Genomic DNA, 1,004,239 nt, shown 5'->3' with positions numbered 1-1,004,239 from the left:
ATTGGGGCAGTGGGTGTCCGCATTGCTGCATCGACTGGCGGGCAGGATCGGCCAATGGGGGGGCTTGACAGTGGGCAGCGTGCAAGGGGAAAAGCCGGCCACGCAAGGAAGCGAGATTGGCATCGCAAGCTCAGGCCGATGTCCACGACGACTGCGGAGCCCAGTCCGTTCTGTCTCGACACTCCTCGGCCGGCAATTTCGATTAAAATAGATCGGTGGTCGCCGGAAGGAGGCTGCGAGAATATCCACGCGACGGCGCCCTTCCAACGTTGTTCTTCTTTTTCCTTTGGCTTCTTTCGCTTGGTCGTCAGGCGTGCCGGTTGCGAGCTTGACCTCCCTCCTGCATCGCTGGACATGTGGAGCGGGTGAGTTCAAAGTGGGCAACTGCTCCCAGTGCCTTCCGGGTTTTCTTATGAATACCCAAGATTATTAACGACGTGGTTTATTTTTGTTCCCCCTTTTTTCCGTTCCAAGGGACGGTTCAAGTTGACGCCCCAGTTTTCCATCCGAGGAGACGAGACAGGTTGAAAATGCTGGGACGGTTGCGACCATGACGAGCCGACTGCACTGGATCACGCGCACAGCCAGCCTCGAGTTTACGAGCTTCCATCCACTCAGCCCATCCGCTGAACCATCGAATACGGGGTCAGGCTGCTAGCCTGCGATTCGTTGCCCACCCCCCAAAACGTTCGTTTCTTTTTTTCTGGGGGGCAGTTCTTGCCCACATTCGTTCACACACAGCCACGCAACGCAGGCGCCATGACCAACCAAGGCGATCCCAGCGGGCCTTCACTCTTTCAGGCCCGCGGCACTCGCCACGACCACGACCACCACCATCACCACCACCACAACCACAATCACAACCATAACCACCAGCATCTGCATCTTCACCAACACCGTCGTTTGCAGTCCGCCGAGGTCGACCCCACCTCAACATACATTCGTTCACCTCCTAGCGAGAAGTTGCATGGCCGTCACGTCGTCGTCGTCCAAACTGTGTCTGTCGTTCAATTTATCGATGCCACGGGCGCCGTCACAAGCGTCGAGACCCTGACCCCGGATCCCGTCGAGTCGTCCAACCCTGTTTTTCCGGCAGCAGTCACTTCCTTCTCGAGCGAGGTTGGTGACGCGTTGCCCAGCGTGTCTCTCACTGATTTGCTCCCCGACCTGACCGATGGCGCGCCGTCGAAGACTTCATCTTCGTTGCTCGCGTCCTCAGAGACGCTAACGTCCACTCCTTTAACTACCTCTTCTGCCTTCCCCACGTTATCGGTAACTTCCAACTCTTCGTCTAGTACGTCCGGTTACGCCCATGCCTTCTTTCCTGCCACGCTGACCTTTTTTTTTTTTTGGTAGCTCACGTGTCGTCGCTCTTTGGCAATCACACGACCAACTTATATTCGAATTCTTCGCGGACCTCATCCGCTCTCCGTTCTGTTTTTGCTTCTACCACGACCAGGAGCAGCAGCTCTCTATGGACTTCCACGACCAGCGTCACTGCCGCCACTATTGAAGTCGGTGAAGCAGGGGCTGACTCGAACACGGGCGGGGAAAGTTCGGTCGCCGCTCCAGCTCCCACGGACCCAACTTCCGAGTCTCATTCCTCTGGGCTCGCCCCGGAAACTCGAAACGCCGTGGTTGGAGGGGTTGTCGGCAGTGTTGCTGGAATCGCCCTCATTGTCATTGCACTCTTGTTTCTGTTGAAGTGGAGGAAACGGCGCGGCCAGGGCATCATGCTGCTGGGCGATGGGGACAACAACGCCCGGGGCAGGGGCTTTTCATCGCCGGAACCTGCCAGTCCCAGTGGCGGGAAGAGCATGGTGCAGCGGGCAGGTGCATTCTCGATACCGTCCGCCCTCGCAAGGTTGAGCGGCAAACGAGCGATCGAGGAACCCTCCGCTGGACCGTCCCCGCAAGAGAAGGGATTCTACAGGGTATCAGGAAGAAAGCTGATTTCGGTCCTCGAATCCGGCGGTGACGGCTACAGCGATCCCCACGATAGCAACGGCAGCGGCTCGTCGCACTACCGAGACTCACAGGGGGGACTCTTGGATAGCTCCAATCCCTTCCAGCTCGGATCGCCGATGCGGCCGGTTAGTGGCGTTCCCATCTTTCGCGATGGTGCGCAACGCACCCCCGTTCACGAACAGGGACCTCTCCGGCCAGGTCATCGCCCGTCGGTCTTCCCAAGGACGTCATCAACATCGGATTCTCCCGGCCGAGGATTTGCGTTTCGAGACGGGTCTCGAGGTTCCGGATTTAGGTTCACCGAAGACGCGTGACGGCGTTCTTCTGGACCGACTACTAGTTCACATTGCACATGCCGCATCACTTATTCAATTAATGTCTGGAACAACGGCGTCAGGGCGAAAAAGAGGAAAGCGGGGGGTGGGGGTACGAATACGTGGCTGTTGTGTAGGTCTCGACTGATGGCCACCATATAGCCCTGGCACGATTTTTGCACGCACTTACTTTACCCCTGTCTTTTTTGGCCTTACCATATGCACCATATTTGTCAGTTCAGGACGCAGATAGATGTAGATACAGATACAGGGCCGGCCAGCGTTCACCTTTTCTCCTGCTTTCTGGGGGTGGGACATTGAGGCATCTTGTGCGGCCGGCAGGCTTTGGCGTCGGAGTTGTTTTTAATCCCCCTTCGTTGTACATATTGCATGAGGAGCAACCGTCAACTTCAAATATACCTACCTGATGGGCATAGAGTGTTGCGAAGACGGTCAAAGGGAGGGTTGTTTGCGTCGTCATATTCTCTTGTTAGGCGTTGTATCCTGCCCGTAGGTTTCTTCCTGGGCCGATCCTGATCGCAGTTGGAAGACGTTGACCGCAAGTCCAGGAAGACTTCTAGGGTCAGCCGTGCCGTGACAATCAGAGATGAGAGTGGCTACGGTTGGTTGCCGTGTCGTCCCAAGTCTCGCCTTGGAATATTGTCCGTCTCCATTACTCATTTACCTCGCTTTGCATCATGGCTTAGGCAAGAGATCCGCGAGCAGGAGGTGCCGTAGTCGGCTCCGTTTCCTCGGGCTTATTGACGGGAAGAGAAACGATCTCTCGACCAGCATCGGCCAAAGGAAGACAGGAGCAACACTATATTTAGACTGAGGTCTGTATATAGCATATCGATTGAACATGGGCTGCGCACCTCTTGGTGTGCCTGGCCTGATACAGGGTGCGCTCCTCCGGTTTCCCGGATTCGTACATTCCGGTCCATTGCGTATAGAACGTATGGGGAGCCCCTTTGCATCCAGACACCAAAGTAACCAGGGGTGTTGATGGTTGTAAGTATCACCTCCAGTTCAATATATATGTATGTATGTAAATAGGTATATAGGCAGTCCGATATACTCCGTATATAGGCAGCTAAAAGAGGAGAAGGGTATATAGACTTCAATAGAGCCCTGCATACCTGAATAAACACAAACTTCGGTTTAAAGATATACACTACACGTAACAGAAGGAGTAGCAAAAAGGGAGCTTGAACCCTACCCGACTTGAACGGATAACCTTTCGATCTGGAGTCGAACGCGCTACCGATTGCGCCAAGGATCCGTGCATCTTGATATTGATACTGTGACGAGGGTTTTCCATTGTTATCTCGGAGATTTAGGCCAGGAGGCGAGTTTCTTTCTGGGATACTCCTCCAGTTGTGTAAGCTCTGCGGTTCTGAGATGGCGCGGCCTGTAATCCAGGAGGAGCACCCAAGAGGAATGTGATTTAGAGACTTGATTGTCCTTGACTAAATCCTCGACCCCGAAACCTACTATGGCTTTTATATCAGCTCGAGTACTATATGTTGGCACTGTCTAGACGCCTGCCTACCTTGGACGTTTAGAAGGTACCTGATGTACTATGTATGGAATACATGCCTGTACTGCTGTACAGTATACGCAATGTCTTCATATATCCTACTCCGATGTCTTTTTTTCGTCTACGACGCTCCAGTCCGCTAACGAGTTGTATGCTTGTCTCTCATACGACGCGGCTTTTTGGTGTTGCGCGTCTCATCGCAGCAGCCGATGCTCGCGGACACGAGCAATTGATGGGGCAAAGAAAATGCTTTGTAACATCAAACAGTTGACATGTAACTAATCCGTACATACGTTCCGTACCACTTGTATAGTAATCATCGGTAGGTTCCGAGCCTTGTCGTGGTGGGAACTGAGAAATGCAGGGAAAAAAAAAAAAGAAAAGAAAAAGAAAACGGAGAGGTGGATCTGACGTGCTCAATGATACGATCGATATGGGAAATCAGGAGGTTGCAGGGCTGGCAAGACTGGGGCCTCAATTAGGAAGGGGCACACCGTAGTTTAGAGATTCACTCCAAGAGGCTCACAGGAAAGAGTCCATCGCGGGCCAGGCACCTCCGGCTGTCGACGAGCACAACGAAAACTTCAGGACACAGTCCGTACACTGGACAGCAATTAGTAAATCTCGACGAAGATGTCAAAGCGGACCAAGGTGTGGGTCTGGGGTGCCCTGTCCGTTTCAGGGTCGTCTCACAAATGAACCCGTGCACCATCAACCGCCCGTGATGGCCGGGAAGGGTTCGCGCCTCAATACGGAGTAACCCGCATACTACGCGTGGTTCGATCCATCTCAACTCCTGGCTTTTGGCAGCAGTCATACTCCGCAACAATGAGGGAAGCATTTTTTTTTTTTAGAGCATGGGGAGGGCCGTAACTTGCATTGTCAGCGCTCCTTGAGATTTCTGTAATTAGTTCGCACGCCAACAGCTTATATGTACATGCACACAAATACAAACATACATGCATATATGCATAGTTGCCGGCACCAGCCCGTTGGTATTCCCGGGCCCTCACGGCGAACCTGAGATGACTGGTCACATACACTAATTAGTCGGTAGTGTACCCTTGGTGATGCAAAGCTACAAAGCGTCCCTCACACCCCTGCGAGGCTCTCGGCCGATCCAAGAACGCCGTTGTCTGGATCGTTAGTGAAGTCACTGGTCTCCCAATCCGATTCGTCATGCTTCTCCTTGGCTCCGAACCATCAAAACCAGATGGACTGTAACGTACGGATTACACTTTATGTATGTGTAGAGACACAGTTCTTGCCTCTGAGCATACGGGGCCAACTTAGGAGTGCAAAAATGCTACACCTTACGCGGTTCTTGGTTATCGAAGAACCCACCAAGTGCGAGGTCATGCAGGGAGGCCGCCGTGTCTGGCAGCTCGCAACCAACGAGTTGGAAGAGTTGACAAGAATAACTACCGGAGCTCCCGTCCCATATCAATACTACATACCAAGATGAGAAAGTCCGTCTGTGCACACGGCGCTAAGTAACCCCCAGCACACCCTACACTACAGGCATATGCTGCTGGTGCCGCATTAAGCCGCGGGCTCCGCCATCGCCCGCGTGCTGCGTAACCTCCAGAGTTAAACGGTCGACCCACTACTACTGCCCATCACCTGCAACCTGCATCTTCCTTCACGTCAGCTCCCTCGTCGTTCTTCTGGCACAGCTTCCTGCGAATTAAGGTTAATTAGAAAAGGAAACCACTCAGACTACTCCGTACCTGGCTTATAATATACCTGAATACCTTGTACACGACTGACGACACAATTCCAACGTTCTCTTCGGCCGTTCTCTCAGTCTTACCCGACTCGCCATTCGCCTGTCTTTTTGGGCCGACAGCATTCATTGCTTCCCACCCCGCTAAGATAGCACGACGGCCCTTGGTGACTGGCAAACCAGAGAGACCTTTCCAACACCTGCGCTTCCGCGAGCCACAACGACCGCGGCGTTAAATTGCTCGACATCCCTCAGCCCCTCAGCATGCTATTGCGGTAGTCTGACGCTTTCTGTCCGGCATCAACCCTTTCCTGTTCAGCTGCTCAGCCCCCCTGAACTTTCCGGCTGTTCCGGCGCATCCCACCGTACCTCAGGAGTGGACGGTAATAATATCACTGCGGAATCAAATCGGCGGCTACACTGCTACACAAGCAGGTCTTCGCCCCCCCAAAAAAAACAACCCGAAGACAAAAGAAAGGTCTCCGAGCCCTCCTTGTCTGCATCTTTTGTCCTTCTCCATCGCCGCTATAATCGCGGTCGAAGCGACACGGTGTTGACGGCCGCCCATGATGGACCGCAACATGCATTCGGGCTTTCAAATGCCCATCCAACCGCCGCCGCTCATGAATCCGCCGCCTCAGATTTTTGGTGGTGGTGCCGGTTATGGCGAACTTGGAATGCCGATGCCGCAGTTCTCGCCAGACTTGATCACTGCGCAGATGTTTGGAGACCATGGCTTGCTGGAAGACACGACCGAGGCCAAGAGAAGGAGGATCGCGAGGGTGAGTCGAGCCGGGAATGGCACTGCACTGACTGCACGACGAGAGGGAGGGGCGCAGACATGCTGACGGGAACCTACCAGGCGTGTGACATGTGCCGCAAGAAGAAGATCAAGTGCGATGGGAAGCTGCCGGCCTGCACGCACTGCACCAACTACAAGACGGAGTGCGTCTTTACCCAGGTAGAGAAGAAGCGGAGCCCTCCAAAGGGGTGAGTGCTTCCCCCCCTCGGCCTCCCCATTTCGCTCATTGTCTGCATGGGCGTCGGCTCACAGATTTGGATGGATCAGCGCCAAGTACATTGAGGGGCTCGAAAACCGCTTGGGGCGCATGGAGCACCTGTTGAGATTGTCAGGTATGCTTGCTTGCCGCGCTCTAATCCGTCTTCGCCTCCCCACGACCGCATGCATGTCGTCCCTAACCTGGTCGGGGTAGGATTGCTCGGCGAGGACGATAACGGGGCCACTGACCTCGGAACCCTGGAGAAGAAGCTGGTCGAGAAGCACCAGCAGTCAAGGCAGGCTTCCCAGGCAATATCCGACACTGCGTCGCCGCAGCCGACCTCGGGCCAGGATGGGAGCGGCTCGACACCCCATAGCTCGCTGACGTCCCCCGGGCCTGCCAAGGATGGCGACAAGAGGAGGTCGGCCACTCCCGAAAACGACAGCCAGGACGACGACCGGGAAGATGTTGCTGAACTGTCTGAGATGATGTGCTCGCTGGTCACCAACACCAATGGCGAGACGCGGTATATTGGTACGAAAGAAAAACGCAACCTTTCTCGGCGAGCTCGCCTTGGTCGCTGACATTTCCTCCCTAGGTTCCTCTTCCGGGTTCTCCATCTTCTCGCCCAAGGGGGTGCAATGGGTCAACGAGAAAATGGGAGATACCTCGTTCCAGCAGATGATATCGGACGTCTCGATGGATGACCACAAGTGGAATGCCTGGAAGCCCGACGTCTTTGGAGACCTCTTCCGCCGCACCATCTTCAGGGACTTGCCCCCAAAGCCCGAGGCGCTGTCCCTGCTCAGGGACTACTTTGAGAACTTCAACTGCATATTCCCGCTCTTCCACCAGCCAACCTTCATGCACCTGGTCGAGCGGCAGTATTCCAACGACCCTTATACCGGGTCCGGGTGGTGGGCCAGCTTGAACGTGGCCCTCGCCATCGCGCACCGCCTGCGTGTCATGAGCAATCTGGTCCCGCAGGAGGAGGACGAGAAGGCTTGGGGGTACATGAAGAACGCCATGGCCGTGTTTTCCGAGCTGGCGATGCGCAACACCGACCTGCTCAGCGTCCAGGCGCTTCTGGGCATGTCTCTGTTCATGCAAGGGACTCCCAACCCGCAGCCGTCCTTCCTCCTCATCGCGACGGCCATCCGGCTCTCGCACACCATCGGCCTCCACAAGCGCGGGACCAATTTCAACCTGAACCCCATCGAGATCGAGCAGCGCAAACGGGTGTTCTGGATCGCCTACATGCTGGACAAGGACCTGTGCCTCCGGTCTGGAAGGCCGCCAGCGCAGGACGACAACGACATGAACGTGGAACTTCCCGACGCCGACCCCGCGGACGGTATCGGAAACATCCCCCTGGCGGACGGCAAGGGGAAGATGAACCTGTTCCGGGTCATGTGCGAGCTCGCCATCGTCGAGAGTAAAGTGTACACGAGGCTGTACTCGACCAAGGCGACCAAGCAGTCGGACGGCGAGCTGTTGAATACCATCGGAGAGCTCGACAAGGAGCTGGAAGAGTGGAAGGACCGCATCCCCATCGACTTCCGCCCAGAACACGAGATCAAGGCGTCACATACGCCGCTCATCCTCCACATTGTCATGTTGCACTTTAACTACTACAACTGTCTCACCACGATCCACCGCATGTCGATCCACCACGGTTACTGGACCAGCCGCCTGTCCAATTTCGCCATCCGGGGACTCAATGCGAGGCCGTTGAATCCTCGCATCTTCTCGTCGGCCGCCTTGTGTACCTCGGCTGCGAGAGCTTCGATATCCCTCCTCAAGTACATCCCGCAAGGTGACTTCTCCTGTGTCTGGTGAGTAGTTCCTGCTGTCGACCTAGCTTTGCGTGGCGTCTTGTCTAACTCCGCGCTGTAGGATGGTGTTGTACTTCCCAGTCTCGGCGCTTGTTACCTTGTTTGGCCATATTCTGCAGAACCCCCTGGATCCAAAAGCACGTTCCGACACGAAGCTCATGAACGTGGTGGTCAACTTCCTGTCGACGCTCGGCCACGAGGCGGAGACGGGCGGTGTCCACCGCATGCTCGGTATCTGCTCCGAGTTTGAGCGGATCGCCAAGGTGGTGATCGAGAAGGCGGAAAAGGAGCACGCCTCGCGGCGGAAACGGAAGAACCAGGACCAGTCGCTTAACAAATCTGCCGTTGACTCCGGCAACGCGAACACCTCTGCGGCCGACTCGCCGTCCTTCAACCCGAACCCGGCTCCGCCGACATCTCGCCCCACCGCGGCGAACGCTGCGACGCCTCAGGCGAGCGGGAACCACACGGTAACGAGCAATCAAAGATCCATCCCCCCTCAAGGAAATGACAGCCGATCCTCCGCGAACGAGAGCAACAACAACAACAACAACAACAGTAGCAGCAACAGCAGCAGCAGCAATGCCAACAGCAACGGCAACGGCAACGGCAACGGCAGCAAAAACAATGGCTACGGCTCCATGACAGGCGCCATGAGCCAGTCCCCATCCCCAAGCCTCGCGGCGACAGGCTGGGGACAAGTTGGCGAGTTCACGCCCGACAGCTCGGATTACAACAAGAGCGCCTATGCCGCGGACATGGCCTCGTTCGACACATTGGACACGGCCATGACGGCGGGCGGGATGGAAAGTCCCCCGCTCGTGGGGCCGGATGGGGAGCTCGTGTTCCAGCAGCCCATGCTGCCGCAGGATCTGTTCAGTCTGCCCATGACGCTGGACTGGAACTGGGCCGAGATGAGCGGGGGCGCGTATCCGAGCGTGGAGAACGGGAATTTTGGCGGCGGCGGGATGGATGGGATGGATGGGATGGGCGGGATGGCCGTGGGCGTTGCCGGTGGCGGGACCACTGTGGGGCATCATCAACAACACCACAGCGGCAGCGGCGGCGGCGGCGGCGGCGGGGAGGGACGCGACTTTCGGGCACAGGGGATGATGCAGGGGAGGTGATGCTGGAGAAATGTTCGAAAAGAGAAGGGTGGAGGCGAGGTAGGTGTGAGTTGTCCGCCTGGCGGTGATCTCTTCTGCGTGGTGATTCCAATGCTTGAACGCACCTTTTTCCTCTCCTGGAAATCTCGTCGAGCACGGGGATCTGGTCCATTTCCTCTCTTCTCCATCTTTTTTAATTCTTTTTTTATTTTTCTGTTTCAATTCTTACGTTACCCAACTTGTTTGACCTGATGGATTCACGACTCCGGTTTTGTTTAGCGCTGGCTTTGGCTACATTCTGGTTTCATTTACGTCTTACTCTCTGAGAGCATTCCCTGAGAGCTTCATCATAGTAAGAGCATGATGGGTGGTTTGTATTGCGTTGAATAGATGGATGGATGGTCGAAGGATACCTTCTGTATTTTGTTCTTTCCTTTTTTTTCTCTCTCTCTTCTTCCTCCCGCTTTCGTGCTTGCTTGCAACGTAGCTTAAAAGAGTCGGGTACGAGTGGCAGTCAGGGACAACATGAAGCGGGAGGAGGTTCTGTGCTGCCTGTCAGAAGGAAGAAGGATGTGTTCGGGTTCCACCATCACATATCGTTTCAACATCCCTCTCTATCTCTCCATCCTCTTTCTTTTGGTTTCTTTTGTTTGCCATGCAGGTACTTATCATTGATTCTACAGAATTGACGGCTTAAGCAAAGGGAATGATGCCGCAGGTATATGTATGTTACAACGGTCGCACCTTCCTTTTTCTTCGCACCTGGGTTTTGGAAAGAAGACAGCCCCGGAATTTGGTTCCTGGCTGCCGTCACACGCTTGAAACCGTGAATTGCATCCCAGTGTACGGGTTATGTATGTACATACATTCGCTTCCCTTCCGCTACTTATTCAGTCCAATACCTTGCTGCCTTTCCTGAACCATGACAGTGGTATCGGTAGCTATCCACTCGGCAGCTCATTCAAACCGCAACGATATCTTGCACAGTTTTTCCGAATGACGGAAGCCCGTCGGCGTTAGGATTTCGGACTCCCGTCATGTCCGGCGCAGGCCTGCAACGGAGCAACAGAGGGTTGGTTTGCGGGCCGGAACATGGGTCGTCTCTCCAAGGTCATAGTGCCCCAGTGACACGTGACTTTGAACTAACCGTTTCTAGACTAGTCGGTCCAATTGGCCCCAGCGGCCTTTCCCGCCGCGTGCAAGGGCGTCATCCATTTGACGCCTGGGATTTTCCGACTCGGCCGTGGTTGAAACCGAACGAGACGACGCACACCAAACCAACCGGTCGACTCTGACAATAAGCGGCGGCGACAACGCGATCGCCAGGGCGTGTGGTAGTAGGGCACGGAGCCCAAGGAAGATTCGGTGGGCGACAAAGAGAAGAGAAGAGAAGAAGACAAGAAGACGGTTTTTGTAGGTTGGCGGAGCAATTCCAGAGGACCCGCAATATCGGAATCACGAGAGTCAACTGCTTGCCTCTCTGCCTTTCGCACGCACGCACGAAAGCACGCACGCACGCACGCCACCTCGCCCGACCACTGCCTCACGATACCCTCCTCCAACCCTTCCCAACAACCATTGCGCGACCATGTTTCGCACCTCAACCCGCCAGCTGGCGCGCTGCTCGAGGCTGCCACTAAGGCCATTAGCAAGACCAGCAGTTCGGGCTGCCCGCTTCCCCCAAACAGCACCGGCCGCGACCCTCCTCTCCACTCGATACAACTCGACCAACTCACCGAGACCCGATGGCGAGAACGAACCACCGAACCAGCCGCCGAAAAAACAGGATGACGCAGGGAAATCAAACCAGCCGACGCCCCCGCCCCGGCGGGAGCCGCCTCCAGGATTTGTCCGCCTGACCCAGGAGGAATACGCCGAGCTCACCTCCATCTTGGCACTCCTTCCCTCAAAGCAGCAAAGGGCTGAGCTAGAGGACATCTTCAAGGACGCTACAGAGGTCGGCGTGCCAGTGGAGCTCCGGGATATCCTGCGGTCCAAGATGAATGGCCAGCTCACCATGAGGGACGCTTTGAGAATCCCCAGGATAGCGTACCAGATTGCCTCCAAGATCGATGCGTATGAGAGATCACAGAAAGGCAACGTACCGGACTTCACCTCGAACAAGCCTGGGGAGGACAAGGAGGCGGGCCAGGACCGGCAGCAAGGGACGGAAGGGGAGCAACATCAACAACAACACCAGCAGCAGCAGCAGCGACAACAACAACAACAGCAATCCGGAAACCAGCAGGGGCAGAAGAAGCAAGGGGGCGGCAAGCAGCAACCACCCCGCCGCTTCGACGGGTCTGACGCGCTGACCTGGGCCATCAGCGCGGCCCTGCTCTACCCCTTTTACTCCATGTTCTTCTCCTCCGAGACATCTCGCGAGATCACTTGGCAAGAGTTGCGCAAGAATTTCCTGGACAGGGGCTTGGTCCAGAAGCTCGTGGTAGCCGACAAGCGGGTGCGGGTTGAGCTCAACCGCGACGCTGTCCGGGCTATGTATCCCGACTCCCAGGCAGCGAACCCGAACTTTGTCTACTACTTCTCCATCGGCTCTGTCGACGCCTTCGAGAGGCGATTGGACGAGGCCCAGAACGAGCTCGGCATTCCGCCCAACGAGAGGATACCGGTGAGCTACGCCCAAGAGGGCATGGCCGCCAACCTCATCATGGCGTTCGGCCCGACCATCATGATTGTCGGCTTGCTCGCCTGGCTCTCGCGCCGGGCCGGCACCATGGGCGGAGGTTCCAGCGGCATGTTCGGATTCGGCAAGAGCAGGGCCAAGATGTTCAACCACGACGCCGCCGTCAAGGTCAAGTTCTCCGACGTGGCGGGCATGGACGAGGCCAAGACCGAGATCATGGAGTTTGTCAGCTTCTTGAGGACGCCCGAGCGGTTCCAGCGGCTCGGCGCCAAGATCCCCCGCGGCGCCATCCTCTCAGGTCCTCCCGGCACCGGCAAGACGTTGCTAGCCAAGGCGACAGCGGGCGAGTCGCAGGTGCCCTTCTACACCGTGAGCGGCTCCGAGTTTGTCGAGATGTTTGTCGGTGTCGGTGCGTCCCGCGTCCGAGACCTCTTTGCCACGGCGCGCAAGAACGCGCCCTGCATCATCTTCATTGACGAGATTGACGCCATCGGCAAGTCCCGCTCCGAGGGCGGCGGCTTCCGGGGCGGCGGCAACGACGAGCGCGAGGCCACGCTGAACCAGATCCTCACGGAAATGGATGGTTTCAACACCACGGAGCAGGTCGTCGTCCTTGCCGGCACCAACAGGCCCGACATTCTTGACAAGGCGCTGATGCGGCCCGGGCGCTTCGATAGGCACATTCACATCGACAGGCCGACCATGAAGGGCCGCAAGGATATCTTCAAGGTGCACCTGCAGAAGGTCCTTACCAAGGAGGACATGGACTACCTCACCGGGCGCCTCGCTGCCCTGACCCCTGGCTTCGCCGGCGCTGACATTGCCAACGCCGTGAACGAGGCCGCGCTTATCGGTATGCTCGTTTTGCTTTGCATTCGGGAAATCTATCCTCGGATGGTGTGACTAACTAAACGTTTGTAGCTGCCAGGGCCAATGCGTCCAGCGTCGAAATGATCCACTTCGAGCAGGCCATCGAGCGCGTCGTTGGCGGTCTCGAGCGCAAGTCGCTGGTGCTCAGCCCGGAGGAGAAGCGCACGGTGGCGTACCACGAGGCCGGGCACGCCATCTGCGGCTGGTACTTCCGGTGGGCCGACCCGCTGCTCAAGGTGTCTATCATCCCGCGCGGGCAGGGGGCGCTGGGGTACGCGCAGTACCTCCCCTCGAGCGACGCGTACCTGATGAACACCAACCAGCTGATGGACCGCATGGCCATGACGCTGGGTGGGCGCGTGTCGGAGGAGCTCCACTTCCCGACCGTCACGACGGGCGCGAGTGACGACTTCAAGAAGGTGACGCGCATGGCCACCACCATGGTGACGCAGTGGGGCATGTCGGAGAAGCTGGGCCCGCTGCACTACGAGAACGACCAGAACCAGCTGCACAAGCCGTTTGCCGAGGCGACGGCCCAGGCCATCGACGCCGAGGTGCGCCGCATCGTCGACCAGGCGTACAAGCAGTGCAAGGACCTGCTGGTGGCCAAGAAGAAGGAGATTGGCATCGTGGCCGAGGAGCTGCTGCGCAAGGAGATGCTGACGCGCGACGACCTCGTCCGCCTGCTGGGACCCCGCGAGTGGCCGGAGAAGGAGGAGTTTTCCAAGTTCTTTGACAACCGCCACGGCGAGAAGAGCGCCCCGCCGCCGTTCCCTACGGAGAACACGGACGAGTCGTCGACGCTGTTGGACGAGGACAAGAAGACGCCACCGACCGAGGGCGAGAGGTGAGACGACCGCGTGGTTTGATCGCGAGAATGCGATAGGAGAAGAAGGAAAGAAAGACGTGGGGGGCAGAGAGGGCGGGGAAAAAAAAGGGGGGGGAGAGAAGAAGAGAATAAGGATAGATGGGAAATCAGATGGACCATACCATCGTCGGTATCTGTCTGTCCGATTGGATCTATCTGATCCTGTCTTGTTCCCCGTCTCGAGAACCTACTCAACTCGCACTTGCTTTGTTTTGTATCAATAGGTATGGCGCATTGCATGCAGCAAGAAAGGGGGGGTGTGGGGAAGGGAAGAGCAAGCTGCGTTACAACAAAGGCCACTGTTTCTCCTGTTCATTCTCTTCTCTCTTCTGCTTTTCATGGCCTCTTTGGCTTTCTTCCGCTGGCGGCAAGCAAGCAAGGCGGTGTGCGGGATGTAGATAGACGGGGGAGTGTGCTCCAGCAAGTGTCGAGTACTGTACGATATTGTTCGACGTCGGAGTTTCCTTTGTAATTGTTTAGTGTAGAGAAAGGATGTATGAACGGATCTGATTGTGTCGTATGCCCGTGGTTATTCTTACCTCTTTGGGTGTAGTCAGCAACTCACGATTCGGCATCAAGGGTTTCTAAGGTACCTTAATGTACCTAACATATGTACATACAATAGCATGCATGTAGATACCTCAGGTACCTCAGGAACCTAACTCTGGTGCCTCAGGTAGGTGTGCTGTCATGTGTGTATGTACATACAGTAAGGCAGATAAGGCAGGTACCGGGTAGAGAGGGAGGGGAGGAGTGGGAGGACCGAGATCCGCCATCCGCCATTCCTTTTTTGCACTCTATTTTCCTGCTTTTCACTCCATCGTGCAGAAAAAAAAGCCAGGAATCTGACAGCGCCGTCAACACCATACCGAGCAGAACAATGCATATCTCCCTTTACTCCTTACATATTTGAATTATCGAAATCGGTGTCGGGAAAACGGCACTAGTGTCGATCTCTGCACTTTACACTAATCCGTAGTGTACGCTGCGCCATGTCGCCCTTTACGGCCTGTTGTGGATCCGGCTCGCCCCCTGCTGCTGCTCTTTAGTGTACGCCGCTGCCGAGATGCGACAGGACCAAGGTAAGGTTGATGACGATCTTTTTTCTTCTTGCCTCGCCTGAACTGCCTTCATTCGGGTCGGAAGTCAGCGTGTGCATGTGAAAACATTGATTTTCGTGCATATGCCTCTCTCCCGCTGCTCTGGAAAGACAGCATTTCGAAAGATCGAGGTGTTCAGGATGAATTACGCTCGATGCAGAACGTGAAAGATCGACACGGCGGCAACAAGACAGGGCCATCCATCTACACTAATTGCGCCTGGCAAGCCCAAAGGCAGCCCTTTTTTTTTTATTTTTTATTTTTTTTTTTTAATTCTTACCGAAGGTATCACCTATAACACGGACAAACAGACGGACACATCTGCCTGTCTGGGTTCAAGGGAACAAAAGCCCCCGAAACTCCCGAACTCCGGACTCGGCCATGGCCTCCACATCAGAGAAACACACCGGACCCGGCGCCGGCCCTACCCTGCCAACGACGAACGATCCGGGCCGCCGGCAGGACCGCCCGGGTGCCGGACTCCGCATCCGCGACTGGGTCCGCTCGCCCGGGGCCGGGGTTTCCCGCCGCCTGGGACACGACTCCGGCTCCTCCTCCGCCGACGCCGCTGCCGTCGGAGGATCGGAGCCGGCCGCGGAACAACGTCGCCGGAGCCCGCCGAAACACGACCCCTGGTGGAATATCCACCTCTTCCGGGGCATGGTCAATGACGTCCGCAAGAGGGCGCCCTACTACCTCAGCGACTGGACCGACGCGTGGAACTACCGCGTCGTTCCCGCGACCGTGTACATGTTCTTTGCAAAGTCAGTTTTTTCTGTTTCCCCCCCAGCACCTCGAGTCCTGTATTGGACGAGGGGTCTGCATTGTTCTTGTTGTTTGCCAATATTGTTGTCGTTGATGATGGCGATTAATGCTGACGCTCGATGACTGGGAGCAGCATCCTCCCCGCGCTGGCCTTCTCTCTCGATATGTTCAACAAGACCAGCATGCAGTACGGCGTCAACGAGGTGCTGCTCGCGTCCGTGTTGGGCGCCGTGGTGTTTTCTGTCCTGGCCTGTCAGCCTTTGGTCATTGTCGGCGTCACGGGGCCCATCACCGTGTTTAACTAGTCAGTCTGCCCTCCGCCTGTTCCTCCCCTTCCCCCCCCCCCCTTTCTCCCTCCCTTCTCCTTTTTCTCGTCTCTATGTCATCCTCGAAGGCCTGTTTCGCTGACGGAGGGCGCCTCCACTAGTACCGTTTACGACATCATGATGCCAACCGGCACTAACTACCTGGCCTTCATGTGCTGGATCGGTTTGTAAGTACCCTCGTCGCACCAAAACTGCACGGCCCGACACTGCACACCGGACCGGACCGACCAGTCGGACTGCTGGCTGCTTGTCTCGGTGCTAACTGCTGGCCAGATGGTCTCTCGTTTTTCACTGGATCCTGGCCGTCACCAACTCATGCAACTGGCTGCGTTACGTGACCCGCTTCCCCTGTGACATTTTCGGTTTCTACGTCGCCTTCATCTACCTGCAGAAGGGCATCCAGATCCTCGAGACCCTCGGCGACGATGAGCCCTTCTACCTGTCCGTTGTCGTCGCCCTGTGCGTCTTCGGTGTCGCCTACATCTGCGGCGAGCTCGGCCGGAGCAGCCTGTTCAAGCACCCCGTGCGCGTCTTCCTCAAGGATTACGGCACTCCTCTGACCCTTGTCTTCTTCACCGGCTTCGTTCACATGGGCAAGATGAAGCACGTCTCCCTCGAGACCCTGCCGACGGGAATCGCGTACATGCCGACCGTGTCCGATCGCGGTTGGTTCATCCACTTCTGGGACATCCCGGTCCGCGACATCTTCATCGCCATACCCTTCGCTCTTCTCCTGACCATTCTCTTCTGGTTTGACCACAACGGTTCGAACACATCCCCTTTCCCCCTTTCCCCCTTTCCCCCTTTCCCCCTTTCCCCATTTCCCACTTTTCCCCCCAACTTCCCGCCGTCCGGTTTCATTCCTTTTTTTTTATCCCAAACATATCTAACGGGAGCCTTCTCTCTTCCCACAGTATCCTCCCTGATCGCCCAAGGGACCGAATTCCCCCTTAAGAAGCCGGCCGGTTTCCACTGGGACCTCTTTCTCCTCGGCCTCACCACGGGCGTGGCCGGCCTGCTCGGCCTGCCCTTCCCCAACGGTCTCATCCCGCAGGCCCCCTTCCACACCGAGTCTCTCTGCGTGACCGAGGTGGTCCCCTCCGGCTCCTCCTCCGTCTCCCCGGACTCGTCCGACACGGACAACAACCCCTCCTCCTCCTCCGGCGCCACCAAGGGCTTCCGGCTCCGCGCCGCCTACGTCGTCGAGCAGCGCGTCTCCAACCTCGCCCAGGGCCTGCTGACCCTCGTCGCCATGACGGGACCCCTGCTCACCGTCCTGCACCTCATCCCGCAGGCCGTCCTCGCCGGCCTTTTCTTCATCATGGGCTTCCAGGCCCTCGAGGCCAACGGCATCACGGCCAAGCTGCTCTTCCTCTTCCGCGACGCCGCCCTGACACCGCCCGGTCACCCGCTCCGTCGCCGTCAGAAGGGCGTCCGCCGCGCCGCCGTCTGGGCTTTCGTCGCCGTCGAGCTCCTCGCCTTCGCCGCCACCTTTGCCATCACCCAGACCGTCGCCGCCGTCGGCTTCCCCGTCTTCATCTTCGCCCTCATCCCCCTCCGCGCCCTCGTCCTGCCCCGCTGGCTGACCAGGGAGGAGCTCGACGTGCTGGACGAGCCGACGGCGAGCCCCTTCACCATGGAGAGCGTCGGCGGCACGTTCGGCGGCAGAGGAGGCGGCGGCGGCGGCGGCGGCGGGGATGAGGATGGTCGTGGCGGCGGTGGTTCTCATGGCTATGATTCTGTCTTCTTGGATGATGTGCCCGGTGGCGAGCCAGGGTCGGGCGACGAGACGGAGAAGCGGGGGAAGGAAAGGGAGGAGTCGGACCGTGACCGTGGCCGTGGCCATGGCCGTGGCGACGATGGCGATGTGCGGAGTGACGAGGATCTTGCGGAGCTCGGAGAGAGTCGGTCGGCGGGCATGAGGAGACGTCTGAGCACGCTACATCGTGATGAGAGCGTCTAGAGAAGAGAGTGTGTAAAGAGAGTCGGGCCGGGCCAGGAAAAGGCAGTCCAGTAGTAACGGTAGTCTCGGCCCGGGCCTGGCATTGTCGTTGTCGTCGTCGTTTCGTCTCGCCGGCATGCTTTCACCCCGGCACGGTACGGACGGGTTTCTCTGTTGTCGACTTCCCCTGCGGGGCGTCGGCGGTGTTTCGTCGTATAATAGAGGCGTTTGTGTACCGGTCTTGTGTTCACAGGCATCGCATTTGCGGGATGTTTGCGTGCCCCCTTTCCCCGAGAACCGAATGCTAATCACCGGCGAGCTCCCGACTTCCCTGCCGTGATCCCGCCCGGTCTTCGTTGGTAGCGAAGGGGCGGTCGAGACTCCTCGGACCTTTTTTTTTTTTTTTTTTTTTTTTTTTTTTTTTTTTGCACATCTCGGAGCCGCCATCGAGGCGTTGAACTTGCCGAGTTCTGGAGCGCTCCCCGTCAGCGTAGACTCTGAGGCACGGAATTCTGAGGACGCGAGGACAGAGAGAAACGAGGTCGTCTAAGTGAACGGAAGACAGGGCGGCCAGCGATCTACTTGAGGTTGGCGAGGCAGCTGCTTCAATATCCTTCTCTGCACAGGGCAGCGGCTTGGAATTGCGTCTACAGCCTAACGAAGCTTCGCGAATGCTGATCCTCATCACTCAATACAAAGGCCGACCGCTGGCCGAGCCTCATCTTCATTGCCTCCAGGGACTTGCTGGGGCCCAGCAGTGCCCTACAAGAGCGGCATGGCCTATTAACCGGCCGTGTCTATTCCTTGCAAGCCAGGAAGAAGCACACTGGCTTAATTTGTAGATTCAATCAATACCTATAAATGTAAATAGATCTGTTGGGCAATATCTCATCGATAAGGCTTGATCGTCCATGCATCGGTATCCTGCCAGGAATTCCCCTACGTCTGTCGCTCTGAAGGCATGTTGGCCAAGTAGGCATGGCCTTCCAGGAGAGCCAGCAAAGGGGCTTGTTGTCCAATGCCAAAATCCGATCGTTGTAAGAAGGAAACTTGGTTGCTGCAGTGGATACTGCGACTACTCCCTCTCAAGGCCCCACAAAGAGGCCTCGGGCTGGCCTGATGGCGGTAACAAGTCTCTGGTACTTCTGCTCACCTCTACAGTTTAGCAACCCACCTCCAGCAGGGCGGAATGCAACCCTTGAATGGCTAGGCAGTGGCCACGGACCGGTTGGCCCATCCACGGCACCTGAACATGAACGGAACAGCTTGCTTGGTGGCTGGAATCCTCGCTGCACCGTGTCGGCTTTCTCTTCCGACGGTATCACGCTGTCCCCAATGATTGACCAGCTGGCGGTGATACATCACCACTCATGCAGTCCAACAAAGAGGAAATGCAAAGGTCGAGAGTGTTGCAAGGCAGGGTGAGTCCCGGAGGCTCAACGAGTCCCTCGCGCTGGCGTCTCTGTTGGGTGAGCTAATGCAGAGTCCATCATTCCTCAGAAAGCCGAAAATCCGGTCCTTGCTCACTGCATCAACACCATATGGCCACCGGGAGGATTCATGCTGGGGCCGCAACTGGACCTTGGCCCGACCACTCATATCGACGGCTCGGGCGGGGGCATGCGAAGTCAAGAGTGAAGCCGCCCTTCCCATTACCAGGATCGACACCAACAATGGACGAAACGCTCCGGGAGGAGAAAGGTCTTCCAAGGGCTGAACGGAAGCTGGCTTTGTCTGACGAGTTTAGCTTGATGTAATCTGTACTGAGCCATCAGACCGGACAGGGAATGGCCTCGAGGTTCTAGGCGTTCGACACTGCCGAATCACTTCGGTCATTTTCCACTAGATGCTCCTGCTCATCTGGCGAAAACCCAGTTCTCCGTGTTGCTCCACCGGAGAGTGCGGACTGGATTGGCGCGTCTTTTCTCCCTTCACATCACCCAGCTCCCTGTCGTGAGGCGTATTGCCGTGGCACATTGAGCAGCTGTGCCAGTTTTGAATGCATCAGGCTGGTGCGCGTTTCGATTTGGCTCCCTTTCCACCTGGGCTCATCCGAACCCCCTCTGGGAAAGCTGTTCAGCTTTCCCGGGGTCTCTATGCCGACTTGATGGCTACCGAGCTCCAAAGACCCTTCTAGGAAGCGGACCCCGTCATTGCCCCTTGCCCGACAATGGAATAGCGATGTTGTCAAAGCTCGCGGAGAACCGCAGCATTTCAAACAGGTCGGGGCTTCCGTCGACAGAGCCAAGAAATGCGAGGTTGGCCCCATGGGGAAAGCAGTCGACTCCAAGCCAACACAAGGACGCAGATAATTTAGCCGAACGAGATGTATATTGACCCTGAACCAGGAGACCGCACAACAAGGTCGTGGGTTACGGGGAGCCACAGAAGAAACTGAAATGGGCCACAGAAGACAGTATTGGCAATGCACACGTAAGAGATCCGGGGGGCGTGGCAGGAATGTGTGCAGCCAAGTCGGGTACCCGCGTGTACAGTAACGCTTGCCGCATCTCGCTGCGAATTTCTTTCCTTGGAGCTGCTTCTTGTTGTTGAGCACGGCGCCCTCGGGGTGCTGGCTGGACTGGGCCGGGCGAGACTCGTCTCGGCTCGCAGATGATGTCCCGAGGAGCGGGCCAGGCACCACAGAACCCATCGGTACCGGTATTTGGTCGTTTGTGCGGTGACGTTGCAGGCCCAAGGTTCGGCTGTGACAGAGGCCGTTCCACTGTACCATTCGAGGCCGCGCACCAAACTACTTTTTGTCATTTGCTCGTCCTGGAAGCTTTTTCGAACTCACCATTGCGCGGTTCAGTGGGCTGCAATTGTCCCTCGCCGGTGTGTGGGGGTTGGAGCGCTGTTCTGAGAGAAAAGTCATTGCACAGGAGACGACTTTTTACTTTTTTGTGACTTGCCGGAGAGCAAGAGATAATGGTTTCAACGATTCGAAAGTGGTGCTTTCCTTCCTTGGGTTGGTAGATAAACAAAAAAAACAAGGTGCAGCCCTCCTCGATGCGCGTGGAAGGAAGGTGTGGTGATGCCTCTTACACTAGCTTCCTGTCAAGCTTCGCTCTTACCCTTTCCGGCAATGGCTTTGCCTACTCCGTAATGGTCGGTGCGTGTTCGGCAGCCAAAAGCAGGCACGACGGGGACCCTGGCGGGGTGATCGTACGAGGTGGGTCCAGATCGTTTCGTTTCGCAGCTTGCGCTTGACCCATTGCTTCCTCTGCATCTCTCGGTACCGCGAGATGATATCTCATCAGAGAACAGCCTACAACTGAATCCCAGAGTGGCAACTGGCTCTCGCAGAGCTTCGTCCGAGCCCCGGATATAAAATCAACCCTGTTCTTTTTTCCTTTTTCTTTTTCCGTTTTGCCTAGTACTGCCCATAGAGAATTTGACACGGCCGAGTCGATGCAGCGCTTACTGCCTTTTTTGTTGTCGGCGACCGCATCGCAGACGGATCGGTGATTGCCATACAACCCACAAGAGGCCTTTGTCTTACAACCTCGCTTAATCGCTAAGAGCTACCCGTAAGCGTGCGCTGCGAGATGCAAATTTTACCTCGCGAGAAACCCCGCATGTGCGCAGTCCCTGCTGACGTCGCCAGAGAAGACACCAACTTCCATCCTGCGTATGTACGTTTGGTGTGATTTCTCGTACGCTTTCTCTCTCCGGGTTTCAAGCGCCAGGTTACCCTGCTCAATGATGCCGACACGGGGTTGCAAGGCTGAAAGACCTGGCCGCCGATATACCGTGGTACGGCGCAGTGTAAATACCGACGTTACGCAGCACCCATGACAACGCGGCACAGGGCCGACTAGCCGTTGTGGCGGCCTCGGGCTCTCTCGTTCGGGTGGCTGGGGGGAGCCCTCGTCCGCTGTGTCCCGCACCCTTGGGCCTTGGGCCCGCGCTACGAAGCTTGCTTGGCCTACTTCGTACCGGATTGCGTAGGGTACGGAGTACGGGCCAGTGGATGTGCGGATGAGTCTATGGTCAGACGGGCTCCTTCATTGCTTCAAGAAGGTGCATGCGTACGCATAGCCATGGTTCTGTCCGACCAAGCGCTGTATATGTACGAATTGGGATACTGGGATCTGTGATTCCGAGCGTCCTGTCCAGAGAAGTCTAGTCGACTGAAGATCATTTCGGCCATGCAGAGGCGACTCCTGGCACCGCCCCCCGTCTCTGGAGAGTTTCGACCAACCTGGCATGGCCGCAGAGGGTCCCGGGACCGGTCTGCTCCGCAATGGGCAAGATCAGCCGGCATTTGCATGGACCGATCTAGGGGAACGAAAGAACGAGTCTCCGCATCCCCGGCTCTTGGAGTGAGTTCTACACTAATCCTCGATCCAGCAATCCCGGCCAGGGTCAAGGTCGAAGCAGGCTGATGAGCAACAGGCTGTATTCAACGTCGCAATCTCCCAACGCCCTCCACCCTGCAGTGCATCCCGAAGACTGTATCCAGGAGTCGTTCCAATCACAGGCAGCGCCGGCGTTCCATTCCGCACGCAATGACGGCGCACGTTTTTTTAATCTGCCTTATTTTCCGATCGAGCCTTTCCCCGGACTTTGCCAACGAGGCGGGCAGCAAGCCAATCGCTTCCCCGCGATTTCGCGGACGGGAGTCTTACGAAGTGCTGCTACGGATTACTTCTGTCAAGAAAAGCCCCCCTTTTGACGCCCGGTTTCAGTTTGCGCATGGACGGCACGGTCGGGCGGCTGCAGCGTCAGCCGTTGTCGACGGCTGATCGTCCAAGACATGTCCTAACATGGAAGCCTTCCAGATGTTCCGCCGAACGAGACAAGAGATGTGTGCCAAATGATTGTCGCAGGCTGGCCATGACATCCATGAGTCTGGCGGGCACTCTAGCGTACCAGCGTCCACCGGTACGGATTAATCCCGATACACTTTTGGAGTGGATGGATCACACTCCGATCTACCAGCACCCCCAAGGTCGTAATAAGCTTCGGGGCGGGGTCGGGGTAGCAGTTTGCACCGCTAGTGCTGGAGGTAACGGTGACAACCCCCTTCCCCCCCCTTGGCTGAGATTACACTAGCGTTAACGTTGGTGGCTTGAATGATGTTTTATCATGGACTAAACGGCATTGCGCGGTTTTATTGCATGCGTTAGGCATATCTCGTGTACTTGCATAAGAAGCTTTCTGGTCACTCCGTCTTCCGTACCTGCATACAATCCATCTGCCTCGACAACGGGACGGGAGACCGGGCGCGGACCGAAATGAGGCCGTGGCCGTCTCCAGTGGCAGCCAACCATTTGCGGTACCAAACAGAGCCCCCACGGCAACGCCTTCTGATGGAGGGATGAAACACCTAAGCTATCACAAGAGCCTTCGATACCGCTCAGCAGTCTATTTCCTCAGTTCCGAGTGTTCGAGCGAGGTTCACAAAGACGGGCCTGGGTTCCCTGGAAGCCAGCAACAGCAAGAAGCCGGCAAACAGGTCCCTCGGCGAGTTGAAACCGTGCAAGTCGGGAGAGGGACCCAAGGCAAATGTTGCTCCATTTCGGAGGCGATCGTTACCGGGAATGGGTCCAGCCAAGGTGCCATGTATGTATGTATGGACATGCCTGTCTGTTTCCTCCTTCTTTTTTTCTGCACCGCAATCAAATCTCTCGCAGCAAATGAGAAAGAAGAAGTTGCTCGCCCCTCCCCCCCTTCCCCTTCCCCCTTCACTTGCTGCATGGGCAAGCTGCAGAGTTTCCACCTCGCTGCCGTCTGCTAGTGCGGTGTATTAGCATGCATCATAGTGCGGGCAGCGCCTGATGCGAGACTCCGGGACGCATGTCACGCCCTCCTGTTGTCCCACCTCGCATCTCTCCTCCTCCAAGTCGACCTGACTGGTTGAGACGCGCAGCCCTGGATCAAGCCCGGGAGATGCCGTCAACAAACCCCTCTTCTCATCTGTCTTCTGCACACTGTGGCCGGTGCATCTTTCTTGGTTGCCGGATCGAGGCTCATCATACGTTAGTGGACTGCGCGAAGCCGTTGCAACCCAACGTGTGCCTCTTCGGTTTCGGCAGTTTTTTTTTTCCTTCTGAGTCTTGGGCCTGACGAAACAAAGAGCGTGATCCCAAAGGAGGCGGGACGGAGGGCCACCGATCCGAAGTAGGGTGACCAAGTTTGTCCAGCCTCGCAGCTTTTCAGGATAGGGGGATCGAATGCAGGCGAAAATAACAGACCAAAGGGCCAAACTTACAAGGAGTCCAAGGTTTGTTTGTCCAACTATGTACACGTACACGGGTAGTTGTCGCGTTGATGGAAGGGTTGAAGACTCTAGCGGCTTGTCTCCCCCTATCCCTCGCCACACAACAATAAAAGAAACATGACGGAAGCCCAGCACTTCTCCGTCCAAGACGATCACCCAAGCCACACCATGCAAGCATACTCCCACCACCGACCCAGTCATCCCAATCATCAGCGTTTGACTTTGTTTTTTTCCCCCGTGATAAGACCATGTGTTAGAATTCGCCCGTATCGTCAGTAGCCATTTCGCCCGGTCGTAGAAACATGATGATAGGAGTGTCTGGTAATCCGATCCGTATTCGAAGAGACAAAAGAGAAGTCAAGTTGATCCTTCCTCCCACAACCAAAACTGGAGTTCAACCGCTCCCGATATATCACAAGGATCAAGTGACAGAAGGCAAAAGAGGAAAATAAGTAAACAAGAAGATCCGAACAACAAGGTTGGTTGGAAAGAACCGCAGTTTTGAGGGGATTTGTGCTTTGCCACTTCGTAGTTGAAAATGCAAGTTTGTTTCGGAGCCGTCTGGCGCTTCCGTCATACAAGACAGACTTCATGGGCAGAGACACTCCAGCTCAAACCAGCGGGAAACAAATTGGGTATCTTGGTGTCCAGTCAGAAGTAACGAATCGAAGGAGGGCCGCCGGTGGTAACACAATGCAACGGAAGGGATGCCGGGCCTGGTCTCCCTCTCTCATGGCCTGCACCCGACGTGTGTAGTGTGGTGCCCTCTTGTCAACATGGAACTAGAAAAAAAAAAAGAAAAAAAAGAAGCAAAAAGGATATCGTCATTTCTGTTTCACGCCGTGCTGCCGTAAGCGCCAGCGCCGGCCGTCGTGGCGGGTAATGGCCCCGTGAAGCTGCGCTTCCGCTTCATCCCCAGAGGGTCCGAGTAGTCGTCGCTGCGATCTCCCGGACCCTGTCTCTGCGGCCCCAGCCCCAGCGGCCCGGCCCCTCCGCCGCCGCCGCCGCCGCCGCCGCCAAAGGAATCCCTCATCGGTGTCCTCGCGCTCGGGCTCGACATGCTGGCCTGGAAGGCTTGCGAGAAGTCGTTTGGAGGCGCGATAGGGGCGCTCATCTGGGGCATCGAGTAGTCGGTGGTCGAGGTTCGGTACGCGGCGGATGACCTGGGCAAGGAGAAGTCGACGGGTGCCGTGAGAGGCGTCGACGGGAAGCTGCCCGTGAAGCCGGACGAGACGCCGCCCAGTTGCGGGGTCGAAGCCGTCCGCGGACCTGGAGACTGTGTCGAGTTTGGTAGACCGCCGCCGGACCCGATGGCGGACCTGAACTGTGTCCGCAGATCTAAGCCGAGTGGGAGCGAGGAGGCAGACGCAGCTCTCAACCGCGAGTTCCGCTGCTGGCTCGCCTGCAAGCTGGAGGATTGAAAGCCCGAATAATGAGCCGGCGATTGCACGGCCGAAGCTGAAACTCACGGTTAGCTCCTGTACCCTCGAGCCACGCTTGGCTTTGAACTTGACATTTTCTGAGAAGGAGAACCTACCGGAATAGTTGCCCGACTCGTAGGCGCCCAAGCCACCAGCTGAGCTGCCGCCCACCTGATCTTGGTGGTAGATACTGTGCTGCCTACTTCCCAGATGTGACGAAGGATTTCCCCCTTGGTAGGTCGTGTAGTCAATCGCGTCGCCCTTCCACGACATGCTCGAACGCAATGGCGACTGGAGGCTGTCCGAGCGCGATCTGGTCATGGTGTCGCGAAGCTGGAGAGGCTGCAGCGGTCGGATCTGTTGTCGGGAGTGGGCGTTGTGCATCTGCATTCCTGAGTCCAGGCTTGCCTGCCTTGCAAACGGGTTGGACGTCCTTGGCCCGGCACTCAGCGGCGTGGTCGAGAGATGGCTCGGGTAGCCGTACCGGTCAGTAGAGGTAGGGGAGATGGGCGAGAGAATATCTGGTGTGCCAAGTCCTGCCGAGTGGCCGAAACCTATATTTCCAAACGCCGGACTCAGGCCGGTGGGGGACAGGTGCTCGTCGCCGTCATGCCTCCTTACATCCACCATGAGAGGCGCGTACGAAGATCCGCCAAGGTCGACAGGCGACGTAATGGGTGTCCCGAGGGCGTGAACGGCGCCGTACGGCGAGTGGAGCGCACTGAGGCTGTCAAAATCCTCCGGGACCGCCCTCATTTTCATCATGCGCTCGCGATCGTCCGCGGTGAGGCGCTTGATTTTGGCGCGACTGGCTCATATGTCAGCATTCCGCAGAGTCGACCAACGGCCCCTCCCCCCCCCCGGGGAGCGCAAACTCCAACCCAGGGCCAGCACACTTACCGGTTCTGAAACCACACCTGTACCTGGCGTGGGCTAAGGCCCGGGATCTCTCGCGAGAGGCGCTCGCGATGAGCGGCATCGGGATGCGGTTGCTTAGCAAACTCGCTCATCAAAAATCTCGTCTGTTGATGAGTAAGCCTGGAGACAAGATCAGCCTTTTGTTCGCCAGTTTCCGGGAAACAAGTCCGCCCCGAGGGCATGTACCTGAAGCGCTTCATTTTGCGCCGCTGCGCAGTTCGCTCGGCCGCTGTCTGTGGCTGCTGAGGCTGCGCTTCGGTCCCCCCTTCCCCCCCTTCTGCCATCTCCTCGTCCTCCACAACCTCCTCCTCCTCCTCCTCCTCCTTCACGGCGGCGGGTTGCCCCTCGTTACCCGACTGGCTCGGGGCCCCCGCTTCAGAGCCTTGCCCCGGAGCCGATGACACTGAGCTCAGGGGGTTCGACCCTAGAGACACGTCGCGGGTCTCGGTCGAGGTCGTTGACTCCTCATGTGTCAGTTCGGGTGCCTTGGACGGACACTGTTCTTCCTGGTTCTCTGGCTGCTCTGGGATCGGCGACGGCTGCTTTGTCTGTCGTAAACCGAGCGGGTCAAGACGCTGACCCAGCGGGGAACCCTCTGCTTTGGGCGCCTCACTCGGTGCAACCACCGTTCGCGGCTGCGCCGGTGACTCTGCATTCTCTGTCGAGCTTGCCACATGCTCATACGGCTGCGAAAAGATGGTGTTGTCCCCCGGCGGGAGGAATGAGTACTGGCCCTGCCAGTCCGACTGTGTCACCGTGTCGAAGTTGTTCGACATGCGTGATCTTTCCGCAGACTTGCGAAAGGCGGGTTCGAACTTGCTTATGGACCAAGAATTCTGCTCCGTAGCGGCGTGCCTGGTAACAAGCATTTGGAACGCTTTGTTTCGATGGTCGGCGAGGTTTCGAGGCGTCTCCAGCAAATAACGAGGGTTAAAAGATCGCCTCGGTTGTGCAAGGTAATCTTTACTGGACGGACCGGGAAAGCGAGTGACGAGGTGGTGAGAGAAGCGAGCGATTGTTGGAGTTGGTGTACAAAAAATCAGGAGCCGCGGATGAACATCACCGTCGGCAACACCAACGAGGCAAGCTTGACACTCCCAGAGGCCGCGAATCTAGTTCGTGGCCGGTTCTTAGCGGAGATTCTCCCCGTGGCCCTTCGATAGACAAACGAGTACGTGCTGGAAGGTTGAGGAGGCAGTCGCTGGGGCTTTGTCAATGGCCTTCCAGGGCCTCGCCGAAGATCAAACAGCACAAGCTGCGGCGCGGGGAGCGACAACAGGTCGGATCGAGAGGAAATTCCTCGGGGTAAAGTGCGTGAGTGCGTCGTACCGAGAAACACCAAGATTCGCGCCAGGTTTGAAGTGACCCCGGAGGCAATGTTGATCTGGGTCACCGTCGATCGAGGGTCGTCTCTTGGATGTAATGACAGTCAGAGACCAACAAAGTGGGGAAGGTTTCTGGTTGGGACTGAGGTCCAGGAACAGGAGAAATATCTTTTGTGTGAGTTTGGGTGCGTGAAGCAATCCGTGGCGGAGCCGGTTTTCCGGTGAATATTCTCGAGAAAGGAATAGACCCGGGAGTTATGATGCTCTTGAGGGCTGTCCTTGGTGGTATTAAGGCCCGCTCCCTTGGTCCCCTGTTCTCAAGGTGGGATGGAGGTGGGATCAGTAGCGGCGGAGAACGTCCTGCACGTACTTCACAACGGAGCAGCACCGACGCCGCATTCGACAGCAAGGCAGGGTTTGCACGGGCAACGGTAACGATGACTGGGGTCCCCCGTGGTAGACGGGTACCTGGTACCTGACAGCAGGCGCCTGCTATAACGGCGGCTTGTCCAGGGTGGTTCTCGGGGCGGACGCCTCGATTAGACGAAAGCCGCGGACTACGGGGATCCGTTATAATAATATGGGGATCATGGGAGATGAGACGGGCTGGGCCACCCTTCCCGCAATCGAGATTCGGCCTTCCACTGCGTCTGCTATGCGCAGCAAGGCTATAGCGAGAACTAGACTAGTGTAGACATGATCTCTCGGCTGAATGGCTAATGCCGGACAAGGGCTTCGATGAAACGGACTGAAGCCACTGATGGCACGCACACTTGGTAGAGCCAACCAAGAACCGGCCGAGAAGCATTCATGCTGAGCCAGTCGAGCAGGCAGTTAGGGTCGGCGGCCGAAAGAGGAGCGAAGAGAATGGGTGAGTAGTATGTAGCGGTCTGCAGGAACTCGAGCATGAGTTGCCAGGACGTACTGCGTGTGCGTGCATGACAACAGCTCGGAGGAAGCGAGAGCCAAGTCAGACCAGCGGCGCCCACGCACACATCCGGCACCTCATGTCAAGCAAGGCGAGACAAGCCCGTTCAGCGTATTGGCTCGAGGGGCTTCCTCACGCAGTTTCGGCCTCGTTACTTCCTCAGACTGATCTGGCCGCCGGACAACATACCGCATACTGCGCATGCCAGGCCCAGCCACAGCCCTTCTAAACCAGCAGTGACGGAGTATTGTATGCACTTGTATGAACATACGGCGTATTGTGAGGAGAGGTGGGCATGGCATTTCGGCTGGAGGGTTTAAGGGGTTCACTGATTGGCCCTGATTCCACGTAACCTCTGCTGCTTCGTCTCCACGGAAGAAAGCATGGCCCGTTGCTGTACTCTCGTTGAACTCGAGCCAATCGCGGAACTTGATGTTCAAGGCAGGGGTATCCGTGGTCCCAGTGAGGGCGGGGACCGTGAACGCAGATCGGACACCAAAGCGACAGGGGGTGAAGCCGGCGGGTGCGCAGTACGCAGTACGCAAACATGCACGGCTGGTAAGATCGGGGCAGTAGGCGCACAAAACTGCAACCATAGTTTGAAACTGGCGGTAGTGAAGCCGAGGAGGGGCAAACCTCTATCGAAACCTCAGCCCAAGTTGAACGGATAAGGTAGAAGTTAGGAGGCCAGCGGCATGCGGGTAGATTCTGTCCTTGCCGGCATTTGAACCAAGGAAGTGGCTCAAGAGCGGAGGAGGTCAAGGCGAGGTTGTGTAGCAGCATGGCCACGGTGGTATGCAGCCGTGTACTGCGCCGATTAGGAAGGTGGTTAGCGGCTTGGTTGTGCCTCAGCTCCGAACGGTAGCGTCCAGTGCCTGAGGATTTTAGCCTGGGACTGGTAGCCCTGCATCGAGGGATTTACCGTTAACGCCCAGAGAACGGCTATGTCGAGCTGGGCAATGGGGGACGAGGTGTACGAGTAGGCGACGGTGCGGTGTGAATCTGAAGAGATGGCAGACGCGCTCTCCGTCTCGACTTGGGCGTGGACGAGTTCCAACACGGGACTTGTAACACCACTGGGGGGGGGGGGGTCGGGCGGGCGGCAGCACGCGCTTATGGTAGCTGGTTCTGCGTTCTTGTATGTACTAGTATGTATGTATGTATGTACATATATACATACCTTACATACTGCGTACATACAAACACGGACGTCAGCCCTGAGAGCCCGGGTTGGGTTGGGTCGCGGCAGTGGTGGGCGGGCTGCCTTTGACACAAGCGCGGGCGACGCCGTCGTTCGTGCTATTCCTTGTGCGCAATCCCGCCCGAAGCAATGCCGACACGGCAGGGGAGCGAGCAAGGCGTCCGGGGAAAGAGCTGACGGCGTCGTATCTCGTCAGAAACAGGGCCCGTCGGAGAGGTGGGAAGCAGCGCCGAGCAAGCCGCGCTGATGTCCACCCAAGCCCCCAGTTCAGCAGAGGAAGACGGATTGCGGTGGGGTCTGGTGTAACTCTACCCGACTCGGTACAGTGGTAAGCGGGCCATGGGCAAGGTGTCGTGCATCCAGAGGGTTGCAATGGACGAAACAATGGGCGCGAAACAGGCGTCGACCAAGCAAGGCGGCAAGGGTGTCTGGGGTTCGAGTGTGGCTCCCAACGGTGGAAGCTTCCCAAGTTTCCACCACTGGCCTACTCCTCGGGGTGTGGCTAGCTAGCGTAGTAGCCGAGAGTTGAGATCGGAGACCGTGCGTCGTTTGAGCCTTCTCTCCCGTCAGGGATGATGCTCGCATCTCTCGTCTGAGCACAGGGGTTGAAGCCTCTGGGGGCCAGCAGTGCAGCCTGACGCAACGCGCCCCAGACGATATCAGGACGACAGACCGGCCAGCCGGCGCGGCAGCGAGATGCCAGGAGCGACAGGTGGAGAAAGCGGCTTCCCAAGAGCAAAATCTCGCCCGAAGAGTATCCGTACCTCGTAGTTACACGTACTGTACTCCGTATAAGGCTTCCCTTCTCTCGACGCGTTTTCGAGCAGAGCGCACAGAACTTCAAACCCTGCTCCGCTTCTGCACAGATCGCCAGGCGACGCAACTGCTCGTCTCGATATGCCCCTGTGGAACAGCTTTCCTGCGCGGCCGTGTGTGCTTGTCTATCGCTAAGCGTCCGCTCTCGCATCCCGTCAATTTGGTCACGCTAAAACCTGGGCTGCAAGGCTCGGGAGTTGGTCGGTTCGGGCAGCTCGATACGCTGTTGAGGGCGTGCTCAAAGCGACTCTGCTGTATCGTCCCGAAGTAGCAAAAGACCGGCGACCGGTAACTCGTCATTCTGATAGAGGGGACTGCATCAGGCAGAGTAGCAGCCCCGCATACTAGATCAACGGCGCGCTGAGATTGAAACGGGCCTGGATGGACGTGTGAACCTGAAGGTTTGATCTACTGAGACCTAGGTACTTCGTAGCGTGCTGTGTAAGGATTCCCGGTAAATGGGATGCTGTGTCACGGTAGCCTGAACAACGCAAGCACACAGTCGACAGCTCCGTCCTGCGTTATTCGGTTCCGGCCGGAGATCTGCCTAGCGAGCAGTTAGTTGAGCTGGCGCATATATCATGCTCGTCGCGAGCGAGGACATCTACATGTGTACCAGCAGGTATACGCACCGAGGCCTATTGTCGAGTTGATGGAAACGCGACGAAAATTGAGTGGCGGCCGATGGAAGAAGCTTAGAAAATTCGCGTCATGGCCAGCAGTTTGAGAGGGCTTCGATTAGGGGCATGTTGCCTGGCGATCGAGCTCGTTGGACTTCCGCATTGGGATGGCAACTTGAGCGCATGCGGCCCATAGCTGCCAAGGTGACTCCTAATGTGGAAAGCTGTTTGGAAGTGCTGAGTCGTCGTCGAGTTGTGACTCGACAACACCTCGAATGATTATGTGGCTTCAATTGCTTACTAGTACTAGACCTTGGCATACTCCGTAGAGCACAGTAAACGAGGTATGAAGGGAAGGAAGTAAGGATGGGAGAGAATGCAAGGAAAGAGCGCACAAGCTGCCACCGATCACAAATTCAGACGGCAGTGTATGGCGATCTTAGCGCCTTCTTTCCAGGGAACCTCCAAGATACGCCGGAAGGAACTCCGCAAGGCACATCAAACCTGGGGGTTGGGGTTGCTCCAACCAAGATACCAGTACACACACCTCACCACCTTCGCAAATAATTGCCTTGTTGCATTTTTCATTTCCAGACAACATTGGAAAGTCGGTTATCTCGAGCGTTCCGACACCTTAGCTTCGTTCAGCAACGCACCCGGGCGACGGCAGGCAGCTGTAACCAATTTCTGTAGGGTTGAGGTAGATGCTTGCCGTTAGCTTCCGAGATAAGGCGTCACCCCGAGAGATGTTTGCTCGAGCAGCACGCCCGGCGATGTGCTCGGGGTTCTTCATTACGGCTACACAGTGCAATTCGGTTCCGTACACAATCTGCCAGCCACGCGACCTGCTGAGGCGCTGACCCAACCACCCGCAACAAGATGAGGATTGAGACCAAAGTTTGGGTTCACAGTTGTGCACTGTGTGGTCATTGTCTCCGGTGTCCAACAGCGATGTGGGCGATTCCTCTCCTTTTTGAGGTCCACAACATCGTCGAGTACCACGGGACGGTAACCTTCGGCACGAGATACCCCGCAACTGTCTACCGGAACTGCTGGGCGACCAACAGAGACGAGTTGGCTTCGTACACAGTAGTGTACGGAATACATACATGCCGATTGGTTCCCTCAACATTCTGGAAGGGTTGACGAATCTGGCCTAGCGCAACGGGAAGGCGGATGGCTGATGGCCGAAACGACGCCATTTCCTTATGCGACAGCCACTGGATCTGACACTGCTCCCGGGATAAACCCTCGTCTATTCCCAAAGCCGCCCTGGTTGTGATGATCATGGCTGCAAGCGCCGGAGCTTAGGGTGCGAGTTCCGCTTCGAGCTTATGCAGTGAATCACACTTCCAGGCTTCTAGGCAGGCGCCGCTGTTTGAGAATGGAGCAGAGAGAAAAGGGGCTTCGCGATCAACACGACACGATTCCATGCCAAGTCATGCAATTCGCGTTCCGTACTACGCAGTACCTGCCTTACACAATAAATCTCATTGAGGACATTCTCAGCAGAGCTACCCTCAACCTTACCATTTCTCCCATGCGGAAATGCTGCTTCAACATCAGTTGATGAGACAAGAACCGGTCCTCTCGCCTCGCTTGGCCGCTTGGATTCAACTTCATTTGTGAAGAAGTGCCAATCAGGCACGGGGTCGATTCTTATCAGATCTGACCCGTGGACCGCTCCTGACGGCCCGGTCACGTCGCGCCCGGACTATGCACCGCAGTACTTCCGTTCCGACCTCAGTCTAAGCCGTGCTTGGGTACCTCGCCATGGCAGAGTCGGTATTTGATGTACGGACGTATGACAAGATGTTTCTGTGGACCAGCGCACCCGAGGCGCTCCACACCTCTTTCGTGGTGTTCAATACCATGTCCAAATGACGTTCAGTTATTTAAACAGCTGCAAGATCTCGGGAGTCACGGGCCCGAATCGTCCTCACAGAGGCTCCGCTTGTCTCTGCAGTGTTCGATCACCTACGTCCAGGTCATCAAAATGAAGGACGGGAGCCCATGTCGATGCACGTACATACAACGGAAAGAGCCTGGAGCGCTCACTGTTTGCTGGTGGCGGTCGGGCTCTTAGAACTCTGCGCCATGGTCATGTTTGTTACCCGGACTCTGGATACGTTGCCGGCAACATAAGGCCGTGTGTGTAATGCGTCCACACCTCTCAATCTCTGATGGTCTCCCGACAAAGGCGATATAAGATCCTCAGTGCCGCGGAGCCTGGGCACTATCACCGCAAAGTTGAGACTCACAAAGGCTCAGGGGATGCCAGAAGTTGGCTGCCACAATGCATAGCGGGCCGGATGTTCGGGTCCGAACAAATCAGGGAGCCATTTCAATCAGCGGCTGAAGAAACAACAGGTCTTGGTTTTTTTTTTTCCGTCAGGGATTAATCAGAGCGAACTTACCGAAGCCTCGAGGCACGGGTTGCGTCGAAGCCTGCGAGCACCACTCGCGTGCTCGAAACCACACAAATACGAGTGTTGCACCGCCCTCGTGTCTTCGAGATGCGTGGCGGGCGAAGCACAAGTGTCGTTTGCGTTTGATACGGCCCAGGGGCTCGAGTGATGGCAGTAGCCCTTGGCCATGCGCTTACCCGTTGCATTATCCAATAAGGCAACGCTCCATTTCCCCGACCACCGTCCATAAGTCCTGCGACGAGGCGGAGGAGTAGCGCTGGCTCAGTCGCCTATGCCACGCCGCGTGGTCTGTTGGCGAAATGATGCGAGGGAGTCACATATCCCCAGCACGCCATGCTTTCCCAAAAGCTCTGGGCCTTGCTGTGGGTTCTAAGCCATTTCGTGCCTTTCAAGCGTGGCTGAAAACCTCTGCTTCCTTTTTCCAAACATCTACCGAGCGTCAGAACACTTAACGGTCGGATTTGAAGCCATGGTTTTCATGACTGGCGCCGGGCTGAGAGATTGACGGCTCAGCCTGGTCTTCTCTCTTCAATTCGCCCCCCAGAGTGAGAGGCGACTTGTGATTCCATGCTACTTCGACCTTTATTTCGCCGCGTATCTTCCACGGCCAAGAATGCTGGTCCAGGTCGGCTCAAGAGGCGACTTCTACAGAGACTTATCGAAGAAACAGGGTACTTCACTCCGGATGAAGCATGAGAGTCAATGATCAGTGCAGGGGACGCAACGATCCTTGCGTCTCCTCGCAACAAATTTCTCGATTGTGGTGACAACTTCGGCGTTGTTGCGGGCAATAAGGAAAGAGGCTGCTGTCTAGTCTTGAACATAGCGGTACCACCCGAGTTCGGGGACCACCACATCAAACAGATGATTCAGCAGTATGCCCTTGTGCAGGCACGACTAGCGGCCCGCAGCTTGTGCGGCGTTTCAACGAACGTACTGTGCAAAGGTTGGATACTCACCTCCCAGATCTCTCCCGATGGATCTCACTGCTGTTCCCTCAACGAACGCGGCGGAGATGGCAACCCCTCAAGCTGTACAGTTCAAGTCGCATAATGCCTTGCCCTACGGTTTTCTCTATAAGGGATTTTGCGAAGTCGTCGCCGGCGTGTGTGGCGCTCGAATCCCACTGACCACAAGACTGGCCATTCTGCACCGGCCATTCTGCAAACGAGGCAGATTAGTCTCGGCCTGCATAGTCCGCATGGTCTGCATGGCAGACGTCTAGATCAGACAGCATCACGCGTTTACAAGGTCATTGGACAGTTGAAGCAGTCGCAGTTCATATCATACATGGATGCGAGCTATTGTCTCCAGCCACCGGGCCCAGGAATCGGCGGTTCTGGCCTGAAGACCGTAGGATGGTTGGACCTTTGCCCCTGAACATACATCGCGGTGTAACACCTGATACAGGTTCGCACCCTTCGCCATGTCGCCCAGAGTGAATGACCTTCCGTTCAAGGCATGGTGATTTGGCCGGGGTGCTGCCGTTCGACGGAGAGACACATGGGATGTCTTGTGATTCCGTCTCCAGGCGAATCCAAATTCGACGTTGTGCGTCTTTCGGCCAGCACGTATCAGAACGGCCGTGATCTGCGCTGCGTGGCGAGGAGCACAACATGTCCTGGTGTTCAGTATGTCGAGGCCTGAGGCGTTTCGCGGCATGGAAAGGAGCAGGGGACGGCGGTTATTTTCTGAAAGAGACAGGCGCTATCATACTCCGTTCCGCGCGCTGGGAAACCGCTCGAACAATATCCTTGACCTCTTCGTCCGTCCACGGCTGACTTCTTGGCCGTGCAGCCGCGCGCCATATAATCATCAAGCTGTACCGTTGAACAAGTATCTTCGCTCGTATCAACATTCGACAAGGGTTCAGATCTCTTTTATTCTCGGCTGGTGGGCTCGCATGCAGCCTTCCCCCCCAAGACGTGATGGGCCCCAAACGACGTCTTGAGAACGTCAGGTGTGCAAGGAAATATATTAACCGGGGCCAAGAGCACAGACATGGCACTCAATCTTCTGCGGCATGTTTGGCTGGCACCATCTCGCTCGTGGTCGCACAGTCAGTGCTGTTATGCGTCTTTCTTGAACATCCATGTTGGCCGACATCCACTGGGTGTACAGGCTATCCACCAACCTTGTTGCGTTTTCTGCGTCCGAAAAAATCCGCGGCATGTTTGGCGGCTGACAACACACGGAGAGTCCATATCCGTAAGGATCTGGCGGTGCTGGGACGCGGACTCTTGCCGCGCAACTGATTTGGAATATTGGAACATACTGGCGGATAAAGTGGCAGCAGGCACACTGGGCTCCGGTTTGCCACAATTTGCCGCCGTCCGTTAGCCTGAGGGCGCGTCGGTCGAAAGACTTCTCTCTCTAGATCGAGTCCTGTCGACCGGATTCCCGCATCTGGCTAGACGGTCGGCTCTCAATTGTCTCCCGGCGTCGCGCCCCGGCCGTCGAGCTACCATTTAGTACCACTAACCAGGGATTCAGACACTCAATGTGCTCTAGCCTGCGCGGGACGCAAGTGCCGGCCGGAACGTCAGGGGTTGGGAAGCCTACAGTGCATCTGTGAATAGCAGATGCCCTCGTGCCTCTTCTATGCATGGCGTCAACCCCATTTACACAGGAATGAGACGCGATGAGGTGCGTCTTTTGACCCTTCCTGGATACATGGGACATCACTTGCTTCTTCGCCTCTTTCTGGGAAACGGTTGAACGACGTTTCTGCCGTTGCAAACCAAAAGAAGCATGTTGCTGTCAGACAGTGATTCATGGCCGCCGATTCTCGAAGAAGAACCCCGTGATCCAAGAAACAAGCCCTAGCCTGCCTCTCCGGGTGCTAGAGGGCGCATATCGCGTTCAACCCCTCGCGACAAAGCAATCTTGCAAACGTGGTTTTTGATTGTGAGCGGCTGATGGCACTTGCAGCACGAACCTCGGCCCCAAGTCTCCCCCGACTCAACCTCAACTATACCCCAGATATCAGAATTGCGCACTTGGATTCAGGTTCTCTTCCACTGGAAGACCTTCCGGCAGCAGCTAGTAGCTGACAGAGTCATCGTCCGTTGATATTCCGAACCGGAATGTATAATTACCTTGAGGGGTACCGAGACGAGGCCGCTACCCCTGCCGGCGGAAGACCCGTCTAAAGCGCCCCCCGGCAATCAATTTTATATTGCCATCTCGTGCCCCCGCGGCAAGTACGGAGTACTTGTACTCCGTACATACATGTGGTGGCCACCATAAGCCATGCAGGTTGCGGGGGCGGGTGACTATCCTTGTGTTTGGCGCCCAGAGATCAACAATTCCGCTTCTCCGCGTGTGGCCTGGACCTGGCAGTTATGGGAACTTTGTCCGCTTCCTTGGCTTGCCACCCCAGCAGCTTGTATCGACACCCGTGAAGGAGGGTAAGGCGCCCGCGGGGGGTGCGTGGGATACGGCAGGTAGCCCGTGACGAGAGCTGGCCTGGGACCCCGCTGAGATGCCGATACTTGGCGGGAGATACATGAGGCCCTGGGTGAAGGAGACGGGCTAGCCGGAACCCGAGAGCCGCGCATTCCGGTGAGATGTCAAGGGGGGGAATGCCCATATCGAACCTCCTTTCACTGAGCTTTGTCCCCCACCCCCTTCCTCTCTCGCGCGCACGCGGGGCTTGCCTGTCCGCCCCAGGATCGGAAGGCCGGAGGGTGCAATTGGTGTATAGGGGTTGGAATCCTTCGGTAGTGTTGTGGGCAAGCGTCATGGCATTGTCGAACCACAGCTTTCACCGTCGATTCCGCCTGCTGGCACCGGAGGAATCCAGCCAGACCTGGGCCTATCCCGGGCTGCCGGGGCTGTCAGGGTAATTAGTACTCCACCGTCAGTTGCACTAGCAATCAAGTCGCTGTCGGACCGAGCAATGGGGCTCACTGAAGATACTCCGGAACTTGGCAGAGGAAAGGCTACGTTGGTGTGGTGATGTAGACTCCCTGGTTTTTCCACGCCATTATCTCACCCCCCTCCCAAGATCTTGAGTGCCGATGGTTTGCGGGGAGAAATTGAATCAGACTGCGGGGACGTAATATGGAAAACTGGGTTCCTGTATGTTCTGTACTCGGTTACCCATGAAGGCGGGCCTCGACAGGGCAACGAAGACGGCTCCGCATCATCGACCTTTGCTTTTCGTTTGGGGATATTGTAGACTGAGGTAACACAGACGGTTGTGCATTCACATTTGTGGACCACTTGTTCGCCTGGTTCAATGGCTGCCAGTATATATTACTGTACATGAGAGAACATCTCAAAATACGGGGACCGCGGCTCCAGACGGTGGCTGACAGCTGCAAGACGCTCGTACTCGAGAGAGTTCTGGCGCCGTAAGCCGTTCGCGAGGCGGTTCGTACTTGCGCTTGCAAGACAAGATATCCAAAACATGCAACAGCCAGGTTTTCTCCATACCCCTCCACCCAGGTTCGTGAGAAGCCCAAGGACCTGCCTGTCCTTCTGAGAGGTTTGAGGTCACATTGCTTCTTCCGTCCCGCCGTCGTTGTTGCTCGCTAGCGCGCGTGCTTGCGTGCGTGCGTGCGTGCATGTGTGGTCGTATCGGAAGACAAGGAGCGGATCGAGCCCTCTAATACTCGTAGAAGCCCCTGCCGCTCTTCTTGCCCAGCCAGCCGGCGTCGACCATGTTCCGCAGAAGCACGCTGGGGCGGTACTTGGAGTCGCCCGTTTCGGTGTGAAGAACCTTCATGATGGCCAGGCAGGTGTCGAGGCCGATGAAGTCGGCGAGCTGCAGGGGCCCCATGGGCACGTTGGTGCCGTTCTTCATGATGGCGTCGATGGAGTCACGGTCACCGACGCCCGTCTCGAGGCAGATGATGGCCTCGTTGATGTAGGGCATCAGGATGCGGTTGGCCAGGAAGCCCGGGGAGTCGGCCGAGACGGAGGGGATCTTGCCCATGCGCTTGCAGAACTCGATGGCCGTGTCGAGCGTCTCGGGCGAGGTCTGGAGGCCCGAGATGATCTCGACGCCCTTCTGGACGGGGACCGGGTTCATGAAGTGGGTGGATACGACGCGTGAGCTGTTGGAGGTGTCGTTCGGGTTGCCGCGGGCGGTGGCGGCGGCGATGCGGGTGATGGGGATGGACGAGGTGTTGGTGGCCAGGATGGCGTGCTTGGGGCAGATCTCGGCGAGCTTGGCGAAGATGTCAAACTTGAGCTCGGGGATCTCGGGCACGGCCTCGATGACGAAGTCTACGGGCGAGAGGTCGTCGATGGAGGTGGTGGGCTGGAGCAGGGCGCGGGTGGCGTCGGCCTGTTCCTGGGTGATGCGCTGCTTGGAGACGTCCTTGGCGAGGAGCTTCTCTGTGAGGAAGAAACAGATGTTGTTTAGCTGGTGGGCTCCCAGGTTCCTCAATGACTGCCGGCTCTCACCAACCTGCAAAGGCTAGTCCCTTGTCCAGGGAAGCTTGTGACGAGTCGACCAGCGTTACCGGCACCTGGGCCTTCTGAGCGGCCACCAATGCAATGCCGAGACCCTGGAGGCAGTCGCCATGTCAGTGATGCCATGGTAACGAACGGAGGGAAAAAAATATATATATATAAGATGGTCGAGAAGCAAGAAAAAAAAGGAAAGGTAAAAAAAAGGAAAGGTTAAAAAAAAGGAAGAAATGAAGAAAGGAGATGGGAATAAAAAGACAAAAGCTCAGTCCGTACGTACCATTTGCCCAGCGCCAACGACACCCAATCGCTTGACCTCGGCGGCTGGTCGCGCAGCCGTGGAGCTAAAGTATCTTACGCGACTCGAGAGCCGGAGTGCCTGCCGTGCCAACATCATTGGAGCAGCCATTGTTGAGAATCAAGAAAACAATCCCGACTTGCGAAGTGACAGAGGGCTCGATGAAGGTCCGAGAGCAACTTCCCAAGTGATCCTTACATAACACCGAGAGAGAGCGGTTAACCTCGGCCATTGATCCTTGCTCCCCGACTGACGTAGTGGGGCACAAGAAGCACATGTGTGCCGAGCATGAGCGGGCGCCGGCACAGTGCGTAGCTTGACAAATATGCATGAAATCAGCAATTCCACACCGTAGAATACACTGTACGCAACTTAATAGTACTCTTTTAGCGTAGCAGGCCTAGTGTAAACGCGCCGGTCGCGTCAATTGATTGATTAATTGACAGACCCGGTCCGACGCGTTTGCGCGTCTCAGGCCAAGCAAAATGCTCGAGTGTAGTAGACTGGCTACCCACCATCCAATTCAACACCATTCACACATCTACGAGTCCATGTCAACGCCCAGATCGATCGCAGGTGCTTGACAGGATTCGGAGTGACGCGTGGCCACACATGTCAGATCTCGAACCTTTTCTGGATTCGCCTTGATCTCGGTTCGTAAAGATGGAGGACGAGCTCAACAACGATACCGTGCACCCACAGGTCCGGGCGCATATCACCAGCCTCGTGTCTGCCGTATGCTGCGACTTCGGTCCTTTGATGACTGTAATCGGTCCATGCTGACATGTTTGTTTGTTTGTCTGTCTAGCTCGGCGGCTACAGTCTGGACGACGATGACGGCTATAAACTCGGAGACGACGCCCTCGAGGTGCTCCGCGACCTCAAGAAATGGATCCGCTTCTACGACGAGAAGACAAACCGGATGGACGTCGCCCGGTGTCTGGCCGAAGCTAACCTCGTCGGCTCCGATCTCCTACACATCCTGGCGCTGTGGTCGCCCAACGACAGCAGCAAGTACAAGGCTCGCATCGCCCTGGCTTGCTTGGAAGTCATGGTGCCGCTCACCTGGCCCATCGAGAAAGACCGCGAGACCATGACCGTCAACCACCACCGCCACCTCCCCGTCTTGCAGCTCGCCCAGCTCGGCTACAAACGCGCCATCATCAACTTTGACGCCGCCCCTATCCTCGGCACCGCCGTGAGGGTAGCGCTGCCGTCCATGGCCATTCCCATCGGAGATCGGTCGGCCCGCGACCAGGGTATCATCAAGTTGATGCTGTACTTCTTGCGCAACATTGCCATGATCGCTCCGCCCCCGGGCGTCAAGTACGAGGGCGATGAGACACAGATCTCGCGGTCCGCCCTGATAGATGCCTTCTCCTTCCAGGACATCTTCCTGACCATCCTGACCATTGCGTCCAACATGGGCGAGGACTTCCGGACCGAGGACGTCATCGTCATGGAGATCATCTTCCACCTCGTCAAGCGGGTGGACTCGAGCAAGCTCTTTGTGAGCGAGAAGCGGCTGCACAAGATGAAGGAGGACGAACTGACGGCCGCCATGAAGAAGGAGGCTGCCATGCTGAGGTCGTACAGCAAGAACGCGCCGACACGGCACAGCCGGTTCGGGACCATGATCTGGGTCAAGCGCGAGAGCGGCAAGCTCGCGACCGTTTCCGGCCAGGACGCCCTGCTCGATGCTGCGACCCGTGAGAGGAAGATGGACAACAGCAAGAGCTTCAGGCCCCCCAGGCGCGCCAGGAGAGAAGACATGGAGCCAAAAGACTTGGGCCCGCCCGTATCGCTCGACGAGAGAGCCCGCCAGCAATTGCAGTCTTTCGTCTCCGACTTCCTCGACTCCGGCTTCAACCCTTTATTCTCGCATGTACGAAGGTCCATCGATCGCGAAGCACCCCACGTGCTTCCGTCCCACAGCAGCCAGTTCTTCTACCTGGTGGCTTGGTTCCTGGAGGCAGAGAGGATGCGCAGGAAGGCTAAGAACGACTCGAAGAAGCCGTCGGCCGAGGACGATGTGGGGAGCTTCAATCTCGTTGCCGAGGTGCTCAATCAGGAAATGTTCATCACTCTGAACCGGGCCCTGAATCGGGCTTACGGCGACAAGGACTGGCGGCTACTCACCACTGTCATGCGCTGCTTTACCCAGATCCTTCTCACAGTACAGGAAATGTTCGCCTCGGGCAACGAAGAGGACGAGGAGATCGCCGACAACATCCTCAGCCGGCTGTTCTACGAGGAGACGACGCATGACGCGATAGCCAATATTGTTCGGACGTACAAGGACCAGGGATTCGAATACCTTGACGCTTGCACCGAGCTCACCCACACCTTCGTCCGCATTCTTGAGGCATACTCGAAGCAGAATGTCGACCTCCAAGTCCGGTCCCGCAAGAGGAGGAGGCGGAGAAAGAAGGCCGCCAACAAAGCTGCAGGTGATGACGGCGGAGATGAGGACCAAGACGACGCCGAGGACGACTCGGCAGACGACGAGAGGCAGGCGGAGAAGACGAGCCAGGAGCGAAAGTTTGACTTCAAGCGATTCTCCTTGAGGTTCGTCCCGCAAGGCGTGGTCGACACGTTTGTCACCTTTACCAAGTACTACCGAGACCTGGATGACTCCCAGCTGAAGCGAGCCCACCGGTATTTCTTCCGGCTAGCCTTCAAGCAGGACATGAGCGTCATGCTCTTCCGCCTGGACATCATCCACCTTTTCTACCACATGATCAAGGGCCCGGAGCCGCTCGATAAGAACTCGTCCATGTACGGAGAGTGGGAAGAGCTGGTCAAGCAGATCCTCAGGAAATGCATCAAGAAGCTGGCGGAACGCCCGGCCCTCTTCACCGAGCTTCTCTTCTCCAAGATCAACAGCACAGCCCACTATCTCGAGTACGGCCACGAGAAGCAAACGGTTTCCAGCAATCCGAGACCGGCCGCCGAGCTCGAGTTCAAGCGCGAAGTCGACCGGGAGCGGCAGATCGCCATTGTCGTGGGTGTCCTGATCGATAGGAACCAGACAGACCATCTGGACTGGTTGAAGAAGCAGCTCACTGAAGCGGAGAGCGAGCGGCGCGCATGGGAAGAGGCGGAAAAGGCGCGGGCAGCGGACGGGCTGGACGGCGAAGCAGCAGGCGGAACGGTCGAGACGGGCGCGGCGAAGGTCGCCCCTCACGCCACAATACGCCCGGACAATGACGCCCGCCGGGCGGCCATGTTCAAGAACCCGCACCTCCGCCTCCTCATGAAACTGGTCGGCCTGGAGCGCCTCGCCCCGACCCTTGACGAGACACCGGACTCCGTCTGGGTCGTTCCGGGCAGCATCCCCGCCGACTCGCTCAAGGAAACCATCTCCCTCATCAACCAGGCCGAGTTCAACCCGCCTACTTTCGAAGACGGCGAGCTCGCCGAGGACCAACTCCGCCGCAAATCCGCCGCGCGCAGGCGGGCCGCCCATGACGACGATGGGGGCGACAACGGCATCAACGACTTCATCAACGACGGATCGGAAGAAGACGACGACGACGGGGCCGGGATCCTCTTCCCCCGTGGCGGGCCGACGACGCGCAAGCGCACGGCAGAGGACGAGCCGCCGCCGCCGCCGAAGAGGAAGAGGCGGCGCCGGCGCGGGAGCGACGAGGCCGAGACGGACGAGCAGCGCGAGGCCCGGGCGCGCGCCCGCCGCAAGAAGGAGCGCGAGCGGGCGCGCCGGATCAAGAGCGCCATGTACGTCGACCTGCGCGAGGACGACTCGGACTGGGAGGGGAACAAGGAGGCGGACCGCGAGTTCTTTGCGCGCGAGCGCGAGCGGCAGGCCGCCAAGGACGCCAGCTTCGGGCTGGTGAGCGGGAGCCGCCCGTCCGGGGTCGGGGTCGAGCTGTGGGAGGAGCTGCTCGGTCTCGGCGCTGCCGCGAGCGACGGGGAAGACGGAGAGGACGGGGGAGCAAGGCGGGGAAGGAAGAGGAAGTCGGTCGGCGATGATGGCGACAGCGACGGCGACGCCCTCTCCGATGATGATCAAGATGATGACGGTGCCACGGCCGAGAGCGAGAGCGGGTCGTCGTCGTCGTCGTCGTCGTCGTCGTCAGCGAGGAGGCCGAATAAGCGACGGAGAACGACACAGAAGAAGAAAAACAAAGCCGCGGAGATCAGCAGCGACGAAGACGAAGACGAAGACATGACCGGCGCGGACGACGCCATGGACTCTACGCAGTCTAGCAAGGACGGCGCCGTTACCAACGACACGCCCTTGTCGTCCAGCCCCGGTCGCCAGACTGCCGATGCGGCCGCCGAGAAGGCGGGAGAGCGAGCGGACGGGATGGGGGACGAGGATGACGACGTGCCCGTCGCCAAGGCAGCGACTAGGGGTCGGCCGAGGGCCAGGGCGGGTTTCATTGTGGAGAGTAGCGATGAGGAGTGATACCAGTGAGTGAGTGAGTGAGGGTGTGAGGGGTGTGAGAGCCGCGGCGTGGAAATGATGAGAATGGACGGTTTAATTAAACAGTGGATGGTTGAATTGGCATTGCGGTGATCGGCTGTTGTTTTTGCCTTTGGTGTCAGGGACGAAGCATGGCGTTCGGCAGTAGTAACGGGAAGGGGGAATCTTGTATATGTGATCCATGACTGTGAGGTTGATGGACGATCAAATCTGCGAAAGCTTCCAAGGTACTCTCTCTCTCGTGCGAGTATGTATCTTCTTCGTATGTGCTTTTATATAAACCCTGTCTAGTGAACGCCAACGCTTTGAGTTTTGCGGCCGCAACCAAAATAAACCGTCGTTTCCAATTCCGCCCTTCCCCGCTCCCCGTGGTTCAATCATCCTGCCGGGCCAGGTTCGCGTGCAGCTTGTGCTGCTTCACGAACGAGATGCTGATCAGGCCGGCGACGGTCAAGGCGAGGGCCATGACCCACACGCCCCGGAAGGCCTCCATGAAGGAGTCGATGACGCCTTGGTACCAACCGTCGGGCAAGCGGTCGAGCTCGCCGAGGTCGTCGCGGATGCGCTCGATCTCGTCGGCGGCGCCCGGCAGGTCGCCGAAGCGGTCCCAGAGCCGGCGGCGGAGGATGTTCTGGTAGACGGCCGAGGCGACCGTGATGCCGAGCGTGGCGCCCACGGAGCGGAAGAGGTACGTGGCGGACGTGATGACGGCCTGGTGGGAGTGGTCGACGGCGGCGATGCAGGCGAGGAGGGTGACGGTGAGCATGCCGCCGTAGGCCGCGCCGAGGAGCGCCATGGCGACGAAGGGGACCCAGGCGGGCGCGGCGGCGTCGAGCGTCACCACGAGGGAGACGGCGACGGTGTACACGACGAGCACGCTGATGCCGAGGCCTACGTACTTGCCCGTCTTCTTCATGATGTAACCGCATCCTATGGACGAGACAGACACACCAAAGGACGAGGCCAGGATGCGGAGGCCGGCCTGTGTGGCCGAGTGGCCGAGCACCTGGAGGTAGAGGGGAACGTAGTACAGGATCATCATCATGACCATCGTGCTAGCCTCTGTCAGCCATCTCTCTCGGTTTTTTCTTTCTTTCTTTCTTTCTTTCTTTCCTCCTCCTCCTCTTCTTCCTCCTTCTCTTCTTCTTCTTCTTTTTTATATTGATTTTTATTTTCTTTGGAAAAAGGAAGGGGGGGTTGATGTCGAGAAGAACAAAAAGACATACCACGAGAAGCAGGAGACGCAGGACATGAGCACTGTGCGTTCCAGGAGCAGGCGCACGGGAACGATGGGCTGCTTCGCGCGGCTCTCCCACCACACGAGGGCAAGCAGCATGATGGCGCCCAGAGGGAGGGTAACCAGGACCAGGGGATCGGTCCAGGGCACCAGGTTGCCGCCGGCGTTGAGGCCAAGAAGCACCAGGACCAGAAAGCCGACGGTCAAGAACGAGCCGCCATAGTCAATGCGGGCCAGGAGCGACTTGTTGGAGATCTTGGGGGGCACATCCACGAGGTACCATACCAGGAGACCCGACACCACGATGACGGGCACCTGAAGGAGGAAGGCCAAGCGCCAGCCCCACGACGAGGTGTCGTTGATGAAGCCGCCCAGCACACCGCCCAGCATCGCACCAGACCTGTAATCCTCCTCCGCCCAAAAAGAAGAAGAGGGACGGACTCCAAGCATCAGCAATCCATTTATTCAGGGAATACGGATTTCTTTTCTTTTTCTTTTTCTTTTTTTTTTTTTAGAAAAAAAACCATTTCCTTCCCCCTCCTAGTCGAATGATGTCCCAAGTCACGGCTCAGTCACTCACCCGTACGCAATGTTGCCGACGCCCTGGACAACCCCCCTCTTCTTGAGCGGGACGAGGTCGGAGGCGAGGAAGGTGCTGATGCTCATGAGGCCGCCGCCGCCGACGCCGGCGACGACGCGGCCGAGGATCATGGCGGGCCCGCCGCGGGCGAGGCCGCAGATGAGGTTTCCGAGGGCGAAGGCGGCGTTGCTGAAGACGAGGCCCGGGCCGCGGCCGAAGATGTCGGTCAGGCGGCCCGAGAGCGGCTGGCAGGTGGCGTTGGCGATCAGGTAGGCGGTGGCCAGCCACGACAGCAGGCTGAGCGAGCGGAACTCGCTCGCGATGGGCGCCGACAGGGTCGCCATGATGGAGCTGTCGACGGCGCCGAGGAAGACGCCCACGTAGGTCGCCCCGAGCGTCAGCCAGAGCCGCGCGCGCGAGAGCGGCGCCGTCGGGATGACCGTCCTCTCTTCTTCTTCTTCTACTCCTCCTCCTCCTCTTCCTCCCTGCTCCGGCCCCGCTCCGGGTGATGGTGACGGTTGGGTTGCATCGTGACCGGGTTGGTGGAGGAGGGGAGTCCGTTCGTCCACATGAACATGTGCCGAGAGCGAGTTGTCCGGAAGGCCCGTTCGGGGATCCGTAGCGCCAATGGAGCCCATCGTTCGTTTTTAGCTGCGAGGGTCGGATGGGAGGGAATGGAATGAAAAAAAAAAAGAGGAAGGCACGAAATGAAAAAAAAAAAGAAAAAAGCAAGCAAAGAAATGGATGGCGGGATATGTAAAAGTGAGAAAATAAGCCGGTGGTTCCCCTGCAGAGGAAAAAATCCTGAAAGATAGATGTGACTGAAAGGCGCTTGAAAACGGGCAGGGTCGGCTGCAGTTGCGTGCTCGGCAGCTAAATTAGCGGCATCGGCGCGCTGCGGGTCAACTCCGATGTAGTTAAGCCATGGGCACCGACGCCCCGGCCGCACGGCCCCGGACTTCGGGCGCCACCGCTGCGCAGCATGCGTGTGTGCGAACTTAGTTAACCCTTACCCGGACTGAACTGGTCTCTGGGGCAACGAGGATAAGCAGAGCCCCTGGGGGTGGCAAGCAGCCCCCGAGATAACTACTCTAAATCCGAACGGATGACAGACAAAACTAAGGGTTTAAGATGTTAAGAATATGGCACGGAGGAGAGGTTTGCATGTACATACTGCAGTGTGCTTGTCTTACAATCCCAAACCCAGACCCTTTCATGGTATCTTCTTGTTGCTAAAGTGGACATACAAGCAAGAAGTCATCAAGCAGTTAGCACGGTGGGCTTTCCTCAGACCGAGACCCGCGATCGACCAGCTGCCTGTGTGCAACATCTAGATGTACTTCAGTGGTGCGGCAAACGTTTCCGCATATTGAGCTGTATTGGGATCCCGGTCCTTGTACATATGTTGTGTAGGACGTCACTAGGTCATCCACAATCTCTGGAGACGCTGAGCGAGATATTCATTAAGGCGCGATGAATTCGGTTGAGAGAAGTCGAATCGAAAAGTACAAGCCGAATAATGACGGTCGGGGACCGAAAAGAGAAAATCTTTGTGTTTTTTTTCCCCTTCAGGGTATCAACAGAAGAAGCCTCGATCGCTCCCAGCGTTCAACCATCGGATGAACCTGAATGAACCTGAACCAGCTTGCAGTTCTCATTAACGAGATTGTGGGCTGTGCACTTTGGCCGAGTCCTCTCGTGCCGTTCGAACCATTCAGTAACTGGTTCTTCGGGAAGCGGAGCCGTAATGCCGAGAGAAGGAAAGGGGAGCAGGACAGGGCAGATGGATCGCCCGAGCCTTGTTCTCTCACAATGCACTGTGCTCTCAAACCAGCTTCCACACCCCGTCCTTGGACTCGATCCTGACCTCCCTGTTCTCGTCAATACTCCGCCGCCCGGCCTCGAGAATAGCTGTCGTCGCAATGGTGTTCCTCAACGTGGGGAGGCCTTTGGCGTCCAGGTCGGCGGGCTTCAGCTTGCCGGCGTTGATGGCCCGGCAGCCGTCCACGAACTTCTCGAACGAGACGTAGCCGTAGCCGCTCTGGCCGTTGAAGTTGCCGTCCTCGTCCGGAGCGTAGCGCATGTAGAACGGGTTGTACCACACCAGCTGGCCGGCGGCGTCCTCGGCCACGTCGTAGCCGCGCTTGGCCTGGTTGACGGTGATCTCGCCGTCCCTGGCGAGGTAGTGGAAGTATTGGTTCGAGTGCACGCCGGCCTTCTGCGGAGCCGTCCACGAGGCCGTGTACACGCCCGTGGCCTTCTTGGACCGATCGTCCTTCTTCTCCCATTGGACCAGCAGGGAGATGGTGTCCTCGGTCGACTCGTGGCACCCCATGCTGACCGCGACGCCCTTGGACGCCGAAGCCGAGACCTTGACCGGGACGTATCCCAGCTGGGACACCATGGAGTCGCAGATGTCGACGTGGTGGCTGTTGAGATAATACGAGATGTCCGAGTCGATCCCGGCCCACGCCTTGAACGTCTCGAGCTGGAACTTGGGCTGCGACATGTAGCTGTAGAAGTAGTTGAAGTCGCCGAGTTTCCGGGCCCGGGCCCTTGCGTCCCAGTAGGCAGGGTCATATCGCTTGTGGTGCTCAATGTACACATAAACGCCGTGCTTCTCGGCCGCCTCGAGCAGGGCAAGATGGTGCTCGAGCAGCTTCACGGCCGGCTTGGTGATCAAGACGTGGATGCCCCTCTCAATGGCGTAGAGGGCGATGGGGTAATGGGTCGTGTCCGGAGTGAAGATGGTGATGGCATCGCCGGGGGAGAGGGCGTCAATGGCCTTCTTGTATGCCTCGGGGTCCACGACATCGTCGGCCGGGTAAGATTCAAACGAGGTGTCCAGATTGTTGTAAACCAGAGAGATGTTCTTGTAGAGGTGCTCCCCTGAGAAAAAGGCGCGTCAACGGGGCGTCTACAACAACCCTCACTTGGAGGGAGGAGAGGGGGGGGGGGGAAAGGGGGGGGGGACCCGAGGTCTGTCAACTTACGGATTGCTGGGAACTTCTTCCCATTGACGCCTGCCATCGAAAGTTTGCCTACTTTGCCTCGTCGCCGGAGGTCAAACAAGGTCAAGCCCACGACTCCGACCTTCTTGTCCGACCCAGAGGCACCACCGCCGACAAAGCCGGTGGTGTACTCGCCGGTACCGACCTTGCTCGTCAGCTAGCGCGCGTGCGCGTGAGATTCAATTCTCATCTTACCATCAACACATTGAGGGGCTGCATCGTGACTGTGACGGCGGGACTGTATGTGTGTGCACGTCGAACTCGTCGTTGGGCAAAAGGGGGAGCACAGGGGGAGAGGAAGAGAGTCGAGAAGGAGGGAGTGCAACCTTATTGTCGAACAGGGAAGGATGGGTACATCTCAGCTTGGTTGGCCGCCTCTCATCATCAAAATGGTACGGATTCGTGCACACGCGCGTCACCATCAACCGATGCTGTGTCCATTCCGGAATAATTCATGGTGGGGTGAGGGGGAGGGGTTGAAAGAGGGGCGGGGCCGATTGGAGCAATTGAAGGGAACGAATCACTCTCGACCTAATTACTGGTAGGTGCTGATTCCAGGACGATCTTGCACCACAAGCTGATCCTCAGCGTCGTTCATTTGTGGAATGCCTGTGCTGTAAAATCTCTATAGTCTTAGGTCGTGCGCGGCCTTTCTCCGGACCGTGATGGCGCTGTGTGTGCGAAGCCGTTGAACTCTGCTCCAAGTCCAGAGAGAAGTTAAACTGCTACTGGTGGATGGCTGGGTGGAGTTTGGGGAAAGCCAAGTCGGGATCCACACCTTCGTACGCCAGAGCGCCCCGCCCCCACGTTGATTCCCCGCATCGATGCTTCTGCCGCAGCATTTCCTGGGCTCTTGGAGCCACACTACTGTGTAACTCTTGCCCAATGGAACTGCGCTTCCACCATTGTTCTCTCGATGGAAGGCGCCTCAACAAGCAGCATGACACATCCACGATCTAGTAGCTCAGTGTATGTACGCATGTAAATAATATACAGCAGTCAGAGTTTCAGGTCTTGCAAACTAATTTTACTTTTTTTCATCCCGTTTTCGAATATCTTGTCCCCATGGCGTCAGTTCGTCAGACGTGCGAGTTCCCTCTCGAGAACCCGACGGGTCCTCACTAGCGCTCGACCTGATTGGAGGAATCTGTTTTTTCCGTCGCACACCGAGCCTACAAGATCCCATCCCGTGCCCGTCCTCTCGACCTCGCAAAGCAACAACCGAGCGAGTTGTCGCCCAGAGCCATCTCCACGACTGCGGGGAAAGTCTGGGCAAGGTCGCTCGTTCGTTCCATTGAAGGCCCGCCCGAAGTCGCTGTACGTCCGTACACACGCCACACGCCGCGGTACGCAGTGTTCTCGCGGCAAGCCAGCCGAGGATCGACTCACATTCCTCGCCCATCGCCAGCCCGAGGTCGCTCACCCATGGCTCTCCGCCTTGACGACTTCCGCATGGCATTGCCGGCATCCATGTGCGTCTCTCATGTGGCTCATGTGGAGTTTATTGCCTTGCCCGTCACCCCGCCATTTTGCCGCCATCCCTCGCTCTACCAAAAGTACTGTACATACCTCCCGCCCACAGCAGCCATGATCCCTGCGACGCTGGGTTTACTTTGGGCAGGCCGCTAACCTGCGGATGGCGCTGGCTGCAGGCAGGAAGGCGCACCGGTGAAGTGCCCTTATTAGCTCGCCTGCTTCCAAGTCCGTTCGTGGCCTCTTTTCGACATCACACGAACAAGTAATGGGCTCATGGGGCCATGGGGTCCCCGTCCCGAAAAGAAAAAGAAAAACGTGGCAGCCGAAATGTCCACTTACACAGTTGACCAAATTTGGCTACTCGATTCCCGTGCCAATCAGGGAAGGACCCGCAGATCACTTCGACCGGCCCCGGGATCTTGGCCGGGCGCTCCTGTGGCTGCGGGAGGCTTTCTGGGCCTGGTGATCAAGACGAGATTTCCCCGTACCAAGGCTCTGGTTCCCTTGCGCTGGGTCTCCCACAGCCGTTGCCTCTGAAAGTTTAAACCTTTATCAGGAGCTGCTTGGCGGGACTCGGCGGCCGGGGCTTTGAAGGGTTTTGGTTTTTCTTTTTTTCGAAGGGGGGAGGATTCTACGGAGTACCGCCCGCAACGTATTCTGCCGATCTGCCGGGTCCAGACATTGATACGGTTGCCGTCCACGGTGCGTTCGATGCGTGATTTCCTGCCCAATTGAACTCTAGATAATTATGTACCCCGGTTTAACGGCCAGATGCAAACTTTGCCAGGCCCGCCTCTCAGGTGCGTGAACCGACGGCGGCTCCTTTACTATGTAGGCGCTTGTCTGGCCCGAACCTCCCCCCACGTCCCTTTCCCCATCTTTCCCCAGAGGCCTGACCCCGTCCCTTGCAACTTGAGGTGCTGTCCCGGTCTCGCCCTAGCAGATCCGCAAGCCGGCCTATAACGCTTCCCCCCTGGCTCCTCCGATAGCTGAATCGGGTTCCTCGCAGCCTACACACCTCCTCTGCCCCCCTCCTCCCCCCCCCCCCCCCCAAATTGATCATTCCACGGCCCCACCGGTCTTAGTTGACCTTAGGTCATGGAATGCTGGATCGTGTCGAGACCCCCAGCGTCCTTCATAAGCCGCCGTCTTTCCACTTTTGCCGTCTCGTACCCTTCTTTCACCCATCTCCGTCCTCCGCTCTCACGTGTCTCTGATAATCTCCTCCTCCACCGTATACCGGCTCGGCGTCTCTTCTTGGTTCCCAGTCCTGCCACCCTCCGTGCTCCCCAACCGGCCGCGTCCATCATGACTGTCGCCAACGGCACTGCCAATGGCGCCGCCAGCGGCAGCAGCCAGGCCACTCGGAGGCCCCTGCCATGCGGCATCTACGCGCCCACCATGACCTTCTTCGACCCGGAAACCGAAGACCTCGACATCCCGACCATCAAGAAGCACGCGGAGCGCCTCGTGAGGGACGGCCTCGTGGGCCTCGTCACCATGGGCTCCAACGGCGAGGCGGTCCACTGCACGCGGGAGGAGAAGCTGGCGGTGACCCGGGCGACAAGAGAGGCGCTCGACGCCGCCGGCTTCACGCAGACGCCCATCATCATCGGCGCCACCGAAGGCAGCGTCCGGGGCACCGTCGAGCTGTGCAAGCTCGCCCGGGACGCGGGGGCCGACTACGCCCTCCTGCTGCCGCCGTCCTACTTCCGCTTCCTGATGGACGAGGAGGCCGTGCACGACTACTTCGTCGCCGTGGCCGACGAGAGCCCGCTCCCGCTCATCCTGTACAACTACCCCGGCGCCGTGGCCGGCATCGACATGGACTCGGACCTCCTCATCCGCCTCGCCCAGCACCCCAACATCGTCGGCACCAAGTTCACGTGCGGCAACACGGGCAAGCTGACCCGCGTCGCCCTCGCCACCGACGCCAAGACGCCCTCCTCCGAAGGGTCCGGCTACATGGCCTTCGGCGGCATGTGCGACTTCACCGTCCAGACCCTCGCCAGCGGCGGCAGCGGCATCATCGCCGGCGGCGCCAACGTCATGCCCAAGGTCTGCGTGCGCGTCTGGGACCTCTACGCCGCCGGCAAGACCGACGACGCCATCGCCCTCCAGCGCGTCCTCTCCCGCGGCGACTGGGTCCTCACCAAGTCGGCCATCGCCGGCACCAAGTCGGCCATCCAGTCCTACTTTGGCTACGGCGGCTACCCGCGCCGGCCGCTGAAGCGGCTCGACAAGGCCCGGGTGGCCGCCATCGAGGAAGGGCTGAGGGAGGTGATGGAGATCGAGAAGTCGTTATGAGGAGGCGAATTATTATTAGACTTTTTTTTGTCTTTGTCTCTTCTTTCTTTTTTTTTTCTTTGTCACCTTCTCCTCCTTCTCCTTAACATGTCTTGGTTATTTTTTTTTTCCCAAAGGAGGAGAGGTCTCTTATCTTTCTTGAGGGATTGGGAAGGAGTTGTGGCTGTATATATTTCCCTGTCTCTTCTTTTTTTTTCTCTCTCTCTCCGTCTCTCTCTCTTCCACGCAGACACTCATGCGCTCACACACAGGCACACACACAAACACACACACAAACACACACACAAACACACACACCAGGAGTGTGGAAAGGGGTTGGAATCCCCTGAAGTTTCGGTCCGAGCTGCAGGAGTGGCAGCACGGCAGCATGTTTGGTCGAATGGGATTTGCTAGACGGGGCCACTCTATCGCATTGCACATAGGAAGAAATGGCATAGTTATGGGTTATCATCAAAATGCATTGCGCTGAGGAACATAGTTCGATTTCTCAACCGCAGAAAAACAAAAAGGGAAAACCCGTGAGATCACCAGCCGTAAATTGTGGGAGGTTTCCGGATGTCCCACCACTTACCGCCCTTCCACCTGCAAGCACGGAGGGTTTATATATCTCCCATACATTTCTTTTTTTTTCTTTTTCCTTTTTTTTGCAATTTCATGATGCGAATACTACTCGGGAGTCAACCCACTCACCTTGTGTTGCCTCACCATGCCCTGCAAGTCGCCTCCTCGGCTACCTTTCCCGGCTCGTCATCTCGGCAATCTGCGTGAGGGGGCGGGTTCACAACAGCAAGGAGAGTCTTAAACCGAAGAAATTCCGCAAGAAGCCGTTATATACGTACATACATACACACACACGTACATACATACTTGTTCTCTAGCAAAGCGCAGCATCAGTCGCTGCCGTCAGCAAATGCACTCCGTCCGAGAGAAGTCGGTTGGGAAGCGCATCCATAACTCCCAGAATGACAAAAACAAAGGGATTCGAGAGAGATGTTATAGTTCTCATAAGACCCTCTAACCAGTAACCTGTTCCAAAAAAAAAAAAAAATATATATATATATATAAAAAAAAAAGAAACGCTGCGCTGGCCCGCTAGGTCCATGGTTTCACAAACACCAAATCCCGCGGGATACACCAAGGCCGCTAAGCAGGTCGATCGATAACCAACCTCGTCCTTGGCCCCGTCTACACTTTGAATTTCCTCGGATCTAGCTTCTCCACCTCCTCGTCTACCTCGTCGCCAAAGATCATGCCGGCCATCAGATAGCCCGTCCCGGGGCCGTTCTGTATCCCCCAACAGGTGTGCCCCGCCGCGACCCACAAGCCGGGCACCGACGTCGGGCCGATCAGAGGCCCGCGCTGCTCGCCGAAGCGGATGTGCTGCGGCAGGTAGCAGGCCTGGCGGGCCTTGACCGGGGCGGCCGCGAGGGTGGGCGAGATGGTGCCGATGTAGGCGACGAGGTCGTCGCATTGCGACTGGTCCACGGAAACCTCGTCCGCGGTGGCGGGGAGCGGGATCGTCTTGTCGGGTTCGCCTTGAACGATGCGGGAACCGTTAGCGGTCGGTCTATGGGACGACAAGAGATGGAGAAGAGAGAGAGAAAAAAAAAGAAGAAGAAGAAGTCCCGTAGGGTTTCGAGAGGCTCACCGCATGCGTACACCTCGCCGAAAGGGCGGGCGTAGATCTCCGGGTCGACATTCCCCCTGTGGCGCCTCCGCTGGCCCTGGCTCGCGCGGTGTTCGGGGACGTAGTCCGCGGGCAGCTGAATGTCGGTGAAGACGGCATAGGGGCTGACGTCGGCTTCGAAGACGACGCTATGGGCACGCAGCCCTTCCACCCTCGTTCGCGGGACTAGCTTCCCCGTCCATGGCCCCGCGGCCACGATGACATCCGTCACGTCGTCAATGTTGCGTATCTCCCCCGTATCGCGGTCCTCGTAGGCGACGCTGTGCAGCACGCCGGCCGTCTTGGTTTCGCTGATGCGGGTCACCTTCGCTCGCAGGCGGATATCAACTCCTTTCTCCTTTGCTAGGTCGGCCATGGCGTTGGTGAAGTGGAAAGGGTGGACCTGGGCCGTTTCGGTAGCCCCCGGGGAGCCCATTTCCTCGTAGTACTGGACCAGCTTCCCATCGATCCAGTTCAGATCTGGCGGCAAAGGCGAGTCCCGTAGCAAACCGGTCGCCGCGCCGTCCTGTTTTGGGAGCTTCTCCCAGTCCTTGGACTTCTCATCGGATGCTGTGCTCTGTATGGGAAGCCCACCGTCGACGCCATTTTCTGCCGGAGGCGATGGCGGCTTGGGCGCCCTTGCCTCTAGGTCACTCGTTCGGACGACAGCCGCTAAACTCCCACATCCCAGGCGGCGGTAGCCCCATCGTTGTGCGCCATTGTGCTCGGCAGCCAGTTCCTTGTGTAGACGGTATGATAGAGGCACGAGGCAGGTCGGATAAGCCCATAATGCAAGCAGCCCTCCGGCCTTGCCAGAGGCGCCCGCGGCAATCGAGCTGGCTTCAAGAAGGGTTATGGTGTGGAGGGCAGGATTGAATTTGGGATGGCGTGTCAGGTAATAGGCCGTGGTGCATCCGATGATGCCGCCGCCTGCCCGATTCGACCTGCATAAGCCCAATTCCTGTGCCTGACAGGGTTTACTAGTAAGGGGGCTTTTTTGGTCGACGTACCGACAATGACGATGTTCTTCTTTTCGTGTTGCGCATCCATCCTTGCATTTGCACCTGCAAACGTGGACATGGCCCGAGCCGACTTCCGCCAACAAGTCGAACTCGGGTCCAAACCGAGCGATGATTCGTAAGCAAGAAGATCGAGCAGCGGACAAGCAGTCAAAACGGAGATGCGGCGAGCCTCCACCACTAATGCTCCTTTGGTTAAGACCCGGCTTCGCTTTCTCGCGATACACTTTTGATTTCACAGATGACGGTTCAATGAAGGGTAGGTAATCGGCATGCCGGTCGCAACTCGCTTGAGAATCCGCCATGCACACAACGCTGCCCGCTGATGGTGCCGTCATTACGGATTACATACAACGGCCCAAGCTTCTCTTACTGCGGTGCGGGGCACCCGCGGCACCCACACGTGGCGGGGTAGCTCCCGCGGGTGTTTACACTATCTGCCTGCGGCCCAGCTATTTCAACCTGGAGCTTGAATCGTTCCTTTAAGGCAGAGGAGGGATCTAAATACCTACGAGTTCTACCCGTGAGTTCCCTCCAGTGCTTCCCATCTTACATCTGCAAAACCTCAGCGAGCATTGCTCCTTATGCGCTTTTAGACGTGGGATGAGGGGCTGGAACGGTGGGGCTCGCCAAATTGCCCTCGCAGCAACCTCGGCGACGGACCCATTGCTCTGGCGATTCTCAAGAATCGCGTAACAGTACTCCGTAGTGGTTCGAGATCGGACCGCTTTGTCGTCTCATGAACTGTGGTGTTTCGGAATAGAAAGATTACCCGGAATCCCGAGACGGAGACTCCGAGACATGACGAGTGAGCGCCAGGTGTCTTTTGTATGTGCAATTGGACGGGAACGAAACGCAGTGACCCCTTTGGAGGCACAGAGTCTTGGAGGAAGTCCGCGAGGCCAGCCAATGAGAATCGCCCGGTAGTTGCTCGGAATCGGTCTGTATTCAGAAAGCTTGGGCCCGCGGACTCGCCTTCCCACGGTTCCTTCTTAATACGTTCGTGCGACCGTCTTTGCTTTCTCCGACTGATGTTTCCTTCTCCATCTACATCCATCATCCGCCGCCAGCTCGCAGTTTCCGGTCCGTACGTTCGCACATCGAAAGCCGGATTGTCAACAGCGACTGCGTTGTCGATCCTTCGCCGCTCTCAACCGTCGCCTCTGCCTCGCGCCACACCCAAACCCGCAACTGCAGCATTCCCGAAGCAACAGGTTCCGCTCCGCAGATCAATTGCAAACATGGCCTCCGCAACAACCTTTTATGACTTCAAGGTCGCAGACAGTACGTGATATGAAGTTGCCTCTTCCGAGCATATATATATTATCCTAACCCAGCCTTGATGTCGCTTGATGTTGCTTGACGTCACGTACTAACGAAATCATCAGAGAAGGGCGCCGAGGTGTCCCTTGCCGACTACAAGGGCAAGGTCGTCCTCATCGTCAACACAGCCTCCAAGTGCGGTTTTACCCCGCAGTACGCCGGCTTGGAGAAGCTGTGGAAGACGGTGCGCGAGAAGTACCCGGACGACTTCGTCATCCTGGGCTTCCCGTGCAACCAATTCGGCGGGCAGGAACCCGGCACCAACGAGGAGATCCAGGAGTTCTGCCAGCTCAATTACGGCGTCACCTTCCCCATCATGGCCAAGATTGACGTCAACGGTGACAACGCCAGCCCCCTGTTCGAGTGGCTCAAGAATGAGAAGCCCGGCTTGCTGGGGCTGAAGAGGGTCAAGTGGAACTTTGAGAAGTTCCTTGTTGGCAAAGATGGCAGAGTGAAGGGCCGGTGGGCGTCGACCACGAAGCCGGAGTCGTTGGAGGCGACCATTCTGGAGGAGTTGGCGAAGTAAGGTCGCAGAAGAAGACGGAGAAAAGGAAGGGAGGGGGGGTTGGGGACGACGTTGACGTCCGTCTTGACGGAGACGCAAGTTTTCCATTATACCCGAATGTCGCAAAACCATCTTTGTGACTGAATTAATGAATGCGGAGAAACTCGGTCTGTTGTTTTGCTCAAGGAGCTCGAGGCCGAGTGCTGAAGTGACTGCCTATGAGTGTCCTCTGAAGCAGCTCTAAACCGAGCAACATCATCACGTCTAGACCAATCTACCCTGACCAGAGTCGCAGCAATATGGAGCTTGATAATCCAAGAATATTATTACAAGGTATATTCTGACTTGAGGTTTCTGACGCAGGATAATGCTTCTCGAGTGCACCACTGTAGGCGTTTGATGGCTAACAACATGATCTGTGTGCTTTATGGCCTGAGCAAAAGCATGGAGCACGACACCAATCTGTGGCCGCTTGCGTCTGTTCATTTGCCCATCACGGACTTGCAAACAAAAAAAAAAAAAAAAAAAATAACTCCCAACCCTTGACACTGGTGTGTGTCGACATCTACTCATTCTCCTTGAGGGTCAAGCGACCTTATAAGAAATCCAAAGAACCAAGGACTAGCTAGACCTCCAAGGCACCATGCTCAGACATCCAGCGGCCCAAATGGAGACTCTGCTACGCCAGGGTAGGACCTTATGCAGCTCAGAGCGAGCGGTAAGGTCATTAAGCCGCCGCACTTGGTTGCCTAGCATCAGCAAAGCGGAACATCACCTACCGAGTTCTTCCCTCCGCGGCAACTCAATATGCAATACCAACGTTGGCCGTACGTGTGCCATTGCTGGCTACCTTTTTCGATGGCTTCTACCGGGCCTCGACGGCCTGGAAGACGCGTCTGTTACCGAGCTGGCCCCGAAGAACCGCGAAGGGAGCCAGTGTTTGGGACAAACATGATTGAAATGAATAATGCTTGATTCACAGACGGTCTCGCACAGCAGCCCGGTGCTCGTTTCAGTCTCGTGGTCCTCCACACGTTGACTCAACGGCCTGGTAACCTCCCTCCCACTGAAGTCCTCTCATGGACCTTTGCTCTTCCGAGGGGGAGGAAACAGTACCTGACATCTGCACAGAGAGTGACCCTTGTTTCTTTCGGATGGGCCAACCGAAAGTGGGCGTCATGATCTACTCACATGTTGTCCCGTAAGCTGTCGCCGCCATGCGTGCCCCGGGCACCGTAATCTCCTCTGCTTTGAGAGGTGACGGTATGGTGTTGCACTAGTAACATGCCTAGATTGCAGTTGGCTTCCATCGTCATAATTCACACCTGCTGCATGGTCCTGCCCGTACACGCGCCTGGAGATCAATACGGTCATGGCTCAAGCCGTAGCCCAACACATCGCGGGAGGGAACTTATGCTTAACAACGTTGAGGCGGATATAATCGGTGGCCGTATACCAAAGCCCTCCACGTCGGGACTCGCACTCCAGGTGCCCGGATCAAAAACTGAGAAGCGCGAGATACTTTTTTCCCTCATCATTCGCGTACTATCATTCCGGCCGCGCGCCGTGATGCACTCACACCTGCTGGGTGGCCGCTGACTGGGAGCGTGAAGAATTATATATATATACGGACGTATATATGTGGAATTCAGACCGCCCGGAAGAGGGGGGCTTGTAGGTAGCGGATATGTGCTGCAGTGCGCCCCTGCACAACGTAAGCAATAAAGGAGCAATATAACATCGGCTCTTGGATAGGGTACGTGGGAGGCGGGGAACCGCACACATGCCAGCACGTCGGGTTCCCATACCCGGTTTTACCAACCAAACCCTTCCCACTGTGCAAAATCATGTCTCTGCCACGTGAGTTTCTCCGTCACACATGAACCGCCGAAGCGGGAAAGGGGGGGAGAAGAGGGGGGTGGATAGAGAAGGAAAGAAGGGAGGAAGAGAAGAAATAGAGGGAAAGGAACAAAATGGAATGGGTGATCACCCTTCGACAGATCCTGCTGGCTCTCTGTCCGGGGGTACTTGCTTTGCTTCCTGGCTTCGGGAGACGATCATGATCCCGACGAACAAGGAGCGAGGAAGGGCTGAGACACACAAAGCATAACATACGGGCCCGAGAAAGACCGAGTCACGTCCTTGTGCAACGGTTCCGTCTTGACGTCTCCGTAGGGCTACTCGGTGTGCTGCTCATACTAGACAAATGTTGCAGGTCACGAGCGCATCAAATACGTAGTGTCGTGTAGATGGTAAATTCCGACGTTGTAGGGCGGCGCAGGTGAGCGAGTGAGCGATTGATGTGGGGGGAAAGAGAGAGAGGAGGGAGGCGGGACTTCTTTTTTGGCTCTTGCTTGCTTGCCCGGTTTGTTGCTTTCTTGCTTGCTTTTGGGCTTCCCTGTCTTACTTACCCAGCTGCACCTGCGGCGTGGCGTGTGATTCGCAGCCGCAGATCCACGCGCATGCACTCTGTACAGATGGATCAAGTGTTGTAGGATACGAATATACGATACGTATGTACTGTACAGTACATGGAAATTAGGGGATGCCTGGCCCGGCAAGCACTACTACTGTGTATAGGAGGGGTTGCTGGGAACCGGCAACGCGAAAGTGACAGGACGGGGTAACAATACCGAGACGATTGGACGTGGGATTTCGACGCAACTCGGTCCCAGGCAGCTGGGATGGGCGACCTTTCGCCCAACCACAGGCTCAGCATCTACTTGCATGGATGTATGTACTGTACATACCTAGGTACTTTCGTACTTGCAAGTATTTCCCGACGCTTGCGCTCCTCACTCAAAAATTCCATCGGGGCCATCGCCCCAGTTCGTGGCGAGAGATCGACACAATCTCCTGCGCGGAGTCGCGCCGTCCAACGTCGGAGTCGGGCGAATGATGATGAAAGAAAAGGAGGTTTCGGCGGGTAAGCGGCACTGGTAGCGTTGTATGTACATAGTAGCTGCCATCGTCAGGTAGGTACACTAGGTAGGGAGTTACTCGTTTTCGCAGTGTCGACCGCTCTGGCAAAAGCCCCCATGGAGAGTGTTCTTCGAGGCTGGAAAAAAAGATGGTGGATGTTTTGGAGGAACGAGCCGAGTCGGTACGGCGAATGACCTTTGATTCCTCTCGCCATCATCCGTTCTGACTGGTTGAACGACCCGATATGGGCGGCAGCCTTGCGAGATCAGCTGGGTGTGTAACTCTATGGTGTGTGTAATCCCCAAGTTGACTGCCCAGACACCAAGCTTTTGGGCTTGCTCTCGGTGACAGAAAGCGGCATAGGGGAACGCCAAGACGCGGGGAGGCCGTGCACGATAAGTAAGAAATGGGAACTTTCCCGGATACGGTAAGGCGTTGCCAGAGATTGCAACGTTCCATCATCCTTCCCCAACCGTCGGAGCCAGCCGGAGGAACAATGGTTCCCTGATCGCTGATAGTGTACTGATTCGTACCCAACTGGTAGTGCAGTGTACTGAGTAGTGTAGTGTAAGTACAAAGTTCTATCTTCTCACGTGCCCTTGCCTAAACAATTTTCGTACTGAACGTTCCTGTAAATACTACAGTACAAAGTGATAAGTTACGAAGGGGGACATGTTCCTCGCTGGCGCTGCTTTAACAAGAGTGGAGTCGGCCTCGATTGCTCGACTTTCTGGTTGTTCAGAGGATGAAGTATCTGAAATAGATTTTTTTAAGAACATTCCTAGGTGATCCAAATGCGTGTACGGATGATAGACTTCACTTGATATCTGCGGTAATTTGGAATCGTTAGCGAGTGTGAGTGTACTAGAGTACGGATGTCGCTACCAAAAGAACTGGCTCACCGCCTTTGTACACGAACCATCCAAGGTCGCTAAAGTTTTAGAAGGTATTTTTACTAACAATCGGCCACAGTGCCTAGGCTTTAGTGGCTATAGTGCTTTGCCCCACTGTACTTTATGTTGCTTTTAGCGGATTCATTCTGCCGGTCAAATTTGGCGGTGAGCCCGTTCTTTTGGTAGCGACATCCGTACAAAGTAACGTTATGTACAAATCGCGCCTGCTGGCTTCGTAGTAGGAGGGCCCCGTCGGGTGGATGCCTGCTCGAACGGCGCATGCAAGCGAGCGCGAGCGCCAGGATGCGGTCACGGTATCGCGAGTAAGTTCTCTACATAGTACGACGCACTTGTCTACAACAGGAAACCTCGAAGCACGAAAATGATCCGTTCAATACGGACACAGGCTCCTGAAAGTACATACTTGCTTCGCGCATCGCCCGTGGAGTGGCCGAGTCCAGCACGAATGAATGAATCTTCCGGCAGATTTCGGCACCTACAGCCTGCCTTTTCTTTAGGAACAGGGTCGCCCACGGCTCGGGAGGCTTTGTTGTTTCCGGAGCCGAAACTGCAGCTGGCCCGGAGCTGACGAGACAAGGCCAACCAAACAGGTGATGCCGAGGCTTTGGCAAACAGTTAATCTCAGCGCTGCGCAAAAATCACTTCGCCTGGCGCTGGGCAGTCTGACGCAATACCCCCGGCCTTGGGGGGTGTGAGTTAGGCGGAAGCCAAGACGTAGTGCCGCGAGACGGCGTGAGGGAAAAGGGCCGTTTTCTTCAGCCACATCGCAGGTCGAATGTGCCCCGGAGCCCTCAATGTGGTTGCGAAGAAGCTTGTCAACAGCAACTTCCAGGGACCACAGCGCTCAGGACTCGAGCGCAGCCAATGAGAGGCGCACCTACCACCTCGGCCATTGCCCGAACCGGTGTAGCGCTGATTGCAGGGTCAATGGTGGGGGGAAGGACTCGGAAGGCAACAGCGGCCAGTAGCTGCCCACAACCGGATGGCCACCAGCTGGATTGCTCTCGCCGAAAACGCCTACTCTAGCGTCCCTCAGTTTATTTACCATGTACATACATACATACATACATGCACCCTACATAGTGTACAAGTATGTGTCGTGCGGTGTACCCGGCAAAAGTCAGGTACCCAAACGACCGTAAATGGGGCATACTCTACGCCTACTTTACCGGATCGTACGTATTGTATGTACTGTATATACAAGAGCGGTTGGTGCCCCGAGATTCTCGGCAGCGATTCGTCGCCTGGCTCTCAGGGATCGACGTCGAAAGCGAAAGCTGTAAGCGCTTTCTTTATTTAATATGGAGTACGGTTTGAGATCTGTCTCCCGAATCCTTGCCTCTACACCACTGAAGCACGTGAAACCGATGGGCCCTGGTCGGCAAATATCTTCCGTGCGCTGGTGGATTGTCTGGGGCTGCTAAACTTAGTGGGGGAGCCTTGATCCCTAGCGTGTTTGGACGGAGGACGCTAGTTGGTATTCGACAAAGTCGGGAGAGCGACGAGTGTTTCTGGAAGCGATCACAGCACGCTACCGAGACCCCAGGAGATATGCCTGGCTTGCTGCTATCATGCCGATGTTGTGCTCCGCGAGTGTGCACTGAACATACTTTTTTTTTATTGCAGGGTGCATACGAAAAAATGGCCGACTTTTTGTGAAGGGGTGGCGGAAGGTGTGGGTATTCTCACGTTACCCTATTCTCACGTTACCCCGGACTGTTGAACGAGGGTGACCCCCACGATTGTTTTTATGTAGGATCGGACATAACAGCGCCGCAGCGCACACTTGGTTTGTCGAGCCTAGGAAAAACGGGATCAGGTGCAGCGCAGTGGCCACCCGTGCTTATCTGCGGTTCTGGTTGGAACTTTACCGAACAAATCCTACCAACTTCTATGTGCGCTCCACGACGGTCGTCGGGCGTTCTATAGTGACCACAATCTCTCGCTCCGTACGGAATGCATGGTTCCCTAGTATACTGAATTCTGCGTACTAACGTAAAAAAACTTAGCGTAGCTCGAACCAGGTGAAATTCCGACAAAAGAGAGACACTAAAAACGTGGTTTTATGCTAAAGCGGTCATCCAATCGTAACGGCCAAAGGTTTTCCGAACGCGCGAGCGAAGGATCCATTATGGATATCGAACGTGGAGAAGCTTTCTTTGACTGGTCAGGCATTGGTCAGCGGCGTTCCGAGACCATGTATGTATGTACGACGAGCAACAAACTTCCTGTGGAGACGGAAAACCCAGAGGCGGCCCAACGTTCTTTTGACATCTTGGAACAATTGACAAGAGGCTCACTCGGTCCCGGCTGGGTTCGCGGAGAGGCGTTCGAAGGCATATTTGGCCACCAAACAGACCCAGAAATACCGGAAGTACTTGATGGAGCCGCACCGAACAAACCATCCAGGCGTCCAGTGCGTCATACATGACCAGTTGGGGAGGGTAGAGGCCCCTATGGGACTCGTCCCTAGAACGCAATGATGTAAAGCACATATACGTTCAAAAAACGTTTTGCAAACCGTGGTACGACCTGACTAAAACTTCCCTCCTAGCGGTTGGCCGTTTGTGAGATGAGTTTGTGTACCGGATGGTTCGGGTATGGCTTCTCGAGGAGACTACCATTTACCTGGTGTTCCGTTACCTAGGTAAAGCTTAGCGAGCATGTACTGTGTATGTAGAAACGCCCGGCAGCCTCGGTGGGCTTCGGGGGTTTCGGCGCGGTATCTCGCGAGTGTTCGCCGTGGCAATCTGTTGACTACATTACAATACGCTAGCGCTGATGAACGATCCCGCGCTCTGGCTTGGGCAATTGATAAGCAAGGGGGAACCTGTTCCAGTGGCCGATTGGCGGCAAAAGCCGCAGCCAGTCCCGCTCCTGGCATTTTTTCGCGAGCTTGTTGTACCGAGCATCGGCCCGCAATCGCTGCGACTATAGTAGGCAGCCCACAGATTCCCGTCGGCGGTCCCCGAGTCCACTATGAACTTTGCAGCGCACATGCTCGTCTTATCAGGTTGGTTATTTTCGTCGAGTCCCTTCCCTTCCCCGGGGCCAGGTGGCGTGCGTGTCAAAAGGTGAGCAATCAGTGAATCCCTGCAGAAACCAGGCCCACTCAGATCTGTCAGGAAGCAAAGTCATCCGGCTCGCTGGCTCTAAGTTGTGCTTCCTCGTGTTGCGCGCCGACTGTGCACGCAGTTGCATGCTTCCAAGATCCAGTAGCGCAATTCAAACATACTCTACGGTCACCTTACAAGAAATAGCTGGTGGAAAACAACGGCATGGAGGTTAGTGTAATGTCGCCGTCTCGCGTGTTTCCGTTGCGTTGTCCCAAGTGGAGCCTCCGAACAGGATGCCCACGAGTTCGAGCATGCTTCTTACATTTGTCTCAAATCCGCACACTGGAGCGGCCACGGCCTGTCCTGGCGCTAAAACAGGCCCGCGACCGGCCTCATAAAGGCGTGCTCGAGAATCTCGGTCATCACCGACGTGCTAAGCAGACTCGTGGTGTTAATCTGTTCGAGATGGAAGTCAATGACGCCAGTGATACGAGGTACCCATCCATGTGCTCGTTGTTTGTTGTTCCCATGGGCGCAACCGTCTGATAACTGCCATGCTTTTTGATGGAGCCCGCTGTGGGCCGGTGCTAACCCACCTCAAATCTCAGCGGGCATCAACTGCCGTGCCGACATCGCAAATAGCGCGTAGTCGAGGTTTTTGCAGGAGGGCGTTGTGGAATAACTGTCGTAGACGACGTCTCGGGACCTGTGAGCTATCAAAATCCTTACCGCGACCACGTCCCTGTTGCCTAGCGAAAAGGCAGAACAGCGATGTTACAGCCGTCTCCGACTGAACATTTACAGGTTCAGGAAAACCTGGAAAGAATGGTCTGGCCGAGATCTGATTGGAGAGGGCCGATGGAAATCGCAATTGGCCTACGGTGAGGATTCGTCCAATTATCTACCTCAACCTACTAGTACCTTACGCAGGTTGTATGTATTGTAGTCCGTACATACTGCGTAAAGTAACCTGTTAAGTAGCCCGTACTGTAGGTTCCTCGGAGTGGCTACCTGATCTTTGTTCCCCAGTTTTCGCCCAGCCTCATCGAGGTAGGAGCAACTCAGGGAATCGACCCTGCCGATTCCTCATCGCAAATCGCGAATGTGTGGCTGCCTGAGTTTCGCAGCCCCCACTAGCCATACAGAGTAGTGTAGATCGCCTTGACAAGGAAAACTCAGGTCGAAAGCGCTTTGGGTGATGGAATCCGTTTCGCTGCGAAAGTTGCTGCTCTCCTCTCGGACCCGGTCCCGTGCGATCACGAACCTTGCACATGCAGCTCATGGTCTCTCGCCTGCTGCTGGCAAGGATAACGTTGTTTCTCGATGGAATATTCTCAAACGAACCGCAAGTTAATATTTTTTTCGGCAACTACACCACACCGCACACGACTTGCAGCACGGAGCAAGCTACACTAGTGCTTTATTACAGTCGGAGTACGTCCGTACATACTGCGGAGTGGGATCGCGTCCCAAGTAGTGTGAAGTAGGGGGGAATGCTGCTGGTCCCGGAAGCCGGCAGCCTCCGCTGGTTGCTCCCCAGTTCGTCCTGGAAGCGATCCGGCCTCTCATACGCTACGTGGTATCTCATCCCGCGCGCTCAACGCTACTTCGAGATATGTTGCTGCCACCCTGCTGCAGTTTTGAAGTCTGTCTATCATCACCCTGAATGAGGAGGTGCTTGTCTGCTGGGAATCGGTCGCAGAACGGCACCGTCCCGCCCCTGGCGCCATCCGCCCCCCGGTCGAGCGACCAGGGTCTGGGTTCACTAAAGGGCGTGGGCCTTGACAGCCCTTGTCCATCCCTGGCCTCTCTGCACACCCCCATCACCTGCCGCCGTCCAATTCCCGATGCTGAGCCAGTTGCACCACTGCAGTGCTGCCTCCACGCTTGGAGGGGGAGGGGGGCGCGCTAGCGTGCAACTACACTACTGGAGTGTATGTATGTACTGTCGTGTGCCGAGGAAGAAGATGGATGTACCCCAAGGTACACCAGGTACCTCACCTTGACAGGGCAGCGGCGGCGGAAAGGGGAGGGGGGCTGGCTTGGGCTGGGACCAGACATGGGCCTGCCCACACAAGAGCGCCTGCCGCTTTGCTGGGCCCTGGGAACCACCGCCGCCATTTCGATTAAAAAAACAAGCCCTCCAACCCAGCGACCCTGTTGCTGACATTTCTTTACTCCCCCTCGCCCCGCAGGTCCATTGTTGCTTACTCTTCGTGTTATGGACCCCGAGTCTTCCCATCTCACCCTGTATTTACCCTTACCCACACGAGCTCTCAGCTGTCCCTTGGAGGCCAGAAGCTGTTTCGGATAGTGTTTGCTTTGTCGCCCCGTGGCCTTGGACCTGCCCTTTCTTCCATCGAAGCCGGAGCGAGAAAGGAGGTACTGGGAAAAGAGCGAGGAGAAAAAAGAGAATTAATAGAAGGTATAGAAAGGAAGAGGAATTTGAGGGTTTGCACTCTGCGGAAGAAGATAGGAGAGGGACGACGAAGGATTTTTCAACCGCCGGTTTCCACGAGGGCGCTCGCCATGACAGCCCCGATCAACACGCCGGCGCCCCCGGCGGCCAAGGATGCCGCCTCGGCCAGGAAACGAAGGAGACGGGCCCCGGCCGGCGGTGCCGCAGACGACTGCTTCACCTGCGCCAAGCGGAACGTGAAGTGCGACAGGAGGAGGCCTTACTGCTCGCAGTGTCTGGAGATTGGCAACGACTGCTCCGGCTACAAGACGCAACTGACATGGGGCGTTGGCGTGGCCAGCCGGGGCAAGCTGCGCGGCTTGTCGCTGCCCATCGCAAAGGCGCCGCCCGTGAGCTCAGCCAAGACCGTCAAGTCGCCAACGACGACGACGACGACGGCGCCACGAGCCCGGACCGGCTCTGTCGCCTCGACGGGACAGTGGCCGCAGGAGCAGGATGACCGGTCAGCCCGGGAGGAGGTGGAAGTGAAGATGGAGATGGACCACAGGCGGAACCCCTCCGCGTCGCTGACGACGCCTCAATTCCCTCCTCCCCCTTACGACATGTCGCACCTGTCCCCGACCGAGACGGCCCCGCCCGGCTGGACGCACATCCCCTTCTCATCGAGCATCCCGACCAACGACGCGTCGAGGTTTCCGCCTAGGCAGATTCACATTCCTGTCTCGTCGCCCGGGGACATGATGCAGCGAGAGCTGATCCAGACGCCAATCGACTCGATGAGTGACGTGGACTACATGTCCCCCCTCGGCCACTCGTTCCCGAGGGAGGAGGTGCCAACCTTCATCCACAGCCCGATCGTCTATGAGAGCTTTCCCAGCCACGCCTCGCCCGGTCCCCAAAGCCCGGTTGCCGCGATGATGATCGAACATTCGCGCGCACCGGCTCCATGCCCCAGTCTTGTTTACGCGCCGTCCGAGCCCGCCTCAAGCCTGCACTCACAGCTCTCCCATGTCGACAGCATGGAAGCGCAGCTGAGTCGCAAGATGCCTCAGGACTGCGACGTCTTGGGTGAGTAGTAACCGTGCACACACAAACACTCCCATTTTTTTTCTCGTATAACGACGTCTTTTAACAGCTCCCCAAAGTTCCCGGAACCCCAGACTTGGAATCGTACAGCTCGAGCGCGCAATCGCATGGCCCTTACTGGACGTCATCAAGCGTGGACGAGGAGTCCGTGTCGCATAGCGTCCCGGACAGAACGCCAGCGCCTTGGCCCGGGTCATTCCCCTCGCAGTCGCCCTCGCCGGTCCTGCAGGTCAGCCCGGATCTCATCACCAAGATGCCCTTCTTCATGGACTACTACGAGAAGACCATGTGCCCCAGCATGGTATTCATTGACGGGCCCCATAACCCGTTCAGGGAACAGATCCTCCGGCTCGGCACCAGCAGCCGGAGCCTGCAGCACGCCATCTGCGCGCTCGCAGCGTGCAATCTGAGGATGAAGAGGAGGCTGAGTCGCGGTCACCACGGCAGGGATGTTGGGGAGAGGCAGCTAGACAGGACGAGCCCAATCGACGGCAGCTCCGACGGGCAGCCGATGGACCAGTCCCTCGCCGAGGAATACCAGCACCGGAACCTGGCCGTCCGCCTGCTGAACGAGCAGCTCAACGACGCCGAGAAGTCGATACACGACTCTGTCCTCGCCACCATCTTGTTGTTGTGCCACTACCGGATGGCCGAGTCGGGCGTGGCCAAGTTCCACACGCAGTTTGCGGGCGTCAAGAAGATCCTAAGCTTACGGAGGATGTCGCCCTATCCCGCATCGAGGGATTCGGCCTGGATGGAGGCCTTATTCACGTATTTCGACGCGATATCCGCGAGCGTCAACGACAGGGAACCGCAACTCACCACCACATTCTACGGCGTCCCCCCAGACACGCAATTGCTGCCCCCCGGGGCCGAGAACCTTGTCGGCTGCGACCGGGAGCTGTTTAAGACCATCAGCAAGCTCGGCCGGCTCAACCTCCTATCTCAACACCGCCCAGTACAGCCCCTTTATAGTCCTTCCTCATTACCTCGGGTCGCCGGCTCTCGGTCAGCGTCTCCCCTCGGCGCCCCCTTCAAGCCCCCCCCTCCGCCGCAGCTCAACGGCTCCGACCATCACCATCACCACAACCACCTTCAGCCTCACGGCATGTTGGGGGGGCTGCCTCACCCGATCAACAGCAGCGTCCGGTTCGACGGTCCTCCTCACGGCTTCGGCGGGGCGCCGAATCACCTCGAAGACGACGACCTACTGAGCCCCGGACACCTCCAGGCCGCGACCACCCCTTACGACGACCCGCGCAGCATGTTCTGGCGCGAGTGGAAGGAGGCCCGACAGGCGCTCCAGAGTTGGGAGTTCGACGCGGCGCGGGTGCGCGCCTCACTGGCGGCGGCCATGTCGCCGGCGTCGGACCCGTCGTCGGGGGGACCCGTCTCGGTGTCGGCGACGACGCTACAGCAGCAGGCGCCAACAAACGGGCAGGTGCGCGACCTGGGTTCGCTCAGCGAGGCCTTCCGCTACGCCGCCCTGCTCTACACGGAGCGGCTGGCCAGCCCCAACGTGCCCTCGGACCACAACAACTTCCGCAACCTGGTCAGCCAGGTCGTCTACTACGCCACCAGCCTCGAGGCCGGCAGCGCGGCCGAGAAGTTCCTCCTCTGGCCGCTCTTCGTCGCCGGCAGCGAGTGCGTCAACGAGCTCCAGCAGGGCATCGTCCGGGCCAAGTGCAGAGAGATCATGGCCCGCAGCGGCTACATGAACAACATGGCTGCCCTCGAGGTTCTCGAGCGCCTGTGGGCCGGCGAAGGGGACGCCGTGCGGAACCCGCACCACCACAACCAGCACCCGTACTCCCAGCACCAAGGCGGCGGCCTGTGCGGCAAGGGCAAGGGCGGGCCCTTCAACTGGGCCAAGTGTATCGGCGGTCCCGGGGTCGAGGTAGAGTGGATTATGTTTTGATGATGACGATGATCATGATGATGGAACGGGGTGGGAATTGGGGGGGGGGTTGTTTGAAGGAAGAGAGGGTGGGCAGGTCACGGCACGATGAAGAGAAAGAGGATCATAAACCAGTATACAGATGGTGAGGGGGATACACGGCGTAGTCTGGCAGGCGGCATATACATGAGGTACGTTGGAGCATAATGATGGGTTGGGGCAGCGGGCTGGTGGTGGTTTGACGCGTTACCGGTGGTCTTGGTCTGTCTGTGGTTTCTATTCTTTTTTCTTTTCTGTTCTTCTTTAAAGAGCTGGAGCAGGTTCTCTCCCGGTGTGCGCTCCGTTCAAGCTACGGCAGAGCGTCCATGGCGGTCTTGATTATTTCCTTTCACTTTGTACCAAGTCTGCATACCCGGAACCCTTTTTTTTCCCTTATTCATTTTTGGGACGGTGCATCCATCTGGCGCGGAGCGGAGGTAGTGATCGATTTTGGTCAGTTCATAGCAAGTACAGTTAGTTAGGTACCCAGGTAGAAAGGCTCCTTGAGCGAACATGGTGAAACAAAGAGTCCACGGTTTGGGGCATCTTTCGAGTCCAGTTGCCACGCCTGCTCTGTTTGCTCTGCTTGCTCGCTTGCTCTCTCGCCGTGATAGAGGACCGACACTAGTCGCATCTATAGTCGCATCTTGAATTCATGCACTTGCCCAACCGACAAAGCACCAAGTGGGACCGATCGCATCTTGCCGTCTCCTGATGTTATTTTATTTTTCTCTCGTTTTTTTTTCTTTTCTATCCCGGATGTAGCTCAGGTACCTGTCGAGTACCGCTGCCAGGAACAATTCCGTCCTCCGAGGGAGCGATCCGGCCAATCTAGCCTGGGATGGAAAGGTTTCGTGGGGGGCAGCAAGCTGATATCGGCATTAGACGCAAAAAAACGCCGCTGGCGCAATCCAGGCCGCCCATCACGCATGGCGAGCTTCCCGAAACGCGATTTTTCGCCGTTATCTCCTCCCCTGTCCGCAGCAGACACACACCCCTCCCCCCCGCCCAATCTCTTTGGACCAAATGAATAGATAACCTGGTTGATATCGAGCTTCTGCAGCGCCTGGCGCCAGCATCGGCGGGACTAACCGAGGAGCGGGATATCCGCTCGCGGAGAGGATAGCTTCTCTCCTACCGCAATACTAGCAATAGCAATACTAAGTTGTCATGCATGAGTAGGTATCCAGTCAGGCACCTACCCCGTCCATACCTCCCTTAGCTCCTTATAGCGCTTTGCTGCACATAGGAGAGCGGAGAAGCCGAAAGGAAAGTGGGCGTACCGTACACTAGGACAAGGCGCGGCAAGCCACTGCCGTCATCATCGATCGAGCTTGTAATTCATCTCCCGATCGACCCGTTTCCCCCGTCTTTCTCTGCTCTTCTTGTCTGCTTGATCTGACCATGACGACCTTTGGCGCCTCCCTTCCACACGACCTTCTGGAAACCCAAAGGTGGAAATGGCAAGGACCGTCGACCGGCAATCGTCTGCGCCACACGTGATCTCCTTCCTGACCGATCCCTTTTCTCCCTCTCCCCTCGGCTACAACGTACTACTACGCTCAGCTCAAGAGGGCAGTTGCTTACCGCGTAGATTGATTGCTGATGGCGGCCGGGGGGGGGGGGGGGGGGAAGCAGTTGCCAAATGTAAAAGAGGTTGCAGGCTCGCTTCGACCGAGGTAGTGTTCGTTGTGCGCTCGCGCCTGGCAGACTCGAGCCTGATCATGCGCGTGCTAAACTCAGGAAGGAAGCCCCAAAATCGAAGGTTGGTAGTGCACGCATACTTCCCTTCAGGGGAAAACGCGGGGTTGACATCGGTTGGCTTCGGGGGTTGGAAGGCGCGGGAGGCAGTGGTTTGCGTCGGCTTCGGCTCATCGGTCTTGTTGCGCGAAGGGACGTTTCCGCAGGCTGATCGTCGTGTTGGCGAAGTCCAAGTCAAAGGTGATCTGCTGGCCATTGAGCGAGCCATCAAACGTGCTGGTTTATTTCTTCCCGTGGACGTTGAGCGCGCAGTAACATTTGTGGGCTCTTCTTGGGCAGAACAGCCTCCCGCGTTGCTCGACCGAGGACATACTCTCGGTCAGCTTTCCGCACAGTCAGGCCAGCCAGCCGCAGCAACCACGAAGATATTCCACGCAAGAGCGTAGTTTGTGCAAGAGCGAACGGGAAAAATGCGCTCGCTCTCCTTTCTCGCTGTCCCCGAATTTCAGAGACTTAAAGCACCCGCTGGACGGAGGTTAAGCACTACTGCCAAATAGGGGGAATGGCAAGAGGGAGAAAGTAAGGGGAAAAAAGAAACCAAATGAAAAGTGTAAAGAAAAAAATATGGAGGAGAGAGAGAGAGAGTAACATTCAAATGGCAATGGAGGCTTTGGTCAAGAGATTGGTGTAACTTGGTAGCAGAGACGGCCTGCGATCCTCATATTGAATGCCTCTCCAGTTCCCATGGTTCAGGAATCATATAAGCCTGCTTGAATGGCGCTCAAAGGAGCTGAGAAGCAAGTCGACCTGGAACCAAGGTAACTTACTACTAATTAGTAGCACGAGTTACGGATGACCCTGCAGTGGTTGCTCGACATGGCACTCGGCTGCCAGCTGTCAGTCGAAGGCTCCGATAAGCAGCGAACCCCACTGCAGAGTGCCTTATCGCTCAATTGCTGGGGAAATTTTGGAATCGCAAGCACGCTGCAACACAACAGGCAAGGCCAAAGGTTGCCGTCCCCAACAGTCCAACCCAAAAGGAATCCCGTGATTCAACCTAGGCACAATGGGCCGTGAACTCCAAAAGCGCAAGCGGCGCTCCTCGCGCCCCAAGATCAAGATGCCCAACCGGCGCAAGAAGGCGCTCAACCCGCTGGGCAACGACATTATCGCAAAGAACTGGTTCGACTCCCCCTTCCCTCCCTCCCTCCCTCCTTCCTTCCCTTCTCTTTCTCCGTCTCAGGTTCCAAAGCCGCTAACCCGCCACTCCACCTCCCAGGAACAAGAAGGAGACCCTCTCGCAGAACTACAGCCGCTTCGGCCTGGTCGCCAAGCTGGGCAAGACGACGGGCGGCACCGCGCCCAACAACAAGGCCCTCCTCCGCCCCGCCGCGGACCCGCTCGCGGTGCGGTCGGGCGACCACGGCCTGCTGCAGGTGCGCGAGGTCAAGGTCGAGCGCGACAGCTCGGGCCGCATCACGCGCGTCCTGCGCGGCGACAACCCGCTCAACGACCCGCTCAACGACCTGGACTCGGACCCAGAGGAGGAGGAGAAGGAGAAGGAGAAGGCGGGTGATGGGCAACAGCAGAAGCGCCACGAGGAGTGGGCGGGGTTCGGGGACGACAATAACGACGACGGCGGCAAGCCCGAGGTGCTGCGTGCGCTGGAGCGCGAGGCCAGCCGGCCGGTCGAGAAGGCGGTGCGGCACCAGAGCGAGCGCGAGCTCGAGTGGCTGCGGAGGCTGGTGGCGCGGCACGGGCAGGACACGGCCGCGATGGCGAGGGACATGAAGCTCAACCCGATGCAGCAGACCGCGGCCGACATCAGGAAACGGCTGAGGAAAGCCGGGCTGTTGGGGGAGGAGGCCCCGTGATAATTTTTTTTTTTTTACTCGCCTTTTTTTTTACTCGCCGCTAGCGTTTTCTTTTGTTTGTGATTGGGTTTTTTTTAAAGTTTAGGACGATCAGGTGCATCGGCTACGCATTGGCTACTAAAGAAAAGAAGAACAATGGGCAAGGGAAGCCCGGAGTGTCATGTTTCCGTAACCGGCGTCAGGCGTTGTCCGAGGGAACAAATGTTTAAATTACAAATAAATAGGCAACACTTGCATGATCACGCTTTGAATACTTAGTAGCGCCTGGGGGGGGGGGGGGGGGCAAACTTTTTGAGATATAGAGGGAAGAAAGATAAGGAAGATGATGATTATTTTGCATTTTTTCGTTGGTATCTCTTTTGTGATCTACCCTCTATGAACGCCAGCAACACCAAAGCTAAGCAAAGCCGCCGCTATTCATACCTGCACAATACCCCGGCCAGGCGAGGAAGTCAGAAAATGCTCAAAGTAACTAACCCACTCCCCCAGAAACGTCGTGTAGCCATACAACTGTGGTCTCCCGTCCCTCCGGTCTCCCGCTCAGCTACTTCATCTGCCCGTTCTTTATCGTTCCAAGGCTGCCTTGGCATTCATCATGGCCTTCCGATCCGATCGTAGTCTGCTTGAGGGAACCTTGCATCCTCAAACCCATCCGCCGCCGGCGCCGCAGGGGCCGCGGCATACCGCCCCGAAGCGGCAGACAGGCTTCCGGAATGGTATTCTGTATCCTGGCCGTCGAACGGGTTCGCCTCCTGCCGGCGGAACGGGTTGTCGTGGTAGCTGCTGACCGTGCTGGCACCGCCGACGTGGCCGGCTGTGCCGGGGCCGTACGGGTCCGAGTAGTCGGAGCGCCCGCCGACGACGCTGCCAGCGCCGCCGTAGTGCGACCCGTCGACGTGGTCGTCGTGATCGTGGTCGTCCATGTTGACGGGCGCGTAGGCCTCCTCGTCGTGCGGCGCCAGCGAGAAGGCGGCCTTGTCCGGGTCGATGTTCTGGCTGCTGAGCTGCGCGCGGTCGTAGCCCGGCAGGCGGTGGTTCCATTGGTAGTACTTGAGGGTCCAGACGCTTAAGAAGGTGGTCACGCAGAAAAAGAGACTGTGGTTACACAACCAAGGGAGGGGAAGTTGTTTTGTCAGCCTCGAGCCGGCATGTCCACAATGCGGGTGGGGGTTTGTTTTTTGGTTCGAGAACGCACAATACAAAGACTGCCATTGCGACAACGGCCTTGCTGACGCTGCAGGCGGTGCCACAAAGATTCTTAGAGTTGTATGCGGCCTGGGTAGAGAAGGCCGAGAGCCAGATGATGGTGTAAAGGGTGTCGACCACCAGCATGGCGTGAGGCTCGGCGATCTTGCGCGTGCGTGGGAACCGCGGGGCCATGATCAGGTATATCCAGGCCGGGATCGAGAGGAAGAACTGGGGAAATATCGAGGTCAGCACTTTCCACCAAAAGCCAGATCCGAGACAGGGTGCGAAGCCGTCCATACCACTCCAAAGGTCCACCCATTGTCGCCCACGATCCTTGACTTGTCGGCCCTGAAAACGGCAATCTCGAGACACCACGACACGAAGCCGAAGACGATCTGGAGCGAATGGAAAACCAACTTGAAAGTTGGGATCCGTTCAGGGTCGAATTCGAAGTCCTCCCACATTATCGCCTGGCCGGTAGTGCGGTGATAGCTCCTGGCTCAGAAACGGAACGATCTGGCGATGCGCAGTTGTCGGCTCGGGCAGGGACGCAAGTGCGCAAACAACTCAAGTCGCACAGGAAGCGAGGGTATACAAGATGTATGCAAGCTGCGCTGAAACAGATGATTACACAGTAGATTGTCGAGAGAAGGCAGAATGGGACGAAATCGGTGCTTGACAAAGTGCAGAAAGATGGACCAGAACAGAGCCGCGCGGTGCGTCCCAAAACAGGGCCAGCACCCAGGTTTCCACGACACAGGATGATGGATCCCAACACAGCCCGCTGGGCTTTTGCCCAGGCGACGGGAGAGCCTTGGCAGTGGGTTGCACAGTGCCGAGCCACACTGAATGACGTTTGCACAGCAGCCGTCGGCAACAGCGTGCCAATCAAAGATGAAACGAGAAGCCCATCATGGGTCATTCCCGCGGTTTCGCGCACGAGACAGTCTTGATGATTCCTGTCACCCCTCGATCGTCGTCTATCAAATCGCCAAGCTGCAAAGCTAAGGCGGCTTCATTGGTGTCTTGCGCAGTATTAACACAGTACATACAATCAAAAAAGCCTACTACGGAGTTGAAAGGATTTTGTTAGTGGCTCAGCTTGCGCTTTGTTTTCGCTCCCAAGCAAGCAGAGGACGGGACTGATCTTGGTGCATCAGTTTGGGAACAACCTGAAGCAATCAAGGAGCATCGTGGCCGTTTTGGATTGACAAGACAACCCATGGCCCAGTCAGGCGAAACCAGAGATCAATCAACTGCTGGTAGACGCAGTACAATCCATCGTCGGAAACCGACACCATCAAAGTTAAACTTACGCCGTCGTATGTTTTCGACATTCTCTAATCCGTAGGCACTGTGCAAACACAACATGTATGGCGGCCTCTGTGCAAAGTTGCGCATCCACGTAACAAGCTTGTGTTGACCCCTCTTCTCCCTCAGATCGCTGGCCCAGCAACCACGGCCCACAGGCGCTGACGACACAATTGCCACGCCCGGTGCCAAAAATAGCAGCAATCCGAGCGTGGCCAGGTCAGCTACCACTTTTTATCCGGCGGTCTCGCCCGGACGGCCGTGGAATGACCGGCCCGCCCCGGAACCGGGCAGCCATGTCGCCCAATCCCGACGTGATCCGGACCCGAGAATTGACTGAGGTACGGAGTAACCCAGTGCTGAATCAATGCACTCTCAAACACCCAAAGTTCTGTAAAGAGGTGCTTAATTACTGGTTCTGAAAACGTCAGATGAAACCTTATAATTAAACCCTACTCGCCTTATTCGACCAATTCAACCAACCCATCAGTTTCCGGTGTCGACGTCGTCTCTCCCAGTTCAACGATATCAGAATCGGGGATTCAAACTACATGCTTGCTCTTCTTCTGTCTGGGCTTGCTTGTCTTGCGTGTTCTGGATTGACTCCATCTCTCACTTGAGTACTCAACATTCCATAGACATAATTACATAATCTAGATGTTTGCCAAAACCTGAGGTTTCCTCTATTATTCAGGTAATTATTGGCTCCTTCAACGCTCTTCTCATCAAGTCCAAGATGCGCAGACCGCCTAAGAAAAAGAGGTGTGGAAGAGGATGATGGGTAAAAAGCCAGGAAAGAGTGAATGGTGATTAATTAAATGATTAGCAAGATGAAAGAGGCAAGCGCGCGACTTGCGGTCAACGAGCCGTTCAATCCTGGAACATTTTCCACTTGACCATCCTCTCCCTGAGGTCCAACACCTCCTCGCCATCCACGCTGAACGTGCCATCCCCCCTGTGATGGAACATCCTCCCGCCCTGGCCCGGCATCAACGCCGGATTGGCCCACGCCTTGACGACCCTCAACACCCACAGGCCGTACTTGTCCACCATCGCGTCGTCCTCGACCACGCACTCCACGTTGGCAATCACATGCTCCCCGCCCACCAGCGGCGCGCCCACCCTCTCCGCGGGCAGCGCGGCGAGGCCGAACCTCTCAAACTTGTTTGTCATGCCGTCTTCGGCCGCGCTGCAGTTGCCAATGTCCACCGCCGTCTGCGCCATCTCGACGCTCGGCACCGCCAGCACGCATTCCCGCGTCGCCCGCAGCCGCGCGTAGGTCGCGTCCCAGGGCCCGATGCACGCCGCCACCAGGGGCGGCGACCCGTGCTGCAGCATCATGTGGAAGCCCATCGTCATCAGGTTGATGTCGTACGCCGCCGCCACCGCCGCCGCCGAGGAGGAGGAGGAGGAGGAGGGAGTGGAGCTGTCGTCACCGCTGGGGCTGCCGGCCGGGGACGGCGCCGGGCCCGTCGAGACGAGCAGGACGGGGCCCGGCTCGATGAGGCGGTAGACCTTGGACGGTGGGTAAGGGGTGAAGGGGGCTCTGATGGTGGGCCCGCGGGCGCGCGTTCGGGTTGAGGAGGGCGTCTTTGTTCCTTTACGCTCCGGCTCTTTTGTTGCCTTTGGCAACGACTTGGATTTGGCGTTGCTGGTACGTCTGCGCTTCTTCAGTCCCATTCTATCCAGATGATGGAGCAAATGCAATCGGTAAGGTGGGCAAATTTGAATTTGGGTAATTAATAGCTCAAATGCTGCGGTTGTCAGTCGCCTGGGAGCTACGCAGTATTATTAATTACCGAAAAGGCAGGGTTACGAAATGGGCCGCAAGTTACTCTAGGCTGGTGATGGTAAGAAATTAGTGAGAAACGCGAAACAACTACAGTCTGACGTCACATTACTCGACTTGGTCAGGATAATTGAGAGGAAGGAATAGGGCGGAACAGAAGAGCGGGAAACGGCTTTGATTTCGTGCACTTTGTTTGATTTGCGAACTGAGAATAATTAATTAAATAATTCATCTAGTCAGGTGACTCGATCGGCGCCGGATTCAACGAGACCTTAAAGCTATTAGAAAGATGACGTTCCTGATATTTCTCGTGCTTCTCCTGCCCCTATCAAAGGTATCGCTATGCGGGTGAGTCCCAAAACAGAGGGAGTAAATCTTTCCTCTTGCTAAAACAGCTCGCTGTAGCTAACACTCGGGACGGGGGTTAACTTTGGCTGCCTTGCGTGCTGTGGGTATTAATAATTATCTAACATTATGGGAAGGTGCATTTGGGCCGTCGTTAACAATTGTCAAACCCACGTGCCCAACAGTGAAACGATTTTCTTCTTCGCACACCGGATTCGCGCCTTCTCGTCGTGCGAGACCGAACTTGACGTCGGCGCCCTTTGCATGGCTTGCAGTCCACAGCAGCATTAAAGTCGACTTATACGGCCAAAGCCACTTAGCGGAGAATTAATATCTACGCTCCTTGTACGAGCGCCGATTACAACCCCGGAGCGCCACTATAATTAAGTCTCATAAACGGAACCTCGGGCACGGATTCAGATCCCTAGTATGTTCGCTCACTCGGGTGTCATATGAGGGGTGTATCGATCTATTGAATACACGAATTTCTTTCCTCAAAACGCCAAGGAAGGAACTAATACTCTAATATTAGACTTTGCAAATACATGAAGGCAAACTAAAGCTAAAGATCCTCCGCGTCCGTTTTTCTTCCCTCACTCACTCCTGCCAGCGGAAGCGACTCTGACGCAACATCCCAATCAGTCCGGCGGGCAGCAGGCCCTGGTCTACCACGTCAATGCCTCCGAAGCGGCCGATCATGTCCTTGTGATACAGCTGCACGACCCACTTTTCGTAGGGGCTCAGTTCGTCCCACTTCACCAACCTCTTCTGGGCAACAAACACTGCGGCGATCTCGCCACTGGGTTCGAGCAACGTCTCCTCCGGCTCGCCGATCAGCTTGCGGTAGACGTCGCCGAGACGCCCGACGGTCCGCTCGCGGTAGCGGGTGTACTCGGCCAGCGACATGAAGGGTTCGCTCTGCAGGTCCGCGAACTCGGGCTTGTTGCGCCAGGTATCGGCGTCCAAGGTTGTGTAGTTCCGGGGTGCGGCGTCGTCTTCGTCAGAAGAAGAAAAGGAGAGGTCACCTTCGAAGCGGGCCTTGGCGCGCGCGTAGGCGAGCTCCTCCGCTTCGAGGTACTCATCCATGAGCTTCTCTGGATCCTCGGTCACCTCCCGGCGGTTGACGAGGAGGAAGACGAAGGGGTTCTGCAGGCCAAGACCACCCATCGAGGAGGGCCAGTAGAGGTAGCCGTCGGGTATGTCGGATATGGGGATGCCGAAGCGGGAGGAAATTGTGCGCTTCAGATACTCGACGACGCCTCCCGGGTGGTCGGGGAAGAGCGCGGTCTGGATGCGCTTGAAGGTCGCCAGCATGCTGTCGATGTGGGCGCGGCCGTAGCAGTGGGCCGGCCTACCAAAGTTGTTGGAGAAGAAGCGGTGGCCGTAAATGTTCCACGCCTGGATGTAGTCCAGCACGCTCCGGCAGGCGGACAGCTGCCGGCGCAATTCGTTGACGTGCTTATCCACTTCTTCCTGGTCAATCAGGAAGCGGCCGGTGGCAGGATCCAGCTTCAGAAACCCCCATTTCACGTCGCCTTGGGGAAGCGAGCCCGACGAGGCTGTGGATGCGGCCGTGTTCTTCTTCGCCACGATGAGCGCAGAGCCCGTCTTGTCCGCGTTAAGCTCGAGGCCCATAATATCGGCGAACCTTGTGACGATACTCCACGCCTTGCCGCAAGCGTCGGAGCTGCCCCAGAGCCACATGTCATCGTGCAGGCGATATAAGCGCGTACCGGACGCCTGCTGGTTGACGGCGTAGTCGAGGCAGAACAGGATGGACTCGGAGAAGAAGTCGGCCAGGGGGGTCGAAATGAGCGTTCCGCGCTTCCGGGTCCGCGCAGCAGTATCCGGCGGGTCCTGCTTGAACTTCAAGTCCGTCTCGAGCACTCGCCGGAAGAAGTCGATCCACTCCGCCTGCACGCCGAAATATTCGACAACGGCAAAGATGGTGGAGTGCGGGAGCGATGGGCCGAACCACTTGAAGTCGGAGCGGATGACGGTAACGTCGCTCCCCAGTTTCGTCCGCATGATAATCTCGGTCTGGAGCCGATGCAGAAGGTCCTGGACCACGGCGACGTGGCTCGGCTTGTTGTCGCCCTCTTCGTCTCCGAGACTGCCGTACGAGCCCCTGACCTCGTCAACCGACGTAGGCAGTTGGTCAAGGAGAATCCGGCGGAAGTGAGAGTCTCGCGCTGCCTGGACGGACTTCGGATGGAGAAGGGTGGTCGTGTCAAGAAAGAAGTGGCGGCGACGGGCATCCGCCTTGGAGATGAGCTTGGTGTCGGGTTTCCAGACGCCCTCTCTCTCGATAAAGCCCATGAGTGCGCCGCGGAGTTGCACCGCCCACTGCAGGCCCACGTAGTAGACAAAGATGGAGTGCAGTAGGTCCTCGTCCGTGTAGAAGCGGTACCGGCCGTTGAGGTTCCGGCGCTGCTCCACGACGAGAGGAGCGCCCCAGGTCCAGGTTGCGATGGCCGACATGCGCATGTTGAGCACGTCGGCGATCTCGGCGAGGACCACCTTGTTCGTCTTGAAGTCCCTCAGGGTCGTCCGCTTTTCCTCCGTCAGGATGTCGCTCCGCAGCATGCCCGCGATGGCGGCCTCGAGCGTGCTCTCGTCGAAGTGGACCCGATTCTTCCACTCTTTCTGCCACGACTCAAAGCTCTTTCTGACGTCGTCCAGGGCCCGCTTGGCCTCCTTGGACGAGAACACGTCGTCGAGGTACGCCTTGATGGCCGTGCCGTCCGTCTCCTTGGCCTCGAACACGTACGCCTCCCAGGTGGCGCGCTGCTGGTGCATCTCCTCGCGGCCGACGACGACGACGTCGGAGCCATCGGCGGCGTCCGCGTCGCTGCTGCCCGACGCGATCCACTCCTCCACGAGCTTGCCGTAGAGCGAGGCGAACTCGTATCTGTTGGTGAGGGCGTCCATGTAGTGGCGCACCTCGGCCTCGTACTCTTTCAGCAGGGGCTCGCTGACGGACGGATCGTACTCGGCCTGGTCGAGGAACTCGTCCAGGCTCGACAGTGTCGGGCTGTTTTGGAGTCCGAGAGACCGGAGTTCCTCGTACCCCTTGAGCAGCTTCCTGGTTCTCTTGGCCGTGTCGCGCTCGGCGGCGACATCCTCATGGAGGGCGCGCTTCTTCGTCTTGTACGCTTCCTTTTGCTTCTGTAGCTGCTCGAGCTTGATGGTTGTGATGGACGACAGCGTCTGTGACAGGATGTCGGTAGAAGCCATTGTGCGGTGGTGGTGTATCCTCGTCAATTGGGCAGATGAGTCGTGTGAAGGAGAACGAATGGGATATGTGAGTGAGACGTGGGGTGTCAGCGTTGTCACAAAGGAATGCGCTACCGCTTAAAACGTCTAGGGTACAGAGGGAGGTATGCTGCCTTGGTGAGGCGGAAGAGTGTTGTTGTTTCTGTTCCTCAGACATCTTGGAAGGAGAGAGGTGTCGCAACCGTTTTATAACCCGGCGATTGACGCTTGAGATTGTGCGTGGCATTGGGTTGGTGACTTCCGAACAACACAAAGCCCGAGGAGGACGGCCTCTGCTTACACGATGGAGTCGAGGAGAGTAGGAGAAACGCACGAGTTCGAGGACGGATGTGTGGAGACGAGGATGAGGACGGACAAAAAGGTCAGCACGGCGTGACTCAAAAAAGGAATTGCCCCTGGATCAACCATCTGTGTTTTTCTGTTCGCCGAGGCTAGAAAGCGCATCTGCAAGAGCTTCGGCGCAGCTTGGGATGAGCTATGTAACATACCTGCTTTGCACAACTTTCACCTAGCGGCGCAACGCCGGAAGGGAATTGCCAAGTCAAAATAGGTTGCCCGTCAATGAGACGGAGTCATACCGACTTACCGCCCTTGCAAAAAGCCAAACAACTTAGCCCACGAACTTCTCAGCAGTCGACCACAAACGCAGCGCCAGCCTGAACGAACTCTCAGACAGAGAGGGCAGGAGACTTGGGAAGGACGTCATCATCTTGGCAAAGGAACAGAGGGAAGGCCAACATCTCCTGAGAGAAGAAAAAAAAAAAAACCGATACAGGATATGTGTGGAACAGACAGAGAGATACATAGCAACCCAACCGCCCCAGCTCGCTCGCTCCCGCCCGCACGCTAGCTAGCCATCATGATATCATGTCTTTTCTTCTTGTCCTTCTTCTCCGGTACTACACGTCCTCTCCTTGGTAGAATGACAACTCTCTCGGAGCGTCACAGGATCGCATCGATCGCATCATTTCGTCTATGCATATCTCCATCCATCCATCATCACGACATGACGGAACCCGCCCGCCCGATGAAAACCATCATCATCAATCGTCCATGGGCGCGTCCACGAGCGTGACACTATGTTGATGCGCATGGCGGGCACCGCCTTGCTGTTGCTGCTGGTGGTCCTGCGCCTGTGAGGACGACTGGGATCCGCTCCCCGTATGCTGGTGGTGCGGCGGAGGCGCGGCCGTCCGCGCGGCCGCCGAGGCCGCGGGCGTCACGCGCCGGCCGGACCCGAAGCGGGCGCCGCTCCGCCCCAGGCTGTTGCGCTTCTCCACCGTGCCCTCCTGCCCCCCGGCGGCGGCGGCGACCTTGGCCAGTTGCGGGTCCGTCGCCGTTGCGGCCGAGGTGGACGGCGGCGTTGCCGGGGTTGCGGAGGCGGCAGAGGCGGCGGCGGCAGCAGCAGATGATGATGATGATGCCGCCACGGTCGCGCTGACGCCGTTCATGATGAAGTTGCCGTCGGACGGGTGGCTCAGGCCGATGCTGGCGTCCGACTCACCCGGGACCTCGAGGCTGGTCCGCTTGGGGAGGTTAGGGCCGAGGCTGGTGCGCTTTCTGTGCTCGCTGGTCGGGCTGGAGATGTTGCTCGTCGAGATGGGGAACCGGGTCTCGGGTCCGCCGACGCTCCTGTCGCGGCGGTGGGCACGGGGGCTCGGGGCCGGCGAGGTCGCCCGGCTCCGGCTACCGCTCGCCTTCTCCAGGATTGCCCGGTTGCGCTCCTCCATGTGCGCCTTTCGGTTGCTCTCGTCGGTGGAGATTGCACGTGGCCGGCCCTGGTTACCCTTGCCAGAGCCAGACGCGTTCATGGTCGACAGGCGCTTCAGCTCATTGAAGATGGCGTCCTTGTGCGCAAAGAGATCCCGGATCAGGCGATAGGCGTGCTTCTCTTCCATGGTGAGCGACGTCTCGGTGCGAGGACGCAGGATGCAGGGGGCGAGGGTAGTCGCTAGCTTCTGAACGTATTCTTCGTCTGCCGACGTGAGGTCGATCAAGCGCGTGAAGTGGTTCATGCAAGCATCAAGCGTCGCGATGTTGGTGAGGCGTAGCTGGGAAAGGGTCTGCTGCAGGACAGGAATGCGCGCAGCATCACCCCCCTCCGTTGCCGGACTATTGTAGATGGTCCGGATGATTTCGTAGACGTGCGAGGAGACGAGGGAATCTGGCACCTGTTGTTAGTGTATGCTCTCTCTATCTAGCCACTCTTGCCGACGAGCAGCGGGACATACCGGGAAGTTCGAGGAGGTAGAGCTTCAGGAGGCTGGCGACCGTGGGTATATCAAATTCGGCAAACATTTCAAGTGCGGGCGGTTGTCCGTTGTTGACCTTGGCCCTCAGCTTGTGTGTCTGGGAAAGCGGGACGTCCACCAACCACACCCCTCTCCGGGCTTCGTCACCCTCGAGATCAGGGTAGTGATGGTCCAGGTAGGTAAGAATGGTGGTGATGATGATGGGGACCCGCTTCCGGTCGGCCCTGGCGCGGGCCTCGAGGTCCACGCCAAACGTTTGGTCGTCAACCTTGTTGTAGTAGTTCTCGTAGACCACAACCTTGGGGATGAAGCTGCCCGTGCGGTAGTTCTCCAGGAGGTAGCGCAGGTCCCCGAGCGGCTGTACCGTCTCCTGGAAGAGCATCATGTTGTCGACGGTGGCTTGAAGACTCGGAATCACATTGCTGATGGTTCCGGAAAAGTCCAGGATGACCGTCTTGATCGCCTTGAGCCGGTCGAGCTCGCAGCGCTCGAGGAACTTGAGGTGCATGTAGATCGCCTCCTCCAACTCGCAGCGCATCTCGTCCAGCTTCTGGACCGCGACCTTGTAGCGCTCGTCGGCCTCCCGGGCCTCCCGGCGCATGCGCTCGGCCGGCGTCTCGTTCGGTCGCGAGGTGTTGAGGACGTCCCACTTGGCCAAATACTCGGTCACGGTGCCAACCACCGGAGAGTCACCGCTCTCTGATCCGCCCACGGGGATCGAGAAGGTCCTCCCGAGCGCCTTCTTCTCCGGGACGCCGGCCGTCTCGAAGGCCTTGGGCCGCCATTGGTAAAACATCTTGGAGCTGTTTGCGAACGTGTTGCCCACGTTGCCGACCAAGCGCAGGAAGCCGTGAGTGACCAAGTCCTGGCCGATCCTCTCGGCGTGGCTCACGCTGGTGGCTCCCATGTGCTGCTGGATGTATTCCACGATATCGGCGCCGGCAGAGGTATTTTGGTACGTCCCGAGGATGGGAACCTTGGTCTCGCCCATCTTGATGGTCGCGAGCATGTGCGACAGCATCTTCTTGACCTGTTCTGGGGTATACAACACGTCGCCAATCTCGAGCGGCTCTTCCTCTTCTGCGGGGTCCTGATTGACCTTGATGGCCGGGATGTTCTGCTTTGGGCTCGACTCGGGGTCTTGGAAGGCCAGCTTGTTCTCCTCCTCGAGGTCCTCGACGAGGCGGCACTTGTTGAAGTAGTTGCTCCTGAGCTTCTTGACGGTCTCGGCCTGCTTGTCGTGGGCTTTGATCCGCGCTTGCAGCTCCTCTTGCGAGTCTTGTATCCGGGCCTCGTGGGCTTCGCACCAGCGGGAGAAAGGATTCACCACCAAGTCGCGGATGTTTTGCGCAATCTTCTTGTGGTTCCTGGACGCATCCTCCATCTCGGCTCGTACGCCCTCGTACGCCTTGCGCACGCTGGCGCCATCGTCGCGGTCAAACCCGCCTTGAATCTTGTCGACCGCAGGGGCGATCTCGGAAAGCCGCTGGCCGTAGATCTCCTCGGCTTCGGCGCGCATGCGGGCAATCGTCAGGACCTGCCGGTTCTCGACGATGCCTTGCTGTAGCTTGCCGAACAGGACGCCCAGTCCTTGCACTCAGTTAGTTGTGATACGAGCGCTGAAAAGATTCCTTCTCTGTCACCCCCTTCTTCTTCTTCTTCTTCTTCTTCTTCTTTTTTTTTTTTTTTTTTTTTTTTTTTTGGGGGGGGGGGGGGTCGGCTTACCTGCGGCGTAGTCGTTTGACCAAAACGATTCTGCGAAACCCGGCATCTTCGCGGAGTGCCGATTACGCGCCTCTGGTCGTGGTTCCTGCTCTGCAACCTAGGCAGCGAGAGAAACAGCAGTGTATGTGTTCGTATGCGTGTGTGTGTGTGTGTGCGCTCGTCTTTGAATAAAGGTTGGGATTCTGCGAGCCAGTCGTGGCACAGCTCCGAATCTGGCGGTTGCAGGGGAGGCTCTGAGTTTTGCGTCGGTTTGGGACGGGAAGTCTAAAAGCTGAGGCTTTGGCAGTCAAGTCTTGGCTTTGCGCGCCGGAGGTCGAAGGTGACGACGACTTTGTGGAAAAAAACAAACTTGGAAGGCTTTCTGAGCAGCCGGTGCAGAGAGATTCGGAGGCGCAAAGAAGACGGCCAGCAACCGGCTACTGCGCTGACGACAAAGGAGGTTGAAGCAAGAAACCGCAAGTCCGCGGGAAAGGGTTTTGTGTCTTGTCACAAGTCTATGAAGCTGGCAAGGACATTTCGTCTGTTGGAATACGGACCCGGCCCAAGCCCAGATGCAAGCTGCCCAGCAGGAACCCCACGTCCCATTGGACGGGGCACAGGGCACCGAGCCTGCCGTTGTCAGAGACGACCTGAGGTATCCAGCCTGGCGAGGCCACGCTGGTCCAGCTAGTTAGGCCCGGGCCCCAAGCCGTGTGTTCCTTTTGGCCCCTGCAGGACGAAGTACCAGGGTCTCCCCCGATAAGTGTTTTTTGGGGACCCAAGCAGGGTCTCGAGCACACACCGACAACTGGAAACGCAAAACGCAAAACGTAAAACGCAGGACCAACTGCAGGTGAAGGGCTTTTTTGCATCGAGCAGTATGCACAGTGCTGCACCAGCGTTCGATAGCTAGTCTAGTGTTGGGGGGCAGTGCAGCGGCCGCCAACCGATGCATGTCTTGGTCGCCATTTCCACCATACATGCGAGCATCATGGGTCAAGCGCCGACTCGTGCACTTCGTACAGTAATCCGTACACACTGCATGAGTGTAGTTTTTATGCTAGTGTAGTTATGTTTCAAGTACGGATTACAGGACAGCACTTGAGAGAACATGCACCTCCACACCACTGCTATCAGTGCTATGCAATTGGTGCCTGAATACGAATGGCTAGTGTATATATGAAACATGACGTAACTTACACCCTTAGGTGGGTCGACCGTTACAAGGGGACAGGACCCTACACTAAGGGACAATGACACCGTCGTGGGAGAAGGAATACCAGTAAGCTCGATATTAAGCAGAGATTGCTACGCAGTAGACACCCAACTTTGCTCAGGGCCAGATGCGAAGCAGCGCTGCCCAAAAATTGACAGAATGCGGACAAGGCTGTGTCAGCGTTAGTAATGGGTCACAAAAACAGCCTGGAATCCTTGAGAATCCTGCGACGGAGGCTCCCCCATCGCCACGCCAAGAGTGATCCAAAAGAGAGGGGCATGCAAGGGTTACGGAGGCTTGTCGTCGGGTGCGGATTGAGTGGGATCCCTGGGGAGAGAAGTACTAGTAAAGGAGGAGCGGGAAAGTGAGATAAAAGTAATTGCATCCTCACGGGGAGCCTGAAAACAAATCTGTAAAGTTCGAACAAAACTGTTTGAAATATGGAAAATACCTCAAGTGATGGCAGCTTGAGCATTTATTTGCTGTTCCCGTATTTTCTCGTACTTGTCATCGGTTCCCTCATTCTGTATTCCGAGCGGGGAGTATTCCGTACCCGGCCGCGTAATGCGTGCAGTACGGATTACTCCAGTTAGTTTCTTACCGAGTGGGTTTACCTACCTACCTGTACACTAAGGCCATACCTATTACCTAGATTCACTAGCACCAGTTTAAACCATTACTTGACCATTTACTAGAGCTACGGAGGTACTTCGTCTACTTGGACGTATTCCTGTACAGCATCACAAACAGCAGGGAGTCCTGCTGTCAACGGCGATGACGAGCGTCACGGAGCTCCCGGGGCCCCTCGCCAGGATGGGGCAAAAAGCGGACCACTCCTCCGGGCAAGAACTTCGTGCTCGCCGGAGGTCCTGGGTCGCGAGAGCCGCCTTGTATGTGGTACTGCCCTTATTCTTGTTCGCCTGGTTCGTCCGATCGGCTGGCTATTCCACATGCTTCGGTCACGGGCTTCCCTTCTCCTCGACCAAACACAGAAGCATCGAGGCGCGCGTCAAGCGTATCCTGCGCCATAACCCCTTGATAGGTATTAAACCGGCCCCGCATCCCCACCACCTCTTCACTCTTCACCCTGAGAAGAGAAATCTCATGTTAAACTGCGCTGGCAGATGGTCACAATGACCTGGCCATCTGGATCAGGGCGTATTACAACAACCACATCTACAATGAGACCTTCAGCAAGCCCTTCGCGGAAGGTGGCCTGGGCGGTCATATCGACATCCCCCGTCTTAGGGCTGGCTTGAACGGCGGCGCCTTCTGGAGCGCCTTCTGGCCCTGTCCAGCAAACGGATCCGACTATACCGATGAGAATTACCATCGCAGTAAGCCCAGCCCTTTTCTTTTTTCTTTTTTTTTCTTTTTTTTTTTTTTTTTTTTTTTGGCTTCTCACACACCATTCGCCTCTTATCTCATCAACTGACTTGTTTTATCCCAAGCTGTCCAACAAACCCTCAACCAGATCGACCTCCTCACCCGCCTGCAGCAAGCCCACTCCGACCTCTTCTTGCCGCCGACTCTCACCAGTCGCCAAGCCCTCCACCGCTTCCGCCACAGCCACGGCCGCCGGCTCATCTCGCCGCTCGCCATCGAGGGCTTGCACCAGATCGGCAACTCGGCCGGCGTGCTCCGCCAGCTGCACGCCCTGGGCGTCCGCTACGCGACCCTGACCCACAACTGCGGCAACCGCTTCGCCGACGCCGCGCTGTGGGAGCACCCGGCGCCGCGCAAGGCGCCCCCCGTCTGGGGCGGCGTCAGCCCCGCCGGGCGGGCGCTGGTGCGCGAGATGAACCGCCTGGGCGTCATCGTGGACCTCTCGCACACCAGCGCCGACACCATGCGCGACGTCCTCGGCGGCGGCCGCGACGGCTGGGAGGGCAGCCTCGCCCCGCCCATCTTCAGCCACTCGAGCGCCTACGCGCTCTGCCCGCACCCCCGCAACGTGCCCGACGACGTGCTCGACCTCGTCGGGCGGAGGAACGGCGTCGTCATGGTCAACTTCAACCCGGGCTTCATCTCGTGCGTCGAGGCGCCCCACCGGGACGACGGCCTGCCGGACTTTTACCCCCAGAACTCCACGCTGCAGCAGGTCGTCAGGCATATCCTGCACATCGGCCGGAGGATCGGGTTCGACCACGTCGGGCTCGGCAGCGACTTTGACGGGATCACCGAGGTGCCCGAAGGGTTGGAGGACGTGTCCAAGTTCCCGGCCCTGGTGGCCGAGCTGCTGAGGCAGGGAGTGAGCGACAAGGACGCCGCCAACATCGTCGGCGGTAACGTCCTTCGCGTCTGGAGGGATGTCGAGGCTGTCGCCGAGAAGTTGCAGAGGGCCGGCGAGCCTCCACTGGAAGACGACTTACCCAGGCGCATCGCAGCGTTCGACGGTGTAGATGGAGAGAACTTTGAAGATGCGACGGCGTTTGCAGCCCAACAGAGGGAAGGGGAGGGGGGACGGGGGAAAAAGTCAACCGAGAGCTCTTTCTTTTAGCCCTGTGTGATATTCGAGAGCTCTTTCTTTTAGCCCTGTGTGATATTCCGTAGTGCCGTAGTGTACATACATAGAAACACACGCCGGTGTGCGCCTTTGCTCAACCGGGGATGACCACCCATCATATCTATCCGCCCCGAAAAGAGATTACCCGCGAAAACATCCGCCGGCAGGAGGGGCAAGGCAAAGCACAAGTAACTCGCCTGCGCCCGCAGTATATCTATACCATCATCGCCCATGACACGCTCCTCCCTTCTTCTAACCCTTCCGTTCGACCTTGTTGAGCTTTCTGGCGGTATTGATTTGGTTCCTCGTCCGTTGGCCGCGAACTGGCAGGCCCATGGCGTGTCGCCTGCCGCGGTATGTCCCAATGTCACGCAACCGCTTGATGTTGTCTTGGACTATCTTCCTCGCTTCATTCTCGATCGTCATTGTTGACAGCTCGGCGGTCAGGGCTGTGACGGTCTTGGGCGGGAGGGTTCCCACCTTCGCGCGCGGGTGGATGCAGTACTTGGCCAGGATGCGCGCTGATGTTTGCGGCCCCAGGGCGTAGAAGGATTCAAGGGCTTTCTAAAGGAATGATCCCATGTCAGCGTGCTGCGGGGGAGAAACCGCCGGGGAGGGGAGGAGAGATGCAGCAGCGCACCTTGACGAGCTTGTTCTCGTTGAAGTTGACGCCGAAGATGAACACCTGGGGTTGCGGTTAGCACGGCTCCGGGACGAGTGTTCGATGGTGAGGGATCGGCACCATCTTGATCAATTGTAGTCAGACACCCTCGGCAGGAATTCCTCGGTAGTACGCCCAGGACCGGCAACAAGTGACTTTGCGACGACGCGAATCGAGACTCGAACTGCAGCAGGGACTACGGATACTAAGGCGGATGTTGCCGGTTGAAAATCCGGCCGAGCGGCTTGCCAGTTGCCCACGACCGGCAGACACCTGTCTGCCGAGATATTGATCCCCAATGTACTGTGTACACTCGAAAATGAAAATGGAACTCGCACTTTAATACCACTCATTCACTCTGTGCCTGCCTGTACTTGAGCACACATGCTGCGCGCAAATCATGAGCCAGTTTGCGACGAGGCCAGATCGGCCACTCCCATACTCGGATGAGTTCTCCTCGGCAGACGAGTACGTGGAAGGCCTGTTGCACTTCGCTGCCCACTCGGACCTGTTCCGTTTTCTCTGCGGCGGCGTCCACATTCTCGATTTCTTCACCACCGAGCCTGGCCTATTTGCCGCAGCTGTGCCCAAGGACTGGCAGGACTACCTGCTGCAAACAAAACCAATCGACCTGTTGGACTTTTTGATGAGAGATGACCTGTCTTCGATAGCCCCTGTTCCGGGATCTCTCACCCCACCCGAGTCGCTTGTTCGGTATGTGAAGGACGTCAGAAGGTTCTCTCTGCAGCGGTCGTTCCGCCCCAGCAGGCCGAAGCTGCCAGTTCTCCCGAGGCATGTAGCGCTCGGGATGAAGACCAAGAAGATCCACGAGGTCACGCACTTTGCCGGCTACATCGACAGGCTGGCCGAGGATGTTGCGCGGGTAACTGGCGCCGAGTTCACTCACTTTGTAGACTTTGGCAGCGGGCAAAACTACCTCGGACGGACGCTTGCGAGTCCGCCTTACAACAAGCATATCGTTGCCGTGGAGAGCAAGGAGGCCAACATGGCCGGTGCCAAGGACCTGGACATCCTGTCGGGGCTGGCCGAGAGGGAGAAGCGGGTGCGCAACAAGAAGCTCTACCACCGAGTCCGCGAGACCGTCGACCCGTCGCTGCTCAAGGACGAGGAGGCGCTGAAGCGCGCGGCAAAGGAGCTCGGTGCACCGGATGAGGATATCAACACCATTGACCTCAGATCTAGAAAGGAGCTACAAGCAACGTACACCACCGAGGAGGGCAAAGGTACTATCCAGTACGTCGTCGGCCGCCTGGAACATGCCGACCTGACCGACGTGCTCTCCCAACTGCGCGGTCGGGAGAATGGGGTCCGGCAGGAAGACCTCCGTATGATGGCCATCTCGATCCATTCTTGCGGTAACCTGTCACACTACGGCATCCGTTCCATGATCATGAACCCCTGCATTCGGGCCGTTGCCATTGTTGGCTGCTGCTACAATCTCCTCACCGAGAAGCTGGGTCCGCCAACGTTCAAGCCCCCGTTCAGCCGGCCGACCCTGCAGCCCCTCAATGCACGGGTTGTTCGGGAGTCGGAGAGAAGGGACCCTCAAGGGTACCCGATGAGCGAGCGGGTATCGACTTATGGAGGTGACGGCATCCGGCTCAACATCACCGCCCGCATGATGGCATGCCAGGCGCCGCAAAACTGGACCGACCAAGAGAGCGATGCCTTCTTCACGCGCCACTTCTACCGTGCCGTCCTGCAGAAGATCTTCCTTGACAGGGGAGTCATCTCCAGGGTCTTTCATGGTGAAGAGACCGATACAGAGAGCCCCTTTAACTCGAGCACAAACCCCGTGGTCATCGGCTCGTTGCGCAAACAGTGCTATACCTCCTTTACGGCCTATGTGCGGGGAGCGATTGCCAAGTTGACAACCAACCCGGATTTCAGCCAATACAGCCAGACCATCGAGGAGAAGATGGGCAATATCACTGACGAGGAGATCGCACAGTACGAGGAGGCGTTCCGCGACCGGAAGCGGGAGCTGAGCGCGGTCTGGAGCCTGATGGCCTTCAGCGCTTGCGTCGTGGAGTCGCTCATTGTGATAGACCGCTGGTTGTTCCTCCGTGAACACTCCGATATCGTCCGCGACTGCTGGGTCGAGACCGTCTTCGACTACCGCGAGAGCCCTCGGAATCTGGTTGTCGTCGGTATCAAAAAATAACACAAGAACAAGGGATTAGATGCGATCGGAAGTTGCACCGACCCCCCTTGCTTTTTTTCAGTCGGATAGTGGCGGCAAGTGGCGGCAGACCCCCTTTTTCCAATGGCCGAGGCAGCCCTCATCAGCTTCCACAACAGCGCCGCGCCCGTCACACACAACTTAGCACCGCGCGATGGCGGCTCCTTATGTCGAGCACCTTCTGCAACCTAGTACGGCCTCCGGCAAATTGAACATTACCACTTGATGATCATCAGAGCAAGAGGGAGATAAGAAGCAGTGCTCCAGTGGACTAGAACCCACACAACCTGGCACGGCCACCTTGTCTCGGCTGCCACGCGTTCAACAACACCTGGTCCGGCACCCCGCCTTTCACTCTGACGGTGTTGCCCTGCTCGACTTCCGATACCACCCTCGTGCCGCTAGAGGTTGCGTCTCGAACCGGCCATGAAGAAGCCGGATGAGGACTGCGACTGGATGTACGCTTACAGTCTCGTAGATGGGGGCCAAGGAGTGTCCCATTCTCCGCTGGCCAATTCCCTCCTCAATGGTGTCAAGGAGTGCTCCTGCCGAGACCCCTGTTTCCTAGCACCTCTGGCGGACGCATGTACTGCCCTGGATTTTCCTACAGGCTGGGAGAACCAATATCCGGACCCAAGCTGTTTCCGACCCCACCTTCGCCTCTACTTGGGGGCCAGTACCCGTTTGGCGATGAGGTTTGTGATGCGCACCACCATGCGGGGTGCTGCAAAGCCGAGAACCACTGCAAGGCAACCGGCAATGTGCTGGTTCCGTCGATTGGTTGAGCTCTCTGGCCGGTTCCCTCTCCAAAAGCGTATGCGCCGCTTTGATATGATTGGCGCTTATACTTATTCTCCTTTAGGTTGTTTTCATGATTACCCTTTTCCAGAAGTCTGGAAGCATCAACTGAGGCTACAAAGTATATTCTGCCGACACCGTGCTACCCTCTACGCCCCCACGCTCTGGCCCACCATCTGCAACCAGCTGCAATCTGGTGCTTTGTAGCTCCCGTGCTTTCATGCAAGGTCTCAAGAGAACCCATTTACACGATGCTTAGTACGCGCAGAGCTCAGGACCACGTGCTAGCACGATGACGGGCCAGCAGGACAGCTCTTCCTCGTCCACGATCCGCAATGGGGTGGCAAAAGCTTCATCCACGAGTTGTCGATCCGATCCCGATTCCTAGCAATGGCCACCCCCTCTATCTATGGGGCTTTTTCGAGGGCCCATCAAGGGCCCATTTCTTATCTATCATCTTACCTCTCCGTTTTACCCGCTCTATTCGATATCTTGGGCCGTGGCCCGCCTCTTCCTCGACAACCTGAACATTTTTTTCGGGGAGTCCACACTGCACTATCTGGAACATAAAACACTGGGCGCTCAACACCGAGAGGATCTGTTGCCGAATTGTTTGTTTTGGCAGTGAGCTGGCGTCACCAGTGTCATCCGGACCAAAAATAACAACACGGACCGGCATCTCTGCGTCACAGCTCACCGCGCTGTTAGCGAACTCCATTGGAAAGTTGGCAATCTCCAGGCTACATCTCACCCGTCAACCTGCATCTCAGTTCTGTATCAAAGCGTTGCTTCGTTCTCATCAGTGCAATTCGTTTAAGGGCCAGATCCTGGCAAGTACGGCACCCTCGGCTCTCGGAACTTGTTATCGAGACAGAGTGGGCACTACCCCTCGTTCTCGTTACTAGATCACAACTCTATTTGATATCAGCGATTTTTTTATGGTCACGCCGCTGCATTTAACTCAAGCATTCATCTCTGCAATTTACTCTCCCAAGGAACTGGCGTTGGTGCTGTGCGGGACAGATAATAAGGGGGGTTCGGAGACAACCGGGTTCATTCCTCCTTAGATTTGCGGCGTCCGCACCCAGAAGCCAATAACCCGATGCACGAGCATTGAACGGTTCTTCCCAGGGGCACGATCATCACTGCCGCAAGAACACAGCCTGGAATCATGACTGCACAAGTGTCGTTCCTGGTAAGGCCAATCGCTGGTTTTGTTACCCGCAGTACCGTTGCCCGTCAATGGTGGTTCAGATATAACGACGATCCCCGGTCAAGCTCGTCAAAATAAATCTGGCACCGCGTCTTAGAAACTGCATCTAAGGTTAACATCCGCCACATAGGACGGCACCCTTAGCCTGATCCACATACCCCTGGATCTTTACTCTAGCCTCCTCCAGCCGATACTCAAGATCCTCCTTCCGCCCAGCCAAAACCCGAGCCAGCGTGCTACAGGGGGGTGGACCATCGAAGACCACAGCCATGGCTTCCTCAACATCAGCGTTACCCCCATCGAGTGCTCCATCGTTTGCAACTCGTCCTGGGCTTCCTCCGTATTTGAGCCGGCCATCCATCGCCTGCCCAAGGATCAGGCCAAGACAGTTGCCATCTCTAGAGACACATACGTCGCTCTCAGCGTGTACGGCACGGACATGGACGCGGGATCGAGAGTTGCGGAGTTGACGTCGCCGTTGGCACTGGCTAATATCCCAATATTTTTCATTACTACCTATTGTATGTGTTTTTACCCCTTATCGCATGTTTGGGCATTGTTTTTTTCCCCATTCACTTCGACCGTTCTACGTCTCGGCATATCACTTGGTAACGGGGAGTGGGTAGGCAGCATGGCTAGGCTAACCTTGCCTCAGACTCTGACTTCATCCTGGTGCCAACCAAAGACCGCGAAGCGGTTGTCAAGACCCTCCTCGCCCGAAATTTTGTCTTCTCCGACGACGACCAGTCGCGTCTCGTATCCGCCAACCCTTCTCCCACGTCAACGGCTCATCACTTGGGCCTTGGCACTGCCCGCGGCAGAGCACCATCCAACCCGGAATCTCAGGCCGACACCGTAAGCGACCTCCAGCAGCGCACCTTCGACCTCCTCAAGCGACGCCACGTGACGCCGCGCATCGAGCCGGGCCTCACCCTGGTCCAGTGCAGCGGGATCCGCGGCGCCGTGACCCCCTCCTCTCACCCAGGGCGCTCCCGACGCGGCAGCGGCGCCCCCAACGGTGGCTGTGGCGGCGGCGGCGGCAACGGGAGCAGCGGGTGCGGCGGCGGCGGCCCCGGCTGGGTGGACACGGTCGACACCAGGTTATACACCGGCATCGTCGCGGCGCTGGCTGCCCAGCCGCGCTTCCTGAGCGTCACGCTCGCGCAGGATGACCCGCCGTCGTTGTTGGTGGATAAGGCCCTGCTGAAGATCTTTGGGAGCGCGCTGGTGGGTCCCATGGGCGAGGGATGGATGGAGGAGGAGGGGGAGGAGGAAGGAGAGGGAGCGCTGGTGCCCATCTTTCTGGATCTGGCCGACCTGCCGTTTGAGGCTACCGGCATAGTGTCGGGCGTTGCGGGGAGGCTGGTGAGGGAGCTGAATGCCGCGGCAGGGAGCGGGGGGAATGGCTCCGCAGGTGTCGGTGTTGGGATCGGACTGGGCGCCGAGTTGTCGTATTTGTCTACGGCGAGGGCGGGCGCGGTGATCTTGGGGCGGGAGCAGGCGGCTGTGGCGTTGGGAGTGTTGAAGCCTCTGCTTGCCGGGGAGGAAGGGAGTGAGGGCCCTAGTTGAGGAAAAACAAAACCAGTGAAGATGTTCTGGACTTTGGAGAAAAAATGGGGGGTTATTTATTTTTGTTTTCTTCCCCGTTCGCTGGTATATGTTTTTCCTTAGGTCGCGTTTCGCAAAAGGGTTGTCGTTATCGGGCAAGTGCGAAAAAGGAACCCCGTTCTGTGGCCGTCCGCATCCCCCCCCTCTTTTACGTATCCTTAGTATAAAATACCACCACCAACGGCTTCTCATCTCCCGCCTCAGATCTTCCCTCTTCCGAGACGGCTTGCGTGGGCCATCAACTGTCATTTCCCCCCTTTCTTCTTCCCACCTGCACCCCCAGCGGCGCCTTCTTCCTTCACCAACCCCGCCCTCACAAAGGCGTCCCTGGCGGTCTGGTTGATGAGAGCAAACCGCCTCGGCCCCAGCTTCTGCCCGCCGTACCAGCGCGTGACGACGACCATGGTGTCCCACAGGTCCATAAGCTGCATGAGATGCAACAGGCGGCCGCCGGCGGCCGTCTCCCCGTCGTCGTCGCAGTCCTGGAAGCTGGTCCCGTTGGGGCCGCGGATGCGCCAGGCCGTGATGTTGTGCGTCGCCGTCCGCACCCGCTTGTCCGTGGCCAGCAGGTGGGCGAGGAAGTCGGCCGCCTGGGAGGGGGAGGTGACGGGCGCGCAGCGGGCGACAAACGTCGACTTGCTCTCCACGAAGGGCGCCGAGACGGTCCAGGGCGGCGGCGGGCCGAGACCGAGGGCCAGAGAGGAGGAGGCGGAGGAGGACGCGGCGGTGCCCCGGCCGCCTTCGCCTCCTCCTCCGCCTTCTTCTCCTTCTTCTTCTTCCTCCTTCCTCTCCCCCTCCCCCCCTTCCTCCCCCTTCTCCCCTCGGCCCTCCCCGGCGGCCGCGAGCAGCTCCCGCACCTTCTCTATGGCGTCAAACAGGCACACCTGCCCCGGCTCGTACACCTCGCCGACGGCATCCCGGAACAGGGCCAGGTGGCGAGCGGCGGCGCCGCGCTTGCCCGCGGAACCGGCACTGTGCGTCCCCAGGACGGCCGGCGGGACGTCCGGGTACTCGGGCGGGAACTGCAGCCGCAGCGAGGCCGTGTCGCCGGGGAGGGTCAGGACGAAGACGGAAAGGTCGTCGTCCTGCTCCCGCGCGAGCGTCCCGTCGCCGAAGATGGAGTTGATGGCTTCTATCTCGTCAACCAGCGCTTCGGACATTTTTTTTTTCTTTCTTTTTGCAGGGGGGGTGGGGGGCGGAGCCGCATTGGGATGCGCAGCCCAAGCTGGTTTGTTCGAGTTTATGTTTAATGATGGTTGTGGTGGAGATGTACTCCGTAGAGTGTTGGTCGAAGAAAGTGGAGCTACATTTTTTTGTCGGGCAGACAGAGAGAGAGAGAGAGAGAGGGGGATTGCATCGCGGGGGCCGAGATCGCCAGCTAGCTCGGCATTAACAGTAGTAATGAGACGCAAATGTTGAGTGGACATTGCCATGCCGGATTGGCTAAATGATGAGAGCTTGTGCAGTTTTCATGCCCGGTCTTTGGAAACTTTCTATTCTCGTTTAGTCATATTTCTTGCCTCCAAGACAGTGAAGCAACCGAGGTGACTGGGCTGCCCAGAGAGTTCTCAAAATGTTAGGATCGTGCTCAGGAAACATTTGTGTTTTGTGATCAACTCGTAAGTGAATCTGACTGCATGCATCTGCATGTCCTTTTACCAATCCCCACTGCGATTGTCATTCATTGCCAGCGCTTTCTTTTGTGCGCATGCCTGTGTTGGTTGGATGTTTGGATAGAATAACGGCTAGGCTCCAAAGGAATCTGTCATGCGGAAACTGCACCCCGCCGCAGTCCCCAGTCATTCTCCGTTTGTTGCTTGGCACGCTGAACCAACGGGCGATTATGTAACAAAGATCAAACCCAGGCACCGATAAGACTCATACTATCCGTATAACAAGACCGATTGGGTTAATATCTCGGCCCGGACTAGTTACTGCTCAACCTGATTGATTCCGGGCTTGAAGGGCCTACACTAAGCACACCTAGCCGAGGCTTTCTCCCGACTTGAACCTCCATCTTTCTCTCTTCTCAAGAACTAATTTAAACACCCGTTCCCCGCTCCATTCAATCGTTTAGTTTCGACTTAATAATTACTACAAGTAGTCAGGACAAGCTTATCATCCAGCAACCCTATCTCAAGAGAACGATTTCACTGCCATCCATATCCACACGCAAGATGACCGTCGAGGGCAGCGCAAAGAGCGATGATGGCACTCACTGTGCCTTCTTCTATGGTGAGCGAAACATCCGCTCCGGTGCCTTAAATCCGAATCCACAGGCGGGGACACACCTGCTAACCCCTTCCGTTTCCCGTCGCCAATTACTCCCTTTAGGTACACTGGTAAGAGCGATGATGATCCCCTATCCTTATGCCAACTGGAGAAAGGGGGTTACTGACCAAGCATACGTTGCGGCACAGATGCTGCCCGAGGTCTTCTATTCGGTCTGCTACGGCAGCAAGAACGTGCCCGAGGCCATCGCCAAGCAGCACACGTTCCAGCCGGCCATCCTGCATGGCTACTGCCGCCGCCGGGTCCGGTACGCCGACTACCCGGGCATCGTCGAGGACAAGGACCACGACGTGTTCGGCACCTTTGCCACCGGGCTCACCGGCGCCAACATGGCCAAGCTCGACTACTTTGAGGGCAGCCAGTACGTCCGCAAGACTGTCACCGTCAGGCTGCTCGACAAGGTCGGCAACCTCAAGGGCGAGGGCAACGTCGAGGGCGCCGAGAGGGAGGCTCAGGTATACGTCTTCCAGGACAAGCAGGATCTCGAGGAGAAGGAGTGGTGAGTGACGACGTACCCTTTCCCAACCGGGAGGAGCCCCTAACAGTCACGGTTGGCGGTCTTACTCGGCTTTTATGTTTGATTGTTCCCACAGGGGAGCGAGGCATCTAGCGATTTAAAAGGCAAGCAGACTGACACCGCTCTTACCTGTCTAGGGATCTGGAGGAGTTCCGTCGCGAGAAGTTGAGGTTCTGGACCCGTGCTGGCTATGTCTTTGAGGGTAATTAAGCGCTGCCTCCTGATAGGGGTTACGATGCTTCTTGGCGATGTCGACAACAGCTGACGTGTCCCTAGACTGCGACCCAAACGACACGGCCAAGGTTGAGGGAACTTCATGACGCACCCTCTGAGCGTTTCTTGACTGTACACTTGTGTCACCAAAGGCATTGCTTCAATGTACAATGCCATCATGCAGCAGTATCTCATAGATTTCTTTCTTTTTTTTTTTCCCCCACCAGCAGATGAGCGGATAGAAGTGAATCATCTTAAGCGTTGTATCTTGGTCACAATCTCCGGGTAGAGAAATACAAACAACGAAAGCCAGCTAGGCGGACTGATGATAGTTCATCATGTCAAGCCTTTTGCCCCCCGTACACATCGTAAGGAGAGCAAGTTTCAACATTCTCACCGATTTCAGTTCTCACTTTGCACAACATAATATTATACACTTGCGAAGTCTAGAGTCTAATTATAGGCACCGTACCCATCTATGTACAGTACATACACGCCATCGTCTCGAGCCAACCTGGCGAGCCGAACGAGCTCAGGGTAGCGTGTATCCCACCCTGCTCGTCCCCTTGGACCGGCTGATCTTCTTGACCATGGTCCTGCCACAGAGCTTGGTGCTCTGGACGTGGGTGCCGCCGCAGGGGTACGTCTCGGCGCCGACGATGCGGACGACGCGGAACTTTTCGTCGTCGGCCAAGCCCATGGCGGCCCGGTCGGGGATCTGCCTCCCCATGCCGTTGGCCCGGAAGTCGTCCTCGTCCCACCACTCGATCTCGACCGCCATGTCCTTGTCGATGTACTCGTCCACCTTGCTCTGGATCGCGTCCTTCCACCGGGCCTCGATCAGGCCCTGGAACTCGCAGGCGGCCGAGTCCGGAAAGTGCGACGCCTTGGTCTCGTCGAACCCCTCCACCTCCTTCTCGAGCAGGTGCCGCACCGCGGCGCCCAGCACGTGGCCGGCGGTGTGGTAGCGCGAGTACAGCAGCCGCTTCTCCACGTCGATCCGCTGCGTCACCCGGTCGCCCGGCCGGAACAAGCCGGCCGAGGGGTTGGCGAAGCGCCCGCAGTGCAGCACCTCGCCCTGGGCGACGGCGCTCATGCGCACCATGTGCACGTCAAACCGGGCCCCGCCCTCGCCCTCGCCCTCGGCCGTCATGGCGCCCACGTCCGAGGGCTGGCCCCCTCCCTGCGGGTGGAAGATGGTCGAGTCGGTGACGACGACGTGGTCGTCGTCCCTGGCCCCCTTGAAGAGGCTCCGGTTGCTCTCCTCGAGCGACGCGACCGTCCGGACGGCGGTGACGACGACCTGCAGCGTCGATAGATGGCCGTTTCGCTGAAATGCCAGGTACGTGCGCTTCATCGCGGATATAATCGCCCCCCCTTTTTTTCCTGTCCCTTCTCCACTCTGACGAAGGGCAACTATGGCGTTTAGAGTCGTGCAGGAAGTTGTGAGTAATTAATACGTCGTTTGTTGAGAGAAGGCGCAAAGGGTAATTGGGAGGGCAAATATTTGGAGAGAGTGCATGTAGCGATTATTCTAAGGAGTCGGGAGTTTAAAAAGAAAGTATTTAGTACTTGTATAGAATCGAAGCATATTACCCTCCTTTTTTTTTTTCTACTAGTGTTTTGGCTAATTAAGAAAAGGTTGCAAAGATTAATAAGCAATTACCCTTCGGAGCCTTTTAAGAAAAGTCAATTCTTCTATTATAGGAAGGAATAAGTTACAAGAGCAATTTGGCGCGAGGCAAATAATCGAACTACACCCGGAACACTGGCAAACCATATTCAACGAAGAGGAAAGAACGGCCTTCTTGCAACCTGCAACACCGGTCATTATCTGATTTCTTTTCTTTCTCTCTCTCTTGTTTTTCACATTTCCTCGACCTCGTCACAAACCAAGCACCGACCTTGCCCACTCCTCCACAGTCTGCCCATTTCGACCAATCAGAAACTCGAGCTGCGTCGAGCTGCCCAGCAGACCACGGTGGTTGTAGTACATACAACAAGGTGCGCTGCATCCCGTCGCGGACCTCCGGGTCCGCCTTGTCCTCGCTGCCAAACAGGAGCCGCATGTAGAAGGCCACGGCTTCCTCGAACCCCTTGTACCCGACCTCGACCCTCCTTGTTACAGTATTTGACTGCCAGTGGGTCAGATCTGGCTGACCCACCAACAGGGATGACAAGCCAGGATGTTGACATGTATTTAGACAGCATCTCCAAGTGCCAGAGGCACTTGGAACAATCAACGCTTTTATCACCTACTTCTGCAGACCGTACCAGTTGGTCCAGGAGTGCCGCCCACGGCGCGAATACCGCTGTGGTGTCGTACCATTGCAGCCTTTCTGAGCTGTACTGATCTGCAGCCACCGAGCTGTAGCATAATTAATTACATTTTGCGAGAGGGTTCACGTCATCTGCGTGGTCGAAATGCGCCATTTGTGGTCAAGCGAACTCGATCTGGGATGCAGAGGATGGACGGGAGAAAAATGTGATGGCTGAGAAGAATCGAACAGACTCAAAATAATGAAGTCTACGCTGATGGGCAGACGCACATAGTCTAGTCATTGTCCTCAAGCGTTTTCAGAACAGAGGGTTGGATTCTGGGTTACCTGGGTGTTTTTGCGATGGTTGTGCATCACCTAGGTAGGTAGAGGTAAGTTTTGGCGCAGGAGTCTCTTTGTCACACAGAAATCTTCTTTCGCTCATACCCTTAATTATGTTACCGCGTACACATTCTCATGCGGAGGTGCATTTACCTGGGTTACATGGGAACATTCAAGGGATGGGACAATTCAACATCTCCAAAGCCGAGGTCTGGAAGGCACCACCAGTTCGCCACAACTGACGGGTCTATTGCCTCTGGCACATTCTTGAGTTACATCTGCCCTCAATCTTCAGGTTGCTTGAGGAACGCATGTATCATAGTCCATACAGTACACGCCTGCATTATACACTGGCTTGGCCTTTTGACGCGGCAGATCGACGGCGCCCCAACGGCCCAACCGAACTCAAGGCCCAATCCACGGCCCCATTGTTAGCCGGTCGCCAAGATTACCTGATTGAGTTAACGAGGTCGATCTCCCGGTCCCCACAGGCACTTGCCGTTGACGGCCGTTCCTGAGGGTGGCCCCTGCCGCGCCGCTGTGGCATGCGGATTCGGTCTTCTGTCGGGGCCCACGGCCACACTTGTAACTTGGCCTGATCCATCATCTTACATCACCTTAATCTTCTGTCGCTGTCAAGCAATCGCCTGAACTCGGAAGACTTGCTAAAATTTAAGCGCTGCCGTGACAAATCTGGCCCCGTTTTTTCGTCGCTGTCAAAGCCGATAACTCTCGTATTGGCCGCTGTGTCGCGGTTGAAGCAGATGTGAAATGGCCGGTTGTCCTGCCAAAAGAAAAATTCGAGGCCAGTTGGCTAGGAGTTCCTGAACCCCTTAGCAACGAGTTTGCTGTCAGAAAACTCACCAAGCATGAGCTGATGTGGCCCACAGTACCTTGGTCGTTGAACCGGGTGGTTTGTGGCGCTCCAGACATCTCCAGGTCGGCCTCCTGGGGGGGGGAGGGGGTCCAAACCTTTCCCATGCTGCTTCGAGTTCCATCAGAACCGCAGCCGCGACAAGTGCGACCTTGTCTGACGGAGCGCTGCAGAAGACTTTTGACTTTGGCCAAACTCCCACCGTTGCACTATGCGGCGCGCCCTGTTTTGGACTTCGTCCGATAGGGCCACTGATGTCTGAAGATGTGTTTCCTGAATGGCTTCACGCCGGCTTATGTCGCCTCCAATCGGCCCAGCGCCGGGCCTCGCTCCCGGCTTTTGGAGACCAGCCAGTTCGTCCCTCGGAAGATTTAAGAAAGGCCTTGAATCCTGTCCTCGAGGTCATTTGCGGATTGCCCATTCCTCACGCTCTCTCGTCATCCATTCACACCATTCCTTTCCTCCAAGATTTCTTTCTTCGGCATTGCCTGGTGCAACACCCATTTTATAAAGTCTTTTTTGATTGCGGACCTCGTTGATCGAGCCAGCACCACACTCCTTTCCGGTATCTCTAATCTGAATCCAGCTCCAGGTCTCCCTCCACACACTGTGCCAACATGTTTTCTCTCAAGTTCTTTATCTTGGCCGGTGGGCTTGCTGTCCTCACCGAGGCTCACATAAGACTAGTGTCGCCCGCCCCTTTTACCAACCCTGACCAGGGCCCCAGCCCACTCCTAGAGGCTGGCAGCGACTATCCCTGCCACAACGGCAATGGGGGCGGTTATCAGGGAACGCCAACCCAGATGGCAAAGGGTTCTAAGCAGCAGCTAGCCTTCCAGGGGTCTGCCGTTCATGGGGGTGGCTCCTGCCAAGTGTCCATCACCTACGACGAAAACCCGACCGCTCAGAGCTCCTTCAAGGTCATTCACTCGATTCAAGGTGGCTGCCCCGCCAGGGCCGAGACGATCCCGGATTGCAGCGCACAAAATATCAACGCCTGCAATATAAAGCCCGATAATGCCCAGATGGACACCCCGGATAAGTATGAGTTCACGATCCCGGAGGATCTCCCCAGTGGCAAGGCCACCCTCGCCTGGACATGGATCAACACTATCGGCAACCGCGAGTTTTATATGGCATGCGCCCCGGTTGAGATCACCGGCGACGGCGGTAGCGAGTCGGCTCTGGCTGCGCTGCCCGACATGGTCATTGCCAACATCCCGTCCATCGGAGGAACCTGCGCGACCGAGGAGGGGAAGTACTACGAATATCCCAACCCCGGTAAGTCGGTCGAAACCATCCCGGGCTGGACCGATTTGGTTCCCCTGCAAGGCGAATGCGGTGCTGCCTCCGGTGTCTCGGGCTCCGGCGGAAACGCCAGCAGTGCTACCCCTGCCGCAGGGGCCGCCCCGACTCCTGCTGTCCGCGGCCGCCGTCCCACCTGGAACGCCTAAGACCTCACAGGCTGCGGGCAGGCTAGATGGCTGGGGGATCCCTTTCTTTTGCGCTGTACGGATTACCTAGGTACTGTACTTTAGGAAGTACACAGAACCAGAAACGCCCGTCCGCGCCACTCGTTCAGCTTGGCTGGGTAGTCCATTGAGCTCGAGGGACAGAACACACTCGTTTGGGTAGAAAACTGGTCATTCGTGGTGGACATATGCTTTGATGGGGACATGGGGACTTTCTTTCTTAAGGTGTCTAGACGCTCTTTTTGGCTGTCAGATTCTTTCCAAGAGTTTGGGTAGAGACGGGAATGGGTGGTCGTTGAGCATGGCTATTTCCTCAAGAATACCAGTGTCACTCTCCTTCTAAAAACAGTCACGCACCCACCTGTTGATGGTTCTCACTTGCTGCTATGCAATTGCTCTGTGAGCACCCCTTTGTGGATGCCGCGTGAGTCGAAAACTCCCAGGCCTCGGGAACCTAACGTAGGTTTTGGCTTGCACGCACTGGAAGAAAGTTCAACGCGGGGCCCTGACTGATAAGATGAGAAGACGTTGCCAACAGGTGGGGAGGTGCTTGCTCTGCTACGCACACGGCGGTGTTTAGATGGAAAAGCATGGACCCACTTCAGACCTTCCAACGAATAGGATTTCACCCTGCGGCGTGCTAGCGTCGGAATATAAATGTTGCATGCCTAGCGCATTTTGATTTCGCGGCAGCATCCCCCAGCTTTCATGTTCCTGGGATTTTTCTCGGGCAAGCGCGCAGCGCGAAGCGCAGCCTTATCTTGGAGCTCCTCGAGAATAAATGTCGTGGGCACCACTCACCACCCCCTCCCGCCCACCTTGAAATAAACCATCAATGCGGTTCTCCCCATCTCATCGGCGGCGGAGAGAATAAAAAAAATTCCGGTCTTTTCTGACGAGAACTACCTCGGACTATCAAGCCTCGTCGCCTATTGCCGATATTCAAGCAAGTGCCGTTGAGTGTAGGGACAGAGAAGCAAAAGTAGTTCGCATCGGAGTCGACTACCACCTGGATGCACTGCGTCGCAGCATTCCCAGCCGCCCGCCATCGACGAACTTTGAATCTGCTGCAACCGGGTACGAGTACTTGCACTTCCTCCGTACGGGCAGGGGTGGTTTAAGCTGTCGCCATACCGCCCGCGAGGGTGGATGTCGCAACCATGGCGAGCAGTCTCATAGAGGATGTGGTGAGGAAGCTTAGTGCCCCGGAGACCGGTAGGTTTCCCCAGTCCGCCCCCGTCTGCGTCCCCGGCTCCGCCAGCCGGAAACGCGCTCTCTGAGACTAATCATGATGCAATTTCTGCAGAGCCTCGGGTCAAGGTCGAGGCAGCATCGGCGCTGCGCGACAGCCTCGACCACTACACCACCGGCCCGGGTTACCCGATCTTCCTCAAGCGGGTAATGCCCACATTCATCAGCATCCTCCGCCAGCCATGCGTGCTCCAGACATCCACGCCCGACCAGGCCAATGCACAGAAACTGCGAAACTGCGTTCTCGAGATCTTCCACCGGTTACCCACGGCGCCGTCCCCGCCCGAACCTTTCGAACCGTACGCGGAGGAGGTGGTGGATCTGTTGATGCAGCTGGTGCGCAATGACAACGAGGACAATGCTGTGCTGTCCGTCAAGGTCATCTCGGACATCATGCGGCACCAACATAAGATCATGGGCAACAAGGTACAGGCCTTCCTATCCCTGATCCAGGAGCTGTTTGAGCAGCTCGACAAGGTCGTCCGCGAACAACTGGACAACACCGCCGCGCCCACCGCGCCGGGGCCGCCTTCGACGCCTGGCAGCACCCAGACCACCTTCATGCCGCACCAGCAGTCTCCGAGGGCGGCCTCGCCCGTTGCGACGGGAGCCCCCGATTTCAGCGCCGACGCCAGCCAGCAGTCGAACCGCACCCTACTGAAGGGTATGCAGTCATTCAAGGTGCTGGCAGAGTGTCCCATCATTGTCGTCTCCATATTCCAGGTCTACCGCTCGAGCGTCGCGCAGAACGTCAAGGCCTTCGTGCCCCTGATCAAGCAGGCTCTCCTCTGCCAGGCGCGGGCCCAGGACCAGGCGCACAAGGACGCCGCTGCCCGCGGCACCATTCATACCGGCGTCAGCCCCAATATCAAGAACCGGGCTGCGTTTGGGGAGTTCATCACCGCCCAAGTCAAGACTATGAGCTTCTTGGCGTACCTGCTCCGGCAATACTCTGGCCAGCTCACGGACTTCCTGCCCTCCCTCCCGGAGATCATCGTCCGCCTCTTGAAAGACTGTCCCCGGGAAAAGTCGGGAGCCCGCAAGGAGTTGCTGGTGGCCATTCGGCACATCATCAACTTCAATTTCCGGAAGATCTTCATTCCCAAGATTGACGACCTGTTGGACGAGCGGACGCTCATCGGCGACGGCTTGACGGTGCACGAGACCATGCGGCCGCTTGCGTACAGCATGCTGGCCGACCTTATCCACCACGTTCGCGACCATCTCTCGCCCGAGCAGATCCGCAAGACGGTCGAGGTCTACACGCGAAACCTCCAGGACAACTTTCCGGGAACAAGCTTCCAGACCATGAGCGCGAAGCTCCTCCTCAACATGGCCGAGTTCATCGCCCGGATGCCCAACAAAGTTGATGCGCGGCACTACCTCATCATGATCCTCAACGCGATCGCGGACAAGTTTGCCGCCATGAACAGGCAATATCCGAACGCCGTCAAGCTCTCCAAGCAATACGCTCAGCAGGCGGCCGAGGGCGCTCCCGAGACGTACCTTCCTGACAAGGAGCACCCGCCGGAGTGGGACGAGATCGACATCTTCAACGCGATGCCGATCAAGGCGTCCCGCGACCGCGCCGGCGACCCCGTTGTCGACAACAAGTTCCTCTTCCGGAACCTGATGACCGGCCTGAAGAACACCTTCTACCAGCTAAAGAGCTGCAATCAGGAGGGTGTTGTGGACCTGACCCACGCGCCCGCCCACTGGAAGGATGTCGCCTACGGCTTCACGGCGGAGGAGGTCAAGGTCATCATCAAGCTGTTTCGCGAAGGTGCCTACGTGTTCCGGTACTACGAGATCGAGAAGCCGGCCGCCGAGTCGCCGTATAGCTCGCCGGTCGAATACATGGCCAATTTCTACATGATCTCGAGCAGCAAAGAAGAAAAGGAGCTCCTCGAGACGTTTGCCACCGTCTTCCACTGCATCGACCCTGCCACGTTTCACGAGGTGTTCCAGCAGGAGATCCCACGACTTTACGACATGATTCATGAGCATACCGCCCTCCTTCACATACCCCAGTTTTTCCTTGCTAGTGAGGCTACCAGCCCCAGCTTCTGCGGCATGCTGCTGCGCTTCTTGATGGAGCGCATCGAGGACGTCGGCTCGGCCGACATCAAGAAGTCCTCCATCCTGCTCCGACTCTTCAAATTGGCGTTCATGGCGGTCACCCTCTTTGCTTCTCAGAACGAGCAGGTGCTGCTCCCCCACGTCGTCGACATTGTGACCAAGTCCATCGAGCTGTCGACCAAGGCAGAGGAGCCGATGAATTACTTCCTGCTGCTGAGGTCGCTGTTCCGGAGCATTGGCGGCGGCAAGTTCGAGCACCTCTACAAGCAGATACTGCCGCTTCTCGAGATGCTCCTCGACGTCCTCAACAACCTCCTGTTGGCGGCTCGCAAGCCCGCCGAGCGCGACCTCTACGTGGAGCTCTGCCTCACGGTACCGGCCCGTCTGAGCAACCTCCTGCCCCATCTCAGCTTCCTCATGCGCCCGCTAGTCGTAGCGCTACGCGCGGGCACAGACCTTGTCGGCCAGGGGCTGCGTACTCTCGAATTGTGCGTTGATAATCTCACCGCCGACTATCTGGATCCGATCATGGCGCCTGTCATCGACGAGCTCATGACGGCCCTCTTTGACCACCTCAAGCCCCACCCGTACAGCCACTTCCACGCTCACACCACGCTCCGGATTCTCGGGAAGCTGGGTGGTCGCAATCGGAAGTTCATGACGGACGCCCTGCCCGTCACCTTCCAGCAATACGTCGATGATCGGTCCAGCTTCGATGTCCGGCTCATCGGGTCGAAGCGAGACAGGGCCTTTCCGGCACATCTCGGAATCGAGCTGGCCATCCAGAAGTTGATGGAGGTGCCGAAGCCAGTCAAGGGGCAACTGCCATCGCCCGCGAAGCAATACGACCCGTATTACAAGAGACAGGCCCTGAATCTGATCATCGCCCAGGTCAAACTTCGGGTCGGCTACGAGAACCTTCCGGACGATCTTCCGCGTCTTGTTCGCCTTCAGGCGCAGGACCTGATTAACCGCAACAAGGATGTAGACATCTCCGTCTTTGAGACTTCGGAGCGCGAGCGGTCAATGGCCAAGAAGCACGACGAGGAGAATCTGCTAAAGCGCCTGCTCAAGGCTCTCCTGTATGCCCAGTCCATCCCCGACTTCAAGGCCGAGGTGGATGCGCTGCTGCTGAACCTCGCTCGCCACTTCACCATCATCGAGGTGGGGCGGGCTTTGGTCGAAATGAAGAAGGCCTACAGCCCCTTCGATACGAAGCTGGGCGAAGGCCCTCTATTCGTCGACAACAGGGTCCTCTCCGACGCCATATTGGAGTCTCTGGCTTCCGAGAATCCCGACATCCGCGACGCGGCTGAACGTCTCATTAAGGAGATGTACAACTCGGCCGTCATCATATTCGGATCGCCCTCACACGTCGCCCGTCTGTCCTTCTTCAACAGCCTGGCTGCTACGTTCTGCCACGGCTGCTATGAAGAGGAGTGGTTTACCAAGACGGGCGGGACATTGGGGATCAAGGCTCTGCTGACCGAAGTTGAGCTTGGCGATCTATGGGTAGCGGCGAAGCAGATCGAGTTCGTCCGTGCCCTTATGTACGTCATCAAGGACATGCCCCAGGATCTGCCCGAAAAGACACGGCGATCGGCACAGGTCACGCTCGAGATACTCCTCACTCGACTCACCAAAAACGTTAAGAAGGCTGACTGCATCTTCGCTCCACCCGCGGCGGGGACCCAGCCGCCACAGCCTTCTCCGAAACCTTCCCGGATTGCCCAGATCGTCATGATGCTCAACGGGGAGCTCTCGCACATGAACCGGCACGTCCGAGACACGGCGAGGAGGTCTCTGGAGCTGATTGCGAAGGCCGCCGGGGCCGAGGTCTGGGAGCTCCTCGAGCCCCATCGCAAGCATCTGCTGCAGCCTATCTACGCAAAGCCTCTGCGGGCTTTGCCCTTCGCCATCCAGATCGGCTTCATCGACGCCGTCACCTACTACATGTCGTTGAAGCGCGGCTTTGTCGCCTTTGACGAGAACCTGAATCGTCTTCTGATGGAGTCGTTGGCTTTGGCAGACGCCAGCGACGAGTCTCTGGCTGGGAAGATGCTCGAGTTCAGGACACATAACTTCATTGTCAATCTTCGCGTGGCCTGTATCAAGATTCTCAGCAGCGCGATGAGCTTTGACGAATTCGGGAGCGGTCCCAACAATCCCACGAGGCTCAAGGTCGTCTCGGTCTTCTTCAAATGTCTGTATTCCGACTCTCAGTCGACAATCGAAGCGGCCAACGACGCACTGAGGACGGTCCTGCAGATGACTAGCAAATTGCCTAAGGATCTCCTTCAGTCGGGTCTCCGGCCCGTCCTTGCCAGTCTGCAGGATGCTAAACGCTTGACGGTTCACAGCCTGGACAACCTCGGCCGACTGCTGCGGCTGTTGACGACCTACTTCAAGGTGGAGATTGGGGCGCGCCTCCTCGAGCACGTCAAGCTCATTGCCGAGCCCAACTTCCTCCAACAGGTCTCCTTCACCTTTTTCGAGCAGCACAACTCCTTAAAGGTTATCGCCGCCGTCTTCAACATCTTCCATCTGCTTCCTGACGCCGCCAAGCAGTTCAAGGAGCGGGTCATCGACAACGTCCTCGACCTGGAGGAGAAGCTGCGCAGGACGCACCACAGCCCGTTCCGCCTGCCCCTGTACAAGTACCTCAACAAGTACCCGTCAGACGTCTGGGCCTTCACCCTGGGCAAGCTTGAGGAGTTGAGGTACGGCCGGTTCCTGTCCCAGGTGCTCCGGCATCCTGACAGCCAAGTGCTCCGAGACTATGGCGCCGCAAACGTCGAGTTCATCATCAGGACGTGCAATAATATCGTCACCCAGGGCAAGGAGACCAAATTCATCGCGATCGTCAACACCATCAACATGTTGGATGCCCTGTGCCAGTTTCCCGGCACCCTGTCGTGGTTGGACAACAAGGAGCACATTGATTGGCTGAAGCAGGTCGGAAAGGAGCTGGAACGGAACTTGAAAGCCAACAGCCTGCCGCCGGTTCTCCGGCTTCCGGCCCATCAGGCCTCGGAGCAGCTCATGACCATCTTGACCAAGGCTTTGGGGCGAAATCCCGGCGATCTGGACTCGCTCTTTGCTCTCATCGAGGGCATTACGGCCGATGATTTCCGCGAGACGCCGGCCGTGCTGTCGCACATATACAAACACATCATCTGCAGCGACTCGATCGACTTCTGGAAGACCACCGTGCTTCGCTGTCTTGATATTTACGCCGGCAAGAGCGCATCGCAGCGAACCAAATGGTATCTGCTCCACAACATTGTCAATCCGATTGTAGCAATGGATGTGATGCGGCACTGGAACCGCGGCGAACCTGGCAGGGGCCCACGCTTCCTCGACAAGGCCATTATTGACTCGATCAACACCAAGATCTGGAAGGTCAACTTGCCTGACCCCCAGGAAGACCTGTTGCAACCGCGGATCGACCACACCCGCATGGAGGTGCTTCAGCTTTCCGCCATGATCGTCAAATATCACCACACCGTCTTGCACGATGCCCGAAAGGATTTCATCAAGTTTGGCTGGACCTACATTCGGCTCGACGACGTCATCAACAAGCACGCGGCGTACGTGGTGATAGGCTATTTCATCGCCCACCACGAGACGCCGGCCAAGATTGTCACCCAGATCTATTTCTCCCTGCTGAAGACGAACCAGAACGAGGGCCGCGCGCTCGTCACCCAGGCCTTGGAACTGATGGCACCGGTTATGCCTAAGAGGTGCAACACGGCACTGACTGACCGCAACCCCGTCTGGGCGGTCGCACCGCGGCGTATTCTCGCCGAGGAGAGCCAGAACGTGCAGCAGATGACGTGCATCTTCCACTTCCTCGTCCGGCACCCGGATCTGTTCTACCACACTAGGGACAAGTTCGCCATGCTGATCATTCAATGCCTCCGCAAAGTGGCATCGCCGCCCAATCCGTCCAACGAGAGCCGGAAGCTCGCGCTCAACATGATGTGGCTGATCTGGCAGTGGGAAGAGCGACGTGTGGAGGGAAAGATGAGCGAGCCACTCCGCGCTGCATCCGAGTCACCCAACACCAAGAAGCGCAAGCTAGAGGATCAGCAGGCATCGTCTCCTTCGGCGGTGCGACAGCCGGAGAAGGCAGAGTTCCAGATCCCCGCGGTGGGCCGCCAAAAGATGATCAAGTACTTGGTGGAGTTCATCGCGCAGCTGAACGAGCGGTATCCGCTCCCATCCGCTAAGCCGCGCGATCCTGCCTTACCAGTGCTGCCTTCGCAGGCGCCGGACTTGTGCAAGAAGGCCATGACTCTCTTGTATAACCTCCTTCAACCGCAATACTGGGGAGACCTGGACGTCGATCTGTTCCCCAATGTCACCGACGTGGTATTGGCCAGCGAGAAGTCTGCAAGCCTTCTCGCCGCCGATCCTTCGGACACGGACAAGGTTGATGATAAATTCATCACTAACATCATCAACACGTTGCAGGTTGTCCGCATCATCCTCAACTTCAAGTCTAATGAGTGGATCCTCAAGAACATGCCCCAGATACAGAAGATCTTGGAGAAGTGCCTGAGGTCCGAGAATCCCGAGATCCAGGACTGCCTACACGTGGCGGATAGGGAGTACGACGGCGACCGGGACATCAAGCCGATCGTGAAACGCATCCTGGACGCCGTTCCGGAAGACGTCCCGATGGAGGATGCGGATGCCGACGGTGAATCAGAAACGCAAACCTCGGAGATCATCACTTTCTTCTCCAGCATCGCCACGGAGAGCATGGCCGCATCGAATTACGTGTCCGGCATCAACCTTTTGTGGTCCCTTGGATCTCGCAAGCCGTCCGCCATTGACCAGCACATACCCTCCATCATGAAGTCGCTGCAGTCAAAGCTCGCCCGCGATCACGTCTCTCACTACGCGGCATTGGCGCATCAGGCCAGTGGTATGCGGGCGCAGCAAGATCCGAACGCGCCGACCGAGATGAACCCCTACGACCTCGAGATCCAGACGAACCTAATCCTCAAGGCGATCGAGGTCACTGCCATGCGCATGGACATCCTCGGGGACAACAGGCGTCCCTTCCTGAGCGTCCTGGCAACCATCGTCGAGAAGTCACTGCATGTGCGTCTATGTGAGAGGATATTGGAGATGGTGGAGGGCTGGGTCTTCCGCTCCGAAGGAACGTGGCCCACGCTGAAGGAGAAGACGGCGGTTCTGCACAAGATGATCTCTTTTGAGCACCGCCAGGATCCGCACATGCTAATGAAGTTCCTCCGACTCGTCCTTCGGATCTACGAAGACCCCAAGATCACGCGGACGGAGTTGACGGTTCGCATGGAGCACGCGTTCCTCATTGGTACCCGGGCTCTCGATGTCGAGATGCGCAACAAGTTCATGACCATCTTCGACAAATGCCTCTCCAAGACCGCAAGCGCGCGATTGGCCTATGTCATCCTGGGGCAGAACTGGGACACCCTGGCAGACTCTTACTGGCTAGCGCAGGCGTCCCAGCTCCTCTTGGGTGGCGTGGACATGAGCCCGGTCATCCAGCTTCACCATGAGGATTTCCGGACGCTGCAGCTTTCCCAGCTGTTCGGTCCCTACACCAAGGACAACCGCGAACCGACGCTGATCAGCGACGACAAGTACGAATCCTTTATGGCGAACCACCGGCGCTTCATGGCCGAGCTTGGCGACGTCAGGGTCCGAGATATCCTCGAACCTATCACTCAGCTGCAGCACATCGATCCCAACTTTGCGAACGAGCTTTGGGTGACGCTGTTCCCGATGTTCTGGTCTGCAACAGCGAAGGAGGATAGGCCGGACCTCGAACGCGGCCTGGTGGCGCTGCTCACGAAGGACTACCACTCGCGTCAGATGGACAAGCGGCCAAATGTAGTGCAATCACTGCTGACGGGAGCCGTGAGAACCTGGCCGCACTGCAAGATCCCCCCGCACGTCCTCAAGTTCGAAGCCAAGACGTATGACGCGTGGTACACGGCGCTCTACCAACTCGAGAACTCGGCCATCAAGCCGGAAATCGACTCTGCGACCGTGCGAGAGAGCAACCTGGACGCGCTGGTCGATCTCTACGCGTCTCTTGGCGAGGACGATTTGTTCTACGGGACGTGGCGTCGCCGCTGCCAGTTTGTGGAAACGAATGCGGCGCTGTCGTACGAGCAACACGGCATGTGGGAAAAGGCCCAGCGGATGTATGAGACGGCTCAGATCAAAGCCAGGACGGGCGTGATTCCCTTCTCTGAGTCGGAGTACATGCTCTGGGAGGACCACTGGGTGCTCTGCGCCCAGAAGCTCCAGCAGTGGGAGATCCTCCAGGACTTTGCCAAGCACGAGAACTTCCAAGATCTGCTCCTGGAGTGCGCGTGGCGGAACCCGGAGTACTGGCAGAACCAGGAGAACCGCGACCAGCTGGATACGCTCATCAAGGGCGTCATGGACGCGCCGACCCCGAGACGATCGTTCTTCCAGGCGTTCATGTCCCTGCTGAAGCTACACAACAAGCAGGAAAGCATGCAGGACTTCAACCGTGTCGTGGACGAGGCCATCCAGCTGTCCATCAGGAAGTGGCACCAGCTGCCGAAGCGTCTCACAGCAGCTCATATCCCGGTTCTTCAGAACTTTCAGCAGCTCGTCGAGCTTCATGATGCCAGCGTCATCTCTCAGAGTCTGAACAGCACCAACGCCAACAATCTCGACGTCAAGTCTGGCGAGCTGAAGCTGCTGCTCGGGTCGTGGAGGGATAGACTTCCCAACATGTGGGACGATATCGTCGCATGGCAAGATCTGGTTACCTGGCGGCAGCACATTTTCGGGCTCATCAACGCGACTTACCTGCAACTTGTGCCCGCGCAGCCGCAGAATCCGGGCGGGGTCTCATTCGCGTACCGGGGATATCACGAGACAGCATGGATCATCAACCGCTTTGCACACGTCGCCAGGAAGCACGCGCTGCCGGATGTCTGCATTAGCCAGCTGAGCCGCATCTACACGCTTCCTAACATTGAGATTCAGGAGGCGTTCCTGAAGCTGAGGGAGCAGGCCAAGTGCCACTACCAAAACCCCGATGAGCTAACGAGCGGGCTGGACGTTATCAACAACACAAACCTCAACTACTTCAGCGCGCCACAAAAGGCCGAGTTCTACACTTTGAAGGGCATGTTCTTGGAGAAGCTCAACCAGAAGAATGAAGCCGACAGCGCCTTCGGTACCGCCCTCTATTTCGACATCACGGCGGCTAAGGCATGGGCGGAGTGGGGCTACTTCAACGACAGAAAGTTCAAGGAGAACCCGACAGACTTGGCAGCGGCCAAGCAGGCCCTCACGAGCTATCTGCAGGCCGCGTCGAGCTACAAGAATCACAAGTCGCGAAAGCTGATTGCGCGCATCCTCTGGTTGCTGAGTCTGGACGATGCGAACGGCACGATCGCGTCAGGGTTCGATGACTTCAAGGGCGAGATCCTCGTCTGGTGGTGGATCACGTTCATCCCGCAACTTCTGGTCGGCCTCGGGCACAAGGAGTCGCCGCGGGTGCAGCACGTCCTCCTCAAGATCGCCAAGACCTACCCGCAAGCGCTGTACTTCCAGCTCAGAACGAACCGGGAGGACATGCTCGCCATCAAGAAGAACCAGGATGCCAAGGAGCGCGCCCGGCGTGCACAGGCACAGGCCGCGGCCAACAGGCCGAATGCTTCTCCTCAGTTGACGAAGAAAGATCCGGCCGCCGCTGGCAACAGCGACTCTCGACCGGCCACGGCCAACGGGGACGCGAGCGGACAAGTCAAGACGGAGGCTAAGCCCGAAGGCGAAGCCGCGAACACACCAAAGGCTCCGCCTCCGGCGACCAACGGGACGGCACAGGGCGAGCAGACGGGTGGTGGCGGTGGCAGTGGTGGACCACAAAAGAGGCCGCCGTGGGAGCTTACCGAAGAGATCATGAGCGTCCTCAAAACGGCCTTCCCCTTGCTCGCGCTGTCGATGGAGACTATGGTGGACCAGATTCAGAAGCACTTCAAGTGCCCGCCGGATGAGGACGCTTATAGGTTGATCGTTGCCCTCCTGAATGACGGGCTCGCCTACGTCAGCCGGATGCCGACGTCGTACGCCCGGGATGTTAAGCTTCCCTCGGCCACGGAGAACAACATCACCCGGTTTGCCGAGACAATCCTGCCAAGCCACATCCGTGGCACGTTCGAAGCGGACTTTGTCAAGGTCAAGCCGACCATGTACGAGTACATCCACAACCTTCGCAAGTGGCGCGACAAGTTCGAGGAGAAGCTCGACAGGCGGGCGTCGCCGGTGCCGCTCGAAAGCTTCGCTCATTATTCGCCGCACCTGAGCGAGTTCCGGTACCAGAAGTTTGACGACGTCGAGGTGCCGGGCCAGTACCTGCAGCACAAGGATAAGAACCAGGATTTCGTCCGCATCGACAGGTTCCTGCCCAACGTGGAGCTCGTGCGCACGATAGGGGCGTCGCACCGGCGGCTGCAGATTCGCGGTCACGACGGCAGCGTGCACACGTTTGCGGTGCAGCACCCTGCAGCGCGGCACTGCCGGCGCGAGGAGCGCATCCTGCAGCTCTTCCGGCAGCTCAACCAGACCCTGGCCAGCAAGAAGGAGAGCCGCCGGAGGGACCTGCAGTTTACGCTGCCGCTGATGGTGCCTCTTGCGCCCCACATCAGGATCGTGCAGGAGGACACGACGTACATCACGCTGCAGGGAGTGTACGAGGACCACTGCCGGCGCCACGGGATCCAAAAGGACGAGCCGATGCTGTACACGATGGAGAAGTTGAGGGGGCTGGCGGACACTAAGGGACCGGTAAGTTCCATTCGTCGACTGTCTTGTTCTGTTCCTGGACAGGGTGGGCTCACCAGGCACGAGTTGCAGAAACCGGCCGAGCACGCGGCAACGGCACGGCTGGAAGTGATGCGGGCGATCCAGGAGAAGTTTGTGGACAACACGGTGGCGCTCGAGTACTTCCAGGGCACGTTCCCCGACTTCTCCGAGTTCTGGCTCTTCCGGCGACGGTTCTCGTACCAGCTGGCGGCGCTGACCTTCATGACGTACGTGCTGCACATCGACAAGCGGTACCCGCACAAGATGCACATCGCGCGGGGATCGGGCAATATCTGGGGCTCGGAGCTCATCTCGTTCATGGCGGCCAACCGGCCGTACTTCCACAACCAGGAGCCGGTGCCGTTCCGGCTCACGCCCAATCTGCAGACGCTCATGGGACCGCTGGCGACCGAGGGTATCTTTGCGTGCTCGGTCATGGCGATCGCGCGGTGCCTGACGGAGCCCGAGTTCCAGCTGGAGCACGCGCTGACGCTGTTTGTGCGGGACGAGATGATGTACTGGTTCACCAGCTCGCACCGCAGCGTGGCGCTCACGGAGAACCAGCTGCGCGAGACGGTGCAGGCGAACAGCGACATGATTGTCAAGAAGGCGGTCTCGCTTGCCCAGGCGCCCGCGGGCAACCTGCCTGCGCACCAGACGGTGATCGACCTGATCGCCAAGGCGGTCAACCCCATGAACTTGGCCATGTGTGACGCGCTGTGGATGCCGTATCTGTGAGTGAGCTCGCGGCGGGCGGAGACGGACGGAGTGTGTGTGTGTGTGGTAATCAAGAGGTCAGTGGTTGGATGAAGTGGGATTATGAGATTGGAGGTGGCATCGGGGACAGCTGCAAGAGGGTGTCTTGCACGGGTGCTGGAGCGGGTGGTGGTGAGCCATATTATGGCGTGGCGTTGGCGGTATTCTGTATCATGTACTCCGTATGCTGTATTGTATTGATTTTCATTGGGCAACGGCCGGGAAGGCTGGATTAGGGAGCGGAAAAAGCGGGTGGGGGGACTTATGTGTTGATGTGTTACACACCAACGGATCCGGGATCGAGCGGTGTTTGCAAGTCATTGCTTTTTATACTCTTGTCAATCCATCTCATGTAATGAGAATCTTTAGTCTGTGCATTAGATTGCCGACGTAGGTGCCATACTCCGTTTCGCTGATTCGATAAGCTAGCTACCATACCTTATGTTACATACATACAGGTAGGTTATGTATGCACGGATTAGTCCGTACACACTTTGGATATAGGGTAGGTCTGCAGGGTAAAAGGTAATTAAACCACAAGCAGTTCGAACGGCCCGAGACCGATCGGCGGACCGAACCGGGGCTACAGCACTTGTCGGGTACCGGTTTCCCGACCATTGCAACCCCGCATTCGGTCGGCCTTCGAAGTATATACATACATACATACATTGTGCTCCCCTGTTTCTGTTAGCTTGTTAGTGGTGAGTGCAGGAAACTCCGAAACTAATTACCGGTGAGTTTACGTGCCTGCCTCGGCTCGGCCAAGTTAGCAATCGCACCCTTGTGCTCTTTCCAAATTGTCTCTCCCCCTTTGGCCGGCAATTGCAGCAATTCGCTTCTCTTCTCTTTTACTCGATTCAATCCAGTCCAATCCGATAGCACTGCGCACCTAGTCAAGATTCGGCAACGGCGACTTGCAAATTCCAAAGCGGTCTGAACCGGGGCGGAGCAGTGTTGTAATTAGACGCTTCCCTAGCTCTATTTCGGATCGGGACCTGGAAAGATCCAATCCGACGCGGACATGGCGAGCGTTGAACAGGAAGCGGCATCAGTGCCGCGGAAGCTATGGTGTGTCCTCCATCACGCATCTTTTCATGTCAATTGGCTTCCCTTGGTTTCGTCAGAGAAGAAGATAAGTCGGCCAGAGATGACTTACAAACCGGACTGACCCACGTCCGCAGGGAGCACCCCGACCCGAAGTCCACGCCCATGTACCGTTTCATGCAGGAGATCAACAGCAAGGAGAATCGCCAGCTCAAGGTATGATTTGTGCCCTGTCATGTATATATATATATATATATATATATACACATGCGTGCATATCGTCTTGCCTCGCCGGATCACGTATTTGGGAACTAAGCTAACCCATCATCCTTCCTCCATGCCCCCGCCCCCCTCCTCCCCAGACATTTCGTGAGCTCTACGCCTACTCACTGGCCCACCGCACCTCCTTCTGGTCGCACGTCTTCCGTTCCGCCAACCTCATATATGAGGGCTCCAACTCAGTCGTGGTCGACGAGTCGGCACCCATCGACGCTGTCCCGCGCTGGTTCGAGGGCGTCCGCCTCAACTTTGCCGAGAATGCCCTCTTCTCTTCTGCTTCCCCGGCGCCTCCTGACGACGGCGGCGGCGACCAGGCGGCGCGGCGAAGCCTGAGGCACAAGGAGGACGACAAGGTCGCCATCACCGAGGTGCGCGAGGGCGGCTCCGAGGTGCGCAGCGTCACGTACGGCGAGCTCCGCCGCCGCGCCGGCGAAATGGCCCGCGCCATGCGCGCCCACGGCGTCGGCCGCGGCGACCGCGTCGTCATCGTCGGCGCCAACAGCGTCGAGACGCTCGTCGTCTTCCTCGCCACCGCCTGGCTCGGCGCCGTCTTCAGCAGCAGCTCCACCGACATGGGCGTCAAGGGCATCCTGCAGCGGACGGTGCAGGTTAACCCAAAGGTGAGTGTTTTCTCGTCTCCCGCCGTGATCGTTCCCTTCACTTTTCCATTCCTTTTCTGGTTGACGTGTGTGTGTTTCGGTGTGCTAACACGAGCCTCTCGGGAGGTGGTTAGCTGCTGTTCATGGACGATGCGGCGCTGTACAACGGCAAAGTGGTCGACCTGAGGGACAAGATGGCCGAGGTGGTTAAAGGCTTGAGCGAGTGCTCCAATTTCGAGGGCGTCGTGTCTATCCGGAGGTTCGAGCAGGCCCGGGACATCTCGCGCGTCCCCAAGGCCCGGACGTGGGCGTCCTTCCTGGCTGCCGCTAACAGGAACGCCCCGCTGCCCGAGTTCGTCCGCATCCCCTTCCACGAGCCCTTCCTCATCTGCTACTCGTCCGGCACTACGGGCATTCCCAAGGCCATCGTCCACTCGGTCGGCGGCATCCTGATCAACACGTACAAGGAGGGCGTCCTGCACGAGGGCCTGGGCCCAGACAGCGTCACGCTGCAGTATACAACGACGGGATGGATCATGTACCTGGCCAGCTGCAACGTCATCATCTACGGCGGACGCACCATCTTGTACGACGGCTCGCCCTTCCAGCCGGATGCCACCATCCTGATCCGCATCGCCGCCGAGCAGAAGGCCACCAAGCTGGGCATCAGTCCGCGCTGGATGTTGGAGGTGGCCAAGTCGGGCCTCCGCCCGCGCGAGTTGGCCGACCTCTCGAGCCTCCGGACCGTCACCAGCACCGGCATGGTCCTCTCGGACGAGCTCTTCCGGTGGTTCTACGACGTCGGCTTCCCGCCCCACGTGCACCTGGCCAACATCTCGGGCGGCACCGACATCGCCGGCTGCTTCGGCATCATGAACCCGCTCGAGCCCGTCTATGTGGGCGGCACCCAGGGCCCCTCGCTCGGCGTGCATGTCGCCATCTATGACTCGCTGCTGCCGGACGGCGCCGAGGGCAAGGAGGTGCCCCCCGGCACCCCCGGCGAGCTGGTCGCCGTTGCTCCCTTCCCCAACGTCCCCTGCTTCCTCTGGGGTGACAAGCAAGTTCCCGGCGGCGGCGGCCCGGCCGCGCCGGGGACCAAGTACCACTCCTCCTACTTTGCCCGATTCCCGCACGTCTGGGCTCACGGCGACTTCTGCGTGATGCACCCCGTCACGGGCAACATCACGTTCCTGGGCCGCGCCGACGGCGTGCTGAACCCGTCGGGCGTGCGCTTCGGCTCGGCCGAGATCTACTCCGTCATTGAGCGGCGCTTCTCCGACCGCGTGCAGGACTCGCTCTGCGTCGGGCAGCGAAGGCCCCAGGACAGCGACGAGTCCGTCATGCTATTCCTGCTCATGAAGCCCGGCGCCAAATTCGACCGCGCCCTGGCCAACGAGATCCGCCAGGCCATCGCGGCCGACCTGAGCAAGCGCCACGTGCCCAAGTACATCTTTCCCACGCCAGAGATCCCGGTACGTCCCCCTCCCCTCCCTTTCTTGTTTCTGTTGTTGGTTGTTGTTGCTGCGGGGTGGAGAGGGCATTGGATAATACTGACTGTCTCACTAGACGACCGTCAACCTCAAAAAGGTCGAGCTCCCCGTCAAGCAGATCGTGTCCGGGCGCATCATCAAGCCCAGCGGCACGCTGGCCAACCCGAAGAGTCTCGACTATTACTACCAGTTTGCCAAAGTGGAGGAGCTCGTTGGACCCAAGGAGAAGCTCTAGATAATAGATAACATCAGAAGAAAGAAAACTCGCCGCCGCCGACGAGGACGTTTAGGATATCTTCTCACCTTAGTACAAGATATCAGGATTTGCTTGGTTCGGCCGTCTTGTCCGCCCGCCCCGATAATCAAGCGTACCATGGCGGTCACCAAACAAACCAGTCTATCCATACCGATCAACTGCTGTTGCTGTTGGTGTTGTTGTTCTCTTCTCTTAAACTTTTCCCGTAAATACTCCTGCGCCATCGCTATGCATGCCATGTCAATATATCCATGCCAACGGCAATGTCCATCCGTGTCCTTCCATCCTGTGATAATAACACAAAAAAAGGACGTGCTATCCTTTTTGCTTAAACAAAATAATTATTGCAATGGGAACCGCGCCGCCCACAAAACGATTCCTTCCAGCTCGGAAACGCGGACTCAGTAGTCGTCGCTCATGTCCATCATAACATCTTCTCCCCCTTTGTCGTCGTCGTCGTCATCGTCGTCGTCGTCGACGACCTCATACTCCGCAGCTCCGGCCGCCCTGCCGCCGCGGGCGTTCCCCCTCATGACCGCCTTGCCCTTTCCCCGGCCGCCGCCGCCGCCGCCCAGCCCGGCCGTGGAGCTCCACCTGCCCCGCCTCTCGAGCCTCCGCATGGCCGCGGCCTTCTTTTCCTCCAGCTCGAGCTCGAAGCGCGCCAGCTCCTCGTCGTCGTCCGCCCCGCCCCCGCCGAGGCCGCCTCCTCCTCGTCCTCCTTCGTCGTCGTCATCATCCGGCTCTCCCTCGGCTCCTGCCTCGCCGGTGCGCAGGCCGCCCATCAGGACGGCCAGGTCGCCGGCGGCGGCCGACTCCTCGAGGGCCTTGTTGAGCAGCTCGGTGGCGACGGGGTCCTGCGGGTTGACGGCGAGGGCCTCGTGCAGGACGCGGGCGGCCTCGTCGGGGAGGCCCTTGTCGAGGAGGATGAGGGCCTTGGCGCAGAGGACGGGAGCGTTCTTGCCGCCGTCGCGGAGGACGGCGTCGAACTCGTCGAGGGCCTCGTCGAGCAGGCGCAGGCGGCGGTAGGCGTGGGCCAGGTTGGTGCGGGCGCCGAGCCAGGCGTGGGGGTCGGCGCCCGTCTCGTCGGCGACGAGCAACGCCTGGCGGAAGAACTTTGCGGCGTCGCGGAGGCGGTCCTGGTGGTAGAGCACGACGCCCATCTCGTTGAGCAGCAGCGGGTCGGCGCGGCACAGCTGGTAGGCCGACTTGAGGTACTCCTCGGCCGCCGTCAGGTTGTTCATGGCGTGGTTCTGCATGCCGAGGAAGACCTGGGGCAGGTGGGTGCCGGTGAAGAGGCGGGCGGCGGTCGAGTAGGCCGTCACGGCCTGGTCGTGCTCGCCCTCGGCCGCGAAGGTGTGGGCGAAGCCGATCCAGGCGGGGCCGAAGGTGGCGTCCATCATGGACGACTTGCTAAAGTAGCGGCGGGCGTCGGCGATCTTGCCCGTCGCGAGGTAGTAGGTGCCCACGGCCAGCCAGGTGCACGCGTGCTCCGGGTGGTGGTCGGCCAGCTCGTGCGCGACCAGGAAGAGCTCGTTGGTCCGCTTGAGCTCGTACAGGCAGGCGAGGTGGACCGGGTAGGCGGGGAAGTTGGTCTTGTCCTCGCGGAGCACGGCGGCCGTGATGGCGAGGGCGTCCTTGAAGCGGCATTGCGTGTAGAGCAGGTCGGCGCGCGCGAGGAGCAGGTCCGCGTTGTCCTCGAGGCCGTAGTGGGTCGAGAGCGACTCGACGGCGACGTTGAAGGCGCGCGGGTTGCCGTACTTGGAGAGCTGGGTCTGGTACAGCATGTGGACGTAGTCGCCGGGCTCGCTCCGCAGCTCCGGGTCGTCGCCGCCCCGGGGGGCCCGCACCGCGCCAAAATCGAGCGACTGCATGAACTCGGCCTCCTCGTCCGCCGACATGAGCGAGTTGCGCACCAGCTGCGTGAAGGCCTCGTGGCACTGCACGTCGATGCGCAGGGCGTCCTTGTAAGCCTCCTTGGCCCGGTCGAAGGCGTTCTCCTTGGCGTAGCAGAGCCCGCGGAGGTAACACATGCCGGCTTCGTACCGCCTGACCGACCACTCCTCCTCGCTGAGCTCGTCCGGCTGCCGGTCGAGGTTTTTGGACCCGGCTCTCGTGCCGCGGCCCGCGGTCCGGTGCGTCTTGCGCTTTGCGTTGGAGGTGAAGAGGTGGGTCGGCGTGTGCTCGCCCAGCAGGGCCAGGGCGTCGGCGAAGTTGTTCTGCCGGATCAGGCAGTGGGCGGCGAGGTAGCGGCAGGACGGGTTGGTCCCGATGAGGCCGTGTTTGTTCAGAAGGTCGTGCGCGCGCGTGTAGTTGCCGGCGGCGAAGTGGACTTGGGCAAGCCAAAAGGCGTCGTTCTCGTCCTCTGTGAGAGAGAAGAAGAAAAGAGGGGGAGGAAGGAGGGGTCAGCGGACCAGTCGGGGCAGTCAGGCAAAGTCAGACCGAAGGTTTTTTTTTTGGTGGGTGACGCGGGCGTACTTGTCATGGCCAGGAGCTTGTCGCCGATGAAGATGGCTGACTCGTACTGGGCTTTGTTGAGCGCATCCTGGCGCCAGTCACGGAGAAACCTCTCCATGTTGGGTTGCGACGAGATCATGGCCGCTGCGTCGCATCGGCGTGATTTTTTTTGTCTTTGCGTTTTTGGTCCGGTTCTGTCGCCCGCTGAACTGAATCGCCGAGACAAACGCCGAATTGGGTCGATGGACGAGTGGTTGTGGCAGGCTTGAGACTGGTTGGTGGATGTGATCGTTGGAATGGCTTCTGTCGAAAGTCAACAAAATGGATATGGAATTTTGAAGACGCGGTTGCCAAGGGGAGCCCATGAGCGGAATGGAACGTGGGGACGCGCTGAAAGTGAAGGCGGGGCGCGAGTTCAGGTGCTTCCATTGCAAGTGCCCAGGTGCTGAGTGGGGAGCACTGCTGGCTTGGCAAGCGACAAGGGATCTGCCACAGGCACCCACAGGCACTCGCGGTGTCAAATTGCTCCTTCCGAATATGACGCTTATTAACATCATCATCTCTACTCTACGGAGCACCTTCCATAGATCTGTCTCCAAGGGGAAAGCCTAGCTCCCTCACACATCCTGTTCCCTCTTTTCATCTTTCCTTTTTTTTTGCGATTCAGTCTTCTTATGCTCTATTTAGCGCCGGCCAGTTTGATCCGCTCACAATATTGATTTGTTAATTATTACGCCTCTTGTTTGTCACAAACTTTCTTCTACCAAAATCCGTCCTCTCTCTCACCGAAGATAAAAAAAAGGGAAAACGAAAGGAAAGAAGAAGAAATTACACTTTTTACGACTTGGGCTTCGTGCCCCCGTGCCCGGCGTCCGCGCGCGTCCTGTTGCGCGGCTGGCCCAGCCCCAAGCAGCTCGCCATCTTGAAGAAGACGTCAATGTTGTTGTAGGTCCCGCCAAAGGTCTCCTGGCAAGGGCCCATGGCATAAACGGGCACGTCGGTGAGCGAGTGCACGCCCTGGGTCTGGTCGGTCGGCAGGGTGCCGTTGACGACGAAGCCGTCCGGGCGGTCGGCCGGGTTGACGTAGACCTCGCCGCCGGCGCCGACCGAGGCGGGCGTGCGCGGCTCCCGGCCGACGCCGAAGCGCTCGCGGTGGTCCGGGTTGGCCCCCATGCCGGCCGCGATGACGTAGCGCGGGTCCCAGTTGAGCGGGAAGTTGGGCCCCGTCCCGTAGCTGACGCCCTCCTTGGGCTGCGTGTACTGCGACAGGCCCGAGTTCTCGTACACGCCCACGGCGTTGCGCTTGGCCCGGTCGTCCTTCTGGGCATCCGCGTACTTGGTGTCAGAGCTCCCGAAGACGTCTGCAACGCTCGTTTAGCATGGTCAAGGTCCCAAAGAGAGATCGGGCTGGTTGGGCTTACCAAAGCCGTGACCGTGGTCGGCCGAGACGACGATCAGGGTGTCATCGAGAATGCGGAGCTCCTTCAGCTTAGCGATGGTGGCCCGGACCGTGTCGTCCAGCTCGAGCAGGTCGCCCAGCGCGCGCTCGTAGTCGAGCGCGTGCATCTGCTTGTCGATCGACGCGGCTTCCGACATGAGGAAGAAGCCATTCTTACCGCCCCGCTCGTGCAGGATGTCGATGGCCTTAAGCGTCATGTCCTTGAGCCCGGGCAAGTCCTTGGCCGGCCCAGCGGCGCCGGACGGGTTGTTGTCGAGCGAGTCAAGGTTATCGGGGAAGATGTTGCGGTCCAGCCAGACGGGGAAGTTGCTCTTGCAGAAGATGCCCAGCGCTTTCTTGTTGTTGGGCGCCGCCAACAGCGCCGTCTTGTTCCAGCTGACCGAGTAGCCCTTCTTGGCGAACTCGGCATAGTAATCCTTGCCCTTGAACGAGCCGGGCCCCGGGATGAACTGCTCGGCGCCGCCGCCAAAGTAGGCGTCGGGGCCATCCGTCTTGGTCCACGAGTAGTTGCTGACGCCATGGAGCGCCTGGTCGATCAGGATACCGTAGTTGGACCGCCGGCGGGTGTGGCCCGTCAAGGCAATCGGGGTCGCATCGGCAATAAAGGCGGTCGACACGGCGCCCCATGCGGAACCCTGTTTTCATCGTGTTGCGCCAAGTCATTCGTCATCAGCAAGGAGAACAAGTCGAGGCAGGGGAAGGGAGGGTTAGCACTGCCTACCCAGATGCGGTGCAACAGCTCGACGATCGTCTCAACCTTCGGGTCGTCCTCGGTATCAGGGGACGAGTCGGCATAGACACTTGCAGATGCCCGAGTCAGTTTTGTCGGTACGGGCTATGCGCCACCCTCATCTCCTCTCTTCGCTTACCCCATCGCGTTCACCGAGCTCTTGTGGCCAGAGTACAGCGCAGAGGCCGAGTTGGCGCTGTCAGTAATGAAAGTGTCGATCGAGTGCGACTGTCACACACGAGACTGTTAGCGCGACTTCCAAGATTTTTTTTTTTAAAAAAAAAGGCAGCATTGTTCCGGAGAAACCCACCATCTGGTGACCGAGGACGGGGAACTCATCGACAGCAAGCAGCGACTGGTACCGGCCGTTGACCGTCTTGTGCCCGAGCAGGCGGGCGGCCGTGATCATGTTGGTGGTCATGCCATCACCTGTCGTGCTCGTCAGTCTCTCCCCGACCCGATGGTTCCCGTCGGGCACCGCACGGAGACTTACCGATAAAAAAGATGACGTTCTTGGCCTTTTTCTCGGTGGCCAGGGCCCGAACGGTCCACTTGGCCGTGGTGGTCTTGCCATTGTAGTACTTGAGCGTGACGGTGTACTCGCCGGGCTCGTACAGTGCCACGCGACGGTACACTTTGGAGGCGACGTTGACGACCGAGGGCGTGTTGGCGTCCTTGGCGAACAGGTCCTCGTACCAGGAAAAGGTCCACTTCTCCAGCTTGGGCTCGCTGCGGTCGAAGAAGTCGGCGATGCTCTTGGGCCGGTGGCCGTCCTTGGCAATGGTGGCCGTGAACTTCTCGTCCGGCACGCCATTGTTGAAGGCCTCGGACCCGTTCTTGGGCGCGTGGACCTCGAAGCGGATGTCGAATTCCTGGCCGGGGAGGAAGTCCTGCTGGTCCGGAGGTAGCACGCAGCCGAGATCCGGGCAGGTACCCAGCCGCTGGAAGGTTTGGGCCGTGACGGCAGACAGCGAAGCTGCCAGACACAGCGCCGCGGCATTGGCTTTGAGCAGCATCTTGGCGGAGCGAGCGAGGTGGAAGCGCGACCGACCGACGATCAAGAATGATGCACCTCGCGAGGGCTCCTGGGGGGGAAGGGGGGGCAGCTCGGATCGACGAACCCCGCCTGGGTTATTATATGAATTGCTGCAGTGTACTCCGTACCCGACCTCCGCTACCCCCATGTCTTAACCAGAGCCACGGGGAAGGGGCCGTTGGCGCGCCCACGAGTGGAGGACGCGCCGGGATCGCGTCCTTCCTCAATTGGAAACCAGCATCTTCACTGATGATGAGGCCGCACGGGAATCACGGTGAGCATCTGGAGCACGTGGCGCCGACTGCTGGGGCAGCTCCTCATGCCCAGATACTACGTGTAAGCTGAGAAGCCGAGGTTCCGTTGGTGCACCATTAGGCGCGGAGTCTTGGACCAGCGCGAGCCCATGTTGGCTCTCTTCAAGCTTCGATGCCAAGACGGCGCCCCGAGCCCGGCCGCAACGTGCTCCGGCCGGCAAGTCTGATTGGCGACCGCCCACGCGCCCGGTCGCCAGCAAGGCCGGGCGTGCCTGCAGCGAACGCACCACACCTGCGGGTTTGATGAGTTCGTTGGTTGCGTGCATGCCTGCAAATGGAAGGACAAGAGCGCGCAGGTTAATGCCGTAGTATCTGAAGCGGGTTTTTCTCGCTTCTCCGGACTGTTGGGCCTTGTTTTTTTTTTATCTCTCCCCTTCTCTCTCTCTTCTCTCTTCTCTTTTCTCCTCTTCTTATCAATTCTTTCTGTTTGTGGAGGAAGAATGGAGGAGAGGAATTTGTGCATGGAAGGTTGAAAACGTTAAGGGTCCAAAGACACCTTGAGCTAATTAGCCCGCCGAAACTTGCCGACCCTTCAAGGACTCGCCCATACTTTCTCGCGGGCTGCTGCTTCGCTTCTATTCCGCTCTTCTTAGTCCGTTATCCAACAAACTTTTTATTATTCTGCTGCTCCAGGCTCCTTCGGCTTGTTGTTGTTCATGGTCAGCTTCCACGGCCAATGGATGAAAGAATAGGTTTAATTACTCTGTTCGACTAGATCTGCTGATACCACTCGGGGCGAACATGAGTGTGGATGACGGGAAGTTGCTCTTGAGGTCGAGGTCTGAGTCAATCACTAATAGCTGATGAATGACGTTGCGCGACAACAGCTTGGAGATTGAAACCGTACGAGAGGTGCTCGTCGGCAGGATTGCCTCTCCAATCTATATTGCATACTCCCGGTTATGGTGTCGTCTCGGAAAATCTACTAGCAGATTGATTGAAACTGAGGGGAAGTGAGTGGCTAGGACTTCGAGATGTCCTAGGCCGACGCTTACGACAGGTCTCTTTCATAATAGATCATGGATTACCAACCCTGCTCTGCCTTAATAGTCCGTCAACACCACTCCGGACCGCCATAGTTGCTCTGCCAGGGCCCTCGCCTCCTGCTCATCAAGCCTCCCGTCAGGACCCAGGCAGGAGGAATGGAACCACACCATCTCTCCGAGCGCATCGTTCCCGGTCCCCCTTTTCAGTCCGTGGACCAGCGCGTCCAGGTTCCCTCTGCGCACCCCTCCGCCGACAATAACCTCTAACCCCTTCGCTTCCGCGGCAGCAGCAGCACCACTGCCGATCACCCCTTTCAACCCTTCCAAATTCCCCAGCGCCGGGCCCCTCCCGCCCGAAGTCAACACGCCGTCAAACCCGCACTCTCTCACGCTTCGCATCACCCCTTCGATATTATCATCATCCCCTCCCAAACAGGAGGAGGAGGAGAGGAGATCATCCACGGCCCGATGCAGGACGCAGGCTAACCGGGGCGACGGTGGTCGCTCTCCCTCTCCCTCTCCCTCGCCCGCTCCCTCGCTCTCGCTCTCGATCTCGATCTCCTTAACCAGGCTAACTAGCTCCCTATTACGCTCCACGTCCAGCTCGAGCCGTCGTCCGTCGTCGCCGAGGCGGAGGGCACCAAAGACGAAGCCGTCTCCGTGCCGGGGGCTGAGCAGGCCGGAGGCGGCGAAGGCGCGGATCGAGGCGGCCATGGCGGCCAGCTCGGACGGGGTGTAGAGGAAGTCCTGATCGGGCCGCTGCCGCGGGGTCGTCGTCGGTTCCGGAGCCCGGTCGGAAGCTTGGTCGCCGCCGGTGTCGTCTGTAGTAATAATAGCGGTGTTGTTGGGTATTATCGTCGATGTTGCTGACTTGGGCGGCCCGCGGGGTCGGATCATGATGCGGATGGCTGGTCTCGGACGGCGGTCGGAGGCGCCGAGGGAGGAGAGGAGGGCAGCTAGCTCGGAGAGGGTCGGGGTTGTTCCGCCCAGGGCTTGCGAGTTAATAAGTAAGTGAGTCAGCCAGCTGCAGAGCATTTTTTTTTTTAAAAAAAAAAAAGAAAAACGATGGAGAGGCAAGGGCGTAGGGGGTGGTTGTGTGGCAGAGGTAAATTCAAAGAAAGCAAGTCATGAAATCGATGTTAACTCACGGAGAGGCCAGCAACGTGCACTGCGAGACTACGGCATGCATGAAAACAAGTGCCCTTAGATAAGAAAAGGCTTTCTGCTCGTTCACTTACCATACGACCCGGCTCGGTTCAACTCGAGCCGCCTTGCTCCCAGTGATACGGCTAGTAAGCCATCATCTGGGCCAAAGATGGGCACTTCCAGCCGTGGATAAGCTTTGTCCAAGGCCATCCTGGAGGTTGCCTTTTTTCTTTTTTTTCTTTTTTTTTAATATCAAAAGGCTGCTTGAACGATACGATGCTCACGGAACGCCAACTCGGTACGTATCAAAGCGCACCGACTTTAACGATCATGTCGTACCTAGAGATCAAGTGCACCGTAGAGCATGCGGCATCGCTGTCCCAAAGTTGGATCCTAATATCGCGCTGTCGGCGATGTTGTTGCCGTGCAAGACATTCTCGGCGATCCCAGTTACCCCGTGAGAAGTGATACCCCGCGAGAAGTGATGTCGTCGGCCCGCTTTGCCCCGGGTCTCGGCATTCGCAATCCCATGTTGCAAAAAGCTTATTTCGACGGCGACTGGCAATAGTAGTCACGTTCCTAAGTAGTTCGCGTTACCGACTACATTAGACACGTTAGTGCACGTCACCAGAATATGCCATCCGATGTGATATTACCGTGTAAACCGTGTAAACACTGGGCCACAACTTCCCACAAAATTCAAAAAAAGTCCAATCTCCAGGAAGAAATTCGCACCCTCATCACAAGTTCACATGGCAGGGCTATCACATAATCATGCTCTGAAAACCAATACCTGTAGAAAAGCAGAGATTTGCATTCCCCATTCCCTTAAGAGACTAGAACCAAAGTGCTATGCCAGGCGTCCTAGAGCGATATTAGTTATTATTCCCTGGAGGAACTTTGCCTGGGGGATGTAGCTGATGTGCAGAGAAGGAATCTGTCGGGTAAATTGGAACTATCGTGCTCGTGCCGTATCTTTCCCACTTGACCACCTACTCCACCGCCTTCCTTGTGGTCGTGAGTCCAGAATGCCCCCTTGAACCTCCCCGACTTGCGTCCACAACCGAGAACGTCCTTTCTGCTGGGGACTTGCGCCGCTGGGTTTGGGGTGTGCGGTCATTTTGGCCATGAATCTGTCAGGTAAATTGAAACTATCGTGCTCGTGCCGTGTCCTTCCCACTTGACCACCTACTCCACAGCCTTCCTTATGGTCGTAGGTCCAGAATGTCCTCGACCTCATCCTCGTCCCTTCAACCTCCCCAACGGGGTGCGACCCCTCTTCCAGAACTGCGTCCACAACCGAGAACGTCCTCTCTGGGGATTTCCGCCGCTGAGTTTCAGGTGTGCGATCATTTTGGCCATGATTCGTACAACATGTGTCACGTGAACTCCAGCTGGAAAGTCGCTACCCCGTCCAAACTGCTGCTTGACTTAACCCTTCCTTCTCTTCCCCGGCACTGTAAAGGAGGTGTCTGGGGTGCGACCTTGTTGTCTAGCGTTGCTTGACTGGCTGTCCTGTGACACGGAGCCGGCATCTGACTGCATCAAGCCCCCTAGATCCTGGGAAAGCCCGGTTGTTGTATCGGAAAGTGGTGGGGCATCAACGTCTAACTCCAACGGCAACTGGTCGATGGCGGAGCAGATGTTCTTAAAATGCTCGGGCATCCATATATCGTAGACGTTTTTCGTAAATCGATATGCCGTCCATTTGTCCTTTCCGTCAAGCGCGGTAAAGTCGAATTTGTGGATCGGATGCCGGTAGTACTTGGTGTCGTTCCCTGCTATTACCGGGTAGTGGCCGTAGATCCGGACCGAAGTATTGTCGTGCGAGATAGAGAAGGCGAGGATTTTCCGGTTGACCTCATCTTCACGTTTTACGGCACGGAAGAGATCGACGATAGCCCGTACCGCAAGTGTCATGCTATGGGCGTTCTGCCGGTCTGCGATATCGAGCGCTGCAGTGCCGCACTTCACCTCGCAGGTCAGGAAGGGGAAGTACATATAGTACGTAGCCATCACCGGGGAGGCGTCTCCGGCGATGAGGTCGCCAATACATGGCGACAGCTTGGCGAGCTGGTCCTTGGTGAACGCCTCTCGTCTAAACCCAACAGAGTAGTCAGGCTGCGGACGAGTACCAGTAAGAGGCATCGAGTTGCTCCACCCTTCGTTGACGCTTTCGATCAGGATGTCAAGGTGCTTTGCACCAAATGTAGCAAGACTTTCGGCTGAAGGGACAATCAGCCTACTGATATCTTGAATTACTCGTGCCTCATTTTTGTTACGTATCTTCTCGCATGTTGTTTCGAAGATATCGTCTTGGAAGAGTGTATCACCGGGAACTGGCTGCGGGTTCTCGAGGAGAGATCGACAAAGATCCTGGCTGGCACTGGCTAAGCCTCCAGGAGCTTTCGTCATATAGCTGCCGTTGAACTGGAGCAGGGTCTCATAACGCTGGTCCCGATATTGCGCGCTCTTCTCCTCCCTTGGCTTCTGGTCGCTAGGGGTCTTCGATATATCAGAGTTCGATCGCTTCCGGGATAGAGTAGATTTCTTCCGCGCAAGTAGACGGTTCATGGTGGAAACCGTCTGTGAGGGCCAGTTCCCTTCCTTTACCCAGTAAGAAACTGGGTCAATACGTCCAGGCACGCCGCTATCAATCGCTGGCTCACCAATTGTATCTCCGGCAGGGCGTGTAGGGGATATCGGTTGTCGCTTCGGTCCACGGCGTTCTCGGGCCGCACCAGGCTCGATCCGTTGCTTGCGCTTGCGACCTTTGCTTTGCAGCGCCGGCGGATCCTGTTGAGACGGCGTCTCCCTGATCGCAGACGGACGTATACGGCGATTGGACTCGGCACGCTGGCTTGCGCCTTTACGCAACTGGATACCCTGGGGTTCTGTTCCTGCAACTGTCAGCGGGTGTTGTTAGGCGCGACGAAGAATGAGTACCTTGGGCCTTTGGCGCCGGTGATGCGAACCCTTTCTGGGCGGCAGCTTGGCCTCGAGTGCGGGCCATGGCGATGAGGACGGAGGAGAGGACGGCGTTTTGGGTTGATGGGGTTCTTAGCGAGATGCTGTAGCATGTGGAAAATGGCTGGCTACCAAGCGATCATGCAGTCCAAGAGCGGGGTCGCGTCAACGATGGGTTGCAGGGATCTTAGGCACTTTCGAGAACTGAAGGCTTCCCAATTGAACTAGCGTAAAAATGCACTTGCCTAATTAAGTAGCTCCTGTCTCGAAAAGAGGTTGCACGCGCATGCAGGAATGCACAGCTGCCGGCTCACCCGGCTCACCCCAATTGGCAGGTGAGCGCGAGCCATACACACAGCCGGTAAGAAAGTCCCTTCAGAACATGCAAGCAGGCCGTTCTCCGGCCAATTGCTCTGGCGATCTGAGGTTGCTTTGACCGTCTCCCTTATCACTTCTGTCTGCCAGTAAAAAAAAAAAAGACTAGAAAAACCGCTGTGCGCTGCGAAGTGCCTTGTGATGCCTTGGCGAGCACCGCTCAACAGTGGCGATAGCCGTAGCCCCAAAGAGGAACAGCCATGTCCATCCGGAACTTGTGCTGCTGGGTCACAAACAGGCCCTCATCTTTTGATTCTACAGTCGCCAAGCGATCGTGGTTAGCTCAGAACCAGAGCGTGTAAATTTGGGGGCGGTGAGAGGGATCTGGACGAGGCAAAAGCTCCGGTGCCGCAATGGGACCGTGAATTGGGGGCTTGTATTAGTGGGAAGGGACCGTGGGGAACTGACAGTTGATGACGATGGGCGTGTCCTGGTCAACAACCGAGTTGACCTCGATGGGAGACTCGGCTTGGCTGGTCGAGGACTCGCCAGAGGCGTTGGCCTCGGAGTCGGACTGGGCCGCCTCCTGCTGAATTCTAAGAGCCCGCGCTCTCAGCCGAAGCTGATGCTGTTCTAAATGCTCAGGTTAGCTGCTTAGACTTGTCCGTAGATTGAATTCACGCAGAACATACCGTATCTCCAGTAGCGAGCGCAGAGATTGCCGACGTTGGGCGAGAAACGCGAGAGAGAGGCGTTCAGGAAGTAATGCTCGACTAATCATTCACTCGTTAGCGATCAATTCACGGTGGCCGATGGCTTTTCCTTGGTGCGATACGGTTTCGATGAGAGAGAGAGAAACACTTACAGACACACAGTTGAGTGTACTTGCGGCGGGCCCTGTTACCCATGTACTGGGTCATCATCTCGCCGACCCAGCCCCAATCCTTCTCTTCGTTGAAGAACATGTCATCACCAAGGCGCTTGGGTGAGTGAGGAATGAGCCGGAGCCAGAAGTACTCCTCTTCCTCCCTAGACCAAACTTTGCCACCCATGATGATCTTGTGAATGAAATGAAAAGCTTGTTAGTGTTATTGATCTGTGGATGAAGAGCGTAGAGGCTTGCGGTAGCTCAAGAGAAGTTGTTGTGATGGAGAGGGAAGCGGAAAAGTGTGATGGAGGAAGAGAGCTGGGCTGGGGGGTTAAATAGGCCAGGGCAGCTGCTCGGGTGACAGACCATCCGAACTATGCTCCGGCCACAATATGGCTTCACGCTGAGGTAAATAGACACGGTCACCTGAGGCCAGCGATTGTGCGAGGCCCATCAACAGTAGAGCGCCCGGGTCCAATAGCAGAGCCCGGTCATGCCGTCCGATATCTAGTGACTCCAAGAACCTCAAGGGCAAGAGCCACATTCTGCCAGTTGGCGAGCAAGCTCTTTCCCGTCAATTCAATGGGATCAGGACCCAGAAGCCCACGCGTCACCAGGTCGCGTGAATAGTGTTCAGAAAGAGCATCAGAAAGGGTCCAGAGTGGCTGCTAAATCGAAGGGCTTTCGGCATTTTCCGTTATAACTCCAGTGCCGTGGCATTTTGCGCGCCATCCGATCCGTGAATCGGTGACTCGCGTGCCCGCGGTTCTGCCACTTGGAAGGTGCCTCGATAACCACAAATAAACGAGAGCTGGCTGCCATGTGATGGGTAGCATCCGAACTTCTTATCGTGCCTTCACTCAAAAGGGCTCGAGGGATCTGGGGCTGAGTAACCCCGAGAGAGGAGATAGGGTCCCAGTTTTCTTTCAATCTTGGAGAACTGAGACGTGTGGTCAGTTTGGGGGTCGGCATGAAGACAGACTTTTCAAAGCTCACAATGCTCTTTTGATGTAAGGGGACAACGCCATCTTTAACCCAGATTCCCCAGCTGCCCATCATATTGGCCAGCATCATGTCAGTTGCCAGCCGGTCGCCCACAATGGCGATCTGGTGAGGACTCGTCACCCCTGTCTCGGGGTGTTGGCGGAAGTACGACATGATCTCCTCACCGCAGCCCGGTTTCTTCACGGCGTGCGACAGAACGCTAACACCAGTCGACTTTTCAACTTCTGAGGCGAGCCTGCCGGTAACATCGTAGCTTGTTGCACCGGCCGTGTTTGACACAATCAGGAGACGCCGTCCTGGGTAGGCGGCTCGCAGAGCCTCGAATCGATGCTTCTTAGTTTAGCATGGGATCACAGCATATGCACAAATAAACCAAAACATATCAGAGACCGCAAGGGAGCAATGACAAAATAAAGCACTCAAAAGCAGAAACGAAGTGTGGCAAACGTATTCACCTTGTATGGTTCGTGGACCTCGTTGTGATCCGGAATTGCAAAACAGTCATCCTTGTCCAGCACCACGGCCCTGATGTCTGGCTGTTTAACATTCTTGGAAAATGCCTTGTTGAGTGGGATCGGTAGATCATCGAAGGTTGCCACGGTAGCATGAGGAAGACATAGTGAAGGCTTGGCCAGGAGCCTGAAAACGTTGAGCGAGCCCGACAGGTTCAGGTTCATGTTCCGCGGCCAAGGAGGGTTCCAGGGGGACCATCAAACCCAAATGAGGAGGGCAAAATAAATCTTACAAAACAAAGACCGATGAGGGAGAACTTAACAGGAAAGAGCGTGGGTTATTCAGCACCACTTGCACCGGACTTTCCACAGCAGAAAGTGTCGAAGTTGGCAGGAGCTCGGGCCACTTTCAAGAAATTTGGGGAAGTCGCGTCGCAAAACCTGGGCGCGTCTCCGTTTCTCGGGTGTACTTTGGGCGAGCGAGCAAAGCCGCCCGTGCGTCGCATCTTGGAGGCAAGAAGATGGACAGTTCTTGCGGTCACTTGAGTCTGAAACGCAGGTGATGGGATATGGCCCGCAGAAAGGCCTCAGCAGAGGCGCCAGCGCCGCGCGCTTCGCAAAAGCGCGATCTGCCAGACGACCCGTACGAAATACCTGACGAAGCCGAGACTCCGAGACGACGAAGGCGCCCGGGAGCCGCTAGCACTGTCAGTGCAAACCTCGGAGAGGATAGCCTGGAGGAGGAAGGGGTACGATCTCCCTTGAACTCGACGCCTGCCAAACGGCGAGGGCGACCTCCCAAATCCGCAGCGACGGGAACACCCAAAGCTCACGCAACAACACCCACGGCCAGGCGACAGAAACAACCCACAGAAACCCCGGTGAGGCTCAATGGCACAGATACTCCAAGTAGACGGAGCATTGCAGACAGGTCGGCCAGGAGGAAGAGCGCCAGGGCCCTCATCGACCGGGTGATTGGGGGGACGGTCAGCGACGACGAGGTGGAGGAAGGGGACATTGCGCGGGAGATATACGAGTCCAGCGAGGATGAGGAGGCCGAGGCAGACGGACAAGCAGGAGAAGGAGAAGAAGAAGAAGAAGAACAAGAAGTCCAGGAACCTACGACACCTTCGAGGACCCCCGGAAGAAAGCGCAGGACCGCCGGACGGAAGAGGTCCCCCACCCCTCCCCGCGACCTGCCTCCCCACGAGCAGTACTTCTATCAGAACAAGCCGGGTCTCTCAAAGACGTCCAACAACACATTATCATCCCTCAATCTTCTTACGCACGAAGAGTACTTCTCCATCCTACGCCAGCTCAAAGACCCGCACGCCGCGGACGTCGACTTCCTCCGCTCCCTCCACGCCGAGTCCTTCCCCCAGTGGGCCTTCGAGCTCTCCCAGGGCTTCAGCACCTGCCTGTACGGCTACGGCTCCAAGCGCCGCCTTCTCCACGACTTCGCCTCCTACCTGTCCTCCCTCGACCCCTCCCGCACGATCGTCGTCATCAACGGCTACGTCCGCACCCTCACCGCCCGCGACATCCTCACCACCCTCACCTCCGCCCTCCCCCCTTCCCTCGCTCCGGCCAACACCAGCAACCCCGCCGCGGCCCTGCAGGCGCTCCTGGCCAACATGACCGCCGCCTCCTCTGCCCCCGCCACAACGACGGCGTCGTCCCTCACCGTCCTCGTCAACTCGATCGACGCCCCGCCTCTCCGGCGGCCCGCCCTGCAGGCCATGCTCGCCCAGCTCGCCGCCCACCCGCGGGTCCGGCTCGCCTGCACGGCCGACACGCCCGACTTCCCGCTCCTCTGGGACGCCGCCCTGCGCGCGTCCCTCAACCTGCTCTTCCACGACTGCACCACCTTCGCCCCCTTCGCCCCCTGCGAGCTGGAGGTGGTGGACGAGGTGCACGAGCTGCTGGGCCGCCGGGCGCGGCGCGTCGGCGGCAAGGAGGGCGTCGCCTTCGTGCTGCGCAGCCTGCCCGAGAACGCGCGCGCGCTGTTCCGGCTGCTGGTGGGCGAGGTGCTCGTCGCCGCCGAGGAGCACGGGGACGGGTGCGGGGGCGGAGCCGAGGAAGTTGCGGTGGAGTACCGAATGGTATACAACAAGGCGGTCGAGGAGTTCATTTGCAGTTCCGAGATGGCGTTTCGGACGCTGCTGAAGGAGTAAGCTTATTTATATCACCCACCCCGTTTTGATTCTACTCGACTTGCATCCATCCATCCTCATCTTGCCTCGGAGGAAAGAAAGGTCCGGGAACCCGCCGCTGACTTTGCTGCTGCAGATTTCACGACCATCAGATCATCACCAGTCACAAGGACTCGATCGGCACCGAACTGCTGAGCCTCCCTTTTAGGAAAGAGGAGCTCGAGTCGATTTTGGAGGAATTGACCTCCTGATGCCTTGGCATCTTTACTCCATATATATAGGCGACCGCGTGGCATTCGGCGCGGACTTGGAAGCATTCTCGTGACAGACCTGGGTGCCATGAACCAAAAAAATCAGCCTAGCCGGACTACAGACAGCTACAATGCATCTCGTTGCACCGGCAAACTCTCACTCTTGAGGGACATTTTTGTCGATCAGCCGTGTGATCTGGAGCCTTTAAAAGGCAACCTTAGTCGCAACAGCCGTCATGTAAAAAGGGAGTTCGTAGATGAGATGACGCCCCTTTTAACAAACTTCTACGTATTCTGCATAACCCGTAATTGAGGATGTGGTCATTATACGTTCAGACGAGCCTTTCATTTCTAGGACGGAATCTCACAAATTACGAGGGAAACGGTTCGCGTGAGATAAAAAGATAGAAGTCCAATGAAGAACTCCAACCACAATAGCAAAATAGGGTTGGTTTATTTTTTTTTGTTCGGACTCCTCAGTAATAGACTGTGGTCTCGAGCCACGGAGAACCGAAGCCACTGCTCGAGTAATCTGCTCCGTCGAAACCGAAGCCCTGCAAGGGCCTGACCGATTGCGCACCCATTCATGTTCCTGCGCGCTTGCCCGTCCTTCGCAGATCGCTGGCCGTTTTCCGGGGCCAACAATGAGAGCCAAGAAGCATTCTTCCCCTCTTCCGGCCGAAATCATCAAAGGGGTATCATGCCTCATCAACCGCTCCCAGTCCTCAACTGCCGAAAAATTACCAGCCCATCTCTCAAGCTTCCTAGGCCTGAGACCGCCTGGCCGAGGTCGAACCGCCCAGTCGACCAGAGATAATTAACCGAGAAATCCACTTTTGTCTATGAAATGTGTCGTGAAACGGGAAAGCAAATAAGTTAACAGAGAAAGAAATGCAAAGAGCCTGCGGCGTGCCATGACCTCCCATTTCTATGTGAACGCATCGAGCCCTCTCTGAAACAGGCCAAGAGCAGAAACGTGACGATCGTGAGGGTTGATGAAAGATCCGGTGTCCAGACCACATCAATCGGCCTGCAATCCATGCCAATCCGTAGCATGAGCGGGCAGGGCGCTGTTGACGTCCCAAATGTTCTGGTCTAAGGGTATCAAGTCGTCGAATGGAGCCGTCCCGTTTCAATAAACGGGAAAAAAAAGACTCCGGTCTATCGTCAAAGCCAGAGAGGGAACCTCGGTATCAAATGTCGCCAGCCCCCGTCTGAAATGATAAGCCACGTTCGCCGCATTAGAAATTCCGATAGTTCCGAACGTGAAACCGAAAGCAATGCGCGGCGTATGCGTAAAACGACGCAACACAAAGTAGGGAAAGGAAAATTCGGTCCGCCGGGGAGTCGCATGGTGTCACAAGGCCGTCCTGGTTTACCACCACAACTGACCGCCGGCACCACCAGGGTTGCCGTAGCCACCACCATAGCCTCCGTAACCGCCATAGCCGCCGTTGGGAGGGCCGCCGTAGCCGCCGCCGCCAAAGCCGCCGCCGGAACCGTGCTGAGAACCGAAGCCGCCGCCGAAGCCGCCGCCGCCACCACCATACTTGCGGAAGTCGGTGTTACCACCACGACCGCGACCGCGACCGCCGCCAGAGCGACCACGACCGCCGCCACCAAAGGACGACTCGCGAGCGATGGTCTCAAGGAAAGCAGGGACCTCCTGGTTAGCCTCCTTGAGCAGATCAATCAACTCCCGGACAATGCCGCGGTTGCCCCGGTTGAAGAAGGCAGTGGCAATACCCGTGTTACCGGCACGGCCGGTACGACCGATACGGTGGACGTAGTCGTCAACGTCGGTAGGAAGATCATAATTGATGACGTGAGTGACGTTGGGAATATCCAAGCCACGGGCAGCGACGGCGGTGGCGACCAAGATGGGGCACTTGCCATTGCGGAAGAGCTCCAGGGCACGCTCACGCTCACGCTGGGTGCGGTCGCCGTGAATCGACGTGGCGGGGAAGTTTTGGTTGATCAAGAAGTCCGACAGCGAATCGGCCATGCGCTTGGTTTCGACGAAAATCAGGGTCAGACCGCCCGCGTGGGTGTGGAGGATATCGAGAAGAACAGAGCGCTTATCGACATCCTCGACGTATTCAATCTTCTGAGTGATGTTCTCTGAGGTCGAACCAACACGGCCGACCGACAGGAAGACGTAGTCATTGAGGAAGTCCTGAGCGAGCATCTGGATATCGCGAGGGAAGGTGGCCGAGAACATAAGCGTCTGACGCTGGCCGGTGGGCGGCATGTCCTCGCCCTGGACAATGCGGCGAATCTGGGGCTCGAAACCCATATCGAGCATGCGATCGGCCTCGTCAAGTACGAGGTACTTGATGTTGACGAGCGAAATGCGGCCACGCTCAATGAGGTCAACAAGTCTACCCGGAGTAGCGACAAGAAGATCGCAACCGCGCTCGATCTGGCGGAGTTGAGAGCCAATGTCGGCACCACCGTAAACGACGCAAGGACGAACCCAAGAGCGGTAGGCGAACTTGCGGGCCTCCTCGTAGATCTGGGAAACCAACTCACGGGTGGGAGCCAGGATGAGGGTAGTAGGATAGGCCTTGCGCTGACGGTAGCCGCCACCCGCCTGAGGGGGGATGGGTGAAGGGCCCTGAGTGAAAGACTGATGCATGATGGGGAACAAAAAGCCGCCCGTCTTGCCGGAACCAGTCTGGGCACAAGCCATGAGGTCACGCCCGTTGATGACGATGGGGATCGAATACTTCTGGACCGGGGTGGGAATCTTGTAGCGGGCGAGCTCGATGTTGGAGAGCAGGTGGGGGTCCAAGGGGGGGTTGCTGAAAGTCAGGACAGGCTCCGGCACGTCACGGCCAGACGGAGTGACCGGAATCTCGTCGTACTTCTCGAAGTTGATGCCCGTGTGCTGCTTGCTCGGGTCGTCGGCGGTGCCAAAGAGTTCTCGCTCCAAACGGGGGTCGGCAGGACCGATAACATGCTTGCCGTCAACCCAGCGACCCTCGCCGCGGCCAACACCACCAATACCACCGCCACCAGGGCCGCGGTATGAATGACGGTTGAAACCGCCGCCGCCGCCGCGGCTGCCCCAAGACTGAGGCTGAGAATCATAGCCGCCCCAGTTACCACCGCGAGCGTCGTAGTTATTGTTCCTGCCAGCAAGTTAGCAATAATGTCTTCCAAGAAGTGCAAGATATGCTGATACACTTACCCGGCCCACGCGCTGTTGTTGAGGCCGCCCACAGAACCCTGAGGACCAGGGCCGTTCATCGAGGGATTGTTGCCACTTTGGGCCATCTTGTTGCGCATGTGGGGAGGAATGTAAGAACGAGTAGCGGGCTGCTGCTGCTGTCCACCAAGCTGAGTAGCCTGGGGAGCAGAATCGAGGGACAGGTTGCCCATGCCGCTGCTGAGTTGATCCGCCATGATTGCTTTTGGTAGGAGGATGGTCGATTCTACCGAGATGTAATTTCTCGACTCTCGAGGGGAACGCGGTGTTCAAATGAGAGTGGTCGGGAAACAAAAGTCACAAGACTCAAAGGAAGGAGGTTGGAGGAAACAAATTAATCGGCGATAAGAACCGAATCTGATAACTCGTTTTGCGGTCGCGTTCCGCAAACGTGTTGCCGAATGCTGCTTCAACGCTCGTCTCGAAAAAAGAAAATCAAGAGAGAGCGTTATTCCTGCAATCCTTCAAAGAATCTGAAATGCGGATTCTCAAAAGGAAAGGAAAGACGGGTGATAAGGGAAATAGAAGTTTGGATGCGGGTTGGATTCGAGAATCCTGAGGGTGTGTGGGAAGAGGGAAGAAGATTTTTTCCAGCAAGAGAGAGAGGATGGGAGGGCTTGAAAAAGAGTTTTGGATTGGGGTATCGGGCCCACTTTTTTAGCAGCAGTTTGGGTAAGGCGAACTCCAGCAAGCCGTATGCTGCACTAATCCTTGCGGCAGACGTTTTTTGGGCCTGGGGCTGTGGCCACTCGCGCTTCTCGCCTGTGCGCGGTCGCGGGTTGGAGCACCCCTACAATACTTCTACACTGCACTAGTCCATTGGTGGAGAAGGCGCGGTTGCGATGGCGAACGACTCTTTCTCGGTTGAAGCCGCTAACCGATGTCTTTTCTTGTGGCAACACGAGATGGGCGATCTATTCCCGTCGAGATCTTACCTGAAGCAAGGCTCTGGCTGGTTCTCGAAACAGCCAACATTGGACGCGGAAGGCGAGAAACAAGGAGTCTTGACTTGCACGTGGCGGGTATCCCTCCATCGCAAGAGCACGGAACTCCGGTACCTTGCCAGGCTCGATTTTGCCTCCCAAAACTCAGTCTAGCACGATCTCCGTAGTACTTTGTACGAAACTGCGGGCCACGTTAAAGCCTCATTCTGCATAATTCCCGCTTCGACAAGTCCTTTGAAATCAACGAGAATATTTCCTCAACTGATTTGCAATCCAGCGTCTCCAAGCTAACTGATTCGCTACTTGTTTCGGGCTCTCCGAAGATTGCATGCCCGCTGGCGAATCGATGAAAGCCGTGGTTGCTGCACGCTTGAGGAGAGTAAGCTCACCGCCACGCCAGGTTTTCCATTGATCGGACATGCAGGACAAAGAAGACGGTGTAGGTTGTACAGATACCAATACGGCTAGGCGGGGAGGGAGTGCGCATTTTCCGTTACATGTAATCCGTACTTTCCCCCGTACAACACACTGGTGGGCTGGCATTTTAAGTGGATGCAATGCGGTTTTGCCTGCTGGGAGCCGACTGGCTTGGTGGGCCATTTTAACACAGGCTGGAGATGTCATCAGTGCCAAGACTCTTTACCTCGCCAATCCAGCCTGCGGGAAGTCCGACTTCCCTTTTCAAAGGGGCACCGAGCAGCAGCCCCGCGCTGCAGCTTCCTGGGGTTTGCAATCTTACTACAGTGACTCCGGCGACAGGTAGTAACTGGTCGTATGCGGAGAGATGCCATTGAAGATGTCAAGACTCCGATTGAGACCAGCAGTTGGATTACCTACATCAGGATTCGGTTCCTGGGATGGCCAAGGTATGATCGACCACAAACAAGTCCCGCCGCTGGGATTGCTCCTTCGATGAAACCGAGGAAAGCATGGGATTTTTCTCCATCGCCGATCGAACAAGAAAGGCATCACGCACATGTTGCATTAGCTAGGGCTCCAAACTGCCAAAACCATCAAGTACCCTTGACCACTTCGTCCACGTCGAATGGCTTTTCTTCAATCCCGTCTTTCGTCACAACCTTGACTATCAGTCCCTTGAAGTCTATCGGTAACCTCCTCTTCAGTTCGTCTGCGCAGAGTCTGAGCAGTTCCAAGCCCCGGTCGAGGCTGATGTCGGGGTGGTGGTGCTTGTCGAGCAGGGAGAGGCAGTAGTACCTGCAGAAAAATTAGCATCCGTATGCTCTTGGTAGCCCAAGGAAGCTGCGGATCAAGCGACATACTGAGCATAACCGTGTGCGGCATATGGCACCGGGGCCAGCGACGCCAAATAGTCTAGCCAGTACAGGCTCGGCTTGTGTGTGATGGGGTCGACGCCTCCCAGGAGAAGGTTGACACTGTAGGGTTTCCGCGACCGAAGGCTCGATGCCAGTTCGCCGCGAACAAAATGAGCCAGCGCTGAAGGCGACAGGTCGGTGTCATTCCGCATCGAGTAGAGCTGGGCGTTGGCTTGGATGTACTCGGCGAACTGCACTATCGAGGGGCATTAGAAGGGTGGATACATTTGTCGCGACACCCCCGGTAATCACCAACCTGTGTCGCCAGCCTCGCCAGAGAATGCCATCAATGTGTGCTTGTTCAGCTGCCTCGTCTTGTCGTCGGATGCCTTGAGGATTGTCGCCCCGCGCATCGCCGCCTTGGACGCCGCAATCAAGGTGAAGTCCTTGCCTGTGATGCCGAGAAGGACCTCCCTGGAAACACGGTTAGTCCACAGCTGTTCAAGAAATCCCCATGTGCATGACCTACATTTTGGCCTTGTTCTCTTGTTATTGTTGCTGTCGAAGGTTGTGGTGTATCTTGGCAAGCTGGAGGAAAGCTTGCTCTTCTTTCTGCTGGAGCTCTGATGAGCACCCACCCAACTTGCTGCAGCAGGCAGGAGAGAACGCGCACTTGGAGCTTCAGCCTGGGCGCACAGACGCTGCCCGCCAACAAGACGGGGCGGCGGCCCAGCTGGAGAGGCTGCCCCACAACGGAACCTACTATCAGCCTCAGCCCAGCGGGGGCCAACTGTGGCGGCACGGAATCGGTATCACGGCATCAATCTCCACCGATGCAAGCTAACTTTTTTTCTGGACCCGCTCAGAAATTTTGAGAGCAGGCCCATGCAGAGGCAGTGGAAAAGCGCAGACGACAGCGCCGAAACCCAACACCACCGGCCGCAACCGCCACAATGTCGTCCTTCTTTACAGCACCGGGGGGTCAGAAGAAGAGGAAACGCACGGCGGCGGCAGAAACAACCCCAAAGAAACGCCTGGCGACGACCAAGACATCATCGTCTAAGCCATCAAGTAAGGGCCCCGCCAATGCAGCAGCGGCAGTCCCGAAGAAGAAGAAGAAGAAGGCCGTCGAGCGAGACGAATCGATATCAGGCAGCGATCTGGAAAGCGACGAGAGCGAAGATGAAGTCAGGGACAGGAGCGACTCCGAGGCCGATTCGGACGAGTCGGATGCCGGAGGAGAGACGGCGGCAGAGAAGCGGTTGAGGCTAGCACAGCGGTATCTCGAGAAGACGCGGAAAGAGGTGGAATTGGAAGACGAGTATGCCTTTGATGCCGAACAGATTGACAGAGACCTCCTTGCCGAGCGGCTGCAGGAGGACGTGGCAGAATCCAAGGGCAAGGTCTACCGCCGATTGGCCGCCGAGCTGAACTTCGGGGAGGCATCGCACACGCAGTTCCGCTGGAACTCGGGCTCGGTGACCTCGGTCGCCGTATGCCCCCCGTACGCATACACGACAACCAAGGACGGCTACCTCACAAAGTGGAAGCTGCAAGACCTGCCCAAGGACCAATGGCCGCAGACGACAAAGAGGAAGCCTAAGAAACCGCCCGCACCGCCCAAGCGGCGGCCCGAGAGGATATGCTTCGCGAAATCCAATCCGAGCAAAGCGAAGGACAAGACATACCAAGGCCACACCGGCATTCCCCTTACCGTCAGAGCCTCCCAGGACGGCAAATACGTGGTGACGGGCGGCGCCGACCGCCGGCTCGTCGTCTACAACGCCGCCGACCTCAAGCCGATCCGCGCCTTCACGCAGCACCGCGACGCCGTCACAGGTCTCGCTTTTCGCCGCGGCACCAACCAGCTCTTCTCGTGCTCCAAGGACCGCACGGTCAAGGTCTGGTCGCTCGACGAGCTCGCCTACGTCGAGACGCTGTTCGGCCACCAGGACGAGATCCTCGACGTGGACGCGCTGGCGCAGGAGCGCTGCGTGAGCGTCGGCGCGCGCGACCGCACCGCGCGCTACTGGAAAGTGCCCGAGGAGTCGCAGCTCGTCTTCCGCGGCGGCGGCGGGCCCGGCGAGGGCAGGAAGAACCGCCTGCCGCCCGGCGTGGACCCGGCCTCGGCCGCGCACGAGGGCAGCATGGACCGCGTGGCCATGATCGACGACGACATCTTCGTGACGGGCAGCGACAACGGCGACCTCGCGCTCTGGAGCATCCAGCGCAAGAAGCCGCTGCACGTCATCCCGCGCGCTCACGGCATCGAGCCGCCCCTGAAGCCCTCCAAGGCGTCGGCCGACGAGGTCCCGGATCCGAGTGTCGTCCCTGCGCCGCAGCCACGCGGCATCACCGCGTTGCGGACGATCCCGTACTCGGACGTCATCCTGAGCGGCAGCTGGGATGGCTACGTGCGGGTATGGAAATTGAGCGAGGATAAGAGGAAGATTGAGACCGTCGGCGTGTTGGGTGGCGCCTCAGCAACATCACCAGCTGCAGCAGCAACAACAACAACAGCAGCAACAACAGCAGCAGCAGCAACGACACCAACATCGAACGAGACACGCGACAAGGAGAAAGAAGAACTGAACCGCGGCTTCCTCGTCCGCGGCATTGTCAACGACATCGCCATGTTTGAGCGCGGCGACAGGGGGCGGGACGGCCTCTGCGTCGTGGTTGTCACGGGCAAGGAGATGCGGCTCGGCAGGTGGAAGACCATGAGGGAGGGTCGGTGCGGCGCCGTCATTTTCGAGGTCCCCAAGGTGGTGTCGAAGAAGCAGAATGGGGATGAGCAGAACGGGCGGTTAACGGGATCTGAGGGGGACGATTAGCTGCTCGCTCGGCAAGTTGTGGTAGGACGCAAAACCTAGAGCATGGATCTGTTGTCGGCCTATATACCATGAGGCGGGGAACAAGGCAGGGCAGGCAGGAGTCGGAAACCCTCCTCAGTTCGGATGATGTGTAAAATTTACGGGGTAGAATTCTGTTCGCAAAGCGACCCTCTTGTTGTTCTTTGGCACCGCGAAATCATTGTGCATGGGAATTGCAGTTTTTTAGAGCACGTTCCATGGCCAGCCACCGAGGTTCCTCTGGCTCCTGTGTCTCTCTCCCTGTCTCTTATGTTCCACTGGAAAACTGCCCACTTAACCGAGAGTGCATACCACGGTATCAACATATGCGAGCTAGATCTCAAGGAAACCGGTTGAAAAGGAGATTCGTAGACACACTCAAAGTCCAGAAACACCGAGGAGAACTATAACCACTCTCAGCGCCGAACACCATGCCATTCCATGATATGCCATGCCTATTGGGGAAAGCACCATCCCGCACCCGCCCACATGCCGCGACGCTATGCTATGATCGCCCTGTAGCACCAGTCCTAAACAAACCAGGAGGAGTAGTGAAGCCATGGAGCCCTAGAAGGCATCAGGTGACCACACCAGAAACGGAAAAGGGGGTGTTGCCAGATGAGCAACCTTCCGAGGAGACCGGAGCCAGCAGCCGGCTCTTACGATCCCCAGCCGAACGATCCCCGGTGTCACTCACTAGTGAGATCGATCGAATCCGGTTCCCGCACCATCTCCGCCTTCTCCACAACCGGGTCGAGATCCATACTAGAGTCAATGACGAAGCGGCTGCTGGTATGCGGAAAGCAGCTCTTAGGCACCGAGTCTTGCCCTTTCGTTGTCGACTCGTATGTGGCTCTCTTTTGTCGAGCCGGGGACTTGGATTCCTTCGAGTCAACTTCCAGGAGACCAGCCCCGTCATCGGCCGACTTGGTCGATGTCGAAGAGGAAAGTTGGCGTATGAATGTAGGATCTTCCGGCTCAGCCGGCTCGCTCGACTCAATAGACTCAAGCACATCGCCGTCATTAGCACAATCCGTTTGAGCGGCAATCGAAGACGACGGCGCCGAAGGCTGTGGCTGCTCATTACTACTTGCCCGCGGTGGGTGTTGTGGTTCGTTGCGATCTTCCGGCTCAAGAGTAATGGGCTTTGCCGGGCTCTCAGCAGCCTTGGCGGAGGCCGGAAGTTCCGAGGAACCATCTTTTGCCTCACGATTGGCCTCTGATGCGCCGTTGGGTCTGTTCTCGCTCGTTTCTGGGGATGTGTGGCGACTGGGTGTTGTGCTCTTCTTGGGAGTAGACACGGCAGTTGAGGAGCATCGGCTTCCTTGCGATGCCGGCTGCTTCTTCCGCTGACTTCTCTTCTCGCTTAATATTGTTTCGCGCCAGAGTTGACGCAAGTGTGAAGGGTCGAAATCCCACTCAAGCGGCTCCTCTCGAAGCAGCTTCTGAATGAATCTGTCTGGATTCTCAACAAATTGCTGGATGTAGCCGAGAAGGTAAATGCCACAGTCGCACAAATTGTTCTGTTCTGGTATTCTCTTTGCTCTCATTCCGAAATTCGGAGGCGTCTCGGTGATGACCTTATGGCGCTTATGCTCGAACTCGGCTAAAAGATACTTCTTAAGGTGTCCGATAGCCTGTGTGTGCGTTGAACCCAAGGAATCGAGGGTGATAATCCTTGGGTCGTCTGGATTCAACAGCTTGGGGCCGGGTTTCGCTTTCCGAGCTCGCTTTCCTTTAGAGCTGGGAGATTGCCCAGTTCCGACGTGCTTATCCTCGGAAACCAAGTCGACAATGTCAGACTTGATCAAGTCGACCCCGCTTGCTGAAGACCCTTCTGGGGATGGGGAAGGCCGCTTTTGCGTTACGTCTGTCATTTCCACCTCTGGAACTTCCCCTTCGGCTTTGCTGTCCTGCTCATCGCTCAGACTGTGACGTTTGGCTGGAAGCCTTCTCGAGTCCGGGTCCAGCTTGCCAGGGTTGCAAATGATGGCCACCCACCAGTGGTAGTGCTCGTTTACCGGCACGATGATGTAGTCATAGGACAGCAAATCCACCTTTGCTGTCCAATTCTTCACGCCATCATAGTTGATCGCGCCCCTTGGCGCCTTCAGTTTCTCGTAAAAGAAGGAGTTGTGAAGATAAACACGATCGCGCAAACCCTCCGCTGTATTTTTGTGCTCGTCGAACAAATACCTGAGACCATATCCGATGAGATTGTCGTTCAGACATTGGCCCTCGTCAAGCCTGGGTATGTCTTCTTTGTCCACAGTGGTGCGTCGGACGATCAACGGGGTCTCCCAGTCCTTTGCCCAGTCACTGTTCTCATCCGACCAGCGACGAAAGGTAGGTAGCGGAGGTGAGTCAAGTTTCTCCAGCTGTCGAATGGTTCGTCCCGACCTCAATGAGCGCGGTTCATGAGAAGCGTGTTCGCCAGAGATGTCGATTTGAAAACGAGGGGTTGATGATTGCTGGACTGAAACTTGCATCTGACGTCGAAGAGGAGTCCGGGCGCTTGTCGACGTACTCGGCGACGCGCCCTCGGGTAGGACAGCGTTTGCCTTGGGAGATTTCTCAATTGCCCGTGGCTGAGGGTGAGAGTTCCCGTTGGGTAACCGCCTTGTCGAAGCCTGGCTACCCGCCTGGCTGATCCTCGAATTGAGATTATCCCAAGTCATGTGCAGCCGGTGACTGCGTACTGTCAGTGCTGTTTCCCACGTTCACAAAACTGATCAGGCAACAATACCTTTCGGATTCCTGAACAAGACGGAGCCCCAGATTGTCACGGGCCCAGTTAACAACCCATGAAACGTCCGATTTGGAGCGAAATTTCAGCATCATCAATCCCCCGATCAAGGCTGAGGGGTCCATTGCTTGGCTGATTTTGATGAGGCTGGACTCCGGATGGTACGCTAACAACTTCGCCTTGTTTGTAATCTTGAGCCAGTCACACGGCTCGGCCTCATCGCCGTCACGCGTGAACACACGCAACTCCATGCCGCTGGGTCGTAAAAAAAAGCACGGTTGGTCCTCCTTGGCGATGCATCGAAGGTTTGGCTCGCATACAGCCGCTTGTATGCTAACGCCGGCAGGGGCAGTGTCCGTGCCGGCCTTCTGTGACCAGTTCGTTCGTTTCATATCCCCCCTCTTGGACAGACTGGGTGCGTCAACCATTGGCGGGACTCCGCTTGGTTGTCCGGCGTTCGAACTGAAGGCTTGCTTGCCACGAGTCCCATCCGTAAGCTCATCCGGCCCATCGGCAGTCTCATCGAGTAAGCGTTTCCTAGGCCGCTTCATCCCCGGCAGTCGTTGCCCCGACCGTGTCGTGTGCCCAAGGATATGTTCATCTGCGGAGTCCTGGAGGGTCACAGGTGTTGCCTTGTTGGTAGAGTTGAGGCGGACGGTTCGGTGCGCGCTAGAGCTAGGCTTCGGCGCCGGGGAGAGTTCATCAAAGCTATCAATTTGTTCGGGTTGGCCAGACGTCCGTACTCGGCTAACATGACCGGGCACGGATAGAGGTTGACTTGTATGCGGTTGGCGTTTGCGCCTGTTTGAGCGGCTATCCCCCTTGGTAAACGCTTCCACATATTGGTATTCCGGAAGACCCGACGATACAGAGTGAGCAAGGCTCGTCTGGCTGCCGCGCCGCTCTGTGCGTGACATGGGTTCCTGATCCAGGTCTATGATGTCCTCGTTCGGACCCCTGCTGCTAGGAGCGTTGCCGAGTGTCTTTTGTCGCTTTGACGGAGGATTTGGGTCAGACGGGCGGTTTGTGCTCGCTCGAGGTCGTTCCGGAGGGCAACCGAGGTCGAAGGTCAGAGTATCGACGTGCGGCCGAGGTGCGAACTTTTTCTGTCTCGATCAGCAACCGGGTCGCTAGTCCGCATTGACTCGACGTACAAGGAAGCCTAACCCCGGAAACGGCATCCTGCTTGCTTCCCGCTAGAGATCTGTAGTAGTAGACACCAGCACTGTCAGTGATTTGTTTGGTCGGCCCGAAAAAGTGCGTGTCGTCGTACCCATAATCCGGAATCAAGTTTGCAGTCTTGTGAAAATCGAGACGAACCCGGGCTGTTACGCTCTGGTCCGGTTACGGTCGAGGTTGGTAGGAGTCGCAGAACGCACAGTTTCGACCTATGCGCATTCTGAGGGCCTTGCATTCGGGCGGGCCTCGAACCGCTCTCAGCTCTGGCTGCAAAGTTATGTCGCTCCTCGGTCGACTCTCTTGTTAGATCTGGATCGTGGGACGAGGGTGCAGGTGGGTCGCTGGATGTGCGCCGGGCCGTTCTTCACAGCAGTTAATTGTGGGGCTTGTGACTTGTGAATACAACGGTAGCGGTGCCAACATGCTGTAAATGGTTCAGACTGAAAGAGATGTGTGCTTGCTCCCAGGTTGAATCAAATAAAAATAAGAGTGCATTCCTAAGATTAACTGTCCGACAAGAGTGGGAATTCGGTTCCTTGCCCTAGCACGTTCCGCCGTACTTGCCTTGGTTAAGGTACTGTACACCCGACGCTGCTGCGGCACGCGTTGCACCCATGCCACCTACACTAGCACCTTACCCTGGTTGTGGTGGCCCCTCCGCTCTTGACTAGGTAGTCATATTCTCAGCCCGGCATTCTGGAACCTTGGCAGCCTGTCTACCTACACAAACACTAACACCCGGCTTTTGTACACTACTTTGCACATCGGGCTCCGGATGGAAGTAGGGCATATAAGATAGGTACTGTACATACCTTGTCTAAGGTATGTACGGATTACATACACGAGTCTAGAGTTCGACACAGGCCGAGCGCCCCACCATCCGTGCAACGAACAAACAGGACAATATCTCCGGCAACACATCCGGACAGATCGTGAGCCGGTCCCGTCTCTGCAGTTGATTTATCGGCCTGTCCACAACCGAGCTCTCCTGTACAGCCAGCTCTCCTCATCCTTTCTGCACTATGGGCAACCAAAGCCATATCGAGCGAACGGCCCATGAGCCACGCGACACCGTTTGTTTCCCTTCCCCTAACCCTCGTCTGCCCCTCCCTTTCCTCCCTCCAACTCATTCCATCCCGTTTTCCCTTTGCGGCCGGCCTGACTCCCATATCAGTCCCTGCATACCCTCACCATCTCCCGCATCACCCAATTCTCCCCGACCGTTCGCATCTTCCGCCTTGCCATCCCCCCAGATGACAACATAACCGTAAGTTCCCCACCTTCTCGCCTTCACTCTCTTCTTCCCCTCATCCCCTCTTCACCGACCTGTGTTCAACGTTACAAACCTAATTCCAGTTCCTCCCCGGTCAATGGGTGGACCTCTACCCACCCCCAGAAGCCGGGGTCACCAAACCAGGCGGCTTCACCATCACCTCCTCCCCCTCTGCAGCCTCGCCCAGAAGAAGAAGAAGACACACCCCCGACCCCAGCCATGACCCCAACCACCCTCTTCAACCCCCAGTAGGAAATGTCGAAGAAGATGCGAAAGAAGGAGACGAAGGAGAAGGAAAAGGCGAAGCAAGCGCGTACATCGAGCTCGCGATCCAGCACTCGCCGCAGAACCCCGCCGCCGCCTACCTCTTTCTCCCCCGCACTCGCCTCCTCCACAGCCCCGTCCGCGTCCGCGTCGGCGGCAGCTTCGTCTTCCCCCCGGCCCTGCCGCCCCCCTTGCTCTCCTCCCTGCGCAAGGCCGTGTTCGTCGCCGGCGGGATGGGCATCAACCCGCTAGTAAGCATGCTCGTCTGGATAGGCGAGCAGGCGGCGGCAGCGGGGGGCGGCAGCCGGTGGGCGGATCTCGAGGTGGAGGTGCTGTACAGCGTGAGGGACCCGCGCGGCGGGGAGGAGGAGCAAGACTCCGGCGCTGTGTCCGGGAGTGGGATACTCTTCCTGGAACGGGTCGCGCGGCTGTTTCGGAGCGGAAGGGTCAAGGGCCGGTTGAAGCTGTTCCTTACCGGGGGCGTATTCGCTGGCAGCGGAGCACAAGAGGCGGAGAGACAGGGTGTAGTGAGTTGTAATGGCGGTGCAGATCTAGTTCCGTTCTCTAGGAAGAGGATGACGGTAAGGGACGTGCAAGAAGCTGTTGGAAAGAACAAGGGAGCCACAGTCATCTACATCTGCGGCGTGCCGCGCATGACTGATGATTTTGTCGAGGCGTTAGTGTCGCCAGAGGGTTTTGGCATGGACCAGAAGAGGGTCTTATTTGAGAAATGGTGGTAAATACCATTTCTGAGTGACACTAGAGAGAGACGACATGGCCACATCCTCGGCGTTCAAGATACTGATACCTAGGAGACGAAGGTACTCTGTCCCGTCTCGAAACTTATGCTCAGACCGCTCTTCTGCTCGAACGCAAATATTAATACTCTCGCCTTAGCTGAATCCCTGTCTGGCGCCTTTATCAAAACGAGCGGCTAATGTGGTAATCCACGTCTGTCGCTTCACCGTTATAGATCGTTCGGATAAGGAGAGGGATGGTCGTAGGGAAACGAAAGTAGCGGCTAGTCATCCGGGCCCGGACATGGCCAGATCCGGCTTCCCGTAGCACGCTGAACAATGCTTCCGCCATTGCCCGGCCTAGACAAACCCAGCTTACTCGGCGACCCAATGCTTTTCTTCCTGCGCAGCCCGGCGAAGAGCGACTTGCCGTGGCCCTTGCCCGCCTGTGGACTGGATTCGGGACGGGCAGCAACGTCAACATGCCCTGCGCGATTAGGAGATCGTCTCGCACCCCGCCGTTCCAGCTCACCCAACGCTGCGGTCTCAAAGCACGGGAGATGGTGATGGGATGCAAAACACCCTGGCAATGACTCCTCATTCTTCGGTTCGCTGGAAATGACTGTTCGCTTGGGCGGTGTGAAAAGAGCAATGCCGCGGTCGAGTCCGCTGCCAGTTGTGGGTAAGTAGCGACCGGGTGACATCCTCTCCTCTACCGGAAAGGAATCACCTTGGGACTTTGGAGACGTCTCATAATCAGATACGGAATAGTTAACCGAACCGGAATTCTCATCCCCAACGAGATCAGTGGCTGACTCAGAGGGGGCAAGCTGAACAACTCGTGCAATCCCAATGTCGACTTCCTCGAGGTCGAGAGAATCTTCCTCCAGATCTCGCAGAAGCGAAGGCGTTATCGACGGAGTAGCCGATGTAGCCGACGTTGCCGATGCTGCAGAAGACCGTCTTGAGCGCCGATTGGGCTCCTCCGAGGGAAGCTGCGGGAGAGGGCGCTGCAGATAGGACTCGAGATATGCGTCGCGGAGCGCCTTGCTCGGCTGAGGGACTTTGGCATTGGACGATATGACTGGAAAGAGCTCTGGTGGGCTTTTGAGGTGGTAACCTGCTGACTCCAAGTTTCCCAAAACTGTCACCCCTCTGCTACGCTCGTGAAACACGGCTTCGTCCGTGTTATCCGACCGGAATGACCTGCTCTCCGATGTGTCGTCTAGTGACTCTTCATCCTCTTGTGCGTTGGCAAGAATGCGAAGAACCTTTGGAGAAACGGAGCAGAGAAGCTCGAGTTCGGTTTCGGGAATGAGATTCAGCTCTTTGAGGTTGTTCAAGGAGCGATAATGAAACCGGAAGGTGGCAAAAGGTGAGTCCTTTGCATCAAGCAGATGCCAGTCATAGAAACAGGCATCTTGCGGCTGATCAACGAGGCCAACACTGGGTATGCTAGCAAGCACAAATCGATGATGAGTAGGAGAAACCTGAGAACTATCGCAAAATACTCACGCAATTCCGTAACTCTCCCGATGCCTAAACTCTTCCAACCTAGGTGCGCGAGCACGTCTCTCTCTCGCCCGGAATACCTGGATCTCGATAAGGCCGCCGTCCTCGGCGACAGACTTGTGCTCCTGACCAGGTAGGAACACAAAGTTGCGACCTTCGAATCCGACCTGGCCATGGTAGAGCTCAGAGGGTACCCATAGGGACTTGGTAACCTTCCCCTTCAGTCGAACGACCGGATCGATTCCCCAAGCGGCAATGGGACGGCCGTTCATGTAGAGCCGGAAGAAAACGTACTTGCAGGGAGTAGATGGCGCAGTGTTGATGCTATAATCAATGGCAAATGAAGAACCTAAAATAATCAGGCTGCCCTTGCTGCACGAGTGCCTCGGGTGGCATGGAACGGAGTTAACTTACCTGGAACCGACGGTATGTAAACGGCCACCGTCGGACCGGTCTTGCGCTGTGAAGCCTGACCGTTTTGGCCGCTCAAGAGAGTACCTAGGAGCCGAGCCGATGTACCTTCCGGGTGTGGGTATTCGGGAATCGGCTCGTTAGAAGGTATCGTGGTCAGCGAAAGCTCGACGCCGCGGAGACATGGCATTTTGTGTTGTTTCAGCGAGGACAACCAACTGCGACCGGAGAGCATTGACAGCGAAGTTGAATACAGAAGTGATGATGAAAAAGGCCCGAAGCAAGCCTAGAGTGGGTGAGGATAAATTTGGGTTGGGGGAAACAACTGCCCGAGCAAAGGCGGCCGTGGCAGTGACTGGCGGACCGGGGAAGGCACATCGGATAAATGGCCTGATGCCGCCGATTCCAGATGCCACCGGCGAACTGCAGTTCAGCATCCGGAGCTCCCCAAGAGCGTTGCCTCCAGCCGCTGAGGGTCCTTTGAGGGTATGAAATAACTGGGGTAACAAGAGGACCTATTCCGCGCAGCACTCGGTTGCAGGGCACTCTACACCCATTGACTGGCGTGGCTCGCCTAAGAATAACAGTCATTCAGTTTCGGCAACATCACAGCCTCTTCAAGATAAGACGCCAATGGGCATCCAAATATGCACAGAATTGGATGGCAATCGCAGTTCTGTCGGCAGTGCTCTAGCTCGACCCCAGCACCTTCTTGGTATCCTCCTCCTTGTCTAGCAACCCAAGATTCCGTATTTGGCCAGCCGTTGGGGGATTCTCCTGCAGCTTCTTGGCTTCGGACTGTCGGTAGGCAGCTTGTAGCATCTTTACCCTTGCAGCCTGTAGAGCAAAGCAAGACGGGTCAGCCAGGGCTGTGCGAGAGATTTGTGAGACAAAGGTTCGACGAGGGGCGGCGGACCTCTTTCCGGTGGTGCAGGCATTCGTAGTAGTCCTCCATCGCGGGCACACACTTTCGCTTGCCCGCGCCATCTTCCTCGGCACCGTTGATAACGTAGCACGAAAGCAGCTCCTGCCAGAAGGGAAAGCAGCGGGACGGGCCTGCGACGAGACAATCAGCGGAAATGCGAATTTTGTGCATTGTTTGAGCCATTGAGTCGCGCGAGAACACTTACCCCCGTTCAAGCCGTATCCTGAGGCCATGGCGGGCTGTGTTAAACGATTCGATGTGGTCTTGAAGTTAAGGTATCACCGGGGCGAGTCGCTCGTGTTGCTCGTTCGTGGTATCGTCGGCGATTGAACCTGAGTGCACGGACCGGCGGCAGCTTGGTTCCGGGCACTTGGCGCCGAGAGCACAATGCCACAGGACTGACTCACAAGCCACACGCTACATGATTGGATATGCACCGCCACACTATCTCGGCAGTAGAGGTCTCCAAATCGGCCAGGAGAGGCATAAGCTGATAGGAAATGGGGCTGCAGAGTCTTTCTGGATGTGCAGAAAAACGAATAATCAGACACTGATGCCCCGCGGTCAATGGAGAACGCGGTCAATGGAAAATTTAAATCTTCCTGGGTTGCTCCTTCTTACTTGGAGAGCTATTAGGCAGCAATGCTACGCAATATGCGAAAAGGCCAGAGTAGATTAACAGTTCAGGGGATTCAATCGAACTTAGTGTCAAAGTCTTTGTCTGTCCGTGTATAGTGTTATCCGATTATTTTCTCCGTTGTGTTGTCTCTCTTTCTTTTCTACAGTTATATTTGATTTCAAGCCTAGTACCTTCCGGAGGGCCATCATATTCTTCCAAATTACTACCAGTTATTTATAGTATCCTTGCGCTCTAATAATCGTTGCAAAATGATTAATTACACCCCGCTACTCGTTCATACATTAAGACATTACTTAACAGAACCAACTGCATCTATTAGTTGTCGCCCACCACCCTTGCGCACTTTACGTTCCTATCATCAACCACCTCACAGCTCGTCAATCGTCCGCCCTGCGCTTCGAGTTGGATATCCAGTACTTCGGCGCCTGTGAGATCTTTCTCCGTTCCATCGTCGAGCGTGATCCCGGTGTTAAACGTGACGCTCGTAAAGTTGGCCAGCGCCGTTGGGAATTCGGGCCGGCCCTGGAGCGGAAAGTCCTCGACCATCCAGGCGGCCTCGCCGCGGCACAGCTTCTGCCCGCCCGCCTCCGCCGGCAGCACCTTCCGCACCTTCCTGACCGGTACAGCGCCCTCGTCGGCACGGGTCACGTTCCGCCCAAAGTTCTCGGCCACCACCGCGATCTCCTCCCCGCCCGCAGGTCCCGCCTCGAGCGTGAGCCGCACCAGGTCCCCCTCCCCGACGGGGAACCCGCCGCCAAACCCGACTACGTCGGCCTGCCCGGGCCCCTGGTACCACGCGAACGGGGTCTGCTGTCCGCCGAGCGTGCCGTCCCAGAAGATGTCCACCCCGGCGCGCAGCGAGCCGCCGGCCCCGCAGGCGTCGGTAGCGCTGTCGATGCCCACCCAGAAGGACGCGGCATACTCGCCGACTGTGTTGTTGGCCGTCGGGCCCGCCGTGGGCATCTTGGCCGCGGGGATACGGATTGTCGTGCGGACGGTGGACAGGTCGTTGTCCGGGAGCCCAAGAATCGCCCCGCCTTTGGTGGATTCTGTGGAGGACGCGAGGAGGCGGAAGCTCTTGCCGGAGGTGCTGATGGGGGTAAAGGTGTGGAGGAGGCGGAGGGGGGCGTGATGGTGCGGGTTCATGCCGCGGGTACGGGGTGAGTAACCTGGAATGGCGGGCGTCGCGGCTGCGTAGGCACCGCTGGCCAGGAGTGTGAAAAGGACAGTGGGCTTCATGTCAACGTAAAATCAAGGGGAATGTGCCTCTTGATGGTGACGGTAGGGAGGGAGACTTTGAGTAAGCCAGAATCAAAAGAGGATAAACGAGCGGGAAGTGGAATGTCTAAACGACATCCAACAATGATGGTGTATGGAGAGGAGGGGGTAAGTTGGCAGATCGTCGCCCCTTTTGCCGATCAGAGACACAGCGAAGACCAAGAAACAAACGGCAGAGTGGCGGTTCAACCCCTTTAAAGACTCTCCGCTTCAGGCAGGGACATACCTCGAAACTCGAGCTGTGATCCAATCAACCGGATTCCCGCTGCGAGCTGGCGTCAGGCGTGCACTCGCATCCAACCCAAGAATCAAACCGGAACATGCCAACGCCACGCATCAGCGTCACATTTCCCAGGCCGCACCACATCACCGCGACAGCCGGGCGTATCGGGTCAGGGGAAATTGAAGGGTGGTCCCGATCCGCCACTGACATACCTTGCACACCCCCCACTGCATTCCACAATTCAGTTATCGATAGTTAAACACGAACATGGCTTGCACAGCCGCCGCGGCATTGCACAGCAGATCGCCCAACAGCGCGCCCTACAGCACTCGCAGTTCCCAAGTCCAAGCCGCGTGATAGGGCACCAGGAAATCTTGCCTCTACTTGTATGTACTGTACATATATGCATACTTCCGCTACCCCCCAATTGCGCTAGGATCTCAGGGCTGCAAGGAGAAATGTATAGGACTTGTAATGGGATACTTTGTACGAACATAACAGAACTTGGATCAATCATGGTGCCAGTGATTGCAATATATCGGTCACTGAGTTCCAACCATGCATGTCCACGCTGCGCCTCGCCGCTGTCGACAACCGATGATTAGGCAAAACCACAGCCGTTACGAGGTCGCACAGCATGAACGAGGCAACATCTTAGTAGGGCTCAGAATATCAACAAGCACCTGCGTGGCATCAACATGTCAAAGGTACTGTATGTACCACCTTGGGTTCGAAAACAGGATGCTTGCGAGGCTCCACCATGACCGACATAACGGGGCCCAAAACAAAAAGTCGAATAATACGAGAGAGAGAACCTACTCCAACAAAAATACGCACAAGCCCAGTGGTGGAAATCAAAACTCGACCTTCCAATCCGCCCCGATCCTCACGCCCACCTTCTTGATCACCGCGAACGCGGCTCTGCCCTGCCCAGCAGGCGTAAACTCCATCCTGGCCTCCCAGACCTTGCCCTCGCTCTCTACCTTGACGCTCTTCTTGCCCGCCCAGCTGGCCGGCGCGCCGACCACCACGATCTTGCCCACGCCCACGGAGCGCATCTGCTTCATCCACGCGCCCTCCCGGATCGAGGCCGCGTCGCGGCCCTCGGCATCCACCGAGCTGAGGCTCTTGGCCGCGCCGTCGTAGACGAACCGGCGGTGGATGTACTGGCCGTTCTGGTACTCAAACGAGTCTCCGTCGTCGACGTACAGGTCGCCCTCGGCGACCTTGTTTTCCCGCGGCACCGTCACGACGAGCGTGTAGTCGTCCCAGCGCATGAGCGCGCTCGAGCGCCGCGGCACGTCGCGGCGCGCAAACACGTGCCCGCCGCGCATCAGCAGCGGGATCTTCTCCATCGGCGCATCCAGCGTGACCGTCTTGCCCTTGACTGTCGGGATGACCTGGTACGTAAAGTAGTCATAGTAGACCTCGCCGTCGGGGATCCACACATCGACCGTCGTCTTCTCCTTCTCCGTGACGGGCTTGGCGAGCAGGCCCGTGTTGCCGACGAAGAACTGGTCCTCGATAGCGAGGCCGGCCTCCTCGGACGGATGCGTGTAGAACATGGGCTTGATAATGGGCGTACCGTCCAGATGGGCGTGCCGGAACGCAGTGTACCACGACGGCAGCAGGCTGTAGCGCAGCCGAAGCGCCGCGGCGATGATGGTCGTGTACGGCTCGCCGGCGAGGTATGGCTCGCGGCGTCGCGCATCAATGTGCGCGTGCCCCCGGAAGAAGGGGTAGAAGGCGCCGGCTTGGTACCACCGCGTCAAAAGCTCCTTCTCCGGGTTGCCAAAGAAGCCGCCGACGTCGGCGCCCGAGAAGGGGAAGCCCGAAATACCCTGGCTGAGGACCATGGGAATCGATGCCTTGAGGTGGTCCCAGGCAGCCTGGTTGTCGCCGGTCCACATGGCGCCGACCCGCTGCGAGCCGGCAAAGAAGGACCGGGTCAGCACGAACGGGCGGCGGAGCTCGCCGGGCTTCCGGGTGAGGAGCGCATGGTAGGTCGCGTTGTGGAACGTCAGGCCATTCAGGTTGTGCACGTCGCGGTGTTCCCAGTTTCCGTCGTGGAGGTTGTCCTTGGGCATCGTGGTTTCGGGACCGTTAAAGACCGACGGCTCGTTCATGTCGTTCCAGATCCACGTGTTTTCCATGGTGCCCTTGAATTTGTCATACTTGAAAAGCGACGACCACCACTCGCGCGCAGCCGGACTGAAGGCGTCGATCCAGTGAGACGAGCCTGGCCAGCACCAGCCCTCGAAGAGGTTGCCATCTTTGTTCTTTACGCCGAGTTCCTTGGACTTTAGCTCTGCCACGACGGGGTAATTGTCGGTATTCTTGATGTGCGGATCAATGATGGTAACCAGCTTCCTGCCGTGACTGTCCAGCTGCTTGCCCATGCCGATGGGGTCTGTAAACGAGTGTTTGTCCCAGGTAAAGTACTTCTTCTCGTCAGTGTACTCGATGTCGAGCCAAATGACGTCGTACGGCATCTTGAACTTGTCCATCTTGCGGTCCACATCCCTTACGTCCTCGTCCGAGACGTAGTTCCAACGGCACTGATGGTATCCGAGAGCGAACTCCTGGGGCATTGCAGTGGTGCCAGTGAGCTCACCGTACCTGGCGGTCAAATCCTTGGGCGTCGGGCCGAGGAAGACAAAAACGTCCAGCAGACCGCTCTCGGAGAACCAGTGGGTATGCGTGTTGGTCCTGGCCTTGCCGCCGAGAGAGAGCGGGTTCTTGGAGTCTTTCGCCTTGGTGATGTCAACCCACGTCTCCGCGGCATTCAGCCAGAAAACGCCCACGCTCGAGTCCTTACGATGGGCCTGCATGAAAGGAATAGAGCCGTAGAGAGTCATTGGGCTATCGAGGATGTACTCGAAAACGTCAGCATTGTACATCCTGTACGGCTCCTGGTAGTTGCCCTCGCCGCCACGGGTCTGCTTCAGCGACAGCGAGCTGGCATGGGAGGGGATGCCGTAGACGTGTTCGTAGCCGACGAAGGAGATGTCAAGACCGACGCTCTCCGGGCCGCGAGGCTTGGTATCGGTGTTGCCGCCAAATGTCTCCTCCCACCAGGTAGACTCATCCTCTCCCTTGGGCTCCTCCTTTGCTTCCTCTGCCTTATTCTCTTCAGTCGAATCGCCGTCCTTCTTCTCGGGCTCCGGTTTGTCAACCTTTGGCCTCCAGTGCTCGATGTTAAGGAGGCCCTGGTCGTTGAGTTTGACGTGGCTGATGCCGTCCCGCTTGAAGTCGATGCTGAAGGGAGAGAATTTGATGGTTGCCTCGAACTTGGAGGTTGGCCCGTACTTGACGGTAATCTGCGTCTTGTCCTCATAATCGACCTTGGCCTCCTTGTCCAAAGTCATCCCTCCAACAATGGCCCATTTCTCTGCCTCGTTATAGCGCTCTTTCCTCGCTTTGCTGCCATGGCGCAACTCAATCTCTCCTTTCTGGCGCTTCTCTTCGTCCACCGTGACTCGCGCTGTACCAGACTCAAGGAAAGAGACGGTAATGGGAAGCCAAACCGTCTCGCCGCTGTTGGTGGTCTTCAAGATCACAGCCTGGTACTGGCCATCTTTGAACGATCCGGAATCTGGTGCGACATTGTAGGGTGACGCCCAGGAGCTCGTGGCGAGGGCGTGGTCGGCGAATTCGCGGTTGCGCTTACAAAAGCCCGATTGATGGCACTTTTTGAAGTCATGCTCCTTGACGGCGACTACTATCGTCAACTCGGTCGTCTGGTGGCATCAGATGCTCGCGGGACTCACCTGCAGGTGCAAATGCTGCAGAAAATGCGGACAGCAGGCCAAGGTAGGCCGTCCACCGCGAGGACAATGGGCCTGGGACGTGCATGTTGGCCGTCCTCGGGACCCTTGTTACAGCACGACGCGATTGCTGATCAAGATGACCAAATCTAGGAAAACTAAAAAGAAGAAAGGAGAAAGGGCGGTTATGTCACAGTCGCCTTCATCGAGAGACCTCCGGGGCCGTCGAGGTGCTCAATAGTTGTTCGACAATGAACCAGTGTTTGTTTCAAGGTGTCTGGTTTACACGAGATCAATGGAAGCTAACCCATCTCTAGTTGAAAGCTGGCAACCCAGATTGGCCACCTTGCAGCGGGCGCCAGCCCCGCAAATTGGACCCCTGAGACCCATCAGCACCCTTTATCCGGTCTGTCTCAAAATGGAATATGGAGTATCTCATAACTGAATACCTGCAGTATTACCATATTCTAACCATCTAGGGCATACATGTTCTTTCATAACCACAGGTCGTTGCCTTGGTTGAAGTTGAGACTAAACGCTTCAGTAGCACAGAGGAGAGAAACGATCTCGTAGTGATCTCAAACGTGTCTGAAATCCGGGGGCTTGGAGGGTGATCCTGGTACCAGCGGAGACAGTGGTAAATATCGTTTACAGTATGTACTGTACAGATACCTATGTACGGATTATTGATACGTCAGTGTTTAACGGACAGCTTGTTCAATCTCACGATATCCCAAGGACATCGTCGTTGTGCAAAGGTCATCAGCGACAGACCTTCACTATTGGAGCATCTACCTTCAATTGACCACCGTCAGCGCAGAGTGGGCATTGTTTACGGATCCGTAGGAGGTTGTCTTGAGTCGATTCGTCAAACTTCCCTTGGAAACCTACGCGGGTCCAAATTGCTGGTCAACCGACGCAAAGATGGAAGAAGCAAAACAGCGGAAACCGAGGGGAACGTCGGTCAAGGCGGATGGCCAACAACAACAGCAACAACAACAACAACAGAGAGCTCGGGTACCATTCCGGAGCTTCTCTCTCATGTATGGATACCTAACACTGGGTCTGGCCCTGTGCATGTGCGTTTATTTTTTTGGCAACCCCACCCTCGAGCTCCTCCGTGGGTGCCCCTCTTGTCCGACTCTCCTCCCGCAACAAATTCCTCAACCTCCTCTCTCTCTCTCCACACAACTTCCTCAACACCAGCCGATTCTCGAACCACCTGCAAAAGCTCAACAACCCGTCACCATGTCGACCACCGAGCGGACGTAAGTGTCTCTGCTTCGCTGAGCCAGGACTTTGCCCTTTTGCAGAGCGGCTACCCCTCCATTATTACCCCGCCATCTGCTCCTCCCAGATCAATTACCCCGCCATCTGGCCCGATCATGGATTGACACGACCACAGCTTCATTGCTATCAAGCCCGATGGCGTCCAGGTACGTCGCTTTGGTATGCATCTTGTTTTCTGACGACGTCAATCTAACTCGGCGCAATGCAGCGTGGCCTCGTTGGCAACATCATCAGCCGCTTCGAGGCTCGGGGGTAAGACCGGTCAAGTCTTGGAAGTCACAGTTCTTAGCGCTCACTCCAGAACACAGCTTCAAGCTCGTCGCTCTGAAGCTCGTCAAGCCCGGCAAGGAGCACCTCGAGAAGCACTGTGGGTTCCTGACCTCGGTTTCGTCAACTTCGAACTCCGACACTAACCCGGAACACAGATGCCGACCTGTCGTCTAAGCCCTTCTTCGCCGGCCTCGTCGAGTGTATGCCATCCAGCTCGCGACATATTGGGATCTTTACTCACACCTTACTCTATAGACATGAACAGCGGCCCCATCGTCGCTATGGTCTGGGAGGGTCTTGATGCCGTCAAGACCGGCCGCGGTACGGAAACCTTTCCAGCTTGCCCCATAATCCTAAGCTAACATTTTTTTTTTTTTTTTTGCAGCCATGCTCGGTGCCACCAACCCCCTCGCCTCTGCCCCGGGCACCATCCGCGGCGACTTCTCTCTCCAGACCGGCCGCAACGTCTGCCACGGATCTGACAGCGTGGAGAACGCCGAGAAGGAAATCGCTCTGTGGTTCAACAAGGAGGACCTCATCAGCTGGGAGTCTGCCCAGAAGGCTTGGATCTACGAGTAAATCCATACTGATCCAAAAAATTGATAACAACAATGAACGGCATAGTGGGTCGAGTCTGCTGTTAGGGCGCCGGGACTTGCGCAGGACGAGTCATCACACTACAGAGATCTGACTCTACCTCAATCCACAACATGTCCGTAACTACTGGTGGCACCTTGGCAGATTTTTCATCGGTGTGTGTGTTTGTGAACGTGGCTGTCTGCTTGAACGGATCGGGTTCTTCTCTTCACATGGATTTTTGACCCTTACTTGCCAAGTATACCCTGGAGCATGGGAGTTCTCTAGAGCAGTTTGGTCGAAGCAGTGGTTTCTTCATCATCTCTATTCTCTCTGCCTCTATAGTTCTCGCCGGGCTGGGCATTGGGAACTGGAACAATACTGTAGAGCCGTGGTCGTTCAGTTACAAGAGCACGAACATCGATTGAGAGAAGAAATAATTATGTGGGAGGCTCAGTCCTGGACTACTAATTACAATATGAACGCTTGAGTAGAATTCGACGTACAAAAGTCATTTCAAACTCGGTCTATATCATATCCAAATCAAAGCTAATTATCAGATTGGAGATAGTTATTGTTGTCAAGTTCATCTTGAAAGTGAGCAGTTAATTACAGATCAGTATTCTTCGCCCTCTCCTTCTCAGCATGGTCTTGGGAATCCTTCATTTCAAACACAATTCTACCTTTACCCCTATCTCCTTAATTCACAGAAGGAATGCATTCCTCTTTCTCTTTCCCATTTCTTTCTTTCTCACCTGATGTGAAATTAATCCTTACTTGTAAAACAGTTTCAAACAGCACACTTGCAAGGCCCAATCACATATTACAAATGAAGTTAAAAATAGACCATCTTTGAAGAATAATTATAGGTTGATATCATATAATAGATAGGCATAGGCAACTCTTACGCCTTTTCTATGCTCACACGACGTTGCTCATGGATCCTCGATTTGTTGATCGGCTCCTAGGCCGCCATGACCTCCGCTGTGTCGAGGACGCACTATCCATGCTTTGTCTCTTCTCGTTGCTGTCCTCCCCGCTGCTGCGTAGCCTGCGCTGCTCCTCGGCCTCCTCCTCTTCCTCCTCTCTCGGTGATTGCCTGATGGACGGCAGCCGGGATATGCTGTTATCCCTCCTCCGATTGTGGAACACGTCCTGGAAGTCGACCCCCGCCTCCACTACGGCGGCCCTGCTATTGCCCCGTTTGCGCACGGTCGCCGGGGCCGGGGCCCCAGCGTCGTGAGTGGTGCTCTGGTAACTGGGGGGCGGTTGGACCTGGGTCCAATACAGCGGCATGTCGCGCATGCCGCCCGGCTGGGCGAGGCGAGGCGTCTCGAGACCCATGTCGCGCATCTGGTGCATGAGCTCGACGGCAAACTTGTTATGCCTGTTGAGGCGGAGCAGCTCATTCTGGTAGTTGCTTTTGTGGAAGAAGATAATGTTCATGCTGATGCTGCTGACCTCGTCGATGGTCTGGACTTCAGAGATGATGCGAGGCGCGTAGTCGCGCTTGTTTTGGAGGCAAAACTGGAGCATCCGGGACTTAAGCTCCTCGATCTGGGCCTCGGTGGTCCCGAAGCGGAGCTTCAGGTTGATAGGGTCGGCGAGGCCCTGGCTACGCCGCTGGTTCAGGATGAAGAGCGTGTTGAGCACCGAGTTGGGCGCTTGCACCACGTGACCCTCCATTTTCTTGAACTCGGTATACAGGAGTGAGACCTCGAGGACGTAGTAGTCGTCGCCCATCATTGTCGAGCCTGTGTTTCCGTAGATGGTGACCCTGTCGCCGACGTCGAAGGGATGCTTGACGAAAACGAAGATGATGGACTACTCTCTCGATTAGCTACACGGATCATGTGTATATATCAGAGCAAACACTCACTTGGAGAAACTCCTGAGCCGTCGCCTGCAACAGCCATGACAGACCGAGAATGAAAGTCCCGGCCGAGGTCAGGGCTGCGGCTGCCGAATTCGAGATGATGCTGATGAACACGATAATGACAATGACCACGATGATGAACATGAAGACCTCGTCCAGCTTCTTGATGACTGAATCCAGGTCCTTGAGAGACGCCGCAATGGCCTTCTTCTCGAGGTGGATCTCGTTGCAGACCATTTCCAACTCCTCCATCGAGATGTCGCCGTTCAAGTCCTTGTCGAAGACGCTGAAACACCCCTCGGCGTCCTCCTGCGTGGGGAACGCGGGGAACAGGTCTTCGACCGTGATGGTCGACTTTCCCGGCTGGACAAAGGTGCGGTAGAAGACGCGCGCCAGCGTGTAGCTCGACTCGCTGTTGCGCAGCAGCTCAAGCACGACCTTGCGGGGGTGGTTGCCCTTGGGAAACTTGCGCCCGGTCAGGTCACCGGCCACGCGGTTGGCGGCATTCCCAACCTTACTCAAGACCTGGCGCGCGTTGTTCCGGATGTCCTTGAGCGGCGAGGAGTGCTGACCGGAGCCCCTTCTGCTAGACGGGGAAGCCCATGCCGGATCCTGCTCCTCGAGGCGAGTCTTTGCGTATGCGTACAGGCTGACGAGGTACTCGATGTGCGTGTGGTTCTCGCGGATGCGGTGGGAATAGGTGCGCAGGTGGAACGACGTGGCGATCCACTTGATCAAGATCTTTTCCACGAGGTTGAGCGTCGCGAGAACGAACAAAGCTATAATGATCTTGTAAACGACGTCGATCCAGGCGACGTAAGGGGTCTTGTTGTCCTCGCCGGGGCCAATGACGCGATGGTCTAGGATCGGATGGTACGACACCAGAACTGCCAGCAACCACAGGAACAGGGCGGTGGGAAACTCGAGCTGGCGGCCAATGTCCCTCCACTTCTTGTGGTTGGTGGACCCAACCGTGTCGGCAACGAAGGCGACGATAGGGGGGAGGATGGAGGAGATGATGCGGGCCGCCCAGAGGGTGAGCCAGACGACCTCGAGCCAGATTCCGAACCATAGGAGCTGGACGCCGCCGCGGCCTCCAACGGGGTGACCCTTGCGGTTGTAGGCAAAGAGGTCGAGGAGGACGGGGATCATAATGATGAGGCCGGGCGGGATAGCATAGAGAACGTAGCGGAAGATGCGGGGGAACTTCTTGAGCCAGCGCCAGAGCTTGGTGAGCCAGGTGGTCTTCGCGGGGCCGGCGGCGACGGCCGGTGTCGGGGCGTTGGTCGTGTTGAAGGCGTCCTCGATCCCTTCGTTGTGGCTCCTGGTGTTCGATCTGGGCCGCACTGAGCCGCGATCCCTGCGGTCCTCGGTCGAGACAACGCGCTCAGCACGGAGGAGCTCCAGGTCATCATGCAACCTGTTCGCGGCTTCCCTGGAATCGGACGGGCTTAGAGGTACCACGTCTGGCGCCAAGTGGTCAGGGTCAATCTTGGACTTGGTCAAGTCGTCGGCTTCGGCGCTCGGATCCGAGTACGACGGCATCTGAACGTGTAATGCCGGCCTCGAGGGCGGCGGCGGCGAGTCGGCGGATGAAGCCATGATGCAGCATGAGAAGGACGACTTGGTAGAGAGCCGGAGCGGTGCGAGAAGAAAAGGGAGGAGGCCATCTGCACACAGATGAAGGGTTCAACCTTTTTTTTTCCTTGTTCTTCATTTGTCTCGGCTCCGCGGGGTCTCATTGTTGCCGTTCGCGGTTCCTGGTTGCAGAGATCGGCACAGCGACCCACAAGTTGTTGTGGGACGAACGCATCTCGACCTACCCGGCACCCACTGTCCGGACTCAGGGTCGGTGGTGCTGGCTCCAGTCGGTAGCGAGATCATCGAGATGTTGCACAGCGGACCGTTCCATTGCAGCAACCGGTCGCGATCAGCGGCCCTGTTTCCCCAACAGTCTTTTTGTTTCCCCCGGGCTGATAACTCCATAGGGATTAGAAGAGAACCTTTGGGTCCGTGAACGGCAGCAAGGTGGACAGCCGAGAGGGCGTCTAGTGGCCAAACAAAAGCGTAAGGAAATTGTACTGTCGGTGGATGCTCCTCTATGAGAATGTAACTCGGCCTCGGCACGTTAATTCCGAGTTCTCGGTAAAATGGTTTTAGTCGGAGGTTCCGGAGCCATGAATCAGGGCAAAAGGCGGCCATCCAAGGACCATACAGTGGGTAACTGGTAGAACTTGTAATAGAAGCAAGTAATCCGTACAGAGTAATGAACTTTGCCAGACTCGCTCTGCGGTAAATGGTAGTGGTTGTGTTGGTGGGCTGCATGACGCCCACCCGCTATCGAATGTGCTTGGCTCACCTTTCAGTTCTTTCCCGCGTCTTTGCGACGTTCCTACCTACTTTCATTTGAAATTTGGGAAGAACGGAAGGCAGCAGGTCCATGAGCTCCAGTATGTTACATGGAGGTACTGTGATCATACTTATCCTTCTTTAGCCATGTCCACTACCTGCGCCTCTGTTATCTCAGCCGAGACTAGGTACTTTAAAGATATTTCAGTCCTCCTTCAGTTCTCCCTTGAATTTGTTTGCCAAAATGTGGTGCTGCGAAAATTCCCCTGAGCAGTTGCATACGTGATGACGTCATGATGTAGTCTATAACCCGTATATACGGAATACATACATACATACATACAGCTTGGCGCTAATCTTCGGTCGTCTCTCTCTAGCAATTCGTGCAAGTCATATTCTCGCCGAGCCTTATAACAAGAAGGTAACTACTACCGAGAACAGAGTATATACAAACCTTAAGTATTACACTATATGAGCATGTACGTAGTAGCCAGTCGCTATAAAAGATTGTGGTAACATTTATATAGCCTGAGATACTATAAGACGATTTCATAAGTCATAAGAGAGCTAAAGAGATAAGTTAGCCTTACCAGGCTCTGATAAAGCTCTGATAAAATCTTACTATTAAGCATTGATTTCTAAAGATCTTGCTCTCTTATCTACTGTTACACTGCTTGCCTCTTGTATACTTTATAATACCCTCTTGCCAAGCCCGCAAGCAAATAAGGTCTAAACTACGCACTGTATGTACAAGACAGAGAACACCTCTTAGTATGCTTCACTTTAGACATAACGCGCTAGCCTAAGTTGGTATGGTAGAGAAACACAAACAGTCACGTTTGAGATGGGTACTTAAGTACATTTTGAAACCGAGGCGGTTGCTGCTTTCTTAGTATACCTTTGGTTTGTTTCGAATGCCCGCATCATCTTGCCAAAGGCTTCTTGGTGTGCAGCAATGAGTGAAACTGGCAAATCCTTTAATTAGTAAAGTATCCTGGTAGTTACACTACACTACGCAAATAGCATGCTGATGAGATCTCCATAGCCACGTGGGTCTTGCTGAACCCTCTCGCACAATGTCTTACTATGTACGGATTAGTGTAGACCGACACAGGCCAGAGCGGGGCTTGACGCGAGACCCCAGAATGGCGACCTCAGCGAGGGTAAGGTGTGGGGTGGTGCTATTGTGAATTTATGCGGCACCCGAACACGGCAGGCACTGTCGCATTGCGCGGGATGGCACGCTCCAGCCCCACTTCACCCAACGCGCCTCATCACATTTCCCACTCATTGGGCGGGCATTACAAGTAGAGTCTGACAACGGAAAGCGCAAAGGGAAGGAACCTAGCTGCTCTACACCCTATATATACTTGTCACATTTCTGATCTAATAACACTGTTCCAGCACCCTACTAATCAATCATTCATTCCATTAAGCTGCTTCATCGAGCACCGCAAACGCAGCCGTATACGGACACACCAGGACGGGAAGCTTCCCCACCCTAGCTATTTGTGGATTTGCCATGGTCACGCCAGTCGCTCCGGAATCCTGCAAGTCTCTAAGTTGGGCACTTCTTTTTCACCATCGCGCCCAGAGCCTAAACCTGGAGGGCCCAACGTGTTGAGATGCGCCGCGCCCTTGATTGGCCCTCCCAATGGGGCGCTCAGCCGCACTTATCTGCTTCAAGCCAAGCGTGTTGTTCCAGGGTTGCCGCTACGGACAATGGCGAACCCCGGTAATTACTGGCACCGTTCCTTTCGGGAGCTGAGGCCCTAGTGCGCGGTGCTGAATTGCGCCGCTCCTTACTGCATTCGACCCTGCTGACTCCCCAGGGTGCTTCCTGTTCGGAGTTTGTTGCGACACGCGACGGCAGTCTCTTGTCCTGTGTTGAGAGAACGAACGACACCACCTTGAGCGTTTCGGGTTCTTTCGATCTTTCGCTCTCTCGCCTATCTCCTGCGCGGGGCTGCCTACCTACCTTGATGTAGCTCTGGTTCTGGAACCTGATTAGCACCAGAACCACTTTGTTGTTTTGACGTCGTATCTCTGTGTACGGACGTGCCTCCCAGTCGCGGGGGCCCAGCATATTCCAGCCGCGCGTCTTCTGGTGCATCTGGCGCAGCAGCCAAGCCCGGTTCGAGAATGACTGGGCTTCCGGAGAACTGGGAGTGGGACTACGATGGCAGGCGTTGGTTCTACCGCTACAAGCCCACCGGCCTGATCCAGTACACTTTTCCCAAGCCTGGCGACGAGTTCCCCGAGTTCATCTGCGACACGGAGGAGCCTCTTGACCTGGATCCCGAGGAGAAACTCGTCAGCCAGCAACAGATCAAGAGAAGGAGCACCTTGAGTGAGTCTCAGGCGAATCAGAAGACCGCCACAACTGCCCAAAGAGACCGCTGCTCTTCCAACGCCGTCTCCGACTCAGACGATGGCGACGGCCCCTTTTGGCTTCAGCCGGATGGACTCATGTATATGGGCCCCGGCGCGTACAACGATATCAGCCTCCTGCAGGAGGAGGGGGAGGGGGAGGAGCGCGGGCAGAGCGAGGGCAAGACGGACGATAAGCAGGATGTTGCTAGCCAGACAGCTACTCCCCCCGTCAGCTCTGCCGCCGCCACAGCGACTGCCATGACCGCCTCTAAGGTGACGGCCGGGGAAGATGCAGCGCAACCACCACGGTCCCATGCATCGCCAACGGCGAGCGCAGACAACACTCCGCACCTTGTCAACAGCCTGCCCGCCACAACCACCCCGGAGCTCGACAGCGTCCCGGTCACCATCGCGCCCACTGAGCAACAACCAGCCGAGAGTGCCGTACAGCCAGCCCAGCTGCCCGAAATTCCGCTTCTGGACGGTCGGGAAGTCCCATATGACCCGACTGGTATTGTGGCTGAACTCGCCAGCGAGTCTACCGCTCAGTGTGCTGAAGAGATCAATCCGGCTCCTGTCGAGTTGCCGAGCAACGAAACGATGATGGTCAACGCGGGGCCTGGGCCTGCGTCCTACGTCAATGCCTTTCATCTGGCCCCTGTTGAACTCCCCTCTAACGAGATTACCCCCGCGCGAGCACCAAGAAGTAGCGCCATCAAACAGCAAACGCTGCAGCAGGAGGAACAAGTACAGCAGCAGAACACACAGCAAGCAGCTCAGCACCTCCCCAGCCGACCATACATGCCTCTTCGGCAGAACTCGCTACCCCAGATGACAACCACTCGGATTTCGAATCGTGTGCCAACTTCGACGCCAGGGAAATATCAGCCGTATAACCCGACCAAGCATGCCGTTCTTGGGGCGGCCACCGCTATCCGGCAGCCGAGCGTCGAAGCCCAGACCAGCCAGCTGGTTGGTGACAACAAGAGGCACTCTCTATCTGGGCCTGTCCTGTGGCAAACTCAACCGTCGAACATTCCTCCTACGCTGCATCCGGATGCTGTACAATCTTCGGGTGCGTCGAGCAATGGGGCGCAACCCACATTTCCCAGTGCTCGACCGCGTTTCGAAAGCACATCTGGCATTCCCGCCGCCGAAACTCCCAGCGGCCTCACACATGTTCCGTCCGTCCTCAAGCCCGCCCGCGGACGTCCAATCATCCGTACTCAATCCCCTCCACAGAGTCAGGGGGTCAGCCCTGCTCGGATTCACCAGGCCTATAAGCCATCCCGCGACCTACAGCGAGAGATTGAGGACACAGTACAACTTCTATCCAAGACGGGCTACGGCCAGGAGACGGCGATCCCAGAGGCGTCCGGATCGGCAAGACCGCAGCCTTCTAGAACAAGCACTTTGCCGGCCTATCTCCCTGCACTTCCATACATGGGTGCCCGCCCGCATCTTCCGCACTCGGCCACAAGCGAGCCGGTGACCCTTCAGAGCCCCGATGCTCAACAACCAGCTCCTCATGAAATCACCAGCGCTGTATCCTCGGGAGCAACTGGGGTCCCTATTTCCTTCGAATGTGCTACACCTCTATCACCCTCAAACTCAGCCGTGCCACCACCGCTGAGGCTGTCTCGCAAATCGCCGCCACTGGGAACTGATGCTCCCACCATCACCTCCCCTCCCTCCATCGCTTCCCCTCCAACCATCACTTCCCCGCCGGTAATTGCCAGTTCTGTTGTTGCAGCGGGTGCTACGGACAAGGGGGGAGGGCCTTGCGAGCAGCCTGGCGCTACAGTTCAGGTCGACATCCCGGTCAGTTCGGGACAGCCTCATTTCACGAGCTCTCCAGGGCTCAGGCAGGATACCGATCAGGTGGCCGCATCGGCTACACAGCCGAGCCGCTTCCCAAAAACGTCTTCTGAGCAAGTGGCTTCCAGCGGAGGCGGCGCCGTGACGGAGTCCACCAGTTCGCCTGCCCCTCGGGCCGCCGTACCGACTCAACCAACTGTCCCGCAATCTGCGACTAGCGACCACGACCATCAGCCCCCGCCGCAGCCGAATGCGACCTTGCCGACGGATGAGAACACAGAAGGTCAAATCTCGCCTCCGCCAGCTGCGTCACCTGCTCCCCCTTCGGGTTCGGTTCACGCGTCAGACAATTTCGCCAGTAAGCCCGGCTCGCAACAAGCAGCGGCTCCCGTAGCACCATCTGCGACGCCTCGGCCACCTAGCCCCCGGACCCCAAGTCCTGTCTCGCGAGCTTCATCGCCCTCGACTCGTTCCAACACGTCAAGGGGCCTTCCATCAGTCACAGCCTCGCCAGACCAGAACAGCGACCAAGCCCCGGTAGTTGGAGGTGGCACATGCACAAAGGCCCCGTTGCCTCCAGCCCCTTCTGATAAGTCGGTCCTAAGTTCGACCTCCGAGGAATGTGCAATTCCCCCCGGCCACCATCCGCTTGCTTCCCACCCCGTCAGTGTTCTTGCTCGGTCACCTCCGCCGGAGTCCGGACCGTCCGATGCTTCGAAAGTTGCTCCTACAGTTTCACCCGAGGGTGCAGCTATTGTCAAGGCTCGGACCGATGCATCATCTCCATCGTTGGTACAAAACCAAGGGCAGAAGACGGCTCAGTCGACCGGGCCACAGGCACCGACAACTTCCGTCAACACACAGCATGCTAAGCCACCGGCTGGTCAAGCGGCGCCGGCGCAGTCAAACCAGGGGTTAGCTGACTCGATGTCTCTCGGTCCAAACCAAGCATCCCAACACACGCCCGGGAGAGCATTCTCGCAACCAGGCGTCTTGCAGTCAGGTCCGCCACCTCATCCTGGAACCCCTGGAACCCTTGGAACCCCTGGAACCGCACCTCCCCAAATGCCGGCGGTGTTTCCTCCACCGGCGATGCCTTCGGGGATGCCACCGCAGCATCGATATCCGTTCCAGCCGGGCACGCCTTTGCAGCCAGGCGTGCAGCACCAACCCGTACCGCCCCACACAATGCAGCCAAAGCCAAGCCAAGTCCCGGGCGGCCAATACGTCATGCAGCAACCCCAACCCGCCCCGCCAGTCAAGGAAGAAAAAGGCTGGTTCGGCCGGCTATGGAGAAGCGACAGCGTCAGGAAGCAAACCTCGGCGAACCAAACGAGCAAGCAACAGAAGGTGCCCGCACAACAACAGGTGTCCCCGATGTTTCCTCCTCAGCTACAACCCATTCAGCCCACACCCGCGCCTCAGTTTGCACCTCAGGCGGCCCACGTACCGCCGCACTTTTTGGTGATGCAGCCTGGGCAGCAAGCTCAGCAGGTTCCTATCATGCAGCCGCAACAGCAACAACAACAACAACAGCAGCAACAACAGCAACAGCAGCAGCCCCTAATGTGGAAGGCCAACACTGGAAGGGATCCCAATCCTCGCTTTCCGGCCCCACACCGCAACCCGAACCAGTCGTTCATGCCCCCGCCTGATGTGATGCAATCGATCAGGAAGCAGGACCTGCGGCTTCAGCAGCCGAGCCATGTGCAAAGCCCGAGTCCAGGCCAGGGGCAGGGGCAAGCTCTCCCCCGTTTGGATGCGGCCACTCACGGGGGGAGCTCTCAGGGAGCAAGTGAGGAGGTAAAGGCGGCGAATAATAAGACCGCAGTTGCCTCTGCGGCCGTTAAAAGTGAGCATGAAGAGAAGGCAAGCGGGTGGGGAAAGACGAACGGCGGTGTTTCTTCTTCGGAGTATGATGGTTCCGGATGGGGGGACGAAGAAGACGGGCAATACTGAGAGGGGAGGGGCTCAGAGTCTATTTGCGCCAAGGATGAAACGAGGCCGGCAGATCTTTCTGGACCGCCGCACTTTCCGGAATGGTTTCACCATATCCAGCGCCGGAGCAGGCAGTGGCGATGGATAGGCGGGTCATCTTACTTGTGGGAGGTGATTGGCCCCGAGGATCTCTCTCGAGCTAAGCAGACTGTAAGAACCGTTATAAGATACCACCGATCGTGTTTTACTTATGAAATATCGTTTGAGATATCGTTCTTCCTATGGGAGACTGTCGATGCGACACCTTGTGCCGCCTCATTTTTGGATGGAATTAAGGGCGAATTCTGTCGCTAGCGAGTGTGATTTCCGTACGAGGCCAGCGTAAATCTGACACCAGTTTCGAATCCGCGCACCATGGGCTACCTACCTATAGGTTTTATCAATTCTCTACATTATGCCAAGGCACTTGAAATGTCTCCGCCTCCCGTGGACAGGAAACAGGGTACTCCGTAGGCACCTACACAGTGGGCACAGTGGGTCAAAAGATCTGCTCGACTTCGCCAAGATAACCCCCACAGGAGCTTAAACTGTGGGCCTTGAACCCCACCAACTGTTGTGCTTGGCTCGCCATTTTTTTCCCAGCCAAAACCGTTTCTGAGGCGCGACGGACCAGAACCAGGAGTCCTCCTCAGGCCGCCGACTGAGGATGTGCATTGGCGAATCCTCGGCCCCTGTTGTAGTTCCGGTCATGGCGTCAACTACGAGCAACGTGTCGCCATTCTTGGACCCGGGGCCACGGACAAAGGCCAACTCGCTCGCAATTCTCCAACTTTCGCGCGACAATCTCCTGCCCGTCTACCTGCAGCCGCCGACCGGAGAGCACGATGGCTACGCCGAGGGCGCCGTCGTCAACACCCGCTACGGCTCCTTCCCCCACTCCACCATGTTGGACGTCCCCTGGGGTTCGCAGATTCGGGCCTCCAAGGTAGACACGGGATCGCGGGGCCGCAAGAGGAAGCGCGACGCCGCCGACGACGACGACGACGCCGGCAGGGAGACCACGGGGACTGGCCAGAGGGAGAAGGAGGAATCGCCCGCTGTCGCCGCTGTCGCAACGAACGAAAACGGCACCGCCGCTGCCGCCGTCAAGAAGGCCGTGGCCGACACCAGCGGCTTCATCCACATCCTGCCTCCGACCCCCGAGCTCTGGACGAGCAGCCTGCCCCACCGGACCCAGGTCGTTTACACCCCCGATTACAGCTACATCCTGCACAGGATACGCGCGAGACCCGGGTCGGTCCTGATCGAGGCCGGCGCCGGCAGCGGGAGCTTTACCCACGCGGCAGTGCGGGCCGTGTACAACGGCTATCCGACTGCCGAGGGGCAGCGCAAGGGCAAGGTCTACAGCTTCGAGTTTCACGAGCAGCGCTACCACAAGATGAAGAAGGAGCTCTCGGACCACGGCCTGGATCGCCTCGTCCACCTGACCCACCGCGACGTCTACAACGGCGGCTTCTTGGTCGACGGCAAGAGCCCCGAGGCCGACGCCGTCTTCCTCGACCTCCCCGCCCCTTGGGAAGCCCTCCCGCACCTCTCCCGACGGAAACCCCACCGGCCGTCCTGCTCCTCCTCCTCCTCCTCCTCCTCCTCCTCCTCCTCCTCGTCGTCGTCGTCGTCGTCGTCGCCGCCGCCCGACGCGGACGGCGCCGCCGCCGGGGACGATCAGGCGGCCGGCTGGGTGTCGCCGCTGAACCCCCGGAAGAGCGTGCACATATGCACCTTCTCGCCGTGCATCGAGCAGGTGACGCGCACCGTGTCGGCGATGCGCCGGCTCGGCTGGGTCGACATCGACATGGTGGAGATCGCCAACCGGAGGCTGCACACGTCGCGCGAGCGCGTCGGCCTGAACCTCAACTTCGACCGCGGCGTCAACAACTCGGCCCGCGACGTCGAGGAGGCCCTGGCCAGGCTGACCGAGATCGAGGCGCGCACCCGCGAGCACGCGGCCAAGCCGAGGGCGGCGTCGGCCGACGCCGACGAGGACATGGACTCGGCCGACGACGGCGACGGCGACGGCAACGGCGGAAGCGGGCCGGTCAATAACAACAACGGCGGCCAGGCCCCCTCCGCCGCCGAGGCGACGTCCCCCACCGGGACCACGCCCCCCTGGATGGAGGGCCGTCTGATCACGCGCGGCGAGCCCGAGATCAAGACGCACACGTCGTACCTGGTCTTCGCCGTCCTGCCCATGGAGTGGACCGCCGAGGACGAGGCCGCGGCCGCGGCCAAGTACCCCGTGGGCAAAGAACAGAAGGTGATTGGCGCCGTGGACAAGCTCGCCAGGAAACAGGAGCGGCGGGAGCAGCTGCAAAAGGTGCAGGGAACGGGTGGGAGAAAGGCGCGGAGGAAGGAGAGGGACGAGAAGCTGGGCGAGATGGCCGCGTGAAAGACGCACGCGCGAGCCGGCGCGGGGGGACGTCACGGTTTGGGTAAACTACTCTTACCGTCCTGTTATTGCGTCGTTGGTGGGTTCGTTGGACACACACAGCAACCCCCATAGGTACATACCACGGAGCAAATATACCCGAAACGTCGCTATTCGACGTCTGTATGACTCATTGTGGGATAGAGTCTGTTAGTATAGGGTAGGAGATCCTGGCCTGAACCGTTCAATTCGTTCAAGTCTCTGTGCACCCGGCGACTCAATCGGCCTCAAAGGCTCGGGCGTGTCATGTGTCGTACGATGAATCAGTGCACGTCGGAAGAGAGTGCAATGTCAATCCCGACAACACCCGAATTCCTTGCGGAGCGTTGGTTTCCGAAGACATGGCCTTTATTAGGACTTTGCAAAGCCGAACTCAGCCAACAGCAGGGTTCTGTGAGCGGCGGCAAGTTCCCTTTGCTCTCTCCGGTAATAAAGGTGGTTAGCGATGCGTGCATTCCGAAGGACTCAACCCCTTGTGTTTCAACATTTTCTATATTTTGCCATCTCATGATCTTGGCTCCCCCCCCTGTCTCGCGATTCTCAGAAAGTGACGATCCATGTAACACTTGTAGTTTTGCCGAGGGGACCTCAGGTCTGAGGATGAACAGTCTGCTTGTTTGGAAGCAACCTCTATCGTAAGGGGACAGGTCTTGATGTGTCATCACGCCTTCCCCTCTTTGTACAACTGCGTATAGCTTGCCTCCAGTCTTGTCACATGTGTCAGCACAAAGAGTCCTTAAACAGGAAATGACCGGGTTTCTATAACAGATCAGGCCATCAAGCCGGGACAATGGCACTTGGAGCAGCAACAAAAAGAGCATACCTCATCCTCAGATGCTCATCCGCCGTCATCACCTTACGCTCGGCATATGGATTCCCCTCCGCCAGGCCTCCCTTGTACTCCTTCACCCGCTCGCTCGGCACGGGACCCAACTCGGTCCCGCCAAAGGGATGGCAGAAGTACGCGATCGAGTACCGCGGCCCGTGGTCCGCCTCCCCTTCCAGCCCGGCCGGGGAGTCCCCGGAGGGGAAGACGACGCGGTGGACGGTGCTCCGCAGCAGGCCGTTCGTCCAGTACGATAGCAGGTCGCCGATGTTCATCAGGATGGGCGGGGCCGGGTCGTCCTCGGTGCCGGGCGGGACGACGGGGACGGGAGACCAGGTCTTGCCGTCGCGCAGCAGGATCTCGAGTCCGGGCTGGCCGCGCAGGCGGAAGAGCAGGGTCAGCGAGCCGTAGTCGGAGTGGGCTCCGGCGCGGACGTCGTCGGCCCCGGGGGCGAGCTCGGTGATGGCGCTGCGCGGGGGGTAGCGCAGGAAGCGCAGGATGCTACCCGAGGGCCCGCGGGAGCGAAGGTGGGCCGAGGTGAAGAAGTCCGGGGGCGAGACGCCCAGGCCGATACCGAGGAGGGTATTGAGCTTGAGCGAGAGGGCGTTGCAGAGGTCGCGGAAGGCGCTGATCTGGGCCTCGTCGGGCGCGATGGTGGGCGGGATAGGCTGCTGCGCTTTCCCGTCGACGAACTCGCCAAAGTTGAACGCCCTGACGTTGCTGCGTGAACAGGGAGGGTCCCGTAACGCGTTTAGTGGCAGCACCACAGGTCTACTACTCACTCCTTGAAGTCGCCTATCTAGGGAGAGAGTCAGAGGCGCTCGCGAGATAAGACGGGGACAGGAGGCTGGCCAGCTACAACTTACACGCTGGTTCGCCGGATCAAGCGTTTCGTAGTTCATGGCCGACCACTGAGTTCATCCAAAACGTCAATATTGCCCTGTGAGATTACAATACAACCTTCCGTGGTAAATCGCGTACACCGCGGTTGTTCTTCTGGATCGTGCATGCTTGCTTCTCGCTCAGGGGCGCGTCGAAGAGCTTCTTGGACTGTGCAGTCGTCAGCGCAAATAGGATGGCGCCAACCATGTTATGCATGAAAAGAATGTGGGCCAGATACCACCGCAAATGCTCCATCTATCGCCTCGACCGGTATGTCCTTGCCAGTATTTCTGATGTAAACGAAGCCATGTTCGATGGCGGCCTCAACCAGGTCCTTGGCGACCTGAGTCTGGTCGTCACCCGAGAGGTCAATGACGGGAATCTTTGCTGCTGTCGCCATTCTCAACTTGCTGCCGTTCTTAGATGTGGTGCCCGGAATCTAGACAAGCACAGGACGGGTTGAAAAAGGTTATTCGCGGCAGTGACTGCTTAATCTACCGAGTACAGATAGCGCTCAGTACAGATAGCGCTCCCCGCTTCACGGTGAGGAGTCAACCGAGCTGCCAAGCCGAGACAAGATGGGCAATAAGTTGGGGAGCGAAGATAGGACAAGAAGATGGGGTTTACAGAAGTGCGGGAAACATTTCGAGATCGAGTCAGTTGTTAGTAAAGTACAATTAAATAACTTGGAAAGGCCTCTCATTGGAGCAGTAGCGGCTAGGTTAGATGTGTAGCAGATTGCTTGAGATGATTGTCTGAGACTGCTCATGGAGAAAGCTGGATTTCTATGAAACAGCGAACCTCACAGGAGAAATATACCGGTCCTGCCACAGTGGAAGGTACAGTCCATATTCTGTGTGTAAGGTACCTTACGGAACTTGTTCGTTGCGCCTCCCCGAGGCTGTGATAGGGAAGGAATGAGGGGGGACGAGCGTCACCAAGGAACTTCGCCCCGCCAAATGCAACCCCTCACTTAGAGCTTATACCCTTGGGCAGCATACGCTGACTAGTGTACCATATCCAGCCCGCCAACTGGATTGACGAACCAACTGGGTGGCCCTTGCGCGCTCCCACGTCACCTGCAAGTAAGTCCTGATCGCCAAACGGGGATAATTTGATCAGCCTGGCGACAGCTCCCCAAACGCGATGCCTTCGGCGACTGCGAGCCAAGCTGCGGCAGGCATCCGCGCCTCTCCATCCCCAAATTCCTCCTCGCCCACTTAGTTTTAACGCAAAACCAGCCACCCCAAGTTCGCATCATCCCGGTGGCAATTCACTCCTTTTTTTCCTCTTTTCAATTCTTTTATCTTTCTTCATCGTCGTTTTCCCAACGGCGCCAGGCTTGAAATTGTTTGGTCGTTCGCGCATTCCGTGCACCCCGTGCGCCTCGTTCAGGCACACCTGTCCTTGATGAACATCAGTGTGCCGCGGGAAATCGCCAAATCGCCAATCAGTACAGACCCGACCACCCGATCACCCGACCACCCGACCACCCGACCAACCGCCCTTCACATTCTGACCCCGTTCGGGGTATATCCCTCTCGCCATGGCCACCCCAAGCTCGGCGGCCTTGATGTCCGACATGGAACCGCCTAGTTCGCCCGCACCCGTCGAAAAATCCTTCATGACCGCCGTCACCGAAGACGATGACACGAGGATGATGGCGACGCCAGAGCCTTCCGAGAGGCAGCCTCGCGGCAAGAAGCGCGGTCGCGACGATGGAGGCGGACCCAACAGCAACCCCATCGGCAAGATTCGACATCTCAAGAAAGAAGACGGCGAACCGCTCTGGCGAAAGGACATTCAGTACGACTTCCTCAAAGCCGTCTTCGACAATGAACAAAAGGTCTTCACCAACAGCTACGAGAAGGACAAGATTGGCCTTCAGTGCTTTGCCGACCTCTACATCGACACCATGTCCCGGAGTAGCAAGACCAGCAAGGTCCTTCGCGACAAGCTGCTTAGTGACCGCGACGCCGCGAAGGGGATGGCCATGGTCTGCCTCCTGGTTAACATTGGCCGCATGAACACCACACTCAACTGTGCGTCTGCCTTTTTCTTCTTTCTGCTGCCTGGCTTTGTTCTGCCAAGTGAGCCGATGCTGACCGCCGTCCAGTCTTTCCCGAAATGCGTGCTCAGCTGCGCACCTACCATGCGATCCCGTCCCTGCAAGCCCGCCAGGATCCGCACGCCTACAAGCAGCTGCAAGATGCCCCTAGACTGAAGTCCATTCTGAAGGGAGGCTCCGATGACCGGCCCGAACCGGGGTCGCTGGATGAGATCAAGGCAATGAACGTCCCGCGTACCAATCCGGTCAATCTGTTGTTCCTCATCTGCCAGTCCGCCGCCAAGATCGCAGAGCTGCACTTTCCTCCGGGTCAGGAGTTTCACGACCTCATCATGAAGACAAACTACAGCAGCGAGAGCCGTGCTCGCGCCTTTCTCTGGCTCATGTGGTTCTATCTAGAGTCCGACTTCACCGAGGAAGGCTGCGAAGAGAACCCGTTTGGCCCCGGTGTCGATTACGGCGTCGGTGTCGCAAATCAGGGCGTTCCCCGCCTGAAGGCTCTCACCGAGGAGGAGGAGGCGCAGGAGAACGTCGACACTCCGGAGGAGATTGAGTTCGGATACGCCAAACAGAAGATGCGCGCCAAGATCATTGAGGCGGACCAGCAGTTCATGGCCGAGACCCAGAGCAAGCGGGGCGGCCGTGGTGGACGCGGTTTCCCAGCCGGCGACGAGGTCGGCCCTACGACGGGCATTCTCCCACGCATCCGGCCATCCAAGAATGAGAGCGACCTCGATAGCGTGAGGTCGACCCCACCACCACGCGGCTTCGGCCGGCAAAGTGGCATCTTTGGCAGCATCGGCCGACGAGGGCCGCACTCGCTCAAATATCAGGTCTTCGACGGCTCGTCACCCGCGGCCGACAAGGCGGCCGAAGGTGTGGTGGCGCGCAAACCCCGCCCGCCAACTGCCCACCAACTCGCCGTCGAGCGCAACCGCGCCCAGCGTGTCGAATACATACTCGACCGAGGCGTGCGCCGCAGCTACCACGAGTCGCGTAAGCGTCGCCGCACCGAGGGAGCTATCCTCCGCGCCCTCCCGCGGCTCTCCCAGATGCAGGACCCCTTCGAGGACAGTGAGGACGACGAGATTTATACCTCCGGTAAGCACGGGTCGTCTGTGACAAATGGCGACAGCAACAAGCACATGCGGGAGCGGGGCTACGGCGGCCTAGCGCAGCTCAAAGACGAGCGGGACGACTTTGGCGAGCAGGTCAGCTCATACGCTGCAGCACTTCGCCGCGCCGTGCGCCGACTGGACCGCTGGGAAACCCATGTCGGCCCCAAGTTGGGAGTCATCCCGCCGATCAAGCGGCCCAAGGTCAACGGCGCTCGCCACGCCGACGACGACGAGATGGAGGAGGGCGAGGGCGACGGTGGCAACTCGCCTTCCAAGGAGATGGTCGACCCCGCCGAGACGGAGGACGAGAACGAGGTCGCCGCGCGTGCCCGCCGTGCGCAGAGCAGCACCAGCCGCGGCCAGGCTAACGGCTCGCACCGAGCCGATACGAACGGAGACACGCCCACGGACGACGCCGACGAGCTCGACGAGATGGAAAAGGAGCTGCTGGGTCTAGGAGAAGGCGACGCAGATGAGGGTGAAGGCGAGAATGAAGGCGAAGCTGAAGGCGAAGGCGAGGGTGAGGGCGAGGGTGAGGAGGAGTTGGATGACGTCGACAAGACGCCGCTCGGTGCAGATGGGGACTCAGACGATTCAGACTCCTAATCTTTGAGCGGGAGCGACGAAGGCCAAGCTTGATAAGGGTAGCTTTATCTTGTTTTCTGAGGAAGTCGAGCCGCATAGACGGGTTGGGGGGGATGATACTGTATTGTATTCTTACACAGGAATGGGCAAGGGATTAGCAATGGGATGGAGTTTGGGAGGTGCTGCGGTTCAGTACCGGATGGTTTACATACTTACTGCCCAGGCTTAGGTTAGATGTCGGTTGGAGAACAAGAGAAGATGAGTTATCTTGACACACGCGTACTCCCTCCCTCCCTCTCTTACCGTAGCGCAAGAGTCCGTGTTACAATCCAACATTTCAACGAGAAACAGGTCACTTGAGAAAGAAGAAGACATTTAAGTCTTATTATGCATTGCCATCGAGGGGTATATATTGCGTAGGCAGGCAGAGCTTGGTCCTATACGACCTGTCCACTGCTGCATCAGAAGCACACACACCGTGTCTGATACACACAACACAACTTAATCTCTCAACTGCGAGGGCGGCGGCGCCCCTACCAGCCACCCGACCCCCGACACCAGTGTCCCCATGGCCGCCTCCCTCAGCTGATCTCTCTTGCGCACCCTCTTCTCCTCGTCGGCGCTCCCCGCCGAGGTGGTCGACCCCGTGGCCGAGAGCGGCGGCATGTCCATGCTACTCCTCCCATCACCGGCATCACTAGCACCATCCCCCCTGCCCTCGCTCGCTTTTCTCCCTGCTCCTCCTCCGCCCCCTCCTCCTCCTCCTCCTCTTCTTCCGCCGCCTAGACCGCTCCCGACGCTGGCCAAGCGCGCTCCGAGGCCGGTTGACCGGTGCAGGGCCGACAGCGCCGACAGGTTCCGCTGGGCCGACAGCACGCTGGCGCGGCTCAGGTCGAACAGCGACATGGGCGCGGCATCCTCGTCCCCGGCGGCGGCGGCGGCGGCGGCGGCGGTCCTGCTCGGCCGACTACGCTTCGCCTCCAGGTGATGGCCGGCACGACCCGCGCCGGCGCCGGCGGCGGAGGCGGGGGAGGGGCGACCGAACAGGCCCGGCAGGGTGGTGGTGGTGGTGGTGGTGGCGCCGCTGCCGAGTTGGTCGCCGCGGGCGTCCCACTCGTCCTCCCTCTCCTGCTCCTCGCGTACCAGGACGTCGAGCTCCTCCTCGGCGCGGCGGAACGCGTTGACGATCTCCTGCAGGGTGTGCGGGGGCGCGACGCGGAGGGCGGTGGCGAGGCACTCGATGCGCTGCTCGAGGTGGCGCACGTCGGCGTTGGCGCTGCTGAAGAGACCGCCGCCGCTGCCTACGCCGCTTGGGAGCGTTCGCTGGTGGTGGGTGGTGGTGGTGGTGGTGGTGCTGCTGCTGCTGCTGTGGCCGCGGCGATACTTGCCTGCCTGGAGGGCGGCTTTCCAAGAATAGTCGTCGCCCCATGTCGCGTTATTACTACTACTGCTGCTGCTGCTGTTCGGGGTAGTTGCGGGGGCGATGCGGTTGACGACGTAGGAATAGGCGGTCTCAAAGTCGTCTTCTGCAAGGGCCGCGTTGATGCACATGGCTGTGATGCGACGCTCGGTCGAGAGGCGGTGGCGGGCAACGTCCTTTTCCGACGTCAGGGGCGTTTTGGTGGTGAGCCCAGCGTCGACCATGTGGGTGCCAAGGGTGAGGAGATCATGGAGTTGGGTATAGCTTCTTGGGTTCTGCTCGAGAATCTTGGAGATGATGGAGACAGGATCGTCATGAACGCGGAGCACGACGGGAGTGAAAGGCTCGCCTTGTTTGAGGACAAGGCGGTAGCCGCTTAGAGAGTGGGTAGCTTGGAGGAGGGCCTCGATCCGCTTTGCTCGAGGGTCGGATTGCTGGATAGTCTTAGGAAATGCTTTAATTCTGCAAATTTGTGAGTTCGAGGAATACACGACGTCCTGGCTTCCGAGAAACATACATCTCATCGCACTTCTTGAGCCCGCCGCGAGTGCGATTGGGATTGGAGGCGTTGTCGTAAGCAGTCATTGCAGTCGCGTATATGGTGTCTTGCAAGAGGCCCCGGTCCAGGGGTTGGTCCGGTGCGTCTTCATATATTGACCGCGCGAGCGTGTATCCTGGGCTGGTCAGCACCGATTCCCCTCCAGAGCGGCAGGCGAAACTTACGAGTATTGGAGAGTAGTGCCTTCAGAATCTCAACCTCCAAGAAGTCCTTCTTGACCTGGCCGAAGACGCCGCAGGCGGCTTCCTCAGGGGACCAGCCATCCTCCGCGCCCCAGTCTCGGAGCCACAGGATCTCATTCCTGGCCTTTATCCAGAACCTATCGTCCGTCTTGGGCCCGGTGCTACTGATAGCGTAGATAAGCTTGCCTGCTTCGGCCTTTTGCTCTCTCTCGTCCCGGAGCAGCGCGAGCTCGCCGGCTCTCCGTATCGTGCAGGGACAGCCAGCTTTGGTGAGGATATGAGCGCTTAGAGCGAGGGCCTGCAGAAAAGCCAGGGAGGAGTCGGTTGGTGACGTTAACGGGTTGGACGGAGAAAGCAGGTCGTTGCGCATCTGGGCCGTGTTCTTGAGGGACAAGATGTCGTCGGAAATCTGTTCTGTAAGTGGTGGCAACACGGCGAGGGCTGAGGCGAGAGGCGAGACGGGATCGAGGGCACGGAGGTTAGCAACCCTGGCAGCGATGGTGTAGGCGCCGTCCAGAGCCTCCAGGGATGCTTCCGGGATTAGATAGGCGGATGCTAGTGCCGCCCGGGCATAGCTCTCCTCCAAGTATTCTCGTTGGCTATCGCTGAACTCGACGGAGCCCCAGCCACCAAGGTCCGCATCTCCCGGGCCATCCCATTGCTGAATCGCGCTGACGGCGACTCTCCAGCTCTTCGACGCCTTCGTCATAAGCCAGCGGAGGACCTCGTCCCACCCGGGGCAGAGATCGTCGTCCGCCTCGGCTGCGCTCCTCGATGAGTCGGCACCATGTGTCCCTTGTGTCCCTTGCTTCCACCTCTTCTCCCCGGACAACCACGGGCCAACCAACCCCCTCAGGTCCCGGCCAACCAGGGAAATGTCGGCGTCGTGGCTGCCAGACCGCGAGAGGAGCGAGCTCACGGCCACACGGTCTGGCAGGTGCTGGAAGCCTTGAAGGGTGAACGGGATCGGCTCCTGGGGGTAGTATTCGCAGTTCCTCCTCAATAGTGGCAGGATTGTGGAAACCAGCAGCGTACGGACGCATGGCGAGTGGTCCATGAAAGGCAGCAGCAGCGCTGGGAGCTCGTCGAGCAAGCCGGCCTCCTCGTCCACCTTGTACGACCGGCGCAGCAGGAACAGCGTGAGCGCATCCTCGGGAGCGCTCTCGGGAGCGTCCGGGAGCGCCAGAGGAAGCAATCGGAGCCTCCTGACCTTCTTCACCGCATCGTCCTCGGCAAGATGCTCGACGGGGCTGCAGTCGACCTCGACGGGGACCGTGTCCGGAAACAGGCCGCGCTCGTCGAGCTGGCGGACAAAATCGGTGTAGCGGCTGGAGGGGAGCGTCTCGGGTAGGTATGTGAGCAGGATGCGCAGCAGCAGGTCCTTCTTCAAGACGGCGCCGTGGCGGGCGGCGAGAGCGGTCAGGCTGTCGACGTCACCGTGGACGGCGTAGTGCACGGCCAGGAGCACGAGCTTGGCCGGGGAAAGCGAGAGGGCCATTGCCGCGGCCTCGGTCGCAAAAAAAAAAAAAAAATGGATAAAGGACGGGTGCAGCTCTATCGGTTTCTTTGGAGTATCGGCGGGGTGGCGGAGGAGCTCATCGTTGTTCTATTTTTCGGGTTTCGCAAAGGACGCGAAGAAGCAAGGCAAGGCTATAGCGTCAAACGATTCCGACTTGGGCGTTGCAGCATTCAAGCTGCTTGTAGTGATTGGACGCAACCTGATCGGGGCCGCTTGGCTTGCGCTGCTCCGGCCGACATTACACAGTAAGTACGCCAAGCTCCCGCGCTTGCCCGCACGGCCCATTCCATTTTAGCAGTTCAACTAATTAGATGGAAAGTACGGAGGTTGGCTTCAAAAGATATTACAGTGCCCAGACTGCCAAGACTTCCATATACAGTATAGTCAGCCAAGACTTACTCGTGCCCCCCCTAACCACCCGCCCCGCTTTTCTTCGGGCGAGCCAACGAACCACTAGGCAACTTAGTAATCCGTACTCCCTATCCTCTACAGCCCTCCCAGACTTACCAACTTACCAGCAGGTCAAAACTGGTTCAAAACTGGGCTATTTTGAGCGTTCCAAACAGCATTCAATTCGCTATTTACAAGATAGTCAAAGTAGCTCTATTTACTAGCAGTTACGTCGCTTTCTCCTAGATTAACTACTTACAAGTCTATTGCTAACTTCCACGTAGTAGATACAGAAGTTCTCCCAATCGAAGTCGATCCTCCATACTGTCAGCTTCTTCCGGTCGGGATAGACTTGGTGGGCGTAGACTTGGTAGGCGCCGCAGCCATTGTATAGAAGGCACTACGGAGATCAAAACGCTCTGAAAGTATCACAACTACTGGATCTGGAAGACTTGGTAGACTCGGGTGAAAGGTTAGGTAGGAATATACCCTAGATGTACGGGTGAGATCACTAAACTATAGAAATTACAGTACAAATAGGATCATCGGTACACTTCGCACGTTGTCATATGCCAAGCCTTGGCACAGGGCTGCAATATCTTTTGAAGCCGACCTCCGTACTCTGTCCCTCACAGTACTGTATGTACATACATACATACCTTGTTTGTATGTACTGTACTACAACGTCAATACCCAACAGTATATTCCTGTTTTCGCCGAGCTAGACTCGCTCAGCTCTCTTCAGGGCGACCTCGATCTAGAGTTGCCCTCGTAGACGAAAACTCGTTCGCTGCACCCGAAATGCAGCATCCAGCGGGGTCTAAGCCGGCATCGTGAGCCACGGTGCGTTCCCTACAGCGCGGGCGGTTTAGACCGCGAAAGGGTTGACGAATCATTGTGTACTGTACACTAGAAATGTTTGGTATTGATAGCGCCTAGATGGTGCGGTGACTGCTCCTCTTCTGTCTGTAGAAATCCCGAATCAAGGAATTCGGGAGAGTCTTCCCGTCCTGCCATGTCGACTTTGCATACCCCACCCACTCAACAAGATATTGACGCTTTTGACGCTTCCCTCGCACTTTTCGGGTGCGCAGAATTCTGTGAATAAGGAACGGCCTGTCCTTGTACGCGTTTGGCGGCCATCCCCGCCGTGCCCAGCGTATATCGTCTCAAACCATGTTGCCTCCCAAACGACGAGTGGGATAGCCGGTACCCATTTTCATGGCAGGCGATGCGGCGTCGCTCACAAGCTAAGCGTGCCAGGCTCGCCAACCAGAGCGCATACAACACTGCAGCACGCAGTCTGCTACAGTCCGGCCTATATTAGTACTCTCACCATCGGGCCCAGAGTTCACACAGGGCTGCCTCCAGTCAATGGGATAAAACACGTCAGAAGTCCGATGGCCGCTGCTGCTCTCTGTCCCATGATTACCACGGCGGACCAGATCACCGTCACATCCGTCGGCTCCAGACGATAGAGGAGAGCGGAACAGGGACCAACGTTGTCGGACGATGAGAGCAACAACGACCGTGAGCTGGCTGATGCCGAGCCGTCCGTCCAGCCATCCGTGAAGCTATCCGCCAGTCAAGACCAAGCCAAACTTCAGCACAATATTGGCCGTTGCCAACGTCGCGGTACCCATGATGGAGAGGACCGCAGTCCTATTGACGACGGCGTCACAGATCAAGGCCGGGATGATTTCACCCAGCTACCGCGCAAGCGCCGCAAGATAAGCATAAGCACTTCGACCACTGCAACTCACAAAAACAGTGCCCAAGCGGCAGACACGTCTGCAGTGCACCAGTTCTCGGTCACCACAGGCTCAAAGAACAACAACCCAACCCCCCAACGCGACGTCGAAGTCAGCGTAACCCTCCTAGCCAGCAATCTTCAGGGAGGTCCACGTTGGGAGAGGAGACAGTTGAAGCTCCTCTCAAACTTTGAGGAATGGCCACTTGACGACGCGGTCCTCAAGCGCGTGACGGTAGACAGGGTGGCGACTTCCCCTGAGAAGGAGGCGCTCAAGGAGCCAAAAGCGGGTTTTAGAGGTTGGGAAAGAGCCAACACAAAGCCAGAAATGGATGTCTCTTTCTTTAGCATCGCTGTAGCGCAGCCCGATTGCAATAGTGGAAATTTGCGGCAAAGCAGGTGGTAGATTACGATAACGATAAGACGGATGACGTAAGTGATCCTCCATTCTCCACTGTTTCTTCCATCTTCTCCCAGCCCAACGCAGTCATCACTGTCTCCACATTGGCGCCTGGACCAAGTCAACTCCTGCTGCTTGCCTTCAGCTCTACTTTCATTGCACATTAACAAAAGAACTTTCTTTTTTTCGCTATGGACACCACTGCTAGCGGCCAAGCCAACAACGTCCGGGCTTCCTATCCCGCGAATGAGAGGAAGGATGTTCCGATCCCTCCTGGAATAACGGAAGCCGCCCGACAAGCGCGCGACAGGCAATTTCGGGAGGACAAGAAGCTCGGCGACCAAGCCGCCGAAAACCCGGAGCTCAACAAGGACACCGCCACTAGCGACCAAGCCAACCAAGACCAGGCTTCGCGTCTTCCGAGTGGTAGGCAGGGGGTTCGGATACCCCCCGGCATGACGGTAGAGACCTGGCTAGCAATCCGACGAGCGAACCTCAAGCAATATTGGGAGGAGAAGAAACTCGCCGACGAAACAGCCAAGAATACAGAGCTCAACAAGAACATTACCATTAGCGACCAAACATACAGAAACACAAGGTTTAACAAGAATGTCAAATGTAATTCAACCAAGTCTTCTATATCATTGGCATCCTTAGATCTATACTAATTAACGTACTTAAATAATAACTACGGAGTAGGGGCCGACGTGTTCCATCCTGCTCAGCCGTAAGAAGCTAGTGCAGGTGGAACAAGTGGAGGTATTAAATTGGAAGGCGGTCAGGAGAGGCATTTCAGGGGTAACCAGTAGCTTAGCAAGCTGGGTCGTTCAGGGTCCAGGCCGAGGCCCATCAGCTCTTTGAACCAGGCATCATCATCCAGAACCTCGATCAACCATAGCACTCTCCGCAGCTCCCACAAGCTGCAAAACTGTCTCTGTAAGCTCCTCAAGTAGCGTGATACCGTGGATATGTGGCTGTTGGACTTCCAACAGGCGGATTGTTGAAAGGGAGGAAGAAACGGTAGAAGACGATGCGAAGTCTTAGACGCAGCACCAGAGTTTGGGATGCACGTAGTCCCCAGAGGAGTTGGACGCAAAGCAAAACTACCTGGGCTGCTGATTTGAATTGGAAGTAAAACAAAACTGTACCATCGATAATGACAGGCCCTGCAGACGAAACTGTACTTTTCTCGTGTTGACATACCCGTCTACCCTGGGCTCGACTGCGTTTTCGATCGGTTGCTTGCGCTTGCGACCTCTGTTCTGTAGCGCAGGTGGATCCTGTTGACCCTCCTTAGCTCGTAAATCACTACTCCGTACAATGTAAAGGATTGATGGCATACCTGTCGACGACGTCTCCCTGATCGTAGACGGGCATATATAATTGGACTCGGCACGCTTGGTTGCGCCTTTGCGCGACTGGATGCCCTGCGGTCGTGTTCCTGCAACAATTAGCGGAAGGTGTCGTTCGGCGCTGCGAAGAATGAGTACCTTGGCCTTTTGAAGCCGGCGATTTGAGCCCTCTCTGGGCGGCTGCTTGGACTCGAGTGTGGGCCACGGCGACGAGGACGGAGGGGAGGACGACGTTTTTGGGTTATGGGGTTCTTGGGGAGTCTCGACATGTTGTGACGTGTGGAAAATGGCCGGTTGCCGGGCGTGCTGCATTCGTGAATGTTCGGGATACGAAGCTGTAGGCGCATTTGGAACGTTGATTTGATCATCTATCTCCAAGGGGTATCTCTCTCCCTCAACGAACACGCGTATCCCTCCTCTTGTCTTGAGCCATCTATTATTTTCAAACGCCATTCCTTTCTTGTCTCGCATTTTGTTTTCTCTCTCTTCTTTTTTTTTTTTTTTTTGTTTCTTCTTGTGTGACCCTTCCACTTAATTACTGCCTCCCTTCTGTTAAGTAAATTACCTCCCCGTCCAGCGCTTCTCGAGCCACCTCAGGGGCAAATACAGCAGGGCCGAGACGAAAAACGCCAGCTCGAAGCCAATGTCGCCCGTCGTCTCGGCAATCGGCCCCGTCCACCAGACCTGCGCCATGCTCGGCACGACGAGGCCGAAGCTCAGCGCGCCGGCCGCGAGCGCCGCCGCGCCCCAGGGCAGCCGCCTCGCGTCGTTCCAGGCGTCGGCGTCGTAGGCGGCACAGTCGCCGCCGCGGAAGGCAAAGTGCTCGACCAGCACGATGGCCAGGAAGGCGGAGCTCCAGTAGCCGATGAGGGCGACAAAGTTCTCGAGGTTGACGAAGAAGTCGCCGGCCGCGCGGATGGCCACCGGGATGACGACGGCCGCGAAGACGACCGAGAAGACGTAGCGCGGCACCCGGACCAGCGCCGGCAGCAGCAGCTGCAGGTTGAGCGTCACGCTGTACGATGTCGCCGCCAGGTTGCCCAGCAGCGAGAAGGAGAGCAGCACGACGAGGAACTTGCCGAACCCCCCCGCCGGCGCCAGCATGGCCGCCAGCACCCCGCCCACCAGCGTCTGGTCGTACGCTGCCTGCCAGCGCGGCACGTTGGGAATGGCGTTGCCGATCGCCGACCCCAGCGTCATGAGGAGGATCGTCGGCACCGCGAGGCCGAGGTAGGAGTAGGTGAATATCTTGGTGCTGCCGTGCGTGAAACCCGTACGTACACGCGCGTTAGCCATGCAACAAGTTGTTGTAAGGACAAAGTATAAGAGGGAACAAAAGAAGAGGAGGAGGAAGGGAGGGGCTGGCGTACGAAGAGGTGTCCGGCTTGAGGTAGGTCGTGAAGTCCGAAGACAGGCAGGCCCAGGGGACCATGTACGAGGCCACGATCATGCCGAACGACAGCACCGACGCGGCCGAGGGGGGCGCGTCGTAGGTGACCTGGTTCCGGAGCTCCTTGCCGCCGGTGCCCACGGCGACGACGATGGAGATGATGGCGGGGATCCAGGCGTAGCGCTCGTAGTTGTGCAGGACGGTGAACCCGCAGAAGGAGATGCCCAGCGTCAGGATGGCCGTGATGACGATGCCCACCGTCACGCTGAGGTTCCCGTCGGCCACGGACGAGAGACACTGCCCGCCGACGACGGCCATGATGACACAGAAGCCGGTCAGGGTGGCGAGGTTGAGCAGCACCGGAACTGACACAAGATAGCGGCTGCAAGGAAACATTCATTAACGAGGGCGTCCACGGCCGTCAGGAGGAGGGGAAAAAAAAAAAAGGGGGGGGGAGGGGAAGAGGAATGTTAATGGTTGTGCTGAGTGGCCTACCCAAAGCTGTACCGCGCCTGCAGCATCTGGCGCATGCCAATCTTGGGACCCAAGGTGGACAGATAGGCCGGGAGAAGAGTGGTCAACAAGGTGAAGAACAGGATGACCAGGGCGCTATTCCTGAGGTTGAGCCCGTACGCCGGGGCAAGCATGCCGAAGGTGATGCTAAGTACAACATGTCAGCTGTGATTTTTCTTGTCTTTTTTTTTTTTTTTTTCTTGTCCCCCCCCCCCCCCCCCCCCGGAAAAACGTCTTGATACGGTTACCACTCCGAATGCCAGAGCACTCACCCCAGGATATTCGTATTCATGGACCACCACAGAGTAAAGACGTTGACCGTCTTCTCGACGGTCCGCTCCTTGACAGGAATCGGAGTGATGCCGCGGACCTCGACCCGCCCAAACTTGACGGCCTTGTGGAGGATGTTCTTGAGGCCAGCCCACCGGCCGGCGCGCACATCGGGACCGGCGCCGTGGTCGGCGCCTGGTTCTGGGTCGCTGCCCGGTCCTCTCTCCTCCAACTTGCTGTCTGTAGTCATTGTGGGGAAATTCCTTCCGTTTCGCGAAAAGACAAAAAGGAAGAGAAAAAAGTCCACAAACTGACAACCAGACCAGACCCAAGTTCAAGGTCTGAAGCGAACAAACCTTTCTGGAGGGAGCGGTAATCCAACACTCCCAGTTTCAGTTACGGAAAACGAGAGAACGGGAAAGAGAGGCAAAGGGGCAATATTTTGCTCCAATATTTTGCTCAGCTCCCGAATCGGCGAACGTGAGTAATTACCTTGAAGAACCAGTTCAGGACCCACCCCCGCGGCGACATGGGGACAAGGACCATGGGACCAGGTGACATTCAAGTGAAGGGCGCGGGCATATACGTACATATTCAGGACATAAGAGTGATCTGGAACACGACGACTTTGGGACGTCTATCTTGTCGAAGAAAGACCGCATTAGCCGCTCTTCCATGGCTCCTGCACCGGAGTTTGCCAGTGGTACAACTCTCCTCGACCCTGAATAGGTATCCGAGAAAAACCAAGTCACTCTCCGCTCGACGTGAGATGCTGCGCTAGAACCTCAAAAAGACAGGTTCACCAACCATGCCTACTGTCTGCCTTATGCTCCTAGAATCGTAACTCTGGCAATCGATGGGCTCTCCCGCAGAGCACGAAGGAGATTGATGAGCGGCCCCGCGGTTATCTTCGCGTCGATAAGGCCGACCCATCCCCCACGCGTTAGGACCTGAGCCAAGCCGATCCTTGCCGAATCCTTTGGCCTAGAACCGTCGGTTAGAACTGTTAAAAGCTACCCACGACCACCAAGGGTTAGGGTGATTTGCTCGACACCCTCGCGCCCTTCTTAAGCCAACCCAACCCAGAACCGCCTCCAAATGCTTGTGTGATGGTTCAGTTCAAACTGACGTTCAGGCTTCCACTTGTTGTTGTACAACTTTCTCTCCTCGTCGCGGATGGCCTCAAGCACCCTCCAGTCGTAGACGGGCACGTACTCGCGCTCCCCGTTGCGGCGCTTCAGTTGGGCCGCTTCGATGGACTGCAGGAACGCCAAGGTAGCCTCCCTGCGCCGGCGGTCGACGAGGACGATTTTTGTCTTGCGGCGAGTGTTGGGCGTGCTAATTTTAGTGGGAGCCGACGCCGAGGTGCCGACGGGGGTGGCGCTTGCGTCTTGGGAACGAAGCCAGTCTTTGGGGTCACGCAGGAACTCAGACACGCCGTGGCCGGAGAGCAGGTCGTCTGTGACCCAGGGAAAGTTGGCGATGCATGGCGAGAGAAGGATGGAGTATGTACGGAACTTGCACATGTCGCCGAGGAAGTGGCATTTGGCCAAACTGGTCTCGTTGCTTCTTTTGTGGGTAGGCCCCTCGAACGCCTGCTCAGAGGACCGACATCCTACCCCTCCGCTTTTCGGAGCACCGCTTTTTAGCGAACTCGCGGGAAGCGAAGGAGAAACGAATTGGGGCTGGGCTTCGTGGAACGAGGGAGAGACTTGAAGGGGCGACCGGTCGGGATCACGTCTGCTACCCGAATCGGCCTGCTGCACCGAGTGGGCGGCCAACGATCTCATTGTGGGTGGAGGAGACCCACTGCTTCGCGATGGTCCGAGAACGGGCAAAACTGCTCCAGCATCGCCGCGTGACGGGATCTCCGGGCTGGCCCCGGGAGTCTCCCGCTGGCTCGCCGAGGAGTCGGCTTGGCCGTTGTCACGCGAAGGGGACCCGGGGGCACCCTGGTGGCTAGAACATTTTCGGATTTTGTACCTGTCCGAATCGTCATGCTGGGTCGACGACTCGAAGCGTCTCTTTGCGCCCAATGAAACTCCGTTTCGACTGTCAGATCGAGGGGAGGCTGGCGCCGCAGGTCCTTGAGCGACAGCTGATGTCGGCAGAGTCGACTGCTCACCCGCTGTCGCAACTCGGATCTGCCCTGCAGGATCGGCTCTTTGGTCTGCTGTCGAGATACGAGCGGCGAACGCCCGTTCCTCGACAACTCTGGACGCACGGGGGGATTGCGTCGCGGAGTCTGAGCCCGTAAAGGTGGTCGACTGGCTTGGACCGTCAGTCGAAGTCCTCGGCTCGGCATTTTCCAAAGCAGCAATCCAGCCCAATAGCTCCTGGCTGTCTTCCGGAGGAGGAGGAGCCTCTTTCTCCTTTGCCGCCATTTCTTGCAGCTCTGCAAATGAAATGGCGTCGTGGAAGGTTCTGTCGTAATGAATCTTGCTGACGGATGGAAACCTTGGGCTCCAGAAACCAGTGTTGCCCTCCTTGTGAAAAGAGAAACAGCGGAGATCGAAGACCGGGGGCGTGGAAAAGATCATCGAGGGGCGCTTTCCGCCATCAAGCCCGGGTTCGATGCGTAGAGAGATCGCCGAGTTATCCTCTGGCCGGATGGCCTCCGGGTTGACGAAAGAAACAAAGTCTGTGAGTTGTGCCGCATTCAGTTCGACGACGTTCGTGACGACAAAATGAGGTTTCTTCCCAAACCGCTGCACCTCGTCTTTGTTCTCCAGGCAGCCTACGTAAAAGTGCGTCCATTTGAGCCCGGGGATGTTGTACGTGCGCGCCTTCGCAGCATCGAACCGCGCCCCGACGACGGCAAAGTCGCCAACGTCCCCAAAGTGGCCGATGTACTCTTTCTTTAGTTTGATGGGACAACCACTGTAGGGTCGCCGCAGGGTGCCAAAATCAAAATAAGGGTCATCAGCTTTGAGGACAAGGCCTTCACGGCGCGCTGTGATGCACTTGGCAAAAGCGCGGCGCAAGTCAGAGGCGGCGGAAGGCCTGTCGCAATCGAGGAGTTCCCGCTTCACTAACGAAGCTCTACCAGGAACAGGGGTGATGAGACGCTCCAGGCGCCTAAACCTTTCCGAGTGTTTGACGGCCAGGAGAGACTCATTGTCCACCATGAGCAGGTCATAGTACACTATCATGAGATGTTCCCAGGGATGAGCTTGCGAGTCTTTGTCCGTCCCCAAGAAGGAGCCAGACCTCGTGACGTGCTTTCTAATCTTGTGGAAATCTAGAATCTTTTGATCCTTGTCACTGTAGACCACAAGCTCGCCCTCCAGGATACAGCTGTGCTTCAAGGGACATGATGGTTGTCCAAGCTGCAGGGACTTTCGAATTGAACTATCATAACCTGTCAGTGAGCCATGATCAGAAACCTGGGTCGGGCGAGCATACTCATGCAGGGCCATGCGGTCCCTTGTGCTATCTTTGCCGCTCTTTGAAAAGATCTGGATACAATGATATCCTTTGCTGAGATCGATGTGGATCTGACAATACTCTCCGTCCACCTTCTCCTCGCAACTGACCCTGCCTTGGACCAGGGACAGGCAATGCTTGATACTGCGCCCTTTGAGCCATGTCTGGCGACCTATCTTGACTCCCAGGGTGGGCTTCAGGTAGTCTGCGAGCTCGCTCGTTCCCGTGACAGTTCGGTCACGTTTCAGGGTGTCGAGGATACGGCCGGCGACAGCCAAGTCATCTTGAACCTTTAAGATAGCTGGCAGCAGGGGGTGGTAGCTAGCACAGACAACGCGCGGGTCAAGCACGACGGGCTCATAGTTCTTCAGGATCAGCCGAGTGAGCCATTTGGCGTCTCGGGCGGAAAGTCGCTGGTACAGGCTTCCGAGGGAGAGTTCCTTATCGGCTGGGCGATTCTCAGCCGAGCTGCGCACTGAAGGCGAGCTAAAGCGGCAGGCAGCGGCGATGCTGTGGAGGGCCTCATCAATCTCCTCCACTGTGACCGGCCTGTGGGCGGGTGATACGGTGTTCGGCTGTCCAAATGTCAGATTTACCGAGTTGAAAGATGTGGTGGGCAGAGCGAAGAGTATACCGTCTGCTTGAGAATGCTCTCGACACAATCCGCCAAGTCGGCGCTTGCTTCGGGGGTGGTCCACCTTGACAGCTCGGCGATGCGAGACCTGCCGAGGCCCAGGGCACGGCCAATGATAGCTTGAAGCTTCTTTTCCCGGATGAAGTAGACCCGATCGGTCCTCTTCTCGGGCAATAGGGCGGAGAGAAGAGGAGCGCTACAATGGTCGTCGCGGTAGAGGAGCCCGTGATGTCCTCTGAACCACTCCTCGATGATGGCTGTGTTGCTTTTCACCCCGGAGCGGGCGAGTCGGTTGTCATCAAGGCGTTGCAGCAAGTCGCAGACGTAGCTGAAAGGGAAGGGCATGGCTTGGTCTTCGTGTTTGCGCGCGCCGCCGCGTCAAGACTGGACGAGCCGAGCATCGGGAAGATTCCAGCAGTGCTGCGGAGCCGATTTTGTTACTCTTCTTAAAGTGACCGAAGGCAGCGGTTGTGGCGGGAGGAGCGGGAGGCGTGGCATTCAGGAATGAGAAGGTGCCAGCTCAGGCTCCAAGGCCGAACTCACCTTCCAGGCTGTGGAGTTGATTGACTACAGCACGCGGCAGGCATGAGCAAGTCGCGCCGCGCTTGAGCAAACAATTGGCGCGTGCCTACACGTGAGCACGTGAGGGTGGACACTGGTTTGTGGAAAGAGTCATTACGAAACACACGTGTACTGTGGGTAGGCAGATCCATCTAGCTCGCGAGATTTGAGAGGCAAAAAGATCTGTGCATTTTTGGGTGTATAAACCAGTGTAGAGAGCGCGGTCCTTTTTGCTGCAAGTAGAATACCCGGTGGTTAGTTGCTGACTAATTAGTTCAGGACTACCACCTGTCTCCCGACAGGTGGGGCCAAAACCCCCGGACATGCCAATATAGCTAGACACATCGCCACCAAATTTCCTATACATTCGTGTCTTTATAAAAGGTATTATCAAGTTTAATTTAAGTTTAATTACCCTTATAATAATAGCCTTAAATAGCTATAAATAGTTTAATTATAAACTAGGCTCTAAAAAGCTTAAAAATATAGTAAAATTTAATTTTACCTAGTTATAACTAGTCAAATAATAGGTTATATAACTTGCCTTTATCTCCCTCTCTCTTTATATTATACTCCCTATCCCTATTACTCTTAATACTCCTAATTATAGTAGTACCTTCTCTTTTAACCTCCTAGTAATAGCTATTATCTTCTATCCCTAGCGTTATTACTATAGACTTATAGGTATATCGCTTTTTAAACCTCTTAATATCTTTAATAATAGCTATATATAGGGACTCCTTCTTACCCTTAGATAAAGATAGTAACTTGACATCCTCTTCTTACCTATCTTTATTATCTATAAAGTTAAATCTATTATCATTACTATTATTAATTAATATTATAGTTATACTATTAATCTATATCCTAGGACATTTAGGGGATAGGAGTTTGACTTCTAATAATAGCTTCTTAGCTAACTAGGGGATTAGGACTTCTTTTCTATTTCTAAAGTCGAAAAATACTAGTAGCTAACGCTCTTTTAGTAGAACCTAAAGAAGGTCCTTATCGTTAAGAGGAAGATAGTCGTTCTTGTTAGTCTTTTCTAAGAATTTGGTAAAGGTTGCTATATAAAGGTAATACTTATTAATACTAGGAATCTTATTTTCTAGGTACCTTTTTTAGACTTTATATTCCTCTTTATACTTTTATTTAATCTACTTAATGGTAATATAGGTAGCTTTTTAGCTAGTATCTCGAATTACCTTAGCACTCTTCTAAGCTTAGATCTCTTAAAACCGTTAAATTTACTAGATAGTTATACTTATTATAACTTCTCCTATTAGCTTAACAAGTTAGCCTTATATTTTCTTAGTAGATAGTATAACTAGATAGGCTCTCTTATCCTTAGCAAAGTTATTTAGATATTTATATATTAGCTAACCCTTATTAACTATTAATATAATATCCTAAAAGTGTTCTCATATTAGTAAACTAAAAAGCTTAAGATATCACTTTTAAATATAGTTAATACCTTTTTTTATATATATCCATTACTTATTATTGGGAATTATTATAAGATATCTAACGCTTATACTAGATAATACTTATTACAGTATTTAGCTATCTATAGGTTAGATCTAACTAACCTACTAATAGGGATAACAAGCTAGGGTTAACATATATTTAGACAGCTTCTCTAAATGCCTCTAGCACTTAGAATAATCAACGCTTTTATCACCTACTTCTATAGACTATAACAGTTAGTCCAGGAGTGCCACCCATAGCGCAAATACCGCTATAGTATCGTACCTATTTACAGCCTTCTAGAGCTATACCGATTACAGCCACCGAGCTATAGCAAGTGGTACCTACTACCGGTTCGAATCTGCGATCTCGTTGCCAATTACAAGCGTTCGAACGCCGTAGGAGACCATTTACCTAGGCAAGCGACTATATCCCTCTGCTCAAGTAGACACCTAAACGGTTAGATACGACGGTAATAATAACTCTGTCAAGATCCGATAAACGAGCCCGAACTGCAACAAGCACGTTAGACCTACCGCTTTATCGTCAGAAACGCCTACTAGCGTTAGGTTTAGAGGCTTACTCTAATGGAACTTCGAATCCTTGAGCTAGTAGTATCCCTTAAGGAGGCTAACTAGTACTTAGCTTATATATAAGACTTTAACGACTACCTGATTGATGAAGATTACCTAGAGTTGTAGAATCTTAATAAGTATATACTAAAGGGACTTATAAACCGCTTTATTAAGCGCCTTTCCTAGCTTTTAGACTAGGCGTTTATTTTACTATTACTACTAGAAGTAAGAACTACACTAGAAGTACGAGTTTAGGAGGAATCCTAACTTAGGGGACCTTTAAAGACCCTGAAAACGCTAAGTCCTAATGGCCTAGTTTAATAATTTATTATATTATTAGAAATGGCCCTATAAAGGATAACTTTACCTATTAGTCTACTAGAGCTACTAAAGATACTAAGGCCTATGCTAAACCTAATAGATCCAAGTTAATAGGGTAATTAAGTACTAAGTAGACCTATTAAAATTACCTAAATTATAATTATAACTAATATACTAAGGGAGCTTCTAGAAAGGGAAGAATCTTAATAAGGGTCTTTTTAAACCTTTTAGCCGATAGCTTATCTAATAGAAGGATTACTAATAGCGATACTAATACTAGCTAGAGATACCCTAACTAAAGGGTATATACCCCTCTTACTATTAGATTTAACTAAGGAGACAATTATAAGACTACTTTAACAGACTATAGTAAACTAGGGCTAGAAGTTCTTAATATGACCAGAGGGATATAAGGTACAGTTTTGTTTTTCCGGTTCCGTAGAGCTTTGCTATATACAATAGGCATAAATAGGGATTGCCTATCCAGGGGCGCCAGAGAGATAGACAAGGACAACAGATAGCTTTCAACACTCGTTTACTCTGATGGATTGGAGTAGCAGGATGTAGTTCTTCCTTCTTTTGTAAGTTAGGGATATCTTTTTCCACGTAAGAGGACTCTTCTACGTCTGTCCAGAGGGATATCACTGTTGCTGCCTTCGTCCCTACTGTCGTTGCCGCCTAGATGGTCGGACTTGCCTGCTGTGACCGCGAATACTCGGACGCCCTAGACTTTTTGAGCCGAAGCTCCTCCCTATCTGACTAGACGGAGGTTTGGTTCTAGAGGTGCTAAGTGGTGCCCTAGAGGGTTGGCACTAGCTTATATTTTTAGGGGCTTAATCGGGGAAGAGCTTAGCTCTAAGTCTAAATTAGACTACCGGACTTCAAGCGTAGCAAGATAGTAACGTTCGCGATAGAGGAGCAAGGATATATATGCGGAAGCATGTATAGCAAAACTGTTAGGAAAGTAAGAAGAGCAAATATAGGTACTAAGAGATCGATATATCTAGCGGTAGGCTAGGGAACCTATCATGGAAATATACATATAGATGCCACCTAAGCCACTAGTACAAACAGGCTAATCAAGCCGAAGGAATGATAGACTAATTAGGATAGGATTACACTTAGCAAGAAATGATCCTAACAAAGGATTACTAGCTTACAATATAAGCTAGGTAAGCTAATATAGAGGATCACCACAACTGCTAGTAATCCTAAGATTATATATATATATAGATAGTCACTCGTTACAGTAGACTCTAAGAGTTCACTAGTAATAGTAACCTACAATTATAATACTTATACTAAGCATTGCTAATTACTATAAGAGATAACTCTAGTATTATTATAAACCCTTTAACTTCACCAAATCCCTTAGACGACCTGCTTACTTGTCCTGCTTAATCTACCTTCGTCTAAACCCTTTTAGAAGAAGTCTAAGTTAGGTTTGTTATATATTGCTATCACTCTCTTTGTTCTATTATAGTTTAGAACGGAGGTGACTTCGACCTCGATATCGATATAGCTACTAACGTTATAGCCGAATAGTTGCTTGCCTAGCTTAGTCAACTCTATTAGCGAATCTAGGAGTTAGACTAGAGAGATAAGGCTGCTTAAGCTCGAATCAAGGAACTCGAGAACGGCAAAAAACACTTATAGAAACTAGTTAACAAGGCCTATACTAAAATTAAAGCACTCGAGGGCGTTAAAGCGAGCTATATTAAGATCGAACTACCTAGTAAATACGGAGGAACTAAGGAAGATGTTATAGGATTCCTAATAAACCTTTAATCTTACTTCTAGCTTAATGATAATAAGTTTCTAGACAATAAAGCTAAAGTTCTTTATATAGCTATAAGACTAGAGGGTAAGGTACTTAGATAGTTCGAGCCTATATAGAATGACTACCTTACTAAGGAAGACGAAGATGACTAAGACGTGTTTACGTAGGTAGTCTTTCGATCCTATGACCGTTTTGAAGAAGAGCTTTAGAAGGTTTTTAGCGATAAAGATAAGAAGATTTATATATAAGAAAGACTTGCTAATCTCCGATAGACTAAGTTAGTAGCCTCCTATGCTATATAGTTTAGATAGGATATACTTAAGTCTTAGCTTAATAATAAGGCATTAATATAACTATTCTATAATAGCTTAAAGGAAAAGGTTAAAGATAAGCTATATAAGTATAATTGGCCTAAGACTCTAGATGAATATATTATATAGGCTATTAGAATTAATAATCGACTTTATATACGAGAATAGTAGAAACGAGGTCAAATAAATAGAACTATAGTTAAGGCTAATGATAAGAAAAAGCAAGTATATATTAGTACCTTATATAGGATATACCCTAGAGCTATAGATATAGATATAGTATAGAAGTAAGACTAGAAGAAGATAATTAAAGATAAGTCTAATATTACCTACTATAATTATAGAAAGAAAGGGCACTATAAGTAAGAATGTCGAAGCCTAAAGAAAGAGTAGAAGATAGTCCCTAGAAAGGAAATTACAGTTATTAACGAAACTACTAAAGATATTATCGAAGTAATGGCTATAAGCTACGAAGACAGGGGTAGTGACATAGATAGTCTCGGATACGATAGTAACGGTAAAGACGAACAAGCACTATACTTCGAACTGATCACTATAGACCTAGAGATAGGTCTTGCTAAATAGGACACAGTAGGAGAATATATACCACTAATTTCGATTCTCCTAGCCTTAAGGCAATAGGGTTTTATAGTTATATAGAGGCAGGATAGATCGTAGACAACCGATACCTAAGGAATCGAAAGACCTAGACCTAATGTTTTATTCCTCTAGAAACGAATCAAATAGTATTGTAATAAAGTTTTCTGACTTAACACGGAACTGTATAAATAGGATAGACGCTTGACTTGACTTGCCTAGTAGAGCAATAAGATGAGGGACGAAATAAAGGAACTCTGACGTATTGTAGAAACTATTAAAGGAGGATAGCCTATAATATATAATAGGCCTAATAGCTATGCCGAGTACCTTAATGACTAGTAACTTAGTAACGATATATGGAACCTAGAATACTAGTTTATACGCGCAAACCGTGGAAAAGACGAGTATATATAGGGAAGCTACTAGAAGAAATACTCCTACTTTAGCATTAGAGTACCTATAGTCTATATATAGTAGGAAGGATTTAGAAAAAAATTCTAATACCTCCTAGGTAACATTACGTGATTATACCCTTGATACAAGGTATATATATAAGTGCCCTAGTTCTAATATATAGTATATAAATGCTAATATTACTTCTATAATAAATTCGAAAATAATTACTAGCCGACCTAATGAGGAAATAAGGATAGAAGCCTCTACCCTATAGAATAGGTCTATAATATAAGAAATAAAGCGGCCGAATTGCTTTAGAAGATCGAAGCCCACGATCTAAAAAGCATTACGATAGTTCTAAAACGAGCCTAGCCTAGGTACTATAGAATAGGACAAGATATATAGGACTCGTGCTAGAGTAACGACTACCTCTATTACGCGGATGAAAAGAAATCGCGAATTCGGGAGCTTTAGATAAAGCTATAGTATATACGACAAAAAATAGAACGGACTTAATAGTAGGAAGCCATAAGCACTTAATGGCTTATAGAAATGAGCACGATCGATAAAGCCGCTATTAGCCGAATAACTAAAGAGGTTAGCACTGACCTAGGAAACGGGTTAGGGCCCTTCGAGGGGCCTAGAAACCATTAACGCCTGTATAGCGGCGAGTAGTAGCATAGTATAGGAGGAACTAGCATAAGAGACTACTATATCGAGACCTCCTAGCAGAAATATAGAAAATTGTCGTAATCTTTAGACGACGGTAGTAAGACAAGTGACTATAGATAATAGCATAATAGAAATAGCACGAAATGCTCGTACTAGTGGATAGTAAAGTAGAGATAAACCTGATTTCGCCGATACTTATAAATTAGCTACGGATACCCTAGAGAATAAAGCAGAAGTATAGTATAGTTAAAGGGCTATTTCTAACGTAATAGGTATGAAGGGAGACTAAACTAATCGATATTACTATAGTAGGGAAGACTATAATAGTTATATTTAATATTATAGATATAGGTAATGATAAAGATATAATATTAGGGTTACTATAGTATGAAAATTACGACCCGGACATTAGTTAAAAGAATAGTAGCTACCTATAACCTCGAATAGAGTCATATTCGACTAGTAGGATAGGGAGTATATAAGGATCGTAAGCAGACAATGCTTAGGGAAAGGTATATCCTATAGATCTATTATAAGAGATAGATAGTAGTAGATAGACTATTACAGACTCTAGAAGAGGCAGTATAACGATATCGATATTATAATAGGAGGAACGAGCCGAACCGCCGATAGCTATTCTCTCCATTAACGAATACGAAGTACTGTAATTAGAGTAATAGGTTAAGATAGGAGAAATCGCTAGCATCGCTATGGACGGAACCAAGTTCGCATACTATTAGAAAACCGAGAGACAAGACAAGACTAGGGAAGTACCGAAAGAATACGAAGAACACCTAGCATTCGAACTAAAGTATCTAAAAGGATTACTAGAATACGGCCTATAGGATTATAAGATCAAGCTTAAGGAAGGAATATAACTAAAGTTCTTTAAGATCTATTATATAAGCTAGATATAGAATGAAGAACTTAAGCAATATTTAGAAGAGAACCTTTGAAGAGGATATATCTGCCTATTAATATCGCTAGTAGGCTACCTAATCCTGTTTATACCTAAGAAAGATAGAAAGCTATAGTTATATATCGACTATTAGTAACTTAACGAACAGACTATAAAAAACCGATACCTATTACTACTAATCTTATAGCTCTAAGATTAGTTAGTAGGAGCCTAATATTTTATACGTCTTAACTTGCTATCGGCCTATAACTATATATAGATTAAAGAAGGCGATAAGTAGAAAACGGCCTTTAGGATACCCTATAGCTACTATAAGTACCTTGTCATGCTATTCGGACTTATAAACATGCTAGCAACGTTCTAAGCCCTAATTAATTAAGCTATCTAACCCTTTCTTGACAAATTTACAATATATTATCTTGACAATATACTTATCTTCTCTAAGATAATAAATAAACACTAGAAGTATATAAAAGTAGTATTAGACGCGCTATATATATATAAATTATTAGTTAACAAGGAAAAGAGCGAATTCTACGTTAGGAAAATAATATTTTTAGGATACGAAATATCCCTAGGACAAATCCGGATAGAACCTTCAAAGGTTAAAGCTATTAAGAATTGGCTATAACTAACGTTAGTCACAGAAATATAAAGCTTTATCGGATTTGCAAACTTCTACCGGATATTTATTAGAAATTTCGGAGCGATTGTACGACCTTTATATGAACTTACTAGGAAGAACGCTAAATTCTAATGGAAAGAATAGCATAAGCAAGTATTTATATAGATCCGCGATACTATTACTAAAGATCTAATACTAGTATTACCAAATCCTAAGAAGCTATTCGAGGTAGAAACAGACGCTTTAAATTACGCTATTGGAGGACAATTAGGATAACGAGATAAACAAGGAAAGCTATATCCTATAGCCTTCTTTTTAAAGAAGCTCGATAGACTATGTCTTAATTATCTAATCTATAATAAGGAACTACTTACAATTATTGAAGCTTTTAAAGAATAGCGATTATACCTTAGCGGTACAATTAAACTAGTATAAGTATATACAGATTATAAGAATTTACGATACTTTACGACGACGAAAAAGCTTAACGGACGACAAATACAATAGGTAGAATTCCTTATAAAATTTAACTTTAAGATCCGCTACAAGAAGAGTAAAGAGAACATATAAGCGGACATCTTAAGCCAACGAACGGATTATATAGAAGGACGAACAGAAATAATATTACTATTGTTTAAGGAACGAATAGACAGAACGCTATATTATGAAACGTAGATACCCGTAGAAAATAATTTACTTAACTCGTTCCTAGAATATTATATAATCTTTCGAGAAGAAAGAATTAACGAGATATAGTATCAAGTAGCACCTGGACTAGTAGTACCTAACGGAGTAGAAGAAAGAGATAGGAAACTCTAGTACCGAGGCAAAGCATATATCTACGATAGGGATTAATAGCTACGAATGATTCGAAAACTCTACGAGTTAAAACTTAGAGAATATAAAGGAGTTACGAAGACTATTATATAAGTTAGGAAATACTACGACTTTCTATAGTTAACGGTACGAGTTAAGGAAGTTATATAGAACTATGACATTTGTAATTAAAGTAAAACGGCACGATATAAGCTATATAGGCTACTTTAGCTACTACTAATAGCTGACAAACTATAGAGTTTAGTTATAATAGACTTCATTACGAAGTTACTAGAATCTAAGGATACGGCTATAGGAGTAATTTATAATAGTATTCTTACTATAGTAGATCGCCTAACTAAATAGGTATACTTCTTTCCCTATAAGGAGTCCTAGATAGCTAAACAGTTAGTAGACGTAATCTATTAGCAAGTTATATTAGTATATACTTAGCCGTAAGAATAGATTACTAATAGAGATACTAAGTTCGTATCAAAGTTCTAGTAAGCGTTAATATAACGATTAGGCATTAATAGCAAGCTATTAATAGTATATTACCCGCAGACTAACAGACAAATGGAGCAACTAAACTAAGTTATCGAGTAGTATCTCCATTCTTATATTAACTACTAGTAAGACGACTAGGTTATACTATTACTAATAGTATAACTCGCTTATAATACGATACTAACGGAAACGACTAAAGTTATACCGTTCTTCGCAAACTACGGATATAAAGCAGACCTTAGGCAAGGACTAGAGGTTATAGTGCCAAGAGCAGTAGTCAAAGCAGAACAAATGTATGTACTATATAAAAAGCTTAAAAAGAAACTCGAGTTTGTTAAGATCAAAATAAAGAACTACTATAATAAACATAGGCTCGAGGGACCTTGCCTAGAGAGGAGAGATAAAGTCTACCTAATTATACGAAACTTACGAACTAAATGACTAAGTACGAAGCTAGACTTTAAGAAGGTTAGACCCTTTGTTATTAAAGAACAAATTTCGACATCTAACTACCGACTATCGTTATCGTTATCTATACGACTATAGATAGATGTTTTTTATATTTTACTTCTCAAACTAGCACCAAAGAACGCTAAGGTTACTATATATATTGAAGTAGAGGACAAAGAGGAAGAATAGGACGTCGAAGAAATTCTAGATTTACGTATTATTAACAGAGAACTATAGTATCTAGTTAAATAGCTTGATTTTAGATTAGAGGATAACTTATAGGAACTAGTTAAGAACTTGAACTACCCTAAGAAACTAGAATAGTTCTATTAGTAGAATCTAGATCGACCGTAGGTACTAGCTTAGATAAAACGGCTAAGTCGGCCTCTAATAAATCTAGGCCTAAAGAAGACTAGTTAAACGGGACGTTAGTACCCTAGGACCGTACGTCATTAATAACGTGTACCTCGGAATCCCGTACCCTCTGTTCTTCCGCTTCTATTTTCTCTAGAGACTATATACCTTGACAAAATAGCTTAGAACCCTGCTCCTTTAAGAAACGTTTCTAGTAACGAAGACGAGCTAATCGGCCGACAGCCGTCTAAAGTTAAGTCTAAAGAATAAAAAGGGCCTCTTTAGTATCGGCCTTTTCTTATTCTATACGTTTTTGTTTAGATATAATCTTTGTTACTATAAAAGGTTAGCTATAAACATTAAGGCAACAAACTAGGTTACGAACAAGCAGATGCTATGTCGGAACCATCGTAAGAACGACCCTAACGTATATACTCGCTATAGCGAGAAGAGCCTAATGCTATACGACAAGCCAAGTTCCGCTTAAAATACTATGAACACGGTATGATGTCTACGCTAGAAGAATTAATAAAAGAAGCAAGCGTGGTATACTATTGGGATTTCGAAGATCGGCGTTTAGAGATACGATCTACTATCTTGTTAACTACTGGTAGTATAGAAAAAGGGAAAAATTACAAGGTATATATAGAAAAGAATGTTAGCGCTATTTGAAACGACCTAAAGAGGGCTTTTAGGTTGAAAGCCTTAGAGGGAGGGTATTATATCACGGAAATATATATATAGATGCCGCCTAAGCTACTAGCACAAACAGGCTAATTAAGCCAAAGGAATGATAGACTAATTAGGATAGGATTACACTTAGTAAGAAATGATCCTAGTAGAGGATCACTAGCTTATGACATAAGCTAGGTAAGCTAGTATAAAGGATCACTACGACTGCTAGTAATCCTAGGATTATATATATATATAGATAGTCACTTGTTATAGTGGACTCTAAGAGTTTACTAGTAATAGTAACCTACAATTATAGTACTTATACTAAGTATTGCTAATTACTATGAGAGACAACTCTAGTGTTGTTATAAACCCTTTGGCTTTACCGAATCCCTTAGACGACCTGCCTGCTTGTCCCGCTTAATCTACCTTTGTCTGAACCCTTTTAGAAGAAGTCTAAGTTAGGTTCGTTATAGAACTACTCTTGCCTTAACGTAACGATACCATTAGTGGAGATGGTAGAAATCGTGGAATGATAAGTTTAAAGGAGTTTGACATCTATTTAAAGGGATAGAAACTCCGAAATGTGGATTAGTGACGTTAGAACTATTTAGGATTTAGAAACGAGATTTTAAAGTTATATAGGCGCTAGAGGAGAGCTTTATAGCTATCCTAGCCCTAGTTACCTTAGTATTAGCGCTTACTAGTAAAGGTATATCTATTTATATATTATTACTTTTTGGCTGTCTAATATAGATTTATCTTATTATTTTAGGAGTTCTAACTTTAGGGGTTAGGGTGTTATTATTATAGGGTATCCCTTATTAGAAGGTTTAAAAATAGCTTTACTAGGTATACTTTAAAGGAGTAAAAGCGGTAGACTAAGTTTATATTTGATCTTACTAGTTATAGAAAGACTTAAAGGAAAAGAAGAAGGCTTCCTAGATTAACTACTTAGATAGAAGAATCGTCCTTAAGGAAGTTACCTAAATAGGAAGGCGTGATTAAGGATAGTAACCTTAGGCACTACTTTTCTTGTCGGTTTAGTAAATACCTTAATCGGAATCGCTACTCTTAACGCCTCTTACGTCTAGGTATACCAAAACCTTGTCAGGAAGGATACTATTAGAATCGCCTTAATCGCTAGAGTTTGGAAACCTCACTTCAGACTTGGAGGTCAAGTGTCGTACTTAAGCGAATATTATAGCAGACAAGCTTACTAAAGTTATTCAGGTTATATTCCCTTTGCCGATAGACAAGGGATTACCTAGTCTCTTCTCTAGTCATAACGCTACTAAATACCTTAAGCGTTTCGAAAAGGCTTATAAGATCTTTAGTAGAGATAATAGCGACAAGATCTCTTACTTCGAGTAGTAGTATATAGATGACCTTTGGGAAATCCTAGACTAGTGGCCGGAGTCAAGGAAGAAGGACTAGGCTACTTTCGAAGCTGCTATTAAGGAACGCTAGAAGTAGAACGACTCTCGCTAGGAGACCTCTACTCGAGAGCTAGAGCGTCTTCTAGATTCCTAGTATATAGATTCGGCTAAGTCTATCTATGACTACCTAGAGTACGTTGACGTCCTGCTTACCCAAGTGCCAAAGAAGAAGAAAGCGGTCTATTAGTCGTTAGCTATCTAGAAGATATAGAACAGATTTCTCCCTACTCTCTAGACTAGTCTTTAGGTTTATAAGAAAGGTAACTTATAGGTTAATGACATAGAGTAGGAGGACTTCTATAACTTTATATAGGAGTATCTATATAAGGGAGTTAACGCTAGGTTAGTATACTATAAGTTAGATCCGAAAGGAAGAGAAGTTAAACTATAGGTAAGCTAGACTATTAAGAAGAGTCCTTTAGCTCCCTAGGTATAGGAGAGTTATAACGAACCTAACTCAGACTTCTTCTAAAAGGGTTCAGACGAAGGTAGATTAAGCAAGACAAGTAGGCAGGTCATCTAAGGAATTCGGTAAAGCCAAAGGGTTCATAACAACACTAGAGTTGTCTCTTATAGTAATTAGCAATGCTTGGTATAAGTACTATAATTATAGGTTACTATCACTAGTAAACTCCTAGAGTCTACTATAACGAGTGACTATTTACATGTATATATACTTTTATCGATCGCTTATAGTCCCCTTCTATCCTGTCCTTAGATCGCCTTTAGTAGCTAGCTATCCTCTGCTATCTTTCCCTTTTGGCAATTATTTGCCTGTAGTAGCCTACGCTTCCTAGCGATCCTATATTAGCCTTGCTTCGTGCCCTTCTTGATTAGTGGCTTATTTAGCCTGCTATACCTTACCGGGTCGTGGTATATAGTTAGCTCGTGACATGATACTCCCTCTTCGGGGCTTTCGACCTAAAAGCTTCTTATGATTTATTTTAAGTACTACTAATACCCCCTTTTCCTTAGTAGGTAACATCCTTCTTTTACTAACTTCCTTTTACTATAGCTAATCGTATTCCTAGGAATCGTCGCGATCTTAAACGCGAACGATATACTATTATAATTAAGATTAAGTAAGAGAGTTATAAAGTCGCTATACCTTATAAGCATTATTAGAATATAAAGCCGTAAAAGCATTATATAATAATAGAGGGTTTAAACAAGTATCAAAACTATATTCGCACAGGTAAGAAATATAGTAGTCTAAACGTTACAGATGCCTATAGGTTCCTTATTATTTTCCTTTGTAGTCTTAGGTTACTAACTATCTTAGTCCTTTTAAATTTGTCGGAGCAGGAGAAGGTTTCGAGGGAGATTACTAAGACCAAGGCGTTACTTGCTTAGATACTAAGCCGTTTAAGTCGATTACGTCATTTATAGCAATCCCTATATAATTGTAGTATTAAAGTTTTTTGTCGTGGCGTAGCTCGTCTAGAGAAAGAAGAAGAACCAGATACTCCTCTACCAATATTAGAGACGTAGACCCTTGCAGGTTAGGCTCAGGTATTAGGTGCTTTTGACGTGCTTAATTAGGAGTCGATCAGGTTAGATCCTAGTCCTAATTCTAGCGGGTTCCCCTCTTTTTCTATCGGGGAATAGGCTTTAGAGCCGGTTCTTATAGCTAGTTAGGATTCCGCTAGTAGAACTGCTCTAGTTTCTTAAGGTAATTTAGGTTCTTAACGAGTTCCTATAAGTTATCTTCTAATCTAAAATTAAGCTATTTAACTAGGTATTATAGTTCTCTATTAATAATATATAAATCTAGAATTTCTTCGACGTTCTATTCTTCCTCTTTATCCTTTACTTCAATATATATAGCAACCTTAGCGTTCTTTAGTACTAGTTCGAGAAGTAAAATATAAAAAAATATCTATCTGTAGTTGTATAGATGATAGTAACGATAGTCGGTAGTTAGATATCGAAATTTGTTCTTTAATAACGAAGGGTCTGACCTTTTTAAAGTCTAGCTTCGTACTTAGTCGTTTAGTTTATAAGTTTCATATAATTAGGTAGACTTTGTCTCCCCTCTCTAGGCAAGGTCCCTTAAGCCTATGTTTGTTATAGTAGTTCTTTATTCTAGTCTTAATAAACTTGAGTTCCTTTTTAAGCTTCTTATATAGTATATACATTTGTTCCGCTTTGACTATTACTCTTGGCACTATGACCTCTAATCCTTACCTAAGGTTTACTTTATATCCGTAGTTTACGAAGAACAATATAACTTTAATCGTTTCCGTTAGCATCGTGTTATAAGCGAGTTATACTATTAGTAATAGCATGACCTAGTCGTCTTATTAGTAGTTAATATAAGAGTAGAGGTATTACTTAATAACTTAGTTTAGTCGCTCCGTTTATCTATTAGTCTACGGGTAGTATACTATTAATAGCTTACTATTAATGCCTAATTGTTATATTAACGCTTATTAGAACTTTAATACGAACTTAGTGTCTCCATCAGTAATCTATTCTTATAGCTAAGCATATACTAATATAACTTGCCGATAGATTATATCTACTAGCTATTTAGCTATCTAGGACTCCTTATAAGGAAAGAAGTATACCTATTTAATTAAGCGATCTACTATAGTAAGAATACTATCGTAGATTACTCTTATAGCCATGTCCTTAGATTCTAGTAGCTTTGTAATAAAGTCCATTATAACTAAGCTCTATAGTTTATTAGCTATTAGTAATGGCTAAAGTAGCCTATACGGCTTATATTATACCATTTTGCTTCGATTGCAAATGTTATAGTTCTATACGACTTCCTTAACCTATGCTATTAACTATAGAAAGTTATAATATTTCTTAACTTATACGATAGTCTTTATAACTCCTTTATATCCTCCAAGTTTTAACTTATAGAGTTCTCGAATCATTTATAGCTATTAGTCCCTATTATAGATATATACTTTGCCTCGGTACTAGAGTTTCCTATCTCTTTCTTCTACTCCGTTAGGTACTAGTAGTCCAGGTGCTGCTTAATACTATGCCTCGTTAATCCTTTTTTCTCGAAAGATTACGTAACATTCTAGGAATGAGTTAAGTAGATTATCTTCTATAGGTGTCTACGTTTTATAATGTAGCGTTCTGTCTGTTCGTTCCTTGAATAATAGTGGTGTTATTTCCGTTTGTCTTTCTATATGATCTGTTCGTCGGCTTAAGATGTCCGCTTATACGTTCTCTTTACCCTTCTTATAACGGATCTCAAAGTTAAATTCTACGAGGAATTCTACTTATTATATTTGTCGTCTGTTAAGCTCCTTCGTCATTATAAAGTATTATAAATTCTTATAATCTATATATACTTGTACTAGTTTAGCTATACTGCTAAGGTATAGTCGCTATTTCTTAAAAGCTTTGACAATTGTAAGTAGTTTCTTGTTATAGACTAGATAATTAAGATATAATCTATCGAGCTTCTTTAAAAAGAAGGCTATAGGGTGTAGCTTCTCTTGTCTGTCTTATTATCCTAATTATCCTCCGATGGCGTAGTCTAAAGCGTCTATTTCTACCTCGAATGGCTTCTTAGGGTCCAGTAGTACTAGTATTAGATCTTTAGTAATGGCGTTACAGATCTATATAAATGCTTGCTTATATTGCTCTTCCTATTAGAATTTAGCGTTCTTCTTAGTAAGTTCGTATAAAAGTCATACGATCGCTCTAAAGTTCCTAATAAACATTCGGTAGAAGTTTATAAATCCGATAAAGCTTCGTACTTCTATAACTAACGTTAGTTATAGCTAATTCTTAATAGCTTTAACCTTTGAAGGTTCTATCCGGATTTATCCTAGGGATATTTTATATCCTAGAAATACTATCTTCCTAACGTGGAATTCGCTCTTTTTCTTATTAATTGATAGCTTATATATATATAGCATGTCTAGCATTACTTTTATATGCTTCTAGTATTTGTCTATTATCTTAGAGAAGATAAGTATATTATCGAGATAATATATTATAAATTTGTCAAGAAAGGATCGGATCGCTTGATTAATTAGGGCTTAGAACATTACTAGCATATTTATAAGTCTAAATAGCATGATAAGGTATTTGTAGTAGCTATAGGGTATCTTAAAGGCTATTTTCTACTTGTTACCTTCTTTAATCTATATATAGTTATAGGCCGATAGCAAGTCAAGACACGTAAAATATTAGGCTCCTGCTAACTAATCTTAGAGCTATAAGATTAGCGGTAATAGGTATCGTTTTTTTACGGTCTGTTTGTTAAGTTGCCGATAGTTAACGTATAATTATAGCTTTTTGTCTTTCTTTAGTATAAATAGGATTAGGTAGCCTATTAGCAATATTAATAGGTAGATATATCCTCTTTAAAGGTTCTCCTTTAAATATTACTTAAGTTCTTTATTCTATATCTAGCTTATATAGTAAATCTTAAAGAACTTTAGTTATACTCCTTCCTTAAGCTTGATCTCGTGATCCTATAGGCCGTATTTCAGTAATCCTTCTAGATACTTCGGTTCGAATGCTAGGTATCCTTCGTATTCTTTTAGTACTTCCCTAGTCTTATCTCGTTTCTCGGTTTTCTAATAGTATACGAACTTGGTTCTATCTATAGCGATGCTAGCGATTTCTCCTGTCTCAGCCTATTACTTTAATTGTAGTGCTCTGTATTTGTCAATAGAGAGAATAGCTATCGGTGGTTTGGCTTGTTCTTCCTATTATAATACCGATGTCGTTATGCCGCCTCTTTTAGAGTCTATAGTGGTCTGTCTGCCACTGTCCATCTCTTACGGTAGATTTGTAGGATATGCCTTCTCTTAAGTATTGTCTGCTTACAATCCTTACGTGCTTTTTATCTTACTAGTCAAATATAACTCTATTTAGGGTCGTAAGTAGCTACTATTTTTCTAGCTAATATCCGGGTTATAATCTTTATACTATGGTAACCCTAATATTATATCTTTGTCGTTACCTATGTCTATAATGCTAAATATAACTACTATAGTCTTCCTTACTATAGTAATATCGATCGGTTTAGTCTCCTTATATATCCATTACGTCGGAAATAGCCCTTTGACTATACTATGCTTTTACTTTATTCTTTAGGGTATCTATAGCTAATTTATAAATGTTAGTAAAATTAGGTTTATCTTTACTCTACTATCTACTAGTATAAGCATTTCGTACTATTTCTATTATACTATTATTAGTCGCTTGTCTTATCGCTATCGTCTAAAGATTACGGCGATTTCCTATATTTCTGCCGGGAGGTCTCGATATAGTGGTCTCTTACACTAGTTCCTCCTATACTATGCTACTACTCGCTGCTACATAGGCGTTAATGGTTTCCGGGCCCCTTGAAGGGCCCTAACCCGTTTCCTAGGTTAGTGCTAACCTCTTCGGTTGTTTGGCTAATAGTAGCTTCGTTAATCGTGCTTATTTCTATAAGCTATTAAGTACTTATAGCTTCCTACTATTAAGTCTGTTCTGCTTTTTATTATATATACTATAGCTTTATCTGAAGCTCCCGAATTCGCGATTTCTTTTCGTCTACGTAATAGAGGCAGTCGTTGCTCTAGTACGAGTCCTATATGTCTTGTCCCGTTCCGTAGTGCCTAGGCTAGGCTTGTCTTAAAACTATTGTAATGCCTTCTAGATCGCGGGCTTTGATCTTCTAGAGCAATTTAGCCGCTCTGTTTCCTATATTATAGATCTATTCCACAAGGCGTAAGCTTCTGTCCTCATTTCCTTATTAGGTCGGCTAGTAATTATTTTCGAATTTGTTACGGAAGTAATATTGGCATTCATATGCTATATACTAGAACTAGGGCACTTGCGTATATGCCTCGTATTAAGGGTATAGTTATATAACGTTACCTAGGAGGTATTAGAATTCTTTCCTAAATTCTTCCTATCATACGTAAACTGTAGGTACTCTAGTGCTAAAGTAAGAGTATTTCTTCTAGTAGCTTTCCTATATACGCTTGTCTTTTCTATAGTTTACGTATATAAACTGTTACAGATAAGCATATAGACAGCCTAGCAGGCTATAGCCAGGACACGGGACATTCCGATAGCTAATCACTTAATAGACTAATCAGAAGATTATTACTACCAAGACTAAGGTCTTCACTAGTAATAATAATATATTACTATCAATAATGCGGAATTATAGAGTAAAAGAAGAAATAGTACTAGTAATAACTATTAAAGAGGGACAGACAATTATATATATATAGCTAGCTAGTCACTCATTAGGTAAACTCTAAGAGTTTACTAATAATAACAATTACAATTACAATACTCATACCAAGCATTGCTAATTACTATAAGAGATAACTCTAGTATTATTATAAACTCTTTAGCTTTACCAAATCCCTCAAACAACCTACCTACTTGTCCCACTTAATCTACCTTCGTCTAAACCCTTTTAGAAGAAGTCTAAGTTAGGTTTGTTATACGTTATTACTACTCTCTTTATTCTATTATAGTTTAGAACAGAAGTAACTTTGACCTTGATATTGACATAGCTACTAACGTTATAGCCGAATAGCTATTTACCTAGCTTGGTTAACTCTATTAGCAAATCTAGGAGTTAGACTAGAGAGATAAGGCTACTTAAGCTCGAATTAAGGAACTCGAGAACAGCGAAAAGCACTCGTAGAAACTAGTTAACGAGGCCTATGCCAAAATTAAGGCACTCGAGGGCGCCAAAGCGAGCCGTATTAAGATCGAACTACCTAGCAAATATAGAGGAACTAAGGAGGACCTTGTAGGATTCCTAATAAACCTCCGATCTTACTTCTAGCTTAATAATAACAAGTTCCTAGACGATAAAGCTAAAGTCCTCTATATAGCTATAAGACTAGAAGGCAAGGTACTTAGATAGTTCGAGCCTATATAGAACGACTATCTTACTAAGGAAGACAAAGACGACTAAGACGCGTTTATATAGGCAGTCTTTCGATTCTATGACCGTTTTAAAGAAGAGCTTTAGAAGGTTTTTAGCGACAAAGATAAGAAGATTTATATATAAAAAAGACTTGCTAATCTTTAATAGACTAAGTTAATAGCCTCCTATACTATATAGTTTAGATAGGATATACTTAAGTCTTAGCTTAATAATAAGGTATTAATATAACTATTCTATAATAGCTTAAAGGAAAAGGTTAAAGATAAGCTATATAAGTATAATCGGCCTGAGACCTTAGATAAATATATCGTATAGGCTATTAGAATCGATAATCGACTCTATATATAGGAGTAGTAGAAACAAGGCCGAATGAATAGAACTATAGTTAAGGCTAATGATAAGAAAAAGCAAGTATATATTAGTACTTTATATAGGACGTACCCTAGAGCTATAGATATAGATATAATGTAGAAGTAAGACTAGAAGAAGATAACCAAAGACAAGTCTAATGTTACCTACTATAACTATAAAAAGAAAGAGCACTATAAGCGAGAATGTTAAAGCCCGAAGAAAGAGTAGAAGACAGTCCCTAGAAAGGAAATTATAGCTATCGACGAAACTACTAAGGACGTTATCGAAGTAGCGGCTACAAGCTACGAAGATGGGGGTAGTGATATAGATAGTCTTGGACACGACGGCAACGGTAAAGATAAATAAGCACTATACTCTAAACTAGTCACTATAGACCTAGAGATAGGTCTTGCTAAATAAGATACGGTAGGAGAATACGTACTACTAATTTCGATTCTCCTAGCCTTAAGGCAGTAGGGTTTTATAGTTATATAGAGGTAGGATAGATCGTAGATAACTAATACCTAAGGAATCAAAAGACCCGGACCTAATGTTCTATTTCTCTAGGAATAAATTAAATAGTACTATAATGAAGTTTTCTAGCTTAATACGGAACTATACAAATAGGATAGATGCCTGATTTAACTTGCCTAGTAGAGTAATAAGATAAGGGACGAAACGAAGGAACTCTAATATATTATAGAAGCTATTAAAGGAGGACAACCTATAATATATAATGGGCCTAATAGCTATACCGAGTACCTTGACGACTAGCAACTTAGTAATGATATATAGAACCTAGAATACTAGTTTATATATACAAACCGTAGAAAAGACGAGCATACGTAGGAAAGCTATTAGAAGAAATACTCCTTCTTAGCATTAGAGTACCTATAGTCTATATATAGTAGGAAAGATTTAGGAAAGAATTCTAGTACCTCCTAGGCAACGCTACACGACTATATCCTCAATATAAGGCATATATACAAATGCCCTAGTTCTAGTATATAGTATACAAATGCCGATATCACTTCTACAATAAATTCGAAAACAATTACTAGCCGACCTAACAAGGAAATGAGGACAGAAGCCTCTACCCTATAGAATGGGTCTACGATATAAGAAATAGAGCAGCCGAATTACTCTAGAAGATCAAAGCCTACGATCTAAAAGGTATTACGATAGTTCTAAGACGAGCCTAGCCTAGGCACTATAGAATAGGACGAGATATATAGGACTCGTGCTAAAGTAACGATTACCTCTATTATATAGACGAAAAGAAATCGCAAATTTAGGAGCTTTAGATGAAGCTATAGCATATACGACGAAAAGCAGAACGGACTTAATGGTAGGAAGCCGTAAGCACTCAATGGCTTACGGAAATAAGTATGATCGATGAAGCCGCTATTAGCCAAACAACCGAAGAGGTTAGCACTAACCTAGGAAACAGGTCAGGGCCCTTTGAGGGGCCTAGAAACCATTAACGCCTATATAGCGGCGAGTAGTAACGTAGTATAGGAGGAACTAGTATAAGAGAACATTATATCGAGACCTCCTAGCAGAAATATAGGAAATTGCTGTAATCTTTAGACAACAGCGGTAAGACAAGTAACTATAGATAATAGTATAATAGAAATAGTATGAAATGCTTGTACTAGTAGATAGTAGAGTAGAGATAAACCTAATTTCGCCGACGCTTATAAATTAGCTACAGATACCCTAGAGAATGAAGCGGAAGCATAGTATAGTCAAAGGGCTATTTCTAATATAATAGGTATATAGGGAGACTAAACCGATTAACATTATTATAGTAGGGAAGACTATAATAGTCGTATTTAGTATTATAGATATAGGTAATAATAAAGATATAATATTAGGGTTATTATAGTATGAAGATTATAACCTAGACATTAGCTAGAAGAATGGTAGCTACCTATAACCCTAAATAGAGTCGTATTCGACTAGCAAAATAGGGAGTATATAAGGATTATAAGCAAACAATACTTAAAGGAAGGTATATCCTATAGATCTACTATAAGAGATAAACAATAGTAGATAGACTACTATAGACTCTAAAAGAGGCAGTATAATAACATTAATATCGTAATAGGAAGAACGAGCCGAACCGCTAATAGCTATTCTCTCCATTGACAAATGTAAAGCACTATAATTAGAGTAGTAGGTTAAGACAGGAGAAATCGCTAGCATCGCTATAGATAGAACCAAGTTCGTATACTATTAGAAAACCGAGAGACGAGACAAGACTAGGGAAGTACTAAAGGAATATAAAGGATACCTAGCATTCGAACTGAAGTATCTAGAAGGATTACTAGAATACGGCCTATAGGATTACGAGATCAAGCTTAAGGAAGGAGTATAACTAAAGTTCTTTAAGATTTACCATACGAGCTAGATATAGAATGAAGAACTTAAGTAATATTTAGAGGAGAACTTTCGAAGAGGATATATCTACCTGTCGATATCACTAGTAGGCTACCTAATCTTGTTTATGCCTAAGAAAGACGGAAAGCTATAGTTATACGTCGACTATTGGTAACTTAATAAATAGACCGTGAAAAACTAATACCCGTTACTACTAATCTTATAGCTCTAAGATTAGTTAGCAGGAGCCTAATATTTTATATATCTTAACTTGCTATCGGCCTATAACTATATATAGATTAAAGAAGGTAACGAGTAGAAAACGGCCTTTAGGATACCCTATAGCTATTACAAGTACCTCGTCATGCTATTTAGACTTACGAACGTGCTAGTAACGTTCTAAGCCTTAATTAATCAAGCTATCCGACCCTTTCTTGACAAATTTATAGTATATTATCTTGACGATATACTTATCTTCTCTAAGACGATAGACAAACACTAGAAGCACGTAAAAGTAGTACTAGACACGCTATACGTATATAAACTATTAGTTAACAAGGAAAAGAGCGAATTCTATATTAGGAAAATGGTATTTCTAGAATATAAAATATCCCTAGGACAAATCTAGATAGAACCTTCAAAGGTCAAAGCTATCAAGGAGTAGCTATAACTAACGTTAGTTACGGAAATATAAAGCTTCATCGGATTTACAAACTTCTATTAAATGTTCATTAGGAACTTTAGAGCGATTATACGACCTTTATACAAACTTACTAAGAAGAACGCTAAATTCTAATAGGAAGAGCAATACGAGTAAGCATTTACGTAGATCTGTAATACTATTACTAAAGATCTAGTACTAGTACTACTAGACCCTAAAAAGCTATTTGAGGTAGAAACGGATACTTTAGACTATACCATCGGAAGATAATTAAGATAATAAGACGAACAAGGAAAGCTATATCCTATAGCCTTCTTTTTAAAGAAGCTTGATAGACTACGTCTTAATTATCTAATCTATAACAAGGAACTACTTATGATTATCGAAGCTTTTAAGGAATAGTAACTATACCTTAGCAGTACAATTAAACCGGTATAAGTATATATAGACTACAAGAATTTACGATACTTTACGATAATAAAGGAGCTTAATAGACAACAAATACGATAGGCAGAATTCCTCGTAGAATTTAACTTTGAGATCTGCTATAAGAAGGGCAAAGAGAACGTACGAGCAGATATCTTAAGCCGATAAACGGATTACACGGAAGGACGAATAGAAATAACACTACCGTTGTTTAAGGAACGAACAGACGGAACGCTATATTATAAAATGTAAACACCCGTAGAAGATAATCTACTTGACTTATTCCTAGAATGCTATATAATCTTTCGAGAAGAAAGAATCAATAAGGTATAATACTAAGTAGCACCTAGACTATTAGTACCTGATGGAGTAGAAGAAAGAGATAGGAAACTCTAGTACCAAGGCAAAGCATATATCTATAACGGGGATTAATAGCTATAGATGATTCGAGAACTCTATAAGTCGAAACTTAGAGGATATGAAAGAATCACGAAGACTATTATATAAGTCAAGAAATACTATAACTTTCTATAGTTAACGGTATAAGTTAAGGAACTTATATGGAATTACGATATTTGCAATCGAAGCAAAACGGTACGATATAAGCTATATAGGCTACTTTAGCTATTACTAATAGCTAATAAACTATAGAGCTCGGTTATAATAGACTTTATTACGAAGCTGCTAGAATCTAAGGATATAGCTATAGGAGTAATCTATAATAGTATTCTTACTATAGTAGATCGCCTGACTAAATAGGTATACTTCTTTCTCTATAAGGAGTCCTAGATAGTTAAATAGCTAGTAGATATAATCTATCGGCAAGTTATATTAGTATATGCTTAGCCATAAGAATAGATCACTAACAGAGACACTAAGTTCGTATCAAAGTTCTAGCAAGCGTTAATACAATGATTAGACGTTAACAGTAAGCTATTAATGGCATATTACCTACAGACTAATAGGCAAACAGAGTAACTAAACTAAGTTATCAAGCAGTATCTCTATTCTTACATTAACTACTAGCAAGACGACTAGGTTATACTATTACCAATAGTATAACTCGTTTATAATATAACGCTAACGGAAACGACTAAAGTTATACCGTTCTTCGCGAATTACAGATATAAAGCAGACCTTAGGCAAGGACTAGAGATTATAGTGCCAAGAGTAGTAGTCAAAGTAGAATAGATATATATATTATATAAGAAGCTTAAAAAGGAACTCGAGTTTATTAGGACTAGAATAAAGAACTACTATAATAAATATAGGCTTAAAGGACCTCGCCTAGAGAGGGGAGACAAAGTCTACCTAATTATATAAAACTTACAAACCAAACGACCAAGCATAAAGCTAGACTTTAAGAAAGTCGGACCTTTTATTATCAAAGAACGAATTTTAACATCTAACTACCGACTATCGTTACCGTTATCTATATAACTATAGACAGATATTTTTTATATTTCACTTCTCGAACCAGTACTAAAAAACGCTAAGGTTGCTATATATATTAAAGTAAAAGACGAGGAGGAAGAATAAGATGTTAAAGAAATTCTAGATTTATATACTATTAATAGGGAACTATAATATCTAGTTAAATAGCTTGATTTTAGACTAGAGGATAACTTATAGAAACTAGTTAAGAATTTAAACTACCCTAAGAAACTAGAACAGTTCTACTAGTAGAACCTAGATCGACTAAAGGAAAACCTAGGACAGAACTAAAGACGACGCCCTAGTCAATAGCATCGACGGTATTATTAATCTCTGACAAGGGTATAGCAGGCGCCTCTTGCTACTCTTACCGCTTAACCGCCTTTAACTTGTCTAAGGTCGATAGACTACGCGCTACTATATTGGCACCTTTCTCTACCAAAAATTCCTTCTACTAACGAAGACACCGGAGCCGTATAAGCTTTTCGGATAACTCGTGCTAGGCTTCTTCTAGATAGCGTTAGGATTTATCTAGCTTAAGTTTAGTACGACGTTTAATATCCTTAATACGATGTTGCTCCTAGAGAATGCGATCTACTAGAACAAACATTAGGAATCACACTTAAAAAAAAAAAAGGGGAGACGAGCTTATAGGAAGAAAGCAAGATGCTAGAGCTATTATAAGAACAACCTCAACGAACACAGGCCTTATAACGTTTTATACACGTAATCATTTTACAGATAAGGCCTTGTAATGTATACTAAGAGCAAGGTATAACGATAAAACCGTTCTTAGCGATGTTTTAAGCAAGGGAAGCATAGTAACATGTAAAATACGACTTCCGTTTCTCTATTAGCATTTTGTCAATATAGCAACTATAACGTAGAAATAGGAAGAATATAGTATTTATAAGCGAAGGGTATTAGCATTATTTGAAACGGTCTAAGAGGGCTTTTAGGTCGAAAGCCTTAAAGGAAGGGTATCGTATTACAGATAAGTATATAGACGGCCTAGCAGGCTATAGCCAGGACATAGGACATTCCGATAGCTAATTACTTGACGGACTAATTAGAAGATTATCACCGCCAAGACTAAGGTCTTTACTAGTAATAATAACATATCACCGTCGACAACGCGGAATTATGGAGTAAAAGGAGAAATGGTACTAGTAATAACTATTAAAGAGGGATAGACAATTATATATATATAGCTAGCCAGTCACTTGTTAGGTAGACTTTGAGAGTTTACTAGTGGTAATAATCACAATTATAGTACTTATATCAAGTATTGCTAATTACTATAAGAGATAACTCTAGTGTTGTTATAAACCCTTTGGCTTTACCGAATCCCTTAGACGACCTACCTGCTTGTCCCACTCAATCTACCTTCGTCTATACCCTTTTAGAAGAAGTCTAAGTTAGGTTCGTCATATAAACTAGTATTCTAGGTTCCGTATGTTATTACTAAGTTGCTAGTTATCAAGGTACTTGGCATAGCTATTAGGCCTATTATATATTATAGGCTGTCTTCCTTTAATAGCTTCTATAATACGTCGGAGTTCCCTTATTTCGTCCCTTATCTTATTGCTCTACTAGGCAAGTCGAGTCAAGCGTCTATCCCATTTACGTAGTTCTATATTAAGTCGGAAAACTTTATTATAGTACTATTTGATTTATTCCTAGAGGAATAGAATATTAGGTCTAAGTCTTTTAATTCCTTAAGTATTAGTTATCTATAATCCGTCCTACCTTTATATAACTATAAAACCTTACTACCTTAAGGCTAGGAGGATCGAAATTAGTAATATATATTCTCCTACCATGTCCTATTCGGCAAGACCTATCTCTAGGTCTATAGTGACTAGTTCGGAATATAGTACTTGTTTGTCTTTATTATTACTATCGTATCCGAGACTATCTATATCACTGCCCCTGTCTTTATAGCTTGTAGCTACTACTTCGATAACGTCCTTAGTAGTTTCGTCGATGGCCGTAATTTCCTTTCTAAGGACTATCTTATACTCTTTCTTCGGGCTTTGACATTCTCGCTTATAATGCCCTTTCTTTTTATAGTTATAGTAAGTAATATTAGACTTATCTTTAGTTATCTTCTTCTAGTCTTGCTTCTATATTATATCTATATCTATAGCTCTAGGGTATATCCTATATAAGGTATTAACATACGCTCGCTTTTTCTTATCATTAGCCTTAACTGTAGTTCTATTTATTTAGCCTTGTTTTCATTACTCTTATACGTAAAGTCGATTATCGATTCTAATAGCCTATATAATATATTTGTCTAGGGTCTTAGGCCGATCATACTTATATAGCTTATCTTTAACCTTTTCCTTTAAGCTATTATAAAATAGTTATATTAATGCCTTATCGTTAAGCTAAGACTTAAGTATATTCTATCTAAACTATATAGCGTAGGAAGCTACTAACTTAGTCTATTAAAGATTAGCAAGTCTTTCTTACGTATAAATCTTCCTATCTTTGTCGCTAAAAACCTTCTAAAGCTCTTCTTCGAAACGGTTATAAGATCGAAAGACTACCTATATAAATATATCTTAGTCGTCTTTATCTTCTTTAGTAAGGTAGTTATTCTACATAGGCTCGAACTATCTAAGTGCCTTACCCTTTAGTTTTATAATTATATAGAGAACTTTAGCTTTATCGTCCGGAAACTTATCATTATTAAGCCAGAAGTAAGATTAAAGGTTCGTTAGGAATCCTATAAGATCCTCCTTAGTTCCTTTATATTTACTAGGTAGTTCGATCTTAATACGGCTTACTTTAGCAGTCTCGAGTGCCTTGATTTTGGTATAGGCCTCGTTAACTAACTTCTACAAGTGCTTTTCGCCGTTCTCGAGTTCCTTGATTCGGGCTTAGGCAGCCTTATCTCTCTAGTCTAACTCCTAGATCCGCTACTAGAGTTAACTAAGCTAAGTAAGCAGCTATTCGGCCGTAATGTTAATAGCCATGTCGATGTCAAGGTTAAAGTTACCTCTATTCTAAACTATAACAGAATAAAGAGAGTAATAATAACGTATAACGAACCTAACTTAGACTTCTTCTAAAAGGGTTTAGACGAAGGTAGATTAAGCAGGACAAGTAGACAGGTTATCTAAGGGATTTGGTAAAGCTAAAGGGTTTATAACAATACTAGAGTTATCTTTTATAGTAATTAGCAATACTTAGTATAAGTATTATGATTATAGGTTGCTATTACTAGTGAACTCCTAGAGTCTACTATAACAAGTGACTATTTATATATATATATACTTCTGTCGATCGCTTATAGTCCCTTTCTATCCTGTCCTTAGATTGCCTTTGGTAGTTAGCTATCCTCTGCTATCTTTCCCTTTTGGCAATTGTTTGCCTGTAGTAGCCTGTGCTCCTTAGTGATCCTGTGTCAGCCTTGCTTCGTGCCCTTCTTGATTGGTGGCTTATTTAGCCTGTTGCACCTCACCGGGTCGTGGTATATGGTTAGCTCGTGACAAGAGTCCTTTAGGTTTATCTGCCTAGAAAGATACTACCTTTGATAAGATTGTCGATAGGCTTATAGATGCCTTATATAAGCTTTGAATTAATAAGAGCAAAGTTAGCTGTAAATCCTCGGATAGAGGTAGGCATTTCTATAACTAGATAGGCAACCTAAGCGACGATGAGATTAAGGAAATCCGGACCTACCTATCGGCTGTTTAAGAGTCTTAGCGGAAGAAGAAGAGCAGTAGGTTCCGGCCGAGTTTGACCTTAACTATACCTTATAGCTACTACTACTATAGTAACTAGACGTACTTTGCCTATAGGTATCTAGTCCTAGTAGAGGATATCTATAATGGTCTTGTCTATCGGCTTAGTTTTAAGTAGATCTTAGGCAAGAGAAATCCTAGTCTTCCGGAAAGCTAGCAAGTTAAGATCCTTAGCAAGGATATAGCTACTATAGCTAATTAGAGGACCTAGTAGTATATTATTTACATTCATACCTCTCTTTAGCTAGATCTTCCTAGTTAGGAGCCGTACTAATAGTTTATAGAGAGCTACCGAAAGGAGTATAATTAGGAGTACTATCTAGACTTAAACCTTATTACTAATAAGGCCTTCCTTTAATATACTAAAGGTTTATACCTACCAGAAGTAGTCATAACCTCCCTTAATCGCCTTACTAATACTAAAAGAGTTTCCCTAGAGTTGATCTACAACTACACTAAGGCTAAGGAGATCAATTTCTAGATGGATCGCAAGTAAGGTAGACATACCCTTGTCTAACATATAAAACGGACAGCGTCTCGGACAGACGACCCCGTTTTTGCCACTGACTATAAAGGCTTACTAACAGACGCGTCACGGTCTAACCAGACAGCGACGTAAGCTTTTAATACTATCGAGTCAGAGGTTGATAGTGAAGATGTTTCCGATAGGGAAGGCAATATGGTGACTATAGTATAGAGCACTACCCCTATAAAGCGTCATTTTATAGAAACGGAAGACAAGCTAATATAGGATCCTATTAGGTAAGAGGGGACCGATAAAGCGAAGATTATTTAATTACTAAAAAGAAATATAGAAGTAGGAGGAGCTTACCCTCTAGCTATAAGCTAAGGGGTTATAGCTACCGCCAAGAGGGCTGCCGATCTAGCTAGTAAGGGAGCTCTCCCTTTAGCTAGATAGAAATAAACCGTTCGCTTTAGGGAATTAGAGAAATCGACTAAGGAAAATATAGCCTATAACGTACTCTCTCTAGTTAATAAGGCTCTTTAAGCGAAGATACTTACTATTGACGAGGTCTTAGGGATCTCCCTAGCGTTTAAGAATACGCTAATTGCTTTCCTTAAGCAGGATTACGAAAGTCCTTAGGAGGTAATCGAGTATAAGGGCTTGGCTATTCCCTTCCCTAATAAGCTAGCTTTATAAGCAAGAGGGAGAGCGCTATAAGAGGTCAAGACATACCTTAGCCGTCTAGGTAGACGGAGTAGCGTTAAGGGAGAAGAGTCTATAATCACGGTTCCGGTATTTTTAGGGGTTACTAGTGATGGCTAGTAGGCTATTGTAATAGATGGTTTCTAGAGCGACTACCTTACTAGACGGCAAGACTAGCTAGACTTAGAGGAAATCGAAACATCCTTCTAGGCTCTAATCTATACGCTCTCTACTAGCTAGAAGATTTAGATAGGTTTACTTATATAGATATATATATTACTAACGCTCTATTATAACTTTGAGAATCTAAGGGGTAAGAAGGTGCTTACTCTAATTAACATTAGATCTAAGTATAATATGATTACCCTTAGCCTAGTATAGAGATACTATCTCCCTATATAGATGATAATAGTAATTTCCTAGGGTCTTTATGATAGTAGGCTATTTACTAGGGAAACAGTTAGTATAATTATTTTAGGGGCTATCTTAATCTATAAGCATTTCTTCGTTTTAGACAGAGATACTAGTAGTTACTAAATCTTACTAGGTATACCATTTATCTACAATATAAGCCTGACGTTCAGCTATAAAGCTAGCCGTCTGGTCACAGCAAATATTATCATAGAGAATGAATTAATTAAAGCGTCAGTTATCTTAGACATTATAGCCAAAACGACGTTCAAAAGAAAACATTCACTTATAGGGGACGAACTCTAGCGTCTAGTTACGACGACTACCGCTACCCCTACGTTCGCTAACATTTAGGATAACGAAATTCTATTTGGATTTCTTGATGATCAGGCTAGTAAAGCCATTTTTAATATAATACTAAGGATTTCTTGCCTACCTCTTATCGACATGCTTACTAAAGTTTTGACATTTTGTCTTACTAGATAGGACACTTCAAAACGGAGATACCAGGAAACAGAGGGCGAAACGGACGAGCCTGGCTGTCTAGATAGACGGAAAACGCTTAGGAAACTTACGTCAGAGGTCAGAAAAGGGTTATAGGAGGTACGGACGTTTACTATATAAAAGTCCGCGGCTAGGAAAGTTTACCCCATAGATACGGCCGTTAGCAATAGTTCGGTACCTAATAGTGACCCCAACTAGCAAGAGCAATGCCTAGGGGAAGCCACTAAAAAGATAAAGTTTAGGTCAGAGAGGGATGACCTTAGTTATCGACCTTCGGTAGGACTATTTATAGGCCTGGCATGGTGCCGGATTCCTATATCCCCGATTAGCTCTTCCTCTGACTAGAGGGAGGAAGTTGTTCTTACATGTCCCCAAACACCTAGATAAACAAACCAAGAACTCAGGCCTAGCGGGTAACTGTAGTATGAATCTACCGACCAAACGGACTACCGTTGTTGATTTCCGTGAAAACCGGGTGTAACCGCTTCGCTAGAGCTCCCTTGTAGGCGTAGAAGAATTCTATATAGGTAGGAGCAAGTCTTAGGATTCTAAACATCTGCTTTAAGGCGTCAGGATCGGGGTTTAGCTCCTAGCGAATATACGGGACTACCCGTATCTTAGGGTGCTTAATAAAGAAGAATCGGTAGTACGAAAGGAACAGTTCGTGCTAGTACTATATCGAGGCTACCTCCAGATAATCTGAAGGCATTAGGGGATCTTCCAGGTGAGCTACTCTTACTACCTATACGAACTTGGGAGGCGTAAGGAACCGGTTGTCCTAGGTAGTCGTCAAATCCACCGGTCGGTTAGTTATTAAGGGAAGTATAGGCTTAGCATCCTCGTCAATTTCTACGTCTTCCTAGATAGAGGATTTGTATCTCTAGCGCTTAACTCTTTCGGTAGATATAGTGGTCGAACTTGCTCGCGGGAGCTTATAGCAAGTTCAAAGGGGAAGTAATATAGGAAGAAGTAGTACTAGCCGTCTAAGTAGAGGAAGACGATTATAAGCGAGAGTTAGTTAGAAGGGTGGAAAAGTAGGAAGAAGTTTAAGGAGAAATAGAGGATATTTATCCTTTAAACGATTTAATAGTTAGAGTACTAGAACTACTAGACTTCTATTCGAAAAAGGTACGCCTAGGCTAGAATGACCTATTATATAATAGGTTATACTCCTTTATTACCACTAGATAAAACGTAAGTTAAGGTCATTCCTTAGGGTTATAACAAAGAATGACCTAGTTATATAGAGGCTAATATAGTTACCTATTAGATGGCACCAGAACCGGTAAATATAGCCTAGAATAGCTAGATAAGGAAGGTATTTAGGAGGAACTAGAAGGTCTATAAATACCCCTAACTTAACCCTCTTCTCCCCTCTCTTTTCTATAACCAATAACCATAAACTATAAATCGCTAACTTACAAAAACACTAAATAAAATGTCTTCTCTGCCTAGTCAGATGGCTAGGCGCCATTAGGCAAGTGTCCCCCTAAGCGATTCCTTTCCAAATGTTGGTAGTCTAGGTTTTGAGCGACTCCACGTAAGTCTCCTAATGGTAAACACGTATAGGGATAACGTTAGAGAGTTAGATTAAAGAAAAAGAGAAGGATCGGTTCCTCTCCCTCTGACTAGAGGGCTAAGCTAACCGAGTGTAGGACTACCTTTACTCCTTCTAGGAGAAGATCCTAAAACCCTAAGGCTCTTTCTTTAGTACCTCCTTGCGACTTAGGTTCTAGGGGAAGAAATCGCTAACTACCTAGGGAGTAGTAATACCTAGAAGCTCTTTAACGAGCCATACGTAAGGCCTATTCCCTATCCTAGGGAAGTATTAGCTAGAAGGCTAGAGTGGCTTATAAGTCCTAGTCTCGAGACTAACGAGCGAATCATTAGCTACTTGTTTTCCTTATATATTAGGCTATATAGCCAGGGGAAGATATACTTCGGCTAGCATTAGCATAATATTACTATGAGCCTATACGATATTAAAAGGCTTATATTAAGAAAGGAATACCTAAACGGCTATAACCTCCTAAACCTGCTTCGATATACGTTAGTATCTTACAAGCTATACGTCTATATCTTTTTAGAGGCTATTAGCGACTTAAAGCCCGAGTAGTTAGCGTTACCTCCGCGAAAACAGAAGGACGCGGCCGGAAAACGATTCTAGGTAATTCTTTGCCACTTATAATAGTCATACTAGGCCATAGCTATATATAACTAGACAGAGTCCTATCTCTATTATATAGACTCCTATTATGACGAACCCAGCTCAGACTTCTTCTAAAAGGGTTCAGACGAAGGTAGATTGAGCGGGATAGGCAGGCAGGTCGTCTAAGGGATTCGGTGAAGCCAAAGGGTTCATAACAACACTTAGAGTTGTCTCTCACAGTAATTAGCAATGCTTGGTATAAGTACTGTGATTGTGATTATTACCACTGGTGAACTCCCAGAGTCCACCATAACAAGTGACTATCTACATGTATATATACTCCTTCTGACCGCTTATGGCCCTCTTCAGTCCTGTCCTTGGATCGCCTTTGGTAGCTAGCTATCCTCTGTTATCTTTCTCCTTTTTGGCGATTGTTCGCCCGTGGTAGCCTGCGCTCCCTAGCGATCCGTGTCAGCCTCGCTTCGTGCCCTTCTTGATTAGTAGCTCATTCAGCCCTCTACGCCCTACCGGGTCGCGGTATATAGTTAGCTCGTGACACGATGCCCCCTCTTTAGGGCTTTTGACCCGAAAGCTTCTTATAACTTGTTTCAAATACTACTAATACCCCTTTTTCTTAATAGGTAACGTCCTTCTTTCGCTAACTTCCTTTTGTTATAGCTGATTATATTCCTAGGAATCGTCGTGATCTTAAACGTAAACGACACGCTATTACGATTAAGATTAAGCAAGAGGGTTACGAAGTTACTATACCTTGTAAGCGTTATTAGAATACGAAGCCGCGGAAGCGTTATATAATAATAGAGGGTTTAAACAAGTGTCAAAATTATATTCGTATAGGCAAGAAGTATAGTAATCCGAATGTCGCAGATACCTATAGGTTCCTTGTTATTTTCCTTTATAGTCTTAGGTTACTAACTATCTTAGTCCTTTTAAATTTATCGGAGCAAGAAAAGGTTTCGAAAGAGATTACTAAGACCGAAGCGTTGCTTACTTAGACGCTAAGCCGTTTAAGTCAATTACGTCGTTTACAGCAATCCCTGCGCGATCGTAGTACCGAAGTTTTTCGTCGTAGCATAGCTCGTCTAGAGGAAGAGGAAGAACTAGATACCCCTCCGCCGATGTTAGAGACGTAGACCCTTGTGGGTTAGGCTTAGGTATTAGGCGCTTTTGACGTGCTTGATTAGGGGTCGATCGGGTTAGATCCTAGTCCTAATTTTGGCAGGTTCCCTTCTTTCTCTATCGGGGAATAGGCTTTAGAGCCGGTTCTTGTAGCTGGTTAGGATTCTACTAGTGGAACTGCTCTAGCTTCTTAGGGCAATTTAGGTTCTTAACTAGTTCCTATAAGTTATCTTCTAGTCCAAAATCAAGCCATTTAACTAGGTACTATAGTTCTCTATTGATAATATATAAATCTAGAATTTCTTTGACATCCTATTCTTCTTCCTCGTCTTTTGCTTCGATATATATAGCAACCTTAGCGTTTTTCGATACTAGTTCGAGAAGTAAAATATAAAAAATATCTATCTATAGTCGTATAGATAACAGTAACGATAGTTAATAGTTAGATGTCAAAATTCGTTCTTTAATAACGAAGGGTCTGACCTTCTTAAAGTCTAGCTTTGTGCTTGGTCATTTGGTTTGTAAGTTTCGTACGATTAGGTAGACTTTATCTCCCCTCTCTAGGCAAGGTCCCTTGAGCCTATGTTTATTATAGTAGTTCTTTATTCTAGTCCTAACAAACTCGAGTTCCTTTTTAAGCTTCTTATACAATACGTATATCTATTCTACTTTAACTACTGCTCTTGGCACTATGACCTCTAGTCCTTGCCTAAGGTCTGCTTTATATCTGTAGTTTACGAAGAACGGTGTAACTTTAGTCATTTCCGTTAGCGTCGTGTTATAAGCAAGTTATACTATTGGCAATAGTATGACCTAGTCGTCTTGCTAGTAGTTAATGTAAGAGTAGAGGTACTGCTTAATAACTTAGTTTAGTTACTCCGTTTGTCTGTTGGTCTATAGGTAATATGCCATTGATAGCTTACTATTAACGCCTAATTATTATATTAATGCTTACCAGAACTTCGATACAAACTTAGTGTCTCTGTCGGTGATCTATTCCTATAGCTAAGCGTGCACTGATATGACTTGCCAATAGATTACGTCTGCTAGCTATTCCGCTATCTAGGACTCCTTGTAGGGAAAGAAATATACCCACTTGGTCAGGCGATCTACTATAGTAAGAATACTATCATAGGTTACTCCTGTAGCTATATCCTTAGATTCTAGCAGCTTTGTAATGAAGTCTATTATAACCAAGCTCTATAGTTTATCAGCTATTAGTAGTAGCTAAAGTAGCCTATATAGCTTATATTATACCGTTTTGCTTCGGTTACAAATATCGTAGTTCCGTACGACTTCCTTAACTCGTACCGTTAACTATAAAAAGTCGTAATATTTCTTAACTTGTATAATAGTTTTCGTGACTCCTTTATATCCTCCGAGTTTCAACTTATAGAGTTTTCGAATCATCTACAGCTATTGATCTTTGTCGTAGATATACGCTTTGCCTCGGTACTAGAGTTTCCCATCTTTTTCTTCCACTTCGTTAGGTACTAGTGGTCTAGGTGCTACTTGATACTATGCCTTGTTAATCCTTTCTTCTCAAAAGATTATATAACATTCTAGGAACGAGTCAAGTAAATCATCTTCTATAGGTATCTACATTTCGTAATATAGCGTTCTATCTATTTGTTCCTTAAACAATGGTAGTGTTATTTCCGTTCGTCCTTCTGTATGATCCGTTTGTTAGCTTAAGATGTCTGCTTATACGTTCTCTTTGCCCTTCTTATAGCGGATCTTAAAGTTAAATTCCGCGAGGAATTTTGCCTATCGTATTTATCGTCTATTAAGTTCTTTTATTATTATAAAGTATCGTAAATTCTTATAATCTATATATACTTATATTAGTTTAATTATACTACTAAGATATAGTTACTATTCCTTAAAAGCTTCGACAATCGTAAGTAGTTCCTTATTATAGATCAGATAATTAAGATATAGTCTATCAAGCTTCCTTAAAAAGAAGGCTATAGAATGTAGCTTTCCTTATCCGTCTCGTTATCCTAATTATCCTCTGATAGCATAGTCTGAAGCGTCTGTTTCTACCTCAAATAGCTTCTTAGGGTCTGGCAGCACTAGTACTAGATCTTTAGTAATGGCGTCATAGATCTACGTAAATGCTTGCTCGTGTTGCTCTTCCTATTGGAATTTAGCGTTCTTTTTAGTAAGTTCGTGTAAAGATCGTACGATCGCTCTAAAGTTCCTAATAAATATCTGGTAGAAGTTCGTAAACCTGATGAAACTTCGTACTTCCGTAACTAACGTCGGTCGTGGCTAATCCTTGATGGCTTTAACCTTTAAGGGTTCCATCCGGATTTGTCCTAGGGATATTTCGTATCCTAAAAACACCGTTTTCCTAACGTAGAATTCGCTCTTTTCCTTGTTAACTAATAGCTTATATGTGTATAACGCATCTAGTACTACTTTTATATACTTCTGGTGTTCGTCTATCATTTTAGAGAAGATAAGTATATTGTCGAGATAATATACCGTAAATTTGTCGAGAAAGGGTTGGATAGCTTGATTAATTAAGGCTTAGAACGTTGCTAGCACGTTTATAAGTCCGAATGGCATGACGAGGTACTTATAGTGGCTATAAGGTGTCCTAAAGGCCGTTTTCTACTTGTTACCTTCTTTGATCTATATATAGTTATAGGCCAATAGCAAGTCTAAGTTACTAATAGTCAACGTATAACTATAGCTTTCCATCTTTCTTAGGCACAAATAGGATTAGGTAGCCTACTAGCAATGTCGATAGGCAGATATATCCTCTTCAAAGGTTTTCCTCCAAATATTACCTAAGTTCTTCGTTCTATATCTAGCTCGTATAGTAGATCTTAAAGAACTTCAGTCATACTCCTTCCTTAAGCTTGATCTCATAATCCTATAGGCCATATTCTAGTAATCCTTCTAGATACTTCGGTTCAAATGCTAGGTGTCCTTTGTATTCCTTTAGTACTTCCCTAGTCTTATCTTGTCTCTCGGCTTTCTAATAGTATACGAACTTGGTTCCGTCTATAGCAATGCTAGCGATTTCTCCTATCTTAACCTACTACTCTAGTTATAGTGCTCCGTATTCGTTAACAGAGAGAACAGCTATCAGCGGTTTAGCTCGTTCCTCCTATCGTAATGTCGGTGTCGTTATACCGCTTCTTCTAGAGTCCGTAGTGGTCTGCCTACCACTATCCGTCTCTTACGGTAGATCCGTAGGATATGCCTTCCCCTAAGCATCGTCTGCTTACAATCCTTATATGCTCCCTATTTCGCTAGTCAAATACGACTCCGTTTGGGGTTATAGGTAGCTACTATTCTTCTAGCTAATGTCTAGGTTATAATCTTTGTACTATGATAATCCTAATATTATGTCTTTGTCGTCGCCTATGTCTACGATACTAAATACGACTACTATAGTTTTCCTTACTATAGTAATGTCGATCAGTTTGGTCTTCCTATATACCTATTACGTCAGAAATAGCCCTTTGACTATGCTATACTTCTGCTTCATTCTCTAGGGTATCTGTAGCTAATTTATAAGCGTCGGTGAAATCAGGTTTATCTCTACTCCACTATCTACTAGTACAAGTATTTCGTGCTATTTCTATTATGCTATTATCTATAATTGCTTATCTTGCCGCTGTTGTCTAAAGATTACGGCAATTTCCTATATTTCTGCTAGGAAGTCTTGATATAGTAGTTTCTTACGCTAGTTCCTCCTATACTATGCTACTACTCACCGCTATATGGGCGTTAATGGTTTTTAGGCCCCTCGAAGGGCCCTAACCTATTTCCTAGGTCAGTGCTAACCTCTTTAGTTATTTAGCTAATAGTAGCTTTGTCAATTATACTCATTTCTATAAGCCATTAAGTGCTTATAGCTTCCTACTATTAGGTCTGTTCTGCTTTTCGTTAAGCGTGCTATAGCTTTATCTAAAGCTCCTAGATCCGTGATTTCTTTTCGTCTATATAATAGAGGTAGTCGTTACTCCGGCACGAGTCCTATATATCTTGTCCTATTCTGTAGTACCTAGGCCAGGCTCATCTTAGAACTATCGTAATACCTTCTAGATTATAGGCTTCGATCTTCTAGAGCAATTCGGCCGCTCTATTTCCTATATCATGGACCTATTCCACAGGGCGGAGGCTTCCGTTCTTATTTCCTTGTTAGGTCGGCTAGTAATTGTTTTCGAATTTGTTATAGAAGTGGTATTAGCATTCGTACGCCATATACTAGAACTAGGGTACTTGCGTATATGCCTTGTATTATAGGTACAGTCATGTAACGTCGCCTAGAAGGTATTAGAATTCTTTTCCAAATCCTTCCCACTATATATAGACTATAGGTACTCTGATGCTAAGGTAAAAGTGTTTCTTCTAGTAGTTTTCCTACGTACGTTTATCTTTTCTACGGTTTACGCGTATAAACTAGTACTTAGGGTTCTATACGTCATAGCTAAGTTACTAATCGTTAAAATGCTCGGCGTAGCTATTAGGCCTATCGTACGTCACAGGCTATTCCCCTTTAATAGTTTCTACGATATATTAGAGTTCCCTTATCTCGTCCCTTATCTTATCGCTCTACTAGGTAAGTCAAATCAAGCGTCTATCCTGTTCGCGCAGTTCCGTATTAAGTTAGAAAACTTTGTTACAGTACTATTTGATTTGTTCCTAGAGGAATAGAACATTAGGTCCGGGTCTTTCGATTCCTTAGGTGTCGGTTGTCTACGATCTATCCTACCTCTATATGACTATGAAACCCTACTGCCTTAAGGCTAGGAGAATCGAAACTGGTGGTATATATTCTCCTACCATGTCCTATTTAGCAAGACCTATCTCTAGGTCTATAGTGACTAGTTCGGAGTACGGTGCTTGTTCATCTTTACCATTATTGTTATGTCCGAGACTATCTATATTACTACCCCTGTCTTCGTAGCTTATAGCTACTACTTCAATAACGTCCTTAGTAATTTCGTCGATAGCCGTAATTTCCTTCCTAAGGGTTAGTTTCTATTCTTTCTTTAGGCTCTAGCATTCTTACTTATAATGCCCTTTCTTTCTATAGTTATAGTAGGTAGCATTAGACTTGTCTTTAGTCGTCTTCTTCTGGTCCTGCTTCTACGTTGCGTTTATATCTATAGCTCTAGGGTATGTCCCGTACAAGGTACTAATATACACTCGCTTTTTCTTGTCATTAGCCTTAACTATGGTTCTATTCATTTGACCTCATTTCTACTACTCTCGTATATAGAGTTAATCATTAATCCTAATGGCCTACGCGATATATTTGTCTAGAGTCTTAGGCCGATCATACTTATATAGCTTATCTTTAACCTTTTCCCTTAAGCTATTATAGAATAATTATATTAATACCTTATCATTAAGCTAAGACTTAAGTATATCCTATCTAAATTATATAGCGTAGGAGGCTACTAACTTGGTCTATTAGAGATTAGCAAGTCTTTCTTACATATAAATCTTCTTGTCTTTATTACCAAAAACTTTCTAAAGCTCTTCTTCGAAACGGTCATAAGATCGGAAGACTGCCTATATAAACGTGTCTTAGTCATCTTCGTCTTCCTCAATAAGATAGTCATTCTACATAGGCTCAAACCATCTAAATACCTTGCCCTCTAGTCTTATGGCTATATAGAGGACTTTAGCTTTATCGTCCGGAAACTTGTTATCATTAAGCCAAAAGTAAGATCAGAGGTTTGTTAGAAATCCTATAAGATCCTCCTTAGTTCCTCTGTATTTGCTAGGTAGTTCGATTTTAATATGCTTTGCTTTAGCGCCCTCGAGTGCCTCGATTTTGGTGTAGGCCTTGTTAACTAACTTCTATAAGTACTTTTCACGGTTCTCGAGTTCCTTGATTTGAGCTTGAGCAGCCTTGTCTCTCTGGTCTAACTCCTAGATCCGCTACTAGAGTTAACTAAGCTAAGCGAGCAGCTATTTGGCTATAATGTTAGTAGCTATGTCGATATCAAGGTCAAAGTCACCTCCGTTCTAAACCATAATAGAACAAAGGGAGTAGTAATAATGTGTAATAAACCTAGCTTAGACTTCTTCTAAAAGGGTTTAGACGAAGGTAGATTGAGCAGGACAGGTAGGCAGGTCGTCTAAGGGATTCGGTGAAGCTAAAGGGTTTATAATAACACTTAGAGTTATCTTTTATAGTAATTAGCAATACTTGGTATAAGTACTATGATTGTGATTGTTACCACTGGTGAACTCCTAGAGTCTACTATAATAAGTGACTATCTATATATATATATACTCCTTCTGACCGCTTATGGCCCTCTTCGGTCCTGTCCTTGGATTGCCTTTGGTAGCTAGCTATCCTCCGCTATCTTTCCCCTTTTTAGTGATTGTTCGCCTGTGGTAGCCTACGCTCCCTAGCGATCCGTGTCAGCCTCGCTTCGTGCCCTTCTTGATTGGTGGCTCATTTAGCCCTCTGCGCCCCACCGGGTCGTGGTATATGGTTGGCTTATGACACCTATCCCTCTAATAAGCAGAGCCGAAAGGATCTATTTAAGACTCTATAGGATAAGGTCATTCTCCTAAGCTTTCTTTTTCTACCGCTTATAGGCTATATATACTGGCCGACAGTATAGGCGACATCAAAGTAGAAAGGCTAGTAGAAATATAATATCTAGGTCGCTAAGTTCTATCGTTTCTACTTCTAAGAGATCTAATAGGGAGATAAAGTATAGCTTAAGCTCCCTTAGTAAAAGGGCTATCTATATATAGGGCTAAAAGTGACAGAGGCCAAGAACAAGATATTAACGCTCTAGCTTAGAATAATCTAGATAGCTCTAGGCTATCTACCTAATAGCTCCTTCTAGCTAGAGAAGCCAAAGAACCCTTAGGGGGATGTCTATCCTTATTAACTACCTAGGTGGCCTATAGATAAGCTACTTCATAGGCCGCTAGTTCTATAGCTATAGCCTTAGCTAGGACGGGCCAAATCGGTCATCTTCGTCCGGACAGAGGAAGGAGAAGATAACCTGCCACCAATAAAGGAGTAACTAGTTATAAAGAAGGATCGTCGGGTTCCCCTAGACGATACTATCTAGCGGTTCCTTAGCAAGGCGCCTAAGGGACTTAGGCCGCCTTAGCTACTCTAATAGGTACTCGAGTATCCCCGTAAACCAAGGATAGCTATTTACTAGCGCGTGGTAGAACAGGTAGAGGAGCAACTCATAGCTATAGAAGGATAAAGAAAGCCTTTAGAGTCGTAGTAGTAATAACTAGCCAAGTAGGCGCCTTTAGCGATATATCAGCTGCCTAGTTAGACTAAGACAAAGCCGAGTAAGCCGGTACAGATACGGGAGATACGCTCGACCTAAGCCGCTAAGAAAGGACGGGCTTGTCGGCGTTGTCCTAATAATAATCCTGCCGAATAGACTCAGCCCCTACTGTTCGAACGTTTAGGGCCTAAAGATCTAGAGCTAGTTCCTAAGTACCCGCCGTAGTTCACAGGCTAGGATACGCTAGATACTAAAGTAAAAGCCTAGTAAAGGCGTTAGGCGTCTAAGAAATAGCCCTTGCCCGAAGGTAACAGTAGAGCCAAACGGGCCAAGCGTCGTAAGGAACGCAAGTAAGGTTTTAGGTCCGAATTCGCCGGTAGGAGCCTTAGGGTAAATTCGAAGGGGAAGTATAGACTAGGGTTAGAAGTTCTTAATATGACCAGAGGGACATAGGGTATAGTTTTGTTTTTCCGGTTCTATAGAGCTTTGCTATATACGATAGGTATAAATAGAGGTTACCTATCTAGGGGCGCTAGAGAGATAGACAAGGACAACAGATAGCTTTTAACACTCGTTTACTCTAATAGATTAGAGTAGCAAGATGTAGTTCTTTCTTCTTTTGTAAGTTAGGAATATCTTTTTCCACGTAAGAGGACTCTTCTACGTCTGTCTAGAGGGACATCACTACTACCGCCTTCGTCCCTACTGTTGTTGCTGCCTAGATGGTCGGACTTGCCTACTGTAACCGCGAATACTCGGACGCCCTAGACTTTTTGAGCCGAAGCTCCTCCCTATCTGACCAGATAGAGGTTTGGTTCTAGAGGTGCTAAGTGGTGCCCTGGAGGGTTGGTACTAGCTTAATAGTTAGACTCCTATAGAACGCTATAATCGAACCGATAGATATTAGTTCTCCTTAGCTATAGCTAGTATATATATTACTATAACTAGCTACTAACTAGGTATAGAAGATTACTAATATTAGCTTACTCTAGCTAGATACTAACCGAAAGATTACTAATAGCTAGCTAATCTTTTATTATAAAAAGATCCATTATTATATAGATACTAACCTCTAGATTAAGTATATCTATAATACGGTTAGAGGAAACGTCTCTAAGGAACTCTTCTTATAGAATGATCTATAGGTATTATTCCATAGGTTAGCTTTATAGTAGTATAAATAGTAACTATTATTTACTAAGAAGGAGACTTTTTACTTAAGTATAGAGATATAGCTCTAAAGGATTAAGGAATAGTTTAGTATCTAGTTTAATCAGGTAGGCTAATAGCTAGTTTAGAATAGCTATATCAAGAATGACCTTATTATAGGTAAATCTATCTATAAATTTATAATAGACCTTTTCTATTATACTCGAGTCTAGGGAGATAAGACGAACTACTAGCTTTTGACTAGACTTTAGTTAGCAATGACTTTAGCGCTTTATAAGCTCTATCCTAAGCTATAGAAAACGGATACTCTTGACTAGTACCTCCTTTATATTACTAAAAAGTAAGAGGTACTATCTAAGGAGCTTAAAGCCGAAAGGAGGGTACGGAAAGCCGCCGTATTTAACATTAAGAATATATCTAATAGACTAAGTGGTAATAATAGCAATAGTAGCCTTGAAGATTAAGCTAATTAGTCATGTACTAAGCTAAGATAAGGTAATTAAGGCTAATAATACTAGTCTAACCACTATAGGCAAAGAGAGGAATAAAAATATAGATATCTTCTATAAGGAGAGTAATACTAAGGCCGTAACTAGGAGCCTCGCCCGAAAGACTGTAATAACTAAGGTAGAGGTAACTATCCTTAGGGTACTAGAGCCTAGGAAAAGGGCAGATATAGTAAACGGAATCCCTACTTCCGACGGTTCCATTACTATAGCTAGAAGCATATTAATAAGGATAGTACCTACTACTACTATAATACTATAGTAGTATCTGGCAAGGATGAGAAAGCCGAAGCCGAATATAAGGAGCTTAAAGCTACCGGCTATCTCCTAATCAGCGACTATAAATCCGAGACTAATAGAGATAGTAGCGATAGAGAGGTATACTTCCTTAGTACCGTCAAGGAAGACTATATCTAGGAAGACAGTAATATCTATAGGCTCTATAGATAGTCATTTGTAAGCTAAGGAGCGCTATACCGTCACTTGCGCTAGAATTATAGGAAGAAACTATAACTACTAGAACTACTAAAGAAGGAAAACCTTCCCTAGGTAAAATAGGACTTCGTAGAAGGAGCGACTATACCGTTAGAACTGCCCGAGGAACAGGAACAGGAAACCGTACTCCTCTCCTTCGAACCTAGCCAAGTAGTAAAAGCTAAGCTAAGTATAGAAATACCCTTCTACCGGCCAAGGAAAACGTCTTACCTACGTATTCCGGTTCGAGCTAACCTAGGAGATCAAACTATAGACATCTATTTCGATATAGGCAGTTTAACTAACCTAGTTAACTAGATATAGATTATCTAATAGGTAAAGAATCCCTAATAGATTAAGGGTAAACCCTATACCCTTAAGGGAGTCAATTCAAAGACTAGGATTAGTAAATAGGTCGAATTTGACTTCTATATCCTAGGAGAGGCTAGGAATATACTAATCGACGGATATATCCATATTATAGCCGATATTATCGACGAATTTACTCTAAAAATGCTCTTAGGCACTGACTTTATAATAGCTTATAGTGTCAAGATTGACTTTATTAAGGGTATTTATACCTTTAGATCGCTAGCGAATATAAAGGTCCGTAGGGACATTATAAAGAAGAACCCTAAGCCTATCTCTTAGAAGGTTACCGCTATTCGGCATACCGTTATTCTAGTATACTCTACCTAGATAGTTAAGACTTACTTTATTCTACTACCTAATACTACCTTGGAGGATAAGTGCTTCTACTTTACTACTAGCCGAGATAGAGTCTAGAATGCTATAGTTAATTGGTATATACCCTAGGTAGCTATCGTTAGAAATGATACCGATATCTCTATAGTCATCTGGAAAGGAGATAAGATTAGCTACCTCTTAGAATACTATAGGAAGAACACTGCTACCTAAGTTAATATAAGCGATATAGAGAATATATAGACTAAGGTCTAGGATAGAATTACCAAGTAAGAGCTAAAGGAAAAGCTAGAGAAAGCCTAGTATATATACTACTAAGAAGGTACTAATAGTAACTAGGAACTCCTACTACCGAATAGGGTTAACTTTTATACCCTATAATATAGTATTAAAAAACCTAATGATATCCCGGCCATTAAAAGCAAGGACGGCGTTAGCATTGCTAATATAAATCCCAAGTTCGCGCTTAAGGTAAAGGAACTTCTAGATAGATATAACCTTTACCGTAATAGGGGAATCGTACTAATGCTAGAAGGCCAGAAGATACGGATTAACCTGGTTAACGGTTAGCAAAAGTAAGTCCGAACGGTTAGACCGTACCTAATAGGGCTTAAAGACTATAAAGCTCTAGACAAGTATTATGACTAGCTCTAGGTATCTAGTAGATTTACTCTTATAGATAAACTAACCCCCATTATATACCTAGCATTCATTATATAGAGAAAGGTTACTAAAAAGCTAGGAGTAGAGGTCAAGAAGAGCCGAAGTATAGTCGACCTACGACCGCTAAATGTAATTATAGTTCTAGATATCTACCCCTTGCCCGACCAGGACAATATTATAGCCGCCATAGTTAGTAATAAGTTCTTTATAGCCTTAGATACCTTAGGATTCTTCTACTAGTTACTAATTACCAAGGAGTATAATAACTATATAGTGGTTATAAGCTACTATAGTTTAGAAAAATCTAATATAGTACTTATAGGTTTTAAAAACGTACCTATATTTATATAATACTATATAGATAGACTTTTCCTTAAATACTACCATTTTATTAGAGTATATATTAATGATATTATGATCTTTAGTAAAATAGAGGAAGAATACCTCAAACACCTATATACCGTTTATAAAATCCTTGACAAGGCCTATATCTATATTAGCATAGCTAAATCCTTTATAGGTTACCTGGCTGTAAGACTCCTTAGGTATATTGTAAATAGCAAAGGCATTGCTAAAACCGACGACCGTATTGCTACCTTTAAGAAGCTAAAGTTTCCGGATACTCTCGATAGCTTAGAGCACTACCTCGGAATAGCTAGATAGCTTAGGAAAGGCATTCCATAGTTTAATGCCAAAGCAAGGCTACTCTAGGCCCGGAAGACGATACTAATGGTAGCCGCCCGGAAGGAAGGAAAATTGAACCCTGGGAAAGCCAAACGTACCCGGAAAGCGGTTATATCTACCGTTAAATTCACTCTAACCAAGGAGGAGCTCGAATCTTTCTAATTGCTATAGGAGCACTTATATAACTAGGAGTTTCTCTATTATTACCGCCTAGAAAAGCTACTATTCCTAAAGTTAGATGCTTACTATGACGGTTATAGCGTCATTGCCTTCTAACTTAAGGATAACTAGGATAGAGAGAAAATTCCTAGTAGGGATATTCCTGTAAGTAAGGTATAGCCTATCTTATTTATATTATAAGCGACTACTAACGTGGAAAAATGCTATAGATCTATTAAGATAGAGATTACTATACTTATCTAGGTAATTAGGAAGCTTAGGAAGATAGTCTAATTAAATAGGTATCTGGTTAATATCCTTACTAATTATACCCTTACGAAAGGGATTATAAAGTATATGTCCCTAATTATGATAGATCTAGCTAAGGCTAACCTTAAGCTAGCTAATATAGCTGATTACCTATCTAGATTTAATCTTAACATTTTTTATATTCTAGGAACCTTAAATATCGTATCTAATATACTATTAAGACTACCTATATGGGAATAGGAGGATCTAAAGGTTAAGGACAGTCCGGCTAACGAACTTAGAGACATCTAGAGCAAGTACTAGGATAAGGATATCTTTATAGCGGATATAACTATTATAGAACCAGTACTTAGTGACGAGTTTAGGGCTAGGATTATCGCTAGCTATTCTAAGCACCGTAAGTATAGACCTATCCACTATATACTCTATAAAAGCAAGAAGAACCTAGTCAGAAATGACTAGAACAGGGTTAGAAAACGTAGACGGCCAAAACTACCTATAGAACCGTTCGAATTGACGAATAGGCTACTTTTCTATATCGACTTCGATAGTACTAGGAGACTCTGCCTATCGGAAAGCTATATTAATCTAATTCTTTAGATCGTTTATAATGATATATACTATTTCGGTAAAAACAAGATAATGAACGAGCTTATAGCTATCTATTTCCGTAAGAAGGCTTAGAAAGTCTTAAAGTTCATATAGCACTACAATGTATACTAGGCAAACTCGACCAACCGGAACCTACCACTAGGGGAACTCTAGCTAATTTAAACCTAGCCGACATTATACTATATAGTAGCTATAGACTTCATTACTGACTTACCGCTAATACCGACGATTAGGACCCTCTAGTCACTTGAAGGCTATATACTAGTAGATATACTCTATACCATAATATACAAGTTTAGTAAGAAGAAGCTACTCGTGGTAGGCTGCTAGATATATATAGCTAAGGAATAGGTAACCGTTCTTCTAAGGACCTAGATATTTACTAACTAGGGTATACCTACCTAGATTATTAGCGATCGTAATCCTAAGTTCACATCCGACCTATAGAAGGAAGTATTCTTACTACTAGGAACCAAGCTATTATTTTCTATAGCTTACTATCTATAGACCGACGGCTAGTCCGAACGAACAAACTAGACTATAGAAATTATACTTAGAATAAACTTTACGGCCAATTCTAACCGCTTATAGGTCGAGATCCTCCCTACCTTATAGCACTACCTTAATAATATACTAGTCACTGGTATTAGAAGGTCACTAAACGAGTTAGTATATAGGTTTAAGCTATACTTGGTCCTAGATATCCTAAGCAAAAGGACCGCTAGATCTAGCGAACAGGAAGCTTTAGAAATCCTATATAAGTAATACTAGGCCGAAGCTAGCGAAATAATTGACTAAGCTATAGCGTTAGCCAAGTTATAGTATAACTAGAGATATATACCTACTAAATTCAAGGTTAGAGATACTATTTGGTTACGCCTATACAAAGGCTACTACCTACCTAGCAAACCTAATAGGAAGTGGTTAGCCTAGAGGGCAGGACCGTTTAAAATCAAATAGAGGGTAGGAAAGCTAGTATACAAGTTAGATTTTCCTAAATCCTAGAAAGTCTACCTAGTTATATCTATTACCTAGCTCTACCGCGTTAAACAAGGTCCCGACCCGTTTAGAAGGACCGCTCCTCTACCGCAGCCAATTCTAATTAATAATAAGGAATACTAAAAGATCGAGAAGATCGTTAACCATTGGGTATGTAGAAAGAAGCGCCTAAAGGTAGAATACCTTGTCTATTAGCTTAGATTCGACATAAAGGACAACTAATAGCTTCTAAAAAGCGAACTCGAAGCTATAGCTAGCAAACTAATCTAGGAATACAAGAATCGCTGTCAGATTTAACTACTACCTAGAAGAAAACAAGGCCAGCCACCTAAATAGAAGGGCCAAGGCGTCATTTCTGGCTAGGAAGAGGCCAAATAGCGCCTAGTGTTATAGGCCTAGGCTACACCCAGGCTAGATAATGCCCGGGCTTTACCCGGGCACGGAACGGACCCACCCTGCCCCACTCACCCACGCCCTACGGGTCCGTAGAGCGTTCGTTGCTCGTTTATAACTTGTCTGGTGGACACGCGGCCAAGGCCCGGTTAGGGCCCGACCCGGAGCCTAACCGGGCCCTACCTAGGTTACAACGTACACACTTAAAAGGCGCCCCTCCGTATAACTCTTGTGTTCTTTCTCTTTTTCCTCCCTAAGGTAGTTAAATGGAATATTATACGCTTATCTATAGTTACTATAAGGCTAGTATATTATATTTTAACTACCTTCTACTAGTAGTAACTCTCTAAGGGAGTTATCGATAACGTAATCATGACGGATTCGATGGCATATAGGCCCTCGGGCTTAGTGGAATTATAGGAGCTTGTCCGCTCCCTTTAAGTAGTAGTAGAATAGCGGGACGCGACGATCGACACTCTCCGAGCATCCTAAACCTAACCTATCCTAACCCCTAAGTTAGCTAAGGTACCTCTTAAAGCTTAGCGGCCGTAGTAGAAGCGTCTCCTAACTAGTTAACCTTTCGATAGTAAAAAGGAACTCTTTATAGTATAGAAGAGTACGATAGAATACGTCCTTATAGCTAATAGAGATTTTATCGGCTCTAATTACGACTAATAGGTCTTTATCTAGGGAAACCTTACATGCTAGGTATAGACTCGGGTTATAGCCTACTATAAATCTATAGGCCTAAAAGTTAGGTATAACCTAACTAAGTTCCTTTAATATCTTAAGAGCATCTTCTCTAACCCTTATAAGAAGACGGTAGCCCTATCGAAACTAGAATTCCTTTAATAAAGAGACGATAAACCGTTTACTACCTTTATTATTCGGTTTAAGGCTAAGCTATCAAAGGCAGGTGGTTTCCTTTAGAGCGACAAGCTACGCCTAATTAAATTATAATAATGCCTCTCTCCGAAACTTAAATATATAGCGGTTAGATAAGGGATTCCCTAGGATAATTACGTAATGGTAGTCGAGAAATATCGTAAGATTACTATAGATCTCGAGGCTCTTTGGCTTAGTGACAAGTATTAGCAGATATAGAGGCGGTAGGTAGCACCCGAACTATAGAGAGAGAAGGACGTGGAAGGAGATATACCGATGACCGGAATTAACTTGTTATATACTAACCTATAGAGGAAGGGACCTAACAAGGATAGGGTAGGAAAATATAGGGGTAACGCCCTATAGGCGAAATAGGTTAGTCTAGAAGTATATATAGCCTAATAGGTAGCTAGAGTATATATCTAGTATAGGTAAAAGGGTTACTTTATTACTAAGTATTACTTCGCCCTTACTTTAAGGCTAGTATAGCAGAATTAGCTAAGAACCAATATTAATGCCTTAGAGGCTAAGGATTAGAAGGAAGACGACGACTTGTCTAACAAAGAAGATAGCGAGTAGGGAAAAGAGTAGCCCCTAAGTAAAGTCTCGTAAGGGGGCTAAAAGACTATAACTACCTAGAAGATAAGTTTATAGAGATTAGCAAAAGAATAGATAAACCTCCTTTTCTTATTCTAATCTTCCTTAACTCTACCGGCCTTATAAATGCTTAAATAGATAGTAAATGTTCTAGCTATAGCATTATTAGCGAGAGAATATACTAGAAGCTCGGAATCGAGTAGATTAGTTTGCCTACCATATATACCCTTAGGACTATAACTAGGCTATAATAGGACCAGAAGATCACTCGGATAGCCTATATTATAATAGATATCAATGGCTAGGAGAGTTAGGCTATGTTTTATATAGTCCTAGGACTTATATATAACGTTATATTAGGTCTTCTATAGATAGAATACTAGGAGGTCAGACTAGATATATATATAGGCGTTCTTAAAATCGGGATATAACTAAGATTACTTATCTATAAGATCTCTTTATAGATAAGACAGATAGGAATCTCCTAAATTATAGGTATAGTCTTTATAGGCATAGTTCGGAGGGTATAGAAGAAGAAGACTTCTAATACCTTCCTAGTTACTAGTATCTAAAAAATGATAACTATCCTAGAATTAAGATGCCAATTTGACAGAGAAAATATAAGGAATAGGGGCACCTAATTAAGGCCTAGTATAGAGTTAGAGGTTACCTTACTAGACAAACTTCGCGACTTTGCCAACCTCTTTAATAAGGAGAAAGCTAGCAGACTTCCCTTACATCGCGACACGGCCGATCATCACATCAAATTAAAGGAAGGCCTAGACAGAAAGATCCCTAAACTCCCTTAGGGACCTCTCTATAATATACTATAGGATTATTTATTAGAAGTCCGAAAGTAAGTCGTTAACTTGCTAGATAAGAGATAGATCCGAGCTAGCTCCTCTTCGGCTACTGCCCCTATCCTCTTAGTAAAGAAAGTAGACGGAGGTTAGAGGTTCTATATTGACTATCGAGCGCTAAATAAGATTACGAGGCAAGACCGATACCCCCTCCTGCTTATTAAGGAAATGCTTTGCTCCCTAGCTAGAGCTAAGTAGTTTATAAAGTTAGATATCTAGGCGGCCTTTTACTATATCCGGATCGTAGAGGGCTACAAATATTTGACAATATTCCGGACCTGGTTTGGCCTCTTTAAGTGGCTTATCTATCCCTTTAGACTTATAGGTATACCTATAACCTTCTAACGATATATTAACAATGCTCTTAGTCTAACACTTAGAGACTTTATAATAGTATACCTTAATAATATTTTAATTTATACTTCAGGTAGTAAAAAAGATTATATAAGGTAAGTAAGGGACGTGCTCTAAAGGTTATAGAAAGTAAGACTTATACTAGACCTTAAGAAGTATACGTTTGCTATAAAAGAAGTTAAATACCTTAGCTATATTATAGAGGTAGAGGCCTAGGTCTGTCTAGACCCTAAAAAGCTAGCCGCTATCTGCGAGTAAGAGGTACTATAGAAGGTTTAGGGAGTACGAAGCTTCCTAGGATTTGCCAATTTCTACCGAGACTTTATCCTTAACTTTTCTAGGCTAATGGAACCCTTAATACGGTTAACCTGTAAGAATACCCTGTTCTAGTAAGGGACTAAGGAATAGAAGGCCTTTGACGCCTTTAAGACGGCCTTTATATCGGAACCTATCCTTGTATAATAGGACCCCGAACAGGAGATAGTACTTAAGGCAAATTGCTCTAAGATAGTGCTAGGAGGGTGCCTATCTTAGCAAGGAGAAGATAGGGTTCTATACCCTATAGCCTACTACTCTATAAAACTAACCCTAGCCGAATAGAACTATATAATCCATAACAAGAAGTTACTTATAATTATCTCGTACCTAAAGACCTAGTCGGCTAAGCTCTATAGTATTATAGCTCTCTTTTAGATCTTAACTAACTATAAAAACCTCGAATACTTTTCCTAGCCTCATTTAATTAGTAAGTAATAAGCTCGATAGGCTAAGATACTCTCCCTCTTTAACTTTAAGCTCTGTTACTGACCTAGGTTATAAGTGTCCCACCCCAACGCCCTATCCTGTCGCGAACAAAACTTTCCTAAAGACGTATAGCGTATAGTATAACTTCTCCCTACTATCTAAATAGATACGATAGATTCCTTAACGTTATCTAAAGCATCCTACCTGCCGAAGGGGAGCACTATTTTTATAGACGAATAGCTAGTAGCCTTATAGGATAAGGGAGTTATTAAGGACGAATATTACGTATACTAGCTCTAGGCTATCTAGGACGGGGCCCAAAAATTTCCGAAGGAAGTAAATATAGTATAGACCTAAATTATAGACTGCTCCCTTAATACATAGGGTGCTCTTTAGTTCTAGGGTAGACTTTAGCTCCCTATATAGGAACCACTTACTATTGCTATCCTTTAATATATCTATAACTCCCCTATGTTAGGCTACCTAAGGAGGAACAGGTTATTTAAAATACTCTAATAGGACTACTATTAGGACTTTATATCTCTAGATATAAAGAGATTTACAAGGAACTATTATATATGTCAGAGGGCTAAAGTTTCGCGTTAACTATAATAAGGACTCCTCTAGCCCCTACCTATCGCTAACCGCTTCTAGAAACAGATTTCTATCGATTTTATAGTCGATCTCCCCGTATAAGACAAGAATTCTCCCTGGTACCTTATAGTAATCACCGACCGGCTGTCAAAGTACGTCTAACTCGAAGCTATATCCTCGATAGGAGCCAAGGTATACGTGCTCCGGTTCTAGGATATATAGTAGCGGTTTTACGGATTTCTGATACAAATTATCACTAATCGTAGTTTGGACTAGCTTAGCTAGTTTTAGACTACTCTCTATAAGACTGTCAGGATCGAGTAACTACTATTAATAGCCTATTATCTATAGATAGATAGAGGTATAGAACGTATAAATTAGGAGGTATAGACTATCCTATAGACTATAGTTTCCTTTATATAGTACGACTAGCCTAAATATCTACCTATATACTAGCTCGCAATTAATAATCGCGACTTAATAGTAACTAAGATAAGCACGAGCTACCTCTTCTACGGTTATAATATAAGCCTAATATAGTTTGCTAACTGTCACGGATAAGCACATAGATGGCCTAGCAGGCTACAGCCAGGACGCAGGACATTCCGACAGCCAATCACTTGACAGACCAATCAGAAGATTATCACTACCAAGACTAAGGTCTTCACTAGTGATAATAACATGTCACCGTTAACAACGCGGAATCATAGAGTAAAAGGAGAAATAGTACTAGTAATAACTATTAAAGAGGGACAGATAATTATATATATATAGCTAGCTAGTCACTCGTTATAGTAGACTCTAGGAGTTTACTAGTAATAGCAACCTAACCTACAATTACCAGTACTTATACTAAGCATCACTAACCATTATAGGAGACAACTCTAGTATTATTATAAACTCTTTAGCTTCACCGAATCCCTTAGACGACCTATACACTTATCCTGCTTAATTTACCTCCATCTAAACCCTTTTAGAAAAAGTCTAAGTTAGGTTCGTCACACGTTGCTATTACTCCCTTTATTCTATTATGGCTTAGAACGGAGGTAATTTCGACCTTGATATCGACATAGCTACTAACGTTACAGCCAAATAGCTGCTTGCCTAGCTCGGTTAACTCTAGCAACGGATTTAGGAGTTAGACTAGAGAGATAAGGTTACTTAAGCTCGGATTAAGGAACTTAAGAACGGCGAAAAGCACTCGTAGAAGCTAGTTAACAAGGCCTACGCCAAAATCAAGGTACTCGAAGGCGCCAAAGCAAGCCGCATCAAGATTAAACCATCTAGCAAATACAGAGGAACTAAGGAAGATCTTGTAGGATTCCTAACGAACCTCTGATCCTACTTCCGGCTCAATGACGACAAGTTTCCGGACGACAAAGCCAAAGTCCTCTATATAGCCATAAGACTAGAGGGCAAGGCACTTAGATGGTTCGAGCCTATATAGAATGACTATCTTACTAAGGAAGACAAAGACGACCGAGACGCGTTTATATAGGTAGTCTTTCGATCTTATAACCGGTTTAAAGAAGAGCTTTAGAAGGTTTTTAGCGATGAAGATAAGAAGATTTATATATAAGAAAGACTCGCTAATCTCCGATAGACTAAGTTAGTAGCTTCCCATATTATATAGTTTAGATAGGATATACTTAAGTCTTAGCTTAATGATAAGGCATTTATATAACTATTCTATAACGGCTTAAAGGAAAAGGTTAAAGACAAACTATACAAGTATAACTAGCCTAAGACTCTAGATAAATATATTATATAGGCTATTAGAATTAATAATCGACTTTATATATAAGAGTAGTAGAAATAAGGTTAGATAAATAGAACTATAATTAAGGCTAACGATAAGGAAAAACAAGTATACGTCAATATATTATATAGGACGTATCCTAGAGCTATAGATATAGATATAATATAAAAGTAAGATAAGAAGAAAATAGCTAAAGACAAGTCTAATGTTACCTACTATAACTATAGAAAGAAAGGACACTACAAACAAGAATATCGAAGCCCGAAGAAAGACTAGAAAATAGTCCCTAGAAAGAAAATTATAGCTATCAATGAAACCACTAAGGATATTATCAAAGTAATAGCTACAAGCTACAAGAATAGGGACAATGATATAGATAGTCCTAGACGCGACAGTAATAATAAAGACAAACAAGCACTATACTCCGAACTAGTTATAGTAGACCTAGAGATAGGTCTTGCTAAATAGGATATAGCAGGAGAGTATACACTACCAATTTCGATTCTCCTAGCCCTAAGGCAATAGGGTTTCACAGTTACCTAGAGGCAGGATAGATTGTAGACGACTGACACCTAAGGAATCGAAAGACCCGGACCTAATGTTCTATTCCTCTAGGAACGAATCAAATAGTACTATAACGAAGTTTTCCGGCTTAATACGGAACTACACGAACAGGATAGACGCTTAATTCGACTTACCTAGTAGAGCGACAAGATAAGGGACGAGATAAAGGAACTCTAACGTATTATAGAAACCATTAGAGGGGAATAGCCTATGACATATAATAGGCCTGATAGCTATACTAAGTATTTTGATGATTAGCAACTTAGCTATGACGTATAGAACCCCGAGTACTAGTTTATACGCGCGAACCATGGAAAGGATAAGCGTACGTAGGAAAGCTATTAGAAGAAACACTCCTACCTTAGCATTAGAGTATCTATAGTCTACGTATAGTAGGAAGGATTTAGGAAAGAGTTCTAATACCTCCTAGGCAACGCTACGTAACTATACCCTCGATACAAGGCACACGTATAAGTACCCTGGTTCCAGTGTATATTATACAAATGCCAATACCACTTTCGCGACAAATTCGAAAACAATCACTAGCCGACCTGACAAGGAAACGAGGACAGAAGCCTCTGCCCTATAGAATAGGTCTATAATATGGGAAATAGAGCGGCCAAATTGCTCTGGAAAATCGAAGCCTACGATCTAGAAGGCATTACGGTAGTACTAAAACGAGCCTAGCCTAGGTACTACAGAATAGGATAAGATATATAGGACTTGTACTAGAGTAATGACTACCTCTACCACATAGACAAAAAGAAATCGTAGATTTAGGAGCTTCAGACAAAGCTATAGTATATACGACGAAAAGCAGAATAGACCTAATAGTAGGAAGCTATAAGTACTTAGTAGCTTATAGAAATAAGTACGATCGATAAAGCCGCTATTAGCTAAATAACTAAAGAGGTTAGCACTGACCTAGGAAACGGGTCAGGGCCCTTCAAAGGGCCTGAAAACCATTAACGCCTATATAGCAGCGAGTGGTAGCGTAGTATAGGAGGAACTGGCGTAAGAGACTACTATATTAAGACCTCCTAGTAGAAATATAGGAAATCGCTACAATCTTTGGACGACAGTAGCAAGACAAGCGATTATAGACAACAGTATAATAGAAATAGCACGAAATGCTTGTACTAGTAGATAGTAGAGCAGAGATAAACCTGATTTCGCCGACACTTGTAAATTAGCTACGGATACCCTAGAGAATGAAGCAGAAGTATAGCATAGTCAAAGGGCCATTTCTAATATAATAGGTACGTAAGGAGACCGAACTAATCGACATTACTATGGTAGGGAAAACTACAATAGTTATATTTAGCATTATAGATATAGGTAACGATAAAGATATAATATTAGGATTACTATAGTATAAAGATTATAACCTAGACATTAGCTAGAAGAATAGTAGCTACCTACAACCCCAAACGGAGTTATATTTGACTAGTAAGATAGGGAGCGCGCAAGGATCACGAGCAGACAATACTTAGGGGAAGGCATGTCCTATGGATCTACTATAAGAGATAGACAGTGGCAGGCAGACCATTATAGACTCTAGAAGAAGCGGTATAACGATACCAACGTTACAATAGGAGGAACGAGCTAAACCGCTAATAGCTATTCTCTCCGTTGACAAATGCGGAGCATTGTAACTAGAGCAGTAGGTTAAGATAGGAGAAATCGCTAGTATTGCTATAGATAGAACTAAGTTTATATACTATTAGAAAACTGAGAAACGAGACAAGACTGGGGAAGTACCAAAGGAATACGAAGAATACCTAGCATTCGAACCAAAGCATCTAGAAGGATTACTAGAACACGGCCTATAGGATTACGAGATCAAGCTTAAGGAAGGAGTATAACTAAAGTTCTTTAAGATTTACTATATAAGCCAGATATAGAACAAAGAACTTAAGCGATATTTAGAGGAGAACCTTCGAAGAGGACATATCTATCTATTAATATCGCTAGCAGGCTACCTAATCCTATTTATACCTAAGAAAGATAGAAAGCTATAGTTATATGTCGACTATTAGTAACTTAACGAATAGACTATAAAAAACTAATACCTGTTACTACTAATCTTACGGCTCTAAGATTAGTTAGCAAGAGCCCAATATTTTACGTATCTTAACTTGCCATCAGCCTATAACTATATACAGATCAAAGAAGGCAATAAGTAGAAAACGGCCTTTAGGACACCCTATAGCTACTACAAGTATCTCGTCATGCTATTTAGACTTACAAACACGCTAGCAACGTTCTAAGCCCTAATTAATTAAGCTATCTAATCCTTTCTCGACAAATTTGTAGTATGTTATCTTGACAATATACTTATCTTCTCTAAAACGATAGATAAATACCGGAAGTATATAAGAGTAGTACTAGATATATTACACGTATATAAGCTATTAGTTAACAAGGAAAAGAGCGAATTCTATATTAGGAAGACGGTGTTTTTAGGATATAAGATATCCCTAGGACAAATCCGGATAGAACCTTTAAAGGTCAAAGCCATCAAGGATTAGCCACGACCGACGTTAGTCACGGAAGTACGAAGTTTTATCAGGTTTACAAACTTCTACTAGATGTTTATTAGGAACTTTAGAGCAATCGTACGACCTTTATACAAACTTACCAAGAAGAATACTAAATTCCAATAGGAAGAGCAACACAAGCAAGCATTTATATAGATCTGTAATGCCATTACTAAAGATCTAGTACTAGTACTACCAGACCCTAAGAAGCTATTTAAGGTAGAAACAGACGCTTCAGACTATGCCATCGGAGGATAGTTAGGATAACGAGACAAACAAGGGAAGCTACATCCTATAGCCTTCTTTTTAAAGAAGCTTAATAGACTATGTCTTAATTATCTAATCTATAATAAGGAACTACTTACGATTGTCAAAGCTTTTAAGGAATGGCGATTATACCTTAGTAGCACGATTAAACTAGTATAAGTATATATAGATTATAAGATTTTACAATACTTTACGACGATAAAGGAGCTTAATAGATAACAAATACAATAGGCAGAATTCCTTATAGAATTCAATTTTGAGATCTACTATAAGAAAGGCAAAGAGAACATACAAGTAGACGCCTTAAGCTAACAAACGGATTATATAGAAGGACAAACGGAAATAACACCACCGTTATTTAAGGAACAAATAGACAGAACGCTATATTACAGAACATAGATACCTATAGGAGACAATCTACTCGACTTGTTCCTAGAATATTATATAATCTTTCGAGAAGAAAGGATCAACAAGATATAATATTAAGTAGCACCCGGACTAGTAGTACCTGACGGAGTAGAAGAAAAAGATAGGAAACTCTAGTACCGAGGCAAAGCGTACATCTATAACAAAGATCAATAGCTGCGAATGATTCAAGGACTCTATAAGTCGAAACTCGGAGGACACAAAGGAGTTACGAAGACTGTCGTACAAGTCAAGAAACACTACGACTTTCCATAGCTAACGACATAAGTCAAGGAAGTCGTATAGAACTATAATATCTATAATCGAAGTAAAACGGCACGATATAAGCTATATAGGCTACTTTAGCCACTACTAATAGCCGACAAACTATAGAGATTAGTTATAATAGACTTTATTATAAAATTGCTAGAATCTAAGGACACGGCTATAGGGGTAATCTATGACAGTATTCTCACTATAGTAGACTGCCTAACTAAATAGGTATACTTCTTTCCCTACAAGGAGTCCTAGATAGCAGAACAGTTAATAGACGTAATCTATTGGCAAGTCGCATCAATACACGCTTAGCCATAAGAATAGATTACCAATAGAGACATTAAGTTCGTATCGAAGTTCTAGCAAGTGTTAATATAATGATTAGGCGTTAATAGCAAGCTATTAACAGCATATTACCTATAAACCGATAGATAAACGGAGCGACTAAACCAAGTTATTAAATAATACCTCCGTTCTTACATCAACTACTAGCAAGATGACTAGGTCATGCTATTACTAATAGTATAACTTGCTTATAACATAACGCTAATAGAAACGACTAAAGTCATACCGTTCTTCGCGAACTATAGATATAAAGCAGACCTTAGGCAAGGACTAGAGGTTATAATGCCAAGAGCAGCAGTTAAAGTGGAACAAATGTACGTACTATACAAGAAGCTTAAAAAGGAACTTGAGTTTATTAGAACTAGAATAAAAAACTACTACGACAAACATAGGCTTAAGGGACCTTACCTAGAAAGGGGAGACAAAGTTTACCTAATTATACGAAACTTATAAACCAAATAACTAAGCACAAAGCTAGACTTTAAAAAGGTTAGACCCTTTGTTATCAAAGAACGAATTTCGACATCTAACTACCGACTATCGTTACTATCATCTATATAACTATAGACAGATGTTTTTCATATTTCACTTCTCGAACCAGTACTAAAGAATGCTAAGGTTGCTATATATATCGAAGTAGAGGACAAAGAGGAAGAATAAGACGTCGAAGAAATTCTAGATTTATATATTATCAATAGGGAACTATAGTATCTAGTTAAATAGCTTGATTTTAAATTAAAGGATAACTTATAGGAACTAGTCAAGAATTTAAACTACCCTAAGAAACTAAAATAGTTCTACCGGCAGAACCTAAATCAACTAAAGGAAAACCTAGGACAGAACTAAAGACAGCACCCTAGTTAATAGCATTAATAGTATCATTAATCTATGACAAGGGTATAGTAGGCGCCTCTTGCCGCTCTTGCCGCTTAACCTCCTCTAACTCGTCCAAGGTCGATAGACCACGTGCCACTATATCAGTACCTTTCTCTACCAAAAACTCCTTCTACTAACAAAGACACCGGAGCCGTATAAGCTTTTCGGATAACTCGTACTAGGCTTCTTCTAGACGGCGTTAGGATTTATCTAGCTTAAGTTCGGCACGACGTTTAGCATCCTTAATATGACGCTGCTCCTAGAGAATATAATCCATTAGAACGAACATTAGGAATCACATTTAAAAAAAAAAAAAAAAGAGAAAGGAGACGTACTTACAGGAAGAAAGCAGTATACTAGAGCTATCGTAAGAACGACCTCAACAAACGTAGGCTTTATAACGCTTCGTACGTACGATCATTTTACAGACAAGGCCTTATAATACGTACTAAGAGCAAGGTATAACGACAAAACTATTCTTAGCGATATTCTAAGCAAGGGAAGCACGGTAACATGTAGAATGCGACTTCCGTTTCTCTATTAGCATCTTGTTAGCAAGGTAACCATAACATAGAAATAGGAAGAATGTAGTACTTATAACCAAAGGGTTATTAGCGCTATTTAAAATAGCCTAAGAGGGCTTTCGGGTCGAAAGCCTTAAAGGAGGGGCATTATATCACAGATAAGCATATAGACAGCCCGGCAGGCTACAGCCAGGACGCGGGACATTCCGACAGCTAATCACTTGACAGACTAATCAGAAGATTATCACTACCAAGACTAAGGTCTTTACTAGTGATAATAACATGTCACCGTCAACAACGCGGAATTATAGAGTAAAAGGAGAAATGGTACTAGTAATGACTATTAAAAAGGGACAGATAATTATATATATATAGCTAGCTAGTCACTTGTTATAGTAGACTCTAGGAGTTTACCAGTGATAGCAACCCAACCTACAATCACTAGTACTTATACCAAGCATCACTAACCATTGTAGGAGATAACTCTAGTGTTGTTGTGAACCCTTTGGCTTTACCGAATCCCTTAGACGACCTGTACGCTTGTCCTGCTTAATTTACCTCCGTCTGAACCCTTTTAGAAGAAGTCTAAGTTAGGTTTGTCACACTAACCTACTAGACGCTCTTACCTTGACCCTATAAGGAAGAGCTACTAATTTCTTATACTACCTAAGAGAAGGTATAGAATAGACCTAGGCTACCATTATATATACGTAGTAGCGCTAGTAAGAAAACGCTAATCGTTCTCGACGCCTAGCTAAAAGATTTAAGGTAAGAGATAAAGTATAGCTATCCTTATATAATATTAAAACTAATTGCCCTAGCTGTAAACTCGATTAGGTTAACGCTAAGTATAAGGTAATCGCGGTACTAATACTACTAATGGTAACTCTAAATGTTCCCTAAGGCCTTTACTCTACCTTCTATATTAATCTTATTAAGTATGCTATATCCGACCTATTACCTTTATAATATATATTAGATTTCTAACCAGACCTAGTATTAGAACTCTCCTAGGAAGGACTACTATAGGAAGAATATGAAGTAAAAGTAATCCTTATAGCTAGAAATACAAGGGGGAGAAGAAACTAATATAATATATTAGTAAAATAGAAGGGATATAATACTTTAACTTAGGAACCGTTAGAAAATCTAAAAAACATTAAAGCGCTTGATATATTTAAATAGGAATAGGGAGACATATATTAAAATAATAGACTAGTTATAAATAGGAGGTAAGGAAAGGTATAAAATAAATAATTTAGAATTTACATATAGGCAGGCAAACCTAGGGCAAACGAGCAGCAAACGCGTTACAGACGTATTACAAACGTGTTATAGATACGTTATAGAGATGATCTAATTATAAAAATAAAAACAAATATACTAACCAGAGCATAATACGCTTACTCCGTAATATCCTCCTCCTTATCTTCCTCCTCTAAAATAATAGTTATAGCAGCAAGGGTAGGGTCGTTACAATTACGGACTAGGTACGTTACACGCTCGGCAGGTAAGGAAGAGTAGTAGGTATAGGAACAGCCGAAGTCGATCAGCATAGGTACGGGGCGTACAGAGACGCTCGTACGGGCGTAGGAGGCAGGCAATAGGGTGCCTAGGACGTAGGCAATAAAGGTAGCATTAGTATCGACTAAAGTTGATATATTCTTATTTATATATTATATCTAGCGTAGTATGCTATTGTTCTACGCTATAGCGCGGTATATAAGCTGCCTAGTAGCTTATAAGGTAGGGTTAGGGCCGGTAGCAGGCTAGATAATGTTACCGCAACGGGTAGGGGTATTAGGGGCAGCGGTAGTAGTGACTAGGGCAAAGTCGTTATTAGAACGACGAGAACTTGCGGCTAGGGTGGGGGCGAAGGCGGCCTATCTAGGTAAACGGTTAGACTAGGCAGCCTCGAAGAGTATAGCGAACGAATGTACTAGCGTGGAGAACTTAGGCGTTAGGATAGCGTAATAGGCGCCCTGGTTAGCGGTCTTATGGTAGGCAGGGGAGGTAAGGGCAGTACTAGTATCGTAATAACCTATGATTTTCTTAATACCTATACGTAAGTAAGGGTTGTTAGCTTAGAGCTATAGATCCTAAATATAGCTCCTATAATTCTTATAGTATATTGTATAGGAGGCGCCCTAACCTTAGATATACTTGACCTTATTGCCTTTTAGAAGTCGGTTAACGTATAGTAGGTAGTACTATTACTTCTTAGGCTATAGTTCTAACTTCTTATTAGAGGAGTTACCTTTAATAGTATACTTACTAAAGGAGAGGTTAATATTCTTATACTATAAAATAAAGAGTTAGTCTATACCTTATATATATATATAATAACTAAAATTAGTATAGGTAAGGGAAAAACTTATATAGTAATCTTTATTTTTATTACTACTAGGGTAGTAACTATTACTACTATTACTAAGTAAACCGATAGCTATTAATATACTAGATAGATACTAATTAAGAAAAAAAAAAACTTAAGGGTATAATAAAGGTATAGGCAATAAGTATAGTTATAGGAGGCAGAGGTAGTTAGAGGGTATAAAGGAGGAGAGTTGGTTATAGGTAAGAAAAAATTAAGAGGAAGAGGGAAGAGGAGAGCGTATTTATAGGTATGGAAAGAGGGTAGTAAGGGAGTATACTAGGCCTAGGTAGACTACTTATTATATACATGACTTACTACTACACGCACAGGTCGCATTATTCTAATAATAAAGGGAAGGAGGTATAGGTTTCATCCGAACTTGAACAACTACCTATTTACACATGACACGCCATTATACGTACAAGTTATATTATCATGGCAACAAAGGAAGGAAGACATAGGGCCCGCTCGCGGGACCGACATATAGGGCGCGATATAGGGCGGGTCGGCCTGGCGACCGCGAAAAAAGAGGGGGGGTATATTATAGGTCCGGGCTACACCCGGGCTAGACAATGCCCGGGCTTTACCCGGGTACGGAACGGACCTACCCTGCCCTACTCACCTACGCCCTACGGGTCTATAGAGCGTTCGTTACTTATTCGTAACTCGTCCGGTGGACACGTGGCTAAGGCCCGGTTAGGGCCCGACCCGGAGCCTAACCGGGCCCTACCTGGGTTATAACGTATACATTTAAAAGGCGCCCCTCTATATAACTCTTGTGTTCTTTCTCTTTTTCCTCCCTAAGGTAGTTGAATAGGATATTATACGCTTATCTGTAGTTGCTATAAGGCTAGTACATTATACCTAGGGGCATATACCTTTAATAGGATACCTTAGAATCTGGTTTAACACTAGAAAACCTATTACTACTCCCTTTAAACCTATCCTTTACCTACTATATTTACTTTAATTCTATTACTTGTTATAGATAAGGCTTTAACTATTACTTTAAACTATATACTCGGCTTAGCTAACCTATTAAATAGCTACCCATTTAATTAATAGGGCTAAATAGCCTACCTATTCTGGTTAGCAAGGCTAAACACCCCTCTTATTTAGGCACTTTTCATCCTATCTTTAAAGCCCTGCCCTAAATTATAAGAACCCTAGTTTTTCTACTATTTCCTACCTCTTTAAACCTCTTTTACTTCTTCTATAACTTCTTTAATAACTACCTTCTTTTCTAACTATTAGACCCTTTAATCTAGCCTTTTCTATTAACCCCTATTACGTAGCTATCTCCTATAGCCTATGTATTGCCATTTCTATCAAAAGGAGGCTTTAGAGTTTATTTTCCTACCCCCTTTTGCTTATTCTATCGCACGTATAAGAAACTACTAAGTTTTAGCGATTTTGGCTAAGTTTTGTTAACCTAGAACTACCTAATAATAGCTATAATGGCCAAGTTAAAAAGTAGGGCCAGGAAAAGCAACAAACAAGTTACTAAGGGCACTAAAGGCCCTACGGCTACCAGCCCGGCCTAAGGAAATAAGCCTATAGCTAGCTAGCAAGATACGCCTATACCGTAGTTAGTAGCAATAGAGTTAACTAACACTACCACTATTATGTTCACGCCTATTAATTAGCGGAAGGCACCGTCAGCTATAGGCACTAGGGCAGCCGGCCAGGCGTAGCCTACACCAACACCTATATAGGGAGTATATTCAGGCCCTGTAAGCGAGAATAACAGCCCGGATAATAGAGTCATCTAGGAGGTCCTTAACCGCGTGGACACCTTCCTCGAGAGCGGTACAGGCTTTACTACCGCCATAGATAACGAGGAGGAGGTTTAGAATGACCTAGTAACAGGTAGCCTAGTCTAAGTACACCGTAAGGATACAACCTTACACTTCGATTCCGAGGGCGAAGACCTTACTATACCTTAGAATAACCTATAGCATGTACCTCCTTTGGCCGTTGCTAATAATTAAACCAATATATATAACACTTTCGGCCCTCTATACCTATAATTACCAGATAATGCTATCGTCAAATGGTGCTATAATAGTAATATAGGTATTATAGCCTAAGTCCTAGGTAATATCGTTAATATAGTCTGTACTAGCGCTAGTAAGTACGATATAGTTCGCCTCTTAGCTATATACTACTTTGTCAATAGCTACTAGTCCTAGGGAGAGCAAATGACCGTAGCTAACTATAAGACCTTCTGTAGTATAGATAAGGATAATGCTACTAAGATCCCCTGCCTAGAGGCTAGATTTGCCTTTATTAAAGTCGATAGCAAGATAAAGGCTATACTCTTTAACATTATCGCTAGTACTATAGTTATAGTTGACTTATATAAGGCTACCGAGGCCAAGATCTACTATATTATACTAACGCTATTCTTTACTAGGTACTATAAGACCTTAAATCTATAGGGAGGATTCTAGCCTCGTACTATTAATAATAATATAGTATATAAAACGGAAGGTAGCTATATAGTCATATATAGCTAATGTATCGGCATAACTAGATAGGTATTAATTGACCTATATAAGGTATATAAGTATGAAGAACTAGCCATTAATAGCCCTAATAAGCTAATAGACTAGGATAATAGGCCGATCTACTATTGTTAACCAAGTTTGCTATTACTAAAGTATAGGATATAGTAAATAAGAAGAGGCTACTAACGCCCCTAACTATACACTAGGTAATTCCGACGCTCGAGCCTACTAACCGCCTATCTTACAAATCGGATATAGCTTAACTAGAGTAAAACTACTAAGACTCCGGCTCTACTAATACCACTACCAAGGACACGACTATATACCTATACGTGCCTACTAGCCTACCTATAACTATATAATAGGGTACCAAGCACTATAATAACGAGGGTATATTAGTCGTCACTAAAACTATAGATACTACTACTACCGCTCCGACATCCTAGGCCTTGCTATAGCTAGACCTGACACTCTACCCGCCTAAGCCTATACCCTAGCCTATTACGCTAACTAGGCATGCTTAGCGTAGGGTACCTACCGGTAGGTTTGTCTATAGGAGTAAGAGGGACCTTAATGATAATAAAGAGGCCAAATTATAGGCTAGATTTAACGATGCCTGTGTTATCTTCGACGGCCTTAAGGAGGCAGAAAACACCCTTGTAGGTATAGAGTTCGACCCCTTTACTAGCACTAGGGTCATCAAGTCCAGCCTGCTATACCTGTCTATAAGCATGTTAATTAGGCCTGTCAAGGATTACCTTGCTTATACCTACTAGGAGTATCACGGCAATAAGGATATACTTATCTGTACCTACTACTAGATCTGCCGCTACTATGAAAAGGCTAGTAGTAACTCTTTCAGGGCTAACCTAGCCATATATAGCCTTAAGAAGAAACTAGAGACTATATATAGGACGTACTATACCATTGGTATAATGCCTACTAGTATACCTAAGCTTAAGGAACTATTAGTAGCTTATATCCATATACCTAAAGGAGATAGTAACGCTTTAGTTAATAGCTACCTATTTAAGCTTAGCTGCCTACATTATAGCCTGCCTAGCTACTAGGTTATATAGCCTACGCCTATATAGGTCATTACTACCTAGGGTATAGCTAAAGATAACAAGGCCGACAAGGACTTCGCTAAGCGCCAGTAACTAGCTACTAAGGCCAACCTTCTTAGGCTAGCTTAGACTATAGTTTAGAGGTAGGATAAGGCTACTAATAGCGTTACCAAGGCCCTTAACTAGATTAAGGAAGAGCTTAAGCAGCTATAGGAGACTTTGATAGCTATAAACGACAGCTATACGGCTACCCTTAACTAGAAGAAGGGCGTAGATAAGAAGCTATAGTAGCTCGAAGGTATAATCGCCTGGCTTAATAAGCGTACTATATTAGCTACTATACTATAGAGGGCTCCTAGAACGTAGCTACCTATAGCTCGGCTACCGCCAGCCACCACAAGGGCCGGTGCCCCTCCTAACTTAATTGCCCGCCCGGTTATACACCTGCCGCCCGCGACCACTGCCTAGAAACGACTACGGCTAGAAACGCTAACGTAGGAGAGCCCCTCGTGTAAGAGGGCTACTAGTACGCTCCACGGTAACCATACCCCGGCCAGGGACACTTAGGCTAGGGCTAGGACTTTTGTGTACCTATAGTAGGAGCGCCTATTAGCACTATCCGTATTCCTAGATAACCTAGGCCCGGCTAGTAATAAGAAGGACTAACAGATAAGCGGATAGATACGACCGTAGGATAGAGAAACGATTACAAGGACTGTCGCAATAGACAAAGACTAATGTATTTACTAAGTTATGACGGGTCGTCATTTTTCCTTTCGAACCCCGGTACCTATTACAGTATTTAGCTATCTAAAGGTTAGATCTGACTGACCTACTAATAGGGATAACGAGCTAGGGTCAATATGTATTTAGATAGCTTTTCTAAGTGCCTCTAGCACTTAGAACAATTAACGCTTTTATTACCTACTTCTGTAGACCGTAATAGTTAGTCTAGGAGTGCCGCCTACAGCGCGAATACCGCTATAGTGTTATACCTGTTTGCAGCCTTCTAGAGCTGTACCAATTATAGCTACCGAGCTGTAGTAATACTTTCTCCCTAATCTAGTCTATTATAATATATTAGTTTAATAGAAAAAGACTAGTCTTTTTAAATCCTATTATAATATTTTGGCGTTTAAAACTAGTATCCTAGATTTTCTAGAATTCTCTAATAAAGTCTGCCTAGGTAAATATAAGATCGCTATTTTGAATTACTTGCTAGAGACATCGTTAGTATACTTCCTTAAGATAGCGAAAGACTCTTATATCTATTAGCTAAATAAAGTATATTAAATAGGAAGGGAGGAAGATAATAATAATATCGAATAAGAGGTAATATTTATAAAGCTTAAGGTTATAATATCTTATGAAGTTATCTAATATAAGTAGTTAGTATATATATTCTTCTAATAGTATAGATATATAGACTAAATCTTTAGAGGTAATATTATCTAGGTTAATAAAGTATATATTAAGAGTAAGGCTAAAGTCATAATAGTTATAACTAAACTATTCTTTAAAGCTTATATTATATTACTAGAACTTAGTATAGATAGTAAAGGAGTATTTATTAAAATGTTATATCTAATCTATTATAATCTTAGTATTATTAAATACTATCTTTAACTTATGGAATCGAATTTCCTTATTAAGACCATCGATATCCTAATCTTCTAATAGCTATTATTTAAAGATATAGAATACTAGGATAATATCACTAATAGCGTTTCTAACGCTAATTATACTTATCGACTCTTAGTTATAAAGGTCTAGAATCTCTAGCTAATAAAATATTATAGTAAGCATTCTATATCAATATCTAAAGGAGGGAACTAACCTTCTTCTTCTTATTCGTTTTAACTATTAAGATCTTAAACTGTCTATTTAACATCATAAGTATATATTTAGTTTTATCTATATTCTAATAGCTAGATATAGTAATCTTAAAGCTTTTAATAGTATCCTTAAGCTTATTAAAGAATATCTCTAGTTCTTCTACCTACTACTTGGCTAAGAGTTAGTTTACTTTAACTAGTTTAAAGAATATTAACTAAAACTATAGATAATCCTATTTCTAATATAACTACTAGTACTTATTAATAGGAAGGTAGAGAAGATTATAACGTACCTATAAACAGTTAATAGTATCTTAGAGAAGATCTTTAGTAGCAAGAGAACTAGATTTAATAAGCTAGTATGTATATTCTTCGAGGGCCGAATCTTTGTTTTTTCGAAGTAACTAAGGTCTTCTAACTACATTACTACTAGTAGCTAGAAGTCTAGTATTCTTTAAAGACTTCAAGTGCCGGCTAACCTAGGTCTTTCTAGTCTTAAATAGCTAAGCCGTATACCAAATACTAGGTTGCTTTCTATAGGGTAAATGGCTAGTTCGGTGGCAAGCTTAAGTGGTAAGGAGCCATTTGGCAGCCTATATACTAGCCGGTTCCTGGATTTAGTCAGTCAGAGGTATCGTATATAGGAAAGTAGGTTTAACTAGGCTTGTAGTAGTGGTTATGTCTTCGAATATAGGGAGTTGGCTAGTAAAATTGGACGCGGATTTGGACGTATACCTGTCCGGCTATATTGGCATGTCTGGGGGTTTTGGCCCTACCTGTCGGGAGACAGGTGGTAGTCCTGAACTAATTAGTCAGCAACTAACCACCGGGAGTAGAAATGGGGTAGACATGTGGTTTTCAAAGCTTGCTCACGTCTTGTTTGTGGGCAAACAAGGCTTTGCTGACACGGACCGTATGAGTTGAGTGGAAACACTGTTGCTTTCTCTTTTTGTTGTCGTTTCCAGTTCCCCTGACAGCGACGGAATGGAGAAAAGAGTATATAATTTCTGCTAACAAAAGAGATCGGGGGAGAAGACACAAACATACAACCACTCGGCTCAAAGGAAGAAAGTAGTTTTGGACTCAGCCGAGCCCCGTTCAACGATGAGCTCACAACAATGAGCCTCTTTCATGCCCTGATCCGGACCCATCACATTACTTCGCGCAAGAAGGTTGCCCATCTGCGCAAGGCGGCAGGAAAGCTTGGCTGCTATGCCCTCCTTCGGAGCGGAGGTTGCCCGGGCATCATGTATTGCAAAGGCAGCGAGGAGGACGTGAAGGAGTGGGTAGGGACTGTCCAGGTAGGCTGAGCAAGACCCTCCAGAGAAGAAGACGCAAAGCTACTAACACTAGGGCGCAGCGACTACGATACAAGGATTTCCAGTTGGTTTCAAAGCCTGCGCCGATCGACGCTACGGTGGCCAAGCCAGAGGACCGAACAGGGCTGTTTGAAGTGGCCTCTGTCAAGGAGTTTGCCGATGCCATGGAGAAACGGGGCATTTCGGAGTGGTTCAAGCGTGGAATGGAGTTTGCATGACCGACCTCCGCTCCCTCTCCCAGCTCCCGGCGGGACGTGAACCTACCATGTCCAGAGCCGGGGCCTTTTCAGGCCGTAGATTCGACCGCTAGTCGGGGTGGTTTCTTGCTTTGACGACCCGGGACGGACGGATATGTCTCTATACGTTTGACCGAACCATCACCCTCTCATCCTCGCCAACCTGCCCAACCTCCCCAACACTCCGGCAAACCACGGCGTCGCCCACACGCTCGCCGCGATTCTCACCGGAAGGAGCACCTTGGTCAGCGCGTACGCCAGACCAATCTCGACAAGGATCCGATACTTGGGATCGGCCTCCCACCTCTCCAGCGCCGCCTCCGTTTCCGCCGTTCCCAACCCCTCCAGTTCCCGGCTCGCGCTTCCCTGCTTACCCTTCTCTCCAGAAGAAGGCGAATAAGAGGGAGAAGACGCCTCCTCCTCCTCCTCCTCCTCCTCCCCGAAGCCAAACCAGCCCTTCTTGGCGAACCAGCGCTCGAACCGGCCGACGCCCTCCCGCACGTAGGCGCCGCAATGCTCGACCACCCACGCCGACGAGACGGGTGCGCGGTCGGTGTAGTGGAACAGCCCGAACAGGGCGAGCAGGGGCACCACGGCGGTGATCTCGTGCAGGACGAGGAAGGCGGCGACGTGCGTGAGGGGGGCGCCGCGCAGGCGCGAGGCGTACCGCTGCAGCGGCCGCGGCAGGCGAGACAGCAGTCGGGTCAGGCGGGTGGTTGCTGCTGCTGCTGCTCTTGTCGAGTCTGCTCCTGCTGTTGCTGCTGAAGATGCTGTTGTGTTTGTTGTTGTTGTTGTCGTCGTCGTCGTCGTCGTCGTCGTCGAGGTCGGCGATGTTGTTAACGGCGCGCCCGAGTTCGGCTTTTGAGAGGCTGTGCTGTATGGCCGTTGTTTCGGTCTGAGAGTGGCTGATGGCTGGGCGCGTGGGGCACGTGGGGCTCGGCGTGCCGGCGGGGGGCGGAAGAGAAGGCGAGAGAGTGATTGCGATATGAGATTAGAAGGCTGGATGAGACGCATAGTGGGAGCTGTGTCGTTGATCAGGCTATACCAGACGTGTGGCGCAAAAAGTATGGTTTTTGCTGAGACTGGGGCCACGAGTTGCAGTGATCTCGGCTGTTTACCATGTTGCTTCGTGCTGGGCGCGTCAAGTTGCAGTGCCTCCATTGGTGGGGCCTCGTAATGCGCTGAACGGTCAACCTACAAGGTTACCTCCTGCTTCTTTGAAGCTCCACACCGTCCCCGGCGGTACTACAGGTACTGTACCGTACCTGACCTACTATGTAAGGTACTTGGTGAAGCCCCGGCTTCGTGTCAGCCCTTGAATATACCAAGTCAAAAAGAGGAAATAAGGAGAAGGCTCAAGACATGGCATGTACTCCGCTTTCTTTCTTCTTTCTAAACCAGTGTTCTTTGTTCTGTTCTCAATTCGTGAGTCCGTTGCTACTTGCTCTAGCCGAACCCTCTTGTGTGCCCTCAAGCCGTGAATGCCATGCTCACAACAAAGGAGCAGTGGGAGTCTCCAAACGCTTTTCATATCCTTTGTGAACAATATCCCAATGATACACTAACTTCCGGGCTGAGGCCGCCATTCACGAGCGCTTCCTTGCGAAAACAGCGCTTCCACGGGCCAAAAAAAAAAAAAAAAACATCGGCAGCCATCTGAAGGCAATGGCCAACTACTGTAGTTGCCTGGACGGTCGGTGGTTCGGAACATGACCATTGTGGCGTTGGAGACTCGCAGTGGATCAGGGGGAAGACGCAAACGGAGCGGGCCTGTTGGCAAGCACCACTCTGTACCCGTCTGGATCCTCAAAGGTCTTGCCGTAGCGGTCCCAGTAGGGGTTGAAGCTTGCAACGGCTTGAAACCCATTTTCCTCCATACGTGTCACCGCCTTGGTGTAGGCATCGTCGTCGGGAAGGTAGAAGACTAGAAGGTTGTCCTGCGTCGGAGCCCGGCCGACGTCGTGGCCCCGAAGTTTTGTAAATTCAATCTGGTAAGCAGCAGACTTGTGGCCGAGCACAACGCCGTCAAAGCCTAGGTGGTCGGCAAATCTGCCCAATACCTCGAAACCGAGGCCATCTCGATAGAAGGGCAGCAGCCTGTCGATGTCGTCGGTCGGCCGCGCGACGCGGAGATGAGCTGCGGCGAGCGCCAATGCCCCGATTTGTTCGCAGGCAACCGACGGCGGCCAAGATTCGATCGCGGCTGTGTACTAGTATGTACTCGAGTACTGTGCACCTAAGGTATCAGGTGTATATGTATATGTGTATGCAAAGCTTGCAGTGATGTGCGGGTCGCGCATTGCCCTCGGGTTGCGTAGGATGTGCCTGATCTTTACATCACTCGTCCATGCGAGGGAATCTCATCCTCTAAATACCGACATGACAAGGACTCCGCACATGTGTCACTGGCAGGGCGCTACATAAGGAATGTACGCTTGCAATACTAGTAGTGTAATCCGTACACAGTATGTACGCATTGTGTACGGATCCGCACACAGTAGTGCTTGGCTTGTGGGGAAGGTTTCAGCAACTGGCCCTGGAGGGTGAAACGCTAAAAATATCCCCCAGGGTCAGGCACGCCAGGTCAAGGTTGGGGACCCACTGTAGCGGGTGGGATCAGCAGCCAACACGGCCACGACAGACGCGCAAGCGTTCAACAGCAGCACCACAAAACTGTGGCTTCATCCGTTTTGACGTTGTCACCAACGTTCGAGTCTTTTTCTTCGACCAGTTTCTTGCGACACCCAGACACTCACTCGGTTGTTAGCGGCGCTCGCTTTCTCACGGAACACCCGAGTCAAGACCATTACCTGATCCGCGACTTCCCTGCCTGAGACTGCCGCCTTACACCCGACCCACTTCGCAAACAGCGAAAGCAGCAGGGCAATTTCGCCCCGAGCCCAACCTGCCTCCATGCCTCCTCCGGCGCTTCGTCCGGCAACGGGCCCTGCCTGGCGGGGGGTCGCACCCAAAATCGCCCGCGCCTCGGCCGCTACGACATCCGCCGTCCTGCTCTCGCACCGCGATCTCACCGTTAACGACGCCCAAAAAGTCACCCTCGGCATCATTGCGGCTTACGTCGTCGCTATCGCCCTGCTATGGAACCTGCCGTATATCAAATGGATCCTATGGCCGTTCAAGGTAACTTCCTCTCCATCCAAACCCGCACACCCTCCCCCCAACCCCCCCCCCCCACCCAAAAAAAAAGAAATACGCATACTTGTTCGTATAGTTAGTATAAGCCCCCCGAGCTAACAGCACGGGGCACAGATGCTGGTGATTGCCTTCCACGAGTTCGGCCACGCTTTCGCCTGCGTCCTGACGGGCGGCCGCGTCGAGTCCATCAGCCTCGACCCGCACGAGGGCGGCGTGACGCACATGCGCGGCGGTCGCAGCGCCGTGACCCTCCCCGCGGGCTATCTGGGCTCCTCGCTGATCGGCGCGCTGCTGACCTTCGCCGGGTTCAACATCAACGCGAGCAAGGTCGCCAGCATCGTCGTCGGCGTCTGCTTCCTGCTGACGCTCTGGTGGGGGAGGAGGGACTGGCTGACCATCCTGACCGTCCTCGCCGCCGTCGGCCTGCTCGTCGCCTGCTGGTTCATTGCCCACGCCGAAGCGCTCCGCTTCGTCATGTGAGTGTTTTTTTTCGGACCCCGACAAGCCCGTCGGGTCTGTTTACGGGCCCGGCACCCCCCTTCTCGAACTACTTCCCGGCACAGACCCCCATCAGGGACCAATGACTGACGACGTGCAGCCTCTTCATCGGTGTCATGTCCAGCCTTTATAGCGCTTGGGATATCGTGAGTTTCTCCCCTTCCCTCCAATTTCCCATCCGAGTTGCCTTTGTAACATAAGGGTGTTTATGCTGACATCAAGCTAGTGCGATGACCTCATCCTCCGCAAAGTCAACAGCTCCGACGCCAGCGTCTTTGCCAAGCGCTACGGCGGCTCCTCGCAGTGCTGGGGCGTCATCTGGTCCATCATCTCCCTGGGATTCATGGCTGCCGGCATCGTGGCGGGCATCGCGGCGTTTCGGCAATCTGCCTCCCAGCAAAGGGAGGACTCGCAGCACTTTATCCCTACCAAGTTTTGACGACTCTATTTCTTTAGCGGGCATTTACGAGACTTCCTGGTTTAAACGGACGGTGGCTTGACAGGCAAGGTGCATATGGGGGGGGGGGGGGGCGCTATGTTACCCAGGCGTTGGATTGCGATTCGGGCAGATGTAATGACTTGATACCCGCGCTGTGCGTTTCCCTGGCGGATTCGATGGCTTTTCTTTGTAGGATAGGCGGCGTGGGCATGATGACCATGTATGAATAGACGAGACACAGCAGAGAACGATAGGAGAGGCCCAGAGGGAGAACAGAGTTGACGGCAAAACCATGGTTAGAAACTAACATTTGTGCGTAAACTGGTCTTTTCCTCTCCCCTGTAAGAAAATCCCCCTTCCGACCCTAAGTGCTTGAACCCCGTACCTACCCATCCTCATCAAAATAAGTCCCCAAAGAACACCAAAGAAATCATTGAATGAAAAAGAATCAACTCCTCTGTATATGCAGGCACACAGCAACGCAAGCCACTAGAAACACAGTGAGCTCCATCAGCAATACCCCTGTTCCCCGAAGTGATGCACCATATCGACAGGCTCTATACATCCGCCAAATTGTCAATACCAGATACCCAGGCCAACGCAGCAAAGGCCCCTCAAGAATCTACATCTGATTGATGGATGAACCCCTCCCTTCCTCGTGGGGATGACAAGATGCCCTCCCGCCGGGCATAGCAGATACCGCTACCCTCGACAGCCGACTAAACGCCAAACGCCAACCACCGTGAACAACGCCCACGGCAGATAGTCTTGAAACGCCCCGGAGCAAACAGTCCCGCTCACAACTGGTATCCCATACCCCCGAGGTACTCTACTCCCCCTTGACCTTGAAAATTTTACCGTCCTTTTCAAACAGCGCGTCGAACGATGTCTTGATCTGACCTTTCGGGCATCCCGGGTTGCTCGCCGCAAAGAGCTCAATCACACCAATCTTGCTGAGCGTTGGCATGGAGCGGACAAGGTCTTTCAGTTTCTGCTGCATGTCGGGTGGCAGCGGGTGCTGCGACTTCTTGTTGCCTGCGGGGGCCGCAGCAGAAGCCCCCGAATTGAGAGCCTGAAATGCATCTGATGGTGCGGGCGGGGGTGCCATTGGTTTACCACGCGCGTTGTCCTGGGCACCACTTGATGGATTGGAGGCGGTCGTGCCGGATGTGGACCCGGTCGGTGGCGCGTTGCCGTTGGCCTTCGTCTTGGACGTCTCCCAGTACGCGGTTGAGAAGGGGTCTATGCTGTGGTCGTGCTCCAGAGATTCTGCGCAGGATTAGCACACTTGAAACAAGACGAAATAGCAACTGAGCGACTTACGCAGGACGAATTCCAACCGGTATTTACACAGCTCCGGCTCCGTCGCAGTGCGGTTCTTGTCCTCCCAGGAAGGTCCTATGCTCTCCGGCTCCATCCCGCCGGTGAAAACCATCCTCGAAGGACCGACGTCTTCAGAGTCGTCCAAGAAGTCGTCCATGTCTTCGTCCATGTCGACCTCCTCCTCGTCATCGTCCAGGTCGTCCACATCCTCGCCCTCCTCCTCTTGCCACTCTGCCTCCGAATCATATTCGTAGTCCAGCGGAAGGATTCTGGAGACAGGCTTCCGCGCCAATTTTTGGAGACTCGTTACACCAGGTGGCAGACCGCTGATGGTTCCAACATACGGTGGCCTCACGTCTTCCCTGAATTGAATCACCTTCAACGGTACAGACTTCAGGGCCTCAAGGGCGTGCTTAGTCTGCGCGCTCTGGGATTCCTTGCTGATGTCGCCGGCGGCATTGGAGGACAGCCCTTCAAACTCGGCCATGATCTTCCTGACACTGGGATAGACACGCCCACGGCGAACTTTGTACGGGATTTGAAGTGCTTCCAGCGGTTTGAAGGTTGTGATCGGATGTTGGCGGTCGCCCAGGAGATACTCGTCCAGGATCCTGGTCTTCGCTTCTCTGGTCTCTTCGTCCAGCTCTGGAAGTTGACTTGCCATGCGGACATGTTTCTTGACAAAGAAGGGCTTGAACATCTGGTCGTAAAGGGACATCTCCTTGCTTCCGCCCTTCGCCGTCGCCCCGATCGCCTGTGATTGGTCGGAATTGGAAGCAGCGGGCTCCTTTTTCGAGACGGTCGTTGTCCGGAACATGCTGGTGAGCTTCATTTGGCTGCGCGCCTTTCTGAGCTCCTCCTCTTCCTTTTCGCGCCTCTTCCGCTCTCTCTCCTCCGCGCGCTGTCTTTTTTCTTGTTCCTTCTCTGCCCTGTCGGCAGCCTTGGCAGCTCTTTCTTCGGCCTTGGCCGCCTTTTGTTGGGCCTTGAGCTTGTCAGCCTCTTCCTTCTCTCGCCTCTTTCTCTCCCTTTCCTCATCCCGCTTGCGCTTCTCGGCCTCCCTAGCCGCTTTCTCTTCCGCGGTCAGCCTCTTTTTCTTTGGCGGCTCGCCGGCCAGTTTTTGAGCTGTAGGGTTCCCGGTCGTTGAGCTAGGCTGTGCTGAACCAGTTGACGGTGCGGGGGGTGCTGGGCTCGGTATGGGGGAGGGCGAGTTGGGGTTCAGCGGACTGGATGGTGGCTCGCTTAAACTTGAGCTCGACTTTGCTTTAGGGGAAGCCAAAGGCCCATAAGGAGCACATTGAACGTTGTTTTCCTCTAAAAGATAGAATGGAATGCTCAGCCATTGTCGTCTAGAGGTGGAGGGGGTGTTACTTACTGTCGCTCAACGAATGATCGGCCTTGCAGTCCTCTGACTCCCCGAAGGCAGCCCCGCAGGAATCTTGGGTGAGAAAGTCATCATGAGATCTCTTGCGGCCGGCCACATCCCGGTCTTGGACGTCGGTCGCCATGGCGAGGAATGACATGAGAAAATGAGGCCCTGCGTTGACAGGCAACCAAGCGAACGGAACTGTATATCGAGGAGGCAGTGCGCGAAGAAAACAGGAAAGTTGGCTAGATCATGGCACGTAGTCGTCAGGAATTGATGGCGTTGTCGTTTTGCTGAAATCGACGACCTCAATTGACCGGCCGTGCTTTAGGAGTTGAATGTGGAGTTGCGTTTGGTTTGGCGAGGGCCGCAGGCAGCGATTGGTGAATGGAGCTTGTGGTGCGAGTCTGGGGAAACGCGTTTCACACGCGACTTCTTTCTCCTAGGCGCGTCACGCGTCATTACAGAGTAAATTGATGTGGCGCATGATGTGGCTTGCGCGGCCAACCAACGACGGAATACAGTACGGACTACAGATGCCGTCCGTACTACGGATTTCGTCATGGTTGATGAAACAATTGCTTGTCACTGCCGTATTGGAGGCTTGTGCACTCTCGTTATTGCCGAATAAGTCAGCATTTAGAGGCATACTAGTAGTATCTTGGTAGGTTATTATACTCATAATTCGGACAACGGTTTTTGTTGAACTGTATACTTCTACCTTGAAACAATGAGGAATGACAGAATCGGTGGATGAATAGGACGAGAGAGAGAGAGAGCTGTAGCAATTCCACGCGAAGATACTCGGGCTCCTCTTCGATCCCGGTTGTGCCCGGTCAAACGCTTAGCAAGTGAAAGTGAACTCATAGGACGCCACCCGGGCCGAGGTGTTGGTTAATCGGTGCGGTTGCAGGGAGGCAGACAGAATCACTGGCAAAAAAGGTCCGCATATTAATATGTTGTCATGGCCAGAATGTTCGAGGCGGACATGGAACGTGACACGACCAGACGCAACTGTACATACACAGTACACTACGGTTCCCTGCGCTTAACATGCCCAATATGGTTATTGGCTTAGCACGTTGATGAATTTCGGTGACGAAACCGCTTCGCATGCAAGGCCATGATCCCGGAAACGAGCCGGACGTTAACACGGGCTCCTATACGTAGGATCGGCTTCCGAGGCCTGGCCTGACCAAAAGATTGAGACTCCCACCTTCCAACACTACCAAGTTTCCGACGCAGCCCGGCCCGGGACGAGATCAGGTTCTGTCGTCATTAGATCCCCTGGCTATGACACCGCATCAGACCATGCTTAGAAGCGTGGGTCGGGGGGGGGGGGGGTCAAGACATTCCTGTGCGAGTGTTGACATCACGGGAAGAGGAGATTTTGCCAAGGCATATGTATCCGCTTGATGGTCCGGGTAACTGCATTCCTTCAATTGGTATTGCTGGTATCTCGACTCCAAATGAACCTCCCCTGTTCTGGAAGCGTCCAGCGTTTTCAGCGGCTTTGTAAACACGCCCTAAATACGTGACCTTACTCCATCCCCATCCCACTTCTCATCCTCCTCCTCCTCCTCCTCCTCCTCTGGGTATTATTAGACAGAAAAACGGCATGCAAAAGTAACAAGCGGCCGTGAGATAGGAAAAGACGCATAATGTTTCAATGACAGAGTTCGAACGATTGTAGTTACCTAGCCACATCCTCCAGCGCCGGAAGAAATATGCATGGACTAAAATGACGGAAGGAAAAAAAAAAAAAAAACAAATGGCCGATGTAACAAGCAAGAAAAACCAGACCGTCAATGCCCGAGCCGGAAGGATCCTGTCCCTCTCGCTCGCCCCATATCCATCGACGTGTAATTATTAGTCGGGGTTGGCAATGTACAGCCGGCCCGCGGTCAAGGTCATGGTCCGCTCATCCACGCTACCCCGTCGCTTCAGCTCTTCGACGCTCTTGACGCTCTTCTCGCGCGCCACGGTGGCGTTCCTCTTGCTGTTGTTGGCCAGATGAGAGGAGGCGCCGTTGAGTTCTGGGACATTGTCGAGCCGTTCGTTGCTGCTACCACTGCCGAAACTCTTGGCCGTCCCGCTGGCCGCGTCGTCTGCCGGGGGCGACTGGTCGCTCGACTTGATCCCTACCAGGGAACCGGTCCGATCTGGGGTGCCGCCGGGGCTCCATTTTGTGGCTCCACCTGCGGGGCCGAGGCCTCCAGACGAGCGGTACGGCATGGCTCGCCTGGCGCTCGACGTGCTGTTGCGCCCGGAACTGCCGGTCCTCCGGTGATTCTGCCTTTGAATGGCGGCGTCGTCCTCATCGCTCTCCTCGCCCTCTACCTCCGTAGCACTCAGGCGAAGAGGGACGCCGCCCACCCCGTTGAAGTCGCTGTTTGGCGAGTAACCGATCACGGTGGGTTTGCCGTGATGGCGGATCTTGGCCGCCACCTTCCCTCCTGCGGAGCTCAGGCCGGTCGCAGTGCGTCCCGTGCCGACGAGGCCCAGCCCCAGGCCGCTGCTCGCTCCCGCGATCTCGCGGTATGCTCGCATCTTTGCGGCCCTCTGTTGTGCTTGTAGCCTGGGGTCTTCATGCTGCGCGCGATCGCACCATACCGTCGCTTTCTGCTTCCGGAGAAGCGCGACATAGCTGGGCTGTGGCGAGCCAGTCGCTCCCCCCGAGCGGCTCGAGGTAGATCTTCTGACTTCTAATGTCGGCGATGTCCTGTACGCTGCCGGCGGAACCATCCCGCCGCTCGAAACGGTACTGAACGTGTTGACGCTGGCTGACCGTCTCTGGTGGTTGACCGGGGGTTGGGCGAGATGCATTGGTGGCTGATAAGGGTTTGGCTGGAAAGGAGGCCCTTGCATACCCGCCGGAAACGTATTAGAGGAGGTCGTCCGCGTGCGACTGTGGGTGTAGGACGCATTGCTAGCAGGCTCCATCGGCGGCGCGCGGTTGCGAGCATACGGATCGTCATACGCCGGATCGGCCGGCCATCTCTGAGACATGTTGGGAGATGGTCGCTAGACCACTGACGGACACTGATGTCGAGGCGCGGGTCGCAGCGCGGTCACCTCAGGGGTTGATCTCTCTGTTCGCAAGGCAGCTGGTTGGTTGGTCTTTAGTTAGGTCGGGTGCATGCGCTCGAGGAGGATCTCGAGTGGTCCACGGCCGTGCAAGCAACCACGCAATTGACGGAGAATAACAATCTGCTGGTGGAGTAGAACAGCCAATCTCCTCAAGATGGTCTAGGAGTTTTAAAAAGAGGGGTCGCCGGTGTTAGAGCGCAAGTGTTTGTTCGACAAGAGGAGAAACGACGCGCCCAGAAAAGGTCAGAAAGCAGAAGTTCCCGTCGAGCCTTGGCGGCTCCCACGTTGCATCCCCGGCCCTGGTCCGATGATGCTATATGTGGGAATCAGGCAGTCTGTTCGGCCTGACAAACCCGGCTTGGCCTCTATGATTTCCTCGATGTTCCTTCCTTGTCCGAGCCCCAAATGATCCGCTGGTCGGAAGTGGCCAAGCAGATGTCTGCTGCGAGTTTCTTTGGTCTTCTCCAGAGGCGTTTGAGGTGAGCGAGCTGGAGTTGGGGCCGAAACTCCCTGTGCGGCCGAGAGCCCGGTCCACGGAGCGCTAAGTTGTGTTGAGCACGGAGCGATCGGGCAGCGCTAGCTATGTCAACCAACAAGCGCCGGGCGAACTTGAGGGAAAAAAAATTGCGCGCGTTTCGACGCCGACCCCAATCTGTCCGTCTACTTCGCAAGGCACGGTGAAGAAGTAGTGGTGTCTGGGGTGTTGAGGATAACCACCAATGCGGAGCAGTGGGCCGAAGAGAGATGGTCGCGCGATGCTGGATGCTTCGTGCAAACCTCAGGTAGCAGCTTTGCGGGTTGGATCGCGCTCGTCGGTATGACGAACCTGGTAGATGCTCTCTGCAGCTGAACGTCGGGTGGGGTTAGGCAATGTGAGGTGGGGTGGGGTCACATCGAATGGCGCTTGCCATCCACTGTGATCAACGTCGAAAACCATCATCTTCTATGATGCAATGAGGAAATCTTTAATTTTTATGGCGGATGTTGGAGCCTAAGATGGCTATGGCTCAGCATCCTACATAATCATCCGCCACAATATTGATTATATTTATGGCAGCTCTCGAAAACAAGGTTGCTGAGGCACAGGGCAAATGCAACGTGCCTTTTTTCTTCGCACAACCAACGTCAGGAAGAAGCGGCCGTGCGCTTATATGTGCGGAATATAGTATACCTAGGCGGCACACTCATACCGTCAGTTTGTAACTTTATACGTTAGCACCGTCTACCTACAAAGATACTCAAATTACCTATATACTACCTTATATAAGATACCTACCTACTCCCCAAATCTACGGTTGTACGCTACAAAAACAGCCTGTCGACCTTCTGGCTTAACAAATCTCGGCACGAAGCTGACAGCAAGGCACGGTTGGAGCAACCACGGCACGCAATTCTCCGCCGCTCAAGTGGGCGGGCAATCCATCCACCCGCTTGCTTTGTGGGTGTAGGCTGCGCGCCCTGCAGCACCTGCTTGGTGGTGCGCCTTACCGCCAGAGCGGAAGATCTTACGCTTGGCATCCGACTGGCCACCGTTCCCGGATGGAGGGAGGCGGCGCCGCGAGACAAATATCTTGCCAAAAGCAGTTCGTGTCACAGCACCAGCCGACATGCTCAGTCGCGCGAGTGGCTGTTTGTCGGGGCTGAAAATGCGCGGACTCTGACCAATGATAACGTTATTGCCTCCCCGTGTCTTGCTAGCACACGCGCGCGAGAAGCGAAGCCCCGCAAGGCCTCCAATGTGCGGGGGTCGCCGCCCTTATCCGATCCACTCCCTGCCACGCTCCGACGCACGGGATCGGCATGGCCCGGGAGCCAGGCACCGGTGTTGCTTCCAAAAAAACGGGCGTGGTGCCTCTTTGGGCCTGCAATTCGCGTTTCGGTGGGATTGGCGTAGTCGCGTACTCTGGTGTAAGTATGTATGGCGGGGTGTAAGTACGCAGCATTAGTTACATTGTATCCCGTTACACTGGGCTTGATACTTCGATGTACCAGTTTAAGTGCAAAAGTTGTCGTACATTGGGCAATGTTGTACCTAGGAATCCGTATTTAGAGCAGGAACCCGATGGAATACCTAGGTTGTGCGGATTACTGTGGGATTTGCTGTACTAATGCTCCAATTAGGAAACAGCCGGCTCGGTCATCCCCGAGGCCGTGAAGAAGTAAAGCTGGGTTTGGCGCTCCACCTGCGTGTCGCCAAACGCACAATTACAGTATGCACATCAGGGATGATGGTGCCCGATGACGGATCCTGGCCCCCGACGTACAAGAGGGTTGAATTCTTGCTTTGACCAAGGGGAGAACGGGGGGAAAGCCGCGGGGGGGGGGGGGAGCGGCTGAGATTTCGGAACAAGACTGCCTTCCATAGCTACTCCATACTTATCAATATGACCGGCAGACGGTGGACAGGAAGCCTCTAATTGGCCTGCTCAAACCTGCACACATCAAGCCTAAGTCAGGTGCGGTTGCGGCATCATCGGCCTCCGGAGGTGTTGTTGCAGAGTAATCCGTACTTGTAATGTGCGGATGGAACCTTGCACCATCCCTGGTCCCATCCTCGCGACCCGATTCAGGTCGGGAACAATCATCCACTTGTGCTTTTCCTACCTCTGGACCGAGAATGGTAGAGTTTGGCCGGGATGTCTACGTAGTTTAGTGGACCTGAGACCTGGTACCCGCTGAGATGGCAGAAGCTACTACATAGTATTTGAGAACTGCTGAACATTGAGGCCTGCAAAAGGCGACCCAGGCTCAACAGCCACAGCGGCGGAACTTTCCCAAACGGCAGTACAGTCCGGATATACACTAGTTCAAGCATTTCATCTTGGCCCCACTAGCTTCGCTTGCGGATCCTTCACCTGTTGGTTCGGGAGGAGACCTTGGTCCTGCCGCACTGCAGGCTGCAGGGCTCCCAAGAAGTTGGGAGCTAGACTACTAGTAAGAAAGGAAACCTGGTAGAAAAACTCCAAGACGGATCTAAATTGGTCGGTTATCGAACGTCTTTTCATTTTCGTTCAAAAGGAGCCAGTCGCTTCGACTTTTAAAACGATCAGCGAATTGGACCAAGCCATGGATCACGACCTTTCCGGTTCCGCTTCCTAAACGCGCCCGCTTTTTCTCATTGTTCATCACATGCAAAGGCCCTTCTGTCATATGCCATTCCTCGACGCAATGTCGGGATTGACGTCATGAAGTAAGAAGATCGGACGAAGTTTTTTGTGAAACACGGGAGACCGCATCGTGGACTGACACAGCCGCCAAGGTTCGCAAAGGAGCTTGACCAAGACGCTGTCCCAGGTATGCAGCTTTTCCCCCTCTCGTCCGCTGAGACAGTTTGTGCGTCGAATCACTTGTTTGTGCCGCTGGCTGCTATTGGACAGCGCCGGCTTCTGGGAGCGACAAGCATTGGGCGGCGGAACGATCGCCAAAGGGTTTTAGACACGTTTCTGGGGCTAACAAGCATGTTTTTGGTGCAGAATGGCGGGCCAAATATTTAAACTACAAGGCCGGGAAAAAGCACATCAAAGCCGTCACGCGCGCCATCAACCGCGCCAATGCGACGCCGACCTTGACCAGGAAGGGGACCGAGGCACCCCAGGCGAAAACTCCGGCCAACATCTTCGGCATAGATCATGAATTCACGCCTAACCGGAGTTCGACGGGAGATCCGTCGCTGTTCCGGTGCAAATCCGCAGCCGATGCACCCGGGGGAAACGAGCGGTCAGGGTTGGCGAGCTCCCCGGGCAGCACTCTACAATATGGCAGTTTTGGGCCATCGCCATCGCGCCAGAGCGACAGGAACGACTTTGAACTCCCGGCCCCCGCCATGCGGGTTCCCTCCAACACGGGCGATCCCGTATGGCACCGTATGCCACTCCCGCGCAGCGCAACTATGGCGGATGATGCAGCAAGGTTGGGCCGCCCCTCCCCGTCGTTGCGCACCTTCCGGTCCAGAGGCACAGCTCCAACGCCGCGCCTGCGTGTTGCCCGGCTCTTCTCCACCGCTTCCTCGGCGCCCAGGCAGACGCCAAACAGGGCCGAGATCGGGTTGCAGAACCTGGACTACGTCCGCTCGGCCGAGCGCGACTTCTTTGCATTTCTCGACAGCGAGCTGGACAAGATCGAGACGTTCTACAAGGAGAAGGAAGATCAGGCGACGGAGCGCCTGGCCGCACTGCGCGCCCAGCTTCACGAGATGCGCAACAGACGGACCGCCGAGATTGCCGAGTCGAGAAAGAGGAGAGAGCAGGCGCGCAGCAGCAGGCGCAGCGAGGAGGAAGACGCCAACGGGCGGCCCAAGGACCGCAATCGAGCCTGGATCGGCCCGCTCAAACACCGCTTCATCAAGCCCGGGCCCAACTCGGAGGAGCTCCAGAAGATGACCAGGACCCCCGTCATGACGGGCCAGAGCCAGACGGTGGACGTGGGCCGGGACTACGTGCGGAGACCACAGCAGGCCAACGACGTCCCGTACCGGACCGCCAAGCGCAAACTCAAACTGGCCATGCAGGAGTTCTACCGCAGTCTCGAGCTACTCAAGTCGTACGCCCTCCTGAACCGGACGGCGTTCCGCAAGCTCAACAAGAAGTACGACAAGGCGGTCAATGCCCGGCCGCCCTACCGGTACATGAATGAGAAGGTGAACAAGTCTTGGTTCGTCAATAGCGACATCCTAGACGGCCACTTGCGCACCGTCGAAGATTTGTACGCCAGGTACTTTGAGAAAGGGAACCACAAGATCGCCGCCGGGAAGCTCCGAGCCCTGCAAAAACGTCAGGGGGACTCCTCCGACAGCGCGTTCCGCAGCGGCCTGATGATCGGCCTCGGCTCCGTCTTCGCCGTTCAGGGGCTCATATACGGCTCCGAGATCCTCCTCGGCCACGAGGACGAGGATTTTGTCGAACAGACGGGCTACCTCCTCCAGCTGTATGGCAGTTACTTCCTCATCCTCCTCCTCTTCGGCTTGTTCACCCTCGACTGCCGGATGTGGTCCAAGAATAAGGTCAACTACCCCTTCATCTTCGAGTTCGATGCCAGGAATTTTCTGGACTGGAAGCAGGTGGCCGAATTCCCCAGCTTCTTCTTCACCCTGTTCGGCGTCTTCCTCTGGCTCAACTTCTCGAGGTCGGGCAACTGGGAAGAGCTGTACCTGTATTACCCCGTCATCCTCATTTGCATTTCTCTCGTCATCATCTTTCTCCCGGCACCGATACTGCATCACAAGGCTAGGCGCTGGTTCTTGTACTCTCATGTGAGCAACCCTTCCTCCCGAGAACCTCCAGTCATTCACCCCTCTTTTTTTTTTTTTTTTTTTTTTTTTTTTTTTTTTTTTTTTTTTTTTTTTTGGCTGACAACCACCCCTACAGTATCGGCTCCTCCTGTCGGGTTTATACCCAGTCGAGTTTCGGGACTTCTTTCTCGGGGATATCTGGTGTTCCTTGACCTACGCCACCTGTGTACGCGCCCGCTGCCCTCCCCTTGTTCAAGCCTCGTCCCTTGTTAGCTGACCGCCTGGCAGAACATCGAGCTCTTCTTCTGCCTCTACGCACGCAGCTGGAACGATCCGGACGAGTGCAACTCGTCGCATTCTCGCCTTCTCGGCTTCTTTGCCGCCCTTCCCCCGATATGGCGCGCCCTCCAGTGCATCAGGCGCTACCGAGACACGCGGAATGTGTTTCCCCACCTCGTCAACTGCGGCAAGTACACCATGACGATCCTGACGGCGGTCTGGCTCAGTCTCTACCGCATTGACGACACCCGGACCAACCTGAGCTTCTTTATCGCGTTTGCCTCCATCAACGCCGTGTACTGCTGTGAGCCCTCCCTCAGTGTCCCCGTCTCTCTCCTCCTTTCGTTTATGCAGCCGACTAAGACTAGAGACTTCTTCAGCAATCTGGGATCTCTTTATGGATTTCTCCCTCCTCCAAGCCAACGCTCAGCAGCGGCTCTTACGCGATATCACGGCGCTCCGGCCCGTCTGGATCTACTATGTCATCATGGTCCTCGACCCGATCCTGCGCTTCTCGTGGATCTTCTACGCCATCTTCACGCACGACATGCAGCACAGCACCATCGTCTCCTTCATGGCCAGCTTCGCCGAGATCGTCCGCCGCGGCATGTGGACTCTGCTGCGCGTCGAGAACGAGCACTGCGCCAACGTCGCCCAGTACAAGGCCGCCCGCGACACGCCCCTGCCCTACCACCTCGAGCAGTTTGTCCAGCGGCCCAGCCTCGAACAAGCCGCAGCCGCCGCCACCGCTACCGCCGGAGCTGTGGGGGCCGGAGCGGCCTTGGCGCCGGCGGTCGACGATGCCGGCCGGCCGACCACGGGAGCCGCCGCCACGCCGAGCCTGCGCCACAGACCCGGCACGGCAGCCACGCCTGCAGCTGCAGCTGCAGCGACTCCCTCCTCCCTGCGCCCGGTCACCGCCGCCACCACCACTATGGCGCCCACACCGCGTAGCGAGAGAGCCGCCGCGCCGCAGGAGGTGACGGCAACGGCGCTCGAGGAGGGAGCGGCGGCGGCGGTCGCCAGGTCGGGCACGTTCCGCCGGCGGCTGTCCGACGCGGTCGGCAAGCGGTCGATCCTGCAGGCCATGGCGGAGGCGCACAAGCAGGACTTTGAGAAGCGGCGGCCGACAGCCGCCGAGGCAGGGCGGGACGACCGGCGGGCAGCGGTGGGCGGTGGCGGTGCCGCGGATGAGGAGGAGGAGGTGGATGACGTCCTGGGGAGCGAAGACGACGAGATGGAGGAGTTGAAGAGCGACTACGACGACGACGACGACGATGACGATGGTAACGAACATGGTGACAATAACAATGATGGTGCTGGGCATCACCATCATCATCAGCATCATCGCCAACATAGTCTTCAACACCATCGCCATCACAGTCTTCAACATCATCGTCGTGTTCATAGTGTGGGGGGTGGTGGTGGTGGTGGTGGTAGGGGTAACGGCAGCGGTGAGTAGGAGGAAGAGTGGCGGATTAGAAGAGGGGCCCCGCGAGGTGCGAAGGGGTAAAGGGGGACGGACTGTAAGGGGTTGTTGTTGTATTGCATACGGGGCAAGCGACTGGTCTTTTCATTCCGGTTTTTCTTTCAACTCTCTCTGCATAGCTGGGTTATAGACCGGAGCATCTTTGGTTGTTAGAGTAAAATAGAGGTCATGGGGGCAAATAGCATTCCCAGGGGAAAAAAGAGAAAGACATCATCGATACCCAGCAGCTTGGTTATCCAACGTGTTTCATGTTCGAGTTGAGCGCACGGTTTATATGTATAATATACATATATATATATCATCCATCACCTACCAATCGAGCCGCCATATCTCCGCCGCATCCCGGCCTGAATGATGATGATATATCCATTTCCATTGGTTGGTATCTATTAGATCTCCTCTATACAACGCATGCCTCATTTCAGAAAACACACCTACACACGCATCTTCCCCTCTCTCTGTCACACACACGCGCGTGCGCTCCTCAGCCTCTAGTTCCGCCACTCACGGTCGACGGCATCCCAATGATCCAAGAAGCCCTTGTAAAACTTGACGCCCAGGCCCGGGTCGAGACTGCCGGTGGTGGCGCGGATGCTGTGCATGCTGAGCTGGGGGATGCCGACGTCGGCGGCCTTGCAGCCCATGGCGGCGCTGAGCATGGGGCCGACGGTGCCGCCGGAGCGGGAGTCGTTGCGGATCATGTGGCGCTGGTTGACGCAGCCGGCCAGGTCGGCGACGCGGTCCAGGATGGCCATGCTCACGCTGTCGGTGGTCATGTGGGCCGAGGCGTCGACGCAGAGGGCGACGCCGACGTTGAGGCGGGGCGAGTGGCCGGCCAGGTTGGTCTGGGGGAAGTTGGGGTGGGCCGCGTGGGTGACGTCGGACGAGACGAGGAAGGAGGAGGCGTACGTCTGGCCGAGCAGGCCCGGGCCGAAGGGGGTCTTGGCCGCGGAGGCGAGGGCCTCGACGGCGCGCTCGATGGTGATGGGCAGGAAGTTGCCGCGCGCGCCCTGGCGGAGGAGGGAGCCGATCTCCTCGTCGTCGAAGAGGGCGACCAGCTTGATGTTGCCCTCGGAGGGGTCCGACTTGGCGTGCAGGAGGGCCATGAAGGCGGCCCACGAGCAGAGCTTGTCGTCGATCCGGCCGGCAAAGATGAACTCCCTGTCGAGACCGCCGACGGTGGCGGGCTGAGAGTCGAACAGCTCGAGCTCCCAGTTGAGGATGCTGCTTGGGTCCGAGATGGAGAGCTGCTTGGCGATCAGCTTGACGAGCTTGGGGGGCTGGGTGGAGACGAAGGAGCCCGGGGCGCCGAGGGGCTGTTCTGGGGCGGCCGCCGAGTCGAGGTCGCCGTTATCGAGGCCGATGATGGGTACCAGTTCGGTCTCGCGGTTGTTGTGGCCCGTCATGCCGATGCCAAAGTGGGGAGCCAGGGTCGGGATGCGGGCGACTGATGTTTGAGAGACTCGGGGTTAGCTGGTTCGGTGTGGTCTCTGCATGAACCCAACCCACACACAACCTTGATGGTGTTTTATCGGTCAGGACGTACTAGGCCAGTCGAGCTTGACGAGCTTCACGGTCGTCTTGCCCGTGTCCGGGTCGCGCACAATGACGCGGCCGCCGATGCCCAGGTCTCTGTCCCACCACGTCTCGTTCAGGGCGCCGGCGTACTGGGCAACGCCCAGCTGCACGTAGCCGTGCGTGTTTGGCTTCTTGCTCGTCGGCTTCAGGCGGGCAGTCAGGGCGTCTATGTGGCCGGCGATCATGGCGACGCCGTTGCCGGGCTTGTAGGAGGCGCCCACGGCAAAGGCGATGATGGAGCTGCCGTTGCGGGTAGTGAAGTACTTGCCGCCGGGCTCGAGCTTGCCGATCCAGCTGTCGCGACTCGAGAGCTGCAGACAAGGGCGGTTATTAGAGGCGAACGGGGGCGCGGCCGCCTAGGAAGAAGAGCGCAGATCATGACCAACCTCCTTGTAGCCGGCCTTGAGCAGCTTCTGCTTGAAGTAATCGACGGCGTGGAAGACGGTCGGGTTCTCGGTCATGAACTCGAGGTAGGGCTTGGTGAAGGCCTCGGGCCTCAGGTCCTTGGCGTCCATCGTGTTGTCGATGACGATGTCGGGGCGCATGGCCGTCGACTGCTCCAAGGCCGTGGAGCGCAGCGAGAGGTTGGAGCTGCGCGCCCGCAGGAACTCGGGAGTGTGGCGGGTCATGACTGTTCTGGGATTGATGGGAGAGAAAGCGATTGAGCTCGAAAGTTGGCTAACTAGCTGGCCGATCGATGAAACCGTATCGGGGTGGGAATATGATTGTAGGTCGTGGTGGCTGGGTGGAGGCCAGGTAATTGCGGAGCTATCCGCTTACCCAGGTACCGAGTAAGCGGTGCCAGGAACATTGTGTAACTACATGTAATCGGACCTGCCTCTTGTCGCAATCGGCGACGGCCATCCCGGGTCCCGCCAAGACGCTGTTGCGGCGCGACTTATCTGAGCTGTGAAGGCTACAGGAAGACCCTTGCTTTCGACGTTTACTGAGTATAGTTACTCAGAGTAAGGCATCGAATCATCAAATGATCTGCTTCTCCGATCTCAGAGGACACTCGAAATGCAGGTACCATGCAGATGCACAGGTATGTATGTACGTACGTTCTTGGCATTGGCGCAATAGTTATACCTAAGGCATTGGCACGCAATGCAGGCAGCACGAGCCTGATCTCTTGGTACCCCAGAGCCTGTTCCACGGGGTGGGGGCGATGAGTTAGTGTAACAAACACTATGGCGGACGCAGTACTATGTAATTCGTGCTTTCCCGGGATGCTCAGGGGCATGGCGTAGCAGCCCGAAGTCTTGGTTGGCCTGTGGTTCTAGGCCCTCTCTATCTCTCCGAATTTCGCATACTAATTAACTAACTACTACTGAAGCCACCACACTTGCATTTTCGCTCCGAAGCTGGGATGTATGTACAGTACATACTGTACATACATACACCAGACATTGATGATCAGTAAACCAAATCGATGCCCTACGCAGTATATGGGTAAACGGTTTACCACAGGACCCAGAAGGATCCCAAAAGAGAGAAAAGAGTAAAAAAGCGCAGTGATGCCCACCACTCGCAGAAAGAAGCAAGCAAGAGCGCCCCCCCCCCGGCGAACTGAAACTGTAGGTCATGGGTCTCACGGTTGCACAGTTGCACACGCGGGAGTGGGAGTACGGGGTATAGATTAGACCAGGAGGAAGGGAAACCCGTTGAGACCACTGAAGACGCGTTATACAGTTCTTTGCGAGGAAGAGATCAAGATAAGCCAAGGAGCACCACACTAGTGGCGCATGCAAAGAAAGAAAGAAAGAAAGAAAGAAAGAAAGAAAGAAAGAAAGAAAGAAAGAAAGAAAGGGGAAAGGAAGGGTGTCATCGGTAAATGGGAAACCCCTGCGCGTCCAACGGGATCGGCGCCCAATCGACCTCGACTCCCTTCAACCACGTCCTCACCCTCTTCTTGGGGTCCACCTTGAGCTCCTTTTCCGACTTGACCTTGGCACGCAGCTTCTTCGCAAATGCCGACGACGTGCGGTTTCCGGCCACCACGGTGGCTGCTCCGCTGCCGTTGCCTCCGTTGCCGGCGTGGGCGGCCCTTGGATGTTGCTTCCTCTTGCCCGTGACATCTGCCGCGTCGGGCATACCCATACCGGCGGTGTTGTCGGCACCAGATCTGGCCGCCTCCGCCCTGGCCCTGTTCTTGCGGCTGCGCCCTTCCTGGAGGAGCCGCAGCACCGGACTTCTGGTGCTGCTCGCGCGCCTGGCCTCGTTGCTCTTGGTCCCGGACCCGGACGGGTTCTTTTTCGTCTCGGCGGCCAGGGGCACCGGCGCTGTTCCGGACTGGCTGCTGTCCTCCACCTCCTTAGGGAGCGTGACGAGCGTCCTGCTGGTTGAAGCGGACAGGTCTTCGGTCGGGCGGCCGGTCGAGGTCGTCAGTATTGTTCGCAGTGAGCTCTTGGGCGAGGCAGGGCCCTGGGACACGTTAGGGTTGGAACTGCCCGGGCGCTTCTCCGGGATGGGGGACTGCGGCTGGCTGGACTCGCCGCTGGACGGGTTGGGGGTGATCTTGTCGGCCGGTGCGGGCTCTTGGTATCCAGGGGTGAACTGGTAATCCCAAGTCTCTGGAGGGGGAGGGAGGGGCACGTCAGTTTGCTGGTTCTCCGTGCTACATACAGGCACGGGAAAGATGGCTCAGCAGAAACCCACCGTTGTGCGACATTCTCGCTCGCCAGAAGTAGCTGCGGTCTTCGCTCACGTACCAGTCGGACCAGAGGCCGACGCTTTTCAGCCCAGCTCGCTTCGGTTTGGCCTGCTTCCTCGGCTTGGCTGGCTCTGGTCTGGATTGGGGAGGAGCCTGTTTCCTCGCCTTGGCCTCGGCGGGGGGCAAAAGTGCCAGTTTTGGCTCCGCCATCTTTGCCCGTCGAGCCTTAGGGACGGCGTTCGGTGAGGGCGGCGCAAGTTTCTTGCTCTGGGTTCGGGCGCCGGCGGCCTTGAAGAGGAACCAGGCAAAGTCCCGGCTGGAGCTCGTCGTCAGATAATATTCGCGGCTCTTGGGAGGCATGGCGGATTGGAGAAGGTGGGAGGGGGGGTAACCAAGCAGATAATGTACGGGTAAAAGGGGCTGTGGGAGGGCAATGGGACACCCCTGAAAAGAGGCCGCGCCTTTGTGTCGATCGATGTGTGCTATATATTAAGGCGAGAATACCGGCCAGTGTCCCGGGAACGGGACGATGCTCGGTCTGTTTGAGGGCGCTCTTGGGATTTATGGGCAAGCTCTACAGCCCGGGAGAATCCATAACACCAGGGTGACGCGACTGTCAGACGGAGAGGCGCAGCCTACGTCTGACGCCCGGCTCATGAACAATATGGGCGCGCAAGAGATTGACTGTGGCAAGGTCCGTGATTGGAGCGGGAAGCACCGTAACTGTTGCCTACATCCGGACTCCCCAATGAATCAGAGGGAAGCCGTTCGCTTGCTAACGGCAATTCGACTGTTCTGTTCACCCAGCGAGAGGGCGAGCTCAGAGCCGCGAAACGGACATCAACCTATCATAGCTGCCTCATGTCGCGGCGGTGCGAGGAGGCTTGCTGCCCAACGGTGCCAGCATAGACCTGCGGGTGCAACGCCGGGCACCTATCATGGAACCCGACCCGGGTTCACATGACAGGGACGGCCGACACCCGTAGAGTCGCGGCAAAGCGCTCTTACTTTTTGGGCCGCTTTAGCCGCAAGAACACACTGCTCCCGTCAAGCCCCTTCCAGGGTTCCGGTCGCCCCGCTCCGGCATGCTGACGCCTCAAGACGCCCTAGGTTGGCTCCGGCATCCATGAACAGGCCGGGAACGGTGCCAATCGGCCGCCAATCGGCCAATACAGTCAATGCAGGAGCGAGCGAGCATCGGATGACGAGCCCGGAACGCCTCCGTTTGGGGGCACCGTGGCGCCTATGAAATCTCGAGTCTGTCCTTACTGCGCTCTGCGGCTGTGGTCGATCGAGGCACACTTCATCGGCATTGGCTCTGAGGGCGGAGAACAATAATCGCACCTGAGAGGCCGGACGGAAGCGTGCGAGCGATGTCGGATGAAAAATGAAAGAGCGAGCTAGGAGAGTGAGAGTGTGAGTGTGAGATTGGAAGAACGGAGCACAGTGGGTCTACGGAGTAGCTCCGTACTGCCGTGCTAGTGTATGTGTTGGTCCGCGCTCTGTGTTCGCGCCAAGCCCAGTCAGATCTGCGAGCTACACCAACTCGCAGTACCTTGGATGCGGCGTCGTAAAATCAATGGCAGCATAGTGAGGGAGTCGATTGCATCGCGCTTCAGCCATCAGCCAATCCACCTACAACCCACCCAACCGCCTCGCGACTCAACAGACGACACCCAAGATGACGTCCAGCATCGGCATTCCGATTAAACTTCTCAACGAGGCCCAGGTGCGCAATTGTCCCCTTGATCTCTTGCAAAATCGCGAACCCAAACTGTGTAAATATGGAATACATATATCGTCTAACGCCCCCCCGACTAACGATCGCATGACACATAACAGGGCCACATCGTCACCCTCGAGATCACCTCGGGCCAGACCTACCGAGGCAAGCTGATTGAAGGTGCGCGCCTACCCCGACTTCCGAGCCGCTCGCGCTCGAATTGTCCCCGATAAGTGAGAAATGAGAGGAGCAAAGCCCGCTGACAACGCGAGACGCATGACGTGGGAAAAAAAACAACAACAGCCGAGGACAACATGAACGTACAGCTCAAGGACATCACGGTGACCGCGCGCGACGGGCGCGTCAGTCATCTCGAGCAGGTCTACATCCGCGGCAGCCACGTGCGCTTCTTCATCGTCCCGGACATGCTGAGGTGCGTTCGCCGCTGGATTTTTTTTGCGCCTTCGCGCGGTTATCTTATTCTCCGCCTCCTTCCTTTTCTCCTCCCCTCCGGCCTGTTATTCAGGTCTCGACAAGAGGAAGGAAATGGATGTATACGCAAGCGAGGAACGTATGGCTGACTTCCTTGTTTCTCGTTTAGGAACGCTCCCATGTTCCGCAGCCGTAACGTCCGCGGAAGGGGTGTCGGTCTCGCCAGAGGAAGGGCGACGGTCAGCAGGGCAAGGGCTGGTGGTCGTGGGAGGTAAAAGCGTGTGTGTGGTTCTTTCTTCGGGGGTGCCAAACCAGGACGCGCAAAAGCTGGTCGTTGTTACGTTACGGTAAACCCGAAGAAAAAAGAGAAAAGAGGTCGACATGTCTGGTCTGGCGTTCTGGGTTATGCAGCAGTGGAGAAGCTCGAGAAGGTATTGGGGAAAATACATACGGGGATATACGAGGGAGAAGGTGGAAAGAACAAGCAGTTTCCGGTGGTGGACAGGGGCTGGCTGCCGTGTGCGAAGTCGGGAGGATGCACCTTCGCCATTTGACGAGAGACTGACTGGCCCTGGGCGCTTAGGGTACGTATCATGTCTTCTCTTCAGATATGGTATCTCTTTTCGTTCCAGGGCTGACGCGCGCCACCAAAGCCCCGGCTGGCTCGAGACTCATCAGTCTCGTCTACATCTAGATGGATGCAACAAAAAAAATACATGCTATACACGGCGAGAAAGCCCGCCAGGCCTACTTCATGCGCGCCAACGCCTCCTCCGCCCGCGTGATGATCTCTTCGGCCTTGCGCAGCTCCTTCAGCTGAGCGCCCCGATTGGCCGCCGGGTCGGGCGTCCTGCCCGCCTTATCGAGGACCTCAGCAACGCTAGCCTCTGTTGCGCGAATCGCTTTGCGGCCCTCCTCGCGCACCTCTCCTTCCCAGTACTCCCTTGCCGCGTCCCACTTCTGCTGGAGACGCCTACAGCTCAGCACGATGCCCAGCGCTGCGATGGCTCCGCATTCATATGCTCCAAACCCCGAGAGGTACGAGAGGCCCGTGAGCGCGGTGCTCAACCCAGCCAAGCTGGCAGATTGTACTACAAGCTTCTGCGCCAGGGCTTGGAGAGCTGGGACCGTCTTCGTTTGCAGATAGTGCCTCGTGAATGGGATGTGGGACGGCCATTTGCTGACCACACCGGGCGCAACCGAGTCCTGCCCCGTATGCTCGGCAGTCGAAGGCCCAGGTAATGCCGGTCCCGGGTATAGGGGCGCTCCTTGCTGCCCCTCCACCACACCTGCTTCTTGGATGCGGCCGGCGAGAAAAATTAATCCCTGCTCCGCCCGGGGGAGGAAACGCTGGGCTACCATCTCCGACGTCACCATGCCAACGTCATCGGCTCGCCAGACGAGCTTCCACCATCCCAGTTTGCTCCATGGTCCGGTGGTAAAGGCGGTATCCAGCTGCTGCTGTAATTCTTGGTGGGCGCTTTGCGCCCAGTCGGCCAGAGCCCGGTCCAAGTGGGCGACAGACTCGGGCTGCACCTTTGTGCGGAGCTCGGCCGCCAGGTCGCGAGCCTCTTCCCCCTGTACGGCCGCCCTAGCACTCCGCAGCAGCGACCTGACCAAGTTCCGGACGGGCGCCTTGGTGACACCCTCGCCGTCCGGTAGCGCGCTCTTCCGTAGCCACTCGCTGATGGGGCCGATGTTGGCCTCGGTCCACAGCGCCTCGTACTTCATCGCGTTGCTAACGTCGGAGCGGAAGAGCTCCAGGCCCTCGCTGGCGGCATCGACATTGACCGCGACAAGCGGGCAACCAGCCGCATCCTCGCTCCCAAGACCCTTGAAATTGACGACCCCCATGACGACGTCCCTCCCCTCCAGAACCGGCAGCGCGAGGATGGACGCCGCCCCGCGCACGCCATCCCCCACCAACAGCGCCAGATGCACTGGTGTCCCGATCGGCGCCACGTGCCCCGCCGTCGTAGCCGCCACATCGACCGTCGGCACCAGCACGGGATCATCCACCGCGGCTCCGGAGGAAGCAGCAGCAGCAGCAGCAAGGGCGTCCCCCGCATCAGCAACGAGCATCTCCAACTCGGCGTCGCGCAACAAGGGCGTCGAGACCCGCAACTCGGGAATCACATGTTCTTTGACCACCGTTCTCAACCCTTCTTCCTCTTCCCTCCCCTCCTCCCCCTCACCTGCTGCTCCGGCCGTAGCATCCCTCCCCGCCTTATCGGCTCCGACAACCCGCACAATAAGCGGGGACGACCCGGCACCGTCACCAGCGGCATCGCGTCGCTCTAGCCGCGCCTCCCACGCTGCGGCCGGTCGGAGGGGGTCGGCGAGCGCGAGGCGGAGGAGACGCTTCGCGGTGCTTGTCGTCGTGTTTGTCCCGCTGCTGCCACCGGCACCGTCGGAAGACACGCTGAGAACGGCGACGCGGACGGACTCGCGACCCGGCGGCTCCGACAGGTTGCGCAGGGCGAGCTGGAGGCGGGGGAGGTTGACGTGGTTTGGGGCGTGCGTTTGGAGGTCGAGGAGGGCGCGGCGCAGATCGGCGCGGGGATCCGAAGAGAGTGACTCGGTCGATTGGTAGCAGCGCCCGGAGAGCCGAGGTATCCAAGGGGCGAGGGATGTGCGTTCCTGTAATCGGAGGGGGCCCGTTGTTCTTGCTGTCGTTCTTGCTGCTGAGCGAGGGAACGGGCGGGCGAGAGAACAAAAGAGGCAAGTCGATGCCGGTTTGGGCCGTGTTTGGAGACCCCGCCCCCGGCTCAGCGCCCTCCCGAGAGCCAGTGCTGGCGGCATTGCGGCGCTGGCAAGAAGGATGCAGCCTCAATTGACGTGGGCAGCAAGCATAGTACGACACACTTTGTGTTTGGTTGGAGACAAGAGAAAGACGAGAAAAATAACTAACCGACGCGATGGAACGGTCTCCATCCTTCCGGCAACTTCCCGCCAAGCCAAGGCCCGATCTGCGCATGGCCAGAGCTTCGCTACAGGGGCTGTTACACTATGTGCACGCCAACCCCGCGAAAGCGGCCAACTTTCGGACGTCAGGCCCCACATACCGCGCTCCTATGTAACCCGTGGCCCTCTAGGCTTCCCCATTCATTGAGCAACCTACACCGTACATACATACACCTATACGGCAATACCAACCTACTGCTTTAACTCCCAGTCCACTCCATCACCACCCTATCCCGGTTCCTAATTAAAATTACAAAACGAAGCGAAAAAAAGACCTCCACCGCAAGTGAGACAAAGCCCAGGAGAAGAAAAAAGGGAAGAATGGCGCAATCAACGGCCCACCGCCGCCTCCTCCAAGAATACCGCGCCCTCACCAACAACCCCCCCGAGGGTATCACGGCCGGCCCCGTCTCCGAGGACGACCTCCTGCACTGGGAGGCGCTGATCCAGGGGCCCGAGGGCACCCCCTTTGAGGGCGGCGTCTTCCCCGCCGAGCTGCGCTTTCCCAAGGACTACCCCCTCGCGCCGCCGACAATGAAGTTCCTCGGCGAGATCTGGCATCCGAATGGTACCCTACCCCTTTTAACCCCCCTCAACCCCCTCCCCCCCTTTTCTCTTTTACCACTTGGCCTGCGTTAGTTACTCTTCTTTATTGGATTGGAGGCGCTCCCTTGCTGACGCGAGAGGTTTTTTTTTCAGTGTATCCGAGCGGACTGGTCTGCATCTCGATCCTGCACCCGCCCGGCGACGACCCGAACCACTACGAGCACGCGTCGGAGCGGTGGTCGCCCATCCAGAGCGTCGAGAAGATCCTCATCTCGGTCATGAGCATGCTGGCCGAGCCCAATGACGAGAGCCCCGCCAACGTGGAGGCGGCCAAGATGTGGCGCGAGAACAGGGCCGAGTACGAGAAGAAGGTGCGCGAGGGGGTAAGACGCATGTTGGGTCTGTGAGAGGAGGGGGGGGAGGGAGGATGTGTGTTTTGGGAAGAGGGCAGAGGGAGGGCGGCATGGCGCTTGTGTGTGGTATTTGGTTATCGGGTCCTCTCATCATCTTTTTGCATGGCGTGGAGTTTTTTTCACATTTGCGGTTGCTAGCTAGCGTTGGTTGCGTAGACTGGCTCCTCGGGTTCATTTCATCTCATAAGTAGGAGGCTTTTGATGCCTTCCAATGCTCCCCAGATGCTCCCAGATACGCACCCCCACTCTCTACGATCCATGGCAGACATCGCTTGTGTCATCTCTAGTCTCTCTGACCGGCCCTCCGGTCGTCGTCGTCGTCGTCATCATCATCATCATCATCGCCGTCTTCTTCTTCTTCTTCTTCTTCTTCTTCGTCTTCTTCATCTTTCATCCTCCGGACTCCTTACAAGTTATTCTCCGCCTTAAACTTGTCCCACGCCTCGTTGAGCGTGCTAAACACCGTCGCCGCAATCATGCGCACCTCGGTCGTCGCATCTTGCGCAATCTGCAAGCAAGTCGTACCCAGGTTAGCCAAAACACGCGCCGCGCTAGCCCACGCAAAGAAACGCGGACAATTAAGTAAACTAGACTACTCACCTTATCGGGATGTGTCTTGGCTATCGCCTTCATGTACACAACCTTGACCTTGTTCGCCATCACCAGCTCGTGCAGCCCCACCTTCTTCCACCCGCTGCCTTCCCACAGCACGGTATCCAGGCTGCTCAGCAGCGCGCGCAGGTTGTCGCGCTTGCCGTCCCGCCAGGCCGCGATGCGCGCGTCCACCTTGTCCGCGAGCGCGAGCTTCTCGTCCCCTTCGCGCTCCGCCGCCTGGTGCGCCGCCCGCAGCCGCTCCACCGCCTCGAAGCTCTTCTGCGGGTTCGCCGACGGCCGCGGGCGCGGCGGGGCCGCAGCGCGAGACGCCGATGCGGGCTTGGGCGTCGACGACGCCGGCTTGGGCGCGACGGCCTTCTGACACCGCTGCCGGCCGGCCGCGGCCGTCGCCCCGCCCAGCCCGGCCTCGATACACAGCTGCCACACGGCGCCGGCGTCGGCCCACTTCTCCATCTGCTCCAGAGCTTCCGCCTTGCGAGTGAGCGCCTTGCCGTAGAGGTCGCGCATGTCGCGCTTCTCGCCGGGTGTCCCGTCGGTCGTCTGAAGCTCGACGTACTCGCCCTCGCCCTTGCCGGGGCCGATCAGCTGGATGGCCGCATCGGCGTCCTGGACCGCCTGGCGCGGATCGCCCGTTTTGAGCGCAGTCAGCGCGCGGTTGCAGAGGAGCAGGATGGTCAGGGGATGGTCCTGTGGAATGGCAGTCATCGAGGCGGTGTAAGAAGCGTGGGCCGCCGCGAAGTCGCCGCGCTTGAAGTGCGCGGTACCCTCTAGGCGGCATCTGGTCGAGTTTTGCAGCGCGATGGCGGACACGCCGGGTATTTGACGGGCAGGGCGTGGGGCCGCAGGTCTCGGAGCAGGAGGTGGTGGCCGAGACGAGGGCTGGGGACTCGGAGATGGTTGCGCAGAGCGAGTCTGTGGTGCAGCTCGGGATGTTGGAGCAGCCTCGCCGAACAGCAGATCCTCGTCAGTCTCCGCAGGTTTCGCCTCTGGTTGCGGTTGTGCCGCCGGTTTCTTCCTCCGAGCAGGGCTAACGTAGGCTTGAAAAGTCTCCTCCTCAGCTCCCTGCCTGCCCAGTCGCGAGCGCGGGTCCATGAATTGCTGCGGAGCTTGCTGCCATCTTGGCGCCTGGTTCCCCTTCCCCGGCCGGGTTGGTAAAGCCGGTGGTGTTTCGCGGAGGCGTGCCTCGCCGGCGTCTTGACGCTGGGGTGCTGCCTTCCCAGGTCTCGTTCCTGGTGGTCCTCCCATTTCCAGCATCAGAGCTTCGTCTGTGACCTCGGGTATTTGCCTGCCTGTATCCTCAGCGCGGCCATGGCCTTGGGCGCTTCTCATCCATTTCGGCTGGCTCGGGTCTCCGTCTTGCTGAAACTCAGCCACCGCTTTCTGGACCTTCTTCTGCCCCGTCTTCCATAAATTGTTGGCCGACTTGAGGAAACTCGAGCCGACAGCAGCAGCCGCCTTGGCGAAATCCCCGTCCAGACTTGCGGGCGACCGGTTGTCCCTCCCCCTGGCGCCACCGCCCGACTGTCCCTCCTTCGTCCAAGATGGGGTGCTACTTCGGGACTGACTCGAGGCCCGTTCACCCCTCTCCGTGGATCGTTCCCCTGCACCTCGCCCGCCCTTCTGCTTCTCCTTCGCCTGCCTGTGGGCGTCGTCCAGCAACCAATTGACAGCAGCTTGGACATTGAGGCCCGCCCCACTCTCTGTGAGACCTCTTCTCGCATTTTCGGGAGTAAAGCCATACTCGACAAGCTGGGCAACCGCCCTATCAAACGGGTCATCCGAAGGCGCAGGCGGTTCGGCCTCAGATTCCGAAGAAGAATCCTCGATAGGTTTCCCTGGCTCGGGCTCTCGGGCAAATACGGGGCCTGTCTTCTTCCTGACTTGGTCCACTGGTTTGGCCAGATCACCCAACAAATCGTCGTCGTCGCCATCAGCAGCCGGGGGAGGTGGGGGGCTCGTATTGCTCTTCAGCTGGTTCAGTCCGAACGGGTCATCATCTTCGTCGGCGAAGCCTCCCCCAACAGATGTCCCAGCAGGTGCTCCTGACGTGTTCCAAGCCTGGGGATTGCTGAGGTCCAGTGCTGGTGCGTTCGCGGAAGAAGGCGTGTTCGACGACGCGGGGGGTGGGAAGTAGCTCGAATTGTCCACCTTGGTGCTAGCGTTGAAGGCTGCGAATAAATCATCGTCCGACTCGGTCGCTGGTTTCCCGTTATGCGTTCCCGAGTCTAGCCCCTGCAGGGATGAAGGAACCGATATCGCGGGAGACGGTGTCCTCAACGAGCTCGATTGGGTCTGCCCGAGCGAGTCGAGAAAGCTCCCGTCTCCGTATTGTGCTTGTGCCTGTCTACGCCTCTCCTCTTCTTTCTTCCTCTTCTCGGCTTCTAGCTGGTCCTGCCGTTCGCGGAGGCTGAGGTTTGCATTGCTCTTTCCGGTCCCGAAGTTTAGCAGATTGCCGAAGCTGTCCGGAGCGATCTTGGGAGCTGGTGACTTGGTTCCCGCATTTCCGGATCCCTGAGCCGGTAGCGGGCTGTTGCGGCCGGATGCGAAGGGCGATGGAGTCGGACGCAGGGAAGGGTAAGTCGGGATGGCGGGGTTGGTCGGTGCCGATTGCGCGGGCGTGGCCGCGGATGCGGGCTTCTGGTTGGGCGCCGACCAGTTTAGGCCGGCGAGATCGTCCATTGTGTGGTAGACGTCGACAAGAAAATGACTCTCAACACGACATCGGCGGGCAAAATGTTGTAATTGTGTACTTGCAGCAGGCAGGTCTTGCGGGCAGCCTGTTGTGACACTGGGCTGGAGCTATCGTGTCAATGTGCGTTGTCTCGAACCAGAGCGCCACAGGGGCCCAAACGCTAGTGTAAGTCCAGGGTGCGGCCGTTATGGGAGATGGTGAGCAGATGTCGTACTGTACCTTAGGTACCTAGCCTGCACGCCACCACAGGAAAGCACGCAGTCGGTCAACAGGTGTGGGTCTCAGCCACGTGGCTCGAGAGCATAAACGTTGTGGCTGTGCCTTAAGGGTATCCTCTCGAAAACCGTTGGCGCTCGATGCCAAGCTTCCACATCCCCATGCAAGACTCATCCGAATCTCCAGTCTGACCTCATCCTCACGGGAATTCCCGCAAGTGGAAACAAGCGACAAATCCCTTTAGGTAAGCCGTGGTAACGTAGATCTCTCCACTTGTTTGTACAACAATGATACGGTGCGCGTGGTGATTTTTTCATCAGTCAATTGCGATCTTCGACGGACTGGCCGTGGGTTGGGCCACGCGACATCCTTGCCCCGTTGCGCCGGACCGAAGCATGTGTTTCCTTCCTCAATTCAAACTGCGGAAACCCTCGAAATCTGGCCGCCCATTCCATTGTTTGTAACATGACGACATCCAGACAATTCGCGGAATTGAATCGCCATGCTGAGCTACACTACCGTGATACCTCTCGTGAAACAGATTCCCGAAATTCCAGAGTACGTTTGTTCTCCCGGCTCCTTTCAACTGGTGCAATTCCCGCGTGCCGTCGCGAACATCATCAGAGGTGAAGAAAAGGGGGTGAAGCGAATCAGTCCGATGCCCAACACCTTGCATTGCGACGGGCCTTCAATGGAAGCGCACTGTTGGGGGCCATACATTCCGTTTCGGCGGATAAGTTGGTGTCCAATCAAGGAATGGAAACTTGGGCATTAGCGAAAGTCACGGCTTGAAACTGTTTCATCAAGCCAGTTAGGTTAGCGCATCCAAATCTGCGGAGCCCATTGCATTTCCCAGATGTACAGTACAGTACTAATCCGTAGTAATCCGTCCTACTAGAGTAGTGCACATGCCCCGCCTCGTCATTCTTTCAGGACTGTCCACAGCAGTTAAGGTTATCATTACACCACTTCCCGTAGTGCGCAAGTCACCTCCCTTCAACTCGATCAAACATAGGTATACATACAGCAGTGTTCGAGTCGCAAACACCACTACCCGTAACTCGCTCGGTATCGGAGTCATGTTACATGTAGCGCGCGGGCCGACAGCGGCATCGCAAGTTTGCGGGACACGAGCTGTGGTGGTCAGAGGACCTTGTTAAACAGCTTCAACAAAGGGGCTGCTACCTATGAGTGTGACGGACGATAAGATGGCGAGCGTCGTGTGTGGAGTGGTTTGCGCGCATCCCTGGAAATTAACAAGTGATCACCGTCACACATCAGGAGCTGACCAACAGCGCGAGCGCCAGACGCAAATCTCTTATTTCTGCCGTGATGGTCATTCATACCCAGTCACAGGGGATACCCCGCCTCCCCAAGGATTGCGGCGGTCACCCCTTCGGAAAAGCGGCAGCGAGCGGCGCGCGCACTGGCGTACGTTCCTGCGTTAGTCGGGCTCACCATGCGCCAGGTCCTGCGGGACTAACCCTAGGGCGCCCCTTAATCGAGATGTCAAGTCTTGTCCAGATGATCCGGCCAATCATATGCCTGAACCTCTGAACTGGGTACTGCTTCGGGAAAGAGCGACTGCCCAACCTCGACAGGGGCCCTTCCCCTTAGCTGTTCCCATTCCTTGCCCCCGCAAGATGCCGTGCGTTGTGTGACCGAGACAGATGGGAGATTGGGGGGGCCACCACAGAATTCAGAGAGGGCTTCTCGTTTGGGATATCTTTGAGTGCTCGTCACACCATCTTTCCCTGTTTCCCTACTCTCGCCTTCCTGCGCCTTGCCCGCCCATTCTTGCGACCCCGAGTCTTTCTGACCCGTAACGCTCACTTCCGCGATTTTTTTTCCAAACTTCCCAATTTGGGGCCCACGTTCTTTACTTTTCGGCGACGACGAGTTCCATCCCGTATCGTTCCTTTTCTTGTTCTTTCTATTGACCGCCAACTCTCGTTTCTTGGTACGATCCTGATCTGCCACTCGACGAGTTTGCCTGCCTACCTCCAACAACCGCGGACAAACAATCACACTAGTGCGAGAGAGCTAGACTCGCTCTTGAGTACAAACAACCGGAACCGATACACAGACGACGAGCGACAACAGTTTTGGCGTCACAGTTCGGATAGCCTTGTGAACCGCACCGCTGTGAACTGTCATCCGTTAGTCGGCTTTACTTGTACCTGTGGTTCGTGACAGTTTACGCTCGCCTCGCCTGGTCAAACTGGTACGTGGAGAATGAAAACCGAGCAACAACGTTACCTTCCTCGTTTCTTTCTTTCTTTCTTTCTCCCCCTGAAAGTGAGCCCGACGTTATAGTTTCGTCCCAAGCTAGCCTCACAGTCACTATTTCTTCTGCGAACCGTGCTACTTGAAAACAACGATTCAAGGCGAGGCATGCAATGCCGCTAACACCTCGAGCCAGTAGATCGTTCAACGCGGCCCTGTTCCCTCGACGAGCATCCAACATTCCTTTCGCCAATCGACAGTTTTGTCGACATCGCATTTAAATTTTTTACGCAATCAACCTGACATATCTAACCTACCAGTCACTCCTTTGCACTTCGCAGGATGAGAACTGACACTTCGCTTGCGATCCTCGCATCGGTGAGCGGCGCCGCTGCCTTTTGGCGCATGGAATGCCGCGGCCGTGTCGCCCTCGCTCGTCTTGATCCCCTGATTGATCCCGGCGTCCCATCGAAGCACGCCCACGCGATCCACGGGTCTTCAGGTAAGCCCTTTTCATTGCGCTTGATAGTGCTGGATTTGGTGCGCTATGGCGACATATTGCTAACACGCCATCCTTAGGTTTTGGCGCAAGCGCCACGTACGAGGACCTTCGCAATGCAGATTGCACCTCTTGCGCTGTGGTCGAAGACATGTCAGCCTACTGGGCGCCGGCCGTCTACTTCAGGCATGCCAATGGCTCATACCAGGAGGTTCTGCAGGATGGTGGCATGCTTGCGTAAGTCTCCGAGTGCTGTTCAGTGACATGCGCATGCGTAAAAAATGGACGCGCTAACCGCGCTTCTCAGCTACTACTTCCTGAATCCCGACCTCAAGGATCCCAGCAAAGGCATCAAGGCGTTCCCCAACAATTTCCGTATGGTCGCTGGTGACACTAATCGGCGCAACTACTCGGTTGGCGGGCTCGACGTGAAGATGCCGGACCCGCCCAAGTCGAACTGGGCTTCATTGGGCCAGACGAGCCAAGCCGATCTTGCCCAGCGCGCGATCGGCTTCAACTGCCTCAACTACGCCACTGAGCCGGAGCCATCTCTGTACCGCCACTACCTGCCCGACAAGCAGTTCCTCGATGAAAAGTGCAAGGACGGAGTTCGCTTTGAACTTTCCTTCCCTTCCTGCTGGAACGGCAAGGACATCAGCTCCCCGGATCAAAAGTCTCACGTCGCCTACCCCGACACAGTTCTTAATGGAAACTGCCCCGAGGGTTTCGACGTGAAGCTTCCCGGCCTCTTCTTCGAGACCATCTGGAGAACTCAGGACTTCGTTGGCATTCCGGGCGAGTTTGTCATCTCCAACGGAGACGTTCAGGGTATGTCGCGCCGCTAGGTATTGAATCAAGTCCGCTATGCTAATTCTGCGTTGTAGGCTTTGGCTACCACGGCGACTTCATCAGCGGCTGGGACGAAGACCACCTTCAAGCTGCGGTGGATCAGTGCACTGCAACCAGTGGCAAGATTTCGGACTGCCCTCTCTTCACCATCCTCAGCGAGCAAGAACAGAAGGAGTGCCGGATGCCTACTCCTCCTATGATCGCGAGTGAGAAGCTTAGCGGCCTGATTGGCGATACCCTCCCCGGCAATGTTGCTATTGCATACGGGCCCGAACCCGCGAACCACAATAAGCCGCTGCCCGACCCTCTTCCCGCCTTGTCCAGTGTCGTGGATAACATCCTCCCTGGCGGCGTGTTCCAAGAGAAGCAGACTTCGATTTCGACTTCCGAGGAGCCGACTTCCACTCCTACCACTACCCCTACTACCACCGTCACCCCGACGCCATCGGAGCCTCCTGTCCCCGAGGGTTACGAAGCTGTCCGCACCGACTATGTTACCAACGGTAACGTGGTCAGCAAGATCGTCGTCATCGAGACGGTCGAGACCGTCATGTTGGAGACCGCTACGGTCACGGTCACGGCAACCCGTACTGCCGAGATTGAGCGCCGTGAGGTGCACCTGCACCAGCATCTCCACCACCGCCACCACCATGGCTTGCATTAAAGATGCCAATCAATCTCTTGGTTTTCCTGGTGCGACCGATTCTCTCTAGGACCTTCTTCGCTGCACATATGAGATGTCATGCTTCCGTTCTTCCCGCTTGATTTCTTTGCTCCGGGGCATCTTGTTTTCGACGTTGGAATCCGGCCGGGCAGTGAGGTGTTGATTGGGGGGTTGGGGCACGGGGATGGCCCGCAGAAGGGGATATATCAGGCCGCTTCGGCATCGTGGACTGATGGTTCTCGGGGCGCTGAATGAAAGGGAGTTAGTTTTATATCTCTCGAGAATTGCATTTATGGCATGCGCATTGATTGCCGCCACCTGCGCGTCCAAGGACAGTGCATCGGTGTTCGGATGTGTTCGCTCGGGAGTGACTTCTGGAGACCGTCTGCGATTTCCGATCTCCGCGGGCTCAAAGCATTCGCCAGAGGCGGCCACCACAGCTGTGTTCTTTCAAGCGAATTGAAAGGGTCATCGGGCGGTTAAGCAACATCGTGCGGCAAGGTAACTGATGCAACGAAGTCCATCATTGACCATTGGCTCGCTGACTCCGGGGCGGCCATATCGACAAACAGCAGATCAGACGCAACGTCTCCTCTGGTCATCTTGTTAATTGGGAGATTATAGTCTCCCATGTCCTATCCTCCATTCTCACGGCCGAGCCTATGTGACGCGTGAATGTCACGCAGCCGCGCCGGGATGATGGTCCACGTTTGGGGCGAAGAACCCCAACTCTCAGAGCCCCCTTCGATAGAAAGCAGAACAACGTGGACAGGCAGCTTAGCTGGGATTATTGATCTCGGCGTTGCCGGTGAGGAAAGCGAGTCCGGCTGGAACGAGGGTCTAAACCATGAGGTAGGGTCGAGACAAGGTCTGACTGCGCAACACGGCCTGATAACTTTCTATTTTCAATGAATTTTATTTCAGGTGTTCTTTCTATGATACGTGAGTGACACATGATCAATGAGGCCATGAAAGATACCTACCTACTTACTAGTACATACCTGCCTAGTTTGGTAGTTTGATCTCACTGCCGTGTGCCGTACAGTTGGTTATCCAAGGTGGGGATGCCCAATGCCCGATCAATATAACCTGGCAGTTGGCACCAGCTGTCCATTCAACGACGATTTAAGCATTCGGCTCCCCCTCAACACCACCACAACACATCACCAGGCACCATTATTATCACCACCACGACACTCATCTCACTCGTTCAAAACACCACCACCCCCTCCTCTCTCTCTCTTTTTTTTCCCCTCCTTCCCTCTTTCTCTCCCTCCAACCTCCACACACCAACACACACCAAACACATACATACACGTACTATGCCTCCCCTTCCCCAACCCCCCGCCCTCCCCCGCGTCATCACGTACTACCAAACCCACCACACACCGTCGGGGAAGCCGATATCGGTGCTGCCGCTCCTCCAGCAGCCGGGGATTGGCATTACGCACGTCATCCTGGCCGCGATCCACATCAACGAGGACCCGGCCGGGCTGACGCTCAACGACCACCCGCCGTCGGACCCGCGCTTCACCACCCTCTGGGCCGAGATGCGCGTGCTCCAGGCCAGCGGCGTCAAGGTGCTCGGCATGCTGGGCGGCGCGGCGCCGGGGACCTACGCCCGCCTCGACCTCAACGGCAACGGCAACGGCAACGGCAACGGCGGCGACGATGACGGCGCGTTCGAGGCCTACTACCGGCCGCTGGCCGAGCTGATCCGCGAGCGGGGGCTGGACGGGCTGGACCTGGACGTGGAGGAGCCCATGTCGCTGGGCGGCATCGTGCGGCTGATCGACCGGCTGCGGGCCGACTTTGGGCCCGACTTCCTCATCACGCTCGCGCCCGTCGCCTCGGCCCTGCTCGACCCGCTGCGCAACCTGAGCGGCTTCGACTACGAGGCGCTCGAGGTCCTGCGCGGGCGCGACATCGCCTGGTACAATGCCCAGTTCTACTGCGGCTGGGGCGACTGCAGCAACCCCGTCATGTACGAGATGCTGCTGGCCAAGGGCTGGCCTCCCGACAAGATCGTCGTCGGCCTGCTGACCAATCCCGACAACGGCTCCGGCTGGGTGCCCTGGAACCTCCTGTCCGGCGTGCTGCCCTTGCTGGCCGGGCGGCACCCCCGCTTCGGCGGCGTCATGGGCTGGGAGTACTTCAACAGTCTGCCGGGGGGCAAAGAGAGGCCCTGGGAGTGGGCGCAGGCCATGACTGCCCTGTTGAAGGGAAGACGCGCCGTTCAGAGCCTGGAGGGGTTGCAGGGGAGCGAGAAGCCGGCGGAGGAGAAAAAGACATCCGAGGTTTCCCCCGAGGCGGATCCAGATGAGGAACAGCCAGGGGAAGCACCACCAGTACCTGCCGAATTCGAGTACCATTCGGATGGGGGAGGGGAGGAGGAGTAGGGTCCCAAATCTCTGCTTCCACCCACTCCCCGGGGGGGGGGGGGGGGTTTCCCCGTGGGTGTGAGTTTCCCCATGGTCCTTAGCTCGCAGTGACGACCAGTGGTACATACTCCTACTATTATTGCCTTCCGGCGGAGGCCATGGGAGGGACAGCGACTGCGCGCAGATCATCTTCCGTCGTCCCAGGCACGACGATTGATTCTGCCTGCCCAGCGGTGTAGATTCCGGTTGAAACACCGCTCCCACATGGCTCTGTCGGGAAGCTGACAACGCCAACCCCCTCTCCGCAGCTTTGTTGGCCCAATGATTCAAATCAAATCATCCAACGTCATCACACGGTTTTCGACGATATCCAAAGCCTACTATTACCGACAGGCCTCGCCCTCGCGCCGGTCCGCCACAACGCGTTAGCCATGGGATCGAGCTTGGATCGAAACTTCGAGGGTAGTGACGCCCGTCGCCCCGTTCCCGTCCTTTTAGTGATGGCGCGATGGATTATCGCGGAGTCGGGCTCGAGACTTAAGCGTGACCATGCCTCTGGATGGAGTGCACAGGACAGGGAGAGATCGCCATCGCAGTTTGCACAACCAAAGTGCAGCGCGCTTTCGTGGAGCAGCGCCGGCAAAAGAAGACGCGATAACCGCCCCAAACTTTGTCGGTTGCGCCTACGGTAACTGGAACTGAGCGGCGGGGTGGATTTTGTGTGGTATCGCGGCAGCAACCAATACGTCCAAACCGAGACAGAGGTACCTATATACGTCAGCGGTCCCGGAGCACACGGTAGCAACCGGTGGAGGCGGTGGCGCCGCCCTGTTGCCGCCCTGTTGCCGCCAGATACTTGTGCTGACTGCATCTGTAATGATGCGGTGGGAATGAAAGGGGAGCAGAGGGAGTAGGAAGTGTGATGTTAAAGTCTAAAATTTTCCGAGTTAAAACAGTCAGAATGGGCGCGTTCTTGGCTTCGTGCCTCCGTAATGGTAGGCTGACGCCGTGTCGAGAAAACGGGAAAGTCAATGATCAGAGTAAGGAAATCAAATCGGTTGTTTTGCCGAGAGGGTACTCCATAGGCTCATCCGGCAGCCCACGGTTTGATGATATCCAACGTTGTCCTTTAGAGGACCTCGTTCCAGATCAGGTAAGGGCTGCAAGTTGATCTTATTTTCATCAGCGTCGGCGAGCGCTGCGTCATGGCGGGCTTTTGCAACGGCTGCGAATTGAACGAGGGAATTGCCGAAAAGAGATGTGGTTCGGTGGGGGCAATGGATCTCGCAAGCATCTTTTGTGGAGACGACTTCCCCACGTAGCGTTTTCCTTGCTTGGCGGCAAGGGTCCTAATGACGTCACGGGTCTTAACTGCAAGAAAAGCACCAACTACCAACATCACTCCTTCCCGCTGACATCGAGTCTTGAATCACCGAGCTGAAAGGAAATTGCGAGCGTCAAAAATGCAGCGAAAGAAAAAAAGCAAATCCTCCCGTATTGGCTGTAACCTTGCACTTCTGGATCCACAAGTTTCTCGCACGGTGATTTGCCTGCCAAGTCGTGACCTTTCAATAGCCGACCCCGGTGTGGTTTTACAAGTTTTGCAAGTTTTACGGGAGTAGGTACTCCGTAATACTGTAGAGTATCCGTCTTTGGCTTGGGGCCGCTGTAACCCTTCTTGCGTCTCCGTGTATCAAACAAGCGTCAAACAAGTGTCCGGGGGGCCGAACAACTTGGTGTTTCTTGCAATTACCGCACTGCCAGTAGCGTCGGCGCCGCGCCAAGTCGAAGCTGGCATTAGGGTTTCTCCAACAATGCCCTGGCTGTCTCGCGCGAGCCCTGCCGGCGTGCCAAGTTAACGCTCCTAAACATTGCGGTCTCCGACATGATTGGTCTCTGTTTCTGCAACGTGGTTGCAAGGGACCTTGCGGGTGCCGGTTTCGGTTCTTGTGTGCGTTCAAACCAAGCAGCCATTCTCTGCATGTGGACTGCCGTAAACTGAAGGTGAAGAATGGAGGCCTGCTGAAGCATGATCCGGCCGTTCTCTGGCGCTTTCTTTGACACGGATAGTACAGTTAGTTACGTGTTACCTACCTGAACTTTACCTGCCTATCTAAGGTACTCTATTCCCTAACATAAGGCTCATCGCTAAGACTGTATGGACTCGTTTATGCGTGGGCTGTCTCCGGCAGCTGACATCATCACCCGGTGTTCGTCATCTCTTGGAGAAAGAAGCTCCTCTGGGTGGTGCGCTGTGCTTGGTAGTGGTCGCAGACTAGGGAAAGTACTCCGACCTGTCTCAGAACCTACATAAGACGGATCCGTCTCCCAGCCTCTTCGTCACCGTTCCCACCGTTCGCACACGTCAGCATCTTCGTGAAGCCCTTTTCTTTTTCCGATTAAAGTACCCGCTGTAGGTGATTCGAGTGCTTTAGTGTGCGGTGGCAGCCAGGAGGTAGGTTTCTCGGCAGCGTAATGAGGCGCGAAAGTAATCCACTTCCGTTTTTCCTGTCTTCCGAACAGTACCTTCCTTAGCTACCTTACCAGGTACCTATAACCATTTCTGCTATCCGATCTTGAACACTCAACTAGGACTTCACGCACGAACGTGCCTTCCACATTGGATGGGATCAACAGGGTCTTACCTTTCCCAGCCCACTCGCCCCAAAGAATCACGTCGACGATTCCACGATGTGATGTGTGCCGCTTCACACGCTGCGTGACTGCGAATCCGCATCGAAGATGCCGTGTGAGTTCCCTCTAAAAGAGGATTCCATTTACTTTGGCAAACGACCACATGCTGTAAGCCATGACAACTTCGTCTAACCCTAAGGGCACCCAGGAGGAAGTGTTTAACTGCGATCTTCGTGCAAAACAGGCGAGGCATTACAGAGACCCCAGAAAGGGCGCCCTCTGTACATACCTTCCCCGGTGGCGGCGAAAATGATAGTACTGCTAGTACCTTGCAGTATTGGAACATGTACATACCAGGGAATACCTGCGCCACAACGTCGCACCGGCCCTCCTCTGATGCCAACGGACACCTCCATCGCCGATCTTTCCATAGACGTTGGAACGACTGCAGCACAAGGGTCGCAGCGCTAGCGCATCGGTACCGGGCTTGCGCTTGGTTGCGGAAGGGGTTTGCAATTTTCGTGCCTCCGCGAGATTGGCCTCCGGTCGTCGAGGCGCAGATCGCCCAGTGACGCCAGGGCTCGACTCAACTCGAGCGGGAGTGCGAGGGTACCCCCTCCACCAAGGACCCTTTCTATCCCGCTCCGACCATTCGAGCCTCTCGCCCCCGGCCTCCCTGGCCCATGACCACAGTCTCCCTACCTTCTTATCGCCGCCCCCCTTCCCCTCGCCCGTGCCTTTGTGGCGTGATTACCCACTTCCAAACTGATCCACGCTGCGTAGTGTATGTACTGGTATTACGGATACTGCGTAGTCCAAACAAGCAGGTACCTGGACGTCAATGGCGGTCTCTCTGTTTATAAAGGACAGCTTCCGCCCGCTATCCTCTGCTACTGTTTCTATATTCGTTATACAAACCTAGTAGCTCAAAGTTACGCCTTAGCATTGATTGGAATGGCAGCTCCCCTGGGTTAGTCCGTAGCATCAGTTCCTAAACTCGGGTTTTTTTTCTCCTTTATAGTTCCCATCTTTGTCTACCCTCCTACGAAACAACTTTCTTATCCGAAAGCCTTGCGGTTTCCCCTCTGCAAAACGCAGAAGCGTCGTGGTCGTCATCATGTCGACCAGCCAAAGGACATATTCCACCTCCATGCCGCTCTCACCACCTCCCCCTTCCGACCTGGGGAGCTATTCCCGCTTCATGCATCAACACACCAAGCGACAGATGGAGTCCATCTCACAATCGCCCCCAACGGCTTCGCAACACGGCCAGTCCTCGCCCACGGGTCTCCCAGACGGTGTGGCCGGCAGGAGTCGGAACCCCAATCAATACACCTATCATCAGTCCTGAAACTCTACCCCGGATTTGCGTGTCGACCGTCGTCGAACCATGAGCGGCATCACGGCCGAGCTCGGCTGAACCCTGGGAGGGACCGAAGGAAAAAGGAACGAAAAAAAAAAAAAAAGACCATACGGGTGCCCAGGTGAAGGTCTGCTGTGTATGGAAACCCGAGGAGAGGTTTTTAAACCACGCGAGGGAGGACGGGCGGGCGCGACGGGACACACGGTGGATTGATGCTCCGATATCTATATCGTGAACCGGCGCTTCTAGGGTATGGTCTGGCCGATGTTGCATCTTTTTTTGTTGTCTGGGGAGATATGGTGTTTTTGCAAGCACGGCGTTGAAGGGAAAGGCGGCTTGGGAAGCAAATGTTTGTCTCGGTTGCGGCGCGAATAAACGTGATGATTCCCCTTCATCAAGATTTCTCCGACTCAAGCGAGCCAAAAAATTGTGACGCGGTGTTGGAACGATTCGAAGAGCCAATGCTGGTTCCTGACTGCCCGATCCAGGGCTAGAAACCACTTGCTCATGCCCAAGTAGAATCAATAAAGCGGTAAGAATCAAGAGACCGGTAAATGTTTGTAAGGAGAAAAACGGGGCAATGTTCCTAGCCATCCTTCACGATGCAACCCTGCCCAAGTAGAATTGGTTTTAGACAAGCGGCTGCTTTTTCTTGATGCCCAGCAACGCGGCGTGGTCCTTCTTCTTCTTGACTTGCCGCTTAAAGCTCGGCGGGGGCGGTGGCTGCGCGACGTCGGGTGTCGCGATGGCCGAGGCCGGATGCGAGCCGGACGTGGACGCTCCCGCTGAGGCGGAGCCGGAGCCGGATCCCGAACCCGGCCCGGCATTTCCCCCTTCGTCCTCCTCCTCCTCGACGACCTCCTCGAGCACCTCCTGCCGCCGCGCAAACGCAAACGCCCTCCTCGCCGCCTCCGCGTCCTCCTCCTCCTGCCGCCTCCTCTCCTCCTCCTCGGGCCTCAGCACGCCGGCGACGACCGCCTCCAGCACGTCGGCGCCGCCCTCCCTCTGGGCCCTCTCCAGCCTGGCGTTCCGGTTCCGGATCTCGTCCAGGGCGTCGGCGACCGCCATCTCGCGCTTGGCGTCCTCCGTCTTGGCCTCGAGCTCCGCCATCGCGTTGCGCTCCTCCTCGCCCTCGGCCTCGGCCATCTCGCGCTCCAGCCGGTCCAGCCGCTGCTCGACCGTCTCCTCCTCCTCCTGCCCGCCGTCCAGCCCGCGCTTCCACGGGTCCGTGTTGCGCTTGGCGCCCCGCTCGACCACGTAGTCCTGGTTCTTGGGGTCCGTCCGGAACACGATCTCGGCCGAGCACCGCGTGCACCGGATGTAGAAGCGGTACAGCTGGATGCCCAGGTACTTCTCCCCCGGCGGCGTCTCCTTGCGCGCGTTGAACTTGCGCCCCCGGTACATGTACTCGCCGCACGAGACGCAGCGCAGCGAGAAGGGCGCCATCAGCCGCACCGTCTGCACCTTGGGCCCCTGCGTCTTTGGTTTGCGCGCGCGCCCGACCAGCGACGGGTCGAAGTCCGGGGGGTAGTACTTGGTGAGGACTTTGCGTTCGGACATGGTGGCAGCGCTTGTCGACGGTCTGCTTGTTTAAGAACCGAACTTTGTTTTTTTTTTTTTTAAAAAAAAAATTATCTTTGGCTTGCCTTGCTGTCGAGCAAGTGGGTAAATGGCAGGCCCGCAAAAAGCGAGTAAGAAGAAGAAAAGGGAGGTGAGGGGGAATGGTTTTCACGGATGGCGACAAGTTGATTGATGCTGAGGTTGTTGTATCCGTGACAAGGCGCGCCGAGTAGTTAGTCCCTTCAGCGAAGAGCGGCAGTTTGGCAGCGCCACCGCGCTGGGCCGCCAAGCCAATCAGCTGCCCAACAAAGGTTACTTATGTAACTATGTAACAGTTCCTGCCTGCCTTACACTACAGTCTTTTTGCAGCTAAAAGTTCCGTGTCTGCTCAGAAGGGTCCAGAACCGGTAGCTTTAAAGACAGGAACCCGCACCCTTTGAATAACAACAAAGACCAAAAGCTGTCGTTATTATAGGAGGGCGAAAACGCGAATCTGGATTCGGTGATTAACTTCTTTTTTCGGGCTCAAGTTGCTGACTTAGCAGTACGTGGGTCACGTGCTCAAAACGCTATCTGGAAATCAAACGGTCGAGAACGCGTACCCGCTCAATTTTACCTATTCCGTTTCTGAGATCCGTTCCTTATCAACATCGCGGTGTGATTCTGACATTTGCCTTGTAACCCTAAACTCTGCTAACGCGTCGCCGATCTTATTCCTAGCTGCCCTCGGTCGCGATGCCTCTGGGACCGCACCTGGACTGAGTGCATTGACCGGGATGCAGCGCGGCAAGTCGAGTAGAAGGGGTGAGAGACGACGCTTCCTGGGGAAGCGGGGAACGGGGCAGGATCGTTTTAACACGTGGAGCTGAGAGTTGTTGACAAAAGAAATTGAGGGCCAATCATGCTGGTCAGGTTTGGCGACCCAGGCGAGGGCGTGAGTGGGAAAGAGAAGTCTGAGAAGAGAGGAGGAATGGAGACCGAGAATGTAGAGCTATTAGACGTTAGGGAGGCCCAAATCCTAGCAACTTCGGAGCTGAACACCGCCAACTACGCCATCAAATGCGCGCCCCTCCTCGGCAGAGAAGCTTTGCAATGATATCACGAGCCTCGGGATCTCCTACCTCGGCCACATTGACCGTCTGTCCATTCCGTTGCCTCTCCTTGAGACCTAGGTCGTCGATAACCATATCCTCGTGCGGGGTTCTGCCCGTATACAACTGCCAGATGCTCAGGCCGAGGCCGTACAGGTCACCCTCGATGATTGGCGGTGGCAGGCGGTGTCCGAGCCCTTCACCTCTCCGAAGCCTGTTTGGTGACTCGAAATGCCATGTAGAGTTGCCTTCCCAGACACGCTCGTCCTCGTCGAGATACCGCCCCTCGGCGAAATCACAGAGTCGTAGCTTACCGCGGCTGTCAAGAAGCATGTTTTCGAGCTTGATATCTCCGTGGACGATTCGCTTCGCATGCAATTGCTGGATGGTGCGGATCATTTGATGCATGATATCCCGGCGCTGCGGTAGTGACAAAGTCTTTGGGATCGGAGCGGCAAGATCCATCAGGAAGCCAAAGAAGACGACATGACCGGTTCCGACGGTTGACTTGCCTAGCACCCGCCCACGGACCGGGATGGCGCAATCGCCGGCCGCCTTTTGAAGTTGGTATTCGCGAGGATGCCCTCTGAACTTGTAGACCGTGGACGGCTGCCCCTTGACTCTGTAAAGCGTGCTGTTTGCGGAGACGGCGAGCTCAGGCATTTCGACCTCGAGCTTGGTAGTGTCGACGTCGGGTGGAAGTGGCGGCCATGGTTCGTTGTGGGACATCATGTCTATGCTGCCAAAATTGAGGCTTTGACGGTGATGCAGCGCTGCGGTGATGTGATTTGTGGAGATCAAGAGATTCACTTACGGCAGCCGCTGCGGAAGTGAGGTCGGCCAACCTGCCCTGGCTTAGCCCTTTGATTGGCAGCGATGAGACACGCGCGCCATGCACAACGGACATGGCTATGCAGTGAGCCTTCTGGAGCAAAAAGATGCAAGCCGTCCGGAAGCCCGCCAGAAACGGCCCCCAACGGCAAAGCTAAGGTACAGTACGTACCTACCTAAATCGGCAAGGTGATTGCGCCACCCGACCGAAAGGGCACCTTCAAAACTGGTTAGGATCGGACCTTGCCTTCCATTGTGTTCCAGGTCATCGTACACTATGAGCCGCCTGGATATTCTGAGATTTCGTCCTCGATTTATCAATGACCGAGAAAACTTGTCTCGCGTGTTCCGAATGTCTCGGCTACCAGATACCTCGGGGTCAGCTATCAACAGCATCAGGCGGCGACCAAAACAATCCTCTATTTTTTTACAGCCTTTCCTTCAGGTCTATCGGGCTTACGACGTCCTACAATGACACAACATTCCGCGCAAAGGAAGCTTTTCAATCCCTTCCGCGGGATAGTATACCTTAATCGTGGTGGATATGGCCACATATTTCGACTTCCAGATACTGCCATTGTCGTGAAGATCGCACACCGCATCCTCAACGGCACCGCAGGTGAAGAGGCCAGGGCCGCCGAGAATTTAGAAATATTACGGCGAGAGCGAGCTCTATACGAAGAACTGGCTACCAAACCACCACACCCAAACATCGTTCAGTATTTTTTATCTACAGAGATGGCTATCTTCCTAAGGTTCGAGCCCAACACTCTAGAAAGGCGTCTTAGCCACCGATTCGCGACTCCTATTCCGGAGGAACGGCAATTCTCCTGGATCAAGGAGATCGCAAGCGCTGCGTCCTGGCTCGAGAGACTTGACTTCTTCCACGGCGACCTACGACCGGAAAACATTCTCCTGGACGAGACCGAACATGTTAAGGTCTGCGACTTCGGGCGGGCTCAGAAGCGGGGATGCAAGGTCGAGGCAGCGACATACCCTTTCTATCGCCCGTGTAAGAATGCAGCCGCCGGCCCTGCGCATGAACAGTTCGCGATCGGTTCCTGCATCTACACTATCCGTACTGGAGAGGTGCCCTATGGCCAGTGGGAGACGCCTGAGGAATTCAAGAAAATGTACGAGGCCCTTCTCCGGGGGGAGTACCCACCAACCGAAGACGACGGTGTATTCGGCCATATTGTCTCGTCTTGTTGGCACTTAAACTACGACAGTATGGAAGATGTAGAAGCAGCTATTCAACGGGTTGTCGGCATGTTGTGCGAGGAAGGCAGTGCTGTTCGTCTGTCGCGGGAAGAACATGACTTTTGTGTGCGGAAGTGTCAGGAATTTCTTGCCCGGCAAAGGCAGGAGTACAAGGGAAGTAATGTAGTGTGAATGACAGGTCCCCATCCCGGACATAGGGCAGTCAGATATACTACGTTCCAGATAGCCATAACTAATAGATACCTGTCGGGCTGTGATGTTATGGCAATGCCAATGCACGCCGATGGGGCCTAGAGTGAGCCCGCAAGCTTGGCGCATAGCCCCCGTAGCAAGGACTGGCTCTCGAAGTATTGCATACACCTATGCAGATAAGTTCGCGGAGCGATGCCGGGACCGATCTACCGTGCGGAGGCTGCTTAGATATACAGTACGGCAGATAACGACTGTCGAATGTGTCTACGAGCCCTAGCACTCAGGAACCCAACCAGTTCGGGAGCAATGATACATCGATCTCCAGAAGTTCCCGGGTAAGCAACCCGGCCCTAACCTGACCCGTTGGTTTTCTGACGCTCCCGCCACGCGGTCATCTCGCTTGCCGGCGCTTAAATGCTGAAGAGAGAGAACGTCGCTGGCTCGAGAGGGCCACAAACCGTGGAATCATCCCACGTTGCTCGAAAAGAGCCCCTGGGCGATGCAAATCGCTTATAATCCGTAATCCAGTTTTCGTATATATATGAGTGGCTGCCCAGCCTGCGGTAAGCTCAACATGCACTTTCTTTGCCAGTCCAAGCCCCCGCGGGCCGCGAGGGTCGGACGCAGGTTAGTTCGCATCCTCGACGACAGCCCGGAACGACCGCGCGAACAGGGGCCAGGACCCTGGCGCCGAAAATGCATCTCCATCGCGAATATACGGGAGGGTGTTCTGCGATGGGGTGTGAACGAAGTAGAATGGGCGACGCCTTCCGGCCTCCGTCGCCGGCGCCGTTTGTAGTCGTTACGGAGGCGGCAACGGCCCGGGAACGCGAACGCGGTCTCGTCCGGCAGAACTTCGGGCGCGCGATGAGGCGGGTCGCAACGTCGACATCAGTCAGTGTACCAGGCATTGAGAACAAGAAGAGGGAGGGCTTGAAGGACAACGAAACGTTCAATGAATTGTGGTCGATTCCTTGATCCCAGCCTCCAACATCTCCGCCAGCAGATCCCACTTTGCAGCCGCCTCCTCCTTACTCGCCCTCGCCACGCCTCTCAAACCGCTGGTGACGAACCTCAAGTGCCTCTCAAAATCCGCTTCGAGCTCTTTCAGCACAACCGCATGCGGTTTGCCCTCGTCGCTCCCCCCCTTCTTCCCGACCATCCACTGCGCAGCCAGTCCTCCCTCGTCCTCGTCATCCACGTCCCCATCCTCATCAAGCACGCTCCTCCTCTTCCTGCCACCATCTCTACCCTTCCTTGCAGGCGACGCCTTGAAAGGCGACGACATGACCGACAATCTGGAGATTTCCATCTCTTCCTCCTCCAGTTTCGCCACCTCGGCGCGCTGCACGTCCGCGAGCCGAATCGCCAGGTCAAAGATGTCGAGCATGGCGTCACGGATGGGCCGCAGTTTCGCGCCCTGGCACGACTCTTCGACGATGCGCGACACAAAAGCCGCATGCGTGGCGATCATGTCATCGACATCCGCTGTTGTTGGCGTCGTTGATGTTGGCGTTGTTGCAGCTGAGGTGCTGCTACGAAGATCCGCCTGGAGTCGGGCCGTGTTCGGCGCGAAAACCAAGGTGGTCAGGTAGGTTACGATGGCGTTGGCAAACCAGAGGAGCTTGCTGCGCAAGAGGTAGTAGCGTGCCATGCCGGCTGTGCCGCGGCTGCCGCCGTCGCGTCGTTGCAGGGGGGCTATAGGATGTCGCAGGATGGAGAGTGCTCGTCGGGCTTGCAGCTGGAAGGTGAAGAGGGTCTGATAGCCTCGGATCCCCTCCTCAGTGATGACGATTTGGACGGGCCAACTGAGGCGGTAGTGGAGGCGAATAGCGGGGAGGCTGATGCGAACGGAGTTGCGGCAGGCGAGAGCGCTGTGGGTGAGACCGCGCGAATCGATGTCCGCAGAGAGGCGGTAGGTATCCACGCACGCCGAGAAGGCCTCCTGGGCGATCTCTGTCAAGGTGAAGCGATCTCGCCAGCTGTTACTGAAGTTGTCTAGGTGTCGGAAAATGGACGAGGCGAAAGAGTCCGATCTTGCGCCGTCCGACATCAGGTAGAGGTGATGTAGCGCGTGGAGACTCTCAGACAGGCCGTATGAGCTAAAGAGCAGCTCTCGGAGCGTTGCGGCTGCCGTGTGGTGTTTGCTTTGGACCCATGCCTGGAAGGCAAGCCCGAAGAGCTCACCAAAGGGAGCATACTCGAGGTCGTCTGGGCAAACGGTTGCAAAATCCATCTTTGGCTCTGCGGTGGCTTGGTATTTCTTGGTGGCCTCGTGCTGCTTCATGTGCTTCAGCACGACAATGCTCTTGCCTGCGGTGAAGATGCGATCAATCGCTGGCTTCAGAAAACGCGGCGCATACAGGTTGCCTTCAGGAGTTCGTAGCAAGTTGAACTGGCCCTTCCAGACCTGGGACAGTGGGAGCTTAGTTGGCGACTCTAGGACGAAGAAGGTTCGGTCGCCCTGCAGAAGCTTCCCTTCTTCCATCCAGAGCCGGATCGGTTTCAGGTACACCTGAAAGCAGTCCAGGAAAATGGTCCCGAGCAGGGTGTACGTGGCACGGCTGTCTCGCAACTGGGCCATCCCAACGGCGTCGTAAAGGAGTTCGAGATATCGAAATGCGTGTGGATTCCGCTCCTCCTGAACCTGGCACACAATATCCGCTAACACATACAGCGGCGCCAGTTTCGGGCCGAGCTCTTCGAGCACCCCAATGAGGCTCACGACGACATCTTCTTCGGCGGCGACAACGCGAGCTTGAATCGAGGATAACTCCAAGTCGAGAGAGCGCAGGGCTTCCTGGAGACAGTCCTGAAATACCTGCAAAAGCGGAGAGTGCTCTCTGTTCTCGACGTAGGCCCGCAACGGGGCAAGCTTCCGGCCGCACTCCGAGAATGCCGTCGCGAGAGCCTTGTAAGACTCCCACGACACGCCTCGAAGCTGGTACTTTGTAATAGGGCTACATCTCGTGTCAAACAAGCTTGTCTCGAGGCCAGCCAGCATGAAGAGAGCCTCGCGGAAGAACTGGGTCGTTGAGACGGGTATCTTCTTGGGTCTGCCGTTCTCATCCACTGCAGACGCATGCCTCCAACCCTGAGCATCGTGAACCCTCATCAAAAGATCGGTGCCCTGCGGTTTGATGGCTAGGTCGTGCGCCGTGCGATGGCGTTGGTCGTCGGCCGAAGAGGCGGTCGTCAAGGACTCGGCAGATGCTTCTGATTGCCAGTCTACGTCCTCCTCATCGCTGGAGCCGAGAGAATAGTCGACGAATCTCCAAATGTCCTTTTCCTGTTTCCAGCCATCCTCTTTGGCAATATCCCGCCAGGTCAATGGCGGTGGAGCTTCCTCCTCAGGCTCGACCAGCGCGTCCAGGTCATTGAGGTTGGACTTTTGCGCTGGTTGATCGGCAAGCTCAAGAAGTAAGTGCAGAACTTCGGGAGTGAACTGGTCGCGACATGATTCGAGCGCATCCCGCCGCGCGCGCAGAGCTTCTGCCAGGCCATCTCGGCCCACGACAGAGAAGCGCTCTTCCAGGCCGTTCAGCCGGTCCTCTACCTCGAAGTGGTTTGTCCGGGTAAAAGTGTGGCTGCGCAGGCTGCGCAGAACAGCCTCACGACAGGCGACTCGCCTTTCATGCTGACTCTAGATACATTACATCAACTACTGCTGTTGACAGAACAAGAAGAAGTTGGGGATCATACCGTTGGGATCGCAGCGACGGCCGCGACCAGGTCGTCTATCAGCGCCCCCAATTGCGCAAGATGTGCCATTTTGCTCTGGCCTTCAACCCAAACATTCTGCTAGTCGAAATGGCGTTTAAACCTAGCCAGAGCAATTTCGGGCCAGTGTATTTATAGCAGCACCCGAGCCGTCACTGGATGTACGTACAGTACATACGGAGTACACACACCGCTGCGTACGCGATAGTTGTGTGTTGACGCGTCAAAAACATGACAGTGGAACGTTGACCACGAAAAAGACGCTTGCCTCTCCGGACAGAGTAAGCAAGTAGCGATTCGCAAAAGCGGAATACGTCCAGCGCGTTCCACTTTTCCGTCTTGGTGAATGAAGCGACCTTGAACTGGAAAATCGCGTTCCTTGATCTCAACGACCTGCTCCTGCCGTTCCCATGGCGGGCTTGTGCAGCTGCGGAACGGTTCACGTTGGAAGGTCTCCCCCACACCCCGCGCACAAGCCATGTCTTCGCATCTGCCTGGCCGGCTTGGCAGTTCTTGGCAATCAGATGACAACCGCAGGCACTTGGCATCTTGGAAGTGAAGCTTCGCCGTATGGCCCCTTTTTGCGTTTTTGGCGTAGCAGGATAGCGCTGCCCCCGGTTGATTAACCGACGCACTTGAACCGAACGCGCCGCCGCTGGCTTGAAACGACGCGAACCGACGACAACCGACGACTTGAACAACGGAGCAGCACGAACGCCATTCTCGGCGCTGCCACCGAACCACGATTGTTCCTGTATACAGATGAGGAGGCCCGGGTAAGCAGCGAATGTTAGACGCTTGGGATCAGCGCGGAGAGACAACCCCCCAACCGACGACTACGTGACGCTGCCCGCCGCAACCCTACCGACCGACAGCCATCATGGCGGTTGCTCGCCCCGTGAGGGCGCTGGCGCTGACGGGCGTTGTCCTGTGGTGTTTCTTTGTATGGCAGCTTTTCAAGCCAACAGGATCGCCCAAGAGCCCGGCCAGGGTCCCTCTCCTGTCGAGAGAGCGCGATCCTAATCTAGACCGTAGGCACTGAACAGCCCAGGGCGGCCTTGGAAACCATTTGCTGACTTGAAATAGCCACCGGCGAGCCCGAGGGTGTTCTGACATATGCGTCCGGGGAGTACGCACCCGGCCCGGCCGGCACCGCACGCATCAACGCCACGCTTCTGGCCCTGGTGCGGAACGAAGAGCTTGACGGCATGCTGCAGTCGATGCGCGACCTCGAGAGGACATGGAATCACAAGTTCAACTACCCTTGGACCTTTTTCAACGACGTCCCGTTCACGGAGGAGTTCAAGCAAAAGACACAGGCTGAGACAAAGGCCGAGTGCAGATACGGTATGGCACCCGGATCGCCCCGTCGGAGATGGAGCTGACAAAGACGCAGAACTGATCCCCAAGGAGCACTGGGAAGTGCCGTCATGGATCAACAACGATCTGTTCACCGAGTCGATCAAGATCCTCAAGGAGAAGGAGGTGCAGTACGCCGACAAGGTGTCGTACCACCAGATGTGCCGCTGGAACAGCGGCCTCTTCTACAAGCACCCGGCGCTCGAGAATACGCAGTACTACTGGCGCGTCGAGCCCAATGTGCACTTCTTCTGCGACGTCGACTACGACGTGTTCCGCTACATGCGGGACAACAACAAGACGTACGGCTTCACCATCAACCTGTACGACTCGCCCGAGTCGATTCCCACCTTGTGGCCCGAGACGGTCAAGTTCATCAATGAGCATCCCGAATACGTGCACGAGCACAACGCCATGAACTGGCTGACGGACAAGACGCGCCGTCCGAGCCACAACGAGAAGGCCAACGGGTATTCGACCTGCCACTTCTGGAGCAATTTCGAGATTGCAGACATGTCCTTCTGGCGGAGCAAGGCGTACGAGGACTACTTTAACCACCTCGACCGGGCTGGCGGCTTCTTCTATGAGCGCTGGGGCGATGCTCCCGTGCACAGCATTGCCCTCGGCCTGTTTGAGGACAAGCATCGGATCCATTGGTGGGTTAATTATACCGGAGCCGCCGGAATGTTGCATGCACGGTCGCTAACACAAGGGTTTAGGTTCCGCGACATTGGCTATCAACACATTCCCTTCTTCAACTGCCCGAACTCGCCCAAATGCAAAGGCTGCGTGACCGGCCGCTTCACCGACGGCGAGGCCTGGCTGCACGACGAAGACTGCCGGCCCCTCTGGTTCAAGTTTGTCGGCATGGGCTGAGGGTTCCTCGCCGACGTGGAGGTTTGGGGTTATGTATGTGTGACATCGTTGGGTGAGCCGGGACGGTTGTTTTGGACTAGACGCAAAGAGGGGATGAGGGTGTTTGGCGCATGCGGTATCGATTTAATTCTCAGGTCGTATATAGAGGTCATGACCCGGTGGGCTGGATGGAAAATTGGAATGTGTGCCCGATAGAGGACGTTACATATTTTTTAACCTATATCTAATTGATGATTGACAAGGGAGGCCGAGTCAAGCGGCCCTAATATACTCTCTCTCTCTCTCTCTCACGCACACACACACACACACTTTATCCTCTCTCAAGCTTCGCCAAACACTGTCACGACCCCAGAGGTGCCGCCGACGCAGAACTGGTCCCCGAATCCTCCCTCCTTCCACGCGATGCAGCTCACCACGTTCTTCCTCTCCTTCTCCTTCCCGTCTCTCCCGATGACCCGCTTCCTATTTTCGCCCCCGCTGCCACCCCACGGAACGGACAGCGTGACCACCAGCTTGCCCGTCAGCAGATCCCAGGCCCACACCCTGCCGTCGCTCCCCGTCCCCTCGGGCGCGTCCACCATCTCGTCCCCGGCGACGACGAACCTCTCGCGGCCGCCGAGGACGCTCTGGACGCGCAGCTCGTCGTTGCGCCAGGCCGGGTCGGAGAAGGTCCTGAGGCAGGCGCCGTCCCTCCGGTCCATCAGCCGGATCTTGCTGTCCAGGGTGCCGACCAGCACGGTCCGCCCGTCCGCGGCCAGACACAGGCTGGTGACGCTGCCGGGGAAGACGTCGGTGACGCACCGGCCCATGCGCACGTCGTACGCCCGCACGCGGCCGTCCACGCTGCCGGCCAGGACCTCGGCGCCGCAGACGGCGAGCGAGGTGACGGCGTCGCGGGCGTCGCGCAGGACCTGCACGGCCGCGCCGCCGCCACCGCCACCGCCGCCGCCGCCGCCGGAGCGGACGTCCCACAGCCGGACGGTGCAGTCCAGGCCGCCCGAGACGACGAGGGAGTCGTCGGCGCCGGCGAAGCAGACGGCGTTGACGCGGCCGGCGTGCGAGTGCGCCGTCGACGCGGAGCCGAACCGCCGGATCGTCTGCGCCGTGGCCACGTCCCACAGGAGCACGGCCCGGTCCCCCCCGGCCGAGCAGAAGGTCGCGTTGGAGGCCGAGACGGCGAGCGACAGGACCGAGTGGGCGTGCGAGTTGTACGTCTGGATGAGGCGGCCCGCCGGTGGCGGCGAGAGCGGGGAGCCTCCACTCGTGTTTATGCCGTTGCTGCTGCTGCTGTTGCTGCTGCTGCGGGAAGTTATGCTGTTGGAAGCGGCGTTCGAGGGGGTAGGGGTCGTCGACGAGGGGTTGTATAGGCGGATGGAGCGGTCCGACGACCCGGTTAGGATGTAGGTACCCGGTGAAGCGGAGTACGTGACTGCGTGGACGGGGCCTGGAGAGACTGGGTCAGCTTTTCGGTTCTGGAAGCAATGGCAGGGGTATAGTGTGGAGGATTGTATGGCCGCGTTTTAAAGGAGGAGTGTCAGAGACGACGATAGATTGGTTGTTGGCGCCCCCCGGGAGGAGGGGGGGGTGGAGGGGAGCGGAAGGAATGAGGCCACCAAGGTAATTTCAACGGATGACTGGCTTTGCCGTCAAGCATCAACTTTTGTGTTTTTCGGGGAGTTTGGTGCGAGCGAGCCCACAAATGGCCCTGGGAATCGTCAGACTGGCAACAACCAGTACCGACGAGCCTCTTTGCCGCCGGCCATGAGCGTTTGGCCGACCGTATATGACGGTAGGCTCATGCAAGATTTCGGAGAATAAGCCAGCAGACAAAGCAAGGCTTAGTTAGGAGGACAGGAGCCTACCATTTGACCCAAGCAACTGAGCAACCGGCCGCGTTGGGAACCTTGGCGTGCGTTGGGCCATGGTCCGGGTCGTGATCAATAGCGGCTAGCTTGCTTGATTGATGCCGAATCCTTATGCGAGTGTCATACGGTTTGAGTCTGGAATGCCCCAACTAGCCGCCCATTCTCGTGCGTCCAGCGTCTGGCCAAACTGGTCTGGCGCCGCCGTCGTATCGTACGTAAGAGAGTGAGAGACCGTACAAGTAAGCCGCCCGGCTGGCCACCACGATAAAACTGTTGCGGAAATCAGCCAGTGACGGACGCGCTGGACGCGCTCGTGTACCCGTCCCGGCTCCTTCGCGCAGGACACAAGGGCCGTAGGCCCTCTGGCCGGAAACCTCGTTTCAAGAGAGGCCCAAGCCAGCGGCTGGGCTGCCACCAAACGTGGGGGCTGACGGGGGAATTTGTGCACGATGTTTCGCAGCGAATAGATGCTCGCTGTCTATTTTATCTCGTGATGTGATGAGGCTACCTTTGGCTTTGCGATCTGGTCAGACAATCCTTCCTCTTGTTGCTATTGGCGGTAGTTGCTTTGGACTGCCTGGCTGCCGTTGGGACATCAAGATGAGCTAAATCGGTAAGAGCGACCCTTGTGCAAAACGCACTGTCTCCCTACTGTGTAGACCTCCAAGTTGTAGTGCACTACGGAGTAACTTACCTAACAACGTACCAAGGCCGTTTTTTTACTCAGCTCTTCATGTTCTACGCACCCCACCTCTAGTAATTCCTGCTCATAACACTACCGACCACTATTTTACAGTATATGCGTTATTATCCTCTGTGCACAGAGGTAAAACCAACCATCCCGTCTTTTGGTCAGCGCTGATAAAAAGATTGAGCGTATCCCCGCTAGTCATGCACCAAGCACATATTGCGTATTACGCAGCAGGAACACGGACACCAACGTTGCACGCCTGTTAGAAAAGGGCATCCTTCCAGAAGGGTTTTCAGAAGCACTGCAGCCGGGATCGCATCTCACGCCAAGCATAACCTACGCCGCAACCATACACACCGAACGTAACCAAGAGAGGATCCGGGTAAACGACTAGATAAGCCGACCTCCAGGCCAGGAAAGACAAGGAGGGGGAAAAGGAAAAAAAGCAATCGTTCAGTACTCCGTATACTGTGTATGCTAGCACAATGCAAAAATCCTGGGCCTCTGCCACACAATTGCTGCCGCACAATTGCCGCATGGCCTTCGCACCCCCTCGCAGCAGCACGTCCCAATCGATGCAACAGTCTGTAGCGATGTGACGCGAGGATGGAGGGCGCACCAACGGGCACTTGGCAGTATTCATCGCCGGGTCTGGATCACCCTGCTAATATTAGTTGCTACACTTATGCATATATAAGGTACCCACATATGTATATAGGTACATATATATACGGAATATCGTACTGTACATACATACATGGCATCACGGCACTGGCTATTAGCATTCCCGACCTGCACGGAATGGATGTATGTATACAGGTATGTATGTGCATACTTACCTGAACCTTGCGCGCGAGTGCTCTGCAAGTCTTGACTCTCAACGCCCTGTTGGCTGGCCTATTGGCCGTCGTTTCCGCTTAACCTAGTGAGGTAAACAGCTAAGCGAGCGAGGTGACAACACCGAGGCGAGCCATATCACACGATGCGCTTCCGTCGGGAGCGAGGAATCACCTGAGTCAAGGAAGAAGTCGCCGAGGCGATTGGAACAAATAGACACAGGTTATAGATGAATACAGGCATCCGGATCCAGATGAAAGAAAAAGAGTAAGGTATAGACATGAATGTGTAAAATGGGAAACCTGGTTCTTCCCAGGCTCCTCTTCCCACCCCCCCTTTTCCCTCTCTGTTCTCTCCTTGTTTCCCCCCACCCCCCTTCCTCCCTCACTCTCTTTCCTCTGCTCGCTCGCTTGCTCGTGCCTGAGCTCCCAGGGAAATATCAGAAGAACACCAGAAGGCAACCCAACGCCAAGCTGATAATGCAGTAATGCTGATCCACCAACTCCGCAACAAGGTAGAAAATACCTAAGAATACCAAAACAAGGGCAAAGCCGGAAATGAACCAAGAACAAAAGGAAAGAAAAAAACAAAAGAACAAAAACAGAGAGATAGCCGCCTGCCTTACTCGTCGTCCCTGCCATAAATAAACCGTGGCGGGGATTATCTCATGCCTCCAAAAAGTCATGTCTTCGAACGTGTTTGACCAAGGGGCCTGGTTCCCGACTGGTCATGGAAATTAAAAGGCCGTTTCTTCGTAGGCGTAAAGTAGGCAGGCCATCGCGCATCTCGAGCACAGTGGCATTGCAGCTTCGCCGTGACAGCAGGGCACGCAGACCCCAGCAGCTCTCGTTCCCAAACTCCATCCATCTGTGTTGCCATGCGGTTCTTCCTCCTCTTCTTGGTTCGAGTTTCTTGCACTCCATACCCCTGTTCGAATCGACTCGGCTTTATCGGTTCTACCGCCTCAGCAGTGGCCCCCCTTTCCCCAAGGTCGTCGACTATGTAGTAGTGAAGCGAAGGGGTAGACACTCGACCCCGTTGTTTGCCGCTGACTTGGAATAGGTCGTTCATTACGTCGTTTCCATTTCAGGGCGGAGCACAACCAAGACTTCGTTGCGTCCTTGTCTCTTTTCTCCCTTCTTCTTTATCCACCTCCTTCCTGGAGACTAGAAGGAGACACACGACAGAGGGAGCTAAGCCCTGAATGACATGCATGGGATCCTTATCGATGTGAAATCATGTCATACGCGAGCATCTGGTCTCCTGTTCACCATGACACTATGTGAGTACTCGTCCGGCTTCCTTGAGTCATCCATGACTTGCAAAGGAGAAAAATCCACTTACGATTCAGCCTGCCAAGTCCTCCGCAGGACATCATCGTGAATTCTCGGCAATGTCTCTGGCTGCCGCCATGAGTATGTTGTCGAAGTAGACCGCTGCGCTGCCTCGGGTGTGGGAGTCAGCGGAGACACCCGCCCAGTAGTCGGGCTGTAGTGGTTGTAGCCGACACGGGCCAACTTCCGTGGCCCGGAGCCGGCCGGATCAGGACTTGCCGGCCGGTGCGCGGTTGTTGTCCGCGGCGATACCGATCCGCTCGAGTGGCTGTCCGGTCTTGGATAATGGTACTGCTGATTGCTGCTGCTGTTGTGGTTGTTGTTGGTGGTAGTGGTGCTGCTGTTACTGCCGCTCTCCGTCGTCGGCCGCGAAGCCGTTCCGCTGCCTAACCGACGCATCTCTTCCTGATCGGCGGGGGGCGTAGAAGGCGCATTGTTATTATGACCTCCTCGGGGCCTGGATGGATGGCATGGCGTGTCAGAGAGGACCAGACATATTGGCCTCGGATTCCGGACTATCAGGGGCTACTTACGCATTCTTGAACTTGCATACCCGGCCAAACTTCTCGCACTGCAAGCACCGCGGATAGTCCGGGTCGCACTTGATCTTCTTCTCGCGGCACGTTACGCACGCGATGGCCAGTCGTTTCCTCGGTTTCCCCGCCTTGGTCACGCCCCAATGGGCGTTGACCGCCTCGCCATCGATGACTGTTTTGCAGTGACTTCCATCATCGTAGAAATAGCACATGCCTTCACCGGGGACCTCGGCCGCCCGGACGAACCGCGGCAGAAAGTGCGTCCCTGTCCAGATCCTGGGCCCCAGCCCGTCCTTCACCGGAGGGACCTCCGAGCCGACGCTGCTTGTCGGGGTCGCCGGGGGGTTGGTAGGCGCCGGCGTCTGCGGCGCCGGTTGCTCTCGGAAATCCGCTCTCCGGCCGTCGCCCCGGCCGCTGGGCAAGTGAGATGAGTATCGGTCCAGGGGGGGAGGCTGATAATACTGGTGGGGATCTCGGCTGCCGAGCGAGTACTCCCGGTTCGCGTCGTGGCGTACTGACGACCACTGGTTTCCGGAGCCGTGCTCGAGGCGTTGTTGCTCTTGACGCGGTACGGGCGAAAGCGGTCTCGGAAACATGCTCGACAGGGGCGGGATCTGAGGGCGGTCGGGCAACTTGGACTCCAGCAGGCTCCGCGTCTGCGAGGCCGAAGATCCAGGAGGCTGAAAGTACGAGGACGACCCCACGGTCGGCCTTGGGGGATAGTCGAGTGGTGACGACGACGCCGAGTAGTGTCCTGGCCGGTCTGAGAAGGGCGAGTGGAGTAGGGGCGTCTGGGACGAGGGCCCAAAGAGGCTGCTCAAGGACGGAAGCTGCTCTCGCGGCGCACCGCTTCCACTTCGATCGGCCGATGACTCCCTGTGGGCTGTCGAAGACTCCTCTGGCCCCTTTCCGGACGACATGTCGGTTGCCTTGACGGTCGGTTCATAGTTGGACATGGGCGGGGACGGAGGAGCACGCTCGAACTGGCGCAAGGGGAAAGAGGCCGAGTCCGGTGTGAGCACCTCGGGCGGCGTATCTGGGATGGCCGAACGCAGACGGGGTTCGAGTACTGTTGTAAACCCCATTGAGAGCGACTTCGGAATGGTGTACTTGTCCTGGCGGGAAGGTAGGTCTGTCCGTCTCCGAATATCCCTCCCAATGTCGATGACCAGTGGGATGAGGAGCAGTAGTGTCCAGGTTCAGTTGGCGGCACAGACGCGCACACAACCCTATCTCTTTCTTCTCTCCCTCGCTCTCTTTCTTCTCTCTCTCTCTCTCTCTCTCTCTCTCTCTCTCTCTATATGTGTGTGTGGGTGTGTCTTGCACACTCGCACGGTCGAGCCAGCGGAGTGGTCCGCAGTAGCGAGGTGAGAGCCTTGAGGGGAAGTGGCAGTTGATATTCGCTCGGGTAAACGTGCGCAGTACACAGGCGGCACAGTCTACCCGGGACCACCCTGGTGCAGACAAGCTTACCGGCAATGCCAAGCGTAGTGGAGGGAGAAAGGGTACACACTGATCCCCGGATAATTGAACGATAGCTGCGAGATGCGCTAGCGATCGTTTGGGTCGTCTCAACCCGGCCGAAAGAGCGAGCAGGGGGGTAACTGGTTGGCAGGGTGCAGCCAGCAAAGTAACGGACACTGACCGGGTTGCTGTGTGTCGGGGGTAGAGGAGGGGGCAGCCTGCCTGGGACGTACAGTACTAGCCGAAGGGGAAAGGGGAGAGAAGGGGTCGGTCAGTGTGTGTACCGTGGACAAAGTAGGAAGGGGAGACGAGTTGAAAGGCTGACTGGGTTTACGGACTACATACACAGTACACTACACCACACTAGCAGGTGTGTGTATGTATATGTATGTACATAAAGTAGGTGCTAATAAGGCAGGACAGGATTGGCTTCTTGGTATCCGTCTGCCGGACCAACGCTGCAAAGGACACAAGAGCCGGGCCTTCTGTCGGCCAGACTCTGGATACGACTAACAGCAAACTGCTGACCCGGGTAGGGGAAAAGAAGATCCAGACAGAAAATGACCTGGGGAAAGGCCCCTTCGAGCAGGGGGGGAGCCCTTCAACAAGGGCCGGGTTGCTTGAGCCTACACTACACTAGTATGGTGTGGTGTAGTGTACGGGTGGAATATGCCCACGGTAATGGCAAGCTAGCGTCCCGATTAGTGCACGATGAAGGCCAACCCGGCCCGATGGGCGCTGCTGGTCAGCCCCTCTCTTTTGTGGGCCAGCAACAAGGACGGCCGTGAGGGTACTTTGGGCAAGTACATCATTATCCCCCATGTAGGGGAAGCCGTCGATACGATAGCGCGGCGCCAGACCCATGGCCTTTTCGGCAGTGCGGCATGGCGTTGCGGACTTCAAACGCTGCATGCAATGGTGAGCGAAACAGGAAGTGGAAGCGGGCAGGCAAGCGGGTCCTTGAGATCCTGCAACCTGAGCAGGAGAATCCTGCCGTGGGTACCGCAGCAGCGAGTAGCGCGGACGAGGGTTGCCTCCGCCAAATGACTGAGTGTCAGCGCAGCCGCGGCAGGCCGTCGCGCTGGGTTTTCCGTAGCTACACTAGTGTATCTGTACGGACGTAGTGTGGCGTGCACGCACATGACGCCAACCTTCCTCGCCTGGTAGGCCATGCCAGCGGGCGAGTTGCGAGCATGGAGTGGGCGGCCGGCGGGTAGCGTGCGTCCAGAAGGTCGGGGAGAGGGTGTGACCCCTGGGGCTTGGCGACCACGAGGCAAAAGAGGGTTCGGGAAGATAAGAGGCTGGAAGGACAGCGTGTGTGATGTAACTATGTACGGACGTACAGTACCGGGAGTGCCAACCAGGGGCAGGGACAGGGGCTCAAGTGAAGCCCCCCCCCCCAGAAAAGCACCGCCCGCCAAGAATGATGAACGGCGTTCCCAGATCGGGGGGAATTGCTCAGTGCTCAAGTGGTTTGGGGCTTGCCACTTTTCTGCGAGTGACATGACCGGAATCCGGGCCGTCTCGCAATGCCGTTTTGTCCGTCTGCTGCTTCTGGGCATCGCGAGATGGGCAAGCGTTGAACCGATCGGCGACTGGGATCCGAAGGAGGAGCCAGTGTCCTGTGCACAAACGCTTCTTGGGAAAACCGGTCGTCAGAACGGCGTCGTGCCCAATAGCCTCAATTGCAATGGCCAGCCGCGCTGCGTTTCCTTCTTGTTGTTCTGGAAGTTCGGTCACCGTCTCTTTCGACCCATTCAGCGAGAACAGGCGACGCAGGGCGGGTTGCTTGGATGCAACACTGGCTTTTTTTCGCCTGGGATCCCGCGGGCGCCCAGACTTGGCCGCGCGGGAACAAGACGACGCCCGCTCTCGACCAGTCAGCGATCAGCAGTGAGAGCCCCTCGACGACGGAGCCAGCGCCGCCTCAACTCGAGCGGTGGCCAGAGCGGAGCCTGCAAAGCCCAAGTTAGATTCAGAGATTACCTCGCAGGTTACTTGTTGGGCTGAGGTTCACCACTTCCAGGCGGTTCCTGTGTGCCTACCTGACATGCAACCCTCTTATCTGATGCCTGAGCAGACTAGACGTTGCTGTAAATTCTCTTCTTGCTCACAGAAGGTGCCAACATGACAGTGCGTAACGTCAAGCGCGACGGGCCAAGATAATGCAGGAGCGTCCGCTAAGATTAATCTTACGATGCGGAACTTGGAGGGAAGGGGTCCGAAGACCAGCACAGTAGTGTACTTTCCCCGCGCCTTCCTCATTCAGGGTTTGCTTCCACTCAATTTGCCGGGGTCGGTAGTAGCGTGCACATACAGATACGGATTACTCCGTACATTGTCCACTGCATGGGATCTCAGAGTTGCAGCTTGAGCATCCTATCCCAACTCTCCGGGTCGCTGAAACAATACCCGCGATTTCTCCAGCTCTTCATTGGCGTACGTACGGTACTTACCCGGCCTACCCACCCAACTTGTAGTGTGTAGTGCAACTTACTTGTTTGCCTTGCCCCTGTGGGTTACAGCGGGATGACCCCAAAGAGGCGCTCAGACCCGGCCCTGCGCTACACTATTGTTCCAGAACTCTGCAAAAGTTCCTCTCTCACCACGGTTTCTCCACCACGCGCTCTCGATTCCCAAATCTGCACACCTCCTGCCGCGTTATTAGCTATGACGCAGGCGCCAAGGATTGCTGGTTGCTCTTACGAGCCACCGCCTCCCCGCTTCGCTTGAAAGCTTCAACAACTGGACGAGGAAGCAAGGCGTTTATAAATCATCGCCTACAGGCATTCGCTTCTGGGCAAATGGCAGCATCATCGCATCACTCGGCTGATGTTCGCCATCAAGCAACCTGGCACGCCGAGGGGAATACAATAAGGCGGGGCCGCGGCCCATAGGAACACAGTTCCCCAAGACACGAGCTGCAGGAGCTGAACTTGACTCTTCTCAACGGGCGAGCGCAACAGCCGAGTTTAGGGACACGTGCACGCGGCAGTTCAAGCACGGGACTTGGTTGCGGCCCCATACGTGATAAACGTTTCCCATGTGTCCATCAGACTCGGTTTCGGGTGATCTTTTCCCTGCCACGGCCAGATTGGCGGTGTTGAGACCGACGTCTCGTTCGCTGACCGAGATGCCGGAGTGGGGGTGATCAGTCGAGAGCCCTCCTTGCAAACCGACCAACCGCCACGATGAGTTTGACAAGTCCACGGATCTCGTAATCCGTACTCGTACGCCGCCTTCTCAAGACCTATACGTCTCTTCCGCTTGAGCGCCACTTACGAGCAGGATTAGTGGCGAGCGAGGCAGCCCATTCCATGGATATTCATGAGCGTTTTGCCGTTCATACCCGAAAGGTTATCTACCAACAGACCGACACGGGTCGACCCGCGACGCAGATCATCCGCGACATTTGAGACATTCTGCAACTCGCCGCCCGCGGTCGTCGGTCCGCAAGCGCTAGAGTACGAGTCCATCATGATCGATCAGAACAAAGCGAGACCTTCGCCAGACCAACAATCCCCCTGCCAGCCGCACAGTGCGCTCGCGTAACGCCTGTTGAGACTTCTCCGAAAATGGTTAGCAGCATGGCTTCATCAACCCTCAGCACCTCAAAATAGAACGATCATCTGGCTCCTGCCGACCTTGGCATTACTACACTAGTTCACCAACAAGCAGCAAAAGGGGCTTGCGTGATAGAGTTTCCCGGAAAGCTAATCTGAAACGGGTTAAAGGTAAACAACCACTCGCATCCCAGATCTTGTTCACCGGCAAATTGTTCAGGACTGCCATGGTTCTGACGGACACGTGCAACAAGAGCAACTTGCTGGCGACAATCTGCCCAACGGAGAGCAAGGCTACAGCGTGTATCCGTACACCCATACACTAATAAACAAGATGGCGCCGAGCCCTGGCCGCCCACTGTCTAGGGGGACTCCCTTGCTCGTCTCATATACACTACATGCAGTGCATGCCCGCGTCTCGTGAAAGTTTCCGAGATTGTATGTACTCCGTAGCAATCTCTGCGACATCAAGCCATGATTGGCCGCCACAATCGGCAGCTCCCTCTGTCTGCAAGCACAACGAACCTCCGGGGGGTTTTCTAAGACTAACTTAGCGGAGCTGGGCGAGACAAAAGAGGAATTGCTCTCCCACCTGCCTTCCTTGTACGTTTTGGTCGGCACAATTGCTGCCGTGGAGGGATTTTTCAGGTTGCTGGGACGACATTGACGACCGACCCCGATGGCTCAAGGCAGCCGTCATTCTACACTTTAGAGGCAACGAAACCATGTCCGCATCCAGGATTGTGCTGGTCAGGGGAAAGGAATGATTCCGCTCCTCGGTTAAGAGGCTCACGGTGAGACTGGTGTTGCAGCCGGCCCCTATCCTGCAGCCAACAACCCGTTTCCATACGAATTATGACACGGGTGCAGATCTTTGGCGAGATGCAAGCGGGCCGAAGAAAGGGGCGGGAACAAAGCATCGCCCGATATTCCACGAAAACGGAACGAGTTCTTAACCAACGGCAAGGAAGAACACCCAGAGCGACAAAAAGTCTCTGCCAACACAAGGCACGGTCTCGCCAACATCCAGGTCCGATGGAAGCGAGCCTGGTTCTGCAGTGAGGAGGAAGGATACTGTAACATTCCATCCGGGGCTACCTACAAATATGTACATTGCCGAGTCCGTTGCAGGTTCACCCGCTCTCGAGGACGAACGGTTGCATCTGCCACAGCCAATTGTCAAGGCTCCTGCTGCGGAGCGGTCTGCGTCGTGTAAAAAGGTTAATTTGTTGGCGCCTGCTCGGATGCATGTCAACCGCCTGCGGCACGGTCGAAAGCGTGAAGGGCCGCCAGGATCTGGCCACAAGACACACTACGACGGTCCACGAAAGTCGTTACCGGTGAGAGATTCTGATGAGGGTTGCGACAACGACGACGATGCAACCAACGGCGGCGTCCGATACACCCGTCAAGACTACTTACTCCACGGCACGCGCAACAATGTTTCTCGGGCCCTCGGCCCTTGGGAAGGATGTTGATGATTTTCACCAGCCATGAGCCGCACTGTGCGACCGGCGTGTCGGTTCGCCTTCCTGTAACGCACCAAGAGCAGCAAATTTCACGTGAATGAGTACATACCTACCTTGCTGCTGATTGCCTCATCCTAACTGCACTACATTACTCCGTAGAGGTAAGGACGGGCTTCGGACTTGGGGGCACAAGCGAGCCGTTGCCCTCGTCTGGCTCTCAGTGGTGCGGATACCTTCGGCCTTGCGGTGGTAGACTTCGGGCCTGTTGGCTTTCCTCCCCTGTTTGATGAAGCCCTTGACAATATTCACCCGCCGGTCTGCGACTCTGGGGAATGGCGACGGCTCCACGGGCCCCAGTGGGTTGGAGAAGGGAAAGGGTTGAGAATTGCCGCGAGGGGTGTAGCACCGCAGGTGACAAGCATTCCCGGTGCTCCGTACATGTTGTTCTCGGTCAAATCCAGGGGTCCCGCAAACATGGGCAGAAAGTCGTGTCGTTTTCGTCTTTTTCCCTTTCCAGGAGCGAACAGCCGAGGAAGGTTCTCGCTGGATTTCTTCAAGCCCCTATTCTCCCCTTCCCCCAAAGATCCAGCCGGCGGTTTCGACTAGCGAGCCCGACCCGACTATCAGTGCCGGTGGAGTGAGCTTCTTACTATGTAGTTCCTCCGACATGCCCATCCCTGTCTGTCGGAACGACGCATTGCTCGGCACACCTCTAGTGTACTGTGTAAGAACAGTTGCGCTCTGCAACTTGCGCAATACGCTAGACTGCTAGGACCCAAAAGGCTCGTCCTGGACAGTCCGGGGGAACCTGCTGGTCGGGTCAATAGGGGACGAGATCCGGCATAGGAGCTTCCAGCGGAGGAACAGCCTGCGATCAAGCGGGCAAGACACACAGGCCGACCCGGTAAAACGCTGCGCTACACTACTCCTTGGAAGGAAGCAGGGCGCGCAGGCTGGCGCAACTCCACGTGCCAGTAATCCTTCGCAATGCCGAGAATGGAACTGCTTGCAACCCTCCACCGTCGGCGTCGTATGGCATCCCCACCGGCGTCGCATCTTGTACTCTGTTGGGATCGATTTATTTTCGATAGTTTGTGTGCAATCAACATCGAACGATCTGCGATGCTGCTTTCGTGATATTGCGCAGGGGGACGCCAGTAAGATCGACACTTTGGAGATTCTCCCTTCGACTGCCGGAGCCCCGGACCCCACAGTGGCACACGACTGGATAAACGAGTGTGAGCGCCTCTCCACTCGCATCGACGGAGTACCGACGACGCAGTACGGATTACACTACACGACGCAGTACTTGAGTGGTGTAGTGCACGCTAGTGGACGCAGATACACTAGTGCGCATCACCACCACCCCAAGAGGTGGGGGCTTGGTGCGCAGCCTTTCCGGAGGGTGCACAACCAAGACCACTGCGGAAAGTACCGTATGGGTGTGCGTGTCTGGCCCCCTGCTGACAAGGGATGGCCTGCCCGGGAGTCGCCAAAGAATTCCCGGAAATTTAAGCGAATTGCGCGCGTCGTCAACATCGTCGTATTCTTGGCAGGTTAGGATTTTGCTCCAATATTACGGAGGTATCCGTAGTGTGTTCGAGCTTTGGAGGTGACATAGATAGAGAGCAGAGAGAAAAAAATAAAAGAAAAAATGAAATTAGAAAAAAAAAGGAGGGGAAACGAGAGAAGTTGATGGGAATCCTTCCTTTTCTCTTCTTCCAGAAAACGAGCAACAAAATATAGAAACAATTTTTTTTTTTTTAGAAAATAAGATAAAAACGAAAAACAATGGAAAGGAGAGGAGAGGAAGAAGATAACAGAATCTTGTAGCACGGGACGTATCGTGGTTTGTTCCACCTGCAAGACATCGGGAACCGCACAACAGACACATGTCAGCTCAGGCACCTGTTGTCTGTACGAGTACAATGCAGTGCTGGTACTCTGCATTCGCAAAATGCATACTTTGTACACTACATACATACATACGTGCGGTATCCTCCCAGCTTGGGGATTCTGCACACGCGTGGCAGGAAAGGGTCAGAAGCGGTAATGCAATGGGAGATCGCCGCAACAAGTGCCGTGGTTCCGGCCGGCATGCTGATCGGTGTGGATGGGTGAGCATGCCGGGGCGAATGGTGTCAAAGAGAAACTACTACTGTGTAGTAACTACACTGCGGACGGCAATCCGAGGACGCAATGCAGGTCTGCCGTTATTTGGGACAGGAGTGGGTATCGTTGCTGTGAGTGTCCTTGTGTATCTCTTCCTTTTGAGGAATTTTGTCTCCATTTGACAATCGCGCCAGCTATCACACTAAACTATCCGTATCACACCATCACATTACACTCCTACACTAGTAACTTACACAGTACGTGTCCTGTCCTCAGGAGACATGGGAGAGGCGGGCATCCGGCCAATTGGCAAATGAAAAAAAAAAAAAAAAAGGTTTCTTGATCAACCAGGCCCATCATGAACAAGGCACCTTCCCCGGTCTCGCGACTGCCGCGGCGGGCTCTCGGGCCTGTCGGGACGGCGATCGCAAGCCCTTTTGCGCGCCACTGCGACGGTCAAACGGCAGCTAACTCGATACGTCCAGAGGCCGAGGCTATTTTTAGGGACCGGCACGTTACTACTGCACAGTACCGTGCAATTTGCGATATGGTCCGTGTCAATTTCCACCGCGGAGGAGCCTACACTAGCAGGCGTCGCGCAACTGACCCACCGCGACAACGGGGCTCTGGCCAAGCTTGGCTTTTTTCCGCTGCTTGTCTGGCCGGTACCGACTCGGTTTTGCTGCGTCGCCTTTCCTTTAAAATCCCAAACTTCGGAACCATTAGGAGAAGTAGGTAGGCGAAGGACTAATCTGGCGTGGTTGCATGCTCCTGTCATCATGTTTTCTTCGGTCACAGCGCCCGAAAACGACAAAGTGCAACGTTGTGCAAAGGATTCAGTACACGGTAGTGTACTACGTTCTACAGTATGCCACTACCGAGGCCCCCCGCTTTGTCACCGCCCCCGGTGCTTGTCCGGCAATATCGCAACGGCAATTAGCCTGTTCACCTGGGAAAGAGTCGACCCGTGCAATACACTAGCTTACCTGGTCAACCTGGCCTCCAAGTGGAGTGTACGAGTAAGAAGATTCCAGCTTTCGCCTCGGCAGGGATAATCATTGCGCTGGTTGCGCCGCATCATGCATCCAGCTCGGCACTGCGCTCCGTTCTAAGGGTGAAGATTGAAGGAGCCAGCGCCGATACCGAGGCGAAGAGAAGAGCGACAATGACAACGTTACGTCTTGTTCATCAGTCTTCTGCTGGTCGTTGGGGTTGCATATCGAAAGCGTGATCCTCTCTCGGTCCGTCGGGCACAGCAGAATTGAGCATGGGGGATTCCGCTGGGCGGCGACGCCCCGGAGGAAGGAAAACAACTGTTCAGAGTACGAAGTAACTAATGAGTGCGCCATGTATGCACACTTCGGATGAACCGAGGTTCCCGCAGGGTCGGCTGTTATCCCAGACCTTGTGCCCCCCGTTGGCCAGTCAATCCGCCGCCCAGTTCGGATGGAATGGCCTCTCACACTAGTGTACGTAGTATTCTGTTGTGACATTGAGGCCAACGCGCATTTGACGAAATTCGTACATAGTAGTGAGTGGGGGAAGTGCATCCTTGGACAAGCATAGCGTTCCAAGTATATACCATATCTCCCGCCTTGCTGCTAATAAAAGAAGTCGACATATATTGTCCCAGATCTGGGAAATCGGCAGAATCGTACTATGCGAGGGTCCTATTAATGACCTCGAGGCGAGTATAGTGTATATCACATCATTTAATGCCCAGATTTATTTCCCCGATAATACCACCATGCAATGCCGGACAGTAATACATAGTTACGTTTTGATCGCCTTGTCATGCGGAGAACGCGTGACCGCTCGTCCGACTTTGCATCGGACGTTATCTGCGACCAGTTGTCCTGGACAGCACGGCTTGTGGATGGCTCAAGCGTTCGCTGCCGCGGAACATCGGAATTGCTGATTAACTAATGACGGAGACCTCGACAATTCTCGAAGGACAGCAGAGGAGGAACTCAGCACCAATTTCGGGGACGTGCATGCCGTTGCAACCGAGAGGTGCCACCGCTCCGCAGCGTATTGTCACCGGGAGTGGCAGCCGGAGCACTACTAGCGTTGGAGGTGGAAACGGGCTCAAAATAGAGTCCAATCGCGGCTGTTTGGTGAGGTGCCCTCAACCGGCCTCTCGGGAACAGGACGCTGTAAAAGGACATGAATGCTCTTCCTCCGGGGTCCTATCCCCGTTATCAACGGCGGTCTGATAAACCCGAAGCATTCCATGGTGAAGGCAATTGCGCAAGAACGTGGTCGTCGATTGGAGACTAGGGACCCCAGGAAATTCCAGAAACGACAGCGGCGTTCTACCGATGGAAGTATGCTTCATGCTGGAGCGGAAGAAACTCGCCTGAACACCTGAAGGCCTACTCGGTACCGTGGGTAGGCGAGTCCCCAGTGTCCCTTCTCCGTCCCATTAGCAAAAAGGGAGAAAGAAAGAAAAGAGCTGCTGCATCGGCAATTCCGTTTTGCCTCAAAGTGCTGGAAGAAGGCCATCCACCTTGTCTGATGCCTCGTGCTGAGATCTGGTGCGCAGGCTTTTCGGGTGGGTAGCGACGGCCTCGGGCATGCGATGACACGCCTCTTGAACCTTGCATAATGCCTTGCACAAGGTGCATGCGGCTTCGAAGTGTTGTTGCTACAGGAGCTTAACGTTACACATGTTGGAAGTCCCGGGCAACGGCTCAAGGGGTCATGTCGTATTGATCCATTTTTCCCAGGCTGATGATGCTAATGCAGTGGTCAAGCGGATCCCGATAGGTATAAACAACTAACTTTTTTTTAAGAACTGTTTCCTTTCTCGAATTGATTCACAGGAATCTCTTCTCGAAGAACAGTCGTCGAGGTCACATTTCGACGAGAAAGCCGCCGAGTGCGGTCCGAGCGTTGGCGAGATCGGCCATTCTCCAGGGGCCATGCGTCCGCGGTAACGCCGGTGGGAAAAGAACGTTCCCTCGATTACCCCAGCTGTCTCCTCAGTCCTCCCAATAGTTCGGGGGTCGGCGCAGAGCCTTGAACCAGCAGCAAATGGCATCGGATATACTCCGTAGAACTCTCAAAAGCACATGGACGGTTGCTGGGCAATTGTTTATGGCAGGGGCTGCGCCAAGTTCCTTGTTAGGTCAGGTATCCGATCCGACTGGGGCTCAAGGGCCGTCTTCCCGGCCGAGCACAAGTGCGTCGCCTGAAAAGGCGACGCAAATATCTCAACTGCGGTTGGAAGTAATGACTTGTATGGGAGACAGCAGCAGTCTGTTTCCAGGAGGATGGCACTGCAGGCTCCTTCGCCGCTCGTGCGTGATCAACGGGCGTCGATGTCCGTCTGGTTGTGGATGGATGATTTCAGTAGCCTTCTGCAGGACGCTCGACTAAGCCCACCCCCTCATGCCTCAACTTTTTACGGCGGCACGAGTTGCCGCCAACAACTCGACATTCTCCAGCAATCTGACCACTCCACGTCATGCCTCAAAGGAGCACTGACCGGATTCTAGAGCGGCCCGATAACGACGTAGCGCTGTTGGTGTCCCTCGGAGCAAGAAAACATGAGGTCCTGAAGGGTTGATGGTTCTTTGTAGCGGTCTCGCCGACTTGCACCTCGTTGGACCGGCTTTGTGCCCTTCTCTCCGGGAATGTCTGCAGGAGGGGTCTGGATCGTCTGATGGCAGCCTGGCGGTCGCTCAACTTCGGAGGTGACCACACCAGGACGGCTCGCACGGTCACTCCTCTTCCCTGAATCTCATGCAGACCAGCAGTCCAACTGGCGCATGCTGAGACTGTCCGTCACAAGCGGTCATTCCTGGAAGAGATGGAGTAACTAGTGGTTAAGATGCCCAACCTAGACAGTTCCTCCTCTAGGGACCTTGAGCACACGCGCTTTCAAGCTGCTTCGCCACCTGAGAAGGCGCGGCACACTGGAATAGGGAAGCTTGAACTGCTGCCTATGCATTCCGTCTTCACACTGTCTGTCAGGCTTATCTTGCTGGCTGTATGTGAGAATATGTATGGAGCGAAGAGAGATTGGTTGCCAGAACTGTGCCGTCGTGCCTCTATGTGAATGAGGATACTGGCGGCTGTGTTGTCTCTCAACGCTTCAACGAGGCATGATGTCTCAACACCCAATCTCCGCCTTTCGTCTTTGGGACACTTCCATCAGTACGGGGAGAGGTTTCGTAATTGAGCGCAATAATGGACGGAAGCGACCTTTGATTTATTTCCCTGGAAGCCGATATGACAGGATACGATCGGAATGAGTTTGCGAGGCTTGGTTTGAGGTTGTCGAGTACTGAACTCTGTCGGTTGCTGACCATCGAGGTCGCATGCGTCGCCAGACATATGTATGGTACATAGTGCCCTGGGCAGCATGAGGTAGCGGTATTCTAGTACGGATCGTTTACCGCGCAGCACCGGCGACGCAAACAGCATATAGTGCAGCTGTCGATACCAGTCTGGCTTCTGTTTCGGCCTCGTGGAGTCAGCATGTTGCATATACCCATCTGCTCCTATAGTCCTCAAGGCTCTCGATCTGCATGCTGAGTGGAGCAGCCACCTGCGTCAAACATCTAAAAGAAACCCAAGAATAAGCTTCAACTCAAAGTTAGAGTATGTACAACCTACGCAGCACAGCAGAGTTCAAAGCCGTAAACGGCCAACTGACGCTCGGTCGCGCGGTTTCAAAACGAGAAAATTGCTGGCGGGGATGGCTAGAAGACAGATGACCCATACTGAACGATCTATTGATACTCGCGATAGAGATCGGGGTGAGTAGCGATGTGAAACCAGAGTTTGGAGAAGCTGACGAATAGCTGTTTTCAGGCAGTTGCAGAGCCGTACGATTTCTTTCAAGGCAGAAACCGGTGCTCTATTGCGGCTCATGCCTGCCCGCCCGGAGGTCTAAGCACCAAAGGAAGGCACGAATTACCACAAGTTGCCACAAGTTCATGACACGTTCTCAGTCTCTGGAAGCCACAGGCAACACGCTGCTCACAATTTCTGGAAGCGATTTAGGACGGGGCGCAGACAGCTGCCGGCACTTGAAAGGAACCCCACAGGCTGGCCCGTCCCGTCGATCCCGCCCCGTCAAACCCCTGGTCTGGACACCTGGACTTGGGACGGGCAAGAGCCAGGGGAGGAAAAACCCCGAATTTTGCTTCGTGATCGCGCTCTTCCACTTTCCTCGCGTGGCAGCAGCTGGCAGAGCGGGCTCGTGGATTGAACGGCTCGCGGATGAGACCAGGCTCCTGTCCAGCTCCAATTGCCGTTCCCTCGTGCCGTCAGACCAACGACGGCGCCCCTTCCACGACCGCGCCATGGACAGCATCGGGGGCTTGTTCACGACCCTGTCGGGGTACCTTACGCCGGCCTTTCTCGTCCTCTCGCCGGTGCTTTCATACAGCGACCAGGCTTACTCGATGTACCGGACGAGGACGAGCGCCGGATTCAGCCTCGACATCCCGCTCATTATGCTCGTCGCGTCGCTGCTTAGGTACGCTCGTCCAACTGGGTTCCACTCACCTACGCGCCTCTTCAGAGACGACGCTAACGGATGTGTTTGCGCGTGCGTGCACGCGGCCTCGTCTTCTACTCTAGGATATTCTACTATCCCGGCGCGAGATACGACAATGCGCTGCTTGCCCAGTCCTGCGTCATGGTGGCAATGCAAGTGGTGCTGCTCAAGATCGGCCTGGATTACCGACCACCGCCCTATTCGAGGGGAGGCGACGCTGCAGTCCCCTTTGCCCGAGTGAATGAAATGAGACGTCCCTTTGATTTTTGGCAATGGAGATCGCCGAAACCGTGGGTTACCCTCGCAAAGATACCATTACCGCTGAGCGTGGGGAGGTGCTGACCTTTTTTTGCGGGGCCAGATACTGGCAGTTCTTGCTGGGCCTGCTCGCTGCCCTTGTGGTCTGCGAACTCCTGCTGGCGCCAGTTCCTTCGGTGTACCAGACGTACTCGTCGTTGATCGGCGTGGTTGGCCTTTCGGTTGAAGCGACGTTGCCCATTCCGCAGATCCTGGCGAATATGCGATCCCGGTCCTGCAAGGGGTTTCGCCTCTCGGTGCTGGCCAGCTGGCTGATTGGCGACAGCATGAAGATGTTTTGGTTTTTCACGTCAACGACATCAATCCCGATAGCGTTCAAGGTCTGCGGCATGTTTCAGGCTGCATGCGACTCGTTCCTCGGTGTGCAGTACATGATGTATGGCGACGGCGGGCCGGCTTCAAAGGAACACGCGAGCCCCACCTGGCAACATGAGCTGCAGTCGAATGGCTTTTCCACAGCGAGCGGCCATACCAGGACTCCTGGACGGAGGACATCAACAACGGAGAAGACGATATGAAAAATTTTGCAATGCGTCGATGACAGGGACATGTTTGGATAGATATAGACTAATAATAGAAGCCCAATTGTAATTATGGTAACGCTCTGTCCAGCTCAAAATCTTTTCTCCTTTCCGCAACAGATTGGGAAGTTGCAGGGGCACTGCAACGCGACCCTTGTGAAGGGGTGGATGCCAAGACTGCCAGTGTTTATGAATGATTGTTAGCAAGAAACATCCGACCACTGAACTCTGGTAGGCAAAATCCACCATTATCTTGGAATATTATGTTCCTGATGCATTGCAAGGAACTGCACAATCTGAGTGATTTCCAAGCTGCATTTTGATGAGATTGAGGGCGGTGTAAGCCTGGCTTCTGTGAGGCTTCTACTGACAGCAGAAGTCCCGACAAGCTGTCGCGCACTGGTGTTTATTCTCAGCTAGACAACCTGACCCAGCAACTGCTGCTACATCTCGCCTTGTCACATTCACTTCTCCATCCAACAATAAACAACCAGGCCGAGAAAGCCAGGGCTACTCACAACATCCCGAACCTTGGCATTGAATTCGACGTCATCCGCAGCTCTCAACTTGGCATTGGGCGTATGTACATGGTCTCCGCACTCTGCAGCGGCTGAGCTCGACTTCGGTCGCCCGTTTGCGCCCCGTGCGCCCCGTGCGTGGGCTGGGTCGAGGAGGACGAACCGGTGCAGAGGGAAGAGGTTCAAGGGGTATTGTCCCCCAAGGAGCCAAAGAAGTCGGCACTTGACGACTTCCCCAGCTACTAGTAAGTCGCAAACTCGCCTTTGTCAATGTCAGTCGATAAGGTGTATGGCCCTCTTGGCTTTTGCACTATGCTTCGAGTGTTCATTTGGTCGATATTCAACATTTTTCCACTGGCTCTGTTGGACCTTCCTAACACGGCCGACTCTTGCTGTTGCCTCCATTTTGTGACACCGGGCACTTGAGGAAGTCTCAACTTGAACATGAGAGAATGCTCCTTTCAGGTTCAGCTTCTCTTTTCTCCTGTCATCGAATTAGTCCTTTCTTTCCTCTCCCGCCCTTGCTTGGCTAGTCTCCAGAACAACGGGTGGGCATCTCAGAAGAAACAAGTGTTTCATCCTGATCAACATCTGTTTGTTCACTTGCTATACTCCCTATCTGAGGATACCATTGCCATCATGGTTCCTCTCGTCCTCAGACTTTGACCACCCAAGGCCACCCGCACGCTCCCTATTCCGGCGGATTAGAGGCAGCTGTGTCAGTCCAGCCCTATCAGTCACAGCCTAGAGTCTATTCCTTCACCCCCTTTGCCCTCCCTCCTTACATCCTTCCCTTTCTCTCCTCTCCCGAGCCCCTTTTGTTGATCATCCCTGAACTCGAGCCATGACTATTATTGTCGTTCCTTCACAATTCACCACCAAGCACTGGCTTCTTTTTAATTCAACGCCGAGAGTTATATGACTGACTGGGTTCACGTTGGTTGCAGCCCGACCTCCTCCCTCACACCTCCGCCACGCCCCGGTCGACTCACAGACCGGCTTGCGCTCCCCATCGTCAACCTCACCGTCATCGACTCAGCTAGTAGCCCTAGGACCCGCGCGCGGGTCCCCGAACTCAGCCCACGCTGCCCACGTTTAATTTATTATCGCTGGCCGCCTCGAACTCTATTCCTTTTTCCATTTCTCTTTTCAAACAACTCGCTGAGCTCGACCATCTTCCCTTCTTTCAACCACCATCCCGACCATCTCAGTACCTTGGCCATCACGCTCAATCATTGAAAGGTACGTGGATCCACATGCTTCTTTACCTCGTTATATTGTCAAGTTGGTGGCGTCGGCAAGCTCGCCGGCGAGCTGGCGCCGTCGCCCGAGCTCTTCGATCAGTTACGCCGACTGGGTCTCGAAATTGACTCGAGTGGGAGGCGTCCTTCATCCCCCGACTACGAACACTCCCTCATCTCGTTCAACTTCAGCTCAGATCTGAGACACTCTGGCCAGAGATTTGGGAACTGCCTCGTCTGAAGCCAGCTCGAGATATTGTTCTCTTACCCAAGAATTACCGGAGACACTCCAGTTGGCTCAGCCCCCACCGCCTCCTGAACTGTTCACACTCATCCTCTAACAGTCAACTGATCACATTGTGAACTCTTGGTTCTTTCCGCTTACCTCGAGTTTCTCGGTGTCCATCACTAACCGCTAGTCTTTAGAAATCTGAGCCAACCTCACTTCCATCTCTGTGCGTGTTCGCCTGCAAAACGCAGATTTTTCCCTTTGAGGAAGAAGAAAAGATGCCGCCCAAGGAGAGAGCAGCCAACTTCAAAACGTACGAGGCACAGTCTCGTCTTCTCGCCGCGCTGGTAGCCTCACTGGAGGGTCACCGATTTGACTACAAGAGTAAGTGGAATGTCTCAGTCATTGGCATGCCCTTCTCAACCCTTCCTTACCCTTTGTCTCCTCCCGTTGCTTCCGGCCGGCCATCGGTCGGGACTCAACTTGACCACCTTGCATGCCTAGACCACGACGGGCTGGGGGCAGCTGCGGGAAACGAACGGCGCCGAGAGGGCATTCGCGAAGTTCATCCCATCACGTCGGATCTGTTGAACCCAGAGTCTGGTGCTGACCATGGCTCTTTCTGAACTCCCCAGAGATTGCCCAGTACCATGGCGGCGGGGTCACCGAGTCTGCTATGGAGCACAAGTTCCGGCTTGCGAGAGCCCAGGCCGAACTCATCAAAGTCATGGTGGCCAACGATAGAGATCCCGGGGACTACGACATTCCTAACCTGACCAAGGCCGGTAAGACTAGCCGACTCTTCCCGCCGTTCCCGCCGCCCTCTCCGTCGTTGCCGACCCTATCCTCGCTGCTGCTGTTGCTGCCTCTCCGGCAACCCACCACCCTCCCCTGCGATTAGATCCGAGCTCAAGAACCAGAAGTCTTTGTCTGGCATCCGTGAACGGAAGCTGACCTGGTTTTGCAGAGATTCAAAAGTTTTTCGGAGCCAGCACCCCGGATGGCGTGGGCTTCCAGTTTCGCGGCATCAAGAGGGGCAGCGATGTCCTCAAGGCTGCGGTGGAAAATGGAGACGACCCCGTCGATGCCTTTGCCCGCTTCTTGAGGGGGGGCTCGAGTGCTGCGGGCAGTGCGCCGGCTACGCCGAGCACGACCAAGAGGGCCCGGACCACCAAGGCCGCCGCGCCCGGTTCGGGTGCTACTCCCAGCAGCAAGCGCCACAAGGCCATCAAGATCGAGCCCGAGCTCGACGATGATGAGGACTCTCCGGAGATCGACTACTCGGAGCTCGACACAACTCCGACCAAGACCAAGGCCAAGCCGGCTCGGTCTGCCCAAATCCAAGCCAAGTCCGCTCCCGGAACCAGGGCCCCGACCCCTCGCCATGTACCCATTGCACCGGCCCCCCCACGCTCTGCAGCAGCCTCTCCTGCTCCCCCCTCGTACAACCTGGCTCCCATTCCCGGGGTCGCTTCAGCCTCCTTGCCCAACGGATATATCAACATGGCCACTGGACTCGGTTACAATGTGATGGCTCCTCCCACCAGCATGGATAGTGCCGCTCCCTTTACAGCCGGCTCGCAGGCCATGGGGATGGCCCAAGCACGCCGCGGTTCCGCCTACTCTACCGGCAGCTACACCGCCGCCAGCAGCCCGGCCACTCCAAACATGTCGTGGCAGGACCCAACCCCCTCCCCAATGAGCAACGCGGCGAGTGTCAACAACATGCACAACATGGGGGACATGAGTCTGAACATGGGCGGTCAATACCCTGCCGTGCCCGGCACCGCCGATGTCACAAGCGGCATGACCGTGAGCATGGCCAGCCTCGATGCGGCCACGACCATGTCCACCAGCAGCAACATGCCATCGTTCAACGCAAGCGCGGTCCATGCCGCCCCCTCGCCCTCCGAGTCCAGCTTCGACATGATCACCCAACCCACTGCCACCTCCTCCAGCGCGACAGGTGCCGCGACGCCTGGCATGTACGCGACCGCGAAATCAACCGAGGCTTCTCAGGAGTTCCTCCCCTCGCAGGGCTACGGCAGCGCCTCCAGGCATGTCGCCCCCGTCAATGGCCACTCGAGCCATAGCAACAGCGGAGGTTACAGCAACTTCGACCAGCACGAGGCCGAGCTCGCGGCTCAGGTCGATTTCGGCGGTTTTGAGGTTCAGGATGAGGAAAGCGATTACGATGATGCCGGCGAAATTTGAGCCGGGTCCGGCCGCCCCGCTCTGGCGGAATCCCACCGTTAGGGCCTCGACGACTCTGCGGGCAAGCTCTCCGGCCCATAACTTTGTTTCTTGTAATGTACATGTGCGCCGCCCATACCGGGACATGATGGGCAGTCCACCCCGATATTACCAGCACCTTATTATCGCCTGAAGCGAAGCTGCCACACTATACAACATCCCTCACCACTCTTGGTACTCTGAGGACCTGTAACGGCGGGCTTTTAGAGGAAGTCGGTCCGGAGAATCAAATGGGCAACAACAAGGGGGAACATCGTCCTCGCTCACGCAATAAGACATACGTCTGCTACAAGTGTGTCACTTTTCCTTTTCTTTTCCTTCGTTTTCTTTGTTTTTCTGTCGGCGGTTATCGGTTGCTTTTTCCCTCTCCACCTAGGACCGACCGACTACGGCCGACCCGTCTGGTTGGCACAGAGAGGGAGGGTCTTGTGTTCAAAACTCGATGCCTTTTGTCGTGAAAGGACACAATTGGGGCTCAGAACGGATACGGATTCGGGAAGGCGGAGGTTAGTCTACTACTGGTTGATCAGGTGCCACTCCACTCTTCGTGACGGGCTTCGGAGCCTTTTCTTCTTCTTCCCTCTTTTTTTCTATTTCGGAGTGGCTCGCATTTGTCTGTGGAGAGGGCGGACAATATGCCATGGAACGTGCTGATGCATGGATGTGGAGGGAATCATACCATTCGCGAAGTCGTTTTTTGATGGTTTCCTTTTATGACAACGGTCGATAGGTAGACTACCAGGCTTGATGTACATGCTATAATATGTAACTTACTAAACAAAAATGGAACCACATAAACCAAGGTGTTCAGCTCCATCTCATAACCTCCGGCCGTGCTTCAGGAACGCGGAAGTTCACCAGGAATGGGTGAAATATGCTCACCCACGTTCATTCTGTATGTGCCAAAGCGGCCGTGAATTTGGTGATGAGTAAAACAGCCTCACAATTGTTTCCTCCACCAACGCGCTGTTACCTATCCATTCCGCGCAGTCCATAGTTCAACTTGCTGAACGCAACAGCTGCCATGACCTTATATAATCTATCAAGCACTGCTACCGTGCTTTTGTGCCTGCCTCCATCACTGCGCTAATAAAATAGCCACCCTCGTAATCCGTATACCGGTAAAACCCAGCCCTACCGGAGTCAGCCGAGCAAGAAATCCCACAACGCATCCGGGTCGACATAATCATGGTGGATGATGTTCACCAGCCAGGTGTCCGCCCTGACGGCCTCCAGGAACCGCTCGCTGTCCGAACCCCTCGGGTAGATCTTGGCCCACTCGCGCCAGATCCCAAAGGCCTCCTCGCTCCACGCGCGGAAGCTGACCTCCTCGATGATGGTCGGCGTGACGATCTCCTTGCCCGGGAACACGCCCCACGTCACCGCGTTGGTGCTCGCCTCGCGCTGCTCCGCGGGGGCGGCGGCCGTCGGCGGTGGTGGTGGGGGCAGCACCGTGTCGGAGCTGACAAAGTCGCCCCTGGCGTTGGTGGCGTAGAAGCAGACGGCGTTCTTCATCTCGGGCCGCTTCAGCTTCTGCTCGAGCACCTCCCAGTCCTTGGACGGCAGGAAGAACTCGACAAAGGCCTTCTGGAAGACGAACCCGTTCTGGGGACCCCAGCCGAAGACGGGGTCGCTCGAGCGCAGGCCGTTGACGGCCGGCTGGGAGGCGAGGGTCCACCAGCCCTTGGAGTTGAGCGCGACCAGGCGGTCGCGGATCTTGTCCGTCTCGGGGCTGAAGCTCTCCTCGCTCCAGGGAATGGTCGGCAGCTCGCCGCGGAGGTGGCGGATGAAGATGTCGCTGACGTCGCGGGGCGTCGCCGGCGCGCCCCAGAGCTGCCGCGCCTGGGCGACCGTGACGTGCAGGCTGACGCCGTAGCCGTCGATCTGCCCGTAGGCGGGCGAGCGGGCGTCGCCCCAGCGGCCGTTGGGGAAGTCGTCCCACGTGGCCTCGCGCCCGAGCACGCCCTCGCCCTCCGAGATGGCGAGCGTGTTGGCGCGCGAGTTGATGGGCTCCGCCGGCACGCTGGCCTCGAGCGGGGTGGCCTCCCAGTCCGGGTGGGAGGCCGACCGCTCCTGCACGATGACCCGGTCGCGCGGGTCCGAGCCGACGGAGGGTTTCCGCCTCAGGTGGGGATGATCGTGCGATGACTGTTCCGGCGTGAGCCCGTTGATGCGGAGGAACCGCACGTCCGGGAGGGGGTTCCGGTCGACGGCCGCACCCTCCGCCTCCTCCGGGGTGAGCGGGGCGATGAGGCCGGTCCGCTCGACGATGAAGGAGACGGCCTTCTCGAGGTTGAGCGTGTAGAAGTGGAAGCCCCTCGGGCCCCCGGTCCTGCTCTTGATCTCCTTGATCTGCTCGACGAGCTCGCTGACGATGTCCACGCCGACCTCCTTCACCTTCTCGTCGTCGTTCCTGACCGCGTCCAACCGGGCCATCAGCGGTTCCGGGATCTTGGCGTGGCTGAGCTTGGTCGTCCGCTTGATCATCTGGTAGCTCTGGATGGGCATGAGGCCCGGGATGATGGGTATGTCCTTGAAGGCCCCGCTCGGATGCTCGCGCAACGTCTTCTCGAAGTGCTTGTACGCCTCGATGTCGAAGAAGAGCTGGGTCATGATGAAGTCGGCGCCGGCCCGGGTCTTCTCGACCAGGTACGGAAGGTCGTGCTCCAGGCTCTGCCCCAGGGGGTGGCTCTCGTCCGCGTGGCCCTCCGGATATGCCGCGACGCCGATGCAGAAGTAATCGCCGTGCATCTTGCGGATGTAGCGGACAAGGTCCACGGCCCACGAGAACTCCTCCTCTTCGTCCGGCTCCGGCTCGCTGACGTCGAGGTATTCGGCCCTCCTGGGCGGGTCTCCCCTAAGCGCGAGGATGTTGCGGATCCCGAGGGCTTTCGCGTCGTCGAGAGCCTTGTCGATCAGGCGGCGGCTCATGTTGGTGCAAGTGAGATGGAGACATGTGGTGAGGCCCAGCTCCCGCTGGCAAATCTCGGCCAGCTCGAGCGACTTGACCGCCGTCGAGCCCCCCGCGCCCCAGGTGACGTTGACGAAGAGGGGGCGCAGTGCCCTTGCCATGCGGTCGAGGCGGCCGCGGAGGTTGGAGAAGCCCATGGCGGTCTTGGGGGGGAAGAACTCGAGCGAGAAGTAGTGCTGCCCCGCGGGCAGGGCAGCGATCTTGTCCGTGATCTTCTCCATCGCGTGGTTCTTGACGGCCTCGGGGGGCAATTCCAGGCTCGGAAGAAATTCGCCCATCGACGTCGTTTTCTTGCTGAAGTGTCAAGAAGTTGGGATTTTCGTCCTGACGAGATGGGAGAATGCAAAGGTCAAATGATCACGGACCGACCGGTTGAGCCACAGGCCCGGACTCGATGGTGGGATGGTGGGGTACGGGCTTCCGAGGAGCGGAAGCTTGCAACAGAGTGCGACCAACAGGGAAATAGGTAAGACAGCTGATTTATTTGTTTCTTCTTTTTTTTTCTCCTTTTACGTTTTTTCTTCCTTTCTTTTCCGTTGTTGATGTTGGTGTTGGTTGAGAATACAATTGCGCCGGGAGGCCGGCCTTTTCAACCCCAACCTACATCCATAGTGTGCAGAGCCAGATAAAGTTCAGCCGGGCCCTTCCCCGGGGGCCCTGGAATCTTGGGTAGGGATTTCACTTTTTCCAGCGGGCACCAAGTTGCACTGCAATCGTTGCCGGCAGCTAGTAACCCCACCTTTTTTTTACGTATGTGTGTAGCACGTGGGGTATGCTAGCGGGGCGCTTTGCCACGGGACTTTGCGGCAAGCCAGTTCGACAGCCCGTGCCAGGCCGTTTTGGCCGTTTCCCCGCCAAAAGCTCTCGAGAAGCCACCAGGAAAGTAAACAGCCACAAAGTTACGGGCGTGGTGGCAGCGGGGTGATTGGCGACCCGGGACCTGCGGTAGCGTACCCGGGAACATGGCGCATCGATGCGCGACTGCGGAGAAAAGCAGCTTCCCAGCCCGGAAGGATCGAGCTCCCCACGAGAACGTGCTACGGAGCATAGGGCCCTGAAGCTAGAGGGAATGTCGATATTGGGGATGCCGATGGATGTTCCAAAGACGTGGGGCACGGGGTAGCTTTGATGCACTCTTTGCATTCCCCGCGTTCAGGTCACAAGTCTGCAGGGTCGAGGGGCTTACTGAACAAGTTTCCCATATTCGACGGACATGCATCGTCCACAGTTTGGTCGAATTCGGACACCAAGGATCTCGACGAAGCGGCAAACCCAACCACGGCAAAGTCAACCCTGACGCAGAACGAATTAGCTCTGAGCTGGGCACGACATACTGCGTAAGCGACGGACATGTTGGGAAGAAAGCTCAGCTAAGCCATGCTAGCCTCATGCTCAACTCACGACCGCAAGCCTCGCCACGACCAAGAGGTTAGGGTTATGGGGGAGCTTGGTCGTTGATGAGTCGGTTTACCGGAATGTTTGCAGTCATCAGGGCGCCAGTGGTGGGAAAGTAGGATACACGAAAGAAAAGACTCACCACTAGCTCCCATGGTCAAGATTGACCGAGAGTTAAGTACGCAGGGGTATGGAGTAGCCTAGCTAGTGAAGGACTTTGTGAAGAGCGCGGAAAACTTGCTGTGTAGATGCATGCATGCGCAGGAACCAGCACGCATTTTATTTTCGCATATCCACGGACAGCAATGGTCAGAAAGGTACCAAGGAATAGTACCCAAGGTAGGTAAGGGTATGCATGGATGGGAATGTCCAGATCTTGCTTCAGGTCATCACCGCATCATGGTTGCCGCGCAGATGGGGCACTCGTGATGATGGTTTTAAACAAGGGCATTTTGAGAGTCAATCTCGACACACATTCGGAATCGCCGGCAGCGTGGTGCAGTTTGGTGGCTGGCTGGCGATGATTTGAGCTGTGGTCTTGGATTGTGAAATGGGAGAAAAGGAAGCAGTAGTAATTTCTCGGCCCATCTTGTAGAAAGCGGGCACCCGAACTTTCTGCCGTCTTTCACCGCCCTCAACGTCGGCAAGGACCTGCCCTGCGCACTGACCAAAGCAGTGGATTCCGCGGTCTTGTTTTTTTTTCGAATGCGTCGATGGCTTGGTGGAGACGACCCGCCACTGAGCGTGCGTCTGGTCTTCCCACTGCGTTCAATGCAAGTTTTGTTCTTTTTCAAGATTGAACGAACCGCTTACAATTTTCAAAACGCATCTTACCGCCGCCACCTAACCTAGCGACATATATCCGAAAGCACATCCTGTAGTACCATTGCCACGTCGCATCGACCTCTGCAAGACCCCGAGTAATACGATTAACACCTTCGACTTTCCCTGTGATCCAGTTCTCGCCAGCCCATTTGGACAGCTCCAGCCCCGCTACAACGCAACAGCGTGACCAAAGTACCCCCGGACAAGTCGCCGCCCGTTACCTACCTCTTCCCGACCGAGATACCCCAGTGACTGCGCTGTCACCGTTTGCCTTGGTGCTGCCGGTCCTCCGCCCGACGGCCTCGTTTTTTTCCTGCTGAGCTTGCATTCGCCCAAAGTGTTACGGTCTCCGACTTCTTCATGGATAATCTATGGAGTCGCCGTGCCAAGTGAGTGCGCCTCCTTCTTTTGTCATCCCACCATCCCGCGCCATCCTGACTTTGAGAGCCCAAAAGCTCGAGCAAGCTCTCCCTCTCAACAGGTTCTGGTCAAGACAGTCCGTCGGGACGCAACTCTTCCTTCAAGCGATTTGGCGGTGATAGCTCGTCGCTTGGAAAACACACATTCGGTTCGGTAACGACACCAGGCGGCAGCTTGGCGTCTCCGATTGGCGGGGCTTCAAGCGCCTTTGGCCTGGGCTCGGGCGCCTTCGCCTCGTTCGGCTCGGCCAAGACGCCCAAGACGCCCAAGTCGCCGGGGAACCCGTTCGACGCGGCCCTGGGCGCCGCCGCGAAGACCCCGACTGCTGAGAAATCTGCAAAGGACGGGGCCTCGGGCGGCAAGTCGATTAGCAAGCCGGCGTTTGCTACTTCCCTGAAGGAGGCGGGAAAGACGGCGACCCCGTCGGCGGGACCGTCTACCCACCAGCTGCGCAACTGCTGGGTGTTTTGGTTCCGTCCGCCCATCTCCAAGGCGAACGGGTTCATCGAGTACGAAAAGACGCTACATCCGATCGCCGCGGTCGACTGCGTCGAACACTTCTTCAAGATCTACCAGCACCTGAAGCGGCCATCGACGCTCCCCTTGGTGTCGGACTATCATCTCTTCAAGAAGGGCATCTGTCCAATATGGGAGGATGAAGAGAACAAGAACGGGGGGAAGTGGGTGGTGCGTCTGAGAAAAGGCGTCGCCGACCGGTACTGGGAGGACCTGTTGCTGGCCGTCATTGGCGATCAGTTCGGCGAGGCTAGTGAGGAGGTGTGCGGGGTCGTCCTCAGCGTCCGGAACGGTGAGGACATCCTGAGCATCTGGGCCCGCGCGAACGGGCAGCGGGTCCTCAAGATTCGGTATGCTCCCAGCCGCTCTGCAGCACGCACGAGTTCTTGTCTGCTGACAGTTCCCTAGTGAGACCATGCGGCGAATCTTGTCTTTCCCCCCGGATACCAAGCTCGAGTGGAAGAGCCACGACTCGAGCATTCAGCAGCGCACGGCCATCGAGGAGTCGCGGCGAGAAAAGGCGAACCAACACCATCATGGCGACAAGCGGTCGTCGAACAAACAGCATCAACAGCAACATTCGCAGCAGCAACAGCAGCAGCAGCAGCAGCAGCAGCAGCAGCAGCAGCAGGCGGATGACCAGAAGAACCCCACCAATTCTTCATAACTTCCCATCAAACAACGATGCATGACCACGGCGTGGGAGAGAACGCAGGCACTGTTGCCCTTTTTTGCTTCCACGTATGTAAAAAGTACCGAAATAAGCAAGCACTGCCACATTACATCTCGGAAAGCGTCCGAACGTTCGGGAATCGGTTCGGATTGGAGCACTGGGGCGTGGTGCGTTCCCTATTTGTTCTCATTTCTCCTTTGGACATGGGGCTACGGCACGGCACGGCACGGCACGGCACGGTCTTGATGAAAAACACCACACGGGGGCGGGGATGGAGCGCTGACTGGGAATCTTATGGTGATTTGGATGATCTTGAAATGGAACCCACGAGAGGAGTTTGGTCGGGATAAGGGAGATGTAGTACTTAGTGTATCTACCTACGAACTTTGTGTATCCTGACCACTGCCGCATTCCCGCCAGGAGTGTGGAAGGTTTGTGTCGTTCAGACAGAAAATATCATCACATGTCGCAAAAATAAAAAAAATAAAAAAATCATGCTCTATTTCTGGCATGCTCGACGCTCGCTTTTGATTGTGGTATCATAATCTAATTATTCCCGTACATTTGTCCTCCCTCCCCGCTCCTGACCTGACCGGGGGGGAGAGAGATATCTCAACTCCTTTCCTTAGCCTCCTTGTCAGAGGGCCCTGGCCCCGGGGGCCGGCCCCTGCGGCGGTGGCCCCCGCCGCCTCTCCCACACCTGCAGATACGTCTCGCCCAAGTAGAGCAGCTCGCTCCGGATCTTGTCCACGAACAGGTCCTGGGCGACGACCCACTCGTCCGTCGCCTTGTCCCGCAGCTGGACCTTCCACGTCTTGCGCTCCTCGCCGACCGCGCTGTCGGCCACGTCCTCCTTGGCGCGCACCGCCTCGTGCACCACGTTGGCGACGAGGTCGTACCAGATGGGCTCGCCGGGCGGGTGGTAGGCCGGGTCGGGCTCGACGTAGGGCGAGACGTCGAGGTTGTGGGGGTCGAAGGTGACGATGGTCGGGTTGCGCTCCGAGACGAACCGGTTCCTGCTGAAGCGCTTGACGTGCAGGATGAGGAAGGGCGGGAGCGGGTGCACGAGGCGGTAGCGCTTGCGCTGGGCGTTGAGCTCCTGGCTGGTGACGCCGTTGTACTTGGCCAGGATGGTGGTCAGCGGCACCTGGGGGATGATGTTGCGCTGCTCCTCGTCCTGGAAGAGCGGGGCGGGCGGCAGGTCGAGGGTCAGGAGGAGGAAGCGGGCGATGTCCGTCTTGATCTCGGACGCCTCCTCGAAGCGGAGCCGGTCGTCGTGCGTGTCGGTGCGCGCCGTGATGGCCTGCGACTCGACCTTGAGCTTGCCCTGGAAGATGCGCTGGATCGGCGAGGAGCCGGGCTTGGTCTTGCTGCCGCCGAGGCCGAGGTGGAGGTTGTTGAGGAACCAGGAGAGGAAGTCGACGGGGTCCGACTGCGCGGTGAGGGTGAAGCGCTTGTTTGACCGGAGCGAGACCTCCTGGAGGAGCTCGTGGGGCGACACGTGCGCCTTGAAGGCGCGCGGGTTCCAGATCTTGCGGAAGAGGATGGACGTGCGCTTGACCAGCTCGGGGGCGGAGCTGAAGTCCTCGAGGAGGAAGAAGTTGCGCAGGGGCGCCACGTGGGAGAGCGCCTGCACCACCACGTTCAGGTAGTCGTTCTCCTTGATGTTGTTCATGCCCACGAAGCCGGGCGTGTACTCCTTGCCCGCGAGGGTCAGGGACGTGCGCGGCTTGCGGTCGAACTCGGCCACCTCCTGCCGCGTGTACCGCGGATCCGACACGTACTTGATGTCGTCGAGCGACTTGCTCTTGACCTCGTACCCTTCCGGCAGCACGTAGACCTTTTGTGTGCTCATGTTGATGAAGACGTGGTGGTCCTCGTCGAGCGCGTGGAAGTAAGCGTGGGATTTCGGTCCTCGGCCTTGGTAGTATTTTCCACAAACTAGACATGCGTAGACGTTGATATTTGAGAGAGTGACGGAGCACAGCTTTTCGAAATCAAAGTCGAGAACGTTGCGGTCGATGGTGTCCAGATAGAGGTCGTCGTAGCCTGCCGTCGGCGCGGATTGCCTGATCGGTGCCTTCTCTTCTACCTCCTCCTCTTCTTCCTCCTCCGAAAATTCGTCGGCATCGCCATTTCCGTCTTGCTTTACGACCCCGTTCTCATGCGCTGGCCTCGTCTGCTCGTCGTCGCCATCCTCTGCGCTGGCCGGGATCACGTCCATGGTGTAATCGTCGAACCTCGACTTTTTGGACGCGGGCGAATCTGCCGACACGTCGTCGAGGGCCTCTGAAGCCTGGCGTTTTGACATGTTTTTTCTGTGGTCTCTGGAGTCGGAGGGGAGGGGCAAGGCGACCGAGTTGCTTGGACGCACCAAGACGGTTCGCAGTTTGTATGGATTACAGTAGCGACTGTTGATGGTCTTGGGGGAATTTCCTGGAACGGTACGTGCATGGAATGGCAAGCTACACTGCAGGCCCCAGCTGCAACGCGCTCTTCCAATTGAGTTGCCCCACCAAAGCTCGTCACATTAAACCTTTGGCAGGTACCTCCAACCTCGAACTTCAGCAAAAGTGTAAAAAGAAAATAGTCTTAGGGACTACTCTGTAACAGTCCCCGTAACAACATCGCTTTGTGATGAGAGACAGCGAGAATTTGTCTTAAACTCTTGTTCTATTCAAGGTGTACCTCTCGACACATGATTTTTTTTTTTTTTTCCATGTTACCATGCAGTACTCGGGTACTCCGCAGGCGACTCAGATTTGGCCCCCCCCCCCCCACCCTAACCCTTGTTCTTACACCCCATTCCACGCCCATCATCGCACATCACGCCTCGGCCATCACGGCATCTCCTCCATCCTGCTCCCCTCCCTCGAGCGCTGGCGGCGCCAAACTATCCATCTCCTGCAGCGTGTACTCCACAAGGTAGCTCTCATCCACCAGCTCCTCCATGCGCTTATAGTGACGCTCGGTGTACACCCTCAGCGCATTCAGCACCTCGTTCAGGCTCTTCTGTCCCCTGGCCCCCTTTACCGACAGGTTGGAGAACTTGTCGGCCGGGTAGCTCCGGACCAGGGCCCAGAGGATCCGCTGGGCTACGGGCGCCGTGCGGGCGTTGGTGTTCCAGTCGCGCAGCCGGAGCAGCAGCAGGAAGATCTGCTCGTCCGAGAGGCTGGCCAGGACGTCGTCGACGGCGCGCAGGCCCGTCAGGCTGCCCTCCTCGGGGGTGGTGCCGGTGACCACGTTGGTGAAGAGGTTGAGCAGCCGGCCCGGGTGGTTGAGCTGGAGGGCGAGGACGATGGCGTCGCGGTACGCGCCCGCGTGGATGTAGTTCTCGAGCTCCTGCTCTTGCTCGACGAGCTTGAGCGCCGCCGACGCCGCGGCGGCCTGCGTCTCGGCCGTCGTGTCTTTCCAGAAGGTTATCTTGGAGTCGCTGCCGCCCGAAACCAGCGTGTTTGTCTTGGGATGGACGGCAAGGGTCCACAGCCGGTCTTCGTGGTTGTCGAGCGTGCACTCGGTCTCGCCGAGATTCGCATCCCACACCTTGACCAGGCTGTCGGCGCCCGCGCTGGCAAACTGGACCCGCTTCTTGGTGGTGGTCTCCTCGGTGGGGATGCGCAGCCATACCACCTTCAAGACGTTGTGCGAGTGCCCCTCGAAGGTCCTCAGGCACGTGTAATCCGAGAGGTTCCATAGCTTGATCGTCTTGTCACCGCTTCCGGTCAGGATGACACCCCTGCCAGACACCGAACCCTGCTCGCCTTGGATGGCCGGGGTGTGGAGCGGCGCGAATTTGACCGTCCAGACACCTCGCTTGTGTCCCCTGAGGATTCCCTGGACCTCCAATCTCTCAACGTCCCAGATCTTGACCGTCTTATCTTGTGACGCCGAAGCGAACAACCGTCCCGTAGGGCTCACGTCCAGAGCGTTGATGTCCTTTTCGTGAGCCAACCTCTTCAGACTCGAAGACGCCTTCGCCTTTTGTGACTGCCGCGGGATGTCTCGTTTCTGGACGAATCGGTCCTGAGATCCGGAGATGAGGAACGGCGGCGGGTGATCGAGAGGGTTCTTGAACGCTTCCGAATTCTCGGGAGGGACGACCTTGGGGAGAGCCACGGCACCTACTGACTCGAGATGGCCGGTAAACGTAGCGTAGCATGTGTAGGAATTGTTGGCCTTGTCGATGCGCCAGAGCCGCGCCGTGTTGTCTTTGGCGCCGCTCGCGACCCAATGACCTGACCAGTCAACATCCAAAGACATGACAATGTCTTCGTGGCCTTTGAGCAGCGCTACGTCGTGCCCAAAGTATGCGCCGCCCTCTTCTCCGTCAGCCTGCGTCTCCGTTTCGGCAACAGAGACGAGCCTGATGTCCTCAGAGTTGGTGGCAATGGCCATCAGGGACTGATCAGGAGCGACGTATGTGAAATCGAGGATCTCGTCGTGCGTGCCGGAAATCCGCCTGAACAATTCGAGGACCAAGCTCCCGCTAGAGGTGACATCGGCGGGGGAGGGCACTCGGTACAGGGCCAGGGTGAAATCGGACTGTGCGCAGAGGATCAGGGACTGGTGAGGCAGGCAGACCGCCGACAAGATTGCCTCGGCTTCCGACTTGGCATCCTGTTTCGCCGTGATCTCATGGCGCGTAGTCGTGTCCCAGATCCTCAACAAGCCGCTCGACCCCGCCGCGTACATCCACCTCCCTTCGTGGAGAAAGCCCACAGACTCGACCAGCTCGTGGCGAAGCATAGGGGTGCCCTGCCATGCGCCGTCCCTCCATAGCCACAGCGTCATCGTCTTATCCCTGCTGCCACTCAGAAGCGCGTGCTGCTCGGGCGAGTATTGTATGCTCTGCACATTGGACTCGTGCGCCTCCTTCTTCCGCTTCGGGTCCGCGTACACCGAGATCGTGGTTCGCTTGTGGAGGTCGAAGATGCGGATCCTGCCGTCCTGGGTTCCCCAGGCGAGCCGGAACTTGGATGCCACGTCTGCTTCGCTCTGGTCGTTCTGGCCCTTCCGCGAACCCTTCTTCGACTTGCGCTCGGACGTGCCTTCGGCCGTTGCCGCAATCTCGAAGAAGTGCAGTGCCGACACCAGGACGCTCTGACCGCTGACCGTGTGGGTCACGTAGCCGCCGACGATATCCCAAATCTTGATCGCGCCGTCCGCGGCACCGGTCGCCAAGAGCGTGCTGGTTCTGTCTACGGCGAGGACGACTACGGGCGTGGCGTGGGGTTTCGTTGTTCGCACGAGGGTAGCTTCCACAGAGTCAAAGTCGGGGGACACTTTGAGGGAGTAGATGCGCATCGTCAGCGATCGGGAACAGACGATGAGATGCGAAGCCGACGGCGTAATGGTCAGGGTCGAGATCGGCTCGCCATCGCCTTCAATCTCGGCCAGGCGCTTCCCCGTGTTCAGCTCGGTCAGGATCGCGGCTTCACCGAGCGTCGAGGCGAGGATTCGCGCGCCATTCTCCAGCGCCACAGACCCTCCGGTAAAGATTGGCTGAATGACGTTTTCGACCTCAAAGGTCGTCTTGACAGCTTGTTTCGTGGCCATGGCGCCTGGTTGGGTGATGTGCCATGTGCGGGGGCTGCTTCGAGGTTCAGGGTGCTGCTGTTTTCAATTTTTCCCCAAACTTTTTGGCCTGCGTAGCTGATAAGAAGGGGAAATTAAGGTTATCTTAGCGCACAATGCCCTGCGCTCCCGGGTGACTCCCCCACCCCTGTCTACCCATGCGTTCCATCGCCGAGTCTCTCTCTCTCTCCCAATCTCAGCCAATCCAAATTCACCAGTGACACCTCCGCCAACTCTCATCAACCATTTCGGCATATCGACATCTCGATCCATCAACCCCGCGGCGCTCTCGACATGGCGCTACCACATGCTGCAGACACCTCCTGAACGGCCCCCTTCAAAAAAAAAAAAAATAAATCAGATCAGCACTGGTGCGCGATCGCCCAGAGCGCTTTCATTCAAGATGGGTCGCTTAGGGCCGATGACATCGCTGGGGCTGGTAAGGCTATGAAGCAACCCCGTGTTGTTTGACTCCTCGAACCTAAAATCCTAACCTGCGGAAAACTGTAGGGCCGGTCACCGTATGACGAGGTGGTGCCTGGTGAAGGCCCCGAGGACCCACGCGCTCCTCGCCAGCAGTACGACGAGCGCGGTCGTCCCATCAACCCGGAGACTAAGCGGATCAACCGGGATGTCATCCGTTCGCACAACGAGGTGATGATGGTCATCGGTGTTGCGGAACCCGAGAACAGTCTCGTCGACGCGCAGGCGGAGGCTGCCCGTGAACAGCAGCGTTATGAAGACCGCGTCGGACGCACGCTGCTGCTGTATGGCGGCGTGCTCAACACGGCGGCCATCTGGGGCGTCAACGGCATGAGGCAGCGCATCTTGGTAAGCCGTTCGCTGATTGCTCCATCTTGTTTTCCATGAGCGCGCTGACCTCCCCAGCTCTACAAACCCTACTCACAAACGACCTTCTACGGAATGTTTAGAATGGCCTGGAGCCGACAGTCTCTCGGCCCGTACTTGTTCGGCGGCTTGCCCTCCTTTCTGGTAAGCACGCTTCTGGAGCAGCTGCCAGCGCTTGGAGTAATAAAGAAAACTCCTCTGTAAGTTACTTCCCGTCTTCCCTCCTCACAGACCTCTTGCTAACTCTGAAAGAACACGATATGCAACTGCATATATTCGCCTCCACCTGGCCATATACGCCTTCTTCCAGCGGACAGGAGTTGTTCCGTTCAGAAATTGGCTCCCCAACTGGCGGTTCTTTGTCCCAGGCTCCAGTCTATCGCCCATCTGTCTTCCACCAGCTCCCACCTCGTTTCGGCCGCGAGGTATACTCCAATGGCTCGGCGCCTTCGCTTTAGCCGCAGCGCCGTTCGCCGGGTTTTATCTTTACACCAAGTTCTACACGATCTTAACCCGAGCGCTGCGCTATACCATCCACCAGCGTCTCCCCCGGCCATACAATTCCAGCAAGCGTCGCCGGGACTGGGCACCCTTGAGCCGAGAAGATCCAGATTTCGATTTCGTCGAGCAGCAAACTGACGAAAATCCCCCCACGACCCCCCCTACCACTACCACCAACACAACCACAACAACTACTACTACTCCTACGACAACCGACCCCTCTCCCAGCGCCGTCCTTCGTCGGCAAAGCACCATCTCCCTCCGCGGTGGCAGCGGTAGCAATAACAATAACAACAACAACAACAACAACAATAACGCCGACCAGCCCGCGCCGGCACAAGACGACTTCGCCTCCGAAGACGAAGACACCGACATCATCAGCGCCACTCTCATCAGCTTCGACGTCGAGGCGACGGACCCGACCAGCCCCGACGCCGGGCCCCACTCCTCCGGCTCTAATGCGGCCAATCACCACAACCACACCGGCGGCGACGCCACCCCGGGCGTCTGGTCCGCCGAGCTGCGGCCCAGCCTCGCCGACGGCAGCCGATCGGGCGGGGCCGCCGGCTTGCCGGGGAGCCGGGGCGGCGGCCGCGACCCGCTCTACCGCGAGACGGTGCTCACCCGGCTGCCGGCCATCCTCGCCACGGACGTGCTGGCCATCACGCCGGCGCGGCTGGCGATGCTCCCCTTCGCGGTCTCGGTCTGGCTGGGGCTGACGAGGCCGTACATGGCCAGGATGGGCATGTCGCTCGACGGCGTGCTCGAGGGCGCCGGCCGGTGGTGGGGGCTGTCCTCGGCCAGGGGGCTGGTCAACATGCTCGGGCTGGAGCTGCTGCTGGCCGTGATGCAGGGCGAGGCGTGGGCGGTCATCATGCTGGCCGCCGATCGGTACCGGATCAGCGAGGAGGAGTGGAGGCGGCGGGTCGAGGCTCGGAGGGAGGAAAGGGAGAGGGAGGAGAGGATCTAGGAAATTGAGGAGGACGGGGTGTGGAGGAGGCTGCGGGTTGGAGAGTAAGGGGGGGCGGTGTGCTTATGTTCCTGAGGCGTCGTCGCCAAGATTCACCAAGCACGGCATTTTATATCCGTAGGCTGCCGGCCTGGAATCTAACATTTGCTTGGGACTACCACGTGAGCGTGTGTGTGTTCTCTAACCGAGACGATGCACTTCATATTATGAAGCATAGCGCATAGCGGTCATGAAATATAGCGGAGGTAAAGTTTATCAAGGTATCAAAACGAGCATGAGTGTAAAATCGTGGCCGTGTGGCTCCATCCCTCGCGATGGAAAAAAAAAAAAAAAAGAAAAGAAAAAGAAAAAAGCAGAGAAAGAAAAGGTGAAGACGTCCCGTCAACCGCGCCCTTTCCCTTTCGCCTTGATCTTGGCCGCCCTCTCCTTGTCAATAGTATCTTTGATGACCGAATACAGGTCCTGGTTGCGCCGCGCCAGAAGGAGCACGTCGTCCGTGGTCACAGTGGTACGACCTGCATGCTGAGCAAAGCTCTCCAGGTCCGTGGCAACAGTTTCTAGCGAAAAGTGTCAGAACCTTTCCCGTCTTGGATAATTTCATGGTTGGGTTCGACAAGTCGGGAGGAGTGGAGAGCCCCGGGGGGGGGAAGGAGGGGGGACTGATCTACCGATTTGGTGCCAGACCATGTCGGTCAGAGCGCCGATGAACTGTGGGGTGGCATTACGGTTGCGCTGCAGCGATTCTTGGTCCACTATCTTGCCGATAGAGTACCAGAGGGCTGCTTTGAGGCGCTGCGGAGGTCAGCTTGAATCTTATGATTTTTTAACTTCTGTGCGGGCGAATAGATTGGCGAAGTGAATGGTGGATGGAAAGTGGACGGGTATCGACGTCATGGACTAAGAATGTATCCGTGTGCCTACCTCTTGCACCTCTTCATCTTGAAGGTCGGCCATCACGGTTCTTGTGAGTCTTGGCACTTGGTGATGGTTTTGGAGGTGGCTCGAGTGACACGCGCCTTGACGCGTTCGGATTATGCAGTTATGCGAAAAGTCAAGGTTCCGCTATTCTTCTCCTGGTTTAGACTCTACTGTGTAGTGTAGCCTCTCAAAATCCCTGCTGCCACTTTTTCGCCTGGAGCAAATTGAATGGACCGGTGACGTATCTGTCAAGCCTCCACCCGGGTGCACAGGTGCGCACGCACCTTGCCGCGCTTATTTAAGGAGGCTCTACACTACTCCGTACGGAGTAAAATGTCGCGACATGCCGAAGCTGCCGGTGGCAGATCAATGGTGGGGTCGGCTTAGTGTCACTCTTGCTGTTCAAGGTCACATCAAAAGCGGCAATTGCAGATTTTCGCGCAAATGCAAGCTTTCCGTAGCGCATTTCCACTCAATTGATCGCTCAGCACAGCACCCGCATTCTTTCCTCCTTTGCGACGAATCTTGATCAAGAATCTCCGACGGGTATCAACGGGTAATCGTTGCATCGCTTCTCAGTCTCCTCCAAAGATAACCCAGCACCCAACGCCCAACATGGACAACGTCGCCGGCCTCGCCTCAACAATAGGCAACCGCTTTGTCACGAACCTCAAGGGGTCCTTTGCGAACATGACCCCTGAGCAAATGATTCGACTAGTTATTATTGTCGGAGCTTGTGAGTCAATTCCTATAAGCTCGACAAGGAGTGGACAGAGGACTGACATGCGGTAACAGACCTGCTCCTGAGGCCATACCTGGTCAAGCTCGGCGCACGGGCGCAAATGAAGGCGCACGAAGCGGAAGAAGCCCGGGCAGAGGCCGCCGCCAAGGCTAAGATGTCGGCGAACGAACTGCGTGGAAGGGTCGAAATCCCCGACGACACGGATGACGAGGACGAAGCCTCCGCAAAGGCATCCGGGCCGGAATGGGGCAAGAGAGCGAGGAGGAGGCAGCGGGAGATGATCAAGAAGCTTCTGGCTGCCGAGGAGCAACGGCTCCGTGAGAGCCAAGAGGAGTTGGAAGATAAAGATATCGAAGAGTTCTTGGTCAAGGAATGAACAATTGGGTGGCCATCCAAGCTGTACAACTTGAATGGTGCCAAGTTATATATATATTATCTATGCGTAACGTAATCAGCTAATAATAGGCTTTCCATACAAGCTGTCTCTACGAGACCCATTCTTCACTCCCTTTCCTGTTCTCCGAATACGTATGGACTTATTGAGCTCGGTCCCTTGATCAGAATGCGGTTGTACCTGATAGGATTGTATAACTCGATAGAGGAATATTTGTCTAGGAAGATAGCCACATGCATAATTACGTCGCATTGAGTTCGCGCATTGGAAAAACGTGCCCCACCATAACTAGATCCCGCCCACTGCCTCTTTTATCCAGTGCATGTACAGTACCTTCAGCAGGGCGGCAGCCTTCAAGTCCCAGTACAGATCCAGCAAAGCACAAAGACAAACGTTGCCCTCACGCCCTTCTCCTTGGAGTCAGCGAACTCAAAGCAACAACACCGCCAGAAATCTCCGACCCAAGTAACTGCGCCCATCGAAATACCAAATTACCCGAGTCTCTCCCGCTCGCCTGAACCAAATCAGTAGAAGCAACCTGCTTCGCGAGGCGGTCATCTAGCAAACGGCATCTTCCCGACGTCCCAGCGATCGGCAATTCAGTCGACCACTCCTTGATCCGATCCAAGCATATACCGTCGTCATGTCCGCAAACTCTCACGAGACGAACGTACGGTGCTCCTGCGAAGGTACGACGACAACCAGGCCCCACGGTCCGGACCCATGAGCGAACACTTTCACTTTCCCTTCCCTCTTCCCCCATCATGCGGGAACCGGATCGCTACCAAAACGCGTCAAGAAGAGACCCCCTTTTGACTCATATCCACTTTGCTCCCCCCCAGCTGCCAAGAACTTTGTCGACTGGTACTACCGCCAGATCAACGAAGGCAAGTCCATCTCGCAAGGCTACGTCAACGGCCACGCCGCCTACGAGCGGGCCGGGCACCCGCCCGCCGACATCTGCATCAACGGCCTGGTGGTGTCGACGCCGCAGGAGTGGGAGAAGCTGCTGGAGCAGCAGCGCCAGGCGCCCAAGCAGCCCGACCCCAACAAGCGGCGCGTGCGCTACGAGGTCGAGGGCCACAACGTGCACGTCATCAACGCCGACTACCGCTTCGGCGCGCCCCAGAAGGTGCTCGACCTGCACTCGCCCACCGACGGCGTCCGCATGATGATGTCCGTGACCGTCTTCGGCACCGTCTACTTCGGTACCGGCAAGAACAAGGGCGACGAGTACTGGGAGAAGCGCGACTTCTACGACAGCTTCATCCTGGTCCCGAACTGGGACGTCATCGAGAAACCCGGGGTCAGGCACGGGAGGAAGTATCTCATCATCTCTCACAACTACCGGGCGAACTAGGTGAAAATGGGTGGATGATGTGGGGAGAGGGAGAGAGAGAGAGAGAGAAAAGAGAATCGCTTGAGGCTTGGCCAACAACATGTTCCTCTTTTGGGACGATTGACAGGGAGATGGCGGATAGCGCAACATTGTGGTGAAAACACATCATCGGGTGGTTCATTGGGAGCATCATCTGGGAATTGGATCTTACAAGGCGTTTTGTGATATACCTGTGGGCGTTATTTGGACTTACAGGGGCAAGGTGTACCTACCGGCTTCGGCTCGGGGCCCAATGAGATGAACAATCGTGTTACTGAAAAATCACCTCACCATTCGTAGCAGGGGAATCCAAACTTCTTTCTCATCACCGTATGACATAGTACGTTTTCTTACCGTAAATAAAGAGACATATTCGTTTGGATTGCAAGCCGACAAGAAACAAGAAACAAGACAAACTCGGTGCCTGATATATTCGCTATGCAGTCGCCTCCAGACACTTCCGCCGCCACTCCCAATACCCGACTCGGATGCGATCCCACTTCTGGCCCAGCCTCCTCAGGCTCAGGTCCGCCTTCTCCTTGTCGCCCTTCTCAGCATAGATCTCCGCCAGCAGGTCCAGCGCATGCGTGCTCAGCACCTCCTCCTTCCCTTCCTCGCCTCCTTCCCCTAGCCCCTTGACAAACTCGCTCGCGAACTGCTCCACGCTGCCCAGCTTCCTCCCGCCCTTGACGAGCACGCCCCGGAGATAGTTCCACCCGCTCTGGTTCTGCGGCGCCAGCCGGATCTTGTCCTGGGCGTACTCGACCTCGCGGTCGACCACCGCCTGGGGCACGCCCGGGTCGGCCTCGGTGGCGGCGCTGCCGGGCGTGGCGTAGTCCGGGTTCGAGAAGACGAGGAAGAAGCGGTGGGACCAGGCCGAGTTGTTGCGCACGTCGTCGTCCAGCATGGCCTCGATGGACGCAAGCTCGTCGCCGTCGTTGAACAGGTCGAGCTTGTTGACCAGGTAGGAGCGGTACGACCAGACGTGGTAGTTCTTTGTGTCCTCGGCCAGGATCCTCTGCAGGAAGCTCCGCTCGGAGGCAGCAAACGAAGCGACGGCGGACGGATCGGAGGCGATGGTGGGGTAGTAGTTCTCCACGAGGAGGTGGCGGTGGTGCCAGATCTGGTAGTTCTTGAGGTTCTCGAGCGCGACGCGGTTCAGCCATGTGATCTCGTCCGGGATGGGGAGCTGGAGCGCGAACACGATGGACGCCCGATACAGCCAGACGGTGTAATGCGCCGGGTTCATGGCGATGATGTGCTCGGTCAGGCGCAGGCAGCGCGGCGAGTACTCCTTGGCCTGCATCACGGCGCGAAGGTAGGCCATGGCTGATATGGAAAAGGGAAACGTTCAGGTTAGCCAGTGGGCGTGGAAGGACTTCCCCTCCCCCATCACCTTTTTTTCCTCGGGATATTTAATGACATAAGAAACTCACCCTCAGCATAATCGGCAGGATACGCGATCGCGGCCAGCGCGCCCTCCGGCTCCTCGAGCACGACAGGCTGGACATCATCCCACTCCGGGTCGGCCGCCAGCTTGCCGGCCTTGCCCACCCCGCCACCGTACAGCTCCTTCCTCAGCGCAGCCATCTCCCTCCGCCGCCTGGTCTCCTCGAACACCTCCTGCTCCGTCACGACGGCCGCCTCCCCGGTCTTCTCCTCCGCCTGCCCTTGCCTCTCGCGCTCCCGTCTCGCCCGGAAACAGCAGCTCTGCACCGCCAGGCAGCTCAGCACCACCTTTCGCTCCCACCTCGCCTCGTCCTCGCCGGTTCTTAGCCCCTCCTTCTCCTCTTTCTTCTTCTTCTTCTTCTCCTCCTCCTCCTCGTCCTCCTCCTCTACTGCCTTACGACCCTTCGGCCTCGGCGCCCGCAACGGCGCGCTCCTCTCATTCACGACCCGCCAGACCTCCTTAAGCGTCTTGGGGCCTCCGCCACAGGCTAGCCTCGCTACGGTGGCGGCGGTGGTAGCGGTAGCAGTAGTGGTTGTGGTGGTCCCGGACGACAGAGCCGGTCTCGCGGCCAGGCGGGAGGCGATGCGCGCGGCGAGCCAGGCGACCTGGTCTGCTCGTGAGAGGGCCGAGAGGGAAAAGCGGGTCTGGGAGCGGTCGTGATCGGTCTGGGGGTTTCCCGGTTGGGTAGGGAGAGCTGGGTGGTTGATTGCTGTTGGAGGGGCGGTGTGGGAGGTGCTAGCAGCAGGAGTGGCGCCAGTGGTAGTTGATTGTGGGGGCTTAGAAGCTGCCAATGCGGAGGACGGTTAGCTACTTATTAAAGATGTGGAAAAAATGGTAGGTAAAGGTAGGTACTGTACGTTCCTAAAGAATCAGTGGAGGCAGCTACTCTGTGGGATATGCAAGTTGGGTGGGTAGCTCCCGAAGGGAATCAAACAGAAGTGGTACTGCACAAAGCGTCAAAGCTAGAAACCACGGTTCACTTACTCTCGGATGCTTTGGGCTTGCTGGCTACCTTTGCGTTGGGCGGCATGTTGGAGGTCTCGTTGCGGGTGGAGGATGGGCGGGGTGTGCCTTTAAAGTGCACTGAGCAGCAGCCAAGATTTCAGAGTTGCTTTGCCTTTCCATCTTTGAATGGAGCATGACAAAGGAAACCTACTATGTAATCCGTACAGTAGGAAGCTCCTCTCTGCAGAGCTGCAGCAGAGCGGGGCAGCAAGCAAGGATGAACAATGTTAAGCCCCAGGAAGGGACAATGCTAAGAAATCCTCTTCTCCTTCACCGTTAGCAATTAGATTTGCCCGTTTTATTTAACTGTTCGCCTTGATACGCTATGTCCAAATTTCCTGAGGAATATGGAGTATTACATCAGCTAAGAGGGATGAAAGTACCACAAGGTAAGAAGAAGCCCTACACGGGAGAATTAGATTCAGAGGAGTCCACAGTAAGCCAGAGTAGCTGTAGGCGCCACCACCCGTCCCTTTTCCGTTGCCATCCACTAAAAGAAGAAGAAGAGGAAAAGCAGCTCCTTCAGTCGCAGAGGACCTGTGGGAGATCCCTCAAGTCACAGTTTGCCAACAGAACTCCTAACCCATGAATCCTCAGGAAAAGAGAAAAAAAATGCCATCCAATATTACGAGTCCCGGATCCATCGTCCCTTGCAGCCGGCCTAAAGATTAGTTGTTGTCCACCCTCCAGAACTTCCACCCTTCCCTCTCGCCCCCGCCTCCGTGCACACCCACCAACCGCTCGACACCCTCGTTTCCTTCCGCGCTGAGGAACTTTTCCAGGTCGATCTCCATGCCGCCCTGTTCGTCCTCGTCCATGCCGTTCTTGAGCACGGCCGGCCAGAGGACGCCCACGCCGTCGCCGCCCAGCGTCGTCTCGAACTTCTGAAAGTGCTCTTCGTCGAGTTGCTCCTCCAGCTTGTCCAGCTTGGACCTATCGACGCCCGGCTTGAGCAGCGTGATGCAGCAACCGCCGCCGCCGGCGCCCGTGAGCTTGGTCCAGCCGATCCCCTGGTGGTCGACCAGCTCGCGCACGCGCTCCAGGCGCGGGTGCGAAACGCCCAGCGACACGAGCAGGCCGTGGTTGATGGTCATGAGCTCGCCGACGCGCGCCAGGTCCGCCTCGCTCTGCGTGTCGAAGCCGGCCTCGGTGAGCACCTCGGCCGACGCCTCCGTGACCTTGTCGATGGCGTCCAGGATGCTGCCGACAATCTTGGGGTGCGTGTTGCGCAGCTTTCCGACCTTGGCCACCTCGTGCGCCGTCGACTTGGGCACCTTGGTGTCAACCAACAGGAGCGGCAGCTCCGGGAAGTCCCAGAGAGGCCGCACCGAAGGCGGCTTGCCGTAGTCTGTGCGCTGGAAGACGACCGCCTTACCCTGCGTCGCGACCGTGTTGTCGACGCCTGACGGGTTGCCGTGGATGAACATCTCGTAGACGTAGGCCCAGCGGTTGATACGCTCGATTTGGATGCGCGCCTCCTCGGGCGGCTGGTCGGGGTGGGGACCGGACAGCGTCCGCAGCTGGAGGAGGAGCGCAGCCGACATGCACACGGCAATGGTAGCGCTGCTTCCCAGGCCGGCACCTATCGGGATGGTGGATCGTAGCGTGTATTGGCAACCCGGGAACGACTGGGAACCGAGCGACAGAAACATGTAGAGGAATGCTCCCGCTGAGTTCTGATGTACCTTGCGAATGTTGGGCGGCTTGTCAGGGGACACGTCGGCGAGCAAGGGCTGAATTGCAGCAACCAGATCGGGGTCTAGTTCGGTGACGAGGGAGTAGTAATATTTCTTCTTCGACGGTTGTTGAAAGGTCGCCCACGGGAGCTCGTCGATATTCCAGCAGTGGTCGAAATCGATGTCGGGAAATTTGAGCGTGACCGTCCGCTTTGATTTGGAGAGAGTCGTGACGAGAAGGTAGGAGCGCAACGAGATAGCGGCGGCAATTGCGGCCTTTAGACCGAACGGCGTCAGTTTGACCCAGCCTCTCCCCAGCGGAGATTTCTTGATGTCCGCTCACCTTGCCATGCACGACGGCGTGCTCGCCAAACACGATCACCTTTCCCGGCGCCGACACCATGAAGGCCGGCATCATCGGACTCGACTGCTTGCGCTTCATACTCCTCCGCGGGTTAATCTTGAGGTTGATGGTGCCGTTGGTTATGCCATTGACGCCGTCCACGCTCTCGAGGGTCGCATCACTGGCCTCCGTGCTGATACTGTCAGGTTCCGAATCACTATGGACGCCATTGTGCCCCTTGTGACTGTTGGGGGCGCCGTTCGATGCGCGCTGTGTCGTCATAGCATCCATGCGCCGCGAAATTTGAGATTGTAGCTCTCTAATCCGAAGGAAGGGCAATATTAGGAGTCGGCGAGGGGCGGTCGATCGAGAATCAAATCAGGCCGGTTCGTTTGTCAATGGGCTGCGCGTACGGCCGTAGTACAAAGTGGAGCTCGCGTGGTAGCGGGAGACAGCAGACAGCGGTCAATTCTGACGACAACCAGGTTGCGATACGGCCGAGGTCGGTGGATTGGGCTCGAGTGCGATTGGTATGGTGGTGTTGCGCGGACGGAGAAGGAACGAGGAAAGCGGGCGCAAAGTCGTGAAGCCAAAAGTATATTATCCGCCAAGTTAGGAAGGAGGTGTAATTAAGACTGTGGAGATTCCAGGAGCGCCAGGCAATGGATTCGCGTTGTGCACGAAGACTGTACAGTAAAACTGGCACGAAGTAGTGGTGCAGCCTTTGCAGCAGTTGTTGTCGAGCTTGTGGTCGGCCACGGCACGGGCAGTTGGCATCTAATTGAAGGGCGCGACAAAGGAGCTCAAAGTGGTGCTTCCGGGGAGAAGCTGTCGAACGAGGAAAAAAGTCGCCAAACGCGCTGCGGCACTGCGCCCCCCAACGATGACGAACAGGGGCAACAGGGGTTGTTTGTTGTAGCTCTCATGGATCTGTCCACGGGGTTACATTCAATGAATTGTTCTGGAATCTCGGAGGCTGCTGATTGGCACCGGTGGGCATTTCTGGCTAGCTGGGAGAGACCAAGCAAGGGCCGATTCAAGCCGGGGCAGGCTACACTAGCTCCGTAGTTAGTGGTCTTTGCAGCAGGGAAGCTCTCACAGAACTGCCCAGTGGTTGCCGTCCGAATTGTCAGCAGCGGCCAATTTCAGCTTCGGACTCGAGCGCCTCATAGACGTATGTCACGAAATGCTTCATTTTGGCGTTGGTGACAAGCCAGAGAAGCGGCGGGGGCCCAATCAAACAGCCTTGATCCGCCGATCTCTTGCTGTGTGCTTCTGTCTCGGTCCAAGCTCCTTGCTTGTCGTTAGTTATTCCGTAATCCGTACATGATTTCTCCCCGCGGGCCTAGTGTGTCCAGTATGACCACGCTAACATAGTTGCATCCTAAGGCTGTCCGCGATTGCGAGGGGGCATGGGGGTCGTCAAGCAAGCCGGGCTTGTGCGTTTCAAGTTCCGCCTTGACACCGACGCCCTGCCGGTCCGGTGACCGTGTGAATTCCGGCATGGCCTAGCTGAAAGTACGGTTCAAATTATGTTGACGAGGACGGACGGAGTATACACTGAGCAACCGTACAATGAAGCACGCTGACGGGTGTCGATATCAAAGTTACACCTACGGGTTTCTGCAACGTTCGGACTCTCAATTGAGAACAGCGACGGAGGCGAAAGCCAACCCACGTCATCTGCCCTGCTGCCTACCGTCGACAGCAACGTTCAAAAACGATTGTACTTCCCCTTCTCCGGTCACACATTTCGGACGTCAGATAGCGGCAAAGTCACTCCCGCCAGCACGTTTCTTGACTTGTTTGTGAGCAGAGTACAGAAGATGCCCGTCACCGAATTCGCCCTCCTCCACCTGACCACCCCCTCCCCTCACCTGCCGGATTCGATCCGGGCCAGCCTTGCCGCAGCCACGCGCTTGCAAGATGCCTGGCACGCGAAAGCCTTCCCCGCGCTCCCTTCGTCCGCTGTCGACCGGGCCGCCCTCTGGTTTCCCCAGGTCGAGGATCCCTCCTGGCTGATGACCACCGCGAAATGGGACTCGGTGGCCGCCCATTGGGACTGGATCCGCAGCGAGGAGAACCAGATCGTCATGAGCCGGCTGGGCGAGGAGAAGAGTATTATCCCGGGGGATACGGTGTTGTTTCATGTCAGCGGTGAGATCTTTGGCGGTGCCGGCGATGCCAGGTTGCAGGAGAGTTCGGTAATCAGCATGGAGAGGATGCTTGTCCTCCGTGAAGCTAGGGGGAGGTTTGAGGCTAAATTCATGGAAGTCAAGGGGATTCTGGAGAGCTATGCCGGCCGGGACATGGTGCGGTTCGGCTGGCGGGAGGACGTTGAGGAAGGTGCAGAGGAGGAAGAGTTCGTGCTCGTTTGCGGCTGGGAGAGCGTTGAGAGGCACATTGGTTTCGCCGAGTCGGAAGGGTTTGCTAGATATGGTGAGATTCGGGACCTGACTGCGCGTGTTGATCTGAAGCACTATAGGCGGATCTCGTTGGAATAGCCGGCTCGCTCAGTCCAGGGTCTTGCAGGAGGAATGTTGAGTATGAGCTTGGGCCTTGGCCGATGAATGCGATTCATTTCTGGGCGACCTCGCCGACTACATCGCCCCTTCAAGGGCTAGGCATAGCAAGCAGAGCACCAGTTCCTTTCAGTCCCCGTTCCGAGACGCCGTTTGTGAGCTCAGTTCGACCCGAACCGGCAAATGCATAGGTATACTTCCATCATGCCAACACCCGCGCTCAAAGCCAGACCAGCATTCCCCCTTCAGGGCCCGTTAACTCATGACGAGCTCCGCTTGTTCCTCTTGGGGACGTCCTTAATCTGGAGGTCTGTTGCGAGGGAGAAAATGTCGATCAGCAGATGTACCTCACATCGCTCTTGTCCTCATGGAAACCTACTGGGCGGCAGGCTCTGCTTAAGCTTCTCGGCCTTCTCAGAGTCCTTCAGAACCAGGGTGTAGAGGAACCTCTGGCAGCGGACCTTGAACTTGATCTGCTGGGTCTTGGGGTTCTTCTTGATCCGGGCGGCTGCATACAAACACCACGGTCAGTGATTCCCTGCACCAATTCCTAGCTCGTCGGCCATCTCGCATGCAACGTACAGGAGGCGTCCTTCCGCCGGCAGATCTCGATGAACTAAGGCAAAAACGTCAGCACGCCGTCCGGACTATATCCACAAAAAAACGCCAATAAAACGGTCCGCACCTTCTTGATGTCGCCGATTTCCTGAGGCATTTTGGCTGGCTGTGTCGAGGATCCTGTTCTGCTCGAAGGGGTTCTCGATTTCAAGGTCGGGGGATTGGATTTCACGAAATTATTTTCTGTGGGCTCTCCTGGTGTGGGGTGGCACCCCGACAAGTTGCATCTCATGGGTTTGACGAGGGGCAGGGGTCTGGTTGGCCATAGCTTCCAGTGGCTGTGTGACGCGGCCTGTGGCGTCAACCTCTCGCCCGTCCAACCAGGTGATGGATAGAATCCGTAGTGTACATGTTGGCATCTAGCGCTTCAAGAATATCTCGGCGTCTTGGGATGTTGTTCAATTGTATTCTGATTTTCTTATTGCTCTTCATGAGTAGTTTTACTATCAGACTTCAGACATTCACAGCAACGAAAATGCCGACGCCACTCGACCGAGCGTTGAGGTCGAAGGCGAGTTTCTTACTGTCATGTCGATCTGTAGCCGTCCTCCACTAACACTTTCACTTAGAACGCGTTTCTTGGTACGCTTGTACAACATGTCTCTTTCTAGCCGTCTGTTAACCCCCCGAAGCTTTTACCGGTTTGGTAGCAGGTGCTGCGGTGTGGGCTATCTGGGGAGGCGATATGTTTCCCCAGGAACCGGATCCCAAAGGGGATCCCGAAAGGTGGACAACAGAAGAGCTTCGAAGATGGCTAGCTGCCGTACGTTGCTTGGCGTTACCGCGCTTTATGGACGCTGACTTCTTGCCCAGCGCAACCTTCATCCTCAAAGTTCGGATACTCGGCAACAGCTACTGGAGAGAGTGCAGGCAAATATGAGAATCTCGAGAAATTAGGAAATGCGGGTGTGTGCCTGGGATGTAAATCGATCTGTTTCTGGGCCCTGGTAAATTTACAAGGCGCTCTGTCGCCAAGCAGGGAACGGAATAGCCAGCGTTGAGCTACACTTACGTGCATGCTTGTATGTATGTACACTGGATAGGTTAAGCAACCGACTGAGATGTAGGTAGCGATGCAAACCGTTTCTGTATGATCGTTCCCACTATGAGCAACCGTTATGCAGCTGGCAACAGAGTTGTTACATGTATACGGAGTCCTCTGTACATAGTACTCCGTAGATCAGGTTGAGAACAAATTCGGTAACGCGGGGACCCGGAGGGGCGTTGGCCAATCAGAGCCATGCTTTCGATAAGCGGCTCGCAGGGCAGGACTCAGGCCGTTATCCGATGCAAGGACAGCTTGCCCCTTCTTTCGGAGTTGCCAATTCTCAACCCGTCGTCGACGACAGATCCGCGGCAGTTGGACAGTCGCGGCATCTCTGAGCACGATGGATTTTCTGCAGGTATGCCCTTCTTCCGGATCCCGCATTAATTATCTTCAATTGACCCCTCCCGTCGCATAGCGCCTTGCGCGGTTCTTGGACCGCCCGCTGTTTCCGTGGAAGAAGCTGATCATAGGCTTCTCCATCGGACAATACGTCTTCGAAGCGTTCCTTGGCTACCGTCAGTACAAGGTTCTGCAAAAGACGAAGCCGCCCAAAGTGCTTGAACACGAGGTGTCACAGGAAGTCTTCGACAAGAGCCAGGCATACGGGCGGGCCAAGGCTAAGTTCACCGGCGTCAACGGACTTTACGGACAGCTTCAAAACCTCGCATTCTACCACTTTGACGTTCTCCCGAAACTCTGGTCATGGACAGGCAGTCTTCTTCTCCGCTTTGCCCCGGCGCGCTTCACTGGCGAGATCTCTCACTCGATCGTCTTCATCCTAGCGTTCATTGTGATCCAGCAGATCCTCTCGCTGCCATCTAGCATCTACAACACGTTCGTCCTGGAAGAGAAGTTCGGCTTCAACAAGCAGACACCCAAACTGTTCATCAGCGATCTGATCAAGACCAACATCCTGGCCTTTGTTCTTGCTCCTCCCATCCTCGCCGGCTTCCTCTCCATCATCAAGAAGACCGGTAGTCAGTTCTTCTACTATCTCTGGTTGTTTGGCGCCGCTCTGCAGGTTTTCATGATCACCATCTATCCGATCGCCATCTTGCCGCTCTTCAACAAGCTCTCTCCGTTGGAGGAGGGCAAGCTCAAGACGGACGTGGAGGACCTGGCCAAGAAGCTGAAGTTCCCGCTGCATGAGCTGTACGTCATTGACGGTAGCAAGCGTAGCGCTCACAGCAATGCGTACTTCTTTGGCTTGCCTTGGAAGAAGCACATCGTTATTTACGATACCTTGATTGAAAAGAGCGAGAACGACGAGGTTGTTGCCGTGCTTGCCCACGAGCTTGGCCATTGGAGCCTGGGCCACACCACCAAATTGTTTGGTATCTCTCAGGTTAGGCACCCCGTCACCAACTCGTAGGCAGAAGCATGCTAACTGATACAGGCGCACTTCTTCTACATCTTTGCTCTGTTCTCGGTCTTTGTCAACAACAACTCTCTCTATGCGGATTTTGGCTTTTCCAACCAGCACCCCATCATCATCGGGTTCCTCCTCTTCTCGGATATTCTTGGTCCCTTGGACAATGTTATCAAGCTGTTGATGAACATCTTGAGCCGCCGCTTCGAATTCCAGGCTGACGCTTTTGCCAACAAGCTCGGGTACAACATCCAGCTGGCGCGCTCCCTGATCAAGTTGCAAATTCAGAACCTCAGCACCATGGATGCCGACTGGATGTTTGCCAGCTATCACTTCTCGCACCCGATCCTGACGGAGCGGTTGAAGGCGTTAAACTGGCAGCCCACAGAGAAGGTAGAAGCGAAGGGCGGTGACAAGACGGAGGACAAGGAGGGTATTGCAACTGCAACTGGCAGGGATGAGTTGTGAACAAGCAGCACAAGGAGAGCGGGTGTAAAGTTGTTGGCATTCCGGGTCAGACGAGCTAGGATAGTGAAGTGCAATACTGTATTAGACCTCTTGTAACATCAACAACGAGGCGCCCAGGGCGAATTCCAGATCAAGAGTTGGAGGGAACGATGACACGGAGTGCGATTGACATGTATAACCCTAACCCCGAGCTCTCTGAACAACCCTGCCAGTTTTTGCCAGCCATTGCCAGCTCCGAAAGCCTTGCTCTCGGCATTCAACCGGCCGTGCACCGAACCACACCAAAACTCTGGACTGACTTAACGCGGGAGAGGCACACCACGACAGCGCAAACGAGAGTTAGCTTGATCTCCCAGCTGCCGGAAGCGAGCCCCGAAGTACGGCACGATGCCGTCGGTGAGCCTACAGCCCCCTCTTCTTCTTCAAGGGGCGTTGCGGCGTGTCACCGCTCAGCTACTTCCTCGTCGTCTTCCGGCGCCGACGAAGTCGACCACTGCTCGGTAGGTACCACCTCTGCAGGTCTCCCCCACCCCCAATGGCTCAACCAGCTAACCCACCGGCTCCCTTGTCCTCGCCATTTTAGCACCTTCTCGCACCTCCCATCCCTCCGACCGACCCTCGCCGCCCCTTCCCCGATCTTCCGCGCACCCAACATCAATAGCACACCCTCGACGACGACGACGGCGGCGACGATGCTGGCGAGCACGCCAACGGGCGAGGTCCTGGACGTCGTGGCCAAGTCTTCCGTCACGTCGCATCCGGCGCTGGCCGGGTGCGGAAGCCAGATCCGGTGCGGCCCGCGGCCGACCATGTCGGGCGCCTCGCGACTGATCCAGAAGCGCCGCCACGGCTTCTTGGCGCGCAAGCGGTCGCGCACCGGGCGCAACATTCTCAAGCGGAGGATGGCCAAGGGGAGGAAGAAGCTCAGCCACGGCTGAGGCGCCGGGGTCCCTTTTCGCCTGTTTGGCTAGAGACGTCGCGACAAAGGGAGGCAGGGAGAAGTGCAAGGAGACGGGGGATAGTTTGCGGGCAGGTCGTCATAGCGGTGATGTGATGGAAAACCGAGATCGGGACTTGCTCAAACGACAAGTGGACGGTCGGGTGATTGGGACGATCGGCTAGGCCAAGACCTGATCGAACCAGCGAACATGGGGGGGAGGCAAAGGAAAGCAGGCGGGGGTGATTGCGGGAGGGAGGACCGTGATGTATTATACCTTGGGTGTTGATGAAAGTGTATTATACGGGAATATAGAGCGGGGCTTCAAGACTTGACTTCTCAATCATGCGAGAATTATTCATGCTTCTAGTCGCTACGCCGGCCTAGTCCGTGTGGGCTATGCAGCCTTCTTTTCATTACCTACCAAAGCCACGGGGAAGGCGGGCTTTCAGCGTCACGTCGAACTCGAGGGCCGTCGTCCAAAGGTTGGCAAATTGCTATGTCCTGTTAAATATATTGCGGTCATATACGAGCATATACGACACGGTAACTTCTCTGATCGGGAGCTATGCCACCTCTTCGACCGCTTGGCCCGTTACTTCCGTAACCAGCAACATCTCAACGGGTCGAGCCTTCCTCCTCCGCACTTTGACCCAAATTTTCACCCCATGCCGCACCAGCTGCCACATCTCTCTCAGCTGTCACACAGCACAGGGCATCCTTCCTCCGCCCAGAGTCGGCCATTTAACTCGCCTGTGGATGAAAACCGGGGAAGTCGCTCGCAGCAACAAGAGCAACAGCACGAACTGAACGCGACCGTCGAGGCTTGGATCGACCATGTCATCAAGGCCGGCGGCCAGACCATTATCATGCCTGACGGACCCGATTCGTTGCCGACCGCAGAGCTAGTTGTCACGCCGCGGCAGTCAAACAAGCGACAGCGCCAAGCTAGCATAGACTTCCGCAACGATGACCTAGATGATCTAGAGACGACGCCGCGTCCTCTACAGTTTTGTACGTTATCAACCTCCTGCATGCCGGTTCCCTTCATGCCTTGCCGCGCTAGCGCTGACGATCGTCCGCATCCAAGGTCGAGATCAGACCCTAAGCGATGTCCAATCCACCAGTACCGCCGATACCAATGGCACATCGCGATCGGGAAGAAGTAGCCCTCGTAAGAAAGAGGTCGCACTTCGCCGCACCCTCGACTGGCCTATCGCCCGCGTCAACATTACCGAACTTAAGTCGATCCCTGCTATGTTGGAAAGCCTGGCTCTCGATCTGAAGAAGATCGCTGATGGCAGGCAATCTCTGATCCCCGACATTTTTCGGGTGAGATATAGGCATTTCTATTCCTCACTTTCACCCGCCGCGACTAGGGCTGACGTCTTGCCTAAATACAGGAATCCATGAGCGCCGACGCAGGCATTTTCGACCAGCCGCACCCCGACTGGTTCTACACTGCGAGAGACGGACTAGAAGAGCTGAGGGCAGTACATCGTCAGATGCGGAGGATTTGTCGGAACAGTCGGAAGTGCAAGGATAAGATGGAATACACGCCCGCTTGGAACGATCTGGTACATTGCCGTGTCCTAGAGGAAGCTCTCGAGGGCCAAGATGCTGTAGACTTCCGGAACATCACGCTCTGCCACACGCTCAAGGCATTTCACGACGACGACCCTGCGTTAAGGGAGAACAAGGCGGACTACGGCATCTTCCTCCAGCCTGCACGAGGAGGGGACGGGCTCTCCGAGCGCCTCTCGGACCTCGCAAGCGAGGGTATCGACCTCACCCACTTCACCCTCAGCGACTTCGCCCCGACCCCGCTGGCTATCAGCATCGAGACTAAAACTCTTCAGGCCAAGCCGATCGAGGGTTCCGTGCAACTCGCCAACTGGGTGCGCGCCCACTTCCGACAGCTTGCTAGGGTCATCGAGCGCCTCGGCCACGACCCGGGCTACCAACTACCCATCCTCCCCATCATCTACGTCTACGGCAATATGTGGCGAGTGGACTTTGCGCATCGCTGGGATGGAAAGACCATGATATATGAGGGGATGAGTATCGGCGACACGCACACCGTGTACGGATGTTACCAGGTCTGTGCGGCCATTCGGCGGCTTGCCGTTTGGGTGGAGGAAGACTTCCGGAGTTGGTGGTTAAGAACTGCAGGGCTGCCCTCGTCGCCGAATGCTCCATTGTCGGCGCCCCCTGCCTATGGGTGAGCATGTCACCGTTACGGGAGGCGCTCGTGATGCAGAGTTGCAGATAGATGGATTATATCCGTTTTTTTATGTACGCCCCGACAAGCTTTGCATCGTCCGTCTCAAGCCTCCACCATCTGACCACACTCCTCAATGGCATTTACAGGTCGGGTCTGCTCTCTCACCTTACCCCAAGCAACCAATAACGCATCTATCATTCCGGCAAAGTTTCCTGCCTCGAAGCCGTAGACGAGCTTCGAGCCTAGAGGCACCCGTATTACGATCCAGGTCGCGGTCTATAGCACTTTAGACCAAACGAAAGATAGGAGCTCTCTGTCAAGGTATGCTACTAGAACCGACGTCGGCTGTTAATTATGCATTCGGCTTCGTGCCAAAGAATGCAATCAGCAAACAGCACTCCGCGCACCGGCTAATTATAGGACTAAGGAGGGTCAATTACGGCTGCTTCGTTCTCTGTTGTAGTTATGTGGGAGCCATGGCTTAGCTTTCTTGGGATCTATAATTAGGCAGGCATGCCAGTGGTTCATCTCAAATCATTCCCTTTGGGCGTTGAAAGGGGGTTTAAGGAGGTATTATGAATAACTACTATGATTAACCACGCTGCCGCTATTAAATGTGGACCTAATTATTATATTACCCCCCACAGCCGCCGACTACGACACATGTGCGTTCTTCCCTTCATCCAACTCTTCCCTGTCAAACAGTATTTACATTCTTGACTATGGGATCCTCTCAGACGGGCGGCTCCAGCCCCTGCTCGCACTTGCCGGTATCCGTATAACAGGCCAGGAACAGCTGATCACTGGCCTCGCCGATCCAGATGGTGTACCTGCCCGGGCCTTTCCCTCCTCCCCCGAGCGTCGCCCCGGGGACGACCCAGTTCTGCAGCTCGACGTCCCAGACGCTGACGTCCTTGCGCGTCAGCCGCAGCGTGACCGTCTGGCTCTCGCCGGGCGCCAGGGGGGGCGTCTTCTCAAAGTCGCGCAGCTGCACCGGCGGCGTGTCGTACGGGATGCCCGGCGGGTACTGCACGTACGCCTGCACCGAGGCCCGCGCCGGGCCGGGGAAGAACCGGGGCAGCCCGCCGGGGCCGCCGACACCACCCGTCGTCTTCTTCTCCGCCGCGGAGCTGATGTTGGCGCCGCTGCCGGCCGCGTTGGTCACCGTCACGTCGACCTCCCACGCCACGTCCCACAGCGCCGGGTGGCCGCCCTCGCCCCCGCCCGCCGCCGGCCCGGGCTTCTGCGTGGTTGAGTACCCGTCCGGGTAAGCGTACTTCTGCTTGCCGGTGGCGCCGATGGCCCACGCGGCGTCCGCCTCGGACTTCGGCAGCCACGAGTAGAGATAGCGCCAGATGGGCTTGAACCCGTCCGGGTAGTAGGCCTCCGAGGCGGCGGGCAGGTCGGTCGGGTAGGACGGGGTCGGCAGCTTGGAGGGCCGCGGCGGCGGGATGGGGTCCAGGGGGGCGGTGACGGCGCGAATGGTGGCGTTGGTGAAGGCGAAGGTGGTGTAGCTGAGGCCGTGGCCGAAGGCGAAACGCGGCTTGATGGAGCGCTTGTTGAGCCAGCGGTAGTCGATGTAGAGCCCCTCCGAGTACGTGTCTTGGACCTGGCCGAGGGTGAACCCCTTGAGCTTGGCGATGCTGTCGGGGTAGTCGGTCTCGGCCCGGGTGATGGAGTAGGGGAGGTGACCGCTCGGCGACACGTCGCCGAAGAGGACGCCGGCCAGCGACTCGCCCGCCTCCTGGCCCGGGAGGTGGGCGAAGAGGACGGCCTTGACGGAAGGGTGGTCGATCCAGGGCTCGAGGATGAGCGGCCCCACCGTGTGGGCGACGACGACCACGTTCGGGAACTTGTCGGCCACCTTCTTGACCAGCCCGTCACCGCCGTGCCAGGCTGCCAGCTTGTCCGCGTCGCGGTCGCCGTGGTTGTTCTCGACCGTGAAGCTGTTCTCGCCCGCGTCCGAGCTGATGAAGACGACGGCGACGTCGTCGGGGGCCGGCGCCTCGCCCGTGAAGAAGAGCGGGAACTCGTCGCTGTTGTGGAACTCGACGTCCGGGACCCTCTTCCTGATGGCCGTGATGGGGTCGTCGAAGTAGGGGTAGTCGGCCACGCCCGAGCCCCAGCCCATGCCGAGGGTGCCCTTGTTGCACGCCCTGTTCAGACAGGCGTTCGGCCCCGCGGGGTTGACCTGCGCGCCGGTCCCGAAGACGGTGATCTTTCCCGAGCCCGTCAGCGGCAGAAGGCTGCCGTCGTTCTTGAGGAGCGTAATGGCATCCTGGGCGACCTGGCGAGCGATCTTGTAGTGGTCCTCCTGGACGTTAACGAACCAGTTGACCTGGCCGATGGGAGAGAAGATGGCGGCCGGGTACAGGAGCCCGTTCCGGTCCCGCGTGTTGGACGAGAAGTTGGGCCGTGGGAAATCCTTGTCCTGCCTCATCTTATACCAGGCCGCCACCACCCGGGTAGCCATGTCATTCAGCCTATCTAGGGGCACGGAGCCGTTCAGGACGGACCTGGTCAGCTCGTACTGCCACAGGCTGAAGCCAAAGAGCGGGACGTTGGTGTCGCCCGGCATGTTGAGGTCGAGACCGGCCAGAGCCGAGCCGACGCCCGAGATGTGACTGAGCCAGTCTGACATGACCATGCCCTGGAAGCCGAGCTCGTCCTTGAGGAGGCCGTTGATCAGGTAGCTATTCTGCGACGAGGCGGACCCGTTCACGGCATTGTAGGCGGTCATGACCGCGCCGACGCCGGCGTGGACGGCCTCGGCGAACGGCCACAGGTACAACTCATGGAGCGTCCGGTCGTCTAGCAACTTTTGGTCAGCACAGCGCTGTACGGGAGCACGCCGGCGGAGCTGGTGGCGCTCCGAGGAATCCGTCCTTCTCACCAATGTTGGCGCTGTACCCGGGCTGGAACGGGTTGTACATGCGGAACATCTCCTGCTCGTTCCCGATCAGATGCTTGACGGTCGCGATAACACCCTGCTCCTGGACGCCCTTAATGTGCAAGGCGGCCGCCTTGGCCTGCAGCACCGGGTCGGCGCCGAACCCTTCCCAGTTCCGGCCGCCGAGTGGCTTCCGTCCAATGGGGCCAACGGAGGGGCCGAGATGGACGTTGGCCCCCTTGCCGCGGAACTCCCTGCCAATAGCAACTCCGCGGGCGTACATCAGGGCCTTATCCCACGTCGCCCCGGTGGTGATGCCGGGTGGGAAAGCGGTGACGTTGTCGGCGGATGCCACCCCAAGCGCCGAGTCTTGAAGGCAGAGCTGGGGGAAGCTCAGGCGGTCGGCGCTTCCCGTGTTTCCCACACATGGCCTGCATACCTCCTAGTCAGCAAAATGAAGGCGTGGAAGAGAAACGTGCTCTTGGACCGACCCTGTGAGGACAACATTTTAGCGACATGAGATGCTGGAGATAAGAACATAAAGAGAGAGGTGAGGGCCGCCTTATTCAGGGGGTCTCTACTACATACCCATGAAGATGCCGACGCCAGACGTGATGTTGGTCTTCTCAGCCAAAGTCATCCGAGACACCAAGGCGTGGGCCTTTGCATACGCATCCTTCCACGAATCAAGCCACCCGCCGTGCGGCGTGGGGTAGTAGGGAGCCGCATAGAATCCTTCTGGGACCTTGTCTCTCGGCCCAATGGTACGGGCGAGCGTTGGGGGAGCAGAGAGGCTGAGAACCAGCGAGAGCCAAACGGCGCTCGCGCGGTAAACCATCTCGACCGCGCCGTCTAGACCTTCGCGCTCCCAAGTCAAACAGGAAGTACAGGGAGGCAGGCAAGCAGGCCCGCCGATTTGAACTATTCCGGTCGGCTGTGGTTGAGAGACCAGGCGCACGCCAACAGGAGGACAAAGACGACAAGACCAGTCATTCGACGCGTCTTAAAGGGACGATCTCACTCGGCCCTTCTCACGACCTGCTCCCCCCCTTGACCAAGGTCGAGACCGGAGCGCCCTACTAGGTCAGGCGTCCCGCGAATGGGCGGACCGTTACATTCGGCTCCGGGATTTGCAGGGGCTAACCCAAGCACATGGCAGTCGGCGGATCGGCGGGAGGGGACCACGCTTGTAGTGTTGGTTCGGTATAACTACTCCCGTAGTCCTGGGGAGAATGGGGTGCCATTTAAAGCGCGTGGGCGCAACCGAGCTCCAGTCGCTTCCCCCACAACCCCTCCTTCTCTTCTCTCCCTCTTCCATGAAGCCGAATTTATGTATCCGTAGAGAAACGACGCGGCCTGCGATTCCTCATTCGCTGTTGTCTCCGAGCGAATGCGAAACTAGCTCCGTCCACCGCAGGAAACCGTCAGCTCACGCGGGGGAAGAGCACTCCTTTGGGGATAACAGATGGCCGAAGGGTTTCATTCCCCCTCCCTTGGCCTTCGATTTGCAGAGGTCGGAGTCGGGCCGGGGTGTGTCCATACTGCAATACCGGTCCGTACACCGCAACATTTGAATTTCTGATTTTGAAGCCGGACTGTTATGCAATCGACGGCATGTGCTATGCTCATTGCAGGGCATCACACAAGATCCTGATGTCTCCATCGCAAAAACAGCAGGATCCTGGAACGTATGTAAAGCGTGCCTACTGCGTCGAGGGTGCGTACTGTACATGCCCGCTCGGCCAGCGATTGAATGTGGCGCATGTTGCAGCACTCGAGATAGTGGAGTATTCCGCATGCGCTGCGTCTTTCCCTCTACTCCGTATGGAGTACTCTGGTGTGGAATGGCGAGTGGTAAGCCAAGAACTCCATGTGAACGGGGCGAAAGGCAATTGCCAAAAGCGGTCATGGGCGAATGCACTGTCGCATACACTAAAAGCAGGTTTTTTTGAGGTCACCTGGTCAGGTCCAGGGACAGTTGGTTTCTGTAGGAAGTATCATCTGCCTGTCGAGCTGTGTCTGTGTAAATAGACGTTTGTCTGTATGCTAGTCCGTCAGTTATTCAATCTGTCAGTCTTTCTGTCAGTCAGTCAGTCTGTCAGTCAGTCACTATTAAGTCGAGTTCGTCTGTCTGTATCGTCTGTGCGATTTGCGACAGCAAACTCGTCTGCACAAAAAAAGTAATAAAAAAAGCAAAAAGTCGAGACCATGAGATTGCGAACATACACTACGCAGTATGGAAGGTGCAAGCCTTGCCCTAATAGAATTTCCCCGAGAGGTCTGTTCTTTGATTCGCCGCCAACCCATGTCCCACAGCAGCCTCGGACGGATGCGCCAGCCCGCGCGTTCTCGAAAAAGGAAGGCCGCTTCCATGGTCAGGGCTGAAAGTTGCCCGTTGCATCCTACAGTACGGATTACACTACCGTGGTAGCGCCCCCCCACCACCCTCTCCATATCCCGTTGAGGGTTACGGGTGTATGTACTGTACTGTACAGTACATACATACTTGCAGTTCTACGAGGTAACTCGGTCCCTGTGTAGTGCATTGCAAAAGTGCTGTGGTCTGTTACACTGATAAAAAGACACGAGTCTCGAGGTATGTACGTAACAGGAGCTACCTTACACTAGAGGGTCCTGCGTCAGGTAGTAACACGTGAAGTGGATACCATATTTGGTACGTTACACCACGCTATCTGATCTGCACCCCGCGTCTTTCTTTTCGGGAAGCCCGGTACTGCGGACCCGACCAAGTAACCCAACGCGGGCACCAAGCCCAAAACTCGGCTCTCGTTCCTCGATCGTGACCTGCAGTGCGGCTCGGGAGATGGCAACGGAGCCGTTCACTACGCCGAATTTGGCGGCGCCATCCGGCTCGGCATAACTTGCAGTGTTTGCATCGTCGCAGAGAGAACCCGAGAAGTGGAAAACGAAAACGAACTGTCGCCGATCGGGGTCTGTCAAGCAGAACCATCAAGCAATGTCGGCCACAACGTGTCAGCCGCCCAACACCGCCCGATGCTCCTGGCGCCAGGTTAATTGCACGGTACATGCGCCAGCAGGACCTACTTGTAAATACAGTACATGGGTACACTGACTTTAGATACGTCCGTGACCAGTTGCGGCATTGAAACATGGGTCATCCCGCGCCGCCACTTGTTTTTCTTCTTCCCTTTACTTTTTCTCGAAACGGTGCCAGCCCGGCTTCCTCGGCCGCGGAGGGCGGCGGAAGAGGGAGGGGGGAGGGGGAGAGGGAAGGGGAGAGGAAAGAAAAGCGAAACAACATTTGATGGACTCGTGGGACAAATCAAGAAAACACCCCCTCCCCCCCACACCGCCTGCTACAACGTGGGCGAGCCATCCGCATTGGTGAGCTCGTCACACGTCGCATCAGGGTTTTGTGATCGCTCTCTCGTTCCCCGTGACGATCGCTCCGGAGACGGCGCCGACGGTGCCAGCCTCCTAAGCGCCCCGGTGCCCGCTCATAGCCCCACGGCGCAGGCGGCGTAGTATAAGATGCCGGTACCGCCGCGCCGTACGGCTAGTCACTGGCCTCGGATCGTGTGTAGACGTGGTCCACGAGGTCCAGTACTCCCTTCTATCTTCGTTCCGAAGGAGAGAGAGAGAGAGAGAGAGAGGATAAAGCAGAGAGGAGTCGTCGCCGTCGTCATCTCTGAGCACCACTTTCTCAGCACTCTTGCCGTGATATCGAGCCTTTTTCCACATTCTGAGCGATCCGCCATGAAGAGCCTCCTCACCTTCCTCCCGCTGGCTTCCGTCGCCCTCGGAGCACCAAGCTTGTGGGGAAGACAAGGTATGTCGTGCCCCCGAGAGGACGGTTGTGTGTGTGAGAGAGAGGGGGAGAGATAGAAGAGGGGGGGGGGGAGAGAGTGCGCGCCTGACTGACAAGAATCAAGCTGCCATCACCGAGGAGCAGCTGAACGAGCTCGAGCTGTACGTCCAATGGGCCGCAGCCGCCGCCTGCAACGGAAACCAGGCCCCGAACCAGCCCGTCATCTGCAATCCGACCCTGTGCTCCAGGTTCGCGTCCCACAACGCCACCGTTGTCGCCTCGTTCATGTATGTTCTTCTCCCGGCGCCCCTTTTTGTGCCCCGCCGTACCGTACTATTGTCTAATACCATAACTACGACAGCGGTCCCGAGACAGATATCTGGGGCTTCATAGGCCTGGACCCTGTTGACGAGAGGATTGTCGTCTCCTTCAGGGGCTCCAGCTCGATCCAGAACTGGATTACCGAGTAAGAACAACGGGCCCGAGCACAACCCCCTCTATCCCCCCTCCTCCATGCCTCGCCTCCATCCCTCCTCCATGCCTCGCCTCCATCGGCCATCTTCTGACAAATGACCTCCGCAGCTTCGACATCATCCAGCGTCCGTGCAACCTCACCGACGACTGCCTCGTACATACCGGTTTCGACAGAGCCTGGGAAGAGGTGGCCAACGAGGTACTGAACGGCCTGACCGCCGCCGCGGCCGCCCACCCGAGCTACAGGATCGCCGTGACGGGCCACTCGCTGGGCGGCGCCGTCGCGACCGTCACGGCCGCCCACGTCCGCCGCGCCGGCTTCCAGGCGGACCTGTACACGTACGGCTCCCCGCGGGTCGGCAACGAGGCGTTCGCCGACTTCGTCACCAGGCAGCCGGGGGCCGAGTACCGCGTCACGCACGCCGACGACCCCGTCCCGCGGCTGCCCCCGTTGTGCCTCAACTACAGGCACACGAGCCCCGAGTACTGGATCGACCCGGACGACAAGGACGTCGTGTCGATCGACGAAATCAGATACTGCCCCGGTTACTCCAACACCGACTGCAACGGCGGGACCGCGGGCTTAGACACGTCCGCTCACGGCTGGTACTTCCAGAACCTGAGTGGCTGCGCCCAAGAGATCTCGTCGTTCGACGGCTTCGACGATCCGGAACTCGAGCGCACCCTGAGCCGGTACGCCGAAATGGACGTCAAGTTGGCGGCCAACCTGAACGCCCAGGGACAGCCATAGTCGGAGCACAAGCAGTGCGGCCATTATGGCGAAAAGGAGGGAGAGAAGAAAAAGGCCGTTCGTTAAAAAAGAAAGGGAAGGGGGAGGGAGGGAGGGAGGGAGGGAAGCACAAGTCATCTCAGCATCTCCTTCATTTCCTTCCGTAATCAGCCAGTTGCCTCCTACCCAGGCTCCACAAACTCCGGCCTCCATTAAGTAACACTCAGTCGAGAGCGTTGGGCTCGAAGTGACCTCTCCCAAGAACTGATGGAAGAAAAGGCAGATAAACTAATAAATAAATACCCGCTGGTCCGAGATATGGGCGTCGTACAAGAAGAGGTCATTTAACGGAGAAACCAGTCCTCAGGGACTTCTTCTATTTACCTCAAGAGTCCCCGTTCCCAAGGGGTATCAAAACCATACTCTCACAAGCCCACTCCCTCGTGATACAAAGGGAATTGTATGTACCTTTAATACAGCGCCATAGCCCGACATGCCACACCGGATAGTACCCCTGCCATGCCATGCCATGCCATGCCATGTCATCCTAAATGCCGCGCCGGTCCCGTTTCCCCGGGCCAGAATTGATGATGCCGACCTGACCCAAACCCATGCGCCACAGGTAGCCGAGGCCAATACTCCGCACAAAAAAGGACGAGAAATGAATAAAAGAGAAGGAAGAGAGAAAAAACATATGGGACCCCAAAAAGAACCGCAATCAACCCCGTTTAAACAGCCTCTTTGTACTCCCCACCTTCCCCAACTCCCCGAACGTAGTTCTACCACTCCCGTCTCCACGGTCCATCAAGCTCGCCTCCAAGCCCTTGACACCGCCTGCCGCTGCACCTCCCTCGGCACCGGCCACGGACGGTACAGACGAGAAAGAAGAAGAAGGCGGCGGCGGCGGCGGCGGCTTTCGCTCGCTACTCGCAATGCGCACCTTCTCCTTGATGCTCTCCACCCACGCTCTGCTTTCCTCGCTCATTTCGATCTGCTTGGCGCGGGGCCCCGCCATGCCTAGTGCGAACGTACCGTCGTCCTCTTCCCAGCTGATGCGTGAGCTGGAGCGCGAGCGCATCGACGAGGACGCATCCGAGGGCGGGGTCGCATCCAGCCTGCCCAGGTTTGCGAGGGGTGTCTTGGGCCGGATTGCCGCCGGTAGCTGCTGGTGGTTTTGCTCGTCCGAATTAACTGTCGGCGAGCGTCTGGTCTTGCGCACTTTCAGCGGCGAGACGGGCGAGTGCGCGTCCATAGCCGAGGCCGGGCGGCTGGGCGGGGTGGCGTCAGGGGGGCGCACCGAACCGGTGCGCGGGATGTCTCTGACCTCGACCTTACCGTCGGTGGCGGCGCCAGCGGAGCGCCGGAGGTGGTGGCTTGCGTATTCTTTGAGGTACTCCCCAAGGTCGGCCCAGCCGCCACCCACGCGGACCATGACGCGCTCTCCGTGTTCGCCCACGCAGCGGATGAAGAGTTTGATTAGCGCCTCGCCGTTGGAACGGGAGAGGTGATAGACCTTGATTTCTCTGTTGTCGCGCTGGTGACGAGGACGCGAGTTTCTGGCAGGCGCCAGAGTGAACGAGGGCGTCGCAGAGCGGGAGTAGACGGACCGCATGGACCCGTTGGACTGGGTGCGCGGGATTGCGTCCGACCTGGAGCTCCTGCGCGCCGTTGGCATTTTAAAGTCTGGTGGGTTGAGATTGACGGCGGGAGGCTCTGCGGTCAGCCGGATCTTAGCCGGCACTGATTCCAGAATCTCGCTGATTTGTTGTTGAAGTTGGTCGTCCATGCCTGGCATCTGCCTTTCGGACGGTGTGCCTGGTTCCGTTGCGTCGTCATCATCCAGGGTTGTTGATGTCGTCGGAGTGCCTGGAGGGCTGGGGAAGCTCGGCAGCTCTGTGACCGTGGGATGGTCATTGAAGCTTACCGACCGTGATCTGGTCGACAATAGTGACCGATTGGGACCCTCCTCCTGGTCCACGCGCCCATGATCAAAGGAGTCCGAAACTCCTTGGTCGAGCAGGTCACTGGAAAAGGAATCCATGAACATGCTGGGCGCTTCGTTTAAAACCGTCGAAGATTCCGAGACGCCGCTAGCGCGTCTACCGCTCTGGGCTGGTTGGGGCGCACCGTGCCCTGAGATGTCCCACAGCTCAGAATCGGAGCTGAACGAAGACCCAGGGGCGTCCTCGGGTCTTGCTCCATGGTTGTGATGGGCCTTCGACGGCTCCGACGCGAGCACAGTGTGGGGCCCCGCACCACTCGAGCCGTCAGATGCGCTCTGCACAAGTTCACTGTCGGTATTCGGGTAGTCGTCCTCCGGCGTCTGCGCCTGGTCTTCGGTGGTTGATTGAATCTTGATGACCGGCGGGGAGACGTCGGGTCTCGAGTCCGGTTTCTGTGCACCGTCGGGCGGCCGCTCTCCCTCTGGTACCTGTGTCTGTTCCCGTTCCAGGGAGTCTGACGCAAGGGACTTGTTGGCGGCAACCGACGGGCCGCTTCTATCCGCTTCCGAATGCTGAGGCGGTACGGAGGCGCCCGTCGCCGGAGCGGCCTGCACTATCGAGCTAATCAGATCGGTCTGCTTCATCTTCCTGTCGCAGGCCACAGTCCATTCGCCGTAGCCATGCTCCAGCGTATCCACTCGGTCGATCCAGTCCTCTGGCAGCGTATCGGGCTGTCCTTCCAGGATGTCTAGCATGGCATCCAGGTCGCGACCGGCCTTGGCAACTTTCTGTCCGATAACGGACTTCATCACCTCCAAATCATCCAGAGGCGACACCGCAGATGGCGCACCCGTGCTTCCGCTCTGAATACGCCTGTCAGGGCCGAGCGCATTCCAGCCAGACTGCAGCGCCGCCTCAGCGTCTGACACTGAGGCCAGGAAGACCGGTATCTTTCGCAGCACCAGGAGCCGAAGGCTCCAAGCATTCATCAGCTTGGTAAGCCGGGAAAGTTCCGGCAGGGCTTGGAGTGTGGTGGCGGTGACCAGGGCGGTCAAATCGCCGAGCCTTGTAATGCTGGAGAGCGACATCGCGGAGCGGCCCGAGTCAATGACGGGGGTTCCCGGGCGCGATAAAGGCAAGATGTGGTTGTTTAGGACCTGGCTCTTGATCTCTTCGATATTGAGCTCCTCCAGCCCCTGTGCGATTTCGTCAATTCGTTTTTCGTATCTCGCAACGTCGGCCGCCGGGAGGCTTCCGTTGTATTCTTGATCCGAGGCCTGGGATGTGCCGAGCCCCGGAATCGCTTTCCTCTTGTCTGCGGGCATCTCAAAGCCCGCAGAGCCCCCGCCAGCCGGCCATGGCCAGGAGGAGAGCTCGCTTAGCCATTCGTGGATGGTGTTCGAGGCAATTGCGACCCTCAGCGCGAAGGCCTGCTCGGCTGGGGTCGCTGCCTCTATGCAGGCCTTCAGGCTTCCCGAGGGGTTCCGGAAGGCGTCGACCACGGTCCGCGGGGTAAGGTTCGAAAGAAGGTCGTCGGTGTTCCGTTGGCGGGTGGGTGATGATTCGGACGTTGACCGGAGCCGGCGGCCCCGGGAGGGAGCAGAGAGCCCGGGAGTCCGGGCGGACGGCGACTCGTTCATGGCTGTTGTAGGTGGTTGTGCAAGCTGGTGTCGTTGGTGATCAGTTGGTCGAGGGGACGGGCACCGCCCAACATAATGGCCTTGTTTTTCCCTATGAGCCTGACGAAACAGTAGAGAGCAGCTTCCCGGAGGTTCCCATAGTCGGTAAAGGAAAAAAAAAGACGATGACGGCGTTGGGCGAAGCTGGGAGCCTGCTGTGATTCGCTGCGCGGCGGCCTTTGAAGCGTCCGCTGGTTGCTTCCCCACGCTTGGCCCGCAGATACTTGATTCGCTGACGAGATGACACAACTACGGGCGACAAGCTGGAACGTAAGGCGTGGTGTCCGAGCTTGCGGGTAGGTGCAGCTGACGGGATCAAGAAAGAATGAGGCGAGCAGGTGCCGGAAGGTCGGGCACCGTGAAACGTCAAACGAGCGTTGCAAATAAGTGCGACGTATGTAAAGCAAGTGCAGCAGCAATACGGATAGTTGATGCAGCACGGTACTCGTAGAGAGAGAGAGACGGGAAACGACGGAACCGCAGCAATTAGCGGTGGCCGAGTCGGTCAGATTTGGAGTCGAAAAAAGAGATAAACGAGAGTCACGCCGTGCGACACGGCAAGGCAAAATCGGTTATGTTGTTGTTTGTTCAAAAAAGAGAGGCACAAAAAGAAAGGCGAGACGGGGCTCGAAACGAGGAGCGAAAGCCTCATTAAAGGAACGCGGGCGTGGACGGGGATCTGACGGGGATCTGGCGTCGCCCGGATCGACCTCTGGGGAGATTAGAATTTCGGAAAGCAGTCTCGGCGCTGAGCTAGAACTGTTTTGGCATATTGGCTAGCCGCTTGCTATCCCAAAGAGGCGATGCAGCATGGGGCCCCCTAACAACTGCGCTGCGAAATTTGGGTGGCTGGGTGATAGCAAATACTTGGGGCCGTCAAAACGCGCTAAGGCGCGTCATGGTGGAAGAGAGAACAAGGGCCTCACGGGCCATACTGGCCCATGTCGAACCTCAAATTACGATGCTCCGCCAACCGAGCAAATGACGAGGGTAAACTCCACGATAACTAAGCAGACTGCACCAGAATCCACTTGCTTTTCGTGTTCCGGAGCTATCGGGTCTCACACGGCTGGCCGGGCAACCGATCTCGCGACGGGCGAGGAGGAGCACACGACAATCTGCTCCAACGAGGGAGCCAGGATTAGAATCCAAGTGAGAGAGTCGGGCGACTCGCTCCGTAGTGTAGGCTGCGACTATATGTGCATATTCCAGGGTAAATGCACTAGTGTTTGTCTAAGGTATACAACCTACCTTAGCTAGGTAGTTGGCTGTAGCAGGCGATTGGTAACTACCTCATCTCCAAGGTATTTCGCGCCCAGGAATTGGTCGCGCGTAACCCAGTTGTTCTTTCCCTGGTTTTCAAGGCCCTTCCTTTCCCTGGACGCTCTTTCACGTTCCCTTCCCTTCCTCATTACCTTACCAGCCGTACCAGTGGAAACAGGCATGGTGGTATGTACTCAGTGTTCAACCCAATTAATATGAACGCAGTGTAGCTTGTTTAGTTGACATATTTAATCATCATTAGCCGCTCTACTCCGTAAAACATTGGATATACCTATTCGAGCTTTTTGCCTTCCAATTCCAACCCGGTCCATAACCATATGAGGATTCTTGGCAAATTCATTCGTCGAAGGGCGACGGAATAAAAAAAAACCTTACGACGCCGTTCTCTCCCATAATCCAACCCGCCTGGCTCATATCATGGATCATGAAACTTTGCTAGCCAGCGAAACCAAAAGAGAAGAAGCCCCAGGGCAGAAGAAAGCAGAGGAAGACGAGGCTATGAAAGAAGCCTTGATCAGACCAAACCCTTCATCGGGCAGGATAATAACCGAGTCCACTCGTTAGTGGCTAATCCCCTCGGGCAAGCTCATCCACTGCTCGATGGCCCCCTCGCCACCGCCCATCTCCAACCCGGCCTGATGAGGGTGATCCCCGGGCCCGGCCGAAAACATGCCTCCCATGAACGAGTCGTCCGAGGTGCTGAGCCCGCCCTCGGCAGGGAACTGCAGCCACTGGTCAAAATCAAAGTTGTTGCCCCCCGCGCCCGCCCCCGCACCGGCGCCCGCACCAGCCAACAGGCCGGGCGCGGTGCTGTCGCCACTCGTACCTCCCAGACCAGCAGGAGTGCCGGCGGTAAAGTCGAGCCCGGTGCCGCCGTTGCTGCTACTACTGCCGCCGTTGCCCATGACCTCATCCGCCATGGACACGTCCACGTCCATGTCTACATCTTCGCTGTCGGTATGCGGCGGCGTGGTCGCGCCGACGGCGGCAGCGAGGGCGGACGGGTCGCCGGCGTCATCTGATACGTTGGGCATAAAGGCTTGTGTCGTGGCGATGGGGCCGTGATGGCTCTGCGGGGGGAAGAGGCTGCTGGCGGTGGTGCCGTTATTGTTATTATTAGCGTTATTGTTGTTGCTGGCCGTCCTCAGATTGAGAAACACGTTCTCCGGGGGCGGCGTCGACGGGCGCTCGGGGACGAGATTCAGCGCCGGCGCCAGGACGCGGTTGAGTATCTTGCCCGGCCGCGCTCCCGGCATGGCCACCAACGGCGGTGTCGGCTGCGGCGGTTGAGGTTGGGGGGCCTGGCCCAGCATACCCTTCCGCAGCAACGCATCCAGGAATCCGGTCGCGAAATCTGCCGCTGCATAGATGTTCCGCAGGTTGGTCATCACCACGAGACACTCCTTCAGGCCCCGCACGGCATTGGCGCGGGTGTCCGGGTCGAGGCTCTTGGTGTCGAGCATGTGCACAATCATGGCCGGCAGGATGACGGTCACGCCGGTCGTCGGCAGGAACCGGTCGAGGCTGTGCTGGCGCATCTCGGCGGCCATGCGAGTGATATGCTCGGCCGCCTCGCGCACGCGCTTCCGGGCCGTTTCCTGCACTTCGACCGGGGTCCGGGGCCCTTCGGTGGGCGAGGCCGGAAGGAAGAGCGGGCGGTGCAGGGCCGAGACGGTGGTGTGGTAGATCATGTGGAGGAGGTTGCGCTGCACGGCGATGACCTTGTTGGCATCGGTGATGGTGACGGAATCGAGCGGGCGGTACCGGCAAGGCTCAGGCAGGCCGGCGAACCAGTCCCGCAGGTTCTGGTCGACCTTTTCGACTTCTTGCATGTTCTCGGGATTCTTGTTAGGGAGCAACATGTGGGTGCTGTTGATGGTGTGCTCGGGCCGCACGCCGCTGCGACTGAGGACCGAGTATTGCACCCTGAGCATGTCGCCGATGAGCATGCACAGCTTGGCCTTCTCGATGCACATGACGGCGAGCTCGCGTTGCATTCCGACGTCGCGGATCAGGGCGCACTCAGGCCCCAGCAGGGTGTTCTCCGCCGGAAGGGGGTCGATATCGAAATCATCCTCGTTCAACGGGGGCACGTCGAAATCTTCGCTCTTGATCCGGGTCGGACGGCGCATGCCGAGCGCGACCAGGCGGTCCCGCATGAGGCAGGACCACCAAACGCGCTTCCACAGCTTCTGCTTCCGCGGGATCATGGGCGTCTTGGCCGGGTCGCGGTGGAGGCCGATGGTGTGGGCCAGCGAAATGGCCACGCCCATCCAGTGCCAGGTGTCTTTCTGGTCATCCGGCGTCTCGTACCAGTACGTCATGAGCAGCAAGCCCTGGACCAAGATCAGGCGATCCGTCTCGTAGTCGAAGTCGTAGAGGAGCTAACGTCTTGTCAACACGGCCGACTCCGTTTAGTGTCTCTCCCAGCTATCATGCTACCACTTACCCTTGTCCTGGAGAAAAAGGCCCTCCTTGCGTCCCTCCGGCTCGCGTAACCGGCATCCTTCAGCAGAGTCTCGTCCACAAAAGCTGTTGCGGAGAACATGACAGCATGGTACAAGAACAGGCTGATCTTGCCCGAGGCGCCGGACCGGTCGTTGACCACCCTGAGAAAATCATGGAGCTCCAGGAGCGGCATGTACGGATACACATACTCGATGAAAGCCGCAATTAGGGCGTTTTGCAGAGGAAGGGACGGCAGCGAGAAGACCTGCTTCTGAGCCAGATACTGCCGGTCCTCCGCAAGCACGCGGTCCGGGAAGGGCTTGATGAAGGCCGGCCATTCGCTGGCCTGCTCGAAGGCAGTCCTGAGGAGAGGGTGCAGCAGCGCTGGAGAGGCCGCAATTCCCGGGGCCACCGGAGGAAACCCCGTCAGGGCCGCCGATGCCGCCGCGGACCCCGGGGTGCCGAACCCGCCAGGGGTCTGTTGGTCTATCAGATGTCAGATGTCAGCGCAACATGTTTCGAATCACAAGCCAATGAATTTTTTTCTCGGCCATCTTTGTTCTCGTTGTCTGTCCTTCCTCCTGCTCGTCTTGTGCCACGACTCTCCTCTGACATGTGATTCTTGGGTTCTGGTGGGTCACGCCGGAGAAACATGGGGCGGGGAAGGGATGCGACATTGCAGGATTGCGGCGGAAACTGGGGGAGCCCCAAGACCTGAACAACTTACAGAGCAGACCGCCGGCCGCCTGTCCACCGTCGACCCCATTCAGGGGGAGAGAGAAGGACCCGTTCGGAGCAAATGCTGGCTTCGTGAGATTGGCGGTGATGACCGGGGGAGCGGCGCCAATGCTCTTCGTGCGAAGTGCCTCGGCAGTTCCAGCACGCGCCCCCACTGCTGCCGGGCCGCAGTTGTATGGGAGATTCTTTCTGGAAAGAGCGAAACGGGCAGGGGCGCCTGTGGTCAGCCAGGCCTGTTCTTGCTTCTCGTTGTGTGTTGTGCCCTTTTTGCATCCCAAAATGACGCAATTTGACACACGGAAGGAGAGAACGTAGAACAAGAAAGAATAGAAGAAGGAAAGCAAGAAAACATGTCGTAGATTCTTCCTCTTCCCCCGGCCGAGTCAAACAAAAACGTGGGCAAACGAGAATTGCTGTTGCTGGTTTCGGGGAAGCACCAATTGGAGACCCGGAAGATCAAACTTACTTTCGCCTGCGGCTCTCCTGGACAATACATTCCACGTCGTCCCAGCGGCAATTGCCGCAGGGCGCACCCTCAACCACATCGCAGCGTACCTTGCGGGCCCTACACGATACGCAGGCCCGGGCCGCCCGCCGTTTCGTGACTTTGCCTTCTGTCGATCCTGACATGCGCTTCTTGGGCGAGGCTGCCGTCTCAGTGCTTGCCGTTGAGGTTGGTGCCGTAGCAGGCGCCGGGGGTGGTGACACGGAGCCCGCTGGGCCCGAGGACGACCGTGGTGACGGTGAATCCCCGTGGTCAGACATTATGGGCGTGCTCGTAGGTCGACGAACATAGAATTGGTCTCGAAACTGCGGCCGCGGCCTAGCGATGCCGTCCTGTCGAAGATTTGAACCCGGATCTTGCGGCGAGAGCTTCGAGCGGAGTCGACGGGTGGGTGGTTGCGGGTATGTGGGTAGGTTCCTATGTGAAGCGGCTCCAAAGCGTGCTTGACGTGTATCCGTGGGTGTCCAATGCCAAGTTCGTGAGGACCTTTACTTTGCTTTCGACGATGCAAAGGAGAACAAGCAGTGGGAAAGACCTCAAGGTGTCACAGGGGACTCGGTTTGTATTTGGTAGTAAGACGATTGGCATGAGTCCCTTGGTGGGGAGGAAAGGGGAGGGGGGACCCAGCATTATATCGAGCCATGGCAAATTCCCCAGACGGGACAGTCACAGGCCTCGCGAACGCGATACGTACCCGCAGCGTTAGGATGGAGCCCTGGGGGCGATAGCGACACCTCGATGGCCAAGTCTGGGGACATGGATGTCCTGTTTGGGGAAGCGTGGGTACCTTGGGCCTACCATAGTAGGCCACCCACAAAACAGCAACGAGCTGGTCGACAGCGGTAAACGGCTCTCCTTGGTGGCAAGCAGACTGGGGCTCGCCGGCGAGAGATACACGCTACTTGAAACACGCAGTGACCTTCGTCATGACCTGTGAGTCTCCGTCTTTGCTCTCCTGGCCCCTCCGCCGATGTCAGGGACGATTGCGATGATGACGAGAGGGCGCTCGAGCCCCAATTGGCCCTAAAGGAACTGCGGTAAGCACCTAAGGTATCTACTGTGTACCTAGCGACTTGGTAGGTAGGAATAACGTAGATACACCACATCAACTTTGGTTGAGGCTACTTAGCCCTTGCACAGTTACACGCACCATGCCCCGCCAAGAGGCCCTCGCATGCATCACGAGGGAATTCAGGATTGTCAGCCAGCAAGGCGCAAGAGACGAATCGAGCCTTTCATCCGACCCCTGGCTCGGGCACGGGCCCCCATTGCACAATGCGGGCAGCGCAGGCCCGCACAAAAAAACAACAAAAATAACTGGCTCATTTCCTCCCGTCTTGTGATTGGGGCAAGCACAAAGCCAAGTGAACAACTTTCTCCCCCCATAGTAAACGCTAACGCTGTCATTCCTCGCGAGCCCCGCAGAACCGTCCTCGCTGTGGGGAAGAAGCGCTCCATGCCTCATTCTGCCAAGCGGCGTGTGGAGAAGCCAATCAGCGCCCCTCGCCTCATCGCCGAGCCGCGACCACACGTGTGAACTCCCGCTGTCGCGACCCGGGCCCAGTTCGCCAGCTCTTAAGGAGCCAGGGGTTGCGCAGCGGAGGCGAGGATCGGCCAGGACACTTGCTCCGGTCTTTGGATGTCCATCTTTTGGACGAGAGGAGCCCGGTCGGCCACCTTCTTGTGTAGGATGGGCGGAAACGGGGCAAAAGCATTTGATCAGGACTCCCGTGTACGTTGCCCCGTGTTCGGTGCCGGGCGATCAACAAGGCACATGTCAGCCAAAAACGGACCAAACAAAACCTTCATTTCAAGGTCTGTAGAGAGGGAGAGCAACTGAGCGAGACAAGCCAGCAGGTAGTTAGCAGACGTTGTCCCGTCACCCGGGGAGGGGCCAATTGATTACAGATTGCATTTCTAGAAGAGAGGGAAAAAAGCGCGCATACCCGCATCTCCCAGGGCGTAGGGATTCAAAAGGCGCAGGCTCGGCAGGTGATGTCGGTGAAACGGTCGTGTGCTTGCGTGTTGAGGCGAAAGGGCGAAAGGGGCGAATCACAGCCCGGCCGTTGGCCCGAACTCTGCAAGAGCTCTCTGCCCGCCGTGCAACAAACCTCATCCTTCCCGCTGCCCGCCCGTTGGGCCGCAGTTGGTCCCGACCTCAAGAGAGTTGCGACTTACCTCCTCAGAAACTCTTCCTCAGGATTGCTGGTTGACTTACCAAGGAGCAACGCGGCGTCAATGGCCGACGCTGCAACACGACTGCTGCGAAATTGCCAAACCGGGAAGGGAGGTCGGCAAGACTCGGAGCTGAAGTCGATGATCGATCGGGGTTGGTACGTGCACAGTACATGCATGAAGAACTCGAGTACTCCGTACCCTGGACGTTTTTCGTCGGGGGGAGTTCCCCGAACCCTGGCCGTCCTGGTTGTATTTTTCTCCGGCGTTGCTCTCTGGCCCGAGCGGTGATAGCACGGAACTGGCAAATTTGAGCGCACCCCTCGACTGCCCCATCTCTTGAAGCCATTCTTTAACAGACAGAGAGGATACTGGTTATTCTACTACGCCTAGCATATGTATTCTTACCGGTCCTTGCGTCCTTGGTCATGTGAACAAAAGCCGCTCGTGTCGCGACGAGTCAAACCTCTTCGCGTTTTCGAGTCATTCACGAGCATTCTAAAGAGTCGCCTTGGCGTTGAGTGGGGCTGCTTACATAGTCTATGAAAGCCTCGACAAGCTCCAACTCAAGTCCCCACTTCCCACCCCCCCACCTTCCCCCTTCAGTGCCGGCCGCAGCTCCGCAAAGACGACGCGCATTCCACATTGCTCGCCGATAATTGCCAATCCCCGCTGTTTGGTTTGTTCTGATTTGTTCTGTGTCCGTATACGGCCAGGCACACAGCACGGGAGACGTGAAGACGGGATCATGAAATTGGTCCCGAGCAGCCGTTGTTGTAGTCGTATCTATCTGTAGTTACCAAGAATCAGGCCCTGTTGGGTTTGTGCTTGCGCCTTTTCCCCAGATAATAACGGGATCTGCCGTTTCTGGTTGCCCACTGTAAAAGGGACAATACATACCTCCGTGCCCACAATCAAATTTCTTTGATATGCTCAAGTCTTTACACCAATTGTATACAGAGCAGGCCCTCCTAGGTTCATTCTTGATACTCTCCAAGCCCACCAACACACCGCCGCCTCCCCCGCCTATCCCAATTCCAAGGAGCGGTTGCGCTCGCGATTGGCTCCAGCTTGGGATGTACATTAGCGGACACTAGTAGGACTGGCCCCGCATACTACATACGGAGTGCATTAGTGGAGGACTAGGCCAGCAGTGGGCGCTCCGTCCTTTCCCGGCCGTCGGAGTCGGGAGTCCAGGCTGGGTCGGTAAGGTCGGCTCGGGAGCGATTGGATTGGTCAGCCCGGCGTTAAGAGCTGAAGCTGCATGTAATCGGTACTGGGTTTGTTTGTTTCTGTATGTACTGCGTAGGTGCGGATATGAACGGGATCTAGGCAGCATGCTAGTGGAAAGCGTTCGAAAAGTACGGGGCAAGCTACAATACGGGGTACATACATTGTCCAAAGGTACACCAGAGTGGTGAGTGTCGACTATCTGTGGTGATTTCGTGATTCACCGGTCAAGCTCTGAAGAGTTACAATTCAGTCGTCGAGCTTGACTGCCCGACTTTCTCGTGGTCGGAAGGGGTTGGATGGAAGGGCAGCGAACACTTGCATATCTAGAACAGCTGGTGGCTTTAACGGTTGTCGTCATCAGCAAGCATTACCACATCCCCCAACTAAGAGGGGTGTGAGGTATGTACGCCAAGTGCGAAGGTGTGTGATCAAAGGTGACAGACACCCCCCGGTGAAGTCTCTGGCTGTCACGCGGGTATCCACGGGGCCGTCACGCAGTACACTGTGTGTGTACATAGGTGCGTACGCTACTCGCAATATTTGTCCCAAGGAGATCAAAGAGAGGAGGGCCAATACTATCGTGCGGCTGCTTGGCCTCCTCCGTAAGGGTTCTTGATCACGCTAAGGCCTCGCTTAGCAGTATGTAGGTACAGTACATACAACAGTTGCCGTCAGCGTTTCCGCCCTTGGCGTGCGATGACAGTTCGATTTTTTTTCTTCGTCTTTGTTTTTCTTTTTCATTCTAGCTTCATTCGTTCTCGACGGAGGATTATTCCCCATTACACGCCTCCCCGCTCTTCTGCCCTATCGCAAGTTCATGAAGAAATAGCGTGTTTGTGCGCAGTATACTATGTAATACGGAAAGTACTCCGCACCTTCCTCGTACCACCAGCCGCCAAGGCCATTCCTGAGGAAGGGACTCTCATCGAATCATAGCAGGACGGTGGGTCTTTCGCAGTTCCTGATAAGGCACGAGTGCTGCGGTTCCTTCCTCCCTGATCTTTCGATCGAAGCACAGCACGCTGAAGGGAAGCACGGGCTATCCAATTACGCCAGAGGAGCGTAGAGTGTGTATGTAGGTATCTTTACACCAACTTGAAGTACAAAGACACAGAAAACGCATTCGAGGTTCCACCATCGAGCTGGCCGTCCAGTTGCGGTAAAATCCGGGGCCCCGGTGCGTGGATTCGAATGTTTCAGGGAACCTGCCTTTTGAGAGGCTTGGCCCCCCTCCCCAGAAAAACTTGGCGGATGGAGACATTGAGGGGCTTCGGTTCCCCGCAGGTCTAGTGTACGCAGTAGTGTAAGCCCCGATCTCGACCGAAACTGGCGGCTCCAGGTTGAAGCTAGGTTTTTGTGGGCTTGTTGGGGACTGATGTGCTCTGCGTTCTAGTGTAAGTGCAGTCACGGCGCGGCCTATGAAGAATCGAGACCCCGCAAGGCGTATGTTCAAGTAAACGCTAGTTAGGGACTAGTGGCAATTCCACGTCAACCTTGTATTCCGTACTGTACATTCCTCATTGTCCAAGTACTGCTGACATTCTCTGCTTGACTTCGTTTCAAGCTGAGCCCGTGATTCTGGAGTTGCTCGTGCTGTCATGGTTATCCCTGAGTGTGATCATACACACACAGTACGGTCATCCTCCGTCTCGTTTCCTCTCCGGCCCAGAGCCCGGAGATTGAAAATCCCCACTTTCAGGCCCTCACACTAGGGCCTCCGTTCACATGCCCCAGTGTCTCGACCACTGGCAGCCAACACCCAGTGAAGGAAAAGAAAAAAAGTTTTGGTTTGGAGGCGGGAGAGTGGTTTCAACCAAGCGGGGAAGAAGAAATTTGAAAATGAATGAAGAGAACACGACGTCGCCCAGACCTCATGAGACTCTTGCTTCCCATGCAGGTCGTGTCGCATAGACAGCTGCTGTAGTAGTTAACCGTCCGTATCCGTACGAGGAAACAAAATGCTTTCCCACCAGTGGCATCTTGTCCTGTATCCGTATTATGTATTACCCACCTCCCCAACATGCCGCGCATGTATTGTACCACAGACGCTCGCAATACTCTCCACTCCTTGTCTCACTATAGTAAGCCGCCCCAGTGTGTGTGTACATACAAGAAGACGCGTGTTCGGCGACGATATACAAAGAACCAGGTCCGAACGGACCGCTCACGCTGCCGGCTCCGCCTTGGCGTACACGCTCAGCCGGTTGCCGTCGCCGCACAGCTGGGTCGCGTCTCCGGCGCACGGCATCGAGCAGTCCGCCTGCTCGGGCGCCTCGACGGCACCCTCGGCGAACTCATCGCCACAGTAGCACTCCCGCCCGTACTCGGCCCCGAAGAAAGCGTGGCCCTCGCAAAAGGCCGCGCACGCCTCCAGCGTCAGCTCGTCCGACGCGGTGCTAGCCTTCCCGAGCGCCCGCACGCCCGTCGCCTCCGTCATGCACCCGTGCCACGTCCATGTGGTGCTGCCGCCCGCGCCGGTCGCGGTGGCCGTGACGGTGGCGGGTTGGGTCGGCTGTGCCGTGGGCGCCGGCGGGACGGTAGGGTCTTCGTACAGCTCCAGACGGTTGGGCCCGCCGCAGTACTGGGCCGGGTCGCCCGAGCAGGGCATGGAGCAGTCGGCGAGCGAGGCGTTGGAGGACGTCGCGGCGAGGGCATTGCCGCAGTAACACTCGGCGGCGTACTCGGTGCCAAAGTACCTGTAGCCGGTGCAAAAGGCGGCGCAGTTCTCGAGGGTCATGTTGTCGGCCGAAGCGTACGTCTTGGCAGCGAGGGCGCGGACGCCAGCGCCTTCGGTCCAGCAGCCGACGTGGGTGAAGGGAGAGACGGTCGGGGCCCGCGAGGGAATCGTGGTCGAGGTGGCGGGGCCTGTTGTTGTGCTGGTCGTGGCGGCTTTTTTTTTTTTCCCCAAGAAAACAGCGAAGGTTAGGAATCCGTTGAGGGACTTATGTGTCGTTCTCTTCATGCTCAAGCCAAAGGTAATTCAAGTCGTCTCACCTTCCGAGGACGGGCCCGCCGTGGAGGATACGCTCGAGAGTCGGTAGAGCTCGAGGCGGTTTCCGGCGCCGCAGTACTCGAACGGGTCACCTGCGCACACCATGTCGCACTCGGCCTCGGGAGCCGGAACGCTGCCGGCGTTGAGGCTGTTACCGCAGAAGCCTGCAAACATGTCAGCCACTCTGTCCGGGGCGGGCCGTTGCGCTCGGGGGGTCAAGGCCACCACTCACATTCGCGGCCGTACTCGGTGCCGAAGTAAGTGAAGCCGGCGCAGTACGTCGCACACTTCTCAAGCGTCATCGAGTCGTCAGCGTATACCTCCTTCCCGCTAAGAGCTCTGCCGGTGGCCGCCTCCGTCTGGCATCCGACAAAGGTGTAGTCGCCCACAGTCGGCTTGACAGCCAGCGTGCCCGTCGGGGTGGGAGTGGCAGACGTGGTACGGGTGGCGGTGGTCGAATACAGCTCGAGGCGGTTTCCGGCGCCGCAAAATTCGGTCGGATCACCGCCACACACCATGTTGCACTCCTCAACCGGGGCCTCACTGCTGCTGGGATGGAGGCTATTGCCACAGTAGCATTCCCTGCCGTACTCGGTGGCCCAGTAATCGAAGCCGGTGCAGTTGGCCATGCAGGATTCGAGTGTCATCTCATCGTAGGCGAAAGTAGCCCCGCTGAGCGCCCGCACGCCCGTTCCTTCGGTCCAGCAACTGACAAAAACGTAACCACCGACCGTAGGCTTGACAGCAGGGGTCGGGGAGGCGGTAGTGCTGGCGGTCGTGCTGGCGGTCGAGCTGCTGGAACCGGACGTGGTGCTGGTAACGCTAGCAGAGCTGGAGGACGTGGAAGTCGACGATGTCACGGAGGAAGTACTCGGTGGTGTAACATCGGAACAGGTGGCGCCACCGGTGAAGGTGCCGCAAGTACCGCTGAGATCGCTCGCCTTGTTGAAGTCATCAGTGTAGGCGGTGACATTCGAACCAGCGGTTACGCTGATCCTGGCATTGTAGCTAAGCCCGCCGGGAATGGTGAAACTGCCTGAATAGAAAGTGTACGGGCCAACGCAGTCGCCCTTCGTCATCTGCACGGTAGCTTCGTTCAGGGCCGGAACTGGGTTGTCGTCGGGGGTGTTGCGAGGAGTTAGATACGAGACCACGAGATTAACTGGGAGGTTGCTGAGGTCGTTGCGGAGCTGTATCTTGGTCAGTACTCGCTGCACAACTTGCCGTCAAGAGGAGAGCAAAACGAACAAGAGCAGAGACAGTGAGTGCCCCGGGCCCTTGGAGCAGGCAGCTCTGTGGCTTCTGCAGGATAACGGCATCAGACATGGGGTACGAGTTGCCATTGTTATCGTATGTCCTGCTCGAACCGTCATTGAGGTTCAGGACGAGAGTGAAGGACGAGATACCGGACGCAACCGGAATGGTAGCCTCAATCGGGAAGAACTAAGACGGTCAGCAAGAAGCACGCCAAACCAAGTCGGGCATCCTACGTACTCCAAAGGTGTCGTCAAATCCGGTAGCGACGCCCTGCAACGTGGAGGTCGTGGAGCAAGTGCTGGAGGAGCCGCAGTCGTTCCCGCCGTTCCGGTCCTTCCAGGTGAGGACAACGTTCTTGATGGAGCTCGCCGGCAGCTCCGTGGTCCGGACTCGAATGTGTCCTGTCAAGAGGAAGGTGGTGCCGCCCGAGTTCAGGGTCAGCTGCATGTCGACCGGCTTGACGGCATACGGCGCGATGGGGTCGGTAAGGGTGACACCGGCGGGAACAACATCGATCATTTTCTGGAGCACGACCCGGCAGGTGTCGCGGAAGACATCAGGATCGGTCAGGGTGGTGATGGTCACGTTCTGGTCCGAGTTGTAAACCTTGAAGTCCGAATTACGGCCGACACCAATGGAAGCGCCAACGACAAGAGGGTTCTGGGTGTTCCCGGACACGTACTCGGTGGCCACCCTGTTGTCGAACGTGGCGTTGGTCGTATCGAAGGGAATTTGGCCGACGTTGGCGGGGACGATCTGAGGAAACTCGGTGCTGTGAACAGCGCCGAGGGTATGGCCGCAGGCGACCAGCTGGATCATCTCGGTGGGGGTGAATCCCATCCGGTCAAACTGCTGCCTGAAAGTAACGACCGAGTTCTGGGGCTGCGGAACACCCGCGCTGCCGGCCGTGATGGCATCTTTGCGGCCCAGTCTCAGGGGAACTATGGGGCCGCCGCAGGAGCGAACCGAGGCGTATACTCCAGCGGCGATCAGGTCGGCGAGGCTTGACCTGGAAGACAAGTAGTTGGCAAGGAACTCGAGCGTAGTGCGGTGGCCGGGGCCCGTGTTCTCGCCATTGTTCAGCTCGAATTGCAGCGAGCCGTCAAGTCCACCTGTGCCAAAGTAGCGGTTGTGCGGTGCCATGTCACTGGCTCAAAGGGTTAGCGCTCACAAAAAAAAAAAAAAAAAAAAAAAAAATCTTGTAACTGCGCCTGACTGCAGCCCATCCTTCCTTCGTTCCCCTATCTCCCCACAAAATGGAACCCTAAAGAATAAGACAGCACATACTGGAATCCCACACGCAGCCATTCGCTCGCCGTGATGCGTCCAGGACCGGCAGCTTCGTTGTTGCAGGGCGTGATGATGTCGTTGAACAGGCTCCCTTTGAACCCCTGAAGCTGGAAGACGATCTCCTCCATGTGGTCGGTAGCTGCGGGCCATGTCGGATCGGCCCTGCCAGTCTGGGCCGCGAGCGACAGCAGACCGGTAAGGAGAGTTGCTTTCGTTCTCATCTTGGCCGCGGATTTCACACCATCTAGACTTCTGGCCGAGGTCACGCGTCGTATGTACAAGTGATCCGCGTGGGAAATGTAAAACGAGTGAACCGGAACCCGGAGACGCGATCCTTGGTCCCTGGCGGTTTGTGGGTGATCAGAGCAGGACAGCTCGAAGTGATTGACTTCTTGAGCGCGGGAGAAGCGAATGGACAGAGCAGCGTGAAACCACAAGAAGTGAGAGTACACGACCTAGATGGTCCAAGGTCCGGCCGAGTCAGGGCTATCGCGAGCTGCTCTCCAGGGAGGGCATGTTGGGCGGCAATGCGGTTTTGACCTTTTTTTTTCTTTTTTCCCTTTCACACAATCGCTGAACCCCCCCCCCCCCCCCGGAAGAGAGCTGAACTGGGTGTCACTGCGTATCTGCATGTTCGTTCGTCTGTCACTCGTATTCTTGCAGGGTCTCGCTCAATTCGACCGGGTTCAAGGAACGCCAAGGGCCGCCTCGTCCGGAACTCGCGTTTGTCTGATTGGCTTTGAGCGGCTTATCGATCCCCTCCTTGCCTTCTAGCCGCATCTCGCCAATTTCGTGCCTTATGGGACCTGACAAGTAGCTTGGCATTGGCGGGAACCCCACCCAAGCCTTGTCACTATTGAACGCTGGCACAACTACTGTAGTACAGTACTATTACACGAGCCACGTCAATGGAGTTTGTTGGGCTGATGCGGTTAGTTAACGTCCGCCCAAATTTGCGTTCTCCTTTTCTTTTTTATTAGTTCGGATGGAGATGTGAGCTGGGCCAGAATGCAGAGACCCGGCGAGTTCACCGGCAACCATTGCGTGTCTTCTCATGTCTGTATGCAGCACAAGAGGGTTTTCTCCTCTGCTCTGGTCCGCCGATCATCCGAACCCAGGTCTAGCAGACGCCTTGGCACTTTCGGCACCCATGTGCCGATCCCACGTGGTATCCCGCTGCTCCACGCCCGTGGATCGGAGTGCCGCAGTTCAAAACATGTCTTAAGCATTGAAATGGTTGACTCAGATGGCAGAACCTTAGACGCCGAGCTCAGTAACGTAATTGCGATGTTACGGATACTAGACCATCAGCGATTTTGGCGGATAATTGGGATTTCGAAAAATTGAATCTCCACCCACTTGCTTCGTTAGTCCAACTTTAACCAGACTCGTCGGTCAGATAGTCGGCCCAGGGCTGTGGTAAGCTGTCTTGCAAAAAATTGCTAGACAACAAAACAGTTGCAGATCGAGTAGTCGCTCCGGGTCGAGAAAAAAAAAGCCTATCTTAGCAATAGGAAATGAGAAAGAACCAAGTGCTTGTATACCTTTCGAGTGCCCTTCTCGGACTTCAATGCCAACTGATCGAGTGCTCCTGTCCAACGCTGTATACTTGTAAGCGAAGTGGATGACATCGGTCGTCTGAGTGGGCTGGTAAAGGAGAGCAATGCTTCCTTACAAATAAGTTAGGCGGAGGAAGCAGTATTGCGAGCTAGCGAGAAGAGGGAGCCAACCCGAGTCAAAAGAATGCCGCGAAAGGAAGAGATTGCTTCCAAAACAGGATATATTCATTCCTTCCGAAACTGGACAAGAGCAGGACTATCTTCTTAGTATCGTGGCACACACTTTTTTTTTTTTTTTTTAATTTCCGTGCCTCTGCTACCCATCAAACGGGCCGCCAGGGGGGAACTGTTTTTGATATGAAAATGGAACCTGTAACATAGCGCATGATATTGAGTTATAAGAGGAGTTGGACACAACTAAGACATCCCTCAAGGAATTGAGCCCCGGAAAACGGGATCCGATCCGAGGATCTGCTAAGTTGCCATTGCAACAGAGAGATCTTGCCAGTTTATTCTCTTTTGGGTTGTCCTGAGAGGTGAAACCAGTCTATGAAGTCCTTATGGAAGGTATTACGTATCACTTGGCCACTTAACAGGTACGTCGGCGTTGAAAGACTTGTGATGGCAGGAGCGGAACTGCCTGCTGGTTCCCCAAAAATCGGCAAGTAGAATGGGTTGGGTTTTATCACTCTTAAGTTACATCACTTGCAGAGATGCAACTACCTTGAGGTACCTAAGGTGGAATACTACTAGATGCCAGTATAACCTAGACTCTCTAGCAACTTAGCAGAGGCAGTAGATGTCCGTTTCTGCTAAACCTACCGGTTCAATAAGCTATAAGCAAATTACTATCAAACCGACTACCCCGCTTTCTATATTACCGAGTATTCATCTCTATGGCACAACGTATGTCAAAAAATTTTAGTCTGCTGTCCATCGCTTAACGACCTTGACACTGTTGCGTCAACAAGACATATGACGGTCTGTCTATAAAATCCCATTAAGGGCAGATCAACTTGTGCTGGGCACTTGTGTATCAGCGAAATCAGTACAGAACAGAAAATAAGTGTTATTTTAGCCGATCGGTTGAAAAGGACCGCAAGACGGCAATGCAACTCAACGAGGTATATTGTAATCCGTACCGAGTACGCGGTGACGTTGTCGTTGAAACTGCGCCACAATGGCGGTGCACTGCCACGTTTCTTCCCGCTCCAATTGTGGTTACGAAAAAAAAATGCAGACCTGAAGTGGCAACGGGGCTTGCGTCATGATGGGGCTTCGATCAACCCAAGACAACGACAAAGAGGAAAGATTCGTCATGGGCCGGGGCAACGCAACGGAGACGGTTGTTGTTTCGGGGACGAGATCAGCGGGATCAGCTTGGCCTTTGTGGCAAGACGGCACATGATTGGATTTGAGCAAAGAAACAAGGGCAGGTAGAGGAGCTCGATGGGCCTTCCGAAGCTGGGGCCTCTGCCGGTCTTGGATGGCCACTGACCGGCCGATTGACACAGCGATGCAACAGGCCGCAACCTCGAGGGCTTGGCCGGTACTCTGGACCTTCCACCTCTCCATGTGGCCGTGTTTCATTTTAGAATTTCAGTCCTTGTTGCCGGCGGGTGGTCACTTGTCGTGCAAATACCCAAAACTTGCCTCTGAAATTCTTCCCTTCTCTGAATCGGTCACCTGCCTGCCCTGAGATGCCGAATCTGCGGCACCGGAACCTCGAAACCATCATCGACCTGTGAAGAAACACCCCACGTCCTAAAGCGTCCAATCGCTCTGCGATCATTACCTCGTTCCCTCGAAACACCGACCAAAAGAAAAAAGCATCGTCAACGCCATGGGCGCGGCCAAAGGCATTGCCCTTCGGGGCTTGATGTTCCTCTTGCGAGCCATTCAGTTCTGCTGCGCCGCGATCGTGCTCGCGCTCTTCTCCTACTTTCTCGCGACTCTTACCAACCATAATATGCACATCCCTACTTGGGCACGGGCGGTCGCAGGCATCTCTGGCGTTGGTGTCCTCTACACTATCCTTGCCCTGCTCATGCTCTGCTGCGTACCCGGCCGCTCATTCCCGTCATTCATCACGATGGTCCTCGATGTGGCCTTCATCGGCGGCTTCATTTACATTGCTACTGCGAACCGCGGCGGGGCGTCGTCTTGTAACGGGGAGGTCGACACGGTGTATGGCAAAGGAGATGCGAATACCAATGTGGTGGATAACGGCAGCGGCGGGTTTACGGCGCTGCCTAGTTTGAGGACGGCTTGCAAGATGGAGTCGGCATGTTTGGCAGTATCGATCGTTGCAGTGTACGTCCTCATTTCCTCCCTTCCCCCTCCCCCCGGCCCTCTTTCCCTTCCCTCGACGAGAATACCTCTCGTAGGCTGACATGTGAGTTGACGATAGCATCTTGTTCGCCATCACTCCGTTCGTTAGCCTGGCCCTCGTTCGCCACCGCCGTAAGGAGGCGCGCTTCGGCCCGTCCCCGGCCAACAACTACACCGAGGGCTACGGCCGCCGCAAGCGCTTTAACTGGTTCGGCCTCGGCCGGAAGCGCACTGCACCGGTGGACGGCATTCCGGATCCCAACGCGCTGCCCCAGCACTCTACCCCGGAGGATCTGCGCAATAGCTATGCGACCGAGCAGACCCGGGTGGGCAGCGGCGGCGGGTATGGCGGGTTGGGCAACGGCTCGACCAAGTCACCGTATGGCGCCGGCAATGACATTCCGCTCGGGAGTTACCCGAATGGTAGTGCCGGGTATCGGTATGACAATCCCGGTGTGTATCACCGGTAAGATGTCGAAACCGTGCTACTTGTGGTTCCGGGGCAAGCCGATGAGACAGCAGCGGTTTATTTGGACGAGTCAGTGCTTCAAATGTTGATAAAAAGTAGAGCTGAGTTGTAATGTGCTTTATCAGGAACGGTCGAAACTATTTGCATCGATTAGAGAGAGTAAATAGATTACTTGCATTTGAGCCCTCATGCCAACCCATTCACAAATGGTTTCCCACCTGCTCTAACCGGGATCCTCACTGCCCCTTCTTCTCTCTCACCCTCTCCCTGCTTTGCTCCCTCTCCAGCGCCAGCTGCCGCTTCTCTTGCCACTTTTCCCACCCAGCCTGGCACAAATCTTCCTCGACCACCAGGTCTCTCATCCGGAACCACCTCGCCGGCGGCAGCTCAAGAGCCCAAGCGACCATTCCCGTTTCCCTCATCAGATACGTCACCGCAAACCAGGCGGCCGCACACCCCGCGCCGGCCGCGGAGCCGGCCACCACCTGCCTCACGGTGTGGTACCCCAGATACACTCGGCTCCACGCCACCAGGCCGGCAACGAGCAGCGCACCGGCGCTCACCACGACGCGCTGGGCCATCGTCCAATGCGAGTGCGAGTACGCCTCGATCGACCGGCTGGCCGCCGCGAGCCCCCCGCTAACGTAGGCCCGGTGCACGTCGCTCAATCTCGGCTCCGCGTCCCCGTTCCCGTTCCCGTTCCTGTTCCCGTCCGCGACAGTCGCCGCCGCCCGGTCTCCCTTACCAGGCGGCACGACGGCGCGCCCTCCGAGCCGGAGCCGCGGCGGCCGCCGCGGGGGGCCCAGCCTCGCCGGGCGATGCCGCACGCACAGGAACAGGGCGAGGGCGACGGCCCAGAAGGCGGCGAACTGCGCGTGCGAGCTGGGCATGCCGTAGCCCTTGCCGACGCCGAGCCGGGGCGGCCGCTCCTCCTTGATCAGGCGCTTGAGGGCGAAGTTGATGGCCTCGCAGGCCAGCTGGCCCAGGAACATGAGCAGCACCTCGGCCTCGCGCGTCGACCAGAGCAGCGTCGCGTAGACGACGCACAGCGCCTGCGGCAGCAGGGAGAGGAAGGCGGAGGCGGTGGAGAGCGGGTCCGTCGGGTTCTGGGGATTGCGGTCCAAATAAGAGTCAATCCCCCCCTCTGTCAGCCCGTCTTGATTCCGTGCTCTCTTTGTTTTATTCTTCCTTCTCGTTGAAGGAGGGAGGGGGAGGGAAGGGGGGGGTATATGTGGATGAGCAAGGGAAGACTCACATAGTACACGTGGGTGAGGGAGAGGGAGGCTAAAGGGGTTATATCGTCGTCGGCGGCCATGGTGGCAACTCTCTTCTGCACTGTTTCTCGGAACTCTGCTATTTTGTTGTGTTCTGTACTGTTGTTGTTGGTTGCGAGCAGCAAGAAGTATGCGCACGGCTCTAGAAAAAAAGGAGAGAGGTCGAGGCTCTTTCTGATCGTTTTATCAGCAGCGCTGCTTGTTGGTTCGCTGCATCGTTGGTTTGGCTCTTTCAAGCCCTCATATCAGTTGGCCTGGCCGGGTAAGTGGTTACCGCGAGTTTGCGTGCGCCGTCGTTAGGGGCCGAAGTTTGTTTCAAGCAGCTGCCCTTCGCCGTTGAAATGTGAACGGCAGAAAGGCCGGCCTTGGCAGAAGTTGGCCAATCGGCAGAGGCCAAACCCCCAAACCGCCAACCCCTTCCCCCCGGGGTAACTACTGTACCTCCAACTCGTAGCGGTATCCGTAGTACTCCACCCATTCCCGCGTGATGCGCTAAGTCGGTAAATGCACCTTTCACTGCATATCGTATTGATCTCACACAATGCACTGGGTTACTTGACTGATAGTTCTTCATATAATTCATTAAAGAAGAGAATAAAGGAGTGCTGAGTGACGAAGCTTGCCAAAACTACACAATTGTGGGCGGTCTGTAGGTGCCTCTATTATCATGTGGGTAATTGCATCCGCTTCTCCCAAGTATGGAAGGCCCTCAAGCGACCTGACTTAGGTACATACCTGATGGACGTAGGTATGTATGTATGTATGTACATACAAAGCATACTTGTAGGGTACTTGCGCAGCTTCTAGACCCTAAGCGCTTTTAGAGACGGTTACTTGGCGTTCTAAGTCAGACAGAAGGCCAACGTGCGAACGATGTATTTGTGGAAATCTCAAATCAAGAACGTGGTATGTGACCTTGGTTCTCAGGTTCGCAGAATGGGCAGTTCTAGTGTAATCCGCTCTATGGAATGCGTGTCCCGTATAGTACTGTATGTTGTACGGACTACATACATACATACAAGGAGGCACAGATCGCGCTATGCAGCTACGCGTGTGGCAACCCCGCCATTCTGCACTGGCCGAAACGAGTCCTCGATTAGTTTTTAGTGTCTTTATACCCATGACTCCGGGTCACCGATGAGCCCGTTCTCAAAAACCGAAACTTTCAAAAAGGATGAGGATGTGTTTTGCCCCTCGGACTTCAAGCTACCGTCAATTCGACATGTCACCATGACTGCAATTTAGCAACTAGGCCTGTCTAACAAATCTCCACGGAGCCTGGGGCGAGCGCCTATACGGAGGTAGCTGTCGGCGATTGCAGGGAATCGAAAATCCTTCAAAAGAGAACCGCATGGGGAAGCATATGCGCAAGAAGCCGTCGACCTTGGTTCTCGGGTCGCTGCGTTGGGATAGCGGGCGCAGGTAGCCGCGGACTGCGGAATTTCTGGAGGCGAACGGGCGGCGGGACAATCTCACCACGGAAATGGCCGACGACCTCGACGATCCGCGGGACGCCGAGCTCATCACTCTCGCTGCTATCTATCCCGAGATACAGCAGATGCATCCAGACGATCCCTATGGCATCGCTCTCGAGGTCCCGGTCAATCCGTCGAAGCCCGTGAACGTTTTCTTTCGCGCGAGCGCCGACGACGATGCGCTATCACAAGCCCCCAACGGGGCGCCGAGTGATGCCGCTGCCGGATCGAACCAGCAAGGCGCCGTCGCCGTCGATTCCCACGAGCTTGCGTACCTGCCCCCGGTGCGCTTGGAGATCACGCTAGGGCCCAACTACCCTGCCGAGCAACCACCGCAGGTCAGGGTCTCGACCAGCCCGTCATGGATCCCAGTCGAGACGATCAAGCGGTTGGAGGATGATGCGTCGCGCCTCTGGGAGGAGCTGGGCCGGGGCATCGTTGGTTTCACATACATCGACCATGTGCAGCAGGCCGCCGCCGACGCGTTTGGGCTCGTGGACGGACGGGGCTCCCTCGAGCTGGATTCGAGATACCGGACAGCTATCCTGGGCCATGATATCAGCGCGAGAAAGGCGGCATTCGATAACGAGACTTTCGGATGCGGGGTGTGTCTCGGTATGTTGCTGCCCCGAGGAACGGGCGGGCCAACACGGGCTCTTCTCTGTGACCTACTTACTGTGCGTGTTCGCTAACAAGGGACTAGAACCCAAGAAGGGCTCTGTCTGCCATCGAATGTTGGATTGCGGCCACGTCTTCTGTGTCGACTGCCTACAGGGCTTCTACAATGCCGCCATCAGAGAAGGGGACATCGCGGCAGTGATCTGTCTGGAACCCAACTGCGCAAAGGACCGCGCGAAGGCCGCCTCGCCTGGCAGCAAGCGCAAGAGAGTCAGGACCTTCATCCACCCCAGCGAACTGTTGCAGATTCCCCTGGACCAGGACGTGGTCAAACGCTATCTGATGCTCAAGTACAAGATCGAGCTCGAGTCTGACAGGAGCACTGTCTACTGCCCACGAAAGTGGTGCAACGGCGCCGCGAGGTCCAAGAAGCACAAGAAACCCCAGGGCCTAGAGCTGCCCGAAGCGTCCGACAAGTCGGCCAGCGAGGGCGAAGAGGAAGACGACAAGGATTCCCCCGAGGGCGAGGACAAGCCAAAGACGCGCGAGCGCCTTGCTATTTGCGAGGAATGCAGCTTTGCCTTCTGTGCCCGCTGCCTCCAGTCGTGGCACGGAGAGTTGAACTTCTGCCCCGGCAGCCGCGAGGAGCGCCTCGCGGCCGCGGAGCTGGCCTCGCTGGAATACATCAGGCTACACACGACGCCGTGCCCCAAGTGCGGAGTGCCGGCGCAGAAGATCCAGGGCTGTAATCATATGCTCTGCAGCCGCTGTGGAACACACTTCTGTTACCTCTGCTCTACCCGGCTCGACCCCGCCAACCCGTACCGGCACTTCAACACGCCGCCAACCGCAGCGAGGTCCGAGCCCTGCTATATGCGTCTGTGGGAGCTAGGGGAGGGAGATGGTGCTGATGTTCCGGGATTTGAGCGTGTTGCTTGGGGGCCCGCCCACCCAGCTCGAGGAGCCCCTGCGATGGCTCACGCCCGGGAGGTCATCCCCGAGAGAGGACGGCCCAGGGAAGAAGCGCACGCTGACAGGAATGGGGCCGCCGCGGCGCCAGCTCAAGGAGGTCACGCCAACGGCGGGGGGGAGGTCGTCGGGATCGCGCGGGAGGGTCCTCTTGTCCTTCGGATAGCTGCCGACCCACCGGCGGTCCCTGGACGCGGCGGACCGGATGGGAGACAGCCGGCACCGGCAGCGGCGGCAGCAGGAAGAGGAGCCCAGAGAGGAGCAGCCTTGAGAGAGCCAGGAGCTGCACGGAACCAGCCCGCAGCACGAGGTGGGGGACGACTCCGACAACAACAACAACAGCAACACCAACACCAACAAGCCGCTCGGGGTGCAGGCGCAGATGCAGGTGGGGCCGCGGCAGCACGAAGGGGCCGACGACGAGGCGGTGGCGCCGCCGCCGCAGCTCCTGGGCATCGGCAACATAACAATATTAGGGCGGACCGGGGCGCGCGTGGGCAGCGTCGCAACCACGATCTCGCGGATGCGTGGGACATGGGATGGGACGGCGAGCTAGCCCCGGCTCACGAGGAGTGGGTGAGGCAGTTTGTGCTGCTTGCTCTGAATGACGAGGAACATCTCCTCTTTGGGGAGGACGAGGACTGAGGACTGAGCGGGTTTCTGTGATTTCAGATCCTTCTGTCACTTGTATGAACTGACTTCTTCTTTAGCGCCGCTAGACAGCAAACGGTTGTACATACATACATACACTCTGATACGCAATGAATTTGAATGAGGTCGAGGGGCGGAGATTTCAGCTACCCCAGCTATCGGATAATTCGTTCAAGGCACATCGGGTACATTGCGCTTCTCCATCACAGCAGTCATTGGATTTGTCAACTGAACTGAACCAGGCACGCCAGTCTGCTCCATCCCAAACGTTCGCCAACTTTTTTTTTTTTTCCCTCGTCTCCCGCCCACTAGCAACGGCGCGATGAGATCTGTCAAAACCCCCAGCCTCCCCATCCCCAAAAAAGCTCTCGCATCCGGGATCGGACGGAGCGAGTGGCTTCCAATCGTGGCCATCTCTCTCCTGGTCGTCCGTTACCGCAACGAGTACATATATCTCGGCCCTGGTTCCCTTGCCCCTCGCCTGGAAGGAGCGTGCTGCGACCCCTGGGGGCTGCTGCTGCTGTGCCGCCTGCTGGGCGGACGTGCCCCTGCATACTTGTCACCTAACTCGGATACATATATATATATATAGAGAGAGAGAGAGAGAGAGAGAGAGAGAGAGAGAGAGAAGGGAGCTAGGCAGGGAGGAAAGTTACGGCAACAGCTTGAGCATGCATGACGGGCGAACCATGGTGCATCGCAGGATGCTTGTGCCGACACAACGGTGGGTATGGATGTCTGGATGTATGAATTTCTGTGTGCATGTATGTGTGTATGTATGTCTCTGGTGCCCTGCAGAGAGAGACACGGACGGACGGACGGGGACGCAGGGGGAGCTGCAGGGCCCGGGCACACAACGTTATGTACTCGACGGTTGCGGCTCCCTGTACTGTCATTCCTTGGGCTCACGATTTTATCGTTTTATTTTCCTTGGTCACTTATATGGATATATGTATTGATATACAAAGTATAGGCAAAGAAAGAAAGGTATGCAAACCCTTTTCCCTTTTACTGCTCTTTTGTCCTGCACTCGGGGGAGCTCTTGGGGGGGAAGGGAGAAAGAGAAAGGGGTCGCATTCAACGGTCTTCGGTTCCGGCAACTGAAGACAAGCTGGGCCACTGCTGCTGTGACTGCCGTCACTGTGGTTGCTGGCAGGATGAGGGTGAGTACGGATTATATCACAATGGGCGTCGATGTGGTTCCACAGGTGACAACACCATGGTCCCCCGTCCCCGGACTTGGATGGTCAGCCAGAGGCCCGGGATCCGAGGCAGCTGCTTTTGCCTCCGTATGTTCTCCTCTACCCCCCCATTCACCTTCTTCTCTTGGAGCACGGCTCCGTGGTTCTCCGTCGTGGCAGTCATTAGAACCTTCCCGTGCTCTCCGTTGTTGTGATCATTGTTGTGACTGACTTTGTTGGAGGGAGGGGCCTACCATCTTCTGAAGCTCAGTCCCCTGTTCAAGGGGGTTGAGATCACGCACGTTCGGGTATGTATGTACGTCCGTACTAGCATGTACATACTAGTACGGACGTACATACATACCCGACTCGTGCCACTTCGTTTCCGCTGGCTGATCTGGCGTCTGTTACCATCCCGGAAACTTGATGTTCTCTCTCAACAAAACTGCCCACTTCTAGACCTTCTGATCAGCAAGCAGATAGCCAGCCAGCCCCCCCCCCCCCCGGGGGGATGATTTTGCCTCACTTTAGCTAGAGTACAGAGTACCTGTACGTACACGCAACCATATCTACGTACACCATCCGCCACCTCGCCTTGATGCAGCGCCGACGATTTTTCTATGCCGGAGCTGCAAGTCACCGCATTAGCCGCTTTGGTCTTTGGTTGGTCCAATCCCTTCGAGTGGATGGGTGGCGAGCCGGTCCTGGGCCGATCCAAACCCACTCGTATACCAAAGAGGTGCTCCGGATGGGGGCGAGAGACAGCCGGCCAGTGAGCCCGGCCCAGTCGGGCCACCAGACTTAACCTTCCGGCAGCAGTGCGCCCAGCACAAAAAAGTCTATCTCCTGTACATACATTCTGCGTAGTACGTACACCACGTCCATGTAGTAGTCCGCCACGGGACAGAAGAGTACGTATGCAATGCTACCACCCATCCACCCACACACCCACCGCCACCGTTCCATTCGCCCTGAGCCACCTACGCAGCCGCTCCCAAACTTCCCCCCGCCCACTCGCCACAGCCGCCCGATGAATCCTCTTGCTCTAGGGGACTGCGAGCACATATAGCTCGCGGAAGAGCTCGCGTCCTGAGCTATGAGGATCTCATCATCAATCACGCTTCTTCATCCGCCCCTCCCACCCTTGTTTGGTCCTCTTTCGATCAGCCTGGCATGCGCCAGGAGGCGTGCTGCTCCGTTTTGGCGGCCGGCTCCCCACTTACCCAGGCCCAGGCCGCCTGCTGTTCTTGCCTCGCCCTCTGTGGCCCCACGAACTCCAGGAGAGGGAAAAGGCAGGGTGGAAGGGAGATAGAGTGGTATTGGCGCGACGGGGAAACGGACGGAAGGGGCGGAGAGGTGGGGGGCGTGAGAGGAGAGGAGGAGGAGGGGGGGGGGGGAGGGGGGCGGGCGCATCGGAGCGGGACCTTGCTCGCATTCATGTGCCCTAGTAGGTAGTGTGTACTGCGTTACTGCGTAGGGTGCTGCGTAGGGTGCTGCGTACGGAGAAGGCATACCAAGCACGAATACTGCGTGTACTTGGCAGTGCACTACTGCGTGTGTCTGTACGCAGCAATGTACTGTACATACGTACAAGTAGTATCCCACCTCGCACCCATAGTAGTAACCCTTTCCCTAGCCCCCTGCCTCATCGTCGCCTCTCATGAGAGAACTTCTGTGTTCCGTGCGTACCCTGTCTCCTAATGTGATGCATTGTTAATTATGGAAACCGAGTCTGCTGGGGGGAGGGGGGGAGGGGAGCGCTCTGGGAGGGGTAGTGAAGGACATGGAACGACCACACAACAGGCCTGCGCATGTCCCGAATCGGCCAATTCCCCCCGAGAGCTATCGGGTTGCTGTGCCGTCGATCCTAGTCTACGCTTGCTGGTAATGCCTTCCTGAATAAGGTACCGTGAGCTGTCGGTGAAGGTGTAAGTGGAGGGGGATAGAAATGAACGATGACGCGCCTGTCTTCGGGCTTCGCTTGCAGGCCGCTCACAAAATTGCCAGCGGTTGCGGGATTCGGGTTCTCGATCTCGGGAGCAAGCCCTGGCGGCAAACACGGGACAGGGCCTGGCAGGAGGGAACGGTAGTGTAGGTAGTGTAAGGGGTGGGAAGGGCGCTGTAGCATCTTCAGGTGGTACCCGACGGGGTTGCGACGCTCTCCACACAGATCGGACAATGTATGTCTGTACGTCCGTACTTGCGTGGGCGACAGTTCGCCTGTATGTGCATACATACAGTACATATATGTACCAGTATGTAAGTGTGCATATACACCGACGATCTCTTTCTTGATCACACAGAGCAGGAAAGGAAGCTGTACTCGAGGTGCAAAAACCCTTGGTCCACTGAGTAGTGTACCTGGTCGATAGCAGTGTAATCTGTAATCTGTACTGAGTTCGCCGAGTTGGGTGGCCATGTAGGTGGCGGCTCCTGGTCTTGGGAGCCTCACTCGGCGCGAATAGGCCGAAAAAGCCCTCGATGTCCGAGAACCTTCAACTTCGTCCTCGTCCGATCCCTCTTGTCCCTCCCCTTTCGTTCTTCTCTGATATTTGACCGGTACCAGAGTCCGGGGGCCTTCCATAACTGGACTGGAGTCTGCTTGCGCGCCACAACAGAACCAGAAGGTTCCGCAAGCGTCTCGAGGGAACCTGGGCCTTGACTTCACGGGTACATTCGGCCCGTGTGCGGCAAACTTGTGGACTTGACCTTTATGGCCCCGAGTCCCCTTTTTCTCTAGTTACTCTTCTCCCCTCTTGTCGTGAAGGCCAATCTCTTCTCGGAGTTTGCTTCAAAATAGGGATTGGGACTGTTGCACATGAGGGAAAGGATTGGTTATGCGAACCCTGACTCACGGGAATTGAATTAGGATCCGTCGCGGCCCAAGTTTAGCTGGTCCGCATGTCTTCCAGGGCTGAGGGAACTGCCCAGAGCGGTGCAGTGTACAAAGACACCGATGTCGTGTACTATGTAGGTGGAGCGTGGCGCCGGAACAGTTTTGTCTCGCCGGCGCTGCAATGCTGTCGAGGTTTGTTTTCGGCAAGGGTTGGGCATAGCGTTGCACCCTGCTCCGGAAAAGGAAGATGCGCAGTACTAAAGAAGGGCAAGGGGCGCCTTGAGGAACCAACACACTAGTGTAGGGGAACAGTGTGAAGGCCAGGCCCCGCCTCTTTCCCTCTTCTTCACCATCGTCCACCAGTGTTTCGAGTGTCTCAAGTGTTTCGAGTATTTGAGGCGTTTCGAACCTTGCAACGTTTCACCTTGAACGACCAGCACGCGAGTGCTCGTTCGCCGTTTGGTGCAGATTCGTTCTCTTTCTGGAAACTAGTGTAGTTCGAATACTGTCCCGAATATCCCCTGCCATGACAGCGTTTCAACGGCAGCGGGGAGATCTCGAAGGCAGCCTTTTCTGGTCTCGGATCAGTGCCGAAATTATCTCTCCACGATCGGCTTAACGTTACTCTAAGCGACATCCTCTCGAGCAGGGCACCTGGCTGTATTGTCTAACAAACTCGAAAAAGAACTTCTTCCTTACGGTGGGGAAACCGTGGAAACCCATGTCGCAGTCAGTACGGATTTCCCTGTAAAACGGATGCATGTGTGTACGGAGTAGTGTAGTGTAGTGTATGTCTGTACTGCCTGTGGAACCTGACAAGGCGCCGTCTGTGGATTGCTGGTGTGATGTGATATCCGTACCGTATAACTAGAGGAACTCGGGTACTCCGTACCAAGTACGTCCGTACACTCGTGGGAACTGCACTTTCACAACATTACGGAGAAACGAAGTTCCTCGGTACGTAGTAGGGAACTGCGTACTTGTTGCTTATCGAAAGTTCCTTTGTCATCATCGTCTCATTTCCGGCACTCCGCAGGGTCTCGGTACACTACTCCGTACTCCGTACGCAGGTGTTAGTGAAGTTAATCCGTAGTGTCTTTTTGTAAAGAGACAAGAGCCGCTCCTTTGGTCGCACCATCCTCTCAGTCAGACTTCGCAGTCGACCAAGCCCATGGTACCAGCATTGAGCCTAATTTTGTCAACCTGCGGACACAGACAGACTTGCGGAAATAGAGAGCTCGCTCGCCCACCCCAATTCGTGGAAAAGCCAGCCCAATCCCATTCTCGGCGATTTTTCGTAGCCGCACAATCTCCTCAAAATAACAATCACCCAAATCAGTTCGCTCCACTCACCTCGCCGGCCCGTCTTCATCGGCTCTTTCTCTCAGATGGGCTTCGGTGTGGCCATCTTGGCACGTTCGTTCGAGCCTCTGCTCGCAAACAAAAAGAGTATAGTCAGGTTGGTCAGCTTTCAGGAACGCGAACAAGGATCTGGCAGGGAGTTGGGACGAACTCCGTCGGAAGCGCGGGCAAACCATGCAAAGGTGAGCTAGCGCAGGAGAGGAATGGCGCTGTGGCTTGCCGGAAGGGTTACCCCGTCACCTCGTCGTCTCGAAACCTTGCCTCGACGCTATTTCCGCGATGCTCAGGCGCGGACTCGTACGCGGTACAATCGTGTCCAAAGGAGCACTACACTACGGAGGAGTTGTATTCACTCCTCCATGGTCGGTGGCTCTCGGCAAACATTGAACCTTTCGGGAGGGAGGTGGGGGGAGAGGAAAGGCGGCGCTAAGCGAGGTGGACGAGTCCAATTGGATAACGGATTGCGAAGAGCGTGCGGGCGGCCGGCCGATGAGGAAGACAGAAAGCGGACAAGGGGGAAGGTGCGCCACAAACCCACGCAGCCGCACCTTGTTTTTCCAGCTGAGTAATTGGCGGTTGCCATTGGCCGGGAAATTGACAGCGCAGCCGAATCGGCCCTTCCAGGCTAAAGTCTTTAGCTCCGTCATCAATGCGCCTTGCTCATTGGTTATGCGAACTGTGTACATATAGCCTGCGGCAGATTCCCACCCCCCGGATTCCATTGGCAGGGTGCCATCCCGCGAGGAAGTTTTGCATGGCGCCGATGCCTTCCCGCACCCACTGGCACTTCGCAAGTAACGTTGTGCCCGCGCTGGGGGAGCACCAGCTTCCCGGAGCCCCGGACGCCTGGGGAGAGCGGGTCAATGTTCACGATGAGAGACTATTTGGGCTCGTGTGTGGAGCAGAGAAATCGATGAGCGTGACTGAAAATTAAATATAAAGAAAAAAAAAACGCATACCGACAGCCCATGGGTGGCTTGCAATCCGTTGTTGATTGCTGATGCTCGCCAGTCCCCGGGTCAGGCAAAAGCCATGTCTCGGCCGGCTGTCCCGGGAAAGACATCAGGGCTGTCCAGTTGCGGGGTGCTTGTGCTGTACGGAGTATCCCCGTAAACTTGTGTACAGTACCTTACTGGTAAGTACGGAGTATGCACCTAACATTAGGTTATCAAGTATGGAATGAGAAACAGTTGAGCATTGCTGCAACACTGCACCGCGGATTTCCCTTTGTAATGGCAAGAATTATCCCGTGCACGAGGCCCTGATTGGAGTTCATAACTGGACTCCTCTTCGACCACCCTGGGTTTGAGCAGTATCAAGTCGACTCGTAAGATGCAGCCTACACTATGCATTCACAAGTAGGGTTCGAGAAGCGTTCATCTGTCTCTCCGTCTTTCCAACAGTGCAGAGACATCTTGACCCAGGATTGGCTGTATGCAGTCTGTAGCAGGTATATTGACCACTCCAGGCAGTCGGTGTTCCAGGAAACTGCTCTATTCCGTACAGTTAGTAGGCCGTCGGGTATCTGGGTAGGGCTGCAGCCAGTCTCCTTCTCTGCGACTCCAGAGACGGGCACTAATATCAATTGTTTCTTAGCAGACGCTCAATATCCATCGCCACCATAAGACGGGCCACACTCATATCTGCAATCTGGTGATCCAGGTTGAGCCTGCAAAGCTTGTGAAAATGGGGTGGAGAGTTGCTGCATGGCGCTGCTCGCTACCCGGAATACTTGCGTATTGTGTGCGTAAACTCCGGTATCACGTGCGACTACTAAAATTCTGCTCGATACCACTTCTAGCCACGGCACGGCACGGTACGGCCCATCGCAGCATCTCCGTCTGCTGTCGAGTTACGGGATCGGGCAGGGCGTCCTGCTGTGTGTTGAGAACTATGAAGAGTCGACTTCGCAGCAGGAGAAACCTCTCGATGGACAAGCATTGCGGGCACCCTTGCGAGGTGGGGACAGTGTTCCCTGTTTCTCCGCTGGATACTGCGGAGCCCAGACCGTCCCTCCCTCCACCTACACAGTACAGTGCTCCGTACATACACTCATACACTACGGCAAGTACTAGCAAAAGGCCCACCAGTCGCCAACCCGCACTCGCATTCTTGGCTCAAACGGGAGGCCGCGAAAAAGTGTGCCTACATCAAGGAGCAGTTCCTGCAAAATGACACCAACGTCAACTTGACGTGGATTATTCTGAATAGGTGTCATATCGCCACCATCGGTGATGAGAGAAACCCTTCGTAATGAGCAGCCTATCTTTCAGGTCCCATGGTGGACTGAGGAAAGGGAGGGCGGGGACCAGGGAAGCGCGAAGTATCAGCGGTCGCTGCTATATTAGCCAGCTAATATAGCCTTAATAAATTGGCTGAGAGGACGCAGCGAGTTCGTGGCCGCGCGACGGCCGCGAGCCTGACTGAATGAAGTCCAAGGGAGAAATGAATAGAAGGGTTGCCATCGATCGGGAGGGAATTCAACAATCGAAGCTACTCTAGCAGAGGAGATTCTCTGCCTTGTATGCACATACAGTACACTACATGTACGCTTGAAGATTGCGTTTGGGAGCCGATCTTCCCTGCCAGCGGGACAGCTGAGCAACCACGCCAACCCTTCCACAAGAGGAACTGTACTCCGTACAGGGCGCGATATCCCAGTTCCATGCGTGCCAATCAAGTCTCCGCCCCATCGCCTTAATAAAGCGATGCTGCGTATTTAATAAAACTTCCGGTAGCGCGCAGGATCTTTTCTCCTCTTTCCCGGAACCTGGAGAAACTGTGACTAAAACAGAGGTCCGGCACGGCAAACGAGTTATGCCCAGAATGTTATTTGCCCACAACAGCTGGCTGACGATTGGCGCCGAAGCGACCGTTGCTCCAGCGACGCCCAAGGAATGTGGCATGCGCCCTTGGTCGTGGCGCGCGCACGGTCAGCTGCCCCTGTCCTGTGAAAAGTGTCCTGCTCTTCTCCCGGTCTCCCCAGGTCCGAGGATGCTTGTAGACGAGGGTTCAATGATAGCGATAAGAGTTGCGGGAGCAGAGGTCACATCCGCAAGCGCCCTCCCTGGGCAGATCTCGCAAAAAAATCCTCCGCAAGCCGGTCCCCTGACTTTGCCCGATGCGATCGCGATTGCAACGTCCGCCCACGCGGCCAACAAGCTCAGACAGTTGCAATTGCAACGGACAGCCACCGGTAACAGCCGGGTGGGCTTGACCTGAAATGGACCAGCAAAGAACGGAGTGGGAAGTTTAAATCCTGGTGTGACCGGACCCGCCTACCCACCCTCCATCCCGGAGGCCAAGCAGCCACTAGCGTCGCCACAAGCAGCCAAGGACCGCCCGGAATGTTTCCTGGCGACCAGGAGCATGAAGCGCCTGCCGGTCTAGTTGATGAGGCGTTGCGAAGTGCAGGGAGGAGGGACGACAAGCTTCGTGCATACGCTACAAACTAATCTCTGAACGGCGCTGGGTCCTCTGTACAGTACAATCTCGCAATGAATCGTCATCCATTCAGTTCAGTTCCAACGCTGGCTGTATGCCATGAATGATGAGGACGGCAGATATGAACTCGGGAGAACTGAGAAGGTAGAGCAGCAGAACAGAGAAACCGAACGCGCCTCCAGCACCAGCAGCAAAGCAAATTCGACTTTGGTAGTGAGAGGGCATGGAGTGCAGTCTCTGAGAGGGCAAGAGCGGCGGCGACAGGCAGGCAGTCACAACTGAGGTGTTTTGGTCACCCGGCACACCATCACCTGTTGCCGAGTCCTTTTTTAGCAACACCGACCCGCCTTCTTTCCCATTCCCAGCCTGCAGAGCAATTTATTTGTTGAACCGCAGACCTACCTCGACCCTGCACGCGCGCCCCCCTCAAGGCCGCTTCTTGTGACCGAGCGATATCTGGGAGGTCCTACAGAATTGACACCGCACTGCTAGGAGGCCCGCAGTACTCCGTACTCGACACTGCGGAAGCCCGGGAGTAGGCCGGACGTTGTTGATCGACCATCGTGACACCGCGTCTCGTGCCGTTTCTGGTCCGTTCATTCAACGGATTGCACGTAGAAAAACACACAGAAAATGGAGAACACTGTCAAGGTATGTGAACCATGACGAGTTGTAAAAATCAGTACTCTGTACATTACTAACCCGACACTCTGCGTGCATGTTACGGCAAGGTGCGTGCTTTTGGAGAGGCGTTTCCAATCCGGAGATGCCATTCAGTCATTTTCTCCTGGCCCAATCATAGCCAGGTTGTGCTGGCCGTGCAGGAGGCAGCAAGCAGCCCATTCAACGAGCCGAGGTCTACTGCGGTACACCTGCCGTGGTGTGACCGTCGCCTCCCACAGGCTTCAGGACGTCGACGTTTGACGGTAGTGGTAGAAGAGACAGGGAGAGAGACATGCATGCATCGCGGCGCTCGAGGCTGACTGCCGGCTGACGGCCATGACTCGAGAACCAAGGCGTTTTGCACCGCTTTATTTTATTTTATTTTATATTTTTTTTTTTTACTTTTATTTTTTTATTTTTATTTTTATTTGCCGTGCACGCTCATGTCGCATGTATGGATGCGTATGGGGCTGCCGTGCCACCACACTCGCAACCGAGTGGTCGTTCGATTCGACGTCGAGTTCGATTTGTGGGATCGCGTCGCCGCACGCCCATCTCGTGTCCGGACCGGGGTGCAGCCTGCTCAGAGTCATGGCGCAAAAGCGGGCCCAGGCACCAGTTCCCATTTGGGCATGTCGTCAAGCGGCGCCGTTTCGCTCCCCTCCGCACTTCCTGCTTCCGCCCTGGGCGGCTTAACTCGAATTGCGCTACGACCGGATCGGGCGGCGCGTGCCCGGAAGTTCCCTGCTTTGGCACCCCCACCCGTGTGTGGAAACTCAACTCCCGCTGCGAGCTCCCAAGGTTCTAATCACCGCAGCAGCAGCAGCAGCAGCAGAGAGCACAGCACATCCTCAACGGAGTTGCAACGGGAGCCCGCCGAGCAGCATCGCTTGTAGCTCCAACCCAGCTACTTGGGACCAGAGGAGCTTAGTCGAGCTCCCAGCTACAACTCTTGGATGCTACCTCTCATCGTTGGACATCAAGAACACGAATTCCCAGTCTGGATACATTCAGACAATTGCGAAGCAGGCAGATAGATGCTCGCATCTCGCTTTTCATGAGCATCAGCCGTCCCGCCGATCGCTTGTGCGTTCGTCCTGCTCGAGGCGCGCGAGAAGAAAGACAAGGCGCGTCGTGCGCGCGGCCGAAGACTCGAGAGTTGCTGCGGTCCACCACGGCCCAGCTTCCTCTTTCTGCCGTCAGAGCCCGTCTTTCGACGCGGTGCGAATGGCGCGGCCCATGACCGAGCAACCGCGATCTTCACACGCTCACGCGAGAGGTGGAAACGCTCTTGTCGCTGATGATTTCGTTTACGGCTTTCCTGCCAATTGCAAGGCCGACTAGGCGTTTTCAACGGCCGTTGAACCCATCTATATCAGCGATAATATTTATTGTCTTCGCGATCTCCTCCTCTGGCGGGGTGGACAGGGGTGGGCTGTGCGCCATCTCCGCCAGCCGAATAATTGCTGGGGTCCGTCGCTTTCGTGGCTGTCACCCCGGTCGAGTAATCTCGTGAACCGACTTTTTTTTACCTCCCCTCTTTTCTTCGGCGCGTTTATCGCCCAACGGTCTTCTAGAAATTAGCGGGTCGCTTGTCTCCCGCCCAGGATTCCTCGGAGGATTCTGGTGCTAATCAGGTGCCCCTGTTTCCTCGGCCGAACAAGGTCTGAACCAGGACCCTGCTGCCTGAGCCAGGATTGGACGGAGGAGGGGCCGAGGGGCGGAAGTGCCGTCCTGTCCGCCAAACCCTCCCCCCCCTCTCTCCCCCGTCCCCTTTTGCCCCTCCCCTTCTCTGATCGCTTGGCTTGCCTCGAGCCTCGCACACACCAATATGCTCGCCCCCTTTCGCATCCATCCAGAACCCCCAACCCCACTACCGTCCGTCATGGTTCTGCTCCACGGGCCATTCCTCATCCAGCCCGCGCGCTGATATTCCGAAGAGCCTGCTGGTGATGTTTTGCTTCCCGCTCGGCAGAGGACTGGCTGGGCAGGGCGGACCTTAACGGGAATCTCTTGACAGACGTCGAGGTACCTACCACAGTACCAAATTTACTACTTCATACCCTTGTGAACAATCCGTACACTACACCCCTTCCGCCTTCAACTCTCGGGGTTTTGACACAATCCGCATCCACCATGAATGTACTTACAAGAGTTGTTTCGTCCCTCATGCCTCACTGATTTTGGGCAACCGCCCAAGCATGACAAAAAAAAAAAATTCAGGCGGTCCGATCCCTTGGCTCAGCGGGAAATCTCAGTCGATATCGTTTGACTTGCTCTCATCACAACAATCTCAGGAGCCAATATCCCTGGAGAAACAGAAACCTACTTGGTACGGTCAGTAACGCAGCACTCCGTAGCAAATGCGTTACGAGCACTTGTAACGACTGCGACCATGCCGAAGGAGAGATGGTCGCACCCTGGTCCATGATGGGACAGGCCCCGGCCAGTATCTTGCCCCATCTCGACTAGCAAGGGCCTCGGGAATGCCTGCCAGATTCCCCCCTCGTTTCTCATCCTCCTTCCCTGTATGGTTGGAACGCTTCTGCATCGGCCCTACAAGTGGTGTTAAACATTACCTTAGCGGTTCGCCCTCCTTCCTTTGCCGCACCCCCCCTCGGGCCAGTGCCGAAGCTTCTCATAAGACGGTCCCGTCCAGTAGTCCCCAATGACATTGGCTTATACATACAAGTACATACATTGTGCCCTTACTACCTGGTCGCGGCTCGCGGTCCGTTTCTTGCCACCTCTTCACCTCGCCTTGTAGACCAAGATCCAGCCAGTTTTGCTGCTCCTGGACCGGCCAGCACTTTGTCAAATCGTCCTCGCGAACTTGCCCCGGGGGCCAAGCCATCTGCACGCTTCCGTCAGGGGCGTCTCCCTCGCAGCCTGGCTCGAAGAGGAGGAAAAACAGGTCCTGTCGAATCTTTGGTTGGTTTGTGGGTCTTGATCAACAACTTGTCCCGGGGAAAGGGCATGTTCCCATGTCAGCCACAGCTACCTACACGATGGCAGAGCTGAGGGCTGAGTCGCAACATGGCGGCATGTGGTCCAACTACGGAAATCCGGTGCAGATGACCGGCCGGTTTAACCCCCAGGACCCGTCAGTGTCGGTTGCGCCGCCAGCGTCATCACATCTTGTGCGTCCCAGGAGCCATACGATGGACTATCCGCAGTACCAGCCGGGCCGGCCGGGACAGGAGGAGGGCGAGCCGTACGATCGATACCCGCACCCGTCGTTGAACATCCCCAGCATCAATACGCTGAAGCGGCCCTACTCGCAGGTGGATCAGGCTCCCTATACCGAGATGGTGCAGGACCTGCGGGAGGACTACAAGCCGCCGAACCATGACCAGAAGCTCCTGTCTTTCAAGAAGGTTGGAGACAAGCATACCATCGTGGATGCCAAGGGCAGGATCCACGAGATCGAGATCGAAGCGCAGCTGCACGGCATGTTCTTTCTCTCCGAGTTCCCATCGACGACGGGCGACGGCAACGTGCTCAATGCCGAGCTGACGTGCTACCGGCGCAACCTGTTCCAGATCAGCGGCAGCATCTGCTTCCCGCAGATCCCCCTCTCGGTGCTGCTGGAGTCGGGCGAGACGAGCCAGATCAAGAACATGGAGGTCAGCATCTCGGCCATCGAATCCGTGGACGGCCACCCGGTGCGCCTCATTGTGATTCCGTGGAAGACGCCGCCGCCAAACTCGCCCGAGACGAGCCAGGCGCCCGATCAAGAGCCTCCCACGTTGCCCCTGATCCCCCCATCCGAGGATGAGGAAGAGAGCGGGGGCGACCACTACGCCATCTATCCGATCGGGTGGAGGAGGTTGCAGTTCAGGATGTGAGTGTGTGATGCGCCCGCTACGAGGCGGCGGGCGGGGGGTGAAAGCTTTCTTTGAAGAGGTTGCGATTTGCTAATCCCTGTGGCTTTTCAGAGCGACGGCGAATAACGGACGGAGAAAGGAGCTCCAGCAACACTTTGTCCTTCACCTCAAGCTCCACGGCACTCTGGCGAACGGGCAGAAACTGGTCCTCTCGGAGCTGACGACGGCACCCATCGTGGTGCGGGGGAGGAGCCCGAGGAACTTCCAGGCGAGAAAGGAGATCCCGCTCTTGGGATCGAGCGCGGGCTCGCGGGGGCAGACGCTGGTTGAGACGGGCCACGGTATTGTAGCGCAGGCCGTCATCCTGAACAAGCCCCCATACGATTCGCGGCCGCGCCTGTCGAGTCTCGATGTACCCCGGTCGGCCTTCACGTTTACCGCACCGAAGCAAATGCCCCAGAGCCCGATGCAAATGCGATCCAAGTGAGTGGACCAAAGCCCCCCCGGCCCCCCCCCTTTCTTTTCCCCCTTAACCTATGCGACAGGAGTCGAAGGGGGAAGAGAGAGAGGAACGGAGAGAAGAGGGATGTGGGGGCCGGAGGAAAAAAAGGCGGTCTCGCTAACACAAGCACACGCAGCTCCTACCCAACGGCCTGGAATCCTCCGCCACAAGTCTCGATGCCGCACACGCCCGGGTCAGCCAGCTACACGACGTCCACCATGCCTCCGGACCCCTACCCCAAGATGCCCCTATCGGGGGCTCCCGCTTTCACGGCCGAGCCGCAAGAGATGCCGATGCAACCAAGCTCGATGGGCCCGTCGGTCCAACTGCCGCTCTCGGCATCCCACGACCCGCACCAGCACCAGCACCAGCCTCAACACCACCCACACCCTCACGCCCACGCCCACGCCCACGCCCACGCCCAGCAACAACAGCCGACCCAGCCGCCGATCCGCACGCAATTTGCAACCTACACGTCGGCTCCTCCGAACCACCTCTCCCTCTCGTCTACGACCGGCGGCGGCAGCACGACCTCGCCGGACAACTCGCTCGCGGTGCCGCGGCACATCGGCGACGCCAACCCGCGGCCGTCGAAATCGCCGCGCCACGCGAGCCACCAGTCGGTCACGTCGTCCATCTCCAACGAGACGGCGTCGGGCGAGTACCGCTACGGCCCGCCGCCACCCCAGCCGCAGGCCGCCCCGGCGAGCGGCTACCCGGCCCCGCCGCCGGAGACGAGCCCGCAGAGCCACCACCCCGCTCTCCCGCCGCCCCCGCAGGGCACTGCGGGCGGTTACGGCGCGCCCGCGGCGGATAACGGGGCGGGAGGAGCCAACCCGGCAGCAGCGGCAGCAGCGGCGGCGGCCGCCGCCAGGGATTACATCCCGGCTTCGCAAGGCTGGGCGGCGGCGGCGACGGCCCCGGGCGCCGCGGGTAGCGGGGATCCGGCCAACCCCGGCGGGGACCGGCCGTACGGGTATCCCGCGACGGCCGGAGGCAGTGCCGGGGGTCCTCCTCACGCGGTGAAGACGGACGGACACCCTCATGCCGGCGCTGCGGCGGCGGCGGCGGCGGTGGGGCAGGCGGGCGCGGCGCAGGCCGGATACGGGTACACTTGGAACGCGGCATAGGCATAAATTGGAGAAGGGAGGGGGAGGAGGAAGAGGTGGAATGAGATGGGGTATAGAGGGAAAGCCTTTTTTTTTTACCTTTTACTTTACTTTCATTTCCCCCTTTTTTTCTCTTCGTTTCTTTTTTTTTTTTAAACTTCTTCCTCCCTCCCGCAACTTTGAGGCTGTATACTACAGAGAAAGCCGCGGTCTACCCATCGTCCTCCTCCTCCTCGACCTATTGCTTTCCCGTTCACAATCGCACGTCGGAGAGCCCGTCCTCTCCGAGGATTCAGACGACCTGGAGATTGTTGACTCCGAGGCCAGTCGGGAAGAAGAGCGGACCATGGGAACCCGGCATCAACAGCACCACAAGATGGGAAGTTCGGGTGTGTGTCCGGGAGCGGTACCCCCCAGGAGATGGGGGTGGTTGATCTGGTTCGGTTCTGGAAAAAAAAACCATTTGCTTTGTCGTGTTTGGAATTCTTGGTTGCTGTTTTGGTCCAGTTCATTTTTTCGCATGGCAGGCAGGAATACCTTTTGGTAGCCGGCTTAGGGGGAAAGGGGGAGAGGGGGGGGGGCAATCGTGATGTGGGTGGATCGTTTCGTGTTTCCCCTGGAATCATTGCGGTTTTGCTGTGCTCCAAGCGTTTTTTTTTTCTTTTTCAATAGCTTCTGTTTCTTGTCTCCCCCCTCCACAACGCACATTCTCCAAGGTTGTTTTGTTTCTATTTTCTTTTCCCGCTTTTCTTTCTCGTGTGCATCTGTTCATATACTTCATGGAGAGCAGAGCAGGGGCTGTTTGGATTGATACCACATGTTACGTTACCACATTCACATTTCTTTTCTCACCCTCTTCTCTCCAATACGTTCATGATTGATGAGAGCCGTCTGTCGCTAATGGCAGTGCTTACATGGGGCAAGGAAGAATGGAGGAAGGGGGCACAAGGGATGTTAGGCGTTGTATTCATCATCCCGCGCAGCATTGTACATACGTATGTAGCTACCCCGAGATTGAAACATACGACCCCACGGGTGAGGCGAAGCGGTGTTTCATGGTTTGCCTGGAGTCCAACTGTATACACTACTCCGTAATTACTTGCAGTAAATGAGACAGTATACGTCCATACGTACACGGGCTTGAAGATGGATTCTCATCATACTCGGTTCCTGGAAACGACAGGAGTGCCAACGATCGGAATCAACTACCGATGCTTATTGCATGTGAGGGCCATAGCGCCGATCTTGGTTTCGCGGGAAGTGAGGGTGAGTGCCATATTCTGCTCTTCAAGTATGTACTGTACCAGAGTAGTTACGGATACACGGTATGGGTTGGTGACATATGATTCGAAAAATGGGATTGTGCAAGGCATCCAGGGTTGGGGTTGTGCCGCGCACAATGCGTCGCCCCTGCGCAGCTGCAAGAAAAATGCCAACCCCTGCTGCATTACCGTAGTAGGTAGCTCATCAGCTCATGGGAAACGATAGAACGTCTCATGTAACGACCCGCAGCATAAGACCCAGCATAAGACCCAGCTCGCGCATCTCCCTCCAACCCATCTGGGCGCTCCCCACCCGCTAATTCATCGATCGAGACCAGTCGACTGCGGAGAGAAGGAGGCCTCGCCAACCTCGCCAATGTTTGAGCTTCCGGACGCGAAACGGTATGTTTGCCGACCACCCTCACTCACCCTGGGCTCCCAAGGGCGGGCTCATGCGACAACCGCGGTTCCCGCGACTGACGGATTGACAAACAGAGTACGGAGGGAAGACCTCTTCGACTCGGCTTCGGAGCGCCACTCCAGCCCGGAGCTCCAAGACGAGGAAGCGGCGGAGCTGCGGGCAAAGCTGAACGAGCGCCTGGCGGGCCTGCTCTCGATCAGCATCCCCCCACCGCCCCCCGCCGCACCGGCACCGGCACCGGCACCGGAACCAGAACCGGGACCGGAACCGGCAGAGACAGCGGCAGATGCAGATGCAGAGGACTCGGGCGAAGAGCCGCAGCGGCCGCAGCAGCGGGAGGGGGGTGCAAAGCAAGGAGCCGACAAGCTCGAGTTCGAGTTCCGCCTCTTCTCCACCCCGGCTGGTGCTCCTGCTCCCGCGACTACTTCGGGCACCGGCGCGGGCGCCTCCGCCCCGCCGCCGCAAAAGGTGGTGCAAAAGGTGGTGCTCCTCCCCGACGACGAGGCCGAGGCGCCGTTCGACGGCCCGGCCATCGCGCCGCGGCCGCTGTCGCACTACATCCGCGGGGAGCTGTCGGAGCGCGAGCGCGAGCAGTTCCGGCGCGCGGCCGTGACGGGGCGCGAGGTGCTCTCGTGGGCGGCGCAGCGCGCCTGGGGGCTGGAGGTGCCCTGGAGGGTGACCCGGGTGACCGTGTCGGTCGGGTCCGGGTCCGCGCAGGGGAGCCGCCTCGGCGGCGGCGGGACCCGGGGGGAGGACCCGGGGGTGGTGGAAGTAGAAGGGAGACGGAAGAAGAAGAAGAAGACGCGGCCGGGGAAGAAGAGGAGGATAGTGCTGAGGAAGAGGGAGAAGATCAGGAGGGAGAAGGAGGCGGAGGCGGAGCGGCTCAGGATGAGCAAGGAGGAGCACTTGAGGGAGAAGAAGAAGCGGCTGAACAGGGAGAAGAAGCTAAAGAGGAGACAGAAGGAGAGGGAGAAGAAGATGGCCGCGAGGGCGGCGGGAGCGGCGGCTACGGCGACGGCGACGGCGACGGCGGCGACAGCGGGAGGGGACAAGGAGGGTCGGGGGCCGTCGGCGTCGGCGTCGGCGTCTGAAGGGAGCGACGGCGAGGACTAAGTACGCTGCCTCGCTGAGTATATATACTGTACAGTCAGCCCATCGAGTTTCGGCACCGGGACGAGGCAGGCAACTCAATAATACAAAACACGCATCGCGCAGATAATTTCCGAGAGGGCGCGAGACGGAGTTCGCTTCGGAGAGACAAAGTCGATCGCATCAGGATATCCATCACACCTAGGCGGCCCTTGTCATTACGAAAATAGTCCTCATAACCTCCGAGTCCAGTCCGCCCATAAAAAGATGTTTTATCAGATTTGGCGCTACGAGCGGTTGAACCATGTACCTCTTCCCTTCGGGCAAATGACCCCATCGCGACTCCTCCTTTTTTGTTTCCCTTCTTCCTTTTTCTTCCTTTTATTTTTTCCCTCCCTCTCTGCCTTATTTTTGTGCCTACACTTAAATGGTAGCCATTCTTTTTTTTTTTTTTTCCCAAGCTCACTGCACCGAGATAGCGTGTCCCCCCGCTCCATTCCTGCCTAGTGTAACTGATACCTTGCTACCTTGGTAGGTAACCCCCTATACTAGTACTATGTACCGTATGTACTGTACTCCGTACTGTAATACCTACTGCCAAGTACGGTGCTAAGGCAACCCAGGCGCCGCGGTGGGTCTGGGTTGGGGTTCTTAGTGTAGGCCTTGCCGCTGAACCCTGCAACCGCCCGCCAGCAGTCGACCTCCACTGCCGTTCGTTACCGCCAAGAACGGTTGAGCTCCCCACCAACAAACATGAACGCGCTGTGGTCATCAAGCGCCTCGGCCGACGGCGCTGCAGGTGGCGAGAAGCCGTCGGCTGACACTCCAGCCGAAGAGACAAAGGCGGGCCCGACCGAAGACACGAGCCCAGCTGAGCCCGCGACCTCAAACGGTCCCGAGAACGAGAAAGCGCCCAAGCGGCCAGGCCTTCGACGAAACCATCCCTCCGTCCCTCCTCCCCCCGTCCCGACCGCACCCTCCTCCTCCTCCTCCTTTTACTCCTCCTTTCCCTCCTCCGACTCGAACACTAAGGACGAGATCACCGACGACAGCAAGAACAACAACAGCGGCAGCCGCAGCAGCAGCAGCAGCCAGAATGGATCCTCCTCACCTCCAGCCCCAGCTCGAGAGCGACAAGCTCAGAGCTTACCTCAAAGCAAACAGCAGCAGCAGCAGCAGCAGCAGCAGCAGCTAGGCCAAGGCCAACCGCCGCAAGACTCCCTTTCCCTCGCCCAGCTCCGCCGCATCGTCGCCGAGTTCCCCCGCGCCGAGCCCATCGCGTACGACTACGTCTACGCCGACATGGCCCCTCTCGAGGAGGAGGTCGACGAGTGGTTCATGTACAACTTTTGGCAGTGGGTGCGTCTGAACGCCGCCAATCGCGCCTTCTACTCGGCCTGGGCCCGCCTCTTCCCTCCTCCTCCTCCTCCCCCCCCTCCCGCTGCCACCTCAGCGGGGGCGGCGGCCGATTCCGGGAAAGGGAGTGGTGGCACCCCCCCGGCGCCCAAATGGGACCGGGCTGACGAGGAGGGGGAGGAGGAGGCCGCCGAGAGGAAGAGGGTCTTTGTGCGCGCCCTGCTGGAGGGGTTCAGGAGCAGCGACCGGATCGCCAGGGCCGAGGCCATCGGCGCCGTGGTCTACCTGGTGCTGGGGCGCTGGACCGAGACCGTCAAGGCCGCCGGCGTGCTGGGTGCCGCGGTGCTCGAGGGCAAGGCGAGGTCCGCGGCCACGCCGCAGCAGCTCGAGGCCATGAAGGAAGGGGTGCGCCTCGTGGCCGAGTGCGGCGGGCTCGAGCTTGTCTGGGAAGCGCTGAGGGCCGTCTTTGAGCTGTTCTGGTGAGTGCGGAATCCAACCCCCGTTGGGGAAGCCTCATGGAGATCGCCTGCTAAGGGATGTTTCGTTTTTGTCTTTCTCAGGTCGGACGACCTCCCGCAGAACGTGCAGATGGTGGCAGAGGAGTTGATCCATTTGATGACCATCCTGTACATGGCGATGCAGGAGGCGCTGGATGACCCCGAGGGGATGGCAGAGGTCCGGCAAAGGCTGCGTAAGTACACAATCTTTGGGCTGTCGGTATACGTCTGCTGACTCTCCGAACACAGTCGCCCTGAACCCCAGCTTGACCAGCTTCCTGCTTCAGGTCGTAGTGAAGCTGCGGTGGGACGAGACGGGCATCCTCCCGCAGACCCAGGTACGGTCTACGGGCCTTCCCCCCTTTTTTCTTTCTCCGGAGAGGAAAGCCGAGACTGACTGGCCACCTTAGATATTTCTACTCTTTTGGAAGTCCATCTTGCTGGTCTTCGGCGGCTCCAAGGACCTCGCCGAGGCTAAGAAGGCCACTAGCGAGATGATCGGCTGTGACGACAAGAACATCATCACCGCGTCTCCGCTCGACTACCACGCTTTCCGGCAGGAAATCACCTCCAAGTACCCCGCCTATATTCCTCCCCAACCGCTCCTGCCCCTCGAACCAGACCAAAATACTATCATCCCCCCTCTGCCCAACCACCCGACAAGAAACAACGCGGCTAACGGAATCCACCCGGGCCCTCCCGGCCCGGGCGGGGGCGCTTCTATCCTGCACCAGCCGGTCCATATCGCCACTCCCGCCCCCTCGCCGCCGCCCAGTCCCGGAGTCGGTGGGAAGGGCGGCAAGAAGCAGAACTACCAGACGAACCAGAACTTTCCCTTCATGTACCCTCCCCTCGACGCTACTAGCAACAGTGCGGGCGGTAAAGGCGGCGCTGCCCTGCAGGATCTGCTGGTGGGAAGGAAATGGGAGGGCAGCGACGTGCCTGCTTCGATTCTCGAGGCCGGCGAGCTCTTTTCTAAGCGGGTCCGCATGAGCCGCGCTACTCGGCAGCTTTGGGAGGAGCGTGAGGAATTCCTCAAGTTCGAGAGAGGCTACGACGCCGACGACGACATCGTGGACGAGCTGGATCTGTCGTCGCTGACGCTCGAGGAAAGGGAGGAGCTGGGGCTGGCCAAGGCCTCCGACGACAAGCCGCGGAAGCCATCCAACTCGGGGCCCGACTACGGGCCGCGGGGAATCAGCCAACAAATCAAGGAGCGTCTGGACGCCGTGGAGGGGTTCTACGTAAGTGGTTTGAATATATATATATATATATGTACTCGACCGCGCGCTGGCGGGCTAACTCGCTCTCGCAGAAAGAGGCCCTACCCCACCTCCAGTCGCTGGTCATCGTGTTTCTGAGGCAGATCACGGCCATGACCAGCAATCTGGTGTCGCCGCAAAACGCCAACGGGCCCCAAGGACCGCCCAGCGCACGTCCGAACGGCGGGCAGCAAAACGGGCACAACGGCCCCAACGGCGGCTCCAAGGGCGACCCATCCTCGCCGCTGGATGCCGACGTCGATGAGTTGCGCAGCAGAGAAATCGCTGCCAAGGCCGTCACCGGCACGTTGATCCTGCTGCTGAAGTGGTTCAAGCTCTCCCACGTTCTCAAGTTCGAGTACATGACCCAGCTGCTGCTCGATCTGAACTATCTGCCCATGGCGCTCAAGATCTTTGCCATGTACGATGTCCAGCAGGTCGTCGAGAGCAGGACGGACCGGCTAGAACACAGGTGAGCTATTTGTGTCTCCTTTGGAAAGAGGCCGTGCTGTAAATGTTGTTACTAAATGACATCGACTGTTACAGCTTCTTCTACTTCTGCGGCTCGCGCGCGGGCGTTATTCCCCAACAACACTCTGTTCCCAACCCAACAGCAACCGATTTCGAAGACATCAGCGACGACGACGCCGCTCCGCCCCCTATCAAACGCCGGCGCTCGCCTCCGAATGCGCATTCCGAAGCCGGCGCCTCCTCCTCCTCAACTGACCCCTCCTCCAACGCGTCGTCAGCATCATCATCATCATCATCATCATCATCATCATCCACAACCAATGAACCCCCACCTCGGCCGGAAGTCGACGAGCTCGGCTATCCCATCAACCCGCTCCCCGCCGAGCCCATCACCGACTTCTCGCGCCGCAACTTCTTCTCGCTCATCAACTACCTGCGCATCATGCAAAAGATCTGCAAGCACCGCGCCCACCGCAACCTCCTCATGGTGCAGTACAAGTCGTCCAACATACTGCGCAAGTCGCTCAAGGTGCCGCAGCACGAGCTGCGCCTGTACACGCTCAAGCTGTTCAAGAACCAGGTCCCCTACACGGGCCGCAAGTGGCGCCAGTCCAACATGCGCGTCATCACGGCCGTCTACCTGCACTGCCGCCCGGAGCTGCGCGACGAGTGGCTCGTCGGCTCCGCCGTCGAGGACCAGGTCGACGAGGCCGTCCCGCTCGAGCAGGCCCTCCGCAGCCTCACCCACTGGTTCAACCTGCGCCGCTACCCGGACCGCATGGCCGGCGCCGGCCCCGGCGGCGCCGCCATGCTGAGGCAGGCCATGAAAGAGGAGCACGACTTCTTCGTCAGGGAGCTCGAGAAGGCCGACTGGAGCTGGCTTTCCGACGGAGGAGCCCCGGCCGGTGCCAATGGCGGCGCTGGCGGCGACGAGGCCGGTGGTCCCGAGGGCTCCATGGGCTGGGAGGAGGGGAGCTGGGGCTGAAGCGGGTTGTTTTTTTTTTTTTGGGGGGGGGGGGGGGGAGTTGGCGGACTTAGAGAGTGTGTGTTACAGAATGATGCAGGGGCGTGGGGGATGCATATGTGTGTGTGTGAGAGTGAGAGAGTGAGAGAGTGAGAGAGTGAGAGAGTGAGAGAGTGAGAGAGTGAGAGAGTGAGAGAGTGAGAGAGTGAGAGAGTGAGAGAGTGAGAGAGTGAGAGAGAGAGAGAGAGAGAGAGAGAGATCGAGAGGAGAGAGGAGAGTATGTGTGTAATGGGTTTGGCGTTTGGTGTACGTACGTAGCAGTGGTAAGGGCTGCAGCTTTCCCCTATATCAACAACTATATTCTCCGTATCGATCAGCAAGGTTCTCTCCCCCGAGACTAGGGGCATATGAGCTCGACAAAAAGCATAATTGATATAAGGTGGTCTGTTGATCGGCCCTTGTCGTCCACCCCTTCATCAGTTTGTGTGTGAATCGCGCAGCCAATCTATGAAAGACCTGATAAACCAGTGTGTGGCGAGAGAACAGGATATCCATGTTGATGTCTCATGTGCCTCATAAATCCATCACATCATACACAGCAAACGTCCTCCTCCAGTCCCTGACTCGCACGCAAGAGAGGGACTAGCTATATACAACTGATATCTGTAGCGATGACAGAGTGTGCCAGACTGTGGTTAAAAAAAAAAAAAAAAAACCCTGCTTCGTCCGCACGCCCAGCCCTACACATATATATGTCTGTGTTGAGGCTGCCGACATTGGCGGACAAAACAGATAAGGTGCACAACATCCGGAGGTGCGTGCAAAGAGGTGAGTGTAGAAATGAAGTGAACATACCAAACCCCCAACCATCCCCATCCTCTCTCTCCCAAACAAGAATGTCGTCGTCCAGATGCCCAAACATGTGATTCCCGAGAAGAACAAGTGCCTCCCATCATCATCATCTGACCAAACCATATAAGCAAAGAAGAAAAAAGAAATAGAGAAGGAAGGGAGAAAAGGAGAGTAAGACTGTCTTCTAGAGACAGGAAGTATCGATAGCCAAGAACTCCTCAACAACGCCTTGCGATATGGGGTGTGGAAACCTGCCACACAGCCTATGCCCCTGGCATCCGTGCGTCGTTGTGTTTTGTTGGGGTATATATATTATGCATCGCGCATGGGGCCGTACCAAGCGGCGCTCTCTAATCTGGTGAGTCCTCAGACTCTTTCCCTCTTCTTAAAACACAAGGAAATAATCGAAGCACTCTTGCGCGAAGACAAGTGCCGGCACTGTTTGTTGTCGCCCATCGCCGGCCAAGGCTATATCCAGTCACTCTTGGCGACGGTCGGCAGTGGTGAAGTGGTGTTCCCCGTGTCCCGGCGTCGTGGCGGACTCCGAGGGGGGGAGTTGCTGTTGCTTCTGCTCCTGCCGCCGGGGAGCTTTGAGCCTGGAGGCACGCCAAATCCGACGTCCTGAGGGCTTTGTAGCTTAGCCTTGTTTGGGGAGCTAGGACTGTAGATCTTGGGACTCAGAGTAAACTCTCCCTTTTCTTTCGCAGCCTCGATGCTGGGAACTTGGCTGTCGGTTTTCGGGAAGGCCGGCAGTCTTCCCATCCTTGCATCCTGGACCGGTTCTCGTTGCCCATTGTTGTCTGTCTTCTCAGCAGGCTGGGTAGGGGCAGTAGAGACGGTAGGAGCAGGACGGGTAGCAGACCGAACAGCGATGGTTCCAGCGCGTTTGGGGCTCCTCATGCTTGGGTTGTTTGGTACGTTGGGGCAATCGAGGGTGTGAACCACGCTGTCGTCGGCCGCAGGCTTGGTTTGGGCTAGCGGAGGCATGTCGTCGACGGAAGAAAGACGCAGTCCAATCTGGACCGTGGCGGACGACACCAGCGATGAGTCCCTCCTGTGCCGTATGTCGGCCAGGTTGGCCATCGACGGAGGTGGCTTAAGAGAGTCGGCAGGCGAGTATGTCGTTGCTGGCAGAAGCATTGACGCCTTGGAGGCGACGGCGCCCCGCGGAAATAATGAATAGGGGCGTTTGCGAGCGTGGGTTCCCGCAGAAGTTGAGGAAATGCGTGCGGGTTCCGGCGCCTTGGGCAGCAGGACTGATGCCACGGCCGAAACCAGTTTGTTGGAGCGGACCGAGTCTCGGCTTTGTCCGCGGCTCTGCAATGGAGCCCTGCTGTCAAGTACCTCCTCTTCTTTCTCGGTGCCCATCAGGATCTCCTCGCTAGTTACCCGGCGCAAGCTCCGCGGGCCGGTCACCGGGTTCATTATATGTCGGTCGTAGTTATCGTCGTCGCTGTTGTCAGAATCGTTTGAGTATTGGCGTGTGATCTTGTACCTCGCTCTCGTGTTCTCATACTCCCCGACCTTGTCCCTGGGGCCAATGGTCGACATGGTGCTAGACTTGAGGAACAAGTACAGGCCGCCAGTCATGAGCCCCGAGACATTGGCCACGACCGAAGCGATCATGGCCAGGTCCAGGGCATTCCCGAATTGTCTTCGGTCATTTCTGAACCCCTGAACGAAAAAGAAGGGGATCATGAACGACTGGAAACCGTGAGCGAGTGGGAAAACAAGTGCAACGGAAAACAGAGGGGCCAGCTTACGTCTGAAATGGCTGCGAGCGCGAGGTAGTACACCATTCGGGAGGCAGCAACCCTGGCGGTGACCTCAATCTTGATGCTGCGGTACAGCCGAACGAACAGTGTCAGGGCCGAGCCCAGAACAATGCTTGTGATGGCGACCAGGAGGCCGAAGCAGAGGACCGAATAATGCGCGACAAACCAGAAGAGCGAGCTTAGGCAAAAATTGGGAGAGCGGTCGAAGTCGGCAATCAGAAAGTTGGCGAGAAGGAGCATGCCGACTGTGGAGAGGCAGATCGACACGTTGTACTTTCCCCTGGGCGCGAATGGTTTCTTTCGGAGGGCCCTGATGGCGATTTCGACTCCGAAGACAAGCTGCGTGTAAGGGGCAATGAAAACGGCTGTCACGGCGTCAGCATGCATTCTTCTTCTTCTTCTTCTTCTTCTTCTTCTTCTTCTTCTTCTTCTTCTTCTTCTTCTTCTTCTTCTTCTTCTTCCTCCTCTTCCTCGGCCCAAGCAGAAAAAAACAGGGTCAGCTTACCAGGCAGCATGAGCTGAGCTATCCATGTACAACCTCCGCCAAAGAAGCTGTCGAGGCCGGTAGACTGGACGCCGGCAAAGATAAAGCTTTGGATGAAAATGCCGACGGATAGCACCAGCGGATAGACGTCGGCCTCAGGCACGAAGGTGAAGCCATTGCGCCTGATCTGTATGAGCGAGATGCTGGGGAGGGGCGTGAGGCGAATGGTTGTTTGGGATGGAGAGCCTTACCAGAACCTGAAGCTCCTGTTGTTCCTCCTTTTCCTAAAGTACGAGTCGCACAAGATACCCAGGGTGGTGGCGAAGGCGGCTATGATGTTGAAGGAAGCCAGGATGATGATGGATGTGCGGATGGATTTGGCGGTGGAGAATCTCAAGTCATTCAAAAACATTTGCTGGGAGGCGAAGGAGGTCCGATTGAAGCCAGTCCCGGACCTGTTGAAGTTGCTGGTCTGCGACATCCACTCCTTGTTGTCGTCCCGCGACTCCAACCACCCGACGCCCCCTGGGAATCTTGGATATGGTGGCGACATTGGGCTGGGGCTGATTCGGCGTGCAGCCGCGAGGCTGGTGTTGGCGACGGAGCCGTGTTAGCCCTCCGGCTGTCGTTCAGTCATCTAAACCACGTCGTCGATCCCGTAGAGCACGTCGTCGTCGTCGTCTGATGGGTGAGGAGGAGAGCGGCGAGGGTAAGTACGGCAAGCTGATAGAAGAGGTGCAAGGCGCAGTAATGGCATCGTCTTCGGAGGGCACGCCTTGGTCGAGAGCAGCAGGGGTGGACGCACGCCTTGAACCCAACCACGCCATCCGAAACAGTGCCTGAGCGACCCAAGACTTGCTGTGCTCGTCCCCGCCTTGGGAAGACCAGCAGGGGTCCTGAGAAGGGGGGGGGTTGGAGGAGTAACTTGCGCCGAGGGGCGGGATAGAGAGCGGGCTGAGCAGGGTCCGACAAACATCACGAATCAGCGCCGCTCCTCCAGTCGTTATCTTGCCTCGCGGTCCAGTCCCAAATCAGGTTCTTTCAAGAGTTGGGGGCTAGAGGCGAGAAGATTCTGTTCGGCGATTAGGGTCTTGTTCCAACCAAGACCTTCGGAACCCTCGGGAAAATTGGAATTATGAGATATAGCTCAAGAATTACGGAGTAGCCGAGTCGATTCCATCATCAAGGTGAATCGCACCTTCCCCTCCCCCAACCTTCCTTCCCTGCTGGATCCATTTCCAGTCGATGCTGCTTTCAGCACTGCCAGGCGAACACAGCATCGACTGGCCATGCCTCGGGCACACTGGCCAAGACGGAAGAGAACGATGCGGTCATTGACGGGGGGATTGGCAAGTGCGGGACGGTTGTGCCCGTGCGGGGCTAGCGACGGGAAAGTTCGAGTCCTACGAATGGCCGGGGTCCCGTGTCTTGAAGCGGCGGTACCAAGAAGACCATATCTGGGATCCGATGGAAGGGGCTTGATCCGGTGTCAGGTCGGCGCTGTGTAGTGCAGGTAGGCGGTTTTTTTTTTTTTTTTTTTTTTTCTCGGAGAGTCGGGGCCCACAGGCTCGATGAGCCCGCGGGGCATTGGCGGGGAAGGTTCCAAAGCATAGCTGTAAATGTGCGGTTGAGGCAGACCTGTGACAGCCCCACGTTTCGGCTTGCTGCAGGAACCGTTCTTGGCTTCTGAGCTTGCTTGGGTGGGTACGGCACTCTACGGAGTATGGTAGGCAGGGATCAGGGCTGATCAGGGCTGCCGCTGATCAAACTGCCTGACCTTTCCGCGTGTATGTATGTACGGATTACAGTACATACATCATCCCTACATCCAACCCAACGGCTTTTCCCGCACGCCATTCCCCCCCACGATACGCGGAACGCAGCATCAGTACGAGAGTAAGGATCCGTTGTCCTAGCCAACTGCGATAGCATACAAGTCATTTTGGGGGTCTGCATACAATTTTTGATTCACCACCTGATCTCGGCCTCCCAACTTTGTCCCTAGGGCTCCGATGCTATTTCTTAATTCCTTCACGCGCAACACAGAAGAAGCCGTGGAAATTACGGGTTATGTCAATGCCAATGCCGCGTAGCGTTGCAGTGACTACACGGTACGTTCAGCATCCCAAGGTTTCCTTACCCTGGCCTCAACCCGGCGACCCAAGCCAGCCGATTCGCTCCTTGAGCACGGGGCAGTTTCCCAGCCTAAGGATGACCTCGAGGAAACACCGGAACTATTCAAGCCCCCTGCGGCTGCGACTGGCCTCACCCTGGATTCCGACGATTCGTCGCACGGGGAGGCCCGTTCGGAGACCTGCATCCAGTCATAATTCGCCGTTTTCCCCCCGGCAACGGTCCCGGTGCAGGGCTCTGTGTCAAACACGACCGGAGAGCCCACTTTCCACGGATTCCGGGGCCAGGGGGGAAGGGCTAGAGTTACACCATCCTGCTATCACTTTCGGGTTGCGGGTTCATATCAAGGAGCGCTGACGAAGGAAAGAAAACATCCGTGACACGACTGAAGGCTGCAAGAACCGTGCTAGTCGGCTCCACTACGAAGTGATAGAGGTGGACGCACTTCACTACCGGGTAACAAAGCCTTTACTCGACCGGAGGGAACGGATACTTGAAAGTATATTCATGCTAGAACCAAGATGAGAAAGGAGAAAAGAAAGCAAAGAAAAGAATCCGCACCAATTTACGCATGGCCTGACTCCAGACCATACGTCCGCCTTCGGGCGGCTTTCCCCCCCCCTTCCGTCCCTCGCTCTCCAACCCTGACAGGGGGGCCAAACATATCCAAGCGTTGCTGACGAGCACGGCCGGCGGACGAACGTGGAAGCTGATCATTCCGAAACGACGGTACCCCTCTGACACGGAGAAGTTCAAGATTCTAGAAGCAGGCACGTATGGCTCGTTCCCCTATAGTAATAGGTTCTGACTAGCAACACCCTCGTCCGAACGGCATCGGGGCCACGAAGCAACCACCTTATCGCACATATAAGCATTGTACTAATTAATCAGCTCAAGCCGGAGGCCGTGAAATGTTCACTGGTGAAATGTTCACTCCTTCCTGTCCCTGGAGACCAGTGAAATGGAAAACTAGGAAAAAAACAACATGTTTTGGACATTGTTTAAACACAAGACGTAGCCAGATTCTTCAATATCCAAGACACGTCGTGACCCGGCCGTCTTGGGCTTCCCTGATTGCCCTTCCTCGATAATTTTCCTCTAAAGAACTTTAAACGGATGGATTGGGAAGAAGGTTTGAACGAAATTAATTCATGATACCAGAACGTTTTACCTCTGTTTCCCCAAGACCCAACCAAACTCCTATGGTGTGAATTCGGGAAGTTCCGGCTATGCGACGTGATCGCTTTCTGGCTCGAGCCAACCAGTCACGGGAGGACGCTTGGCCGGGGTACTTGGCTCGAAGTCCAAGTGATAATAATTTCCTAGTCCCAAATACCTGCGGCACAATTACAGTCACGGGCGGGAACAAAGGCACCTAGAGAAGCAGTTTTGACAACGCGTGGTTGAGTAATTGTCTTCTAGCTAAGAAAGCCAGTTATTGGCGTTATTTATTGTGTTTGTGTCATTGCGATCTTCCTTCCTTCCCAGAGCTCCATCCAAAAGATTATTAAACCCGGAAAAAACCCAAGGAATATAAGGGAGAAAAATCTCATAACAGCCGTCGTCCCTCTCATGTCATGTCATGTTATGTCATGTAGCAAAAGCCGAGTGACAAAACAGAGGAGAGTTCGTTGTTAGCGCTTGTGACGAGAGGCGTTGATTCAGTGGGTGGCGGCCTGCTTGTTGGCCTCGGCCGAGGCGTCGTCCTTGTGCTCCTTGACCTTGTCCGCGACGGCATCGCCGGCCGCTTGGACACTGTTGGGTAAACTGTGTTAGCGCACATATTGCCTTGACGAAGGGGTTTTTTGGAGAAAGCGTACCGAGTGCCGATGTTGGCGTTTTCGTTCTTGGCAACGTCCTTGTTGGCCTCCTTGGAAGCAGCGTGGGTGGCGCTGGAGATCTTGTCAGAGACGTAGTTGCCGGCCTGCTTGATGGTGTCCATGATGATTGATTGTTTGTGATGTAGTAGTTGAAAAAAGGAGTTTGCGTGTCGAGTTGTGATGGTTGTTTGTTTGTGATCGCTGAGTTGATGTTGTTTCTGAGAATAGAAGAGATGGCTCAACGCCGGAGAAAGAGGATGGTTATATAGACAACGGATGGCCATTGGGGGAAGTTGCTGGTCTAGAAGCCAGATTCGCATTCCGCAAAGCGTTGCTTGCGTGTAGAGACGACGTCATGGAAGTGGATTCTCCCGTTCGGCCCTGATTGCTTTGGTAGAGGCCGAGAATTGCGACTAGTACTACGGAGTACTAGGTGATAACAACAGGGGATGGGATGTTTGAACAAGCAAGAACCAAGACCGGTGGAGGGCAACCATCAAGGCATGTGTGACGTCAGGGAAGGCTTGTCTAGCAAAAATGCGGTACAGATATTTTCCAGTGCTCACACAGATCTCGCAAGATGCGGATCCTGGCGGCTAATACAGCAAAGTAGGGTGCTGTGTAGTTGTCGGCGATGGTAATTCTAATCCGTACATAGTAAGTCCTGTCTTAATATTGTCTTATGTGTAGCCCCTGTACTACAAGCATGTAGTAGCGGGCCGTGAATGTACTTTGCGCTACGAGGAGGATGCGATTGGTCGCAGGCCGTGATTTTTGGGCTTGAACGACAAGTAGCTCAGGCGGGTGACATCCAATGTCATTGTCGCCTCAATGGCAGGAGCTGCATGTAATCTGTGCCACAGTGGGCTCGGGCAGCTCTGTGACATCACCATATCCATCTAACAAGAGAAATGACGTTCCGAAAAGTGGATCCTTAAACCAGCAGGCCCCAGACCTCGGGCCAACATTCCCGCGGACTGTGACGTAATAAGGAGTGGGTCAGGGCGCTGCAAATCGGCTGCACCCATCGGCTGTTATAGCAAGTCGCCCTAGTATTGTACATACTGTACATACATACATACAGTGACGCAGCCTCCATCCTCTTGCTTCCCGGTTGCTATCCAACCATCTCACGCGTTGAAGCATGAACGTTGCCCAATGTCAGGGACTCTGCTCTAGACTTTTCAACAGCGCGCACTGTGCAGAATGCACAGTGCCGATAGGTCATTATTGAGACGGCAATCTGTGCCGCCGGCAGTTGAACGACTCCAGCGCGGCTTCCCGCATCCGGGAATCCGTGGCCGAATTGCTCCCCTCTGGAAGACGGCCTCCGTCGAGATGAATACTTGGTAGTCGACCAAAGTCTTTCAAGTGGATGTTTGGACGTGTGAGTACCTTTTAGCGCGACCCCATTTCGTGCTGTTTGCTAGTACTCTACAGATCACAGTACACGCCCGCGATAGACGACTGGCCGCGGCGGGGGTACTGTGCTTTCTTTTCGGGTGTGGACCGCCGTGATTAGCGTAGCCCGGGGTAAATGAGGGGCCGACAAGTTGCTTGCTCATATGTTAGTCCGTAGCAAAATCTTCGCCGGCTTCCGTCGGTCAACCACCACGCTTCGGCAGGCGGGGGCTTGCGGGTGTGGCTGTTGGCTCGTCGTTGGGAGGCTCCTTTGTAAGACTCGGCCTGGCTTGTCACGGTTGGGCTCTTAAGAAGGTTGTTAAGCCACCCGCGGCTTGGCCTTGGTGAGTATCAAAATCACTGCTAGAACCGAGGGCGGGGAAGGGAAGATAACCCTGGGGAAGAATCACGGATCCATTTATTTCATGAAGCCTGTTCCGAGACGAGTGCAGCAAAGCTCTTCGTGAAGCAGAAAGGTTGCGCGTTGCTAGGATGTGTCACAGTTCCGGTATTCATCATCAACCGCGAATGGAATTAATTCGAACAGGAACTGAAACGAGGGGCATGTACGGATGACAAACTGAACCACAGTCTCAATTGTTTATTTATCGCGTGGAGCTCAATATACCATCTTTAGATCGGTTCTGTTTGCGTCGATTATACACTAATAGTGTCTAACTCAAGGATTGCTCCGGGCCATTGTTTTTCTCTTTTTCAAAACAGAAAGAAAGAAAAGAAAAAAATAACCCAACTGTTTCCTTGATTGCCCTCTGCCGCAGCCGTTTTCAAGCACGCAATCTAGGAGCTGCATCAGCCATGTCCAGCGCGAGTCAAACGAGAGTGCAGAAGCCACCCCTGGTGGCCGTTTTCCCTTTCCAATCTTGTCCAGATTCCAGATCCGTGCATTCAAGAAGGGGTAGGATCACTGCCAGCCTCGTCCTCCCTGCCTCCCAAATATTTCAGGCTCCAAAAACCTTCAGCGCGGCCGCGGCCAAAAGGGGTTAAAAAGAAGAAAAGATCGGTCAAGATATCCAATCGAGATTCAACCCCGGTTGTTCGTTAGCCCCTCTTGGACGTATCGGGGTGTTCTCAGAATCGAAGCAACAAAAGAAGACGCCGACCCGCCCGTCCAGGAAGACAGCTGAAGCCAATCCGGGGCTGATGCTATCCACCAGTCCTGAGGGTATTTGGGAAGAATCGAATGAGAGCTGAGGATAAGTATCAATAAGAAGAAAAGAAGAAGAAGAAGAAGAAGAAGAAGAAGAAGAAGAAGAAGAAAGCATCCCAAGATGCTACCACGTAATTCTGGTAACCCTGGTCTTCAAATCCGGTGTGCCGGTTTTGAGGTTTCTCGAGCCGAGCTGTATGACGGCCGAGCGCTCGCGCAGATCGAACTCGACTGCCCTCACCATGACGCGCTTTTCTTCGGGTATGGGTATCGTCTTGGCTTGGTTTTGCTGAAGGGAGTGAGTGCTGGAGGAGGAAGCGCGGCTCGAGGCGGCGCTGGGAGAGACGGATCTCCCCCACTGGCCGTCAGCGAATTCCGAGCGCGACCGAGAGTGGGGGCTATCTCCGCCGGCATATGGCCGGGCGTTTGTCTCCACGGGGCTGGAACCGGGCGTGGGCATCGTGTTCCCGTAGGTGCTGTCGAACAACCTGGCGTCTTCTTCCTCAACCTCGGCGATCCAGGTGCCGATTCGAGCCGTCAACTCGCTGTCCCACATGCCCTCTCTGCGAGCGCTGCTCCGCAGCAGTTGGATGGCTTGCCGACGTATGTGCGGATCGCGGCACTTGGTGGCGACGACGTAGAGCGGCGGGACGATGCCCAGGTCGGCGCTGAAGCTGGGCTTGATGTGGCGCGCGGCATACTCGCGGCCGCCAAAGATATTAGGCGCGCAGCGGCTCTGGTGACGGCAGAATGCCGGATCTGGGCATCGCTTCGCGGCCGCTCTGCGCTCTTCATCACCGACCACCTCCAGTGCGAGTTCGACAATCGTCTTGAAGTAGGGCGTGAAGTTGTCGAAATGCATCTCGCTGTCGCTGAAGGTCATGAGGAAGAGGATCTTGCCCATGGTCTGGAACATCTTGAGCACGGCGATGGCGGCCTTCTCCTGGCTGCTCACGCCCGGTGCGGTCCTAGATGCGAGGATGTGCTCAAAAGCATGCGACCAGGCCTCGATATCCTTCTTGAAAGAGACGCCGTACTGTTGCAGCGACGCTGGCAGGACGCCCATGACGCCGTTCTGGGCGTGGGCAAACATGATTTCGGTGAAGCGGAAGATGCGCTCGCAGAGCCTATCCCAAGCCAGGCGCGCTTCCATAACAGATGCGAAGCGGTCCGGGATGGGCTCCTGGCTGATGCCTATCGGCGATGACGCGTCCGATGCGGGGGACCCGGGGTCTTGCCCTTGGCTGGACGTCAGGCGCACGACCCAGGGCTGGGGGAAGTGGAAGGCCATGTCGTAGGACTTGGCCTGAATCGCGAGCCGAGTGAACATCTGGGTGAGCTCCTCCTCTACCGGCTCGTCGGACGCAGACAGAAAGGCCGATTTCCTCTGGGCTCGCAACCGTTCTAATAACCCCAGCCCCGCCTGGATCTGGACGATGGCTTGCTTGTGATCGCCGACGAAGGAATCAAAGCATGCCAGCAGCACGCTTGCCATCAACCTCGTCCTGTTCGAGGTCGAATCGGCGGTCTCTGCCTTGACCAACGCATTGCAGGCGTTGGAATACTGCCTGAATGCCATCTCCCAGTGCCGCATCGCGTTATCCCCCGGGTCCCTGTCTGGATAGGGGGAAGTCGGTGGTGACTCGTTCGACTTCTCGAGCGTCTTGTATAAAGCGCCCAGCGCCACAACGGCATGGCGTATCGCCGGTGCTGAGTGACACTCTTGCAGGACACTGCGGGTCCAGAAGGTCGAGTCAAAGAAGCCAGAGAGTTCGCTCGCCGTTTGCTCACGGAACAGGTGGAAGTACTGGCCCTCCTGGTCGGTGAATGGTAGGCTTACCGACGGGCGATACAGCATCACCGGAGCACCGGCGGCGCCGGGCGTCATCGGAGGCGTGGTACGTCGGTAGGGCTTCGTGAGCCGCCTGGGAGGCAGTTGGACTGGCCGGTGGTTGGGTGGTGGCGCACTCGCCGTATCGGCCGCAATCGGTTTCGGGGCGATCTTGATTTCCTCGAACGGCCTCGCGCTCCGGGGCGGCGGTGGGTAGCCGGCGCACACTCGGCCGCTGCGCCTGCAATTGTAGCATTCTGGTCGCTCTTCGCCACACTTAATGCGCCGCTGTCTGCAACCGGTCAACGTGCCATTCTTACATTGCAGCGATGGGAAGCAGATCGGGGTCGGGGTCGAACGCAACTTGCAAGAGGCACACCCCGACTTCACCTTCTTAGAAGACCGTCGTTTCCTTCGGGGTGCATCACCAGAAGCGTCGGCGGGAAGGGTCGGGGGTAGTGCTGGATCCATGGTCGACGCCATGGTTGCGCGTTTAGGACGCTATGGCTCGCGCTAAGCGCGGTTGCTGGAGTGCTGGACAAACCAATGCTACAGAATACCGCCTTGCTGCGCCGAACAATGCCCAGTCGCCCGCAGGGTAATTGTACAGCTGGTGTTGCCTCGTGCCTTGAGTTAGGAGAAACGAAGAAAATCGTTCACGGAGGACTTGCGTTTTTACACTGGAGTGAAGAGCCGTCGGCGACGGCAGCGGACGACTGGCCACTGTCCGCAAGGCAACTCGGAAATCGTTCGAGGCAGTTGAAGGTTCCGCACAAGGGAATGCCTGCGACAGACAAACAGCCCTGGATCGGATTGGCAGCGGATGGAGAGGGGAGGTTAAAGAAGTCTCCGTCGGCGAGACAGTGGTCCCCTGTCGCGGACCGTGCCCCACTCTTTACGCTAGTGTACTCGAGGTGTAGTGTATGCGCGAGGTCGAGGGTTCCGCCAACTTTTTATCGCAGGGGTCCCATCACTTTGATGAGATGGTGAGATTGAATGCTCGGAAGCAGGTCTCAGAAAACGAGGGGCTCAGGGTCCTCACAGCTGCAAGGAGCTTCCACGTCCTCCCAATTAAGTGCTTTGTTTTCTTTTGTGGCCGACGGGATTGAATCGCACAGAGGGCTACAGCGAAGAGCCTTAGGGAGCGCGCGGACTTCGACTCATTCGGCCACCTCACTTGTGCTTTGGGTGCTTCGGTTTGGACAGCGTGCCACAACAGTCGACGTTACCTCCGGAAGTTTCCTGCTTTCGTGGCTTCGCGCGATATGGCCACGGGCGGTTTGGGGAAGGGTGTGTGTGGCGGTTGATTGCCAAGATTCTCTCGCCAGGTTGCAAGTCGCAAGTCGCGGAATGCGGCGGTGCTCGTTCATCAGGACAGCATGCGGGTCATTTCCACCTGAGCGGCCTCACTGTCCTCAAAGGCACCTTCCTAGACAAGCGTGCATGGAGTCATGCAGTGGGCTTAGTGTAGAGTGCATCCCTGGATCTGGACCCGCTACCCGCTCACCCGTTCCAACCTTCCGCTCCTTCGGGTCTCCAACGCCATCAACCATCACTTTGGCTACACTGGTGACTATCCTCGTCTCAAAAGCTGTTGCTGGTGGTTTACTTGCTGCCCTGCACATCATGCCGCTATCTCGCTTAGGCTTGTTCCCGGCTTTTCTGGGTAACCTGGAACAGCAAGTCCGTTTCAGGCTCATGGTGGAACGCTATCACAGGCTGTTTCCGACAGTGCGCATGTTTGCATAGGTGTATCTACTGTACAGAGTACTAAGTCCACGAGAGAAACGCCAAAGATGGCTTGGTCCTGAGGCTCGGTTCTCGGGGTCCAAAGAGGCGCACGGCCCGGCCAATGATTTTCTGGGGGCATTCAGCCCTACGAGTGCTCTCTCTCGCTCATTGTTTACGAGTATTGTCATTGGCCTGTCCGGTCCCCGACCAGTCCCCGCGCAGTCGATTGACGCCAGAGCGTCCCGCAACTGCACTACACTACGAGCACAGTCCGCTAAGGTATGTGCTGTTCTGTACATGCGTTTAGCTAGAATCCGGGAAGAGAAATCACCTGCATGCTTCCGAGGTTAATGACTGCAGCAGTCACCAAATCAGCCCTACCTGCCAACCACTCTTGGCGCTCCACACTCGGCCTCGCCGTCTCACTTCCTGACGCGTGCGTGCAGCTCTTCCACAGTACGTTGAACCCTTTTTTTTTTGCTCGTTGTCTGGATGCCGGGAATACAAAGTGCAGAAGAGAAAAAGGGTAAGAATGGGATCAGTATTAACGATGTTTAAGGAAACAATGGTTTAGAATTGCTTTTTTTCTTTGTCATTTTTTTCTTTTTCCTTTTTTTGGTAAAGGAAAGAAGACACAAAACTGAAGGTCTGGCTGGAGTAATCAATCAAAATGCCACCGTAGAGAATGCCCTCGAAAGTTGTTACCCAAAGAGGCTTGCCGGCAGTTCTACGCAAGAGGTGGAATTCGCGGCTCAGGCAGGCAGCAAGCTGCGAGCTCTCCGACCTAACCATTAGGTTTGAGCTCAACGAAACACCTGGAAAAACTGTTGAAACTCGCAAACGTTCTGCAGAATGGAGGTGTGGCTCTTTGTCACAGTCGATCCCCAGCAGCCGGAAACGCACTGCGCCACAAATCCAAGATGGGGGTGGCATTGTCGAACCCCGCGTCGACCTTGGCGAAGCGAGAGGCGGTGAGCCGGCGGCTGGACGGTCTTGGGGCACACGACAAGGAACAACGTCTAACACAAAGTACAGTACACGATGCGCCGACTTCGTCCAATTACTATCGACACGTTGACGAGCGGCAGTGGAACTCTTGTTAAAGCCAACCAAGCCTTCCATTACAGTGGCCTGTGCACAACGCTTCCGGCGCGTCTCTGGGGGAAACCGTTCGCCCAAGAACGCCGGTGGCGCTGCGCGAAGCCTCCCCGGCTTTTACATGATCTGCGAACGAAGAATCTTGATGGAGGTCTGGTCATAGACGGACGCCAAGCCCGTAAGAACCTCCCGATCGGGTCATGCTGTTTGTCGTTCGTTAGTGGGGTTGGGCTGTGCTGCTTGGTGCAGGGTTGCTGTACTCCGTAGTGTATGTACTGTACATACATACATATGTACTGCAGTATGTATGTACGGATTACATAGTGTACATACTGGACGCGCTTCGGTCCCGCTTCGGAAGATTCGAGGGAGCTTGTTTCTTGTGCCATGGCTATCGCACAATGTGACTCGATCGTCCAAGACGGGCAAGCTCCTTGGAAGACTGCTTCATGCTCACTCTGAAAGGACACCCTCGAGTTCTAGTCGCTGAGAAACGGCTGAGCCGCTGCTAAAGAGCCCCGTAACCCAATAGGTTGCAAGGCCGGTCGACGGTGAAGTCCAGTGCAACCTATTCTACATAGTACGACCGAGGACCAAGCCCGAACAGCCAGTCGGATGAGGTCCGAACGTGGTGTAGCGCTTCGTGGCTCCCTTGGCATCAAATTGAACTGGCTTCGTCCATTCAAGACGGCATGGCAGAAGAGGGCCCTAATCATGCTCCAGAGTTGAAAGTGTTTTATATCAGACGCTGATGGTTTTTGCTGCTTCTGGCTTTCCAAGGTACGAAGTAGTGTATGTATGTAGTGTACAGGACCTATGTACTGTGTGTAGCTTATCCATACGGAGCGCTGCCCTGCGAGGATCTAAATGGGGGGAATAAGGTTGGCGCGATCCTCGACCGCCGGGCCGGGCCAGGGCTGCGCGTCAATTGGGCTTCCCCAGCTGTGGGCTCCCTGGGTCAACCAATGTGCCCCCACTTTTGCATCTGCCGACAACGAGGGGTTCGGTGAATCGCCCACGCTCTCAGACTCACAACACAACCCAGCCATATACACTACGCTATGGAACCCTTTGACCAACCGCCAAGATGCCTGCCCCAACCCTGGATCAGGTCATCTTCCCCGAGCCAGTTCACCACAACCTGTCACGCATCCTAGGCGATCTCAAGCGGTCCAACTTGTCCATTACGAACCGGTTACGGTCGATAAGCCAGGATGCCGCTTTTGTCGAACAGGTCGCGGATGCGCTGAGACTGCCGTTGATTGCGAATGAGCGATGCGGCAGTTGGTATATTGACCCTGCGCGCAAGGCCGGGTCCGCGTACTTTAAGAGCACCGATGGCCATACGGGGCAGTGGAAGTTCAGCCTGAGGAGGCTGAACTTGCATTTGCTGCCGTTGATTGGGGAAAATAATGGGTAGGTTTGCTTTGCTTTGCTTTGCTCTGCTTTGCTTTGCTTTGTCTCGTCCTTGTCGTTGGCCGCGACCCTTGGCTCCTTTATTTACGTCATGTTAGCCTTCACGACACAATACTCTGAATGACAATAGCTGATAAGCCCCTGCAGCATCATCATAGTCGATTCGACCCGCCGAGGCAAACGTGCAGCAGCCCCTCGCCCCTCCCCTCTCCCCCCCTTTTACAAACCCAAGACCTCCCATTGTTTTCTATCCTTGACCCCTCGCCATTAATGAATGCCCCCTCTTCTTTAAACCAGGCCTATTCGCTGACGGCAACGCCCAGGTATGCCCGACGCGCTCAGCAAGACCGTGCCCACCTGGTGCGCCGTCCTCAACCGCGCCCTCTTCCCCTCCCTGGCGGACTCGCACGAGCTCTACACGCCGCCCAACGCGGTCTCCGCCTCGGAGGCCTCCCAGATCGCCGCCCTGCTCCCCGCCTTCGTCTCGTCCTTCCTCTCCCTGCAGCTCGACCTCGCGCCCCTGCGCGCCCAGCTCGGCGGCCGGCCCCTCCGCCCCTTCTGGGTCACCCAGGAGGACGACCTGTCGGTCCTTGCCGACGGGCCCCTGGGCGCGGCCCACCGGCGCCGCGACGGCGACGGCGACGGCGACGGCGACCTCGCCGGCTTCCACCCGGTCGTCTGCTGCACCGCTTCCAGGCGCGTCGTCGGCACCGGCACCGAGGCCGCCGAGGCCGGGGGGTACATCCAGGGCGCCGGGGATGACACGGAGAATTGGGCGCTCGGGTTGACGGCGGGGATCTTTTGGCGCTGGAAGGAGGATCTGCTTGCCGCCGGGGAGGGGGAACTCCCGGACTTGATTGGGGAGTTGGTCGCGAGGGAGGACCGGGAGAGGAGAAGGGGGGAAGGTGGCGTACTGAAGGAGGTGGTCAAGGGGAAGGGTCTCTTTGTCGGCTTGTTAGGGGCCGAGGTGGGGGAGGAGGCCTGCGTAGTGAGGCTCGTCCCGAAGGCGACGGCGCGGGAAGGATGGGTCAAGGGGAAGAGGTGTCTGGAGGTGGGGATCGGGAAGAGCAGGGCGGCGAGCCGGCTGTTGAGGGATGCGCTAGGGCAGGTTTGTGAGTTTGTGTTGGCGTACCTGAGGGAGCCGGACCCGGTCGGGAAGGATGCACCCCAAAAGAAGGCAGTGGTGGTGCTCTGCGAGACCGGAAAAGACTTGTCGGTGGGCGTTGCTCTGGCGATCTACTGCTGGTGCTTCGACGACGCCGGAAACGTGCGGGAAGACGACGGCACGGAGGTGTCGTTCAACAAGGCTGGCATCCGGGTGAGGCTGGGGCACATCGTCACCGCATTCCCGGAGGCCAACCCCAACAGAGCAACGCTGCAGAGTGTAAACAGTTTCCTGATGGATTGACGGAAGTAGATAAAAATTCAAGGTGACCGACAAGATCAGGAAGACGAACAAAAAAAGAACAAGGTACCCAACTCTTCGCTATGTCTATCATGCAACAAACAAAACCCAACGCCTGCCAGAGATTGCCAACCACCCAGTCAGTGCCTGAGAATCATGGGTTCCCGTCCGTTAGACCTCGCCACGCTGAACCTTGGCCAAGCAGTCCTCGAACTCGCTCCAGTCGTGCATGATGATGACGGCGCCGGCCTCGGTCAGAACCTTGACCATCTTCTCCCTCTCTGCCTCCTTGTACGGCCCGACGTAGCCGATGACCTTGATGCCGGCGCGGGTGCCGCTGAGGGTGCCGCTCTTGCTGTCCTCGACGGCGACGCACTCGTCGGCCTTCTTGCCGAGCTTCTCCATCGCGTGCAGGTAGATGGCCGGGTCGGGCTTGCTCGTGGGCTTGGGCAGGCTCGTGGCGGCCGAGAAGATGTCGCCGCCAAAGTACTTGGACTGGCCGACCTTGTCGACGCTGGCCTGGACGCGGCGGAGGGCGGAGCTGCTGACGACGGCGAGCTTGTACTCGCCCGAGGCGGCCAGCTTGGCGAGCACGTCGTCGACGCCCGGGCACGACACGAGCTTCTCCTTGAGCTTGGCGATGACGACGTCCTCTTCGCGGCGCACGTAGTCCTCGAGCTCGGCGTCGGTCAGGGGGAAGCCGTAGCGCTTCTGCAGCGACAACAGCATGCCGCGGAAGTTCTGGCCGACGAACTCGACGATGAGCGACTCGCCCGTGAAGGGCTTCTCGAGAGGCACATTCTTGGCGGCGGCGATCTCGTTGATCAGTTCGGCGCAGCCCTCGAAGGCGAGCTCTTCGGACAGCACGAGGGTGTTGTCGCAGTCGAGCAAGATGGTGTTAATCTGAAGGCAAAAAAAGAAAGAAAGAAAGAAAGAAAAGGTGTCAGCGAGCTAGAGGCAAGGGATGTGGTGCTGTTTTTATTACGTACCTTGGACATGGTGACGATTGGTGTATTATCGTTCACTCGAGATAGAGACAGAGGACTTGGAATTGGTCTGCGATCGTCCACCCGTTGAGCTCGTGGGGTGCAAATATGGCAAAAAAGACAGAGGAGGTGCCCCAATTGACTTTGGGAGTTGTGCTCGGGCAAATAAATAGCGCGCTTACCCCTTCAGGTCCCCCTTTGAAACCTTCCCTTGGCCGTGCCTGTGAAGGAGAGGGATGCGAAACCAACATCCAGGTGCCCCGCTGCCGTGCCCCTCCAAGAGTAAACCGTGCGAAGTAAATTTACACAGTAGTCGCGCATTTTGGGCCCTCTGATAGGTCGCCGTTGGGCCCAAGTTTCAAGGTTTCCAGGGACCGCCGCGCCACTGACGGCATGATCGACAAGGCAGGGCAGGATGTTGGATGGCGGGGTGGCGGGGTAGCGGGGCACGGGACGGTTTGAAGACGGCGAACTGCATCCTCGATCACGGCGTGCTGCGACGCCTTCCCGCCATCGTGCCGTGACAACCGATCATTGCTTCGCTCAATTGGGAGAAACACGCGGTCACCTTTTGGGTTACTGATAGCTGGAAATACTTGCACATCTAAGATTTGGGGCGGGGTTGTTGGAATAGCAAAAATACAGAGGAAATCGCCAGCGTTGTGTCGAGGAGTAGACACATTCTTCGGGACAATGGAGTCACACGGGATGCTCGTGATGAAGATCATTCGGAGCAACAAACATTCAGGGTCCTCTCGGGCTCGGCCGCTGCAACCCCATTCTCAATCTATGGCTAGCCGAAAGCCGATCTCGAGAAGTCCTCTTCGCGCGGTTGTGGGGCGCGATCTTGGTCCTGAGGTTCGATTTCATTCCACCGAGGCCCGAGTCCGGGTGCGGTTGGAGCCCACAACTTGCATCAACCCGGCGAGCTTCTTCGGATTGCCCGATTCTAGCGTATGCGTTGAGCCTCTCGACATCAGATGGTCGCCGTTTCCGAATAAGGTGCCCCCTGGTCCCCCCCCCCCCCCAAAAAAAACCAAAAAAAAAAAAAAAAAAATCTTCCACACTCACACAAAGCGATTGCAGAGAAGCGAGAGTACCTGAGCTGAGGCCAAAGTTCCGACAAATCTGGCCCTGGACATGCACCTATGTTGACTTGCAGTTACTGTACATGCCGCATACCTATCTAACGGCTTTAAAGGGTTCTAGTGGCCTTGGTGGACCACCGGCGCTGGGTGGATTAGCGGCCGCCGAGAAAGCAAGGCTCCGTGACCGCATTGTAGACTCGCTCTCTGACAATGAGTGTACACAACATTACATATATATATTACTAGACTAGTTCAGGGACTACTTGTGCTCCATTCCCGCCGTGCCAAACATCCCCCTATCCGGATCGACACTCAGCTAGCCCTCACGCACTTCAGAGTGGTGGCAGCTCCTCCCGACAGATCGGGCACTGCAGCTTGTACCGGAACCAACCCTCCAGACACTTGGTATGGAAGATATGCCGACACGGCGTGACCATGTACGCCCGTCTCGCGAGGACCCCGGACAGACCGCCTGCCGCCGACGGATCCCTCGCATTGGCTCGCACAACAGGCACCTCCAACACCTCGGTGCAAATCGCGCAATCAATCTCCCTCAGCATCATACCATGCCTCTCCAGCTCCTTGGCCCTCTCCCTCCTCTGCGCCCCAACCTCGCCCGACGACGATCCGGCAGACCAGCTCCTCGTCCTCCCCGCCGTCGTGACAACGGGCGAACCCGCCGCGCTCCCGCTCCCGTCCCCTTCTTCACCACCGTACGGCGATGACAATGAAGCGACCAACCCGATCGGCAAGCCTCCCGCCTCCACATCACTCTCCCTCAGCACCGGGTGATACTCCCAGACTTCGGGCATCCAGCTCTTCGGCAGCCCGAACCTCGGCCCCAGCACGTCCTGCACGGCCAGCGCCACGAGCTGGCACCACACCCACCCGACCAGCACCAGAAACGCCGTCACGTCTGTCTCCACGAACAGGATGTTGTCCTCCCTCAGGTAAAAATACGCAAACGGCGCCAGCCGCAGGACCGACTGACCGACAATGAACCGCCAGGAAAAGGCCCGACGGCTGTTGCGCCAGACGTTGCGCCGGATCTGCGGGATCCAGAGGGACAGGTAGGCAAAGGCGAGGAAGTGGAAGAAGAGCGAGCGGGCACGGGGCGGCCAGGAGAGGGACACGGCTATGAGGAGGAGGATGGCGATTCCCACGAGAACGAAGACGCCTGTTATCGAGGCGAAGGTGCCTACATCCGGGGCTTGGAACGGGCCGGCCGCTGTGGTTGTAGCAGTGGCCGGGGTGGGGAGTGCAGCGGCGCCCCTGGCTGTGTTCTCGGCTATTTCCGCGTCGATGTCTTGGTCGGAAGGGATGATGATGGGCGGCGACGGAGGCCGGGTTGCGGTGTTGGGCGCCGGAGGGGGGACGGTGCCCGGGGTTGTTGCGGTGGTCGACGCCGGGGCGGCTGGGGTTGTTCGCGGGCTGGCGGTATCAGCGGCTCGGGCCTGCTCGCGCCTGCGTTCTGGTTCTTGGTGCTTGTATATCTCGGACAAGAACCCTGCCCCAAGTGTCATGGACATGAAGGCGGCAAAGGTGAGTATGAGCGAGGGGAGGAACGTGTTGGACGCGGAGAGGCTCCAGGTTGTCGAGCACGCAAAGATTAGCCCATCTGCCAGGAGCATCACGGCCACCGTGTGGAAGCTGATACGCGCCAGGGTAGAGGGCGTGTTGGACTCCCTCATCTGCACCTTCAACAGCCACAGCTGCGCCATCAAAACAGCAGCGAACGCGAACATCCAGGATTTCGTCCGTGAAAGCAGCACCTCTGACTTTACCCCAACCAGGTGGTTTCCCTCCACCGACGGAAAGAGCGGCGGGCCCTTGGACTCGAGGTAATACCCGCAGTCCGGAGACCAGGCGACGAGCGACATACGCAACTCCGCCTTGCCTCTCGAGGGTGCTCCGGTTGGGAACCGAAGCTCTCTCTCCATCTGGTCTATCAGAGGGACGAACTTGTTGTCAACCCCGTCCTTTCCTATGAAGCGAGGGTCGAGTGGGTGTAGCTGCAGGTACATGACGTACTCGCAGCGCGGCACTGGAACAGAGACTTCCTCCTCAACCAAGGGCGTCCATGGGTTGCTCGCGTCGGCGAACCTGCTTTGCTCTTTCCTGCTCAAGACCTCACCCACTGTTCGGTTCAGCAACATCTGGCCCGAGCGATAGAACTCTGGGCTGGGGGCGAGGTGAGGCAGACCGAAAATGCCAGAAAACTTCTCGGTTGTCGTGGTGAGGAGGATCGATCCCTGTCTCGGCCAGTGAACACCGTAGAGCTTCACGACAAAGCTGGACGCCGAGTGGTCTTCGTCTTGGATTGTGGCCTCGACCGAGATCGATCGCGCCATGCGCCCTGAGGACCGCCGTTTGTCGTCGCCTTCTTTCTCCTCATACACGGGGTCGCTGGCATCTTCTGACAGCCGCAACAGGATGGTCCCATGCGAGCCGGTCACGTTCCAGCCCCACGCATCATCGTCGTCAACCCAGTGTACCCCCGGCGCTATCGCGCTCAGGTTATAGCTCCTCGCGTGCTTGGTCACCGAGCCCGGCCTCCGCACCCATTTGCCCTGCACGGTGCCCGTGGCGTTCTGCCAAGTCTTCCACACATGACCGTGCGCCCAATCGCCAGCCCCTTTCGGCGGCGGATAGGCATGGCGACTCCATTGCCGGCACCGATCCTTGAAGTAGTCGAGATCACCCCACACATAGCCGTCCGTCTCCCGGAATCCCGTCAAGTTGAGATAGCGCGGTGCCTCCCACGGGGGAGCACCATCCTTTGCTGCCCCCGGAGAGAAGTCGCCCCACTCGGTGCTGTTCAAGATGCTGTGGGCGGCCCATAGGCGGCCGAGGCGGGGCGCGCCGAAGAAGGGAGCTGCGATCAGGCCGGGAGCGTCATTTCGTGACATGAGCGTCACCAGGACGAGGAAGAGGAAGAACCAGAGGCGCGCATTTTCGCGTGGCAGCTGGGGCATGATGGAATGGACGGGAATATAGACTCATCACTCGGAAATGAAATGTTGATATTCGATGTCAGGAGAAGATGGTCATGGTGAACTGTCGACGGCAAACGGTGATGAGATGTCGAGGTGGTGAACCCAGATTTGGAAGCCCGACAGACCACTGAACGACCTCATCAGTGTTTTGCCGATGTGCTCCGCTTTTGACCGAGCCGTCGGGGGAAGAGGAATCGTGTAATCAAAGGCCGGCTACTTTTCCATCATCAAGTCGCGTTTGGGTTGTCCCGCATATTGCATGCATCGACCGTTCATGAAGTGGCAGCAAAAGAGGATCGAACGGTCTGGGTCGTTGATTGGGGAGTGATGCGTTGCCGTGGTCTTGGCGTTCAGCGCCACAAGGCACAACGAACGTTCGGTGCCAATGTTGCCTTCGACTTCTTGGCATAGTTGGTACTGCCCCACAATGGCAACTCCCTTGACCTCGAAACGCCCCGTAAATACACAGCACGACCGTGTGTAGCAGGTTCCCCTTCCTTCCCAGTCTTGTAAGTTAGTGGCAGGAGAGCGAAGAAGTTTGAGGCGGAGAGCAGAGCTCCGTATTACTTAGCACCTGAGACTCCAACATCATCGAGTGTGTCGCATAATTGCAAGGGATCGATCGTCATGGCTTCCAACAACGACTCGAACGCCACACAAAGCGTAAGCGTGAGTAACCCGTCAAGTAGTTACAAACTCGAGCGCGACTCGCTGACAACGTGCATTAGACGAGCGATGAAGCCCGCGGAGAGCTTACAGCCCAGGTCGACGACCTGTTGAACACACTTTCCAACAAGTTTGCCAGTGTGTCGAGCGAGATCTTTGCTAAGAGTAGGTTCCACATGCTAACCCGATGCTACCGACAAAGAAGCTGATCGAAAACAGTGGACGAGATGTCACGCCGTCTCGACAACTTGGAGGCGCAGTTGATGGCAAACAAGGACAAGAACTCCGGGCCAAATTAGACGCCTGAGCAACTGACTTGTTCTGCACGGAAACAGGAATGCGAGTATATGGAGTTTCACATGCGGTTTTCGTGGGCATAATAGCAGAGCTAAGTTGAATGCACGCCATGGAAGCACAAGATCGTATTTTGTTAGAACCGTCATTATCTGTACATGTTGGCACTCGGGGTCCCGACCAGACCATTCGTCACTTAGCTTACAGCTCCTCCTTCTCGCCATCGGTCGCCTTCTCGACGAACTTGCGGAGGACATTCGTCTTAATCGTCAGCTCGTCCAGCTTGGTCGGCACCAGCCCGCCTTTCTTGATGATGCCCTCCAGGCGCGCGAGCTCCTTGGCCGCATACTCCTCGCTCTTGCTCAGCTTCTCAAACACACGCAAGTAGTACTTGGCATACTTGGCCTGCACCTCGTCTGTGAGGGATTCAGCAACCTTCTTCGCCTCGGCAGCCGCCTCAGCCAGCGCGGTGCCGCCGACCAGCTTAGCAACAATGGTGTCAAGCGCCTCAACCGTGCCAGCGGTGGCATCAAGACCACCACCAGCGACGCGGTGAGTGCCGGTCTTCTCATTCAAGAATGTGACGAAAGATTCCTCGGAGCGTGCGCCGTTGTAGTCCTCGGGCGTGGTGCTGCCCGCAGGGAAGAACTTGATGGTCGGGTACCCGCTCACGCCATACTCGGCGGCGGTGCGCTTACCCGTCTCGGCGTCGGCGTCGACTTTGGCAATCACTACATTGGACTCGCTGGCAAAGGTATCGGCAAGCGACTCCCAGGTAGGTGCAAGCCTCTTGCAGTCTGCAGGATGTTAGCCGAACTCTCTCGACACTCGGACTGAGGGGAGAACCTACGTCCGCACCATGGAGCAGTGAACGCCACCAAAACGTTCTTGTCACCGCCAATCTGGTTCTTGAAGGTGGAATCCGTAAGCATTACCACGTTGCTGGGTTTGGCCGCCTTCTTCCTCGGCCGGATGCCCGTCTTCTCCGTGATGAAGCTGGACAGCGACTCCAGGTCCCGCCCGCCATTGTACTCGGTCGGCTTGTCGCTCTTGCCGTCGAAGAACTTCAGCGTGGGGAAGCCCTGCACGCCGAACCGCTTGCCGAGATCCCGCTCGGCATCGGCGTCGACCTTGGCGATCTGGACCTTGTCTTTGGCATGCTCGAATGCGAGGGCGAGCTCTTCGTAGACAGGAGCAAGGTTCTTGCAGTGGCCGCACCACGGGGCAAAGAACTCGACGAGTGTTGGCTTGCCGGACTTGAGGACTACCTTGTCGAAGTTGTCGGGGATGAGGTCGAGGACGGCCGACTTGGCGGCAGCGACAGCCGTAAGGCCGGCGAGCACGAAGCTCTTGAGGAGCACCATGGTGATCTAACCACGGTGAACAATTAGGAGAGCAAGCGGATTCGGCTCGGACGCGTCGATGAGAATTGCGAGAGCAGGGCAAAAAACAATAATGAAAGGGAGCAAGTAGAGAGAATAAACAGTAAAGCCGAAGCAACTCTCGGCGTCGCAACAGGCGAAAGGCGATGCTTTGAAATCGCAGCCACCCCTGGGAAAGATGCCACTTTGCGTCCCACCCAACAAGCTGTCAGCAGGAGCTCACCCCTGCCATCGGCAGTTCCAGAGACTACTACGGATAGTTAGTATGCCCGCACCCAGGCTCTGTCCCCGTCAATTGAGCGATAAGGTCCCCGTAAACCGATAACAAGCCACGGGCCACAGCCACATCAGCCACCAACCAACCAAGCCCTCCCGCACAAAAAAGTCCCCGCCAAATTCGACCAGCCTCAAGTTGATCGAAATTTCGGCCGACCATTGCGAGACCGACCGCTTTTCCACGACGACAGCCAAACTCCGCCCAACCTGCAAACCGCAACAGATATTCCTGCTTCCTAAGCAAGAATCTCCTAAACGTCAAAATGGCTCACGAATCCGTCTGGAACTCGCGCCCGCGCAACTACGGCAAGGGCTCCCGCTCTTGGTAGGAACACTCGACCCCCCGGCAAACCGCTCAGCTTGGCGTGATTGTACAGGAAAAGAGGGAGGAGGAGAATGGAGGGAAATGAGGCAGGAGACAGAGATGCTGACGATAGTCGTTTTTTTCCTGGATAATAGCCGCGTCTGCAACCACACGGCCGGTCTGATCCGCAAGTACGGCCTCAACATCTGCCGTCAGTGCTTCCGTGAGAAGGCTGCCGACATCGGCTTCGTCAAGGTATGCAACGACCGCAGAATTTTAGGCCGATTACTCCGCATGAACGACATGCCTTTCTTCTTTCCCCGCTCAGAACCACTTGCCTCTAACGACCACACTTTACCACAGTACCGGTAAACGGACCATGACAGCCAGGGGTCGAGTTGCGATGAGTTGATGGGGGGGAACGGATGGATGGATGGATGGTGGAGGATGGACATATCGGTTGCTTTACTACGAACCGATTCCGACGAACACGAACCACGGCAAGTTCTAAACTTGTTTTGCTCGGGGCGCGAGGGAGAAGGGGTAAAGGAACGCCTGCCTTGCTAGGAAACGGATCGGGAAGCCAAATGCCAACTTAGGTATTGATTCCGCGGTTGGAGTCAATGTCGCAAGTTAGCTGGCTTTGGAGTTCATATTGGGGGCTGTCTTCACTTGCATGACTTGGGCCAAAGGGGAATGCAAAAACGGAACCACATATCCATCCTTCCTTCCATCCACCGTCCAACATGGCTCATGGACACTGCTCCTCCAGCTCTTATTTCACGTTTTGAGTGGTGCGCAGTTTTAGACTCCTACACAGCCTGTGATCCACGTTGAAGTGTCTTCTAACCCCATCAAGTCGACCTCGGGTGAATGAATGCCTATATATACACAGACATTTTTCCATCTCGCAGTTGCCTGAGCAGCCTCGACTTCCAAGGATAACGCACAGATATGACAGAATGTCCCGATTTTATCATCATCGACCTTCATTATTGCCTTATAGATCTCTATACTTACAAGAATAAGACAACGCTAGAAGGGGAGGGGAGATCAGCGAGCCCCCACTGAAGTCAACCCACGCGGGCGGCTCCCAGGATTGGCGCCTCAAAAAATAAAAATACATCATAACTAGGTTTTTGTACAGTAGCGAGTTCTTGACCCCGCAAGCGCAAGCCCGCCCACAGCCCCATGGAACAATGAACCCAGAACCCGGTAGGTTATCGTACTCGCCTGTAAATGCCTATCCATCCTTGTGCAATTTTCACTCCCCCCCCAGCGACATCACAATCGTACATTGACTGCCGTTACCGTAGCAGGCCGGTCGAAGGCTTTACTCGATAATGCGGGTGATGAGACCAGTGGCAACGGTGCGGCCACCCTCGCGGATGGTGACGCGCATACCGGCCTCGAGAGCGATGGGCTTGTGGATCTCGGCCACCATCTCGACATTGTCACCGGGCATGACCATCTTTGAATCGGGATCCTCGGTGCCCTCAGGGAAGGTGAGGGTGCAAGCCTCATCGGCGGAGCGGATGAACATCTGGGGGCGATAGTTCTGGTGGAAGCCGGTATGGCGACCGCCTTCCTCCTTGGTGAGCGCGTAGAGCGAGAGAAGGAACTTCTTGTGAGCAGTGACGGTGCCGGGCGCGGCGACAACCATGCCGCGCTTGATGTCCTCGCGGCGGACGCCACGGAGGAGGAGGCCGGAGTTGTCACCAGCACGCGACTCGTCGCAAGACTTCTTAAAGGTCTCAATGTCGGTGACCTTGGTCTTGATGACCTCGGTGCCCTTGCCGATGATCTCGACATCAGCATCCCTCTTCAGGACACCACGCTCCACACGGCCCGAGACGACGGTACCACGCCCACCAATGGAGAAGACATCCTCGATGGAGAGAAGGAAGGGCTTTTCGGTGTCACGCTCGGGGGTGGGGATCCACTCGTCGACGGCGTTCATGAGCTCGTCGATCTTCTGCTCGCCAATTTCAGGGCGCTTGCCCTCGAGGGCGCAGAGGGCGGAGCCGAGAACGACGGGGGTGTTCTCGCCGTCGAAGCCGTAGGAATTGAGAAGCTCGCGCATCTCCATCTCGACAAGCTCCAGCATCTCGGCGTCCTCGATAGCGTCGACCTTGTTGACGAAGACAACGATCTTCTGGACACCGACCTGGCGGGCGAGCAGCAAGTGTTCACGGGTCTGCGGCATCTGACCGTCCGAGGCGGCGACGACAATGATGGCGCCGTCCATGGAGGCGGCACCGGTGATCATGTTCTTGATGTAATCAGCGTGACCCGGGCAGTCGACGTGCGAGTAGTGCCTCTTCTCGGTCGAGTACTCGATGTGGGAGGTCGAGATGGTGATACCACGCTTCCGCTCCTCGGGAGCCTTGTCGATTGAGCCATAGTCGAGGTAGTTCGCCAGGCCCTTCTCGGCTTGCCTCTTGGTGATAGCGGCGGACAGGGTCGTCTGCACGGGTTAGGTCAGCTCTCGATTCGCAGCGGGTTGGCAGGGGCATTGTTGTAGGCGGACCTTTCCGTGATCGACGTGGCCAATTGTGCCTGGCGCCCAATGTCAGCACGCATTCGAGCATCAATGAGGTGCGACAACAGCATACCGATGTTGACGTGAGGCTTGGTGCGCTCGTAGACGGCGTAGGCGCGGGCAAAGTTGAGCACCGGTGTCCTGGATTCGCGCTGCAGCGAGACCAGAGGGCTCTGGGACTGTCGGAGAGAGAGGCGCGCCGCCCGCAGAAGCGGGGTGAAGGTCCGCAACGAGGCAGGCATCTTGGGAATCGCTCGCAAAAACACCGGGGAGAGAAAGGAGCGGAGATGTAGTGGAATCGACAGTCAACAAGCTGCGCTGTTGAAGGACTCGGAGCGTTCAAGCGGAAAATTTGGCTCGCCAAAAATTCGGCAGTCCGGGCCAGGGGTGAGCACGGATCATCTCGCGTCGTGTGCCGCGCTAACTCCCACTGTGTAGTGCCTCTCTGTGGGCCCTTGACAACAACGGTTCTTGTGCACCTCCCTCCTTGTCGTCTCCCTTCTGCAACAGCCAGAATAGAGGAAGCCCATTCACTTTACGATATCCATCGAGTTTGGCTATCAGTCCCGCGGCTGAAGCCGATGCAGCATTCTCGTTCCAATGCACTTCCCCCGTCGTCTAAACCGTGAATTGGCTTCGAAACGCACAAACAACAGCAGTTGCACACCAGCCAAGAACAGCCCGAACATCTGCTATTGTATTATTACTCTATCTCTCTCAAGCCTACAGGTACCTTTTAAACCTGAACTACAAGCGAGAATTATACGGATCACTCTTTTCCCTCTCAATTGGTCATAGGCCCTAAGTTCATGATCAAACGGAAACTGGCCAAGTGCACCAAAGAGGGCCATGCTTGGAATATCTATACTTTCCTTTCCGCCCGTCCTTCGAGTCCTGAACTGCACCTCCCTTCACCCCCACTCCGGTTCATTTGCCTGCATTCTCACCACCCTCAATCAACCGGGGAAGGGGGCACATGCTGGAAAAAAAAATACCCAAAAACGCCCCTTCATTACATGACATGATACGATTTGCATTGAAAATAACCCCGATCCCTCCACTTTCCAGAAAGTCCTCACTTAAAGAATTTCCCTCAGCTGCTCCTTCTGCGTCGGACTGAGTGTTATGGGGAATTTGACGTTATATTTGACAACGAAGTTGCCGCGCTGCCCCGGTTTCTTGGAGATGGGCATGCCGAGACCCGGGTACGAGTCCGACGAACCCGGCTGTGTCGGGCCGGCTTTTTCAATGTTGAGGTTCTTGCCGTCGATAGTCGTGACGGTGCGCCTCCAGCCGGTGAGGGCCTCTTTGAGGTCGAGATCGACAGTGTGGATGATGTCGTCGCCATCGCGGGTGAAGAGAGGGTGTGGTTTCTGAAGACAAAAAAAGTTAGCTGAAGTCTGGGAAGAGAAGCGGGGACAAAACCTACCTCCTCAACAATAAACACTAAATCTTGCTGTCCGCCCTCTTCTTGGTCACCCACACCCTTGAAGCGAATCTTGCTGCCCTTCTTCAGACCAGGCTTGATGGGCACTTCGAGGACCGTATCCGTGGTGATGCGCTTGCCTGTCTCGTCGAACATCTTGCGCTTGATTTTCATCTTCTTGGTAACGCCGGAGAACATGTCCTCGAGGGATATCGGCAGCGGCCGCTCGACGGTCGTCACCTCCGGGGTTGTCGCACGTGCGCCCCGCATGCTCTCGCCAAACGACTCTCGGGCGCGCCGCCTTTCACCCCCAGATGCGCCCGAAGCCGCCGAGGAGGCTGATGGGCGTGGTCCACCGAAAATGTCTTCGAAGAAATCGCCCCCTAGGCCGGCGTCGCGGAAGGTGTTCCGGAAGAGATCGTTGGGGTCGGTGAAGGTGAAGTGGGACGTGAAGGTGCGCGCGCCGCCCGGGCCCGCCCCGGAGAAGAAAGAAGCGAACCCGTCGGGCATGCCACCGGCCGCGCCAGCAAACGGATGCGCGCCGCCGGCACCGGCACCGGCATCCGGTGGCGGGGCGCCGCCGCGGAGTACAAACTCGAGGCCGAACTGGTCGTATAACTTGCGCTTCTCTGGGTCCTGTTTCGAAGTAGCAAAGGTCAGCAACCTTAGATAACCACACAAGCAGCAGTTCTCATAGGGCAATGGGACTCAGGATCAGATCGGATGACATACACTCAGGATCTCGAAAGCTTGTGACACCTCCTTGAACTTCTCGGCTGCTTTATTGTCGCCAGGATTCTTGTCTGGATGCCATTTCAAGGCAGCTTTCCTATGTGAAAGGGTTAGCAGCGCGATTGCTAGTAATTGAGATGGAGTGGCGACAGCTTCGAGGCTCTCAATGCGGCATGCCATACTCGATTCGCCTCCCGCTCGCTCGGCCAACTGCAGCGAGAACTGAGAGGGAAAAAAAGGGCGTCCTGGGAAGTTGGGCTTGCTTACCTGTATGCCTTCTTGATCTCATCTTGGGTAGCGGCTGGGCTAACGTTCAGTAGGTTGTAGAGCTTTGTCTCCTTGACCATCTTGAGTGGTTCTTGGCACTCGGAGGCTCTCTTGTGTACGGTCGATGGTTGCTCGTCGTTTGTTGGTGGTTGTTGTTGCGGATGTCTAGGAGGAGGTTTAAGGTCGTGCGGAGTGAGCTGACCTACGTCTGTTCTGAATGGTTGGCCGATTGAAGCAGATGCAAGTGAATCGTGACGTTGCTTGTGTGGGGAGAGGAGAAGTAGCGAATCGCGAGACTCGCTTGCTAGAAGGGTCTAGAGGCTTCGTGGGGGTTCCCAGACTTACGAGAACGCACTACACTACTGTTACAACACCGTTTGTTGCGGGCTGCGACAGTGCAGAGATGGGAATGGAAAAAGAGGCCTCACAGCCGAATTGAAGCCGAGGGTTTGCCAGGTCCTGCGCCCCAGAACTGGAACATTCGAAGCTATCAGCCCACGCCGGTAACTACCTATGACGCAACTGCACCAAGTTCCTTGGTGATTGCTTTGTAAAATACAGATGCAAACGCAACCTGCACATTTACAATTGGAATGCAGTCTTCCTATTCAGGGCCGTCGGCGATAGCATAGACCAACCGGCTTTGTCCCTAGCTCTTTCACTCCTCAAAGGTCGCCTATCGTTGTCGTTGTTGTCGTTGTTGTTCTCTTTGCTCCGCACCCCACGGAAAGTGGTAAAAAGAATTTGGGAAAGAGGCGTGGTGGGTCAGGTTATAACGTTTACCTCCAAGTCAGTCAATCAGTTCCTGCCTCGGGTTTAGATTCAGATTAGCTGGCTGCCAGCTGACAACAAACATGAATTTGCTTGTTTTCCACGTCGCATTTACCAAAATAACACACTCTTCCATACGCCTCAGAGTACGGTATGTATGTACCAATATGTCTAAAGGACACGAAGGGTAGGTTATGAAGCTGTTCTTATCAAACCATAAATTGGCCTCTACTACTGTCGCTAGGTTTCTTCTTGTCTTCCGCCTTCTTGTCCCATCACCTGTTACGGATGACTCGCAAGGCATACCTTCACCGCTAAAGCCACTTCCGTAATCTTGAGGTTCATCACCTCGTCATCAGGCTGCTATGGCGAGCCATCTTCCGGCATACAACAGCGACTCCGTGTGCCTTCCGCAGGCTGGAAATGATGGAAGTGAAAGCCGAGCGGCCTTGGCAAGAGCCTCAAAGTGCACTTAACCCGTGATCGACCTCTTCAACACGCTCCAGAAGGAACAGGGTTGAGGGCGTTCTCCGCATGTACAATACACCACGCGTACGCCGGGACGGGACCCAAGCCGTCAACCACTAACCTGCCCCATCCTGCCGGGTACTTCCCTCTACCTCCCCAGCCAACACCAACACCAGAGATTCCCAAGGCATAGGTCCTTGATTCTTTTTTTGACCTCTTGCTGGCAGTCTATTTCTGGTATTGCCCCAGGCAGGTGTCATGTCCGTTTCAAGCTCTCATCAGTTCGGAGCAATCTCTCCCTCTACTCTACTCTCCTCTCCCTCCTATCAAGCCTCCCCCGGGTCCCCATGAAGCAACCCAAGTCCCGTGTTTACAAGGCGAGTGGACTGCCGGCGACATGGGGCCATAGGATCTGGCCGTATTTGTTTCTCTTCTTTTCCCCGTCTGTGAGCTGTGCTCAGTCAACATCATCTGATCAGGCGATTCTTGTCTCCTTGGTTTCCTACCGTTCACTTCAACCGCTGGTCGGGGTCCCTGGTCGCTTTATACTGCTTGTTTATCCCTTGGACACTCGCTGCCTGCTCTCTCCAGAATGGTCAGGTACGTCATTGTTGGATTTGCCGGCCTGGTTGTCGGCATGTTTCCTGTTCTGGACTAGGCTGTTCCCCTTTGAGAGAAAAAGAATGCTTAACCAGCCAACAGGTGATGGTGAAATCAGCTTCGGAGGTAGGCAGGACGTGTCGAGCCTGGTCACGGCTCTCGAGGGCGCTTCGCTTAACGCAGCCGCAGGCGCGGCCAGCGCGGCCAACGCGGCCAGCACAGCCAGTGATGGCGCGGCGGAGGGTGGCACCAGCAGCACAGCGGCTGTCTCCAGCAAACCGCTTCCTCTACCGTTGTACCGCTAAGAAGGCATCCGTAGGTAACACAAACACGGGTCTGGCGCTCACTGCGCAGGTCAGTTATTGCCCGGGCATCCTCACCAAGAACGCTCTCAGGTTAAGGGATGACGACGACGGTGATGTCGATGTTGACGATGATATGATTGACGTGGATGACGACGGAGAGGATGACGAGTGAGGTCGGTTGAGCGGTGGAGTGAACGTTGATTGGGGTCGTGCGGATGTTGATGGGGACCGGCGAGGGAGAGATCTATTCTGCTTTGGATCTGGATCGCTCTTGATCTGGCGTCTGGGCCTCTGCAGTTGACCTGATCTGATGAATTAGGTTTCCGGGCGGGGTGCGGGTATGTGGATGGAGTTCAGAGAACCGGATCAGACCGAAGGCGGGAGACGAAGAGTCAAGAAGAAAGCTCAGAGAGGGTAAGGAGCGTGTCCGAAGGGTATTGTTCAGATTGTGTATGTATACGCTAGGGACCAGAGTTGTATTCGGGCACCAGATGCATCCCTGATCACCACGCAATCTAGAGCTTGTCTTTTTTTTTTTTTTTTTTTTTTTTTTTTTTTTTTTTTTTTTTTTTTTTTTTTTCTTGGGGGTGGGGGGGGGTGGGTTTGCTTCGCTGAAGCGAAATCGAGCATGCGACACATTAGGCTGGGCCCACTCTGCTTTGAGAACACGAGAATAAGTGAACGTCAATAAGCATTATCCCTGCGTTGTTGATGCATTGCTCTATCTCATCTATTTAGTAGCTGAAATGTAGCAAGCGCCTAACCATGTCTGTACATGACAGAGGGTCTAATGCAAGGTCAAAACCGAGTGACTTTTAGCATCTCCCTCAAAGTGACCAGGTCCTCGTGCGGCGTCCCAGATCCCGAAGACTCGCCCGGCCCAACTGACGAAGGAGTTCTCGGCGGTTCGAGCTCTCCGGTACCGCACCGCGACGGTCCAGCGGCTCCCTCCTCCCTGGGGAAGTCCTACTTCTCCCACGTCTTGAATGACTTCTGTCGCTGCCTCGTATTCCACGCTAGCTTCGCGCTGATACTATTGACCCAATCTTCGCTCCTCCGCCCACGCGGCTGGACACAGGCAAAGGGGTACCTGCTCGCGCTGACCGTGACGTAGTCGCCCGGGACGAGCTCGATGCGCTCGCGGCCGTCGAAACTCGCCCAGGAGCTGGTGCGCGCGTCGTAGGGGACGCCGATGCGGAGAACAATCGTATCTGGCAGGATGATGGGCCGAAAGGAGAGTGTGTGCGCGCAGATGGCGGTGACCAGCATGACCGGGTTCTCGGGGTGGCACAGGGAGCCACCCGCGGCAAGGTTATAGGCAGTTGAACCGGTTGGGGTGCTGACGCAGATGCCGTCGGCGGAGACGGAGGTGAAGTGCTCGTCGTCGCCAAAGATGTCCACGCTGGACATTGCTGGACTAGATTAGCGACATAGTCTGAAAGGATTGGGTCTGTGACACCTACTCGGATTCGGTCCCCGGTCAACGACCACCTCGTTCAGCACATTGTACGTTCCATCCGGCCGATGAGTGTGCTCATCATCCTTCTCTTCCCCGATCAGCTCCTCGACCAGGTCCCTCAGCGGCTCCTCGTGGTCCTCGTCCGCTCCGTTCCCTGCGTGCTGCCGATCTTGTCTCGGCCTCGAGCGCCTCTTCTGGCTGCGCATAACCGTCGCTTCGAATCTCAACCTCAGGCTGACCGTGACCCCTTCATTGAAGGCATTCGTCAAAATCTTTTGGTGGTCCTCAAAGTCAAATTTGGTCAGGAACCCAAGACTCCCCAGCGCAAAACTCAGCACCGGCGGGACGATCCGCTGAAACAGCCAACTGGCGTACAGCACCGTGCCATCCCCGCCCAGGGTGATGACAAAGTCGAACGTGTGCGGCCGGGCCCGGCACGTGTCCCCGTCCCAATACCGCAACCGCTTCGCGATGTCCCAGCTCGCCTCCTCGCTGACCTCGCCCGACGCGACGTAGTCCTGTCTCAACTCTTCCAGCAACCCGGCGACGTCAAACTTCCTGTTCTCCTTCAGTTTCCGGTCCACGTAGATCGTGTACCTGACATCCCTCTGGCGGTCCAGAAGCCAGCGACACAGCTCTCTCGTCTTGCTGATCAACTCAGGGTCGTAGATCTTGGTCAACAAGAAAATGTTCTTAACGCGGAACTTCAGCCGCATCGACCCCAGCCGGCGGCTGAGCTCTCGGACGCCCCAAGCCATCTCGCTCAGCTGCTTCTTGGTGAGCAGCCGCGAGTTGGGCGCGTCGTCAGACACGGACCGGCGGTCGAGCTGCGAAGGCGCGGGCGAGCGGACCCCTGGTCCACCGCCAACACTGTCGCCCACCATTGAGCGGCGCCAATGTTTCTCATCGAGCTGCCCGGGCCCGTGAGACGAGGTGTTGCTACTGCCACTCCCACCGTCGTCGTAGTTGTCGTCACTTATTGATGATGAGTCCACGTCGCTGGAGGTGAGTGAGCTGCGGAGGACCGTGGCACGGGGATGGCAAGGTTCATCTTCGTCTTCATCTTGGTCTTCCTCTTCTCGTCCCCGTTCCCATTGTTGTTGTTGTTGTTGTTGTGGTGGTGGTGGTGGTGATGGTGGTGGCGGCGTCGTTGATGGGCGATCTTTCTCCTCTGGTTTGTGGTGATGGACGTGAACTTGATCGTGGCCGTCGAAATGCCCATTCTTCGGGTCCAATGGGCGTTCCAAACCGACCTCGGATGAGATATCGTCCGCCTCGCGCGAAGCAGTACCGTCAAAGCGGTGGTCGACGTGCGTGGTGGTGCCGCGGTGGTTGTGGCGGCGGTGATGTGCGGGAGGATGGGCTTTCCATTGGTCGGCCAGGAATTGATGGACGAGGCATTCTGTTTTCTTTGGGGGCGGCGGTGGCTCCCGGCGCAGGTGAGGCGGGATGGATTCGTTTGCTACGAGGGAGCTCTTCCGGCGATATGGATTCGACTCATCGAAGACAACCTCAACCATTATCAGCTACAATGCCGCGAAGAGATGCAGAAGTGCAAAAGTTTACCTCGACCGGAATCCGATCATCGTCGCTTGGAGATGAGCGGCCATCCTCGAACGAGACTCGTTTCGGGCTCGTTTTCTCCATCGATGCGGTTGACGAACATATACCCCCCTCGCAATGGAATTGGTTTTACGGTGTCGGTCTTTGTAAGATAATATCGCCGAAAGTCAGCCGAGACTGTTGTAATTTGTGCGTGCCCTGATGATAGCGCGAGAATTGCTGGGTCGACTCATTCCTGCGATGGTGTGGTAATGCAAAATCATAGGCGGCATCTCGAGATCGTCGATTCCTTTGAACACCATGTCGTCAGGTACGTACCATGACCGTTGAGAAGATGCGCTGCGTCATAGCGGGGTAGCGGCAGGCAGTACTCGTAACTGCAAGACTCCGCACCAGCCCCGCACTCCTTTCTGGAGTCCTTAACGGTTTTGGCTTTCAGTTACCATACCGTACAGAACGTGCGCGTCAATGGGCACGACGGGACGGACAGGAAGCTCTCTTTTGCTGCCTCAGAGGGAATTTGCACCTGGAATCGTTGTCAATAACCGAAAGCGTGCCTTTGGCCGAATATTCCGAGAAATACATTCCGGACATTCAGAATCAAGAAACGGCGTGTTTCATTTTCTGCCCCGACTTGTAAGGTAACAATATACCAAAGAATTTACGGGTTTGTGGCGACAACTCAAAACAGCCAAGGAAACGAATAGAGATCTGAAGGGGCACCTGGAAGTATTGTAAGCGAAAAACTACGGAAGAAGAACCGCGGAACAGGAGGTACAAAAAGTTCAGTTTTCCTCTCTCTCCTCCCAAAATAGCGCTCTCTTTTGGCAAAGGTCTAAGCTATCTAGGTACTGCAAAGTTCCACCTTAACCTGATGCAATATACGGAGTTAAGTACGATCAAACAAGGTGTATCGACGCGTATTTGTATGGCACTACTAGCGACCCCAGGACTTGCTGTACGAGGTTTGGTAAATATCAAGGCACCCACCCGTGCGTGGCCGCACTTTCTTCCTTTCCGCCAAGCCTATCCAGTTGAGATCGCCACTGAGCGGTTCCGATACCATTATTTTACTGTCTACCAAGCGCCTCTCCGGCCACTGCTTCCCCGGAGAACCACGAGGTGACGCAGATATTGGAGAGACCAACTTGGGCGCCACAAGCAGCAACAGCAGCAGGCCGAGGCGGTGAGACGTGAACGAAAATGAAGCACCTTATCCTCGTGGGCGCGTGCTACCTTGACACGATCCTGACGTGAGTTGCCTTGATCTGAACACACAAGCAAACATACGCGTGCACATCCACGCAACAACAGTCCTACAAACCTACTGCCCCTACCACACCCTGGCGGGAACCGTGGGGGGGAAGAAGAGGGGGGCAAGAAGAGGGGGTGGGGTGGGCAGCATGACGATACACGAACATTTAGCATCCCACACAAGAAGTCGGTGCCGCCTCTAACACGCACACGCAGCGTCCCTCACTTCCCGGCCGAGGACTCCAAGTTGCGCGCCACGTCGGTACAGGTGCGTCGCGGAGGCAACTGCCCCAACTCGCTCGAGGTCCTGGTCCAGCTGCTGGCCGCCGGTCCGCGCCCCGGACTACCGCTCAAGCTGCACCTCGTATCATGCCTGCCCGACGCCAGGGCGGCCGCCACGGCCAAGATTCTGTCTTCGCTCGGCGCCGACAAGGGGGCCGTCGACTGTAGTCATTGCCTCTACCGGGAGGGATATGAGGAGCCAGCGAGCAGTTACGTGATACGCAGCGCCGAGACGGGGAGCCGGACCATTGTGAACTTCAACGACCTTCCCGAGATGACGGCGAGAGAGTTTGAAAAGATCGCCGACACTTTCGTCAAACAAGGGGAGGAGTGTTGGTGGCACTTCGAGGTAAGAGAAGAGGGAAGAAAACAGGAAAAGGGAACCAAAAAAAAAAAAAACAATAGAAAAGAAAAGCAAAGAAGGAAAAAAAAAACGTGGCCTCACCCGCACAATGTCTCGGAGTGCGGGAGATCGCGGCATTTGGCTGACTTGACTGTATGGACTCCAGGGCCGGATCCCAGAGACAACGCTCCAGTGCATCCGCTACCTGCGCCGGGTCACACCAAAGAGCACAATCAGCGTCGAGGTTGAGAAGCCGAATCGGGAAGGCCTTGTCGAGCTGGCCGCGGAGGCCGACGTGGTCTTTTACTCGAGAAGCTGGGCCGAGGTGAGTCAAACCACCCCGGTTTCTGGGTCACACATCTTCGCACGGCGCGATGGGCTGTTTCACGTTCGCGCGGGGCCGCTGCGAGACCCGGGTCGGAAGATGGGCGGGACCTCTGACCAAGCTTCCCAGAGCCGAGGGTACAAGAGCCCCGAGGCCTGTCTCAGGGCCGAAGCGGCGTCATCGAGGGCGTGAGTTTGTGTCCTTTCCCCTGCCCGTTTGGAGCCTGGTGCGGCAAAGCTGTTGACACGTCTGTTGCAAATGAAAACCTGCGCTGTTGCTGCGTAGCTCCCTCATGTTGTGCACGTGGGGAGAATGGGGAGCCGGGGCGCTCTCGCTTCCAAGTGGCGAGTACATCCACCACCGTGCAGCGCAGTCTGAAGGTCGAGTGCCAGTGATCGAGTAAGTGGTCCCCGTCCATCGCCCAGTCTGGCCGTCCATGGTTGGTGGGGATAGGAAGGACACAATTCGTGTCTTTCTGCAAGTCAGACGAGGCAAGAGAACAGGACAGAGAGAGAGGACCGCGACAAGTCGGGGGCCGGGGGGAGGCGGGGCTTGCAGCCGCCATCGCATCCCATTTTCTGCGCCCCCATCGGGTTTGTTCTGTTCCCTCCGGCCGACCCCCCAAATTCCTTTGCAAGGCCGTTTCGGAGGCTCCAACTTTTTACTTGGTGGGCTAACGGTGTGTTGTGGTTTCAGCACTATCGGCGCGGGTGACACATTCATCGCTGCAATGCTGTATGGCCTGCATGCTGACGCCTGGAGCCGTGAGACAAAGCTTTCGTTTGGGGTCGATTTGGCCACCAAGAAAGTCCAAAGGGAGGGGTTTGCAGGACTGGTACCCTAAGTGTGTGTGTGTGTGTGTGTGTGTGTGTGTGCGTGTGTGTGCGCACTGCGTAAGGTCGGGCGCTGGCGCATCTTGTCCCAACAGCGAGCGCCTCTCGTGATGACGTCGATAGGATCCAATTTCGCAGCTGAACGAGTCAACAATGCGCAGAGAGGCAAGTGTGTCGGAACCAGCCAGGTGGCAGGGGGGAGGGGGGAGGGGGGTCGCGCGATGGAGTGCGCGCCGCCTGTGAAGGGCGCGAAAGGGGTAAAATAGGGGGGCAATGCTGACGGGCATTCTCGTGATCAAACTCCGGGGAGCGACCCCGCTGCAGAATCCCATAGTGTGCAGACTAGTGCCGAGAGTTGACGGAGGCGAGTAAATGGATGACCAAAAAGACACATTCAAGCCCCAGCGCCGACAGAGAAGATAATCCGAGAATAACCCGCCGATGAATGAGGCAGGAGACGGCGCTGAGGTGCGCCGCGGAAAAGGCGGTGAAATTACACTAGTTCAAGTCGTGTGAGCGAGGTGCTTCGTAGTTTGAGGGAAGTGGGGGTGCTCGCCTGGGCACTGACCGCGGGCGCTCATCCTGCATAAAATTTGGTGGTTCCTCGGGGGGCGGCGCCCGACGCGCAGGCCTGTGCAGGCCAGCCCCAGGACAAGCCAGGCTTTTTTCAGGCTTTTCAGGTCGTAACGAACGTGGACCCCGCCCACCTTCCCAACCAGGGCAGCGAGGGTAGTGTACAAATTAAATACACTAGCTCCACAAAACGCCAGGTTTTACTGCAAGGACACAAGGTATGTAAGGTAGGTAATTATGAACATACGTAAGGTACATAGCGTACTTGCATGTACCTCAGGTAATCAGCAACTCGCTTGTGGGGTTCGGCAGCAGCCCGACCCACGCTGCTTTAGAGGCACGTACCGAGTACGGATTACACTAGTCCTACTAGTGCGCGCGTGGCTCACGCACATTTCCGGAATGCCTACCTACGTAGTGTGTAGTGTAGTATGACTTGGCGGGAAGCGAGCAGGTGCCGACACCACCGCTATTATGCGAAAGTCGAGCCGAAAGCCGTGTCTGCGGCACCTGCCAGCAGCCTGGGTCAATGCATCAACAAAAAGCCGACACACACAAGAGGAGGAACAAAACGAAACCGGAAAGGAGGTGCGACGCCTAGGTTTTGATACGACCTGTCGCATGTAACGTGGCTAGCCAGCCGAGGCTCTCCTTCGCACCAGAGGGGGGTGGTTCACTAAAAAAGCGCGCAGGCAAGGGAGAAGGAGGGTTTTGTGCTGACGAAGGCGCGGCAGGAAGAGAGAAGACACAGCCAGGCGCGGGCCGGATCGACAGCGCGAGGCCAACAATCTCGGTGAAATGAACTCGCACCGGCGCATTCCGATGGGGGACGGAGTCGAGGGCCCAACCCAAGTAGTGCGCTGCCGGCGGTCTCGGCATGCGTCCCGGTTGTCCTGTCTGGTTGTAGCACGCCTGGTGCGCGCGCTCGGAAGATGCGGAAGGTCGAAAGTGAGCGGCAGCAACGGCGCGCTGGCGATCGTATGTATTGTACATAGAGTTGGTGGGTTCACCCAAGGATTATTGTTTCTGGCAATGATGCGACAGTCTGGCGCCGTGTTCGAGTCGGTCAGATCTGGCCCGCCGCCGAGCAGGAGCACCCCATTTCTGCGTTCTGAGGATGGATTTGCGTAGAACAGGCTAGAGTTGGAGTGGAACTGTCGCAAGCTTCTGGGAGGGTGGATGGTGTGGGTGGGCAATGTTCATGGATGAATCTCGCCGTGCGCGGTTCCGGGGTGTAGACAGGACCTACCAAGTCGTGTAGTATACGGATTACTGTGTATGGATCGCTCAAGGTCCAGAGTTGCAGTGTAGCACACAAGTATGGAGCGCGAGGTTGTTCCTGTGGGCGAAGATGCTGCGCAAGTCCGCAGGCGCCTTCATCCCTGTACGGGTAATCCGAACACTGCGCCGCGTTGGGCTGTCTTGGGAGAAAGGGGAGGGGGGGATGACGGCTGGGCCGAGTGCAACTGGCAGCGTATGTACTGCGTTACTAGTAAGGTAATAAAAAAAGTACCTTGCTCTGTAGTGTACGCCGTGCTCTCCGTACCCCCGTCTCATTCGCGGCCCTGTCGCGACCCGCAATGTGATACGCCGAGTACTGTCTCGTCAAGTCCCCACAAGCCAACCTGGGCGCTCGGTGTTTGGCATTTCTGAGCAGAGCAAGACGTGTGGCTAACGTAACTTGCCGGTAACGTTATTGTATTCCGTACTCCGTCCACTAGTGTACCTGCATTACAGAGTCCGTCGCTACCATAGCAGGTACCTAGTGTACGTAGCTGACAGGGGTTGTCTCGGGTCGCCTCTGTCGGGGTTGCGTCCGAGTCTCTGATCTTCTGGTCACCGTACACTACCTTGTGAGAGTTGCAGCTGACAGATACACTACGTTCTCGACATCTGCAAGCCTCAAGGTTGCCCTCCGTGACGAACTGGTGTTAGGCAAACCTCAACCTCTGTCGCATTTGATTGTGATGCCTGACCCCTTGTGAACACCGGCCCAGTGCGGTGAGAGCAGCGCCATGGCTCACGGGACCTGCCGGAATCTGAACCGCTCGCCGCTTCCCCATGGCCAGCCCCATGCATGCTTGTTGGAGGGTCTGCTGCAGAGAAAGCAAAGACTGGAACATCGTGGCGTTTGTGAAATTCATGCCCTGCTGCTGCGAAGGGAGTTCACAGCCGAGCCAGGCCAAGAGAGGTTACACTAGTAATCAGCGATTGGGTGGAACTGCCACCGAAGGGGCCCAGTTGCCTTTTGCTGCGTCCGGCCATCATATGGGGCCCTTGGCTTGTCTTGCTCATTGTGCGCCCCGTTTGGGAAGGTCTTGGCGGCCAGCGTTCCCCTGACCCGTCGGTGCTGCAGGGGAGCCGCCCCCAGGGACATCTTTGTGAGATTCCCCATCGGCCAGACACCGAAAGTCAGAGCCGTGCTTGTGCGCTAAAATTTTTTTTTTTTCGGTGTATGGAGTAGCGTATTGTACGGACTACTCCGTGAGCTGATGTCCGCAGGATTGTGCACGTAGTGTACATACACTATAGTGTGGTGCACTAGTCTAGTGTTCACTACTGTACGGAGTAGCGCATCTCGAAAGTGTAGCGAGATCATCAAGTAATCCGTACTTGCTTCCGTACTTGGTAGGCATCGATCATCACGGCTCGGCCAGTGCCCAGCTGCAACGTGACTGTCACAGCTCGTTGGTCAGCTTCGCATATCTGCAAGATGACGGAAAATTGTCGGCACATTTATCGCTGCAAGTGAACCGCAGAGACACCATAGAAATGCGTAAGACCTGGAAACGCAGCCACTCCTTGCTTCGTGTTGAGCTGCAGTGTTCAGGCTCGTTTGCTTTGTAGTACGTACCTCCTTCCACGGTAACGTTATTCCGGACGAAGCACAGGTTCGTTTGGCGACCCTCGCTGGTCATAACTACATGGGGAAATGGGGGATGCCAAGGCCGACCATTAATCGTACTGTGTACATAGAGAAGAGAAGAGAGGGGTTGTGGGTTTGAAGGCGTTTTCGAACGCGCCGCCTTTTTTCGGCAGTCCAAAGTTGGAGTCTGCGGCGATACGCCTCCTCGGCCCTCTGTGGGGGGCGCTCCAGGGAGACCCAGGCCGGCCGGAGCATTGCCGTTGTTTGTCGCAGTACGAAGACTGTACGAGGTATGATGGGTAAGTTTGACCCCCTGTCTGGGTATCAACAGGGGGCCTGACAGGCGGGCGCAGGCAGGCGCAGGCAGGAAAAACTGGTGGTAGAGGCACAAGAGGTTTTTCCAAGAGATCCCTGTCGGTACCTGTACAGGGGGTGAAACTTTGGCTCGCAACCATAGTAGTGTACGTGTACATACAGGCAGTGTTTTGTCCACTACACAGTAGTGTACACCAAGAAGGCTGCGCATTGACGAGGCGCCCGCGCGGGTGGATGCTGACGCCAGCAAGTTATGGATGCCGCCCTTGCGGATCCGAGCACAGAAATAGGTCCAGGCCATAGCCGGGATGGAAGCTTGGCGGGCTCTGAGAAAAAAAAAGGCATGCATTTGTTTCTGAGTCCCACCCTTTACAGCCAATGAAGAGCCAGAGACGGTGTTCGAAAACTCGCAAGGCAAGAAAGACGTGGGGAAGGTGCGATCTGATCAGGGATTTGTGGGTCCTACACTAGGCGTGGCGCGCATGGGGGTCGGGAACTCTTCCAGGTTGCAGTTTCTGCCGCCGCAAAGCAACCTCCGTCGTGACCGAACATCCGTGGATGCGGGTGGAAACGCCCTTAGCGTGGTGATCCGGAGGAGCAGGTATGCTCTTCCAAGAGAACTGCGCACGGTACCATTCCATCCGGCAATCTATCACAGTACGGAAAAACTACACTGCAATTCGGCGCAATCCGGATGCTGGGATTCCTCTGCGCAGCAAGCAGTCATACACTACTCCTCCTGGCTCACATCCACTCGGCTCGACCGTCCGCCGTCTTAGTTCCTCAATCAGCCGATACAATGACGATCAAGTGCGGGACCTCAAGACAGCCACGGCATTACTAAGTTGAACATGCGTCCGAGAAAAACACGAGATTCGGTGGATGAATGGCAACGCTTCGCTGCGGAGTTGAGATTCGGTTAGTGACAACAAAGCGTCAACACTTTCCCGTTGCAGCCGATCAGAGCCCAGGCAGGGTGGCGGAGTTGCTGGCAATTGAAGAGACTTCACCCAGGATCGCCATCCTCAGCGGAGCCTGGGGCACGGATGTCTGATATCTGGCACCCGCAGATTCGAGGCCAACGAGGAATGAATGTGGTGTGTGAAGGCCGACCCGACCCCGAGCTACACTGACTATGCCTGGCCGTTAGTTTCAATGTTACGCACCGGACGTCAAGATTGAGATCCAACGACACAGCAACATGTACCCAGTACGTGTTTGTCAGCCGACTTCACTGCGATTTGAATGGCCAACCAGGTGCCTGGTACTTATGGAACAAGGGTCATGGGTCCATATGCAACCGCCGTCGCTGATCCTGGCCCTGATGCTTGGCAAGATTCAGAGCTGTTTTTCCAGACACACCTCACCCTTCCGTTCGGGCCTCGGACACGCCCCTTTGCTCTTGGATGGGTGGCTCTGAGCAGTCCACTCCGACTCCCAAGCGTTCCCTCGCACACGCCATGGGTCCCCCAGGCACACCCCCAACCCCGACAGCCAGCCATTCATGTTCTCCATCCGCCGCCCCGATTTGCTAACTTGGACAACAGCCGCCCCTCGTGTGGTCGTCTCGCTGCCGCCCTGGTCCCCCTGTCTTCTACGGAGTAGTTATTGTCTGCATCCATCGAACATCAAATTCCAACCACGCTAACCGGCCATCCTGCGGTCGCACCAGTACAGAGTGCCTCCGTGCATGTCCTCAATAACGTACAGGTATGGCCGGAGGGAACCTGCCCTCCAATGGCACGGCCCACAAGGTGGGTTGGATTTGGTCTGGTTGCCATGGTACTCAACCTGACGTACCAATCCATGCTCGTCAACAAGGGTCCGTCTTCACGGAGTACGGATTACACTACTATGGTACAATACATTCAGCCAGCAACTACTCGCGACCACGACCACAGGCAGCGGGGGCGTCATAACTCGTTTGCAAACCTCGCGAACCAAGCCCGCCTGATCCACTTGCCTCCGCTTGACCGCCCACTGTCTCCCGACACCTTCAATCCTCCACAGCAATATCACGCTACCCGCAACCAGCCACGGGCAGCCTGCTGCGAGCGGCTAGGTTCTTAGTGTACGTTCCTCTCTGCGACCCTGTGCCAGAGTGCCCCTTGCAAGTGGCTGGCCCCACCCCTATCCCTGCCTACTTGAAGTGTACGGAGTATGTACACTACTACTACACTATGTTCGGCCTTGCAAGGGCCAGATAGCGTTCAAAAAAGAAGCGTCCCACAACCTGAACATTCGGTGATGCAGGCCATCAGCCCGAAACCATCCCGCAGACGGTCCCCGTCCCCAGGGCCGGGCAGGCTAAACCCATCCCTGCACGTGCATATGACGCAGGCCTCGAAAGCCCCAGAGTCATGGAACAAGCTCCGTTGACACGCAGCCTCCATCCTAGCATGCCAAAGCGGCAACTGGAGACACTCATCACTCAGATGAGCACGTAACTATTAGTGTAAGAATGTCTCCCTCTCCACGCCAGACATGGCTAGGGAGACGACTTGCCCAAACCGAGGCTTGGTTCAGTGCTCTGATTTCACCCAACGAATCTTCCCCCTTTTCTCACCCACTTAGCTACCAGGGCTCATTCCATCTCTGACTTACATTTGGACCATCACACCTCTTCAATATCAACCCAGCGTGGCTTGATATAACGTCCACCCCACTGGCAAAGAACTTGCCTGTTATTGTCGTCGACACCCTCGAGTCTCATCTGTCAATTTCATGCCTGAATATTAGTATTCAACATTCACCCAAGATGATGCCATCACTCGTCGGTGCCAACATGCTTGGCATGCCTCACCAGCAAACTGCCGGCGGGACATACACGGTCGACGCATTCCTCAACCAACTCTCGAGACAACTCATCGGGAACACGAGGAGGTATTCCAGGGGAGCAAACGGGCAGCAAAGAGGGGGGAACGGCATGAGGATATCCAAGCCAGGCAGCGCCAGCAACAGCCCGAGATCGTCAACAATGCAGGCACGCCGGAGAACGCTGATCGGGGATGGCTTTCGGGGCGGGCTCCAGACGATGTCTCCGGCGATGGAGCAGATACCTCTTCCTACGCCAGCTGCAGAAACCCCGAACGAGCATTTCTACGAGCGGCAGACCACGAGGCCGGCGCGCCCGGTCAGCTGGCACCCGTCCTCGCAGAATGCACAGCAGCCTCTCTACGCCCTACCAGACGCAGCTGCCTATCCCTATGCGGCGTACAACGATGCCGAGATCCTGGCGAGCCTGCAACAGTTTCCCCCGACGCCTGCGATCTACTCCGGGTACGCGTCACCGGCAGAGCCCTTCTCGCCGCTTTCACTGCCCTACTCGAGCTTCAGCTCTTCGCAACAGCCCGTCTACTCGCCCGTGAGCCAACCTCTGCAGATGCCGCACCAGCAGCAGGCTCCTCCGTTCTCCCCGGTGACCTGCTCCTCCGACCATCCCGCGGCGGCCGCGTTGTCCGACATTCCGTACCTTCCCCTTCCTCAGGCGGCGGCTGAGGTGCCCGCATGGGAACAGGCCCAGCCTGCTGTCGCTGCCACGTTCAGCCAGCAGACGGCACCTCCAACACCCGAGGATTTTGCCTGCAGCCTTGGCCCAAGTCTGGCCATGGAGACGGCGGCCGGGCAGCAGCAACCGACGAAGCCGGACGCTGCTGCTGAGCAGACATGCCAGCCGGTCATTTACGAAGAAGACGATGACGACGAGCCCGAGGGCGAGATTCTGTACGGCATGGGCCTGTACGATGCGCCAGACCACGGCAAGGAGCTTACACTGCACCAGTCGGTGGTCCTCTCCCTGCTCGGCAGTACCAGGGATCAGGAAGAAGACGGGGACACGGGCAAGGGCCTGGGTCTCAAGCTAGAGGATCCGTGGGAGCCACCTGCCAGTGATGATGAGGATGAGGGCGAGGGTGAGGGCGAGGGTGAGGGCGAGGGTGAGGGTGAGGGTGAGGGTGAGAATGAAAACGGAGAGAACGACGACGGCCAGAACGAGGAGGACTGAGCTGCACACACTGGCTATGTGATGGGCTGGACTCCTTCCTCCTTTTTTTCCCTTTCCCTACCCGCCAGCTCTCGTGTTTTTTTCTTTTTCTTTTCATGTGTGTGTGTGTGAATCAGTCGATGCATGGCACCGAGGTGTTACAGGGTTTTTTTTCTTCTTCTTCTTGATCTCTTATTTTATTATTCTCGTTATTTTCATCATCATTTTTCCCCCTGGAGGGGCCGGGGGGGCGAGAAGGCGGCGAGCAGGAAGGACTTGCAGATACATGACGCGCGGGATACGGCATGGTGAGCGACAAGAGCACACGGCATAGGCACGGATACGGACGGTTCATTATTAACTGGGTAAACGGGATGGTTGGGTGGGGGATGGTTTGGTTGGCGTTTTCTCGGACAAGGCTACGGAGATAGAGAGGGAGAGTCGAGGCATGTGGGTTTCACAACCCAGCAAGGGCCCATTGAACCGAAAAAAAATGAGGATATCCGTCCTGTAATTTTAGGTGAATGCTACGGGTCTAGACGCGTAAGTACTGTATGTACTGTATGTACTGTACATACTTACCTACACTACCTGTAAGCCACATACCCATTTCGTGACTGCCAGCAGTTCAGACTCGAGGCGTGTGCATAGTGTACCCCCAGTGCGAGGTACCGGAGCTTCAGTCATCTGTCTCTCCTCGCTAATCTCATTCGTGACGGGGACCTTCCCACATGCATGCATCTACTCTATAGTTAATGGTGGCCTCCTACAGCGGGAAGATTGCCACCGGAACGCCTAACCGCTGTTATTGCCATAGTATGATTGCGCAACCACACACTTATGGCCTGGGTGTTTGTGCGCAGGATGGAGCTCAGAGAGTGATGGTCGAAGCCGTGTCGGATACTGTATGTGCATACGGTCTGTACGGGTTACGAGGTATGTAATCCGTACAACAGCCGGATGTGCGGAATGCATGCCTCCCAATATTACGGTCATGTCGCCCACTGCAGGGCTCCTAACAGAGAACTTGACCGGACCCCGCCAAACGGGGCCCTGCCGACTGAGGGCATTACTACCCCGCCATAGTTACCCGCCATACCCGCCATAGAGCTTACCCCTCATTGAAATTGGCCGCCAAACAGTTCAAGGCTTGGGGCCGTTATCGGAACAGTATCGGGAACGGGACGGAGAAAGTGGAAAAGTCCCTTACTGGCTGGTAACACGGGTAGCAACAACTCGAACCACGAACAAGGAAAAAAAAAGTTAACGAAGGAAGGAAATTATCAACCAAGTTTTGCCAGGCGATCAGAAATCCCCCCGGCGGATCCCACGAAATCAAGTCTACCTAATAGCCGTACAGTCGTACAGACGGGCAGTACATGACCACCAAGATGGCCTCGCAAAAGTAAACTGCTTCCTTCCGACCCTTCCCCCCCCCCCACCTAACGTTCTCACCGTGCTACCATGCCACCGTGCCACCATGCCACCGGGCAACCAGCACATCCAGACCACAATGTGTACAAGGGCACCCTCCTTCTACGCATCGGCTGACATGGCTTCCCGCTTCTAGGAAGGTGCTCATGCTCGGCGCGGGCTTCGTCACCCGGCCGACCCTCGACATCCTCAGCGACGCCGGCATCCCTGTGACGGTCGGTATGGCTGCCTCCCTCTCTCTCTCTAGGGTCACACCCAACTCTGCGATCGGACCCCAACTGACCAGAGTTGACAAACAGCCTGCCGCACCCTGGCCTCTGCCCAGCAGCTCGCCGCGGGCGTCAAGAATGCGCACCCCATCTCGCTCGACGTGACCGACGAAAAGGCGCTGGACGCCGAGGTGGCCAAGCATGACCTGGTCATCAGCCTGATCCCCTACACCTTCCATGCCACCGTCATCAAGTCGGCCATCCGCAACAAGAAAGATGTCGTGACCACAAGCTACGTCTCGCCGGCGATGCTCGAGCTCGACGCCGAGGCCAAGGCGGCCGGCATCACCGTCATGAACGAGATCGGTCTGGATCCGGGTATGCATGCCTCTCCGCTCCTCCCGTTTAGTAGCCTCCGCCCCAGTCGAGCCAACTTTATTGACGTACCCTGATCCCAAGGCATCGACCACCTGTACGCCATCAAGACCATTGACGAGGTACACCGTGAGGGCGGCAAGATCCTCAGCTTCCTGTCATACTGCGGCGGTCTCCCGGCTCCGGAGGACTCGGACAACCCGCTCGGCTACAAGTTCTCGTGGTCGTCGCGCGGCGTGCTCCTGGCCCTCCGCAACGCGGGCAAGTGGTGGCAGGATGGCTCCGTCGTCGAGGTGTCCGGCAAGGATCTGATGAAGACTGCTAAGCCGTACTTCATCTACCCCGGTTTCGCCTTCGTCGCCTACCCGAACCGCGACTCGACCCAGTACAAGGAGCGCTACGCCATCCCCGAGGCCCAGACCATCATCCGCGGCACTCTGCGCTACCAGGGCTTCCCGCAGTTCATCAAGGTGCTCGTCGACATCGGCTTCCTCGAGGACGCCCCGCTCGACGTCCTGTCGCGGCCGGTGCCCTGGAAGGAGGCCACGCAGGCCGTCGTCGGCGCCGCGTCGTCGTCGGCCGCCGACCTCGAGGCGGCCATCCTCTCCAAGGCGACGTTCGAGTCGGACGAGGACAAGCAGCGCATCCTGTCCGGGCTCCGCTGGATCGGCCTGTTCTCGGACGAGCCCATCTCGCCCAAGTGCAACCCCCTCGACACGTTGTGCGCCACCCTCGAGCGCAAGATGCAGTACGAGGAGGGCGAGCGCGACCTGGTCATGCTCCAGCACAAGTTCGAGATTGAGCACAAGGACGGCTCGCGCGAGACGCGCACCTCGACCCTGTGCGAGTACGGCGACCCCAAGGGCTACTCGGCCATGGCCAAGCTGGTCGGCGTGCCCTGCGCCGTCGCCGTCAAGCAGGTGCTGAGCGGGCAGCTGAAGGACAAGGGCATTGTGGCGCCCATGAACTCGAGGATCAATGAGCCCCTGATGAAGGAGCTGAAGGAGAAGTATGGAATCACCATGGTGGAGAAGACTATTTCGTGATTTTTTTTTTTCCTTTTTGGCGGCTACGGATGATAAAAGAGGCATAAAACAATAGATGGTGATTTGAGGATAGAAAAAAATCACAACAAAAAAAGGTTCCCGTTCCTTTTTTTTTGGTCGTCTTCATAAATCGCTGTAGTTAGTGGGTTGAAATCGGATGGGTTTCTCGACAAGACGTTGCTAACGAAGTAGGTGGTCAGTAAGAATCCATTAGCATATACGAAGGTATCTGTGAGCCTAATCCTCGTTAATTGTTTTACATAATGAATTGCGCGTGCGTCTTGTCAGTCAATCATGACTGTTGGTGGAATGGTCGAGATGGGCAGCTCCGACGGCGACAAGTTGAAGTGTACGGATTACGGAGTACATCCGTATGCATGTACGATGTAAAGTATCGATCCGTCATTTCAAAATTACAACGTTTCAAACTCTTACAAGAAACCTCAGGAAACAGAAAAGCAGGGGAGGCTCTGTTATCAACGCACTACGAATCAAGATTCCGGGGGGCATTATTCAATATTTTAATCTTTTTTTGAGGGCATGGTACAGTACATCTTCACCCCCTGGCGCAACCGCCGCGAGCTGCTGGCCGTCCGCCGGCAGTTCTACCCCGACCGCCATCCTCAGCGGCAACCACCGCGACGGCAAACCCCGGGCCAGGCTCAGTTGTCTAGCACCAACACGGCCGCTACCGCCTACTCGACATACCGTGCTACTACTGTCAACGAGCTACCACCACCACCACTACCACCACCATCATCATCATCATCATCATTGACAACAGCAAAACAACAAGCAGTCGGACGGAGACGGAGCCATGGCGAGAAACAAGAGGCCGTCGCCCGCGTGTCCATGTGGATGCAGCGCGGCGGCTGTCCGCACATGGTCGAGTCGACCGCGCTGTTAACGGCGGCCATCTTGAGCGACGAGGTGACGGGGGGGCCGGGGGCGGGGAGCGACGACGGGCTGGCGAGGGCGTCGAGGGCGTACGCCGTGCGCGCGGCATATTCGGCCGCTTTTAGTCGGTGAGTGAGTCTGATGATTTTTGTTATTATTATTCCTATTCTGTTTGTTCGCTTTTGCTTCCCTCCCATATCTTCCTCCTCCTCCTCCTCCTACTCTTCTTCTTCTCTTCTTTGAAACAGAGGAAAATGGGACGCGAGAGAGAGAGGAGAACATTGGAGACCAGTTACAACTAATGCATTGCCTCTCAAATCCACACACACTCCCCCATCAAAATGTCCTCGAGGATAAGCATTTACGTCCTTTTTTTTTTTTTTTTTTGCTCTTCCTGACCGCGGGACCAGCTTCGTGACGGGCCTGCTCGACTCCCACCAGGACAGACAGCGCAAGATGTCCATGTACGACGTGGCCAAGAGCGTCGGCCTGCCCGCCACCTTTGTCGAGCTCCGCCACCAGGCCACCCACGAGCAGCTCCCCTCCCTGGCGCGCCTGCGCGCCGCCGCGGACAAGGCGCTCGACTGGATCTGGGAGTACTACTGGCGCGGCCTGACGGCCGGCGACAGCGACAGTGACAGCGACGAGCACGAATCTGACGCGGACGAGGACGAGGCCGATGCGTCTGGAAGGGAAGAGTCTGGTGCCGAGGCGATGGAGGGGGTGTTGGGTGAGGGTGATGGTGATGGTGAGAATGATGGTCCTGACGTGACGATGAGGGAGGAGGATGGTTGTGGTGGTAGTGGTGGTGGTGTTGGCGATGGGCACAAGCCGGCACAGGAAAAGGAGATAAGGACGCTGCTGGAGGGGTATTTAGAGGGCAACGAAAAGCAGCCGCAGGAGGAGGAGGAGGAGGAGGAGGAGAAGCTGAAGAGGGAACTTGGGAGGTTCGACGAGGGACTGGTGTTGATGGTGCTTGACTCCATCACGGACAACACGAGGGACAGTAAAGTGCTGCGTCGGGCTTTGGTCCTGGGGAGGCGAATCCTGGAGTGGAAGGGGAACCAAGAGCACGTAAGCGGTGCGGACCGCATGGAAGAGGATGGGCCGGCTGGAGATGATTCGTCTAGGACCGGGATGGACACGAGGGAAAAGATGGCGACCGAGGAAGGTGAGGAAGAGGACGACAAAGAGGAGGTCGAAGACGAGGAAGAGGACGAGGACGACCGCCCTGCTTGGGTTTTGTACGACGCAGAGACCTGGGTACCCAAGCCTATCGGGGTTGTTTGAAGCAGCGAGTTTTCAGACACTCGTGTGAATTCTATATATGCCCTCCCTCTGGAAGAACTCATTGCACCCTATCCCTACCCCTGAGTTCCATGGATGGCCGATGGGGGGGTCATGTGACTGTGGGGCTGATCCGTACGTAGAATATGGATTACATACTACTAGCCCACCACTGGACCATCTGCGGACAACAGAACAAGTTAACGAGCGTCGGACCTTCAAATATAACGTCATTCCCGCCCAGCTAACATCTGCAACCGGCGTCCCCGGTTATCGTGTCCCGAACGGATTAGCCACGAGCCGATTTGAACCACCCGTTTGCTGCAGTACCTTACGCTAGCGTAGTCTCCGGTAACTAATAGTTTGCAGCTCGGGCGTAATTGTGCACTGTGCATTGCATTTGTACGGATTACTAGTACATGAACTCCGCATCCAAAGAGCATGTCCTTCTTCTTGACTGCTGCTGCAAGGCGCTCTTCTCAGCCACGGTTTACCTCTCTCGCTAGCAGTGTGAGCCATCATCATACTTCACCGCAAAAACCCAACTCGGTGCTCGTTGTTGACTCCCTTTTCCTCAGTCCGTCATCGCTCGCAAGATGCATATCCAATCGATTCCTATGTGTACGTCCTGATTTGTTGACTCGGTCAGCAGCCGCTGATAAATCAACTCGAAACTGACATTACGGTCCAAAAGGGGTGGGGAGGAGCGACAACTACGCTTACCTCGTAGTTGACGACAAATCCAAGGACGCCGTCATCATTGACCCCGCCCATCCAGCCGAGTGAGTGACTTTTCCCGGGAAAGGAGGATGTCAAGGGCCAAAGAAGAGGGAAGATATGCTCACACCCTCAGGGTCGCGCCGGTGCTGAAGAAAGCGATCCAGAACGGTTCGATCAATCTCAAAGCCATCGTCAATACCCATCAGTAAGCATTCGCGACGTCCCCGTAACGGCAACGGCAGGAAGCTGATTTCCTTTCTCCTTTTAGTCATTGGGATCATGCCGGTGGAAACGAGGAGCTGGTGAGTTCGCCACGAGCGCCTGTCACGGAAGTGTGTGCGCTGTGACTTGTGCTGAGCGTTGGCAGATTTCAGAGCTTGGGCAGCCCCTCGAGATCATCGGGGGAAAAGACTGCAAAAAGGTGTCAAGGACGCCAAAGCACGGCGAGACGTTTAACATTGGCAGCATCGCAGTCAAGGCGCTCCACACGCCCTGCCACACCCAGGACAGCATTTGCTGGTTCATGCAGGATGGCGACGACAAGGTTGTGTTTACAGGAGATACTCTCTTCCACGGAGGTAAGTCGGGCGTTTCCCGAGCCTCTTCTGCTCCTGCCCGTGCTGACCGTCTGCAGGCTGCGGCAAGTTCTTCGAGGGCACGGGCGAGGAGATGCACAAGGCGCTGAACGAGACTCTGGGCTCGCTCCCCGACGATACCCGGGTCTTTGTGAGTTCTCGCGTTTGCCAGTCCCGAAATGACTTGCGGACGATTCTGACTTGTTCCCAGCCCGGCCACGAGTACACCGCGGCCAACGCCAAGTTTGGCCTCTCGGTCCTCCCAAGCGGGCCGCTCAAGGCCCTGGAGGCTTTTGCCAAGGCCAACAAGGAGACCCAGGGCAAGTTCACTATTGGCGACGAGAAGCAGCACAACGTGTTTATGCGACCTCAGGTATGATGAAGACCCCGGCGGGGGTTTCTGGAGGGTTTACCGGCAACTAACCCTGCTCAGGACCCCGAAATCCAAAAGGCCACGGGCGAGACCGATCCGGTTGCCATCATGACCAAGCTGCGCGAGATGAAGAACAACTTCAAGTGAGTAGTCGGCTGTCCCGGGGGCTGGTCAGGAAGCATCCGAGTCGCTGGGGAACAAGTTGATCTCACCCTTGACGACGATCAGAGAGGCGGTCGTGCAGAAGCCCAACTTGTGAAAAGCAGACTACACCATGACCTGTTGGGGGGACTTCAGATGCAGGAAAAGCTATGTTTTGCGAGTTTAATGTCTTTACTCTGTAGGCTCATCCAATAGCCACCATCAAGGCAAATCACAATACGCGATAGGTAACACAACTGAAATGTTTCCACTAGCTCATACCATCAAGAACCGAGAGGATCGAGACGCAGTGAACTGGCGGACGCGTCTTACGGAGACACGGGGTTTTCGATATTGCTTCACCGTCCACACTTGCGCGCCCTGGGATTGTTCGAAGCGGCAAGCTCTAGCATTATATGAAGCGTTCGGAGGTCGCTGGGCAGTCGAGGTACATTACCCCAAGAGACGCACATATGCCACAGACTCGGGGCACCGGCACCAACCTACCTTTGAAGCCTCGCTTTCCTGCCTTCCGAAAACACAACGCCCACACAAACAGTAGAGCGGAGAGAAAGAGATGAGGAAAGGAAGCGGGCCGCATGTGGTGAGCATGCAAAGTGGTACCGGGCCGTCGCAAGGCGTTGCCAAATTTCGTGACGGAACAAAAAGAAATTTTGGGCAGTGCAGCAGCGGTATTTAAGCAAAATCGTCACGTGCCCTGGCGCTCACTTGGCGAGGCGCCCCGCCATGCCGGCAACTCCACTCCGGAGTCCACTGCTTCGTTCAACGGGCGGCTCGCCGCGATCCCATTGCATGACGTCGCATCGCATCCCGAGAAATACTCAATTGTACAGAGTTGCCAGATCATACTTCCCAGGGATATTCCAACTCCAGCATGGTAAAGCCCTACCTGCTTTTTCTTCCAGAAAAAAAATGAAAAAAATGATAAGTGATCATTTTATTGACCGCTTGACCCCTCAAAAACAGCCACCTCGACGCCGTAACCCCGCGGCCGGCGCATCCTCGGCCGCCGCAGCCTCCAGTCCCGCGTCCAAATCCGGCGCGCGCCTCTCGAAGCTCGCCAAGGAAAACGACATCACCGCCGAAGAAGAAGCCGAGATCCGCGAGGCCTTCTCCCTGTTTGCCGAGCCCATGGAGGGCGAGAAAGAGGGCGTCATGCCCATCGGCGAGGTGCGCCGGGCGCTGATGTACGTATAGTTGGGCCCCCTCTCCCCCCTCCCTTTTTTTTTTCTTTCTTCTTATTTCTTCTTATAAAAAAATTGAAATAAATGACACGCCAACTGACAAAACGCGATTTGCGCCCCATCGCATCGAGCAAAAAAAACAGAGCCCTCGGCATCCCCCCGACCTCGCCCGCGCAGCTGGCCGAGTTCACGGCGGCGCTCGACCCGGAGGACGAGGGCTTCGCGACGTACGAGGGGTTCGTCGGCATCTGCGCGCTGCAGCTGCACGCGCGCCGCGACAACGACGGCTACGGCGGCTACGGCGGCGACGGCGCGGAGGAGGCGCACCGCGCCGAGCTGGACGAGGCGTACGCGCTCTTCGTCGGCGACCGCCGCGGCCCGGACGCGCCCGCCATCACGCTGGCGGACCTGAAGCGGGTCGCCGCGCTGCTGCAGCTGGACGAGGAGTCCCAGCAGAAGCAGCAGCAGCAGCAGGTCGGAGGGCGGGGGGACAGCATCGGCGGGCTCCTGACGGGGTCGAAGGGGAAGGCGGGCAAGGGGGACGTGCCGACCGTGGTGACGGAGGAGTTGCTGCGGGATATGATCTTGGAGGCCAATGACGGGGCCGGGGTGGGCAAGGGCGTGAGCAAGGACCAGTTCGATAGGGTCATGAGGAGGGCGGGGGTCTGGAGGTGATTGGGAAAGGTTCTTCGAAGAAGAAGAAAAGGCTGAACGAGGTGCAGAGTTTGGGGAAAAGGCGAAGAATCCGCGGTGGTCTAGGCAAAACCCCTCCCCCCCCCCGCCCAGTCCGCCGCGCTCGCGCGCTTGTGCAGGGGAAGCCATCGGAGCATGGCGATGGGGATGTCTCTCAGCTACCGCCACGCGTTTGGCCCGGTGGGGTCCTTGGCGAAGATACGCCTCTGTCCGACATAACCCGGGAAGAAAAGACGACGCGTCAAGTCGGCCGGGGATGGGGCCGGAAAGAAGGGGAGGCTGGGTTCATTGCGAAGGGAATGGTCACACAGCATGAGAACCTGAGAGGATGACAAGACCTCGGGGGGGCATCTCTCCTGACCAGATGGGACACCGAACAAGGTGCTTCCTGTTGACGATGCTGGATGATGATGATGATGATGGTGGTGATAATAGAAGGGAGGGAGGGACTACAATCCGCTACAGGATAGCGGGTGTGTGTGCATTTACAACTAATACCCAACAAACGGGGAGCACCTGAGACGACGGGGGTAATCCCTAGTTATCTAGAACAAGTCTTTTAGAAAACAGATGGGATATCCCGCTTGCGGCCAAACAAGCGATTACATGCAACGCAACGCCGCTATATGCAGACCATATTTTTCGTTCTCAGATCACGGAGACAAGGTGCAGCAGGGCGTGCCCAAATATTAAAGTTGTTTCACATTTAGTAAGCGAACCTTCCTTCTGCTCCCCTCCTCTTCTATCGATATCTTATTGCGTCCCGGAGGAGGGCGCCTGCGTCGTGTCGGGTGCTTGCTCCTGCTTCTCGGCCGCAGCCTGCTGCTTCTGCTGCTGCTGCTGCTGCTGCTGCTCCTGCGCGGCCTTGGCGGCGGCCTCGCGGGCGCGCTGCGAGTCGATGACGGCCTGCAGCTCGGGGGGCGCCTTGAAGCCGGCGTGGTCCGAGTGCCGCTTGTAAAAGTAACTGTCCGGCTTGGGGCGGAGCTCGGGGGGCAGCTCCTCGAGGACGCACTGCAGAATGTTGTCGATGGACTTTTTGCGCGATGCGTCGCGGTGCCAGACGGAGATGAGGTGCGAGTTGAAGCGGACCGAGAGGCCGACGCCGCAGATCTGGTCGCCTGTATTTTTTGTTAGCCACTCAAACCGTAAGGCAATAGTAACATAAAGAAAGAAGGGAGCTCTGGGTAGGATTGGAACAAACCCTCTTCCAGCACGCTCTGCAGCTTCTCTCCGATCGCCAGCAGCTGCACGCGCGTCCAGACGTCCGGGCCGATGCTCTTGGGCACGCGGAAGGTCCAGCTGCCGCCCAAGATGTTGCGGCGGTCCTCCCAGATGGGCTTGAAGCCGGCCTTGAACAGGTAGATGCTCTCGCGCATCCTGATCTGGTCCACGGGGGTGTTGTTGTTGTACCGCCAAAAGTCCTGCACGCTCTCGATCGACCCGCCCAGCTGTTCCAGGTGCGCATGGTATTCTCCATTGCTGCTGCTGTTGTTGTTGCTCCCCTGCTGCTGCTGCTGCTCCTGCTGCTGCGTCTGGTCCCTGGGTTGCTGCCGGTCGAACCACACGTTCCAGTAGTGCTGGGTGGGCAGGGGCCGCATCGCCTTGAGGAAGTTCTGCTTGGCATCGATGCGCTGCTCGGCGGGCGAGGATACGCTGCTCATGGGCGAGTTGGGGTCCGAGGACTGCGACAGCCCAGAGAGGCCGCGCGTGAAGAGGGAAGGACGCATCGACATGATGGCGACGGCGGCGGCGACGGCGGCGGCGGTGGCAGTGGAGGCTGGCAGGTTGGTTCACACTTCTTTGTCTGGACTTGTCAGTCAGCTTTTGGAAGATGGCGGCCCTGCGACACTGCCTCTGCGCTAAGAAGACGGGAGGGGACGGAAGGCGGCACGGGTTCGACGGGTCGGGTCAGTGAAGGTTCGGGTAGGATATCTACCGAGCTGCAGCTACCCGTCGAGGCTGCGGCGAAGGCGGAAGGGCCGCGGGAGATGCGAGTCACGGGGGGTGCTCTGCCGTTCAAGTGTGGCCTTGTAGGCGAGAACAACGTACGCGTAGTGTATGTATGTACAGTACTGTGGTCTACTTGTAGGTAGTGTAGGCCTTGCTGCCCAGGCTGCGGCGGGGTTGCAAAGCGGCTAGGCTGGTCTTGTTCCCGGTTCGTTTCAATTAGGGGGAGATCAGCAAGAGATCGGACGAAGCTCAGCAGAGCCGCAATCGCTAGTTACAGAAAAGAACAGAGCGCTCAGCGTCTTCGCGATGCACTTTGAAGTGTTGCGGGAGCAGGTCCAAGTTGGCGTTTCGGCTAAGTCAGGGGTCGTGACGCTGCGATGGAACGCTGCCTGTCAGGTGAGGGCAGCGAATGATGAACGGGGCCCGAGGAGAGGGGAGGAGGGGCTAAGCCAGGTGCGTGGGGAAGGGGATCAATTGCCCTGCCTGCCGGTCAGGTGTGCATCGGTCTGATGCTTCCCTGGGAAGGAAGGGGTCACGGCTGTCACATACAAAGGGGGATCAACAGTACGAGGGCGTCAACTGCTACAAAGTGAGAAGAAGAATTGTTGAAGCGATCCCCGCAAGTGGCCAAATGGCCAACCGGGACCCGAGAGAGGGCGGAACCTTGGAATGGGGACGGGAGGTAGCCGCGGGCCACTGACAGGAAGGAAGACGGGGGAGCTGTCACTAGTGCGCATGTCGGCCGGCGCCCCGGTCAGGCTTCAAGCTGAAACAATAATGGTGGGGCAACCTCTACTGTTTCAACTGAGGCCGGGCAGCTGAGCAAATGGTGAGGTGGGGTGGCCCTTACCTAACCGAGCTACCTTATCCATTGAAACCTTGAGCACCTTCCCTTACCTCCAGGTTCCGGCTCCCCGGAAAGCACCTCGCTCATGAGGCTCGCCAGAATCATGTCTCTGGCAATCTGCACGGCATACACTACGTCAGAAGTCCCTGCCCATGTTCTTTTTTTATTGTAGAAACAGGGACGGATCCTTGGTCATCGCGGGGTGTCTTGGCAGCATCAGCTTCATGTTCCAAGGGCCGGGGGAGGGGGGGAATAACCCATACATTAGATGTTAGGTAAGCGACGTTACCAAGTTGGGAAATAGGTTGGATCCAACACTAGCAACGTGGTTCGGCCCTCTGCCACAAGGTTAAAGGCGAGCCGGGGGTGGAGGTCTGCCAGGGATGGTGGTGACGTACATAGTAGGTATATACGAGTAGGGACCTGCTCATACGACCCCAGGGCCCTTCACCGAGAGAAACATTTACTTGGTAGGCTCCAGTCGTAGGTACCACACCCGCCTTGTTTACAAGAGGTGCGCAGCAACACTTCCAAGCACTGCGCGCACCTACCTGACCTACAGAGCAATGGAGTAGTGGTGGCCGCGTGAGGTGCGGAGTATCAGTACACGAACATACACTACCTTGACCTACACGAGGTACTCAGTACTTTACCACACTATCTAATCGGCCTCGGGCTGGTCGTCGGGCTGCCCGTGATCCTTAGGGGGTCCCATCGGGGTTTCGTGTCAGTACCTGTTGGCTTCTTGTTTACCCGCCCCTCCGAGGCCTAGCATCCATCTTTCTCTCTCAAGGTTGCCCTCCCAAAGGGGAGCTGAATGAGGTAAACCCGGCTCTGTGGTACGCTGAGTTTGACTTTCAAAGGTTGCGCGACGGAGCGGGTTCTTGGCACTTGGGGCTGATCGAGTGGGGCTTTGTCATCCCGGTCGGTGGGTGCCGCCCGCAATAGTGGGACGGCGGCCATCTTCGAGCCCTGTGCTGAATCACCCGTGGTAGCAGAAGACGGTCGCGGGACAAAGCAATGCTTAGGAAATACATGATATTAATTATTACATCGGAACGACGTGCTCAATGCGAGACATGCTACATACGCCTGACCTCCATTTTCCTGGTTGTTGTGATGGTAGTGGTGGTGGGGTTTTCCGCCTTCCAAGGTTCACCTGTACCTGTAGTTGGCCCGCTGCCGGACCTAGTTATTTGTATGTAGTTTCTTTTTCATCTTCCAACCTATCTTCATGCCTGCCTCCGACCTTCAACCACTACGTCGTCCGCCTGCTGTCCTTGGTCAAGGCCGAATGCATATCAGGAGACAGCGGGCTGATTAACGCGCCTTCCAATTGCACCATCAGCTGTTATCGCGTCTGCCGAATTTTCTTTGTGTGTTTCCCCCCTTTATCTCTTTCCTCGGCAGAGAGAGCGCATTCGGGTCTGCTGTCTGCACGCCTACAGCTTGGGCCACGCAAGAGCACCACGTCGCCCTACGCCTCGCCTCACAACCTCCTTCCCCGGCCACCAGATCACCTGCCAGTTGGCATTGGGCACCACAACAACAATTAAACATTCCTATTCCTTCCAAGTTCACTACCTAGTACGACTCGAGATCTGAACCTTATTGTTTGCACGTGGTCAATAAGGTAGCCACTCCATCATCAGGTATGCACTGACCTTTGGTCAGTTCTTGTTCTCTTCTCTTTTTAGTACTTCGTCCCATCCACCTTTCCATATATCTCCCTCCCCTTCGTCTGTCGGACGAAATTCTGGATTCTCCTCTCCCTCTGTCGAATTCCACGTCTCGTTCCAGTTTCATCTGTCGGACATCGTTCTTTCGGAGTCTTTGCTCCTTTCTCTCTTCACCCTTCCTGGCCCATCCCGCCGCGCCATGACTCCCCAAATTAGAATTGTGGTGAAAGACAGAGGGCTCTTCGGCCCGGAGTTGCCTGGCAAGCCCTTTGTCGCCTCCAAGGCGGTTCAGCCGGTGCAGCAGCCTCCTCGCTCTAAACGGGGCGACTTGGCCATGCTCCGACTTGGGCTTGACATCGCTCTCGAATACTTCAACAGCGATGGCAGCCTGCCTATCTCGACGCTAACAACCAAGGCCAGACTCTGGGCGGACCGCTACTTCAAGGGGTATCCCTACGCCTCAAAGCGGCCGACTGCCCTTCTTCGGACCTTTCCGAATCTTTTCAACCTGAACATTGAACGTATGCGTCGGCCCGTTCTTTTCCCTCTCCCCTCTCCCCCCTCCCCCGCCCCCGCCAGACGAATCTCACTTCATGTCTATTACGTTCACGACCCGTCGCTGACCACATTCCCCATAGCACATCTCCGCCTGGTACCGAGAACAATGTCACCGCCGTCGTCTCCTGAACCTGAGGGTACCAGCTCCCGAGATCTCCGCCGCGCCGAGCGGAGAGCCATGAACTCTGAGGCCTTCCCAGAGTTTGCCGAGCCCACGTTGGCCTCGGACTCTGAGATCGACAGGATTATCAATCTGCCAAACCGTCGCACCGCGCCCGCCACCAAGCCGACGATGCGGGTAGACGCCGCGATGCTCCGCGGTTCCGGTCTGATGAGCACGCTGCCCGAATTTCTGGGCCAGCTGGCGCGGGCTAATCTCGAATTGGAGACGAAGCTGGCCACGAACCCAGAGTCGGTCCGTATCGAGCTCGACGAGGAGCAGGCCGCGTCGCAGCAGCACGTAGAGATGAACCTTTTTTCTGGGTTGGTCGAGGCACAGCGACGCCGTCACCGGCGGCGCATCGTCCTCCCCGGTGACCTTGACCTTGCAGTCAAGCCCCCGGGCGCCACCCAGCACGACGGCAGCGGCCAAGACAGCGGCAGCTCTGGCGGCGAGCAGAGTCCGCCCCGAGAGACCTCGGATGACGAGGAGGACAGCGGTGACGAGACCGACGCCTCGACTTCCACAACCGCCAGCTTGCGCGCCAATCTCAAGAAGCGCAAGGCGGCAGCGTCAGTGGCCGACGAGGACGCGGAAGCCGACAGCCCGCCCAACAAGATCCGCCTTCATTATCACTACCCCACCCCGAAGCTGCGCCACTACGACATGAAGCGGCGGAAGCTCGTCAGCCGGCCGAACCCGGACGCAGCCCCGGGTGATCCATTTAAGGCCCTGCCCGACAAGCCCGCGGCCGCCGTCCGCCGGCCCGCCGCCGATGAGTCCATCACGGTCGCGACTACCGAGAGACCAGGCAGCAGCGGCAGCGACTCGAGCAGCGCCTCGGCTTCTTCGTCGTCGAGCACCGGCCCGGTCCCCATCACCAGGATCCGTGTCCCCAGCCGCAGTCCGGACGGGTCGCGGTCTAGCTCGCCGGACAGGATCATCATGCTGCGGCACCCGGTCGTGCCCTCGGCAACGCCATCCCGCGATGCGAGCGAGGAGCCGGCTTCATCGTCGTCGTCATCGTCGTCCTCTGGTTCGTCTCCCGGCCGGCGCACCAAGATCAAGGTCGTGCAAAGAGAGCGACCGGATGCGGAGCGGAGGAGGTTGATCGAGGAGGTTGAGTAACCGTTTACCACTTTTCGTTTGGCGTTTTTCTATAGGGTTAGCAGGGACCTCAGGTTACGAGTCATTTAGGATAGTCGTTCTCCTTTGTCAGGGCGTTGGTGGACACATATGCATATACATGGGTAAAGCTGGGGTCGCATGGCATGGTGGGCGCAATGAGAGGACTAAACGGCTAGGTATGCACCGTTTTGTGCCTTAGACTGGGCACTGCAAGGTATACAGGGGATAACGGGACCTGTTCATGTGGTCACTGCTGGCTCAGCTGTCATTATGAGTTGCATCGGGTTCGAGGGTTCGGGTGGATATACCCTATACCCTACTAGGGACTATTCAGACCGTTTCTTTTGTGACATTATAGATTTCCTTTGTCTTGTACGTCGCGTATCTGGCATGGGAAGTGTCAAGTGCAATGTGGGTACTCAAACTTGGGAATCACAATCTCCAGTTGATGGGCAACGTAAGACGTTGTCTGAAAGAACAAGAGATCAGAACGTGACCAGATACGGTACACAACAAGATCACTCGAAGAAAAAAAAAGAGAGGGTAGCTACCGTACTCAGTAGGGTGGTCGGCGCGCATCTGCGCGCGGATCATGTCGCGCACGACCGGGTGTCCGACGAGGCCGGAGAGCAGGAACTCGTTGTAGGCCGCCTCGCCGGCGAAGGGTCCCCCCTCGCGGCGGGCCATGCGGCGGGCGTCCACGGCCGGGAGCCCGCCGAAGGAGCAGATGAGGCCGTCCGGGCTCTTGAAGGCGCGCAGCTGGCCGAAGTAGTCCCCGAGCTGGCGGCAGACGAGGGCCCGGTCCTGCGCCGAAAGAAGCCCGCTCTCCCACGCCTGGGAATGATCAATGGACGATTCGCCGAAAGGAAATGGGCGTTTAACGATCAAGATGGAATCAACGGGAACGGAAAGTCTTCCGTGCGCCTCGCAACGCCAGAGTGTGAAGATGGGATGGGATGAGAATAAGAATCGCGCTGGTCACAGTAGATTGCGCGATTGATGAGCCGACAGAGATTCCCGTCATACCTCTCTCTCTGTTGCCAGGAGGTTTCGGTAAGGTAGTGCTGTGGGTGAAAAAACTACGGCCAGCCACAGCACTCGAAGGCTGGCCCTACCCAAACTGCCATTGGCGTGCAGTGCAGCCCGAGTACGGATTATACAGTACCGCACACCCCACGCGTTGCGCCTTCCATTGTTAGTAGGTAGTCGACGTAGCCACTGCCTTTACTTCCGCCTCATCGCCTTCGTAGACTTCCAGGTCGTTCTCTCCCTCATGGTAGTTAGTAATTGCGTGCCGTACATATCCCTACGGAACAACCTGACCGTATACTTCCGCTGACATGGCATCAACACAGAGATACAGCAGACTGGCGTTGAAACAAGACCATTCTCCTGCTGGGTCATTTTCCTCCACGGTTCGGCCCGCCTCACTCCTTCTCCGGTTGTGGTTGTCATTGGCCAGAATTGATAGAAGTGGCCGAATCTGTAACTCTAGTGCAGGATTGGGCTTGGGGTTTGAAATGGAGCGGAACGTTCATGTGTTGTTCCGGTTATAAGAGGTTGACGATGTTGTCCTTCATCGACAACATTTGGGCACCAAGCAGACTCTTCATTTCTCCCCTATTCCAAAAGCATCACACACGGTCTATTAATGACAGCCAACATACGTCCCATTTACGAGGCCTATACACGACCGCCGCAACAACCCGATCACTCGACAACCTTGAAGGCTTAAACATTTCTGCGGGCAGCATGTCCACCTCCAGGAAGAAAATCGTAACATTTAAGGTTGTCACTTGCTCTTCACTCACTAGTGATACCTCTCACCCTGCCGCCTTGAGAAGTACCATTGCCTCCAGAACGTCGTCCGAATCTGCCAGCTTCGAAACTGCCCCTCGCACTGCCGCGTCTAATAACACCACTGGCCCTCTTGCCCGCAGGAATGCCGCTCAAGCCAATAACTCTAAAAATACAACCCGCCCTGCTGCCTCCAGGCTTACAGCTCTTCCCTTTGCCTCTAATCATAAGCCACGCTCTGCCTCTTTTCAAGACACCACTAGGGGCTGGTGCAGCTCTGGGTATACCCGAGAGAGTCGATTTCTGCGGAGAACGAAAGATTCAGAAGCCCGCGGCGAGTTTGGACCGATGCAGAAGAGCGTAAGGTCTCGGTTAGGCGAAGGAGGAAGGAGCTAGTAGTCCTCGTTCGCTCCTCATTCCGTGCTGGGTAAGGAGAGAAGAACTAAGGGGAAACTAACTACGAACTCTATTCAATTCCATCAGGCCGAACGCGAGTGGGTTTGCAGAATCTGCGAAAAGGATAAGTCACGAGCAGGTGGGAGCATGTGGTCTGTTCGAATCAAGTCTATGAGGAAGCCTAATAATGTGTACCTTGTTGATGGTGTTGGTAACGGGTCTCTTTGCGTAACTTCTTCGTTCATATCCCCGGTGCAACCTCCATACTAACATTCCCAGAACCGACGACCAACTCCCAACTCCAGGCAGAGAACAAACGGTACAATACAGGTCGCTCGTGATCAATAATTGGCATGTCGTTGACGTGAGAGGGCGAACAGAAAAGACAAAAGGAGATGAAAGAAAAAAAAAGGAGAGAATAACAAGGAGGGAACACAAACAGAGAGACAACATGCAAACCGTCATAGCCCATGTGTACGACATAGAGCCAACCATACCCGTCTCCTCAATCCTCCCTCGACGCCTGCGCCCCTCTTCCTAAAAAGGAAAACGCTCTCAGATGATATTCGTCCTCTGCCCCAGCGGCCTCCTCCGACTCAGCTCGTCCATGAACCTCATCTTGTCGTCCCCGATCTTGCGCCGGAACAAGCTGAGATCCCTTAGCAGGCCGCTCATGTGCTCGTGCATGTCGTCCGCGTGCCGCTCGTACGTGTCGTACCCGGCATTTTCCTCGCCCCCGGCGTACTCGTTGCCGTCCTCCGCCGCCGTTCCTCCCGAGGCATACCCGTCATCGTCGTCGCTGCCGTTCGGTCCCTGCTCGGCCTTTTCGTTCCCTTGGCGCCCTTCGCCGATCCCGTCTCGCCCGGGGCCGGCGAGCGGCGGGATCGGGATCGGGTTCTTGAGGCTGTCGAGGGCCAGGCGGAGGTGCAGCCGGAGGGTCTCGTTCTCCGTCTGGAGGCTGCGGATCTTGCCCTCGGCGACGAGGCTGCGCTCCTCCATGGCGCGCTGCAGGCTCCGCACGCGCTCCTGGTACTCCTCGAGGCGCTCCTCGGCCTCGCGGGCGTCCTTCTCGCGGCGGCGCGAGTCGCCGACGACGAGCTGCAGCGCCCGGATCTCGGCCTCCATGGCGGCGATGCGCGCGTCCCGCTCGGCCGCCGACACGCTGTCCACCTGGTTGACCACGGCGCGCGTGCGGATCCGCTTGGCCTGGTCCGCGTACCGCAGCGTCGACAGCGTCTCCTCGTAGTCGGACGGCGCCACGCACGCGATCATGGCCGTCTTGGAGTTGCCCCCGAGCGAGTCCTTGAGCAGCCAGGTGAGGATGCTGTCGCGGTACGGCACCACGGACGCGCTGCCGCCGTCCTTGCGGCCCGCCCGGGCGCGCTGCTGCTTCGGGTCGGCCAGCGCGGCGATGACGCGCCCGAGCGTGGTCAGCGACTTGTTGATGTTGCTCCCCTCGCGCAGGCGCTGGCCCGTCGCCTCGGTCGACTTGGCGCGCTCGGAGCCGGCGAGGTCGACCAGGCGGATGCGGCTGGACCGCTCCGTCGTCTCGTCCGTCTCGAGGTCGTGGTGGATCTGCTTGAGCATGATGGTGAAGACGGCGTGGCTGCGCGAGCTCGTGTCGTTCATCTTGGTGCTCGCCGTCGTCCGGTTGCTGTCCCCGATCCGCATGTACCGCAGTATCTCGCCCAGGCTGCGCACGGGGACCTCGGTCAGGTCCTTGACGTAGGGGCCCTCGGTCGGCGACTCGCGGATCTTGAGGTAGTAGGGCGGCTGGTTCGGCAGCACGGGCACCAGGAGGTCGCGCACGTGCTCGTTGTAGACCTCAAAGTACGAGACGCGCACGTTGTAGCTGATGTTGGGCGTCTCCTCCCGCGCCGCCGCGATGCGCTCGAACAGGTCCTCGCACGTCCGCGGGATCAGCCCCGGCTGCTCCGGCGTGCCCATCATGGTGTACGACTTGCCCGACCCCGTCTGCCCGTAGGCGAAGATGCACGTGTGGTAGCCCTCGAAGTTGTGGTCCAGAAACTCCTCGCCCAGGCTGTCGTAGATGTCTTCCTGCGTCGCGTAGTGCTCGTCTGCCGGGTTGTGGCTCCAGAAGCTGTTGTCGAACGTGAACGACTTCTCCTCCACGACCTTGCGGGACCGCGCCCGCGCGTTGGCCGGGTCTGCGTCACTCGTCGGCGGCCGGAGCGTCGTCCGCTGCGTGACCGGGTCCATGTGAATCAGACATTCCGCTCCCCTCTCGATTTCTGGAAGGGGAAGGGGAGTCGAGTCTCCAATGTCAGCAAATCAATCAATCGCTAACTGGAAGTGAGATAAAAATGAGAGCGAGACACACACGCACACACACACACATATACACACAAAACAAAAAAAAAAAAAAAAAAAAAAAAAAGAGGGGGGGGAGAGAGGGAGAGAAAAAGACGACGTACCCCTCGGCAGAAACGCCCTCACCCTCACCACCACCCTCACATTTCCTCCCGGGTCGGCGCGCGCATGAGGCGGCACCGTGCCGTCGCGAGAGCGCAGCGACGGCGTGCTCGCGCTCGAGCGGACGGGCCGCGGGGCGACAACGTCGAGGTAGCCTGCTGAGTTGGGCATCAGGCGCGGCTCCAGCGAAATGCCGATCAAGGTCTCGTTGATGTCCGCGACGACGTCTCGGAAGCGCTGCTCGAGGTTGCTGTACATTTATCTCCGGCCGGTAGCTCCAGTGCTTGATTTGAGCGTTGGCGGTGGGGAGGGAAAGGGGGGGGAAGGTTAAGGGTTGGTTGGTTTGCGGACGTTGCGCGCGTGCGTGTGCGCGTGTGTGGATCACCGCCAGCTGGCGCTTGATGTCCAGTGGCTGACAGCGGAGTGGTTCTGGTCGAGATCCTCCCTGGCGATTGTTTACACTGGTCGGGGGGTGCGGTTGCCGGGGTGAAGGGATGCATGCCATGCCCGATTGCAGGGGTCTGTTGTACACTACCAGTATGGCGGCAGCGGCAGCGCTAAGCTCGGGAAGTGGGCCCCCTCACCGCCGCCATGTCCAAGGGGAGGGGGGGGGCTGATGCGCTGGCAGCACACAATCCATTCGCATCTCGAGTTCCCCCGACGCAACGTCAACATGGCAAACCACGCAGAAGGAACGGTGTACTACTAGTCCAATATTGGTATTCGCAGTAAAGTGCGACCGCATTCCTTCCTAGCCCAACTCGCTGGGGAATTAAAGAAATGAAAAAGAGATATGGAACATCCTTCACTTGTATGACAACGATGGTATCCCTCTAGTGACACACGTGAACATCCTCCCAACATCATCAACCTCGAAGCTATCTATGTCTTACGCTCCAGCCCTTTCCCAAGCAGTACCTCTCCCACCTCCCTAACTAACCCCAACCCTTCCCCGATCTGCCCCTTCTCACCCTTTTTCAGAACCAGCCCGCCGGCATCCATCGCTCTCAACAGGTCCGCCACCTCCCCATCTGGCGGCAGACAGTACGCCAGCCACCCGAGCGCGCGCAGCATCCCCTCGAGGGCGTCGCGGGAGCCCTCCTCCTGCGCGATCGCCTCGAGCACCGACGCCGCCAGCTCGACCTGCTCGTCCTCGGGCAGCAGGTCGCCCGGCCCGTCGCGGCGCCTCCTGCTGTTGGCGAGCGCGACGTCGTACAGCAGGCTGGCGGCCGCGACGCGCGTGTTGGCGTGGGCGTCGTCGAGGAAGCTGGACGAGAGGAGCTGCGTGACGGCCGCGCGCAGCGGCGCGTGGGCGAGCACCTGCGCCGGGTAGAGCGGGCTGGTGAAGAGGTTGCACGCCAGCTGGAGCGTGACGAGCCGCAGCGCGTAGGGGCACGTCCGGGGCGGCACGGTGATGCCGACGACGTGCTCGAGCACCGAGGTGATGGTCTGGTGCGCCGGCTGTTCCTCGGCGAAGTAGCCGCTCACCCGCGGGTCGACAAGGGCGCAGCGGAGGAGGTCGACGACCGCGAAGAGGCTATCGGTGGGGAGAGAGGTCAGGCAAGAACGGATCAGGGAGCCGAAGGCGGCGAGATCCGGCAGCGTTGTCTCTGCTGGCCCGTCCGAGTCCCGTGTCTCGATGAACTTCTTGACGCTCTGTATCAGTGGATCGGCTGCCGTGGGGCCCATCTTCGCGAGGAGTTTCTCCAGAGGGGGGATCTTCGTGAAGGTAACATATTCGGCATCGGGATTAGTAAAGGTGGGAAGGTCGAGTGCCTGGTGTGGATGTGGCGGCCACGCCATCTGGACGAGAAGTCGGACATTGCCTCGTAGAGCGCTCGGGTCCGCACCGCTCCAGCGGTTTTCCTGTTTCCCCTTAAGGAATGTGATGAATGTCGGTGTTGCTGTGATGGAGTATCGGCTGGCGACATCAAAAGCTTGCGAAGTATCGACCTTGATCAGAGCCGCCTTCTCGCCGAATTCACTCGCCAACTCGTCATAAAGCGGGTAGAGAGTTTTGCAGGGAGGGCATGTTGCAGAGGTGAAAAAAACGACAGCGCAGGATTTCTGGAATGCCGCCAACAGTTCGTCAAGCCGCCCGAGGTTTGATACGATATGGACTTTCCCCGGGGGGTGATGCAGCTGGGATGGAGCCTTCACCGAGCTTCCGGGAGTTTGCTTCTCGATACCGAGGATGCCTCCGCCGCGTTTGTTGGCGTTGATCTGCTGCGTCAGTGTGGGCATGAGCATCTGCCCAAATGGCGAATTCCTTCAGGGTCAACACCGGTCAGTATGGCTCGGGCTCTAGATCATTCACGAGATTGGTTCCTGGTACGTACAGCACAGCTTGAGGCATGTTGATGATGTGGCTGGGGATTCCCTTCCCTAATAAGAACGTGGCAAAGTCGTTTGAAAAGTTGTTGCAATTATGCCTGAACAGATCGTATGCCTACAGTTCTTCGTCAGCACACAAGCTGCGAGTCAGAACAGCGGCTGCTAACCTACCTCGACGGTGTAAATCTCCCTCAGCGAGTCTAGATATTCCTCAATGACGTCCATGGGCACTAGATACGACCCAGGTTAGCTCATTGCGCCCTAGGATCGCAAATATCGTGGGCGAGACGTACACTCTGTCCTCCCCAGATGTATCCGCTCCATGGGTTGCCCCAAGTGCGACGATCCCGGCTTGATGGCGACGACGTTGCCATCGTACACGTACTCTAGCCCGTTAAGCTCAATGGACGTGTGGTAGATGGCATCCAGCTGAAACCCGAGCAATCCCATTGACATCTGCCGCGCAAGACCTCTTGAAAGGTCGTAAACAAGAAGGTGTACGTCCATGACGCCGACGTAACGATCAAAAAAACACGGCTGTGTAATGCTGGTTCAAAGCGGCGTGTTCAATCTCGCGAGTTGTTTACGAGGCCAAGAGAAGTGCTGATTGAACTAAAATTGCGAGCTTCAACGGATTGGTTTGTTACGGAAAGAGAGATGGTTACTAAATGGGTATCCGGCACTCTGAAGGCAGCGAGAGGTTACGAGTTATGAAGCTGGCTTGCCGCTTCTGGAAGGCCAAAGAAGCAGGCAGACCTTGCCGCTGGGACAAAACATGTATCTTACGTTATTACGGGACAATGCGCAGGATGTTGGCGAAGCTAATCGTACGAAAAAAAAAACCCTACTTCCTTTGTAAATGTACTCGGCAAGAGCTTAGCAGCGGAGAGGCACACACCCTCTTCTTCCCCCAACCAGACCACCGTAGTTAGAACTAAGATACGGTATTCAGCACAGTGTATGCATTCAATTATGGTTTGTTATTTGCTTGCAACCTCCACATTTGCAAGGACCGTGGGAAGAGTGGATTTGGTCTCGCCCTATCGAAATGTCGAAACGGCGCCCTAACGCTTGGCAGACCCAAGTTTGGGCAAAATGCCAGGGGTCTCCCGAACTCGCAGCGTCATTCCTTGCATCTGCCGTTCCACTGCACTAACGGAATTTCAAGAGGGACCCATCTTTCTGAAAGGCCAAATCTTGGACAGCGAACCCCCAATCAACTGCCAACAACGCTCCTCCGGGTTTGATTCATGTTCTCCTGAGCGGCGACAGCGACTCATTCGTGCAGCCTCTGCATTCGACGGCGGCTGTCTTCATGTCTCTCGTTTAACCCACCTTTTTCCATCGATCAATTCCCCCTCGGGCGGGCATGAACCACCTGGTTCCGCAGCCCCCTTAACCGCCTGTCGTTTCCTTCCAGGGACCCCAATCTCGCGCCTATGCGACGCACGTCGGTCTCGCTGCCGACGAAGCACATCGCGCACGACCCTCACGAAAAACCCGACCGCTACCGCAATCCGCGGGAACAGAGTCTGATCATGAAGATGCAGTCCGCTTGGGTGTCGCAGTCGCAGCGGGCGCGCTACATCAAGACTGGCGCCATCATTTTCTTGGTGTTTATCCTTTTTTACTGCTTCTCACCCTCGGGAGTGGACATCTACAATGGTGGTAGGTTGACCTTGGGTTAGAGGAGGGGTTCCTGAAATATTCCCTGTTTTGCTTACCCCTTTTTTTTCTTTGTTTTTTGAAGGAACCTCAGCCCTAGGGGGACAGAAGTCGAACCAGGGTCAAACACCGTCCGACTCGTCGTACGGCACCGATAGATGCACGAGGTCCTATTCCAAGGACAAACCTATTGTGCAATATGTCTCCATGATTGATGCCGGCAGCACCGGCTCGCGCATCCACGTCTACAAGTTCAACAACTGCGGCGCCGCTCCCGAGCTCGAAGGCGAGATCCTCTTCAAGCAGACCGAGAAGATCGAGGGCAAGAGCAGTGGTTTGAGTGCCTACAAGGACGACCCGGAAGCCGCGGCCAAGAGCCTGGATCCTCTCCTCGACGCGGCGCTCAAGGTCATACCCGATAAGTTGAAGGCTTGCAGCCCGATCGCCGTGAAGGCGACCGCCGGTCTGCGCCTGGTAGGCCCCGAGAGGAGCGACAAGATCCTCGCGGCCGTCCGGCGACGCCTTGAGACCAACTACCCCTTCCCTGTGGTGTCCCAGGAACAGGGCGGAGTGTCCATCATGGAAGGCTCCGACGAGGGCGTGTACGCGTGGGTCACGGTCAACTACCTGCTCGGCAAGATCGGCGGTCCCGACCGCAGCGAGACGGCCGCCGTCTTCGATCTCGGCGGCGGCTCCACCCAGATTGTCTTCCAGCCCAGCTTCGAGGGCCTTGCCTCGGGCGGCATGCCGGACAAGCTGGCCGAGGGCGACCACAAGTACGATCTGGACTTTGGCGGCCAACGGTTCACCCTCTACCAGCACTCCCACCTGGGCTACGGCCTGATGTCGGCGCGCGAGGCCATCCACGCGAGGCTCGTCCAGGACCTCCACGAGGCCAACAAGCCCGACACCGCCTGGACCAAGCAGCCCGTCATCAACCCCTGCCTCGCGGCCGGCACGTCCAAGACGGTCACGGTCAAGCTCGCCGACAACCACCCGCTGGGCGCGACCGTCGAGCTCAACATGACGGCGCCCTCCACCGCGGCGCCGGCCCAGTGCCGCAGCCTGGCCGAGCGCATCCTCCGGAAGAACGCCGAGTGCAAGCTGGCGCCGTGCTCCTTCAACGGCGTGCACCAGCCGTCCATCGCCAAGACCTTCTCGCGCGAGGACATCTACCTGCTCTCGTACTTTTACGACCGCACCCAGCCGCTCGGCATGCCCGAGTCCTTCACGCTGCGCGAGCTGGCCGACCTCGCCAGGAGCGTGTGCGGCGGCGAGCCCGCCTGGGACGTCTTCGCCAGCGTGCCCGGCGCCCTCGACGAGCTGCGCGACCGCCCCGAGCACTGCCTCGACCTCAACTTCATGCTGGCGCTGACCCACACCGGCTACGAGATGCCGCTGGATCGGGAGGTGCGGATCGCCAAGAAGATCAAGGATAAGGAACTCGGCTGGTGTTTGGGCGCGAGGTAAGCCTTTTTTTTCCCTTCCCAATATTCTTTCTTGCTCTTTTTTTTTTTTTTATCCCGTTATCCGTTCGGCAGACAATGACTGACCCGCCGTGTGTACAGCTTGCCGCTGCTTTCCAAGGGATCGGGTTGGCAATGCAGAATCACCGAGACCCATTGAAGGCGATAGCTCGCTGCGTCCGGGAGAGAGCACGATTTCCTGTTCATCTATGACATTACAGGGCAAGGCTGATTGGCAGCATATACTTGATTGAATTGGCGTTATGAGGGATACGATTAGAGGTTTCGAGGGCTTCGTTAATTTCTCCAACCCTCACTGGCACGGCACTTTGCAAGGGAAGACGGAAACAGTACTTTATTAATGAACCGAAGCTTGAATTTCAACATCTCCCGGCGGCCGCAAAAAGGCCCGGGCCTTTTTGCTCATTCTCATCATCCTTTTGCTTCAGTCATCCTTTTTGCTTCTGTCATCCTTTTGCTTCTATGACGGCGATGCAGACTATGCTTATCCGGTCACATTGCTGCTTGGGTATCCCCATTGTCATAACCTTGTTCCTTGGGACATCTAGGGTCGTCCTCGTTCCACCTTCTTTTTTGTCCCCTTTTTTTTTTCCCTCCATGTTCTGGACATCGCCCATGTTCGTGCCTGGATGATTTAGACCGGCGCGCAATTTTATTTTCTTTCCCTCATTTCTTTACGTAGAGACCTGCACGCTTTCCAAGACATCCTCCAACACGTCTTCAACCGTCCACCCCTCGAGCATTCCCCTCACCGTCGGCACGTCGCTCCCCCACTGCACGCTCCGCTCCCTCTCGGGCCGGCCGGCCGCCATGACCAGGTTGAGGCGGTGCAGATACACCTTGCGCAGCGCCAGCGCCACCAGCGACGGCGTGACGTAGTCGAGCCCGTGCAGCGGCGCGAGCGACCTGGCGAGCTGCGCGAGGTGGCGCGTGGCGGCGGGCGTGACGCCGCTGCCGGGGGCGACGGCGCGGTGGGTGCGCAGGAAGGCGACGAGATTGGCCTGGTAGCGCGTGACGGATATGGAGGTGTGTGCTGTGCGGGAGAGTTCGGAGAGGTGGGAGATTTCGTGTTCGGTGAAGACGGGTGTCTCTAGCGATGGTGGTGGAAGTGGTGAGCGGAATGCTTCTTGTTGTTGTTGTTGCTGCTGCTGCTGCTGCTGTTGCTGAGAGAAGGTTGAGAGGTTGTTCTTGGTGTTGCTTCTTGTACTGCTGCTGGTGCTGGTGCTGTTATTGCGGGTGAGCCAGTTGGTCTCTTGGTCGATGTATGGGAGACCGAGGCCTGTTGCTCCTCCTAGGGAGGACTGGCGGTTGACTTTGACCACGCTGCTGCTGGATATTGTGGAAGCGGCCTCGTCGGGGTCGTCACCCTGATCGCCCGATTTGGGGCTAAACTCTTCGTCGAGGTAGGGGAATCCGTCCTCCGCCGGATCGTGCCAATGGCTAAGATAGAAGAAATCGTTCAGGTGGGGGTTGACCCGAGCCTGGCCACCGCTGTTGGCGCCGACTAATGCGATGAAAAGGAACTGCTTCGGAGCAGTTTGGACGCTGGTTCGGGTAAATATCCGGCGCGTGCGGAGGAGTTCGAGGGCTTGTATTTGAACGGCTCGCGGGGCACTGTCGAGGTCTTTGGCGAGGACAACGTTTGCGATTCGGGCTTGTGCAATGCTGGAGCTGCTTCCACCGGCTGGCGGTGAGAGTGGCGTCATGTGGCCGCCGATGCGTGGGGACGGATTCATCGGGACGTAGGACCCGGGCGAGGAGGCGCCCCCGGTCGACAATTGCGACGCTTCATTGCGCGGCCGGTACGGAGAGACGGAGCGAGTGTTGCCTGGCGACGGGGGGACTCGAGCTGGTTGGACAAACAGCCCTGTCGCAAACTCTTCGAGCGTCGTATGGGTGTGGCAGCTGACGATCGCGGAGCTGAGGTTGAAGGTCTTAGAGGCCACCAAGCGTAATTCCTCGGCGAGGTCGTCGACGCTATCGAACTCGGTGCTGATCAGGCAGTGCTCGCGAGCTATGAGGCAGAGGAGGACGGCCAGCTCGAGGTCGCCAAGGCCGTGGATTTTGTCGAGAAGCTGCGGGTCGGCCATGACCCCCAGATTCTACAAGCTGGCGCAACTCCAGCCAGGCCATGAAAGAATCCGGAGGGGAGACAGTTGGAAGTCGACACAGCTTCGATCTTCTCCCGGACCGAACTTGGACTTCACCCCCAAACCTGCCTCTCCCCTGATTACTCCTTTCACACCTCCTCGTCGTCGTCATACAAGGGCACGTCGCTGATGTGTTGTGTTTCCATGACTGTTTTTGCCCAATGCGCGAGAGAGGCCCGAATCTCTTTTGTCTCGCGTGTTGTGACTGCTCGTGTGCCCCGCGGCCATTCCCGTTGTCACAGAGCTCGGTTGGGCTGTGCCGCCCGAGAGAAGGAGCTCGGGTCAGCACGAGGCGACAGCGGGAAGCGGGAGGACATGTGGGGGCTCCCTCGAGCTCGCTACACTAGTCCGAATACCTCTTGGTTTCGTCAGTGGGCCAACATCTTGCGTCGGTGATTGGCTCGCACCAATCAGGTGCCTGTCTGCCGTGCCTTTGCAGCAGGCGGAGGCTTGCAGCCAGCCATCCGTGGGTCAGCCAGCCATTCACGGGTGCGCCATCGTCACTCTATCCAACGCTTGTTTGGAACTCGGTTCCCCGACAACAGCCCCGTCATTCATCACAGTACCCAGACGGTCGACGGTCCCCTCCAAGTGGTCCATTCCATATCTTTTGCGGTCTGGGTGTCTTTTCCCTGGGAGCCAGTACCTCCTGCTTTTTGTCCCAAAAGACGATATCTGCGCATCGCGGGGTGTTTTCGTCCTGACGTTGCTTGACGAGCCTGATCGCACTTCCCACGCCGTCGTCTAGTTTCACAAAACAACCGGCGCCATGGCTTCCAGGAAGAAGGTTCTGCTGAAGGTATGATTACCAGGGCGGCAACAATGTGTTTGTTCGGCGCTAATAGGATCAAATGCAGGTCATCATCTTGGGCGACAGCGGTGTCGGCAAGACTAGTCTGATGAACCAATATGTGCGCTGCCGATGCCTCTACCCGAATGTTTACCCGCAACGTCCACAGCCCTGACTTGCTGTTCGACTACAGGTCAACAAGAAGTTTAGCGCAAGCTACAAGGCCACAATTGGAGCCGATTTCTTGACGCGTGAGGTCTTGGTGGACGACCGCCAGGTGACGATGCAGGTTCGGCGCCACCAGAGCCCGAGAGAAGAGGGTGTTGTGTACGGGAGCAGAGCGCGCTAACATATGGTCTAATGCAGCTCTGGGACACGGCAGGCCAGGAACGATTCCAGTCGCTCGGCGTGGCCTTCTACCGGGGAGCCGACTGCTGTGTGCTGGTATACGACGTCAACAATGCCAAGAGCTTCGATGCGCTCGACAGCTGGCGAGACGAGTTCTTGATTCAAGCATCACCGCGCGACCCAGACAATTTTCCGTTTGTGGTTTTGGGCAACAAGATCGACGTCGAGGAGAGCAAGAGAGTGGTGAGTTGGAGACCGAGTTGGGAGCTATGTGAGAAGGTCGGCTTCTGACGGACCAGTAGATCTCAACCAAGCGGGCTATGACCTTTTGCCAGTCGAAAGGCGGTATCCCGTATTTCGAGACCAGCGCGAAGGAGGCGATCAATGTGGAGCAGGCGTTTGAAGGTACGCCATCATCGAGAGAGACCGAGGGGTGCAGAGCTGACCAGTTCCAGTCATTGCGAGAAATGCGCTGCTCCAAGAAGAGTCGGAGGAATTCAGCGGAGACTTCCAGGACCCAATCAATATCCACATTGAAAACGACCGGGAAGGGTGTGCTTGCTGAGCAAGATAGGGGTGGTCTAGATAGCTTCGCAATTTTTTTTTTTTTTTCGCCAGGTCCTGTCTTTTTTTGGCTTTGTATGATATCATGCTCGGTGTGTCTGGCGTGCTTCTCCCAAACTGCAGAGTCGGGTCGTCATTTACTCATCAGGCAAGCTTCTCCTCAGGCTGTTATTAGAGACGCATTGGTCTAAGTTGTATGAGGCGTAGTAGGAATGCTAAGACACTGGTTATATAACATCATGAAAAGAGAGGCGAGGGCGTCCCTTCGATAGGTACGGACGTACGGATTCCACAGTACGTATCAGTTACGGATAGGCCGAGGCAGAAGCGGTCAACTTCAACCCTAACCCGGCATCTCGAACGGCCGCCGTTTCTGGCTTCGGTTTACGGCTTAGGTACTGCGTAACGGGGCAGTTCGAATCGACCAGGGGCATTCTTGGCGGTGGTGGGTGAAGTCGGTTTACTTGGAAGTTTCCCCTTCCTCGGTCGCGTGTGTCAGCATCCAGCCATCCAAACCCTGGTCTTTTGAGACACTGCGGGCAAATGTTGCGGCAGCTTGCGCGCCCACTCCCAGACCTCGACTTTTTCGCTCCTTTGATGTTTTGACAGTCTTTTCGTCCCATTTTTGCGCATTTCAAGTATTCGAAATTTTCGTGTTCGAGCTGTCCCGGTCCGGCCCCGACCACAACACGGTGCAACTTGATCGTGCTTTCTCTGGGAGATGCAGCGCATGCCCGATGCCCTATTTGTTGTCTCCCTCTGTTGCCTAGTGTGACTGAGCATTCCCCCCCCTTCCCCCCCTCTTCGACTCACTATCGCTCCTATCCCGACTGCCTGGTGCCGACTCCGGGGTTAGAGCCAACGAATGAACAACGAGCGAAGCAAAATAGCAGTATCACAGCTCGCCATGACGCCCATCGAGCCCGTTCTTCCTGCCGAGCTGGCTCCGGAGCACACGGATGCGGGGCATCCCGGTCCCCCCACGCAAACAAACAACACGACAACTTCTTCTCATCCTTCTTTTCCGTCTTCTTGTTCGTCTTCTTCTTATTCCTCTAGGCGCAGGTCGCATTCGGTGACAGCATCCATGCACCAGGGCGCAGACCTGGGCTGCCAGCTCTTCCGCTCGTTATCCGCGGCAACAACGTCCGACTCGAGGACGACGACAGGTGCGAGTACAGGAAGCGGCAGCAGCATGAGGGAGAAACTCGGCCTGGGCAGCATTGCACGTCGCACTCTGGGTATCACGCTGCTGCTGATCGTGGTGTTTCTCTGGACGCTGTCCAACTTCCTCGCGAGCGTGAGTTGCCGTTCCCCATCATTTCTGCCTTTTTTTTTTTTTTTGGCGCGCTGCATTTGGTATAGAATCACATGGGCTAACACGGTTCGCGCGCAGTACATCTTTTCGGACGGCACCTACAACAAGCCTTTCTTCCTCGTCTACGTCAATACCTCGTGCTTCGCCATCTCGCTCATCCCGCTCACCATCCGCTACGTCAAGCAAAACGGAGTGGGCGGGCTGGTAACCGCCGCCCTGCAGCTGTGGCGGGAAAAGAGATCCGGGTTGACGCTCCTCAAGACGGCGGACGAAGAAGGAAGGCGGTGCGGGGCTGCGTACGACGACGGCGACGCGGCAGAGAGGTTGCTCGTCGACGATGAGGCGGGCCTGGACGTGCTGCCGCCGGGAAAGGACGAGAAGCTCAGCGTGGGCGAGACGGCGCGGCTGAGCCTCGAGTTCTCGCTGCTGTGGTTCGCCGCGAACTACTTCGCTTCGGCCTGTCTCGAGTACACAAGCGTGGGGAGCGTGACGATCCTCACGTCGACGAGCAGCATCTGGACCCTGGTTTTCTGCGCGCTGACCAAGGTGGAGACATTCACCCTGCGGAAGTTGGTCGGCGTGTTGGCGTCCCTGGTGGGCGTGGTGCTCATCTCCTCGGTCGACCTGTCCGGGGCGAACGATGATAGCCGGGGGAGCTTCCCGCACAAGACGACGGTGCAGATCGCGATTGGGGATTCCATGGCCTTCTTCAGCGCCATCATCTACGGTGTCTACGTCACCGTCATGAAGAGGAGAGTGGGTAATGAGGAGCGCGTGAACATGCCGCTGTTTTTCGGCCTGGTGGGTCTGTTCAACGTCCTGTTCCTCTGGCCAGGGTTCTTCATCCTTCACTATACCGGCATCGAGCCGTTCGAGCTGCCCCCGAGCGCAAGTGTTTGGACCATCATAGCGGTAAGTTCTTGGAGCGCGTGCGCGAACAGCGAATTGGGCTGACACATCCCAGGTCAACTCGATGGCCTCCTTCTTCAGCGACATCCTCTGGGCGTACGCCATGTTGCTCACCACGCCACTCGTCGTTACCGTTGGCTTATCGCTGAACATCCCCCTCTCGCTGATCGGAGAGATGATTCAATACTCTCAGTATTCGAGCTGGCTCTACTGGGTGGGAGCCGGAATCGTGTTTATTTCATTTTTGTTTATCAACAATGAGACTTATGAAGAGACCACAGGCGGGGACGATGGGCAGGTTCGCGGAGTGGAGGGTTCAGCGGCATAGTATGGAGTCGCTGCCTGGCTTGGCCTCTGCGAGATCTGGCCTTTTTTGTTTTTGTTTTATGATCAACAACAGTTAAGACGAATTCAAGATACCCACCATGGCATGCCATGGGCCATTGAGCTTGGCACTCGAAACGACGAGTATTTCTAGCCCCCTAGGTAGCAACCGCACTTGATGCTCCCTGCTCCGTCAGGAGATGCTAGCGTGGTTCTCTTGAGTTCGATGCAGCCCTGCCAGTTTTCAGCAGCGTCAGAGTTGACCCCCTATGCCCAGGAGTTCGCCAGAGCCAGTTGCGGAAACTGCACGGGAAGACTATCACCATCTCAACCTTCACGGCAAAGCTTGACAAGGTTCTGCAAGATTCGGCATCGCTCATCTAGTATTTGCTGAAGAAGACTTCTACATCAACGCCACCCCCTCAATGCTATATACTCGAACAAACTTGGAACTCCAATGCCGCTATGTGACAACTTTTCCCCGTGGTATGCCCGCCTGTCTGATGAAAACAAAACCTTAACCAAAGCGCCAAGCCGCTCAATGCCGCCAAACAAGCAGATACAAAGCCGCCACAACCCAACAGAGAAAAAAAAAATACGAAAATACGGGAGTCAACAAAACCATCTCACGAACCGATAACCGCAACGACGACGGGCTCCGTGCTTGAGTCGTCCGACGCAAACGGCAACTTGGCGGCGGTCCCCTGCATGCGTGTGTGCGTGCGTGCGTGCGTGCGTGAGTCCGTCCGTCCGTCCGTCCGTCCGTCCGTCCGTCCGTCACCAGTCGTCCGCATCCCCCGCCCACTGGTCCCCGACGTCCGCCCATCCGCACCCCCACCTGCGCCCTCCCGTCTCGCCGCCCAGCCGCAGGTCCGCGGCCTTCTCCCTGTCCTCGCTCCAGCAGCGCACGAGGAAGTCGTCGCCCACCGTCACCAGCCGACCCCCGCTCGTCCACGCCACCGCCCCGACCTCCTTCCCGTGGCCCCTCACGAGCGGCGTGCCCCTGCGCACCACGGGCGTGACGCCGCCGCCGCCGCCCTGCCTGCAGGACGAGAACATGTGGCTCATGCTGTTGGCGCGCGCCAGCGAGGCGGGTGCGGCGGAGGAGGCGGATCTCAGCCCCGGCCGGGGTCGGGCGACGGGCGCCTCGTCGGTCGGGCTGCCGACGTAGTAGGTTTCTTCGTCCCGGTCCGCGTCGGGCAACGACCAGGCGTCGCGCAAGTAGCGCTCGTCGGTGGGGAAGAGGACGGCCGCGCCGTCGGAGCTGCCGACGGCCAGGAGCTCGGAGCGGCCGTCGGCCGCGGCGGGTCGGATCGCGGCTTTGACGTAGAAGCTCGTGGCGTGGAACAGGGGGTGGCGGAAGCCGTAGAGCGGGCCGAGGCCTTCGTGGGCCGCGCCGTGTGGATGGTGGCGCCGGCGCGGGGGCTCGGTGCCCGGGCGGGCCGGGGTCAGCTCGGTTGCGTGGCCGAGCACGAGGTGCGCGGTGCTGTAGGCGTAGACGGTGTTGTCTTTGCAGAGGGCGTACAGGCGCGCGCCGTCGCCGCCGAGGACCATGGAGCAGATGCCGAAGGGGCGGAAGGCGACGTGACCCGGGGGCGGGGAGGTGAGGGAGATGGGCGTGCTGGCTTTGTGGTGTCGGCTGGTGTGGACTGCACGGATGTCCCAGAGCTTGATGCTCGCGTCTGCTTCACAGGCACTAAGGAGGAGGTGTTCCCGGCCGGGAGGGAGGAACTGGAGTGCAGTGACGGAGACTTCACCGGCACGGCCCGGGACTTCGCCCAGGCGGGCCACGTCGCCGAGGTTGGAAGCGGGCTGCTGCTGGCTTTTGCCTTGCCGCGTCGTCCGGGCATGTGCGTCGTAGATGCTGTTAACTACACAGCCTGGGTTGACTGCCTTGGGAATAGAGTGATGCAGCCCGGCCTCGGAAACGATACTAAAGTCCTGCACCGGCCCGCCGCGGCACCGCAAGTCGTAGATCTGTATGCTGCCGTCACGGCCGGAGGTCGCGAGAACGCAGCTGGCGCCGCGACCGGGCTGGAAACGTACTTGCTTCAGGGATGCCGTATGGTGGCCGAGGATGGAGACCGGCCGCTGTGTCATCATGTCAATGACCCTGCTTGTCTGGTCTCCTGATGCCGTGGCCAGCAGGTGGTCGTCCTCGGAGAAGGCCAGATCGATGATGGCATTTCCATGAGCTCGGAATGACAGATGAATCTTGGAAAAGTCCTTTTCCGAGTCCAGCAGGCGTATAAAACCTTCCTCGTCCCCGACCGCTACCAAACTGTTTTCTGGAGACGAGTGAGCCAACGGAACGTGGGAAAGTTTGGGCTTCCTAAACTTACTATGACACGCCGTGGTACAGAATGGGATGGCACGGGCCGCCCCTTCATGACTAGACGAGAAGTGAACATCCTCGGGCCGGCTCTGGAAGTCGGCCGTCTCGGTCCTCCAGTCTAAACAGGAGTCAACCACAATTCCCAAGAGGAAGGAGGCGGCTAGAATGCGTACCTCCAACAGGACACTCCAGCAGCCGCTCACTTGCATAGCGCATGGAGCCCGTCATCCTCTGAACAAGTTGAGCGCCCAATCCTCTCCGGTACAACTGCACGGGCCCCTTAGCAGGTGCAGCCACAACCTCCTGCTCCTCTTCCTCGTCCTCCGAGACGTCATCATCTCGCAGCACACCATCCCGCAAGACGTGCCGGGATTTCAGCGACTGGATGGGGCTCCTCAGCCCCGGCTTCGAGTCGGCGGTAGGGAGAAGAGGCGACGAGTTCAGCGGAGAGGGCAGGTACGCGCCGGCCTGCTTCTCTGGCGTCGAATGGTTGAACTTGCGCCGCTTTCCCCTGTGGGCATCCTCGGAATGGGGTAGGCTCTCCTCCGAGATGGGTTTGAGGGGGCTCGACGGCGTCTGGCACCGATTAAGGGCCGGTGCCGTGAGATCACAGAGGGCCTTCCGGGCAGCACTCGGCTTGGAGGAGACTCGGGATCGTGGAGTGAAGAACCGCTGAAACTTCCTAGGCGTGATCGACGGGTTTCTTCGCTCCTTGGCCCGACTTGACGGCGCCCTGGGTGGTGACGATGCTATGCTAGCGTTCGAGGCGACCGATTTTCGGGTAGGTGAAGAAGGAACCCTGTCTGCCATAGTCAATGGCCCCCCTCCTCTGTTCGTACCTGACGCCAATGGATCGGAGAGAATGAGAAAGTATCGGGGAGGAAGGGAGACTCGAAGAAAAAAAAAAAGAAAGACAAGGGAATCGAGGGCGACCAACAATGCTTTTTTTTAAAGTCCTACACAAAGCAATTTTATGCCAGGTCGGTTCCGTCCCCCTTGATACTCAAAGTGAACACGCAGAAGATGGCGGGGGTTGGCGGATTGCCCGCCGCTCTTTGCTGGGGAAAGACGCGGTCCGCGGTACGGTGACGCGCTGAACTCGCAGGGATCTTTAAGTGCTTCTTAGTGTTCTGCCCTATCAGATGCCGGGTTGGCGATCTAGAGACGTGTCGAGCCAATCAGCAGCTCCGCCGTGCCCGCCCAGACCGATCCTTGAACGCGGCGGCGTGGGCGTTGGAAGAACAACTGACCCCCACTTTTGCAGCGGAGCAGTAACAGTTCCGCCTTAGCTAGGTAGTTATCGCTTATCAGTCTGCATCTCCGCCAAAAATTTCGGCGGGCAGCGGGAGCGCGGAAGCCGTGTCCGACTGCACACAAGAAGACATCGACAGTACGGCCCGGCGAAGAAGTCAGAAGTCGCATCGGCCGCCACTACACAGCCGGCGCCATGGCAATTCAGAAGAAACACGGCAAGGGCCGTCTCGACAAGTGGTACAAGCTCGCCAAGGAGAAGGGATACCGCGCGCGTGCAGCATTCAAGTTGATCCAGCTCAACAAGAAATATGGCTTCCTCGAGAAGAGCAAGGTCGTGCTCGATCTCTGCGCGGCGCCCGGAGTATGTTCAACCGATTTGCGCTGCACGCAGCTCTCTGAAGGCTGACCGAACCCAGTCATGGTGTCAAGTGTGTGCCGAGACGATGCCCAAGGACAGCATCATTATTGGCGTCGATCTCGCCCCGATCAAGCCGATTCCCAAGGTCATTACCTTCCAAAGCGACATTACGACTGAGAAGTGCCGTGCGACCATTCGGACACACTTGAAGACATGGAAGGCCGACTGTGTGCTCCACGACGGTGCCCCCAACGTCGGTACCGCTTGGGTTCAGGATTCCTACAATCAGGCTGAGCTGGCCCTCCATTCGCTCAAGCTCGCCACCGAATTCTTAATTGAGGGGGGAACTTTCGTGGTATGTTTTGAAAAGAAGCCGAGAGGAGGCTGGTGAGCGGAATAATGCTGACCTTCCCGACAGACCAAGGTCTTCAGATCTAAGGACTACAATTCCCTGTTGTGGGTTCTCAACCAGCTCTTTACAAAGGTTGAGGCGACAAAGCCGCCGTCCTCTCGTAACGTCTCGGCAGAGATCTTCGTCGTGTGTCGCGGCTACAAGGCGCCGAAGCGCATTGACCCGCGCTTGCTCGACCCCCGCTCCGTCTTCGAAGACCTGGCAGACCCGGCGCCCAACAATGAGGCCAAGGTGTACAACCCGGAAGTCAAGAAGCGAAAGAGAGAGGGTTACGAGGAGGGTGACTGTACGCGTCCATGTCCCGCTCTTACTTTAAACGTGCTGACGCCACTGCAGACACGCAGTACAAGGAAATTGCTGCCAGCGAATTCATTCAGACGACCGATCCCCTCGCCATCCTTGGGCAGTACAACCGACTGACGTTCGAACAACCAAAGAATGGGGACGTAGCCCTGGCGGCCCTGGACAAGTTGCCCGAGACGACGCAGGAGATTCGCCATTGTTGCGCGGATCTGAAGGTCCTCGGAAGAAAAGACTTCAAGCTCCTTCTAAAATGGCGTCTTAAGGTCAGGGAGATCTTTGGTCTCCCTACTAAGAAGACCACCAAGGCTCCTCTCGTGGAAGAGGTGGCTGAGGTGGAGAACATGGACGAAGAGCTCAAGATCCAGGAAGAGCTGCAGAGGATAAAAGATAAGGAATTGGCGAAGAAGAAGAAGGAGCGACGAAAGGAGAACGAGAGGAAGCATAAGGAGATTGTGCGCATGCAGATGAACATGACAGCGCCCATGGACATCGGTATGGAGCAGGAGGGCCCTAGGGGCGCAGATGCCATGTTCCGCCTCAAGTCGATCGATCAGACCGAGGCCCTACGCAGGATAGCCAAGGGCAAGATGGCCACGATTACCGAGGTCGATGCCAAGAAGGACCGCGACTCCGGGATTGGGAGCTCGGGCGAGACGGACGACGAGAGCGACGAAGAGCTGGACCGCTTGGAACGCGAGCTGGACAACATGTACGAATCCTACAAGGAAAGAAAGGCGGCTGCGGACGCCAAGTACCGGGCGAAGAAGGCGAGGAAAGAGTACGGGGACGACGAGTGGGAAGGTGTGTCGGCGAGCGAAAAGGAGGAGAGCGACGATGACGACGAGATACTCGAAGAGGAAAGCAGCGATGATTCCGACGCCGAGGAGCGCGGGGACACCAGCAAGCCGCTTCTGCGGGACCTTGACAACACCCCCCAGGACGGGGCCGGGTTGTCAAAGCGAGCCCGGGGATTCTTCAACCAGGAGATCTTCCGGAGCATCCCCGGGTTATTGGATGTCCCGGAAGACACAGAGGGTGAAGATGAGGCGAAAAATGCGGATGAGGGGGCGGCATCCAACGGCGAGGACTCGGACAACGATGTGCCAACCATTGAGGAGCAGAAGAAAATGCGCAAGGAGAAGGCGGCACGTAAGGAGAAGGAGAAGGAGGACGACTTTGAGATTGTCAAGCAGGACCAGGATTCCGACGACGACTGGGAGGAGAAAGAGAAGAAGAAGAAGACTAAAGATGGCAAGCCCAGTAAGTCGCCGCTCCCGGATCCGCCTGTTTCAGAGGGCTAACACGTCTAGATATCGACATCATCACGGCCGAGGCCATGACGCTAGCGCACCAGCTTGCGCGCGGAGAAAAGTCAAAACACGATCTCATCGACGAGGGGTACAACAAATACGCCTTCAAGGACCGGGACGGCCTGCCTGACTGGTTCCTTGACGACGAGGCCAAGCATGACAAGCCGCACAAGCCCATCACCAAAGAAGCAGCGGCAGCCATCAAGGAGAAGCTGCGAGCCTACAACGCCAGGCCGATCAAGAAGGTGGCCGAGGCGCGGGCACGGAAGAAGCTCAAGCAGGCGCAGAAGCTCGAGAAGCTCAAGAAGAAGGCTGATCTGCTGGCCGGGGATGAGGTATGTCCGACAGCGCTTTGTTTCTTTCGTCCTGCCTGGTCCGCATACTAACCGGCTCGCTACAGGGCATGTCGGAGAAGGAGAAGGCCACAAGCATTGCTAAACTGATGTCGGCGGCCGCACGGAAGAAGAGGAAGCCGCCGGTCAAGGTGATCAAGGCAACGGGTGTGAACCGTGGTATCTCTGGCAGACCCAGGGGTGTCAAGGGCAGGTACAAAATGGTGGATCCGCGCATGAAGAAGGAGATGCGGGCGTTGAAGAGGATTGCGAAGAAGAGGAAGTAGCCCAGGAGGCTGAGCCGTCGAGCTTTCTTTCATATGTATGCTGGTCACGCCGAGGGTCTGTTCGCTCGGTCTGGGAATATCAATAATGCAAGCATGGCCCTTGCTGTTGTTGCAAGCTACTTGTTTCTGTTGGCTACTGACCTGACGAAGGTGCTGAGGGGGTAGAGCGGCCCGGTGAAATCCATGTCGTACCTGATCTGGTATCAGCATAAGAGGATCCGAAAGAAGTCGTTGACCAGAGACCTACCAGTAGTTAACAGCAATACACACCCCCTCGGGCGAGCAACTCTGCGAGACTTTATGGTACCTGCGGCTGGTCAGCCTCGATCTCCAGAGTATTTCTCCCCGCGAGACTAAAAGGTAACCCACCACATGCAAGGCAGATACAGCATATCCCCCGGATTGAGCGTTACCCTCATCGGCCGCACCAATGCCGAATACGGCGTCGCATTCTCCGCAGGCCTGTCCGGGTCCCACGTCGGGAAGGGGACGACGGCGTCCTCTCCTCCCTCGAGCACCAACCTAAGCCCTTCCTCCTCCTGCTCCCCGTCCGGGTCCGGGTCCGGGTCCGGGTCCCTGACGTACACGGCCGAGCGCAGCTCCCTCTCGCCGACCGCCGGCTGGCAGACGGGCGGCAGCAGCACGAAGTGCTTCCGGCCGGCCACCTGCACGTACACGTTCTCGTAGTTGTCCCTGTGCAGCGCCGTGACCGAGCGGCTGTTGCCGATCCACAGGTTGACGGCGTCCGGGTCGCGGGCGAGCGCGATGCGCGCCCAGGGGATCGAGGGCGGCACCGCGTCCAGGAGGGCGCGGTACTCGTGCCGGAGGTTGTCGTTCTGCGTCTGCGCGTACCGGATCTCGCCGCCTCGTCTCGGAGTAGACCCCGTCGTCGTCGTCGTCGTCGTTGCCGCCGCTGTCTCCCCGGGCGGTGTCTCTGCTTCGGGGGCCGCCGGTAGTTGTGATGGTGGTGGTGATGGTGGCGATGGTGATCGTACTGGTGGCTGTTGGGTGAAGTGTTTCTCTTGGGTGGTGAGGTAGGTCAGGAAACCGTCGAAGGGCTGGTCCTCTTCGTGGGGTTTGGCAAAGACTAGTGTGGTGGTGCCGTCGGGGTGGGTGTATGGCGTTGGGGCGTCGGCGTTGCTGAGTCCATTGTCAGTATATTTCGCATTTTTATTTTATTTCTATATTGTTAATTTCTTTTTAACTATTTCCTTCCTTGCTTCCCCTCGTTATGTTCTTTCTCCTTGCTCGTCCTGTTCATTCTCAGGGAGTGATGGGAGAGTAAGAGTGCGGGGTTCAGAATGAGGGCAGGCCATACCCAACTGGCGTGACGGCAATATTTACGGGCTCGTCACCCAAGACCTCCTTGAGATAGTTGACATTCCACGTCCGTGTCGCCTCCCAGTTGAGCGCGGCGCCTCGTACGACGAAAGGGGTGTTTCGAGCGACGAATCTCATGAACTCGAGAGCGCTCGGCTCCTCATCGAACTCCTCGATGACGCTACTATTGAGTTCATGATAATTCTTGATTAGCTCGGCAATAGGATCCTCCGTCTTGGCTTCTTCCATCTCCGTGTCGTGAAATCGTTGATGAGCGAGGCTTTCATGAGCGCAACTCGATGAACGATTCTTGACTGCCATCGGTTCGGCTTCAAGGGGACAGCTTAACACCCCAAAGGTGGTTAGTCACTGTCTAATTAAGCAGGCAGCCCCGTTAATAATGCCTAGCTTATTAGGTACATATGCATGTATGTATATACGGATCTGTACTTGTACTGTGTATATGCTTGCTTGCAGCTTCCTTCCGTCCTCCAAGAAAGACCCTGGCATCCCACAATGCGAAATAATAAGTGCATGGCCCCGAAATATTTCAACGCACTTGCATCGATATTATGTCCACCTCGGCAACTCCCAACATTCAACACTCCCTGACTCGGCTGTGGCGGCGGCCCTGGTGGCATCCAGCGCCGTCGGGTGCCCGTCGGGGACCCCTCCGACTTGGCAGACTTGCCCAGTTCCCTGTTTTCGGCAAGTTGACCCCTGTGCTCGGCAGCAAGGAACGCCATTGCTTCATCAACCGATGACTTCATGACAAGTTGTTCTGGGTTTCCCATTCTGGGCCCTCTACACTATGATTGTTTTAGCGCAACGACATGCGGCCCCACTGGATAACTAAACACAAATCGGTTCTAATGTTTCCTCAGCCGCAGTGAAAACACCTTGATTGAGAAGCGTTCGCTCAGAACCGGGCGGCGACGTACTCCATCCAGCAAAATACACTCCTTTCATACCCAATACATCTCTGAAACGAGGCAAGTTTCCTCGCGGGGTTTCGTGCACCATAGGACTGTCAAACCCGGAACATCGTCATTGCCGCCACCGAAGATATCGCAGCCTCTACACGCTGCGTCAAGATACCGTTCTGGGCGAGATATCACCCACCATCCTGACACCCCGGCCGACGATCCGTTGCCACCGAAGGACAGAAGAACTTCTTCTCCCTAACTTTCCCTTTCTTTTTTTTTATTTTTCTTTCGCTTTGCGCGCGGGGATTATCCACTCCTCTTTGCCTCCATTCTCGGCCAAGACAACGATCATGCGCTGCAGCTTATAGCTCCACCCCCCTCCCATCAAAAAGGTGCTTCACCACGCTCTCAGCGCATGCACGCCCGAGCTTTGAGAGGTTCAAAGCCATTGTGTCTTGCTGTAGGCTTCTCAGCGGCCCCACGGACTGAGTGCTGCCCTCCGTTTGTCGGACACAGACTCACATATGGCGACACCCTGAGTCCCTGCTTATCATGCTCTGGTACCTCCTCTACCCGCTAAGAGGGTGCGTCATATTGCCTTGCTGTCGCTTCCTCCTCCATGGACTCCATATTAACCCTCCTGCAGCACGACCGAGGCGCCCGTGCTGGTTCCTGACCATCCCCTCCGAAAACTCTTCTGGCGATACGGAACCTGGGCCGCCCGCCATGTCAACATCGTCCTGCCTCTGTCGGGCACTGTCATCTTCTTTTTCCTCTACCTCTTCGCCTTTCTCTACACCACCGAAGCAACCACCAACACCAACGGCGTGCCTCATCTGCCCCACCATGTCTGGACTGCTGCTCAGCCCTTAAGCGCCGGTTCTGATGTTGAGCCCGATGTTATCATGCGCTCCATCTGGATCCATGGTAGTTATATGAAGGCCATCGATCGAGATGTCTTGCTCGGGGCTCTCGAGATACAGGACGAGATCCTTGGCCCCACGGTCAACTTCAACCCCCGCGAGGCACACGGCCATCCGTCGCCGCTCGACACGGACGGCGACCTGAGCCGCCAACAGCGGGACTCCTTCCACATCTCCAACGGCGTAACGAACCAGTCGTGGTTCTTCCACTCGCCGTTGCAGTACTGGGCTGGTTCTGCCGAGAACATCGCCGCGGACGACGACCTCGTTGCTACCGTGAACGAGAAGAAGACGCAGTCGACCCTCGCCAACACCACGCTGCGGCACTCGATCGTTTTCAGCGGCAAGCGCTTCGAGGAACGTCGGCTCGTCGCCGCCGATGCCCTCGTCATCACCCTCATTCACATGCACGACTCTCCCGTCGGCAGACAATGGGTAGCAAAGGCGGGCGCGCTAGCGCAGAATTCGAAACAGGACTGCAAGTGGAGGGTTATCCCTCCCGACGGCAGGAGCCCTTCGAGTCAGCTGTACAAGTTCCAGTTTCAGCCCATGTCGTCGTACGACTGGGCCATGCTGACACTGGCCTACTCCCTTGCCTTAGCAAATCTGTTGCTTCGTCTGTCCAAGCTGCGTGCTGTCAAGTCGAGGCTCGGCCTCATAGTCACCATCCTGACACAGATCGCAGCGTCCATCGTCTCCAGCTTCACCGTCTGCGCCATCTTCAAGATCAATCTCTCGCGCGTCCCACACTATGCCTACCCGCTTGTGGTTCTCGCTATCAGCATCGAGAATTCGTTCAGGTTGATAAATGCCGTCATGATGACCTCCTCGACGATTAGCACCAGCGACAGGGTAGGGGAAGCCTTTGGTACAACGGCCCACATCGCCATTGCCAACCGCGTGCTAAACTCGCTCCTCCTCTACTCTTTGTCCAAGGTCACCTCTCCCGGTGTCTCGGCCTTCTGCACCTTTGTCGCCATCGCTACCCTCTTTGACTTTCTCTACCTCGCCACCTTCTTCCTCGCAGTCCTTAGCGTTGACGTACGCCAGAGGGAGCTCGTTGAGCTGGAGAAAGCCTCGCTGAGGCGGGCTAGGTTGTCTCAAGGAGGCTTGCGTAGGCAATCACGGCTCTACGGCGTCTATCCGTCCCGACTGGGTGACACAACCATGTCGACGACGATTGCAGGCTCCATCGTTGTTCTCGGATTTGTCCTGATTGTACAAGCCCACTACAGCTCCGAGGGTGGTCGTCAGTGGCTGAATCAGCTCTTAAACTTGTCGTGGGGACGGGTTAGGAACCATTCAAAGCCGTCGCTACTGATCGACTTCCACCAAGCGAGGAGCCCGACTTCTTGGCTTGGCCTGCAGGACCACGAGACAGCCCAAGAGGTCATCAAGGCCATCAAGCCGTGGGCCCACAGCTACATTGCTCGTGTTTATGACCCTATCATCTTCGTCATGAAGGGGGCCGACCGCACGCCGCATACAAAAGAGCCATTCTTATTGCCCGCCGTGTACGACTTCATCCACCACCAGATTCCTCTGTTTGTCGTTTCGCTCCTGACAACACTGGCGGCGCTGCGCCTGTTCACGAATTATCTCATTAAGGCTCAGTTCGAGCACGGTTACGGGTCTGGCTCCGACGATGAACACCTCCTGTCGATGCAGTCTCTGAGCAGAGGGCACACGCTGGACGTTGCCATGCTGGCTGCATCACCCAGAGGTCAACTCGTCTCGGTCGGGCTCGACCGAACCATTCAGATCTGGGACGTGTCCTCGGGCTCAAGAAGCCGCGTGTTATCCGACCCTGATGTGCCGCTTGAGAATCCGTTCCCTGTTTTGAACCTAGCGCTTGATGACAGATCAGGATTGCTAGCATTGGTCTCCTGGCAGAGGGTGTTGGTATGGAATGTCGAGAAGCAGCAGTGGACAAGAGCCATAAATATCGACCTGGGCGGACACAGGCCAGAGGCCGTGTTCTTCGTCACAGACGCCCCGGGTGCGGTGCCATCTCTGGTACTGGTCAGGAGAGACGGTATCGGCCTTGAGGTGCAGGTGATGACCGGGGATGTTCGGGATTTTGCGATCTGCAGAACGCCTCTGGTTTGGGCGGTGCACTTCACCGCAGGAGGTAAGTTTTGAAGCTCCTGGCCACCCTCGGCTCCGTTCGCTAAGACGTCCAACAGCCAATGCCCAACAGCGAAGTCCTCACCCGGCCATCCTCACAGCCTCTCGAAGAAGCTGTATCCATCTTGTCCGGCAGCAGGACAACGAGTGGTTGTCGGTTGAAGTCAAACTTAAAGGGAATCCGGGGCCTGGAGCGGTTCACTGTCTGCTCCCGCTTGCAGCTCTTTCCAGATTCCTGGTCGGCAGGTCCCATTCCGTCGATCTTGTCGATATGGATTCATCAACCATAATCCATACCTTCCATACGGAGACGATGCAGCCGCGGACGCTAAAACAGATCACTCTAATGCGAATTCATCGGACGGGTCTCGCATCCTTCACACTGTCCTACACCAGCGCCGAGACGGGCGACCTGGTTATCCACACGTATCTCCCGGAAACCGGGGATCAGCATCAACCCAGACCTCCCTCGAGTCCCCCCGAACTAATCCCTTTGGATGCGTGGACATTGACGAGAGAACATATCAAACATATCTCATACCCAGGGGCTTGGGAGGCCCTCCCGTCGGGAAGCATTGTCGGCGTCCGCAGACAGCAGACGACACCCTTGAGCCCCACAATAACACCATCAAGGATACCTGGGCTGCGGAGGAGAGGTGCATACGGTACGATCATGGACGATCCTAACCCCACATCATCGACGACGACAACAAACGCACAATCCCAGGCCTGGGAGGCCTGGGTCCTGAATCTTCGGCCCGGCGCCAAATCCGAGTTCGAGACTCGCCCGCTCGACGAAGACGCCGATGTGGACCAGCAACAGCAGCACTTGATGATATCCGAACTGGGGCCTATGACACGGCTTGGCACGATGAGTGTTGCCGTTGGCTTTGGAGATGTCATCAAGGTGCTGAGCGTGGGCCATGAACATTTCGACCGTGCGCGGGGCGGGTCGTTCAGCTTCAGCGACGAGGGGCTGCAAGAGGTCATGGCGAGTCGGAAGAAGAAGGGTGTGGGTGCTAGCGGGGTGGGAAGGAGTGGTGGCGTTCCCGCGGGGGGGGGGGGCACTGGCCAAGGGGTGAAATCAGGACCTAGGTAATGATGAGTTCATTGCCTTACGTAGGGAGGGCACTGGACGCTTGGTTCGTGGAAAGTATACCGCCGTATAACATGCCCGCTTCATTACTCTATTCACGACTTTGTCCGTGTCAGTGGATCCTCTCCTCTCATATCCTTCCTTATACATAGAACCTCGAGATATCAGCACAGCCTACTACAACTGACAATGAAGTACAACACAGAATAAGACAGAAGAAACGCAGGATAAAGGAAAGGAAGGCAACGACGCCGAACGAGTCCCAAACCCAATATCCACCCTGTTCTTTCCTCTGTCGGAGCCCATCTCCAAACCATCCAAGACAAAGAAATAAATAAATAGATAAAATAACAGCAAAAGGGGAAAAAAGAAAAAGAAAAAAAATAAAGTTCCCTTCCGCCATCTTCCACGGGCCCCACTGAATCTTCTGCTCATTGCCTCCCTTGGCCGTAGCCGTGCGCAAACGGGTATCCGCGCTCATACGCACCCCCCCGATTCCCACTATCTCCTCCTTCTCCTCCGCCAGTCGCCCCCGCCGCCGCTGCCGTCACGGCGGCTCTGCAATCGTCGCACGGGTCGCCGAGCACGATGGTGGCCCAGATGTGGCGCTCGCCGCACGGGTTCTGGATCAGCGAGGCCGGGTCGCAGAAGGCGGCGAAGGAGAATTGCGTGTGCTTGCACGCGTGCTGATGGGCGTAGTAGCGGCACATATTCCCTTACTTGCCTCTGGTTTTGCCTTATTGGGGCTGAAACAATTATTAAAGAGAGGGAGGGGGGGGGATAAGCGTGTCGTACCTCCGCTGGTCGCGGCAAGATGGTTGAGGATCACAGAAGGGTGTTGCAGACTGACTTTCAGGATCGCGGGAAGGGAGCAAGTGAAGAGACGGCTAGTTGAAAGAGATTCTCAGACATTCCCTCCAATACTGTTGGCTGGCCAGGCTGGATGAGATAATCCCCCGGCTGACTCTGGGGCTCACGGGACAAGGCCGACTCATATACCACGAGACGGGCGATTGCTCACAGAGCACAAAACACAGAAACATGAAGTGAGTACGGCTGGGGAAAAGTGACACCGATCAAAGCTGAAATCGAGCTGCAGCATGTCTCGCCTCAATCGCGCATCGTCGCGTCGCCCCATATTCCAGCTGCTTATTGCTTGCATTGTCCATCCGACAGGCATCTGGCTTCTACAAGTCGCAGCCTCAGCACCACCCTCCATCTTGGGCGACACGCGGCCCTAACGGTCCGAGCTGATCAAACCCTGTGACACAGAGTGCGAGGTTACAGATGACAACCCTCAAAACTTGCAAGATGAGAGCACCCATATGCTTCTACTTGCAGTGCTCTCCCACAAGCGGTCGGCGAGAGTCGGAACGGGGCACGTGTGCCACCGTCCGTCGTCTCTGGCCGCTGGGATACTCGGAGCTCGTGGGTGTTGTTGTTGATCTGACCGGGCGGACTCGACAGACACAAGGCGTGTGTGTTTCGGAGGCGCAGCCTCAAAACCTCCAAGGCCCAACGTCACGACGTGACTTTTTTTTTTTCAGGTCGCAACACGGCGAAGGCAACGCGGTCGTGAGACTAAGCCTCCGGCTCTCTGAATGGACACCAACCTGAGCACGCTCTGCCAAGAAAATGGCCCCAAGGCGCCGAGAAAACGCGTTGCTCTTATAGGGCTGCAGGTTGAGGGCAGATGACGCCGTGTAACGGCCGTCGTGTGCCATTCTCGTGATCGGGCCGCGTGGGCTGGACAGCCGGCTGGTCCGAGCAAGTCGTTCGTTCGGCTGCTCGACGACCTTGATGCGTAAAAGAGGGCCCAAACTCTACGAATGCGGGCTCGCGTCGAGGCTGACGAGGCTGGCTAAGCGGCTGAATAAAAAAGAAAAACCCACTGTGATGCTTGTACTGTTGGTTAGCGTAACGAACTAAATTGTATGTAGGTTAAGTTACTTGTATCGGTCACCGCTACGGAGTACCGATTGACCGATTGATTGATCGGTTAGTTAGCTAGTTTTTGCCACTATGGGGAGACAGCCAGCTTTCATGTATTTGCTCACCGCCAGTTCGTTTCCTGTTTCTTTCGACCGCACGCAAGCGGCAGCCCGCGCCGAGCTGTCAGGCATAATCAGAGGTCAATCTCAACCTGCTACGCGGCCTGTTGTGGGAGGGCGGCCGCATGTTGAAGGCCAGGCGCGCTGATTGCCGTGGGTGGTTGTCACTCGCACCAATTAGCGTAGTGGATAAGGTCCGGATTACACTACACTAGTGTGGAGAGGGTACGGAATACGGATTAGTGTAAGCCATCTACGGAGAAGCGTTGAATGTGCGATGGCTGAAAATCAACTCCTTGTGCGTCCTGGGTAATGAGCCCTTTTCGCGTACGCAGGAATGCATGGAATAATGCCGGGCTTCATTCGGTGTGTATGTACTCTGAGTATGTACTGTAGCTCTGTATCCGTATATACCGTGTAGTTAAGCAAGAGAAGCTTGGCACCTTGACCGGGTGCACAAGTAAGCCCTTGCCGAGCAAAATTCGATCCAGTTTGCCATGATCTCACACAAGCGGGTCACTCAAAGGTAACTGGGTACCTAGTCAACCCGGTACCTTCCATTAACTTGTACGGAGACCGACTCCCTCGACAGCCGCTCACTGCTTGCAACCTCACCCTCTTTCCTTCCATCCCATCGCCTCTCGTCAACTCCTCGACTTTGAGACACAGTCGGCGCCTACCGGCACGTGCAAGCGCCCCAGATTCGCTTCCGCCATGCATCGCGCCTGACGGCGTCTCGCGCGTCTCGATTGTCATCCTGCCATGTTCCGCTGCAACTCCCCAAAGTCTCCAGTCGCTACCGCTGTCCCCGCCCCGGATGGAGCCGTGGGGCTTGCAGCATGCATCCCCAGTGATTGAGGGCGGTGGACAACTCATCCTGCAGCGGCGCGGCATTGCAAGCCCGCCAACGGCTTCCATTCGTTTTGTCCCCCATCAAGGCGAGACCGGCCCGTCATTTCTCGTGCTCATTGTCCTATGACATTGTCGCTCCTTTCCGATTTCAATCTCGATTCCGTCCATTGACGGCGAGTTTCACTTCTTGCATTGTGCGCGCGTGCGCCTGCATCATTCAACGCGCTAAGCCGGCCGCCGAGTCGGGTCGTTGTTGATTTGTTCGAGCATCATCGAAGCCACTAAACACAGTTCCAACGCTCATCCCACTTGACCTTGCCCCAGGCCAGCGGGTCCCCCCCCTTGTCTCTCGCTCGTTCATGCATGGATGAGACCCTCGCTGAGCCCTGCTTATTGCTGCACGTCCGCTTAAGACATCTCTTAACCCCAGACTCGGGCGCAGCAGTCGCCGCATACACATTCTTCGATCTTGTTTACTTTTGCTTTGGCCTCTCTCTAGCTGGCATCACGGGCAGCCTACCATCGAGATCTCGCTCCGAGCCCGGCTCCGGGCATGACCAGCGCCGCTAATTGACCCACCCGTGGCCTCGAATCGGCTTCAGGCCTGCTTTCAGACGCTGTCGCATCTTCCGAGCTCCACCGCGGCGCGCATCTCCCAGCCACCCCACCGGAGCAACATCGAGTTGGATTCATCGAGCTCATTTGTGCACTTCCTCTCCGAAAAACCAGAGGACAGGGTACCAAGTGCCCTGGTCGGGCATTTTTAGGCAAGGTGGCAACCATTCGCGCAGATTGCCGGCGACTTTCCAGAACCTCTCGTGTTCTGTCCTTGTGAAAGTCTGGAGGGGAGAAGAGCTCGGGTGTTCTTTCATCTCAACCTCCCGGTCAGAAAACATCACAAGCTCGCCCACTTGGCCGCGCGTAACCCAAGGTCGCCGCCATGCCCTGCGTCATCATCCACGCATCCATCGCCTCACATTCCCAGCCTCGAATCCCCTCCAGGTTGACCTTTTAACCTTTTGAACACGGGTGGTCCGGTCCTCCGTGGGCGCTGATTTGCTCGTCGATTGGCCGTCCGCCCTGTGCGAAATTGCCGCTTCAAGGTCAATCGACCGTCTCACTGTATTATATTGGTCAGTTTGTCCCCCAATTGCTCAAGCTGTTTGCCGTTCCCAAGTATTCTGATGATCCCTACCCCAGTCCTGTGCAACCGGCCCTGACCATAAGGCCGACCGCAATTCAAGCTGAAATCGGCGCTCCCGATGCAGCGGCGGATAAGACCGACCAGGGTTCACTCGTTTGAGTATCTGTTGTTGAGAAGTTGGTTGGGCTTGCCGCGCACTTTGAGGGCGGTCAGTCTTCAGCGTCGTTTGTTCCGGTTCTTACCAAGCCTCTTGCCCCTTCCGCTCCCACCGCGACCGTCCGTACCGTTCTGCGGCGTCGCACCTCCATGGCTTCCTCCGACATCGACCAGAAGTTTCTTGGCAGGCTTGCCAAGGCAGTCGAGCACGACAACCCCCTCCTCGCGTCGGTCTTGTTTCGAATCCTGGGCCTGTCCATCAGCCTGTCGGCCCAACTGATCAAGGCACGGAAACAGCGGTGGCAAGATGCCTCTCAAGCAGCAGCAGCGCTAGATCTGACCTGCCACATTGTCTGGCTGTCCCGAGAAGGACTAGTCTTGCTCCAGCAATACGTTCTACCCATGGTTGGCAATTATGTCGAGCTCAAAGTGCTGGCGTACAAGCTGCGTGCCTCGTTCTACCACGTCTTCGTCCTCTTTCACAACACCCCGCCCGTCTCTACCATGGGCGTCCACACTCCCGAGGCGCAATCGACATCGGCCGTATCCGGCCCGTCGCCACGCGCCGACAAGGGGAAAGGGGTCGCCAGGGATGACCACGACGAGACATCGGGCAAGGGTGGGCCGGTAGCACCGCCTCCAGGGTTCGGCCCAGCGCCGCCAACAGCCTTTCTGATGAAGCCGGGCGACTATCTCCCAGAAGCACACCGATATTTCCGCGAAGCCGTCCAGCTAGCCGACCAGTTGTTGTGGGGCTCGCACTCGCTCCGCCTGTCTGTCAAGACCGAGTACGCCGCCTTTCTGTACGAATGTGTCCATGACGCCGAGGCCAGCCGCAAGGTCGCCAAGGATACCATCGCGGAGGTTTATGAGGCCACCGAGGGCATCGATAACGACATGTTCAACGACGCATGCGAGCTTGTCACCGTTCTTGGGAAGATGATGAAGCGCGGGCTGGGGCCATCAAGTACAACTGTCCGGAGTAAAGCGGCACACGGTGGCTCAGGCTCGGGGACGAGCCATGGGGCGGCGGCGCCACAGGTAGAGCACCAGCACCAACACCAGCAGCAGGGCGAGCAGGGGGGAGCGCCGCCGGGAATGATATAGTATCAGCCCTAGCCGAACCACGGCCGGGCGGACGAGTCACCACACTCTCGACGGAAATGCTCGGCGGGCGAGCCCTCTAAGTACGCTTCTTCCCGGACTCGGCCGTACGTCGAGAACGAGCCGACCTTCATCTCTCCCCTCTCAGGCGCCCTCAAATACGAACCGACCCGCTGTACGTCGCCAGGATCCGTCCTGGACGTGTATATACACGTATTATATGCATGGGCCCGGTCTACAAACTTAAAGCGATATATCTCCCAGCCCCTCTCGCACGATCTAATTCTGCGCATTCTCCCTGTTTCTCCGAGGGAAAGGAGCGTCTTCTTTTACTTCTCCTTTTGCTTCATGATACCCGAAACGTCCGTGGCAAGGCGACGGTGTCTGTGTTTTTCCGGCTGACTTGGGCTGCGTGTTTACTATCTGGTGTTACGGGAAAAGCTCGAGGCGGGTCGGCTTCTGACCGACTGGCCAAGGAGGTTTCCAAGCCCTTGTGCGAAATGCGAGTATTATATTGTAGTTGCCTTTTGAATGAATGGGGGGCATTGCCCCCCCCCCCCCCCCCCTTTTCTTTTTCCATACCGAAAACCATGGCCGTGACTGCTCCTGGACGTCAGACGAAGCAACACAGACAAGCATTTCCGGAGGCCGAAGGTTCCTACTTTCACTGCCTAGGTGATAAGGACGGGCGTGATAGCACACACAAGCACAAGAACCCTAAACCTTCTCATCTCACTGCCCCTGAAATACCATTGAATGTAAACAAAACCCCTTCTCCAGTCTCCCGATCCCCGTGCTCAAGCCCAGACCTGAACCCTTCTTTCCTCTCCTCTTCCATTACATCCGACACAGTAGCAAGCTAATAATACCTGCCCAGGTACCACCGCGACACCCCGGCTGGCAGCTTCACCGGGTTTCGATTTCCTAGTCTTTGTCCTTGCCCTGATCTGGCTCCATGAAGGGGTCCTTCCCTTCACCTCTCTCACCGCCCAGCTCTGCCATGAACTTCCTCCTCACGTTGCTATGTCCTTTTTCAATTCACTGAGCTTTTCTCCTCTTACATGCACTCTAATTAATAGAGCACACACTATCGGAAGTGTGTTGCAAACGATTCCGAAGGCGGGTTGAAGAGCGTTCAGATAATATAAATGGCACATCAGGTGGAAACGTGCTGCGTGGTGAGTTTCAATGATGGTAGCGGGTGCAATGTCTCGATTGTTGTTTAAAACAACAATGGCGTATAGGCTGCTTTCCTGCTGCAGGTAGCAATGAGTAAGGTAACGAATGACTACGAGTCACACCATAGAATCAGCAGAGTGGGCGGCCGAATACCTGTTAGGCACCAGAAAGACATTCTTCTGAATGGGAACCCTGCATTCAGTTCTGTCAGGCCTAGTCTGTGATGCATCGCATTGCTTCCTGCCATGGGGTGCGAGTGAAGATACTCGCTTAGGTCGCCAGACCGCGTAATTAGACCCCGTCTCGCAAACTGTTCGTGCCCATCAAATCAGCCTTGCATCCGAGACAGAGCGAGCAGTATACGAGCATGTGACCAGAGGGAAGCGTCTAAATCATGTGGCAACATTTGGTTTGACAGTGGCAGTGATGAGATGATCACAGAGTTGGGGCATGTCCGCAAGAGCCATGCTTGAGGAACGCCCGATGTGCTCGCGTCGGAAGCACAGTCAGTGAAGGTTGCCTTTTTATCCTTATTTCCGAGGAAGCATCACACCTTGCATTTCACATCGTACGGTGAAAAGAAAAGAATAAACTGACTAAGGTCGTGCCGCTATGGCATGCTGGCTCGTACCTTCCATAGGTACTTACTTGGCTTATCCAGTTACCCAATTGATCTGACAGCGGAAAGCGCAGGACAAACCGATGAAGTCAGCTCTCGGAGGACCACCTAACAGACCTTCTCCAGAACTAACTTGGCTACGTACTTTAACTGATCACTCTCTCGAGTTCTAATTTGAATTCTACTCTTGCCCATCATGGTGCTACACTGGCTGCAGCAAATTCTTGAGACCAAGCTGAAGCCCTTAGGCCGCGGAGGTGTGCTGCTAAAAGTCGCACCACGAGGCCTGCTGAGTCAGCATTTGAGTACCTGATATAGGGGGCTTCCTTATCTTTTTCCAGGTACCCGAAGTCGGCGAAACGAAGCCTTTGCACACTGAGATGATTGAAAATGGAGTTTGAGTCTCTCGGCCAGAATTACGCAACAGCCATCAGGCTGATCGATGAGGCCCATGCGGCGGATCCTCGGACAGTGCCCGGCGACGACGGGCCGGTGCCGTATGAGCTGCACTACGCTCGGAAAATGACTCGCTGGCTGGGCCTGCGTGAACCTGCCGCGTCTCCGGCGTTGCAGCTCGCCTGCCGGGCGCAGCACTTTCGTCGGTATGTCCTGCCTCCCTTTTTTTTTTCTTTTTCTTTTCTTCCCCTTCGCTTTCCCCGACCTGTTGCAGCAAACCCGGCTTGCTCACAACGGCATGGCCAGCTGGGAGCTGCCCCGCTCGAGCTATCCTATGACGCGCGCCGGCTATCTCACCTGGCGCGCAAAGCAGAAGGCGCAGGCCGCCGCACAGGTCGCCGAGCTGCTGTCTTCGTCGGCCGACATCCAGCCGCCGCTGCCCCCCGAGGAGGTCGAGCGCGTGGCAGCGCTGGTGCGAAAGGAGGACCTCAAGAACAACGACGAGACCCAGGCGCTCGAGGATGTGGCCTGCCTCGTCTTCCTGGACGATCAGTTTGACGAGTTTGAGAAGAAGAGCGAAATTGACGAGGAGAAGATGGTGGGCATCCTGCGCAAGACGTGGGCCAAGATGACCGAGAAGGGCAGGGAACTGGCATTGGGCATGGAGCTCAGCGAACGGGCAAAGGCTTTGATCGGGAAGGCACTGGAAAGCGAGAATCAATCTTAAGTCCGGTCTTGGGCGTCCATGTCGTTCCATCAACCACTTGCTTGCTTCATTCACCTGGGAGCTTCTTTTCTACTCCAACTACACTCCTCGCCCCTGTTCCGGGGGGGCCGGCAACCCGGCTGCCGATCCATGGTTTTGCGCATGCCGATGGCCCCGCCCTCGGTGTAACTCGCCCCGAGATCGCCCCATCCTTGCGACCTCCCGTCCCCCGGCCCGGCCAGTGTGTCGGGAGGGGGCAAACACAAGAGACAAAGAATCGAATTCCTGTCCAGGCTGGAGAAAGCAGTTCGTTTTCTCTGCCTGACCGGGCCTCCCGTGGCTTGTTGACAATGTCACAAACAATCTCCCCCTCGGAGCTCTCCAGCCACAACACCGTCAGCTCCCTCTGGATTGCCATAGACGGCCTGGTGTACGACTTGACCGAGTTCGCCCCAACTCACCCCGGCGGTCTGTCCGTCCTCCTCGAGCACGCGGGCAAAGATGGCACAGAGGCCTACCACGCCGTTCACTCTCCTTCCCTGCTTCGGTCCAATCTCCCGGTCTCCAAATGCCTCGGCCGTCTCTCCTCGCCGCTCCCGGCGTCCTCGCCCTCTCGGCCGTCCCCGGCCCCTAAACCCCCCTTATCCAGTCTGATCTCCGTCCATGACTTCCGCCAGGCTGCCCACACCTTCCTCCCGCCCAAGACCCTCGCCTTCGTCTCGTCGGCCGCTACCGACTGCCACACCCACGGTCGCAACAGCTCCGCCTACTCCGACATCACCCTCCGCCCGCGCGTCCTCGTCGACGTGTCCGCCCCGGTGTCCCTCGAGACCACCATCCTCGGCCAGCGCGTAGCCTCTCCGATCTTCGTCGCCCCGACCTCCCTCGGCAAGACGGTCCATCCGGAAGGCGAGCGCGAGATCGCCCGCGCCTGCAAGGAGCTGGGCGGCGTCGCCCAGGTCGTCAGCACCAGCGCCAGCTTCTCCGTCTCCGACGTCGTCCAGGCGGCGCTCGACCACCCCTTCCCACCAGCAGCAGCAGCAGGAGCAGCAGCAGCCGGGGATCCCGGCGCGGAACCCCCCAACGTGCCCGTCTTCCTGCAGCTCTACGTCGACAAGCACGCGCCCAACACCGAAGCCCTGCTCGCATCCCTCACCTCCCCCGACCCTGCCGACCCCGCCGCAGCCAGCAAGATCAAAGCCGTCTTCCTCACCGTCGACGCCCCCGTCCCGGGTAAGCGCGAGGCCGACGAGCGCGTCCCCGTCCCCGTCCCCACCCCGGCGGCGGCAGCGGCAACCACCACCACCACAACCACCACCAGCACCACCACCACGACGACCCCGATGGCCACCCAGCTGAGCCCGACTGCCGACTCGTCCGGCGCCGCCCTGGGCCGCCTCATGGCGTCGTACATCTCGCCCTCGCTCTCGTGGGAGTCGACGGTGCCCTGGCTGCGGCGGCGGCTGCCGCGGTCGGTACCGCTCGTGATCAAGGGGATCCAGACGGCGGCGGACGCGGTGCGGGCGGCGCGGGCGGGCGCGGACGGCATCGTGGTGTCCAACCACGGCGGGCGGAGCCTGGACACGGCCCCCGCGACGGTGCTCGTGCTCCTCGAGCTGCAGCGCTGCTGCCCCTGGGTGTTTGAGCGCCTCGAGGTCTTTGTCGACGGCGGCGTCGCCCGCGGCACCGACGTCTTCAAGGCCCTGTGCCTCGGCGCCAGGGGCGTCGGCGTCGGCCGCGCCGTCCTGTACGGGCTGGGGTACGGCAAGGACGGGGTCAAGAGGGTCTTGGAGAGTGAGTTGTTACTACCTACCTACCTACCTACCTACCTACCTACCTACCTACCTAACCTATCTTGCCGTTTCCTTGACTTCCCTTGGATGTGCAGACAGCAGGCAAAGAAAATAACTAACAAAAAAAAACAGTACTCAATGCCGAGCTGGTGACCACCATGAAGATGTGTGGTGTCACCAAGCTCGACGAATTACACCCCGGGCTGTTGAACACACGGGCCGTTGACCATCTCGTGCCAGACAGTCTGAGCGAGGATCATCCGTACGCAAAATGGAGAAGGAGCAAGATCTAGATCTAGGGAGTCACGGCCCGAATATTTTGGTCCATGGAGGTGATCTTCAGTTCAAGATTCTCGTGACGGTTCTGCGTAGTCTCCTCCCGAGAAATAAAAAAAGGGTCCTTGCCTGGACCGATGATGGCTCAAAGCTTGACAGGTGCAAGCTCGAAGGAACATGTCTTGAGGCACTGCAAGCCTCTCGATCAGAAGCCGAGCTAGTATTAGTCACATGAGATTAGTGTATGCCTGCCAGATCCCATGAGCATTACCCAGTCGTGAGAGAACGGTCTCGCTGTGCAATATCCAATACCCAAGAAAGAGCGCAAAGACGATGCCTCCACTGACCAGGACAATCCCCGCGCAGCTCAGCCCTGCAGCTCTCTCAATTCCCCATCCCCTCTCGTCACCGGCAGCTCAACGGGTGCAGGCCCCTGCTGATCAGCCCCATACGCTTGCGGGTGCTGCTGTTGCTGCGGGAAAACCCCTCCAGCTTGCATTGTCGGCGAAGCCGCGCTGGGCGAGACGTTGCCATACCCATGCTGTCCATACTGCTGCTGCTGTCCCTGGGGCGGAGGCGACGGCGTGCTGTGATGGGCGTCGTAGTTGCCAAACGACGAAGGGGCCGGCGGCGAACCCGGCGGCGAGCTCCCCGTCGCAGTTTTCTGGTCGTATGCCGAGGGGCCGTATGGGGCAGAGGTGGTGCCGCCGTTCGATTGGGCTATGCTTGCGCGGGGATCGAAGCCTCCTGCAGCCGCGCCGCCCGCTCCATAGTATGCCTGTGGGGGCATCTGGGACATGTGCGGGTCGTAATGCGGCTGGCCACCGGCGGCTGGGGGAGCGGGTGGCGGGTGGATGACGCCAGCTGCGGCGGCGGCATTCTTCTGCTTGTTGCGCTGGCGCAGTAGCACCCAGACGACGAGGATAATCAAGGCGATCGCACCCAGACCGCCTACGACACCGCCAACAATGGCACCGACGGGAGTGTCGGGATCTGGATCAGGAGGAACCGGGGTGGTGGTGGAGCTGGACGAGGAAGAGGTCGACGTTGAAGAGTCGGACGAGGTTGATGTGGACGAAGTGTCGAAAAAGGTGGTCGAGGATTCCGATGTGCTTGAGGACGACGTGCGGGAGGTGTCGAGCGGTGTGTACCAAACTTTACCTGTGCCAGCAGCCACGGCACAACCGAGCAAAGTGTAACCAGTGAAGACCCGGTCTTGATAGATATAGGTGGTGCAATGCTGTCCTACAGTGTTAGCCCGTGTCATTGAGCATTGGGCCAGCGAGAGCCGCCCTGGGCCATGAAAATGAGGAATTGAGATAAGGAAAGGGGAAGCGAACCGGGTAGCTCGAGTCTCCGCTGTGACGAGTCTGTCAGCATGAGGGCATGTCAATTTGACCGGGACAGGCAGACATACCACCACCGGGTAAGGCCATTGTTTGTCGAGTAGCGTTTGCTGTCCGTATAGTCGTAGCACACGGTTGGAATCAGGCAGTCCGATATCTCTCCTTCATCGCAGCAGCCGATGTGGGAATTGATCGAGTTGTACACACAACTGGCGGTTGTAGAGCACCATAACGAGGCGGCTGTTCGGTGTTAGTCTACATAGATGTTACGTATGTACATACATGCACGGTACCATAGTGTACCATAGTTACGAGGTACACTGAGAACCCGAGGTGGACTCACTGAAGACTCCGCTGACGAAGCCGCACGTATTGTCAGTCGCGCCGCGGGCCTCCAGAGCTTTCCTTAACCTTGAAGTCTCTGGGGCAGCTGTAGGCATGGGCGGGTTAATGTCGAGTGCGCCCATGAAGCCAAGCTGCGTCTCCTGGGCGGGAACCCATCTCGGGTCGTCGTCGCTCCACTTCAGCGCTTTGGCGTCGATCAGACCAACAGCACAGCTCAAGGCTGCGCAGCCGAGCGCCCTCTTCATGACTGGAACGCCGTAGGGAAGAGAGCGCGAGAGCGCGCGATAAGCTCCGTGTTCAGCGAGGGGGAGGGGGAAGAGGAGGAGAAGGAGGGAACAACAGCGGGAGAATGGGTACCTCCCCAGTCAAGAGACCCAAGATACATGAGGGAACCGGGGATGTGGGCTCATCGCAACGGCTGCGTCCCGCTTTTGAGGGCCTGCTCCATGAGGCTCTGCTAGTCCAGGTCAGGCCCTGAGCTGAACGCCAGGCCCATTCGACCATCAGGGACGAGCCGGTGTCATTGGTGGGCGTGGCACGCCGTGTTGCCGGGGAGTGGACATACTTAGTCCGTATTTGTACCGCTTACTAGTAGACGAAAAGGGTCAATAACGCGACGGATACACTAGGGGGTCGTGGAGCTCGGAAGCCATGAGCACCTCAAGACGCACAGTCATGCCGCCACCACGACGTCTACTGTCTTCCGCCTTTGTCCGTCTGTCTTGTGTTCGCAGTTAACAGTCTGCCATTTTCCATCAATTGAACCTTCGTGTACTCAAACAGTCGCCCGCGTCCACAGTGGCCTGGTCCTTTCGTCGCAACGCTGCTCTCTGGAGACCGAACTCTGCCGATCAGCCGTAAGCCACTCGCTTCCACTAGCCGGGAATTTTGGAGGGGGAGAAAGCAAAGAAAAGACGTGGGTGACTACACTAGCGATTTAGCCCAACGGGGACACCGGTGGCGCCCAGCGCGGGGAGTGCTGAGATCTTGGCGCCAGACAAGCCGTCTACTACAGACGCTTGGCCGCGTTCGTCAAGGATGTGCTGGGTTACATGCATTCGTCGGGCGAGGCTGAGGACCGAAAAAGAACTTTTGGAGGCAGACTGGCGGAGGGAGACCGGTTAGCGGAGCTGGGATCCAAAGTCGTTCTTGGCCTCGACGAGCAGGAATGGCACTAAGCCGAAAGTGAAGGGTTGATGCTTGCTTCGATCTAAAATAAGGACGGAACAATATTCTGGTGTTTCGCATTGGGCCAACAAGTTTGTGAGAGAGGAAGGGTCCCCAGGCTGTGCAACGATAACGAAATGCAGAGCGACTTGCCCTGCAGATCCGCGCTCAGTTCATTTTACGCAAAACTCTCCCGGGAGCACTTGCCTGCCCGCGCTGCGGTCCCGAGAGAGCGGGAAGGCGGCTCTTTTGGTTCTGCAAGGACACGGAACGGAAGGCGCAAAAGAAAGGAAACAATTGAGCGTTTAGTCTCCTTGCAGGTGCCTACCCCTACTGGGGCTGTACTCCATACATACTCACACATGCACCTCTGCAATCCCGTTCCAATAGTTCCTTCTAGTATGCCTCAATCTTCTCTTATTAACAGAGCCAAGCGCCGTAGTCCGGATCAATCAGTTATAGCACTAGTGATTACGTTTAGTATTTACACAGTCTTGCCTACACAGGACATACACACCCTCACAGAGAATTTCCAGTGCTTTGGGATCACAGGTTCCGCCCGCGATCCGGCCAAACGAGAGCGTCGTTGCATGTGTTCGGCGCGGGACTTTGGCAGCCGCTCACACCGCTCAACAAGTTGGTCGGAGGGCCAGCGAGGGCTTGCGCTAACCTAGTGCATATAAGTTACGCGTGACTTGACTTGCAGTACTAGTGCAGAGCCACGTTCTACTCTGTGCAATATTGCCCGGTGCTTGCTCGTGGCTGCCGACGCCTCGTTCGAATTCTCAGGGTCCAGAACATGCAATCCGTACACGGAAGACATCTGTATGAAGCCCATACAGCATAATTCGTACCCGGCCACAGACAGACAGTGCTGAGCCGAACCTCAAGTGGGAAATCTACTCCGTAGAACGAAGCCTTTCAGATTCAACTCGATCAAAGGAGCCCACCCCCCCCCCCCCCCCCCCGGGCGGTCCTAACTTTCTAAGATCAATTTCCCGCCACAAACCAGATCATGCTACTCCTGCGTCTTGAACCCTGTCACCTCGCTGGGGAGATGCCTCTCTAAGACATATCAATATCCCACCCGGCCCCGAAATCAGCCCCAAAGTCACTCCCGTTCCCGCTCAGGCTGCTGAACAGCCCATCCGCCCCCAGATCCGAACCCGTCATGACATCCCCGCCGAACCCTCCCAAATGTTGCTGTTGCTGCTGTTGCTGTTGTTGCTGCTGCTGCTGGTCGCCTCCCGCAGCCCCAGCTGCCGCGGCAGTAGCACCGTCCGGCCCCCCTCCATTACTACCCCCACCACCACCACCACCGCCATCCATCACCATCCCTTCGTGCCCGTGCAGCCCGTGATGCTCCCCGCCCACAGCAGCGGCTATTGCGTCGCCCAACGCGCCACCGATATCGCCAGGCACCCCGCCCAGCCCGCCCAGCTCGGGGGGTTCCAACATGGCCGCTGCGGCGGCAGCAGCGGCGGCAGCCTCGGCAGCCGACGGCGGGGCCGGGGCCATCTGCGCCTCGACGCGGCGGTACAGGCGCACAACCGTCTCCGCCATGACAGGGTCGGCTTTCTGCGTCTTCTTCCACTCGTCCGCCTCGCTTTTGAGAGCATCGCGGAGGGAGGTGTGCCGATGCTGCTGTTGTTGCCGTGAGGAAGCCGCCGGGTCGTCGGTTGGGGGTGTACCCGCGTTATTGCTATTGTTATTATTGTTGTTGTTACTGCTGTTGCCGGTGTTGTTGGTGTTGGCATTGGTGTTGGAGTTGGTGTTGTTGCCGCTGTTGTTATTGCTGTTCTTGTTCTTGTTATTGTTGTTATTGGTAGTGGAAGGAGCTCCACCAGATGCGCCGGATAGGGAAGCGTCATTGGTAACGTCGGGCGCGCAGATCAGAGCCGTGGCGACGTCGTAGGCAATGCCGGCTTGCGGGGAATCAGCGAGGGCCCGGAGCTCGTCGAGGAGGATAGCGAGGAAGCGCTTTGCGCCGAGCATCTTGACCGCGGCGAGGGTTTGGCGGTGTGTGTACGGCGCGGGCATGCCGTTCAACTGTGGGTTCTGGGCCCATTGAATGAGGTTCTGCATGGTGTGCCGGACGGCGGCGGAGAGGCCACTGTGAGGAGTGGCGCCGTGGTTGATGTGCGTGCTGCACCAGGACTCCAGCTCGGTGTGGTCCGCGCCGCCCGTCCGGCGGGATAGGAGGAGATTATCTTGGATGGCGCGGAGGAGGGGCTCGACCTCCTGGCTCTTCGGATCTTGCCGCTGGTAGGAGCGGAGCGCGTGTTCCAGAGGCTTGGCCACGATGTTGAGGACCGACGATAGCATCGTCCATGCTTCGTTGGAGCTAGAGCTCGGCCGGATGATGACTTGCAGGATCTTGATGATGGACGACTGTAGTTGTGGGCTGCTGACCCATAGCTGATTCGAGAGGTACAGTATTGCAGGTACGAGAGACGGCAGCAGGAGCACGTCAACCAGGTCTGCCAACGTTAGAGCCGACTCTCCCATCCCCTAAATAATGGTGTCTGAGACTCACATTCGAGACCGTTCTTGAGCATATCGTCCGTCAGGTACCCCGCGCTGAGTGCGACGACGATCTGGTGGAAGAGCGACGGCACGAGCAGGTAAAAGTCCTGCGGGGGGCACGAGGCCATGAGGTCGTCCCCGAGGGCGCCGGCCTCGGAATCAAAAAGACCGTGAATCCAGCCGTTCAGGTGGGACTTCTCCTGCTCGCTGAGATCCTCTAGTGGCCGGCACACGGCACCTCCGCTCAAGAGCTTCCCCACGAACGAATCCGGGGAGCGGATACCCAGGTCCGCAGGTGAGAGGTTGTACCGGTAGACGAATGCCAACAGCAAGAGGAGAATAGACCCAAACTCCTCGTACACCGGTTGGTATTCACCCTGATCCTCTTCATACCCGGCCCAGTTGTCGAGCAGTTCACACAACGGATGCAGGATCTTTTCTGGCTTGTCGAAAAGAAGTAGAACGTCCAGTGATAGAGGCTTTGCTGCGAGTTGGCTGCACAACTGCTTCAGAGTCATCGTCTCCTTGTTCCGGCACAGGCTGCCGATGACCTGAACACAGGGGGGGTCAGTATTCCGTCCGCCCGCTGATCGTAACGCACATACCTCAATGATCGCCTGGGCGGCAGCGCCCACATTCCCGTTCATGTTATCCAGTTCCCCAATGAGCTTCTGGGTTCGGTCCACATCCTGGAGACACGCATGAACCAGGTTATCCTTGGAATACCGGCCCTCGTCCGGTAGAGACTGATACGTAATCTCCCCTAAGAGATTCTCGATAGCCGCCTGCGAGAGCAGCCCGTGCAGCTGGCAAGAAAAGCAAAAATCTTGGCGAACTGAATCGTGGAAGGACGAGTTCGTGTTGGACATCTCGAACATGCCGGAGAGCGTGGGGAACACGTTTGTGTCGACCTGTCCCAGGGCTTCCTTGATGCACATTTCCGGGTCGAAGGGATACATGGCAGCGGCCGTCAGCGAGACGAGGATGAGGGGCACTTTGTTCACCACAAAAGATTTGAGCAGGTGGCCGGTCTTGGGTCCCTCGTTGCGGAAGACGGCGTTGGCGAGGAGATCGAAGGATGCTAGGATGAGCTGCACTGCCGTGGATTGGACATCTCCCTATTACAGGCTAATATCAGCGGTGATTACGCACCGAGCCGGACTGGAAAGGGTCCCATACCTGATATCTGTTGTGCAAGTATGCAAATAGGGCGCTGTCGTCAATCACGGGCCGGCCGACGAGCTGTTTGAGATGTCAGCACGGCACGAAACCGGCGGCCCTGGCAACGTCGGGGAAGGGAGCTTACTGCAGCGCTAAGGTGGATGTAAAGACCGGCACGAGAATTGACGACCGGCACCTCAGGGATCTGCAGGCTGTCCATTCCCATGAGGTTGTCCATGTAGTTGTTCACATCGGCGTCCTTCTTCTCGGCAGCGAGATGTTTGCCGAGTGTTTCGTTGCGGAAGACTTCCAAACGGCTGGCCATTTCGGGCAGCACTTGCATCACGCATGGAATGAATGCCTGCAAGGCATCGGAGAGCATCTTGCACACGTCTATGCCGCCGTCAGCTCTGGCTCTGGAGTGTTGTTTGTTTCAAACTCCTTGCTTGCTCAATCGAATCGCGTGCCTACCTTTGCAAGCGGGCTTCTCCAGGGTGGCCTGGACGAGCGGGTTGTCGCTGAAGGCGATAAGCAACAAGACGAACGCCGTCCTAGCATCGGCCGTCTCGTCCCTGACCTGCAAGCCGTGTAGCGAGTCGAAGGCGTCCCTCGAGAAGGCGGCGGCGGCCTCGGCGAACAGCGGCATCCACTTGGCCAGCACCTTGGCGATCTGGATCACGTTCTTAGCCGTCCTGATGCCCGAGCCCTGGTGCACCGCCTGGGCAAGACGCCAGAGTATCATCTCTTCGTCCTCGTACGAGTTCTGCCACCTCACAATCTTGCTGCCCTTGGGCGTGCCCTGCTTGACCTCCTTGGCCCCCTTTCCCCCCTCGCCCTCCCCGCCCTCCTTTCTGCCGTTCTCTCCGCCGTCCAGAACACCCGGATCCGGCGACTGCACCTTGAGATGGGCAGACGAGTATTTGTACAGAGCCCGCAGCACGGATGCGACGTCGACGCGGCGCTGCTTGAGCAGGGCGTCGAGGTAGATGGGAACGCGGGGGTCGAGGCTGTAGCGCTGGCGCTTGGACGGGCGCAGCAGCACGTCGGCGACGATAACGGGCGGCAGCGGATGCTCTGCAAAGTGGAGCGGGAGGAAGGCGGCGAACTGGTCGGGGGCGGTGCGCTTGACGAGGGCGCGGTGGACGAGTTGCGACCACGCGGCTACGGCGGCCGACAGGCGTTCTCTCGAGCTGTGAGAATCCATGACGAAGGCATTGACGTCGCCTGTTGGGTATCGGGGCGTGGGATCGTATCCAAACGATGCGTCCGAGGGTTACATGTCGTGTGCGGTTGGTGCGAGGAGGGTGTCGCCTGTATTTATCGGAAACGAGAGCCCGATCGGTGCTGGCTGCGCAGTGTATGGATTAGAGTGGTTTGCGCGGCCCGGGTTATTTACCGTACGCCGGACGTGTAAGCAGTACGCAGTTATTCGTGTTCCGTATGGATTCCAATACGACGTACGGATTACTCCGTAAAAAGGTACGAACGCTGAATGCACTGCCAGTGAGAGCGCTGATCCAAAAGCAAGGCACGGGCCGAGCTTTTGGAATTCATTCCGTGCAGGGAAGTGGGTCCCATTCCCATGCCAGACAAGCACTAATTATACGCCTTTCACGTCATTACGCCGCGCTGCTGACTTTCAGGTTGATGAATCGGCTTTACCCAGCACCGAATATAACATCAGCTTTGCCATTGGAGCATACCGACACCGTTATTCTTGTTCAATTGTCCTGGTTATATGACCGCGTAGGCTATGAGGCACCCTCAATGTCCAAATGTCAGGTCCATGCAAGCTAGGTTACAGCCTTTTGTGTTGGGCATCAGTACGGCCTGGGGCCGCCCGACTTGTACGGGCAATACGGTACCTTCCGGTTGAGCTGCCCCAATAAGGAAGGTATCTCACGTGGTGCCTGCGAACAACCGCAACGATGCTCTTCAGATGTCGATTCGCAGCATCCGACCAACTTCTTACCTCGGTACAGCTTATCCCACCGGCCTGCCTTTGAAGCCCAAGTTATTTATGCCCGCCAAGCCACAACGCCGATTCAACTATATCTGCCCGCCCATCATGGCCAATGTTCGCTGCGAGAGAGCGATTCTCATCTCGAATCGAACATACAGCCCGAGAATCTGCATTTTTATTTTATTTTTTTTTTTATTTTTTAGAATACACACGCGGTTCAGATTAGATGCCACTCGCGTTGGCGGTATCTGAGCCGGGATGGGACGCCTGGTTTTAAAACAACCCGTGAACAAGCGCAGCAGGTTCATCTCTGATTCCGTGCCCCCCCCTTTCTTTATTAGTCCTCTTCCCTCTTGATGCCCACGGGACCTCCTGATCCAGCCGAAGAGGTCCCGGCACCCCTGCTGACACCAATCGCCCTTGGGCCGAGCATCCTATGATTCCAACCAGGTCAACATCGCTTCTGATGACCCAACTCCCCCGAGGGGGAAAAAAAAAAGGGGGGGGTTAAGAATGAATGAGAGAACCGAGCAACAGGCGAAAAGCAAACGGAAGAATCAAAGCCAAATAAATTTTTAAAAACAACAACAACCAAAAAAAAGGGGAATCAGAGGAAGAACTCACCAATCCTGCATGGCCAACCACTCGCTCCACCCCGCCTCGGCAGCGACGATTTCCGCCTCGGTCACATTCCGCAGCGGCCGCAGGAATGGCACGCTCTCATCCTCGGCCGCCCACGACGACGAGGAGAACGGGTGAAGCGGTGGTGGTGGTGGCGGCGCCGGCGGCGAGACGGGCGCCGAGGGCGGGACCGCCGCGGCGGCGGAAGGCGGGAAGAAGGAGAAGGGGCCGGCCGCCGGGCCGTGGGCCGTGTCGTACGCCCGCTTGACCTCGAGCCAGCTGCCGCTCTTGGCGGCGAACAGGTAGTTGCGGCGCTCCTGCTCGTGCAGCGGGCGCACGCCCAGCTCCCAGTCGTCGCCGAAGAAGCCGTGCAGCACGGCCGGCGCGTCGAATCCCGTCGCCACGAGGCGCCGGATGTACGGGTGCAGCGAGATGTTCTGGTATTGCCAAGCACGATGATGATGATGACGGGGTTGCGGTGGGTAACCGGCCCCTGCCGCCGCTGCCGCTGCCGCCGCCGGGGATAATCGGCCTCCCGGTCCCGGGTGCTGAATCTGAATCCCTCCCAGTGCTCCCGGTACGCCCGGGTTCGGAGAGGCTCGGAGGAGGGCGTTCTGGGCTCTCTGGAAGGGGAGCTGGATGTTGAGGTAGGCGGCTAGGGCCTGGACCGGTCCGTCAAACTGCGCGTGCTCGAGGAAGTAGCGGACGCAGGACTGGAAATACGGGTACCAGTCGAATATGTCGAATTGGTCGTCGATGAAACCCTGAGGCGCGAGGTGAGTCAACTTCGAGGGGACTGTAATGGTCTGGGCAAGCGAGGGGTGAGGAATGAACCTGTTGTTCCTGGAAGGCGTGGCCGCCTGGCTCGGACGCTGCCATGTTTTTTTTATATATATATATATATATATATTTTTTGGCTGATAATGTGACGACGTTTGTTAGGATGGCCGGTGCATTCCCCTCAAGGACAAGCCCGTGATGGTGGCTGGCTGCTTAATGGCTGGTCGAAGCGGATGGCCCGAGGTTCGGCGCCACAGAGCCAATGCTGTTCGTCAGACTCACCTGACTCACGGGCGTATCTTCGTGAAGCCTCGGCGAGTTCAGTTTCCCCCGTCCCTCTGAGACCTCTGCGGCTTCCTGGATTTCTCAGGTGAGTAGGAAGGTCCAATAGGGAACTAACGTGGACTTCTCTGAGCAGGCTGTGTATCTGTTCTTAGAATGACCACGCAAACGGTTGTAGGACGGAGCATACTTCGGGGGGGAAGAGAACCCGAGGCAGTGGAAAGAGCCATGTCTAGAGGAAAGAGAGGAAAGCTCAGCACCTCTATATAATCGTTCGCCATGAGCGGAGGGCCGGGTTGATGTCTGCCCTTACGTTCGGCAAAATAGGAAACAGGTAGGTACCAGGCGGGGAGGCAGGCCTGCGTCGTCTGTCATGGGCGGCCAGGCAGTACAATCGAAGCCAGGGCCGAGCCGGGCGACAGAGGTGAGGATACTCTCAGCTGCAGAGCGCAGCTGAACCTCCAGTCTGGTGGGCATGCAAGGCCTCGCGGTACCTGGCCACCCTGGTTGCGGGGACGGCGATCATCCAAGTTAGGTGTTGCTTGGTGGCCCACGCGCAGTCCAAAGAGGCAAGGAAGCAGGGAGCGAGCACATTTGGTGCCCAAGATTTCTCATACGAAACCTGATCTCAGCAGCCGGCCGGCAGGGGGGAGTGGGCATCGGGAACATCGAAAACGGCCCATTGCCCGGCTCTTCATTTGCCGTGGATCGTGCCAGAAGGCTCTCACTTCTGGCTGGCAAAAGGCGTCCTATGCTGAGACCCTCACATCTACCGTGTGCGCTTGCAGGAAGGAGGAGATGAGCTCCAGGGAAGAAGCGGGTGGCAAGGATAATGGGCATACACTAGTACGGGAAGTATGTATGTACATACATACATACATGACGGCACTAGTTGGAGGGCAAACGGCCCTGGAGTCTACACTAGTTCGTGGTCTCGCAATGCCGAGAGCGCGGAGGAGGTTCTGGTGAACGCTTAGTGTGTGCAGTGGGCCAAGTTACTCGGGTTAATACCTAAGAGGTCCAAGGGATGGCGTCAGGTGTCTGGGATCTGGGCTACCCCCTGGGCCCTAAGCCAAGATGCCGTACGGTGCCTCCCGCAGATCCGCAGTGGTGGTATCTCCAGACGTACTACTATGTACAGTAAATACAGATGATAACACATGCTGCAGACACCACACACTGGTTGTTCGTGGCACACTAGTGTACGTAGTACTATGTACGCTTTCTGCGTACCCGACAACAGGGGTTGCCCCCACAATTCCCACTCCATACCACTGCTACGTTTGCCACCTTCATACGCTACCGCCAGTAACGGAAATGGAGGAAAGGTTTGAAGATGCTGAAGGTGTGCGATTCAGCTATCTTGGACCGCGGCTTGTTCCCACAAGGGGCAATATGTTCCCAGACTGCTGGATCATCAAGGCATGTACATACATAAATTATGTACATACAGTATGCTCCACCATCAGATGACGCGAGCCCCTCGCTCTCTCCGTTTGGAAGCAGGTGCGGCGGTGTGGTAGATGATGGCCGGGTCGTCCCCGATTGCCAGGCTAGTGAGGGCCATCTGTCTTGGCCAAAGATTTCTCACCACCATGGGATGGGGCGAAATAAAATGCCGGGTCATCGGTCATCGGTCATCGTCATGATGCTTCTTGGTCATCGCCATCCACGGTGATGCACAAAGCCCTGTCAATAAACACCCCCCGGTGATGATCCGGTCTGGCCGGCACTGTGACCTTTCTTTCACACCGGCCACCCACACGACGGGTACATAGACAGATACATTTCCTGGCCCTGGGGGTTAGAAAGGAGATTTCCTGGTGTTTTGGCAAGCCAACTGTCCCTCTCTGCTCTCATTGGACGCTGTGACAAGACAATGCGGTTTTCGGTGACTTGACAACATGCAGCCTCGTGACCCCCATGCGAGAGCCGAGTCTAACTTAGTGTATGCTTTGGAAGGTTCCGACAAGGCCGGAATGCTACGTTGAAAGTGGGCGGCTGGACCGATCGACCGGGTCTGTTCAGCTCGACAGGCCCACTGCATCTGAATCTTGATAAGACGGAGAGGATAAATATTTGTTGGTGCCGTTCCAACCAGTGCTAGACAACACAGACCGAGGGCCTCCAGAACTGGCGTAACCCTGACAAAAAAAAAACTTCGGATTTCTCTGAGAATTTCGCCGCATAATCCATTTCCGATGTGCTTCGGCGCGGGACCCCGAAGTCCGTTCCATTGGTGGTACTGACGTGCACAGATGACGTTTGAAATTCACGCGGTACGGAGTAACTATGATTTGTCAATGGCTCTTTCAAGAGACTAAGGTGGGGCTAGGGAGCTCTTAGCCCAGGTGTTGCTTCACGCAATCAGCACCTTCTCATTGCGGGGAAAGCTCATCCCAGAGTGCTAAACCCGAGCACTCATTGAAACAACTCATTAGAGCTAATCCAAGCTTACAACTGTACGGTTGCTATATCTGCTTGCATGGTTACCTTTGATCAGCATACCCAAGCTTGTAGCTACCTCGGCTCGATACCTAAGTTTACCCCCTTCACCACCACCTACTCAAGGCCGGCACCAGCCATGCCGCTTTCTATCTGTTCTTCATCCTGCGACTGTCGAATACCTTTGATATAAATCTGAATCCAGAAACATATGCGGTCTCAGAGTAGACACGGTTACTTCGTAGAGGGTAGTGTGATCGCAAACCTTTCCGACTACAACTTGCCTTTAGGCAGCTTTGCAAAGAGCCCTGTAAGATGGTCCTTAAGTTTCTTGAAAAGAGTGAAGTTCATTCTCTTTGAGAATCATTAATGTCTGGCTGAAGCAGTGCATTTTGTATTGTCACAATTGTAACATGCCAACTGGGCGAGTTGGAACCGGTATTATGCAATGCTGGTTAACTCTTCGAATGACGGTATCCAGTGTCTCATAGTACCCAGTACACCGTCAGCAGCATTACAGCTGTCTGGCATGATCCCATCTGCCGCACAGCGCCTAGATCGGTCCGGATCTCCTCGCCTTTATGGATGAGAACTTCCTCGAGGGAAACCGAAATGCCAGCGACAGCCGGTATCGTAGTCTCCAAACGCACCGGGTACCACGAAACCGCCTGTGAATCAGTTGGGTGCCAGCGGAACGTAGCTGTCAGCTCTTCAACGGCCATTGCCTCGATATTGAAGATTTATGGTACATGCGTCCACGTCTCTACCGTTACAAACACTCCGTAGGTTTGTTGGTTTCTTTCGTTTCTTGTCTTGTTGCTGGAGTACGCCGCGGCAACGGATGGCATTGAATCAGGCAGCACGCATTGCGGTATTTGGCACTTTGGGCGCACTGGGAGAATTTCATCGCTCGCGAGATGAGAGCCGTCCATCATATTCGGTTTGCTCAAATGCGTAGCCGTACATACATTGAGAAGACACTGACGAACAAATGCAAAAGCAATTCAACACATGACTGTGCAAGAAGGCCATTTCGATTGAGCTTCTGATCGAGCTGCCCCCTGCCGTAAAAGACGACGCGCAATCATCATACTGAGTACATACCTGGGTAATCCGTTCTATCTGGGCTTGTGTTCTCGACTGCATCGTGCACAAACGCAGTAACCCCCTAAACAGGGGCTTCCCACTTACAAACCCCCCGATATATGCATATTTGGGGTAGCAGCCGCGCCACACATTTAAATGCCTCCCCTGTAACCAGCTGGAGCACGAACCACATGAGCTGGGGCGCTAAGCAGTTGCCAGATTGCACACACCCACGTTTTTAGTACAGCACTGATCCTCCAAGCTCCTGTTGGGATTCGGACCTCCCTCCAGAACTCCCAGCCTCTCCTTCTCCTTTTTTTCGCTTCATCAACACCCCCTTTTTCTCTTCGGAATCCGGCACAATGGTTAATTTCAAGTGGTCTTCTCTCGCCCTGCTCGCCCTGCGTGTCGCTACCGCCTTCGCCGCGGACGATGTAAGTTGCACTCTGCCCCCGGAACAGCTACCTTTACCCCCTTTTCTCGTCCTGCGGCTCTGTGGCAGCCCAATTGCTGACGCACAACGACCCAGGCCGATGCTGAGCCCGTCACCTCGGTGCCGGTCGAGGAACCCGAGCTGAAGGCCGACATTGAGACGACCTTCCCGGATGCCGACATCTTCGGCGTCAAGATCGTCAACGGTCATGTCACCAAGGCTCTGGTCGAGATTACCAATCACGAAGAGACGCCGATCGACGTCGCCTTCATCGGCGGCGCGCTCAAGACCACTAAGCCGCTGCCCGAGGATGCCCCCGCCTCCGCCGCCATCCTGCGCAACCTGACGGCCGTCCGGTACGACGTCTCGATCCCTCCCGGCGAGAAGCATCAGCTTCCCTTCCAGTTCGTCCTCGACATGATGCCTCAGGACGTCATTATCGAACTCGTTGCCATCATCACCAACGCCGCCACCAACCAGATCTTCCAGGTCCAGGCCCACAGCGGCACTGCGAGCATTGTCGAGCCGCCCACCAGCCTGTTTGACCCTCAAATGTAAGCTTCCGATGCCACCCACCGTCGTCACCAAACTGGATTTAGCCGCATAAACGTTCCCAAACTGACAACACACTCTCTCACCAATCAACAGCATCTTCCTCTATCTCTTCCTGACCGGCGTCTTCGGCGCGACCCTGTACTTTGTCTACAAGACCTGGATCGAGGCGCTCTTCCCGCAGGCCAAGAAGGCTGGCGGACGCGCCGGCGGCAAGAAGGGCCGCAAGGGGGCCGCCGCCGCCGCCGCAGATGCCGATCCCCTCTCGGGCAACGAGTCGGCCGGCGCCACCAGCGGCGGCGAGGGCTCCAAGAGCTACGACGAGAGCTGGATCCCGCCCCACCACATCAACCGCCCCGTCGCGCGCCGCGTCAAGAGCGGCGCCAGCGGCAAATCGAAATAAAGAGCGCGCGCTCCCTACCCGCTTACTTTGCTGGTCCCTAGGCATCGCTCTTTATTTTTGATTTTGCTCTGCCGGGTATTACACAATGTTTGGATAGGTTTAGTTGGATTGGGGCAGTAGTTGGAGTTGGTGAAGCAAAAGGGGGGGGAAGGGGGGGAAGAGATAGAGAGGGGTCAGTTGTTGGGGGGGAAGGGGAAGAAGGGCTTCTTCCTGCGATGATCTCCGATCCACCGGGGGGGAGGGGAGGGCACAGCATGCAAAACACGAGAGCCTGTCACGCTCAAGGTGCCTCCGCCTTGTGCTGAACTCTGTCCATGTATTCCTGGTCTGTACAATATCCATGGTTGGGTAACGTAAAGGGAAAAAACCGGGAAAAGGGAAGGGCACCTGCCAAACGGTCAATGAAGCACCTCGTTTGCTTATCTCTGCTATCTGAGTCACACGTGATGTTCTTCCCAGCATGATGTACCAAGTATCCCCGTGCCGGGACTCACGTTCCAATCTCTTGTATTCAAGGCGTCGAGAGGGGTATGCTGAGCAACACAAGTGTACCGTACAACCGGGTCTACTTCATCCAACACTCTAATAAACCAACCCACCCGCCCCTCGGAAGGGGGGAAGAACAGTAGGAAATTGAATAAGCGATAGTCAAAAGTCAACAGCCGCTGCCGCCAACACCCCCCCATCCATCCCAGTCCGCCAAACGCCGAACCCAAAGCAGCAAAGAGCCATGGATGCAAAGACTCTCCCCCCACCCCCCCCGCGTCGGCGATCCCTTTAGATACCCTAGCCTCGCGTCTAGAAGAATCTCCTCCCCCTCCTCTTGGCTGGGTCAGCCAGCTCTCGTCCCCCAACCGCGCCAGGCAAGCGATGCAGATCCTCAATCTTGGCCAGAACCAGCTCCAGCAGCTCCTTCCGATGGATCAGATCCAGATGCCGCCTGACCTTGGGGTCCTCGCGCGCGAACCGCTCCAGCCCGCCGCCGGCCATGTGCTCGTGCAGCTTGCTCTCCACCTCGCGCGGGAAGCGCTGGTAAAAATCGTTGAGCATCTCGACGTTGAGAAACAGGACGGCGGTCTGGGCGAGCTTGGTGGCAACGGCGTCCAGGAAGACCTCCGGGCAGTAGTACTTATTCTCGAGCGTCTTGCACTGACGGGACTTGGCAGCCATGATGCGCATATTGATGATGTTGGCGCGATCGCGAAGGAAGACGGCCTCCCGGCCTATTTCGGCGGGTGTTAGTCACACATACACACACACACAGAGCAATCGAGATGGACAGTTCGAAATCAGAAGAGAATAAAGCGAGGAGAGGGGGGGGGGAGGAGGGGCAAATACCTCGTGCGAGAAGAGCAGCGCTGAAACCCCCAGCTCCGCTCGGGTGGTCACCTTCGACGATAATCTCGCCCTTACGCGCCTTATCGACAAAGTTCATGACTTCCTTGAGCTTCTTTCTCCCGCCGACGGAATTCTCGAGACTCTTCATGGCTGCTTGGCATTGTTCGAGCTCGCCTTGAAGAACACCAACGACGTGTTCCCGTCCCTGGGCCCACTCGTTGGGCTGGATATCAGGGTCAAACTTGTAGGGCTTAAGCGATATTTCAATGCCATCACTCGTAGCATACGACCGATCCGCCAAAACGGTAGATGCTGCTTCGCTAATGACCTTGCGGGCAGCGGGGTGCTTCGAGAAAGAGGACTTGTCGAGGAGCTTGTCGACGTTGGACTGGATGGCTGCGGCAGCAACAGTAGCCGCCAAGCGGCCGACACCAAGCCTGGTCAGGCCAGAGCAAGCCGCGTCAAGCTGCCGATGCCAGTAGGCCGACTTCGGGTCAGCCTTGGGCAAATCGGCAATGCTGTCCGGCTCCGGAAGAGCAACTGTGAGGTCTTCAATCGGCCTGTTCCAATAGCGGGCGGCGAGCTGGTCGAGGACCTTCTGGTCCAGGGCATCCTTGAGCAAGCTTTGCAGCTGAGGCCGGCCAAAAGACGTCGCGAAAGTGTGGAATTGGTGTTTGAAGTCGTCCAGGCTCGCGGCCAAATACGCCTCGGCACTCATGGGCTGCTCGTTGTACTGCACCTTGAATTGATACGTCGTTTCCTCAAGCTCCCGCTGGATAGACTCGGTCGTCTCTTGCAGCTTGGAGGACATGGTCTGCTCCAGAACCTGCATCAGCTTCTTGCGAAGCGTCATTGTGCCCGTATTGACCCCGGTATCCGGTCCGAACTGAGATGGGTACGAGCTAAAGTAGGACTTTTCGTTGCGGCTGATACCGGCCAACAGGTTACCGGTCTCTCTCCTGAAGAGGCCAGTCTGCGAGGGCAGCTTGGAGATGACGCCGACATAACCCAGCCTGAGCGGGTATTGTTTATCAGTTAGGATGGCAGCTCCCTTTTCGGGCTCAACCAGGTCCATCTTGGTAATGACACCAATGGTCCTCTCTCCCCTCGGGTCTACCCTGCGGCTGGCTTGTAGGGCTGTTGAATTGGCCAGATCGGTGTCGGCAGCTGAGATGGCCAAGATGATGTTAGGTCCCCGGATATACTTGTCACATAGCTCAGATATCTTGCGCTTCAACTCCCGAGGCTGGTTCTCACCGGCCACTTGGATGTAGCCGGGGAGATCGATGAGAGACAGATCCGGTATCCTTGGCGAGTGGATTGTGAGCCGGATGGGGTCGTCTGTGACACACAGAGACTCCGGGACGGACTGATTGAGTTCCGTCAGAGTCTTCTGGATCAGGCTGAAGTCGGTAACCTTGGAGAGGCCGAGATCGGGAAACTCGCCGTAGTCGGTTCGTGCTTGGGGATCATTCACCAGTGTAAGCTCGATTGGCCGCCGGGTGATCATGTTGCTTCCCTTGGGCAGGAACTCATGGCCCACGATTGCTTCCAGTACGGAGCTTTTCCCGGATGATTGCGACCCAATGACGACGATGGACGGTAGCGTGACAGTGCTCGACTGGCCGACCTTCTGCAGGAGGTTGCGGATCTCAATCATCCTCTTCGTGATGTACATCATGTGGTCATCCTTCAGAATTTCTCCGGGTGTTCGTTCGTCGGTTTCGTCGGAATGATCAAAGCCGTAGGCGGCAGCGGATGCTCCGGCCACGGCGGCAGCTCCGGCCCTGCTCTGCTTCGGCGGTTCTGGCCGGCCCTGTCCTCCTGGGCCACCCTCGCCGGACGAGCCGTCGCCTCCACCGCGCATGATCTTATCTAGCCATTCCGGAATTTCAAACTGCTGCCTTGTGTTGTCCCATCCCTGTTTCGTTTGTTCGGCAATTTCCTTGGCACTTCCCCACAGACTTGAAGCGGTGGACGTGACGGTATTCTTCATATTGCTATACATCTCCTGAGCCGAGTTGCTGACCTCTAAGACCTGAGTTAGCAGGCCACATCTCAGACCCAGGTCAAAGTTCCTTACGTATAGCCTGATACTGTATCCATCCCACAGCACCGATCATCAGACCACCAAACAAGGCGGGGATCCTGACGAACTTGAGGGCCAGCTTCGGCAGCAGGCGGGCGAAGGAGGCGTTGCGCACGATGACAGCATTGTGGTATGCGTTCGACGGAAACTGCAAGGACCTCCGGGAGCCGCGGATGGCGAGTTCGGCGCGCTGGATGCCGCCGGTCGGGAGCTGGTGGAATTGGCGGACCGCGCGGACAGTGACGCGACGGGCGATGGGGGCCATTGCCCTAGCTGCACGGAGCTGCGCGCTCATCGTGGTGAACCGGGCAGCGACAGTCTAGGCGTCATACGGCAGCATGGGTGTGGTTGATTGTAGAGTAAAAGCGATTAATGGCGCGGAGTTGAGGTCGGCAGCACTCTCGGGTGATGCTTCGCGGACGGCATGACAATGACCTCGCTCGTTTCCCTACTTTAGAATTTGGGAGGGCGTTGAAGCCCCACATCCGACGTAACACTCTGCCGAGGTACTGTATGGTCTAATTGCATTTACGGGACGCGCCAGCAGACACATCAAGATCAGCGCAGTACTTGATACAGAGCCTTAAGCAACGAAATGTGATATCGTTGCTTATGTGGAAACTGCGTTTACAGGTTCAAGTCGTGCCGTGGCATACAACGATGAGAAGTATTGTCCCAGTCCATGACAATCAATCTTGCTGTACTCCATGGAGGACACCGCATCCTTGAAGCACAGCAACATAGCTCGCCAAAAATCCGGGGGATACAGCGGCAAGAGCCTGAATGCGCCGAACTGCGGAAGGAAATACGCGCAACGGGTGCTGAACATTGCGCGGCCATGTTCCATTGCTGTCCGAAACCGTCCTCAAACGGCAGGGAAGCTCCGGAGTTGTATTGAGGCAATGTGGGTTTCTCCACGAGATCCCGCTGTTGCAGCGACCCTGGCCCTGTCCGGTCATTCCTGTGGAATGTAATCAATGTAATCTGTAGTTCGTGTGTGTACTAGCTGCAGGGACATAACAACGTGTACGTACAGTATGTACAGTATGTACAGTATGTACAATTATCCGTACTAGAGTACTGAGGCATCGACGTGGTGAGAACGGGCAATTCATGGCTGCTGTCTCTTCAAGATAATCTTTAGGGAGAAAGCAAACAAAATTGAAACAGAAACAAAATAGAGGTGTAATTGACTTTAAACTAGGATTGGTTGCTTCTGCACAGTCGCCAATTGTCTTTATTGCACGCCTGCCCAAGGTAACTAAGTGGCTTGTTGCTGAGAATGATTGATTGGCTCCCGCCATTTGGGTAGCCGATTTCGTCAGTCCTGCGCCGGGAAGTGGTTCCTAGCCATCCCCTTGTCCCTGTCTCGCTCAGTGGACGAGTAACGCCCCAACCGTTTGTTGCAGTCATTCCACGCGCTGCTTGTTACACGATCGCACAATTCGGGAACGGAAATTTGATCCGATCGGAAACCATATAAGAGTCATAACTAACAGTCACCGGTCTTCGCTCTTGTGCGGTGTTTCCGAGTCTTCTGGCCAACAACTCATCCACTAGTTACCCCGACGCGCACCAGTCGGGCACCATCACCGCGATGTGCCGATTTCTGGTGAGAATGTCGTGCTAGCACGAAGGTTGGAGACACATGCTTATTTATTTGCGTATGCTCGCATGGTTAGGTCTACAAAGGCAGCGACGAGATCCTCCTCTCGAAACTCGTCCTCGATCCCGCCCATTCCATCCTCAAGCAGTCGTTTGACTCCCGTCTCCGATTGGTGAGCCAGCCCCCTTCTGAACGCCTCCAGGAACGATGACTTACCTGGTTTGTCTGTCTTGCAGGACACTCGTCGCGGACAAAATAACGCAGATGGCTTCGGCATTGGCTTCTATACCGACCCAAAACTAGGCGCCGCCCCGTGCCTCTTCACCTCGACTACTCCCGCCTGGAACTGCGTGAACTTGCAGCGGCTCGCTACAAAGACGGCGTCGCGCCTGATCTTTGCCCATGTTCGCGCAACCACCGAAGGATCTTTCAGCGAAGACAACTGCCACCCTTTCTGCCATGGTAGCTTGATGTGGATGCACAATGGCGGCTTGGGCGGGTGGAAACAGATCAAGAGAAGGCTTGGGGAACGCCTTGCCGATAAGTGGTATCTGAATGTGGTAGGCGGCACAGACAGCGAGTGGGCGTTCGCGCTGTTCCTGGACACTCTGGAGCGGATGGGCCATGACCCCAGTTCCCAGCCCGAGAATGGATTCGGCCCCACGGTCCTCAGGAAGGCGATGCTCAAGACCATTGCCGTGATCAACGAGCTCATCGACAACATTCCCGAGAGCGTTATCCTGGCCGAGAATGTCGATACGAGGAGTCTCCTAAACTTTTGTGTCTCAGACGGACACAGCATCATTTGCACTCGCTACGTCGGTAGCTCCACAGATGAGGCTGCGAGCTTGTACTACTCATCGGGAACTCTGTGGGAGACGAAGGCGCCGACCCCTGATAGCTCGGATTACCAGATGGAGCGAAGCGACAAGGGCGCAGACGTGATCCTGGTGGCGAGCGAGCCACTGACTTTCGAGAGAGGTAAGGCTACCCAGCGTACTTGACTACGGGAACCGGCACTGACTGCTGTAGAAAACTGGGTAAATGTCCCAACGAACTCGATCCTGACCATTCACAACCAGACAGTCATGGTCCACCCGATCATGGACCAGTACTACAATCGCAACCCGCAGCACCGCCGCTCCGCCGCCTTCGTTCGCACAAAGGGTCTCTCGGCCAACGAGAAGGCAACTTCCAGGTCCGGTACGCCCTTCGGCCCTCCAGCAAGCATCCCGCCCGTCACTTCGGTGCCACACCTCCCCGGCAACCCGGAATCCCACAAACAACGTCTCCGCGGTTCAACCATCCCCGCTGGCCTGTTGAACACTCGCACACCCGACGGTCCCTCTTCCACCTCGAGTCTTCCACGGTCCCGCACTCCGCTCTCCCACGCCGAAACCATCACCCCGGAGCCGTCATCTCTGCAGTCGCCGACCGCAGACGTCAGGGAGCTCACGGCGCCGCCTATCATTCGCGCGGCTTCTCAACAGCCGCCGGCGCAGGGCAACATCAAGAAGAAGCGGGCCACGCTGGGCACAGTAGAGGCGATGCATGGCGGCGGCGGCGGGATGGCTTTAGCGCAGTATTTGGACACCAGCCCGGTCACGCCGGAGCCCGTGCGGACCGAGTTTGGGAACCCCGAAAAGATTGCGCGCATGTTTCCTGAATTAGCTTTGTAGTGATGGGACGGGATCTGGGCTACGGGATTTGTTTTGGTGTTATGGCGCGGTGGAATACGGATTAGATTGTTTGGGGTTCCGGGCTGGCAAGGGAACCTCGGGCGTGACGGGCGCCTAACAGCCCAGGTTCGTTTTTGTTTGAAAATCACATATGTATTTTAATCGTGTCAGCAAGGGCGCCGTTTTTAGAGGGACTTTGCTTTAAAAGATTAGACGTGTGGCGGATTCCAAAATTACAGCGGCATCGCTCACCTTACCACTGGGGATTGAGGCCAAGTTGTGTCCGACAATATGGGAGTTTCACCGAGACGAACTAAAATATGTGATCATCATCAGGAATCACGTCAAATGGTCTTGCCATTCAGCTATGTATCTGCTCATATAGTGTGAAGAACTACCCGTCACTGCTGCTACAGGTCTGCACAGTGACCTCCCACCTTCGGGTCCCGCCCCGCCCGTACCCTCCCTCCCCGGCGAGCCGGTTCTGCACGACGCGAGCCAGCCGGGACCGCAGCTGGCTCAGCATGCCGTCGTCGTTTCCGCTGCACCCCTGGGCCAGCCGCACCTTGAGGTTGGCCATGGCCAGCCCGTAGTGCACCTCCCAGAACTGCGCCTCTTCCACCTTGGCGACCTGCGGCTGCGACTCGATCTCGCGGATGACGGACGACACGGACGTGGTCGCGTTGCCGCTGCCGCCGACGTCACCGTCCGTCTTCTTCTGGTCGTCCGAGACGAGCGCCGACTTGATGGTGGTGGCGATTGTGTTGTTATTGTTGTTGCTGCTGCCGCTGCCGCTACTGCTCGGTTTGGCCGTGGCAGTTGACGAGGGCAAGTCGCTATAACTCATCAGTAGCATCAGCCCCTGAGCGACGGCGAGGCGCGTGCCCAGCACAAACATGCTGGCGGCGATGGCCGCACAGATCAGGCGGTCGAGCCAGACAAAAAGGGGGATGCTGAGGAGCGGGAGCAGCAGCATGATGAAGGAGAAGCAGAGGGTGAGGAAGTGGAAGGGGTTGGCGAGGATGCCGGCGCCGGGCAGGAGGCGCGCGAGGTAGGGGAAGGGCACGCGCATGACGCGCCGGATGCGCCCGTGATTGCGCAGGCCGTAGGCGCTCACGAGCGTACTGACTACGGCTGCCAGGCTAGTGAAGTCAACGGTGCCCGGGGGGATGTAGCGCACGCCATGAGCGTGGCCATGACCGTCGAGATGCACCGCGCCGCCCGAATGGCTAGTTGCTGTGGTCGATGATGCGGGGTGGTGCGGCGCGTGGTCGCCGACGGTCTCGAGAAAATGCTTGAGGTTGTGCGAGATGAGGTCGAACCCCCCAAAGACGAGGAAGACGGACATGGCGAAGCCGGCGAGGACCTCGGCGCGCTGCAGACCGAAAGGGTGCCGGATGCTGGAGCGCCGCCAGACCTCGAAGTTGCCCAGCACGTCAACTGCCACGCAAACGGCGGCCGAGCCAACATCGAAGAAGACGAGGTGGGAGAGGGCTGTCATGGCGAGGGAGCCTTCGGCGCTGAAGAAGACATACATGGCGACCACGGCGTGGCAGCAGCACCACCAGAGGCGCGCGCGTTGACCACTCTGCATGCTCGCCCAAGCTTCTTTAAGGGTTGGGATGGGAAGGGAGGCCGGGAGGACTGGAGGTGGTCGTGGAGGCGGTTCCTGGAAGATCTGGTGCTGCGCGCTGATCGAGCTGTGCTTATACCGATGGCCCCGTCGTTGGCCAATATTCTGCGCGAAGGGAGGTAGGGCAGTCAGCGTAACCATTCAGACAACAGCGACCTCTCGCGATCTGTCCGGGCATTCGTGGCGTGGGAAATCACATACAGGCCTGACTGGGCCGGTAGATATGAACTGGGTCTGGAAGTTGAACGGATTCTTAGGGGTAGAGCCCCCGTTATTCGCAGTCCCGTCTTCGGTCGTCATGGTGAAAGCGGGCTCAGGACTCGGAGGTCGCAAAGATGTCGAGTGGTGGGGATGGAGGAAGGCAGGAGAACTGCTTCGGGGTGATGCCGCGAGAACTGGGCTGGGCTCCGGTGAACCGGCGAGTGGCGGGTCAGTATTTTGCCGGTCGCAATCGCGATCGTAGTCGTCGCAAGTGAACCGGAAGGACGGCTCGCCGTGGCTGTCGTCTGGCGTAACAACGAGCGGTGTTGGCCGAGTCCCTGGGGGTTCAATGGGAGGCGGGCTCGGAGCCATGAGCTTGCTTCGAGTCTGCGGCGCTCAATCGATCTGCTGGCACCCCTGCGCGGGCCGTGGTTTGTTGGCTGGCAATCCGGTGAGTTGCGGAGCCGAACGTGGAGCTGCGCTCGAGAAACAGGGGGCGATCGTTCCGCTTGGCGCACACCTCCAATTGACAACAACCATGAAGCAGAGACGGAGGAGTTACTTTGTAAAGTCGCCCGCCAGGTTTGAGGTTTGCAGCATCAGAACTCTCTGTATGCCACACGTGGCTACTGTAAAGGAGATATTTGAGTGTGCCTCAGATTGACGATATAATGTTTCCATTCCGCAACCTCAGCTGCTTCTCTCTCAAGCGGGTCGAGAATCGAGATGTTGGCTTTGCGGAGGCACAAGCCGGGCCGTGACAGGGGGCCTTGCCTGCCGCGCCGCTTCTTTGCATGGCCCACTTTTGAGAGCATCGCGAATGCAAGGGTGCGAACACACTAAAACAGTGCAGACTAAGCTTACTTGTAGTCGCAGTATTCTGCAAGGCACCCGACGTCATGTGCTTCCTTCCACTCCTCCTTCCACTCCTGCTTCCACCCCCCGACACCGTCGCTGTAGGGAAGGCACGTACCGTGGTCAACTGGGATATTGGTGTAGCAGGAGATGACTTGGCCGAGAACCGAAACATGGCCATGTTGTGAGTCAAATTGACTTGTCTCCAGAATTTAGGGGTGACGCAACGCCGAGCGGTTCGCAGCAGGTGGCGCAAACGTGCGAGAAAGAGCGCTCGTGCGTCCCACTCATCGAGACCGGGAAGCCGCGTCTACGTCGACACCCAAGTTTGTTCGCCATGGAACAGCAACCTAGTACGTCACAGGCGGGTACCGCGTCCGATGCGCCTCCCTCCTCGCTCCGTCCATCAGCCCCGGGCAGGAAGCGGAGCTCGTCCGGGGCGAGTGGGTTGTTGTCCAAGCTTCCGTTTGTGCGCTCCACAGGAGAGCACCGCCCGCGATCCCGACGCAACACCAATGAGACAGACTCGGCCGGCCCGACCCCAACACTGCCGGTGCCATCCTTCGTTACGATTCCGGCCGACGCTCCCCAGCGCACCGTTCCCGCAACCGCAACCGCGGCCCCACCCCCACCGCAACCTCAGATAGCGCAGCATTCGGCGCTGCAGACGACGCAGAAGACACGACGGCGTAGAGGGTCGTTGCGGAAGGTTGCCTTACTCGGCCGAGGCGCCCAGCGAGAGCGACGCGAAGGGCGGGGATTGACAATTGATACGACGCTCGACGATGGGAGTGGCCGGATACCGTACCAAGTCGTGACCTCGGGTGCGGAACACATGCTATCCAGTCCGGCGCCGAGAGACGGGCGAACCACAGTCACCGCGATACAGAAGGACAACCGGGCGGACGTACGGCACGGTCTCGCCATCTCAGAGATGACCCCACGCCCGGGCATGGACGATTACCACCCCCGATCCGCTACTTCCAACTCGGACCAGGGCGCGACACCCACAGCACCCCAAGTACTTTCCCCGAACATGGAGAGGCCAAAGCCCGACGCAGCCAGGCAGGCCGCCGACAGGAGCCCGAGCATGAGCTACAGCACGACCGACGACGAAGATGCCCTGCACATGTCCCGGTCCAACCCGGCAACCCTCCCCATTCCGCGTTCCGGCAACCCGTCCGTCTCGCTCTCGTCGTCTTCAGCCATCAGCCTACCACATCCGGAGCGCGGCTCCATCTCTTCGGGATCTGAATCCTACTACCTCGCCCGCCCGCCCGGCGGCGGGCTCAGCAGTGGCGGCAGCGCCATGGGCGGCGCGATCTCATCGACCCAGCGACGCCGGAGCGCCACGATCCAGCGCGCCAAATCCCCGCTAGCTCTGACCTCCCTGGCCACCCCGCTCCCGCAGCCCGACGCGGAGTGGGACTACTCCGAGACGGAGTGGTGGGGCTGGATCATACTGCTCGTCACTTGGGTCGTCTTCGTCGTCGGCATGGGCTCGTGTCTCGGGGTGTGGAGCTGGGCGTGGGACGTCGGCACCACGCCCTACGCGCCGCCCGAACTCGAGGACGACCCCACGCTGCCGATTGTGGGCTACTACCCGGCGCTGATGATCCTGACGGGCGTCATGGCATGGGTTTGGGTGGTGGTGGCGTGGGTCGGGATGAAGTATTTCAGGCATGCCCAGGTCAGCGGGGATTGATGGATGTGGTCTTGGTCAAGCTTATTTTTCGATGGGTGAATGCTGAGTTTTTTGTGGGTGGTGTAATGGCTGGTATACTTCTAATACCCCTCAGTCATGGTTGTAATGAACTGGATGCTATATCACGTCACCCCTTGGGACCGCGACGGTATGCATAGAACCCGCGGAGAGGAAAAAGCTGAAAAAGAATAATGCATTAGCGAGAGAGCCTCTTTATCATCCAGTTCCTGAGCGTAGCATGATTGATGCCATGGTGAGTAACTCAGATAAGCAAGGAGGAGGATGGCCGATAAAAAACTCACCGTGTTGCTGCAGTCTCCTGTCCCGTACGTTACTCTGTTCTCGTCCACGTTTATACGCTTTCGTCGCCGGATTGGTCATGTATGTCATGATTTTGAATTGCAGCTGGCAAGAGCCGATACGAGTCAAGGCCTAAGAGTCTCGTGCTACCGCCCCTCAGGCGTTCCTCCCGTTCGAAATTGCCTGATATCAGGCGGTAAACAGAGAGAAGCATTCCAAACCATGTCAAGACCAACGCCACGGGATATAAAAGGATGTACGGGAACCCATAAAAGGTAGCCCAAATTCTCAAGCCAACTACTCATTGCAAAATGAAGACAGGTATAATACACATAACCTGCGAACTTGTCCGACATCCTCAAAGATTTTGCGTCGGGAGCTGACGGGTATAAGGGACAGCTGAGTTACGTTCAAGAAAAGCTCACCCGGTTAAGCATCTTCTGGCCACCTTAGCGCCAAGGTGAGAGATCTCTCTAAGAGAAATTAACAAACAATCATATTTGCGGCCAATGTCCTCCAGACACAGTGCCATTTCTATCTTCTCAGGCATCATGCATATACGCATCGATCACTACCCCCTCGCCAGGGATACAGTCATAAAAACGACTGTATCGCCGCCTTCTCGGCCTTTCAATGCTCAAACAAAGCGCCGACACCTGTCCGCACCAAAAGCGTTAAATTTCTTGCGCACTAATTAGCCCGTCGTCGGGTTTTGGGCAGAACCACAGCATCCATGCCTGGAGAGAACCAGGACGAATTGATACACGCACAAATGCAAGCAAGAAACCCTTTCCGGAGCACCGGGATGGCGGGAGCCTCGTACAAGCGCGGGTGTTTCAGGAGCCGCGAGGAAGCGAAGTGATAGAGAGCCATCTGGCCAGGGTAGGACCGCCTCAAGTCCTCAACCCAAAGCTGTGGTACGCCCAAAACGCCATGCACTCCCAAGTCTACGCAGCAGAGAGCTATGATTGGAGCGCGACGCGCTTGAAAGGCAGATCTAACAGCCACGGCCGGCCCGACTGGCTTTCCAAGCGGAGAGTACACAGGCGCGCCTCGAAATCCTTTTTGGTTCACTCGCGGTCCCATCTTCAGTGGTGTGGGTAGTTTTACACTCTTAAGTTTCGAGCTTTGGAATGGTTGGCGACCAAGGCCGGTACAGAGAGCACTGCTAAGCAAACTCAAAATATGCCTGATTCTCCTTTCTTATTTTTTTTTTCATAATTTTTTTTTTTTTTTTTTTTTTTTTTTTTTTTTTTTTTTTTTTTGCTTTCCTACTGTGTACACTAATCTTATCCCTTGCGTGTAAAGCTCCTTTCGGCCCGTATTCCGATGCCCCGTCGGTACTAACACTGGGTCCATTGTTCGCTTCCATTTATCCTTAACTGCTCTCGTCGCAGCCGCTGCGAGTGCTCGGACGTGTTACCCACCACGAAACGCAAGACGCTCGACGGGGAATTCGTGTTGTTTGTTTTGTGTGGCAGGACGCGCTGACCTGCTTGATCCAAGCAGCGCTGTTCCCATCCACTGTTGGCCGTGTCGTATCGAACAGTCAACGCTTCAGCTTGTTGAAATCCGAAACGGATACTCGAAGGGACCGCAGCTGCTCGTGTGTACTTGCAGGCTTCCATGCAGCAAGCAGCAGCAGCCGCGGGCCGCAGCACGCCGGCATACATAGATGTCATGGCCACTCACGAGACGAACAGCGAGCCGAACGCAAAGTGTGTGTGACACCGAACAGCTGAAACAGACCGCTTATTGGGACCCCCGTGGCCGTTTAATACACTGAGACACTGCCCGTGCCACCACCTCTCTCCACTTCGCAATACACAGAGCATTCCTTTGTGTTGCGAACTCCCACTTGTTAAGCGCTGCGGGGTGGGGCTGGGGGCTGGGCTTCCGTGGGTGGGACACGCCAAGGGGCGTGGGTTTCTCCCTCAATGACCCGTAACGTCAGCGGCTTCAGCGAGTCAGATGGCCTGGGTTGGCAATTCAAGCGTGGTCTGTTGGTGCGGTAAACTCACTCGGCTCTAGGTAAGTTCTTTTTAGGTAGCGAACTTCTCACATCCGACGGCCAGATACCAAGTAGGGCCGCGGGAGCCCTGTACAGGATTCCGGAATGTCCGTAAATACACCTTCGCAAAGTGTTTCGTTGGGGGCCTCGGAGGGGGTGCTACCAAGAACCGGCCAGTCCCGATGCATGAAGGTGGCGTCTTGTACAAAGTTAAAATTACGGTTACAAGGTGTACTTGTATTGAGAACGACCCGAGTGTTCAGCCCGTTACGTCATAGCGTTCAGCTCCGCTCGGACAGAGTACGGATTACGGAATTACTGTCGAGCGTTTGTCACTCTGCAACACGAAGAATCCCATTAAAGATACTCTTCGCGCTGGCCGATGTGCGCTCGGTCTTCGGGCACCGGCAAATGCTTGTTGATGGCGCTCGAGGCTTAAATCGAGCCGGGTATGGTCATTCGGTCTCGCCGAGACTCTCGGTCAATCTCGAAGAAAGGGCTTGAGCTGAGACCAAGGCATTTAGGTCATCCGCTGGGAAAGCCTCTCGCCCCGCTTTGAGTCTCGTGCGTTGATGCTTCTTGACCTCGCTGGTCTGGATGGCAGCGTGCGCTTAATAACGATCGCAAGGATGAACCTTTCGCATTCAGGGGCAAAAATGCCAAAGGCTGAACTCCGGGGTTCAGCGAAATGGCGATTTCGGGACAATGCCAAGGAGCGTGTGGGGAGTGTTGGAGTCTGGTTCAATCGCCCGGGGGCCGTGCCCGCCTGGTCATTGCGCGAGGATCCGCGAATGGAATTGCTGGTGGAGAGGTTCCAGAGCAGAAGATCGGCCTCGAATCAGACGGTCGGCGGCGACTGGCCGTTCTTTGGGAGCCATCAAGGTTGATACTTCTGTACCGGAGCAAGCACGGATAGTCTACCGCACTACACTATGAGTAACCAGTAAGGTAGGAGGTACCTAGGGAGTTGGCGTATGCACATACTCCGGGTGAGACGAACTGCCAGCCAACTGAAAGGCTCCGTCGCCGCTGGAATCGCGCCACTCGGTTCGCAGGCCGAGCCAAGACCCGGCGAACCCTTGAAATTTGTCAGAAGCCGCCGAGCAATGGCTTTCTAACGATCATGGCCGCGTGGGAGACAAATGACTTGCAACGAATGCTACCTATTGCCTTCTCAATGAATTCTACTCCGTACTAGCAGACGTAATATTCTGATTGCTCGAGGACCCATCGCGTACTTTCTGGCCACCCCGCAGCTGCAAGTTTGCCCCTTCCGGCGCTGCTTAGATGGCGGAGTGTTAGATGAGCCCAACCTCAAACCGCATTCTCCGCTCTTTCCTCGGGCAGCAGAGCAGGTGTGAAGACGATCCGTTATAAGGTTGGGACACTTCGGGAGGAGAGGTTATAAACTACCTCTCTGAGCAGCCTGCCGAAATAAGCGACTGCACCGCATCAATCCATCAAATTACCTACTATGTAGCCTCCTTTTAAGCGACTTGCGCATTGCAGCTACCGTTGTTCATCAAAGGAGCTCCCGCAAGACCCCTGTTACAGCCTCAGGCAGCAATTGCGAACTTGGACCCGCAGTGCTGCGCTGGAAGGTGTTGAAGAACGGGGGTCAGGGCCCGGGCCGGGGGGCGCAAAAATCCAGGCTGCTCCGCCTGCTGTCCGAACCCCATTATTCATTCACCCAGCCTCTCATACCTGACCCTCGGGCAACGGCCAGCACCGGTCATCTCCTCTTTTTCCTATCTCGACGCCTTCTCACCGCGGCCAGCTGCTGAATTCGCCGCCCACGCCTTCAAGAATCCTATCTCTTGTCCTCACGGCATCGCAATCGCTCTCGGGGTTTCGCATTCCCGATAACCTGCCGTGGCTGCGGCATTTGGCGAGACCTGACTCGATCGCCGCCCATCAATCGACCTGACCGGCGCGCGGCCGAGTCGCAGCTCGATAACAACCCGTGCTTCATACTTTCATATCTTTCTCACGACTATACACTCCTTTTCATCTTCCTCTGCTTTGTTTACCATCGGTCGTTGGTGCTCTATAGCCCGTCCGACCATACTCGGCCTTGACCGTTAGCGGGCTCTGCCCTCCCACAAAGTCCTCTGGAGCGAGAGTCGGGTATGGCCGACCCCAGTTGTCCACAGGCGCATGGATTCCGGAGATGCGTTGCATTTCTGACACTTCCCTCAATAGCAGGCAAAGCAACGAATCCCAGCAGCTTCCCGATCGCGACACGACGTTGATCGAAACCGCACAAATACCTCTTCTGCCGCCCTTGCCCCCACTCTCCCCTATTTGGCGCCTACCCGTTCCGCACGGAGGCAAGCCAAGATGAGGGAAGCCAACTTCAGCATACCCAATGTCAACAAGGCATCCGTGGGCATCACCACCGCCTTGTATGACCGGCGAGCCCTCGACTGCACATCGACGCTTCCATTGATCAATTCCCTAAACCATCTCGCCTACCTCACCACATCCTCGGCTAGAATCCGCGACATACTTACCGTCGATGGCGGCATCGAAAGATTAGTCTGCATCCTAAAGGAAGGCCGGAGCAAGGACATGATGGATATGTGGAAATGGAACCTGGCCTTTCAATGCGTGGTAAACATCGGAGTTAGGGGCACAGAAGCCGTCCGGACCCGCGTGGTCGAGGCCGATATGGTTCCAGTCATTGCAACCATCCTCGACAACTACATCAAGGTCATCGAGAAGGTGCGCGAGAAGGCAGAGGAAGCCAAGCAGAGGTCGGATCCTCATCGCCACCGGATTGGAGGGAGCAGCCGCGTTCACAAGTCGTCGAGTTTCTCTTCTCGCTCGGGGACTTTGGATGTCGATCAAAGAACTTTCCGCAGGCAGGCGCCTCCCCCGTCAATCGACGTGTCTGCCGCACTGGCCGGGCCATCCACGGCAGCAGCCAGCCGTTCCGCTGCCGATCCAACGCCGACAGCTCCGCAGTTCCAGGTAACCCCTCCAGCGGACCGAACCCCTCTGACCGCCCACCGACACCATCATCATCATCACCATCATGCCGTTACCTCTCCGGGGCCTCAGACCGCGCCACTCGCTCCGGTCGTCCCCTCTATGGATGCCGCCGATGGCCTTGCCAGAACTATCCGGGACACCGATCGTCTTGGTAGCATGCTTCCATTTTCTCGATCTGCTGCTGTCACCTCCCAGCCAGCTTCTCCTACCACACCTTTACCGCCCCCACAACTTCGCTCCCCCACGGTACGACCGACCTCTATGCTCACTGCCGCGGCTCGGCCTCCGAGGCGGCCTTCGATTCGCCATCAACACTCAACCGGCGCCGAGACGGATGACATGAACGCTGAGAGCATCGCTTCCGACGAGTCGCCCGACGCTGAGATGTCGGGTACGAATGATATGCAGTCAGATGTAAATGTCCAGGATGTTGCAGTGGAAGATGGAGACAGCATCATGGCATCCGGTACTCTCGACCTGACAACCCCCACAGCGTCCGAGACCCAGGACGCCGGAACCTTCAACATTACCCATCAGGGTCCAGTTGACGGCAGTGCCAACACCAACAACACACGGACACCTGTGCCGGCTATGGGCCTGTCGCCGAACCGGCCAACTCTGGTGGCCCCGCCTCAACCAGCCATGCCCAACGCGAGCGTTCCGCGCTACCTGCTCGATCGCCAATTCAGCCCGAACCCGCAGGTGCTTGCCGCTATGCCGCGGGAAGAAGACGTCCTGATGTCTCTGCAGCTTCTGGCGTACGTCTCCAAATACTGCAATCTTAGAAAGTATTTCCAAAAGAGCCATCTGGTTCCTAGGCTCAAAATCGGGAAGGAGATTCGGCTCTTGGACGGCGGCGATCCCGCCGCCATCGAAGCGGAGCTGCAGCAGGAGGAGGAGGAGCTCGAAGAGGAATACTGCCTACCAAATGACCTGAACATCTTCCCGCTGGTGGAGAAGTTTACGGTTAGGTACCATAGCACCGACATGCAATACTGGGCCGGGGTGGTTATGAGGAACCTGTGCCGAAAGGACGACACGCGGGGAGGCATCCGGCAGTGCGCTTACTACCAGTGCGGCAAGTGGGAGGAGTTTACCCGCCAATTCGCAAAGTGCCGCCGCTGCCGCCGGACCAAGTACTGCAGCAAGGAGTGCCAGAAGAGCGCCTGGGCATTTCACCGTCACTGGTGCATTGCCGCGACGCAATGATGGAAGGAATACGCTCTTCTCTGCAGTTGGGATTGATGGTCGTTCTCTTGATACCCCCCGGTTTCTTTTCCGAGTCGTCCTCGCCGGGATACACACGAGTCCTCATATTGCATGGCGTTATTCCATAATGTCTATCTGGTCGCAAACAGCATGGCGAAGCACAGCACAGCACAGCATCTATCTTCTCTCACACTCTCAGTCCCCACTCTCGGACAGCTACCTCTTCGAGCATGGTTGGCGTTGCACGATACCACGAGGAACTTTTCCTTCTGTCTCTTTTTTTCCACGCTTGCTTGGGCTTGTAAGGCTTTCCATACCGGGATTTCCCGTCGACGGACATCATTTCCTTCTTTGGTTTTTTTTTTCTTTTTTTCTTTTCTTTTTTTGGTTCCTTTGGTTTGTTTGCTAGCAGTGTCACTTTGAAATTAGGCAGGGGAGCACAGGCAGGACAGTCATGGAATTCATCACACCTTGGTACCTTACTATAGCCGAGCATGAAACGAATGAGCCCTCCTCTGTTCCTACATCTCTGTCGTACTTCCCTTACCTATTCATGCTCGTGATAGTGACGGTTTGCGGTTTGTGCTGGAGGACTTAACCCTGATGGCCGGTGGTAATGGGTAGGTGGCATGGTCTGAAGGAGCTACTCCGTACGTAATCAAGATCTGGCTATTGGTGACTGGGTTGAGGGGGGCAATGTGGCATGACCCTTCCCCTGGAAGTGGGACGATGGACTGGGGCAATCAGTCTTCAGGATGGCAGCGTGCTTTGTTTGTTTGCTTCTTCCTCGTTTCATTTATGTTTACATTGCTGGTATGGTGGCATATGGGCTCGGCAACTGAGTTTTACATGGTCACACTCCAACACCCCTTCCATCTTTCCTTCATCTCTCCCTTCTATCAGTCGGGTAATCACCCGCCATACCATACCTTTTCACACTCTCACTGTCGTAATGAGCTCGAGAACTTTGGACCCGTGGGAAAGGGACCGGGGAATCCTTAAGAACAAGCGGGTTTGGGTCCTCTGGATGCAGTCTGGGGTCCAGAAGGCAGCTTGGCAGCAGCCCCCGTACCGCCCCGTCTTGCGCATTGGTCAGAGACGGATTGGTCCGGTTAGTGAATGGGCTGGTCAGTAGCAGGCTATGTTTGGTGCATTCATTGAGCTGCGGACGAAAGAGTAGAGTTGGCCAAAGTGGGAATGGGTATTGGTATGCCGAGAATATGGGACAGGGCTCTACCATTCTGTAGAGACGCAGTCGAATCAACTCTCGCTTCCCAAAAGCCTACGTACTTTGCCCTGTCCACATCTCCCAGCGGCGGTGATGTTCAGCTCCTCACTACGACAGACGCATCAGGAGCGCCTCGGTGTGAGACATCAGAGCAAGAAAGAAACCTATCAGAGTGTGTCGAGAACCGTTCTCTCTCTAGATCAAGAGAACAACAGGCGCCATTCGAAGCAGCTACCTTGGAAACACTACCCACCCGCCTCGTAATACAGCACAGGAGCACCCAGCCGGGACGGAGATACACACACACACACACCCCTAACCGCTTGACACCGATATCACCCATCGTTTACCTCTTCATGGCTTGCCTCCTGCTCTTGCCGGGCCTCTGCGCCTTCCCCGCCTTCTTGGGCTTGCCACCAAAACTATTGCTCTTCATCCGCTTGGCGCTGAAGCCGCTCAGGTCGCCCGAGGAGATGGCGTCGCCGGACTTGATGTGGCGCTTCTTGCCGCCAAAGCCGTACTTGGCATCCTTCCGCTGCCGCTTGGGGTTGGGCTGGGGGCGGCCGTCGGCCGAGCGCTTCTTGCTGTTGCCAGAAGACTTGAGCTCGTTGTCGACGGCCACGTCGAAGAGGTCGTCTGCTTCGGTTGCGCCAAGGGCCGCGGAGCCGCCTTCTTTCCGTTCTGGTGACGTTACCCATGTTAGTGTATAAAAGATTTTTCCGCGTCGTGGAGGAAGAGGGGAAGGAAAGGATGGGGGAAAGGGGGGGGGAAAGAAGGGGGGAGAGAAGGGGGGGGGGAGGAGAAGGGCGCGGGGATTGCATACTCTTCTTGAGCAAGTTGATCTTTTCGAGGGTTTCGCGCTTCTGCTTGGCGCGCTCCAACTGCTTCTGCACCTGAACCTGCTTGCCAAACTTCTTGAGATCGCGCTGCTTACGCGCCTCGGCCGCCGCCTTCTTGGCGGTCGCCTCCTCGATCAACTTGGCCTTCACCTTTTGCATGGTCTCGTCGCTGCGCACCGTCTCGGCAAAGTAGTCGGTCGGCCGGGTGAAGGGCACGCCCTCCTTGCGCAACAGGGTGCGCGCCTGCCGGGCGGCTTCTAGAGACTGGTTCATGAAGGCCAGCTCGCGTTGTAGGTCGTCCTCGATGGACGGGATGGAGTCCTCCGTCTTCTTGGAGGAAACAATGGACTGGTGAAACGCGAAGGGGACGGTCTTGGGGTTCGTGTCGAGGGCGAAGCGTCGGAGGGCAGTCAGGAGGCCCTCCTTGTTGTTGATTGTTTGGCGGACGCGGGTGCCAGCGGCAATCTGTTCCTCGTCCTCCTCATCTTCTGCCGAGAGCTCCTCAACGTCAATCTCCTCCTCCTCCTCCTCCTCCTCCTCCTCCTCCTCCTCCTCCTCCTCCTCCTCCTCCTCCTCCTCCTCCTCCTCCTCCTCTTCCTCCTCCTCCTCCTCCTCCTCTTCCTCGTCTCCGTCATCGTCCTCGTCCTTTTCCTTGCCCTCGTTCTTCTTCTTTTTTTGACCGTCACCGTTCTTCTCAGGGCCTTCTTCATCCGAGTCGAGTTCCGACTCCGAGTCGGATTCGTTTATCCCCTCCAAGTTGATGCCGCCATGTTCGTTACCCTCACTGCTCTCTGAGTCGCTGCCTTCTGAGTCGCTGCTCTCTGAGTCGCTACCCTCCTCGCTCGTCTCTTGATTCCCGTATTTGGCCTGATTGGTCTTGCTGCCATTGCTCTTGGGCGCTTCCTCCTCGTTGCTCTCGTCCTCCCGTTCCTCCTCGTCCTTGACTACTTTCTCCACCGCCGGCTCATTGGACTTTCTCCTGTCACCTTTTTGTTTCTGCGGTTTGTTGTCCGTGACTTGTGCCTTGGGCTTTGACCCCGCCTTGGGAGACTGTGTTGCGCCTTTCTTCGCCATGTTGTCGATGTGTTGGTGGGGACAGTAGATTGATGCACTTGCAGCTTCAGAATGAACGTCTTCCAAAACTTTTTTGGCTGGTCGTCGCGATTGAGCGATAAGATAAGATAGGAGGTGGGGCACTTCTGCATCTCGCGTCTGCTACCCTAACCCTCCATGCCCTTCTGAGAAAGCGCCCCATTTGGGAAGGCAGGCCGCGGTGCAGGCCACACCCCCGGCGCTGATATCCCACCAGAGTTGTTGGAAGCGGAAGTAGCGGAATGCACGCAGAGGTAGAAATCAGGATACATTGACATTGTCATTGAACGGCTGCGGAGGACCTTTTTTTTCAGGGAACGATGCGGGCCGCAGCTTGCAAGAAAAATTACCGCTCAAGCCAAAGCGGGCAGTCGACTGTCTGCAACTTCAGCCTCTCATTACGGAGTACTTGCCACTGTTTGTTCATGAGCAGCAATTTAGAAATATTCATTCCATGTCACCGCTCAATGCGCCAAAATGGGATCGTGACCTCGATTTGGAGGTCATGTAAAGTGGCAAAAGTAAACAGGACCTCGTAGACGAGGTTCATTGCCCACAACCAGAATCGAACTAGTGACCTTGTCATTACTAGTGACACGCTCTACCACTGAGCCATGCGGGCTTGTTGAATGATGACATTGACGCGGATGGCAACCCCCTATTTTCCTAATCCTGATAATCGCTCCCAGGAGTTATCAGATGCATCAGAGGGCGTTAGTAGAGGAGGGAAATAGGGGGAGCTGGAACTTGGAGAGTTGGGCGGGATAGGGCCGAATGGTACCGAGGCGTTCTTGGTGCGGCCGTACCACAACGCCAGCGGAGATGACCATGTGAGTGAAAGCGGCCAAACCCAATCCCTGCAGGTGGGGGATACCTTTGTTTCCGAAAAGACTTGGTCTCTCGAGTAAGATAGCCATGCTCAGAGCTCTCTGGGAGAGGTATGGCATGGAAGGCAGATTGTCCGGCGTCCGATACACTTTTGCGGCGCCTCAGAGTGCTCCAGTGCTGCCCGCACCGTTCTCAGGAAGCAGTTCAAGCTCGATCACAGAATGTCAGGAGAGGCAAGCACAGAAGGTGGTTTTTTTTTTTTTTTTTTTTTTTTTTTTTTTTTTTTTTTTTTTTAGACCGGCCTCGTTCAACTATATCCCCATTCCTCCAAATACACTATTGAACCAAAGAAAAGACAAAAAGCCACCAAGAAACAACAACCTCAGTTTCCCCCGAACCTCTCATCCCCTCCCCTCCAGCCATCCCGAAGAACTATCTGCACCCCTTGCTGTAACCCCTTGCTGTATTAGTTTGGGAAACAAGGTCGCGGATCTCCTCATTCCCGTCATTCATCCTCGGCGAGGACGAACTCGTCGAACTCGTAACACAGCCCCGCCGGCAGACGGAACCCGAAAGGCAGCGAGTGCGTGAAATAGCCGAGCTGGCTGAGGTCCGTGTTGATAGCAATCGGAGGCGAAAACGGGGGGAATGACTTTTGTTGGTTCTTGGCCGCTGTGATTCCCTGAAGGGGGAGGAAAAGAAGATAAGAAGATAAGAAAAAGAAAGCTGGCGGTAGCGGTGATGGTGGGAAGGTCGGGTTTGAAGGATTCCTTCTTCTGAGGCCGGCCGACTGGATTGGGTGGTGCCGCCGGTCGGTCGTGACGAGCTATCCGTCTCCTGGGCCCTCAGGCTTTAGAAGAGTCGGAGCGAACAGAGGTAGGCAAATCTGGGCAAAGATTAGCGAAGTGCTTCCCTCCTTGGTGAATGCCTGTTCGCTGAAAGAGTGAGAGGTTCGAGACCCGAGAGTACCCCTTACAGGTCATGGCAGGAGAGAGAGAAAGAGAACTTGTCACGGCCGCCTAGTGCACCGGAAATGCCCCGGTTGTCATTTACATGACAACGCAGTAGCCGCTGAAGTTGATCGAGGTCTGGGGGACCTTGGGCTGAGTGGTGGTGGAAGGCATGTTGGCTGACTTCACCTTTTGCTTGGACAGCTGAGTTTGTCTTGTGTGCTGTGTAATTGTGTGTGATGATGATGACGAGGGAGAGCCGGCTCCTAGGAGCCGGCGACGGTGAGGTTTTTTATACACTTATTGGTCGCACCTCGAAGGAACCCAGAGGGCCTGGGTTGCTATTCTTCCCACTGTTCAACACGGCCGAAGAATGGCAGGCGCCCTCGCCCTTATCACATTCTTTGACATCCCTCGCTTCGTTGTTGCGATATACAAATACGTAGAAAGAGGGGTGTTCAGCGTCCATGGCGAAAGGAGGGAAAACTTAGCATTGTCTTCTTAGTATTGTCGTCTGCTTAGATGAGGGGTCGGCGCCCCCTGAGAGGCGAGGGAAAGCTTCTAGACTTGCCAGACGATATGCGCAACGTAGAAACTATCGGTTCTCGAGGCGTCCAGGTATCTCTGATAGAGCATCTTGCTTGGTCGCGGAGATACTCTTAGGAATTTGCATATAGAAAAGGGCCGTATGGGTTGCAAATCTGTTTATTGTTTGGGTCGTGGTGGCGTTGTGCTTAGTATTGTTCTCCCTAAACCCCTTAGTATTGTTGATTCCAACCCCTGCCTGTCACGCGCCCAACCCCAGCCGGCTAAAAGAGATCAGGTCCACCAAGGAAGCATCAAGTCTTCAATCATGAGGCGGGACGCGGCCGTGACTACCTATCCCAGCCCGCTGCTCCTATGATAACACTTCGGCCCCGCGATGCACCCGACCCATCATAAGGGAGAAGCCAAACCGTGATGTCACCCAATGTTTGGCCGGAATCTGAACATCCACCACCGCGGCCTGGGACCTAGAACCGGCTGAATGGAAGCCTAGACACTCGAGTATCAGCAAAGACGTCCAGCTTCGTCGAGTTGCAGATGGCCGGCCCGAGAAGATTGAAGGGACAGGAGGACATGAGGAGGATTCAGAACTTACCATTTCCCCTTGAGAGTGATCACAACCCACGGCGTGCCAGTCTCGTCCTGTCGGGTCCTAGTGTCAGCCACTGTTCCATGGTTTTCAGATATCAACCCTCCCTGCAGCAAGGAGCGCGGCCTCTCAAGGACCCCTCCCCCCTTTTTTTCTTCCCTTTTTTTCTTCCCTTTTTTTCTTCCCTTTTTTTCTTCCCTTTTTTTCTTCCCTTCTTTTCTTCCCTTCTTTTCTTCCCTTTTTTTCTTCCCTTTTTTTCTTCCCTTTTTTTCTTCCCTTTTTTTCTTCCCTTTTTTTCTTCCCTTTTTTTCTTCCCTTTTTTTCTTCCCTTTTTTTCTTCCCTTTTTTTCTTCCTCCCTCTCCTTCTACATTCCACCCCACCACCCCCCTCCCCCACAAAAAGAAAAAAAAAAGAGCCCTAAAATGAAACGGAAAGAAAATGAAAAGATAACGTGGAAAAAAGGGGTCTGAGAACGTACCACTTCCTTCTCGACCTTGCTGTTGAAGCAGATGGCGCTCATGATGCCGTCGCCAAACTTCTCGTTGATGACGGCCTTGAAGGCGTACCCGTAGTTCTGCACGATCTCGTACAGGCGGTAGATGAGCGGCTCGACGGGCGGCATGGGCCCGGCGCGCCCGCGGTCCGGGAAGCCCATCATCTGGGCCGCCACGTTGGACTCGGCCGACAGGCCGAGCAGCCGCACCAGCTTGTCCACGTCCTCCGGCGACGCGCGCGCCTGCCCGTAGAAGATGGCCGCCACGGCCACCTCGCTGCGGCCCAGGTACTCGGCGATGGCCTCGAACGTGAGCCGCTTCTGCGTCTTGGCCTCGAAGAGGGTGGCCGAATAGGCGGGCAGGCGGTCGAGAATGGACGACTTTTGATTTTCGTTGTTTATTCTTTTTTTAGCTCGGGGGGTTTGGATGGGTTTGGATGGGACTAAGAAGTGTAGAGGGGAACAGAACAACCAATGGGGGCGAGGGATTGGCGCGGGTGTGCTTGCTGGGTGACTTACATCGAGCGATGCGAGGTTCTGCCGTTGCTCTGCAATGGCGACGATGGATCCACGACGGGCACGTTGAGATTCTGTCATTGCTGTGGTAGCGACGGATACGTCACAGGTTTCTCTTCTCTTCCTTGGGTCTTGTAAGTAGGTAGGTAGATACACTGCTACTTCGTACAAGTACGACGGTTTTTTTTTGTCTCTTCAAGTATGTCAACCAAAGAACCAAGAACCAGAGCGTTGTCGGTTGATGTGCACCGAGGAAGTTACGTCCCTCAAGCGCCTGCCTGAATCTAGACGTCCTTTTTAAAGCATACCGGGCACATACCGGGCCCTCTGCTACCCCTCCCCTCTTGCCGCCGCGTATTTGCTGGTACACGTGTGAGATATGAGCTCACCAACCCCACATTTGGTGGTGGGCGAACTTGCACCACCAGTCCCTGTCGGAGATCAACCGGAGACTCGGGGAGGGGGGGGCAACGGAGCGGGGCCCGCGGGGTCGTTAAGATACGGACGATGCCCGGAATCCGATACCCATCATCATTTCTGTTTGCGTCATCGTACCCAGCGTTTCGACAAGCAAAGATTCTCCGCATCCATGTGTATGTAGTCTATTGCGGTTTTGAACCCATCTCAACAGCTTCCCCCCCCTCTCTCACCCCGCGACTTGTTCGCCTTCGCGGGTGGCAGACTTAATCATCCCGTCCTTCTCCAATACTTCCAGCTTTGTCCAATCCTGTTTACTGGCTGCATCCAGATCGTCGACATTCAGCATGCCGATCCCCTCTTCGACCAGCACCTCCCAGACTTTATTCCTCACATGTATCGGCCACGACGGCAACTTCCAATACCGCGACACCAGCCCCCTGCGCCTCGCCTCGCGGAGGTGGGCCTGGATCTTGTCCAGTTGCCATTGGCTCGGCCCGCTCGTCCACCACACCGGCCCGATAGCGCGCCAGAAGTCGACGCTCGCGTAGTATGAGTTGGTCCAGTTGTAGCCCGAATTCTCGAGCTTGTCCAGCGGTGCGTCGAAGAAGGTATCCCGATAGCTCGAGTTCCCCACGACCAGGTCAAACGGCGCGTTGCCCGTCCCGACGACGATGATGGGGCGCCGATGAAACCGTTCCTTCTCGTAGTAGCTGAGCCAGCCCCTCTCGCGCAGCGGGGCCAACTGCTTCGAGACCAACGGCCACGTCTCGCGCCCGTCGCTCTTGATGTCGACGAGCAAGACGAGCGGCTGGTCGGGGGTCGTGTCGAAGACGCCGTTATTCTTGCCGCGGAAGAACGGCGTTTTCGGGTTCTGATGGGTGAGAATCTCGACCAGGGGATTGACGTAGAGGCTCTGGAAGGTGCGGTTCGGTTGCAACGAGGCTTTGTCATGCCCGACGAGGAGATCGCCGTTTCGCAGCCAAACATCCGCTTCGACCCCGGTGCAGCCGGCGTAGAGCGCGTTGAACAGGGGGATCTTGCGCCAGTAGTCGTTGTGCGAGTGGCACGGAATTGGCAAGACGTCCCGGAGAAAGTCGGTCGGGTACCACGCCAGGTCTTCTGTGCCGGTGCCCGGTTTGCCCCAGTTTGCAAAGGGATTGCGCTTGGCCCTGAGCCATTCAGAACAATGGGACGCTGTTGACTCGCTGACACGGACCACAAGGAATGTTACCGCCCTGCGAGATCGAGTCAGCACTCTGGGTGCAAAATGGATAATGGATGGGCGCCCAACTTACACCATGGCCAGGCCCAAGATGCATGTCTGCCATGCTCGTGGTATCCCAGGCCTTTGCTGACCTGCCCTATTTCTAAGCGCACCCGAGCTATCATCCTCGTCCTCCTTGGCGTCCCCGGCAACGGCCGCGTATTCGGCCGACACTGCCGACTTGGACTTGTCCGACCTCCACGGCGCCATGGCTGACCAGAAATTTGAGAAGATGTCGGAACTCTCGGGCTGATGTTTGTGGCCGGCGCTGCGAGGGCGCGCCGTTAATAAAGAAGAATGGCTATCCCCGGCGATGGCCACCTCCGCTAGTGTTGCATCCGCTGCCGGTTCCTGGCTCCCCGCCTCCACCAGACCCACCGATCCCGGCCGCATGATCCGGGGTTACAATTACCTACTGGTAGCCTACGGAGTAGTGTAGCTGCTGTCGACGCTGAGGGGATCACCTTCGCACTATGACTATGTGATGATTGTTTATGCATGTACTCCGCACGCTGTTAAGAAAGACGGTCCCAGTGTTGGGTACGCGCTTATTTCGCCGGCAATTGATCCTACTCGTGCCCCGGAACGCGGCGGGTCATCTGCTGAGGGGGGAAGGGAAGGCGCCGAATTCGATTCAAACGACGAGGCAAGGTCAGGAGGGGACAAACTGAGACAATTGAGGGAGAGAACGATCAGCCGACGCCGTGCGGGGCGGCAGAACGTAAGAACATTCTGAGGAATTCGGCGAACCGAGCTGGGGGGAGTTCGTGCATTTGTATGCCAGGAAGTTGCATGTACCTGCCCTTTTTTCCAAGTTTCACCTCACCTAGGAGCAACTCCCGTTCGCCAGTCGCAGAGGACGGGGCCGAAAACCGAGAAGCCCGAGCCGGGGTCACAACGCGTCCAGCGGTCTGGACTCTCCGCACGCCGGCGTCAAAGGCGGGCAAAGTGACAACCATCTCGCCTCGGTCAATGCCTTTCCCATGACCGAATGAGGTTTGATAAACATGTTTCGTCCTAATTATCAGGCGAGAGTGTCGACTTTTCGATTTCCCTACCACGTACTCCGTAGAGTGGTCGTGCTCAGGGTCTTGTTGCTGATTCGTCCAAAGCCAAGGGAAAGGCCGGAATCCATGGAAGGGCGAGGACCAGATGTACCATCCACTCACTGATCGACGACCCACATGGATTCCTTCCAGAACTGCCGCGGGGCCGTGCTGGCAGTGGCAGGCCCACCAGCGCACGTTCCGCCTTATTCTGTCCGCTGTGGATAACGTCAATCATACCCATGTCGGTCACATACCAAATTCGGCCACCAAATCTCCACCAATTTAAGCCCCTAAACGTATACCACCAAGATACTAACATCGTAAGCTAGTTTACCACGAATTTCTCTTTTCTTACAGTATTCGAAGTCTACTCTACCTTTTTGATGATAGCTAACTTAAATCTTGATCAAGAAGGCCGTATCTAAGCTATAATCCTAGCACTCGAATAAAAAGATATCCCTAGTATTTGATAAGTTACTATCCTCTTTAGAGTCCCCTGATTAACGCCTATAGACCGTCTTTCTAGTTAGTATAAGAGTATTTAAGCTTCTAGAAAGCTATAATAATGCCTGTTAAATATAGAAGAAGCTTCCCTTATTTAAGCTATTTACTAACTTAATACCTAGGGCTAGCTAATATCCATTTTAGCTATTAAGAATCTAGCTAGTTAACTCTTCCTTATAAGAAAGGATATAAAATCTCTTAGAAAGTGCTAGTATTTTAACTTCTTTATATACAATCTAGAGGTTTAAATATAATACTTTTATATATTAGATTAGTCCTAGAAAGATACCTTTGATTATTAGACTTTAAAGTAGTAGTTTAAACTTTTCCAAATTACCTAGCTTATATATAATATTACTAATAATAATATCCATAATATAGATAAAAAGGGCTATATAAAGGGTATTAAGGATACTTTAATAGTTATTATACCTTATATAAAGGTATAAAAGCTAACCTTTATTTAGCCTAGTAATTATAAGTAGGTTTTAATTATTAAGTATATTAATATTAATAATTATATTTTACCTTTATTTATAATCTTTAAAGGCATTTTAATTTAGGAGTTATAGATTCCTTAAAACCTTAACCTATATATTATTATTTAAGTTAGTCTAAATAGCTAGACTAATTATAATATTATAGTAGAATAGATTAGGTACTTTGAATAATATATAATACCATAAATAGTTAATTAGAATTATCTTCCTCTTCTAGATAACTATATAAGTTATATATTATTATAGTTTATTAAATTCTATATCTTTTATAATATTATCTTTCTTTACTTACTATTATATTTAATCTATATATCATAACTTCCAGATATTAGTATCTTTAGCCTTTTAATATAATAATATTACCAATTTATTATGAAAACTACTCTCTTTAATATAATTTAAATTAATAATTACTAGTTTTTTAATATTTACTTCTAGGTATATAAAATAATATTAAAGAACATTACTAATATATAAAAAGGGGCTAGGCTAATTCCATTTAACCTAGTAAAGGTTCTTAACCTCTATAAATCCAATATAAATATATTAAAAAAGGAAATATCTTTTTATTCCAATAATAAAGAGATACTTTTTTAGTTTAATAACCTTATAAAGGAACTATCTAAAGTTTATAATAGCCTAGTAAAAAAGGTAATTACCTATCTAAAATAAGACTTTCTAACCTTATAAGTAAATAATCTTATACTAAATCTTCTAAACTAGGAACTTATTAAGAGAAGGACTAATGATTAGAAAAAGACTACCAAGAAGTACTTTAACAAGGTATATATACTTACTATTATAGCTATCTAGGAAAAGATAGATAAGAGAGCTACAAAGAAGGAGGAAAAATAGCAGTAAAAGGCATAGTATATAACATTATAGGGGAAGGTAGGCTTTGCAAAGCTAGTATAGAAGGAGATACCTATAGACTACTCTATATTTGACTAACTCTGGGAGTGTTAGCTTATGAATAGATTCAATTGACTGTGTCCTTGTTAGTGTTGTGAGCTATATATTACCCCTGAATTTGGTGGAGATTTGGTGGCCGAATTTGGTATGTGACCGACATGGGTATGATTGACGTTACACGTCGTAGTGTAATAGTACGGAGTACGGATGTAACTACGGAGTAGTGTACGGAGTAGTGCAACTCGAATCCTTATCTTATCGCGTCTGTGGGGAGTTTTTTTCGTGGGCGGCCCTGGTTTGTAGCATATTCGACCCGGCATCGATGCTCAGCAAGTAGCAATACTGTGTCAGTATATCAGCTTGTCCAACATGCCGCATAAGCATACAAGGCGAGAGAAAGACGAGTCGACGTAATAACCTGTCTCCCCAGTCAAGCTATGTTCCTCCGTATCTGACAGCAAGCAGTTTCGACCTCCCCCCGACGCAAATCGCTAAACCGTTACCCCCGACCACCATTTCTAAAAAAAAGGCGGCCGAGAGGAAGACTGTTGACGCCGGGAAAAAAAGCGGTCAGAAGAGGAAGCGGAGCGAAAAAGATCTTGACGATGCGCCCCGCGCCTTCAAGCGCCTCATGGCTCTCGCCAACGGCAAGCTACCGCGGTCCGGGCTAGACAACGGTGATGCACCGGAAAACGGCAAGGGCAAGGGCAAAGGCAAGAAAGCCAAATCTACAGCCAATTCCACCGAGGCAGCAAAGTCGACCTCTGGCTCAGTCACAGCCGAAGACCTCAAGATCCGCCCGGGCGAGCGCCTCTCCGAGTTCAGCCGGCGCGTTGACGCGGCCCTGCCCATCAGCGGCCTGGTGAATAAGACGGTCAAGAACGGCAAGGACCCGCTCGGTCTGAAGGTGCGGCAAACCAGGAAGGAGCGCAAGATGCAGAACATGTACGCCGAGTGGCGCGAGATCGACCGCAAGATACGGGAGCGGCGCGAGGAAGAGCGCGAGCTGGCCGAGGAGAAGGAGATGGAGAACGAGGCCGCCCTCGGCGTGTCGTGGAAGCTGGAGCTCGAAGGACAGGGCAAGAAGAAGAAGAAGAAGAAGGGCAAGAGAGGGAAGTTTATCGGCGAGCAGGGCGATCCGGACGAGGATCCCTGGGAAGAGCTTCGGAAGAAGAGGGGGGAGCAGAAGATTGGCCTTCACGATGTCGCGCAGGCTCCGCCGGAGTTAAAGTTGCCGAAGAAAAACCTGCTCGTTCGCGGGGCCACGGTGGCGGTTGAGGATATTCCCAAAGCCGCAGGCAGTCTGCGGAAAAGGGAGGAGCTGCAGAGCATCCGGCAGGAGGTGGTGGCGTCGTACCGGAAGCTGATGAGCGAGAGGAGGCCTACCGTCGGCACATGATATATTCAAGGCGGAGAGGGAGCAGCGACAGGACCACTGAGGATGGGAGGGTGAATATGGTTGAGATATCGGAATTCGCAAGCTGTCCTGGGGACAAGCTATCGTCAAAATAAATGGCAACTCATGAAAATTTCCTACCAAGGTATGGTAGGTATGGGGAGAAAGTATCCCGAGAGTTTCTTTCCTATCGATTTCGAGCTGGCACATTTCCAAAGCCTCTACCTCTACGTTTGAGCAATTGCTGTAAAACAGCCGTAATTGACAAAGCTTCTTCCCTGTCGTTGGCAGTTTGAGTCGTCGCATGTCAATCAGTGACGGTACGGTACGTATCCGTTGAGCCTTTTGCCGCACCCCCACCTCGGTTTGGCTGCCCCTCCAAAAAATCCTCCTGCATCTTCGCCATCGCGATCCTCCCTCATATCCGCCACACAAAACGACGAGCATCAGCGTTCAATTCCCGCATCGACTCACTATCGTCAATTTTTTCGCCAGTCAAGAATGAGACACGATCCTTTGCCATTATGAGCGGAGTCGGACTTGAGGTCCTGTTGGAGGACCTCATTCCTGAGATCGCGTATTCTGGACAAAAAGGTACGTCGCATACTAATAATGCGGGTTCCCCGACGTCAATATATGTTTCCAAGTTATAGTTGGCATGCCATTGGAATACCGTATACAACTTGCTCTTTACCGTCGATCTCGAAGGATTGTGGCCGATTATCATATCCGGAGCGGCCGTCTTGTGATCTGCGAAACAAGCCGTACTAGTTCCCCTGTTGTTGGCTCACAGCGCTGCTAACTCGATATCAGGAGTCTCGATAACTGAGTTGCTGAAGATTGTTCGGCGATATCACCTCAGCCTCAATGGCCAGGATGCGTCATCTCACGACGACGCAGCCGGCGGGCTGCGGGGATCGATTGACGATGCCGACATTGAGAAGACCCTTACAGAAGCCGAGATGGCATCCGCCCGCTGGGCTTGGGACTGGCTGCGTTCCCGACCGCAGATTCTCATCAACGGCAACAGGCGCTGGAATCGACTCGAATTGAGCGAAGCCCTCGCCTTGCCAGAAGCCGACTCGGTCGACCCAGCCATCGCCTCCGCATCGGCTCATGGCAAAGAAATCGACCATGCCAAAGGCGACAAGTCCAAAAAGACGCTCACCACCAGGCCAAGGATTTACCCAGCCGAAGATCTGGTTTGGCAGACCTTGACTCGCCATGGCGTTGATTACAAACGGGTACCTGCCCTAGAGTGGGCCTGCCTCCAGGGTATCGCGTCATCCAGGTCGGAGGGCATCCTCCAGAGTGACCTCCGGCGCCTTGTTGACCAGGACAAGAGGTCGCTTCCGAAGCGCACAGATTCGCTTGCTCGGAAAGGCTATATTGCCAAGCGGACAGTCGTGGTCCAGAAGATGAAGACCAGCCGACTCTGGCTCATCGACTTTGCCCCTCCTCTAGTCGAGGCGGAAACTCACGGCCTTGACCTATCCCCCGAGACGCTAAGCAAAGACCTAGAACCCGTGCCCTGGCATGGGCGGTGGACCGGTAACAACATCGACATGGACGCCCTTGGTAGAACCGCCGTGGGCGTCGTCAAGGCCTTCAACGTCATCCGGTACGCGGACCTGAGACTCAAAATGGGCGTATCGGGCAAACGGTGGCAGATGAAGACCCTGGCCAAGAACTGCCAGCGGCTAGTTGATATCGGTGTTCTGAAATACACGGCCGCCTCATTCCCGGGTTCGCGCAAGATCTTCAAGGATTGTCTTAAATTCGTGCGGGACCCCAGTGCTGAAGAATGGGACAAGTTCCTCGCAACCGGGAAGAAGACATCACTCTACTCCGACCCTACGAGGCATCGAGAGCCAAAACCGAACGCACTTGCTCTCTACGGCAAGTCGGGTGAGGACGGCCAGGGAAGTGGCGATGCCCGGTCCAAGGTCAGGCGCATCTTCAGCGGCTGGACTCCCGAGAAGCCCCTTGCCCAGACAGTCTTCGAGGTCATTCGGAGTGCCGGTCCAGAAGGGGCTTCCAATCCTCAGGTTAGCGTGGCTACGGTCGGCTACCAGCATCGGCGTTATCTCTCCAGCTATCTCACAAAGGTCGCCGAAACCCAGCAACCGCCGCATCTCAAGAAGTTCCAAGTCGTGAGCAAGCTCGTGCGCACCGGCAAGACTTCGGCTTATATGTTCTCGGCCCCCGGGGCGACAGGACAAGCGGCCCTTCCCGGAATTGACGAGAGAGAATCCACGACGGATCAAGTTGCAACAGGGGACCTTGAAGACTCCACGTCGGCGGATCCATATGGCTTTGGGACAGTACGACCCAAAGCTTTCAGCTCGAGTGAAGACTTTACGCTCTCAGACATGTCGCGGATTGCTAGGAAGTCCAAGCCCTCAGCCAAGCGAAAGCTCTTACCTCGCATCAGACCGGAATACGTGTCCACAGCCGAGGGTTCTACTGGGGGAACGGCAGGACAGGATGCAGTAGTACCGGATCGAGAAGAGCATAATGTCCAATCCGCGTCCGCCGGATCTCTGAAGCGTCCCTTTGACGAGATGACAGCCAGCCATGAAGGCGTCGAGGAAAATCCGGTCAACCCATCAGATCCCCAAGAGCAGGGTACAGTGTCAACATCCACAACGCTCGACAAAGCCGCCAATGTGCCAACAGATGAAGAGCTCGTTCTGAATGTCCGTTATAACGGTGTTCCTGGGAAGCTGCAGTTAGACCGTGCGCAGCGTAAAGTCACTTTCACGAGATCCGGAAGAGGTCTCAAGAAGCCTGTGACCATTCCCGTTGACAGCAACCTCGATGAGCCGGCAATACAAGATGTCCCAGGCGGTGACGAGAAGGTCCTGCTCCTCACAACGAGGGAAAAGGACGGGTTGCAGCCCCAGACATATCCGTTCAACTTCGACACGGACAGCCAGAACAGTGCCGTCTGGATTCAGCAAGAGGTCACCAGGATGAGATCACCTGACTATCAAGAGCCGTCACCGGAGAAAAGTGCTGGTACCTCGGAGGAGATCACGGTTGTGGCTGTTTCTTCCGAGCCACCTCGTGGCAGAGGGCATGGTGCCGGTCGAGGCAAGGGCAAGAGGGGGCAGGCCTCATCCGCCGGAGCAAAACCATATGTGTGCGAACTGTGTGGTGGTTCCTGGAAGAATGACATTGGCCTCAAGTACCACCAACAAAAAGCTCAAGTCTCCTGCAATCCGAATTTCGACCCCGCCGTGCTGCTCGAGCGTTCACGCAAGCGTCGCAGGCTTACTCCCGTACCACCGTCCGACGCGAATAGCGAAGCGGGCGAAGAAGATGGCATAGGGCGTACGCGCAAGCCTAAGGGCGGGAATAAAGGGGAGAAAAGGACTTTTCACCTACATTCCAAAGTTCGGGCTGCTATGCGCTGCGTACGGGGCCCAGCTCACAAGTTCCGTGGTTTGAATTTGCCTGACGCCGGCGACGAGGAAACAGTAGACTGGGAACTGGAACGGCCAAAAAACATGCCAGCCGGCATGTCTGGATCAGAAGGGCCTGGATTGGCCTGGAACAATACGGTTCCTCCGTCCTCCTCAAGCGCTCTTGGGCCAGGGACACCTTTCAACGCCGAAACTCGCCCCCAAACCCCCGCTGGTGTTTTGTCATACACAGAACACATGCACGAAGCTGAAGGTGACGCAGCTCAGAAGAGCTCAGCTTCTGTTGGAGACAGTGCGACTGCGATGGTTGCTGGCGATAAGCCGCTCGAGAAAGGGCTTTCTCGCCCCACCGCATCGACAGCGCTCTGGCGCTCTCGAGCATCTGAGGGCGCTCCGATGACTGGCGCCCCATTCAGCAACAAGGAGGCCTCCCGTACCGAACCAGAAGAATTCACTCCGCAGCCTTCAGGGAAGGCGCCTTATCCGGATGAATACGGGGAGGGTTCGCCGTCGAGACAAGACCTTGGGCGCCACCAGTCAGAGCCGCCCAAAAGCGAATATCCTGAGCCCCCTTATCCACAGGACGTGCAAGAGCTTGGGACAGCAGAGACTTCTACGTCACTTCCCGACCAGGGCCTTTACAAGCCATTCACCCGCTCTTCCAATTACGAACGCATGACCAGCGATGCTAAGAGAAGAACGGCCCAGGCCTTCGACATCATCAACTATCTCCTGGACAACAATCTCGGCGTCTTCCCTGGCGACAAGGCACTATTCTACGCCCTGACAAATGTCTTTTTGAAAGAATTTAAGAATCAGATGCCTCCCACCTGGAAGAACTGCACGAGTGCGGTCAAGGCTCTGGAGAATCGGAAGCTTGCCAGCGTTCACACCCACATGCTCAAAACGGAGAGGGGACGGCTGCAGACATGTACCCTCCTCATCAGGACCGGTGTAGACCCAAATGGGATCATCGCAACCAGGATGAAGCAAAAAATGCGCGAATCATACCCAGGCATCTTCATACCGCCTGCGTTTTCCCCGACCCAGGAAGAGCTAGCCTTGCTGCAGGAACTAGACAGAAAGACCCATGACAAGAATATCGTCAACAGCAAACCGAACACCAACGGGCAAAAGTTCCGTAGCAGACGCAAGATCGAGGACGTTGAAATCTTCGACGCGCCTTACTACAAGAACACGGCCCCTGTCATCAGCCCAAGGAAGGATCCCCTTTGGATTCGGGACACCGAGCGGCTGGCAGAAGAGGGAACTGGTGTACGGAAGCGGCCAGTTGGTGACGATACTTGGACCGAGCCTCCCCAAAAGAAGGCGAGGACGGATCCAGAGGCCGATGCATATCCCGACATACCGGTGGACCCGAGCATTATTGGAGATACGCAATCAATATCGCAGCCGGATCAGCGGGACGGACACTCTGTGCTCGAAGCAATAAAGACGTACAGTCTCCTACCGGTCAAACCGGGCTCTCGCGGCAGCCGTCGGAGGCTATCCTATCCGTACAAACCGTTGGCCAAACTCTCGCCGGAGCTTGGTAGAACCAGGAACCCAGGTTTGAGGAGTTTGCCCGACGAATTTTTCAAAAACCTTCCATCTCCCGCAGCCGTCCAGTTTGTCTCACCCGAGGTGCTGATGCTAGAGCCCAATACAAGTCTGGAGGATGAGGACGAGGAACAAGCTCAAGAGCGTCAGGGTCAAAGCCAGGTCTCGAGCCGGGAGACTACCGAAGGTAGTGTCGGCGAGGTGGAAGTTGAGGCAGAGGTTGAGAAAGCAATCGAGGAACCTAAGGCGTTCAGATTTACTTCGCCCGCCGTTCTTGAGCCGATGTCCAAGGGGACTTGGCCCGATCTGACCCTGGGCTTCTTTGAGCACTACGAAGGCAGCTTCGCCCTCAATGGCTGGATGCCTAGCTTGAAGTGGCTCCAGACTCAGAATCTTCCGACCAGCACGGAGGAGATGGCACAGAAACAAAAAGCCGACAGAATCAAACTACGTGGCTGGGTTGACAAGGAGTATGCCAAATTCTGCTCCGTCGTCAATCAATGCGCGGCATGGGAGCAGTCCCGGGTCGGCACTGCAGTCATGCTGGGCGGCAAGGTGCCTCCCGGGTTCAGCTACATCAATGTCTCTCCGCCTGCGTCAAAGGCGAATTCGAAGCCCATAACTCTGGCGTGGTCAGACGAGACGCAGTACGACCTTGAGACTCTTCCCTACGAGGAACTGGAAGACGATGACTACGGAGATGTCACGTGTGTTGAGGACTCTGAGAGAGCTGCCAGAGACGGTGAGCCATCGTCCAAGAAGCGTCGCCCGCAAAAGGCTCCTGGGCAGGTGCGGCGGATGCAGGGCAGGCCTCCCAAGCTCAAGCTCACGGCTATCAAGACGATGCGTGAACATACGGCGTACCCACGATCAGAAGAAGATTTCCTGCGGGGCGACGGGGAAGAGCTCGACTGGTCAAGCGAGAATGTCCGGTTGGCGGCGTTCGTTGCCGTGACTACCCTGCTTGGTGGCGTGGACAGGGTCGTAGATTGGGGACTGATGATGAGGCTCGTGCCTGACCAAACGTGAGTTGGTCATTTCCGAATCCGTGACCTAAGCGACTGACGATGAGCAGGATAAGCCAGCTGCGGCACTACTGGTGTGCGCTAAAGAAAGACCGGCTGTCGACCATCGTCGGCCTGACGGAAAAGTTCCGGCGGGCGTTCCTCAAGGCGTACGAAAACAACGAGATCCCGCCCATCGACTACGATAATGTGCTGGCCTACGACTGGAAATCCCTAATCAAGTGGACGACCAAGCTTGACATGGCCGAACGGAGGATGTTGCCTTCGACGCGCAAAGAGCTGGATGACAAGTTCGTTGTGACCAAATTCAGACATGGCAACCGCCCTTGGAGGGAGGCCTTCTATCACCCCCAACGATCCATCTTCAACAAGTTCCAGGACGCGACATCTGAATCTCTCGCCCTACCGGTGGATAACAACCCGGAACCGAAGCTAAGCACCGATATGATCGTGGCCATGTCCTGGACGCGGTCGCTCTGCGTGACGCCAGTTGAAGCGTACCCAGCCGAGGCCGTCGTCCGGAGGCGCAACAGCTTGTTCCCTAACCGCGCAAAAACCGAGATCACCGAGTTGATGATCAAGGGCGTCGACCAGCTGCAGCGGCAGGGCGTCATCTCCAAATCGTCTTCGAAATGGTCCAACGGTCGCCGCTGGCGTTTCAACACACGGGTCATCGATGCCCTCGAGAAAGCAGCGCAGCAGGAGAAGTTTGCCAAAGCGACCCAGTTCAAGAAGGAGCTCGATCAGGCCTTCCGCGCGGGTGAGACGAAGAAACGGGTCACCTACATCACCAACGACGGCATGATCATGGCCCTGTTGAACCTGCAGGCCAATGGCCGGGTGCGCGTCGAAACAACAGGCCAGCCGTACGTGCCCATGGGCCACGAACCAGGAAATTACGAAACCCGCAAGTACACAAAAAAGTACATGCACTTCCGCCTCGACATCGTTCCGACCGACTCCTACCTCTACGATGAAGTCACCATGACGGCCGCTGAAGGCGAAGCATGGAAGGGAAGGGAAGACACCACCCTCGCCGACCTACGCAGCCGCATCAAGGCAACGCCACCACCGACCTGCGGCCCGGGGGGCGCCGTGCCCGTCTGGTGCGACGTCTTCGGCAAGGTGGACGTGGATCGCTGGCTCAAGTACCTTAGTGCGGTGCTGATCACGCTGGCGTCGCGAGGGTCGATGCGCGCCGAGGAGCTCACCGAGACGCTCAAGCCCGTCATCATGTTGTTCGAGACGGAACTGATCATGGAATGGTTGGCGGGCCTGGGGCTGCTGAAGCCGCAGATGGGCGCTATGGCGCCGGCTGTCATGGAGTGGTGGTGGGTTGCGGTGGAGGTGCAGAGGGAAGGGTTGTCAGAGAAGGGAAATGTTGCCACCGCCGCCGCCGCTACTGGTGGTACTCCTTCTGGAGTCAATGGTGATGGAACTGGAGAGGTGAGAGCGATTGTGGGTGAAGATGGAAAATGAACGTTTGAGCAGCGAGATGCAGCGGAAGGCGCTCCCTCTGGGTCGGCCGGGCAAGAACTCTTAAGGGAACAGTCCAAGGGTGAGGTGGTAATTTGTTTGATTTTATGTAACAGTTCAAAAAATCTGCTGGGTTGTCTCTTGGGGACTCGGGCATGGTTATCACAGGCGTAAGACTGACCCCTTGGAAAACCGAAGGGAGAGAGGGAGAAGGGGGCTCCTGGGGATTGGTCCGCGATACCCGCTTTGCTGGTCTAGCATAGCATAACCCGGAGTTAACCGGAAATTCTGGGTGAATATTTATGTACCTCATTTCTCACACAATTCCATCATCACCCGTGACTGATAAAGAGCCCAGTGTCTCCAAAGACGTGTTTTCGCCCTATAGACAAGTACGTCTACAAGCGGACTCAGGTAAAACATTCGAGTTGTCATGGATGGAAACAATCTTTGTCTATGCAACGCTAAAACCAATTCCATGGCCTGGCCATGTTGAAAAACGACTTACTTGAAAGGGAGACCCGCCATAGCACCAAGCTCATGCCAGCATGACCTTGGCGACCACAGCAGCCAGGAGAACAGCCACGGCAAAGATCAGCCGGTCCAGCCACACTGTCGTCTCATCCACCGGCCCCTGCCGAGCTTGCTGCAGCGCCGGGCCGGCTGTCGTCGCTTCTAGCGGACTTGACGAAGGCGTTGTCCTTGTCGGCGGCTGCGGCACGGTGCTCCCTTGTGCAAACTGTTGTTGTTGTTGTTGTTGTTGTTGTTCTTGTTGTTGTTGTTGTTGTCGTTGCTGATCGTGTAGCTGGTGCTGTCCACTCGCTGACGTTTCCCCCGACGGGGTAGTCTGCACGAACCCCTCGGCCAGCGCGTCGCTCTCTCCGTCCCGGTCGTCCTGGCTCTGCTGGCCCGAGCCTCGCTGATCGGCCTCCATCTCGTCGCGCCACCCCATCCTCAGCTCCTCCGGCACCTGGACCTCTTCTTCCCTTCCTCTCCCCTCCCCGCCGCTCTCCTTGACCCTCTCCTCGCACTCGGCCAGGATCTCGGCGTTGGTCTTGCCCCCGCAGCAGACGCCGCACCGCCACGCCCTGCTCTCCGCGGCCAGCCGGCGGCGCACGGCCTCGCCGCTCTCGAGGCCGCCCAGCTGGCCCTTGACGTCCGTCTCCATGAAGGTCCGCAGGGCGACCAGGGCGGTGCGGATGCCCCAGGCGGGCTGCCAGGTCTCCTCGTGGTGGCCCGAGATGCTGAGGCAGATCTCCCGGTTGGTCTCGAACCGGCCGGACGGGGTCAGGAAGCGGAAGGAGGGCGGGCGCAGCGGGTAGCCGGGCGGGAGCACGATGCGGCCGTGGTAGATGCCCGACTCGAAGGGCGACTTGGGCGGCCCGCGCAGGGTGAAGTGCCACTCGAACAGGTCCGTCTCGAGCGGGACCGCGTGGTAGTCGGCCGACGGGGAGCTGGTGAGTTCGTGGGCTTCGCGGACTGGATCCGATGATATTATGTAGGTTAGCCGAGGGTCGAGAGACTCTGGTTTGACTTGTTGTTGGGAGAGGGGGGTTTGATGGGATGGCGAGGGACGAGGGATGGGGGGACGGGAGCAAGCGTACGGATACGGCGGATGGTGGGGGATTTGGAGTTGAACTTTGGAGTCGTGGTTGACATTGCGCAGTACTGAAGGCTTCGCTAAATACTATTAACGGTAGATGATATAAATGCCGTGGGTGGCGAAGGTAGCAAAAAGAACTGCGGTTCGGCTAGGATCTGTACGTTAGTTTGTAAAGTTGAGCATATATGTGTTCGGTGGTTGGTGGTTGACGTTGTGATTGCAGCTGACGTCGGGAGGAGAGAGGAAGCGGCCAAGTTGCAACAAGAAAGGCGGCACTACGCTGCTGCTGCTGCTGCCGCGGGAGACCGAAACTTTAAGCAATCTGTTACTCTTTCATTGACCAACGGAGACTCAGCTTGAATTTGGCAAATCCGATATGGTTGATATAAAATGCCATTTTTTTTTTTTTTTTTTTTTTTTTTTTTAGCAGTACGATATGCGCCCGAATTCAAATCCATCATCGGCTTGGACCTGTCTGAAACTCGTTCGACCTTCGCCGTGCGCAGCCCACTGGCGCAAGTAATCCGTACAGTGTAACCCGTACTACGAACTGTAATCCGTACTGTAATGTACTTAGTAGCTCTAAACCAAGTACGGATTATGTAATACGGATTCCAGAACAAACTCGGTTGCCGAATGAAAACGGCAGTTAACAAAGATGTGGGGCTTGCTTGGCGTGTGCTGCACTTGGCGGCGATACGGATACCAGGACCCACATTAGAGCCATCAAGGTGCCTGCCGCAACGATTCGAAGACATGAGATGGCTGATACAGAGTCGATAAGGTCTCTTTCCTGTACGAAACACTTGATCATACCACGGTCTCAGGGCTCTTCCAGCTGTTGTGTTCTGCACATCTTTTATGACATGAGTAAAAGCCAATTGCTGACGGCTTGTACTTTTTACCTGGGATACTTCAAGGAGTTTGAGGAAGCCATGGACAAAAGTGGTGAGATTCGACTCGAAAGGCACATAGAAGGCGCCTTCCACGCGTGCCCAGGCTTGCGTGTAGTAACTGTCTCCTTCCCATCTCGATCAGAAACTTAGTTAGATACCCGCTTAGTCGCCAAGCGTGTCTCTCTGACGACTCCGGTTCTGAGCTCTTTCCCTCCCTCCCCCCTTCCTCCCTAGTCCAATGATTTGGGGCCCTTATGTGCATTAAATGCCATCTTCAGCTGACCCGCAGAGCTGCTCCCCTCGCGCACTAAGGATGAAATGCGGAAGCGAAACGAACCGCACCGCCACTGTAAACGGTGCACGCAGCTGTTTCACGCCCCCAAGACCGAAGACCGCAACCACAGGAAGGTAAGCATGCGTGGTAATGTCATCACCACCACCCAGGCAAAATCATTTTTTCAAGTTCCACTAGGCCAAGTCCTGGCCAAGCAGGCTAATCGCACACAGAGAGATGAGTAGTCACGAGGAAGTTAAAGACGATGTTAATATCGTCTGCCATGAGGAGAAACTCACATGCCCAGGAGAACTACCGCGTCGCGAATTCCAAAATCGCAACTCGTCCGAGCATATCTCAAAACAGTTCAAACTCAACGCTGACGGCCCTGGTGGCAGAGTTTCGAGGCAGAAACCGCAGACGCCTGGTGCCAAGGAAGAAGACTCTTCCGAGACGCTCCTGTCCCGGTGCGCGCGCGCCAAGCCAACCGAATCGCCATTCAGTAGCCTGCCGGTCCCAAGAAGCCGCAATGATGATCCTTGGAACACAAGGTGGGATCCCAAGGAATATCATATCGCGTAGCGAGACAAGCCCACGGCCACGTTCTTCCGGCGTCGCATGCTGGCGTGGTCAAGGTGCAGTGCCCAATGGCGCTCTCAGCGGTTCAGCAGCATGGCGACCACGACGACGCACGCTGAGGTCAGAGGAAAGTGACCCAAGGGCAGACTCTGGGCTCCGCGCGGACGCAGCATAGTTCTCTCGAAAACGCAAAAACATGCATACTGAACGAGACAGAGAGCGGAGATAAGCAGTTGTTTTCGACCTGTTCCAGAGGGCGCCGCGGTACTGTCTAGTTCGCCAAGAGCTCTAATCGACCACAACGACAGGACGCACCGCGGATTGACTCGGTCGTCTACAAGTCAAGACTGCGCACATACATACCATAGTATACGCGCGTTCGTCTCCGTACACGTTACACTTGTGTGCTGTTCGTCACAGGGGTCTTTGGTCCGAGCGTGCCGGGGTACGCAGCAAGGCTGGCCCCGGCCTGCACGATTGGCTAGCGTGCAATGGCGGTTGAGAACCCCTGCCTAGCGGCCCAAGGCGCTGGGATTTCTGCTGAACTTCGCCTCGTTTGCTTGCACAAGCTTCAACTCCAACTCCTGGCTTATCATACTCTGTACTCCGTACGCTACCGCGATATTATGGGACGATAGCGAACCCCACCGGCATGCATCGGCCTCCCTAACCCGTCTACAACGCCGACCGCCGACTGATGGATGCGACGCCGTCGTTGCCGTCGTTACCCTCGTCCACGTTCGAAACCTCCGACCCCTCCGCTCCGACCATGCCCTCGGTCCGCCGCTGGGCGCGCCGACTCGAGCGCTCGTGCTGCGCCTGCGCCAAGTACCTCCCGCTCGTTTTCGTCTACGGCCTGACCACCTGGGCCGTCTACGTGCTGGTCACTCTCTGCTCTACCCCGTCCAAGGTGTCATGGCTAGGTAAGTTTCCGCCCTCGGCTTCCTCTTCCCAGTAGGCCCGTCACCAATGTTGACCCCCCTCCCCCCGCTCTAGACACACCCGCGGCCACCGCTGGCGTCGTCCTCTACCTCCTTCTCAACTGGTGCTACACTACTGCCGTCTTCACCCCCCCCGGCAGCACTACCAATGAGCATGGCTACAGCACGCTCCCGACCCACAACGCCCCGAACATTACCTCCCTCACCGTCAAGTCCAACGGCGAGCTGCGCTTCTGCAAGAAGTGCCAGGCTCGCAAGCCCGACCGCGCTCACCACTGCTCCACCTGTCGCCGCTGCGTGCTCAAGATGGACCACCACTGCCCCTGGCTGGCCACCTGCGTTGGTCTGCGCAACCACAAGGCCTTCCTCCTCTTCCTCATTTACACCACCCTCTTCTGCTTCTACTGCTTTGCCGCCGCGGGTTCCTGGGTATGGGAGGAGATCTTAGACACCACCGCTACCACAGTCGATACCTTGATGCCTGTCAACTACATCATACTAGCCATCGTCTCCGGTATCATTGGCATCGTGATCGGCGCCTTCTGCAGCTGGCATATCTACCTGGCTTCCAAGGGTCAGACTACCATCGAGTGCCTAGAAAAGACCCGCTACCTCTCCCCACTACGCCGAAGTATGCATCAGACCTACATCAACCAGCACACCCCCGGTCGGGGCGTGCCCCTGCCCTCGTACGGCCAACAGCTCCTCGACATTCACCAGAACGCCCTTCCAGGCATTACCCGCCCGGAGGAGGGGGAAGAACTTCGCCCCGAGCCCGCCCACTCACCTCGCTTCAACAGCAACGGCAGCAGCAGCAACAACAACAACAACAACCGTGACCTTGAGTCCGGCACAAGATCAAGAAACCCCGAATTGCAGGCTGGCTCCCGGCGCTTCACCCCCAACGAGATGGAGCGCTACCGTGCGCGCAAGCGCTACGAGGAGTACCTCGACGAGCAGGACTCGGCCAAGTTGCCCAATGCGTTCGACCTGGGGCCCAAGCGCAACCTGCTGCATCTGTTCGGGCCCAGTCCCTGGTTGTGGCTTCTCCCGGTGTGTAACACGACCGGCGATGGCTGGAGCTGGGAACCGAATCCGCGGTGGTTGGATGCGAGGGAGAAGCTGGCACGGGAGCGCGCCGAACAGGCAGCTAGGGAACGGGCCGCGGGCTGGGGTCCCGCCGACGATGACGATGAAGACGAAGGGGAAAGTGATGGCCTTCTTCGCATTCCCGGTGGCGCCGGGCGGCATTATCTCCAGCCTCAGCCGCGACCCCAATCTCACCTACTTCAAGCGCAGCAATCACGACAGACCGGCGGAGGAAACAGCCCCCTCAGCAAGACCCCCTCACCCCTTCCCTCTCCCGGCGCACGCAAGACACCCAGTAAAGCGGACCGCATCCTCGGCCGCGACCCGAACCTGTACGCCGACGATGATAGCCACTACATGAACGGCAACAGCAACAGCAACACGCCGCTTCTTCCTCCCGGCCAGGGGGAGGCCGTCTCTCTCAAGCGGCTGAGCCCCGCCACCGGGAGGACGATCGAGGACGAGCTGGACGACATTGACCGGGATGATGTCCATTCCGATGATGCGTATTTCCTCTCCGACGGCGACAGGATAATCGACGAGAACCAGCGCCAGCCTAATGGCGTCGGGACGCAGCAGCAGCAGCAGCAGCAACAGCAACAACAGAGAGCCGAGGCAGAAAGAAGGGCCCTCAATGTCGTGACCAACGGCCGCTGGGGGACTCGAGCAGCCAGCGGTGCTGGCCCGGGCGTGGGCGCGAGCACCCTGTTGAGAGGGCCGGCGTCGCCCGCCTTGCGGGTAGCCGGTGGTTCCGACGCGGATAGGACCAGGAGCAGCAGTGGTGGTAATAGTAATGACAACGATGTTGACGACGGGGTTGATTAACAGGTCATTGTAAGGTATCCATAGCCAGCGCTTCGTCGAGGAGGACGATGCTGTTGTTCTTTGAATCGGTCTTCATGGTTCATGTTTCGTTCCTTGAGCGCTACGTGGAAGCGGTTACCTGTTTTGTTGTTTATCTGTCTTTTCATTTTTATTTTTTTGGTTGTTCTCATCTCCCTTTCTTTGGGATCATAATTTCCAGGGAGTGGGGGAACTGTTGTTGGTTGGTTGTATGTAGGACCTAGAACAGTCTATAGAGCTCTGGTGGGCCGACGAAGTGGCAGGGTCCCCTTCTTCTTCTTCTTCTTCTTCTTCCTCTCTGTAGTCAGGTGGTCCTTCCAATTTGAGCACCGCTCCCTGTCCTGTTCCATCCTGCTCTTCTGTTTTGGAATAGGGCTGCGCTCCTTGCTACTTCTCTTTCATGCTGTGAAAACATGTTATGCTAGGACTGGTAGCACAAGGGAGGCGAACTCTATGCCGTATTCTTTTTCACTCCCCTCTGCTTGCTTAGTGCTTGCTAAGATGACTAGAGGAAAACCGGGTCCCAACCCGGCGTTGGTGGTTGGTTTTCAATGCTCATCTCACGTTGGGTAACATATACCCCCCAGACCAGTGGTTGCATCACCAGGGGAAGTATGGTGTCACAATACAATCAGCTGCTCCTGTCGTGAGCATGCCATACCGTTCCATTCATTACGTCAGTCAAGGAAGATACCATTAACCTCGTGGAGTGGTGATGGTATGCGGTCGAGAAAGCGGCGGTGACGCTCGCCCTCAAGTTATCGATGCGCCAGACGATGACGGGCTTAGCCAAAGTTACAGGCTCCACGAGCCTGAACCAGTTGCTACTCGGCTTACTTCACAGATGCAATCTAGACTCTGCATAACCCAAAAAAAGAAAGAAAAGAAAAGAAAAAAAAAGAAAAAGAAAAAAAGGGGGCGTGTGGCCTTGGTTCTTCTTGATGTACCTGGTATGGGCGCTTCAATCTGGCCCAGTGATAACACGGCGTGGCCGTCGACGCTAGATCGTTGCGCCCTGTGCCTACTTAGCGAGGCGCATATAGGTACCGTTCGTCATCATAACGGTCACGTCAAGTACAGATTCAGAGCTAGAGGCAAAATAACACCTCTTTGAGTTCACCGCGCAAGCCGCTGGGGCCAGTATACTGACCTTGGGAGCCAGCCCACCAACTGTGTCCCTCAGTGGGGATGTATACAGTAGAATTCTCGAAACATACCCAAGTCAACGCAATTGTCCGCTCCGCTGACAGGTCCCGACTGTAAATGCAACCTTGAATTCCCAGATGATTCACCCTCCCCCCCTTTTCACCCTTGGTTAACATGCTGTACTCTCAAGAATAGCTCCGGATGAAACGCCTTATGTGCCCACCGTCGGATAACAATAATGCAGCAACCGCCAAACTCGCTAACATCTTAACAAAGGAAAAGTGTGCTCATCAGAGTGAAAGTGGAAGTGCTGGCTAGCAGCGAAAGGAACAGAGAACCTACCCGGCAGCGCCTGCTCTGCCCGATGCATGTGTGGATTGGCGCCCATCGAAACCAAACCGAAAACCCTGCCCGATGCACATGCCCCGAGATCCCGCTATTCCGAAGAGAGTACATACACTCTTCACAACCCCCAACCCAATGCTTTTTTATGCTGTCCTATCCGCCCCTATTTTTTTTTCGCCCATGATGTAATGGTTGAAAGCCTCCAAAGTTGCCATAGACCTCAATCACCAACAGAAACCACATGACACCTTCTCTCAGAAAAAAGGGTAAAACAGAGAGGGGAGAGAGTGTGCGTATGTGGAAGGGAAAACAAATTAAAAAAAAAAGAGAAAAAAGAGAAAAAAGGAAAAGGAAAAACAAAGAGATAAGAAAAAAATTAGAAAACAAGATAGAAATATGCCAAGCAAAGTAAAACAGCCTTTTCCGCTTCTTCCTCGTCTATAAAATCCCTTTCGCGCCAATTCGTAAAAATAGCCTCGCAATGCGGGTATCATGGTGGTAGTATCAAAGTGGTCCGTCCGCTCGGGTCGCCAGGACATATCGACGGCGCATGCAAATGTTCTCGATTCCCTTCCCCAACACGTTGAAATATGCTCGCCCATTCCCACAACCCCAAACAAAAAACGCCTGTAGTGATGAAAGACAAAGGGAAGATGGAACAGCGTCCCCACGTCTCGTCCCGGCTTCTTGTTCCCCCTGCACATCTCCCGGCAACGAAAGAAGACAGGCCAGGAACGATACCGAGGTGCCGGCCCGTGAGCTGACGAAGACCATCAAAAAGCTGCAGAAGAAGGCGGTGGTGCATGCCCGGGGGGCATTCCTTCTTTGCAGCCAAAGTATTGCTACAAAGATATCTCGAGAGTAGACAAGTCATGTGGTCCGGCTGCTGTCCATGCTCGATTTAGGGCTCGTGTTGGCGAAGACGTTCCTGCCGATGTTTTTCAGTTTGTTGCCGCCATTCCTGGGTGCATCTTCCTGGTACGACACCATAATATCCGTGACCGGGCCTTTCTTGATCCTGCAGAAGAGCGTCGAAAACAAAAAGCGCTCTCCCTTGTGGTTGTACAGCGGGATCGTGCGGTAGCCCTGCTTGAGGTTGCTGAGCTTAACGGTGTAGGTGGCGAAGGGCGCCTTGTCATTGTATCCGCCCCTGTCAGCAAGCTTGACGCTGAATCGCACGAAGATCAGGTCCGGGTACTTGGTGGTGACGTCGAAAGTACACGTCTGGTTGAACTCGGGGTTAAAGCCATTGTCGCGTACGATATTGGTGCGCTGCTTGAGCTGCGTCTGTTGAGCCGCGGCATAGGCAGCCGCATCCGCCTTGTTCCGCTTGTCGTCCGCCATTAGCACCTCGACTTCGATATAGGGATCTAGCGTGCGCTTCTCGCCCAGGTTATGGGGCCGCATCAGCTGCTGCGCGGAGATGACCTCGATCTCGAAGGCAACCTTCTTCCGCGGGCGCTTGCCCACGCACTCGTCGGGAGCCAGGTTTGGCATCACCTGGATCTGCCGCCCCTCAAGTGGCTTGAGGACGTAGCCCGAATGAGCCGTGCCGCCGTCGAACATGGCCTGGTTCAGCTGCATGCCCGTGTCAAAGGTCTGCCAGTTGAGGGCGGCCATCTGGACTCCGCGCTTCCAATAGATGAGGGGATCAAAGTTGCTCGACGAAATACGGCCACCATTGGGGTAGACCCGCATCAGGTAGCGCATGTTGTGGCGGTACAACGCCCTCTTCGCCTCGCCCGGCTGGTTCTTCTCAGCAAACGTCTTCTCCTTGAACGAGAAGATGTGGTTGAACTTTTTGGCGTCGGGGCTGTCGAAACCGTCAAAATGGATCCCCATGCAGTACACGCCCAGCTCCCCGAGGATGGGATGAATTTTGCTGTTGGCCTTCTTGGCCGCTCCCGCTTCACCTTCGCTGTCGCACTCGCTAGGGCTACTGCTGACCGGCTCGTGGACCAGGCCCTCGGCAATGGTGTTAATCTGCCTGTTGGACATCGAGGTTGGAGACGGGCTGAGGAGGGGACTCGAGGGAGTCGGAACGGGCATGCTGTCCAGCGCAAGCGCTCGCTGATACGGCGACGGCATGCTGTTGCCACGGCGGCGCCCGGTGGGTCGGTCGGCGCCCCTCATGGACTCGTCCGGCTTCTTCACCTTGATCAGAATCCGCTCCATCAGCTCCGACGGTGACGGCAGGCGGTCCGAAGTCGGGTCTAGGGGCGCGCGCACAAGCTTGTCGCCGAAGACGTCGATCATGATCTTGGCCATGTTGATCTGAGTGATGGGATTGCAGCGCACCTCGAGCGAAATCCACAAGGGAAAGCGCGATTTCACGAATGCGTACTTGTTGATAGTCTTGATGACTTCGAGGAACGAGATGCTCGTCGTCAGCGTGTGGCCGTGCGTCACGACGGGCTGGTTCCCCTCGCCGTCCCAGCAGTCGACCTCGACACAGCGGCAGCCCCGCATCAGAGCCGAGATGTAGCCCTCGTGGCTGGAGATGCTGGCGACCTGGCGGCCTATCAGGTACGTGTTGTGCGAGCTCGAAATGTAATACTCGTTCATGGGCCGGTCTAGCACGTAGTCCTGAGGTTCTTTGGGAATTGGCTCGTTTGAGGTGGACGTAAGGAAGCCAGCAAATGCGGTTTCGGACATGGTCAGGCCTTCCTCGCCCAAGATCCCCTGCTTTTCGGCGTCCCTCGGCCTGCCCTTGCGGGCGAACCGCGCAAAGACGGACTCCCAATGGGCCAAGTCCTCGTCAACATCCTCGCGCTGCACCTCGCGCAGAAATTGGAAGAACTCGTCCCTCGTCATCCCGCCGGCGGGCTCGCTCGCGTGGGCCTGGTAGACGGCTCGGATGTCACTGCGCGTCTTCATGAGGCGTACAAACTCGAGGAACTCGTCAAAGTTGAGTCGGGAGCTGTGCTTGGCGCTCGACGGCAGATCATCAGAGCTGTTCCGCCTGCCTTTGGCCATGTCAAACTTTCTGCGGAGCTCCTCAGTTGAGACGTGGATGTGCAGGCTGCGGCACACGCGCTCAACTCCGGCAAAATCGATATGCTCGTCCTCGGCCGACCGCACCTTTCCCAGCTGTCTCTCCATCTCCATCCCCCAGTACGCGCGGACGGCCTTGTCGTTGAACGACATCAAGCTCGTGGCAAAGTCTTGCCGATGCTTAGAGATGGTCTCGAGAGCCTCGACCCACTGCTGGAACGATTCGTCGCTATCGGCGATGAGGTGCAGGAGCTTCGTGTTAGATTTTCCGGGAAGCGTGTAGATGAGCGAGAAGAATCGGGATTCTACGCTTTCCGGGAGCGCTGCATCGAGGCGATACTGGCGGATGTCTTCGGCCGTGCGGATCTCTTTGATGTCGTCAATGTAGATGTATTTGTTCCTGTCCCACCAGATCTTAGCGGTATCGGGATCGAGATACAAGGTGATCCTCTTCGTGCTCTTCTTCTTGGAGACCTTGGTCAGGGTCATGCCTTGACGGAGGGACAGCGGGATCAGGCCGAAGCCATCGGACGAAGTCGACGAGAGGATGGAACCCGTTTCCGGGAGGGTCGCGTCATCCCCCGCGCGATCTTCGGCTGCAAACGCAACCTCGTTCTCCGAGTCGCTATCAAAGGTGCTAATGTTCTCGTAGGGCGTCGTCGGATTGCTCATGCTTCCTCTCCGGCGAATCACGCTGGGTCCGACACTCCCATCCCGGCTCCTCGGGTGAGTTGACGATGGCCGCCTGTTCATCAAGCCAGCAGCCTTGCGAACCGTATTCGAGGCTCGCCGGACAATGCTCATCTTCACGGCTTCGCCCATAGCCGTCGTGCCGGAACTCCTGAAGCTGGGTTGGCTGAGCGAGGCAGTGCTTGTCCTCCTGGACATGTAAGCAGTGGCTGGCTCGGACTGCTGCTTGACGCTGATGGACTCGGGGAGTTGGAAAGGCGTGACCAGCTGATCGAGATCGTCAATCTCCTTGTCGAGGCACCCCTCTGCTACCTCGGGAGAAGCTTGTATAGAGCTGCCAGTAGTCATGCCCGTCCCGATAGTCTCGACCGACTGGGCGGGCGAGCCGTGTTGCGAGGCGGGCGATGCGGAGGATATGCTGATGGCTGAAGGTGGCATGGCAACCAGCTGGGTCTGGGTTGCCAGGTCGGTCTTGACCCGGGTGGGACGCGCCCGCCGCGTCTGAAAAGACTCGGGCGCCATGGCTGAGATGGTATGGGGTAACGGGCGGTTCAGGTCGACAGAGACGGTCATGGCATCGGGAGACGTGCTGAAGAAAGAAAACAAAGAGCCCGGGACGTCGAGGGCGGCGTCGACGGACTCTGTCAGCCGCTATGGTGGGCCAGGGCTCGTGGGTGAAGTGCCTTGGCTACTCTGGGGGGAAGAGAATGTCTAGAAATTATATGGGACGAAGCGCCGTCTTTCGCCGCATTTTCCGCGCTGCAGTCTGATACTCCCGGGCTTCCCTTCAGGCGATCGAGGTTGCGGGGAACTTATAGACGAGCCTATGGTCCTGGCAAGGGCGGGTCCCAAGCAAGCGGGACGTGTCGAAAGAGAAGGGGGAGTGGCCGGCTAGGGCTGTGGTAGACGCACGGCGATGGATGACCAGCAGGGCCGAGACGACGCGAGATCAGCAAGCAGCAGGGCGTAACCGAGCCAGTCGGCCTGTCGTGGTGGAGCGGTATCTGCGGGTACAGGTACGAAAGGAGACCGCAGGTACCGACATGTACGTCGTGCTGCGTCGACTCTCTGGGGAAGCGAAAGGGCCGGGAGTGGCCCGTGTGGTGACAGCCCGGGGGTTGACCACGGCACCAGATGAGGTGGCAGGCCGTATGCAAGTGGCTGTTTAGGGCACTGACATTCCCAGGATGCCGGTTCTGGGGGCGGCAGGAAGGCCCAAGGTCCACAAAAACCAGGCGCTTCCGAGATGTACCCCTTCCCACGTCAAGGTGAAAGGGAGACGGAGCTAGCGGCCGCGTATGAGTGTACTGAACACCACACGATCCAACCGCAGCAGAACAGCCTCCCTCCCGCGCTTTCCTTGCTGCGATCCTTGGCAGTTGGGACCAAGTGTGCGTCCAGCGTTTTCCCAGGCCGTTCGAAGGAAACGGGATGAGGCGCCACGGGCTGCAGCGATGCCGGGTAGCTGCTTTGCTTGGCAAGACAGCCGGACAATAATTTGTGTGTAAATGCTGAATGCGGAATCTGTACTTTGCAAGGCTGCTTGCTGCTGATAGGGCGCCCCAATAGTCCGCGGGGCTGTCGAGGGGATGAAAATTGGCGAAGATCCAGAGTGGGGGAGAAAAGTAAAGGCAGCTGCGCCGTGGTCTGCGGATGGCGCGAACGCTGCAAAAATTTGCGTCGGTTTTTCTTGTTCTTTTAATTTTTTTTTCGCGATGGTGTCGAGAGCTGAACAAGAAGAGCGCCGGGTGACGATGACTCGGCCGCGCTGTGACGGGATTGCCGAGTGGGTGACGGATATGGCGGCCTAGCTCAATAGGCTAGGGCGGGATGCAGAATACCGGGCAGTTAGGTAGAAAGCACCAATGCCGCGGCGTTTCAATTGCAAGCGTTACCGCGACAGAGTATATGCGTGCGATGGCGTATGCTTGTGAGTGCGAGTGGTCGAGTGTGTATGTATGTGTGCGCCGAGTGTAACCCGAGTATGAGCCTGTAGTGCAATAATGAGGTTCTTTCCAGACGCACAGCCAGCCGACGGCTTTAGTCCGAAACGGGGAGCTTGATCGAGGGGCGAAGGGGTGCGTCTGCTTGCAAACTTAATTCCAGGGCTGTGGTGGAGGGGGTCTGCTCCTTTTGTCCCGCCACGAGCTGTCTGGTCACAGCAAAAGCGCAAGCCCGGAAATAATTAGCGTGCCATTGTGGACGACGGCGGTGCGGGCGGTGCGGGAGTCATCCATGGACAAGGGCGGTTGGGGCGCTTGGTGCGAGGGCGATCATCGACAGGAGAAACAACGGTCAGGGACAAGGTGAAAATTGTGTCATCCGTTCATTTACTGTGCGTATTATAGTGTACGGACGTGTAAGTACCGCCGGGACTGCGTCACCACTTTGGCGGCAGGAAAAAAAAAGGCTTGCTACTGAATGGGGTACGGGCTCACAAGTACTTCGTAGGTCGCTTTTCCTTGGCAAGAGGCGACCATCAGCCCACTGCATGAAGATTCTGAGCACCTGCGCAGCTGGAAGCAAGTTGCTAGGTAATTAAGTGGTGACATCGGTAGATGTCCCTTCCTATTCGAGTTCTTGTATTACCATGATGCTTTAGGTAGGCACCTACTGTGTAAGAATCGTAGGACTCACCGTCAGCAGTAGGCAGTTACTATAACAAAGCACAGGCTCATTTTGTCATTCGAAAATACGTAGGTACCGCCTTCCCAACACCGTCGTCCCAGGATTCGTGGCACCTCGAGACCTACTTGTTGGCGCAGTGCAGTGCCTTCCTTCCTTAGGCGCCAGATAGGTACCTAAGCATACGTACACCGCCGCTTCCAACCGGAATACTTGGTTTCCTTAGAGGGACCCGGTGTATATAGGGCGTATGGTAAGGTAGCGTACTGAGTGTGAAACCACTCGTAAAATACAGCACAGATCACGTAGTAGGTATCTGACATAGCTGCGTACCTCGACATACACGGCGATCGGATAAGTCAGGTATCTAACCATAACATGCTCTCGACCGTGTGTTCCCCCATCGGCGATGGTTGGCCACATGGGACATTGCTGGCCACTCATCTAGGTTGGGGAATCGGGTCCGTTGAAGGCGACGCCTTCTACCGGAACACACGGGGACCTCCGAGAAACAGCACAAGGCGCAAATTTTCGTCAGGGGGCACAAATCGGCGGAGCTGTGGTACGGAACAGCAGTCACTATCCCATTGTCAGTGGTCCCTCCCGTTGGCGCCACCCCAATTATTTCAGCTTTGCACTTTTCCAGCACCTACTATGTAGCTCGCTTCTGCTTCTGTGGAGTGAACACGGACCGCCGAACGCGGCCAGCCAAGAAGTCGAGGTACGAAGGACGCTTTTTACGTCTGGGTACATGGAATTATCGGTGCCGTGGTATTTACCATTCTATTCTTGCAGCCAGCTCCCATACACTATGGGCCCCCACAAACCATCCCCACATATCATTCTCGCTCATTCGCTGTCCTTCTCTTGCCAACCGTTGAATTGGGGGAATTGAGGACGGGATGAGATCATTGCAGGGAGAAGTTTCTGTGGGTCAGTCGCGCTTGCCAGTTGGAGTCACAATCTCAGTCACGGGAATCTCCCATCGAGCCTGCCTGATTCGGCCAATCCAACGGCAGCGTCGAGCCAGCGGGGCTGTTCGAGCTGCCTCTTTGCTTCCTGGATTTCCTGGATGGAAAGAGATTACTGGATCGCATCAGAAACGGATCCAAGCCTGCAATTTGCGCCTGGGGCCTTTGTCGGCCGACAAGTTGGGAAGCAACAAAGAGCTGTCACCCCACTCCACAAACGGCAAGCAAACGATTCTGACGCCAGGATGAGGTCTTCGTCCGCGTGTCAGAGCGGAGACAAGAGGAGCCGCTCCTGTCAATCGTGATTCCCTCAATCTCTCCAGGTGTCGGCTGCAGAATCTTGACCTCTCTGCCGGTTCTCTCTCAGCAAGCCCTTTGCCGAGCGTCTTGAAGATCGATCGTACTTTCATGTGTGTTGGCGGCCGACGGGAACAAGGGAGCGCGGATCCAAGCTGCTGGGTGGGTGTCGGCCAAGTTGCCCACACCCCCCCCCTCCCCTCCTCTCCCCTCTCTCCCTCTGGATACCCGCCCTGCTCGGCACAACTCTCTGCCCACATGGCCTAGTTTGGCCTTTCCCCTCCTTCAATTCCTTCCAATCTCACAAGACAACAGCCGTGTTTGCCGTCTGTGCCGGCCAGCCGAAAGGTTGGCGTTGATCCTGGCTAGCAGCATTTCCTCCAGATGCTTTTATTGCATGCACCTCCATTTCGAGGCTGAATTGGGAGGGTTCCCTTGCTCGCCCAAAGCTACGCGGGGTGAAACTGCCTTGCTGGATAACTACCTTTCAGAAAGACCCAGCAACACGGCTTCGCTCTGTGCCGCTGTATGCGTAAGGGTAATTACACACCTCATAGGCTCTGTCCATCCGCGTATGTAAGGTATGTATGTACCGCGTATGTACTAGTAATCTTAACGTTGCATCCTCCCTCTAGTGTACTTGTCCACTGCGGGTCTGTACGTGGTCCTTGAGAAGCGAAGACCAGCTCTTCCCACGTCATAATAGCCGCCTTATACTTGCGTCAGACAATCTCACCTATGTGGGAGATGGCGCTGGCCATCCTTGCACCTCGGTAACGGGCATTCCCACGAGAAACAAAAGAAGAGCCTCAACTCGGGTATCAACCACTGTATTCAGGCAGCACATCACCCTTTCACCGACATTTTCCATCCAGCCACCGAAAGGCAAAACCGGGCTCGTTCGATCTGGTCAAACCCGCCGTCAGGTGCATACGAGGTCGCGCAGAGCCTCGGGTTCGGCGTTTCTGTGATTGCCTGCCAAGATGGCCAACCGCCCTTTCCAGCGCGCGGCGCAAACGCGTCACTGACGTGCACAATCGGCATGATGCATGGCATCAATTCACGAGGAGTTCTGCCGATACCCAATACCGGACCGTTGGGCGCCGATGATGATCCTGTCTTAACATTGGTGTCAGGTGCGAACAAGATGAAGATCGCGTTTTCCCAAGCCCCAATAGCAGGGTTTTTCTTTCTTTCTTCAGCCCTTTAATGTTGCTCCAGTCTCCGGACAACAAGTGCCTGTTGCCCGCCGCCGGAAGCGTTGAACGCTTGACTAGGAATGTGGGAGCCGTTTATCCCAGCTACCATTCCTTGATTGGCCGACTGGAGTCTCGGTTTGGTGGTGCTCGGCGCGGGCAAGGGTCGTTTACAGCTGCATCACGAGGACAAAAATTCGAGCAAATTGCACCGAAGCTGGCGCCAGTTATCTTGGGTTGAGCGATAACAGGCCCCTGCATTCTGCGGGAACCTAGGGCTTGGGCCTTGTGCTGAATCCGCCAATGACGGCAACTTCGCGCGGACGACGCCGTCTCGTCAGAGCCGTTCCCAGCAGGTGGAAACCGAATGCCGTCTTTTCCAGCGGTGCGGATTCGAGGGCGTGCGCTTGGCGCCGGCCCGCAACTCAAACCACCATCGAATAGATAATCTGATTGCAAGCGGCTGCATCGGCCATTGCCCCCTATTATCGTGGGACGGCCGCCCCTTGAGCACAAGCAAGCGGCCGGTGCTGTCTTTTTGCGTCCGCGACGCGCAGATACTGCCAGGGCAACCCAAGCGGCGGGGCAACCTGGTGTACCCGAGAGCCTATCACGGAGCTGGGGGCACATCCACGTGCTTGCTCCCGTTTCGTTCCCAGCCGGGCGCGACACTAGTGTAGTTATTGTGGGTAAGTTTCCCCAAGACGGGTACTAACAAGGGTCCCCGCCTACAACACCACATTGAGAAACAAAAGCGCAGAAACAATACCAGCGCCGGGATTTTGCTTTGAAAATCATATACGTTATATAATAAGAGACGTATTTATCGTATTATCTTGTATGTTTCATTTTTCTCTTTGGTTGATGAGGTTGTACATGTGTTGAAGCTGTATTTCTGGTACTTTGCAACAAACGCCCGGGAAGCTTCAGAGTTTTCCGTGTCGCCCCGGTCGGTACCTGCCTAGGGGAAAAAACTTTGGCTCGCAACCACAGTACGTACACACGGATCTGTACCATAGTAAGTACCTTACAAACCGTAAGTTACATACATCCACCAACCCACCAACCCACCAACCGCACACACTCATGTAGTGTACGCACTGCGTAGTATGTTGTCATCTATGTCCATACATACAAGTAGTGTGGTGATTGTGCACTAGCTCCCGCCACCACGACGGTGCTCAAGTTTGAAACGGGCTGCCTCGCAGATCCTTGATCAGTCCGGAAGCGACTGAGGACAGATTTCCCAACCTCCACGATCCTGATCTGCTTTCATCATCCAAGTTTGGAATGTCGAACACCGCCCGACATGTGCCCAGCCCGAGGCCTGAGTGGCCGTCGGATCCGAGACCCCACTGCGGATCGGCGAAGGGTGCGTTGTTAGGCGCCGTTGCCCGGCCCTGGAGCTGTTTCATGTCTGCGGATTCCACCCCTTGGCTCAAAAAAAAAGATGACGTTTACAGGTGGATTGGTCGTGTACAGCGTGCTGCGAGGGATCAGGAGGCCCTTCTTCCTTGTGGTCAAGAATCTTTCTTGTGCCCATCCGTCACCTGCACTACTGAAGAGTCGTCCAGCTTTGCACAGCACACTCTTAGGTACCGTCTGGGTATGTGAACCCAGGTTTACCCGCCCGCCCATCGGCAATCCGGCCGGAAAGCCCCAAAATATACGTACAACCCCCAGACGGGCTTGCTCGCATCCGCCGAGCGTCGCGGAAGACGTGCACATTGGGTAGGAGCAGTAACCGCTTACCTCTTGGCCACAGAAATCTCTTGCGCCTTCCTCACCGTTTCGGGCCGTACGAGACGGCCCCGGAAAGCAGGTCTCTTGTTCCATGGCATACCAATGCTTTTCGTGCGTAGATCGGCAGCTCGACGCGGCGATTTCCAGCACCGCCCGGCAAGCCCCATGTCAGAGGGGGTGGTTCCTTAGCATTCTTTCCTTATCCTCTTTTTTTCTGTGACTCGACATGCGCAATAACGACTTGCAACACCACATTCCGCTTTCAGCTAGAGCTAGCCCGAGGCATCCCTTGACATTGACTCTTTCGCATTGCCGGATTCGGTGACGGCAAAGTCTCGCGCCGGGTGCGCTGTCAAAAACACCTGTTGTGTAGCGTAGTTGTACGGAGTGAATGAGCCGTGGTTATCTTGTCGTCACAGCGGCGCCGGGGCGAACGGAACGATGCCGGGCCGCGAAGGAAAAGACCAAAAAGGTAAGGTAGTTGGTGTATGGGTGTATGTATGTACCGTATGTATGTACATACCTAACGTACATATTCTATACATATTTACACCACTGATTCAAGCACCTACAGCTCGCCACACACGGCAACCTTTGACGGGAGGGGCCGTTGCGTGCGCCATTGCAACGCCTACGGATTGCGGGCGCACTCTTTCAACCACTCTGTTCATTGCATTGTTAAGATGAGAAGGGAAGCTGGGTAAGGGAAATTCGGATGTCGTTACGACCTCGCGGAACTTCCTCAAGGTCCCCCCCGTGCCCACAAGCTGCACACACACACGGCATATACAAAACAAACTCCATGCTCGATGGAAGAAGGCCTTGTATGTATGTACGGAGAACTGATCGACCTTTCCAAGAGTGGCCGAGAGGGGGGAGGAGGAGGGGAATGGGGGAAGGGCGGCCGCGTTGCTTTCCAAGTTACCTTTTTCGCATCCGATGCCCTCCTCGCGATGATTCGGTCGTAGCCGGCAGCACCAAGCACCCCACGAACAGGTCATTCAATCATGACGTTGCTGAGATGCGGCGGGTTGCGCTTCAACCTTTCCAGTTACTACCCTCGCGGCAGGACTGCACCAAGCCGAGGAGGGGGTTGTTTTTGTTTCTCTCGGCATGCACGTCAAGCAAGCATCGCGAGGGGGTCACATCGGCACCCTTCAATTGGGTCTGTTCAATCCCCGCAGTCAGTTGGGCATGGGCTGCAGAGAGCTCAATCCGGCAAAGGGACCTAGGTCACGAGCTGCCTCCAGAGCCGTGCCGAGTTTGCATACGTGGCCGATTGCTCCATCAAGCGGGACACCTTGGATCATGCATCACGACCATGGGGTGGTTATTCAAATTGTTTTCATGGGGGAAAATGAGAAACAAAATAGAAGGGACAATATCGGCATTCTGTAAATGCAACACCTCGTATCGGCAAGGGGTATGCTGTTTTCTGTGTCCCGGGTATCCATGTATGGAATGTAGGTACTGTACCTCGAGGACAATACATCTAGTACCCTGGTGCGAAGGGGCTAAGTAAGCCAGGGGCTTGGTCTACACTACTCTAGAGTGTAATCCGTTTACTCTGTATACACGACACACCACACTAGTGTATTGCGTACAAGTACGGAGTCCACTATAGAATTCATTAGCGTACACAACTTGGTACGCACTTGATATGGTGAGAGCAGAAGATCCATATTTACGATTGCCCCGTTATCATGGAGGAATGCCATGCATAGCTAGCGGAACCCCCCCACAGGGGGACAAGCATGCCCTCCAACCCCCGGCCAAGCCCCGCGACCCTTTTGGCTATGCTGCACATCATCCCGCTACAGCAAGCAAGGATGAACAAAGATCGCCGGCCGGGGCGGAGACAGCCCCGTTTCACCAGCTGCTGCGAAAGTACATACATACATACACACTCGCAGAAAATGTGACGACGGGCCGCACATCGGGCTCCCTGAGGGAGATGCATGGGATAATCCATATCTCCACGTTCAGAATCTACCAAACGTAGGACATGTATGTATTATGTAGATACATGTACATATACATACATACAGCATGTACGTGTATCCGTTTATGTGTATAATATAATGCGTATTAAATTGATATCCTAGACCTCGTGCAATCTATAAAGAAAAAGCACTTTGAGTTAGGCGCTGATACGTATCGTTATCAAGATTTTTTGTCTTATAATTAACTGCTAAATGCGTAGTAATATTGTACCCCAGGGGTACTTTGTAGAGGCGACGGCCGCGTGTTTGGACCAACCACTATCCTCCAACTCCAGGGGCCATCCCAGATTCGGCTTACACAGTATGCACAAGGTGTCCACGGGGTTCAGGCACATCAAGGCACCACGTTTCAGAACCACGCTGGGGACCTTGGGGAAGAGCAGTGTGTCGATTGGGAACGGGTGTTCACGCAGGGCGTCGTGTTCTACATATAAGCAAGTACCAGGCATGCGTAATATTCCATGACAAGCCAATATATCGGGGTCGAACAGGACATCACCTTTTGTCCGTTAGTGTAGTGTACTTACGTAATCCGTACTGTCGCAGCTCAGGCGCCGAGAGATGCCTGACATAACGACCAAACAACCAACGAGAGGGGCCTGTTTTCTAGAAACATTCCCCGGGCTGAGGTGCCCGATGCTGGGTATCAGTACAGTTGGTGTGCTCCGCCTCCGCAAAAGACATCCCTGCAGAACACCACCAAATCCGCCCGCTCGGCTGTGTCGGAACCAAGCCAAGACACCCTGTTTCACTACTACTGTGTAGGTTAAGTTGAGGACAGTGTATAGAGTGATTTACGTACGCCGTTACAAATTTTGGCTGCTGTTCCGTATGTATACTCGGCTATGGCGTTGCTTAGGTAGCAAGCATGAATGCACATCCCTATAGTAATACTACGCAGATCTGTGACTGGTGCGGGAACACCTCACATCAGACAACAATACAACAACCTAATAGCGTAGTGAAAGGTGCACTAGTACTGATACTAGCAAAGTAAGTTATGTTACTGAGCATGGGGCGGTTGAGATGACGTCGTCGCACGTGGGAAGGGCCACTTATCTCGATGATTGGCTGCACCTTCTTGTCGGCGCAGCTGCTCCGTACCTCAGGCATCCATGGATCCTCTTCCGCCTCGCTTTGCTCGTTCCGATCCATCCATTGATCGCACTTGACACACTCTCTGCCCGGCGCCTGCCTGGCTGTGCCTGCAGAGTCCTTTCTTCCTGCGAAACCTGACAAGCGAATCATGTGTCCCGAGTACATGCCAATTCCTTCCATCCACGAACCCGCAAACCCATCAATTAACCCACTCGGTCGCGCAACCCCCGTAGTTTCCTCGAAGCAACCCCTCCCGGATAATGAAGGATAATAAGGCACAGACATCGAGTTCCTCCGAAGGTCGGCCGAGACCATGCAGCCGTTTGGCGATAGCTACAGTACGAGTCTGCACAAAGGTCATGTGCCCGGCCACGAAGATGCGGCTGCTGCTGCAGCACGCGAATAAGCACAAGGCTTCCAGGTCCTTCCCTCCCCCGCCCTCCTCGACTCGCGTTCACCTCAAGACTCGGCTGAGCGACCTTGTACTACATACTATATATGGAATGCTGCTACTCCTACTAACTAGCTGCTACTGCTGCTGCGGCTGCTGCTGCTGCTGCTATTATTACTATTACTACTATATGTAGGCAATCAGTACTTGCTTGCTATACGGACGTACACGAAGCTTACCTACCCCACACCTTGGCCTTACTACAGCTCACCTACCTACTACCTATGTATATGTAGTAGTACACAGAGTGCCCTCCTATACCATGACTAGTGTAGGGTAGACGCTCTTATCACCTCTTCTCCGGCTCGTCTCTAGTGCAACACCAAACACGAGATATCGAGAAGAAAGGCATGTGCTAAAATTGGCACTTTTTACGTCAGCACAGCGGCACCACAACAAAGTGAACACTGTGCTTGGGAACTCGATGGAATATTCGCAGTACAGCGGGGAAAGGGGGAAAGACGAGGAGGCCACACCCCGCATCTCGTGCTCCCCCATCGGGGACGGAGACGGGCGGATCGCATGATTTCCTTATCTAGGCACTCATTCCTAAGCTGGAGATTCCACGCCCGTCCGCCGGGATGTGTGTACTCGGTCTGCCTCGACCCCATGACACAGGACATTGATATGACCCTTCAGGGCAGACAATTGCCATCCTGGACCCCTTCGCAGGTAGTAGCATCCCCTTGCTACGCTTGTACATACATACCTACATATATACATACATACAGTACATTCACGATATGTGGTTCTTGATCCGATGCAGGTTGCTCGATGCAGTCAGCAGCCGATGACAGCAGCGAGCTGAGCACCGCACGGCACCGCACCGACCACCCCCCCCCTGCCGTTGGTACGCTGTCTCGTCGTTATCGCCTTTCTTTATTTCACACCTTGAGGCTTGGCGCAGCAGGAGGAATGGCGGTTGCCATGGGATATATCACCACACTGCCACCGCCCAGACGAACAGTTTCGGGGTAGAAATAAGGAAGCCACCAAAAAGAGGGAAAGGCCAAGAAGGCTCTCGGCCGTCTGACGACCTAGTGTAGGTATGTACATACATATATAGGTACCTACACTAGGTAGACGGGCGGTTCTGGACGTCCGCCGTAACTTGACAGAAAGCGGGAGCGGGCTTCTCCCAATCTGTTTGGCTTTGCTCGGAGTGAGGCTAGTGTAGTTCCGTATGTATAGGTAGGTATATTCGGATGACATATATATACATGTCGTGTACGGAGCACATTCTGTCAAATCGACTGTACACCACGGTGTAGGGCACGCACGCACGCATACTGGTTTCTACGTATATGGGTAGGTATGTGTCTGTATGTTCGGACTTATTTACACTACGGATATGTACCCCATACATGTATTAGAGGTGCGTCTTGAGGCGTGTGCAGATTCGTACAATACATGCAGTACATACATACATATATACATAGCGGTCCTGCAGCGGCTGACGTGCACGCAAGAAACGGCGGGTTGTCAGGGCAAATTTTTTCCCTTTTTTTTTTACTTGATGTGGTAACTAGGTGTACCCGTACATACTGCAGTGCGTACCTATTCAGAGTCTTCACCGCGAAGCCTTGCTTATGTTATACTCTACGTCAGGGGGGAGGACGGGTCAGCCAAGCGGAGTCTGTCTGTCAAACGGCTCCCAATCTGCGTGCGGTTTTGTGGTCCAGCTCTTGGGAGCAGCATCAAAACCGGCTATCGATCGCTGCGCGCTGTCTTTCTCTCTTCCATTCCCCCTCCCCCTGGAATCTGTCCTCTGTAAAAGGCTCAGAGAAACTTGGATGTGGAAAAAAAAAGAGGGGATGCAGCGGAATATACACAATCAGGGACGGCGGTGTGCTCTGTGTTCAAGGTACCTACCTACCCCTGGCACCCTACGAGGAGATATGCATGTTGTTTGTTTGTTTGTACTATATGTGCAAGTGTGGATGTATGTGTATAAATGTGTATAGAAATGTACAGATTAGAGTACCTGCAGAGGTAGATGCTGACACTCGGGGGACATTAATACACTAAACGCCTGTTCTCGTGGCGTCCCACATCCCTTTGACGCTCGAGGTGTCGACCAGGGTGTGAAGAGTAATCAGATTCAACGAGGATAAGGTGACGGCAAGAGCAGGGGGATCCAGATAACAGCTTTCCAACAACGACTTCGCTATAGAAACAGCCAGGCGATGGCACGATTCATTTTTTTTTAAAGACACAAACGAGAACAAGCCAGGTCAGTCGAGACTTGTCAGAGTGGCTCACCGCAAGTTCCGATTTGGCTCAGCTTTAAAACCTACCTTAGTCCTTTCCTCCTCTCCCCTTTCCCACCGAGGCCGGACGATTCCAAGCACCCAATGACATGGGTGTAACGGCGGTCCAGGCCTTGTGTCTGTGTAACGCGAAACACGCAACGGGCGCAGATGCCCGGCTGCAAGTGTCCGGGGCGGGAGGGGTACTGGGCGTTGCATGGGTTGTGGTGGTGGTGGTGGTGGTGGTGGCGGCGGCGGCGGTGGCGGCTTGGGCTTTTTGGCTGGGCCGAGCTCTTCATGCAGAGCTGAGGGTGCCACACACACAAACAGAGAGAGAGACAGACAGGAAGACAGACACACACCTCGGACTCTGCAGCTCCAGGATATCTGAAAAGGGTATGTGATCGCTCGCCGGTTAAGAGCAACGAGTGGAAATCAAGCAGCCAGCCTGGTGGAGGTTAACTGATCCGTATGTACAAGTCCAATCACAAATAGTTAGGTAAACGACCTTGAACCTAGCGTGATCCGAACGCACGGCGACTCAGCCAAGTCAGCCCCAAGCCAAGCCGAGCTAGGGTATGTACATACATGTATTGTATGTACATGTATGTACAGTACATACATGCATACATGTGTGCCTTGGCTCGGGCGCCGATTATCGTTGTCTTTGGGTAGCCAAGTTGTTGAGCCCAGGGGACAGAGGGAAGGGGCGGCGGCAAGGGAGGCAAAGGGGGTGAGTCAGCATCCTTTTTTTTCTCTCTCATCAAGTCAATCAGTAAATCAGGGCAAGTCTAGTTATTCTTTAAGTCAATCAGCAAGTTGCGTGCGTGACTACCTAACTTGGTCAATCAATGAGACTCAGCAAAACAGGTCACGCCCGCCCACCCTCTCCTCTTCTCCTGACGCCGGACGAAGCTCATGGTGAGCTGATTGGAAAATGTCATGCCACCTGGCGATGCAGCCTCTCTTGTATTTTCTTCTTCTTCTTCTTCTTCTTCTTCTTCTTCACCTAATTTATTTTTATATTTTTGTGTGCCCTTAGTGTGGCCTGTCGTGCGCGTCCCGGCTGTTGGAACGATTGCATGACGAGCTGAGGACGGGGGGAGAGAACAAGGAGGTCAACTAGCATTACAAAATACAGAGTAAGCAGTCTACGCTAACGTAAGTAGGTCCGGGGCGCGCACTACGACACACAACATGGTTCCTTTGCGGGTACGTCACCCTTGCCCGATACCTCGGGAGAGGGGGGAGGGGGAAAGGGAGGGGATTAAGGCTGGGCTGGGGCAAGGGGGGGTTAGTTCCCTTTTTTCATCTGGCCTTGGCTGCATGTCAGCTTGGTGGTCCTCCTCCTTGGTATGCATGTATCCATGTACTGTACGGACGTACTCGTATGTACATACGAAGTAGATACAGTACATACCTACATGGACCACCGTCTGGATGTATGTATGTATGTACTATGTATGTACGGATGTACTTGGTATGAATACACCTGTGTACAACTTGTGTGCACTCCGCCTCGCGGCGCTACTATCTGACAAGAACATGGCTCGTTTGGCTCTCTCCGGTCATGGCGCAACCAGTGGTTTGTTTGCCTCAAACCAACTCAATTATGCACTCGCTTCCGGCGTAGGCCCTAGGGGCTATATAGTCTTACATAAAGACGGGGAGAGAGGCGAGAATACGGGGCCCGCTTTTCTCCTTGAGGCTGATGGTTATCCCCCCTGTTTTCGTTTTATTGTGATGGCTGTTTTCACCAGGACCAGAATCACCATCTTTGCTCCTCCTTCCGCCCTGTGGCCTGGGTGGTGTATGTAATCCGTATTCCCCTTTGTCTCCTCTTGCCCCGATTGCCCGTCCCTGTCCACCCCCTTTTGACCACGTTCGGCTGATTCCGAACCTGGGGTAGTGTAGTGTAGGAAGAGGGAGGGGAGAGGCGGTCTGTAAGAGGGGGGAGGCGGGGGGGAATGGAACCCTCTGCCTTTGTGTGTGTGTGTGTGTGTGTATGAGGCACAATGGTTGTAAACTTTTACCTACATTCACCGACGCCACCGAGGTACTCGTACTCGGCCATGCGTTCAAACTACGCTCTTGTGTCCGCCACACGCATACCTACCTGCAGGACACCTCCATACATATGGATTATACACACAGATACAGAGGCAAACAGCCCCGGGCTATATCCCGCTCGGCACCGATTCCCGACCGGAGCGGGAGCGGGAGCGGGACGTATGCACACCTCCTGACCGCGAGACGGCCCAAGATCATGTTGCGCTGATCACATCGGACATGGCCGTCCGCACAGGACGTCATATAGCGATCAGTCACTGGACGAGTCATCTGACATCGGACGGGAATGGGTCGCGAACAGGTGTCTCACCTCAGGGGGTCCATAATAAGACACGATACAACACTTGAATTGCGCCTTTTGCATTTGTGTTGCTGTGTTTATCACTCCATACCACCCCCGAGAAAGGGGGGTAGGCGTTTGATAAGAGGGGTGAGGGGAATGTGAGACGGCGATGCCGTGCAGAGTGCTCTGCCAATTGCCAACAGACTGCTTGCTCACGGGGGCGGACAGAAGGCAGGGAAATGTGATTTTAGACCATCAGGGTGTGTGTGTGTGTGCCCGTGTGTGCCCCCGCATTTCCTGGGTATTTCCTGGGCATTTCCTGAGCATTTCCCTGTCCCCAGCTTCCATTCTAATTCCACCCCCCCTACCCCTTCCCCCTTCCAAAAAGAAGAAGAAGGAAAGTTGCTGACTTGTTCTGCCGAGATTTCCGTGAGATAGTAGAGATGTGTTTTCTGCTCGAGTGTACCATCTTGATATCAATACATCAACATACATTTCCTGTCGAAAACCCCCCCTTCTCTCCCCTTTCCCTCTATTAAGAGATGGATGAATTACCACCAACCACATAGCCCCAGACCCATTGAACGAGCTGAGGTCAGGAAGGGAAATGGGAGATACACGAATCAGGAGTGAACCCTTGCGATAGCAATTGGTCCGGATGTATGACTCGGCGGCGCCGAAAGGCAATCACGTATCACGACATGCTGCAGGCGCGCGCCTGTGCCTGTATCTATCCGTCCTTGACCTTCCTCCTGACACCTCTTCGGGTGTCGCAAGGACGCGGACTGTTCCTCCCCTCCCCTCCCCTACCCCCTTTCCTTCTCTCACTTGTTCCCATCTCTACCTCTACCTATGCCTCTCTCTGCGTAGGGGTGTTTACTGTTTGTGTGTGTGCTGCCAATATGTTGCCGAGATGCCAATTCTACGTGTACGACAGGGCCACCTCAGCCTCACGCGGCATGTGGTACAGTCGCAGACATGACACGGCCTGGTTGCCTCGTCTGGTCCCGTTCTGGTCTTGCCTCGTCATCCCTCGAATAGGGTCCTTCCATCCTGTCGGCGTTTGCCGCACCATCTCGAGTTGCGTGTCATCCTGGGACCTTCTTTTTTTCTTCACCGCCATCATCGGCAGCCGTCCCAGATCCGAAGTTAGAGGAAGGGAATCCCGCTTGATCTGAGACGGCTTGCCCTTTTTACTACATTCGGAGGGAAGAGAATGGAGAGGTTGTGGCCAATAAGCGTAGAATCGGAAGGCAGAGGAGCAGGAAACAAGGGGGCCGATTTCACAAGAGGGAAGACGAGGATTACGTTGTGGATTCAGTGCCACTGCCACCGACGCCGTACAATACTATCTAATCTGTACATAGGTACGCCCTCTCCGTCTCCTCTCTCCGTGGGTTTGGGTTCAACTATTGGTGGTGGACCCGAACAGGAGATGGACGAGGCTTCCTAATAGGGGCTAATATACACACAACCCAACATCACACGAGCGAGGAGGACAAGGGATATGAGGGGCGAAGAGGCGACACGCAACAGCGTTGGCATGGTGATGGGCACGTAAGGCAGCATAGTACAATACAATAGTGTACAGCAGTACAGTACATGCGATACCTTTTGGTTTCTCCAGGAAGTGTACGGATTCTGTACGCAGCAGGTGGGCACGTTCTCTTCCCCGTCTCCCTGTCCGTGTTCTTGTTTTGAGCCCGCCCGTTCTCGCGTGTCTCAGTCGCATCTCGGTCCTATTTGCGTTCGGCGGTCCCGCCCGACTTGCTGCGCCGTCGCGAAACCCTCCTCCATCGAATCCGGATCCGGGAAGTGAGACAGGCTATGCTTTGATCCATCAGCCGAGCCCAACCCCTGATGAACAAGTCCCTACCTGCGTTCTACTGCCGGGGGGGGGGGGGGGGTTGGGCAAGAGAAAGAAAATATAGGGGGAGAAAAAGAGAAGGACGGAGTCGGGGCCCGAGGCTTGGATCTTGCTGCCTCTTAGCACAACGGGAGGCGGCAAGTCCGCAACCCATTCGCGCTCTCTCTCATGATTTTACGTAGTTATTATGTACATACGTACCAGAACACCCACAGCTAACGCCGTAGTGTGTTCCCTACTCGTACATCATCTTACACGACATAGCACGCTCCCCTCTCTCCGCCCGTCCGACCACCCTCTCGGCCCCCTCTTCCCCTCCTGCTCTCCCGGCGAGGAGGATGAGACATGCGCAGTGCATGCCTTGGCGGGCCGCACATTTGCGGACAAGCGAAACCGGTGAAAGCATGCACGCTGCACATGTCGCTTGCGCTCCCCCCTCCCAAAAAAAAAATTTGACATTCGCGTATCCGAGACCTCTTCGAGGCGAGGGAGGACAAGGAAGGACATGAAGGCGGCCAGACGCGAGTCATGGTTGCCAGGAGAGATGGCATGTTGCGAGCACGTCAAACCGCCGGGGGGGGAAGGGGGCGGGGAGGGGGCTGATGAGTGTTCTCACTGCGGCTCTCTGCGCTGCGGAGTGAGGCTTTGCCGAATGAGTTGGCAAACGTGCAATGCTCTCTCGTCGAAATCCCCCCCACTGGTGCCAGCTCTGATCATACTATACTCTCTGCGCGCCACCCAGATATGAAACAAGCTGTCTGCAGCCGGCTATGAAGGAGGAAAGCTTGTCAATTATGTGTTGTTTGTCGCGGTAAACGCGGAAGGCACCAAAAAAAAAGAAAGAAAGAAAAGAGAAAAAAAGAAAAACAAATGGTGACAGCAGCACATTTTGAACTCTAACGTAGTAAAGGGCGTTTGGAATGTGAAACTCACCTTGGGAGGGAGGGAGGCAGCTCAGGGGCAAGTAAACAACGCAAATAAACAAAATCATGTGCCAAGCATGAGCCGTCGTAGACCTCGAGTGCAGCGGGTCACGAAAGACAAAAGCCGACCACAACACCCGGCAGTTTTGCTGGCCCTGTAAAATGCCTATAGAAAAGAAGGATGAGTAAGAAGAGAATGGGAAAAAAAGAATGGAAAAAAAGAATGGAAAAAAAGAATGGAAAAAAAGAATGGAAAAAAAGAATGGAAAAAAAGAATGGAAAAAAAGAATGAAAAAAAATGAAAAAAAAAAAAAAAAAGACTCGAACGCCTTGGTATTTGACAGCTTCATCCCTACCCAACCTGCTCGGCCGTCCCTGTATGTGTATACGCATATTATTATGTCCTCTCATATCACTCCCCCAGCGGCCTCGGGTTCCCCCTGATCTCGCGAATCACCTCCCGCGTCCTGGGGTTGTCCTCGAAGCTGGCCTTCACCAGATCCACCACCTCTTCGGCCGTGAAATACAAGCTCAGTTCCCCCTCGACCCACAGGAACCGCACGTCCCGCAAGTTGCTCTGCAACACCTCGCTCAGGTACTTTAGGCGCAACCAGTTGCCCGCAAACTGTGCCGTTACCGGCACCTCTTCCTCTCCCTCTCCCTCGCCCCCCCCCTCATTCCCTCCTTCTTTTTTCTTCTTCTTGTCTCCCTGCCAACGGCTCGGCAGGAACAGCTCGTCCAGCTCCTCCACCGACGAGATCAGGCCGGCAATGTGGTACGCCTCCTCCTGGCCGATGGACGCCAAGTCCGTGACGTCGGCAATCATCTTGCTCGCGATCGCGTCCACCAGCGCGCCGACGGCCTGCTGCCACACCGAGCGTGCCAGTATGTCCTCCCACGCCGTCGCGAGGGCGCGCACCCGGGCGGTCGCCGACGAGATGGACGCCGCCGCATCCGGCTGGTGGACGAGGTTCTGCTCGCCTGGGGAGTTCCATGTTAGCATGCATGGAAAGGGGGAATGGGGCGCGCTTTCGCCCCCAAAAAAAGGAAAGGTGGCGGTGAGGAAGACATACCTCCAAGTAGGTCCCGTAAGACGGTCTTCTGGATGCCCAATTCGTTGGTGTAGGCGCGGTTGGCAAATGACCGGAGCAATTTGATGTCGTTGTCGAGGCGGAGCATCTGCCGGGCGCGCGTGCTGATGTCGCTGCGCGTCTTCCATGCGGCGGCAAACTCAGCGAGCTGATCTGCGAGGTAGGTCGAGTCGTTGTAGAGGCACCTAGGACTGTCAGAGCAGGATCGACGTTCAGAGGGAAGTCGGGAAGAACGACCTACATGTTGCCGCCGACGCTCGGAGCGTAGTAATGAGGCGATACGGCGCGGAACATGGCCAGGGCGAGCGTTGGGAGGCTAAACAGTCCCGCTGCCTGGGCGGCAACAGGGCTGTCCACGTAGCGGTCTTGCGTTAACGCGGCGCCGTCTTCCACTATCGAAAAGATCAAGTCCAGAACAGGCTGGGGGAGAGACGATATGCTGTAGGTCTCTTTCAAGACCAGCTCTCTCGTCTGCGGCGCTGGCGGCGGCGCAGGCGGGTTCTCTGGTGCTTCGGGCTCACCGGCTTCAGCTTCATCCCCCCATCCCCAGGCTTCTGTGGGATCGTCTTCGTCCTCTGCCTTACTCTCTCCGGGTCCTTCCTTGCTCCCCTCTGGTTCGTCCACTGTGGCTTCCTCCTCCCCCCATCCCCACGCATCAGCGCCGTCATCGTCGCCGTCCGGGGGTACGTCCGCCCCTTTATCTGCTGTCGCTGCTTGCGCCGTCTCTTCCCCGTCGTCCCAGGCGTCCCAGCCATGGTCCTCGTCAGACGCCAAAGCCGCTGCGCTATTGGAGACCAGTTGTTGGCCTTCAGATTTCGAGACCATCTGCTTCTCAACCTTTTCCACCCGTTTCGATGCGCCAAGTCCTTGGGAAAGCTTGGTCCGCACCGAATCCAGCGCAGCTTCTTTGCATTTCGAGAGCCACGCCTTCGGCGCATTCTCCGTCCACTGATTCAACCCGCCGAGATTTGACAAGCCGAGAGCCTCTAACCTGGTGCAGAAATCCTTCGCCGCTCCGATGACCTCCTCGAACCGGTCCATGGCCTGAAGCGATGATGGGATGGCCGAGTCGAGCCAGACATTCGTGACCTTGCCGATAATCTCTGGTAACAAGGTGGAAGAGATGGTTTCAATGAGGTCGGGAGGAAGCTTATGAACTAGGAAGGAGAAAACCTGCTCGAGGTCTGCGAACAGAGAGTGCACGGTTTTGTCTGCCGAGCCTCGGAGTTCCATGTAGTTCTGCCCACAGGGTGTCAGTAGGTGTCCTGAAAAAGCGAATCGAATACTCACGTCTTGCGTATGAATACCGGGCAGCGTGTCCTTTGTGATGTCCATCCGTGGAAGAAGGACGGCATCGTTAATGCCGTCCCAGAGCCGGCTCATTCGCCGGTCGACCTCCTTGAATGCTTTCAGACCTATTACTGCGTCCTCGAGGCTCATTGGCTCATCTACGCCAGTCAGGAACGCTTACGATAGAACTCGTGCCGGCAACAGTGCCTACCTTCTCGACTGCTACTTATCGTCACCCTCCTCTTCTCAACGTCGACGCTGATGAGTGTATTCCACACATTGTCAAATACCTCATGCACATCCGACTTTAGCTCGAACGCCCTGATGTCGAGAAGCTTGACGGCGCGGCAGGACCTGTTCACTCCTACGGCATCCAGCTGCTTCCAGGACTCTAATGAGAGGTCAGCAGCGCCCAGCCGGGCTCCTGAACACATTGCTCACTTTCGAGAAGATGCAGGGCATCCAGAATGCGCCGTTCGTCGCGGGCCTGTTCCACCTCGTCCAGGGTTTCGTTCACGGATTTGATGCCCCTGAGTGTCTCCACGACTTGGGCGTTGTAGTTCAGCTCACGGATGAGGAAGTCGGCCTTCGCTTCAATCTCGTCTACCGTACTTCCAGAGACGGCAGGGGTCTCGGAGGCTTTTATTATCTCGGCCGCGAGCGCTTTTGACCGGAGGATGTCATCTTGGACAGATTGCGCATTTGCTTGCCAGGCTCTCACGTCGTCGGCTGTCTCCTCGTTGATCGCATGGATCTCGGCCTGCGCAAGACGATGCTTAGCATACGCCCTGCGGCCGGCATATTTTGGGGTCGTACCTGGAGCTTTGCCTTGGCGTCTGCGAGCGCCTTGATGGCGGCAGGTAGGGATTCGGCGTCGAGAGGTAGGGACGAGACCGCGTCCTCGGGGAACACGCCCCGAAGAGAAAAGTCGACGAGCGCTTGTGCCAACTGCGTCACTTGCGGATCGGAGCCCGCCATGGCTGGCACAGACGGTCGGCGGCACGCTCGAGATGGGTTCTTGGTCGGAAGTTGAAGGACAGCTTCCCGGGTTTCAGGCCACTTAAGCTTCCTCCGTTCCAGTCGCTGTCGCTCTCGCGCGGCGCTGTTATTATTACACGGAGACGTCCAAACAGAGACTGCCCGGTCAGCCGCAGTGCAAGTACGCGCGTCTCTGAAAGGTTGTTGTCGCCGGGTACTTCAACCCGTTGCAGAGGTCCGAGTTGCAGGACCTTCCAATGATCTCGGGCCGGAGAGGTTATCGAAAGGCACCAAAGCTGTCTCTAATTGGAAGCCGACGTCAAAGCTCCCGATCTTGGCCCCACGGCAAGCGAACCCCTGCTGTGCCGAGTTGGTCGGAGTTGCTGGGCGCCTCACGCCCCGCCGAGCCGGGACCGCTCGCAACAGGCGCCTAGCTTAGTCATTCACAGTTGCCGGCCAGCTGGTGCCGGAGATCCACTCTTCCGAACTTTTGCCCTGCACGCACAAAACTCAATCTCGACTTTTTTACGCTCTCTCCTCCGCTCAACGTCACGACGACAATCAGCACGGCAACACACCGTCACAATGGCCGCTACCAAGAACGAGACTCCCCGCACCGGGCTGGCAGCCGTAAGTCTTCCGACTATCTGAAATTTTTAGCGAGCGCAAACTGCGCGCAATTGCCCACCCGTAGCCGTCGCTCGCTCGTTGCGCCGCTCGCTGTGTATCTAAGAAATTACGACGATGCTAACGGACAACTCGCAGGGTCTCAACAAGGGCCACGTAAGATAAAGCCTTCTTGTCTCACCTCGTGGAGGATCTCCGCACGTGCTTCATCCCCTCGGGGATACATCGAAGCAGATCCGCGGATGATGGACTTTAGGCTGACTTATGTTCGCTCTTTCCCCGACTATAGAAGACCACCCCGCGCGTCACCAAGCCGCGCGTGAGCCGTACCAAGGGCCACCTCAGCAAGCGGACCGCGTTCGTCCGTGAGCTCGTCAAGGAGGTCGCTGGGTACGTCACTGATACTGCCGTTTCGATTGAGCTCCTTTGGGGGGGCGCAGGGTTTGGAGCTAATGGAACGTCGGCAGTCTTGCTCCCTATGAGCGCCGCATCATTGAACTGCTCCGCAACAGCAAGGACAAGCGCGCTCGCAAGCTCGCCAAGAAGAAGGTAGGAACTCTCTGCACGTTCCGCTGTGCGAAGACACCCGCTGACCCTTGAACAGCTCGGCACCTTCGGTCGCGCCAAGGCCAAGGTCGAGGACATGACCCGTGTCATCGCCGAGTCTCGTCGTGCTGCCCACTAAGCGGCTCGTCGCTTCTCTTGCTCTGACGGCTCAGGGTGGACGTCGAGGGATCTGATGACGGATTCTGGGGAGGGATACGAGTTGATGGGAGGGACTTGCTCTCCCAAATAGCGTCTTAGGCTTGTTTCTTGAAACAAGCTAGCCATCCAGATCAGAATCGACCTCGCGTTGCCTTGACACTTGATTCCAACGATGTGTGTGATGGGGGTTTGTTGCAAAGACCGGAGAGATGGGCTCACATCAGGCGGGTGAGCACACCAAAAAGAAGGTCAAACGCCGGCTTTCGCTGCGGTGGCCAGTCTGGTGCTGCCCATCATGGCCTGGCTTGACGAAACATTGTCGCGCGCATGGTTTTTCGTGGCGAAAATGGTGCACCCAAGTCAACTTCTGCGCCATGGTCAACATGGTCAACTTTGGGCACGTCTCCCTCGGTGTACGGACTACTCGTTGAACAAAGGTGAACAAGAAGACTGCAGTGGCACCATTTTTGGGTCAAGTTGGCTCGCTTCAAGTTCGCTTACAGTTGCTTGGTAGACGGCACACTACACTAGCGGAAGCTCGGACCCAGGGGCCGAAGTTCGTGGCGGGCCGTGGCCGAGCTTGACTAATTCAAGCACCCGACTTTACTAAGACAGGCAACCAACCAAGCGGCAGGAACTTTTGAATGGATGCGCGCGTTGTGTTGATCAAGACCGAGGGTTCGTCTTGTCTCACGTGCCATGTTAAAAAAAGGTATACGGAGTACTGCGCAACAGTTCCAATGGCGGGGACTGCTTTAGGTGCGGAGTCGTCGTGGGCATATATTATTATACGACTACGCCAGAGCGAGGACGCCAAAGCGAGCCTCGTGAGTGAGCAGAATTCAGTAAATCCCCTGTGATATCCGAACAAGACCTGCCCCAGCTTGAAGCGTCGGCCTCCGCCATCCTCGGACCTAAGTCCACTGTAACAGTCCTACTATGTAGTAGTAGTAGTTATAGTAGTAGTAGTAGCAGCAGCAGCAGCAGCAGCAGTACCGAGTAGTAGTAAGCAGAAGTATCATCCTGCTGAGGGGCGCCCCAGAAAGTCCAGGACGGACTCGGTAAAGCCTGCAAAAAAAAAAAAAAAAAAAATTCTTTGGGAGCGAGCAAGATTTTCAGATTATCTGCAGCTATTATACTATAGGGTGGCTTGGAGCTGAAAAAGGCGCGGACCAAGGCGGACCGTTGACATGGCGCCCGTGCGCACGAGATTGGCGTGGCCGATCGTCGGCTGGGGAAGCATCTCGATTAACAAAACTTCGAACCTAGCGTCGTGTCAAGGCAGGGTTCGGACGGCACAGTGGCACTAATGTTCGCTCCCGGGCCCGTGAAGAAAAACCTGGAGGGCGGGGTGATACCACCCTCTGGGCCAACGGCGGCCAATGGGCCCGACCAAGCGTTGCAAACCCCAACAAGAACACTATCTGCCGCTCTTGCGGGCGGTTTCGCGGAGTCTCGTTCACACCCACACGCCCACTCTCACACCCACACACAGACACATAGTAGTGTAGACGTACCCTCGGTGCTCGCTCTCTCTCTTTCTCTCTGCGTAAGACTGGTCCCCCGTTTCTCGACACCCCGACTGAGATGGTCGCTCGAGAGTTCGTTAGAGCGTTCTTCCCCATGATTTAGGGAAACGCCCTGCTCTCCGGCCCCATCGTAAACCGACATGTTCAAGTCCCGCGGCTGTCGGCATTCTCTCTCTCTCTCTCTTCCTCACCTCTCACCCCTCAACCCCCAAACGCAACCGAAGAGAAGCCTTCTCACGCACACCGTCCGCGACCGTCTATCCATCCCGGGTGTCCTGCCGCGGCTTCCCCGGGTGTAGCTCGTCTAGCTTTCTTCCCACATTGCTCCTGCTCCGCCGATGCGATCCATATCTGCAACCAACCATGCCGCATCCATACATGACCCCGACGACCCGACATTTTGGGCGGGCCACCACCGAGACACTGCCGGGACCTGACAACGTCGGGCCGTACCTGCTCCGCGTCATTTGGGCTATGGCAGGACTCTCGACTCTCTTCTTGGGCCTGCGCGTATACTGCAAGCTCTCGCGGCGCCGTCGGTTGTGGTGGGACGACAACTTCCTCATTGCCGGCTGGGTATGTTTCCCTCCCTCCCTCTCTCTCTCTCCACAGGGACTGAACGGGGAGGGGATTCCCGTCCATCACACACCTCTGGACTCCCGGGCCCTTTTTACCTACCCTACCCCATACACTTCTCCCTTGTTCTGACCCCAAGTCCTCCAGATCGCCCTCATCTACGCCATCTCGCTCCTGACGGTCGCCGTTCACCATGGGCTAGGCAGGCATTACGAAGACTTGAGCGAAGAGGCCATCGCCAGCATGGGCATGTTCTCGATGGCCGGCGGGTTCGGCAACATCCTGGCCACCTGCTGGACTAAGACGTCCTTCGCCATCACGCTGCTGCGCATCTCGGAGGGCGGGATGCGCCGCACCATCTGGTTCATCATCATCAGCGTCAACCTGGTGCTCGGCTCCAACGGGGTCATCCACTGGATCCAGTGCTGGCCGGTCCAGAAGACCTGGCGTTCTTACCTGGAGGGCTCCTGCTTCACGCCCGACATTGTCCGGAACTACAATACTGCCGTTGCCGGTACGTGCGATCTCGGGACTCCTTCTCCCCCTTCCCTTCCCTTCCCCCTCCCTTTGACACGCGGCAAGGGCTGTCCCCGGGCACGACGAAGAGACGACTTGACACGAGAGGGATGGCACACTGTTGACACCGTTTCTGTGTTGTAGTTTTCTCGGGCGTGATGGATATCGTCCTCGCTCTCCTTCCGTGGAAGATCATCTGGTCCAATACGATCAACAGACGGGAGAGGCTGGGTGCGCTGGTGGCCATGAGTGCCGGTATCATGTGAGTCAGGGACGACAGCCATCCGGCTGGCTAGCTGCCTTTTACGGCGTCTGTCGTACGGAAGCGACTGACTCTGCTGCACAGCGACGGCGTCATGGCCTTCCTGAAGATCCAGACCATGTATGTCATCGGAAACGCCAACAGTGAGTACTTAGCTCCCTACCTACCCCGCTTCTCTTCTGTTCCCTAGCGACACGATCTCTCTTCCCTCTCCCTCTCCCTCTCCCTTTCCCTCTCCCTCTCCCTCTCCCTTTCCCTCTCCCTCTCCCTCTCCCTTTCGCTTCCTTCTGTTCTCTTTTCTCCGTTCTCACCCAGTCGAGCGGCAACTGACCAAGGCTTTCCCTTCTCTTCCCCTCCCTTCCCTCTGAATAGCGACCACCGTAGATCTGCAGATCTTTGGCACCGCCGAGCCAGCCACCGCCATCATGGCCGCCTCCATCCCGATGCTGCGCGTCCTCATCCAACGCGACGACAGCTCGAAGCCCTCACAGCCGGAATTCGTGCAGCTCAGGACGACCTCGTCGACGGCGCGAGGAACCGATCTCCTGTCGAACGATACCGACAAGAAAAGGTCGACCGGGAGTTCGTGGCCGGGGCTTGATGTCCAAGCTGTGGAAGAGGTCCACGTTCGCCAGGGCGATGAAAAGGATAAAAAAAGTATTGGGTTGGCTGTGTAATGCTACTTTATCTTTTTCTTTTATCAATTTTTTTTCTTTTCCCTTTTGTGAGTGAGAACCAAGCGAATGAACTAGCTAATCTCTCCTCAACACAATCTGGGATGGAAACCTTGTGATTGACTGCAATGCAACTTTCGACCTTTTGCTTTCTTTATCAAGTATTATTTTGTATGGAATACAGCTCACGCAGCTTGGAAAGGTGCCTAAGGTAGCTAAAGGCGGTTTAATCCGAGGGAACTCAGCAATGAACTTGAAGACTTAGGTAAGCAAGCGATAACAATTGATAAGTCACCCCCGCAATTTTTCATGTCCTGTACGTATGTATGTACTGTACCTACCACATACGCTACTTACACTACATACGTACTTTGACACCGACTAACCCTCGCATTGCCCATTTTCAGAGTGTCTGTATATCAGCTCTTGCATGGATTGCTCCAGAACCTCTTTGCCTCTGCGGTATTGCAATTGCTGAACTTTCATGCGAGCGAAGTGCGAAGGAGAGGTATGTGGACTCGGTCGCGGTACCAGGTGCGGGAGTTTCCCGAGTCGGGAGCGGTAAGCGGGCTACTCCCACCGACATGAGTTGCCCCGCCATTTCTGGCACTGGCAGGGTTCACCATCGTGGTGGGACACAGAAAAGGAAGGCCCCGGTTCGTGGTATTAGTTCCAACCTGCCGTGCTCTGGCGGCTTGAGGACAATTCGAGGCTCTCAGCGACCAATTTTTCGACCGATATTTGCCCTCATTCTGTTGTCTGAAGTCTCAGAAACGTCTCACGGAAAATCCTCCTTCCTTCCGGCTCTGAGGGACCACAATCGAAAATAACTTAAGTGGGACAAATCTAACCATCGCCCTCAGCACCCGGGTTTGGGGACACTGTCCTCGAGATAACTGCCGTCTTGCTTTCGCTCCTGGGAGCCAGCTAAAGGACTCCTCAGTCCTCATAACCCCCCGCTTGTTAGACCGCTCACCTACCTGCGAACACGCAGTCGCACCATTATTGGGCCCCAACTCTGTCGCCCAGGCATCTATCTTTCGGCGAGGCAATCTGCGAACCAGGTTACGGTATGTATGTCAGCACCAACCTTTTACTGGTTTTGAGGCCCAGTAAAGTCTCCCTATCAAAAACCCTCCTCACCAAGCCAGCCGGCATCACATTGGTCGGCCAAACAAGGACTGGGGTGCTCTTCACGACGCCCATCGCTGCCAACGTTCCTCGGCATGGGTCTGGCGATTTCCATTTTCCTCTCTTCCCGTGTCGCCCTTTCCATCCCCTCTTCTCCTAGGAACGCGCACGCCCTTTTCTCACTTACCACGAGGGAGGATGCATCCCTGGGTCTTTTTCACATGGCGTGTGCTGGTGCTGTTGGCGCTCGCCAGTGCGATCGGTAGCGCCGTCGCAGCACAACACGCCACGGAGCCGGCGACGCTGGACTTTGGGTACGCCTCTATGCGCATGTTTGCCCATCACCACGTAGATCTTGGCCCCTGGGAGGGAAAAAAAAGAAAAGAAAGAAAGAAAGCAAACCATGAGCTAAATCGCCGGTACTGAAGAACCTTGCTTTTAAGCTCAACTGCTAACGTGACTTGTCAGTTATCTTCAAGGTCTGCTGCAGAGAGTCATAGGCTGGAACATGACGGCTCAACGAAGACCCCGGTTTCGCAAGGTCCAGAGCTTCCGCACCGACTATGCTCCCACAACCATCACCCAGTATGAGTCGGAGCGGAGCGGCATGCAGGTCATCGTGGCCGACCGCAAGGGGCCCAAGATCAACGGCTACTTCACCCTGGCCACCGAGATCTTTGATGACTCGGGAGCCCCCCACACCCTCGAGCATCTCATCTTCATGGGCTCAAAGAGCTACCATTACAAGGGCCTGCTCGACAAGCTGGCCGGCCGTGCCTATTCCAATACCAACGCCTGGACGGCTGTCGACCACACCGCGTACACCCTCGAGACGGCTGGCTGGGAGGGCTTCGCTCAGATCTTGCCCGTCTATCTCGAGCACGTCATCGTCCCCAACATTACCGATGACGCCTGCGTGACCGAAGTCCACCACATCGACGGCGAGGGCAACGACGCCGGCGTCGTCTACTCCGAGATGCAGGCTGTTCAATACCGCAGCAACGAGCTCATGGAGCTGCGAGCCCGCCGGCTGCTCTATCCCGAGAATGTCGGCTTCCGGTACGAGACGGGCGGCATGATGGAAGCACTCAGGGTCTTGACCCCGCAACGGATCCGCGAATTCCACAAGGCCATGTATCAGCCTCAGAACCTAGCCATCATCATCATCGGCGAGGCCGACCACGCCGACCTCTTGAGGATCTTGGACGATTTCGAGGAGAGCATCAAGGACGACATCCCGCCTCCCGACCCCCACTTCAAGCGTCCCTTTGTGGACTCCGCCCAGCCCCCGCCCCTGGAGGAGACCATTGTCGAGACGGTTGAGTTCCCCGAAGAGGACGAGTCGACTGGCGAGATCCTCGTGGCATTCTTCGGACCGAGCTGTATCGACCAGGTTCAAGGGACGGCCATGAACATTATCCTGACGTACCTCTGCGGATCGTCCGTGTCGGTGATTGAGAACGTCATGGTCGAGAAGGAGCAACTCGCCAGCTCGATATCCTACGGGTGGGATAGCAGGCCGAACTCGGTCATCTGGTTCCAGCCCACCAGCGTTGCCACCGAGAAGCTTGCCTTTGTCGAGCAGCGCCTCATCTCCCTCCTCAGGGAGGTCGCGTCCAAACCTCTCGACATGGGCTACATCAAGGAGTGCCTGCAGCGGGAAAAACGGCTGGTGAAGCTCCAGGCCGAGAGCTCCGAGGGCTTCTATGCTACCAACATCATCACCGACTACCTCTTTGGGGAGCGCAGCGGTGCCACGCTGAAGGACCTGGAGACCCTGAGAGAGTACGACGTCCTCGATGGCTGGACCGAAGAGCAGTGGAGGTCCTTCCTGAAGAAATGGATCTCGGACGCCCACCACATCTCCATCCTGGGGAAGCCGTCCATGGAGCTTGCCAACACGCTCAAGGCGAACGACGAGGCGCGGCTGGCCAAGAGGAGGGAGGACCTTGGCAAGGAGGGTCTCCTGAAGCTGGCCGAGAGGCTCGAGAAGGCAAAGAAGAACAACGACAGGCCGATCCCGCCCGATGTGCTGGACCAGTGGCCTGTGCCCGGTACCTCTTCCATCCACTTCATCGAGTCCGCAACCGCGAGGTCGGGCAAGGCCCGGAGCCTGGGTGTTTCGGACAACGCTGCGCAGAGGGTCATCGATGCAGCACCCCAGGCCGGCCTGCCCCTGTTCGTGCAGTTCGAGGACGTCCCGACAAACTTTGTGCATCTCACCGTCCACCTCGGCATGTCGCAGACGCCCATCAAGTACAAACCACTCATGCCTCTGTTCGCCGACATCTTCTTCAACTCCCCGGTGACGAGGCACGGGCAGCGCCTGGAATTCGAGGAAGTGGTGAAGCGGCTCGAGAGGGATACCATCAGCTACCACATCACCTCGTCTTCCCGGCTGGGCGACTACGAGGGCGTGGCGATCCAGTTCCAGATGGACCGGGAGAAATATGCGACCATCATCGGCTGGCTGCGGACCCTGATGTTCGACCTCATCCTCGACCCGGTCAGGGTGAAGGCGGCGGTCGTCAAGGCGCTCGCAGACGTCCCGGAAGCGAAGCGGGACGGACGGACCATGGCCCAAGAAGTGGACATGGCCATCCATCTCAAGCCCGAGTCCTACCTTGCCGCAAAGCGGACCCTGGTGAAGGCCGTGTATCTGCGCCGCCTGAAGAAGCTCCTCGAGAGAGAGCCCGACACGGTGCTGTCCTGGTTCGACGAACTCCGCAAGAGCCTCTTCACCTTCGACAACATGCGCGTCCTCGTGACCTCGAACGTCGCCAAGCTGGACAACCCCGTCGCGGCATGGGACTCCCTCACCCGAGACAACCCCGGCTTCGGCGGCGCCAAGGACATCCTCCCCCTTACCAAGCCCTACTCCATGCTCAGCGCCGAGGGCCGATCCCCGGGCTCCTTCGGCGCCGTTGTCATCCCCATGACGACCCTCAAGAGCTCCTACAGCGTCAGCACCGCCACGGGCCTGAAGAGCTACTCAGACCCGCGCCTGCCCGCCTACCTCGTCGCCTTGGGCTATCTCGAGGCGGTCGAGGGGCCGCTTTGGAACGCGGTCCGCGGCAACGGGCTCGCCTACGGCGTCTCCTTCTCCCGCGAGATCGACGGCGGCTACGTCCAGTTCAAGGTGTACCGGTCGCCCGACGCGAGCAAGGCGATCGCGGCCAGCCGCGCCACCGTCGCACGGCTGGCCTCGGCCGAGGTCCCGCTCGACCGGCACCTAGTCGAGGCCGCCGTCAGCGGCGTCGTCTTTGGCGTCGCCGACGAGCAGGCCACCATGGAAGCCGCCGCCCAGCAGAACTACGTCGTCGGCGTCGTCAGGGGCCTGGAGCACGACTGGTACCGCGACATCCTGGCCCGCGTGCGCGAGGTCACCGAGGACGAGATCCGCGCGGTCATGAGGGACGTCCTCTTGCCTGTCTTTGAGCCCGGCAAGAGCAATGTCGTGGTGACGTGCGCGCCGGTCATGGAGGAGGCAAGTCTTTGCTTTTCCTTTTCTTTTTCCTCCTAATTTTTCTCCAATCTTTTCTGTTTCGGATCTCATGAGAGGTTGAAAACGGAAGGGGGCAATGAAGGATATTGGCTAACAGACTGCTTAGACTATTGCCAAAGCTCTCGGCACTGCTGGGTATAAGACGCAGGTGCAGACCCTCTCGCATTTCTATGACGATTATGGGTTGAAAGGGGACGAAGATGGAGAGGGGGAGGAGGAAGAGGAGGATGAGGACGAGGATGACGATGAGAACGACGAGGATGGAATGGATGAGGACTCTAATTTCGACGAGGATTCGGAGTAGAGGTGAGTAGCTGCGTGATCGCTCTCTGTTTCGGGCACGCCATAGCATAGACAGGGGCATAGAAATTCTGGCGACCGCATCCTAGGTCTAAGCGTAGCTCAGTCTTATTACTTCCCCTTCCTTTTCCTATCCGACTGGCGCCGGCGTTCGCTACGCTCGCCGAGCACTGGAACCAGAACCAACCCTGCCGCTCTATTTTTTCAACGACTAAGATACCCGCTGTCCCCTTTCCTGTTGCGCACCTAGCTATCCCATCGCTTCAACCTTCCCCCCCTCCTTCCCCCATCCTCTCTCCCAAAACGCCATCTGTGGTATATATGAATAGCTATGTATCACGCCACAAGCCATAGTCCACCACGCCGCACCCAGCCATGTATGCATACATCCACCCGGTTTTGAGAACAAATTTAAAAAAAAAAAAGAAAGACAACGTAGAGAAAGAAGGAAAAATGAGCTTCCTCCCCCCCTTCCTCCCCTTTCGCAAATGGTCGACCGTTTAAGAAAAGGCAGCCCAGAAGATGCCCCGAAGACAGACGTTGACCCGGTCAGGCCTGGCTGGACTCGTCCAGCTTCATGAGGCGCTCGCGCCAGCTCTCGCAGACCTTCTCGAAGCCGCCGACGACGTCGCCGCAGACGAGGGCGCACTCGCGCCTGGCCAGGCGCTCGCCCCAGCCGCCGCGGGCGAGCCAGCGCTCGCCCTCCTCGCGGAGCTCCTCGTCGCGGCGGAGCTCGGCGACGACCTCGCGGGCGGCGCGCAGGCGGCGGGCGGCGGCGGTGGTCGTCTGCCGCGACATGTGCAGCGTGTCCGAGAGGTAGTTGAGCGTCTGGGCCAGGTCGGCGGTGAGCGCGTGCAGCGACGCGAGCGACTGCAGCGCCGGCGCCGACGGGCGCGGCATCAGCTCCGTCAGCGTCAGCAGCATCGGCAGGAGCGCCTCCACCGTCTCCTCGGTCGGCGGGGCGGCCAGCGGGGAGAGGAGCGGGAAGGTCAGGTTGTGCAGCTGCCGGGTCTGGTGGGTGAGGTGGGTTGTGAGCGCCGTGTGGGCGGTTATTAGCCTAGAAAGAGAAGGTGATTGCCTCTGGTTAGTTTTATCTATCCAGTCGAAAAAAAAAAAGGAGGGAGAGAGAGAGAGAGAGAAATAAAAATAAAAATAAAAAAGGTTGGGAAGAAGTGAGTGAGTGAGTGGGACAGCGTACCTGGTGGCGCTGCCTTCGACGTTGGCTTGAGAGCTCAGATCGCGCAGCCCCTCGGTCACGCGTTTGAAGGCGCCGTCTGCCGCGGAGCCGGTGCGTTCCGTCCCCCGACGGGCGAGGGATTCGACCTCGTCCATCCTCTCTATGAGCCTGGCCGGCATCCCGGTCGACTCAAAGTCGGATTCGCTCCCGTACTCGCTCCCGTCATACTCGCTGCCCTTCCTGCGATGGCCCCGCCCGTTCGGCGTTGGGGGTTCCAGACTCCGCTTGGAGTCATGCCCCTTCCCAGCCCCTGATGGGCTACCACCTACGTCCACGCCGCTATCCCTCACGCCGTCCTCTTTCCTAGGGCTCTGTGCTGCCGGTTCTTGGGGATTGATCGCCGGCGCCCTTCCTTCGCTTCCTTGTTCGCCGGCCGCTTCGTCGTCGTAGTCCCCCTCCTCATACCCGTCGTAATCATCCTCGCCGTCCGAGAAAGCACCGGCCAGTTCGTCAGCGAGGTTGCCCAGCCCTCCGCCCCCGCCCTCTGCGCCCGCGCCGCCGGCGGGAATGCCTAGGTCCATGGACGAGTCATTGAATGAGGACGCCTTGGACTGACGGCGCTCTTGTGGCGAGTACGAAGCGTAGGAGGCGGCCGAGTAGTCGACGGAGGGTTGGGGGGAATGGAGCGGCGTTCGCGGGGAAGACATCTGGGGCGAGAAGTGTTTGGGTTGGTGAGTCGACTCGTTGGTCCGTCCGGTTGTCGTGGTGGTGGGCTTTCGATGGTCCCAGTCGCAGCCCGTAAAGAAGTTGGTCGTTTGTCCGGCGTTTCGTTTGTCGATAGCTCCAAGCAGCGGTGGCGCGTTGGTGCGATTGACAGACGCCTCGTTGGCAGATCGAGTCGGGGTTCTTGATGCGCCCGTTGCTGTCGTTAAACGCTATGTGCACAGATGGCGAATCCTCGGCCGGCCAAAGGGTCAATCGTAGTGCAAACAAAGTTAAGGAGGTGTATCAGACTCGGCCGTCTAGAGCTGGCTGGCGTGCTCGATGGACAGGCGGGTCCGAATGATAATAAGGGAGAGTGGTTTGGGTCCGTGTCGGAAATGTATGTATGTAATCCGTACCCTGTGCCGTTTCAACGACCGAGATTTGGGAGCAGAGAGCAAGGAAGGCCGTGCCAAGTGTTGTCGCTTCGACGGAGCAATTATTGGAGCTAAAGTATGGAGGAAAACCCAGGGAGAGTCTTTGTCTCGTCCAGTTCTTTCAGTGGTAGTCGGGCCGCAGCTGTATTCTGTATTCTCCTCCTTCGAGCTCAGCAGTCTCGCCGCATGCACGCGTTTTCCGTTTCCCGTTTCTGCGATTCCAGGTTCTGGTCTGGCACAGCAGCCTAACAGGTGGGGGGCCGGGGTTGATGGGATTGCAGGACTGCCGATGGCCAAGGGTACCCACAATTCGACGTGAATGCGAAGGTTATTCGCATGATGACTATGCTAGAGTTTGGGTACCGAGCGACCAGGTCTGTTGCGCTCTCATCGAAGAAAGCAAGGAAACGGGACCACACTAGTATCTTTACGTTAGCAGGCATCATGCCTTTACTGGAACCGTTCCAGTTCTTCAACCTTCCCCAGGGGGTCGTACTTCGTGTCGAGCACCAGGAGTAAGCCGACTTCCGTTTTGGGGCAGGAACAGGCTCAATGATGGAGGGGCTCCTGCAGCCCTTGTTTGAGGTTACTTGTTAGTGGCCAAACTCTCCGAGGAGGGTTTAATAGAGAAGGGTTGCCCATCAGTAAGTGAGTAAGAAAATGGGTAGAAAATCAAGAAGAGAAAGAAACAGATATTGAGCATTTGAGTTTGACCAATTATTTAAATACCTAAGGTACCTATTTGGAGTTTTCGCGGTCTGTACAGTACCTACCTGGTACAGCACCTACGTGCTCTCTGCCTACCACGGCGGCGACTGCCCCGAGAAGGCGCTCGGTAATTAACAAACCAGCAAAGGAACTATTACCCCACATTCGCTCTGGTCCAATTGTCCCCGCCTCAACCTCTGAACTTGGACCTGGGATTCATTCAAAGACCCAAAACTTCGTTTCCCGTTACCTGCTGAAAAGTCAATAGAGATTGGCCGACAAGCCCCAGCAGCACAACCAGCGCTCTGCTCGTGCCATGGCCAACTTTCGCAGGTTCAGGCCTGAGGACCTGAACAAGCTGTCGAAATGCAACCTCGATCCCTTCACCGAGACGTATGATCTCGGCTTCTACCTGCAGTACTACGCGAAATGGCCGTCCCTGTTCCAGGTCGCCGAGGACCAGCACGGCAACATCATAGGCTACAGTAGGAACCAACCTCGGTGGTCTCGCAGCCCGTCGCCGCGCCTGCTGACCCTCCCTTCCGTTTCTCGCAGTCATGGGCAAGCTCGAGTCGTCGCCCGACGTGTACCGCTTCTCGGAGCACTACCTGCCCTGGCACGCCCACATCACGGCCGTCACCGTGGCCCCGGAAGCCCGCCGCCTCGGCATTGGGAGGCTGCTGACTGAGCAGCTCGAGATGGCCGCCGACGCCAACGACGCCTGGTTCGTCGACCTGTTTGTGCGCGTCAGCAACCACAAGGCCATCGCCTTCTACAAGAGCATGGGCTACAGCGTCTACCGCGTCGTCAAGGACTACTACGGCGAGCACTCGTCCGACCCGACCCTGTCGAGCGAGGATGCCTACGACATGCGCAAGCCCATGAAGAGGGACGTCAAGCGGCAGCATGTGAGGGACGACGGCGAGAAGCATGAGGTCAACCCCAGCGACGTGTGGTGAACAAAGGTGCCCGAACCACGGCGATATGCCGCCACCGCCTCTGCCGCCGCCGCCGTTGGGACAACCCCCCAGCTGGGGATTCCTGATTGGGACACTCTCATGACGTGTTGTTCGAGCCTCGATCACCGGCGTCGGGAAGGTCAACGGCATCTCGCGTGCCGTGTTGGGGCGATTGTGTCAACGTCCAACAGCTGGCTTCTCCCCCTGAATAGCTCGGCTCCCCCGATGCTGTTGCCTTTCTGCGCCCCTCATTGCTGAGATGGAAATGAAGCGCCTCCGTGCCGGACCGCAGGAAACCGCGTCCATCTGGCTCCGAGAGAATATAGAAGGTTTGTGCCTTTAATGCCCGGCGCCCAAGATGCAGCTCCCAAGATTCGATGGTGCCACGGCCAAACGTACAATGAGTTTTGGTTCCCTCTGTGAGGCCGAATCCACATTCCAAAGTCCTGGATAAGCTTGTTTTGTGCACATCATTCACCTTCTGTCTCCGTTCTCCCTGTTTCCGGACTGACAAGGAGAGCAGAATGTAGGCAGTTCGCCCAATGCGGTTGTCATTGTGTCAAGCTAACTTGGCAGTCTCGCTCTCATCCGGTTGCTCGTGATTTCAGAGGCTGAACTTCCCGGTCTATGCCTCGATGTAGCACTCTGTCGCCGCTCTCAGCCCCAGCCTTCGTGCATGCTTGTAACTTCCTTGTCTGGCGGTCCAGTTCCCATATGAGGGAGACGCCGCTAGCATTGCCGTGGTGACGATGATACAATGTACTGTGCTCACGGCAACTTTATAGGAGACGTCTTTTCTCGTGTTCGCTCTCTAATCCCGTTTCCGGGAACTGAGAGCATGGAGTATTCGGCAAGGGTGGACAGAAGGGTGAATTATATGCTTGCCCCGGTAGCTCCAACCCATCGACGTAGCCTACTGGATGACAATCGAATAAAAAGGGGACCTCTGATGAGGTGCGGAAGCCAAATGTTGGTTTGGGCTGTCCGAAGGAGGAGGACGCGACAACTCGACAGGACAATAGACTCTTCTCTCCATGTCCGAGATGCCACAAGTTACACTGCGACCCCCTTTGGCGCTATCGGAAAGTTCGACATATTACATATTACAACTTGCTCGCCTTCCCCCCGTTCAGATATACATTGGCCAGCTTGAGCATCTCGACCGCCTCGGCCACCATCTCGTCGACAATCTCGCCCGCCGGCTGGATCTTTGTGATGGCGCCGGCGACCTGGCCCATGAGGTGCGGCATGTCGACCTCGTTGCCCTGGTCGAGGTCGTGCTCGAGGGGCACTATGCCCTTGCTGCACAGCTCCCGGATCTTGTCGGGCTGGGCGTGCCACTTGCGGATGTAGTCGTTGGTCTTCATCCGCAGGGGGCGGCCGCTGATGACGAGGGTCCGCTCCGTGTCCTCGAAGCCGCAGCTCACGACGGCCTCCTTGTGCTGGTCGCTGCAGCCGGCCTCGACGCTGGCGACGAAGCGCGTGCCGACCCAGACGCCGACCGCGCCCTGCATCAGCGAGCTCGCCAGCCCGCGGCCGTCGCAGATGCCCCCCGCGGCCAGGACGAGCGCCGGCCGGTCCCCGCCCAGCAGCTGGGGCCGGTACCGCTTGGCCACGTCCACGACGGCGGGGATCAGCACGCTGTTGGCCACGTCGCCCGTGTGCCCGCCGCCCTCGCCGCCCTGGGCGCAGACCATGTCGACGCCGAGGTCGAGCGCCTTGACGGCGTGCTTGGGGTGCCCGACCATGTTCATGACGAGGACCCCGGCGGCGTGCAGGCGGTCGACGACGCGGCGCGGGGGCACGCCGACGGCGCTCACAAACAGGCGGGCGCCCGACTCGATCGTGACGTCGACCAGCTCGTCCAGCCGCCCCCCCGTGTAGTCGTGGTTCGTCTTGCGCGCCGACCCGCCCACCTGGGGCAGCGCCAGGTCGATGCCGAACGGCAGGTCCGGCGACCGCAGGTGCGCCTTGAGCTCCGCCACAATCTCGCGCAGCTGCTCCGGCGTGTACATGAAGCCCCCGATGACCCCCAGCCCGCCCGCGTTGGACACGGCCGCGGCCAGCCGCCCGTTAGACACGCGCGCCATGCCGGCCAGCAGGATCGGGTGACGGATCCCCAGGAGGGTCGTCAGAGGGGTGGTGATGGGACCCGTGGCCGCGGTGGTGGTGGTGGTGGTGGTCGTCGTCGTCGTCCTCGTTGTCGTCTTCGTGGGTGTGGCCATTATTATTATTTTCTTTTCTTTTTTTTTTTTCTTTTTTTTGATGGTTAATGAGGCAATGTTGGTGGTGGTGAACGGCCTGACGAGTGGGGAGTTGGAGTTAGAAGGAGGGGGAGAAGTAGTAAGGGGAGTAGGATAGGAGGAAGAGAAGTAAGCGGATATGATAATGCGAGGGCGGGCGCCGTGTAACTACCAGTTGTGGAAGCACGGAGACATAGATGGTGAGGTTGGCACGGTGTCTTCGGATAAAATGGGGAAGAGGGGGGGAGGGAGGGAAGAAGAAGAACACTCGGGGAGGCGAGGTCAGGAACAAAGGACAAAAATATAGAAGGAATAAAAAGAAAAGAAAAAACACAAAATCAAACCATCAAATCGAGTAAGACGCGAGACCTACTTCTCTCACACCTCTCCCCCCAAGATCGCAACTTCACTCCCTTCGACGACTGGAATGATAACCGCTGCGCTCCACTGAGTGGAGCCAGGGGAACCGGTACCTGGGGAGCCAAGATGCGGGGAGCGGGGAGGAGCCGAGGCATCTGGGACGGTGGCTTGACCGGAGCTGTGGCATCTGCCACTGGTATCTGCAGCTGAACTGCATCCATCATCATAAAAGGTACCGCGGTACCGCGACACTGCGTAAATATTAGGGTAGGCAACTTCCATGCCTTGGGTTGAAACAAGTATGTATGTACATACAATGCAGTACGTACCAAGGGCGTGTATGCGCGAGATCAGGAAGAATAACCGTGAACATCAATCAATCCATCATAGCCATGTTCATGAGTTGCATCTACTAGACCATCAACACCGGGATATCATATCAAACCGAGCCTAAAACCACCACCAAAAGCAGAGGGTCCAAACTCCGTTGCCGTCATACCGTATATATAACCTTGAGTCTCGTGATAGCTGGGGACAAAAGGCCCATCTCCCGTAATGTCGTTCATCGAGTGGCTGCCGGATTTTAATCCGGACTTCTCGTATTATACATCGTCGTTTGAAAGCTGTCATCGCTGACCAAAGCGAGGTAGCCGGGCTGGCACAACGGTGCTCTCGGCCTGCAGCTCTCCGTCCGTCTTGTTCGTCTGTGGAGGTGCGGGTTCCGGAGTCGCCGCGGATGGTGGTGGCTTGACTTCTTGGACCTCTTCCAGCCCGGCATCGTCAGCCGCAGACTCGGCTACTTCGGTGCCAATCCGTCCCGGAGGGCGCCCGCTCTCGGCATCCTGCGCGTCTCCGTTCGCCTCGCCAACCGATTCCGGGACGTGGGCGTCGTCCGTTTTCAAGCCTCGCTCCCTCGCCAATCGCGAGGCAGCCCTCCGCCGCCGCTCAATCTCTTCGGCTTCCTCCCTCTCGGCCTGCTCCTCTTCCCGACGGAGGTCCTCGAGCGACGGGACCTGTGGGGCGTCGTCATTGTCGTCTTCGTTGTCGTCGTTGTCGCCGTCGTCGTCGTAGCCCAGTTCCTGTACAGGAGATACCGGGTTGCTGTCCCACTTGGTCTCGTCCGGCGTATTGGTTGACGATATCGTGGTCCGCGACACTGTTCTCGACAGGCCCTTGTCCCTGTTCCTGTCCCTATCTTTGCCCCTCTCATCTGTCCGCTTCCCCTTGCTGCTGCGCGTCCTTGTGCTGCCTCGGTCATCCACACGCTCCAACGCCACGGTAAACTCGTCGTCTAGCGGCACCGCATCCTCGTCTCCTTCCCCATCGCTGGGGAACAGATCCCCCCTCGACCGGTACGAGCTCGACGTGTCCCCGGAATTAGTCGTGTCACTCCTCGGCCGCTTCCCCTTCTGCCCCGTCGTCGCGGCTTCCTCATTGCTGCTCCCCAACAGCGGCTCTTGCTCGTCGTCCCTTGCCGTGCCTTGATGGTGATGATGATGATGATGATGCCCATGCCCTCCGGGATGCTCCCTCAGGTTCGCCGCTGATGGCTTGTACCGCAGGCTCCCCATGATCTTGAAGGGCAGCCTTCCCAGGAACCCCAGCGGCGCCGTCCTCGGGATGACGTTCGGATCCTCCTCCCCCGAAACCTTTCTCCTCACCCCGCCCCTCGTGCCGTAGCTCATCCCCCTCTTGCGCCTGGGCTGGTCCACCACATCCCCTGTCCCGCCTATCCCGCCTCCGCCGGCCCCGAGCCGGCTCCTGTGCCCCGACCCGGCAAGCAGCCGATCCCAGTCGCCGCCCAAGATCCCCCCACCGCGCCGACTGCTGGCCGCGGCGCCCCGATCCAGGAGCCCGTCATCGTCATCCTGGTCCTCGGCCAACTGCTCCGCGATGAACAAGTCCTCCTCCCAGTCGTCGTAGAAATCGAAGCTGTACTCGGGCCGCGACAGGAGGCCGCGCCCTCCGCCGACGCTCCGGCGGGACCCGCGGGCGCCGCGGTCCCGCTCACGCGCGCGGCGCGCCCGCTCCTCGCGGTCGCCCAGGCAGATTGCCGTGCACGAGTCGACGGCGCCCGCGAGCGACGACAGACACGGCTGGACGTAGCGGTGGCCGAAGGCCCAGATGCCAGCGGCGGCATCCGACGTGACGGTCTCGGTCGTCTGTGAGAGCTGGTTCCACGTTTGGCGGAGGCGGGGGTCCTGGATGAAGGCCATAGTATCGTCTTGTGCTCCTCTGTACCTTTTCCTTTTCTATTCCTTTTTCCCCCACCCCCCTTCTTTTTTTTCTTCTTCTTCTCACTTGTGCCCTCTCCTTCCCGAGTCTTCAGTTGAACGGATACCAGCCAGGGTTTTAGTTTGGCTATGGCGCGGTGCAAATTGAAAACGGAAGCCAATGATGACTGAGTAGCAGAGCTGGCGCTGGCGCGGATCGCAGCGTCTTAGATTGAGAGGGGAGGGGCATCCGGTGTAACCAAGCGTTTCGACGTTGAGTATTTGAGTATTGGGCGACCGTGTGTGCGTAGTTGTGTCAAGACGTCGGTGTCCGCTTTAAAGGCATCGAGTTTCCATCGAGTCAGGGATAGATAAGAGGAGATCGCTCGTTGCGGCGGTTCAAAGACGCAACGGAAAGGGAGGATGCGGCTTGATCGGGTACAGTACGTATCCGTAATGTAATGTGCAGTGAGCTTCACTTGGCGTAATACAGCAAATTGGCGCCGCGCACCAAGAACGTCGCGCGGATCAGACAACAAGACAGGAGATGGCGAAAGGTTCGTCGCGCAATTGGTTGATGCAGTCGTGGGTCAACGTTACCCGCTCGCGACTTGTCTCAGGTTCTCACTTCTGCTGCCCTCCATTCTTGGATGGATGAAGTCGGCAAACTGGGAAGCAGGCCACACCGTCTCGACTTGTGCCGCACTTTCATGATGGATTGATGCATAACCGGGCCCTCAGTCTGGGGAAGCCCCGCTATACGGACGATCCCCTACCTGCATTGAGAAGGCGGACCACGCTGCCGTGTCCGAGGCCCCCGTTAGTTGATTACAGTATATACTCCGTACACTAGCAGAACCTCCCCCCCCCCCCCCCCCCGGCAATGAGATCACCGCAAGCGCTACTCTACGTGCAACGGGCAGTGAGACGCGACTGTGCGAATTGCAAAGGACGTGCGCGAACGCGGGAGCGGCAAGAATTGCAAAAACGAAAATAATACTGAACAACGCTATATAGGAGCGATACTCGCTGATTATACAGCCCGTGATGATTGATCGGGGCCCGCGACGCCGACCGAGTGCTCATGATCCAGGCCGTCGGGATCTTCGCAGATATCGGGCGGCGGCCTTAGGAGGCTTGTCCCAGGGGGCTGCGTATGCGGTCAACACACGCAGCGTGCGGCGTCGCACCCACAGCCGGATCACCACGTCGTCGTCATCTGGCTTCTTCTTCTTCTTCTTCTCCCGATCCTAACGGTGACCGTTGGTAGTTGCGGCAACCGGGGCAGGCGGTGCCGGGCCGTACGGCTGGGGCTGTTGTTGCTGGTGATGGAGCTCGTCCTCCGTCTCGTCGTCGTACTCGTCTTCCTCGTCGCTAACCTCCTCGTCTTCACCTTCATCGTACTCGTCGTCCTCGTACTCGCTCTCGTCCCCTTCCACGGATCCTTCCGCGTACCCGTTCTCCACCGTGCCCGTCATCCCTTGCGGGATGCCCCGGCCCTGCTGCTGCATCTGCTTGATGATGCCGTTGAGCTTCTCGAGCTTCTTCTTCAACTCCTCAATCTCGGCCAGGTTCTTGTTACGCTCCTCCGCCATCTTGAGGATGTTGCCGTTCACCTGGTCGTGCTTCCGCTTAAGGTTCTCGTTCTCGCGCTCCAGCCGCTTCGTCTTCTTGGACATGTCTTCCATTTCTTTCCGGAACGTCATGAACAGATCGTTGCTATTGTTGAGTGTATCCTCGACCTGTGCCCGCGCGTCAGTTCTGAGCGCTAGAGCCCATTGACAGCGGACGAGACAGACCTGTTTGAACTTATCTACGTAGACGTTGAGCTGTTGCCTCAGTTCAGCCTCTGTTTTGGAGAAGGTCTGCACCTGTGCATTGAGCTGCCTCGACCGCGCCAGCTCCGCCTCGTAGTTCTTCTTCTCCCGCTCGTACCGAGCGAGGTTGTACTGGACCTCGAGCTCCTTGGTGCGCATCTGCGAGTGGAAGTGCAGCTCTCGGAGTTCGTACTGATCGATAAATGACTTGAAGCGCTGCGCAAATCTGTAGATCGTGAGTCGCAAACTCAAGAGACCATCAAGGGGGAAACGGACAACTCCTCTATCTCCATGTCGACCACCTGCTTGCGCGGGTTGTCTTTTTCCTCTTGGTAGTCGTCCATGCGCCGGAGGAGGCCCGAGTATCGCTCGTCCCAGGTGTTCTGGCTCCTGATCTGCGTGTCGGATAGCGTCTTGTTCTCGTTCTGTTCAGGCCATTCCGTCAGAATACTGCGCTCTTTAGAGTCCGCCCGGCTCCGAAATGGGGAGCGCACCTTGAGCTTGTTGTTCTCTTTTTGAAGCTCCCGACAAAGCTTCTCCAGCTTCTCCTTGAGAGATACCGTCTTGTTAAGCTCGTTCCTGCTGTTGTCCTTGTCCTTCTGCAGCTGGTCTCCGCGCTTCTTGTTCTTGATACTCTCCCGTTCGTGACGCTTCATATCCGAGAGAAGGTCGGAGCATCGTTTCGTAAGGTGCTCGATCTTTTGCAAGTCGCTCATCTTGGAAGTCTGATTATGCAGCTCCCGGTTCGCCTTCCTGACCTCCCTCTCTGCCACCAGTCAGTGGGCAAGTTCCAGAATACACCCTCCTTTCTGCGGCATTTTTTAGGGGGGGGGGTTTGTCGCCAACGACAAGCAGGTTGGCACCAAACATAATCGTCTCTGCCCATGTTAAATAAAGAATTGCACCCACCTATTTCAGCCTCCTGGTCTTTCTCGCCGGCCGCATCGAGTTCCAGCTGCGAAATTCTTTGCGCAATCAGCTTTGACGCTTCGGTCGGCTCGGGCGCCTTCTTTTGTTTGCCCTTCTTCCCGGAAGCAGCAGCGGGCGGTGCCGGAGCGGGACGGTTTTCATTGCCAGCAGCGTGATTCCCATTCGCTTGGCCTGCGTCGGGCGTCGGTTGGTTCGGGGTTCCGTTCGCCACGGGTGTCGCAGGTCGCGGTGCCGGAGTCGCCGAAGCCATCGTGGTGGTTTCAGCCGAGGACATCGACGGGTACAGGCTAAGTGAAAGAGAGTGGTGAGCACAGGTGTGACGCTGTGGGGGACTCTGCAACCCCATACCGTTTTGATATTCGGCCTTGGTTGCGGCGATGTGGCCTGCGCGCGGGAGAGTGCAGTGGGTAGTCGCCCTGGTCGTCCCCGTCGTTCCGGGGATCCCTTACGGTCCTCTACGATCGGAGGGCGAAGGTCGGGGGCACTTGCGGGTCACTTAGTCAAGCAGACGGCGGCAGGGACCGACTTGCGTCCTGATGCACACATGCGGGACCGAATGCACACTATCGATGCTTCGCAAGCGGGAAGTGTTCGGATGCGCACTGCTGTGCCGTATGCCCCGTCTCCGTTCGGGCAAGGGTCCCGGTGGTTGATGGGATGGTGGTGGCAGGGTTGCACGAAATGCTGGTCGTTGAGCAGGCCGAGCAACTGCAGAGATTGCTCCTGTCTCCAGAATGTCGTCGCAGTTGCATTAGCCTCGTCCAGTCTGGGAATCCTTGGGACCGCTGCTAAAACTCAGGTGTGGAGCACCAATTCGCGGCGGGACAAGAGTATCGGGACGTTAATCCGCTGAATCATTACCTAGGTACGGAGTACTGCGTATTATGCGGACGAGTCAGGCCCCGTAACAGCAAGCGTTGCTTGTCAGATAGGAAGGTACCTCCAGATGCCCCATTGTCGACGCCCAATCTTCGGTGCTTCCATAACAAGCAGACGGTTCCACTTCCCGACCAAGCCGTGCCGGCCAAAATTCCAGCCTTTCGCCGGCTTATTAGTTCGATTCCATCCGATTCTCCACCATTCAAGTTTTCGACTCCGTTCGTTGGAGCACCTTGAACACGTCCGTGGTCGACAAGTTTGCGCTCCCATGCCGACCACACATAGCGGCATCAACTCGACCTCAAATTGGTGACGAGTTGCCATTAACTCCGTCCTCTTCGTGCCACAAGATGCTTCGGGGCACGGCCAAACGGGCCGCAAAAGCCGTGACCGACCTCTCCCAGTATCCCAAGATCGGCGAGAAGCTTCATGGCTTCACTCTTTTGCGTACGAAGCATGTTCCGGAGCTCGAGTTGACCGCCCTACACCTGCGCCATGACAAGACCGGCGCCGAACACCTACACATTGCGCGCGACGACAGCAACAATGTCTTTTCGATCGGCTTCAAAACGAACCCCCCGGATGATACGGGGGTGCCACACATCCTTGAACACACCACGTTGTGTGGTAGTGAGAAGTGGGTTTTGTCCCGTGTTGAATGCAAGCTCTCTTTCGAGGCGCGCGCTAACCTCCTCACTCTTCCAGGTACCCGATTCGGGATCCGTTCTTCAAGATGCTGCCACGCACGCTGTCCAATTTCATGAACGCGTTCACCGCCTCCGACCACACTTTTTACCCTTTCGCCACGACCAATGCCCAGGACTTCAAAAACCTCATGTCCGTGTATCTCGACGCGACCCTAAGGCCGTTGTTGAAGGAGTCCGATTTCACCCAAGAAGGGTGGCGCATCGGTCCCGAGAATCCTCAGGCGATTACGGCTGGAGTTGAAGTCACACCAGAAGACCGGAAGCTCGTCTTTAAGGGCGTCGTGTACAACGAGATGAAGGGTCAAATGTCGGACGCCGGCTATCTGTTCTATATCCGGTTCCAAGACCACATTTTCCCGGACATCAACAACTCGGGCGGCGATCCTCAGAAAATCACCGACTTGACGTACGAACAGCTCAAGAAATTCCATGCCGAGCACTACCACCCAAGCAACGCCAAGGTCTTCACCTATGGCGATATGCCGCTGGCTGACCATCTGAAGGAGATTGATGCCCAGCTTGGCGCTTTCGAGAGGATTCGCGGCGACATGACCATCCATCGTCCCATCGATCTCAGCAGCGGCCCACGGGAAGTGCGGCTGCAAGGTCCTGTCGACCCTCTGGTCGACTTGAACAAGCAGTTCAAGACATCCGTGTCATGGATTCTTGGAGACACCTCGAACGTCGTCGAGTCGTTCTCTCTGGCATTAATCTCTGCCCTGCTGACGGATGGCTACGGTTCGCCATTGTATAAGGGACTCATCGAGACTGGCCTTGGCACTGACTGGAGTCCCAACACGGGCTACGACAGCTCGGCCAAGGTCGGAATCTTCTCAGTTGGGTTGACGGGCGTGGCAGAGGCAGATGTTCCCAAGCTGAAGCCTACCGTGCAGAATATTCTCCGCGGCGTTCGGGATAAGGGCTTCGATCGATCCAAGATTGACGGTTACCTGCATCAACTCGAGCTGAGCCTCAAGCACAAAACGGCCAACTTTGGCATGTCCCTTCTGCACCGGCTCAAGCCGAAATGGTTTGCCGGCGTGGATCCGTTTGACTCGCTTGCTTGGAATGACACGCTCGCTGCCTTTGAGGCCGAGTACGCCAAGGGAGGATACCTCGAAGGCTTGATGGAGAAGTACTTGATGAACGACAACACCCTGACATTCACCATGGCTCCATCCGCCGAGTACGTGCAGGAGCTTGCCCAGGAGGAGGAGGCTCGCCTCAAGACCAAAATTTCCAAGGCCGTTGAGGCTGCAGGAAGCGAGGAGCAAGCTCGGGCTGCGCTCGAACAGCGTGAGTTGGCTTTATTGGCCGAGCAGAGCAAGTCCAACACCGAGGACCTAAGCTGCCTGCCCAGCGTTCATGTTCGGGATATCCCGCGCCGGAAGGAGCCATTGGTGCTGCAGAGCGAGACCGTGGGTGAGGTCGAGCTCCAATTGCGCCAGGCGCCTACTAATGGTTTGACCTACTTCCGGGCGATCAGCACGCTGGAAAACCTGCCCGATGAACTCCGATCTCTTATCCCCCTCTTTACCGACTCAATAATGCGCCTAGGTACTAAGGATATGACGATGGAACAGCTTGAGGACCTCATCAAGCTGAAAACTGGCGGAATTTCTGTCGGCTACCACTCGGCATCAAGGCCTACAGATTTCACTCAAGCAAAAGAGGGGCTTAGCTTTTCCGGAATGGCCCTTGATCGCCACGTGCCAGTCATGTTCGATCTCCTGCGCAAGCTGGTTGTGGAGACGAATTTCGATAGCCCGGAGGCCGCCCAGCAAATCCGTCAGCTTCTCCAAGCGACTGCCGATGGTGTCGTCAACGATATCGCGTCATCCGGCCATGCTTATGCTCGGAGGGCTGCGGAAGCCGGTTTGACATGGGACGCTTTCGTCAGGGAGCAAGTCAGCGGCTTGTCCCAGGTGAAGTTGGTCACCAACCTCGCCAGTCGACCAGAGTCAGATCTCCTGGAAGATGTCATTGGGAAGCTGAAGTTGATTCAGCAGTTCGCCTTTGCGGGCTCCATGAGAGTTGCGATTACTTGCGATGCCGCTAGCGTTGCCGACAACACCGCTGCCCTCTCAAGATTTCTGGACTCGCTCCCGTCCCATACCGCCAACTTCCCAACGCGCCAGGGCCGGGACTTTTCACGGAACATCAAGTCATTCTACCCCCTGCCGTACCAGGTATACTATGGTGCATTGGCATTGCCAACCGTGTCCTACACGTCGCCCGACAATGCCCCTCTTCAGATTCTATCCTCGCTCTTGACCCACAAACACCTGCACCACGAGATCCGCGAAAAGGGCGGCGCCTACGGCGGTGGCGCATACTCTCGCGCTATTGATGGCATTTTTGGGTTCTACTCTTATCGTGACCCGAACCCGGTAAACACCATCAAGATCATGCGGAACGCCGGTCAGTGGGCTGTCGACAAGAAGTGGTCTGACCGCGACCTCGAAGACGCCAAAATCTCGGTATTCCAGGGGGTTGATGCGCCTCGGGCGGTCAATGAAGAAGGCATGAGCAATTTCGTTTACGGCATCACCGAGGAGATGAAGCAGACACGCCGCGAACAGCTTCTGGATGTTACCAAGGACCAGGTTCGGGAAGTTGCGCAGAAGTACATCGTCGATGCGTTGGCCCAAGGGTCCGAACGGCTGGTCTTCCTAGGCGAGAAGCGCGATTTTGTCGACAAGTCCTGGACGATCAACGAGATGAACATCAACGGGTCCGCTTAAACGAAGCCGACTCCCGATCGACGACTATCTAGCCGCTAGTCGCCATGTATTCTATCATATGTACAACACATGTCGATGATACCCTTCTCTAATCGTCAGGCCCGGCCGCAGGGCGGGATCCTGCAGCACTACCACCAAATCAGGACCCTATGTCTCCGTAGTGACCCAAATGGGCATCACACTGCGTGCCCTCCCACTTTTCCCATCGCCTTCCTACTTTCCCTTCCCTCCCATACAGCGTCGAATACGATACGTCTCACTGCTTCGGCTTTATAGCTCTGAGACCACTGCACGGCGCGAGAACAAGAACCCAGGCACAGGTCTAGCACCAGTCCTGGACTCGTTTTATCAGAGCCGCTTTCCTCAGCTTTGGATTTGCGGACTAGAGAACAGAGGACATGTTGTGTTTTGGTCTCCAGTGCATGCCTTGTCGCGAACCAGGTAAAACCTCCCTGGTTGATCAATGTACATCATGTACCTCCAGGATGGAGGTACATTATCCAGCCGACTGGCCCCCGATCGGCTTTGCAGCAGAGACGACAACGGCTTACCCTGTTCTGCTTGGCCTAGCCGGCATGGTTTGCAAGGACAATTGCGGGCCGAAGCCAGGTGGCTAAGTGTCCCTTCAGCAACGCAATGGCAACGGGAAGCCGGTCGCTGCGAAGTTGGGAGGGCTATTACTACAGAATACAGGCGCAACCCGTATGCCCCATGCGCGTACGAGCGGCTTAGGCTTCAAGACGACGGGTATGCAGCAAGTCGCAACGGCAACCCAGCCGCGGTACATACACAGCTACAGCCCAGGTCCCCTCCCCACCAACTCGAATGCACGGCTCTCATGTGGCATTCAGGTCCGTAGGAAGTGCCTCATCTGAGGAGGTCCACGAATCATGTAAGCTGTCGGTCGTTGCCCTGATGGTGCGATCCGTTCAGCGTCGACTGCTCCCCATCACGCTCCATCACACCGCCCCGATCGTGACATGTAAAACAGGCTAATGCTAAGGATGTTGTTGATGGTGCGCGATTTTCCCCCTCTCACCGCGCCGTCTCGCCCGCCATCGAAGTAACGGTGACTTCGCAACGCATATACGTCGCGTCGCACGTTTGACCAGAACCGGCGGCCGAGCGACCCGACCCGACCCGCCCTCCTTCCTCGCCCCTAGGAACAATCGATATCTTTTAGCGGCGTCTGGCGGGGAAGGAGGGGACCCGCATTCCGCTTTCGCACCACCGCTGACCGCAAGTTGCGGCTTGAAACTGGCAGACCACTAACGGAGGAATGCTCCAGCGACCGCGGTTTATGCCCTCGATGAGATGAGGAAGAGTGTTGGCGGCCTCAGCCAATCGATCCAGGTCGCTTTTGTGGCCTCGACAAAACTTCACATGTGCCCGCAATATCATTGGCCCACGGCGAGCAAGCGGCGGGCCCTGGTAGGTCAGCGTCGAACCTGGATTGCTGAACCCTATTGGGGCTGTACTGTATGTACTGTACATACATACGAAGCACATGCATTAATTATAGGAAAAACAAGTGTGCGTCATGATTGTGACAGGTAACTAGGGGTATCGTGGACGCCCGCAGGATGTGCCTGATTCAGGGCCTCGATAAGGTATGATCTGGGCGCAATGACTGTCAAAACTACATTTCTAGCGCAGAACGACGAAGGGAGCTTGGATTCGAGCCACTGTGGCTGGCGCTGATGGTCGGTCCCGCCTTATCCCCGTTTAGCCCGTTCACGCTCTCTCTGTGGAATTTCTCTGTGCACTGGCCATGGAAATCAGGGAAAAAAAATTGAATACGGAGGTAGCAACCCTCCTGATCCCCACACCGAGTGCACACCACAGCAAGCCCCTCAATTAATAAAGAGCTTCGACCCAGCTTCAAGACTTCCTCCTTCCACTCGCAACGCTTCCGTCTTCTCCTCCGCGTTTCGTCGCTGTCGGTCCGCCCGTTCACGTTGAACAGCAATCGCAGCCGCTGCACATTTTGCGCTCAACTCGTAAGTTTGCCACCGACACCGGTTATTTTTCTTCTCCCAATCGCAACTCGCGCAACGCCGAGCAAGGCGCAAGCCAGGGCCGACGGGATTGTGGCGGCACATGCCGCCGCCTGCCCTTTCCCAGGCCTTGGATTGCTTCAATCGCGTCGTCCAACCTTCTCGGATGAGTTTGAGACTCGAGCAAGCATATTCTGTCATTGCGCATGTTTCTGACGGCTTGTTCCCCAAAACACAGCTTTTGCCTCCTCGCACCGCTCGACTGCCTTTGATCTCCTCAAAGGCAACAACTCGACAACGGCTTCCTCGGCCGTGTCCCTTGTTTCAGACGAAGATTTCAGCCTTCGAAAAACCTTCCACATCATCAACGTACTCCCGCCGCCTGCTGAGGTCGCTTAAGGAAGCCGTGTTTTCCTTGTTCGACTTCTTTCTCCACCAGAATCCCGAGTTCGACTCCCACAACCAGCTGCCGCATAGGACGAGTTGTGCGGTTCTTCCTCTAACCGAGGAAGAGTCGACGAAGTCTCGTCAGACCGACCAGGGATCCGTCTGCTTCCGCTTTCGCCCTCCCTAACACCCGCTCGAGCACCCCCCGCTTCCAAACCCGCTGCTGTCCCTCGCCAGGACTCGCCTTACGCTCCTAGCCAGCCACAGCCAACGCGAGCCTTGCAACCGGTCCTCGTCCGCCAAGCTTCCCACGCAGTCTCACACGCCGCCTCGTCGCTAAATCGTGGGATATGGTTATGCCAACGCTTGTCACGGACCGATTCACAGCACTTGATTATACGGACTTTACGAATAATCATGTCTTCTTGAAGAGCTGCAACAATGGCTTCTTCGACTACAACCAACATGTCCACCATGACCATCATGACGGGCACCGGGTCAACTTGGCCAAGCAGCTGATTGGCGAGGCTCTTCGCGAGCGTGTTGAGAGCATTGACCATGAACTTTGCGAGCCTGGCGAGGAGGATACCTTCTTCGTGGCCGACCTCGGCGAGGTCTACCGCCAGCACCTGCGCTGGAAGCTGAACCTGCCGCGCGTCAAGCCCTTTTATGGTAAGACTTGCCAGAGCCCCGCCCCGCGGCACAAAGCTTGGCCCCTTCCCCTGCCTTGCTGACCATCCGTAGCCGTCAAGTGCAATCCGGATCCGAAGCTCCTGGAGCTGCTGTCCGCCCTCGGCACCGGTTTCGATTGCGCCTCGAAGGCCGAGATCGAGCAGGTTCTAGGCCTCGGAGTCGATCCCTCGCGCATCATCTACGCGCAGCCGTGCAAGACCAACTCGTACGTGCGCTATGTCGCCTCCCAGGGCGTGCGCCAGATGACGTTTGACAACGCCGATGAGCTCCGCAAGATTGCGCGGCTCTTCCCCGGCGCGGAGCTTTTCCTTCGAATCCTTACCGACGACTCGTCTTCGCTGTGCCGCCTCAGCCTGAAGTTTGGTGCTTCGCTTGATTCGACCGATGGCCTCCTGGCCCTGGCGCGCGAACTGGGTCTCAATGTGGTGGGCGTCAGCTTCCACGTTGGTTCTGGTGCTTCGGACCCCGGCGCCTTCCTGAAGGCGGTTCAGGATGCTCATGTCGTGTTCCAGCAAGCCGCCTCTCACGGCTTCTGCCTGAAGACGCTGGATGTCGGCGGTGGCTTCTGCAGCGACAGCTCGTTCGAGCAGATGGCTGGTGTCCTCCGCGCCGCTCTTGACGAGTACTTCCCGGCCCACTCGGGAGTCAACCTCATCGCCGAGCCGGGCCGGTATTACGCTTCGTCGGCGTTCACTCTGGCTTGCAACGTCATCGCTCGCCGTACCATCGAGGACGTGTCGTCGGCCAGCTACATGCTGTACGTCAACGACGGCCTGTACGGCAACTTCAGCAGCATCATGTTCGACCACCAGCACCCTGTCGCCAAGGTGTTGCGTTGCGGCGGCCGCACCCTGTACAACACGCCTGCCGCCGAGGCCTCGGACGGGCCCGGCTGTATCGAATACAGCATCTGGGGACCGACCTGCGACGGCATCGACCGCATCACCGAGAGCATCCGGTTCGCGCAGCTGCTGGACGTCGGCGACTGGCTGTACTTTGAGGACATGGGCGCCTATACTAAGTGTTCTGCCACCACGTTCAATGGCTTCACCAACAGCCATGACGTCATCTATGTGTGCAGCGAGCCGGGCGCGAAGGCTCTTTTGGGGATGCCTTGAGAGTGGGGCTAGGGAGGATCATGGAGAACTGGCATTGTTGTACCCCCCTTGAGTCGTGAAAGACTCGAGGGGTCTCTCTTCACTTCGTTCGGTCGCGTTATAGAGAAAGGACAGTTGAGGCTTAGTTCCTCCAGATGAGATGGCTTAATAGAGACATGTGGACAAGAAGAAGCCCTCTGCAAGAAGCTGCCGCAACATGTGAAGAAATGCCGGCCCTTAATGAGCTGTCACTGGCCGCGTGTTGAAGGCAGGGGTCCATCCTCCGCGCCGAGCTGAACAGTTCTTGGGGAGGGGGGGGTTCCCTTCCCTTTCGGGCACCGAGGTGCATGCGAGAACCCAACGCCTCCCAATCTCTTGGGCCATTCTAGCCCAACAGCGGAGCGGGTGGGTTACGTCTCGCGGTTGTCGGCGTTGCTACTCAAGTACATGTATGTATGTACAAGTGCCTGACAGGCTCGCATCCCAGGTCTCTCTCCTTCACGACGAACCCGGCCATCAATGGGGAGCATGACTTCCAGTGATCTTTTTGTGCACTCCAACCCCCGCCCTTTGTACGACCGGAGCAGGCCTGACTGGGCACCGAAGAGGGTCTTTGAACGTACCTCAGTGTCACGCCACAAGATAACATACCATAGCACAGGCTATACAGCGGATTATCTGTCGTGCTCCCTCCCCTCCTCTTTCCCCCTCGACTCTCGTTTATAGGTGGTGAAACAACCCGTCCCGGCGGCCAATCCCGTCGTTTGTGCCGAGCAGGGCGTACTGTTGAACCTTCCTCACTTGCTCTCACATGGCTTCATTCCTTCCTTCCTTCCTGTTTTCTAATCTCTGATACCCGTTGAGCTTTCCTCTCTCCGTCTCTCCGTTCCAAGGGCCGCGCCAGGTACAGCTTGGATTCGTCGTTTGACCTATCTACCTTACAGACCATCGTCCGTTTTGACTGTCGACGAGGGCGGATACGTTCTTCTACGGACGGTTGAAGGCCGATGATACGGTAATGAATACGATTGAGTCGCTGCGAACCACCAGCCAGTCAACCAGCCAACGGCTCAAACGATCCTTGGAGGCTGGTTAGAGAAAAAAAAAAGGCAGAGAAAAAAAATAGAATAAGAATGGTCCGCAACCTCGTCCTCTTATCGGGGTCCTCACACCCGACCTTCGTCGACCGGGTCGCCTCGGTCTTGGGAATCGCGCCCTCGAGCAGGGTGCTTGGCAAGTTTGCGAGCGGCGAGACACGGTGCGAGATCAGGGATTCGGTGAGGGGCAAGGATGTCTACATCGTGCAAAGCTTCGGGGTCGGCGGGCATACCGTACCCGCTCGCGGGGTGACGGGGTATGATGACGGCTGGGCTGAGGGCGAGGGGGTCGACAACAGCGGCGGGGGAGCGAGCAACGGAGAGGGCAAACACACGGTCAACGACTACTTCATCGAGCTCTGCATCATGATCTCGGCCTGCAAGACGGGCAGCGCGAAGAGGGTCACGGCTGTCCTGCCCCTGTTTCCGTACTCGAGACAGCCGGATCTGCCCTTCTCGAGGGTCGGCGCGCCGCAGCGCGACGGCAAAGGGAAGTTGGAAGTGGCGGAACGCGGCAGCTACACCGAGCTCGATCACGAGAATCCCTCGTCGTCGTCGACGACGACGATGATGATGATGATGATGGCGCTGCAGGCCAAGCCGGGACACGAGCATGTCACGGCACACGTTGGCTCCCTGGCGGCGGACCTGTTGACGTGCGCCGGGGCGGACCGGATCTTGACGTGCGATCTGCACGAGAAAGCCTATCAGGGCTTCTTTGATATCCCGGGTACGTCTGTTGATACGACTGCCTGACGAAGTTCGGCCGCGCGGAGCGGCATGCAATGACTGACTCGCAGCTCTTGCAGTTGATAACCTCTACGCCCGCCCGCTCCTGATGCGCTACATCAAGCAGAACATACCCAGCTATCGCGACGCTGTCATCGTCAGTCCCGATGCGGGCGGCGCTAAGCGTGCCAGCGCCATAGCCGACCGTCTTGGGCTGGCCTTTGCCCTCATCCACAAGGGTATGCATTTTGTCCCCCCCCCCCCCCCTTCCCGCCTTTTACAGCTTTGATTTGGCTCAAATCCAAGTCCCCTCACCATGAAACTAACGACGAGCGCTACGACGACGTGATAGAACGCCGCTCCCCGAAGGTGCCGCCTGTCCCCCGAGCCGCCGCCGCCATGACGCTCGTCGGGGACGTGGCCGGGCGGGTGTGCATCCTTGTGGACGACCTGGCCGACACGGCCGAGACGATCCTGCGGGCGGCGCGGCTGCTCCGGCGCGAGGGGGCCGAGCGGGTGGTGGCGCTGCTGACGCACGGAGTGCTGAGCGGCGACGCGGCGGCGCGCATCGCCGACGCGCCCGCGCTCGACCGGGTCGTCGTCACCAACACGGTCGCGCAGGAGGCGCACCAGGCGCGCTGCGCCAAGCTCGAGGTGCTCGACGTCTGCGGCACCTTTGCCGAGGCCATCCGGCGAGTGCACTACGGCGAGAGCGTCAGGCCGTTGTTTCAGTACGACTAGCTGAAAAAAAAAAAAAAAAAAAGAAAAAGAAAAAGAAAAAGAAAAAAGAAACAACAAGGCCTGAGATTGTATAGAGGAGAAAGATTGAGACCCGGGACCGATGGGCAAAGGATAAGAGATGCTCTGGCTGACGGGAGCATGGAATGGGCGACAAAACAAAGGCGCTTCAGATGCTAAAGACTATCAAGATACCCCTTCCTTCATCCTCACAACATAGCACCTTCGTGTGATAGATGGGTAGCAGAAAGGTTTTGCTCGGTTTGCTGTTTTTCATCATCAAATGGATGGGTTGACATGATCTGCCATCACCGAAAAACTCGAGGGGCGCTAGATGCAGTGAAAGGAGGGACGATGGAATGATGATGGAATCGGGATCATGACGTACATACAGCACAAGATCTGCGCGGAAACGTGCCCGAGGATCTAAGCTTTTGCGACGGGAGAGATCACCGGTAGTGCAACCTTGGCCCTAATACCAAAATGCTAAATTTGCCGTCCGTCTCCCCTCGTCACATATCTGTCAAGCACCTCGCTTAGGTACCGTTTCGGGATCTCCAACGCACATACAGAGTAATGTATGTATGTACTTTTAGTGTACGGAACACTCTTAGCATCTCTACAATGCAGTATGTAAGGGACGTAATGGGAACGATTGGTGACGGTGCTCTCTCTCTCTCTCGTGGGAACCCCAGAACCCAAGCAGCCACTGATGTGAATCCGTATTCCGTACCGCATACTCCGTACTGGGCATCGTTCAGGCGCACAGTCGCATGAACGCTTCTGATGTCGTATTGCCGCCTGCTAAGCCCGGCACCTGCCCGATCGACCAGACTTTCGGCTCATCTCCGTGATCCGAGAATTGGGGCCATTGCAGCCACCACCCTCCCCACCTCCGCCCAACGGTTCCATAGGACGCCGGGCTGGAGTGGCAGTGGCAGGTGGGGTGACAACAAACAGTCGGGTTGCGGACGGGTGGAGGGGGAAAGGGTTGAATTGAGAGACGCGAACCAGACGCGGGGCAACGCGCGACGGGACGCGCCGGATTGATTGATTGGCCAGCGCAAGGAAAAAGCAGGTCTCGTGGCAACGGGCGCAGACGGTTGAGCCGGGGTTATCAGCCACTCTCAGCGCCCCGGGCCGCGATGGCTTTGCAGCGGTACCAGGATCAGAAAAAACGACAACAACAAAGGCGGATCTGACGAACCAGATGACAGCAAAGACAGATGCCGCAATGCACGCCCGCCTAAGTGCCGCCACGCGCAGGCACGCATTCCTTGGCTATCTGGCGGCCGCAACAAGCAGCAAGAACCATGGCTGTATGTGGATCGATAATAACAATCGGTGCCCATGCCTGTTTGCCATTCTCAAGAGTTTGTATCCTTGTATTTTGTACCGCGTTTCCGTTATTTTCGACGATGCATGTCCTTGATATTTTCTTGATAGGCCGTGTGCCCTTACAATAAGCGCCGCGTCTTCCAATCGAGAAGAGACTTTAGTCAAGGTCGATTTAAGAGAAAATTTAACAGTCCTGATAAGGAGTAAACCATTCAGAGTAAACCATTCAGGTGATGATATGCAATATAGTAAAGCCGTGAGCTGCCTTTGCAAATTTTCCTTACGCCCTAGATCGTGTACTATGTAGTTGCGAGCTGTGATAAACCTAAATTGCGGCTGGAAAGCTGGACGCCCGCCAAGCGTTGTGCATGTTTTGATGGCTCGTGCGTGGATGCCAGGATGGCTGGTCATCGAGGGCGAATGAGCGGTAGAGCGCGATTGCCAGTCCGCCGCTCCCGGCTCTATGCTTTGAAATGTTCGAATGGAAGCGTTTCGATGCGAAATCAGAAGCAATTGCCGCCAGGAATGCGAAAGTTTCATTGGTCAGAATAAAATACGGGCTGTCAATACGGTAAGACAACAGAACGCGCTAACACAAGAGGGCCGCGGTTCGTAGTGTATGGGCCCACTAACGCTAGCAAGGCCCGGGCAGGGGGAGCGGGAGGTACTCCCATGTCCATCCTTTCCAACCTCATTCCTTCTCCCGATCGACCACACTTCTCCGCCCTGCCACACACATCACCACCGTCGCCGTCGATACTTTGCGATTCTCACCACCTCCAGTTAATAACCGAACCCCGACGACCCAGACGACTTGGCGAGATTGAGATGAAGATTCCGTGATCTCTGGATACGCCCATTCAACCTCCTGCGCTTGGGCCAACTGCCCTGCCCTGAGTCCCCGTTGCCCCGCCATTGAACGAGTGACGAGCGACGACGTCAGAGAGCCCAAAACAACTGCGCGCCTGATTTTATTCTGTCGCATCCATCGCCCTGCAGACAACTTCTCCATTCCCAAAACAACAATCTGCGAATTCGAGAATTCAACGCTCTCTATCTGGTTCGTCGGTCGGGCTTTTCTCTGGCCAGCACCACAGTCATTCAGGCACAGAAATCATTGGCGATTCTTTTGCGCTTTAGACTTCCGCTTGTTCTTCGATCCGGCGCGCATTCAGAACCGACGCGGCCGAACGGAAACCACGCTCTTTCGGTCGCTCGCCCGCCCGCGTCGAGGAGATCAGCGCGCGCGCCTTCTCGCAAGTGTTTGGCGACAACGACACCGCGCGCTCTCCAACCGCATGCGCGCATATTGTGCACGGCTTGCTTTCTGATTGGCTCTATTCATTCTCTTCCAGAATGTCGTTCAACATCGCCCGAGACGGCCAAACAAATCTGTCCGCCACAGGTCCCGGTTCGTCGAGCACAAAGTTCGACCACCCTCCTGCCGCGAGACCTCCTTCGGGACTGCTGCCCGGTGGCCCGCCATCAAACCGAATCGGCACAACCATCGGCCAGCTCCGCCCGTCAGCTGCCGACTACAGCATCAGCGAGCCCTCCAACCCCTCCAGCGTGCGATCAACCGACTCGCAAAGGGAACGCATCTATGGAAGCCCGCGTAGGAAACGGCAGAGAATCGATGCCGACCGGTAATGCCTCCTGCTGATCTCCTTACTCGTCTCTGAATTGCCGCTTACGTTATCCCCCAGATTTATCCCGGCAAGGTCTGGCCGTGACTTGCAGTCTGGATTTCACTTGATCCCCCCGCCGCCTCGGCCAACTCCAGAAAGGGGCAGGCCAAGAAGCCCGCCGAGGGGGTATCGTTCCCAGAAGAGTAAGCAGGGCGATCCCTCTCGGGTTCTTGTTGTCGATTGTGATTAACCCTCTCTGTAGGTGAAGAAGCGGATGAGACCTTCAGACAGCTGCTGCGTGCTGAGCTCTTTGACGATGACAGTGTGCCACAAGTCTCACCCAGGTGGACGGGGGACGAACGGATGCGCACGCCTCCCAGAAATACGTCTTCTCTCCCGGCAACACCACAGAAGAATCTGTTTTCCTACGTCTCTCCCCGTCATCAACACCTGGTCGGACTCTCGACCCCCAGGAAAACACCACAAAGAGGGCACAACCTGATTCCGGATCCTCGCTTGGATACCTACAGCACCACCCCCATCTCGTACACAAGTCAGCAGATGCTCCTTGCCCCGCGGCGCCAACACAGGACCGTCGCCAAGGTGCCGATCAAGGTGCTGGATGCACCGAACTTGGCCGAGGATTTCTATCTTAACTTGATGGACTGGGGCAGCTCGGATGTTCTAGCCGTCGGCCTGGGCGCTGGCGTTTTCATGTACAATGCACAGAACGGTAAGGTGGCGAAGCTGTGCACACTCGAAGACGACAAGGTCACCAGCGTATCCTGGATCCAGAAAGGGACACATGTTGCCGTCGGCACCAAGAAGGGCCTGGTGCAGATCTGGGATGCTCAGAAGTTTAAGAGGCTCCGGACGATGACGGGTCACACCGCGCGCGTCGGCTGCCTCGCGTGGAACGCCCACATTCTCTCTACCGGCTCGCGCGACCGGACCATCCTGCATCGCGACGTCCGGGCGCCCGATCAGTGGGTCAAGCAGCTGACCGGACACAAGCAAGAGGTCTGCGGCCTGAAGTGGAACTGCCAGGACGGCCAGTTAGCCAGCGGCTCCAACGACAACACGGTCATGGTCTGGGACAAGGCCATGGACCAGAAACCGCTCTGGTGCTTCAACGAGCACATCGCCGCCGTCAAAGCCCTCGCCTGGTCCCCCCACCAGCGCGGGCTCCTCGCCTCGGGCGGCGGCACCGCCGACCGCCGCATCATCTTCCACGACACGGTGCGCGGAAGCGTCCGCAACGACGTCGACACGGGCAGCCAGGTCTGCAACCTCATGTGGTCCAAGAACTCGAACGAGCTCGTCTCGACCCACGGCTACATCCAGAACAACCTCGTCATCTGGAAGTACCCCTCCATGACGCGCGTCGCCAGCCTGACCGGCCACACCTACCGCGTCCTCTACCTCGCCATGAGCCCCGACGGCACGCAGGTGGTGACGGGGGCCGGGGACGAGACATTGCGGTTTTGGGAGGTGTTCAAGCCGAAGCAGCCCGTCAGGTTACTGGGTGGCAGCATTGATCTGCCCGTTATCCGGTAAATGGAGGGCAGGGGGAGGGGAGGGGAACGTTTTGAGATTGAGTTCAACTCCCCTTGCGGTAGCGGATGGAATGAAAGGGAAAGCCACCCCGTGCTGTGGCAGGAAGGAGGAGTGAAGGGAGCCACCTCGTGTTGTGGCAGACTTGAGGGAGAGGAGAGCCACCCCGTGCTGTGGCGGTGGAGCAAGGATATTCGGCCTGGATCTGCATTTGATGGAAGTTTTTTTTTTTTTGTTGTTTCTTTCTGGAAGCGTATGAGACATTGGGATCTGAATGGGAAGCGGAATGATTTGGGATCGGCATGTGTGCATGGGATCTGGGGACCGGGCCGGAGTTGGGAGTCCAAGTGTTTCAACCGATCAGCCTGCGCCGGCATGGGCAGCGGAATGGATATGGGAAGCGGATCTTTTGCGCCCTTGGGTTGGGACGTTTCAGCGGCATGATTTTACTTTTCCCCGGGGGGGGGGGGGGGGGGGGTGGGTGGGTTGGGGGACGGGTGCAAGCGTCCTTGAGACGACTCTGGTTTCCGGCGTTGGGTGTCTTGTCACGGAGCGAGGCAGACTCGGTAATCATTCACGCTTTTGAGGCGGCAAGGTCTTGGGCTGGAGGTCAAGTCTATTTTGCGGTCATGGTACGGAGTAATTGGGTGCCAGTGGCTAGACCCTTCCCCTTCCGGCATCGACTTCTTAATGCCAACCTCTTGGGCTGCGGCCTTTTGGTCTCTCGCGTACTGTCCTCTCTCAACTCTCTGACCCAAGATGTTGGACTCCATATCCTTTGGCTTGCTAAGCCGCCTCATTCGACCCAAGAGACTGGCAGATTGATGGCCGATGCAACTATGTTTTCCTCAGCGCCCCGCCCTTTCTTTTCCCTCCCTCCGATGTTTTGGAACCGTAAACAAGAAGAGTAGACAAGTCCCGAGATACCAAAGCATTTGCGATCTCGGCGACAATCAGGACCCGGTTAACCTGTAGAAGCTGCCATGCTACGTCCTCTGGATTGCCAGATGCGGCTCGAAGGTCATATTTGGGCTTAATCACCATGGTATTATATACACATGACTACGACCATCTGATTGCGGTCTCGGATTGCATGGCCGAGGTCTTTTTGATCAGAGTTAAAATGCCGGGTTCGTATCCGCTTGGCAAGGGGGTTCGGGAGCATACAAGTAAAAGATGGCGGTGAGAAGCTGTCCAAGCAAATGGGTAAAAATGGTCTTGTTTAGAAGTCCTTCTCAAGAGCGAAAGCGCTCGATAGTGAAGCTGCCGGACATGGTGCCCGGTGCTAAGCAGCGTACCAGAGAGGTTCCGGCGTGTTTTGTTTCCGTTCAGCTCCTCCAGCCGTCCGCCCCAATCGTGTAAACAGGCCGTTGGAAAGAAGGGATTGGAGCGCCATCACTTGATGGTGACACAAAGAGCCCCGGGCACTCTCGAGTCAACTCAACACTCGTTCGCCATTCGCCGTGGCCCAAGATGAGAATCCAGTGACATTAAAGACGGGAAAAAAAAACACGATCCAGGATATCATAACGTTATCGACCAGGCCAAAAACGGAAGTAAAAAAAAGAAAACATTATCGAAAAAAGTGGGGGAAGGGGTCACAATGACTCCCCACTACCAGTCCTCCTTTCCCTTGCAACGTCCCTCGCCCCTCCATCCACATCAACGCCGGTAACAAGAACAGACGAGGTCCGCTCGTCATTCAGCAGCGGGATGTTATCCACGCTGCCGGCCGCTCGGCGGCTATCGTCGTCCAGCAGCGCCTTGCCCGAGATCACATCCGCGACGCTCCCGCTCTTCCCCTCCCCATCCGTACCAGTGCCATTACCAGCACCAGCACCGGCGCCGGCGCCGGCGCCGGGACCAACGATGGGCGTGGCCGCCCCGCCTTCCTCGTGCGGCCACATGTCCGGACTGTGCTGCCACTTGGCCACCTCGGCCTTCATGGCCTCGAGCTCCTTCTGGAAGCGCTTCCCGAAGACGTCGATGTAGTAGGTACTCCCGTTGTAGACGCTCCAGGCGAAGACGACCGTCAGGAAGGTTGCCGACGCCCAGCGGCTGAAGAGCCACAGCGGGCAGGGCAGCATGGTCAGCACGGCGTAGGTGTACTGGATCAGCATGAAGGCGGGCTCCTGCAGGGCGTCGGGGAGGGACAGGACGATCTTGCCGATCCAGCTCTTGCTGTACGACTTGCGCAGCCAGGTGAAGGAGGTGGGGCGGCCGGCGGCGATCTTGTCGCGGCGGCGGACCGTGATGAAGAAGTAGTACGCGAGCTGCCAGAAGGCGTAGGGGATGGTGGACCAGGCGAGCATGAAGAGGGGGCTGGCGTAGTCGGGGGAGGAGCCGGCGGCGGAGGAGGTCTTGATGGTCCAGATGGCCGGGAAGCGGGCCCGCTGGACGACGGGGTCGATGAGGTGGACGATGCAGTGCAGGGTGGCGCACGGCATGATGTGGATGAAGAGGGAGGTGACCTTGTCGAGGGAGTGGAAGACGAGCGAGTTGCGCCACATGATGATGGCGACGGCGTTGTTGCCGAAGGCGAGGCAGTAGACGGCGGTGAAGAGGCGCTTGGAGGAGGGGAAGACCCAGATGCTGAGCAGGAGGAGCAGGTTGACGAAGTAGCAGAGGTCGGCGAGGAAGTAGTGGTAGCCGCGCTTGTGGTAGGTGTAGTAGCGGATGGGCATGAAGTAGAGGATCTGGACCGTGTACCAGAGGTGGAACCACTCCGGGAGGCCGCCGATCAGGTAGCCGCTGACCAGGATGTTCATGACGCCGAAGATGAAGGAGATCTTCTCGCGCAGCGTGATGGCCTTGGTGTCGTTCCAGCGCGCCCCGAGCTTCTCGACGCTGGCACGCATGCGCTTGCGGTAGCGGTCCAGCTGCTCCTCCGCCGAGGGCACGCGCCGCCGCCATTCGTCTACCATGCGCTCCCGGGCGATGCGGCTCCTGTTTCCGAGGGCCTCGCGCGACTTGCGCACCTTTTCTGTCTGGGCAGAGATGCCCTTCTGGAGCTTCTCGATCTGCTGCGACAGCGCGAAGTTATCGAGTATGTCGAGCACCGTCAAGCGCTCCAGGGGTGGGAACGGATCCCAGTCTTCCTGATACGAACTGCTCCCCGAGAAGGACGGATTGCGCGAGCGGCGCGGGCTCGCGGGGACAGGGCCCATGGTGGGAGTGGCTAGATCATGTTCGTGTAGCGACGTGCCCTCGGGGGGCGTCCCGCTCATTTCCGGCGTCGGGACGGCTTCGCTGTCGGTCGAGGTGCCTTCCCACTTACTGTTGTCGCCGCTATTGGGGATCGGTATGGTGATATTGCGGTTCTCTGGTTCTGCCATCTCGACCTCGCGTTACGGGTGTGCGAAGTTGAAATGGACCAATTGAATGGGATCGGGTTGAAGGGGCTGGCGAAGCGCGGCGAGTGATGCAACCGAAGAAATCTAGCAACGGCAAGGCGATAGCGGCCAGTAGGTGTTAAGTTCGAAAAAGGGAAAAAAAGAAAAAGCTTGGTGTTATCAACAAATGTGTTGCCATCGTTAGTGGATATCCCAAAACGTCATTGATATGCAAGACCAAAGAGAATCAACAAGCGGTGGGCACTAACTTAGACGGATTTGCGAACAAAGGCAGTTCCCATTTGAAAAGCAAATGCACATCGAGCCCAAACCCGCAACGGTATGTTTATTCGGTTGTTTGGTCGTTATAGTCGAATATCCTATTCGATGTGCTGCGCGCGCCTGGAACTATTGCCAGGCTGGAGACGGTGGTTTCGAACAGCGCCTCGGAGTCTCTCGGGGAGCTCTGTTGTGCCCGTGCTTTTAAAGATGAGGTTCGAGGAGAAGCTGGTGATGTAGTCGACGGTCAGGGGGACCTTGGGAAATTGTCACACCTTTTGGCAACCAGTGGTGTTATTCTCCTTTTCGGCCGGCAAAATGGGTTGGGGGAGCACGAGCTTGTGATGCCAGGCAGAGTGTGCCCAGCTGACCACAAAGCAGGAAAAAGATGTTGTATCTAGTACATACATCCTACAGCTTTTAGCGTGTCAGAGAACCCCTGCGACTGGCTCACGACTTGGCGTGTCCAAACGCGACGTTATGACTGGATAACGTTGCTTGCGGCAATGCAACGGCGTCAAGGCTGCTGGAGCCTGTTCACATGTCTGCTGCCCCTCCACTACGCAGCGGGCTAGCGAGGCAGAGGAGTAATGTACAGTACGTACCCTGTACGGATTACATCGTACTGTTATTGATCCAGGACATTGTCAGCCTCGATCGCCTCCAGAAACAACAGTTGGTAGGTCGCCTTTGGAATGTCGCTAGCAGAAAATATTAGCGAAAACGGCCTATTGCTCTCGCACAAGATGATAATATGAGGCAACAAGTGGGAGAACAATGCGGAAAGAGCAGCATGCCCGATGGTTGCCTTGAAGATGAGTGCCGTATGACCCTAACCCTGGTACAAGTTCAGTGCTGTACATAGTAACTACTCCGTAAAGTCGTCCTATTGAACCTCTGGGCCGTGCACACCCCCACCAGAACAAGTCACTCGTCGCGATTGGGAAATTCGGGGTTTGTCGCGACAACTGACGAGCGGGACACCAAGGTAGCGCGACCGATGCGGCGATACAGGCCAAACATTCACTCCGCCTTCTACACCACGCGCGTTTTCACGCCCATGATAGCGCGACAAACCTGGGACCGTCGTTTTTTCGAGCTGTTCCATTCGTAGATCCTAATTCTGAACGCGACGAAACCAAGATAACGAGCTCCGCGCGCAGGAGCAGCCGCAACAATGGGAAAGCTCATCCGTCTCGAGCTCTTCAGTACGTGTCACAGCCACGACAACCCGCACGATGAAGCTGACCTTGGGTGCTAGACTTCAAGTCCTACAAGGGTCACCACACCCTTTACTTTGGCGACTCCTATTTCACCTCCATCATCGGTCCCAATGGCTCCGGAAAGTCGAATTCGTGAGTTGCCCCGGCCAGTCGCGTATGTCGGGTATCCCAGACGTTGACGGATTTCTCCCATTCAGCATGGACGCCATATCGTTCGTTCTGGGCATTAAATCGTCACACCTGCGATCGTCACATCTTCGCGAGCTCGTCTACCGCGGCCGAGTCATGAAAACATCCAAGATCCAAGACGACGGAACGGCTGTGCCAGCGACGAACGGACAGGTTAACGGCCACGAGGACGGAGACGACGAGGATTCCTCACAACGAGCGTCGCGGAACGACCCTAAGACGGCGTGGGTCATGGCAGTCTATGAGGACGATGCGGGCGAGGAACAGCGGTGGAAGCGGACCATTACGAGCAGCGGTGCTAGCGAGTACCGCATCAACGACCGCGTTGTCACCGCACAACAGTACAACGAGGCCCTCGAGGAGGAGAACATCCTTATAAAGGCGCGAAATTTCCTCGTCTTTCAAGGAGACGTCGAGGCCATTGCCTCTCAGTCCCCACAGGACCTCACGCGCCTCATTGAGCAGATCTCGGGGAGTCTGGAGTACAAGGATGAGTACGAGAGGCTTCAGGCAGAGGTGGAGCAGGCCGCGGAGAATCAGAACTTTCAGCTTCACAGGAGGCGAGGTATCAACTCGGAAATCAAGCAATACCAGGAGCAGAAGCGGGAGGCCGAAAATTTCCAAAAGAAGACGCAAGAACGGGACGAGGCTGTCATTACCCATATTCTGTGGAAGCTTTACCACTTCCAGCGCGTCATGGACGAGTCCAGCGCCCAGATCCAGGAACACCACGAGAACCTGAAGGAGTTCCGCCGGAACGTGGAAACGTTCGAGAAGAGACTCGAGGCGGCGCGCAAGGAACAGGCCACCGTTGGTCGCGAGGTCAGCCACATCGAGAAGAGCATCAAGAGCAAAGAGAAGAGCATCGAGAACAGGGACAACAGCCTTGTCCCCATCGATGAGAAGATCACGCAAAGCTCACAAGATATGGCGATCCTTCGGAAGCGGATTTCCGACGTCAAGAAAGACCGCGATGACAAGGCGACCAATATCCAGAAGCTCAAGAAGGACCTAGCGACGATCGAGAAGGCACAGCAACAGTTCGAAAAGCAATGGTCCGAAACTCTCAAGAAGCAGGGCAAGGAGTTGAGTGACGCAGACCGTAAGGAGTACACCAGTCTCCAAGCCGAGGCCATGAGGAAGACGTCGGATAACCGGGCGAAACTGGCGAATCTGGAGCGTCAGCTGAAGGGCGACGAGGTGACGGTGAACAGCCTGAAGGGTAGGATCGACAACTTCGAGGCCGCCATCGAGAAACTGCAAAGCGAGGCTCAGGTGATCAAGGATCGCCGCGACGCCATTCAGGATTCGGTCGGGCAAACAGCCAGGGATATCGATGCCAAGAAGAAGGAATTTAACAGCGTGCAATCGGAGCGGATCAGGATCAACAACACCCATACCGAGCTGGAGGAGAAGCTTCGTGACGTGCTGCGGAAGCTCGACGACGCGGACATGGGGCGGCGGCAGAATGAGAAGGAGACCAAGATGAGGAGCATGATCAGCGATCTCAAGCGAATATACCCGGGGGTCCGCGGGCGGGTGGGCGAGCTGTGCAAGCCCAAGCAGAAAAAGTACGACGAAGCCGTCATCACGGCGCTGGGGCGCGAATTCGACGCCGTCGTAGTGGACACGGAGAAGACCGGTGTGGATTGTGTTCAGTACCTCAAGGACCAGCGGTTCCCGCCAGTAACATTCATCCCGCTCGACAACATCAAGGTCAACACCTCCAACTCCGCCGTCAAGGGGATATCCGGTGCCCGACTGACCATCGACACGATCGACTTCGACCCGTCCCTGGAGCGGGCCATCGCCTACGCCTGTGGCGGGTCGGTAGTTTGCGACAGCTTGGAGATCGCCAAGGACATCGTCTACAACAGGAAGATCCAGGTCAAGGCGGTTACCCTGCAAGGCTACGTGATCCACAAGGCCGGGACCATGTCTGGTGGTCGGTTACCCGAAGAGAAAGGCGGGAAGCGGCGGTTTGAGGAGCACGACGTGCAGAATCTCGAGCGGCTGGCCGAGAAGTTCCGGGACGAGATTGCAAAGTTGCCGCGGCCGGGGAGGCGAGGGGTCGCCGAGGAGAGTCTGCAAAACGAGATTGCCGCGCTGGAGCAACGCCTCAGGCTCCAGGAGAGTGAGCTGGCTGCTTTTGAGAAGAACCTGAAGAGCAAGGAAAAGGAGCTCGAGCACGCGAAGCAGCAGCTCCGCGAGTACCAGCCCAAGTATGCAGAGAAGGAAGGCGAGCTGCAGCGGACCCGTGCCACCGTTGAGAAGTTTGAGAAGGCCATATCGGAGGTCGAGGATAAGATCTTTGCCAACTTCTGCAGGCGGCTTGGGTACGAGAACATTCGTGCCTACGAAGCGCAGCAAGGCAGCCTCGAGCAGGAGGCAGCTCAGAAGCGCCAGGACTTTGGCCTGCAGAAGCAGCGTATCCAAAACAACCTGACCTGGGAGACGTCGCAACACGACGCCGCGAACGAGAGGGTACGGGCAATGGAGACGACCCTGAAGCGGCACCAGAAGGACCTCGAAGCCTACGAGAGGGAGAAGCGGAGCATCGAGGAGGCGAGAGCGCAGGATCAGGACGAGCTTGCGGCGTTGCAGGAATCCCTGGAGGAAGTCAGGGCGAGCTACGCCGAGAAGTCCAAGAAGGTGGCGGATGCAAAACAGGATCTGCAGAAGAAGACCAGGGAGATCGAGTCCAGGTTGAAGGAGATCAGCAACCTCGAAGGGACGGTGCAGAAAAACAGCACCCAGAAATTCGCCCTGCTCAGGAGGTGCAAGCTGGAGCAGATCCAGCTGCCGTTGCGCAAGGGCTCGCTCGACAACATCCCCAATGAAGACGTGCTGCTCCAGAGGGACCAGGATGCCATGGACATTGATGGCGAGGCGGACGAGGACGAGGTGCTGGAGAACGCCATGGACGACTACGGCATCGAGATTGACTTTGATGGTCTGGACGAGGACCTCAAGAAGGTATGTGTGGCCCCGCGCCGCTCTTTGGTTTTTTTTTTTATTTTTTTTTTTTTTGGTATGTGTGTGTGTGTGCGTGCGCGCATTTGCTAACGAACCCAGCCCGACGATGACATCGAAGACAGGCTTCAGGAGAAGATCACGTCGCTCACCAGCGAGCTCGAAAAGCTCAACCCCAACATGCGGGCCATGGAGCGCCTGGAGTCGGTCAAGTCGCGCCTCGAGGCGACGGAAAAGGACTTTGAGGACTCGCGGGCGGCCCTGCGCGCGGCGCGCGAGGCCTTCGCCAAGGTCAAGGAGAAGCGGTTCGAGCTCTTCAACCGCGCCTTCACGCACATCCAGGAGCAGATCACGCACGTGTACAAGGACCTGACGCGGTCGGACGCGTACCCGCTCGGCGGGCAGGCGTACCTGGACATCGAGGAGGACACGGACACGCCGTACCTCTCGGGCATCAAGTACCACGCCATGCCGCCGCTCAAGCGCTTCCGCGACATGGAGCACCTGTCGGGCGGCGAGAAGACCATGGCCGCGCTCGCGCTGCTGTTCGCCATCCACAGCTACCACCCGAGCCCCTTCTTCGTGCTGGACGAGGTGGACGCGGCGCTCGACAACGCCAACGTCGAGAAGATCAAAAAGTACATACGCGAGCACGCCGGCCCGGGCATGCAGTTCATCGTCATCAGTCTCAAGCCCACCCTGTTCCAGGACAGCGAGAGCTTGGTGGGCGTGTACCGCGATCAGGAGGCTAACACTTCGAGGACGCTGACGTTGGATGTAAGTCATTTGTTTTCTCCTTGCGTCCACGGTTTTTGTTGGCGGTTATGTTTGTTTGCCTAGGTCTGTGCTAACAAGGCGCGAATACAGCTTCGTAAGTATGTATGACGGAAAGCAAGGGAGCAGAGGTGGGTAAACCTCGCGCCTGAGAACAGAGGGGGAAAGGGTGGGTTGGAGTGTGTGTGTGTGTGTGTGTGTGTGTGTGTGTGTTAGAGGGCAGGAAGCTTCTGATTTCGCAGGCAGAACAGCAGTTTCTTCATCACAGGGACGGGTTTGACACGGCGAATAAGGACTGGTTAGGCTTTATTACTCTATTCCTGAGTAGCAGGGTCTTCTTGCTTTGCTTCGGTTTTATTTCCTTTCTTTTTTTTGCTACCCCCTAGCACCGAATGGATGTGCTTTTGTTTTGTTTTGTTTTTTTCCCTGTATGAATTAAATCAGCCCCTCGAACGTATACCTACCCAAGAATAATGTGTCGTGCCCGCCGAGCCTCGGCTTCCTTTGACTCTCTACTTTTCCTTCTCCCTCGTATATCCTCTTTTTTTTTGGGCTCCCTAGTAACAGATACTTTCCCTTCAGAACTCTCGACTGATCCGGTGTGGTCCCACCCAATGCGAGCCAGTTTCCGCAACTCAATCCGGCGAAACCAAACCCAGCTCTCGCTCTGCCGGTCTCGATGATCCCGTCAACGCTGATCCGGTACGAAGTCATGAACACGAGGACTGGGATGCTGCAAGTCTAAAGGGGCAGCTGTTATATTCCCCATCCTCGCGCGACTACCTCGGGGTAGTTAGTGGCCTCGACGCCAAGTGACTCGTCGCATGGCTCAAAACCGCCGTATGGCCAAAGGCATCACCCTGATGTGCCCGGCGGTCTGACGAGGTGACCGGCCTCGGCTCGCTTCTTTTTCTCTCTCGCTCTCCCGCTCTCCCGCTCTCCCCCCACCCCATCCCCCCCTTCTCTTCTGTCCTCCAAGACTCGACTTGGTGTGCTGGGCGCTTTGGCTCATACAACATCCTCGAACTCGAGGTCATCCTCGTCTTCGTCTTCCATCTTGAAGCTCATGGCGTTGCCCTTGTCGTCGGCCGGGGCCGAGGTGGGGCTGCCGGTTTCCAGCTTGACCCTCTTGGAGGGGAGCATGTCCTCGTCGGGGGCGTCGCGCATCTCGAAGGACTGAGTAGTCTGGGAGATGGCCGGGACGGAGCTCTCGGTGATCCAGCTGGGCAGGGCGTTCTCCTTGAGCAGGCGCTCCTTGCGCTTGCGCTCCTCGAGGCGCTCCTGCTCGTTGTCGTCCGAGATGGTGACCTGCATGGTCTTGGGCCCGACGTTGGCCAGGCCCTTGACGGCCGACGGCTTGTTCATGCCGGGCTCGACGGGGACGCTGGGGAGGACCTCGTGGGTGGAGGCGCGCACGATGGGGCGGTGGGCCATCATGGCCTTGTCGAAGCTGCACTCGGGGACGACGACGCGGTCGATCTCCTGCAGCATGTCGGTCATGAACTTGAACTGGTTGTTCATGCGGGAGAGCTGCTGGTGGCCGGGGGTCTCCTTCTCCTTGGACAGCTCCAGCACGGTCCCGCAGCGCTGGCAGGTGAAGCCGGCGGGCGAGACCGAGTCGAGCACCTCGAGCTGGGTCCACTGGGCGCGGCAGCGCGGGCACGAGTACTCCTTGGACTCGTCGGCGGGCTGCACGCTGCCCTGCATGTCCTTGTCGGACTTGTAGACGCGCCACTTGATGGCGTCGATGGTCTGGCGGTAGTCGATGTAGTAGTAGGTGCGGTTGATGGGCCGCGTCTTGCCCTCCTGCATCTCGGGCCGCGTGTGCACCACCAGGAAGCGGGCGTCGCGGAGGGTCGCGCACAGCCGGTGCATGTCCTTGAGGTTCATCTTCATCAGGTAGGCCAGTTCGTCGTCGCGCAGCACCGAGTGCGTCACGAGCGCCTCGATGACCAGGATCTCCTGGGTCGAGTAGAAGGCGCGCATGACGGCACGCACCAACGTCTGGGCGATCTCCATTGCCGCGTCTGTTTAATGGCGCGTCGATGTGTGCGCGTGAATGAGATAGGTCCTCTCTCTATCTCTCTCTCTCTCGCTCTCTCTCTCTCCCTCTCCGCCCCCCTCGGCCCTCCGAACCCGAAACTTTCGGGGATTATTGAACCACACACAAAGAAAGCTGCTGTCAGTTGAGAATTGAAGAGCCGCAGGAGTGTGGTCGCAGGACGTTGCGGGCGAGGCGCATCGGCAAAGGGCAGGGTTCTTCGCCTTCCTTTGGCCTCGTTCGTTGCGCCTGGAAAAAAGAGGGAAGAATGAATTTCAGGGCTGAGGCTGAGGCGAGCGCCCTAGAAACATTACAGTTTTGGTTGGTCGAGTGGCGGTTTATTCAACGTTACAAAAGACCTGCAGCGCGATTGAATCAAGCGCTATCCTTACCTCAACCCAGCCTCTATGCCCCCTCCAACTTTTCTTGCGCAATGTGCAAGCTGCAAGAGCCATTATCGGCAACTCTGTAGTTACTAATAGTTTTGCATCCAGAAAAAAAAAGAATGCAGCAGGCAAGGGCAATTTGGAATTTGAGCCTGGACAATACCAAGGAAGGAAGGTACTAGACAGTGTCGGCTTCGGAGGCATTTCGCACAGTGCTGGCAACATTCTTGCCGCGCCGTTCCCCATCAGTCGAACTACGAAGATTTGGGCGCCTTTTCTGACTGGCTCTCGTCGAGCTTCTGCAGGTTTTCTCGAAGCTGCCGGCAAGCGTATGTACATACAGTACTTGTTAGCTTGTCTCCGCCCTTTTACTGCTGCATCCATGCATCTCCTCACACCTGCTTGCTTTTTTTGCGAGTTTCGAGCATGTACGTCACCGAGGGCCCGCAGGGATGGTAGATGGCGCAACCGATGCCCGCGGCGAGAGTTGGTCCATGATCCTCGACGTCTTAATCAAACCAGCGTAAACAATCGCTGTTTCTTGGTTCCGACTTGGTTTCCGTCCAAGAGTTATTATTTTAGTTGCAGTTCCCACATCGTCGCTTACTGCGCCCAAATGCATCATCCCGTTGCGACCACTCTCCTCGGGAGTTGCACCTCAAACCAGCTTGATGTTCGAACCTACACAACCCGCAAGCAGTGCGCCTTCACCTTGGCCATAGCAAACACACACATCGCCGCTGCTCCTCCTCGAGCATATAGAAAATGAACCATGGAGGCGCATTCCGATGCCCGATCCCGGAAGAGGTCAGCCAGCCATATGGCGCTCAGCTTTCCCATCATATTCCTCTTGTCGGCGAACCTCGGGTCTCAGGAACTCCAAGAACTCGAGGAGCAGATACCGACACTGACGTATGACATCAACGAGGCCGAGGTCGTCTTGGGCAGGATCTTCCGCAAGGAACGAGCAATGTTCGAGCTGAGGAAACACAAGCTTGTCACCGAGGAGGTCGACCCTTCGGAGCGCTCTGCGCCCGCGAGCCCCGGCCGGAAGCGCGCCAGGATGGCGACCCCCGCGCTGACCAGCTCGGACCTGGACTCGGACTCGGACACGGCATCGGATGGTGAGATACAGCGCCGGCTGACGGGGCCGGGCCCTGGCCCTGCTGCGCCCGCGGTCACGGTCAAGGTGGTCAGGCTCGGCTGGTTCACCGACTCGGTCAAGGCCGGCCAAGTGCTCCCGATCGACGACTACGTGGTTTATCAAGGCCGCAAAGTGCCCAGAACGCCCGCGAAGGCGCCCCAGCCCGTCCCCGCCGAGAGGGCCGCCGAGAGGGCCGCCGACGTCATGAAGCGCGCTCTCGCGGACGCGGGCGGGCAGTCGAGGAGCCCCCGCCCAGGATCATCGTCGTCGCGGGGAGCAAGGGGGGAGACGTACACGAGCCATCCCGTCCGGCCCCCCCTCGTCAGGCAGACCACGTCGGAGCACGAGATTGACGCGCAGCTGCCGCCGATACCCGACTTCCTCCACACCACCTACTCGTGCCAGCGTCCCACCCCCGTCCATCCGCCAAACGAGGCCTTCATCGAGGAGCTCGCCAAGATCAAGACGGCCAGGACGCTGGTGGGGGACAAGATCGGGGTCAGGGCGTACTCGAGCGCAATCGCCACCATTGCCGCGTACCCATACACCTTCCAGACCGCCCAAGGTATTTCCTCCCCCCTCCCTTCTTCCCCTCGTCCGTGTGTGGGTGGCAAGCGCAGTCAGGTTAACAGAGAGGATAATGATTAAGAAAATCGTTCCACAGAGGTCTCCCGACTCCCCGGCTGTGGCAATAAGATTGCCCTCCTCTTTCAGGAGTTCAAGGACACGGGCCAGATCAGGGAAGCGCGCGAGGACGAGTCGGACCCGAAGCTGGCGGTGCTCAAGCTCTTCTACAACATCTGGGGCGTGGCCGAGACGACGGCGCGCGACTTTTACAACCGCGGCTGGCGCGACCTGGACGACATTGTCGAGTACGGCTGGGAGACGCTGACGCGCGTGCAGCAGATCGGCGTCAAGTACTACGACGAGTTCCAGCAGCGCATCCCGCGGGCCGAGGTCGAGGCGATCGCGAACGTCATCCTGGCGCACGCCAACCAGATCCGCGACGGGTTCGAGATGGTCATCGTCGGCGGCTACCGGCGCGGCAAGGAGGCCAGCGGCGACGTCGACGTGGTGCTGAGCCACCGCGACGAGTCGGCCACGCGGGACTTCGTGGGCCGCCTCGTCGTGCGCCTCGAGCGCGCCGGCTACGTCACGCACACCCTCTCGCTCAGCACGGCCAACTCGGAGCGCGGCCAGGTGCCGGTCAGCTGGAAGGGCAACGACAGGAGCAGGGCCGGGACCGGCTTCGACACGCTCGACAAGGCGCTGGTCGTCTGGCAGGACCCGGTCCGGGCGACCACGGGGGAGGCCAGGAACCCGAACTCGAACCCGCACCGCCGGGTGGACATCATCATCAGCCCCTGGAAGACGGCCGGGTGCGCGGTGCTGGGCTGGACGGGCGGCACCGCCTTCCAGAGGGACCTGAGGCGGTACTGCAGGAGGGAGAAGCAGCTCAAGTTCGACAGCAGCGGGATCCGCAGCCGCACCGACGGGTCGTGGGTTGACCTGGAGAGCGGGCCGGACGGGTCGCCGGCCCCGGACATGCTGACGGCCGAGAAGAGGGTGTTTGCCGGCCTGGGTTTGGAGTGGCGCCCGCCAGAGGAGCGCTGCACCGGGTGACAGTGACAGCTCTGTCTCTTCTTTTCTTCTCTTTCTCTCTCTCTCTCACTCTCACTCTCTCACTCTCACACACCACACTCCCTGAGCAATGTACGCGGACTATTATGTATGTGGTGTTACCGGTGGTGTGGTACGGTATGTCCCAGTCGATGGTGTCATCGTGAGCTTATCTCGTGCTCTGCCAATGGTTGGCCGCTGAATCGATGCGAGCAACCCAAGCAAGGGGTAAGATCTAACCGAAAAAGGCACCAAACCGCACGGCGGCCAGATCCGCCATTCACGCACCATCCATGCATCCATGCAGATGCAGTTGCCCCAGGCCCAACGGGCAATCCCGTTTTGTCTGGGGAAACCCGTCAGCCGCTGCACGATATCGCTGCCATCCATCCTTCCCGACACCCTAAAATTGACTGCAACACCAGCGGCTGATCATCCATCCCCGTCGCCGTTGGGCTGTCAAAACCTTCCGGCGCTCGGGCTACAAAAGGAGAGTTTAAGCGCAGATTTCGTAATCCGACGGGGACAATCGAGCACATGGCCGCGGACACTTTTCCACCGGCTTCGGACAGTCTCAGTTCTCCGGAGAGCGTCAGCTCATTGGCCCGCCCACAACTAGAACGCCGAACGTGGGGCTAGTCAGGGATCGCTTGTTGCAAGGCTTCAAAGCTGGTTACGTATCAAAGACGCATTGCCGAAGAAAACAGAAAACCGTGGCATGATCGCGGTTGCTGTTATATAAAATGATCTGACTAGTGCCTCTTCCGCAAACCTCGGGGAGAGTGTCAAGCACGCCACCATAAAAGTCGCACTTGTTTCCTCTTCTTCATCTCGCAGACTCGTTCTTCCCTCAAGTCTTTCCCTTAGAGCGTTTTCACCTAGTTACCCGGAAACACCAGATTTTAGTCAATACACAAAGCGTGCCTGTCCAGAGCCAACAACAACAACAACAACAACAACACGCCGCCAAGATGGCCATTGTCATTCCCAGCGATTACGGGTATGGAGATATCCCCAACAATGTCCTCATGACCTTGTGTACGTGTGCTAATTCAGCCCCGTTCCTATAGCTACGTCCTTCTGGCCGCCACCTCGACCTTCGTCGTCAATGTCGTGCATGGGGTGTTGACCGCCAAGAGCCGCAAGGCGGCCGCCATCAAGTACCCCAACGCCTATGCCTCGGCCGAGCAGGCCGAGAAGGACCCGAGGGCCTTCACCTTCAACTGCGGTACGTAATCTTGTAACCCCCCTTTTCTTTGGCGTGTGTGTGTGTGTCTCCCGATTTGTTACTGTATGCATGATACGGGGCGAAACCAATGTTGGAACGCTCACTAACGGACCGACCAAACCCGGCATAATGCAGCCCAACGCGCCCACAACAACTACACCGAGAACCTGACCCCGTTCCTCGGCGCCTTGCTCATCTCGGGGCTCAAGTACCCCACCTTCGCCGCGACCCTGGGCGGCGCCTGGTCCGCCTCTCGCCTCCTGTACGCCATTGGCTACACGTCCAAGGGGCCGGATGGTCGGCATTTGTAGGTTTTTTTTTTTTTCCTCCCGTACTCTTCCCGGTATCGAAGCGTCCGTCTCGCTAACAACAATCAGGGGCGGGGCAGTCGGTTCTCTGATTAACTTACTGCTGATCGGCACCTCTGCGTATTCCGCTCTGAGCCTTGCGCGCGGCTGGTAAGCAGCGAGTGATGTAAGGAGCGCGGAGCGTGGATGTTGATCGAGAGTGGACTGTACATTGTGGGTCTGTGTATGAATATGGGAGACAAGAAGTCTTGTCGTTCATAGGTAATGAAAGTTGCCAATACTTCTAATACGGACGGACATGGCCACGGCGCCGCGTAGCTTCTGAGTGAGACGGCTTGTAGTTTTCTTTCCCGTTTCTCGTGCCATTTTTGCCTTTCATTTGTCCCTTTCTCGTATAAATTAAGAGGGGAAAAATAAGAAAACCAATAAAAAAAAAAAAAAAAGGGGGGGGGGGGGAATAATAACAATCAACAGGCCTTCTGACCGGACCAACCTACTCGCCAAGTCCACATCGCGCAGCAGCGTCCCTCGCCTTCTTTCTTCACCTCCTCATTCCAATCGCCGTTCGACATCCGCGGAACTGACGGAGATGCAGAAGCAGACGAACGACACATCCGGCCGCGATCTACTCCTCCCGCCTCCCCTCCTCCCCAACCCTCTCCCCGGCTGCACCCCTCCGGGATCTATTATCCCGGGACTCGGGCGCCGCCAAGTCGCCCGCGAGCTCGTACGGCGGCGGCTCGATCCCGGCCGCCTCCAGCTCGCACACGGGTCTCGAAGCCAACTCGGCCGGCCCCGGTGTGGTCAGCGGCGGCGGCGGCGGCTGCGGTGGCAGCGGTGGCAGCAGCAGCGGCCTCCGGTTCGCGGCGGCGATGGCTATGGCTGCGCGTGTCGGGATCACGCCGCGGTAGAGCCCGCCGCCGTCGTCATACTTGTCGCCGTCGTTACCGTCATCATCAACAACAACATGATCATAATAATCGTCGCCATCAGTAGCAACACCGCCGCCGCCGCCGCCGCCGCCGCTTTTTTTACCACCACTACCGTCCCCGTCCCCGTCCACGCCGCTATTTGCCCGTCCTTCTCTGGTGGTGCGCGACATCTTCCTCCCGGTGGTGGCAGCGGCGGCGGCGCCCATCACCACCCCCTCCTCGAGCCCGTCGTCGCACGCGGGAGTGTCGCCGCCGTTCGCGTGCGTCGTGTCCTCCATCTGCTGCTGTTCGCGACGGAGGAGCCGCCGGCGTCGCCGAAGATACATCATCGCCCAGGCCGCCAGACCCAACCCCGCGGCGCCGCCGACGGTACCGCCGATGATGGCGGCCGTGGTGGGGCGGGAAGAGGAAGGGGAGGAGTGGATTGAAGGGAACGGGTCGTCGGGGGAGGGGTGGTAGTTGGAAGGGGAGAAGAGGGTTTCTAAAGGGGGTGGTTAGCGGTCCTGTTTGAAGGGGGAATGTGTACCAATGAGGTGGAAAGGGCGAGGAGGAATAAAAAAAGGAAAAAGAGGGGCGCGTGGGACTGGAAACGTACGGAGGTCTGAGTTAGCGAAGCCCTGTTCCGGAGCTTGGCCCCTTGGTTGAAAGGAGGAGGTTAGCATGCGGTATACACAACCGGGAACCACACACACGGAACGTCGAGCGCTCACTTGGTATCGTAGTACTCCCTGAACCTTGGAGCCGGCGGCTGGGCGGATCGCCCTGCGCGGTAGGCCGGACTCCAGGCCAGGGCGCCCAGATCGAATACCGCGAGGCCCTGAGTGAAGGGGTCCCGGGTCGTGAAGCCTGCGGCGTACGAGTCGTTGCCGTCCTGCGCGGTGTCGACGCCGCCAATGGTTAAGATCTGGCTTCCCCCCACCGCGTTGCAACTCAGGCCGTGCCGCGGGTGAGCGGGGGGATAGTCTGCCTTGGCCCAGTAGAAACCGGGGAGCGTCAGTACGTAGGCGCTGTCGTAGGGCACCGCAGCAGAGCCGAGCTGACCGGCCCAGCCGGCGTATACTAGGAACTCATGCGTGCGATTGCTCGACGGCGACCCTGCGAAGCAAAAGTCCTTGCGCGGGTCCGGAACGTCCCCCGTGCTCTGCTGATCGTACCAGCGCTGCTTGTCGATGTCGTAGATTCGGACGGTCCGGAACGTCCCCAGGCTGTCTTCGTTGCTGTCTCGCCTGTCCTGGGACCCGCCCACGGCCACGAGAATGCCGCGGTTCCCCCAGTTGGGTACGTAGGTAATCCCGGCATGTGTTGGGACTCGGGAGTCAGATGGTCCGTGGTTGGCGATAACTGTGATCTTCTTGTCGGACATGCCGTACATGATGATCATGTTGCCGGGCTGTCGCTGGTCTCCGGTGCCGTTCCCTGTCACCATCGGCGTCAGCGATGGGGACACGACGGGGGTCCTCGATGCGGGCATACCCCCCACAAAGAAACCGTAGCCGTGCCCGCTGGCCGCTTGTCCCGGATGAGGTCTCGGTTGGCTCGTGAACCACCCGTCGGTGCTCCCGTTGAGGCACTGCCAAGAGCCTCCTGCTGACGAGTCCCGTCTGAAAGACCACAGCCCCTGTGGCGAGAATGCTCGATCGCCGAAATGGGGACTGGTGCCGGCGAACCCGGTGTATAAGGTCCTCACTCTGGGAGCAGCCCACATGCCGCCGCGGCTGAGATTGGGCACACCGGGCGGTTTGGTGATCGAGATCAAGGGGACAGAATCATTGGTCCAGTCCTTTGTCAGATCGATCGAGAGTAATGCATTGGCTAGGGGTTATGTCAGTAATTCAGCCCTAGACGGACGCCAAGGAGGAGCCGGTCGTACAGTACTCGTAGGCAACGCCATCTTTGTCCTGATAGGAGAACTCTCCCCCGTCAATGTACACGCGGCCGTTCAGCACAGCAGCTGTTTCCCGTGTCAGCCATGGGATCAAGCACGAGATAACGGCACCCCAGCAGCAGACTCACAGGCGTGGTGTGCTCTTCTCAAGAACACCGAGTTATCGGGGACTCCGTTCGCCTGTCTCGACGAGAGCAACGAGCGCGGCCTGTGAGACTGGGGTATGGCGTTGGCAAACGCGGAAAGCACCGCAAGTATTAGAACCGTGCTTCGGGGCATTGCAACCAAGAGACCCAACGGATCTGATCTAATGGTGCCACGTAATAATGAGAAGAATAGCGGGACACGAGAAGAGCGCTCCTCTGCGGAAAGGAAAGGTTTGGGGCCACCCCTCAAACAACAGCGGTCCCTCCATCAAAGCTTGTGCATCTGCTCGCCGCCCCATCATCTTGTAGCATGCAACATGACGATCTGATGCGCTTATCTGGGCTTGAGGAATTGGTCATTTGCAGAACGGTACATGAAGGCGGCAGCCTAGCCCGAGAAGATTGAGAACCAGACGTACTGGATCACACTGTTGACTACCCGAGATGTCGCCATCCAAGTTCGCGTCGACAGCCACCGGCGAAGGCTCCCCGGAGTCGTTTGGAGGGACATGCCCGTCATTGGCCGAAAATGCTCTAAGTGCTGCGTAGGGAGAGGAGCCTGAGAACAGCCTAGTTCAATTCTCTTTATCGCTCAGGGCTTTGGGCACATGTCCGCTGAGGTCTGTAATCTGCATGATGACGCCGGAAGACTTGGCAACCTTCAGAGTTCACCCTAGGAGTTTCATGTGGCCCCGAGAGAAGAAATGAGCGCAAAACAGGAAAGACCAACATCATCTATCCAACTTGAGGTGATTTAATTGAGCATATCAAACCTTGATTAACGCTTGCAAAGAAATGTTAACTGTAATTTTTGTTAAACAACGGGATCCGAAAACATTGTGCTCGTGGTCCGATGAGCTCTTTGTCGTGCTAACGGATTGGAAAGTGGAAGTTGTTGGAGATGTGGAAAATGCCGAATCACACAAGCCACAGGCTTCCAGGTTCGAGATCAGGTTGTGGATCGTCAGTGCTGAGGCTGGGCAAGCCACACCCATGCGCCACAAGGCCTAGGCTCGCTCTACCTGGAACCTGTCCTTTTCATAGACTGGGGGGGGAAGCAACAACCTAGGCAGTGCCCGAGCTGCTTGGAACCTACCTTCTAGCGAAAGCGGCGCACCAACCTCACCCACGAGATCCTGCGGCTTGAGCACCTGTTCCCTGAACATTGCTTGACGGAGCTGCGGTCCCTCTCAATTGACCACCCGATCCAGCACCATCCTCGTTTGACGAGCTTTTGGGTACCGCTCTGCCCCTGACATTGGTGCGCCGTCGCTTTCGCAAAAGGTGCGCCGCCACTTCGAAGCTCGACCACCCACCGATCGGTGCTGATGACAGCTTGCATATAACTAGCCTCCAGATATACCTTTCGTACCACACCACGAGGACTATTTCTCCTCTTTCAACTCTCGGGAGCGCAACACCAAAACTCACGGCCCGAAACCTAAACCGACTCATATAGCTCACAATGGACTACGACGCCCTGAAGGAGCAGTGGGGCGAGGTCGAGGACCGCGATGGCGTCCGCCTGAGCTGGAACGTGTTTCCTAGCACTCGTATGGTCAGTCCGCCGGCATGCCACGACGGGTAGTCCTCGGATGCTGATGGTGCATGTCTAGGAAGCGTCGAGATTGGTCGTCCCCATCGGCGCCCTCTACACGCCCCTCAAGGAGAAGCCCGACACTCCCCTGCTGCAGTTTGAGCCCGTCACCTGCAAGCAGCCATGCCGCTCCGTTCTGAACCCTTTCTGGTAGGCGCCGCCTCGGTCCGAACCTGCTAGATACGCTAGTGCTTAACGGTCTTGGACAGCCAGGTCGACGTCCGCGCCCGCCTTTGGATCTGCCCCTTCTGTCTTTCGAGAAACCCCCTCCCGCCGCACTACAAGGACATCACGGCCAACGCCATCCCGCCCGAGCTGCATCCCTCCAACACGACCATCGAGTACAGGCTGTCGCGGCCCGCCCCGAGCCCGCCGATTTTCCTCTATGTCGTGGACACGTGTCAGGAGGAGGACAGCTTGGCCGCCCTGAAGGAGTCGCTCATCATGAGCCTGAGCCTGCTGCCTGAGAATGCGCTGGTCGGCCTGATCACGTTCGGGACCATGGCCCAGGTCCACGAGATTGGCTATACCGAGTGCGCCAAGTCGTATGTCTTCAGGGGCAACAAGGAGTACACCGCCAAGCAGGTTCAGGAGATGCTCGGCCTCGTGCAGCCGGCCATGCGCCCGGGCATGCCTCCCCACCACCAGCCGGGCCGGCCCATGCCCATGGGACCCGCCTCCCGGTTCCTGCTGCCGGTTGCTCAGGCCGAGTTCCAGCTCACCAAGGCCCTCGAGCAGCTGCAGAAGGACCCCTGGCCGACTACCAGCGACCGCAGAAACCTGCGCTGCACCGGCGTGGCTCTCTCGGTTGCCGTCGGCTTGCTCGAGACATCCTTCCAAAACGCCGGCGGCCGCATCATGCTCTTCGCCGGCGGGCCGGCCACTGAGGGCCCCGGTATGGTCGTCGGTCCCGAGCTGAGAGAACCCATCCGGTCGCATCACGACATCGACCGCGACAATGTCAAGTACTACAAGAAGGCGCTCAAGGTATGTGCATGGCCGACGTCTGGACGGAGTGGCGGGCAGTAGCGAAACTGACACGAACGATGGCAGTTTTATGACAACCTCGCCAAGAGGACCGCTCACAATGGCCACACCATTGACATCTTCGCCGGTTGCCTCGACCAAGTCGGTCTCTTGGAGATGAAAGGGCTCTGCAACTCGACCGGCGGCCACATGATTTTGACGGACAGCTTTACCTCTTCCATGTTCAAGCAGTCGTTCATCCGCATCTTCGAGAAGGACGGCGACGATAACCTCCTGATGGGCTTCAATGCTGTGCTCGAGGTTCTGACAACCAAGGAGCTGAAAGTCACGGGCCTTATCGGCCATGCCGTGTCTTTGAACAAGAAGTCAACCTCGGTAGGCGAGACCGAGTGCGGCATCGGCAACACCTGCTCTTGGAAGATGTGCGGCATCGACCCCAGATCCAGCTACGGCATCTACTTTGAGATTGCCCAGGGCGGCCCCTCGCAGCACCAGCAGAGCCCCCAGAAGGGCATGATACAATTCCTGACCTACTATCAACACTCGTCCGGCCAGTACCACCTCCGCGTCACCACGATCGCCAGGAACCTCAGCGGGCCAGCCGGCGACCCGGCCGTTGCGCAATCCTTCGACCAAGAAGCCGCGGCTGTCTTGATGTCCAGAATCGCCGTCTTCAAGGCCGAGGTCGATGATAGCCCGGATGTCCTCCGCTGGGTGGACAGGATGCTCATCAGGCTCTGCTCGAGATTTGCCGACTACCGCAAGGACGACCCGTCGTCCTTCCGCCTCGAGAAGAACTTTACCCTGTACCCCCAGTTCATGTTCCACCTGCGGAGAAGTCAGTTCTTGCAAGTTTTCAACAACTCGCCCGACGAGACAGCCTTCTACAGGCACGTGCTCAACCACGAGGACGTCAGCAACTCGCTGATCATGATTCAACCCACGCTTGACTCCTACACCTTCGACCAGGAGGGCGGACAGCCGGTGCTGCTGGATTCCACGTCCATCCAACCAACCCACATCCTCCTCCTCGACACCTTCTTCCACATTCTCATCTTCCACGGCGAGACGATTGCCGAGTGGAGGAAGGCAGGCTACCAGGATCAAGAGGGCTATGAGAACTTTGCTGCTCTCCTCGAGCAGCCAAAGGAGGATGCCAGGGTGAGATTACCCCCCTTCACTTTTTCTCCCAAAGGATTCCGAAAGAAAAAGCCTAGCACTAACATTGTCACCAGGATCTCATCACCGACCGCTTCCCTCTGCCACGCTTCATTGTATGTGATCACGGCGGCTCGCAGGCGCGTTTCTTGCTGTCCAAGCTCAACCCGTCAACCACACATACCTCGGGCGCCGGAGCCTATGGTGGGGTTGGTGCGCAGAGCGCGCAGACCATCTTTACCGACGATGTGTCTTTGCAAACATTCATGGAGCATCTCATGAAGCTAGCGGTGAGCGGCACAAATTAGATAACCAACTAGATCTTGGATGCGTCTGGGCTGCGAGACCAAAGGTGGGGGGGGGGGGGGAAGGGGGTGTTTGGTTGTGAAGGAGAGAGAGCGTCACGAGGTGGGAAGGTTGAGAATAGGGGACCCGGAACTATCTGTCCAGTTGGCATGTTTAGAGTAGGTATCGCGTGGTGTAAGAGCGTCGGATTTATAAGTCAATACAGTATTCGCAAGCCAGATGCAGTCTGCGGTTTCCGACTGACCTTGCCAGGTTGATTGCATCGTCGGAATGACCTCGAAAGAAACGTAGTGTTAAAGAGTGCACGTTGGTTTTGCTCAATTGGCCGGCGCCGACTGGGACCTGCTGTGGCTGGATCTGTTCCCCTCCAATTGAGCTGTGGCTATTCCTCTCTGCCCCGCTTAACTCGAGAATTTTCCAGCCACACCACCCAATAATCTTAGGGCAGGCGGAAAAACCCACAACTGCGATTTTTTTGTGTTTTCGCTGTCTTGATACTCGGCACGGCTGCACCCCCTTCCCAACCAACACCACCCGAGTCCGTCCTTCTCTCAACCAGCCGTCACCATGCGTAAGTCATTGTTGCCCAATCGCTGCTTTTGGAATCGTCCGGGCTGCTGACTTTTCGCAACCTGCAGCTCCCAAGTTCGACCCCAACGAAGTCAAGATCATGTACGCTTTCAATGGCCCTCCTTACCCCGTTCCCGATCATCCACGACTCGCGAGCGCGCCCCCCAACCCCGCATGTACAGAGACGTCGAGAACAAGCTGGAAACTGACGACGATGCCACAGCCACCTCCGGGCGACCGGTGGTGAGGTCGGTGCCTCTTCGGCTCTTGCCCCCAAGATCGGTCCTCTGGGTCTCTCGCCGAAGAAGGTCGGTGAAGATATCGCCAAGGCCACTGGTGACTGGGTATGATGCAACCAACCCCTCCTCCCCCCGGTTCTCGAGCTGGGAGATCAAATCGGAAGCATGGGATTCTTCTAACGATTCGCGATCTCGCGCGACGGGTGTTGCAGAAGGGTCTCCGCGTGACGGTCAAGCTCACCATCCAAAACCGTCAAGCCCAAGTCTCGGTCGTTCCCACAGCATCCTCGCTCATCATCCGGGCGCTCAAGGAGCCCCCCCGCGACCGGAAGAAGGAGAAGAACATCAAGCACAACAAGTCGGTTTCCCTGGATGAGATCATTGATATTGCGAGGACGATGAGGTTCAAGTCCTTCTCCAAGGAGCTGAAGGGCACAGTCAAGGAGATTCTGGGCACTGCCTTCAGCATCGGCTGCCAGGTGGACGGCAAGAGTCCCAAGGCTATCAGCGATGCGATTGAGGCGGGCGAGATCGACAGTACGTTTGCCCTCCTTTCTGCTGAGAATACCTTTCCCCTCGACTTCTGTCGCGGCTGCCGCAGGGCACACCAGGAGCAAGCGGCCGGCTAACAGATTACAGTTCCTGAGGAATAAACTCGTCATCAATGAAGGTCGGTTTGGGAATTCTTGGCATGTGATTAGGAGTTCAGGGCTTGCTTTACACCAGGCTTGCCAAACAACGGCAAATCAAATCAAAAGAACGATTTCATGGCCGAGTGTGGGCGTCTTAGCCAGAGCTCGGCTCCTGCTGCGTGGACCGAGGGGAGGTTTTGCTGCAGGTTGTCCCTTTGGGTACGAAGTGTGACCCACCTAACCCTATTTCTTCAGCTCTCTGGATGAAGAAGAAATTCCGACCCCGAATTTTAATCCCTGGCTGTTCACTCCGGACCGACCTGCTCTCCATGGTCAATTCGGCTCTTTGTGCTCAGGAAGATTAAATTAACGTGGCGTCCGATTACTCACCATGGCTTTCGTTGGCACTTTTTGGTGCTATGGAAGTCAAGGTCCATCTTCCAGGTCGACATCTCTCTCCTTTTTCCGCCTGAAATTACTGCCCGGCAGCTGTGTGTCAGCTTTTGCCCTGATTTGGTACTGAGAGACCGCGCCGCCGGGCTTCTCCATAGCTTCTGGGCCCGCAATATGTAGCGCCAGTCTGGAGCGTACGATTTTGTGTTTCCGGGCATGCCTCACGTCAGTCTTGTCGTCTTTTCCACAAATTGATGCTCCTCTTCTACATTTCTTCAGATAGACTGGCTGCGGCTTAGCAGCCGAACTATCAAAGCAAAGCAGCGCGTTCGGGGCTGTGGCCAGACTGCACACTCCAGGATGATTCCGAATTTCTTACTCCCGTTTTCCCGATTGATGTCATACGTCGTACATACAACACAGAGTGTCTTGTCTCGGGTCTCGCCCATCCCGGTAATATTCGTCGGGCAGGGCGGCTGCGATCCCTACAATAGGTAGACAAGACCACCACAAATGTCCAACAAATGTCCCGCAACGACTTGCTTTCTTAGCTCTCTCTTCCCGGTTTGTTTGGGGGAAGCAGGTTAACTCCTCCGCACACTGTAGCCAAAGCAGACATCACGGAGACATCTTGGTCGAAGCTCCTGTTGTAGTGTATTCAGGCTGGTTATCGATGCACGCACAATCGTGTGTGTATGGAACGTGTAACTGTAGCTTGCATCATGCATACTCTACATGCCTACATACATACCGCCTCGCCCTTCTATTTTTAAAGTGAGAGGAAGCAAAATGAGGCGTCGCCATACACAGTGGGTTTCGGTTGATTGCCGTCGCTTGTTACGCTGAAAAAAAAAATCCGTACTTACCGCCGGTGCCGAACTCTGGGTCCGAGGAAGAGGCGAGATGTATACGAGGGCAAAGGTAGAATGGATTAGAATATCAGGTGGGGACAGTTGATGGGTGCGGTGCATGGGTCTGCCTGTTCGTCAGGAACAAGAATTGTGCTGATACTGCGTAATCATTTCTTCTTCGCTTCTTCGAAATCCGATCAACGGCTTGCTGCTGCTGCTGCTGCTGCTGCAACATGGAGCGGCTACCTCCTTCTCGGGAGCGGCTATCTATATTCCGTAGCGTACTGTACATACACTAAAGTGTAGGTCGATTGCTCGTTGTTGGAGGGCTACGGCGAGATCGTTGTCAGTTTGGACGGTCGGCACGTCATGTGCCGCTGATCTTCGCTGACGTCGCCGCTGCTTTGTCCTCGGGGTGTGGAGGGGGGTGTGGAGGAGGGGGCTTAACTATGTACAGTACTGCGCAAAATGGCGGGTTTGTCTTCATGGAGAAATGGATGAGGCGAGAACGGGAGGATCTGAGTTCCGGGGCGCACGATCAAGTCCCATGGCATCCTCATACTCGTAGGTTATGTTCGTTGAGAAGTCTGCCTGCTGAGTTCTGGTTCCTACAATTGGTAGCGGACAAGTAGGACCCTCGAGCCACTGAGCTCAGGCTTAGGTGCTTGGTGTCTTGGCTGCCGCGTTGCAGCCGTTTGCGTCCCCACCCCATCCCTTCCCGCAGCAGGGGGGCTTCTCGAAAATCATTTGATGTTGGAGGGTTGTTGCGAATCCGGTTACCTTTGAAGAGGCGGCATAGAGATCCAGGGATAAGAAAATGCCGAAACGCCAACTGTTCGTGTTCCCGTTACGGCCCGGCCGCATGTGTTGTACCCTTCGATTTTTTTTTCTTATGAGTGGTGGTTACTTGGAAACACTTCGTAGTGTACTGCATTGCTTGTAGAGCACACGCGGCTCGGAATGATAAATAGCTACCTGCAAGCAAGCCAAGGGAAGGGAAGAAGGAATCTGGGGACTCGGGCGGGAACAACAAGGCCACGCAGGCAGGCGGCCGGGGGGTGTGAGAAAAGAAGGGGGGGTGTGGGCCATCCCATGCCGGTCAGCCGTTCAGGTCGGCCTGCGGCCAAGCGAGCGGCGTGCCCCCGGCCTACTGCCAGTCAGTCCACTCACAACGTCCTGCAGCGTGGAAAGTGATTGCTCCCTTCGCTCGCCTTTCCTTTCCACCGTTGTACTGTACATGTATGTCCGGGCGAGACACCCTCTTTCGCTCATGCGTCCAGATGGCTGCTTGGCCTGCTTGTCACGCTCGAATGGAAGCGAGAAGTATGACTTGGATATCCAGAGGCTGCTTCTCAGCGCGCTGATCGGAAATCCGTGGGGCAACCGGTCGAATCATTCGTACTGGTTGGGCGACTGATCAGGCTCCTGGCGTGAGAGAGCATGCAAGTCTCTGATCGGCCTGCTACAGGAGGTTATGTAACAAGCCGCGAGATGGAAAACTGCTTGTTATGACTTGCCCGGCTTTCCATAACGTTATGATGCATGCGGGTTGTCTATTGGGTACGCAGGAATCAAATGACGTACGCAAAATTGACGGCCACTTAGTTAGAGGCAGTGAACATTAGATTGCCCTAGGTAAAATGTAGCTACAAGATTCAGGGTGTATTTTGCTTGATTGGACTGCCTACACGAAGCATATTCCATGCTCTTCTTGAGAGCGGAACCGATGGATCTGTGGTGCTGCATGTCTGACTGCCTGTCTGACTGCGACCCTTGCAGTTCCATTTGGGGAAGGGGGGGTGGGGGAGGGGCGGCAGTCACACAGCAAGACACCGCAAAAAAAAAGTATTTCGTTATGATCTGCCTCGCCGCGTCGCACAATTGGCGTGGCAGGAAAACGAACAATGCGGTACGGGGCTGCGCTACCTATCACATTCATCTCGCAACCTGGTGGCGGGGTTGAATCAAGTTTATAGCATCGGTGAGTTGCACCGGTATTGATGAAAGGAAGCACACCCCAGGATGCAACCCATGTCCGGGTGGGTGACATGGCGTCGCCCAACGCACTTTAACTGGAGATGGTTGGCATCCCCAAGATTGGCGCGAGGCGCTAGGCCAGCTGTGATTGTTCGGCCGGGAGCCAGGTATTGCTGCATGGAGCTGCAGCATGGGCCTTAGCGCCCCCACGAGCCTGGGTTCGGTACCTACCTTACCTGACAATCCATACTCTCTTGTAGGGGGGGCGTCCCGTATAAACAGCTATCCGTGCCCTGTATCCACGGCCCGGGCAAGCCCGCAGCCTGTCGTGCACCGCCTGGCTTTGAGACGGGCGCTGTTCCACTTTTCGATCCATCAAAAACAGGCCCACGCCCCCATCTCTTTTATCGTCAGGTTGCTCTCTAACTGGCAAGGTGCCATCGGTTGTCAACAACGTCAGAACTGGCTGGAAAGCCACAGATTGAGCGTACTAAAAGGAAGCACGGCCTGAAATATCATTGGGCCCGTTGCTAGCGCAGCTTCCCGCTTTTCATCCCAGGCACCATCGGCACGTCAACCTCTCAAAGTTCCCCGCCCGCTACTGCGCCCCTCCTTCCCGGCCTGCCTCTTCAATCCGGGCCAAGTCTCTTTAACAAACGGACTCCCATCTCCACATTCGACTCCGCCGGGATCTGTTCACCCACCTTCAAGAAAGGACGTTGAGACCGTCGAGAGAGGTGGAGCCGAGGTGTTGGTGCGCTGTTGTTGATAGCAACAGAGTCAAAGTTGCACTTCCGAAAGCTCGACTGATTCTCGACTTGCGAACTACGGAACATAGATTCGCGAATCGACACGCGGCTTGCATGGTCGAGAGTTCCGGGCGGCATTGGCTGGGTCTGTGCCTCCGCTCTGTCTCTCGCCATTGCCTAGATGGAGCACCGGGTTCTCGAAGGCTGAGTGTTAGATGAAACTCTTCATTCACGGTATCGTACTCGGCACCAACGACGACGACGACGACGACAACAACAACAACATCTCGGGATGACGCTCTAACACGCATAGGGCAATGAAGAAACCGGCCTGATTTTGCACCGGGGCGCTATTGATTTTTCCAGTCGCTCATTAATCTGATTTTCGATTCGCCATTTCGTCGCACGACGAGCCTCTTCTTTCCCATTCGGCAGCCCCGTTCGCCGGCTTGATGACCGTCTTACGATGTTGCCCCTCCTCGTACAGATGCACCCAATGGTGCAGCCGCCGCTCGATTTCCTTGGGTCTCACCAGGGCCACCTGAAGCCGGGTTATCCACCACATCACCATCATGGGTCCCATCATCTTTCACGACAGCCACCTTCTCCGTACAGCTCGGACTCGACACCGCGTGCTGTGGCCATCCGCAATGCCCAACATGCACCAGAGCTGCACCGCATCACAACGTCTTTTACGCGGTTGCACGCCCATGACCAAGCCGAACACTCCCTTCGGCGGAAAACCCCTAGCGGGACCATCGACAATGGGTACGACGGCTCGTTAACTCACCTGGCCTCAGGTCCCCCGCCACCAAAGCACATGATTGTGCCTGGTTCATCCGAGACGTATCCAGCCTCCGTTCTTCATGAAGCACCTAACAACCAGGCTGCGGGCGGTATGCTTCAACAACCCTTAGCAGGTCCCTGGGCGTACTCGGCACCCGTACCCACAGCCAAGTTCAACCACGGTGTGGACGCTATGAACGGCCGCGCCGGGCCGCCGAGAGGATGGGGGATGCCCACGCCGAACTCATCGCTGGATCCCAGTATAGGAGACCGCGTCAACTCTCTGCAGCCTGCGGCCCAGCACACCTACCATGCCGTTCCCGGAATGCAGCCAGTACTCGGGCAGGGGTATCAGCAGTCACTTTCGCAAACAGTGTACAGCCCCGGCGGCTATCAACAGCCTGCCGTCTGGAGGGATGGCAGTTTCGGCTACCAAACAATGATACCGCTTGCGAATAATTACCCCATGCAGAACTCCGTCGACGGCGCGTTCATGGCAGCTCAGGCCCCTATCCCCCACGGATTGCCCAATGCCCCCGGATCGGGACAGGCACGGTATTTTGGCCCGTCCATGCGGGGTCACCCTCTCGACGATGGCTTCGCTCGTTATGGACCCGGCCACATGGCGCAGCATGTTGCACATGCTGGGCGTAACCTCATGCCGATGATGCCTGGCACGGCACATCTCGCCAAGGGCGCCACCCTCGACGAGGTAGGCTCGCCGACTCGGTTCAAGGAGCGGGCGCTGCAGAGCGCCCACAAGGCATACAACGATCTCCTGATCCACCTCACACACACAAGAGGGGTACAAGATGGACGTTTCGTCTCAATGTCAAGACCAACCTCCAAGATCATGGTATATCCGAAACCCTCGACCGCCCCCGCCGGCAGTGGAGGCCAGGCCCAGTCATTATCTGCCTTCTCGGACCCAGCAGCAAGTTACATGCAACGGATGGCCCAAAATGAGGCAGCGGCGCGCATGTTTGCCCACGGCCACAATCCCCAGCGAGCATACGAGCTGAGCTCGCCTGTTCACAACGCCAAGGCTTCACTTGACATGTTATCTAATCTCTGCGAGCAAAGCGGCTGGAAGTGGATTGATGGAATGTTATTGGGAGGGTGCCTTCACTACGGCTTGGAGCGCTACGAAGAGGCGATGGAGTGGTTCAGACGGATTGTCAGCCTTGAACCCAGGTACGTACCCGCCGCATGTTGTCTGGTACTGCAGCTCACTAACCACTACACCAGCCATGTTGAAGCCATCTCCAACATGGCCGCGACCCTATACTGCCTGAACAGGCTTGAGGAAGCGGAGCAGCACTGGTGGAAGGCAGTCAAGTTACGCCCGAGCTACCTGGAAGCGGTGGAGCATCTCGTCAGTCTCCTATGCTCTCTTCAGAGGAATGCGGCAGCAGTGAAGGCGATCGAGTTCGTCCAGCGGTCTTTGAGAATATCGGAATCAGACGTCTCCCGGGACCAGGCCAGCGAGACTGCCAGCGAGGCGGAGATCGCTTCCCCGGTGACACTGGCCGAGTCAGATCCGGACTCTTACGTCTTGGATGCCGATAGCATCGACAGCCCAGAACAGCGATTTGTCGCCATGACCGAGGACCGGAAGTTGCCCGGGTTCGGCTCCAGTGGCTACCGCATCCCGGGAAGCGAGAACGGCCGCATGGTCTTGCTTATTCACGCCAAGGGGAACATGTTGTACTCCCTGAAGGACGTCGACCGCGCGTCCGACGCGTTCGAGGAGGTTGTGATGATCAGTGCCGGGAAACATAAGCAGGGCATCAAAGGCCTCATCAAGAGGATACAAGCCGTCTTGGCGCCCGTGGATCCCCGATCGGGACAACGCCTAACCTCTACCCAGGAGGACCTATCCGCCCCGCTGCTACTTCCCCCGGACAAAGCAAAGCTTACGGCACAGGTCGTCTTCGCCTCCACTCGCGGCCAGTTGCCTGGGCTTCAGTACGTGCCCGAGGGAGCTCACAAGAGATCCGTAGTGGCAACGACGAGCAACTCCCTGCTGTCTCTGGCGAAGATCTATCAAGACGCCATGTCGAACAGCGGGCCGTCCTCTGGAATCATCCGCCATCCCGCCGGCGTCGGGGACATCCTGTCCCTGTACTACCTATCCCTGTCACTGCAGGAGAGCCCGTCAACTGCCAACAATGTAGGAATCCTCCTCGCTGGTGTTCAACAGACCGCACCGGCGCAGTATCTTTCTCCCTCCGATATGAGCCTTGCCGCGAGCGTTCCTGGAATCGTCCCCGGTAGTGGGCTAGCGCTTGCACTTGCCTATTACCAGTACGGCCTCACACTGGACCCGAACCATGTCCACCTCCACACCAACTTGGGCAGCCTCTTGAAGGACATTGGCCAACTGGATATGGCCATCTCAATGTACGAGCAGGCCGTCGCCTGCGACGGGACCTTCGACATCGCCCTGACGAATCTCGCCAACGCAGTCAAGGACAGGGGACGGGTTAGCGACGCCATCAAATACTACCAGCGCGCCGTTGCCGCAAATCCGGATTTCGCGGAGGCCGTTTGCGGTTTATCGACCGCACTCAACTCGGTTTGTGATTGGAGGGGTCGCGGTGGCGTCCTGCTTGCGGGCGGTAAATACGACCGGTGGCATGTGGACGAGAAAGGCATGCTCCTCGACGGGAAAACTCAGGGTCAGGGCAGCGGATTGATGAAGCGCGTGGTGGACATTGTGCGACGCCAGCTGAAGGAATCCTCGACATGGGGCTGTGGAGTTCTGCAGGAGCAGTCGATACGTCAGCTGGCCGCCGAACTGAGAGATGCAGGGGCCAGTGTCACGGATGCGTCCCTCGACCTGGAGGCCGAGCTCCGAAAATGGGCTGGTTTGCCAGGTGAGGGATATCGGGTTCTCCGCCTCATCGAACGCTCCACGGTCGCCGCCATGCGCTGTTGGTATCAGGATAAACACATCAAGGGCACCCCGTCACCTACGGGGTATCGCCGGCCGAAGCCCCCGGCCAGCCTTTCAGTCCCATCAGCACCGACGGTTTTGCCCTTCCATACCTTCACTTGCCCCTTGCCTGCGAAAGATGTCCGAAAGATTTCTCAGCGAAATGCGTTGAGGATATCGTTCTCGACGCTCCGGTCACCGTGGATTCCAGCTGTCGTTTACGAACCTCCGGATCCGCCGAACCCGCATTTGAATGTCGGATATGTCTCCTCCGACTTCAATAACCACCCCCTGGCACATCTGTGAGTCCCCTTCCCAATCCCTTTTGAGACAAACCTGTGGTTTATCCTGTGACTCTAACCGCCCCAGGATGCAATCCGTATTTGGCATGCACAATCCGAAACGTGTCAAGGCCTTTTGTTACGCCACGACGGCGAGCGATGGGTCTATTCATCGCCAGCAAATTGAGCGCGAGGCGCCGGTTTTCCGGGATGTGAGCACCTATTCCCCGGACAGGCTGGTTCAGCAGATTGTCCAAGACAAGATTCACATTCTGGTCAATCTCAATGGCTACACTCGCGGAGCGCGTAACGAGATCTTCGCCGCCCGCCCGGCTCCGATTCAAATGTCGTTTATGGGTTTCGCCGGTACGTTGGGTGCCGAGTGGTGTGACTACCTCTTGGCTGATACGACGGCTATCCCGCCATCGGCACTTCGTCCTCACCGGAGCAACCTGACGTTGGAGGATGTCTTCCGCGACGAGGTTGACGCCGAGGCCGAGGATTGGATCTATTCGGAAAACATCATCTTCTGCCGTGACACGTTCTTCTGCTGCGATCATGCGCAGTCGGCTGACGGCCACGACGAGCGGAATTTGACGTGGGATGAGGAGCAACGGAGACGGTGGAAGATGCGGAAGGACTTGTTCCCCAACCTCCCAGACGACGCCATTCTCCTAGGTAACTTCAACCAGCTCTACAAGGTATGTCTGTGGCACCATGGGCGAGCACGATTCCACTCCTGCTGACACTGGTCAGATTGACCCAACAACGTTCCGATCCTGGTTGCGCATCCTCGCGGCCGCGCCCAAGGCATATCTCTGGCTCCTCCGCTTCCCCGAGCTCGGTGAGACGCACCTCCGGCGCACCGCACGCGACTGGGGCGGCGAGGGCGTCGCCAGCCGCATCATCTTCACCGACGTGGCGCCCAAGCTGCAGCACATCTCCCGGGCACGCGTCTGTGACCTGTTTCTCGACACGCCCGAGTGCAACGCGCACACGACGGCGGCCGACATCCTGTGGTCCAACACGCCGCTGCTGACGCTGCCGCGCTACGAGTACAAGATGTGCTCGCGCATGGCGGCGTCGATCCTCAAGGGCGCGCTGCCCAAGGGCGAGGCGGGCGAGCAGGCCGCGCGCGAACTCATTGCGCGGGACGAGGCCGAATACGAGGAGTTTGCGGTGAGGCTCGCCAATGGCATGACATATCGGCCGCGCGGCGGGGAGTATAGAGAGGCGGTGGGGCGGCTAGCAGAGCTGAGGAAGCTGCTGTTTGACGCTAAGTGGACCTGTGCGCTTTTCGACACGCGGCGCTGGGTTCGGGATCTGGAGGAGGCCTATGAGATCGCCTGGGGCCGGTGGGAGAGAGGCGAGGGTGGTGATATATATCTCTGACGAGGGCTGGTCAAGGTGTATGGTGCATGCAATCTGCTTTGGCTTCATTGGCTTTAGCTTTCAGTGCCCATTCATGAGACCAGAGAGGAGGAGTGTGTGTGTGGATGAGAATGGTGTTCATGTGTCATGTTTTATTAACTTTTCTTTTTCTCGGGTACTGTGTCTCATGGGGAGAGGGCCGGCGTGTCCCCACGGCCGGACAAACTGGAGGCTACATTTTTAGACCTTGGTTTGTTTGCTGGCTATGGTAGCGTTGATTTCGGTTGTTGTTTATCTCTCCTCTTTGTCTTGGGGTTCCTTTTTTTTCACGAGGAAGATCTGGTTTACTCCTCGAGGGGTCATGGGGTGGGAAGCCCGGTCAAGCGAGAGCTATTGTCTGGGACATTACTTCTTGCACCTTCTTAGATCACTATGGTTCTCGGCTCTGCTCATTCTGAGTCCAGTAGGGCTGCGTTTGCATGGCGTTGTTGGTGTTGTCTTGAGGGCAGGAAAATGGGACACCTTGCGCACAGGAGAGGGTATATGGTCTGCTTCCTATTTGCTTGGGAAAAGGTTTTACGCTTGAGCGGTACATGCATTGATGACACGGCATTGATGGGCACGGTGCTTCTTCTCTTCTTTTGTCTCTTTTGGCTCGGTTGCCTTTGATGAAGATGTACATATACAACTTCTACTGGCTAGGAGGACGACAGAGGGGTCTGGTCTTGGTCAGCGAGCAAAGGGGGGGGATGGATGATATGGATGAATGGGAACGGCATGGCGCGGCACGGCACTGGGATAGATACCTACCTGGTTTTGTTATCGATGCTCGCCTCTCTCTCTGTTTCGGCGCCTTTTTCCGTTGTCTTCTTTCTCCTTCTCCTCCTCCTCCTCCTCCTCAAGAAGAGGGAAGATGGGAGTTGGCGTTGAACCGTGGAGGGGGAAGAGAGACTCAAAAAAAGCCTAACCGCATACAAGCAGTTCGAGACACCACTTGGCCTTTTGGCCACAAAGAGGGTTCGTCTCGACATTAATACGGTGTGTTACCCGAAGCCGGGATGGTGTTTGCTAAAGACTACGCTGCTCACTCATGGATCATAGATGCTGGTGCTTACTCCAAACGCCGCTCAAGAGCAACTGGCGATAATGCCTAGCGAGCCCCCTCTCTCCATCTCCGCCTTGGATCACGTATTGAAGAGGGGCATTATCGAAGGCAGGACTCGAGACACGAATTCAAGCACCACCGATCAAGCACAGCTGGACGGTAGCATTCCTGCCTCCACGTCGCACCATCGAGGGTAACTGATTCCCTTACCCCCTCCCTTATCCCATCTAACCCCGCTCCCTCCCCTTGCCCTTCCCAAACCAAGAGGACTATCCGGTCGAGACGAGAGGGTGCAGTGTTTTGACAGCCCGGTCACCTGTCTATACTGCGTATATCGTATGATTTACCACGTGCTGTCTGTGAATCCATATACACAAGGTAATGTACAGTACATACGCTCCGGGACATATACATCAGACATGGCGAACCCGAAACATCTGTGTGAGGACGAGAGGAGGTTACAGAGCTGGTGTTCTGTTTTGTGACGGGACCACGGAGGAGGTGCATGACAGTACCCGGGCTGACGTCAAGAGTGACGGGCAACCTGCTTGTCGAGTAAAGACGGGCAGAGACAAGGCGAAGGCAAGGACCAGCGGCGCCCGCGCGCTTGGACAAGCGTCATCGTAGGTATGTATGTACATACCTACGACAAAAAAACAACCGACGCTCGGTGAGTTGGACTGCCGAACAGTTTATTTAAGTTTTTACTTGCTCCGCCGCTAGTTGGTCAAGGACACAGAATACGGTGTAAGCAATGCGCCTCCTCCCAGTCCGAAAGGTCTATCTGCCAGTCTCTCTCTCTCTCGCGCGCATCAGAGTATATAACGTTACACTGCTCACAACTACTAGTGACTGCGTAAGGGTTAGTTAGTTCGGGGATTAGGATTCCCAAAAACAGGCCATCGGCGCGCTGATCGCATCCCGCAGACCGCGCGCCAAGTAGGGCAACTTGGCAGGCATCTTCTGTCGACTTTCTATGTACATAGTACATATATTACATACTCCGTAGCACAGTATATATACATAGTGTACTACTTCGCACTGGCAAGGGAAACCGATGAACGACGGCATAGTGTAGCGAGACCCTGCCCTTAAGACCCTCGCGACCTCTAACCGACCTGAGACATGCATCATGCATCTCTTCTGTCATGGCGTCTCCCATCACGATTGTCTATGTTTGTACTGTACGTCCGTACATACAGTACCTGTCTGCCTTGGCGTTTTGTGCAGTTAGGTCAATTGGATTACTCCGAACGGACTAGTCCGTACCCTTCAAGGGTTCAGCACACACACCGCACAGTACGCGCCGTCGCGAGTCGGAACATGGCGAGGAGGGCGGGGGACAGCGCTGCTTACACTAGGTACCATTATCACGCTTGCGGAGTAGTGTTGTATGTAGATGAAATGGTCACAGTCACCGGGGGAGAGGGCGGGGGAAGGGGGCAAAGGTTCAAGCCAAAAAATAACACGGCATGCCTTGGTTTGCATTACATTAGAAAGTGCGATACCACTCCACTACATGTATGTACATACAATATATACCTACACTACTACCTAGTACCTATCCGTGCGGCATGTGACCAAATTGAACTTACGGCGGTGGTGCGGAGTCGTGCTTTCCCTGTTGCTATCGACCAAAACTAGCAGTTTTGAAGCGGAAAGCCACAGAGAGCGAGTTCGACGTAGCGCCAGAATAGGCAGGTAGGTATATATATCTCAGCAAAGAGGTATGGAGGTATGTACCGTAGTTGCATGCAGTATCTTGCCTCTCTTTACTAAGTTTATGGTATTTTTTTTTCTTTTTTCTTTTTTTTTAACGAGCGAGTCACTGAGCATTAGATAGTTGGCTAAATGAGGATTGTCAGATCCGAGCGGATCAAGCATCACTCCAAACACGCCCGATAACTAATATCCGCGCACACTTGACGGTTGGTTGACTTTATAAAGGAGATGGTGGTAGTATGCTGCGTGCGTGTGTTGTACTTTACATACGCACTACATGAACTACGGAGTATATTGCGTTGTTTTGTAATCGAGTTAACCAAACTACTTGCCGATCGCCCAAAGAGCAAACATATGACGAACCCGCCCACCCCAATCGTCCGCCCGTTTCAGGTGGGGATGGGTGATATGCCTCTGGGTGACCCTGCACGTTCGCTGGTAGGCCCGATACGCGAAGAAAGCCGTTTTGTGGCCCAGATCGCCGGGTCAGGGTTTGGTTTTCAGCGCCCCGTTCCCTCGTACGCTAGCGCCCCCTACGTATGTGCAATGGCTGCATGCTCTGATTGGTGGGTCGCAGCGAACCAAACTTTTGTTTTCTTCATCCGCTGGCGAGCTTTTCCTGTTCTGTCAGCTGCCGAACCCCCCCGAAGAAGATGAATGCTGGACAATCCCGAGTTTCCAATCAGCTGTGATGCGGCGATGTTGGGGCATTTTTATTCTCAAGGCATCATCACAGCACAGCACAGCACAGCACAAAATGCCCCAATGCGACCTTCCGAGACCATGCAAACCTGCTATGTACCGCTTCCGAGTGCTTTATGCGGGCGGCTCACTCTGCTAGTTATACGTAAATGGATGCTGAAATCGAGGGGCCGAAATTTGTTGGCCTCGCTGAGAGAACAGAATCGGGCAAGAAGAAATGGGGATGATGGGGATGGGTGTGGTGGGTCGGTATGGGAGCGGGCAGGGGTCAATCGGCCCAACGGTCATCCGCGCGCGTTGCTGTCCTGGCTCCGGGCCGGGGCGCTATCGGCGCGCTATCGATGAAAACGGCATCAGTAAGGTGGAGAGACGGGGGCACCGTTGGCGCCCGCGGCACATGGCGACGGGGATGTCCCTGCTGAAAGAACGTACACTAGTCTACTTACTGTGTACAGTAACTCCATACATACATCCATACATACATACTCCGTACTACACTATGTACACTACACATTGGTAGGGTGGAGACGGGCCCCCTTGTCCGGCGCAGCTCAACATTCAGCACTCCCCCTTATCGTAATCCGACCAACAACAGGTCGCGCAGAGGAAAATGCTTCCGGCTGCTGCTGTCTAGGGCAGGGCAGAACATGGCCTACTACCAGCCATCTTACAGCTCCTACTAGTATGTTCTTGTCTCAAAAGGCGCGCGACGAAAACAGCCTGGTAGCTCGGACCTTTCTCGTGACGTCGCAGGGCTGATCGGCGGGATCCACAGCACCGTGGAGTGAACGAGATTGTGGTCGACCGTGAGAGGCGCTGCTGAACCCGATGTTCCCGCTTAGTGTAATGTAAAACTCGCCGGGGTCGGGACAACTCTGGGTAAGCAAGCAGGAGTCTCATTTTCGCCCTGAAAAAACAGGACCCTACACTACATATTAGTACTCCGTACCTACACTAACTACTTACTGCATACGGAGACTGATGTAGCAGGGCATCCAGCTGTGTGGTTGGCTCCTCAATCCGGCTAAATACTGTAGAAATCTCCTGGGTACCCTCGATGTATGTAGTGTACGTTATCCGGATCGGATCTCTGTCAACTGGGTCCACGAGTGTGGAATCCTCGTGCAGACCTCGTGCAGATCCCTCTTCATTGACCGCAGATTGGCGCCAGCCCTTTTACAGTAGTTCTCTACGGAGTAACGGCGCTCCTATTTCGTCATGGTGCAATCCTCCGCTCCGTGGGTACTCTGGGTTTTGCCTCACCGCGGGAAACGGTCTCCGTCGTCATCCTGGAGACCCGAATAACCATTTGCCTCGATTATTCCCCAACGCAACGGTGCGGGGCCTGTAGAGTGAGAGGCATGGGAACGGGCTCCGAGGCGCAAAGGTGGCTTCCTCTTCTCAGGTGCCAAACGCTCGGGGAAATTAAGAGCAAATGTTTCAGTCCTCCTAGCCAAGGGCGTTGTTGTGTGGAGTTCTCGGTGCGATTTGTTTAGGTTACTTCCGTACACTAATTCCGTATTCAATTCCCTTGCCCTGAAAAACTCATCTGGTTAACTACGGAGTAGAAGCGTAAATGATGCGACCCCACAGACCGTCTCGCAACTTTTGCTCTGCCGGGTTAACAAAAAACCAACAAACCTGTCTTCTGTCGCAATCGTGGGATCGACGTCGAGCTTGGGCCGCACAGACGGTATAATAAAATGTAGGATGCCGTGTGTTTGCGAGGTCGCCGACCTGGTAGTTCCCGAGGTTGCATTGGTAAAGTCGTTGCCACCCCGCGTTGCTTCCGCGGGGATGCCTGGAACGGTTTCGACCCTGCGCTGGTGTAAATTACCGCGCCCGCCTTGGGAGCTCTGTACTCGTACACTAGTGTAACGCGGATAGTGCGGCGTGTCTTGGGACGGATCGCTGCTGTTCCGGGATACTGGAGGCAGGGGGCGATGACGGCATGGTGGGCATGACTGGTGGGCCTGTGCCCGCTGGGTTTCTGCCGGGAACACCGCTGCATCGGCGCTGCGGACTGTGGGCGGTCTTGTTCATCGTGACCGTTATTCAGCTCGCCCCAGCTGGCCGGCACGCCCGGGAGCGTGGGACGGGATTTTGCCGTCTTGCCGCCTGCAGAGAGGGAAGAAGGGAATTTCTGACGAAAGCGGAGGAATCAACGACGTAAAACTTGCATCTGAAGTATGTACAGTGTCGGCCATTCTTGTTTGATTTGTCCACTCCGCAGCAGGCTTGATTGCATCTCAGTTTTGAGCGCTCGCTGAACCCGAACGCAGGCGTTACCCGATCCGCCAATTCGGCTCCGACGCGGTGTTACGGGGCATGGTCGTGCCTACTATATGTGGCGGGAAGGACGACAGGAGCACTTCAACGCTTTGCAGGTAATAGCGATCCTCCTCTCCAGGACTCTGATCGTGTCGATTCGGGGTGCCGTGTCCTGCTTTTGTATGTAGGAACTGGGTAGAACTTTTCCTTTTTTTTTTTTTTTTTTTTTTTTGACGTGAGTTTGATTCATGCTTTCAAACACTTCTTCCAAGCACGTCACGCCGTAATAAAACTTTGATCGCTGGCTTTTTGGCCGACCCCTTTTACAAGGGCAGAACGGAAGAATTTACTCAACCCAAGATGGGCAGGCACATCCCACAAAGTCACTTCCACGCATGGGGAACACCATTTTCTCCTCGGAGCCTGACGATGCGCGGCAACAGCTCGCTACACTATTATTCCTACTAGTACTGGGCAGGTGCTAGGTCCCCGGTTATTACTTAGTATATAGTAATTACAGAGCCATACCAAATCGTAATCAATCCTCTTTGCCGTAACACTCCCGACTCGAACATTCATTGGTCGGCCAGCCATCCACAACCCCCCTCCCAACAAGGTAATATTATACATATATATATATACAACGAAGGGAAGCATTACTGTAGAGACTGTCGAGGGCTTGTGTGATGAGCACAGCAGGGAAAGGGTGGGAGGCTCCATCAGGGGAGGTACCCGAAAAGAGAGAGAAAAGCGAGAAAAGCAAAGAAAAGCAGAAACTGGGTATCTTGAAACTGAGCAGTAAACCGACCCGATAAAATGCCTTTGTGTTGTGCCCGCCGTAGCGAGGTATTCGTTTTGAGTCCGCCAAAAAAAAAAAAAAAAAACGCCAAATTGCGTGAAACCGTGTACACTGTCTCGGGGTTCCGGGAGAGAGAGGGAGGGTGAAAAGGGAAGGACGATCGAGACAGCAGCCACTTCAGTTGAGGAGAAACGAGAGGGATCCTTTGTCCGCCTTCCCGCTCTCGCTCTCATACCCGTGGTGCCCCTGAGAGGAGTAGCCGGTGCTTGGCCTCCGCCCCTTGGTCGGATACGGTTCCCAGCGGGAAGAGAAACTCGGGGCCCGGCCGACGGGCGTGGTCGGCGCCGTGGTGGCGTAGCGGCTCCGGGGCGAGTAGCTGCTGGCGGCCGGCTGCATGGCGTCGGATGAGCGGCGGACCGGGCCGGGCCCGAAGCCGTGGCCGAGGGCGGAAGGGGGCGGGAGGCAGTTGTTTGCTGTCGGCGGGGTGGGCGGCGCATATTGCAGAGGGGGGAGCGACAAGCTTGTGGGCGAGCACGAGGCGGACGCCGGCTGCGAGATGCTCCAGGACGAGCCGCTGTCTGATACGAGGGACGGCGGCCTCTCGGAGTCGTAGGAGCGAGCCGGGGAGGAGCGAGCGCGGGCAGCGTCCAAAGGGAGCTCGAGCGGCACCGGAGGCAAGATCCCCCGTCGCTCGGAAAGCGCGGCAACCCCCGTCGACGGCGAGAGGTCCTGAGGATACTGATATTGTTGCTGCTGATGAAACTGCTGCTGTTGTTGATGCTGTTGATGCTGCGGCTGCGGCTGCGGCTGCGGCTGCTGATGGTGGTGGTGCTGCTGCTGGTGGGCGTGTTGCTGTTCTTGGCTCGCCTCCTGTCTCTTGGACGTCTCCTTGCGCTTGGCCCCGTTCCACCAGTTCTTGATCTGGTTGTCGCTGCGGTTGGTGCCCAGGTTCCTGGCGATCTGTGCCCACCTTTGCCCGCACTCGCTGACCATCTTCATGATCTGCCGACCCTCTTCGTCCGAGATGGGCGTACGGTTAAGACCAGGCTTGAGGTGTTGTGTGTACCGCTCCCGGCACTGTTTCGCCGACCGGATGCCCATCCCCCCTGCGATGCGAGTCCAGTTCGGCCCATATGCGGCGTGTAGTTCCAGAAGGAGGAGATCCTCCTTCCCCTCCCAGTTCCGCTTGTTGAGAGACTGTTCCGATAACATGGATGCTGCTGCACGCTCGTTGGAGGAGAACCTCTTGTCCGTTTAGGAAGTGAAGTGGAGAGCCGGGGTTGAGGATGTGTCTGCGAGGCTCGACACACGGAAGAGATGATGTTGGTAAAGAGAAGGTTACGGGGATGAAAGGGTTGGTGATGTTGGAAGCTCCAATATAGCACGGGGTGATTGATGAAGACTTCAGACGTAACCGGTAGGCTGGACAGAGTCGAGGAGTTGGAAGGGGGGGTGGGGTGTGGTGGTGGCGGGGGGGCTGGGGGTCATATACACTAAGCAAACCGCATGGCGTGGAGAGGACAATTGCAGACCAGTGTGATCCGTCAGTGCAAGGCGCTTCGTGCCCAGGCGATCGGCTACCGGGGTCGACGCTCCAGGGTGGTGACCACCTAGCAACTGCCCAGGGCGTTGGGCTAACGCGGAATTCAACCTGTGGACCTATCCGCAGCAATCAGGGGAGTCCCAGACCAAGCACCTCTGGGCTGTGACAGCATGTTGCTACCCTCCCCCCTTCCCCCCCCCCCCTTGTGAATGACCGGTCGAATACCTGTAACGAACGGTAACGATCTGTAACAAATGTACTTTTGCACCCACGCCATGTACGGAGTCTATTCCGAACATCCCACGGATGCCGCCCCAAACCCAGGCCTCCCTCCCAAACATGGACTGTACAGTACTGTGTACATATGTACATACCTGAACATCTGTCCGTCGGATCAGCAGTCCAAACGCAAAGGACTCCCCGGCCGAGGGCGGAAGGACAGCGACAATGGCACAACGACGCAAAAGATTCTTTCCAGGGCTTTGCAGAGTTCCCTCTGGTAAGCTGTCTCCGTTTGTTTGCGAGTATTGTATTTTCGTGCTTTCGTCGTCGACAATGAGTAAATGACTGTCGAACCCTCCCGGAAAAAGGCGGCCTTGCCGATCCGTAAATTTTGCGCGGTTCCTGTTGGGGAGAAGTGCGTATCACCGCTTCGCTCATCGAATCCAAACTTTCCATTTTGTTGCATGGGTTGATGGGGGCCGCGACCTGGCTATGCTGTCGACAATATGGACCTCAAACACCATGGTGCGAGTGTGCCAAGCAGTGGTGTACGTATGCCCGAAGATGGATCATACTTTACATACTTGAGCCACGGGCATGGCGGGAATGGTTCGCAGTGTACACCTAGCGCCGGCAATTGCAGCAACCAAAACCACCCTGACGATGACACGCAGAGCGCCCTCGCTTCTGTATGGCACTTTCAGAACGATCTCGACTGTCTCGTGCTAGCCACGAGCTGATCTCCTAACCCATGTCTTAGCAGCTATATGTGAAGTGTTATAGCCAGGGCTGCTGGCTGACAACCCCCAAGCAGGGGCACCAAGACGGCAACGACAAGCGAAACACGCTGTCGGGTCGAGTTGTCTCTGTGTCCATCCGGTCAATTGGTCCACCCGGCTTGCTTTTTTTATCGTTCTCGCATTGACTTGCGGTGTCGGTGACAGTGTTCAGCTCTCAGGCTTTTTCGTCTGCAGCGGAGTCCTCATCTTGCAAAACGGGCCAGCCGAGGTGCCGGTGAGAGGCGAACTTGGACAGACACCCTGCTTGATTACCGTCAGAAGACGAAAAAGTAACGTGCTCTGGGGTGTCTGTCCTCCTGCGACGGCTTTAGCGCAAAAAAGTCGTCCCAGGTCAACTACGTGTCAGCAGAGCTGCTAGGAGCGGGTTTCCCGTCCAAGGCTTCCTTTCTGCGTGCCAGATCTTAAAAGAGGGACCCAGCGAGCCGGACCGTGCTGATCCTTGCGGGTGGCTTCAATGACCCATCCACTTGGGTTCGCGGCCGCTGAATGCACGTTCCGGGGTCTGTCGACTCCCAACGGCGCTTGGCTTCCTTTCGTACACTGTACGGACGTACGTACATACATACAGTACGCTGCCTGTGTACTGCGAAACTGGTGTACGTACATACTTTGTAAAACGACAGAGAACCTATGCGCGGGTATGTCGTATGCGGTTAGTTGATAATATCCGCGGCACCTAGAGATCAAGTAAAGCGGGCGAGCAGCAGCTGCGGCATTGAGCTCCTACTCGTGGGTCCATCATACAGGAAGTTCTGTTTGGATAAGGCACGACGATTCTTGTCAGCGTTGAACAAGCAGATGTTTGATGAACATACCGTGCAATACATACACAAGATATAGGTACCGTAGGGCAAGGGACTTACATGTAGTGTACTGTACGGATACATGGACTAGGCGGACCTACACTGCGCTACCGCGAGCTGAGGCAAAACGCCCACTAAATGTTCTAGTCAGAATTGCGTTGCGCTATTCCAGATCAAAGCAGACACACAGTCAACGTCTGCAGAAAACGTTGCAACTCTTGCGCTTCGTGAGCGGGCCGGGAGAAGTGGTCATGGCGAGTTTCTTCATTCTCCGAAACGGGCGGGCGATCGCTCTCGGTCATTGAACGCCGCCCGAGGTGGAAAACGGGCAAGTTTTCGCGAATTTGTGAACATGCGGATGCGGATGTTTGTAGGGTTTTTTTTTCGATCTATAGGTTGTACTGCACAGAAATGCATGTCTCATGCCCAATTAACTGGTGCATACATGCAATCAACCTAAGGCACTTTCCAAGTAAGGGAGGAACAGTCATTGCTAGTTTCTCATTAGAACCACACAAACACGAAGGTCCTGCCTTCTCGAGGAGGGACTGCTTCACGGATAGGAAGGAGCCAGGGACCATGCATCGGTCTCATTCTGCGTCCGCCGAGAATAACTATCTCTTCCCCGGTTTCAGGTTTTGTCCGCGAACCCCAACTAAATCTACGATCCGGTCAGCTGAGCTCTCGATGCAACAAAAGGGTAATAATCCGGGCCCCAGTGCCAATCCAATTCGCAAATTCCCCCGCCTTCAGGCCCTTGTCGACTTGTGGCCACTTTTCTCACATCCCGGTCTTCCCAGATCGGAGGAAGCAGCACATCATCTCCGAATTGAAACGAGCCTGATGGAGAGATGTCCTGCACTGTATGTACGTACACTAGTACACACGAAGCCGAGCAGACCCGCGCAAAATATCTGCAAAACTCTCATTCGACCCGTGCAGCTGGCCTGCATGATCGTCCCGTTTTACTCGGGGATTGTATTCGCCAACCGTACTGTCAAGGCTGCTTCTCCCCCTTTGACGACCTCTTTCGTGGACGGCACGGGGGGTTTGCTCGCTTCGTACTGGCTTCGAGTCCAGCAAAATAGCAGCGACAATTGACGGTTCAGGCGTACGAATGTCTGCGGGTAGCCGTTGACCACTAGGCTCGCTCCATGCCGCTTCTCCGACTAATAACCGTTGATTGCGTCAAAAAAAATAAAAAAAAAAATAAATAAAAAAACCCTCCCCCCAAGAGCAACCTGTCAGGAAGGGAGGCTGCTTGGGTGAAACAGCTAAGTTACCAGGAAAGGCAAGTTGGGGTGCCAACCGCTCGGGCACCACATGTGGCTAAAGCCCGAATCGGCGACCTGGGACCGGGAAGAGACAGGATCCACCCTGTTAGCGTTGACGCAAATAACCGTCGTCACACAGCGCCGGCACGGGGGCATCCAACCACGCGGAGAAGATCTTCAATGGCGCTCCTGCCCGCCCGACTTGGCCGCGAAACCCGGTGTAGAGCGCAGCAGGGCCATTGTTATGGGAGGTAGTGTAGCTGTGCATGTCCCGTGTAGATAATGTAGGCACACACACTGGCTACTCACGGGATTGTAGGGGGCATACTAGTAAATTCCTGAGTCGGTAGCCGTTCCTGGGGCGATCTAGCGAGCGATTCAGCTGGCTTCTGCGCGCCTCGGCATCCCAAAAGGGAACTCCTTACTCTCTTGGCCTTGCCTGAAGATGGGGCCGCCCCCGCTGGCTGCTCCAGCGCAATAACAGACTTCTTCGGAGTAACTACACTACGGATTACACTCCTAACGCTGCCCCGTCAGTGTCTTTTCCATAGCGTACGAAGTACTGTACAGACGTACTATGGTACATACATACCTCCATACATACGCGGTACGTACCTCTGTACCCCTGGAAAGGCTACACTACAGGAAGCCTTGAGCCTTGAGCGAAATGCCCCCTGTTTTTGCAAGTCTTCTCGGTGTTGAAGAAGTGGAAGAGAGATGCGATGCGACGTCCGGCTGTTTTCGGGTGTCCCACTCAACACTCCTACGTACTTCGTACACCAGTGTGTACTGTGTACGGATTACTTGTGTAGAATCCTTCCACGCAGTACGGTGCACGAAGTACGGAGTACGGATTACCTGGTCATTGTTCAGCGAGGGTGTTCTCAGCTGAACCCTGCCGTCGGGGATTGGACAGCAGTGCATACAAAAAAACACGCAGTCTCTCTGTTACATGATCTCACCGTCATGCCGCTGCTCACGCGCGTCGCATTCGTGAGGTGTTTGCACCCGGGCCAAGCAACGGCGTCAACGTCATGGAGTTAGTGTACGGGGGGAAACAAGCGTCTGGCTAGGGACCTACGTACTAAGTTACCAGTAAGGTAAAGTCGGTCGCCCTGCCTTAATCCGGGTCTCCACCCGCGGCAAGCCACAATTAGGCCAATGCAGGCGCCAATACCGCCATGTCAACGGTCTTTCTTGCTGTCCCGGCCATTCCATTGGATCGACAGTCCGACGACTGACCCCTGTCCAGCTCAAAAAAAACCTAGAGCCGCCTCGAGGGCACGGGCTGCAGGTTACCGACTGGCAAAGGAACTACCCGTTTTTTTTTTTTCCTCTCCCAACGGACACACAACGGCCGGGACCAGAACAACACACACCGCAGCGGAGATAGGTGAGAAAAAGAGCAGCCAGGCCGGGCTCTCTCCAGGCTGCCTCTGGATAAGGAAAGTGTTTTCAGTCTTCGTTCCCCGCTATCTTCCAAGGGGGAAGGGGGGGGGAGTGCCCCGTTCGTTGTTTGCTTCCCCTTCCCCCCCCAATACTTCTCTCCCTCCCCTCTCTTCGACCCTTGTGATAAGTCACTTTGTATGTATGTAAAAGTACTGTACGGATTACTCCGTAGATGTACACTACATAGTACTTAGTGTACGGCGGCCAGACTCCGGGCATCCAGGCTGATCGGTCATCAGGGAAGAAACGGACGTGCAGATCTCTTTGCTGGGGGGGGCGTGAAAAAAAAAAAAAAGAAAGAAAAAGAAAAATCACCCCGGCCCCATTCTCCCCGAGATCGTGACCGTTGAGCGTGCGCGTGAGACAGGGCCTTCCCTTCTCTTTTCCCTCCTCCTCCACAACCCCCGTCTGGCTCTGTGGGCAAAGACGATCCATTGGACAGAGGGGGAAAGGAGCCCAGCTGAGGACCCCGTCTGCCCCAACCCTTTTACCCTCCCCCCCTTTTTTCTTCGCTCTCTACACTATCTCCGTAGAGGTGAAAAAAAAGGGAAGGGAAGCCCGGTGCCGGGGGGGAGGGAAAAAGGTATTGTGTGTCCTCGCCAGTTTCTTCCCCAAATGAGCGAGCAACAAAGATACTCCTGAGCGGCATGGCGAAAGAGAACCAGAGGCCAGCAAGCAGGCCTCCTACGCAGACTGCGCGGGCCCCCGTCCCCCCTTACAGGCACCCTGAAACTCTACTGTACAGTAGCCTATCAGGCAGTTGGTGAGCCGCCGGGAAGGTATCGTTTTTGGGAGGGGCGTTTGGTGGGCTCACCCAAGCCTTCTGCTCTCATCTACACTACACTAGTGTATTCATCAAGTACGATCTTGGTGACGGTTGTGCCCCTTTAGGGGAGGGGGAAAAAAGGGGGGGGGGGAAGGGTCCCTCCTCCTCTTGCCGACGGCAGCTGAGGAACGGCCGCTGAGATTGCCGGCCCGTTGATGTGGACCCTCTCTCTTCCAATCCCAAGAATGTGTGAATCTCCCCGCCCGCCGGGACACGGCACTAACTCGGGGGAGCTCTCCCCTGGACAGCAGGGCAGTAAGAGCGCCCTCTGGCGTCTCTGGCCTCGAGGAGGCTCCGGACCGGCCCTGTTAGGCTGGGCTTCGAATCCGCACAGGGGTAGGTATGAGCTGTGACGTGGCTCATGCGGCTTTGGCTACCCTGCGAAGCAATTGTTGTTGTTGTTGTTCTTGTTGTGTGTACGGACTACATACGTCTGTATGCCACGACGCCTCGTTCAGCTCTTCATGGTTCCCCAGCAGCAGTAACAGCACCAGCAAGTGGCCAGGGTGTACATTCACGAACGACCGCCTCTCATCCCTTACGGTTCTGTTCTTCTTTGCTTTTACCTCTTGTCTCTCGCTTGACTATGTTCAGAGGACGCGTGTTTGACAAGTAGTGGTGAGCATGAGGCGAAGAACATTGATGATGACGATGATGACGATGATGACGATGATGATGTAGTACGCCATCTTCTGCGTTAACCAGGCACTGAACCCTCTATCCGTCTCGCCTTGTCCCGCTCCGCCCTTGGACTTTGCTTTTGCCCCGGTCTTCTCGAACAGAAACAAAGGAGAATGCACACAAGACTAGCGCAGCGCGGTAGACGGAATGCACACACTACTGTAGTAGTGCAAAATATCCCGTAGTGTACCCAACCCTACTAGTGTAGTCTTCCTTTAGTTGTTTTATTTTATTTTTTTTCTCCCCCCGAGCTTTTTCTTTTTTTCCCCAAGGTCTTCTTCAACACCCTCGCTCCCGCCTGCATGTCTCACTCACACCGTCCCTCACTTTCCCTACTTGAGAAAACGCGCTCGCAGCCGTCACGGTGGCTCCCCTACCCCCCCCTCCCCCCGGGGCCCCCAACACCGATGGGTGTCTACCGTATACAGCTGTGCCAATTTGGAGCACGCCATACTCCCCAAACCCGGATTACCCGACACTCCGCAGTGTGGAAGGTACGTGTATGTGTGTATGTACATCTCCGGGGGGATGCATGTAGACGTGCGTTGGCCTCTAGGTGAGGTTTTGGTTGGGAGGGTGGATTGGACGGTTAGGCGGGGAGGGGAGAGGGAGCGGGTGAGACACGGCGAGGTCTCTGTCTCAGATGCGCACACGCATGTGAGAGAAGCATGAGACGTGGATTGGTTACCGACGAGTCTGGTTCTGATTCCGGGGGCGTCCCCCCCGCTGAATAGGAGGGAATGAAGGGCTAAACATGAACCCTTGTATGTAATCCGCACATACGGCAGAAGGCAAGATAAAAGGAGACCAGTGGAGAGATTTTGGGGAGAAGGGGGGGGGGGGGGGGGGGCCGAGAGGGAGGGAATGAAGGAAGAACTGGCGGGCGACAAAGACCGGCTTTTCCGGGCCCTCTTGATCCGAGGGCTACCTCGCTCTCGCTCTCGTCCAGCTTCACTGCAATATCATAGTATATCGGTTGAGTTGTGCCATACGCTAAGCTCAAGGGACGTGTGTAGTTTAGTTCGTATGTATCTAGGTGTACGTACGCACCGTGGCCTCGGGCCCTAACACCAAGTCTTTGCAAAACCGAGCTGAGTTGGGGGCTGAGAGGCAGCTGAGAGAACAGGGCTGCGTTCGTTGCTACCCTACTTGGCCGTGCTTCCTCGCCAATACTTGCCCGCTCTCTTTTGCTGGCTCAAAGATAGCGCAAAGTTGAAGTGTAATAACTACCGCGGTTTCCAGACCTACATGCTTCGTGCAGAAAGCTTATTAGCTCGGGCAGAAACCGATTGTCTCTGGACAAAGAAAGGGGTCACCCGGAACACTGCCGAGCGCACCGTCGCCGATCCCAGTTCCCATCCGCCCCCTGGTCATGACGGCCTCTGCATACTTGGCTTGGTGCGGAGGCGCTGCTCGAGTCCGACGGCAGCGGCAACGGTAGCGGTGGGCCTCCCAGTAGGGATCGGTCAGTCTGAATTATTAGCGCGGGGGATGAACGTTGAAAGTGTCTCACTTACACACACACCCCTCCCTCTCCCTCGACAGGGTGACCTTGTTGAAAAACGTTGGAACCTCTTTCCGCCCGATGCCGACTAACCGGGAGGTAGAGGGACACCTCCAACGCCGTCCCTAAGTGGCTACATACCCCTTGGGTCCTCCTTGGTACGACGCATCTGCACCTCCTTTGGTCGCCGCTTGTTCTCCCTCCTCTCCTCCGCCCTCTCTTTCCCCCCCGGCATAAACGAGTGTTCCTACGCTAATGTACGGATGTACGTACGTGACCGCGAACCCATCTTCTCTCCCGAGTCGAACTATCTACTTGTTCATACCAGGTGGCGACACAGGAGCTCCGAGAGCGAGGCTGGTGGCCAAATGTTGTTCACCCGTGGGTTGGCTGAGCGGGCCTGCCAGGAGGGTTGACGTTTCGTAGCAAACGCATGCACGGTACAGTACACATCCCCCTCCTCTGTGCAGAGCCCTCCCGAAAATTCTCATCCTCTAGTGTAGTGTACCCTCCATGCAAGACGTTATCCACAGAGCGGTCTGGATCTCGGTTCTTGGTCGGTATGAGCTTGTAAACTCACAGAGTACCGTTACATTACATGACGACACAATACGGCGATGGTGTTTCCTTGTTCGTAGACGGAACGCGGACCCTGGATAGGCGATTGGAAATGGGCTTCTTGCCGTCGTGTCCGGTTCCGGCCCGCCATGGTCGATATTGCTATCGACCGTAGTTAGTGTCCTGACCCTTCCGGGCGCTGACAAATAACGTATTAAGCTTCCACGACAATCATTTTTTCTTGACCGTGGTGATACCACACGGGGCAACGCATGGCAGTTCCCCGGTTGCGAGAACATGCTGGCCGCTGGCTGTGGTTGGGTAGGCGGGAAATTGGGTCTCAACCACTCCGCAGCTGAACCGGACAGAGAGACGACCTCGACATCCTTGGCGTAGAGATGCCGATTCGCACTTTCCAACGTACCTCCGACGAGATGGTAACGGCGAGCGATGAAGTTGCGTAACAGAATGGAAGCATCAACACGCTCGACAGGACTTTCTATTGAGGAGAGCCAGATCAACAAGGCCCTTCCTTTCCTTTCCTCCTCAACCTTGGACCCTACCGGCTTTCCCGAGGGGACAATGCCCGCTTCCCTGAGCAACTTGCACAGCGACCACTAGACTTGCTGGTAGTCGAGTTCGGAGACTGATCCCAAGGTCAGCTTCTTTAGATCTCCATGTACTGTGCCTTATTGGCAGCGCGAGGAGCGGCGCAGGCGAGGGCAGCTGACGAGGCTCTTTCAAACTGAGGACGTTTTCAATGTAGACTATTGGGAAAGTAATCCGAGAAACACGCCGAAGGGAGAGCGGCCCTGGATTGCACCAGCTTGCCCTCCCGCAAATACACGGTGGCATACTCGATGACATGCTGACATACTCGCTGACATATTCGCTGGCCACGGATTCGCTCCTTTGTTGGATGTATCCCTCGTACCATTATCGCAATTTCTTTAGGGAGAAGAGCAGTCTCTGGAACGAGCCGACACACAGAGCCCGATAGCCTTCCTCCCGTGTAGCCCTTTAGAAGCCACCATCGAGCATCTTGTCCAGCTTTGTCGACCATGTTCGAGGACGGACACGAGACGATTACGGCTTCGCCTTGGTCTGCCCTTGTCTAGTATTGCTGCTCTCAGGTGAGCCGTCTTCGCCGACCCATCGAACGGTATCGGCGGAGGTGGAATGGCTGATCGAACCCGAACTCCAGTTCGATGATGGCTTGGCTGCGCTGACTTGAGCGACCCCGGAGTCTGGAGTGATCCCCAGCGACTGGTTTCCCTCAACGCAAGTTTCCTCCCCGGCTGATGGCACTCGCGGATGGTGACGAACCTCACTGCCAGAGCGAGGAGCTATGGATAAGAGCTCATCGTCCCCAATCTCGAACGAGTAACGCCGCCGCCGCCCCTTTTCTCTCAACGGCGGACCCAACAAAGATTGCTGACCCTGCTGACCCTGCTGACCTGAAGACTCACCAGTTCCCTCTCCCGCCCTCGGAAATTCCCCATTGCCGTGATACGCTTGATAACTCGACTCGGAGCAAATCGATTGCTTCTGTCTACGCTTTCTCGGTAGATCATTCGATTTACCAGAACTGATCGAGGAGTGGGCGAACTCTTCTCGTGCATCGGTTTGCGAATCCGACGACGGTGTTGATGACGACGAGGACGACGATTCATTGCCGATTGACGAGGACGAATGGCTTTCGGGCCCGGGTCTGACGGTACTGTCAGCGGTAGGATTCTCCTGTGCTTTCGCGGCGAGCGGATCTCGTTCTACGACGGCCACGGGAGGTTGCCGGCCAGCTCTCAGCGTGTCTCCGAGAAAATCGCGTGGTTCGGGAGCACCTCGCGGGTGAATAAGAACTGGAGCGGCTCTAACTCTGCCCTCTCCCCGTCGTTGATGGGCCATTCGCTCTTCGAGCTCGCGTTGCTCCAGAATACGGCTCAGAGTAACATCGTTCTGGGAATCGAGGATTCTGGGGATTGAGCCTCGAGTCCACTTAGTTTCGAGCACAACAGTTTGAACATATTCATACGTACTCAGGGTCCTATAGCTCGTTGTTTCTTCGGCAAGACCAACCGGTTGTGTTCCAGCATGCGGTGCATGCTCCTCCCCGGTGGTGTCTGTTTGACTGTTGTCAACTTTCCTCTCACAGGGACTATTGTGCGGGACAAATACCTTGATCGTGCAAACCGTTCAACCGCTCTAGCCTAGCGTGGAACCGCTTACTTCCGACGCGGTCAACGAGGCTCCCATGGCGGGCCAAGGCAACGCTGGCCACGCCGTCCTTGCTCTCCTTCGCCAGTGCAAGCTCGAGACGCTTGACCTCTGCCTTGTAGGCCTCGCTAGTCTCCATCCACTCCTCGGTCATGCCGCGGAACTGGTCGAGCTCCCTTTCGCGCAAGTCTTTTATCTCAGCGAGCTGTTCCTCGACGTCTTGCAGTCTCCGTGTAAGCTTATAAAAGCCTTCAATAAGGGAGAAAATGCACGAGTGATAACTGTTTGGCTTGTCAGCGGGTCAAATCGGCCTTCTCTGGGATCGCGACAATGGGAGGAGGAAGAAGGATTCTCACGTCGGATCCAGCCTGTCCCCGGGTGCCATCCTCGTCATCACGCTGCTCAGCATCTCGGTCATCTGCATGACATTCGGGTTATGCCATGTTCTCTCACCTCCCCCCTCAGCGTCCCGGCTCTCCCTCCCCCCGCTCCTGCCGCTCCCGCTCCTGCTCCTCGTTCCAACCTCCGTGCCATACCACCCGTCCACGCAAGATGAAGGGGAGCCATAGTCAACCTCAGTCAGCGGCAGCATAGACAGAGACGCTGGGGTGCGTATCCTCGGGTCGTCCTCCAACGTTGCCACTGTTGCTGCTCCGTTCCCAGATCTTGAGAGTTGCCAGACATGGCTTTTACCGGTTCCGCCCCCACTCTTACTGGTGCTGCTCTTAAGATTGAGGAAGCTCGACACGGTGCGGAGCGTAGCGCCGGCGGACTTCCGGTGATGGTGTTGATGATGCTGGTTCTGGTGATGGTGAGAGTGATGACCATGCCCCCTAGGCGGAGACTCGTTGGTGGGAGATTCGGTCGAGGTAGAGATGTGTGTCAGGACATGATGGGAGGTTTGGCGGGTCTGCAGTGGCGGTGATTGTCGCTGTTCTTGCTGCTGCTGCTGGTTTGTGTTGCTGGTGTTGGAGCGGCCGAAAGGGCGGAACCAGCTGCTGGTTGGGTTCGTATTGTCGGCCATGGTTCTGTTGCGTTAAACAAAAGTGGTAAGCAAGCGAACGAAATTGCCCCCTTATCCTATTGAGCAGGACAAGTCGAGTCACAGTTTTCTGTTGATCGAGTGTGGGGTGACGAGGTGAACTTGCGGAAGGGTTGAAGAGTATGGCTGTTAGAGAGAGGATGGACGAAGGTGGTGGATGATGAGCTTTGCCAACTCACCAGAGGGAGCGATGGAATTTCTTGCAGGAGAAAGAAAGTCACTTCGTGGCAGCTAGCGGTTGAAGGTCGGTCAGGGGCCGTTGTAAGGCAGGCACCTATCCCTCGATATCGGATTAGATGACCAAGCGATACAAAAGGAAGGGGCAATCCACTGTCATTTACATATAACAAGTAAAGGCACCTAATCACACCGGCCTAGAGCCGGAGAGAAACCGGAACTTACTCAATCACCTGGGGCTGAGTTTTTACTTCCGCATCGACACGTCACTTGGCTGCGAGAAAACCTCGTGAAAGGGCCTCAAGACAGAGGGGGGTGATGCTATGCCATGTCATGCAGCCTCAGCTTCATACGATGCAACATGCAGGCATAAAGGCGTTGCCCGACGTTCATCCAGCATAACAAGAAAATTCATCGGAGTTTATAAGAATATATCTATCTTGACTAGTTCAACGACTAGTTCAACACCTCGTGAAGTGCCGCCTCTGTCTCGATCTACTTCACGGGGTTAGGGACAGGTCGCTTGATGGACTTGACAACGGCGAGATTCAGGTCGGCAGGCCCAAGATATAAATCACTCGGAATCCAACTCAGACCAGGCACAAACACATAAGATGCATGGGGCATCACTCCTCTTAGTGGGAGTTAAGCCAAGACTGAAACCTGTTATTTTATACCCGCCGGCGCCGACGCCAGCAACGGAAGCTCGTTTCTGTGCCGCATTCCAGTCCTATCATTGAATTCAACGATGGATCGAATCCACATCAGTCTCTCTTTCCACTCGGTCAACACGGTTTTACTGCATCAGCAACGGCCGAGTCGGTTTTTCACCTCGAGGCCGAACCCAAGTCAATGTTGTTGGTCAGAAACCGTCACTGGTCCGTTTCCCTCAGCGGATATCTGCTTTCGTCATTTTATTCGAGGGGGGAACCATGGGCAAGCCGCTTCGTGGCCATCTCCTATCTTGTGGCCATCTGTGAAGGGGTGGATGTTTGAAGCGACGAGTCTTGCCCGTCGACGACCGCAAAGCACACTCGCCATCTAGTTTGGCATGGTGCCGCTGGGCGGTGACTGGCTCCTTATTCTCCGCTTCCCTCCCCCCCCCCCCCCCCCCCCCACCTCCAACACCACTCTCTTTACAGCTAGGTGAACATGTCCTCCGCTTTTTGTCTTCGCTTGCCCCTCCCCTCGAGTTTTTCGGCAAACAGTTCCTTGCCGGCGTTGGTGCCAAATTTCTCGGGAAACAGTTCCCTAACCGTTGGTCCGGTGCCTTTGATGGCTATGCCCTGGTCATCGCTGCGCTTGTTTGCCATGCCGCGTATGCTAAAGCCGCCCGCGCTTGGTGCGGTAATCCGGTCTGCAAGACTTGCTGAAGCGTGTGTCAATGAGCGAACTGAGTGAGTGGGGTTGGTGGTGACAGATTTGTCGCTGAGAGAGAGAGAGTGTGTGTGTGTGTGTGTGCGCGCGCGTACGTGTTGAGACTAGAGCACTTGCGCCAGCCTCGCCGCGAGAGAGAGTCGAGACATACCAGTCGTCAACACCGTCGTGTCGTTGACCTTATCCATCTGCGCCGTACCGCCGCCACCCGATGAGTTGACCTTGGAAGGAAACAGCTCTTTCTTCCTGTTGATCTCCTTAGACGGGAACAACTCCTTGGTACTGTTGTCGCGCGACAGGCGCTCTTTTATCGAGCGCCCCCTTTCCCGGCTGCGCATCGCTGCAGCTGCCCGCGCGGCCTCATCCAGATCCATCTCAGCATCCCCGTCGCGGTCTCGTACCGGCGAGGCGGACCGGTCACGCAAACTGCGCCCCAAACTCCCTGATAGCTTGTCGGGGAAGAGCTCCTTGTCCCGATTTCGCTGAGCAGCCCCCCTGGTATCGGAAGAGCGAGACATGGAGCGACGCCTCGGGCGCGAGCGTCTCCGGGCCCGTGTCGCCAGCGCCGATTCGTCATCGTCGTAGAGGTTGACGTCGAACGACTCGGGCTCTTCCTCGTCTCTGGAATCCCTCCGCCTGTCGTTCCTTCTGTCCCTTCGGTAGCGGTCGTCCCGATCTCGGTATCTTCCCCGGCCGAGCTCACCCCGCCGCCGGCGCTCCCCGGGGTCGTACTCCGGGTGGAGCAGGTAGAACCGGCTGCGCTCCGCAGCCCCGGCCACTTTCTTGTCTCCTTCCACAGCAAATCGAACGAGCAAGCTGCACTCGGGCTTTTGCGAATAGCTCTTAGCGGGTATGTTCTCGAGCGGGGGCAGCTGCGTCACGTCGGCAATTTCCACTGCCGCGAGCGCAACGAGGGCTTCCTGTGCTATGCGATCGGACTTGAAAATATAGTTGGCACATGTGTCGTCAATCCACTCGACGCGGTTGAGTTCGCTCGTGCTGTAGTGCTCTGCTAGATAGCCCTTGACGTCGTCTGGATTGAATGTGTCCAGCCCCTTGATGTGCACCTTGTACGGCACCGGCGCCTTGGCCTTGTCTGAGGCGTCGCCATTGTCCCCCCCGTTGGGCCCCTCCTCGACCTCTCCGGGTTCCTGAGAGGGGCGGCAGTCAGCGCATCGCACCGAGCGAAAGTGGGAATCGAGCCGCCAATTCGAACCTGTTCGTCTTCGGCAACCACATCTTCGGTGTATGCCGCAGGAATCGCAGGAACCGGCATGTCCTGGACGTCGTCGACGTCCATTTCAATGTCGAGATCCATGATGGGCGGGGGTGTGCGACGCGACGCGCCGCGCGGGATGTTGATTATCGAGCGTTGTGATTCTTCTCGTAGTGCTAGAAATAACGAAATTAAAGACTTGAAACCCAAAAAAAAATGTCTAGAGGATCGGGGACCAAGAGGGTATTTGAGAAGCAAGTCGATCGTCAAGAAGGCCGGCTGCGTGATGTGATGAAAGATGCGATGTTGGGCCCTTGCAAGGCTGCCCTGCTGTTGGTGGTGGCGCGCGATCGGAAGTTGAGTGCGAAGTGCAATCTTGTATCTCAACGCCTTATCTGCGCTAGGAGATACATTGCAGTACTTAAATTGTTGCCGCACCTACCAAAGTCATTTTCAGCTGTGCGGCCCGTGCCTTTCCTTTGGATCCACTACAAACCAAGAACTACCTTACCAAGCTTACTCTGTACAGTAGTTCGTACTATACACTACTCATAGTTGCCTACAAATATCTCCCGCCACGTAGTGGTTTAAGGTAGGAATTTTCTGCATTCCATCGCCTGTGCTTTCAGCACGTCGAAATTCGAATACGGAGGCCAAAATGCTCTGCGGCATTCATGAGGACCCTCGCATTGGCTGAAACCTGACTGGGACACTAGATCCAGAATCTCTATAGTAATACGGAGTACTATGTATGGGTGAAGCATCTACTCCCAGCCATGATTCGTAAGCGTAAGATTCACTCGCCAGCCTTAGCTGATCCCAAAGGCATGCCTCTTTCACTCTTAGCAGCCAGCTTCCGGACCTTACACAACCGCCCAGCGCCTTCAATAACGAGATGCAGCCCGACGATTTGGGAGCGAATGGTTTCTCAAGTGTGCCTCTTTCGCGACCTTAATTTTCAAGGGCTGAACGGCAATATATGCGCATACTACCGATAATATGTACTCTACGGTTACGGTGTACAGAATGGCGGTGTTTCGAGCGCTCTTTTCAACTCGAACCGGTTCCCATCAGATGATGGCAGCAGAAAGGATCTACGACCAAGCGTGGCGGCCAACATTGAGCGGCAACGGATGGTACCACCTGCTCCTTGTCCTCAACCCCTGTGTAACCTCACTCTTCTGCGCCATTGGTCCTGATGACTGGTCGCTTTAGCTCGGGCACACCCGACGGGGATTGAGACCGACCCGGCACATCATCCAATTGAGCAAGAGCAGAGGCCGCTGCCGAAAGCGGGCGGGCACTTGTGTGGAAGATCTTCTGCATCCAGCCAGGAAAATAGACGAGCACCCGTTGTAGCACGATTGTTCTCCCTCCGTGCGCTGACATCACGACGACTTCCGACTTCCGACTTGCTTCCCGTCAAGTCATGACCAGCCGCGCGCTGTCGCTCCCCAAACAGTGTCACCACGCAAAGAGATCATTCGGGTGGAAGGGGGTAGGGAAGGGAGTATTCAGAGGTTTGATTCCAACATCCGACTCCAGTTGGGGGCCTTCGCAAACTGCGCACTGCAGCGCAAAGGTGCACATATCGTCTCTCCCGACCTTCGAGATCTGCAGACATCACCGTCATGGCAGGCCTTGTGTCTCGAGCACTCGCTGTCCATCCGTCCTGTCAGCACCTCTGCTGCCCAGTTCACTGAGCCCGCCCCAGCGAGCTTGTGAAAGGCATCAAAAAAAAGAGAATAGGCGACTTCATTCGATAAAACATAAATGGGGAGGGGTGAAGCTAAAACGAATAACAAATACCCCGTTGCCAAAGAACAACCCAACCGACTTCCCCCCTCCCCCGACCTCTGTTGAAAACACCGGAAAATTCCGCACGAATATCGCTGTACGCCGCAATTTTCTCCTTAAGAAGGTAAAAGAACGCCGCGACCACTTCCAAACAGTCCTCAAAACACCCGCAGAGTCTATAACATTACCCCCCCAGTCGTCGTGCTCTATGAGCGACCCAGTCTATCTCATGTGCGCGTTCTGTTCTGTTCATGACGCATTTCAAGTCCCCTCTCTCACGCGGCCCCATGCTCGACAAACGGTGAATACGTATGTGCTTCCACCGCTCAAGCAGTCTTGATGGTATCCCTCCTCCGAATCTCCACAATCGACGCTGACGGCGGGGCAGGACATGGTCTCTTGACACGAGCCTCATCACCCATCATGTCTCCGGTGGCGGCGGCGGTAGAGGTGGTGTTAGAGGAGGAGGAGGAGGAGGAAGAAGAAGAAGAAGAAGAAGAAGATGATGATGATGATGACGACGAGGACCCCTGTAATGCCGCGGCAGCACCAGAAGAATTCCCATCGGAGCCGAAGCTATTGGATCGGGACATCTCCGATAGCGGCCTCTTGAGCCCGGCCACGCCGCCCGCAGAAGGCGGCAGCGCGGTAGTGATGTCTCCCGCAGCGGGCCGGGCTTCGTCATCGACCGCAATGTCGGCGTCGTCAAAGGGATCCTTATCCAGCAGGGGGTCGTAGGCCCAGCAGTCCTCGAGCCCCTCCATGAAGACGGGCGCGTGGCGTAGCGTGTGCCAGCTGATGGTGTGGTTGCGCATGGCGATGTACAGCGAGTCGATGACGCCGTGCGGGTCGACGACGGCGCAGTGGCGGCGCAGGAACTCGTGGTCACACGCTGGGTCGCCGCCCAGGACCAGGCGCGGGTTGCGCCGTTTCGGGTCGTCCAGCCGCCGCAGCATCGGGAGGCCCTGCAGCGTGGCGGCGTCGCACAGCTTCGCCTGCAGCGGCATCCACTCGCGCCCGCGGAGGAACTGCCCGAACGCCTTCTCGACGGCCTCCTTGAACGAGGCCGCGTCTCGGCCTTGCACGGCTACCATGCGATGCAGGCCCCGCGAGAGGCAGCGCTGGTAGGCAGTCGTGTTGCGCTCGAAGGGCATGGGCACAGAGGCATGGGGGAGGAGGGAGATGTGGACCGTCCAGGGGCCGGTGGGCCGGACAGGTGGGGAGAGTGCCGGTCGCGGAGAGGAGGGGTGCCGACAAAAATGGCGAGTTGAGCGTTTGGCGTCGCGCCCGGTTCCGTCGCAGACTTCTGAGAAGGTGCTGGTGCTGATGGGGCCGCCCGTTGGCGACGGATACGGGACTTGGTGGGCGGCCCCCGCCCCTAAAGGGCCCAACGGGACGCTTGGGCGGGACGTGTCGGATGTTGACCTCCTCCGCTGCGGCCGGGCGGCGAGCGCCGCCGCGAGGCGCGCTTCTTCCTCCTCCTCGAGCGTCTCGGTCAGGTTCTCGATGCGCTCTTCCAAGCTTAGGTCCGCATCTCGGAGCTCGAGCTGTCCGGCGTGCACCCTGTCGAGCTGCTCGTCGTGGTCGCGCAGCTTGTCGTATATGTGGCGGAGTTGCTCGTCGTGCTGCTGGCTCCTGCGCTCCGCCTGTTCGATAGACCGCCAGCTGATGCTGACGTTCCGGTAAGCCCCTTTTATTTGCTCCCCGACTTCTTCCTTGCTCTTCTCCAGGTGCTCCTCCACTTCGTTCAGCCTGCTGACGACGCTGTCCAGTACGTCCTCCTGCCCCCTGGAGAGCTGCTCCTCGAGATGCTGCAGCCGCCGCTTCAACTGTTCAAGCTCCTGCCTCTGGTCTGCAGAGACATCAGGCTCTCTGTTGTGGTAACATGCCAGATGGCCACATTCGCAGGTAGAGCCGGGGATGCCCTTGTTGAGTGTGAAGTTGACACAAGCACACCTTTGGCCCTTGATCTCGGGTTGGAGAAGGATGTATCGACAATGTCCCTTGGGCATCCTGCTCTCATCCGCGAGGCCGTTGGCCGGCGATTGCAACGGAGATGGAGAAGCCGAGTGTGCCGACATTGCTGATATTGCTGGATGGCTGATCAACGCTCCGAGAGTGAGAGGCGTCCTGCGGCCTCGAGGGTGCCGCAGGTTGGCGGTGGTGAGGCAGCAGCGCGAATGGTGATCACCGGGATTGGGGTGGGCGTCGATGACATGAAAATAAAAGGGATATGGGGAGGGCTAGCGAGAAAGGAGTAACGACCAGACGACAACGTCCTATCGGAAATCACACATGGCAGTCAGGAGCTGAACTAGCCGGGTGATATCCATGGAGCGACGGTGAAATCGACGCCAGAAAGGGGAAGGCGAAAGGGGGGGGGGGGGCGGGAGGAGTGTGTGTGTGAGATATGGGGGTTATGGGTCTGCCCGCGAGGGTCCCCTGAACAAGAGGCTCTGTGCAAGCAGATATGTCGTGTTACAAAGGACCGCCAGGCGGGCGACAAGGCCGGTGTTATCAAGTGCCAATACGGGACGCGATCAGGGTCGAGGCAAACGAGAAACCAAGGAACAGGCGGGCTGATAGACGATTTAAAAATGGCGGGGGGCCCCTCAGTGAAATCCTGGGGCTGCGGTGCCCGATCTGGCGGTATCTGATACCGAGCGTGCAAGTCTGCTTGCCTCGGGTTGCTGATGGGCGGGGAAGGCCAGTGCAGGAGAAATTCCCCAGATCCGACGAGGAGTCCACAGCGGCAGCGCGGCTGCTTCCCGGCGGAGCGTAGATAACGTTTAGACAAATCTGTGGAGAGACTGGCGTTCCCGATAACGGCCAGCCGAGTCGTTGGTGTCGCAGCGCAGAGGGCGGGTATTTTTGTGACAGCCTGTGGGTCCGTTGAGGCGAACAAGATAAAAAGTGCCCAAGTGGGAAGGGAAAAAAAGAAAGGTGAAAAATGATGACGAGATACAGGAGAGAAGAAAGACGAAGAGCAGCGCCACGGTTGGCGAGGTCGTGGGCTGCGGAAAAGAGGGAGGGATGATACCCAGGAGATAGGGCCGGCTGCTAGGATTTGAGCGAGATAAATTGCTTGCCAAGTGGGCAAGAAGGTACCAGGCCTGTCTCGGAGACGCGGCCGCGGGTCCTCGTCAATAGCGAGATACCGGAGCCTCTGCGGGTCGCATTCTCGTGTGGGGAGGTTCCTCCCAATGCGGCACTACGAGGTCCTTCCACGACTTGGCGGCCGTTGTACTTTTGGGCCCCCATCGACGCAGCGATTGCGCCAAGTGACGTGACAATTGTCTTCTGCAAGCCCGGGCCGCAACATGGCATTCCGTCTCCAGTTCGTTTGTCCTCCACTGCAATAATGTATGTACATATGTCCAATCCATATGTTTGTCCTGCAAGACCGCAGTTCGCGTCCCCTGGCTGCCGAGCATGGCGCAAAACAATGAAGGCGGTCTGGCTGGTGGAGATTCTACCGTGCACTACTCCGTACACTAGTATGTTGTGTGTAATACATTTTGCGGATCGACTGGGAAGTGGGAACGAACTGCCGCGCTTGTGAAAAAAAGCCTTTGCGCGAGCGTGGGCGGGACGTGGAGATGAAGCCGCCGGGTTGTTGTGGAAAAGGTGGGCGCAAGCGGCGGCCGAGTTTAGTGCGTGTCAAACGTCGAAGGAAACGTTGAAAAGGGACGGCGCGGGCGCTGCAGCACATGGGCGTAGCCAGTGGTAGAACAGCCATGCTCCAAACGCCTCGTCCCCAGATCTATCGTGTCTTTGCTGGCTGGTGAAGTGGTTCCGTTTGTCCCAAACCGGCCCGCAAGGTCCTCGCCGTTAAGTGCCTGACACCGAAAGAAACTTTGTGAGTAGAGCTTTGAGGCAGCATTGACAGGGGTTTGGAGTGGAACCCAAGGGATGCCACATGGATCACCCACTGTGGGGGTCACGGTTGAGATAAGAGTGTCTCTCTGTGTTCCAGACGCAGTTTCCCCGAGCCGACATGCTTGGCTCGATTTTCTGGGCAACTTTGAAAGACTTACAAGTAAGATAGGCACCTACCTCAGCGAGAGGTGGAAAGACTTAAGCTAAAAGAACTTGAGCACATCTATGCGATGCGATTATTCCAGTTGCTTCCGAGGAAAGTTGCACGGGGAAGTCGCAGACCTCGATCGCTGCACTGACTCCCATTACTCCGTACAGTACACCTGCCTGAACTTTGGCAACCGCTGAACAGTTTCCCATGCGGCTTCTTACTGGCCTATCGCACCATCGCACCTCAGCAGCCGGGTAAGCTCCCGTACTCCCATCCTCGACCAGTGCGATGCCGCATTTTGGCAGCTGCAAGATAAGCGCCTCAACACGCCTCAATGTCGCAAGACTCACCGTGTCGCAGACCACGACCAGGCTCGCCATCGTACAGCCAGCTACAGTCGTGCTTGAAACTCTGCAACTTGTTATTGGCCTCGTCTCACCCTTTTCCCCCCTGCAACGTGTTGCACACTCTGCCGTTGTGCCGCTGGATCGTCACACAGCATTCAGCGCGCACTGTCTCGGCCTTTTTGCGATCGTCCGTCTCACTGTCGCCCGTCCCAATACGCTGGAACGAAGAGTTGAGGTCACGAGCACCCCAAACTCTCTAACCCCTGAAGGCTCGCTTGCTGTATGGTACCGATAACTAGTGTCAGGTAGTCTAGTGTAGGATTGATGATTCTCGGCCGGCAGAAAAGAAAGGAGCTTGTACTACGCATCCTTGCGCCTTATCGGGTACCGCAACAGTGCGCAGACCCGTTCGCCGTTGCGCCTTGCCAGGCGAGCGATATCGCGATAACGGGTCGCTATGGTATCAGAGTAGCGGTGGCCCGGCATGTTTCGGAACGGTCGTTTGTCACTCCCACGGCCGCAGCGAGCAACGACATTCGCAAGGCAGTGAAGCGGAGAAGCGTGATTCTGGTTCGCGCACGACTTCGGCTCAACAAACAAGGTGCTTGAAGGCGCTGCCCGCAAAAGGGTTTCGTGATTTGCGAGGCTTGAATCGCCATCCGGCTCCCGAGTAGTCACTCAACGCTTGGCCAATCGCTGCGCGGTCAAGGAAGACATGCAACGCCGAAACGCTGCGACAAACGGCACAAAACGAAGGTAGACGGCATACGCTCGTCACGGCAGCCTCCGGGTGATACCACATCATGCCACGGCGGGAAGACGACCCGGAGGACCCAGGAGTGCATCCTATACAGTACATGTGCAAATGGTACATTTGGTGAATGCTCCCGTCCCCAGACCAGCCGAGTCAAATATTCCGTACACGCACCTTGACGACGATGCAAAACACGCCCCAGGCCAAGATTCGGCTTGCGGGTCTGTCTGTAGTTCTGGATGGCTAGTGTAACGTTTGTCGAGCTTCGGGCCCAAAGAACGGTCTGTACGGGTATCTCCCGGGCGCGCTTATCAATCGTGGCATTGCCTTGCTAGGACCGGAATCTAAGACAATCTTCCGCCAATTTCAGAGCATCATCGTGCTGTCAAGACTTGAAATCCAACATGTAGTGTACGAAGTCTACTCTAATGGGCCCATCCCGCCGCTCGTCTTGGCGGGCGTTGCGTCGTCGTGAAGACCATTACCTAATAGAACACACCCCTTGCCGTGGGGTCCCCATGAGGAAGGCAAATCCCATCGCGCCGAATTGCCACATGCCCTCCCGATTCGTATAGGTTCGTCGCGAAGCGTAGCTATGTACCACCGTCAAGGTTTCAACGGTTTTAACCACGGGGAGGCTGGTCCGTGACACGCAAACGCGACCTCGTACCTGGAGAGCAAACGGACAAAACGGAGAAGAGCTCGACTCTGTCGCGGCTGAATGGGAGGCAACATCAGAAGCGGAGCACATGCATCCGCAGAAATCTGGTTTTCTGGCCGGTTCATATCCGCCTCAAGCAGCCGCCGTAAGCGGGGGTTGGGGAGTTTGAGTCGCAAGAGGTGCACTGGCCGGTCGAGTTTCCTCGGCAGGAGAAGCCCTGAGAAAGAGCCCTGCACGGATCTTGACAGATCGATGACAGATGCGCATGCACTCCTCGTCAGCGTATGTATGTACGTCAAACAGAGGTGTAAAAATAAAGCGAGTGGAAAAAAGCCAAGCCACCTCCGATCAAAGTGATAAGAGAAAAGAATCTAGTCTGGCGTGTGTTCAGACCGCCCACTCATCACATTGTGTATGTACTGTACATAAAGTATGTAATCCGTACACGATGTGCAGACGGACAAAGGGCACGCATAGCAGCGGCATCTGCCCAACAGAAACCCGAGTCTGGTAAGAAAGAGCCTGGCCGAGGGTCTTTTTTACGGCATCTTAGCCTGACTCAGATTGAACACCAACCAGCCTTGATTGCGAGGCAAAACCATCATGGTCCGCAATCACGTCATCGGTCAGCTCGGCTCGAGCCAAGCAATTTTTTTTTCTTTCGTCGTTGAAGGGACGAGTCCGATTGGAAGGACGTCAAGCCAGCAGCCAGCACGGGAGTTCCCGCCCCTACCGCTAACGTTTGTTTTTCCATGGTTGACTAGTGCAAGGAATAGTCCACGATGAGCTGCTCAGGTACGGAGTAATCCGTAGTGTGCTGTGTATGGAGTCCACAATTCGTATGGTTTGCCTGGCGTGGGTCGCCAGGCGTTTTGAGTATCATTGACGTTGGGCATGGATGGGCTGGCCGACACTGCGATACGCTCACGAAACACGCGCCCGAAGAGACCCCCCCCACAGAAAACCGCAAGGGTGAGAAGCTTCAATCTCATCCCACCGCGCCGCGGAGTGACTGGCATGTTGTCATTGAGTTATATGAGCGGGTAAGGGAAAGCAAAATAAAAGTGCAAACTGGGGGGAGGAAGAACAGAGCGGACAAGCTTTGCAGGAGCCCAGGCGGTTGGACAGCAGGCACCTGCTGCATCGACAGCGCATTACGTTTGCACGTGGCTCTTTAGTTGGTGGTTTTCTCGTCGTCAGATACGGTGCGTGTCGGAATCGCGGCAAAGGAGTGGAAGGGGTTCGGGGCGTGTGGCTTGAAAGGAATCAGGGGTTCCGAAGCTAACCCCTCTTGATCCGAACCCCATTTGGTCCCTTCGCGAGTCAAAGGCGGCAAATCCAGAAGGAAGCAGTTTTTCAGCCTTCGATCTGGTTTCCGGAGAGGAAGCGCAACAGGGCAAGAGCAATCGGGCAAGTGGGGCCAAGACCAGGCTTACCGAGTTGGCCTGGTTTGGCTCGCCTGTCAGTCGAATATTGCAGATCGAATAAGGAGTTTCCAGCCTTCCGAGAGTCATAATGTGCCAGCTAGTGTATACAGAATGTACACAGGATTTGACCACAAGATGGCAAATCTGTGTGTCTCTTCGGATACAATGTATCAGGCCTATTAGGCATAGGATGGATGAAGGGAAACCGGAGAATCGGCGGTGGAATTTGCTAAGCTGAGGGCTTGATTCAGACATCCAAAATAAGGTGAAATTATGAGAAGAGCTTGAGGACATGCACTCGTGCTACCGCACGCTCAAACTGGAACGATCAGGAAGAGTTTTGCTGTGAGATCACGAATCGCAAGTCCTCGCTGCGTGCACTATAACTACGTGACTTCCTTAATACGAAACCCAACTACTTCCGTACCAGGCTTCCTTCGCCTGCCACTGAGACTCGTTCTTCCTTCAAGCATTAACCCGAGGAGCTCTTCCCTAGAAGTCAGCAAAACAAACGCACCCATTACCTCACGCCAATACGGTATCGTATGCCACCGCTCCAAGCACACATTGATTGTACGATTTCGCGTTTCGTGCCCCCCAATATGGGCACCTGATGGCACCCTAGATCCCCCCAAACCTGCACCTGGAGGTTCCGGAGAGCTACGACATTTTCACTACCAGGTCCAAGACGTTCGCTCTGACATTGCTCGATGGATTGGATAATGTTGTTTTTTATTGAGGACAAGGTACTTGTGCTTTGGGCCTGACAGCTACAGCATTTCCATACCGTGCTCTCCGTCCTCGGCAATTTGAGGCGTACCATTCAAGTTGGACAAACACCCCTCAGTATCCTCCGGGGTTTCCAATTTGGATGGATGATGCCTGCAATGACTCGTTGCAGGACGAATTTGTCCTGATTTATCGCGGGGCCTGCTGACTGCCGGACTCGCACACGGTTGTTCCTGGCTGCAGCCTCTTCTCTCACGTTTCGGGTGACAGCTAAATGGAAGTCAGCCTTAGATCAACAACTTCTATTACGCCATCGACTGGAACGCTCGTTCTGGCATCGCCTAATCAATGTCAACCTCGAGCCCTGTGTGAGTATAACCTACGATCAGGCGACAGAATACCAGAAAGTGTGTCAAGGGATCGCTGGCCGGAACCAGAACTAAATCTTGCACACGGGACCGGCGACGGGGGCCGGACGGACCCACCGGACTCCGGCATCCGCCCCCGATCCTTCCCCTCTCGCACCCGCACCGGCAAAGACGAAAAGTGGAACCTACCCAAAGCAGGCAAGTGGGCTGAAAAAAAAGGTTGACAGGGGCTGGGGTCGGTGACAAGCAGTAAAATCACGATAAGGCCGCGGGTGCAGAGATCGCGTTCAAACCAATTGACGAAACTCGCGACGGCCGGATCACGACGCCCGGATCACGACGTCCACCACTCCAGGCTTTGACCGCGACCCTGAGCCAAGCGCGTTGCCATGTTACAATTGACCAGACAAGCACGCAGCGCTTGGAAGACTGGGTTCATCTGCACATCATGCCGCGCGCTGCTCGCCAGCGGCGCCACGAGGCTGCCGGGAGCCGTCGCCAGATTGTGTGCAGCACGCCATTACTCGTCGCCGCCTGACCAGCACCCGCCGCCGCCGCCGCCATCACCACCACCACCAACACCGCCGTCGCAGCAGGAGCAGCAGCAGCAAAAGGATACACAGACCGCCGAACAGCAGACCGCGGAGCAAGCTAAGACACCCAAGCGATCAAAGCCGAGCAAGCGTCAGCGGAAGCGGAAAGCTCGGCGATCAAGAGCTTCGTCCGCTTCGGCATCAGCATCATCACCGACGACGACGCACCAGCTCTGGCGAGAGACCCTCAATGTGCTGAAGGAGATCAAGGCCGACCAGCGCCAATCGACTCCCCAGACCAAAGATGCCCACGCCGGCACCGAAACAGAGACACCACAAACAGCTCCCGCTTCCGGCTCCAGCTCGGAGGAGAAGCCTGGGAAAGGGAAGGGTTCATCATCATCATCACCACAGGATGAGAAGACGCTGGAGGGTGCCCTCGTCATGCTGAAGAAGGTTCTCCGCCAGGAGCTGCGGGATGATGCTCAGTTGGTCAAACAGACGGCGGAGCATGCGCCGTGCGAGAAAGCCCCGGCCGCTGCGCCAAAGGAGGCGAAGACAGCAACTACAAAACGGCAAAAGAGCTTAGCTGAGGCGTTGGGCTTCGCCAAGGCAAAGGCAGAAGCTAAGGCAGAAGCAAAGGCGGACGCAGAACCAGCCGAGCCCGCCGCCGAGAAGCCGGCCAAGAAGCCGACACAGGAGCCAGCAAAGCCAGCAGAGAAACTGTCTGCGAAAGCTTCCTCTAAGACGCCCAAGTCCACGTCCAAATCCAAGCCTGCAGCCTCGTCGTCGAAAGCTTCCAAGACCTTGTCCTCCCTCACCCCGCTCTCCGCCGTTGCAAGGCATGCGAAGAGGAAGGGCAAGGGAACAACGGGATTCGTGGTCAACCGCATCGACGCGGCCAAGATCGAGTTGACGCCTATAGAGAAGGAACAACCACCCGTGCCCAGATTAGCCTATGGCCTGGACCGCGTGCTCTTCAACCCCGGCGTCTACCATATCCGCGACCCTCGTTCCCGCGTCTTCAATTTCGATCCCTACCTAGAGCGCATCATGCCCATCAAGGAGTTCGATTTCGAGGCCATCAAGCAGTACGTCACGTCTTCCAAGGACATGACCCTCATCAAGACGGCCGCCGAGCACCAGAAGAAGTACACGGGCTCCACCTCGAGCATGACTTCCACCTTGGCCCATTTCCACTACCTTCTCTCGGCCTGGAGGCCCATCAACCCCTGCATGCTGTCAAAGAACTTCGAGATTGACTCGTATCGCTTCACGCGCATCATGCGCGCTCCGGCCGCCACATTCCTCCACTGGAAGGACGGCACTTACGCTATCGACGCCGACAAGGAGTTCGACACCGCAAACATCCTCAGTATGCTGGGCAAGTCCATGGAGAAATTCCTGACGTTGCCCAAGCAAGAGTTCGAAAAGTACCGCAAAATAAACTCGGACCAGCTGACCGAGGAGGAGCGGAACGGGCCGGAGTCGTACCATTACACCACCCTGGGCGACTTTTTGATGCGATCCCAGCTCGACGCCTACGATCCCCGGCTCCCGGGCACCGGCATGTTCGACCTCAAGACGAGAGCCGTCATCTCCATCCGCATGGATGCCCAAGACTTCCACAAGGGCTTGGGCTACGAGATCCGTACCCGCTTCGGCAACTGGGAGTCGTTCGAGCGCGAGTATTATGACATGATCCGCTCCGCCTTCCTGAAGTACTCGCTCCAGGTCCGCATGGGCCGCATGGACGGCATCTTCGTCGCCTACCACAACACGGAGCGCATCTTTGGCTTCCAGTACATTCCCCTCCAGGAAATGGACCTTTCGCTGCACGGCCAGGAGAACACGACACTGGGCGACCGCGAGTTCAAGCTGAGCGTCTACCTGCTCAACAAGGTGCTGGACAAGGTGACCAAGAAGTACCCGGGCCGTTCACTGCGCCTCCACTTCGAGACGAGAGGCGAAGAGACTCCGTTCATGTACATCTTTGCCAAACCCGTCACCCCGAGGGAGATCGAGGAGATCCAGGGAGCCACGCGAGCCAAGGTCGAAGAGTTCGAGCGCCAGATGATGGGAGTCGTCGAAGAGGCGCGCGCGCTGGACGAGGAGGACGGCGGAGAGGAGTCCCTGGACGACGCCGAAGAGCATGACATGGACGAGAGCGACGGCGAGGAGATCACGAGCTCTGCCGCCTGGGAAGAGGTGATGCTCAAAGTGGAGGACGAGCTGGAGGATGAGGAGCATGGCGTGACCTTCGTCCGTGAGGCCATCGAGGACGCTCTGCAGGAGAGCGGGCTTCTCCGAAACGCCGCGTCCGACGAGACACAGCGCTACGTCGACGCTTTCCTCGAAGCCCTGACTGGCAACGGCCGCCGTGCCGCACCCGAGGACCATGACGCTCCGGAGCCCGCGGCATCAGGCGAGGCCGAGCCAGCTGTCGAGAGAAGTGCGGGGTCGGGTGCCACGCCGAGCATCGTGCCGGAGGCGACGGAGCAAGCCGAGCAGTCGAGCGGGGAACCACATGAATATGACGCTCAGCCTGCCGCAACCGAGAGCTCGTCAGCCGAGGAGCCGACCCTGAAGGACCTGATCGTAAAGCTGGCGACCCAGATTCGGGCTGCACCGAGCGAACAGCGCACCTCCCTCAAGGAGAGAGAGGATGTCATCGACGAGGACGAGTCGGAGTACGCACTCAAGTTGAGGAAGATTGAGAGGCTTCTCTCAGAACTCACGGACCAGCCGCCCCAAGGGGACAAAGCTGGAGAAGGTGCAGGTAGCGGGGTGGTGGAGACTGGCGAAGTGCTCGCTGAGGATGGCCAGCAAGTAAAACCAACCGAGCCTAGCGTGTCTGCTGGGCCGACGACCCGGCCTGAACATGCCGAGGCGAAGGGCGAGACGGCGGTGAACACGAAGGAGGCGCCAGTCACACCACCAAAAGACTCGGCAGCTGCATCCCCAACGTCTGCCGAGGCCGCGGAGGCCGGTAAGCACTCCGAGAAGGAGAAGTCTCAGCCCACAGGGACCACCGAGTCACCTACCGCCCGGCCAACAGAGTCAGCACCCATCCCCTTCCCAGCCCCAGCCGCGAAAGATGCGGGAGAGGCGCCCGCCACGCCACCCAAGGCTTCTTCCCAACCAAAGTCAGAGCCAGAACCGAAGGCGAAACAAGCCGCCACGGAAAGCCCCCCAGCGGCCGCCGACGCCCCCGGCAAGGCCAAGTTCCCCGCCGAAGAGCGCGACACGGGCGAGCTCTACGGGCTGATCCTCACGGTCCGGAACAAGGTGGACGGCCAATACGTCACGCGGCCCGAGAAGCTGCACCCGCGCCAGCGCTGGCAGGTCGAGTACGCCATCGAGGAGGTCAAGCCCGAGCGCGCGCACAACCTGTACAAGATGGTGCTCAAGCGGCGCAAAAACCTGCTCTACCCGGAGGACGCGGCCGACGCCAACCGCTGGCGCGAGATGTTCTCGGGCCGCCTCGAGAAGTACAGCGCCCGCGGGCGCAAGTTCCGCCGCCGCGAGGACGAGCGCCTGCGCGGCCAGCCCGTCCACGTCTACGGCGAGGACGAGCCGCTGCCGTTTGAGAGCGTCTATGGCGAAGCGGCACTCGGCGGGTACGGCAAGGGCAATGGCAACGGCAACGGCACCGGAAAAGGGGGCGGGAACGGAAAAGAAAAGGATGACGGCGAAGAGGATGAGAGCCCCGAGAAGGAGAAGGAGAAGAAGGAGGTGGAGAAGGCCGAGCGGAATGAGGAAGACGATGATAACAGGGCGGGGCGGAAGGGAAAGCGGAGGAGCTAGCTCTGGATTCACTCAGAGATGACGGGGCGTGTCCGCCATTGAGGCGAATTCCCACATCGCGGGAGTTGTTGCACTCCGGGGGATAGAATCGCTTGTACCATCAACGTGTATAGTACATGTGTCGACATCAGCAGCATCACCACCACCACCGTCATCATGAACTGTACCATAAAATAAATGGCATGCTCGATGTCGTTCGAGAAAAAAATCCATACGAGCTCACGTTCCAAACTATCACGAGTTCTCATGGCGACCTTTTTTTGAAGACCTAGAGATGCGCTATTTCTCAAACGGTGTCATGCAACACATCCGAGTTTCTCGGATATTTTCCTCTTCTTTTGTTTCTCTACTTCGAAGCCCCAACTTATCATCTCCCCAACACAATCCATCATCTATCATCACTTTATCAATACGATTACATGGTTAGGGTAGGTAAACCAAACGCTGGACACGGCCAACCCCGGCTGGCTATGCAGAACAGAGACCACGCCCACCCCGAACAGATCATACCGCCAGCACCGGCACCAATAAACTCTAAAGAAAGGACCAAAGGGAAGAAGAAGAAAAAAGGACCCAAACGCCACTGCTATGCATCATGTGAGAGTCTCATGCCCCCCCACCCCCCCGGTTCATGATATTCCCTCTTTCTCACCCATGTCCCGGCAAAAACAACCCGGTGAGTTGGGCGCCTGTTTTGTCTCCGTACGTCCAATAAATTTTTGAGAGGAATTCCATCCCGGAAATCAGACGACATCATGATGCTTCGTGACGAGCCCGTAATATGTATATGGATGCAAAGGTCGGCGCAATGCTTCCGATGACGAAGCTGTGGCCATTACAGGTTCAGTTCCCCAATTGAGCACCAGTCGTGGATGGGCTGTAAAACGGAAGATAGAGCGTTAGCCGGGCGTTTGCTTTTATATTCATTTCATTTCATTTTTTGTCCAAAACAGGAGGGGGGTGGGAGAGAGAGAGAAGAGCACCGAGAAAGAGAAGGATAAGAGAACTCACCAGACAACTCAGGTACTTGCACCAGCTGCAAGTGCGCTGGTCGACATAAAAGTTGTTCAGCAGCACGATGAAGACGACGGTAACGAGCACGAGGGCGCCGGCGCGGATCAGCCACCAGGCCCACCAGAGCGGCTTCCGGCCCTTGAAGAAGCCGACCGGGTTCTTGAGGAAGGACGGGGGCGTGCCCTGGGCGGCAAAGCCGCCGCTGACGTCCGAGTGGGCATAGGGAACGTCGTCGCCGATGCGGCGGCGGAGGGAGTTGGGCGAGTGCAGGACGCAGATGCCCAGGGCGAGGCCCATCAGGAAGCCGCCAATGTGGGAGAAGTTGTCGAGGCCGGGGAGCAGGCCGAGGACAAAGGAGATAATGACGTCGAGAAGGATAAAGACGAGGTCCTTGACCGGGCTGACGCGGTCCTTCCACGAGTAGAGCAGGTCGAGGAGGGTCAGGGCGATGATGCCGAATAGGGAGCCCGAGGCGCCGGTGGAGGCGACGGCGTTGCCGGCATAGTTGCCGCCCATGACGAAGCCAAAGATGCCCGCCGACATGTAGACGAGGAAGAAGCGGATGGAGCCGATGGACTTTTCCATGTCGCGGGCGAGGGTGAGCTGGAGGAGCATGTTAAAGCCAATGTGGATGACGCCGGCGTGCATGAAGATGGGGATGATGAAGCGGAACCACTGATTGGGAGCCGGCTTGGTGTCGAGCGGGGTGCCGGGTTTGTAGGCCGGCTCGGGGACGCCGCCGAAACCGCAGAGATCTCCGAGGGTGCATTGATTTTCGGGGGAGTTCGGGTCGTTGGTCGTGGTGCTAGGGCACGGCCAGGGCAGGGTCCTGTTGGCGTTTTGGATCCCGTCGACATTGTGCATGCAGGGGACGAAGCGGGCGCCCATGTTGATGAGGACGTAGGGAGACGGGCCGATCATGGGGTTGAAGGAGGGCTGGGTCATGATGGGAGAGCCGGTTTCCGTTGCTGGTCGGGTTCCGTTAGTCGCCACGGCCATTCTGGGGTTCGCGAACGGAAAGGAGAGAGAGAGAGAGAGAGAGAGAGAGAGAGAGAGAGAGAGAGAGAGGGCAGAGGAAGGGAAAGAGGGGGGGAAGGGGATTTGCTCACCGTTCCTCACGATCTCGCCGATGAAGACGGCCACCTGGACGAGGGTGAAGAAGTAGACGACAAACGGAATCTTCTTGCGGTTGGAGCCCAGCATCCCCAGCTCGCCGAAGCGCACGCGTCCCCTCCGGGACGTTTTCGGCTGCGGCGCGTCGTAGACGTGGTCCTGCATCTCGGCATCCTTGAAGGACAGGCGCTGGCGGTCCTGGAGGGGGATGCCGTCGTTGGAAACGGGCGAATGGCCGTGGTAGCCCGTGTCCTGTTGGCTCAATCGGTGCATGCTCGAGTGTGTGCTGGCCGGGTACACATGATCGTCGAAGACAGTGTCGAAGGGCGAAGGAGAAACCCCTTGCGGTGGCCGATCTCCGGGCGCAAGATGCTGCCGCGAGTTGGACGAAGGAGCGGGCGTGGAGTAGGAAGAGTAGGACGGTGCAGGCCGGTCGCTGTCGTAGACCGGGCTAACTGGATCGGGCAGCGGCTTTTGGTTGTAGTATTCGTTTGCCATTTTTCGTTTCGGTCCGGGGAGGGGGGGAGCTCCCGGGCTCACGAGGGCACCGAAATCAAATCTTGCGGCCAAATGGTGTCTGAAGCGAGCCGAACTGGAGTGCGAAACGGTCCTCGCGACTGCGAGTCTAGCATACGCCCGCCCCCCGGGACCTGAAGGTGGGGAGGCAGGAAATTAAAAGAAAAAAACAAATGTTGGCAGGCGGTGAAAACGAAAAGATCTGGCGAAAGGTAGATTGCAAGAGTTTGGAGAGCAAATAAAGCCGATCAACAAAGTTCGAAGCGAGAAATTCGGGGGCGGTTCTGGTGGCTGCGCGTGCAGGGATGCCTCGGTAGGTGTTTTGGGTGTGTGAAGGGAACACCGTTCCTGGTTGAAGGGAACGAGCGATGAAGTAAGTTCGCTCGCGTCGCGCCGTCTCACAATACTGACCAGCGGTCTACAAAATGGGTTTGGAACGCCGCGATGTTGGGCAGCAAAAGGTTGGAAAGCAGCAGAGAAATCCTCTGACCCAAAAATGTGAACAGGTAGGCCTGTTCACTGCCCAGATATTTCAAGCAGGGCGTGTGTTTCCGGTTCCTGGTTGCCAGGGCCGCCCGCCGATCGGGCTTCTTTCCTGTAGCCCGTACGGAGTACCACTGGAACTACTGGGATACGCATCTGAGTGGGGCTCTCACTGCCTGTTAACCGGCACGGCCACAGTGGCACAGTGGGGCCGAGTGAGTAGGAGAGGTGGGAAGGTGTGAGGAAGGAAAACTGCAGAGTGAAGAGAACTACGGATATACCCGGTACGAGTGCATGGGCAACAAGACGTGAGAAGAAGAAGAGGAGGAATGATGCGAAAAGGCTCGCTCTTTTGCGATGCTCTGATGGCCGGGGCGCGGGACCTAGGATTTCCAAAGTCGGCAACGCTGTCCCTACAAAGCCACAGCTGACGTCGCCTGCCAAATTGTCCAGCAGCAATTGCGGCAGATCGGTGGGGAAGAATTGGTTAGGCTGTGTAGGAGGCCGCCATCTTGGGGGACGCGCCCAGTCACCTCATCATCGTGCAACGCGGCCGGCATCAAGATGAAAGAAGCTCGAGCGTTTGCTGAATCATGCGTGCAACACTGAGGGCAACACCGAGGAACACTGTTGAGCAATGAATGGCTCAGAGGGAATCGATGGGGCTTCTGGGGCCCTGAGACAGCGGCAGCACGATGGGCCCGGGTTCTGGGCTTTTGGCAACGCGGGGGTTTGCCACTAGTTAGGCACAGGCGGTCGCATTCTGGTGCATGTTTCAAGTTGATGCACGCAGAGCCAGTCCCCCGGTTACGGACAGCAGGACAATGGGGCCAGACCGTTGGGGGAGCCGCCTTACTCCAACGAACACTTAAACATCTTAACATTACTATGAAATCCACCGCGTTGCTTTGATCCGTACTGTACACATTTTCGGGTACTTGTTTCAGTTACTCCATACTATACGAAGTAAATACCGCACAAACACCACACTATGGGGTCCACAGTATGCAGCGCATAGGTAGGCATGCACTCTCGTGTTTGGTAGTTACTGGACATACCCATAGTGCGCCCAGCCGTGCATCGAGCACAGCAACAGCCACACATGTGACGCGGCCTTTGCATCCCACAGCGTCACATTCAACTTTTGGCCCGGACCACGGATGTGTACGGATTACCCACGACCGACCATTTGGCAGCTTTGGCAGTACGTATGTACTTCGTACAGCAAACAAAAATGTTTTAGCACCCCGCCATCACAAGAGAGCTCAGAAGGTCAGCAACCCAAAGTCCCTCCGCGAGAAGAGCTGACTCGAGGCTCGCTCCTGCCGACTACGGGCAGGACAAGACGGGGCTAATCGCTCATGCCACCCTTCCATCAATGCGACCGCATTGCTTTCCTTGGCCTCGACGCAACTGCTCTCGGTCGTTTCCAGCAGTCGGCACACTTACTAGAGTAAGGCACCACGCCGCGCCGCCATGCTAGAAGCATTGCTGGAGAGAGACGATGAGGGTTGGAGCATTGTAGTAGATGCAAGATGATTCATGTTATACAACCTCGGTCCTCTAAGGTAGTTTACTAATATACATACAAGTCTCGTCGAACAGTAATTTAGTTCGTTCATCATCTCCTCGCCTTACCTGTCAACGCTGCGCGCCCCTTTACTTTTTTCGTTTCACTTCAACTCGTCTACCCTCCCTCCCTATGCCGCTGCCGGTCAAGGGAAGAAAAAAAAAAAAAAAAAGAGACTCTCTATTCTTTCTTGTTCCCCTTCCCGTCCTTTCCCCCATTCCCATCAGCAGCACCGCTCTTCCCCCGCCAGACCTCCGTCACCTGGTCCGCGATCAGGTCGCCGTAGCCCTTGCCGCTCTCGATCGCCCTGCGCTCCTCCTCCAGCCGCCTCTCCTTCCACCCTTCCTCCTCGCCGCCCATCCACAGCCGCTCCCACAGGCTCCCGGGCGCCTTCTTCTTGGGTACGTACTCCTTCCCTTCCGCCTCGGCCCTCCGCCGCCGCTCCGCCTCCATCAGCTCCTTGTTCCGCGCCGCCCGCTCCGTCGGCAGGTTGTGCATGAACCCCACCTTGCTGCTGCTGCTGCTGCTCTCACTCGAGTCCCCCTTGTGATTGCCACCGCTGCCGTCGCCCGCGCCCGCGCCCGCGCCGCCGACCGAGACCCCCAGCAGGGCGCCCCACCGCTCCGCGGACCGCGCCGTGATCGACTTGCCCGTGTAGTCCTCGGCCAGCTGGTTGACGCCCCAGAAGGCGCCGCCGCCCAGCACGGCGTTCTGCAGCGTCGACTTGGCCCGCCCCCCGCCGCGCGTCGGCAGGACCAGCGCCACGGGGCAGAGGATGGCCATGGCCAGCGCCGCGTTGTGCAGGATCGGGTTCCGGTTCTGGTTCCGGTTCGGCTCCTCCCCCGACGACGACGGCGACGACGACGACGACGAGGAGGGGGGCGGTGCGGACGGTGGTGATGCTTGTGCGGGCGGGTCGAGAGATGACATGTTTCTTGGTTTCCTTGTTTGGCGGTAAAGGGCTGGAGAGGTTCTTTGGTCGAGAAACAGGTGTACTAGTTTCGGTTCTCTCTAGCGGGAATTAATCGGGTGGCGGCAAAATTAGGTCGTGCAGTTTGTTCAGTGCGTTGATGGTGAGGCGAGGCCGGTTTGACAATGATTACTATGTAGAAAAAGGTTGCAGGGATCTCTGAAAGTTTGGTATCGATAACCAAGGCGGAGAGCGCTGCGCGGTTGCATCGCATTCCAAATGCCAGAGCGCCAAGCAACGGACTTGCTTCTCTGAACTTGATAGTGGCAACTACAAGACCAAGACGACCGAACTACGAGCTTCAAAGCAGCGTCCGGCCGCTGATGGAGAGAAAACAAAATTCATCTGTAACAAGGTCGCATTTTTATCATCATTTAGCAATTGATTGAAGTATCATTCCTGGACCGCCGAGTCAGTGTCAAGAGTATGCCTGTGGATCGTAATATGCAAGTCCATCTCCGCTGGAACCTGGAGCTTCTGGAAGAAGCGGAATGGAGGAGGACGACGCTCAACCTCCCCAGTTTTGTCGCAAGGTTCAACAGCCCTCATCTCGTCGTAAAAAGGATCGGTCGTGCCTGCGGCGCGGGAATGGATAGCACCAGGCTGCCATCCCAAATGCTCGGGCAACCGTCGGAACACCATGGGGTTATGCGCCATATCCGAACTGCCCTATCGTGTGTGAAGACGAGGTTCGGCTGAGGGACGCTCAGCAGACAGACAGCGCAATCCAGATTAAGGCACACACCACATGAGCTTGTTGACAGCCTTGTGTTGCTCCCGTTTTTTTTTTTTTTTTTTTTTTTTTTTTTTTTTTTTTTTGGCTCGTGTACGTGTTTGTACAGTACGAGTGTACGTGCCATTAAATAATTAGGTACCTCGGTAGTTCGACATCTCCGAGTATTCACACAACATCTCGTTCGCAAGAACCGCGGTTCTTTCGAGTGCGTAGTCTGATAAACAGGGGTATTTTCCATCAACTCGACGCCGACATCCTTCTAAGCCCGCCAAATACGCGCCGGCTCATGGCTGTGCTACGGGGCAGTCGCTCATGCGCCAAACAGTACCTCCCGAGTAAGCCTGAAACCAAATACAAAAACCCTCATAGTTTTTCCATCGTAAAATGGCACATCATAACCACCGCGACTTTGCTAACGCACGTTTGAGGCCCAAAGTCAAACCTGCGTCTTGGCAAACGCCTCGTTCGCCAGCCTCACCCCGGTCTCGTGCGCAACCCTGGCCTCGGCCAGCGCGCCCTGCATCTCAAACGACTGCGCCAGCATGCCCTCGGCCACGCTCATCCACAGGACATTGCCGCTCTTCCTGGCCTGGGCCGACCCGGCGCGAGCGCTCTTGAGCGCCTGCTCACCTACCACGTTCTCGAACAGCCGAGCTCGCATGATGTTGAGCGCGATGGCCAGGTACTGCGTGTTGCTGGTCTGCTGGGCGCCGCTGAGCGACTGCTGGATGTGCCGCTTCACCTGGTTGATCGACAGGGGCGGGTTCGTGCGGATCGACGAGAGGACGAGGTTGTAGACGGTGCGGATCTCCTGGTCCGGGTTGTCCTCGCAGATGGGCCGCAGCAAGTCCACAAGCTCGGCCGTTTCGGCGTCGTCCGCCTGCGCCGGGTCCTGCATGATCCAGAGCCGATTGAGGGCCGCCAGGATGGAGAGCTCGGTCGCGATGCGGTTGCCGGCCGGTTTGGGAGCTCCGCTCCAGTCCATCTCGAATTGCTTGTCTTTCCAGATTTCTGTTGCTTTGTCGAGCGCCGCTGTGCCCTGGTGGAAGACCCCTTCCAGGTACAATGTCAGGACGTCAAGGAGCTCTGATTCCGGTTTTTGTTGTTCAATGGCTTTGAGACACGCCTTGACTTTTGCCCAATCGGATAGAGTCGCCGCCTGGAGTCCGGTGAGGACGTGTGCGTAGCAGGAGAGCTCCTTTGCCCACTCTGCTTGCTTCAAAGCCTCCGGGAGGCTGTAAGAAGACGGCCCGGTTTTGCTCTCTAGGGACTCGGTCAGATGACAATATCAAATGTCACGGCGAGTGTGTTTTTTTATCTTGCCTTCTAATAGCCTTATCGCTTCCCCCCACATGCCCGAGCTACGGCCCGGTGTCGTGGCTCTGTAGTGGGCCACGATGCCATTGAGAACATATCTTGACCCGCCGTTAGAGAAATTGCACACATTGGGAGACGTTGACGAACGAGACTTACGCCAGCGCCCATGCCTCTTGTTTCCCCAGTGCTGATATCACTAGGTAGTCAACCCTATCGTCCCCAGGCCGCAGCACCGCCCTCGTGTCGGCACTGACTATTTGTTGCGTGTTCTGCATCCGGTTGATGGGCAGCAGCATCTCTCCATGCTGAGAAGACCAGTTCGAGGCCTGTTTCAGCTCTTCCAGTCTTCTCTGAAGAGCACTCAGTTTCTGCGCTGAGATCTGGTGGGTTTTTTGATGGAGGCTGCACGCTAGGTCAAGCATAAGCAGTAACACATCAGTTTGCGGGATGCGGATGCTCTCATCGAGCTGAAGCTTCGACACCTGGGCAATGCACATTTGTACCCGGGTGGCCCAGTCATCCTTCATCGTGCTGAGGTGGGCAAGGCCTTCAAGCAGCATGGCCACGACAAAGATGGCCTTGTCATTGCGTTGACTGGCAATTCCGGCAATCTTGCGCAGGTTCTCTATTGCATGGTTGTCGGCGGCCGTACCGGACTGGAGGTGGAAGGAGGCTTTGAGGAAGCGGAAGGCGTAGATCCAAGGGACATGTTTATACCTAGAATATGTCAATAGACCTCCGTAAAGAGTCGGCCCCAAGAAGCGTACGTTGTACAATCAGCAATGTGGCTTTCGACGGATTTGAAGGCCGCCTTTTGGTTCCGCTGGAAGAGTGTTTTCATCAGGAGGAATTGTGAGCTGTACTTGAGATCAAGAAAACGGTGCTGGGGCTCAGGTTAGTTTTATGTCCCCGTTGACTTTTGACGAGGGAACGCCATGTTACCTTCTCGCACACCGATATGCCTCTTGTCAATGCCGTCTCAGCCTCCGTAATGTTGGTGGTTTCCTCGATGAGTATGCTGGTATAACGTAGGCATAACCTCGCCTCGAGCCGGGGCCACAGCTTATTCGACTTCAGTGCTACATCCAGGCACCCCAAGCCTATAGCGATTAGCTTGTGGTGCTCCGCGACTTCACTTGGGCCCATGGTTCTGGCAAGCCGCTGAGCGGCTGCATTGGCTTTCTCGAAGCAATCCTCCGCCACGGACAATAACAGGGGAAGCGTTTCGACATGGGCGGGTGCCTGCGGGGTTGCCGGCGACTTTGTGACTCCGGCGCTTGAACTTGGGCGCCTGGGCTCTTTTGTAAGCAGCTTTGGCGTTCCCCGGGACGGCGGCCATTTCTCTTCAAGCTTTGGGCTTGGGTTTACAGGCATCGGACATGGAGCTTTCGGCTGGGCGGCCGGGCGAGATAATTGAGGGTTCAACAAGGGAGCGGATGGTGGCTGTGACACAGGAGGCGGGACTCCAGGCGGTCTCGTGGCAGGGCCATGTTGCATATAAGACGGGTCGACAAACTGTATGGGCGCTGGCATCGGCGTTGACGTGTGCGTAGGGTGCGGGAGCGGCGCGGACTGCGGAGCGAGAGTAGGATTGGGGATGGGAGCGGGAGCGGGAGCGGTTGCGGGTGCAGGTGCGGGTGTGAACTGGTGAAAGGCGCCATTGTAGTTTCGGTACGGCTGTTGCGGAGTATCGTTCGGGTAGAATGGCGCAGGTTGCTGTTGCTGGGCATATGCGGGATGGACATATTGTACGTGCTGCTGCTGGTGCAGGTGCTGGTGCAGGTGCTGGTATTGGTGCTGTCGATGTTGTTGTTGATACTGCTGGTGTCCGCCGGGATATGGATTCGCGTATTGAGGATGTGGTAACAGTGATGGCTGTGGTAGCGGGGGCGCTTGTGGGCCAGAGTGCAGCGGCGGAAGGTGTTGAGGCTGGGGGTGTAATTGCCGCGCCTGCGGGTGCACTTGGAATTGATGCTGCTGCGGATGCTGCTGCTGGCCCTGGTTGCCGTATGCCTCGCCGGGAGGCATCCTGTCGAAGGGCCAGGTGGGATCCCGTGTCTATCGGAACAGTCCAGCCGCAACCGAGAAGAGAGGGCATGGACTGAAGTCAGGTCAAAGTTCTGGTGGATCAAATACGCTCGCTTAACACGTTGGCACGCGCCGCCGCGGCGCACTTACCCTGCAGACCGCCACGCCGTAACGGTTCATGGCGCTGGTCTGTGCTCCACACTCAGGGACGGCTAGAGGAAGTGGAGACCAGGTAAGAGAGCCTCATGTTGAGCCAAATCGGAATCCAAGCACGCCAAACTATTGAACAATCTTGTTGTGGGCGGGCGGGTCGTCGGTGATCCGGCGATGATGGCACCGACCGACCGACGAACGCCCCACCATATCCGATGCCTCGGCAGGTAACCTTTCCAGTCGACCCGGACAGGGGTCTTCATGGATCGGGAAACGGCCCTTTTCCAACTTGATTCCCGATCCTAGTGTACAGGTATTTTACACATGTTTGGTGCTCGGCGTGGCGTTGCATGTCTCATTCTTTCTGCTTCTGTGTTCGTCTCGGTTGTCACATCGCGTGTTGATTTCGTCCCATGTTCGAATCTGCTGATAGCCTTTGAACATCCCTCCTTTGCGACTTCTCGACCTCTACTGCCATAGTCTCTATCAAGGGGCGGCACAAGAAAAATAGACTCCACCAGCACCGCTTGGCTCACACACCGGCATTATCAGCGAACCTGGAATCCAATCCGACCTCTGTTGATAAAACCATAAATAGCCTCCATTCAGAACTCGGTTTCTATCTCGCCCCGGCTTTCGATTGATCGCCGAAACACTCGACGTTCCTTGGGAGAACCAAATTCCTCGTCGCCGCCCTGTCTTCTCTCACTGCCCTCCAACCAGCCAACCGACGACTCTTCAACCATGGACTGGTTCGGCCGTGCAAAGATCGCCTTTACTCACTCTCCCACGCCGTTGACCCTGCAGAGGAAAGATGGCACGGTCACGGATCTTCTGAAGGTCTGCGAAGCTAGCACGCCTCCCTGCCAGCTCAACCCCCTGCTCTTCAACGGCGACATCCAGACCATGTGGACTGCCGTTCAGGAGCACGGCCCGCCGATCTTCTACCGCAGGAGGATCTTCGTCGCGGACCACAAGACGTACACTGGCACTTTTGCCGTTGACTTCGCGGTGGAGCCCCACACCGATGTCGACGAGGGATTGCCGCCGAGGACAGCATTTTACTCGGACGAAGACTTTGCCAAGATCGCCTCCGACGATAGCAGACCTATGCTCATCGTGCTCCACGGTCTGTCTGGCGGCTCGCATGAGATCTACCTCCGGCACGCCATCGCACCCTTGGTATTGAACGGCGGGAACTGGGAAGTGTGCGTCGTGAACTCCCGAGGCTGCGCCAACAGCAAGGTGACGAGCGGACTGCTGTTCAACGCGAGGGCTACCTGGGATATCCGGCAGGTCGTGAAGTGGGCCAGGGAAACCTTTCCTAACCGGCCGCTGTTCGCCCTCGGTTTCTCACTTGGTGCCAACATTTTGACCAACGTAGGCCTGCCCGCCCACCCCTAGTGAGGGTTGGTAATTACCTGCTAACAGTTGCCGGTAGTATGTGGGAGAAGAAGGCGCAAACTGCCCCCTTAAGGGCGCCATTGCCGTGGGCAACCCATTCGACCTAGAGGTGGCGAACAAGTCGCTCCAGCGGACATTTCTGGGGAAGCAGGTCTACTCGCGGGTCATGGGGAGTACGTCAAGTCCAGCTGGTCGATTCTGGATATGAGATTTCTGACACCCAGGTAGGCAACATGAAGAAGCTCATCAATGCCCACAAGGACGCCATTCTGAAGCATACAAACCTCAACTTCGACCGGATCCAACAGGTCACTTACCTCCACGAGTTTGACCGCGAAGTCCAGTAGGGTTCCCCCCCTTTCTCTTCGGCGCAAAACATTTGAGAGCAGCTTTTAATGAGTCTTTGTAGGACCGTGACGTGGGGTTATCCCACCGAGAACGCCTACTACCGGGACGCATCATCCTCGGACGCCGTGCTCGCCATCAGAATCCCGTTCCTTGCTATTTCCGCTTTGGATGATCCGGTAGGTACTGCTGTGCCAATGGGAACGCGATTAGCTGCTTACGCTCCGTTGCAGATTGCCGTCTATGACGCCATTCCTTTCCAGGAGTTTACGCAAAACCCATACACCGTGCTGCTGACCACTTCGCTCGGCGGACATCTCTCGTGGTTTGAGCTTGGCGGTGGAAGATGGCACGCTCGTCCGGTAGGCACTGCTGTTTCACTCTTATGCATTGCGTGCCTCCATTAACATGGATCAGATTTGCAACTTTCTCAACCGCATGGTCACCGAGATCAATCTGGACGCGATCACTCCAGACGCCAACGGGACCAAGCTTGAGACTCAGTTTGTGACAGAGTTCAACCCTGTGCGACGGAAGCTGCAAATCCTCAACAACTAAAAAACGTCACGAAGAAATGCTGTACAACATAGAGCGCGGGTTATCTGATGGATAGACGGACTTGTAGCGCATAGACCAGCATGTAGATTAAGTTTTTGTCAAGGTTGGGAATTACATATCGCTTATGCATTCGCGGCTTGGGAAGCATGTTGCAATACATCAGCCCGGCTTTACACCTTCATCTTGGTCGTTTGAAAAGCAGTGGGACTCTGCTTCGCCTGCTTCGCCTGCTTCGCCCGCCTTGTTGGTATCTTGTAACGAACCGACAATCCCGATATTATCCCCCCGGAGTACCGACAACGCCAGACGCCCGCCATGCAGATGAATAACCCTACCAAATACAGATCGAACAGCCAGCCCCGGTAGAGTTTCACCTCACTCCGGCGCAAAGGAGACCCTCTTCTTCTTCTTGGGCTTGGCAGCCTTGGTCCCCGTAGCCGCAACCTCCTTGACGCTCTCCCCCTCCTCCTCTTCTTTACGCGCTTTCCCCTTGTTCCGCTTCCGCTTCTTCCGCAGCGACTCCTTGGTCTCCTCCAGCTTAGCCTTGCGTTCGGCCTCCTTCTTTTCGGCCTCGATTCGCCGCGCCTCGCGGATCTCTTCCAATTGCCTCGCGCGCATCATCTTGGATTCAATCTGGCCTTCCTTTTCGGCTTGCACCATGGCGAGGATTGTTGACATGCTTTCCTAAAAAAAGGGAAAAGAAAAAAAAGGGTTAGAATAAAACGGGCGGTAATGCGGAACGGATGAAACGAACCCTGTCATCGACAAAGACTTTGCCCTTCTTCTTGCCCCGCGGCTTGGTAACGCCCACGGGAGTAACCATGTTCAGCTCGGGGATCCCCAATTCCTTCTCCGTGTACACGCGCTGCTTCTTCTTCTTGTCCTTGTCGAGTCCGGGTAGGTTGGGCCGACCCTTGACTTGTGTCGCTGGTACGTTGGCTTTGGAGCCTGCTCTGCCTTTGGACTTGGTGATGCCGCCGCTGCCGGACTGCTTTGAAGAGCCCTTCCCGCCGCCCGCGCCACCTTTTGAAGTGGCGTACTTGTTCTTGATCGTGCGGGTGGGCGCCATTGATGCGATTGGTGGTGGTGGTGGCGGACAGGTATTGTTTCTTTCCTCCCGCTTTTGGTCTCGAACCGCTACGAAGCTTCAAAAATTTCGGGAACGAACTTTCTTATCGCGACGTTTATCGCTTCTTCCGCGGTGGGGCTGGCAGGGGTCGTGCACTCAGCCTTCTCCGGCAGGCAACCTCTAGCGCGGGGTTGTGCCAATTACTGCTGGCCTGCGATTCTGTCCCGCCGATCGCGGGGGCGCCCCCCCCCCCAAAAAACCCAAAATTTCCCAGAAGGGAAAACTGATGGTTATGAGTTTTCTGGATTTTTGTCAAGCGCCCTGTGAATCTCATCTCCCTGTCTATCTGACGGAACTACACTCCAAAGTGCCCGAAGAAAGAAAATGAGCTCTTCGCAACCAGCACCGCGGTGGGCCGCCTTCGCGCGCGACACCAACGAGACCAAGATCCAGATCGCCCTCAACCTCGATGGCGGCGCCTTCCCGCCAGACACGGACCCCCGGCTCCAAGTAGGAGACGCTGGCGGCCATGCCGCCCAGTCGAGCAAGTCGCAAACCATCACCATCAACACGGGAATCGGCTTCCTCGACCACATGCTGCACGCCCTGGCCAAGCATGCCGGCTGGAGTCTGGCCCTCGCCTGCAAGGGCGACCTACACAGTCAGTTCCCTCCTGCAGCCCGACGTTTAAGCAGCCTACTCTTTAGCCACTTGGTGAGCTGACGTCTATGCCTCTCGTTTTCCTCTTCTTTCCGATCAATTGCAGTCGACGACCACCACACAGCCGAGGACGTCTGCATCTCGCTGGGCTACGCCTTCGCGCGCGCGCTCGGCACGCCCACGGGCCTGGCCCGGTTCGGGTCCGCGTACGCGCCGCTCGACGAGGCCCTCAGCCGCGCCGTCGTCGACCTGTCCAACCGCCCCTACTGCGTGGCCAACCTGGGGCTCAAGCGCGAGAAGATCGGCGACCTCAGCACCGAGATGATTCCGCACTGCCTCCACAGCTTCGCGGGCGCCGCGCGCATCACCCTGCACGTCGACTGCCTACGCGGAGATAACGACCACCACAGGGCCGAGAGCGCGTTTAAGGCGCTGGCCGTCGCAATCAGGCAGGCGACCAGCCGGGTTGCGGGCAGGGAAGGGGAGGTGCCGAGCACCAAGGGAACTCTCAGTGTTTAAGGCGGGTGGGGTTTATAAAACATACATACAGGATCTCATATATTTTGAAATATGGAGGGGACTGGCGTTCAGGGGGGGTTACGTGACCTCAGATCCATCATGGGCGGGCTGAGCATGAATGAGGCGTTCATAAGACGATTTGAAAAAAAAAAAAAAAAAAAAAAAAAAGGTGTATGCATATACGTATGGACTGTATGTGCATACCTAGAGATGTCACGTAGAGAGCATTTGCGAGAAGTTGCAGGCACAATGAAGGTGAATTGCTGTCAGAGCTCTAGAGGATATCGCAGCGGCTCCTGAGTGCTCTCTTAATAGAGCATTGCCAACTCTCAAACCAACTTGGGCCCCACCACGGATGGCATGACCTCACTCCAAAACTGCCGGGGACATCCACAAGCGGATTCAGCTCAACCAAGAACATCATCCCAACTCGGGGCATTTGTATGTACGATCATATGACGCACGGTTGGGGGGCGCGCACAAATATGCCGATAGATGCGTGCAAGCTGATTACCTTTTTTAAACAACATTAAGGAACGCGGAAGAAATTGGGAGAGTGAAGTCAAAGGCCTGGCGGAACAGAGACCCGCGTTCTCGGCACCAAACCATACCGAGAGAATCCCGAAGCACCAGCGTGCACTGCAGGTGCCGCACCCTTGAAGGAACGCCGCAAAAAAAAAAGGGGGGGGCCCGATCTTGAAGAAGAAGAAGCGCCCCGCGATTTGCCTGGCCTGGAGGGGAGAACAACATATCCCAGAAGGGGATCCTGGATAGCTAGCTATCTGAAGACGGTTCCAGTCTTGGAACATCCATCCATCCATCCACCCACCCCTGTCCCACACGACACAAATGCCGTCCATCAACGACGCCAAGCACGAAGAGGCCGTCGACGCCTCCTGGGAAGCCTCGCGCGGCGCCGTCGCCGGCGCGATTAAGTGGGGTATCGGGAGCGCCCTGCTCGGCGCCATCGGGTACGCGGTGTCGCCCATATATCGGGGGTTGACGATCCAATTCAAGGTGTACGTGTCTTCATTGCCTTTTTCTTCCCCCTTCTTTCTTTGCTTGTTTCTTTTCTTTCTTTCTTTTTTTTCCCCCTTCGTTCTTGGGCAGAGGGGGATGCGTTGTGTTTCATTGTCGCACTTCCTTCTCAGGCGGTCGGTCGGTATTATTGAAAGTGTGGCTGACGGTTCCCGGTGCAGGTATCTTCAAATGTCGGGGATGGTGCTTGGGAGCATGATTGAGGCGGACTCGAGGCTGCGGGCGTACGAGGCCCGGATGAGAGCACAGCGACGGATCCAGATGGAGCAGGCTTATTGGGAGAGGTTTGAGAAGGAGTATGGGAAGGACGACGACGACGACGACGAGTAAAGAAAGAAGGAGAGGAGATCGGAAAGGGCGGTGCTAGGTGTCCCACGATTAATAAGTGTATATATATATATATATATGTGTGTGTGTGTGTGTGTGTGTGTGTGTATATACCGCGTCATTTGCCATGTTCACAAATTCAGCATAACTTGGGTATCTCTTGGTTTCTTTCAGCTATCTCGTCACTTCTTCGGTAGCTCAAACTTCTTGGGGTCCATGTTCAGCTTGCACAGCCTCGCCACACATCCGCTCAGCTGTAGCAGTGTCTGGACGCCCTCGAGGATCTTCATGTGCGTGAAGCCAATCTCCTTGATGAACTCGAGCTTGGCGTGCTCGCTCAGGGTCGGTATCGTCTTGGTCACCTTGAACATGGTGCTGATGATGTCGTGGCTCGAGTAGCCCAGGTCCCAGAGCTCGCGCAGCGTGTCGAGGGCCGAGTCGATGTTGCCCTCGTAGCACGCCTTGAGCATGGCCTGCACCTTGATCGGGTGCGGCGAGTCGACCACCTTGAACACGTTGTCGCCGGACACGAAGCCGAACCCGGCGTGGGTCGACTGCAGGTTGTTGATGGCCTGCCGCATGTCGCCCTCGGCGGTGAAGACGAGCGCCGCCAGCCCGTCGTCGCTGTACTCGACCTTCTCGGCCTCGATGATCTGCAGCAGCCGCTTGACCACCTGCGCGTCCGTCAGCTTGGCGTACCGCAGGATGGCACACCGGGACTGGAGCGGCTCGATGATCTTGTTGGACTGGTTGCAGGCGAAGGCGAAGCGGGTCGTGTTGGAGTAGATCTCCATTGTTCGCCGGAGGGCTTGCTGCGCGCCGGAGGTCATGCTGTCGGCCTCGTCGAGGATCACAATCTTGTGCCGCCCCTGCGGCAGCGTGACTTTCTTCTGGGCGAAGCCCTTGATTCGTTGCCGGACGACCTCGATGCCTGGGGTTTCGTGTGTCAGCAGCGTCTGCTGCAACAGGGCGAGGACGGAACGGGGGCGGGAGGGACCCGACCTCTCTCGTCGCTGGCGTTTAGCTCCAACACGGCTTCCTTGTACGCGTCGCCTAGTAATTGCCTGGCCAGACAGAGGACACTGGTCGTCTTGCCGATGCCGGGCATGCCCGAAATGATGAGGTGCGGCATGTTGCCGTCGCGAGCAATGATCTTTAACCGCTCAACCGTCTCCGTGTTTCCAACAATGTCGTCGAGAAAAACCGGTCTGTATTTTTCCACCCTAACAAGACGTCCGATGTCAGCCTCCGCAAGACCTGTCCGGGCGGTCCAGAACATACGCACCATGGCAGCTCGTAGGTCGGATTTGCGTTGTTATCCGCTGTGAGAGCCTTGTGGGGGGCGGTGGACGATTCGCCCTTTTCTTCTGCCCTTACTGCCGGCATTGTGACTGATGTGTTGAGATAAAGCGGGCGATCGCGAGGTGGATGTCTTGTCGTCAGAGGCTGGCTTGGAAGGTTAAGGAGTCGCGACGCGTTAAAGCGCGTTGTAGATTTAATTGGTCTCACGGTTCTAGCCTCAACCCTAACCCTCAGTCTCGATGTACGAGCGACGACCAAAAGGCACGCACTTCGGCTCCGAGTTCGGTTCCAGAGCTGCAGTTGGTAAAAAAAAAACGGTGGAACAAGATTTAAAGTGTAGCTAAGACTTGATGTGCAATAAGTGAGTTGTAGTATATTTGTGTCTATTCCAGTGTAACTACCCTCTCTCCCCGTTCCTTTTCCCCGACGTGAAAATATATACTCCCTCGCCTACTATGTGCGATAGTCGCCGTTGATGGTGCTATATCCGGGGTCAGCTGAGATGTCAAACTGGAAGACTTCGACTCTTCACTCACATATACTCGTGGCTGTAATCGCAGGTCCAGTACGTCGCCTGCTTGTCGCCCTGGCCTAGCCGTACTAGGATTTCGAGGTCTTCAAGCTCGAGAATCTCGGCAGCCCTCGCCTACGGCGACAATTTAGTCACTCTTACCGGTCACAAACTATCAAAGGGGGGGTGGGGTGTGTTACCTCGTCAACTCTCTCCGGCTCGCCGTTGACCAGAAGCTTCAGCTCGGCCGTGCCGTCCGTGGGGATGAACGACACATTGGTTTTCTCGGGCACAATCTCGGGCACCTCGTTGACGGGCTGCCCGGGCTCCGAGAGGAGCGAGTAGCCCGTGGCGCACAGGATGCGGCCCCAGTTGGCGTCCTTGCCGTAGAGGGCCGTCTTGACGAGCGGCGAGCGGGCAATCGTGCTGGCGATCCTCCGCGCCGCCTCCTCGCTGGCCGACTCGGTTACGCGGATCGTCACGAACTTGGTGGCGCCCTCGCCGTCGCGCACAACCAGCTGCGCCAGCTTGGCTGCAAAGTCGGTCAGCACGGCCCGGAAGGCGCCGTAGTCGGGAGTGCCCTCGACGACCTCCTTGCCGCCGGCGGCGCCGTTGGCCAGCAGTGCGACCGTGTCGTTGGTCGACGTGTCGCCGTCGATGGTGATGCTGTTGAACGAGCGGTCGACGGCGTGCTTGAGCGCCGGGGGCAGGGCGGCGGCGGCGATGGGCGCGTCCGTGGCGATGACGCCCAGCAGGGTGGCCATGTTGGGGTGGATCATGCCGGCGCCCTTGGTCATGCCCGCTATCCTGTACTCGATGCCGGGAGACGAGGGGAGGGTGAAGGTGCGCGACATGAGCTTGGGGAAGGTGTCGGTGGTGCAGATGGCCTTGGCCGCCGTCAGCCAGTGCTCGTGGGATCCGCCCAGAGCGCCGTGTGCGGCCGGCACCTTGCTGAGAATCTTGTCGATGGGCAGCCGCTGGCCGATGACGCCGGTGCTCATGACGATGGTGCTGTCGCTCTGGCCGATGCACTTGTCGGCCGCCTGGGCCATCTTAGCGGCATCCTCCAGGCCGCCCTTGCCCGTGACCGCGTTAGCGCATCCCGAGTTGATGATGACGCCCTGGATCCCCTGGTTGCTCTTCCTCTTCAACAGGTCCCGGCTGAACGTGACGGGGGCCGCCTGGAACTTGTTCTTGGTGAAGACAGCCGCCGCTGCACACGGTGCGTCCGACGTCAGCAGGGCCAGATCCGGCTTGGTCGTGTTGCTCGGCTTGACGCCGACTATCGTGCCCGAAGCCCGGAAGCCGAGAGGGTACGTGCCCGTTGTTGGGACATACTTCTTCTTGGCGGCGGGAATGGAGCCGTTAGGAAGTGCAGAGTATGCTCGAGATGGCGCTCGGCCGATGTGACGGGCCAGCTGAACGCGGGACTGCCTCAATTGATTCAGCAAACACCCATTGAAGCCCGCCATGGCCATCTTCGGTCTCTATCTCGGGGTATAACCGGAGGAGATAAACGGACGCGGACGATGCTTGAGTCACGAAGTGCAACTACATACAAAAAGTACGGAAAGCCCGACACCGCTGATTTTGGACGAAATATCCCACACTAAGTAGCGAGACCGGAGCTACCAGGTATGTATAACCAAGCTCGGGATAGAGAGTCGAGGGCCGGACGGCCTAGTACTTGGCGTCCAAGAAACTGAACTTCAATCCCTTGAAGAACCCTTGAGTCGTAACGCATCAGAGGAATTATTGACACATTCGCCGACGAGAATGTGTTAACCCGCAACTTTTGTGTATTGAATCGCGCCCACGAGTGGGTCCCGTCGGCCTGGTGCCAATGCCCAGGCTCCCCAGTTGAGTTGGCTGCTGCGGCGTTCCAGGCTGGCGCTCGAGCCCCGTTAGTGCGCTCCACCAGCCCGCCTCCATAAAATCATCTCTGTTTGCTGCAAATTTCTTCCTCCTTCCATTTTCTCTTACCAAGCTCCGAAAAAGACACGAATCACCAACGGTGCTTCGTGGGAGCTTGCCTTCCATTGAACCGGTTGTTGGGCCGTTCTGCTTCACCCTTTTCCCCCAACAACACTCCTACCATGCTTTCCTGATCGGTCGAGTTTTCAGTTGGGAGATTCGAAAACTTGTTCTCTTCCCAAAGTTTCCCTCTTGGACACCACCCTAACATGTCGTCGGAAATCATGGACGCCTACTGGGCGGCGCCGCCAATGGCCCGTACCCTTGCGACCGCGATCCTCGTCACGTCGATCTCGGTGCACTTCGGCTTCGTGTCGTTCGTGTGGTTTTACTTCACTGAGGACCGGCTCCTGCGCTTCCCGCCTGAAATATGGCGGTTGGCCACGACCTTCTTCCTCAGCCGGCCGAAGCTCGGAATCATCATGGACCCCTACTTCGGTATGGGCGCTCCTGCAAATCTTCTGGCGACGAGTGTTGTCTGACTTTTGCGAAACCAGCCTTCCAGTACCTCAGGGACCTAGAGGTGGCGAACTCTAGATTTCCCAGAAAGGAGGACGTCCTCTGGTATCTGATAACGGTTGGAGGCTTCATCATCGTAGGTTCCTCTCATTTTTTTTTTCTTTTCTGGCAAACACACAAAACAACGCCAACACGACGCCTCGTATATCTGCCCGCATGGTGCTATTTCTCCCAACCATTGCGGTTCCTGGAAACGAGGAAGATTGCCACCGTATGTCGACCGACCCGACATTCGCAAATACCCCAGGGTCGGTCGAGGTGCGGGCATGGTGGGATGTCTTATGGATGACTCGCGAGACGCCCTCCGTTCTCTCGGGTGGTTTTTTTGCTCCCTACATTTCAACGTCGAGCTTCCGGGGGGGGGGGGGGGGCGGGGTTTACTTTGTGCGCTTCCTGCCTCGGCAGTGGAATCCGAAGAAAGCTAACCGAAACAACACAACAGTTCCTCAACCGAACTTTTCTCGGCGGGGGGTTCTTCCTTGATGCACTCATCATGGCATTGGCCTATACTGCCACACAGGACCAGCGGGGGATCCGGAGCAACTTCTTCTTTTTTACGGTGCCGGCGCAGGCCATCCCATATTGCATGCTCGTCTCGTCGCTGCTCATGAGCCCCGCGGCGATTCCACTCCAAATCACAGGCATCGTAGCGGCTCACCTCTACGACTTCCTTTCGCGCCTGTGGCCCGAGTTTGGAGGCGGTAGGAACATTCTGGCGACGCCGAGGTTTGTCTCATATCTAGTTCAAACGCCCAGAGTGTTGAAGCGTGACTACGGCACGGCAATCCGCCAGCCCAACGCTCCGACGGCGGGCAGCAGCACGGGTGCGTCGACTGGCTCGGTGCTCCCAGACTCGTGGAAGACGAGAGGTGCTGGGCACCGCCTGGGTGGCAACTAGGATCAGTGTATTTACGAGTTTGTAATCTACAGTAACAATGGTATCATGATGATTTGGGACTCTGTTTGCGTCCTCGTGTACGGAGTACTGTGTTGAACATGACCTGAATTGGCGAACTGACAATACAAGCTGGGCTAGCCAGCATGTCTGGTATATCCATCAGCCGGTCCAGTCGGAATCCACACAGCATCTGTCAACTCCAGAGCAAAGCCAGTCTGAAACAAAGTGAAGCCGACCGGTGTTCCGAGACGGTCCTCGGAAGCAACAAAGACGCCAAACGCCCACACCGACCAGCCTGATAATCAACCAAACCAACTCACCGGAACCCGTGCCATATCTGTATTCCCATCCCGAATAACCACAACCTTTGCGGTTTGTTTTTCCACCAACAACCCCCCCAAAAAAAGAAAAGAGAGCGTAAACGTTTCAAACTCGGGGGGAAAGTGGAAAAGGTCACCAGATGTCGCTCCCTCTCCCGATCTCGACCTCGGTATAGTGCCGGTTGCTGCCATAACCGCCGCTACCCCTGTCCGACTTCTTCCTGCCGTGCTTCTTCTTGCCATTGCCATTGCCCCTGCCCCTGCCCCTGCCCCTGCCAGAATTGCTACCGCTGCCGCTGCCGCTGCCGCTGCCGCCGCCGCCGCCGCCGGCCAGGGCGATCCGGCTGCGGAAGGTCCGCCGGCCATCGCCGGGCGGGGACGCATGCGAGTGCCACTGCTCCTCGCCCTCGCCGTCCCAGATGTCCGCCGCGACCTCCTCGCGGCGCCAGCCCGACCTGGAAGCAGCAGCAGCAGCAGGAGGAACAGCCGGAGGAGGAGGCGGGCCGATCGGGGGGTGGGAGAACTGGGGGAAGGCGAGCGGGCCCGAGATGGTGGCGTGCTCCTTGCCGAGCAGCGGCCGCTCTCTCCTGCTGCGGTTCTGCGCCGTGCCCTCGGCCAGGTTGAGCCGCGGCGGGGTGTAGGCGCGGGGCTTGCGCCTCGCGGGCAGGGGCTGGAGCCCGTTGGGTAAGGGAAACTGCTGCTGCTGCTGCTGCTGTTGGTGGTTATTGTGGTCGCTGCTGCTTCCGTCGGTAGGGGAGACGGAGCGGGGCGGCGCAGGCCGGATGGCCGGGCCGGAGGAGGAGGAGGCAGCATCGGACTCCTCGGGTGGGCTGTCCTGGGACTGGGCTTGGGGCCCGGCTTGGGCGGCGGCCGCAAGGTAAGCCCCGATCATGCTGTCGTCCGGCTGGATCTTGCTGGAGTGAGAGATGGAGGGCGGGTATGGCGGGCTTAGGCTCAGGAAGGGTGGCGGAGGAGAGGTGGTTGACACGGAGCGGTTGCTCGGAGTTGAAGAGCCCCTGACCAAAGCACGGGGGATATAAGCCGGGTGGGTGGGCATGGCGCTGGCGGCGTCGGAGGTGCTTTGCGGGGAGAGAATGTAGGAGGCCTGCTCGGGAGAGTATATGTACGAGGAGCCCTCGTGGTGTTGCGGGTTATCGATCTTGTAGTCCATGGTGTATGTGACGACGGGGGCCATGGCACGCCGTGGCATCGTGTCGTCGAAGCTGTCCGAGTCGGAGTAGTCCTCCCGTGCGTACCGTCGCTGACGGCGAAAGTAGACGATGAACAGGCTGGTCGCACCCAAGAAGAGGGCACCGGCGCCGCAAGCAATGCCGGCGATGGCGCCGGTTGTGAGGGGCGCGCTGCCGGCCTCCCCATCCCGGGGAAGGACTCGCATGCCAGCCAAAGTCATCTTGGGAAGGGCGGCGGACTCCCGTCCAAGAGGCTCTATGACGGGCGCTCTTCTGGCTATCCGAGCCCAGCTTGGCTCGGATATCGTGACACGGGTGGTGCCAGGCACCACGATAGATCGCTACGAAACCCGAAAGCAACGAACATGGGAAACCCGAGAGAGAGGATGGGGGCCGTTGGACTGGTAGTAATAAGAGCGCGAGAAGAACGGAAGGAATTACAGCCACGCGGCCCGGCTTTGGGACCAGCTCCCGATGTGTGTATGTAGTGTACCTAATCCGTACAGTGCACTCAGCAGTGTGTGCGCATATGCAGTTGGTTCTGCTTGCCACCGGCTGCGGCCCTGGTTGCACAGTACGTATGTATGTAGTCCGTACATACATACATAGTGTACAGGGCCAGACCAGGCCACCAACTCGGTTCCGTCCGGAGCTTCGAACCACCGACATATCGGATCTCTGTTTTATTCTTCCCAGGTCGTCCAAAGGACGAGCCAAAGCCGGGAATGTGTTCTATTAGAAGCTGTAGAAAGCGGTTAGAACTGAGAAATGACAGGATTGCAATCGGGGGATCCAGTTAGTCGCTCAAGCTGATTCTTTCTGATCCATCGATAATTATCAAACCTCTGCTTTTCTCATCCTCCGCTCACTCAACACACACCACTGCGCAGTAAGGCCCTCAGCTGCGGCTGTCGCGCGCAAATGCTGGTCGCACTGGGCTGTCTGCATTGGCAGCCTTGGGCCCTCCCGGAGGCCATCGGGAAGCCCTTGTGCACACCAGCAAGGCGGCGCGGGACCGCCGTCGTCGCCAATCAGATGTCGCAGACAAACGCGACGAGATGCGGACAAAGCAAACACGGGATTCAAGATGGTGGGCGGGACGGGTTGACAGTGATGGGCGGCCAATGGCAACGCGCCGCTGTTTCGTTTGGCGGGCGCGTAAACTGCATGAGTGGACCCGGCGGAAAGACCCGAGCGGTTCTCTCAATGGCCAGACAAGCGAAGGCTTGGTGATCGGCGCAGATCCTCTCTAGACCCCTGAGCCAATCAAGCATCCCTAACTTGGCCACTACTCCGTAGGGCAAACAAGCACCACAAGCTTCGCCTACCAGGCACTCTACTACTATAGTAGAGTAGGCTGTTTATGCTCCGCTTTTGCCTCTAGCGTTTCCAACGGCTGAAGGATCCTCTCACGCTTTGGGCTGTGTACTGTGTAGTGAACGCAGTGGCCACATTCCACTTTTGCTGCCGTAGCTGCTTCCAGCCATTCAACCCTTCCCGACAACCGCCAGGAAGGAGTGTACGGATTAGTTACTCCGTACTCCGTACCATTGCTTGGCTTCCTCAAGTCAGATTGCTCAAGTCAGATTGCAGGAAGCGTGCTGGTCTGGGGAAAGCCCGTGCTATTTCCGCGCCGGTGGGGCTTCTGCTACTTGTCCACCAGAGCATGTGCAAACTCCTTCCACTTTCGATCTCGACTTCGCCGCTACCGCCCCCGGTTCTTGCCAAGCCGCCATCGATCTCAAAGGCAGCAGGCACTCTCAGTCGTGACTGGGCAGGCAATTAACACGGTGCATTGAGGAGGGTGCCGTCCGGCGCTAAGTACCATTCTGTCGGGAACTCCCTTCCCGTGCTCCCCGCTCCGACGAAAACCAAGCTTTGCCGAGCGGTCGCCGTCGCCCGGCTTGCCTGTTTGCGTCCTAGGTATCTCGAATTCCCATTCCGCTTCTCTCTCTTTGGGGGGGTTGTCGGACAATTTGATTCTCCCTCAAACAACCCGTTCCATCTGTTGAACGGTCCGGCTTTGCTGTAGCTACAGGGCATGTAGTTTTCGGCCGTATACCGGATAATCACGTACCACGATTTCAGAGAAGACGTTGCCGACACCGCTGCGTCTTGTGCCAGTCGAGCTGCGTTGTGCGGCATCCCCACGGCTTCGCCCCAGTCCCTGTCCTCTGGCCTCCTCCCGGGACAAGCAGCACAGCCGCTGGGCCGCTGGCGATGAGTCTCAGGGCGAGAGGCCCGATCATGACTTTTGGACTGCCTTAAGTGGTTGATCGACACCACGCGGATGTCGGACGGATAGCCTTGGGGTCCTGTTTACTGTGCAGGATGCCGAACGGCTTGGGTCCCTACTACATAGTAGACACTTCCACATCGAGTCCCCTTTGGGATGGCCACAACCGCAAGGCAACCCGCGGCTGGGCATCGGGTACCTGCAGTCGTCACCCAAGATGTTAGGTGATATGGAGCGTGTTGAATGGATCTGGATGGCAACAGGGGAGACTTCACCGGGGACCCGGTGTCATCTTCCCTCAACCGCGAGACCTGAAATCGTTGGTAATACCAGAACTTCGCCTTTTCCGAGGCTGAGTTACTGGTGCACTCTCAATCTGACTATGGCATTTGACTTGACCTTCGTTGTGGAACCTAGCGAAGCCACTGCTCCCGGCTAGGGCTCAACCTGGTTGGTAGTCACGAAGTCAGGTCCTGCCAGTGCCATGTTCGGACCAAGTGCTACTCCATGCATGGCCGACGGCATCCGTAACATTAGATTACAGACTCGAATCCTGTCCTCTCACAAAACATAAAAAACCGACTGAAGAGTAGCGGCTGTACAAGGGCGCTACCCGAGTAGTTACCCAGCCAAGACGTATGGTTGCCCACCGTTTGGCAATATCTCACAGCTTCGGTTAATGCAGGCCACCCGAACCGGATCTAGATAACGCACACGCCAGAGCTTACTTATATCCTTGCATTCCTCTGTGTCCAGCTCTATGTTCCACCCGTCGGTGCGAGATATGGTCATGAGCACGCACAAGTCGCCCGTCGGTAGCATCTGCCCGCCGGCAGGATGCTGAACAAGTTCGGCCCCGTTAAGTATAAGTTTCGTCACGTCCCATGTCTCAAAGAATAAGCAGCCGTAACGTAGGTGCCTCACCTCCAGCGGACAGTGCGACAGGCTACCGCTTCTTCCCACTACGGACTCGAGAACTCTATTATCAATCGAAGTGCCTCCATATGCTTTAACTGCATTACTGGTTGCCAGCCATTGCAACTCCCCTCGCCATGCGTCTCTTCCCGCTCCTCCTTCCCCTGGCCTCGGCTGAAGCCCTCGTGTCGTGGACCATTTCCTCTCTCGCGTGCCGTAAGTCCGTAACCACACACCCCTGTTCCGTTCCCCTCCCTGAATTGAACAATAACTAACCGACTCCCTCTTTCCTACCTCTCTCTTTGTCCTCCAGAGTCTGCTGCCGCCACCTACACGCCCTGCACTTACACCCTTGCCCTCGACATCTCCCCACCCGACCGCGACGCCCCCCGCATCTGCACCATTACCATCACGTCGTTCTTGGACGACGGCGAAGGCGCCTCCCTCACGCTGGTGCCGGCCGACACTGCCCGGAACCTGTGCGCCTTCTTTGGTTATACGGATGCCGGGCGGGTGGGGTCGTCCGGGGCAGCGGCGGAGTCCAGGAGTGAGGCTGGCTTCACGGCTGGGAGCCTCCCCGGCTCTTCGCCCCCTGATGACAGCGGTGAAAAAGAGTATGATGACGGGAGAATGCGGGCGAAGAGCGGGAGAAGGATGGCAACGGATACGAAGAGAGGGCTCAACACGGGGTCCGAGGAGAGGAAGGAGTGGCAGGTGAAAGGGCTGACACGGTGTAAGTTTCGTTCGTTGTCCCCCCCTTTTCTGAGCGTTGGCGAGTACCTACCTTACCTGCCAGGTAGGTACCCAGGTATGTACAGAACAACTTATGTGTGACTGACAACCGTACTGTTCCCGATGTGGCTGCCAACACCACGCAATGGCAATTCTCTATCGTCGACAGCGAGGGCTCGGAAACGCCGTGCTCGCCCAAGGCGCCCACCAGCGACCCCGTGGGCAGCTTCTACGGCATCCCCTGCAGCTCAGACGACGACCCTGGATTCAAGGCGTCGTGGGGGTACAACAGCGACACCGACAGTGCGGTCATGACGATTTGCTAGTAAGTAGTATCACGCCATCCACGCCTCGGTAAAAAGAAGGGGGGCAGAGGGGCGGCAATAAGAGAATAATGAAAGAGAAGAAGAGTGAGAAGTATTCAAGCAGAGAGCGTTCTCTAACATGACACCAGCGCTCCCAACGGCACAGACGCTTGGTTCGGCTTCGAACAAGTTTCCAAAAACCAGTGGCTCGGGGATTCGAAGAAGGAACCTGTCTATTTCACGGGCTGTGCGTGAAGCGCGTCTCCCGTCAGCTCTCTGCTGGATCTGCCCATCTGGCCTGTCTCTTCCCGGTTTTGCAACAGTGAAGACGGCCTGACAACGAGCCTGCGCTATTTTCCACAGATGGTGTGCCTGGGTTGTGTCTGGGTAGGTAAGCACCGAATACTGAGGACCAAGGAATGTTGCGAAAAGAGAAAGATCAATCGGATCCGATAATGGGTTCCCGTTTGATCGATTATGTCAGCTCGCGAGAATCAATCAGACTCTCTGGTGCCCTGCCCAAGGTAGATGTCGAGGTACTGAGATGCTTAGGGAAGCTCGCCAGATAATTCCCTCGGGCGGCGACTTGAACAAGGGAAGAGGATGGCATTCTATGGGTTTCATGGTACGGAGTAGTTATCGTCTGGTGGGGCCCACATGCGTTGGGATTGCGTTGTTGCCGGTTTCCAATGGGTCGATCCGCCTGATGTGGTAAGGTACAGTACCTTCCCGTGTTGGGCATCCTTCTCACATTCGCTGCGTGCTAATTCTAACAGCGACTTTCCTTGTCTTTGAAACTCCGCCGCAGAATTGTGTCAGTGCCCGTAGGATGGGATCGTGAACGACGCGTCTCGTTTCGTATATTTCGTATATTTCGAATTGATAGCTGACGAGAGTATCCAGAGATTAAACTTTTTTTTCTTCATTTTCCTGCTCTGTTTTCTCGCTTTGTCAACTTGGAACTTTGGGAGATCGATCACATATATCTCTTTACCCCTCACACTCTTCCTCACATTTGACCCGCACGTTGTGTCATTCCAGAATTTGACATCATGAGAATCGGGTGCCTACAATTCGCGCCAAAGGTAGGCGACGTAACCAACAACATCGCGCAAGCCGAGGCCGTCCTCTCGAGTGCGGATCAGGATGAGCTGAAGAATCTGGACCTTCTCGTCCTCCCCGAGATGGCCTTCAGCGGTATGAGCCACCCTCCCGGTCCATCTTGACTGGTTTCTAACTCCATCTCCTTCCCCTCCTCTCAGGATACAATTTCAGGTCCCAAGAACACATTGCGCCCTACCTTGAGCCTGCGGGAGCCGGCCCTAGCTCGCAGTGGGCGCGCACGGCTGCACGCAAGTACAAGTGCACCGTTGCCGTTGGCTATCCAGAAAAGGTAGAGACCACGGGGCAAGAGCCGGAAAACTATAACTCGCTCATTGTCGTCGATCGCGATGGCGAGACGCTGGCAAACTATAGCAAGTCGTTCCTCTACTACACGGACGCCACCTGGGCCCGCGAAGGCCGGGGCTTCTACGGGGGGAAGCTGGGCGACTTGGGCCAAACCGCCATGGGGATATGTACGTGAAAAAGAAGACAACCCGGGCCTCCCGAATCGGATCGTCACCTGCTGACAGTCTAGGCATGGATATCAAGTAAGATGGCAGGGCGTTGGTCGTGTTGCGAGTACCCACCCCGAGCTGACAGCCGAGCCAGTCCCTACAAGTTCGAGGCCCCCTGGGACGCCTACGAATTTGCCTTCCACATCCTTCGCGTGCGAGCGAACCTGGTCATCCTGTCCACCGCGTGGTTGACCAACGACGAGCGCACCGGCTTTCTGGCCTGCCCGGACGCGCCCGACCTGTACACGCTCACCTACTGGGCCCAGAGGCTCGAGCCCGTCATCCGGACGGGGGCCTCCGAGGAGACCGTCGTGGTGTTCGCCAACCGGTCCGGCGTCGAGGATGAAGCCACGTACGCCGGCACCAGCACCGTCCTCGGCATCAGGGACGGCCAGGTGTCCGTGTACGGCATCCTCGGGCGCGGCGTGGAGGAGCTGCTGGTGGTCGACACGGACAAACCGCCGCTCGGGAGACTCGTATATCGTCCGGCGGTTCCCGGCGACGGCTCGCCGTCCCCCCGGCGTTCGGCCCCGGAGGAGGACACGAGAGACGGGAGGCGGCCGCCGGGAGACGCCGGGTCAGGGCCGGGGCCGGGGTCGGGCCCGCGGCCCGCGCCCGGCTACGCGGACTCCCCGACTCTTCCACCGGGACCCGCGCCTTCCGCCAGAACCCAGACCAGCGCCCTCCCAACAACAGCAAGCCGCCGCCGACTAACAGCCGCGAAAGCCGCCGGTGCCGAACACAAGCCGGCCGGCAGCACCCACCCCCGACCGAAACTCACCCTCCAAACCGACCTCCCCCGGCTCCGCACACCACCGGCCGCCTCGGCGGAGCTGGACCCGACCGGACACGGCCCGTCAGCCTCCCACTGCCGTCGGCGATCGCCATTTTCGTCGACGACGCCTGCTGCACGCCCGACAACGCCGCCATCCCGCAGCCGGGCGTTCCGACATGGCGGCGGCGGCGGCCCGCGGTGCCGTCTTCTCCCTGCGGCAGCGCGGTGATACGGGTCGCCGCGAGCCCGAGCGTCCTCGCCGGTTGGGGGCAGATGGTCTGCGTGTAGGGAACGGGCGAGGCAAGGTTGTTTAAGTTTTGGGGATCGGAGCGGGACGGGTGTGGTTTGATTCGTTGATCTATCTGCTGGGGTGGCGGTCGGAGACAGGTTTCTTTTCTTTTTTTTTTTTTTTTTTGTTTTTGGGAAACGCCGGACATGGATTGCATAGGCTAGCGGTCATGTTGTGTACAATGGCATTGTAAAGAATTGCGTTTGGAAGGGACGGAGGAGCAGGGCGTATCAAGGAGGATAATAAGCGAGTAAATAGGGCATCATCAAGGCATGTAAGGACGTGACAGGACCTGGAAAGCTGGACATTTGACAAGCCTTCTGCCATTATGTGCTGCTATGTCTTCTGATGATGATTCCCGGCGGAGTTGGTCAACCAGGTCGAGGTGAAAGGAGGATAACGCTTCGCATTCCGGAGCAAAGTCAAAAGGAACACTCCAAAAGAGGAAAAAAGAAAAGGCAAAGTTAGCGAGCACTCGTTTCGATCGAGTGACCTCCGGGTTATGAGCCCGGCGCGCTTCCGCTGCGCCAGCTCGCTATTTTAGCTTGCCGAGTTGTGAGCGAGAGATGGCTGGGATTCCTAGGCTTGATATGGGTTTGAAGATTTTGTCAAGAGTCTCGGAAGATGCAGCTCGCTGCGGACTACGGGGCAGGTCGTGTAGTGGAGCCAGCTGAGTCCGTTCTCCACTGCTTTTGTATGTACATACTGCGACATTACGCGATACGGCCTCGTGCCGCGCTGTATTGCTCCCAATAATAAAGTTTTCGAGAAGCAACAAAGAAGGACATGGTCATCATGTGTGTATTCCAGCCCCCAAGTTCTCATCAATGGCTTGCTCTTCCCAGCCGCCGCGACGCAAACGCAAAACGCCCAAAACAACTTAGCCCGGTTCTATGCTCCAACCTCGTACATTCATATGCATCGTCCTGAAAATACCCATCCCTTTCCTGCCCATCGTAACTGTGATTAAAAGTTGACTACCCGTAACGCGAGGACAGCGAAAGTAAATCCTCCGGTCACCAACCCCCCCCCCTCCCCCGGGGCTCCCCCTCCCCCAAACACACACACTACCAGAATACCGCCTGCTGCAGAGCAGGCGACCTCCATCGCCCCCCTGACCTCCGCGACCCCGACTCCGGACCGAGATCCGGGCCGTACCACGACCGACCCGACCGCGGCTTCCTCCCGGCGTCACGCGCGGGCGTGTGCTCGCCCGGCGGTGGCGGCGGCAGCGGCGGGGGGACGGCCTCTCTGGTCTTTAATGCTTCACTGTTCCTACCTCTGCTGCTGCCGCTGCTGCCGCCGCCGCTGCCGCCGTCGCCGCTGCGGAAGTCAGAAGTCGGGCCGGCGTTTGGCGCACTGTCTGGGACGAGGACGGTAGTAAGGGTGGGACGGGAGAAGTTCCTTTGTCGCCCTCTTTGTCGTTCTTGGTCTTGGCCCCCGGAGTGGTGCTTTGCTTGTTTCTGTTGATCTTGAGGAGGGGAAAGCGGAAGAGGGGAAGCAGGAGGGCGAGGAGGAGGAGAGGCAGGTTGGTGTTCACGTTGTGCTTGCCCCTGCCATTGCCCCGAGCTCGAGGAAAGAGTATGCTGCTGCTGCTGCTGCTGCTGCGATGGTGGCCTCGCCGTCGCGGATACCTTTGGAGGTTGCGGAAACAGCGAGAATACCGGCTGGAGCTGCGGATCGCTCCGCGGATTGTGCTGCGCAGAGCGCTTGGGCCCCGTCGAGGGCGTTGTCGTCTTCCGCTGCACCGGAGGTGCGGGGAGCGGGACCGATGGTGGCGGCACATTGACCCACGGCTCGCCGACCGGGTTTAGATAAGTGATTGGTTTTGCGCCTCCGACCTCTTTTCTCATCGGAACGGCTGGTCCTTTCCGGGGTGGGGTTGTTGGCGGTGGGGTGGGAGGTGGTGCTGACGTTTGTTGAAGCGGCGGCATTGCAGGTAACTCGGCGATGAAGGGAATATCTGCCTGTTGATTGCCCCCAAGGCCGCTGTGTTTGTGGGGGCCACGCTCGTGGCCGTAGGAGCGGAGAGCGGCGGCCGTGTCGACGCTTCGTCGGTCTGGCGTGCGGGGTTGTTGGCTCCTTGAGAGATCTGTGTCTTCCCGCATGAATCCTAGATCCAGTAGCGACGGGGTAGAGAGCGACGATGAACTCGAAGGGGAAGATGGCGCTGTGGGCGGCGTTTCTGGTCTGGCAGCCACGCTATGATATGTTTTCGCGTCGTGGCGCATCTTTGCTGCTTGCCTGCGCTTTTTCGCACGGCGGCGGTGAGCAAAGAACAGGAAGACACCGAGGCAAAGAAGGATGCCTGCGCTAATGGTGATGATAACCAGAACAACGACGGGTAGTGGCCGGTCAGAGCGTGGGGGGGTGGGGGGATCGGCAGCTTGCGAAGAGCTCGGGCGAGCCCGATGCCCGGGGTCTGGCGGCTTCGTCGAACAGCAGGGCCCGACGTCCACCGTCAGGACGCTGCTGGTTATTTCAAGGGTAAGCACCGGCCCAAGCATCTGTGTTGGCTCACGCTGCCGAAGACGCAAAGTGGCCCGCGGTCTTGACCTGAACGCCATGCATCATGAACATCCCAGAATCCCGAGGCCGAGGAAAAGGGTTGAATATCTTTTATCCATTTACCGCGAGCATGCCGATATATGACTTATAAGTGCGAGGACAGCGAGCCGAGCCGCATGACGACTGCATTCCAGACACCCAATCGCGCATCCGCGACACCAATGCCTGGCCGCCATCTTCTGGATCATTCTGCCTTGTCTTTTAAGAACGGACTGAGAGGAATGAAGCGTTCCGGGGGGCGGTGCGTGTTGGCCAACGCTACGGACGAAGGAATAAGGCCCACTCCGAATAGGGTGGTACCGCTGACGATCTCGCGGCGCAGAGGGCCAGCAAAGAGGGCCGGTGGGAAAAGGGTGCGCAATCCGGCCGTCTGTGACACCACCCTCCACCCGAAAAAGGAGCTGTTGGCCGCAATTTAGGCGACGACGCGCTTGAAGATAGAGAAAATTTCAAGCCAGATCGAACGGTAACCAGTCCGGATCGAGGCGCATTTGGGATTCTGCATGCTGTGTTGCAAGTTTGCAACACATGGATGCTTTCAAAAGGCCATGGTGGCTATCTGTTCGTTGGCATGTATATACCGACAGGTGAACGAGGGCTGGTGAATGCGTCCGACAATCGCCCCTCTGGAAAAAAAGAACAAAAAGAAAAGGGGCAGGGAGAGGGGGTAACATAGAATAGAAGGCCGGCTGTGCCGCCGAGATCCCTCCTTTCTACAACGAGAGGAGGTCAGAAACGCTATACGACGCTGTCAGGAACGCATGACGTTGGTATGTAACCTTGGGAACAAAGCTAAGTGTTATTCGCGGCTTTGTTAGGCCGGCGGCAATCCCGTATGCTCAACCGGTTGGAAAGCCCTCGAACTGTGGAAGTCGACGGGTCTCGAACGAAGAACGGAACTTCAAGGATGCCGGAAGTGGCTCAACGCGCTTATTTTATCTCGCCCACGGAGCAAGGGAGGGCGCCAGCGCTTATCCCACAGCATGCCGAGGCCTCGTGGCAGCCACGCAGCCCAAGCGACATGCAAGCCACGAACCGAACAACACCGACCGCCCCAAGTACCGTACTGCTCTTGGTCGGGGGTCGGTGAAGTCCTATCTGCGATTGAATAGGCGAGCCAGCTTCGTCGCGTGATCTCTGGCTTCCGCTTTCGAGACTTCGTGCTGAACTTGCCAGTGTCGCTTTGGAAGTGCTTCGTTCTTTCATCAAAGGTTAACCCTGGAGGCATGAAAGTTGGACTCGCTCTGGCCACTCCACTCCGGTCTTGGAGTTGGGGCTGCAGATGACTCGTCCGAACTCTGATTAGAAACAAAGCAATTCAGGTTTGCAGACATGTGATAGGGTGTCTTGTGTAAAGTACGGAGTGTAGGAGATACGAACCGACGAAGATTGGTTCAAACGAAGCCTTCCTGCAAGGGACGCGGGCGTTGGAGCGGGGGAACAGTGCCGCTTCTACTCCGTAGTGTAGAGGAAGTGTGCACCACACCCTACCTCCTGTAGGGATCCACAGCCGCCGGTTCGGTAAGGATTTACTCCGTAGTGTCCGCTGCCCGCTGCAAGGGCCTTATGAAGGGCACTTGCTTTCTTGGGACAACAAGCGGGTTCAGACGATGAAGTGATGGGGTACTTCAACCCTCGAGTAAATAATACATGTCGGCGAAAGGGAGTACGGTTCACAATCTTCGTGTACCGGATGTGGGAGGCCACCCACTGGAGGAACAGCTGGAGGCGAACTCACAACACTTCACGTTGGAAGGTCGAGAAATCTTGGGAGGTCCCGCTGTTCCCTCTCACGTGAACTCAACTACGCTACACAGTCCTGCGTAGTGGGAGCGGAAAGGGTCACCAGTTGTGGCAGCAGCAATCGTGGCTTCCAAAAACAGACCTGCCCAGCCCAGTTCTCGGCGGGGATATCCTTCGCACCCCGCATGGCATCCGGCGAATCAGAGCCGCCAGTTCGAAGTTTGTTTCGACAAGGTGTCCCATCATTGGCTGGCCATTGTTGGCTTGCAGGCCGAATCCACCTGGTCTGTCGGCTGCGCCCGCTCGATTGCAGAATGCAGGGCACACTGACCTCAAAGCTTCACAGCAGTTTACTGTGCAGTTACCCATATACTATACTGTGACCATAGCAAGCGGATATAGGGGCGATGAGGCCAGGGCACTCCAACCCGCGAATCCAGTTCGACACAATCGATTCCTTCACGGTGCTGAAATGCGCCTCCGCAGGACTCGAATTCGTTTAGCGGCAGAGAACTGAAAGGAAACGCAGGTATCTGCTTTTGGTTTCAGATAACCGCTCGCGGTGTCGTCTTTTGTGTCTGAACGGCTGCCTGGAATGGAGCAAGCCTGACGTCTTTTTGTGTTTACCTCTATCTGCTTAGGTGATCCAAAATCCACCAGGTACACAGCGAGATATTTTCACTCTACAGCACCAAGATCTTAACTATTATTCGATATATACGGATTAATTGTACACTCCCCAATATAACTTGACAGGTAGCGACCTGCAGCGGCCTGCAATCACGGCTTCGGACTCGCTCGCAGAGGTAGGGATGTACGGAATATATACGGTAAGTATACATGGGCGTCCATGCGATGTGACAGTCATGCTGGACGGCAGGCAGCCGGGTTACCAGCCGGCACTACCGGCCTCGCTTCGTACCTACACTAGTGCCTTCCGTACTTGCAGCAGGGCGGGCACCCCCGCCCCCTCCCTCTTCTCTCCCAAATCATCTGATGAGCGACAGTTTCTATGTGCCACACAGCTAGACCTGGGCTGCGGCACCGATCTTACCAAAAATAACGAAACCGGTCTTGGTGCACATGTCTGTGCTGCTCCCGTCCCCCGCGCCCTCCGATGGTTTACTCTGTACCCCTTGTCAAATTGTCACCCCTCCAGGATGCCTCTTATCGAACCCTCTCTCCTTTCGGTATTTCATTCGGTCGATGCCACTCGAATCTCTCCGCCCTCGACTCGTCGACGACAAACCATTACGCCATGTGCAGTCTTGTTGGTGTTGAGACCGAAGTAATCTGAGTTCACAGGCTGAACCGAGTAGGAAGGTGATCGATTTGCTTGTCGGCCTTCAAAGGGGCCAGCCAGACATCATGAGGATTGCTTGCTTGCAGTTTAGTCCCCAAGTCGGCGATGTTGACGATAATTTGAACCGCGCCGATGCGGTTCTGGACCGTGTAGACCCGGAGGAACTCGATAGTCTCGATCTACTCGTCCTCCCGGAGCTCGCCTTCACTGGTACGTGATGGACTTTTCATGAAGCGATACTCGCCTACCGTACATAGCCGCGAATGTCTTCGTCCCGTCGTTAACATCTTGCAGGCTACAACTTCAAGTCACTCCAGGACATTGCCCCCTTCCTGGAAGAAGTCGGGTCAGGCATCAGTTCGCTGTGGGCGCAGACGACCGCCCTCAAGCACGACTGCACCGTCGTTGTCGGCTACCCCGAGAAGGTCGACGTCTCGGAAAAGTGGCCGGCATCTCCCGGATGCTACAACTCAGCCGTCATCGTCAATGGCGAGGGCGATACGGTCGGCAACTACAGGAAGTCCTTCCTCTATTACACCGATGAGACCTGGGCTCTAGAGGGCGCAAATGGCTTCTTTGAAGGCGAGATACCCAAGCTCGGAAGTGTCGCGTTGGGTATCTGTACCGATCTCAAGTACGTTTGTTCATGTTCCACTTCGCACCTTTATATCCGCTGACGACGCAGCCCCTACAAACTCGAAGCTCCCTGGGACGCCTTTGAGTTTGGCTTCCACATCTTAAAATCAGAGGCGAACCTTGTAATTATGTCCATGGCCTGGCAGACGCACCACGACCGCAGTGTCTTCAATTTCAACCCGGCCGAACCGGACCTCGAGACACTCGTCTACTGGGTTCAGCGGCTCGAGCCCCTGATCCGTGCCGACACGGAGGAAGAAATCATCGTCGTCTTTTGCAACAGAGCCGGCTCCGAGGAGGAAGTTACATATACGGGTACCAGCGCTGTTATTGGCATCAGGCGAGGCGAGGTTTTTGTCTACGGCGTCCTTGGGCGCGGAGTGGACGAGCTGCTCATTGTCGACACGGACCAGCCGCCCATGAGCAAGCTCACGGATGCCGATGCCGTTGCGGGGGACGAGGAAGCTGTTGCAGAGGAGAAGAAGGCTCCAGACACGGAGATCAAAGGCGGCTTGCCGGCGCCCCCAATTCCGGAAAACCGTCACTCAAGAGAGAGCGAAGTGACTCCGCGTCATCTCGCGAGCCCAGGACTCTCGAGTCCCCGGCAGCCTACCTCTCCCAGGCTGCCTTGGTTGGCACAACCCACTCAGCCTGGAGAGACGCCCACCGACAACCGCTCTCCAACCCGCCTACAGATCCCCACCAGACCGCCGGCCGACGAAGTATACACTGCCATAGACACCGCCTTCACGGACGACAACATCATAATTGACACTCCTGCCATGGCGCATACCCCGGCTTTTGCACGACGGCTGCAGCGCCCCACGTTGACCATCCCGGCGTCGCCTGGATGGCGGTTTCCCAGCAAGCAGAGCCCGTACCCGTGGCAGCACCACGACGGATCCCACTCGTCGGTGTTCGGTGCGGGCGCTACCATGACGCCCATCACGCCGTTCGACGAGGACGGCTGGAGTTCGACGCCGATCGACCAGAAGGCGCCGCCGCAATGGTTCTGGAGACATGAGCCGACACTCTCAGCACTGAAAGAGTCGGCCGTGGAGGAAGAAGAGAAGGAAAACGGGTCAGATTCGCCACAGCATGTTGCCCTTCCCTCAGCTCAGGAAAGGAAACAGGACGCATCTGATGCCAGGACCCATGAATCATCTGACTATCACACAAGAGCTCAACAAGCAGAACCAGAAGAGCGTGTTATGGATTGGAAGACGCAAGAAGGAGGAGAAGATGTAAGAGAAGAAGGACAAGACCCGGCAGAAGAACGCACCGCACTGAAAAATGACTGGGCCGACTTAGCGCATGTGCTCGAAGGGCTCAGAGCGCGGCCCGGTTCGGTCCTAGACGTTAGCTCCTCGCCCGACGACAGGCCCAGCTCGCCCAAGTCGCGTAACGTGTCTCGGTCCTCGAGCCCTTTTCGGTCCCTGGAGCGGTGGGGGCCGAGGTACGGAGGGCAGGAACACGACAACGCCTCCGGCGGTCCCGGCGGGCCAGCAGACGGCGAAGCGGCAAGACCACATCAAGGACCGCGTCAGTGGCAACGGCAGCGGCAGCGGCAGCCGTCCCGCCTGCGTCACGTAGTATCTCGCGACGTCGCGGATGCAGCCAGCTCCCGTGACATGGATGACACCACTCCACCGCTGTCGATCGATCCTGCTGCAGCAGCAGCAGCAGCAGGAGAAGCAAGGGGAGGGGAACGGGGAGGGAAACGAGGAGGAGTAGAAACTGGGACAGACGGCATCCCAATCCAGGACGCCACGACGACGCCCAGTCTGTGCTCCGCGACCTCAGCAACATCGACGTCGACGTTTAGCGACGACGTGGTAGAGCCTCGTGATCCTGTCGTCTTTGTCCGGGACGGCGGGGACAGTACTGGCAGCGATAGCGTCGCCGATGCTGCGGTCCTGCCTCCTGGTTTGGTGGCAGCCGTGGAGGGGGGAGGCAAGGGAGCTGCGGATCCCGGGGCGAATGGGTCGCTTGAGATGGAGGGCGGAAGCGCGGGGCTGGAGATCGGCCGACCAGCAGTCCATGGCTGACGTTGATGGTCTGATTTCGGGAGGATGGATGACGGATGGGCAGACAGATAGATGGTAGGTTGACGGGCGGGAAATAAGGGGTAGGAATATTCGATCGAAGTTGGAACGTCCAAAAGAAAGCCCATGTATCACAAGAGGTAGGGTTCGGTTTCCATTACTTGTGATCTTAACGATGCGACATAGCCATACGTAGATTGTTTTTTTGGTCTTCTTTACGAGCCACTACTACTTAGTTCGTGATATCACCTCTGTGACCATAGCTTTGCACATGTAATGCTGTTTTTCGGGGTGTGAGTTTGCGGCCAAAGGGAGAGGAGGGAAGGGGAAGGTTGGTAGGCTAGTAGGTCGTGTGCTCTATTTACACTCAACACCTCGTTATTAGTGTTTCTCCACACACTGTGAGTGAGCGGAAAAAGAGAATGTAGAAGTCGCCAGACCTGATGGCAGAGCACTCAAACATGATGATACAATTATGCATGACTGACTGCAAGCGAACTGCGCCTCAAGATGCAGTCGGCAAGGCGCCTGGAGGTCTTAGACGACTGGTAATACTGTCAAACCACCACGGCTGTAAAAAATGGCGAAGGTTATTTTGGGGCATCTGAATCACGGTATGGGTCAGTGGTTGTTTTACTGATTCCTATACTCATGTACTGCGCGCAGCAGGCACAGGCGGCAGTGTTTGTGGCTTTGTTCTAAGTCGTGCGGCAGGATATTTTTCAGGCAGGAAGGCGATGCAACAGATCAAGATGGGCAAAGAGCACGTAAGAAATCCCATTTCTCGGCTGCCCCTCTCCCTCTCTGCCTACACCTGTACCAGACCGTACCTTCTCTTGACCGTCCAAAATATCGATTATGGTAGTTGCGAGTCTTGGGAAGTGCAGGAATGGTATCTAGTTCTTCCCGCAACCCTTTCCGCAACACAGACACACAACAAGCTGCAACTGCCCCCAGCTTGAGAGAAAATTTTGAGGAGATGAAAAGGGAAGAATGTAACCATCCCTCTTCACAACGGTCCGGTGTTTGACGGGTAACTGCTGTGAGAAACGGGAAGGAGGTGCCATCTCGCAGCTTTCAGCTTTAACCGTATCGGGCAAGCCGTGGTCGGCGGGGAAGCAACGGACGGCCAATCATTGTTCAGTCTCGGGTGACTCGAGGCGGGTGTGAAGAGGTGCAGGGGTCGTTGCAGCAAGGCACCTGGTCCTCGAGCTGCTACTGGCCGCAGCTGTGCTCACCCGCATGGCGAGCGCTTGGTTGAGCCATCGAACGGCATCCCTCCCGCATCTTAGCTGTGGCCATTGGCATCGCTTGCCCTGGCCGACCGCAAGCAATGTACAGTACATACCCTCTTGTCGATCGGGGGAACCGGGGTGTCGAATTGCTTGTTTTGCTCCGTCCCCGCGGCCTGTTCCGAGTCACCCCCCAATCAATCACACGCACACTCCCACCCACAAAACCATGGCATCCCGCCCGCAGCAACCGGATGGCGCTGTGCTGCGTGTTGGTGCGCACACCTGCGGCCAGGTCTGGCCCTCTCGGCACCTTGCCCTGCGCCGTGCATCCGTTGCGCCCTCATCACCAACTTTCCCGCCGCCGGTCACACCTGTTGGCGTCGCCAATTTTGCAGGACGACCCCTCCCTCTCCCGGATGAAGTGCGCGCTTACACATACCATCATCGGCCCAGCATCGTAACTTCTGGCCTGAAGAAGCCGACTTTCCCCCCTGCTTTTCTCCCTTATACCCGTAGGCGGCTCCCGTCTCGACCACCCCAATTTAGGCCGGTTTGTTTTTCACGGTCAAGAAGGTGCTTTCTCTCTGCATGAATCGATTTCTGTTGGCACGCTCATAACTACATGGAGTCTGGGCGCCCATAATCGTCCTCCCGGAGCTGCAGTGCTCGCGTCCCCGTGTCTCCAACTACCAGCCCGTGGGTCACCGCCGACCCCGTCGTCTGCTGGCGCAAACCGAGCGCCATCAAGCCAGCTTCTCCAACACCCAGCAGCGGCATAAGGAGGGACGGAGCGTCCAGGATGCGGCTGGGCACCGTCCATCTCTACGTCGCCGCGGCGGTCTTTGCACCGCTGGCGGCGTCCATCTTCATCGCTGCTCCTGATTCGCCTTGCTCAAAATACTGCGGCAATGTCCAATCCTCGACGGCCACCGACGAAATGGTCTGCGATGACGCCGGTCTCGCTTCCTCCGAGGGCGTCGTGTGGGAGCAATGCATCGGCTGCCTCCTTACTAGCACCTACGTTTCTGGCGGGCATTCGGATCTACAATCGCTACTCTGTATGTGTGGCATGTCTTGTTCAAGCAATGGGTGTCCTTTCCCCCGGCTGACTCGTTCGTTCCTAGACAATCTGCGCTTCAACGTGGGATATTGCCTGTTTGGCGGCGAAACCAATCCATGTGTAACAAGGTGCGTTTCACAGGAGGCTCGAATGCGTCTTCAACCAACCTGATTCCGGCCATTATTCTGTGGTTTGAGAGCTCGAGCTGACGGCATGTTGCCAGCACGGCATGCGCACCACTCGGACGTGCCGTTTCGTATAAGAATATGTCTACCTCGGTCGGCGCTCTCGACTATTGCAGCAAATGGGACCAAGGCTTCTACCCTCCGTGCAGCGAATGCCTTATCCCGCTCCAGCAGGACCACCTACACGGCATATACCAGAACAACTACGTGACGATTCTCGAAGCCGCATGCGAGCAGAGGCCTGATCCCGGGTTCACCGTGTCGATTGCCGGCGATCCATTCGACCCAAACGTCGCGGTCAGCATCGTCGAGCCACACCCGGACGCATCGAGCGTCCCAACGCCAGACTATGGCCCCGTCTCCCTCGGGGCGCGCGTGGGCATCGCCTTTGGCGGTCTCGCCTTCATCCTTGTTGTCGCCGGCGTATGTATCGTCTGCAACGGGAAGCGCAGGCGGCGTGCCTTTCTACGCGAGCTCGAGCGCCGCCATGGCGGACAGGGTTGGCCTCACCCAAAAACTCGCTACGGCGGCAGCAGCAGTAGCGGCGGCGGCCCGGACATGTTCGAGACACCCGTCAGTCAGCGGCCCCTGCGCGGGTGGGAAACGGAGAGCCCCGTGAGCGCGCACACGGACGCGCCGTTCCCCCGCTACTTCAGCCCCTACTCGAGCCAGTACGCCAGCCCCGTGACGAGCCCGGAAGCGCCGGGGTCAATCCACCACCAGTGGCCGACATTGGTGCCGCAGCGCACAGAGCAGCAGCAGCAGCAGCAGCAGCAGTTCAACCAGATGACACAGACACAGTCGCCGTCAACCCACGGTTCGCCTCCACCAGCGTTTTCTCAGTGGCCAACCAGCAACCAAGAGCAGATACACGCACAGCATGTCCAAGGACAAAACGAGCCCGCCATTGGTATCGCGCTCGGCGGGGACGAGGCGAGCCTACGGTCCAAGGCGTCCAATCTCAACCTCAATGGGTACCCGATCGACTCCAAGGGCAAGCAGCGCGACGAGGCGTATGAGATGCACGAGGTCGAGAGCCCGTACGGGTATGGGAACGGAACCGCCAACGGGAACGCGAGCTGGAACGGAAACGGAAACGGTGACTCGAAAGACCACCGCCACTACGAGTATCCGTTCAGAATGCCCGCCGAACCGCAGGCGCCAGTGCTGCACCACCCCGGCTACGGGAGGCACCACGGGTCACGGACTGGGCCGGGCGGCGCGGACGCGGGAGCCGGGGTAGTGGGTGTGGGCCAGTATCCGGATTATCAAAGAGGATACCCCGTTTCATGACACGGGACCTGGTCATGAAGTCTGTTTTCTTTGTTTTAAATAATGCTTGTCGTTTTCGTCTTCTTCTTATTTTCATGATTGATGGTATAATACCCGGACCTGGATATGGAGTTGCGAGATACCTTGGATGCCGACTTGCTTGGCTTTGCTTTTGTGTGTATACTTGTATAACATGTACCCTTCGAATGTGCGAAAGGAGAAGAGACAAGTACATATCGAATATTGTTTCACTCTCCGAGTGTCTCGACGGCTTAGCGATACTCGGCGGACAAAATTCATTTCTTCCCGACTCTGCGTCATTTGAAGTGGTGTCGGTTGATGCATAACGTGCGATCAATTTGCATAATTCGTGCATACTCTGCCAAATCAAACACCCGGCTCTCTCTTATCAGCACGTGAGACTTCTCGAAACGGGTTAGCGCCACCTCGGCGCTATCGTTCCCCACACCGACCGCTCGCTCAAAAAAATTTCGGGGACAATCGATTGGAAGCAGCGCTCTTGGTGTCAACAACCACAGACGGTGGAAAATCGAACGGCGACTGTCCGACTACTCGATCCAGCTTGCCGGCCGACTCGTGAAATTGCTCACGGTCCACCCATAACCTTATAACCTATCTCGGGACGACCAATTGCCGGACGGGTGACGCGCACTCGAGCTCGACCTGTGTTTCGACCGCCAGATATATACAGTATCAAGTGGGGGGCTTTTTTTACGGATTGTATAACTACGAAGAAGACACAAGCCCAGCAACAATGGCAGACTCGAAAGCGTTGGTGAAGAAGGCGGGCGACAATGGGGAGGAGGAGTACGCGATCAAGCCGCAGAGCACGGTCCCCACGATCGATACCAGCACCTGGCCGCTCCTGCTCAAGAACTACGACAAGATGCTAGTGCGCTCCGGTCACTTTACGCCCATCCCCAACGGTTCCTCGCCCTACAAGCGCGATATCAAGTCCTACATCTCCAGCGGTGTCATCAACCTCGACAAGCCGTCGAACCCCTCTTCGCACGAAGTCGTTGCTTGGCTGAAGCGGATTCTCCGGTATGTATGGGAAGAGGGGAGGGGTTGCAAGTGAAGGAAGAGATGAACGAGGACGGCGGTGCTGACAGTCCTTGTCTTGCAGTGTGGAGAAAACTGGTCACTCTGGCACCCTCGATCCCAAAGTCACTGGCTGCTTGAGTACGTTTCCTATTTTTTGTCCCCTCCTCCCTTCCACCCTTCCCCAAACGCGCCGAGGTTGGCTGACCGAACTAGTTGTCTGCATTGACCGCGCCACCCGTCTCGTCAAGGCCCAGCAGGGTGCCGGTAAGGAGTACGTTTGCGTCATCCGCTTCCACGACACCGTCCCGGGCGGCGAAGCCGCCTTTGCCAAGGCCCTCGAGATTCTCACGGGTGCCCTCTTCCAGCGCCCGCCGCTCATCTCGGCCGTCAAGCGCCAGCTGCGTATCCGCACGATCCACGAGAGCAAGCTGATCGAGTTCGACAACGACCGCCATCTGGGCGTCTTCTGGGTTTCTTGCGAGGCCGGCACCTACATCCGTACCCTCTGCGTGCACCTGGGCCTGCTGCTCGGCGTCGGCGCGCACATGCAGGAGCTCCGCCGCGTGCGGTCCGGAGTCATGTCGGAGGACGACGGCACGATGGTCACGTTGCACGACGTGCTCGACGCCCAGTGGCAGTACGACAATGGTGGCGATGAGACGCTGCTGCGCAAGGTCATCCAGCCACTCGAGACGCTGCTCTGCACGTACAAGCGCCTCGTGGTCAAGGACTCGGCCGTCAACGCCGTCTGCTACGGCGCCAAGCTGATGCTGCCCGGCCTGCTGCGGTACGATCCCGGCATCGAGGCCCATGAGGAGGTCGTCCTCATGACGACCAAGGGCGAGGCCATTGCCATTGGCATCGCCCAAATGAGCACGGTTGAGTAAGTTGCTGCTGCTACTACCACCCCGATGGGTCTTGTGTCCTCCAAACATGAATTCGTACTGACATGGGTCGCGCAGGATGACCACATGTGACCACGGCGTTGTCGCCAAGGTCAAGCGCTGCATCATGGAGCGCGATCTCTACCCCCGCCGCTGGGGCCTGGGTCCCGTCGCCATGGAGAAGAAGAAGCTCAAGGCTGACGGCAAGCTGGACAAGTACGGCCGCCCCAACGAGGCCACGCCGGCCAAGTGGACGCAGAGCTACACCGACTACAGCGCGCCCGACGTTGCGGCGGCCGCCAGCAGTGCTGCCCCTGCTGCCGCCGACGCACCGGCAGCCGAGGCCGCCTCGCCCGAGAAGAAGGCCGAGTCCGCGCCGGAGGAGAGGGCGGACGAGGAGAAGAAGAAGCGCAAGAAGCACGAGGGCGAGACGCCCGAGGAGAAGGCAGAGCGGAAACGGCTAAAGAAGGAGAAGAAGGAGAAGAAGAAGGCCGAGAAGAGCAAGGAGAGCAAGGAGGCCGAAGAGAGTGATTAAGGCCCGGTGAAGGGTTGAGGGTTGCTTCGCTGTATGAGTTTGGGTTTGGTTCCTTCTTCACGCTACTGGATGGAGGGGGGCGTTCTTGCTGGCTGGCTGGCTGGCTGCGGCTGTTGCACGGAAAAAAAGAAAAAGCGTGATGGCGTTTTCGGCTTGTATGTTACGTCTTGCTTACGGTGTGTGGATCTCAACCTGTTAATATTCCAAAGCTTCTTGCAAGCTAAAATAGATATGTACTACAAGTCGGGGTCCGGTCATTTATGAGACGACGAGTCAGGTTGCCAACGGTTTGTGGAATCAAGGTTCGACAGGCCGGACTTGGGAGTCTTGTTAAGGGGATCCGCCCTCACCGAGAAGTCGTGTATGTACGGGTATCCGTACATTCGTACGCGGCGCATTCACATGCCACGGGGCAGCTCTGAGGAACACTTCAAGTTTTGCATATCTCGCATTTCCTATTTAGCCGAATGAAATCACGAGCATGTCACATCGATCCCACATCGATCCCGCACCGCACCGCACTGATGCTGCCTCTACTCGTCCTGGCACCCAGATAGATATAGCAACACGGGCACGGCGCTCTGTGCGCTCCAACCGACAGTCATGGCGTGGGATTCCCACTTTTGTGTCCGACAGACGACGATAACAGCAAGTTTAACTCCCTCGGAGAAGAGACACCGACGACTAGGACCAATGTTTGCCGCGAGCCGCACCCTTGCCAAGAGGGTCGGAAGGCGTTTAGCTCCGGATCGAAAAGCCTCCCAGACGCAAAGCAAACCATAAATAACCTCGTCCCCAGGATGGCGGCGGCGGCGGCGGCGGCGGCTGCCAAGGTCAAAAGACTGGCCGCGTATTTGAAGGCGCGGGCGTTCGTACCCTTTCTCTGCCTACCTGGCCGATCACGATCTGGTTTACGACAAGTCACGATGGCCGCCCTCGTAGCGGTGATCTACTTGCTCCTCGCCCTGCTCCTACCTTCTTTTTCTTCTTCTTCTTATTCTTCCTCTTCACGCGCCACTCGCGCCGCCCGAGCCAAGACCCCGCTCCTCTCAGTTGACTTCCCCGACCCCTGCATCGTGCAGGACGCGTCCTCGGGGACGTGGTATGCCTTCGCCACGGGCGGCTGGTGGACGCCGCCGCCGCCGCCGCCAACAGCGGCGCCCAACAACAACAACAACAGCAGCAGCGCCGACAACGCGACGGCGGCGACCCTGGAGGCCGCGGCCGCGGCGGTCTACAAGAACATCCAGGCGGCGTCGGCGCCCCATCCGGCGGGGCCGTGGACGTACCTCGCCTCGGCCGACCCGCTGCCCTCGGCCGGCGCGTGGGCGCTGTCCGGCCCCGACGCGCAGGTCTGGGCGCCCTCGGTGGCCCGGCTCAACGCGTCGGCGTACGTGCTGTACTACGCCGCGTTGCTGGCGCCGGGGTACGTGGGGAGCGCGGCAAATGAGGGGAACTCCTCGTCATCGTCATCGTCATCCTCATCCTCATCGTCATCATCGTCCTCGGCCTCGGCCTCGCGCCTGCACTGCATCGGGGCAGCGACGTCGACGACGTCGTCGCCGCTGGGACCGTACCGGCCGCAGCGGGAGCCGGTCATCTGCCCGGCCGGGGAGGGCGGGGCGATCGACCCGGCCGGGTTCGCGGACCCGGCGACGGGGCGGCGGTACGTGGCGTACAAGGTGGACGGCAACGCGCTCGGGCGGGGCGGGGAGTGCAACAACGGGGTGGCGCCCTCGCGGCGGACGCCGCTCGTGCTGCAGGAAGTGGAAGTGGACGGCGCCGAGGGCGTCCGCCCGGTCGGGCCCGCCGCCGAGATCCTCGACCGCGACGCCGACGCCGACGGCCCGCTCGTCGAGGCGCCCGACCTACTGTATTTACCGCCTTCCAGGGACGCGGACGCGGACGCGGACGGGGATGGGGGCAGGAGCCGGCCGGGGAGGTACGTGCTGTTTTACAGCAACCGCTGCTGGGACGGGCCCGGGTACAGCGTCAACTACGCGGTGGCGGAGGGGAGCATCATGGGGCCGTACAAGCGGGCGGCGGGGAGCGGCGAGGGCCCGCCCCTGATCGGGACGGGGGACCGGTTCGACGTCACGGCTCCCGGGGGCGCGGCCAGCGTGCCGGGCGGGGACTGGCTGCTGTTTCACGGGAACTGTCCGCAGGGGAGGTGTCTGTTTGGGGCCGAGATGGAGGTGGTGGGGGGTCGTGTCACTGTTTGGTGACGAACGGCTGCTGCAGCGCCTGGAGAAGAACCCCGTGGGGGGGAGGGGAAGAGGCCTCGCTCAGTGGTGCACCCCTCGACTTTCGTACCCTGTATGCACACTTGGGGCTTCATTCCGTATAGTTATTCTTCGTCTGTCTTCGTAACTGTCAGCGTGGGCGTGGGTGTATTCATATCTTTCGCTGTTTCTTAGTGCTTGTGACAAGAAATAAGAGATTGGAACTGGATGAAGACCGGGAGATTGCGGACATGGTTGACATGGTTCCTTGTTCAAAAGTGTGTGTACTGTACAGTACAATATTGGATAGTTCGTTACCTCGTTGGCGGTGCGCTGTCGGCTTGACCTGATTGTCGACCGACTGTGTGATGCCCGTGACAGTGGCGACTGCTTAGTGCCATGATTGGGACCCACGGGCACTGCTTGTTTCCGAGTTCTTGAAAGGTAGACGTGGATGGGCTGAGTGTGTGCCTGGAATTACCAGGCAGCGCTTAGCGCTCAGTTGATGCTTGCACAGGGGCAAAAGGCCAATGAGAAGGTGCACCCTTGGAGGAGTGTTGGTTTACGTTGATCCGGTTTAGCGTCCCTTGGCAGGTCCTCTCCACTACTAGTAAGCGCCGGCAAAGACTGGGGCCCCCGCCCACAGAAACCCTGACCAGGTGCGACCCTTCGGCCAGCCCATTCTGCTCAAAACAAGAAACCGCGATTCAGAGGTTGCGGCTGTTGAGGCGCAACCCGAGAAGTTGGGACTAGGTACTGAATTCCGTAATCTGCGCACTACTTTGTGACTGCGCCAGCTCTCGACCTGGTCAGGCCGGCCTAGATGGTCGCTGCCCAAGGCCAACAGCTGTTTGTATATTCCTTTTTATATCTGTTGCATACCGTATGGAGTTCTTGCGTATATAGCCCTCCGTACACTCTGCATACTACAAAACTGTTTGCAGGCTCAGCCTCGATCGCAAACGCAGCTCAGAACGAGAAAGAGAGAAGTGCCGAAGGGCGTCGGAAGTCCCGAGATAAGTGTCATCAACACCCTCACTCTCCGACTTGTTTGTCCAAGTAAGCGCGTAAGGTCAACAAAGGGCAGCCCAAATCTCCCTGCACATCGATCGGATCGAGCACTATGTTCATCTCTTTCGGCACTGTGCTCGCTGCGCTGTTACCGACGGGCGCTGTGCACTACTACTTGATTGGATGGCCCATCATCACCCGCAGTCAACAATCCGCTCTCGACTCACACTATACTTAAGACTAGTAGTGTATGTGTGCATTAAGAGGCGTGCCGTTTGCCGGCCAAAGGAAGCGTTCCCGGCTCTGCCCCCGTCAAAATGTCACACACACCTGGATCTGGCATGGCAAAAGCTTGTCGGCCACTTTCCGGGGCCGTACCTGAGCATCCCCTTCGCCGCGAGCTGAACCTCACTTGCCCGTTCAGGGGTGCTCGGGCCTCGCGCTCGCATGCAGCTCGTCACATCTTTCGTGCTTGCACCATACTGTGCAGCGTACGGATTGGGGAGTGTAGCACGCCCAGTCCTAAAACCAGAGAGCGTGGGCTATCACTATTTAATACAGAGCTCTCTGCCCTCTTGTCTCATGATGCGGATGTGCTCTCCTTGATGTTCCCCGTTGTGCTTTTGCGTCTTCTCTCTTCGTTTCTCGACATAGATATCAATATCGTGTAATTGATCTTCACCACGGGCCATTCTCTCCTTCTTCTTCCCTCGCTTCGCCCCCGAACCCTGGCTGGATCAGGATCAGGATCACGATCGAGCTGTTCGCACTTCCTCATCCATACTCGCATGTACAAGTGCCCGCCCGGCCGCTTGGCATCGACAGGCAAGATGGCAAAGTCAGCACTCTATACCCTCCTTTTCTTTCTCTTCCTCGTGCCACACCTCTCCACGGCGCTTCAGGTCACGCCGAACTCGCCTTGTGCCTCGGTATGCCAGGACTTGCGTGGTCTCGACCCTTCGGATCCGGACTCCTCCACGACGAGGAACTCGGACATTACCTGCGAAGATGCCGACTACTCGAGCGCTGCCGGCACCAAGTTCAAGAAGTGCATGACCTGCCTGCAAACTAGCACATTCTCCCAGGACGGCGAGAGTGATACCATGTGGTTCCTCTGTATGTCTAGACGCCTTTCTTTCGCCCCTGACTGGCCAAACGGGGAGAAATCGACGCTAACACTTCTCCTGCTAAAACCGAAAGACAATCTGAGGTACACGGCCGCCTACTGTGTCTTTGGTTATCCCAACGCCACCAACTTCTCGCCCACGCCATGCACCACTAGGACCGCCTGCGGCGACCTCGAGGCCAACATGCGCCACGGCATCCCGAACCCCAAGGGTACCACCGCCTACTCGTACTGCCACGCGGGCGACGGCAACGCAATGGACTTCTCCCACTTCGAGAGCTGCATCGCTTGCACCTCCGCCCTCGGGACCACCGACTACCTGGCCAACTGTGAGAAACCGCCCAGAATCCTTGAGGCGCAAAAGAGAAGGCCCCCCCTTTGCTAACGACTCTCCAGACTTTGCCGCCCTCGGAGTCGCCTGCCAGCAGCAGCCCGCCCCGGGCACACTGCTCAGTCTGAACGATACCATATTTGCCCACACCCCGATTGGCCCGGGGAACGATGACGACGACAGAGGCTCGGGGTTGGCGACCCCGGCCGTCGTCGGCATCGTTGCCGGCGTCCTGGCCTTTCTTCTCCTAAGCGCCGGCATGACCCTCGTTTGCCTGCGCAAGAGGAGGAAGCAGTATCTCCGAGCGGGCGCCGATGCGGGCTACAACAACTTCTCTCACCACCGCCACCACTCGTCCATGTCCTTCCAGTGCCAGACCCACATGCTATCTCCGCGTTTCTGGTCCGCTGTCGCCGAGGACGGCGTCCCGACCCCGATGACCGAGAACTTCGGCGCCGTCCCTGCCATATGGACACCACACCACCCCGATGACAGCTACATCTACCACCACCAACACCACTACCAAGACGACACCACCACCACCACCACCACCACCTTCACTCCGGCCCCCAACAACAAGAGTAGCAGTAGCAGCACCATCAGCCGGAGCAGCAGCATCAGGAAACCCGCCCAGCTGCAAATCACAACCACCACACCGCCCACCCCGCCTCCTCAGGCCTACTACTCCTCCCCTTCCTCCTCCCCTGAGAAGGTCTACCACTACTCACCCTCCGACTTCCGGTCCCCTCTCTCCGCCGACACCGTCACCAGGGCCTCCGCCCTCCTGCCTCCGTACCCATCCCACTCTCCCGTCGCGGCGCCCCCCGTCCCGGCCGAGCGCCACAGCGGCGGCCGCCACGGTTCTGGGTCTGGGCTGGGGTCTGGGTTCCCGCTGCGGCTGGGGAGGAAGAGCCCCAAGATAGGCAGCGGCGGCGGCGGCGGCGGCTGGGGCGGCGGCAAGGGTGTCGTGGTGAGCGGGTCGTCGGGGAGCCCCGTCGAGTCGCGCACGATTCAGACTACGTTTGCCGCGCCGCCCAAGCGGTAATCTTTCTTCCTTTTCTTTTCTTTTCTTTTTTTTCTCGTTTTATTAGCCAGCCCTCCCTCGCTGGCGCTTTTGTGGGATACTATTGCTATGCATAATAAGCGAGGGGGACCGAGATGGTAGCAGGAAAACATTGGATAGGATACCCCTTGCTTGTCTTTAGGCTGCTTTTCTTCTTAAATAGCTGGAGCCGCTAGTCTTCTCTTTGTTGGTGTAAGAAGTAGAGTTTTTGAATCGGTGCCGGGAAATGTTGTTGGCTGGGTTGACAGGTCAGATTGGAAGTCTCAGGAGTTCAGGGGCAGTTGTCTCTCTCTCCCTTTCTGGGGGAGGATCATGGTAGTGTTTGGACGTGTAAAGACGGACACAGGTCAGGCAAGAAGAGAGAGATGTTCACATTTCCTTCCGTACATGCATCACACCTCAACCTTTGATCTGATGGCGACGAGACATACCGTATCGAGGGAAAGATGCAAGATGCCAGGTGCCTTTGAATTTCAAGTCACCCATCGTCCCACATTCATAATTTACCACCACAACAACACGAAGTGCCACCGCTGCTGCGCTCCGCAATGCCAAAGAAAATAAACAACTATGTACATCATCAGCAAAGAATAGATAGATACACCTCCGTGTAGTGACGGTCAACAGAAAGGAAAGAAAGCCAAAGGCCAGATGCGTCAAATCCAGTCGTCCCAACCTTGAGTTTCCCCATCCAGAAAACGCCGTAGTATGGTATGTATGTATGTATGCATGCATGCATGCTTGCTTCTTCTCTGCCTCGCTTTCCGCTCAACTGTTTCCTTTCTTCTCCGCCAACCGTGTGTTTCGTCGCTTTCAACAAGACACTTTCTGCCTCCCTCGCTTGTTCGCGCGCCGTAAACCCTTCCAATTTCCACCGTCTTAGACAGTCCAATAATGCCACACAACTCTTCTCCCTTCTCTCTTCTTCTCCCTCCTTCTTCATCTTCATTATTATCATCATCTTCCTCTTCTTCTAATACACCTCCTCCCTCGCGTCGCGATCCGCCCGGTCCATGGCCTCCCTCAGCTCCCTCAGCATCCGCTTCGTATTCTCCACCATGGCGTACGTCTCCGCCCGACCCGGAACGACAACGGCACCGGTTGCTGCTGCTGCTGCTGCCGCCGCCGCCGCCTTCTTCTTGGCCGACGGCGAAGGCTCCCGGCTCCGGCGCTGCTGCTGCGCCCCGTCCTCGTGGCCCTCGTCCTCGTTCTCGCCCGTATCGTCCGGCCCGCGTTTGCGTTTGCCTACGCCGCCGATCGGACCGTCCTCGCCGCGCCATCCGCCCAGGGGAGGTGGCTGCATGATCGTAGCGGTAGCGGTAGCGGCGGCGGCGGCGGCGGAGGCGGAGGTGAACGGCGGATGGGGCGGCGACGTCGACAGGATGCCCCTCGGCGGCGTCGAGAGTCCGGTGGTCGTTGGCGTCTGCTGCGGGAGGTCGACGCTGTGCCGCGAGGAATGGCCGTGCTGCGCGAGCGGGCGATACCTCTTGAGCTTCGCCAGGCGCAGGCGCCAGTCGGACGGCGTCGGTGATGCCGCGCGGCCCGCGTCGCTGGCCATGTCGACATCGGGGGCGGCGTCGACGAGGCCGTCTTCGGGGCTGCCGAGGCCCTGTTGTTGTTGCTGTTGCTGTTGCTGTTGCTGCAGTTGTTTGTTGGCGAGAGCCTCGGGTAGCCACTTGCCGTCCGGCATGGGCACGAACCCGCGCGCGCGCAGGTCCCAGTGCGTGGACCTAACGAGCCCACTCCCCGCCGCCGCCTTTGCGCCGCCGTATTGGAGCAGCCTCCTGGCCCCGGGGTCGTCATCCGACTCCTCCCCCCCGGCGGCGGCGGACCTCTTCCTCGAGGAGGACGACAGCGAGGCGGCGAAGTTGGTGGTCCTGCTGTTGGTCCCCGGGAGCGACTGCCTGAACCGCGACGACAGCGACGACAGCGACCCGCCGCCGGCCGACAGACTGCGGCGAGGCTCGAGGCCGAACTTCTCGCGCAGCGAGCGCGTCTTCCATCCTTCTCTCTTTCCGCCCCCGACGCTGCTCGTGTCGGGGGAGGAGGTCCGGGGGGGCTCGAGCTCCAGCTCCAGCTCGGACTCGGGATAGCGAAAGGAGCGGGTTGCGCTGCCGGTTGCCCACGCCTCGTTGTCGGCGTCGCCGGCGGCTTCACGCACGACGCGGCGGGCCAGAGAGCGCGGGTCGTCACCGAGGCCGGAAAAGACGCCGCTTGCGAGGAGCTGTTCTTCGGGGTCGTTGTTGCTAACGTAATCCGCGCTGTAGGCGACGCTGCCGCGGCGGCGGCGGCCGGCGGCGGCGGAGGAGGAGGCGAGCAGACTGAAGCGGTGCGTGTCCTCCATGAGCTGTCTTTTGGCTGCCCGCTTGGCCTCCCGGTCCGCCTTTTCCTTTTCCTCCTGCTGCCTCCTTCTCACCTCTTTTTGTTGTTCGCGGTAGAGGCGCATCTTTTCTCTGCCTTCGCGAAGGATGCGCTTGGTGGCGAGGGCCCGGGCGTTGTTGCGCCAGCGGTAGAAGTACTTCAGTCGCAGCCGGTAGGTCTGATGTTCGCGTGCTAGGCGCCACGATTCTTTCTCCTCCTCTTTCCGTTTCCTTTCCTCCCGCTCGCGCTCAAAGTCCTGCCAAACACCCCAGAGGATGTGGCGCAGGAACTCCTCGGTGAACTGCTCCATGAGACCATCGTCGCCTTTTACGAACCATTTCGTGAAATCGCCAAGCAGGTCTCTCTTGGGGGGTGGCGGTGGTTTGGGCGCCACCGTAGAAGGTGCAGTGGCTCCTGCATCCACGCCGCGTTGTGGCTCTTGCCCGAACGGCTTCGAAGGGCTAGCAGGAACCGGAGGCTGCAGTCCTTGTGTTGTTGGCGCTGTGAAAGAAGGCGGTGTGATGTATATCGTCGGCACGGCGGAAGGGGAGGCGGTGGACTGCTGCGTTGCCTGTCCCGGCAGTGTCGTCGCTGGAAATGGAGACGCTCCGGCGGGCGGGTTTGTTGACCCAAGATTGGAGGTCGAAAGGGCCGAGTCGGGTGGTTTCTTTTGAGCGGTCGCGGTATCTTGTGACGGGCCGAAGGTTGTGGTCGGCTTGGGGGCAGCATTGCCAAGTGGAGAAGGAACAGATGGTGAGGTTGTGGAGGGTTGTGGTTGCGTTGGCTGAGCAAAGTTTGGAAGAGACGGGACGGAGGAGGAGCTCTTGAGGAAACCGAACGGGCTCGAGCCCTCTGTGGGCTTGGCCGGAGCAAAAGGAGAGGCTGTTGTTGTTGATGTTGTTGTTGTCTGCTCGGTCGGAGCTGGCTGGACCTGAGCCGGAGTCGTGGCCGGTTTCGCATCTGTGCCGATTGTTGTTGTTGTTATTGTCGTTGGCGCCGCCGCCGCCGCCGCCGCGGACTGACTGCTCAAAGAGGAAAACGGGGATTGTCCCACCCGGGGTTGGGGTGTAGGTTGCCCCGAAGCGGCCGATGAACCGGGAAATAGGGATGCCGTTGGCTTCGGCGCCGAGAAGCCCGAGAACGCAGGGGCTGTGGTGGAAGTGCCCATGCTGAAGGGCGTGCTCGATGCGGGGGTGCCAAACGACCACGAAGATGTTGTCGGGCTTGCCGATTGTTTGGACGGCGGCGGCGGTAATGGTGCCAGATTGGTCTCGGCCAATGGCTCAGACGCCGGCGTCTGAGTGACGAACAGGCCGCTGTCTTCCGAAAACAAGCTATCCGGGCTACCCCCCCCCGGCGGCTTCTCCGCCGGCTCTTCGAATATGGTGTTGTAGATCACGTACGGCAGGGATTGCGTCGTGCGTTTCCGCTCCACGAGTGTTCCCGAGAAGGCCTGGCGCACTCGAGGCGACGGAACCGTCTTCTTCTTATTATTGAGAAGGAGGTATGGCTCCGTCACGGGGTTCCGTCCGTCAGGGACCCACGTCGAGAACTCGAAGCCGTGGAGCTCGGCAAACTCGACGGCCTCGTCGGGCGTGTCGAACCGCAGCATCGCGTTGAGGTCGGAAGCCGTGATGGTACGGGGAGCGTCGCGGTGGCGCGCGTAGCCCCGGACGAGGTTCCGGAGGATGGCCTGGCGCACCGAGGTGAAATGGATCTCGGCGATGCAGGCCATCGTATACGACACCCGCGGGTCCTCGACGATGGCGAAGTAGTTGGTGAAGGAGGTGTCGGACAGGGTCGTGCCCACGCGCGGTTTGATGGGGCCCTTGGGCTCGCGCACGTCGTCCATGGCCTGGATCAGAGACAAGGCCGTCTGGACTTCCTCCGACTCGAACCAGAACTCGGCCCCCCACGTCGGGATCCTCCTCGCTATGGAGGGATCGTGGGCGTTAAGGAGGAGATAGTAGGCTCTGAACTCGGCCTCGTTCTCGCAGTGGACCCGCTTATCGCGGCACACGTCGTACGCCTCGATGAGCGACAGGATGGTCCTGCCCAGCTGCTCGATCTCCTGCTTCTGGTCAAAGTCCTCGTTCGCGACGCCCTTCTTTGACAGCAGATGCAGGGCCGTGGCGTGAAATCGCGTGATGGTTTCGAAGCAGTAGACCATGTCTTTCATCTCCTCCGCCGACTTTTGAGAATGGAAGGTGAAGTCCTTGCGCACGGCTCTGGTCCTGTCCCAGAGAAAGTTGTGCATCGAAGGGAGGTTGCTCTCCGACTGGAGGAGGTCGTTGAACAGGTAGTCGGTTGTCCTCCGCAGGGCGTCCACGGAACGGACGTCCATAGGCAGCGGCGCGTCCTGACCGGCGGCGGAGCGTCCGAACTTCTTGACCATCTTGGCCGGATCCGGCCACATGGTCAGCCCGTCGGGGCGCAACTCCTTCTCCTCCGTCTTGACATCGTACTCGGCGATACGGGAGACCTGCTCGAACTCCGGGCACATGCTCTCGCAGATACCCTTGAACGGAAGCGCGTCCTCGAGCTTCCGTCGTTTCTCCGGGTCGTCGATGAGGTCGGCTTTTCTCAGACTCGCGTAGACGCGGGCGCGATACTTCTTGTAAGCCTCCTTCAAGTTCTCGATGGCGGCGCGCTTGCTGGGGTCGCCGGGGTCGGCGGGCCATTTTGGCGGGTGGATACCCTCCTTCTTCAGGTGGTCGTATAGCTTGTTCGCATAGTCGTAGGCAAAGCTCGAGAGCTCCTTGGTCCGTTCGGTCGGGCCGCGGTCCACCATCTTTTGGCCACTTGCGCGACTGCTCGACGGTGGCTGGTGGCGCTCCTGGCGCCCAGCCTGCTGCTTACCCCGAACATTCTGCCGTGATTGTGTGCTGCTCGCCCCTGCTGGCTGCTGGGCCATCGGCTGCTTTGCGAAGGGGTTTGCACCGGCAAACGGGTTAGCGAGCTGCGTTCCTTGATCATGCCCCTGCCGCCCACCAAAACCGCCATTGCTGCTGCCTCCCTTTCCGGCTGCTCCCCCTTTTGTGCCCTGACCTCCTCCTTGTCCACCAGAGCCGCCACTGTTTGCTGGAGCAGCTGGCTTGCCGCCAGCGGACTTGTTCTTGCGAGCCATCGTGTTTGCTTCGGCGGACTTAGATCCCGAGGACCGACTGGACGGCTCCGTGGGTTGCGCCCGGGACCCGGAAGGTGACGGACTTCGGCTGCTCTTGGGGCCAGTTGGCGGGGTCCCAAAGGGATTGTTGAGTTGGAGTGGCGGCGCCGGCGACAGCTGTCGACTACTCGACCCTGGCGACACAGCTGGGCTGCCAAACGCTGAGCGCGGCGCGGGTGGAGCTCCCGACGCGGCCCCGCTGGAGGGTTGTTGCTTGGTTCCGGACGCGGGTGCGCCAAAAGGATTCTTGACAGGCGCGCCGAAGGGGTTCGCAGCGGGGGAGCCAAAGGGATTGGTTTGGGAAGCCGCGGCACCGAACGGGTTCTGGAATTGCTGGTTGGGAGCCGGGGCAGGCTGGCTAGAAGCGGGTGCGGGTGCGGGTGCGGGTGCGGGTGCCCCAAAAGGATTGTTGAGAACCTGGCTGGGCGGCGCCCCGAACGGGTTGTTAGCTGGCGTCGCCATGGTGGTCTAGGCAGCGCATCGGCGACGAAGGTCCGAGCGAAGGTTGTGGACGGCGGGACAAAATCGAAGGAAAGGGGGGGGGTTTGTCGATGCGTCACGAGGCACGCCTCCTCAGCCGTCGAAGGAAGGGTACTAAGGACGCGGACGTGCGCTCGAAGGCGGACCGGGATGAGGATTTACCAGGTGGAAGTCGGCCGATCGGCACGCCGTTGCCGCGCTGGGAGACGATGGGAAAGTGGTGAGGGAGCAACGGGTTCGAGCGCGGCGCGTGAGCCACGGCGAGCGCTGCTCTACGTTCCCCAGCAAATCCCGAATCGAAGCGACATGGGAGTGGAAGCTCTTGTCGTGCGCGTGCTCTTATTTATGTGTTGGAAAGGGGACAATGAAGAAGGCCGAAAAGAGTTTGGAGCAGAGCGCGCCGCAGTCTGCAATGACTGCGCACGTTTGCCGTCTGCTCAGGCTTAGTTCAACGGTTGGCTTTTGGCTTTGTCGCATTGCACGAATTCTGCCCTTTGACTGCGGGCGGTGAGTGGTCCTTCTTCAGTGGACTACAACAGTGGAGAACGAGGAGCTTGGGCCAGTCAAATACGCAGCGGATTACGGATGTACAATACAGAGGTGCTTGTAGTGTATGTTATGTATGTACTGTATGTACTGTGTACTGTACAGTACAGATACATACAAAACTAGCAAAGTACGGCTTACAGTATGTGCTCCTTACCGATCCGTAATCCGTAGACAATACATCACAGGTTTGGGCGCAATAAACAAAATTGGCAAGATCAAAAATTGTCTATTTCTTCCTGAATCGGCCCTGAATCCAGCACCGATACATCTTGAGCTTCTTGGCACGGTTGACGAGCAGTCTGCGGTCAACCCCGAGGTTCTCAATCTCGAAGCTCGGCTGCAGACCTTGGGCCTCGCCCTCGGCGGGCTCGCTGAGCTTTCCGCTCCAGATCCTCTCGAGCTCGTCCTTCTCAAAGAAATAAACGCGCGTGCCGTCGCCACGGATGTAAAAGTTCTCCTCCAGGTACCGCCCTTTCTTGAAGCGCACCTGGGCGAGATCCCCTCTTCCATAGTCGCGGAAGCAGACCTCGCCGCCCGGCTTCAGCACGCGGTAGACGTTCTCTACCGCCTTCTTCCACTGCTGCGGGGAGAGCGCAGAGAAGATGAACACCATGATTGCCACGTCCACGGAGCCCTCTTCGAGGCCCGGCGGCAGCTCGTCGCCAGCAACGTCCCAGACGTCAGCTTGCATGAACTCGGGGTTGTACGACTCATGATTGCGCATGACCTCAACAGCTTTCTTGGAGAAATCACATGCGTGGAGCTTCAGCTTTGGGTTCTTGTTCTGTGCCAGCACGGGGAAGGCCGTGTTCCCGGCACCGGCTCCGATTTCCAGGAGCGTCACCGGCCCGGCGTCCTCCCGCGTCACTTTGTGCAGGACGGGAAACTCTTGCTGGAGCCACTTCCGGTCCTTGAAAAAGTTGGCCGTGTTGTTCTTGTAGAACAGGTTCCACCACTTAGCAGGGTCCGAGTTGAAGCGCACTGTTGTTGAACCAAGTCAGCCAATTGCCCCAAAAGCACCGTGAGGTGAACATGGACAAGGTGCGTGTGGTTGAGGGCGCATCAGATGGGAGCGAAAGACTAGAGAATACATAGGTGTCTTCATAGAGGTTCAGATGAACTATGCTTATAAATGTAAATCATCACGAGCGCGCCTGGCTTCTTCTCATCCGACGAGAAGAGCCAGCATTTGTCCCCGAGGACGAAGAGAAGAAGAACAGAAAAGAGCGAAAGGTGCCACATACTCTTGTCAAACTCGGATACTGGCGACTGGCGCTGCATTGCGTACTGCTGCTCCGCATACTCCTTGTATGCGTCGTCAGTCTCGACGTGATCCCAGGCATTGAACTCGAAGACGTCGTCATCCTCTCCCAGGTAGCGGGATCCGAACTGAAACGGATCGCTTCTCTTCTGGTTGTACTGAGGATCGTGCGATCGGTGGGGAGGAACTTGGGACTGCTGCTGCTGCTTGTCCTGCTCCGGCTTGTCCTGCGCTATCTCAAGCGAGGACGCCTGGGCAGCCAGCTTCTCCTGCGCGTCGTTCTGGCCGGCCACGGCCTCGGCGCTGTTGACCGTCATGGTGAACGGCGGAAGGGAGAGAATGGACGGTTAAGAATTAGTGAAGGAAATACTCTGGGTGCGCCTACGAGGGGCAGCTAGCAGTCGCTGCAGGTCACTGAACTGCCCTCGATGAAGTGCAACTTCGGCGCAGCATCTCGTGCGAGGCTCTGCTTTTAGAGGCTTTGGGGAGGGGGGAGGGGAAAGAAATTTTAGAAACGCGAAAGAAAAGCGTGAGCAAAGAAAAAAAAAAAAAAAAGGTTGTGAGGTGTGGGGCGCTCTGTGCGGGGGCCAACTAGCGAGCAATAGTTAGCGGGGAATGCAACAAACCTCGATCAAGAAATTGGCATCTGATACACGTAACAAACCATTTACTTGTATGCATTTATGTATGTATTGTAAATACTTACATACAAGTAGCTCTATTTCTACTTGCCCGACACAATTCCTCCTCTTCCCTTCCCCATGGCCAGCATTCACTGTTTCTTGCTGGCCCGCTTCTTCTCAATCTTTTCAAGCTCCATGTCGATCCGCTTGAAGCTCCAGCTCTTCCAGAAGGGCGGATACAGGAAGGGGCGCAGATCAAAGCGGTTGTCGTCGGGCGCTGTGTCCATCGTCAGTCTCTTGTTTTTTTCCGTTTCTTTCTAGACTTTGCTCAGAAGAACACCCACAGTAGTCGTTGCAATGCAGGGCGGGCGTCAGTGTGGTCATCTTATGCCCTAGTCCACCCGTTAGCAGCTGCCTCTGGTTTTTAAAGTGGGTTTAGCACAAGTCAGTCGGATACGCACTGTTGATGGCATAATAGTGGAAGAACTTCTTGACCTTCTCGGCGACCTGTGCCGGCGTATAGTACGGTGCGTCGTCGTCCGGCTTGCGCTCGCGGTCGATGCTCCAGTCGTGCACAAGGCGCTGGAACATGCCAAAAGGACCGAGCTTGTTGAGCTTGCGCAGTCGACCAAAGATGGTCAGTTCCTGGTATGTCATGCCCATGTCTATCTCGGATCAGTATCGACGAATCAATACTGCTCAGAGTGCAGGTACCGTACCTGCTTCGTCGCTCTGCACGTAGTCTTGCGTGATGGGCTCCTGCAAGAGGCGTAAGTTCAGCCATACGACGCTCCTTACGGGCGGGAGGAGTTAGGGCGGACATACGAGCTCGGCGGTGGGGACAGCCGTCAGGAAGTCATGGAGGCATGGCAGATCAAAGCTCTTCTCGGCCCATGCGATGAAGCGCTTCAGATCGGCCTTGTCTATAGAGCCGATGGGGTTCTGGCGAGAGTCAGTATCCGTCCTGTCGTTTGTTCCTGCCGCTACACCGCATGGCGGAGCCGACGTACGATATCAGCGCTCTAGGAAAAGGGTTAGCTTTGCTGTCCCCGCCGCATCCATCAAGCTAGCAACAGCTATTGTGAAACCTACCGAGCAGTCGTACTTGGTCAAGTAGCCCCTGAGGCCTAGAGATCCAGACTGTATCAGCCTTGCCCGCTCACTACGGACTTGCTCTCTCGAAGACGTAGCAACATACTCTGTTCTCTTTTTTGTCAGTTCATGGACTCGCCACCAACTACGCGAACGGTACTCACCTCGCCGACATTCGCACTGCCAAGAATCAGCAGACTTCCACCTCCGGGCCTCCCCCTCGCCGTGGGCAGAATCTGACCGAACTCCTGCACCGCCAGTCAGCGCGTGCGCACACGAACAAGGCTGGATCGCGTGCCGGCCGAACTCACATAGGCCGTGACCATCCTGATTCTAGCTTGCAGGCACTGCAGCGTCAGGTTCTCCTGCACCGTGCCGCCCTCGACCTTGAACTTGGGATCGAAGCCGAGGGCGCTGACGACGAGCTTCTTCTGGGCCTCGTAGACGTCATCGATGTCGAGGTTGACGTGGTAGCTGCCGATGGCCTCGGAGAGGTCCTTGGCGCGCTGGCGGGTCTCGCGCGAGCTCTGCTTCCTCATGCCCATGTAGATGGTGGTGAAGACCTGGTTGCAGAGTTCCTGGGCCGTCTTGGGCAGGACGCCCTCGCCGCCGTATCTGGCGATGCGCTTGACGTCGTCGATGACCTGTTGGTTTCCTTGCTCGACGGCTTGCATCACGATGCGGCACATGGAGTAGACGACCACTGGGAGGTCGGTGAGCACGAATAGCCAGTCATGGCATGGCGTGGGCGGGAGCGGGGTTGGGCGTACCTGCAGTCGCACACGAGTCGATCCCCCCGCTCAGGGGCACCAGATAACCTGCGGCGCCGGACCGGCGGAGGTACTGTAGAGTTGGAACAGGAAGGTCAGAGCTCATCCCTCTAGTGCCTACCTAGGTGGTACTACTCACATCCCAAAGATAGCAGCCGCCGCAGAGGGCAATCTCCTCCTCAACCGAGTGGAACCGTGGCTGGATGGGCAGAGTTGGCGCCTTGCTGACATCGGAGTCGTCGGCTTCGGAGCTGAGCTCGAACGGGGTCTGGATCCTCTGATACTTGGCCGTGGACGCGGCCGCTTGCATGGCACGAGAGATGGCAGCGCGGTAGGACCGCACTTCCTCGAGATCGACCGTGGCGGTCACGACCTCGACGTCATTGAGGCTGAACTGAGACCCCTGGGCGACAACATCGCCGTTCACAATGATCATGGCACAACCGTCAAAGTACAGGCGCTCGCCGTCGCAGCCTTGCTGGTTCGCGTACAGGTAGACGCCACCAGACTTACGGGTAGCCTCGGTGATCAATTGCAGGCGGGTGTCGAGTTTCCGCAGGGTGAAGTGGCTGCCGCTCGAGTTGGTGATGATCTCAACACCGTCTAGCGCCATGTCGATATGTGGAGCTTTGGGCGTGAAGAGCTCCTCGCACGTCTCGGCGCCAAAGGCGGTCTCGGGGGTGGAGATGACAGCATCGCCAAAGAGGACGTGAGTCTCTCCCTGCAGCTCGGCCAGCATCTTGGGCAGGTGGAAGAACTCCGTCTCCCGCGGGCGCATCCAGGGGGTGAAATGCCTCATCTCGCGGTAGTTACCGTCGTTGGCGAGCCACATCTTGGGCCTGATCAGGAGGATCTTGCCGTCGAGGCAGATGACGCGGCAGTTGTACCTGAGGTTCCGGTGAAGGATGGGCATGCCGATGTCGAGGAGGATGCCATGAGTGCTCTTGTCCAGCAGAAGCTGGCGGAGCATCTCCAGGCTGTGCGTGTAAACATCGAGCTCGTGAAAGTGATCCAGGCTCGAGTACCCGCAGATTTCGAGTTCCTTGATCCCGTCAGCGTGTACATATACATACTTCATGGACGCATTGTCCACCGCGATCATGGGAACCTACAGGCCCAACGCGGAGTCGTGCACCGGCCGCCTTTGCCTGGTGGATGCTCTCGATGATACGGGCAAGGTTCCCTTCCCACTGAAACCAAAAAGGTGTTAATCAGATACGAACAGACGAGAGCGAACCGAGCGACGGCCGTTGGTGACTCACATCGAGAACCCATTGGTTCAAGCTACATGTCGCAACCGTCACGAGATGACCCATGGTCGGCAATTGGGCGTTGCGAAGATATCAATGTCCCGGGTTGTGAATGTCTTGGCTTTGGATTCGAGTACTGTACAAGGTCGTAGCAAGCAGCGCGGGAGCTCTGTTTATCGCTAAGGTACCAGCCTACCCTCTGTACCTGAAAGTATCGAGACTGCTGCAGCGGGGCGGCTTTCAGCGGCTGTTGGAAAGGTGGATGACGTTGAGCCGGTCGATTACCGATGGAGATACGGGAGTATTTAATGCACTCCGTATGTGCTTTGCAAGAGCCGCAGCTACTTCAGCTGTTTGGGCCGACACAATACAAACAACTATTAGGTGCCTCTTAAGCGATTTACTCGGTATTGATTTTCCCTCTTTTCCTCTTCTCTACCCCTCATAATCAGAACCCGCAGAATCGCGGGGCACGAGATGTCATAAAACCATAAACGGCTAAGACTAGATTGTGGGTTTACGGTGGGGCGTGCACCTACTGAGATAAGATCTTATCGTTGAAACAAACTTGGTCCAAATAGCGATGCAGGGTCCGGCCTCGGCAGATCTCATTTTAAGACGGACTAACTCTGTTCATCGCATCTTGAAGATCTCCAACATTTCCTAGAAGTAAAACACAAACAACATTACCGATATAATCAAAGCACCATGAAACGCCAATAACAGCACCAGTTTTTGTGCAAGCACTCGCACTGACTCCGCGACGGAAACGGCTATCATGACATTGCCACCACAACCGCCAGAGCTTTGCGTCTTGTCATAGGTACCTCTTCTAATCGGGCGCATCCGAAATAAGTGTTTACCTTCTCCGACTTTCATCACCGACGCGGCACCGCCACCACACTCTCCACGACGACCATGGCTTCGCGCCTGCCAACCCGAGCGCGCCATTTATCGGCCACTCGCATCGCCGTCCGCTCACCACTCCCACCACCGTCGCCCCTCCTTCAGTCCCACCTCTTACAACAACACCCTCCCTCTCAACCCAAGCCAGCAGCCGCCGGCACGACCACCGCCATCCGCCACGTGTCGACGACCGCGCCACGTCCCTGGCTCCTCTCCGCCCTGCCCAACCTGGTCCCCGGCGCCAACAGCGGCCCGCCACCACCAAAGACCGTCCGCGCCCGCCGCCTGCTCCCGTACACGCCCGCCCAGGTCTACGCCCTCATCGCCGACGTCGACTCCTACAAGCACTTCCTCCCCCACTGCGCTCACTCCCGCGTCACCAAATGGACCACCCCCCCGAAACATCCACCAGCACAAGCAGCAGCAACAACAACAACAACACCGACCAGATACCCTGCCCTCGCAGACCTGACGGTCGGCTGGGGCCCCTTCACGCAGACGTACACGTCGCGCGTGTACTGCGTTCCCGGCGAGGTGGTCGAGGCGGTCAGCGGGAGCGCCGACACGAGCATCCCGCGCGAGGTCCTGCGGTCGGTGGGCTACGAGCTCGGGGAGGAGTGCGGCGGCGGGCGGCCTCCCCGGATGGAGGGCATCTTTGAGAGCCTCGTCACGCGGTGGACCGTCAAGCCCGCCGGCGTGGGCCACGGCGGCGGCGGCCCGGCGGCCAGGGGACGGGGGGAGGGGCCTGCGTCGTGTTGGACCGAGGTGACGCTCAGTGTGACCTTTCAGTTCGCCAACCCCGCGCTCGGCTTCGCCGTCGGGCAGGTGGCCGATGAGAAGGTGGATGAGATGGCGGAGGCCTTTGAAGGGCGGGCCAGGCGGTTGTACGGCAGGTGACACCGTGGCCGTAGAGTCTCGCGTGTTACTGATTTGTCGTCTCTGGGTCAAATCCGGCGCGTTGGGAGGCACGCAGGTATTGCGTCGATTAACTATCGATGTCATGCACAAGGCATGTACAAGACATGTATATCTGTGTGTGTATACGATTTTTTGTCTTGTTGTTTTAACTGGTTTCCTTAACTGGGGGAATCTGCATATAGACCAAAGAATAGACCAGCGGAATAGACCAAAACATCCAACCAACCACAAGATATGCATATCAAACGTTTGACGTTGAAAAAGCAAGGCGCAAAACAAGACAGAAAATTGTCTAAAACAGAATCCAACGGAAGAGAAAGTCCCTCCCTCCCTCGCCATGGTGCCGACACATTGGGACTGAAAAAGACTCTTAATCTTTGCGCCGGAATCACCAGAGTTTGCCGCAGAATCCATCATGTTTCTTCCATCCATTCCATCAACGCATCGCTCTGTCATATCCCATCACTCATACCTCGTTGACTTCGTTTACTCATCCCTCATCCCTCCCCCCACCCACCCCTTACTCCTCATACTCCTCATACTCCTCGTACTCCGGCAGCAATGCGTCACGCTCGACCAGACCAGACCACACATCAGATCGGATCAGACCGTTACGCCACGCCGCAGAAAATAGGGGAACAAAAAGAGGCACAGAACTGGAGGAGATATCCCAACAAACTGAGCAGCACAGGACCAACAGAAAAGCAAAAGAGAGGGGAAAAAAATCAAAAGGGGGGGAGACCGTAGGCGACATGGTATCAAAAAGCCAAACCAAATAGCAAGTTGCAAGGAATGGTTGTCAAGATAGGAAGTGAAGAAGGCCATCGCTGACCTCGTCGCTCGTCTTCCCTATAACTCCATCACGAGGGAGTAAATCAGTCGCGAATCCGGGCAGTGAGCAGTCAGACTGAGTTTAAGAAACAGGTGTTCTCTCGTTTTTAATGCTTCTTCCTATATAGATACCCGCGTTAGCATCGCCGTCTTAATCGACCAACCAATTGCACGGGGCCGAGCTACAGCCCGAACTCGACAAGTGGAGGGAATGCAACAGACTTGGGAAGCCACAGATGGGCAGGGTACAAGATGTACGAGGGGTAGTGTTTCTGGGACGAGGGCCGGGCTTTGTTCTTGGGCTTGTGCTTGCTGGGGGGAAGAGGTGCAAGTGCGGGTGCGGGTGCGGGTGCGGGTGCGGATGCGGGTGTAGGGACACGGGCTTGGGCTGAATCGGGGCGTCTCGCTCCCTTGGGAGGGATGGGGCCAACATACTTCTTAGTACTGCTGGATTTAGGCTTGGCGCCAACCATCCAGCTGAGCATCCCCTGGGGCGCCCCCTTGTCCTTGCGCTTCGGCTTTTCCGGCTCGACTGTTACAATGTGCGGAGCCGCCGACGGCCGGGCCCCCCGCGGTGCCCCGACTGGCACAGCACCGCCATTAGGCCAGACGCCGTTCGGCGGGGGACGCGGGATCTGCATGCCGCCGGCACCTCCTGGATGGGCACTTGGCGGGCGCACGAAGGGGACGGGTCCGTTGGCGTGGACTGTCCGGCCGTTGTGGTGGGGAGGCCGGGGGATGGCGCCGGGGGGCATGGGAGGCACCTGTTGATTGCGGAGCGGGGCCTTGTCCATGGGCCACATGTGCATGGTGATGGCCCAGTCGGGTTCGATGACCTTTTCCCAGACGCTGGGGAGGATGATCTCGCCGTTGGGGCCGATCAGGTCGTAGTGGCCCTCTTGAACATGTGGGCCGATCACATCCACATGGAGGAAGGCCTGCTTAATGAGTTCTTCCATACCCTGCGGGGACGGTAAGTGAGTCTTACTTCCGACAAGATATATGCCAGTGTTTGCAGCGACTTACCTGCCATGTCTGGCAGAGATGGAATGGGAAGCTGAACTTGCGGCCGACGGCGTCCTTGAACTTGATGGGCGCCTTCTCCTTTTTCTTTTCAGCCTCCTCCTCGGCCTTCGCCTTAGCCTTGGCTTCCTCGAGGAGCCTTTGTTTGAGGGCTTCCTCTTCTTTCTTCCTCTGCTCCTCGGCGAGCCTCTCTTCCTCGGCCTTTTTGCGCTCGGCCTCGAGCTTCTCTCGCGCTTCGATCTCGGCCTTCAACTTGGCTTCGGCCTCGAGCTTCTTGCGCCATTCGGCTTCCTCGGCTTCCTTCTTCGCCGCCGCGGCCTTGGCTTCGGCTTCGGCCTTCTGGGCGGCTTCAAACTTTTCGCGTTCAGCCTTGACGGCGGCCGCCAGCTTCTCCTCCTGCTCCTTGAGAGCCGCCTCGATCTTCTTTTGGGCCTCCTCTTCGATCCTCTTGAGTCGCGCCTGCTCCTCCGCCGCCTTCTTCTCAGCGGCGGCCCTGGCTTCTTCTTCGGCCTTGATTTGGGCCTTGATTCGTGCCTGCTCTTCCTCGATGGCCTTCTTGATCCTGGCTTGCGCATCAGCCTCGGCCTTGGCAGCGGCTTCGGCTTCGCGCCTCCTCTGCTCCTCGGCTGCCTTCCTTTCGGCCTCGAGCCGCTCACGGGTCTCGCGCTGGATGCGTTCTAGCTGTTCCTGTTGCTCCTTCCTCCTCTGCTCCTCTTTTCGTCTCTCTTCCTCCAGTTGCTCGCGCGCCCTCTTTGCGGCCTCGGCTTGTGCTTGCTCAACCGCCTTCTTTTGCTCCTCCTGCACCCTCTTCATTTCTTCCATTTGCCTCTTGATCGCCTCTGCAGCCTCCTCTTGCATCCTCCTCTTCAATTCCTCCAGCCGCTCCTTTTCGGCCTTTTTCTTCTCTTCTTCCTCAAATTTGGCGAGCTGCGCTTTGAGTGCTTCCACCTCCGGGTTCTTCTCGGGAGGGGGCGGGGCAGGGGTTGGCGGTTTGGGCGCGGGCGCTTCCGTTGGGGGCGGCGGAGGTGCGTTGTACAAGTACGGCTGCAGGTGCGGTGGCGGTATACCGTAACCTGCCCCCCCACCGGCGCCATAGTAACCGGGGCCCTGGTGATAGGGCATGATGTCGTAGTGGCCGTGGCCACCCCGATGCTCATTCCCAAAGAAGCCAGGGCCAGTCCCGGCCATTGGCGCCGGGGCGAAGGGGTTTCGGTATTCATTATAGGGCACCATCTGGCTGGCGTAGTGATTCGGCATGTAGCCGACGTGGCTCTGCGCATATCCGGCCGACTGATGGCCGCCCCTAGCGCCGTAGAAGGCGCCTTGGTTTTGCGGCTGTGGCGGGCCGCCGTAGCCTCGCGCGTACGCCGGATAGTCCTCGGAAGGATCGAGACTCATTGGCGGGACCGATGGAGAGTAATAGGAATATGACTGCCGCCCAACAGGGATTCTGTGGTTGCGCGGCTGACCACGGAGCGGACGCGGACTGTGAGATCGCGGAAGAGCGCGTTGTTTATACTCTTGGCTTATTGAGGCTGAATCCGAAGGATCGAGCTCGTCATACTCATCACCCCACTGGTCTTCGTCGTCCTCGTCGTCCTCGTCAGCCAGCGAATCGTCGTAATCCTCGCTGTGCTGTGAGGAGGTTTCTTCGTCGTATTCGCTTGATGTTGCCGAAGCCGGGGTACGTTTTTGACCTCTTGCTGGACTTCGATGTTTTCTGCGCGCAATGGCAAAGCGGAGTTGGCACGACAGGTCAGCCAAGGACTATTGGGTGTAGGGACGAAGAATGGATTATGCGGCGCAGTCGCCGAGTAAACAAGGGAGGGAATCAGTTCCAATTTAAGACTTACAGCGGCATTGGTGATGCTTATATCCGTCACTTGACTCTCGACAACCGCCAGGGACGACCGAAAAAAAGCGGGGTCAGAGTGCGGCTTAGATCGGTAGGTAGTTGGCAGGATGTGAAGCCGACTTGGTGTGCACTAAGGATTTGAAGGGTCGGTGGTGGGTGTCTGTGTGTGCGTGTTGTGTGTGTGAACGTGCAAGGATGTTTGTGGCTGGAACACGCGAGCCAAGGAGAGAGGCCCTGTGTGCGTGCCTGAGAAACGGGCAAATGTTGTTGTGGCAGGGTCGAGAGCGTGCGCGGGTGCTCTGTGACAAGATGATCGGTTTCAGTGCTGATTTTGGAGGGGGGAATTAGAAGTCTCGAACGCACGGCCGCTAACTATAAGTTGGGCGAAAAACAGGGAGGAGTCAATCGGGGACGGCCTGCCCGGGTTGCTGGTCAGCGATGGCTGGAACTGCATGCGCAAAGAAAGCCCAGACCAGGTCCACCCGAGTGACAGCGGAGAGAAGGGGAGACAGGGGAGGTGACTAGGGCGAAGGAACCCAAGGCGTGGCGGGAGTGGTTCATTAACCCATTCCGCCCGCCATGGTGCTAGAAAAAAGTGAGGTGTGGACTGGCAACAGCTCAGATAGAGCGGAAACCACGAGCGAAGGGAGCTGTATTCATATTATGGGAGGAAACCCCTCTAGCGCGGGGTCGGATACTTGCCTAGGTCAACTCGGGAGCTGGATGGGAGGCTGTGAGCCTGGCTAGTGTAGGGCGACACTCGTGACCGTTGGGGGGGAGGGACACTCAGTTGAGGAATGCAGGTGAATGGGGCCGGCAGTCGGCTGGTGAGACGAACTGTCAGAGGACTGCCCGGCGGACAGGGGTATGTGCTAAGGAACAGCCCTCAATACTGGCATAGCGTCAGTGAGGGGCAGCACATTGCTCAATGGAACGTAGAAACCCCGCGACAGCAGGAGAAGCATCAGCAGAACGGGCGTCGAAGGCACCTTGGCCGAAGGGAGAGACGCCCGGGACTACTAGGTAGCCTTGGCCGCGATTGGGCACCTTCCCGAATGCTCTCGTGGTGGACGACAGGCATGTTACGTGTTGATAGTTGCGAGCGGGTTGTACTACATCAACGACAACTCGCTGCTGAGTTTTGACCTCGAGCCCGGGGTCGGGGTTACGAACACCACGATGCCATTGGACACGCCAGGACAACCTTAGAGACCGAAACTCTAATTGTCCCCGCCCACAGTCCATGCGGGACGGGTTGCCGCCACCTCGATGCTTTGGACATTGGGAGAGTGCGCACATGGCGCGGAACCAGCCGCCAAGCCGAAAGAGGGGCAATCTCTCCAGTCGGCCCTCCGCCCAGCAAGAAATAAAAGGGGTTTCCGGGAAAAAAATGGGGGAAAATGGAGAGAAAATGTTGTGTTGAAACAGGACTGCCTGTGGATTAGGAGCATAGGCACTATACCGTATCACCGGCTACTTTATCCAACAAAAATCGGGACATAATGGCATCAGGAAGAATAAGAGGAAGGAAATATCGTCATACCGGCGGGGGGTTGCGGGGCCGGGTTGGGATGATGCTTGCCACAAGCCGTTGGATCCCAGTCGGTCAAGGTGGGTAGGTGGGCGGTGGGTGTTCCCGCTCGTCGATCTCGGTGAGGATGGGATGAACACTGTGTGCAATCCAACAACAAATTAGACCAAGTTCTTGGGTGGCGGGGAAACATTTTTGCTGTGATGCCGAATCTGGCAACTTAAATGCCCGTGATCTGTATGATACCAACCTCAAATTTGTGCGCAGCGCTCGGCAACGCATAGGTTTCCAAGAGATGTTGTGTCGGAAAGATGAAATCTTAAAGCCCGTCCCAATTTGGATGTCGCTTCTGATATCGACCGAAAATTGGCTACAGTTGCAGGTTTGTGCTGCCTTCGCATGGACGAAATTTTTTTGATAAGCAGCCTGCACACAGAGACCAGATTCGGAGGGCACAGGCCACAGAGTGAAAACACGTATATGGTAATGGGACGGGCCTGGATTGCGGTTTAGTGCTTCGAATCGTATTGGTCGGAACATGTGTGCGATGAGACATGTTGCAGCCCGACGAGGTAATTAAGTGTCCAGACGCTGCATGGAGCCTATAAACAAAGCGGGAGGCGGTGCGCGCCTGCGGCGACGAGCCGGCGGAGCGATGTTCTGACTACAGAAAAAACCTTCACTCACGGGTTTGAACTCGACGAGTCAAAGCGGTTCAGCTCGGCTCGAGACCCGACCCAACTGTCAGCTCACGACGACAACAGCCCAAAGGCTGCCTGGTCGTCTGTCAGGCGGTGAGCCCCTGGAATGGAAGCACCTGGCCCGGTGTTGGCGTCGGTTGGCACACAGGTCACTGTCAGTGAGCAGCAACCACAGAGAAGCCAACACCAGATTCTCAGCTTATGGCCAACCCCCACCAGCGTTGTTTTGACCGTTGACGAATCCAATTCTCGCTCTGCAGTCTCACTCGCTTCTCGTGGCCACCAAGTTGACAATCCCACATGGTGTTGCTTTTTCCCCTTTGGCCTTGTTTGGCACTCCAGGCTCTCTAAAAACAAGAATCGCAGGGCGCGGGGTTGGGACGGGACTTTGAGGACGCAGGCGATTCGACTTCGTTAACCGACACTCGGACGCGAACCACGATGAAATTTGCGAGGCGATAGCTGGAGTCACGTTTTGATTCTCGGTGGCAGTGAACAGGCAGACGCGCGCTCATGCACGATGAGATCCAGCGGAGAGTGACGCCTTAAGATATAATACGTCTTTGCCTAAAACTTAAGCTAACCTACCGCAACACCACCTTCGTTTTCAACTCAAGCTCCTTCACTAGACACGTCAATCTCAGGCTCCGCAGTGCCCATTTCAGGCTAACACCTGACCCTCTGGACCGTCCTCGATAGGCACGGGGGCTCTTCGTCCTTCAACTAAAATCATCGTGCCGCCATTGAGGTGTCTGCGAACCAACTACTGCGGGTGGATTATGGACATCGCGATTGCGTTGTCGGCTATTGCCCAGCCGAATCCAGCCAATTTGCTGAGCTTACACGGTAGCCCAACGATTTCCGGGGTTTGTGTCCGAAGGACATTGGATGCGCACCAAAGAAAGCCTCATCAGCCAGCGGTAAGGCATGCAATCCAGTTGGGCTCTCGTGTAAAGGCCCGCTCCGTCCATTCCCCACCGGAACACCAGACCTCTTCCTTGCTGTTTACTGGAGCCACGTTCAGGCTCCTGCCATCACGACGATTCGTACCCTAAGACCCACCTCGGCTACTACAAGAAGAAAGCGGTCGGGCACCAATGAGAACCGGCGGCTGTGGCTGGAATCGGTGCAAGACCTCGAACGCGATTCCGGAAGCTTGCAACGAGCGAGTGCACCTGCGCGCCGACTTCTCAAATCTTTTGCCGTTTCCGTTATGACGCATGATATGACGGGCATGGCAGACGCGTCACTGGACCTCGTCGTCTCGGGCCCCTTTCCTCTGTCCTCGGAGGTCATCACCTCTCGGTGGCGGCTGCATCATCAGCAAGCAACTCCCGAGCTGCAGCAACCTCGGCTTCGCTGTAACCACGCCAACCCCGGTCATTTGCGGTGCTGCGTCGGGTAATTTCGGACAGCTTGGCTGTGGCAAGCTCATTGAGCCGCTCAATGGTGTTTGTGTCTGGCAGCCAAAAATCGCTCTCGTCTGTCTGCTTCGCTGGCTTGCCGCCGTCATCGAGCAGCTTCTTGGTGACCTAGAGGGCGTCAGCTGCCAATTTCCGAAGGAACACCGGAACGGCGAGGCGCTCACCAGCTTCAGGCCATAATATCCTCGCAGATAGTCGTCGCACAGTTCAATGCTTCGCGAGAAGCGCTTGATCGCCTCGGCCATATACTTCTGGTACGAGCCATTGGCCACTCCCGGGGCGGTCGCGGCCATGTACTGCAGCTCGCCCAGCCGCGCGTGGATCTGTGAGAGCTGCATGAGCATAGGGCTTAGGTTCGGGGCTATGGTTGGCCTGCATACATTCCACGCATTTGGCGCCAAAACCAGGACCTCCTCCATAGCGTAGATGGCTTGTGGATACAGGCCCTGGGATAGGTAAATATCCGACAGCTCAGACCACGCTTCGGCATCGGTGGGGGAGTAGTCGAGAAGCTGTACCAACGCTGATGTCGCGTCGGAAATGCGTCCCATGGACCGCAGCAGCGCGATGCGCCTCTTTGCAACAGGCTGAGTCTCCGTGTTAGCCACCGATCGCTCCAGGGACAGCAACGAAGAATGTGGAGACGGCGCGGACGAACAATGTTGGTGTCATTCTCGCTGAGTATCTGGTCATATTCCTTCAGCACATCCTCCAACGCGCCATTGTTTTTGGCCTCGGCTTCCTTCACCAGGCCCCTGAGGGCCTGCACCCGTTCGTTGTCGTCTCCGAACCGAGCGACGAGACGGCTGAGGCAGGCGTGCGCAGCCCGATCATCCCCGGTTCGGAGACACGCCAGAATGAGGTTCTCGTACTGGAGCCACTGCTCTGGCTTCTCGGAGCCGGAGAGCAACGTGCTGAAAGGCGAGGAAGACGCGGTCGAGGGTGAGCTTCGGAGGATTGCAGGCGCTTGCTGGGACAAAGCCAGCGCTGCCGCCGGGGACAGCTGGACTGGCGTCTGAAGAACCATGGATGACATGTTTCACAATGTATGCCCCTCAATTGATCCGATGGGCCCGGAGGGGATGAATTATCGTGGTCGGTCTCGCGTTGTGACGAATTGAGGTACGGTAAGTAGATGAAGGAGTGTAGTGGACACCGTGCGAACAGGAGCAAGCTCTGGAGCTAGCGCCAAGCAGAGCCAAGCAGAGCCTCTTGCGTCGCATGGGACCTCTAACTAGCTTGCTTCCTAGCGCTCGGAGTGAACCGAGGCGGTGTTTGTTTCTTCCGCCCTGCACCCATTACGGAGCACTGTGCAGTACAGTGTTCTAGGAAAGTGGGTTCACTGTACGTACAGTGACGTGCTGCGCATGAGCTAGGAATCCCTCCAACATTCTGCATCGCGATCACCGTCTACTATCAGCGAGTTTGCCGAGGGCAAAGCTCACCCAACAGTCGACGAGAGCCCCTGCCGTTAGCACTTGTTCTGGAGGCTCGCGACAAGATGCGCTTCGCTGCCTCCTATTCCATTACTATTTCCAACAGAACACCTCCCCGCTAAACCCCACCACGAAGCCCGAATTTCAATAGACCGACCTTCCCTCGAGGGCCAGCAAGCCTCGCTCGCGCATCTCCTGGCGCCTAGAGCGACGCTTTTCGCAGATAGATCGAGAACCACGAGCGGAAATATACGCTTCTTTCAGCCATGTGCGCCAACCACCCGCCCCTTCCAGGCCCGAATCCCGCGCCGTGCTGACTCGACCCAGGTTCGAGAAATCGCTGTATGACCTCATCCGAGGTCTACGAAACCACAAGGGAAACGAAAAGGAGTACATCCAGAGTTGTTTGAAAGAATGCCGGACCGAGATACGCAGCCAGGACATGGGTCAGTCAACTGCGGCTCCCTTCAAAGGCCCGCCGAGCTGACTCGAAAGCGACAGACGTCAAGGCGACGGCCTTGCTCAAACTCGTCTACCTCGAGATGATCGGGCACGACATGTCTTGGGCTTCGTTTCACGTCCTTGAGGTTATGTCTTCACAGAAATACCACCAGAAAAGGGTCGGCTATCTTGCTGCGGTGCAGAGCTTTCGCCCTGACACAGACGTGCTGATGATGGCTACGAACCTCTTGAAGAAGGTGAACAGGCTTCCCTCGTTTTTCTTGTGAAGCCACCCGCTGACTCCCCGTCAGGATGTGGCTGCATCAACACCGATCATCATCTCCCTCCCGATCGCTGCCCTGCCTCATATCGTTACCCCGTCCCTGGCCATGTCACTCCTCGGCGACCTGCTACCGCGCCTCAACCATTCTCACGCCGCCATCCGGAAGAAGACCGTTGTCACTCTCTACCGATTGGCTTTGTTATATCCCGAAGCACTCCGCGCATCATGGCCCAAGATCAAGGAACGGTTGATGGACCCGGAAGAGGATCCCAGTGTCACAGCGGCGATTGTGAACGTCGTGTGCGAGCTGGGCTGGCGAAGGCCGCGTGACTTCCTCCCGTTAGCTCCACGGCTGTTCGAGCTACTGGTTGATGGCGGCAACAACTGGATGGCTATTAAGCTGATCAAGCTCGTAAGAAGCCCCCCCCCCCGGCTCTCCTGAACCCCACGTCTCCTGACCGTTCCGTGTAGTTCGCTACTTTGACGCCGCTCGAACCGCGCCTGGTTCGGAAGCTGCTACCGCCATTGACCAACCTTATCCGGACCACTCCAGCAATGTCTCTTCTGTACGAGTGCATCAATGGCATCATCCAAGGCGGTTTCCTCGGGAGCGGTGAGGACTTCTCGGCAAGGGAGGAGGTAGCATCCCTGTGTGTCTCGAAGTTGCGGGGCATGGTGTCCACCAACAGCGATCCAAATCGTGAGTTTCCGATCGTCATTCTTAGGATAGGGCCGGCCACTGACCAGCATCTCTAGTGAAATATGTGGCTCTCCTAGCGTTCAACCGGATCGTTGTTACTCACCCCTTCCTGGTTGCGCAGCAGGAGGATGTGATTCTGGAGTGCATCGACAGCGAGGACATCACCATCAGGATCAAGGCTCTCGATCTGGTGCAGGGCATGGTCAGCAGCGACAACCTGGTGTCTATTGTCAGCCGCCTGATGAGACAGCTGAGGGCGTCTTCCGCCGCAGCCAGTCAACAACAGAACGGCCCGGATACCCAGGATCAAGAAAGCGATTCGAGTGACGAGAGAGGCGGGAATGCTGGAAGGCGTCGCAAACCGCTGGGACGGGCTCCTCCTCTCCCAGACGACTACACTGTCGACGTCATTGGCAGGATATTGAGGATGTGCTCACAGGACAATTACGCCAACATGGTCGACTTCGATTGGTATCTCGACGTTCTAGCCCAGCTCATCCGAATCGCACCCCCTCCGCGGACGAAGGACTTGGATGCCGATGCATCTGCGCCGAGCCAGGCCGGCGACATTTCAGAGAAGATCGGCAATGAGCTGAGGAACGTGGCCGTGAAGGTCAAGGCTATCAGGGCCGCTGCTGTAAGGACAGCGGAACTTGCCATATCCCGCATGAGCACAGAAGCGTCGCCGACACGACCAGTTCGCGCGGGGGCGCTCAAGCCCGTTGCTTGGGTAGTTGGCGAATATGCCTCGCAGCTACTATCGCCCGACGACACGCTGCGGCATTTACTGGATCTTCTTCCGCGAATTGAGCACCCGGAATGCCTCGCAACAATCTTACAAGCCGTGATGAAGCTGTTTGCCTGCGTTACGGGAGACGATAGAGCTCCTTGGACACCAGAAAGGAAGTCGAGCGTTACCCTACTAATGGCGCGCGTCATCCACGTGTTGGAACCGTTCGCGTCGCATCCCTACCTGGAAGTCCAGGAGCGCGCTGTTGAGTTCGTTGAACTGCTGAAGCTCACCGCCGAAGCAGCCGCCGGGCAGCCCCCCTCGACAGACGAGGTTCAGCAGGACCCGCCATTGCTGCTCACGCAAGCGATCCCGTCGCTCTTTGCCGGATGGGAGCTCAATTCGGTCGCTGTCGGGACGCAGCAAAACGTTCCAGTCCCCGATGACCTCGACCTCGACGAGCCCATCCATCCGGATCTCAACAGGTTGCTGTCACAGGCCGACTCGTTGATGCTGCCGGCGCAAGGCGACGACGAATTCGAAGCATACTACAACCAGAAACCCGCCGCCACGAGCATTGCCAGCGAACCGGCAATCAACCGGCTCATGGACGGGCCGGATGAAGTGCCAACCGGCTCATACCAACAGTCCGAAGAGAGCTACCTCGATCCAGACATCATCGCCAGGAGGAAAGCAGAGCGCATGGAGCGGTATCGGGACGACCCCTTCTACATTCCCGACTCCACTGCATCCGGTGGCAGATCGACCCCGATCCACAACATCCTCCAGAAGGAGAACGGCCCCGATCTCGACATAGATTCCATTCCCATCATGAAACTGGAGCTGCTGAATCCCTCGGACAGCGCCAGCCCAGCCGAGAAACAGTCAGCTCAACAACAGCAACAACTCAAACCCAAGCCCCGTCAACGGGTCGTCGTAGCACCGGACGAGACCCTCGGTTTCGGCTCCAGCGGAAGCGGTCTGTCAACGCCGCGAGCCTACGACTCAGACAACAACAACAACATCAACAACGCTAAGGCCAGGAAAGTCAAACAACAGTCTCTCTTGCAGATCACTTCCAGCCAACTCGACGATCTCAGTCTCGAGGAGGGCGGGCCCGCAGGTGGCGACGTCAGGCTAGCGCACGAGCGGCAGCAGCGCGAGGAGGCGGAGATGGCACAGGCGCTGAGGGAGGTGCAGCGGTTGAGGCTGGAGATGCAGCGGGCGAACGAGAGGATACAGGTGGCGCAAGGAGTCCCGGCGGAGGGGGTCGTCGTGAAGAAGAAGAAGACGAAGAAGAAGGGAACGGGGACGGGAACGGGAACGGGGAAGGAGGCGAAAGTCGACGAAAAGGGGGATGGCGGGGAGGAGGCGGTGGTGAAGGCCAAGAAGAAGAAGAAGAAGGAGAAGGCGAAGTCTGGGGTGGAAGGAGAAGAAGTTGGAGAGGCGCCAGCCTCGGTGGGGGAGGGGGAGCCGGTTGTCAAGGCCAAGAAGAAAAAGAAGGCTACGAGGGTAGTAAGATTGGACGAAGGGGAGGGAGCTGCTGCCGGTGGTGGTGGTGGCGGCGACGGCGGCGGCGGTGAAGGGTAGAGGGGGAGAAGGGGTTGATGAGGCGGTACGGGGCTCGAATCACAACAATGCGTAGAATCAAAGGAGCAATATGCACCCAAGTCAAGGTTGACACAGTCGTCGTTCTGGTTTCTGCGGGCTGCTCGGGCTTAGGCTAGGGCAGCCTGGGAATCGACTATCCGAGATCTACCTCCCGGGTTATTTCCATTTCTCCCTCCCTCTCTCTCTCCCTCCTTCCCTCCCCCTCTCTCTATCCCTCCCTCCCTCTCTCACTCTCTCTCTCCCGGCATCGTCTAAAGACCGATCCATGATTCAGTTCCCTCCAGTCCCGGTCCTCAGGCGGCGACGCCGGCTGTCGTATCCGCTCCCCGCCCACTCCCGCTCTCCGCCTCCGCCTCCGCCGCCGGCTCCAGCTTGCCCCAGGCAGGCTTGTTCCTCTTGCCCTCGCCGCCGCCGACGCTCTTGTACTGGTACCCCCTCGCGCGGGGCCGCTCGGCGGCGCCCTCGGGGAAGTCGGGCTCGTACGTGAGCGCGAACCGGCGGACGGCCTCGTCGAACGCCTCCGGGCTCCCCTCCCCCTCCCCCTTCCCCTCCCCCGCGGCGAGGGCGGCGCGCACGCCGGCGAAGAAGGCCGCGACGACGGCGTGGTTGTGCACCTGCAGCAGCGTCCACCCCACCATCTCGCGCGCCGACAGCAGGTGGTGCACGTACGCGCGGTGGTGCGCCGCGCAGGCGTAGCACGCGCACCCGGCCGCCAGCGGCTCCAGCGAGGTCGCGTGCGACGGGTGGGAGAGGTCGATGGCGAGCGGGAGCAGGCCGGTTCCCGTCTCTGTTTCTGTCCCTGTCCCTGTCCCGGCGGAGGCGGGGGATGATTGGGATGGTGGTGATGAAGGTGTTGATGATGATGGGGGTCGTGGTGGTGGTGGGAATGTGAAGGAGAGGGCGAGGCCGGCGTCAGAGAGGGCGTTGATGAAGGGGAGGGCGAAGACGTCGACGCCGAGGGCGATCTGGCGCAGGATGTGGTGGGGCGTGGGCGGGTTGGAGAGGGAGAGGCGCGGGAGGGGCAGCAGGGCCGGGCAGTGCTCGGCCAGGTCCGGGAGGACGTCCGGGTCGTGGATGGCGAGGCCGGCGAGCTGGCCCGTGGGCAGGTAGTCCTCGGCCAGGCGGGAGACGTACTCCCACTGGATGGAGTAGGATATGGGCAGGATTGGGGCGAAGGTGGAGGTCCTCCTCGGAGGAGGAGTAGTGCCGGACTCGGAAAGGGAAGAGAACCATTCGACCACCCACTCGTCGGTGCGCTCGGCCATGCGCAGGGCGCGCTTCGAGTTCGGAGTGATGGTGCTGTGGGTGAGGTCGGCCAGGGGGATGGCGATGTCCGGGCTGAGAGCGTCGACGGCGGAGAGGTACTCCTTGGTGGTGAGGACCTGGAAGCCGGTCGAGGTGAAGACGGAGATGGAGGCGTTGGTGTTGCCCATGGGCGAGGGCACGGCGGGGATGCGGCGGGCTCCCAAGACGGTGGTGACGGTCTGCGGCATGGCGGTAAACCTGTGCAGCCGGGTGTTATGTTTTGCCGTCGTGGGAGTCCCGTAGATGGGCGGCGTCCTCTGGGAATACTGCTGAGGGCGCTCGATGACTGAACTAGTTAGTCAATGAGAACGAAGGAGGGAAGAGTTCCATGACAGGGAGTGAAAGTAATTAAAAAAAATAATATAATATAAAATAACATAAAACAAAGGCCCAAAACAGCGATTCGGATACTCACAGTCCTCCAGTGCCATGTAGGCACCCACGGTCTGCAGATGCTTGCTCACATTGTCGGGAGTGAGATGAGGCAGGGCGCCGCGTGAGGTGATGCCGATGAAGTTGGGCGTGTCCATGGGCAGTCGCCCCGCAAAGGCTAGACGACCGACCCGTGCCGCGACGCCATCTTTCAGAGCGCCCTTGAGAATGTCAAATCTCATGGCCGCCGAGTCTGGACTTTGAGTATCAGCCGTCATGTTGCCATGTGCTGATGTGCCGATCACTCAAGCCCTGGGTCGCTCATCAGGGGCTCGCTGATTCATCAATCCGGCTCGGTGGGTGCAGCGCAGATTTCAGACGGCTCGGGGCACTTGGTTCTTTCACTTGGTTAGCGTGTTAAAAGCCCTGCGCCGATAGGCGGCCAGGACCCACCAAGCCCGATTTTCAGGTTGAACTTCAGGTCGATTATGTGGCAAAAAAAAAAAAAAAAAAAAAACGAGAGAGTAAGAAAAACGAGAGAACACAGAAAGTCAGAATTTCTACTTGGAATTTTTTTCGACGAATGCAATGTCTAGCCGTCCTATTGTTAGGAATGCCATACTTCTGATGTAGCGAGTACCAAATAGGTGCCCTGTATCAACCAAGCGAGAGCCTCAATTCGCCCAAGCCAGTATGGAGTATGCACGATGATCCTTTGTATGGTCTTCTGCCCTTTATTTTGGTGATTGGCCTACACTAGGTGCTTGGGCCAGACCCCACCCTTACCGTCTGTAGTTGTTGCCCCGCCCCGAGCCGCTCTCCATTGGCAGGGCTGGGTTTCAGCGGCCTCAGGTACCGACAACAGGGATGGGATGCCCGTGCTGCGCCCTCCCGCCTTGGCCGCCGGCTTATGCACCGAGCTCCATCCTGCGACCAAGGCAAGGCAGGCACCTTTCGCATCTCGCAAATATCTTACTATCCGCCTGCCCTGCTCTCCCCAGAGGATTGCAGCTCGGTTTTTGCCTCTGCTTCCGAGATACGGCATGGTTAGGCGTCCTCTGGGCCGATAATTTCTCCCTTCCCCGCCGGGTCGCCCTACCAATACCAATTTCTTGTCACACCCGAGCTCGATCGAGATCGACCCCGACCCTTCCCAGATCCGAATTGAGTTTCCACCCCACCACCGATCATGCGCGAAACGACCGCCCAAGTCCAAGTTCAATCCAGTGACCACGAGAGCCACGATGCGGCCATCTCGGACGTCACCGTGACCGTCGTCGGCGCTGACCATCCCGATGCGCCAATTCGTGATGCCCCGCGGGTCGAAGGCCTCGAGCAGGACAGCAGGCCCCCGACCCCGCGCTTCATCCAGGATGCGGGCTCGTGGAAGCGCTTCAAGTGGGTGCCGTATCCCGTCCGCCGCATCATCAAGGCCACCGCCAAGTGGGCGCGCGGTCCTTCACATCCGGGACGCTACCGGATCGACCCTCTCCTGCCCCAGGTCCAGTACGCCCCGATCGTGCTACTCGACATGTACCTGCCGCGTAAGCGCCACAAGGTTCTCGCCGTCTTCGGCTTCTGGGGCGTATGGCTTCTCACCTTCGCCTTGGTCATGCGCCAGGGTCTCATAGCGGCCGAGATCCCCGACTGGGGTACGCCCACCCAGATAGGCTGCGGGTCTACCTACTGGGTCTCGGGCAACGGCTGCGGCGTCGACGGCGTGGACTGCCGGCCTTTTACCGACGGCGGGTTCCCGTTCCGGTGCCCGGCAAACTGCGCCAGCTACCACGTGCTGAACCCGCGCGCCGTCGGGGACCAGGAGATCATCTACCGGCCGCTCGTCATCGGCGGTCCCCCCGAGGCAGGCAACGGGACCGCGGTGTACCGTGGCGACTCGTACATCTGCGGCTCCGCCATCCATGCGGGCGCCATCTCCAATGCCAATGGCGGGTGCGGCGTGGTCCGGTTGATCGGACGCGGGGCCCGGTACAACAGCACGACGAGGAACGGCATCACAAGCATCGCCTTCGACTCGTACTTCCCGCTCTCCTTCGCCTTCGAGCCGGGCATCCAGTGCGACGCCCGCGACGTGATCTGGTCCTTGCTCTCCATATCGGTCGTCTTCACCGCCGTCTTCTCTGTCTTTGTCACTTCGCCGGCCCTCTTCTTCTTCCCCGTCTTTACCGTCCTCTTCTGGACCGTCGGCATGGCCACCGATACCCCCAACCATTCGAACATAGCTAGCCTCTTCTCGATCGAGATCGGGAGGTTTCTCCCCGCCATGTTCGTCGCATGGGTCATGTACGACAAGATGGGCGTCAGGCGGACGCTCAAGGGCCTCACGGCTCAGATCGAGAAGACGATCCTCTGGCTCGGCGCCGCCTGGGTCGGCGCCCTGACCAACCACACGCTCGACTTCATCCCCATACAGCGCCTCACGCCCCACGACCTCAACCAACAGCCCGGCGCGCGGGCCGCCTTGGCCGTCATCATCATCATCATCCTCGTCATCGCGTCGGCCCAAGTCTGGTTCTTCCGCCAAGAAGGCCGTCTGGTGCGCAACCTCGAGCTCTACGGCCTCCTCGCCCTCGGCATCATCATCTGCGCCGCCCTGCCGGACCTCAACCTGCGCGTCCACCACTACGTGCTTGCCCTCCTCCTCCTGCCCGGCACCGCCATCCAGATCCGCCCGTCTCTCCTTTACCAGGGCCTGCTCGTCGGCCTCTTCGTCAACGGCATCGCCCGCTGGGGGTTCGATCCGATCCTGCAGACCGACTACGCCCTCCGCGGCGACGCGCCCCTGGACTCGCCCCTCCCGTCCATCCGCCCGCCCGTCATTGTGGGCAACAGCAGCATCACCTTCTCGTGGGACCCGCCGCCGGCCGCGTACGACGGCATCAGCGTGCTCGTGAACGACGTGGAAAGGTTCAGAAAGTACTTTGATGACGGCGACGGGACCGACGTCTCCAACGTCACGTGGGTAAGGGATGCGGAGGATTCGAACATGAATGAGTACTTCCGGTTTGCGTGGATGCAAGGCAGCCAGAGGGGGGACTACACCCGGGCGGGAACGTGGGATGCGAAGGGGAGGTGGTCACAGATGGCACCGGGGCCATCCAAGCTGAGGACGAGAGACGAGGGCGGGGATATGAGGAGGAGGGCATGAAGCATTATCTGGGAGTAGGGCGTTTGCGTTTTGATCGAGTCATGGGGCCGGGTATCTTGTCTTGTTGTTTCTTGGGATTCCTTTTCTTGGTGTTTTCATGCCACATTGTTGGGGGGGGGTTGTTTTGAGAGTCAACTGCATGGATAGGAAAGTATCAACCAGCGCCTACTTGGCTCTCCCGCCAGACGCCCGTACACGCGAAGTCCCGCACGAGTCCACCGGAGCAGCCATCCGATGCTCCCCACTTTTTCGACCGGGCCAGAGCGGGCCCATCCGGCAGTGGGACCGGTTGCCAAGCCGGCACACCCCACTTCAGTCAACTTTCCTTCTTCTACCAAGATCCATTGCCTCGTAATGACGGATCATGATGTACCTACTGTACATTCGATAAAACACAGCACCATTCCCATCTGAAGCATACCTGCAAAAACAAAAATAAAAAATAGAAATAAAACAAAATAAAAAATAAAGAAAAAAAACAAAGACATAACATTTAAAACCATGCCGCCAACACGCATCCCCACCAAGGAGGACTTTGCCTCCATCCTCCCGTCGCACCCCACCTACCAAGGTCGACGACAACAACAACAGCAACAGCAGCAACAGCAACAACAACAAGGAAAAGGAGGAGGCCAACCAGACGACGACCCCATCTCGCTGGTCTACCCCAACCCGCCCGAGTCCACCACCTCGATCCTGCTCCTCTTCCACGGCCTGGGCGACACCGAGGCCGCCTTTGCCGCCTTCGCCCGCAACCTGGCCCTCCCGGGGGTGCTGGCCATCGCCGTCCGCGGCACCGCCCCGCTCCCGCCCGCCCTCCTCCCCGCGGACGACGACGACGACCCGGACCCGGACGGCGGCCGCGCGCGGGCGCGGGCGCGGGCGCGGGCGGGGTACCACTGGGGCGACGACCTCGTCTTCTCCCGGGACGGCGACGGCGTCGACCCGGACCCGGGCTTCGACCGCGCCCGCGCCTGGGTCGTCGACCGGCTGATCGGGGAGGTGCTGGTGCGCAGGTGCGGGTGGGCGGCCGGGGACCTGATGCTGTTCGGGTTCGGCCAGGGCGCCTCGTTCGCCCTGGGGCTGGCCAGCGCCCTCCGCGCCGGGGACCGCGTCGTGGAGGTCGTCGCCACCACGACGGGTGCCGCGGCCGCCGCCGGGCAGGGCAACGGATACGGAAATGGAATGGCGTTCAAGGGGGTCGTCGCCATCGGCGGGGCGCTGCCCGTGTCCATGGTGCCGACCGTCGGCGGGCTGGGCAAGTCCAAGACTCCCGTGCTGGTCTGCTGCGGCCGCGAGAGCGAGGCGGTCGACGAGGACGCCGTGGAGCTGCTCGAGAGGGAGTTTGAGGACGTCAAGGTCGTCCGGTGGAAGAGGACCGACGACGGGATGCCGCGCAACCGCGACGAGGCCCTGCCCATGATGCGCTTCTTTGCCGAGAGGTTGAGGAACGTGTGGCAGCGTTAGCTCGCTCTCGGGTCAGAGACGTTGGGTTCTTCTTAATGGGGAGGTAGGAGGACACACTACGCTTATTACGAGGAGCTACGTCACGGCAGTGCACGTGAATCCCGCTATTTCTAAAGCGTGAGCAAGAGGGCAAGATAGGACGGCGTGCAGTAGTTCTTCTTGACGTCGGTTGACGGAGTCCTTGGTACGGGGGAACAGATCGCGCCGTATATTAAATCTACGCAACGCAGAGAGAACAAAATCAAGCCTCTTAGTGGTGAGTAACTCATCGAGTGCTTGGAGGTGTGGAGAGTGAGAAGAAAAAAAAACAAGGGGGATAAATGGCAGATTGGCCGTGTTCTCAGCCCTCATTCAGCGTTCCTAGTCCCCGTCTTCGTGCCAAAGGCACCGCTGTGTCCCGCATCTCCGACCGTAGAAGAATAATAGATCTGTGTCTCTGCCCACTCGAGAGCCAAACGCCAGCTTTCTCTCACCAAGTTACCCTTCGGTAGTTGTAAAGCCTCGGCCGCCCCGGGTCCGTCAACACCTGGCACCGCTACCCTCTTGCCCCTCAATTACGAGGCTGCATGCCCAGCCAGCCTCGCAACTCCATTTGGCTAGGCCTATCGGGAACTTCTTGTCAGTCCCATGAAGCCTCATGAATTTCTAGTTTCAAGTTCCTCATCAGCTCCTGTGCGTGTCCAAGGGGTCCATAATAACACAGGGTGATTCGGGTCAATGCTTGGCGCAGACTGTCCACGTCTTCCTGCGTGTTCACGTCCAACAGGTCAGAGTGGGTTTGGGCGAGCCATTTGTTCTCCCACAGCCGGTTCAACCTCTTCAGACTGGTCGACCCGGTCTCAAGCAGGTCCTGCTTCACAGCGACGAACAGGGACAATGTCTCGTCCAGGCTCGCCACCACTTTCTCGCACTCGGCCACAACCCTCTCGAGGATCGGAACGCTGAAGTCCTTATTCCGCAACACGTCACTAACGAGACACCCCAGCTTGCCGGTCAGGTCATCTGTGCCGTATTCGTTGTCCCCGCAGGCGTCCATGGCGCTAAGGTAGGCCTTCATCTGATCTTCAATCTTGCCATGTCTCACGCGTTTTTCAAGGTCTGCAACCATGTCGCAAAAGTCGGCGCGATAGTTATTGTCATAGGAAGTCGAGACCTTGAAGAGCCGGCCTGCCGAGTCCACCCCAATGTCATCGGGATTGACTGGGGACTGGCCGACGTGTTCGAGGAACCGGACCGAGGCCAACCCATTGACGATGACATCTCTCGCTGTCGGATCGGGGAGCAGGCCTCGGTTCGTTTTGTTGTCAAGCCCGGTGCACTGTGCGAGCTGAAGGATCGTTCTTCTGGATGGCCGGTTGGGCCATGGAGAACCGGCTCCCAACGGCCGTCCAGCGGGCTCTTCTCTCGACGATTGCACAGCGCCCAGAGATTTGTCGGTGGTTGACTGTCCGGCTGCGAAGCTGACGTCCTCTGCATCCTCGGTCCATGTATCCTCGATCTCGATACTCTCGTCCTCTGCATCTTCGTCCTCTGCATCCTCGTCCTCTGAATTCTCGTCCTCCATTTCTTCGTCCTGTGTCTCACTGTTCTGTGGGTCTTCTTCCTCCGCCAATTCCTCATCCTGCATTATCGTTGCTCGCTGCTGGTTGCTTGCCGGGAAGCTCCACATCACTTCTGCTCTGCGAGAAGGCGGGGGAACGAACTTCTGAATCTTCAACAAACGAGGTTTGTTTAGGGTTGACAGTGGGCCAGAGACTTTTGAACCAGCACCAGCAGGGGCCATTGTCGTAGTGTGTCCTCCTTTTTGGTTGGCGAAGCTCGAACTCTTGGGAACGTTTTCGTGTTACTTTTCTGTCGACTTGCCTGATTCTTAAGAGCTGGAATGTCTGACTCTGCGGTTTTATTTCTTGGTTCTCCGGGTTAGAATCCGAATGTAAATTTGGGCCTTTTGAGGGATGAATGCTAACCTGGGTTTTCGGTTAGACCCGATGGGAGATGCAAGATTTTGAGGATTAGAACTGCTTGGTCTTCGGTCACTTCGTGGCTCGCGAGAACCGCGATTTCACTTCAGATGAAGTAGACGATCGCGCGGTGTAGCAGGAAAGTAGGGCGACCTGAGATGAAGGATAACTGACTGAAGAGGGTCACACTCTCTTGTGCGTTGGGAGTAAGAGTTCCGCAGAAATGAAGAGGGAGATGCGGGAAGAGGGGGAAGCGAGAGTGCAACGGAAAAATAAGCCGTAGAGAAGGGGACTTGCGTTTCGATATTTCCAATAGCTGGTCGCCCTCGGTTGGGCAAACGGGTGCTTTCCTCGCCAGAGAGATATGAAAGGTGGAGGGAGGATTGCTTCGGATCAGGCAACTTTGCCTTGAAGAGACTGATAGAGTAGATGCTTTCTGATCAGGCGGAGATGGTTGAAGGAAGTCTGGAGGAAGAAGTCGGCTGTTGAAGCTAAGGAATTATGAGCTTAAGAAGGAATGCGATGATGGAACAAAAGCCTTTGGTAAGAGAAGTGGGAATTGGAGACTGGAAACGGCAAGAGAAAAAACGAAGAACCGTGAAATTCAAAATGGGCTTATTTCCTATGAAATGATGGGTGATACTGCTTGCTACGTCGATACGATTCCTTAGGCACACTTCATGGAATGGAAGTGCCCGGGAGAAGGCACGTTATTACTCTCATGTTCCAGGCTGCCATCGGGCTACCTTAGCTGTTGCCATCGTACCATGAAAATCACCCATCAAAGAGGTTTGGTGTAGGAATGTTCCATCTTGTGTCTTTGCCTGCCATTGTCGACCGAGTTTAGTATTTCAATTCATCATGACAACCACAATGAGCCAAATCAAAGTATACGGGCCAACGGAAGCATCCAAACCATCTTTCAGTCAGATGGTGCGCAAAAAAAGATGATCCTGATTCCTTTGACACGGGCGTCCCTTCCTATGAACCTTCACCCTTATCAATCACATATATCAATGGATGGCTGCTCACACACCCTCTCACACCTCAAAGATCTCCCCGATCCCTTCACCACCGCCCCTCCGGTTCTCCACCAGGTCGAGCCTCCAGCCCTCCCAGTTCTTCAACGACCTCTTGATCTCCTTGATCCTCTCGATCCTCTGCTTCTGCTCCTCTTCCTGCGCCCGCCGGAACGCCTCCTCGTCAAACTCCATGTCGTCATCCTCCAGCAGCCCGTCGTCGTGACCGTGTCCGTACCCGTGGCCGCCGCCAGCGGCGCCAGTCAACGCGTTCAACCCGCTGGCAAGGAACTCGCCCAGCCCCGCTGCGCTCTTCCTGGCCGGCGGCGCCGATGCCCCGCCGAGATCGACCGTCTCGAACGCGCCCCCGGCAGCACCGCCGGCAGCCGCGGCGGCGGCGGCGGCGACGACGTCCTCGTCCGGCCCGACCTGCATCTGCCGTCGCTTCTCCCTCCAGACGCCCCTCCTCAGGTCCGTGTTCTCGGCCTCGAGCTCCCGGATCCTCTTCTCCAGCCTCTGCCGCTCCTCGTCCTCCAGTTCGTCCACGCCGTCGTCGTCGCCGCCGCCTTCGGCCGCGTCCTTCTTGCGCAGCCGCAGGATCTCGGCCTCAGCCTTGTCCAGCTTGGCCCTCAGCTCGGCCGCCTCCTTCTCGGCGCGCTCCTTGTCGCGGCGGAGGGCCTGGGTGCGGCCGTCCTGCTCCTTGTGCAGCGTCGTGAGCGTGGCCACCTTCTTCTCGAGCGCCTCCGCCTTGCGGGCGAGCTCGTCCCGCGCCGCGGCCGCCTCGGCGGCCTGCTGCTCGAGCGCGCGCGCCTTGGTCTCGGCCGACGCGCGCTCCGACCCTTCCTTGACCGCCTTCTTGGACGCCTGCTCCAGCTCAATCTTGAGGTCGTGCAGCTCGCGCTGCGCAAGGCCCGCCGCCTTGTCCGCCCGCGCGAGCTTCTCCTCGAGCGCCGTGATCTGCTCCGACGGCGTGGAGGCCGAGACCGAGAGCCGCTCCACCTGCGCCCGCAGCCGCGACATCTCGAGTTCCATGTTCTCGATCGTCACGGACTTGCTCCGGAGCTGCGCTTCCAGCTCGCTGGTGGCCGGCGGGGAGGACATGGAGAGAGACGGGGAGGAGCCGTGGCGGCGGCTGAGCTGGGCTTGTAGCTGGGAGTTTTGGCGCTGGAGAGCGGCGATCTCGTTTTTCTACAATAAAACGAGAAGAGCAAATATCGTCAGTATGCATGTAAGAAAAGGCAGGGGGGGTGGCGTGCAGGCTTGCGTCGAGACTAGACGTACCAGCTTCTCTACTTCCCCTCCCCGGTCGCCTCCGGCAGCAGTGCCCTCGCCTTCTCTGAGATCTGCCAGTTCCCCCTCGGCCTTCTGCCAGCGCTTCTCTGCGTCCTTCAGTTCCTTCGCCAACGCCTTGTTCTCCTTCTCTAGCTCTTCGATTCTCAGGACATGCTTCCGGTAGATATCCGGCGCCGTCTCGCCCTCGGGGCTGAGCAGCCCCAGACCTGCCGCACCAGCACCCGGCGACAACGGTGCACCGCTGGAGAGGGAGCCTGACCCCTGCCTGAACGAGGTCGACCGAGCCTTGGATTGCTGCGCTAGGGAGGGCGTTGTAACGGGAGCCGACTCGGCAGCCGCGTCTTCTGGGACGGACGGGAACTCCTCGGTTGTCTTCTCTTGTTCTTGAGGCTCTTCTTCCTTTACTTCTTTTCCCCTTTCTTCGTCATCTTCTTCTTTCTTCTCGGGCGCTTCGGCCACAGTCGGCTCCGCGGCTGCTGGCGACGGGGGAGCATCTTCGGTGGGGGGGGCGGGGGCGGGGGCTTTGGCGTCACCTCCCTTCTTGCTGCTGGCTCCGGCCTTTTTGGCCTTTGCTTTCCTCATTTGCTCAAACTGGTCATTGCCGCGTTGGTAAGTACGTCGCCGGGTCAGATATCGAGCAGATAGCGAGGATGCGCGATAGCTACCTTCTTCTTGGCCGCAGCGACCTTCTCGGCCTTGGCCTTGTCTTCGTCCATCGTGAACCGAGTTGGCTTTTTTCTTCACCTGAAGCTAGATTTGGTTATACAATAGACGAAGCGTCCAGCAATGTTACCAATACGAGAAGGTTGCTGACGTTGGCCCAATGATTCGTTGATTCGATGAGGTGTTGTTGTGCTCTTCTTAGCAAGAGCTGCCTAAGTAGGGCGTCGCACACTTCATGCGAGGTGGCAGCTCCAAGCAAGCCGCTGCGCAGGTGCGGCAAGCATCCTAGCCCCACATGCTTAAACCGCTTGTTGCGTGGGGTTCCTCGAAAGGACCGAGTGAGCACTTGTGACGACTTCGATCTGACAAAGAGAAGCCAGCCGCAACACATCCATAGTCATGCCATTCTCGTATTGCCAACGGCACAGTATCACAGCATTGCAGCGAGGCATTGGAGCAGAAGTCTATTTACTTCCAATATCATGTCATGAGCGCGACTGTTCATAACCGCATATTCCGACAATACCAAAAATAACCTTTCCGACGGCTCTAGGTTCGGAGCCTTGTTTTTCCTCTGCCACCGAAATATTTCTATCGCTATGTCACCGATTTGTTTTCCGCCTTTCATCGAAAGGCCGTTCTCTTCGCCAACGCCCTCCCGTTTAGAGGATCTGCTGGAATGCGCGGTTGAGGGGCGAGCGAATGTTAGGCACGTCCTTCCAGAAGTTGATCGTGGCAATTGCCCGCTTGGCGACGCCCTCGGGGGTGAACTCGAACTTCTGTTGAGAGCAGGCAACGTTAGCAAGCGGGGAAAAAAAAAGTATAGACCAAAAGAAGCCAGGATAACTTGCCTTGTACACATCCTTGTAGGCACCCGAGACACCGAAGCGGTTGAGACCAAACTGCTCGTGGGTATACCTCTCCCAGCCAATGGTGCTCATGACCTCAACCGACAGCGACGGGATACCGTCGGGGAGAACGCTGAGCTGGTACTCCTTGGGCTGCGTGTCAAACACCTCCCAGCAGGGCATCGAGACAACACGGGCCTTGATGTTCTGCTTGGCAAGCTCCTTGACGGCGTCGACGCAGATGCCCACCTCGGAACCAGTCGACACCAGCGTGATGTCAGCACCTTCCTGCTCGTGGAGGACGTAGCCGCCCTTGATGGCCTTGTCAATGACAGAGCCCTCCAGCTGCGGCAGGTTCTGCCGAGAGAGCGCAAGGATGCTGGGAGTGTGCTTGGAGGTGAGAGCGACGTAGTAGGCAGCGCTGGTCTCGTTGCCGTCGGCCGGACGCCAGACCATGCAGTTGGGCAGAGCACGGAAGTGGGTGAGCGTCTCGATGGGCTGGTGAGTGGGACCGTCCTCGCCGAGGCCGATCGAGTCGTGGGTCGCGACCCAGATGACGCGCACGCGCGAGAGCGCAGACAGACGGACAGCGCCCGCAGCGTACGAGACGAAGTTGAGAAAGGTACCGCCGTAGGGAATGATGGTGCCGTAGGCGGCCAGACCGTTCAGGATGGCGCCCATACCGTGCTCACGGACACCGAAGCGGATATACCTGCCGGCGTAGTTGCCCAGGCCGGTCGAGGGAGGCTGGAAATCAACAGCGCCCTTCCACCGGGTCAGGTTGGAGCCGGTCAAGTCGGCGGAACCGCCGACAAGCTCGGGCACGGCATCGAAGATCTTGTTGAGAACAGTCTCGGAGAGCTTCCTCGACGCAACAGCCGCATCGGCAGGCGTGTAGGTAGGGAGGTTCTTCTCCCAGCCCTCGGGGAGGTCGCCCTTGAGGCGGCGGGTCAGGTCTTCGTACTCAGCCTTGTACTGCTCGGCGTACTTGGCGAGCAGCTTGTTCCACTCCTCCTCCTTGGCGGCACCGGCAGCGGCCACCTTGCGGCAGTGGTCGTACACCTCCTGGGGCACGACGAAGCTCTCCTCGGGGTTGAAGCCAAACTTCTCCTTCAGCTGCTTGATATCGTCAGCCTTGAGAGGAGAGCCGTGGACGCCGTGGGTGCCCTGCTGCTTCGAGCCGTAACCGATGATGGTCTTGAGCTGGATGAGGGTCGGCTTGTCCTTGACCTCCTGGGCCTTCCTGATGGCGGCCTCGATGCCCTCGAGGTCGTTGTCTCCGTCTCCGACGGACAGAATGTGCCAGCCGTACGACTCGTAGCGCTTCAGGACGTCCTCGGTGAAAGCCTGGTTGGTGTCACCGTCGATGGTGATCTTGTTGTCGTCCCAGATGGCAATCAGGTTGCCGAGCTGGAGGTGGCCGGCCAGAGAGCAAGCCTCAGCGGAGACGCCCTCCATCAAGCAGCCGTCGCCAAGGAAGCAGTATGTGTAGTTGTCAACAATGTCGAAGCCCGGCTTGTTGAAGACGGCGGCGGTGTGCGCCTGGGCAATGGCGAGACCGACAGCATTGCTGATACCCTGGCCGAGCGGGCCGGTGGTGACCTCCACGCCGGGAGTGTCGTGAGCCTCGGGATGGCCGGGAGTGATGCTGTCGACTTTCTACAGGGCTGTTAAAAACATTCCATGTCGCGCTAGGATCAAGTGCAGGCGGGAAAAACTTACCCGGAAGGCCTTCAGGTCGTCAATAGTGAGGTCATAACCGTAGAGGTGGAGGAGCGCATATTGGAGCATGCAGCCATGCCCGTTGCTAGGAAGGTGTGTGTTATGTCAGCCAACCTACCCTTTCCAGGAAAGATCCCGGGGCCGTGGAACTTACGAGAGGACGAAGCGATCCCGGTTGAGCCACTTAGGGTTCTTGGGGTTAAACCTCATGAATCTGTTGAAAAGAACGTGTGCGACAGGTGCCATGCCCCTGAGTCGGTCGTGTCAGCAGTTTCTCCGGAATCGGCGAGAGGCCAAGCCAAGCGGCCCCAAATCCTGTCGAGGAGCTTACATTGGGGCACCCGGGTGGCCCGAGTTGGCGTGAAAGGTCGCATCGGCCTAGAGAGCAAGAAGATTAGTGACTGATTTCTCATTCCGACATGAATTCAGCGCCATGCCGCGCGGCGAGTCCTGGGCTGCGAAGATAAGCTCCCGGCATGGCTCACGGCGGGGGCCCGAACAGGCCGGGTTTTGGTGGGGGCGGGGTTCTTCTTGTTGGGAGGGGCAACCTACGGCCAGCACACGAATCGTGTTGATGGTGAGCTTGTCGACGTCGGTGTAACCCATGTTTGCGATTGTCTGCTGGTTCCGGTTACTAAAGGGTCAATTTTGCAGCAGCAGGAGCAGCAGCAAATTTGCGGGGAGGATGCGAAGGGGAGAAGATTGGAGAGTTGAAGAAGGTGGGGTGTTGGTTTTATGTCGTGTCCCTGGAACCGCCTGTTGGGGGCGTTGATTTGACACCCTGCGTGGATCGGGCAGGTGGGGTTACCCACGCCCAGCGTTGGAAAGCAGTGAGCTGCCGTGCGACTTCTGGTTCGCCCGGATGAATGTCATGGTGGGGTCCTGTGGTGACTCGGTTTGAGCTCGACCGGTTCCTGCTAGTTGTGCCCGAGATTGTATGTGCTGGTTAGGTGATTTTTGTTCATTGATACCAGGGGGTCACTCTATGTGACGTCGAGGACTCGGTGACGTTACCCAGGAGCCGATCACCGGCTGCTCGACCCCATCGGACTGTGCCGCGAATGGAGTAATGCGATTCTATCAGGGCGTTTCAAAACCGATACACCACGCATTTGAAAAGGGAGCTCGCACCATTAGGAGTTCTGAGCCAACCGTTGAACGGCACGTCCGTGGAGATGCGTTGCTGTGATAACTAACAATCAATGGCATCGCTAACTGCGGTATTCATTAGGGCCATCGCTCACCGAGCTCGGCCAATCTTTGGTTTACAATTGGAAAGATCGAGATGCAGATTGCAGGGCTCTTTCCTCTGCCGGACGCACTGCTTTGCACTCAAAAGTAAGGTTTGCCCGAAGTATTTGTCAACCGTAAAAGCTGCAGGAGTAAGGGCTGGGGTCATTGGCAGAAGTCAACCCAAGACAAGCACACCAGAATTTCGAGGTGGTGGGGCTGCACTAGCGATTTGAATACTGGCCTTCCACTTTCCCGCGCGGTTGCGCTGCGATGATGCATTCAGGCTAATTTCAAATCCCGATGGATCTCAACCTCCACAGTGAGATGAGGCTGAAGAGGTCGACTCCGTAAACAAGCAATTATCAAACAAAAGCAAACGGAAGGATGGTCGGCAGAAAAGGGGCATCTTCAGGGGCAAAACCCAAAACCGGCAAAACCAGTGCCGCGAACACGAAAAGTCGGCCAAAAAAGGGACCGGCTACTCTCTCGTCCAAGGAAACGGAAGATGAGCGAGGCCAGAAACGAACGATCTCGCCCGAGGAGAGGAAACGCCAGCAGCGTGTCTTAGATGTGTTCAGGCACGCATTTAGCGAGGTCCTTTCCTCGCCGAGCTTCACCGACACGTTGCAATCCGTGAAACAAGCGCTGTACGATCGGGACTTTGCAAGAGCATTTGGCAACCCGGAGTACCTGGAAGTGTATGCGGCCCGATGGAGTCCGACGCGGGCTCTGTGCTATGCTTCTGTGTTGGAGAGAATCAGGGACCATCTGCAATCGCTATCATGCCCCGCTCCGAACAATACCGTGCAAAATCAGGAAGTTCACCAAGACGGCGACGGCGAGGGCGAACCTCTCGCCCACGACCTGCTCACCCCCCGCCAACTCAACATTTTCTCCATCGGTGGCGGAGCAGCGGAGCTCGTCGCTCTCGGAGCCTTCCTCAGCCATCAGCCTTCCTCCTCCTCCTCCTCCTCCTCCCCTCCCTTGTCAGGCGCCATCACTCTCCTCGATTCCGGCCCCTGGGAAGCCGTCGTCACCAAGCTCACCGAGGCACTCACCACTCCCCCGCCCATATCCAAGTACGCCAGCGAAGCGGCCAGACTCGCCAACGCCGCCATGGTCCCTCCCTCGCGGTTTGCCGCGTCCGTCCTCCGGCAGGACGTCCTCGCCCTCGACAGGAGCTCCCTCCCCGCCGTGCTCGGCGCGGCCCCGCTCCTGGTCACCCTCCTCTTCACCCTCAACGAGCTCTTCACGGCGGGCGGCCTGCGCCGGACCACGACCTTGCTGCTCAACCTGACCGCCGCCGTCCCCGTGGGCTCCCTGCTGCTCGTCGTCGACAGCCCCGGCAGCTACTCGGAGGCCGCCGTCGGCAAGGAGGCCAAGCGGTACCCGATGCACTGGCTGCTCGACAGGGTCCTGCTCGCCACCCGGGACGAGCCGGTCGGCGGGCGGCGCTGGGCCAAGCTCGAGTCGCACGAGTCGCTTTGGTTCCGCCTGGCCGGCGAGCAAGGGGGCGGGCTGGACTACCCCATTGCCCTGGAGAATATGCGGTATCAGATGCACCTCTACAGGGCAGAGGATGCAAACCAGGACGAGGACGAGGAGGAGGAGGAGGAGGAGGAGCGTGACGGTGACAAAAACGATGATTGAGGCGGGGTGTTCTTGGTTCTATTCTTCCGAGCTCGATAGGTCGATCTCGACCCATGCAGACCAAAAAGGAGAGAGAGACAAAAGAAAAAAGAACAAGAAGGGAAAAAAAAAACCCAAGACAAGCCGTCACCCATCTATGCCCAGACAAGCTTCTTAATCGAGTGGCCCAGCTGTTCCAACAGGGTCGTGTTCTTCTTGGCCTCCGCCAATGAGATGATGTCGCCCTTCTCGACCAGGCCCGCCTCCTCCGGGCTCTTGCCCGCAAGACGGGGCTGGTTCCGGATCGCCAGCCTCTCGATCTCGGCCGCGATCAGCAGCACCTGCTGGATCTCGGTCAGGCGCGTGATGGCGCCCGGCTCGTCCTGCATGCTCCTCGACGACGGGTCGGCCGCCGACGTCTGGCTGTGCAGCGCTTTGAGGGCGATCTTGCGCGGCGCTGCCGTCTGCGGGCGGCGGCTGAGCAACCCGGCGAGACCGGACGCGGCTGGCGCGGATCCGGCGTCTCGTGCGGGTGCGGCGGCGGCGGCAGCAGCTGTGGGCGCCCCGCCCTCCTCGGAGTCGCGAGCCTGGGCCGTGCTAGAGGACATGGACGACAGCGAGCGCGTGTTGACGCGCGTGATGTCGGTCAGGCCCGGTCTGTACTCGATGACCAGCCCGACGTTGCGCGTGTCGTCGGTCTGCGCGGGCGAGATGGTCGACGTGATGTAGGTGCCGAGCTTGATCTTTCGGATGTGGGCCAGGTCGACGCGCTCGAAGGACGACACCTTGTCCAGGTTCCAGTCGAATCGGCAGAGATAGAGCGCCACGTCGGTCAGGAGGAGGACGGCCTCCTCCATGGAGGCACTCCGCACCGTGTCGGGGACGTGAGGCGTGAGCAGTGTCCAGCCGCCGACGAACTCTTCGTCCTCGTCGGCGACGACGCGCTTCTGGCAGAGCTCGATGGCCTGTTGGCGCATGTTCTGCATGGAGACGGCCGGGTCCTTGGTCATCATGGTGGCCTCGAACTCCTCAAACACGAGCGAAGTGACGTTGCCGAGGAGGAAGTCAATGCTGGCTTGGAGGAAGAAGTCGTTGAACATGCTTGGCAGATGCTGTTAATTGACAAATCCCAGTGTCCCCAAACACATTACTGCTGTGACCGGCAGACTCACCCGTTGAACAAGCGAGTCAGTGACAGACCGGCGTCGGTCAGCGCACCGCGGTAGTTCCGCTTCCTCGTTCGCGTGTAGTCGCCCTTCATGGCACCCGTGGAAGCGTATTGCTTAGAGATGGCATCGCCGTTATCCGCCCATAGCGTGTTGAACCAGACATTCTCCTGGTCCTTCTGCGCGGCCATGTCGAAGCCCTCTTCCTTGAGCTGCAGGTCCAGCATGTATTTGGCAAACGAGCTCTGGCAGACGTTGGTCCGGTCCAGACAGTCCATGCAGTTGGTCCGTAGCACGCCCTTCTGCCGAGTCTCGAGGCGATCATTGACCGAGACAGAGCTCCCAAACCGCTCGAGCTGGCCGCCCAGGGTCTGCAGGAGGAACGAGACGTTTTCGAACTTCATGCCGCGGCAGACGTCATGAAAATCAAACCACTCGAACTCGACCTTGTCAGCCCCCGGTCCTGCCTCCTCGTTGAGCTGCTGTATGTTCTTTTCGTACACCTCGGCAATAGGCGCCTCCACCCCGTGTTTCTCGACCAGGTTTACGACCTGAACCGAGCCATAGCGCTTGCGCAGGCCTTCGAAATGCTTCTTGAGCGCCGCAAAGTTGGACTCAGGCGAATGCTGCATCACCGGCACGGGCTTGAGGGAGTACGGCGACTGGGTGAAGAAGAGGGGGATGCTCCCTCTTGTCTGCACAAACGAGTACACCTTTGCGTTGGGATCCCAGGCCGCATCCGCGGGCGAGAGGATCTGCTCCGACTCGACCGAGTTTGCCACGTTGCCCTCCTCGTCGATGCCGCGGCGGAGGTACCGCAGCCCGGCGCGCTTGATGGAGCGCCGCGAGATGAGGGTGATGTCGAACCTCTTCTCGGTCGGCCTCATGTCCGCCGAAGCCTTGTCCGCCGGCGACGGCGACGCGGCCCTGGAGGAGGAAAAGTCGCTGAGCTCGACCGAATCCTTGTATGCGCCGTCATCCTGCGGCGGGTTGCTGTCCACGACGAACGTCCGCTGGCCCACGAACCCTTGCATCAGGGGCAGAGCGAGGCTGTCCACGCCGGCGTCGATGAACGGTTGGATGATGCTGCGGTTCCAGAAGTACGTCTGCTCGACGTGCTCGTGCAGCGGCACCAGCGGCGTCTCGGGCACCTTGGGATTCGTCATGCTGCGCGTGATGTCGTGGTCGTAGGCAAAGTAGAACGTCTTGCTCGACCCGAACAGAAGCTGGCTCGTCCGCAACAGTTTCGGCAGCAAGCTGATGGCGGCGGCGGCCGTCCCACCCGTGCCACTCGCAGCGCCCAGCTTAGCCGCCTCCCCGGACGCTTTCCCCTCCCCTTTACTACTACTACTATCACCACTCCCCCGGGGGGCGGCCCTGTCATCCGCGCTCAGGCCCATCATCCTCTTTTGATCCATCGCCCACCCGGACCGACTGAACCACTTCTGCGCGAACCTCCCGTAGCTCCCCTTCTTCCCAATCACGTCCTGCACGACACTCCTCCGCCTCCCGTCAGAAGCAGCATCGGCAGCCGAGCCCGTCGTCGCCCCGGCCGTAGCGGCCTCCGTGTCGCTCATCACTTCCCCGTCATCATCGCGCCCTCCGACCTCGTCGCCGCCGCCGCCGCCCCTCTCGTCAGACCCGGACAATATCCCTTCCTCGTCCGCGCTCGCCGCGGCGGTGGACGCGTCGGCGCTCCCGTCGTCGCCGTCCTCCAGGGACTCCCTCCGGCCGCGGAGGGAGGCGGCGGTCCGCGCGATGGCCTCGGCGGCCTCGTGCTGCGACGTGCACGGCGTCAGGGCGACCTCCGTGACGACGTAGACGGGCAGGCCGCGGATGGAGGCGACCTGCTGGCGGCGGGTGATGGAGATGAGGTAGCTGTAGTGGAAGACGGTGACGAGACCTGGTTTGGGGTGGGGATGGGGGGAGGGGGTTTGTTCAGGTCAGTGGACCAACCCAGTTATATCGTGAATTCTTGGGGTCAGGAGAAAGAGGGGATGGGGAGCATGATGTCGGGAGGAGGGGGAGGGGGAGGGGAGGTGATGGAAGGGTGCTGGTTGGATTGCCGCATACCGACGATACCAAAGGCCTCGAAGGAGGAGTTGGGCGGCAGAGATGAGGGATCGGGCGCAGCGTCTCGCGGGATGGGGGAGATGGAGGCATCTCCGTACTTGATCCGCACAGGCGGGAGGGCCGCGGAACGTTGATGCGAGTCCTTTCGCGCGTTGAGTGGGTGCAGCACCAGCCCGTCGACGGCGGCGCAGATGATGATCTTGCGCGCCAGACCCGGCATGGCTTAAGGTAGTGCTTGTGATTCCTCGTCTGCGTCTAGGGTAGCGTAAGGATAAAACGAAAAAAAGAAGCTAAAGTTAGATCATGCTCGAAATCACTATCAGAAGAGCAGCTGCGGCGACTCGCGAAGGTTTATTCTGTGGCTTTTATCCGTCTATTCTCTGTGAGGTAAACAGTGAAACAAAACGGTCAACCATGGAACAGCCGAAGCTCCTGCTCTGGCAAGATGATCAGTCAAGGAGAACACAGCAGCGGCCCACACACCCGGGTTCTGGCCTGAGGAGGCTGTCATGGAAACTCGGGGCCTGACTTGGCGCCCATGATGTTGTAGTGCAGGTCCGCGTGTGGGGTCCTTATTAACCGATCCCGCAGCCCACCTGAGAGCGTTCATTCTGCAGGCCGCCCCACGCGCCACTGCCGAATGGAAATCGAGCGAAGCGAGATATCTACTCTGTACTAGGATGTGTTGCAACCCCAACCCTCCCCTCGGTCGTGATGGTATCAGAATTAGGAGAATCCAATATGTATTTCCCGATGCCTGCCGGCTAGACCACGCACGCTGGAATACAGAACGGTTGGGCATGGTCGAAACCCTACTCTCTGCACCAAGCAGGTTCCAATCTCCTCGGGCGTTCATCGTCCTGGCAGTGCCACCACCACTGACTCAACCCATCCTTGTGGATGCATCCTCTCGTATTCATTTGCCACGACTGAATGTACTCTTTCCCTCACTCTCCCTCTCTCTTTCTCTCGGATAAGCCTCCTTACATGGCCAGACGCTCAACCTTGTCGCGAAGGGCGCGAATCTTGGAGTTCAGATCCGAGGCCTCGTTCGAGGTAAGGGAAACAGCAATGACGGCCCGCGAGACACCGCAGGCACGGCCGAGGGCGACCTTGCTGGGGACGTACTGCAATCACAAGTCAGCATCTCATTGTCCGCCGCTGGTTGGGATCGGGCTACGCACCACGTAGGGCACGTTCTTCTCCTCGCTAATGAGGGGGATGTGAAGGACGATGCTCAAGGGCTGGGTATCGGCGGCGAGGATGACGAGCTCGCTCGTGCCGCGGTTGATCCTGGTGTCTGTCAGTCGTAGATCACATCGCGTTTCAAGAGAGCACGGACGTACGACTTGGTCGTCTCGTTCTAGCGTCGAGAGTTAGCACGTGGTCCAACGGCAACGAAACGGCGGGTTCGTCTTACAGCGCCCTTCTTGAGCTGGCGGTAGTGGCTGGCCTGCTGGACGCAGTCGAGCAGCTCCTGGACCAGCGCGGGGTCCTCGGCCTTGGGCCAGGCGGCGGACTCGTTCTGAGCAGACATGGCGTCGTATATTTGGGCAATTGAACGGATGAGGATTGGTTGGTCGAGGCGTGCTTGTCTCCAGGGTTCACTGCGTTTGCTCGCCCTGGTTTCGTGGGGACTGCCTGTTGGAGAAAGCGATCGCGAGGGACGGACAGCAAAGGGAGGCGAAAAACCAGAATGTGCTTGCGAATAACTTCGTACACTAGATACAGCAGCAAATTACGGCACTTGCTGCAAACTTTGGGCGGTCAAAGTCGGCAGAATGGGCTTAGGTCGGACCGGCACACGGATTACCTAATTGGATTGATGGAGGTGGCTGAGGTGCCGGGCTGCTGCCGAGCAAAGCTCTCCGCGGCACAAGCCAACCAACCTGCAACCTGGAAACACCTCGCCCCGAGCCAACCTTGAACTGTTAACTAACTCCCGACGACATCCACCCCGACGTTGGAGCTTCGGACTTTCAACACGCCACTCCATCGCACAATCGCATCCGTTGCCCTCGAGATACAGGTTATCTTGACACTTTCGTCGCCGCCCTCAAACCTTCACAATGTCTTCAGACGCTTGGTAAGTTTAATCGTTGGCCCATCCTCTCCCCCTCAAAACACGCCGTGCTGCCCTGCTTGCCATCAACACCCAGCACACCAAGACCCCTCTCGCGGGGTAGCATGGCGCGCGTCATCACAGTGCATAAACTGTGGTTCTTCAATTGATGGATGTACCGAGCTGACAATTTCGTTTCCCTAGCCCCGTTTACGCGGTCAGTTGTCTTCCGTCCCGTCGAGTCGCCAACCTGTTGGCGGTGACCATCATTACCCTCGGTGCCCCGAGTCGATTCGATCGAATCGGAACCGCCACACAGGCGCACCCGTAGACGCTCGCTCTCGTACTGACATGACAGCAGCCCTTCTTCGGTGCCATGGGCTGCACAGCAGCCATCGTCTTCACCTGCCTCGGCGCCTCGTACGGCACGGCCAAGTCGGGTGTCGGCATCGCCGCCATGGGTGTCCTGCGGCCTGATCTCATCGTCAAGAGTGCGTATACTCACGTCCGGGTCGCGCACGAGGTGGCCGGGAAGACGGTTCTAACACGCGCTTGTAGACATTGTTCCCGTCATTATGGCCGGTATCATTGGTATCTACGGCCTCGTGGTGTCGGTTCTTATCTCGGATGGCCTTAAGCAAGACAATTACGCGCTCTTCACGGGCTTCATTCAGCTCGGCGCTGGTCTTGCGGTCGGTCTAGCGGGCATGGCTGCTGGTTTCGCCATCGGCATTGTCGGTGATGCTGGCGTCCGCGGCACAGCGCAGCAACCACGCCTGTTCGTCGGCATGATCCTGATTCTCATTTTCGCCGAAGTCTTGGGTAAGTTATCAAGTCCTGTTCGAGGGACATTGCGGTTAATCGCTAACCGTCTTAGGTCTCTATGGCTTGATCGTCGCGCTGCTCATGAACTCCAAGGCCACGATCAACATTACCTGCTAAACGGCACGCTTGCTTGAACACGGACGGCGGACGGGCGGACAAGCTGTAACTATCCATAGCCCATTCCTGTCCGTGAGCATTTTGCAGATCGCGGCCGCCTACATACGTGTATATGTGTATGCATATGTGTATGCATATGACACCACGCCGGCAGCGGTTCGACATGGAGGTTTGCCAGAAGGGGGCGAAGGTGTGAACGATGGAGGTCAGTCATGTGGGGGTTGAGCAAGCGGCGCATCATGGGCACGGTTGGTTAATGGCTTCGCGGGACGTAACATGTACTATTGTCACATTCGGGTGCTCATCGCTCTGGGTTTCGGTTTCTCATCATAGACGGATGATGGGCGAGATTGTAGTCTAGCTGGCAATGGTTGCTGCATTTCGCGTCTCATCTATCTCTGGATATATTCACTCAGTAGTTGAGGCGGAGGAAGTCGTGTCATCCGTTTTGTTTGGCTGAAATACTCTTCCCGTTGGCTAGCTTGACGCACACCTCATCATCGACCCACGCACATTCCCTCCCTTCTCCAAGACAGTTCCGTTCTACCCGGGGGTTACTTGTTCCAGAGTATGACGCGTTTGTTTGATACCTGTCACTCTTCTAAACATGACCCCTCCAATCCTTTCTTGCCTTCCGTCCCCTTGTCTAAATCACGGACTCGGACATCGGCGCCGGCCCCCCTCCCCCCCCCCCCAAAAAACCCCTGATTATCCACCCATCTTTGCTCCCCCCCACCCACCTACCCACACCACCAACAACACTTTTCACGCCTTTCCCCGTTTTGACTACTAAACTCACTCCAACTCCACCCACGCAGAAAATCTCTTTCGGCGCATCTCGGCCTTCAACCAGCACGAAAGCAAGCCTTGCCCGGCTAGCTCAATCGGTAGAGCGTGAGACTCTTAAGTCTTAGGTCCATCTCAAGGTTGTGGGTTCGACCCCCACGTCGGGCTCAATTCCCGTCCGCGATTGGAAGCATTTTTTTTTGACCGTGTTTTTTTCTCTTTCGTTTGATCATGCTCTCTTTTCGAAACTCTGGGACTCGAGAGACATCATAGCGTCTTCAAGGCTCCTTGTCCTTTATTCTTTCACTCTTCTCGTCTCGTCTCTTATTCGAATGAAGCGTTTGTTGAACCTGGTCTTCTTGGACTCGACCCGGTTCTCCTTTCTGGGCAGCTCACGGCTAATGATGAGCCTTGGTGCTTGGAAACTAGCTAGTCAGACTGAGGTGCCTCCACGACTTTACAAAACAAAGCGTGGCTGTTATGAACTGCTGCGATTTCCTTAGTTGGGATTACATGGCATTGTGAATGATCAACCAATGTTTTCCATCAGAGGAGTGAACTTCTAGGCTTCAGACTCCCAAGTCTCGATGCACCTCACTCATTCACAACACGCTCCACCGTCAGGGCAAAACCGAGTAAATATGTTCCAGTATTACCATTAAACTTAAGGATTAGTAATCGGCTACTGGACAATTAGGTAGAAAAGTCCGAGTAGCAGGCGTGATAGGTCTGCCCAGTTACACTGCTTGCTGGTCCGTCATGCTGTCTCTAAGTCTAGAGATTTGGCCCCAAACCACCTTTTAGACTCCTCTCCCGCCGGACATCTCGGTCATGCATGCGTGCATTCATCCCCTACTATGATATAGATCCAAAACCCACACTTCGTTGATTCTGGAGTATAGGGCCAACGGCCTTCTCAAGCCACCTGCCATCTAGGCAGGATTTTCCGACAATCACCATCTAAAAGAAAAAAGAACATTTTTCCTTTTTAAATGACATACTGGAACAACATTAGCGGACATTCCTGCCATAGACACGCAGAAGACGAGGGGTGAAGGGAATTCTTTTTTTTTTGTTTTTTTTTTAAAAAAAATAGGAAAAATATGCTTACCGGAATGAACAGGTACGGCACCTGCCTCTCGTACTCCCGCCAGGCCTCGCCGTATTTCTGCCTGCAGCGGTGGATATCGCGCCAGGCGCGGTGGGCGATCATGACGACGAAGAAGACGGGGTAAAACCAGGGGAAGGGGCTCTTGAAGCCGGTGATGAGGGCCCAGGTGGTGGCAAAGTAGACGTCGCAGGTGTAGTGGACCTTGCGGGCCATGCCGTACCAGCCGTCGGCGAGGATCTTGTCGCCCAGGCCGGTCTCGATGGTCTTGGGGTTGTGCAGGGTCTGCCAGGGGACCTGGGGGAAGGTGTTGCGCTTGATGAGGGTGCCGCGCTCCATGGCGCGGAAGCGGTTCTTCTGGCTGTTGCAGCTGTCCCAGACCCAGTAGACGAAGAGGTAGCTGACGTAGAGGAAGGCCAGCGCCCAGCGGTTCCAGCGGTACGTCTCGGGCGCGTGGTTGGCCAGGTAGATGGTGCAGTGGCAGTAGGACAGCGGCACGCCCGAGAGGTTCCAGAAGATGAGCATGAAGCCCCACTTCTCGTAGTACATGTCCCAGGTGGTGACGATGAGCTCCTCGCCCTTGGCCGTCGCGTTGCCGTAGAGGAAGTGGGCCATCATGAGGAAGCCGACCTCGCCCGAGACGTAGCCGTAGCGGTCGTACTGGCGGGCTGCGGCGGCGCAGGACAGGAGGAACAGGATGTACCAGGGCATGCGCACCTCGAAGAACATCTTGAAGTCGAGGATGCCAAACATGCGGGGGTTCAGCTCGGCGCCCATGAAGAAGTCGTAGATGTGGTTGCCCGACATGCGGAGCTGGGCGCCGCGGGCCAGGGCCGAGACGTATGCGATGATGGAGACGAGAAAGCCGGACAGGATGGAGACGGACAGCAGCGGGCCGAACTCGTCGATGAGGGTATAGAGCGGGAAGACGCCCGAGAAGTGCAGGGCGGCGACGATGGCGAGCGTGGCGTACCAGGACGTGTAGGCGGAGCAGTAGTACTTGAGCTGCTTGCCGCCCTCGTGGGGCAGCGGCTTGCCATAGGCCCAGATGCCCGGCATGAGGCAGTAGAAGATGCCCTCGACGACGAAGAAGATCCAGTAAATGAGCCAGGCCTTGGTGTGGGGGAAGGCGCCCGTGTAGACGAGGTGGACGAGGTGCTTGGCGAAGTCACCCCAGCTCTGGCCGGGCTCGCGCACGGGGAAGCCGCCGTCGTAGTAGGTTGCGCCGATCCACATGTACCACATGAGGCACGGGAAGCCGACTATCATGAGAGAGACGAACCATGGCCCGCCAAATTCGTACTCACCCGAGAAGCGCGTGAGCGTGTGGTCGATGACCTTGGGCTTCTCCTCGGCGTCGCTCAGCTTGCCATTGGCCTTGGCCGAGTTCTTGACGGATGCCACCTCGGACGCGTCGCTGTCGATGGGGGTATCAGGGGGGGTGAGCTCGTCGATGTGCTCGGTGAACTTTGGCGCCGGGCGCCGGCGCACTTGCTTGCTCTCCATGACTTCGATGGCAGAGGTGGACTCGGCGTCAGACTCGGGAAGGACCTGGGCTTTGCGACGTGTGCTGCGACGGCCCGGAGTCTCGACCATGCCGTCGAAGAGCTCCTTTTTCCTGAGGCTGCGGTCAGAGATGTAACAGAAGAGGAAACAATATGTTCTTTTTTCAAAAAAAAAAAAAAAAACGTCAATTGACTTACCTCGGCGTTTGCCTCAGCGAGTATCTGCTAGACATCTTGGCCGGATGCGATCGTTTTTATACCATGAAATTTTCAGGGGCAAAACCGGGATCGCAAAGCTCGAGCCACGAGAAAGAGAGGGAAAGACGCTCAAACACTAGTATTTGCAGAATGAATGTCATGCGCTTTGCCCAGGGAAGCCTTGACGACCAAAGAACGCCTGGCAGTTCTCCGGGGGCGGTGAAGCGGGAGAAGAAAAGGAAAGGTGGGTGTAAAAGAGCGAACGAAAAAAAGGAAAACAGGCCGTGGTTCCAAGACAACGGCACCCTGGTGTTTGGTCGATCGCGCTGCGCAATCTGCCGATTTGCATATGTGGCTGCAGGGACCAATTGTTGCTGCTGGATTGTTGACCAATCTTGACCCGGCAATCGAAAGAGGGTCGCATTTCCCCACATTTTTGGCCTTTCCTGCTATGTTGGGGGCTTTCTGGTGCTCGTTTCGCGAAAATACTAGTATTAGCTAATACGATCAATCAACCGCTTGTGTATGTATGCACATACCCCGCAGCAGCGCTGCGACAAAACCAAGCAAGAAAACAGGGTCTCTTCTCCAATACTAGTATTCCAGGTTGCGCTCAAACGGTCTCGGATATTGCGTTCCTCGGCGACCGGAACTGAGACAAGGGAGCGAAGTCGCCATGGTAAAACCAGTCGGAGTCGCTCGCATTGTTGGTTTACATATTGTTTGGTGAACAGGTCCCGCAGGTGTTGTTTTGTTGTAAGTACTATTATATACTAGTATTAGTTAAATATTCCAGGCATTGATTGTCCTTGCCAAATGTTCAGCAGTCATACTCAGAGTTCCATCAACGCCTCACCCAACACCATCCCATTACGGGTGGGGTAAAGCCAGGAGAATCAATCCAATTAGACACGGATTCGAACTCGGCTTCACACCCCATCTGACTCGCCCAGCAACAGCTGGTACCCGTCCTCCGGTGGCAGCACCATCGCCGAGATGGCCAGCCCGACCCCCGCCAGCAGCGCGATACCCGCGCTGAAGGTGCACAGATACCACGACGAGTCGAGGCGATATCCGGGCACCAGAAACAAGTCGTCATGATCAAAGGCATACGCCTGACAAAAATCATCAGCCCAAAATAGTCCCTTCCAAAATAGGAGAGTGGGAGGAAAAAAATGTAGCAAGGAACTTCTTACCACGATGGCCATGCCGAGGAACTCGGCCGCCGCCACGGCCGCCAGCATGCCCCCGAGCGCCTTCCAGCCGCTGCCCTCCCTCTTCACCCTGCCGCCCACCAGGATGACGACGAACCCGGCGAGGGCCGCCAGCTCCGCGACGACGGCAAGATTCATCAGGAAGCCCGTGGTCCGCCACATGGAGCAGAAGGAGCGCTCGTCGCCATCGCACCGCCACTGCTCCGGGAAGGGCACGCATTTCCTGCCCGTGGTAGACGCGGAACACCGCCTGTGCAGGCCGATGGTGTCGGTAACGGTGCCTCCCGACGGTGAGGGGACGGTCAGAGTGACCCATTTGGGCGAGACGAGCGAGGTGATGGTCATGGAGGTGGCTGCAGAAGGGGAGATGGTTAGCGATTCGTGTTCTGGCTTGGCGAGAATAATACATAATAACATGAGATCACAATAAAATCAAGAGACGAATGAGGGACGAGCAGCTAGGAAACGACATCGCCAAGATGAACGGAGCGTTTCTCTCACTCACCGGCAAGCAAAGCGACCAGCGCTACGCTATACACCACGGTGCGCGTCATGGTGGCAACCCGAGAGACGGAATTTACTTCAGAAAACGATTGGAAGCGATAAGCAGGGCAAGGAAGCTGCGCAATCAAGCGGCCAGCAAGTCGAGCAGAGAGAGCTTATAAGCCCGTCTGTTATAAGCTCACAGGGTGAAAGAAAAAGAAAAAAAAAAAAAAAAGAGGAATTATTCACCGAGGTTGAGAGTGTGATTCAAAATGCATGCAAAGGCAGGTGAATCAAGCAACTCTTCCTGGATAAGATGAGGGATTAGGTCGCTCTTCGCCCGATGGATGCCTGGGGGATCGATGACGTTCGCCCGTGGCAACGTGAAGCGGCCGCGCAAGAGAGGGGCACAGCCACCTCGGCCGATGATCTGCGATTTGTTCGAGGTGGCCCGATGACCTTACTATAGTAGTAGGCTCGGCCCAACTCGGTTTAGTCTGACGAAAAACGGCGCACGCCTATTGGTCGTCGTAGGCCGGTGTAAGTGAACTCACCTCTTCGTGTGAAACATGAGATAACGACAAGCCGGTTTTGATATCAAGGAAGAAAAGCCAAATGAAAGACATCAGGTTTCGGTCCCTTTTAGGATTCGAACCTTTGAGTTCCAGTGGCATCAGAGTTAGAACTGGTGGAGGGCACGGCTAGCATTATTATTATTATTATTATTATTAGTCCTACACCGCTATACTAATAAGCATGCCAGAGCCTCTCTAGTTATATACAAAGGAAACCGTACCTAATAGGCCGGATAAAAACCTCTGTCCCTCCTTTAACGCCCAATCTAGAGTACTAATACACTACAAAGAAAAGGAGAAGTGGCTAGAATAGCCCTATAGAGGCCTTCCCTCCCGGTCTAGCCTACTTATAAGGCAATATTCCGGAAGCCTCCCTAGGTCCATTAGCCACTATAAAACCCTCCTTGCCAAACGATGGTTATAGGCCCCTATACCCCGTAAGATAAGGTCAAAGTCCCTTTATGTCCGTATTTCCTAGGATTCCCACGTTCGGCTTCTTGGTAGGTTTAGGCACTATACGACTAGGTGCTCGACAGTCTCCCTCCCCTAGCCACAGGCATAGTAAGGGGTACTAACCCCCGGGACTTAAACCCCAAAAAGGAAGTCACAGAGGCTAATAGCCCCTATATAGGCCTGTACTAGTAGGGAGCTCTAGGCCTTTATTAGGCCCTGGTATCTTTGTAGGCCTTCCCCTATAAAAACTAGGTACGGGGGGTCCTTGTCCGATATACGCTATATCCTCCTACCGGCTTGGTCGGCCCTCTAGCGGTTGCTCTAGCTTACCACCACGGCCAGTTCCGTAGCCTATAGCCTTCTTCGTAGGGTCTATAGGGGGGGTCGACCCTCTCTACAGCCCTCCTAAACCTACTGCCGGACTGTCGATCTTGCTACCTCTAGGGCTATAGGCCTTGGCTCCTAGCCCCTTACCCTAGCCCTTCTCTTCTAGAACCTCTAGCTTAGCCTATTATAGGCCTATTAGATAAGAGCCCTCACCGGGACCCGGGAGGCCCCCGGACCTGCCCCGGTCTGTAAGAGCGGCTGGTCAAGTTTGGCTTCGAAGTCGGCTAGCCTCTTATTAAGATAGAGGTCGAGGGGTGGTACCTAGGCTTCCGTTTCGAGGCACCGGATAGGGGTAGCCTTATAGGCCCTGGTAACTACTCGAAGGGCCCTGTATTAGGCTTTCGATAGTTCCCTAGTAGGGCCTTCCGGCTTACCCCCTGGCTTAGTAGGCTTGTAGAAGTTCGAGGCCCCGTAAGCTAGGGCGCTGTGGATACACTTGGTATAGACCTCGCGGGCCCGTAGGAGGCCAGGGCCCCAGGTCTTCGCAGCGAGCCTGGTCAGGGCGAACTCCTGGGTTTCTAGCTTCTTGGCCACCTTTGCGCAGTGGGGGCCCCACTGTAGCCTCCAGTCTAGCCAGACCCCTAGGAATCTGGCCGACTTTGACGGAGCTATAGTGGTAGTACCCCCTCTGGGCCGTAGGAGCTCTAGCGGTCGCGACCACTGTTTCCGGCCCCTGTTGAAGTGGATGAGTTCGCACTTTTCCGGGGCAAAAGCCATACCCCGGGTCTTTGCCCACTGTAGGTAGGCCTTCCAAGCCCTCTGTAGCTGACCGTTACAGGCCTCCTCGGCCCTCCCGAAGGCCAGAAGGTTGGTATCGTCGGCAAAGCCTATTAAACTGAGGCACGGCTGGCATGCAACTGCGCTGACCTGCGTTGACGAGAGAGGGCCATGAACTCTTCATGTCCGGGGGGGAAGGGGGGGTGGTCACTACGAGATCGTATCCGACGCAGTGAACACCCAAACACACTCGGATCCCGCTCACTCCACCACTTTATCCAGGATCTAAAACAAGAAAGATCGTGCCGGAGGAAATGGATATGAGGACCTTGTTAGGTAGCATTGATTCGAATTCTCCGAGAGGCCCGATCCTGCCTCGGATCCTGTTCCCTCCTTCCAAAGCTTAGCTCCTCTCATTCTCTCTCCTTCACACCAGTCGGCCATGGTGCCTCTGCGAAGAGTGCCTCCCCCCTCCCCCAGCCCGTCTTCCGTACCCGCCATTTTATGTTTACCCTGCCTTGCCCGTAGTAGAAGCCATGTAGAAAATGAACCCAGCAATGAAGACAAGATCAAGAAGAGAAGAATAAGACCGCCCAAAACTCCGGTGAATGCATAGGAAGTAAGAGAAAAGATAGGAAAAAAAAAAGGAAAGGCTCGGCAGTACAGCGGGCAAAGATATCAACAGCGTCTCCATCCCCGCCCACTCGCTCTGCTTCCCGGTGCAGCAGAACTGCGTACAGTCGCAGGAGCAATCGCAGGAGCAACAGCAGCAGCACGACCACCACCACCACCACCACCAACACCACCACTACTGCTAGTACGAGCACAGGCACCATTAGGGTCTCCACCAATTCCCCCAGTCGCACCCGCGACCCGGGAGACCGGCCGCAAAGGAGCGTGGCATCGCTAAGGCCACCTCCCCTCCGACCCGGCATTCGAGTTGGAGCTAGGTGCCCGACTCCTCCGCTTTCCACTCGAACCGCTGCTTCCGCCGCTGACCTCCCCTGCACCGGAAACCCCGTAGCCCGGAACAACAGGTGGCATCAGCCCGCCGTTCCCACTGCCGGCTGAAACGGCGCTTCCCGTCGGTGAGGCCGAGTACTGCGTCCCACTGGAAGCGCCGCCAGCAGAAGACACGCTAGCCACTGTGACAGACGATCCGGAGCGGAGCCTACCCGCCTGGAGTTGGAGGTAACCCTGGCTGCTATAGTTCTCCTTGTAGCTGCTACTGAGGTGGTGACTGAAGGACTCGCTCCGTCCTCCGCTTCCCGCGCGGCGGCCTCCTCCACCTCCTGCCGCTCCTCCAGCTGCTCCTGCTCCTTGCCCGCCGGAGGCAATGGAGATTGGCGGCGCCGATGCCGCTGTTGGTAGGCTTGGACGCGAGAGCGGCTGGTATTGCTGTTGTTGTGGTGCAGTCGAGGTCCGCGGGAGGCGGGATCTGGACGCCGGAGTCGAGCTAGAGTCAGCTGAATTGGTGCCATCCGGTGAGGCCAACGGCGGTGTGTCGGATACGCGCCGGGGGATGCTGGACGCTGGGATCGGCATGCCCCCGTCGCGGCTCCGGGGGCGGTAGAAAGACGGGTCGCGTTCCTGTGTGAGGCCGGCGGCCGAGCGCTTCGGGGAGGCGGCGACTTCGATGTATGCCGCCGAGAATGACTGCGTGAGGCGGTGCCCGTGCGTCGGCGTGGGCGGCATGGACATGCTGAGATGCAGGCCCGGAGGAGTGTAGCTTGTGTTGCGGCGTGCACCGGAGCGGGAGCGCGGCCCTGAGCCCGCGTTGCTGGCGGCACTGCTAACTGCACCCAACCCCATGTTGCCGAGTGACATAGCGTCGTGCTGCAATTCGACGTCGACGTGGCTTCGGATAAGCTCCGAGGCCAAATTCCGCACCAGCACTGCTGGGTCCTTATCCGCAAGCGTCTGGATGTTGTCGAACAGAATGCGCAGCTGACGGCCCGTACCAGAAGTGCCAAGAGCCGACATAGGCAGGTTGTTCGCCTCGCATCCGTCCATGATGTTGCGCACCAGACGCAGCAGGTTGAGGCGGACGACGGCCTTCTTGTGACTGAGCTTCTGCGCAATCCCAGCGTATATTTCCGCCTTGGCAAGGGACGCCGCCACCGCCGGGCTTAACCGGAGAACCTTGAGCAATGGCTCCAGGAGGTTGGGGTCAAAGGCGTTGGCTTTCGTGGGATTGAAACACGATATGATCGCCGCGGTGAATCCTCCTTCGAGCAGGTGGCTCTCAACTTTTGCCGTTTCCTCCTGCAACCACACATGGATGGCATCCAGCGCTGTTACCTGCCAGTACTGGTCTGCGAGGAGCGACACGTAGAAATCCAATCCGTTGTTCTGCCATAAATACCTCCTCCCCTTGCTTCCCGAGTGAGCCATGTCGCAGAGGATTGGCAAGACAAACTCCTTTGGCGGCCGGTCCGTCTTCATGATCTTAAGCAGTAGCGGTATGATGCCGTTGCTGGCCGCGTATTCCTGCCGCTCCTTGCTCAGGCGACAAAGGTTGAACATGGTATTTAGCACTTGATTCGAGATCTCGCGGAAGTTCTTCTGCCCCTTCTTCATCGAAAGACTGAGCACATCTATCAAGAAGTCGATGGCGTCCGCCGAGTGCAGAGCGTCGAGCACAGTGGAACACATTGACATGTTCTTGATGAACTTGAGCATGGTAATTTGGTGCGCCGGTGTCATTCGTCGAAGGTCCTTGAGAACCGCTGCCGATAGTTAGCAGATCTTGTCCGACTACGCGAACGGAGGAAACATACTCTTAAGAACCTGCCGCTCGGCAACGGCCTCCTTGACGTACGGCTCCGCCTGCGAGAACAGGTAGAAAATATTGACAATGCGGCCTTCCACTAGCTCCGACAGTTCATCCCTTTCCTCGTCCAAGACCTTGTGCAGGATGGCAGCTAGCGGATCCAGGATTTTGCTCCGTGAGAAGATCCTGCAGAAGTCGTTCTTCGGCGTCGGGCCCTGGAGCTCAAAAACATTCCAGATGCCGTTGACCCCTATCAAGACAAGGTCCTGGGCTGTCTCATAATCCTCATCGAGAAATTCGACCAGTACGTTGAGACCGCCGGCGCTAACAAACATCTGTAGCGTCAGCGTGGAAGTTTGGTACATCTGGCGAACAAAAGCAGCCGCCTCCAGCCGGATATCGTTTGAGTACTGCCGGGCGGCAAACTTGGTGACAATCGGGATGCCGCCGACAAAGCACAGATTTTCTTGCAGCTCGACATCATCCAGGATGATCTTTTTTTTTCCTGTTAGCAAATATGTGCTACGGGTAACGAGGTCTGGATACTAACCGCGTTGACAATCCTAAGCAGCTGCAGGATCATGTGTTGCCGACTCTTGAGCGTACAAGGCTCGAGTATCTCGAGGATCGGCAGCAAGCCGTGTGCGCCGATGATCAAGTTCTTGACCTCGCTGTTCTCCCACAGTAACCCCAACTTCAAGGCCTGGTTAGTACCGCACTCCCCTGAACGGCGTCGAAGAGGGGGCCTTACCAAATCCTCGGCCACTTCCGCCACCACCTCCTCGCCCTCGGTGATCTTCAGGCTCTTTACCAACTCCTCAACTCGCTGCACAAGCCTCGCGTGCCGATCCCGCGCAATGTTCGCCTGGAGGTCCATCTCGTCCCAGCCGGGGTCCATCATAGCGAAGGGATCATCTTCGTCCTCGTCGTCTCCCAGCCACGAGTTGTTCGACAGGCGTGAGAGGACGAGCTGCCCGCCCTGGCCCTCTGTTTCCGAGCCGCGGTCGCTCTCCTCTGGCTCGGTGAGCCCATCGCCCGCCGCGCCAAAGATGTCGGAGAAATCCTCATCGCCTTCGTCTTCGGCAAACTTGGTAATCTCGACAGTAGAGCGGGTGCGGCGGACCGGTTGGTCCGGAGCGAGGAGGGCGGGGCGGGAAGTCGTCTTTGACCGGCGACTACTGCCGCCACTGGAAGAATGAGCTGATTTAGGAGCGCTGGTTGTGAGATCAGACGGGTGAAACAGTTGGGGGGTTTCCTGGCCGAGTTAGCTTTGGATATTGAATGCTGTTTTGTGGGTGAGAGGCATACCTTGTGGGCAAGGCTCAGCCTTCTGTCAAAGACGTGATCGTTGTCGGCGAACAGATCAGAGTAATCCTCGGTTGACTGCTCGCGGTAGATCACATCTGGGCGCGGGGGCAGCTCAAACTTCATGGCGAGCGGCCGCCCAGGTGACTTCGGTTGAGCGGCGTTTGATGCACCTTGTCTACTCCTCTGGCGCCGGTGACCCTGGCTCTCGGGCAACTTCAGCCTCGACTCTCGGGTCTTTTCTGCCCTCTTGGGCGTCGGGCGGATGGTTTCTTCCTGAGGATCAACTTCGGACCAGTGGCCTAGCCCCTTGATCGTCACTAGTTCGCCTTCCAAATTCGAATCCCAGTTTTCGGAATCCTCCCGCTGGGCATCGGTGGACGCAAATGCCTTCAACCGATCTCCCGAGAGCAAGCCTCCAAAGTTGTCTTGGCCCTTGATCTGGGGAAGTTGTAGAGCAGATGGCGATATGGTCGTTGCGAAGTCGTTATCCCAATTATCGTCATCTGTCAGGTTAGCTTAATCCTCTCCCGGAACCTCGCGCATCTGTGAAAGGGGCTGTACCAGTTAACTCGGGGGCCGGAAATGCATCCGCCGGCGGCCTCTGCTTTGTGGTCAACGACAAAGGCATCCTACCAGGATTGGCACGATGCCCTGGGATGTCCGATCCTGTCGATGCCCTGAGATTGCCTTCGGACGACTTAAGCGCCTTGTTCCACTGCTTCACTTCCTCGACCGCCTGGCTGAAGTTCGACGGCGCTTTCGCAACCGGTGCGTCGCTTCTTCGGCAACCTGTAATCCAGGCATGTCGTAGCAGTTTCCTGGCCGAAACCCGAAGATTTGGGTCTTTTTGGAAGCACTGCATGAGAAAGTCACGAGCGGCCTGTTCCAAACGATCGATATCTTAGTTTGCTAGGCACCAGCCGCAAGAGATGAAGGTACTAACCGGCGAGACCCCTTCGGGAAGCGGTGGGTGATCGTCGTTGACAATGGCGAACAGGGCCGGCATGGCGGCAAGGTTGTGGTATGGAGGTTTCCCCTGCAGCAGCTCGATGACGGTACACCCGACGCTCCAGATATCCGAAGCTGGAGTAGCGCCAGACAGTTGAATAATCTCCGGAGCCATCCAATACGGTGTTCCGACGACCTGCGCCTCCTTGTCTGGCCCGGCGAGAGTACTTGTGGAAACGCCAAAGTCGGCCAACTTGACGGTCCCATCCTTGGTTGTCAAGATATTGGCCCCTTTGATATCTCGGTGGATAACACCCTGGTCGTGCAGGTACTGCAACCCCTGCAAAACCTGGGTCATGTACACACCGACAAGATTCTCAGGAAACTTGCCGTAGGCCTTGCAGATGGAATGCAGGGAGCCATTTTCGCAGTACCTGCGATATGCGTTAGTGCGACAGAGAGTTTTGTTGGGATACGGTGAGCTGGCATACTCGAGGATGATGTTGAGGCAGTCTGCCGTCTTCACGAAGCCGATATATTTTACGATATTGTCGTGCTAATAACCGGTTAACATCTCGGAGCCCGTCCCGCGCCGATGTCTGCAACCGCAGCCAACGTTGCCTCACTTACATGAAGGTTCTTCAAGAGATCGATCTCTGCCTAGAGAGCGTCAGAATTATGGACCTCCCAAGACTCACGATGGCTCGCCTTCACTCACCTCAATCATGCGCAGCTCGCTCTTGGGTACATCCACAAGCTTGATCTGCTTGATAGCCACTGCCTCACCGGTTCCCCAGTTGAAGGCTTTGTAAACAGACCCGAAGGCTCCCTTCCCGATGCAGTCTCCGAGACGCTGGACACTTTCACGTCAGCCGTGTCTCACATCTCAAAAAAACGGGCCGGAAGTCCGCCAGCCGCCATCTTCCCGCAGTCTCGTACACCCACTCACTCAGCTTCCACTCCCGCAGCCCACCATTTCCTCTAGCAAAGGGTCCGCGAACGGCCGCCAAACCATCGGTTGTGATTTTATGTCGCATATGCAGTAGGCCTGGGGACACATGCAGCCAATGTGTGTCGGGTTGGGGCGTGCAGACTGCGTCTACCCAACGCAAACAACTTCTTTCCTCAGAGGAAGACAATTTTGGAAAAAGAAGGGGGGGGGGGGGAGAGAGGCAGATACGGAAACCGGGAGAGCAGCACAAGACAGCGGCGCTATCCACGCGCCAGCTAGATAACGAGGAGAGGAAAAGAAAAGCGTAGAAACTGTGTAAGAAAGGGGCCGACCTACATAGTCCTTCAATACGGGATCTTGCACAGCAACGTTCTTCTCGAGCCGACGGCTCGATTGCTCCCGACGCGGGGTCCCGGACCCCTTTGCTGCCGTCGTAGCCACGACCGCGACCTTGCCGTTCGGTGCGCTCTGGTGCTGGCTGTGGTGTTGCTGGTGGTGGTACGGTACCCCGGCGCTTCCGGGGCGTGCGGAGCTCCCGGGGCGGGAGCTCGGCGGCGCCATGGCCGGGTCCCGTATAGCTCCGTTCTCCCCCAAGCGCGCTATTCGAAATCCTCGACCGTCTTCGGAACCGGCTCAACGTTGGCTGGGGGAGTTCCTCCCGGCAATGGCTAAGGCTCTTCTTTCCTTTCCTTTTCCCTCTCCGGAAGCTTCCTCCTCAGCCCGTCCGCTCGCTCTCTTTCTCGTTTATCCGGTAGTGACGTCAATTTCGTGGGACGTTGGCACCGTCGTCGATCGAGCGTGTAATCGTCCTCGTCGTGCGAGACGAGCCGTCTCGTGTCCGCGTCGAAATCCGGGGTTTGGCGACCCGCTGGTCATTACACGCCCAGCTGAGGCTCGCCCAGAACCACGGAGGGTAAAAAAAAAAGTTCGCTGAGCGACCGAAGTCGCGAAATATGTCCCGATAAGAGGGATGTTCAGCTGGCTTGTGCTGCTGCCCCGCGTGGAGACTCGGTCAACGCCGAGATGTGGGCCCGAGGGCGTCGATGTTGCTTGACAAAAAATGTCAACACGGTCGGGAGGGAAAGCAGGTGGATCATCGGTTGGGATAAAGTAGCGTTTCGGTCGAAAAGAAGGGAGGCACGCCCGGTAGGCACCAGGCGGGAAGCAAGTAGCGGCTTCTCATCCAAATGTTTTGGGTGTGCTTCAACTCGTTGCCCAGGGCCAAGGGAAGGGCGGCACCTACAACAGCAGGCACTGGGCTTGGGGGCCGCGGGGCATTGGCCGATCACCTCACCTCCCGTAACCTCGGACAGGGGTCCACGAAGTGCAAGGGCTGCCCGAAATCACGTCCCCGGGCCGTCTCTGGAACAGGTGCAAGTCAAAACATAAAGACAGAAATGAGCTGAAAAGCTAAGGGAAACGGGAAGTAAGCGGGCGTGCAGGCACTCGGGCACTCTTTACTAAGGTGAGCATGCTTGTATCCATAGCAGCTTGAGGAACAAGTCGTTTCTAGAAATTTTTTTTTTTTTCAGCTGCCCGAGGAAGGGACTAGGAACCCAAGCAGCAGCACTACGAATCTCCCAGCAGACGAAGGCACAGCGACCAGGCACCATATGTATATGCATATATACAGGCAATCCGTACAGACGGATTACACTGTTCTATGAATGTGAATCCATGCAAACCTATGGTCCCGTACCTCAGACAGCTACATGGCCCGTTGGAGGTGGTGTCCCAGTTTGTTGTTGCGGAAAGAAAAAAAAAAACACCATCTTTAGGCATGTTTTGAGCAACACGGCAAGGGCGGATGTTTCGGGGACTGAGATGCGCCCTGGCTCGGGCTGCGAGGTTTCCTTGTTCGGGCAGGGGTTTCCTTGGATAATCCAAAACCGTTAATTACCTCGATACGGAGTAACGAGTACGGAGGTACACTAATGAATCCGAAGAGTTTGGGGTTCAATTCATCCCAACTCTCTTCTGCAAAAGGTACTTAAGTACTTCGTACATACATGTATGCAAGTTTCTGCGTCTGCCTTGCTCTTGTTTACGTTTCCGCCATACGAATAATTAAGGGCTGCACTGCCCCCGGCCAGCCCTGTGAGATGCCGGCAAGGCGGTCCTTAGAACCCCCAGCCAGACGGTGGGGGAGCTCCTCCCCATCACTAGTGTACCCTCCCCCCCTGGCCCTTGCACCCTACCATGGTAGCATTCCGTTGGTTTGTCCGAGGTAAGTCCCCTAAGGTCAAGGTCGGAACGCAACACAACAACCCTCAGCAGGAACAGGTGGAGTTCTCTCTTGTCGATACATGTGCGAAATTGTGCCGCGAGCATCATTTTTGCCAACGCAGTCCCGGACGGAGAGGGGACTCGGAAGAACCCCCGACTCTCATCGAAACCTTCCTACACAAATCTTACACTTCCAGGCCATAACAGCCCACAACTGACGCCTGAACACGCCCCGTCCTCCTTTCATGTCAGACCAGGACAGCTGCTGAATGTTCACACCAACCCATGACTGCCTTATGGCCAGATGGTTCCCCACCCCCAAATATCACAAGACAGGGCGCTTCATATCCCAGCCCTTCTTCCTGTTAAGCCTTTCCCCCTCATCGTATAAACCGTCAGATTAAAATGAGGTACAGTCCAGAAGCCCTTTGCGTTGAACCCAGAACGCCATAAAAACCAGGATGCCCAACTCCATGTTTCTTTGTTTCGCAAACCCTGTCGCGTTTCCATGATCAAGGCGCATAACCCCCCCCCCCCAAAAAAAAAAAATCAATTTCTAGACGCCTCGCGGGACAGCGTCCGGCTAAGACCGGCATCCGCCCACCACTCGTCGGGGATATCCTCTCGCCGGGCCAGGTTGCGGACTATCCTCTGCATTCCGCCGAGCAGCTCCACAGGGTCGTCGCTATCCCCACGGAGGGCAGAGGAACGTCTGAGAGAGTTCAGACCCGAGATGGACATCGGATCCATCTCGTCCTCCTCGTCGCCCTCCGTGTCGGAGTTGTCACACCCCGACTCGCACGGATGTTCAAACGACGAATTCTCCGCCGTATCCGGCGTGGTGAACGACGTCCTGGACGAGGTGGGCGCCGCAGTGCGCTGGGTGGTCGCGGCCGACGCCGAGGCGGATGCGAACGAGGATCCGACACTGGGCGGCTGCGGGTCCGGTGTCAGGGTGGTGAGCAGCGTGCCCCAATCTGTGTCGCCCTCCGGGCTGAGGCTCCTGTTACGGTCGCCCAAGCCGTCTGCGTCCACTGCCCAGGGGCTCGCTCGGCCAGAAGAAACATCATCCCGTAGGCCGTCCAGCCGAGTGCTGTGCCTATGCACGCGGGACCAGAGAGGCCGGGGTTGGTGTCTCGACGTGCTCCGGGACTACATCATGTTAGCGCCAGAGCGATACCTCCGGACAGGGGCCAAGACCATGCTTACGGTATGGTTGGAGGCTTGTGTAGATCTCATGTTGGACAACGCATATGTCGGTTCGGGGCGCGCTTGAGTACGAGGTGGTAAGAAGTCGGACTCGACCGCCATCGAGAGCGCGGGAAAGAGGACGTGACCATCGTCGCGAAACGGGCCCGGGTGCGGTTCGGCATGCAGATGCGCCCAAGGTTCGCCAAAGATTGTGACAGTTCCGTCACCGAAGAGGGCCCTGCGCCGGTTCGCATCGCGCAAAGTGCGGCGACCATGCTCCGAGCCCGATCGCGTCCCAGCGCTGTCGGTTGTCGCGGGAGGGGCTGAACCTAGGTCTGCCGATGCTTGTCCGCGCCTGGCGTCGAAGCTGTTGTACGCCGCGGCGGTTGCGAGCAGGCGACGGCGCCGCTCGCGTATTCGGTCCTCGTTGCGATCTAAAGCGCGCCGAATACTAGACCGCGACCGTGCCGATCTATCATCCGCCTTGAATTTGGATTGACTATCCGATTCAACCGATGCCTGGTACAATCTGATTGAAACGGCGCAGCATGTTAGAGGCGGCCTAGCAAGATGGAAAAGATCCGAGTTGGGGCTTCCGAGTTCGCGATCGCGACGTCAAGTAATTTGACGCGACAACTTTTTGCGACCGCGCGACGGTTGGTGCGCGATGGCAAAATGGCCCCATCCAGTGGGATAAGCGCGGGCTGGAAATGCGACGGGAACTTACCGAAGACCCATCTTGTTCGATTCTGATCGGGCGCTGATGAGAAGGAGATGAGTACGAATGCCAATTTGTCGCGACTGTAAGAATTACAGTGCGACTCAACGATGGATGAGAATGTGGTGTTGGAATGCGTCAAAGCTTCTCGGCTTGACCCTCGCGCGGCTGTTGCGTGGGGTTGCGAATGAAAGGAAGAGGAAAAATGGATGGGGAGCGACGGAGTTCCTTTTGTGCTGAGGGCCGCTCAAAACGCGGTTGCAGGTCCGGAGGCCCCAGCCCCTTGACGGAGTGGGCCGCGGGATGGGGTGCCGTGACAAGGTATGTATGTAATCCGTACGAAGTACTCCGTACGGATCGTACACATGCGGACTGCACTGACTGCGAGAAGTTTCAATACGGCGTACATGAAATGGTGTTACAGCCCCCATCTCTAACTTGTTTCTCAGCACTTGGATCATGTAATAAGGAAATGGTTAAATGTTTTGAAGCGAAGGCTTATATTGAAAATTTGCTCAATTTATGATTCTTCTTTTTCTGTTGTGTTTTTGTGTGTCATGCAGACTTTGTCTTTAACAAGCCTGGAGAAATAATACTTCTATTCCTTAATCCGTAAGGTACGTACATACTCTGAAAGGCAAATGTAACAAAAGCGCACCAGGCAGGTAACTACATTACCTTTAGTACTAGGTATGTAGCCCTAGTATGTAAACCGGGAACCAAGGTGGAGGGTTTGCGTCAATCAGGAAGGCGTGCATTGACAACCCTGCTGCCGATCAGTGCCAGGAGCAACGGCTTCCAAAAATCGACAGGCACGAAAGCTTGAACTTGTCTTGGCGGGAACAAGATAACATCATCGCCAATGAAGAACTTGAGTCACCTTTGACATACCAAGATAACCTAGATCGAAACATCCAATTTCCATATGACAAAGAAAAGATCACGCGTGGTTGTTTGCTTCTGGCGCAGTCTGCTTTTTTGCCGGTCAGTTTCGAAGATTGAATCCTAAGATTTTCCTGCTGTCGGTTAAGGAGCTTTTGAAAATATAGAGAGCCACGAGCGACATGATCGATCTGGGACTTGCCCGCGTCGGCCGTCTCGTCCAGCACACGCCGCAGACATGGAAAGCCATACATGTGGCTGGCACAAACGGCAAAGGCTCAATATGTGCCTACCTCTCGGCAATGCTCTCCGCCAGCGGCCTTTCACATGCCCGGTTCACGTCGCCCCATCTCATTGATCGTTGGGACTGCATCGCCATCAACGGCAGACCCGTGCCGGAAGCCGTGTTTCGGGACGCCGAGGAGGTGGTCAAGCAGAGGGACAGGGACGGTCGGATTGGCGCGACGGAATTCGAGCTGCTGACGGCGACGGCATTTGAAATCTTCCATCGGCAGAAAGTCGAGTATGGGGTGGTCGAAGTTGGCTTAGGCGGCAAGCTCGACGCCACAAATGTGCTGAAGCAAAAGGCGGTCACCGTCATCGCCAAAATTGGGCTTGACCACCAATCCTTCCTCGGCAGCACAATCGAGGAAATCGCCCTTCAAAAGGCCGGCATCATGCGTCCCGGCGTTCCCTGTGTGGTAGATGCCAGCAACCAGCCATCCGTCCTGAGTGTGATGGAAAAGCATGCTCGGGCGGTTGGGGCAGATCTTCATTACGCCTCGACCGCCGGTGTTACCGATGCCGTGGCCGGCGAGAAGTTTGAGCCCCACCAGATACAGAACCTGGCGTGTGCACATACGGCTTTTTGCCTGGCGCGCCCCGGGCATGAGCAGCCCCTCGCTGATTTCCTGCCGGCGATCCGACATGCGCAGTGGCCGGGCCGGCTGCAGAAAGTTGACATCTCCAAGATCACGGGCCGGCAGCAGGAGGTGCTTCTCGACGGAGCCCACAACCCTCAATCGGCCGAAGTCTTGGCCCAGTACGTGGAAAAGCACCTGCGTTCCCGAGACAAGCCCATTACCTGGGTTCTGGCCGCTACGCAGGGGAAGGACATGAATGGCATCTTCTCTCTGCTTCTCAAACCCGGCGACCAAGTCACGGCTGTCCGTTTCGGACCCGTCGACGGAATGCCGTGGATCAAGCCTGCGGACCCCGCTGAGTTGCTCGGATTAGCTGTTCGACATGGCGCACAGGAAGCGACCATCCACAATGCTGGTGATGATGTTAAGGGGGCAATGATATGGGCGTCTCAGGTTGCCAAAGATGGGCCTATGGTTATCTCCGGGAGTCTTTACCTAGTGTCAAGCGTCTTGAGGGCTTTGCGGGACTCGTGAAGCACCAAGAGATGGAGTAGAGCTCTTGCTTGCGCCCTTCCCCTTGGGCAGGTGAATGAATGAGTGCTTGGATACTATCTGGGTTTTGTCCGAGTTCTGATATCACATGATTCGGACCTTATTTCCCTTTTTAGATCCGCGGCCAATTCCCCGGCGTGGCGGCGAATGTATCCCCGACCACAAGCCTTCTACAACACGTTCCCGACCATGGCTCCCACTCACCTCATTATCGTTTGCGGACATGCAGTTTGGATCGGCGGTCCCAAAAATGGTTGGGACGAAGCAGAGTGGCTCATTGAGGGCTTCCAGCGAGGGGAAACGCCCACCTTCATCGAGCACATCAAAGCTGGTGTGAGACTCCTCCAACAAGACGGCGACGCCACGTTGGTGTTTTCCGGGTGAGTTCGTCAAACTTCTCCACCATCATCGCCCCCCCCCCCCCTGTCGTCCACGCTTACGCCCCAAGACGCAGCGGCGCAACCCGCGAGCAGGTCTCCCTCTCGGAAGCCCGGAGCTACTACAATCTCGGCCGCGCCAACAAGTGGTTCGGCCTCTTGCCATCGGGCGGCCCCTCCACGCCGCACCCGGCGCCCGAGTCCCGCATGCTGCTGGAAGAACGAGCGCTGGACTCGTACGACAACGTGCTCCTGTCCGTCATCGCCTTCTGGCGGCGGCACGCCGTCTGGCCGCAGCGCGTGACCATTGTCAGTCACGAGTTCAAGCGCGAGCGCATCGTCGACGGCCATTGCGCGGCGATCGGGTTCCCGCTAGAGAAGGTCGCCTTCGTCGGGATCAACCCGCCCGGTGTGGAGCCGGCGGGCTCGGCGTCGTCGGGGGCATCGGACGAGAAGAGGGAGGCGATGAAAGGCGTGCAGCTGGCGCTGGGACAGTGGGCGGATGATCCCCACGGGGTGGGAAGTCAGCTCATGGGGAAAAAGATGGAACGGAACCACTGGGGAACTCGGCAACCGTTGTTTGACAGTGACGAGGAGAGGCAGAGGAGCGGGGTTGCTACTAGGTGGCTCTGGGACGGGATCCATGAGGGGTTGGTTCCGGGGGTGAAGATGCCCTGGGGAGGGGAGTCGAAGTAGATGACGGTTTAATTCTGGGGTCTTGTTGACGGACTTGTCCAAAGCTTGTAGCGGTTGAATAGCTGCCAGTTGCCAGGAGTGCCAACATTTGAGATAGGCTTAGCCTCCGGCAGCCGCTGCGAGCGGTGTTGGATACAATCGAGACTCTCGTCCCTCCCCTCCTCGAGTGCGGACTGATTGCCCCCCAAAGAAACATTCTTCACAGCAACCGACTGTGTGCTATTCTCTCATACAACAAACCTTAGGTGCCCTGTGCGGCCCTTCCCTCTTGCATTAAATCTTAGAAGAGCCTTGCCCGTGCGTTGATGACGGCCTTAAGTCTACGCTGGCGACAGTGTCGACGATAAATTGCACCGAATCCCTGATCATGTCTGGGCTGAACTCGTGCCCGATTCCTGGGTAGACTCTGTCGCTGACCGAAAGGGAGAGGACCTCCTCCCGGAACCAGGACCGGCCCGCTTGGCTGAACCAGTCCACGAACGGCTTGGAGCAACGGTAGGGGACCAGCTTGTCTTCGCCTCCGGAACAGAGCAAGAAGGATTTGCCGCGCACACGCTCTCGCATGATTTGTAATGCGGTGCCATGGTACTTCGATGATGATTCCGTGATGTCTGGCACCGGATCGGTTCCGAAGAAGATGGCCTTGGGGTCGAACTTCTTGCACGCGTCTACGAGTGAGGGGGGGAAGTCCTTGCTGCCAAGGAAGGACGCGCCGCCATCATCGGCCGTGTACGTCGACAGCTTTGACAACCTTGCGCGGTCCGAAAGGAGGTCTGGGGAGCCCGTTAGCCTGTTCCCCTTTTCCCCCATTTCCCAAACACCCAGATCAACCGAAGCGGCCGGGCGCACCGTCACTTACTCAGATAATCGGGACAACCAACGATCACGACACCGGCGGTGACCCGCGGCTCGGCAAACATCAACTGCCAGACGCTATGCCCGCCGAGCGACACGCCGAGCGCGAGGTGCTGGTCAATCTTCCTCCTACCCCCATCACCAGCGAAGAGATACCCCTCGACCAGGTCCCTGCGGCAAAAGAGAGAAGACAAACCCCGTCAGCAAAACGCGACGCACCTCACCTCACCTCATCTGACCTCGGCACGGAACGGCACGGAACGGCACGGCACGGCACGCTTTTCCCCCCCTCCCCTTGCGTGATCCAAAAAAAAAAAAAAAAAAAAAAAAAAAAAAAAAACACTAGAGCGGAAGAGACTTACAACAGGCCTCTCTGGTCCGCCACCATGCCCTGCACCACCCCAAACATGTCGACGGCGTGCATCGGGTTGCCTTCGCGCCAGCTCCCGTTGGCCCGCTCGTCCACTTTGCGCGTCCCGTGGTTCCGCTGGTCGTACGCCAGCGCGATCAATCCGCGCGTCTGCCGCTGCTGCTCTCCCGCACCACCACCACCACCACCGCCACCACGACGATCATCATCATTTTCAGAGTGCTGCTGGCGACGACGAGCGTTCCACGCGCCGACGCAGCGCGCGGCGATGTCGGCCATGTGCTCCTTGCTCCGGGTGCGCGGGTGGTGCAGCCAGAGGCAGGAGACGCGGGTGGCGGCGGGCGGCAGCTCGGCGAGGCCGTAGACGTCGACCAGCAGGCCTGCCATCTGCACGGTGGTGCGGGAGACGGAGGGGGGCGGGGGGAGGCCGGAGGTGTTGAGAGACATTTCGTTTCTCCTTCGGTTTTTTTTTCTCTTGTGACAAAAACAATCGTTGTCGTTGTCGTTGTCGCTGTTGTTGTTGTTGTTGTCGTTGTTGTTGTTGTTCGAATATTCTTATTTCTCAATGCCTCGCAAGGATCAAGTGGTATGAATTGGAATGTCTTAGAGCGGGAAGGTGGATCTGATGAGAGGCGAGGTTCAAGAATGGCGTGTTGTGGTTTGGTTATCTCTCTTTTATGGTTGTGGTTGCTGACGTCCTTCTACCTACCAAGGTTCGCTGGGAATGCTTACGCCGTGCAAGCGTGCAAACGGAGTCCGGTTCCCAACAGCTTCGCGTCTGAAAGGTGTATCCCATACCCTGGAAGTTTTACAATCAAGAACCCCCAGGGTCGGATCCATGACCTTCATACCCCGCGGTTCCCACATAGATAGGTAATATGTACGGATTACAGCGGGGTTCCCGAGGTCCGGTAATCCGTATGTACAACGGTACTTCGTACTTTACCTTCCTTATTCCCGGGCCAACCCCCGGCTCTTTTGGATCGAAGCCAGCTCGCCTACCCAGCCAACCCATCACCTTTGGAACCCGCTCAGCCTCGTACACATGGTTGGTGCTGGTCATTTGATATTTGAGTTTCCGGACCGTTACGCGGTCACTGTACTCTACTTTACGACTGCCGGTGGGCTCCGGGCAGCTTCCTCTTCGCAGAAAGGGAGAACATCCAAGTCCCTCGTCGCGCTATTGCACCGAGCACTGAACGAGCGGTCAAAGACGACCACGACGATGTTACCCACCATCAGGGACTGGTTGTCGAGTTTGTGGTCATCGTGTTGAGACACTTGAGCTTTGCGAGGGCATAAAAAAGGCATTGCGGAGCATAATTTTCAAGCTCCTCCACGCCCTAGCCCCGGTGTCATTCTCGTGGAGGGAGACCCCTCCAACATCGGAGAGCGTGATTGCCCCGTCTCCCATCATGTTACGTCCCGGTGCATCTCTAGCGTTGCCGTCCAGATTAGGAACGGCGCTATATCGAACCGGGGGCCAAGCACCTACCTATTCATCAATGGTGATCTCGTGGTCAAACTCGTCCGTCCAGCTCTCCGTCTCTCCCACTTGAGAGCACTGCTCATGGTAGGAACAACCACAGATTCCGGGAACAACATGAGTAACGCTCCGGTAATAGTTGCAAGCTGTCCCCCGTCCCGAAGATCCTGCGCCTACCAAGGCAGAAGTGCCGCTTTCTTTCAGCCATTTTTCGTGGTGGGCTGTAATTGCATGTATGTACATACATACATGCAACGCGGACGGGAACGAACCAAAGCCATCATCTCGGCTATGAGTCAGTCGTCAGCGTTAGGTCCACGTCGTTCATACTCATCCCTCATGACCACACTCGCGTCAGTGCAGTGCTGTCGAGCGCCCGTAACCAGGCAATCACAGCGTACGGAATGAAAGAAGGTACCATTGGAAGGTCCAGAGCCATTGGGGACTCATCGCCGCCGCAGGTAGGTACTTTACGTACGTATGTACATACGTATATAGTCACATGGGGTAGCCGCTGGTGATGAAGCAAAGCCTCAGCCATAAGGATTGATTGAGTGGGCAAGCCGTTCTGGCCCTGAGGCAACCAACTTCCCTGCCTCAGGCAATTGTACATACATAACATAACATAGTACAGACATAGTTACTCCGTACCGGGTCGATGAGGGATCGGCGTGGCTGCAGGCAGCAGGCACGGAAAGCAGGGGTTATTTTAGCCTCGCGCTACACTAGCCCAATGACGTTGAACTCATCTTCGAGACGACGGGAAGACGGGTAGTTGTCGACAAACCATCCCGGAGCCTAGCGGAGTTGGCCACATGTTGTGCTTAACGCAAATGTCGGTCTTAGAAGGGTATCTTAGAAGGGTATATGTTTTTTGATACCTACTAGTAGCTAAGACTGCGAGCAAGATGCATGATAACCCTATTTGGGGGAAACCTCGGAGGGGAAAATGCCAGTCTTCTCCAAGCTCAGCGATGACATGTGCAGCAAATTTCCCGCCCAGGTGAGCATCTATACCGCGTAATCATCACACATCGGGCAAGGCTGAGTGTGGTGTGCCTCTATCCCAGATCCTGTCTGTCCCCGCGCTGAAGCCCTTTGTATCTCTTAGAACGTCCTCCCTCAAAACCGTGTTTCGGTGTTCTTTCCCGCAGTGCCTGACCGGAACGCCACACCCGCCCGCCCCCCCTTTCAAAACCTTGATATCCGTGATACAATATACCGTTCATAAGCTAAACCATCGTGGAGAATCCCAAACTCCTGATCCATGCAATTCTCGTTTCAACGGCCGTTAGACTCGGCCATGGAAAGAGAGGGGAATCATTGGTGCAAACGTGCAAGCTAAGGAAGCCGAATGTGCGTTCGAAAAACAAAGAAAGAAAATAGAAGAAATCAGAGTAGTAGAGATAAGAAACCAAGTCTGTGGCTTCCGGGATGTCGAGAAAATGTGCCGCACTCAGGGTGGCGGATAGGAACTCTCGAAGTCGTAATGACGATCCTCGCTGGGCAGGCCGTTGGCAACGAAGCCCGCGCCGGATGTTTCCTAGATCATCGTCGCAGTCGCCATCGGAGCGGTCGGTACGGCGGTCGGCATACGCGTCTCGAGCGCCTGCTGAAGCGCCGTGATCTTCTGCATCATGATGACCGTCTGCTGAGTCTGCGCCTGTACCTGGCGCCGCAGTTCCTCGTTCTCCTGGCGCACGCGCTTGATCTCCTCGCGCAGGTCGCCGTCCTTCTCGCTCCGGTCCTCGCGCTTGCGCTTCTGGCCGCCCGCCACCGCGTTGTCGCTCGCGCCGTCGTCCGTCTCGCCCTCGGTGCCGTTCAGCGCGGTTCCATTTTGGGTGTGCACACGGCGGAGGTGCTCGTTGAGGTTCTCCTGGCGAGAGAATCCCTTGCCGGAATGGCGCTTGCAGTTCGGATGTGGACAATAAAACGAGTTCTTGGGCCCGCCGTGCTTGCCGTGGACCTCGCGCTCGTGTCGCAGCAGGCCGCCGGAATATGTGAAGCCGGGAAGCTTCTCACACCCCGCTGCTCCACATTTGTAGGGTCGATCGTGCTTATCCATATGTTTACTGTCGTGACAATCAGCATCCCCATACCGAAGCATCTCCAGGGCCGTGAACTGTGCACTTACTTCCACTCGCACTTGCGCACGAATTCTTTGGGCTCCTCGGAGCAGCCCGGCCAGGTGCAGATGAACTTGCCCTCTAGGTTCCTGGTCACCTCGCGATCGGGCTTGGGAATCGCCTTGATGCGCTGAGGCGTCGTCGCATTCGGCGACTCTTCTTTGGGAGGCGACGTCGCGGTCGTCGTGGGAGGCGCGGCCGGAAGGTCAAGCCGAGTCTCGGCGGTGTCGACGAACTGCGAGTGCGGGGCGGTAAACGTTGCTACCGTTGTTGCTAGCTCATTGACGACGGCATCGGTGGGGTCGGTAAAACGGTCGGCTTCCGGGGACGGGTCGTGATGGTCATCCATCGGCGGATAGCTGCCGTCGTGGATGAAGTTCCGCGGCTCGTATACAACACTCATATTTTCCGAAGAGATCGCGGTGCACTGCACCGCAAGTAGAGACTCGATAAACCGGTTGCGCCGGTGCTGGAGTAGAGATGAAGCGAGTGTCGATACGAGTCCGAGGTAAAATACACGTCAAGAAATGGCCGTCTCTGGGTTTCGGAACGTCAAGCGGCTCGGCTGGGAAAGAATGTATGCAGCCTGCCGCAGAGACGCGTCAAGTGCGTGATCGGTTGTTTAATGATGGAGCTTCCTGCCTCGGGTAAACGGTCGATGATCCTATTGAGGAAGGCGTGAGGTTAGAAGAAGGTTGGCCTGAAAATTGAGGTGGAAGCCCAAAATCGAGGCTCAGCTAAGGCGCAGCAGGGGCAAAACAAAAGTGGGGCGCTTGTCTGGATCCACTTCGCAGGTTGCAGCTTGCGTGGGCCAGGCCACGTGACTAAGCTCTGCTAGGCGTATGCCGATGGAAGGGAAGGTTGTCTCACCTTCTCTTGTTTCGATTATTTTAGATAAACTCCCTCAGACTTGGGGCAGAGAAGCGGAACAAGGCCTTCGCGTCCTGCATTCGACCTATTATGCAAAATGAGCCCAGAACCGTGCACACGACGTCTTTTAGTATTTCCTTGGGTTCTCCAACGAGTTCCCAGCTGCCTGCCGCCAAGAAGACCGAGTTGACACACCCTTACACGTACGATCTGAGGCCGCCACAGGCGTGACTCATCGGGGTTTGAGGGTTTGGGTTTGCGCCGACAGCCTTGCATGAACGGCTGCGGATCGTCGAAGCCTCAAAGAAACCGAACCCCAGGCCGTTGCTGGCCGGATTGGTAATCAGCCTCACCGTATGCTGACCGTCTCTCGCATTGCAAGCCTCGATTATCGTGTTGGACTGCGACCGCTTCTGCCGACCACACAGGGCGAACTGGATGAGTGAGCGAGTCGCGCGGATATGAAGTGACGTTGATGCGACGACGGGTCAACTTACGACATCGGCGAGCCATTGCAGAGTTTCACCGAAGTCAAATGAAATAGTCGTTTGTTTTGCCTGCAAAACGCTACCATGCAAAACGCTGCCATGCAGGCCTTTGCTTTCGGGGCGGATGGGAACCCGGAACTCCTCACCGGTCAACGAAGAAGTGCAACAGCGGGCCTGAGAGGCCTTCAACTCGCCTTCTTTGACGCTAGCGAGTCCGACCTAAGGCACAACGGCAGAAAAGGGTTGTTGTGCAGTAGAGGATCTACTGAGCAGACCGCACAAGGCTCACATATGCACGTTGGGTGGGCGTCGGAAGCACGGGAGCGACATACCACGGCTGCCCAGGCTCGTCTGCACCTTGCCTCAGAGGATCAGGGCGCCTGTTAGAGACGGCTGCCGCGGTATCCTCGCAGGTCAGTCAGCAGGAACCGTGACCGGGCCTGACATGACTGGCTTTTTTACCATGAGCCACATTGAGGAGATCATGCAGTGTGAACTGTGCAGGGTGGAGAACCTATTTTGAGGCCGTCCAGTTGAACCGGACAGCCGATGGAATGCCTCCCGGTGTGAGCAGGCAACCATCAATAGCTGGCTTGTCACGTTCCGTCAAGCCATCGGCTTGTAAGTCCTGAACATAGGCTCTGCTCGCTATCCATGACAGGTTTTTGGAATTTGTGCACTTTAGCCAAAGCTCAACGACCGGTTGTGACCTGGCTGATATCTAAGCATTTCAACCTCTCTGATGCTCTGATGACGCCAACGCGCGGGTGCCGAGTGACTCAGAGGTTTACTCTTCTATTTTCGAGTCCTCAACAGTATGAACTATATGCCTGAGGAACCAACTCTTGAAGACAGAAAGATGCCGGGTTGGGGTTGGGGGGGGGGGGGGGGTGGAGAGGGAGCCTGCAGTTTCTCTGCTCTATCTTTGGATTCACTGGATGTCATGGCCCACTTACACCAGACGAAGCTTGTTCACGATGGCTTGGAAATTTCAACAAGGCAGAAAGTACCATTCTACCTCCCAAATTTTCCGACATATTTGACCTCCTCACCGATGTCCGCGCGTCTGTTTGATCCCGACGGTCGATAGGCGTCACTCTGCCTGAATGCTGCCTTGTTCTTCCCCGGTAACTTCTGCACCTTCAAGCTAGGTCGTTAGCTCAGGCTCCCGTCTCCACACACCTGCTCGACCTGCATTCACACACGAGCACGTGCTGGATAGCACGTTGATAAGCAACCATCCCACATCCGGGAAAAGGGGTACGAGACTCGGCGGCTTGGCTTACAAGAGATCGGGCCAAGATGTTGATGCCGAATTGATGGATCCCAGATCCGGGATCAGCCATCTGAGTGAAACCCCTCGGGACATCGGAGTGCTTTCGGCAAACAACAGCAGCAGCCATTACTCTATGCCTGTGCCTCACTTCGACTCTTGATCACCGCATCATATCTTGTACGCTCCAACAATGGCGACCGTCGAGCTCCCCGAACCTTTTGCGAGCATCCCGCGCGAGATCCTCACCTTCGGCCCGTCCCCAATCCAGCACCTTCCCCGCATCTCGCAAGCCCTCGGCGGCAAGGTCAATGTCTACGCCAAACGCGAGGACTGCAATTCGGGCCTCGCCTACGGAGGCAACAAGACGCGCAAGCTGGAGTGAGCATCCCACATGGCCCCCTCTCTCCCTCCGTCCGTGTCCTCCCATCCTCTTCCACACAAACCCCCCTCTCCCCCCCCGGGGCCCTCAAGACTCCCTCAACAACTGCACCCCATCACTGAAACCCAAGAAACAGATACCTCCTCCCCGATGCCCTCGCCCAAGGCTGCGATACGCTCGTCAGCATCGGGGGCGTGCAGTCGAACCACACGCGGCAAGTGGCGGCGGCGGCGGCCAAGGTCGGGCTCGAGGTCGCCCTCGTGCAGGAGCACTGGGTCGACTGGGAGGACCCGGGCTACACCAAGGTCGGCAACATCCAGCTCTCGCGGCTGATGGGCGCCGACGTGCGGCTGGACCCGTCCGGCTTCGGCATCGAGCACAAGCCGACGCTGGCGCGGCTCAAGGAGGAGCTCGCCGCCAAGGGCCGCCGGCCGTACTACATCCCCGCGGGGGCGTCGGACCACCCGCTCGGCGGCCTGGGCTTCGCGCGGTGGGCGTTCGAGGTGGCCATGCAGGAGCGCGAGATGGGCGTCTTCTTCGACACCGTGATCGTGTGCGCCGTCACCGGGTCGACCATGGCCGGCATGGTGGGCGGGTTCAAGCTGCTCGAGAAGAAGATGGGCGCCAGGAAGAGGAAGGTGGTGGGCATCGACGCGTCGGCCAAGGTGCGGCAGACGTTCGAGCAGGTGCTGCGGATCGCCAAGCAGACGGCGGCGAGGATCGGGCTGGACGAGAGCGACGTGTCCGAGGAGGACATCGTGCTAGACGATAGGTATCACGCCGGCACGTACGGGATTCCGGACGAGCGGACCATCGAGGCGATCAAGTTCGGCGCCCGGACGGAGGCCTTCATCACCGATCCCGTGTACGAGGGTAAGAGCCTGGCCGGGATGATCGACATGATCAGGAAGGGTGAGATCGCCGAGGGGAGCAATGTGCTCTACGCGCACCTCGGAGGCCAGCTTGCCTTGAACGCCTACTCGGCTCTGGAGTAGATGCCTTCTTTCTTGGTTAAGGAAGCACGACCATCATGGCAGGTGTTGTTCTCTCTGCCTCCAAGTTGCACTCCGAGTCCAACGGAGAAGATTCACTCGAATCCGCCTTCTCCTTACTCTGTCTAAGGTAGCTAGCTATTCAGGGGAATCAACAAAAACTCGCCACAGCTACCTAAGTATGTACATACATACAGTACATACTATACGTCGTGCAACAGATTTACAAGCGAATTAGCCGCAGCTACAGCTTCGGCATAACGGCCGCGCCCGACCCCGCTCCCTTCTTTTTTGTATCTGGGACTCCCACCCACACTGCGGTTTTGCTCGGTTCATGCATCAACACTCATTTGAGCGAGATATAACTTGGTATCCGTAACTGGCTAGCCTGAGAGGGTCCATCTCAACGGCTCAACAACGACTCAACAACATTCGGGGCTCCGCGGCGCCGGCCTCCACACAGTGACTCCGACGTCGGCCCACATTTCTTTGTAGTGATAACCGATATTCCCTGCTTGGCAAGCAAAATAGACCTCAATTGTTGGTTGAAAAAGAGAGCAGCACACGCAGATAAGAAGAGCACTCCATCCCGGCTTCCCTCGGGTCTATGTACGGATTACATCACAGAACTCAATTTCCTGCGCCGGCTCGTTAGTATACACATCAAGCGCAGATCCGTGGCCAGAACAGACTATTAGCACGCACCTCCATTGCTTCTCAGTCCTAGTAATGGCTCACGATCCAGGTTCGGCCCATGCCGACGACAAGATGGCGAGGGTTCTCGCCCTGGATGAAAACGGTGCACCCCGTCAAGATGGCGCCGACCAGGCCGGACACCAGGGCGGCAGCAGCAGCAGCAGCAGCAGCAGCAACAACAACAACAGCAACAATAATCGGGAGCCCATCCGAGAGTACAGCGTCGAGCGGGTTGAGAAGGTTTACCGGTAATGGCAATCCTCAACTTTCTGACTTATTCCCTTTACCCCCCCCCCCCCCCTCCCTTCCTCCCGCCTCACCTTGCCGGCTCCTTCGTACTGACAAGTAGGCAACTTGGAAATAAAAAAAAATAATAAAGCAAACTTGACCTTCGCATTATCCCCGCCTTCTGGGCGCTCTACTTTCTCAGCTCGGCCATCCGCTCCAACATCGGCATCGCGCAGACCATGAACAAGACCGAGGGCCACGACCTGGCCTCGGTTCTGCGCCTCTCGCCGCGAGACACCTCCACCGCGCTGGCCCTCTTCTACGTCTCGTACGTCCTGTTCGACCTGCCGTCCAACCTCGTCATGAGCCGCCTCTCGCCGCGCGTGTGGATGGCCCGCATCGTGCTCGCCGTCGGCGTCGTGGGCACCTGCTTCGCCGCCGTCAACGACGCCTGGAGCCTCAAGCTGCTGCGCTTCCTTCTCGGCGTCGTCACCGCCGGCATGTGGCCGGGAATGGCCTACTACCTGACCCTGTTCTACCCGCCCTCGCGGACCGGCAAGCGGATCGGCATGTACTTCACCGCCTCCCAGGTCTCGGCCGCCGTCGTCGGCCTGGTCTCGGCCGGCTTCCAGAAGATGGACGGCCTACGCGGCCTGGTCGGCTTCAGGTGGATGTTCCTCGTCTACGGCCTGTGCGGCGTCGTCCTGGGCATCTCGCTGCTCTGGTGGCTGCCCGACCGGCCCCTCGCGCCCGGCGAGGTGAGGGCCCGGAGCTGGTACGCGACCTTCCTGCCGCCTAGTCCCGAGCCGCTCCGGGGCGAGGACGCCGTCGTGCACTACCACGACTTGAGGAGGGTCTACCACGCCCGGCCGTGGAACCTGAGGGACCTGTGGCAGGTGCTGATTGACTGGCGCCTGTGGCCCCTGGTGCTCATGTACTTCGGCGTCGTCGGCGTCGGCATCGGCACCCAGCTGTACGGGAACGTCATCATCTCGGCCATCGACCCGACCTTTACCGGTGTCGAGGTCAGCCTGCTGTTCGCCCCGATCTGGATGGTGAGTGGCACCGTCTTCTCTTCTCTCCTTTTCTCTCTCTCTCTCTCTCTCCCCCTCCCTCTCTCTCTCCCTCTCTTCATTCTCGATCACGAGACCTATGCGCGTGTGAGAGAGTGAGTATTGTTTTAGGTCTAACCGGGCAGCAGATGGACTTCTTCGCCATTCTCCTGGTCACCCCGATCTCGGACAGGTTCCACCGGCACCGTGCCGCCTTCTTCTCGGCAGCCGTCTGCGTCCAGATCGCCGGACTGCTCACCGTCACCTTTGCCCTCTCCAACCCCTGGGCCAGATACGGCGGCCTGCTCATGGTCGGCTTCGGTCTCGGGCCGACCGTCCCCATCTGCATGACGTGGACCAATGAGATCTTCCAGCGCCGCCACGGCGAGGTTGGAGTCGCCGCTGCTTCCGCCCTCGTTTCCGGCCTGGGGAACCTCGGCAGCATCACGACGACGTACGCCCTCTACACGGGCTGGCCGGAGGACGCCGCCAAGGGCCCGCACCAGTACCGCAAGAGCAACTTCACCATGATCGGGATCCTCTGCATGAGCATCGCCAGCAGCCTCGTCATGACCGTGCTGCTCCAGATCTTTGGGAACCAGCCCAGCAACAAGATCAAAAACAGCAGCAGCTCCTCGGCCGCCGACCCGGACGAGTATCTGGACGGCGCAGCGCGTAGGGAAGCCCAGCAGCGTGGATTCAGCCGCATGTGGTGGAATAAGGCCTCCAGCTCGTCCCCTCCAGGGGATGCTTAGACAAAAAAAAATATTGGTAGGGGCCGGAAAGAGGGCGGAATGAGCTCGCGGTCTGGGAACTGCCGACAAGAATTACCGCCGATTCCGCCCTTGTGGGGAGGGTTCTTTTTCCTGGGCAGGATGTCCTGCCCTCCAGCAACTTCACTTCTTAACGCTCATTTTTGCCGCTGATTTTGCTATCATTTAAACCGACCTTTCGATAACCGGGGAAAAAAAGAGGAAAAACGGACGGAGAATTTTACAGGGCGGTGCCCAGGTCAGGGGTCGGCCAGACCTCCTCCTTTTTTCATCCGAGGACGAGTTGGGTTTTCTCGTCAAGCTTTCCCCTCGATATTACACGACAACTAACAAAAGAGGCTGGATATCCTCGACAGTGAAAGTGCCGCTGCGCCATCACTGGAAGTATGAAAACGGGGGTTCCGGACAACCCTGCTGTCGGGTCTCCTGCCGGGCGCAGCGACAATGCTCTTACGCTATCGCTCTGCCGGTGTGGCTGGCCTGGGCTCCCCTCAGGTTTGGAAAAGAACACGTTAAAGGGTCTAGACGGGGAGGACGTTTGTTTTTCTGCTTGGTTTTGTTTTTGGCTTCGATGATACCCCATCCATGTTTTTGATACGCTGTCGCAATGTCCGAAGGGTTCTTTGGTTTCCGGGATTCATGTAGATGAAGGTCTCAATACTTCGACAGCGAAAGTGCTGCTACGCCATCGCTGGGACGGCGTGTCGGGACGGAGGTGTCGGGCGGCGACAATGCCGTTGCGCTATCGCCAAGCCGGCCTCGTGGGCGTTATTGTTTTTTTTTTACGAGTTCGGATATCATCTTGGCGTCACCATGCCCACCTTGGGTATTAGTCGACGTCGAGGGCGAAGGGAAGAGGAAGCTGGTCGCTCGTTGTGTCGACCTGGGCGAGTGCATGATTGCTCAGGAACAAAATTGAGTTTCTGCCCCCTTCATACCTCGTTTTGACGCCTTGCTTTGCATGCTATGCGAGTGGAGGGTGGCATTGGCGATGGTCGACCTGCATGGTTTCCAGCGAAGCTGGTGTATTTGAGAAGATCAGCCCAGACGACTTCCACCTGATGCTCGATTCGCCGTTTTTGAGGAGAATTCAAATGTCTCGCGCCATTCCAGAAGTTGAAAGAAAGACAAACTACGACATGGCCGGAGAACAACCGGGAATTGAAGGGTCCCATGGTTGGTTGCTGAAACTTTGGGCGGCATGAGGGGAGGCAAACTTTGGTGAGGTATGGATTTCTTAATACCTAGCTATTTCAGTAGGTAAGGTAGGTACGCTTGTAAGATTCTGAATAGGAAAGTGGCTAATTAGCACCTTGGTACCGATGGTATTGGCAACTTGTGTGGAGTTTGTTTGGATTCCACGCCTAGATGGTAACTTCTTTGAGTCAAGGCATTTAAGAACCGCTATAACTTACATACGTAACAGGCCGAAGAGACCGCTAATTATCCCATCCGTCACTGGTATGATTTATTGGTTGGTTACCTTAAGCATCGGTAAATACGGAAGTAGAGGGGTGGTATGTAAGTACCTAAATAATACATCAGTAACCTCCCAACTCCGCCACGCGGTGGCTGCATGAATGTTCCCCCCCTTTGATCGCAAAAGTTGATTTCCCCTTGCGGCTACCTTCCCACCTCCCACCCGCAGATTGTATACATCTCTTGCGGCTGGTTGCATATACGTTGGCTCCCTCACACACGTACCAATTAGATGCCTTGAAGCGTCTTTCCTAAAGCAGTAAGTTGTAAATGTTCTTTGTTGCCCCAGCCGCCCCCCTCCCAAGACCTCCTGCGTTGGCCTACATGCGGAGCATCCTCAAAACTCTGATCCTTGGGAGCTCCTTCCCTTTCCCTTTCGCGTGTGTATATGCAGTATTAGCTAAGTTGATGGCGTCCTTGGGAGCTGTCCCCCATGAGCTCCTCCGCCTTTTCGTTTCCGACACGGGAGGCGTTCCGGGTCCGCATTCCCGCAATGATCAGAACGAGGGTCGTGATCAGCTCTGGGAGGAGGCCCAGGACGACCCGGGCCGCCAGGGAGCCGGTGACAGGGTTGAGGGACCGCCGGCGGGTCGTGAGGGCGACGAGGGCATAAAGAACACGGATGCCGATCGGGACCAACGAAAAGGCCACCGCGCGCAACAGCTAAAACGTAATACGATAAGTGTGAGCTGCGGCCGAGACACGCCCCCCCCCTTCTTTTCGAGGGCCGAATGTGGTTTTTGGGGCCGGTGGTAAAGACTGACTGTTATTCCTTGTCGGTGCCTCGGGGCTGACTTGTCCCTCTGAGATGGCATGCAGGATATGCCGGTCCAGAGACACAAGACGGCCCAAGAAGCGGTCAACAGACCGATGCCGACTTTGACGAGCTTAAGGTCGCGGTTTGTGGGGTGGTCGCTCTGTAGACCTGAGGCGCCGCTGCCGACCAGGGCAACCCCGGTAGCCACTAGCAGGTGGAAGACGGCGACTAGGCTCCATTCTTGTGCTCTGTTCACGCGGGAATGATAGATTCTCCTATACGGTTTGGACGGTGGTGGGTTAGCACTTGGAATCGTTTGCGGCCGTGTGGAACTCGGAGGGGGAGAAGGAAAGAGATTTTTTTTGGGGGGTGGTGGGGGGAGAGCGCAGGGAGAAAGTCCTACGCTTCATGGAGAATGCCGGACCCGGCCAGCAGAAGGGGAGACAAGCCGATGCTGGAGATGATGCTGGCGGGAGACGCAGAGACAGCCCCGCCAACGATGCGGAGGGTGCAGAAGGTGAAGAGATAGAACCACCCGAGCAGGCCTGCGGGCGAGTGGCGGATCAGGAGATAGAGCACGGGGAGGGAGAGAACGGCGTAGATGGCCAGTTCGGCCGTCAACAGCGCGTTGGTTGTCATGCTGTGGCCGAGTAGGGAGGGGGTGGTTCTTGGTACGCCTCGGGGTGCTGCGTCTCGGGGTGGACCTGGTACTTCTCAGGGTGTTGCGAGGAATGGTCTTCTGTCGTGGCCTTGGACTTCTTGGAGCGCTTCGTTCTCGAGGCGATCACGAGGGCTGTGGCAGACACCAGGAGCAGCAGGAACCTCATAACGAGCTTGCTCACTCGCGATCTGGCACGGTCGACGGCGATGTCAGGTCGGCGGTCAGATGTTGAAGCCGTCGCTCCAAGGCAGAAGGGAAGGGATCAGAAGGAACCTGCGCGGTTCAAGTGTTGGCAGCCCCGGTGCCTGAGGTGCCCAAACAAAATAGGCCCAGGGAAGAGTATTGAGATGGAGCTCATTGTATGCACAAGCAGTTCAGCAGGGCACTTTTACCATATATATCTATACCTACCTCCTTTCCAACCCTCTTGCGGTGTGGAATGTAGCTGCAGGCGCACAATCAGAGTCGCCGCCTTGGATACGTAAAGTGATCCGCGCGGTAAGAGCAGGCAGCCAGGAACCCTGAGGGATGAGGACGAGAGGATCCCCCACTGAGGACGGAACACCGCCGTACAGCCTCGCCGATCCAGATCCTGAGGGTCAAAATCCCAACCGATAACCCTTACCATGACGCTCACGCTAACCGCTAACCCTACTCCAGCCAATGCATCTGCGGTGAGTGTAGCCAGAAATGAAGCTCCATTGGCCTCGCGGTGGATAGCCCTCCCATGCTGGGGCCTGAACGAGAGCGAGGATCCCTGTCGAAGGAAGCACCTGATTTGGCAATTGGTGCCTAATCACAAGTATATATGTATGTACATACATCCGTACAGTACAGTATCCGTACTTCTCCGCACCTACACACACACCTTCAAGTACAATACACTACTAGTAATGTATGTACAGTACGGTACTTTTAGATTCCGCCTGTTCTTGCATGGAATGACACAGTGGACCAACCCAGCCCTATAACAACTTGGCTTTTGCTTGTTTGTGCTTGGCTTTTGCTTGGCTCCTTCCCCCAGTGCACAATTGGAAGCGCAACACCGTCGCTCTCGCTCTCGCTCTCGTTCTCGTGCTCTCACTCTCTCTCACACACACACATTTTCTTTTCTTTTCTTTGCACCTTTTCTTTCCCTTTTGGTCTCTCGTTCCTGCATCTGCCAGGCGCCTTTAATGGAGAGCGCCCGACGGGTTCCCAGGCCTCGGCTGTACCATACCAAATCCAGAACCGGCTGCACGCGCTGCCGGTCACGAAGGGTCAAGGTTGGTAAGACCGTGCATGCCTCATCTCTCGTTTTGTACCAGTATGGACCATTTGAATCTCGGCATGGAACTCTGGAACTGGAATCGCCAATTGCCAGCACGCAGTAGCCGACTCTGGCTCTGGCGGCTAATCTGGGCTTCTGTGGGCTCTGATCACTGCTGACCACCCGGGCGCCCTCTTAGTGCAACGAAGCGAGACCCGTCTGCGTACGTCTCAATACGACCAATACCAACCCGCTACACTGCTAATGGACCGGCATGGATCCGGGCCTCAGGCTGATCGGGGCATCAATCGCAGAATAACTGCCATCGACACGGCGTTTCGTGTTACTATGACAAGGATCCCTCGAAGCCGCTCCAGGCCAGACAGCCAAGCCAGCCGATACTTCGACCTCCCTTGAGTAATGGTGACGCCGACGCCGACGCGCGTGGGCCCCCGAGGAGCGGCCCTCATGCCAGTGCAGACTACTGGGAACTCCGGGCGTTCCATCACTTTGCAGTAGCTACCGTTGGGACGCTCCCCGGAAGCCACATCCCCAGCGTCCGGCAATGCTGGGCTATGCAGGTTCCCGTCTTGGCTCTCTCCTACAGGCCGTTGTGGAACCAGCTCCTCGCCCTCTCGGCACTCCATCTCGTGGCATCGGGCGGCGACGACCCCGGCCTGCTTGCCTGCAGGGCTGCTTCGCTGGATGCCACGCTCCAGTCTTACCGGCCGGCCCTCGATCAGCTAACTCCGGAAACGGCCGAGGCCGCCTGCTTTACCTCGATACTACTCTCGGTAGACACCTTTGCCAGCCTGCAGCATCGGCCGCTTGCCGGCGACTATGAAGCTCCCATGCAGTGGCTGAGGTTCACTCAAGGAGCCCGCGCCGTGTTCGAGGCTTCCACCTCGGCCGCCGCGGACCCGGCATCCAACATCGTGACAATCATTGCGTCTTCGAACCACAATCGGCCCGTCCCCAGCGACCGCCCCCACCGTACGCCTGACTTTTCCTATCTCCTCCAGCCTTTGCCCGACGAGACACAGTCCTCTTCGCGAGGCGTCGCGCAGGCATATCAAGAGACGGTCGATCGTCTGAACCTGATCCGGGCCGCCGCCGAGGCTGGCGAGCCGATGCTCGCCCTATGTCGAAGACTCATGTCCTTTGCCTGCCTGGTCCCGCCTCTGTTTCTGGAGCTAGTGGAGCAGAAGGCGCCCCGCGCTCTCGGCATCCTCGGCCACTTTTTCGCTCTCTCGGCCTGCGTCAAAGATCTGTGGTGGGTAGGCGAGACACCTGTCAGGGAGGTCTCCGCGATACGCACCTACCTGGCACCAGAGCTGCAGTACCTCATGGAGTGGCCTGACTGGTTCGTCACAAGCGCGACCCAGTTGCTGTGTCCTCGCGAGTCCGAATCATCACGCTGCTTTGACTACGTGGGTGCATGGTAGCAGCCAAGCACAAACTCCTTCAACACTTGTACGGAGCCCCTCGTACCTTTCGAAAATGCCTCTCTCCGAAAATGTCTCCTGGACTACCCGATAGCAGTACAGGGTCTAGGCTAAGCAGATCTGGTAAAAGATCTCTGCCCCGTCTTGTCTAGGGAAGTTGCAAACTCCCTCGGCTCCCGATGTACCCCACGGTTGCTTGGGCTTGTCCCACGACTCAGCCAGGTATTCACGCCCTGCCGTCACCAACCCTTGCGGCATCTTTAGCGTGGTGGGCTTCTCTACAGTGTCCGATAAAGACTCTTCAGCCTCCTCGTCCTCAGGCCGCGCCCATGTCGGCGCCGTCCTGATTTCCCCTCAAGAGGCTTCCTTACGTCCCTTGACGGGCCGTCGATCGGGTACAGCCCGAGAGCAGTCCAAAAATGGTATTTAGTGCGCGTAAGAAGTCGATGCCAAACATGTCGACGAGGTCTCAATTCCATATCCTCCTTCCACCACAAATCGTCGCCGCTCTCAACCTGTGAGAGTGTCTGGAGTGGACAGACCATTTCCCATGTTCACGGTGTTGAAGCACCTGACGCTTGCCTAATAGGATATTTGCAGCGACCGTTGACCACTTGGGAATCGTCTGTCTGACATGATATCTTGATCCCTCCAACATTGGCTTGTTCAGTGAACGTAGCCGCGTGTGTAGCCCAACCTGCTTGATTGCTTCACTGCGTCAGCCTTGTTGCCATAGCTACGGGCGGTTTTCCCATTGATCCCATGTCTTGTCGGGCCTGAACTGTGTGCCTCTTCTGGAAACAATGAGACGTATAACGGAGTCACGATGCATACTGGGAGTGTTTTCAGTATGTTCGGTGCGTGCCCATCCAGATGAAGTAGTACAGTCCCAGAAGCCACCACCAGGAAGGCAGTTCCTTAGCACCCAGGAGTTACCCGACTGTTTTCACAATTGGAAAGTAAGTTTCTCAAGAAGATCCGAGCCTCGGAAACGAAATCAATATGATCAACAATTTCCCCTTTGTACTCGCAAAGTCCCTCTCGTCTATTCCATGCTCCTTCAACAACCCCTCCGCACTCTTCACGGAGGCATACATAAGTTCTCTCTCGTCATCGGCCCGCGTCGTCCCCAACTTACTGCCCTCGCGGTGTCGGCCAGGCTGCGCCGCGTGCCGGTGGCGATGGTGGATAGGAGCCGGGGGCGCTACAAGAGAGCAAAAGGGGGGAGGGGGGGTCAGCACTTGCTTTTTTTGTCCTGTTGTCTCGAACTTTTGATAGCAAAACTGCGCATGAACAAATGCGTATTCCAACTGTGCTGACATTTTCGCGACTGCCTGTGGGACAACTTTGCAACCGTGCTACAGAATTTGAGTTTGCTCTACATGGCCAAGCCAAGACATGCAGCATGGTATGCCAGGAAGATGGATGTTTCTTCTTCACAGAGTGGCTTCTATGTCCGAGAATGGCACGAATAGGTTTGGTTTTGTCGTACGTACTTGAAGCAAAACCAGGGAGAGGGCTGTGTGATCAGGTCTCATATGAGGTATGGGCAAAACGGGCGAAAACACCAATTTTGGCAGGAGTGGCACAGGTAGGTCAACGATACAAAACAACTGATACCAAGGTAAACATCAAGAGCGTAACAGAGAACAGCTCGACTGAATAAGAAAAAAGACACTTACCCTCAATATCTGATTCCTCATCTGAGTCGGCAATGGCCGAGTTTCTCTCGTTAGTCGCGACTTCGACGGCAATTCTGAGCTCTCGAGACCTAATTTAAGCGAGTCAGGTAGGACTCAGCCACAAGTTTTCTTCGTTGGTAGCGGTGCCTTCGGAAAACGTATAAAATAAGGGAAAAAAAAAACCACACACACGAACGTACCAGGAAATCTTCAGCCGAGCGCGCGTCTCGTGGGACCTAACGCTCCCTCGCAGCGCCTTCGTCGCCTTTGTCGCCTTCGTCGTTGTTGTCGTCATCGTCATCGTCGTCTTCGTCGAGGTCCTCGACTCCGTCGCCGCAGGGGTTGTGGTTGGACTTGTGGCAGCCCCGGCCGCCACCATGGGCAACGGCACCGACATCGGCACTGGGAGGAGAATCGGGGCCGGGGCTAATTAAAGCGGTTGGCATGGTATTCGGTGCCCCTGCCTCGTTCTATCATTTATTTGTTATTCTTTTTCTTCGTCTTCTGCTCTTCACTCCCCTATTCTCATTCTTTCTCTCTATCTTGTTCACACGTGTGAGCACCGCTAGCTCCGAGTAAAAAAAACATCTAGACAAGAATGAGAAAAACGAGGTCAAATACCGTATGAAAAATGGGAGAGGAAGAAATGTGATCGCTAAACGACGACGGATGCCGTCTTTCTTAGATTCGTTGTTGGATTGAGGGAATGAGTGACTGGCTGGTGCGTGATTCCATGTACAACAGCGTCTCTTCCCTATGCGTCCAACTAAAAGAGGAAGAATAAGAAAGCGGGAGGGTTTGAGGGAGCACTGGAGCGGGATGTACCGGCGTGGCTCAGGCACCATCGCCCCGGTCCGTTGCCGCGCGGTTCTATACCGGAGCAAGCCAGTGGCCGCCAGTGATGAGAAAATGGTGTGCTGGGGTGAAAGAGGCTCAGAGGTATGAAAGGTGATTAGGGTCCTACTCCTGTGCAGCAGATGCGCGCATCATAAAGGAGTCCCGGTTTCCATAGATGCCATGTCTGCTAGTCTTGGTACTCAAGAATATTTCAACAATGCCAGGGGAAGCTTCGCTGTCTCGGGTGCGGGGTGTCCCTTGCAATGCAAAGGCCGAGTTTCCGGTTGGCTCTTCCGGATATCTCTCCTTATTGGTGACGAGAGAGTAGAGGAGAAGAGAGGAAGAAAGAAAAAGGAGAGGAAACAGGAAGTAATAAAGGTTCGTGAATGTAAAGACGAGAGCAAGGAGGCAGGTCCTTGGTAAAAATTGGGGTAGACGGCTAAGGAATACAGATGTTATGACATGAAGCAGGTCTGGCGTCATAGGATGCAAAGAGCTTTTCTCAAGTTCCCCTACTTTACCGCTTACGCTCCTGCCTGAGACTTTCCAAACTGCCATCCAAGTTAGAAACAAACTGAGCGTGTCAGCTCCCAGTGACGGTGATCCGACCCAGAACCATGGTAACTCCGACCCAGAGCCGATTCAAGCAGATGTGGTCCCGCGAGACGAGGCGCTGTGCGAGTTCATGTCCGAGCCTGAGCTTAATCTTGACACGGACCATGATCACGAGATCGGCCTCGATCTTGACGTCAGTCGTGATCGAGATATAGACCTCTTCTCGACGTGACTCTTGACCTATCTCTCGCCTTGTATATGAGCGGCGGAGGCGTCAGCTCAGACGGGGAAAGCTCGGCAAAGTCGGGTGGATTGAGCCCTCGGTCCTCAGCCCTTTGACAGGCTCAAACTCCGCACCTCCGTCCTCCTCGCGGCATCATCCATGTTTGCTGGCAGATAATTATCACAACATCATTGCCGGCCGTGGGCGCCGATGACTGTTAGCTCGGCCACCAGGAGACCTGAGCCGAGCCTGAGCACCACCTGGCCGTGCGGATGGCGGGCCGACCTCGTCAGAGCCTGGTGGGTGTCCTCGATACCGAACACATCCTCAGGATGGCACACCGGCTTTTCAGCCCGCAATCCGTGAGGGGTGCAATGACGCGGAGTTGTTCTGGTTCAGTGAACAGGGCAAAATTGGGGACCCTGATGTCTGGGCTCATAGTCGTTAGTCAAACCGCCCTTGCGCCTGCCTCAGAGACTGACAGCAGTTTTCCTCAGCCAAAGAAGGCACGGCCATCCTCCAGCCCATGGCCGGCGAATCAGTCAAATCCGAATCTCCTCGTCTTCCCTCAGCAGCGATTCGCCCTCCTGGGGCTTTCCATCTGCGTTCCGATAGAGCACATAGTGCTGAGTCATAAAGACCAGGTCATAGATCATGGACACATTTCCCAGGGCAAACTTGACGGGGTTGCCGGTGATGCCAGACCAGTCGCGCTGGAGATAGCTGTCGATGGACTGTTGGGCGATGCTCAAGATGCCGCCGGTGAAGTCGAGCAGGATCTGCAGGATGCTCCAGCCCTGGGTGGAGCGGTTGCGGTAGTTAACAATCACTTGGGGCGTGTACTTGATGAGCGTGATGAGGAGCTTGACGTAGGAGATGGCGTAGATGGCATCCAGCCAGATCCACGAGGAGACGCCCTCACGAGTATTGTCCCGGTCGGGCGAGCCGAGGATGACTAAGATGATGATGACAGCCCCGACTACGCAGCCGAAGAAGATGCTCAGGATGAAGCGGCTGGGTCGGCTCCCCATGCTGGGGGCGAACCCCCATGCGCGGGCATAGAAGTACTGGCTAGTGGTGATAGCGGACAGTAGCAGGCCATGAGCAGCAAACGCGATGTCGTTGAATTTCACAGTGGGCGTCAGTCCCTTGTAGCGGGCGGCGTACTGAGCACGGATCAAGGGCGAGTAGTAGAAGGCCATGTTGGAGGTTAGGTAGGCAGTGAAACCTGCCGCCGTATCAATAAAAAAATGTTACAGAGCACAAGAACAAAAGCCTGACGGCATACCCAGGGTGTTGATGAGGGGGAAATCGACCGTGGTCCCAGACGTGGATTTGCGCCTAAGATTGAGCATCGGCTGCGGATAAAAGCTCACTGACCACGCCGCGAAATAAATCACGCCAAAGAAGGCGGATAAGAAGTCAAGAAGTCCCATGGCAGCAGCGCCGATGGGATATCGCGAGTGGCCAGTAATCTCCGATGCTGCGTCGATGGCGGCGCGCTGATGGTCTGCGCCGACGCCGATGATTTTTGTGATGCAGAGCTGCTGCAGTGGATACGATAATTAGAGACCGGATTTATAGTACAAGCAGAGAAGGGTGTGGTTTCCAGACGATCTGCCGTGCTTGGTGTTCGGAACGAGTAAGAGCAGGGCCCGTGGGCTAGCCTGCATCCGGCTAGACCAGGAACTTCTCCAGGTTAGCAAGACTGGGCACGGGTCATGGTGATGACCCACAACCACTACCAGAGCTTGCTGAATGCCGGGGTTACCCCCACACTGATCATCGCTTAATACCGAATACTTTGGCCCACTCACCCGCATCTGACACCTCCCCGTCTTTGTTTGGGATCCAGCACGTGCCATAGTGTAGCATCCCAACAACTATCGCTATGTTGTAATCGACAGTGCTATCCGCACGTTCCAGACGGTTCTGTTGAATATGGGAACAAAGCGACCAGAATCTGACCAAGGACGCGATGGCATGACTGAGGAATGTTCACTGAGCAGCAAGTCGCTTCAATGTCGCTCAAACGATGGGGGAGTCTTTGCGGCTTGCGAAATCGCAGTATGCAGCTCACAGCTGGCAATGTTCCTGCTGTTACACCCCCGGTTCAAGCTCACCGCAGATGCCGACCCCCCCTGCGCCCGCGCTCGCGCATGCAGCATCCTAGTCCCAAGCCTTACCGGTCCGAATCCTGACAGCTCACCAAACCAAGTTCGCTCATATTATTTCGCATGCCGTAGGGACACAAAGAACAAATCAGGACTCGCCCAGCAACCTGGTCGATGCCGACGGATAGGCAGGCATGCATTGCCGCCGCTGTTCCGGTCCCAATTTGCTGGACAGGGTGGGCATGCTGAGCATGGGCGCCGACGAGGTCCAAAACGAGATAACGGCGCCGCCCGTGGCTGGGGGAGGCTGCCTTTTGCGATTCGGCCGACGTCATGCCAATGGGGGCGAAACAGCTGGGCACTAGTAAGCAAGCAAGCAGAGGGGGCCCCCTGAGCTTGCCTTCACCGCTTCACTGGTGACTGACAAACTAGCTTGACAAGGAGTGCGCTCTTTCTTTGTTGGGAAGAGCTCCTCTGCCTGTCTTTTTAACTGCACCACAATAATACTAATTGTTGCGAATTCTTTGCCAATCTCCGGCGCTGATCTGGATTGAAATCGCTACTGCTCTTGGACCTCAGCTTCGAGCCTGTTACCAAGCAGCTTCGCTGGCGTTTTCTCTTCCTTACAACCCATCACTTTACAAACCACAACCGTATCTCTATCTGACGCAAGCTCTTGTCTCGTTGGGAACAATGCCCAGGGATCCTCCTACCTTCCTCACCCTCCCGCTCGAGCTCCGCCTCGAGATCTACTCCCATCTCCTCGTCCTCCCACCGCCACCGCCCCGCGAAAGCCTCCGACCAATCTACCGCTGCTCGTTCGCCGCCTCGCGGGCCCTTGGCTCCCCCACGGGAACAAACTCGAAGCCCACCCTCCACCCCCAAATCCTCCGCGTTAACAAACAAACCTATCACGAGGCCCTCCCCATCCTCTACGGCCAAAACACCTTCTCCGCCCACCCGGTCCAGTTTACCGCCCGACCAACTCTCTACCACCCGTACTGCTCTCCTTGCCGACCGGTCACCACCGTCACGCCCGTCGGAGTCGAATACGACCACCCCAAGTCCTCCTCTTCCACACACGCACCGGGAGCAGAGGGAAGGAAAGAAGGAGAAAACGAAGCGGGAAGAGGGAAGAGAACCGCCCTGGCCCTGACGAACCCAAACATCAGACTGATCCGGAAATGGCACCTCCGCGTCCGCCTGGACGGGCCCGCCAGCCCAGCTCCCGGAGTCCCAGCAGCAGCTACCCCAGCCCACTCTCCAGAGGAACAAGGAGGCGATGATGCTTCACCCGCTTCCATGTCGCTCCCTTCTATCGCCACCGCCAGCGCCATTGCCACGGGCGATGATACTATTCCTACCAGCAGCAACCGCAGCAAGCCAGCCACTCAGCCAGAAGGACCGCCGGGTCCCCCATATTCAAACCCGATCGCAGCCGCCTTCAGCAACGCCGAGTCCCTCACCCTTGATCTCTGGCGCGGAGGGTTTACCACCTCGGGACACGGAGCAGCAACAGCAGCTACAGGAGGAGGAGGAGGCGACGACGAAGGGGGAGGCGAGGAAGTCGGCGGTCCGGCGGCGCTCCGCCCGTTCGAGGACGTGCGCGGCGTCCGGCGCGTGCGCATCGTCGGCGCGACAGCCGGGATCGAAGAGTACCTCGGCTGGCTGCAGGAGCGGATGACGGTGCCGACGACGACTGCGACTAAGGTATCCGGTTAAGGTCTACCCTTTGTCCTCGGGGAGGACCAAAAAAAATATTAGAATGAGAATGAGAAGGAGAGAAGAGAGGCCGTCTGGGGGGGGAGGGGGGGAGAGGGGTGAAATGGGAAAACGGAAGCGAAAGTCGGGACGGAATACGGATAAACTAATTAATTTTCCATGCCTGGGACTGTATACTGCGCATGGATAATGGATCAAACTTGACTTTCAACAACGAGGATGATAGGCGGAGGACACTAATGCAAGACTAATAATAGGCAAAGGAGCAACGGGAAGGGAAAAAAAAACCTACTTGATTCCAGGAATGCTGACATTGGAATAGGTCCAGGTAGATGGGTGATCGGAGCTAACAAGGTTGTAACTAGCCGAAAGGTCGATTGTATCTATTCGCCGTCTACCTCTAGTCTGTCTGTCTGTCTGTCTGTCTGTCTGTCTGTCTGTCTGTCTGTCTGTCTGTCTGTCTGTCTGTCTGTCTGTCTGTCTGTTTTGTATATCTGGGGGTATATGTGCGCAGCGTCTATGGTACGCCCCCCCCTTCTTTATCTACCCAGACCCCCCTTATCTTGACTGACACGGAAAGAAGCAACGAATCTCAGTGTAGAAAACAACAGATACTGAAATACATGTGACAGCAACCAGCCAACGGGCAATCATTACCAACCTCTTTTTCCCGACAGCCAGACTGTTCCAAACCAAAAGTTACAAAGGAAAGTAACGTTGACAAAAGAGAGTGCTTGAAACGAAATCGCCACCCCTGAAATACCCATAACGCCTGCTACCGCGATGCACATGCAATGCAAATGGTCTCGCCTTGCGAACCTCGCCCTGGTATGTCCTCCTTTCCGGCCGGTGGCTGGCAATGCACTGCAACCAGGGCCGATGCAAGCCGCTCACCCGCGAATGTTGAGGCATCCGTACTCTTCAACTGATGCAAGTGGGTATGCGGGGAAAGGGGGGGGGGATCTGGGAAAGGGGACCGGCTAACAGGCCCCTGCCGATCCCCACTAGGTACCGAAGCCGCTCATCCGGCCGGCCGAGCTCCGTGCGTGCGACCCTCGTGTGTTGCCACCACCAACCCGGGTATTAATACTACTGTCCTCCTACGCCGTCTTTGCGTTCATCCACCCCGGCAGCGATTTCCAGCCGCGTGAATTGGGCCCCAGCGGTGTGCGGCCAAAGTGCTCGTCCAAGTCGAGCAGGATCTTGAGAGCGTTGCGGGACCGGTAGAACGGGCTGTCGACGGCCTTTTCCTTGAGATTCGACATCGCCTCCGCGACGCCCGCTGCCACCTTGGCCTCGGACTGCTTGCCCGGGAACGGGAGCACGCTCTGCAGCAGCTCATAGGCGGCCAGCGTGAAGCCGAACTGCGGCGACGAACGGAAGATACGAGCGGGCCCGCCCTTGAAGAAGGCACGGAAGCCCTCCTCCTTCCAGATCGTCTTGGCCGCGTGCCGCAGTCCCGTATAGGTGGTGTCGCCCTTACGCGCTTCGACTTGAAGACGGGTCTTGATGACGTCGCACGGCGTGGTCAGGTATGCCGCGGGCATGCCGGCAATGGCACCAGCCGTGAGGAGCTGGAGGACGCCGAGCTTCTTGGTCGACGACTCCCCAAAGACGTCCCGCTTCAGGTGGGAGTAGGTCGGGAAGTAGATGGCCGAAAACGGCACATCTCGGAGCAGACATGCCGACGCGCCCTTGTAAAGGCCGACCAGGCCGAGGTTGCGCACGATCCACATGGCCGACCGCTTCGGCGCGCCCTCCACACTCTTGGCCACCTCTCCCTGCACCTGGAGGCGAATCTTGACAATTTCGAGGGGGTTGGTGAACACCTGCAGCACAGTCCACGTCAGCGTCTTTTGTTTTCCCCTCATGGCGTACGGGCTCAAAGTCGGGAATGACATACCACTTGGCAACCACCGGCGGCGCCACCAGCGAGCACCTCGGCGCCCCAGTGGATCTTGCCCTGCTTATCGGTGAACCACCCGCGGACAAGGTCGTTCACGGTAAGCTTGATGGCTTTCTCTGGCGCGACACCGACAAGCTGGGGGAGGACACCCGAATACAGGCCTCTGAAACCTTCGTTGCGGACCACCTTCTTGAAGCAGTCGATCGAGTTCTTGTACAGGCGCTGGCCCGGATCGGCACCGCGCTGGTTCTGCATCCGAGTCTTGACCAAATCGATCGGGTACACCATGAAGGCACCGAAAGCACCAGCCAGACTGCCGAGAGCGAAGTTGTACGCCGACTCCATGGTCTGCGCCAAGACATTCTGACCAGTGGACCGAGCCTCAGGAACGACGCGGCCGTCGTCCTCCTCGTCGCGCCGCCGCCACGCTGCATCCAACACCTTGGTGAAGTCCTTGAGTCCCAGTCTTCCCGACGGCTCATCCAGGCTGGCAAAGTGGAACAGGATATCGGCCTCCATCGGGGTGAAGAGGGAGAAGCGGGTGATTTTAGCAGCCTGGTTGAGGAACTCGGTTCTCGTGATGCGGCCGTCCTTGCTGTTGGAGCAGGCGCGCCGGACGATGAGCTCGACCAGATCCATCTCATTGATCATGTTCAGGAACGCTCGGACATTGGCGTACGACACCTTGCTGCCCTGGGAAATGTTGCACAGCGTGTGCAGGTTCTCGAGCAGGTGGTCCGACAGCTTATGCCTGGCCGTCTGCTGGATGATAGTCGCAAACTCTTCCGGCTCAATGAACCCGTCGCCGTCCGTGTCGAAGCGCTGGAAAGCTTGTCGAACGCGCTCGCCCTGCAAGCCGCGGAGCATCTGTGAGAATTGCTGGTAGTTCAAGCTGTGCCTGTTCGACTTGCTGCCGATGTACAGTTTTGCCCACTCGCAGTCCCAGTCGAACGGGATGCTGTCGGGTCCCTTGTTCAGTTCGTAAAGCCGCCGGAAGTCTTCGTACTTCACGGTGCCCAGGCGCTCGACGTCAAAGAGGCGGAACGCGATCTCATATTCGGCATCGGGCTTGCTGAGGAGGTTCTCGAAGTACCCGTAGTCGGCGAGCGACAGCCTGCCCTTGTTTGTTCGGTCGGCAACATGGAACAGGATCGAGTATTGTTCCCGCTTGATCTTGTGCTACATGCGGATTGGTATAAGCGACGTGCGCCTTAGGTTTGGCCAGCAACTGAGCGCAAGGGACTCACGTAGTCTTCATGCGGCGGGGCAATAGCGTCGATGAATTGCTCCGGGCCGAGATACAATTCTCCGGTCTCGGGGTCCTTCACAGCATGGCGGTTGAAGCGCGCCCTTGTCTGCGCCGAAAACTTCTCGGGCTCTTTCGAGCCGACGAGCGTCTCCTTCACGGCCTCCTTGACAGTTGCGGCCTTGGACATGGTGGATTTCCGGAACCTGCGGTTGCGCGCAGTCTAGTTAAGGAGAGAGAGATGTCGCCGCACCGTTGACACTGTTGTCCGAAAAGCACGGCGGGTCTGCGAAGATCGGCGCGCTTCCGTGACTCAATGTGCGGTGGGAAAAGAGCGGAAAGATCGGAAGCGGCGGTAACGGCGCTCGAGGAAGAAGAAAAAAAAAAGAACCGAACCAAGAATCTGGTGCTGCGTTAATTGGCGCGCGAAGAGAAAAGAAGGAAGGCTGGCAATGACTTCTGCCCGTGAAGTGCACCAAGAAGGACAGTTTAGCCAAATTGGCGAGGCTGGAACAGTCAATCTCGTGAGAAAGTGGATCTGGAGCTGGGATTGAGAAGAGAGGGCGGAAAGCCTGTCCGAGAAGATGGAACCACGATGCCACGGATGAGCCGCCGGATTCGAAGGCGGCCTTTTTTTTTTTTCTCCGTCACCTCATCCAATCCGGTCTCGCAGGTCCAAGGTTGCAGTGGGACCACAAAACAGGGGCTTGGCATGCGGCTTCAAGCAGGGGCACATTAGCCGAGAGAGAACGGAATTGGTGCGGCAACCTACCATGTCCCCACATCCCAGGGTTTGTGGCCGAAGCCTTCCGTCGTGCTCCGAAGATGGGAGCTGTCTTATGTAATTTTGGCTGTGGTTGTGGCTCGGGCGTAGGCGGTGTGGCAGTGCATGCGCAGGCATCCGGGGCGTTTCGTTTGCACCAGATTGTCCCTGGAGGAAAGTGGAGCACAGGGGTCCCAACTGTGGAAAGCTTGTGCCTGGCGATCATCATGGAAATGAGACGTCCACCAACAGAGTGCATGCCGCCCGACCCGACATCAATCTCAACCTCAGGCTTGTTTCACTGATTCGAGCTCTTCAGTGTCCGAAAGCATTCCGTCTACCATCTCTATTGTTCATAAACGCGATTCCCATCTCTCCGCAGGAAAAAAAGGGGAAAAAAACAAAGAAAATAGAAAGATTCCGCCGCCAGAATGACCCGTAGCGAAATGATACGTATACATGTAGCCTTGTGTAAAGCATCACCCAGAGAACCGCCCAGGTCCCATATCCCACCTTGAACGCCATGCTGCCATGCGGCTGGACACCTTCATCATCATTCAGCCATGACTGTTCCGTTCGATTCCGAGCACAAGAGTAACCACCAATCCACAACAAGCACGAGAAAGTCTCGCCTCCCGATCCTCTTGTTGACAAAAAACTCTTGATTCCTTGGCTCGAGATCCGGCAAAGATGAAGACCAAGGCAAGGAACTGCATGGGAAGGAAAGAAATCGTCGTAAGTCGCATTAATTCGTCATGGGCGCCATCGCCGTCGTTGCGCTCCGCCATATTTTGCTGCGTTGTTCTTTTTGGGTAGCGTACGGGAGTCGTGTACTCAATAAGTAGAGCGCCGGATCGTGTTATCCAGGGACCAAGACGGCCAGATAGCTTCGTTCCCTTCATGTTTCCATGCGGGGCCGGTGTCAGGCGAAGTCAACTGGAGGATCCGATGCGCAAAGATGCGGCTCTTTGTCGATGAGCCACAGCAACAGCGAGTTCGACATGCCCTATGTGACCGCTACTCGCGGGCAACGGTACAAAACAAAAGGAAACCTTTGCTGTCGTGGAGACTGGCCAATCGTGGAAAGTTAGGAAATGCGCAGCGGCATGGGTCGTAGAAGGGCCGTAGAAAGGTCGAAAGGAAAAAAAAAAGGAAATGCCGGACAGGCCACAAAGCCACCTTCCAAACGGAGGTGTGTTGGTATAAATGTGTACATCGAAGACAAGACATGGGAAAAGAAAAGCCGCCAAGTGTTGACTGGTAATAGGGCGTGTCTAGCCGTGGGTCGGAATGAGGACTCGGGGCGCCTGGTATTGGTTTGTTTTGGAGTCGCCCACAATGGACGAGGTGTCCTGATGGGCTGCCCCAGCAAACAACTGAGACAGCGTGAGGCCGCTGGCGATCTTGCTCTCGACAAAAGTCGATGAGTGCTTGTATTTTGGCGTCGCATACTTCTCGTAGACGGCGCTGTGGTGCTTGGTTGGGTATTGGCAGCACTCGAAAAGCAACTTGATCAGCGGCTTCAGCTGGCTAAGGGTGTATCCAGAGTAATGAACATGCGCGAGAGTCTGAGAATGGTTAGCGAGCTGAATGAAAAAAGTTGGGTTGACAGCCATCTTACCCAGTCTCCTTTTTCCAGGAAGAAGCGGGAAATGCAGTGCGCGCCAGCAGCAAGGAAGCTCGGGGGGCAGCTGACAAATCGCTCATCCATAATCGTAATCTCCAGGAAGTACTTGGCAAGAGTCCGCGTCTCGAGGTCATAGTCGTCCGCCTTGCTAATGCGGCGGAGGAAGCTCATGGGGCCGGGCCACCCAAGCTCGAAATGCAGCATGCTCAGCATGAAACGCTCAGCCTTGAGAATCTCATCAACGCTGTAGCCCGAATCCACCATGTAGACGATCTCCTGAACCGACGGGCAGTTTATCTCTTCGTACTTGGCCGCGACGAAGAGAGCGGTGGCACCAACGAGCTGGAGCTTCCCAAGAGAGACGACTTTGACTGAGAGGAAGCGGTCGATGTAATTGACGGTAAGGAAGAGAGTCTCGGGAAGGAGGCAGAATCGGTGATGCACTTGGACCAGCCAATCCATGAGCACAGATCGCATCGACCACTGGATCTCCGTCTGGTCATCCATATAGTGAGGGTTTGGAAGCATCTGTGCCTGCATGGAGCTGTTAGCAACGAAAGGTAACGGCCATGAAAGATAACGGAGTACCACGGAAAGCCAGTAACTGGTCACGGGAGGGGACGCACAAAAGAAAAAAAAAGGGCGGGGGTTGGGGGGGTTGGGGGGGGGGGGGGGGAACAAACCTCAAGTTCCCTCATGTACTCGAAGATCTCGTCGCCGTACTCAGCCACCATACTGACGTCCCATGCTTCTTCCTCAATCTCTTCCTCGGTCTGATGCTCTGCAACGTACGCTTTCGCCATCTCCAGTTCTTCTCGGACACTGGCTGTGACGTGCGGCGCAAGCAGTGTCGTCGGGCCATTCGTGGTGTTATCGCCGTGCGACCGGTACGAATGTGCTGTGGTGTAGCCTTGCTCATCGTACAGTTCCTGCTCTTCCTCCTCATCCCAGTACTCCTCCAATTCGGATGCACCAGGCAGCTCAGGAAGGGCTTTGGATTGCTCCGACGTGTCGTGCTCGTCCCGGCGGAGGCTCTTGTAGTCTGCTTGTTCCATCTCGGCAAGAGTGCCCCGAACAGCACATTCGGCACCCTGTGACAATTCTTCGACAGCATCCTCGTAAGCCGCTTCCGTCGCGTTGTCGTCAATATCGCCTTCGTTCTCAATGTCAACGACGTTCTCGGGCTGAACTGGGAACTTGGCCTCCTGGCACCCCATCCTGTGCTGTTCGATTCGGAGCAGTGGCTGGCTCTTGTAGTGGCGCGGGCTCTTAATCGGCTTGACCACGGGAATGGCAAGGTCATCGACAGGAGACACTGCTTCGGTACCAGCGTTCACCTGCTCTTCTTTACGGTCTGAATAGACTGCAGTCGTCTTCTTTGACGCACCGTTCCGCAACGGAGGCTGCGCAAGAGAAGTTCCAGTCGGAACGTAATTGGCGTTCGCGCGAGAGGTCGGGTTTGCCGCCTGACGGGCCCCGTTCGGCTGAGGCTTACTGCCATGACTGACTCCCTTGGATGCTGCGGTCGGTTTGGACCTGTTCTCCTTGGTACCTCCTTTCCTGTTCTCCTTATCCTCAAGCCGGGCATCTCGGGCGCTGACTAATGTGGTAATTGCCTTGCCGCGAGGCTTGACGGTCTCTCTAGTACCCGCCTTACCGGCGGGTTCAACCACACGAGCCCTAGCAGTGTTGCTTACGTCGCCAAAGGCGGTTCGCTTTGGAGGGGCATTGAGCGCACCGGTCGGGGCCATTGCTTTGAGGTTGCCAACGGACTTCTGTCGGTAATGGGCGGGCTGTTTGGAGGAGACGATATTCTCGTTGTTGGAATTGGCAGCGACGGCACGTAATGGGCGCTGGGGCCGGGTAGGTGTTTTGATTAGTGTCTTGGTGCCTGAACAACTGTGCGAAACGGTGCTGGGGAGGGAAAAGAGCTCGAAAAGTTGTGGAAGTCAGACGGGCTCAAACCGCGAGGTCGCGTCCCGCCCGTGATGGAGTGAAAAAGCAAAGAAAACATGAAACTTACCCTTGCGTCCATCTTGGAGAATTGGGTCTGAACTATGTTGCTAGACTCTGCTGCGGCGAATATTGCCTCGACCTTGCATAAAGGCTACTGCAAGAAAGTCGTGAAGCTGCGGATTAAAGGCGGACCCGTGAGCTCCCTGCGCGGTAGGCGGCGAAGCGGCACTCGAAGTCCGATTGTGGAGAGAAGTCAAGTTTCGTGATCCAAGACGAAGGAGGCGGATGAACAATGTGTAAATGTTTGCTTGATGTTGTGCCGTTGAAGGAAGGCAGAACCTGGTTATTGCGCCCAGTCGCCCAAACGAGCCGTTGTAATAACGACCACAAGAAGAGCTCCCTTCGCAAAGAAGTTTTGACGCGGTGGAAACAGCGCGCCTAGCACTAGCTTCCGAGCGCATACATGGGAAAAGGTGGCCTTTAGATGTGCAATGGTAACGCCTTCTCTGGCTGGCCGTTGTTGGTTTGAAGCGGAGGGAAAGTGGTGGATTCGGAGAGCCACTCTTCTGGAATCTCGCTGTGCCGTGTTGCGGCTTCTGTTTACGTTGTGACAGGGCTAGGTAAACACAGTCGTGGATCCTTGCACTAGATGTCTGTGCCATCCCTGCCACCGGTTGCTTGGTGGTTGCGCGGGGCAGTCTTCCGCCCCACCTACCATGACGTAACCACGCTCGTTTGTTTAAAATTCTGGGTCAGGCAGACCGTCGCGTCAACCAAAGTTTTGGTACGTCAGGCCAAAGACCTGTAGACTTTCCAAAATTCGCAGTACAGGTTCAATTGCTTTTTTATTTGTTAATAAACACATCTATAACCTACATAGCCATGGATTTTCAGAAGTTTTTGAGATATGTGGCGATGTGATGGGGTTCTTGCAAGATTCAATGCGGAGCCGCCAACGCGCGACTCATGGCAACTTTGCAGCGCCAATGTTTCGCGAAAGCACGTGACCTATTGACAACCGGACTGCCATCTCCTCCCGAGTGGTGAAAGGCCCTCGAGTCCCTCGCAATGTCCTGCTTTCGCCTTATCAGCGACTGGCGGCCTGTCTTGTTCGGTTCCATTCACCCCGAATCGCCTGCGAGTGTTTCCGACGTTTCCTGCAGGACCTGCCATGACTGGTCTGTCGAGCCAACACACAAATCAAACGCGGGTTAGACTGACCGTTTTGGATGACCCAAACAAAGCCGACCAGTGAGAATGCAAGCGCAACACGAGAGAAACGCGATGTTTTGATGTTTTGATGTTTTGGTCAACTGACGCCAGCGGCGCGACTAGCGGCCGCACCTACACCACATCTGGGCGGGGCTGTTTCGGGGGACCAACCCACTCATTGTGTAGCATCACGGGCAAAATTGAGGCCGATATGATCAATAGCCGCTCTTTTGTCTATTATGAGAATGAGAATTTTGGGAAAGATGGTTATTTGTTTTTTTCATGGTCATCCACCGATTTTTGCGAATGGGGCTATCTCTAAAATGTCCGACTGACCTGCCTAAGGCTCGTTCCGCGTGTTGGGAAGGGACGTCTTAAGACCGCACGACAACCCCTCCTTCGTCACGTCAACGTGAGCAGTGCATATCAACTCACGGTGAGTTGCGCAGCCAAATCGCGCCCCGCGGATGCAATGCTGCATCCTTTTCATCGTCAGCGCTGTGGATGGGCAGGGGTGGGACCGAAGCTTGGCGCTGATCGTCAACCGCATTTGCCGTCATCTGCACATCCTTGGTACGCTACTGTACGGATTGCAGTACTGGACTTGCGTACGAAGTATGTACTATGTACAGCAGGAGCAACCGTCTGAGCTTCGAGACCGACCACCTATCAAGTCATACATGCTACACCATTGCCTCATTCATCTACCGGCGAGAAGCTCGACAAAATCCAAAAGAAGGGGGCTAGTGTGCAAGCCGGAAAAACAGCCTCGATGACCTCGTTGCGTCAGGAGGCGGGTCGCAGATAGGCAACTCAAAACGGGCAAGGGTTTGGTGGTCGGCATGGAAGCCCAGAACCGGAAGCGCTCTGTCCAAGGATCACGAATGTTCGACCGACGGGCTAAGGATCCTTCCCGGGCAATCAAGGTGCGCAGTCGGGCTCACGAATGTTTGCCTGCCGCCTATACTATGAACAGGATAATGATCGCGTAACATGTCCACGCTAGGGTACGGAGTGCATACCGGGTAGCTTCACCTGGATTCTGTCTGCAGCTCAGTGGGGACCGCGGCAAGGGAACCTCTTCGGGCGAGAAGAACCCGCAGGATACACTGCACCGTAACGGCGAAGTCGCTCATACGCAAGGGAGGTAACAGAAAGCTACAATCCCCGCCGCTGTGGGTGGGCACACTCGAAGATTCGGGACCCGATTCGATGCCGTCCTGCATCTGAAACTCTGCCAGCGCATCGAGCCGCGGTCCCCGATTTCCATTAACTCTTGTTCCCGGTGCACAGAAGCGATCTGGTGTGCGTGGGTGCCAGCTCGCTCTGAAACGTTGCCCGAAATAACACTTCACGTTCGCCGCCTGCGATTAGTCATTTCCCACAGTCCAGCGTTCGTTCGTCTTGACGAGCCTCTTCAGTCGTTCTCCCCCGGCGATCTGGTTGCGCATCCCTCAAATTCTAGCACCCTTGGCAGCTGGTTCCGCCTTGTGCCGCAACCCCCGAGACGAGCTTTCGTAAACCATAAGCAGCTTCGATACCCTAGATTACACATACACTCCTGCTGACCAGCCTGCCGTCCGGGGCCTGAGCTCGAACACCAGAATGTCCAGCCAGTGTAGGTTGGTCTCCGGTCTGGCCAGCCTTGGGCAGTCTTGCGTCCCAAGAACGCAGGACTTCAAAACGCAAACAAGGCCCCTGTACGCTAAACTCCACAGCCGGTTTCGTTATTGGCTGGCCCAGCCCCGACTTGGCCGCAGCACTCGTCCGGCGGACTCCACTTTCCACAGAAGCCGGGACAGTTCTGTCGCATCGGCCTCGAGTTTCTCGCAAGAAGTTGTGTGCCCAAATCAAAGTCAGGTGTGGACGTAATGTACAGATTGAGGAGTCACACCACGCTGTCAAGCCGTCCGCATACACTGTTGTTTAGGCCGCGACCAGCGCGACCCAGAATTCCGGCTCTTGAGCCCCCCAGCTCCCACAAGGTGCAACCACAGTTGCTCGCTGTAGAAACTGCCGGTTCAACGTCTCTCCCCACGCAGTCGGTCGCATTCGTCGCCTCTTTGGTAAAGACTCACCTCGGGCCCGGACATGGGCCGCCAGCCATAATGTAGAATCGATCGTGGTCTTGTGTCTATCGACCTACTTGCAGTAGAGCATGCTCAGTGTGCGCAGTTGCGGGAGGATGGTTGGGGCACCTAGTCGTGCGTCTGTTGAGCATTTTGTCCATACTGTGTCCTGTCGAAGGGCGCGAGCTGCGGCGCAATCCGGCGGCAAGAGAACTCGCTGCTCGCGCTTCACGGGAAGCTCGCTCGTCGCCGACCCTTGGGCTTGTCGAAAGTGGGCTCTTTGAACCGTTTAACTCAGGTAGGTAGTCAATAAGCCCACTCACCCGTTTGCAAGTCCCGAAGCAGGCAAGACCCGCGCAAAGCGTCGCAAAAAAGTAATGCGACAAGATTGCGCTCAATCACAATACGCTACAGACAAATAACTAGACGTTGAGGGTCGCTGCCGCACCCACCGCGCCCTGGAAAGCCGACCCCACCCCCCCCCCCCCCCCCGCAAATGGCAGCTTTTGCTGAAATGCCTGAGAGCCTGTAGAATCGCATCATATCCATTTCGAGAGGCGGCCCGACATGGGTCGAGCCAGGCGGGCAGGGTGGTGGTGCTGGCGAGGTGGACGGATGCAAGCGCTCTGTTGACTGTGCGAAAAACCGGAGCCATCTCCACTCCAGAGTGTCGGCGCGAGAACACAAAGGAAGATGCGACTCGGGGAAGCGACTAGGGAATGGGGCTTGATGCATATCATGAGATAGAAGGCATGCCAGAGCAATAGAAGGAAACTGACGGCACCTCTTGAAATGCATTGCTGGGCATCGTGTTCGGTGTCAAAGAAGCGGGCACTGCACCGTGGCACAGTGTCAAATCTCGGAACTAGGCGCAAAGTCCCAGCAGGCACCTTAGTGTGTATAGCGGTTGTGTGCGATTACCGGCATCTGCCTTTTAATGCAGAAATCTTGCGACTCCTCCATTCTCTTTCCACACACACACACCTCTGAATTGCCCAACCCGAACCATTACACCGCCCCAGGCCTGCTCGGTAAGTCATTGCCGCCTCGCATCCTTCGCCTTTTGCCAGTCACGCCTGCCTACCCCCAACTCCACGTTGGGATTATGCCCTCTGCGGCCTTGTCGCTCACCGTTGCTTCGGCCCAGTCCTTCGACCGGGATTCTGTGCGCAAGCGTCGAGATCGCACCTGTTACTCAACCAACACCGCCGCTGTCTGGGCTTCCTGGTAAGTAGACGTGGTCCTCCAGTGCATGCGATTGGAATCGTCCTCTGGTATTTCGTTTATGGCCTGCCTGCTCCTCCTACAAGACTGGTCATGATCGCAGGACCAGTGGTGCCTCCATCCCACCTAGCTCAACCGCCGCAAGAGGCATCTCACCCTCTACCCGCTGCGTCTGCCCCGTGTTGAAATGGCATCGGGCTGCATCAATGTCATCACTGCCCGTTTGGGTGCTGGTAAACTCCATTTCTAACGTTTGCCGTCCTTCCACAGATTCCCGCCGCGAAACGCAAGTGCTCGTCCCGGTCTCGAACCACCGATCTACCTTCTCACGCTCATTACGACTCCCCCCTACGGCTCGAACCCGGAACAGGCAAGCATCGACCAACCCGCAGAAACCGACGCCGCTTACCGGGCTGGGAACATCACCATCTCGGCTCTATTGGCCTGGAATGGGATTGCCCGCCTGAGAGCCGACGTCGCCGATACAAGTTCGATCCCCGGCACCGATCGCGACCGCGCCTCCTCGACTCGACAGCGCCTTCGATCGCATCTCCCAGCCCTATCCCTCACCTACACACGAGCGGGTGCCTATTGGCATCGCATCGCACGTTGTTGCCGACATGTCTGCAATGTCCCCCAACGGAACGGGACCTATGCCTGCGGGATCGCACAGCGGAAGTGTGTCACCTCGCACCGTTACAGCAGCCGCCCCCAAGGCGGTTCAATTCGTTCTCGTCCTTCAACATTCGCCGTACCAGGCCCGCCTGCCCCTGCGCGTCTCTATCTACCCGCATGATTCCACCGATTCCATCATCACAACCGTCAAGAATTTCTATGGCCTTTACTCGGGCCCGGGTATCTCCAAGGGAGTCAGTTTCGAAGACGAGAATGGCAATACCATGATTGCCCGGTATGAAAACTTCACGAACAATATGATAGTTCGCGTGCGCGTCATCGATGAGCCGCTTGGACCCGATTTCCACGCTGCTCTCGGTGGCGCCCACTACCACGCCAATGGCTACCCGACCCAAGGCTCTCAACACCTAGACGCACACGCTTCCCGCTCCACGTCTAGGACGCCGCGCATGCGAAGCCCCTCTCCCAACGGTGGACGTGGGCGCCGCAGCACCTCGACGGGCGGTAACCCCGCTTCTGGGAAGAAGGGGCGCTCCCGCTCTTCCAAAAACCGCTCCCGGGTGAATGGTGACGGGCACGGCGATAGCTTCAATGGTTACAGCAGCAGCGACGGCACCGCTGGCCCATCTAGCCGAGCCAAGGAGCAGCTGGGCAACACTGATATCAGCGTCGAGAACATTGTCGAAGGTGGCCGTCGCAAGCGTACCAAATTCGAGAGCTCGGTAGGCTGTTCGCTGCTTGTTGGCGTCTCGTACTTGTCGTTGCTGACCGCCTCGCTTTGCAGGAGCTACCCCTCTTTGCTCCTCCCCAGATGCCGGCGACAACGTCGAACCCGTCCCTCTCGCCCGCTCGTCGGCTGGACCCTCACCGAAGCTCCTTGCCATTGATTCCCTCCGGACAAAACCCTTTCAGTAATCCGCATCTCCTCCACTCTCCGCGGGCGTTGTCCAACGGTTACGCACACCCCGGGGCGTATTCTACACCTAGCAGCGACAATCGTCGTAGCCGCGAAGGCTTAGGGTTCCTGCCAGGACCTGGTGACGGCTCAGTCATGCCGACGCCCGAACCGACTGTGCGAAGCGCTATGTCCGAGGAAGACAAGGACGTTGCCATGCAGCTGATGAGGATGTCAACACACGGTCGGGCCTCTGGGTCGACCCAGGACGATGCCTTCAGCGGGAGAGCCGACGCATCTTCATCAGCGGGCGCAACGAGCGACGCCGACAGCTGCGACGAGGATGAGAGACTTGCCACGCGGAGACAGAGGCTGGATGTGTCCGGTAACCACAAGAATGTTTTCGACACCTCGGAAGGCCACCTTGCCGTTCCCAGAGACAGTGCCGAGACGAGCGGCGAAGAGGCTTACAGCTCGGATGGCCCTGATGACAGCACAACGGCTGCCTCCGCCGGTAAGGGTGTCAAGCCCAAGGTGACCAGCGTGGTCGCCGCCAAACCACCTTCGCAGTCGTCAAACAAGACCAAGTCCTACAAAGCCCCCAAGCCCAAGGCGAAGAAGCCAACGAGCATCGCGGGCCCAATGACGCCGGCGTCCCTCCCTGCCTCTCGGAAACAGTCGATCGCCTCCAATCCGACCTTTCCCTCGGCTTCGGCAGAGGAGGAGCAGCCCGACCTTTCGACAAAGCCCCGATGCCAGCGCTGCCGCAAGAGTAAGAAGGGATGCGATAGGCAGCGCCCTTGTGGCAGATGCCGGGATGCCGGGATTCCCGCGGAGCTCTGCATTAGCGAAGACGAAGGCAATGGTCGCAAAGGCCGATACGGTCGGCATATGGGCGTGCCTATCAAGAAGGACGATATGCCACCTCCGGCTATGAACTTGCTACCCGCCGCGCCAATCGCCTCTGATGCGCTCGGCTTATCAATGCCCTCGTCCAGCATCATGGACAAGAACAAGAAGCGCAAGAGGTAGTCAGGCGGTTGACGTCCATCCGCCTGTAGCTTGTACGGCTCGAAAAGCAGAAGACTTGCAGCGGCGCAACGTTAAAACATTACATTCAGCAACGCATCGCCATTGGTCTTGGAAAACAAAAAAGCACGCTCTTCATCTTTAATGGGCGTCTTGTGGGAGAAAAGACAGGGCAAAATGCAAGGATGTATACATCAACAGCAACTACAAACGGTGTTCCCGTCGCGCTCTAAATCGGTCTCGCCGTTGCCACACCCCGGGTTCCCAACCCGATATGGCCGACATCGACATCGTCACGCATCCATCGGCATCCATTCCTTGACATCCATTCCGCACTCGAATAAGAGTGTTCTTTTTTTCATTCTGTCGGCCACTGTTTCCAGTCCTGCTACTGCTTCAATGCTCAATTTTGTATTCAGATGTGGATTTTTCGTTACTCGCGATCAGGGCGGCCACAGAAGAGCAATGGGTGCCTGGCAACATGGGGCATGCGGCCATCCACGACAGGCAACTAAAGCCCACGTACTGTCAGTTCCTTTTTTTTCGCGCGTTCATTCGTTATTTGCTTCAACGCCACGGGCACCTACTCGCCGCTTTTGTGGACGGACGGAGCGGGCAGCCGCAGGAGATGAGAAGGAGCAACGGTTTGAAGCTGTCTCCGTGGGTGTACTGTACCGGAGCTTTTGGGCTGGGAGACCGGGGGGCGATTTGCGGGGTCGCTCGGCATCAACGAAGGGAGGAAGGGAAGGGATTCCATCGGTTAATGGTGGAGAGCGCTGAGGAGGCACAGCGATAGCAGAGTTAACGAAGCGTTGATATTGGCTTTCAGAGTCCAGGCTTTCTATATCTTTTGTGCTTCCCATCCTCTGTTTTTATTTTCATTTTTTCCCTTGTTGTTCCGTCTATGGTCGTATCTTGTATCTGCCGTTGTCTTCAAGGAGGGCCAACCCCGTCTGTTTAAGAGTGCGCGAGAATCGGCAGAGGAGGTTGTTACATCTGGTTTGGCCGGCCTCCGAAACTTCCGGTATAGGCTTCCCGTCGGCTACGGAGATGAATTCTAGAAAGAATCCAGTCGACCCGCTTGTATGGAATAATGCTGGAAGTGTCTATCCCGAACGATGACCTGGACAATCCGCACGGACTTTTGGCCGCGCTACCCCGCGTCAAAGCAAGGAATAGCCCATCATCCAGCAATCACTCGACACATTCCCACCAAAAACCTTCACGTATCACCGGCGTGGCTAAATCTTAGGAGGAAAGTCTTGCCTCTTGATTCTGATATCTGAAACCATTCAAATTTGGAGTTCCAAGAGTCACGGCAGGTATTGTACACTTGTTTGAGATCGAAACTTTGCCCCTCTCGTTTAAACAAACTTTCCGCACCATACCAGATCAGGTCTAGCGCGAGCGGGCAAGCCACGGGAGGAATGAATAAAAGTGGGCCCTTCCTTTTCTCCTCGTTCCACGTCCGTTAGGGTGTTGATCGCTCATTAGGTAGACGGTACTCACTTGTCGAACTTGGATTGACGGTTTCTCGAGTCTCGCTGCGCTTTTTCCCCGTTCATTTTGCTTCGGATTACCGCGGTTCCAAATCAGCGTCACCCTCGCTGCTTTTTTTTGTCATCAGACTAATGCATTCTGGAGAGTAAGCAGCGGAGGCTCCTCCGGGATAAGTCCAAGTTCATCTGTGTTCTTCAGTGTTTCAGTCCCGGCTTCAACAGCGCCTTCTTGGCGGCAGGCAAACACACTGTAGTCCCCCCCGCGCCTTCCGTTTTCGACCAAATGTCGTGAAATTCTGAGTTCTGATTGGTTCAGAAGCGCTAAGCGGCTTGCCTGGATTAGGTCCACTTTAAATAGCGGGAACAGGTGAGAGGGGTTGTCGGGTGCTGACAACTGGCAGATCAGGAATACGTTGGGGTTTGGTCAGGCCACCTAATAACTGCCTGGTCTGGCGGGTCTGGCTCGAGGTGCGATGAACCACAAGAGGACGATCCAGCCATTTTTGGCGTTTGTTGCACATTCGCTCTCACCGCCGAGTGTTCTCATTTCTCCAACTGTTGCCCGCACCCCCGAGGTTCTCGAGCGGTAATGCATGGAAGTACTACTTATGGACTAGCCTGGCCCAGATCGGTACCGCTCCCTAAGATGTGGGAAGAGAGTTGCGAAATCAGTCTTCCTTCGATCTCATGTCGCAGACCTTTCTGTGCGGCCATGGCAACTCAGCAGGAATGCATGGAGACACGCAGACTAGCGAAACGTCATGCAAATCGCGATCCGGTGCACCATCTTCTTTTTCAAATCTGACACCGTGGCTGGAAACCGCGCGACGGATCTCTACCCTTATCAATGCCCCTCTCTCTTCACGGCCCCAAGTGAAGTGGAACTGGCCCATTTGCTGGGTTCCGTTTCCGCTGGATCGAGGTTGACGTTGCCGGTACCGGTCGTCCTAATAATCGGGCCTGTCGGGCCTGATCCGCGATTGGCGTCGGATATGGTCCCGAAACGTCGGGAACTGCGCGGACGCCGGTCTTCCTGAGAGAAGCGCCTCATCAGATCTTGCCTTCCCGTGACCCAGTTTGGCTGCCATGCATGGGGACCGGGGTTGGGGGGAACCCCAGTCCCGGGCCGCGATTCGCCGCCGGAAAAAAAAAAAAAAATGGCCATCGGCAGGTTGGGCCCACTAGAAAGGCGTGGACATGTCAACCAGGGCAGCAGGCGATGTCGGGGGCGGGAATAAGACCGGATGTGCATCTTTATCTGTGGGGACTTCTCGGTCCCAAGTCCGATGCTGAGTCCCGTGGCTAGGCGCATTTTACCGGCGGTTAAGAATGCAGAAACACCTTTTCTGCGTCCCATGCCGACCGTCCCATGCTGGTAATTAATTTTCTCGCCTGAAGGTCGACTGTGCAGAGTCCCTCTCGGAAACCCAGTCGACATGGCCGCCGTACCCGACATTGAGAAGTCCGCCCAAGTGAGCCGACCGCCATCCCGACATGGAGACGTCTCGGAGACACAAGGGGAAGAGATGGCGACTCCTCTCCCCGAAGGAGATTTCCAGCCCCCAGACGGAGGACTTGTTGCTTGGTCTCAAGTCCTAGCGGGTGTGCTTATCAACATGATGGCATGGGGCTACCCCTCGACATTTGGCGTATACCAGCTCTACTACCGAGACACACTCAAGCTCCCCGAATCCCAGATATCGTGGATTGGCTCCCTACAGGTCTTTCTCGCATTTGCCATGTGCACAGTTTCTGGGAGGCTGGCGGACGCCGGATACGTGAAGTCGACAATCATCGCTGGCTCGTTCATGGTTGTGCTTGGGACCATGATGACAAGCCTTTGCAAGCAATATTGGCAGATTTTCCTCGCCCAGGGCCTGCTTACAGGGTTGGGTCTCGGGATCGTCTTCATGCCCCCACTGTCCGTCATCAACTCGTACTTTGTGACGAAGCGATCTTCGGCCCTCGCTATCTCGGCCACCGGAACCGGTCTCGGCAGCGTTATCCTTCCTGCCACGATTCAATACCTGATACCACAGGTCGGATTTCCATGGGCGGTCAGATGCGCCGGCTTTGTGACCTTGTTTGTCGCCACGCTTTCGGTTCTGATACTCAGACCCAAGCTGAGGCCGAGGAAGTCGGGGCCCATGGTTGAGTGGGACGCATTTAGGGAGGGCCCTTACCTGTTGTACACGCTCGGCGCCTTTCTCTTTTTCTGGGCACTTTATTTTGGTTTCTTCTACGTGAGTCTCGATTCGCGACCTCTTCTCGTTTAAGTGATGCTCATAAGCTTACAGATCAACGCTTACGCTCGCAACGTCATTCATTTTTCCACCACAGACTCGGTTCAGCTCCTCCTCATTACGAACGGCATGAGCGTGCCGAGCAGGCCCCTAACGGGCTACTTGGCCGATCGATACTTTGGGCCCATCAACCTGTACACCTTTCAGACGCTGGTCCTCGGCTGCATGATCTTTGCGTGGACCGGCGTGAAGACGCGGACGGGCATGTACGTGTTCGCTGCCTTCTTTGGCCTGACAGTCGGCGCAGCCCAGGGGCTCTACGCGGGCTCGCTGGCCAGCCTGACCAAGGACCCGAGGAAGATGGGCACGCGGTTCGGCATGGTCTGCACCATCGTGGCGTTTGCCTCGCTCGCGGGGCCGCCCACAGCGGGTGCCATCATTGATAAGTCGGATGGGCGCTATTTGTGGGCGCAGATATGGGCCGGGCTGGTGATCGTTTTGGCATCCCTCGTCCTGACCGCGACGAGGTGCGCGGTGACGGGTTTTAAGCTCTGGGTCAAGATCTGACATTGCGGACCTTGCCATGCCGTTGGTGGAAGATGATGTCTGAGACAAGCGGGTTGAGAGAGTCCCTGCTTCCGTCCTTCCGTACACACGTGTGCAGCACATGATATGTTTCACACGGGCACGAAAAGGTGAGACAATGTCATCTCTCTTGCTGATTGGATCATATCCTTGTTGGGTTGATGCACATTCTTGAGCCAGATCAGGGTTGGCCATTGCAAGACAGGCCGAGGACTTGTCTGTATGTACTGTACGTACAATTAATACGACAACGACATGCGAACAACAAAATGTAATTAACCAATCCAGTGTCAGAAGGGATTTTCCTGATAAGCCTTCTCCGCCTCGGCGTATGCGTCGTATCCGTACAGGAACGCCTGAATCTCCGGACACGTCCACCTGCTCGGGAAGGGTGCCTTGACCTCCTTGCCCAGCATGCTCAGCATCAGGGCATCCCTCCTCTCCTGAGCCTCTCCGTCCTCCATGTGGGAGTCGTCCCTCTGCTTGAAGGTCTCGATCTGGATCTTGCGGCTCCTCTCGATCCTCAGCCTCTGATACAGGGCCGAGACGCGGGGCAGCTGCCTCGCCATCTCGCTCTTCTTGACCCTCCCCAGCAGCGACCCGAACACGGCACCGTCCTCCAGGCTCGAGTTGGCCCCCTGCGCCAGATAGGGCAGCATCGGGTGGCAGCAGTCGCCGGCCATGAAGAAGGTGCCCTCCTCGTTGGCCCACTCGGGCAGCGCGTCGAGCCACATCAGCCTCCATTTGTGCACCACACCCCGGACCTGCTTCAGGAGCCTGCCCAGCAGCGGGTCCCAGCCGGAGAACCGGGCCCGCATCTCGTCCTTGTCCCCTTCCCGCTTGACCACGCCGCCGGGCAGGTCGTCCGGGCACAGCAGGACGAGGTTGTAGACCTCGCCGGCGCTGACCGAGTAGCCGACGCAGTGCGACCGGGGGCCGATCCAGAAGTTGACCGCCGCGTCCCGGATGAAGGCCCGCAGCTCCTCCGCGTCCTCACCCTCCAGCTCGTCGGCCCGGATGGTGATGCGGTAGGCCAGGTCGCCGGTCGGGAGGGCCGGGCTCGGCCGGCCGAGGAACTGGCCGCGGATGCGGCTCCACAGGCCGTCGGCGAGCAGGACGACGTCCCCCTCGACGACGGCTCCGGCGCCGCCGTTGTCGCCGCCGTTGTCGCCGAGGACGTGGACCCGAGCCTCGGCAAAGTCGACCCGCACCGCGGGCGAGCCCAGGCGGATCTCGACGCCGAGCTCGGCGCAGCGCGCGACCATGGCCTGCTGCAGGTCGACGCGGTGCAGGTCCCAGAAGGGGTAGCCGCCGTAGCGGGCGCGAACGCTGTCCTGCAGCGCGGGCTCGTGCGCGAGCAGCCGGGTGCCGTCGTAGCGCCGCACCGAGAGTGAGCGCGGCTCGGCGGCGCGCGGGGCGAGCCGCGGGAAGAGCGACCAGGCTGCGAGCAAGCGGGTGCCGTTGGGGGTGATTTGCAGGCCGGCCTGGTGGTGAGGGGCGATGGGAAGTTAGCAACTTTTCATTTATTTATTATTCTTTTTAGTAACGTTTTCTTTCTCCCTCCCATCCAACAAAGAAGAATGAAGGAAAAAAAAAAAAAGAGAGAGAGAGATAAAAAAGACGAAAAAAGAAAGAAAGAAATTCTACTCGAATTGATGGGGTTGACCAATGACAGCTAGGTATTTGGGGGAGAGAAAGGGGAACGAGGCTTTGAACCTACGCCAATCTCCTGCAGCTCCTTGGCCGCCTCCAACACCGTCACCCGGTGCGCCGGGTTGGCCAGCTTGGTCGACAGGGCGGCGCTCAGCCCCGCGAGTCCGGCGCCAATGACAATAAGGTGGATGCCCTCTCCGGCGCTCGCCTGATCACTCATTGTTTGTTGCGCGCTTGGGTGGATAGATGTACCCGATCCGATAAACACGCGGGATGAAGCAACTATTTGAAAAAAATGCGAGTGTCCGTATCTGTGCTCAGCGCAAGATGCGGGAAAGCAACCGACAATATCATTAGTTCCCCCCCCGCCGCGGTAGCTTTTGCAACGGGATGCAATCCGGCCGCGTCATGGACGTGCGCGCCCCTCGGGAGGTCCGATCGGCAACCCGAACGACGTCTACGGCATGTCGGGGAACTTAGAAAAGGTTGAAACGTAGCAAATGAGAACAGGCGGAGTCGTTCGCGTGTCCTTAAACAGAGTTTACAAGTGAGCCAGCGGATGTGGGGGAAGGGACGGAAATGCCGTTCCAGAAAACGCGGGGATCCCCCAAGTCACGCAAAGCGATTTCGGGTGACAGTGCCGAGGCTGCGGGGAGACTGCGGGTTTCCGCCGGCTGAGGTAGATCTGTCGGCTTGTCCTTAAGGCTGTGTGTGTGATTGAAATGTGGAGCGCTCGTCGCTCCCTTTGCCATCTGCCATCTCAACTCACTTGTCCAAATCAACGAATAGGCCAGAGGCTGGATAGAGGAAAAAAATGAAGGAAAAAAAGGGGGGGCTGGCCCATTCCAGCCGGCGCGACCAATCCGCCGTTGCCTTTTTTCCTTTTTTCCTTTTTTTGCTTTGGGTATCTAATCCATACACCCGTCCAAGATGTGTAGTGAAATCCTGGGATGGCTGTTGTTATGGTCGTGCAAGGCAGCCAACAGCTGGCTGAAAATGTCCAACGATGATGACATGGAGGTGCTCTTCACCATATTTCCTTCCGCGCGCTTACTGCTTTTTCAATGTTCGGGGATCTCCAAATCCTTCGGATCTACCACCCACTCCTCCTCATCCCCCCAGACCGGCGCGAGGGCAAACGAGCCCTGAATCTTGCCCATGCCATAGGCAACGCCCGCCGTCTGACTCGAGTCGCCCGGCTTCACATCCGCCTGCTCGATCAGTACGGCGGTCGCCAGGAAGTTCGTCTGGGTGCCCGGCATGAGCTCCAGCTTCTGTCCGCCCCAACTGAGCTCGACCTTGCCGGACTTGCGCACGGTCAGGTTGCCGAGGAAACCCCCTTCCTTTATTATGTCGTCGCCATTTTCTTTGTCTTGCCCACCGTCCTCTTCCTCTCCATCCCCTTCCTTCTTGATCTTGCCTTCGTCCCGGGTGAGATCGATGTTGACGGGCGGCTGGTTCAGCATGACGACATCATCGTCCGGCTCCGGCTTGATCGCAATCGGGTTCGAAGACGTGCCATCGTGGGGAACCGCCCGCAGCGGCGGAAGGACGGGCGGGAACTGGAAGAGGAACATGTGTCCCTCAAGAGCGGCGTTGTTTGTGATGCCGTCCTCGGCGGTAGTGTCGTCCCCTTGGAGGGTAAAGAGCTCCACCATGCGCTGGAGGTCTTCTGCCATGACTTCGGCCTCGGGGTCTTTCGGTTTGGCCGACTTTTTCTTCGGTTTTTGCTCCGTTGCGACCCCTTTCTTCTTCATCTCGGGTGACTCGGGCGCTTTGATGCGCTCGGGGATCTGGTCCAAGTCCATCGCGCCGCCGTCGCCCTCTTCTCGTTTGATCTCGCGCGTCTGCGCCGCCTCCGCAGCTCCCTCCTCCTTGACTGTCTCTTCGAAATCTTCCATCTGGGCAGGCCCGCCGACAAACAAGCCTTCTTCGTCTGACTCGTCGGAGGCACCGGCTTTCTCTTGAGCCTCGATTTCGGCAGCCGTCGTCAAGGTGACTGCCTCCTCCTTGTGCTCCACGCGACGGATCCCCATGGGCATGATCGCCTTCTTCTTCTTGGTCGACGTGATGGAGGAGCGGTCCTCCTCGTCCGAGACTTCGACGTAGTTGTAGAGCATGTCGGCATTGATCCTGCTGTTGTCGATGATGCCCGATTGGCCGTACGCTCCTTTGACCCCTTTGGTCTCCCCCTCGCTCTTCACAAAGCCGGAGCCAGAACTGGAACCGGAGGCAAAGGCATAGCCACCTGTACCTTGGTACCCAGAGGCACCTCCCCCACCAACTGCTGCATTGTTAGAAAGGCGCTCAAGACAAAAAGAACAGTCGATCTGGGGTTCATTCGAGGGCAAGCAAAACTCACAGGTCATGCCCGCCGATAGCGGGCCCGCAGCAGCCGAGCTCCTAAGGTTTCCACGAAGGAGTCCTCCACGGCCACGACCGCGACCGCGACCGCGGCCACGGTTGAGGCGCGCTAACCTCCTCGCCTCCTCAGCGTTTCTCTGCTCCTGTATCCTGAGCTGCTCCTCGGCGAGGCGGGCGCGCTCGGCTTCGCTGCGGCGGACGGCCTTCGGCTTGAACTTGGAGGTGGACCCGCGGGTCGAGGACGGAGCGGGAGTGGCGCTCGATACTCTGGAAGTTGACGGGGCCGTCGCGGCCTCGGGAGTCGACTCTACTGTCATGATCGGAACGGGCGCCGGCCCTGGCGGACCAGCTGTGTCTCCCGAGGTTGTCGTGGTCATGGTCGTGGTTGTGGTCGTCGTGGTCGTCCTCATCGTTGCCGTCGTCATCGCGGGGCTCGACTCGGCGGCTGCTTCCGACGCTGGCGCGGCATCTCGGGAAGCCGCATCGTCGACGGCGGCGGTTGTTGCGGCAGCGCCACCACGGCCTGTGCCTCCCCGACCCCTGCCCCGACCGCGTGTTGTCGTTTTTGGGGGCATCTCTGATCAACCGGCGAAGGTGCTGTGGGCAGGTTCGAAATTCCAAAAAAAAAAAAAAAAAAAAATCAATGAATGGTCGAAAGCATTTTGGCGGCCAGGACGGGAAAGAATGAATCGCGTTTGGCGTTGCATTTCTCGATTGCCCCACTATCGGTGGGCATGGCAAGCAGGGGTCCCAGGTGGGGGACTACACTAAGCACCTTAGCGCGGGGCATGGCGCTGCGTGCGATAAGGGTTGTGTATGTATGTACGTATTACTGTACAGTACGGATTATAGACGGAATACACTAATCCATAGTTATGTGATAGTGCTCTGGCAATGTGAGTCTCGAGGGTTATAATCTCAGCGCCTCCCTCCCTACAAGTACTAGTACACAATAATCCGTACCTACCTTACCTACATACAAGTACACACACACGTATGTTCCCAACCGACCATCCCCGGCATTCATCTCCGGCCCCCTTCACCCCGATCTGAAGAATCTCGGATGCGGCCCCGGAAACCGGCATGAGGTGACATGCGCCATGAACTCGCCCTTCCCCCAGTCCTCCTCTGCCGACGGCAAAGGGCGCATCGTCGTCCGGCGTCTTCCCACGGGCATTTCCGGGCTCGAGACATTCGAATACCAGTACCCGCTCAAGCTTGTCACGCCCAAGCGCCCCCGGGAGACGAGCGCGCTCGTGTATCTGCTCTCGTACGGCGGCGGTCTTGTTGGCGGCGACAAGGTCAGCTTGGAAATCGAGGTCGAGGCCGGTGCGCGGCTGAGCCTGGCCACGCAGGGGCACACCAAGATCTTCAAGTCGGCGAGCCCGGATATCGTCACCCGCCAGACAATGCGGGTCAAGATCGCGGCCGGCGCCGCCGTCTGTCTCCTCCCGGACCCTATCCAGCCGTTTGCGCACAGCGTCTACGAGCAGATCCAGGTCTTCAGGCTGGCACGGAACGCGTCGCTGTGCCTCTTGGACTGGGTCACCGAGGGGCGCTCCGCGCTTGGCGAGCACTGGAGCTTCGTCAAATGGGTCGGCCGCAACGAGGTATGGACCATGGGCGACGGCCAGGCAACCCAAGACCGATTGCTGGTCAGAGACATCGCCATCCTCGACAGCAAGAGAGCATACCCCCAGCTGCCGACTCTGCGCGAGTCGATGAACGGGCTGACCGTCTTTGGAACCCTCATCCTGCGGGGTCCTCTTATGAAGTCGGTTGGGGAGTTCTTTCTCGCCGAGTTTGCCGCCCTCCCACGGCTCGGGGCCCGCGATTGGCGGAGCGATGATGCGAAAGGTCAAAAGGATGCTGGCAGTGATGATTTATCGCCACGCGAGAAGTGGCGCGAAGAGAGAGTGCAGAGAGAAAAGGAGAACAAGGTGCTCTGGTCGGCAGCCAGCATCAGGGGCTGCGTTGTGGTCAAATTTGGGGCGCCCACCTTTGAAGCCGGCCGACTCTGGATAGGCTCTATGCTGGCTCAAGAAGGCAGTATCGCGCAGCATTTTGGGGAACAAGCGCTCATGTGCCTGAGGTGGTAACTAAACAATTGCCCCTCGATAAGCTTCATCAGGCATTCATTCATTCATCCCAGAAGCCGTATAAACGGAGAATAAACAGATGAACATGAACATAAAAATACAAACCAAAATAATACAATGAAAGAGTTACAGCACGCCGTGAATATAGCAACCTCAGCTACGGATTATAGTCACGACAGTAGCGTATCAATTCAATCTTTCGGCGGGTGTGCCCCGGTAGTTGCATACTCAATTCGTCCGTATAGTACTGTGTACAGTACGGAGGACTAGGCAGCGCTGTTGCTTGGCGGGCCATTGTGTGTGCTGTGGGTGCTGTGGGTATCCGCCAAATAATCTGGCGATTTGGATGGCCCTTCTCGACGCGTTTTCAATTGCCCAGGAACGGAACCAGACCCGTCGCCCTCTCCAGACGCGGGTCCCTCTTTTCGCACACTCAATGTAATGTCAACCAGACGACAGCCACTCATGGAGACCTCAGAAAACGCCGCGACGAGCTCGCCAGCTCCGACTTCCACCACGCGCCGCTCCGGGCGCGTCACCAAGGCGCCCGCCAAGTACACCCCCGAGGCGCCCACCGCCACCAAGCGCAAGCGGAATGCCGAGCCTGACGACGAGGGTGCGGAGAACGAGTCGCCCGGCGAGGTAGACGATGTCAGCGACGCCAATGACGACGACACCGACGACACGGCCGCCGATGAGCCCAGGAGCGCCGGCAAGAAGAAGCGGCCCTCGACGACGACGACGTCGTCGTTGTCGTCGCAGACCGCGAAGTCGAGGAAACCGGCCGCGAAGAAGCCAAAAACCAACGGCGACGCGCCTGCCGCCGACTCGGTTCATGCCGCGCAACTACCGAGCCGCCCAAAAAAGGCGGTCCGGATCGCCATCGCCCGCGGCGATGCCGATGGCCTGTACGGTGCGTGCTCCTTTGTGCGAAAGCCGCGTGTGCCCCCTTCCCCCCACCCCCGTTCGTCCATACGATGCTGATCAGGAAACAACGTGTACAGCCGACATCTTTGCCTCGGGAGACTCGCCCGACAAGGTCGCGACCGAATGGTACCACAAGTACCAGGCCGACGACGCCGCCGCCGTCACCGACCTGGTCAATTGCATCCTCCTGTCTGCCGGCTGCGACCAGCAGGTTACTCAAGACGATATTCGGGATCCCGAGAACTGCTCCAACCGATTGGCGGATCTCCAAAATGTCTACACCGAGGTAACGTCGGACCGCAATATTCTTTCTTCTTCTTCTTTTTTTTTTTTTTTTTTTTTTTTTTTTATTTTTCCGTCTTGTTTAAGTTCTCGTTTAACAAACATCGTGCTAACATCTTACACCGCAGGAGGGAATCACGGATTATCCCCTCATTTCCAGGGCCAAGTCGACCAAGTCGTTCCGCGATTTGTTAGTCGGCTTCTTCAGGTCTCTCGTGACCGTCCTGCACGAGACCGACGTCCTGTACAAGGATAGCGCCCTGATGGAGAACATCGCGAGATGGGTGGCGTCCATGTCTTCGTCAACGCTGCGGCCGTTCAGACACACGGCAACCACCGTGGCGCTCGCAATGGAGGCCGCCCTGGTCGAGGCTGCCAAGAAGCTCGACGACCGCATCACCAGGATGACCCAGCAGGTCGACGCCGAGAAGAGCCGCAAGGGAAAGAACAAGGAACGGCTGGCCGTGATCCAGAAGAACCTCCAAGAGGCCGAACAAAGCCGGCAGATCTGCCAAGAGCAGATCACAGACTTCTTCGAGACCGTCTTCGTCCATCGGTACCGGGATATCGACCCCAAGATCCGGACCGAATGCGTCGAGGCGCTCGGCACCTGGATCTGGCTCCTGCCCACCTTCTTCGAGAAGCCCGAGTATCTGCGATATCTGGGATGGATGTTGTCCGACATCACGCCGCAGACCAGGCAGGAAGTGCTCAAACAGCTCGCGCGCATTCTCAAGCGCGATGCCGAGAAGCTGGGCCACTTCATCGACCGGTTCCGCCCGCGCCTGGTCGAGATAGCCACCAAGGACGCCGACGTCAGCGTCCGCGTCGCCGCCCTCTCGGTCATCCAGATCCTCAAGGACATCGGCATGCTCGAGCCCGACGAGATCGACTCGATCGGCCGCCTGGTCTTCGACTCCGAGCTGCGCGTGCGGAGAGCCGTCATCGATTTCTTTGCCGGCTGCGTCAACGACTCGATCGAGACAAAGGTCGAGGAGATCGGCGGTGCCGATGCGGTCGACGAACTCTTTGGAGACGAGCAAGACGACGACTATTCCTCGCCCCGCCGAGACTGGATCAGCATCAAGTGTCTCGCTGAGCTCCTCGCCGCATACGATGCTCAGCTCGAGGAGGAGAACAAGACGCCGCCGGTTCGCGCTCTGGATATCGCCGTCGGGATGGTCCAAGCCGTGGCGCCCGAGACCCGTGTCTCGCTGGCTTCACAGGTCCTGTACGAGAAGATTGATCAAGTCAGGAACTGGGAGCTCCTCGCCGGTTATCTCCTCTACGATCATACGACGAGTACGAAATCGAGATCCGCGTCCAAGCGCAAAACGAACGAAGCGGCGCTGAAGAGCGCGGTGGCCCCAGACTCCAGGGAAGAGTCCGTCTTGCTCGAGGTTCTCGCATCCGCCGTCAAGCTGAGCCTGGCTTCTTCAGAGGCCGACAGGGGCAAGAGAAAACAGCGGCCCGATGCTGGCGATGGAGGTGATGATTCGGCAGTCCACCTCGCCGGCATCATTCCTCGCCTCTTGAGCAAGTACGGGGCTGAAGCCAGCACGGCAGTTATCGTATTACGGCTGGAGCACTCCCTGCCTCTCGACGTTTTCCAGCAACTCCGGCAAGACTCCACGACATACGGCCGCCTACTGGACGAGATATGCGCTCAGTTCAACCGGCATGTCGATCGAGGCGTGCTCGCGGAAGCGGCCACAGCGCTCCTGCATGCCCGCAAATACGACGAGCTAGAGGAGATGACAGATACCAAGATCTCAGAACTCTGGGAGACCGTCATCAACGCCCTCCGCCATTTCGACAAGACACACGAGCTCAACGACCGCGGCAACATGGAAGCCGCAGCTATCGCTCAGCTGGGCAACGTTCTTCTCAAGGCCAGCAAGCTGTCGAGCATCGCCGACTGCGTCGACCTGCTCGAAGCCGACGGCCAGTCCGAGGACTCCCCGAACCCGGTCATCGAGCTTCTCATCCGCACTGTCCACCGCGGCAAGCTCGACCAAGTCGACGAGGCCCTCGACGACCTCGAAGACGAGGCCGTCTCGTACGCGATCCAGGCCATCAACTTCTACTTCATGTGGAAAGTCCGCAGCCTAATTGCCGCCGTGCAATCGGCCGCCGACATCCCCGCGCACACCATCGAGCGCCTGTCCACCTTCCGCCGGACCTTCACCAACAACCTGATCTGGACGCTCTCGTCGCGCGGCACCAACGACGAGCTCCGCCTCTTCGCCACAGGCGCCCTCTGTGACTTGCACGTTTTGTTCGCCTCGCTCCGGGAGACCGTCAAACAGTCTCTCTCCTCCTCCCGATCCCAACCCCAACCCCAACCCCAATCCCAGTCCCAGCAACCCCCCCCTCACCCGAGGCACGACTACAAGGAGCTGGAGCCCCTCTACGAGCCCATCCAACCGGGCCTCATCAACGAGCTCATCGAAATCTACAACGCCGCCGAGCGCGCCTACGCACGCATCACCAAGCGCACCCTCAACGAGCCCGCCCCGGACGAGCGCCGCCGTCACCAGAACCAGAACCAGCAAGACCCGGACCAACCCCCCGTCGACGACGACGACGACGAGGAGGAGGACGAAGAGGCCGTGGGCGAGGACGAGGACGACGAGGACGAGGAGGAGGCGGCCGCCGACGCCGCCCTCTCCCCCGCAGAGCGCAAGGGCAAGGAGCTCAAGCTGGAGCGCGCCCTGTGCGAGCTCGCCGGCAAGCTGATCCTCGCCATCCTGGCCAAGATGGTCGACCACCAGGGGCCCCACGCCGGCAAGCTGCGCCGCCGCATGGTGCGCAACCAGACCAGGCTGGGCGCCAACCTGCGCGAGACCCTCGCCTTCCTGGACGAGGGCAAGCTGCGGGAGCGCGCCGCGGCGGCGGCCGCCGCCGGCGGTGCTAGGAAGAAGAAGACCAAAGCCAAGGCCAAGGCCGAGGCCGCTTCTGCCGGTGCCGGTGCTGCTGCTGCTGCTGGAAAGCCCGGTGCCGGTGCGTCGAGGAAGAAGGCGGCGCGGAGCGATGAGATCGTCGTCGCAGGGGACGACGATTCCCACTTGTCCGAGATCGAGGAGGCCGAGCCCGAGCCCGAGCCGGAGGAAGGGTCGGCGGAGGATCTGAGGAGGAGGGAGCTGCTCGACGATCCTATCGAGGAGGATGAGCAGGAACAAGAACAGGACAGGGGCGGCGGCGGCGGCGGCGGTGGTGGTAGTGGTGGTGGTGGCGGGGATAAGATGGACGAGGACGAATCGGTATTAGGTGATTAAGGGATGGATGGAAAGGGAGGGAAAGGAGGGGGGGGGGGGACACTAGCGGTTGTGTGGACTTTTTTTCTTTGCCGGCTTTTTCTTTTGCTTCCCTGGTGTGGAAGGGTTGTATCATGCATGAGTATGGGTTATGAGACTGAGTTCTGATGTCATTCGTGGCAATTTTTTTTTTTTCTCTTTCTCTTGTTCCCTCGCTTGTGGATTTGTCTTTATCTGCAGGCCCCTCTGCTTGGCGTCGCAACGATAGTATTTCTTTCGCACTGAGGTGGCAAAGTATCGAATAATTAAGCTAAGCAATGGTTGGCGTCTAGCAGACCGCGTTTGCGAGGTTAGAGATACCACAAGCTCGTCATGGAGTAATTCATTAACCGTTCCATCCATACACTTCATTCCGGAAACTCCTAAATCACTAGACATGCCCAAGCGCAAGCAAACCCCGTCATCGCAGCCAAGTTCATGGACCCGTGACTAATATCTTGGTCCCAAAAAGTCCAAAGCATCGCACCCATGCGCCCCCTTCCCCCTGAACGCCATATTGCTTGATGCAACAAGCAAAGGGCCTGTTCGAAACGAAGCCCTCAATCCCCTCGCCCTCGTTGTCTTCCGCGGGTGAGCTCTGTAACGGCGGCTTCTGGAGGCGTAGGTGGTGCCTAAATCTGTTCTGCCCCACGTTCTCCGCACCTTTCTCCGTTCGTCTTTTCTCTGCAGTTTGTGCCTTGTGCTCCTCCAGATTCCCCCACAGCAGGGACATACGCTCACGGAGTTTCTGTAACGTCTCCGGATCTTGGCGGAGGTCGGTCGCGTCGAGCCCGGTCAGGCACTGCGCCTCGATGTTGTCAACAAGAACCCAGATCCGGGGCGGACGTTCGGCCTGCTTTGTGTGGCCCGGAGGCGCTGGGTCTTGGAGCTGCAGTGCAAAACGCCACTCCCAAATCCGGTCGCCGTCGACTGCGCCGCCTTCGTCGGACGTTGAGGAGACGCAGTCACTGTCAGCTTCGTTGTCGGAGAGCATGTCGTAGACAGTCTGCTTGCGACTGCAAGCGAAGTCCTCTAATGAGGGCGGGAAGAAGTCAACGACGCGCACGACAGCGCGGTACTTGGCGCAGACAAAAGGCACCACAAAACTGGCGGTCTGGTTGTTAATCGTTGTTTCATACGATACCGGTTCAAGGATCGACTCGATAGTGGAGTACTGAGCGTTGTGTGTTTCGCAGGTGATGTGGTCGTTCAGTCCAAGGTGAGGAGGCTCTTGGTTGAGGACCTCCTCGCTCTCACTCTGTTCCTTTGCCGTTCGCTTCTGCTTACGCCGTTCTTTGGAATTGGGAGGCAGGTCTTCTTTCTTGGACGAGAGGGAGGCTTTGCGTTTCATACCCGCTGCTTCAGCAGCTTTGATTGCTTTAATCTGCTGCCTTTTCTTCTTGTGGTAGTCACGGCATCGCCGGATCGCCTCCTTCAGGTTCGGGTCTATGGTGTCGGCGTTGGCGAGATCCAGAATGTCCACGTTGACCCGCCTGGAGGAAGACCCGCGCTCTTCACGCAAGAATCCTTCGAGGAACCGGCCGTCGCGGCCATACTTGATCTGAACATTACGCAAGCCTACCCACTGCCCAGCCTTTACTTCCTCCCGGATAAAGGTAGCGTGGGGCTCGAAGCAGGTGATCTGGAGCGACATCCTCCCGTAGGGCCCAACCCACTCCTTGTTGGGCACATCGGCCACGCCAGTGGTGTAGCCATATGGATCGCCATCTCCGAGTCCGGAATCCGAGAGTCCTTCCCATGCCCGTGGGTGGAAACGCGGGTTTTCGGTGTAATCCGAGACGTACAGGGTGAGCGCGGTGAGGCCATCGTAGGGATCCCTGACTACTTGCACGATCAAGTCGCAAAACTTGCCCTCCTGTACGTCTTTGAGCAGGCTAAATTTCTGCTTGACATTCAGAGACTGCTCTGCTCTAGCCTGAAACTCGTGCTCGCCGGGGAGGGAGTACTTGTCGATTGTGTGGTAAATGTGAGAAACGTAGGCGGTCTCCGCGACGGTGGGCACGTGGGTGTCTCGCTTTGAGGCCGGCGCTAGGGCGATCTTGGCGGATTGTGGCCGTGGTGGAATCTTGGAGGCCGTGTAGACACGAATGGACGTTGTACGGTTGGTGATGAGAGACAGGTCTCCACGATACCTCTGCACCTTCACGTTGGTCGCGACCACAACATCACCGGCCGTGACTCTAGGCATGTCGGCCTCCGGACGGAAGACGACAAAGTTAATGTCATGGTTATCCTCGTCCGTGGAAAGGTCATAGAGGGTGATGGTGCATTTGTGATCTGCTGATATGTTAGGTGATCCAAGCTAAGGACCTTCCTCAAACCTGGAATGATCGCAGCTCACCATTGCCATTAGTTGGGATGGGAAGACGGCAATCCTTCACCACGCCGATAACATTGACCAAGCCCCCCGGAGACACAACCTCATCCAGAATTGGCCTGATCTGGACAAAACTGGGCGGAATGGAGGATTCGGGCGGGGCAGCACCTTCGGCGCTCTTTCGGGAGGCCCCCGCGGGCATCGCTGCTCGAGCCCAGGGACGGCAGGACTGGAGGGAGGATTTAAATGTCTAGGAATTCATGACAGGACAAAGAGAGAGAAACAAAGTGGCTGGAGTTCCAGCTCCATGCAGGTTGAGGCCTGGAGTGTTTGGTATGGTCGGCCCCTTGTCTTGTTCCCCCATCTCACAAGTGATCGGTAGTGTATATTGGTGTCTAGGCCAGACGCGCTTGGAGACGCGTGTTGCACCACTTTCCAGAATCGCCACTTGCTCGCCAGCTCATGTGCATGGGATTGGAACTTGACCCCGCTGCTGGCCTGTGCTTCTTTCTTCCATTGTGGGTCTGCTACTTCTCTCGCTGCCTCAGGCACCAATCAGCTGTCGCTGACTCGAGCCTGGCGGGGCACAAGCTTGGGTTGCTCATCCTGGTCTGTCACTGCGGAGGGATCAGAGTGACCCATTTCGTTTCCAGTTTTGCGTCTCCAAATTCTTTCATGGTCCAAAAACAATCAAAACCCTTCCCCCGGCAACCCCTCCTTTTCCCCATTTCCATTCAGAGGACCAAGTGCTGGGCCACACTGAACACTGCTTTTCTAAACGCTGCGGAAGCTTGACTCCGAGCGTAATTCTTTGATTGACTTGGTTGACGCCGCAGCCAGGGTTTCAGCAACTGTGATTTTTTTTAGGCGATCACCGCCCGCTCCCTCCCCTCCCCCCTCCACCCTCTCTACCTTGCTCCCGCTTGTCGACAATCGGACATCGCAACCATGGCCGACCGCTACATCCCCGAGCACCGCCGCACGCAATTCAAGGCGAAGAGCACCTTCAAGCCCGAGGAGCTGCGTCGCCGCCGCGAAGAGCAGCAGGTCGAAATTCGCAAAGCGAAGCGTGAGGAGAACTTGGCCAAGCGTCGTGGTATTGGCACTGGCGAGGACCGGCCCGGCGCCTCTTTGGGTGCCGCTCCCGACAGCGACGATGAGAACGCTCCGAGCGAGACCCAGGTACGTTATTTCTCTCATATATCATTTCAGGACAGAAAACGTTTTTTCGTTGCCTTCTCGCACCTTAGAGCTGCAAACCTCTAATGCCCTATCTCTGCCCCTCTTGTACCCCGCCGTCCGTTGTGGTCAATGCTGATGGGCCGGAGCTGCATCCGGCATCGCTCCGTCCATGCACATCATTGTACCACAACCAAGCTACTGCGATGCATTATCGCATAATCTTTTATCTTTGCTTGCCCCGTACCCTCAATACGTCTTCCTCTGGCGTGACCCGGTTGCTAACCTCGGGATGTGCAGCTTAATGAGGACCTCCCCCAGATGGTCGCTGGCGTCTTCTCAGACCAGATTGATCTTCAGATTCAGGCCACCACCAAGTTCCGGAAGCTGCTCAGCAAAGAGCGGAACCCTCCCATTGAGGAAGTCATCAAGACCGGCGTCGTGAGCCGTTTCGTCGAGTTCCTGCGGTCTCCCCATACCCTTGTCCAGTTCGAGGCTGCCTGGGCTCTCACCAACATCGCTTCCGGCTCGGCCTCCCAGACGCAGGTGGTTATCGAGGCAGGCGCCGTGCCCATCTTTGTCGAGCTTCTCAACAGCCCCGAACCCGATGTCAGAGAGCAGGCCGTTTGGGCCCTGGGCAACATTGCAGGCGACAGCCCGCAGTGCAGAGATTACGTCCTGAGCCAAGGCGCCCTGCGCCCCCTGCTCAACCTCCTCGGGGACAGCCGCAAGCTTAGTATGCTCCGGAACGCTACTTGGACTCTGAGCAATTTCTGCCGTGGCAAGACACCCCAGCCGGATTGGAATACGGTATGTCGACGTCTTTCTGCGCCGCATCATCACGTGATTCTAACTCTCCACGCAGATCCAACCCGCTCTCCCCATCCTCGCTAAGCTTGTGTATTCCCTGGATGACGAGGTTCTGATCGACGCCTGCTGGGCTATCTCTTACCTGTCGGACGGCTCGAACGACAAGATCCAGGCCGTTATCGAAGCGGGCATCCCGCGCCGGCTTGTCGAGCTTCTGATGCATGCGTCGACCTCTGTGCAGACCCCCGCTCTCCGGTCTGTCGGTAACATTGTCACGGGCGACGACGTGCAGACCCAGGTCATCATCAACTGCGGTGCTCTTCCCTGCCTGCTGTCGCTCCTGAGCAGCAACAAGGACGGGATCCGCAAGGAGGCTTGCTGGACCATCTCCAACATCACCGCTGGCAACTCGGCGCAAATCCAGGCTGTCATCGATGCCAACATCATCCCTCCTCTTATCCACCTGCTCACCCACGGCGACCTCAAGACTCGTAAGGAAGCATGCTGGGCGATCAGCAACGCCACGTCTGGCGGTCTGCAGAAGCCCGAACAGATTAGGTACCTGGTCAACCAGGGATGCATCAAGCCGCTCTGCGACCTTCTTGCTTGCCCCGACAACAAGATCATCCAGGTTGCGCTGGATGGCTTGGAGAATATTCTCAAAGTCGGAGAGCTCGACAAGCAGGCCGCGGGCGAGGGCGCCGACGCGATTAACCGTTATGCGCTGTATATCGAGGAGTGCGGTGGCATGGAGAAGATCCACGATTGCCAGACCAACGCCAACGAGGAGATTTACATGAAGGCCTACAACATCATCGAGAAGTACTTCTCGGACGAAGACGAGGCTGCGGATGATGCTATGGGTCAGAACCAGCAATTCGGCTTCGGTGCCGCGAACGGCGCTCAGCAGGGTGGCTTCAATTTCGGCGCCAACGGCGCTGAATCGATGGATATGTAAGGAAGTTATGGCCAAGATGAAATACGATGGGCTGCTGGCGATGCGAGGGACTGGCCCAACGCGCTCCGTGCCGTTCCGAAGCCGCCCACACCCCTTCGTTTATCCGAGCCATGCAACACCAGCGTTCCCGCCGTCCCGCGGCGTTCTCGTACCAGATTGCTGAGAGAGATGGCACGTCTATGCTTTCGGTTGACGCCACACACCCCTTATCCCCCCAAATCATACCCTCGACACAATCCCCATCACACACAGCCCTACAAGCTTTACCTTTAATTTTGTTTTATCGACAGCTCAACGGAATGACAGCATAGAGGGAGCGGCCAGGTCCTTTGGTAGCTTGATAGCTCCAGCCTGGAAAGTACATGGATGCGTCTTACGAGTTGCGCGGAAGGAGTAGAGGGTCTGAATGGTAGCTTGATAGCTCCAACCCTAGGATGACGACGAAGGTGAGGGCGCGCGTGCCGCGTCGCGCCAGAGGTGGAGCGGGTGCCGGGAAAGCCCAACCTCAGCGCATGTATCGCCTCGCAATCGGCCATTGCTAGTGCATGGCCCGAACGGCCGGGGTGGTTGCCGTGGATATTGGCCTTTGGCTACTACTCTAGTCCCACCAAGTGGTGGGTAGCAGGAGAAGCTGAGGCTGGTTCTGTTTACGGGATGCATGGACTGGCTGTGTATAGACTAGCTCTCTGCAGACAGACAATGGAAACCACGCAACGTTGAACACGAGCCCTGAAATCTGTCTCTGTGCTTCTCTTTGGAGATGAATCCGTGGCAGTGACCTGAATGGTTTCTAGACGGACTATGTACATACATACACACGTATATTTTGTTTGCTCCTGACGTTCCGCTTGTCTTGTTCAACTCGCCACGCCTATTTAGTGGGTGCCGCTGGAAACTCGGTTTTTCTAGAGTCAAACATACCCAACATTGTGCCAACGTCATGAAACGCCATTCGTCAACGGCGACTCGTGATATAGCGATATGACAACACACGCACCAAAACCTTGATGTGTTTGCGGCCGTCCCAATAAAACCACAACAGAGAAGGCCACAAGCAATGCCCAGCCTCCGTTTGGCCAGTTGTCGGCCTACCATCGTAGTCGACCTCCTCGAATTCCTTGGTCTAACCTTTCCACTACTGTACTGCCACGCGCCGATCCAACACAAAGTTAGGATTTAACAACCCCCCCCCCCAAAAAAAAAAAAAATTTTTCTAAATTTTGATTTCTTTTGTTTTCTCCCCCCACAAATGAGATCAAGCGTCCAACCCGTCCAGCTCGACAAGCTTCGTGACGAGCCGGATAATCTCGGCCGCGGACCCACCACCGCCTCCCTCGGAAGAGGAGCTAAGGCCGGCGTTCGGATTCTCGATGCGGCGCTCGATCAGCCGGTCGATGACGCCCCGCAGGCGGGAGACGAGCACGCCGATGCGGGCCCAGCCGCGCAGGCGCAGCCAGCCGTCGACGAGCAGGCCGCGGCCTTGGGTGTCGAGCGTGATGGGGCCCGTGAAGAGCAGGAGGGTGTAGGCGTTGAACGCTGTTGAGATGGGCAGTCAGTAACACGATGCTGAGTGTGAGACGTGCGTGTGATTGGAAGCAGAGCTTTTTTTTTTTTTGGGGGGGGGGGAGGGAGGGGGAAAAAGGGACTCACGCGTCAAATCCCGCACAAACACCTTGCTGGTCGCCATCATGTTGAAATAGGACACAAAGGCGGCGTTGCCCGAGAAGCTCTGGCTGTCAAACATGGTGCTGGACGGGTGGATGAAGACGCGGCCGTGGTCCTGGGAGAAGTACTTGATCGTCTTGGCCTCGGGGTCAAGCTCGACCGCGCCCGAGACCGAAGTGGCAAACTTCTTGTCGGGGAACTGGATGCGGCAGAGCTGCGGGGCGAAGGCGGACGCCGTGACGGCGCGGAGGAGAGGGGTCGACGGCGGTGTCGATGGCGGGGAGGACGGCGGGCGGATTCCCATCTCGGCAAGGGAGGCGTAGTACTGCGAGCGGGTCGAGGCAATGTCGGACAGGGTCGGGAACGAGAGGAAGTTCTCGTCGCACCACTGCCGGACCCGGCGCTGCGGGACGGAACGGTCGGCCATCATGCTGTCCCATTCCTGGTATGCGCGCAGGTCGGTGAGGAGGTCGCCGTCGCCCCGGGCGAAGCGCATCTTGGCCTGTTTCGCCTCGTCGCGCTTCTCCGCCGGCGAGAGGAAGGGGCTCTTGGTGCTCAGAATGGCGGCGATTGTGACGCACTCGTCGAGGCACCCGAAGATGGCGCCATAGACCATCAGTTTCCCGCAGCGCAGGTCGGCGGGGATCATGGCGAGCTGCTGGCCGAGGGCCGTCAGCTCGTCCCCGTCCAGAGCGCCCATCCGTCGGAGCATGGCGATGGCGCTCTCGACGGCCGTCGCCTCCGGCGGGGTTGGGGCCCGCGAGAGGAAGTGGCCGATGTCGCGGATGCCCATGGCGCGGACGGCGAGACAGAGCTGCTCGAGCGGGACGCGCCGGATCTCCGGCTCCGGGCGCTCCGCCATCTGGAACTCGAGGTTGCGCGTGAAGAGCTTGTAGCACTTGCCGGCTCGAACACGGCCGGCACGGCCGCGGCGTTGCTTGCAGGCGGCGCGGGACGCCCAGGTCTCCTCGAGCTTGCGCATGTTGTTCGCCGGGTCGAATGAGGTCTCCTTGACTCTGCCGCTGTCGACAACGGCGACGATGTCGTCGATGGTGATGGATGTCTCTGCCACGTTAGTGGCAACCACTACCTTTCTCTTGCCCGGCGGAGGGGGGGCAAAGACCTTCCTCTGCTCCCTGGTCTCCAAGGAGGCATGGAGCGGTAGGACGTGAAGCGACGGCGTCGATCGCAGAGCGTTACAGGCGCGGTTGATCTCGGCCACGCCAGGCAGGAAGATCAAGATGCCGCCGGGCTCTTGTCTCGACGAGAGATCGCCGTCGATGCTCTTCACCGTCTCCACAATCAGATCGTAGTTGATGCGAGTTCCGAGTTTCAGGATAGTCTTGTTGACCGGGTCTGCCTGATCTCCGGCGGGCGTGCCGGCCCCGTCATCCTGGTAGTCGTATCGGTTGCTGACGCTGAAACCCGTCATGCGGATGACATCGTCGAGGTAGTAGTCCTGAACCGGATACGTGCGGCCGGAGATTTCGACCATGCCGACCGTGATGTCCTGCCTATCGGCGACGAAGTAATCCCGGAAGGAAGCGGCGTCCAATGTGGCACTCATGAGGATGAGCTTGAGGTCCCGACGCTTGTAGAGGACGTCGCGGACGATGCTTAGCAGGAAGTCGGTGTCGAGACTGCGCTCGTGGACCTCGTCTACCACGATGTGACTGACATCCGCGAGCGAGGACACGACATCCTCAACGCGGCCACCAGACGTCTGGAGACGCCTGAGCAACACACCTGTCGTCACAAAGGTGATCTTGGTGTCGGGGCCGGTCTTGCTCTCGCCGCGGATGCTGTAGCCGACTTCCTCCCCGACCTGCGTGCACCGCTCCTCGGCGACGCGGTCGGCGAGACCGAGCGCAGAGATACGGCGTGGCTGGGTCACGATAATGTTGGCTCCGTTGCCGAGGCCCCTGTTGTACAGGTCGTCGAGGATGAACTGGACGGACTGGGTCGACTTGCCGGAGCCCGTCTCTCCCGAAATGATGGTCACCTGGTTTTCCAAGACGGTCCGGATGACATCAGCCCTGACCTGCCACGCCGGCAGACGCTCGCGCTGGGCCACCATCCTCTTGTAGGCCGGGGCTTCCGTCCTGGCCAACCATTCCTTCCTGCTCTGAGGATTTGGTGTCCAGTCGACTGGCTTCGGGTACCGCGGCCGCCTCCGCGACGGCTTCGCGGCAGATGTCGGCTCTTCGGAGGCGCCCGACGACACCGCGGAGACATCTCTGAGGGCTCCCGGCCGCTCGATGATCTCGTTGATATTTTCCTGCACCCAGCTGACGAGATAGTAAATCTTTGCCTCCTCGCCCTGCAACGACTCGGTCGCATACCCGAGGGCCTTCTTGATGATGCTCAGCTTGATATAGGCCGGTAGCGGGGCCACGATGGATAGGACCACCTGAGTCGGATACTGGGGCGTTTTGCGGAACTGCAGGTACGTCTCGACGTCGGTGTTGGCTCCGTTGACGACGGATTCGAGCCGGATCTGACAGACGTCAGGGGAAAGGCGGGTGTACTTGTCCCCGAAACTGGCTTCGAGGGTTGCCATCTCCTCGTCCCAGCTCTCATCGGGCGACCTCCACGAATCGACTTGTTCTTCGCTCTGCGGTGCATCCTTCCCCGTGCCGCTTGACAGGAGCATCTGTTGCAAGGCCTCGGCAGCCCGGCCTTCGTCGCCGCCGCTGGCGTCCAGGACCTTGCGGCAGAGGTCGATCGAGTATCCGGACTCGGAAAGGCGCTTGATGACGCCCTCCTTCCGCAGGTCGGTGGCCGCCACCGTCACGCCGGCAGTGTACTTCTCCGGAAGCGCCCACCGCGGCAGGTCGTCTTCCGGGATGTGCACGAGCAGCCACTCGAGCGCCTCCTCGCGGTCCTTGCACTCCTCGACGGCCTCCTCAACGTGGCTCTGCCGGAACCCGAGCTCCTTGAACTCCCGCACGATCGCCTCTTTCTGCTCCGGCGGCATGACCACGCCGTGGGGGTTCCATACCGTCTCCCTCCTCAACAGGTCCTCCAGCTGCGCCCTCGTCTTGTTCCCCATCTCGATCTTGGGCACCGTCGCCCAGCCCCTCGTGAGACTATGCGCCCCCCCTCCTCCTCCTCCTTCTCCTCCTCCTGCCCCTGCACTGCCCCTAAAGGCGAGCGACACCCCCGGCTGGCCATTCCCCTCGGCGGCCGCCTTGTCCCGCGCCGCCTGCGCCTGAGCCCTCTTCTTCTCGGCCGCGGCCTTAGCCTCCTCGCGCTCGCGGGCGGCCTGGAAAGGGTCGGCCTCGTACATCCAAGCCCTGCCCTCCTTGATGTCCTGCTTCTTGAGGGCCTCAAAGTCCTTCCAGAGGGCCTTGTAGTCGGGGGGTAGGGAGATGTGCAGGTTCTTCATGCTGCAGACGCGGTAGAGAGCGTAGGTGGCGGCGAAGTGCTTGGCCTCGAGAGCGGTCGGCTTGTAGGCCATGTGCACGTGGCTCGGGGGCAGCTTGAAAGGGGGCAGGCGGGTGATCTCGTTGGTCTTTGGGTTCCTGGCGGAGAGGCTGACGAGGACCGAATAGCCTTCCTTGGTCTTGATGGTGCTATATTCCGGCCGTTCCCACTTCTGCTTCTGGCAGTGCTCGGACAGGAGGTTGACGGGCAGCTTACCGGTCCAGGAGGCACCGCCGATGAGCTGGCGGGCAGTTGGCCGCGGGGCCCCGTCTGGGTTCTCGGAATTGTTGTTGAAAGTGGCGCCGCCGCCCTGCTTGTTGGAGGAACCGCCTCGTCCCCCCTTCTTGGAATCCTTGTCTGAATTGGTGAAGACGATGAAATCGCCCTCTGAGGACCCCTTGTTCTTGGCATCTTTTTTGTTGGATTTTGATGAAGCCGATGAAGGAGCAGGCGCCGAGGCGCTGCTGGAATTCTTGCCCTTTTTTGCCATTTCGCTGTTCGGGTGCGTGGCAGCGACGAACTGTTTGTAATCCGTATACCGGATTTCTTGTGTAGCTTTGGTGAGCTTTTTCGGCGGGGCGATAGCGATATGAAAGTCCAATGGTGAGAGTGAGTGAACGAGGTTAGAAAATTCACTCGATGGCAACCGGGCCTAGGGCAGAAATGGCTGATGCGCAGTTGTCCATGGTAGCCTGGGGCTTTCAAAGCATGGTAACGGCGTCTCGCGAGCCTTCTCAGCAAAGACTGTCGCGTGGTCGTGAAAAGTGCTCCAGCAAATACCCCAAGTATGTATGTACAGTACATGTATATATATGTTGCAGTCCTTGGCAAGTGATGAGAAAACGCTCCGAATCGTGGTTAGTGAACGGGCGCAGGCCCTTGGCACTGGGCCACACAGCGTTGTTAGCATCAAGGCAAGGTAGCGAGCGATTGGGCAACGAACGTTCCTATGTGGCAAGGTCAAGGGTTAGGGTTAATTGTGCACCTTACGGAGTAGTTCCGCAGCTTGCAAGTCTGTGATGTGGAGGCATCCGCAACCAATTTTGATCAAGTGCTACGTGGAGCGCAAACACCGTTAGCTGTCCTGGAGTGTCCCTCGAGCAACAAAGTCACCAAGTTTAAGAGCGCGTGCTGTAAATATCGGATTCACTTTTTCCGTGCCCTTTCGGTCTGAATCGTTGTCATCCTCTTAAGAAACAAGATATGGTACATACATCGCTATGGCACATCAGAAGCTGCACAACATGAGCGTCGGCTTGACGACCCCATCTCGCCAGCGCTAGTGCGAATTTCGAGCGTTCCTCCATCATGGTAATAGCCCTTGGGGTATCAGCTGGGAGAAAGTCTTGTGGTTTGCTGCGCTGTCTGTGTAGGTTCTTCGGCAGCTATGCGCCATTTGTCGGTGGCATTCCCAGCAGATTTCCCCCAGGGTTCCCCGGTGCTTTTCTCGTACCGAGAGCCTCCCAGATGGTCAATTCACGTCAAGTAACGTATAAACGTCATCTGTGGCCAAGCCGCTACCTCTCAACAACTCAATAACACCATCGCGCCGAAACTCCTCTGAATTTTCCGTTCCAAGGCCTACCAGCTCCTAGCGTCCGGTAACGATGAGTCTCCAACTCGGCGAGATCATCGAGTAATTATCAATGCGGCAGTGAACGCAAGTCTCCGTATTGGGGCAGTCCCCGTTGCCTCGTCTTCCCAGTCCCAAATGTCTCAAGCCCATTTTTCCGCTGGTTTGCGGTAGGTCCGCGCCTTCCTTGCCCGCCTAGGACAACGTTGTTAGGGCAGCCTCAGTGCTTCCAAATTCCTCTCCTCTCAACCGGGCTTGAAGGCTGGAGGGCTCCTGTGAACCCATCATTCGACAGCATAAGAAAAGAAGAACCACGCGTCCAAGTTCTGACCTTGTCCTCCATCCAATCAGCAGCCCAGCATCCAACTCTCTCCATTCTACTCTTCATCTTCCTCCTGCTCCTCTGAATCAGCATCGCCGTCTTCGTCCTCCTCCTCCTCCGCATCCTCGTTCTGCTCTTCATCATCATCCTCCACGTTAAAGAAGCCCTCCGCATCAGCAGAAGAAGACCCTACTGACCTCCTCCCGGGCCCATTTTTCTTCGCTCCGGAAGTAGCAGCAGCCTCTGCCTTCATCGCAGCCGACGCCGCCATCTGCTTCTGCTTCTTGCCGGACCCCTTGGGCCGTCCCCGTCCCCTCTTGACCTGCCCCGCCGGCGTAGCAGGGCCCGCCGCCGCCTCCTTCTCCTGTTGCCGCGCGCTTACCGCGGCCTCCAGCAGCTTCTCCTCCTTCTTGGCCGCCGCGGCGGCGGCGGCGGCGGAGGAGGAGGAGGAGGTGCTCCCGTCCTTGCGCGGCCGGCCCCTGCCCCGGCGCGGCGTGGCGTCGGCTGGCGATGTCTTCTGGACGCCCGCCGGCGCGGTCAGCGCGGAGGTCTTCTTGGCCGATTTGGTGCCGCTGCCCTTGGGCCGGCCGCGCGGGCGACCCGTCGGAGCAGGCTTCGGTTTGCGCTGCGACGGCGAGAGAGGGGGGCGGCCGCGCTTGCGCTTTGGCGCCGCCTCGGTCGAGGGCGGGGGCGGGGTTGACGCCATGTTCTTCTGTTTCTTTATCCTTTTTTCTTTTTTCTCTTTGCTGTATTTCTCTATTATCGATGCAGTCCCCGATCTGCTATGAGCGTCTGGTGGTGGCTTGATTTCTCTGTTCTGCGAGGTGGTGTCGAGGTTGAGTTGCGGATCGCGCTGGCTGTGCGTGGTGACGTCGCGGTGGAGCGCGTTGAGGACGCGTTTGACACCGCTCTCTTTGCGGAACGGAGCCACAGGAACGCGGGAGCGTTTTTTCTTTCAATTCTTCCCGTTCCTGTGACTTCTCTGCAATAATACGTACTTCGGCCGTCTGCAGAATAGGAGAGCGATCGATTATCGACGGTTGCAGCTATTGGGTAAAAAGGTCGAAGGTGGGAAAAAGAAAAGAAAAAAAAATCAATCTGTGGTCGGACGAGCTTACTTACACTGGGAGTGGCTGCCAGGTTGAGCACGGGCGATCAATTTTTAACTCGCCCGAGTATGATCAATTTTCAACCTGTCCGTTTTCGGTTACCTCAATTTATTTCTTTTTATATTATGCTTGGTTTGTCTTGCGCTTGCCTTGGGTCTTTATTCCCCATGTTGGTCCCGCGGGGAAGATGGCTTTGCAGTGACGTTGTTTCCCCTGATCAGCCGTGAGCTGGAGATCTGCGGAGTCCTTAAACCCGACGCCTCGCATTAGCTGTGTCGACACGGCACGACGGAGATCTGTCAAGCAAATGCAACGCAACGGATGCAGAGAAGGACGGGTAAATAGTTCCTCGTATGTCACCGCAGCTCAGCTCATTCATTCATTGGTGCCTTTCATTGGTGCCTCATCACAGGGCCTGCAGCCGCACCAGATTGCAATATGGTAAGGGCAGTAATTAGATAACGAGTCGATTATTCAGCGATGCTCCAGAGCCGTCACCAAATCTCACCGGTCGCCGCCCATCATGCTACGAGAACTCGATGCTCAGAAGCAAAACTTTCACCAGCGCGCGCCCCGAGATTTGCAAAGAGAACAAAACACCGCCTTGAACCCTGCCTCGCGACTCCCATAGTACTGTCCAATAACGCCGTTCGCTGCGTGCATTGCCGGTGCCATGTACCATTACTTCTAACGTGGTATCTTCAGTCTTCCTCCTGTCCCGGGAGTCCATTTTCGCTCCTTTCCTACGACTCCGAAATTTGAGGATGCTGCCAATGACAAAAGAAAAGTGCAAGCGCAAAAAAAGAAAACGAAGGGGGAGAAAAGAGGTGACAAGGCCGCAGCATCACTGACCAAAGCGGTCAGCGTAGGCCCGTCAAGTTCCGGTCTTTGTGACACTGGTAGCCTTGGTGATGGGTCGTCCCTCCACAAGATCCTTCACACCCATCTCTCCCTACTATCACAGTCATCCCAAATAATGGCTGTCTTGGATGAGTGCAGGCCCAGCTTTGGGTATCGATGCGCCTCCTTCGAATTCCCTGCTTGCCTCCGCTCCAAATCTTCTGACTGACCCCCTTTCACCTTGGGGCCCACGCCAGGGTCTCGGTTGCCCCAGCACATAACCTGATCGGCGCCCAACGCAGCTCCTGGTGCAGCGATCCCGCAGTATATTGAGACTTAAGGAGCAGCCGAGGCCGTGCTTCTCCTAGTCGGTCTTCCAGTGGCCCCCCCCGTCGCCGTCACCGCCGAGATAAAGTTCGACGGCATACAGTCCCATCGTAGCGGCAAGGTTCACCCATCGCCATGTGCTACCGCCGACCTCTCCCGCCCGCAGCGTCCACCCAGCATCGTCGCCGCTGGAAACACTGAAGTGCTGCAACAGCAGGCTGGTGTAGACAGCGATAAGCATGGACGGTGAGAACCAACTAAGAAAGCCGATCAGGCGGTTCGCACTGTCCGTGTCCTCTAGCGTCGGCTCTTCCATGATGGCCGTGGCGCCCAGCTCTCTGACCGCCGGGATAATGCGGGTGGCGCAGTAGAACACGATAATGCGGTATGTCAGGGAGATGATGACGCTCGGCGTGATGGTCTGAAACGCCGCGTAGAGAAACTGGAAGGAAGAGCTCACAGCCGTCGGGAGGCTGCTCAGAATGTGCACTAGCGTCGAATAGGAAGCCATGATGATTGGGGGTAGCGGCGGGAACTCGGGCTGTGCGGCCGCTGCTTGCTCTGCTGCCGCCGCAGCCTCCGGGGATGGCTGGTAGTCGGTGAAGATCTGATAGACGCAGAGAACGGCGTAGGCGAACAGCAGGGATGACTCAATGGGATTGCCGCGTCCGCTGGCGATGCCGAATGCGGCCAGGAAAGCGGCGGATGTCATGGCGACTCCGATGAGGGTCGCATCGAGGTTGCTGACCTGCGGGAATGAAATGACGCGCCACAGGAAGTATGCGGCACTCGAAATGATCGAACCCGAGAGAACCAGGAGGATGATCTGCAGCGGTCAGCGATGGGCGAGATTCTCTACGAGATCGGGCAGCGGTACTCACCACCCACGTGTCACTCCTCCCGCGATTGACAAGCCACCTCGTAATCTGGCCGGCGGCCTGGATGACCAGCAAGCTGCAAAAGCCCTCGAGCAGCTGGAAGACGGGGCTCGAGTAGCTCAACGTATTGTCCCAAGCGCCCAGTGCCACCGTCTCGACGAACCCGTCCTGACCAAAGAACCACTCCTTCCAGGTTTTATGGTGCGTCGACGTGATCTGCGAGAAAGTGCGCGAAACCCAGCCAGTGCTTCCAGCATCGACCGAGAAGCGGTTGAGCGACCAGATTAGCAGCGTCGGAATGACGACCCATTGTGACAGCCCAACCAGATTCCTGAAGAACCACCGTACCCGCGACTTCTCTGGCGTTAGAAGCTTTGTGAGGCTGTAGAAGAAGTAGAAGAGGAAAAGCGAGAGCGAGTAGGCCAACCCAGCATCACGGCCCCCAACGTCGAAGGCGATGGGTATCGAGAGGACGATGCTGAGCAGGAAGATGGCGCTCGAGCAGGCGTTGATAAACCACCCCATGGTAGCGGTGGCCGTTCAAGGATGCCCGGCCGCGGGCTCCTATGTACAAGAAGGGATGTGGTTTCGGCGACGCCCAGCTGAGACAGGCCGCGGGGTGCTCGTGATAAGCGTCTGGGCACTGTGCATCCACTGTCGAAGCGGTGGGGTACGGCGCCCGGGATTTGCGGCTGAAGCTGGGAGGTCAGGCACAGGTCGGATCAAGTGGTTTGGCACGAAGATGACGGGGCGGCGAGCTTATCGCGAGCGGTTGGAGGTTTTGGTTGGTTTGTCGGCAGACGGCGAGAGCGATGGTGCGATGCGGTCCGTCTGCTTAGGCGCCTGTCGGAAGAGTCGATTCGTCAGCGATCTGAGATATCGGTCTGTGGCCCATTTGGCTCGCGCTGTTTCGCATCAACGGCGGGGAGCCTGAGTTCCAGCAGGTTGCGGTGGCCCGGCGTCGAGATTGCCACCCAGAACTCGCCAGGTTGTCGTTCTGAATTAGATCTCTTCTCTGGGATTTCTTGCAGTTTTTTCGATTTTTTCCCTGCCCCTGCCCACCGTGTCCAAAAAGAAGCGTGCCTGGCCGGAAATTTAGAGTGCCAGTGTCCCACTGTTATCTGCACGTGTCCAGTCGCGGCTGCAGCTTAGCTCGACCCCGGCATCTCTTGCATCATTCGATCAGATAGTTGCATCTTCTATCTCCGGAGGGTGAGTTCCGCTCATGACCGCACAATACGAGAATGGCGCTCTCGCCTCCGTGCACCGCTCTTCAGAGTTGGACGAGGGATAATGCTGTTGGCTTGCGCCATGCGGCGGGTTCAGTTTGGGAATGATTGACGCAGAGGGCGCGAATTAACGTTATACGACTATACAGTACATACAAGCAGCTAAGTCATCACTTGTAAGAGTTAGCTCCTTGTCATCTCACCGCTTCAGTTAGTGCACGTACCCGGGTCTTGGCATCCCTCCAGTGGCATGTGACAGCCAGTCATCTGCCAAGCGCTAACGCCCGATCATGACGGGAAACAAGCATAGCTGCAAACAAAATCTCAAGCCTTGACTTCTCAGGAACACATTTTTCCCTTGAGCATGCCCATCAGCTACTTCATAAACCAACGCAACTTGGCCGGAGAGTACGGTGGATCTGCTCAGGTCGAGGTGGGTGGTTTTTCATAACATTTCTGATATCTTGAGCTTTCCTACCCTCCCCCCTCACTCCCCACCAGCCACTTATGGGAAAAATAAAAAAAGAACTACACTAAGAAGGTACTAATTAATGCTAAAAATATAAAAAATCATGTACGTATGTACAAGCAGCCGTACAAGGCCGTGAATTCTTTTGAAAGGATGCGAATGTAATCAAGCTAATGCTAATAACGGCAAACCTTGCCGCATTTGCCAATTCTCATAATACCTACTTAGGTGCAATTGCTGGAAGAAGCAATTGCGGCGTCGTTTTTACAGTTTCACACCAATCCACTTGTACTGTGCATCAATATGTGGATACCAACCCGAACTCTCTCTAAAGGGAGCTGAATTGCTTACTGTACATTATCAGCCTCAGGAGGTAGCAAGTAGGCTAATGAAAGTTTGATATAAAAACAAATAAGGTGTCTTACAATTGAGGACAGTCGCTAGTGGGATCTACTATCTTGAAACTCGTTCTATATTTAGATGTCAGAGTTACCACAGAAGATCAAACACGAGTAACATTTTCCAATATTACTCAGAGGGTGTCAAACTTTCTTGTGTCTCTCCTACACCTCATGATTCCTCTCGTGCTCTGCTCTCTCTCTCTACTAATCGGACAATTTGTGTGGGTTGCCAGCTCCTTCGGATGGGGGTGGTCTTGGTTGTCTCTATATTATCTTCTTTTTCTCAGCAAAGCCACATTCATATAATTGTAGTTCGCTGTAAGGGAATGAAACGCCAGTGATTAACTCAAGATCTCTTACCATGTCCCAGGCTGTGAGCGTCACGAACATCTTCTTACGTGTCGTTCATGATCAAACACCCGGCTCGGTCGCGAGGTGTCATTCAGGCCTGTAATTTGTTTCTATGTAGCATTTTAGAGTAAAGCGAACCTAGGTACCTGGGACAGGTTCAACCAGGTGATTACTTCCAGGTCCGTTCTTGGCCTCGAATCCCAGTTTGAGAAGCTGCTAATCGCCAACTAACAATGCATAAATGCCGTGCTGAAGGTCCACTATGGAACATGTCGTAAGTTCCCCTGAGTGTTTATCATATTACAAGCAAGCGGTCGTCAAGGGCGACGGACCCCACATCACGAGCAAGCCTGGACCTGCCACTTCAACTGCCGCCGAGACAGCCCTATAAACAGGGATAGCGCTACATGTAGGGGCTCACCCGGTTCGTTGATTGTCTCGCCTCGTCCTGTGGTTAGTGCCGTCGTCAAGCCAAACGGTGATTAAGCACTGGTTAGCCCGGACACTTCTGAAGGAGCCCTGTCTGCCTCGCTAAGGGGCTCCGAGAAAGAAAGTGGAAGCAGAAGGGATGGAGGGATCTCCTGAGGTTTTAGATACGTAGCTTCAAGCGAGTCTCGTTTCGTGTTTTCGCAGGGCCTTTCCTCATCCTTGCTTTGGAGACTACTCTAGTCAAGAAATGAAGCGCGTGTGCCTTGTTTCTGCCATCCAAGGTGCAGATTTCGATCGGCCATATGCATCCTAGATACCATCGATGTACCTCAGATAGACCCCAGCATGTGAGGCTCACCATAGAGGCGAGTACAAGCGCCTCTATTAGGTACTCAATTCTATGACACATTAAATCATTTTCGTTTCCGGCCGTGGAGTCAAAGCAGACAGAAAACGGCTTTGTCCCGCCATACCAGGCCAGCCGTTACGCGCCCGATCATCAACCTGGTTGGGTCCAGGATGCCGGAAAGCGGTATAATTAGACCAGGACCGGCAGGGCGAACCAGCGACAAGCGCCTAAGAAGCTTCGCAAGGCTGCAGAAGCAAGTCACTCTCCACCAGCGTGGGAGATTATCGGCAAACTAGCTAGCTAACAAAAAAGCAGTTTGAGACGAGGGCATGGGCGAATGTGGGTAGACGTGGACCAGCGCAGATAGGGAATCAGAGCCTGATTTTTGTATAGTTTGCGCTACATTGGTTGATGGAACAAGATGCTCAGGCAGCGCAGCTTAAGAAACATATAACGTTGGTGAAGTGGCAACGCAACCCCATGACGAGCCATCATAATGGGCGTTCGCCACCTCCAGTCGCGGAGAAACAGGAAGATGCCCAGTCAAGGGCAAGCCAAGTTTTTAAATAACCCCGGCCTGTCGCTCACCAAGGAAGCCGATAGGGCTGCATCCAATCCATGGTCTGCTCAACCACACATGAAATCCAGATGCGTGATGATGAAGGAGGGCTGTGACCAATGAGTGCTATCCCATGGACAAACTCAGGTCATTCACGAGTTCCCTTATCGAGAGTTACATAATCCGTATAAAGAAAGATGCGGATCGAGAGTTACATCTTGGAGGGAGCAGTGGGTCTTGTTCCAGTGCGCATGCGTCCCACAAGAAGGCGAGAAGGGGCGGAATGGGGAAAGGGACGGGGCGCAAAAAAAGTGAGGCGGACACATGTGGTTGCATCAGCCAGCCACTCAGGAGACCTGGTTCTGCCCGTCCTGGACACCATTCCTCTCCCATCCGCGGCTTTTGCAGCAAAGGAGAATGCGAGTGGCTGCGATAGCTTGAGCGGTGCGGCTAGTGCTGCTACCAAAAAGGGTATGTGGTATAGCTGAACTTTAGTCAGCAGCCTTCTCGCCCGTAAACACACCTTGACTGGACGGTCTTGGACCGTAATGTGCTTGGTAGAGACCATAAATAAGGGGGGCACCCCTCTTTTCAAAGTCGAGAGCATCGGGCACTTAGTCCAGCTGTCGTCTTCCTGTCATACCTCAAGATACTCCTTCACCATGTCGTCTTCTTCCTCCATGAACAAATATTGGATTCCGCACTTGGATATCCACAAAAAAGTCATCACCCGGGAACTGCAGTATTACCTCGGGCCAGAAGCGACGGTGAGATCCTTCACTCGCAATGTGCGTCAACCTTCTGTACGGCTGATCGATACGGCCGAGGGCTGACGACACCAGGGGGAAGACGGATTTTTGATCACCACGCCAGGACCTTGCCTGACAGATGTGAGCCGCCAACAACCTGCCACCGGCCATGACTCTTGACACCAGGAGATTGACACCCACGCCAGGAACAAATAGACGACATTTGTGTCAAGTCTAGAGAGATGTGGGAGAAACAGGCAGCAGCAAGGTCGTCCGGAACGGCGAACAAAGTCCTCAAGCGACCGCTCCATCAGCCCGTGGTTGTGTCAAAAGCGGGATCGAGTGATTCGACAAAACGAAGGAGAGATAGCCGACGGAGCAACGAGACCAGGAGCCGACGGGACAATAGACGCCAAAGTTGATTCCATGATACCCTTATAGAAGCCCAACCGAGCACGTGGAATTGTTGGTACCTAATGATGGGTGCAAGAACCACCCCTGGGAGGGGAGAAATAGAGCGGGGAAAGTTCGAAGACGGTTTCTCAGATTCTCGGAGACTCGGGGCAGTGTCTGCGTTTCACCATTCGACAAACTGGATGGATGTCGAGGGGAGCCCAGGTACGCGGGAGGATGAACGGCGTACAAATGTTTTCATCTTGGCTGCGACGGATGCAACTTGAGAATCGGGCCGTGGCAGAGCGGCCAGGGGTTAGTGTTTGGACCAGCAATATTGTGCCATCTGGCATGCCGTAACTGCAATGGACATTAACAGTTTCCGTATGTTTGGCGGAGAACTGCATGTGTATGTAGGACCTTGCAGCCGAGCCGACAACTAGTCAGCTTCGGACCGGGTGCAGGGGGCCCAATTGGGCTTTCGTCCACGTTCGCATGTACCTAGCGGAAGGGCAAACCCGTCGATGGTATGGTTAAGGCTGGCACTGTAAAATGCCGGCTATCCCAGGTTGCGTTGCATGCGTTGTTTTGGACAAACTGCACTTTTGATCGAATATTTGTGTCCGTCGGAATACTATCCGCAGTAGTGATGAGTCTTCCTCATCCGACCGATTCCAAGAGACTTCATGAAACGCCGGGGGCATTAGCCGGGGCCGCTTTCACCACCGAGGAGGAGGGTAACGCACTCGAATCTGGATCCTCACCAACAGACGAGTCACGGACCAAATGAGCATCGAGTGTAGAAGCGGCAAGCTTGCGCTCGTGTCTTGTTCGTGGTCTGATAAGGTATCCTGTGCGGCGCCAGCTGATTTCGCGCTGCTGGCGGTCTTGTACAGCATGAGCTGCACGAGCGCTGCTTCAACGACAGGGGGGGAGCAATCCAAAGGAAATTGAGAGAAGAAGCGGCTCCTTCGTTGCAGCGTCCAAAGCTCTTTTGCTGTTGGTGGTATGAGGGAGCATATTTCGTGATGTTGTATCCGGCAGCGGTACACCACCAAGCAATAACATATAGCTCAGGAAGGCGTACGGTAACGCGTGGAACCCGTCTGCATGAGAGTCTTGAGAGATGCCTCATACCTCCGTATATCAAAGGGTCCAGCTGACCAAAGAAGGACAGCTTGGGCATGGACAATCTGGGTTCCTGGGGCTGACTCGTTGCCTCTGTTGGCTAATGGAGCGATGTCAGTGATGTAGCCGATAACGTTCACCCACTCGCCCACACGAGTCTGTTCCGGACCCAAGCTCTCGAGGACCAGATTGACATCCACCAGAGCGTGAACTGAACGAGCTTCTTCTGGCAAGCGGTGCTCTAAAGCCAGGACGCCAGATGCGGGTATGTAGGATGTCACACTAGGTAAGTTTGCACGGTCAGAGCAATCCTAGAAAGCCCGAGCAGATGCATCACGACGGTGGGAGTGAAAACAACACTGCTGGACGTATCTGCCTGATTCTTCAATAACTGCCACAAAATCCCGCAAATCTACTTTATCGCTCGATTTCTCGCTCGAAGGAGAGAACCACTCACCATCCCAGGAATCTCACTTTATCCCCCACCTGCTTTTCCGGTAAGTTTGAAAGCAAGCAAAGCTGTGAGGGCCGTGGACCAAATGACATGGCGATGCGGGAATTTTGAATCTGGGAAAAAGCAATGGAAGTTTACATTGTTTTACGTTGGTCGAGCAGTTGCCTTCTGTATGTGAGGACGATGGAGGGAAGAACGAGTGGATCTTGGGGGTGCCTGAGTGGGCTCTGCGAGTAACCTCAGGCCTGTCTTGACCGTATGCCCAATATCTATCTGTATTTGGTAGTCGCTTGTCCGTCTGATCACATGATCAAGTTCGGATAAACCTCGGCGAGAACCCGACCGCCCGCAATCTGCCCGTCGACCCATCGACCCAGCTGCAGCGGCGTTGTTGGCAGCGCCTTGCATCATACCCCTCCGATAGGCAGCCTGGTTCGACGTCCACGCGACTTGCGCGTCCTTTTGTCGGCTCCAGAATTGACTCTCCTTTTTGATACCGTGTCTGCCAGGCTCGTCTGGTTTGTTGGCGTGTTCATCCATTTTTTTATAACCGTTTGACACAGGCAAGGAAGTTGCCGGAAGCCGAATCTCGACCCCGCCAAAACTGGTGAGGCGTCATCGGCCCAGCTGGTCAGCTGCCCCGACCCGCCACTACATCAATCTCGTTGGCTCCCTTCGCATCTAGACCTCGACTTTCGACCTCGCCGATATTGCGTTACTGCCTTGCCGGTTCTTACCTCGATCGAACCCACCATGTCAGGTATCTGGGGCTGGTTCGGCGGTGGCGCCGCGCAGAAGCGGAAAGATACGCCGAAGAATGTCATTCTCGACCTCCGGACGCAGCTTGAGATGCTGCAGAAGCGTGAGGCCCATCTCACGCGCCAAATAGAGGAGCAAGAGCAGATTGCGAGAAAGAATGTCAATACGAACAAGACAGGTATGGCTATCGTAGTGGCGCGCTCATGGTTCCGATCCGGTCGGGATGCTGACATCTCGACAGCCGCGAAGGCGGCGCTGCGGCGCAAGAAGATCCACGAGCACAATCTAGAACAGACACTCAACCACATTGGGACGATCGAACAGCAGGTGAATGCGATCGAATCGGCGAATATCAACCAGGAAACATTCTTGGCCATGCAGCGGGCTACCGAGGCCATGAAGAGCATACACGGCAAACTGACGCCGACTAAGGTCGACGAGACGATGTATGTGACGTGCTTCCGTCCTGCGATCCGGGGATACACAACGGTTCGGGTACTGACCGCGCTTGTAGGGATCAACTGCAAGAGTACAACAGGCTCAACGAAGAGATTGCCGATGCAATGAGCAATATTGCCGTTGGCCCGCAAGTCGACGACACCGAGCTGGACGAGGAGCTGGAGGCACTCCAGCAGCAGGATCTCGAGGACAAGATGCTCGAGACGGGCACCGTCCCTGTCGACTCCATCCAGCAACGCCTGCCGACGGTGGCGAATGGAGAGAGTGAGTTGACCTCGTGGTTGAGCCACCAGGAGCGTCATAAACGGACCGTGCTAACGTCGCTTCAGTCAAGGGCAAAGCACCTGCAGCCGCCACCGCCGAGGACGACGAGGAAGCAGAGCTCAGGAGGTTGCAGGCCGAGATGGCTATGTGAGCATGGGATGTGGCATGCGAGGTTGTCGTCTCTCAGCCGGTCGCCTAGGACCAATACATCCCGATGCCGACTCGATGGTGGCCCCTCCTTTTACGTCATAGGTCGCCCATGGTTTTGGGAGAGAAGGGGGATGGGCATATAGGGGAGGGTAGCCGGGCTCTGGCGGACGGAGTGCGCACCGTTTTCCGTATCGATACCGACACAACTTCTGGAGTTTTGCCGACTTAGCGGAGGGTGGCGTTTAGGTTTCAGGATTTAATGTAGTTATGGGGAGGTCGCACAGAGGAACATGTCAGACGCAGGTTGGTTTAACGCAGCACGAGTTTTGTTACTTTTCCTGCCCCAGCCTTGTCTCAGCTGCAGGCGTGAGATGAGGCTTGTTGGCGCTCGGTATCTTCTTCAATTGTGGAAGGACTGAAGGAATGCCGAGAACGACAGGAGAACAACAGCCGTGACGCGGTGTTCCGGTGATACCTGGTGGCTGGAGCTGAGCTCTGGAACAAACAGCCCTGGCCAAAGAGGGTTGCGCGGTGCAAAGGACGGATTACACTCCTCCGTACTCCGAACACAACTCGGTTCACTAGCCAGGTCGCTCGGCAACCTCGTCGGTGGAGGGAATTCTTACACCGCCTTTTAATGATTGGATCTCGGAGCGCATCCCGGCCTCATGATCAACAATGCTCGAACCATGGTGGAGACGACGTCGTGTATTGGGTGCCGTTGAGCCTCGGGGCGCGCCACCCTTCGCCCTCCAGCCTTGTCAGGTGTCTGATCGTCCTCTCCTCGACTCGTAGCGCCTGCCACTTGTTTGAGCATCGGGAACGACGATTTCCTCGAAGGAGCTCCTCGAATTTTTAACCGCCTGCATCTTGCAGATTCCAACGGCAATTACCTCAACACAGAAACAGATAGCTAACTACACATGGACGGTGTGCCGTATTCCGTTCAACTGTTTACGATGATTAGCTACAGGCTGTGCACCTCGAGTCATTGGACGCTCGAGGCTGCCGGGATCTCTCGGTGAGATGGGGAGTGGGCACGGCGACATGGGTCTCTTGCCGAAGCCCATCCCGCATGACGACTCTGGATTGGATGGATGCGGAGCGCGTCGTGCTAGTTATGTGCTGTGGACGGAGAATGGCTGCTGCTCAAGCGCAGAACTCCCACTTTTTTGATAGTAAATTACATAGCCAGGACCATGCTGCCATGTCTGGAAGCCCGTCGGTTTCGGTCACACACATCAGCGGACAAGTCCATCCGTAGTCTGCGATCCGAAAACTTTCACCAAAACACGACCCGCGCCATTATGTGCCATCATCGGATGTGAAGAGTTTGCGGTTACATTTCGTCCGTGGGATCTTGGCAAACCTGCTCGAGTCAACGTTGCTCGCCCAACTGTTAGTGTAGGACATGGGATGGACCCCTGTCTAGCGTCCTTCTGGGGCGGTCAAGGACCCTGGAAGAAGTCCTTGCGCTAACAGATCGGCTCGTGAACCTGCGTTTTGAATACCGTCAACTTACACTCTGATTCTTTCTTTATTCAGCTCGATTCCGACTGGCTGAGTCGGGGAGTAACTCAACGACTTGGAACCTGCCGCATCGAGCTCGCAGAACTGTCCGAAAAAAATCTCGAGGATTGCTGTGTGTTGGCTTGCACCCCGGACGATGCCCCACGTTCCGTCCCAATATTGCTAGCGGGCCCCACTGAGCTAAGGTACCCTCGCGGTTAGAGTGGGCGAGCGACAGGGATCCCCAACAAGCGACAAGCCAGCAGACAACCACGTAGCACGCCAGCAACACAACATCGTAGCTCTGTTGTACCACCATCAACGCCATGGTCGGACTCGCTGTCGACGGGACAGGATGGGTTGTAACCACAGCAAACTCGCGCGGTTGTCAGAGTGACAGGAAGGGAATATATACGCAGTACCCTTCCCGGCGCACACTACCACACCATCATCTCTCACCAGCCTGATTGTGTCTTTTTCGATTTTCTGCTCCAGGTTGGGTGTGCAAGGGACACATGCTGTCCAGCTTCCCGAACGGGATGCCCGACACCAGGGGACCTTGACCTCACCCGAGACCTGAGGCGTTCTGGGGCGTCCCTTGATGGCTCAATGGCGGCCCAAAGTTGCGCCAATTCCCAAAATCCTGTTCCAACCAATAATTGAGCGCGAGGCTCAAACAATATCTTTGATATTCCGACCCGGAGACATCAGTTGACTGACCGGCGAGATGAGATAGCCGCAGAGAGATAACTAGCCCCGAGAGGCTTGAATCGGTGCGGTCAATGCCGGGCGTGGCCTGCTCCTCGGCCCGTCTCCCGTGCTGTCCAAAGTATCGTTTTTTCCAATGGCCTGGCGTCGTGCTCGTCACGAGCCATTGTGAATTTGTGATTGCCCATGCTGCTTTCCGGATTTGTCTCGATCGATTGGGCAGTAGCCTCGCCTTGCGTCGTCGTGATCGGTTTTTATCCAAGTGATTGATGGGTTCGGCATCCAACCCCCGTTGCAGACGTGGCGCCACTGCAGCTCTGTGGGCCAATTCGGTCGTCCTGGATGCAGTCGGGCCAGTGGATTTGCGAGGTCTTTGCGACCCCGCGCCCATAGAGCCTGTCCCGTTGCGTGGGGTCGACGAGTTTCCTCGCCTGGATGGGTGTTGATTGCCGCGGCGAACTGCCCTAGTGCCGCAGTGTGGTGTTCAAGCACGCAGTCAAGCAGTTCTTGCCAAGAACCCAATCGCTCTTTCCTCCACCTGCCCCTCGCCTCGCTTTCAAGGTCATCCCCTCCCCGGCCCTGACCGTCTCCCCTCCTCCCGATCTAAGAAGTCCGCAATGGTTTTTTTTGCCTTTCCACATGCCACCCCACGGGAGCTTGGGTAGCTTGCTTACTAGTGACTACTTACTCCCAGCTGCTCTCACCCGCACAAAACCCCGCCCCTCTCCCCAACACCAAGCTCCTCCCATCATCGCCGTTTGTTTACTTTGGAACTTATTCACGGATCCTTAAGATCGTAGCGGCCAACCACAGTCCGCGACACCACAACCACCAATTGAGCTATTTGTCGCCGGCTGCAGAGCGTCAGCCGTGCATTGTATGTACATTTGAGCATCCCGTACAACGACTTTAACCCAACCAGTGGCTGAAAGCCATTCGCGACCCAACGCCCCACCAAATCTGCTTTTTGGTTTCGCGGGAAGCCCATCTGCAGCCTCCCGGAGCAGGCAGAAACCAGACTGCCTCCCCCTCCCCATACTATCGACCTCTACAGCCCGTTTTCGGCCCCTCCTTCCTTTTCGACATTTGTAGTCACACACACAGGCCTGCCGTGTGTTGCACTGCACCCGCTCCCGCCCGCATATGGAGGATAATAAGAACACCCCCCAGGTCCTGACGACAGTCGTTGAGAGCCCCTCCTCGGACGGTCGCAAGGCAGAAGAGGTGGTCGACTCCGCCTCCTCCCCCAAGACACAAGTATGAGCATCCCAGCAGGCGAAGATGTCGAGTTCAGTCCGATCCGGACGGAACTGCATTGGTCCCAGACCCAATTTGACAATGTCAAGTTTGCCGATTTTAATAATGTGCAGGTCGCCCAGTATGGAGAGGTTCAATACTTTCAGCAGCCCCCGGACTCGGACGAAGAAAACGCAAATGGCGTGAACGGTGAAGGTGAGTTCTGCTTTCATCTGTCATTTCCTTCTCTTCCCCTCTCCTCCTCTCTGGGAGTTGGGGTGGTACTAGAATGGGCGGCACTGAGACTGACCTACGTTGATAAGGTGACGGCGCCGGTTCAGGCTCACACCCGGAAGGAGGTGAAGCGCCGGTAGAAGAGGCGGTGCCTGCCGCTGGCGCTTCGGCTTCGAAGAAGAAGAAGAAAAAGAACAAGAAGAAAGGCGAAAAAGCAGCAGAGAAGGCCGCTGAGCCAGAGCCTGCCCCAAAGCCGGAACCAACCGCCGAGCCTGAGCCCGAGCCCGCACCCGAGCCCGAGCCCGAGGTGAAGCAGGAACCGGAGGAACCAACAACCTCCGGTGGCAACAAGAAGAAGAAGAAGAACAAGAAGAACAAAGACGAGAAGGACGCCAAGTCAAAATCTCCCACCGAGGAGAAGGCCACCGAGCCGGAATCTGCAACTCAGAGCGTCGAGGAGCAGCCCAAGAAAGAGGAGGTTACCAGCGAGCCTCAACCTAGCGACTCCGTGGAGACAGCCGCTGCCACCGAGAGCAAGAGCGACGATGAGCCCAAGGCGGAGGATCCCGCAGCTGCATCCGCGGCTGCGACAGGGCCTGAGCCCGAGCCGCAGGTGACGGAATCCAAGACTGAGGACTCTCCTGCCGCCGAGGCACCCTCTTCAGACAAGACCATCGACACTGCGCCCGGAACTGAGGCAACTCCAGCCGAGCCCACCGCAGAGTCGACTGAGGCTAAGGCTGCTGCTGAAAATGCTCCCCCACCCGCCGAAGAAGCCGCGCAAGCGGAGAAGCAGAATGAGCCCGTCCCGGCTGATGCTGAGGTTCCGGCTACGGGCGGACCGGCGGCTGAGGCAACCAAGGAGCTGGCTGCGGCTGAAACACCAGACGCTGCTCCTGCTGCCGAAGCCAGCGCTGAGACTGAGAAGTCGCAGGAAACCCAAGAGACGCCGGCTGCAGAAGGAGAAGCGACCAAGACCGGGGAGCCCGCAGCCGAGCCTGAGCAGATTGCTGAAGAGAAGGCTTCAGCTCCCGAGTCGGAGGAGGCTCCTGCCCCGGCTGGGGAAGCTAAGCCTGCTGACCAGAGCCAGAACGCTGCTGAGCCCGAGTCTGAGGCTGCCGAGGTCAAGGAACAGAGTGCCCCTGAGGCGAAGGAGGGGACTTCCGAAGTCAAGGACGAGCCTGCTCCTGAGGCGAAGGAGGAACCTGCGGAAGCAAAGGAGCAGCCTACTCCAGAAGCCAAGGATGAGCCTGCTCCCGAGGTGAAGGAGGAGCCGCTCGAGGTCAAGCACGAAACTGCTCCAGAAACCAAGGAAGAGCCGGCCGAGACCAAGGACGAGCCCGCCCCTGAGGTGAAGGAGGAACCTGCCGAGGTCAAGGACGAAGCTGCTACAGAAGCTAAAGTGGAACCCGCCGAAGCCAAGGAGCAGCCTGCTACCGAGGCTGAGGAGACGCCTGCTCCTGAGCTAGCTACCGATGCTAAAGAGGACCCTACTCCTGAAACGACAGAGACATCGCCTCCTGAACCTCAAGCCGACGAGGTCAAGGAGGAATCGGAGCCGGCTCCCGAGAAAAAGGACGAACCCGCTCCCCCGTCCGAGTCTGCAGAGGAGGTAAAGGAGGAGCCAGCTGCTACCGATGCCGCTGCAGCAGAGGTAGCATCCAAATTTGTTGATGAGCCCTCTGAGTACGTGATTAGCTATCTACAAAAAGCATTGTACTTGGCTGGCTTTGCATAGATGCTAATCATTAACAGGGTGACTGAAAAGGATGGCCCCGCTGAGGCTGCTGCCTCCGAGGAAGGGCTTGCTCCCGAAGCTGCCACAGAGGCTACCCCGGCCGAACCGGAAATCAAGGAGGAGGCTCCAGCAACAACAAACGAAGAAACCTCCGATTCTGCCAAGTCCCAGGACACACCTGCTAAGGAGGAGGGTACCGAGGCCATTCCTGAGACAGAGATGGAATCTGCCGCCGAGTCTGCCGATGCTGCTGCTAAGGACACGCCAGCGGAGAAGAGTGAGGAGCCAGCGGACGCCAAGGAGTCGGCGGATCCTTCTGCCGAGGAGGCTGCCGTTGCTGACAAGGCAAGCCCTGCTGAGCCTGCGCCTGCCGAAGTCGCTAAGAGCGAGCCCGCGACTGAAGCCCCCGAGGCTGATGAGTCCAAGGCGGCAGAGGCGCCCGAGCCGGAGAAGGCTGAGACTAATGAGCAGTCGACCGAGGCCGTCAGCAAAGCCGAGGAGAAGGCTGAAGAGGAGAAGCCTGCCGTTGATAATGGGGTAAGAAGGCCAGAATGCTAGCGATCACAGTATTCTTCATCTGTTAACCTGAACTAGACTGCTGTCGAGGCTGAGAAACCAGCGGAAGTCAATCCTGCTGAAGAGGCCGAGCCTGCACAGACCACGGCTGAGGCCGAATCTGCTCCTGCCACTGAAGGCGACGTCGACAAGCCGGAAGAGAAGGCCGAAGACACACCTGCGGCCGAGGTAAAGGCGGCCGAACCTCAGGAGGTCAAGGCGGAGGAGACGGCAGCCGAAACCGCTGTAACTGCGGCTGATCAGCAGGAAGAATCCAAGCCTGCCCCTGCCGAGGAAACCCCGGCGGGTAAGGAGGAAGTAGCTCAATCTGAAAAGCAGGCTACACCCGAGAAGGTGGAAGAGGCTAAGCCTGAATCTGTCGAAGAAGATTCCAAGGCTGAGTCTGCTGAAGAATCCAAGCCTGAACCTCCTGCTGAGGAACCCAAGACTGAGCTTCCTGCCGAGGAATCCAAGGCTGAGGCCGAAGCCGACGTCAAGGCTGAGCCAGTCGAAGAAGCCAAGGCTGCGCCGGCTGAAGAGGGCAAGGTCGAGCCTGCTGGGGCTCCTCAGGCCGAGGTTCAGGAGGAGGCCAAGGCCGAGTCGACCGAGGAAGCCCAGGCGGAACCCACAGAAGACGCTCCCGACGCTGAGATTAAGGCTGAACCAGTTGAGGCCGCCAAGGATGAAGTTAAGGAAGAACCCATTGAAGACAGGAAGGCAGAAGCTGTTAAGGAACCGGAGACCGAAGTCACCGAAGAGGCAAAGCCGGACTCCGTCGTGGAGCTTAAGGTTGAAACTGAGGCTGCTACGACAGATGCAGAACCTGCTGTCGAACAAGAGACTAAGGCCGAAACCGCCGAGGCAGCAAATGCTGAGCCGGCTGAAGAATCCCAGCCTGCACCAGTTGCAGAGGCCGCGGTCGAGTCTGCAGAGGAAGCCAAGACAGCGCCCACCCAAGAGGCACCGGCGGCACCGGCGGAGGAACCTGCTCCCGTCGAAGTTGCGCCTGCATCGACTGAAGAGGTCAAGGCAGAGCTTGTGGAGGAGACTAAACCGGAGCCGGCTGAGGAGGCTAAAACAGCTGAGGAAGTCAAGGTTGAGTCTGACGAAGGCAAGGCTAAGCCAGCTGAAGAAGAAGCGGAGCCTACCGAGGAGGCCAAGCCTCAGCCTGTTGAACAAGCCAAATCTGAGTCTCTCGGTCAAGAAGCTCGGCCCGAGACTGCCCCAGAGCCCGCCCAGGAAGTGGCGGTCGAACCTGAAACGACTAAGCCGGCAGTCGAAGGAGCCCTTCCGTCAGCCGAAGAGAAACCGGCTGACACGCCCACCCCAGCTCCATCTCAGGACGAGAAGGCCGAAGACCCCAAGGCAAACGGAAAAGAAGGTCCAGAGACGGCTCCTGCACCAGCACAAGAGGAGACTACACTGGAAGAAAAGCCCAAGGAATCTAAGACAGAGGACGGAGAGAGCAAAGACACGGTTGGGCCAATTCCCAGCGAACAGAAGGTGGCTGAGAAGAAGGCGACAGGTGAGGCACACCCAGTATTGCTTGATACCCCCGGTGGTAGTGGAACGGCGGAGCAGAACGCCCCAGAGTGCATTTCACAACCAACGGACACGGACTTGGACTTGCAACTTCCGGATACCCATGATACCCAGGACACGAGTTTGACGACTTCGACTGTAAATGATGATACCCCTGATACCCCCAAACAACTTAATACCGGTGCTACGGCCGGAGATAATGAGAATGACGCGGAAAAGGTCTGTTCCGACGCTGGCGCGGAGCAGGTTCATGAGATTGCAACATCAGAACGCACAGCGGACGGCGAGCAGGCTGTAAGTGCAGGCTTAGTGCCAAGTTGCTATTACGTGCTTTTACTCATGAGACAACAGGGCTCCGCGACTGCTACGACGGCAGGCACCGAGGGCAGCACAAACCCCCAAGAGCCTCTGCCGCAAGCCGCTTCTGAGATCGCGCCAACCACGGAAGTTGAGACTCAGACTGAGGCTAAGGTTGAGGCCGAGGCCGAGGCTGAAGCTCAAGTGACCAGTGCCGGAGAGCCTGGTGAATCAGTGGCTGGCCAGTCCTTGGCTCAAGAAAGCGGCGACGACAAACCTCAAACGGATGTCGAAACGACGACAACAGAGCCGCAGCAGCAAACGGAACAGACCAGTGCGGGCGAGGAAGCCCTCCCTGCAGAGGCAAGCAACGCTGACGTGCCTGCTCCTGTTACCCAAGAGGATGGACACCTCCCTAGCACCGACATCAAGGAGGCCGCCTCGGAGCAAACCTCGGCCCAGTCTGTTGAGGCGGCTGAAGAGGAACTGCAAGCTGAGAAGTCGGCAGCACCCGGCGCTGAGACAAGCGAGGAGGCCGTCCTCGAAAAGATTGTTCCAGAGGTTGCTGAGGGGGAGAGTACTGCTGAAAAGGAGGAACGAGTCCCTGTCGAGGAGGACATCACTGAGGCTGGAGATGTGCCACTCCAGACCAGTCATGACGCAGATGCAGCTGCCGAAGCCGAGACTGTGTCTGAGCCGGTTCAAGTCGACGAGAAAGAGGCCCCGGTAACCGTTACAACCGAGGAGTCGACGCAGGCACCAGAAGTACAGGAGACGGTTCAGGAACCTACTTCTGATACAGCAGAAGATAAGAAGACGGCCTCGGTTGTCGAGGAGCCTGCGGCCCCCAACGTTGCTGCCGAGGAGCCGGCACAGGTGCTGGAAGCCCAAGATAGCAAGAATAATGCGACGGTGGTGCCACACGATGTGAAGGAGCCTGAGCCGAAGGCGGATGACCTCGCGGTTGACACCTCTCGCTCCCTTGAGAGTGATGCAACTGCGGCTGCTGAGGTTGCCTCGAGCGTCCCGGCCGTCGAAGCATCGCCAGAAACTCCAGCGGCCGCGAAGGCCATCGATGAAGCAGCAGCTGGTTCGCCGACTCCGGAAGCAACAGTGCCTGGCGAGGCAACCGTACCCGAGGAACATCCTTCCACAGAGGACCCGAAGCTTGTCGCTCAACCTGGTGCCGAGCTCACCGCCGAGGAAGTCCAAGCCATCGCCCAGGTCGCTACCACGACACAGGACCCGACCACTGAGCCTTCTGTTCCTGAGCCTACCCAAGCCACGGTGGACAAGCCTGGATCTGAAGTGGAAGCTGTTGCCACTGAAAACGTAGAGGCCGAGGGCCCTGCCAACATTGACGCGCCTCCTGGTGTGGAAGGGCCCGTCACGGCTGAGCCACCCCCCATCGTTGAATCATCTCCTAGCGCTACGGGAACTGGCGAGGTTGATGACGTTCAAAAGGGCCAGACTACGGAGATCCCCGAGGCTGATGGCGTTGTTCAAGTCGACAGTCCCTCAGCTGAAGAGACCGTGGCAGTTGAGGAACTGACCCCAGCGGAGGATTCGGTCCAAGCTGCCGATGCTGTGAGCACCAAACAGTTGGCCGAAGCTGATCAGCATGCCGTAGTAGATGATCCATCTGTAGCCGAGGAGCCTGCCAGCACGCCGGAAACTGTTGCACCTGCGCCTTCCGTTGAGGCTGAAGAGGCGATCCAGGCTGCGGGGGCCGTCGAAGCCCCGAAGCCTGCTGAAGCTGAGGAGCATGCGCATGCCGAGCCAATTGCTCAAGCAGAGGCAGATACCAAGGCTGGGGAATCCGTCGCGCACACCGAGGGCGTGCCGGCTGAGCAGTCCGTCATTCTCGCGGAGCCTGCTGCTGTCGAGGAGCCTACCAAGGGTAACGAGGCTGAAGACGTGGTGGCTCGGGCAGTCGACGAAACCGTTTCAAAGGATGCTGCGACCGTCGAGGAACCTGCCGTCAAGGAAGAGCCAGACGACAACCTTGAACCTACCTCTCAGGCCACGGCCAGCGAGGCAGCAACAGAGGCCGCCGCCGAGACGGAGGTGACCGAGCCAGATCTCAAGGCAACGCACCTCGAGACTGGCAAGCCAGAGCCGAGCGAAGTCTCATCACCGCGCGAGACGGAGCAGGTTGGCCCAGAGACGGCTTCCGAGGAGTATGTTATGGTTGAGGAGGCTGCCTCAATTCCGCATGACAACCAGTCAATTGTGACTCCCACCGCCGAGGTCCCGGCCGCTGCCGAACAATCCACCGCTTCTTCCCTTGAGAAGGTGATTGTATCTGAGCAGCCCGAGGATGGCCAGGATGTCGCCACCTCCCGCGACTTGGCGGCCGACGAGCCTGTTGCCGCAGGCACCGAGAGCTTCCAGCTCGTTGGTGAATCAGGCCTCATTGACCAGTCGGCCGCGTCGTCGCAGCACGTCTCTACCTCGGAATTGCCGTCCCAAGAGGGTGTCCCGGCAGCCGATGCCGCGGCAGATGAGTCCATCGTCGTCTTGAGTGCGCAGACCTCCCATCTGTCGACTGAAGGACCGGTCGTACTCGAGCAACAGCCTTCGCAAGACACCGCAATCACTGCCGCTGTCGACGTTGAGCAAACACGAGCCACGGCCGAAGATAAAATCATCTCTCCAAGCGAGCAGGTGGCCAATGTATCAGAGACACTCGCTTCACCAAAGCGCGACACCAACCCAGCACCTGCCCGGGAGGAAGCAGGGCAGCTTGAGACGATCACCGCCAAGCCTAACGACGCTCCTGGCGTGGCTGTGAATGAAACGACACTAGCACCATCTGTCGTCGAAGAGAAGCCCTCAGTACAGGTTGCTGTCGCCGATTATGCTGTCGCGTACAATGCTACGGCTGCCAACTTCGGCATTGCCAGTCAAGTTGGCGGGGATAGCCCTGTTGAACGCGTGGTGCACGGTACTGCTTCAGACTACGACCCGAGAGACACAACTCTCTCCCTCAAGACCGAGACGACGTACCCTCTGCCGACGGAGACAACACTTACTCTGCCCACCGACACAACGCTCTCGCTGCCTCACGGCGCGGCAGGGCCACTGCCTGATGACAAAGCCGAAATCGCCGCCACTGAAGACCTCTCGGCGAAGAAGCTCGCGGTCGGGGCAGGCATAGCGGGAGCCGTGGGGACGGTGGGAGTAGCAACTGCTCTGGTTGCGCACAACTTGTCTGACAAACTTGATGTGCCTCCGACAATCTCGCGTCTTGAGGAACTCGCGAGCAAGCTTGATGGGCCAGCGGCCTCAGACGCCGTTACTGCCGAGGAGATTCCTGGAGAAGGGGCCAGACCTGACAAGGTGCCACCGTCGCATAAGCCGGCTGAGCAAGCCGAGGCGATGGAGTCGTCGCAGGTTGTGGTGGACAAAGTGGCCCCGCTCTCCGAGTCCTTCCACATTGTCGAGAAGGACGCACCAGCCCAAGAAGAAGCGGCAAAGGGTGAGGAAAAGAAGGGAGCTTCTTCTGAGGATGGTGAGGAATCTGTCGCGCGGTTTGCTGTTGTTGCTGGTGGCGAGGAAACGAAGGCTGACGATGGCTCTCTGGGTGCTCCAAGGCCGACAACCGAAGAAACAGGATCCGGCCAGCAAGGAGACGTCGTTCTGGACTTCCGTGTACCCACACCTGCTGTCATTCTTCCTGACCTCGACGATCCTGTGGCTAAGCAGCTAGGCCGGATGCGCAGCCTGCGCCGGCAGCGGAGGAAGACAATCAAGCAGGCCGAGGAGATGGTGGCCGCCGCCGTGGTGCTCTATGCTACCGCCGAGGCCTTCAGTCCGCCGGGTAGTCCGAGACTCGCGAGTCCAGAGACCAGTGTCCTTGGTTCGCCCGAAATGCATTCTGATGCGAAGGGGAAGGGGAAGGAGGCCGAGGTGCACGCCGCATCTCCCCAGGATGATCCGTCCGGAATCGAGCAGGATAGGGGCAGATCCAGGTCGAGAGATCTTCCTGAACCTGTTGCTGACCTCTCAGTAGACGCCAAGATCAGGGAACCTCTCAAGGCCGAGGACTCCAGGATTGCCCACAGCTCGCGACGCCACAGCCACCATTCTTCCCGCCACCGGTCTCACCGCGACAGCCGAGACGGAAGTAAGGATGGATCCAGACGTTCCCACCGGTCCAGGTCAGACAGCCACGCATCGGTCCGCTCGCGTGGCGAGGATGAACCCCCGCGCACTCCGATTCGCGAAGACGCCGGCTTCGGCGAGCATAGGAGCAGCCCTCACTCCCGGAGACATCGGACCCCCGAGGAACAGGCCGCTCACGAGAAGCGCAAGGAGGAGCGGCGCCGTGCCCGCGAGCTGGAGAAGGCCAAGGACGGCGCGCCAAGCTCGCCAGCCAGCGCAGACAGGGACAGGGACGGGTCCGCACCGCGCGAGCGCTCAGAGCGGTCCTCGGAGCATCACCGCCACTCGCACCACCGCGATTCGCGTCGGCACAGCCAAAGCCGGCACAGCATGGAGCCCAGGCCATCCAACGTATCCATCCCCCCCTCGCCCGCGGCCAGCAAGAGGTTCTTCGACATCAAGAACGGCCAGAGCGTGCTCGAGGTCAACTTTGGCGTCGGGCCCCGCGACACGTCTGCGTCGAACGGCCCGCCGCCGACGTCGTCGGGCTCCGCCTCCAAGACGACCGTCACGGGCGGTGGCGCTCCGCCGGAGCTCAGGCGCAGCAGCACCAGCAGGGTGCGCCGGTCCGAGGAGCGCGGCAGCAGGGAAAACAAAGACCGAGACAGGGAGAGGGAAAGGGAGAGGGAGAGGGAGAGAGAGAGGGAGAGTGAGCGAGACAGGCCGTCGACGGCGGAGCAGAAGGCTACCAAGGCCTCGGTTGCGTCGGCAGGCGAGGCGGCCGTGGCTGGGTCGTCGTCGTCGGCGAGCGGTGGCGATGTGGACTCGCAGGCCCACAGGGCAAAGAGGCAGGAGAAGAGAGAGCGGGCCAAGGAGAAGGAGGCCAAGGAAAAGGGCGGTATCAGGGCCGCTATCAAGCGGTTCTTTTCGAGCAGTTCGTGAGGGGTTGTGGTTCTATGGAGTGGAAACGAGATGAGATGACGAGTTGCCCAGGCTAAGGGGGAATGCTTGATTGGTTGGAAAGGTGATGATGAGACATGGTTTCCTTTTATTCTTTTCATTTTCCCCCTTCCTCCCCTACCTCCTTTCTCGTCTTTTTCTTCTTTTGTGACTTGACGATGGACGGGGGCTCATGATGACGATGGTGTGTTATGGACTGATGAGTAGCACGAGAGACATGATGTGTTTGGCAGTCTCTGACGAAGTTGATGAGGCGATGATGTATTTGTTCATGTTTTTGTCGGGCGACTGATGATACTTGGTGGCAAGTGACGGCCGCCCCGTGACAAGAACACGACGAGATTGGATGTTGTACACGATGTGTGTATGTTGATGAGCAACTTGAGAATGGCAAGCATCTTTCCCCTCCCCCCCTTCCTCCCTGACGGTCAGTCATGGTCACAGACAGAGCCAGAGTGATGGAGTGACCTAAACACGACATTCAACAGCACATATATGGTTATCTTTAAAGAGATCCCAGGTCTCTCTCACTCATATACAGACTCTCTCTCACCCTCTTAGAGTACAGCAAGCCAGTTAGCTGACAGCATGCTCCGAGGCTCTCATACCGGTCGGTTAGTGCACCTTGTCGACGAAGTTCATCACCTTCCCCCCGGTGCAGCTCCTCTCGAATTCGGTGATGTCCTTGAGGAACTTGATCCGGAAGAGATGGCGGCTCTCGGCCTGGACAAAGAAGAAGGTTTCGATGGCCCGGACCAGCTCGGACTCTGCGGCGCCATGACGGGCGGGCCCGGAGGGCAGCAGAAGTCGGATCTCGAGGGCGACCTCGGGCGAGGAGGCCTCGACGCTAGCCAGGACGACTTGCCACTGCAGGATGCCCCATTCCGGGGCGCGCAGGAAGGCGGCCAGGCGGTCGAACTCGAAGTAGGCGCCGTACCACTTGAAGCTGAAGCGGCGGTCGCGGCCGCGCAGGCGCAGCACCCGCATGTGCTCGCGCTCGCCCTCGGGCACGACGGCCGCCAGCGACGCCGGCAGCGGGTGCCGCGACCCGACGTCGCCGCTGACGTAGCGCACCAGCGGGTTCTTGAGCCGCTGCAGCGACGTCTGCACCACGATCCCGGGCGTCCCCTCCGGCACCGGCTCCGGCACCGGCACCGGCACCGGCTGCTGGCTTGTTCTGTTTGCTTCGGAGGCGGAGGCGGAGGCGGCGGCGGTGGTGGTGGTGGTGGAGGAGGAGGAGGATGACAACGACGACGGGTCGAGGATCTCGATCACCATGGTGCGCGTGTCAAAAACAAAGTCGGTGGCTCCCGCATCGGCCGCCGCCGAAGCGTCCTCGTGCTGTTGCTTCTGCTCTGCTTCTTCTGCTGTCGCCTCGAGGGGCGCGCGGAGGGGGCCGACGGCCCAGGGCCCGGCCTCGGAGCTGCCCAGCATGGATCCGATGGCGACCCCAGGGCCGAGGACGTCGGCGATGTAGGCGCGCTGGCTCGGGGTGAGCGGCTCGGAGGTGTATATGATCTTGGTCAGGCGGATGCGGTGGCGCTCGTCGGCGGGCAGCGAGGCGATGTGGCGGACGATGCGGACGACCTGGCTGCCGTCGCCGGTCAGCACGTTGACGCGGTAGTGCGCCAGCGCCGCGGCGACCTCGGCCGGTTCCATGTTGTGCCCGGCCGACAGGACGCTCGCGCCGGCGTTCCCGAGGATCTCGAGAGTGAGATCGAGTGATCTATAACCGGCGACCCTTTAGCTTCTTCTTTCCTTTCCTTTGCCGTTTCTTTTTATTTTCTTTCTTCTCTTTTCTCCTCTCTTTAGAAAAGAAAAAAGAGGGAAAATAAAAACAAACAAACTATTAGTTCTCTTCGCTCCGGCACCGCACATTCCGTGTCTGAGAGCCCGCTACCCTGGGGCAGGCTAGGAAGAAATTCAGACAGGCGCATACCGGTAAAAGTGACCACTAGCATGGGTGGTCAAGACCCAGTCGCCCGGCCCGATGAGACGGCAGTTCCGAATCAGGTTGCCCATTCGGGCCCGCTGTGCCCGGTTCTCGGCCGCGTCGGTCGCGAACAACATGGGGAGGCCGCCAGATCCGCCACCGGTGATGCTCAGGTAGGCACTCCGGCGGTACGTGTTGTCGGGGCTCGCATCACCCGCCAGCCGCTCGATTGTTTTGTACCTTGAAAGGTTGTGGCTCCCCCCGTTTGCGTCAGCAAATGCATATATTCATATATTCATAGAGGGAGAGAACAGGGAGGGAGGGAGAATGGAGAAGGGGGGGGGGGACAAGGAAACAGGCACAATGGTCGAGATTGTCCTTACAAGTCCTTCTTCGTGGTGAGGGGCACACGGCCCAAGTCCGGAGCCGACTGCTCCTTTGCCGCCGACTCCAAGACGGCCCGGATGCCCTCTTCGTCAGGAGGGTACTGGACCGCGGGGTTGTAGAAGGGATGGATCCTCGCGACAGCAAGGACCTCGTTCAGGGAGTAGGCGCCGGGTTTCATCCTGGCAGTTTGCAAGTCAACCGTCTCTCTCACCACAGCTAGGAACCCCGTGCGGTCTGAAGTGATGATGACGTACTGTAGTAGTTGTGTCTTGTTTCTGTTGTACGGGAGAGGGTGAAGAGAAAAGGAGGGGGGGGGGGGGGGGGGTCTCTGAGCCAGGTTGGGAGCTGTCTCTGCTCGTTGTTCATGTGCAGTAAGACGGCGGCATTGCGGTTATATTCCGTCCCGCGCGAAACGCGGGTGCGTCTCCTGTCCGGAGTATTCCCCCCCCCCGGCTCTTCCCTTTTTTTCCCTTGTGCTCCACGGAAATCCGAGGTATCGTGTTTGTACGTCCGTATGTAATCCATACCGCAATACTTCGTACATACATACACGAACCAGCTGCTATGTGTGTCGTGTGTTGTATTTACAATAGCACAGGGGTACGGAGTATTCCGTGTGTGAAGACGTCCCTCAGATCCGTACAGTGTCATGGCACTGTTTGAATCATCTCCCTCCCCCCCACTACTAGTAAGACAGGATCAGAAACATCGATCGACCAGTGTTGGCTGGGGCCGCCAAGCGCATGCTTTAAAATGCAAAGATCAGCGCGCCGCTTCAGCTGGGTTCCGGGGTAGTGTACCGCGAACCACACTAGTGGTAAACCACGATTCGGCTCGTCCCGGCCATCACCGCTCGTCTTACTCCGTGGGGGAAGTGCTTTTGTCGGTGCGAAGGCGTCATGAGGTGCCAGGAAGACGAAGGTTTTGATTCCCACGCGACATGTCGCCTTTAAGTGGCCTGTCCAAGGCGACTGTGGGTATATCCATAACACATGATGAAGCGAACGCGGCAACGGATGTAACTTGCCTCGGCCGTGACCGTATATATCATCCAAGAAAACCAAAAGCAAGCGCTGCACTCTGCTGAACAAACCGGGAGGCGGCAAGGTGGACACTGCTGTTGGCAGAGGTTGCTGGAGCAAAAGGAACGTAAAACATGATGACCCCCGCCGCCGCCGAGTTGCTCTCGCACGAGCGTGTCGACGTGCTGATACGAAGGAGAATCGCGGAGCTGCGGGAGACGCCCTTCGCCCCCGAGGCAGACCTCCCCTTCGTCGTAGCAGACTCGACCAGAACCCTCGGGCAGCACCAGCGGTGGATGCACCATCTTCCGCACATCCAGCCCTTCTATGGTGAGACTGCTCAAGGGTTTCTTTCCCTTCCCCCACCCTCCTCCTCCTCCTTCAGTTTGACGTTTGCGGCTCCCTCGCTTGCCAGGTTCAACACGAAGACGACCATGCCATGGTGTTATCATGATAGCGTTGCTGACTCCTGCCCCCTTTTCCCCCTTCCCCGCCTTGGAGCCGTCAAATGCAACTCAGACGCCCATCTCCTCCGGTTCCTGGCCGACCTGGGCCTCGGCTTCGACTGCGCCTCGCCGGCCGAGATCGAGCTGGTGCTCGGCCTCGGGGTGAACCCGTCGCGCATCGTCTACACCCACCCGTGCAAGGCCGCGTCGGCCCTGCACATGGCCTCGGACCGCGGCGTCCTGCTGACCACCTTCGACAACGCCGACGAGCTGGACAAGATCGCGAGCGTCAGCCCGGACATGCGCCTGCTGCTCCGCATCTACGCCGACGACGAGACGGCCGCCGTGTGCTTGAGCAACAAGTTCGGCGCGTCCCTGCACGCCACCCGCCCCCTGCTCCTAAAGGCGCGCGCCCTCGGTCTCCAAGTCGTCGGCGTCTGCTTCCACATTGGTAATGCCGCCGTCGTCCCCAATTCTCTTTTCCCCCCACCCCCCCCCCCCACCCCCTCTTTAACTATTTCATCCTGTCTTAACACAGTGTCTATTTTCCCGGAGACAGGATCGGGAGCGACGGATCCCAAGGCCCTCCACGCGGCCGTCCGGGACGCGCGGCGCATCTTCGACCAGGCGAGGGACGTGGGCTTCGACTTGACCATCCTGGACGTCGGCGGCGGCTTCACCGACGCCAACTTCGAAGCCATGGCGTCCGCCCTGCGCCTGGCGATCGAGAGCGAATTCCCCAGCGGCGACCGCGTCCGCATCATCGCCGAGCCCGGCCGCTTCTACGCCCGCAGCTTCTACACGCTGGCGTGCAAGATCATCGCCCGTCGGACGCACGACCACGACAACAACGATGATGATGGCGACGGCACCGGTGCCGTGGACGGGCCGCAGCTGGACATGCTGTACCAGAACGACGGCGTCTACGGCTGCTTCATGAACCGCCTGGTCGAAGACGAGGTGTTCGTCCCGACCCTGATCCCCGTCGACGACGACGACAAGGAGGAGAAGGACCAGCCCGGCGCACCGCCGCGGCGGGCCCGGGCCCAAGGGAAACACTTGTATTCCGTTTGGGGCCCAACCTGCGACGGCTTCGACTGCGTTTCCGAACGGGCGACGTTGCCCTGCGAGGCCAGGATCGGCGACTGGTTGAAATACACAGACATGGGAGGTGAGTCTTTTTGTTCTTTTGTTCTTTTCTTTTTTTCTCTTTTTTTTTTTTTTTTCTTTCATTTTTCTTTTTATTTTTTTCTTTGTGGACGCTCGCCCTGACTCAAGAGGCAGCATACTCGGTAACCTGCGCGACAACCTTCAACGGATTTCCCAATACGTACGAAATTTTGTACGTGAACCCGGGGCCAGAGGTCGTATATCGAAACGGAGAGAATAGGAGTTAGCAAGTGGAAAGAGAGGTTCGATGAATGGTGGAATTAGGAACACACCTTCATACCAACATAGCGTGGATGCCTGGTGTGCGCATCCCAATCCACCAGGAAGGCGCGATTCGTGTACAGAGTATAATTATTCGCTGGATTGAGAGGGCGATTACGAAATAGAAAAAAAGACCCGAGGCGGCCAGCCTCACGTTTGAAAACAAGACTTGATTATGCCTCCTGCAACCTGGTTCAAGAAGTTTCAGATAGTTCCTCGCATATAGTAAGTGTGCAAAATTCAATGGGCTGTGATGCAGTACGTTATCTACGGACGCGTCCATCATGTAAGGTTTGATAAGATAAGCCCTGTGGATCTGGCAAACGGGCTGGCAAACGGAGGGTTCTTTGTTCCTATCCTCTACTTATACAGAGCCACAGGGCTAGCAAGCGTAGGAAGAAGACATCGCACTTTTGAACTATTTACAATACTACAACCTTCTTCCATCAATTGGAACCATCTTCCATCAGGCTGTCTGTAATGCGTCAACGACTTGAAATATCTTGGCCGGCAATATCGGGGCGAAAAAAATCACTAGAAAGTTCAATAACTCCGCAACGCCACTATCCCCCCACCCCACCCCCAATCCAGTGATTGATCTCTGTTGTTAGCATTTTACAGGATGAAAATGATGAATTAATTAATTACCTACACCACAATTTCCCCCTCGGATTTGTTAGGTTTAAAAAACGCAAACAAATACTGTCTAATTTAGTGCTTTGGTTTCCTTCCCTTTAATTTTTTTTTTTTTTTTGAACAGCAAACTCAACCTCTCAATTTTGACCTCATCAATGGCCTCATTATTAATCTAATTATTTTCCCCTCTCCTACCCTCTCCTCTTCTCACCACTCCTCCTCCCCTTCATTCTTCTTCCCCTGCCTCCGCTCCGCGCACTCACACAAACGGAACGGCGTCCCACCTGACACGGCGCAGATGGCGCTCCGGGTCGCGGACCTCGTTCCGCGCGTGGAGCCAGCGCCGGTTGTCCAGCAGCAGGACAGAACCGCGGGGTAGGGTCTCGGACGTGAGGTGCAGCGTCTCCCGTCTCGCCTCCGGGCTCTGGAGCGCCCGCTTGAGCTCGTCCATCGCCCGGGCCGCTGCCTCGCTCAGCGGCGTCACGATGTCCTCCCGGAACCGGATCGAGGCGGAGGCGGAGGCGGAGGCGGAGGCGGATGCGGAACAACCCGGGGCGAGGATGCTGCCGACGAGGTGTGTCCTGCCGCTGGACCGCACGAACTCGGGCGGCACGGCGATGCGGAAGTCGGGCCGACTCAGGGCGTCCCGGGCGGCGGGCGAGAGCTGGCGGAGGACGTGGCGGGCGGCGAGTGCCGAGAAGACGCCGCCGCCGCGCCGGTCCGGCTGGAGGACCTGCAGGGCGAAGTAGCGCGGCGGCCGGTCCTCGTAGCTGCAGTCGGTGTGCCAGGGGAACTCGCGCATCGTCTCGGACCGCGCCTGGCACCCGTTGCTCTGGAACCGGCTCGCGCTCGGCCGGATGTCCCAGAACCACCCCCGCGTCGCGCTGTGGTCCACCGGCTGGCCGTGCCCGTGGAACCGGCCCAGGCCCACGATCAGGCCGTGCAGGTACCTGCTCTCGTCGTCCGGGAAGCCCAGGCTGAGCTTGACCATGCCCTCCCGCTCGAGCAGCTGATTGACCTCCTGGATGTGGCCTGGTTGCTGCAGGCAGTCCAGCCGGCTCACGCTCAGATGCGGTACTGCATTGCTGGTGGTGGTGGTGGTGGTGGTGGCGGTGGTGGCGGCGGCGGCGGCGAGAACACCTAGACCACGAGAAGCCAATGAAAAAAAGATGGCTAAGTTTCAGCAAAACCGTGTCCCCGATCTTGAGCCAACAGCTCCGAAACGGGAACGGAAATGAAAAAAAAGAGCATGTTGGGATGGGAAGAGGAGAAAGTAGGGAAGTTACGAGTAGGCAGGGCGCCAACCCCGGAATGCTTGAGGGGATGCAATAGGTGCTGCATGGTGGTGGGAAACGATGGGAAACGAAACAAGGTTCGGCCGTTGATTGACTGACTGCCGGGGAGCTGTTGGCAACGAACACTAAGTACTTAACTAACTAGGGCACAGAGCTTGAGAACGAGTCTGGCCTCTACGATCAGGCAAAAATCAGATATGCTTTTTTGAGTTGGTCAATGGACCGGGCCGGCGTGATGAAGTATCGGTAACTCCAATTTGAGTTGGGAACAGCCCCAGGACCTCAGATCACTTATCCCCCCCCCCCCCCCCCCGGGGAATGGGAAGGGCGAGGGGGTGGTTGGACAAAGTGTGCCGCTGGCACCCACGTACTGCCGAGTCTGGCACCACATAACCAAGCACATACAAACGAAGCAACACACACTCCCGCGAACATGTCCGCTCAGGGACCCATGGAGTCTCGCGGAAGGGTAGCTTTGAGGAACTCTCCTTGCTAAGAGCCACTGGGGTTCGCCCAAATGGAGACCCGATGCCCCGGAGCGGTCAAGAGAGGTGAGTCGCTGTGTCTGGGATGTATTCGGCTCAGCTTTGTGATCTCTCGGTAGCGCGCGCGGGATCCACGGCTCTGGGGCCACACAAGCCCCTGCACGAGTTTGGAAGGGTGCCCCTCTCTCACATTGATCCGGAAAATGACGAGGGTTTGCGCGCTCAGGGCGGCTGATCAGCGCCGGGTTTCACGATCAGTAAGGAACAGCCAGCCCTAAGCAACCATTTTGGGCTGGTGACCAACTACAAGTAGTGTGGTGTTTCAGAAAGCCAAAGAACATCGCTAAGGTCGCACTCGGCCACGTCGGACAGGGTGAGTCCTTCAGCTGGCCAGTCCAGAGACATGCTCTTGGCATGCGAAGAACGGGACCTCCCCCTGACCGATCGCCGAGTAAACAGAATACTCAGGGGCTCAGCTGCTCGCACTACTACATAGTAGTATTGTAGTCAAGTATCATGACTTACGTACGGAGGACGAAGTACGCCGTACATCGTTTCGTTTCATTCATTTTTGGTATTACGGTAAATTACCTTATACTGGTGAATTAACCCAAAAAAGGAAAAAAAAGAGAAAAGGAAACTAGATTTGGGTGTTGGTCGGCCATTCTGACGAAGATTCGCTGTCGCTTGCATCCTCCTGCACGACAGAGCAGATCCACGCGGCCCCATTGCTCACAGCGCAGATGCGGCCCGGTCCGGCTCTCCATGTCCCAAAACCGAGGAGCTCACCATGGACGACGTGGTACGTTCCGACCAAGGGTTGACGGGCGGACTTGGCGGGCGACCCGAGCACGACATCGTACGAACGCTGCTTCACCAGCCGCTGTGCGATCCAGGTGGGACGGCCGGGGACGAGCTGAGCGGCGTTCTCGAGCTGCTGCAGATGAGCCATCCACTCGGAAGCGCTCAGCTCATCCCCGAATATGATGCCCGCCCCCTTGCCGCCCCGGATTGGCTTGAGGAGGTATTCGCGCCTCAGGTCCGGAGACTCGGCGCAGCGCCGAAGCAGCTCCCGGATCGCTGGCGAGCCCGGGAGCAGCGTCTCGGCGATGCCGTGACGGAGGGCGTCGGCCTGCGTCTCGCTCAGCACGGACCGGGCGACCAGCGAGTCGAGCTCCTCCCGCACGAGGCCGAGCATCCGCTTGTCATGGACGAGCAGAACGGCCCGGAGGTCGTTGAAGCACCGGAGGGCGACGGCGCGCAGCACGTCTCGGGGCAGTGCGAAGAGCTCGCGCTGGTGCAGCTCCAGGCCAACCTGGTGTATCTCCTCCAGCGTCTCCCCGCCGAAGGAGAGCAGGCGGGTGGAGGCGGAAGGAGGAGACGATGACGACGGGGCCAGACAGCATAGCTTGTAACCCTCGAGAGCCCCGTCGTCGGGCACCAGGCGGAGGTCCTTGGGCGCGATGATGCGCGGCCTCAGACCAGAGCGGCGCTCGAGGAAATCAACAAACATGTGGATGTCGATTCCCGCCTCCTCGCCTTTCAACAGGTGCAAGGGGCGGTCGAGGCGAAACAGGCTGCACAGCCCATCGAGGATCTTTGGGGGTGGTGATCATCATTGTGTCAGCCATGCACAATACTTAAGGGGCTGGCTCGGCCAGTGTCAAAGCCGTACGCCATAAAGAAAGCCAAATGGGCCTACCTTAGGCGAACTGGTCTCGGAGCGCAATCCTCGCTTCTCCACGCCGAGGTTTACAAGGGCCTGTCGCCCATACGCCTCGTGCATGAAACCATTGAAGCTAAAGCGAGCGTTGATCTCGGTGAGACAGAAGATCTCGCCCGATGGATACGGTCCTCCTTGAACAACATCTCCGACCAGGAAATCGGGTCTCCAGGAGCCGAGGACGTGTCGGAACTCGGGCAGGCTATGGGGCACTTGAGTCTCGATCCACTGCCAGATTGCTCTTAGGACTAGGCATAACATAACGAGGGGCAAAAGAAGAAAAATCGAGTCCGGAAACGGGCAACGCAACGCACCTGGAGGAGCTCCTCCTCTTCCTTGGCCAGCGGCATCCGCTGGGGGAACTGGGCGGCCGGGTCAGACCACCATCTCTGCACAATGTCAACAATTTGCCAGAGTAAGGGCGCGGTGCAGCCGCTCGAGCTGCTCCTGGTGATGCTTGCCGACGAGGATGGGCCGGGGGCAGGCGGCCGCGTAGGAGCCCTTGTACCACTTCTCCACCGGGCACAGCCCCAGGAGGCACGACTCGTGCATGTCCTGCTCCTGGCGGTAGATGGCCGCGTCCGTCGCTGCGCCGGTCGGGGCTTCACCGACGGGGCCGAAGAAGGCGTGGATCTGCCGCAGCGGCTGCGCTCTTGTCGACTTCATGTTGGTGTCTGCCCGGTGCGAGTTCAAGCGGGAGCGTGCAGGAGGAAGAGCTGTGGGAAGTGGTGGGAAACAACTTGGGGTAAGAAGAGGAAGGCGCGTTTGGGCTCGTCGTCATCTGCCAAAGCGAGTTCGTTGCCATTGTAGATACACTACTCCGTACTTACTTTATGTACTTATGTACGGATTACCCGTAATATGCATGGAGTGAATCGTCATTAGTGTAAGGTAGCAGCTAATGCATAGAGCAGATCTTGCACGGCGAGCGCGAGGTCAGAGACCAGGGCCACGGAGATTCCTTGACTGACGCCCGAACAGCTGAAGCGCTAACTAGTGCATGTACGGGACGTGACTGCCGATTCGTCGGCCGATTCTGGCCACGGGTCCATGATGTGCGGAATACCTGCTCGCAATGTCGCGGCATCTTCCAAGTCTGGCCCTGTTTGACCCATCTCACCAGATCGCGCAGCTTCCGAAGCTGCCGTAGTAGGTTGTTCCAGTGGAGCCAGAGATTCCACCGTGTCCTACACGCGGTCGCTCTTTCCACGCCCTGCTTCTGCTAGGCACCCAGCCATCAGCTACCATTATTGGTCAGCAAATGTTCTTCCCGACAAGATTAGTTTCGCGGGTTCGGAATTCAGCTCAGGGCGTGTACCTGTATGCTACAGAAGCGTACCGAAAAAAAAAATGCAGCCATCTACGAATTGTTGTCATTTGTGGTCCCTGCATCTTCTCGCTGCTCCTGCGGCTGAAAATGATCTGCGTCCGAATAAGGTTAACTAGTCGACGGATCCCCGGAGCGGATCGTTGCGAGCCCCACAACCCCAACAACCAGATGCGGCACAGTGCAGACCACACGGCGACCCTGAATCAAATACGGAGTACTAGTGTACGAAATCCATGCAAACACTACACCCGTGAAGGCGTATTTTGTACCCCGTAATTACTGCGGTCATGTACGAAACGCCAACGATGTTTTGGCAGCCTGTAGGCGTGGGGATCACCGCAGTGCTGCGCTAAGCATCACACACAGCACAAACGCCTCCCTATCAAGGAAGGCGAGTGCACACCGTGCCGCGTCTCAGCACACCGCCAGTGTGAAGAGTGAGCGTTCCTCCATGTCATTGGGGGCAACAAAACAAAGAAAAAAAGAATAACAAAAAAGAGGGGTAAAGGGAAAGCGGGGGATATTATTCGCTGTCGCACTATTTTTGTTACAAGGACCTCGATCTAAATTCCGACTGGGTCATTTTCGCAGCTCAGCCGCCTGGCTTGACCTTACACTACGCTACGTGCTCCTAGCCTACCGCCATGGTTAGCACAATACACAACACCTTTGTCCACGTCTTGTTCATGGACTCCTTCCCGACAGATTCAAAGTCAGCACCATGTAGTCGTTATCACAACCGCCACGCCAGGTAGGGGCCGGAGAGGACACTCCCTTGCTCCGCCGCGAGCTCGGGGCGTCCTCTTCCCGAGTGGGATACACTACGAACCGTGACACTGCCGGTCAGGATGGGCACGGCACACGGCACCCAAGGAGCCCGAGCAAGTCCTTGCCAAGGCGACAAGTTCTCCTCCTGTGCTTCGCGCGCATGATGGAGCCCATCGCCTTCTTCTCCATCTTCCCCTTCGTCGCGCAGATGGTCCAGCGGAACGGGCGCCTGCCCGAGTCCGACGTCGGCTTCTACAGCGGCCTCATCAAGTCGCTCTTCTCCGCCGCCTCGGCACCCGCAGGGTCCTGTGCGCCTGCGGCACCGCCTACCGGGTCACCTTTGCCGGCTACGCCGTCCTCAACTGGATGCTCCGGCGCGAACCCGGCGTTCTGGGTCGCCTGCGCGGCCCGGGCGTCGCCATGTCCTTCACCGCCGCCCAGCTCGCCCTCAACGACGCCACCCCGAGCCCCCCCGCACCCTCGGCACCCTCAACGCCCTCGCCCTGACCGTCTCCAGCGCCGTCCGCGCCGTCGCCCCCGGCGCCACCTCGGCCCTCTACGCCATGGCCGTCCGCAGCGGCCTGCTCGACGGCCAGCTGATCTGGTTCGGACTCGCGCCCCTCTCCGCCCTCATGGGCGTCGCCGCCGGCGGGCTCCCGAAGGAGAGGAAACCGAGAGAGGCCGATGAGGTCGGCAAGCCCTGAGGAGGAGGAGGAGGAGGAGGAGGACTAATAAGGATCATTCTTCACCTACAATAGTAGTAATTAAATAGTAATCAGTTTGCAGTAGGTAACTATAGGTGAGACTTGAGTTGCAGGCAATATATCATTAGTATAAAGAGACGATCGCAATGGCCAGCACATGTGTCCTTGGAAACTGCTCCAGGCGGGCGAGCATCTCCTCTGCTGAGTGTTCTGCCACCCTTGAGCTTTCTGGGTGGAGGAGAGGTTCTTTGAGAACCCGTGTGCTTAATAATAGCCCTACATGAGGGGCAATACCAGGGGTTATATCATCGCCCAAAAACGCTGATTACGCTCCTCTCCAGGTTCTGTATCTTCTCTGCCGCCATGACCATCATGTGTATCTTACGTGAACCTGTCTTCTCGGCCGTTATGTTCTGAAGGGCAACCACCGCGCTCTGTCTCTGGCGTCACTCGCGGTTGTAATGAATTACCATCGTTATGTCCACTCCATCGCTCTCTCCCTCTCGCCTGAGTGCCGTAAACCAAGGTAGTCTCATAGATACTCTGACCAGAGTGTATCATCCGTCAGTGAGTTACATCTCAAGTCCGAGGCACTTATTAGACCGGAAGCATTGCTTCAATTCTCAATCAGCTAACAAAAGGTTATATGGAGAAGAATAGGGGCATTTTCACCACCCGGCTACCCACAACTATAGTGACATCCCTATGGCGAACATACCCCTATTTGTAGGCGATATGTAAGAAAAGAAAGATCATAGGCAGGGAGAACCGTAGTATCTAATGACCCGCGGGATAAGTTCAAAGAGCGTGCCAGTTATTTCATTTTCGGTCATTTCCAGCAGGAATTGTAGGATGCACATACTCGATCTTTCTAAGCTGAGGCATATTTGTTCGTACTCGAAGGAATTTTGCATTCTGCTAACAAGAAACGAACGCCTCGTTCTTCTAACCGGCTCTTTCACTTAGCCGAAAACTCCCTGCCCATTAGACTCCTGTTCAGAGGAAGGAGCGCTTAGCACTAGGGCATGGCTCTGCTGAAAGGCATAGCTCAGGTTTTTGCCTAATTTGTACCAGGTGATCAGGCGAGTTCACGTTAAGAGCTAATCACCTCACCTTATGGTGGCCACCCTACGAACATCTCTACGGTGCAAAGCGCCAAAACAAATCCATTGACCGTGACTCTGACCTAACTTGGATCTAGCAGGGACTAGTACTCAAAATCGTTGTTGGTTCTCTTCTCACTTACCTATAGACGTTGTCGTTCTTCCAATCTTTGCTTCTTGTTTGGTTAGTTTTCTATTCGCTTTCCTCCTTTTAAATACCTTCATCTGCATATATACGGGTGTCTCTAAGACTTGACAAATTACCGAGGCATCCGCTGCAAGGAATGCCTGATCTGTGTATGAAGCAGAAAGCAGGGTTAGTGTAGGTGATCGTGATGACATTCATATATGGTAATTATTGGCAGATAATTTGTCGAAGCGAGCGAGCTGAGGGCGGAAAGATACCAAATATTTTTTTTCGGCACCTGCTCTACGGAGTAGCTGCTCTGCTTGTCTGTTTGTGCTCCTTGAAGCAGTGCTTCAGGGTTCTGCAAATCCGCCTCCACACATTAAGGCTAGCCTTAGAATTGTCGACTTCAATCCTGCTGCCGCTGCCAAAAGGGTAGAGATTTTCTCGAGCGCGCATGTCGAGAAATACAACCCTACAGTGTTACTCTGCACGCCTCCCCTGCAACCAACGGATAGGGGGATGATGTCATCAGCCAGCGTGCTCTGGGCTGGGCACATGCTGGGGTACCAGATCCGCCCGAGCATGTGCCACGCCTTGTCAAAGCCAACTAATCGGAACATGATGTTCTGGACAGCCAAACCAAGGACTGGCGCAGCTGGCTTTTGGCCGATGCAAAGATAAAAAAAAAAATCAGCCATGCGGATGTTGGATGGGCTGGTGATTTCGTTCTGCATACTGGCAACTGGAAAATGCCTTGGACGCAATGCGCCCTGCCGCCGATGAAATTGAAGCAGTGGTTGTGCGACGCGGATAAGCTTCTTCAGGCCGTTCCCAAGTATTGCCCAACCTTGCTTGGCAGGCTACCTACTCTCTTCCAGCACCTAAGAAATGTGGCTGGCATCAATCAGTTCGGCCTATTTACGAGAACCCTATCTTCACCGAACTTGTCAAGTCATGACCTGAAGGTGCCGCGTTGCCGAACATTCTAGCACTGGCAACCAATAGGCGCTCGAGTGTCAACAAAGAGCATTGGCGAACCATGCGCGTTCCCGCTACTAGATGCAAGCAAGATGGCTGGGAACTGAGCCTCGAAACTGGGCAGTGGCTGATCGCATACGACAGCATATGACGCATGTCCTCGACCCCCAAGCCCCCGTACCGCCGCGGCCAAGGTCGGCGTTCCAGCACTACGGCCGAAGTGGTGGAGGTAAGCTGCTCGCGGCCCACTGATTTGGCAAGGCACACGTATACGACACTGTATCGTCCCTCCCCGACCTTGCCGAACCAGTGGGCCATCTTTCTGGCCGCCCGTTCAATGTCTCGCTTGTTTGCCCAAGCAAGTACAAGTATTAAAGACACCAAGAGCCCGCTCGCCATCGCCCGCCCTTTGCTCAAACATAACAAAAACAAATCTACTTCTCCAGCATCTCGAGTTTAATCGATCAAGTTCACGAGATCACTTATCGACCTACCCAGGAAGTTTTCGACACCACAGCGAACCTATTCTCAACCACGCAACATTAGCAAACATCGTCAAAGATGCCTCTCACCGCCAGGTTAGCCTTCCCGCCTCACTACCTAACTAGTTTTGAAGCACGTTCATTTTTGCTCACCCGGTCCTTCTAGCGACATCTGCAAGATCATCTTCGCCATCATTCTTCCGCCGCTTGGTGTCTTCCTCGAGCGCGGGTGCAACGCGGACTTCTTCATTAACATCCTGCTCACCATCCTCGGCGTAAGTTTCTTGCCTTTTGTTCACTTCATACATTCTTCTTTCAAAACGGGAGTTTGGTCGTTTTGCCAGCGAGAGGGAAAAAAAAAGAAAAAAAAAAAAAAAAAAAACAGACTGCGGTGTGCTGACGATTGCTCCTCCTTTCTTCTAGTACCTTCCTGGTATCGTCCACGCCTTGTATATCATCTGCAAATACTAGAACATAGCCCCCCCCCCATTACCTCGCACCTGTCGTCAAGATGCCGCCATTTTCTTCCGCGCTCGTATGAGGTTAAGCGAGCTTGGGCCGTCCCCTTCCCTTCACTTTTTCCCTTGCCCCAAACCTGAGAAGGGCGTTCGCCGATTGAGGACCCGGATGTCTCAAACTCCATCACACCGAAAGAAACCGAGAAAAACAAAAAAAAATTGGAGCAAACGGGAGTTTCGGCAGTTTGCCCAGAGCGACGGTGCTGCCACTACCCTGGTCAAGCTTGTCGGTGGGCTGATCTGCAATGACATCAGCGCCCAGCTCACCCGCCCACTCCTGGGCACCCCGCTCTCGGCCTGCCACGGATGCAAGTTTGGCTCGGCGCCAAGCGATCCAGACGACCACGATGGATCATCACTTTGGTCATGTTCATCGAATCACCAGCCAACGGGTATCCTTCGACGGGAAGGCGAAAAGAGATGCTGCTTTTTTGAGAGAGGTGTCTTGGGGGACATGATTTTATGAGCTATGACTTGGGCACGGGACTCGATGGGACTCTTTTGATTGATTTTTGCCCCCTATTTTCATGGTTTTTCTTGCCGATTCTCACGTCGTTTGTGCTCGGCTCGACTTGTGAGCCGGTTTAATCTCACGATACCCGAAATCGGCCTTGCGCCACGAATTGAACATGAATTGGTACATATTTCGGTCTCGCCCCGACTTGAATTGGTTAGCTGTCGTCTCCCTGCGCGTGCCCTTTGTACCCTTGATGACCTTGGCGTACGCGCCCGTCGTCCGATCCTGCCCAGTCCATGGCTGCCAACCTCCTTGGCTGTGTAACGGAAAGAAGGGGAGAGTGCGACGAGATAATTATGACAAGTACCGCGATCCGAATGCCGAGTCACGACTCAAACTGGAAGCGCGGGAGGGCCTTTGTGACATCCTCGTGGTCGGCAGGAAAGCAGCGAGTCGATATGCCTCCCTTGTTATTACACTAGCCCCTTGAGGTGATGACCCCCTGACCTCACCAACAACCCTCTGTTTGCGTACCAGAGTAGGCAATAGGAAACGGCAAGGATTGTGTCGATCATGAACCGCTTACTTTCCGACCTTGAATGACAATATCTTTCCAAAAGTTAGCAGCTGGCTTGGGATAGCAAGCATCCTTATACTCACATCGTTTTTCCCCACTGACACGATCTGGTCTTCGGCAATCCGGATTCCCCCGGGACCCTCGACGTAGGCAATGGGTGCATCTCCCATGATCTTCCTGGCCACGTCGGCCACCGTCGAGTTCTTCTTGACCAGAACGCAGTCTCGGAATACCGCCTTGGAGTCGCCAGATCCTGACCCGAATGTCGTGGTATTCCTAACAGGAAACACCGGCACCAAGCCCAATATCTCGGCAGCCTTGGACAGCACCTGAACTACCCCTGTCGAACCGAACCGGTAGAGCACCATGTCCCTCAGGTTCTCTATCCTGGCACGGTTCTTCTCGTCGAGCTCCTTCAATCCGCCCCCGTCCGGATCGCCTTCTGCTATTAGGTCTTCCCTCGTGTCCACGAACTCGCTGCCTTCTGTGTACCGGATATATCCCTGCTTGGCCAGCTTGCGGAGGAATATTTCTGATATGGCCGAGCAGAGCACGATGTTGTTGGGATCTTGCATCTTGGCAATCTTGGCGATGTTCTTGTCGGCGTCGGGGTGGTCGATCTTGTTGAGAGCGATGACGGTCGGAAACTTCTCGTCGGTAAACGCGTTGACTACGCGATCGATAGTCTCTTCTGCGAACCATGAACGAAGCCGAGGTCAGCACAAGTCGTCCTCATCGGCGAGATCCATGGAAGAGGCTAGAAAAGCACTCACCGCTCCACTCCTCCAGCGGCTCTTTCAAACCCAACTTATCCAGCGTGCGCGCCACGACCGCGCTCGTACTCCCGTACCCGCTGAATTGGTTCTGCAGCGTCTCTACGGCCGTCGCCTTGACCGCGACGTGCCTCCTCTTGATCGACCCCCACTTCTCCATCAGGTTCCCCTTGATCCAGGCGACGATCTCGCTCCGCAACCACGCGATGTCCACGCTGGGGTCGTACCCGCGCGTGTTCTTGCCCTCGGCGTCGGTCGTGCCCGAGACGTCAACCACGTGGATCAGCGCGTCGGCGTGCCGCAGGTCGTCCAGGAACTTGTTGCCCAGTCCCTTGCCCTGGTGCGCGCCGGGGACCAGCCCCGCGACGTCGAGCAGCTCGATGGGCACGCTGCGCCGGCCGTTGACGCACGAGCCGTAGTTGGGCTTGCACCGGTCCGAGAGGCCGTAGCGCGCGCAGGCGCAGTCGATCTGGAGGTATCCTATGGCCCGCTGCGGGTCGATCGTGGTGAACCTGGGCGGGCGTTGGTTAGCGACTGGAAAGGGCAGAGTGTTATGTAGGGATTGGTCGGCAAGGTCGAAGGAGGCGTTGCATACGGAAAGTTTCCTGCACAGGAGGCCGTATCAGCAACCTGGAGGCTCTCTGTCTGGCTCGCACTTTACGGGGGAGCGCAGGAGCTGGAGATGGCTTTTCTACCCACCGACTTTGGACGAGGCATCTGTGAGGGAGTTGAGCGTGCTGGATTTGCCCGCGCTGGGCTTTCCGACCAGGCCGATCAGAGGGTCGCGGGGCATGTTGTGGCGGTTGTCTCCGCTCAGCGAACTTTTGTAGGCAGCGAGAAAGAATTGATATCAAAGGCGGGAGCTTGTTGTTGCGAAGTCGCTAACGATCGTTGTCGAGTTTGGTATTCGCAATGTATGTAGCTGAACGGCCAGCGGGCGGCTGCTGATACCCCACCATCCCACCGCCCCACCATGATAACAATGGTGCCAAGGTCTGGAACAGATATGATAAGGGTTAGGGTGGACAGTTCCAGCGAGACTGAAAGTCCCGCATCCGAGCTTGGCACGGAGTTTGCTTCAGTAGTGTAGAGGCCCCACATCCGCTCTTCAAACCCTAAAAACTTAGGGCCAACGAATTTATGCAGCATAGTGTCGAATTGGAATCCCTCACCGCCCGCGACAAAGTTTCCCCCCCGGTCGATATCTTAAAAAAAAGACCACCCGTCACCACACCACCAGGCGCAGGATATCAACCTCTTTGCGTCCTAGACATCCACGGTCAATCTCCGCCGATCCATCCCGACAGAAACAATGGCTCCCATCGCAGTATGTCCCACCACCTGACCGCTTTGCTGTTGGCCCAGTCCCCTCGGGCCAGCCCCGAGACGGATGATGGCGTGAAGCAGTAGGCTAAGTCAATTCCTTCGGGACAACAGAAGAAGACCGGCGCCAAGAAGGGCCCCAAGGTCACGAAGAAGGTGAGTGTCCCAGCTCGCAATGGAAGCCGTTGCGCTTGCCCGTAGCTGACTGGTGGTCGCCTCGCAACTAGTTCATCATCAACGCTTCGCAGCCCGCCAGCGACAAGATCTTCGATGTCTCGGCCTTCGAGAAGTTCCTGAACGAGAGGATCAAGGTCGATGGCCGCGTCGGCAACCTCGGCGAGACCATCAAGATCTCGCAGCAGGGCGAGGGCAAGATTGAGATCATTGCCCACAACGACCTCTCTGGCCGCTACCTCAAGTACCTGTACGTCGTGGCCGCGAGAGTTCCCCGCGCCGGAGAAAGCGAATACTGACGGGGCCGCCACAGGACCAAGAAGTTCCTCAAGAAGATGCAGCTCCGCGACTGGCTTCGCGTGGTCTCCACTTCTAAGGGCGTCTACGAGCTCAAGTTCTTCAACGTCGTCAACGACGAGGCTGAGGAGGACGAGGAGTAAAATTGGTCGCCATCCGGTTGGGAGTTCCTCGGGATCATCAGGCAGGGGGTTACCAAAAACAACAAAGACGGCAATAGGGATACTAGACGGTTGTTGTGCATAGCGGGAATGGGTCAATAATGAAGACACTGCCGCTGCCGCGGCCGCCGGGCCACCCTTCTGGCCGAATCATCTTGGTGCTTTTATTATTTTTGCCTTGCCCCCTGGGTATAATGCCGTGAAAAACAAAAAAAAAAAAAAAAAGGTAAACGAAATTTCACCGTCTGTCCTTTAAACGAAAGTATGGGCCAGGGCCGGTCATCACTCGGGTAGCGCCCGCATGGCGGCCTCAAAGGCAACCAGGGCCATGGCGTTTGCGGGGAAAGCCCTGAGGAAGCAAGGCAGGAAGCCGCGCCAGTAGCCCATGGCGCCGCTCTCCCTGTAGACGGCCTTGGCGGCGTCCTTCCACCGGGGGAACCTCCTGACGCCGTCGTTGAGCCCGCCGCCGAGCGGATCCGTCATGATGCGCTGCTTGACCACGTCGCTGGGGTAGCTCATGACCCAGAAGACCTGGGCGCTCAGGCCGCCGGCCCAGAAGTTGATGACCGGGGCGCTCAGGCTGGTGTGCTGCCGCATCCAGCGCGAGAAGAGGTCGTAGCTGCCCCACCAGAAGAAGAAGAAGCTGCGGAAGAGCAGGGTGGCCTGCAGGCCGTGGTAGACGCCGCGGATGCCGTGGTGGCGCCATATCTTGGCCAGGCAGTCCAGCGGCCCGCTGTAGAGGCGGTCGCTCTTGCGGGCGGCGTACTGGATCTGCAGGCGCGCCTTGATGTGCTCGACGGGGGCGGCGACGAAGCTGACGGTGGCGCCGGCCAGGATGCCGGCGAGCCCGTGGCCGTGCGCGGGCAGCGGCGGCGGCGGGTGGCCCGGCGGGGGGTGCGGCGAGAAGACGTGGTCGCGGAGCAGCCGCCGGTAGACGGACAGCGAGCCGAGCATGACGCTGTCCATGAACATCCACCCCACTAGCGGCGGCGTCGCGCCCTTGTACAGGCCGAAGAGGCCCTCGTTGCGGAGCGTCTGGGTCAGGCACTGCAGCGGGCCCGAGAAGCGGTTCGCGTTGGTCGTCTGGAGGCGGACCTTGATCGTGTCGAAGGGGTGACCGACTGGTGGATGAGAGAGGCAGGTTTAGTCATGCTTCAGGAAATTTAGGATAGTGAAAAGAAGGGGGGGAAAGAGATTAAGAGAGTAGTAGCAGGAGGCTGAGAGGAGGAGGAGGGACACACCAGATAGTTTGGCTATGCCTGAGAAGACGCCTGCTACGAAGCCCTTGTAATTTTTATTGGACGTCGTTGTTTGGGGCTGAGTTGGTGGTGGTGGTTGTTGCCCCGAGGCCGAGGTCGCGGCTGGTGTCTGCACGGTCATGTTGGCCGCCATTGAAGCTGCTCCCCGGGCGCGGTCGGATCGAGAAAAGGACTGGGGAGATTCGGAACAGCGGCGCCTCGGAAATTGAGTTTCAAAGGGCGGGGGAGTGTGGTGTCCGGTTCATGTTGAGTTGTCGTCGGGTCGGCTGTTGGAATTATCGGAATCAAATCCGGAGCTTATTCCCGATCCACAGATGCGGTATCGGACGCCCCGAAGGGTTCGGGATGAGTGGGGCCGGTCATGGGTGAATGTATGCCGAGCGCGCAAGTCGTAGCAGAGCGGAATATGCGGCCCTGCGCCGTACTTGTAGAACACAGCAAGAGTCGGGGCGTAAGACAGGCAGCAAAAACTCACTCACTCACTCACTCACTCGCTCACTCACTCGCCTCTCCTCCAGTCCGAGAGAGTTGGCGGGCTACGGAACCCTTCGGGTTCAACTCCGTTCATCAAGAGCCTTTGCCGTCCCCGCGGGGACGGAGGATCTGCAATCTTCAAGGAGAATCTGTAGGTAAGGGCGGTCGCGTCCTTGGTGCCGGTGTCGATCTCGCAGAGTCCCCAAAGGCCCTGGGCTTGTCGATGCGCGGCCCAAATCCTCGAGCTCATGAAGGAGCCGGGGTGGGCACACAGCCCGGTCCGGGGCAAGTGGTTCTCAGTGTGGAAACTCGTATCTTGTGCATACGTAGTAATTGACCAATAATTCGTCGAAGAGGTCGATAGAATCCATTGCCAAACGAGGCTTGCAGCTTTCACAAGTGTGCGCTTCCCCAAAAGAACCCATCCTACTACGCCCGTCTCCTCCGATGCGAGTCTAAGGGTATCTCAACGCCTCCTCGGTCCCTTCACGGACCAATATTCACACACGATTATTCATACACCACCAGTATTTTCTTTCCTTCCTTCTAGAAGCTCTTTCCCCAAGCAAGCGTGCCCCCAATGACGCGGCCGAGCACATAGCCGCCATACAAGCCGCACATGATGGTGACGGGCCACTTCTGCCAGTCGCAATCCCAGTCGAGCGGGATCGGCACGGCACCGAGCCAGGCGCCGACCAGCCCGCCGACGAGCCCGCCAAAGGTCTCGTCCAGGGGCGCACCGAAGCCGCCGACGACCGCCCAGGCGGAGCCGTCCACGCCGTGGACGTAGAAGAGCGGGAGCAGCACCAGCACGGCCAGGTGCGCGGCGCAGAGGAAAGTGTGCGCGGCGTGCGTGAGGAAGGGCGCGCCGAAGAGGATCATGGCGACGTAGAGGAAGGGCGTGACGAGGAGCGAAAGGATCAGCGAGAGGACCGCGGTCTGAACAACATAGTAACACCTTGGTTAGCTCGCCAAAAGTCGCCATATCCCGGGAAACTCTGGGGGATGGAGGGCCGGAAGTAGGCAGGAGGATAGAAAAATAGAAGGGGAAAGAGAGGAACTTCATGTTACGCACAGTAACGGCACTCGACCCGCTGCTCTCCGCCGCCCCTCTCTTCCTAAGGCTGCTCTCCCCGGGCCTCTGCTTCCGCCCCGCCTTTGCTGCTGCTGTTCCTGCCGTTCCTGCAGCTCCTGCCGCTCCTCCTCCTCCTCCTCCTCCTGCTGCATGTGCTCCAGCCCCCGCCGCAGAACCAGCAGCAGCGGTACCCGGGCCCCCCGGAGCGGGCAGGCACCAGACGGCGTAGGCGACCTGCAGCGCGGCGGTGAGCGGCAGGGTGGTGGTGGCCATGGTCGAGACGGGGTCGGCGACGAGGGCGCGGAAGCGCAGGGCGAAGAGACCGGCCAGCAGGGCGGGGAGCGCGTGGCGCGCCGTCTGGGCGAGCGGGGTCTGCCGGATCTGCACGGGACGCAGCGTCGTCCGGGGCGCGAGCGATGCCGACTTGGCGAAGGCCGCTTGCGCTTGCGCTTGCGCCTGCGCCGCGGCGCCTTTGACGAGGGCGGACGACATGCTCGTTACCGGGTCGGCGAGGAGCATCGGGGGCGCGTGTGGTGCACGCGCGGGGATGGTGATGTTGTTGTTGTTGACGTTGTTGTTGTTGTGGTGGTGGTGGTGGTGGTGGTGCCGAGCTTGCAAAGCGGACGGAGGGCACGGAGGGCCGACTCGCAAAGTAATCGAAACCCGGGTGGATATCTCTCTATGCACTTTGGAATTAAGTTGACGATGTCCTCGGTAATTAAAGAGGTTCGCTTTGACTCGGCATGCTCGGCATTGGACCCTAACCCTAACATTGCCTCATCTCGGACCCAGCCCAAGCCAACGACAAAGGGGGTTTTCTTCCTCTCAGGTCAATGCCGGCAGAGGGGGAAAAGTAAAGAGAATGCCAAATGAAAAGTTGAGTAATTCTGTAGCTTCATAATACAAAATCCGGGCTCGCAAGCCCCTCACTGAGCGTCCTGTGCCGGGATCAAGTTGCGCAGCGACAAGTCGTAAACCACATCCTCGACCTTCTTGACGGCATACTTGATCGAGTCCACCCGCTTCCTCAGAATGTCGTTCTTGAGGTTCAGGACCTGGAATCCAGCATGCAGGTCCTTGATGAACCCGCTGATCTGCACGGCCATGGCATTGTCCCCCAGCGTAACCGAGTTGACTGCCAGCCGGCTGAGCTCATCGATCACGGCGATCAAGCCCAGAAGGTACTCTTCGATGGTGATGTGGAACGCGTCCCGGTCCTTGAGGTTCACGGGCACTGGGGAGCCATCAGTCGTGATCGTCAAAACAGAGGGGCCTATAGGGAAAGGGATAGAGAGCAGGGTAAGCCGCACCGTTGAAGACCTGTCCAACATCCTCCAGGGTCAACAGACGACCGAGCTCACCCGGCTTCGACTCGGTCGACAAGCCACCCAGCCAGGCACAGAGTATGACCGTGGAGATGGCATCCTGGACCGTACGCGACCATTTGTGGTTATACCTTCCCCGCAATGCGACATGGTCAGCGCCAGAACACCACCACGTCCTTTGCGTCGCACGAGGCCATTGCCGCACTCACTTGTAGTACGGGTACTGAGACGCAAACGCCGCCAGCTTGCCGACGGTCTCGATCTCCTTGTTGATGCCGTCCTGCACCTGACCAAGCAGGCTTGCGTCTGTCTTTCGTTAGTCTCAGGAACGAGAGAGCGAGGGCAGAGAGCTTCAGGAGAAACAAGGTTCGAGACTGACACTTTGACCGCGGCGTCGAGTGTATCCGCGAAAGCACGCCCTGGGTAAACGAGACATGCTGGTTCAGGTCATCGACGATTTGGTCCAGTTCCTTTCGGATGCTGGTATCCTCCTCAATCTTAGACTTGAGCTGGTCAAACAGCGAGGGATCGATCATTGGGGGCGCCATCTTTATTGCTGCTCGGGTCGTTTGCTCTTCTGTTGCCCAAGCCAGATCCCGAGGGTTTGCGGGGTGGAGCTCTACAAACTGCCTGCGGACACTGATGTCAGTCGTTGAGAATCGCCTTTGGTAAGTTGTTCACACAAAACGAATATCCGAACAACTTGATACCAACACATCAGAACACACCTCACCCCTACAGACCAGTAGTCGCTAATTTCGTCTTGATCACGTTGCGAAGTGAAATCGTGAATCCCCAAATGCGTCGCATCATTTTGCTTCACGCTGTGAACCCTAACCCTGTGTTGATCACAATTCACGTCTCAACCCCCGTTCTCCTCCTCTCGTCTCTTTCCCCCCAGGGCTCAAAAAAGAAAAAAAAATAGGAATAGTGGAGTGTAAAACCGAGGGAGCGATAGAGATGAAAAGAAGGTGAGGGAAAAAGATGCCTAGGTCAGCAACACGATGAGAGGACAAGACCGGAGTTGAGCCCATACAACCACGCCTTAATATGTTAGTAATAGTGCTTTTCTTGGTTGAAGAGCAAAGATCTGCTTAATGGAGCCCTTGATTTTATTTGTCGCTGCCAGCTTCGTCAGAGCTTCCTTGGCTACGGTTGCATTTTGCACGGTGGGCGTTCGTCTGTTATAGCTAGGTAAAACAGTCTCTCTCGGCCAATGCCTAATTAGAATCTAACGGAGTTCCCTTGGCTAGACGTTCGATTCTCCGCTCTGCAATCCTCCAACTGTGACGGTGACAAGGACGATTCCGGATGTGGCATGTGGTCAAGTTTGTGGGAATAGGTTGCAAATTTGGAAGGAAACAGCAGGCAGTTTTGACATATTCAGGCTGTTGGCTTGTAGGTCCGGTGGCTAGGTTATATTAGATTGAAACTGCGATAAGGAAACACTGAGAACCTAATACTGCTGGGGATTGATAAACCAGTTCTTTCGGGCTCGAAAGGACTAAATCCATGTCAGCATCAAGTCTTGCTATTCGGTTCACCTGAAAGGAGATAGCAGACTTGGTGTATTGAACAGCCCTTTACCTAAGGTAGAGATGGAAACCTTTTACAAACGGTGGCTCAGTTCTCAAGAAGGCCACCTCACCTAAAACTGTTCTTCTTAAAGACGTTGATGGTACACGCAATTTCCCTTTTCCTAAACGGCTAGATGTAAAGTACACTCTGAGCAAGCTGTATATGCTCATGCTCCAAGGCGTCTAAGCAGCGTCTAAGCAGGGCGATTGTCATACAGATTTAGGGTGCGAATCCGAGTCTCAATTGAGCGCCCCGCTCCTTGCGATAAGCGATAAGAACGGAGGGACAGTGCGAGCGAGAAGAGGTCACTGAACATTTCAAGGCAGGCACTTCGGTAGCTGCCTTCCATGGTCTCCAAACATTTAAATTTTAGCATGTCAGATGCGTCGGCAAACTCTTCCAATTGAAGGCCTCCCGGCCTGGGCCCGCCTCAATGATGTGGTGTTTCACGATGTCAAAGTCACTCGCACTGAGAGAAAGGGCTACGGAATGGTGTCTGGAACGGATCTGAGCGTCACTGATGACACGACCGACAGCCCGACTCTGCTCGCCGTTCCACACGCCCTCGTCCTCAACGCCGAAGCCGTCAGCGAGTACGCCAAGGAAGACAAGAATTTCAGGCAACTTCTGGATGCGGTTGGCCATGGTGTAGGTACCGTAACCTGTCGCAAGGACGGCGAGTTGAATTTGACCTTACCTTGCAGTCCACACGAACCGACGCGCTTTTGTTCCTCCTCGTTCAGACGGTGCTGGCTTCCCGATCCAGCCATCCCGCCGTGGGTGTGTCTAACCCTTGGACCGAGTACCTCAAGTTCCTGCCCGAGACTGTCCCAGTCCCTACGCTATGGACTGAAGAGGAGAGGCTTCTCCTACGCGGCACTTCCCTCGAAACGGCCGTCGATGCCAAGATCTCGGCTCTGGATGCCGAGTTCGGCCTTGTCAGGGAAAAATCGTCTGACATTGTCGGCTGGAATGACCTACTCTGGGGCGCGGAAGGCGCCTCGGCTGTCAGCTTTATGGACTGGATCCGTCTCGACGCGCTGTATCGCTCCCGCTGCCTTGAGCTGCCAAGATCCGGGGAATCCATGGTCCCCTGCATCGACATGATCAATCACTCAGCCACGCCCTCAGCTTACTACGACGAGAACCCCAGAGACGAGGTGGTCCTGCGGCTGCGGCCGGGGACCACCATCTCGCGAGGCGACGAAATCACCATCAACTACGGCGACGCTAAGTCCGCCGCAGAGATGCTCTTCAGTTACGGTTTCATCGACCGGGAGACGGCGATCAACAGCCTGGTGCTACCGTTGGCCCCTTTTCCCGACGACCCGCTCGCCAAGGCGAAGCTTGTCGCATTCGGGGAGCCGCCCAGAATCCACGTGTCGCGGGGTAGAGGGGAGAGCACGGGTGCCGGCGAAGGGACCTTGGCCCCCACCCGGTGGACAAGCCCATTCGCGTATCTCATGTGCGTCAATGAGGAAGACGGGCTTGAATTCCGCGTCCTGCAGCAGACGGACGGGGAGCAGCAGCTGCGCGTCTTCTGGCAGGACGAGGACGTCACGGAGCGTACACGCGACTTCGAGACGCTGGTCCGGACACACCCCCTCGCGGCCGTTCTGAGGCTGCGTGTCGTCACCGTTGTCGAGGAGGCGTTGCGGGCGCAGCTCGAGCGGCTTCGCTCGGCTCCCGCTATCCCAGTTCCGGTTCTGAACGGAGAACAAGAAGACGCTACTGCTCCCCGGCTGAGGGAAGATTGCGTCAGGGCTGCGGCGACGTTGCGCGACATTGAGGCGAATATTCTCGAAGACGCCATTACAGTGCTGGACCGCGAGGTAAGTGTCGTACCGTAAAGCTGGGCTGTGCATCTGTGCACACTACACTACACTACACTAGTGGTGTATTATTGTGTGTGTTGGTTGTAGACCACGACGAGGCGCTCGCATGCAGGATCGCACAGATCGGGTCTAGCTAGCGCGCCCACACTTTTATACTGCACGTGGGAAGCATGAAACTGACTATCCATGTCTTGGCGCAGAGAAGCTTACTACTGACTGACGAAAACGTGGTGGCTTATCTCGGGCTGAAGGAAGCTGCCGAATCGGGTCTGGCGAGCGAGGAGGCGTCCAATGAGCCAGAGGATTTCAGCTGATCGTTTCGCTTGGATGTGAGACACCTCGAGTAATTCTCGTCTTTCTTCGATTCTTGCCACCACTCGCGTGCAATGTCAACCAAGTCTTGCTCGTGAACCGCATCTGATGGTCCCAGGAGCCGATTATACACTACGGGACGCCACTTTAAAGTGTGCAGTGTACATAGTAAGAGACGGAAAGCAGGAAGATGGGCGACATGGTCGATCTCGCTAAAGACTGCAGAATTCACTCGTAGCTCCTGCGGAGAATGCAGTGCGTATCGTCCCATGACAAGGGACCATATCTGCCGGAATTTACCGAAGGATGGGTGCGCAACGTGAGCCTCCGCATTCGTGCTCGCATTCCAAGAATGCGGGGAAGTTGGGGTATCGCGAAGAACCGGAGCGATCAATGATGATGGGCTTGGTTTTAATGCACCCCGGAATTGTCAGATCTGTGGAGATGGCTGGCCTTTCCTTGCTGGGGAAGGACGGGGCGTCAGTGACCATCCAACCAAGCGGTACTATCAGCAAAGAGGCGATTGCGTGTACGGACGTACTGGTAACTGGTTTCTAAATGCTCATCTGCTCGATCGTGTATGTTTGTACCGATGTATGCTGCCTTGGGTAACATGTACGTTCCAGGTCCTTCTCCTCGTGTTCTGCAGGGCTACGTTTAGATGCCAGGGCACCACAAGAAGACGTCCCGTCTCGATCGAGGTGCCACGGACAAGGCTGCCAACTAGGTTTCCAATGCGGTCTTCGTTCGATTTGGGGTCGTTGCTTGTCGCAGGAGGCCCGAGAAGAAGCAGCGGTGAATTGAAACCGTCATGTCCATTGTTTCTCCCAAGGAGCAGGAAGCCCTAATACGGCTGTACACTAGGGGCTGCCAAACGCTCGCTGATTCGTTGTCAACGACGGCCGGGGGTTTCCGAAAAATTTTTCTCTCTTACTCATTGCCCGCCAAGTCAGGAGGTATGCGCCGTCATCAGCATCGAATGCCGCGGTCAAGCCGCGGTCAAGATGTTGTACAGTGCGTAGTTACAGCGCCCGGAGGTGCTTACAGCGCAGAGTTTTTTCCCGGTCTTTGTGTTCAGATCGGTATTGCTGCGGCCAGTGTAGAATGCAACCTTCCTGAACTACCGGTTACAACATCGCCTGCTCCTCTCCTTATGTCATTTTTCGGTCCTTGACGACAGACCTACAATAGGTGTCCGGACGCTACGAGGTTAAGAAGCCGACTACAAGTCTCTGGTCGCCACGTGCCGTAATGGGTCGTAGGTACCAGGTAGGTTTGCGCTGATGACATGATGTACTGCGATATGTACAACAGTGGCTGTCGTTGGCGATTTGCCTGGTTCGAGCGTTCTCGCCTCATGATGAAACGCGGCACATACGGTACCTCCACGTACCTTTGTATGTACCTGGCGACTTGCGAGTCATAGCCAGCCCCCTGAGTCTGGTCCTCAACTATATGATGCCACTTTTGTTGAGCGTGTGTGTAGCTGTACTGCCCATTCTGCAACGGGATTTCCCGTCAAGACTGCGGTGCTGAGTACTCTACTGCAGCGTACAGTACATACAGGTAATGTACTGTACCATATGTACAGTGGTGCTCTGTCGACCGTGATCGGAGGCGGAGGCAAAAGTTCGACGTTCAAAAGTCAGCAGATGCATGCAAGCGGCAATGCAAAATCGCAACCAACCTAAATCTGAGGTATTTTGGAGGGAAACGCACCTACTGAAATAAGATTTCAATTGACACCGCATAAGATCGCTGCACAGCTTGTTGTGACTTTATAGTTTAGCAGTGTAGACCGGGTAGGTGAAAGCTGGGCGGGAAGAAGTTGACAAAGTCCAATCCCTGCTCTCCCCAGATTTTCCTGCGTCACTGATTCGGGAAGCCGTGTGGGCAGGGTCACCGACTCGATTCGCTGGCCAATCAGCGCTGGCCACTCCTTGACACTTGAAGATCCCCTGGTTAGCAGCGGTCCCATGTCTGGCAAGTGCCTTGACCGGCCGTTTCCAATTTTCCTCCACGCATTTGCTGCGCACTCCGCGTTGCGAGGGGAGCCACTTGGCCCTGGCTTGCCAATTTTCCCTCACTCCCTGTAGCCTGCCATCCGAGTCCTTTAAAATCCACTGGCCCCGCCCTCCAAGTCGCTTCCTTTCCGCGTTGCTACTGCTGGTTTTATTCGTGTTCCCCTAGTTTGCCAACACCATCTTTCTTGTCACAGATTTGGAAAGTCCATGGTCGACGCTTCTTGGTCACGATTATCAGAGGGTGTGAGCACCGCTAAGGCTGGTCGCTGCGATCTTTCATCGCTCCTTCGCCTCGGGCGTCCCTTATCCCGGCACGAAGCCACCAAGTAACCCGCCTGTGCCCCGTATCTTCTGCACCGTCATTGCGACAAACCGTCCAGCCGTGCGGATGCGAGTTATTTGATAACGAAGGCGACAAGGAACACCGTCAAGATGCCCGGAATACTGCCCATGAAAGTCATCAAGGTGGGCACCAGCTCACAAAGTCGCATCGCCCAGGCTTGCGACAGGTGTCGCAGCAAGAAGATCCGTTGCGATGGCATCCGTCCCACCTGCTCGCAGTGCGCCAACGTCGGCTTCGAGTGCCGCACCAGCGACAAATTAAGCCGCCGTGCCTTCCCACGGGGCTACACCGAATCGTTGGAGGAGCGTGTACGGGCGCTGGAAGCAGAGGTCCGGGAGCTAAAGGACTTGTTGGATGAGAAGGACGAGAAGATCGACATGCTCTCGAGGATGCATGGCAATCGGCAGTCGCAGAACGAAAAGTGCCAGAGCCAACCCCCCGCCGACGCGAAGAAGGATGCAGGCACACCGGCAAAGGAGGACACGTTTCGCGTCCAGGCCTCGCCGTTGTTGCTGGGCGTCGAGAACTCAGATTCTTACTTCATGGGCGCCTCCAGCGGGCGCGGATTCATTGGTTTGTCGAACCTTATATCAAATCTCGGGATTCGGAGCTAACCGTCGTGTTAGAATCCCTCAAGCGAAAAATGCAAGAGAACGGGAAGTCTTGCTCCGACTTCAACCCCGAGGCGTTCTTGCACATCCAAGGATGCTACCCTCTCACGGCAAAACCGCCTAGCCAAACGATGAGGATACCGCCGCGCCTATTCTCCGATAGATGCGTCAACGTCTATTTCCAGGAGTGGGCGCCTCTGTTTCCAGTCCTCCACAAGCCTACCTTCCTTCGCGTCTATGAAGAATTCGTCGCGGATCCAGAAAAGATCAGGAACAACCACAAGCTCACCCAGCTCTATCTGGTTTTCGGGATCGCAGCGCTATCAAGCGAGCAACAAGATCTTCAACAAATCGCGGCTTGCGAGCAGCAATGGCAGCGGTCCTTGGAGGCGATCCTCATGGACAACACCATGATGACCCTGCAGTGCCTGTTGCTTGCACTGATCTACTGCGCGATCAGGGCCGATTACAAGAGACTGCAGCATTACAAAGGAATCGCGGTCGGACTTTCACTCCGACTCGGACTGCACCAGAGCCAAAAACGGTTCTCCTTCGGTGTGCTCACCATCGAGACCCGGAAGAAAGTCTTCTGGACTCTCTACACTCTCGACTGCTTCTCCGCTGCCATCCTCGGGCTCCCGAAGCTCCTCAAAGAGGAGGACGTCCACACTGAGTTCCCCTCCGATACCGACGACGAGTACGTTACCGAGAAAGGCTTTCAGCCGAGCCTTCCGGGCGAGGCTACTCGCTTGTCAAGTGCGCTAGCCCTGTTCCGGGGAGCCCGGATTTTGAGCAAGGTCTTGGAGAAGATTTATCCCTCCGCCACGTCCCATGAGCTCTCGCTCCAGCAAATGTCCGTACTTGCCGGGGAGCTCGACGATTGGTACGAGAAGCTACCTCCTCACCTTAAACTCACTTTCAAGCAAGACAAGCCATCGACCGACGTGACCGGCAGCAGGTCACCGATCCTGGTAAGTGATGGACCTACCCAGATGCCGGGAACCCCACAAGACTAACAAGTACACGCGTAGGCCCTTGCATACTACTACATCCGTACTCTTATCTTCAGGCCCGCGGTGACCTCCAGTCTGGGGCCTAAGGCTGCTCCGGCGCTCATTGCGGTCAGCGAGGCAAGCAAGCACATCATTCAGATCATCCAGCTGCTCGAGGAAAGAAACATGTCCTTTTCCCTATGCCTTAACAAGGCGGACACTCTGGTTCTCTGCGGCATGGTGCTACTGTACCAGACCCTGGGCTTGAAGCAGGACAGCAAATTGCTGAAAGACAACGAGAAGTTGGTCAACGACGTGATCAAGGCCGCAGATAAGGCCAAAGCGCCTGGCTGTTACGATCTCAAACGCATTGCTCGGATGCTGGTCACCATCGACGAGCCGCCACCGCAGTCCCTGCCGACGCCCCCGAGGCAGAGCCCGGATGCCTGCCTCACCGCTCCGCCAGCGCAGCGACATTCGGTCAGCGCCTCCAACAAGCCGCACGCGACGCTCGGGCGCCACAACGCTGCTAGCATAAGCGAAAGCGATCTGCTGATGCAGCAAGAAAAACTGCGCAGAATGACCATGCCGCATCCTACCCACCCCCGGACGGAACAAGTACACCCGCGTCCCCGAGGATCGTTCGACAGCCAAAGACCGTCGATTCCCCTCTCGCAGCGAGATCACCGATTGTCCCTGAGCCAAGCCCACGCTGCACAGGCAGCCCTGCTGGGGCGCCTTTCGGCTTCTCCACACACCAAACACCAATCGATTGACTACCTCCACGTAGACTCGCCAACCCAGCCCGACTCCCCCGTGCACTCCCGTGGCGCCGGCGGGTCGCACCCATCAATCAACCACTCTCAACAAGCGCAGCTGTACTCGCAGCTCCAGAAAGGCTCCAGTGTCTCGACAGCCGAGTGGGAAGCGCTCCTAGGTTCTATCGAGGGCGGCCATCTCAACGTGTACGACGCCATTTACGGGGGCCCCAGCCTTTCGCTTGCGGAAGCGGCGAACGCGCCCGTGTCAGCGACCCCAACGACGACGAACGACCCGTGGTCCCCGGACTCGTGGGATTTGACGGGCTTCAACCTCGGAGATTTTGGGTCGGCGACGACGGCGCACAGCGTGGTCAGCCTGAGCGAGGATGGGCTGAGCTCGAGCGATGACATGGGCAGTGTCGGTAGCACCGCTGCTGCCGGGATGGATTTCAGGGGCGGCCTGGGAATGCCGGTGACGACAACAGATGGGTTCGTGCTGGATAGCCTGGATGGGCCATTTCCGATGTGATGTCTGATGGCGATACGGCGTTCTAGGAGGCACGGTAAAGGATAGGACGGGATGAATGGACGCGAGAATCGACCGCGAGGGTATGACTGGGATTTCGGTTGAACTGGATCGATGGTTCGCTCGCTGTGTATGGGATTCTGTTTGTCTGTTTGCTACTGTTCTTTTTATTGCGCTATTCTTCCACTGGCGTCCGATGGAGGGCTTTTCACTTGATACCTAGGTATGGAGGAGCTGTCCGGGGGGTAGTACGGCGTGGAACATGTACGGCGTGGAACATCAAGATGCTTACGTCTTGAGCACGGGTTTTCTTCTTTTTGTGTATGAAGTTACTTGACGGTTGGTTTCTTCCCTGTGGAATGTCACTTGGGTTTACGGGACAAATTGACCTGAATTTCCAAAACGGTCTGGTTACCTTAACCCTTTTTTCGGTGCTTACATTCGGTGACTGCTCTTACAATATGGTCTTGCCATCATCAGACCTCGAGTGAGCAGTTCACACCGTCTTTGGATCTCGTGACCAGACGGCGTGATGCCGTTTGCGCCTTGGCCCGATTTTTGTTGGGGCATTACGCATCTCGGTAGATACGGAAACGGCGATCTTATGCTCCGCCAAGCCACTCTAGCGTGCTGAGGCAGTGGTGTAGTGTACTATGGTTGCGAGCCAAAGTTCTTCCCCCCTAGGCAGGTACCGACCGGGGTGACACGGAAAGCCTCCCATGCTTCCCAGGCGTTTGTTGCAAAGTACCGGAAATACATCTTCAAGACATGCACAACATCATTAACCAAGAAGAAAAATGGTATATATAAGATAAAATAATAAATATGTCTCTTATTATATAATGTATATGATTTTTAAAGCAAAATCCTAGTGCTGGTATTGTTTTCTGTGCTTTGTTTCTCAATGTGGTGTTGTAGGTGGGGACCCTTGTTAGTACCCGTCATGGGGAAGAAACTTACCTATACCACCTAGTAGGGCCCCCGCTACAGAGGGCATTGGCGGGCGTCAAACTCCCCACAAGTGGAAACGCCTTCCGGCGTCCACCATGACTGACTCGGGTGGATCAATCAAGCACTGCCGGGGCTTTGCGGGAGTCTCGGGGTTTTCTTTCTGGGGGTTACTCCGTAGTCGGTCCAGTTTCGGAAGGGCCGGGCCCCTGCTAGCAGTTAACATTGGTCCGGGGAAAAAGGGGGGGCGTCGCCGGCAAAGATGGGCTGCACAATGGGCGGAGGGTTGTGATGAGTAATTAACTAGTGGAGGAGAGGATTGGGCGCGACTTTGCCCGGTCTGGAGAGATGAGGTCATGAAGTGAACTGCCGAGGCGAGGGATCAACTGCTGCGACTTGCCGGTGATGGTGGTGATGTCCAGGGGCAAATCAATCAGGCGCGGCGTATGTAAGGGTTCTTCTTTTTTCCCTAATAACAAATAAAACGAAGAGAGGGTAGGGATCAGAGGAGGAAACGGACGACAACAGGATGTCTGCCTCGGAAGGTTGCGGAACGGTTGTAGGAGAAAGTGCCCCCTACAGGGGACCTGAACCAGAATTGGGAGTCCGGAATCGCAATAGTGCACTGCTGTGGTGTGCCTCGTCTCGTCTGTAGGCTTTACGGATAGTTACTAGCGAGAGACGGGAATGGCGGAGCCTGCATGTGTTAACTAGCATCCATGCACTTCGGGAACCACGGCTGCTTCGCTCAATTCGCCTGGTCCTCGCGCAATCGGCATCTTGCCAGAAGCACAAGTGTAATCCGTACCTTATGTGCTGTTCGTACTGAAGTGCAGTACGTGTGCGTGCGTATTGTATGTATGTATGTACTGTACATACATACATACATACATACACACCGTACATTACTGTGGGGCGTTGGTATTCACTGGCTGTTCCTTTGTTTATTAGGCGTGTCTCTCTGGATCCGACCCGGCACTCAGACGTGACTTTGGCCCGTCAATTCATTAATCTGCCTCGAGCCTTTCTGGAATTAGATTGTGCAGTGAAACCACGCGGGCCTGCCCGTTTATCATCCCACGTGTGGGAGACAGCCGTGTGCAACGCTGGACGGTTTAGGCTAAACCACCTGGCGGGCGGGAGCCAGAGATAAAGAATCAAGAGAAAATCCAAACAAGAAAGTGATGTTCCGCGCCCGCCTTGCGCTGCGAGGGCAGTTCTGGTTCGCGGATCATCTGTGAACGCCTGACACGCCGCTAGGACAAGTGCAGGGGCGCGCCGTCGCCGGTCAACGGAGGCGTGGGCGTACCTTGTCGGGCGAGAGGAGGGATGAGAAGTCCGCGGGGGAGGGGGGGAGGGGGGCTTGGCGACACTCTCGAATCGGGGGCAGCAGCTGAGCGTTGGCGGCCGGCGACAGCCAACCCCACCACGTGCCGGAGTCTGCCCCATTCCGCCCAGTGACCCCTCGCTAACCGGCCAGGCCCGGCGTACAGTGGAGGCTGAACTCGGGCGTAACCCCGCGCCGATATCAGGGTTATGGAGTCTTTCCACCCCGAGACCCCGTCAACATCCGTCAAACTCCCGAAGCCCCGCCGCCGTCGGGCTGATTGATGGTTTGCTTGTAAGTACAGTACAGTGCCCCAATACTGGTTCTGCGAAGTGGCGCGTTCAGGAAACGTTAACGTATCCAAGATAATTTGTACAGTACATACCCCATACTACGTATTTGATATCCTTCTCCCAGTCTCCATCGGAGCTGCCCCAGAATTGGCGGTACCCCATGTCGCCCGAAGAGACGCCGCTTCTCCAGAAAGACGGGGGGCCGGCCGAGTTCGGCCCCTGGCCGCCACGGCTGCCCCAGAACATCGGGCACCGGGGCTACAAGGCGGCGTACCCGGAGAACACCATGGCATCCTTCCGCGGGGCCGTGGAGGCGGGTGCTCATGCCATCGAAACGGATCTCCACCTATCCCGGGACGGCGTGGTCGTGCTGTCACACGTAAGCCGAGCACCACCCCTATATTATTTCACATATTTCCCTCCTATACCTCACTTCCTCTTTCCCCTCCTCCTCCTCCTCCTCCCCCCCTTCTCCCCTTCTCCCCACCTAGCTCTCCCAACAACGGGACGACGATCAGTGAGACGTGCATTGGATTCAGGCATAGTCGCGGCAACAGCCGGGAGGAGGGGAGGGAAGGGGGGGAGGGAGGGCTGGTTCCTTTCTCCCTCGTCTCTGGCCATTGGGGAGGCCCGGGCCCGCGTTGCTGACACACACACCCACACACACACACACACATATATATGCTCTCTCTCTCATCTATAGGACCCCACGCTCAAGCGCTGCTTCGGGGTCGACGCCCGCATCGCCGACTGCGACTGGTCGTACCTGAGCACCCTTCGGACGCTCCAGCACCCGCGCGAGGGCATGCCCCGGCTGGCCGACCTGCTCGAGTGGCTGGCCACCGCTGCCGCCTCGTCCGACCTGCCCGCCGCCGCCTCCGTCTGGCTGCTGCTCGACATCAAGACTAACGACGACCCGGAGCGCCTGCTCCCCGCCGTCGCGCGCACCATCGCTTCGGCCCCCCCGCCGCCCGGGGGGGACATGAAAGGGTGGAAGAAAAGGATCGTAATTGGGGCGTGGAATGTACGTTGTTTTTCTTCCCTTTTTTTTCCTTTCTTTCCTTTTTACTTTCTTTTTTTCCCGTAGAGAATATTGGCGATCAGTTACTGAGCAATGGAAAAACAAAAAAGGAACACTACATCCGCCATGCTCGCCTGCACCTGCCGGGCCACCCACTCGCCTACATCGGCTTCTCGCTGCTCTACGCCCGCCGCTTCCTCTCAGACGAGTACTCGGACGTGCACTTCAACCTGGCCCAGCCCACCCTCGTCGGGCCCCTGGGCGCCGCCTTCCGCGGGGCCGTCCGCGCGCGTGGCCGGCGCCTGTTCATCTGGACCGTCAACGAGCCCCGCTGGATGGCCTGGGCGGTCAGCAAAGGCGTCGACGGCGTCGTCACGGACGAGGTCGTGCGGCTGCGGGCCGTCTTAGACCGGCCTTCTTCGTCTTCGTCTCCTTCTTCTTCTTCTTCTTCTTCTTCTCCTTCTTCCGCCTCTTCTGCTTCCGATATCGAGGCGGAGGCGAATGGGAACGCGGAGGGGCTTGAGGTTGGGATTGGAGTCGGGCCAGGCGACGGCATGCGGTGGCCGCGCACCATCCGACTGTACCTCGTGGCCATGCTCTGGCAGGTCGGCGCCGCGCTGCTGACCATCCTCCTGTGGTACCCCTTGAACACGAGGGGTCGGCCAAAGAAGGGCAGGGGCGCGGGGCAGCTCGGCGGTGCGACCTTGCCTGTCAAGGCGTAGTGATGGAGTACGACTGTAGTAATGGTTCCTCTTTCCCCCCTCCCAATTCTGTGCTCTTGTTCGTTCTTCCTCTAGCCATGTTACGCATGGCGGCAATTATTAGCCTAGCACGCTTGGGATTCACGGACACGACCCCGTACACAGAGCTCCCGAGCACGCCAAACAGGTCGCTGCACTACATAGTAGGCACCACTTTTCCGATAGCCACCAGAAACTGCTTGCCCGTGACGTGACCGCTACACAAAATTGAATCGCCAAGGCCGTCGCCCAAAAGCGGACCCAAATGTGAAACAAGGTCGAAATTGGTTTATCTCGCCTTATCACAGGCTTCTTATCGGATCTGCGATGATGATCCTGTGGACAAGGAAGCAGAAACCCGGATACACTAGACGGTTCGAAAGAAAGAGACATCGATTGAAGCCGCTGATTTTGACTCTGGATGCGTGATCTCCTCTTCTCTTGTTGTCGATGAAGTCCCAATGCGTGTCGCGTGTCGCGTGCTCACTGTGCGTTTTTGGCAAATCGCCGTGCGGTCGGGGTGCCAAGAAACCAGAAGCGATACAAAAACCCCTCCTCAACCCCCCCTTTCTTTCCCCGTTCTCCCCCCCACCCCTCCTTGTTACCCACTGTGAGACCTTGTTGGCAAGCTTTTTTATCGCCAATGTGACGTGGGCATTGCTGCGCCTGGGTCCAACTTGCGCGGCCACCCGCGCGATAAGTGTACAAGAAAAGTGCGCTTGGCCATCAAACGTTTCGGAGAATCGGGGCAGGATTCCCTCCGCCAATGTGCCGCAAGGCGCTCTCTTAAATAGAGGTAGAGAGGAATCCCGTCGATGGTTGGAATTTTTTTGATCAGCTTTGACGCTTCAGTTCAGCTCTCCAACCCTGACTGCTGCCTACCACCCAGCAGCAGCGGGAACAAAAAAAAAGGAACCAAACTGCTGAACGCGAGAACGGCCCGATCCTCGCGCTAAATAAAAAGAAAACGTAAATCTGGAAAAGAGGAGAAGAAGAAAGAAGGGAGGAAAAAAAAGGAGCCAAGAAAACAGGCCTTCTCTCAAGCCCGGCTGGTTGCTCTATTTCGCAAGAAAAAAATTTTTTCCTCTTCATATTTTTTTTATTTATTTTTCTTCAGTCGAAGCAGGTTTTATTTTCTTTTTTCCTATTTTCAGTCTGCTGAAAGGCGGCTTGCCGCAAACCTGACCGGCACTTCTCGTCCAGTTGGAGAGCTCGTTGATCAACCATGGCAGCAGGTTCAGATCCGTCTTCTTACTCGGGGGGGTCCCTGGAGGCCGATCACCTCTGCGTGTTGGTGCATGGGGTACGTTACATGCACAAACACCATGCACGCGGCGACTCATGCGCTTACTCAGGAACTCTAATCGCACTCTCTCTCTCGTACGTATAGTTATGGGGCAATCCGAACCACATGGCGTCGGTCGCCAAAGCCCTCCGGGCGCAGCACCCGGCCGACCGGGTCTACATCCTGCTGGCCAAGAGCAACAGCGGCTCCTTCACGTACGACGGCATCGAGCTAGGCGGTGAGCGCGTGTGCCACGAGATCGAGGAGGAGCTGGACATGATCCGGGCCAGGGGCGGCAGCATCAAGAAGCTCAGCATCGTCGGCTACTCGCTGGGCGGTCTGGTCGCCCGGTACGCCATCGGCCTGCTCTTTGCCCGGGGCGTCCTCGACAAGCTCGAGTGCCTCAACTTCACCGCCTTCGCGAGCCCCTTCCTCGGGGTGCGCACGCCGCTGCGCGGCTGGCACAACCACATGTGGAACGTGCTGGGCGCCCGGACGCTCTGCACCTCGGGCCGCCAGCTCTTCGGCATCGACAAGTTCCGCGACACGGGCAAGCCGCTGCTCGCCGTCCTGGCCGACCCCAGCTCCATCTTCATGTCGGGCCTGGCCAGGTTCAAGCGCCACACCCTCTACACCAACATCGTCAACGACCGCAGCGCCGTCTTCTACACCACCGGCATCTCCAAGACCGACCCCTTTGTCGACCTGACCAAGGTCAAGGTCCGCTACCTCAAGGGCTACGAAGACGTCATCCTCGACCCGGCCGACCCGGTCTCCCCCATCATCGATGATGACACTACTACTACTACTACCACCACCACCACCACCACCACCAACACCAACAACAACAACAACAACAACAACAACAACAACAACAACAACAACAACAACAACAACAACAACAACAACAACAACAACAACAACAACAACAACAACAACAAAACCACCGCCACCGCAATCCACGATGACCTCCCCGTAACCAAAGCACCAGCACCAGCAGCAACAGCAGCGGTAGCCAAGGAGGCCGCCGCCGTGGCCGCGGCCGCGGCGGCGCTCCGGAGGTGGGCGCGGCGGGCGCCGATGGCGCTGGTGCTGGCGGTGCTGGTGCCGCTGGGCACGGTGGCGTTCCTGCTCAACAGCGCGGTGCAGACGGCGCGGTCGGCGCGGCGGGTGCGCCTGCACGAGCGCGGGCTGGGCGGCGTGCCCACGGGCGCCTTCCGCGGCGTCGACCTTTTCATCCGCGAGGTCCGCGGCGCCGTCGAGGACGCCTACGTCGACGCCGCCGCCGCCGCCCGGGAGGAGTACCTCCTCGTCAACCAGCCTCCTCCTCCTCCTCCCCCCGCCCCCGCCCCCGATCGTCGCGATGAGCAGCCCGATGTTGAGAAGACTGATGATGATGATGATGGGCACGGTCGGGATGAGGAGCAGAAGAAGGAAGGAGAAGAAAGAGGAGAAGAGGAGGAGGAAGAAGAAGGAGGAGGAGGAGGAGGAGGAGGAGAAGATTCCGGAAAGAAGAAGTGCGCGGCGCTCGAGACGGAGCGGTCGCTCGCCCAGGACATCGCCCGCGGCGAAAGCGGCGGCGAAAGCGGCAGCGGCAGCGGCAGCGGCAGCAGCCCCTTCCCCACGCTGGCGCTGGCCGCGTACCAGTTCGCGGCCATTGACGCGCTCGATCAGCTGGGATGGCGCAAGTATCCCGTGTGGATCCACAAGCACAACCATAGTCATGCGGCCATGATTGTGCGCATGGAGAAGCCCGGGTTCGAGGAGGGCAGGCTGGTGTTGAAGCACTGGGTCACGGAGGAGTTTCTGGTCTGATTTACTCTCGTTGTGTTCAAGGGAAGATGAAGATATTAGGGGGTGAAAGAAGGGGGGGAGGGGGACGGGCCAACTTCTGGCGTTGGTGTGTGGCTTGGTCTGATTTAGTGGCGTTCTGATAAAGAGTTTCCGGCGTCTGAAAAGGGGGGTCGTTTCGTCGTTTGCAGCGTAGGCGTTGGTTAGGTGTGATAGGAATGAGGGGGAGTTCGGAAAGGAGGTGGGGCTTGTTCTTTTTGGAGGAGGAGGGAGCACGGAAGGGTTGACTGCTTGATATTGCTCATAGAAAACATATCACATAGGTTCAAAACTGAGAGGATCAACTTCTGTATATCCGTTACCTTGGTGTACGAGTGCTTATAAGTAATCCGTACGCTGGCTCTGATGGCTTTTCTTTCCGAGACACGGAACTAACAAAGCAGCAGCTGCCGCAGGACCTGCTGTTTAGAGATGTACTGTACATACTATGACTATTATGACCAATAGCATGTCTTGCATTGTACGACTATGTCTCAGACTACGGAGTGACTACACTACGTACAGATTAAGCTTCTAACCCCCATATTTGGATCCCATAATCGGCTTAGCGCTGGCACCCTGCCGACCCGACGGCCTGGGCAAGTAACGATAGACAGGGGTCCTGCAGGGAGCAATTGAAATGAATGTACATACTGTACGGATTAGTTACGTACTAGTACGGATTAACTGGGTCTGCTGACATGCAGAATCACGTCGCCCGGGCTCGGGGACGCGATCGCGATCATCGAACCAACACCGAGGAGGGCGCCCGCCTGCCGTGAAGCCCCCGCAGCCGCAGGTTAAGGATCATGCGAGCCCCACGCGCCGCCAAAGAAAAAACGTCTAAATATTTCGACTCAGCTTCGGCCGCCGCCGCCGCCGTACCACGTCGATTGACACGCGCCAGCCTCGCCCGCTTCGCATACAATGATGGCACGAATGGCAGCCCGCCGACGGGCATCGACGCCAGCACCGGCAATAATGGCGCCACCGAAGAGGTGACACTGGGCTCCGACATTGAGGACGCCATCACGACCACCGTCTCGCACACTCTCAAGCGTAAGCGCAAGCGCACCGACACGGTGACCCAGTCGGCATCGCGGCGGGTCGCGACGAGGAGCGCGACGAGGAGCACGATGAAGGCCGAGATCAAGACCGAGATCAAACCCGAGATGGAGACCGAGATGGAGACCGAGATCGACGCCGAGATGGATACCGCCGAGGTCAAGACGGCAGGGCAGCCAGCCTCCGATGCCAAAGCCGAAGCCGACGCCGACGCCGAGAGCGAGACCAAGGACCGACCGCGCGGCCGCGCGCGCAAGCCGGTGCGCAAGACCACCGACGCCGCCACGGGCGCGGTCACGGTCGAGCCGCCCTCGGACTGGGAGGAGATGTACGAGCTGGTCAGGCAGATGCGCATCAGCGGGCCGGCCGCCAACGCGGCCGTCGACACGATGGGGTGCGAGCGGCTGGCGGACCCGGACGCGAGCCCGCGCGAGCGGCGCTTCCACACCCTCGTCGCCCTCATGCTCTCGAGCCAGACCAAGGACACGGTCAACGCCGAGGCGATGGCGCGCCTGCGCACCGAGCTGCCCCCGCACGAGCCGGGCGCCCGGCCCGGCCTGACGGTCGAGAACGTGCTCGCCGTCGACCCGGCCGTCCTCAACCGGCTCATCAGCAAGGTCGGCTTCCACAACAACAAGACCCGCTACCTCAAGCAGACGGCCGAGATCCTCCGCGACCGCTTCGGCTCCGACATCCCCCCGACCATCGACGGCCTCACCTCCCTGCCGGGCGTCGGGCCCAAGATGGCCCACCTGTGCATGTCGGCCACCCACGGCTGGGGCCGCGTCGAGGGCATCGGCGTCGACGTCCACGTCCACCGCATCACCAACCTCTGGGGCTGGCAGCGCCCGCCCACCCGCGGCCCCGAGGACACCCGCCGCGCCCTCGAGAGCTGGCTGCCCCGCGACCGCTGGAAGGAGATCAACTGGCTGCTCGTCGGCTTCGGCCAGACCGTCTGCCTGCCCGTCGGCCGCCGCTGCGGCGACTGCGAGCTCGGCCTGCGCGGCCTGTGCAAGAGCGCCGACAGGGCAAAGGTCCTCGAGGGGAGGAAGAGGAGGGCGGCGGTGACGGTGACCCCGACGACGACGACGACGACCACCACCACCACGACGAAGGTGGAGAAGAAGGAGGAGGTGGTGGTGGACAAGGTCGAGATGGAGGTCGAGGTCGAGGAGGAACGGAAGGAGAGGGAAGGGGTGGTGGTCAACGAGGCGGTTGCGGAGGCGCCGCCGCAGAGTCCCAGGATCAAACAAGAGGAGGAGGGTCGCGACGGTTAAAAAAAAAAAAAGGAAAAGAAAGAGGGGGGGGGGGGGGAAGAGATAATGAGAGGGGATCCCCGTGCGAGGGGAGCTGACGTGGGTCATTCCAACGAAGATTTGCGGCTGCGCCGACACAAGCCGGGTAGCATCTTTGTTTGGTGGCCGCTCGCCCGTGAAACGGGGAAAGGAGGTCGGCGAGCCGGGTATACAAAAGTCTGCGCGCCATGGCCGCAGTATCCTCTTATTACTTGGTACTTAAATTTCTCTGCTAATAAGTCTTGTCCCGGCATCCGGCAATCTCCCGCCTCCCGCCTGAAGATGCTTGTCTTCTGGCGGCCTGAATAAGCAGCCAGAGCCCTTTGCCCAGCTGGCCGGGCTTGTGTTTTTATTTCCTTCCTCCTACGTCTCTCCACCCACCTCCACCCACATGTGACACGGACTGGCGCAGCAAGCCATATCCTCGTCACCCGAAGACTCCCCCCTCCCCCCCCCGGGGGGCCATGTTCCAGCCGCGGCCATATATTATACACTTGGGTGTACTGTGCCAAGCAACGCCGGGCAGCTCAGCTCCGGCCAAGGGGCAATGGAGAACCCCGTTATCTCGAAGCATGAGCTAATCTTCTGGTTTCGGAGCACCCGCGTCTCACGACATGCTCTACAGCGTGTACTCCGAGGATACAGCGATGCCGAATCCTCTTTCGGACATCTGGCCGGTCTTCCTCGACGTCCCGCCGGGGGGGGGGGACAAGGGGGGAACTACCTATCATCCCACTGGCAGCCGCCGAAACTTCGCTTTCTGCATGGAACGTAGGGGGATGGAAAAACTATTGACGGGCTGTAGCAGGCGCATCAAACACTTTTGCACGGCAATTTTGACGAGAGAAGTCAAACATCTGGAGAAATGAGTTTCATAATTTTCATGGCTCGGAGGGTGATCGATTTGGAAGGAAGAAAATTAGGACCATGACGGATATTATGCGCCGACCTTGAGTCAAACCAAAGGAAAGCTGCTATGGAAGAAGATAATTGCGGTTACAAGACGGGATATTGGAAGGCAATGAAGAGGAAAACTGGCCCAAAATTGGCCTATGAGTCAGAGAGCCCAAGGGTGGGAGTGGCCAGGGTCATAGCACGATCTTGGGGGTACTGTAGTGACACTTCGACGGAACATTAGTTTCTCTGATAAAACGCCCGGTACTCGGGTTCGTTCTACAAAGAGTCTACGCCGGTCCCCCGGTCTGAAGGCACAAGGAAATCGCTTAGTCGTGTCACGGAAAGCTCAAACGGTTGTCACAATACTGTGGATGCTGGCGATAGTAGAATGTCTAATTTCCATCTACCTGACCAACCGCCACCTCGGCGGCGGAGGCCAACCCAACAAGCACGCCGGGGCCATGTGTAGGGTAAATATCTCTTTTCCATCAAACCAATTCAATTCCTGGGCCCCTGGCCTGCCCAAAATTCAGGCGAGGGGTAAGCGCGCTAGATTCCATTTCCTAAACGCCATGCCAACAAAATTCAAAAACCGACAAACATTGAATTCCTGCCCCTCTCGTGCCTTGGCAAGGGTACGTTGCCAGTTTGCGGATGCGGTATGTGTGATGTTGTTGTTGTTGTTGCTGCTGTCGGTGTGAATCGGAAAGGTCTGTGCGAGCAGCCCGTTCCGTGTAGGAATCGGCGCTGCAGGGCGCCAAAAGCCTCCTCCTCTTCGAGTCAAAAGAAGAGGCTACCGGACTGATTGCTTTCGCTCCGTCGAGAAGGACGGTTTCGTCCTGTCGCTGGCGTGAAACCGTCGTTGAAACCGGCGCCGGGTTTCGTACGAGGGGGGGGGGGTTTGCTCGTCGGTCGAGAAGAAAAAGAAGAGTTAAAACCAGCGGTCGGGCCGATTTCGAACTTTAGGCGGTCTTGATGACCTGCGTCCGCTCCTTGTTGAGCTGGTTCGCGTTCTGCTCAAAGGCTTCCCTCTTGCACTTGGAGACAAGGTCAGCCAGCGTGTCCTCGCCGAGCACCCCCGACAGGCCGACGAGCCACCACTGCGACGGCGCTGGGAGGCAACTTACGTCTTCGAGGTTCCGGCACTTGTGGTCCTCCAACAGGCGGTGGTTCTTGCAGAACGAGCCCTGGCAGAAGCTGCAGTCTCCGACGATGCGCTGGGCGGGCAGCTTGCAGTCCTCGAACGAGCACTTGACCTTAGCCATGGTGGGCTGCGGTGATGATGCGGAAGTGGGTTGGGTTGGAATTGCTAGGACGGGTTGAATTGTTGGGACACAGACGATGGTAAGTAAGACGTTTGAGAATTCGGTTACGGTGTTGGATGGTTACGGCAAGATAAGCAACCGTCGCTCTCCGGTCTCGGCGTATTGATTAATCAATAAGCCAGCGAGTTGGATGGCGAGATGGCGAGATGGCGATATGGCGATATGTCGGTGATTGGAGAAGGGAAAGGAACCAAGCGAACAGGAGCAGGCGAAGAATGGGCCGACGGATTATAAAGACGAAAGAGGACGCCCTGGTGGAGGCCGGTCCCCAGTTCCCAGGAGAGATAACCCAAGGCACTCACGTGGTGTTATGATCCTGGAAAGGTGGTGGCCAACTGACGAGAAGCGGACTTGGGCGGGCGGAACTGGAATGAACTGGAAGCCCTTGGACAGCTGGACCGGGTGAGGCGACCCGGGGGGGGGGGGGGCGGCAAAGGTACGGATGTAATCCGTAACAGTACATGCATACCTTCGTTCTCTGATACTGTACGTAGTTTGTACTTCGTACCTACAATCCAACGAAAACTCTGTGTAATCCGTACATCCAATACTGTACTCCGTATGTACATACATACGGAGTACTACGGATTTCATTACGAATACAATGGGCGCACTGGTGCCAGCACGGCCTGCGCAATTGGCCTCTCGCCCTGTTGCGTGGCGGAGTGGCCCTCCGCAGGCGCAAGGCTCCCCTTGCTATCGCGTGCCATGATGTCCACGATGGCTTGGGGCCCATCGGCCACCCGGCCACCCGGCCATCACAGCCGCGTGCTGCTCCCCAATCTTGGCGCAACTTTTTTGATGCCCAGAAAGCAAGTCCACCTGACGCAAGATAAAAGACCAGCGCTGCCGCCATCCACACGGACCTTCGCATCCGGAGAATGCTCAACAATCAGGAGCGGCCATGTTGGCGGTTGGTCAGCGACGCGCCAACCCTTTTTGGGAGGTGGCCGTTTCGATCAACCGCCTAGGGAGGAGAGCGTCCGGTTTATGTGTGTATCTATGCAGATTTGAATTGTGTATAGTAGGTTAGTGTTGTTACTTGACGCAAGACTGATCCGATGTCTGCAACGTGGGACAACGGATCTCCAGAGCTGCAGGTCGGGCCCGCTGCAGGAGGTCGGCAAAGGGATGCAAAAAGGCCGGGATGTATGTATGTACTGTCTTTCCGTATACTGCAGCGCAACCCGATTGGGCTGCACGCTGAAAGGCAGAGGACCCCTAAACGCAAGTCATTGAGGGAACTCAACTGCAAGCAGGGGCCCGAGGGGCTCGGGAGTGTCTTGTGAGATACGTCGTGGGGACTGCCTGATTAAGTCCTGTAATGGAAGGCTCGTTCCTAATACACTAGAGCACTAGGCAACCACCCTGTCGCGTCATTGGCCCCCCTTCGGCCTGAGGTGCTTTGTCGATCCCGTCTCTTCCTTTGACAACAAGAACAATCGATTGCTGCCCCCCCCCCCTTCACCCTCTCCAACCTTTTGAAAGAATAACCGCCTGGCATGAAAGGAATTCCAAGATTGGGTCTTTTAAGCAACAGTGTCCGGGTAAGGCGGTGGTAGAGTAGTCATCGGTCACTGACGCTGCCTGGAAACAGATTGACACGGCAACAAACCCCGATTTCGCCGCCATAGCGCGTTGCGGTTGGGCCAAATCAAGGCCAACAGAAGCCCCATCATTCATTCATTTGCCAACAACTACAGCGTAAGACGCAGCCAAGACAATTGATACCATGATAGCGTTCCCCAACCTTGAATCAAAGCCCAAAACAACCTGCAAGTCGCGCGCATGCGATCACGTAGTGCCTAAAGCCGTCCTACATATGTCATCCCAATCCAAAACCACAGGTGCATTCATTGCCTATGGGTAATACAGATTTTAGCTATGTAACTACGGGTTACTACCAAGTACATACATACATAACTCTCGATGCAGAGGCAAGTGCACGTCATTGCGCCGTCAACCATGGGAGGCCCCTACCGTGCCTGAATAGTGACGCTATCGTGACCTCCCCAGACCGCCACAGACCGTCCGCCCGGGTCAGACACCCCGATCGCCTCCCCCCGGGCTCGCTCCGCGAGATCGAAGTTATTGCGAGAGCCCCCCGTTGCTGGGGAATCATCCTCGCATTCCCACCCCGTCCCCGCTGTGCGCCGGCTGGCCCCCCTCCCTCCTTTTCTTGATCGTCAATGCACGCCGAGGGCATGGGTCACGACGCGCAGACCGGCCCAAGCGGCCAGACCTTCAGCCGGCATGAGAGAGTGGTCAAGCACGGCTGGCCCGAAGAAGCCGAGGCCGCCGGCGCTCTTGGCGGAAGACGGACAAACTCGGTTACCACCTCCGGAGCCGCAAAGGGAAAAAGCGGGGGAGAAGGGGATAACAGAAGAAAGAAAAAAAAGGGGGCCGGCCGGGCCGCAGCAGGCCCGATGCAAGCCACTTTAGTTAATCCGTATTATCACTGTGCCCGCTGCATCGCCCACGCAAACCACTCAACGGAACTATAGTATCACACCAACTTAGAGAGATATTTGGACAGGGACCGCCGCAGAGGCGTTTTGCACTCGAGGAGTGTAGCAGCTAATCATTAGTAGTATACGGGATATAACTCTCGTAACTACCTACTCCGTACCTCCCATCATGATCCCTCTGCCGTCCGAGCCGAGGTGCATGTCTCACCTCAGCCTTCTGCATTCCAGACAGCAGCAGCAGTCTGGTTCACCCGGCACAACACGCTCTCATGATCCAGGCCACCACGCCTCCAATGAGGTGCCCTTGACCGGCAGGGTTACACTACGGCATCGGCGGCTCGTTGTTTCCATACCTGTCGTGTCTCGGCGAGTCCAGAAGAACGCCACTATTTAATGTACGTATGTGTACTGTGTACGGATTATATGTATGTATATCTATCTCCCCGGTCGGCCCGGGGAGACTTACATCAAACGTTCCGGACGGACCGTCCGATCTGACTGCATAAATGGTGATGGGCGCTTGCTTGCTTCACGCGTAAAGATCGTGAGTGGTTCGTGCTCACCCCTCCTCACGCGTACTCTCAGTCAACACACAATGGGCCTGGACACCATCCCATCCGACTAGGCGATACAACACGAAGACACCACATGACCTGGCCATTCTTGCAGATTTCTTGGGAAAGCCGCTTGATTTTCTGGCTAACAAAGCTACACATGCCGCTTACACCTCCCCACAACACGACCCCGAGACCCTCCTACTCGTGCATGGTCAGGACAGCGCGGATGCAGTCGCCCTGCTTCATGACGTCGAAAGCCTCGTTGATCTGGGCCAGCGTCTTGCGGTGCGTAATGAACTCGTCGACCTTGAGGCGGCCCTCGAGGTAGTCCTGGACCAGGCCGGGAAGCTGGCTGCGGCCCTTGACGCCGCCAAAGGCGCTGCCCTTCCATACGCGGCCCGTGACGAGCTGGAATGCTGTGAATGGTCTTGTCAGCCCTCGCGTTCCCTGTGTGCGCCGATTCGGACACAAAGGGGACAGAAAAAGAAGAAAGAGAAAGAGAGGAAGAGAGGAAGAGAGGATGAATAGAGGTAAAAACGTACGCCTCGTCGAAATCTCCTGCCCCGCGGCGGCGACGCCGATGATGATGCTCTGGCCCCAGCCCTTGTGGCACGCCTCGAGCGCGGCCCGCATGACACTGACATTACCAGTGCAGTCGAACGTGTAGTCGCACCCGCCGTCCGTCATCTCGATGAGCTGCTCGACGACGCTCTTGCCCTCGGGCAGCTTGGTCGGGTTGACAAAGTCGGTGGCGCCGAACTTGCGCGCCCACTCCTCCTTGGCCGGGTTCACGTCGACGACGATGATGCGGCCGGCCCCCTGCGCGACGGAGCCCTGGACGACGCTGAGGCCGACGCACCCGGCGCCGAACACGGCCACGTTGCTGCCCTTCTCGACGCCCGCTGTGATGCGCGCGGCGCCGTAGCCAGTCGTGATACCGCACCCGAGCAGGCAGGTGCGGTCCATGGGCGCGTCCTGCTGCACCGCCACGACCGAGATGTCGGCCACCACCGTGTACTGGCTGAAGGTGGACGTGCCCATGAAGTGCAGGATGTCCTGGCCCCGGGCCCGGAACCGGCTCGTCCCGTCGGGCATGACGCCCTTGCCCTGCGTCGCCCGGATCTTGCCGCAGAGGTTGGTCTTGTTGGACTTGCAGAACTTGCACTCTCGGCACTCGGGTGTGCTATTTTTTCGTTTTCATTTCCCCGGTTGGGAACGGGCGGTTAGCGGGCATGATGAAGAGATCGTGAAAACGGAGGGAGCGTGCATTGACTTACTAGAGCGCAATGACGTGGTCGCCCGGCTTGACATTGGTCACGCCCTCGCCAACCGACTCGACAATGCCCGCGCCCTCATGTCCCAGGATCACGGGAAAGGCGCCCTCGGGGTCCTTGCCGGAGAGCGTGTAGGCATCTGCGGTAGACAAAGAGTTTAGTTAGCCAGTCATTCCGCTAGCCAGCCCGACCAGCCCGGGCCGATCAAGGTGCCATCGACGTTGCGCAAGCAGCGCAACCTGGGGTGTGCAGTGTTCATCATCGAGGAGCTGGCACGTGTGGGAGGGGCGGGTCGTTACCTGTGTGGCACACGCCGGTGTACTCGATCTTGATGCGCACCTCGTGGGCCTTGGGCGGCGCTACCTCGACGTCCTCATAGCTGAGCTCCTGGCCGGGGCCCCAGGCGATAGCCGCCTTGCAGGTGATGGTCTGCGTGGGATGCGGTTAGCGAAAGGCCATCAGGGTTCTATGTACAGCGCGCAGGTTGCTTGAGCTGCCAGGGGCGGGAGCGGGTGCGGGGTTGCTGGTTTGACATCACACGGCAGCATCTCAGTCTTCTTACCTTTCCTACTGTCGATGCCATCTTGGATGGGAATCTTTTTGGGTGTCAGGAACGATTGACAGCAGAACCGGTCAGATTGGCTTGACACTCGATAAAAAAAATGCTCGTCCCCTCCTTTTTGGTCTCTCGGCCTGGTCTGGTCTGGGAAAAGAAGAAGCTGAGCTGCCACTACCTGCATCTCTCGGGAACACTTTGACCCCGCCCTGGCAGGTGGGGTTCCCGAGGGGTCATGATTCTTCTCGGCGATTTCACGGCATCTGCCACCCGCCAAGCGCTCCAAGTGCTCGTCTCCTAGCATCCACCGTCCCGTAGCTCGGCAGTTCGTCAGCAGGCGGCTCCTAAAGAACCATCTCGCCGTCATCCGAGTGGAGTCTCTTGTCAATGGTTTACAAAAACGACCATTACGTGATGATTCCAGAGTCAGGTTTGCATACACGTCACAAGGATTACCTGACCCTCTCTTCCCTTCCAAGAGACGACTTCCTCAGCGGGATCGCGCATTTTTTCAATCCGATGCTTCAACCGATGGGTGATCGATCTACCCACCTTGACGTAGCCATTGTCGGATCTCAATTCAATCCCCGGATTTTTTTCGGCGGGGGGTTCGAGTTCCTTCACCCGCCACAAAGCAGAAACGTCAATGCCTGGGCGTTGATCGTTGATCACTGCCATTATGCGCTGCCATGTCTTTCGCATCGCGTAGATGCCGGTAGGGAAATAAATCGTTGCTAAAGCCACATGATTATCCTATGTGTGCCGCAAAGGACAAAGAAATACCAATGGGGAACTCAGCCTTCAATTACGCATCACTCCGGGATCTAACCCGTTTGTTGGTGCTCCAATTAGATATTTTTAGAGGCTGGTGTTTACACATGACAAAGCCTCCTAACCCCTTTCTTGTAGAGTTACGAGATGTTTCTCAGGCGGCTTCACAGCAACAAACATTCCCAGGATAATTAACGCAGAGCTAGAAGTGGGGAGACGTAGCGGACTCAAGTGATTTGTCAGATCAGAGTCGTTGTCAAGTCGAGCGAGGATGAACCCCTCAACCCACTCAATCTTACTCTCATCATCTCTTGGGCCAACCATAATTACTCAAACGGTAAAGACAACTATTATAGTCCGGCAACGACACAACAACAACAACAACCCACCGAAGGAAGCCACCAACCCCAGCCTTATCAGATAAACACGGAAACAGAATGGCGCCCCTCCCCCCTCCGGACCCGCTCCCGGAGTTTGTCTACAAGATCACCCCGACCGCCCCGCCGGACCCGATCCCCGAGCAATACCCGCTCTCGGACCTCGACCGGCAAGACGGCTTTGTCCATCTGAGCGCCTCGTGGCAGGTATGTTTTGTATCACCTAGAGCTCTCCATAACACACCCTTCCTTACCCTGAAAGTTTGGAAAGAAAAAAAAAAGAAAAGAAAAGAAAAAAAGAGGAGGGAGGAATAAACTAACAGTGACACATTCAAAGATCCCCATCACGGCAGACCTCTTCTTCAAGGACTTCACCTCTTTCTACATCCTCAAGCTGCGCCTGGCCAACTTTGACCAGTCCAGCGTCAAGTGGGACGAGGTGGACGGCACCAACGGCTGCCCCCACCTGTACGGCAACTTTGGGGTCAAGGACGTCGTCGCCGCGAAGGAGTTCCGCCGCGCCGAGGGCCAGTCGTGGAAGGACGTCTTTGAACGGGAGAAGGGGTGGTTGGAGTAAAAGGTGCCTCTGTGATTGGTTTCTTTTTTTTTTCCTTTTTTTTTTGAAGATCCGGCATGTACTGTACGTCGAATAGGTCGATTGTTGTGGTCGTCGGTGTCGGTTCAACCCGATGAGTCAGTCATCAGGGGTTTGAGGAAGAGGGAGGAGGAAGAAAAACGATTACAAGCAAGAAAGAAGGGGAACACAAATGGAGTTAAAGGGGCAACTCAACCTGCATCTGCAAATAACCTCGGGACGCCTTCATGGCCATCCCGCGAATAAACAATATACATACTTAACTTCCTTTGCATTACAACGACCCGTACATCTCCCGATCTCTAAACCTTAGAACACCTAGCATTCCCTTTTCCCTCTTTAAAACCCTCCCCTTTTGTCCAGATAAGTCCGGTATAAATCCGCGACTGAAAAAAGACGTTCGCTCTCTCTGCCACTCTTTTCTCAAAAAAAAAAAAAAAAAGGCAATAATCCCCTTTTTTGTTAACCCCCTACCAAACCATCTCATCCGCCTCGGCCAGCCACAAGCCCGCCAAGTCCTTGGCCAGTCCCAGCCGCAACCTCCTCATGATGTCCTCCCCTTTGGTCTTGGCCGTCACCTCGGACCGCCAGTCCCACCCCCTCCTCTTGACCGCCACCTTGCCGAGCCCGCCGCCGGTCCCGCTCAGCGACCGCTGCAGCTGGCTCGCGACGAGCGAACTGCCCGCCAGCATGGCGTTGCCGGACCCGCCGGGCCCCGGCCCCGCGCTCTTCTTGAGCAGGTCCGCCGGCGTGCTCCCCTTGAGCCCGCCCGGCGCCGACGCCAGGACCAGCTGCAGGAACTCGTCGCACGCGTTGTACACCCGGCTGCCGACGGCCTGCAGGTCCTCGATGGCCTTGAGGAGGACGTCGATCTGGTCGAGCGTGATGACCGGCGTGGCCAGCTGGCCGTGGTGCACGTTGGTGTTGTCCGGGTCCGAGACGAACACGAGGGCCTCGCCGAGCAGGGCCAGCAAGAAGTCCTCGCTGACGATGCCGTCGCGCGTCTGGTCGTACAACCCCCCGCGGATGTTGTCGTCCGAGCTGGCAATGACGCTGATGAGCGCCGTCGCCGCCTGCTTGCGGCGGGACAGCGGGGTGGCGTGGGGCAGCGCGTCCTCGTTGTCGCGGATGTCGTAGAACTGCCGGAGCGAGGCGTAGCCGCTCAGCATCTTGCCGAGGAGCTCGGCGGCCTCCATGTCCTGGCTGGCGCACTGCTCCAGCGTGTTCTTGCGGTCGTTCAGCAGCTTGTAGAGGTAGTCGTCCAGGTCGTTGGCCGGCGGGAACGCCGTCGACTGGATGAGGGAGTACGAGGTGAGCAGGTTCATGACCTCGCGGACCTTGTTTGGTCGGTGGGCGAGGGCGTAGTACCACATGGCCTCGCCGTAGCGGTGGGAATCCCGGGCGAGGATGTCTCCGTAGGTCTGGGAACTCGGTCAGTCGCTCGCCGACACTCGATATTGGGGGGGGGGGGAGTGTGTGCCGCAGTGTGTGCCGCCGCAATCAACTCACCTCTGTCGTATCCTCGGCAAACTCGATCATGCCGAGCTCATTCAACAAGAACCACAACCGGTCCACCGTCGCATTCGAGTCCACGTGCAGCTGCTGCACCAGATGCTCCACCAGGTCTCTCACCATCTCTTCGGACCGCTCCGGCGAGTCCATGCGGCCGAGGACGCTGATCGAGAGCTCCCAGCCGTCCTTCGAAGTGCCCGACCTGTCCTGGACCGAAGACAGGCCCTCGTAGTCAGCCAGCGCCTGGGCATATTGGACCAGCGTGCTGTCCTTGATGCCGTCGACCTCGTCCGGGGCGCCCGGATCCATGCCGAGCACCTCCAGGTCGTCCATGTCCAGGTCCTCCAGTCCGTACACCCCGGAAGGCCGGTGAGGCGGCAGCCATTTGCCCAGAGACGCAATCTCGGCCACGGCGGCGGCGATGGGCAGCGACCAGCCCCGGAGCAGGCCGATGACGCCCTTGATGTTGTCCTCGAAGACGCAGGCCATGCCGATTTCGACCGCGTTCTGCGAGTTGAAGTGGAAGTCGGATTCTACCGCCGTATGGAAGGCGCGCGCAAGCCGGTCGAGATAGCTCTCCGAGTTGGCAGGCGCCGAAGCGAGGACCAGAGCCTGCGACCGCGACAGGGACTGGGACGTGGAGAGGGGCTTCTCCGTTCGGGATGCCCGCTCGTCCCACCAGCCGAACAGGCCGACCGTGGCCTCTAGCCAGTCCTGCGCCGCTTCCAGGATGGCGCCCTGCTGCCCGAGGACAATGTCAAAGACAATGTTCAGGTTCTCGTAGATCTCCCATGGCACTTGGCTCTCGGCGCGCCTGGCCAGGCCGGCCATGGACTGCCTGCTCTGAGCCGAGGCGGCAGATGCCGAAAAGGCCGATGCGCCAAACGCGCTGTCCTTGCCCTCGGCGAAGCGTCTGAGGTGCTCGAGCAATCCCCGGGCTCGCACGCGGAAGAGGGTCCAGTCGCTGCTCCAGATCTCCCAGTTGCCGTCGAAGCCGGGGCAGCTCTCCAGCACCGCGATCGTCTCGTCGACGGCGCGCTGCACGTTCTCCAAGGCCTGGCCGACGTAGGCGTACTCCCCGCGCTGGCCGCGCCGCACGTGGCCCCAACCGGCCTGGTCGAGCAGCCTCGCGGCATCGCCGACCTTTCCGCGCAGCAGGGCGATGAAGACGGCCTGCCAGAAGAGCGAGTGGCATGCCGGGCTGGGCCGGTGCCGGAGGATGTCGTCAACCTGGCTGCCGTACATGTCGTGGTACTCGTTCAGCCAGCGGAACAGGGTCTGAGGGAGCGGTTCCGCGCGGATCAGGCCGCCCTCCTCGTACCGGGTGTGGTGGATCTGCAGCGCCAGGTTGGCGAGGTAGTTGGCCTTCTCGAACGGGGTCGCGTGCGGGCCGGGCCCTATCTCGGCGGCATGGTCCTCGGTCGGGCGCGGGAGCTCGTCGACGTGTTCCCTCCAGAGAGCAGCCAGCTGCGCCGCGGCCGTCGCGAGGGTGTCATCCATCTTTTGCTCGTCCTCCGCTTCGCCCACCCCTTCGTCGTACAGCCTCGACAGCAGATCCTCCGTCCCCAGAATGACCTGCGGCGGCTCCGTGACCGGCGCAGTGCCCATCTGCTGATACGCGTCTTTGGCGAGCGCCGCGTAGCGGTACTCACTCCTCCGCGCGGCCCCGCCGGCCCGGAACGACGACGCGCGGAATATGTCTTCGGCCTCGCGCCGCACCCGCTCCGTAGCCGCGGGCGTTGCCAGCATCAACAGATCCGACACCTCCCCAGCCGCCGGCTGGTCCGCCCCGGTCTCGGCAGTCGACGGCATATCCAGCCACATATCACCCTCCTCCTCCTCCTCTTCTCCTCCTCCGGGGCAATCTGCCGCAGCCGCCTCCTTCTGCTCATCGTCGACGTCGTCATCGTCGTCATCAAACGGCACCCCAAACGTCTTGCCCTGGCCGTGGGCGGTCGTCCGCTTCGGGCTCTCGCCGTCCTGCTCGTCCACCCCGACGGCCCGGCTCAGGCGCGACGGCTGTCTCGCGTGGCCCGGCCCGCGGATCGACCTGCCCAGCGGGGTGTTCCGCCTCTGCTGCGCGCCGCCCAGCCCGATCCCGGAGAATAGGTTCTTCTTCTTCTTAACGTCCCCGGTGCCGGTAAACCCGCCAGCGGTGTCGAACCCACCTCCGATCCCTGTGAACAGGCCCCTTGGTGGCTCTTCCTCCTCCTCCTCCTCCTCCTCCTCCTTCTTGCCGGCGCCCGCACCGCCGCCGGTGAACAGCCCCTTGGGCGACGCGGAACCCTTCCCGGCGCCGCTCACCCCGGAGGTGAACAGGCCCCTCGCGGGCGCGTCCTTCGCGGTCGACGAGATGCCCTTCAGGATGGAGCTCCCCAGGTAGCTGGCTGACGGCGCGCCGGCCGGGGTGAAGCTCGCCGTCGACAGGTCATGGTCGTCATCTTGCTGGTCGTCCGCCCGCCCTCCCCGGGGCGGGGGTCCGGCCGGGGTCGTGGAGCGGTTGCTCGTCGTTGTTTGCTGGAACAGGTTGGTCTTGTTGCTCTTTTGCCGGTCGGGGGTGGAAGGGAGGAGCGGTTCCCGGCTCTTGTCCGGGCTGAAACCGAAGACGCTGTTGGAGGAGGGGATGTGGAAGTTGAAAGGTTTAGACATTTTTTGGTTATATTGTTTTCGGTTATATTCCACACTTGTCCTTTTCTTAAGCAGCAGCAGCGGTGAGTCGCTTCCGATCTTGCTTCGTCCGCTCGAAATTGGTTGGGTTGAGGCGATTGTAGTAATGGTGCTGCCGTTGCTGGGACGGAGAGAGAGTAGAGAGAGAGAGAGAGAGAGAGGCGCGTCAGATCGAATCGGTCGACGCCCGCAAGAAGCAGCAATCGGTTTGCTCGAATTGGCCGAATCGCATATCAGTCTGATCACATATCAGATGCAAATGCATCGGCCCAGTCGAGATTATGGCCGGTCCGTCGCGATCGGCAACGCGCAGGTGTTGTTGCGAGGTTGGTTTTGGGTTTTCGCTTGGCGATGGACAAAAAGCTCCAGAACTGCTTGATGAGGGAGCTCCAGCAACAGCACTGACGCGACTTTTTTTTGGGCGGCTGTTCGCGCGCCTCGGCAAATTCCGCTCTGGGCAACAGCAGCAACAATGGGAGCAAAAAGGATCAAACAACATTGGTAAAGAGGCTGCCTTTTTTTTTTTTTTTTTTTTTTTTTTTTTTTTTTTTTTTTTCCACATTTGTCTGGGCAGGTTCGTTTTGAAATCTTTTTGTCGCTTCATCGGCTTTACGTTAAGACGGACTCGTTTCGTTCCACGCTAACTAATTCGAGCCGAAGCTCGTACACCTTTTCATCCCTTCCCAACTTTTCTTTCACTCAGAATCACCTCCGAAATCATGATACACATGACAAGATACACAATAGAAAGAAGGAGTAATTGAGAGAGAAACCCAAAAAAGGGATGCATCTGGGTAGTAAGGAGGCAACCTCAGCAGACTGATCAGCCACTCGCCAAAGGGAAACCGCAGGGGCATCCGGTCTGGAGAGGCGACGAGCATGCGCCATTCCCTGCTACTCCTGCTTCCGAGATACATGACACATTATGTATGTTAACTTTGGTTTTGGGTGTGTGTGTGTGTGTGTGTGCAAGGGAACTGAAAAAAAAAGCACCGTCGGCCGGCAGATTTGACCGGGAAAAAAAAAGGATAATCAACGGGGTATTTCTAGGCAAGAGCATGCGCTGGCACAAAGGAAATCAAAGACAGCCTTCCGTGTGAGTAAAGAAGAAGCTTGGTTTGGTTCAGGTCCGGCTCAGATAGCGCTGAGCCCGGAACCCGCCTAGGCGCTCTGGGGCAACAGCGACGTATCCTTCTCCGTTCCAGCTCCAAACCCTCTTGCCCCGGCACTGTCGGATTGCTGATGCAGCCCAAACTTCTCGAGCCGGGCGACGGCGCTATCGACGTCGAGCCCGCTGTAGATGCCGAGGCCGCCATCGTCGTCACCGGTCGCGCCCTTCTTCTCGTTCTTCTCGTCGGCGTTCTCCTCGAGGTTCATGAGCGCCGGCGGCCGGTGGCGCATCTGCCTGGCCTTTGCTAGCGAAATGGTCTTTTGCTGGTACGTCGACGTGATCGGTTGCGTGTCGTCGCGGTCGATAGTCGCCTTCATCAGCGCGGCCATCCACAACCGCCCCTGCTTGACGTTGGGCACCGCGAAGTAGTGAACCGTCGGCTTCGTGAAGTTGACCGCGCGCGAGAGCCCGGCGCGGGGCGGAACGAGCTTGAAGATGAAGATGGAATCGGATTCTTCGGCGGGATCACGCTCCGCGTCGGCGGCCGCGGACGTCGTTATGTGGCTCCCGGCTGGCACGGCGGGCGAGCTCGAGACTCCCGTGAGGGTAGCGTGGAGTCCGGTCAGCCGCTCATTGTCGGCCGGGAGGACGCGGTGGAACGAGATGTCGATGAGACCCCGCTCCTGCTCGTCGTCTTCCGAATAGTAGTATGCGAGGCGCCTACCCTTGAGAACAAAGAGTCGGGGCTTCCACGTGGTCATGAGGTTGGCGCTCCTCTTCTTCATCCAGCCGCTGTAGTCGGCGTCCTTCATCGCCTCCTGGGGGGTGATCTTCTGCAGACCGCGCGTGTATGCGCTGGTCTCCTGCTTCGTCTTCTTGCGGCTGGTCCGGCTCGTTGCCGTTGTCGTCGTGCTCGGACTCTTGGTGTCGGGCGAGTCGAGTTCGAAACTCCGGGCCCCCGAAGGCGTGCTAGACCCGGTTCGGGCCGGCGAGTACATGGGCGATTCTTTGAGGGGCGACTCGACCGGCGACATCTTCGCCCGTTCGCCGCCCGTAATGGCATCCGAGGCTGCTCGCAACCCGCCCAGCCCGCTTCGCAGCATCATGTTCACGTTGAAGTCGGGATGGTTGACTTGGCTCAACCGCTTGATAGCGGACTTTGGTGATGACTGGGAATGGTTGGACGCATTGCTGTCCAACCTGGTGACGGTCGGGTTCATCGATTCCTTCGACCCTGCTATGTGGCGAAGCGAGTCCGTGGTGCCCGTGGACGGGGTGCGCTTGGACGACACGCCGTAGTACTTTTGCGCCGCGGGTGAGAGCGACGACGAGTCGCGCACCGATTCCACGCTCCCGAGTCTCGAGTGCCGCGACAGGGCCGTGCCGCTCCGCACCCGCTGCTCCTCGGCATAGCTCGACTTCGGCGAGGATTGCGCGCTATCGCGCTTCTTCAACACGTTGCGCCGGCGGCCGTCGGCGTCGGTGCCCGAGAAATAGCCGCGGTCCATCTCGACGGCAGAATCTTGGAGCGCGGCAGGCTGGTCGGCCACTTCGTCGTGGTGCCCCGCAGACGACAAGGGTCGCGGCGGGTACTTTGTGGCACTTCCCAGGGTCCAATTCCGGTCGAAGGATGGCTTCTTCTTATGCGAGGCTTCCTGTCGCGAAAACGTGCTGCTGCTCGCAGACATCTTGGGAGGTACCGGAGAATTCATGGTTGCGCCGGGCATGCGGAAGTCGGTCGAGGAGTGACGGCGCGAGTGGTGCAAATCTCGGACAGATGCAGCAGAGGGCCGTTTGTCGTGGTACGTGCGGCCCGGGCTCTCCGCAACGGGCGAGACGGGCGACACGGGTTCGTAAGGTTCCAGCTTCGGGGTCTGCGATTGGCGCCTACCCCCCGCCTTGCCCGAGAGAGAATTTTCGTTGAGATGCGCATACCGCTGACCCGAGCTCGTGATCGTATTTGTCCTGCTGCGAGCCTTTCCTGCATCCGAGCCTGCATCGCTTCCGTAATTCCGCGTGTTCCTGCCGGTGCCGAGCGCCTGTCCATTCACCTCATCCTGGAGCTGCTTGATCTTCTGCCACGTCTTCAACCTCCGCCCGACGGATCCCAGGTCGAGTGCTTTAATGAACAGCGACGTCTGGTCCATCCCCAAGAGAACCTCTCCCGTAATTTCCTGGTCCCTGAAGACCTCGCAGTGGTGCTTCTCGACGCCAACGGTGAACAGGTATTCGGCGACCTGGTCGGCGTTCCACGACTCAACCTCCTGGCGGGTATAAGTCGTCTCCTCCTCCTCGTCTGTCTCTTCACCCTGGATGTACGAGATCCTATGGTCCAGGTGAGAGCTGTACTCGCTGCCGGAGTCGTTGACGTTCCGGACACTCGCGTTACCTCGTGGGAGGTTGAAATCCGTCATGTGTTCATTGATAACGTTGAGCGTCTCGTGCAAGACATGACTATCCGCGCTCGTGCTCGGCCGTGCCGTGCTGCCGAAACCAGACCCTGGCACGCTTGCTGCCGAAGCGGGGTTCAGGCTAGAAGTGGAAGTTGTCGACTGGAAAGAACTGGTTGGTATGGCGGTTGCGACCGGTTCCGCATTGGAAACGGGTGCCGTTTTGTTCTCCTCCGAAGACGGACCGGCGGCGGGAGGCGTCTGCTCGCCGGAGTGCTCTGCCACAGGTTTGGGGTTTTGCTTCGGTAGTGAGGAGGCCTGGTGGTTTGCAGCGGCCTTCGGCGCGGGTCTTGTGTATACTTTTTTTTTGTCATGTCAGCCAGGGGCGCGAAAAAGTGCACCGGTCCGCGAACCTACCCTCTGGAAACAGGCCAGTGTTCCCATTGACCGTGTGCTTGCCCAAGAACCACCCGTCTCCGAATTCATCGTCGCGCTCGAGTAGCTCAACACGGTCGCCCTTCGCCAAGGTCAACTCGTCGGAACTGCGAGCTTGGAAGTCATCTGCGCAGCGGACACGGTCAACCATTGTTCTTCGCTTCTTCGAGAGGAATGGGCTGCGAGCGTAGCCCGCATGCAGCCGAACTCCTTTCGCTCGCAGCGCGGAGTCACAGCCGAGGCCTTCAAACCTGACTGTCCGGGGGATAAGGGAACTCACGAATAACAATCAGGATGTCGCCCACTTCGGGCCTGTTGGGGTTAGGCGCAGCCATGATATTCCCACAGGTGGCAGCCGGGTCGCGGAGCGGGCACGTCTAGAAACCAGGCAAGTGATACGGGGAATCGAGCGCAGCAGCTTCGGTGTCGGGGTTGCGTTGCGATGCGTGCACGAGAAAGGTCAAGGGCGAGAAGACGTCGCCGAGAAGAGAAGGTGGCTTGTTTCGAGTGTCGGTACGGGCGAGGGTGTCTGAGGGGCGGCAATCGCGAAAAAACAGGATCCAGAATTGAGAGTCAAGATCAAGCAGATCGGGGGGGGCCGCCGCAGCGACGACCTTGGCTTGACCAGGGGAGACCAATCTAAGCGGGACCAGCGAGCGGCGGAGAAACGAGAAAAGCAAAAGGCGCATAGAGTGGTGTTACTCCCATGGTCCTCCTCCGTGCCGCTTCCAGAAAGGCGTTGTTGGATCTATTTTCAAAGATGTCGCTCGGCGGTTTCGGGGCCTGAGGTGGGATGGGCGCTTGTTGGGGGGTAACGCTCAACGGCAAGACCACGTATGTTGGTGGGTTTGGGACGGGGCTCAAGCGTTCGTCGGAGGCGGCGGCGGGCGGCACCCGGGGGCCCGTCGCTGATTGGGGGAGCAATTAACGGGACGAGGGGCGCGTGGGTTACCGTTATTGGGCCCTGCAAAGCCCGTCTCTCCAATCGGTGGCGTCACACCTAGCAAGGGCAGAAAAAAAACGGGCTAGGCCCGGGGGAGAGGGAAGGCTTATGTTTTACACGGTGCGAGCCGCGTGATCAAAGCAAGAAAAAAAAAATTCTCGTCTGGGATGAACACTTGTAATCCGTACAGTAAGGATGATCTTGATCTGAGACGTCAATTTGATGAGTGCCTGTGCTTTTAGGTTGTCGGAGCGGGACAACAGAAGTTGCAGCAAGGAATTGGCTCGTCCTGTGGATCCATTCCGTTTAGTTACTGCCAGGTCCCCAGCTGGCTGTTCCCGCAACTTGCCAAGCTAGTTAGTACATAGTAGTTACTAACTTGCTAATGTTGCAGAGGTTAGGGTGAGCGATGAGAGACAAGATATTAGTGTAGTGTTCTACTCCGTATACTGTATAATTACTGTGGAGCTGTCCATATAATCCCTACACAAATAACTAACTGATAAGGGATTCTTTGTACGGAGTAGATCACATCAAAATGACATTCATTCTCCCCTGTCGCGTCCTGGTCTACTGAGCACGTATGTACTGTACTCAAGTAGTACTTGTACGCTGCACTCCGTAATGGCACCACAAACCATTGGAGTATCGTTTTCTTACACAACTCCAGAAGCATGCCATGCCGCACAGATAACGAGGCACCGAGACCATGATGGCACAGTCGCTCAATTGTTGAGGAGCGGATTCGAGGCGGGGGTCCCCCCCTCCCCCCAGCTCCGTAGTGTACAGTACCACAAAATAACTATGTCCACTCCAGCGCCTTGGCATACACTACTAGTACCATGCGGTTGGGGGGCACAGGCCACACGAAATAAAAGGCGTCGACAATTGCATTGCCAACTGCCAGGAGTGTCCGATGTGAAATGATTTAGGGAATCGTCGACTGCCCAAGTCGAAACTGTCTGGCTGTATGTATGTTGTGCGCCATCCCCGGGTCGAGCGTCCCCCCCTTTTGAAGGATGGCCGAGGGGTCGGCAACCAAGCCTATAATGCTGATTAGTTAACGGCCGAAGAGTCGCTGTCGTCATACCGCGGTCAAGTGGTCGTGTCCGGAATACGTACACGGAGGTACTTTGTAGAGCTATGGTACACGGAGTACGGACTACACAAACACACCTAGCAGTTGAAAATGAATTACGCCATCCGCTTACTCAGGTGGTAAGATGACTGTAGATTTGAGAACCCTTGACAATAGTTACACAAGAATCCTGGATAAAGACCAGGAGTGGCCGTCGCCTTGGGTCTCCGTTCACATGTCGAGGGGCTCCACACACACACACACACCCTAACCCCATCCGGCCGGCAACAGAACCCCTGCGGCATGCTTCCCCAGCGTCGGCGTCGGCCCGCTTCTGGCCATCAGTCCACCGCAGGCCTCGGCAACTCCAACACCCCATAGCTAAAGAGGATGGCATCTTGCCGGAGCCAACGCCGGTTATCGATGGCACCGTCAACCGATCCGCGGGGTTTCACGCTTTGGTCGCCGTTAATAATTGAAAGATAACCAGTGAAAAACAAAACACTACAAACCGTCATCTCAAAACCAGCCCAACCTCGTGATACCATTCCGTACACCATCGCAAACCTGGCGGCAGCTCGCACATTTCAACCTTCAGCACACAACATATCAGGATGGCACAGCAACAGCAGAGCCCCCTCCCGGCTTACGCCGACTACCAGTACTTCCTCGTGACCAGCCCGAGCCCCCTGGTGGCGCACGTCGAGATCAACCGGCCGGCCAAGCTCAACGCCTTCCACGAAGCCATGTGGCACGAGCTGCGGGCCATCTTCGGGCGGCTGTCGGTCGACCCGGACGTGCGCGCCGTGGTGCTCTCGGGCGCCGGCGACCGCGCCTTCACCGCGGGGCTCGACGTGGCGGCCGCCAGCGAGGGCGGCGTGCTGGCGTCGGCCGAGGGCCAGGGGCTGGACCCGGCACGCAAGGCGGCCCGCCTGAGGCGGTACATTGCCGACTTTCAGGAGTGCATCACGGCGCTGGAGAAGTGCGAGAAGCGTGAGTCCTATCGCTTCTTTCTTGTTTCTCCTCCCTTTTCTCCTTTTATGCCTTCCGTCATGAATACTGCGAGGCACTGAGCTGACGGGGAGCGCGGGAAAACTTGAAAAAAAAAAAGCCGTCATCTGTGTCATGCACGGCATCGCCATCGGGCTGGCCATCGACATCTCGACCGCCGCCGATATCCGGGTGTGCGCCAAGGACACGCGGTTCGCCGTCAAGGAGGTCGACATTGGACTGGCCGCCGACATTGGCACGCTCGCACGCCTGCCCAAGGTGGTGGGCAGCCAGTCTTGGGTCAAGGACGTGTGCATGACGGCTCGCGACTTTGACGCCCAAGAGGCGCTTGCCGTCGGCTTCGTCAGCCAAGTGCACGAGTCCAAGGCAGCCGCGCTGGCCGCGGCCTTCAAGACGGCCGCTTTGCTCGCCACCAAGAGTCCCGTGGCCGTGCAGGGGACCAAGGAGCTGCTAACCCACAGCCGAGACCACCCGGTCGAGGACAGTACGTACTTGCCTTTGCCACGGCATGATGTTTGCTCATCGGAGGCTGACATATATTGCAGACCTGAGGTACACGGGCGTTTGGAACGCCGCCGCCCTTCAGACTAACGATGTGCCGGCCGCCCTCATGTCGGGACTGAAAAGGAAGAAGCCGACGTTTGAGAAGCTATGAGTGAGCGCCTGTGGTGGGTTGAAAGTGTCTGGGTAGATAGAAGGTCGATGTGGTCCCCATGCAATGTACAAGGTTTAATAATCCGTACTCTATCCATGAATGTCGTTAATCGTACAACCCTCGGCGCTTGCCAACAGTGAGAATTTCTTGAATTTCTTGACCGCAGCCGGATGAAGTGCAGGAGCAACACGGGAGCCCCTCTGGCCTAGTCACTATCTTCCAGAGGCTCCTCTGGCCGGTACGTCTCCTTGAGTCGCTGTTGCCACGCCAGTCAGCCGCGGATTGCCATCGGGGGCGGAACCATTTCGCTCACTTCCTCGAGCTTCTGCTTCAGGACCTGCAACATGGTCTCCTTTACAAACAGATGCGTCTCATCAAGGTCTTCGATGATGAACTCATGGTGGTGGGTGCTGTCGATGTGCACGAGAATCGACTTGATGGCGGGCTCACACTCGACGAGCACGCCTGCAAAAGCGAAGGGAGGAATGGGGGGAGAGGGGTCAGCCAATTTCAACGAAAGCAAGCAAAGTTGTTTCGCGCATTTTCATGGCATGCACTCACCCCGGACGGCCTTGACCATCTTGAGAGCAGGCGCTTGGGGGGGCGCGGTCTACGCGATGATGAGTGTGAGAACGGATTGATACTTCATCGGGATTTGGGGGTGGTTAGACGTTTGAAACTTTGGTAATTAATCGTAATCGAAGCGATTCGGGCACTCCTATCTGCAGGCACCACACTTGCACCGATAGGACCCACTTTCGTCTTGTTCCTTCCGTTCTCTTGTTTCCTTTCTCTTGTCTGCACCTTGGCTCAGTTCTTCCTATTACTCTTTCCAAATTGTGGAACAAACCTCTGCCGGGTGATTAGGTAGTCTTCCGATGACTATTCAGCAGCACCGTAACCTTAGGAGTTGCACAATGTTCACCCGCCGCTAAGTCGTCATCTGATACTTTTTTTTCCCCCATTTCTGGAGGACTTTGAGCGCTGTTAAGTTAAGCCCCAGGCTTGCGGCAAGTACTATGAAGCAAATGAGGTCTTCGTCCAAATATGGACGGAACCACAGGCCACACAGCCAGTTTGCGATTTTACTTAGCAAGAGTCTCCAGGGGTTGGTCTTTTCCTCTTGTACATATTTTCACGCCAATTGGCGAATACTATCGCAAAGCATACCACTGTCCAACTGTTCAACTGCATCTACCTTGTTCACCAGTCAGCCTGTTCCGATCGTTGCTACCCCAATCGGCCCGCGATTTATTCCCCAGCTTTGACACCCACCAGCTCTGACACCCACGTCAAGCGTCAAGCAGCATTGGTAGGGGTTCTCACGGGCCATTTTGAGTGCTCCCTTCCTTTTCTTCCTTCCTTCTTTTCCTTCCTTCTTTTCCTTCCTTCTTTTCCTTCCTTCTTTTCTAATTTAATTTCTCTTTTGGAAAAGAGAGGGACGTATTGAGTTGGCCATTTCATTGTTCATTGCCTAGAGCACGAAATGGGCGGTTCATGTACATACAGTACATTCCACTGGGGAGAGGACGACACTCGGATGGCGGTAGGCTGGGGAGTGACTGGGCAACAATTGCGGATGACAGAGGTTGCATTCGCTCGTGCCGGGGCATATGCGGCCGAGCTGCATTTCAGTTTGGCCACTGAGCTTTTCCGTGTTTTGTTCACATGCGAGAACGGGCAGTGGCCGTGGTTGGCTGGAAGATCCTGAATCTAAATATAAGTAGTATTGTAGATACCAACGTATATTTGTCTGTCGCACAATCCAACCCGCTCGCTGCTCCCTTCACTTCGTTTCACTTACACAAGTCGTCACCACCCGCGCCGCGGCAACCATGAGAGTGCTCTCCTATCGCCTTGTCACCACGGCCTCGCGGTGGGCGCGAGGTCCGTCATTCACCGCGGCCGAGTCCAAGATCTTCGAACCAACAGTTCCAACTTCGCCAGCTCCAAGCCGCCCAGCCTTGAATCAACCCCCAATCAGAGCCAGTGCGGCCCGCACAAAAACCTGGATGAGCTGGGACCGCCTCCGCGAGAGGGACGAGTGGGAAGATCTGGATGTATGGGAGGAGAAGATTAAGGAGGTCGAGAATAGCCAGGCAGCTATTGACAGCCAAGTGGCCAGCATCAGAAAGGGGCTTGCAGAGATGGATCCCCTGTGCCCAGAGGCGATCGACAGGGTACAAGAACTCCGAAGCCGGATCGAAAAGTTGAGCTCAGGGGCTCGACAACCGTCTACCAGGGCGCAGACCGAGACGGTCACAATACCAAAGACCCCAGGAGTCCTAGCCTCCCATTACAGTAAGTTGGAACACCTTTTTTTTTCCCGCCGTCGAGCCACTGCTGCTGACATGGAAAGTCAATGGGGTTCGTCATGGAGCGGGGATCTGACCAGTGGGCATATCGAGCGCTGTGACGGCATCCCTGCGACGACGAGGCCCGGTTCTTCTGCCGGTTGTGCTGATCGTTCAACCTTCGAATCTTTTCGGGTCTCTTTGTGTCTCCTCGCCAGCTTTTTGTCATGGTATGTCCGAGAGAGGGTGTTTGTTGGCTTTCTTCTCCATACTCTTCGGCTTCAGATAGTAAGAGTCGAATCTCATTGATCAATGTTTCGGCGAAGCAGCGAAGCAACCGAATCTCGACGGGAATTTGAAGATGAACTGATGAGCCGGGCAGAACATCCTCTGTGGTGCTTTTTTCCAGGCACACGCTGGGAGTAACTTGCAAATCTGGAGCGTTCAGCAAGCATAAACAGTAGCCAACGGAATCATCATGTATGTACGAGACCGAAGCATGCGTCTGCACTTACACGCAGTTGACGGCACTCCGTGCAGCTCCCGAGGCTTTGCCATGCAAGATAGAATCTTTTCCTGTCCCCGCTCAACCCAAGATTACTTGTTCCATCGCCCTCGTTCCCGCTCTTTGCACCCCGACGGTTCTCCCTGAACCTGTCCTCAATCCACAGTTCTTTAACCCAAGAGAGTGTTGTTTTATCACGAGATGATAATCGCCAATTAGCCAACCAAAACACATTCAACCTATAAAGTCCTGTCGTACTCACAACTAGACTTTCCGAAGTTGTGTGCCGCCATCTGTGCTACGTAAGGACCATGGCGTCCTTCGCACCCCGGCAGAACCCCAGCCCTCCGGTCGTGCCCGGGGCGCCCTTTGCCGCCAAGTTCACCACAATGCCGTCGGCTTCATCAACGACCAGGCAGAGGGCGTCCCCTCGAATCTGGGCCTCGCCGCCACCGTGGCTACCCCCCGGTGCTGCCCCGCCGGGGGACGAGACCACCACCGCCACACGCGGGCTCGGCAACCGCCCGCCGACGCCGAACTCGGCCTCTTCCTCGGAGCCCTTCTTCGACGACAACAGGACCCCGGGCCAGGTCGCCGTCGCCGTCATCACCGTCGTCGTCCTCGCCTTGGTCATGGCCCCTTGCATCGCCGCTTACTACAGCGGCCGCTACGGCTCCTGCCGCCGCCGCCGCCGCCGCCGCCGCCGCCGCTGCCAGACCACTACCGCCACCCCGCTGGTCGCGCGGGGGATCCCGTCCCGCCGCACAGCCGTCCCAACCCCGCGCGAGGTCCCGCGAGCCCACCGGGGGACGGGCAGTTCCTGGGAGGATCCGGAAGCGCGGGCGCTCGTGCAGGACCAGCTCGAGGCCCACTACCGCAGCCTGCGCGCCGAGGGGCTGAACGAGCTGGGCGAGCCGCCGCCGCCGTACAAGGCGGACGAGGCGCCGCCAAGGCATCACGATCACCACCGCGACCCGCCCACTCTCGGACCCCAAAACGGGACGCCGGCAACGACAACGGCGGCAGCGGCAGCGGCAGCGGTTCCCCCAGGCTACCGGGGGCCGCTGCGAGAGCGGGACGGAGGGCGGCGTGCCGAGTCCGCGACGCCTCCGACGGGCGGCGTGGCAGCCTCGGAACCTGAGCCTCTCGATGAAGGCAGTGGGAACATCGAGCTCCGGACCCTGCCCTCCCAGTCCCCGACCTGGCCTCAAACAAGCCCCCGGCGGTCATCCCCGAGCACCCCGGTCGAAGGGCCCTTGCCGCGCGCCACGAGCCGCGCGCCATCGCCGTCACCTTCACCGTCACCATCATCACCATCACCGCTAGCGCTAGCGCTAGTACAACCGGCACCGTCTTCCCCGCCGCCCACCCCTCAAGCGGCAGAGCAGGCCGACATAGTGGCCGAGCCGGAAAAGGGCCGAACGAAGCCGGCCGCATAATCTGAGATGAGGCACCGCCGACAAAAGGGCATCCGTGTGTGACTGGGAGATAGAGAGAGCAACGAAGCTGAACATGTTTGGCTGTGGCGAACCCAAAGACTCGGTCTCGGTGCACTTGTGAAAGCCGACTTCATCAAAAGCCACGTAGGCATCCTTCCATTTGCGCGCATATGACAATCTCTTCCGCACCCCTCAACCCGGCCCAGGAATAACCTCTGTATACCACAGATACAGCCATCCTCCCCAGAAACTCTCATCAAGATTCCGGGAACATTCAGGGGTCTGGACTTCTCCTTTCTTCCGAGCAGGCCAGCAAAAAGCAGCAGAAGCAGCAAACGGGCCCTCGTCCCAATAATCCAAACAGTAAAAAAGCAATGCTATGCTTCCCAGAATAACACCCTGCACAAACCATCTAATGCAGAAGCCGATTAATGATACCTTACCTTGTATATACCCCAGCTTGCCCTGCCTAAACCATCAAATAGCCCGGACCGAGATCCCCTTCTCAATCCTCAATGCAACTATACACCCCCCATTTCACTTCTTGTTTGCCTTCTTGTGCTCCTCCAGAGCCTCGGCAAGGGCCTGCGCCGAAGCGGGCGTCTTAACCTGGAGCATCCACGTCTCTAGGCCCTTGCCGTCGTCCGTGGCGGTCGTCACCTTGACGTACTTGGCTTCCGCCTTGTAGTTGAAGTCCGGCAGAATCGCCTTGTTAAGCGCAACATGGCCGCGCGGTTCGGCGCGCAGCAGCATCCGCACCGCGCCCGTCGTCTTGTTCTTGAGGAGCCGCAGCGGACCGACGCCCTGAACCTTCCAGGGGCTCTTATTCTTCTTCGCCTTATCGGCGTTGGAGCCCGAGTCGTCGTCAGAATCAGAACCCGTGACGAGTTTTACCGCCTTGGCTCGTACTTCATGGACGACGGATTCGTCCTCCTCTCCCGGGCCGCCGCCGGTTAGCGAGATTTGCTCCTGTGGTGCGTCATCCCCGTCAGCGTTTGTTCCTTGACCATCTTCAGCATTGGCAGACGGCTCAGGAGTGGTGGCCGCCGGCGTGGTCGCCAGACTTGAAGCTCCACCGAACGTAAAAGGGGAATCTGAGCAGGGCATATTAATGATGGGTTCTCTCATTGGGTTACTGAGCGACTTACTAGTACCTGTTGAGGTCCCCCCGCCGGGAGCTAGGCTGTTGCCAAAGATGGATTGCGCTGCAGGGGGATTCTGCGAAAAGATAGGAGCACTGCTGGGCTGAGACGACGCTCCGAAGGTAAACACAGGTCCCGATGACGAGCCGCCGCCGAACGAAGTACTCTGCTGAGCACCATTGTCTGATGCGCCGCCAAAGTTGATGGTAGGGGTGGTGTTGGCTCCGAAAGTGAAGGAAGTAGACGCGGACGGGGGGTCACCGCTGCCAAAGTTGAAGGACGGTGGCGCCGAGGAATTGCCGTCCGATGCGAAGGGGTTCTTGATCGTCGTACCATCAGAGCCTGTGGGCGTAAAGGTGAAGGAAGCGCTGGCGCCGGTGCCAAAGATAGACCCAGTAGACTGCGACGTCGAAGGCTGAGATGCAGCGGGCGTCTGAGAGGAGCCAAAGGTGAAGATAGGCGCAGATGACGCCGATGTCGACGTAGGCGGGTTGGCAAACAAGCCCGCCGGCTTTGTCTCGGTGGATCCGGCAGTGGAGCCAAAGAGTGGCTTCGCTTCGGTGTTGTTGCCAAACAGCGGCTTTGCTTCCTGGGCCGGGGCAGGTGCGCTGGCGCCGAAGAGGTTCGTGCTCTGGGTTGCAGGAGCCGCCGGCGTATTGCCAAAGAGGCTCTTGGTCTCTGTCGCAGGCGGCGCGGGTGTGTTGGCAGCACCAAACAGGCTTTTCGACTCGGTGGGCTCGGGCGCGGGATTGGACGCAGCGGAACCAAACAAGGAACTACCAGATTTGTTGTCGGTATTGCCGAACGCGAACTTCTTCGCGGCCGGCTCCTCGGTGCTGGTCGCGGTCGCACCGAAGAGATCGCCCCCTCTCTTAGTTCCGCCGGTGGAAAAGAGAGAGGAGGCGGGTGCCTCGGCTTTTGCCTCGGCAGCCTGGGGCTTACCGAACAGACTGCCAAACTGAGGCTGTGAGGTTGTGGTCTCTGTCTTGTTTTGGTTCCCAAACAGATTGGATGATTGAAAGAGGTTTGACTTCGGAGGTTCGGAAGCTGTCGCTGACTGGGCCCCAAACAACGAAGGCGTAGCCGTAGTGGGCTTATCAGCCTTGGGTTCCTTCTGCTGATCGGGCGCAGGGGCAGCAGAACCAAAGAGGGTGGACCCAGTGTTGGTCGACGCGCCGAAGCCTCCGAAAGCAGGAGGCGCCGCAGCTGGAGCATCTGTGCTCTTTGCTCCGAAAGAAAAGAGACCGGACGTAGTGCCATTCGTCGCAGCGGGTGTGGAAGCGCCCTCGTCGGCCTTCTTCGCCTGAGCTCTAAAGATGCTCTGGGTAGGGCCCTCATCAGCCTTTTTGGCCTGCGCTCCAAAGATGTTCTGAACAGCGCCCTCGTCAGCCTTCTTCGCCTGAGCCCCAAAGATGTTCTGGGCGGCACCCTCGTCAGCCTTCTTCGCCTGAGCAGCAAAGATATTCTGAGTGGTGCCCTCGTCAGCCTTCTTGGCCTGAGCAGCAAAGATGTTTTGAGCGGGTGCTTCCTTCGGAGCCTCAGCAGGGGCCACTTCAGCCTTCTTAGCAGCTGCAGCACCGAAGTCAATGGTCGAGGTGGCAGGCTTCTGTGCGGTGGAACCAAAGGCCGGGGCCGCGCTCGACGCGAATTTGATTGGCGTGCCCGCGTTCCAAGTGTTATTGGTAGGCGCGGCAGGGGGCTGTTCCTTAACCGGGCTCGCAGACCGTTCCTTATCGGAAGGCGCGGCAAACAGGTTTCCGTCGCCAGGAGTCAGCTTCCTCACCGGCTGGCCAGCGGGGTCTCTTGTGATGCGGTCGAAAATGCTGCGGCCCTGACTGCTCTCTCCGGCGTCCGAGGAGGCACTCGAGATGCCGTTCGTGGTCGGCTTCTTGGTCTCGAGGAGCTGCGGCGTCGACGTGCCGCCGCTTGCCGCGGCCTCATCGCTCTGACTGACATCCTGAGCCTCCGATTCTTGTTCCTCCGCCTCGGAGCTCGAGTCGCTCTCTTCATCGGCACCGTCATTGCCGCTGCCCTTGCTCCCGTCAGAGAGATGACCAAAGATGTTGCCAGTAGTGCTGGTAGGTTTGGGCGTAGTGCCGAAAATAGATGAGCCGAGGGAGCCGTTGGGTTTCGACGCCATGCTCGAAGCAAACAGGCTCTTACCGGCGGGCTTGGCGGCAGCGCCCGAAGCCGGTTGGTCCTTGTTGGCGATGCTCTCGAACACGGACTTGGTAGCGGAGGAAGGTGCGGGTTTCTGAAGCTTGGCCGGCTGGTTCTCGTCCGGCTCGACGTCAGCTTTACGCTTGTTCTTGGCCGGGGATTCTGGTGCACGGGGACGCTTGTTGGCACCCGAAATGGATGCCGTCAGGGTATTGCTTTCGGGTGTCAGCTCCTCCTCGGCCTTCCTCTTGGACGTTCCATTGGTCTTGGGTGCAGCTCCGGACTCGTCGTCCGACTCGGGAATCCCGTGCTTCTGCTTCCACTCCTTCTTGACTGCCTCGGATGCCCTGACTGTTTTGAACTCGTACAGACCATATCGCAGCATAATCAAGCTGCGACTCTTCTCGTACTCTTTGGCAAAGTTGAGGATATTGATCTTCCAGTCCTTCTTAGTAAAGACCTCATCTGCGGCGTATTTCAGCCGTCGCAGGTCAAGGATGCAGAAGAACTGACGCCTCTGGTAATCATCGAAATCAGGCGGGCAGTAATGCGCGAGAAACTCGTCCGCGTAGATGGAACCCGATCGGTTCGGGTCATCGGGTACTTCTTTGGCCAACACCTCGCCGGTGAGGTGCCGGGGTGGCGACGGGATACGCATTTTGAATAACTCGGTGGACGACGTGTTTGCAAGAATGCGGCCATTGACATCGGGGGTCGATCCATGAGGGGGCTTTCCGGGGGTCGTCGGCGGGAAGCTCTGGGTCAGCGTGTTGGCGGGAACCCGGGAGGAGAAAGTCTGTTGTCCCGGCCGCGAGTAGAGCGCCGACGACCGGAATATGTTTCGGGGTGTGGAAGAGACACCAGAGAAACTCGTTGATTTCGGGATCACGTTGGAGGGTGCATGCGACGTGCCTGATGCGGACACGGCTGGCGGCCGCTTGTTGGGGTTGTCGCCGGGCATCCGCCTGGGGGGTCCGACAACCAGGCTAGACGGCCTGTGCGCGATATCCGACGCGGAGATACTTTGAGATAGTTTGCTTGATGGACCCTGAGGCCGACCGATAATTCTCCGAGATGCGAGCTGGGTCTCGGAGGCGCGCTTCATCGGGCTGTGCGGCGCGGACGCGGTGTTGGATTCGCGTTGCGCCGATGCAGGCGCAACAGGCTTAGTGGATGCATCCATCTTGTCATCACGGTTGTCTGCAGGAGCTGCGGAGCTGCGAAACAGCCCCGTAAATCCGAAGATGCTTCGCTTCTTAGATTGCTGTTCCATGATGTCGCTCGTCCAGGGCTAAGCTTGCGTGAAGCGAAAGAAGACGAAAAGACGGGAGCGCGGAAGGTCGATGCGGTCGGTTTATGACGCAGATGAGCTGAATTAGATCGCAGCCATGCGCATCCCACTCTGGCTTTGGCGCGTCGTTTGTCGCGTCGTAGCTGTGATGGCCGGGGGTCGTTCAGGCTGAGAACGAGATTCTGGAGATTTGCGCGGTCGGTCTGGCCAGCCTCGGAGTGGAAACCCGACCGGACGCGCCTGACAATGGAAAAGGTGAAAAAGAAGAGAAGACTCGATGATGCCAATGTGATTGGCAATCGAAATGGCCGCCAAATGATGCCGGGGATCCTGTCAAAGCAGGCGGCTGATGAAAGACGGCAGCACCAAGTGAATGGTGTTGTGTGTTGTGGAGGAACGACCTTTTGAGCAACGCTCAGCTCAGAGAGGCCGGGAAAATTTGACGAGGTGCTGCTCTCGCCAGAACGCGGGCAGCTCAAACCCTGCTTAGCGGCTCGTGCACAGACCACTTCCCCCCACCCGGGGATCACATCCATGTGGGGCCAGACGCGGAACGCCTCACGCTCCAACTGATGGAACGAGCAGCACCCAGGCACCTCGAGAAGCTAGGCAAGCGGGTCTTACCGAAAGCCAAAGTCGACCACAAAGTGCAGATGCAACCAGAACAGTCCGATTCTGCCGGTGCTGATGAGACTTTCTGCAATTTCTCCGACAGCTCTTAGTGCACCTAGGAACGCATGCCATCCCGTGGTCATTTTCGTTTGGCCAGGATCACAGACCAACTAGATAGACTTCGTATCTTCTGTTAAGTACTTAGGCCTCAAGAAGAAGGATACGACCGTCGTACATGACCGACCAGGGCACACCTTCTCGATAAATGGTCATGTGCGATCCCAGGCAGCGCAGGCTGATGCCCCTTTGAGTAGGGGTGCAGCGTGACAATGATTACAACTAGCGCCATCAGTGATTCTTCTCAACCAACTAGGAGATGAAAAGGAATCTTTGGAGGATTGTAGGGAAAGAGAAATGACCTATCAAAGTTCTGCACTCGGCAACCTTATCCAAAATTGTCGTGGTTCCCTCCGAAACAATCAACAGGAAACAGGTCACGTCCCCAAGCGTCCAGAATTTTTTTCCCTTTGTTTCTAGCGGGCTTCGGTCTCCCCAACAACAGAGTTTATCCAACACGTCTCCCTATAAAGTTCATTCCAACTAGGGTCCAGGGTCCCGTCGACAGGTTTGACGTGCGAAGGGAGCACAAGCACCCTATCATCTGCTGTAGCCGCATGGAGCAGCCGCGATCCCTGGTCTCTTAACCAGGGGGAGATGATATTTTGGCACAGAGCCGCCGGTCCCTGTGTAAAGCCGAGGTTGCAGAAAGCGCCGACGCTGGCGTGAGACCCGTCTCTTATCCGCACTAGCCCTGGGAGGCAGATAGTGCGTGGCCTCGCCAGGTGTGGGAAAGACGCGGCGAGGCTCTTAGACTTGGCCGGCGGGGCTTGTCAAAGTGTACCAGAGTGGTCTGGATAGTTCATCGTCACCATGTCAACGACGCGCAGCTTGGCCACCGTGATGGCGGGGCTTTGTATGTCTTGAGGATAGTGACTGCTAGATCTCATGCAGGGATGGCAGGGCGGAAACCAGAAGGACGCTGAATCGATCCATACTCACAATTGCAGTGACGGGGCTGCTGCTAAATGGTGTTTTTGAACCCC

The 1,004,239-nt window shown here is 55.9% G+C and overlaps 294 protein-coding genes and 4 non-coding genes across 298 annotated transcripts; 145 read left to right on the top strand and 153 right to left on the bottom strand.

The window, feature by feature from the left end:
* The first annotated feature begins 626 nt into the window (after positions 1 to 626).
* Positions 627 to 3,219, top strand: MYCTH_2314597 (uncharacterized protein). The gene is made up of 2 exons (XM_003661536.1): positions 627 to 1,294; positions 1,357 to 3,219. Exons 1-2 carry the CDS (start codon positions 760 to 762, stop codon positions 2,280 to 2,282), a joined length of 1,461 nt encoding a protein of 486 aa, XP_003661584.1. The 5' UTR covers positions 627 to 759; the 3' UTR covers positions 2,283 to 3,219.
* A 272-nt stretch (positions 3,220 to 3,491) lies between these two features.
* On the bottom strand, positions 3,492 to 3,564 carry MYCTH_t59. Its single transcript has one exon. It is a non-coding gene; the product is annotated as a tRNA-Trp (tRNA).
* Positions 3,565 to 5,955: 2,391 nt separating this feature from the next.
* On the top strand, positions 5,956 to 6,637 carry MYCTH_2301134 (uncharacterized protein). The gene is made up of 2 exons (XM_003661535.1): positions 5,956 to 6,330; positions 6,411 to 6,637. Exons 1-2 carry the CDS (start codon positions 6,115 to 6,117, stop codon positions 6,540 to 6,542), a joined length of 348 nt encoding a protein of 115 aa, XP_003661583.1. The 5' UTR covers positions 5,956 to 6,114; the 3' UTR covers positions 6,543 to 6,637.
* Positions 6,638 to 9,700, top strand: MYCTH_2301131 (uncharacterized protein). Its single transcript, XM_003661534.1, has 3 exons — positions 6,638 to 7,083; positions 7,148 to 8,384; positions 8,446 to 9,700. Exons 1-3 carry the CDS (start codon positions 6,732 to 6,734, stop codon positions 9,509 to 9,511), a joined length of 2,655 nt encoding a protein of 884 aa, XP_003661582.1. The 5' UTR covers positions 6,638 to 6,731; the 3' UTR covers positions 9,512 to 9,700.
* Positions 9,701 to 10,932: 1,232 nt separating this feature from the next.
* MYCTH_2301126 (uncharacterized protein) lies at positions 10,933 to 13,977 on the top strand. Its single transcript, XM_003661533.1, has 2 exons — positions 10,933 to 12,987; positions 13,056 to 13,977. Exons 1-2 carry the CDS (start codon positions 11,079 to 11,081, stop codon positions 13,853 to 13,855), a joined length of 2,709 nt encoding a protein of 902 aa, XP_003661581.1. The 5' UTR covers positions 10,933 to 11,078; the 3' UTR covers positions 13,856 to 13,977.
* Positions 13,978 to 14,891: 914 nt separating this feature from the next.
* On the top strand, positions 14,892 to 18,168 carry MYCTH_2301123 (uncharacterized protein). Its single transcript, XM_003661532.1, has 6 exons — positions 14,892 to 14,954; positions 15,284 to 15,736; positions 15,871 to 16,041; positions 16,165 to 16,230; positions 16,337 to 16,827; positions 16,978 to 18,168. Exons 2-6 carry the CDS (start codon positions 15,354 to 15,356, stop codon positions 18,024 to 18,026), a joined length of 2,160 nt encoding a protein of 719 aa, XP_003661580.1. The 5' UTR covers positions 14,892 to 14,954; positions 15,284 to 15,353; the 3' UTR covers positions 18,027 to 18,168.
* Positions 18,169 to 25,026: 6,858 nt separating this feature from the next.
* Positions 25,027 to 27,699, bottom strand: MYCTH_2301118 (uncharacterized protein). The gene is made up of 4 exons (XM_003661531.1): positions 26,757 to 27,699; positions 26,553 to 26,690; positions 25,769 to 26,460; positions 25,027 to 25,689 (listed from the first exon to the last, which is right to left on the bottom strand). The coding sequence occupies exons 1-4, from the start codon at positions 27,344 to 27,346 to the stop codon at positions 25,067 to 25,069; spliced, it is 2,043 nt and encodes a 680-aa protein (XP_003661579.1). The 5' UTR covers positions 27,347 to 27,699; the 3' UTR covers positions 25,027 to 25,066.
* Positions 27,700 to 38,330: 10,631 nt separating this feature from the next.
* On the bottom strand, positions 38,331 to 39,782 carry MYCTH_2301113 (uncharacterized protein). Its single transcript, XM_003661530.1, has 3 exons — positions 39,591 to 39,782; positions 39,309 to 39,408; positions 38,331 to 39,235 (listed from the first exon to the last, which is right to left on the bottom strand). Exons 1-3 carry the CDS (start codon positions 39,717 to 39,719, stop codon positions 38,502 to 38,504), a joined length of 963 nt encoding a protein of 320 aa, XP_003661578.1. The 5' UTR covers positions 39,720 to 39,782; the 3' UTR covers positions 38,331 to 38,501.
* Positions 39,783 to 40,065: 283 nt separating this feature from the next.
* Positions 40,066 to 44,238, top strand: MYCTH_2301111 (uncharacterized protein). Its single transcript, XM_003661529.1, has 2 exons — positions 40,066 to 40,343; positions 40,417 to 44,238. Exons 1-2 carry the CDS (start codon positions 40,272 to 40,274, stop codon positions 44,038 to 44,040), a joined length of 3,696 nt encoding a protein of 1,231 aa, XP_003661577.1. The 5' UTR covers positions 40,066 to 40,271; the 3' UTR covers positions 44,041 to 44,238.
* MYCTH_2301109 (uncharacterized protein) lies at positions 44,236 to 46,583 on the bottom strand. Its single transcript, XM_003661528.1, has 3 exons — positions 45,876 to 46,583; positions 45,285 to 45,695; positions 44,236 to 45,113 (listed from the first exon to the last, which is right to left on the bottom strand). Exons 1-3 carry the CDS (start codon positions 46,511 to 46,513, stop codon positions 44,432 to 44,434), a joined length of 1,731 nt encoding a protein of 576 aa, XP_003661576.1. The 5' UTR covers positions 46,514 to 46,583; the 3' UTR covers positions 44,236 to 44,431.
* Positions 46,584 to 47,452: 869 nt separating this feature from the next.
* Positions 47,453 to 49,194, bottom strand: MYCTH_79295 (D-galacturonic acid reductase). The gene is made up of 3 exons (XM_003661527.1): positions 49,082 to 49,194; positions 48,869 to 49,031; positions 47,453 to 48,764 (listed from the first exon to the last, which is right to left on the bottom strand). The coding sequence occupies exons 1-3, from the start codon at positions 49,103 to 49,105 to the stop codon at positions 47,701 to 47,703; spliced, it is 1,251 nt and encodes a 416-aa protein (XP_003661575.1). The 5' UTR covers positions 49,106 to 49,194; the 3' UTR covers positions 47,453 to 47,700.
* Positions 49,195 to 51,515: 2,321 nt separating this feature from the next.
* MYCTH_87557 (L-threo-3-deoxy-hexulosonate aldolase) lies at positions 51,516 to 52,994 on the top strand. The gene is made up of 2 exons (XM_003661526.1): positions 51,516 to 52,764; positions 52,811 to 52,994. The coding sequence occupies exon 1, from the start codon at positions 51,671 to 51,673 to the stop codon at positions 52,667 to 52,669; it is 999 nt and encodes a 332-aa protein (XP_003661574.1). The 5' UTR covers positions 51,516 to 51,670; the 3' UTR covers positions 52,670 to 52,764; positions 52,811 to 52,994.
* A 752-nt stretch (positions 52,995 to 53,746) lies between these two features.
* On the bottom strand, positions 53,747 to 55,655 carry MYCTH_2301103 (uncharacterized protein). Its single transcript, XM_003661525.1, has 3 exons — positions 55,346 to 55,655; positions 54,318 to 55,265; positions 53,747 to 54,204 (listed from the first exon to the last, which is right to left on the bottom strand). The coding sequence occupies exons 1-3, from the start codon at positions 55,383 to 55,385 to the stop codon at positions 53,855 to 53,857; spliced, it is 1,338 nt and encodes a 445-aa protein (XP_003661573.1). The 5' UTR covers positions 55,386 to 55,655; the 3' UTR covers positions 53,747 to 53,854.
* Positions 55,656 to 56,215: 560 nt separating this feature from the next.
* MYCTH_2301102 (uncharacterized protein) lies at positions 56,216 to 57,516 on the top strand. The gene is made up of 2 exons (XM_003661524.1): positions 56,216 to 56,638; positions 56,743 to 57,516. Exons 1-2 carry the CDS (start codon positions 56,596 to 56,598, stop codon positions 57,201 to 57,203), a joined length of 504 nt encoding a protein of 167 aa, XP_003661572.1. The 5' UTR covers positions 56,216 to 56,595; the 3' UTR covers positions 57,204 to 57,516.
* Positions 57,517 to 66,460: 8,944 nt separating this feature from the next.
* MYCTH_2301100 (uncharacterized protein) lies at positions 66,461 to 69,536 on the top strand. Its single transcript, XM_003661523.1, has 2 exons — positions 66,461 to 67,561; positions 67,639 to 69,536. Exons 1-2 carry the CDS (start codon positions 66,604 to 66,606, stop codon positions 69,495 to 69,497), a joined length of 2,817 nt encoding a protein of 938 aa, XP_003661571.1. The 5' UTR covers positions 66,461 to 66,603; the 3' UTR covers positions 69,498 to 69,536.
* Positions 69,537 to 72,022: 2,486 nt separating this feature from the next.
* On the top strand, positions 72,023 to 73,354 carry MYCTH_2301098 (uncharacterized protein). Its single transcript, XM_003661522.1, has 2 exons — positions 72,023 to 72,398; positions 72,496 to 73,354. The coding sequence occupies exons 1-2, from the start codon at positions 72,283 to 72,285 to the stop codon at positions 73,088 to 73,090; spliced, it is 711 nt and encodes a 236-aa protein (XP_003661570.1). The 5' UTR covers positions 72,023 to 72,282; the 3' UTR covers positions 73,091 to 73,354.
* Positions 73,355 to 73,367: 13 nt separating this feature from the next.
* MYCTH_2301096 (uncharacterized protein) lies at positions 73,368 to 75,030 on the bottom strand. The gene is made up of 3 exons (XM_003661521.1): positions 74,578 to 75,030; positions 74,286 to 74,506; positions 73,368 to 74,185 (listed from the first exon to the last, which is right to left on the bottom strand). Exons 1-3 carry the CDS (start codon positions 74,740 to 74,742, stop codon positions 73,684 to 73,686), a joined length of 888 nt encoding a protein of 295 aa, XP_003661569.1. The 5' UTR covers positions 74,743 to 75,030; the 3' UTR covers positions 73,368 to 73,683.
* Positions 75,031 to 75,947: 917 nt separating this feature from the next.
* On the bottom strand, positions 75,948 to 77,411 carry MYCTH_2301095 (uncharacterized protein). The gene has a single exon (XM_003661520.1). It carries the CDS (start codon positions 77,267 to 77,269, stop codon positions 76,460 to 76,462), a length of 810 nt encoding a protein of 269 aa, XP_003661568.1. The 5' UTR covers positions 77,270 to 77,411; the 3' UTR covers positions 75,948 to 76,459.
* An 824-nt stretch (positions 77,412 to 78,235) lies between these two features.
* MYCTH_2301094 (uncharacterized protein) lies at positions 78,236 to 81,117 on the bottom strand. Its single transcript, XM_003661519.1, has one exon. The coding sequence runs from the start codon at positions 80,958 to 80,960 to the stop codon at positions 78,321 to 78,323; it is 2,640 nt and encodes an 879-aa protein (XP_003661567.1). The 5' UTR covers positions 80,961 to 81,117; the 3' UTR covers positions 78,236 to 78,320.
* Positions 81,118 to 81,763: 646 nt separating this feature from the next.
* MYCTH_2301089 (uncharacterized protein) lies at positions 81,764 to 85,497 on the bottom strand. The gene is made up of 3 exons (XM_003661518.1): positions 84,977 to 85,497; positions 83,231 to 84,841; positions 81,764 to 83,163 (listed from the first exon to the last, which is right to left on the bottom strand). The coding sequence occupies exons 1-3, from the start codon at positions 85,020 to 85,022 to the stop codon at positions 82,043 to 82,045; spliced, it is 2,778 nt and encodes a 925-aa protein (XP_003661566.1). The 5' UTR covers positions 85,023 to 85,497; the 3' UTR covers positions 81,764 to 82,042.
* A 1,313-nt stretch (positions 85,498 to 86,810) lies between these two features.
* On the top strand, positions 86,811 to 88,841 carry MYCTH_2301088 (uncharacterized protein). The gene is made up of 3 exons (XM_003661517.1): positions 86,811 to 87,213; positions 87,296 to 87,508; positions 87,623 to 88,841. Exons 1-3 carry the CDS (start codon positions 86,946 to 86,948, stop codon positions 88,669 to 88,671), a joined length of 1,530 nt encoding a protein of 509 aa, XP_003661565.1. The 5' UTR covers positions 86,811 to 86,945; the 3' UTR covers positions 88,672 to 88,841.
* Positions 88,842 to 88,929: 88 nt separating this feature from the next.
* Positions 88,930 to 89,362, bottom strand: MYCTH_2058620 (uncharacterized protein; the record flags this gene model as incomplete). Its single annotated transcript, XM_003661516.1, has 2 exons — positions 88,930 to 89,241; positions 89,318 to 89,362. Coding segments are annotated over 2 exons (357 nt in total), but the record flags the coding sequence as incomplete, so codon positions are not given.
* Positions 89,363 to 89,665: 303 nt separating this feature from the next.
* On the top strand, positions 89,666 to 91,745 carry MYCTH_2301086 (uncharacterized protein). The gene has a single exon (XM_003661515.1). It carries the CDS (start codon positions 89,739 to 89,741, stop codon positions 91,521 to 91,523), a length of 1,785 nt encoding a protein of 594 aa, XP_003661563.1. The 5' UTR covers positions 89,666 to 89,738; the 3' UTR covers positions 91,524 to 91,745.
* A 1,765-nt stretch (positions 91,746 to 93,510) lies between these two features.
* Positions 93,511 to 95,121, top strand: MYCTH_2116960 (uncharacterized protein; the record flags this gene model as incomplete). Its single annotated transcript, XM_003661514.1, has 4 exons — positions 93,511 to 93,534; positions 93,683 to 94,073; positions 94,208 to 94,792; positions 94,832 to 95,121. The coding sequence occupies 4 exons, from the start codon at positions 93,511 to 93,513 to the stop codon at positions 95,119 to 95,121; spliced, it is 1,290 nt and encodes a 429-aa protein (XP_003661562.1).
* Positions 95,122 to 95,405: 284 nt separating this feature from the next.
* MYCTH_100777 (uncharacterized protein) lies at positions 95,406 to 96,320 on the bottom strand (the record flags this gene model as incomplete). The annotated part of the gene is made up of 2 exons (XM_003661513.1): positions 95,406 to 95,801; positions 96,018 to 96,320. 2 exons carry the CDS (start codon positions 96,318 to 96,320, stop codon positions 95,406 to 95,408), a joined length of 699 nt encoding a protein of 232 aa, XP_003661561.1.
* A 1,017-nt stretch (positions 96,321 to 97,337) lies between these two features.
* MYCTH_2125279 (uncharacterized protein) lies at positions 97,338 to 98,289 on the top strand (the record flags this gene model as incomplete). The annotated part of the gene is made up of 5 exons (XM_003661512.1): positions 97,338 to 97,395; positions 97,495 to 97,502; positions 97,581 to 97,951; positions 98,107 to 98,171; positions 98,246 to 98,289. 5 exons carry the CDS (start codon positions 97,338 to 97,340, stop codon positions 98,287 to 98,289), a joined length of 546 nt encoding a protein of 181 aa, XP_003661560.1.
* Positions 98,290 to 98,417: 128 nt separating this feature from the next.
* MYCTH_2301080 (uncharacterized protein) lies at positions 98,418 to 99,769 on the bottom strand. Its single transcript, XM_003661511.1, has one exon. The coding sequence runs from the start codon at positions 99,537 to 99,539 to the stop codon at positions 98,715 to 98,717; it is 825 nt and encodes a 274-aa protein (XP_003661559.1). The 5' UTR covers positions 99,540 to 99,769; the 3' UTR covers positions 98,418 to 98,714.
* Positions 99,770 to 102,051: 2,282 nt separating this feature from the next.
* MYCTH_2301079 (uncharacterized protein) lies at positions 102,052 to 103,306 on the top strand. Its single transcript, XM_003661510.1, has one exon. It carries the CDS (start codon positions 102,274 to 102,276, stop codon positions 103,108 to 103,110), a length of 837 nt encoding a protein of 278 aa, XP_003661558.1. The 5' UTR covers positions 102,052 to 102,273; the 3' UTR covers positions 103,111 to 103,306.
* Positions 103,307 to 104,288: 982 nt separating this feature from the next.
* On the top strand, positions 104,289 to 116,436 carry MYCTH_79327 (uncharacterized protein; the record flags this gene model as incomplete). The annotated part of the gene is made up of 4 exons (XM_003661509.1): positions 104,289 to 104,343; positions 104,435 to 108,717; positions 108,868 to 115,287; positions 115,357 to 116,436. The coding sequence occupies 4 exons, from the start codon at positions 104,289 to 104,291 to the stop codon at positions 116,041 to 116,043; spliced, it is 11,445 nt and encodes a 3,814-aa protein (XP_003661557.1). The 3' UTR covers positions 116,044 to 116,436.
* A 290-nt stretch (positions 116,437 to 116,726) lies between these two features.
* Positions 116,727 to 119,919, top strand: MYCTH_2301077 (uncharacterized protein). Its single transcript, XM_003661508.1, has 5 exons — positions 116,727 to 117,129; positions 117,243 to 117,321; positions 117,468 to 118,004; positions 118,118 to 119,455; positions 119,550 to 119,919. The coding sequence occupies exons 1-5, from the start codon at positions 117,083 to 117,085 to the stop codon at positions 119,706 to 119,708; spliced, it is 2,160 nt and encodes a 719-aa protein (XP_003661556.1). The 5' UTR covers positions 116,727 to 117,082; the 3' UTR covers positions 119,709 to 119,919.
* A 130-nt stretch (positions 119,920 to 120,049) lies between these two features.
* MYCTH_2301076 (uncharacterized protein) lies at positions 120,050 to 122,507 on the bottom strand. Its single transcript, XM_003661507.1, has 2 exons — positions 122,205 to 122,507; positions 120,050 to 122,091 (listed from the first exon to the last, which is right to left on the bottom strand). The coding sequence occupies exons 1-2, from the start codon at positions 122,299 to 122,301 to the stop codon at positions 120,131 to 120,133; spliced, it is 2,058 nt and encodes a 685-aa protein (XP_003661555.1). The 5' UTR covers positions 122,302 to 122,507; the 3' UTR covers positions 120,050 to 120,130.
* A 513-nt stretch (positions 122,508 to 123,020) lies between these two features.
* MYCTH_79335 (alkaline phosphatase) lies at positions 123,021 to 125,388 on the bottom strand (the record flags this gene model as incomplete). Its single annotated transcript, XM_003661506.1, has 6 exons — positions 123,021 to 123,544; positions 123,605 to 124,277; positions 124,364 to 124,442; positions 124,512 to 124,600; positions 124,683 to 124,801; positions 124,866 to 125,388. The coding sequence occupies 6 exons, from the start codon at positions 125,386 to 125,388 to the stop codon at positions 123,021 to 123,023; spliced, it is 2,007 nt and encodes a 668-aa protein (XP_003661554.1).
* Positions 125,389 to 126,765: 1,377 nt separating this feature from the next.
* Positions 126,766 to 128,064, bottom strand: MYCTH_48078 (uncharacterized protein; the record flags this gene model as incomplete). Its single annotated transcript, XM_003661505.1, has 3 exons — positions 126,766 to 127,230; positions 127,276 to 127,700; positions 127,947 to 128,064. 3 exons carry the CDS (start codon positions 128,062 to 128,064, stop codon positions 126,766 to 126,768), a joined length of 1,008 nt encoding a protein of 335 aa, XP_003661553.1.
* Positions 128,065 to 129,189: 1,125 nt separating this feature from the next.
* Positions 129,190 to 130,917, bottom strand: MYCTH_2301073 (uncharacterized protein). The gene is made up of 3 exons (XM_003661504.1): positions 130,801 to 130,917; positions 130,524 to 130,748; positions 129,190 to 130,457 (listed from the first exon to the last, which is right to left on the bottom strand). The coding sequence occupies exons 1-3, from the start codon at positions 130,865 to 130,867 to the stop codon at positions 129,286 to 129,288; spliced, it is 1,464 nt and encodes a 487-aa protein (XP_003661552.1). The 5' UTR covers positions 130,868 to 130,917; the 3' UTR covers positions 129,190 to 129,285.
* Positions 130,918 to 131,356: 439 nt separating this feature from the next.
* On the bottom strand, positions 131,357 to 132,188 carry MYCTH_2108831 (uncharacterized protein; the record flags this gene model as incomplete). The annotated part of the gene is made up of 4 exons (XM_003661503.1): positions 131,357 to 131,442; positions 131,605 to 131,769; positions 131,829 to 131,909; positions 132,002 to 132,188. The coding sequence occupies 4 exons, from the start codon at positions 132,186 to 132,188 to the stop codon at positions 131,357 to 131,359; spliced, it is 519 nt and encodes a 172-aa protein (XP_003661551.1).
* A 672-nt stretch (positions 132,189 to 132,860) lies between these two features.
* MYCTH_2116929 (uncharacterized protein) lies at positions 132,861 to 133,686 on the bottom strand (the record flags this gene model as incomplete). The annotated part of the gene is made up of 3 exons (XM_003661502.1): positions 132,861 to 132,944; positions 133,001 to 133,342; positions 133,465 to 133,686. The coding sequence occupies 3 exons, from the start codon at positions 133,684 to 133,686 to the stop codon at positions 132,861 to 132,863; spliced, it is 648 nt and encodes a 215-aa protein (XP_003661550.1).
* Positions 133,687 to 133,934: 248 nt separating this feature from the next.
* On the top strand, positions 133,935 to 136,127 carry MYCTH_2301067 (uncharacterized protein). Its single transcript, XM_003661501.1, has 2 exons — positions 133,935 to 135,631; positions 135,751 to 136,127. The coding sequence occupies exons 1-2, from the start codon at positions 134,031 to 134,033 to the stop codon at positions 135,863 to 135,865; spliced, it is 1,716 nt and encodes a 571-aa protein (XP_003661549.1). The 5' UTR covers positions 133,935 to 134,030; the 3' UTR covers positions 135,866 to 136,127.
* A 953-nt stretch (positions 136,128 to 137,080) lies between these two features.
* Positions 137,081 to 139,375, bottom strand: MYCTH_2301066 (uncharacterized protein). The gene is made up of 2 exons (XM_003661500.1): positions 139,059 to 139,375; positions 137,081 to 138,999 (listed from the first exon to the last, which is right to left on the bottom strand). Exons 1-2 carry the CDS (start codon positions 139,271 to 139,273, stop codon positions 137,241 to 137,243), a joined length of 1,974 nt encoding a protein of 657 aa, XP_003661548.1. The 5' UTR covers positions 139,274 to 139,375; the 3' UTR covers positions 137,081 to 137,240.
* Positions 139,376 to 140,743: 1,368 nt separating this feature from the next.
* On the bottom strand, positions 140,744 to 141,977 carry MYCTH_2301064 (uncharacterized protein). The gene is made up of 4 exons (XM_003661499.1): positions 141,824 to 141,977; positions 141,611 to 141,768; positions 141,301 to 141,550; positions 140,744 to 141,235 (listed from the first exon to the last, which is right to left on the bottom strand). Coding segments are annotated over exons 1-4 (612 nt in total). The 5' UTR covers positions 141,826 to 141,977; the 3' UTR covers positions 140,744 to 141,033.
* Positions 141,978 to 142,137: 160 nt separating this feature from the next.
* MYCTH_2301062 (uncharacterized protein) lies at positions 142,138 to 144,196 on the top strand. Its single transcript, XM_003661498.1, has one exon. It carries the CDS (start codon positions 142,248 to 142,250, stop codon positions 144,126 to 144,128), a length of 1,881 nt encoding a protein of 626 aa, XP_003661546.1. The 5' UTR covers positions 142,138 to 142,247; the 3' UTR covers positions 144,129 to 144,196.
* Positions 144,197 to 144,653: 457 nt separating this feature from the next.
* On the bottom strand, positions 144,654 to 148,043 carry MYCTH_2301060 (uncharacterized protein). The gene is made up of 2 exons (XM_003661497.1): positions 146,893 to 148,043; positions 144,654 to 146,837 (listed from the first exon to the last, which is right to left on the bottom strand). The coding sequence occupies exons 1-2, from the start codon at positions 147,441 to 147,443 to the stop codon at positions 144,836 to 144,838; spliced, it is 2,553 nt and encodes an 850-aa protein (XP_003661545.1). The 5' UTR covers positions 147,444 to 148,043; the 3' UTR covers positions 144,654 to 144,835.
* A 965-nt stretch (positions 148,044 to 149,008) lies between these two features.
* Positions 149,009 to 150,489, top strand: MYCTH_2301059 (uncharacterized protein). The gene is made up of 3 exons (XM_003661496.1): positions 149,009 to 149,144; positions 149,246 to 149,338; positions 149,428 to 150,489. Exons 1-3 carry the CDS (start codon positions 149,094 to 149,096, stop codon positions 150,346 to 150,348), a joined length of 1,065 nt encoding a protein of 354 aa, XP_003661544.1. The 5' UTR covers positions 149,009 to 149,093; the 3' UTR covers positions 150,349 to 150,489.
* A 140-nt stretch (positions 150,490 to 150,629) lies between these two features.
* MYCTH_2057586 (uncharacterized protein) lies at positions 150,630 to 152,458 on the bottom strand (the record flags this gene model as incomplete). The annotated part of the gene is made up of 3 exons (XM_003661495.1): positions 150,630 to 151,554; positions 151,861 to 152,181; positions 152,283 to 152,458. The coding sequence occupies 3 exons, from the start codon at positions 152,456 to 152,458 to the stop codon at positions 150,630 to 150,632; spliced, it is 1,422 nt and encodes a 473-aa protein (XP_003661543.1).
* Positions 152,459 to 152,727: 269 nt separating this feature from the next.
* MYCTH_2301055 (uncharacterized protein) lies at positions 152,728 to 153,563 on the bottom strand. Its single transcript, XM_003661494.1, has 3 exons — positions 153,399 to 153,563; positions 153,185 to 153,324; positions 152,728 to 153,105 (listed from the first exon to the last, which is right to left on the bottom strand). Exons 1-3 carry the CDS (start codon positions 153,424 to 153,426, stop codon positions 152,959 to 152,961), a joined length of 315 nt encoding a protein of 104 aa, XP_003661542.1. The 5' UTR covers positions 153,427 to 153,563; the 3' UTR covers positions 152,728 to 152,958.
* Positions 153,564 to 154,108: 545 nt separating this feature from the next.
* MYCTH_2301054 (uncharacterized protein) lies at positions 154,109 to 155,216 on the bottom strand. Its single transcript, XM_003661493.1, has one exon. It carries the CDS (start codon positions 155,070 to 155,072, stop codon positions 154,149 to 154,151), a length of 924 nt encoding a protein of 307 aa, XP_003661541.1. The 5' UTR covers positions 155,073 to 155,216; the 3' UTR covers positions 154,109 to 154,148.
* An 847-nt stretch (positions 155,217 to 156,063) lies between these two features.
* Positions 156,064 to 159,400, bottom strand: MYCTH_2301053 (glycoside hydrolase family 31 protein). Its single transcript, XM_003661492.1, has 2 exons — positions 159,105 to 159,400; positions 156,064 to 159,052 (listed from the first exon to the last, which is right to left on the bottom strand). Exons 1-2 carry the CDS (start codon positions 159,187 to 159,189, stop codon positions 156,189 to 156,191), a joined length of 2,949 nt encoding a protein of 982 aa, XP_003661540.1. The 5' UTR covers positions 159,190 to 159,400; the 3' UTR covers positions 156,064 to 156,188.
* Positions 159,401 to 159,788: 388 nt separating this feature from the next.
* On the top strand, positions 159,789 to 161,786 carry MYCTH_2301051 (uncharacterized protein). The gene is made up of 7 exons (XM_003661491.1): positions 159,789 to 160,369; positions 160,507 to 160,537; positions 160,600 to 160,643; positions 160,700 to 160,758; positions 160,817 to 160,861; positions 160,917 to 160,982; positions 161,047 to 161,786. The coding sequence occupies exons 1-7, from the start codon at positions 160,350 to 160,352 to the stop codon at positions 161,238 to 161,240; spliced, it is 459 nt and encodes a 152-aa protein (XP_003661539.1). The 5' UTR covers positions 159,789 to 160,349; the 3' UTR covers positions 161,241 to 161,786.
* A 227-nt stretch (positions 161,787 to 162,013) lies between these two features.
* MYCTH_2301048 (uncharacterized protein) lies at positions 162,014 to 164,992 on the bottom strand. The gene is made up of 2 exons (XM_003661490.1): positions 163,117 to 164,992; positions 162,014 to 163,061 (listed from the first exon to the last, which is right to left on the bottom strand). Exons 1-2 carry the CDS (start codon positions 164,713 to 164,715, stop codon positions 162,159 to 162,161), a joined length of 2,502 nt encoding a protein of 833 aa, XP_003661538.1. The 5' UTR covers positions 164,716 to 164,992; the 3' UTR covers positions 162,014 to 162,158.
* A 5,983-nt stretch (positions 164,993 to 170,975) lies between these two features.
* Positions 170,976 to 171,758, top strand: MYCTH_2314576 (uncharacterized protein). Its single transcript, XM_003661489.1, has one exon. The coding sequence runs from the start codon at positions 171,031 to 171,033 to the stop codon at positions 171,610 to 171,612; it is 582 nt and encodes a 193-aa protein (XP_003661537.1). The 5' UTR covers positions 170,976 to 171,030; the 3' UTR covers positions 171,613 to 171,758.
* A 408-nt stretch (positions 171,759 to 172,166) lies between these two features.
* MYCTH_2301045 (uncharacterized protein) lies at positions 172,167 to 174,353 on the top strand. Its single transcript, XM_003661488.1, has one exon. The coding sequence runs from the start codon at positions 172,340 to 172,342 to the stop codon at positions 174,035 to 174,037; it is 1,698 nt and encodes a 565-aa protein (XP_003661536.1). The 5' UTR covers positions 172,167 to 172,339; the 3' UTR covers positions 174,038 to 174,353.
* A 21-nt stretch (positions 174,354 to 174,374) lies between these two features.
* On the bottom strand, positions 174,375 to 176,541 carry MYCTH_2301039 (uncharacterized protein). The gene is made up of 6 exons (XM_003661487.1): positions 176,023 to 176,541; positions 175,884 to 175,952; positions 175,769 to 175,813; positions 175,685 to 175,701; positions 174,900 to 175,613; positions 174,375 to 174,783 (listed from the first exon to the last, which is right to left on the bottom strand). The coding sequence occupies exons 1-6, from the start codon at positions 176,182 to 176,184 to the stop codon at positions 174,738 to 174,740; spliced, it is 1,053 nt and encodes a 350-aa protein (XP_003661535.1). The 5' UTR covers positions 176,185 to 176,541; the 3' UTR covers positions 174,375 to 174,737.
* Positions 176,542 to 177,121: 580 nt separating this feature from the next.
* On the top strand, positions 177,122 to 179,826 carry MYCTH_79373 (uncharacterized protein). Its single transcript, XM_003661486.1, has 3 exons — positions 177,122 to 177,826; positions 177,880 to 179,295; positions 179,368 to 179,826. The coding sequence occupies exons 1-3, from the start codon at positions 177,331 to 177,333 to the stop codon at positions 179,574 to 179,576; spliced, it is 2,121 nt and encodes a 706-aa protein (XP_003661534.1). The 5' UTR covers positions 177,122 to 177,330; the 3' UTR covers positions 179,577 to 179,826.
* An 89-nt stretch (positions 179,827 to 179,915) lies between these two features.
* Positions 179,916 to 183,353, bottom strand: MYCTH_2301035 (uncharacterized protein). The gene is made up of 3 exons (XM_003661485.1): positions 181,699 to 183,353; positions 181,493 to 181,649; positions 179,916 to 181,437 (listed from the first exon to the last, which is right to left on the bottom strand). The coding sequence occupies exons 1-3, from the start codon at positions 183,212 to 183,214 to the stop codon at positions 180,057 to 180,059; spliced, it is 3,054 nt and encodes a 1,017-aa protein (XP_003661533.1). The 5' UTR covers positions 183,215 to 183,353; the 3' UTR covers positions 179,916 to 180,056.
* A 1,672-nt stretch (positions 183,354 to 185,025) lies between these two features.
* On the top strand, positions 185,026 to 185,734 carry MYCTH_2125251 (uncharacterized protein; the record flags this gene model as incomplete). Its single annotated transcript, XM_003661484.1, has 3 exons — positions 185,026 to 185,085; positions 185,143 to 185,665; positions 185,724 to 185,734. The coding sequence occupies 3 exons, from the start codon at positions 185,026 to 185,028 to the stop codon at positions 185,732 to 185,734; spliced, it is 594 nt and encodes a 197-aa protein (XP_003661532.1).
* A 133-nt stretch (positions 185,735 to 185,867) lies between these two features.
* On the top strand, positions 185,868 to 186,530 carry MYCTH_2301032 (uncharacterized protein). The gene is made up of 2 exons (XM_003661483.1): positions 185,868 to 186,393; positions 186,475 to 186,530. Exons 1-2 carry the CDS (start codon positions 185,967 to 185,969, stop codon positions 186,504 to 186,506), a joined length of 459 nt encoding a protein of 152 aa, XP_003661531.1. The 5' UTR covers positions 185,868 to 185,966; the 3' UTR covers positions 186,507 to 186,530.
* A 1,158-nt stretch (positions 186,531 to 187,688) lies between these two features.
* Positions 187,689 to 189,550, bottom strand: MYCTH_2059249 (uncharacterized protein; the record flags this gene model as incomplete). Its single annotated transcript, XM_003661482.1, has 4 exons — positions 187,689 to 188,382; positions 188,498 to 188,899; positions 189,013 to 189,177; positions 189,303 to 189,550. 4 exons carry the CDS (start codon positions 189,548 to 189,550, stop codon positions 187,689 to 187,691), a joined length of 1,509 nt encoding a protein of 502 aa, XP_003661530.1.
* Positions 189,551 to 190,224: 674 nt separating this feature from the next.
* On the bottom strand, positions 190,225 to 193,802 carry MYCTH_2301027 (uncharacterized protein). Its single transcript, XM_003661481.1, has 3 exons — positions 193,361 to 193,802; positions 192,706 to 193,301; positions 190,225 to 192,651 (listed from the first exon to the last, which is right to left on the bottom strand). Exons 1-3 carry the CDS (start codon positions 193,703 to 193,705, stop codon positions 190,368 to 190,370), a joined length of 3,225 nt encoding a protein of 1,074 aa, XP_003661529.1. The 5' UTR covers positions 193,706 to 193,802; the 3' UTR covers positions 190,225 to 190,367.
* Positions 193,803 to 238,223: 44,421 nt separating this feature from the next.
* MYCTH_2056182 (uncharacterized protein) lies at positions 238,224 to 238,520 on the top strand (the record flags this gene model as incomplete). Its single annotated transcript, XM_003661480.1, has 1 exon — positions 238,224 to 238,520. A coding segment is annotated over one exon (297 nt), but the record flags the coding sequence as incomplete, so codon positions are not given.
* A 15,447-nt stretch (positions 238,521 to 253,967) lies between these two features.
* On the bottom strand, positions 253,968 to 255,277 carry MYCTH_93007 (uncharacterized protein; the record flags this gene model as incomplete). Its single annotated transcript, XM_003661479.1, has 6 exons — positions 253,968 to 254,212; positions 254,348 to 254,447; positions 254,505 to 254,623; positions 254,840 to 254,864; positions 254,996 to 255,010; positions 255,257 to 255,277. 6 exons carry the CDS (start codon positions 255,275 to 255,277, stop codon positions 253,968 to 253,970), a joined length of 525 nt encoding a protein of 174 aa, XP_003661527.1.
* A 6,194-nt stretch (positions 255,278 to 261,471) lies between these two features.
* MYCTH_2116909 (uncharacterized protein) lies at positions 261,472 to 261,890 on the top strand (the record flags this gene model as incomplete). The annotated part of the gene is made up of 2 exons (XM_003661478.1): positions 261,472 to 261,654; positions 261,714 to 261,890. The coding sequence occupies 2 exons, from the start codon at positions 261,472 to 261,474 to the stop codon at positions 261,888 to 261,890; spliced, it is 360 nt and encodes a 119-aa protein (XP_003661526.1).
* A 61-nt stretch (positions 261,891 to 261,951) lies between these two features.
* MYCTH_2301025 (uncharacterized protein) lies at positions 261,952 to 263,001 on the bottom strand. The gene has a single exon (XM_003661477.1). The coding sequence runs from the start codon at positions 262,920 to 262,922 to the stop codon at positions 262,050 to 262,052; it is 873 nt and encodes a 290-aa protein (XP_003661525.1). The 5' UTR covers positions 262,923 to 263,001; the 3' UTR covers positions 261,952 to 262,049.
* A 467-nt stretch (positions 263,002 to 263,468) lies between these two features.
* MYCTH_2142974 (uncharacterized protein) lies at positions 263,469 to 264,385 on the bottom strand (the record flags this gene model as incomplete). The annotated part of the gene is made up of 2 exons (XM_003661476.1): positions 263,469 to 264,118; positions 264,371 to 264,385. The coding sequence occupies 2 exons, from the start codon at positions 264,383 to 264,385 to the stop codon at positions 263,651 to 263,653; spliced, it is 483 nt and encodes a 160-aa protein (XP_003661524.1). The 3' UTR covers positions 263,469 to 263,650.
* Positions 264,386 to 264,527: 142 nt separating this feature from the next.
* MYCTH_2301022 (uncharacterized protein) lies at positions 264,528 to 266,220 on the top strand. Its single transcript, XM_003661475.1, has 4 exons — positions 264,528 to 265,049; positions 265,179 to 265,540; positions 265,687 to 265,708; positions 265,789 to 266,220. Exons 1-4 carry the CDS (start codon positions 264,822 to 264,824, stop codon positions 265,999 to 266,001), a joined length of 825 nt encoding a protein of 274 aa, XP_003661523.1. The 5' UTR covers positions 264,528 to 264,821; the 3' UTR covers positions 266,002 to 266,220.
* A 342-nt stretch (positions 266,221 to 266,562) lies between these two features.
* Positions 266,563 to 268,929, bottom strand: MYCTH_2301021 (uncharacterized protein). Its single transcript, XM_003661474.1, has 3 exons — positions 268,697 to 268,929; positions 267,325 to 268,635; positions 266,563 to 267,270 (listed from the first exon to the last, which is right to left on the bottom strand). Exons 1-3 carry the CDS (start codon positions 268,827 to 268,829, stop codon positions 266,831 to 266,833), a joined length of 1,884 nt encoding a protein of 627 aa, XP_003661522.1. The 5' UTR covers positions 268,830 to 268,929; the 3' UTR covers positions 266,563 to 266,830.
* Positions 268,930 to 270,024: 1,095 nt separating this feature from the next.
* Positions 270,025 to 272,125, bottom strand: MYCTH_2301019 (uncharacterized protein). The gene has a single exon (XM_003661473.1). The coding sequence runs from the start codon at positions 271,694 to 271,696 to the stop codon at positions 270,557 to 270,559; it is 1,140 nt and encodes a 379-aa protein (XP_003661521.1). The 5' UTR covers positions 271,697 to 272,125; the 3' UTR covers positions 270,025 to 270,556.
* A 1,452-nt stretch (positions 272,126 to 273,577) lies between these two features.
* MYCTH_100809 (uncharacterized protein) lies at positions 273,578 to 278,745 on the top strand (the record flags this gene model as incomplete). Its single annotated transcript, XM_003661472.1, has 6 exons — positions 273,578 to 273,685; positions 274,987 to 275,071; positions 275,251 to 277,025; positions 277,141 to 277,175; positions 277,647 to 278,451; positions 278,482 to 278,745. The coding sequence occupies 6 exons, from the start codon at positions 273,578 to 273,580 to the stop codon at positions 278,743 to 278,745; spliced, it is 3,072 nt and encodes a 1,023-aa protein (XP_003661520.1).
* Positions 278,746 to 278,882: 137 nt separating this feature from the next.
* MYCTH_2301014 (uncharacterized protein) lies at positions 278,883 to 281,023 on the bottom strand. Its single transcript, XM_003661471.1, has 3 exons — positions 280,737 to 281,023; positions 280,319 to 280,661; positions 278,883 to 280,219 (listed from the first exon to the last, which is right to left on the bottom strand). The coding sequence occupies exons 1-3, from the start codon at positions 280,977 to 280,979 to the stop codon at positions 279,264 to 279,266; spliced, it is 1,542 nt and encodes a 513-aa protein (XP_003661519.1). The 5' UTR covers positions 280,980 to 281,023; the 3' UTR covers positions 278,883 to 279,263.
* A 1,151-nt stretch (positions 281,024 to 282,174) lies between these two features.
* Positions 282,175 to 283,363, bottom strand: MYCTH_2057781 (uncharacterized protein; the record flags this gene model as incomplete). The annotated part of the gene is made up of 2 exons (XM_003661470.1): positions 282,175 to 282,923; positions 283,009 to 283,363. The coding sequence occupies 2 exons, from the start codon at positions 283,361 to 283,363 to the stop codon at positions 282,175 to 282,177; spliced, it is 1,104 nt and encodes a 367-aa protein (XP_003661518.1).
* Positions 283,364 to 283,532: 169 nt separating this feature from the next.
* Positions 283,533 to 284,341, top strand: MYCTH_2125234 (uncharacterized protein; the record flags this gene model as incomplete). The annotated part of the gene is made up of 3 exons (XM_003661469.1): positions 283,533 to 283,697; positions 283,811 to 283,900; positions 284,114 to 284,341. 3 exons carry the CDS (start codon positions 283,533 to 283,535, stop codon positions 284,339 to 284,341), a joined length of 483 nt encoding a protein of 160 aa, XP_003661517.1.
* Positions 284,342 to 284,532: 191 nt separating this feature from the next.
* Positions 284,533 to 285,756, top strand: MYCTH_2301009 (uncharacterized protein). Its single transcript, XM_003661468.1, has 4 exons — positions 284,533 to 284,732; positions 284,846 to 284,906; positions 285,030 to 285,159; positions 285,328 to 285,756. Exons 1-4 carry the CDS (start codon positions 284,685 to 284,687, stop codon positions 285,431 to 285,433), a joined length of 345 nt encoding a protein of 114 aa, XP_003661516.1. The 5' UTR covers positions 284,533 to 284,684; the 3' UTR covers positions 285,434 to 285,756.
* A 149-nt stretch (positions 285,757 to 285,905) lies between these two features.
* On the bottom strand, positions 285,906 to 287,960 carry MYCTH_47844 (uncharacterized protein; the record flags this gene model as incomplete). Its single annotated transcript, XM_003661467.1, has 1 exon — positions 285,906 to 287,960. The coding sequence occupies one exon, from the start codon at positions 287,958 to 287,960 to the stop codon at positions 285,906 to 285,908; it is 2,055 nt and encodes a 684-aa protein (XP_003661515.1).
* A 281-nt stretch (positions 287,961 to 288,241) lies between these two features.
* Positions 288,242 to 289,179, top strand: MYCTH_2301005 (uncharacterized protein). The gene is made up of 2 exons (XM_003661466.1): positions 288,242 to 288,690; positions 288,822 to 289,179. The coding sequence occupies exons 1-2, from the start codon at positions 288,444 to 288,446 to the stop codon at positions 289,073 to 289,075; spliced, it is 501 nt and encodes a 166-aa protein (XP_003661514.1). The 5' UTR covers positions 288,242 to 288,443; the 3' UTR covers positions 289,076 to 289,179.
* A 192-nt stretch (positions 289,180 to 289,371) lies between these two features.
* Positions 289,372 to 292,580, bottom strand: MYCTH_2301004 (uncharacterized protein). Its single transcript, XM_003661465.1, has 2 exons — positions 289,682 to 292,580; positions 289,372 to 289,589 (listed from the first exon to the last, which is right to left on the bottom strand). Exons 1-2 carry the CDS (start codon positions 292,373 to 292,375, stop codon positions 289,488 to 289,490), a joined length of 2,796 nt encoding a protein of 931 aa, XP_003661513.1. The 5' UTR covers positions 292,376 to 292,580; the 3' UTR covers positions 289,372 to 289,487.
* A 2,121-nt stretch (positions 292,581 to 294,701) lies between these two features.
* MYCTH_2300999 (uncharacterized protein) lies at positions 294,702 to 296,934 on the top strand. Its single transcript, XM_003661464.1, has 5 exons — positions 294,702 to 294,828; positions 295,030 to 295,332; positions 295,410 to 295,566; positions 295,637 to 296,157; positions 296,214 to 296,934. The coding sequence occupies exons 2-5, from the start codon at positions 295,173 to 295,175 to the stop codon at positions 296,840 to 296,842; spliced, it is 1,467 nt and encodes a 488-aa protein (XP_003661512.1). The 5' UTR covers positions 294,702 to 294,828; positions 295,030 to 295,172; the 3' UTR covers positions 296,843 to 296,934.
* An 829-nt stretch (positions 296,935 to 297,763) lies between these two features.
* On the top strand, positions 297,764 to 299,492 carry MYCTH_2300996 (glycoside hydrolase family 18 protein). Its single transcript, XM_003661463.1, has one exon. The coding sequence runs from the start codon at positions 298,165 to 298,167 to the stop codon at positions 299,239 to 299,241; it is 1,077 nt and encodes a 358-aa protein (XP_003661511.1). The 5' UTR covers positions 297,764 to 298,164; the 3' UTR covers positions 299,242 to 299,492.
* Positions 299,493 to 302,749: 3,257 nt separating this feature from the next.
* On the top strand, positions 302,750 to 303,564 carry MYCTH_2300995 (uncharacterized protein). The gene has a single exon (XM_003661462.1). It carries the CDS (start codon positions 302,975 to 302,977, stop codon positions 303,206 to 303,208), a length of 234 nt encoding a protein of 77 aa, XP_003661510.1. The 5' UTR covers positions 302,750 to 302,974; the 3' UTR covers positions 303,209 to 303,564.
* On the bottom strand, positions 303,565 to 304,997 carry MYCTH_2300994 (uncharacterized protein). The gene has a single exon (XM_003661461.1). The coding sequence runs from the start codon at positions 304,778 to 304,780 to the stop codon at positions 303,851 to 303,853; it is 930 nt and encodes a 309-aa protein (XP_003661509.1). The 5' UTR covers positions 304,781 to 304,997; the 3' UTR covers positions 303,565 to 303,850.
* A 529-nt stretch (positions 304,998 to 305,526) lies between these two features.
* MYCTH_2300993 (uncharacterized protein) lies at positions 305,527 to 306,664 on the bottom strand. Its single transcript, XM_003661460.1, has one exon. The coding sequence runs from the start codon at positions 306,598 to 306,600 to the stop codon at positions 305,836 to 305,838; it is 765 nt and encodes a 254-aa protein (XP_003661508.1). The 5' UTR covers positions 306,601 to 306,664; the 3' UTR covers positions 305,527 to 305,835.
* A 692-nt stretch (positions 306,665 to 307,356) lies between these two features.
* Positions 307,357 to 308,179, top strand: MYCTH_2077636 (uncharacterized protein). Its single transcript, XM_003661459.1, has one exon. It carries the CDS (start codon positions 307,441 to 307,443, stop codon positions 308,092 to 308,094), a length of 654 nt encoding a protein of 217 aa, XP_003661507.1. The 5' UTR covers positions 307,357 to 307,440; the 3' UTR covers positions 308,095 to 308,179.
* A 780-nt stretch (positions 308,180 to 308,959) lies between these two features.
* Positions 308,960 to 312,271, bottom strand: MYCTH_2300990 (uncharacterized protein). The gene is made up of 2 exons (XM_003661458.1): positions 311,818 to 312,271; positions 308,960 to 311,758 (listed from the first exon to the last, which is right to left on the bottom strand). The coding sequence occupies exons 1-2, from the start codon at positions 311,884 to 311,886 to the stop codon at positions 309,068 to 309,070; spliced, it is 2,760 nt and encodes a 919-aa protein (XP_003661506.1). The 5' UTR covers positions 311,887 to 312,271; the 3' UTR covers positions 308,960 to 309,067.
* A 147-nt stretch (positions 312,272 to 312,418) lies between these two features.
* Positions 312,419 to 314,271, top strand: MYCTH_2300989 (glycosyltransferase family 15 protein). Its single transcript, XM_003661457.1, has 4 exons — positions 312,419 to 312,866; positions 312,922 to 313,182; positions 313,232 to 313,850; positions 313,914 to 314,271. Exons 1-4 carry the CDS (start codon positions 312,716 to 312,718, stop codon positions 314,068 to 314,070), a joined length of 1,188 nt encoding a protein of 395 aa, XP_003661505.1. The 5' UTR covers positions 312,419 to 312,715; the 3' UTR covers positions 314,071 to 314,271.
* Positions 314,272 to 314,390: 119 nt separating this feature from the next.
* MYCTH_115198 (uncharacterized protein) lies at positions 314,391 to 316,493 on the bottom strand (the record flags this gene model as incomplete). Its single annotated transcript, XM_003661456.1, has 2 exons — positions 315,933 to 316,493; positions 314,391 to 315,514 (listed from the first exon to the last, which is right to left on the bottom strand). Exons 1-2 carry the CDS (start codon positions 315,991 to 315,993, stop codon positions 314,391 to 314,393), a joined length of 1,185 nt encoding a protein of 394 aa, XP_003661504.1. The 5' UTR covers positions 315,994 to 316,493.
* A 1,911-nt stretch (positions 316,494 to 318,404) lies between these two features.
* On the bottom strand, positions 318,405 to 320,717 carry MYCTH_2300984 (uncharacterized protein). The gene is made up of 3 exons (XM_003661455.1): positions 319,331 to 320,717; positions 318,808 to 319,254; positions 318,405 to 318,726 (listed from the first exon to the last, which is right to left on the bottom strand). The coding sequence occupies exons 1-3, from the start codon at positions 320,416 to 320,418 to the stop codon at positions 318,705 to 318,707; spliced, it is 1,557 nt and encodes a 518-aa protein (XP_003661503.1). The 5' UTR covers positions 320,419 to 320,717; the 3' UTR covers positions 318,405 to 318,704.
* A 1,368-nt stretch (positions 320,718 to 322,085) lies between these two features.
* MYCTH_2300982 (uncharacterized protein) lies at positions 322,086 to 322,823 on the top strand. The gene has a single exon (XM_003661454.1). It carries the CDS (start codon positions 322,301 to 322,303, stop codon positions 322,805 to 322,807), a length of 507 nt encoding a protein of 168 aa, XP_003661502.1. The 5' UTR covers positions 322,086 to 322,300; the 3' UTR covers positions 322,808 to 322,823.
* A 9,706-nt stretch (positions 322,824 to 332,529) lies between these two features.
* On the top strand, positions 332,530 to 334,386 carry MYCTH_2300978 (uncharacterized protein). The gene is made up of 3 exons (XM_003661453.1): positions 332,530 to 333,432; positions 333,537 to 333,743; positions 333,815 to 334,386. The coding sequence occupies exons 1-3, from the start codon at positions 333,257 to 333,259 to the stop codon at positions 334,287 to 334,289; spliced, it is 858 nt and encodes a 285-aa protein (XP_003661501.1). The 5' UTR covers positions 332,530 to 333,256; the 3' UTR covers positions 334,290 to 334,386.
* A 2,024-nt stretch (positions 334,387 to 336,410) lies between these two features.
* On the top strand, positions 336,411 to 338,629 carry MYCTH_2300975 (uncharacterized protein). The gene is made up of 3 exons (XM_003661452.1): positions 336,411 to 336,664; positions 336,916 to 337,065; positions 337,248 to 338,629. Exons 1-3 carry the CDS (start codon positions 336,559 to 336,561, stop codon positions 338,492 to 338,494), a joined length of 1,503 nt encoding a protein of 500 aa, XP_003661500.1. The 5' UTR covers positions 336,411 to 336,558; the 3' UTR covers positions 338,495 to 338,629.
* Positions 338,630 to 339,344: 715 nt separating this feature from the next.
* Positions 339,345 to 342,115, bottom strand: MYCTH_2300974 (uncharacterized protein). The gene has a single exon (XM_003661451.1). It carries the CDS (start codon positions 341,780 to 341,782, stop codon positions 339,677 to 339,679), a length of 2,106 nt encoding a protein of 701 aa, XP_003661499.1. The 5' UTR covers positions 341,783 to 342,115; the 3' UTR covers positions 339,345 to 339,676.
* Positions 342,116 to 343,746: 1,631 nt separating this feature from the next.
* MYCTH_2314567 (uncharacterized protein) lies at positions 343,747 to 345,803 on the top strand. Its single transcript, XM_003661450.1, has 3 exons — positions 343,747 to 344,113; positions 344,180 to 345,010; positions 345,069 to 345,803. Exons 1-3 carry the CDS (start codon positions 344,085 to 344,087, stop codon positions 345,325 to 345,327), a joined length of 1,119 nt encoding a protein of 372 aa, XP_003661498.1. The 5' UTR covers positions 343,747 to 344,084; the 3' UTR covers positions 345,328 to 345,803.
* Positions 345,804 to 345,838: 35 nt separating this feature from the next.
* Positions 345,839 to 347,854, bottom strand: MYCTH_2300970 (uncharacterized protein). Its single transcript, XM_003661449.1, has one exon. It carries the CDS (start codon positions 347,642 to 347,644, stop codon positions 345,971 to 345,973), a length of 1,674 nt encoding a protein of 557 aa, XP_003661497.1. The 5' UTR covers positions 347,645 to 347,854; the 3' UTR covers positions 345,839 to 345,970.
* A 262-nt stretch (positions 347,855 to 348,116) lies between these two features.
* MYCTH_2300969 (uncharacterized protein) lies at positions 348,117 to 350,962 on the bottom strand. The gene has a single exon (XM_003661448.1). It carries the CDS (start codon positions 350,887 to 350,889, stop codon positions 348,160 to 348,162), a length of 2,730 nt encoding a protein of 909 aa, XP_003661496.1. The 5' UTR covers positions 350,890 to 350,962; the 3' UTR covers positions 348,117 to 348,159.
* Positions 350,963 to 351,113: 151 nt separating this feature from the next.
* On the top strand, positions 351,114 to 353,342 carry MYCTH_2300968 (uncharacterized protein). Its single transcript, XM_003661447.1, has 4 exons — positions 351,114 to 351,346; positions 351,418 to 351,738; positions 351,796 to 351,956; positions 352,009 to 353,342. The coding sequence occupies exons 1-4, from the start codon at positions 351,311 to 351,313 to the stop codon at positions 353,225 to 353,227; spliced, it is 1,737 nt and encodes a 578-aa protein (XP_003661495.1). The 5' UTR covers positions 351,114 to 351,310; the 3' UTR covers positions 353,228 to 353,342.
* A 284-nt stretch (positions 353,343 to 353,626) lies between these two features.
* Positions 353,627 to 354,181, bottom strand: MYCTH_27758 (uncharacterized protein; the record flags this gene model as incomplete). Its single annotated transcript, XM_003661446.1, has 3 exons — positions 353,627 to 353,784; positions 353,896 to 354,019; positions 354,149 to 354,181. Coding segments are annotated over 3 exons (315 nt in total), but the record flags the coding sequence as incomplete, so codon positions are not given.
* Positions 354,182 to 354,522: 341 nt separating this feature from the next.
* MYCTH_2142956 (uncharacterized protein) lies at positions 354,523 to 355,383 on the top strand. Its single transcript, XM_003661445.1, has 2 exons — positions 354,523 to 354,881; positions 354,941 to 355,383. Exons 1-2 carry the CDS (start codon positions 354,761 to 354,763, stop codon positions 355,261 to 355,263), a joined length of 444 nt encoding a protein of 147 aa, XP_003661493.1. The 5' UTR covers positions 354,523 to 354,760; the 3' UTR covers positions 355,264 to 355,383.
* A 157-nt stretch (positions 355,384 to 355,540) lies between these two features.
* MYCTH_2300961 (uncharacterized protein) lies at positions 355,541 to 356,933 on the top strand. The gene is made up of 2 exons (XM_003661444.1): positions 355,541 to 355,970; positions 356,124 to 356,933. Exons 1-2 carry the CDS (start codon positions 355,925 to 355,927, stop codon positions 356,639 to 356,641), a joined length of 564 nt encoding a protein of 187 aa, XP_003661492.1. The 5' UTR covers positions 355,541 to 355,924; the 3' UTR covers positions 356,642 to 356,933.
* On the bottom strand, positions 356,933 to 359,224 carry MYCTH_2300958 (uncharacterized protein). Its single transcript, XM_003661443.1, has 3 exons — positions 359,094 to 359,224; positions 358,096 to 358,893; positions 356,933 to 357,988 (listed from the first exon to the last, which is right to left on the bottom strand). Exons 1-3 carry the CDS (start codon positions 359,137 to 359,139, stop codon positions 357,096 to 357,098), a joined length of 1,737 nt encoding a protein of 578 aa, XP_003661491.1. The 5' UTR covers positions 359,140 to 359,224; the 3' UTR covers positions 356,933 to 357,095.
* A 281-nt stretch (positions 359,225 to 359,505) lies between these two features.
* On the bottom strand, positions 359,506 to 361,704 carry MYCTH_66022 (mevalonate kinase like protein). Its single transcript, XM_003661442.1, has 2 exons — positions 361,134 to 361,704; positions 359,506 to 361,066 (listed from the first exon to the last, which is right to left on the bottom strand). The coding sequence occupies exons 1-2, from the start codon at positions 361,422 to 361,424 to the stop codon at positions 359,783 to 359,785; spliced, it is 1,575 nt and encodes a 524-aa protein (XP_003661490.1). The 5' UTR covers positions 361,425 to 361,704; the 3' UTR covers positions 359,506 to 359,782.
* A 1,258-nt stretch (positions 361,705 to 362,962) lies between these two features.
* On the top strand, positions 362,963 to 363,217 carry MYCTH_2032845 (uncharacterized protein; the record flags this gene model as incomplete). The annotated part of the gene is made up of 1 exon (XM_003661441.1): positions 362,963 to 363,217. A coding segment is annotated over one exon (255 nt), but the record flags the coding sequence as incomplete, so codon positions are not given.
* A 363-nt stretch (positions 363,218 to 363,580) lies between these two features.
* MYCTH_79440 (uncharacterized protein) lies at positions 363,581 to 364,436 on the bottom strand. Its single transcript, XM_003661440.1, has 4 exons — positions 364,341 to 364,436; positions 364,238 to 364,271; positions 364,035 to 364,163; positions 363,581 to 363,965 (listed from the first exon to the last, which is right to left on the bottom strand). Exons 1-4 carry the CDS (start codon positions 364,368 to 364,370, stop codon positions 363,916 to 363,918), a joined length of 243 nt encoding a protein of 80 aa, XP_003661488.1. The 5' UTR covers positions 364,371 to 364,436; the 3' UTR covers positions 363,581 to 363,915.
* A 468-nt stretch (positions 364,437 to 364,904) lies between these two features.
* MYCTH_2300949 (uncharacterized protein) lies at positions 364,905 to 365,412 on the top strand. The gene is made up of 2 exons (XM_003661439.1): positions 364,905 to 365,036; positions 365,087 to 365,412. Exons 1-2 carry the CDS (start codon positions 364,959 to 364,961, stop codon positions 365,168 to 365,170), a joined length of 162 nt encoding a protein of 53 aa, XP_003661487.1. The 5' UTR covers positions 364,905 to 364,958; the 3' UTR covers positions 365,171 to 365,412.
* Positions 365,413 to 365,583: 171 nt separating this feature from the next.
* MYCTH_2300946 (uncharacterized protein) lies at positions 365,584 to 367,343 on the top strand. The gene is made up of 3 exons (XM_003661438.1): positions 365,584 to 365,676; positions 365,737 to 366,666; positions 366,718 to 367,343. The coding sequence occupies exons 1-3, from the start codon at positions 365,662 to 365,664 to the stop codon at positions 367,156 to 367,158; spliced, it is 1,386 nt and encodes a 461-aa protein (XP_003661486.1). The 5' UTR covers positions 365,584 to 365,661; the 3' UTR covers positions 367,159 to 367,343.
* Positions 367,344 to 367,367: 24 nt separating this feature from the next.
* Positions 367,368 to 368,552, top strand: MYCTH_2300945 (uncharacterized protein). The gene is made up of 2 exons (XM_003661437.1): positions 367,368 to 367,658; positions 367,742 to 368,552. Exons 1-2 carry the CDS (start codon positions 367,546 to 367,548, stop codon positions 368,094 to 368,096), a joined length of 468 nt encoding a protein of 155 aa, XP_003661485.1. The 5' UTR covers positions 367,368 to 367,545; the 3' UTR covers positions 368,097 to 368,552.
* A 127-nt stretch (positions 368,553 to 368,679) lies between these two features.
* On the top strand, positions 368,680 to 370,154 carry MYCTH_2300943 (uncharacterized protein). The gene is made up of 4 exons (XM_003661436.1): positions 368,680 to 369,109; positions 369,186 to 369,427; positions 369,499 to 369,874; positions 369,955 to 370,154. The coding sequence occupies exons 1-4, from the start codon at positions 368,764 to 368,766 to the stop codon at positions 370,020 to 370,022; spliced, it is 1,032 nt and encodes a 343-aa protein (XP_003661484.1). The 5' UTR covers positions 368,680 to 368,763; the 3' UTR covers positions 370,023 to 370,154.
* An 898-nt stretch (positions 370,155 to 371,052) lies between these two features.
* On the bottom strand, positions 371,053 to 374,047 carry MYCTH_2059579 (glycoside hydrolase family 3 protein; the record flags this gene model as incomplete). The annotated part of the gene is made up of 4 exons (XM_003661435.1): positions 371,053 to 371,436; positions 371,485 to 373,130; positions 373,213 to 373,640; positions 373,794 to 374,047. 4 exons carry the CDS (start codon positions 374,045 to 374,047, stop codon positions 371,053 to 371,055), a joined length of 2,712 nt encoding a protein of 903 aa, XP_003661483.1.
* Positions 374,048 to 376,947: 2,900 nt separating this feature from the next.
* On the top strand, positions 376,948 to 378,224 carry MYCTH_100838 (uncharacterized protein; the record flags this gene model as incomplete). The annotated part of the gene is made up of 5 exons (XM_003661434.1): positions 376,948 to 377,020; positions 377,124 to 377,286; positions 377,361 to 377,465; positions 377,582 to 378,118; positions 378,164 to 378,224. 5 exons carry the CDS (start codon positions 376,948 to 376,950, stop codon positions 378,222 to 378,224), a joined length of 939 nt encoding a protein of 312 aa, XP_003661482.1.
* Positions 378,225 to 378,832: 608 nt separating this feature from the next.
* On the bottom strand, positions 378,833 to 382,058 carry MYCTH_2300938 (uncharacterized protein). The gene has a single exon (XM_003661433.1). It carries the CDS (start codon positions 381,784 to 381,786, stop codon positions 378,922 to 378,924), a length of 2,865 nt encoding a protein of 954 aa, XP_003661481.1. The 5' UTR covers positions 381,787 to 382,058; the 3' UTR covers positions 378,833 to 378,921.
* A 1,254-nt stretch (positions 382,059 to 383,312) lies between these two features.
* On the bottom strand, positions 383,313 to 387,418 carry MYCTH_2300935 (uncharacterized protein). Its single transcript, XM_003661432.1, has 4 exons — positions 386,762 to 387,418; positions 386,285 to 386,484; positions 385,559 to 386,043; positions 383,313 to 385,493 (listed from the first exon to the last, which is right to left on the bottom strand). The coding sequence occupies exons 1-4, from the start codon at positions 387,058 to 387,060 to the stop codon at positions 383,670 to 383,672; spliced, it is 2,808 nt and encodes a 935-aa protein (XP_003661480.1). The 5' UTR covers positions 387,061 to 387,418; the 3' UTR covers positions 383,313 to 383,669.
* A 533-nt stretch (positions 387,419 to 387,951) lies between these two features.
* Positions 387,952 to 388,337, top strand: MYCTH_2125197 (uncharacterized protein; the record flags this gene model as incomplete). The annotated part of the gene is made up of 2 exons (XM_003661431.1): positions 387,952 to 388,139; positions 388,226 to 388,337. 2 exons carry the CDS (start codon positions 387,952 to 387,954, stop codon positions 388,335 to 388,337), a joined length of 300 nt encoding a protein of 99 aa, XP_003661479.1.
* A 3,907-nt stretch (positions 388,338 to 392,244) lies between these two features.
* MYCTH_2300931 (uncharacterized protein) lies at positions 392,245 to 396,087 on the bottom strand. The gene is made up of 6 exons (XM_003661430.1): positions 395,745 to 396,087; positions 394,695 to 395,604; positions 394,449 to 394,643; positions 393,433 to 394,390; positions 393,203 to 393,364; positions 392,245 to 393,097 (listed from the first exon to the last, which is right to left on the bottom strand). Exons 1-6 carry the CDS (start codon positions 395,966 to 395,968, stop codon positions 392,373 to 392,375), a joined length of 3,174 nt encoding a protein of 1,057 aa, XP_003661478.1. The 5' UTR covers positions 395,969 to 396,087; the 3' UTR covers positions 392,245 to 392,372.
* A 2,936-nt stretch (positions 396,088 to 399,023) lies between these two features.
* Positions 399,024 to 400,253, top strand: MYCTH_2300924 (uncharacterized protein). The gene is made up of 3 exons (XM_003661429.1): positions 399,024 to 399,619; positions 399,717 to 400,175; positions 400,232 to 400,253. The coding sequence occupies exons 1-2, from the start codon at positions 399,150 to 399,152 to the stop codon at positions 400,105 to 400,107; spliced, it is 861 nt and encodes a 286-aa protein (XP_003661477.1). The 5' UTR covers positions 399,024 to 399,149; the 3' UTR covers positions 400,108 to 400,175; positions 400,232 to 400,253.
* A 15-nt stretch (positions 400,254 to 400,268) lies between these two features.
* Positions 400,269 to 401,516, bottom strand: MYCTH_2300923 (uncharacterized protein). Its single transcript, XM_003661428.1, has 2 exons — positions 401,362 to 401,516; positions 400,269 to 401,212 (listed from the first exon to the last, which is right to left on the bottom strand). The coding sequence occupies exons 1-2, from the start codon at positions 401,419 to 401,421 to the stop codon at positions 400,343 to 400,345; spliced, it is 930 nt and encodes a 309-aa protein (XP_003661476.1). The 5' UTR covers positions 401,422 to 401,516; the 3' UTR covers positions 400,269 to 400,342.
* Positions 401,517 to 402,487: 971 nt separating this feature from the next.
* Positions 402,488 to 405,278, top strand: MYCTH_2300922 (uncharacterized protein). The gene is made up of 2 exons (XM_003661427.1): positions 402,488 to 403,470; positions 403,559 to 405,278. The coding sequence occupies exons 1-2, from the start codon at positions 402,864 to 402,866 to the stop codon at positions 405,085 to 405,087; spliced, it is 2,136 nt and encodes a 711-aa protein (XP_003661475.1). The 5' UTR covers positions 402,488 to 402,863; the 3' UTR covers positions 405,088 to 405,278.
* A 5,957-nt stretch (positions 405,279 to 411,235) lies between these two features.
* MYCTH_2125192 (uncharacterized protein) lies at positions 411,236 to 412,726 on the top strand (the record flags this gene model as incomplete). The annotated part of the gene is made up of 4 exons (XM_003661426.1): positions 411,236 to 411,364; positions 411,484 to 411,566; positions 412,274 to 412,431; positions 412,563 to 412,726. 4 exons carry the CDS (start codon positions 411,236 to 411,238, stop codon positions 412,724 to 412,726), a joined length of 534 nt encoding a protein of 177 aa, XP_003661474.1.
* Positions 412,727 to 417,587: 4,861 nt separating this feature from the next.
* On the top strand, positions 417,588 to 420,038 carry MYCTH_46530 (uncharacterized protein; the record flags this gene model as incomplete). Its single annotated transcript, XM_003661425.1, has 3 exons — positions 417,588 to 418,423; positions 418,518 to 418,889; positions 419,045 to 420,038. The coding sequence occupies 3 exons, from the start codon at positions 417,588 to 417,590 to the stop codon at positions 420,036 to 420,038; spliced, it is 2,202 nt and encodes a 733-aa protein (XP_003661473.1).
* A 1,412-nt stretch (positions 420,039 to 421,450) lies between these two features.
* On the top strand, positions 421,451 to 423,138 carry MYCTH_2300915 (uncharacterized protein). Its single transcript, XM_003661424.1, has one exon. The coding sequence runs from the start codon at positions 421,656 to 421,658 to the stop codon at positions 422,811 to 422,813; it is 1,158 nt and encodes a 385-aa protein (XP_003661472.1). The 5' UTR covers positions 421,451 to 421,655; the 3' UTR covers positions 422,814 to 423,138.
* A 347-nt stretch (positions 423,139 to 423,485) lies between these two features.
* On the top strand, positions 423,486 to 427,376 carry MYCTH_2300913 (uncharacterized protein). Its single transcript, XM_003661423.1, has 6 exons — positions 423,486 to 424,624; positions 424,706 to 424,836; positions 424,892 to 424,980; positions 425,053 to 425,886; positions 425,958 to 426,376; positions 426,451 to 427,376. The coding sequence occupies exons 1-6, from the start codon at positions 423,543 to 423,545 to the stop codon at positions 427,358 to 427,360; spliced, it is 3,465 nt and encodes a 1,154-aa protein (XP_003661471.1). The 5' UTR covers positions 423,486 to 423,542; the 3' UTR covers positions 427,361 to 427,376.
* Positions 427,377 to 428,486: 1,110 nt separating this feature from the next.
* MYCTH_2300911 (uncharacterized protein) lies at positions 428,487 to 430,388 on the bottom strand. The gene is made up of 2 exons (XM_003661422.1): positions 429,955 to 430,388; positions 428,487 to 429,895 (listed from the first exon to the last, which is right to left on the bottom strand). The coding sequence occupies exons 1-2, from the start codon at positions 430,351 to 430,353 to the stop codon at positions 428,660 to 428,662; spliced, it is 1,635 nt and encodes a 544-aa protein (XP_003661470.1). The 5' UTR covers positions 430,354 to 430,388; the 3' UTR covers positions 428,487 to 428,659.
* A 3,579-nt stretch (positions 430,389 to 433,967) lies between these two features.
* Positions 433,968 to 434,609, bottom strand: MYCTH_2314555 (uncharacterized protein). The gene is made up of 2 exons (XM_003661421.1): positions 434,404 to 434,609; positions 433,968 to 434,338 (listed from the first exon to the last, which is right to left on the bottom strand). The coding sequence occupies exons 1-2, from the start codon at positions 434,523 to 434,525 to the stop codon at positions 434,245 to 434,247; spliced, it is 216 nt and encodes a 71-aa protein (XP_003661469.1). The 5' UTR covers positions 434,526 to 434,609; the 3' UTR covers positions 433,968 to 434,244.
* A 2,343-nt stretch (positions 434,610 to 436,952) lies between these two features.
* On the bottom strand, positions 436,953 to 439,616 carry MYCTH_2300906 (uncharacterized protein). Its single transcript, XM_003661420.1, has 3 exons — positions 439,483 to 439,616; positions 439,168 to 439,413; positions 436,953 to 439,095 (listed from the first exon to the last, which is right to left on the bottom strand). Exons 2-3 carry the CDS (start codon positions 439,284 to 439,286, stop codon positions 437,097 to 437,099), a joined length of 2,118 nt encoding a protein of 705 aa, XP_003661468.1. The 5' UTR covers positions 439,287 to 439,413; positions 439,483 to 439,616; the 3' UTR covers positions 436,953 to 437,096.
* A 2,922-nt stretch (positions 439,617 to 442,538) lies between these two features.
* MYCTH_2300905 (uncharacterized protein) lies at positions 442,539 to 444,540 on the top strand. Its single transcript, XM_003661419.1, has 3 exons — positions 442,539 to 443,048; positions 443,196 to 443,230; positions 443,372 to 444,540. Exons 1-3 carry the CDS (start codon positions 442,720 to 442,722, stop codon positions 444,454 to 444,456), a joined length of 1,449 nt encoding a protein of 482 aa, XP_003661467.1. The 5' UTR covers positions 442,539 to 442,719; the 3' UTR covers positions 444,457 to 444,540.
* MYCTH_2300903 (uncharacterized protein) lies at positions 444,541 to 445,661 on the bottom strand. The gene is made up of 2 exons (XM_003661418.1): positions 445,443 to 445,661; positions 444,541 to 445,356 (listed from the first exon to the last, which is right to left on the bottom strand). The coding sequence occupies exons 1-2, from the start codon at positions 445,449 to 445,451 to the stop codon at positions 444,625 to 444,627; spliced, it is 741 nt and encodes a 246-aa protein (XP_003661466.1). The 5' UTR covers positions 445,452 to 445,661; the 3' UTR covers positions 444,541 to 444,624.
* Positions 445,662 to 446,493: 832 nt separating this feature from the next.
* Positions 446,494 to 449,809, bottom strand: MYCTH_2300902 (uncharacterized protein). The gene has a single exon (XM_003661417.1). It carries the CDS (start codon positions 449,500 to 449,502, stop codon positions 446,860 to 446,862), a length of 2,643 nt encoding a protein of 880 aa, XP_003661465.1. The 5' UTR covers positions 449,503 to 449,809; the 3' UTR covers positions 446,494 to 446,859.
* Positions 449,810 to 450,196: 387 nt separating this feature from the next.
* On the bottom strand, positions 450,197 to 451,945 carry MYCTH_2300901 (uncharacterized protein). Its single transcript, XM_003661416.1, has 2 exons — positions 451,334 to 451,945; positions 450,197 to 451,280 (listed from the first exon to the last, which is right to left on the bottom strand). The coding sequence occupies exons 1-2, from the start codon at positions 451,845 to 451,847 to the stop codon at positions 450,685 to 450,687; spliced, it is 1,110 nt and encodes a 369-aa protein (XP_003661464.1). The 5' UTR covers positions 451,848 to 451,945; the 3' UTR covers positions 450,197 to 450,684.
* Positions 451,946 to 452,302: 357 nt separating this feature from the next.
* Positions 452,303 to 453,292, top strand: MYCTH_87600 (uncharacterized protein). Its single transcript, XM_003661415.1, has 3 exons — positions 452,303 to 452,466; positions 452,601 to 452,700; positions 452,809 to 453,292. Exons 1-3 carry the CDS (start codon positions 452,405 to 452,407, stop codon positions 452,815 to 452,817), a joined length of 171 nt encoding a protein of 56 aa, XP_003661463.1. The 5' UTR covers positions 452,303 to 452,404; the 3' UTR covers positions 452,818 to 453,292.
* A 124-nt stretch (positions 453,293 to 453,416) lies between these two features.
* MYCTH_66068 (uncharacterized protein) lies at positions 453,417 to 455,304 on the bottom strand. Its single transcript, XM_003661414.1, has 3 exons — positions 455,061 to 455,304; positions 454,976 to 455,004; positions 453,417 to 454,912 (listed from the first exon to the last, which is right to left on the bottom strand). The coding sequence occupies exons 1-3, from the start codon at positions 455,227 to 455,229 to the stop codon at positions 453,779 to 453,781; spliced, it is 1,332 nt and encodes a 443-aa protein (XP_003661462.1). The 5' UTR covers positions 455,230 to 455,304; the 3' UTR covers positions 453,417 to 453,778.
* Positions 455,305 to 456,039: 735 nt separating this feature from the next.
* MYCTH_2300892 (uncharacterized protein) lies at positions 456,040 to 457,915 on the bottom strand. Its single transcript, XM_003661413.1, has 5 exons — positions 457,758 to 457,915; positions 457,413 to 457,620; positions 457,146 to 457,242; positions 456,417 to 457,049; positions 456,040 to 456,360 (listed from the first exon to the last, which is right to left on the bottom strand). The coding sequence occupies exons 2-5, from the start codon at positions 457,490 to 457,492 to the stop codon at positions 456,067 to 456,069; spliced, it is 1,104 nt and encodes a 367-aa protein (XP_003661461.1). The 5' UTR covers positions 457,493 to 457,620; positions 457,758 to 457,915; the 3' UTR covers positions 456,040 to 456,066.
* An 804-nt stretch (positions 457,916 to 458,719) lies between these two features.
* On the top strand, positions 458,720 to 460,031 carry MYCTH_111172 (uncharacterized protein). Its single transcript, XM_003661412.1, has 2 exons — positions 458,720 to 459,251; positions 459,354 to 460,031. Exons 1-2 carry the CDS (start codon positions 458,999 to 459,001, stop codon positions 459,554 to 459,556), a joined length of 456 nt encoding a protein of 151 aa, XP_003661460.1. The 5' UTR covers positions 458,720 to 458,998; the 3' UTR covers positions 459,557 to 460,031.
* A 346-nt stretch (positions 460,032 to 460,377) lies between these two features.
* On the bottom strand, positions 460,378 to 462,924 carry MYCTH_2300889 (uncharacterized protein). Its single transcript, XM_003661411.1, has 3 exons — positions 462,582 to 462,924; positions 461,020 to 462,526; positions 460,378 to 460,968 (listed from the first exon to the last, which is right to left on the bottom strand). Exons 1-3 carry the CDS (start codon positions 462,660 to 462,662, stop codon positions 460,523 to 460,525), a joined length of 2,034 nt encoding a protein of 677 aa, XP_003661459.1. The 5' UTR covers positions 462,663 to 462,924; the 3' UTR covers positions 460,378 to 460,522.
* Positions 462,925 to 463,781: 857 nt separating this feature from the next.
* On the top strand, positions 463,782 to 465,626 carry MYCTH_2116851 (uncharacterized protein; the record flags this gene model as incomplete). Its single annotated transcript, XM_003661410.1, has 6 exons — positions 463,782 to 463,831; positions 464,049 to 464,463; positions 464,624 to 464,782; positions 464,914 to 464,968; positions 465,094 to 465,181; positions 465,479 to 465,626. 6 exons carry the CDS (start codon positions 463,782 to 463,784, stop codon positions 465,624 to 465,626), a joined length of 915 nt encoding a protein of 304 aa, XP_003661458.1.
* A 6,243-nt stretch (positions 465,627 to 471,869) lies between these two features.
* MYCTH_111173 (uncharacterized protein) lies at positions 471,870 to 473,975 on the top strand. The gene has a single exon (XM_003661409.1). It carries the CDS (start codon positions 472,128 to 472,130, stop codon positions 473,370 to 473,372), a length of 1,245 nt encoding a protein of 414 aa, XP_003661457.1. The 5' UTR covers positions 471,870 to 472,127; the 3' UTR covers positions 473,373 to 473,975.
* Positions 473,976 to 474,595: 620 nt separating this feature from the next.
* MYCTH_2300877 (uncharacterized protein) lies at positions 474,596 to 476,547 on the top strand. Its single transcript, XM_003661408.1, has 4 exons — positions 474,596 to 474,756; positions 474,922 to 475,004; positions 475,085 to 475,372; positions 475,454 to 476,547. Exons 1-4 carry the CDS (start codon positions 474,743 to 474,745, stop codon positions 476,413 to 476,415), a joined length of 1,347 nt encoding a protein of 448 aa, XP_003661456.1. The 5' UTR covers positions 474,596 to 474,742; the 3' UTR covers positions 476,416 to 476,547.
* Positions 476,548 to 476,861: 314 nt separating this feature from the next.
* MYCTH_2300873 (uncharacterized protein) lies at positions 476,862 to 478,756 on the top strand. Its single transcript, XM_003661407.1, has 2 exons — positions 476,862 to 477,440; positions 477,723 to 478,756. The coding sequence occupies exons 1-2, from the start codon at positions 476,956 to 476,958 to the stop codon at positions 478,600 to 478,602; spliced, it is 1,365 nt and encodes a 454-aa protein (XP_003661455.1). The 5' UTR covers positions 476,862 to 476,955; the 3' UTR covers positions 478,603 to 478,756.
* A 318-nt stretch (positions 478,757 to 479,074) lies between these two features.
* On the top strand, positions 479,075 to 481,152 carry MYCTH_2314544 (uncharacterized protein). Its single transcript, XM_003661406.1, has 10 exons — positions 479,075 to 479,109; positions 479,178 to 479,220; positions 479,294 to 479,381; positions 479,453 to 479,524; positions 479,588 to 479,621; positions 479,687 to 479,897; positions 479,954 to 480,045; positions 480,106 to 480,267; positions 480,328 to 480,607; positions 480,684 to 481,152. The coding sequence occupies exons 2-9, from the start codon at positions 479,196 to 479,198 to the stop codon at positions 480,412 to 480,414; spliced, it is 771 nt and encodes a 256-aa protein (XP_003661454.1). The 5' UTR covers positions 479,075 to 479,109; positions 479,178 to 479,195; the 3' UTR covers positions 480,415 to 480,607; positions 480,684 to 481,152.
* A 20-nt stretch (positions 481,153 to 481,172) lies between these two features.
* MYCTH_2300863 (uncharacterized protein) lies at positions 481,173 to 482,535 on the top strand. Its single transcript, XM_003661405.1, has 3 exons — positions 481,173 to 481,306; positions 481,396 to 481,616; positions 481,757 to 482,535. The coding sequence occupies exons 1-3, from the start codon at positions 481,304 to 481,306 to the stop codon at positions 482,286 to 482,288; spliced, it is 756 nt and encodes a 251-aa protein (XP_003661453.1). The 5' UTR covers positions 481,173 to 481,303; the 3' UTR covers positions 482,289 to 482,535.
* Positions 482,536 to 482,824: 289 nt separating this feature from the next.
* On the bottom strand, positions 482,825 to 484,477 carry MYCTH_2314543 (uncharacterized protein). The gene is made up of 3 exons (XM_003661404.1): positions 484,356 to 484,477; positions 483,508 to 484,110; positions 482,825 to 483,424 (listed from the first exon to the last, which is right to left on the bottom strand). The coding sequence occupies exons 2-3, from the start codon at positions 484,037 to 484,039 to the stop codon at positions 483,060 to 483,062; spliced, it is 897 nt and encodes a 298-aa protein (XP_003661452.1). The 5' UTR covers positions 484,040 to 484,110; positions 484,356 to 484,477; the 3' UTR covers positions 482,825 to 483,059.
* Positions 484,478 to 486,893: 2,416 nt separating this feature from the next.
* Positions 486,894 to 488,817, top strand: MYCTH_2077546 (uncharacterized protein). The gene is made up of 2 exons (XM_003661403.1): positions 486,894 to 487,303; positions 487,421 to 488,817. Exons 1-2 carry the CDS (start codon positions 486,982 to 486,984, stop codon positions 488,626 to 488,628), a joined length of 1,530 nt encoding a protein of 509 aa, XP_003661451.1. The 5' UTR covers positions 486,894 to 486,981; the 3' UTR covers positions 488,629 to 488,817.
* A 243-nt stretch (positions 488,818 to 489,060) lies between these two features.
* MYCTH_2125169 (uncharacterized protein) lies at positions 489,061 to 489,755 on the bottom strand (the record flags this gene model as incomplete). Its single annotated transcript, XM_003661402.1, has 3 exons — positions 489,061 to 489,097; positions 489,185 to 489,462; positions 489,750 to 489,755. 3 exons carry the CDS (start codon positions 489,753 to 489,755, stop codon positions 489,061 to 489,063), a joined length of 321 nt encoding a protein of 106 aa, XP_003661450.1.
* Positions 489,756 to 490,994: 1,239 nt separating this feature from the next.
* Positions 490,995 to 496,164, bottom strand: MYCTH_66088 (uncharacterized protein). The gene is made up of 7 exons (XM_003661401.1): positions 495,882 to 496,164; positions 495,760 to 495,818; positions 495,594 to 495,703; positions 494,191 to 495,523; positions 493,839 to 493,867; positions 493,257 to 493,504; positions 490,995 to 493,073 (listed from the first exon to the last, which is right to left on the bottom strand). Exons 1-7 carry the CDS (start codon positions 496,093 to 496,095, stop codon positions 491,377 to 491,379), a joined length of 3,690 nt encoding a protein of 1,229 aa, XP_003661449.1. The 5' UTR covers positions 496,096 to 496,164; the 3' UTR covers positions 490,995 to 491,376.
* Positions 496,165 to 496,798: 634 nt separating this feature from the next.
* Positions 496,799 to 499,041, top strand: MYCTH_2300848 (uncharacterized protein). The gene is made up of 3 exons (XM_003661400.1): positions 496,799 to 497,256; positions 497,348 to 498,719; positions 498,822 to 499,041. The coding sequence occupies exons 1-3, from the start codon at positions 497,028 to 497,030 to the stop codon at positions 498,877 to 498,879; spliced, it is 1,659 nt and encodes a 552-aa protein (XP_003661448.1). The 5' UTR covers positions 496,799 to 497,027; the 3' UTR covers positions 498,880 to 499,041.
* A 177-nt stretch (positions 499,042 to 499,218) lies between these two features.
* Positions 499,219 to 501,139, bottom strand: MYCTH_2077534 (uncharacterized protein). Its single transcript, XM_003661399.1, has 2 exons — positions 500,054 to 501,139; positions 499,219 to 499,828 (listed from the first exon to the last, which is right to left on the bottom strand). The coding sequence occupies exons 1-2, from the start codon at positions 500,828 to 500,830 to the stop codon at positions 499,415 to 499,417; spliced, it is 1,191 nt and encodes a 396-aa protein (XP_003661447.1). The 5' UTR covers positions 500,831 to 501,139; the 3' UTR covers positions 499,219 to 499,414.
* Positions 501,140 to 501,301: 162 nt separating this feature from the next.
* MYCTH_2300844 (uncharacterized protein) lies at positions 501,302 to 502,819 on the top strand. Its single transcript, XM_003661398.1, has 6 exons — positions 501,302 to 501,689; positions 501,748 to 501,801; positions 501,874 to 501,969; positions 502,047 to 502,271; positions 502,331 to 502,433; positions 502,484 to 502,819. Exons 1-6 carry the CDS (start codon positions 501,660 to 501,662, stop codon positions 502,591 to 502,593), a joined length of 618 nt encoding a protein of 205 aa, XP_003661446.1. The 5' UTR covers positions 501,302 to 501,659; the 3' UTR covers positions 502,594 to 502,819.
* Positions 502,820 to 503,336: 517 nt separating this feature from the next.
* MYCTH_2300840 (uncharacterized protein) lies at positions 503,337 to 505,234 on the top strand. The gene is made up of 3 exons (XM_003661397.1): positions 503,337 to 503,892; positions 503,989 to 504,822; positions 504,875 to 505,234. The coding sequence occupies exons 1-3, from the start codon at positions 503,680 to 503,682 to the stop codon at positions 505,145 to 505,147; spliced, it is 1,320 nt and encodes a 439-aa protein (XP_003661445.1). The 5' UTR covers positions 503,337 to 503,679; the 3' UTR covers positions 505,148 to 505,234.
* Positions 505,235 to 505,738: 504 nt separating this feature from the next.
* MYCTH_2300837 (uncharacterized protein) lies at positions 505,739 to 508,477 on the bottom strand. Its single transcript, XM_003661396.1, has 3 exons — positions 507,652 to 508,477; positions 507,486 to 507,596; positions 505,739 to 507,431 (listed from the first exon to the last, which is right to left on the bottom strand). The coding sequence occupies exons 1-3, from the start codon at positions 508,286 to 508,288 to the stop codon at positions 505,921 to 505,923; spliced, it is 2,259 nt and encodes a 752-aa protein (XP_003661444.1). The 5' UTR covers positions 508,289 to 508,477; the 3' UTR covers positions 505,739 to 505,920.
* Positions 508,478 to 508,741: 264 nt separating this feature from the next.
* Positions 508,742 to 511,927, top strand: MYCTH_2300833 (uncharacterized protein). The gene is made up of 6 exons (XM_003661395.1): positions 508,742 to 509,093; positions 509,149 to 509,445; positions 509,509 to 509,788; positions 509,839 to 511,065; positions 511,116 to 511,450; positions 511,516 to 511,927. Exons 1-6 carry the CDS (start codon positions 508,926 to 508,928, stop codon positions 511,732 to 511,734), a joined length of 2,526 nt encoding a protein of 841 aa, XP_003661443.1. The 5' UTR covers positions 508,742 to 508,925; the 3' UTR covers positions 511,735 to 511,927.
* Positions 511,869 to 513,300, bottom strand: MYCTH_2024024 (uncharacterized protein; the record flags this gene model as incomplete). The annotated part of the gene is made up of 5 exons (XM_003661394.1): positions 511,869 to 511,926; positions 511,982 to 512,041; positions 512,104 to 512,591; positions 512,730 to 512,874; positions 513,053 to 513,300. Coding segments are annotated over 5 exons (999 nt in total), but the record flags the coding sequence as incomplete, so codon positions are not given.
* Positions 513,301 to 514,305: 1,005 nt separating this feature from the next.
* Positions 514,306 to 518,199, top strand: MYCTH_2300826 (uncharacterized protein; the record flags this gene model as incomplete). The annotated part of the gene is made up of 3 exons (XM_003661393.1): positions 514,306 to 514,540; positions 514,627 to 517,034; positions 517,090 to 518,199. Coding segments are annotated over exons 1-3 (3,452 nt in total), but the record flags the coding sequence as incomplete, so codon positions are not given.
* Positions 518,200 to 518,557: 358 nt separating this feature from the next.
* On the bottom strand, positions 518,558 to 518,836 carry MYCTH_48424 (uncharacterized protein; the record flags this gene model as incomplete). Its single annotated transcript, XM_003661392.1, has 1 exon — positions 518,558 to 518,836. One exon carries the CDS (start codon positions 518,834 to 518,836, stop codon positions 518,558 to 518,560), a length of 279 nt encoding a protein of 92 aa, XP_003661440.1.
* A 3,643-nt stretch (positions 518,837 to 522,479) lies between these two features.
* Positions 522,480 to 523,436, top strand: MYCTH_2057198 (uncharacterized protein; the record flags this gene model as incomplete). Its single annotated transcript, XM_003661391.1, has 1 exon — positions 522,480 to 523,436. The coding sequence occupies one exon, from the start codon at positions 522,480 to 522,482 to the stop codon at positions 523,434 to 523,436; it is 957 nt and encodes a 318-aa protein (XP_003661439.1).
* Positions 523,437 to 525,512: 2,076 nt separating this feature from the next.
* Positions 525,513 to 526,589, top strand: MYCTH_2300820 (uncharacterized protein). Its single transcript, XM_003661390.1, has 2 exons — positions 525,513 to 525,833; positions 525,934 to 526,589. The coding sequence occupies exons 1-2, from the start codon at positions 525,754 to 525,756 to the stop codon at positions 526,352 to 526,354; spliced, it is 501 nt and encodes a 166-aa protein (XP_003661438.1). The 5' UTR covers positions 525,513 to 525,753; the 3' UTR covers positions 526,355 to 526,589.
* Position 526,590: 1 nt separating this feature from the next.
* On the top strand, positions 526,591 to 528,594 carry MYCTH_2300817 (uncharacterized protein). The gene is made up of 2 exons (XM_003661389.1): positions 526,591 to 528,127; positions 528,259 to 528,594. The coding sequence occupies exons 1-2, from the start codon at positions 526,684 to 526,686 to the stop codon at positions 528,417 to 528,419; spliced, it is 1,605 nt and encodes a 534-aa protein (XP_003661437.1). The 5' UTR covers positions 526,591 to 526,683; the 3' UTR covers positions 528,420 to 528,594.
* MYCTH_2300813 (uncharacterized protein) lies at positions 528,525 to 530,559 on the bottom strand. The gene is made up of 4 exons (XM_003661388.1): positions 530,092 to 530,559; positions 529,820 to 529,988; positions 529,743 to 529,761; positions 528,525 to 529,642 (listed from the first exon to the last, which is right to left on the bottom strand). The coding sequence occupies exons 1-4, from the start codon at positions 530,336 to 530,338 to the stop codon at positions 528,770 to 528,772; spliced, it is 1,308 nt and encodes a 435-aa protein (XP_003661436.1). The 5' UTR covers positions 530,339 to 530,559; the 3' UTR covers positions 528,525 to 528,769.
* Positions 530,560 to 532,221: 1,662 nt separating this feature from the next.
* On the bottom strand, positions 532,222 to 536,327 carry MYCTH_2300809 (uncharacterized protein). Its single transcript, XM_003661387.1, has 6 exons — positions 535,419 to 536,327; positions 535,093 to 535,340; positions 534,966 to 535,028; positions 534,392 to 534,904; positions 533,797 to 534,337; positions 532,222 to 533,740 (listed from the first exon to the last, which is right to left on the bottom strand). The coding sequence occupies exons 1-6, from the start codon at positions 536,149 to 536,151 to the stop codon at positions 532,326 to 532,328; spliced, it is 3,513 nt and encodes a 1,170-aa protein (XP_003661435.1). The 5' UTR covers positions 536,152 to 536,327; the 3' UTR covers positions 532,222 to 532,325.
* Positions 536,328 to 537,204: 877 nt separating this feature from the next.
* On the bottom strand, positions 537,205 to 538,435 carry MYCTH_2300806 (uncharacterized protein). Its single transcript, XM_003661386.1, has 3 exons — positions 538,366 to 538,435; positions 537,535 to 538,295; positions 537,205 to 537,344 (listed from the first exon to the last, which is right to left on the bottom strand). Exons 1-3 carry the CDS (start codon positions 538,408 to 538,410, stop codon positions 537,248 to 537,250), a joined length of 903 nt encoding a protein of 300 aa, XP_003661434.1. The 5' UTR covers positions 538,411 to 538,435; the 3' UTR covers positions 537,205 to 537,247.
* A 3,887-nt stretch (positions 538,436 to 542,322) lies between these two features.
* On the top strand, positions 542,323 to 543,987 carry MYCTH_2300802 (uncharacterized protein). Its single transcript, XM_003661385.1, has 3 exons — positions 542,323 to 542,558; positions 542,654 to 543,111; positions 543,206 to 543,987. Exons 1-3 carry the CDS (start codon positions 542,487 to 542,489, stop codon positions 543,510 to 543,512), a joined length of 837 nt encoding a protein of 278 aa, XP_003661433.1. The 5' UTR covers positions 542,323 to 542,486; the 3' UTR covers positions 543,513 to 543,987.
* Positions 543,988 to 544,142: 155 nt separating this feature from the next.
* On the bottom strand, positions 544,143 to 547,548 carry MYCTH_2300799 (uncharacterized protein). The gene is made up of 3 exons (XM_003661384.1): positions 546,934 to 547,548; positions 544,851 to 546,881; positions 544,143 to 544,735 (listed from the first exon to the last, which is right to left on the bottom strand). The coding sequence occupies exons 1-3, from the start codon at positions 547,232 to 547,234 to the stop codon at positions 544,311 to 544,313; spliced, it is 2,757 nt and encodes a 918-aa protein (XP_003661432.1). The 5' UTR covers positions 547,235 to 547,548; the 3' UTR covers positions 544,143 to 544,310.
* A 754-nt stretch (positions 547,549 to 548,302) lies between these two features.
* Positions 548,303 to 550,567, top strand: MYCTH_2300796 (uncharacterized protein). The gene is made up of 4 exons (XM_003661383.1): positions 548,303 to 548,551; positions 548,622 to 548,717; positions 548,782 to 549,526; positions 549,578 to 550,567. Exons 1-4 carry the CDS (start codon positions 548,537 to 548,539, stop codon positions 550,222 to 550,224), a joined length of 1,503 nt encoding a protein of 500 aa, XP_003661431.1. The 5' UTR covers positions 548,303 to 548,536; the 3' UTR covers positions 550,225 to 550,567.
* A 2-nt stretch (positions 550,568 to 550,569) lies between these two features.
* Positions 550,570 to 552,857, bottom strand: MYCTH_2300793 (uncharacterized protein). The gene is made up of 2 exons (XM_003661382.1): positions 552,059 to 552,857; positions 550,570 to 551,962 (listed from the first exon to the last, which is right to left on the bottom strand). The coding sequence occupies exons 1-2, from the start codon at positions 552,155 to 552,157 to the stop codon at positions 550,619 to 550,621; spliced, it is 1,443 nt and encodes a 480-aa protein (XP_003661430.1). The 5' UTR covers positions 552,158 to 552,857; the 3' UTR covers positions 550,570 to 550,618.
* A 27-nt stretch (positions 552,858 to 552,884) lies between these two features.
* On the top strand, positions 552,885 to 554,865 carry MYCTH_2300792 (uncharacterized protein). Its single transcript, XM_003661381.1, has one exon. The coding sequence runs from the start codon at positions 553,848 to 553,850 to the stop codon at positions 554,616 to 554,618; it is 771 nt and encodes a 256-aa protein (XP_003661429.1). The 5' UTR covers positions 552,885 to 553,847; the 3' UTR covers positions 554,619 to 554,865.
* A 4,130-nt stretch (positions 554,866 to 558,995) lies between these two features.
* On the top strand, positions 558,996 to 561,226 carry MYCTH_2300790 (uncharacterized protein). The gene is made up of 2 exons (XM_003661380.1): positions 558,996 to 559,056; positions 559,132 to 561,226. Exon 2 carries the CDS (start codon positions 559,270 to 559,272, stop codon positions 561,130 to 561,132), a length of 1,863 nt encoding a protein of 620 aa, XP_003661428.1. The 5' UTR covers positions 558,996 to 559,056; positions 559,132 to 559,269; the 3' UTR covers positions 561,133 to 561,226.
* Positions 561,227 to 562,706: 1,480 nt separating this feature from the next.
* MYCTH_79542 (uncharacterized protein) lies at positions 562,707 to 564,273 on the bottom strand (the record flags this gene model as incomplete). Its single annotated transcript, XM_003661379.1, has 3 exons — positions 562,707 to 563,041; positions 563,184 to 563,736; positions 563,818 to 564,273. The coding sequence occupies 3 exons, from the start codon at positions 564,271 to 564,273 to the stop codon at positions 562,707 to 562,709; spliced, it is 1,344 nt and encodes a 447-aa protein (XP_003661427.1).
* A 568-nt stretch (positions 564,274 to 564,841) lies between these two features.
* Positions 564,842 to 564,913, bottom strand: MYCTH_t58. The gene has a single exon. It is a non-coding gene; the product is annotated as a tRNA-Thr (tRNA).
* Positions 564,914 to 565,624: 711 nt separating this feature from the next.
* On the bottom strand, positions 565,625 to 566,243 carry MYCTH_2125144 (uncharacterized protein; the record flags this gene model as incomplete). Its single annotated transcript, XM_003661378.1, has 3 exons — positions 565,625 to 565,791; positions 565,911 to 565,969; positions 566,173 to 566,243. The coding sequence occupies 3 exons, from the start codon at positions 566,241 to 566,243 to the stop codon at positions 565,625 to 565,627; spliced, it is 297 nt and encodes a 98-aa protein (XP_003661426.1).
* A 784-nt stretch (positions 566,244 to 567,027) lies between these two features.
* On the bottom strand, positions 567,028 to 568,500 carry MYCTH_2300787 (uncharacterized protein). The gene is made up of 4 exons (XM_003661377.1): positions 568,218 to 568,500; positions 567,684 to 568,079; positions 567,211 to 567,257; positions 567,028 to 567,104 (listed from the first exon to the last, which is right to left on the bottom strand). Exons 1-4 carry the CDS (start codon positions 568,293 to 568,295, stop codon positions 567,083 to 567,085), a joined length of 543 nt encoding a protein of 180 aa, XP_003661425.1. The 5' UTR covers positions 568,296 to 568,500; the 3' UTR covers positions 567,028 to 567,082.
* Positions 568,501 to 568,837: 337 nt separating this feature from the next.
* Positions 568,838 to 570,627, bottom strand: MYCTH_2300786 (uncharacterized protein). The gene is made up of 2 exons (XM_003661376.1): positions 569,930 to 570,627; positions 568,838 to 569,869 (listed from the first exon to the last, which is right to left on the bottom strand). Exons 1-2 carry the CDS (start codon positions 570,289 to 570,291, stop codon positions 568,861 to 568,863), a joined length of 1,371 nt encoding a protein of 456 aa, XP_003661424.1. The 5' UTR covers positions 570,292 to 570,627; the 3' UTR covers positions 568,838 to 568,860.
* A 2,556-nt stretch (positions 570,628 to 573,183) lies between these two features.
* On the top strand, positions 573,184 to 574,516 carry MYCTH_2300784 (uncharacterized protein). Its single transcript, XM_003661375.1, has 2 exons — positions 573,184 to 573,273; positions 573,329 to 574,516. Exons 1-2 carry the CDS (start codon positions 573,233 to 573,235, stop codon positions 574,260 to 574,262), a joined length of 975 nt encoding a protein of 324 aa, XP_003661423.1. The 5' UTR covers positions 573,184 to 573,232; the 3' UTR covers positions 574,263 to 574,516.
* Positions 574,517 to 574,667: 151 nt separating this feature from the next.
* MYCTH_2300783 (uncharacterized protein) lies at positions 574,668 to 581,901 on the top strand. Its single transcript, XM_003661374.1, has 3 exons — positions 574,668 to 574,853; positions 575,073 to 580,272; positions 580,323 to 581,901. The coding sequence occupies exons 1-3, from the start codon at positions 574,784 to 574,786 to the stop codon at positions 581,749 to 581,751; spliced, it is 6,699 nt and encodes a 2,232-aa protein (XP_003661422.1). The 5' UTR covers positions 574,668 to 574,783; the 3' UTR covers positions 581,752 to 581,901.
* A 253-nt stretch (positions 581,902 to 582,154) lies between these two features.
* MYCTH_2300782 (uncharacterized protein) lies at positions 582,155 to 583,541 on the bottom strand. Its single transcript, XM_003661373.1, has 2 exons — positions 583,353 to 583,541; positions 582,155 to 583,227 (listed from the first exon to the last, which is right to left on the bottom strand). Exons 1-2 carry the CDS (start codon positions 583,405 to 583,407, stop codon positions 582,287 to 582,289), a joined length of 996 nt encoding a protein of 331 aa, XP_003661421.1. The 5' UTR covers positions 583,408 to 583,541; the 3' UTR covers positions 582,155 to 582,286.
* Positions 583,542 to 585,869: 2,328 nt separating this feature from the next.
* Positions 585,870 to 587,955, top strand: MYCTH_2142918 (uncharacterized protein; the record flags this gene model as incomplete). The annotated part of the gene is made up of 2 exons (XM_003661372.1): positions 585,870 to 586,023; positions 586,097 to 587,955. 2 exons carry the CDS (start codon positions 585,870 to 585,872, stop codon positions 587,953 to 587,955), a joined length of 2,013 nt encoding a protein of 670 aa, XP_003661420.1.
* Positions 587,956 to 590,251: 2,296 nt separating this feature from the next.
* Positions 590,252 to 593,894, bottom strand: MYCTH_2300779 (uncharacterized protein). Its single transcript, XM_003661371.1, has one exon. It carries the CDS (start codon positions 593,668 to 593,670, stop codon positions 590,335 to 590,337), a length of 3,336 nt encoding a protein of 1,111 aa, XP_003661419.1. The 5' UTR covers positions 593,671 to 593,894; the 3' UTR covers positions 590,252 to 590,334.
* A 174-nt stretch (positions 593,895 to 594,068) lies between these two features.
* MYCTH_2125134 (uncharacterized protein) lies at positions 594,069 to 594,645 on the top strand (the record flags this gene model as incomplete). The annotated part of the gene is made up of 3 exons (XM_003661370.1): positions 594,069 to 594,287; positions 594,335 to 594,444; positions 594,528 to 594,645. The coding sequence occupies 3 exons, from the start codon at positions 594,069 to 594,071 to the stop codon at positions 594,643 to 594,645; spliced, it is 447 nt and encodes a 148-aa protein (XP_003661418.1).
* A 7,089-nt stretch (positions 594,646 to 601,734) lies between these two features.
* On the top strand, positions 601,735 to 603,487 carry MYCTH_2108717 (uncharacterized protein; the record flags this gene model as incomplete). The annotated part of the gene is made up of 6 exons (XM_003661369.1): positions 601,735 to 601,867; positions 602,029 to 602,031; positions 602,200 to 602,365; positions 602,594 to 602,744; positions 602,973 to 602,976; positions 603,363 to 603,487. 6 exons carry the CDS (start codon positions 601,735 to 601,737, stop codon positions 603,485 to 603,487), a joined length of 582 nt encoding a protein of 193 aa, XP_003661417.1.
* A 7,759-nt stretch (positions 603,488 to 611,246) lies between these two features.
* MYCTH_2300775 (uncharacterized protein) lies at positions 611,247 to 613,513 on the bottom strand. The gene is made up of 4 exons (XM_003661368.1): positions 613,306 to 613,513; positions 612,257 to 613,254; positions 611,998 to 612,200; positions 611,247 to 611,905 (listed from the first exon to the last, which is right to left on the bottom strand). Exons 1-4 carry the CDS (start codon positions 613,453 to 613,455, stop codon positions 611,337 to 611,339), a joined length of 1,920 nt encoding a protein of 639 aa, XP_003661416.1. The 5' UTR covers positions 613,456 to 613,513; the 3' UTR covers positions 611,247 to 611,336.
* Positions 613,514 to 614,826: 1,313 nt separating this feature from the next.
* On the top strand, positions 614,827 to 615,774 carry MYCTH_2314529 (uncharacterized protein). The gene is made up of 5 exons (XM_003661367.1): positions 614,827 to 614,913; positions 615,049 to 615,066; positions 615,200 to 615,300; positions 615,378 to 615,459; positions 615,515 to 615,774. The coding sequence occupies exons 1-5, from the start codon at positions 614,869 to 614,871 to the stop codon at positions 615,593 to 615,595; spliced, it is 327 nt and encodes a 108-aa protein (XP_003661415.1). The 5' UTR covers positions 614,827 to 614,868; the 3' UTR covers positions 615,596 to 615,774.
* A 1,272-nt stretch (positions 615,775 to 617,046) lies between these two features.
* On the top strand, positions 617,047 to 619,448 carry MYCTH_2300767 (uncharacterized protein). The gene is made up of 5 exons (XM_003661366.1): positions 617,047 to 617,720; positions 617,868 to 618,234; positions 618,381 to 618,498; positions 618,583 to 618,641; positions 618,871 to 619,448. Exons 1-5 carry the CDS (start codon positions 617,508 to 617,510, stop codon positions 619,173 to 619,175), a joined length of 1,062 nt encoding a protein of 353 aa, XP_003661414.1. The 5' UTR covers positions 617,047 to 617,507; the 3' UTR covers positions 619,176 to 619,448.
* Positions 619,449 to 620,142: 694 nt separating this feature from the next.
* MYCTH_2300761 (uncharacterized protein) lies at positions 620,143 to 624,394 on the top strand. The gene is made up of 3 exons (XM_003661365.1): positions 620,143 to 620,242; positions 620,772 to 623,790; positions 623,915 to 624,394. The coding sequence occupies exons 2-3, from the start codon at positions 620,812 to 620,814 to the stop codon at positions 624,110 to 624,112; spliced, it is 3,177 nt and encodes a 1,058-aa protein (XP_003661413.1). The 5' UTR covers positions 620,143 to 620,242; positions 620,772 to 620,811; the 3' UTR covers positions 624,113 to 624,394.
* A 1-nt stretch (position 624,395) lies between these two features.
* On the bottom strand, positions 624,396 to 626,160 carry MYCTH_2300760 (uncharacterized protein). Its single transcript, XM_003661364.1, has 2 exons — positions 625,307 to 626,160; positions 624,396 to 625,165 (listed from the first exon to the last, which is right to left on the bottom strand). Exons 1-2 carry the CDS (start codon positions 625,990 to 625,992, stop codon positions 624,658 to 624,660), a joined length of 1,194 nt encoding a protein of 397 aa, XP_003661412.1. The 5' UTR covers positions 625,993 to 626,160; the 3' UTR covers positions 624,396 to 624,657.
* A 1,082-nt stretch (positions 626,161 to 627,242) lies between these two features.
* On the top strand, positions 627,243 to 628,603 carry MYCTH_2300759 (uncharacterized protein). Its single transcript, XM_003661363.1, has 2 exons — positions 627,243 to 627,617; positions 627,688 to 628,603. Exons 1-2 carry the CDS (start codon positions 627,449 to 627,451, stop codon positions 628,089 to 628,091), a joined length of 573 nt encoding a protein of 190 aa, XP_003661411.1. The 5' UTR covers positions 627,243 to 627,448; the 3' UTR covers positions 628,092 to 628,603.
* Positions 628,604 to 628,814: 211 nt separating this feature from the next.
* On the bottom strand, positions 628,815 to 630,389 carry MYCTH_2300757 (uncharacterized protein). Its single transcript, XM_003661362.1, has one exon. It carries the CDS (start codon positions 630,314 to 630,316, stop codon positions 629,195 to 629,197), a length of 1,122 nt encoding a protein of 373 aa, XP_003661410.1. The 5' UTR covers positions 630,317 to 630,389; the 3' UTR covers positions 628,815 to 629,194.
* Positions 630,390 to 631,234: 845 nt separating this feature from the next.
* On the bottom strand, positions 631,235 to 633,366 carry MYCTH_2300756 (uncharacterized protein). Its single transcript, XM_003661361.1, has one exon. The coding sequence runs from the start codon at positions 632,908 to 632,910 to the stop codon at positions 631,321 to 631,323; it is 1,590 nt and encodes a 529-aa protein (XP_003661409.1). The 5' UTR covers positions 632,911 to 633,366; the 3' UTR covers positions 631,235 to 631,320.
* A 709-nt stretch (positions 633,367 to 634,075) lies between these two features.
* On the bottom strand, positions 634,076 to 636,093 carry MYCTH_2300753 (uncharacterized protein). The gene is made up of 6 exons (XM_003661360.1): positions 636,003 to 636,093; positions 635,634 to 635,941; positions 635,219 to 635,490; positions 635,001 to 635,149; positions 634,707 to 634,950; positions 634,076 to 634,649 (listed from the first exon to the last, which is right to left on the bottom strand). Exons 2-6 carry the CDS (start codon positions 635,902 to 635,904, stop codon positions 634,158 to 634,160), a joined length of 1,428 nt encoding a protein of 475 aa, XP_003661408.1. The 5' UTR covers positions 635,905 to 635,941; positions 636,003 to 636,093; the 3' UTR covers positions 634,076 to 634,157.
* A 636-nt stretch (positions 636,094 to 636,729) lies between these two features.
* MYCTH_2300751 (uncharacterized protein) lies at positions 636,730 to 640,216 on the top strand. The gene is made up of 2 exons (XM_003661359.1): positions 636,730 to 637,170; positions 637,239 to 640,216. The coding sequence occupies exons 1-2, from the start codon at positions 636,884 to 636,886 to the stop codon at positions 639,982 to 639,984; spliced, it is 3,033 nt and encodes a 1,010-aa protein (XP_003661407.1). The 5' UTR covers positions 636,730 to 636,883; the 3' UTR covers positions 639,985 to 640,216.
* Positions 640,217 to 642,532: 2,316 nt separating this feature from the next.
* MYCTH_2300746 (uncharacterized protein) lies at positions 642,533 to 644,436 on the top strand. The gene is made up of 2 exons (XM_003661358.1): positions 642,533 to 643,040; positions 643,113 to 644,436. Exons 1-2 carry the CDS (start codon positions 642,719 to 642,721, stop codon positions 644,177 to 644,179), a joined length of 1,389 nt encoding a protein of 462 aa, XP_003661406.1. The 5' UTR covers positions 642,533 to 642,718; the 3' UTR covers positions 644,180 to 644,436.
* A 613-nt stretch (positions 644,437 to 645,049) lies between these two features.
* On the top strand, positions 645,050 to 646,246 carry MYCTH_2300745 (uncharacterized protein). Its single transcript, XM_003661357.1, has one exon. The coding sequence runs from the start codon at positions 645,292 to 645,294 to the stop codon at positions 646,009 to 646,011; it is 720 nt and encodes a 239-aa protein (XP_003661405.1). The 5' UTR covers positions 645,050 to 645,291; the 3' UTR covers positions 646,012 to 646,246.
* Positions 646,247 to 649,244: 2,998 nt separating this feature from the next.
* Positions 649,245 to 651,267, top strand: MYCTH_2300744 (uncharacterized protein). Its single transcript, XM_003661356.1, has 3 exons — positions 649,245 to 649,706; positions 649,767 to 649,891; positions 649,951 to 651,267. Exon 3 carries the CDS (start codon positions 650,250 to 650,252, stop codon positions 651,243 to 651,245), a length of 996 nt encoding a protein of 331 aa, XP_003661404.1. The 5' UTR covers positions 649,245 to 649,706; positions 649,767 to 649,891; positions 649,951 to 650,249; the 3' UTR covers positions 651,246 to 651,267.
* Positions 651,268 to 652,521: 1,254 nt separating this feature from the next.
* On the bottom strand, positions 652,522 to 654,739 carry MYCTH_2300743 (uncharacterized protein). The gene has a single exon (XM_003661355.1). The coding sequence runs from the start codon at positions 654,575 to 654,577 to the stop codon at positions 652,841 to 652,843; it is 1,737 nt and encodes a 578-aa protein (XP_003661403.1). The 5' UTR covers positions 654,578 to 654,739; the 3' UTR covers positions 652,522 to 652,840.
* A 1,506-nt stretch (positions 654,740 to 656,245) lies between these two features.
* MYCTH_2300741 (SMC1-like protein) lies at positions 656,246 to 660,285 on the top strand. The gene is made up of 3 exons (XM_003661354.1): positions 656,246 to 659,241; positions 659,341 to 660,015; positions 660,106 to 660,285. Exons 1-3 carry the CDS (start codon positions 656,275 to 656,277, stop codon positions 660,121 to 660,123), a joined length of 3,660 nt encoding a protein of 1,219 aa, XP_003661402.1. The 5' UTR covers positions 656,246 to 656,274; the 3' UTR covers positions 660,124 to 660,285.
* Positions 660,286 to 660,961: 676 nt separating this feature from the next.
* On the bottom strand, positions 660,962 to 662,113 carry MYCTH_2300740 (uncharacterized protein). Its single transcript, XM_003661353.1, has one exon. It carries the CDS (start codon positions 662,029 to 662,031, stop codon positions 661,021 to 661,023), a length of 1,011 nt encoding a protein of 336 aa, XP_003661401.1. The 5' UTR covers positions 662,032 to 662,113; the 3' UTR covers positions 660,962 to 661,020.
* A 942-nt stretch (positions 662,114 to 663,055) lies between these two features.
* MYCTH_2300738 (uncharacterized protein) lies at positions 663,056 to 665,355 on the top strand. Its single transcript, XM_003661352.1, has 2 exons — positions 663,056 to 664,148; positions 664,233 to 665,355. The coding sequence occupies exons 1-2, from the start codon at positions 663,212 to 663,214 to the stop codon at positions 665,204 to 665,206; spliced, it is 1,911 nt and encodes a 636-aa protein (XP_003661400.1). The 5' UTR covers positions 663,056 to 663,211; the 3' UTR covers positions 665,207 to 665,355.
* A 643-nt stretch (positions 665,356 to 665,998) lies between these two features.
* MYCTH_2300737 (uncharacterized protein) lies at positions 665,999 to 667,150 on the top strand. The gene is made up of 4 exons (XM_003661351.1): positions 665,999 to 666,203; positions 666,274 to 666,431; positions 666,567 to 666,738; positions 666,809 to 667,150. The coding sequence occupies exons 1-4, from the start codon at positions 666,175 to 666,177 to the stop codon at positions 666,891 to 666,893; spliced, it is 444 nt and encodes a 147-aa protein (XP_003661399.1). The 5' UTR covers positions 665,999 to 666,174; the 3' UTR covers positions 666,894 to 667,150.
* A 24-nt stretch (positions 667,151 to 667,174) lies between these two features.
* MYCTH_2300736 (uncharacterized protein) lies at positions 667,175 to 668,238 on the bottom strand. Its single transcript, XM_003661350.1, has one exon. It carries the CDS (start codon positions 667,947 to 667,949, stop codon positions 667,365 to 667,367), a length of 585 nt encoding a protein of 194 aa, XP_003661398.1. The 5' UTR covers positions 667,950 to 668,238; the 3' UTR covers positions 667,175 to 667,364.
* MYCTH_2300734 (uncharacterized protein) lies at positions 668,239 to 669,490 on the bottom strand. Its single transcript, XM_003661349.1, has one exon. It carries the CDS (start codon positions 669,374 to 669,376, stop codon positions 668,378 to 668,380), a length of 999 nt encoding a protein of 332 aa, XP_003661397.1. The 5' UTR covers positions 669,377 to 669,490; the 3' UTR covers positions 668,239 to 668,377.
* A 1-nt stretch (position 669,491) lies between these two features.
* On the bottom strand, positions 669,492 to 670,264 carry MYCTH_2300733 (uncharacterized protein). Its single transcript, XM_003661348.1, has 2 exons — positions 669,685 to 670,264; positions 669,492 to 669,622 (listed from the first exon to the last, which is right to left on the bottom strand). The coding sequence occupies exons 1-2, from the start codon at positions 669,833 to 669,835 to the stop codon at positions 669,510 to 669,512; spliced, it is 264 nt and encodes an 87-aa protein (XP_003661396.1). The 5' UTR covers positions 669,836 to 670,264; the 3' UTR covers positions 669,492 to 669,509.
* Positions 670,265 to 670,896: 632 nt separating this feature from the next.
* Positions 670,897 to 673,846, top strand: MYCTH_2300729 (uncharacterized protein). The gene is made up of 6 exons (XM_003661347.1): positions 670,897 to 670,986; positions 671,060 to 671,260; positions 671,319 to 671,449; positions 671,509 to 672,286; positions 672,353 to 673,447; positions 673,522 to 673,846. Exons 2-6 carry the CDS (start codon positions 671,168 to 671,170, stop codon positions 673,750 to 673,752), a joined length of 2,328 nt encoding a protein of 775 aa, XP_003661395.1. The 5' UTR covers positions 670,897 to 670,986; positions 671,060 to 671,167; the 3' UTR covers positions 673,753 to 673,846.
* Positions 673,847 to 674,263: 417 nt separating this feature from the next.
* MYCTH_2314521 (uncharacterized protein) lies at positions 674,264 to 675,579 on the top strand. The gene is made up of 5 exons (XM_003661346.1): positions 674,264 to 674,321; positions 674,389 to 674,422; positions 674,544 to 674,664; positions 674,772 to 675,096; positions 675,199 to 675,579. Exons 1-5 carry the CDS (start codon positions 674,318 to 674,320, stop codon positions 675,210 to 675,212), a joined length of 498 nt encoding a protein of 165 aa, XP_003661394.1. The 5' UTR covers positions 674,264 to 674,317; the 3' UTR covers positions 675,213 to 675,579.
* Positions 675,580 to 679,481: 3,902 nt separating this feature from the next.
* Positions 679,482 to 684,882, top strand: MYCTH_2300721 (glycosyltransferase family 41 protein). The gene is made up of 4 exons (XM_003661345.1): positions 679,482 to 681,141; positions 681,196 to 683,187; positions 683,255 to 683,867; positions 683,923 to 684,882. The coding sequence occupies exons 1-4, from the start codon at positions 679,658 to 679,660 to the stop codon at positions 684,556 to 684,558; spliced, it is 4,725 nt and encodes a 1,574-aa protein (XP_003661393.1). The 5' UTR covers positions 679,482 to 679,657; the 3' UTR covers positions 684,559 to 684,882.
* A 3,879-nt stretch (positions 684,883 to 688,761) lies between these two features.
* On the bottom strand, positions 688,762 to 690,273 carry MYCTH_2108695 (uncharacterized protein; the record flags this gene model as incomplete). Its single annotated transcript, XM_003661344.1, has 6 exons — positions 688,762 to 688,941; positions 689,033 to 689,239; positions 689,313 to 689,355; positions 689,708 to 689,884; positions 689,935 to 690,184; positions 690,243 to 690,273. 6 exons carry the CDS (start codon positions 690,271 to 690,273, stop codon positions 688,762 to 688,764), a joined length of 888 nt encoding a protein of 295 aa, XP_003661392.1.
* Positions 690,274 to 690,567: 294 nt separating this feature from the next.
* Positions 690,568 to 692,573, bottom strand: MYCTH_2300719 (uncharacterized protein). The gene has a single exon (XM_003661343.1). It carries the CDS (start codon positions 692,346 to 692,348, stop codon positions 691,314 to 691,316), a length of 1,035 nt encoding a protein of 344 aa, XP_003661391.1. The 5' UTR covers positions 692,349 to 692,573; the 3' UTR covers positions 690,568 to 691,313.
* Positions 692,574 to 698,643: 6,070 nt separating this feature from the next.
* On the bottom strand, positions 698,644 to 700,473 carry MYCTH_2125110 (uncharacterized protein; the record flags this gene model as incomplete). The annotated part of the gene is made up of 4 exons (XM_003661342.1): positions 698,644 to 698,810; positions 700,072 to 700,205; positions 700,260 to 700,326; positions 700,380 to 700,473. 4 exons carry the CDS (start codon positions 700,471 to 700,473, stop codon positions 698,644 to 698,646), a joined length of 462 nt encoding a protein of 153 aa, XP_003661390.1.
* A 1,299-nt stretch (positions 700,474 to 701,772) lies between these two features.
* On the bottom strand, positions 701,773 to 704,293 carry MYCTH_2300715 (uncharacterized protein). Its single transcript, XM_003661341.1, has 3 exons — positions 703,367 to 704,293; positions 702,972 to 703,291; positions 701,773 to 702,916 (listed from the first exon to the last, which is right to left on the bottom strand). Exons 1-3 carry the CDS (start codon positions 704,032 to 704,034, stop codon positions 701,883 to 701,885), a joined length of 2,022 nt encoding a protein of 673 aa, XP_003661389.1. The 5' UTR covers positions 704,035 to 704,293; the 3' UTR covers positions 701,773 to 701,882.
* A 1,046-nt stretch (positions 704,294 to 705,339) lies between these two features.
* MYCTH_2300713 (uncharacterized protein) lies at positions 705,340 to 707,155 on the bottom strand. Its single transcript, XM_003661340.1, has 3 exons — positions 706,823 to 707,155; positions 705,758 to 706,757; positions 705,340 to 705,598 (listed from the first exon to the last, which is right to left on the bottom strand). The coding sequence occupies exons 1-3, from the start codon at positions 706,922 to 706,924 to the stop codon at positions 705,372 to 705,374; spliced, it is 1,329 nt and encodes a 442-aa protein (XP_003661388.1). The 5' UTR covers positions 706,925 to 707,155; the 3' UTR covers positions 705,340 to 705,371.
* Positions 707,156 to 708,550: 1,395 nt separating this feature from the next.
* On the bottom strand, positions 708,551 to 710,804 carry MYCTH_2300711 (uncharacterized protein). Its single transcript, XM_003661339.1, has one exon. It carries the CDS (start codon positions 710,698 to 710,700, stop codon positions 708,946 to 708,948), a length of 1,755 nt encoding a protein of 584 aa, XP_003661387.1. The 5' UTR covers positions 710,701 to 710,804; the 3' UTR covers positions 708,551 to 708,945.
* A 6,391-nt stretch (positions 710,805 to 717,195) lies between these two features.
* MYCTH_2300709 (uncharacterized protein) lies at positions 717,196 to 721,279 on the top strand. Its single transcript, XM_003661338.1, has one exon. The coding sequence runs from the start codon at positions 717,325 to 717,327 to the stop codon at positions 721,273 to 721,275; it is 3,951 nt and encodes a 1,316-aa protein (XP_003661386.1). The 5' UTR covers positions 717,196 to 717,324; the 3' UTR covers positions 721,276 to 721,279.
* Positions 721,280 to 721,899: 620 nt separating this feature from the next.
* MYCTH_2300708 (uncharacterized protein) lies at positions 721,900 to 724,121 on the bottom strand. Its single transcript, XM_003661337.1, has 2 exons — positions 722,287 to 724,121; positions 721,900 to 722,152 (listed from the first exon to the last, which is right to left on the bottom strand). Exons 1-2 carry the CDS (start codon positions 723,898 to 723,900, stop codon positions 722,111 to 722,113), a joined length of 1,656 nt encoding a protein of 551 aa, XP_003661385.1. The 5' UTR covers positions 723,901 to 724,121; the 3' UTR covers positions 721,900 to 722,110.
* A 1,746-nt stretch (positions 724,122 to 725,867) lies between these two features.
* MYCTH_2300706 (uncharacterized protein) lies at positions 725,868 to 726,919 on the bottom strand. Its single transcript, XM_003661336.1, has one exon. The coding sequence runs from the start codon at positions 726,899 to 726,901 to the stop codon at positions 726,152 to 726,154; it is 750 nt and encodes a 249-aa protein (XP_003661384.1). The 5' UTR covers positions 726,902 to 726,919; the 3' UTR covers positions 725,868 to 726,151.
* Positions 726,920 to 728,014: 1,095 nt separating this feature from the next.
* MYCTH_2300704 (uncharacterized protein) lies at positions 728,015 to 731,101 on the bottom strand. The gene is made up of 5 exons (XM_003661335.1): positions 729,937 to 731,101; positions 729,762 to 729,877; positions 729,151 to 729,711; positions 729,001 to 729,092; positions 728,015 to 728,940 (listed from the first exon to the last, which is right to left on the bottom strand). The coding sequence occupies exons 1-5, from the start codon at positions 731,020 to 731,022 to the stop codon at positions 728,114 to 728,116; spliced, it is 2,682 nt and encodes an 893-aa protein (XP_003661383.1). The 5' UTR covers positions 731,023 to 731,101; the 3' UTR covers positions 728,015 to 728,113.
* An 818-nt stretch (positions 731,102 to 731,919) lies between these two features.
* Positions 731,920 to 733,482, top strand: MYCTH_45273 (uncharacterized protein; the record flags this gene model as incomplete). The annotated part of the gene is made up of 6 exons (XM_003661334.1): positions 731,920 to 732,555; positions 732,617 to 732,752; positions 732,808 to 732,922; positions 732,989 to 733,103; positions 733,158 to 733,286; positions 733,342 to 733,482. 6 exons carry the CDS (start codon positions 731,920 to 731,922, stop codon positions 733,480 to 733,482), a joined length of 1,272 nt encoding a protein of 423 aa, XP_003661382.1.
* A 350-nt stretch (positions 733,483 to 733,832) lies between these two features.
* On the bottom strand, positions 733,833 to 734,624 carry MYCTH_2300699 (uncharacterized protein). Its single transcript, XM_003661333.1, has 2 exons — positions 734,237 to 734,624; positions 733,833 to 734,166 (listed from the first exon to the last, which is right to left on the bottom strand). The coding sequence occupies exons 1-2, from the start codon at positions 734,549 to 734,551 to the stop codon at positions 733,858 to 733,860; spliced, it is 624 nt and encodes a 207-aa protein (XP_003661381.1). The 5' UTR covers positions 734,552 to 734,624; the 3' UTR covers positions 733,833 to 733,857.
* Positions 734,625 to 734,812: 188 nt separating this feature from the next.
* Positions 734,813 to 736,122, top strand: MYCTH_2300697 (uncharacterized protein). Its single transcript, XM_003661332.1, has 2 exons — positions 734,813 to 735,212; positions 735,318 to 736,122. Exons 1-2 carry the CDS (start codon positions 734,936 to 734,938, stop codon positions 735,728 to 735,730), a joined length of 690 nt encoding a protein of 229 aa, XP_003661380.1. The 5' UTR covers positions 734,813 to 734,935; the 3' UTR covers positions 735,731 to 736,122.
* Positions 736,123 to 736,998: 876 nt separating this feature from the next.
* On the bottom strand, positions 736,999 to 738,588 carry MYCTH_2300696 (uncharacterized protein). Its single transcript, XM_003661331.1, has 3 exons — positions 738,381 to 738,588; positions 738,098 to 738,318; positions 736,999 to 738,026 (listed from the first exon to the last, which is right to left on the bottom strand). The coding sequence occupies exons 1-3, from the start codon at positions 738,479 to 738,481 to the stop codon at positions 737,278 to 737,280; spliced, it is 1,071 nt and encodes a 356-aa protein (XP_003661379.1). The 5' UTR covers positions 738,482 to 738,588; the 3' UTR covers positions 736,999 to 737,277.
* A 132-nt stretch (positions 738,589 to 738,720) lies between these two features.
* On the bottom strand, positions 738,721 to 740,721 carry MYCTH_2300695 (uncharacterized protein). The gene is made up of 3 exons (XM_003661330.1): positions 739,109 to 740,721; positions 738,934 to 739,043; positions 738,721 to 738,878 (listed from the first exon to the last, which is right to left on the bottom strand). The coding sequence occupies exons 1-3, from the start codon at positions 740,384 to 740,386 to the stop codon at positions 738,851 to 738,853; spliced, it is 1,416 nt and encodes a 471-aa protein (XP_003661378.1). The 5' UTR covers positions 740,387 to 740,721; the 3' UTR covers positions 738,721 to 738,850.
* A 174-nt stretch (positions 740,722 to 740,895) lies between these two features.
* MYCTH_2300690 (uncharacterized protein) lies at positions 740,896 to 742,526 on the top strand. The gene is made up of 3 exons (XM_003661329.1): positions 740,896 to 741,320; positions 741,380 to 741,477; positions 741,844 to 742,526. Exons 1-3 carry the CDS (start codon positions 741,092 to 741,094, stop codon positions 742,297 to 742,299), a joined length of 783 nt encoding a protein of 260 aa, XP_003661377.1. The 5' UTR covers positions 740,896 to 741,091; the 3' UTR covers positions 742,300 to 742,526.
* A 226-nt stretch (positions 742,527 to 742,752) lies between these two features.
* On the bottom strand, positions 742,753 to 744,247 carry MYCTH_107095 (uncharacterized protein; the record flags this gene model as incomplete). The annotated part of the gene is made up of 1 exon (XM_003661328.1): positions 742,753 to 744,247. The coding sequence occupies exon 1, from the start codon at positions 744,028 to 744,030 to the stop codon at positions 742,753 to 742,755; it is 1,278 nt and encodes a 425-aa protein (XP_003661376.1). The 5' UTR covers positions 744,031 to 744,247.
* Positions 744,248 to 745,743: 1,496 nt separating this feature from the next.
* MYCTH_2300688 (uncharacterized protein) lies at positions 745,744 to 746,268 on the bottom strand. The gene has a single exon (XM_003661327.1). The coding sequence runs from the start codon at positions 746,056 to 746,058 to the stop codon at positions 745,894 to 745,896; it is 165 nt and encodes a 54-aa protein (XP_003661375.1). The 5' UTR covers positions 746,059 to 746,268; the 3' UTR covers positions 745,744 to 745,893.
* An 829-nt stretch (positions 746,269 to 747,097) lies between these two features.
* MYCTH_93131 (uncharacterized protein) lies at positions 747,098 to 748,252 on the top strand (the record flags this gene model as incomplete). Its single annotated transcript, XM_003661326.1, is given in 5 exon segments — positions 747,098 to 747,176; positions 747,274 to 747,696; positions 747,711 to 747,713; positions 747,891 to 748,017; positions 748,147 to 748,252. The coding sequence occupies 5 exon segments, from the start codon at positions 747,098 to 747,100 to the stop codon at positions 748,250 to 748,252; spliced, it is 738 nt and encodes a 245-aa protein (XP_003661374.1).
* A 797-nt stretch (positions 748,253 to 749,049) lies between these two features.
* Positions 749,050 to 750,999, top strand: MYCTH_2090061 (uncharacterized protein; the record flags this gene model as incomplete). Its single annotated transcript, XM_003661325.1, has 4 exons — positions 749,050 to 749,194; positions 749,410 to 749,578; positions 749,711 to 750,127; positions 750,284 to 750,999. 4 exons carry the CDS (start codon positions 749,050 to 749,052, stop codon positions 750,618 to 750,620), a joined length of 1,068 nt encoding a protein of 355 aa, XP_003661373.1. The 3' UTR covers positions 750,621 to 750,999.
* Positions 751,000 to 751,145: 146 nt separating this feature from the next.
* On the bottom strand, positions 751,146 to 751,217 carry MYCTH_t57. Its single transcript has one exon. It is a non-coding gene; the product is annotated as a tRNA-Met (tRNA).
* Positions 751,218 to 752,464: 1,247 nt separating this feature from the next.
* MYCTH_2032303 (uncharacterized protein) lies at positions 752,465 to 752,911 on the bottom strand (the record flags this gene model as incomplete). Its single annotated transcript, XM_003661324.1, has 1 exon — positions 752,465 to 752,911. A coding segment is annotated over one exon (447 nt), but the record flags the coding sequence as incomplete, so codon positions are not given.
* Positions 752,912 to 755,997: 3,086 nt separating this feature from the next.
* MYCTH_2300684 (uncharacterized protein) lies at positions 755,998 to 759,371 on the top strand. The gene is made up of 3 exons (XM_003661323.1): positions 755,998 to 756,504; positions 756,589 to 756,928; positions 756,980 to 759,371. Exons 1-3 carry the CDS (start codon positions 756,360 to 756,362, stop codon positions 758,976 to 758,978), a joined length of 2,484 nt encoding a protein of 827 aa, XP_003661371.1. The 5' UTR covers positions 755,998 to 756,359; the 3' UTR covers positions 758,979 to 759,371.
* Positions 759,372 to 760,820: 1,449 nt separating this feature from the next.
* MYCTH_2300681 (uncharacterized protein) lies at positions 760,821 to 762,784 on the top strand. Its single transcript, XM_003661322.1, has 3 exons — positions 760,821 to 761,268; positions 761,335 to 761,398; positions 761,494 to 762,784. The coding sequence occupies exons 1-3, from the start codon at positions 761,010 to 761,012 to the stop codon at positions 762,746 to 762,748; spliced, it is 1,578 nt and encodes a 525-aa protein (XP_003661370.1). The 5' UTR covers positions 760,821 to 761,009; the 3' UTR covers positions 762,749 to 762,784.
* Positions 762,785 to 763,257: 473 nt separating this feature from the next.
* Positions 763,258 to 765,419, top strand: MYCTH_2090056 (uncharacterized protein). The gene is made up of 4 exons (XM_003661321.1): positions 763,258 to 763,792; positions 763,875 to 763,930; positions 764,006 to 764,675; positions 764,755 to 765,419. Exons 1-4 carry the CDS (start codon positions 763,503 to 763,505, stop codon positions 765,209 to 765,211), a joined length of 1,473 nt encoding a protein of 490 aa, XP_003661369.1. The 5' UTR covers positions 763,258 to 763,502; the 3' UTR covers positions 765,212 to 765,419.
* A 623-nt stretch (positions 765,420 to 766,042) lies between these two features.
* Positions 766,043 to 767,664, top strand: MYCTH_2300677 (glycoside hydrolase family 43 protein). Its single transcript, XM_003661320.1, has one exon. The coding sequence runs from the start codon at positions 766,138 to 766,140 to the stop codon at positions 767,434 to 767,436; it is 1,299 nt and encodes a 432-aa protein (XP_003661368.1). The 5' UTR covers positions 766,043 to 766,137; the 3' UTR covers positions 767,437 to 767,664.
* Positions 767,665 to 769,141: 1,477 nt separating this feature from the next.
* MYCTH_2300674 (uncharacterized protein) lies at positions 769,142 to 771,155 on the top strand. Its single transcript, XM_003661319.1, has 2 exons — positions 769,142 to 769,899; positions 769,967 to 771,155. Exons 1-2 carry the CDS (start codon positions 769,275 to 769,277, stop codon positions 770,944 to 770,946), a joined length of 1,605 nt encoding a protein of 534 aa, XP_003661367.1. The 5' UTR covers positions 769,142 to 769,274; the 3' UTR covers positions 770,947 to 771,155.
* Positions 771,156 to 771,818: 663 nt separating this feature from the next.
* MYCTH_2300672 (uncharacterized protein) lies at positions 771,819 to 777,132 on the bottom strand. Its single transcript, XM_003661318.1, has one exon. The coding sequence runs from the start codon at positions 776,951 to 776,953 to the stop codon at positions 771,938 to 771,940; it is 5,016 nt and encodes a 1,671-aa protein (XP_003661366.1). The 5' UTR covers positions 776,954 to 777,132; the 3' UTR covers positions 771,819 to 771,937.
* A 595-nt stretch (positions 777,133 to 777,727) lies between these two features.
* Positions 777,728 to 779,286, bottom strand: MYCTH_2300670 (uncharacterized protein). The gene is made up of 2 exons (XM_003661317.1): positions 778,765 to 779,286; positions 777,728 to 778,501 (listed from the first exon to the last, which is right to left on the bottom strand). The coding sequence occupies exons 1-2, from the start codon at positions 779,096 to 779,098 to the stop codon at positions 777,747 to 777,749; spliced, it is 1,089 nt and encodes a 362-aa protein (XP_003661365.1). The 5' UTR covers positions 779,099 to 779,286; the 3' UTR covers positions 777,728 to 777,746.
* Positions 779,287 to 779,553: 267 nt separating this feature from the next.
* On the bottom strand, positions 779,554 to 782,761 carry MYCTH_79619 (uncharacterized protein; the record flags this gene model as incomplete). Its single annotated transcript, XM_003661316.1, has 13 exons — positions 782,529 to 782,761; positions 782,379 to 782,456; positions 781,406 to 782,308; positions 781,267 to 781,339; positions 780,943 to 781,199; positions 780,657 to 780,744; positions 780,497 to 780,531; positions 780,415 to 780,426; positions 780,230 to 780,346; positions 780,124 to 780,163; positions 779,866 to 780,069; positions 779,749 to 779,796; positions 779,554 to 779,681 (listed from the first exon to the last, which is right to left on the bottom strand). The coding sequence occupies exons 1-13, from the start codon at positions 782,580 to 782,582 to the stop codon at positions 779,554 to 779,556; spliced, it is 2,037 nt and encodes a 678-aa protein (XP_003661364.1). The 5' UTR covers positions 782,583 to 782,761.
* A 383-nt stretch (positions 782,762 to 783,144) lies between these two features.
* Positions 783,145 to 784,846, top strand: MYCTH_2300663 (uncharacterized protein). The gene has a single exon (XM_003661315.1). It carries the CDS (start codon positions 783,435 to 783,437, stop codon positions 784,317 to 784,319), a length of 885 nt encoding a protein of 294 aa, XP_003661363.1. The 5' UTR covers positions 783,145 to 783,434; the 3' UTR covers positions 784,320 to 784,846.
* A 1-nt stretch (position 784,847) lies between these two features.
* MYCTH_2300662 (uncharacterized protein) lies at positions 784,848 to 788,211 on the bottom strand. Its single transcript, XM_003661314.1, has 3 exons — positions 788,048 to 788,211; positions 786,198 to 787,914; positions 784,848 to 786,133 (listed from the first exon to the last, which is right to left on the bottom strand). The coding sequence occupies exons 1-3, from the start codon at positions 788,053 to 788,055 to the stop codon at positions 785,354 to 785,356; spliced, it is 2,505 nt and encodes an 834-aa protein (XP_003661362.1). The 5' UTR covers positions 788,056 to 788,211; the 3' UTR covers positions 784,848 to 785,353.
* A 2,609-nt stretch (positions 788,212 to 790,820) lies between these two features.
* MYCTH_2314506 (uncharacterized protein) lies at positions 790,821 to 792,798 on the bottom strand. Its single transcript, XM_003661313.1, has 4 exons — positions 792,364 to 792,798; positions 792,086 to 792,292; positions 791,870 to 792,028; positions 790,821 to 791,813 (listed from the first exon to the last, which is right to left on the bottom strand). Exons 1-4 carry the CDS (start codon positions 792,739 to 792,741, stop codon positions 791,577 to 791,579), a joined length of 981 nt encoding a protein of 326 aa, XP_003661361.1. The 5' UTR covers positions 792,742 to 792,798; the 3' UTR covers positions 790,821 to 791,576.
* Positions 792,799 to 793,364: 566 nt separating this feature from the next.
* MYCTH_2300657 (uncharacterized protein) lies at positions 793,365 to 793,959 on the top strand. The gene is made up of 2 exons (XM_003661312.1): positions 793,365 to 793,409; positions 793,469 to 793,959. Coding segments are annotated over exons 1-2 (162 nt in total). The 5' UTR covers positions 793,365 to 793,407; the 3' UTR covers positions 793,629 to 793,959.
* A 377-nt stretch (positions 793,960 to 794,336) lies between these two features.
* MYCTH_2300655 (uncharacterized protein) lies at positions 794,337 to 797,042 on the top strand. Its single transcript, XM_003661311.1, has 2 exons — positions 794,337 to 794,565; positions 794,622 to 797,042. The coding sequence occupies exons 1-2, from the start codon at positions 794,421 to 794,423 to the stop codon at positions 796,883 to 796,885; spliced, it is 2,409 nt and encodes an 802-aa protein (XP_003661359.1). The 5' UTR covers positions 794,337 to 794,420; the 3' UTR covers positions 796,886 to 797,042.
* MYCTH_2300653 (uncharacterized protein) lies at positions 797,043 to 798,958 on the bottom strand. Its single transcript, XM_003661310.1, has 2 exons — positions 798,627 to 798,958; positions 797,043 to 798,497 (listed from the first exon to the last, which is right to left on the bottom strand). Exons 1-2 carry the CDS (start codon positions 798,859 to 798,861, stop codon positions 797,200 to 797,202), a joined length of 1,533 nt encoding a protein of 510 aa, XP_003661358.1. The 5' UTR covers positions 798,862 to 798,958; the 3' UTR covers positions 797,043 to 797,199.
* Positions 798,959 to 799,498: 540 nt separating this feature from the next.
* Positions 799,499 to 802,000, top strand: MYCTH_2300652 (uncharacterized protein). Its single transcript, XM_003661309.1, has one exon. It carries the CDS (start codon positions 799,773 to 799,775, stop codon positions 801,747 to 801,749), a length of 1,977 nt encoding a protein of 658 aa, XP_003661357.1. The 5' UTR covers positions 799,499 to 799,772; the 3' UTR covers positions 801,750 to 802,000.
* On the top strand, positions 802,001 to 803,254 carry MYCTH_2300651 (uncharacterized protein). The gene has a single exon (XM_003661308.1). The coding sequence runs from the start codon at positions 802,251 to 802,253 to the stop codon at positions 803,214 to 803,216; it is 966 nt and encodes a 321-aa protein (XP_003661356.1). The 5' UTR covers positions 802,001 to 802,250; the 3' UTR covers positions 803,217 to 803,254.
* Positions 803,255 to 803,579: 325 nt separating this feature from the next.
* Positions 803,580 to 804,405, bottom strand: MYCTH_2300650 (uncharacterized protein). Its single transcript, XM_003661307.1, has one exon. It carries the CDS (start codon positions 804,322 to 804,324, stop codon positions 803,836 to 803,838), a length of 489 nt encoding a protein of 162 aa, XP_003661355.1. The 5' UTR covers positions 804,325 to 804,405; the 3' UTR covers positions 803,580 to 803,835.
* Positions 804,406 to 805,858: 1,453 nt separating this feature from the next.
* On the bottom strand, positions 805,859 to 808,149 carry MYCTH_2300649 (uncharacterized protein). Its single transcript, XM_003661306.1, has 2 exons — positions 807,478 to 808,149; positions 805,859 to 807,384 (listed from the first exon to the last, which is right to left on the bottom strand). Exons 1-2 carry the CDS (start codon positions 808,069 to 808,071, stop codon positions 806,218 to 806,220), a joined length of 1,761 nt encoding a protein of 586 aa, XP_003661354.1. The 5' UTR covers positions 808,072 to 808,149; the 3' UTR covers positions 805,859 to 806,217.
* Positions 808,150 to 808,478: 329 nt separating this feature from the next.
* MYCTH_2300643 (uncharacterized protein) lies at positions 808,479 to 811,692 on the bottom strand. Its single transcript, XM_003661305.1, has 6 exons — positions 811,275 to 811,692; positions 811,054 to 811,100; positions 810,877 to 810,972; positions 810,723 to 810,807; positions 809,004 to 810,659; positions 808,479 to 808,931 (listed from the first exon to the last, which is right to left on the bottom strand). The coding sequence occupies exons 1-6, from the start codon at positions 811,326 to 811,328 to the stop codon at positions 808,815 to 808,817; spliced, it is 2,055 nt and encodes a 684-aa protein (XP_003661353.1). The 5' UTR covers positions 811,329 to 811,692; the 3' UTR covers positions 808,479 to 808,814.
* Positions 811,693 to 812,255: 563 nt separating this feature from the next.
* Positions 812,256 to 813,684, top strand: MYCTH_2133149 (uncharacterized protein; the record flags this gene model as incomplete). Its single annotated transcript, XM_003661304.1, has 2 exons — positions 812,256 to 812,302; positions 812,396 to 813,684. 2 exons carry the CDS (start codon positions 812,256 to 812,258, stop codon positions 813,603 to 813,605), a joined length of 1,257 nt encoding a protein of 418 aa, XP_003661352.1. The 3' UTR covers positions 813,606 to 813,684.
* MYCTH_2300639 (uncharacterized protein) lies at positions 813,673 to 817,311 on the bottom strand. Its single transcript, XM_003661303.1, has 3 exons — positions 816,824 to 817,311; positions 814,757 to 816,653; positions 813,673 to 814,685 (listed from the first exon to the last, which is right to left on the bottom strand). Exons 1-3 carry the CDS (start codon positions 817,041 to 817,043, stop codon positions 813,740 to 813,742), a joined length of 3,063 nt encoding a protein of 1,020 aa, XP_003661351.1. The 5' UTR covers positions 817,044 to 817,311; the 3' UTR covers positions 813,673 to 813,739.
* Position 817,312: 1 nt separating this feature from the next.
* On the bottom strand, positions 817,313 to 818,538 carry MYCTH_2300637 (uncharacterized protein). Its single transcript, XM_003661302.1, has 4 exons — positions 818,244 to 818,538; positions 818,170 to 818,186; positions 818,008 to 818,116; positions 817,313 to 817,950 (listed from the first exon to the last, which is right to left on the bottom strand). Exons 1-4 carry the CDS (start codon positions 818,358 to 818,360, stop codon positions 817,807 to 817,809), a joined length of 387 nt encoding a protein of 128 aa, XP_003661350.1. The 5' UTR covers positions 818,361 to 818,538; the 3' UTR covers positions 817,313 to 817,806.
* Positions 818,539 to 818,770: 232 nt separating this feature from the next.
* MYCTH_2314502 (uncharacterized protein) lies at positions 818,771 to 820,213 on the top strand. The gene is made up of 5 exons (XM_003661301.1): positions 818,771 to 818,909; positions 819,090 to 819,102; positions 819,247 to 819,376; positions 819,444 to 819,707; positions 819,763 to 820,213. Exons 1-5 carry the CDS (start codon positions 818,893 to 818,895, stop codon positions 819,825 to 819,827), a joined length of 489 nt encoding a protein of 162 aa, XP_003661349.1. The 5' UTR covers positions 818,771 to 818,892; the 3' UTR covers positions 819,828 to 820,213.
* A 483-nt stretch (positions 820,214 to 820,696) lies between these two features.
* On the top strand, positions 820,697 to 820,781 carry MYCTH_t76. Its single transcript has one exon. It is a non-coding gene; the product is annotated as a tRNA-Lys (tRNA).
* A 56-nt stretch (positions 820,782 to 820,837) lies between these two features.
* On the bottom strand, positions 820,838 to 823,628 carry MYCTH_111214 (Delta(24(24(1)))-sterol reductase like protein). Its single transcript, XM_003661300.1, has 3 exons — positions 823,425 to 823,628; positions 821,725 to 823,339; positions 820,838 to 821,613 (listed from the first exon to the last, which is right to left on the bottom strand). Exons 1-3 carry the CDS (start codon positions 823,457 to 823,459, stop codon positions 821,602 to 821,604), a joined length of 1,662 nt encoding a protein of 553 aa, XP_003661348.1. The 5' UTR covers positions 823,460 to 823,628; the 3' UTR covers positions 820,838 to 821,601.
* A 231-nt stretch (positions 823,629 to 823,859) lies between these two features.
* Positions 823,860 to 825,659, bottom strand: MYCTH_2300626 (uncharacterized protein). Its single transcript, XM_003661299.1, has 4 exons — positions 825,144 to 825,659; positions 824,621 to 824,991; positions 824,281 to 824,539; positions 823,860 to 824,187 (listed from the first exon to the last, which is right to left on the bottom strand). Exons 1-3 carry the CDS (start codon positions 825,190 to 825,192, stop codon positions 824,354 to 824,356), a joined length of 606 nt encoding a protein of 201 aa, XP_003661347.1. The 5' UTR covers positions 825,193 to 825,659; the 3' UTR covers positions 823,860 to 824,187; positions 824,281 to 824,353.
* A 2,297-nt stretch (positions 825,660 to 827,956) lies between these two features.
* MYCTH_2300618 (uncharacterized protein) lies at positions 827,957 to 833,762 on the bottom strand. Its single transcript, XM_003661298.1, has 11 exons — positions 833,571 to 833,762; positions 833,001 to 833,135; positions 832,913 to 832,938; positions 832,774 to 832,838; positions 832,278 to 832,716; positions 831,896 to 832,214; positions 831,335 to 831,837; positions 830,778 to 831,281; positions 830,577 to 830,720; positions 830,034 to 830,520; positions 827,957 to 829,982 (listed from the first exon to the last, which is right to left on the bottom strand). Exons 5-11 carry the CDS (start codon positions 832,638 to 832,640, stop codon positions 828,160 to 828,162), a joined length of 4,143 nt encoding a protein of 1,380 aa, XP_003661346.1. The 5' UTR covers positions 832,641 to 832,716; positions 832,774 to 832,838; positions 832,913 to 832,938; positions 833,001 to 833,135; positions 833,571 to 833,762; the 3' UTR covers positions 827,957 to 828,159.
* Positions 833,763 to 835,788: 2,026 nt separating this feature from the next.
* MYCTH_2300613 (uncharacterized protein) lies at positions 835,789 to 837,567 on the bottom strand. The gene is made up of 3 exons (XM_003661297.1): positions 837,379 to 837,567; positions 836,670 to 837,180; positions 835,789 to 836,612 (listed from the first exon to the last, which is right to left on the bottom strand). The coding sequence occupies exons 1-3, from the start codon at positions 837,387 to 837,389 to the stop codon at positions 836,010 to 836,012; spliced, it is 1,125 nt and encodes a 374-aa protein (XP_003661345.1). The 5' UTR covers positions 837,390 to 837,567; the 3' UTR covers positions 835,789 to 836,009.
* A 601-nt stretch (positions 837,568 to 838,168) lies between these two features.
* MYCTH_2300611 (uncharacterized protein) lies at positions 838,169 to 839,731 on the top strand. Its single transcript, XM_003661296.1, has one exon. It carries the CDS (start codon positions 838,434 to 838,436, stop codon positions 839,646 to 839,648), a length of 1,215 nt encoding a protein of 404 aa, XP_003661344.1. The 5' UTR covers positions 838,169 to 838,433; the 3' UTR covers positions 839,649 to 839,731.
* A 122-nt stretch (positions 839,732 to 839,853) lies between these two features.
* On the top strand, positions 839,854 to 840,822 carry MYCTH_2314496 (uncharacterized protein; the record flags this gene model as incomplete). Its single annotated transcript, XM_003661295.1, has 2 exons — positions 839,854 to 840,046; positions 840,121 to 840,822. Coding segments are annotated over 2 exons (812 nt in total), but the record flags the coding sequence as incomplete, so codon positions are not given.
* On the bottom strand, positions 840,781 to 842,549 carry MYCTH_2300608 (uncharacterized protein). The gene is made up of 3 exons (XM_003661294.1): positions 841,957 to 842,549; positions 841,599 to 841,765; positions 840,781 to 841,512 (listed from the first exon to the last, which is right to left on the bottom strand). Exons 1-3 carry the CDS (start codon positions 842,409 to 842,411, stop codon positions 841,013 to 841,015), a joined length of 1,122 nt encoding a protein of 373 aa, XP_003661342.1. The 5' UTR covers positions 842,412 to 842,549; the 3' UTR covers positions 840,781 to 841,012.
* A 2,081-nt stretch (positions 842,550 to 844,630) lies between these two features.
* On the bottom strand, positions 844,631 to 846,264 carry MYCTH_2300604 (uncharacterized protein). Its single transcript, XM_003661293.1, has 2 exons — positions 845,585 to 846,264; positions 844,631 to 845,522 (listed from the first exon to the last, which is right to left on the bottom strand). The coding sequence occupies exons 1-2, from the start codon at positions 845,977 to 845,979 to the stop codon at positions 844,994 to 844,996; spliced, it is 924 nt and encodes a 307-aa protein (XP_003661341.1). The 5' UTR covers positions 845,980 to 846,264; the 3' UTR covers positions 844,631 to 844,993.
* A 1,799-nt stretch (positions 846,265 to 848,063) lies between these two features.
* Positions 848,064 to 849,868, top strand: MYCTH_2300602 (uncharacterized protein). The gene is made up of 2 exons (XM_003661292.1): positions 848,064 to 848,588; positions 848,726 to 849,868. The coding sequence occupies exons 1-2, from the start codon at positions 848,401 to 848,403 to the stop codon at positions 849,582 to 849,584; spliced, it is 1,047 nt and encodes a 348-aa protein (XP_003661340.1). The 5' UTR covers positions 848,064 to 848,400; the 3' UTR covers positions 849,585 to 849,868.
* Positions 849,869 to 850,094: 226 nt separating this feature from the next.
* Positions 850,095 to 852,455, top strand: MYCTH_2300600 (uncharacterized protein). The gene is made up of 3 exons (XM_003661291.1): positions 850,095 to 850,525; positions 850,657 to 851,560; positions 851,707 to 852,455. The coding sequence occupies exons 1-3, from the start codon at positions 850,350 to 850,352 to the stop codon at positions 852,310 to 852,312; spliced, it is 1,686 nt and encodes a 561-aa protein (XP_003661339.1). The 5' UTR covers positions 850,095 to 850,349; the 3' UTR covers positions 852,313 to 852,455.
* Positions 852,456 to 854,205: 1,750 nt separating this feature from the next.
* MYCTH_2059044 (uncharacterized protein) lies at positions 854,206 to 855,205 on the bottom strand (the record flags this gene model as incomplete). Its single annotated transcript, XM_003661290.1, has 3 exons — positions 854,206 to 854,472; positions 854,574 to 854,841; positions 854,970 to 855,205. 3 exons carry the CDS (start codon positions 855,203 to 855,205, stop codon positions 854,206 to 854,208), a joined length of 771 nt encoding a protein of 256 aa, XP_003661338.1.
* Positions 855,206 to 856,402: 1,197 nt separating this feature from the next.
* On the top strand, positions 856,403 to 858,035 carry MYCTH_2116734 (uncharacterized protein; the record flags this gene model as incomplete). Its single annotated transcript, XM_003661289.1, has 4 exons — positions 856,403 to 856,492; positions 856,676 to 856,699; positions 856,791 to 857,850; positions 858,019 to 858,035. 4 exons carry the CDS (start codon positions 856,403 to 856,405, stop codon positions 858,033 to 858,035), a joined length of 1,191 nt encoding a protein of 396 aa, XP_003661337.1.
* Positions 858,036 to 858,766: 731 nt separating this feature from the next.
* MYCTH_2108644 (uncharacterized protein) lies at positions 858,767 to 860,000 on the bottom strand (the record flags this gene model as incomplete). Its single annotated transcript, XM_003661288.1, has 5 exons — positions 858,767 to 858,838; positions 859,060 to 859,125; positions 859,418 to 859,440; positions 859,604 to 859,692; positions 859,804 to 860,000. 5 exons carry the CDS (start codon positions 859,998 to 860,000, stop codon positions 858,767 to 858,769), a joined length of 447 nt encoding a protein of 148 aa, XP_003661336.1.
* A 1,672-nt stretch (positions 860,001 to 861,672) lies between these two features.
* On the bottom strand, positions 861,673 to 862,828 carry MYCTH_2300596 (uncharacterized protein). Its single transcript, XM_003661287.1, has 2 exons — positions 862,507 to 862,828; positions 861,673 to 862,446 (listed from the first exon to the last, which is right to left on the bottom strand). Exons 1-2 carry the CDS (start codon positions 862,652 to 862,654, stop codon positions 861,761 to 861,763), a joined length of 834 nt encoding a protein of 277 aa, XP_003661335.1. The 5' UTR covers positions 862,655 to 862,828; the 3' UTR covers positions 861,673 to 861,760.
* Positions 862,829 to 863,876: 1,048 nt separating this feature from the next.
* On the top strand, positions 863,877 to 865,124 carry MYCTH_2300594 (uncharacterized protein). Its single transcript, XM_003661286.1, has one exon. The coding sequence runs from the start codon at positions 864,026 to 864,028 to the stop codon at positions 865,052 to 865,054; it is 1,029 nt and encodes a 342-aa protein (XP_003661334.1). The 5' UTR covers positions 863,877 to 864,025; the 3' UTR covers positions 865,055 to 865,124.
* Positions 865,125 to 866,060: 936 nt separating this feature from the next.
* On the bottom strand, positions 866,061 to 868,801 carry MYCTH_2300593 (uncharacterized protein). Its single transcript, XM_003661285.1, has 3 exons — positions 868,208 to 868,801; positions 866,958 to 868,139; positions 866,061 to 866,883 (listed from the first exon to the last, which is right to left on the bottom strand). The coding sequence occupies exons 1-3, from the start codon at positions 868,394 to 868,396 to the stop codon at positions 866,155 to 866,157; spliced, it is 2,100 nt and encodes a 699-aa protein (XP_003661333.1). The 5' UTR covers positions 868,397 to 868,801; the 3' UTR covers positions 866,061 to 866,154.
* A 1,256-nt stretch (positions 868,802 to 870,057) lies between these two features.
* MYCTH_2300590 (uncharacterized protein) lies at positions 870,058 to 872,831 on the bottom strand. The gene is made up of 4 exons (XM_003661284.1): positions 872,620 to 872,831; positions 871,280 to 872,449; positions 870,591 to 871,130; positions 870,058 to 870,537 (listed from the first exon to the last, which is right to left on the bottom strand). Exons 1-4 carry the CDS (start codon positions 872,629 to 872,631, stop codon positions 870,244 to 870,246), a joined length of 2,016 nt encoding a protein of 671 aa, XP_003661332.1. The 5' UTR covers positions 872,632 to 872,831; the 3' UTR covers positions 870,058 to 870,243.
* A 4,672-nt stretch (positions 872,832 to 877,503) lies between these two features.
* MYCTH_2300589 (uncharacterized protein) lies at positions 877,504 to 879,859 on the top strand. The gene is made up of 2 exons (XM_003661283.1): positions 877,504 to 878,415; positions 878,478 to 879,859. Exons 1-2 carry the CDS (start codon positions 877,678 to 877,680, stop codon positions 879,618 to 879,620), a joined length of 1,881 nt encoding a protein of 626 aa, XP_003661331.1. The 5' UTR covers positions 877,504 to 877,677; the 3' UTR covers positions 879,621 to 879,859.
* Positions 879,860 to 882,448: 2,589 nt separating this feature from the next.
* MYCTH_2300587 (uncharacterized protein) lies at positions 882,449 to 884,080 on the top strand. The gene is made up of 2 exons (XM_003661282.1): positions 882,449 to 883,359; positions 883,414 to 884,080. Exons 1-2 carry the CDS (start codon positions 882,553 to 882,555, stop codon positions 883,924 to 883,926), a joined length of 1,320 nt encoding a protein of 439 aa, XP_003661330.1. The 5' UTR covers positions 882,449 to 882,552; the 3' UTR covers positions 883,927 to 884,080.
* On the bottom strand, positions 884,081 to 886,182 carry MYCTH_2300584 (uncharacterized protein). Its single transcript, XM_003661281.1, has 2 exons — positions 885,665 to 886,182; positions 884,081 to 885,428 (listed from the first exon to the last, which is right to left on the bottom strand). Exons 1-2 carry the CDS (start codon positions 885,815 to 885,817, stop codon positions 884,235 to 884,237), a joined length of 1,347 nt encoding a protein of 448 aa, XP_003661329.1. The 5' UTR covers positions 885,818 to 886,182; the 3' UTR covers positions 884,081 to 884,234.
* A 176-nt stretch (positions 886,183 to 886,358) lies between these two features.
* Positions 886,359 to 888,580, bottom strand: MYCTH_2300583 (uncharacterized protein). The gene is made up of 2 exons (XM_003661280.1): positions 887,960 to 888,580; positions 886,359 to 887,881 (listed from the first exon to the last, which is right to left on the bottom strand). The coding sequence occupies exons 1-2, from the start codon at positions 888,534 to 888,536 to the stop codon at positions 886,659 to 886,661; spliced, it is 1,800 nt and encodes a 599-aa protein (XP_003661328.1). The 5' UTR covers positions 888,537 to 888,580; the 3' UTR covers positions 886,359 to 886,658.
* Positions 888,581 to 888,847: 267 nt separating this feature from the next.
* Positions 888,848 to 890,193, top strand: MYCTH_2300582 (uncharacterized protein). Its single transcript, XM_003661279.1, has one exon. It carries the CDS (start codon positions 889,062 to 889,064, stop codon positions 890,058 to 890,060), a length of 999 nt encoding a protein of 332 aa, XP_003661327.1. The 5' UTR covers positions 888,848 to 889,061; the 3' UTR covers positions 890,061 to 890,193.
* Positions 890,194 to 890,525: 332 nt separating this feature from the next.
* Positions 890,526 to 894,547, top strand: MYCTH_2142867 (uncharacterized protein; the record flags this gene model as incomplete). Its single annotated transcript, XM_003661278.1, has 3 exons — positions 890,526 to 890,973; positions 891,065 to 891,273; positions 891,398 to 894,547. 3 exons carry the CDS (start codon positions 890,526 to 890,528, stop codon positions 894,545 to 894,547), a joined length of 3,807 nt encoding a protein of 1,268 aa, XP_003661326.1.
* Positions 894,548 to 894,847: 300 nt separating this feature from the next.
* MYCTH_2300579 (uncharacterized protein) lies at positions 894,848 to 897,341 on the bottom strand. The gene is made up of 2 exons (XM_003661277.1): positions 896,928 to 897,341; positions 894,848 to 896,863 (listed from the first exon to the last, which is right to left on the bottom strand). The coding sequence occupies exons 1-2, from the start codon at positions 897,103 to 897,105 to the stop codon at positions 895,002 to 895,004; spliced, it is 2,040 nt and encodes a 679-aa protein (XP_003661325.1). The 5' UTR covers positions 897,106 to 897,341; the 3' UTR covers positions 894,848 to 895,001.
* Positions 897,342 to 897,759: 418 nt separating this feature from the next.
* On the top strand, positions 897,760 to 900,189 carry MYCTH_2300575 (uncharacterized protein). The gene is made up of 3 exons (XM_003661276.1): positions 897,760 to 898,085; positions 898,383 to 898,892; positions 898,948 to 900,189. The coding sequence occupies exons 1-3, from the start codon at positions 897,852 to 897,854 to the stop codon at positions 899,848 to 899,850; spliced, it is 1,647 nt and encodes a 548-aa protein (XP_003661324.1). The 5' UTR covers positions 897,760 to 897,851; the 3' UTR covers positions 899,851 to 900,189.
* Positions 900,190 to 901,025: 836 nt separating this feature from the next.
* MYCTH_2300574 (uncharacterized protein) lies at positions 901,026 to 905,553 on the bottom strand. Its single transcript, XM_003661275.1, has 2 exons — positions 901,501 to 905,553; positions 901,026 to 901,386 (listed from the first exon to the last, which is right to left on the bottom strand). Exons 1-2 carry the CDS (start codon positions 905,429 to 905,431, stop codon positions 901,106 to 901,108), a joined length of 4,212 nt encoding a protein of 1,403 aa, XP_003661323.1. The 5' UTR covers positions 905,432 to 905,553; the 3' UTR covers positions 901,026 to 901,105.
* A 1,132-nt stretch (positions 905,554 to 906,685) lies between these two features.
* MYCTH_2300573 (uncharacterized protein) lies at positions 906,686 to 907,960 on the bottom strand. The gene has a single exon (XM_003661274.1). The coding sequence runs from the start codon at positions 907,540 to 907,542 to the stop codon at positions 906,892 to 906,894; it is 651 nt and encodes a 216-aa protein (XP_003661322.1). The 5' UTR covers positions 907,543 to 907,960; the 3' UTR covers positions 906,686 to 906,891.
* A 968-nt stretch (positions 907,961 to 908,928) lies between these two features.
* MYCTH_2300572 (uncharacterized protein) lies at positions 908,929 to 911,242 on the bottom strand. Its single transcript, XM_003661273.1, has 3 exons — positions 910,750 to 911,242; positions 909,994 to 910,682; positions 908,929 to 909,938 (listed from the first exon to the last, which is right to left on the bottom strand). Exons 2-3 carry the CDS (start codon positions 910,513 to 910,515, stop codon positions 909,150 to 909,152), a joined length of 1,311 nt encoding a protein of 436 aa, XP_003661321.1. The 5' UTR covers positions 910,516 to 910,682; positions 910,750 to 911,242; the 3' UTR covers positions 908,929 to 909,149.
* A 3,177-nt stretch (positions 911,243 to 914,419) lies between these two features.
* On the top strand, positions 914,420 to 915,305 carry MYCTH_2089975 (uncharacterized protein). Its single transcript, XM_003661272.1, has 3 exons — positions 914,420 to 914,565; positions 914,620 to 914,667; positions 914,733 to 915,305. The coding sequence occupies exons 1-3, from the start codon at positions 914,440 to 914,442 to the stop codon at positions 914,946 to 914,948; spliced, it is 390 nt and encodes a 129-aa protein (XP_003661320.1). The 5' UTR covers positions 914,420 to 914,439; the 3' UTR covers positions 914,949 to 915,305.
* Positions 915,306 to 915,992: 687 nt separating this feature from the next.
* Positions 915,993 to 916,593, bottom strand: MYCTH_100975 (uncharacterized protein; the record flags this gene model as incomplete). The annotated part of the gene is made up of 2 exons (XM_003661271.1): positions 915,993 to 916,329; positions 916,505 to 916,593. 2 exons carry the CDS (start codon positions 916,591 to 916,593, stop codon positions 915,993 to 915,995), a joined length of 426 nt encoding a protein of 141 aa, XP_003661319.1.
* Positions 916,594 to 916,929: 336 nt separating this feature from the next.
* On the top strand, positions 916,930 to 919,420 carry MYCTH_66289 (uncharacterized protein). The gene is made up of 4 exons (XM_003661270.1): positions 916,930 to 917,438; positions 917,502 to 917,706; positions 917,775 to 917,983; positions 918,049 to 919,420. Exons 1-4 carry the CDS (start codon positions 917,255 to 917,257, stop codon positions 918,132 to 918,134), a joined length of 684 nt encoding a protein of 227 aa, XP_003661318.1. The 5' UTR covers positions 916,930 to 917,254; the 3' UTR covers positions 918,135 to 919,420.
* An 831-nt stretch (positions 919,421 to 920,251) lies between these two features.
* Positions 920,252 to 931,001, top strand: MYCTH_2116710 (uncharacterized protein; the record flags this gene model as incomplete). Its single annotated transcript, XM_003661269.1, has 7 exons — positions 920,252 to 920,264; positions 921,626 to 921,802; positions 921,910 to 923,506; positions 923,576 to 924,095; positions 924,153 to 925,949; positions 926,007 to 928,628; positions 928,686 to 931,001. 7 exons carry the CDS (start codon positions 920,252 to 920,254, stop codon positions 930,999 to 931,001), a joined length of 9,042 nt encoding a protein of 3,013 aa, XP_003661317.1.
* Positions 931,002 to 931,414: 413 nt separating this feature from the next.
* On the bottom strand, positions 931,415 to 933,649 carry MYCTH_2300559 (uncharacterized protein). Its single transcript, XM_003661268.1, has 3 exons — positions 933,336 to 933,649; positions 932,959 to 933,192; positions 931,415 to 932,745 (listed from the first exon to the last, which is right to left on the bottom strand). Exons 1-3 carry the CDS (start codon positions 933,515 to 933,517, stop codon positions 931,635 to 931,637), a joined length of 1,527 nt encoding a protein of 508 aa, XP_003661316.1. The 5' UTR covers positions 933,518 to 933,649; the 3' UTR covers positions 931,415 to 931,634.
* Positions 933,650 to 934,317: 668 nt separating this feature from the next.
* MYCTH_2300555 (uncharacterized protein) lies at positions 934,318 to 936,444 on the top strand. Its single transcript, XM_003661267.1, has 4 exons — positions 934,318 to 934,691; positions 934,863 to 935,258; positions 935,367 to 935,978; positions 936,092 to 936,444. Exons 1-4 carry the CDS (start codon positions 934,496 to 934,498, stop codon positions 936,202 to 936,204), a joined length of 1,317 nt encoding a protein of 438 aa, XP_003661315.1. The 5' UTR covers positions 934,318 to 934,495; the 3' UTR covers positions 936,205 to 936,444.
* Positions 936,445 to 936,884: 440 nt separating this feature from the next.
* MYCTH_2300554 (uncharacterized protein) lies at positions 936,885 to 938,485 on the bottom strand. The gene is made up of 2 exons (XM_003661266.1): positions 938,161 to 938,485; positions 936,885 to 938,014 (listed from the first exon to the last, which is right to left on the bottom strand). The coding sequence occupies exons 1-2, from the start codon at positions 938,213 to 938,215 to the stop codon at positions 937,134 to 937,136; spliced, it is 936 nt and encodes a 311-aa protein (XP_003661314.1). The 5' UTR covers positions 938,216 to 938,485; the 3' UTR covers positions 936,885 to 937,133.
* A 737-nt stretch (positions 938,486 to 939,222) lies between these two features.
* MYCTH_2300553 (uncharacterized protein) lies at positions 939,223 to 940,759 on the bottom strand. The gene is made up of 2 exons (XM_003661265.1): positions 940,357 to 940,759; positions 939,223 to 940,251 (listed from the first exon to the last, which is right to left on the bottom strand). The coding sequence occupies exons 1-2, from the start codon at positions 940,636 to 940,638 to the stop codon at positions 939,295 to 939,297; spliced, it is 1,239 nt and encodes a 412-aa protein (XP_003661313.1). The 5' UTR covers positions 940,639 to 940,759; the 3' UTR covers positions 939,223 to 939,294.
* Positions 940,760 to 942,351: 1,592 nt separating this feature from the next.
* MYCTH_2125036 (uncharacterized protein) lies at positions 942,352 to 943,179 on the top strand (the record flags this gene model as incomplete). Its single annotated transcript, XM_003661264.1, has 3 exons — positions 942,352 to 942,419; positions 942,581 to 942,869; positions 942,943 to 943,179. The coding sequence occupies 3 exons, from the start codon at positions 942,352 to 942,354 to the stop codon at positions 943,177 to 943,179; spliced, it is 594 nt and encodes a 197-aa protein (XP_003661312.1).
* Positions 943,180 to 945,802: 2,623 nt separating this feature from the next.
* MYCTH_2314489 (uncharacterized protein) lies at positions 945,803 to 946,372 on the top strand. The gene is made up of 3 exons (XM_003661263.1): positions 945,803 to 945,968; positions 946,039 to 946,147; positions 946,296 to 946,372. The coding sequence occupies exons 1-3, from the start codon at positions 945,952 to 945,954 to the stop codon at positions 946,341 to 946,343; spliced, it is 174 nt and encodes a 57-aa protein (XP_003661311.1). The 5' UTR covers positions 945,803 to 945,951; the 3' UTR covers positions 946,344 to 946,372.
* Positions 946,348 to 948,990, bottom strand: MYCTH_79688 (uncharacterized protein; the record flags this gene model as incomplete). The annotated part of the gene is made up of 4 exons (XM_003661262.1): positions 946,348 to 947,456; positions 947,508 to 948,115; positions 948,198 to 948,709; positions 948,893 to 948,990. 4 exons carry the CDS (start codon positions 948,988 to 948,990, stop codon positions 947,430 to 947,432), a joined length of 1,245 nt encoding a protein of 414 aa, XP_003661310.1. The 3' UTR covers positions 946,348 to 947,429.
* A 321-nt stretch (positions 948,991 to 949,311) lies between these two features.
* On the top strand, positions 949,312 to 950,175 carry MYCTH_2300549 (uncharacterized protein). The gene is made up of 4 exons (XM_003661261.1): positions 949,312 to 949,524; positions 949,635 to 949,676; positions 949,748 to 949,944; positions 950,008 to 950,175. The coding sequence occupies exons 1-4, from the start codon at positions 949,510 to 949,512 to the stop codon at positions 950,132 to 950,134; spliced, it is 381 nt and encodes a 126-aa protein (XP_003661309.1). The 5' UTR covers positions 949,312 to 949,509; the 3' UTR covers positions 950,135 to 950,175.
* A 227-nt stretch (positions 950,176 to 950,402) lies between these two features.
* On the bottom strand, positions 950,403 to 951,868 carry MYCTH_2300548 (uncharacterized protein). Its single transcript, XM_003661260.1, has 2 exons — positions 951,394 to 951,868; positions 950,403 to 951,273 (listed from the first exon to the last, which is right to left on the bottom strand). Exons 1-2 carry the CDS (start codon positions 951,530 to 951,532, stop codon positions 950,435 to 950,437), a joined length of 978 nt encoding a protein of 325 aa, XP_003661308.1. The 5' UTR covers positions 951,533 to 951,868; the 3' UTR covers positions 950,403 to 950,434.
* A 312-nt stretch (positions 951,869 to 952,180) lies between these two features.
* Positions 952,181 to 953,748, bottom strand: MYCTH_2300547 (uncharacterized protein). Its single transcript, XM_003661259.1, has 2 exons — positions 952,961 to 953,748; positions 952,181 to 952,824 (listed from the first exon to the last, which is right to left on the bottom strand). The coding sequence occupies exons 1-2, from the start codon at positions 953,477 to 953,479 to the stop codon at positions 952,432 to 952,434; spliced, it is 912 nt and encodes a 303-aa protein (XP_003661307.1). The 5' UTR covers positions 953,480 to 953,748; the 3' UTR covers positions 952,181 to 952,431.
* An 11-nt stretch (positions 953,749 to 953,759) lies between these two features.
* Positions 953,760 to 955,058, bottom strand: MYCTH_2300544 (uncharacterized protein). The gene is made up of 5 exons (XM_003661258.1): positions 955,014 to 955,058; positions 954,665 to 954,915; positions 954,495 to 954,591; positions 954,271 to 954,416; positions 953,760 to 954,194 (listed from the first exon to the last, which is right to left on the bottom strand). Exons 2-5 carry the CDS (start codon positions 954,831 to 954,833, stop codon positions 953,887 to 953,889), a joined length of 720 nt encoding a protein of 239 aa, XP_003661306.1. The 5' UTR covers positions 954,834 to 954,915; positions 955,014 to 955,058; the 3' UTR covers positions 953,760 to 953,886.
* A 1,185-nt stretch (positions 955,059 to 956,243) lies between these two features.
* On the top strand, positions 956,244 to 958,224 carry MYCTH_107134 (uncharacterized protein; the record flags this gene model as incomplete). Its single annotated transcript, XM_003661257.1, has 4 exons — positions 956,244 to 956,511; positions 956,568 to 957,695; positions 957,757 to 957,768; positions 957,899 to 958,224. Coding segments are annotated over 4 exons (1,522 nt in total), but the record flags the coding sequence as incomplete, so codon positions are not given.
* A 1,901-nt stretch (positions 958,225 to 960,125) lies between these two features.
* MYCTH_2300537 (uncharacterized protein) lies at positions 960,126 to 963,430 on the top strand. Its single transcript, XM_003661256.1, has 3 exons — positions 960,126 to 960,950; positions 961,004 to 961,959; positions 962,020 to 963,430. The coding sequence occupies exons 1-3, from the start codon at positions 960,467 to 960,469 to the stop codon at positions 963,268 to 963,270; spliced, it is 2,691 nt and encodes an 896-aa protein (XP_003661304.1). The 5' UTR covers positions 960,126 to 960,466; the 3' UTR covers positions 963,271 to 963,430.
* Positions 963,431 to 965,734: 2,304 nt separating this feature from the next.
* MYCTH_2142854 (uncharacterized protein) lies at positions 965,735 to 967,769 on the top strand. Its single transcript, XM_003661255.1, has 4 exons — positions 965,735 to 965,836; positions 965,908 to 966,214; positions 966,539 to 966,859; positions 966,967 to 967,769. The coding sequence occupies exons 2-4, from the start codon at positions 965,996 to 965,998 to the stop codon at positions 967,576 to 967,578; spliced, it is 1,152 nt and encodes a 383-aa protein (XP_003661303.1). The 5' UTR covers positions 965,735 to 965,836; positions 965,908 to 965,995; the 3' UTR covers positions 967,579 to 967,769.
* Positions 967,770 to 968,626: 857 nt separating this feature from the next.
* On the top strand, positions 968,627 to 970,752 carry MYCTH_2300531 (uncharacterized protein). The gene is made up of 2 exons (XM_003661254.1): positions 968,627 to 968,899; positions 968,987 to 970,752. Exons 1-2 carry the CDS (start codon positions 968,822 to 968,824, stop codon positions 970,694 to 970,696), a joined length of 1,788 nt encoding a protein of 595 aa, XP_003661302.1. The 5' UTR covers positions 968,627 to 968,821; the 3' UTR covers positions 970,697 to 970,752.
* Positions 970,753 to 971,439: 687 nt separating this feature from the next.
* On the top strand, positions 971,440 to 973,074 carry MYCTH_2300528 (uncharacterized protein). The gene has a single exon (XM_003661253.1). The coding sequence runs from the start codon at positions 971,521 to 971,523 to the stop codon at positions 973,051 to 973,053; it is 1,533 nt and encodes a 510-aa protein (XP_003661301.1). The 5' UTR covers positions 971,440 to 971,520; the 3' UTR covers positions 973,054 to 973,074.
* Positions 973,075 to 974,340: 1,266 nt separating this feature from the next.
* MYCTH_2314483 (uncharacterized protein) lies at positions 974,341 to 975,468 on the bottom strand. Its single transcript, XM_003661252.1, has 2 exons — positions 975,096 to 975,468; positions 974,341 to 975,005 (listed from the first exon to the last, which is right to left on the bottom strand). Exons 1-2 carry the CDS (start codon positions 975,231 to 975,233, stop codon positions 974,931 to 974,933), a joined length of 213 nt encoding a protein of 70 aa, XP_003661300.1. The 5' UTR covers positions 975,234 to 975,468; the 3' UTR covers positions 974,341 to 974,930.
* A 2,983-nt stretch (positions 975,469 to 978,451) lies between these two features.
* MYCTH_2300520 (uncharacterized protein) lies at positions 978,452 to 980,355 on the bottom strand. Its single transcript, XM_003661251.1, has 5 exons — positions 980,155 to 980,355; positions 979,892 to 980,021; positions 979,596 to 979,731; positions 978,861 to 979,501; positions 978,452 to 978,734 (listed from the first exon to the last, which is right to left on the bottom strand). Exons 1-5 carry the CDS (start codon positions 980,173 to 980,175, stop codon positions 978,517 to 978,519), a joined length of 1,146 nt encoding a protein of 381 aa, XP_003661299.1. The 5' UTR covers positions 980,176 to 980,355; the 3' UTR covers positions 978,452 to 978,516.
* A 1,001-nt stretch (positions 980,356 to 981,356) lies between these two features.
* MYCTH_45679 (uncharacterized protein) lies at positions 981,357 to 981,873 on the top strand (the record flags this gene model as incomplete). Its single annotated transcript, XM_003661250.1, has 2 exons — positions 981,357 to 981,479; positions 981,634 to 981,873. 2 exons carry the CDS (start codon positions 981,357 to 981,359, stop codon positions 981,871 to 981,873), a joined length of 363 nt encoding a protein of 120 aa, XP_003661298.1.
* Positions 981,874 to 982,361: 488 nt separating this feature from the next.
* MYCTH_2059413 (uncharacterized protein) lies at positions 982,362 to 986,052 on the bottom strand (the record flags this gene model as incomplete). Its single annotated transcript, XM_003661249.1, has 3 exons — positions 982,362 to 983,312; positions 983,401 to 985,245; positions 985,303 to 986,052. The coding sequence occupies 3 exons, from the start codon at positions 986,050 to 986,052 to the stop codon at positions 982,362 to 982,364; spliced, it is 3,546 nt and encodes a 1,181-aa protein (XP_003661297.1).
* A 978-nt stretch (positions 986,053 to 987,030) lies between these two features.
* MYCTH_2300515 (uncharacterized protein) lies at positions 987,031 to 990,132 on the bottom strand. The gene is made up of 2 exons (XM_003661248.1): positions 989,985 to 990,132; positions 987,031 to 989,930 (listed from the first exon to the last, which is right to left on the bottom strand). Exons 1-2 carry the CDS (start codon positions 990,055 to 990,057, stop codon positions 987,232 to 987,234), a joined length of 2,772 nt encoding a protein of 923 aa, XP_003661296.1. The 5' UTR covers positions 990,058 to 990,132; the 3' UTR covers positions 987,031 to 987,231.
* Positions 990,133 to 992,533: 2,401 nt separating this feature from the next.
* Positions 992,534 to 993,875, top strand: MYCTH_2300510 (uncharacterized protein). Its single transcript, XM_003661247.1, has 3 exons — positions 992,534 to 993,020; positions 993,139 to 993,522; positions 993,584 to 993,875. Exons 1-3 carry the CDS (start codon positions 992,642 to 992,644, stop codon positions 993,691 to 993,693), a joined length of 873 nt encoding a protein of 290 aa, XP_003661295.1. The 5' UTR covers positions 992,534 to 992,641; the 3' UTR covers positions 993,694 to 993,875.
* Positions 993,876 to 993,898: 23 nt separating this feature from the next.
* Positions 993,899 to 994,273, bottom strand: MYCTH_2116689 (uncharacterized protein; the record flags this gene model as incomplete). Its single annotated transcript, XM_003661246.1, has 3 exons — positions 993,899 to 993,949; positions 994,007 to 994,158; positions 994,255 to 994,273. 3 exons carry the CDS (start codon positions 994,271 to 994,273, stop codon positions 993,899 to 993,901), a joined length of 222 nt encoding a protein of 73 aa, XP_003661294.1.
* A 1,173-nt stretch (positions 994,274 to 995,446) lies between these two features.
* Positions 995,447 to 996,316, top strand: MYCTH_2300508 (uncharacterized protein). Its single transcript, XM_003661245.1, has 2 exons — positions 995,447 to 995,994; positions 996,053 to 996,316. Exons 1-2 carry the CDS (start codon positions 995,529 to 995,531, stop codon positions 996,082 to 996,084), a joined length of 498 nt encoding a protein of 165 aa, XP_003661293.1. The 5' UTR covers positions 995,447 to 995,528; the 3' UTR covers positions 996,085 to 996,316.
* Positions 996,317 to 996,803: 487 nt separating this feature from the next.
* Positions 996,804 to 997,931, top strand: MYCTH_2125016 (uncharacterized protein; the record flags this gene model as incomplete). The annotated part of the gene is made up of 1 exon (XM_003661244.1): positions 996,804 to 997,931. One exon carries the CDS (start codon positions 996,804 to 996,806, stop codon positions 997,929 to 997,931), a length of 1,128 nt encoding a protein of 375 aa, XP_003661292.1.
* A 131-nt stretch (positions 997,932 to 998,062) lies between these two features.
* Positions 998,063 to 1,002,913, bottom strand: MYCTH_107142 (uncharacterized protein). Its single transcript, XM_003661243.1, has 3 exons — positions 1,000,798 to 1,002,913; positions 999,080 to 999,237; positions 998,063 to 999,025 (listed from the first exon to the last, which is right to left on the bottom strand). The coding sequence occupies exons 1-3, from the start codon at positions 1,002,504 to 1,002,506 to the stop codon at positions 998,469 to 998,471; spliced, it is 2,424 nt and encodes an 807-aa protein (XP_003661291.1). The 5' UTR covers positions 1,002,507 to 1,002,913; the 3' UTR covers positions 998,063 to 998,468.
* Between the last annotated feature and the right edge of the window lie 1,326 nt (positions 1,002,914 to 1,004,239).

The sequence above is a fragment of the Thermothelomyces thermophilus genome, chromosome 2 (genome assembly GCF_000226095.1).
Source record: "Thermothelomyces thermophilus ATCC 42464 chromosome 2, complete sequence".
In the NCBI taxonomy this organism is placed as follows: Eukaryota; Fungi; Ascomycota; class Sordariomycetes; order Sordariales; family Chaetomiaceae; genus Thermothelomyces; species Thermothelomyces thermophilus.
This window is presented reverse-complemented; position numbering and strand designations above follow the sequence as displayed.

Coding starts and splice junctions, on each gene's coding strand:
- MYCTH_2314597 (XM_003661536.1), top strand. CDS start 760: ATGACCAACCAAGGCGATCCCAGCGGGCCTTCACTCTTTCAGGCCCGC. Junction 1,295..1,356: donor AACTTCCAACTCTTCGTCTA/GTACGTCCGGTT, acceptor TTTTTTTGGTAG/CTCACGTGTCGTCGCTCTTT.
- MYCTH_2301134 (XM_003661535.1), top strand. CDS start 6,115: ATGATGGACCGCAACATGCATTCGGGCTTTCAAATGCCCATCCAACCG. Junction 6,331..6,410: donor AGAGAAGGAGGATCGCGAGG/GTGAGTCGAGCC, acceptor GGAACCTACCAG/GCGTGTGACATGTGCCGCAA.
- MYCTH_2301131 (XM_003661534.1), top strand. CDS start 6,732: ATGCATGTCGTCCCTAACCTGGTCGGGGTAGGATTGCTCGGCGAGGAC. Junction 7,084..7,147: donor TGGCGAGACGCGGTATATTG/GTACGAAAGAAA, acceptor TTTCCTCCCTAG/GTTCCTCTTCCGGGTTCTCC. Junction 8,385..8,445: donor GGTGACTTCTCCTGTGTCTG/GTGAGTAGTTCC, acceptor TCCGCGCTGTAG/GATGGTGTTGTACTTCCCAG.
- MYCTH_2301126 (XM_003661533.1), top strand. CDS start 11,079: ATGTTTCGCACCTCAACCCGCCAGCTGGCGCGCTGCTCGAGGCTGCCA. Junction 12,988..13,055: donor GAACGAGGCCGCGCTTATCG/GTATGCTCGTTT, acceptor AAACGTTTGTAG/CTGCCAGGGCCAATGCGTCC.
- MYCTH_2301123 (XM_003661532.1), top strand. CDS start 15,354: ATGGCCTCCACATCAGAGAAACACACCGGACCCGGCGCCGGCCCTACC. Junction 16,231..16,336: donor TTCATGTGCTGGATCGGTTT/GTAAGTACCCTC, acceptor ACTGCTGGCCAG/ATGGTCTCTCGTTTTTCACT. Junction 16,828..16,977: donor CTTCTGGTTTGACCACAACG/GTTCGAACACAT, acceptor CTCTTCCCACAG/TATCCTCCCTGATCGCCCAA.
- MYCTH_2301118 (XM_003661531.1), bottom strand. CDS start 27,346: ATGTCGAACAACTTCGACACGGTGACACAGTCGGACTGGCAGGGCCAG. Junction 26,691..26,756: donor CGCAAAATGAAGCGCTTCAG/GTACATGCCCTC, acceptor TCTTGTCTCCAG/GCTTACTCATCAACAGACGA. Junction 26,461..26,552: donor CAGGTGTGGTTTCAGAACCG/GTAAGTGTGCTG, acceptor CATATGAGCCAG/TCGCGCCAAAATCAAGCGCC.
- MYCTH_2301113 (XM_003661530.1), bottom strand. CDS start 39,719: ATGGCTGCTCCAATGATGTTGGCACGGCAGGCACTCCGGCTCTCGAGT. Junction 39,409..39,590: donor TCGTTGGCGCTGGGCAAATG/GTACGTACGGAC, acceptor GACTGCCTCCAG/GGTCTCGGCATTGCATTGGT. Junction 39,236..39,308: donor CAAGGGACTAGCCTTTGCAG/GTTGGTGAGAGC, acceptor TCTTCCTCACAG/AGAAGCTCCTCGCCAAGGAC.
- MYCTH_2301111 (XM_003661529.1), top strand. CDS start 40,272: ATGGAGGACGAGCTCAACAACGATACCGTGCACCCACAGGTCCGGGCG. Junction 40,344..40,416: donor TCACCAGCCTCGTGTCTGCC/GTATGCTGCGAC, acceptor TTGTCTGTCTAG/CTCGGCGGCTACAGTCTGGA.
- MYCTH_2301109 (XM_003661528.1), bottom strand. CDS start 46,513: ATGGGCTCCATTGGCGCTACGGATCCCCGAACGGGCCTTCCGGACAAC. Junction 45,696..45,875: donor GTCGGCAACATTGCGTACGG/GTGAGTGACTGA, acceptor GGAGGATTACAG/GTCTGGTGCGATGCTGGGCG. Junction 45,114..45,284: donor TGCGTCTCCTGCTTCTCGTG/GTATGTCTTTTT, acceptor GACAGAGGCTAG/CACGATGGTCATGATGATGA.
- MYCTH_79295 (XM_003661527.1), bottom strand. CDS start 49,105: ATGCAGCCCCTCAATGTGTTGATG. Junction 49,032..49,081: donor AGCCCCTCAATGTGTTGATG/GTAAGATGAGAA, acceptor CTGACGAGCAAG/GTCGGTACCGGCGAGTACAC. Junction 48,765..48,868: donor GAAGAAGTTCCCAGCAATCC/GTAAGTTGACAG, acceptor CCTTTTTCTCAG/GGGAGCACCTCTACAAGAAC.
- MYCTH_87557 (XM_003661526.1), top strand. CDS start 51,671: ATGACTGTCGCCAACGGCACTGCCAATGGCGCCGCCAGCGGCAGCAGC.
- MYCTH_2301103 (XM_003661525.1), bottom strand. CDS start 55,385: ATGGATGCGCAACACGAAAAGAAGAACATCGTCATTGTCG. Junction 55,266..55,345: donor GAAGAACATCGTCATTGTCG/GTACGTCGACCA, acceptor CGAATCGGGCAG/GCGGCGGCATCATCGGATGC. Junction 54,205..54,317: donor CGGCGAGGTGTACGCATGCG/GTGAGCCTCTCG, acceptor GCATCGTTCAAG/GCGAACCCGACAAGACGATC.
- MYCTH_2301102 (XM_003661524.1), top strand. CDS start 56,596: ATGGCCTCCGCAACAACCTTTTATGACTTCAAGGTCGCAGACA. Junction 56,639..56,742: donor TGACTTCAAGGTCGCAGACA/GTACGTGATATG, acceptor CGAAATCATCAG/AGAAGGGCGCCGAGGTGTCC.
- MYCTH_2301100 (XM_003661523.1), top strand. CDS start 66,604: ATGACAGCCCCGATCAACACGCCGGCGCCCCCGGCGGCCAAGGATGCC. Junction 67,562..67,638: donor TCAGGACTGCGACGTCTTGG/GTGAGTAGTAAC, acceptor AGCTCCCCAAAG/TTCCCGGAACCCCAGACTTG.
- MYCTH_2301098 (XM_003661522.1), top strand. CDS start 72,283: ATGGGCCGTGAACTCCAAAAGCGCAAGCGGCGCTCCTCGCGCCCCAAG. Junction 72,399..72,495: donor GACATTATCGCAAAGAACTG/GTTCGACTCCCC, acceptor TCCACCTCCCAG/GAACAAGAAGGAGACCCTCT.
- MYCTH_2301096 (XM_003661521.1), bottom strand. CDS start 74,742: ATGTGGGAGGACTTCGAATTCGACCCTGAACGGATCCCAACTTTCAAG. Junction 74,507..74,577: donor ATGGGTGGACCTTTGGAGTG/GTATGGACGGCT, acceptor ATATTTCCCCAG/TTCTTCCTCTCGATCCCGGC. Junction 74,186..74,285: donor GCAATGGCAGTCTTTGTATT/GTGCGTTCTCGA, acceptor GTGTAACCACAG/TCTCTTTTTCTGCGTGACCA.
- MYCTH_2301095 (XM_003661520.1), bottom strand. CDS start 77,269: ATGGGACTGAAGAAGCGCAGACGTACCAGCAACGCCAAATCCAAGTCG.
- MYCTH_2301094 (XM_003661519.1), bottom strand. CDS start 80,960: ATGGCTTCTACCGACATCCTGTCACAGACGCTGTCGTCCATCACAACC.
- MYCTH_2301089 (XM_003661518.1), bottom strand. CDS start 85,022: ATGCCGGGTTTCGCAGAATCGTTTTGGTCAAACGACTACGCCGCAG. Junction 84,842..84,976: donor GTCAAACGACTACGCCGCAG/GTAAGCCGACCC, acceptor ACTGAGTGCAAG/GACTGGGCGTCCTGTTCGGC. Junction 83,164..83,230: donor CTACCTCCTCGAACTTCCCG/GTATGTCCCGCT, acceptor AACAGGTGCCAG/ATTCCCTCGTCTCCTCGCAC.
- MYCTH_2301088 (XM_003661517.1), top strand. CDS start 86,946: ATGACGAGCGTCACGGAGCTCCCGGGGCCCCTCGCCAGGATGGGGCAA. Junction 87,214..87,295: donor GCGCCATAACCCCTTGATAG/GTATTAAACCGG, acceptor CTGCGCTGGCAG/ATGGTCACAATGACCTGGCC. Junction 87,509..87,622: donor CGATGAGAATTACCATCGCA/GTAAGCCCAGCC, acceptor TTTTATCCCAAG/CTGTCCAACAAACCCTCAAC.
- MYCTH_2301086 (XM_003661515.1), top strand. CDS start 89,739: ATGAGCCAGTTTGCGACGAGGCCAGATCGGCCACTCCCATACTCGGAT.
- MYCTH_2301080 (XM_003661511.1), bottom strand. CDS start 99,539: ATGAAGCGCACGTACCTGGCATTTCAGCGAAACGGCCATCTATCGACG.
- MYCTH_2301079 (XM_003661510.1), top strand. CDS start 102,274: ATGTTTTCTCTCAAGTTCTTTATCTTGGCCGGTGGGCTTGCTGTCCTC.
- MYCTH_2301077 (XM_003661508.1), top strand. CDS start 117,083: ATGGCGAGCGTTGAACAGGAAGCGGCATCAGTGCCGCGGAAGCTATG. Junction 118,005..118,117: donor CGGTGCAGGTTAACCCAAAG/GTGAGTGTTTTC, acceptor GGAGGTGGTTAG/CTGCTGTTCATGGACGATGC. Junction 119,456..119,549: donor TTCCCACGCCAGAGATCCCG/GTACGTCCCCCT, acceptor CTGTCTCACTAG/ACGACCGTCAACCTCAAAAA.
- MYCTH_2301076 (XM_003661507.1), bottom strand. CDS start 122,301: ATGGAGAGGTTTCTCCGTGACTGGCGCCAGGATGCGCTCAACAAAGCC. Junction 122,092..122,204: donor CAAGCTCCTGGCCATGACAA/GTACGCCCGCGT, acceptor TCTCTCTCACAG/AGGACGAGAACGACGCCTTT.
- MYCTH_2301073 (XM_003661504.1), bottom strand. CDS start 130,867: ATGGCCCGCACTCGAGGCCAAGCTGCCGCCCAGAAAGGGTTCGCATCA. Junction 130,749..130,800: donor ACCGGCGCCAAAGGCCCAAG/GTACTCATTCTT, acceptor TTGCAGGAACAG/AACCCCAGGGTATCCAGTTG. Junction 130,458..130,523: donor CCCTGCCGGAGATACAATTG/GTGAGCCAGCGA, acceptor GGGTAAAGGAAG/GGAACTGGCCCTCACAGACG.
- MYCTH_2301067 (XM_003661501.1), top strand. CDS start 134,031: ATGGCCCGCAGAAAGGCCTCAGCAGAGGCGCCAGCGCCGCGCGCTTCG. Junction 135,632..135,750: donor TTTCGGACGCTGCTGAAGGA/GTAAGCTTATTT, acceptor TTGCTGCTGCAG/ATTTCACGACCATCAGATCA.
- MYCTH_2301066 (XM_003661500.1), bottom strand. CDS start 139,273: ATGGCGGATCAACTCAGCAGCGGCATGGGCAACCTGTCCCTCGATTCT. Junction 139,000..139,058: donor AACAACAGCGCGTGGGCCGG/GTAAGTGTATCA, acceptor ACTTGCTGGCAG/GAACAATAACTACGACGCTC.
- MYCTH_2301064 (XM_003661499.1), bottom strand. Junction 141,551..141,610: donor TGGCGAGGCTGGCGACACAG/GTTGGTGATTAC, acceptor GCCCCTCGATAG/TGCAGTTCGCCGAGTACATC. Junction 141,236..141,300: donor GCCGCACACGGTTATGCTCA/GTATGTCGCTTG, acceptor ATTTTTCTGCAG/GTACTACTGCCTCTCCCTGC.
- MYCTH_2301062 (XM_003661498.1), top strand. CDS start 142,248: ATGTCGTCCTTCTTTACAGCACCGGGGGGTCAGAAGAAGAGGAAACGC.
- MYCTH_2301060 (XM_003661497.1), bottom strand. CDS start 147,443: ATGAAGCGGCCTAGGAAACGCTTACTCGATGAGACTGCCGATGGGCCG. Junction 146,838..146,892: donor CTTGTTCAGGAATCCGAAAG/GTATTGTTGCCT, acceptor GACAGTACGCAG/TCACCGGCTGCACATGACTT.
- MYCTH_2301059 (XM_003661496.1), top strand. CDS start 149,094: ATGGGCAACCAAAGCCATATCGAGCGAACGGCCCATGAGCCACGCGAC. Junction 149,145..149,245: donor CCCATGAGCCACGCGACACC/GTTTGTTTCCCT, acceptor CTCCCATATCAG/TCCCTGCATACCCTCACCAT. Junction 149,339..149,427: donor CCCCAGATGACAACATAACC/GTAAGTTCCCCA, acceptor ACCTAATTCCAG/TTCCTCCCCGGTCAATGGGT.
- MYCTH_2301055 (XM_003661494.1), bottom strand. CDS start 153,426: ATGGCCTCAGGATACGGCTTGAACGGGG. Junction 153,325..153,398: donor AGGATACGGCTTGAACGGGG/GTAAGTGTTCTC, acceptor GTCTCGTCGCAG/GCCCGTCCCGCTGCTTTCCC. Junction 153,106..153,184: donor GCCTGCACCACCGGAAAGAG/GTCCGCCGCCCC, acceptor TTTGCTCTACAG/GCTGCAAGGGTAAAGATGCT.
- MYCTH_2301054 (XM_003661493.1), bottom strand. CDS start 155,072: ATGAAGCCCACTGTCCTTTTCACACTCCTGGCCAGCGGTGCCTACGCA.
- MYCTH_2301053 (XM_003661492.1), bottom strand. CDS start 159,189: ATGCACGTCCCAGGCCCATTGTCCTCGCGGTGGACGGCCTACCTTGGC. Junction 159,053..159,104: donor TGCAGCATTTGCACCTGCAG/GTGAGTCCCGCG, acceptor TGACGATAGTAG/TCGCCGTCAAGGAGCATGAC.
- MYCTH_2301051 (XM_003661491.1), top strand. CDS start 160,350: ATGTCGACCACCGAGCGGAC. Junction 160,644..160,699: donor AGCCGCTTCGAGGCTCGGGG/GTAAGACCGGTC, acceptor TCCAGAACACAG/CTTCAAGCTCGTCGCTCTGA. Junction 160,759..160,816: donor GGAGCACCTCGAGAAGCACT/GTGGGTTCCTGA, acceptor CCCGGAACACAG/ATGCCGACCTGTCGTCTAAG.
- MYCTH_2301048 (XM_003661490.1), bottom strand. CDS start 164,715: ATGGCTTCATCCGCCGACTCGCCGCCGCCGCCCTCGAGGCCGGCATTA. Junction 163,062..163,116: donor CGGCTCAGGAGTTTCTCCAA/GTGAGTGTTTGC, acceptor TCGAGAGAGTAG/TCCATCATCTTCGTTTTCGT.
- MYCTH_2314576 (XM_003661489.1), top strand. CDS start 171,031: ATGTTTCCTCCTCAGCTACAACCCATTCAGCCCACACCCGCGCCTCAG.
- MYCTH_2301045 (XM_003661488.1), top strand. CDS start 172,340: ATGGCGTCAACTACGAGCAACGTGTCGCCATTCTTGGACCCGGGGCCA.
- MYCTH_2301039 (XM_003661487.1), bottom strand. CDS start 176,184: ATGGCGACAGCAGCAAAGATTCCCGTCATTGACCTCTCGGGTGACGAC. Junction 175,814..175,883: donor TCCAGAAGAACAACCGCGGT/GTACGCGATTTA, acceptor GGATGAACTCAG/TGGTCGGCCATGAACTACGA. Junction 174,784..174,899: donor GATGAGCATCTGAGGATGAG/GTATGCTCTTTT, acceptor ACATGTGACAAG/ACTGGAGGCAAGCTATACGC.
- MYCTH_79373 (XM_003661486.1), top strand. CDS start 177,331: ATGGCCACCCCAAGCTCGGCGGCCTTGATGTCCGACATGGAACCGCCT. Junction 177,827..177,879: donor CATGAACACCACACTCAACT/GTGCGTCTGCCT, acceptor CTGCCAAGTGAG/CCGATGCTGACCGCCGTCCA. Junction 179,296..179,367: donor CGAGAACGAGGTCGCCGCGC/GTGCCCGCCGTG, acceptor ATACGAACGGAG/ACACGCCCACGGACGACGCC.
- MYCTH_2301035 (XM_003661485.1), bottom strand. CDS start 183,214: ATGGCCCTCTCGCTTTCCCCGGCCAAGCTCGTGCTCCTGGCCGTGCAC. Junction 181,650..181,698: donor GGCACTACTCTCCAATACTC/GTAAGTTTCGCC, acceptor TGACCAGCCCAG/GATACACGCTCGCGCGGTCA. Junction 181,438..181,492: donor CTCAAGAAGTGCGATGAGAT/GTATGTTTCTCG, acceptor ACAAATTTGCAG/AATTAAAGCATTTCCTAAGA.
- MYCTH_2301032 (XM_003661483.1), top strand. CDS start 185,967: ATGGACACCACTGCTAGCGGCCAAGCCAACAACGTCCGGGCTTCCTAT. Junction 186,394..186,474: donor GTTTAACAAGAATGTCAAAT/GTAATTCAACCA, acceptor ACTACGGAGTAG/GGGCCGACGTGTTCCATCCT.
- MYCTH_2301027 (XM_003661481.1), bottom strand. CDS start 193,705: ATGCCCTTCCCTTTCAGCTACGTCTGCGACTTGCTGCAACGCCTTGAT. Junction 193,302..193,360: donor AGAGCATTCTCAAGCAGACG/GTATACTCTTCG, acceptor ACATTTGGACAG/CCGAACACCGTATCACCCGC. Junction 192,652..192,705: donor GACCGCATGGCCCTGCATGA/GTATGCTCGCCC, acceptor AGGTTATGATAG/TTCAATTCGAAAGTCCCTGC.
- MYCTH_2301025 (XM_003661477.1), bottom strand. CDS start 262,922: ATGCGTCTCATCCAGCCTTCTAATCTCATATCGCAATCACTCTCTCGC.
- MYCTH_2301022 (XM_003661475.1), top strand. CDS start 264,822: ATGCCTCCTCCGGCGCTTCGTCCGGCAACGGGCCCTGCCTGGCGGGGG. Junction 265,050..265,178: donor GGATCCTATGGCCGTTCAAG/GTAACTTCCTCT, acceptor CACGGGGCACAG/ATGCTGGTGATTGCCTTCCA. Junction 265,709..265,788: donor TTTATAGCGCTTGGGATATC/GTGAGTTTCTCC, acceptor ACATCAAGCTAG/TGCGATGACCTCATCCTCCG.
- MYCTH_2301021 (XM_003661474.1), bottom strand. CDS start 268,829: ATGGCGACCGACGTCCAAGACCGGGATGTGGCCGGCCGCAAGAGATCT. Junction 268,636..268,696: donor CGATCATTCGTTGAGCGACA/GTAAGTAACACC, acceptor TCTATCTTTTAG/AGGAAAACAACGTTCAATGT. Junction 267,271..267,324: donor CCGGTTGGAATTCGTCCTGC/GTAAGTCGCTCA, acceptor AATCCTGCGCAG/AATCTCTGGAGCACGACCAC.
- MYCTH_2301019 (XM_003661473.1), bottom strand. CDS start 271,696: ATGTCTCAGAGATGGCCGGCCGATCCGGCGTATGACGATCCGTATGCT.
- MYCTH_2301014 (XM_003661471.1), bottom strand. CDS start 280,979: ATGACCCGCCACACTCCCGAGTTCCTGCGGGCGCGCAGCTCCAACCTC. Junction 280,662..280,736: donor TCAAGGCCGGCTACAAGGAG/GTTGGTCATGAT, acceptor CCTTGTCTGCAG/CTCTCGAGTCGCGACAGCTG. Junction 280,220..280,318: donor CGTCAAGCTCGACTGGCCTA/GTACGTCCTGAC, acceptor CTCAAACATCAG/TCGCCCGCATCCCGACCCTG.
- MYCTH_2301009 (XM_003661468.1), top strand. CDS start 284,685: ATGACGTCCAGCATCGGCATTCCGATTAAACTTCTCAACGAGGCCCAG. Junction 284,733..284,845: donor AACTTCTCAACGAGGCCCAG/GTGCGCAATTGT, acceptor GACACATAACAG/GGCCACATCGTCACCCTCGA. Junction 284,907..285,029: donor CCGAGGCAAGCTGATTGAAG/GTGCGCGCCTAC, acceptor AAACAACAACAG/CCGAGGACAACATGAACGTA.
- MYCTH_2301005 (XM_003661466.1), top strand. CDS start 288,444: ATGGCGCAATCAACGGCCCACCGCCGCCTCCTCCAAGAATACCGCGCC. Junction 288,691..288,821: donor CGAGATCTGGCATCCGAATG/GTACCCTACCCC, acceptor TTTTTTTTTCAG/TGTATCCGAGCGGACTGGTC.
- MYCTH_2301004 (XM_003661465.1), bottom strand. CDS start 292,375: ATGGACGATCTCGCCGGCCTAAACTGGTCGGCGCCCAACCAGAAGCCC. Junction 289,590..289,681: donor CCAAGACACATCCCGATAAG/GTGAGTAGTCTA, acceptor ACTTGCTTGCAG/ATTGCGCAAGATGCGACGAC.
- MYCTH_2300999 (XM_003661464.1), top strand. CDS start 295,173: ATGAGAACTGACACTTCGCTTGCGATCCTCGCATCGGTGAGCGGCGCC. Junction 295,567..295,636: donor CAGGATGGTGGCATGCTTGC/GTAAGTCTCCGA, acceptor CGCGCTTCTCAG/CTACTACTTCCTGAATCCCG. Junction 296,158..296,213: donor CTCCAACGGAGACGTTCAGG/GTATGTCGCGCC, acceptor TCTGCGTTGTAG/GCTTTGGCTACCACGGCGAC.
- MYCTH_2300996 (XM_003661463.1), top strand. CDS start 298,165: ATGCCTCCCCTTCCCCAACCCCCCGCCCTCCCCCGCGTCATCACGTAC.
- MYCTH_2300995 (XM_003661462.1), top strand. CDS start 302,975: ATGTCGACCAGCCAAAGGACATATTCCACCTCCATGCCGCTCTCACCA.
- MYCTH_2300994 (XM_003661461.1), bottom strand. CDS start 304,780: ATGTCCGAACGCAAAGTCCTCACCAAGTACTACCCCCCGGACTTCGAC.
- MYCTH_2300993 (XM_003661460.1), bottom strand. CDS start 306,600: ATGTCCCACAACGAACCATGGCCGCCACTTCCACCCGACGTCGACACT.
- MYCTH_2077636 (XM_003661459.1), top strand. CDS start 307,441: ATGGCTATCTTCCTAAGGTTCGAGCCCAACACTCTAGAAAGGCGTCTT.
- MYCTH_2300990 (XM_003661458.1), bottom strand. CDS start 311,886: ATGGCACATCTTGCGCAATTGGGGGCGCTGATAGACGACCTGGTCGCG. Junction 311,759..311,817: donor CCGTCGCTGCGATCCCAACG/GTATGATCCCCA, acceptor TAATGTATCTAG/AGTCAGCATGAAAGGCGAGT.
- MYCTH_2300989 (XM_003661457.1), top strand. CDS start 312,716: ATGGCGGTTGCTCGCCCCGTGAGGGCGCTGGCGCTGACGGGCGTTGTC. Junction 313,183..313,231: donor AAAGGCCGAGTGCAGATACG/GTATGGCACCCG, acceptor ACAAAGACGCAG/AACTGATCCCCAAGGAGCAC. Junction 313,851..313,913: donor GACAAGCATCGGATCCATTG/GTGGGTTAATTA, acceptor ACAAGGGTTTAG/GTTCCGCGACATTGGCTATC.
- MYCTH_2300984 (XM_003661455.1), bottom strand. CDS start 320,418: ATGGGGTTTACAACAGTACTCGAACCCCGTCTGCGTTCGGCCATCCCA. Junction 319,255..319,330: donor GTATGCAAGTTCAAGAATGC/GTAAGTAGCCCC, acceptor CCATCCATCCAG/GCCCCGAGGAGGTCATAATA. Junction 318,727..318,807: donor AGGACTTGGCAGGCTGAATC/GTAAGTGGATTT, acceptor CATGGTGAACAG/GAGACCAGATGCTCGCGTAT.
- MYCTH_2300982 (XM_003661454.1), top strand. CDS start 322,301: ATGACCGGAATCCGGGCCGTCTCGCAATGCCGTTTTGTCCGTCTGCTG.
- MYCTH_2300978 (XM_003661453.1), top strand. CDS start 333,257: ATGGACAGCATCGGGGGCTTGTTCACGACCCTGTCGGGGTACCTTACG. Junction 333,433..333,536: donor CTCGTCGCGTCGCTGCTTAG/GTACGCTCGTCC, acceptor CTTCTACTCTAG/GATATTCTACTATCCCGGCG. Junction 333,744..333,814: donor CAATGGAGATCGCCGAAACC/GTGGGTTACCCT, acceptor TTGCGGGGCCAG/ATACTGGCAGTTCTTGCTGG.
- MYCTH_2300975 (XM_003661452.1), top strand. CDS start 336,559: ATGCCGCCCAAGGAGAGAGCAGCCAACTTCAAAACGTACGAGGCACAG. Junction 336,665..336,915: donor TCACCGATTTGACTACAAGA/GTAAGTGGAATG, acceptor TGAACTCCCCAG/AGATTGCCCAGTACCATGGC. Junction 337,066..337,247: donor TCCTAACCTGACCAAGGCCG/GTAAGACTAGCC, acceptor CTGGTTTTGCAG/AGATTCAAAAGTTTTTCGGA.
- MYCTH_2300974 (XM_003661451.1), bottom strand. CDS start 341,782: ATGGGCGAATTTCTTCCGAGCCTGGAATTGCCCCCCGAGGCCGTCAAG.
- MYCTH_2314567 (XM_003661450.1), top strand. CDS start 344,085: ATGGATAATCTATGGAGTCGCCGTGCCAA. Junction 344,114..344,179: donor CTATGGAGTCGCCGTGCCAA/GTGAGTGCGCCT, acceptor AGAGCCCAAAAG/CTCGAGCAAGCTCTCCCTCT. Junction 345,011..345,068: donor CAGCGGGTCCTCAAGATTCG/GTATGCTCCCAG, acceptor ACAGTTCCCTAG/TGAGACCATGCGGCGAATCT.
- MYCTH_2300970 (XM_003661449.1), bottom strand. CDS start 347,644: ATGTCAAAACGCCAGGCTTCAGAGGCCCTCGACGACGTGTCGGCAGAT.
- MYCTH_2300969 (XM_003661448.1), bottom strand. CDS start 350,889: ATGGCCACGAAACAAGCTGTCAAGACGACCTTTGAGGTCGAAAACGTC.
- MYCTH_2300968 (XM_003661447.1), top strand. CDS start 351,311: ATGGGTCGCTTAGGGCCGATGACATCGCTGGGGCTG. Junction 351,739..351,795: donor GCATGAGGCAGCGCATCTTG/GTAAGCCGTTCG, acceptor TGACCTCCCCAG/CTCTACAAACCCTACTCACA. Junction 351,957..352,008: donor GTAATAAAGAAAACTCCTCT/GTAAGTTACTTC, acceptor TAACTCTGAAAG/AACACGATATGCAACTGCAT.
- MYCTH_2142956 (XM_003661445.1), top strand. CDS start 354,761: ATGGACAACGTCGCCGGCCTCGCCTCAACAATAGGCAACCGCTTTGTC. Junction 354,882..354,940: donor AGTTATTATTGTCGGAGCTT/GTGAGTCAATTC, acceptor ATGCGGTAACAG/ACCTGCTCCTGAGGCCATAC.
- MYCTH_2300961 (XM_003661444.1), top strand. CDS start 355,925: ATGTCCGCAAACTCTCACGAGACGAACGTACGGTGCTCCTGCGAAG. Junction 355,971..356,123: donor CGTACGGTGCTCCTGCGAAG/GTACGACGACAA, acceptor GCTCCCCCCCAG/CTGCCAAGAACTTTGTCGAC.
- MYCTH_2300958 (XM_003661443.1), bottom strand. CDS start 359,139: ATGCCGCCCAACGCAAAGGTAGCCAGCAAGCCCAAAGCATCCGAGA. Junction 358,894..359,093: donor CAAGCCCAAAGCATCCGAGA/GTAAGTGAACCG, acceptor CCGCATTGGCAG/CTTCTAAGCCCCCACAATCA. Junction 357,989..358,095: donor TCCTGCCGATTATGCTGAGG/GTGAGTTTCTTA, acceptor TTTCCATATCAG/CCATGGCCTACCTTCGCGCC.
- MYCTH_66022 (XM_003661442.1), bottom strand. CDS start 361,424: ATGGATGCTATGACGACACAGCGCGCATCGAACGGCGCCCCCAACAGT. Junction 361,067..361,133: donor ACGCCGTCGTGCATGGCAAG/GTGAGCGGACAT, acceptor TTCGGTCTAAAG/GCCGCAATTGCCGCCGCTAT.
- MYCTH_79440 (XM_003661440.1), bottom strand. CDS start 364,370: ATGCCTCAGGAAATCGGCGACATCAAGAAG. Junction 364,164..364,237: donor CCGGCGGAAGGACGCCTCCT/GTACGTTGCATG, acceptor GTTTGTATGCAG/CCGCCCGGATCAAGAAGAAC. Junction 363,966..364,034: donor TAAGCAGAGCCTGCCGCCCA/GTAGGTTTCCAT, acceptor CCCTCGCAACAG/ACCTCCAGATTAAGGACGTC.
- MYCTH_2300949 (XM_003661439.1), top strand. CDS start 364,959: ATGTTTCCCCAGGAACCGGATCCCAAAGGGGATCCCGAAAGGTGGACA. Junction 365,037..365,086: donor TTCGAAGATGGCTAGCTGCC/GTACGTTGCTTG, acceptor CTTCTTGCCCAG/CGCAACCTTCATCCTCAAAG.
- MYCTH_2300946 (XM_003661438.1), top strand. Junction 366,667..366,717: donor AATTGTTTGGTATCTCTCAG/GTTAGGCACCCC, acceptor TAACTGATACAG/GCGCACTTCTTCTACATCTT.
- MYCTH_2300945 (XM_003661437.1), top strand. CDS start 367,546: ATGCCGTCGGTGAGCCTACAGCCCCCTCTTCTTCTTCAAGGGGCGTTG. Junction 367,659..367,741: donor ACGAAGTCGACCACTGCTCG/GTAGGTACCACC, acceptor TCGCCATTTTAG/CACCTTCTCGCACCTCCCAT.
- MYCTH_2300943 (XM_003661436.1), top strand. CDS start 368,764: ATGCCGCACCAGCTGCCACATCTCTCTCAGCTGTCACACAGCACAGGG. Junction 369,110..369,185: donor GCCGCGTCCTCTACAGTTTT/GTACGTTATCAA, acceptor TCCGCATCCAAG/GTCGAGATCAGACCCTAAGC. Junction 369,428..369,498: donor TGATCCCCGACATTTTTCGG/GTGAGATATAGG, acceptor GCCTAAATACAG/GAATCCATGAGCGCCGACGC.
- MYCTH_2300938 (XM_003661433.1), bottom strand. CDS start 381,786: ATGAACGAGTCGCCGTCCGCCCGGACTCCCGGGCTCTCTGCTCCCTCC.
- MYCTH_2300935 (XM_003661432.1), bottom strand. CDS start 387,060: ATGTCTGACCACGGGGATTCACCGTCACCACGGTCGTCCTCGGGCCCA. Junction 386,485..386,761: donor CAGGAGAGCCGCAGGCGAAA/GTAAGTTTGATC, acceptor CGCTCTTTCCAG/AAAGAATCTCCCATACAACT. Junction 386,044..386,284: donor GGCGGCCGGCGGTCTGCTCT/GTAAGTTGTTCA, acceptor GACATCTGATAG/ACCAACAGACCCCTGGCGGG.
- MYCTH_2300931 (XM_003661430.1), bottom strand. CDS start 395,968: ATGAGAACGAAAGCAACTCTCCTTACCGGTCTGCTGTCGCTCGCGGCC. Junction 394,644..394,694: donor GATTTGACGACACCTTTGGA/GTACGTAGGATG, acceptor TGACCGTCTTAG/TTCTTCCCGATTGAGGCTAC. Junction 394,391..394,448: donor CACTCACTGTCTCTGCTCTT/GTTCGTTTTGCT, acceptor ACCAAGATACAG/CTCCGCAACGACCTCAGCAA.
- MYCTH_2300924 (XM_003661429.1), top strand. CDS start 399,150: ATGGGCGCGGCCAAAGGCATTGCCCTTCGGGGCTTGATGTTCCTCTTG. Junction 399,620..399,716: donor GCAGTATCGATCGTTGCAGT/GTACGTCCTCAT, acceptor AGTTGACGATAG/CATCTTGTTCGCCATCACTC.
- MYCTH_2300923 (XM_003661428.1), bottom strand. CDS start 401,421: ATGGCCGCCGACGACGATATAACCCCTTTAGCCTCCCTCTCCCTCACC. Junction 401,213..401,361: donor CCCTCACCCACGTGTACTAT/GTGAGTCTTCCC, acceptor CGCAATCCCCAG/AACCCGACGGACCCGCTCTC.
- MYCTH_2300922 (XM_003661427.1), top strand. CDS start 402,864: ATGGCCGACGACCTCGACGATCCGCGGGACGCCGAGCTCATCACTCTC. Junction 403,471..403,558: donor CGGATGCGGGGTGTGTCTCG/GTATGTTGCTGC, acceptor ACAAGGGACTAG/AACCCAAGAAGGGCTCTGTC.
- MYCTH_2300915 (XM_003661424.1), top strand. CDS start 421,656: ATGTTTGAGCTTCCGGACGCGAAACGGTATGTTTGCCGACCACCCTCA.
- MYCTH_2300913 (XM_003661423.1), top strand. CDS start 423,543: ATGAACGCGCTGTGGTCATCAAGCGCCTCGGCCGACGGCGCTGCAGGT. Junction 424,981..425,052: donor GCATCCTCCCGCAGACCCAG/GTACGGTCTACG, acceptor TGGCCACCTTAG/ATATTTCTACTCTTTTGGAA. Junction 426,377..426,450: donor ACGGACCGGCTAGAACACAG/GTGAGCTATTTG, acceptor CGACTGTTACAG/CTTCTTCTACTTCTGCGGCT.
- MYCTH_2300911 (XM_003661422.1), bottom strand. CDS start 430,353: ATGCATGCTGACGCCGTGACAGCCGTTTTCATTGCCCCTTACACGCAG. Junction 429,896..429,954: donor CGCTCGCAGCCATTTCAGAC/GTAAGCTGGCCC, acceptor CACGGTTTCCAG/TCGTTCATGATCCCCTTCTT.
- MYCTH_2314555 (XM_003661421.1), bottom strand. CDS start 434,525: ATGGACACCATCAAGCAGGCCGGCAACTACGTCTCTGACAAGATCTCC. Junction 434,339..434,403: donor AACGCCAACATCGGCACTCG/GTACGCTTTCTC, acceptor TTTACCCAACAG/TGTCCAAGCGGCCGGCGATG.
- MYCTH_2300906 (XM_003661420.1), bottom strand. CDS start 439,286: ATGGCGTCGACCATGGATCCAGCACTACCCCCGACCCTTCCCGCCGAC. Junction 439,096..439,167: donor TCGGGGTGTGCCTCTTGCAA/GTTGCGTTCGAC, acceptor GACCGGTTGCAG/ACAGCGGCGCATTAAGTGTG.
- MYCTH_2300905 (XM_003661419.1), top strand. CDS start 442,720: ATGCCTGCCCCAACCCTGGATCAGGTCATCTTCCCCGAGCCAGTTCAC. Junction 443,049..443,195: donor TTGATTGGGGAAAATAATGG/GTAGGTTTGCTT, acceptor AAGCCCCTGCAG/CATCATCATAGTCGATTCGA. Junction 443,231..443,371: donor TTCGACCCGCCGAGGCAAAC/GTGCAGCAGCCC, acceptor GGCAACGCCCAG/GTATGCCCGACGCGCTCAGC.
- MYCTH_2300902 (XM_003661417.1), bottom strand. CDS start 449,502: ATGCCCCAGCTGCCACGCGAAAATGCGCGCCTCTGGTTCTTCCTCTTC.
- MYCTH_2300901 (XM_003661416.1), bottom strand. CDS start 451,847: ATGGTGCTCCTCAAGAGCTTCGTGCTCGCCGGCCTTACGGCTGTCGCT. Junction 451,281..451,333: donor CACTGCTCCATGGTGCGGAC/GTAGGTTCTCCC, acceptor AACATCCTGCAG/ACTGCAAGAGGCTTGCACCT.
- MYCTH_87600 (XM_003661415.1), top strand. CDS start 452,405: ATGGCTCACGAATCCGTCTGGAACTCGCGCCCGCGCAACTACGGCAAG. Junction 452,467..452,600: donor GGCAAGGGCTCCCGCTCTTG/GTAGGAACACTC, acceptor CCTGGATAATAG/CCGCGTCTGCAACCACACGG.
- MYCTH_66068 (XM_003661414.1), bottom strand. CDS start 455,229: ATGCCTGCCTCGTTGCGGACCTTCACCCCGCTTCTGCGGGCGGCGCGC. Junction 455,005..455,060: donor CAAGCCTCACGTCAACATCG/GTATGCTGTTGT, acceptor ATTGGGCGCCAG/GCACAATTGGCCACGTCGAT. Junction 454,913..454,975: donor GCCACGTCGATCACGGAAAG/GTCCGCCTACAA, acceptor TAACCCGTGCAG/ACGACCCTGTCCGCCGCTAT.
- MYCTH_2300892 (XM_003661413.1), bottom strand. CDS start 457,492: ATGGTCAAGGAGACAAAGCTCTACAACCTACTGAACGTTAGCCCAGCC. Junction 457,243..457,412: donor GAGATCAAGAAGGCATACAG/GTAAGCAAGCCC, acceptor CCTTTCACATAG/GAAAGCTGCCTTGAAATGGC. Junction 457,050..457,145: donor AAGCTTTCGAGATCCTGAGT/GTATGTCATCCG, acceptor ACTTCGAAACAG/GACCCAGAGAAGCGCAAGTT.
- MYCTH_111172 (XM_003661412.1), top strand. CDS start 458,999: ATGAAGCAACCCAAGTCCCGTGTTTACAAGGCGAGTGGACTGCCGGCG. Junction 459,252..459,353: donor GCTCTCTCCAGAATGGTCAG/GTACGTCATTGT, acceptor ACCAGCCAACAG/GTGATGGTGAAATCAGCTTC.
- MYCTH_2300889 (XM_003661411.1), bottom strand. CDS start 462,662: ATGGAGAAAACGAGCCCGAAACGAGTCTCGTTCGAGGATGGCCGCTCA. Junction 462,527..462,581: donor ATGATCGGATTCCGGTCGAG/GTAAACTTTTGC, acceptor ATAATGGTTGAG/GTTGTCTTCGATGAGTCGAA. Junction 460,969..461,019: donor TGACCGGGGACCGAATCCGA/GTAGGTGTCACA, acceptor AATCTAGTCCAG/CAATGTCCAGCGTGGACATC.
- MYCTH_111173 (XM_003661409.1), top strand. CDS start 472,128: ATGATGCCATCACTCGTCGGTGCCAACATGCTTGGCATGCCTCACCAG.
- MYCTH_2300877 (XM_003661408.1), top strand. Junction 475,005..475,084: donor CGGCATCCCTGTGACGGTCG/GTATGGCTGCCT, acceptor GTTGACAAACAG/CCTGCCGCACCCTGGCCTCT. Junction 475,373..475,453: donor CGAGATCGGTCTGGATCCGG/GTATGCATGCCT, acceptor CCTGATCCCAAG/GCATCGACCACCTGTACGCC.
- MYCTH_2300873 (XM_003661407.1), top strand. CDS start 476,956: ATGGTACAGTACATCTTCACCCCCTGGCGCAACCGCCGCGAGCTGCTG. Junction 477,441..477,722: donor TATTCGGCCGCTTTTAGTCG/GTGAGTGAGTCT, acceptor CCGCGGGACCAG/CTTCGTGACGGGCCTGCTCG.
- MYCTH_2314544 (XM_003661406.1), top strand. CDS start 479,196: ATGCATATCCAATCGATTCCTATGT. Junction 479,525..479,587: donor GCCATCGTCAATACCCATCA/GTAAGCATTCGC, acceptor TTCTCCTTTTAG/TCATTGGGATCATGCCGGTG. Junction 480,268..480,327: donor ACGTGTTTATGCGACCTCAG/GTATGATGAAGA, acceptor AACCCTGCTCAG/GACCCCGAAATCCAAAAGGC.
- MYCTH_2300863 (XM_003661405.1), top strand. Junction 481,617..481,756: donor GAGGTGCGCCGGGCGCTGAT/GTACGTATAGTT, acceptor CAAAAAAAACAG/AGCCCTCGGCATCCCCCCGA.
- MYCTH_2314543 (XM_003661404.1), bottom strand. CDS start 484,039: ATGTCGATGCGTCCTTCCCTCTTCACGCGCGGCCTCTCTGGGCTGTCG. Junction 483,425..483,507: donor GCAGAGCGTGCTGGAAGAGG/GTTTGTTCCAAT, acceptor CAAAAAATACAG/GCGACCAGATCTGCGGCGTC.
- MYCTH_2077546 (XM_003661403.1), top strand. CDS start 486,982: ATGACTCCCCAAATTAGAATTGTGGTGAAAGACAGAGGGCTCTTCGGC. Junction 487,304..487,420: donor TTTCAACCTGAACATTGAAC/GTATGCGTCGGC, acceptor CATTCCCCATAG/CACATCTCCGCCTGGTACCG.
- MYCTH_66088 (XM_003661401.1), bottom strand. CDS start 496,095: ATGGACGTACACCTTCTTGTTTACGACCTTTCAAGAGGTCTTGCGCGG. Junction 495,819..495,881: donor ACATCTGGGGAGGACAGAGT/GTACGTCTCGCC, acceptor GGTCGTATCTAG/TGCCCATGGACGTCATTGAG. Junction 495,704..495,759: donor GGGAGATTTACACCGTCGAG/GTAGGTTAGCAG, acceptor GAAGAACTGTAG/GCATACGATCTGTTCAGGCA.
- MYCTH_2300848 (XM_003661400.1), top strand. CDS start 497,028: ATGCGACGCACGTCGGTCTCGCTGCCGACGAAGCACATCGCGCACGAC. Junction 497,257..497,347: donor AGTGGACATCTACAATGGTG/GTAGGTTGACCT, acceptor AAGGAACCTCAG/CCCTAGGGGGACAGAAGTCG. Junction 498,720..498,821: donor GGCTGGTGTTTGGGCGCGAG/GTAAGCCTTTTT, acceptor CCGTGTGTACAG/CTTGCCGCTGCTTTCCAAGG.
- MYCTH_2077534 (XM_003661399.1), bottom strand. CDS start 500,830: ATGGCCGACCCGCAGCTTCTCGACAAAATCCACGGCCTTGGCGACCTC. Junction 499,829..500,053: donor CCAGCAGCAGCGTGGTCAAA/GTCAACCGCCAG, acceptor CCATCGCTAGAG/ACACCCGTCTTCACCGAACA.
- MYCTH_2300844 (XM_003661398.1), top strand. CDS start 501,660: ATGGCTTCCAGGAAGAAGGTTCTGCTGAAG. Junction 501,690..501,747: donor GGAAGAAGGTTCTGCTGAAG/GTATGATTACCA, acceptor GATCAAATGCAG/GTCATCATCTTGGGCGACAG. Junction 501,802..501,873: donor CTAGTCTGATGAACCAATAT/GTGCGCTGCCGA, acceptor GTTCGACTACAG/GTCAACAAGAAGTTTAGCGC.
- MYCTH_2300840 (XM_003661397.1), top strand. CDS start 503,680: ATGCACCAGGGCGCAGACCTGGGCTGCCAGCTCTTCCGCTCGTTATCC. Junction 503,893..503,988: donor TGTCCAACTTCCTCGCGAGC/GTGAGTTGCCGT, acceptor GTTCGCGCGCAG/TACATCTTTTCGGACGGCAC. Junction 504,823..504,874: donor GTGTTTGGACCATCATAGCG/GTAAGTTCTTGG, acceptor GACACATCCCAG/GTCAACTCGATGGCCTCCTT.
- MYCTH_2300837 (XM_003661396.1), bottom strand. CDS start 508,288: ATGGCAGACAGGGTTCCTTCTTCACCTACCCGAAAATCGGTCGCCTCG. Junction 507,597..507,651: donor GCTGGAGTGTCCTGTTGGAG/GTACGCATTCTA, acceptor ACTCCTGTTTAG/ACTGGAGGACCGAGACGGCC. Junction 507,432..507,485: donor CTGTACCACGGCGTGTCATA/GTAAGTTTAGGA, acceptor ACTCGTCTCCAG/AAAACAGTTTGGTAGCGGTC.
- MYCTH_2300833 (XM_003661395.1), top strand. CDS start 508,926: ATGGCAATTCAGAAGAAACACGGCAAGGGCCGTCTCGACAAGTGGTAC. Junction 509,094..509,148: donor ATCTCTGCGCGGCGCCCGGA/GTATGTTCAACC, acceptor GACCGAACCCAG/TCATGGTGTCAAGTGTGTGC. Junction 509,789..509,838: donor GGGTTACGAGGAGGGTGACT/GTACGCGTCCAT, acceptor ACGCCACTGCAG/ACACGCAGTACAAGGAAATT.
- MYCTH_2300820 (XM_003661390.1), top strand. CDS start 525,754: ATGACTCGCTGGCTGGGCCTGCGTGAACCTGCCGCGTCTCCGGCGTTG. Junction 525,834..525,933: donor CGGGCGCAGCACTTTCGTCG/GTATGTCCTGCC, acceptor CGGCATGGCCAG/CTGGGAGCTGCCCCGCTCGA.
- MYCTH_2300817 (XM_003661389.1), top strand. CDS start 526,684: ATGTCACAAACAATCTCCCCCTCGGAGCTCTCCAGCCACAACACCGTC. Junction 528,128..528,258: donor GGTCAAGAGGGTCTTGGAGA/GTGAGTTGTTAC, acceptor AAAAAAAAACAG/TACTCAATGCCGAGCTGGTG.
- MYCTH_2300813 (XM_003661388.1), bottom strand. CDS start 530,338: ATGAAGAGGGCGCTCGGCTGCGCAGCCTTGAGCTGTGCTGTTGGTCTG. Junction 529,989..530,091: donor CTTCGTCAGCGGAGTCTTCA/GTGAGTCCACCT, acceptor AACACCGAACAG/CCGCCTCGTTATGGTGCTCT.
- MYCTH_2300809 (XM_003661387.1), bottom strand. CDS start 536,151: ATGGATTCTCACAGCTCGAGAGAACGCCTGTCGGCCGCCGTAGCCGCG. Junction 535,341..535,418: donor GGAGAAGCCCGCTTGCAAAG/GTAGGCACGCGA, acceptor ACGGCGGCATAG/ACGTGTGCAAGATGCTCTCC. Junction 534,905..534,965: donor ACTTGCACAACAGATATCAG/GTATGGGACCCT, acceptor AGCCTGTAATAG/GGAGATGTCCAATCCACGGC.
- MYCTH_2300806 (XM_003661386.1), bottom strand. CDS start 538,410: ATGGCAGCGTCCGAGCCAGGCGGCCACGCCTTCCAGGAACAACAG. Junction 538,296..538,365: donor ACGCCTTCCAGGAACAACAG/GTTCATTCCTCA, acceptor CTCGCGCCTCAG/GGTTTCATCGACGACCAATT. Junction 537,345..537,534: donor TGGTTGGCCATGCAGGATTG/GTGAGTTCTTCC, acceptor TTGGAATCATAG/GATGCTCGGCCCAAGGGCGA.
- MYCTH_2300802 (XM_003661385.1), top strand. CDS start 542,487: ATGGTTAATTTCAAGTGGTCTTCTCTCGCCCTGCTCGCCCTGCGTGTC. Junction 542,559..542,653: donor CCGCCTTCGCCGCGGACGAT/GTAAGTTGCACT, acceptor ACAACGACCCAG/GCCGATGCTGAGCCCGTCAC. Junction 543,112..543,205: donor AGCCTGTTTGACCCTCAAAT/GTAAGCTTCCGA, acceptor ACCAATCAACAG/CATCTTCCTCTATCTCTTCC.
- MYCTH_2300799 (XM_003661384.1), bottom strand. CDS start 547,234: ATGAGCGCGCAGCTCCGTGCAGCTAGGGCAATGGCCCCCATCGCCCGT. Junction 546,882..546,933: donor GATACAGTATCAGGCTATAC/GTAAGGAACTTT, acceptor CTCAGGTCTTAG/AGGTCAGCAACTCGGCTCAG. Junction 544,736..544,850: donor CGCTGCTCTTCTCGCACGAG/GTATTTGCCCCT, acceptor CCGCCGAAATAG/GCCGGGAGGCCGTCTTCCTT.
- MYCTH_2300796 (XM_003661383.1), top strand. Junction 548,718..548,781: donor TTGACTCCCGTCTCCGATTG/GTGAGCCAGCCC, acceptor TCTGTCTTGCAG/GACACTCGTCGCGGACAAAA. Junction 549,527..549,577: donor GCCACTGACTTTCGAGAGAG/GTAAGGCTACCC, acceptor TGACTGCTGTAG/AAAACTGGGTAAATGTCCCA.
- MYCTH_2300793 (XM_003661382.1), bottom strand. CDS start 552,157: ATGACGACCGAAGACGGGACTGCGAATAACGGGGGCTCTACCCCTAAG. Junction 551,963..552,058: donor CTACCGGCCCAGTCAGGCCT/GTATGTGATTTC, acceptor CCCTTCGCGCAG/AATATTGGCCAACGACGGGG.
- MYCTH_2300792 (XM_003661381.1), top strand. CDS start 553,848: ATGACCCCACGCCCGGGCATGGACGATTACCACCCCCGATCCGCTACT.
- MYCTH_2300790 (XM_003661380.1), top strand. CDS start 559,270: ATGAGGGAAGCCAACTTCAGCATACCCAATGTCAACAAGGCATCCGTG.
- MYCTH_2300787 (XM_003661377.1), bottom strand. CDS start 568,295: ATGACAGAATCTCAACGTGCCCGTCGTGGATCCATCGTCGCCATTGCA. Junction 568,080..568,217: donor AGAACCTCGCATCGCTCGAT/GTAAGTCACCCA, acceptor GAAAATCAAAAG/TCGTCCATTCTCGACCGCCT. Junction 567,105..567,210: donor ATCACTCTCAAGGGGAAATG/GTAAGTTCTGAA, acceptor TCGAGTGTCTAG/GCTTCCATTCAGCCGGTTCT.
- MYCTH_2300786 (XM_003661376.1), bottom strand. CDS start 570,291: ATGCGGCCGGGATCGGTGGGTCTGGTGGAGGCGGGGAGCCAGGAACCG. Junction 569,870..569,929: donor ATCTTGGGCCTGGCCATGGT/GTAAGTTGGGCG, acceptor TCGATCTCGCAG/GGCGGTAACATTCCTTGTGG.
- MYCTH_2300784 (XM_003661375.1), top strand. CDS start 573,233: ATGCCGCATAAGCATACAAGGCGAGAGAAAGACGAGTCGAC. Junction 573,274..573,328: donor CGAGAGAAAGACGAGTCGAC/GTAATAACCTGT, acceptor GACAGCAAGCAG/TTTCGACCTCCCCCCGACGC.
- MYCTH_2300783 (XM_003661374.1), top strand. CDS start 574,784: ATGAGCGGAGTCGGACTTGAGGTCCTGTTGGAGGACCTCATTCCTGAG. Junction 574,854..575,072: donor CGCGTATTCTGGACAAAAAG/GTACGTCGCATA, acceptor ACTCGATATCAG/GAGTCTCGATAACTGAGTTG. Junction 580,273..580,322: donor AGGCTCGTGCCTGACCAAAC/GTGAGTTGGTCA, acceptor GACGATGAGCAG/GATAAGCCAGCTGCGGCACT.
- MYCTH_2300782 (XM_003661373.1), bottom strand. CDS start 583,407: ATGTCAACCACGACTCCAAAGTTCAACTCCAAATCCCCCACCATCCGC. Junction 583,228..583,352: donor CCCCACCATCCGCCGTATCC/GTACGCTTGCTC, acceptor CATCGGATCCAG/TCCGCGAAGCCCACGAACTC.
- MYCTH_2300779 (XM_003661371.1), bottom strand. CDS start 593,670: ATGGCGCCCGAGTCTTTTCAGACGCGGCGGGCGCGTCCCACCCGGGTC.
- MYCTH_2300775 (XM_003661368.1), bottom strand. CDS start 613,455: ATGAGCCTCGAGGACGCAGTAATAGGTCTGAAAGCATTCAAGGAGGTC. Junction 613,255..613,305: donor CCGGTATTCATACGCAAGAC/GTGAGTATTCGA, acceptor CCCTGTGGGCAG/AACTACATGGAACTCCGAGG. Junction 612,201..612,256: donor CCGAGCGTCGGCGGCAACAT/GTAGGTCGTTCT, acceptor TGACAGTCCTAG/GTGCCTCTACAACGACTCGA.
- MYCTH_2314529 (XM_003661367.1), top strand. CDS start 614,869: ATGGCCGCTACCAAGAACGAGACTCCCCGCACCGGGCTGGCAGCC. Junction 615,301..615,377: donor CTCGTCAAGGAGGTCGCTGG/GTACGTCACTGA, acceptor GAACGTCGGCAG/TCTTGCTCCCTATGAGCGCC. Junction 615,460..615,514: donor GCAAGCTCGCCAAGAAGAAG/GTAGGAACTCTC, acceptor ACCCTTGAACAG/CTCGGCACCTTCGGTCGCGC.
- MYCTH_2300767 (XM_003661366.1), top strand. CDS start 617,508: ATGCCGCATCCATACATGACCCCGACGACCCGACATTTTGGGCGGGCC. Junction 617,721..617,867: donor ACTTCCTCATTGCCGGCTGG/GTATGTTTCCCT, acceptor CAAGTCCTCCAG/ATCGCCCTCATCTACGCCAT. Junction 618,235..618,380: donor CTACAATACTGCCGTTGCCG/GTACGTGCGATC, acceptor TCTGTGTTGTAG/TTTTCTCGGGCGTGATGGAT.
- MYCTH_2300761 (XM_003661365.1), top strand. CDS start 620,812: ATGACGGCTCAACGAAGACCCCGGTTTCGCAAGGTCCAGAGCTTCCGC. Junction 623,791..623,914: donor GCGCGCCGGTCATGGAGGAG/GCAAGTCTTTGC, acceptor CAGACTGCTTAG/ACTATTGCCAAAGCTCTCGG.
- MYCTH_2300760 (XM_003661364.1), bottom strand. CDS start 625,992: ATGTCTTCCCCGCGAACGCCGCTCCATTCCCCCCAACCCTCCGTCGAC. Junction 625,166..625,306: donor GTCGAAGGCAGCGCCACCAG/GTACGCTGTCCC, acceptor TTCTCTTTCTAG/GCTAATAACCGCCCACACGG.
- MYCTH_2300759 (XM_003661363.1), top strand. CDS start 627,449: ATGGCCAACTTTCGCAGGTTCAGGCCTGAGGACCTGAACAAGCTGTCG. Junction 627,618..627,687: donor CGGCAACATCATAGGCTACA/GTAGGAACCAAC, acceptor CGTTTCTCGCAG/TCATGGGCAAGCTCGAGTCG.
- MYCTH_2300757 (XM_003661362.1), bottom strand. CDS start 630,316: ATGGCCACACCCACGAAGACGACAACGAGGACGACGACGACGACCACC.
- MYCTH_2300756 (XM_003661361.1), bottom strand. CDS start 632,910: ATGGCCTTCATCCAGGACCCCCGCCTCCGCCAAACGTGGAACCAGCTC.
- MYCTH_2300753 (XM_003661360.1), bottom strand. CDS start 635,904: ATGGCTTCGGCGACTCCGGCACCGCGACCTGCGACACCCGTGGCGAAC. Junction 634,951..635,000: donor GACATGGAGATAGAGGAGTT/GTCCGTTTCCCC, acceptor CACGATCTACAG/ATTTGCGCAGCGCTTCAAGT. Junction 634,650..634,706: donor ACGTAGATAAGTTCAAACAG/GTCTGTCTCGTC, acceptor GCGCGGGCACAG/GTCGAGGATACACTCAACAA.
- MYCTH_2300751 (XM_003661359.1), top strand. CDS start 636,884: ATGCTTCGGGGCACGGCCAAACGGGCCGCAAAAGCCGTGACCGACCTC. Junction 637,171..637,238: donor ACGTTGTGTGGTAGTGAGAA/GTGGGTTTTGTC, acceptor TCACTCTTCCAG/GTACCCGATTCGGGATCCGT.
- MYCTH_2300746 (XM_003661358.1), top strand. CDS start 642,719: ATGGTTATGCCAACGCTTGTCACGGACCGATTCACAGCACTTGATTAT. Junction 643,041..643,112: donor GCGCGTCAAGCCCTTTTATG/GTAAGACTTGCC, acceptor GACCATCCGTAG/CCGTCAAGTGCAATCCGGAT.
- MYCTH_2300745 (XM_003661357.1), top strand. CDS start 645,292: ATGGTCCGCAACCTCGTCCTCTTATCGGGGTCCTCACACCCGACCTTC.
- MYCTH_2300744 (XM_003661356.1), top strand. CDS start 650,250: ATGCTCCTTGCCCCGCGGCGCCAACACAGGACCGTCGCCAAGGTGCCG.
- MYCTH_2300743 (XM_003661355.1), bottom strand. CDS start 654,577: ATGGCAGAACCAGAGAACCGCAATATCACCATACCGATCCCCAATAGC.
- MYCTH_2300741 (XM_003661354.1), top strand. CDS start 656,275: ATGGACGCCATATCGTTCGTTCTGGGCATTAAATCGTCACACCTGCGA. Junction 659,242..659,340: donor TGGACGAGGACCTCAAGAAG/GTATGTGTGGCC, acceptor TAACGAACCCAG/CCCGACGATGACATCGAAGA.
- MYCTH_2300740 (XM_003661353.1), bottom strand. CDS start 662,031: ATGGAGATCGCCCAGACGTTGGTGCGTGCCGTCATGCGCGCCTTCTAC.
- MYCTH_2300738 (XM_003661352.1), top strand. CDS start 663,212: ATGGAGGCGCATTCCGATGCCCGATCCCGGAAGAGGTCAGCCAGCCAT. Junction 664,149..664,232: donor CACCTTCCAGACCGCCCAAG/GTATTTCCTCCC, acceptor ATAATGATTAAG/AAAATCGTTCCACAGAGGTC.
- MYCTH_2300737 (XM_003661351.1), top strand. CDS start 666,175: ATGGCCATTGTCATTCCCAGCGATTACGG. Junction 666,432..666,566: donor GGCCTTCACCTTCAACTGCG/GTACGTAATCTT, acceptor GGCATAATGCAG/CCCAACGCGCCCACAACAAC. Junction 666,739..666,808: donor GGGCCGGATGGTCGGCATTT/GTAGGTTTTTTT, acceptor AACAACAATCAG/GGGCGGGGCAGTCGGTTCTC.
- MYCTH_2300736 (XM_003661350.1), bottom strand. CDS start 667,949: ATGGAGGACACGACGCACGCGAACGGCGGCGACACTCCCGCGTGCGAC.
- MYCTH_2300734 (XM_003661349.1), bottom strand. CDS start 669,376: ATGTGGGCTGCTCCCAGAGTGAGGACCTTATACACCGGGTTCGCCGGC.
- MYCTH_2300733 (XM_003661348.1), bottom strand. CDS start 669,835: ATGCCCCGAAGCACGGTTCTAATACTTGCGGTGCTTTCCGCGTTTGCC. Junction 669,623..669,684: donor GAGAAGAGCACACCACGCCT/GTGAGTCTGCTG, acceptor CACGGGAAACAG/CTGCTGTGCTGAACGGCCGC.
- MYCTH_2300729 (XM_003661347.1), top strand. CDS start 671,168: ATGGACTACGACGCCCTGAAGGAGCAGTGGGGCGAGGTCGAGGACCGC. Junction 671,261..671,318: donor TGTTTCCTAGCACTCGTATG/GTCAGTCCGCCG, acceptor GTGCATGTCTAG/GAAGCGTCGAGATTGGTCGT. Junction 671,450..671,508: donor TCCGTTCTGAACCCTTTCTG/GTAGGCGCCGCC, acceptor GGTCTTGGACAG/CCAGGTCGACGTCCGCGCCC.
- MYCTH_2314521 (XM_003661346.1), top strand. Junction 674,423..674,543: donor CCCAACGAAGTCAAGATCAT/GTACGCTTTCAA, acceptor ACGATGCCACAG/CCACCTCCGGGCGACCGGTG. Junction 674,665..674,771: donor CCAAGGCCACTGGTGACTGG/GTATGATGCAAC, acceptor CGGGTGTTGCAG/AAGGGTCTCCGCGTGACGGT.
- MYCTH_2300721 (XM_003661345.1), top strand. CDS start 679,658: ATGGTGCAGCCGCCGCTCGATTTCCTTGGGTCTCACCAGGGCCACCTG. Junction 683,188..683,254: donor AACCACCCCCTGGCACATCT/GTGAGTCCCCTT, acceptor TAACCGCCCCAG/GATGCAATCCGTATTTGGCA. Junction 683,868..683,922: donor ACTTCAACCAGCTCTACAAG/GTATGTCTGTGG, acceptor GACACTGGTCAG/ATTGACCCAACAACGTTCCG.
- MYCTH_2300719 (XM_003661343.1), bottom strand. CDS start 692,348: ATGTTATCGGAACAGTCTCTCAACAAGCGGAACTGGGAGGGGAAGGAG.
- MYCTH_2300715 (XM_003661341.1), bottom strand. CDS start 704,034: ATGGCCGACAATACGAACCCAACCAGCAGCTGGTTCCGCCCTTTCGGC. Junction 703,292..703,366: donor GGGGACAGGCTGGATCCGAC/GTGAGAATCCTT, acceptor CAAGCCAAACAG/TTATCACTCGTGCATTTTCT. Junction 702,917..702,971: donor GAACGGTTTGCACGATCAAG/GTATTTGTCCCG, acceptor ACAGTCAAACAG/ACACCACCGGGGAGGAGCAT.
- MYCTH_2300713 (XM_003661340.1), bottom strand. CDS start 706,924: ATGGATCTCGACATTGAAATGGACGTCGACGACGTCCAGGACATGCCG. Junction 706,758..706,822: donor TGGTTGCCGAAGACGAACAG/GTTCGAATTGGC, acceptor CGCCCCTCTCAG/GAACCCGGAGAGGTCGAGGA. Junction 705,599..705,757: donor CACGACGGTGTTGACGACTG/GTATGTCTCGAC, acceptor CACACGCTTCAG/CAAGTCTTGCAGACCGGATT.
- MYCTH_2300711 (XM_003661339.1), bottom strand. CDS start 710,700: ATGTCGGCACACTCGGCTTCTCCATCTCCGTTGCAATCGCCGGCCAAC.
- MYCTH_2300709 (XM_003661338.1), top strand. CDS start 717,325: ATGTTACAATTGACCAGACAAGCACGCAGCGCTTGGAAGACTGGGTTC.
- MYCTH_2300708 (XM_003661337.1), bottom strand. CDS start 723,900: ATGGCAAACGAATACTACAACCAAAAGCCGCTGCCCGATCCAGTTAGC. Junction 722,153..722,286: donor GCAAGTACCTGAGTTGTCTG/GTGAGTTCTCTT, acceptor TCCGTTTTACAG/CCCATCCACGACTGGTGCTC.
- MYCTH_2300706 (XM_003661336.1), bottom strand. CDS start 726,901: ATGTCATCTCTCGACCCGCCCGCACAAGCATCACCACCGTCCGCACCG.
- MYCTH_2300704 (XM_003661335.1), bottom strand. CDS start 731,022: ATGCCTCCCGGCGAGGCATACGGCAACCAGGGCCAGCAGCAGCATCCG. Junction 729,878..729,936: donor GCATATCGGTGTGCGAGAAG/GTAACATGGCGT, acceptor CCTGAGCCCCAG/CACCGTTTTCTTGATCTCAA. Junction 729,093..729,150: donor CAAGAGGCATGGGCGCTGGC/GTAAGTCTCGTT, acceptor CGGCGGGTCAAG/ATATGTTCTCAATGGCATCG.
- MYCTH_2300699 (XM_003661333.1), bottom strand. CDS start 734,551: ATGGCGCCCACCCGCACGATCAAGAACAAGTACGCCACTTCAAAAGGT. Junction 734,167..734,236: donor AAGTCTTTGTCGATGACAGG/GTTCGTTTCATC, acceptor CCCTTTTTTTAG/GAAAGCATGTCAACAATCCT.
- MYCTH_2300697 (XM_003661332.1), top strand. CDS start 734,936: ATGAGCTCTTCGCAACCAGCACCGCGGTGGGCCGCCTTCGCGCGCGAC. Junction 735,213..735,317: donor CTGCAAGGGCGACCTACACA/GTCAGTTCCCTC, acceptor GATCAATTGCAG/TCGACGACCACCACACAGCC.
- MYCTH_2300696 (XM_003661331.1), bottom strand. CDS start 738,481: ATGCCGGCAGTAAGGGCAGAAGAAAAGGGCGAATCGTCCACCGCCCCC. Junction 738,319..738,380: donor CCGACCTACGAGCTGCCATG/GTGCGTATGTTC, acceptor ACGTCTTGTTAG/GGTGGAAAAATACAGACCGG. Junction 738,027..738,097: donor AAACGCCAGCGACGAGAGAG/GTCGGGTCCCTC, acceptor ACGAAACCCCAG/GCATCGAGGTCGTCCGGCAA.
- MYCTH_2300695 (XM_003661330.1), bottom strand. CDS start 740,386: ATGGCCATGGCGGGCTTCAATGGGTGTTTGCTGAATCAATTGAGGCAG. Junction 739,044..739,108: donor AGCCGGAGAGAGTTGACGAG/GTAACACACCCC, acceptor TTGTCGCCGTAG/GCGAGGGCTGCCGAGATTCT. Junction 738,879..738,933: donor GATTACAGCCACGAGTATAT/GTGAGTGAAGAG, acceptor CCCCGGATATAG/CACCATCAACGGCGACTATC.
- MYCTH_2300690 (XM_003661329.1), top strand. CDS start 741,092: ATGTCGTCGGAAATCATGGACGCCTACTGGGCGGCGCCGCCAATGGCC. Junction 741,321..741,379: donor CATCATGGACCCCTACTTCG/GTATGGGCGCTC, acceptor TTGCGAAACCAG/CCTTCCAGTACCTCAGGGAC. Junction 741,478..741,843: donor CGGTTGGAGGCTTCATCATC/GTAGGTTCCTCT, acceptor ACAACACAACAG/TTCCTCAACCGAACTTTTCT.
- MYCTH_2300688 (XM_003661327.1), bottom strand. CDS start 746,058: ATGATCGGGCCTCTCGCCCTGAGACTCATCGCCAGCGGCCCAGCGGCT.
- MYCTH_2300684 (XM_003661323.1), top strand. CDS start 756,360: ATGAGGATTGCTTGCTTGCAGTTTAGTCCCCAAGTCGGCGATGTTGAC. Junction 756,505..756,588: donor CCCGGAGCTCGCCTTCACTG/GTACGTGATGGA, acceptor AACATCTTGCAG/GCTACAACTTCAAGTCACTC. Junction 756,929..756,979: donor GGTATCTGTACCGATCTCAA/GTACGTTTGTTC, acceptor CTGACGACGCAG/CCCCTACAAACTCGAAGCTC.
- MYCTH_2300681 (XM_003661322.1), top strand. CDS start 761,010: ATGCGGCTGGGCACCGTCCATCTCTACGTCGCCGCGGCGGTCTTTGCA. Junction 761,269..761,334: donor GGATCTACAATCGCTACTCT/GTATGTGTGGCA, acceptor GTTCGTTCCTAG/ACAATCTGCGCTTCAACGTG. Junction 761,399..761,493: donor ACCAATCCATGTGTAACAAG/GTGCGTTTCACA, acceptor GCATGTTGCCAG/CACGGCATGCGCACCACTCG.
- MYCTH_2090056 (XM_003661321.1), top strand. CDS start 763,503: ATGGCAGACTCGAAAGCGTTGGTGAAGAAGGCGGGCGACAATGGGGAG. Junction 763,793..763,874: donor TGGCTGAAGCGGATTCTCCG/GTATGTATGGGA, acceptor CTTGTCTTGCAG/TGTGGAGAAAACTGGTCACT. Junction 764,676..764,754: donor GCCCAAATGAGCACGGTTGA/GTAAGTTGCTGC, acceptor TGGGTCGCGCAG/GATGACCACATGTGACCACG.
- MYCTH_2300677 (XM_003661320.1), top strand. CDS start 766,138: ATGGCCGCCCTCGTAGCGGTGATCTACTTGCTCCTCGCCCTGCTCCTA.
- MYCTH_2300674 (XM_003661319.1), top strand. CDS start 769,275: ATGGCAAAGTCAGCACTCTATACCCTCCTTTTCTTTCTCTTCCTCGTG. Junction 769,900..769,966: donor CACCGACTACCTGGCCAACT/GTGAGAAACCGC, acceptor ACGACTCTCCAG/ACTTTGCCGCCCTCGGAGTC.
- MYCTH_2300672 (XM_003661318.1), bottom strand. CDS start 776,953: ATGGCGACGCCAGCTAACAACCCGTTCGGGGCGCCGCCCAGCCAGGTT.
- MYCTH_2300670 (XM_003661317.1), bottom strand. CDS start 779,098: ATGACGGTCAACAGCGCCGAGGCCGTGGCCGGCCAGAACGACGCGCAG. Junction 778,502..778,764: donor AGTATCCGAGTTTGACAAGA/GTATGTGGCACC, acceptor GTTCAACAACAG/TGCGCTTCAACTCGGACCCT.
- MYCTH_2300663 (XM_003661315.1), top strand. CDS start 783,435: ATGGCTTCGCGCCTGCCAACCCGAGCGCGCCATTTATCGGCCACTCGC.
- MYCTH_2300662 (XM_003661314.1), bottom strand. Junction 786,134..786,197: donor ATCTCTGCCAGACATGGCAG/GTAAGTCGCTGC, acceptor CCGTCCCCGCAG/GGTATGGAAGAACTCATTAA.
- MYCTH_2314506 (XM_003661313.1), bottom strand. CDS start 792,741: ATGTCATCCATGGTTCTTCAGACGCCAGTCCAGCTGTCCCCGGCGGCA. Junction 792,293..792,363: donor GCGAGAATGACACCAACATT/GTTCGTCCGCGC, acceptor ACGGAGACTCAG/CCTGTTGCAAAGAGGCGCAT. Junction 791,814..791,869: donor GATATTATGGCCTGAAGCTG/GTGAGCGCCTCG, acceptor GACGCCCTCTAG/GTCACCAAGAAGCTGCTCGA.
- MYCTH_2300655 (XM_003661311.1), top strand. CDS start 794,421: ATGTCTCTTCTGTACGAGTGCATCAATGGCATCATCCAAGGCGGTTTC. Junction 794,566..794,621: donor CACCAACAGCGATCCAAATC/GTGAGTTTCCGA, acceptor CAGCATCTCTAG/TGAAATATGTGGCTCTCCTA.
- MYCTH_2300653 (XM_003661310.1), bottom strand. CDS start 798,861: ATGACGGCTGATACTCAAAGTCCAGACTCGGCGGCCATGAGATTTGAC. Junction 798,498..798,626: donor CTACATGGCACTGGAGGACT/GTGAGTATCCGA, acceptor TAACTAGTTCAG/TCATCGAGCGCCCTCAGCAG.
- MYCTH_2300652 (XM_003661309.1), top strand. CDS start 799,773: ATGCGCGAAACGACCGCCCAAGTCCAAGTTCAATCCAGTGACCACGAG.
- MYCTH_2300651 (XM_003661308.1), top strand. CDS start 802,251: ATGCCGCCAACACGCATCCCCACCAAGGAGGACTTTGCCTCCATCCTC.
- MYCTH_2300650 (XM_003661307.1), bottom strand. CDS start 804,324: ATGGTTGCAGACCTTGAAAAACGCGTGAGACATGGCAAGATTGAAGAT.
- MYCTH_2300649 (XM_003661306.1), bottom strand. CDS start 808,071: ATGAGGAAAGCAAAGGCCAAAAAGGCCGGAGCCAGCAGCAAGAAGGGA. Junction 807,385..807,477: donor GAGGGGAAGTAGAGAAGCTG/GTACGTCTAGTC, acceptor GTTTTATTGTAG/AAAAACGAGATCGCCGCTCT.
- MYCTH_2300643 (XM_003661305.1), bottom strand. CDS start 811,328: ATGGGTTACACCGACGTCGACAAGCTCACCATCAACACGATTCGTGTG. Junction 810,808..810,876: donor CGGGATCGCTTCGTCCTCTC/GTAAGTTCCACG, acceptor ACACCTTCCTAG/CAACGGGCATGGCTGCATGC. Junction 810,660..810,722: donor ACGACCTGAAGGCCTTCCGG/GTAAGTTTTTCC, acceptor ACAGCCCTGTAG/AAAGTCGACAGCATCACTCC.
- MYCTH_2300639 (XM_003661303.1), bottom strand. CDS start 817,043: ATGCCGGGTCTGGCGCGCAAGATCATCATCTGCGCCGCCGTCGACGGG. Junction 816,654..816,823: donor CGAGGCCTTTGGTATCGTCG/GTATGCGGCAAT, acceptor ACCCCAAACCAG/GTCTCGTCACCGTCTTCCAC. Junction 814,686..814,756: donor CTGACTCGCTTGTTCAACGG/GTGAGTCTGCCG, acceptor GCATCTGCCAAG/CATGTTCAACGACTTCTTCC.
- MYCTH_2300637 (XM_003661302.1), bottom strand. CDS start 818,360: ATGTCTGCTCAGAACGAGTCCGCCGCCTGGCCCAAGGCCGAGGACCCC. Junction 817,951..818,007: donor AGAAGAACGTGCCCTACGTG/GTGCGTAGCCCG, acceptor TTGTGATTGCAG/TACGTCCCCAGCAAGGTCGC.
- MYCTH_2314502 (XM_003661301.1), top strand. Junction 819,377..819,443: donor GCCTGATCTCATCGTCAAGA/GTGCGTATACTC, acceptor ACGCGCTTGTAG/ACATTGTTCCCGTCATTATG. Junction 819,708..819,762: donor CATTTTCGCCGAAGTCTTGG/GTAAGTTATCAA, acceptor TAACCGTCTTAG/GTCTCTATGGCTTGATCGTC.
- MYCTH_111214 (XM_003661300.1), bottom strand. CDS start 823,459: ATGTCTAGCAGATACTCGCTGAGGCAAACGCCGAG. Junction 823,340..823,424: donor TCGCTGAGGCAAACGCCGAG/GTAAGTCAATTG, acceptor CCGCAGCCTCAG/GAAAAAGGAGCTCTTCGACG.
- MYCTH_2300626 (XM_003661299.1), bottom strand. CDS start 825,192: ATGACGCGCACCGTGGTGTATAGCGTAGCGCTGGTCGCTTTGCTTGCC. Junction 824,992..825,143: donor GCTGGTCGCTTTGCTTGCCG/GTGAGTGAGAGA, acceptor CCCCTTCTGCAG/CCACCTCCATGACCATCACC. Junction 824,540..824,620: donor TCCTCGGCATGGCCATCGTG/GTAAGAAGTTCC, acceptor GATTTTTGTCAG/GCGTATGCCTTTGATCATGA.
- MYCTH_2300618 (XM_003661298.1), bottom strand. CDS start 832,640: ATGACCCAGGTTTTGCAGGGGTTGCAGTACCTGCACGACCAGGGTGTT. Junction 831,282..831,334: donor GGCTGAGCCTTGCCCACAAG/GTATGCCTCTCA, acceptor TAACTCGGCCAG/GAAACCCCCCAACTGTTTCA. Junction 830,721..830,777: donor CGGAAGTGGCCGAGGATTTG/GTAAGGCCCCCT, acceptor CAGGCCTTGAAG/TTGGGGTTACTGTGGGAGAA.
- MYCTH_2300613 (XM_003661297.1), bottom strand. Junction 836,613..836,669: donor CACAAGCCTCCAACCATACC/GTAAGCATGGTC, acceptor AACATGATGTAG/TCCCGGAGCACGTCGAGACA.
- MYCTH_2300611 (XM_003661296.1), top strand. CDS start 838,434: ATGATCGATCTGGGACTTGCCCGCGTCGGCCGTCTCGTCCAGCACACG.
- MYCTH_2300608 (XM_003661294.1), bottom strand. CDS start 842,411: ATGTCTCTCAACACCTCCGGCCTCCCCCCGCCCCCCTCCGTCTCCCGC. Junction 841,766..841,956: donor GCGGACCAGAGAGGCCTGTT/GTAAGTCTCTTC, acceptor CTTTTGCCGCAG/GGACCTGGTCGAGGGGTATC. Junction 841,513..841,598: donor TGGTTGTCCCGATTATCTGA/GTAAGTGACGGT, acceptor CGGGCTCCCCAG/ACCTCCTTTCGGACCGCGCA.
- MYCTH_2300604 (XM_003661293.1), bottom strand. CDS start 845,979: ATGAGTGTTGTATACGAGCCGCGGAACTTCATCCACGACGGCAGCTAT. Junction 845,523..845,584: donor GTGCGCAAGTGCGAGTGGAA/GTAAGTGCACAG, acceptor TTGTCACGACAG/TAAACATATGGATAAGCACG.
- MYCTH_2300602 (XM_003661292.1), top strand. CDS start 848,401: ATGGCGACCGTCGAGCTCCCCGAACCTTTTGCGAGCATCCCGCGCGAG. Junction 848,589..848,725: donor AACAAGACGCGCAAGCTGGA/GTGAGCATCCCA, acceptor CCCAAGAAACAG/ATACCTCCTCCCCGATGCCC.
- MYCTH_2300600 (XM_003661291.1), top strand. CDS start 850,350: ATGGCGAGGGTTCTCGCCCTGGATGAAAACGGTGCACCCCGTCAAGAT. Junction 850,526..850,656: donor CGGGTTGAGAAGGTTTACCG/GTAATGGCAATC, acceptor AAAATAATAAAG/CAAACTTGACCTTCGCATTA. Junction 851,561..851,706: donor TGTTCGCCCCGATCTGGATG/GTGAGTGGCACC, acceptor ACCGGGCAGCAG/ATGGACTTCTTCGCCATTCT.
- MYCTH_2300596 (XM_003661287.1), bottom strand. CDS start 862,654: ATGGGACTTCTTGACTTCTTATCCGCCTTCTTTGGCGTGATTTATTTC. Junction 862,447..862,506: donor CCCCCTCATCAACACCCTGG/GTATGCCGTCAG, acceptor ATACGGCGGCAG/GTTTCACTGCCTACCTAACC.
- MYCTH_2300594 (XM_003661286.1), top strand. CDS start 864,026: ATGCCCAGGGATCCTCCTACCTTCCTCACCCTCCCGCTCGAGCTCCGC.
- MYCTH_2300593 (XM_003661285.1), bottom strand. CDS start 868,396: ATGTCCAAGGCCGCAACTGTCAAGGAGGCCGTGAAGGAGACGCTCGTC. Junction 868,140..868,207: donor CCCCGCCGCATGAAGACTAC/GTGAGTCCCTTG, acceptor ATCCGCATGTAG/CACAAGATCAAGCGGGAACA. Junction 866,884..866,957: donor CCGCCGGTGGTTGCCAAGTG/GTATGTCATTCC, acceptor ACTGTGCTGCAG/GTGTTCACCAACCCCCTCGA.
- MYCTH_2300590 (XM_003661284.1), bottom strand. Junction 871,131..871,279: donor AGTACATGAGGGAACTTGAG/GTTTGTTCCCCC, acceptor AGCTCCATGCAG/GCACAGATGCTTCCAAACCC. Junction 870,538..870,590: donor TCCTGGAAAAAGGAGACTGG/GTAAGATGGCTG, acceptor AACCATTCTCAG/ACTCTCGCGCATGTTCATTA.
- MYCTH_2300589 (XM_003661283.1), top strand. CDS start 877,678: ATGTCTGCAATGTCCCCCAACGGAACGGGACCTATGCCTGCGGGATCG. Junction 878,416..878,477: donor GTACCAAATTCGAGAGCTCG/GTAGGCTGTTCG, acceptor CTCGCTTTGCAG/GAGCTACCCCTCTTTGCTCC.
- MYCTH_2300587 (XM_003661282.1), top strand. CDS start 882,553: ATGGCCGCCGTACCCGACATTGAGAAGTCCGCCCAAGTGAGCCGACCG. Junction 883,360..883,413: donor TTTATTTTGGTTTCTTCTAC/GTGAGTCTCGAT, acceptor ATAAGCTTACAG/ATCAACGCTTACGCTCGCAA.
- MYCTH_2300584 (XM_003661281.1), bottom strand. CDS start 885,817: ATGAGTGATCAGGCGAGCGCCGGAGAGGGCATCCACCTTATTGTCATT. Junction 885,429..885,664: donor AGGAGCTGCAGGAGATTGGC/GTAGGTTCAAAG, acceptor CCTCACCACCAG/GCCGGCCTGCAAATCACCCC.
- MYCTH_2300583 (XM_003661280.1), bottom strand. CDS start 888,536: ATGCCCCCAAAAACGACAACACGCGGTCGGGGCAGGGGTCGGGGAGGC. Junction 887,882..887,959: donor GCTATCGGCGGGCATGACCT/GTGAGTTTTGCT, acceptor ACAATGCAGCAG/TTGGTGGGGGAGGTGCCTCT.
- MYCTH_2300582 (XM_003661279.1), top strand. CDS start 889,062: ATGAACTCGCCCTTCCCCCAGTCCTCCTCTGCCGACGGCAAAGGGCGC.
- MYCTH_2300579 (XM_003661277.1), bottom strand. CDS start 897,105: ATGCCCGCGGGGGCCTCCCGAAAGAGCGCCGAAGGTGCTGCCCCGCCC. Junction 896,864..896,927: donor CATCCCAACTAATGGCAATG/GTGAGCTGCGAT, acceptor ACATATCAGCAG/ATCACAAATGCACCATCACC.
- MYCTH_2300575 (XM_003661276.1), top strand. CDS start 897,852: ATGGCCGACCGCTACATCCCCGAGCACCGCCGCACGCAATTCAAGGCG. Junction 898,086..898,382: donor ACGCTCCGAGCGAGACCCAG/GTACGTTATTTC, acceptor CGGGATGTGCAG/CTTAATGAGGACCTCCCCCA. Junction 898,893..898,947: donor CCCAGCCGGATTGGAATACG/GTATGTCGACGT, acceptor CTCTCCACGCAG/ATCCAACCCGCTCTCCCCAT.
- MYCTH_2300574 (XM_003661275.1), bottom strand. CDS start 905,431: ATGGCAAAAAAGGGCAAGAATTCCAGCAGCGCCTCGGCGCCTGCTCCT. Junction 901,387..901,500: donor GTTTGTGCGGGATTTGACGC/GTGAGTCCCTTT, acceptor CCATCTCAACAG/CGTTCAACGCCTACACCCTC.
- MYCTH_2300573 (XM_003661274.1), bottom strand. CDS start 907,542: ATGGCGTCAACCCCGCCCCCGCCCTCGACCGAGGCGGCGCCAAAGCGC.
- MYCTH_2300572 (XM_003661273.1), bottom strand. CDS start 910,515: ATGGGGTGGTTTATCAACGCCTGCTCGAGCGCCATCTTCCTGCTCAGC. Junction 909,939..909,993: donor GGAGGAGTGACACGTGGGTG/GTGAGTACCGCT, acceptor TGACCGCTGCAG/ATCATCCTCCTGGTTCTCTC.
- MYCTH_2089975 (XM_003661272.1), top strand. CDS start 914,440: ATGTCGTCTTCTTCCTCCATGAACAAATATTGGATTCCGCACTTGGAT. Junction 914,566..914,619: donor TGAGATCCTTCACTCGCAAT/GTGCGTCAACCT, acceptor TGACGACACCAG/GGGGAAGACGGATTTTTGAT. Junction 914,668..914,732: donor CAGGACCTTGCCTGACAGAT/GTGAGCCGCCAA, acceptor CACCCACGCCAG/GAACAAATAGACGACATTTG.
- MYCTH_66289 (XM_003661270.1), top strand. CDS start 917,255: ATGTCAGGTATCTGGGGCTGGTTCGGCGGTGGCGCCGCGCAGAAGCGG. Junction 917,439..917,501: donor TGTCAATACGAACAAGACAG/GTATGGCTATCG, acceptor ACATCTCGACAG/CCGCGAAGGCGGCGCTGCGG. Junction 917,984..918,048: donor GACGGTGGCGAATGGAGAGA/GTGAGTTGACCT, acceptor ACGTCGCTTCAG/TCAAGGGCAAAGCACCTGCA.
- MYCTH_2300559 (XM_003661268.1), bottom strand. CDS start 933,517: ATGAAACCCGGCGCCTACTCCCTGAACGAGGTCCTTGCTGTCGCGAGG. Junction 933,193..933,335: donor CTCACCACGAAGAAGGACTT/GTAAGGACAATC, acceptor CAACCTTTCAAG/GTACAAAACAATCGAGCGGC. Junction 932,746..932,958: donor GCTAGTGGTCACTTTTACCG/GTATGCGCCTGT, acceptor CGCCGGTTATAG/ATCACTCGATCTCACTCTCG.
- MYCTH_2300555 (XM_003661267.1), top strand. CDS start 934,496: ATGATGACCCCCGCCGCCGCCGAGTTGCTCTCGCACGAGCGTGTCGAC. Junction 934,692..934,862: donor GCACATCCAGCCCTTCTATG/GTGAGACTGCTC, acceptor CCCGCCTTGGAG/CCGTCAAATGCAACTCAGAC. Junction 935,259..935,366: donor CGGCGTCTGCTTCCACATTG/GTAATGCCGCCG, acceptor TCCCGGAGACAG/GATCGGGAGCGACGGATCCC.
- MYCTH_2300554 (XM_003661266.1), bottom strand. CDS start 938,215: ATGCAGCACCTATTGCATCCCCTCAAGCATTCCGGGGTTGGCGCCCTG. Junction 938,015..938,160: donor GGTTGGCGCCCTGCCTACTC/GTAACTTCCCTA, acceptor CTCGTGGTCTAG/GTGTTCTCGCCGCCGCCGCC.
- MYCTH_2300553 (XM_003661265.1), bottom strand. CDS start 940,638: ATGTTATGCCTAGTCCTAAGAGCAATCTGGCAGTGGATCGAGACTCAA. Junction 940,252..940,356: donor CCGAGACCAGTTCGCCTAAG/GTAGGCCCATTT, acceptor CCACCCCCAAAG/ATCCTCGATGGGCTGTGCAG.
- MYCTH_2314489 (XM_003661263.1), top strand. Junction 946,148..946,295: donor TCCTGCTCACCATCCTCGGC/GTAAGTTTCTTG, acceptor CCTTTCTTCTAG/TACCTTCCTGGTATCGTCCA.
- MYCTH_2300549 (XM_003661261.1), top strand. Junction 949,677..949,747: donor GCCCCAAGGTCACGAAGAAG/GTGAGTGTCCCA, acceptor CCTCGCAACTAG/TTCATCATCAACGCTTCGCA. Junction 949,945..950,007: donor GGCCGCTACCTCAAGTACCT/GTACGTCGTGGC, acceptor GGGCCGCCACAG/GACCAAGAAGTTCCTCAAGA.
- MYCTH_2300548 (XM_003661260.1), bottom strand. CDS start 951,532: ATGACCGTGCAGACACCAGCCGCGACCTCGGCCTCGGGGCAACAACCA. Junction 951,274..951,393: donor AGGCATAGCCAAACTATCTG/GTGTGTCCCTCC, acceptor CTCATCCACCAG/TCGGTCACCCCTTCGACACG.
- MYCTH_2300547 (XM_003661259.1), bottom strand. CDS start 953,479: ATGCTCCTCGCCGACCCGGTAACGAGCATGTCGTCCGCCCTCGTCAAA. Junction 952,825..952,960: donor GCGGGTCGAGTGCCGTTACT/GTGCGTAACATG, acceptor TATGTTGTTCAG/ACCGCGGTCCTCTCGCTGAT.
- MYCTH_2300544 (XM_003661258.1), bottom strand. CDS start 954,833: ATGGCGCCCCCAATGATCGATCCCTCGCTGTTTGACCAGCTCAAGTCT. Junction 954,592..954,664: donor CTCGACGCCGCGGTCAAAGT/GTCAGTCTCGAA, acceptor AACGAAAGACAG/ACGCAAGCCTGCTTGGTCAG. Junction 954,195..954,270: donor TGTTGGACAGGTCTTCAACG/GTGCGGCTTACC, acceptor ATGGCTCCCCAG/TGCCCGTGAACCTCAAGGAC.
- MYCTH_2300537 (XM_003661256.1), top strand. CDS start 960,467: ATGCCCGGAATACTGCCCATGAAAGTCATCAAGGTGGGCACCAGCTCA. Junction 960,951..961,003: donor CAGCGGGCGCGGATTCATTG/GTTTGTCGAACC, acceptor CCGTCGTGTTAG/AATCCCTCAAGCGAAAAATG. Junction 961,960..962,019: donor GCAGCAGGTCACCGATCCTG/GTAAGTGATGGA, acceptor GTACACGCGTAG/GCCCTTGCATACTACTACAT.
- MYCTH_2142854 (XM_003661255.1), top strand. CDS start 965,996: ATGTCGCCCGAAGAGACGCCGCTTCTCCAGAAAGACGGGGGGCCGGCC. Junction 966,215..966,538: donor GCGTGGTCGTGCTGTCACAC/GTAAGCCGAGCA, acceptor TCTCATCTATAG/GACCCCACGCTCAAGCGCTG. Junction 966,860..966,966: donor TCGTAATTGGGGCGTGGAAT/GTACGTTGTTTT, acceptor AAAACAAAAAAG/GAACACTACATCCGCCATGC.
- MYCTH_2300531 (XM_003661254.1), top strand. CDS start 968,822: ATGGCAGCAGGTTCAGATCCGTCTTCTTACTCGGGGGGGTCCCTGGAG. Junction 968,900..968,986: donor TCTGCGTGTTGGTGCATGGG/GTACGTTACATG, acceptor TCGTACGTATAG/TTATGGGGCAATCCGAACCA.
- MYCTH_2300528 (XM_003661253.1), top strand. CDS start 971,521: ATGCGAGCCCCACGCGCCGCCAAAGAAAAAACGTCTAAATATTTCGAC.
- MYCTH_2314483 (XM_003661252.1), bottom strand. CDS start 975,233: ATGGCTAAGGTCAAGTGCTCGTTCGAGGACTGCAAGCTGCCCGCCCAG. Junction 975,006..975,095: donor AGTGCCGGAACCTCGAAGAC/GTAAGTTGCCTC, acceptor CTTGTCTCCAAG/TGCAAGAGGGAAGCCTTTGA.
- MYCTH_2300520 (XM_003661251.1), bottom strand. CDS start 980,175: ATGGCATCGACAGTAGGAAAG. Junction 980,022..980,154: donor TGGCATCGACAGTAGGAAAG/GTAAGAAGACTG, acceptor CATCCCACGCAG/ACCATCACCTGCAAGGCGGC. Junction 979,732..979,891: donor CACCGGCGTGTGCCACACAG/GTAACGACCCGC, acceptor TGTCTACCGCAG/ATGCCTACACGCTCTCCGGC.
- MYCTH_2300515 (XM_003661248.1), bottom strand. CDS start 990,057: ATGAATTCGGAGACGGGTGGTTCTTGGGCAAGCACACGGTCAATGGGA. Junction 989,931..989,984: donor GGCCTGTTTCCAGAGGGTAG/GTTCGCGGACCG, acceptor ACAAAAAAAAAG/TATACACAAGACCCGCGCCG.
- MYCTH_2300510 (XM_003661247.1), top strand. CDS start 992,642: ATGGCACAGCAACAGCAGAGCCCCCTCCCGGCTTACGCCGACTACCAG. Junction 993,021..993,138: donor GCTGGAGAAGTGCGAGAAGC/GTGAGTCCTATC, acceptor AAAAAAAAAAAG/CCGTCATCTGTGTCATGCAC. Junction 993,523..993,583: donor AGACCACCCGGTCGAGGACA/GTACGTACTTGC, acceptor CATATATTGCAG/ACCTGAGGTACACGGGCGTT.
- MYCTH_2300508 (XM_003661245.1), top strand. CDS start 995,529: ATGAGAGTGCTCTCCTATCGCCTTGTCACCACGGCCTCGCGGTGGGCG. Junction 995,995..996,052: donor AGTCCTAGCCTCCCATTACA/GTAAGTTGGAAC, acceptor TGACATGGAAAG/TCAATGGGGTTCGTCATGGA.
- MYCTH_107142 (XM_003661243.1), bottom strand. CDS start 1,002,506: ATGGAACAGCAATCTAAGAAGCGAAGCATCTTCGGATTTACGGGGCTG. Junction 999,238..1,000,797: donor GCGCCTTCCGATAAGGAACG/GTCTGCGAGCCC, acceptor TGCTCAGCAGAG/TACTTCGTTCGGCGGCGGCT. Junction 999,026..999,079: donor GGGGACCTCAACAGGTACTA/GTAAGTCGCTCA, acceptor TGCCCTGCTCAG/ATTCCCCTTTTACGTTCGGT.